This window comes from Macaca nemestrina, chromosome 5, assembly GCF_043159975.1.
Source record: "Macaca nemestrina isolate mMacNem1 chromosome 5, mMacNem.hap1, whole genome shotgun sequence".
In the NCBI taxonomy this organism is placed as follows: domain Eukaryota; kingdom Metazoa; phylum Chordata; class Mammalia; order Primates; family Cercopithecidae; genus Macaca; species Macaca nemestrina.
The window spans coordinates 71,231,628-72,301,212 of NC_092129.1; the positions used below are offsets into that span (position 1 = coordinate 71,231,628).

Consider the following 1,069,585-nt stretch of genomic DNA (forward strand, 5'->3'; position numbering starts at 1 on the left):
GCTCCTGGTGGGCTCCTGGATAACGTCAGGATGGGGAATCAGCCATGGGATTAAAGGGATGGGACTTTCAGCTCTACCCTTTGACCTCTGGAGAGGCTCTTGAGAGGCTCTGGAGAGGGGCTGATGGTTGAATAGATCATCAGTGGTCACTGATGTAATTAGTCATGTCTATGTAATGAAGCCTCCATAAAAAACCCAAGAGGACAGTGTTGAGAGAGCTTCTAGATTGGTGAACACTTGCAGGTGTCTGGAAGACGCACACCTGGATAGGACACGGAGGCTCTTCGCACCTTCCCCTATACCTGGCTCTCTTCATCTTTTCATTTGTCTATCTTTATCTTTTTCATTATCCTTGATAATAAACAGATAAATATAAGTGTTTCCCTAAATTCTATGAGCCACCCTAGCAAATGAATCAAGCCCAAGGAGGGGTTTGTGCAAACTCCAATTTATAACTGGCTGGTCAGAGATATAGGTGACAACTTACTACTTTGCAATTGGTGTCTGAGATGGGGGGCAGTCTTGTGGGACTGAGCCCTTAACTTGTGGGATCTAAGAGAAAACCTTTAACCTTTTCCCCCTAAATTGTTAAATAAATATTTTTAGGGTGTCATTTTAATTCTTTTTTTTTTTTTTTTTTTTTTTGACATGGAGTTTTGTTCTGTCACCCAGACTGGAGTGCAGTGGCACCATCTTGGCTCACTGCAACCTCTGCCTCCTGGGTTCAAGCGATTCTCCTGCCTCAGCCTCCTGAGTAGCTGAGATTACAGGCGAGTGTCACCACACCTGGCTAATTTTTATATTTTTAGTAGAGACAGTGTTTCACCATGTTGGAAAGGCTGGTCTTGAACTCCTGACCTCAAGTGATCCACCCACCTCAGCCTCCCAAAGTGCTCGGATTACAGGTGTGAGCCACTGTGCCCAGACAATTTAATTATTTTTTGAATTATTGTCTTAGTGATTGCTCAGTATGCATCTTAATCTATCACAGTATATTTCAAATTAATAGTAATTTAAATCTGATGACATAAAAATCTTTGCTCCAACATAGCTCCATTCTCTTATTACCATATATATTATATCTATATATGCTATAAACTCAACTATATTTATTGCCTTAAACTACTTTCTATCTTTAAAAAAAATTGCCAAGAAATCAGAAAAAATTTATTTTTTAGAAATACGAATCTGCATATTTGCCATTTCCAGTGTGCCTCATTTCTTCCTGTGGATTTGAGTTACTGTCTGGTGTCATTTTCTTTTAGCCTGAAGGGATTCATTTAGCATTTTTGTAAGGCAGGTCTACTAGTAATGAATTATCTTGATCTTTGTTTATCTGGTAATACATTAATTCTACCTTCATTTTTGAAGAGCAGTTTGTAGTTTTCCTGAATGTGGAATTCCTGGTTGATGGCCATTGATGTTTTTGTTTCTTTCAGCACTTTTGTTTTGTTTTTTTGAGACAGGATGTCATTCTGTCACCCAGGCTGGAGTGCAGTGGCGCAGTCTCAGTTCACTGCAGCCTCCATGTTCCGGGCTCAAGTGATCCTTCCACCTCAGCCTCCCGAGTAGCTGGAACTACAGGCATGTCCCACCAAACCCAGCTAATTTTGTTTGTTTCTTTAATTTATTGCAGAGATGAGGTCTCATTATGTTGCCCAAGCTGATCTTGAACTCCTGGGCTCAAGCAACGCTCCCGCCTTGGCCTCCCAAGGTGCTGAGATTACAAGCGTGAGCCACCATGACCTGCCCAGCCTTTGTATATGTCATCCCATTGCCTTCAAGCCTCCATTGCTTCCAATACAGAATCAGAGCCACCCGTGTTTTGATGCTTACCTGTATCTGACAAGTTACATTTTCTTTATTGCTTTTAAGATTTTATCTTTGAACAGTATGACTGTAATGTGTTTAGGTGTAGATCTTTTTGTATATATTCTACTTGGGAGTCACTGAACCTCTTGAATGTGTAAAGTGATGTTTTTCATCAAACTTGGGAAGTTTTCAGCCATTGTTTGTTCAAATACTTTTTCTTCCCCTCTATCTCTCCCCTCCCTTGCTGAGACTGTCTTTACATATATGTTGGTAGGTCTGATGTCATCCCACAAATTTCTGAGCATTTATTTATTTTCTTTTGCGTTTTTTCCTCTCTATTCTTCAAATTACATAATTTCTATTCATTCATCTTCAAGGGGACTGGTTTTTTTCTTCTGCCTTCTTGAATCTGAGGTTGAGCTCTTCTAGTGAATTTTCATTTCCATTATTGTACATTTCCACTACAGAATAAAAATTGAGTTTTTAAAACTTATTTCTGTCTCTTGAGAATTCCCACTTGTTGATGCATTGTTGTCATACTTGAATTCTTTAAACATGGTTTCCATTAGATATTTAAGCATATTTATAATAGCTACATGAAGTCTTTGCTAAATCCAGCATCTGGGAAACACATAGTTTCTTTTGACCTCTGCTATTCCTGAGTAGAAGTCACATTTCCCTGTTTCTTTACATATGATCTAATTTTTATTGAAAACTGAACATTTTAGATACTCTATGGTAGCAACTCTGGATTCTTATTCTTCCCTGCTTGTTGCTGCTGCTGGATTTTGTTGTTTTTATTCATTTTTTAAATAACTCACCTGAGTTAAATATATGAGACTTGCCTCTACTTGTGTTTGGCCTCTGATGTTTCTGCTAGGTTCTTAAATTATTATTCCTGTTTTTATTTTTAACCCTGACTTTCTCAGAGTTGCCCCTATGTCCACAGCTGAGCGTGCATCCAATGACTAGGCTCAAACACCCTAATCCAGCAAGGCCTCTATCCTCCACCAATGGATCTGTACGTGGCTGGAGAATGTATTCAATTTTCAGGCTGTTTTCAAGTCTGACTCAATTTTTTGCTGGGCCCCTTTGCATCTCCTCTGCACATGCATGCAGCCCTCACAGTCAGACAGGACTCGGGGGCTAGCTAGCCTGGGCACGCTCTGATCTCCCCTAGGCATGTTTGCAGCCTAAGCCAGGAATATGCTTGCCACAACCACAACCTCAAGCTAGTGAAGACATTGGCCCTGCACACTCATCCACCAAATCAAGTGAGCTCTGCTGTGATTGCAGCAACAAAGCTGTCAGTCCTTCTACCTGCCTTGTTCTGGTGCTGACCAAACAGGGGAAAGGTAAGGGTGGGAGCACCCCCAGGCAACAATACCACAAATCTGCACTGTACTTACGCAAATTTCAGCAATTTTTCAATATAAACATTTCTCAGATTGTTATACATCTTTGGTCAACTTGCAGAGTGTTGAAATACTTGTTTTTGTCAATTTTGTTCAACCTTATAGTTTCTTTTTGGAGTGAGGATTTACCAATACTCTCAGTCATAGCTAGGGGTCTCACCTCTCCACATACCCTGTCCATCCTTTATTTCTCTTGTCAGAACACCAAGGAGCAGACTTGTCTACATATGCCATGTGTTATTTCTGGGGATCAGCAAGGTTTTGAGAGAATACTGAGCAATCTATGGAGCTTTTGAATGTGCCCATTGGAGTGTGTCAATGTAGGAATGTCTGACTGGGGCTTGATTACATACTAGGTAAAGAGCACATTCTCCAATGTTAGATATTCTTAAGCCATTGGGGACATTTAAATGCAGACTTACCATGTTTAGATTTGCTTCTCCAAAAATACAGAATGTATGTCCTATTTGCCCATTCTCACACTGCTACAAAGAAATACCTGAGACCGGGTAATTTATAAAGAAAAGAGGTAAAATTGGCTCACAGTTCTGCAGGCCGTACAGGAAGCATGGCAACATCTGCTCGGCTTCTGGGGAGGCCTCAGGAAACTTTCAATCATGGCAGAAGATGAAGGGGAAGCAGGCACTTCCTACTTTGCCGGAAGGAGAAGGCAGAGAGAGGTGGGGAGGTGCTACACACTTTTCAACAACCAGATCTCACAATAACTCACTTACCATCACAAGGACAGCACCAGAAGGTATGGTGCTAACCCATTCAGGAGAACTCCATCCCCATGATCCAATCACCTCCCACCAGGCCCAACCTCTAACACTAGGGATTCTAGGGATTACGATTTGACAGGAGATTTGATGAGGACACAGATCCAAACCACATCATATGCCTTAAAGAAGTAAATTTTCATAGTTTTCATTATTTGGACTATGTGCATTAAGAAGCTAGTTTTAAGTTCACATTCATGGTGGCTTACAATTGCAGTATTTGGGGCTGGGTGCAGTGGCTCATGCCTGTAATCCCAGCACTTTGGGAGGCCGAGGCAGGTGGATCACCTGAGGTCGGGAGTTCGAGACCAGTCTGGGCAACATGGAGAAACCCCGTCTCTACTAAAAAAAAAATATATGTACATACAAAATTAGCTGGGCATCGTGGCACATGCCTGTAATCCCAGCTTCTCGGGAGGCTGAGTCAGGAGAATCACTTGAACCCACGAGGCAGAGGTTGCCGTGAGCCGAGATCGCACCATTGCACTCCAGCCTGGGCAACAAGAGCAAAACTCTGTCCAAAAAAAAAAAAAAAAAAATTGCAATATTTGTCAATACCACCAAAAGAGCAGAGCTGAGACCAGAGAAAAGGTCTTCATTCAAGACAGAGATACACTTTCTAACAGAACTGCCTATAGATAACCTGGGGCGCCAGCTGAAGGGAAGGGTGGGGAGAATTTCCTGCAACAAGAAACACCTCTGAATGGATCCATAACCATGAAGCTACAATGTTGTTGAAAAGCTTCCCTCAGCACATGGAATGATCTTTGATTTTTCTTTCTACTCTGAGACAGCATACACACCCACATTCATACACACAAAAGCTACGTACCAGTTTTACACCACTTTTTCAGGTAATCCTCACAGCTACCATATAAGGATAAATTATTATATTTTACAGATGAAGAAACTGAGGCCTAAGACAGTTAAGCAACTTTCAAAGGTCAGAAATCTTGTGAATGGCAGACATGAAATTAGTCTTCCTGACTTTAAACATCAGTAAGAGTGGTACTTCTTAGACCAGGGTTGAGCTTCCTAGGAATTACTGAGAGTTGCTGAGTACATACGAAATTTTACTCAAGGACTAGAGTGAATGTTAGTTTTGCATGTAATGCCTATCAATGGTAGACTGGATAAAGAAAATGTGGTATATATATATATCATGGGATACTATGCCACCATAAAAAAGAATGAGACCACGTTCTCCGCAGGAACATGGATGGAGCTGGAGGCCATTATCGTTAGCAAACTAACGCAGGAACAGAAAACCAAATATTGCATGTTCTCACTTGTAAGTGGGAGCTAAATGATGAGAACATAGGGACACATAGAGGGGAACAACACGCACTGGGGCCTATTGGGGGGTGCAGGGTGGAAGGAGGGAGACAAACAGGAAACATAACGAATGGGTTAATAGCTGTGTGACAAAATAATCTGTACGCCAAACCCCCATGACACACGTTTACCTACATAACAAACCTGCACATGTACTCTTGAAGCCAAAATAAATTTTTTTTTGAAAAAAAAATCGCATTTAAACAAGCTTTCACATTTTCTGAGGAGAAATAAAAACTCATATGAACTTTTAACGCAAAAGGAGTATTTCATCAAAGAAATATGACACGTTCGACAGGATGCTGAAAGCTATGCCACTCAAGTCCTGGAGAAATGTGTCCCGTCTATCTATTTGGTGGGCAGCCGTCGGGTAGGGAAGCTTGAGGAGCACTTCCACCATCTTCCTGGCACCTAGTGGTGCCAGTGCTCTTGGTTTCTGAGGTCATACCAGGCTCCCTTCCTGCCTCTGCTTCCTGCTGAGGAGTGATTTTCCTCTGTACCTTGGCACCAGGAGGAGCTCTATTTCTAGCCGATGACCTGAGACCTTGAAGCCTACAGCGGTGGCATCCTCACTAGCAGCAGGGCCTGTTTCAGCTTCTGACAGTCTCTGGGGCAGGCTCACCTGCCCCCCACCATTGCCACAAGACCATCTCATGGTCCAGGAAGGGACCACAGCCCACCGTAAAGGCACTTGGCATCTATGTAGAGCTGACAAACTAGGAACGGTCATCCTCACTAAATGAACGTGAAAAAAGATAAAACTGGAGCAAGGAAGCCTTTGGGCAAATATTTAAAACAGTGATTTCGAAAGTGAGTGGGCTGACCTCAGTGGCCAGGCCAGGCTGGGTGCCCGGGACGTACTCCAAAGTGGCAGACGCTAGGCCCTTTGCCAAGAGCCAGTCGCCCCAAGCGTTGCAGGACAGACAGCCCTCGGAGCGACTTCCCAGACTGAGTGCGCTGCTAGGCCTTTCTGCAGACCTGCAACCTGCCATCAGCTGCCTTTTCATTGAGAAATCAGCCATTGTGGGAAAGGCCAGTGAAAGGTTTGTGAGCCGGTTAAGATTTTTATAAGCCGATTAACTTCTCAAGTTCACCCCAGACTCAGTGGAGTTTAAGTTGTAAAGATTCCTGAGTATTTCCACATTTCCAACCAGAAAGAACATGTTTCAATACTCAGGGCCCCAGACCACAGGCTGGAAGGGAGGGGAGAAGGGCGGAGAGAGGGTGCAGGCAGCAGCAGGAACCGTGTTGCTGTCTCTGGTAGCTGCTTTACATGTGGTCTCAGTGCCTCGAGGACGCCAGACGCAGACCAGTTTTGGGGCTCAACCCCAGCAAGGGAAGCATTTCCTTCCAATTGGAAGGAAGGGCTGACGGTGCCAAAATTGGAGCTGCCAGATGGTTCCCTAAGAATGGATTACAAACTAGAGTAAACACTCCATCAATTCATCTTTGAATTTATTACTAAATATTTTTAAACACCCTTTAACAATCCCTACAATCTAATCCATTCCGAATGCTAAAGAAACGTGTATAAAGAAAAACATTAAGTGGGTTTATAAAAAGGCTGGAGGTTTGGATGGAAAAGCTTATTTTAATTACTTGGCAACGTTGGTACCCACTGGTTTTAGCCCAGCATCACAAGAACCTGGGTCCAGGCAGCAGAAAGACCTGAACCCAAAAAGGACCGAACTCAAAGTGGCTCCAGGCTTCTGTCTATGGAAAAAGCAGCTAAACTGTGATCTAGGTTTAAAAAACAATGGAAAGGCAGCGTCAGAGAGCTTGAAACAATATGGAGATTTTTTTTCATCTATTTTCTGTGATTGCTTAGAAGCAGAAAGAAAAAATAGATGCCCTTTCAAATTTCCTGTGTCTCATTTCCAGTCAAGAGTCCCCGACTAGTGAGTTCCTCCTTTCCCCAGCAACTCTGTGACACTGGAGATTCAAGACCTCAGCAGCTACCATGGCTCTTTAGGCTTCTGGAGTACTACAAGGGCCACCAAAGGAAGAAAGGGCTTAACAATGCCCCCAGGATCCCATCAGGCCAATCAAAAGGATTGAAAACCCTGAATAAACAAGGTTTATCACCAGCCAAACCATGTCACCATCCTGGTACCACACTTCCCATTCCCACGGAGCTCTGGGAACCACATGTGCACTCTCCTTGCCGGAGGGACATACCCAGCCCCAGAAAGCAACATTGCAGAGGGGCCGGCTACTGGCAATCCTGATGTCAGCACCAGCAGCTGAGGGCACAGCCAGGCCTGCTGACTTGGCAGGCGCCCCAACCAGGAAACGAACAAGGGAACCTGGAAGCGGCCAAGGGATTTGCAGAACCTTCTAAGCCCACTGCAAAAGACCATGCCATTCCCATTCTGAAGACAAAAACGTGAAGGCCCTGTTCCCAAGATCCCCAACAGAATCCAAGAAAAAACAAAAAGGAAAAATCAAAACGAAAGAGAGAATTCCGCATGGATGGATGTCACGAACGTGTTTTCAGGGAAGAACCCCAAATGGCAGTCAGATGGAGGTGGGGTGAGTGCTGAGCTCACCCAGAGGGGATGCCCATTCTGAGAACTGTTTCAGGAGAAAGAAGCGCAAACGGCTGGGGCCGCTGCCTGTGCAGCCCTGCGTCAGTGCCGTGCGTCTTGGGCGGCTCTACCACAGGTCAGCAACCTTTTTCTGTACAGGGCCGAAGAGTAAGCATTTTAGGCGTTTCTGTTTGTTTGTCTCTCATTGCTTTACAATTCTTTGAAAATATAAAACCCATTCTTAGCTCAGGGGCCTATAAAACACGCAGGGACTATAGTGTACCTTTGTCAGGCACCGCTGAGCCACAGGTACCCTCCTGATGAAAGGAGTAAGAGTCCCTGACAGGTAGGCGATCCTCTGCGCGGCGAAGGGGGGCGGTGGGGCACCTGGAAAGGAAAAAGGGAGGGCCTGGGAAATGCACTCACCTGGGAGGGAGCATTTCCATTCCCACTGGCTGAGTTCTCAGTTACTGCGGGGCTGTCGAGAGTCCGAGACAGAGGTTGCCCTACAACATTGTGCTGAGAAGTAACGAACTGAGCTGTACACTGACACATGTGTGAAGAGGGAAGATCTCATGTTTTGTGTGTGTGTGTGTTTAACCATAATCAAAAACAAGTGTGTAAACAATTCCCAGTAACGAGTTCCAAAACCAAACTAGAGGAAAGAGGAAAATAGCGTTAACTGTCCCTCAGTCCTTGCCTTGCACTGTGTCAACACATCCCATACATTAATGTGTTAACATCATAACAACCCACACAGGAGGCACCATTATTAGCCCACTTTACAGAGGAAGAAACTGAGGAATAGAAAGTTTAAGTTGCTCAGGTTACACAGCTAGGAAGTGGCTGAGCTGGGGACTGAGCCAAGGTATTTTTGGCTCCAGAGTCTGTTATGGAAGGAGCCTCTCTAAAATTTGGACACAAGGGATTTTATAAATGTCCAGATCATTAGCTACCCTATCAGTTTTCCCACCGTGATCAGAAAACACCATAGGGAAGGTGGGGGAGGGAGGAACTGAGCCCCGTGCCCAAGCCAGGCTTGGGTGGGCAGAATCCTGTGCGAAGCTGTTGAACAGGAACAGATTTCAAGGCAGAAGGAAAGCAGGTTGACTCTCTGGCACCCACATCAGGAAAGAAAGGTACAAGTAGAGAAGCCGCCTCTGACTTTTGAGTCACTGTCCCTCCCCGCCCCATCATTTCTGAGGACCAGTCTGCATCTCAAGAACAGATGTCACCTGTGGGCAGGGTGACTTCCGGAGGCAGGTGGTAGTTTAGGAAGTTGGGGGATTTTTGTGAACAAATAGGTCTCATTTGGACATCTCTCCTAGGAAAGCTCATCTCCCAGGATTCATAAATCCCCCAGTCAGGGAGCCTCCTTACCTCAAATCGGGCCTTCGCTCTTATGCCACGAAACCAACCATGCATTTAAGAGGAACACCTAGAGCAAAGTCATCCATCAGAATTTGGTCACTTTTAATAAATGACTGGTTAACATTTATTTTGGGCATACCAAGAAAACTTTTTTCATTAAAAAGCAAGTCAGATGTTGTTTCCTCATATAAGAACTGAAGTACTTTTCTTTTGTCTTTTAAAATTATCATTCTTCTTATAGCAACTTGGATCTAAAAAACAAGTCATGCTCCTTGATGTAATTTAAATAAAAATGTTTAAAGTGCTTTCCCCCCGTCTGACTGCAGTCAAAATGTCAAGCCTTATATTTCACGTCTCTCCAAACTTTTACCTTGCCTTATGCCATTACTATATACACATGAGTTTTTCCCTACAAAATGGAATCGTATTATTCTATATCTTGTTTTTTTAAAAATGTAAGTATAGTGGGTATTTTCCCTAATCAATACACAGAGATTGATTTCATTTTGTAAAAATAGTTGCATCATACTGAATACTAGGTATGCACTATAATTAATGCAACAATCCTCCTGCTGATGAACATCTAGGTTGCTAGAAAATTATAACAACAGGGGGCCTCTCTGTCTTATCCCTGATTGGTTTTGGGACAATTATCTATTCATCTGGAGAATGACAAACTAGTTCCTTACTTCATACTAATGACCAAAATAATTCCAGATAGATTATAGACCTACTAGAAGAAAATGCAAGCAAACTTGTGCATAATCTTAAAATAAAAAAGGCCTTAACGTAGACTAACTAGAATCTACCAAGGATAAAGAACCTGCCAGGTTTGGTGACATAAAAATGAAAACTTTCTGTGTGACTGAAGGAACTATATGAAGTCAGGACACATCATATCCAGATTTAATTTTTCTAATATGCAAAGAGGTCACTGAAAACAATATTAAAATGTAAAAGAAAAATAGAGGATAAAAGAGACTTCACAGAACAGACCATACAAATGGAACAATTATTATACAAACTAGCCGTGGACATGCAAATTTGAAAAACAATGAGCTACTGTTGCTCTCAATTGGGCAATATTTTTAGAAAACTGATAGCATCTAGGCCAGCCCTTCTCAACGCTCTGCACCCGGGAATCGCCTGGGGAGCTTCAAGTAACTATTGATCCCCAGCTACCAATTTACTTGGTTTGGGGTATGGCCTGGGGTTCTACATTTTTAAAAGCTCCCTGAGAGAGTCTAATGTACAGAATTCGAACACTAGTAGTTTGGGAATAAGTCCCGTAATTTGGAAACCACCAGTGTACATTAAAGAAGGGTATGAGGCAAAGGACGTTTTCATCTCTGGTGTGGGTGGGAGTGTAAATCATCACAACTTTTTTAGAAAGCAAACTGGCAGAATTTAATACAATTTACTAAAAGTTAGAATGTACATACCTTTTGGTTCAGTAATTCCACTTTGAACAATACATCTTGCAGAAATAAAAGCAGCACTATCAAAAGATACACATGCATATACATGCAAGAGTGTCTACTACAGCCGTGATTCCTAACAAAGCCCTGGAAGAAAACAGTGGTTGAGAAAGAGATACTGAGACCTCCATTGCAGTGAGGATGATGGCATAGGTACCGATATGTCTGTGGGACATCGTTAAGTGAAAAATGCAAGTTACAGAATAGTAAGAATAGATCCAATTTTTAAAAATGTGTATGTTGTTTGAATAAGAAAATCAAAAGGCGTAGAAAGGTAACATAAAAGTGGGAAATATGTAGAGAGAGTAGATAGGAAACTTAAGTTTTCTCTGAAACACAAGAGAATCTTTCGTAATTGAAATAATTTTTTTAACAATTAGCCTTTAAAATAGACACATACACAGCGAGAAAGAAATGAGGCTTTTCCTAAGATGTATTAAAACTTATAATGAAGTAACAAATGTACTATACTACTATATTATTAGTTATAGTACATACTTATATATTTGTATTATTTATATCTATCTTATTTTGTTTTTATATTATACAAATATATACATCATTATAATAAATTATACTACATACTGCTATAATTAAAACAGCAATGGCCAGGTAGATCTAACCATTGACTAGAGTTCAGAATAAAAATCCAGATTCATCTGGAAACCAATTGTTCGGTGAAGACGATATATTATGAGCCAGTGGAGGAGGATGGGGAACCTTGCTGTTACTGCTTGCCATCATGGCCAACTGGAGAGATTTAAAAGGCCCAAAGATGGAGAAATCCAGTGCAGGTGGTAGCCTGGAGGCCCAGCCCTAGGGCTGAATGTGGTGCATTCTTAACAGGTTTGCAGGTAATATAGATTCTTTGAGCCACAGGTGAGCCAAACCCACTCTGAAAGCCATAGCTACTTACATCCCTACTTACAACCTGTAAATCCCACAAGGAGGTGTGAGGCAAGGGGTGGTCATGGCCTGCGCTGGATTCCTGCCAATAAATGGGGTTTGGGGTTGGCTACTTGGAATTGCTGCCGAAGTTGGCAGCTGCTTGGCAGCTTTGCTTTCTGAGCCCAACAACCTCTTCAAGAATGTGTTCTGCAGGATTTAGGCCTGAGCTGGGAACGCACATCTGTGAGGCCCTGACTTGAATATTCAGCAGGGAGATGTGGATTTCTTCTCGATGGCCTGTGGCATCAAATGCAGTCATCTGTGACACGGCTTACCCAGGACTTTCTTCTCCTGACATAATTGTGGTTTTCAAATTCAGTTATGTTCCCACTCTCATATTAGGTAACAGGTTAAACAAATTCATGAGCCTGATTTATTTTTCTGTGACCTTCGTATTTTAGAAAGATTATATCCAAGTCCCAAACGGCTTCCTCAGCTCCCCAGATTAAACGTTCTTATTGTTCAGCTTGTGTTACAGCACATCACGCTGCTTCTCATTAATCATTCCTAACTGTCCAGCCCCCTTAGCTTCCTTCAGCTGCAGAAGGCTGCTTAGCAGAGGCTACGGGAAGTTCTCCTGATTCACCTTGTTCATGCACTTATTTATCTGAGTGAAGGTCCTCTCCCAAATTTGGGCCTGTCTGTGGTAGCCTCCAGTGGATTCTTGGTGCATATTTTAAAACTTCAAGGGAGAGGTTAGTGAGAAGCTGGGAATTGAAGAATAAAAGTCCTTCGTTTTCAGTTTCATTATCTTTGGGTTACTTTAGGTATGGCAATCAGCCACAGTCACCCCAGGGTACTACTAAATCTAAAACTGAGATGACCACACTCAGCAAAACACCTCTCATTTCCCGAATTAACTTCTCAGTGTTCTATCTAAGTGAAAAATTGCCTCCATGCTTATAAACCACTCCACCTGCCTCCATTTCCACAGATGGACATTCACACTCTTCAAAAACACATTTCACTGTAATATAAACTGGGTGACCAAGAAGCTAAAAGCAGAGGATATTTGCTCATAGAAAACAGAGATCTAACAGCTTTAATCTCCTTTCCTCCCCTAAATTAGATATTGCTTCTATTAAATTCCCTTCTAGTTTCCTCATTTGCCTTCATCCCATTTCAGGACATAGCTTGTGCTGGGAAATATGGATTCTTCTCTATGTCAAAGGCCCAGTGGTGACTGCTTTAATGAGTCATTAAACAAGAACCATCCCAAATGCCCATCAATAGACTGGATAAAGAAAATGTGGCATGTATACACCATGGAATACTATGCAGCCATAAAAAAGAATGAGTTCTTGTCTTTTGCAGGGACATGGATGAAGCTGGAAACCAAATGAGTGAAAACTACACATTTTCACTCATAAGTAGGAGTAGAACAATGAGAACACATAGACACAGGGAAGGGAGCACCACACACTGGGACCTGTCAGAGGGGTGGGGGGTAAGGGATAGGGAGAGCATTACGGCAAATACCTAATGCATGAGGGGCTTAAAACCTACATGATGGGTTGACAGGTGCAGTAAACCACCATGGCACATGTATACCTATGTAACAAACCTGCACGTTCTGCATGTGTATCCCAGAACTTAAAGTAAAATAGAAAATAAAAATAAAACAAACAAACAAAATACAAGAACTTCTGAGATCCTCCCCGAGAGGACTCCCTGAGGGAGTTTGGAGCAGTTCCTGCCACATAGTGGGCATTCAATGAACTACTTGAGAGATTAGTGGCTGTTGCTCTCCCCAGGCACTTCTGGACCTACTTGGTACACACTCAGGATATTTCCGTTTCTCCACAATCAATCCCCTATGAATGTTTGGCGATGGTGCTGGTGAATGGGTTGCACCCAACAAGGAACCTGTCCATCGGGCTGCCAGACCAGCCCCTGGAGGCCCAGCTCTTCTGGCCACGATCAGCTTTCATAAATCATCTCTCTCCACTATTCTTTGCTTTATGATCTTTTATGTGGCTTGTCAGTTAAGTTTTGTAGCTATAATGTCTTAATATTTGGCCCCAGGGTGTAGGCTATCAGTCTACCCCAACCTGCATTTTTACAGTAAATCTCAGGACTCGGCATGCTGAACTTCCCATCTGGGCCTTCAGAAGTCTTCTCTTCTCACTTCTTACAAAAACAAGGGAAGCTCCTGTGGGTCCATTCTCCAGGAGGGACATTCCTGCTCCTCAGCCGTCATTTCCCAAAAACCCTTTCATTTCTCCTGGGATTTCCTATTAAGTTACTACTTTTAGATTCTAATGCCTTATTTTTCCATGTTAGCTTTATTGGATTCTTTGTCCACTTTTCTAGCATTTCCCATTTGCTTGTGCAAATCTCCTTACCACCATGTTATTAAACCTTCCCTTCCCATCCTTCCTGGTCAGTGGAGGGTCTCTTTATGCCCTTCTTCACCCAGCACTCATTTGGGACACCATTCCCTCTCTCTAGGCCACAGCAGGGCTCCTGACAGTCCTCACTGCAGAAATGGGAGCTACTTCAACCATCATCCATCCGTGTCCTTTTATCTCCTTACTATTCTTTAGACCATCCCACATCCCTTCCATGAAGCTTTCTCTCTCTGTTGCCGGAGCAAACGCTGGGTGCGGGTGAGGATGCTCATGGCCCCATACCCCCCATCTCCCCATCACTGGTGTCTGGCGTGGCCCTTGCTAAACTGGCCAATTGATCATCTGGGGAAGAGTCACGACCTCATGGGTTCAATGTTTGCACTCACCAGGGCTCCCTACTTCTTTCCTGTTCGAAGGCTCTGTTGTTTAAATCTTCAAAAAATGTAATGGAAATGGACGTTCCACACCCCTTTGGGGGTTTCACAGGGTTTTGTGAAAGGCAAAAATGGAATGTATGCTAAGATCTTTCTTAATTGAAACCAAATGTTTTTTTTCAGCAACATTCACCGTTTGAGTCTTCAGTGACGGGAGATGCCTAGGAAGTCAGTTGACGGTGATGTGGAGAAGAAATGCCTCTGAAGTCTCTTTGCGCTTGCCTTTTCCATGACGCTGACACTCTCATTGTGTGGGATTTCCATAGCCCTTGAAGGGCAAAACCGCTCCGGAGGGAGGACTTCCCCTTCCAGGTATTGGGAGGAGTGACAGGGGAGTGCAGGAAGAGCGAGGCCTGAAGAGGGTCCCATCTCAGATGAGGGTGCAGGGCACCCTTCAATGCTAATGGCCACCGCTGCTCACAGCCTCTCCGGAAGCAGGAAGATGGGACACTTTAACCACAAGGTGGTCTTCTCTATAAAATAGCAATGGGGTGGGGGGGATCCATCGTGTTTCCTGTGGAACAAGATGGGTCCATGCCATGGGCCGTAAGATACAGACAACCTGATGACAAGAAGCGGAGTAGTAGAGAGAAGTCTTAAATACAGTGTGAAAGTGATCAGGAAATTTTTCAAGAAAGACGTGGCTTGTGAGCTGAGTCTCGTGAGGCAGGCAAGGAGGAATGAAGTTAGGGAAGTACGGGGCAGTGCTTTCCAGCAGTTAGGAGGCATAAAATCACCTCAGGCATCTCTTTAAAATGCCAGCTCCCAGGCCCTATCCCAGAGATTGAACTAGAAGGTCTGAAGCAAGCCCAGGACTGGGAAAGTTTAGCAAGCCCCAGGAACCCTAGTTGAGAGGGACTCAGACTACCTGCATTATGGAAACCACAGAAGGCAGTTTCAGGCAAGGTGAAGGGCCTCAGTTTGGTTTAAATACTCAATTTAGAGCAAGATTTATAAACTTAAATACCTCTGGGGGCTAGGGTGATACAGACCTTGAGAGAAGTTGAAGGTTTACAAGTATAAATAGGAGATTGTCTCCCAATTCTGAAAGGAACAGCAGCCAACAAGCTCCAGCAATTACTGCCATGCAGGAATACGTGCTCCAGACTAGGGCACCAGAGCTGTCTACAAGAAGAGAAGCCAGAGACCTGAGTTTTACATCCCCCAGAAATTATTAAATGATACATTAAAATGCCATGAGCATCACATAATTCCATGAGGGCCACTACAGTAGGCAAGTTCAGAGGAGCAAAACAAAATCTCATTGCATATGGACTTAAATGATAGAAGCAAATTGTATTTTATCTGGTAGACAATGAACAATAGAAGGCTTTGCAGCAAAGAAGGAATCTGAACAGAAGTGTGCTTTAAGAAGATTTCTGTGGCTGTTGTCTGCTCACAATGGAATGGAGAAGGGACTTCAGACAGCAGCTCCTAGGAAGCCCCTCCCAGTGTGGAAAAGGAATGGAGAAGAGAGAATGAGAGGTTTCCAGAAGCAAGAATTCAGGAGATTTGATTGCCTATGGAAGGAGGAAAAAAACGAATCACCTAGGGTCTTCTATGTCTAAATCCACACTGCCTCTTGTCATCCTTTTCCTTTAATATATACTTATGTTCCAGCTTCATTCATTGCACAAAAAAAATGATCATTTAGGTTGCATTCTGATCAGTGCCTGCTTAATAATGAAACTTAGAGTTACTTGTTTAGGGAAAAAAAGCACAGACAAAATATTTTATAATATCTATAATAAATGCAAAGAAATCAATACAAACAAAACTTGGCTTTAGCAAACTGTACATACATAAATATCTTTTTTTTTAACTATAACATTCAACTTTTTTCACATAAAGCCTTCCATGATCTTATTTATTACATCTAGTTTTTCTTTATACCTCTAAAAAAAGTGCCTTTTAGATTTACAGCTTGTGCTTCTAAAGCAAAGGTTAAAACATCATGCCCCAAAGGAAAACAAGGTAAAAAGGAAGCTGCCATATAAGCTCTTAAAAATTGTATGTTACAAGGTTCTAAAATCTCTTCAGCACTGGTTGGTTGGTAGATTGTACGACACTGACATGGTGCTTGGGAGGGTCGTCTATCTGATGGTTGGAGCAGCACCATGGGAAAGCTGCCCAGATGGTCTACTGAAGTCCTTGGCTATGCATAGAAAGGGCCAAGGGCCCAGAATTCATGAGTCCAGGGAACTTTGGGGGTCCTTACTCAATCTCTTTAGTGCTAAGGTTCAGAGTCTCAAACCAGGTTTCTTCCAAACCTTCTTGTCGTCTGTTTGTTCTCCTGTCACTGTTTATCCTCCACCTCCAAAGCCATGATTTGCACACACGTGATCTGGAGGAGGGCTAAAGCTGCCACACTGAGGGCTTTTGCCAAGACCAAGGTCCTCTTGTTGATAGCTTGGGATTGCTTATGACCCGATCCTCTGCATGCTACCAGCACTTCTGCAGATGGCATCTGCTTAGTTCAGAGTGGAGGAGGGCCATTCGTGTATCTGAGCATGGGGTGGAATGACCGGGCAAAGTTGTTGGAGAGGGCACAGCTGTAGTCTTCCTCTGACATTGGTACAAGGCAGGCAAGCCCGATGAGGAGCAGCAGGAGAAGCTGAAGGGGAAGAGCTGCTCGGAGGACTCTGAACAGGAAGGCGCGGCTGGACCGATCTGGCCCAGGCTCAGAAAGGGAGGAATCGGAGCCACCTTTTGTGGACCTGAGAGAAGAATGGACATAAACAACTCAGATAACTCCAGTGTTGGATCGACGCTGCTCTTTGCCTCTGCACCTTCCTGGAAGCTAAAGGGCCATGCCAAGCACACCCCAGCCTGGCGATCAGCTGCCAGCCTTCCACCGTGTGCCCAGGTCACCCCCACCACCAAATGAAGTTGTTGGAAACTGCACTGATGAGAAATAAACATTTAGTCAATCAACTAAACGTAACTAATTGGGTTCAAATTCTATTCCTTTTATCCCTTACTTTGGTGAAGCGTTTTCTAGCAACAAAAATAACTGCTCTATACACATTCTACCAGCATAAATTAAGTAGATCCAGAATAATTAAAATGTAGATATTTGATGCAGTACATTTTTGTTTTAAGAATATCAGGAACATTGTTCAGCAAAATTAGTTGCTGTCAGAATCATACCAAGTATCCCATCTAGCCATCCTGGATTTGCCAAAATCCATGCAGCGAAAATAAAAACAGTCTTAGTCATTTTGCACAGACCCACAAAAGCTTCATTAATCACAGAGTATACCCTGGTTTCATCTTGCACTGAATCAGCATCAGGCCCTGACATTAGCAGGTTCCAAAGCTGTACGAACAAGGAATAGCAGTGGGGTTTGTCTACAGAACACTAGTGTTGTATGATGTAGATGCTAGGCTGATCCTATCACTGATGTCGTTACTTTGGAAAACAGACACCATTTTCTGAGGAGGATGGACTGTCATCCTGTAGCCCCTTCTACACTAGAAGTGACAAGTTCTTCCGGAGGATGGACTGTCATCCTGTAGCCCCTTCTCCGCTCAAAGTGACAAGTTTTCTGGAGGATGGACTGTCATCCTGTAGCCCCTTCTACACTCAAAGTGACAAGTTTTTCTATTTCACTTTTATCTTCCTTTTAAACAGTGCATTAGAGATTGAGTACAGGTTTCAGAGCTCTTAAGAAGGACTGCCTGGAAAATACAGGATCTGGAAGTAGATTCTGAGTTGGGTGCTGTTTTCTTTCTGTGAACAGCCATTAACTTTTTTTAGTTACTAGTAGAAAAGATGAAGAAAGAAATGCTGGTTACAACAGGCATCTGGTGTACACACAGACCCACACAACATTGAATGAGCAAAAATAAGAGATATAGCTAAAAGAAACATTCCCTTACAACTAGTATAAATTCTCTAAGGGTTTTAATATCACCAAGGATAAGGACACTGAATGTGAGGCTACTGGAATAATATGAGCATGTGAAAGCTGTATTGGTAACTGTAGGTTTGGCCTGGAAGAAAGCACTATGTTTGTAGCTCACCTATTAGCTGTTAATTTCTGAAGACAGATTATCCTAATATCAGTGGGGCATGAGGAGTGACACCTGAGAAAATGAATGTTAAAATAAAAAACAGAAAGAATCCCCTAGAAGGGAACAGAGGGAGTATTCAAAACTCTTTTATTAAACCATCAAAGAAAAATGGGAGAGGGCCCGGCACAGTGGCTCCCCGCCTGCAATCCCAGCACTTTGGGAGGCTGAGGTTGGCGGATCACTTGAGGCCAGGAGTTCAAGCCAGCCTGGCCAACATGGTAAAAATACAAAAATTAGTCAGGCATGGTGGCATATGCCTGTAGTCGCATTTACTTGGGAGGCTGAGGCAGTAGAATCGCTTGAACCCTGAAGCCGGGGGCTGCAGTGAGCCGTGATCGGAGCACCACTGCACTCCAGCCTGGTCAACAGAGCGAGACTCTCTCTCAAAAAAAAAAAAAAAAAAAAAAAAAAAAAAAAAGAGAGACAAACAGATTTGTTTGGCAAAACCCCCAAGAAGCAGCCCTGCACCACACAGTGTTTCTAGTATACTTCTTGTGGTGTAAGGAAAAATCAAATCACTGGCTTAAATTGGAAGCATGTTCTTTTCTGAAGTCCACACAACTAACGGCAGTGCAATGTAACCTTGAACAACTCACTTCATCTTTAGGTGCCAACCTCTTCACTAACCTCTTCAAATTAGAATAGATGGTCTTCCACCTTTTAAGTTCCCTGTTTGATGTTTTGTCTTCTACTGATTTGTCAGTATAAATAATCTCCCAAGAAGTCACAAGAGCTCAATCACCATCTAGTGGTCAAACTGATTAACCGCCCTTGTGCTAAGACCAATGAGTTATTCCTAATAAGCTGAAAATGAAAAAAAAAAAAGTATATTTTGTGAACATAAAAGAAATATGTCATATACCTTATTAGTGGAAAAGGAAAATAGAAACTTCTTGAGTTACCTGAGCATAAAATATTCACGTTGAGACAGGGCCTTAGAGAGCATCCAATTCATCTGCTAATTTTGTAGGTGAGTAGCTAAGGACAGTTCATGTTTACTCTTCTAATTGCTAGGCAGCACTCTGAGCATTTCTATTGGGTTCTGTCATTTAATCCCCACAGCAGTCCTCTGCGGTATGTACTTATTAACCTCATTTTATAGATGATGTGAAAGAAAGCTCAGGGAAGTGAAATAACTAGCTCAAGCTCACACCGCCGATGGCAGAAGATTTCAACTCTGTGATTTTAACTACCAGAACCTGGAGACTCTAGACAGGGCGAACGACCTGCTCCAGATCCCACAATTAAAGGAAGAGGCCTAGCAGGAACTCGGGGTTCCGAAATCCCTGCCCACCGCACTCTCTGCTTGAAATGGTTTGCCAGTTGGTGATATGAATAATGGTAATTCAGGTCGTATTCATGTCACAGGTATCTCACATGTAGAAGCAAAGAAGAGAATTCCGAACTTGCATCCTAAAATACTTGGAAACAAGTGGTTTCCTCGTGTCTAAAATAAATGCCTCTGGTCGTAAGGCCTCACAGTATCCGGCAGATCATCAAATCTGTGTGGATGTGGGGACATTTTGTTTTGAGGCAGTTATATAACCATGGGCAAGTAAATTAGTCCCTCTGGCCTTCAGTTTTCTCATTTGCAATGATGAGGGGTGCATTGATATCCTAAAATTGTTTTGGCTCTCATGGTTTATGATTCAATGGTTTGCCTTGAAGTGTCTTAAGAAGGACAGGATAGCCACCCACAAACTCTGGATCAAATTTTCTTCAAAATGTCCTTTCCCTGACTTTAAAATATGCCCTGGCAACCAACACTCAACACCTGTAGCTAGATGAGTTATAACAGAATGACAGAAGAGAGCTCCACAATTCCTAGTTATTAAATATCTGACTAATTTTCATTAGGAGGCATTTAAGGACTCTCTTGATGGGAATATTTACATATCTAATTGATAATACAATCTGACAGAGCTGAATAGCTCCTCTTTGTCAATCTTAAATTCTTTGTGCAATTAGGTCAAAGATCAAGATCAAAACAAGGGCTGCCTATTGACCAGTTCACTCCTGAGAAAAATAGCAAACCGTTGAATCATAAACCATGAGAGCCAAAACAGTTTTAGGGTATTAGTGCACCCCTCATCATTGCAAATGAGAAAACTGAAGGCCAGAGGGACTAATTTACTTGCCCATTTTTGATAAAAATGTCACCATTTACAGAATATGGGCTCCTGTGTTGGAGTCTGTTGAAGGACATGGCACATTTAACAGCACCAGAGCATTTTTTAATTAAACTTAAATTTGTGCATGACTTCTAATGTTGAAGAACGCCAAGCTAGGAAGAAGTCATGGGCTGAGATGGAGACAGAGAGAACACACAATACTCAGTGACTATCCATGCAGTTGGCTGCCCTTGAAAATATCCAAACTATCCACTGGGAAAATGCCTGTCCCCTTGGGGTAATTACCAGAGTTTCAACATGCCCAAAGCTGCCTCTTCTTCAGGGGGAACTTGTTCCAGTGATGTTAGTATCAAGAAGTTAATGGTCCCAGGGAAAGGGTTATTTTTAATATTTATCTACTGTCCTAAAAGTCACTTAAGTTTTTAGAGTCTTGGGAAATTCGATAAGGGAAAGAACAAAGGTGACTTGTTGACTACTCACTGGTCATTCTCCTCTGGCCTCACTACATACATGGATGCCAGTTTAGATCGTGTTTATATAGGAAAACTTAAATGTGTGAGCCTCCTTAAGGAATATCATCAATACAGATATATCAGATAGTTCTGTCCAGAAAAAAAGTGCTTATTCTCTACAAGTAAATTTTTATTTATTTTTCTCACTTCCCTCACTCCTTCAAATTTCCAGGTAAATAGTTGCCCAGGAGTTGTTTCATCTCTGTCCCAAAATACCTAGACAGTTGCAGGATAAGGAGAATGGCAGGGAAGGAGTAGTGACTAAAACCATACTCTTCAAAAGAAAGGGTATAGGACACACATTTGTGAGAAGTCTGAATGCCATGCACATGGGGTATGACTCACTTTGAAAATTGTTCATAATCAAGGAAATGAAAATGAGTTAATTTTGTGCATACATCATTTAAAGCCAAATGAGAAAAAACTTCTAATTTATCTTGTTACTTGTCAGCTAACACTGGCAGTATGTAACAGGAATTTATTGTGCAGAAATATCTAGATTGTCCATGATCTTGATCCTGCCCCTACGTGTCTTGTCTTTGAAACCCAGTGTTTCCTGGATATGTGGTTCAGGAGACAAGTTTCCAGAATCAAGTTAGAACCCAGGTCTTCTTTTTTTCCAAACCAAACATTCTGGCTAATCCTAAACTACCTGAGGCAGCCTGTGGTGGCCTCAGCTCTAAAACCATTGTTTAAAGGCTCCTACCCATCAGCGGCCCTTCAGCTGAGTGGTATGGTTAACAGGGTAGGGTCTGGAGTCAGGGGACACCTGGGTTCAAATCCTACATCTTTACACCTCTAATCCCCAGTGTCCTTGTCTACAAATTGGGAATATAGCCATGTCATGGGATTCTCATGAGGGTTAAAAGAGGTAACATACATAAAATGCTTAGCATGTATACAATTAAGCACTAAATAATTAAAACACATTAAGTACTAAATAAATGTCAGCAACTTATCACTATTATCTGTATAATTATACCAATGGTGTGCTGACTCATACCCTTAGGGGTTGGCTGGATTCAGCCTTTTCTCTCAGGAAAACATACCTGATTTATTAATAGTGCTTTCAAGGATGTGATAAATTTCTCAAACTGCCTGTCCTGTTCCCTGGAAACACCAGGAAGGCCTACCTCAAATAGCAACAGAGAAAACTACTGGAGCCTTACCCTACAGCTGTCCTTGGGGCACAGGTAACCAACCTGCCTTAGAGGGGAGAGGCTCTGTGCTGAGGCTCTTTGAATGCTTTGAATAAATAGATCCCCAGATAATTCTGACAGAAAAGACTTGAAAACAAATTCTACAAGAAACTGAATAGTGTTTATAGTGAGGCTCTAGTGTACATGCAAAAAACCCCCACTGCCCTTTCTTAAATATATCTGATTAACGAATACATTTCTCAATGAGGCCTTTTTTCCCTCTTTCAGTGTTTCGGCCAGTCATTTGCCACTTCTCATTCCATCTTAGTTCTCTGTAAAGAAGGTGCCAGAGACCTAAGGTGCCCACGGCAATTTTGCATTTTACAATTCTAAGCTTTAGAATGAAGTCATCAATTTGCTCCATCCAGACTACAGAACAATTATTCCTTTGCCTTGCTGGAAATTGGAGTGAAATCTTTCTAGTTGTCAATTTCAACTCAGCTGCAGTAGCATTTTGAAGAATTAATGGTGATAAGGTTAGAAAATTTTAAATCAAATGTAGGGAAAAAGTACCAGCTAGCGCATCATAAGCACTTGCTTTGAAAGCATGCTTCTAAAGGTGTTTAGCCTCAAATAAAAATCACGAATATGGTTATTATGAATGCACGCACAGATTTTTATGTTTCTAATTTTAAGAAGCTCTAGGGAGCTCCCTATAATGATTTAGGGAATCTCTAGATTCTGATATACTGCAAGTCTTTTAATGGTAGGAATCACATTGAATGAATTTTGTAGGCCCAGGGCCTAAATTTAGTAGGTGTTCAGTAACTATTGGCATCAATTCATATGTAGGTTTAAAATACTGTATGAAGGCATAGAATCACCACCATCAAATCAAATTGAAATATGTAACAGGCTAGTATAATGTTAACATCTGACTTTAAACAACAATAAAGAAACCCAATGAGTAACTCCTCCCTTCAAACTAGTAGTTTCTTCCAACTCAGTCTCTTTCTCCTCTCAGGAAGAATGCACATCTAAAAATTTCCCATTGCAGACCGCTGGAAACAACATTCTAAACTATTTATGCTTCTGCAATAACCTTTCCAATTTGCTGGACCAGTGCAAGATTCAACACAAGATATCTCAAGTCTCAATGTAAAGGAACACCACGACAGCCCTGACTGTGGGTGAAGTTCATTCTTCTCCAGCAGACTCTGCATTTCATTGGCGGGGTTGGGTGTGCCCCAAACAGAGCTGCCGAGGGTAACGAAGCCCAAGAATGTTCAACCACAACCTGTCTGCGAAGGTGTTTGATGACGTTTGCCATTCAGGTGAAGATTATTTATGTTCCAGTTCCACCTGAGTAGCAAAGTGAACACTATGCTGAATGCTCAGAAAGATGTTAATCAACCGTGCTGGACAGAGCAGAGCTGAAAGGCGCCTTGCGAGTGCCATAGTGAGAATGTGGCTGTCCCAGCTGCAAAGCCCTGTTAGGAGGCATGAGGAAGCACTTGCTGCCCTAAGAAATGATGCCGTTGACATTTTCAAAAGGTCTATGCGGCTGTCTGAAACAATGGGGAGAGCAGATAGACGCAATATTTGGGAACCACAGAGTGACTGCTGTTTGCATCGTTAACGTAAGCGCTTTCCCCTTTCTCATCACCATCATTTGTATCAACCAAAGAACTGATCTCCGGTATCCTCAAAGGAATGCTCGGGGATATTCTTCACCTCTGTTCACGGCACATCAGCAATTTGTGGGGGAAAAGATGGACTGTGTAACACAATGATCTGTCTGAATTGTCTCTACTTATAGGGGACTGAGCAAACCTTAGAGCATCTGTGGATGCTCGTCATTATCTTCAAAAGTCCCCGTGAGTTTTTCTCCATATTTTATGATTGCTATTTTGTTTAGGATAGAAAAAAAAACTCATAAAATTGTCTTCAAGCCAAACCAAAGGAAATGAAAAGAAAAAAAAGAAAAAGAAAAAAAAAAAAAACAGTAAAGGGAGGTTTAAAACCAGAGAACATATGAAAATATGTTCTGCCTGACTTCAGCCGAGTGGGAAGGACCAAACGAAAGAGCCAGTCCCTTTTGCACAGCTGGAAAACTAAAATTATTACTCAAGGGTTGTTTACAGTTCTACATTTCCTCATCCCCACCCTCCTTCCAGGAATTCAGATTCCTGCTCAGTGGTGATAAGTTTCCAGAGGGGCAAGCTACTTTAACCGTGAATTGCTAGGGACTGGAATGAAAACAGGCTCCGAGGACTGTTTTCATTTTTTAGAAAGCTGTCTGGGGAAAGTTGAACTGATCAGTGGAGGAGCAGAGGAGCACAGACACCACACCGACAACAAAGAAGGCAAAGCACTGCTAACTGCGGGAGTGAGGGGCTGCTGGAGGCCAGGCGGGAAGCGCGGAGTGGCAGCTGTGAGTCGGCTCTTGGGAGGTGACTGGGTAGGGGCACTGGCTGCTGCGGGTTCCAGAGTGAGCTTGCCAAGTGCCCGGAAAGTGAGTGGCTGGGTGTGCTGGCTGAAGGGAAGTTTTAGGATAAGCAGAAGAGAGAAGGTACTTATAAATTTTCAATGAACACCAAATTAGGACTTGCCATTTTGAGACTCCAAAACCCACAATCTGGATAAAACATGAAAATAAAATAAAAAGTTGGGGATGTTAGTATATTTTATTCAGATATGCGGGTTTTGTGAATGGTAAAAGAATTCACTGATCGATTACCTGTCTTATTGTAAACTCTAGAAATAAAGAGGATGATAAAAGTCTGCCATGAATCAAATGGCAGTGGTGCCGCCAGTTGTAATTAAATCCTTATTGACAATTTGATGAAAAGTACCAGATGGGCTATGTTGAGACAAACAGAATTTTCACGGAGTCCAAATATTTTATGCTCCAAAATTTACTTGAACATTTCATTTAGAAACATCTCTTCCAATTTATGAGGAAAGGGTGTGGACTGAAATGAGTAATTTCCCAACTACCCTGAGGCAGACCAGATACAGGCCTACCTAAGTCATGGACAATTTTCATCATCCTCTTGGGGTTCTAGAACAGTGTGGAAACCAGGAGAAGGAGGTACCTGCTATGTGGACTGCTGACAGAGGGTCCAGGCTGTGAGAGACTACATTTGCCTCGTGGCTGTTTGCAATGAACAGGGGGTAAAGAAAGAAGAATGTTCAGTCCAGGCAAATAAAGACAAGCTACTAATGAAAATTAAACTAAAAGTGCAGCAAAGGAAAAACAAATCAAATGAAATGATCAGTACCCATGAATTAAGGAAACTGGCTTTTCTTTTGTTGAAGAAGTGAAATAAATTTACATCTATGTGATTAGCCACTGATAAACATAAATTGGGATTCTGGAGTCCATACTAGGGTGGGCATATTTCTCTTGACTTTTCGTGGTAGAAACACATGTGTATATTTACATACAATAAAGGTAAAATGCACTATGCCATACCATGTATTTCAAAGACACTTTACATATTTTTTTTTCATCTTTTAGAATACTAAAACAGTGTTAAAATTCTTGGCCCATAAGAAATAACAATGGCAATATGAGATTGGTCTTTGTAGTGATGAAGCCCACCTTAAATATTCAAGTTAAAGAAAGATTAAAATTTGACTTGAAAAGCCAGTATTCCTTCACATTCTTAAACTAGGATCTATAGGAAACTAGTGAATGTAGTAAAAAAAAAAAAAAAAAAAATCTTAAAAAAGATAATACATTTATCAGCATAGAACACAAATGTTTATAACAAAAAAAGTCAAATGAAATCAAAACTTCTAAAAACTAAGGAAAAATGGAATGAATATAATCATAAAGCTGGACAAAAAATATATAACAAAACAAAAAACAATCTTCTAATTACACAGAGAAATCAAGGCATAGAGGGTAGCAGGGGCCGAATTTGTCCTTTCATCCTCTTTGTGTTCAGTGAGGCAGCCCCTGCCAAGGCCTGTGGGTGAGTTGTTGCCATCTTAGGGGCGGGACAATTGCCGCAAACCTTCAGGACCACCACCCAGAAGCGGCTTAGCTTGAGAGTCAACAGAACCTCCACTTGCCTTAACGAGTCAATAGCTCACAGGCGTTCACGGTTCTGTGCACCTCCAGCCCAGGCGCCACTGCAAGTGGTGGCCTACCTTTTAAGATAGTTGTGGCAGCCGTGGCTTGAAGAAAGGAGCCACCAGAGGGACAAATGGGCACCATTCTCGAAATTTTCTTATTTGAGGAAGAAAAATAAATGCTCTCCCTGCATACCAGCCACACGTTGAGTCCTGATTTTTTGGAAAACCAGAATCGCTCTTTTCCATTCCTGAGCGCATGCTGGGAGGGGATGTGGCAGGGCAGAGGAAGCGCGCTACCCTGTGTGACAGCCCTCCTCTGGAGGGGACGCCTGCCTGTGAACCCTGTGGTGGGTGCAAATGCCGTCACTTCCCAGTGTTCCCTCCCACGGGCCAACTGAAAATGACCAGTGGAAAGTTACCGTTTTCTGTCTGTTTGGGGTGCTCCTTCCTGATGTGGGACTCACAGACCCTGAGGTGTCCAGTTCATCAGCAGAAGACCAGGAAGACAAATCCTACGTGGGAGAAAGATTCTTTTAACAACTCCACCTCCCAGACCCACGGGGGCCCCATGTTGCACCACGCTATCTCCCACTCCATCTCCATCCACCCCCATGTCTCCACCATAAAAACCAAACCATTCCTTGGGAAAAATGGAACCAGACAGGAACAAGAAGAATAGGGCCAAATTCTTCTAGTGGGTTGGGATTCCTAGTTGTCTGTTTGGCTGTTCTGGAAAATATAGCTATGATTTTGTTATTGCTAAGTTTCACTTATAGCTTTATTATTTCTTGGAGACATGGATGTGAATGAATTGATATTGGTTTGGGAGGGGAAGAAACCTGCTGTAGAGCCTGCTGGTCACTCAGCCCGAACAGAAATCAATATATTCCAGTTAGAAACAAAAGACAGTCATCCAGGAGTCTGCCTTTTCGCATTAGAGAGACTTTATTATTTTGGGCACTGCTGCTATTCAGAGTAGATTGTTCTTTTGCAACTTACAGCAGGGCAAAGTGTGTGTTCATGGCAGGGTTTCCCAACAGAATGGTTGAAATCTTACCAGGCATCATCACACCAGCAAATGCATTTCTCAAAACCAGTAATACCACAATGGAGGCGATTGTAGAAAAAATATAAAAAATTAAATAAGCAGAGGACCACTTTTTAATGGTTTTTTTTTCCTGTATACCTAATGGAGAATTCATGCCTGAGAGGGGTTAAATACAAAACTCAGATACAACAGTTGGTTTGCTCTACCATGGCTGTGTAACTAACGTGTGTAAATTCTTAAACAGGGTGAAATAAAATGCCACAGCAGTTGTGGTAACAGCATTAGTAATGATGACAAGAGAGCTTTTGGATTTAATAGAATCAAAAGCAGTGTCCTGTTGTACAAGTTTATGTGGCTGCTTTTTTATTTTGAGATAGGCCTTGTAAGAGCAGTGGCTGAAAGAAGACACTCCATTCTGACAAGTACTATATTTAAAGTCTTTCTAAAATGCATGAAGATGATGCTTCTTGGGTCTCCAGTAAGAAATGCGACACGATGATGTCTGTTTAGAGCTTACCTGCTGACTACTTGACACGTCTAATAACTTCTCCAGTTCCTTGATATGACGACTGACCTCCTTCAAGAGAAGTTTAAGCCGATTTCCAATAACATGGACTTTTTCTTTGGCTTCTAAACAGTCTGTTCCTTCAGCATTCACCAGTAGTTGGCAAGACATGTCTTGCAAAGAGGCTACTCTGAGTTGGGATTCCAACAGCTCATGCTTTATTTGCTATGCATACAAAAATAAAAAATTTTTCTAAGCATTTTTGATAAATGGCAAAAGCTCCAAAAGTGCAGAATGAGATCAACTTAACTTGGTGGGAAATTATACCTGAGTATCAAACGTGGAGCTCACACACTAAAGGATGCAGCAGCTCATGGCCTGAGCTCTACTCCTGCCTCTGCCAAAAATATTCTATAAGACCCCTGACCCTCTCTGATCTCAGTGTGATGTGACGCCCGGTCCACAGTATTATTGGAAGGTTCGAATTGCTTAATGTATATATGACAGTACTTAAAATGTAGATTAGCATGCAAGTGAGACATAAGATAGTCTTTTAAACAGAAAAGTACAACATCAAATACACCAAAACAGAAGTATGTCTAGGTATCCTCCGATATCTAGTCAAGATTTTTTTTAAAAAGGGGTGATTCATCATTCACAGCCTAATGCCAGAGGTCAAAGTGAAGTGACAATGCAGTTCCACAGCTATTTCCTCTAGGTTTCTAAGACTATTATGGTACTGAATTAAAAGGTACCAATGCTATAGTTTAGGTGAGTGTTAAATGTTAAGACATAACATTTTTAAAATACAGAGAGCTACAAAGTGCATAGTATTTTCTTCTAATGGAACTCAAATATGCTTCCTTATCTTCTATAAAGTCACTTAAATACACTGTACTTTATATTGTCCAAAGATCCTTGTATAAGGGGCTACCAGGTAATTTCCTTTTGAATTTAGTGCTAGAAAAAGTTTCTCCTTCCTTGAGAACTGTTATGTTTTGTTTTTGTCAGATAATGAAAGTAAGTTTACTCCTTGTTTCCCATTTTGTCTTAGCTTTCAGAAAACTTGATGCTAAGATTCATGTTTAATCTGCTATATTTAATTCCTCTTTAAAAGAGTTGGCTGGGTGCAGTGGCTCATGCCTGTAATCCCAGCACTTTGGGAGGCTGAGGTGGGTGGATCACCTGAGGCCAGGAGTTCGAGACCAGCCTGGTTAACATGGTGAAACCCTGTCTCTACTAAAAATACAAACATTAGCGAGGCGTGGTGGTGCACACCTGTAGTCCCACCTACTCAGGAGGATGAGGCAGGAGAATTGGCAGGAGAATTGCTCCAATCCCAGAGGTGGAGATTGCAGTGAGCTGAGATCGCACCACTGCACTCTACCCTGGGCAACAGAGCGAGACTGTCTCAAAAAACAACAACAAAAACAAACAAACAAAGACTTAATTGTCTCGTTCTATTCCAATATTTTAATGAACTTTTATTATAAGCCACCAAATATACTTTTGGGCCACAGATGTAACATAAAGATTAAATTAAGCTGCCTTAATAAACAACACAAGCTAATTAAGATTGATTGAGAACACTAAGATTTTTACAATTGAGCAGATATCATCTGGCAGATTCTAAAGCTTCTAAATCAGATTCTAAATCAGATTCTAAAGCTGGCAGATATCATCTTCTATGCACATGCTTGCTTTACCAAGATTGGAAACCACAGGGAGTTAAAAAAGTGTAAAATAGAGAGTATAACGCAAAAAGAAAAAAAAATAATAACACTTACCACTTATATCCATTTTCTGCAAATGAAATACAACCCTGCTAAAAATAACTGGAGGCTGCCAGAGTTCACACATCTTACCATAAGCTGTTTGTGATGGTCCTGAAGTATCTCTGCATCAAGGTTAGAATCAATAGGGACAATTTCATTTTTCCTTCTGTCAATGTTCTCCAGCATAAGAAGCAAACCATGGCTCATTTCATGGAAACCCTACAGAAAACAGTTTAAAGTAACTGTAGATAAAATATTTTTATTTCTCTCACAACTTAAATGTCTTTCAACTGCCACCATTAGCAAACACACATTGGTTTTAAGAACGTACATGCAACTCCTTTCTGAGGAAGGCACTGGTGCTTTTGCAATGACCTGATCATGAGTTCACGTTCTTACCAAAAGCATCTAATTTATTACTTGGAGGAAAATTTAGACAAAAAGAAAATTGGCATCAAAATACCTTATTTCTGAAAAAAGGGTAGTGCCATTATACAGTTTAGAAGGAAGCAACTCTGCTGCCCTCTCTTCTCTGTGTATTCAAATCTTTCCATCTTTTAAGGCCTACCTAGGCTGAATCTCATATCCCCTTCATTCATTTATTCATCCATTTATTTATTCAACATACAGTTACTAAAGATCTCCTACAGATAAGGCACTGTACTAGGAGAGGGTGCAGAGGTGAAACAGCAGTTTAGGTACCTGCTTTCAAGGAACTATTACTCTTGGGGCACATATAAACTTGGAGAGCAGGCTTCAAATCCTTCCACGGCTTTCCATTGTGCTCAGAATATGATCCAATCTCCTGGCTTGGACCTACAAAGCCATCTGGTTCCTGACCACCTCCTCAGTCTTTTTTATCACTCCCTGGCTCGGCTCACCAACTACACTCTGGTCACAATGACCTCTTTTCTGTTCCTAAAGACACTAAGTCATTTCCTGCTTCTGGGACTTTCCATTTATTCTATCACCTTCATAGCAACATCCTTCCAATGTTAGCTCAAAGAGCCAAATAAATTCCCTGACTACCCTCTCAAAGTGGCTTTTCTCAGTTACTTTTATCGTCCATGTCTGTAAGTATCTTGTTTAACTATTTACTTGCATTTTATTGATCTTGTCATCCCCATCAAAAGCAGAGGCCATGCTTTATTCAATGTTTTAGCACCACATCTGCCATACAGTGGATGCCCAGCAAATAATTACAGTATGAATGGATAAATAATATTTGTAATGCTCACTTTGATGTTCAAGAAAGGCTTGCCCAGTAAATATCTGTTGAATAAATAAAGGAAATAAATGAATGAGTCATAGAAGGAGCGTTTGGACTGAGATAAACATGAGGAATAGTCTCTTCTTATCTGGACAGATGATAGGATCTAGAGATTTTGAACATGGTCTTGAACATGTAGAAATGCTCCAGTAAAATGACAACTTTGGGCACAAGGTTATCTCACTGAAATACTGACTTTGGGGAGCAACTGCATCCCTCTAGAAACAATGACACATCAAGTCACACACTCAGCTAAACCGCTAATGTCTGGCTCTGAGTCATCTCCTGCCCAAAGCTCTACAGACCTGGCACTGCATCAGGGCATCTTGCAGTAGGCCCCGCCACTCCTCCAGCAGAGAACACACTCGGTCCCAGCGCCCATTCATCTGTGACAAGCGATCCTGCAGGTCCCGACTCTCCTTGCTGTCAGCCTGGGTGAACTCAGGGCTGCAGAGATTGATGGAGAGGATGATGGCTTTGCGGTGGTCCACGGCTTTCTGGAGCTCCTGAAAAGAACAAAAAAGACAATCAAACAAGGACAATAATGACAAAGATATTTTCCCTTGAAAATGTTTCACCTGAATGAAAAGATCCATTAATTTAAACTGGCCTTAACAGGATGGCTAGGTAAAAGACAGAAGGTGCACACCACTGATAACTGTATGGCAGTTGGAAGACATGAATTAGATGAGTACTTAATAACATGGATGAATCTTTAAAAAACAGGGTGTAGAGTGAAAAAGTCAGAAACAGAATGTTACATGGAACACAACAGCCTCAATACATTCACACACACAAATCTACATTTTTAAAGAATATATCTGAACAAAGAATGTCTGCTAAATATTTTAGAATAGCTACCATTTTGAAAATCAAATGGGAACTTAGAGTTCAGCCAGGGTAGGGGTTGTAGTGGGGAGGAATAAAGAGAAGAGGAGTCTTGTAGGAAGCAACAATAATGCTGGGCAATGGCCTCATTAAGGAGCATGATTGAGTCCACACTCTGTACAGAGGTTCAACCACAACGAAACTCAAATGTGTGGGCCTAAAAATGAGGCAAAGAAAACAGATGTCAGGGCCCTGGACTCCAGATGTACTGAATCTGCAGGTTCAGTGGCCCACAGGCTGAGAATACTGCCTGTGTCACAAGCCACACTGATGTGAAGGTAGAATGAATTGCGTATTTCATAAGCTAACCAGTTAGGTTTGATTTCACAAAAACCAGGTGACTGATTTTTGGCTTTGTGCATTTCTAAAACATCCAATGCTCAATTCCAAGAACTTGAGCACAGGAGTCTGTATTAGTAATTGAGTATCTGGGTACTGTTTTAAAACCCCCAAACCAGTTAGGGTGAGAGATCCTGGAAGTCACATTGACCTATGCTGCATTTTGAAATCATTTCTCGCTAGTCCTGCTATGTTCCCAATCTGTCTTGATTTGTCACTTTTCAATAGGTTCTTAACACACTGTAGAATAGATTCAATCACACAGACAACATGCATTTAAGAGACACTGTGAAAATACTCGATTATTCCACAGATTTATTCAGAGAAAATACAGACGGGAAGGATCCGGAGAAAGTACAAAGGAGGGTGTCTTTTTTCTTGTCATGCAGGATGACTTTCAAGGTCTTATTTCCCTATGCTAATCTCTCTAAGGTCTCAGACCCTGGCCAGCATTTGCTTCATCAATGTTTTAAGGAATCTGGTTATAATGCAACACTGCCTTACTAGAGTAATTTAGGGACTCTAGATAAAAATGCATTTCATAATGCAGATATTGTAAATCTCCCACGTGGTACTTTGTCCTGAAATTCATGGGGTAGTGCAGAGGCCTTTCTATAAGGATGCACCTTTTGGATCACCTGGAGGGGAGATTCATTTGTTTGAAGTTTGAAGTTCTTGTTTGAAGTTTTCTATGTTTGAAAATTTAAAACAGGCCAAGCGCGGTGGCTCACGCTTGTAATCCCAGCAATTTGGGAGGATGAGGCCGGTGGATCACTTGAGATCAGGCGTTCGAGACAAGCCTGGCCAACATGGCGAAACCCTGTCTCTACTAAAAATACAATAAATAGCCAGGCATGGTGGTGCATGCCTGTAGTCCCAGCTACTCAGGAGGCCGAGGCAGGAGAATCACTTGAACCCAGGAGACGGAGGTTACAGTGAGCCAAGTGCATGCTAGCCTGGGTGATAGAGTTGACTCTGTCTCAAAAATAAACAAACATATAAATAAATAAATAAAACAAAATCATACAATCACTAAAAGAAAGCCAAAAAACTTCAACCCCAAATTAAAAGCATATACTAAAACCACAGAAACACAAAAGAAGCACACACTTCATTCCTTATCCCGACCTCCGAGAGCCTGGGTAGCTACATTTTGAGGAGCAGCACATCTTAAGGCTGCCCAAACAGGAAAAAAAAAAAAGCACTGATGGGTTTTAAAAAGAAACTGAGCTCTCAGTTCATGAGATGCTCACAACAGTCTCCATATATTAAAGCATTTTAGTATCTGGGTTAAGGAGGATTTTAAAATCTAGAGCTGGAGTTAAGTAAGGGAAGTTAACTTGTGTACTATATCCTGTGGGCCAAACCAAAATCAAATGCAAATGCCAGGTGTTTCACCACAATTACTCTATAGTTTTATTTATTACAGCAAAAATTGCTTCTACCACTACTGTAATCAATTTCAGAAGTTTCCCTTACTTAAGGTAGAATAATTTCATTACGTCCCCCATAAATTCACGCAGATACAATTTGGGAGAGGATTTCTCTAAAGCTCTAGATATAGACCTGTAGGACCTTGGTCATTCTGTATTTCCCTTACAAAGAGTTCTCATAGCTCCCAGAAGTACCTGGATGCTTCATGAAATTTTAATTGGGCATTTCTTAAAATACCAATTCATTAAATCGTGCATGATTATTTACATGGTGGATACTTCTACAACATGGTCCCCTTTTCTGCCCTTGAAAACCATCTTTTGGCCGGGCACGGTGGCTCACGCCTGTAATCCCAACATTTTGAGAGGCCGAGGTGGGTGGATTACCTGGGGTTAGGAGTTCGAGAGCAGCCTGGCCAACGTGGCAAAACCTCGTCTCTACTAAAAATACAAAAATTAGCCGGGCTTGGTGGCGTGCACCTGTAATCCCAGCTACTAGTGGGACTGAGGCAGGAGGATCGCTTGAATCTGGGAGGCAGAGGTTGCACTGAGCTGAGATCATGCCACTGCACTCCAGCCTGGGCAAGAGAGCGAGACTCGGTCAAAAGAAAGAAAGAAGGAAGGAAGGAAGGAAGGGAGGGAGGGAGGGAGGGAGGGAGGGAAGGAGAGAGGGAGGGAGGGAAGGAGAGAGGGAGGGAGGGAAGGACGGAAGGAGGGAAAGAAGGGAGGGAAGGAGGGAAGGACGGAAGGAAGGAAGGAAGGCAGGCAGGCAGGCAAGCAAGAAGGAGAGAAAGAAAGAAAACCATCTTTGTGGAATTTGGGATGGCTAGAGGTGAAGAGAGCATTCTCACTCATTTTTGTTAGATCCTTTTTTTGCTGCTGTATAAGAGCAGCTCAAACTAGAGGTGCCATCTGCACAGTCGTTCATGCGGTAGCTCTCTGTTTGTCTGCTGTGGGAAAGGCAAGGGGCAGCTACCTTGAGCTTTTTGATCTGGAGCTCGATTGTCTGGATGTCAGTGCTGAGTTCCAGACGCTGGAGCTGTTCCAGCTCCTCCTCCGTGTCCCCCAGCCAGGCCCAGATGCTGTTCAAGTCCGAGTTAAACTGCTGCCACTTCTGAAGGTTCTGCTTCATCCTCAGCTCCTTGCTCAACGCCTGGGCCTGGAGAAGCTCCCATCGGTCAATCACACCTGGCAAGACATGCATAGAACAGCGAGGTTATTTTCCTCCACACGTGAGGATTATGAAATGCTTTAAACACAGGTTGGCAGCTAACTTTAAATAGCAACAGAAATAAAAGTAATTCCACTGGGCATTTTCGTTGTTGTCATCTGGAAATAACAGTTACATGGCTACAATGGCTGTGTTTTTTCTATTTGTATTTCTAATAATAATGAAGCAAAAAAGTTAGCTACATGGGCGTTAACACTGTAAAGAGCTTTACGAAGTAATAAGCAGTCATGTGCACGAAGTATCATTCAATTCTTGGATCCTGTCTACAACAGGGCTCTGAGCACACACATATAAAATGCCTGATTAGATATGTGAGAAACGGTACATTAAAATAATTGGAACATGAGAGGTGGGGTGACGGTGCACGCCTGTAATCCCAGCTACTTGAGGGGAGGCGGGAGGATTACTTGAGCCCACGAGTTGGAGTCTAGCTTGGGCAACATAGCGAGACTTCATCTCAATATTAAAAATAATAATAATAAATGAAACATGGGTAAACACTACCACGATGGCATGCATCACCCCCCTCACTGTCAAAGGAGACTGTTACAACTCGTTCTATCCCGAGAAGGAAGTTCTCGGGATAGAACGGTGTAGAAGAAGGCCAAGCAGCCTAAGGGGAACTTGGCTTTTAACAAAGTGCTTCAGGATCTTCTATTTCATTCACTCTTGAACTAGACGCTACGCACTCACCAGCCGTTTGGGTTTCGGTACTATGCAGGTTAACAAAGCCAGTAAGGCTCTCCTCTTCCTCCTTCAGTTTGTGCTCCAGTCTCTTCACGGAGTCTATACTGCCACTGCATTCGCCCAGCAGTTTCATCTGTTCAGACATAAACAACCGGCCTCTGTCACCCAAATCTTCACGAGTGCAAAAACTTCAGGGGAAAATAACTTTGTACTTTCTCAGCAAGAGAAGTGTCTGTGTTTGGCTCCTCTGTGCCACTCTGCTAAAAATAAGCCAAGATGGCCGAGTGTGGTGTCTCAGGCCTGTGATTCCAGCACTTTGGGAGGCCGAGGAAAATGGATTGTTTGAATTCAGGAGTTTGAGACCAGGCTGGGCAACATGGCGAAACCCTGTCTCTACAAAATATACAAAAAACTTGGCTGAGCATGGTGGTGTGCATCTGTAGTCTCAGCTACCTGGGAGGCCGAAGTGGATCACCTGAGCCCGGGGGCCTGAGGCTACAGTGGGCCATGATTGCGCTACTGCCCTAAGCCTATGCCACAGTGTGAGACCCAGTCTCAAAAAAAAAAAAAAAAAAAAAAAGAAAGAAAAAAGAAAAAAGAAGCAGAGGTAGGCTGGGCATGGTGGCTCCTGCCTCTAATCCCAGCACTTTGGGGGCCGAGGTGGGAGGATCAGTTGACCCTAGGAGTTCGAGACCAGCTTGGGCAACATAGCGAGACCCTGTCTCTATAAAATATATAAAAATTAGCCAGGCATGGTGGTGGGCACCTGTAGTCCCAGCTATTCAGGGTGTTAAGGTGAGAAGGTTGCTTGTGCCCAGGAATTGAGCAGCATGCAGTGGGCTAAGATCATGACACCGCACTCAAGCCTGGGTGACAGAGTGTGAGACCCTGTCTCTTAAAAAAAAAATTAAGCAAAGTTCAAAAACACGCCTTTTAAACAGGTGATGCATTCACATATACAAAAAGCAATGCCTTAAAGATGTACTGTGCATACATGATTTTGCATGAGAAGTCCTTGAAATTTCTTTAAGATTCATGAATCAAAACAGATTAAACCAAACTGCAATTTAAAACTCAGAGCCCTCAGCTGGCAATGCAGCATGTAATTTTTGGCAAGTTGCTCCCTCTTTCTCTTTCTTAAATTGAAACATGGGAATGTTAATGTTACCACAAATCTCATGGGAACTTTCTTGCATTAAATAATTAAAATACTTAAAATTATACAGCAATGTTAAAGCCAGCTGTTTTAGCAAAAAATGTAAGCAATGTTTAATAGGTATCAAGGGACTAAATTCTAAAGTCAAAGAAAAGCTTCCAAATTCGTTTTTAATATCAGATACAGTATTCAAAGATTAAAAGAACAAATCATTTCAAGATACTCCTGCTGTGCTTACTATAAAGCCTTTAACAAATCACAATGCCATTAAGTTACTTTGATTACTTTTGATTGAGGTTAAGTGTAATCCCAGTGATGTCAGTATGATTATCATAAAACTATATCATAGGTATTTTTAAAAAGTGGCTTCACTATAATAGAAATTGGTATAATAGGCCAAACTGAACAGGAAACAAACTCATGATTGATGGCTCTTCTGTAATTGCGAGGATAATAAAATCAACATACATAGCTAGAACAGTTTTCTTCCCTAATTTCAAAAAGTAGAACATATGAGTTGCGACCGGACTTGGGGAAATTCATGTTTCTTTCCTTGTACTAAGCAGTCTTTCGGATATGAAAGAAGACGTGAGGCAGAGAAAAGACTGGCTTTAAAATTCTCTTCCTTAAGTATGTGCAGGACAACAGGTAGTTCTCCAGGGAAAATTAACTGGTCAGTAACTCAAGTAGGGCAAATAACGCTCTGCTAGACTTTATCATACACAGCCAATAGCTGCCTAGATAGAACTGGTAGTATATCCAATGCCTTGCTATCTTGTCTCCAAATCCCTCTTGTTAGAACTGTTTTCTTCAGAATGCGCACACTAAAAACAGAAGAGAAAAACATTCCCAAGGTCATTCGGTGAACCCAGGAAAAGAACTACAAAAAACAAAACAAAAAAACCCCCCAAAAACTGCATGAACTGCATGTTAGTAATCTATTAGCTAAAATCTGCTGCTCCAAGGTTAGCCTTGGTCCAAATTATTAGTTGAATTTGGAAAAATGCCTAATGACTTTTGGGAGCCAAAGTATTTTGTGGCTCTCAATGAAAATGATCTCCCTAAGTGTAAAGGAACAGGTTTGTCATTACAACAGTTTTGTGGGCCTAAAAACAGACAAGTTCTACTCAAATGGTAACTTAATAACAGGGTTTGGCTTTGCACATCTAGGTTCATGAGTTCAAGGGCAGCATGGTATTCAGAGACCACATAAGCCCTTATGCTGCAGACAAACTGTTCTTTGACATAGAACTGTGGTTTTGTACAGGTCAGAATGAGGATGGCCAGGATACTTACGTAGCCTTTGTAGCTGGTGTCTAGCTCTGGCCCCGTGGGAGTTTTGCTGCGAATGATATTTTCGGTTTGCTGTATCTGAAAGCGGCTATCATCCAGGGCTTTGCCCAGTTGTCGGATCTGTGACTCTAGGGCGCTGTGGTCCCCTGCGGTGGCAACCATAAGGATCTTTACCGGACAAACTATTTGACTTATTTAAAGCTTGATAGTCAAGGAGAAGCTTGATATACAAAGCAAATTTAGTACCATCGTGCCGGTGGGTTAGACATTAAAATGGCGAAACCAATGAAGGTGCTTGACTGAGAGCCCTAGCAGACTGGACGTCGCAAAACGGCTCTTCCGTCAGTTTTGAACAGCTTCGTGCACCTGTCCCTCTTCAAGCTGAAACCCTGATCATCTGAATGTTGTCTGGAAGGCCTTTCTAAAAATCTGCAATGGTGTCTACTGCGTCTCAGTAAGGAGAAAGCTGTTCTTTTCTCATGTTCTTTCTGCTGTCGCTTAGTGAGCAGGGGAAGGTCCTCCCTCTGATTTTTCTTTGTGCACCTCAGGGGGAAGATAGTGTCACGGAAGGCTCAGGTAGATCCATCATTTACTGAAGGCATAAATTCATTAATCAAGAAAAGAGTGCCTCAGAATAGATATATACAGAGATATCAAACTAGCAATGACTTGCTTTTATCTAAGATCTGAAACAAAACCAGGAGGAAAGCTAAGATTTTAGCATTTCCACCTAGGCAGGTTCTTACTCATAGCCTAGAATTCTGGCTCATTCTCCTCTCAAAGTTGTAACATTTCTTTGTAAAATTATTGTGTGTGTGTGTGTGTGTGTGTGTGTGCGTGTGTGTGTATCAAAATCTTTGAACTACACAAGAACATTTGACCATCAGAGTGAAGTTAGCATGGGGTGAAAGCAGAACAAATATTAGTAAGCCTTATTAAATGTATTCGTTTCTAAAAAAGGCCTTCTAGATACACCTAGGAGAGGTCTCTCCCTGGGAATCACCCTCTCAGTAATGTTACTTTGCTTTCTGTCCCTTCAGTTTTCTTCAAAAACTGAAGCGTAAACTAGTAACTCCATGATTCAATATCATATCACTGTGTTCAAACTCTATCCCCCCCCACACCCCCCATCACTGATCCTGAACTGCTGAACCACAGTTCGTTTTTCTTTCTTTAATTCTCCTTGTTTCAGGAACAGTTCTGTCCTTATCTATGGCTCAACATACCGTGGAATACATTTTTCATTTCAAATTATAAGAGTTCTTAAATTAAAATTACATATATTGTTTAGAGATGAAATCTGATCTCGCCCCCTGTCTCATACGGGATTCCTGAGATGGGGAGGATAAAGTGGTGGATGTGCCCAAGGTCACTCATGCAGGCTGGCGGACTTGGGACCACAGCCTGCGCCCTGACTCTCCAGCCCCAGGTAGGTCTGTGCACAGTGAAGCTGAAGTTACCACACCACGTAGAACACCAGGGCACAGAGGCTGATGACTGGGTTTTTCCGTCTCATATTTTCTGCTGTTAATGGGCTTGACAGGTCTATACTTAATGAGACCAATTACCATTTAACGAGTTGAGAAGTTATTTTGTTTCACTGGATTAGTGAAATCTTATTCTTGGTGTGGATTTAACCAGCTGTTTCTTCTAGTACAGCAGTAAGAGAGGAAGGCTGTGCCTTAACATGCTAGAGCCACAAAGCTGGGAGAGATACAGCAGATGTGCTAAGAGAGGAGGCTTATTATACAGGGGAGGGAGGGAGGCTGGCTCCGGCTTGTCGTGCCTACCAGAGGTATTTTTGATTGCATTTTCTGTGAGTTTTACATAGGCCTCAGGGCTTTCAGGGATCATTACATCTGCAAAAAAAGCACAGTCTAAGTTGACAGCTGAGTTCTGGAAACCTTGAATCCCTTGTGCAGGAAAATAACTTTCCTAGGGGAAAAAAAGGAAGTCATTTACTGTAGACACAAAGTTCCTGAGTGCACAGAGGAGCGTGCAGGCTCACCAAAGCTTTCCTGAAATGAATCATAAGAACTCACAGTGGGCCAGGCACGGTGGCTCACGCCTGTAATCCCAGCACTTTGGGAGGCTGAGGCGGGCGGATCACCTGAGGCCAAGAGTTTGAGACCAGCCTGGCCAACATGGTGAAACCCCGTCTCTACTAAAAATACAAAAGTTAGCCAGGCATGGTGGCAGGTGCCTGTAATCCCAGCTACATGGGAGGCTGAGGCAGGAGAATTGCTTGAACCCGGGAGGCGGAGGTTGCAGTGAGCCGAGATCATGCCACTGCACTCCAGCCTGGGCCACAGAGCTAGACTTCGTCTCAAAAAAAAAAAAAAAAAAAAAAAAAAAAAAAAAAACAGCTCACAGAGATCAAGAGTGTTTTTATGAGCCAGGCTCTGGTCTGAGCACAAATTTACCACACAGAAACCCTACAGGGTACCTGGGAGTGTTATTCCCATTTTACAGATGAGAAAACTGAGGCACAGAGGAATTAAGTTCCTTATCCAAGTTTAAATAGAAACTTGGCAGAACTGAGATTTCAGCCCAGTCAGATTCCAGAGAAGCACTGTCCCATATATTTGTACATGAACTATATATGTAATTTTAAAGGGTTCATAGCCACATTAGAAATGTAAAAAGAAACAAAGAAAATTAATTTTAACACTATATTAGAGATTATAACATGTAAACAACATAATTATTATTATTTTATTTTCTTTCTTTATACTAAGTCTTTGAAATTCATGTAAGCGTGTTTTCCATGCACAGCCCATCTCAATTTGCACAGTCCCATCTCAGAGCTCAACAGTCCCAATTGGCCAGTGGCTAGTTTTGGACAGCTCTGCTTCAGATGCCATATGCCTGACTAATAGGCCTTACTGTAAAGACAAAATAGAAATGAGAGAAATAATTTTCTTTTTAGAACAGTGTTATCCTTTGGGAATCTGATGTGAACCATCAGAACCAAACAGAAATCCCCAGATGTCCTTTTAGAGAATGTATGAGATGCATTTCCAAGTGCCACAAATCAGCCTCCAACTCTTTATTCTATTTTTATCCACCTTCCTTACAGAGTTCCTGTTTCTCTGTCCATCCCTTCACTGCATGTGTGGCTTGGGTGGTGGTCCTTCTTGTTTTCCTTCACACACTCTTCCTGTGTGAGCTCCTCCGTTCACTCCAGGGCCATTGCCATTTACTTGTGAATAACTACCCAATCAGCATTTCTGGCTTCTGCACTTCATACCTGTGCATCTATGACTGGACTTTTGCATTTGGATATTGCGCAGGGATCTCAAGATCAGGATTCGCACAAGCAAACTCATCCCCTCCCTGCTCTCACAGCCCCACCTCCCTTGCCCCACTGCACCCACAGTGTTCCTTCCCTCTTGTGGTCTTCAGGGCCTAGGACCACCTGCATCTTTCACCAAGATGCCCATCCCAGAAAATCGCCTCCATCCCAGTTCAATGGACTGAGAGTTAAGGAGAAGTCTTCTCTGTTCTGTGTGGTTTCTCAAATCTCTCCTATTCTCTCCACTCCCAATGCTGCTTCCCCTAGTTCAAGCCACCACCCTACTTCTGTCTGAGGTTGTAAATGGTTTCATCTGGGCTCTCTCCCCCGAATATGCTCTTCTCCCTGTGGTATCCAGAAAGATACAATATGAAAATCTGCACATCCCTGAGGAGGGGGATCCCAGCACCTCCCTCCACAGATCCTGCTGTGGCTCCACAACCTTCAGGATAGGAGCCAAAACTCTTTCCCATGGTGAAGAGGCTGCCTCACAGCCAGGCTCTTCACTTTGTCCATTCCATGCCTGTCATTCCAGACAAACTGCTGATGATCAAAAGCACCAGGCCAATCACAAAGCAGGGAGGCTTCTCCTCCTTTCTTCCTCTAAGCACTACTGAGCCCACCTGACCAACATCGATTCACCCTCTGCACTCAGCTCCACGGTTTCTTTCCCGAAGCCTCTCCCAGGACTCCAGCTTTGTTGCCCCTGCTTGTGTGTCCTGCCACCACACTGCCATCTTAGCCCCAAACACTTCACACAGTGGTGTCTCATTGTGTCCCACACTAAAGGGGAAGCTCTGGGAGAAGGAGAGGACTGTGTATCCCTAGGACCTGGCAAAGTGCTTGTCACCTGCTACCACAAATCTACGTGGAATAAATCAATGGCCACACCAAAATTTGCATTTTATAATCACATTCATATCTAAGTGTTCACTTAGGTACAATTTCCCTGCATGGGAGAGGGAAGCAAATGATTCTGGATAGCTGTCATGTTTCCAGGGCAATATTAATTCCCTCTGACTTTCCTTTAAGCTGACACACTGGCTGTCTCCTACCTGATAAGCCAACAGCTCCCCGGAGGTAGAAATCTTTGTCGTCCTGACTCTCTTCATCCTCAGAGGGCAGAGCTCTGGACACTGCAGACTCCAGGTCCCGACTGAGGTCATAGTCGTGATCCCACTCCAGGGGGATGGAGTCCACACTAGCCGGGGTGTCTCGTCCCGACCGCTCGCTCCGGAGGGGCTGAGCGAGCGACAGGGAGGGGTTGGAGGAAGGCTGTGGAGAAAGCAGGCTGTCTGCAGAGCGGTCATGCCAGTGCAGGTCTGACAGAGCCGCAGAGTCTTCCAGCTCCAGCTCTCTGTCTGAGAGGTCGTGCTCATCATCTGGGAGCTGGAAGGGAAGTCAAGGCAACCCCGTCACTGTAGTGGTCAGACTAGCTTCTTATCTGGGCCACCTGCCTACCATGTGGGGACAATTTTTAACTTCTTATGAGCAAATAAATGAGAATCTTCTGATCACAGAAATATAGGGGACAGTGCTGCTCTAGAGTTTGACTGTCTGGGTTGAAATCTCAGTTATGCTGTGTACTTCCTATTTAAGCTTGGATAAGGAACTTAATTCCTGTGGGCCTCAGTTTTCTCATCTATAAAGTGGGAATAACACTCCCAGGCACCCCAAAGGGTTTCTGTGTGGTACAAAATTAAACAGTCTTATAAATTATCCTATCTAAGCCTCAGTTTCATTGTTGGTAAAATGGGGATAACATTAAAACCTACTTCAAATAATTAATATAAGATTACATAAATTTTATAAAGACAGGCAATCTACTACCATGCCTAACACACAACACCTACACACTGGCACGGATCGGAAATAAGAGCAAATTACTAAGACCTTAGCTTGCCCTTATAGCCCAGATATAAAATAGATTTGATCGTAGAAGATTCCAAATATTCTAGTAACATCTCTATAGGTAAGATGTGATTATGGTAGCAATTAGGAAAATGGAAGAATGAAAATTCACCTAAACCTAACCTCATCAATTGAGAAGCTGTTCACATTGCTTCTTTTTATCATATTTCTTCTGGAGGCTTCCCTTATTTCTTCTAGAGGCTTTTCTAGAGTAGCACCATCCCATGTGTTTCTGTGATCAGAAGACTCTTATTTATCTTCCATAGAAGACAAGAGTCAAATATGTTCTTCTAAACTCTTTGTATACATTAACTCATCTAATGCTCAAAACAATCCTTTGTACAGTGTAGTTACTGCTACTAAACCAGTTTCACATTTGAGGAAGCTGAGGCAGGAAGGGTGAAGTGAGTAGCTTGCTGAAGGCGACAGCAACAATGCAGGACAAAGCCAGAACTTGAACTCAGGTGCTCCGGCTCCAGAGTCTGGGCTCTCACCCACTGTACAACTCAATCCCACATGATTTATTCTCTTTAGATTTAGTGACAACTAAGAAAATCAATGTTACATACAGGCAGGCGGATCAGTTTCTTATGGTATCTTTCCACACGCCCGAAGACCTCCTGGCAGTACCGTCGGAGCTCGTCTAGTTCCTCCTCGATGATCGCCGCATCCAAGGGCTCACTCTTTTCTATCAGCTGTTCTCCTTGGGCAATTATCTGCTCAATCTTATTGTGGTTCAGGGAAATTTCCTGCTGGAAGGCCTAGGGAGTACAAATCTCATGTGATTTTGCTGTTGTTGCTTACATTGATATAAAAGAATCATAATATATGTATTTCTCATTACATTAAAACAGACGTGTAGGGGCTATTTAATTGACCATATACAATCACGAGACAAGCCCTTCTAAAGTAAAACATACACAGTTTCAGCCAGAACAGGAGTCATAAATAGAAACATTCGAATTCCATGATCAGAAAAGCGCTTTTAGCTAATAAAATTTACCGTTACAGGTAGTGTGGGTAGAGAATAACAGGGAAAAATATTCAAACCCACTGTAAGTTGACAGCAGTGGTTATCCCTGATAAAAGCAATGGCAGTCAATACACTGCCACTGAAATAAATGTGGCATTTTAAAGAAATCCCGAACATTTTCATTTCAGACGTCCTCATCCTAATGTCAAACATGACTAAGAGAAGCCATCCAATGCCGCACCCTTTTCTCAGGTGATTCTTTCATTATTTCAGAATATAGGCATGTAAAGTTATAATGATTTGAAAAACAAGGAATTCCAGGAGGATTATTTAGACTATGTGTTGCAAAAGATTTAAATCACCGGGGTATGTTTCAGTGTTCACTTTTAATTCAATACAATAATAAATTGTGGAAGAGCTGAATTGTCCAATGGTGAAAACGACTCCCAAGAGAGAAGGGAGGGTAGTAACAAGTTCCATCATCCTGCCAGGGTCCCGAGGGACAAGATTCAATTACCACTTGGCAGAAACTTTCCGTGGAAGAATGTAAATGTTGATGTGCCTGTGAGACGACAGGAGAGAGGAATCAGGGGAGAGGGTGAGGCAGAATAGCAGGGTTTATTGTTTCTTCCATCCTAAGAATCGATGACTAAGGGAAAGTTCCTTGTTTTATTATAACAACCCAAAGGTTATGGGCATCATGACCATTCTTTAAAAAAATCCATCTATCTTGGGAAGAAAATTTCATAAGCTGCCTTGGAAAATATTCAATTTGTTAAATACTCCCCCTTTTAGGAAATCCTTACATCTAATGTATATATCCCTCCTATTCAAATTTCTAGCTAGCCACTGTGTTTGAATTATATAGTGAAAAATACAAAATGTATTTAAAATTAACTTGGTATCTAAGAATGTAGACTGTGAGGGATGAAATCCTGATATAGAAAGTTGTATTGCTTTGCAACATGGAAGTTAAAGGAACCGTGTGAAGGTGCTACAAACAAATTAGAAAAAATAAACGAAAACAACAACAACAAGGCCAGGAAGGGTAGCTCATGCCTGTGATCCCAGCACTTTGGGAGGCCAAGGCAGGCAGATCACTTGAGGTCAGGAGTTCGAGACCAGCCTGGCCAACATAGTGAAACTCCATCTTTACTAAAAAACTACAAAAATACAAAAGCTCGCCAGACGTGGTGGTGGGTGCCTGTAATCCCAGCTACTTGGCAGGCTGAGGCAGGAGAATTGCTTGAACCCGGGAGGCGGAGATTGCAGTGAGCTGAGATTGTGCCACTGCACTTTAGCCTGGGTGACAGAGAGAGAGTCTCTCTAAGAAAAACAAAACAACAACAACAACAACAGAACATCCCTAATACCCTGGCAATCATGCTGACTGAAAATCAATCAAGCTGTTGAAAAATATCAACAATATCAATATCAAAGAAGATAAGAGCACTACCCGGAGATAAGCTATGGTGGTTATCTCTGGGCAGTGCTGTTTATCTTATTTTTTTGTATCTTTTATATTTTCTGAATTTTTTTTTGCAGTCCAGAACTAATTTTTCAAAAGAAAAGTTATTTGCTATGTTCTTCACAAAAACAGCCACAAATCCTTTCCTTTTCAGGCTTTCCTCACATTGATAATTTGAAAAATAATCTATTACCTTGAGTTGCTTTATTTTAGCTTGAACATCACACTCAGAAAAATGTTCAATATTAGTGAGCTGCAGATCCATCTCCGTGAGCCAGACCAGAATGCTGTCCCGCGCAGTCTCAAACTCCTCACGCTGGCCAATAAAATGCTGGAAGGCAGAGGAAAGGAGTAACAATTATTTTTATGAAAAGTCCTTATAAACATATGGAGATGGCACAACGAATTCCAGTGTTCTGTAAAGTCACTTTCTCAGCAGGCAGTGAGAAGCCTGCAATCCTTTGCTATAGCACTCCCCCGTTTACTCCTCCTGCCATCCCATTCTTACAAAATCACTGAGATTGTGTCTCAAGACTGCATTCGAATGGCCCAGTCCCATCCTCTGGCCTCTAAATTACAGATGAGGCATAGCAAAAACCTTGAGTCTGCGCAAGATGGAGGTGACGCGCTTTTGCAGGTTGTCCCATCTCTGGTTGCCTTCGTGAACCATCTGTTTGAGGCTACAGGCTGAATCAGTGCGGTTCTCTCTGGCCAGGCGGCGGTACTGCTTGTTGATCAGTTCCAGCTGCGTCAGGCACTCGTGGACCTGTCGCTGGAAAGCCTAAGGCCACAAGGAAGCATATCAGTGTGGGAAATCAGTGAAGGACTCTCAGTAGTGGCTCCTGGTTTTCTTATTGTAGCCTCTGGGAGAATGGGAAGTTACACTATCACAGAGGGAAAGAATGATGTCTAATAATGGTATACTTCCCCTTGTTAAAGCAAAGTCATTTAGTTAGCGCAGCTTAAAGGAAAGGGAGTGAATAAATTGAAAAATATGAAAACGGGGAGTAGTAATAAATAAACACACATGCATACAACACACATATATAGACACACACATATACACACACATACATATACACATAGCTTTAAAAATAATTAATGTCTTGGAAACAAATATTCCCACAAAGCAAACCACTATAAAACATATACACGTGTGTGGAAATGTGAGTTTGAAACGTCCAAGATTTCTGCTGTCAATATGGAGAAAAGATATCTATAATGGAACTGTTTATTTGTAAAATATGTACTTTTCTAAAAATCTAGAAATTGCCTCAATTCTGCTGTCCATTAGGAAAAAACTTAAAGCTACCTTTTGCAAAAGGTCTTCCAAACATCAAGCTATTATATGCTTTTAAGAAAAGTAATTTAGTAAAATACAAGTAACTTTATATTTTAAAAAATTTGGAACATGCTCGGTTTCTTTTTCGTTGTCCCTGTGATTTAATTAGGTTTTATAAAACATGTTAGAGCTAGTGTACCGCCCTACACAAGTAGCATCTATCTATTTTTGAGGCTATCCCAGGGACAGTTTAGAGATTCTGAAGGTAAAATATTCTTTTCTGCCTTTTCCTTGCAATACAGAAGAGCCCTATAGCATAAAAGTGATTTGGCCAAAATAAAATGAAGCTTAAAAAAAAATCATTTGTATGATTTATGACTGATTTTTATCTTGGCATTAGACCAAAATGAAAATTATAATTAGTAAACTGAACTGTACTCATCAAATCCCCAAATTCTGTTTTCCTTGGCTCATCACACTGTTTACATGTGACCACATTTCTGCCTCTTAAATCGCTTTCCTTCTGAGAGTTGCTTTCAGAGCCTTCATCCTAGGAAATCCTAGCTTCCGGTCTAAAAACCTTAAGTTATTTCTCCAGCAAAGGGAGTGGTAAGGAAAGTTCAGCTTTGGCCATGACTGGAAGCCACAGTACGTGTTTGCCCACTGGCGTAAGGTTGGAGTACCCCCAGGGAGATACCCCAGCACACCCACATCCAGCCTAAACATTCATGCGATTGGACCAGCTAAAGACTGTCCACAAGCACAACTTTGTTTCTGCAATTCATTTCTGTCTCTTAAGAAAATTAATGACAAAATTCATGATAAATAATAAAATCAATCATTATAAAAGCTAAATATAAGGCTAACTTTTGCTTTAAAATCTGAGAGTCTAAAATAGCATCAAAAAGAATCTTATATAATCTGCTTTGCAGTGTAAGCTAATTATAAAAGGTCTTAACCTTTATGAAGCTGAGTGTGGTAAGATGCAGTTGAGCAGCTCTTCCACTAACATTCATTCACGTCGAGATGACCTGGAATCTACTGCAGAGTTTACTGTGCTTTTTACTAGTAGTTTTCTAAGGGAATATCTTTTATATAAGAATAAAAGCATTGTTTATTTTAATTTAGTGGTATAGTGCATATAAATTCATTCACCACTCAGACATCAGAGTAATTCATTCATTTCACAAAGTATTTGAACATTTTTCTAGATTCATATAGCTGTCCATGTACAACCCTGAGATTTTAAACTCCATAAGAATAAAAAGGGAACTTCCTATTTCCCATCATAGGCCTCAGTAAATGCCTGGTTACCTGATGTCACAAGGTAAAAATGAATGCAGCTACATTTCATTGCATTTTTAGTCTTATTTCTAAACATCTCGAGGAACTTGGGGCAGAATTAGCAACCGAGAACGGTCAGAATGCTTCTGAACTCTTTGCTGTCAACATGTCTGAGCACACGACTGCCTAGCAGTGGGAACTGAAAGGAAAAACACCTTCACATTTAAAAATGGTCAGGGTGGGGCTAGGTCAGGTCTTCCATGAAAAGGAAAGGCAGTGGAGAAGTCAGAGCTTCATTGTACAGCAGTGACAGAGTGGACTCGAGATCGTGCAAGCAGGCAAGGTACTGGAATCAATTCTTGGATGACTTCTTTATGAATATGATTACACTACAGCTATTTTCGTCTATTTTGTAACTTTCAAAGTAAAAGTTAGCCTTATAGTTAGCAGTGTAATTGAAAAGTTTTGGTGACTCAAGACCAGTACTACTCTTCACTGTGTAATTAGAAATGAATTATAATGAAAATGTTTTATTCCGTTCTAGAGCCAACTCTTTTATCAGATACACACACACACCACACACACACATACACACACACACTCCGATTAGGTAAAGAAAATACAAAAATGTATTTGGAAGGTAGATTTTTATAGTATAAAAACATCATATTTTAATCGTAGAAAGGATGGTTGATTGTGGAACAATTCTGAAATAAAAATCATGACAAGATCTTTTGGGAAAACCTCTTTTTCCTCCTTCTTTGCCTACTTATGAGGTCATAATAAAGATGGCTGCAAAGTCCTCACCCAGCAATTTGAACAGATAACATGTGGTGAACAACTAGTTTAGGTCTTGGAACTCCAACTACCAGCTGGCTACTTTAATAGCAAAATAAGGATTAAAAATTTGGAATTATAAATCACCTCAAATTTCTTTAGTTCTTCCTTGGCAACTGTATAGATTACCCCAGAAGAGCTGGGAAATGCAGCTGTCCTTTCTGAAGTCTTCAGCCAATCTTCAAAACGTGAATAGTCATCCAGAAATTTCTGCCACAATCGCCACGTCTCTTCGATTCTGGGGCAGAAAAGGAAAGAACAGAATCTGATTATTGGAGGCTGCTTTTGCTCCAGAACCCGGTCTGATGCCTGCCACTGGATTAAGGGTGCCCGCAGAGGCAACTGCTGTGCCAAACAATAACCACGGCTCGAGCCAAATTTGACCAGAGCGCAAGAGAGACAACTGTTTGAGCTAAAATGAAACAGCTGTTTTATTTTTTTAAAAACATGTCCTGCAGCTCTGGATTTTGAATTAGTCCAATTGAAAATTATAAACACATCACATGAGCTGCCTTGGACGTGTGCAACAAGTTTAGAAAAGCAACAGCAGGTTTACAGTGTGCACTCATGCCAGTGTTTTACGGAAATAAAAACGAGGTCTGAAAATCCATTGAAGTCCAACATTCAGCTCACACTGACAAAAGTCAATCTATGACAGCAGGACAAATATTAAGCTTTCAACAGTTTACCAGAGAGCACAGCCATGATGTCACTTTCCAACACAGCACGATTTTCTGCCACCTTAAATTTCAAAGGGCTTAAAGATAAATGTGTTTTGATTTAATTTTTAATAGAAGAACATCACTGTTTTCACAGCCACACATTCTGAAATGTTATGCTTCTTTGACGAGGGTGTACTTTTACGTTTCCGTGTTATTTTTAAACTGTTAAGTCAGACATAACTTGGCTTGTTATATTTATATATTACTTTTATACCTACTTATTTTCCCAACTAAATGTAGATAATAGCAAGTTTGGGAAGCCACAGCTATTTTTGGACATTGTAACCAACAGGAAAGAGTGAACAGTGCAATCACTCTGGGTGATTTTTATTTTCATTTTGGTCTTTCCTCTTCCCTGTTTCAGCATCCCAGCTCACTTGAGTCTCCTTTCCATGGACATAGCACAAATGTTTCTCCACCGCCGGTCCAGGTTTCTTGTAGCCTGCTGGATAGAGTCACACTCGGCATCAGTGGCACAGGCATCACAGTCGTGCAGCAGGACTTCACACAGGTTGAGGACAGATGCAACACCTGTACTGTGCTTCTCTATGTCTCTCTGAAGTTCCTGCCGGGGAACGCAACAGGCTTTATTCAACAATTACATGTATACAGATGAGAGAAACTGAAGCAACATCTGTTGATAAATGGTTAGGCTACACCTTGACAAATATTTAATTTCCCTGAATGTATGATATTTCTTGAACCTCATTTATGAAATCCAACAAGCTCAAAAGTACTAGAAAATGGATGTAGAAATATTTTAGCTATGTGAGTAATGCCAACATATAAACTGAACAAATGAAATAGTCTATACTAGGAGTAAAACTAACTTCTTTAATCAATAAAAAATGAATCTTGACCGGGTGCCGTGGCTCAAGCCTGTAATCCCAGCACTTTGGGAGGCCGAGACGGGCGGATCATGAGGTCAGGAGATCGAGACCATCCTGGCTAACCCGGTGAAACCCCGTCTCTACTAAAAAATACAAAAAACGAGCCAGGTGAGGTGGCAGGCGCCTGTAGTCCCAGCTACTCGGGAGGCTGAGGCAGGAGAATGGCGTGAACCTGGGAGGCGGAGCTTGATCCAGCCACGGCACTCCAGCCTGGGCGACAGAGCGAGACTCCGTCTCAAAAAGAAAAAAAAAAGGAATCTTGCCCCAGACTCTACTTCACGAATACATCACTTTCATCCCAATCAATCAATCAATGCAATACAGTCATCTCTTAGTATCTGTCAGGGGATTGGTTCCAGAACTTTCCTCCGATTCCAAAATCCATGGATGCTTAAGTCCCTGATATTGAATGTTGTAGTATTTGCATACCTCCTATGCACATCCTTCCATACAGATTAAATCATCTTGAGATTACTTATAATACCTAATACAATGTAAATGCCATAGAAATAGTTCTTATACTGTATTGTTTAGGGAATCATGACAAGAATAAAAAGTCTGTACATATTCAATGCAGATCCAATTTTTTTCCCAAATACTTTTGATCTACGGTTGGTGGAATCCACCAATGTAGAAACATAGATACCGAGGGCCTGTATATCTGCACGTGCTAGAGCTGGCACTCAAGAACTGGGTTTTAAGATCCAAAGATTTACATTCAATTTTTTATTTTTTATTTTTTTTGAGATGGAGTCTCACTCTGTCACATGGACTGGAGAGCAATGGCGCAATCTCAGTTCATGGCAACTTCTGCCTCCCGGGTTCAAGTGATTTTCCTGCCTCAGCCTCCCAGGTGGCTGGGATTACAGGTACCCGCCATCATGCCTGGCTAATTTTTGTAGTTTTGTAGAGACAGGGTTTTACCATGTTGGCCAGGCTGGTCTTGAACTCCTGACCTCAGGTGATCCGCCCACCTAGGCCTTCCAAAGTGCTGGGATTACAGTGTGAGTCGCTGCACCCAGCTGATTTGCATTCTTTTTTAAACAGTTAATTCCACCATCATTAAAAGGTAACATGGTTATCAATGGACGAACAAATAAAGAAAAAGTGACATATATATACACATATACATATATATATACACACACACACAATGGAATATTATTCGGTCATAAAAAAACGAAATTACGTTGTTTGCAGCAACACGGATAGAACTGGAGGTCATTATGTTACGTGAAATAAGCCAGGTACAAAAACAGAAATATGACACGTTCTCACTTGTATGTGGGAGCTAAAACAGTTGATCTCATGCAGGGAGAGAGTAGAACGCCAGATAGCAGAGGCTGGGAAGAGTGTTTTGGGGCCATGAAGCGAGGTTGGTCAACAGATACAAACATACAGTTAGGGGGAATAAGTTTTAATGTTTGATAGAGTAGAATAACTATAGTTAACAACAATGTACTGCATGTTTCAAAGTAGCTAGAAGAGAGAAATTGAAATGTTCCCAACACATAGAAATAATAAATACCAGAGGTGACGGATACCCCAAATGCCCTGACTTGATCATTACACAGTCTATGCATGTAACAAAATATCATATGGACCCCACAAATATGTAGAAATACTATTTAAGGGACTATATCATGCATGACATCAGCAGCTTCCTCAGAGAACAACTTTTTTTTTTTTTTTTGAGATGGAGTCTCACTGTGTCACCAGGCTGGAGTGCAGTGACATGATCTTGGCTCACTACAACCTCCTGCCGATTCTCCTCCTGATTCTCCTGCCTCAGCCTCCTGAGTAGCTGGGATTACAGGCACCCACCACCATGCCTGGCTAATTTTTGTATTTTTAGTAGAGATGGGGTTTCACCCTGTTGGCCAGGCTGGTCGGGAACTCCTGACCTTGTGATCCGCCTGCCTCGGTCTCCCAAAGTGCTGGGATTACAGGTGTGAGCCACTGCGCCTGGTGTAGAGCAATTTTTAATGTAGGATAGAAGTAAAATGTTTTCTGATAAAAGCAAAGCACTGGATTTCCCTGGAGTCCCACAGCGTGAAATCTTCATTTTAACTGTATAAAATGTAAATCCAAATTGTACGTTGTTTTCTCTATTGAACTTTTAACTCCATTTACTCCAAGTAAGTTCCATTATTAAAAGTGAGCTCTATCAGCATAATTTTTTTGTTTGCGATATTCATCAATGTCTTTAGTGTGTTTTCCTTTTCTTTCATCAGGAAGTTCTTGAATTTGCTTAGCTTTTCTCTTGCTCTAAAAATTCCTCAATTTACGGAGATACCTGGGATTTAAATTCTTGTGTTGCTCTTCCTCTTATTTTTTTCCCTTGACAACATGTACGAACACACTAGCTATTGTCAAATGTCTAACAGTGCCTTTAATTCATTTTGGAGATTTTATAGACTAGACACTAGACGATAAATTCTACTAAAATATTTATATTTTTATAAACAGTCCTTTCAAATCTCTAACATAACCTCCTTCACTTACGTGAAAGAGTATGTCACATGAATTGCTGTTCTAAAAATATAAAATAAAGTAACATAAAAATTAAACTTAGTATTTGCTTAAAGATAAACACAAAGACAAATAATTCTGTAAATGAGATTACCAAGTACATTTGAGGTCTTAAAGTACATTTTGTGCAAGGATATACAGTTGGAAGGATAATAAACCATGCATTTAAGAAAGTTAGCATTTTTATTTCATTTTCCCTAAATACTCAAAAGTTTTTGTTAAAATCAATATGTGAAATGGCAACCCTAAGATTTGAGGGGATTTATAACCATACATAAGTACCCTAAGACAAATAAGTTTCAGGCTCAGCTTTAACTTTGTTTTTTGAGACGGAGTCTCGCTCTGTCAGCAGACTGGAGTGCAGTGGCGCAATCTCAACTCACTGCAACCTCCCCCTCCCAGGTTCAAGCAGTTCTCCTGCCTCAGCCTCCTGAGTAGCTGGGACTACAGGCGCACACCACCATGCCCAGCTAATTTTTATGTTTTTAGTAGAGACAGAATGATTCTTAAAAATTTTCCACAAAGGAAACTGTAGTAACTATGACATGATCAAAATAAAATTTATCAAGCCCTGACTTTGTGTTTGGTAAGCACTGTGCTCAGTGCTTCTTTTTAGTAATTTGTATAATCACACTGTGTGGTGCGTACTCTGATGATTGGCATTCTATAAATCAGGGCTCTATAAATCAGATCATATGAGAATGTAGTGAGGCCAAGATCTGAACCCAGAAAGTTTACTTTTAACCACTGGTATACAAGATTTTTTTAAAGTTTTAATTTAAAATTTAATTAAAAAGCTATATGTGCATATTTAATGTAATAAAAAGTAAAAAACTACTAGCAGGTTCTGAATAAAGCAGTGCTTTCCACCCCGGAGTCCACCTGTTCAGCAGCAACCATTTCCATCTCTTGTGGCTCTTTCTTCTGGTATTACTTCTACACTTTTTCATTTTTCGAGACAGGGTCTTACTCTGTCACCCAGGCTGGAGTGCGGGGGTGTGATTATGGCTCACTGCAGCCTCGAATTTCTGGCTTCAAGTGATCCTTCTGCCTTGGCCTCCCACAGTATTAGAATTATAGGGGTGAGTCACCACATTCGACCTATTTCTGTATTTCTCAGTAATATATAACTTCTCTATTTCTAAGTAACATAGCTACTGCTTGATTTGTCCATTTTAGTAATTACTTTATGAATTCTTCTTTAGTAGGGAAGAAATAAACTTCTACATGGCTGACTGAACTCTAATGACTGTTACAGTACAACTTAGAGCTAGGGTAATAATCACTGTTCTCATGATGATGGTTATTTAATATTGTTCACATTTGAGGAACAAAATATGCTACGGTTATGTTTCTTTTCTTTTTTCTTTTCTTTTTTTTTTAGACAGAGTCTCAGTCTGTCACCAGTCTGGAGTGCAGTGGCATGATCTCAGCTCACTGCAACCTCCGACTCCCTGGTTCAAGTTATTCTCCTGCCTCAGCCTCCTGAGTAGCTGGGATTACAGGCACGCACCACCATGCCCAGCTAATTTTTGTATTTTTAGCAGAGACAGGGTTTCACCATGTTGGCCAGGATGGTCTCGATCTCCTGATAAGTCATTTTTCCTGGATTTTACAATCCTCTCTTTCTCTCAAATTTATAATGCTTGCTTCTATTATCTCTCTTATGGAACTAATAAAACTCCTTCCAGAGTGGTTAAGCCCATCAGATACTCTAGCCCCTCCTGGCTCCTCCTGGCAACATCCCTCCTAGAGCACCCAGAGCCCCTGCTCCCATCTGGACAGGTGCTGGCTTGGCTGCAGTACAGCTGTCACCAGGGACTTTCCTGCACCTTCAATCTGGGAATTCCCTTTTTCTTTCTCCTGAGTTGAATAGCATTTCCCCTCTTGCTTTAGTGCAGGTAGCATATGCAGCGTATGCAACACAGTAGCATGCAGCATGTGTAGCAAGTATGAAGTGTAGTTTCCTCTCACTTTTGTGTATGTAGCATACCTTTCATTAGCTTCCTGCAAATGGGTACATAGGAGGTAAAATTTTTAGATATTAAGTGGCAGGATATAAAATTCTAAATTATAAAGAATTTTTCTCAGCTTTCTGTGGGCAGAGCCATTGTCTTCTAGCTTCCAGTATTGTTTCGGAGAAGCCAGATTTTATTTCATCCTGGAAACCTTTAGGATCTCCTTATTCCTTGTGGTCTGCAATTTTACAGTGTGGCTTTGCTTTGTTTTACATTTTCCTGGGTACTTATATGGCCCTTATAATCTGCAAATGCATGTTTTTCATTTTAGATATATATATGAATAGATATACATACACACATATGTGTAATGTGTGTACACATATATGTGTAATCTCCCACAAAGTAGACAAAAAGATAACTATATGAAAAATAGCAAAGAAATATAGACATAAACATAATAAAATTAACAATAATGCAAGAGTTTCAAAATCCAATTCAGTTATTTTATAAAAGTCTTCCTAAAAAAGAATAAAGAAAATGGAGAGGAGAAAATTAACATAGTAGTAATGTAATAAAGGATATAAACACATACTTAATAATATATAAAATATATTTTATTACATTACTACATTATTTAATAATAAACATATATTATTTAATAATATTATATATATTACATTACTACTATGGTAATTTTCTCCTCTCCATTTTCTTTATTTTTTTTAGGGGGGGACTTTTACAAAATGATTGAATTGGACTTTGAAACTCTTGCATTATTGTTAATTTTATTATGTTTATGTCTATATTTCTCTCCTATTTTTCATATATTAATCTTTCTGTTTTACTTTGTGGAAGACAGTCTCCATTCTGAAAGCTCTTTTTTAAAGAAAAATGGCAGCCTTTCATTTTATGAATGCAAAACGTCTCATTTCTGTGAGTTTGTTTGTTTTGTTTTGTTTACATTTTCTTCCTCTCTCTACAACGTGTTTCCTCTGATTGCGCCTTTCTTTATTTCCCTCTGTTTATTTTGGTCTTTTCTTAATGGTAGAAGCTTTCTTAAGCAGTGAGGATTCTTGCCTACCCACACATGTTCAAGAATGAGCCAGCTGTAGAAGCTGCGTATGCACCTAAAGTATGTCAATCGGGAGGCTTCCCCGTGGAGAGTCAGGCAGGGGTCTGGCCTTTGCTGGGTTACCTTAAGTATCACTAATTGAAGGTACTTTTCTCTTGTCTGGTCAGTTCTCCAGAAAGGATGCTCCAATCTCCTGGCTAGGGTGGGAGCCTGGGTACTGACATAGTGGGAGCCAAGCTGGGGAAGCGGGATGGGAGCCCGACCATTTGGTACTGAGCCATTCACATCATCTCCCCATTTTTAACATAGTGACTCTAGCCTCCATGGTGTCCTCATCCCCAAACCCAGAGTCCTTCTGGTTTGCCTTCTCCAGAGAGTAATCATCTGGTCTTCTGCCTGAGTAAAGGAAGCAGAGTTCCCTGGCTGGCTGGGCTTAGGAGGAATCTGCCAGTCTCAGCACACCTTATTCAGATTTTCAAGTACTCTTCCATTTTACAGCTCAACAGGCAACTCTACTTTCAGCTTCACCCGATCTCCACTTTCCGAGCCTTCCTGGAACTCTGTGGCATGAATCCACTTTCTCCATCCTCCATTCTGTCAACACCATCACTGATCTATCCACTTTCTATCTTACAAAACTATGTTGGATGTCTGTCATCGCTACCATTTTCTCTCCTGTTCTCTCTGCCATTGTGGTTTTAACCTTTTTCCCTCTCTACTATCATTTTATTGGGGTTTTAGTAGTAGGTGGCGCTATGAATCCGTATGATCAATTTGCCATATTTAACTAGATATTTTGTTGATTTTCATACACTTGCGAAATTACAATACCGGCCATTTACATTTTAACTCATCACTGTACACATCATTACCATGTTCTCTGCAAGAATCTGGGAAGCTGGATGCCAACCAGGATCCCTACAATTCAATCATCAGAATCTCAAACATCACCACCCATCAGAAAACTTTAATTTCATAAAAATTGAAAAATATCTTGCTAACAAGTTTTTTAAAAGCAATGGAATATAGTGTACATTTCAAGATAGCTAGAAGAGAAGATTTTGAGTATTGTTACTACAAAGAAACGATAAATGTTTAAAGTGATGGATATGGTCATCAAATTACCTCAGTTTGTTTGATTGTTACACTATGCAAATATGCATTGAAGCATCATGTTGTACCCCACACAGATGTACAAGTATTACGTATTCATTAGAAAGAAAAAAATTTTAATGATAATTTTAATATTAAAAAAACTCTCAACACCCAAAACTGTATTTTAACACCTATTTCATGGGCTTAAATAGTCTGTAAAATGAAGTAAGTAGATAAACTCTAAGATTTTAAAAACAGGAGGTATTTACATTTTATAGCACTTTAAAATTAAGCAACTTTGCTGCAAACGGCCTAAATGTAATGGAGAGAACCAGAGTGTGGACAGAATATTCAAAGCAATCTAAAGGCACGGAGTAACGATATCTCTAGTGGGGAACTTACAGTGTTTGCTACTGGCAACTGGAGTCTGATACACTTAGTAAGAATAAACGAGGGGGCCCGGCACAGTGGCTCACGCCTGTAATCCCAGCACTTTGGGAGGCCGAGGGTGGGCAGATCACTCGAGGTCAGGAGTTTGAGACTAGCTTGGTCATCATGGCAAAACCCCATCTCTACTAAAAATACAAAAATTAGCCAGGCATGGTGGTGCATGCCTGTAATCCCAGCTACTTGGGAGGCTGAGGCATGAGAATCGCTTGAACCTGGGAGGCGGAGGTTGCAGTGAGCTGAGATCACACTACTACACTCCAGCCTGGGCAACAGAGTGAGACTCTGTCCCCACCCCTGCCCCCAAAAAAAAGAAAAGAAAAAGAAAAAAATAAATGAGGGAGGGAATGGGAGGTGAAAATTTCTTCTGTATACATTTTCCCGGATCATCCCTTTTTGCTTTGTTGGGTTGTACACTGCCAGTGAGATGTTCTATCTTTGCTACACACATGAAAGTGGAATTACAATGTGCGATCTACAGGTCATGTAATCCTTTTTGCAAAACAAAATTTTTTCAACTTGAAAAATTCTAAGTATGCCTTGTAATCTTTCCCCAAACACTATACACAGGACAAAAAATGAGCGGTGCTCCTTTCACTCTTTTCTAAGTGTATGGTAGTGGGCTAGGTCTAGTGACTCTCAAATAAGTAAGTCAATCTGTTAGTACTATTTTAGATACATAATTGTAGCTCAGCCTTACCTACCATCTTAGAAGGCTTCTTGGTGGATGGATGACACTAACTGTACAATGGCACAAGCATCTTTGTAAGGCTGAACTCTGCAGTCACATGAAACCTTTTGGCCTCAATTGCCTGCCTAGGCAAAGCCCCCTTCCTCACCAGTCCTGCCTAGCTCCCTCTTGACCTTCCATCCCCAGGCACCATCTCATGCCCACCCCATCATCCTGGCCAGGAGGACAGCTAGTCCATGGCTTACTAATTCCATTTCAATTTTAAGTCTTACCTGCTGCTCATTAAGCTTTCTCTGTATTTCTTCCGAGTTACAGGAATCGTAGACTATTGGCTTGGCCAGCTCTGACTCAATGTGAGCGAGCCAGGTCCTCAGGCTGCTCATGTTCTTATCGAGCTGCTGCACGGCCACCAGGGTCTCCTTCAGCTTCTTCACCCTGTGGGCAGAGAAGGGGGAACGTCCCGCTTCAGCGAGAGGCCCACTCATGTTTCCCTCGTGTGCAGAGGAGAACACTGGGCTTTAACAATCTTTCTAGGCAGAGAGTTAGAAACTCATGTGGAAGAAGCCAAAGACAGAAGAAAAAGGAGGATAGAAATTAGAGGTGAATACAGACAATGGAGCAAGGATGCAGAGGAGGCAGGGGTCCAGGGCACAGGCGCACAGATAAATTAGTTTTGAACACGGTTTTCCCAGTGTGAGCAGGGTGTGATCACAAGTTTGGAAGGAACACAGGTAGTATTTCTCAACTCCATTACTACCTACTTAGAGCAAAAATCAATTATTGAGTCCCTGTTAAGAGCCTGACATGGCTGAGTGTACACAGATTGCTCTAAAGAGAAAGGTCATGGTGATAATAAGCATACGATCAATGATCTATTAGTGCCCTTATTTAAAAATTGCTGCTATCTTTAGACTATAAATCTCGCTTCTTGGTTCAGGAAACATGGCCACCTAATTGGCATTGCTCATAACAGAGGTAAACAGCAGATGAGCAAAATACTTCAAGCTGTTAGGGTGTCATCTTGGCTCAACTGAAGAGGTATCTATCTTCTTGAAAATATGTCAAGAGCAACATGACTTGTAAAACTCTAGGTTTGTGATACATTTAAAGGCAGGGATCTGCAATAGAATGTTCTCAAAGACTGACAACTTACACTTACAGTCATGAGACATTCGCTCCCCCTCCCCCACCCCCGCATTACTTCCAGGCTTTTAAAGAAGTGATTCTCAAGCTGGGATTGTCACACAATCAGCGGAGGGTGCTTTCAAACCACAGGTGCCAACTACCAGCCACCATCTCCAGATGGTTCTGATATGTTTCTCTGATCAAGACACACTGTTCTGAAGAAAATGTCTCATAATCAAAGTATTTTGAACATTTTTATGTATTTTTAGTTGTTTAAAATTGATATCATCACTTCTGTTTCAGTTTCAATAAATCAATGTTTCTCTCTCAAGTGAAAATGTAGTCATTTGACAACATGATCGCTTTTCCTCTTTGTCATTTTTCCTCAAAGCACTGTCATATAAATGCTCTTAAAGGATTTTCACTATGGTCAGCTGTTAGTAATATCTATATTTCAATAATTGTAATTAATAACACTTCTATTTGAATAACATTTTCAGTTTGTAAAAACCCTCTTAGGAGCATTACCTTTTATTCTTTTAAAAAATGTGTATTTAAAAAATTATGTTCATATTTCACAATATATTCTATTGGTAGAAAATGAAAATATGTTGCATTGTTTATTATGACTTAAAATTCCACTTGAGATAAGATTTCCCCAATTAGCTTTGTAAATACAAATTGTACACTGTCCCCCAGACACTTCAAGGCATTGGCCTTGAACACTATTTCCAAGAACTTTTACATACAACTCACTCACATTTCTCTCATGGCTAAGACAAAATTCACCTGGGCATCAGTCAGTGAATGACAGTTTTATTATGGCTACTGGGTACAAAGCTTGTGAAGTACGTTTGACCAACCACAGCACGGACATGGAATTTTACACGGCTCTGGCCACAGTGCCCCAGACTGAAAGAAGACTTTACCATCAATAAACCCACTGGAACAGGCCTGAAGAATGGCACACAGAACAGAGAGGTCTGTCCTGCTTTTACTTCTGTAGGAACGTCTTTTCAGCAGCCTCTCCTAAATGACCAGCTTCTTGTCTTCAGATTTCGTAGGATCTGAACACTTACTAGGCTTGGGGATGGTAATGTCGTTAGGATTTTACTAGAGGTCGGAGTGCTTGTTTCCTCCCTTCCTTATTTTAGTTCCCTGGTATTATTCATGCATTAATTGGTCTCCTCCATGGTAAGTTCCTTGGAAAGCTGGAAATGTGAATTTCCATATTTGGCTATTTCCCTACCCTGGCCATGCTAAACTCAGTGCTTTGCACTAAATCGGGTACTGTTTAAATGGTTGCTAAACATTAATAATGAATATTCTAAGCGAATTGTGTTTATTTAATTAACATGTTTTCATTTAAAAATTTTTATCTGATATTAAGTGTGTATTAAATTTTACTTCTAGGTTCAACATTTGCCAATGCTCTATTTGTCAAGTACTAAAATTTATTCATTTTCTTGGTTCAAAACTCACTTACAAATATGATCAAAAGATCCAAAGCACAAAAGGATGCAAGTAAACACTGTTCCATAGGACCATCTACATTAGAAAAATAAATTACGGTATAACTTTTGTAATACTGAATGAGTTCCAAGTCAGAGCGGTTAGTATGCAATATGTCAAGGGCATCATGACATGGAAATGTGTGTTCATATAGTCCATTAGGGACAAGTTCCTCTTTCAAACAAATGTGTAAATTTGCTAAAGTCAATGGGGGTGAACATTTAAGCCGTTCTTTTTCATTTTTTAAAACAGTGTATTTTACTACAAATAGCAAAATGCAGTGTGCATCTGTGCTGAGGGAGCAGATGTGAGCCTGGAGGGCATGGATAGTAGGATTCATAAGCCTTGGCTTATTAAACTTGATATTTATTTGCAGGACAGGGATCACCCCTTTTTTTTAGGAGAAATGTCCCATGTTTCTTTCCATTATTTCTTTAAAGATAATTTTTGGGTAAAGTGTCACAGTATTTTTATTTATCTATCATCGTGAGGAGTCTGAGCAACATTCCTTTTGGTAAACATCCAGGATTATCATTCAAATTAGACACTTGCAGACGTCACATGTCTGGGTAAGTTTAGCAGCTTGATAAATCTGTAAGTCCCCGCAGCTTATGGTTCTTTCACAGTCCAGGCACTTCACCTTTCTTGAGAAGGATTCTACTATGAAATGCAAATATCCAGCTTCTTAACACGGAAACATGTATATACAAACACACATATATATACGTATATATATACGTATATACGTACCTACACACATATACTTATAAATCTATATATATTGTATCTATATTTCACAACTTTCCTTCACAGTAATTTAGTATATCCGTAACCCAAAACAAAACAAAAAGTTCAAATTCTAAATATAATAGAACAAAAATTACCATTGGGTAAATCCTATTTATTTGTAGAAATGTATCTGAGGGATGATACAGAAAAAGGAAAATATTTTTAAAAAGTTAAAAATAAAAATTCCTGTCACATTTTTATTCTAACTAAAAAAAAATGAACTAAACATTTGCATAATGTGCTAAATTACTATTTTAGACATTAATCTGTATACTTTGCACATATATTTTATAAGCTTTATATTAGCGACTAAAACTTACTGACAAGCACAAACAAAAGCAACTTTCTCAAACACACAACATTTTCTAGAGCCCTGAAATATTTTTATTTAATGAAAGGAAAGCTTTCAACTACAAAGCTGTGAACCAGCTAAGGCTAAATTTCAGTTTCATCAGAAGCCCATCCTTTAAATAGCAGATGATGGACTAACTGAGTCTTTTTCTGGATCGCTTTCCTGTGTCTCAGCTTCTCTACTCTAGCCATACTCCTTGTATGACGCATACGCTCCAGAGACAACTGGAATACCGAGTCATAATAAAGTCCATTAACCTTTTCATCCAGCTCTGCATGCCCAGTAGAGGTACTAGAAAACAAACCAACAAATAACTCTTGGGAGTCCACATGGCCAGCTATCTCCCAACACCAATCCTCTTCATGTAACATTGGCAAAAACAGCTCTGGATTAAAGCTTCCAGCATCTATCCTACAAACCCCACGTAACATGAAAGCTATGTACAATGGAAGAAACTCAAGAAGATGCCTGCCTTGTGACATCGCAGTTACAATCTGGGAGATCTGCGTCCACACAGCCGTCCTCTGCCATCCTCAGAGCACGCAGGTCCTCTGCCACCACCATGAAGCTTCCACTTGCAAAAGTTAGACTCTGCAGAGCAAAAGGCTATATCCTGCGTGGGGATGAAAGTTTCCCCTTGTCTGTGTATAGAAGTATGAAAATGTTCACTCTAGACAAATGTTGGTAGTCTCTGCCCGATAATATGACACTGGGCAGTGACAAGTGGTCATGTTTCTAAATAAAACCTACATTCATTAACATGTGCCAGGCTTGATCTCCTGGAATGTAGGCCACGAGTGTAAGAAGGGGAAAAAGCTCAGTGTAATCTGTAAGGAGGAGGAAGCTACAGGTCTAAAGAAAGGACAGCAAAAACAACGTTGGCTGCAGGCACTCTGCTGTTCTGTAAGGACAGTCAACTTTTCTTGCGGGCAGTTTGCTATGCGGGGAAGGCTATTTAAGGAAAACAAATCATCGCATTGCAAACAAACAAAATGTCCACAAGCACAGCAAATGGCAGTAGCAAAAGGAATAACTTCCTTCTTTTTTGGGTTCACTATGCCAGCTCGGTAGTGTATGCAAGAGTTTTAGGAGTTGTTTGGGAAGGTGGGAAAGTACATGCTCTTTATCTTTGGGTAGACTATTTGGGCAGGAAAAATAATGAAGAAATATTATTCTCCCTTACATATGCAAAACTTTTGTGCTTTAAAAATGATGTAAGATGAGAAAAATAACATCTTCCTTTTAAGAAAATTAAAAAAATAACAATTCATTTGCTTGGGGGGACTTCAGGTAACTCTTTTTCTTTTATGAATTTTGAGTTTCCAAACTTTCTGCACTAAGCATATGATAATTTAATAATTTATACTTTTAAAGAAAATAAGTCCCCAAATCATTAATTCCTATAATTTAATAAAATATGACTAATGCTGGATGCTTTAAATCCTTTTGCGGATTAAAAACTACACACAAATAAATAATAAATATTAAATAAATAATGAAAATTTGCTAAGTTCTTTCCAAAAAGGACTACATGATGATTTGTAACTAAAATAAAACAAAGCATTTGGTTCTGGTCATGTGAGTTGATTGTTTTTCTAACAGAACACTAGAGGAAACACATTTTCTTTATAAAAGAAATACACTGATGGCTCACGCCTGTAATCCCAGCACTTTGGGAGGCCGAAGTGGGCGGATCACGAGGTCTGGAGATAGAGACCATCCTGGTTAACACGGTGAAACCCCGTCTCTACTAAAAATACAAAAAAATTAGCCGGGCATGGTGGCGGGTGCCTGTAGTCCCAGCTACTGGGGAGGCTGAGGCAGGAGAATGGCGGGAACCCGGGAGGCGGAGCTTGCAGTGAGCTGAGATTGTGCCACTGCACTCCAGCCTGGGAGACACAGCGAGACTCCATCTCAAAAAAAAAAAAAAAACAAACAAGGAAATATATCTGCCAGCCTGGGCGACAAAGTGACACCTTATCTCAAAAAAAAAAAAAAAAAAAAAAATCAAAAGATTATCCAGGCACAGTGGCATGCATCTGTAGTCCCAGGTACTGAGGTGGGGGGAAGACTGCTTGAGCCCAGGAGGTTGAGGCTGCAGTGAGCCATTACTGCACCAGTGCACTATAGCCTAGGTGACACAGCAAACCCATCTCAAAAAAAAAAAAAAAAATTTAAAGAAAATCGTATTTTATATAAGAAATAAGTTCTAGAAAACATAGTACTTAAAGATATTACATTGTGAATTCTTTTATAAAACGATCATTCTTCTTATATTAATATATTATTTTTAGTAATCAGAAATGAAAATATTTGAGCTGTGATTAAAGAAATATATTGGTTATGAATCCATCATTATAGGCAACTTTGTTTTTTTCTTGATTATTACTAACATTTTAAAAAACCTGAAATCTTCAAAACTTTTTATTGTCATAATTTCTTTAGTTTAATTTCTTTTACCTTATTTAGTTTTCCTCATGGAGTTAAAAATTTTGAAGTTTTTTTCATGCTTATTATTGTTAGCATAATATATTTATACCAATGAACTAAATATGAGACAAGGCAAAGCTTTAAAGATATAATTATTGAAATAGCAAAAATCGCAATGTTCATTGATACAGAAAATCCTAGGTAAGTTGTGGTATATTTACACTATGGAATACTCCGCAGGATTTTAAAAGAATGAGACTGGCATAGATAGTGTTTTATAGTATACACGGTCCTTTCCCTTGCATTTTCTCATTGGAGATGTGACAGCTAGTTTCATTAACACTTTGAAAACGAGTAACTTGAGGCTCAGAGAAGTTATTTAGTGAGACCTGGGCCACACAGCAGGAACTAGGTGGACTAAACTCAGGCCTCTTGATTAGTTCTGTGCCATTTCTGTGCTCATCGCATCAATGCATTCCTGATCCTTCCCAGGCACCTTCCAACTCGAACACCCTTAGGTAAAACCAGCCATGAATTCCAAGAATTTAATTTCTTTTGACCTCCAATGTGGGTAGAACATCCTTTAAACTGAAAGTCCTCCTGAAGGCAGCTGCTAGGAACTTCACAAAGCCTTGCTTGTACTGCATATGTGTTTTACCTCCACAGCCTTCGAACTCCCTCTGGGATGACAGCTGACCTTTATTGAACATATTCTATGCTTAGCAGTTGATATGGTTTAACTGTGTCACCACCCAAATCTCATCTTGAATTGTAGCTCCCATAATTCCCATGCATTGTGGAAGGGACCCGATGGGAGATAATTGAATCATGGAGGTGGTCTCCCCCAGACTGTTCTTGTGGTAGTGAGTAAATCTCATGAAATGTGATGATTTTATAAGGGGTTTCCCATTTTGCCTGGCTTTCATTCTCTCTTGTCTGCCACCATGTAAGATGTGCCTTTCGCCTTCCACCATGATTGTGAGGCCTCCCCAGTCATGTGGAACTGTGAGTCCATTGAACCTCTTTTTCTTTATAAATTACCCAGTGTCGAGTATGTCTTTATCAGCAGCATGAAAATGGACTAATACAATGGTTTACAGGTCCCATTTCATGTAGTTCTTCTAATCATTCTTCTGAGCTAGCTACTATTATGATGCTCATTTTATACATGTGGTAACCAAGGTGCTGAGAAGATAAGCAAGTTGGTGAAGCAGAATCACACTATGACTCAGGCAGCTGAAGACCGAAGCCAATGCTTTGCTTTGTGTATGCTCTCATTTGTGTGCATACACTTTCCACCCTGTGGCTTAGATTTGAGAAACTCAGCAAATACTGGAGTGATTGCTATGTGCAAAGAACAAGGTCAGGAGCTGGGATTACTATGGTGATCAAAGTTAGATACACTTACATTTTAGTAGAGAAAACTGGCTTAAAATGACTGATCACACAAGATTTCAAATAGTTCAGGGAAATGCTATGAAAGAGAAGCCTACTGAGCCGATAAGAAGAATCTGATCTAACCTGGAGAGAAGGAAAAACACGAAGAACAATCAGGAGCTGGCCAGGCCAGGGGCAGGCAAGAGAATGCCCAGGAAGAGAGAATAGAAAGGAAGAGGCCCTGCAGTGAGGAACCCTTGTGTACTTGCATTATGACACTTATTTGGTTAGGGACCATTTTCTTTCCCATCTTTATATCCCTAGAGCAGGTCACCTGTTTTGGTAAATAAAATTTTGTTGGAGCACTGCCATGGTTTTCTATTTACAGATTTTCTATGGCTGCTTTCACTCTATAACAACACGCTAATAGCAACAGAGACTATTTGGCCCACAAAACTAAAAATATTTACTATCTGGTCCTCTATATAAAACATTTGCCAACCTCTGCCCTATAGCAAGAAGCATAGTACTTCATATACAGTAGGCATTCAATAATTTTAAAAAATTGTTTGTTTCTACTCCTACAAAATGTTGAGGCAATTATAATAAATATAGAGATTAAAAACAACAAGTCACAAAAGGCCACATAGTATATGATCTATGTATATGAACTATTCAGAACAGGTACACATGTAGAAACAGAAAGTAGATTAGTAGTTTCCTAGGGCTGGGAGAAGTGGGGAAGGAAGAGGAGGGAAAAATGAGTGACAGCTAATGGGTAAGTGTTTTTATTTGGGACTGATGAAAGTGTTTTAAAATTGATTAGAGTAATATATGCAAAGCTTTATAAATATGCTAAATTCACTGAATTACATGCTTTAGATAGGTAAGTTATATGGCATGTGGATTATATCCCCAAAAAAGCTGCTACTGAAAAAAAAAAAACAAAAAGATAAGAGCCAAATAACTAAAGTATGCTTTTGCTTTGGTGATGGGGATTTAGGTTTAGCAGAGAGAAAAAGAATTTTCACTATCACAAGGTCCAGTTACCCACTTCCCTGCCCCCAAATCATCACAACAGAGTAAACAAGTTGAATTTGACCTTCCTAGATGCTAAGATGAGAAATGTTACACAATTCATTGTCTGTGATAAGCAGCACTGAAGAATTAATACTAAAAGACAGATTTCCTTTTAGCCCTGAGCGCTAGAGAAATTGCTATGTGGATATTCCGCACAGGATTCATTGACAAAACGAGAGCCAGTATTCTTAAAGGCAGTTTTACAGAAATTAGAGTCATATGTCACCAATGACAGTTTCTTATGCTGACTGTTAATAAAAGCCAACGGCTCAGAGGTACTTTTAATTATCTCGGCCACTGCTGAACAACAGAACTTTCTGAGAGGATAAAAATGTTCTGCATTGTACGGGGTCCAATAAGGTAGCCACTAGCCTCATGTGGTTATTGACCACTTAAAATGTGGCCTGTGCAACTGACCATAATTAAAATTAAGGAATAATTTAATTTTATTCCATTTCAGTTAATTTAAATATTCTGTAATGTAAATAGCCATCTGTAGCTAGTGACTGCTGTATTACAGAGAAGATCTAGATAGTATGCAAAGGATACTAGAACATTATCCACGGAGCCCTAAAAGTAACTGAACAACTTTTGTTGTCCTAAAAAACTGACAATGCTTGACAACACAATTTAAAAACTCAGTACAAAGCACATCTGTTTTGTTCTCAGAGTAATCTAAGTCAAACTGATGGCGATGTCAAGTTGACTCTAAATTATGCGTTCTCTTTTTATGTATGTAATAGGTTTGTTATCAGTAAATCTTTTTTTCTTTTTTTTGCTTCTGCGATTGAATATTAAAGACCTAGCTCATGTTTCTTTTTTTTTATTAATTTATTTATTTTTTATTTTTATTTATTTATTTTTTATTTTCATTTATTTATTTATTTATTTATTTATTGAGATGGAGTCTTGCTCTGTCATCCAGGCTAGAGTGCAGTGGTGGGAACTCGGCTCACTGCAAGCTTTCCCTCCCTGGTTCAAGCAATTCTCTGCCTGCCTCAGCCTCCCGAGTAACTGGGATTACAGGGGCCTGCCACCACGCCCAGCTAATTTTGTACTTTTAGTAGAGACTGGATTTCACCATCTTGGCCAGGCGAGTCTCGAACTCCTGACCTCAAGTGATCCACCGGCCTCAGCTTCCCAAAGTGCTAGGATTACAAACATGAGCCACCGCGTCCATAGCTCATGTTTCTATTAGCTGAGATGTTCACCTAAAAATATTATCATCTTCAAAAGTAACCTCTCCATTCTCACAAGAGCACCAACACAGCACAGAAATATCGAAAGGCGTACACTGGGTTATATTTTGCTTTAGTGCATCAGCGCTGGAAGAGGGAAGAGTGGTGAATGGACTGAATCACAGAAACCTAATACTTCAGCTGGCAGTTCACAGTTGAGGATGGGTGGTGAAGACATGCATCCAGTCTGTGCACTAACGAAGCACCAATACACAAGGGAATAGAATGCAGACGTGACGGCCGGGTGTCTTTCAGGAGAAGCTGCAAAGGAGACTGTGACTCTAACGTGGTGCTAAACTCCAAGATGGCTCAATGATCAGTGCCTCATCTAGTCTAATTTGGAAGGAGGCAATTAGAAACAGGCAACATATATACAAAAATCTCCTGTGGAATTTTATCTGGAAATTCTGAGACTTTATGTAAGAGGAAACAAAAATTAGTATTATATAAGTGACTACAGTGAGAAGCATGGGTACCTTATAAACATGTAACTGATTGAAATTTATTAATATGTCTTTTGGCAAAGTGAACAATTAACATCTAGAAAATTCTCCACTGAACAGCCAGACAAAATATGTTATAAATAAATGTGAATTCAAGGAGAAAGCAGCAAACTCATTTGCTGTAATGTCGGCTCATAGCTGGGCATACACCAAGTTAGCTGCTTATGACTAGATTACATTAAATCTGATTTAAAATATCTTTGACATAGTGCATCCTTACTCTCCACATCATTGAGCCACTACAAGTAAGAAAAGAATATTAACTAGTTTAACTGGATTACGTGGAAATGTCAATCAATCTATGAGTCAAATTTGACCAAAAAACTCCCCAGGGGATATTTACCAAACAGGTAGTTTCCCTAACAAGGATATTTATAGCTTGAAGGACTTCAATTCCTTCTTCTGAAACAAGATTTTGTTATCATTTTAGTGAGTGAGAAGTGGGACTGAACACAGCATTGGGATTTTAAAATACACACTTGTCGAAACTCCAAGACCAATTTGAGCTAAACTGTTATTTCCACCTCTTTACAGTGCCTTTTCCAGAGCTCCTACTTATCTCATTGTTTTACTCCAGTCCCATCCTGAACTTCTGAAAGGAGAAGTTCTCCTTCAGTTCTGTCATTTTATCTTGACTCTCATAGTCACTGTCACATTGTAAGTACTTTACAAAGAACTGTGAAATTAGATTGTCGAGATCAAAAACAGAACTTATCTTCCATGTAACTCTCTTCTCTCTAACAGGGAAAAGGAAGTCACCAATTTGAGACGCAGGAGGGCATAGCACTCTAGGACACGGGCTTTGGAGTCTGAGCACAGGCTGTGTCACGCAACATGTGCGTGATGATGGACAAGCCTCAACCTCAGCCCCTGCATCTGTAAAATGGGCATAATGATAAGGGCACCTCAAAGGCCATTGTGAACACGTGAAAAGATGCATATGAAACCTGCAGTGTGGTCATTGGAACGAGCAAAGTGTTCAATAAATGTTAGCTGTATCAGTGCTATGGTTAAACATTTAAAAAGCTGAGGCCAGGCGCGGTGGCTCACACCTGTAATCCCACCACTTCACGAGGCCGAGGCGGGTGGCTCACCTGAGGTCAGGAGTTTGAGACTAGCCTGGCCAACATGGTGAAACCCCATCTCTACTAAAAATACAAAAATTAGCCAGGTGTGGTAGTGTACGCCTGGAATCCCAGCGATTGGGAAGCTGAGGCAGGAGAATTGCTTGAACCTGGGAGGCAGAGGTTGCAGAGCTGAGATTGTGCCACTGCATTCCAGCCTGGGCCACAGAGCAAGACTCCACCTCAAAACTAAATAAATAAATATAAATAAATAAAAAGTTGATATACATTTATTCCATTTTGTTTCACTGCCACAGAAATAAATGATAATCTCACTTTCTTGAGTTGGATACTTTTTGGTAACTCTCTTATAGAAAAGAAATATATGAAATGTGTTCAAAATCAGCATACAGAATTGTGACGCCCACAGGCGATTTTGGTGAGCACATGGTATGGAAAGGACATTGTTTCACGTTCACTTTTATGCAGCATGGCCAAGAAAAGAAACCCAGATTTTAAAAGTGTATTGTGGGATAGACTTCAAATGGCACCATTTGTAACCTTCCAGCTCTCCTAATTGCCATGAAGAACATTTACTCAAATATTCAAGTATTCATTTATGCATTGAAGTATTCATTGAATCCATATTTAGGCACGGTTCCCAGTGCTTGTAATATATAGTGAATACAATGGAGGAAGTTTCCTGACCTCAGGGTGCCTAAGTTCCAACATGAAGCCAAATTCACTCCTTTTTATATTGATAGCATAGAGCATTTTTATAACATAGTGCATCATTCATATTAGACTTTTATATTGCTAGTAAATACCCTCATATATTTTTCTTTATGACTTTCATCTCTCTTGCCCAACCCTACCCTTCTACAACAGAAAGTGAGCATAATATTCCTCTTAGGTATGAGGCAAAGGCTTATAGTTACCACTAAGCTCATTACTGTAACGCAGCAGCTGATTTTTACAACTGAGCGGAGTGGCAATAATCAGATTTATTTCCATACCTTGCTAACTAGTAATTTTTTTTTTTTTTTTTGGCTACTGCAGACAAAACCACTCTCCACAAATACTGGTCAGCAGTTTCTTCCTGATAGGAGTTTGAATACCCATGAAGCCCTAAAATAAAGAATTTTCTCTTGGGAATGAGTTTTGTTTAGATATGACTCTCTCTTTCTTGCAGCTACATACAAACAACACAAGATTTATAAAATAAGAGGAGAATTTTCAAGGTAACGAAAGTGCCAATTATGAGAGGAGCACGAACAGTTTTGAAAATGCTGAGATAACCCAGAAAGAGAGACTGATTTATTGGATTATCTTTGGCTGATGAAAGGCAGACTGAAAGGCTTTAAAATGCTGCCTACACGTGTCCTATTGACTCAGGTCCTCTTTACCTGGCTGCAATGAGGTCCAGGAGATGCTGCCACCGGTCGTTAACCTTTCCCAGTTTGTATTCAATCTCACATGCTTTGCTTTCGTGGCTGGCTTTAGCAAGTCGTTCTCCCATTTGTTGGAGCTGTATTTTGTTCTCTTGAGCAACAGCAATTTCCTCTTGATAATCCTGTGTAATAAAAGCAATCACAGAGGTCAGAAAGCATATTCTTAATGCATCCAGCCCGGCTCTACTAGAAACATGATAATTACTGTTTTCTACTGCTTGGAAATAGTTTGAGCATAGGAATACCATGTGGACATCAGCCCATGTGCACAAGTATTAGTAGTGCCTATTATTTTCGGTATGTATGCAGAGTTGGGATTGAATTTTTATATAGACATTCTCGAAATAAATAGGATGCTGCTTCCTATTTACCTGAAATACATATTAAAAACAATACAAGATAGATATAAAATATAAAGCTTAAAGGATTTTAGTATTGGGAAATTATACCTTATTTCTCTCAACACTAACCTGATGTTATACTTAGAATAAATTCTCATACAAATAGTTGCCGAGAGACTTATGAAATGCACACACACACATACACATGCAATTGATATATATGTATATATGTAAATGTGACTGTGTGTGTCTATTATGTTATTTGTGTGGAGTATTTTAAAAGAGTTCCTTCATTTAAAAGAGCTATCCTCTATACAATGTCAGTATTTTGCAGTAAATAAATCAATGATAAATTAACTTTCAGTAATAATAACTATTAATTATAGAGAATCGATGGGCTTCAAACCTTCTTGATTTACTCACTTTCTCTGCTAGCTTCTCTTAAGTTGTTTGAGTTAAAGAGGACAGACTCCATATGGTCTACTTGCAAGAGATAAGCACGAAATGGTGTGATTTAAGTGACATGAAAGGACAGTCCCCTCCCCCCCACCGCCACTGCTATCCCCAATGACCCTCTTACTCTCTTGCCACAGTGACAGGATCCAGTCTTTAGGATCAACTTTTTTATTTTTGGCTTAAGCTCCTGTTACGTAATAAAAAGTTTCTCAGCAAAATAATATATGAAGACGGGTATTATATGAGTGTGAACATTTTAACCTTCTCTTGCTCTAAAGTTAGTGTAGTAACAGAGCTATCCTCCCAAGTCATTTACCTAAGCCTAAGGGCCCCAAAGGAATGGTAGGGACCAACAAAATTTTATTCCATTCCAGGGCTGACTGCTGTCCTCATGCCTGCAGCCCTGCCCACCCTCCTTTTTATGTTATTTCAACACAATGGGATTCAAAGACCAATACATTGAATGCATTTATTAATATTATAATATTTCAGCAAACATTTGAGATGATTTTATTGAGAAGTGTTTCTTTCAAGGAATTACTTTAAGACTTAAAAAGTATTTATAGTAAAATAATCCTCTTGGATTGTCTTTAAAATCAAACTATTTTTGAGTGTTAATACCAACAGACACTAATATCTTGGCTTCAGTTTTTTTAATGAATTGTCTTTTTCTTTTTTTTTCTTTTTCCTTCACCTTATTAGCACTTTCCAGTTGACAACTGCCTTTTTCTATGTTGCCAAAATTACCAAACCTTGATGTTATTTTCCTTTACAAAAGAGACGCCACAAAGAGGAAAACTCATAAGCCCTTTAAAAAAAACCCATGAGTTATTAATGTACAAGGTAGTTAACATTTTAAATAATATTCCTAACATTGTGCCAAATAATGTAATACAATCTATATGAAAAGCTGAAATTTTTCTAAATTTTAAGTTATGGTTATAGATTGTTAAAGAGATGGTTTTTTTCCCCACACTCTCACACTTCCCATACTTTAGGATGTATATCTATACATCCTAAATTTAGTAAAAAAAGCAATGAGAATAGAGACAAATTTAATCAAAATTTATTCTATAGCAAATTTTACTCTATTACCTATAGTGCATTAATCATTCACTGATAGCATTCTCTGACACCCAGCAACTTAGCAAAGGGCAACTGTGAGCAGATGCTAAAATGAAATCTGTATCATCTCAGCCAAGAATTTTAATGTTTACAATACCAAGTAAACAAATGCTTATTCATTTGGATTGATCCAATGGATAAATCCTCTTGGACTGTGTGCATATGGATAGAAATAATTTTTCTTAACAATCATTTGTATTTCTTTTCAGAATAAAGGAAGCTACAATTTGTTGATGCAGTAAATACTGGCTGAGTGCTTATGAGAAGTTAGGTACTGCTTCAGGTGCAGTGGATATAGCAATGAACAAAATAGACAAAGCCCATGCTCCTGTAAAGCTGACAGATCAGTGGGGTCTCCACTTGGACAATGAATAAGTAAATACAAAAAATACATTGTACATTAGACGGTGATATGTACTAACGACAAGCACAAACTAAAATAACATTAAAATCACTGATTGTTCACAAACACTGTGGAAACAACACTGGAATCACCAAATTCTTTTTTTTGGTTTTTCTTCTGGAGACAGTCTCGCTCTGTCACCCAGGCTGGAGCCCAGTGGCACAATCTCGGCTCACTGCAACCTCCGTCTCCTGGGTTCAAGTGATTCTCTTGCCTCAGCTCCCTGAGTAGCCAGGACTACAGGCATGTGCCACCATGCCCGGCTAATATTTTGTAGTTTTAGTAGAGATGGGGTTCACTGTGTTGGTCAGGCTGGTCTTGAACTCCTGACCTCTGGTAATCCGCCTGTCCTGCCTCCCAAAGTGCTGGGATTACAGGCGTGAGCCACTGCACCCGGCCGAAATCATCAAAAATTTTAAAATGCTAGTAAATTTGATCAGCTTTATACAGACATCAGAAATGTTCTGGATCCAAATGAATATGTAAAATAATTTGATAATATATACATACCTTTAAAATAATATGAAGCCGAAATTATCAGGAAACTCTTAATTCCTATCTATGGTCTACAAACCATATTTTAGAGAGAAAATATCAATTCAATTTATCTTAAGAATCTTTTCTTTCAGTTTCTCTCTAGTGACTTTACCTTTTTAAAAACAAACAAACAAAAATACACAAGAAACTAAAAAAAAAAAGGAAAGAAAAATAATACATATAAAAGATTCCTACAGAACAGGTAGCTAAGAGCCCCAAATACTGAACTGAATAGTAGATGCTCTATTTCATCACAAATTGCAAGTATCCTATATATTTTATGTGTAAAGCAGGTCTTTTCGTGCAAGTTTATTTTATGTTGGATACTTTTTTTTTTTTTTGAGACAGAGTCTCACTCTGTCGCCAGGCTGGAGTGCAGTGGCGCGATCTCTGCTCACTGCAATCTCTGCCTCCCAGGTTCAAGTGATTCCCCTGCATCAGCCTCTAGAGTAGCTGGGACTACAGGCGAGCACCACCACGCCCGGCTAATGTTTTGTTTTTTAGTAGAGACGGGGTTTCACCATGTTGGCCAGGATGGTCTTGATCTCCTGACTTCATGATCCACCCACCTCAGCCTCCCAAAGTGCTGGGATTACAGGTGTGAGCCACCGCACCTGGCTGCAAGTTTATTTTATATTAAAAAGATAAAATGTTTAAAATATACTGCTCCTTTGACAGGAAGGTAATTGTGAGTAAAGTCACCCTCTGTACCTGTGAGAAGTATACATAAGCCTTATGAAGAATGAAAACCTAAGTAGCCATGCATTCCATACCTTCTTGAGCTTCTCTATCATTTCTTCAATGAGAATGTCTCCATTCTGAGAAACCTTGCTTTCCATTTGAGTCAACCACTCACAGAGTTCCTTGTTCTTTTCACTGAAGACTGCCCATTCGTTCAATCTTTCACCTATTTGCTGCCGCCTTAAGGAGAGCTGAAAAGTTTAAAACAGGAGAATAGGCAAAATGATTATCAGAGAGAAGCCCACACCCCAAGGAAAATAGCAAATAAACTAGGACTAAAATGAATGATAGTCGTACATCTTTTTAGCCCACTGTTTCCTGAAGTCCAGGACTTGCTATTATACAAGTGGGAGACATTGAATCCTCTAGTTATTTCCTGAAGGTTCACATACACATTAGCTTATTAAAGGTTCTGGATAATGCAATTTCACACAGTTGGTTGAGGATAGATAGGATACATGACCAGTGAATGTAAGAAAGAAAGAAGAAATGGAAAAGAGTTTGGAAAGAAGGAAAGAAGGGAAGTAAAAGGAAAGAGAGATGGTAAAGAAGGGAGGAAAACAAAGGAAAGAAAGAAAAAAAGAATAGAAAGATGAAAGAAAAGAGTAAAAATAGGGAAGGAAGAAGGAAAGGAAGAAAAGAAAGGATGGAAGAAGAGCCTCGGGTATCCGGAGAGTGAGGGAGACGGCAGCATCTAAGGAAAGCGGCCTGAAGTGGGGGCAGGTGTCCTGAGGCTCAGCTCCATACTGACACGTGAACTCCAGGCAAGTTCCTCTACTTCTCTGCAGTTTTCATTATTTATTTATTTATTTTTGTTTCTTTTCCTTCTTTTTTTTTTCTTTGCATGATAGCTTTATTAACATATATTTCACATATCATACAAAATCACCTGTTTAAAAACGTATAATTTAGTGCTTTTTAGTATATTCACAGCATTTGTGCAATCATCATCATAATCAATTTTAGGATATTTTCATCATTCCAGAAAAAAAAAAAAAAAGCCAAGTGTGGTGGCTCACGCCTGTAATCCTAACACTTCGGGAGGCCAAGGCGGGCGGATCACTAGAGGTCAGGAGTTCGAAACTTGCATGGCCAACATGGTGAAACCCTGTCTCTATTAAAAATACAAAAATTAGCCAGGCATGGTGGTGCACACCTGTAATCACAGCTACTTGGGTAGCTGAGGCAGAAGAGTTGCTTGAGCCCAGGAGGCAGAGGTTGCAGCAAGCCGAGATTGTGCCACTATGTTCCAGCCTGGGTGATAGAGCAAGACTCCGCCTCAAACAACCAACACCACCACAACAACGAAAACCTTCTAGCCATCAACAGTTATTCCACTGCTCCTCCTCACTTACCTCACAGTTCTAATCTCCCTTCTGTCCCTATGAATTTACCTGTTCTGGACATTTCATATACATGGAATCATACAATATGCAGTCTTCTATGACTGACTTCTTTCACTTAGCATATTTTAAAGATTTATCTGTACTGTAGCATGTATCAGCACTTCATTCCTTTTATTGCTGACTATATTCCATTGTGTGAATATACCACATTGTATTTATCAACTCATCTTATTTGGGTTGTTTCCATTTTTTGCCTATTCTGAATAATGCTGTTATAAACATTTTGTGCACAAGTGTTTGTATGAATACATGTTTTCATTTCTCTTAGGTATTTATCTAGGAGTAGAATCTCTCGGTCATATGGTAACACTATAGATTGTTTTCCAAAGTGGCTGCCCATTTCATATTCCCACCAGCAGTAGGATTCCAATTTCTCTACATCTTCACCAACACTTTTGACTACAGTCATCCTAATGGATGTGAAATGGTATCTGATGACGGTTTTGGTTTGCATTTCCCTGAAGGCTAACAATACTGAGACTCTTCGCGTTTCTTAGCCATTTGCAAATCTCCTTTGGAGAATTATCTACTCAAATCCTTTGTCTGCTTTTTTAATTAGACTGCCTTTTTATTACTGAGGTCTGAGAGTTTCTTATACATTACATATACAATGGACTTGTTTTCCTATCTCTAGGTCTACAATTATCCTTTCCAGAATTCTAAAATTTTCTGATTTCAAAATATAGTACTCTTGTGTTCACAGTGCTGGTTGAAATACTAAGGAATGTTTCTAGTTGAGCTAAACTACATGTTGGCAAAACATAATATGATTTGGTAAGAAGGTTTGAAGATGTTCTTCCACAGTTTTGTCATAATGCTAGCTATTCCGCTATTCATTCCACTGCACTAAACATGTCCCCATCGATTTTATTTTACCCCCAACATTTTATTACAAAACATTTCCGACACAGAAAAGCTGAAAGAATTGTTTGGTAAGCACTCATTATATACTACCTGGGCTCAAATTGTTAACATTTTGCTATGCTTTGTTTTAAGACATTTTCCCTCCTTAATACATTTACTTTTTATGTATTTCAAACAAATTTCCTTTTTAAAATGAAAATGAAAATATTTCTAAGGTATTACACACTTTCTAGTTATTAATTCTGCCTTGGATTGGCTCTGTTAGTGATTAGACAGATAACACAAACCTAAATATCTGTGATTCCACATCCTTGTAAACTAGTCCAGGAGCCCAGGATACGTATCCCAAGGCCAGCCTTAGGCATAGTGAGTTGCCTACAGAGTGAGCCCCAAAACCTACCATAAATTTTGAAAGGCCACCACGAGAAATTTATTCTTTTGATTCAATTCTGATCTTTTAAAATAAAAGTTTTTCTGGGTTGGGTGACACTGGTGAACCTACTAAGTATTTCCCCATTAGTATAATTTAGTTTCTCATTGAGGTTTTTGGAGGCAGAATAATACAGAACAGTCAAAGGGCAGTGAACTCACTTGGGATAGGTCCTACTAGAAATGGAAAAAGCTAAGGAAACACAGATTTAACAGTTTTGGAGACAAACTGTGTCACTTTACACCGTACCCCAAACAGCACCGAAGAAAACAATCCTTCCAGCACCCGTTACCCCTCTAGCTCTGAGGGCTGCGTGCACTCTGATCTTCTGCTGGATCTCTCAGATTGAGAACTCTTTGGTGAATACAGCCTTTTCCCTTTCATTCACACAGAGCAGCAAGAGTCAGGAGTCTGGCTGGTAGTTAAAGTCCTGGTTCAACTGATGGCCATACAAACTATACTTTTATTATTTGGACTGCCCAAAGTAATCATTGTCTAAGAATCGAGGCTGGGCGTGGTGGCACATGCCTGTAATCCCAGCACTCTGGGAGGCTGAGGTGGGCAGATCACTGGAACCAGGAGTTCAAGACTAGCCTGGCCAACATAGTGAAACCCCATCTCTACTAAAAACAAAAATTAGCCAGGCGTGGTGGCAGGCATCTGTAATCTCATCTACTCGGGAGGCTGAGGCAGGAGAATCGCTTGAGCCCGGAAGGCGGAGATCGCAGTGGGCCAAGATCACGCCACTGCACTACAGCTTGGGCGACAGAGTGAGAAGAAAAAAAAAAAAAAAAGAGAATCAAAACCCCTGCCCTTCAGACTGAAGATGAACAAGTAACTCCTCACACTTCCCCCAAATCTTGGCCATAAGCCAAGAATGAACTCTAGGTCTTTACTCACCAATATCTGCAGGGAGGATGGCCACATAATAGAAAAATATTACCTATTACTTTCATAGGTAGGTAATATTATCCCCATTTCAGAGACAAGGAATGTGAAAGCCGGACAAATTTGGGGTACTTGTTTAGAATCAGTACAAGATAAGACCAGCAAAGTTTGAGTCTTTGATATGGGGTGCAAATATGATTAAATATCCAGAGGCAGCTGAGATTCAAAAATAGTTCATGCATCACTGACTAACTGCACGACCAGGACAAGGTCCCTCATTTTCTCTGCGACTTACTTCTTTCATTTGGAAATTATTCTTATGTTTGCTCCAAAAATTCATTAGTCTGTAGTAAACAAGTGTCTCTATGTGCCCAGTAGTGTCCTATCAATATGGTAATATTATACAAACAAGAGGGTAATTTAAGAAATTGACTGGTAAGGACAGGCGCGCTGGCTCACGCCTGTTATCACAGCACTTTGGGAGACTGAAACGGGCGGATCACTTGAGCTCAGGAGTTTGAGACTAGCCTGGCCAACATGGTGAACCGCATCACCACTAAAAAATACAAAATTAGCCGGGCAGGGTGGCAGGTGCTTGTAATCCCAGCTACTCAGGAGGCTGAGGCAGGAGAACTGCTTGAACCCAGGAGGTGCAGGTTGCAGTCAGTCAAGATCGCACCATTGCACTCCAGCCTGGGCATCAAGAGTGAAACTCTGTCTCAAAAGAAAAAAAAAATTGACTGATACATACTAAAGACCTGACAACAGCTGGCCATTACTATGCTGTAGCTACTAGTACTATTATACACGACTACAGGGCATCACTTAAGTTTAAAATTTTTTTCTTCCCTTGACACTCATGTATTCAATATCTCCACTAAGCAGCTGGATTATACATAGATAGATAGATAGATAGATAGATAGATAGATAGATAGATAGACAGACAGATATAGATAGATATATAAAATATATATTATATCCCTAGCGTTTATCACACACCATGAAAATGTTGCTTTCATTTTCTTACCACGGAGCTGTACCTTAAAAAAGACACAGTGAGGTTACAAGCACTGGGTGCAAACCAAGGCCAAATGCTTTTCAAGAGATGTGCATTCATAAGGGCGATGGCATTGTCCTTCTGGTTTGTACATCTAATATTTAGTCTATATACTAAATATTAAACTAAATATATAGTAAACATTACTATATTATACTAAATATAAAGTAAACATTACCATCTCTTTCTTTGGATTCAGATGAAACCCTCAAATTATTTATCAGCTTAGCACATATTTATGTTTTTGCAAGGGCACAAATACATTGCATTGCCAACAGCTGAGAAGCACCAGCTAAAACTTTCAGAGTGTGCAGCAGCTCAACAGGAAATACATCCTTTTCTGGTTGAAATATTTTTACCATGATGTTTTGACAAAACAACGAGCAATTACGATGATGACACATACTTATATTTCAGCTAGAATTACACACAAATCTACAAACCAAAACAGGAATAAAAACAAGTAGAAGCTCTGGCTGTACACAGGCACAACAAAACATTTGGGGTATCTACTTGAAAACAGATACTTTAATATATTAACTCTGCCCTGCAATGTTTACTCACGGCCTCTCTCCCTCATTCTCATGGCCAGTCCCAGGTACTCCAGACTCCTCGTCAATTGCTTCGGTCAGAATAGGAACAGACTACTTGCTCCTTAGTAGGGATGTTCCGTTGAACTCAAGTTTTGACTTTTACAACGAGACATAGGCGCAAGCTCATTTCCTTTTGTGGTTTCATACTTGACAGAAATTCAGCAGAAACAACTAACTCAAGAACTAGAAACCAATCTATGTCCCCCTTAGAGTTACATACATCCTGGCACCCTGATCAAACCCATGACTACACTCTCATTGGTTTAAATATTATTTTTCAGAGTGAAGTATTAATAATATGAGATAAGTATGCTTTAGCTTCAAGCATTAAGACACTTCAACATGGAAAGTTTCTAAAAACACTACGTATTCCGTTTGCTGTTTCTTTTTCAATTCTTAGTCTACTCACAGGTGCAAGGTATTAATCTATTTACAGCATATCGCATGATCAACATCAGCTTTCGAAATATATTTTCAGATGGTTGTCTAGATATATCTAAGTCTGGAGAACAATTTTACGACACATGAATGACTAACTTAGCAATTAATAATAACAATAATTCCACGGCATTTTTACGAAATGTTTTTCCTAAATCAAAAAATATTGCATAACCACAATCTTCTTGACCTCCAAAATATTCGAAATCTTGTCATTATTTTACACTAAGAGAAACATAACTACGAAGAAATAGAAGAAATGCCCTAACGTCTTAATTATAAACAATACATCATGAACACTTAGCTACCATAGACACTGGAGATACAAAGAAATGGTCTTTGCATATCAAAGTCCTCATATTCTTGTAATGAGGTCATGAACATTAAAAAAAATAATACAATGCCACATTATGGCACAACCAAAAGAGAAATGAGAGTTCAGAGGACCAAGAACATACTGAGGGCCAAGAATTCATAAATGACATGGGAGGGGTTGCAGGATGTAAAAGAAAACAGGTTAGAAAATTAGAAGGGAAGCCCGGGTGTGGTGGCTCATGTCTGTCATCCCAGCACTTTGGGAGGCTGAGGTGGGTGGCTCACCTGAGGTCAGGAATTCGAGACCAGCCTGACCAACATGGAGAAACCCCGTCTCTACTAAAAATGCAAAATTAGCAGGATATGGTGGTGCATGCCTATAATCCCAGCTACTCGGGAGGCTGAGGCAGGAAAATGGCTTGAACCTGGGAGGCAGAGTTTGCGGTGAGCCAAGATCATGCCATTGCACTCCAGCCTGGGCAGTAAGAGTGAAGCTCCGTCTCAAAAAAATAAAATATAGAAGAAGAAGAAGAAGAAAATTAGAAGGGAAGAAAGGGTCGGCAGGAAGAGTGGCATAATCCAGGTCTTTGGGGAGGGAAGTTTGTGGCAGGTTTGAAGCAAATAGGATCCAATCTCTAAAATATCTCTCTGAAGGCTTCATAGGCATCATTGTGATGAAGCGTTGTGATGAACATTACCACCCTCTATGAGTAACTCCATGTAAATTTCTCATTGTGTTCACTGAGAAAATGAAGCTTTGTGAAAGTAGCTAAATTCATTTTGAACTCAAACCATTCACATGTTGGTGAAAGCCATCTCTTATATGTGTCCCCCTTTTTAAAAAGTATATATTCATAGGAAACTGCTCACACATCTACCATGTGTGTTCCAGAGCTTTCTGTTAGTCCATGGACTGAGAAAAACCTGGGTTTTCACCTAAATATACAGAGAGAAATTTTTCTGGAAATACATTTCTTGTTGATATCACATAAATCAAGAGGCTCTGAGCCTCTTAAACTCTGTCTAATGGTTCCTGAAGGATGAGGATAAGCATCCCTAAGTTAGAGAAAATGTGGAGGATGGGAGACAAAAGAGATCCCAGGGCAGTACAATTGGTGGGGACATAAGAGTAGGGACATAAGAGTCCCCTCTCAACAGCCCCTTCCTCAGTCTTCCCACAGCAGAGCCCCTTCCTCAGTCTTCCCACAGCAGCTTCTTCCAGCCAGGCCCTCTGCTCCAGCTGCCACCTTGTCAGCATGTTCATTTGCTTCCTCCCATCAATCTATCTCCTTCGCTCCCCTTCTCAAAACTCAATTCAAAATTTATCCATCTCAAGAAACATTTCCTTTATTCCTTGCCATCCACAGTAACCTTAGCTTGCTTACATCTTTATACAGTTTTTTTTCTCTGTGTATGTGTGTGTGTGTGTGTGTGTGTGAGATGGAGTTTCGCTCTTGTCGCCCAAGCTGGAGTGCAATGGCGCGATCTCAGCACACTGCAACCTCCAGCTCCCGGGTTCAAGCGATTCTCCTGCCTCAGCCGCCCAAGTAGCTGGGATTACAGGCGCCCACCACCCTGCCCGGCTAATTTTTGTATTTTTAGTAGAGATGGGGTTTCACCTTGTTGGCCAGGCTGGTCTTGAACTCCTAACCTCAGGTGATCCACCCGCCTTGGCCTCCCAAAGTGCTGGGAGGACAGACATGAGCCACCGCACCTGGGTCCTTTATACAGTTTTATATATTGTTTTGACCTGTTTATGCCTGGTTTTCTTCTTAACCGTACACATTCTCCTAGACTGATTTTAGTCTCAGATCAAGTTTAAACTTGATGGTAAGGACATTTATTACAGTTTGTTAATATCACAATAATTAAGATGACTGATCCATTTAACAGAGATATATCACAGCCTATTCTGTGCCAGGCAGGGGCACCTGGGGTATAGAAGTAACAACACAGACAAGGCCCCACTTCCTGAAGAGCATAACCTCAAGGCATTTGGGTCTGTTCCTCATTATGAGCCTTTGAATCTGCTATTCCTCTTTGCCTAGGATCTCTTCTCGCTGCCTTTCCACCAATCTTTCCCTTTCATTTCCAACTCAAAGTCAATCTGGGATCTTTTTTAAGATGTTGTGCACATAGAAGGTATTTAATAAATGAATAAAGTATGACTAAAAATAAATGAATATTAACCACCAGGAAACAACTACAGTAAATTAAGAGTGATAATAAATATTCCCTGTACAAAGCCAGCTTCACAGTATTAGCTAATATTGCAAATGCAACAACAATTTTTCATGTTTCAAGTATATCCACCCAGCAAAATCACAAATGTGAACCATAACATGGTGCTTTCTCTTAAGAATATTATGCCAGTCAGCGAAAGTGAAAGGAAAATAATCTAGTTTAGGTTGTTCTAAAATGTGGCAAAATATAAATATATTCATCTGAAACGTTCTTTTAGTAACCACAGTGTTCTTCCTTTGTCCATACTAAGAATGATGGGATGGGTCCACATGTGGGTTAAGCCATCTGACATTCAAATTCAACTCCCAGTTTTCCATCATCAAGATAATTCCATTTGTAGAACTTGTCTTACCTGGTGGCATAGTTCTTCCCACTGCCTTTGCAGAAGCTCTATGCGTTCATTAAGAATGGAGATATCATCAGCACTGATGTAGGCAGAGAGGGTGTCCTTCAGCAGCGTCAACTGGGTCAAGTCATCTGTCCAGCTCCCAACTGCATTTTCTAATTCCTAAATTTAAAAAAAAAAAAAAAAAAACTTGAATACCCATGGACATCTCCCGCCAATGATTTCTGAAGTGTTTTTGAATCCCCTCTTGATAGAATCTCCTTTGTACAGCTTTAAATATATAACTTGGGATCTGGAGGCATATCATGGCGATATTACAGATTTGGTTCCAGACCGCTAAAATAAAGTATATATCACAATAAGGTGAATCACAAATTTTTTGGTTTCCCAGTACATATAAAAGTTCTATTTACACTATACTAATGTGGATAAAATGTGCAATAGCATATGTCTAAAGAAAAACAAACTGCATACCTTAATTTAAAAATACTTTATTTCTAAAAAATGCTAATGATCATCTTAGGCCTCAGCAAGTCATAATCTTCTTGCTGGTAGAAGGTCTTGACTCAATATGAAAGGCCATTGACTGATCCAGTGGTGATTGATGAAGTCTGGGGTGGCTGTGGCAATTTCTTAAAATAAGACAAGGAAGTTTAAGCAGCATCAATGACTCTTTTTTACAAAAGGTTTCTTTGTAGCATGTGATGCTGTTTGAGAGTATTGTACTCACAGAACTTTTTTCAAAATTTGAGTCATCCTCTCAAACCCTACTGCTACTTTATCAACTAAGTTTATGTAATACTTGAAATCCTTTGTTGTCATTTCAACAATATCCACAGAATTTTTACCAGGAGTAGATTCCATTTCAAGAAGCCACTTTCTTGTTGACGGCCATACCACCCTAACTGTGCCCAATCTCATCTGATCTTGGAAGAAACCACTTTTTTTATTGATCCATAAGAAGCAACTCCTTATCCATTCAAGTTGCATCATGAGATTGCAGAAACTCAATCACATCTTCAGGTTCCATTTCCAATTCTAGTTCTCTTGCTGTTTCCACCCCATCTGGAGTTCCTCCCTCCCCAACTGAAGTCTTGAACCCCCTCAAAGTCATCCACGACAGCTGGAATCAACTTCTTCCAAAGTCCTGTCAATGCTGACATTTTGACCTCCTCCCATGAATCATGAATGTCGCTTTTGTAAAAAAAAAAAAAAATTGTTTTTAATTTTTGTGGGTATATAGTAGGTGTATATATTTATGGGGTACACAAGATATTTTAATAGACGATGTGTAAAAATCACAGCAAGGTAAATACGGTATTCATCACCTCAAGTATTTATCCTTTGTGTTACAAACAATCCAATTATACTCTTTTATTTATTTAAAAATGTATGATTAAACTATTACTGGATATATTCACCATGTTGTTCTATCAAATACTAGATCTTATCCTTTCTATTTTTTGTAACCATTAACCATCCTCGTCACCCCTGCAGCCCCCAGGCACCCTCCCAAGCTCTGGTAACCATCTTTCTACTCTCTATCTCCATGAGTTCAGCTGTTTTAATTTTTAACTCCCACACATTAAGTGGAAAACATGTTGAATGACAGTGGCAAAAGTGGACATCCTTGTTGTGTTCCAGATCTTAGAGTATTCAGTATTCAATCTTGGCAGGTTGTATGTGTCTAGGAAATCATCCACTTCTTCTTGGTTTTCCAATTTATTGGCATATAGTTGCTCATAATAGCCTCTAATGATCCTTTAAATTTCTGTGGTAGTGGTTGCAATGTCTCTTTTTTCATCTTATTCAGTATGATGCTAGCTGTGGGTCTGCCATATATGGCTTTTACTATGTTGAGTTATGCTTCTTCTATGCTCAGTTTTTTAAGGGATTTTATCAGGAAAGGTTAAATTTTATCAAGTGCTTTTCAGCATCAATAGAAATGATCATATAACTTTTGTCTTTCATTCTGTTGATCTGATGTACACATTGATTGGTTTCAAAATGTTCAACCATCATTGCATCCCTGGGATAAATTCCACTTGGTCACGATAAATGATCTCTTTAAAGCACAGTTAAATTCAGTTTGCCAGTATTTTAATGAACATTTTTACATCAATGTTCATCAGAGATATTGTTCTATAATTTTTTTCTTCTTCTTCTTCTTTTTTTTTTTGATGTGTCTTTGTCTGGTTTTGTTATCAGGGTAATAGCCTCATAGAATGAATCTGGAAGTATTCCCTTCTCCTCTATTTTTCAGAATAGATTTAGTAGGATTGGTATTAGTTCTTCTTTAAATGTTTGGTAAAATTCAGCAGTGAAGCCATCAGGTCCTGGGCTTCTTTGCTGGGAGACTTTTTATTATGGCTTCAATCTTGTTACTTGCTATTGGTCTGCTTTTGGATTTCTTTGTGGTTCAATCTTGGCAGGTTGTATGTGTCTAGGAAATCATCCATTTCTTCTTGGTTTTCCAATTTATTGGCATATAGTTGCTCATAATAGTGCTAATGAGCCTTTAAATTTCTGTGGTATTGGTTGCAATGTCTCCTTTTTCATTTAGATCTTCTCTTTTTTTCTTAGTCTAGCTAATGGTTTGTCAATTTTGTTTATCTTTTCAAAAAATAAACTTTTCATTTTGTTGATCTTTTGTATTGTTTTCTTCATTTCCATTTCATGTATTTCTGCTGTAAGCTCTGTTATTTCTTCTACTAACTTTGAGTTTGGTTTGCTCTTGCTTTTCTAATTCTTAAAGATGCACTGTTAGGTTGTTTATTTGAAGTTTTTCTTTTTTGATATAGGTGCTTGAATCTATAAACTTCCATCTCAGTACTGCTTTCACTCTATCCTGTAGGTTTTGGTATATTGTGTTTCCATTATCATTTGTTTCAAGAAATTTTTCTATTTCCTTTTTAATCTCTTTATTGACTCACTAGTCATTCAGAAACACATTGTTTAACTTCTATGTGTTTGTATAGTTTCCAAAATTCCTTTTGCTATTGATTTCTAGCTTTATTATGATCAGAGAAGATACTTGATATAGTTTCACTTTTGTTGGAATGTTTTAAGACTTGTTTTGTGACCTAACATACAGTCTATCCTTGAGAATGATCCACATGCTGGGGAGAAGAATGTGTATTTTGTAGCTGTTGGATGAATGTTCTGTAAATATCTATTAGGTACATTTGGTCTTTAGTGCAGATTAACTCTAGTGTTTTTTTTGTTGATTTTCTGTCTGGATAATCTGTCCAATATTAAAAGTGGGGTGTTGAAGACTGCAGCTATTATCGTATTTGGGTCTATGTCTCTCTTTAGCTCCAATAATATTTGCTTTAGATATCTGGATACATGAGTGTATATAGTGACAGAAACCCAAGGAAAAAAAGTAAATGTATATTATTATTATTATTTGAGACACAGTCTCACTCTGTCACCCAGGCTGGAGTGCAGTGGTATGATCTTGGCTCGTTGTAACGTCTACCTCCCTGATTCAAGTGATTCTCCCACTTCAGCCTCCCAAGTAGCTGGAACTACAGGAGTGCACCACCACGCCTGACTAATTTTTTTGTATTTTTAGTAGAGACGGGGTTTCACCATGTTGACCAGGCTGGTCTCGAACATATAAATGTATATTATATATTTATTTGGGTGGTCCAGTGTTGGGTGTATATATATTTACAAATGTTACAACCTCTGTTATATCCTCTGGTTGAATTAACCCCTTTTTCATGATATAATGACCTTCTTTGTGTCTTTTTATAGTTTTTGTCTTGAAATCTATTTTGTCTGATTTAAGTATAGCTATTCCTGCTCTTTTTGCTTTCCATTTGCATAGAATATCTTTTTCCATCCCTTTATTTTCAGTCTATGTGTGTCTTTATAGATGAAGTGCGTTTCCTTTAGGCAACAGGTCATCGGGTCTTATGTTTTTTAATCCATTTAGTCACTCAATGTCTTCTGAGTTTAGTTCATTTATATTAAATGTTGTTATTGATAAGTAAGGACTTACTACTGCCATTTTATTATTTGTTTTTTTCTGGTTGTTTATATGGTCTTCTCCCCCTTTTTTCCTTCCTGTCTTCCTTTCAATGAAAGTGATTTCACTGTTGGTATGTTTTAATTTGTTGCTTTTTATTTTTCTGTATCCACTGAATGTTTTCAGATTTGAGGTTACCATGATGCTTTCAAATAATATCTTTTTTTTTTTTTGAGACAGAGTCTTGCTCTGTCGCCCAGGCTGGGGTGCAGTGGCCGGATCTCAGCTCACTGCAAGCTCCGCCTCCCGGGTTTAGACCATTCTCCTGCCTCAGCCTCCCGAGTAGCCGGGACTACAGGCACCCGCCACCTCGCCCGGCTAGTTTTTTTTTTGTATTTTTTAGTAGAGACGGGGTTTCACCGTGTTAGCCAGGATGGTCTCGATCTCCTGACCTCGTGATCCGCCCGTCTCGGCCTCCCAAAGTGCTGGGATTACAGGCTTGAGCCACCGCGCCCGGCCTCAAATAATATCTTAATACACATTATTTTAAACTGATGACAACTTAATACTGATTGCACAAACGAGCAAACCAACAAACAAGCAAAAAGGAAATGAGTAAAAACTCTAAACTTTAACTTTGTCAGCTCACTGCAACCTTTGCCTCCCAGATTCAAGCAATTCTCATGCTTCAGCCTCCTGAGTAGCTGGGACTAGAGGCACACGCCACCCCACCTGGTTAATTTTTGTAATATTATTAGAGACAGGGTTTCGCCATGTTGACCAGGCTGGTCTCAAACTCCTGGCCTTAAGTGATCCCCCCACCTTGGCTTTCTAAAGTGCTGGGATTACAGGTGTGAGCCACTATGCCCAGCCATGTTGTTTCTTATTTATGTCTTATCAAACTTGTCTATACATTGAAAAGTTGTTGTAGTTATTATTATTGATCAGTTCATCTTTTTATCTTTCTACTTAAGATATAGTTTATACAGGCTGGGCGCGGTGGCTCACGCCTGTAATCCCAACACTCTGGGAGGCCGAGGGGGTGGATCGTGAGGTCAGGAGATGGAGACCATCGTGGCTAACACAGTGAAACCCCGTCTCTACTAAAAATACAAAAAATTAGCCAGGCGTGGTGGCAGGCACTTGTAGTCCCAGCTACTTGGGAGGCTGAGGCAGGAGAATGGCGTGAACCTGGGAGGCAGAGCTTGCAGTGAGCCAAGATCACGCCACTGTACTCCAGCCTGGGTGGCAGAGTGAGACTCTGTTTCAAAAAAAAAAAAAAGATATAGTTTATACAACACAATTGCAATGTGATAATATTCTGTGTTTTTCTGTGTGTTTACTATTTCCAGTGAGTTCTGCACCTTCACATGCTTTCCTATTGTTCATTAACATTCTTTTCTTTCAGATTGAAAAACTGCCTTTAGTATTTCTTGTAGGTCAGGTCTGCTGTTAATGAAATCCCTTAGCTTTTGTTTGTTTGAAAAAGTCTATTTTTCCTTCATGATTGAAAGATGTTTTCACTGGGTATACTATTCTAGGGTAAAAGGTTTTTTTCTTCAGCACTTTAAAAATGTCACTTCACTTTCTCCTGTTCGGTAAGGTTTCCACTGAAGAGGCTGCTGCCAGATGTACTGAAGCTCCATTTTATATTATTCATTTCTTTCCTCTTGCTGCTTGGAGGATCCTTCTTTATTTTTGACCTTTGAGAGTTTAATTATTAAACGCCTTGAGGTAATCTTCTTCGAGTTAAATCTGCTTGGTGTTCTATAACCTTCTTGTACGTGGATATTGGTATCTTTCCCTAGGTTTGGCAAGTTCTCTGTTATCCCTTTGAATGAACTTTTTATCCCCATCTCTCCTTCTACCTCCTTTTGAAGGCCAATAAGTCTTAGATTTGCCCTTTTGAGGCTATTTTCTAGATCCTGTAGGCATGTTTCATTGGTTTTTATTCTTTTCATTTGTGTCCTCTGACTGTGTAGCTTCCTTCAAGCTCATGAATTCTTTCCTCTGCTTGATCAATTCTGCTATTAAGAGACTCTGATGCATTCTTCAGCATGTCAATTACATTTTTCAACTTCAGAATGTCTGCTTGATTCCTTTTAATTATTTCAATTTCTTTGTTAAATTTATCTGATATGATTCTGAGTTCATCCTGTGTTATCTTACACAGCTCTGTCACCCAGGCCGGAGTGCAGTGGTGCAATCTCAGCTCACTGCAACCTCCACCTCCTGGGTTCAAGCGATTCTCATGCCTCAGTCTCCTGAGCAGCTTGGATTACACACATGTGCCACCATGCCTGGCTAATTTTTGTATTTTCAGTAGAGACGGGGTTTCTACATGTTGGCCGGGCTGGTCTCAAACTCCTGACCTCAGGTGATCCACCCGCCTCGGCCTCCCAAAGTTCTGGGATTACAGGTGTGAGCCACTGCACCCAGCCCAAAAGAGCTATTTCGAATTATCTCTCTGAAAGGTCGCATATATCTGTCTCTCCAGGATTGGTCCCTGGTATCTTAATTTATTGGTGTTTGTTGGGTTAGGTCATGTTTTCCTGGATGGTCTTGATGCTTGCAGATGTTTGCTGGTGTCTTGGTATTGAAGAATTAGGTATTTATTGTAGTTGTAGTCATGACTTGTTTGTATTTACCTTCTCGGGAAGGTTTTCCAGGTATTCCAAGGGACTTGCGTGTTGTGATCTAAGTGCTTAGTCACTGCAATCAAATCTGCATTAGGGGCCACTCCAAGCCCACTAACACTGTGGTTCTTGCAGACTGATAGAGGAACCACCTTGGTGGACTTGGGTAAGACCTGGAAGAATTATCTGGATTACCAGGCAGAGATTCTTGTTCTCTTTCCTTATTTTCTCCCAAACAGGCAGAGTCTCTTTCTCTGTGCTGAATTGCCTGGTACTCGGGGGAGGAGAGTTACAAGTATCCCTGTGGATCCTCCACCACTACTGGGACTGTAGTGGGTTAGGCCTGAAGCCAGCACAGTGCTGGATCTCTCCCAAGGCCCCCTGTAACCACTACTTGGCTACTGCCTATGTTTGCTCAAGGTCCTAGAACTCTACGATCAGCAGGTGACGAAGCCATACAGGTTTGTGTTCTTTTCAGGGCAGTGAGCTCCCCCTGGCCCCAGGTGGTCCAGCGATGCCAGGGCTTGGAGTTGGAAACCTTAGAAATTTACGTGGTACTCTGTTCTACTGTGGAAAAGCTGGTACTGAAACCATAAGAAAAAGTCCTTTCCACTCTTCCCTTCCCTGTCCCAGGCTGAGAAGTCCCTCCCCATGTCCACCGCCACAACAGAACCATGGGAATGCTGCCAGGCCATTGCTGATGTTTACATTAGGCCCAAGGGCTCTTCAACTCAGCTTGTGGTAAATGCTGCCAGGCCTGGAACTTACCCTTCAGGGGAGTGGGCTCCCTCTGGCCCAAGGTAGATCCAGAAATGACACCCGAGAGCCAAGGCCTGGAACTGAGTATCCCTGGGGCCTCTTTGGTGCTCTTCCCTATTGTTGCTATGCTGGTTCCTAAGTTACAAGACAAAGTCCCTTTTGTTCTTGCTTCCTTTTTCATAAGCAGGAGAGGACTCTCCTCATAGCCACCACAGCTGTGAATGTGCTAGGTCATACCTGAAGCCAGCTTGTCTCCGAATCTGACCCAAGGCCCACAGCGTGTACTACCTGGTTACACTGCTGATTATTCAGGGCCCATGGGCTCTTTAGTCAGCTGGTGATGTGTCCTGCCAGGACTAGCTCCTTTCCTTCAATGCAGCAGGTTCTCTTCTGGCCAAGGGTGTGTCTAGTAATGTCTGGAAACCAGGGCATGGAATGAAGCCTTCGTGACTCTGCCCAGTGCCCTTTCTTACTGTAATTGAGTTGGTATCCAAGATGCAAAACAAAGTCCTCTTTACTCTTTCCTCTTTTCTCAAGCAGAAGGAAGGGGTGTCTTTTGGAGCTGCAAGCTGTGTTGCCTGGGGTTGGGGGAGGATTGGCACAACAACTCTTTTAGCTGTGTTGCTGGTGTGTCACTGGGTCATGTGCCCCCAAGTCCACTGGCTCCAAGTCCAGTTCAGCATTGGGCCCCACCTAGGAGTGTAGTACTTGTGGCCTAAACAGCCTTTCAAATTTATGTAGGACCCCAGAGCATTTTAGTCCACGGTGGCAAGTGCTTGTCAAAACTCAGATTCTGTCGGCTGGGATGGGAGCTTCCCGTTTGGCTAGGTCTTGTCTAAATGCTCCCTCCGTGGGCATTAGCTGAGTTCTGCCTGGTGTTGGCAGCACTGAGCTCCAATGCAATGCAGAGCAATTGCTGGGCTCTCCCTCCTTGACATGCACAGATTCTCTCTCTGTGCCATGTGGCTGCCGCTGGGGCATAGAAAAGAAGAAGTGGTGTGGGCAACTCAAAGCTGTCTTTCCTACCCTCTTCATTGCCTCTTTCTGCAGTATGAAGTTAAAACCAGGTAATGTGATTGCTCACCTGATTTTTTATTCTTATGAAGGCGCTTTCTTACATAGGTAGTTGTTACATTTGGTGGTCCTGCAGGGAGAACAATCAGTACAGAATTCTATTTGGCCATTTTGCTCTGCTTCCTCAGGTCAAATCATGGATGTTCTTATTGCCATCTGAAATGATGAATCCTTTCTACGGGGTTCTCCATTTACTTTGCCCAGATCCATCACAGGAATCACCATCTATGGCAGCTATAGCCTCACAAAGTGTATTTCTTAAATAATAAGACTTGGAAGTTGAAGTTATTCCTTGATCCATGGGCTACAGGATAGATACCGTGCTAGCAGGCATGAAAACAACATTAGTCTTGTACATCTCCATCTCCATCAGGTATCTAGGGAGACTATGTGCATTATCAAGAAGCGGTAATACTTTGAAAGAAAGCCTTTCTTTTCTGAGCAGTGGGTCTCAAAAGTGGGCTTAAAATTTTGGTAAAAACTGTAGTGTAAACATATATGATGCCCTTGGGGTTTTGTTCTATTTATAGAGCACAAGCAGATTTAGCATAATTCTTAAAGGCCTTAGGATTTTCAGAATGGTAAATGAACACTGACTTTAACTTTAAGTCACCCAGCTCCATTTACCCCTAAGAAGAGAGTCAGCCTTTTCTCTGAAGCTTTCGGGCCAGGTATTGACTTCTTTTAAGCTATAAAATTTCTCAATGGCATCTTCTTCCAGCATAGGGCTGTTTGATCTACCTCCAGCCTGGGCAACAAGAGCAAAACTCTGTCAGGAAGGGGAGAGGAGGGGAGGGGAGGGGAGGGGAGAAGGAAGGAAGGATAAGACGTAAAGAAAGAGGGACAGAAGGAAAGAGGAAGAAACGAAGGGAGAGAGGGAGGGAGAGTAGCCACTTCCCTCAATGATCTTAGCTAGATCTTCTGCATAACTTACTGCAGCTTCTATATCAGCACTTGCTGCTTTACCTTGCACTTTTATGTTATAGAGATGGTTTCTTTCTTTAAAACTCATGAACCAACCTCTGCTCACTTCCAAGTTTTCTTCTGCAGTTACTTCTCCTCTCTCAGCCTTCACATAATTAAAGGGAGTTACGACCTTGCTCTGGGTTAGGCTTTGGCTTAAGGGAATGTTGTGGCTGGTTAGATCTTCTATTCAGACCACTCAAAGTTTCTCTGTATCAGCAATAAGGACGTTTTGCTTTCTTCTCATCCATGCATTTACTGGAGTATCACTTTTCATTTCCTTTCAGAACTTTTCCTTTGCATTCACAACCTGGCTGTTAGGCACAAGAGGCCTAGCTTTTGGGTTATTCCAGCTTTTGACATGTCTTCCTTACTAAGCTTAGTCATTTCTAGCTTTTGATTTAAAGTGAGAGACATGAGATTTTTTTCAACTGAACACTTAGAGGCCACTGTATTAATTGGCCTAATTTCAATATTGTTGTGTCTCAGCAAATAAGGAGGCCAGAGGAGAAGGAGAGAGATTGGGAACATTGTTGGTGGAGCAATCAGAACACATGCTACATTTATGAATTAAGTTTGCTGACTTCTATGGGCATAGTGTGTGGTGCCGCTAATTACAATATTACCATCAAAGATTACAGTGATTGTAGATCACTATAACAAATATAACAGTAAAGAAAAAGTTTGGAATATTATGAGAATTACGAAAATTATACAGACATAGGAAGAAAGCACATGCTGTTGGAAAAAATGGTGCTGGTAGACTTGTTCTATGCAGCATTGCCACAACCTTCAATTTGTAAAAAAAAAACAAAAACAAAAAAACCCCGAGAAACAAAAAGCAAAACATAGTATCTGTGAAACACACTAAAACAAAGTTCAATAAAATGAGGTTTGCCCGTATTTCATTTGCTTCCACATAATCTGAGAAATTGCTAGGTCCTTCTGATAAAGTACGATTGCTTGAAGAATCTTTCTGCCATCTACTTATCATTGTATTGATTAAAAAATTTTTTTTTCCTAAATTGAAGTTTAATCACTGCATTGATCTTCTTTACTTTCGACTGACTTCATAAACCTCTAACTTATCCTTTCTTTTTGTCCTGAATTGCTGATCACACTGATGAAATACTTTTAAAAACAGACACCCAAATTTAACTTTCATTTTCAAACACCATAGAGTTGCTACATTCTGTGATCTATACTTATAATGTAATAGCTGAGAAGATCTGTTGCTGTTACTACTCAATTTAAAACAATGCACTGAATACATTTTCTGTAGGATCAGACATTTCTTTAAGTCACTAAAAAAAGATTATGTACCATGTCTTTTAGGGGAATGATTTAAGAAAAAAAAAAAAACAACTCATATAGCAATATTTGAATGAGTTGACAATAGTTTTTACAATATTTTGACCAATTACCAGTTTTGCAATTTGTATAACCAGCTGTTGTTTTTAGATTCAAGCTAGTTTTGTGTATAAATAGAGTATTTCATGTGTCTTTCCCCTCCCTCTATGTGTCTTTACAGGGTAGAAAGGTTTCCAAAGGCAATGGCAATTAGTGGTGCTGTCTGAGGCTAACTTCCCAGGCAATTTAGGCAAACAAGATTTTAGCCCGAATTTTCCAGGTAATTGCCTTGTTTTGCTGCTAAGGGCAGTTTGGGGAAGAGTAGCAGGATTAGACTAAAATACATTTTTTAAATCCACACACTCAATAGCAGCATGTGTTTGTAACTGTCATGTATTTTGGGAGATAAAAAAATGATGCCCCACGGCAACAGTATTTGGCTGAAAGACCAAACCATCGAGGTTAATTAAATATGCAACATTTCTGCTAATACTCCTAAACATATTCAATTGTTATTCCACTGGAAAGCTTTTCCATTTTCCACACCAATTTCTACCCTCCCAACTCGAGCATCAGATTTGTATACGGATTCAAAAAAAAAAAAATGCATAATAACACCACCACCAAAAACCAACTGTTTCAGATGCACAGTATACCAACCCATTAAACAAGTCAGTGTGGCAAAAATATAGCCTGTAGATACAGGCAACCCAGATATTTATTGACTTTGAAAAGTTATTAAAATTCCAGAAGCCTCAGTCTTCCCATCTGAAAAGGGGCAATAATAAATATTTTCACAAGCTGGTGTTAATGCCCACTCCTGCTTCGCAGAAGTTTTCTTTAATTATTTTATTTTATTTTATTTTTTCAGAGACAGGGTCTCACTCTGTCAGTTATGCTGGATGCAGTGGTGTGATCACAGCTCACTGCAGCCTCAAACTCCTAAGTGATCCTCCTGCCTCAGCCTCCCCAGTAGCTAGGACTACAGGCAAGCACCACCACTCTGGTTAATTTTTAAATTTCTTTAGATGTGGGGTCTTGCTATATTGCCCAGGCTGATCTTGAACTTCTGGTCTCAAATGATCTGTTTGCCTTGGCCTCCCAAAGTGCTGGGATTACAGGCATGATCTACCACACCTGGCTTCTTTAAATATTTTTAATAAATTTATAATCACAGGTTTAAAATGCACTTTTTAATCGTTGTAACCATTGCATACTTCTGAATGTAACAGCTCATGATAGTACTTCTTTCACTTTCCATCCATGATGTAAAATATACTACCTTTTAATTTTCCTAAATTTGCCTTTTTCAAGTTTCAAATAATATCCTTAGATTTTATAACTGAAGAAAAAATTCTTATAGCTGCACTTTTCATGATTTCTAGACCTCTTTAACAATTATCATCTCTTAAATGCTTGGGATTTCTTTGCTAAAGTGAGGCAGAGAATTTCTAATTGAAACCCAAGTCATTTAAGTATATGCGAATTTTTAACAGAATTACCCTAGAGCAATAATTTGCAAATGACTGGGGAACATAAGGGCACTTTTAATTTGAAAGAAAAACCTTTTTAAAGGTACTTTTGATATGATCAGCCTATCGTTCAGCAAAGAACTGCTGTTTGGGCATTTCACTTGGCTACAAAGATGTGAAAGGCATGAATCTTACAGGCACTGAATTGTGTTGGTCTCTGAGAGCTCATAATCCAGGGAGTGGTCTGTATTATTAGCTATTGACTTGCTTTCAAGTACCATTTGAGGTGTTGATCATAATCTTTAAGTACTTAGAACCCTGAGCAATTTAAGGATTGTGTGCCTCTCTGCAGTCACTGAGATAAGCTATTTTTCCCCCTTTCCTTGCATAATGGTCTGGAGGGCAGGGTGTGTCCCTTGGAGGTCTGCTGTCAGCAGATTTTCCAGGCTGTTGATCCTTTTTTTCCCCCTTCTTGTAGAGTAGATTCTTCTGGTAGAATGACTCCCCAGCGTGGATGCTTTTAAAAGATGACTTTATTGCTCTTGACTCAGCTTTTAGATATCTTTTAATGTGTTTTAAATTTTCATTTGCTTCCTTGGAGTAATCCATAAACTAGTCTATAATTTCAAGAACTGCAATAAATCAGCAATACAAGGTTCACCTGAGTTGCTTGTCCTTATGTCATATACTAGGATCTTGTATCTGCATGTAGACAAACAACCTAGGAGTTTGACTGGAATAGAGCCCCAAAGACATTATTTCAGCAGAGGCACACAGATAGATGACAGTGAAAATCTCAGTTCAGTAATTTACCTTGCAACGCATTTGTTCTGCATGGAGCTCTTCGTGGTGATCCGGTAGACACTGGGAAAGCTTCTTTTTGAAAGTTCGTAGTTTCTCCAGGGAATCTGCTATTCCTTTCTCACATTTTTCCCAGTCCTATCATGTGAATAAAAACAAATAGCATAGATGTTTTTGATGTAGGAAGCTGGGGGAAAAAGAAAAGATACACTCTTCTTCATTCCCAGAGAAAGAATGAAAGTTACACAGATGGCTGGGTGTGGTGGCTCCCACCTGTAATTCCAGCACTTTGGGAGGCCAAGGCGGGTGGATCACTTGAGGTCAGGAGTTTGTAACCAGCCTGGCCAACATGGTGAAACCCCATCTCTACTAAAAACACAAAAATTAGCTGGGCATGGTGGCAGGCTCCTATAATCCCAGCTACTTGGAAGGCTGAGGTAGGAGAATTGCTTGAACCCGGGAGGTAGAGGTTGCAGTGAGCCAATATCACGCCACTGAACTCCAGCCTGGGTGACAGAGCGAGACTCCTTCTCAAAAAAAAAAAAAAAAAAAAAAAAAAGGAAGTTGCCTGATGAACAATATGAAGGTAGGCCCACACTCATTGCCAGGGGAGGCAACATGCTCTTGTCATCTGAAGAGCTGAGTTGAAAACTGACTCTGTTACTGATTATCTGGGTGGCTTTAAGCAGATAATGCTCCATGTTTTCCCTATGAAAATGGAAAAAATACAAACTCTCCATATTTAATGGAGCCCAAAGGAAGCAATGAGTGTCAAGGCATCAAGCACAATGATCAGAATATTATGGGTACCCAAAAATGTTATCTGAATCCGAATCTATCTCTGCAGAGGTAGGACTATAATCTCAGCACCTTGTCCCTTTCTTAACTCCATCCATAACTGCACCTAATATCTACCCTTTCCCAAATGTACTATAAGGGATTAAAAAAAAAAGAGGATATGGAATGTCTTACAGAAAGAGAAACACACACTACAAAAGCAAGGCATTTTTGACTGGCTTTATCTTGTTCATGCTGAAACATACATAGCAAAGGATTAAATGTGTAATACATAAAAACCCATATAAATTAAGACGTAGAAGAAGAGAGATAATGCACAATTTAAGAAATCTATATCTAATATACAAAGTAGCGGTAAGTGCTTTGGAGACGAATAGGCCAGGACAGATGGTAGAGATTGGCAGTATAGAATGAGGTAGATCTCTATGTACTGACAAAATAAAACATCTATTGTGTGGTTATGTTTTGAAAGGTTACACAGCAAACTGGTAACAATGGTTACCTCTCAAGAAGATAGGAGAATTTGGATGGTATGATAAGGGAAATTTCATTTTTTACTCTGCATACTTCAATTATTACCTAATTTTAAAAAATCAGACACATGTAATTTTTTTGTAATAAAAAAGTGAAATTTTTTAAAATGACAGGAACCAAAGTGGAGCTTGATTTTTTTTATAGCACCTTATCTACACATTAACTCATATCCGGTTTCTTAGTGCCAGTGAAAATTAAACTTAACTAAACAAGTCTCCTTCATGTTGTCCAACACTGCCCGTTTGTCAAATTCTCCAATCCAGGCCTTTCCGCTCCCTACTCATCTCCCCAGTGGCCACTCCCTACACCACGAATTACAGAATTCCAAAGCAAGACAACTAGAATCATGGCTGGAATCATTTTTAGTTGTCAATATGGTGTCAAATCATGTTCCATCTTCCTTCACAATATCTCTTTCATTATCAGCAGTCTTGTCTTATCTGGATTCTTTCTACTTCTCTCCTGACACCTTAGTCTGAGCATAACAACCGGGAGGTGTTATTACCACAACTATCTTCTGGAAGCAGTGTTGACTAAAGTGCCTCCTTACTCAAAATATCTTTATTCAAAAAACTGAACTGAGAATTTGGCACAAGTCTCATTTCTCTTTAAAATTCCTTCATGGAACTTCTTAGAGTATATAACCACATTCCCTCTTCCCAATTACCAGAAAAAAAAAGTCCTTAAAAAACAAACAAAAAAAATTGTCTACCAGGGACAGAGTTGTTGAAATTCTCCTTTGTTTTAAAATATCTTGGCCGGGCGCCGTGGCTCACGCCTGTAATCCCAGTACTTTGGGAGGCCGAGGTGGGTAGATCACGAGGTCAGGAGATCGAGACCATCCTGGCTAACATGCAGAAACCCCGTCTCTACTAAAAATACAAAAAATTAGCCGGACATGGTGGTGGGCGCCTGTAGTCCCAGCTACTCGGGAGGCTAAGGCAGGAGAATGGCGTGAACCCGTGAGGCAGAGCTTTCAGTGAGCTGAGATTGCACCACTTCACTCTAGCATGGGCGACAGAGTGAGACTCTGTCTCAAAAAAAAAAAAAAAAAAATATATATATATATATATATATATCTTTGTGTTCCCAGGCTACAATTAGCTCATCATGCTAACCATAGTGAGGGTAGACAAAAAGATTCTCTTTCTGCTTAAACAACATAAAACTATCAATAAAACTATCAAACACCCTGAATTCAATCAACATGCAGTTGACAAAGGTTTATTGATCTAAAAGAGATAAGATCATCACAGGTGCCACGACCCACACCTATAATCCTAGCACTCTGGGAGGCCAAGGAGGGCAGATTACTTGAGGCCAGGAGTTTGAGACCAGCCTGGTCAACATGGTGAAAACCCATCTCTACTAAAAATACAAAAATCATCCAGGCGTGGTGGCGTGCACCTGTAATCCCACCTCCTTGAGAGGCCTGATGCATAAGAATCACTTGAACCCAGGCGGTGGAGACAGCAGTTAGCCAAGATTGCACCACAGCACTCCAGCCTGGGTGACAGAGTGAGACTCTGTGTCAAAAACAAAAAACAAAAAACAAAAACAAATATTAAAAAAGCAAGCAAGCAAGAAAGAAAGATCAGCTTCTTACTTTTCAGAACAAAATTAAGAGATGATAGTGAAGAAGGTGAACATACAGAATGTGGAATTATAATGCCTATTTTTGGCATACCTACTAACAGTATTAAAAGTTAAATATTATAGCTGTGGTAAAAAAATACACTAAAATGAGGGTATATAAACAATAAAATGTAGATTCATAAATTCCTTCTTAGGCAAACAAGATGTAGTGTTAAGAGTCAAAATAAAATAAACTTTAACAAGAAGAGAAGAGGGATTCCTCTTTTCAAAGATGACTTAGACTCTAAATCTATAACTAAGTCCTTTTATGACATGAATTATAAGGAAATAATGTAATGTCATGAGCCTGCAAATATCTCTTAAAGTGGATGTTTTCTACACCAACAAACAGACAGACAAGAAAAGCAAATGTAGTGACTCAGACATCATGTCTTATTACGTCTTGGAAACATCTCCAAAAATCGCATCACAAATTTAAAAAAAAAATGATTAACATGTTCTCTACAGGATGAGTTACAATGTTTTAAATCCTTTCCTAAAAGCAAAAGGAAGAAAATGAACTTGGCATATTATATTACTGATGAAATTGTGCTGTGTGCAAATAATAGCTCTTTATAGATGTTCAGTGGCATTTTTGATGGATTGCTTCCTACACAGAAGGCAATATTTTATTAAATAAAATTCAATATAAATCCAGTGGGTGTGCACACTTTAAGTATTAAAAAAAACACAAAAACCAAAATCTTTGTCATTACCTTCGATACAAACATGTGTCAGGCCCAATTTAATAGATACCCTCATTCAAGTGTTGGTAATTATCAACATATACAGGACCATAACATTTAGGTGTCTTTACTTTTGAAGATCATAACATCAACTATGATATCACTATCATTCATTTAGTGCTCAGTATGAGCCAGGTAAGGTACCACATGATTCACTATCATTATTTCATTAAGTCCTCACAATGGCCACATGGAGATGGTGAAATTATATACCCACTCTACAGATGAGGAAACTGAGGCTTAGATAAGATAAGTTAACCAGGTCACTTGGTTTACCATGATTTTAATTTGAGATTATCTTATTTTAGAGGCCCTGTCGTTTTGAAACTGCTCATTTAATTATGCATTATACATGCAATTGGAGAGTGAGAGAGAAAAGTATATTGTGGGAGGTCCGGATAAATCTACATTTTCCAAAACTTACTGTGTGATCAGTATGTGATCTGCATCCAACTAAGGGCTTAATATACCTCCTGAACATTTTATCTCATGGCAACTTGCTTGGATCAGCTAAGATAAATCAAGAATATCTTTCTGGATTGGTTTTTCCCTTCCATAAAAGAAGAGATACCAATCTTGAAAACCACTTTAGAGTCTCAGATTAGGGAATGGAACCTACCCTTTGAATTTCTGTATGGATTTATAAAGTCATCACATGGCTAAGGTTTCACACTGGCCATTAATCAGAATTCATGGCTTAGACAGTCTTATTAGACTTTACTTTGTTGGGAGGTTGTTCTGAAAAATTAAATGCTGAAAATTGGGAAACTTTTCCAGTTTGTTCAAGATAAGACAAAGTCTTAAATAAAACACTGAGGATCAAAATGCTGCAGGATATTATTTCATGATTTCATTATTTGATTTGCAGAATAACAACGGGAGGAAGTAGTACAACGACTAAAAGAGTTTTTTGGTTCGATTTTTTCTAACCGAACTTACTTTCAACAAGAAGGCTAGTTTTTTCTTCTGTTCTTCCAGCCGCACGCTGGCTGATTTCCATTTCTCTTGGATTTCAGTGAGTTCGGCCTGCAAAGCGGCCTCAGCGCCACTATCCGCAGACAGAAGGAGTTGCTTGCCAGCCTCCACAGTCAGGATGTAGCTGCCTTGTTGCCGCAGGAACACCTTTTCTTTGAACTGAAAGGAACCATAGCTTTTTATTTTCTCATTCTTTCTTTCATCATTTCCTTCCTACAAGGCTTTTTAAATGGCCCTAACTGAGTGTAGCACGCCCTCTTTCATCCAGCAAACATTTATTGTGGTGGTGCTTTGCACACGCATGCACCAGTGAATAAATGAGTGAGAATACACTAGAGACAGGCTTAGTTTCTATCTCCAAGGTAAGTACAATTGATGCAATAAGAATCACTCTCTAAGACTGATGCGTGGGAATACAGAAGGACATCTGACCCAGCAGGGGGCGCATCAAGAGGCAGAGAGGCTTCCTCAAAGCAGTAAAGGCTGAATGAGTCTTGGAGACATGAACTTCACCAGATTAAGAAGGACCTGGTGCGGTGAGATGAGTGTGATCAGGAGTGGAGGAGAGGACACCTTCTCACAGAGAAATGAGGATGCGCACATTCAGTATATGAGAAAAATATGATAGATTCAGGAAACTAAGTATGGTTTTCAGTGGCTGGAGTGTGGACGGCACATGAGAGAGTGGTAGGAGATGAGGCCAGACCACATCTTGCAGAAATTTGGTTTTTATACTAAAAGTGACTGGGGTTCACAGAAGAATACTGATGTTTGGATTAAAGTTTTAATAAAAGCATTCAGGAATCAAGTAAAAGTAGAATGGAAGAAGGGTATGTGTTGGATATACTAAGATTAGGAAGTTACTGTCTATCTGGGCAAGAAATCACGAGTACCTAACCAAGGCAGTGGCAGCAGGGATATAGAGTTGGGGAGATTAGATAAGGGAGTGATAGACAAGGAGAAGTATAGCTCTCAAATTATTCTAGGATTCCTAGACTGATGACACTTCCTGGAAGTGTGATGGGAAAGGGAGAATAGTCGGTCCAGAGATCACAGGTTCTGCTGGGACCCACAGGGTACAAGGCATCTGTGATGCACATAGACATAAACCCAAAAGGTGGTTAGAAACACGAGTCAAAAGTACAGCAGGTAAATATGACCAGAAGATACCGATATGCCCCTTCTCTGCTGGTAGGGGGCAGTTGAAGTCATGTCTGCGAATGAGGGCTCCCAGAGAAATCTGGAGGAGAAAGGAACCAAAGAACAGTGACTTTAAAGGAAGAGTCACTGGGTACACTGACTGGGTACACTGGATACACTGGGAAGAACTCACTAGAATGATAGGAGGTATCTGTCTAAGAAGCCAGAAGCCCGAAGGTAAGGGGCAACCTGGAAATGAACAAATAACTCAAACAGGACAGGGCTTCCTGTCTTCTTTGGAGTACTTAAGTTACGTGTTTAAATTGCTCAAGAATAAAACGTATGTAAGCAACATGAAGTTTTTCTTTCCTTGCCATTACCTTTTCATCCCTGCTGGGATTTAGTGAGCTGTGGCAGGCCATAATGTGTGAAGTGTGAGAAACTTTTGTGAGAGGCCAGGGCTTACTATCATTTCACCATTAGATATGGGCTTTGTATTGCAATCATTTTGTATATTTCTGTTGACATTTGAGAACAATGTTTGTCCCAGTTGCAATGTCACTCTAGAGTCCTTTTGAAAAACCGAGGCGAAGGTAAAGTGCACGGTGGAAATGCCTAAGAGGTGTGAGAACACTGTGTTTTGCATCTTACCTGCACTTCATCAAAGAGGGTCCTTGCTTGTTGCAGTGGTATAGGAACACTTCCGAGACCACTCATGGGGAGGTAGGACACTTCAACCAACCATTTACGAAGCTTTTCTGCCATCTCCCTATAGCGTTGCCACTGGCGAATCTGGCTGTCAATGATCCCCCGCCTCTGCTGGGCCCTGCGAATCACTCCCTGCCACTGATTACTGAGGAGTGTCAATTTCAGGTTGAATTCATCCCTAGTGAAGAAATAATTACATGGTAAAAAACACTGTTATCTTGGATGCAGTTATGCAATCAGCCAATGTATGCATTGTCAACAACCCTAAGCCCTGAGAAGTGATCTAGGGTGGTGGTTTTCAAATATCATGCCATGATCTATTATTGGGTTATTGGGTCTATTGTAATTATTTTTTTAAATTAAACTACCGGTGTTTGCAAATGGTGAATGTTTTCATGTCTCAGCATAGGTTGAAGGCAAATATACAATAAAGTCATTGTCCTTCACGCTCTCTCCTTGAAAGCATGAAAGGGGAGGAGTGGACAGCTGCAGGTGCAATGGGAATAGCTGCAAATCCTACGCAGCTCCATAGCAACACGTGCAGCCCGTGATGGTGATGTCGTTTTGTGGGCCACACTGCAGGAAAACATGTGGACAAGGCTTATATAGAATCTCTGTCTTCAGTTCGAATCATAAGCCACTGGAATCAAACTATGTGATTTAAAAAGATTTTTTAAAAACTGTACTCCATAAACTCTCTCAGTATTCCCTCATAATAAACAGCCCCAACTTTTAGCAAATCATTCCACACATTCATCTGAATTATCTCTTCTACATTGTAGGCTGACTTCACTTTATTCTTAGAAAGATGAAAACCTGTTATCATAGTCTATATAAATGTCATTAATATATTTAGAAATAATAAATTTTCCTTAAGATTTCTCAAGTTCAGGCTAAAGAATACCAGATCTTCTAACGTGTTCTTACCTGTTTTCTAGCTTTAAAAAAATATAGGTAGTTCTTCATTAAGTTTTATTTAATATTTAACTTATGGCTCTAGAACTGGCTAGTAAGAGTTTGTCCTATATCAAACAGAATGAGTTTCTATGTAGATTACAGTGTTATTCACACATAAAGTGCAAGTAATATTGTACTTTAATACTAAATACTGAATACTTGCACTTCTCTACCATAATAGTTTTGCATTATTCTCTTCTCTTGAGGGTAGAAGCAACTTTGAATTGGACTTACTATTCTGAACTTGTATCTTCTGGAAACTTCCTATTATCCAGAACCACTATAAACTTTGATTTTTGTAACCAAATATGCTGTTAGTCCTAGAAACTTATTTAATGACTCAACTTAAACAAAAGATGAATAATATACAGTCAACATCAACAAAACAAGCATTAAAAATAAAATGTCCTAAATAAAGCCCCTGCAAAAAATTTCATATGCCCTCTCATTTTAAAAATAGATCCATAAAGGGCTGGGCCCGGTGGCTCATGCCTTTAATCCTAGCACCTTGGGAGGCCAAGGTGGGTGGATCACTTGAGGTCAGGAGTTTGAGACCAGCCTGGCCAACATGGTGAAATCCCGTCTCTATTAAAAATACAAAAATTAGCCAGGTGTGGTGGTACGTGTCTGTAATCCCAGCTATTCGGGAGGCTGAGGTAGGAGAATCACTTGAACCCAGAAGGTGGAGGTTGCAGTGAGCTGAGATAGTGCCACTTCACTCTAACCTGAGCGAAAGAGTAAGACACTGTCTCAAAAATAAATAAATAAATAAACAAATAAATAAATAAAATAAAATAAAATAAAAAAATTCATGTGATAGCTACTAAGATTTTGATGATGACTTCTGTTTTTGAAAGGAAATTCTGCTGTATATAATCAATGCAGTAGCATTCAATTGTGATGAATTAGGTTCATGATACTTCCCTAAAAGTTACAAGCATCTGTCATTGCAGAAAATGTACAGCTCCAGGACTTGAGAATACCATATAATCCTGCTTTCCCTATCAGGTAACCATCCAAGGCCTCCTAGGATTCCCCACCCTCTCTTGATACAACCAAGCTGTCCCAAACTACCTGCCAGCATGAGGAATTACTTAAAACATGACATTGTTCCCTGTGCTTAACTTGAAGCTCTAAAAAACATAACTCACAAATTAACTTTCAGAACACAATACACTTGCAATCTGGGGCCTTCTTATTGTCAGTAGGTTCTAATCTGATTTTTTTTCCTTCAGCTTTCAAAATTCTTTATCCTCAAGTCTAACCTCCCATTTTCATCTCTTTGGTGTATTTTCCCTAAATGTTAGTATTTAAAATTTAATAGACGCTGGCTTGCATGTGAGTATTTAATTTTTATTTTACTTAATGACTCAAACATTTATAATATTGTTAGAGAGTTGGCTAAGAAATGATAAAGCAAAAGATAAAAGTTAATTGTATTTGTATTTGTTTTATTTTCAAGGCCTTAAATTCTCAGGAAAGCTCATATTTAAGTTTGGCTTACTTAAAATAGAATAAATATGATATCACATTTTGTTGTTCCAAGCTTAACCATGAAGATCTTTTATGCAATTCCAAAGAAATATCCACTTAAAACTGAAATTGCTTCTACAACATTAAAGACGAAACTCTCAATAAATGTAATTTATTTTTTATTTTTTGAAAAAATATCAAGTTAACTATAGTCACAACTACTGGTTCCTAAATATGAGAAAGGTATACACATGTAATAGAATACATGAGGCTAATATTCAAATATCACCATGGAAAACAGATTAGATAAAGTAAATATTGTTTCCAGGAAATATAAATATAGTATGAAATTGTCATTTCACTTGCCATAAATCCGGGGAGAAGATAAATTTTTACCTCTCCAATTTTAATAAAGAGATAATTTGCTATTGTAAATGAAGAGGAAGAAAGATTTCAGGCGGCATGTAATCTGACTTAAGGTAGCAAACCATTTTCAAACACAGAAGAATTCTCATGGCATGAGAAAGCTGGCTGGTATGATCCAGTACTGACTGAAAACCAGACATGAGCTCCAGGCCTGATTCTGTTGCTACTTAGTTCTGTGACCTTGGTCAAATCTGTTCACATTTATGGATTTCAGGTTTTTCATCTATAAGTAAGAAAGATGGGCTAGTGATTTCTATGCTCCTTTTACAAAAAAAAAAAAATTCTGTAATTATGTGAGAATATTAGAAGCATCTGTTTACAAACCACTGACAGGTCATTGATATGGCTCATGCTGATCTATTCATTAATTCCATTTCCTACGGATGACTAGTGAAGGTTGGCTAGGTGATTTCCAATTACTCTATGCCTTCATATAATATAATAGCAGTTCTCTAAAAAGATTCAATACTCAGTCATTTCAGAGATTGAGACAAGCTTCTCCTCCAATTACTGAGGCTCCACCACAGTTCAATTGCCTCAGGAAGATTGGATATATGCCCTCTAATCTGCTCATTAAAAAGAAAATGATTAATTTACTGGAACCTTTCTTTATAATAATTTATCAAAGATCTTACCTGTCATCAACTTGACCTTGTTCTAGAAGACGTTGCCCATCAATAATGATTGAGTGCAAAATCTGCTGACGACTGAACATCTCGGCTTGAAACAACTATAATTTTAAAAAAAGAAGAACATACTTTAGAGTTCCTAATTTTAGTGACCGGTTCTCTGATAACTTTCCAAATATTCTAGTGTTAGCAAGACTATGAAAGCTATCACCAGCTGAATCAGAAAATGTGTGAAATCCTGCAGTTTAGGAATCATTTATTTTTAAATTATCAATTAAGATACACTCAAAGATAAAGTTTAGTGTTTGGTTTACTAAAACTAGGTGACAAAAGTAGAATTATATTTCTCTTCTTTCTTTCAAAAACACCTAATAAATTAACACACAATTTGTTTTCTGGTTTATTTTGTGTATAAAATACGGTCCATATTCAAAACATAGAGAACAGCTTAGGGCCTTTAAAGAAGTCAAAGAAAAAAAAAGAGCCTAGTCTTTTTCTGTCTTTTAAAACTCACTGTTTTTAAGTTTCAGTCAGGTTAATAAATTTATTTCACTATTTAAAAAAACTCAACAGCAGATCCTCTAATTATTTCTACTGTTTTTTAAACAGCTTTATCGAGCAACAATTACATACCATACAGTTCACTCATTTAAAATGTTCAATTTAGTGGTGTTTGTTATATTTACAGACTTTACAATCATGACCACAATCAATTTTAGAATTTTTATTGCCCCAAAAAGAAAGTCCATCCTCATTAGCAATCATTCGCCATTTCCTCCCAACCCTCCAGCCTTCAGCAACCACTAATCTATTTTATGTGTCTATGGATTACTTATTCAGGACATTTCATACAAATGGTATCTTGCAATATGTAGTCTTTTGTGACTGGTTTCTTTCCCTTGGCATAATGTTTCCAAGGTTCATACATGTTGCAACATATATCAGTACTTTATTCCTTTTCATTGTGAATAGTATTCTATTACATAGACATATCACATTTTATTTATCCATTTATCAGTTGATGGACATTTGGGTTGTTTTCACCTTTTGGCTATTATGACTAATGCTCCTATAAACAATGTACTTACATAAGTTTTTGTGTGGACACATATTTTCATTTATCTTGAGTATATACCTAGGATATACTGGGAATTGCTGGGTTATACGATTATGCTATTTAACTCTATGTAACTCTATATGGTAACTCTATGTTAACTGTTTTCCAAAGCAGCTTCACCATATTACATTCCCATCAGCAATGTATTAGGGTTCCAGTTTCTTTACACCCTCACCAACATTTGCTATTTTTTCATTACAGTCATCCTTGTGGGAGTGAGATGCAATCTCATTGCTGTTTTTTTCTATTATTTCATCATCTGTCAACTCAATAAAACTGGATTTAAAAATACCTTAGATATCTTTAAATTCTCTATTTAAAAAATTCTGAATTGTTTTTCTTTTCTCTTAGGTAAGACTTATCTCTCCATATGCATATAATTCATAAACACCCAGACCAACTTAGTTACACCAGTAAACAGCAACATAAGGACTAACAGTGGGCAAATTTATTACTTTACTTTTTATATAGTTCTTCTCCCTCTTTGTTTCTTCAGAAATAATTATAATACAATATAATCAAGAGGTACACCTGGAGAGACATTTGATAGATTGATTTCCTGGTATAAAATTCATATATGCTCTTTGAAGCTCACAACATTTTTAAAGACTTTTGCTCAAAGCATAGTCTCTTAAGCAATTGACCTTGGCAATATTAAAGTAGTCTCTAACCCAACTGAAAATTTTCTAACGATCTATACACTTTCCACCAACTTTGCCTGTCTTGAGTAAGTAACCTTTAACCACAACTCTGGCATGATACTTTACAAGGAACTGAAGGCTGACATGTCCTTATACCCAATCAGAGCAGCGAATAGGACTACATTTTTATAATTAAGTTATCAAAACCTCAAGCTTAAGAAAGAAGGCAAAATGATGCATGCATTTGGACACTCAGGGCAAAGGGCATGATTTTAATTCTCCCACACAGCATTTCATAGCATCTTCCAAGGGCCTACAAATTTCTTCTTACCCTCAAATCTACTGATACAACTTACCTCATGTGCTCTCTGCTGTTCCAAAAGATGCTGATAATTTCCTGAAATCTCTACTGCTAACTTTTGTTCTGTCTGAACTAGGAACTCCATCCATGTTTCACATTTTTCCAAGAAAGTCTGATGTTGTAGCAAAAATGACTGCAACTTGCTGAAAGAACAAAGGGCAAAGAACAATGGTTATTTTGCTGCTTATTCTTATATCTCTAGCATATAAAACTAGATTAAATAATCTCTGTGCTCAATTCTCATTGGACTACCACAAAGCTTTCATGTTAGGTGGTAAAATTTTTTTAAAAAATGAAGAAAGAGGCTGGTTATGGTGGCTCATGCCTGTAATCCCAGCACTTTGGGAGGCCAAGGAGCGCAGATCACCTGAGGTCAGGAGTTCAAGACCAGCCTGGTCAACATGGTGAAACCCCATCTCTACTAAAAATACAAAAATTAGCCGGGTGCAGTGGCGCATGCCTGTAATCCCAGCTACTTGGTATGCTGAGACAGGAGAATTGCTTAAACCCGGGAGGCGGATGTTGTAGTGAGCCGAGGTTGCGCCTTTGCACTCCAGCCTGGGTGACAAGAATGAAACTCCAACACAAAAAAAAAAAAAAAAAAAAAAAAAAGAAAGACAGTTGAAAAAATATAAAGTTTAAAATGTACCTTTTTAAAAATGATAAAAGTTATGTATATACTTTTAATATATTCTTACTTAAAAGAGTTTTCTGATTAAAGTGCTATTCAGTACATTAAACATGAGAAACGACTTTACAATTTGAATTTCCCACTTTTAGTTCAAATTTTGTCAGTGTTATGGGAAAGATCAGAATTTAGAAACATACACAAGTCATGGGCTTATAGTCTATTGACACATTGGTGCTATGGTGTGAACGTGTCCCTTCCATAATTCAGGTGATGAAACTTAATGGTGAATGTTCGTAATATTCTGAGGCAGAGCCTTTACACGGTGATTAGGCCATAAGGACTCCTCTGTGAATGGGATTAAGGGTCTTATAAAAGAGGATTCACACAGCGTTCAGCACCATTACCCTTCTGCCTTTCACTGTGTGAGGACACAGTAACCCTCCCCTCCTAAGGATGCAGCAAAAAGGTGCCCTCTTGAAAGCAGAGAGCAGCCCACACCAGACAACTGAATCTGCTAGCACATTGACAGCAGACTTCCCAGTCTCCAGAACTGTGAGACTGTTCAACATTTCTGTTCTGTATAAATTACACATTCTGTGGTATTTTGACATAGCAGCACAAACCAGACTAAGACGACTGGAGCAACCAAGACATCTCTTGTTTACTCTACCTGAATCTTTCTGTAGTCTGAGAGGAGATCAGAGACCAATGGCGGTTCAGATTCTGCATCCTTTTGATTTCCTTATCATTCAAGGGTAATCTATATCCAAGCTCATTTAGACGGTCTAAATCTGGAGCCATGCTGCTGAATTTTAACATCTGTCCCTAGAAGGAAGATTTAAAAGTAGGTTTAGCACCATGGTCAAAAAACGCAAAGCTTTTTCAAAGTGCACAGTGAATTTCTGATTTCAGGAAGTAGCTGGTCTTCGGTCTAGTGGTCTCTGCATTTCTAGGCCACTTACTTACAATCTCTAGCGGTACAAATAGCAAAAAGAAGAATCTCCTATTCAGTCTAAACTGCTGCTGCTATTGCTACTCAAACTCCTCGTTATCCTTTATTGACTACTTACATGTATTATATTATTTACTTGATATATTATTTACTTGTGTGGATTATACATGCAAGTATATTATTTACTTTATTTACATGTATTCTATTATTTACTTGATTTTTATTACATATATTATATTACATATACTATTTACTTGATTTATTTACTCATATGTAATTATATTACATGTATCATATTATTTTCTTGATTTATTTACTCATATGTAATTCTTGACAGAACTGCTTAAGGATGAAAATTATGCTGATAAGTAAAAGGCCTTACTTTTTACCATTTATGTTTCATTTGTTCATGCTAATTTCCTCCTTCATTATTCACAACTAATAAAAGTTGTGACAGTGTTAGCTAACTTTTATTGAGCATTTACTATGAATCAAGCATTGCTAAGAGCTTTATATGTAGTAACTCATTTTATCCTTAAAACGATCACTTGAGATAAGTCATGCTGCTTATTCCCTCTTTGCAAGGGAGGAAAGGGAGGCACAGAAACTAAGTAAATTGCTCCAGGCCACCCAGCTAGTAAATGGAAGAGGGTAAACGAACCTCCTTGGGTTCTTGCTAGAGAAAATAAAATTTCACTTGCGCTATGAAGTGACCACACATTGCCGTAAGAGCTCCAGTTTTAGATCTCTGACCCCCAACCCCACAGCTGGTGAGACTCAACCAAAAGAGCAATCTATTCTTTTAGCTCTTTTCCCTCCCTTCAAACACAGGACAACCTTGTTGGTTCTGGTTTTCCGATGGGTGTTCTTATCTCCATCTAGGAAATTGGTTACAGGAAGGAAAAAATGTCAGGCCACCTTTGGCTATGTGTGTGTCTTCTCTTGGCATGTTCTGCAAAAGACTCATGCTTTCTGAAGGAAGAATAAATCTCAAGTATTGAAACCAAAATATAACTATTAAATGGCATAATTTCCATGGGTAGACATTAGCAATGAACAAAATAGCCATGACACAGTCCTTCCCCTCATGGCACTTACAGGGAGTAAGATACTATTCTAGTAGTCGAAAGTGCAACAGTAGTCCCCTACTCACAGGAGTGTAATTAAATGAGGTGATACGGCATGGAAGAAAAACAACAGTGTGCCATGAAAACGTGTCACTGGGGGGCCTGGCCCTGGACAGACAGTGGAGACTTTCCTGAGAGAGTGACACTGAACAAAATGACCAGGATTTTACTCTTTTTAGTGAGGAGTAAGCTGATGAGGACAAGAAAACAAATCCAGAGAGAGGAAACATCACGTGCACAGATGTTGGGAGGCACAGTGGTGCTGGAGTGGCTGGAGGGGGAGATGGGCTATGGCACAGCAGAGTAAGATCCTCAGGAAAGGTGGAACCAGGATGCCACCTTGAGAAGCCACATGGTCTTTTCCCTAAGAGCAGTGGGAACCCTTCAGGGCTTTAACCAAGGGAATAATACGATAAAATTTTCATGTCTGTTGTATTGTTTTGCTTACTTGATTGAATGTTTAAAATCATTCACAATTGGCAGGACACAGTGGCTCATGCCTGTAATCTCAGCACTTTGGGAGGCCAAGGCTGGCAAATCACAAGGTCAGGAGTTTGAGACCAGACTGGCCAACACAGTGAACCCCCCATCTCTACTAAAAATACAAAAATTAGCTGGGCATGGTGGCACGTGCCTGTAGTCCCAGCTACTTGGGAGGCTGAGGCAGGAGAATTGCTTGAAACTGGGAGGCGGAGGTTGCAGTGAGCTGAGATCACGCCACTGCACTCTAGCCTGGGCAACAGAGCAAGACTCCATCTCAAAAAAAAAAAATCACAATTAAGTAAAGTCTTTTCTTTTTTCTTTTTAAAAATTATTAAATTAGGCCAGGTGTGGTGGCTCATGCCTGTAATCCCAACACTTTGGGAGGCTGAGGTGGGCAGATCACGAGGTCAGGAGATCAAGATCATCCTGGCTAACATGATGAAACCTCATCTCTACTAAAAATACAAAAAAATTAGCCGGCCGTGCTGGCGGGCACCTGTAGTCCCAGCTACTGGGGAGGCTGAGGCAGGAGAATGGTGTGGACCTGAGAGGCAGAGTTTGCAGTGAGAAGAGATCGTGCCACTGCACTCCGGCCTGGGCGACAGAGCAAGGTTCTGTGTCAAAAAAAAAAAAAAAAAAAGTATTAAATTATTTTTAATGGACAAATTATCATATATATTTATGGAGTATGATATGATGTTTTCACACAATGTAGAATGATTAAATCAAGCTAATTAAGTAAAATCCTTAAAAAGAAAAAAAAAGGTCATTCTGACAGCCAGGAGGAGGGGAGGTTGGGTGGGTGGATGTAGATCTGTGGGAGGCGGCCGTAGGGTCTCAGAGAGATAGGAGTAACTTGAGCTAGGAGTAGATGATGTTAGAAACAGAGAGGAGAGGTTCAAAAGTTAATAGAGAGGTGAGGGACTGGGCACAGGAACATGGAGAGGGCCCAGCAGTGGGAGGGAGGAGCGAGGTGGTTTCCAGGAGTGAGCTGGGAAATCAGCCTGTGCCCACTGCCAGCACACAGTCCACTGTTTGCCATAGCGAGTCTCACTGGGAGCTCACTTGAAAGAAAGAGTGGGTCTGCATCAGTTTTGAGTTTCCCCTAAGATTTTGAAAACAGGGCTGGGCGTGGTTGCTCATGCCTGTAATTCCAGCATTTTGGGAGGCCTGACCTCAGGTGACCAGTTCAAGACCAGCGAAACCTCATCTCTACCAAAAACACAAAAATTAGCCAGGCGTGGTGGCATGCCCCTGTAATCCCAGCTACTCGGGAGGCTGAGGCAGGAGAATCACTTGCACCCGGAAAGTGGAGGTTGCAGTGAGCTGAGATCACGCCACTGCACTCCAGCCTGGGCGACAGAGTGAGACGCCATCTCAAAAAAAAAAAAAAAAAAAAAAAAAATTTGAAGACAGATGGTAAAAGATCTGGGACTCAGATTAACACACTTACCTTAAGTTCTTCCATCCTTTCCTGGATTGTGGAGAGGTCAGATGAATGGCTAGGGTCCTGCCCTTGTAGTATTTCTTCAGCTTCCACTATCCAGGCCTCCAGAGCTTCTAAACTCTTGGCAAAGGTTTCGTAATCAAGAACTCCAGCCTTTTATTCCACAAAAGAAATTGGTATTTTAGTAAAAAAAAAAAAAAAAAAGGTATTTTAATAAAGACTAGTAAAAGGGCAAGTGGATATTAAAATTATTTTTCATATTCTTGTATCAAATTGCCATTCTCAAGACATCATTCCTATTAAAAAAACAAAGCTATAACAATTTAAATCTTTATGTAATTTTTCTAAAAACTAGAATTATTTCTATGCACCATAAGTGAGTAACAATCAAAATTATTCTTTAAATACTTGAACAACAGGTCTGAAAAATCTTCTGATTCTTGTAAAAGTCTAAGTTAAATAAACATGAATATTCATATTAAAGCCGCTTAGTGTTTATTAATTGAACAGACCATGTGGCAGGCATTGGTTTAGGAACTTGCATCTTAAACCGATTCTTAAATTATTTTGCAGAGAACAGCGCAAAACTTCCACCTTCATCGTCCCCACCAGAACTTCCAAGTTTGTTTACTCGTTTTTTTCTTTAGTCTTGAAGGAGGTATTGTTGCAATGATGAGGAATTCTTTTTCTGTATTTGTGCCCAGATATTAGAGAACACCCAATTTATAGAAGATACTAAACAGGAGCTCTGTACCTGTAACGAAGTCTGCTGTTTGCAGAGAGCCTGTTCTAGGGCACACAAGTGTTGACTCAAAGAGAGTTGATCCGATTGAATAGCTGATGCTGCTGAAGCATCCACTTGTTGCTTCAGTTGCTCTCCCAGCTCATGGAGAACAAAGAGGGAGTCTTTAACTGTACCCAGTCCTTTGAGGAGGTCCTATAAAAGGTGACAATATGCCCACTCTGAAGCATGTTTATACTCCTTATCATAAACAGCAATTGGCAAAGGGCTATACATGTAGAAACACACAATTCCTACTGATCAAATTATTATGCTAAATAACCTTCACCTGTGGAAAAATGATCAAGCACTGCAATTTTTAAAAATGCTATGTATATATATTAATATTTTAAACACACATTATATATATATAACCTATGGATATATATATGTAATTACTCTTCTGTTAGTAAAAGCTATGTAGGTTCATTATAGGACCTTGGGGAAATGCAGAAAAACATACATAAACAAGACAAAAAAAAAAAACATGATCCAAGAGTAGAGCCAATAACTGGAAATATTTTGGCAGCTTTTTTCCCGCCTCTACGTAATTCATATCAAATTGAAAACAAAATGTTATATTTTTCCTTTTTCTATTATTATTATACACACCAGGAATTTATCAGTGGTATCTTCTATATGTGTGGCCATGTTATTGCAAGTATAACAACCTCCTATCTCAGTAGGGTGCAGAACACAGTGATGATTTTGGTGAGCAGGGGGTAAGAGTAGCCTGTATTCCCATTCTTTTCCATGGCATCTCTTTGCCTTCACTTTCTGTGGGACCCTCTTACAGGTTAAAAAATATGAGCCAATGGAAATTCCCTGTTTCTGCTTTCTATCCTATCATTGAGAGATGATAAGTGACTGTTTCTTCTACCTGTTGCTGGTATCCCACCCAGTCATGCTATGCCTAGGCAGTGACTGCTGTGAGAGAAAGAAAAACAAAGGGCTCTTTAAGCTTGACATAGACAACAGACAAAGTGTATTTCAATTCAGGAGTATTGAAAATGACAGTTCTTGTATATATAAATTATGTGGATGAAAAAAGTACTGTATTATCTTTATTTTTAAATATCCATCTTTAGCTTTAAAGTGATTATTCAGGTTGAAGATATTAGACTAGGTTAAACTTTTATTTATGTAGTCTTTATAGCCTGCCTAATTCTAATAAACTGATTTGGAAAAGTTTATTAAAAGATCCTTGTAACAAGCTCTTAAAAATAAAGACAAATAAGGACAAATAGTAAGAGCCATGTAATGCTTGAAACAAGAGAAAGGCTGTTCCTTAAACCCTTAAGTAGGTTATTGGCAGCTATAATGAAAAAGATAATTATTAAAAAGCTATTAAAAGAAGTATAACAGTAAATCAGGAGAGAAAGACTTCTTTCTACCATTAATATCTTAAATGAAACTATTGTGTAGATGCTTACCTAGAAGATAATGAATGTAAATGGACAAGATCTGGAACAGAAGATTTTTTAAAGATAGAACGTTATTCCCCATATGGTCATGTCTTATATTGACCATCCCAGAAAACACAGAGAGCCTCAATTTTTCACATTGACTAAATTCCACTAGGAAAAATGGAAAACGACTCATTTTAAAAAATCAAACAATGGGAGGAGACCTCTTAGTCTGATGCATATGCACCTGTGTTCTGAAAATCAGGCAGGCTCTTTGATCCTAAGACAATTATTTTTGGATAACTGTCTCATATAGAGAAACATACCAAAGCTTACAGAGACCAAAAGCTAAACTTGGGCAGTCTAAGAAGGGCGTGTTGGGAAAACAAGATAGCTTCTGAACATACGTTGCAATCTTGAATCCATGTAGCAACCTCATCATCGGCGATGTCCTTGTTTGTGGCTGCCTTCAACAGCTCATTGGTTCGATCCTCCTGCTGCTGAACGGACGAAGCACACTGTTTCGAGTAGTCCTTGTATCTTTGCCAAAGCTGAAGTAGGGCCTTGCTGGAGTGTAGCTGCTCAGCAATCTCTTCCAGCAAGTTATTCCATCTGGAAATAATAATCAACACTCATGAGCAGATTACCACCTCTCACCAAATGTTGATATTTGCTATTTTATTTTTCATGATCCTGGTTCATGTGAATTCAGACATACTCATTTCTAGTTAACATAATAAAAATTAATGTTTCATATTCATAGTTTCAGGGTAGGTAATGAGGATGATGGCAATCTTTGGGTGTACAGTACTTCTAATTCTTTCTAAATCTCTTCACTACATTTATGTATCCTTAAATTCATGTTGTGAAAGAGAATTTTAAAGGATAGAATCTATGTAGCTCAAATTCAAAATGTCATTAAGTTTTAATTATATCATTATTTATAATAAGGCTGTGATAGAAATAGTGTGTAAAATTAACATACTCCATACCTCATGTTGACTTCTTTCAGTGTATTGGTAAGAGTTTCTGTCACAGGCGGGTGGCACTCTTTTAATAATTGGTTGGTGATAGAGCCAAATTTCTGTAAGCTCCTTTCCTGTTTTTCTAGATCATCTTGGAGATTCTGCCCAAAGAAAAAGACCCACAGATGACATAACAGGATCTAAATTCTAATAAGCAAGTTTAAAAGGAATTTGTGTATGTTTTCATAAATATGCATATATACATGTATAAAGCAGGCATGACTTAGCATCAATGCTTTATCAGCTTTCTTTAGATAATCATTTATTCCTTTCTTTAGGATTTTGTTATTTTGACTATGAGAAGAGGTTATTAGCAATGAAGCCTTCTTCTATTGGCATTTGGATTCTGCTGGAAAAGCTCATAGGGTGCCCTTGTCCATTGTCTGGTAGGAAGCTGCCAGAGATGGCAAATTCCTCTTCAAAGGGTTTAATTGTGCAATGTTTTGTCCTTGGTTCAGAGGCCCACCTCCTTGTAATTTCTTGTTTCTGGCCTGCGAGCAGCCCTCCCACTCTTGTTGTGTCCTGACTTGGCCAGACATGTCCAAACATGCCTCGTGCTGTAACACAGGGACCACTCCTACTCGCTCCCTCCCTTGTGAATCACACATTTACCCTAATTGGAAAAGTTTAAGTCTTAGCCAACCAGGGTCATTTTAGATTGTGTGGTTCAACCCTAGCCAACAGGGGAAGGACGCAGGGATAGGGACTGCATTAGGGATAAAAACTCCTTCTCTCCTTTGTTCAGTGTGCTCTTGCAGCGGCCAGAAGTGTAAGCGGCACAATTCTACAGAAGTAAATTTGCCTTGCTGAGAAATCTTTTGTTTAGGTGCTCGTTTTCCTTGCTATGCCAAGCTCTTGTTTCTAATAAAGCCATGGCAATGGTGTATGTAACGTGCTATCTGCCAAACTGTGGATCTCTTTGGCACTCAAAGCCAAAGTCATGTCTCTATTTTATTGCATACCTAGAGTGCTTCTACCACAAACTCCCAAAGATGAAGACTAACAAGGCACAGCTTTGGCAAGTTTTATCTCTAGGTGTTCTTCCTTGCCAAGAATTATTTTTAATGTAAAAAAATGATTTTCAATTGACAAATAATAATTGTATGTATTTGTAGGGTACTACATGATGTTTTGATATATGTTTATATTGTGGAATGAATAAATTAAGCTAATTAACATATCATTACCTCATATACGTTCCATTTTTGTCTAGCAAAGTTGAACTCATAGAATTAGAGTAGAATGGTAGTTACCAGGGCATGGGATAAGGGATTAGATGGGGAAAAGAAAGATGTTGATCAAAAGGAACATAGTTTCAGCTAGACAGGAGGGATAAGCTTTAGTGATCCACTATACAGAATGGAGACTATAATTAATAATAATGCATTGTATATGTCAAGATTGTTTAAAACAAAGAATATTTATCAGACAGATTTGGCATCTTCTACCAAGCCTATCTAAATAGTCTTCTACCAAGGACCAGTAAGGGAACTGAAAGAAAGTTGTTTCCCTGGAAATAGTGCTCAGGTGATGAAACTAGGCCTCATAATTCCTAAGCCTCATAAAATTTAGAAAGCTTGACCATCATGAAACTTAAACCCCAGATGGCCACGGATAGCCCCCCAATGTTCCCAGAACCCAAACAGAAAGACAATTCCGGGAAATAGCCTCATGGGGTCCCACCCTGATAACCTCATGGGGCCCCACCCTGATAGCCTCATGAGGTCCCACCCTGATAACCTCATGGGGTCCCACCCTGACTCAATGTCCCCAATGTTCCCGGAATCAGCAATTCCAGGAAAGAACCTCCTAAGGTCCCGCCCCAACCAATCAGAACAAGATACCTTGCTCAGGCCATAGACAGACCCAATTACCACGCGCCTAAAGCTCTGTTTGAATTTCACGCCCTAAGCTGTGTTTGAACTTGTGTTTGCCTATATAAACAACCTGTAACAAGCACTCGGGGTCCCAGGGCCAACTTAGAGCTTGGGACCCTAGCACGCTAGTCATAAATAACTCTCTGCTGTGAATCTCGTGTCGGTGATCCTTCGCGGCGACCCCTGCCCAGGAGGGAATCGACAGTTCGGTTCCAACAGTGACAGACTCAGTTCTTCAAAAAACTCCACAGGTTAAGTAGGCTACAAAAATTGAGTATTATTTAACACCAATATCTGATTACCCTCAAATGAAAACAGTCAAGGAAAAGACCCTTAATCCTTTCATGTCTTAAGACAGCTCTTGCAAGTATTAAACATATGTTAAATTAAAAAGCATTTCTAACCTCCTCAATGTTATAAGATGTGCTTTTAAATTTACTATCCTCAAAAGAAGTTTTAGTGACCTTTAGTAACAACAATTGAAGGGTTAAGAAATTATATAGACAAATTTGTCCTCCCTCCCTCCCACCCTACCCTAAAAAATATATTTCCTTAAGAAAGTCATATCTATCTCACATGTTTGCACACACTCCTGAGACAGGAGAGAGTGATCTGTTGCAGACAAACACCAGGGATATCATTATAGACGGACACAATGACAAAGGACCCACAGGAAACCAAGCAGTAAGTGCTAGAAAGGAAGATTCTGTGGACACGCTGGATAGGCCACTGATATTTTACTGAATGGAAGCAACTGGATGGTTTAAACATTTACCACCTTTGTCATTTTTCTCTGTTTTCTTTTGAACATTCCTTGGAATATGTTTGGAGACGCAGGATAAGAAGAGAAAAGGAAAACAAAAGGCAGCGACAATGAATCAAGGAGGTTGAGTTGGCCATAAAATCATTGTGAAGATTTTTTACAACAGATCTTTGAAATCATTTAGTTATATACCAGCTAATCCAGAATTTGGCACACACAGACAAGTTTGCTTAAGTAACAATAACACAGGTAAAATTAATTTTAAAGATCTTAAAAAATAATTAAGTATAAACAACATATGGAAATTTTTCAGGATGATGTCTCCATTTGCTAATTTTTCAGTTTTCTGAAATTAAAAAGAATGTTAAGGATGTATTAAATTAATTCCTTACCTGAAGATTGTCCACCTGAACTTGCACAGCTTCTAAGGAGCCAGTCAGCAGACGGAATCGGGAAAGAGAGTATCTGGCCTCCATGAGGTAACTGTTTATCTTGTCAAAGGCCACTTTGTGATTACTCCATTGGTCAAGCACTGATTTCAACAGTATCTTTAATTGTCCAACCTTTTGAAAAAGACAAACATTGCTTATTGCTTATATTTCATAATATCTGAAATGATGGAATATATATTCAATTGATGGGAAAATATTAACATCTAAGAACTTCATCAGGGTTTCAGGTATCATAAACAAACAAAACTAAAAAGAAAAATATTTAAAAGGTAAAATGTATCAACTTTGAAATTTATGCCTTTCACACTTTTAAACACTCAGTTCTAAGTGGAAATGCTTAAAAGGGTAACATATATATATATACACACACACACACATATATATGTGTATATATATATTTTTTAAGTCATAAGAGGTTGATACTTTTAATAAAACAGTTTAAGAATTGTATTAAATAAGTATTTCAAATGCATTAACTCATTTAATCCTCACAACATCTTATGAGATAGGTATAATCATTATCCCCATTTTATAGATGAGGACACTGAGACACTAAGAGGTAATGAAAATTACCCAAGATTACACTGTTAGAATGTAGGAGATTTCAATTTCAATCCAGGTAGTCAGGTCCCAGAAAGTGAAATATATCTATAGCTACATCAATACCTATATCTATCTCACATGTGTGCGCGCACACACACACACACACACTCAGATAAATATCTTAAGACAAAACATCTAAGATATTCCTTCCTTATACTTATTTATCTCTATCAGAAAAGTGTTTAGTTTTGTCTGTATCACTTAGATACAGATATCCATTTTGTATATCCTTTCCTAGGTTGGAGACAGATGTTTGAGAATGATCTGTCGCCATAGGAATGGATGAGATCATTAAGAGAGTAATGTTTAAAATAAAGGCTTATTCTAGAAAACACCAGAAACTAGACTTAAAAAAAAAAAAAAAAAGAGGATAACGAAGCAGACTTAAAAGTACAAAGAGATAATGTATAGATTCGATTATTTCCTCCGTTACTTTAGGAAAAACAAAACCCCGAGTTTGGACAGAGCTGGCAAACACTGTCCTGGAGCTGGCTTTCGGCAAGCAATATTACCATGTGATCTAAATTCGCCCAGGTTTGGCCGAGCTCTTGCAGTGTGCTCACGACAATGCCAGAGACGTCTTCTTTCTTGTTCTGAATCAAAGCAAGTCCATTCTGCTCAATTTTCTCTACTTCTTTTTCTTTTGCTTTAATCAAATCTTCCAGATCCTGGAAGATTTAAAAAATAGTCACTTTAAATTGTTCTATTATGGAACTCTGGGGTGCACTGAAATTGAGCCATTACAGTTTCATGTCCTAAAAACCTTTTACTAATCCAAAAAGCTTATCTCTTTCAGAAGAGGCACTCCACAGAAGTACTTCTTCCTACACTCAAATGCAAGAAAAGTCATCTTTTTACACATGGCAAATCAGCATAACTTTAAAAAAGTAAAATTTGATAATCTAGCAGATAAGGAAATGGTACTATGTAATTTTCTCAAGAGCCTGTGAGGAAAGAAATACATGTCAGGAACTGTAATGTTATTTATATTATTAAGTTCATATATGTTGGTATTCAAAAAGTTACGCTGCCTACCCCATAGGAAGAAATGTGATTGAATGTGGTATTCTGGGTCCTAGTATCTGAGATTTAGTCACATTTCTACTACTATAAAGCTGTGTCACTTTGGGTAGGTGAGAAATTTCTACTGGGTCTCAGTTTCTTCAGATGGGAAATCAGAAGACTGATTTCAGATGGGAAAAGATAATCTGTATGATCCTCTCTCTCTAAAATACCCTGAATTCTACATGATTCTGAAAGATTTCAGGCTTCTTTGATGAATCAAATCCTCATTTTCTTTGGGATATGCATTCATAATTGTCAGTATAAAATGTTCAAGAACGAAAAGCAAAATGAAGAAAAGATCTGGAGCTCATACTGAACCTGTATCATAACCCTAATTTCTATTTTAATGCCATCCGAAAATTTGAGAAGCTCAGTGAAGCAGACTGAGACTGCTATCAACATTTTATAAATAAATACATTGAAGATCAAGTCATCTGACCTGTCTTGGGTAAAAGAGCTGGTGAGGGCTGGAGTGGGGATTAGAACTCAGTCTTTGGAGCCTATGGACTCCCAGCCTGACATCAGAAGGGAGTCGGCTGAACCTCGAACTGTGGAGGGAATATAAATCCCATGTTGGTGTGGCATGAAAAGTCAGGCATTAAGGCATGGTTACAGTCCCATATTCAGAAGTATACCCTCAGAACTAAAAATAGATTTGTAGTTCTTGGAGATTAGAATGGAGAAAATCCCCAAATTCTGTAACTTTGGATAACACCTCAATTGTATAAAAAATATTTTTTATACCCCCTCATGATCCATACATGGGTAATAAGATTGAAATTGGGTAGTGCTGCTGCTAAGGTGTTAATGAGGAGTCCAGTCTCTGTTATATTAGTTTCAAATGTCATGTCTCTTTAAAAATAATTTTTGCTTCTTTTATTTCTGTTTCTATTGTGGTTCAACTTGTTAATCTCTCTCTACCTCATTTTAAAAATAGAAATAATAAGACATTTTCTGCTTACTCCAAAGGGATAAAATTAGATAAATATATACAAAATATATTTTAAGCTGTCAAAAAGTAGCTAAATGTAAGATATTATTATGTTAAGCCATTTGGCAATGTGCCATGCTTCAGTGCGAATTTATTTATTTTTCTCTATTGAGTTATCATGAAGCTATTTTTGTTTTGGTTAATTAGTTAGAAACTCATGCATTTGGCAGCTTAAAGTGATCATTTTTGTTTTTCATATTGTTCTCTTATTTCCACTCTATAATTTTGTCACTATTTTGACAGCTTTGATAATTACCAGAGAATAAATATAGTGATTACTGGGGTTACAGGTCCTTCGTGTAGTATAGAAAATATAATTAATTTACTATTTAGAACTTTTCTATTTCTGTAAAGAGATTAAAAGACCAGAAACAATCCTTCCAATATGTCTTTAATATGGTTCTAAAATTCAACCATTAGAAATTGAGTTTCCATGGAAACCATAGAAATTGAGTTTCTAATTCAATTCTATGATGTTAACTTTTTCTCAGTGAGGAATATTAAATGAATGTTCCATTGCTTAGAAACTATTTCTAAAATGCCCTGCACATGTATGTTGGTATAAGAGCAAAGCCCACAAGGGAAACAGGGCTGAAATATATATTACGTAAAAAATAAAGGTGTGTTTCCCTTGCTTTCATTAATAATTAAAAGATGACTCTGTTTTTGATCAAAAAGGGGAAAGGCCAAACCTACCATTTTTAAAAGCAATAAAACATTCTTAAGTTGGGTTAATTCATAAATATCAGTTTTATGTTGGTTTAAATTAATAAATCACCTATTAAAGACTGGGAAAATATTCAAGATTTTTAAAACAAAATAAAGCTGGAATCCAGTCACCAATTTAAGTATACTGGCTTGAATTTCACACTTTGGTCCAAAAAACAATTTCTCCAAAATGACAATTCTAACAAGACTTGTAGTATAGCCAAATAGAACCTTTCAGTTAGGCCACTGTGATTTATTTATATGTGATGTCCCAAAATAATTATATGGGCTACTTTCATTCTGTCTAAATGACTTTTCATTTCAAATCATGAATTAGTATCAGTACAAAGTTCTTTAAACCACACTTTAAGCTTTTCCTTCTGACACTGTCTGACCTGACTCTCTGAAATACTAAAACTTAGGTCCTACTCTTGGTAAAACATGGTCGAGCTGCTGCTATATTTTCCATATGGTAAGGTGTCTCCCTGTTAAATAGAAGACATGAACAGGAAAAGAAACAAAATGGAAAATGGCAGAAAAAGCAATGTTAAAGAGAAGAAAAAAATACTTAGAGAAAAAGAAAAGTATGGAAGAAAATAATTGGAAAAAAAAAAGAAAATGCAAATGATATTAATGTGGTATTTCAGTCTTTCAACAGTAAATTTTATCACAACCATGCAACCAGAAGGCACTCACTTTGCTAATTCTAATATGCAGAATTACCTTTTAAAATCAACAGATATATTTTAACTTAAGAACTCAACGAAAGTTATGACATTTTGTCCTCACAAGTAAAGAGCTGAAATTCTGGATTATTTATAGATTTTAGATTTTATGGCCTAAATCAGAAATACCACTGGCCTCTGGAAAATCGGAAATGCAATGAGACTAGTTGATGCATGTTCTTCATCTTCAATCTTTAAGCACCCATTTTCTGACACGAGGCTTTTTATAATTAAATAAAAAACTATTATTATTTCAAGGTATTTCTTTACATGATGTTTTTCTTTATCAATTTTATGCATTCTCAAAATTGTAATCCATTAGCTGGGGAGACAGCACTTCTCCTCCTTTTCAGAATTGAAAAGCTTTGATGAAGTGCTTAAATATACCTCTCTGTATATGTGTCCCAAATAGAAAACATGATGATTGGAAGAGAGATCATTACCAAAGTTCTTTCTTTTTGAAACCCAGAATAGAAAAACAAGACTTGCAGAGAGAAGCTTTTCTGTAGAATTACTTCACTGTTGAGTTTTCAATTGTTTTTAGGAAACACTATAAGAGAACAGTCATAATCTGTAACATTATATGAACTCATGAATTATTTTCAAAAATCTTATTACAGCATTAACTACAATAGCTCACTTTTCTTTTGGGTACACAAGAAGACCTGTGTGTCCCTGAGTCACTGGAAAACATTTGGAATGTTACTGCTTCACCTGAGCTTTCAATCCTCATTCCTCAGAGTAGAACAAGCATACTCTGTGTACTTCCCCATGTGACAAAAGAGAAAGTAACATGGATACTTTCTATTAACTAATAATAGGATTTAATAATAATAATAATTAATAGTAGGAAGTCCGCTGTGAAGTGCTTGCTCAGAGGAGGTGAACAGGAATCCAACCAAGCCTCTAGTGCTAACTTCCATTTATAGGACATACAGAGGTAAGGACATTCATAGGCCAATCCTGAACACGGCACCCACTGACAGTTTCTGCGACAGGTTGTAGTCTTAAAAAAATATTCAAAGGATTTAAGAGATCTAACAAGCAAATGTAGCGTATGGATATTGTCTGCATCCTTATTTTGAATAAGTTAATGTGAAAAAGACATTTTAAAGACACCTGAGGAAATATGACTATGAGTTGAACATAAAATAATATTAGGAATTATTAAACTTTTGATGGTGATAATAATATGGATGCATTAAGAAAAAGTCTATTTTTCTTTTCTTTTTTTTTTTTTGAGACAGAGTCTCGCTCTGTGCCCCAGGCTGGAGTGCGGTGGCACAATCTCGGCTCACTGCAAGCTCCGCCTCCTGGGTTCACGCCATTCTCCTGCCTCAGCCTCCCGAGTAGCTGGGACTACAGGCGCCCGCCACCACTCCCGGCTAATTTTTTGTATTTTTTAATAGAGACGGGGTTTCACCGTGGTCTCGATCTGCTGACCTTGTGATCCGCCCGCCTCGGCCTCCCAAAGTGCTGGGATTACAGGCGTGAGCCACCGCACCCGGCCAAAAAAGTCTATTTTTCAAAGATATATATTGTAGTATGTAAGAATAAAGTGACATGATGTCTGGTATTTACTATGAAATCTATTTTAGAAAAAGAAATAATTTATGCAATTTTTTTTTTTTTTTTGAAACAGGGTCTTGCTTTGTTACCCAGGCTGAAGTGCAATGGTGTAAACACGGCTTACTGCAGCCTTGATCTCCTGAATTCAACCAATCTTCACACCTCAGCCTGCTGAGTAGCTGGGACTAGAGGTGTAGCACCACCACATCTGGCTGATTTTTGTAGCTTTTTGTAGAGAGAGGGTTTCACCATGTCGCCCAGGTTGCAAATCTTGATAATTATTAAATGTGATGCTCGGTATATAGGGGTCACAGCATTTCTCTCTACTTATGAGTGTGTTTGAAAATTTTCATAATTTCAAATTTTTAAAAACAAGTGAAAAACTCTAATGTATTTTTTTATTTAAAAAAACCTATAAACTCACATAATCAGCAAAATTTGTTACTAAATGCAACTTTTAAAAAATATTTAACTTGCAACTCTCAAGGCCTACAAACACATTAGCATATGCCATGAAATTGTGAGATGGTTCATGTTAGCCATCTGGATTAGTTACCTGACAGTCTTTCAGCGCATTTTGAACAGAAGCCTGATCTCCAATTTGATGCTGTTGTTTTAGTCTCTTTTCCTGAGTTTCAAACCATGTTTTCAGACATTGTACATTATTTTCATATTCTGACCAAGATTCCAATAACCCTTCCAACAGCTGGATCTGAACAAACACAATAAAATGAAATTTGCAACTTTATTTTAATAAAATCAAATCATTGGCAGGCTAATTATTCTAGCCAGCATTTTCTCCACATTAAGAATTCTTAAAATACAGTTCATTGTGTACATGATTTAAAACAGGGGTGTCTAATCTTTTGGCTTCCCTGGGCGATACTGGAAGAAGAATTGTCTTGCGCCACACATAAAATAAACGAACACTAACAATAGCCAATGATCCAAAAAAAAAAAAAAAAATTGCAAAAGAAATCTCATAATGTTTTAAGAAAGTTTACGAATTTGTGTTGGGCTGCATTCAAAACCGTCGTGGGCCGCGTGCAGCCCGTGGGCTGGACAAGCTTGATTTAATAAATGAATTTCATAAAGTATGAATCAATGACTATTATTGGGAAACAATAAAGGACTAAAGTCAACTTGAACCAAAGGCAAAATAAATCAAGAGGCATCTTTAGAAAACTGAAACATCATGAAATATACAAAGAGCACAGAGTGTATAAGAGAAAATCTTCAACAGGTTAAAGAAAGTTTAGGGTGATTAACCTTCAGCAGTATTATTGGAAGCGTTCTTTGCCCAGTATAGCCACACTACTCGTGAACCCAGTCTTCCTTACAGAGTGTGCCTGTTCTTGGGGTTTTCATATAAATCTGGATGGTGGCAAGCCAATGGCTTACCTTCTCAGTTACTAGACCTTGCAGAATTTGCCAACTTTTATTCATTGCTCCAAGTTGCTCAGCAAAATCAGTCTTATCACTACGTTTACTTTCCACATCCTGACTGCTGATTTGTAGCACAGACTGGTTCACAAAATCCACCGTCAGCTGTTTACAGTTAATGTCTATCTTAAAACCCTAAAAAAAAAAGAGGAGAAAATAAGATTATACAATAAATGTCTCATTATTTTTCCATGAGTTGGAAAGCCTTAAGTAACCTCAATATTAATATTATCACTTCTATAACTCAGCTAAAATGGCTCAATTTGTCTGTATTCACACAACTCATTATTTTTGGAAGCCAAATATATATATTTGTATATGTTTATACGAACATAAACACAGATATACGTGTGTGTGTGTGTATATATATTTTTTTTTTAGGTAGAAGATTTAGAACTAGATAAATTATATAACCTCACTATAAAATATTTATAAATTTATTTTTATAATTTCTGCAATTCTTTAAGAATAACATAAAATGATTCAAAATCATTCCTAGTACCAGATATTACTTTTTATTTCTGTAACTGATAATGCATTTTTCTTGCTCTTGAATTCCTATCTGGTCAATGTGTAGGAAACATACATTCCAAGACTTGGTTACTATAATTTGAATTTTTTAGTTCTTTCAAATAAAATGGTCTCAACATATGAAAAGTTAAAAACAAAAAATTTTAATTACCTTATATTTCTGAAGGTATTCATGAATTGCCTTGTAACCTATGGAATTTTTAATATTATCTTCATCCTTCTGAATAACATTTTCCATTAGAGAAATCCAACTCATGACTTCAGAAATGGCATGGCGGGAAGGCAGTTTATCCATTTGGAGCTGTCCAAGTCAGGGAGAGAACAAGTCCCAAGTGTTAAAATGGAAACCCCAACTTCTACTAACTTAAAAACCCTCCAATAATTCTTAAAAATGTACCAAGAGAGATAACACTCCTTAATGACATTTGGAGATCTTACCCCTATTGAAAGCTTGAAGTCAAACATCAGGCAAATGCTGAACAATAATAGTCATTTTATGTTCACCTGACATCCAATACTATAAACATTGTATAAACATTAACTAATTAATCAAAACACCAGAAAGAAGAGAATATTATTCTTATTTTATAACTAGTTTTATGAGCTTAAAAAAACTTAACCATAAAACATTCAACAGACGTATTTTATTAATTATCTTATAAAATCTCTGCATATTGACTCAGGAATGTTAAAAGAAGAAAGAAAAATACCACACTACAAGCTATCATTTTCTAGATTTTTTGGCACTCTTATATTTATTCCTAAGAACATAGCCAATTTCCTCAGTCCTTAGCTGATATACAGTACTTACAATTCGAAATCTTACTTAACATATCACGCATTTATGCATATGTGTATTATGATGATTTGGAGGAACAAAAGCAATCATTTAAAATCTTTGTATATCAACTTCTGTGTGGTGCTGAAAGACATAGCAATGAACGTGGGTTGGTTCCTGCCCTCTGGGGGCGCACAGCTGCTGCTTAGGAGAGATTAGGCATGTACATGAAACACAGCTATCCTGCCTGAAACACAGTGATGAGTGTCAAAGACAGATAAAGATAAAATGTTCTGGGATTTCAGGGAAGGTAGGTGTATTTTCAGATAAGAGGAGTATTTACACCTACTGAAAGCCAGTTGCTCTCCTATACATACGATTTTTTTTACATGTATTGTGTTCTAAATCTTCATAACCACTCACTTTATGAGAAAAGTGTATGTCATTGTCCACATTTTATCCAGGAGAAAACAGAGTTTAAACAAAGTCAGACAAACATTCCAATACACATACCCACACCCACATACATACAAGAAAGAAACCCTCAGAGGAAATGCCTTCGGGGCAGGGCTTTGTAGCGTAGTTCACTTTTTATTTATTTATTTATTTATTTTGGAGATGAGTCTCGCTGTCACCCCGGCTGGAGTGCAGTGGCGCGATCTCGGCTCACTCCAACATCTGCCTCCCCAGTTCAAACAATTCTGCCTCAGCCTCCCAAGTAGCTGGGACTACAGGCGCATACTGCCACGCCAGGCTAATTTTTTGTATTTTAGTAGAGACGGGGTTTCACTGTGTTGCCTAGGCTGGTCTCGAACTCCTGAGCTCAGGCAATCCGCCCTCCTCAGCCTCCCAAAGCGCTAGGATTACAGGCATCAGCCACTGCACCCGGCCTGAGTTCACTCTTAATATTAACACAATGGGAAAGAGGAGGCCAGGTGTCTGGGACAAAGCTGATTCAAATTTGTGAGCAAAAGCAAAAAACGAATATATTTTTCCATGTCAAATAGCTTAAGTCAGTTATTTCCCACGAAAGCAATCCTTCTTTCTGTACCTGGTGGAGCTTCTCCTGGACGGCTGGGATATTGGTTAGCAGGTCAGTCCACTGGCTATCAATGTGCGACAGCTCAGAGCGCAGCGTGGCTGTGTCCACCTTTTTCAGTCGAAGGAGCTGATTTCCAGTACTCAGAACAGATGATTTCAGGGAAGATTTGGCATCCACTTCTTTAGAAAACTCCTGAAACAAGTAGCGATGTTCAAATTAGGGTTAAATAACCAGACAATTCATTAAAAGCAAAGCTATCAATTTAGTGCATGAAACAATTTCCTTTACATCCTGGAGGGGATTATACCGAACACTCAAAGAAAATGACACCAGTACACCCTTGCCCTCGAATGAAAGCAAACTACGAAGCCTCTACTTGAAAACTACTCTGAAGAGGCAATGTTGAGTCATGGAACCCTATTATTTTGCATAATTATGGAACACACATAGTTAACATTAATATATTCTCTATAGCTTAGTTTTTTAAGTATATTCACTGATGGTTGACTTCCTTCCTTCCTTTTTTTTTTTTCTTTTTAGATGGAGTTGCTCGCTCTGTTGCCCAGGCTGGAGTGCAGTGGCACAATCTCAGCTCGCTGCAACCTCCGCCTCCTGGGTTCAAGCGATTCTCCTGCCTCAGCCTCCTGAGTAGCTGGGATTACAGGCACACACCCACGCCCAGCGAATATTTGTATTTTTCATAGAGACGGGGTTTCACCATGTTGGTCAGGCTGGTCTCAAAGTCCTGACCTTGTGATCTGCCCGCCTTGGCCTCCCAAAGTGCTGGGATTACAGGCGTGAGCCACCACGCCTGGCCTGACTACTTTTCTACTGGTGCATGGGTCAGGCCTAACTTACAGGCCTGAATCAAATGCCTTAGATTCTTAGACTTACCAGGAAAGCATTTAGATGATCCCGGACCATTTCCAGCTCTTGTGGGACTGTCACAGATTGCTGAGTCCAAAATTCTAGCCTGTCTTTTGCAGACTGTAACCAGTGAATTAGATCTGCAGATTCACTTTGATATCTGTAAGTACATTACGGAGTCTATTAAGTAAACATTTCATCCCTATCTTCTGCTCACCTACATTACTCACCAATGCCAACAGTTTTAAAACAAGAGGTCTGAAGATTTAGAAGAAAAATGCATGAGGTTGGCACTCTGAAATTTTCTTAATATTGATACCTTTATCAAGCCCATCTCTCTGGGTTTCCGCTTGCCTGTCTTTCAGCTGGGTATAAAAGTATCTTTCCCCTACTCCTTCACATTGATGCTACTTAGAAAATATCAGATGATGGTTACAAAAGGTCCTTTGAAATAAAGGCAGCTTAGACACAGACTATGTCATTGTGTAAAAATCAATCCTCCACCCTGCTGAATGTTTCCCATTGCCCTTGAGAAGCTTCCACTTTTCTCTTTCTCTCCTTCCACTCTTTCTCTTTCTCCACTTCCATTTTCTGTTTCTCTCCCTCTCAGGCTTTACTGTGATTTCTCAGACACAGTCATTAGGCAAGGGAGGGTGAAACTCAAAGGCAAGGTGCATTATGCACCTGCCTCCCTGCTCACTTTTAATTACATGTTTATATGAGTATACAAGAATCCAAGTGGGAGGCCGGGCGTGGTGGCTCACGTCTGTAATCCCAGCACTTTGGGAGGCCGAGGTGGGTCGATCAGGAGGTCAGGAGATCAAGACCATCCTGGCTAACAAGGTGAAACCCCTTCTCTACTAAAAATACAAAAAATTGGGCCAGACGCAGTGGCTCAGGCCTGTAATCCCAGCACTTTGGGAGGCTGAGGCGGGCAGATCACAAGGTCAGGAGATCGAGACCATCCTGGCTAACACGGTGAAACCCCGTCTCTACTAAAAAAAAAAAAAAAAAAAAAATACAAAAAATTAGCCGGGCGTGGTGGCGGGCGCCTGCAGTCCCATCTACTCGGGAGGCTGAGGCAGGAGAATGGCCTGAACCCAGGAGGTGGAGCTTGCAGTGAGCCGAGATCGCGCCACTGCACTCCAGTCTGGGAAACATAGCGAGACTCTGTCTCAAAAAAAAAAAAAAAAAAAAAAAAAAAAAGAATCCAAGTGGGGACTTTCTACTTACCTTTTTTTTTTTTTTTTTTTGAAACGGAGTTTCACTCTTGCTGCCCAGGCTGGAGTGCAATGGTGCAATCTTGGCTCACTGCAACCTCCCCTTCCCAGGTTCAAGCGATTCTCCTGTCTCAGCCTCCCAAGTAACTGGGATTATAGGCATGCACCACCATGCCTGGCTAATTTTGTATTTTTAGTAGAGATGGGGTTTCTCCATGTTGGTCAGGCTGATCTCAAATTCCCGACCTCAGGGGATCTGCCCACCTCAGTCTCCCAACATGCTGGGATTACAGGTGTGAGCCACTGCGCCCGGCCTCTGCTTATCTTTATTTTCCAAACTATACAATAAGTTCCTAGAGGAGCCATGTCACTTTCAAGTGAATATCTACTTGCCTAATTTATTTATTTTTGAGACAGACTCTCGTTCTATTGCCCAGGCTGGAGTACAGTAGCATGATCATGACTCACTGAAGCCTCGACCTCCCAGGCTGAAGCAATCCTCCCACTTCAGCCTCTCCAATAGCAGGGACCATAGGCATGTGCTACCATACCTAGTCCTTTTTTATTTTTTGCAGAGATTGGGGTCTTACTATGTTGCTTAGGCTGGTCTTGAACAGCTGGCCTCAAGCAATCCTCCTGCATTAGCCTCCACAAGTAGTGAGATTATAGGTTTCAGCCATCATCCCCCACCCCCACTAGCCTTATTAATACAATGTAGCACTCATCTGAAAATATACAAAACAGTCATGTATTACCTGGTCCAGTGTTTCAATATTGTTTCCAGTCTGTGAAGTTCCTTAGACACTTTGTTGGTGTTACTTAGCCAGCGCTCTCCAAGTTGATTTAGTTGACTTTCTAGATCTGAGCAGCTGATGGATATCAGAAGTCGTTTGCCATCATCTAATACTTGATATAATTTGGGCTGGTATTCATTAAGGCTAGATTTTAAATGCTAAAATCATTGAAATTATGAGGTTACAAGTTTGGATATGCAATTTTTGTCTTTAAGAATTATAATTTCTCCAGTACCTACAATGTTCCCATTACCTGTTATTGGAACTTAAAGTATACTCACTCAAGTAACACTGAAAACTTCAAGATGTTTCATCTATATTTAAGTATAGATGGTCTCCTTTTGTTTATTATTATTATTATTTTGGTAGTGACTTTAGGTGGATTTAAAACTTTCAAATTATTGTTATTATTTCAAGAATTGTGTGGCATCAGCATAAATTAATGCTTGGTGGAGGCTGAATTTTCAAAAAGAGCTCTCATTAAAAAAAAAAGAAAAAAGAAAGACTTTTAATAATGTCCAACTATAAATAACAGAAACATTATCTCCTTTCAATACCAATACCTTGAAAGAAAAGTAAAAGTACTAATAAAGTAATTGATCACAAATTTGTTTACATTCTGTTAAAACTATTGGTAAGGTTCTAAAGGCAATGTGGCAGCTTGTAACACCAACCTGGTAGAGTGTTATGCGGTCAATAAGCCTGTCCTCGTTCTCCTCCACCAGACCCACGCTTGGGATGCTGTTTTCCACCACCTCCAGCTGTCTGCTAAGCTCCTGCTGGTCCTCATCTAGATGCGACCACGTCTAGAAACACAACATTTGTCTGTGAGCTAAAAAAAACGCTCATTAGGGAAATATATTCTTCCTTGTGTGCAAAATACGTGCTTGACAGATTTTCCTTAAAGTTACATCAGAGATGTTTGCATTGGGGTTTGCTTTGGGAAGCAAAAGATGGCTTTAAGGCAAGTAATCAAATGGTGACGCTTGAAAGCATTGTGAATGGGCTCTGGAATCTGCCACTAAGCCCCTTTATGGTCGTGAGTAAGATACTAAACTCTGTATCTCTTTTCCATATATTACAACGGGGATAATAATAGCTGTCTTCTCCATCATGAGGATTAAATGGAATAATGTGTGCAGTGTACCTTCTAACGGGTATGCACATTTTTTTTTTTTTTTTTTTTTTTTTTTGAGACAGAGTCTAACTCTGTCGCCCAGGCTGGAGTGCACTGGCACGATCTCGGCTCACTGCAAGATCTGCCTCCCAGGTTCACGCTGTTCTCCTGCCTCAGCCTCCCGAGTAGTTGGGACTACCGGTACCTGCCACCACACCCAGCTAGTTTTTTGTATTTTTTAGTAGAGACGGGGTTTCACCGTGTTAGCCAGGATGGTCTCGATCTCCTGACCTCGTGATCCGCCTGCCTTGGCCTCCCAAAGTGCTGAGGTTACAGGCATGAGCTACCACGCCCGGCCTTTTTTTTTTTTTTCTTTTCAGATAGGCTCTCACTCTGTTACCCAGACTGGAGTACAGTGGCACAATCATGGATCACTGCAGACTCGAACTCCTGGGCTCAAGGGATCCTCCTGCTTCATCCTCCCAACTAGCTGGGACCACAGGTGCATTCCACCACATCAGGCTAATTAAAAAAAAATTTTCTGTAGAGACAGGGGTCTCACTATGTTGTCCAGGCTGGTGTCAAACTCCTGGCATCAAGAGATCCTCCTGTTTCAGCCTCCCAAAGTGCTGGGATTACAGGCATGAGCCACCACATCTAGCCCAGGTATGCATGGCTTTATTCTTTACCACAGTAAGGATTTAAGTCAAAAAGATGGGGATGTTTGCCTTTCATGTAACGAGTAAGCAAAACAATTACATTTGCATGTGAAACAGATATCTCTAAATATGAATATATAGTCTATATATTCTATTAAAGAAAAATAGCAAGTCACTTATTCCTAAGTTCAGACTTTTCTTTCATTTAAAACTGGAAAACACTTTTAAAAAGATGAGTTGAAGTCTTTTCCAATAATTTACACCGTGGGTCAGCAGTTTCTCAGTGTGAGCATGCTCACTTTACTGTGCAGTTGGAGGGGCAACAGGGCACAGTAGTAGAAACCCATGCTTTTTAAATACACTTACCAAATATCTATTTCCTGGTACTTTCAATGCCTAGGAATCTAGGAGTAAATATAACAGATACAAACCCAGGCCTTCTAGTGAGGAGAGACAGGTAATCAATAATAAAGAGTAAACCAAAAACAAACAATAAGTTGTATGGTATAATAGAGTTCTTGTGCTGTGGAAGAACAAAACAGAACTGGGTAGGGATGGGAGGGAGTGCCCAGGTGTGTGCCTGGCGGGGCTATAATTTAAATGGTGTCATCAGGTAAGTTTCACGGAGAAACACACATTTCAGGTTGTGAGGTCAGACAGATGAAGGTGTGATCACTGACTCTGCCACCAATTAACACGTGTCTTGGCAAGCCATTGCTCCCAGACTCGTTGCTGAAACAGGGATTCAAAATACCACCTCAAAGGGTTATGATAAGGATGAGATGGATTCATGTAAGTGTAAGAAGTCTTGCCAGGGGCCAGACATGTCAATAAAGCATAACTATTATTACAGAAATTTTGAACGTTAAAGGTAGATGTCTCTCCAAAATACAGGGAATTCCACATTAGGGAATTCTACATCTGGGATTTGGGGGTTAGCTAGCTATGAAAATGTTGGCCCAGGGAAAAACTCATTTGGAAAAAAATGCAAATAGGACCTGCAGACAACCCAGGTAAGAGCAGCAATATTCAGTAATATTGTGGGAGTGGGTGGTGGAGTCAAAAAAGTGGAGATTATAATCTCTAAAACTTCCAAGGGAAACAGGAAGAATGAGAAAGCAGGAACAGTTCAGGGCAACTGATACAGTTACTGAAGAAAGAAAGGAGGGTACTGTCCCATCAATAACGTCCTACATTTCCACAGGGTTCTACAGCTTGCCAGTAGCCACCACTGAGCACCTATTCTGTTCCAAGAGCAACCGCATTTGGGACAGAAAAAAAATATTTCTACATTTTTCTTTTTCTTTTCTTTTTTTTTTTTTTTTGAGACAGAGTTTCACTCCTGTTGCCCAGGCTGGAGTGCAGTGGCATGATCTTGGCTCACCGCAACCTCCACCTCCCAGTTCAAGCGATTCTCCTGCCTCAGCCTCCGAAGTAGCTGGGATTACAGGTACCCGCCATAACGTCCGGCTAATTTTGTTTGTATTTTTAGTAGAGATGGGGTTTCAACACATTGGTTTGTTTCACCATGTTGGCCAGGCTGGTCTCGAACTTCTGACCTCAAGTGATCCACCCACCTCAGCCTCCCAGAGTGCTGTGATTACAGGTGTGAGCCACTGCACCTGGCCTATTTCTATATTTTTCATATGCTTAAGTAAGCTATCAGTCTGAATATCAAAACCCCAAATATCTTCATGCATAGTCTGAAGTCAGTGTGTATATATCTTACTTCCAACATGGCACAGCAGATAGCCAAATGTAAACAGAAAACACAGGGGGAACAAGCAACACAGAACCATAGGAAAAGTACAGTCCTAAGCCGGAGAGCACAGCTAGCTCTGAGGTTACATGAGGCAAACTGCATGGATCAATATGTCTTGCATCAAAGGTCCATTTTGCAGCAGGAAGTCTGCAGCACAGAAGACATGACATCAATGGTCTCACCTCTAGAATGTACTCCAGCTCCACACCCCTCTTGTGAGCCTGTTTCAGTACAGCAGAAGCCTGAGTCATCAGCTCTGTATGGAACTGGGTTTCCTTCTGGACTGCAAAGCTGATTATCTTTCTGAAGAGTGTTTCAGTCAAGATCATATGAGATTCCAGGCCCTGAAAGTATTCCTGCAATTTTTCAGGGAGAAAGAAGTCAGCAACTCATTCATGTATTACATTAGAATCAAAATTGGTTTAGGGTCGGGTGCAGTGGCTCATGCCTGTAATCCCAACAGTTGGGGAGGCTGAAGTTGGTGGATTACCTGAGGTCAAGAGCTCGAGACTAGCCTGGCCAACATGGTGGAATCCATCTCTACTAAAAATACAAAAATTAGCCAGGCATGGTGGCATGTGCCTGTAATCCCAGCTACTCAGGAGGCTGAGGCACAAGAATCGCTTGAACCTGGGAGGCCGAGGTTGCAGTGAGTCAAGATCGTGCCACTGCACTCCAGCCTGGGTGGAGAGGAGTTGACACCAACCTAGCCCTGGAGCTGAGTAGACAGCTCTGCATTTCTAGAGGAGAGTGAGGAGTGAGCGAGGAGTCCTTGAGCAGGACAAGGGAGGGCAGAGAGAGCAACTAGGACCAGGTGGACAAATGGACAAAAAGGAAACACAGGGAAAGGTAGAGTTAAGAACGAAGGTGGGCTCTTTTGAAGAGAGGCTCTGAGTTTTCCTTTGCCAAGCTCAGGTTGGAGCTCTGGTTGGAGGCTCTGTCTCAAAACAAACAAGCAAACAAACAAACAAAAAACATTGCTTTAAATGTGAAAGTTGACAGAACTCAGTTAATATATGAGCAATATCCTCTCACTCCCACTGGTCTCCCCCTTGGCCCAGGCACTTGTCACCGTCTACAGAGAAGGGAGCTCTAGACTCCTAATCGGCCTCTCCACCCTCTCCACTCAAGTGCATCCTATACCTGGCTGTGCTGCACACACAGTGTCCCCAGAACAAGGATCTTCACGTGTGCCAGCTGCAGAGAAAACTCCTCTACCCTCGTAATACCTCGTCCATGCGCAATCTGCCTTCCTTACTTTCCTGGCATGGCCTCTCACCGCCATGTACCTCCATGTGTTTTGGACACATTAGCTCCCGTTCCCCACCTTTGGCCTCTGCTTCTACTCTGTTCTTAAGATGTTCTCACTTGACACTTTTCGATGACTTTCCTTCCTCCATGGCTGGGCTTGGGCTCTACTTTCTGAACTTCTAGGATGTTTGGGTGCTCATTCCATGTTGTCAAGCACAGCTTTACACGCACTGATTGATATTAAAGATTTGCTTTCCTTGTATTATACCTACACATAACAGAACTGTAGGCCTTGCGCCATCCTACAAACGTTTTTGAAATGTTACTCTTTGTGTATAATAGACCCTGGAGGATGGAGATCGACCTTATCCCATTTCCTGTACCCAGTACCATGACAGAATGGAAGAACTGGGAACTGATAATGACAGTTAACATTAATTGTGCGCTTACTGTTTGCTAGGCACTCCATAAATACTTTATCTGACTAATCTCATCCTCCTAACAACTCTATAACTCTATGAGATAGGCAGTTTTGTTTCCAGTTTTACAGATGAGAACACTGAGCCTCACCCCCACCCCCAGTCTACGTAGCTTGCCCAAGGTCACATAGCTAGTCACGGCAGAGCTTGGTGTTCAAACCCAAGGGCAGTGTGGCTTTATCTGTGCTTCTCACCAGGACTGCAGAACTTTCCCTCAGAAAATAGGCTGGTCAGTAGAAGCTAGAATCATTATTTTTAACCAACAATTATCAAATCACAGAGTCCTAAAGTTGGAGGAGACTTTGAAGTTCATCTAGCCCAATGTGCAATGAAAGCTGAGATTCCTTTTATAAGTCCATCTGCCCTGAAAGCCTTGGCTGGACTTCTCATGGCCAGAAGGGCTGTCTGCTCAATGGCAGTTTACTCCTTTTATAGTTCTTTTTCTATTGAGGTTTATTTCCCTGTTATTTATACTCATTGATCCTAGTTTCCCCTCTGGAATAACTCAGAATGATCTTTTATTGCTATGGTCAACAATTTGAGAAACACCAGCTGTGAACTTTAAAGCAATGGTTTCAAAGCCAAATGATAAGGCTTTAATAAATCATGAAGCTTTGGACAAAAACGTCTGGGAAAAAATAGGAAGAACAATTTGAAAAAGACAAAAAAAAAAAAAAAATCCACCTTTACAAGCCACCAGAGAGCTACACAATGGTAGAAGATTTAAACTTCTATAACCCAATGGGATTTTTTTAGTTTCCCTACTGGAAATTCCCATAGTCTAGAAGGCTGGGTTTCTGGACTAGCAAAATTGCTCTTTCCGTAATCATTGCCAATAATGCAAGAGGGGCGTGTGTGTGTGTGTGTGTGTGTGTGTGTGTGTGTGTGTGTGTGAGAGAGAGATAGGCATTCTTTTACCATGGAGTAGTGTCCAACCTGAGCTTTGTTGTGGCATACAATGATGGAGTGATTTCAGGCCCCTCAAGTTTGATTACATAGTAAACGGCCTTGCTGTTCCCAGGGAGAAAGTCTGAGGTCTACAGCAACTAGAGGAGCATATGTGTAAAGGTCAGAGGATCTAAACGATGCATGTAAAAGACACCGACTCAACCCTGGAACTGAGTAGTCAGCTCTACATTTCTAGAGGAGAGCAAGGAGTGAGTGAGGAGTCCCTGACCAGGACAAGGGAGGGCAGAGAGAGCAACTAGGACCAGGTGGACAAATGGGCGAAAAGGAAACACAGAGAAAGGTGGAGTTAAGAACAAAGCTGGGCTCCTTTGAAGGGAGGCTCTGAGTTTTCCTTTGATTTTTCTCATCTAGGGAGAAAGCCTGGCTAATACTAGTGAGGAACTGATCAGTAAAATTACAGGTAAGTTGATCTTCTTTTTAAATTCCCAACATTATAGAAACATATCCCCTGTAATTTCTCTGTGCTACTGAAAGCCAGTTGGTTTGAATATACATTTTGGACCATTTTAAAGAATAACTATAGAAGTAAGAAGTCATAAAATACTGAGAATATTAGGTTTTACTAAATATTTATCAGGGTTTGAGAGTATGCTTTCCAATTACAATCTCTCTCTCTCTCTGTTTCTCTCTCTCTCTCTTACTCTTTTTTGTTATGTACCTTATGTTTGTCAAGTAGTTGCTGGATTTCCTCTTTGGAAGACACGATGATTTTCTGGTCTCCTGCCATCTTCTCCTGACCAGTTTCTAGCAAGTCAGCCAGATCTTGTAGGGCCCTCTCATACTGACTCTTGAGTGTAAGGTTCTGGTTCAGGCCACTCCTCCGAGAGCCAATGGTCATCATCAGCTCATCATACATGTCCTAAGAGGCAGAGACCACAAGACTCACTCTCAATTCATATTCTGGCAACTCTCTAAAGGCATATGAACTATGAACGCACTAAGCCCAAGACCCAACCAAGAAAACGCCTTCAGGGATGTGCCCTGTGGAAATGCTCCGCTTGTAGGCCATCTGCTTGTCTTTCCTATGAGCCTTACTTTGAAAACACGTTTCACAAAAAAATAACCTTTGGACCTTTATTCTCATGCCTGTGATATATTTGCTGTGACTTTACAGTGTCGTGATACCTGGTAGTTCAAGTTCTTTCATTAATCTTATTTGGTATTCTTATCTTTCTGTTTTAAATTTTATTTTATTTTTAACTGACAATAAAGCACAATGGAGAAACTGAAAAAAAACTGAATTGATAAAAATGTAAGTATGAAGTGACTGAGTAAAAAGATAAAATAAATATTCAATAAATAATGTGGAAATAACTCAACTCTTTGAAGAAAAATAATGTCTTATCTCATGGCACATATCGAAATGTAATTTAGATTGACTACAAAATAAAAATTTAGTAAGTTAAAATATGAAAGGAAATAAAGATGTGTCTACAAAAAGTAAGCTTAATATTTTAAGATTTTAAAGGATATGAAAAAGTATCTCCTAGAAATGATATATGAGGGAGATTTGACAACTGTTTTCTCAAGATATTAATTGTTTATGATGAAATGTGCGGTAAAACTGTTGAAAAAGTGTCCACGGGGCTGAGGGACATGTCATAGAAAATGTAATTCCCATTTAATTTCAGAGCAACTGAATATAGTATACTTAACATTTTCCTGCTAAATAACAATCATATTTGGGACTATCCATCAAACAAAGAGCTAGAGAAATAGGCAAGTTTAATGTGAGCAGAAAGAATCACAAACTTAAGAAGGCAATATTTTTGCCAAATGTGGTGGGGTAAATAACTATTTAAACTGGAAAGACATTTTAGGAGATGATGACACACCAAACACAAAATTTATTTGAGGCATATGGACCTGATTAACATATCACATTAAGGTTTAGCCTGCCAAAATGGCTCGATCTGGAAAAGTTCAATTTTAATGCCTATTTACGGCAATGACATTTGACTCTTACACCTGATGCTTAAGTGCTGTCGGAAAACTGTCTAAAAAAGTACAAAGTGGGGGTGGTGGGCTTATGACATTATGAAATGTTAGATAAAGGAGAGATACAGTTAAAATAAAATTTTTTTTTGTTTATAAGGCCTATTTTGTTTTCTCAAAGAAAGAACTCATAAGCCTGTACTGGACTGAGGTTACAAATTCTCAATAGTCCTGCATACAGAGAAAATCTAACATGTGTGTCTGTGTGACCATACATAATTGTACACAATTTCTTCTTGATCGAACATAACTGCATTGCCTAGCTGATGCTAAATTTTGCTGGTTTAATATCCAAAGATGTTCTTCTTACCCCAATATCAGATTCTTGCCTAAATGTCAGATCTAGGAAAGGAAATTAACCCAAAGCATTATTCTCTATTCCTGAAAGGATGATAGGAAGTCTGTTTAGATTTCAACTACCTTCCACTTTAATTTTTGTTGTTGTTGTAGTTCTAGAATGGAAACAATGCCTCCGTTCCTTTCAAACATATACGGAGGATAAACTATAGTTCTTATCTTAGAAAAAAACACTTTCTAAAAAGTATTACTTTGATTATTTGCTTTTTAAAATAGTATTTGAAGAGAGAGTGCAATACAAGGATAGATACCACTTTTTAAAATTTTTCTAGCTAGGATTAAAAATTATTCTATTTTCTACAGTAGGAAATAATATGCTACAACTAAACTATACTGCAATGCTTAACCATGAGAATAATAATAAAGTAACTGTCAGAAAAACATATAAATCTTAGAAGCATGAAAACAACTCACTTCCTTGTACTAAACATGTTAAGCTTCAGAAAATTTTCTAAGAGTTACTTGGCAGAAAGGTTAGGACCTAAGTGGCATGAATTTTATAAAGAAAGCCTAGAAAAATAAAGAAAGTGATTTTTTCTGCAGGGGTTCGATGTACCCCTGCAGCTGAATACTACTGGCTGAAGGCTGTACCTGGAGCTTGGAGAGTTCTTGCATGGACGGCTGCTCAATCTGTAACTTGTCACCACGTCTCTTTAATTCAATGATTCCTGCATCCAATTCTTTGAGTCCATCTTCAGCCTGTTGTATTGCCTAGGTAAGATCCATGACATTTTATTAAAACTCCCATGAACAATTTCCCCACGGAAGATGTGATTATTGTGCTTCTTTCTGTGTTCCTCCTCTCCACATAAAACATTCTCAATATATACAAAAGGAATTATTTCGATGAAACAAACAAACCAAAAGCCATGTTTACAGACTATATAGAAAAGAGAAGAAGGCCCGTTATTAGTACAGAGCAGTTATCTTACAGATAATGAGGCAGGAGAAAGTCAGGGTAGAGGGCTGGGAGAAGGATGTCTTGCTTAAATAAAAAAGGGAGTTTTTGAAAAGCAACACTTAAAGAAAAAGGAGCATGATTTAGGACATAGTTAATAAAAGGTATTTGCCTGAGGTTTTCTAAGGGACCATGTTCTGCTGCCCTTGAAACGTAGTTGTGAGCATCTTTGGAGAGAGATTCAGCGAGGCAACAAAAAGTATATTACAGCATGGTCAAGGAATCTGTGCTTCTTGTTGTGAAGTGGAAAATCAATCAACAAGTGTTCAAGTGGCAGTTACTGCTAAGCCTTGTCTTCCCAGGGTGAGGTCTGTAGAAGCAGAACAAGATCTCATCCTGTCCTTCAAGGAGCTGATGGTCCGGTTAGGAAGCCAGAGTAAACAGAGAAAAATAAAGCAAGGCTGACTATCAGTAAGTACTAAACTCGATAATGCAACGCATCCCCATTAGTGAAGATTAGAGAAGGGAGACACCAGCCCACAACCCCTGGAGCAGGCATTTGGAAAGAGGGCAACCGAGGTTGCCCCTGAAGGAGGACAAAAACAAGACTCCAGATGGCAGATGAAACACATGTGTCCAGTGTCCTCTTTCCTGAAAACCCCCTACAGCCAGAGTGAGTATTTTGTTTGCTTGTTTTTGGCATATTTTTTCCCCATAAATCTAAAAGGACAAGGGAACAGAAAAGCAAACAATGCTAACAATATGTTGGGAGCTAGAAGTCAGAAGAATACATGATAATTGGCTTAGGAAATCTGGGGAAGCTGAATTCTAAACCAGTGGAGGATCTCCACCACCCAATTCAGAGCAACAGAAATCTCCAGAACTCTGGCTGAAGTGAGCTGGGGTGCTAAGTAAGGAGGGTTAGTGAAGAGCTGCTTAAAGGACAGTTAACCCACAGATGCCCCTCCTTATTCCATACTGTCCCTTTTTCTTCCCGTGTAAAAGACTGAAAGTTTGTTTTCTGGAGAAGGTCAAACAGACTGAGGGACACTGGACACAGCTGTGAGCTTGAATGCTGGACTGAAAGCAAGGTATGAAATAACTGGATGCTCCCTGAATGCTGAATGTGGGGCCCCTGAGTCTTCTCTTCCTGGAGCAAGAAGGGCTGCAGCCAGCAGGGCTCTAATCTCCAGACAGGAGAGGGAAAAGTATCTGAAAACACCAATAAGACAGGCCTGACAATTTGACAGAAGGATTCTCTAACAAATAAATGGTCCACAGAGACCATCCTGCAGGAACTCTTGAAATTGTCATGTTCCATCCACACACAGAGTTCCCTTTCAGCTGTTTAGTCCTCCATCCTAAACCTGAATAGATAACAAAAGATTTCAATATGCCTTTCGATGACATGAAAGATGGGGACTAACAGAAGCAAACAAATAAAAGCAAGCTGCAGGAAAACAAATTATACAGGAAAAGTAGAACTTCAAACATTAAAACCATTAATACACCCAGAAAGATATAAACGATAATGTATTCATTAAAAAAAAATAAAAAATACTACAAAAAGGATAATTCAGAGAACCAAAACGAATTCTGGGAAAATTAAATACAAGAGAGCAGAAATGTCAAACTCAGTATAAGGGTCTGGAGTTGAAATTGAGGAAGTTTCTAAAAAAGCAGAGCAAAAACACAGAGAAAGGGCTCTTGGTAAGACAATTCAAGGATTGAACCAGAGTAGCTGACAAAAAGGAGTTCTCCAGAAAAGAAGGCAGGTAAAATGGAGGAAAGAAACATATTAAATAAATCACTAGAACATTTTCCAGAACAGAGAGATGAGAGCTGCCAAATCAGAAGAGCCCCTTGAGCTCCCCGCCCAGCGGATAAAAATAGATCCTCCCCAAGGCGTGTGATTGTGAAATTTCAGGACACTGGAAACCTTTGGGAATTAGAATGTCTTTAGATTCCTTAAGACAACACTGGGAGCTAGAAAACAATGGACAAAAAGCCTTGAAACTCCAAAAGAATTCATATTCAACAAATGACCCTGAAGGATGACATAAAAATAGCAAAGTGATCAATAAAGTGTGAACATGGTATAAGAACATTTTCAGACATACATCTGGAAAAATACACTTATCATACACCCTTTCTAAGAAAGGACATGCACTAACCAAACAAGGAAGCAATGCAGTAAAGAGAAAGACTTGGGATTCAGAAGAGAGAAGATCCAACATAGGAAGAAATGAAGGGATTCTCAGGATGGTGGTGAAGGGAGATCCAGGAAGACAACTGTGCACCAGGGTGATGAGGCAAGGGAACTGCTCTGGATTGGAACAGCACGACTCAAGAGACGACTACATTGAGTGAGGTGTGTCTTCCCCATGCCTTCTGCTATTATTGCCTTTTTAATCTAAGTTGGGTAGGCACGGAATCAGCACGTTCATTAGTTGCGTTCCATTTATTCAAAGAAAAAAAACTGATTGGTTATTTCTTCATCTGTGACATTCAGTTACATTGGTCAAAAATTAGTGAAAATGATTGCTTGTGATCATACATATCTTATAATTCATATTAGAAATCCAAAGCAAGTCAGCACTACATTTGCTCCAGTCTTTTCTGGAATCACACATTATAAGCCAAGGAAAAAAAAAGGTCCCTTCATGTGGAAGATATGACAGAAAATAAAGAGATTTTTAATGGGGGGAAATGAGAAATCTCTTTAAAAAGCAGATGAAATTATGGTCAAGAAAAATGCACAGCCGGATGCAGTGGCTCACACCCATAATCCCAACACTTTGGGAGGCTGAGGCAGGAGAACTGCATGAGCCCAGGAGTACAAGACCAGTCTGGGCAACAAAGTGAGACCCTGTCTCTATATTTTTTTATATACACACACACACACACACACACACACACACACGTATATACATATATATACACACACATATTTTTAAAAATAATTAAATAAAAAGAAAAATGCACACTCACAATTTTGAAAACTATTTTAGATTCCTTAAGACAACACTGGGAGCTAGAACACAATGGAGAAAAAGCCTTGAAACTATTTTGGGAGGTGTTAACACACACACACCCACACACACACATTATATGTCAGATGATTCTCTATAGTCTATCCATAGATTCCTGGGAAGTTCACTGAAATTAAATCAGAAAATTCTATTCAAACACATACTTTTCATAATTACTTAGCTTATGAAACAGGAGATATTCTAACATCCCTCCCATTTCTTCTATGCTCCCCATTTTCATGCCATCATGCCAGTTTTGGTTCTCATTCTTTCTCTTCAGTACAGCTACATGAAGCCTCGTGATGGGTCTCCTGTTTCCTGACCCTGTGCTGTCATGTGAACTATCCAGAAGCAAGATCTACAACTGCCATTCATTTTTACCTGCAAACATCCCCTACAACTTTCCATGGCCAGGGATCTCCCAGCTGAGTCTAAACACCCAAAAGTGCACAAGATGATCTACCAGGATGAAACACTACATCTTTCATTTATATTCAACCACATTCATTTTCTATTTTGGTTGCAGCATGTACACAAACAAAAATTGAAAATAAATGTGGCTGAATTTAATTATGATTTATAACATAAATTGCTTATAATTTATAAATAAAAATATATACATTTATGCTGCATATTTATTTCCTTTTTTTTTTTAGCTAATGAGGCATGCAACAAATAAAGTGTACAGGTAACTAGTTTATAGAATAAAGTCCAAAGTCTCACATTCAACAGGCCCTACAAACTGCCTTAAATTTACATATCCAATCTTGTTTGTCCTCAGCCACATTCATTTATCTTAAATTCAGGATTACCTGTGTTTCTCCCTAAGTGCTCAGAAATCTCTAACAATTTGTGCCTTTATTCTTGCTGTCCTCTTTACTGCGATAGCTTTCTTTCCTGTCATTGTGTGTCCAAACTCTCAAGTTCAGTTCAAATTTCCCTCTACAAAGTGTCCCTAATCCTACCCCTGCTGGAGGTCAGAAGGGTCTGAGTATCCACAGTGCTTTGTCAGTACCTGTCCCAGGACAGTTTGACTTTCTGCCCTGTGTCATTGAGGTTCATATCTAATCTCATCATTGGGTGGAAAACTCCTTCAGGTCAGCATCTGCCACGGATACCTTTTCCCAGCTCACATTTCCTAGTTCTGTGCAGATGTAAGTGACAGAGTCAATGTCACCTGGTACGTTATTCAAACCCAGTACTCAAAAACAAAAATACTACAAACAAAAGTGCTACTGTGAGCCATTAATCTTTCATAGAATATTTAAAATTTCACAGTAAGTCATATCTCCTCGATGCATTTTCTCTTCTAGGAAAAGGCAGCTATAAATACCTCTATTTGTTCTGCTACGGGTTGTTCAAATACATTTGCCAGTTTCTGCAGAATGATGTATTTGTTGTCAGCCAGTGATGTAAACAGCACTTTCAGATCATTCTAAGGAGGAAAGCAACAGGAAAACTCAAAATGTATAACAGGGAATTCGAAATACTTGTAAATATAACACAGATTCTAACAAATAATATCGAGGCATAGAAATTTAATTTCCAGGAGAAACAATACTGTGCTATGGGAAGGTAAAAGGAACTGGTAACAATTTGCTTATGTGCTAAAACTGACTCCTGAAGAATCTGTTACCCAAAGTATTTTCTACTTAATACAAATGAAGCTGAACCATACATGTAAAAAGCAATGCTTGTCACTCTAATCCCATTACATCTGAAATAAATGAGCACATTCAAATATTGCAAAGAAATATTATGTTAATGGCTCTTATCTAGGGAAATAACCTGTAGGCGTTATCCTGATTTGGGAAATAATATGATTCTTTTTTTTTTTTTGAGATGGAGTCTCACTCTGTCGCCCAGGCTGGAGTGCAGTGGCGCCATCTCAGCTCACTGCAAGCTCCAGCTCCCGGGTTCATGCCATTCTCCTGCCTCAGCCTCCAAGTAGCTTTAGCTGGGACTACAGGCACCCGCCACCACGCCTGGCTAATTTTTTGCATTTTTTTAGTAGAGATGGGGTTTCACCGTGTTAGCCAGGATGGTCTCGATCTCCTGACCTTGTGATCCACCCACCTTGGCCTCCCAAAGTGCTGGGATTATAGGCGTGAGCCACCACGCCCGGCCTATGATTCCTAAGAATCATGATTTCCACTTTGCTCTCTCCTCTCCTCCTATTACTCTATTAGTTTCTTCTTCTATTTTTGGAGAATTTGCACAAGCTTTTAAAAAGACATTCGGAAGTTTAGAAAATAAATATTATCCATGATGACCAAAAACATGTGAAGAGACAACACAAAAAGATCTTGTTAGGTATTTTGTTCAAAAATATTACTCATTTAAATGTCCAAATATATTCATATTGAGTTAGATTTGTACAAAAAGGAGACAACTATTAGAATGTTGGTGCTTAATTCCAGAGGAAATAATTAGAAGAATATTTAAATTATAAAAAATTAGGCCAGATGCAGTGGTTCATCTCTGCACCCACCAGAATTTTGGGTGCCTGAGGCAGATCACTTGAGGCCAGGAGTTCAAGAGCAGCCTGGGCAACAAAGTGCACCTGGTCTCTACAAAAAGTTTTTTTTAAAAAAATAAGTGGACACAGTGGCATGCCTGTAGTCCTGTTTACTTGGGAGGCTGAAGTGGAAGGATCCCTTGAGTTCAGGAGTTTGAGGTTGCAGTGAGCTACAATCATGCCACTACATGCTAGCCTGGGTGACCTTATCTCAAAAAAACAAAAAATTATTTTTTTTCTCTAAAATATCAACAAATAAGTTCTATTTCATAATAGTCAGCAAACATATATTCATCAGAGGTTAAAGCTCAACTCAGGACCTCTTCACCAGGGCCTGATCACACACATCACCTACATGCAATCATTCTGACTGTCTAATGAGGAGAAGGATAATCGTACCAAGAAAAATATCTGTAAGAACACGTGAAGGCTTTATAATGCAAATTCAGGTCTTAAAAGCCAAATAATGGGTGCATTATGCAGTAAAAAATATAAAATTGAAAATATAGTGCTGAACATGAGAACTAGAATAGTTGCCACTAACCAAACTCAAAGCAACCTGCAAGCCTAGTGGCTAACTAAATAGGAAATTATAATAACAGCCCTGGAAAAATACTAGAAATAATAGTTTTACATATGAGTTACTAGGTCTGTTTCATTCAACTGTGTTCAGGGTAAGGTCACGTGGGCCACTAAAACCATCACACATTTATCTGTTTTTAAGCCTAGTAAAAGATGTCCTGCATTCATTTGAACAGAAGCCTACATTATCTACATATGTATGTATAATGACATTAGTCCAGTTAATCTAAATGAGTAGCTAAGCATATATAACATAACATGGGTTAGAAATGAAGAGTGCATATATAGATTTTCCATATGCCATTTTTATGCTTTGTTATGTTTTGTTTTGAGACAGAGTCTCACTCTGTCACTCAGGCTGGAGTGCAGCGGTGCGATCTCGGCTCACTGGAACCTCTGCCTTCTGGGTTCAAGCAATTCTCCTGCCTCAGCCTCCCAAGTAGCTGGGACTACAGGCACCCACCACCACGTCTGGCTAATTTTTTGTATTTTTAGTAGATATGGGGTTTCACCATGTTGTCCAGGCTGGTCGCGAACTCCAGAGTTCAGGTGATCCACCCGCCTCGGCCTCCCAAGGTGCTGGGATTACAGGGGTGAGCCACCACGCCCGGCCCATTTGTATGTTTTTAATAGCATATTTTCTCTCTTAACTATGTTCTACTCAGGGTAATAGGAAACACAGAGTTCATATTTCTGGAAGTCAGACTAATTATTGGGAGAGACTAACCAAGAAGATAGTAAAGCAAAGAATATGATTGAGTTTAAAATTACTAAATAAAAATTTTAAGAGATACTAGAAATCACATGGATAATGACATTTTCTTAAAAATAAAAATGCAAAGAATTTAACTATTTTTGTATTATCACACTTGTGATACAACAGGATAATTAAGGTATCCATATATTACAAACATAAAATACATCACTTTTTTTTTCTTATAGTCACTGGAATTATTGGCAGGGCAAAAAAGAGCAGGATTCTAGCCATTGAGAAACAGATTTGTAGAAAGTTACAGGCTTAAAAACCAGTTGTGTCCAGGCACAGTGGTTCACACCTGTAATCCCAGCACATTGGGCGGTAGAGGCAGGCAGATGACCTGAGGTCAGGAGTTTGAGACCAGCCTGGTCAATATACAGTGAAAGCCCATCTCTACTAAAAAATACAAAAATTAGCTGTGGGGGAATGGCGCGCATGCCTGTAGTTCCAGCTACTTGGGAAGCTGAGGCAGAAGAATCGCTTGAACCTGGGAGGCGGAGGTTGCAGTGAGCCAAGATCTCCCCATTGCACTCCAGCCTGGGCAACAAGAGCAAAACTCTGTCTCAAAAATAAATAAATAAATAAATAACAAAATAAATAAAATCAGTTGTGCTGCCTCACTCATTCATTAAAGAATTCTTTACTTCATTTTCCAGTTTTTAAAATAATTTGAAATCCACAATTATATGTTTGAGGAATTCATTTGAGGTTACATCCATCAGTAAAATTTTTAAAAATACAAAAGAGTTCATAACTGACTTTATCGTGATTCTATATATGTAATGTACATCTACATAACATCTACGCATCCTCTCAAATAGCCTTTTTGGTAGAGAATAATGTTAGCAGTCTGGCAAAAGCTAATCCTCAAAGATTAAATGCAGAATGAAGGCATACCCTTCCAGTAACTGCTGAGGATTGACAGCATACCAGGTGTTTGATGCAAAGTTAAAAAAAAAAAAAAAAAGAAAATGGTTTGTGACTTGACCTTTAATTAAGTTAACATTGGAAACTTTCTCTCAACTAAATTGGAACACAAATATTTTGAAATGTCTTTTTGTTCGTGATCTGGCCACCAACAAATAGAAACTTGTTGGCAGAAGAAAAATAGAGAATGTGATTTAAAGAGAATTCCATGATTCTCTTAGATCCTTCAAACAAAACGAGTTCCAGAGCATTCATGACTAATTCGTATTTTACTGTGATTGGTGATAACTACTAATAAAATGTAAAAGTATGAAAGTACTAAAGATACTAAATGCAATTCACGAAAGATATGGGGAATGAGAGCAAAAGGGACTGCTGAGGCATTCAGGGATTCTGACTTGATCATCTTGGGGGTAGAAACTAACAGGGAAGACTGCTGGAGAGCAGTGCCACTGACTCAGGGACAACACTGAGTTGCTGGTGGTACCATCAACTGGCAAAGGATATTGGATAAAATTTAAGAGACTCTAATGAAGGCCCACATTCTCCATCTTCCCTGAGATCGCCCTAATATGATAAAATACAAAAAAAAAAAATTATTTGAGTAAAATCCTGGCTGTAGTTCTTAATGATTGAGTAACATTGAAGTAATTTAATCTTTCTCTTGGTTTTAGATCCTATATCTCTTATAATACTATCATTAATAACAATAACAACACTTGCTGAGTACTTACTATGTATCAGGCACTGTTCAGAGTATTTGAAACACAACTCAACTCATTTCATCCTCACCACAGTCTATGAGGCAATTAATATGAGTATGATTTGACAGTTGAGGATACCAAGGTTCAGGAAAGTCAAGCTGCTAAAGTTATACAGCAGTAAGTTACAACGCCAGAATTTGAACTTAAGACTATTAGCTTCGGAGACTACATGTTTAATTTTTACTGTTCTGACTTTGCAAAATTAATATTAGAACAATGTTTGAAGGATGTTGCAAAGATTAAAGCCAAGGAATATGAGAAAATATTTTGTGAATAAAAAAATGAAACTCATATGTTTGTGATAGTTTTACTCTGTGGTTTTAAGAATGTAGACTACAGGAAGGCAGTGGTAATTTGTGCCTCTGAATGAATGTCATAAAAATTCCGTGTTTCTTGGTTAATGCTACATTTATTTGACACTTTGTAGTATTTTGGTTTTTTTGCAAATCAAAACTCTACATTAAACTCTTGGCCCTAATGACATGTCTCTATTTTATAAAATCTTTCATGATGGTTAAAAATAATATACAATTAAAACTTATGTATTCCCAAAGGGTGCTTTTTATTAGAAATGAAAAATCAGCACTAAAAGTTTATCAGCAGCTTTTACATTTGTTCCAGTATATAGTCATAGGAAAAGTTTCCTAAGCATGCATAAGAATTCTAATATGGGGCTAAAAGGCAGTAAGTCTGAGGAGTTAGGATTGGAAAGCAATGTAATGCATTTTAACACAGGTAAAAGTAATTAGACCACATTCACTTTCAAAGACTCTTAGGTACTACAGTCTATGGCCCTTTCTATATTCCAACATTTTCTGCATACACTTTTTTTTTTTTTTTTTTTTTGAGACAGAGTCTCGCTCTGTTGCCCAGGCTGGAGTGCAGTGGCCGGATCTCAGCTAACTGCAAGCTCCGCCTCCCAGGTTTACGCCATTCTCCTGCCTCAGCCTCCCGAGTAGCTGGGACTACAGGTGCCTGCCACCTCGCTCGGCTAGATTTTTGTGTTTTTTAGTAGAGACGGGGTTTCACCATGTTAGCCAGGACGGTCTCGATCTCCTGACCTCGTATCCGCCTGTCTCGGTCTCCCAAAGTGCTGGGATTACAGGCTTGAGCCAACGCACCTGGCCTTTTTTTTTTTTTTTTTTTTTGAGATGGAGTCTTGCTCTGTTGCCTACACTGGAGTGCAGTGCCGTGATCTCGGCTCACTGCTACCTCTGCCTCCTGGGTTCAAGCGATGATCCTGCCTCAGCCTCCAAGTAGCTGGGATTACAGGCCTGCACCACCACACCCTGTTAATTTCTGTATTTTAGTAGAGATGAGTTGCAATGCACTATGTTGGCCAAGCTGGTCTCAAACTCCTGACCCCAAATGATTTGCCTGCCTTGGCCTCCCAAAGTGCTGGGATCATGGGCATGAGCCACCATAACCGGCCATTTTCTGCATATTCTTTCCCAGTGTGTTTAAGCTCCAGTATTAGCAACTAAAAATTATAATCATAAAGAGCCATAAATTTGACTTTTATTGATTGAATTTATAATTCTATTCCGTCCTTAGTTTGAAGTGGGTGGTTTTCTCAACCTTCCATTTCTAGGAGCAAAAAATCTTTAGTTTCTAATCCTTTAATTCAACCCCCTTCATTTTCTACAAAGCTCTCGTTCTTCATTATACATTTAAAAAAACAACAACCAGGTACGTAACACAGACTCATGACTGACTATTATTGAATACCTAAAGAATGGTCAACTATCCTTTGACAATGTCTTACTTACCTGGAAATTTAGTATTTGCTGAAGTCTTTCTTTCATCTGATGACATCGTTGATTCACTACTGAGTCTAGCAAGGATAACCTGCCCAAAAGACAACCCAAAGTATCTTCAATAACATCTCGATTATCACCATTCTCTGGAAAAGCTTGCGAAAACAAGTTTTTGTTCTTATCCATTTCTTCAGACATTTCCTTAATGTCTTTGGCAAGAATCTAGAGGTGATAAAAGGGCATTTTTCAGTGTTTAGACACATGAATTGATATGCAAATCAAGTTATTTTCTCATAGAAAGTCAACTAAATCTCTCTGGTTGCTTAGTAATAATTAGACCTAAGACAACTGGAACCTCTTTCAAATACTTCTATACATTTCAGGCAAGTTGCTCTCGGGGACTTTACCTCATTCACTAGTAATAATGAGCACTGTAAAGTGCTATTTAGGAATTTGGTACTTTTTTTAAGCATGTGTTTCATATTTGGAAGATATGTGATACATAATAGTGTTTCTACAGAGTTTCCCATTTTTCCCTCTTACATACACAAGACAAAGAATGAAAATGCAAACTAGAAATATTCTGCATTCAAGCAATGATGTTCTGCATTATTAGAATTGTTTTATGTTTGACTTTCTTTATGTATAAAATTAATTATCCCATCAAAACGTCAAGTGCTTTGTAACATTATACACACACAGGCAGAAACTACTAAACTTACCTCTTGGTTGAAGAGACAAGTTTCTGTTTCTTCTGGTAAAAGTGCTGTGGCAACAAATAAACGTTCTTCAACATCATCCAACCAAGTGGAGGTGGCTGAGACCCCATCATATAACTTCTGCTCCAAGTGTATACTCTGCCTCTTTGTCCCTCCACTCTGGGAAACACACAACAGGGTCAAATAATCAATTTCAGTTTTTGAAAATCCGGGAAAAATATCAGGATGGGGCCAGGCACGGTGCTCACACCTGTAACCTGAGCACTTTGGTAGCCCAAGGGAGACAGATCACTTGAGGTCAGGAGTTCAAGACTGGCCTGGCCAATATGGTGAAACTCCATATGTACTAAAAAAATACAAAAATTAGCCAGGCATGGTGGCATGTGCCTGTAATCCCAGCTTCTTAGGAGGCTAAAACATGAGAATCGCTTGAACCCAGGAGGTGGAGGTTATAGTGAGCCAAGATTGTGCCACTGCACTCCAGCCTGCGTGACCGTACAAGACTGTCTGAAAAAATAAAATAAAATAAAATATAAAAGAAGAAACAGGATGGGCCTCCAGGGTCCAGTGACTCTTTGTTTCAGCACTCATCCCCAGGGTTGGGTCTCAATTCATGCTCAGGGGTGGATGGAACAGCCTCACAGAGGCCACGCAAATCAATACAAGCAAAACACGGCTCTTATAAACCAAGCCAAACACACTGATAACACAGCCTTACCTGGGATGAAACCTCCTCGAAGGCCTGGTTCAGTCCATCCAGCAAAGACGTAACTGCAGATTTATCTTGGATCGGCACGTCCCCTTTGTACAGCGGCACACCAGACAAGAGTCGATTTGGCCTGCGATAAAGCTGTAGGCAAACAAAGGCAGCTTGTTGAAGAGCATATGCATTATGTCCCAGTTTTCTCATTTGGAAATGCACACTGAAATAGATGCTGGAAAAACTGTCCGTAACAAAATTTCTTCTAATAACTTCTACAACATACCATTTCCACTGAACACGGTGGCTAGATGCATCAATGGCAATGTTTCCATGGATGGATTTTTTTTTTTTTTTTTAAGCAGTGGAAAAAAAATGCCTGAGAGATAGGAAGAATAAGTTCTGGTGTTCTATTACACAGGAGGTCAAACATAGTTAACAATAACATATTGTATATCTCAATAGCTAGAAGAGAGGATTTTGAATCTCCCTACCACAAAGTGATAGATGTTTGAGATGATGAGTCTGCTAATTACCATGACTTGATCATTACACACTATATACATGTATCTAAACATCACACTGTACACCAGAAATATGTGCAAATATTATGTACAAATAAAATAAAGCAGGCCACCCACGATGGCTCATGCCTGTAATCACAGCACTCTGGGAGGCTGAGGTGGGCAGATCATTTGAGGCCAGGAGTTCAAGACCAGCCTGGCCAACATGGCGAAACCCTGTCTCTACTAAAAATACAAAAATTAGCCAGTTGTGGTGGCACACACCTACAATCCCAGCAATTCAGGTGACTGAGGCACGAGAATCGCTTGAACCCAGAGGCAGAAATTGCAGTGAGCTGAGATCACACCACTGCACTCCAGCCTGGGCAACAGAGCAAGACCCTGTTTCAAAACAAACAAAAGGTGACATTATAAAAAAGAAAATTAAATTAAAAGGTGGCTTGCAAATTTTATGAAACAAACAACATTAAGGCACAAATAAATTAGAAACAGAAAGGATGAGAACAGACATTGCTGAAAATGGAATCACTGGCATAGAGAAAAAACTTGCAATAATCAGATGAAAAGCAAATCCGAATTTTAAAAAACAGAGATCAGTACAACTAAAAAGAAGTCAATAGGTATAGAAAAAAGATGATCTAACACAAGGATAATTGATGTCCCTGAAGCAGAGATATAATAAATACAGCATAAAATACATCTCATACCAAAAAATTCCCTACAATTAATAAAAAAGCAAACCTTGATTCTTAAATATAAAAAAGTACATTGTGTCACAGGAAAAATATGATTGGAGAACACTCAATATCAGACATAGCCTAGATAAGCTGTTGAAACTTAAAAAAAAAAACTAAATAATTCTCCTGGCATCCATACAGAGAACAACAACAAAAAAATAAATAAGGGAAAAAATCGTAGACTGATGTTAGATTTTTCTAAAGCTTCATTCAATGCCAGAAGACAAAAACAAATATAGATACAAATTCTGAAGGGATAAAAGTATGACAGAAAAATGCCCATCAAATATAGAGACAACTGGCTGATACTCCCAAATATGATAGAACCTGAGTTTTCTTGAAAAAAATTACTTGACAATGGAATTAATCCCTGAGAGCTGGATCAAAATAAAAAATTTAGGAATTAAAAAGATATGCTAAAAGGATTGGTTATGAGCACTAAGGAATTTAAAGATTAAATTGATTTACAGTATATGGGAATTGTTAATTGCTCTTTTTCATTTTCATCTTTGCACTTGGATGCATTATGTGAATTATTATAATGAATATATGTAATTTTTCAAAATAATAGAGTAATTTTTCTTAAAATTGACTAAATAAGAAAGTTATTAGCAATCATAAAAAAATCTTACCACAGCTTTCCTCTCAACTTTTCTTCTTGGTTTTAGCAACACCTACAGTGAAATAATCCATCCTAAATACAAGACCTAGGCTGATCTCTTTGCTTTCATTATTAGCTCTATTTCCCCTAAACTCTTTTATGTGTACATATGGCTTCCCAATAAAGGCAATGATAGGGTGTAGCATTCAAACTTTTGATCATGTTTTCAATCACTCAGTCCCCTTTTTTTTTGAGATAGAGTCTTGCTCTGTCACCCAGGCTAGAGTGCAGTGGTACGATCTCAGCACACTGCAACTTCTGCCTCCTGGGTTCAAGTGATTTTCCTGTCTCAGCCTCCCAAATAGCTGGGATTACAGGTGTGCACCACCATGTGCAGCTAATTTTTGTATTTTTAGTAGAGACAGGGTTTCCCCATGTTGGCCAGGCCGGTCTTGAGCTCCTGACCTCATGAGATCTGCCCTCCTCAGCCTCCCAAAGTGTTGGGAATACATGTGTGAACCACTGTACCTGGCCATCAGTCTCTTTTGACTTTTCAAAATACCTCTTCACCTTTCAGGCTGACTACTCATGATCCTGTAAATATGCCAAGCCCATTCCCCATTGCAGCTGGGATATCCACCACCCAGCATCCCCTTAAAATCTGCTACTTTAATTTCCATACCTATCATAGCAACTTTTGACTATTTTTTCTTAACCTTTGTTTCCTTTAAATTCCTGCTCATGGATCCTGTCATAGTTGCCTAATTTTTCTTAGAAATGTATGTGCTATTTCCCTATTTGGGTTATAGGTTCCCAGAAGCAGGAGCTGTATTTCACCCTGAAGCCAAGAAGGTTGTTGTGCATGGAAGCACTAAATACATTGGAAGTAAACAGATAAAGAAAAATTGCTCTAAGAGATTAGTGCCCTTTGACCTAGAGAACTTTAGGCCAAAATGTACCTGTTTTTACATAGGAAAGTAGTAAGTATTTCTAGGGTACAAAATTGCCATTAAGGTAGTATGAAAGAGGAGGGACTTAGGTAACAGAGAGATTGGCCTCCTGATTCCAGATTCACTTCTTCTTAATCCCAAGACCCTCAGAAATTATCCAACCTCTCTAAGCCTCAGTTTCCAGGTCTACAACGTAGAGATAATATTGGCCTCACCACAACGTTGTTAGCTATGTTAACACCTAGAACTTAAAACGTGTTCATTATATGATCACTCCCTTTCTGCCTGGAAACTGACAGCTAAATTGCTTCTTCCCTTCCTTTTCCTTCACCTTTTCACACCACAGAGAGGAAAACAACCTGTGAGGCACTTTGTGCAAATGACCAATGATTGCTGAAACAAAGCACTCAAATGCAAAAATGTCATTAAAAAAGAGCATTCAATGCTTTTATTTCTAATCCAAAGGCAAGGGAGATACAACGTGAATCTAAACTTGAACAGTCCAGGTATTGTGGAATGTCAGTGGCAGCAGGGCAAGGTTTGTTCAGTAAGCCCAGCATGGAGGACGCTGGAGTGTTGGCTCCGACTGAGAGCAAAAGCAGCTCTTGAAGATCAAAGAGGGTAATGGATGAGACCTCCAGGAGGTCTGTAGATGCCCAGTGAATCACACAGGTGCTTTATGAATGGAGAATAGTAAGCAAGCACAGAATCTAGACAATATCATAGATTTCTCTAACTTAAGATAGTCAGAAAAGACTGCAGTCCCTGATTCAGAACTATACATACCTCTCCTATTCAAAGGATACTCGAACATGAAGGGAGAGCTAGCAGTCAAGTCCAGGAGATCCATATCAGGAAAAAGGAATTTGAGCTACGAGTCTGGGGAACATTTTAGCAGGGATTTGAGGAAGGATGAATTAAAACACAGGGAGGAGGTCCACACAAAAAGTATAGGGCACCATTTGCCAGGGTGGATATGATTCTGGGACAACTGCTTCCGGGAATACAGTGCTTTAAGTTTCCCAGGGCAGAGCTGGTGACTATTTCCGCAGACAGAGGTAAAGAAGCCTCCTGGCCAGAGAGGGAAAGTGAGGGGGCAGAGAGTTCACAAAGCATCTGCTTTTATAAAAACAGAAGAGAAAGCATGGCTCTGGAGAGACGTATGCACGGCTACCCACAGATGACAGGACACCTCATGACCTTCAGAAACCACCAATCCCCAACCTTTTTGGCACCAGGGATTGGTTTCTTGGGGGCGGGAGTGACGGTTTCAGGATGAAACTGTTCCACCTCAGATCATCAGGCATTAAATTAGCATTAGAAGCGTGAAACCTAGATCCCTCGCATGCGCAGTTCACAATAGGGTTCACATTCCTACGAGAATCTAGTGCTGCCACTGATCTAACCAGGAGGCAGAGCTCAGGCAGTAACGCTCACCTGCCCACCGCTCACCTCTTGCTGAGAGGTCCAGTTCCTCACAGGCCACGGACCCGTACCTGTCTGCAGCCTGGGAGTTGCGCAGCCCTGCTTTAGACCGTCTCCTTCCACTTAACTCTGGCAGATTGCGCCTGCTTTCTAATGCCTACTTTGTCAGCTTCAGCCTTTCTCTCCTCCAGTTCACTGCAGTTATTGACACCCTTTGCTTCCAGTTCAGCCTCTCCCAGCCCCTAAGCTAGTTCTGGCCAGAGCTGAGAGAACAGCAGCTTCCTCAGACCAACAGGAAAGGTTTTAGAATTTACTCCGATAATACTGCTGACTTGGAATGAGCCTAGATGGACGCTGCTGGCCCAGGACAAGGGACTAGTCTTGTATCTGAAGAATTCCTCTGGGCCACAGCTGTGGTAGGCATCCCAGGCTGGCTTGTGTTCCTGACTCCCTCATTTGCCCTCTAACTTTCTAATTCCTCTGACTTCCAGTTGTTCCCTGGCTTCTGCTTAGAGTGAAGTAATAGCCATTACCTGGAACCATCTGTTGCTGTCTTCAGTTCCCTTGGATTTGGCATGCCTGGTGGAACCAAGCCCGACATCACACAGTATCTCTCCCACGAACCAGCCTCGCAGATGGGTCCGTAACTATTCCAGCTGACCACTGGCTTCACTTCCCTACCCTAGACCCACTAACGTCCCAATATGTTTCTCATTAAGATCTCTTGAAATTATTAAATACTGGAAGTGGCAATGGAAAATAAGATGGCCTCACAATTGCATTCCAGATTTGTGGAAATCCTTCTGTCCTAGAGGTGCATATCCTTGATTTCCACCCTTACTTTTTCAAGTTTGCAAAACACACACAAAAAGAGGGCACTTAAAATGTAAGGGTTTAGGCTAATACGGAATCAGATATTAATCATCTTTGAGGAAAAATATTGTCTAGAAATCAAATTTTCACATATAAATATATAATTATGAAGGGAAATGTGAAATAGACTTGTTAAGAAAAATGTAGAGTGAAAAACTGGCTTCATGTCTTAGTTTGAAATTGATCATGAAAATTAAGATGATTGCACAGTTATAATCCCTCAGCATAAACTCTACATCTTTTATATTAGTTAATATATAATGTAAAATATTTGATACCACTTGCTCTTGTTCCTGTTCCAGAACATTCTGTAGTAGTTTCTGCTTGGTACTAAATTCTTGATGTAAGCTTTCCCATTTCATTCTCATCTGGTCTTCAGCGGATGATTTCTCCCCTTCCATCCCCAACTCCTGGGATAACACATCAGGTTTTTCGCTATTAGAAGAATAAATAATCTAAGTTTACAATGTGCACAAAAAAGTGATAAGATAGGTAACTTATTGTGTGTACCAGACCTGCTTCCTCAAATGAAATAAGATTACCTTGGTTATTAGCTTATGCTTTAAAAATAACGAAAATGTTTAGGCCAATCACAAAGCAACTATATTCCTACTCATTGATAAACTGAACCATGTGCAGAAGTGATACTTAAAAATGCACTGAATAAAAATAATTGTAACATTTGTAATAAAAAATTGTAGCACGATTACAGACTAGTATCCTTTGGCAAATAGCAGAAAAGTTAGTTCAAAACCTTAAAAATGTGTTTGTCTAGGGAGGGTTGCTATTATGAGTTCAGAGAAAATATAGGACACAGGAGGGCAGTGCAGGACACAGGAGGGTAGAAGAGGACACGGAGAGATAGTACAGGGCCTGGGAAGGTAGTAAAGGACATTGGAAGGATTGTACGGGACCTGGGAAGGTAGTACAGGGTACGGAGGAATAGTGCAGGGCCTGGAAAGATAGTATGGGACACGGAGAGATAGTACAGGGCCTGGGAAGGTAGTACAGGACACGGAGGGATACTACAGGGCCTGGGAAGGTAGTACAGGACATGGAGAGATAGTACAGGGCCTGGGAAGGTAGTACAGGACACGGAGGGATAGTACAGGACCTGGGAAGGTAGTACAGGACATGGAGGGATAGTACAGGATCTGGGAAGTTAGTACAGCACACGGAGGAATAGTACAGGGCCTGGGAAGGTAGTACAGGACACGGAGAGATAGTACAGGGCCTGGGAAGGTAGTACAGGACATGGAGGGATAGTACAGAGCCTGGGAAGGTAGTACAGGACATGGAGGGATAGTACTGGGCCTGGGAAGGTAGTACAGGACACGGAGAGATAGTACAGGGCCTGGGAAGGTAGTACAGGACATGGAGGGATAGTACTGGGCCTGGGAAGGTAGTACAGGACACGGAGAGATAGTACAGGGCCTGGGAAGGTAGTACAGGACACGGAGGGATAGTACAGGACCTCGGAAGGTAGTACAGGACATGGAGGGATAGTACAGGATCTGGGAAGGTAGTACAGCACACGGAGGAATAGTACAGGGCCTGGGAAGGTAGTACAGGACACAGAGAGATAATACAGGGCCTGGGAAGGTAGTACAGGACATGAAGAGATAGTACAGGGCCTGGGAAGGTAGTACACGACATGGAGAGATAGTACTGGGCCTGGGAAGGTAGTACGGGACACAGAGAGATAGTACAGGGCCTGGGAAGGTAGTACAGGACATGGAGAGATAGTACTGGGCCTGGGAAGGTAGTACAGGGCACAGAGGAATAGTGCAGGGCCTGGGAAGGTAGTACAGGACATTGGAAGGATTGTACAGGACCTGGGAAGGTAGTACAGGACACGGAGAGATAGTACAGGGCCTGGGAAGGTAGTACAGGACATGGAGAGATAGTACTGGGCCTGGGAAGGTAGTACAGGGCACGGAGGAATAGTGCAGGGCCTGGGCCAGATAGTACAGGGCCTGGGAAGGTAGTACAGGACATTGGAAGGATTGTACAGGACCTGGGAATGTAGTACAGGACATGGAGGGATAGTACAGGGCCTGGGAAGGTAGTACAGGGCACGGAGGAATAGTGCAGGGCCTGGGCCAGATAGTACAGGGCCTGGGAAGGTAGTACAGGACATGGGGGGACAGTACAGGGCCTGGGAAGGTAGTACAGGACATGGAGGGATAGTACTGGGCCTGGGAAGGTAGTACAGGACACGGGAAGGATCGTACAGGACCTGGGAAGGTAGTACAGGACACAGGAAGGATTGTATAGAGCCTGGGCAGGTAGTACAGGACACAGAGAGACAGTACAGGACCTGGGAAGGTAGTACAGGACACAGAGGGATATGGGAGGGAAACCCTCCAGTGTCATCCTTAAAGATAGGCAGCAATTGACATCTGAAACTGGTATGGCTTTTATTTATTTATTTATTTTTGAGACAGGGCTTCACTCTGTCACCCAACCTGGTATGGACTTGTGTGATCACACCTCACTGTAAACTCAAACTCCTGGGCTCATGCAATCCTCCCACCTCAGTCTCCCAAATTTGTGGATTTCAGGCATGAGCCACCATGGCTAGCCAAGTTTGACTTTTAGAGTGAGATGGACCTGGATTATGACCCTCACTCGAGCACATTATTTGTGACATTGGGTAAGTTGTTTCACTTCTCTGTGCCTCAATCTTCTCATCTTTAAAATGAAGATAGTATCTACCTTGCATAATTATGAGAATGAAAGAGAATACATGCATAAGGCCTATAACCCTATCTGGGAAATAGTGGTCGCTCAGTAAATGAGGGTTAATAATGATGAAAATGGGCCGGGCACGGTGGCTCATGCCTGTAATCCCAGCACTTTGGGAGGCCGAGGCAGGTGGATCACCTGAGGTCAGGAGTTTGAGACCAGCCTGGCCAACATGGAGAAACCTCATCTCTACTAAAAATACAAAAATTAGCTGGGCATGGTGATGCACACCTGTAGTCCCAGCTGCTCGGGAGGCTGAGGCAGGAGCATCACTTGAACCCAGGAAGCAGATGTGGTGGTGAGCTGAGATGGCACCACTGTACTCTTCTTGGTGACAGAGCAAGACTCCATCTCAAAAAAAAAAAAAAAAGAAAAAAGACGAAAACAGGAACAACCTAGGGTAGCCAAATTTCCATGGATCTTCATTTTTCAGGACCATTGAAGTCCTAACTAAAACCATGTCATCTAAAAGGAATAGTAGATATTAATTAATTTGATACAGGGCCTTTTGCTCAAGTGACAAAAAAGAATAACAAGTGTGTTGGCAGGATGATACTCTATGGTACCCCAAAGCCAATTATTCTTAGAATAAATGTAAGCACAACAGTGTCTTTAGATAAGTCTCTAGAAATAAGACTTAAAATTTCTGTAAACTGGCCAGGCACACTGGCTCACACCTGTAATCCCAGCACTTTGGGAGGCTGAGGCAAGAGGATCACTTGAGCCCAGGAGTTTGAGCCCAGCCTGGGCAGCATAGCCAGACCCTGTCTCTACAAAAAAAAAAAAAAAAAGTAAAAATTAGCCAGTCATGGTGGTACATGCCGGTAGTCCCAGCTACTCTGGAGGCTAAGGCAAGAAATTCATTTGAGCCCAGGAGTTCAAGGCTGCAGTAAGCTATAATCACACCACTGCACTCCAGCCTGGGTGACAGAGTCAGACCCTGTCTCAAGAAAAGTAAAACTCTTTAAATCTGTGATGCAGGGATTCCACTCCTAGGATATAATGCAGAGAATCTTTCCCATCTGAGAGACATGTAGGAAGTTAATTTAAACAATGCTAAAAGCAGCAATCTTAGGGCCGGGCACAGTAGCTCACACATGTAATCACAGCACTTTGGGACACCAAGGTGGGTAGATCACTTAGGTCAGGCGTTCAAGACCAGCCTGGCCAACATGGTGAAACTCCATCTCTACTAAAAATACAATTAGCCAAGCATAGTAGTGGGTGCCTGTAATCCCAGCTACTCGAGAGGCTAAGGCAAGAGAATCACTTGTACCCAGGAGGCGGAGGTTGCAGTGAGCCGAGATCGCATCACTGCACTCCAGCCTGGGCAACGGAGCAAGACTCTGTCTCAGGAAAAAAAAAAAAAAACCAATAGTAATAATAATAATAATGGCAATGGCAATATCCAGCAATAAGAAAATGGGTGAATAAATTATGTTCACAAAATAAAATACTATTACACAGTTAAAATGAAGAACTAGATCTATACATCAACATGAATATACCTGAAAAAATAATGGCAAGTGAAAAAAATGCCAAAACATAATTGATACCTTTAGTTGAGTGTCTATAATATTAGTATCTGAATTTTTCTACTTTTGAAAAATTATTTTTAAAAAGCTTTGAAGTTCCTATGAGGTTAAATTTCTTTATTGCTTTTTTTCTTTTGTGGTAATGGCCTATAGTACAGCACTTTGAATTCATTTGTATTTACATAAAAATCTGTAATAAAACCAGAAGAATATTTAATGTTTATATTCTTACATTTAATCATTGACACATGTACAACACCAGCAGCAAACATTTTAAAACACAGCCTTTTGTTCTCCATGAAAATTCTTCTTCTTTCTTTTTACATTTACTTCAACAAATTTCCAGTTGTTTTTCCTTAGTAATCTTGGAAGACACCCTCCATTAACCCTCTACGAGTTACATAGTACTTACTCCTTATATGGCAAATGTGTGACTATATGAAGTAGGTCATGTCCTTCCCACAGGGGTTTCCTTACACGAACCAAGCCACATTTATAGTCTTAGAAAAGCAGCCAGCAAGTTATGGGCTGAATATCAGGCTTTTTCCTAGCACGGTTTATATACATATACACACATGTTTACTTTGGAATGTAGATATCATTAATTCACGGTTAATTGTTTGCTTGATACCCAAAGGCTTGAAAAAGGCTGAACTGTTATCAACTGCATGTAAAGGTGAAGTTTCCTAAACATTTGTATAAAAGTTAAAGAATGTATAAGTAGTCATTAGAGTGAATCTTACCTAGAAAGCCAGCACTGCACTGCAAATTTATTTTTAAAGTATTTTTTTATATTTGAAAGAGCAGCTTAACAGTTGTTTGTATTTCATTTAGGTCCTTTCCAAAGCTAAAGGCCAAGGAAAGAAAAAAATATATATGGCAAGAAAGTTGCAGAAGATCCCTTCTGCTCCTTTTGTGATGATACATACGGAGAGGAGGCAATGCTGGATGGGTCCTTTGTCAAAATATTTGTTTGGCAAAAATATTCAGAAAACTACGCAAGATAAGTAAACATTTCAGAGGAGCTGGAAACAGGTAGGAACGCAACCTGAAGGCAAGTCTCGCCTCAATCAACATGAAAGAAACAGTCTCATTTTGGGTTTACTACAGACACATATTCATGGTCTTATCAGCATCTTTAAGCATGATACACAACAGAGAGTTTTTAAACTCCTTTATATTTTTAAGGCAATTTTTACAGTTTTAGGGTTAAAGTCAATCTCTGCCTATAGATGCCATAATACTCTTCATTCCTATTCTTTTACATTGATATTTATCAGCCATGTCAAAACTTTCACAGATTTTTGTTTTTTCATTTTCTTGAATGCCTTCCTATTTCCTACGTATTTTGTCACAATATATCTGCTGCCATTGCATTTTAGTTTGTTTATTCTCCTATCATTTGCCCTCAGAATTCATATATATATATGTGTGTGTGTGTGTGTGTATATGTAACAGACTGTATGTAGTCAACATTGATGTCATATGTCAGCACTGATTAAACTGCAAAAAAAATTTTTTAATTCCTATGTCGTCCGTCTCCAAATTTTTTTTTTTTATTATTGATGGTCTATTCTAGTTCTTATCTACACACATACTCTACTTCAACTTGATATCACATTTTTACTTAGCATCATACATACATTTTCTGATATGGTTACATTGTTTTGGGTTAAGATTCTATATGCATAAAATTTTCTTCAACTCTTTTATACTAGTGAGTATTTATGCCTTTTTAATTATTTAGTATCACAAATAATATTTCCAAAACCATCTTCATAATACATATTTCCTCCTTTATGTTATTTCCCCTAAAAATAAATATTCAGAAATGGGAAATGGAGTCAGAGTTATTTGCCAAAGGATACTGCCGAATTCCAACTTTTAGTAACGCATAAACACAGAGGTTGCATGAAAACTTTTTTTTATGTTTTAGATTTCAAAGAAAGTTTTCCTGTATATCTTCTCAGTTGACATTTATAATTTTCACAAAACTTCTGTGATGACATTAGTGGATTATTATTCTAAATTCTACAGAGGAGTATCACAGTTGAGTGACTTTTCCAAAGTGACCTTTGTGGAACTAGAATAAAACTCAGACCTGCTTCAAAATACAGCGGTGCTTCCACACTGCTGCAATTCCTCTATGACCTTTTAAATAAAAGTCTTCAACTTGAAAATTCTCCAACTTCCTTAATTTTTCTTTTAACATTGGACTTTTCTGTGTAGAAGACTTTCAAAGTCTTCACTCCAGATCAAGATTTCAAAATATTTAATGGGCCCATGCATTTATTTTTTAGAATATTGCTAAGGCAAGATAAGTTACAGAGAGAATGCTCTCCAGGTAGATGTAATCATTCAATTAGAAAATCATGTATCTCATTTTATAATGCATTTCTCATTAGATTAAAAAATGAACTCATGAGCATCTTTGGACAGACAGGCTGTGCACACTGGAAGGAGGGCAAACAAGTTAGCTTCCTACAGGCGCTGTGTTCAGGCGATGCAACAAAACATTCAAAACGCAGGTACATTTACTACCCTAAAGTAAAAACGAGATGACTAAATTTTGCTAAAGATGTTTAAAATAAAATTTTGACTGAGATGTTTACTTTTCTTCAAATGCTAGGAAAACACAATGAAGAGAAAATTGAAGCATTTTGAAACATACCCAGCGTCACCAGAGGTCTCTGCGGCCGAATGTTGAATTAGAATCTCCTCTCCACGACTGGCTACTGAGCGAAGGAGACTCTTCTGCTCAGCTAATTCCTGTTCTAACTCCTGCTCAAGGGAAAGGACAAATGCAAACACATGTGTTACTTCATGATTATTGCCTACAATCATAGTTCAAGGTATAAAATTCTCAGAGAACTTTGGTAGTGAGCTTTTAAGTTTGCACATTGCATAAAGCGTATGGTTTATGTAAATATTCAAATGTGTCTCCAAAGTACGCTGTAGTATTCTTTTGCTTTGATATAGGATACCTCTGAAAAATCTGGGGGGAAAAAAAAAAACCCATGGGAAAAGAAAATTTTGCCGGGCAATAGTGCCCTCAAGTGGTACAAAATGCTCTCTCATTTTTGAAAATCAATATTGTCATGCTAACAGGATAGATCCTTGGGAAAAGTGACTTAAGTTTTCCACTTACTTGATAAATTATGTTATCAATAGATTTGGCTTTAATTCTTCATTATTTATAATAAATGCTCTTGTTATTTGAGAAAATAAAATATTTGAATATGCTTTTTACATATAGTTAAGGTACCAATGAGAAATCATTCTTATTCATCAAAGTTCATTTGTTTCACTAGGCAACAATTAGCAATCCTATTTTGTGGTATCATCTACTTGAAAGTAAAAATACAAACTGCATTCATTAAAAAAATAACAAACACACACGCAACTTAGACCTTCACCAAACCTCAAAGGCTTTCCTGAGATTTATATTAAAATTAAATAGATTCAGAAGGCAAATCTGAAAACAGAGTGGTTATCTCTGGTAAAGCAGATGATAGCCGTGTTACACTATTTGTAAACCTAAACACAAGCTTTTCTTAAAGACTGGATTTTCAAATGACCAATCATCCCAGCGGTCATGAGTCAATACATTGAAACAGCCACATCCTGCTTCATTCAAAGAGAAGATAAAGAGCCACTCTGTCTTTAGTACAGAAGCAACTTGTCCTTCTGAAACCTGCCTCTCAGGTTCTTCCCTGGGCAGATCTGCAGGCTACAGAGAGGTAGGAAACACTTTACTTTTTGTTGCTGGAGACTGCTCTGCCGCTGGTGGGTCCATGTGGTGCGAGCTTGGGCCAGCCATTCCTGGACGCCGGGGCTCTGCGTGGCTGTTAGGTCAACATCGCTCTCCTCCTTCTCCTGTGCTGTTCCCTGCTTTTAACGAGGCAGAAATCAAGTCATGCTACACACCGGAAAACCTTAACCAAAAGGGAGAGAAGGCTACTTTGGTGCGTTCTATGTAATGATACCAAAATGGCTCCATTGAGATGTGAAACCACATTTAAAAAAAAAATAACAGTAACACAAAACCCATCTAAGTTATGGCATTTGCAGGAGCAAGAACAACAAACAGATGATCACACATAGAACTGTTTGAGGAGAAAACCCATGTATTTAGAGGTCAGTCTTTTAGCTGACCAATGTGGTCATCAGATATTCCAGAATTTTTTTCCACCAAAACGTAACTCGAGATTGTTTTTTAAGTCACACAAAGGTAAATTGTTTCTCAAATGATCATTACCCATAATAACTGTGCCTCTCCCGTGAAAGCATTGCCCTGCCCTATGCCACTTTCTCTAATCCAGCTCCAATGAAAGAGTTTTAGAATAATCTTCCTAAAAACTTTTCTAAAAGATTATTAATCAAAGACATTTTAATATCTTTGAGGTTCTAAAAGATTATTAATCAAAGACGTTTTAATATCTTTGAGAAGCAAAAAGTTCAGTTCCGTAAGGCATCATACTCTCTGGAATTCAGTAAGAACTTAAACTTGATTCTCAGTTCCTATGGGAGAAAATGTACTGCAGCACAGAGGCAAGGAGTCTAAACAAGAGTTTCCCAGGCCGGCTGGACATCCTCTGTTCTACCTTTCACAGCCCAGGGTCTTGACCTCTGTGTCACAGAGCCTCAGCTTCACCGCAGGTAACTCAAGTCCCAAGACACTGAATAGGAAGGAAGCCTCATCCCTGATACTGGTCTGTGTAACCTTCAGTGTCTACCCTACTAAGGTGATAGATTTAAATTATTCCTAGAATTCTCTATCTTTGAGAGTCTGCTATTATATGATAATATTTATAGACTGACCTACATAATCAATAGACTGTACTCAAAAATGAAAACTCTTGAAGAGTCTTTCTTTCAGAACCATCAACTAGCACATTAAAAAAAGTCATTTACTGTAGGCACATGTGGTTACCATTTTACAAATTCAAAAGCTGAATTGAGCCTTGAGAGGTCAGTGGTATGATAATTAAAGGTGAGATCTCTAAAAAAGTACCCTTCACCCCATCTATCACCATCACCAGAAACTGGCCCATTGCTAAGCTGGCTTACCAAAGTAATGACTCAGCACCTAGGCAAGAGTTGATCCTTCCTGCCTGATTATTCTAATGGAATTTGAAAGGCCCTAAAATGTTGCACATCAAACGGGATTAGTTCTGAATGAGAGCTTTTCTACTCACATAGATTCATCTGTCACTGGATAAATTATAATTTCAATATAACTCATTTACTACTTATTAAGCACTCACTAGACACTGTTCTAGGAGCTGGGAGTGCTCTGCAAAGAAGCCAGATGAGGGCCCTGGTGGAGAGTTAGACTATAAACAAATAAGATAACCGAGCTGGTGATAAGGCCTACAGAAAACGTTAAGACAGAAAATGGGATAGAAAGTTTTAGGGAGGTCTAAGGAAGCATCTTTAGAAGAGACAATTGCACTCTGCATGATGAGAGACCACCAACCTGGCAAAGACCTAGAGTGAGGGCATTCAGACCCAGGGAAGAGGTGGCACAAAGACCCCAAGGTGAAAGAAATTTGCCATTTCAGAGAGAACAGAGCAGTGAAGAGGACAGTGGGGCTGGCGTAGCATGGGGAAGAGGAAGGATATTTCACAGGTTGTTTCTCCAGAGGAGCCCCCTGCCATCTGTTTCTGGAGCTGCTGCTCCCCTGCCCACTGGGTCTTCTTTGCAATGTCTGAGCACAACATGGGACCCAGCCATTCTAGCTCATCCAACCTAAATGCCCACAGACCCTTCTCTCTCTCTCTTGTTTTCGGAGTTTTACACTCACAATTTTGGGGAAATAGATGGGATCTGTTTACCCTTCTGTTTCTTCTTTTTTTCATTAGAATCTCATGATTAAATTGTCTGAGATAACAGATCTTATCTTTATCTTTGCAACATGGTGTCGGTGCTTCAAGCTAAATGAACAGTAAAACCTGTAGGTAATAGTATACATAACCTTCTCCCAGATCCTGAGCCCACCCGAGCTCAGACTTCCTTTCCTTTCAGATGATCCAGCCAGAGATTACAATTTAGGTAGAACAACGGGGGTGCAATGGTCTAACAGATGCTAGTTGCATTTTGAAAGACCTTCAGAATTGGTGACTAGTGACACTAAATTCTCCACCTTCTGCAGAATTTCTCAAAGATAAGCAGTGATTTTCCTAAAGATGGGAAGTTTGGGTGGATGGGCATTCTCCCAGAACTGGAGCCCATGATTTTCTGCATGAAAACAGATTCTCTCTCATCTAAGAATCCACCATCTTCTAAGAATAAGCTCTAAAAGAACCTGGTTCTTCCAAGCAAAGTTGAAACAGCAGTTCAAAAGGAACCTGTAGAGAATGACCTCAAGAAATCAGTGGATGAGACTGAAAGCTGTCCCCATCAGAGCTGCTCCAGCTGCCAACGTAGTGGCCCTGGCCATGACCTGCTGACTTGCTTTTGTGGGATCCAGGCCACTTCCTCTCTGCTTTTCTCTTCAGCAAAAATTTGTTTTTCAGAGCCCGACCTGAAGACTCCCTTGGAAACTTCTCCCAGCCCTGAGCCCAACACACTCTTCTATGCCAGTTACTATGGTCTGATTGAGAGAGGTTGGCTCAAGTTCCTTACACCAAATTTGGTTTGGAACAGTGACAACTGAAATGTTAGGTCTTAACAACTTCCTCACTTTTATATGCACAGCTATATATTCAGATTCTATGTGGTTAGATTCAGTTTTTCAGTGAGTGAATTTTTCTCTGAATGATTTAGTCATTTTGAAACATAAGACTTGGACCACGGGAAGCAAACCATGATTAAGAATCCAGTTCAAATTTCATTCTCTTTCCCCTGGGGATAAGAAGGCGCAACCAGAAGGAAAGTAATTATGGTAATTACTTACTCTGAGGTGTGATAACTGTTTTCTGCCATACCTAGGGAAGGGGGAGGTTAGGCGACTTCTGTCATCAGTCCCCACTGGGTGGGGCTATATAAACTGTTTATTTTGGAAAAACTAGAACAGTAACCACTTTTGCCAGGAACATTCCTTGGAAGATGAATGAGGACTGGGCAATGCTAAACATTAAATAAAACATTTCTTTATAAAGCTTTTTATTATTTTATGGGGCAATCTCTCTGTTCCTTTAATGAATGATAATGTGTGAAAAAGACCTAGCTTCATGAAGATACCACGAAATTCAGGAGATCCTATTACATACCCTTAAGATCTGTGGTTCTTCATATAGAGAAGCAGTCTATTTGATAGGAAACAAAAAAAGCGTAGTCATTCACTGATACCCATGTAAGTCAAATTAGTGAAGAAGAACGGAGGTAAGAAGTATTACCATTTCCCAGCTTCAGTAGCACTAAGTAATGGTGTGCTTACAGACTTAGGAAGGTATTCCAACCCTCCTGAATCATCCAAGCCCCAATTAAAGGGTATTAACATTGCTGACGGCTGCATTTAATGGAAGATTTGTTTTCTGCAATTAACTTAATTAATTTCAGATTAACTCCAAATTATTTTTAGTTTTCTGCATAAAGGGACATGATCCTTTCCATAGCAATAATAATGTAAACAGGGCTCCTTTTCTTCCCACAGATGGAAAAGCAATCTTCCAGGAAGCTCTAATTATTTTAAAAGATCTATTAATATTTTATATGCTGGGAACTTCATTAGATGAAAGACGATGGAATTTAGAGATAGTTTAAAAATAAACAGTAACCAATTTTCATGTAGTAAAACACTACCACATTTTTCTGTATTTACACGTCACCCAATGTGGACAGAGTCAGGACTTGACTCAATTTAAACAACTCCCACGGACCTGGGCAGCATCTGCCGGGTGTCGACGCCACAGCGGTGTGCGCATGCTCAGTCCAGCCCGCTAAAGTCTCAAGCCCGGCCTTTCCGCATAGCAGAAGCTTCTCCGTTTCAAATAACGTGATTTGGAAACAGTTGGTTATTGTTATTAATTATTTTCACTGCTGCAATTTGAGCATTTATTGTATTACTTGCATTTAAATCCTCACTATTTTTTTCCTTTTTATTTTTTCCACATGTTCTAAAGAATTTTTTTAAAGTTAAATATTATTATCCATATTTTACAGATGAGAAAACTGATCCATAAGAAAGTTGTGGGAAATTTAAGGATCTTGCCCCAGGTCACCTCGTTAATAATGAATGAGAAAAAGATAAACAGATTTCAATCCTGGCTTGTGGATATGCTTTCTTTGGCACAGAAATTATTTAAAAATTTTAGATTTAAATGTCAACGTTTAAAAACTGGGAGGCTTAAGAAATAAATCTAAATTCCCTATCTCTTGAAAAAGTAGAAGATCCAGCAATGCCACTTGTAAATTCTTGTGTGATAATAGCTAGAGCTGAGTAACAGCTGCTCCTTAGACAGGAGCCTTGCCAAGGGCCAGGCTGGGCCTGCTTCCCTCGTTGGTTTGCCCTTCCCAGGCCATGAGGCCTTGGAATTTGTGGTTCCTGCCTTGTTTAATCTCTCCTGTGCTTGGGAGTATCAGGCCACCCGTTCCCTTACTACCTGCCTCTAGGGGTAGGTAGGTGGGGTAAGGGAGTAATAAGAGCTTTATAAATGATTGCTATTCCTATCCCCATCCCATTGCTAGGCAACTTTCAAGGCTTTCCCTTTATTTAAGCTTCTTTAGAAATTAAGTTCATTCACAGATCACCACTGAAAATAGAAGAAAGCATTACGTATTCTACCTATAACAGTTGTTTACAAAACTAGGTGAATTGCTGTCTACTTTTACAGCTAGAAAATCATTCTACTTTTGTTGTTTTAGTATCTGTAACCTTTTCTTTTGACTTTAATTACAAAGTCACATTGCATGTGCATTTTCAAGTGTGTAAATCCAAGTGAAATGTTGTATTTTTTATTTGCATCTATTTATCCAACACAGAGTTCAAATGTCTTTTCATATGTTCATTGTCCATTTGTATTTCTTTTCCTGTGAATTATCTCTTCATATCTTTTGTCCATATTCTACTATTTGATCTTTCCTTATTGTTTTACAAAAGATTTGTGAATTATATAGTTTCTTCCCTGTTTGTCTATGTCTTTTGTTTTATTTTGTTTTACTCATCCCTCCTTGTCTCCGTCTTTCAACTTGGTTACTTTTTTGGGGGCGGGGGAGGGGGATCATACAGAACTTTTGCATTTTTGTGTAGTAGTTTTATTTTTATTTATTTATTTATTTACTTATTTATTTTTGAGATGGAGTTTCACTCCTGTTGCCCGGACTGGAATGCAACAGCGTGATCTCTGCTCACTGCAACCTCCGCCTCCTAGGTTCAAGTGATTCTCTTACCTCAGCCTCCCGAGTAACTGGGATTACAGGTTCCCACCACCACACGTGGCTAATTTTGTATTTTCAGTAGAGAAGGAGTTTCACTATGTTGGCCAGGCTGGTCTCGAACTCCTGACCTCAGGTGATCCACCCGCCTCAGCCTCCCAAAGTGCTGGGATTACAGGTGGGAGCCATGGCCCATTTGTTTATTTGTTTAGTTGGTGTCTCACTCTGTCACGCAGGCTGCAGTGCAGTGGCACAATCATAGCTCGCTGCAACCTCAACCGCCTGGGCTTAAGGGATTCTCCCACCTCAGCTTCCTTAGTAGCTGGACCACAGGTGTGTGCCACCATGCCTGGCTAATTTTTTTATTATTTGTAAAGATGGGGCTTTGCTGTGATACCCAGGCTGGTCTTGAATTTCTGGGATCAAGCAATTCTCCCTTCTTAGCCTCCCAAACTGCTGAAATTACAGGCATAAGCCACCACGCCCTGCCCATGTACTACTTTAAAAGAAGCTATAAAATTCTGGATTTGGGGTATACTGACAAAAGTTCTCCCTATCCTAAGATTTTTTTAAAAAATCATACATTGAGTACCTTGCGGACTTAAGTTTTATATTTAAATCTTTGATCCATCTGTGATACATTTTTCTGTAAAATATGGGGTAGAAAATACAGTTTACCATGTTTCAGGTGATTATTTACAGAGTGAGTCATATTTTGTCCACTGATTTATAATGCCACCTAAAATATTTATCAAATTCCTTTATATACCAAATCTCTTTCTGGAATAGTTATCGTTTAATTTTCTGTTCACATATTTATTGTGTCAACACCAAACTATTTTAATTATTGTAATATTGTATTTTAATATATGATTAGATTGGCCGGGCATGGTAGCTCATGCCTATAATTTCAGCACTTTGGGAGGCTGAGGTGGGTGAATTACTTGTGCTTAGGAGTTCAAGACCAGCCTGGGCAACATTAGGAGACCTCTATTTCTAAAAAAAACACAAAAATTAGCTGGACATGGACATGGTGATGCACACCTGTAGTCCCAGCTATTCGGGAAGCTGAGGTAGAAACATTACTTGAGACTGGAAGGCAGAGGTTGCAATGAGCTGAGATTGCGTCCCTGCACTCCAGCCTGGGTGACAGAGCGAGACCCTGTCTCAAAAAAAACCAAAACCTACACACATATATAAGACTAATAACCCCTCAAAACTCTTTACAAAATTTTATATGGAATATTACATTATTCCTCTAACTTGCTTTTTGTCTATATAAAAACTATAAATTCTCGACTTTTTTTTTTTTTTTTTTTTTTAATGAGACAGAATTTCACTCTGTTGCCCAAGCTAGAGCACAGTGGCACAATCTCAGCTCACTGCAACCTCTGCCTCCCAGGTACAAGCAATTCTCACATCTCAGCCTCCCAAGCAGCTGGGATTACAGACATGCCCCACCACACCCAGCTAATTTTTGTATTTTTAGTAGAGATGGGGTTTCATCATGTTGGCCAGGCTGGTCTCAAACTCCCAACCTCAGGTGATCCACCGGCCTTGGCCTCCCAAAGTGCTGGGGATACAGGCGTGAGCCACTGTGCTCGGCCGATTTCATTTTTTAATTTTTATTTTTTGTTGGATTATTTTATGGTTTTCAATGACTTAACTTCATATTTTGTAATAAGCCAGTCATCTTCCTAAATTTCTCCACTGCTTCTAATTTTTAGTTAAGTTTGGTTTTCCACATCATATCATCATATGATCAGCAAAAAGCTGAAGAAAAATACATAAGTTAGTCCTAACAATCATCCTCACACTGAGAAAATAGTAGCAATCACAGTGACCTTCCATGAAGTTTCCATGACAATATTTATGTCCTACTTCCTACCAGTATTTGTATTCCAATATAGACGCTTTCCCTTGCTCCTCATTTTACTTGGAGAACAGATTGGCCTGGTCTCAACCATTATTGCAGGAGAAAGGTGTAAATGGTAAAGGAAGGCACAGTTTGGATTAGGCCACAAGAAGAAGCAGATGATACCATCAGATGCTTGTAGGTTTGAGGCAGCTAATGGGCTTCTCAACTATTTGGTCCCTGGCTTACTTAGCAAGAAGGGTAGGGAAGACCAAACTCTGCACTTTTTTTTTTTTTTTTTTTTTTGAGACGAAGTCTCCCTCTGTCTCCCGTACTGGAGTGCAGTGGCACAATCTCAGCTCACTGCAACCTCCACCTCCCGGGTTCAGGTTCAGGAGATTCTTCTGCCTCAGCTTCCCGAGTAGCTGGGACTACAGGTGCCCGCCATCATGCCCGGCTAAGTTTTTGTATTTTTAGTAGGGACGGGGTTTCACCGTGTTAGCCAGGATGGTCTCCATCTCCTGATCTCATGATCCACCCGCCTCGGCTTCCCAAAGTGCTGGGATTACAGGTGTGAGCCACCGTGCCCAGCCAGTGCACTTTTTATCCTATCCGTTCCCTCCCCAACAAGATTTTTCTTGCAATCACACTCCTTTTTCTTTTCTTTCGTTTTTTTTTTTTTTTTTTATGAGATAGAGTCTTGTTCTGTCATCCAGACTGGAGTGCAGTGGCATAATCTCGACTCACTGCAACCTTCACCTCCTGGGTTCAAGCAATGATCCTGTCTCAGCCTCCTGAGTAGCTGAGATTACAGCTGTCCACCACCAGGCCCAGCAAATTTTTTTTTTTTTTTTGGCTAACCATGTTAGCCAGTCTGGTCTCAAACTCCTGACCTCAAGTGATCCGCCCATCTTGGACTCCCAAAGTGCTGGGATTATAGGCGTGAGCCACAGCACCCTGCTCATATTCTTTTTTCATCAATTTTTCCTCTATTGAGTTATTTCCATTAACGTGTAAACTTACTATTTTTCTGATCTTAAAATGAAACACTCACATTGTGATGAATGTATAAGTAAAAAAAAGAGATACAATTTTCTTTGACCCCCTTCTCCTTAGAGCTTATCTCATTCCTCTGTATACCACTTTACAGCAACACTCCTGGAGCAGCCTTTACTTTCCCTCTCCAGTTCCTCTCCTCTCACTGTCACTTTCATGTCAGAGTGCTTTCTGCCTCCACCACTCCGCTGAACTGCTGTTGTTAGTAGTCCTAACAAAATCTATTTGCAAAGTCCAAGAGTGTAAACTTAAAACTGCACACTAAAATGGCACTGTAAAGCAGGTACATACACGAGTATGCGTCACCGCCAACCTGTTCCTTTTACCTGGCACACCTTAGAAGGAGCACGTGAACAGTGCTCCAACTTTCGGCTGTGGGCCAGCGGCTGGAACCCTCACCTGCATGTTGAGCTGCTTATCATGCAGGGCTCTCTGCAGCTCCAGCAGGCTCCCCTTGAGCCTTCTCAGCTTTCCAGCCAGCTGCTCGGCCTCATCCTTGGTGTGAGCTTTGCCCTCCAGCAGCAGGTTCTCATTGTGGACTGACAGCTCTGATAAAGCCACCACCTTCTGCTCTATTTCCACCAGCATGTTCTGCAGCAACAGAAATAAGGATGAACTCACACATCTCCCCAGCCTCTGCAAAGACTGTTTCCCACAGTGCAACACAGACCTCTGGAGTCTTTTACCAAACAGACAGGCTTTCGTGATTTTTTGTAGTTTTCCCATGGCCTTGATGAGTGAGTAGTCTATAGACTTTTTTTTTCTTTCTTTCTTTTTTTTTGAGGTAGGGTCTTGCTCTGTCACCCAGGCTGGAGCGCAGTCATAAATATGGCTTACTGCAGCCTCCACCTACTGGGCTCAAGGGATCCCCCTGCCTCAGCCTCCCATGTAGCAAGGACCACAGACATGTGCCACCACACCTGGCTACATTTTTTATTTTTTCAACAGAAACCAGGTTTCACTTTGTTGCCCAGGCTGGTCTCTAACAATGTGCTCCCACCTCAGCCTCCCAAAGTGTTGGGATTACAGGTGTCAGTCACAGTGTCTGGTGACTTTTATTTTTAATTGTTATGGTATTAGAGGGGTCTATAAAAAATTACCTGAGCCTCTCAATTTTTCTTTTCTTTCTTTTTTTTTTTTTTTTTTTTTTATTTGAGATAGGGTCTCACTCTGTCACCCAGGCTAGAATGCAGTGGTGGGACCATGGCTTACTGCAGCCTTGACTTCCCGGGTTCAGGTGATCCTCCCACCTCAGCCTCCCAAGTAGCTAGGACTACAGGTACGTGCTATCACACCTGGCTAATTTTTTGTATTTTTGTAGAGACAGGGTTTTGTCATGTTTCCCAGGCTGTTCCTGAACTCCTGAACTCAAGCAATCTGCCTGCCTCGACCTCCCAATGTGCTGAGATTACAGGCATGAGTCATGGTGCCCTGCCAATTTTTCTCTATTTTAAGATTAGCTATTATGAAATGACAAAAACACATTTTAAAAAAAAACATGAAAACCTTTTTTTTTTTTTTTTTTTGAGATAGTGTTTTGACTTTGTCACCCAGGTTGGAGTGCAGTAGCGCAATGCTGGCTCATTGCAACCTCCGTTTCCCAGGTTCAAGCAATTCTCCTGCCTCAGCCTCCAGAGTAGCTGGGACTACAGGCACGCGCTACCATGCCTGTCTAATTTTTGTATTTTTAGTAGAGATGGGGTATCACCATGTTGGTCAAGATGTTCTCCATCTCCTGACCTTGTGATCTGCCCACCTCAGCCTCCCAAAGTGCTGGGATTACAGGCATGCGCCACTGTGCCCAGCTGAAAAACATTTTTATATAGTCAACAGATAAGGAGAAAAGGCCATTGCCTTCGTGTTATCCATTACTATTATGTTATTTTTGTGTTAGATTATGATAATTATGGCTAATAAAAATAAGACATCACATAATCAACTCTTTCCTTATTAATTTAAAGAGAATCCTCTTTTTTGAAACATTACTGCTTTGGATTGATTTCTTTTTCAGGTGGCTGCTCTCACGTATTTTTTAAAATTTGGTATACTTTTAATCTTACATTTCCAAAGGTTTTCCCTACATTTTTACTTTCATGTTCTGGAATAAGTCTTTGGTGCTACAGGGTTTTCCTCTAAAATGGAGACTATATTAGAGAAGGAGAAAAATCGTCTTCCTTCTTCCTAGATAAGACTTAAAACAAAAAACAAAAAAGACTTAAAAAAAAAAAAAACCCAAACATGTTTTACTTTCTACAGAAATCATTGTTTTTATATTCTTTAATTCTGCATCCTTTGGTACCTGGCAGTCCACAAGCTGGGCCTCCATGTCCATGGGCTCCTTGGGTGTACCCAGCGCAGTATCCAGAGTGGCCTTGGTACTCAAGAGCCAGCTGTCCAGCTCATCGGCTTCACAGCGATACCTCTGCAGGGCCTGTTCCTGCCTTTGTTCCTCCAGCTGATCATTCAACTTCTCCTAATGAATTCAGTAAAATGTAACATAGATCACGCTAAGGTAAAATCTTGAGAATTTAACATAGTAAAGCAATGGTTCCAGGCCCTGGCTGCACATAAGAATCACGGGTAAAACTTTAAAAAATTATCTTTGCTTAGACCACATCCCAGAACAACAATCAGAATTTCTAGGGGTAACTCTCAAAATTGGTATTTAAAAAAAGATGCCCTAGTGATTCTAATGTGCATCTAGAGTTGAACAAGGTATTCTCAAATAATATACCTATATGACCAGGCAGCAATATAAATGGTGGAAATCAGCCAAGGATTAGAACAAAACAATGGCATAAAGCAGTTGGTAAATGGCAGCAGACACTGGACCTCTATGGCTGGGAATAGTAGCAAGTGATGGAGACTGTGGCAAACTGAAAAACATGTGGCCTGCCTAAAACAGCAGCCACATACAGTTCCAGGCAATTGATCCCTGTGGGAAGGAGTGGTCCACTATTAACTTTCATCTCAAGTGAAGGCAGAAATCTAAATTTCTAGGTTAGCTCTCTGAGTTTTTCAATGATTGCAAATAATTCATGTTAAAAAAACATCAGGCCAATCACTTCATTTTGAAACCCCCACAAGTTTTTCATAGAGTTACTGGGGACAATATAAATGAATTAAAAGTTAACTTTTAAAATAAATATTTTATAAATTATTTTATGAATAATTCATTATTTTAAAATTTTATTAAACAATTTAAAATGGAAATTAATAAGTAGGGCAGACACATTGGCTTTAAATTTCTCTAATACAAGAAGTATTAGGTTGGTGCAAAAGTAACTGTGGTTTTTGCCATTATTTTTGCACCAACCTAATATATCAATAGATTATTTGACTAATCACATAATAGGTAAAACTAGAGACAGACTACACACCCCACAACGGGGTCATGGTTAATTGCCTTATGTTATAATTAGCAGCTAAATAAAATAATATTTGGTTCATATAATAAGAAATGTATTGAGAACCCACTATGTGTCAGAGAAGCTGCCAAAAGATACAAGATGATAGATACTATAAAGGTCTTTAGGGAGCCTCCAGTCTAACCAAATTATAGAAGCAACAATAAAAGTAGCCTAGAAGCTTAGGGCCAAGAATTTACAAGAGAACAAATAAAAAAAGGAAGATAGCTGATTTTTAACACAGATATTACTGCTGCCCAAATTTGTCTCTATATTAAATAATATTTAAATTAAATAATGTGGGAACCAGAATTGCAAGAGTATTTTCATGAATTACTATATTTGAATTGGCTAACAGTGACTGAGTAGGATTTATTCTTTATAGTATTAGTAATATCATCCGTCAAATGCTGTCATGTAAACACAGCAAACCATTATGCAAACCTTCTACAATTATTCTTCACAAGGCTCATGTCTACCAAGAATTTGCTTTCCACATTCTCAATATTTCATGCCTGAAATGAGTCAGAAGGGGGTCAAAGGACATATTCGTGGCTACACATCGACTGTACTCTCTTCAGGAGACCTTTTTTTTGAGACAGAGTCTTGCTCTGTTGCCCAGGCTGGAGTGCAGTGACGTAATCTCAGCTCACCACAACCTCTGCCTCCCAGGCTCAAGCGATTCTTCTGCCTTAGCCTCCCAAGCAGCTGGGACTACAGGCACACTCCACCATGTCTGGCTCATTTTTGTATTTTTAGTAGAGACAGGGTTTCACTATGTTGGCCAGGCTGGTCTCGAACTCCTGACCTTGTGATCCACCCGCCTCAGCCTCCCAAAGTGCCGAGGTTACAGGCATGAGCCACTTCGCCCAGCCATGAAGACCATTCTTGAAACACAATCCCAGTTGGGGAGAGGGAAGCAATGAAAATGTAGATAGGTAAGTAACCCACATACTTGGTAACATAATGTTAAAAGTTAACTCAGAAGTGAGGAGGCCACTTTAGAGTTATTGGTTACCTCCAAAAGCTGCCGTTTCCCTGAGGCTTTCATCCTGATGGTGGACATTCGCTCGGCTAAGACAGTGAGCGTGGACTGCAAGGCCAGCTGCTCCGCGGGGTCGGCCTCACAAGACTTGGATACCAGCTCCTCTGCGAGAGAGGACTGGAGCTCATTGATTTCATCCTGGAGCATGAGAATCTCATCCATCAATGCCTGGAGGAAAGACTGTGGAATCACACTCATGTATTGATTTTCTTCACTGAGGGATCATTAGCACAAGCTGAGTCTCACATCCATTGGGATTCGCGAAAGATATTTCACCTGGGAATCATTATCAACCAGCAAATAGGGGGCTACTCACCTAAGTTTCTAAATGAAAGGCCAGGACTTTTCTGATTTTACATATGTATCACTAACCAAAGTGAGTTTGAGCAACTTAATTAATCTTTCTAGTTTTCAATAGGATCATCTGTAATACAAGGATCATCTGTAATACCAACTTATTATTTTATTTTTTAGAGACAGAGTCTCACTCTGTCACTCAGGCTGGAGTGCAGTGGTATGATCACAGCTCACTGTAATCTTGAACTCTTGGGCTCAAGCGACCCTCCCGCTTGAAGCTAGGACTACAGGTGTGTGCTATCACACCTGGCTAAATTTTTTATTTTTTATTTTTTTACTTTTTGTAAAGACAGGATCTTGCTATGATGCTCAGGCTGGTCTTAAACTCCTGGGCTCAGGGAATACTCCAACCTGGATTACAGGCACGAGCCACCACATTTCTCAATCATTTCTAAGAGTCTCCAATACGATGTTGAAAATAAAATGTATTACTTTCTTACTTAACATGATTTTCCCACATTCACCTATTGCTTTCCCCAAATCTGAAACAGCATTGAACTCTAGTCCAAAACTCACATCGTTTCTCACAGGATGGGAGAAACCTGTAACCTATTTCTATGTGGTCACACTGCTCATTGTTTTTCATTTATCAAACTCTAAAAAATAAGGGTCTCTCCCAAGTGATGTCTTCCATTCCCGAGACTTCAAATGCTTTCTAATCCTGAGCACTTCCAAAGGTACATCCCTAACCCAAACACCTGCCCTAAGTTTCAGGCTGTGTGTCCAACTTACCTAGTTCACGGGTGTCTGCATAGTGTTAAGTCTAAACCTGCTTCCCCTGCTGTCTTCCAACACCTCTCATTATGGCTCAAGCTGGAGACTTGGGAGTCACTCTTCACACCTTCCTCTCCTTCACTCACCAGATCCAATTCATCACCCAGTCCAATGGCTTTTATCTCAAAACTATATCGTGTATATCTGAATATTCCCCCTGCCCCCACCTGAAGCCAAAGTCAACTTCCTCTCTTGACTGAGTTGCTATATAATGTTCTATTGATGAGTCTATCTGCTTACGCTCTCGTTGCTCCAGTCCAGTCTGTATGAAGCAATTACAGCAACCTTTTGAAAATATCAATTAGGTCCTCTCACTCCCCTTCTTTAAAATATGTACTGGATTCTTGCTGTGAAATAAAACAAACTTGTGTGATCTCACTCTTCCTGCCTCGTGTGCCACATTCCCTTCTTGCTCACCATATTCCTGCCTTCTTCAGCCACTCCAAGGCCCCACTTCAGTCACTTCCTGGCCTCAGGGCCTTTGAACATGCTGTTCCCTCAACGTGGAAAACTCTTCCCGCTCTGTGTGTGATGGCTCTATTCATCCTTTGCTCTTAGGTTAACTGTCGTATCTTCAGAGAGGCCTTTCATGACCACCCAATCCTAAGAAAATCTCCATCATCCTCTCTCAATAGCGCCCTGTTTTCCTGTCTATCATAATTATACTTGATTTTATTTCTCTCTTTTGGGGGTATTTTACGACTTGCTCTTTAGATGGAATCCTCACAGGAGAAATTTTTATTTAGGATTTCAGTGAAGTTGGAAAAACAGGCTCTATCATTACAGAGGCAACTATGATTTCAAGTAAAGTAACATAGGTTTTATATTTGCCAGCATTTCATAGTTTCCAATGTGCCCTTATTTGCATAATTCCTATTTTTCCCACAGGACTGGAGGCTTTGCTGTAAGCACAGCGCCTCCTCAGAGTGGGCTCTCGCAATGTTAAACAGCAAAAACCCCTTATCTTTTCCTAATATCAAATATCATCATGATAATTTTTAAATAAACTATTAATATTATATACATCTAGAAAAGTGAACAGATTATAAGCACACCAACTATATATATATAAATCCATGCTGCTGCTACCCAGATCAAGAAATGGAACATTTCCAGGATTCTACAAGCTCTTTTGACCTCCTCCTTTTTGCTACTGCTGTCCTGAAAAATCACCACTGTGTTAACTCGTAAATATCAGAGGACTTTGGCCCTTATTTGAGCTTTATAGAAATGGAATCATACACGGTGCACTGCTCTGTGTCTGGCTTCTTTCGTGATTGTGAGAGTTGTTCATTTTGTTGCATGTAGAAAGAGTTAATCCATTTTTATCATTGTATCAGATTCCACTGTCACCTGGCTGTGAATTGTTTTCACTTTAAGTTTTTCTAGTGAGTTTACTAGTGCAATCTCATTGTAATTTTAATTTCCATTTCCCCGATGACTAATGAGATTGAGTGTCTTTTGTGACTGACTGCTAAACATCTTTTGCCCATTTTCTACTAGAGTTGTTCCTTTTCTTATTGATGAATGGAGTTGTTTGTATATTCTGGATAGGAGTGCCTGTGTTTCTTTTGGTTCTGCATATTGCAAATAATCTGCTCCCACGTTGAGGCATGGTTTTCCCTTAATGGGGAAATATTTCCTTAATAATATCTTTTGATGGAAAGAAGTTCTTAATTTTATCATGGTCTAATAGAATCAATATTTTCCTTTACTGTTAGGGCTTTTGGTGTCCTATACAGGAAATCTTTTGCCTAACCCAAGGTCATAAATAGAATACAATCTCATAGGTTATCTTCTAGAACAACGCTACTCAAAGCATGGCCCACGGAATAATAACAGTCTGCAAAATGTTTGTTACTGGCTTATGACGAGATAAACATATTGAGAGCAAGTGCTAAGAAACTTTTATAGTAATTTGACAATTATGACATCCAAGCAGCATTTGATTGAATTTTACTAAAGTATCAGTCTGTGATGGATTAGAATGTTTTTTAAAAAGATCATTCACCACAGATATTTTAAAATATTATTTTCAAACTTTTCTTTGGTAATAACTTCACACTTAGATCTACAAACCACATAAACTTATTTTTCATGTCCAGTGTAGAAAGAGGTGAAAATTCTTTTTTTTTTTCTTTTCGCCCACGGTTTTGCAGTGTAATCTTTGCCACAAACCAAGTGTCTGTATAAATGTGATTCTGCTCTGGCCTCGAATTCTGTTCCATCAACTCATTTGGCTGTTTGTGCAAATACCACGCAATCTTAATTATTGTAGCTTTATAAATCTCCGTATCTGGTAGGATATGTCATTCAACTTTATCAATCTTTTTCAAGACTGTCCTGGTTATTCTTTACTTCTGGCATTTTTAATACATATTTTCCCACACATTTGCAGTATACTTTATTATTATTATTACTATTTTTGAGACAGAGTCTCGCTCTGTTGCTCATGCTGGAGTCAGTGGCGAGATCTTGGCTCACTGCAACTTCTGCCTCCTGGGTTCAAGTGATTCTCCTTGCCTCAGCCTCCAGAGTAGCTGGGATTATAGGCATGCACCACCACACCCGGCTAATTTTTGTATTTTTAGTAGAGACGTGGTTTCACCATGTTGGCCAGGCTAGTCTTCAATTCCTAAGCTCAAGTGATCTGCCCATTTCAGCCTCCCAAAGTGCTGGGATTACAGGCATAAGCCACCGCACCCAGCCTGCAGTGTACTTTAGAATTAGCTTGTCAGCCTCCACCAAAAAACTTGCTGCAATTTTTAAAATGTGATTGCAATGAATTTACAGACTGATATTGTTTATTACATATTCAAAGTATTTTTTATACATTCAAAGTATTATACATTAAAAAAACTTCCATTCAGTATTTTCTATTATTTCATAATAATGTTTTGTGCCTGAATGCTGAAAGTATCAAATCTATATTTGGTCTGATTTTAAATGCTCCTCCATAATTAGATGGATCTTATTATGTCTTTGTTGTTGTTGTTGTTGTTGTTGTTTTTACACTGATCCTTCTGTACAAGCAAGAAGAGCCTCCTAACAATTTCACACTGTGTTCATTCTCATTCTCTCTTCTGTGCTTTTCCACACACATTTACATTTATAGTGCCTCCTACCCACTCCTGTTGCCATTCCAAATTTTCAAACTCTGTCTCCTCAAAGTCCTGGTTAGATCTCGTTTAACCTACTTTCCACCAAATGTAGCCCACAATCAGATTTCTGTTTTCTGTCTGATGTGTTGGTAACTCTCACCAGCACTACCTCATTAAATCTCAGTGGATTTGACTGACCAGGTGCACACTGAAGTTATCAGCTTCCATTTAAAACTCACAATGTTCTAAAATAGCTCTCTGAATGTTCTGCAGTCAGTAACGAAGGAATTAGGAACTGTTCGCTTAAATCTTTTTTTTATTTTTTTGGGGGACAGTCTCGCTCTGTCGCCCAGGCTGGAATGCAGTGGCAGGATCTCAGCTCACTGCAAGCTCCGCCCCCTGAGTTCAAGCAATTCTTCTGCCTTAGCCTCTCAAGTAGCTGGGCCTACAGGCACGCGCCACCATGCCCAGCTAATTTTTGTATTTTCAGTAGAGACGAGGTTTCACCATGTTGGCCAGGCTGGTCTTGAACTCCTGACCTCAAGTGATCCACCCGCCTTGGCCTCCCAAAGTGCTGGGATTACAGGTGTAAGCCACTGTGCCCAGCCTCACTTAAATCTTGTTAGAGGCAGTCCTCTCCGCTCATGCTTGAGTTTACTCTTAAAGGTGAGTGGACATTTTTGGAAGGTAGCTAGAGTTTTTAACTTAAAGATCTAGCAGCCATGCTCAGGAGGCATGAAATTTTCCTTTGGGGCCATAAAAATGTTTTGGAACCAGAGACAGGCAGTGGTTGTACAACATTGTCAATGTACTAATACCACTAAATTGGACAATTTAAAACGGTTAATTTTATGTTATGTGAATTTCACCTCAATTAAAAAAAAATTCAGCCATCAAATATGTCTTCAGTCCCATAACTCTGAGTATAAGAGCTGGTGGCCATCAGCTACCTGACAATATATGATTCAAGATAAGGAGAAAGAGATGAAATGCATGCTTCTGGGTTTCTGATTTGTAATTGCAAACTTGGCATGTGTATGACACTTACATAGCTTAGAGAAGTTCTATGAGCTTCTCTAACATAAAAACTCTTTAATAGCAAGGGTGAAAAGAAACACAGACCTTATGTTATGTGACTTTCAGAACTATCTACATGAACATAATATTTTTTTTGTTGTTTTTTTTGTAGGGGATGGAATCTTTCTCTGTCACCCAGGTGCCATCTCGGCTCACTGCAACCTCCACCTTCCAGGTTCAAGCAATTCTCCTATCTCAGCCTCCTGAGTAGCTGGGACTACAGGTGTGCGCCACCACTCCCAGCTAATTTTTGTAGTTTTAGTAGAGATGGGGTTTCAGCGTGTTGACCAGGCTGGAATGTTTCCTTCTCTTTATTTTTTTCTTTTTTTTGAGATGGAGTCTCGCACTGTCGCCCAGGCTGGAATACAGTGGTGTGATCTCCGCTCACTGCAAGTTCCGCCTCCCGTGTTCACGCCATTCTCCTGCCTCAGCCTCCCAAGTAGCTGGGACTACAGGCACCCACCACCATGCCTGGCTAATTTTTTCTATTTTCAGTAGAGACGGGGTTTCACCGTGTTAGTCAGGATGGTCTCGACCTCCTGACCTTGTGATCCGCCCGCCTCAGCCTCCCACAGTACTGGGATTACAGGCACGAGCCACCGCGCCTGGCTTTTCTTTTTTTTTTTTTTTTTTTTAAGCCTACAGCACCTGGTATTCCTGGGCAGTCTCCCATCCAAGTACTAACCAGGCCCAACCCTGCTTCACTTCCAAGATCAGATGAGAGACCACATTTCTTCCCACATTCTATTTTAGTTGTTACATATATGAAAAAACAAAACAAAATAACCACAGAGCTCTGTGTCCTATTTATCACTGAGCTTAGTGTGGCAACACATGTCCCCAAAGCACCAGATGCCCACGATAATAAGTTCGCAATGACAGAGGGCTTAACAGTCAGAACAACAGCCACAAGTCAGTTCATGAACTGCATTCAAGCCTTAAAATGAAATCTGTAAGACAGCCAGGCGTGGTGGCTCAGCATGTAATCCCAGCACTTTGGGAGGCCAAGGTGAGTGGATCACCTGAGGTAAGGAGTTCGAGACCAGCCTGGCCAACATGGTGCAACCTCATCTCTACTAAAAATACAAAAATTAGCCTGGCGTGGTGGCAAGCACCTGTAATCCCAGCTACTGGGCAGGCCGAGGCAGGAGAATCGCTTGCACCTGAGAGGCGGAGTTGCAGTGAGCCAAGATCGCGCCATTGCACTCCAGCCTGGGCAACAGAGTGAGATTCTGTCTCAGAAAAAAAAAAAATGAAATCTATAAGACAATTTAGAGAGGATAATCAGAAAGGCACAGCATTCCACACAAATTCAGTAGTTTAGACAAGTGTTTAAAGGGAAAATGCAGGAATTAGGTTACTTCCTTAAAAAAACGTGAATACTTCCAAAAGAGTGTTGGGAAAGAAGTAAAAACTAAAGTATTTCTATTAATTTTTAGGAAATATAAAAAACCATACTGGACTTCCTCACGCCCATTCAGTTGAAATTTAGAAATAGTAATTCTATAACAGTGCTTGAAATTTTTAAAGTACCATTCCAGAAGCTAAGAACAAATTTAGATACTGAGATACCACCAGCTTTTCATGTAGGCAGCTGTGTTCCAGAACTTGTAGAACTTAGGCACAGATAGCACAAGGTAGCAAAAATAGCTCATATGAAAAAATAGTAGATATGTAATGATACACGAAATTATACTAAATTCTACATTATTGCTATTTTCTTTCCCTCCCATTAGAACATTAATATGTTCTAATTATATTAATATAAAATATTAATAGAATTAGTTAATATAACATTAATATATTTTCTCTCTTAATAAAACATTAAGCCCCAGTGATTGGTCATCTTCATTAAATTAGCTGTACCTCCTTACTGCTGCGATGGCTAGCACGGCTACTGCCAACTTAGAAAGGGACAAAAAGTCACGTGGTTGACCTTAATGACAAGAAAAGTCACAGATTCACTTCTAATTTATAATTCTCAGAATTAATGTGCAATTTTGAGTTGTCTCCATTAACTCTCTTGAACAGAATCATCATTTTGCTCCACATTCGGTTTCTGTGTGTTTCCATCCTAATGCCTGAGCAACAGGGTGGTGGTGCTGATTGGAAGCTAACTTGCATTCTCCGTGAGGAACTCTGGAAGGGCAGAGCAGGCCACCAGGATCCTGTTTTCATGCAGCTCCTAAATATTGTGGGAGCCAGTGATGGGTCTTTGGCAATTGTGGGCAGCCGCCCGGGCTACAAGAATAGGGAGCTTGAACAAAGGTGGAGATGTCCTGAAGCTGGAGAGAGGCTCAAACTACTTAAACTTTCTGCAACATCGGCATCTGATAATCTGAGTGAGTGACCCTCAAATGCATTCTAATCCAGTCCCTGCGTAATTTACACTATATTCCTTTTGAATGCTTAAAGAACGGGGCCTCCTGCAGAACAGCCATCGAGGTTGCCCTGAGGAGCACGTACTCAACCTGAAGGAAGCCCTCTAGCTCCTTCCAGTACAGTGAAGCAGAGGTGCAGGGAACAGCTGGACAGACAGAACCGCAGGAGCAAGGAAGACCCAGGAGCCCCAGGGAGCACACTGGAGCAATAGGGACACCCCTTCAGATGAGAAAGAGGTGACCACTGGCAACAGAAAACTGGCGTACCAGCTAAAGAGAAATGGGAGACACTGAGGCCCCTTTAGAAAGGAGAGGGGTTTGGGAGACTAGCACTCTAGTGATAAAACGGGGGAAGCTCAGAAGTAAATGGCATTTTAATAGTCCCCCAAATTGATCTGGTCTTGGATAACAAGGGTTAATTCTCACTTTGTGCTTTCATAGCACCCTCTACAAATGTGGCTGAGGGTGGGTGACTATGGGATAGCAGAAAGACCCACAGGAGGTAGTTTTGTTTTGTTTTGTTTTTTACCAAAATAAGGCCTAAAAATGGACACTATTCACTTTGATCTCTATCTTCAGAAGCTACAAGAGTGTAAAAAACCTGAAACCACTATTTCTCAATATGCTGTCTCTAGATGAAATGTTCTCATTTTTGTGTTATACTGAAAGATATATATTGCAAAAGAATGCAACTTTATCTGACTATACATATGAACAAGCAGTGTATTCCAAGGTTATCCTGCTTCCAAAACTAGGAAGATGTAAAGTAGAAGAAAGACAAAGTACAATGTTTCACTCTTAAAGCTGTTAAGTTACCCTGTCTTTGATAAACATGCTTGAAAGCCATGCTTTCATAGCTCTTAATTAACATCTAAAAATATCTTTCTTCCCTCCTGCCTTCTGAAGGACTGTCAACGCTCCTGGGTTCTTGTCCCAGACAGGCAGCATTTTCCTACATCAGGGTGATGAATATGTAGGAGAATGTGTGCCTCAGTATCCTAAGACCCTACTTACACCAAATAAATATAATTTTAACAGCATACCTCATCAGACTGCCAAAGTATTAACCAGATTTTAATTTCTCAACATTTCTTAGCATGCATTTTAAATGGACACATTTTTAACATTATCTTTCTGCGTTAGATTAATGTAATGATCTCTAATTTTTTGCCTAGTCTAACCTTCTAAAAAATGATTTAAGTCAGGGACAATCACAAGATGAGACTCAGAACTTATGAAGCCTGAGACATATTTTCTGAAGTAATAATGGAGGGACACCCCCTGGCTAAGTTTCTTAAAACAACAATATCCAGAAAAGGTAGATTTGGAGTATATTTCATTCTTACAACAATGGCTCACAACAAAACCAAAATAACCTGGCAACTCTAAGGAAACACATTTTGTGTAATCAAAGTTAAAAAGCAACATCAATGCATGTAGCTTTCTTTAATTAGATTCAAAGTCTGAATCTCTCTCTCTCTCTCTCTCTCTTTCTCAGATCCCTGCCTGAATCAGCAGTAGAAACGACCATCATTAGGACTCTTGTTTACTCTGGAAGAACTGATAAGGTTAAAAAAAAAAGTCAACTGGCTATCTCAAACACATGCCTGACAGGCCAAACAGTCACAAGAGTGCACTTATTTAATCAAGCAGGAAACTGAAGTCATGGCTATTTGTACCTGATGTTCAGCCATCTGGCTTTCTGGACTCCTGCCGGGCTCTGGGCTCTCACTGAGTTTCAGCTCAATGGCCTCCATCTTCGTAGAGATGGACTGGAGGGAGTCCTGGTACTTCTGCTGGCGTTCCAAAGCTTCATAGAGTGTGCGCTGCTTCTCACTGATCTACACCAGAAAAGGGATGTTACCAAATACTTCCCAGGCCCTTATCTTTCAGATTACAACATTTCTTTCTTCAGTGCTTTACCTCTGTGGCCCAGCATAGGGTACTCAGCTGTGGACTGGATGTGTAAACTCTCTGCATGTGTTTCATAAGACAACCGCTAAGTTTACTGATGTCTGGTGGGCATAACCAAGTCCACCTTGAAGACTTACCACATTCTTTAAGGTTTCCCAAGAACGCTGCAAATCACCCAGTTTGGCAGTAGCGGATGGCTCCAATCCTGGTTCATACAACTCCTGGGACGCTGATGTGCTGGGGTGAATCTTTGCGGCATCTGTCTGCAACCTCTCAGCAGACAAGGCTTGGTAATATGCAATGTCCTGTGAGTGCAAAGCACAGTGCTGAATTAAACAAGAAGAAAAGTCTAGATTAATATGCTCTGGGTACTGTTGGTCATGTCAAGGAAAGATTTCAGATCTACACCTTTTATGGAGCACTACAAACTAGTAAATTAGTAAACGCTTGTGACTAGAAAAGTTTAAAGACTGTATCGAAGCACACTATAATTGTTTCAGAATTTTTGTTTATATACATCAAAAAACAACTTTACCAATATTTCAAGCTGCCAAAACTCATTCTTATTCTATGTTTGTTAAATGGAAATACAAAGGATTTAAGCAGTACACATGTATTTAAAGATTGATTACAATAGCAAAAAAAGGGAATCCTAATGATCTAGTTCCTAAAATGTTGCCAAATGTATTCATTAAAGTTTTAAATAATTTTAAAAACTACTTGACGTAAATAAAATTAAATCTACAGATGCAGCCAGATCTTCACTATTTGTGGGTTCATTATTTGCAGAATTAATTTAAATATTTTGATATTAAATAGGAAAAATATAATGGGGAAGTCACAACTACTCTAAGAAACAAATAATATAAAGGTTTTCTTCTATTCATTTCCTCAAAGCATACACACACACAAAATCAAAGTGAATGATGAAATATCATGCTTTCAAATTTTTTAAATCTATTGTGTTATAAGTAACATTACATATTTTATTTGTATTGATAAAATTTACTATATCAAGAGATATAGTAAAGATATATCAAGAGATATAGTAAAGATGGTTTTCAATTGTTTCTATGGTTATTTATCTGTATTTCAGTAGAAATTTAATTGGGGGAGTAATTGCTATTATAAAGTTCATTGTTTTTGCAGTTGGACTGTTGAAGGGAATTATGTCAGCTTAAAATACCTGAGTCTTATTGATAATCATGTATTAGTAAAAAGTATTGAAGAAGGCTCCAGCCATCTGAGAAACAAATGTAGCAGTGTCATGCAGTAGAATGAATTCAGACTGGGACAGCTGAGATTCTAGTGAAATTCTCCTCTAGTGTAGCTATATAATTGGAGCAAATAACTTACATCTTGCACACTGGTTCACTCACTGGTCCAACCTTGGGTGGGACTGAGGATTACATGAAATAATATTTGAGTGACTATGACAGCTTCTATCCATTCTGTTGTTGTTCCTGAGGTCTCCAGATGAGTCCCCAACATTTATTGATGACATTGGAACATGAAGACTGCTTCCTCTTCATTCCTAACCCTGTCACTGTCTTGAGTGGATTACTCCTCATGTCCTTAATAGGTTTAAATCCATTGATCCTCACTCACTTCCACCCCACTTCAGTCCTCCACACCCTTGTATGCTGTCATCACTCAATTGGACTTGCAGTTATGTCTAAAGTTACTTAAACCCCTTTCTTGCCAAGACTCTTGTTTCTCTTGCTCTTTTAACCTTTACTTCATCCACTTGGAAAACCGCAAACATGACTCAATCCAGCTTTTCTTTCCAGGGTGCATATATGCATGTGTCTTATTGACACACACACACACAAATACACACACAAACACACACACACACACACATGCAATCCAAGCTGTCACGGAGATACTACAACTTCTCAAATTTTCAAAAGTCTGTGTATATTCACACTCACCCTTATCTTATGCTTGCCAGTTTCATTGCTTAAACCTGACTCTCCCACAGACTCTGAGAATCCCACAAACTGCCTTTTCAAGGACCTTGTCTATTAACATCCTCTCCTGCTTTGTTGACTTTCACTTTTCCATCTACAAACGCCTACACACACTGTTTCTTTTCTTTGTTTTCTTGAAGGAGATCACATTTTCTAAAAAGTCCGCAGTTCACAATGTGATGGGCCGTCACACGTGAATGCACCTGCACGCACAGGCTGCATCCTCATTTCTTTGTTTTCTCCCTTTCATTTCATAATCCAACTTCTAAAAGGGTGATTTTCACATGGGACTTTCTCACCCTCAATCCACTTCTAAATTCCAGTTTGGGCTTTGATCCTGATGACTGCAGAGCTTGCTCTCACCAGCTTCTATGACAAAACATGATGAATTTTCATCCCTTCCCTTGCCAGACCTCTAGCATTCAATAGCACTGAAAAACCCTTTCTGGAAACACTTTCTAAAAAATCTCTCTGTTCTCCTCCCAGCTTTCTAGTCATTCAACTCTTGCTCTTTTGCAGTTTGTTTTTCACTCACTCACCAATACTGGTGAATTGATAAGCTCCAGACTCACATATCCATGCATATCCTATAGGCTCTTCAAAGTCAGCATTTCCAAAATGAACCAATTGAGGATGAAACCATGAAGTATTATCCATCTTGCAATAAATGGAATGTCTTCTCACCTAAGCTATAAACTTGGGATTTATTCCTGATTTCTCCTCCCCCTTAAATCCACTGCTTATGGGAGGATGAAGTGCTAACGACGCATATCCTGGCCACGGCCTTGGTTCAAGTTCTCATTACAGTAACAACTTCCTAACTCAGAGGTTGCAAACTGGCAGCCTGTGGGCTGCCTCTGACCTGCACACATTTAGTGTGGCTTCTACAACGTTTTAAATTGTTTAAAATCTCTCTTCATAAAGATAGAGAGATTTCATTAAAATTCACATTCACAGCTTGTTTTGCAAACCACAAGGTATGGTAACACTGGGCCCTGTGTCTTTGTTGAAGTAATGCTAACAGAGGAGACATTGCCTCATTTATGTGGGGCAGGAGCTGTCCAGGCCTCTGTAGTCCCTCCTGACCTGTTTCTCTCATTTTTATCACCAGGGTGGACCAAGCATGAGACTGTGCAACTTCTGTTTCTAACCGCTCCCCTGGCTCTGAATTTGCACACCTCTATTCTCCTGTCCACATTGATCCAGAAGTATCAGTTCTAAAACGCAGTTCTATACACAGCTTCTCGTTAAATTCCCTCAATGGTTAAATATTAGCTTCTGGAGGAAGCTGAAATTCCTTCCTGTGGCATCCAGGGCCTCCATGATGTGGTTCCCATATCCCTCTCAGTCTCACCTCCCCCTCTCCTCCTCTTCCACCAATGTTTCTCCAATTATAGTGAAACTATTTGCAGTTGCCTTGATGGGCCATTTTGCTTCCCGCCTCCACAGCTTCCCACAGGTGGTTTTCTTCTGCCTGAAAATCTTCATCTCACACGACCCAACTGCACTCCAACTGCCTAACTGTGCTCCCCCCTTAAAACCAAAGAGGGCCATCCTTGACCCCTGCCTGACCCCAGCTAGTTTAGGTGCTTTCTCTAGACCCTCCCACAACACTGTGCTCCCCTCTGCCACACCACCTGCCACCCTCTATTGTAAGCATTTGCCTGTCCTCACACACACTGCAAGCTCCCTAAGGGCTGTCTGGGTCAGTGCTTTTCGTCTTCACCCTGAGCATGTTGTGGAGTGTTTGGCAAATAAAAAGCTGGCCTATATGTTCATAATAAACCATGCTTGTAAATGCACTTTATATTATCAATTATATTATTTTATATACATGGAAAGTAATACTATTACTGTCCACAAGGAAAAGCAGGAATGGCTTTAAATGGTGTAAACATTTTACATTAGATACTCTATTATAAATACAGAAGGCCCCCAAAAGAGCCAGAATAAAATAAATGTATTACAAATAATTTTTTCTGGCAGTCTCTCTCTCTCGCTCTGTGTGTGTGTGTGTGTGTGTGTGTGTGTGTGTATACACATGTGTATGGCTGATGCCTACAAATAGGAATGACAACTCCTGGTTTCTTAAAAGGGTTTGAAAATACATCACCTTTGATAGATGAATACTTTCTATTTATTTGAGGCACATACATAAATTCAATTAAAATAAATCACTCAGTACTATAAATAACTACTAAAGTCAATATTTGATGTAGTGAGGAGTCACTGTTAAAAATACATTTCTTATTGCTTATGTGCCTAAGTTATAAGAGTTATTATGAGTAGATTCCTAAGGAAATAAATCTGGACAATTGTAGCTACTATTTGATCAGCATTTTCTAGTTTGAAAAGCACTTTCATGATTAATGTCACATTTCATTTTCACAACGTTGTGAATTGAGTAGTATCGCTTCTCACTTACAAATGAGGGTATGAAGGGACTTCCCAGGTGCACTCAGCTTAGAGGAGGAAGAGCTGCAACTCAGTGTGAGCTTTTCACTTGGAGGCCAGTGATTTTCCCATTACACTCTTGCTCGCTCTTTTCACATCTATTCCTCTCTCAACTCTTCTGCAGAGTCTAAGACTTGGCTTGCTTCTAAGGGGAATCAAGAAGCCTGCAGCAAAATCTGGGAATGCCTCAGTATTTCTACCTTCAAGTAAGCTAAATTGTTATTACGTTTTAGCTAATAGCTACTGTCAGAGACAGAATACACTGACTGTGAGTGGGACCAGGTAGTTATATAACGGAGATCTACTTGCAGGAACAGCAGGCACGAAACCTTTTTTTTTTTTTTTTTTTTTTTTTAACAACTGTGATTTTATAAAGCAGTTCTATTTGGCTGCTCCCTGAAACAGTTGTACACATTCTGTACACAGAACTCAGTGTTTTTAATCTGAAAACTGAAACTTACGGGGATCCTACATGTCCTCCTCAGTTTCAAGAGACAATGTTATAAATCCAGTGCATCGCTGGCCATGGTGTCATATTTTTTCATTGTCTTCTAACTTATATTACTATACAAAAATAACATGTGGCTGTAATGATGGGGTTGATTTGTTTGATGAACACCAAGCGTACTACATTTCCTTTTTAACAGCTCCCTCAGAGTAAACCTGTCTGTCTTAAACTAAGTGAAGGCACTTCCCCCTATTTTGCAGCATCACATGTAAGTATTTTAGATTAACAATGCAATTTTATTGATGTTTTCCTGTGTCTAGGGGAGACGGAAGAATTAAAACAAAGCCTAATCTTACTGAGGGTTAGGATCTGATGAAGCTTTGTGGTTAATGTCAAGAAATAATGATAGAAATGTTCGCATATTTCATCATTTTTAGGGCACTTTCATGTATACTTTGACACTTTACAAGAAATAGCATGGAGATTTACAATTTTGGAAAAGGTATATTCTTTCCACAAAGTCTCAAATAAGTATTTACTATTCAGTTTGAAAATTTTGAGAACCTAGACCATATTATATAGAACAACTTTTTTCTATATAATAATCAGCTGACTATAGCTCAATTTCTCTAATAACATCTGTAACCACAGGGAAGGACAAATCATCGAAGAATGAGTAATACATATTTTTAAATCAGAATTTGAAGAACACTTTCCCAAATCCCCCATGGCTCCCTGAACTTCTCCTTTTTTGTTGCTGTTTTTAGTTTCCTCTGATCACATTGTTATTATCTGTCCCACGTCTGCCTTTCTCTCTAGATTGTCAGGGCCTTGCAGGTAGGACCATGCTGACTCCTTCTCAGCTGCATCCTCAGGAACCAACGCAAGGTTTCATGCTGAGCAAGTGTCAGAATGTGTTTGATGAATGGATGAGTTGATAATTTCCCTAGAGCTATCCTGATTTTTACCGAGAACTGTGTAATTGTATTAACTAAAGGTTTCATCATTTTGACGTTCCTTTTCTTTTTAATGAGAGAGGACTCTCTTCATCACAGAAATCCTATGATAGTCTGAATGCTTCTGCTTTAAAATAAAAGTAATATAACTGAATTATATTGAATTATAATACAGGTTATAAAACATTTGCTCTGTTTAATGCTTCTCCCTTAATAATACATATCAACTTCTTTGAAAAAACATAATTTCATAGGATAGTTTACATTTGTTAGTTGTCTTCACTAAAAAGTAAAGTATTACTTAACATTCATTAAAAGTTTTTGGTTACTATAAAGGCATCGTTTTGATTTCTATCTAATATTTGACATAAAACCTTTTTGACATTTAATTTTAGTATTATCTACATTTAATACATGGTAAAAGGTTTCTTATAACAAAATGGTTATTTTATTTTCCCCATTTTATAGAAAATAAAATTTAAGATTATTGAAAGATAAGTTAAACACTGAAATCTACTAGGCGTTCTAGTATAAACATGGCAGACATTCCTTAAATTGGTACACAAGTTGTCAATAAAGAAATCTGACATAACGAACAGAAGTTTCCCATCTTCAAAATCTGAGCTGGTAAATGCCAACACTATATTCAATGCATGTTATAAAGCCGTCGAATCATGTTATTTTACAATGGTGACACAGATCTTTCATTTTCTGTTGGATGCAGAACCCCATTCCAGATGATTGCTAGAAACTAAGGCCATAATGTCTTAAAATAGGGCCTTCTGGGCTATCATTCCCATGACCTAATTTTTGCTCATGCCATTTTCTGTAGCCCAGGAGAGGAGAGATGACCTACTGAGACACATGACAATCATAGTTTGTGCAACTATAACACCTACTGGTGTGTCCCTGGAACCAAATGCAACAAAGTCTGAGATTCATACCCACGGTCTAATGGAATCAGAGAATGGAGTCCTGCATCTGCCCAGAGAATATTGCTAGAGGAATGCCAAGTGGGAGGTACCTGGTTAACAGAAGCATCTGTATTAGCCACAGGTGAAGGGGAGCGACAGGCAGGTGGAGAGGAAATCTCACTGTTGGTTCCCTCCTCCCCAGACTCCTCAGTGACCGGTGACAGCAAAGTGTGACAGCGACCTGCAGTCATCTGCCACGTAAAATGTAGCCCAAAGGACATGAAAATCAATTAGCTATGTTAACATAAGTCCTGTTCAGGCACAGGCCAAAACAGAGTTAATTATAAAACAAAGGTTAGAATTACCAGGACCCAAATTCACATATTAATCCTGTGTTAGTATTTAAAAGTTGTGTTTTCAAGAGAATATGATGCTAGTAATCATTTGTAAAACAATCAGGGATGGGGGTGCATATGACATTGAAGTTTGGTTGTTGGTTAAATACTCCATTATTTTCCTTTCTTTGGAGAGTTTGTGGCTTTATAAATAACTGGAAAAATCATGAATCATACAAATGAGGAAAGGTCTACGAAATAAAGCTTGGTCTTTCGCGAACATCTCAAGTTTCTAATATCGTAGGGAGATAAATGCACCCAAAGTAGTATATTCCCAAATGGGCCCAGGTTTGGTTACTCATTACCTGAGGCACAGCACATATTAGGGAAAATACACAGCACTGGAAAACATTATAGTCACCAAAATACTCAATGCAGTTTAGATATCAAGTGTATAGGAAAATAGTGGTGCAGAATAGAAAATAACAGTTGATTTATTTTAATCCAAAGCCAAGCTTTAGATCGTCTGTTTTCATATTTTTTCTAACAATAGCTGTTCTTCCAAATTGTATTAAACATTTATACAGTAGAGTACCTGCACATAGGTAGTTAGCTAGTTAGCCTGCAAAACACAACTAAATATATGTGCCATGAATTTCCCATCCCCCAGACAACTAAAACATTGTGCAAATAAATTACTGTTTAAAGCTCAGAGCCTCTCAGTATTATTGCGAAATTATAAACAAATACAGGGCAGACCGCTGACAAGTTAAGTAATTCAGCTGTCTCGAGCACATAGTTTCATTTTAACTGTCATTGTTTACAGTGTCAAAGATTGGCCCGGCCCAAAGGTAGTCAAAGAGAGTTGAGGAAACTGTTCCTCCCTCTTAGTCTGCAAGATCGAAGGCTGGTCCCTGAAATCAGCCACGGAGAGGGAACATGGAGCCACTCGCCAGGCTCCAGTCAAAGAGCAGAGCCGCGGGGACCTACTGGATCCTTACCATGACCACAGAGGGGTGGGCCGAAGGCGCGGGGAGGAGCTCCCCGTCCAGGTCCTCTGTCCCTTCCGCCAGCCCCTCGACCTCGGTCACCGTCAGCAGCATGGTGGCGTGCTTGGCTTTCATCGTCAGCATCTTGCACTTGGAATTCAAAGAAGCGATCTGCTCCTGGTAGCCCTTAATTTTCTGCGCCAGCTCCTGAGGAAACATTTCCCCCACCAGGGTGTCAGAGCAGCATCAAAAGGAAACAGAAGTAGTAGCGTTCATCTTCCTGCAGGGCGGGCCAATGAGCGCGCAGAGCCGCGCGGGCCCGGGAGGCAGGATGTGGAGGCGGCGAGTCCTCCTGCATCTCGCTACCGAGCCAGACCGCAGGCTGCGCGGCGCAGCGCAGGCACAGCCAAAGTGCCCGAGCCCGCGTCCCCGCGTCCGCACAAAAGGAGAAATGAGGGGATGAGGCCGAATGAATGGTTTCTAATCGCGAGAGGCCCCATATGGAACCATGAACTTCCGCAACATTAGGAACTGACAACTTTCTTAAAAAGCGGAAAGCATCTGAAATTTACCAGATGGTTCATGCCATGGAAATTAGGTCATGTGATGGCTAAAACCACACCAAAAAAATGCAAGGCTCAGCTCTTACCCTACTGAGTACATTCAACAGAGTTGACAATCATTTATTTTACGTAGGGTCACATAGTCAATAGCCTATCTGTTCCTATGTCCCTAGGAATTTTTTTTAGATAAGCTAGATATTGCATATGGAAATCCTAATTTTTAATGCAGATTGACCCCCAAATAAAATTTAGCATATTCATCAAATTTTCTCTTGCGCATTTCATCATGATGCTGAGGCTTTAACTAGAACTTTAGGCTTGAAGTGCAATTCGGATTTAATGGCTTTTAATTTCATTTGCTTTTGAAAAAATGTTTTTTTTGTTTTTGAGCAGACAAGAATGAAAAAAATTTATTATGAGAGATAGAAGTTTTAAATATTTTATTAAGAGCTTATTGGAAATATATTCTGGATAGCACATAGCCCTTAAAAAGGTAACTATAGATTCATTTTAGGAGTATGGTAATTCTAAAATATTAAAGTTTTACTTTCTTGCTTAAATATTTTAAGTATCAAATATTAAAATTATACTTTATTGCATCTTTAAAAAATGAAAATACGTATTTCAAAATATGATTCCTAAAAGTACAAAACTATTATTCTTTTTAATTTTTTTTTTTTTTTTGGCTTCTTTGTTTGAGAGACTGTCATTTATTGTACGCACAGAACACATTTTGTGGGCCAGGTGCAGTGGCTCATGCCACTTTGTGAGGCTGAGGCGAGGGGATCACTTGAGGTCAGGAGTTCAAGACCAGCCTGGCCAACATGGTGAAACCCTGTCTCTACTAAAAATACAAAAATTAGCCGGAAATCGCTTGAATCCAGGAGATGGAGGTTGCAGTGAGCCAAGATTGTGTCACTGTACTCCAGCCTGGGCAACAGAGTGAGACTCTGTCTCAAAGAAAAAGACAACATTTTGTGACAAAAATATTAAATCATGTCTTTAAAATAATTGTGTACATACATACACATACATTCATATATATACACACATATATACACATGCACACACACATATGTACACATGGTTATCCCTCAGTAACTGAGGGGCATTGGTTCTAGGAACCCTATTAGATACCAAAATTCACAGATGTTCAAGTTTCTGACGTAAAATGGTATAGTATTTGCATATGCACATCTTCCCAAATACTTTAAATCATCTCTAGATTACTAATAACACCTAACACAATGTAGATGCTATGTATTATAAATAGTTGTTATACTGTGCCATTTAGGGAATAATGACAAGAAAAGAAGACCAACATGTACAGATGCAACCATCCTTTTTTCTCCTCAAACATTTTCCATCCATGCTGGGTTGAATTCATGGATGCAGAACCTATGGATATGGAGGGCTGACTGTATGCAAAACACATGCGTGCACATGTGCGCGCACACACACACACACGCATTTTGTTATTATTGTTGTTTTGTTTGTTTCTTCCCACCCAACCGAAGCTGAGAGGAGGGAAAAACAGTCCAGCAGAAATCAGCCAGCAAGCAGTCTTCTTGACTCATAATAGTATAGGAATTTTTTTTTTTTTTTTTTGACAGAGTCTCGCTCTTTTGCCCAGCCTGGAGTGCAGTGGTGCTATCTCGGCTCACTGCAAGCTCTGCCTCCAGGGTTCACACCATTCTCCTGCCTCAGCCTCCCGAGTAGCTGGGACCACAGGCGCCCACCACCACACCCAGCTAATTTTTTTCTTTGTATTTTTTAGTAGGGACGGGGTTTCACTGTGTCAGCCAGGTTGGTCTTGATCTCCTGACCTCGTGATCTGCCCACCTCAGCCTCCCAAAGTGCTGGGATTACAGGCATGAGCCACCACGCCCAGCCAGGAATTTTTTAAACAAGGACTTAAAAAGTAGAAATCATTGCTTCTTTACCTCTGGGGATGTAGTTAATTAAACCTAATAGGATTTTTAAAAGCAGTGATTGAATAGCTACTTACCATATCTCGTCTAGTGGCTAGCACGTGGGTACTCAATAAATGCCATTTACTGTAACTAGTTAATAATAGAAGACAGATCTAGCAGATTATTGGACTCCTTGAATTTCAAGTCACCAAGCTTTCATACAATGGTTTGCCATTGTACAAAAATTTGAGGAATCTTTTTTATTATTTTATTGTATTTTATTTTTGAGATGGAGTCTTGCTCTGTCACCCAGGCTGGAGTGCAGTGGCGTAATCTCGGCTTACTGCAACCTCCAGTTCCTGGGTTCAAGTCATTCTCTTGCCTCAGCCTCCCGAGTAGCTGGAATTACAGGCCCGCGCCACCATGCCTAGCTAATTTTTCTATTTTTATTAGAGATGGGGTTTTACCATGTGTTGGCCAAGCTGGTCTCGAACTCCTGACCTCAAGTGATTTGTCTGCCTGGGCCTCCCAAAGTGCTGGGATTACCGGCATGAGCCACCGTGCCTGGCAACTTGAGGAATCTTTATGAAATAGACAGAGTTAGTTTTAGGCCTTCCACCCCTTGTAATCACATGGCTGGGCACAGCTCCCTACTGCAGTATCCTGCAAAGATGTGCCCACACTGACAGCAAGTGACCATTTCTTAAGCTGCAATTCTCAACCTTATTGTATACAAAACTCATTTGGATTGTTTCTTTAAAAAATGCACCTCTGGTCACCACTTCCAAAGATTTTGATTGACTAGGTGTATGAGAGTCTGCATTTCATGATTAGCCCATGTGACTCCAATGCACATGACTTCCACTGAGAAAGAGTACTCTACGACTTACTTCTGTAAGTATAAACCTCTTGTAATCTCATTACCTTCGAGGGTTGGTTATTCAAGCTGTGGTCAAATCCACTAAAACAAAATGGAACACTCGGTTTCATGTTACCCATTCTCTTTATAAAATTTCTGAAGATGTTTATAAAGGTAGGAATTTCAGGTAGAGTGGCCACTAAAAGACAAGCAGCCCTCTGTGGCCAGTCTCTGGTTTTCAGGAGCAGGCTTTCCGCATCAGGTGGAAAGAAAAGAGGTTTGAGTATCCTCTCCTATGATTTAAAAGTGGCAGGATGATTTTTTAAAAATTAAATGCAACCTTTGCAAAATTATTATCATTATTATTATTATTTTGAGACAGAGTCTTGCTCTGTTGCCCAGGCTGCAGGGCAGTGGCACAGTCTCAGCTCACTGCAACCTCCACCTCCCCGGTTCAAGCGATTCTCCTGCCTCAGCCTCCTGAGTAGGTGGGACTACAGACACCTGTCACCATGTCAGGCTAATTTTTGTATTTTTAGTAGAGACAGGGTTTCACCATATTGGCCAGGCTGGTCTCGAACTCCTGACCTTGTGATCCACCCATCTTGGCCTCCAAAAAGTACTGGGATTACAGGTGTGAGCCACCATACCCGGCCGAAAAATTATTTTTAAAAGTATGAATTCTTTAGCCATAAATAAATGATCAGTTATTTTTAAAGTTATTTGTAAGAAAACTAGATTCACCATAAGATTGAAATTCAATTAAAACAAGATAGAAAATACAGGAAGAAACCCTCTTCCCAATTTGTATGTTATCATCGGTTAAGCTTTCTCCACTCGGCACTTTCCTTCCTGTGTTTGTTTTACACATACAATGAAGCTCACACAGGACTGCATCATTTTTTACATGAAAATGTGTTCTAAGCCACAGTTGGTTTAAAACTAACAAACGTAACATGGATGTTCAGAACTGTGGAAGAAAATGCGACAAAATAAACAGCTCACTGGACCAAGAGCTGGGAAGACCTAGTCCACTGCTGGCTGAGCTGAGTGTGACCTTGGGAGACTCATTTATTTTCCAGGGACTTCGTTATTCTCTTTTGTTTCATTAAGTAGCCCAGATAGTTTCTATTACAGTGGAAGAAAAATCACAGAATTTGGAGACAAAGATACTGAGATCGAGTCTAATTTCAATCAGTTACTAGATTTGGGAGCTCAGGAAGTCACTTTTTTCTAAGTTCGGTTTTTTTGTCAGTAAAATAAAGATGATTTTTAAAAAATCCTTATGTTGGCTGGGCGTGGTGGCTCACGCCTGTAATCCCAACACTTTGGGAGACCAAGGAGGGTGGATCACTTGAGGTCAGGAGTTCGATACCAACCTGGCCAACATGGTCAAACCCTGTTTCTACTAAAAATACAAAAATTATCAGGGCATCGTGGTGTGCACCTGTAATCCCAACTACACGGGAGGCTGAGGCAGGAGAATCACTTGAACCCAGGAGGTGAAGGTTGCAGTGAGCCAAGATTGTGCCACTGCACTCCAGCTTGGGCAACAGAGAACAAGACTCCATCTAAAAAAAAATTAATATAAATAAAAATAAAAATAAATTAAAAATAAACATCAAATTTTATATATATATATAAATTCTTACCTCATAGGGTTGATATAAAAAAGTGATGTAAAATTTTATAAGTTACTTTAAAAAACATAAAGCTGGCCGGGCATGGTGGCTCACATCTTTTATCCCAGCACGTGAGGAGGCTGAGGCAGGCATATCACTTGAGGCCAGGAGTTTGAGATCAGCCTGGGTAACATGGCGAAACCCTGTCTCTACTCCACAAAAAAAATGCAAAAACTAGCCTGAGGTAGTGGTATGTGCTCGTAGTCCCAAATACTTGGAGGCTGAGGTGGGAGGACTGCCCGAGCCCAGGAGGTAGAGGCTGCAATGAGCCATGATCCCACTGTGAGCCATGGTCTTGCCACTGCGCTCTAGCTTGGGTGATACAGCAAGACTCTGTCTCAAAAAAAAAAAAAAAAAAAGCACAAGTTTCTTGGGGAGGAAAAACCATACAACAAAAATGTTTAGTAGTAATAACAATTATTACTCCAGAAACGATTTTAAAAATATCTGTACCATGATAGAAGAGTTGTTACAACAAAATTTTGGATCTTCCTAGATGGGATTAAAAATAGTTTCAAAATAAATACATAATATATAGTCTAATGTACAGACCAACATAAACAGTGGTTTCAAAAATCTACATTACATTTTCATTTAGCCATTGCATAAGAAAAATCACTAACATAGATGATGTCTATAGTTGTAGGAGTAAATGTAGATGGCATATTTAAATGATTTTGTAAATCATATATAAATGAAAATTATTAATGTTTATATATGTCAAGAAATTAAAGAATTAATTGCATTTGGAGAAGGGGGTGAGATTTTTCATCTTTACAAAGCAATGCTTTGAATCTTTTGAGAATCTCAACGTAAGTGGTTTGGAAAAATTGTTCCTTGTTCTCGTGACAAAGTTAAAATAGAGCATACGGAAGGATATACTCCATATACTCTATCCTCAGTACAGAAAAAATAAGACACCCTCCTCCCAGTTATTTACCAAAATTCACAGTGCTATGAACCAGCCCCCAAGGGAAAGAGTGAACTTGACCTATATGGAATTGACAGTTCAGGAAAGGAAATTCCCTGCTAAGCTCAATCACTCAAGGACCATGATCTCTGGGACAGGGACAGCACAAGGAGTGACAAGTCCTAAGGTCATAATGATGCCAAAGGAACAAACAAAGAACATTTGAAAAAGAGGTACATGTTAGCTGGCCCAATCTGAAAACTAGCAAAGTAAGCAACCTGGACCATCCTCTGATTTTGGGAAGAGGAACTGAAATGAGTAATATTTCAAAGAAGAAAATGTTTAAAATATTAAGTTTTTGTTTGTTTGTTTGTTTGTTTGAGACCGAGTCTCGCTCTGTCGCCAGGTTGGAGTGCAGTGGCGCGATCTCGGCTTCTGGGTTCAAGTGATTCTCCTGCCTCAACCTCCCAAGTAGCTGGGATTACAGGCGCGTGCCACCACACCCAGCTAATTTTTGTATTTTTAGTAAAGACGGGGTTTCACCATGGTGTCCAGGATGGTCTCCATCTCCTGACCTCATGATCTGCCCATCTTGACCTCCCAAAGTGCTGGGATTACAGGCGTGAGCCACCAAGAGAGCGACCAATGCAGCAAAGCTTTGAGCACTGCTGTTTTTTGCAGGCATTAAAAACAGGGTATGGGACTGTGTTTTAGTGTATTAACTGTGAGAATTCTGGGTGAAGGAGACGACAATCCGTGAGTCCCGTATAATGTGAACAACGTGTAGAGAGGTGGAATCAAGGGGAAGGCACGTGTTACTGAATCAGCAAAAACGGCACTCACAGTGCTTAGATAGTCAAAGAGACCTCCCAAGAGCTGAACACATTAAGTGCAGGACAGGGGAAACTGTTCCCTTCCATTCACTAGAAACCAAACGTAAACGCTAATCCATCCAGTTTCCTGCCCTCGGTATTTTGCCTACATTTCTCTCTCACCTCATGCCGAGAAATCTGAGCCTGCAGCTCCTGTATGTTACTGGTGGCAACAGGTTTATCCTCAATCTCTCTGTGGGCTCCTTCTATCAGTTGCTGGAGATGTTTCATTTCTTGCTCATATTGTTCATACTGCACCACAGCCTCCTTTGAAAAAACAACATAGAAAGATAGATAGTTTTTTTTTTTTCTCGATCAATAACTAGGTAAGTGATTCTGTAGTTTAACTCCTTTTTTTACCTGTATGGGTAGGGAATAAAGAAATGATGGGTAAGATTCCTAATGGTTTGAATTCTTCACTTTACTTAGATATTTCAGAGCTTTCTCTCTAAAATATTGTAGCAAAATTATTGACGGAATCAAAATAGTTAAGTGGTTAGGATTCTTTTTCTCTCTTTTCCCTATCGATATCATCCTGAAGATGGAATATGATAGTCAGAAAGGGTGAAGCAGTGTGGGAAACATTATTTCATTTTTCCATCTAACAAATACTGAACATATAAGTAAGACACTTAACTAAGTGCTACGGTAGGGAATAAAAATACAAATTATGGGCTGGGCGCAGTGGCTCAAGCCTGTAATCTCAGCACTTTCGGAGGCCAAGGTGGGTGGATCATGTGAGCCCAGGAGTTCAATACAGCCTGGGCAACATGATGACACCCCCATCTCTACCAAACAAAAGTATATATACATATGAATTATGCATGACTTTTACCCTCAGGAATTTTCTGTCCAACAAATTACAAGATAACAGGGGAAAAGGATAGTTGACCAAATGAGCCACTAGTTATTTTAATGAGATGCTATTGATACAATTTTTGGATAAAGCGAGAATTATTAGTTGAAGGGAAACATAAGGTAAATAGTGTCATTTCTTCCTGGTAAATGATTTTTCTCTTACTAGGTGAAGAGACTAAGAATTATACTTGAGTGCATTTTTTTTAGGCAGTCAAAAGAAAATGGATTTAATGCCTCGATAAGCTGAAATATGAAAAAACTCTGTAACATAAGATAACAGTAAACCTGTATTATCAGTTTGTAGATGATTCTCAGGTGAATAATGAGAGATAAAAATATTTCATTGCATAGAAATAAATCTTTACAAGTTCTTTATTTAAAAATATCACTAAAAGATAATTTTCACCAAGGATATTTTTTATATAGCATTCCCCAGGCTTTTGTGGGTGATCCAAATGACAGCATTTTAATCTCCTTATTTTATAAAACCACAACAGCCTGTCAGATTCAACACCCTGGATGTGTTTTGATGGCTGAGCCCACACAATGCTAAGAAAAGAAGCCCATGATTCATCAGCAATTGCCCTGCTGGCGTGGGCACCGTTCACCTGCCTGCATGATGTTGCACTGCTGGATGGCGGTGTGCTGCAGCCGGCTGGCCTCTTCCTGCAGCCGCAGAGCAGCATGACACAGAGGTAAGCTGGCGACCACATCCTCGGGGATCCGGAGGGCACTCTGGCAGAGCTGCACTGCTTGCACCTTCGGCTTCAGTGACTCCATCTCAGACAACAGATGCTGAAAATGCGATTTCATAGTTCAAAAATTTAATATTTAAATCATTTATTTCATAAGCAAGAGGCACTTACTAAATTATAGTTATGTTGCAAGTTATAAACATTTTGCAAAAACATTTTTAAAATAGTGTTGAATTTAGGGGCTGGGCACAGTGGTTGACATCTGTAACCCCAGCACTTTGAGAAGCAGAGGCGGGTGGATCACATGAGCTCAGGAATTCGAGACCAGCCTGGCCAACCTAGGGCAACCCTGTCTCTATTTAAAAATAAATTTTTAAAAAAAAACAGTGTTGAGTTTAGGAGGCATTTTTCCTTGCTATCCTCTTTTAAAAGTATAGGTCCCTGTCCCTGTTTACTCCAAGTTAGTTCGGCTTACCTGCCGATGAGAGAGCTGCTCCTTGAGACTGAGACGTCCAACTTCTGGAGAGGTCAGGGTTGCCTGGGCTTGCTCCAAGGCAGTTTGTAACTTTTTCAACTCTGCTTCAAATTTTTTCATATCCTAGAGAGTAAATATCAATATATTGTACTTGAAGCCCAAAGTCATAGGTGAAGAAAACATCATAGCCAAAGAAACCACATCACAGGTGAGCACTGTTTCCACAGTGGCATTTCTTTTAATGACAGACTTTTTCTTCTGCTTTTTTTTTTTTTTTTTTTTTTTTTTTTTTTTTTACCTTAGCTGCATCTTGGAGGTTCTGCAAACGAATTTTGATCATCTGTTGCAACTCCTCAGTCTCCCGTCCCAGTTCTGCCACTTGCTGGGACATTTTTTCTGTACAGTACACACTAGTGAGGTACTGTAATTTCTCAGTCATTACTTCCAGGTCACTGTGGATTTCTTTGGATTCTTCCAGCAGGGTCTAGGGTGAATTGTCAACATTCATGACATTGACACATAGGTAGAGGGGTATAGATATTCAATATGACATGGCATAAAGTGCCCTGTGTAAGTTCTGTGTGTCCATTATTGTGTTTTACTTTCAACCCCCCTGTGACCAGTTTCTAGTTGGTAGCCATCTACTATTGTAACTATTTCACAGAAAAAGAAATCACAGTTCAGGAACTGTAAACCATGTGCAGAGGTCACATGTCATACTATGCGTGGGACCATGGGGCTCCTGCTCTGTCAAACCCAAGCTGCACCCTCATGAGGGCCAGAACACAGGAATTCTAGCAGTGAAAAGCTCAAACATACTCGGTGTCTTATTCGTGTCTCTGGGTCTACCTTTTCTCATATTTAAACTAAAGAATTACTTTTCAGCTCTCATATTCTATAGCTAAGACTGAAGTTCATATTTACCTAAGAAATGAAAATAAGAACAAGAGTATTACAAGCAAAAACCTTGGCTCACTTGCTTTAAGTGAGACAAAGGGGTAGAAGATACGTGCAATAAATATCAAGAGAAGAAAAAACAGCCCTGATCATTCAGAATGGTATCATCTACTGGGTCTAGCAGAAATACAATGGATAAGTAACCATACAATGTACATTTCATGAAAAGTAGAATGAAACAGAAGCCAGTGTGAAGAGATGACTGCGACTTGGGGAAGATTGGGAGAAGGTCTCCGGGAAGAGTCACATCTGAGCCTAGTCAGAAGGATGTTTGCAATCTGACAGATGAGGGGGAAGAGGAAAGACATTTCACACAGAGAGAACAGCATCTGCCTAGGTACAGAGGTGGGTGAGCCTAGCATGTGCAGTTAGTGGGGTGTGTAATGTGTAAAGAGGAGAAATGAAGAATAGGATATTATTCTTAGGCAATAGACTGTATTTTTTTAATGAAGTACTTTCTTTTCTCACAATAAATGTTTATAAATATATATATTTAACAGATCAATATATATCTAAGCTATATAATAAGATATACTTAACAGATAAATATTTATCTGTATAGGATATATAATAAGATATATATTTATACATGATATATTTATCTTTTTTTTTTTTTGGAGATGGAGTTTTGCACTTGTTGCCCAGGCTGGAGTGCAATGGCACGATCTTGGCTCACTGCAACCTCCACCTCCTGGGTTCAAGTGATTCTCGTGCCTCAGCTTCCTGAGTAGCTGGGATTACAGGCATGTGCCACCACGCCCAGCTAATTTTGTATTTTTAGTACAGGTGGGGTTTCTCCATGTTGGTCAGGCTTGTCTCGAACTCCTGACCTTGTGATCTGCCAGCCTCGGCCTCCCAAAGTGCTGGGATTACAGGTGTGAGCCACCATGCCCAGCCCCTATACAAGATGTATTTATTTTTACAGATAAATATATATAGTAAGGAGATATATATATATAATCTGTTAAATATATATTTAATGTAAATGTATAATTTAAGAATATTTATTAATAAATGATTTAAATATATATTTAATATATAAATATATTAAACAGAAAATATATGATTTGGAAAATATTGAAAATATAAAGAAGAAAACAAAATATCTCATCATCTTATAACCCAGAAATAACTTTAAGAGTTAACTGCTGATACATTTGGGCATATTTTTAGGTATTAATAATTGAGGTCCTAACATAACTATAGTTTTCCATCTTTCTTTTTCACCTGATATTAGTGTTACTGGGAAAAGGTCCCAATCCAGACCCCAAAAGAGGGTTCTTGAATCTTGTGCAAGAAAGAATTTGCAGCAAATCCAGAGTGAAATGAAAGCAAGTTTATTAAGAAAGTAAAGGGATGAAAGAATGGCTATTCCACTGACAAAGTAGGGTGTTCCCAAAAGCAGAAAGAGGAATGCATCCACCTTAAGCATGATGTCTGCTTACACATAAGACAACAAAGCGAAAAATTGGCGGAGATGTGCTCTACAAGTGCCTGCGACAAAAGATTGTTAATCTTTGTGTAACTGCTGTCTTCCACAAGAATCTATGTTAAAAAAATTTTTTTAAGTATAGATCCAAGAACGCTTTTATTCGTAAGATACCAGGACATCAGGACATTTCCTGAGTCTGTTATTTCCCAGATCTATTAAGTCCTGGGTCTCTTTGGTAAATATTATCAACCTGTCTCTTTAATCATAATTATTCTGTGCCTAAGAATGCCTGACCTGGGAATGCTACCCATTTTCATTGACCTCATCCTCATTTACTCAGCCCCTATTCAGGCCCCTATAAAGTCACTCTGGTTCTCACATCTCTGACATTAGGAAAAACACAATAGATTTTCTTTTCTTTCTTTTTTTTTGAAATGGAGTCTTGCTCTGTCGCCCAGACTGGAGTGCAATGTCGCGATCTAGGCTCACTGCAACCTCTGCCTCAGCCTCCCGAGCAGCTGGAATTACAGGCGGTCCCCAGCACGCCCAGCTGATTTTTGTATTTTTAGTAGAGAATGGGGTTTCACTATGTTGGCCAGGCTGGTCTCAAACTGTTGACCTCAAGTGATCCACCCCCCTCGGCCTCCCAAAAAACACAATGGCTTTTCTCACGGTGCATTCTTTTTAAATAAACACAGGCTGCTTTACTTCCCAAAGGGTGCACGCAAGAACTCACCAAAATAGAGTCTACAGTCTGCGTTCTCTCTTCAGCTTCTGAACCAGATCATCTCAGGACCTGGTGTCTTTTTCACTGTGCCCCATGATGCAGTCAACCCACCCTACTGCTCAAGTCATAGAAACCTGGAAATCATCCTTGACTCCTTCCTCTCTTTCACCCAATTCAAGTCTCCAAATTGGAGAATTCTAGCTGCTTAGTATCTCTTGACTTTGTCTTCTCCTCCTAATCTCCAAAGAGAGGCCTTGTCATCTACTGAAATACTGAAACCATCTTTTATATTGTCTTACCTTCCTCAATGTGTTTTCCAAAGGCTGCTAAATTTGCTTTCTGCAAATACAAGTCTGAACTTGTCCTTTGCAGGCAGAATATTGTTTCAGAGGCTTCAGAGTGACTTTAGGATAAGCTTCAAATTCCCAACAGACTTTTAGGATCTTTTTCTTATCTCTCTATTCTTCTCTCTTATCCCTTGTACCAGCACCAGAAAACACTCCTCACGTTCACTGCTAGGATTTCAGCATGCATTTTTATCTAAACACATTCCACAAGTAGGCTGTCATGTTTTTCAGGACTCAGCCCAGCATCACCTTTTCCTGAGAAGCCTTTCTGCGCTTTCCTCTTAGACTCCTGGTGGGTGGTTGGGTTGAGGACCTTCCTGTGGGCTCCTTCAGCACCTGGGCCCTCTGTCTCTGCACTAATCACACTATATTGTACTGTCTCCTTCTATCTGTCCCCTCCCCTAAATAATCAACTCCCTGTGGTGGGGACAGGAAATATTCTTTGTACACTAAATGCCTACCCAAAGTTCTAGTTTGGGAAAGGACTCTATGTTTGTTGAATAAATAAACAAATGCCTGTATTTCCAGAATTTGGGGACGCCAAGGCGTTGGGGCTCACTTCAGGCCAGGAGTTTGAGACCAGTCTGGCCAGCAAGGTGAAACCCCATCTCTACTAAAAATGCAACAATTAGCCAGGCGTGGTGGTGCGTGCCTGTGGTTCCAGCTACTCAGTAGGCTGAGGGACAAGATTCGCTTGAACCCGGGAGGTGGAGGTTGCAGTGATCACGCCACTGAGCTACAGCCTGGGCAATAGAACGAAACGCTGTCTCAAAAAAAAAAAAAAAAAAAAAGTCATGATTACCTTAAATACTTCATTATATTTTATTATATGCAAATATTTACTCAGAAAAAGGTTATTTCAGATTTAAGTTTTCTTTAAAATTTCAATACAGTTATTAATACTGTGGAAAGTATTTTCTATACTTGGATTATAGCCATAAAAAGGAGTTCAAAAGGAGCCAACAGGTCAGAGTAGCAACATTTTCTTTTCTTTTTTTTTTTTTTTTTTTGAGATGGCCTCTCACTCTGTTACCCAGGCTGGAGTGCAGTGGCGTGATCTCGGCTCACTGCAACCTCCACCTCCTGGGTTCACACCATTCTCCTGCCTCAGGTTCCTGAGTAGCTGGGACTACAGGCGCCCGCCACCACGCCCAGCTAATTTTTGTATTTTTAGTAGAGATGGGGTTTCACCATATTGACCAGGCTGGTCTTGAACTCCTGACCTTGTGATCCGCCCACCTCAGCCTCCCAAAGTGCTGGGATTACAGGTGTGAGCCACCATGCCTGACCCAGAGTAGTAACATTTTTGACAATCATCATATATTTTGCCAATTATTTTTCAGAGAGATTTTACCAGGATACCAGCAATGTTTGAGAGCTCACTTCCATAAATATGAACTTGAAAGAAACAGTTATGAACTTGACAGTTAACTTTGTCTTTCTTCCTCTCTTTTTTTGCTGAAATTTGCATTTCTAGACTTCTAAGGATGTTGGCTTTTTTTCATTGTTTTCAAATCAGTGGTAACTTAAGTCCTGTCTGTTCATATCTAAGCATATCTTAAAGCAAAAGATTGGAGTTAAAGACACTGTGGGAAGAATACTCAAGATTGATCAGAGAAGAAAGACTGTGAATATAGGGAAAAATTAGGAGCTGTTAAAGCATTCCAAAAAGGGAAAAATAAGCTTTTATCTAGAACCCTGTAAGCAAGAATGGATACGGGGATTCATTTAAAGGCCACAAGGATACATAAATAATATAAGAGAGAAAAATCTAGAATACTCAAGGATACCCATGTAACTCCAATAGAAGTCACCCTATATTTTATTATAAGATAACTAGCCTATTAGCTATCTGGGTCTAATTTAAGCTTAAGTTACAAAAGGATGAAATAATTTCCTGGATGACGTGACTGAGAGAAAAGGAACATTTTTCTCATGTAACTTCAGAGGAAATGAAGTAACATAGCCAGCATGTGGATGTGGACTCGTGGCTTGCTCTGGGCTGCCCGACCTCCTGTGGAAGGCCAGATGACAGGCCTGGGTGAGGGCTGAGGGAGGAGGCAGATGTATGTGCCAGGGAGATGTTTGCACGTATGTACCTTAAACCATTTGATCTCATGATAAGTCTGAAATACGAATATTATTTACATCTTCATACAAATGATGAGAAGACAGAATTCAGACAGGCAAAGCATTCTGCTCCAAATCACACAACCCTGCAGGGCGGAGTTTGATTCTCCCGCCAGTCTGAGTGTGGATCTAGAATCTTTCCACACTTCATTGTATCTCTTCACGAAAAAGAATTTCCCACCAGATCCCTGCAAATAATTATTTCAAAGAAGCTACAGAAAATGAGTTCTACAAGGCTGATTGGTTTGCGTCTTGGTGTAAGGTAGGTTTAGGGAAGATCAAGGATATTTATTTTTTCAATTTCATGAAATTTCATGAGAAGCTCCTTTCTGTCCAACTACTGAACAACTCAGGGGTACCTTAGCATTCTTTTTATCTGATAGCTCCAGTAATTTTACATCACGGCCCTCTAAGTGTTGTATCAGTCTGCCCGGTTAAATCAAATTGCCCTTGGTTAGTTTTTAAAAATTTTTTTTCCTAAGATTACCTGATGCAAAATATATTGTTCTCGAAGCTGGCTTGCAGAATTCCATGCAATAGTTCCATGAGCCAAGACTTTAGCTTTCTCAATCCACTTCAAAATTAATTCAAGCATTTCATTGTATTCTTCTAAATGTGATGCTGCCTGAAAAACCAATAACATTAAGATAACAAATGTAAACTCAGTTTCTTGAGCTATAAATCAGTCTTCTGTCTTTTTGGACACAACAATCTTAGGGGTTGATAGTTATAATATCTATGATATTCAATGGTATCAAAAAATCGTTTCCCTGTTGAAAATCTGTCAAAGGCTTCTCAGTGACCTTGGGATAAAGCTCAAATTCTTAATATGATTGAATTATTCCTCTTTTTCTTCTTTCTTTTTTTTTACCAGGGTCTTACTCTCACCCAGACTGGAGTGCAGTAGCAGGATCATGGCTAATTGCAACCTCAATCTTACGGGCTCAGCCTCCCACGTAGCTGGACCACAAGCACATGTCCACATGCCCAGTTAATGTTTTGCATCTTTTGTAGGTTTCACCATGTTGCCCAGGCTGGTCTCAAACTCCTAGGCTCAAGTGATCCTTCCGCCTCAGCCTCCCAAAGTACTGGGATTGTAGGTATGAGCCACCATGCCAGGACTTCCTCTATCCCTTCCTTCACCCTCCCCTGTGTAAGGAGGTGGCAAGTGGGGATTACAGCAGTCAAAGTTTCAATACTATAATCAATGGGTTGCCAACTCCTAGTTTTAACTTGTCACTGATTATATTAATCGGTTTCAAAAGTCTAGTCTATATGCAACAATTATTACAGATGTGCAACCTGAACCTATTAAGTCAATGTAAGCTAATATATATGTAGTTTACTTAAAGGTACTTGAATTAACCCCAAACTGATTTCATAAAACATGTTAACGGGTGAATATTCATTTCACAAAATACTTCTCCATTTTAAAAAATATTCACTCCAAAGTCCGTTTATAGGACCACCTTTGTCAGTGACTTTATCATACGACTGGATATAAAATAAGTGCTGGTTTACACCTAAGTCTTAGGAACACAAGTGTAGCATGAAATAAGCTATACCTAAACTACTCTCTCATTGTCCATTTTATCTTTTTATTTATGTTTATTTATTTTCAAAAGAGAAAAGCAGAATATGGAAGTTTCTGCCTTAGAGGATTTGGAATTCTGGTCCGGAACACATACCTGATTGAGTTTGGAGAGCCGATTCTCAGCTTGTCTAATGGTCTGCTGGTGAAGTTCAGTCAGTTTTCCTATCTTCTTGGCCAGTGGCTTACCCAGTTGGCCATTCTGTTCCGAGAATTTCTGTACTGCTGCATCTAATTCCATTAACTTTGAATTACAACCATCTAATTCCTCTCCCAGCACCTTGATGGTCATCAAAATGAAAGAACATTAGAGAATAGAAAATAAATTTCTTCAGATTTTCCAAGATCAGACTGATTTTTGTCAAAGCCAAATATTATAATGAATAACTTTACTATAATTCTACTATGATCAGGTCATTTTTGTTTCTTCGGTTGGAAAGGCAGAGCAGGATATGTTGTAATCCTGGTGTTTGTTTCCTATGAGGCTGAGTGAGAAGGCTAACATTTTCCTTCTGCCCCACCCAAAAAGGATTACAGTCCCTGAACTCATCAACAGAGGAAGAACACAGATTTAGCTACCAAGGACACAATTCACTTTGGAATTTATATACTTGCATTCCTAAATCATCACTTAGTCCTTTGACAGTCTTCTTTCTTACACACTCGTGCATGTATATTTATTAATACTGTTCAATTAGAATGATAAGTTATGGAAGAGGATCTGTGTAGATTCAGTTATAACATTTCTTTACCGCCTGCTGTTACTATTTGGCTTTAATAAAGGTTCCTAAAAGGTTTTTATCCTGTATCCCCAAGTAAAACTGACTCCAAAAACTATTTAATTCATTCAGTAGCACCCTTTAAAATTCTACTTCTTACCTTTTGGTCAGTTTTAGCTTGAACTAAATTATCTGTCTTAGCTTTCAGCTTAGTTAGAATAGTTGTGAGGTCTTTAGCTATCTTCTGAATTTGCCGGCTGAGTTCCTGGCTCATGGCCTTGCTCTGCTCAACTTCTTTTATTTTGTCTTGGATCTAAAAAATCAGTGAGAACAGCAAAACAAGCCATGGTTAAAATTGTATAATAGATACTAAAAATCTCAAATGATGTTGACAAGACACATTTTAACTGCTTTGGCATTGATACCTTTGGTCACACCAGAGATGTGCAGTTAGTTACAAGCTCTCCCGGCTTTCCCTGACTTCACTATCTTTATGTATTTATTTGCACTCCTTGTGTTCCAGCAAAGATACAAGCAATGTGTGTAGAGGAATTCACTTATTGAATATTTACAGAATACTCATTATAGATGGTTGTGTAGACAGCTGAGTTTGAATCCTATCTTCTCCATTAACTAACGTAATGACCCTGAGCACACAAACTCCTCTAAGCCTTTTTCTTCATAGGATGGAAAATCCTCCTAAACAGTTGGAGGAACACTGATTTGTTTCCAAGCACCTTTTAATCAATGACTGTTAATGATCTGTTAACTCTTTTTGTAACTTTCCAACTACAACTCTATAGTATGCCAACAAAGTATTAAGCACATCTAATGCAAAGGAAGGTGAAAAAAGACAGTTAGCATTTACAAATTTCCAATGACTTCGGTTTGATTTGATAACAAACATTCACACTGTTGCTTAGAATAAAATGCTGAAGAAAAGATGTTAAAGAGAGGAAACATTTCTTTATATAGTTAAAGATCTTTAAAAAAACCTCTTTAGTAGGGAGAAAACACACCATTAAAAGAGTGTTAATGATGTGTTTGGCCTTCATTATATTGAGTGTCAAAGTAAATGAAATACATATGAATAAGTCTATGATAGGAAAATTAATCCAGAGAAAAGCTTACATTTGAACCAAAAAAAAAAAAAAGAAAAAAAGAAAAAAAAAACCATGGCTATGCACAGAGGTGCACATCTGTAATCCCAGCACTTTGGGAGGCTGAGGCAGGCAGATCACTTGAGGCCAGGAGTTTGAGACCAGGCTGGCCAACATGGCAAAACTTGTCTCTTTTTACTAAAAATGCAAAAAATTAGCTGGGTGTGGTAGTGCATGCCTGGAATCCCAGCTACTTGGGAGGCTGAGGCATGAGAATTGCTTGAACCCAGGAGGTGGAGATTGCAGTAAGCTGAGATTGTTTCACTGCACTCCAGCCTGGAGGACAGAGCAAGACTCTGTCTCAAAAATATAAAAAGACCATGAACTTGCCAAGTCATCCTTCCCAATAGATCTTCCAATGTCTAAGAAGAAAACCAAATATATCAATTAAATACTTAAAACAGTAAATAGCACATATTAGTAGTTTAGGTCAAAGTCATGATAAAGTAGGATCGGATTTTGATGAGATTTTTAAAACACTTTGCATCATACATTGAAGATTTCCAAAGTAGAGCACAACTGTATGAATCTGACAGTTCGTACAAATGGGATATTACTTCCTATTTCATGTAGCACTTTAGAATTGTAGTATGTCTTCTCTTTGTCTCATATAGAATGCTTTTAATTAAACTTTAATAGCTTTAGCATTAAGCCACTAAGAAAGTCCTAAAAATCTATTATATTTCCATACAGATGTTATTTGAGCCTATTTTCACTACATGAAATTGTACTCTTCATGAGACCAGAGACAGAAATCTCGCTCTGGTCTCAACACCAAAAAGGACTATGCATTTCTTCTTAAAGAAACAAAAATATTTGACACAAGAGGATTGACCCTATAAACAAAATAGAAAGACACTCTTGATCATAGGTTTACCTGGTCACGGATCTTTAGGTCCAATGCTACTTCAGCCAACTGAAGGGAGAGTTCAGAAGGTAATATGGTATAAAGACCCAAGTACTTATCCTTCTGTTCTTCTGCCATTTTTTCAATGTTCTGTCGGTGATTTGTGGCTTCTGTTAGGAGAATCTGAAGAAAAGATCAAAATAAGAAATTTCTGGGGACCTTCTAAGGAGACTGTTATAGACAAGGTTATACATTGCTCATCAACATATAATTAAGTGTGGAATTAGAGAAATATCTTAAAATAATACAACACTCTTCTTTTGTCTCTGAATATAAAGCATGTTCACTTTAGAAAACAAAGGAAAATCCCATGAAGTAATACTAAATATCTTCTATAGAACACATTTCTGAAATTTTTAAATTCAATATTCAATAAATATAAACAAGTATGTTCAATTAAAATCAGGGCAATTGTTTTTGAAACGAGGGGTAAAGAGAATGAGGAGATTTTTTTGTACCTGAAGTTCTTCAAGTTGAGCATCTATTTCTATTGTTGGATTCCCTAAATATTCTTTCGTTTCCTGAACCCAACATTTCACAGAATTGATCTGAGTCTCCACCATTTCTCGGTCCTTCAGCTCTTGCTTCACCAACTTTCCATTAGTCTTCACTTTCTCCTGCATGCTTCAGAAACATTACAGGGATAAAACAGAAGTGATGTGAAGTGAAAGGAACCCCCAAATACTTGACAACATTTTATCCAATACATATACAGAAATGGGAAATCTAATATCTTTTTTGCAAGTAAAGACACTTCCTCAACACTGTCAAATAACACTTCAGTTCATGTATAAATGTCATATAAAGTGAATAGTTTGTCCTTGAAAAATTGAGAGTTGACTGTCTCACATGCCACTGAATTGCAATTAATTTCCTATGTAACGTAGCCTGGAGATTATTTCATTATTTACTTCCTCTTTGGAAATCTACTAAAATGGCACATTTAAAAGTAATGTATAACTGGAATATATATGGCTATCTATTAGAAAGTAGTTTTTAAAGAAAAAAATCAAGCTTTGGAAATTTCATAATTAATCATGTTAATAATGTCCAAATTTCAAGTCTTTATTTGAATGAATGTAAATTTAATAAGTGTTAGGTTACCCCCACATCACCTATAAGGGAAAGAGGTGAATGCAAGGACATGAATGAGGTAATATTTATAAATATAGAAATTAAATTATCTATAAATGTTTTTTCGCTGGCCCAATAAGTGAATCAGGGCTGGTTGTATATCAACATTAACTTGCTCTTTCTACTAAATTCACTGCCAGTCAATGACTACTATTTACCTGGACTGTGGTGTCATCTTTGCTCCTATATCCCTGTCACCCCAGATAGCCAATGAGTTCTCAAGCTTTATCAAATCTAAGTTCTGAATAGCTCTCAATTGTTTCCCTCTCAGGCTTCATTTCTCTTGAATCACCCTTCCTCTCCCTGCATCACCCAAGGAGCTCCTTGAAAGTGACATGTTTCGGCCGGGCGCGGTGGCTCAAGCCTGTAATCCCAGCACTTTGGGAGGCCGAGGCGGGCGGATCACAAGGTCAGGAGATCGAGACCATCCTGGCTAACACGGTGAAACCCCGTCTCTACTAAAAATACAAAAAGAAATTAGCCGGGCGTGGTGGCGGGCGCCTGTAGTCCCAGCTACTCCGGAGGCTGAGGCAGGAGAATGGCGTGAACCCGGGAGGCGGAGCTTGCAGTGAGCCGAGATCGCGCCACTGCACTCCAGTCTGGGCGACAGAGCGAGACTCCGTCTCAAAAAAAAAAAAAAAAAAAAAAAAAAAAAAAAAAAGGAAGTGACATGTTTCTTCCTTTCTTACATGTCCTTCCCCTGTTTGCAAAACTCAGTGCCTAGCTCCAGGCTGCTCAGGCTTCTGCTTAAATTCTCCTTCTGAAGGGATGCCTTCTTTGACTCCTCCCCTCGGCTGCTTGTCTCTGCTTCGGATTCCCTCAGCTCCCTTTTCACACTTGACTGAAAGGCTGCCTTCGTTGCCTATCTCTGCTGCTTGACTGTAAACAGCGTGAAGACAGACAGTGAGTCTGCATGGTTCTCATCGTATCTCTAAGTACTATGAGATATGTATTTGTCAGACAAATGATTGAAGAGTCAAAGAAACCGAAAAGCAAGGGTGATGGGAACGGATCCCCACATTTTTAAGGTGGTGTGAAGGAGCACCTTCATACTCAAGTGCCCTGCTTATCCCTTTGGGTCAAGGCCAAGTTTAGTAACAGAATGAAAGTAGGTGCTTAATTACTTCAGGCACCGATCTTGCATCGCGGTGATTTCCTGCATGAGCGGTGGCTCTCCCCCGGGGGTCGGGGCGGCTCCATCCTGGAGCATGCTGAGGGCTTGCTGCCGGAGCATGCCCAAGGCCGACTGCTGCTGCTCCAGCTCCAGAACGAACGTGTCGTGGTATTCAAGAAGAGTTAAGAGTTCCGCTTTCGACGCCTTCTCTGCTGAACTGCCAGGTAACTTATCTTGCAGCTGATCAATCATTTCAGTGGCCTTTTTAACCTGATGACAAATGTACATACTATGAAGTTCAATAATAAATAAACTGAAAAAAATAAGGTCATTCCCATAAAAGCCACACACTAGTGTATGAAGCCAATTAAAGATGATGGTATAAATTCCATATTTTAGGAAACTGGAACCTGAGCCACCTTCTTAACGTGAAAGGAGATATCACCTCTGTACCTCTGGGTTTAAAGCTTTAATCTCAAAATAATATTAGGACAATCAGAGACTATACTTAATACAGAAAAAGCTTTTTTTTTTTTTTTAAACTAAGAAAACAAAATACTCTTTCCAATATTTAAGGTAACATAAATGAATACCTTTAAATCATAAAGGAAGACATGGCTTAAAACATTAAACCTTTAAAAGATGGAAAAAGTGGCCAGGCAGGCATGTGGTGGCTCATGCCTGTAATCTCAGCACTTTTGGAGGCTGAGACAGGCGGATCACCTGAAGTCAGGAGTTTGAGACCAGCCTGACCAACATGGCAAAACCCCATCTCTACTACAAATACAAAAATTAATTGGGTGTGGTGGTGGGTGCCTGTAATTCCAGCTACTCAGGAGGCCGAGGCAGGAGAATTGCTTGACCCCAGGCAGCGGAGGTTGCAGTGACCTGAGATCACACCACTGCACTCCAGCCTGGACGACAGAGCAAGACTCCAAAAAGGAAAACGTTGAATATACATTTTCCGTAATGAGTTAAATTTCTGCTCATTTTCAGGTTTCATGGTAAAGAAAAAGTATCTCGTTCTTTTACAAGGCCAGTTAAGAAAACAAATGGGGCAAAATGGACTTGTTCTCCTTTCAAAATCTATTTGCTTGGTTTTTCTCACTGAAATAATTTGACCGTGACTTGGGACTAAACTGCACATTGCATTTTGTACTTTGTTTCATAACTTAGTTTTTATGTCATTGAAACAGAGATTTGAAAAAGCCTTTATTACTTTCAGAAGGCTGACTTCAAACAGCAGCAAAATACCGTGTTTCAAAATACATTATAATTAGTGAGGAAAGAAAGGTGAGCCCGTGGACAGCGGAAACTACCTTGTTGTTAAAGCCCGTCCACTCATCCACTGCATCTTCCAGGATCTTCTCCTGGTCTTGGGCCACAGCTCGAAGGCGTGTCCAGCGCTGCCAGACAGTGGTCATTGACCTGCTCAGGGTGGCTTTGCTAGCATCATTTCCGGTTTTCTCCAGTTGTGAAGCTTTTTCCTCAAGGGCCACGATTTTCTCATGGAAAGAGTTAACCACTGACACTAAAGCCTAGAGTTGGGGATGGAGGACGGAAGAGAGGAGACAAGGGAGAGATTAATTTTTTTTAAGTTCTATGGATGTTGGTAAAGCCCAAAATTACCTGCAAAAGGGAATGTTTCTACATATACATTTATTCTCCTCTAGGTACTCTTTCATGTTTATTTTTTAACCAGAGTTAGTCTTAAAGCTTTTTAAAGAGGTGAGGTGAATATTATTTATGTATTAAAAACAAAAGTGTATTTTGCTACTTGAGATGACTTTTTTTTCATTTTTAAAAAGCAGCACAAATGTAAGTGAACCAAATGTAATATTTTAGTATGTTACATTTTTTCCTTATATTGCTCTGATAAAGGGAGACTCAGTTATTAATTTTTGAGTTTTATTTAATCTGTTATCAACAAAAAGTATTTACTGACATTTATTAAGTGCCACATCTTATCGGAAGCAAACTGCTCTGAACATCTTTTTAAAATCTTTGCTATGCATTTCCAACGGGAATCCTAAAAGGTAACAGCATTTAATAAACTTAAAACTTCTATAAAATATGGTTAAATGCATCCTTATCATATTGAAAAATTCCAGGTAGAAGTGAAGATTTATTGATCATGTTGCAAAGACCCATTACAATTATAGAAAAAGGATTTAAAAAAAAAAAAAAAACAACAGCCCAAAACTCTGACCTTGTGCTCTGACAATTTTTCTTCTGCTTCATGACTAGAAGAAGTCTTCAACAAAGAAAACTCAGACAATTTCTTTTCTGTATCATTCATCAATTCAATAACCTCTTCCCTTGCTTTCTGGTAATCGTGCCATTGAGCTGTGCATCTTGAAAGAGTCCAACAGAAATTGATAAGTAACATGAAATTACGTATTTCTACACGAAGCTCTGGTGTCAGTATGTCTAATGATACTTAAGAGAGAAGAATGCATGTATGTGCTAACGTATGTCATTTGTGTATTACTACTTTCAGCATGGAAATTCATTTCACTAAATATAAAACACGAAACATCCTGAAATACCTCTGCAAGAGATCCACTTGGGCACAAGAGTCCTGGCTCATCCTCTGGCTCCTGAGTTCCAGAGAAGCCATTTTCTGTTTTAGGTCTTCTTTGCCTGTTGGCTTGATGAGTGGGTCCAGGGTGGCTACCAGGCCGCGGAGCTCCTCCAGGTTACTGTGGAACTGATCCTCTGTACTGAAAAATTCCATGTGGTTTTTGAGATTTTCCTCTGCGCTCTCCACATCTAGGCCATTGCCTGCCAGCTGCAACATTTCTTGGGCATCCTCAAGCCAGTCATTGGCCGCTTGAAATACCTGATAATACCTTTGACACTGGCTAAACATTTCAGTCAAGGTAGCCTGAAAAACAGCAGTTGCAAACATAATCAACTCTCCTTTGCAATGTATTTGCAGGAAAGAGTTTCATTCATTCATTTGTTTTCCAGTCCTCAGTCTCATGGGTGTATGTGTGTAAGTGCATTGATAAGCTAGGGGAATATTTTTGTGGTGCCATCCATCATCAGCCTTGATTTTTCCTTCTGCTATTCTTGTTATAATTGTATTATTGCCATTACATCAAATAATAAGGACAGAGATGGGATTGAAATTTATGTCAGTATCTTGACTAGTTCTGAAAGTTCCCTCTCTAAGAAATAATATAATGCTTAGAAATATGTGGCAGACTGAATGTTTACCAAAGTGCAGTAATGTCTTCGTTGGTTAGAAGTATAACAACACGGCCAAGCATGGTGGCTCATGACTGTAATCTCAGTACTTTGGGAGGCTGAGGGAGGCAGATCACTTGAGGCCAGGAGTTCGAGATCAGCCTGGCTAACATGGTGAAACCCTGTCTCTACTAAAAATAGGAAAATTAGCTGAGTGTGGTGGCGCATGCCTGTAATCTCAGCTATTTGGGAGGGTGAGGCACAAGAATTGCTTGAACCTGAGAGGCAGAGGTTGCAGTGAGCCGAGATAGTTTCACTGCACTCCAGACTCTGTCTCTCAAAAAACAAATTAACAAACAAACAAACATGGAAAGGAAAAGAAAAGAAAAGAAAAGAAAAAAGGAAAAAAAAAGAAGTATAGCAACATCAAACTTCCAAACTGGCATTTACCAGACCACGCCACAGAGTAATTTCTGGAAGCGAAATAGTAACCTGTGAGTCTTGTATAGAGACTAAAATAGAAAAGTTGAGAAGTTGAAGTCCAGAAGGCTGGTCCATTCAACTCCAGAAGGAAAAGAAACACTCTAACCAGCCATCAATGACTGGACAAGATAAGCTGTGACTGTGCAAGCGAAGATGCATAGAAAAGGTAGAGAAAGTACCCGTAAGATGAGCACCAGTTAAGGAAAGAACAGGGACAGCAAAGCATAGAATCAGCAGAGGAAATAAGAAATGCCCCAGGAACCATGACCTTTAGTTATTTGGACGAAGATCATCAATAAGACAAGATGGCACAAATAGAGACATCTTAATAGATTTAAGATTTTGGTTCAAAACTCACCAAAAGAAGCAAGCTTACCTGACAAATGTCCTTCAAGAATGAACATTTCTGGTAACTTCTGTTCTACTCTACATTCTAGATTCTATATCTCTGTTTATACTAATAGGTCTAGAAAAATAGTTAAAAATTTTTTTTAAACAATAGCCTTGAATCAACATGAAAAGGTTAAAGTGTACTAAATAGTTTTTAGTTTAAAAAGTCAGAATTTTCCATGAAGAAGTTTATTATGATTTTATCCAATATTAACGTTTTTACTATTGAAAGTGTTAACCTTAATCTTTGCGGAAAATAAAGTTAAATGAGAGCTAAGATTCATCTGAAGTTACTTCGTGTCAGACCCGATGCTAAGAAGATAAACCTAATAAAAGAATCATTAATATCTCTCTTCTACAAAGAGGGACAGAGCCTTATAGGATGTCATTTGCCTGAGATCAAATAGCTGCTATTAGAACTCAGATATGCCCTCCTCCCAGGCTTTAGCTGCTGTATTATCCTGATGAAAGTATCTTTTACCTAAAGGGTTAACATCTCTAGAATCAGGTTGACATCTCCTAGAATCAGAGGGACTGAAGACAGACATGGAGAAAAGGAGCCAAGAAATTAAAGGAAATAATCCTCTAGCCACAATTTTTCTCTTCTTGTTTTATTTTATTTTATTTTATTTTATTTTATTTTATTTTCAGACAGAGTTTTGCTCTTGTTGCCTAGGCTGGAGTACAATGGTGTGATCTCAGCTCACTGCAACCTCTGCCTCCTGGCGATTCTCCTGCCTCAGCCTCCCAAGTAGGATTACAGTCATGCACCACCACATCCAGCTAATTTTTTTTTTTTTTTTTTTTTTGTATTTACTAGAGACAGGGTTTCACCATGTTGGTCAGACTGGTCTTGAACTCCTGACCTCAGGTGATCCACCTGCCTCAGCCTCCCAAAGGGCTGGGATTACAAGTGTGCACTACCATGCCTGGCCCTCTTCTTATTTTTGAATGCACAGAACTTGCAAGCCCCAGAGCAAGCCGCAATTAGGCCAATCTGGGAAGTTTTGTACATGCTCCCATTTCTTTTTGTTATCCCTAAGTCAAGTAATCACGAGTATTCTAGTCTTTCTTCTGCTATGTTATAGGGAAGCAAAAGAAGGACAGCACTCATCCCCACAGAAGGGGTGAAGAGACGGGGCAACTAATGGGATACCCTACAAAAAAATGGCTTATTAGCAAGATCAGGGCTGCATTGTCTATCTGCCTCTCTCCATTTCGACTCTTCATCTAGCACTGACTTTAGAAATACCAGCCTTCACATTGTCTACAAAGGGCATCAGTAATTATTCACTGTTAGTCAGTTGTACTATCAATGTACTAATATACAATATGAATTATGTTACTAATACCATTTATCATCTCTTTAAAGGCGAGAGATCACTGAGGCATCACTATTATAAGCAAAGTGAAGTCAAGATGGAAACCGCACAAAAATGAATAGCATGCACATAAACAATTAAAATCACCTGGCCCAGCACGGTGGCTCCCACCTATAGTCCCAGCACTTTGGGAGGCCAAGGCAGGCAGATCACTTGACGTCAGGAGTTCAAGACCAGCCTGGCCAACATTATGAAACCCCATCTCTACTACAAATACAAAAATTAGCTGGGCATGGTGGCAGGCGCCTGTAATCCCAGCTACTCGGGAGGCTGAAGCACAAGAATCACTTGAACCCAGGAGGCGGAGGTTGCAGTGAGCTGAGATTACACCACTGCACTCCAGCCTGGGCGACAGAGCAAGACTTCATCTCAATTAAAAAACAAAATTAAAATAACCATTTAAGTCACTGCTGAAGATGCTTCTGTATAGTATTTAGAAAGAAATATTTAAAGAAGCAATTATAACCAAGCAAATGAATTTCTTGTACCTGTTTACAAATAAGCAGAATGGAATAAAGAGAAGTGAAGTCCTATCATACTCACCTGTCTGGTACGTAAGGCTTCCTGAATGTCTCCATCCAGCTCTGAGAGCTCAGCGAGGCTGTGTTCTAAATCCGCAGAGATCAGCTCCTTGGCCTTTGTGAACTTCTCCTTTTCCTTGTGACTCAGTGCATTCATGATTCTCAAGCTGGACTGGACCTCTTCCTGATGAATTTGGATCTTTCTGATTTCCTCTTGGATGTCCTGCAGGTTGAGGTCTAGGTACACCGGCCCACTGAGTTCTGCCTTCACTCTCCTCAGCCAGTCCAGGGAGCGACTCATCTCAGTCTGGAAGTCTATACTCTGCACCATTCGGCTCTCACATTCTGTCACCGTCTCACCAATGGCAGAAGTCAACAGTTTTAACTCCTCTTGCCAGGACTGGATCTGATGCCTGGCTTTCTCATAAGCCAAGGGGTCAAGGTGTGGGGCAAGATCTTCGAGATGTATGGTTACTCGTTTCAGTAGAATCGCCGAGTCCTGAAGGCTTCCTCCCAGGGAGTGATACATTTTGAGCTTCTCCTCTGCAGGCAGCGTTTCCTCATTCACTTTGGACTGCTCTTCTTTTACAGACTTCAGTTGTCTCTCTAGCTGTTGGCACATCTTCTCGTGTTCTTGGTAAGCACTGGTGGTGTCTTCTAATAAGCTAACCCTCTGCTCTGTTTGTCGCTTCAGCCTGTGATATAAGGTGACAAGGTGCAGCATCTTGTCTGGCTGCCAAGGCTGACCTGTGCTGCGAAAACCTTCTTTTTTCTGGTTCAGTTCATCCACCGCCTCCCCAAGGCCCACCACCTCGTCCAGAATGGCTCTGCAACCATCTTGCAGAGCCACAGCCTCCTCCACAGCCAGGTCAGTGGGAACTTTGCTCATCCGCGAGAATCGGGCTTCAAGTTCACTCAGAGACTGGGTTGTCAACTCAATCAAGGAAGCATATTCCTTCCGAGCAAGAATTGCTTCCTGGACTTTATAGAACTTGTCTTTAGCCAAGGCAACAATTACATTAAATTGTTGGGGCAAAGTGTTTAGCTTTTCACTGAGGTAGGAATGATCAACATCATTCAGCGATGGTAATATGGTCTGCCCAGTTCTCTGCAGCATAAGTAGAAGATTTTCATATTCTGGAGATTGTTCAAGAATGTGTTGGTATTTGGCCAGCTGTGTATGAAGCTCAGTACTCTCATTCATTAGGTTGATTTCAGGAAATGTAACAATATCTGCTTGTTTTAGCCAGTGGCAAGCTTTATCAAAATCTTCCTTAAAATGCTTCCTAGAAACCAAATTCTTCTCTAGTTCTTGTAACCGGTGACTGCACTTTTGTAAAACACTGTCATAGACACTCTGCAATTCCTGAAGCTTCCCCAGCACTTCACTCTTTTCCTGCTCTGTGACTCCTTTCATCAGTTCACGACCCTGGGCCCAAAGTCCAGTGACCTCATTTTGGTAAGTCTTGAGGCTGGCTTGTGCACTCTTACATGTTTTGACTTGTTTGCTCACATCATCTGGTAACAGACAGATGTGTTCACGGAACATTATCTTTCGCTCGTGTTGCTGAATTTGGCTGGTGGCCTGGAACACTGCCATGAGAAATTGGCTTTTCTCAGACAAGGCTTTGTTTAAGTACTTTCTTCGCTGGCCCACTAAGTCACTGAGACAATTCACGTGGCTTTGTGCATCAGAGAGAGCCTTCTGAATGACCTGTCGCTCATTGAGACCAAGATCCGCCATGACCCTGTCTGCGTCCTTTATGAGTGATTTCAGGAGCATCTGCTTGGCCTCCAGTTCACTGCAGATGGCCAGGTGATCCATGAGAAGGTTCTGAGCCATATCTGGAGGAGGGCTCTGCTTAAGGGCCTCGGCGATGTTGGGTTGTTGCTCTTCTGCCCAATCCATTAGCTCCTGAAATCTGGACTGCACCACATTTAACTCCTCCAAGTTGGTGACTGACACTTGGATTTTCCTTTTAATGAGGTCCTCAAGCTGAAACCAACGTTGCTCTAAATGACTCGTCTGTTCTTTGACTAGCTCCTTGTCATCTAAATTCAGATGCTCTATCATTTTCTGCTTTTGATCTTTCAGATCTTCAATAGCATACTTTCTCTCCTGCAATGCCAATGCTAACTTTTTCAAAGCTTCCAGGTGGACAGCTGTACTCTCCGCATCAGATCTGAAAATACATGGAAAGGTATAAGAGCAAATTAGCTGTAGTCAATATCAATGTTTGTTCACACTATGCTAAATTACACTTCACCATTTTCTTTTTGGAGACCGAGTTTTGCTCTTGTTTCCCAGACTGGAGTGCAATGCTGTGATCTCAGCTCACTGCAACCTCCGCCTCCCAGGTTCAAGCTATTCTCCTGCCTCAGCCTCCCAAGTACCTGAGATTACAGGCATGCGCCACCACGGTTGGCTAATTTTATATTTTTAGTAGAGACAGAGTTTCACCGTGTTGGTCAGGCTGGTCTCTAACTCCTGACCTCCACTTGCCTTGGCCTCCCAAAGTGCTGGGATTACAGGCATGAGCCACTACTTCTGGCTGACACTTCACCATTTTCTTTAAGTGGATCTTCTGAGCTTAGAATAAACGAGAGTAGTTCAATTCATGGTTTATTTACAGAGTGCTATAATTATGGAATACAAGTCTCATCAGAAGTCAATATTAGAAGTTGAATCAAATCAAGTTGCCTACTTCTTTCTGGCTGATAATGCCTTCCAATCAAATCAGAATACGCTTTTATCTTCCTCTGGCTCTTATCAACTGAGCAGAATCTATATGGTAACAAGATCCTTGGATGGTTCGTGTAATGTTAAACAGTGAGAAGCACTGATCTAGTGTACTCTAGAAAATGATACTGAAAGAAATTAATAAGTGATGCATGATTTGTGTGCTTTCTTTTGTGAAAAGGGTTCAACAAACAATAGAGTGCTAGGTAGTATGATCTGTAAGGTATAACCAACAGCTCTAATGGCTACTTGTGTACTTGGATATTTTTTGCTTATCATTAGAAATCTTTAAGAATAAGTGTGAAATGTAAAGAATTGTCATCCCTTTGCTATGAAGCACACATAAAAAATGGAATCTTACAGTCTTTTATACTAAATGATCAGTTCTGAGGTATGAAAAGCAGAGTTGGGAGGCAGTATGAGAAGTTCTGTCTGGGACACAGTAAGTCTCAGGTGTGTGTGGGGCCTGCTGTAAGTCAGAAATATGAGTTGTTAATATTGACTGGACTAATCCCAAAGACCAGTAAATTGTGAAGTATCAAAGTAAAGCAAACAGACCAGAAAATGGTATACCAACAAAAACCCCCAAAACCCCACCATGAGTTCATGATATCTAGAACAATGTTTGCAGTTTTCATCGCTGTAAACTAGTAAATCGGTGCAGAAGAAGTGTAGATTTTAGCAATTATAGTGATCAAATGTATAGAATGGTTTACATAATGATCCAGTATGTGTGTGTGTATTCTTATTTTTCAAAGAAGAAAGCTAAGAGGAGTTCAATCACTACAAAAGACACACATTAACTGAATTTGGATTGTTCACTAATTTCTAGACTCTTATAAGAAAAAAACCGGACTGAATGACACAGAATGCATTCATTACCTTATAGACTTGATAAGAAACCTAGGGAGCATATAGGTTCAAGAAGGATTCATTTCATGAATTCATAGATGATATCCCATAACTTGTAATTAAACAAAATTAGAAATATTTTTAGAATATTCTTTAAGGTCACAGAGAAAATGGTACCATTTTCAAACATTTCTCTTTTACCCACTGGTTAAATTAATATAGAGCTAGGAAAACCATGACTCTATATCCAGGTGAAAACATTAGGTTCATAACGATGTTTTACTTACCAATATTAATAATAATAAACAATAGATGATATACCTAAGACATTTTATTTTATTTTTTTGAGACAGGGTCTTGCTCTGTCACCCAGGCTGGAGTACGGTGGTGCAATCTTGGCTCACTGCAGCCTCCTCCTCCCAAGTTCAAGTGATTCTCCTGCCTCAGCCTCCCAAATAGCTGGGATTACAGGCATGCACCACAACACCCAGCTAATTTTTGTATTTTTAGTAGAGATGAGGTTTCACCACGTTGTCCAGGGTGGTCTCGAACTCCTGACTGCAACTAATCCACCCGCCTTGGCCTCCTAAAGTGCTGGGATTACAGGCATAAGCCACTGCACCTGGGCACATTTTACATTTTTATAGATATTAGGAAATGTCTGGCTTAGCATTTTGGTGACCCATCGGATAATTTATGTTACCTGGCCAAGTTATCCCATTCTGTAGTAAATTTTTCTAGGAACACTTCAACGACATTCATACAGTCATGGTAATCTCTTGTTCTCTGAAGATCCTCTTCCCTTTGCAGGCACAGGTTATTAGACTGATGGCACAAATCGAGCCACTGATCATTTAAATGATTTATTTCCTTGTGTTCAGGCGACTCCTCCTTCTTTGTTAACTTATTCACCTTTTCTATTATGGTGTTCACAGATGCCTCTTTGCTCTGTAGTTTCTTAACAAAATCCTAAAGGATAACAGCAACAAAAAATATGTAAGGTGTTAAGAAATCCCCAAATAAATATAAAGAGTGACATAGACATAAGACCTTTGAACACTCTAAGTTCGTTAATATGAAAAAACTGAAGAATGTACAAGTCATGGGAAACAAAGAGAAAATCTAAAAATCACCATACCTCTTTATGAACGTTAACTCCCATGTATGCGAGATTCAGGGTAGCTGTGGTATATTCTTTTATGGTACTATTTCCAAAGGCACAAAGAAAAACTAATACATGTGAAACATTACGGTCATTATTGAAAAAAGTCATTATCTTACCTTGAAGTGTGACCTTCGTTTTCTAAGAATTTTTAAAGCGTTCACGTTTTTCAAAATTTATTCTTAAACTAAGAGTGCTTTTATTCTCAAGATATCGGGACATTAGGACATTTCCTAGGTCTGCTAAATCCTGGGTCTGTCAAGTTCTGAATCTGTTCAGTAAACATTATGAACCTGTTCCCTTAACTAAATATCCTGTGACTAACAATGCCTAACTTTCTGGGAATGCAGCCCAGCAGGTCTCAGCCTCATTTTACTCAGCCCCCCTTCAGGATGGAGTCGCTCTGGTTTGAACGCCTCTGACAGAAACCTTCCAAATGTAAGAGACAAGGCAAAGTAGCTTGGGTCACCAGGTGGGCAGTGGCGCTATGTACAAAGTTGGGGAAGGCTGGAGTACATTTGCCAACTGGAAAGGCAATGGTTTAGATTCATCTACTCCCTACATACACAGCAAAAAAGAAATCTCTAACATACCATCTCTGCCAGCCCAACACGTGGCCAGAGGATCATTTCTTTGGATAGTGATTCCTCCGAGGGTTTGGTTCATGGACTTCCATACTCTCCCACTGCTCACTCCCATTTCCATTTACTTCCACTACCCAAAAAAATCTCTTAAATCCCCTGACTGACATATGAAATTTTGTCCTTAAAGCTAGGTTCAATCACAATTAAAATGTTAATAAAGCAACAGTATCATCTTGAATGTTTTAAGTATGTGTATATCTAAAACAAATACAGCAAAATATTAGCATTGTTTATTATCTTTGAATGGTAGTAGCATAAGTGATTTAAATTTGCTTAAGACATTTCTGTATTTACTAAGCCTTTTATAATAAAACTTTTCTTATAAAATACATTTTAAAAAATTAAATTTCTAGGATGGTTCACAAATTTTTTTTAAAAGTTCATGCTATTGAGAAAAAAAATAAATCTTATTATCCCTATCCCTATTCTCTTTTTTTTTTCTGTACTTGCAAACAGCACTTCAGTGAACAATATATTATTATTGACTCCTAATCATGGAGAAAAAAAAAATCTTAAAGTTTGTTAAAAATCTGACCCAACTTCCAATCAAGTTAATACACTTTTAATTTTCTTTTTTCTTTCTTTCTCTCTCTCTCTCTCTCTTTTTTTTTTTTTTTTTTTTTTTTTTTTTTTTTTTTGAGACAGAGTCTCTCTCTGTGGCCCAGGCTGGCTCACTGCAACCTCCACCTCCCAAGTTCAAATGATTCTCGTGCCTCAGCCTCCCAAGTAGCTGGGATTATAGGCATGTGCCACGCAAGGCTAATTTTTGTATTTTTAGTAGAGATGGGGTTTCACCATGTTGGCCAGCCTGGTCTCAAACTCCTGGCCTCAAGTGATCTGCCCACCTCAGCTTCCAAAAGTGCTAGGATTACAGGCATGAGCCACCACACCTGCCAAATTTTCTATGTATTGTAAATTATTTAAATTATATATAAATATGTAATACAAACTGCATTTATATTATACTTTAAATGAATTACATATAGCTCAAATATATAAATAATGAATTGATAAGCTTACAGTCCTACAGCTTTAGCATAATATGGTGATGAAAATCTAAAAAGTAATAATGTTCCTTGTTTGCTTAGTCACAGAATCTTCTGACTAAGCAGTCTACTCTGTAGACTAAATCACACCTGCTTTTTACAGGAACAATGCAGAGAATGAATGTCTTCTGGTGCAAGTGGCCATCTGAAGCTTCAGTAATACATTTGAATGTTTACTTTATAATCTATTTTCCCTGGCACCCAGTGAAATTTGTTCAGATTTGCTATTCCTTAAAGCAGTGGTCCCCAAACTTTTTGGCACCTGGCATGGGTTTTGTGGAAGACAATTTTTCCATGAACGGGGCTGGAGGGGGATGGTTTCTGGATGAAGCTGTTCCACCTCGAATCATCAGACGTTAGTTAGATTATCATAAGGAGCATGGAACCTAGATCCCTTGCATGCGCAATTCACAGTAGGGTTTGCACTATGAGACTCTGATGCGGCCTCTGATCTGACAGGAGGTGGAGCTCAGGCAGTAATGCTTGCTCACCTCCCACTGTGCGGCCAGGTTCCTAACAGGACATGGACTGGTACTGGTCCATAATCTGGGGGTTGGGGACCCCTGCCTTAAAGAGTTGTATTAATGTCTAAGGATTGACAAACACTCAGGCATATTGAAGTGAATACACTGAACACATTTCAAGTTTTCTATTCTGTTGGCCTCTTTTATCTCCCCTGGGGGCAAATGAATACCCACCTTAACCTGTGAAACCATGTTCTGTGCAATACTTAGCTCCAGCTCAGAGTGCCTCCTCTTCATGTTCTGCAGTTGCTGATCAGCATCTTGCAGGTAAATCCAGAGCTCTGCCTTCAGGTGCTTGATCTCTTCCCATCCCTGAGTTAAGTTCTGGGCCTGGACGAGCCTTTGTTCAATCTTGAGAAGACACAGGGATAAAAGTTAGCAACCACACATGGAAACATTTATGGTTAATGAATCAGAGATGGACCTCTCCAGCTGGCTTGTGCTCATTTGACACACACATACACACACACACAGGCAAATACATAAATTTAAAAAGTACTTCTTTATTTGCTTTGGGAAAAGCAGATTTCTTTTTTTATTGAGGGTTTCTAAAGACTTTAAATGTCTATGAGTTATGCTATTCAGCTTTAATCAGTGTTGTGAAATTCTTGTAAGTTGTTTTTTTTTTTTGTTTTTTTTTTGTTTTTTTTTTTTTTGAGATGGAGTTTCGCTCTTGTTGCCCAGGCAGGAGTGCAATGGCACATTCTCAGCTCACCGCTACTTCTGCCTCCCGGGTTCAAGTGATTCTCCTGCTTCAGCCTCCCGAGTAGCAGGGATTACAGGCATGCGCTATCACACCCAGCTAATTTTGTATTTTTAGTAGAGACAGGGTTTCTCTACGTTGGTCAGGCTGGTCTTGAACTCCTGACCTCAGGTAATATGCCCGCCTTGGACTCCCGACGTGCTGGGATTACAGGCATGAGTCACCATGCCTGGCGAAACTCTAATAAGTTTTATCAATTTATTAGGTCTAAGGCTGCTCTAATGGTTTTTCTCATTGGACATTTCAGTAGATTCATCTAACTGACTCATGAATTTGGTGTTAAGGTTAACCAGAAAATACTTCCGTTGTTCTCTATTGTACATTTGTTCATCCTTCTTACAACATGCTGAATTATTAATGTTTTGGATATGTCTTTAGATCTGCTTCACTGATTTTTGAAGCTGTGTAATTTGTTTCAATAAATCATTTCTGTAAAAAAAAAAAAATGGGTTTTATTGGCTGGGCATGGTGGTTCATGTCTGTAATCCTAGCACTTTGGGAGGCCAAGGCAGGTGGATTGCCTGAGCTCAGGAATTCGAGATTCACCTGGGCAACATAGTGAAACCCTTTCTCTACTGAAATACCAAAAGTAGCCAGGTATGGTGGTGAGTGCCTGTAGTCCCAGTTACTGGGGAGGCTGAGGCTTGAGAATTGCTTGAACCAGGAGGCGGAGGTTGCAGTGAGCCGAAATTGCACCACTGCACTCCAACCTGGGAAACAGAGTGAGACTCTTTCTCCAAAATAAAATAAAATAAAATAAAATAAAATAAAATAAAATAAAATAAAATAAAATAGTTACATCATCTTTTGTAAGGATTTAAAAACAGATGTGTTTTAATAATATTAGAGAGAAAAACCTTATTATTTTGACTTTTTTTTCCTGTGAATCATTTTACTATTCTGTGAATATTTAATAAATTAAATACCAAAACTAAGTCTTATTTTTCTTTTAAACTCAAATGTGGACCAGGCGTGGTGGCTCACGCCTGTAATCCCAGCACTTTGGTAGGCCAAGGAGGGAGGATTGCTTGAGCCCAGGAGTTTCAGACCAGCCTGGGCAACATAGCGAAGCTGTGTCTCTACAAAAAGTATAAAAATTAGCTGGGTGTGGTGGTTCATCCCTATAATCTCAGCTACTTGGGAGGTGGAGGTGGGAGGATCACCTGAGCTCAGGAGGTTGAGGCTCCAGTCAGTGATGATAGCGCCACTGCATTCCAGACTGGTTGGCAGAGTGTCTCAAAACAAACAAACAAACCCATATGTGTTTCATGGAAGAGTTTAAGGCTGCAGTGGCAACAGCGGGGAATACACGGCTCCAGTGCTGCCATCTATCTGTGGGGACCAGTACTGCTACTCATCACAGCCCAGACAGTTTCAAAACCCTTCTGAACACCACACTTTACCAATGAACTAGAAGGATTGTGACAGATGGCATGCTCTTTGGCATCCTTGATAAAATAAAGAAAGGGTCAAGAGCCCCTTTCATATTAAGTATTGCCTAAACAAAAAGATGGAAAAGGAGAAAACAACAAAAAAAGGTGTGGCAAAATAGGAAAAGAGAGAGAATGGTCATTAAGGAGGAGCAAAAAAGACAGGTTCTAATGGGCCGTGAATGAATGGGACTAAGTGATTCAGTCTCAATCTGTTGTCAGCAATGTCAGGATGTGCTTAATTTTCTATGACTTAGCTGAAATTCAAATATCTATTTATTATAATGACTGTAGAACCATTATATACAGCAAGAACAACTCAAGAGCTATTTTCTTTCAATATCACATGAAATATTCAAGCAAGAGAATCTAATAAAACAAATTCAATGTGATTTTTCATTTTCTTACCATTTGCTCTGTTAGTTGAATGTCTTTTGCTGTGGTTTTCACTGAAGCATTTGACAGGTCACACATGGAGCAAAGGAGATCTAGGTAGGTCCTTGCCTGCTCTTGCAAAGCTCTGAAGTGTTTGACCTGGAAAAGGCAAGCGTCAGAGTGAAAGAGATGCATCAGCTATTTAGATAGCAAATACTTGTATCATTTGTAAAATTCTGTTAACACTTCAAAAATAGTCTTGCTATGCTCAGTGTTTTCACCACTGTGTTCAAGTGACATATATTAGTGACTCCCAGGAAAAAATTCAAATCACCGATGAGGATTTATTTGTCCACTATTTGCTTCTCTTTGTATGTAAAATATTCTGTATGGTCTGGGAAAGGGGAAAACGCAAGAAACTTCTATAATCTTTCCAGATTACTTGCTCACATGCCAGCTTATTTTCCATTTCAGAGAAAGAATTTGTAGCCTGCTCTGGTCTCCTTCTTAACATGTTTTTGCATATCTTAGAGACAGAAGGCAAAGGTCCGCGAGTTGGTGGGTTTCATTGGAGTGAGCTTTGCAGGAGATTCACCTTGTGATATTCTCTTTCCACAAGCCCAAGAGAGGCTTCTCTAGGTGGATCTTTAATCCATTTACAGAAACAAAGAAATGTGTTTCTTTGCGGATGCTCAGATTCTACTCAGGCTCCATTTTAGATACTGGGCATAGAGCAGCCCATAAAGCAAAACCCTTGCTCCCATGGAGTTTACATTCTTAGGAAGGAGATAAATAATATATAAATAAACAAACATGCACTGGAATGTTTAGTACTGTTAAATATCATGTGGAAAAATCAAGGCGTTAAGCAGATAGGGTATGAGGAAGAAGCACTGCCACTTCAAGGACAGTGTATCTCAAAGGTCCCTCTGAGGAAAAGACCTGAATGCATGACATGGCATAAGGTAAGAACATTCCAGGCAGGTGGACATGGTGGGCAGAGAGAGAGCAAATGTAAAGCCCTGAGGCTGGAGCAGAGTGAACCAGGTGGGAGCAGAGGTTGGAGGGTGGGGCGGGGGCAAGTCATGGAGCCCCTTAGAAGAAGAGCTGACCATACATCGCTGTTTGTTGGGTTTTGTCTTTAGTCTAGAGTTTCTCAACTCAGAACTATTGACAGTTGACTCCAAATAATTCTTTGTTGTGTGGGCTGACTTATACCTTGCAGGCTGTGAGCAGCATCCTTCGCGTCTACCCACTTAATGCCAGCAGCGACCCCACCATCCCAGTTGTGACAACCAACAACATGTTCAGACAGTGACAAATGTCCCCTGTGGGAGCAAAGTCACCATCTCCTCCACTCCAGTTGTGAACCACTGCTCTGGTCCCACTGGATTATGTAAAGCAGACTCTGTCTTATCAAGAAGGTTCCATTTGGGAAAACAAATTAACCAGCCTATTCATAAGCCATGGTAAGAAAGTTGGAATTTAAGTGTGATGGGAAAATACTCGGGGCATCATGATCTGAGACAGGCTTTCAAAGACTCCCTCCTAACATTGCGCGGAGAACTGGCCGCCACAGGGGCGGTAGGCAGCAACGGTGCCCAAGTGTTAGGCTACTGCAGGGATCAGATGAACCGTGAAAATGGCCTGACTGGGGGCGGTGGCTGAGGTAGTGAGAAGTGGTTCTTGATTACTACATAAATGGGGATAAATAAGGAAGGCAGTATTGACCGCAAGTTGTAGGGATAAAGTCAACCTCCAGGATTTTCCCAAATCATAGCGTCAATCATGTCACCTGATTTTGTGACTCTGATCTCAGTATCTTTCCTCTGCACTGTGTGGATTACCTAGACATGTTATGCTACTGTGGATATGATAAATACAGATTAATTTCCCAATAAGCACCTTTTCAATTGAATGTACAAGCTAACTATGGTATTGTGAGTCATCAGCCACTGTCCACAAGTACCATATCATGCACCTATGACCCAGAGAAAGTTATTTGTCTCAAGCAACTTTTGGATATGAGAAGAGAACAAGTTGTCAGAATGTCTATTTTATGAACATATTTAATAGAAAGGAATGATGCTATATTTTGAAATTTATATAGTTGGTCTGATTCCGAAAGCATTGGAAGTAGCACATAGAGTGTCAGTGACCACATAGCTGCAAAAATATTTGCTAAAATCAACTTTACAGAAAAATCTTATAGTACTTTTTCCCATTCCCTAAAGTTTTATGCCTTATAAAAACACATAGCACTCTGAATGGAATCAAATCCATGTGTCATTTTCTTGTGGTAGTAGGGAGTGTATTATCTTCACATATGTATTGAGGGTTTACTAGACAGGTGGTGCTGGGGACGCACACTGCATCTTGGTACCATGCCCATTGTAAGTGGATTCTCCAGTCACACATCCAAGCTTGCCAGCCACTAAGGGCCTGGTCAGTTTTACATGAACACAGTAAGTTCTCATTTAATGTTGTCGGCAGATTCTTGGAAACTGTGACTTCTTTAAGCAAGAAGTTGTATAATGAAACAACTTTTGTTACCATCAACGCTGTAATAAACCTGCATATGGAAGGAAATGACATTATTTGAGGACCCGCTGTACATGGTTTTGCTTAAAGTTTCAGTTTCTGAGACCTATCGATGGCATTAAGTGAGGACTTACTGCACTTGCCAAGGGAAAAACTAAAACAAAACAAAAAACAAAAGAAACAACAACAAAAATAAAATAAAACAGGAAACAAAATAAAAAAATCTTTCCTCCTCAGAGTGACGGTGGTCCAAGTGTCTCCACCACCTCGAACTCCCTTCTCTGGCTACTTTCAAAGACCATTTAGAGAGATGTGAAACAGGCAGAAACAGGGGACCATACAGTCACATAATCTGGAAGAAGGATCAGTATCCTCCTGTGACCACGGCTCATTCTGGTATGTGTAGTAAATCTCTTCCTGCTCTAGCAAAAGATCACTGGCATTAATACTTTCTTCTCCCTTCATCTCTTTTATTTTTTTTTTTTTTTGGTAACAAAAGAGAAAAATTAAGTGTTGATCTTAATTTATTCAAAGTGCATTGGAAACAGCCACAAGACAAGGTGGCTTGTGATTCAAGAAAACTCTCAGTCTAATAAAAAAAGCAGAATATAGGCAGTCTTTAATTCATTTTTTTTGGTTTCACTTTTCCTGATCCTATTCTTATAAAGTATTATATGAACATTTTTCTGAACCATTTAATGACAATGCAAATCATTTTAGCCTTTAGAAAGTATATTTTAGGGAATGAATTAACTGGACACATTCTTTATGTAGACTCAATGATCAAACACATTATGTTATTCTCAATTTGTGGTAAAAAATTAAATTATTAAATATTGTTAATTCATATCTGGCAGCAATAACCTTTATAACTAAATTCCTCTAAAATATTTTCCCACAGGGTTAACACTGCATACCAAAGCTGCTTAGTACAAAAGTTTTAAAAAAATTCCCACATATTCTGGTTAAGTCTCAGCAACAACATTTTAAGCATGTGGATGTCAAATTAATACGGAATAGAATTCCTTTCACATGATAAAAACTAACATTGCATTCATCATCCATTCAATAATTATTTATGAAGTACCTTGTTTATGCCCCAAAACTATGCAAGAAGCTAGTACTACTTTTCTGTTTATAAGTAATGTTTACTTGTAGTGTGATATTTGCATTTCATTATAACTTTTAGAAGCAAGTATACTTATAAATGTCACTTTTAATAGCAGGAAACTATCTCGGAGGCTCTGAGAAATTAAGTGACTTACCCACGGTCCCCCAACAGAATAAATATCAGAATTGATCTTTGGTTACAGTGCCCATTTCCTTCCTTCCTTCCTTCCTTCCTTCCTTCCTTCCTTCCTTCCTTCCTTCCTTCCTTCCTTCCTTCCTCCCTCCCTCCCTTCCTTCCTTCCTTTCTCTTTCTTTCTTTTTTCTTTCTTTCTTTCTTTCTTTTTCTTTCTTTCTTTCTTTCTTTCTTCTTTCTTTCCTTCTCTTTCTTTTCTTTCTTTCTCTCTCTTTCTCTCTCTCTTTCTCTCCTTCTCTCCTTCCTTCCTTCTTTCTCTCTTTTCTTCCTTCTCTCTCTCTCTTTCTTTCTTTCTTTCTTTCTTTCTTTCTTTCTTTCTTTCTTTCTTCTTTCTTTCCTTCTCTTTCTTTTCTTTCTTTCTCTCTCTTTCTCTCTCTCTTTCTCTCCTTCTCTCCTTCCTTCCTTCTTTCTCTCTTTTCTTCCTTCTCTCTCTCTCTTCTTTCTTTCTTTCTTTCTTTCTTTCTTTCTTTCTTTCTTCTTTCTTTCTTTTTTCTTTCTTTCTTTCTTTTTTTTTTTTTTTTGACAGATTCTCACTCTGTTGCCCAGGCTGGAGTGCAGAGGCATGATCTTGGCTCACTGCAACCTCCACCTCCACCTCCCAGGTTCAAGCAATTCTCATACTTCAGCTTCCTGAATAGCTAGGATTACAGATGCCTGCCACCACACCCAGCTAATTTTTGTATTTTTAGTAGAGATGAGGTTTCACCATGTTGGCCAGGATGGTCTTGCACTCTTGAACCTGTGTGGTCTGCCCACTTTGGCCTCTCAAAGTGTTGGGAATACAGGAGTGAGTCACTGTGCCCGGCCCCATTCTCTTTCTTTTCTTTTTTTTTCTTTTTAATAGTTAATTTTTATTATTATTTTATTTTTTATTTTTATTTTTTAATTTTTTTAGATAGTGCCTCACTCTGTCACCAGGCTGGAGTGCAATGGCATGATCTTGGCTCACTGCAACCTCTGCCTCCCAGGTTCAAGCGATTTTCCTGCCTTAGCCTCCGCATCCTCAGGAGGGTAGGTACTCTCCTACCCCAATCCCAGGGTAGCTGTGATTACAGGCACATACCACCATGCCCAGTTAATTTTTATATTTTTAGTAGAGATGGGGTTTCACCATGTTGGCCAGGCTGGTCTCAAACTCCTGGCCTCAAGTGATTCACCTGTCTCGGCCTCCCAAAGTGCTGGGATTGCAGGCATGAGCCACTGCACCCGGCCCCATTCTCTTTCTAGTCTACCAAGTTGGCCGCTCACTATCATGTCCATCTTCCGGCTGGCACATGAACTCCACTAACGCAAACCACAGACCTTCTTCCTACTTTTAGATTCCCAGGAGTCAATACAGTTTGGCACATCGTAGGTACTTCACACATTTTCATTGAACTGTCTAAATGATTCACAAAAATAACACAAACTTTCAGGAGTTTACTACCTGCTTAACGGCTTCTGCCCTACTAAGAGGTGGTTGAGGGCTTGGTTCTAAATCCGGCTGGACTGTAGAAAGCCAGGCCTGGCACTGCTGCAGGGTGTCTTGTCGGCTGACGTGCTTCTGAAGTTCATGTTCCAAACTCTGGTACACCTGAGACAATACAACCATGCTGAGATTATGAGAACTGCTTTCTACCTCTATAAAGATAATTGAAATTCAATGAAACATGACCAGTAGATCTAAATGGATATTCCCCCCAAGACTCCGCAATTTCATACACATATCTAAGGTAGTTGTATGCCTCCCCAAGTGTTGCAAAATGCAATGGCTATCCCCCAGTTGATAACTTCTCGGTCCACACATCACAATGTAATATCTGGATTAGGGGAAGAGAACATGCGCAGGGTAAATATAACTGTAGAGGCATGTTAGAATACATAAAATCATTGAAGTTTAATTGTCATAAACACAAGTCAGAGGTTTTTGCAGCTTCTCTTCCTATGGTATAAATATTGCACTTTTTGTTTAAGCTAGTAACTAAAAGTAAAAATAAAACATGACCTCAAAAAAAGATAACCATTGTTTCTCTAACTGTGATGCTTCTGCAATAGAGGTAGGGTAAAATTTGAACTAAATTATAAAATGGGGAGCAGAGAGGTGGATGCCCTCACTTCATCTTAGAAGTTATGTTCTAGGGCAAAAATAATCCAGAATAATTCATATATTTTCTGATATGTCTATGTAATAAATCCTTAACAAGCCAACCAATTTTCATTTTATCCATAAAGACATATTAAGAAAAATTATGTATCTACTTGAGATCAAGAGGAAATATATCTATGATGTTTCCATTTAAGAAAAAGGAAAAAAGAAGGAAATTAGTTTAACCTGGCATTTCTTTCATTATTGAGACAATAGAAGCAATCATTGAATTCTGCTTTTCTCTGTCATCTTTTAAATTCATCACTTTCATCTGACATTAGGTTTATCCCTTATTTATTCTTATTCCAAGCAGAATTTTTAAAAGAATGGTGTTTTGTTCTCTTTATCACTTTTGCAAACTTTAATTATGAAGTTCTGATTATGTTCTTAGAATTTCATCTGCTTTCTAAATTTTAAAAATTATGTTGGTCTTTCCAACATCCACCAGTTAAAAAAAAATTAAACTGTATCCCTAATGCAAAGAAAATGTTTACTGTGAAGGAAGTCAGTGTGCAAGAAATCTCTGTTGAATGAGTGAATGAATGAACTCACTGGAGAGTTCTATGTGTAGCCTCATTTTCTCTCTTAACTCTCCCTTTTCTCCTCTTGTCATCGTTTTCAATTATTTATTAGATTATTTTATTCCTCTTTTGTTAACCTTTAAAGGTGATTTTTTTTTAAGTCTGGGAAGTTACTAATGTCACTCAGAATTTTTTTTATTATTATGGTGAACATGGACCATTCTAACTACGTCACTGTTATATCACCAGTTCTTACTGGCTAGTCCAGTAAACAAAAATACACAGAATACTAAGTTTAAAGGCTTATAAAAACTCTTTGCAGTGTCATTTAAAAATTCTAGAATAATGTAAAGCAATTTACTTATTTTAGTAAATTTTTGTTAAAACAGCAATTCTTACCCCTCTTAGACTTATTTTTAAAACATTAAGAATTCTGTTTTAGTGGAAGTATACCCACTTAAGTGTAAGTCATATTTGTCACTTACTCCTTTCTCAAATTCTATATGAATGTAAGCAAGTATTGATTTAGATTAAAACCCAGGCTGCATACAGTTAAAAAGAAAATAATTATGGTGAAAATTATGAAATAAATGTATGTTTTTGTTACAAAATAAATGACAAATTAGAAAGCATTGATGATGTGCAAAGAAAAACAAACATCGGGTGCGCCCAAGATGGCCGAATAGGAACAGCTCCCGCCTCCAGCTCCCAGTGTGAGTGACACAGAAGACGGGTGATTTCTGCATTTTCAACTGAGCTTTGAAGAGAGCAGTGGATCTCCCAGCACGGAGGTGGAGATATGAGAATGGACAGACTGCCTGCTCAAGTGAGTCCCTGACCCCTGAGTAGCCTAACTGGGAGACATCCCACACTAGGTGCAGACTGGCACCTCACACCGCACACGGCTGGGTACACCCCTGAGACAAAGCTTCCAGAGCAAGAATCAGACAGCAACACTCGCTGTTCAGCAATATTCTATCTTCTGCAGCCTCCACTGCTGATACCCAGGCAAACAAGGTCTGGAGTGGACCTCAAGCAAACTCCAACAGACCTGCAGCTGAGGGTCCTGACTGTTAGAAGGAAAACTAACAAACAGAAAGGACACCCACACCAAAACCCCATCAGTGCGTCACCATCATCAAAGACCAAAGGCAGATAAAACCACAAAGATGGGGAAAAAGCAGTGCAGAAAAGCTGGAAATTCAAAAAATCACAGCGCATCTCCCTCTCCAAAGGAATGCAACTCATCGCCAGCAATGGAACAAGGTTGGATGGAGAATGACTTTGACAAGTTGAGAGAAGAAGGCTTCAGTCAATCAAATTTCTCAGAGCTAAAGGAGGAACTACGTAACCAGCGCAAAGAAACTAAAAACCTTGAAAAAAGATTTGACGAATGGTTAACTAGAATAATCAATGTAGAGAGGTCCTTAAAAGAACTGATAGAGAAAACCATAACACTAGAACTACATGACAAATGCACAAGCTTCAGTAACCAACTTGATCAACTGGAAGAAAGAGTATCAGTGATTGAAGATCGAATGAATGAAATGAAGCGAGAAGAGAAGTGTAGAGAAAAAAGAGTAAAAAAAAATGAACAAAGCCTCCAAGAAATATGGGATTATGTGAAAAGACCAAATCTACGTCTGATTGGTGTGCCTGAAAGTGACAGGGAAAATGGAACCAAGTTGGAAAACATTCTGCAGGATATCATCCAGGAGAACTTCCCCAACCTAGCAAGGCAGGCCAACATTCAAATTCAGGAAATACAGAGAACACCACAAAGATACTCCTCGAGAAGAGCAACTCCAAGACACATAATTGTCAGATTCACAAAAGTTGAAATGAAGGAAAAAATGTTAAGGGCAGCCAGAGAGAAAGGTCGGGTTACCCACAAAGGGAAGCAGATCTCTTGGCAGAAACGCTCCAAGCCAGAAGAGAGTGGGGGCCAATATTCAACATTCTTAAAGAAAAGAATTTTCAACCCAGAATTTCATATCCAGCCAAACTAAGCTTCATAAGTGAAGGAGAAATAAAATCCTTTACAGACAAGTAAATGCTTAGAGATTTTGTCACCACCAGCCCTGCCCTACAAGAGCTCCTGAAGGAAGCACTAAACATGGAAAGGAACAACAGGTACCAGCCATTGCAAAAACATGCCAAAATGTAAAGTGCATTGATGCTAGGAAGAAACTGCATCAACTAACGAGCAAAATAGCCAGCTAATATCATAATGACAGGATCAAGTTCACGCATAGCAATATTAACCTTAAATGTAAATGGACTAAATGATCCAATTAAAAGACACAGACTGGCAAATTGGATAAAGACTCAAGACCCATCAGTTTGCTGTATTCAGGAGACCCATCTCACATGCAGAGACACACATAGGCTCAAAATAAAGGGATGAAGGGAGATTTACCAAGCAAATGGAAAACAAAAAAAAAGCAGGGATTGCAATCCTAGTCTCTGATAAAACAGACTTTAAACCATCAAAGATCAAAAGAGACAAAGAAGGCCATTACATAATGGTAAAGGGATCAATTCATCAGGAAGAGCTAACTATCCTAAATATATATGCACCCAATACAGGAGCACCCAGATTCATAAAGCATGTCCTTAGAGACTTACAAAGAGACTTAGACTCCATACAATAATAATGGGAGACTTTAACACCCCACTGTCAACATTAGACAGATCAATGAGACAGAAAGTTAACAAGGATATCCAGGAATTTGAACTCAACTCTGCACCAAGCGGACCTAATAGACATCTACAGAACTCTACACCCCAAATCGACAGAATATACATTCTTCTCAGCACCACATCACACTTATTCCACAATTGACCACATAGTTGGAAGTAAAGCACTCATCAGCAAATGTAAAAGAACAGAAATTATAACACACTGTCTTTCAGACCACAGTGCAATCAAACTAGAACTCAGGATGAAGAAACTCAATCAAAACTGCTCAACTACATGGAAACTGAACAGCCTGCTCCTGAATGACTACTGGGTACATAACAAAATGAAGGCAGAAATAAAGATGTTCTTTGAAACCAATGGGAACAAAGATACAACATACCAGAATCTCTGGGACACATTTAAAGCAGTGTGTAGAGGGAAATTTATAGCACTAAATGCCCACAAGAGAAAGCAGGAAAGATCTAAAATTGACACCCTAACATCACAATTAAAAGAGCTAGAGAAGCAAGAGCAAACACATTCAAAAGCTAGCAGAAAGCAAGAAATAACTAAGATCAGAGCAGAACTGAAGGAGATAGAGACATGAAAAACCCTTCAAAACATCAATGAATCCAGGAGCTGGTTTTTTGAAAAGATCAACAAAATTGATAGACCACTAGCAAGACTAATAAAGAAGAAAAGAGAGAAGAATCAAATAGATGCAATAAAAAATCATAAAGGAGATATCATCACCAACCCCACAGAAATACAAACTACCATCAAATAATACTATAAACACCTCTACACAAATAAACTAGAAAACCTAGAAGAAATGGATAATTTCCTGGACACTTACACTCTCCCAAGACTAAACCAGGAAGAAGTTGAATCCCTGAATAGACCAATAGCAGGCTCTGAAATTGAGGCAATAATTAATAACCTACCAACCAAAAAAAGTCCAGGACCAGATGGATTCACAGCCGAATTCTACCAGAGGTACAAGGAGGAGTTGGTATCATTCCTTCTGAAACTATTCCAATCAATAGAAAAAGAGGGAATCCTCCCTAACTCATTTTATGAGGCCAACATCATCCTGATACTAAAGCCTGACAGAGACACAACAAAAAAAGAGAATTTTAGACCAATATCCCTGATGAACATCGATGCAAAAATCCTCAATAAAATACTGGCATACCTTATCCAGCAGCACATCAAAAAGCTTATTCACCATGATCAAGTGGGCTTCATCCCTGGGATGCAAGGCTGGTTCAACATACGCAAATCAATAAACGTAATCCAGCATATAAACATAACCAAAGACAAAAACCACATGATTATCTCAATAGATGTGGAAAAGGCCTTTGACAAAATTCAACAGCCCTTCATGCTAAAAACTCTCAATAAATTCAGTATTGATGGAACATATCTCAAAATAATAAGAGCTATTTATGACAAATCCACAGCCAATATCATACTGAATGGGCAAAAACTGGAAGCATTCCCTCTGAAAACTGATGCAAGACAGGGATGCCCTCTCTCACCACTCCTATTCAACATAGTGTTGGAAGTTCTGGCTAGGCCAATCAGGCAAGAGAAAGAAATAAAGGGTATTCAGTTAGGAAAAGAAGAAGTCAAATTGTCCCTCTTTGCAGATGACATGATTGTATATTTAGAAAACCCCATTGTCTCAGCCTAAAATCTCCTTAAGCTGATAAGCAACGTCAGCAAAGTCTCAGGATACAAAATCAATGTGCAAAAATCACAAGCATTCTTATACACCAGTAACAGCCAAATCATGAATGAACTCCCATTCACAATAGCTTCAAAGGGAATAAAATACCTAGGAATCCAACTTACAAGGAATGTAAAGGACCTCTTCAAGGAGAACTACAAACCACTGCTCAGTGAAATAAAAGAGGACACAAACAAATGGAAGAACATACCATGCTCATGGATCGGAAGAATCAATATCGTGAAAATGGCCATACTGCCCAAGGTTATTTATAGATTCAATGCCATCCCCATTAAGCTACCAATGACTTTCTTCACACAATTAGAAAAAACTGCTTTAAAGTTCATATGGAACCAAAAAAGAGCCCGCATTGCCAAGACAATCCTAAGCCAAAAGAACAAAGCAGGAGGCATCACGCTACCTGACTTCAAACTATACTACAAGGCTACAGTAACCAAAACAGCATGGTACTGGTAGCAAAACAGAGATATAGACCAATGGAACAGAACAGAGCCCTCAGAAATAATACCATACATCTACAGCCATCTGATCTTTGACAAACCTGACAAAAACAAAAAATGGGGAAAGGATTCCCTATTTAATAAATGGTGCTGGGAAAATTGACTAGCCATAAGTAGAAAGCTGAAACTGGATCCTTTCCTTACTCCTTATACGAAAATTAATTCAAGATGGATTAGAGACTTAAATGCTAGACCTAAAACCATAAAAACCCTAGAAGAAAACCTAGGTAATACCATTCAGGACATAGGCATGGGCAAAGACTTCATGTCTAAAACACCAGAAGCAATGGCAACAAAAGCCAAAATTGACAAATGGGATCTAATTAAACTAAAGAGCTTCTGCACAGTAAAAGAAACTACCATCAGAGTGAACAGGCAACCTACAGAATGGGAGAAAATTTTTGCAATCTACTCATCTGACAAAGGGCTAATATCCAGAACCTACAAAGAACTCAAACAAACTTACAAGAAAAAAACAGCCCCATCAAAAAGTGGGCAAAGGATATGAACAGATACTTCTCAAAAGAAGACATTCATACAGCCAACAGACACATGAAAAAATGCTCATCATCACTGGCCATCAGAGAAATGCAAATCAAAACCACAATGAGATACCATCTCACACCAGTTAGAATGGCCATCATTAAAAAATCCGGAAACAACTGGTGCTTGGGAGGATGTGGAGAAATAGGAACACTTTTACACTGTTGGTGGGACTGTAAAGTAGTTCAACCATTGTGCAAAACAGTATGGCGATTCCTCAAGGATCTAGAACTAGAAACACCATATGACCCAGCCATCCCATTACTGGATATATACCGAAAGGATTATAAGTCATGCTGCTATAAAGACACATGCACACATATGTTTATTGTGGCACTATTCACAATAGCAAAGACTTGGAATCAACCCAAATGTCCATCAGTGACAGACTGGATTAAGAAAACGTGGCACATATACACCATGGAATACTATGCAGCCATAAAAAAGGATGAGTTTGTGTCCTTTGCAGGGACATGGATGCAGCTGGAAACCATCATTCTCAGCAAACTATCACAAGAACAGAAAACCAAATACCGCATGTTCTCACTCATAGGTGGGAACTGAACAATGAGATCACCTGGACACAGGAAGGGGAACATCACACACTGGGTCCGATTGTGGGGAGGGGGTAGGGAGGAGGGATAGCATTAGTAGATATACCTAATGTAAATGATGAGTTAATGGGTGCAGCACACCAACATGGCACAAGTATACATATGTAACAAACCTGCACATTGTGCACATGTACCCTAGAACTTAAAGTATAATAAAAAGAAAAAAAGAAAAACAAAACACATCATCTATTCAAACACATCAACTATTTTTTTCTTTTAAAATTTCCTCAAATTCCTTTTACCAACAAAAAAAAAAACACATTTTTTTTTTTTTTTTTTTTTTTTTTTTTAGATGGAGTCTCCCTCTGTCTCCCAGGCTGGAGTGTAGTGGTGCAATCTCAGCTCACTGCAATCTCCACCTCCTGGGTTTTCCTGGGTTCAAGAGATTCTCCTGCCTCAGCTTCCCAAGTATCTAGGATTACAGGTGCTTGCCAACATACCCGGGTAATTTTTGTATTTTTAGTGGAGATGGAGTTTCACCATGTTGGCCAGGCTGGTCTCGAACTCCTGACCTCAAGTGATCCACCTGCTTTGGCCTCCCAAGGTGCTAGGATTACAGGCTTGAGCCACCATGCCCGGCCCAAATCAACTTTTGACAAACTTTTTCATAATCAATTCATGGAATAAACAAATTGGATAAAACAATATCTGAAATTCACTGCTTAGTCACATCAATCAAATACAAAATGTGTTAGTTTTGTGTTCACACAGCCACTGTGAAATTTATCCTCATATTTCCTGTCTGGCAACACATCAAAACTAACTAATCCAAAGAGTTGAGCATTGATTCTATTTATAAAAAGTCTCTAGACTACACAGCCTGTCTCCATAATTCCTCGTCATCATGGAACGTTCTGGGGACACTCACCCTCTGAGCTGTGCTGCAGATCGCTGAGTAGCTGTCCTTTGTACCCTGCAGATGAGCATGGACGTTTTGTTTAAGTTTCGCTTGCAGGTGGTCTGCACATTGGCCAATCAAAGTATCACCTTTCATTTGAAGATTGTTCAAACGGTCTTCAAAACCAGCAATTTCTTCCATCATTGCCTGCAAAAATGAAACCAATACAGAGTTCTCAGAATTCTACTTTTACTTTTAAATAACTTATCCATCAAACAAAGTTTAAGATAGATAATTTCACTGTTTAATACTGTTTTTGAAAGAATCTTGCAATTTATCTTAGTTATACATTAAATGAAAACAAAAGCACATGTTTTCAGGGATACTCCAAAGGGAAGAGTCAATGAGCTTGAGAGATTAGTTACAGAAGGACTGACGAAGTAAGTAACCTTTAAGACTAGACTGTGTTCATGGCTGATCTCAGAGAGATATCTGCTCCATGGTATTACTACCAGACAAAAGGATGTTCCTATATTTTTCAGGTCGATAAGTTATAATTCTGGCGTAATTTTTGTCTAAAACAGTCTGATTACTATTTCATCCAATTTATATAATATCTCATTTCTATAAGCTTGGTGCAAATGTAGTTGTGGTTTTTGTCATTACTTTTCTTTCTTTCTTTCTTTTTTTTGAGACAGAGTGTCACTCTGCTGCCCAGGCTGGAGTGCAGTGGCACAATTTTGGCTTACTGCCACCTCTGCCTCCCGGGTTCAAGCGATTCTTCTTTTTTTTTTTTTGAGAGGGAGTCTTGCTCTTTCGCCCGGGCTGGAGTGCAGTGGCCGAATCTCAGCTCACTGCAAGCTCCGCCTCCCGGGTTTACGCCATTCTCCTGCCTCAGCCTCCCGAGTAGCTGGGACTACAGGCGCCCGCCACCTCGCCCGGCTAGTTTTTTTGTATTTTTTAGTAGAGACGGGGTTTCACTGTGTTAGCCAGGATGGTCTCGATCTCCTGACCTCGTGATCCGCCCATCTCGGCCTCCCAAAGTGCTGGGATTACAGGCTTGAGCCACCGCGCCTGGCCCAAGCGATTCTTCTGCCTCAGCCTCCCAAGTAGGTGGGATTATAGGTGTCCACCACCACACCTGGCTTTTTTTTTTTTTTTTTTTTTTGTATTTTTAATAGAGATCGGGTTTTACTATGTTGGCCAGGCTGGTCTTGAACTCCTGACCTCAAGTGATCTGCTGGCCTTGGACTCCCAAAGTGCTTGGATTACAGGTGTGAGCCACCGCGCCCAGCCTGTTATTACTTTTAATGACAAAACAATTACTTCTGCACAAATGTAATAATCTAATTCTAGTTTCTGTAATAATCTCATATCTATTTTTTAATTCATGTGATATCTAACTTACATCTACTACTGTTTATAATAATGAAAACAGCATTTAAACTTATCATTTATTAAGCACCTGCTATAGTCCAGGAATTACATATAAGCCCGACGAATGTGTACTATCATTATTTTATAGATGAGGAAACTGAAGCACAGTGAGGTTGTACAACACAGTCAAGGTATGGCACAGACCCCAGGCTTTGCACATAGCTCAGCCTGATTTCACCTCACACCACCATACCCACTGGCATTCTTTAGTGAGCATTCTTATAGATGACTCAGGGAAGAAAAACTTATTTTTTTTAATCACGTTCTGGCCAGGTGTGGTGGCTCATACCTGTAATCCCAGTACTTTGGGAGGCCTAGGCTGGTGGATCACCTGAGGTCAGGAGTTAGAGACCAGCCTGGCCCACATGGTGTAACCCTGTCTCTACTAAAAATACAAAAATTAGTCGGGCATGGTGGAGGGCACTTGTAATCTCAGCTACTCGGGAGACTGAGGCAGGAGAATCACTTGAACCTAGGAAGCAGAGGTTGCAGTGAGCTGAGATTGCACCACCACACTCCAGCCTGAGCAACAGGAGCAAAACTCCACCTCAAAAAAATAAATAAATAAAATCAAGTTCTAGTGTTTTTTCTTTTTCTTTTCTTTTTTTTTTTTAACTGTTATATGATGCTAAGGACAAGTGACACAATCCAATATACGGTTGCCTGGGTAACCCATCATTATATCTATAGGAAACCTGGGTGGCCCCTTCAGCAGTCCAGGGTCTACTACTTTTTCAAACAGTGCTGGGCTAGCAGTTATTATATATGCTCAGTTGAAAGGAACCACTTTGTCTCTGAGTTGGAACAGAACCATTCCACCACGAGGTCATTCATGGGGTAGACTACCTTCTGGATTGTCATCTCCTCAGTGCCTACCAGAAGGTATAGTGTAGCTGCTTTTTAATTCATATTTGTTAAATAAAATCCTTTCTTATAGATGGAAATGTTGGCGCCCAGAGAGGCTAACTGGCTTTCCTAAGACACACTATCAGACACCGACCACATCATGAAAAAACTTGCTTTCCATTACGATCACAAATAAGTTGCTCCATAAAATTGTGACCACAACATCTATCATCTGGTAAACATAATTACTAAAAATACGTATTATTAAGTTCTTATCTTGACAGATTTAAATAGTGCTTTTAGCCTATCACCTGTATCAAAGATAAGAACTCCTCACATTAGTTTTGTACTTTGTGATTTACAAAATGTCTTCACAAATATTATCTCCTGTGTTTAGCACAACAATTATGAGATGGGCTGGTATTGTTATCATCCTAAAGGAGAAAAAGACAGACTCAGATAGGCGAAGTTGTCTCTCCAGGAAGGGGAAGAGTCCAGACTAGAATCCAGATTTTCTGATGCCTTTGGCTGCATTTTCCAAAATAGATCCCATAAAGACTAAATTCTGAGATAAAAATTATCAGCTGGGGAAAATGCAACAATGTGTTCAGAAGTTCAATGAGAGGATTCAACTCTTCTTGATTCACTTGAACACCAAGTTCAACTGTTGTCAATTGTCAGAAGTGCTTGAGACTTAGACCTTGATATCGTTTGGCTGTCTCCCTACCCAAATCTCATCTTGAGTTCCCACATGTTGTGGAAGGGACCCGGTAGGAGATAACTGAATCATGGGGACAGCTCTTTCCCATGCTGTTCTCATGATAGCAAATAAGTCTCATGAGATCTGATGGTTTTAAAGATGGGAGTTTCCCCGCAAACACTCTCTTGTCTGCCACCATGTGAGATGTGCCTTTACCTTCCACCATGATTGTGAGGCCTCCCCAGACACATGGAACTGTAAGTCCAATAAACCTCTTTCTTTCGTAAATTGCCCAGTCTCAGGTATGTCTTTGTCAGCCATGTGAAAACGGACTAATATAGACCTGATTCTCTCAGTACAATCATTGTAAACCAGAGATGCACCTGTGTGTGCATCCCCACACATGCACACACATGCACAGACACACGCATACACACACTGGTGAAGCTGTCCCAAAGGCAGCCCTTTAAAGGTCAGGGGTACCTTGTGGTGGGCCAGTTGCTGGGTGATTGTCTCCAGGCTGCTCGTCTCCAGGAGGTCAGGGGCCACCAGTCTGCCGGACATCTGCAGCAGCCACTTTTCAACCTCTTGGAGCTCACTGTTGTAGTCTTCATGGTCTTTGACTTTCGCCTCCAGACTGAAGACATGCTCCTGCAAAACCAGGTGCCCATCAGAGGTGACTTTCAAGTGAAAAATCTACTCAAAACTGTTTTGTATTACAAAAAACCCAAGAGAAAACTACCAGGAATGGAAAAAATATATAGTCATTATGCCAATTAAATATCTATCTGAATTAAAAAAAAAATACTAACCCATACCAGATCTTAAAATTATGTGACACAGAGAAAGGAGTCAGGACCCACATTTTGGAAAATAAACCCTTTTATGGAGTCTTTCATCTCTCCTTACCTTTCCTATGCTGCACAGGTCCTGGTAATCACTTTGAAGTTGATCTATTTTGTCCTTTAAAGTGACATCCTGCACTAGTTCCAGAAGAGCTTCACCCTTCTCTCTCACTGACTTTACTGATGGTTCATGGGACAGCACCGTTTGTTGAAGTGACTTGAATTACAAAGAAAAAAAAAATGAGCTTGCTCATCTCTGTGAACAAGATGAATACATACATGCGCCCGTGGCACGCCAAGAGATGATCCACCTCAAAGAAAGATTGGTACATATTTATGAATCAATAAGTGCAAAACATTAAAGAGAGAGTGATTTATTATGGCTAACACAGTTTCTAAATACAAAAGAAAAGTCACACATCAAATGGACCGTCCTATGTGGAGAAAAAAGGATGGGAAATAGTTCTATTTGGCTAAATTTAATATAGCTCATATTTCTGGCTTCTACCTTATTCCTTTCATCAGAGAAAAAAATTCTCAACATGAAAAGGCCACTGTCTTTTGATTTTGAGGTCATGAAGTTAGTTCCAATTTGAGCTACTCAGGGAGTTAGCAAGAACAATTCTAGTTGTGACCTTGCTGAAATAGGCTAAAAGCACTACTTAAATCTATCAAGAAATCAGTGGCCGGAAGGAAGAGGCTGTGATTCTTATGTGGCCTCTTCAAAGACAAGTTGTCAGGCTTGGCAGAGAAGCCAAGGATAGAAATAGACATCGGCTGGAAGAGGCCATCACAAAAGCTTCCAACAGGGAAAGCTTTGGGGTAAGCCAGCACACTGTAATTCTTTTTTTTTTTTTTTTTTTTTTTTGAGACGGAGTCTCGCTTTGTTGCCCAGGCTGGAGTGCAGTGGCCAGATCTCAGCTCACTGCAAGCTCCACCTCCCGGGTTTACGCCATTCTCCTGCCTCAGCCTCCCGAGTAGCTGGGACTACAGGCGCCCACCACCTCGCCCGGCTAGTTTTTTGTATTTTTAGTAGAGACAGGGTTTCACCATATTAGCCAGGATGGTCTCGATCTCCTGACCTCGTGATCCGCCCGTCTCGGCCTCCCAAAGTGCTGGGATTACAGGCTTGAGCCACCGCGCCCGGCCCACACTGTAATTCTTAAAAGGTATCACTCAATCATCCAGATCAAATTTATAACACAAATTATTCCACATGTAAGCTTGCATAATTGCTTCAAATATTGGAGCGGGTGAAGTACCTTTGTCTATGTCATGTATATCCACATCACTATTTATTCTTTCAAAAATCAGTTTCTAAGGTACTCAGCTAGAGTTTGTTAATTAGAACTTATTTTCTTATAAACACGATATGTCATTTTCAATTTACCATAGGTCAGCTTCTAGCCTTGGGTACTAGAAGATGAAGGGAAGCCTCAATATGGAAAAGATATGGGATCCTCGTGCCAGCAATATTTTACCTGGAGGATCCAAATACCTGGCTCACACATCAGAAAAGATCTTCATTGATTGACAGATACATACAATCAATAAATGTATTGACACAATCTTTGAGTATCAGATCTCTGAATGGAAAAATAACTCTGAAGTAGTGGATTTAACCCAGTAGATCTCCACAGGTCATGGCATCGCTGGACAGCTGCAGAACGGACACGTGCGGGATGCATTCCAGCAGCTGCTACGGGTAACACACAGCAAGAATTACCTCCCTCCCATTTAGTCTCTGCGTGAACTCCGCATGCATCTGTCAGTGAGTAAACACATTACCTTGTATTTAGATAACTGAGCTTTTTTCTCATATAATTCCATTTTGGGTTCTTCAGGAACACGTAGGATTTCCTGGTATTCTGCTATCCACTGTGTCAGGGCTTTGCATTTATCTGAGAATTCCTTTGCTAAATGAAGACCTTTTTCCAGTGTCATGTGTTCTTTCCGGACAGTGCTGGTCAGTTCCTTCAACTGCTCCACGTGATCATGAATCTCCTTTCTTAACCTGTCTGCCTCGCCTTCCTCCAAGTATTTAACAGCCCTCTCTCCTTTCTCCCGGGCTGATTTCAGCAAACTGTGACCTTTCTCCATGTCTTTGAGCAAAACCTGAAAAAGAGAGTGAGTAGGAAGCAAATGTAACCTTATTTCTTTTCTTTTTTTTTTTTTTTTGAGATGGAGTTTCACTTTGTCACTGAGGCTGGAGTGCAGTGGCACGATCTTGGCTCATTGCAACCTCCGCCTCCTGGGTTCCAGAGATTCTCCTGCCTCAGCCTCTGAAGTAGCTGGGACTACAGGTCTGTGCCACCATGCCTGGCTAATTTTTGTATTTGTTAGTAGAGACAGGGTTTCACCATGTTGGTCAGGCTGGTCTTGAACTCCTGACCTCAAGCAATCCACCCACCTCAGCCTCCCAAAGTGCTGGAATTACAGGTGTGAGCCACTGAGCCTGGCCATTTCTTTTCCTTTTAAAGAAAGGTTTCTCAAGGTCTGTTCTTCAGTCTACCTATTTCCCTTTAAACTAAGTTGTTGATGTTCATAACCAGATTTGACCTGCCAGGAATCAGGAACCCTGGCTTCTTTACTTCGATATAGGTTCTAAAAGTCTTGATTGATATATCATTTCCAATTCAGAGAATCAAAAAAGAACTTGATGTTTCTCTCATCCCTAGCAATCTTTTTCAAAAGACCTGAGTTTAAACTCTGGACAGGCACTGGGCCATTAATTTGAGAGGTCGTTTTCTCTTAATATTGAAGTGTCACACTGGAATTCAGTTAAGACTTTCATGGGTGTCCATGTGTAAGTCATTCTGATAACAACACATCATAAATAAGTGAAAGCCGGCTTCTGGCCTTAAAGAGCCAACTTAGTATTTCAAGTAAAACGATGAGCTCAGGATCACCAGTCATAATGGTTGGGATGATCACTTGTGCTTCCAGTATCTATACAGGAGAATGGGCAGCTCGGTGAACGGAAAGGTTGGACACAAATCTGAAGTATGTGTGCCTACCTCCAACGTCTTCAATTTCTTCCCCATCATTGTTGTATCTACTTTGTCAATCTTGGTAGCCACATTCTTGAAGTTTTTATGCGTAGAGCCATACCAATCCGAATAGGAACTGAGGGATGACTCTGATTCCTCCAAACTCTGAATCTCTTCTTCCAGGAATTTTATTTGTTCCTATGAAAGAACAGAGAAAACTGAACGGTGAAGTAAAGGCCTGTGCCAGGGCCTTTGTTGATGAATATGTATCTTCACTGGATGTTCGTGAAAGGAAGGCTATTTTGGCCGGTGAAGTTTGCTGGCCTATGCTGAGCACCTGGTGACCCACTCACCAGCACTTGGAGAAGCAGGGCTTGGTATCTGGAAGTCAGCTGGGTGGCCTGGCAACCCATTCTGCTGTTCACGTGGCTTTCGTCCAGTATCTCCTGAGCTCTAGCTCCCACTTCCTCAACTTCATCTCTGTACGCGGTCACTTCTTCGTGCCACTTCTGAAATGACAAAGTATCGAAGGGAAACATTCAATCTTAGCCATTTGAATAAGACCGATATATATCTTCTTAATGGGAAATGGTTTCAGTGTATGTTTAGAAGACGTTTATTTTGAGACATAATTGTGAAAATGCCAAATGTTATCTTCATAAATATATTAAAACAATGTGATACAAACTGTACACTTGAGTTGGATAGTTTTCTGTATCTATTACACTTCCATTCAAAAATTAAAAATGAAAACAGGCCAGGTGCAGTGGCTCATGCCTGTAGTCCCAGCTACTTGGGAGGCTGAGGCAGGAGAATTGCTTGAACCCAGAAGATGGAGGTTACAGTGAGCTGAGATCACTTCACTGCACTCCAGCCTGGGTGACAGAATGAGACTCTGTCTCCAAAAAATAATAATAAATAAATAAATAAATAAATAAATAAATAAATAAACCTGAAAACAAAGTGGCATAATTTTTTAGACCTCCTATTGTACTTAGATCAATTTTAAAATGGGTGGATAATGAAAATAAATTCCTAAGGCCCAAGCACTATTTTAGATGTGTGCACTAAAATTGCATAAAAATTAGAATAAAACTAATTCTCCAGTATCATTTCAATGAACTATATTGGAGTTATTTCATATCAGAACCATAAACTTAAATTAGTGTAACACAAACATTCATGTATCTTCACAAAACAAGGTAATAGGGTATGGAAGGAAAATATAAAATAATCACATTAAACTACATTGTATCAAAGGCTAATTTATGAAATAATTGCTGTAAGAGGAATGCTCCATTGTAATTTATTTTAACTTTCTAGGTAATCGAAAAGCTTTTGCAAAGCCTAAGCTTTGGACAAAAGATACTATATATTTTTATGGAACAAACTATGCAAGGTAACTGTAGCTTTGAGAAAGATCAGGAATCTACATGAGTTATACCTTCATCTGATGTAACTGTATCTCCTTGGTTGCTCGGTTTGACTGACGTATGGTCCTGGGACTAATTTTCTCCTCTGCTGTTTGGAGCCATTCATCTACTTGCTGAAACTTCTGCTCCATTAGCCTCAGTTTGTTCACTACGTTATTGAACTGAGTCCGGGTCTCGGACAGCTTGTGCTGGTAAACCTGCCAGTCTTGCCGGAGAGACTCTAAAGCCCGGTCCTCTGCCTGTGGGATACCTGATGGGATCACATCCTCTCTGGTGTGCAGCACTGAGTTCAACAGGGCCTGCCCCTCTGCACAGTGTACCTGTAGCTCCTGCAGAGAAAAAGGTATGGCTGTTACTCTGAATCATATTTCACACTTGCATGGGTTAGCATGTCTCGCCCAAGCCAACTGTGATTGCTTGAACTTCTCATTAGAAAAAAATGATTTTATTATGCTCTATACAAAAATACGTCCCTAACAATATTTTCTTCCAAGTCAGAAAGATTCCTAAAATTTTTCCAATTAAAATAATCAACACACACACACATACACACACCCCAATATTTTTCTCAATCAACAGTTTTTGAAATTTGACTTTTTAGCTTATAGGCAAAAACACTTGTGAGTAAAGAGTTATTGTTTAAAAGAATGACCTAGGCTTATTATGGCTCATAATCTGCTTAAAGTGCCTTAAGCTTCTTGCTTTGACATTGAATAGCTCAGTGTTACATTTGTGACTGAGAAAGAAACAATGAACCCTCTTTTTGCTAAGGAGGAATCTTTTGCCAAAGCTGTACTCTAGGCACTGTGGTGGCCAAGAAAAGTTGAACCTGGAGAGTGCAGGGCACACAAACCTGGGAAATTAGTTCATCACACCTGCCCACCAGGTGCTCCCAGGTGCAAACACATTTCCTCCACCAAAGCCTAAGCCCCAAAGATTTACCCTACAAATTTAGTATAAATCAAGTTTTGAAGAGCATATGCTATTTTTTATAGGATAAAAAGAAACTTATATCCTTAAAGATGTTGGTAAAACAACATGGCACACTTATATTTCTGGTGATAAACATAAATCTATATGGTCACTTGATCTGATCACCTAAAGTAAAATAAATCATGTCAAATCCCATCAACAATGCTAAAAGTATCAATATATGTAGTTAAAACATAGTATTTATTTCCTCAATACCATACCTTAAAAACCACTTAAGATTGCTAAAATATTTTTCTTACAAAAATAACAATCTCATATGGTTTCAACTAATAGAACATATTTCTTCAAATACGATGTCACTTCAAGCATGGTGTAATGTAAACACATATGCACATGGAAAGAGAAGAACTATAGATATACATGGTAAAATATTAATCAAATTGGCAACAAATACATAAACTTTATTCTAAAATTCTTAGACTTTTTTTCATGATAATTTTTTACAATCATTTTCCTAATTCAAAGTTGGCAAACTTTTTCTATGAAGGGCCTGATAGTAAATAACTTGGACCTTGTGGGCCATAGGTCTCTGTTGCAATGACTTAACTCTGCCATTGTAGTATGAAAAAAACCACAGATGATACATAAATAAATGGGTGTGGCTGCATTCCAATAATATTTTATTTAAAAATACAGACACTGTGGCCCTGGACAGTAGTTGACTGATTTATTAATCTTCTCAGCATTTTTTCCATACTTCATAAATAACCACTTTATCTATTATCCAAGTTAATATTCTATTAGATAAATTCTCATATATCCCAAATTTCAACTCTGTATTCTGAAGGAAAAATATAGCTCAATATTTAAATAAATATATATTTATATATAATATTACTAAAAATATAAAATATATATAACATAAATATGTGTATATAATATATTAAACATATTAAAATATATTAATATATTTAAAATATTATATAAAAATATATAAATTATATATGTTCTATGACCCAAACTAGGCCTTCAGGTTATACAGAATAATTTCTGAATATGGTCCACACGACTGGCCAATCCCCACACCATGTACATGCTACAGAACATCAGGATTCTGAAGAAATTCTGCTTTGTGGTTGCGGCATCACAATTCTCCACCACTGCTTCCTGTCACTAGCATCTTCCTTCCTTTTTAACCTTTGTGGTGGCTCACAATAGAAAATGTAAGAATTAATGCACGGTGAAATCAGGGGGAAGTTAGGTTTGCACCACTTAAATACTGGCTTAAGCGAAATATTTTCTCTTGACCAGAGCAACAGCAACATCTGCTGGCGATGGGTAACTATTGGCTTAGTTCCTACACAAAAGCACAGGGCGCTCAGCATTTGCTTGCCAATGATGTTGGTAGTGTAGAACTAAGAAGGGTTATTTAAAGAAAATAGTCGATTTGAGTCAAATAAATTACAACAGCTAAACCTGTGGACTAGGACATCCTACTCTTTGGAGGCAGGATGGATGAGACCCGTAAGTAAGCTGAGGAAATTGTGACCCTTCTAACTTTTATTATTTACTTACTTCATGAGTAGACCGTATATTTAAACAAGATTTTCTTCCATTTAATCCTTACAACTCTATGGATGAAATTGGGTCAAAGAAGTTCTCACTTGCCTGAAGTCACCTAGTGTTGGGTTCCCCAAGGATTAGAGTCCCAACTTCCTAATCCCAACCCCATTCTCTTGACATTATACAATTTCCCAGACCTAACAGAAAAAGCCAGAAATTTTATATGTGACTGATAATCATGATGGTCCCTGGTTTTTCCACCTTGTCCAAGCTGTAGGTAAAACTTACCCAATCCTGAACCAATTCTTTTTTTTTTTTCTTTTTTTTTTTTTTTTTTTTTTTTGAGACGGAGTCTCGCTGTGTCGCCCAGGCTGGAGTGCAGTGGCCGGATCTCAGCTCACTGCAAGATCTGCCTCCCGGGTTTTTACGCCATTCTCCTGCCTCAGCCTCCCGAATCCTGAACCAATTCTAATCCGGGCTGATAGCACATTTGTAAGTTCCAACACATTGCTGGTGGGACATAAAGTGATCTCATTGGCCTTTCTCCATCTTCTGCTGTTTGTTTTGTACATGGTGGCCCCTTCTTGGTGAACTTCCTTGATTCCTACCTACTCCTTAAGGTAAGATTATGGGCCCTTCTTTGAGGCTACCATAAGATTCCTTACATTAGTCTGTTAATGTCCTCACCACATTCTTTATAATCATCTTGCTATGGGTTTGTGTTCCTCATCAGATTTCAAGTTCCTTGAAGGCAGAAATCGTATCTTAATCACCTTTACCTGAAGTAGCTAGCAAAGTATGTGTACTGTTTTAAGTGCCCAGTAAATACTGAATGAGTAAATAAGTATATAGGTTATGACCACTTTTTCCACCATGTCTGACTTCTCACCATGAATTATGGCCTGCTGGCCTGGGCCCAAACACTTTTTTTTTTTTTTTTTTTTGGCTTCTTTAATTCCTTCTTCTAGAATCCTGAGCCCAAACCTGTACCATCAGCAATGTGGCAAGTTTTGCTTAAAACCACATGGCTCAATACATTGCCACTAGTTTGACTTCATGTCACCTTCTAATGCTTTCTGCTGCTGTCCCCCACATCTGGTTTGATCCCTTAGGGAGAAACAGGCAGGTAGGCCAGACAACCCCATCAATTGGATCTCCAGCCATTCTTGTCAGGGCCACCCTAGCAGCTCTATGAGTTCCCCAAGTGCTAGTCCTGCCCTATCTAAATTGCTACAAAATGATGTCAACTAGCACATACTACTGAGGTCTCAGAATGTTCTTGATCAGACCTTATGGGGATTGCACTTAATGTGTATCAGCTAGCCACTGGGCTCAAGGTTTCTATTAACTTCCTATTGCTTAAAATAATAATTCCATATTCAGAATGAAGATTCCTTTGTTTTAGGATAAAGGAGGCTTTACCTGAAGATCACGCAATGTTGTCTCATGAGTGTGAGCATCACCTTCAAGAACTGAATACTGGTCGAGCTTTTCTTGTTCTTGCCCCAACCAAACTTCAAATGCCTTTAGGTCTCTCTGATACTCTTGGTGCAGGCGGACAAGTTTTTCAGACTTGGTTACGGCTTCCTATAATTAGCATTTACAATAATGAAGATAGGAACACATTACTTTATAAAGCATCAAAGTGTAATTCGCTTTTGTAATTTTAGAAAAGTACAGTTATTGAGACATTGGAATATGAGTTATTTCCTAGAATCATTAATCTTCAAGATTTATGTAAAAATATAAAAATCTAATATTTCAGGAATAAATGTGTTATTAACTATTTTGTTGAATTAACTACATGATCTCTGAACACCTTATAAAATGTAACAGACAGATTAAAAAATGAATTCACTTTACTAATTTCATAAAAATTCACTTTTGCTAATGAAGAAAATTGAAATTTTTATATTGTGCCTTAAATGAGGATTTGGACTTACTGTGGATTTAATTTTCCACAGTAGAATGTGCTCTGAAAAAGCATATTTATTTTCTTTGTGAGGACTAAATGAAGAATGATAAATACTATCAGTGATTATTTTCCATCTTAGAAAACTCTCACGATCAGACATACTAAGGCATTTATGAGTCTTAATTATGAAGCTGTCCAGAATTTTTTAAAAATTGGTACATTTCTAGGAATTTTTAGTTGAAAATTATCTTACTTTCACAGCTTTCATAATACTAACAATATTTGAAGGTTTTGCCAGTACCACCTTTAAAATATTAAAAATTCATTTTGCTTTTGTTCTGTTTTCCCAAGCCCATCATTCTTGAAAATAAATGAGTCTTTAAAGGAGCACAGCTCCAAATACTCCCCTTGTGGTGAATCTACAAGAAAAGTGCTTTGCCGTACCTTGGCCCTCTCTTGGATGGCTCTGTATCGTTCCTGTAGATCCTGGAGTTCTAGCTGGGTGACATAGTGTTCTGTCATGCCAGCCCCTTTGACTTCAATGGTCTCCAGCAAGCTGCTGTAACTCAGCACTTCTTCATTTAATAACTAGAGAGCATTTAAGAAAAATAAAGTGGTTACCCATGCACCATCACATCAGTGACATGCTAAAATCAAGATATTTTAACTGTACAGTTGACAAGTGACCTCCGGTTACCCATTCGTCCATCCCTCCATCTATTTATCTATTTGACACAGATATGTGTGTGAATGCATGGAGTGTGTGTGTGTGTGTGTGTATGTGTGTATTTTATGTCTGGTCCAGAACTTTCTCTAAGATATGAATTCCCAATTAATGACTTTATGTTTCTACTTTAACATTTCAAACTGATTATGACCAGAAATGGACCCCTGATGCTCACCCCATCCCTATTCTACCCCAGCCTCCCATGAAACCCCCTTCTCTTTCCATCTCTTCAAACAGCAAATGCCATGACCTCCCACCCAGCCGGTCAACCCAGAATATGAGAATTGTTTCAGCATCTTCTCTAGCTCTCTGTCCTCTTAAACCATTCGGAAATCCAATTAGCTCTACCTCCTTTTATACCGTGACATCTGTCCCCACATCTCCTGCAAACTCCCCAGCGCAGGCTGCCCTCCTCTTTCACTTGGACTTTGCAGTAGTCTCCCAGGCAGATTCCTGGCCACCAGTTCTTTCCCTGTCCCTTATTTCATGCTCCACACAGCAGTCTAAGTGATATAATGTCTTGCAATTAAAAGTTGAATCATGTCACTTCTCAGCTTAAAACCTGGATTATCTTCCCAATGCTGCCAGGATCAAGAGGAAAATCCTCAGAGCAGCTGACATGGCGATGGAGGATCAGGCCCTGTCTCTTCATCAAACTCCCCTCGCAGCCCCTCCCTGCCTGCTCTCTGCCCCAACAACACCTGCCTTTCTCCTTGCAGCTCCCCATTGCAACAGGATCTTTCCCTCCACCGGGCCTGAGGACCAGCTGTTTATTCTATCTAGAATGCTGGTTCCTCAACTCCTCCCTAGGCTCATTTCTCTGCCTTAAATTCTTTAGTGCATTGACTAAATGTCTGCTGTTTCAGAGAGGCCTTTCCTGTCCCTCTCCCCTGGCCTCAAACAACTGTATGAACCTTTTCAAAATTACTTTCTCTCACACCACACCACTTTTTTTCTTCATAGTACTCAGCAGTTATAATTATTTATTTGTACATTTATTAATGAGTGAATGCATCCCCACTAATGTACGCTTGACTGTTTTTACTGCTAGAATCAGGCACAATGCATGCATGTAGCAATTTCTCAATGAATGTTGATTGAATAGATGAAGAATCCAATTAATTAAGCAATTAATTACTGCAGGTATTTATGAAGCAGATAATTATAATTATATTAATTTACGGATGCACAAATGAGCCCCAGAAACATTAAGTACCTTGGCATAGGTCACATAAGATCATTTAGTCATTTAAATAACTGTTACTCAGCATGTGCTCTGTGTCAGACAGAGAGCCAAGTGTTGAAGATATGAAGAAAATTAAGCATCTCTATCCACTGAAGGAGAGGGACATGCAAATATGTATCCTATGAAATTGATAAAGAGCTTTGAACCAAGGGCTATGAGAGAACAGAACAATGAATCAAGCCTGAGCGGTGGTGGTGTAGCATAGCTAAAATGACTTCAAAATTCATTCAGAAAGATCAGTAGGAGGTTGCCAGGGGCAGAGACAGAGCAAGGACCTTCTGTAAAAAGGGAAGAGATTATGCAAAGGCACAGAACTGTGAAGACTGTGGCATGTTCGGGAGACAGTGTGAGATTCAGCAAGGCTGGAGAGCACAAGGGAGGAGGCTGGGAGCATGAAGGAAAGGAGCATGGCAGAGGAGCTCATTTCCATTCTTACAAACCAGGCAAGGGAGATTGAGCTTATACTGTAGACAATGGGAAGCCAACACAGGACCTCAGGCTGGAAGTGAGACATTCATCTTTATAGGAGATAACAATAGATACAGGCAAGAAACAAGGTGAAAAATCAGGAGTCTGTTCCAGTTCAGGTGAAGAGGATGGATCAGTAGAACCTAGTGCCCGATGCAATGAGAAAGAAGGCACTGGGAATAATGAGGTTTCCAATGTAATATATTCAGGGTGAGGTGACACAAATGAGCAGAAATAGAGAATGTGAGAGGTTAAAGGATTTCTGTGTAGAAGATCATAAGTGCTGTTTAGGACAATGGTAAAGGGGTGAAGGAACAGGCTGTCCAATGATCATGCCCTGGAGTAAGGCTGCAGCTGTAAACCAAAGGACTGTAAAACTTCATGTTTGAATACTACTGTCAATAAGTTTTAAGAACATGCCATTATTTATTTATTTTAAAAATCTTTCCATGTAGTACTGTACTAATATAAGCATTATGACAAATGCACAAAAAATAACACAAAAGGATGTGATTAAAAAAAGAAAGACTTCCTAACGATAAGCAGGCTGAATACATTAATAGATATTTCAAGGTGCTACATTTTCAATGGTTTGTATTATAAAACATGGGTCTACATGTTTTATAATACAACATGTTTTTTCTGGAAGGGAAAATTTTTACTCACAATAAAATAACCACAAATGAAATTCCAGTTTAAGAAGGCTTTAGAAATTATACTATAAGCCCCAAACATAATTTGGTTATGTGCACAGTCCCAGCATACACGTAATCCCATTTTTGTCTGACTGTGGCATTCTAAAGAAGCCTGTAAGAAAACAAATGGAATCTGGAATCCAGCTCTCACCTTGGCTTTTCCGAGCATACTTATTTTATCCCGCAGCTCTGCATGCTGCCTTTCTGATTCATTTAGGTTGGCTTCCATACTGTCCATCCAACCGGAGAACTGTCGAACATCATCCTGGTAACTTGTCCATTTTGAGAGAGCTCCTTCGAGTTGACTGCGAGGGATTTGAAAGGACAATAAATCCACATTGACAATCCTTAGGACTCTAAAATCTGTCATTGTGTTTGCTCCATCCACTCCAGTCAGCAAGGGGTCAAGAGAAGCTGACTTGGGAGTGAGCAGGCTACCCAGGGCTTAACGACACTGAGTCCAGGTGTGAAGGGCAGCCTCAGGAAGCAAGGGACATTTAACCCCAGGCCAATATGCAGAAACATGGAACTGGCTATCAACTCAAGAGTCAGCAGCTAGGGGGACAGCAGACACTGAGAGAGGTTCAAAGGCAAAACTGGGAGAGATCCCCCTGAGTGGGTCTTTTCTGGAGCCAAAGCCCTGGGCAGGGAGAGAAGCAATACTTAACTCTATCAAACTGAGCAGGACATTCAGAGCAGGAGAGAAGAACAAGTACAGTAACCACCTTGCGTGAGATTAAAAATCAGAAAATCACAATGAAATAAAAGGACAATATTTCCTGACTTGGTCTAAATATTAAAACTTAATTGTTTCTCTTATAGATAAGTTAAGCACTTCTCTTGTCTAAACACACACGTGCTTTTTTTTTTTTTTTTTTTTTTTTGAGACAGAGTCTCGCTCTGTCACTCAGGCTGGAGTGCAATGGCATTATCTCGGCTCACTGCAAGCTCCGCCTACTGGCTTCATGCCATTCTCCTGCCTCAGCCTCCCGAGTAGCTGGGACTACAGGTGCCCATCACCACGCCTGGCTCATTTTTTTGTACTTTTAGTAGAGATGGGGTTTCACTGTGTTAGCCAGGATGGTCTCGACTTCCTGACCTTGTGATTCACCCACCTCAGCCTCTCAAAGTGCTGGGATTACAGGCGTGAGCCACCGCGCCCGGCCTACACATGCTATATTTTAAATTCCATTAATCATTTCTGCCTAGTTGTACTACCAGGTTTTGGGTCCTTTTGCAGCAGAAACTATAAGTGCTCCATCCATCCACACCCCCAGATCACACCACTGCAGCACAGGGCCAACTGGACTTCTAATCGCTCCTAGATCTCTTAGCTTGAAGACATTCTCTAGGCTCTGATGTACTCTCAGTTTGAGGGCAATGTAGGCAAGAAGGGCAGGGGAGCCTCACCCTTAGGGGCAGCCCTCAACTGCTCTTCTAATTCATAGGAGTTTTTTTCCAAATACCCCAGATCCCCTGCCCTTGGATGGTATAACCGAGGCTCACACTGTATATCAGCTCCCAGCATTGCCTGACTAGATTAAGTTGCAGTTGCTCACAATGGTGGGCAAATTGCTTGATAACATACCTGATATGGTTAGGCTCTGTGTCTCCACCCAAATATCATCTTGAATTATAGTGCCCATAATCCCCACATGTCACAGGAGGGACCCAGTGGGAAGTAACTGAATCATGGGGGCGGTTCCCCCCATGCTGTTCCTGTGATAGTGAGTGAGTTCTCATCAGATCGGATGATTTTATAAGGGGCTTTTCCCCCTTTGCTCAGCACTCGTCTCTCTTACTGCCACGTGAAGAAGGACGTGTTTGCTTCCCCTTCCGCCATGACTGTAAGTTTCCTGAGGCCTCCCCAGCCATGCGGAACTGTGAGTCAATTAAACCTCTTTCCTTTATAAATTACCCAATCTCAGGAATGTCTTCATAGCAGCGAGAGAACAGGCTAATAAAACACCCTTTATTTACTGCCCTCCCCCTGCCTGCTATTTCTTTCCTACTCCTCTATTTGTATTTCTTGGGTTTACCTCCCATGTCCACTACTTGGTTTTAATCCCTATATTTTTACATTATGAATCTTTTTTTTGTATTTTTATGTTAGCAACAACAACAAAGAGAAACATGCATTTTTAGTTATATTAACATGTAAGCACAGTATTCAGGTCAATCTAAATGTGAGATTACATCTGCCAGTTTCTTTTGTTCTAATAAGAGAAAAGAAATAAAAAGAAAGAGGAATCGAAGGAAAAGGGAGGAAGGAAGGAAGGAAGGAAAGAAGGATGGAAGAAAGGAAAGAAGGTAAGGAGGGAGGGAGGGAGGAAGGAGAGAGGGAAGGGAAGGGAAGGGAGGGGAGGGGAGGGAGGGGAGGGGAAGGGAAGGGAGGGGAGGGGAGGGGAGGGGAGGGAAGGGAAGGGAAGGGAGCCACAGAAATGGTCTGTTCAGTAGTATTATATTGATTTTTTAGTAGTAGCTTCCCCAGTGCTTGGCCGTAGTTTCCCTCACCTTTTACAACGAATCCCTGCAGACAAAAGGGATGCCCACATATCCTTCACACTCTGCAGCTGCTGTTGAATCGTGGGAATGCCTTCTGGAGAGGTATTCTGAAGGACAGATTCTCCCCTGGTTACTATCATTTTCATCTGAATCTCTTTTTCCTGTTTGACTGATAATAGAGCCTGTGAAAACAAATACAGAAGTCCTTTGTCATTTGTATGTTTAACATTTCTGGCTTTAAATATTGCAGAGCTCCTAAAGATCACAGAATAATATGCAATTGTATCCAGCCCTGGAGCTCCCAGTCGGCTGAGATGGAGGGTGGGGAAGTGGCTTGCTGGTGAGTACCAGTCACCAGTTACCCGTGGGTTTTTGCTAAGTGGCCTTGGTGTTGAAGGTCTCCAGTCTTCTCTGAATAATCCCTTCCTTCCAATGAAGTTTTACTTTACTGGTTTTAACAAGGGAAAAATATAGTACAGTAGAATTCATGATTTCTCAAAGGTTATAGGATGAAGAGTTTATAAATGTTATGGTCTCTACAACAAAAAAGCCTATAGAAATTGATTATACATTTCATGTTCTTCATAAGCACTATTCTTTTTTTTTTTTTTTTTTTTTTTTTTTGAGATGGAGTCCCGCTCTGTCGCCCAGGCTGGAGCGCAGTGGCCAGATCTCAGCTCACTGCAAGCTCCGCCTCCCGGGTTCATGCCATTCTCCTGCCTCAGCCTCCCGAGTAGCTGGGACTACAGGCGCCCGCCACCTTGCCCGGCTAGTTTTTTGTATTTGTTAGTAGAGACGGGGTTTCACCGTGTTAGCCAGAATGGTCTCGATCTCCTGACCTCGTGATCCGCCCGTCTCGGCCTGCCAAAGTGCTGGGATTACAGGCTTGAGCCACCGCAAGCACTATTCTTTTTCTATGTGAGAAGGAAGTTTTTTCTTTTGTTTTTTTAGAGACAGAGTCTATCTTTCTCTCCCAGGCCTCAGTGCAGTGGTGTAATCATAGTTCACCACAGCCTCGAACCCCTGGGATCAAGTGATCCTTCCACCTCAGCCTCCCTGGTAGCTGGGACTATAGGCACATGCCACCATGCCCAGCTAATTTAAATGTTTTTTTTGTGTGTGAAGATGAGGTCTCAGTATGATGCCCAGCCTGCTGTTGAACTCCTGAGCTCAAGCAGTTCTCCCACTTCAGCCTCCCAAAGTGCTGGGATTATAAGTGTGAGCCACTGCGCCCAGCCAGAAGGAAGTTTAAATTCCAAGTTATAAAACTGATAATGTCACCTAAAAGACAAAGCTTCATCTCTCTTTAAAACGTGGTTCTTGACAACTTCCAAAACCTCAGCTTCAGCCACCCATTGCCACCAGTTTCTGCTGTGGCAATGAGCAACTGGTAGCAATTTCTCACACACTAAGCTGTTCTTTCCTCTGGCTTTTCCTCACACTTTTCCACTCTCTGCCACCATTCCCAAGTCTCCACCGGGTTATCTTTGCCAAAATAATTCCCCTATCATTCTTAAAAACTCGGTTTTGGCTGGCTCACATCTGTAATCCCAGCACTCTGGAAGGCCGAGGTGGGCAGATCATCTGAGGTCAGGAGTTCGAGACCAGACTGACCAACATGGAGAAACTCTGTCTCTACTAAAAATGCAAAATTAGCCGGGCGTGGTGGTGCATGCCTGTAATCCCAGCTACTCAGGAGGCTGAGGCAGGAGAATCGCTTGAACCCAGGAGGCAGAGGTTTTGGTCAGCTGAGATCACACCATTGCACTCCAGCCTGGGCAACAAGAGCAAAACTCCATCTAAAACAAAACAAAACAAAACGAAAACCAAAAACAAAACCAAAATTTGGTTTATGGCAGGGTGCAGTGGCTCACACCTGTAATCCCAGTACTTTGGGAGGCCAAGGCAGGAGGATTGCTTAAGTTCAGGAGTTCAAGACCAGCCTAGGCAAGAAGGCAAGACTCTGTCTTAATTTTACTTAAAAAAAAATCCCCACATAACTCGGTTTACCTATCACACTTCCTTTTTTTTTTTTTTTTTTTTGACACAGAGTCTCATTCTGTCGCCCAGGCTGGAGTGCAGCGGCACAATCTAGGATCTCCGCTCACTGCACACTCCACCTCCTAGGTTCAAACCATTCTCCTGCCTCAGCCTCCCGAGTATGTGGGACTACAGGCACCTGCCACAATGCCCGGCTAATTTTTTGTATTTTTAGTAGAGACAGAGTTTCACTGTTGTTAGCCAGGATGGTCTCGATCTCGTGACCTCGTGATTTGCTCTCCTCAGCCTCCCAAAGTGCTGGGAATACAGGCGTGAGCCACTGTGCCCAGCAACCTATCACACTTCCTAAGAAACCTGTCCCAACTTTCAACCCCATCCCTCCTGCATGGTTCCACTCCTGTGTGTGTCTATAACACCATAAGCACATCTGCATCTGTGGTTATTGTCTTCTGTATTTCGACCTCCTCCAACCTCAGACAGTAAAATCCTTGAGGAAAAAGACTACGTTATTCACCTTTGATTCCCTGGAGTCAAGATGGAGTGCCAGTCTCCTAGAAGGCACCCAGTATACAAATGAATGCAGATTCATTGTTTTCATCGCAAATGCAAAATTGAACTTATATCTTGGGACGGGAGGAGAATTGGCTAAATCCAGGAAGACAAAAGTTGAAAAAGATGGAAAATGTTTTGCCCTATAAAATGTTTCCTCAAAATATTTTCCCATAATAAATATGTCTGTGATCTAATTTAAAACTAGCCTCTTAACAAGTGATCACACAAGTAATCACATTTGGGCTTTATCATTTTTTGGAAAACATCTGGGGTCAGATGATTCAGGAATTCTCTGGCATGTCCACCCAAGGCAGACAGGGTTACACTCACAAAGCATCTGAGATTGCTCAAAGAGAGAATGCGACATCATCACTCCAGGTGGATGGAGACGGGAAATTTTGAGAAAAACAAACAAATTCTGTAGGTTGGAGATATTTCTATCTAAAGATGCACACCTCAAGCTTGAGCGTCCTGCTGTCTAGCACACTTTTGTCGGACGTCGGGTGGCAATACGAATCCAGCATGTGAATCGCATCTGTCATCCAGTCTTGTAATTCTTTAATCCCGAGAGAGAACTGATTGTGTTCTGCAACGATTCTATCCAGCCTTGACACTTTCTCCTGGAAATGACAGAAACATTTTTCGAGCTGTCCATCCCGCAGAGACAAATTGTAAAGCTAACAGTTTGTTTGAAACAATGGCAATCAGTCATGGCTTCATACGCTGCCAGATACGAGGCAAGTCTGGCCTAATTCTATGAGATATGTCAAAGATCTTTCTAAATCATAAAACTGTTAGAAAAACTGGCTCAAAAGCAAGAAAAAGTTACAATCATATGCCTCTCCAATTCTTTATGACCATCATGATTATTTTAAATCAGTAAAATTTCTCCCTAATGCCTTGTCTGGGAGACTGGTCAAAGTAGTTTCTACCTTTCACATATTCCACTGGGCTCATCTGACACTACAACCCACATGACCTACATTGTAGCCAGGGTTCTAAAAAAAATAATCTGAGATTTTTTTTTGTAATATCTCTAAATTTTAAAACTTGGGACTGTCCGTGTGGTTTTGCATATTAATTATAGGTCAATCTAACACAGTGAAGACTTTACAAGAATAATCTACAGCTCTCAAAACATTCATATATCGATTACTTTTGGTATCTAAGTAAATACAAAGGAATTGAAAGATGTTCTTCATTCATTCTAAGATGATTCATTCCTTATCTTAACTTAGATATGTGCCAGATTTTATAAAGACAACAAAAGTAACATTCATAGAATAAACATGGGTGTAAACATAGACTATTTACTTCCAGATCTAAGCTAGTGTGACTGCCTCAGTGATGTGTATTGAAGACCCAAATCAACAGACCCTGTAAGTCCACACTTACAGAACAGATGAGGCCAAATTAAAGATCAAATTATACCGGGGTCCCTATATTCTAACACCTGAAATTTCAAAATCTAGGAAACAAAGGTTGTAAGCCACATAAAGCTCAAGATAGGCCTGCACCACACAGTTCAAAATGGGTCTATGTTATAGTGGCTGAATGTTCTAAATGAGGTTGTAGTAGGATTCCATTTGTTTTCTTCTAAGCTATTTGAAAAGAGATTTAATCAGTTGTCTGAACCATTGCCAATTTTGAGCTCTGCTCTAGAATCTGAACTGAAACTCTCAATCAACACATCCTTGACTACTATATAATTAATGCACAGATTCAGATGAATTTTTTAAATATACCACTATATATACTTTAATAAAATTTAAACTGTTTAGAATTCATGTTTTTCTAAAGCAATTTAATCTGGGCTTCTTTAGAACAAAGGCTCTGAGCTTTGCTGTATGTTTATGATTTGAATCTTCCAAATCGGAGCTCTGGGGAACATATCATTTCAGTATTAAAAGGAATATCTTAAGCAATAAGGAAGACTGGAAGTCCTTTCAATTTTTGAAACCTGTTTCGGCCTTTTCAGAGAGCCACATCAAGCTGATGCAACAACAATGATGAACTTAGATTGCAAGGCGAGGGAAACAACACACACGCCCCTTACTGCTGACCTGGAGACCCACACTGTCGGCAGGTCAGGACGCAATGCACACCCCGCAGAACCTGCTGCAACTCCAGTTTTGCGACATCAGTATCACACTCACACACAGCACGTGCCAGGCGTTACCTTTGTTAAATTGCTTAGCGCTAGATACTGAGAAGATAGCTGCGACACTCTGTGCCTAAAGCTCTTGCTGGCAGCTTGTCCTTCCCACAGCTGCTGAGCTTTCTCTTTTAGCCTGTTGAGCTGAGGCTCGTAGCAGTGTATTTCCTCAAGGACAGACTGAAAAGCACAAGCAAGTTACTATTCAGAGGCTGTGGAAAAGCACATCGCGTAGGAAGCTTTGGCCCGGAGAACATGGAAATCAACACTGGCAGGCCGTCCATGTACTCTGGAGGCTTTATTATCTCCAATCTACACACCGTGGAGCACAAATCATGGAAGGAGACAAATCATACTTCCAAGGAAAGTCAGAAAACATGAAATCCGCCAGCAATGGGGAAAGAACACACTACATCTCACGGCGGCACAGTCTAACTCAAGGGTGCTGAGCATGCATCTGTAGAGTCGACAGAGGACGGGACAAAGACACGGTCAGATGGGGATCTGGGGAGGCGGGTTCATCACCTGGAGCTTCTGCTGCTCTCTCCTCTTTGCCGGCAGATCATAGAGGCGATTGCTGCTTTCATGGACCATCTTCTCAGTTTTACTCAGCCAGTCCTGGATAGGCTCAGCGCTTACTTCAAAGTCTTTCATTTGGATCTTTAGATTCTGCAAGGTTTTAGATAGTGTCCAGGACAAGAAAATATTTTAAAGGCAAGTCCAAGGTCCTTCACTTGGCATTCAAAGTCCACCCAGGCTGGGCACAGTGGCTCACGCCTGTAATCCCAGCACTTTGGGTGGCCGAGGTGGGCAGATAGCTTGAGCTCAGGAGTTCAAGACCAGCCTGGGCAACATGATGTGACCCCGTCTCTACTAAAATACAGAAAATTAGCCAGCTGTGCTGGCAGGTGCCTGTAATCTCAGTTACTCAGGAGGCCCAGGCAGGAGAATTGCTTGAACCCAGGATGTGGAGCTTGTAGTGAGCTGAGATTGTGCCACTCTACTCCAGCCTGGGTGACAGAGGGCGACTCTGTCTCAAAAAAATCCACAAAAAAACAAAGTCTGCCCCAAAGTCTGAAACATTCCATCTTTTACCTTGGCACAAATATATTTTTTGAACATCCTTTAAGAACTTTTTAGGGTTCTCCTTTGGAAAATGTAATTTTTACCCCCTAACATTCCAGCCCACTTCTGAGATCACACCCATTTCTCAACTTCTAGAGCATTTGTTGTCTATACCATGCCTATATACTTCATCATAGACTAGGTTGGATTGTGAATTTTCATCTGATGCAGACATGCCTTGTCTCCAAAACTAGACTGCAAGCTCCATGAGGGGAGGGCCCGGGTCTGACACTTCCTGAGACACACCATAGTACCTTACAGGAACGTAAAGAAACATTAGTCAACATTTGGTTGATTTTCATTAATGGGGGTACAAGAAGTAGCATATTCGTGTAGTTTACATGCTTATGTTGTTAATAAATAATTTATTCTGATTTATAAAGTGATAAGAAATACTAAATAATGTTATGTGCTTATCACATAAGAATATCATAAATACTTTCACAGTTACTATATAGTACCCTAGGTGTAAAATGTGTTTGATAAAGTTTTATATGGTACTGCTTAACTTTAGCAAAGGTGTCTGCATCTACTGTGTCTTACTTATAAAAGTGGTAGGTGGATGTGAATGTGAATTTGTTATTTATGTTACACTGTGAGTCAACTAAAGGCTATAAAAACAACCAGTACTTTAGGGAGTTTTGTCCAAGAGGGAATACATAAAGGTTAGCTGAAAAATCTAAGTGGCAAGGGCTAATGACGCTTATGAGAGAATAGCTGAAGGTTCCACCTGTATCTGGTCTGGGATGTCTACAGTATGGGGAAAATCACATGCCTTACTCACCTCTGAGGGAGATGGGTTAGCTGTAAGAATCCTTTGAAAAGTTAGTATCTCACAAATGTAAAATACCAAAATAACTTCTGGAGTATTCTACTAAAATTTAGGTTGCATGAAGGCAGGGACTTGGTTCTGTTTTATTCTCTGCTATAGCCCCAGAGCCTAGACTAGTCCTTCACAAACAGAAGATGCTCAACAGATATTTGTGGAATAATTAAATTCATAAATTCAAGGTGTTTCCATCTTCCTGCTACTGGAGTCTCATGGGGCCACTTGATACGGTTTGGCTGTGTCCCCACTCAAATCTCATCTTGAATTGCAGTTCCCATAATCCCCATGTGTCTTGGGAGGGAACCGATGGGAGGTAATTGAATCATGGGGTGGTGACCCCCATGCTGCTGTTCTCATGATAGTGAGTTCTCACGAGATCTGACGGTTTTATAATGGGCTTTTCCTGCTTTTGCTCATACTTCTACTTCCTGCCACCATTTGCTTCCCCTTCTGCCATGATTGTAAGTTTCCTGAGGCCTCCCCAACCCTGCAGAATTGTGAGTCGATTAAACCTCTCTCCTTTATAAATTACCCAGTCCTGGGTATGTCCTCAGAGCATTGTGAGAAAGAACTAATATGCCACAAAACAGGGCAAATGGGGGACCATGATCAGAAATTTAGGTTTTAAAAGAAAGGAGATGAGAGGGGAGGCGAAGGGGATGGGAGGAGAGAGGAGGAGTGAGGAAGGGGGAGAGGGAGGAATAAGGAGACAGGAAGGGGAGATGAGGTGAAGGGGAGGAGAGGGGAGGGGAAGGCAGGGAAGGGAAAGGAAAGGACAGGACAGGACAGGACAGGAAAGGCAAGGCAAGGCAAGGAAAGGAAAGGAAGAGAAAGGAAAGGAAAGGAAAGGAAGAGAAAGGAAGGGAAAAAGGAAAGGAAAGAATCAAAACAGATAGACAGATACCTACTCTGAGGGGAACAGCAGATTAAGAAAACAGGCAATTCATGACCCACTCACCCACTCTTGGGCATCTCTTGAACTAGATAACCTTGTAATCAATGCTAAATATGCTACACTCAACAGCTGATGCCCCCCAGGTCAGACCACATAGCATTAATAATTCCTGAAGGATTAAGGAAACATTTCTAGGCACAATGGTTATCACTCTGTTAAATGGAGGGTGCTGGCCATGAAAAAACAGTCACCATTACAAAAGAGAGATCAATGGTCTTGGATCAGGAAAGAATTGAGGAAATACACATTTTCTCCTACTGAATATTATTTCTCTATCATTATCTTTTTCCAACCTTCATCAATAATGATCATAAGCAAATGAAGGATCTATTCTGCCAAAAAGTGTTTTAAAAGGAAAAGATACCCTCTATGTCTCTAAATTTTCCTCTGAAAGAAGAGTCGATACATAAAATAGATAATCTCAGAAGAAAAAAAATAATTATATTGCGGCAGTAACTATTTAATGGTTATAATAGATTCATCTTCTATTGTGTCTGGAAAAAATAAAATTATATAAACATTGTTTCTGCATACTTAATGCCTAAAAACCTACTACCTGGTATTTGCATTAGTTATAATATACACACTCATCTGTAACATTTTGTGGCTTATATAGATATTCCTGTTTATTCTCCTAGACCACCTTCCAGAATTGAGGCAGTTCACATGAAAGGCTAAGTGTTCTGCTGAAATGTAAAACTGACTGTCCCTGCTGGGAGATTGCAAGGGCAGGTCAGTGACAAGAGACCCTAACATGCAAGAAGCTACTTAATTCTTCAGGGAGGCTCCCACTTCTAGCATTGGGCTATATCTTACTGTTAGCCCTTTGTCCTCTTACATTCAGAGACGGAGTGACCAAAATCATTGACAAGGGGACTTTGATATACAGAAACTGTGGTTTCACTAACAACAGCAATAACAAATAACACATAATATTTCCATGTGGATGGCTATATATACCTCCAAAGCAGATTCTTTTTGGTGGAGATTTGAATGAAAATTTTTCCAATCTTCTTTTGCACCTGAAACTTTGGCCTGGATCCCTTTCGCTTTCTCTTTGGTCAGCAGGGTACTCAGAAGTTCCCCTTTGGACAGCATCACGTTTAGCTTGTGCTGACCATTTTCACTTTCTGACAAAAACTCCTACAAAAGAAAATATAGAATTAGGCATAATAAAAATGTTCTGTGTTGTTTCTATTATTTCTTTTCTTTCTTTCTTTTTCTTTTCTTCTTTTTTTTTTTTTTTTTGAGATAGAGTTTCGCTCTGTCACCCAGGCTGGAGTGCAGTGGTGTGATCTCGGCTCACTGCAGCCTCTGCCTTCTGGGTTCAAGCAATTCTCCTGCCTCAGCCTCCTGAGTAGCTGGGACTACAGGTGCATGCTACCGCACCCAGATAATTTTTTTGTATTTTTAGTAGAGATGGGGTTTCACCATGTTGGCCAGGATGGTCTTGATCTCCTGACCTCCTGATCCACCTGCCTCAGTGTCCCGAAGTGCTGGGATTACAGGCATGAGCCACCATGCCCGCCCTCTATTATTTCTTAATAAAGTCAAAGAAAAGGAAATAAACTCTTTTTATTGTATATGTTAAATGACCCAGGTCATCCTTTAATAGTCAAATTGCAAACTACTTTATCTACTAAATTCTGACTTGTCTCAAAAAAGTGGTGAGCTATCTCATAAAATATTAAAAATTTGATAAAAATAAACAGGAGAAGAAATGAAGACCAAGGGAAAATAAGAGTTGTAAAATAGAATAAACTCTGGCTAAGACTCGTTTACAAAACAAATGCTTTGTAGTTCCATATAGTTGGTGGAGCTGGATTATGATTTTGGCTCTGAGGATCCTAGCTGCCAAAGTAAAAGAGTAAACACAACCAGGGACAAGACTCACAGAGCCCACAGGATAAAAACACACCATCTACTCAGCAGAAGCACAATTCTCTCTAGGAAAAGACAGGAGATGAATTTCCGTGGGGAATCTTATTAAAATAAATGCTATTAAATGGAGCAGATTACATTATTAGTAGTGGCTTACAAAAAAACAACAAGAGAGAGTTTCATAGGGTTGTCCTTATGAGGACAAAGTGTAGTTTAATAAAGTGTAGCTACGATACGTACTTTTCCCTTCATGTGGCTAGATCTCAAAGAATAGTCTTCTTCTAGAAAAAATGGGTAGATTCTGTATTCTACAGTTAATTCTCAATAATATTTTCAAGTGCTAAAGAAGAAATTGAAAGCACAAGCTCAAAGTTATTTATTCTGACAAGAAACAGAAGCACAGATATTCTGTTGTAGATTTTGATTAAAGAAACTCTGCCAGGACGTGTGTCTTAACGGATGGCCACCCCTGTCCATGGAGGCATGCTGTGGTGGGAGGGTCAGAGAAAACGCCAAAGGCTGTCCTCTAAAATAGTACTAGCCATGTGCGGTGGCTCACGCTTGTAATCCCAGAGCTTTGGGAGGCCGAGGCGGGCAGATCAGCTGAGCCCAGGAGTTCGAGACCAGCCTGAGCAACACGCTGAAACCCTGTCTCTACCAAAAATACAAAAGTTAGCTGGGCGTGTTGACGCATGTCTGTAATCCCAGCTCCTCAGGAGGCTGAGGCAGGAGGATTGCTTGAACACGGGAGGCAGAGGTTGCAGTGAACCAAGATAGGGCCACTGGACTCTGGCCTGGGTGACAGAGTGAAAACTTTTCTCAAAAAAGAAAAGAAAAGAAAAGAAAAATAATATTGTGTTTCTCCAACACAGAAAAATAGGTGATTGAGGTTCTGCAGTTCTACCCCCAAGCCTGAAACAAAACAGGAAGAATTTTACTATTTATTTTATTTATTTATTTATTTATCTATTTTTTAAGATAGTCTCGCTCTATAGCTCAGTCTGGAGTGTGGTGGCGCGATCTTGGCTCATTGGAATCTCCGTCTCCTGGGTTTAGGCAATTCTCCTGTCTCAGCCTCCCATGTAGATAGGATTATGGGCGCCCACCACCATACTTGGCTATTTTTCATATTTTATTAGTAGAGACAGGGTTTCTCCATGTTGGCCAGGCTGGTCTCAAACTCCTGATCTCAAGTGATCCGCCCACCCCAGCTTCCCAAAGTCCTGGGATTACAGGTGTGAGCCGCTGCACCTGACTGGGAAGAATTTTAAATGGAGCAAATTTTCAAAGGCAGAGTTGTCCTGTTATATTAAGTTATTAACTAAGAATTTTAAAAGGTGAACTAGATATGAACAATACTGTTTCAGAGCCTGCTCCTACTAGAGACACTTCAAGAACAAGTGCTTACACAGTGTTCTACATACCTGCGCCATCTGAAAGAAACTCAAACTTCATAACCAATCACTCAGAACTGCTGCTACGTGAAATGAGCGGACATACAAGTACAAAAGGCAATTTCAACAACTGTGCCTCAAAAATGCTATTGAATGAATTAAGGTGGTATGTGAATTGGCACCATGAAGTTACAGTTAGGTAAAGAAAAGACTAGCAAAATAAACCCGAATGAACAAACATAAAATAGACCCACAGCTCTGGCTATCTTAACACACCAGCTTTGTGACCTCACTGACGCTTTTACCCTATTGTACACTGGCAATAATAAATTTACATACCTGAAATGGTTGTTGTGAAAAGTAAATGAGAAAATCCACTTAGAGTGCTCAGGAACAATGCTTATCATATAGAAAAAATGTTTTATTATTTCCTAGATCACTATTAATATGTAAAAATAGTGTGCATTTATATAAATGAATTGGTTCCTCTTCATATACAGAATCAATTGTTTTAAGTGGGGATTTATTTGAAATTTGAATTTCGGCCGGGCGCGGTGGCTCAAGCCTGTAATCCCAGCACTTTGGGAGGCCGAGACGGGCGGATCACGAGATCAGGAGATCGAGACCATCCTGGCTAACACAGTGAAACCCCGTCTCTACTAAAAAAAAAAAAAAAATACAAAAAAAAAACTTAGCCGGGCGAGGTGGCAGGCGCCTGTAGTCCCAGCTACTCGGGAGGCTGAGGCAGGAGAATGGCGTGAACCCGGGAGGTGGAGCTTGCAGTGAGCTGAGATCCGGCCACTGCACTCCAGCCTGGGTGACAGAGCGAGACTCCGTCTCAAAAAAAAAAAAAAAAAGAAATTTGAATTTCTTAGGCAAAACTTTTATATGCGATGCTCTTCTGAAAAGATCTAGAGAAGCTGTCCCCAACCTTTTTGGCACCAGGGAGTGGCTTCATGGAAGACAATTTTTCCACAGACGGGGTGGGTCGGGGGGATGGTTTCGGGATGAAACTGTTCTACCTCAGATCATCAGGCATTGGTTAGATTCTTACAAGGAGCATATAGCCTAGTTCCTTTGTGTGCACAGTTCACAATGGGGTTCACGCTCCTATGAGAACCTAATGCTGCCACTGATCTGACAGGAGGCGGAGCTCAGGCAGTAATGTTCATTGGCCTGCTGCTCACCTCCTGCTGTGCGGTCTGGTTCCTAACAGGCCAGGGACCCGTACCAGTCTGCAGCCCACGAGTTGGGGACCCTTGATTTGGAAGTAACTTTAATTCACATCAACCCCACTTCTAGAATTAATTGATAACACCCTTACCTGTATTTTCTGAAGACTAGTTGAAACTTCACTAATATTTTGAGGTATATCAAAGCACTTGGCGGTAGTGATTTTTGCATTAACCAACCACTGCTGAAAATCCCTGAAGGCTTTTCGAAATCTTTGCTGTAAAATCTGTTCTTTATTCTGGCAGCCCTTGGATGCTTGCAAACAAAGACTGAAAGGGTGATGCAAAAATTCAACGGCAGGAAAAAGTGATAAAGTTGATGAAAATCATGTTTGATAGAATCAGCAGTTCTTAGAATGTGCACTTACCTCATTTAGTAATATATTTAATGCTGAATTAATATTATTTTGAAATTACACCTTAAAATAAACCTCTAGCTTCTAATTTGTATAAAAATATCTTGAACTCCAATAAGGTTCATGCTTACCAATTATACTCTTTAATCAAGCCAGAAACTTTTCCACTGTAGGTACTCAGGTCTCTGGAAAATCGACAAAGTTCATTCAGCTGAGACTTGAGATCCTCTGTTCTAGGCTCCGCTTTTTGCAAAGCATCCAGTATCTCCTGTTCAGAAATAATGAGACAGAGAAGCAAGCACTTACATTGGGTGATCTCCATATCTTCATACTATACATGCATCAATCATATTATAGGTGACAGAGGAACCAACATAGCAGATTCAATGAAGAAACGAGGCCTCTTTTCAGGATTTCTCTGACAAATAATAGCACCCGGCTCATTTGTCCCTTTTTTCTTGCCATAGATAGACACTCTAGTATCAAATATTGCAAAGTAGTTAAGTGATTAAGTGGTCAAATGACTTAAAAATAAGACAAGAAAAAGAAAAGAGAAAATAGCCTACATTGTTTACAAATAGTCTGACTAGGCCATCAGGAGATATGTATATTTTTTAAAGGTGAAAAGAAATCATTTTAAAGAAAAGCAACACTTATTTTGGATTAAATATGTATATTGAGGGCCAGGTGTAGTGGCTCATGCCTGTAATTCCAGCACTTTGGGAGGCCAAGGTGGTTGGATCACCTGAGGTCAGGAGTTCAAGACCAGCCTGACCAACATGGTAAATCCCATCTCTACTGAAAGTACAAAAATTAGCCAGACGTGGTGGTGGGCGCCTGTAATCCCAGCTACTTGGGAGGCTGAGGCAGGAGAACCACTAGAACCCGGGAGATGGAGGTTGCAGTGAGCCGAGATTGTGCCATTGCACTCCAGCCTGGGGGACAGAATGAAACTCCATCTCAAAGAAAAAAAAAATATATATATATGTGTGTGTGTGTGTGTGTGTATATATATATATATATATATATATACACACACAAAATTGAATCCTGTTTCAATAGATTTTATGTAGTATATACAGCTTTTACATTAAAAATTTCTCATAATCCATGAGTCTGGTTTAAATAGTAATTCATTTATTTCATAGTTTCATTCATAAAGTCATCAAGTATTTGCTAAATGTCTACTATGTGCCAAGCATTTTGCTGGATTCTGGGACCCTTCGTCTCCCCACGAATAAAGGTAATATTCTTGTTCTTGAAGAACTCACTATTTAATAGATGAGGGAGACAGGTGAATAGCTGCAGTACTGTGTACACCCAATCCAAAATAAAGTCTTAGGACTTGAAAAGTACACCTCTGAAATCGAGGCCATGGTCAGCTGAGTTACACAAGGTGCTCTTCAATCAGAGTGTTCCTCTCATAGGGTTGTCACAAGGAGCAAATGAAATCATGAATGTCAAATCCTTAGCACAGTTCCTAGCACACTAAGTGTCTAATTCATAAAATCAGCAGGAGAATGACTCCCAAATATGTAAACACTGTGTGGATAACGGTAGCACTGAAGTGAAAACCAAAATAAATTGAGGGGGAGGGGCAAAAAGATGAGTAACTACTCAAACAGCTGTTGCTGTGACCATTATTGTATGAGATATTTGTCAAGAGATGGCCCAGATTTGTAGAGAAATCACATCCCTCAACAAACCAGCCCTGTGCTTCATTCCTCGTCCTGGTAAATGGCACCACTGTCCCCCGCTGATGTCAATCAGAAGATCAAGCATCATCCTGGCCTCTCCCTTTGTTTTCCTTCTTGCTCCATGCAAGAGATACCCAGGCTAGCTTATTCTGTGTCTCAGCTTCTTTCATCACTCCCCTCTTTGCCTCTGCACATTGACTTTCACAGACCCACTTACATATTCATTATTTCTTTCTGGGGTGGCACTACATCCTCCTAATCTGATTCCTCCTCTCTAGGTTCCTCTCCTGTGTTTTCTGACTCCTCAATGATCCTGCATCTTGATGTTGTTCCTTTACCTCACCTGTCAGGTCACATTTTAATTATACCTCAAGACTCAGCTCAAAGAACAACTCCTTTAAGTACCCCCTACCCTCCTTCCCACCTCTTCGGGCTTCTCAGCTGAGGATACACAGGAAACTTGAGGACATCCATCACAAGGAGTATCCCCATCACATACTTGTGTATCTCCCCACCTAGACTGTGATTATGAGAGCAGGAATGACGTTCTCTTGGTTTGTCAATTCTCTTCTTTTTTTTTTTTTTTTGAGATGGAGTGTTGCTCTGCTGCCCAGGCTGGAGTGCAGTGCCACGATCTCGGCTCACTGCAAGCTCCGCCTCCTGGGTTCACGCCATTCTCTTGCCTCAGCCTCCCGAGTAGCTGGGACTACAGGCGCCCGCCACCACATTTGGCCAATTTTTTTTTTTTTTTTTTTTTGCATTTTTGGTAGAGATGGGGTTTCACTGTGTTAGCCAGGATGGTCTCGATCTCCTGACCTCGTGATCTGCCCACCTCGGCCTCCCAAAGTGCTAGGATTACAGGCATGAGCCACCGCACCCAGCTGGTTTGTCGATTCTTTATTTAACTCGGTGTGTAGGCTGGAGGAGTCTAAGATATCTTTATTTACAAAAATTCATAAACAACTAAACAATTTCTCTCTGAAATTCTAAACACTAAACTAGGGCCAACTATTTTACACCGTATTGAACCTTTTACTTAAGACAGAACATTGTAAGAACTAAAGAAACTTAGCATTCAACAAAAACATAAAAATACTAGAGATTCAAGTCAGTTACTTAAAAATGGGATGACATTAAAAGTGAAAAGTTTTTGACCAAAACATTACATTTAAAACATTTCTATAACTTCATCCTAAATTAAAGTATGTCAGTAGAGTCTTTCATTATATAAATATCAGCTATATATATTTCTGATTCTGTTAAGTCTTAGAATGCATTTTTTCACCTTATACGGCTTAAGAAAATTATTTCCAACACTAATGTCCCAATGGATATTAAGATAAACGAGTTTTGCAAACACAGTAAATAGAATTATTTTTGCAATGTTATATTCTATAGTTTATATGTCATCTGTTTTTGTGTTTTAAAGAATTTCTTGAGTATTGTCATCTAATTGCATAAAATAAACACTTGTAATTCTTACTGTGATCAACAAAGACAAGTCCTCCCTAAAAGCAAAACGATGCTCTAAGAACCCTAGCATATCTACTGTTTTGTAAACATTTTCTTACATATTCATTGTGATAGAAATATCTCCACTTTTAGATAAAATGCCATTATTAGAAATAAAAGAAAATATGAATACTGAGAAGCAATGTAGTATTTTCATCGAAAGCACTGACCCTGAGGTCAAATCTGGAAGCAGACATACACAGGGGCTGTCATTTTTTAATTGTTTAATACAACTGAAAACCCATATTTGCTACTGCATTCTCCTGTGTATTTTTATAGGCCTCAACTATTACTTTCACTAATAATATCAACGTAAAAAATAACAATAACAGAATAGTAATGTAATCTAGGCACAACCAAATCTTCCCTTTTTAAAAAAATTTCACTCATATTACTGGGATGGAAAGAAAGGGAAAGAAAAAGGAATCAAAATAGTGTAACTGATTTTTTCATATTATACCATGTAGAGCAATGATCAACTTTGTCCCTGGGTGACAGAACTGATTTCTATGGTTTATTCTGGCACATAAATCCAAAAGACGGGAAATGCAACAGAATAACAAAAGCAAACCCCCAAACCTAGAAACACTGTAAATAAAGTAGAATAAAGAGGTAGAAGGCTTTATTTTACGGCATGCTGCATTTGTTTCAAATACTTGATTTAAAACCAGACACTGCTGGAAATACTACATGACTTTCTTACTGGCAGGAGCTATTTTGAAATGATTGTAATATAAATAGGAGCAGAGAAGTTTACTAAACTTCCTTTTAAGGACATCCATGAATCAGGGCATTATAAAACTGGAAGTATTGAAAAGGCTTTCAAAGATACCGTTTAACAGTGAAAGAAAGGATGAGGAGGTTAAGCTTTTGCTCATTCTTCAGTCTCCCTCGTAGGCTTCCCTTTCTCACACTCTAAAGAAGCTGCCATTAGCTCTAAAAAAAAAAAAAAAAAGTCCCGGGAAGGTGACCAGGGAGTGTGACGTAGAGTTCTGTTAACGGGCTAATTCAAGAACAGATGTCAAAATCACACAGAGGAGAGCTAATCGGAGCAAAAACTATTCATTATGTTTTAGGAGATTACCAAATGAGTCCTTTAAGGCTATAAATTCAATCATTTAGTTGTATGAAATAGTTAACTGGCAAGAAAACAGCTATGACTCTCTGTCTATTTATGCCCCTGCCCACAGGCCATTTTTCAGACTGAATGGCTGAATACAGTATTACTAACTGTTACACCATAGGAATGAAAGTAAAATGTCTTCACTAACAACGAATGTTTCCTACCGCACATAATAACCCAAATCTTTATTTTTACAAAAGTTTGATATGTGAGAAAAGGAAACAAATCAGACTTTGCTTATTTAACAAGATAAATGCTTCTTCCAAGTGTGCATGTTGCATGTTTTTCGTTAGCAAGATTTTTTTTTTTTAGGAATGATGAAAGTCAAAACATTTTTTTAAGCATAACCACCAATAGAAAACAGGAAGCCAACTTACTTGTCCTTTGTGCCAGCATTCCACTATCTCCTCATCCGTGTTCTTGCCTTCCAGGAGGGTTAACTGCTGAGCCCAGGTTTTCAGAAGGGCACTGAACTCTTGCAGGGCCTGCTCCAGTTGAGCCGCTTGGCCTGAGAATTCCTGCTCCGAAAGGGCCATCTGGCTGACCAGGTTCTCCAAACAGCTCTGCGTTTGGAATACACTGTCTTCCCACTGCTTCCAGTCGGCACGCAGGGCCTGCATCTCCGTGTGCATGAGCTCACACCCACTGGCAGTTGTGTTCTGTTTCACTTCAGGAGCCAGCGACTCCACTCTGCTGAGGCGGCTTGCCCCAATCTCTCTGGAATCTATCAGCTCCTGTAATGGAATATCACCATGGTAACCAAAGAGCCTGTGAGTCACTTGGACTGCAAGTTTTCAACTGTGTACACAGGGGGACCCTGTCCTGCTGGGAAGTTTTAAGAAGTGTGCCACAAGCACCCAGAATCAATTCATCTGCCCGCTCTTAAATTATAATAGCGGGAGTTGTCATCATGAACACCTAAGGCTTATGGCAAAAAAAAAAAAAAAATCCCGAGAATCCTCAATATCCTGAAACAGACTAAAGAGACACCCTGAAATCAGGCATTATTTGCATACGTGAAAATGTTTAGATAGTGACTCAAGTGTTTGCCTGTGGTGGATTGCTCTTGTAAATGATCCAACCCATATTTCTCTCAAAGTGGATGCTGAATTAATAAAGATTGTGGCAGAACTGTGTTCTGCTCATGGTCTCTATCGTCAATTCATCTTCTTCCACAGGGTAGTGGCTTAAATCACACTTCCATTCTACTAGGAATCAAGCAGACCCGTTGCAGCAAAAGAAGGAGCCTGACTCAATTCCAAATACTTCAATACTAAGTAAATATTTTTGTAGGATATAAAATGAATAATTCATTCATAGATTGACTTACTCAAAAGTTTAAAGTAACCTCTAGAATGAGTTCGTTTCTTAGTATTTTTTTAACCTTAAAAAAGTCATTAGAAATTTAACGGTTTAGCTACAGCCAAGTTAACAATTTAGCTTGGTCTTAAAGCACACAAATACTCTAAAGGACAAGATAAAATTAAATCGCATTGTAAATTGATATAATCATGGCATTTCTCTCTGAGAATAGATTCTCTTACTACCACTTTTCTTGGTGAAATAATCATCTGATGTTTATATATTGACATATCTATTGCTAAAGGCAGGATTTTCTTAATATTGTTACAAAATTATGACTTTACTACCTGATTAAATAGAAATAAAAGATAATTAGGCACAAAAATGTTCAAGAAGAAAATCAGTGACCAATTAGCAAGTAAAAAAACATTGGAATGTTAAGTAGGAAGCATGCTTAATAAATTATGTCAAGCATAAAGTATGTCTTAACTAGTCTATATAATATAGTTTGAGTCTCATTAAATTAACCTGAAATAAACATATCTGTTCACAATTATATACAATAGAGCCATATTTTAATATAGATCATTTGAAAGTATTCAGTATTCAGTTGTGCAGTAGTCTAAATTACAATGACATGAAAATCCTTACACACAGCATGATATGCATATTCAACCTTTTCTTAGCAGGTTTATTAGAGTGTATAGTAGTTATTTATTAGTTTATTAGAACCATCCCTGTTTATTAGAGTGTATAGTAGTTACCTGATGAAGAAAAAAATATATAACTTTTTAACCAGTTCTATGTCTAACTAATAGACTTTAATACTTGTAACTATTTTGCCTTTGTGACCAATTTCCAATTTGAAGTTTCCCAAAATGTTCTCTTATGCGTTATCCCAATTTTCCTTAGCATGAAAACCGAACACTTCAATATTTGCGATGAGAAATCTAGTCATTCAGAATTTGAATCAGGACATCATCATTGTCAAGAGTTTTGAAATGGCTTTTGCATACATTTTCTTATCTTATATTTACATTTTTAAATGTATTAATTGCACATACACAAATATGTGCATTCACGCCCTCATACCCACACACCGTTTCCTTTAGAGTTGCCTTTTCTCAGTGATTATTCCTGTGGATGTGATAGGTATGGTGCTGAAGGACAGAGGAGGTGCTTTATGTATTTCCTCCAAGGTTTTTAAAATCACCCACACACTAACCTACATTCAGGCTGGACCTGAACTTCTGAGAGGCAGTTTCTGATAGTCTTCACTTTCTCCATCCCAATTTCTTTCCGTCAATTCCTTTTCCTATATTCCCTGTCTTTATGGAAGCACTTTATAAAGGCTTTTCCAAATAAGAGTATTTGTCAACCCAGGAAGCAGCCTTTGTAAAAGAATTATCTTACTTTCTCTTATTAACTTTTCGAAACCTTAGTCCATTTCTGTTATCTCCTCTTCCTCAGCTGCCACTTACTCCTAAATCCATGTAACCTGGTTTCTCACCTTCCCTTGCTGTGCAAATGTTTCTCAGACTGGTTGCGCAATAGCCTCACTGTCAAACCTAGTTGAGATTCTTCAGTCTTCCTCCTAATGGCAGCCTCCTGCTGTGCCTGTGATGGTGTCCACCTTCTCTACTCAGAGCCTCAGTGGCATCTCACCCTCCTACTCTTCCTCTTCTGATTTCTCCCCTCCTTTTTCTCTCTACCTTTCAAATCATTTTCTCCTAAGGCTCCTTAAGTATTGGTAGTACCTAGCTTTTGGTCCTGTGCCCAATGTTCTATTTGCTGTATACATAGGTCTTGGTTTTATCCATTTTAGTGACTTTAACAACAAATTAGATGCGATTCACTTTCACCTCTGTGCCTTCAATCCATCTTCCTAACCTGAAATTCAGGCTTGAATATGCAACTGCCCCCAAGACATTACTACTACCTCGAAGTTCAAATTGGATCTGATCATCAATAAGCAACTCCTCACGTCTTCGCCTCTATCACTGGCCTCCTCTGCATGCAATTATTTTCCTCAGGTGGTAATAGTCCTGCGGATTCTAGGTAAAGACTTGACCATCACGCTTGACTCTTCCCACCTTGTCATGCTACAGCCAATTAATCACTCATTTACCAAATCCACTGGATTTTCTTCCTGGGTGTGTTCTATGTGCCAGGCATGATGCTACAGGTTTTATGTGCGTGATCTAATTTGGTTGCCAAAACAACTTTATCAGACAGGTACTATTTTTATGCATGTATTTTTTAACCAATTGAGAGGCAGAGGCTTGAGGATATCAGGTAACTTGCTGAAAGACACAGCTAGAAGGCCAATAGAAGAAGGATGCCGCATTGGGTTTCTCTGATTCCAGAGCCTGAACTCTAATAGTACAGTAAGCTCTCATTACATTTTTTGTATTACTTTATAAAGACGAGTTTGTGGATCACTGTTCCTCACTAGACTGCAAGTTCCTTAGGGAATGCACGGTCCTGGCTGAATAAATGGATAGATGGTTACATGGATAGATGGAAGGATGGATGAATAAATTAGAATATCACTAAGAAATGCATCAAAGAAGAATTTTAAAGAAACAAACAGAAAAAAAGGACTTAAAAAGTGGTTTTATGTTATTAGTTCAGTTAAAACATACATAGTTATAAGATTTAAATAAGATAATACTTTTAAAGCACTTAGAAGTAGATCTTCAGGCACCGGGCACTGTGGTTCATGCCTGTAATTCCAGCACTTTGGGAGGCCAAGGCAAGCGGATCACCTGAGGTCAGGAGTTTGAGACCAGCCTGTCCAACATGGTGAAAACCCGTCTCTACTAAAAAAAATACAAAAGTTAGCAGTACATGGTGGTGGGCACCTGTAATTGTAGCTATTCAGGAGGCTGAAGCAGGGAGAATCGCTTGAACCCAGGAGGCGGAGGTTGCAGTGAGCCGAGATTGCGCCACTGCACTCCAGCCTAGGCCACAGAGCAAGACTCCATTTCAAAAAAAAAAAAAAAAATGTAGATCTGCAAAGTGTAGTTACAACTGTAACCATCAGCTATAAATTTTATGACTTTTGGCCAGGCGCGGTGGCTCACGCCTGTAAACCCAGCACTTTGGGAGGCGGAGGCGGGTGGATCACGAGGTCAGGAGATCGAGACCATCCTGGCGAACACGGTGAAACCCCATCTCTATTGAAAATACAAAAGAATTAGCCGGGCATGGTGGCGGGCGCCTGTAGTCCCAGCTTCTAGGGAGTCTGAGGCAGGAGAATGGCGTGACCCCGGGAGGCGTAGCTTACAGTGAGCGGAGATCACGCCACTGCACGCCAGCCTGGGCGACAGAGCGAGGCTCCGTCTCAAAAAAAAAAAAAAATTATTACTTTCATATTCTGATCTTGAAATCAAAACACAATCTGAGTTTTAAATTCCTGACCACGATTACACTATTTATTCCCAACATTTCCTTCTCTAAAAGTAAACCACTGAGGATTTCATTCCTGCTTCATTTTAATGTAAAAATCCATTTTCCATGGGGGAAAATGATTACAATTTAATATTTAAGCAACTAGAAATTTACTAAAATGTACCAGAGTCTGCAACTCCCCAAGAAAGGTAAATTTCTGTTTTAGAAATTGTCCTTATGTGGAGTAAACGAGATGATAATTTTAAGGTCCTTTGAAGTACTCCCGTCTATTATGTTGTTGGATGTCTTCTAGGAAAGCAGAATAAAACATCCAGAATGACATTCTGAGGTTATTGTTAGAATACATTTAACTAAGTTACTATATAAACTTTTCTTCCATGGTGCTAAACAATAGTATCTGGTTTTGTCAGCCCACCAAATTAGCCATTTCCTAGCCAGTACTATTACAGCAATAAGCACATTTGCATACAGAAATGTAAGGACAATGTTACATTGTGTTCACAAGTGTAAAGTCTTTTGAATTCTTCTCATGACTCTTGTTTATGTTTAGAATCAGTGAGGCATCAAATAGAAAACAGGAAGGAAACATTTTAAATAACAGAATCTTATCCACAAAATCTTTATCAAAAGGGTGTTGTACTCAAGAAGTAATGAAGCAATGTAGATATAGCATCTGTTCATTTTCTGACCTTAATTTTTGACAACTTTTTCTGCGTGGCTGATGAATCTCCAGACATATCTGACCACCGGTGAAGTTCTTCCTTTGCTGAATGGAGCCAGTCTGTGAACTCGTGGACCGCATCTAAATACATTAGATGATCTTTCACAATCTCTTCCACTTTCCTCATTTTTTCCTAGTAAACAAAGAAAAGACTACCTTAACAGTGGTCCTTTTGAGAACATGAAATCAGATAAGGCAACAGGCCTGATAGAGTTCTCTTAATAAATCTCAGAAAATTTCATTCTTGTTCTTGAATTTTCTCTGAGTTTAATATCTTAAAAAGAAACTATCAAATTTAACTAAATGTCCAGGCTTTGGAAAAGCAACTATTTTCCTGTAAGTTTACTATTTTCTACCTTAGTATGGAAATATATGCTTACTGTATGTTGGCTAACATCCCTCACTAACAATCCTCTTAATAATTATTGTCATAACCATTCTTATTAAAGCAATTTTTTGTTAGCTTGGTGTCCAGCATTCTGTTCAGCATTTTAAATGCATTTGCTCATTTAATCTCCATAACAGTCCTGGGAGGAAGATACTATTATTATCATCATTTTATAAGAAAAGATGCTCAAGCTTAGAGAGGTTAGCTAACATGTAATAGTGGCCAAACTCACACATTCGAAAGTGTCAAAGCCAGAATTCAAACTTACATCTTTTTGACTAGAGTCATAGCTCTTAATCATTACCAAGATGAAAGTGAAGATAAACAAGCACATCTGTTAATAATTGTAGTGTCAAGAAGACAAGAGTTAGTTCCCAACAAAGCAAACCAAAGAAAAGAAAAAGCAGCAAACAACAATTCTCTCCCCTAATTTCTATAATATTTACAAATATGCCAAAGAATAACCATGAAGGAAATGAAAGATTCATATAGAGAATTGGAAATACATTTTTGATATCATATAAAGGATTTTATACTTTGGAAAATAGAAACCGTTTTTACTAAGAGGAGAGATGAACACAATATTTTGTACATGATTGAATCTTGAAGGTAAATAGACTTGCATTTAATATAACAAATATAAGTGTAGCAAAACAAAAACAACTTTAACAGTAACATTTGATGTGCAAGATAGATTAACTAAAATAGCAGAGAAAGAAAAAAATAAGGAATAAAGAATAATCCCAAGATTGTAGAAAGAGAAAAATGAATAGGCATTCATAGTAATAAATGATCTTCATGTCATACCCATTTACTGAATGTATAAATAGTTTTAGAGCAGTCAATTCTCCAACAATTTAATTCACAGTTTCTTCTTTATCTGACCTTGGCAACAGTCATTATATTATTAATATAAATCAATATATTATATTAATGTATTATAAAGCATCCACTTTCAATATAAAGCACTAACCTTGGCAACAGTCATTATATCATTAAACTGTGTTTTCAGCTCCTCTTGAGCTGTGTCCTTGAAAGACTCATCCTCTGTCTTCTCGTAGAGCTCCCTGGACTTCGCAATTAGACGGTGAAGGGCTCTTGTGTGATCCTCTGCCTCAGACAGGATGGACTGGAGGCGGTCAAGCAGGGCAAACTTCTCTTTCAGACCTGGCTGCGGTTGTAAGGGATGTTCTACTTTTTGATCCACTGATTCCATCCACTGCTCCAGCTGGTTTTTCCTCTCTAGATAGTCATTCCATTGGCTAATCACAGACTCTAAAGTGCTAGAATTAATGTCACATATTAACAAAAATGAATTATTTTGACATCTCTACTGAAAACCAAGTCATGACATCCATGCCAATTGTTTTACTGAATGCTTCTGGAAGTGATGAACATATTGCTTTTGAGTGCAGGGAAAAACACTACTTCTCTGATCCATAAGATCCTTACCTCAGGTCCTTTGAACAAAGTCAATCTATATTAAAACATGAAATAAGCAGCTGTGGTCATACATGCATCTGGAATTTGTCTTCCAAATGCTAACTGTACTAAATGAACAAGACACATTTATATGTTATGTTGTTAAAAATCAGCATGGGAACATCAATGAAATTTTATTTCATATAGATCGGTTCTTAATTTTCTTGGAATTATTAATAGTTTATCTTATTAAAATCAGATGGTGATTACTTGTTGACTGGAATTCAAAATTCAAGGTATCCTTCCTGTGTAAATGATATATCGTTAGGTTGATTTTCATTTAGGGACACACACACACACACACACACACACACACACACACACAAAATATACAGTGCTTTTGTGGTGAATGTGTGAATGAATGCTCAAGTATTTATAAGAAATATAGTCACAAATATAATAGCTTTCTAGATAGTCAAACAAAGGCTCTCCAGACTGGCATTTAGGAAAAATCCCTCCATTGTTAAACATTACAAACTATTCTAAACTCATCTGCAGTGATTTCCCCAGCCCTCCTTGCATACAAGCCTATGAACCTGAAATTAACATTCTGTGGTAAATGAATTTCCAGGATTTGCTCAAACTGTTGCTTTTGCATCTTTGCATCCATTGATCCACTGGAACCTCATCATTCAGGCTTTAAAGTCCTACCTGTTCCTCAAATAATTTTCTAAAAGGCACCCCCTCCCAGTTCTTTTTTTTTTTTTTTTTTTTTTTTTGACAGGGTCTTACTCTGTCACCAAGGCTGGAGTGCTGAGGTGCAATCATATAGCTCATTGCAACCTCTGTCTCCCCAGATCAGGTGATCCTCCCACCTCAGCCTCCCGAGTGGCTGGGACTACAAGTGCGTGCCACCACGCCTGGCTAATTTTTGTATTCTTTTTTTCTTTTTTTGAATTTTGACTGTGACTTCGTATAATTTTTGCATATTTTGTAGAGACATATTTTCGCCCTGTTGCCCAACCTAGTTTCAAACTCCTAGGCTTAAGCAATCTGCCTACCTCAGCCTCCCAAAGTGCTGGGATTACAGGTGTGAGCCACTAAGACTCTACATTCTTCTACAGCCCCGCAGTGCATTTTGAAAATGGTTAGTAACATAGTCTGAGTCAGAGTATTCCAAAATACATCCTATGCTAGTGTCTGAGCTTTTAGAGGGCAAAAACCTTTCTGTTTTATTTTATTATTTTAACAGAATAATTTGAACATTGCTATTGCTCAATATGTCACTGTCAAATTTAATTTCTTGCTGAAATAGTGGAGTCAAGGACCAGAGTCTGCTTCCTGCATGTAACATCTTATTCTAACATCTGGAAACTATCTACCCATATTCTTATGAACTTTTAGGACACTGGCCTAAGCCAAGCCTCTGGAAGCTTAGTTCACGCTCCAGCAGTCTATGATATAGAGTAAGACAACCATAGCATCTGATTTTTTTTTTCTTTGCTGACCATTGTGAGTTATTACTAAGATGCAAAGTCCTGCTGACCTTGAGAGTCACTGCCTATGCTCCATATTAAAGGAAAAAGTGAAAACAACAACAACGACAAAACAAAACCCCCAAGTTGCTAGTTGTAACCAGGAATTTTTGTTTATATTGCCGTGGATAACTGTAGTGTTATTTTTGTTTTGCTTTGTAATAAACTTGAATCTTCTTTAAAGATTTTTTAAATGTTATGGTAGGTTCAAGGGTACCTGTGCAGAGTTGCTATACAGGTAAACTCGTGTCATGGGGGTTTGCTGCACAGATTATTTCATTGCCCATGTACTAAGCCTGGTACATGACAGTTATTTTTTGCTGCTCCTCTCCATCTTCCAACCTTCCACCCTCAAGGAGTCACCAGTGTCTGTTATTCCCTTCTCTGTATGATCTTTAATCTTCTATTCATCTATTTTGTTATGATCACATTGGGCACCCAGTTTGTCAATGATCTAACAGGATATATAACCATCAGAATATGGATCTTTTTTACTGTAATTCTGATGGTCATTTGTCCAACAAATGAGCCAGATTATTTATGGATATTTTGAGAAGAGAGAGGTAGGTAGAAACCTCTCACTTATAATTACAACAACAGCAAAAACACCACCTGGTATAACAATCAAGGGCTTCCCTACTTCCTCGTCAGTGTCTGGTACAGGTGATTTTCGACAGAGGCTCTACAGTTGGGCTGTATTCCAGATGGATTGACTGTTGGTTGTGTGAGAATGTTCCACACTTTGTAGGATATGAGCTCTCTGTGCCTCGGTCCCTAAATGCCGGGGATATTCCCTCATCACTGTGACAATCAAAACCATGCTACCCATTTCCTATAATGTAAATGGGGGTGGTATGACTTTTAGTTGAAGAATAGATTTACAATTAAGCTCAACAGCTGCCAATAGCTTAATTTTCCATATGTTCCTTAAGCTAAAATGTATCAAGTTATGAAAGAACCATATATTCTTGCTTTGATGGCTTGAAAGGAGATGTTTTGCTGAGCCCATGTCATGTAAGATTCCATGAGAGATAATAGGGGAGATTTAAATATTTTATAAATGCAGCAGGAACACAGAAACAAAGCAAGCTAACAAGCAAAAACCAGTCATCGGCCTATGGAAAACACAACTTAGACAAAGACAGTCATGCCTACAGCAAGCTACAGTAACATGGTTGGGAATTCCACCCCAGGAGACCTCAGCACTGCTCCATCATTTTACTAAGTCACTGCATTGGACTTAGACAAATAAACACTAAAAGTAGGTTCTGTACCTTTGAGCATGGATGGAGGAGCTCATGATGTCAGCCCACACTTCTTTAAGGGTCTCTAGCTGAGTCTGAATCACCCTCTGACCTTCTTTGTTGCTACTTCTCAAGGCCTGTTCCCCTTTGCCGATGGCCATATTCAACTTAACTTCCCCTTCCCCTTTCATCAGGAGAATATCCTGGGAAGGAAGAAAGAATACACATCAGGAGGCATGTAAAAAACTTCTTCTATTTTAAAAAAGGTAGTTTTCCATAAGAATTGAGGTAGGAATACTTATCTCAAAATGAAAACAACAAACTCTGGGCCTTATTGCAATATAATATTTACTTAAAATTGGTATCCAGGAGTCTAGGAGTCAAAGATTAATTCCAATATAAATTCTTAGAAAACTTTGGGCCACTAACCTAGAAAGTATAATTTTATTGACTTCAGTTTCAAAGAGTCACAGTAAATTCTTTTGAAAACGAAGACACACCTGTCTAAAACTCAGCAGTCCCCTACATTAATTGCCTGGCTAATTTATCTCTTTCAGGGTCACCTTCATTGGCTATAGTCTGGGTTGGTGATCTCCTCTGTGCTTTCAATATACCCTTGATGGCTTCAATCATGGCCCCTACACACGCACTGTATTGAAAGTAACAATTTACGAATTGGTGTCTTCCCCTAGACTGTGAACTCCTAGAAAACGGGGCCTAACTTTTATCTCTATATTCCCAGCAACTTGCAGAGTGCTTGGAGCAGAGTAGATATTCAGTAACGCTTGTTGAATATTTACAAAATCAAATTTAAAATTATTTAAAGCTATTAAAACAACAATGTTTCCTTACAAAGGGGAATAAATGATGCCTCCATATCCTTTTTGCCCAGTTTCTCCATTTTGCCCACACAATCCTCATTTAGAGGCTTACAGAACAAGTAGGACACAACACAAGCACTTGTGAATCTAATCAAATTAACAGTCAGCAGTTGTCAGTGTCTGGCTGGTGTCACATGTACCTGTATTTGCGACAGCCGTTTCTCCAGGGTGTCTTTGCTCCCCAGAGTGCTCTCTGCACAGGCCAGTCTGTCCTGAATGGCCTTCACCCAGGACCACATGCTCTGCAGTGCTTCCTCCAGGGCTTCATGCTCCTGAAGGGCAACCTGGCAGCTCCGCAGTTTCTCTTTGGTCATTCTAAGTAGGTTCTGGTGGCTTGTGAGGAGCTGGGAACACAGGCGGCCCTCCTGCCCAGCACCGTGGCCTTCTTCACTCAGAAGCTGCCCTCTCTGGGAAAGCTTATCAAGAGACTCTCTGAAAAAAAGACAAAAAAGAAAAAAGAAAAGAAAATTAATTCCAACATTCTGGAGTGCAGGGGAGCGACAAACGATTGTTGATATTGGAGCAGTAACCAGACACAGGCTCATAGCTGACATGCCTTTTAAATAAAGACACTGGGAACTGACCTGGCTATTTCATTCTCTTATGTTCTCTCTTAATGTTGTCAGTACCCACTTGGGGATACCATTCAGTCTGTGCTGTGCCTGCATCCAAATAGCAGTGGTGGAGCCTACCGTATTACTTACTGTATTTCCAGAAATTCAGTTCAGAAAATGGGCTCAGCTGCCTCTCCAGGTTTCTCTGTAGCATCTCTCCATTCCTATTTAATGGTCAGATGATGAAAAAGCTCCCTGAAATTCTCAAAACCGCTCCTGTCTTGTATCTACATGGAGATTCCCCCTTTATGAAAACCCTTCTGCTCAACACTGTCGCATTCCTAGTTGCCTGTTCAAAGCTCGGTGCAGGCATCACATCCCCAGGAGCATCCCAACTCAGGGTGGGTGGAGAATGTGGGACCTCCTTGTGCCCTCTGCTCCTTGTCTTGCTCTATCGCCATGGATACTGACTATCTCAATCCAAAAGGCTTTCACTTTCTAAACGCCAGGGCCATTATATTCATCTTATGTTCCCAAGACCTAACACAATATTGTGCAGAGACTAAGTGGAAAAAAAAATGTTCTTTCAAAAAGTCGTTGTAGGAATGCTTAAAAGTTTTCTTGTTATATCTTGGGTATTGAGCTCATCTTAATTTGGAGCCGTGCTAATTAGATCAAGGGAAAAACAGAATCACTTTGTGGCACAGTTGGTTTTATTCCCATTTTACAGAGTTCTGAAATTCTTATCTGCACATTTCCCAGGAAAAAGCCCAGGATACCAGAGAGTAGCATGAGATGTCGTAACATAAACTGTTGTGACTACTAGAAAAAGAACACAAAGCAAATCTCTTGTGAAAATGGAATGTTTCAAAGTTTTTTGGACTGGCTACTATACAAGTATGTCCTATGGGCCACCCTGAGTTCTGCAAAGAGTTATACAACAAGACATTTACTCTTTTTTTTTTTTTTGAGACGGAGTCTCGCTCTGTCGCCCAGGCTGGAGTGCAGTGGCTGGATCTCAGCTCACTGCAAGCTCCGCTTCCCGGGTTTACGCCATTCTCCTGCCTCAGCCTCCCGAGTAGCTGGGACTACAGGCGCCCGCCACCTCGCCCGGCTAGTTTTTTTTTTTGTATTTTTAGTAGAGACGGGGTTTCACCATGTTAGCCAGGATGGTCTCGATCTCCTGACCTTGTGATCCGCCCATCTCGGCCTCCCAAAGTGCTGGGATTACAGGCTTGAGCCCCCGCGCCCGGCCAAGACATTTACTCTTTAACAAATTTGCACATCCTGCACATGTACCCTGGAACTTATAAAATAAAATAAAATAAAATAAAATAACACCTACTCTAAAAGGCATTTATTATACCTGTTATCTGTTTGGTGAGACAAGAAGGTAGCTTAAGCAAAGATGTGAGTTAAATAATAATTCAGGAAAAGAGAGTTCCTTTCTTATTATGAGATAAATTGCTAATGCATCATAAAAATTCAATGAGTCTTAAACTGAAGTACTTTTATACAGGGTATCTCCTTAAAATATTTCAAGTAGTGAAATATTATGGTGAAAAGAAATCTAGAAGACTGGGAGGAGCAAGCAGCAAGCCAGTGAAAGAAGTCAGGTGGCCCAGTGGAGAACCCGAGTGACCAGAAAAGTGCGTTAGGATTGTCTGCAGAAGTGGCCAGGCTGGAGGGAAAGAACCCAGAAACAAGCACACCTAAGATCTCTTAGCATCTGGTCCTGGAATATCAGAGAGTGAAACTGCAAGAAGGATTGCATGCTTATCAATGCCAAAAAAGTTGCAATTATTAGAAAAACAAAGAGGAACATAAAAGACCTTGAATTTGGTGATGAAGTATATTTGGGCCACTTTCTCTAATGCAGTTTTGGTGTAATGATGGCAGGAGAAGCAGATACAGAGGAAGGTAATGAGCAGTCTGTGGAGAAGAAATAAAAGCTGAGAAGATGGAAAGCCATTTAAAACATCTGGAAGAAAGGAAGTAGGGCTGGGTGTGTTCTATTGTATCTAGACACGAGTCAACATTTAAAAAGCAAAATTTAAGTGCAATGTAGTTTTCAGAAAGTTATATGGCTGCAATGATGCTATTATTCTGTTAATTCAGTGAACATTTTGTATTTTTCTGTCACCATACTAGATAATGAATAGAAATGATATAGATCTTAAGACCCTGATTTTGAGAAACTCATAGCTGGAAATTGGGGTGCATAGAGTAAATGAAGAGCTTACACTATAGTAAGGGCTCTTTGAGATGTTCCAATGTCTTTCAGGGACAATTTATAGTAGTCATCAAACTAGCACACCAACAAGTTGTCATCAGCATGGGTTCTTTTGTGCATTTGTTTGTATGTTTGTTTTTCAAGACAAGGACTACCGGGCATGTTTGACTAAAAAGGGGACTCAGTGGAAACAGAGAATGACTATGACTTGAATTCTGGAATTTCTTTTTATTATTATTATTATTATTATGCTTTAAGTTCTGGGATACATGTGCAGAATGTGCAGGTTTGTTACATAGGTATACAAGTGCCATGATGGTTTGCTGCAGCCTTCAACCTGTCATCTACATTAGGGTATTTCTCCTAATGCTATCCTTCTCCTAGCCCCCCACCCCCTGACAGGTCCCGGTGTGTGATGTTCCCCTCCCTGTGTCCATGTGTTCTCATTGTTTAACTCCTACTTATGAGTGAGAACACACAGTGTTTGGTTTTCTGTTCCTCTGTTAGTTTGCTGAGAATGACGGTTTCCAGCTTCATCCATGTCCCTGCAAAGGACATGAACTCATCCTTTTTTAAGGCTGCATAGTATTGTATGGTGTATATGTGCCACACTTTCTTTATCCAGTCTATCAATGATGGGCATTTGGGGTGGTTCCAAGTCTTTGCTATTGTGAACAGTGCTGCAATAAACATACACTTGCATGTGTCTTTATAGTAGAATGATTTATAATATTCTTGTTTCTGACTTATTTGATAAAGTAGAGTGGGTGCTATCCTCTTCTGCTTCTCACATAAATGCACTGGCTCTTTAAGAGGACAGTTAAGGAGCCCAAGGAGCTGAAGCCAAGCTGCACTTCCCTGTGGAAAGTGCCCTATCTTCCAAAGGACAGCAAGCAACTGAAAATGCCAGAGGTGGAGCACAAATGTGGGAGCAAAGCCCTCAGTGTGGTAGGGTCAAAAGTACAGATCGGGGAACTTTGCCTGGGAAAGGAGCCAGAAATATTTTCTCAGTGGGAAGCAATGAAGAGATAAATACTGTAGTTGGGAACAGGGACCACAAAGAAAGTCAGACTTGACCAAACCTTTCAGTTTATTAAGATTAAAGGATGGGTGGGTGGGAAATGAAACTGGAAGCTGAAATGTGTGAATAACATATGAAAATTGACATATACAGTACTTGTTTTTTTCTTTTCTTTTCTTTTCTTTGTTTCGTTTTGTTTTGTTTTGTTTTGAGATAGAGTCTCACTCTGTCACTACTGCTGGAGTGCAGTGGCACGACCTTGGCTCACTGCAATCTTTGCCTCCCGGATTCAAGCAATTCTCCTGCCTCAGCCTCCTGAGTAGCTGGAATTACAGGTGCCCGCAACCACGCCTGGCTAATTTTTGTATTTTTAGTAGAGACAGCGTTTCACCATGTGGCCAGCCTGGTCTCGAACTTCTGACCTCAGGTGATCTTTCCACCTTGGCCTCCCAAAGTGCTGGGATTACAGGCATGAGCCACTGCGCCCTGCCAGCACTCATTTTTTTACCTTTACAGTCAGTGTGAATTTGTGGTTTTCTTTCCTTCATATCAGCTTCACATTATGTTAACTGATCCTCAAAATAACCCCAGAGAGGAAAGCACAGTATTATTAACGCAATGTTTAAAGGCTAAAATTAAGAGTGACAGGAGATAAGTGACCTGCCCAATTCATTGAACAAACAGGAGTTGGATCTGGAATGCAGATGAGCTTCTTACTTCCATCCTGCACTCTAACCAGAATATTGCACTGCTGCAAAGAGTGCAGCATGGCCTTTGTATTCCAGACATTCAAGGACAGGCACAAACCACCATCAACAAACCAACTAACCAACCAATCAAAACCAAACCAAACAACCAACCAACTAGTCTAAAACATGGTAAGAGTTAAAGGACCTGCTCCATTTCTGGACCATACCTCGCAGCCAGCAGTTCTCCCAAAAACATTTCAACTTTATGAACTTCATTTTTCTTCTCAGGAATGTGCTGTTTACTCTCTCCCAAGTTTTCTGTATTGAACCTTTCTTCCATTTCATGGATCCATAAGTTCAGTTTTCTGTGCTGATCTTCAAAGCTAAGGAAAAGAAAATGCCTTAGAGAAATTCTTACATGTTTGTTATGATAAATTAGTTTTAATAGCTGGGGTCACAATGTCTTTTAAATGGCAATTAAGATTTCACGAATGTTCAAGTTACTAAAACAGAACAAAACTTAACAACTAACCCACCCAAATTATCACTTATTTTAATAACAAAGTGACAGTCATGACAATTTCTTTCGAGATCCAAGCAGGAAAAGAATCATCTCACCTAGCAGAATTGATTTCACAGCTGGTAATTGCCAACAAGATTACATTCCCATGTCAATGTGCACTTAATTTCGTGACTTACTACAAAGACCCTTGAGTTGGGGCCAGTGAATAAGTAGGGCAATGGAAGCCCTGGGAAGACAAGGGAAAGTGGCCTTTGTGTCTTTGTTTCTTAAGGGATTTTCAAATATAGCTCAAGAGCTCTAAGTTTTGGAAACAATGTAAGCTCTCCAAGAAAGCTGGACAAGAGTCAGGCAAATTATTCTGCATCAGAGAGGCAATTACATTCTACTGACATCTTTTCTCACCCTAGTCATAAGTGGCTTTTTCTCCCTTTCTAATTGTGTATTCACCATAATGACATATATTCCTTATTGGTCTCTAGATTCACAGAATTCAATCGTTGTTTTCTGCTATGACTCTGTCCCAAATGAAGTGCATACAACGAAAAGCCTTGTATAATTTAAAAATTGAGGTGTCAGAGCTTTATACATTGGTGAACCAAATAAACAAAAATTATATGCATTTATATAATTTTCAATTACTAGTAAATATAGTTTGTTTTCTCTATATTAAAAAAAGCCAAGTCACAACTTCAGAGTCTGAAAAATTGATTATTGCCCTAGTATCAACCTGTGTTTATGATCAAAGCTTATTATAATTTAAACTCACAGTGTCAAACGTTATTTGTTTATTCACAGGACTCTTTTCTCTAAGCCTTTAAAAACACACTTGGTGTATGATGAAATCTATGTTTGTTAACGTAACCTACCTTCCAAGTTCTGAAGCACAGTCTTGAAGAGCCTGCTTATCTTTAAGGCACTGTTTCAGAAATGCTTGAAACTCTTCATTGGCCTTTGTAATTTGTTCCTGAATGCTACTGACAATTTGTTTAGACAAATGTGCGTACAAAGTTTGTCCTTCTTGAGTCACCGCATCAAGTTTGCTCTGCCCATCACTGACTGAGTCCAAAAGGTTCTGTTTCGGGAAATAAAGGTAATAGGTGCATGGGACTATGCATTACAATTGTGAGCTGAAATAGTAGAGCAGGAGAAGAAAAACAGAGTCCAAAGGGAAAAAGCTTAACAAGGCTGGAGTAAAAATGATGCATACAATTGGATACAACCAAGGCTCCTCATTGAGAATGGTGTCAGCCAGCCACTGGAACCACTGAGGACATAGTGTAAACAAGGCTGAGCTGGAACCGAGGACGTTCTCACCAAGGTCTTGTTCTCAGTCTCTCCCCATTCTCACTGTACCAACATGGTCTAGTTTCCAATGTCTCCCAGGGTTCATGTGAGATCCTCTACCTGGTTAGCTGCCTCCAGCCCCTTCCCTGATCCACCCTGCATACAAAATCCTCAGGTCTTTTCTTTTCTTGGTCTGCATCTCTTTCTTGGAAAATCTATGCTTGGGCAGGGCTTTAACAAAGTAAAAGAATTCCAGAGTCCAGGGCTGGCCCTGCCTCTCCCCAGAGCTCTAGAGTGGCATCTCAAATGTTACTCAGACATTTCTTTGTGGAGTTTGTTACATCTCAAGCTTAAAAGGAGACAATTCTACATTTGAATTCTCCACACCTCCTGCAAAACCAGCTTCCTTTACTATAACAATCTTTCTATCGTAACTTCTAATCTAATGAATTATCAACATTATTTTAATCCCCTATTAGTCACAAAATCCTCATGGTTCTCATTAGTTTTTAAAATGATTTCTTTTGGCCGAATACGGTGGCTCATGCCTGTAACCAGCACTTTGGGACCCCGAGGCGGGTGGATCACCTGAGGTCAGGAGTTTGAGACCAGCCTGGCTTACATGGTGAAACATCGTCTCTACTAAAAATACAAAAATTAGCTGGGCATGCTGGCATACACCTGTAATCCTGGTTACTTGGGAGACTGAGGCAGGAGAATCACTTGAACTCAGAAGGAGGAGGTTGCAGTGAATGGAAATCGTGTCATTGCACTCCAGCCTGGGTGACAGAGTGAGAATCCACCTCGAAAAAAAAAAAAGATTTCTTTTCATAATACTTAACATAGTACTTTACTCAGATTAGCCGCTTGACAAGCTTGGCCAAAACCTAACTTGAGCCTATTCTTCTGCAAATCATTTCTTAACTCTACTTCACCACAGCCTTCTCCTTCCTGAGCTCATACATTTTCAGTCAGTAAAACCTATAAAACCTGTAATATCTATTATTTTAGTTTGAATATATCCTATCTCTAAATATAGGCAATAAGGTACTAAAAAACACAAACCATTTCTTCTTCTTTTTAAAACTCCTCCACAATAGTCATATAACATAGATATAATTATTATACTCTTATTGTTATAAAAATTAAAACTAGCTTTAGTTTAGAATGAACTCCAAAGAATTGTCAATAGGCTAAAAAGAGAGAGAAAGGGATCTGGAAATTCTGTAGCCCCAACTTATTTCTCAACATACTTATCATGTTATCTATTTCCTTCTGACTCAATCAGCCTAATTCTGTTAGGGACGAGGAGAAGATTGGCTCAGATAAGATTTGAGAAATAAGATAACTTAGGTTTGCCTACAGGCACTTGAGTACATTTTGGGGAAGAAGAAAAAGGATGTCAACTTTTATACCTGAAGGTCATGGAGCTTTGCTTCTAGAACTTTGCTGTCACCAGTGCGATCTGATGATTCTTTTGCCGATGCCTTTGCTCCCAAAAACCATTCTTGGAATTCCTGCATAGACTCTTTTGAAAAAAAAAAAAAAATCAGGAGTCAATCTAAAATATTGAATGGGCTCCCAGCATTACCACAATGGATTATTTCTGACCTTTAACTCATTTCCTCTTGCCTTACAAAATATTCCAGAAAGAAAATAATAAAGTAATACAGTATGATCTACAGCCGTGAATGTTCATGGTAGAATTGAGAAGTTATCTCAGAGGAAAGACTAAAAAGAAATGTATATTCCTAGAATGTCTAATATCCTGTTGTGTTTTTTCTCTTGGTCAAGAAAAATAATTAATTGCCTGAATATGTAAAAGTGCAAGGAGAGAAATGCTCCAGGGACATTAAAGCCATTTTGATGGCAAAGGGAGGAACCACCTCCTCTTTTGGGGAGTCATGATGGATCCATGTCAGGCACCGCTGTGTGGAAAGCAGAGGCAGGGCCACAGGACGGGCAATTTCCTGGCCCCTATTGCTGCCCCTGTTTCATGGCTTCTTCCAACATCCAAGTTTATTGTGTCACTTCATCATGGCATAAAAAATTTCAATAGTTGTTTGGACAGTGGCTGCTGGCCACTTGAGCAGTGGAAGTAATTTTCCACACACATGAGCTATATAGAGAAAATGCAGATGAAATTCAGAACCATCAAGTTAGTGGACTCTTGCTTTCTTGGGAAAAAGAGGAAAAAGAAAGAAAAAATTCTGCATAGTGTGAGAGCCTCCAGCACAGCACTTCTATTGCCTGAATCGCAAAGCACAAATGAATTTGAAATGATACCCTTCTGGAAAGTTTCCTCAAACTTTTGCTGGCAGTTTCTAGGCAGCATTTGGTTTGGATTCTTTCTTGGAAACAAACTTCTCACGCTAAGGCCCCTCAGAACTCACCACTGAAGTGTTTTTCCAGAGATTCCTGCAGGCTGGCCTGGGTTTTGGAGCACAACTGGCTCACGACTTCGTGTTTCTTTATCAGACCAGTCATTGCACAGCCTAGGTTCTCTAACTCAGCTGAGTGGTACTTGCGGCACAAGCTATTGAGATTTTCTTGGGTGGAGCTGATATTGCTTTGTTGACTTTGAAGTTCTTTTTGTATATCCTACAGAATAAAAGTAAATTATGAAGGATATTCATAACTTGAGAGAAATACTCCATTTACTTCACTATGGTACTTTTTTACAATCTGAAATTGACATTGTTGAATCCGCTCTGTGGTGTATACATTTTGGTGCAAGTTTTTGAGTACTTGTACTAGATCTGTATTGATTCTTTCAGAATTTTGCCAAGTTCTCCTTGGGAACAAACAGCTGTTGGGAATTAGTTAGGAGATGAGGTGTAATCTAGCATTTCAAGCAAACTGAATAGGTCCTTATAGATTCCAGTCCATGATCTTGGGTTTAATCAATTGATTAGAGACCATCACAGTTCACATTCTTCAGTGAGACACTTAAACTTTGTTTCAGAGTCACAGGCTTACCAAAAGCACCAGTAGTTAATTTAAAGAAAAAAAACAAAAACAAAAACAAAAAAACCTCAGTTTCTAGTACAGTAAGGAAATATGCTAAAAGAGAACAAATGCATTTGTTGAAAAGTCAACTCAATGCATGACAGATAGCTGATTAGGAATGTTATCTATTAATATGGATAGAAAACATGAAAATGGGCCAGGAGGTGGCTCACACCCATAATCCCAAAACTTTGGGAGGCTGAGGCCTGTGGATCACTTGAGGTCAGGAGTTCAAGACCAGCCTGGCCAACATGATGAAACCCCATCTCTACTAAAAATACAAAACTTAGCTGGGCATGGTGGTGGGTGCCTGTAATCCCAGCTACTGGGGAGGCTGTGGTAGAAGAATCACTTAAACCTGGGAGGGGAGGTTGCAGTGAGCCCAGATTGTGCCACTGCACTCCAGCCTGGGTGACAGAGGAAGACGCCATCTCAAAAAATAAAAATAAAAAAATAGAAAACATGGAAATGTAATGTTTTCTCAACTTCTTCTTTTTCAAAAAATATACATTCTCTGGATGAAAGCAGGCATAGTGGCCAATAAATATAATTAAGTGATGAAAAACTATCGAATACTCAAGTCTGAAAATTTGTGGAAGTCAAATAGTTCTTCCACAGGCTCCACCCTTTTATAAAAAAGAAAAAAAAACTTTAAACAAGTGTAGACTATGGGCTGGTGCTACAGCAACACATGCTTTCTATTTTCAAGGTATTCATTTTTGATTTCTGAACACCTGCATTCAGTTCTTCATTGCTTACTTTGCTGTGGTCAATGTCATAAATAAGTTGGTCTGGTGTTCATATGGGTAACTCAGAGCAGAAGTTATATTTTTTATTACAGTTACCACAAAACAGGAGAACTACTATCACCATTCGAATGGAAGCACTTAATGATAGTTTATTACCTACCTTGACTTTTTTCAATCCTTCACAAGTGTCAGTTTGGGCACAGTTCATCAATGATTCTTCCACTTTTGCGAGCCATGTCGTTATGTCATTAATAAACTTCTCCACTTGTGTACTTTGAGCAGTGAAATCCTTCAGGGTTCCTTTTGCTACTTCAGTTATTTCTTTGGCATGCTCCAGTTTCTGTCTTAAGTCTGCTTCTATAAACTAAATAACCAAGCAAGATTTCATCAAGATCTCCACTCATTCAGTAGAAATTCTGTTCATGTAATTGTTCAAAGCCACACAAGTCTCATCATGGAAGCCAGCTCCAATGCTAATATGCCTTTACAAGAAGGAAAATCAGTGGACACAGTTGCCAAACATATGAAGTGACAGGCAAATAGAAAGAGGAAGGATTGTATTAACACTGGATGGGAGAGTGGCAGCTCTAACTGAGGTTCCAGGGAAGACGTGAGAGGGCATTGTGAAAGCAGAGCTAGACCTACTGAAAATTCCCAGGTGGTGACCAAAAATCTGCTCTTGATTCTCCCTGGAAACACCCGTTGTCTGCTCAGATGTAACACTGTCTGGGGCAAACATCACTGTAGGATTTTATCATAAAACAATTTTATTTTTGTCTCCACTGTTGCTTTAAAATATTGAGTGGGGCTAGTTCTTCTCTTTTCTCTGGATGATATAGCTCAGGAGGGTCGACTTCTATGGCCCCCTAGTTAGTCAAAGGACATATAGTCACTATACATTGAAAAACAGTCTCAATTCCACAATTCAAACATCCTGGCCTATTTGTTAATGAAAACTTTGAACTTAACTTAAATTGAAGGCTTTTATTCTTACCCCCACTTCAGATCTGCTGGGAGCAGGAGGCCCATAGTGTGGAAGGGAGTAAATGTCTTTCTTTCTCTTCCTTCGTTTTATTTCTATTCTGCCACCCTGTGTAAGGCACCTTTCTCCTGTCGGCTTGGACTGGCAGGAGGCAGGTGAGGGGTTCTGACTCACTGGATGGGCATCTGTGCCCTCTAGGCCAGACAAGGTTTAGCATTCATTCCTCCTCCCATAGGCCTTGGTCTGTGGGTTTTTCTGACTTTTTTCATGCTTGCACTTCCCACTAAAGTTCCCTAAACACGACAGTGCAATGTTCTTTGGCTACTTTCTCATTCCTCAGCCTGTAGGCCTTTTTTTAACTTCTCATTGCTAAGGTCTGTTTATCCCCCAGATAGCCTTCTTAGACCACCTATAATATCTTCGCATAGTGGTCTCTTCCTTTCTTTTCCTTTCCTGGTTCATATTTGGGCCAGAGGTCACACTCTAGCATTCACCTCCAACTAACCTTCAGATGCAGGTCTCCCCAAGCCGTCATCTATCCTTTGGCAAATATAGCAGCAGTTAGCCAGCCTGTCTGTCACTTTTAGGATTCTTGGGGGGATAGAAATCAGACTCCCATGCCTGCCAAATACGGGGGACAAATATCCCATTCTCCAGGTGGCACTGCTGGAATCCTTTTGCCTTGAGGTAAGGTAAGCCACCCCTCACACTTCCTTGAGTATACGTAGGGGTGCGTGTATGTGCACATGCACGTGTGTGTGTGTGTGAGAGAGAGAGAGACAGAGAGAGAGAGAGAGAGAAAAGGAGAGAGAGATAAAGGAAGAAAGAGAAGACTAGAGTACACCAATAACTCTCTCTGAAGATCCTGCCTCAACTCTGCAAAAGTCCAACTGTTAACCATTGATATCCCCAACACAGGTGGCATGCATAAGGACTCCTTATCTTTTTTTACATATGAATAGCACCTCCTTTGTGTCTTCTTACTTCCCGTGAAACTTCTAGCATTCCTGTGCATGTATATCATCCCCAATGGTACTGATGAACAAGGAGTCTCAGGTCAGAGCAAAAGCATAACTGATCAACTAGATTGATTGCTTGACCCAAAGCAGCAAATCAAAGACAAAGGCACAAGAAGAAGAAAGGAAATGTAGAGAAAATCGACAAAAGCAGTAACACATCCAGAAGCTAAAGGGATACAGCAGAATCCTGAGCCTGGAGCCAGTGGGGCTGGCAGGCCAAAGAGACCCACCATGCTGGATGCTTCCAGGGCTTGGGCCCTGAAATAGCCCAGGTGTCCTGACCAGTGCCGATCTACCCCGGCCTGCTTCATGGTTCCTGTGGATTTGTGCCATCTGAAGGGCCATGAAGGGAGGTTTACAGTGGTGATCCCTCTAAACTCAGTTATTGAGTAACAGCATTAGGGAAATATCAATAAGAATATCAACATTCATAAGAGGGGTTTCTAGGCTGGGCACGGTGGCTCACACCTGTAATCCCAGCACTTTGGGAGGCCAAGGCAGGCAGATTGCATGAGTTCAGGAGTACAAGACCAGCCTCGGCAACATGGTGAAATCTCCTGTCTATAAAAAATTTAAAACATTAGCCTTCCATGATGGCGCATTTCTGTCGTCTCAGCTACTAGGGAGGCTGAGGTGGGAGGATTGCTTGAACTTGGGAGGCAGAGGTTGCAGTGAGCTGAGACTGCACCACTGCACTCCAGCCTGGGTGACAGAGTGAGACCCTGTCTCAAAAAACAAACAAACAAACAACCAACATCAAAAACACCAAAAACAGAGGGGGTTCTGTCCCTGTCTAGACATGAAATGGTCCATGAGGCAACTTGGCTGATAATGCTTCTGAAATTCAGTAGGAAAAAAAAGAACTACCCTTATTATAATATTCAAGTTGGAAATATGCTATTAATACTGGCCCAAGGAATGTGAAAATATATTAATATTTTGACCCCCATGTCTGATATGATCCACGTTTCCTTGGAATTAGGATGATGATGATTCCAAGGATAACATTGGATAACATTGAGGACATATAAAGGAGATACATATATATATATCATATATATAAGATATATATCTACACACACAGATAGAGAGAGACAGAAAGTCTAGTATATGGTAGTTATTACAAAACGGATGAAAATCTAGCAGTTATTACAAAATGCTTACCTGAAGGTCTGGCGGTGTTTCTAGATTTTTAGTTAATTCTTTCAGATCATTAACTTTGGAATGCAGTTCTTCCAATCTCAATGCTTTGTTTTTAACTTCAGACTGCCAAAAGGGAAGAAGCATAACTAATGAAAAACACTGACATGCTATATTTGGCATTTAATAATTTCAAGAAGAGCTAACTTTGTCAAAATACCCCAACTTTAAGCCAGTGTAAAAAATAAAATCTGTTTCATTTTTCTGAGGGCTGTTGTGACGTAGAAACGTGGAAAATGTTACAATTAGCTTCCGCTGGGAATGTGAAGGAGTGTGCAGAACTTTTGTTTCTCTCCACTCCTTTTTATTAGGAAAAAAAAGCTGGAAAAAAATTAAACACTGATCCAAAGTCTTGAGTCAGCGGGGATTTTCAACAGGCTAACTGTCGTTTATTCATTAACTTTAATATTACTGGTTACTATGGCAGCATGAAACTCTTGAAGAAGCATTTCAAAGCGAGTGTTGAAGTGCCTAACAAGGAGTGCCTAGTTACTGTAGGCTATGTGTAATATGAACGAACGTTTCAAATAAAAATTTAAAGGATATTAAAGGAGAAACAGATTCATTAAGAAATCGATATATACTATTTTGCCTTTTTTTGTACCAATAGTAACATAAAGAAGAGGAAAGAACGATCAAAGAATTATGATACAAATGAGAGGCTTGTAAACTTCATTAGTTATTTGAGGCCACGAAGGAGCATTTAGTAAACTATTCCTCTCAAAAATGGCATTTTGGTGCTTTGTGGACACTAGCAAACCTACTGATGCCTTCAATTCAGAAAGGAATTTCCTTACTGGAAGACATGATGAGCTGTCAGTCCCTCTGGCTTTCTCCAGAAGCTGGCCAGGCAACTGAGGAATCTCCCTCCTTATCTACACTCACTACACTGCAGCGGGAACAGCTCTGTGGGCACTGGGCTGAATCCAATTCACTGATTTTATTAGCTAGTGTGTCACATGGACAGTGGGTAACATAAATAACCCATCTTTGTGACTAACTGAACCTGCTCATATCTAATGTGGCTCAGAAGCATATTGAATCATTGGATTTCTGAGGTCAATAGCAGTTGCTTACTTTAACAACTCCCTCTCAACCTCCCACAAAAAGCCCTCATTTGTAGCATTTACCACCATGGTAAGCTACGACATGACGTCACAGCACACGGAGTGGAAGACATACACAGTAGTACATTGTTCTAAAATATTTCAACCATGATACCATAGATGTCAATAACTCAAAGACCTAGGTAACAGTAGTGATGTGTAGAAGAATAATGGAAAGTGTTATATTTTTTTTTTGTCATTACCTTTGTATTCAATGGAACTTATTTAATTGTAAATTTATTTACAGTCTAATTTTTAATAATGGTTGTTTTTAACACTGGCTCACAAAATTCCTGAACATTTAACAATTGACTTTTGCAAGCTGGTATAAGCTGGATCCAGTGCAGGCCACTCTGGAGCTGTGATGTTAGTTTAGCATCAGAGACAACAGCCGAGGACACTGCGGTATCCATCACCCCTGCCTGTGCTTTTAGTCTGAATAATTTCTTCTCCTGATCGCCCTCAGAGATTGGAACTAGGTAACAAAACATTGAGAATGTTCTTTGGATCAAAGACAAATAAGTTAGGTAATACAATTCATTCATGTATATTTCTCTGGACCAAAGTCACTATCTCCTCACTCTATTTCTCTTTACCCTACTCCACTTTTATCATAGCCCAATTACTACTTGATATTTTATATATAATATATACTGTAATATAAATAATGTAAATTCTATGAGGGTAAGACTTTCTGTTTTTCTATTATATTTTCAATGTCTAAAACAGTGCCTGACATATCTTAGGTGCTCATTAAGAGTTTGAAGAATGATTAACAAATCATTGCAAGAAATAGGAATAAAGTTTAAAGTGAATTGGTGACTAGAACTTTAAAAGCCAGGGACTCTTGTGGAAGCCTGTGACCCTCCAATCTCTGATTTTCTTCCATTTTTGAAAAGGAAGTGGAAGAACCCACTACCTGGCATAATAAGAGGACATGCTAAGGACTCAGTGAGCAGTTTGGGATTTTTTTGAATACGGAAAAATAGGTACTAAATATTACTAGATTACAAACACTTCCAATTTGGTTTTTAAGTAGAAAGATGCCATATTTTCCGATGAATGGGAACAATTATAGATTTTATAGACTTTTGCTTTTCTACTAATGCTTTAAAAAGCCCTAAATAAGCATAGATAAAAATACAAAGAAAAATCCTTTTATTCATAACCTATTCAAATTAAACAGCAAAAGATAGGTAAGAGTTCTCTAATGCTCTTCCATGCCTCTAAAAAGAAGAAGAAGGTCTGGAGCAGTGGCTCACACCTGTAATCCCAGCAGTTTGGGAGGCTGAGGTGGGTAGATCACCTGAGGTCAGGAGTTCAAGACCAGCCTGGCCAACATGGTGAAATCCTATCTCTACTAAAAATACAAAAATTAGCCAAGTGTGGTGGCGCATGCCTGTAATTCCAGCTACTCGGGAGGCTGAGGCAGGAGAATTGCTTGAACCCAGGAGGCGGACATTGCAGAGCCGAGATCTGGAGCACTACTGCACTCCAGTCTGGGCGACAGAACCAAACTTTGCCTCAAATAATAAAAATAATAAAAAATAAATAAATAAATAAATAAAAGTTAAAAGAAGAATATACTTTTAAGACTTTTTTTTCTTTTTTTTCATATTCTGGTCGACAATATGCCACCAGTTCCCATATGTCAACACAGTCAGTTTACCTCAAATTCTTTAAGCAGTTCTTCAGCTCTGAGGCGGTTGTCCAGGTTGCTGATGTTTTTTGCCATCTGTGGAACAGAGTTGTTTGACCATCCCTCAATCTCATCTCTACTTGAGAGTACATCATCCCAAATGGACAGGCTTACTCTCAGCCTATCCATGTTTTCTTCAAGTTTCTCTGCTACCTAGGAGAGAAACAGAAGCCATGGCATTCATAGTCAGAGGCGTAACATGATCATCCCCCCAAGCAAAGTACCAATGCTTCTTTTATCAGAAAAGTATATTCTGACTGACAAACAGTTTCACAAAAATTATTGTAATCTAATAAGTGCACCTGACTCATGTAAATGCTAACCAATACATAAATTGCTTCTGTCATTGGGAGAGGTGTATGAATTCCTGAGACATTGCATTTTCATTTGTAAATTGGGATACTAACAACAACAGGTCCACTAGAATCTACTGTAACTCATTATAAGGTTGAATTCTACAGGACAAAGGTCCATCAAGAACAGTGTTGTATTGATTTTTGAAAGTAATAACAATAAGCATTTTTATTTGTAATGTTTAGGTATAATTAGCATTAATTAGATTCAAACATATTTATAACATAATGCATATGAAAGCAACCAATTTTGCACATTAAAATAAAATAATATTGCTTATCACTCTTCCTATAATGATAGGCACTAACATCCCAAAGGCTATAAATAAAAAAAAAAAAAAAACAGCATGCTAAAAAAAGAAAAGAAAAGAATGTTCTTTTGTTTTTGTTTTTGAGATGGAGTCTCACTCTGTTTCCCAGGCTGGAGTACTGTGGCGCGATCTCAGCTCACTGCAACCTCTGCCTCCTGGGTTCCAGCGATTCTCCCACCTCAGCCTCCAGAGTAACTAGGATTACAGGCGCTTGCCACCACACCCGGCTAATTTTTTGTATTTTTAGTAGAGATGGGGTTTCACTATGTTAGCCTGACTGGTCTCGAACTCCTGACCTGAAGTGATCCGCCCGCATCGGCCTCCCAAAGTGCTAGGATTAAAGGCATGAGCCACCGCACCCAGCCAAAGAATGTTCTTTTAAAAGTGGAAGCATATATATAGGGTTTTCTGCTGCCCCCAAATTATTTTATTATATTACACAAATATCAAAGTCTAACTGGTAAATTTAGCTTAAGTAGGGGAACCACAGTACTTCTGAAACTAGATTTTGATAGGAGGTCAACAGAGCACTGAATTTTTCAGCTGAAAGGTAATGTAAAATATTTATGGATTGATATATAGTGTTCCAGGAAAATCAAGTGACTTGTTCTGTGGTCACATAGCTGGTAAGTGACACAGCAAGAACTAAAACCCAAAGATGTAAATTACAAGTGCAATGTTTTCCAATGCAAAATTATAGCCTTATTACTTTAAATTATTACATATTATGGTTTAATATCCTATAGAATATTTATAAATTCTTCTTTTTTATCTATAATTTCATAGTTTGGGACAGAAAAACATTCAGAGTTATAATTTGTTATGACCGAGGCTATTAAGTGAAATTCCCAAGAGTCTGATGATAAGTTTTTACAAAACAGATACATTTTTTACTATTTCTAAACTTTATGTGAGCACTGTTTTACTTCAGACTATCATTTCACATTTAGTACTAAATGTTAAAAGTGAAATTCAGTCGGGCGCAATGGCTCATGCCTATAATCCCAGCACTTTGGGAGGCCAAGGCAGGCAGATCACCTGAGGTCAGGAGTTGGAGACCAGCCTGGTCAACATGGAGAAACCCTGTCTCTACTAAAAATACAAAATTAGCTGGGCGTGGTGGTGTGCACCTGTAATCCCAGTTACTCGGGGGGTTGACGCAGGAGAATTGCTTGAACCCGGGGAGGCAGAGGTTGCGGTAAGCTGAGATCACACCATTGCACTCCAGCCTGGGCAACAAGAGTGAAACTCCATCTTAAAAAAAAAAAAAAAAAAAAAGTGAAATTCACATCCTTGAATAACCCTTTGCCCAAAAATTTGATTGGGAAATGTGATTATTGAAATGATTTGCAGACTCCCAGGTGATTATCTTACATCCAGCCATTTGTCCACGGTGCTCTCCATGTCTGTTTTCACCAAGCTGAAATCACTACTGTGAATTTTTTTCAGTTCAGATAACAAGTGTTTTCCTTTGCTGGTAAAGTTATCCAAGTCTTTCTGTTTGTAATTCATTTTGTTCTTGGCAGTTTCATGCTGTGGATAAATGATTTCTTAATTAATAAAATAGTCAGTGATAAGTCATGAGTTTAAAACCATTTGCCTCTAGGAAATTTAATTCATAATTGACCTTATGCAGAAATTTTTGATATTAATTAACTATACGAATATATATAATACCATTTGCTTGAGTTGCTAGAATCCTAGAATGTCAGTATTCCTAGGGGAAAAAAAGTTGAGCTTGTTAGCATGAATTATCCACATCTAAGTATACAGACAAGAATTGGGCAGATAATTGCTTTATGACTAAAAACCAGATCTACTAAAGCAGAACACCAACATAAACACATTTTGAATTTTACCTTGGAAAAAGCCCATTTAAGATCTTCTTGATCTTTAATGGTAGTTCTGGTTACAATCACACTGCTGGCATTTTCTAAGACTTTAGATACAGCTGACTTCAGGTTCTGATATTCTCTCATTAAGTCAATAAGTCCACAGCATTGACCCTGACTGTAATGATTAAAGAAAATATATTATTTGGTGTCATGTATCAGGAAAGGGGAGAGTTCCCTACAATTGGACTTGATGTTTCACTACATAAAGGTATTAATACTCATAGATGGATTCTGGAATCAAGAGAAAAGCATATTTCTACATACTGATCTCAAACTAGTGCTGCTGGTTAATCCTACTTACTCCAATGTCCAAAATATTCTCTGTGAATGAGGGATGCACACAACCATTGAAATAAAATCTATGAACTCAAATACAAAGAAGTAATATATGTTCTTGCCAACTCAAACTTACGTAGATGAGTCACCCAAATGTTTTGGTTTTTTTAAATTGTCTTTTCCCATGTGGTTTTAATTATTTCATAATGGCATATGTTGCAGGAAATAAAACAACAATAAAACAAAACATAGCCCCAAACTAACAAATAAAAAGATTACTCAGTAATTAACGTATATATCAGATTTTCTCTTCCATCTCAATGTAATAAATTCTCATTGGATATGACCACCCTGAAAACTGTCAAAATGAGAAGATAGCTGCTATTTATAAAAACAAGGTGGTCTACAACCCTATCACCTCAAATGCACCTAATCTCATTTGATCTTGTGAAGGTAAGCAGGGTCCAGCCTGGTTAGTACTTGGATGGGAGACCCTCTGGGAATATTGGAAGCTGTAGGCTTTTTTTTTTTTTAAACAAACACACACACACACACACACACACACACACACACACACACACACACACAAAACGGCTGGGTGCCACGGATCATGCCTATAATCCTAGCACTTTGCGAGGCCAAGGCAGGCTGATCACTCGAGGCCAGTCATTCGAGACCAGCCTGGCCAACAAGGCAAAACATCGTCTCTACTCAAAATGCAAAAATCAGCCTGGCTTGGTGGCGCACGCCTGTAATCTCAGCTACTTAGGAGGCTGAGGCATGAGAAAGGCTTGAACTCGGGTAGTAGAGGTTGCAGTGAGCCAAGATCACACCACTGTGCTCCAGCCTGGGCAATAGAGGGAGACTGTTTCATAAAAGAAACAATAACAAAAGAATAAAATGCTGTTGAGCAAGCAAGTTTACATCTAGAGATTTTTCCAAAGAAATAAAATTATGTGCACTAAGATTTAGGTAAAGTGATATTCTTCACACCATTATTTGTAATAGGAGAAAATATAGAAATAACCAAAATGTTAAAAACAGGTCAATAATTAAATAAATCCTGATACATTCTTATGATAGGACACTGTGCAACCTCTAAGAAATCACAATGTAGGATAATGTTTAATAATACAGAATAAAGTTTGCACAACATGATTCAATTTAAAATGCCTGCATTAATAGTCTACATTATATAATGTGCTCTGAATTTTGTTTAAAAGACCTTTGTACATGATGTAAAGTATATGTTGAGGGTCATTTTTTTAAATGCATATGAATGTCCAATTGTTCTAGTACCATTTATTGAAAAGATAATTCTTTCTCCACCAAATTTTCTTTATATCTTTGTCAAAACAATTGACTGTATATGTCTGGGTCTATTTCTGACTGTGTTCCACTAGTTTATATGTTTATCCTTCAGCCTGTACCACACTGAAACCAGCTAGTATAAGTCCTCCAAATCTTTTTCATTTGTTATTTATTTATTTACTTACTTAATTATTTTAGGTACCAGAGCTGCCAGCAAAGTCTTCCAATTCTTTTTGAAAACTGTACTGGCTATTCTAGTAGGTCTTGTGGTTTTATGTATACATTTTTAAATCATCTTGTCAATTTCTACAAACCTTCTGTGGGCATTTTGATTGGGATTGTATTGATATAAAAAAGACCTCAATAACAAAAAAATCACCCAAATCGGCCAACCTGAATATTTAAAACGATAAACAGATTGCAAATAACATATCAAAATACGCTCAACATCAGTCATCAGGGATATACAAATTAAAAACAAAATGTGCCAATTCTTGGCACAATGCTTATGAGTTAGTCCTGCTCCACAGTGAGGAGTTAAAGACACACACACACACACACACACACACACACACACACACACACACACAGATGGCTCTACACATCTAGTAGAATGTCAAACAAGCAAATAAACAAAAACATCACAATACCAAGTGTTGGAAATTACGTGGAGCAACTGGAAATCTTACACATGACTGGTGTGAGTGCAAAATGGTGCAACTACTTTGAAAAATAATTTGGCAGGTTCTTATAAAGTTAAACATATATGTTGCTATACAATCCAGTCTCACTTTTAGATTATTTACCCAAATGAAATAAAAACTTACATACATGCAAAAATTTGAATGTGAATGTTTATAAACACTATTTATAATCATCCAAACTGGAAAGAACCCAATTGTCCATCACCTAGTAATTGAATAAACTGTAGTAAACCCATTCAGTGGAATATTCAGCTATAAAAAAATGAATGAACTTTTGACACACACAATGACATATGTTGTGCTAAATAAAAGAAGCCAGGTCACATTCTATGTGATTTTGTTTATAAATGATTCTAAGAAAAGACAAAACTATAGATGTGGAAAACTGATCCCTGGTTGCCAGGGGGGCTAAGGGCAAAGGGAAGAGATAAGGCCATTTTTTAGGTGGTAGAACTTTCATTGTGAAATTTAACAGTTACACAACTGTACAAGTTTGTCAAAACTGACAGCATTGCATATGGAAAAAAAGTAAATTTAAATGTGTTTAAATTATACCTTAATCACAAACAACTACAACAAAACAAAAAAAATACGAAATTAAAAGTTAAGGCTGTCATGGTAGCACTTCGTAACTGTTGACAACTCCTGCTTTAAGCATTGAATTCCATATGTAATTGTTTTTTTGTTTTTTTGTTTTTTTTTGAGAAAGAGTCTCACTCTGTCTTCCAGCCTGGAATGCTGTGATGTGATCTCGGCTCACTGCAACCTACACCTCCAGGTTTCAAGTGATTCTCCTGCCTCGGCCTCCCGAGTAGCTGGCATTACAGGCACCCTCCACCATGCCCGGCTAATTTTTGTATTTTTAGTAGAGACGAGATTTCACTATGTTGGCCAGGAGGGTCTTAAACTCCTGACCTCAGGTGATTCGCCTGCCTTGGCCTCCCAAAGTGTTGGGATTACAGGCGTGAGCCACCGTGCCTGGCCTATAATTGTTATCTCAAAGCAACATTCTCAATAAAGTTCTGTAGAAATAAGTAAATTTTCAATGTTATGAAAGTGACACAGAATACCTAAAATGGTAAAATACATTTAACTACTGATCACATCAATGCAAAACAGGCAATGTCCCAATGTCACAAAATAAGTGGGAAGCTAAAAACAAGAACTAGGTGGGTTTTGACTTACTTTTCATGAATTAGTCTTTTGGTATCATCCCAGGTGACTGCTAAGCGGTTTATCTCCCTGTCAACTTCAGGTGCAAAAGCTACATCTTTCTGGGCAATTTGCTTGGCTTTGTCTTTCAACCAACATAGTTCATGCTCGTGAGAATTCAATTCATCTTCTAGCTGATTAAACACTCTTAACCTGTGAATTAAAATGTTATTTTCCTATGAATTTACTAAAAGTAGTAAACAAATTTCTTCTCCATAAGTATATGATGAGACCATAAAGCAGAAACCATAAAGTTTCTACTTATTTAGACAGTAGAAACTTTTAACACAGAAATTAAATTGATGTTTATCAATGGATGAAGGTACTTTTAAAGTTAATTTTGCAAAATAACTCAGACTGTACCTCAGAAAACATTGAAAGTCATTCTTAATACTCACCATCAACCTTCTGTTAAGTTTGTATTTTCTTTGTACTTTGCTTTGATGGTATAAGATTTTCAAAACTAAGGCTGATCTCATAGGCTAACTAGGTAAATACTTACTGTAAAATCATTGGTAAGAAATGTTTCTGGGTCATGAGGTTCAATCCATGTAAATAATAATGTTTAAGGATTATAGTTGTTTCATTCAATATCATATTAGCTTTATTGAGCTCTGCTATATATATATACACACACACATATATTATATATATATAATATATAATATATATATATAATTTAAATTACCTACCCTGTTGAAAAGATTACCATAAGGAAATGATCATTTTTGTCTCTAATCTATTAATATCAGAGCATTTATAAAAAAGTGGCCATATCACCAGCCACAGTGGCTCACGTTCATAATCTCAGCATTTTGGGATGCCAAGGTGGGAGAATTGCTTGAGACCAGGAATTCAAGACCAACCTGGGCAACACAGCAAGACCTTATTTCTACAAAAAAAAAAATAGTTTTTAAATTTAGCTGGGTGTGGTGGTACATGTGTATAGTCTCAGCTATGTGGGAGGCTGAGGCTGGAGGATCACTTGAGTCCAAAAGTTTGAGGCCACAGTGAACTGTGACTGCACCACTGCACTCTAGCCTGGGTGACAGAGCACGACCCTGTTTCAAAGAAAAAAAAAGGTGGCCATATAGAGGCAGCTGTTGACTCTTCATTCTTACAGTTTGATATAGGTCTGCAGAGTTCACAAAATGAGTCCGCATGTTTTATCCCATTTAATTCCCAAAAGATGGTGGCTGGAGCACGTGTTCTCATTATCCCCACCTTACAAGAAGAGAAGAGGTTTTCCCAAGGTGGCACAGTGAAGCATTAGTATGACTGGAATTTAAATAAGTCCATTAATTCAATATAACATTTTCTGTACCCGATGTGTGACTTTGGTGAGTGCAGTGTTGTGGGTACTGATGTGGCTCTTTAGCCCAACCTGGGCTTTCTACTCTGGCAATTTTAGGATCTCCTGTCTGCTTGGCCTAAGAAGGCCATGCCACCCTGCAGCACTAATGATACTGCTGGCTTCCAGGGTGAGTGACACTAGGCACCTTATTCTGGAGGCTATTTTTTCTTCCCAAGTATCATTCCCTTTTGTAAATTTGCTAAACTAATGAGATAATCTATTGCCTATAAAGGGTATAATCTCAGGAGCCCAGTCCTAATATTGACTCCACTATCATCTGACTAAATCCTCAACTTAATGTTTGATTCTGGTTAAAAGCAAACAACCAGCAATGGTCTTGTCAGGAACAACATAATCTTTATCAATCATGAATACCTTGGCATGAATACATTTCAGTTGTTTCTTTGCCCACTGAAAAAAAAAATGGAAGAGAAAGTGGCCCTGAAAACAGGAGTCAGAAGGTTCTATTAAGAAGAAAAAAAGATTGAAAAGAAGGCTACAGTTTTAAGAAAACAGTTACTTCTCAAATTTACTAAGGGAACTTATCTTTGACCTGTTTGCTTCTCAAATGGACTCACCTGACAAAAGCTCAGCTTTGGTTACTTAAACCCACTCCTCTGCCTCTCCATACCACTAAGCAAACAGTTAAATGTAGTTGTAGAGAATGACTCTGCCAAGCTGATTGGTTTCACTTTAAATGAACACAGAGCTCAAATGACAGCTCATCACCCTCCTAAGCTACCCTCTACAAGAGAACTGTTTCACACCATTTTCTCTCCTCCAACATCTGCCCTCTCCTCTGAACTGACAAGCTTGCATCAGTCTCTACCAAGAGGCTCTCAGCCACCAGGGAGGAATTCCCTCATACTTTTTACCACCAAAACTACTAGGATCACTCCCTTTCTCTTCTGCCTTCATTCTTGTTACAGAAGATGAGTCCTTTCTCCCCTCAGTAAAAAATTATTTTAAAATAGATAATAAGATCTATACATTCTTTGCTCATAAAAAGACTTTAGGGAAATCCTTAAGAAATCCAAAGAAATTTTAGTACTTCTCAAGTGTCAAATTAGTCATTAATCTTATCTTCAAACTGGTAAAAAAAAAAAAAAAAAAAAAAAAAAAAAAAAGAAGTTGCTAAATATGGTACTGTAAACCAAAAAGTATCTGAGACAGGGTTAAGGACATGCCTGGAAGAAATAAATATGAAATCACAGAAACAGTCTGTGGTTTATACCTTTCTCCAAAGATGATTTTGAGGGCTTCAACACTTAAAGGGGAAAAATGGGCTGGAGGGGAAAGAGAGAGGAGAAGGTTAATCCGTGTGTTGCAAGAGAAAAGAAGCAGACAGGGAATAGTCAATTATGAATTCATCTCGTGCTCAGTAAATCAGCACTTTACCTAAGATAAGGTGAACATAGAGCAGCTACCTATGGAGATATTGAACCTTTTCTCTGTATCTATCTGTTTAGGAACAAAACGAAAGGCCGCTTCTTGCATGACTCAGCTCTCAGCTTAATTTCTTTCTTTTGGCAGAGTGAATTGGGGTCCTGAGTTTTTATTTTCCTTTCACGGTACTAATAAAGTTTTGCATAAAAGTTAATTCCAGAACAAATACAAAAGAAAAGAGACAAGTGGCAGTGACAGTTTCCTTTACCTCTGCTGAAGAGCTTGGCGGGTAGGTTCTTTCAGTCGCTCTTTGTCAGTCCTTTCTTCAATGTCCTCAATGCTTTTCAGAAGCTCCTCTTTCTGGTCTTGGAATGCTTTTTTCAACACTGCCAGGGCATCTGCCTCACTCTGCTTGGTTCCCAGAAGGTTCTGGATCCTTTCTACCTCTCCACAGAGCTGATCAGCCGTGGCTCTGCAGGAAGTCCTTTGCTCAGAGCTCCCACTTTTCAGATGGTATTGGGCTTTGGAAAGAATGCCATCGAGACTGACAGCAGCAGATTCCAATGCTTTAGCATCTTGAAGAGCATCATTGAGGTCCTTTTCTATCAAATCAGACTCGTTCTTATTCATACTGTTGGTTGCTTCCACCGTTTGCCTCAGTTGGTGGAGAATGCCGGACAGAGAGGCATGGCTCTGGAGGAATTCTGCCAAATGGGACAGGGCAAGCTGCCGCCTCTCCACAACCTGGCTGGCCTCCTCAAACAGCTGGAAGCAGTCCTCAGCCTTGCCCTGCAGGAGGTGGAGGTCCTCAGCACGGCCCAGAGAACCCAACTTTGCTAAGTGACCCTGCAGACTCTGCAATTCAACCTTTTTGCTCTCTACTTCTGCTGCGTGGTCCTGGAAGGGAAGAGAGAGTTATTGATTCCTCAGATACACTACAGTCCATGACAGAGGTATTCTACAGGGTTCGTGATGTGAAGACCTGTTTTAAGTGCCATGGATAGTATAGTACTTAAAGATCATCTACAGTGAATCTTAGAAAATTCACAAAATTTTCTGTTTTGCTGATCCACATATTTCACATAAAACACAACTCTGTTTTGGCACTATGTAATTAATTCTGTGAAAAAAATTTCTTTGTGGATAGAAATTGTTAGTTAAAAGAAATGAAAACATTGGAAGATTCTTAAAGATGCCTATATATATTTTACATTTTAATTTTAACATTTTAAAGATGCATATAGGTATATATTTATACACACATATTTGTATTTAGATATCTCATATTTTTAATATTTCAACTTTAAAAATTTTTAATTTTAAAAGATGCATGTATGTAAAAAATTTTAAATTTAAAAATTTAAAAATCTAAATGTTTAATTTTTTTAACTAAAAATTTCTGTTGACAAAAATCCATGAAGACATCTTTTTCCATTAAATTAGTTTCAAATCAGAGTTTTATTTTATGCAAGACTTCTGTATAGGAAGTTTGACTAGCTCACAATAAATCATGTTTAAAATCTAGCAGAAAATTGGCAATATTCTCAGGGGTTTCCATTAAATAGAAATTATCACCTATCTTAATCTTGACAACAATGACTTTAAGATCCCCCTGACTGACTACTAAACTTCAGATAGCTTACTTTTGACTACAGATCCCGACCTTTTTTTTTCTTAGAGTATTTACTTTAGAAAATTTGTAATTGTGAATTCATTCTCTGCCCCTTTGAGATGTAACTCTTCTTGAAGCTCTGGCCAGTTTTTCCACCTCTGGAATATTTTTCTGAAGGATGTGGGAGCCATCCCTTTGAAATGTAAACATCAGTGAAAATATCTGCTCTCTCTCAGTTTCTTTGGAGGGTAGAGCCTAAATTCACTGAGCACCTTCCTCCAAGATGTAAAAACTACCTCCTGTCCTGAAGGTAGAAGAAAGTTGCTTTTCCCTGACACAAAACCAAATAGTGAACCCAGCAAGGAGTGAACACTCAATAAATATGAAATACTCTGTTGTTAAATGTTGCTATATGCTTACTATGTAGCTTATCTCCATTGTTTCAATGCTTTACAATCAATATCTGAATTTTCAAATGTTTTCTGGTGCTAGGATAGATATAATGTGTTGGGGACTCAGAAAATTACACCCTAAAATATGTCACTTTGGACTTTAAACTGAGAAAACCTGAGGAGCAGCAAATTCAAATAAGAGCTTTTCCTGATGCTCCTTTATCTGACTAAGGCAAGTTCCTCCAGAAGAAATATAATCATCAACCAGGGAAGAATAACTCACAGGAAAGTCCCTTAAGGTCTGGCATCTCACTCAGAGAGACTTTCAGCACAGGATGCCATCTGTAATTCTGAAGTATGCTACCTGAGAAACTTTTTCTGCATAATAAGACAGCCTTTGTTCATAGTGCATTTCCTCCCCTCACCCTCCCATAGCTTGCCCCTACTACCCTCCTGAAGCCCCAGCTCCTATTTCTTTCTGTATAACATAAAAACTTTAGTCATCTAGTTATTCTTAGAGCCTCATATTTTGTGGGACTCCCATACAATATGCACATAATAAATGTGTTTGCCATTTCTCCTGTTAATTGGTCTATTGTCAGTTCGTTTCATAGATTCAAATTAATTGAACCTTCAGAGGGCAGAAGAAAGATCTTTTCACCCCTCCATATGCATAATTTATAAAGAAGGGAAATAAACTTTACATCACTTTAAAGCTGAATAGTAATTCAGAAAAACTATATCCTTAAAGTATTTGAATTCAGTGTTAGTTTTCAGTATTGAAATGAAACAAACTGGGAAGCTTAAAAATGGACATTCTTGTCACTTTATCCTAGAAATCATTTGCTCCACTATGAAGAGAGAGTTTCTTAAGATGGTTGCCAATTTTTTCTGAAGTGGCTTTATCTGCTTAATTTGTCTGCATAATTCATTGCCTTAACTCATATGCTCAATTATTAAAACATTTTCATATAAATAAAAAGTTAAATTCCCACCATTTAAACTTTTTTTAAATGTTGCATCTCTTTTTAATTTGAGAACTCTCTTTTAGGAAAAAATTCTTCTTCAATCTTAAAAACAAAAAAACAAAAAAACAAAAAAACACTTTACCTTGTGCCGAGTAAGAGCTACTTGATGGTCCATTATGCTAATCTCAGAAGTAGTTTGTAATTCACTGAGAAACATCTTAATCCAGACAGAAAAGGAAAGCAGCAGCTCATCAAATTGCTGGTGTTCAGCAACCACAGACTGAAGAAAATTAATCCTACATAGACAAAGTATTAAAGTTAAAATGTCCCATAAGTAAACAGAAAGGATTAATGATATATTTTGGGAATTAAGCTAACCCAAGGGCAAAAGCAATGTTGTCATACATGAACACTCTATACCTCTTGATATTTTTTACTTCCAAAACTCTGCTTTACTCACAATCTTCCCTGTCTCAGTGAACATTGCCACCATCCACCCTGATGGCCCTATGAGGCACTCTTCATCTTTTCCTTTCTTTACAAGCACATCTAATCTATGGATACCCTCTCAGTATAACATGTGTTCCAAAATTGAATGAAATTCCTATAATTCTGATGCCTTAGTATATGTTATCAGTAATAATTATCATTATGTTAAATTGCTGTGTGCCACGGAAGTAACCAAATTTTTTAATCAATTGTGTCTTTAACCATGGCTGGCCTAAGACTTTTGTCATCCATAGACGATTATTGTTTTACTTTTATTCTTCTCAAAAAGTGGTTTATAGTCAGCTGCAGTTCAAAATTTGCTTTTTCTTTAAGGAAATTCATGGAAAGGACTCTTACAAGTATTCCAAAATACAGATTTCTGATAACTTTAAAGACTATGCTATTGGACTAAGAAAAAACTTCCATGGCTGGGTGCAGTGGCTCATGCCTGTAATCCCAACAATTTGGGAGGCCAAGGCAGGTGGATCACTTGAAGTCAGGAGTTTGAGACCAGCCTGGCCAACACAGCAAAACTCCATTTCTACTAAAAATACAAAAATTAGCCAGGTGTGCTGGTGCACACCCATAATCCCAGCTACTTACGAGGCAGAGGCATGAGAATCGCTTGAACCCAGGAGGCAGAGGGTGCAGTGAGCTGAGATCGCACCACTGTACTCCAGTCTGGGTAAGAGAGTGAGACTCTTTCTCAAAAGAAAAAACTTCCAGGACTCTCATTAAAAAGCGGATACATTCAAGAGATTTGCTAACTCAACATTAAGTAGAACAAGAGTTAATTACATGGGACTGAACTAATAGAGGCCTGAAATACTTTTTTTAGTGGCGTTTTGTTTGAAACATTGCTGACTCTTTTTATGTTTTCTTTTCCAAAGTCAAGATAACTTTTTTTTCTTTGAATTGTCTATAGCTTACTTCAAATCAGGCAAACTACACTTCCGTGAGCAAAATTCGTAGCATATTTTTTCACTCTATTTGATTTCTCCAGAAATCAGAAACTATTTGTGAGTATTCTTAATGTATGGTAATATAGTTATTTGTGTAAGTTCAATAAGAATATGTTTTGTAATAGGACACAATTGGAAACATTGGTTATTTTACCCAGGCTTTGACTGGAACGGCATATTTTCAGAGCTGATCAGACTGCTTTGAGGAATTGAGATTACTTTATAGAACCAATGAAAAGCCCTTTGGGAAGACTGGCTTTATACTTCTCTATGTGATGCCTTTATAAAGTTCCTGACCTGTGGTAGGTAAAGAACTTTACTTTCTGACAGGCCCAGGAATCTCAAGTTATATTGGGACCTTGAGAAGAAAGGAATTCACCCAATTCATGCGGATTATCTGCAGGCACAGATAAACCTTTGGTTTGGTTAACCTTGAGAGACTTTTGAAAGTCTAATCTGAGATTTCTCATGAAAAATGTACCAGCAAAGTCAATTTTTAAAAAGCCTGTATGGCCAATCACTAATCTTGCTGCACTTTATATGGATAATTAGGCCAAGTATAATAAGACTAAAATTTATCTTGCAAATAAGTTGGTCCTACTATGATTTGCCTTTGGTAGAAATTGGGGGCTGGAGAGAGAAAAAATATGTTTTTAAAAAACTATAGTATGCATGTTATTAGATTCTAGTTTTGTTTATTGTTTTTGAGTTTTTATTATTTTCCCACAATTTGGACTGAATCCTGAATCTTTCCTGGCTACAAGTTTCCAACTAAGGTTTTCCAAATCTTCCTTCTGTTTTCCTTATTTTATTTATTTATTTATTTATTTCATGGAGATGGAGTTTCGCTCTTATTGCCCAGGCTGGACTGCAATGGTGTGATCTTGGCTCACTGCAATCTCTGCCTTCCAGATTCAAGTGATTCTCCTGCCTCAGCCTCCTGTGTAGCTGGGATTACAGGCACCTGCCACCACACCTGGCTAATTTTTGTATTATTAGTAGAGACAGGGTTTCACCACATTGGCCAGGCTGGTATCAAACTCCTGACCTCAGATAATCCACCCGCCTCGGACTCCCAAAATGCTGGGATTACATGTGTGAGCCACCATGCTCAAAAACTGCTTTTCTTAAATCCCCACAAACTGAAGCTAGGCAGCTAAACTTTGTGAGAAATAACAGAAACTTGTAAGTAAACAACCTATGTGCCTGCTGGTATACTGACTTCTCAGAAAGTTCACTTGACCGTTCATCTGAATTGAACTACAATCCAGAAAAATCTGTTCAGATTACTACTGCAATCTGAAGATATTTCACAAACTCTAGAAAAACAAGTCTGTAGACTACTCTAGATATTAAACTTTGTTTTTCTTCTGTTTCCTTAGAAATGCATCTTATTAAAGATCTGTTTGCCTGCATCATAGATAGAGGCCCAGTCCATTTGCAATGCCACCTTCTGGAATGGGACATAGCTATTTAACTGAACTGATCTATTCTCAGGACTAAGAGACTGACTAAAGAAGACATGGAACAACATATTTCAGTTTGCTTTTTTTTTCTGTTTATCTTAATTTGCTTTTCCACTCCTTTGTCTATCTCTATCAAATAACCTTTTTTTCTTTTTTTTTTAAATTGAGACCAAGTATCACTCTGTTACCCAGGCTTCAGCGCAGTGGTGTAATCACAGCTCCCTATAACTTCAAACTCCTGGGCTCAAGCAATCCTCCTGCCTCAGCTTTCTGAGCAGCTGAGACTACAGGTACATGCCACTATGCCTGGATACTTTTTAAAAAATTCCTTGTAGAGATGGAGTCTTGCTATGTTGCCCAGGCTGGTCTTGAACTCCCAGCCTCGAGCAATTCCCTCACCTTGCCCTCCCAAAACTCTGGGATTATGGGCATAAGCCATCGCACCCAACCTCTATCAAACAAACTTTAACACAAATCTCTTCAAAACTTTCCATTTAGCTTTTAAAATGTGAAAACGTTTTTTAAGTTTCAAAATGGGATCTGAAGGAAATAAAAATACTTGACTCCAAAATGTATTTCTTCAACAAATTCCGAAATGGCCCTGCAAAACTGTCTTTTACGGGGGGCAGGGGAGGGGGTAAACTTGCTTCTGTAGATCTGTAGAGAATCTGCACTAATGAGCTAGCCCTGCCTTTGTCCAGATCTAGGAAATATGAACTGAGAGTCAAACACCATGAAGACCTGAAAGAGACCTTTACCGTCTATTCTCTTTGAGGGCTGTACCTGTGAGGTTTCATTTACATTGCAAGTCCAGTTTTGCTAGCCAAGCCTCTTCCTTTCTCCCTCCAATAACCTGTATTACCATGAAAACCTGTTTTGGGCCATTTTCTGAGCTCACAATCTTTCTGTAACCTCAATATGGTATATATTTTGTATGTCAATGGAGGTTGGGTGTCCATTCTGAAGACACCTGTGTATATACATTAAATAAATTTAAATTCCTTTTCTATTAACCTGCCTCATGTCAGTGATTTTCTAACCTCCAGAGGGCCAAGGGCCTTGGCCCTGCAATCCCCCCACTCCTCCCTCCCTGCCAACACACACTATACATTGATTCTGTGCTCTTCCCTCCAGTTCCACTGCCGTCATCCTGGTCTAAACCTCTTCACATCTTGCCTGACCTTCAAAAGCCTCCTAACTGGCTTCCTCCCTCCCACCTTTGCCTCCTTACAATATACTCTCTAGATAATAAGTAGACATGATTTCATGTAAACAGGGCATGCCCTGTCCTGCTTAAACACTAGGTGGTTTCCCATTGCACTTAAGAAGGCAAAACCCCAAACTCCTTACTGTGGTCTACAAGAAACCTCATATCTTCTACTTATCTGGTCTCATCTGACAGTTCTGCCTCACATTCCCACTGACCTCTCTGTCTCCCGATAAAACCAACTCATTACTGCCTTAGAGCTTTTGCCATTTTTGCTCCCTTTGCCTGTGTAGGTCTGCTTCCTGCACAGCCCACAGATCTTAATCAGATGTCATCTCCCCAGAGAGGCATTGTTTGACCCCAATTCTAAAGATACACCATCCTGCAGTCCCTGCCATGCTACCCTGTTTTGTTGTCTTCATAATCCTGAACAGTACCTTAAATCGTCTTGTTTGTTTACTTGTTTAGTTATGTATTTATTTTCCACCTAGCTCCTTCCTCCCCTCTCTCCACACATGGACTGTAACTGCCTTGCTTACTGCTGTATCCTCAGCACCTAAAAAGGTGCCTGGGATATCATCAGGGACCAATCAATGTGTGTGTAACAAATGAATTAGTTAATAAATAGTAGGCAATTGGAGATCAGAAACTAAATGTATTAAAAATAATACCTTAATCAAAACTAGTATTTATTAAAATGGTTTGTATCCAAAGTTCAACTTTTAAATCAGTTTTCACATTTTAATATTTACAAAATCTTCTACACATTATCCTTATATGCATGCATTATATTTTCAATGCTTTCACACATTGGTATCACTTTAAAAGTCCTTTACTTTCCCTCTAAGGGATAGGCAGAGGGCAGATATTGCTTTGTTTTACAGATAATTGCTCACCTTTCAAGAGGTGGCATCAAATCTTTCTGTAAATTTCTGAGCCCATTCAAATGTCCCTTTTTTTGATCCTGTAATATTTCGTGTTCACCCCTCATTATTCCCACACTAATCGGTAAATTATTTGGGGTTAGGTTTTATTTATTTTTATGGCTTTTGGTGTCTGATATGGTACCTTGTACGCAGCAGGCACCTGATATATATTTGTTGATTGACTGAATACAGGAATAAATAAATAATAGAATAAATATAAGCTCCATGAAAGCAAAGGATGAAACTCTTTATTGTTGCGATTCTCAGCACATAGAAGAGTATGCTACTCATTGTGGAAACTCAGGAAATATTTGCTGAATGAATGAATTTTTTAAAAGGGCGGAAAGGTTAAATGCCTAAGATCACACAGGTGATCAACATCAACTTAAAGAGAAAATTTGTTTTCTAGTATATTGGAAAGGGATAGATGCCAGTTGTTAATCACCTAGTTAATTAAGATTTAATCCAGTTTTTTCTTCCATTTATCAATAATTTCCCTTGCTGTCTCCAAAATATCTATACTAAAATGAAATGGACTAGCATATGTGTATAAAATGCCTCTGGTTGAGAAATGTCATGTGAGATAAAATTTTAGGTACCATTTTTTTTCCTATACAAAACAGCTTAAGCAATAAATAATACAGCATTAGCAATCCTACTCTCTTTAATCTATTTCAAATGATTTAATCACTTGCCCTTATTTTAGACTAAATTGTGAATTGGGATTCATCAGAAATGCTCAGTTTTGTGGATCTTGATTTTCAAAATAAAAGTTTTCTTCCCTTCTGTAGTTATCAGGTGAGTAGCCAAGTTAAATAAAAGTAAACAAAACTATGCTTTCTTAATTTACATGCTCATCATTTAAAAAAATTAACAATATTAGAATATTTATCTTTTAGAACCAACCTTTTGTCAATTATCTGTGGTAAATCTCTCCATCTCTCATCCAACTGCTCCAAATGTAGTTTCACCATTTTCACATCATCTTTGGAGGCTATTGAGAACAATGATTCCTTTAATTGCAAAAGTTTGCTATAGAATGAGGCCTGGGATACAACTTCATTTTGCAGTGCCTGAAAAATACAAGACATTACAGATGTCATCCCAACAGGACTGAAAAGTAAGGACCATGTGACACAGGGGGCTGTTGTCCAAAGGATTTGCATTCTTGCGAAATGTAAGTCATCGGGGCCAGGCTGAAGAGAGTTTTTATTACTTGATTTAGAAATGGATCCACTTAACCTTTAATGGAATTTGGTTCATCCACTTAACCTTTAATGGAATTTGGTTCCATTCCATTAAAGGTGAAGTGGATCCATTTCTAAATCAAGTAATACAATGCGACTAGAACCTGAATAAGTTTTCTGGAGTCTGAGTTATAAGTTAGGCAAATCTAGAAGCTGTAGAATTTCTTTCACGACTAAGAGACTGAGTAGGCAAAGAGAATCAAAGAAAAATTATTGCTGGAGAGACTCAGTGCATGGCTAACAATAAGAGAGATGCAATTCTAGCCTGGGACATGTTCTCCCTCTCTATTTAGAGACCAGATTAGGCCAAACTGGAGAACTTAGGGGCTCTTCATTTTGCTTTTAAGCAACAGAACTCCTTCATTTTAAAACATAATCAGGTAATGAATCTCTTAGGTGCTGTGAGGTGCATAAAAGTTGTGGCTCCTACCTAACAAGAGATAAAATATAAACACTCCAATAGATAGGTAATAATAATAAAAAAAGATGTTAAGCGAAATGATAGGTATGGCACAGCAGATAGTAAGTAGATGCTTGTCAAAATGCTCTCCTTCCCTTCCTAGTGAGGCCACATATGTGATACAAGCAAGATTGCTAAAGGGATTAGAGGAAGGAGTGCACAGCCTGTGGATGACAGATAAGATCATAAAGCAGAACTGCAACTTACGCTGGGTACAAAGCAAAGAAACAGCGCAGGATGCAGAGCCAGGAGGTGGGAATGCACAAGTCAGGTCCAGCCCACGAGGTGAGGCCACCTTACTTGATGCAATGTCAGGATGCAGGAGTAACAGAGTCTGTAGTCCTCTCAGTCATATGGCACTCAGTTTCCACGTGGAGATGTGCAACAACAGTTTGACATGCCCACTTAGATTTATGTCAATTTCCTCATTTATAAGGAAAAGACCTGTGATGTCCCCTCTGGGAACACCCCGTGTGTATTTGAAAGAAGACAGGAACCAGATTGCAGATCAGGATTGCCCTTTATGCTCAGGGCAAGAAACAGTCATTACAGGTTTCTGAGAAGGGACTTTGTGGAAGATGAGTGCAGAAATCAGTGTTTAATAAACCAGAAAGGCAGAAGAACCAGAAGAATGGAGTACCCCCCAAGTCAAGGAAGGAGAACATTTAAAGGTGGGGCAACAGATTCCGATGCTACAGACACTGGTGACAGAGTTTTCAGAGACGCAATTACAAAAGGCAAAAGAATGTAGCTTCCTCCTAAACGTCTTATAATAGTTGATGGGAGGAATTTGGAGTATAAATCTGTAATAAAATAAATCTCTTTTGAGACGCAATTTAGACTGTTGAATTTTCCAGCATAGATAGCATCATTTGAGGCAAGTTATTAATCTCTAGAAATCAGTAACATTGCCTTTAGCTTCAATTATACTCAAAGATTTTCTTTCTTTGAGTTTAAATAATTGACTTCCTCAAGTATGAAATAAACTTTGTCATTGTACTTATTACCTACATTTGTGCTCATTCATTTTTTTGTCTTCCATGAGAATAATCATTACCGCAACTTCTTTCTACATTCTATTACTTATTTCTTTAAAAGAACACCATTTATTGCCCAAAATTCATATAATTACAAGAGTAAAGAGATTATATCTATTTCCAGCCTCAGAAATTATGAACTGATAGCCAACCTCTTTCATCTATATTCCCACCCAACCTTTCCTCAACTCCTTTGCCAAAGCATGTTATTCAGATGCCAGACATTACATTACAGGATTTTCTAACACATCACGGAAATTGATCATCACAAAGTTCTCATTGTCAGTTTCTCTCCCTTTCAGGTCATGGTTGCTTTCTTCTTTTTGGAACACCCTAATGTCAAATGATGCTTCGGGAATCACAAAACGAAAGCAAGAAGGGAGATACACGATTATTTATTTCATTATTTTATTTTTTTAAATAATGTAACTGTAACAAAAAGCATTTTATTTTTCCTTCCTCACACTTCCTTGAACTTGCCTGTATTAACTGAAGTTCACCTTCCACTTTGACTCTGTCTGCAGAAATGTCCATTTCTGGGGAACTGGCTATAGCTTCACCCCGCTCTAACCAGGTCAAAAAGGATGATAGTTCTTTCTCTAGCCTAAAGGAAGTAGAGAACAGAAACAAATTCATTGAAAATTGTCATACTAGGAGATTAAACCTTTCTGAAGTTGGAGGGTCCAACACAAACCATAGCAAATACAGTCTCAGTTATCTCAGTCTTAGATGTGTCAGCACAAAAATCACTCCGTTCGTTTTCATGTGCGTCCCTGCATTCACGTTTATATTGGATAATATGTAAAGATCCATATACATCCTCTCCACTCTCAGGAATCTTTGCCTTATAACAAAGATCAAGAGTTTCCTACAGCAGACCCACAAGTTCATGTGTTTTGCATGTAGGATAATTATTCCCCATCACATATAGAACTGCTAATCTAGAATTTCCTATTTAATAGTGGCAGCAACTCAAGGAAAAATGCTGCTCACCTCTGCCAGTGGGCCAGCAGATTCTCCAGTGCAGTCTGTCTCTCCTTCGCCCTCCGTAGGGTGTCCTCATATTGGTGCTGTAGAGCCGCAGCCTCCTGAACACAGGAGTCTCTGTTCACAACCTTCCTGGCACTGGCTGAGAAGGTGGTGATCAGGCTGCTCAGTGACTCCAGGGCCTGGCAGAGATCCTAAGAAGAGTGTGAGAAGAATACAATGAAAGCAAAAGAGCCAATGAGGCCTGCATCTTTCTTTGACACCCATCATTGCAAAATGTTTTCTCTCAGTCATAATAGACAAGAATGGTACTAAGAATGGGTACAAATATACAGTTGATAGAAGAAATAAGACTTAGTGTTCAATACATTAGCAGGGGACTATAGCTAGAAAATAGTCTGAATGTTTCTTGCATAAATAAAACACAAATATTTTAGGTGATGAAGGTCCCAATTCCACTGATTTTACTTTTACAAATTATATGAATGTATTAAATTATCACATGTGCACCCCCCAAAACACATAAAAGTTAAATATATTTTTAAAAGGTCTGTGCCCATGATTTGCAGCAAGACAGAGTGAAAATGAGAAGAAAGTGACTTCATAAATACAGAAATAAAAAATGAAAATGGAGACACTTCTCCAAACAAGAATGCGCTGCTATTTATCTGAAAACTTTCAACTTTCCCTTAACAATTTAGATAACTTGTGAAGATTATTAGTGACTTTATGCTAAATATGTATTTAAACAATTTAGATAACTTGTAAAGATTATTAGTGACTTTATGCTAGATATGTATTTAAAAACTATTCTTAACTCATGAAACCCACATGTAACATGCTATAAACACTACAAAAAATACATATAAAAAGAGTTATGGCTGAAGAAGCTGCTATCTCAATAGTAATAATAATAATAATAGCTACACAGTGCCTCAGAATGTGGCAGGCCCTGCATTACCTGCTTCCCATGCATTGACTCATTCCATCTTCCTGAGAACCCTAAGAGGTATGTTTTTTCATTACCTTCATTTTACAGATTAGAAAATCAAGACACAGAAAAACAACTTGCTTTAGGAAATCTAAATATTGGAAAAATAGAATATTAGTCTCTTTGGTCCTCCATTATTAACTTAGTTGTCTATAAAAATAATTTCATCACACTGAATTCTCCTACTTTTCCTCATTTTTTGTATAAAGAAATTACAAATAAGTAACACAGATGTGTATTCTCATTATAAATATTTAAACAATAGAAATCTCACTCCCCCTTCCAGAAGTGCCTTTGTCAATGGTTTGTTTTCTATTACGTACACCTTTACAAATGTTTGCACACATGAACGTGCAATAGGAATCATATTCGTATTTTTGTTTATTAATTAACATATGGTAGTATTTCTTTGTGCATAATTCTCCCCTTTTGTTCCTCCCCCTAAATTCTGCCAGAGCCATCTGCTTGTTGCCTTGCAGAAGATTCACAATGATGACAAAAGCCATTTGTTGGAAACTGGTCAGTGAGGATATATTCCTTAAACATCTGAGTACAGTGGGTTAAAATCTGAAGACAGCTATACATACATATTTTTTCCTTGCACACATACATTTTTATAATGCTGGCAAGAGGTAACAGGGTTTATTAAAGCTAAGCTCTAAAAATGTTACTCATTCTAATTAAAAGAGAGAAATACATTTGAAATGAATACTCCTTTAATATGCATCTTTAATGAAAATTTATTCACATCCTTACCTGTCTTGTATTATATAAGGTGAATACATTAAATCTATATACTTACTCCACTCATATAAACATTTTTCCAATTTCAATTCTCTTAAAAAGTTTACTGTATTTTCTTTTCAAGTGGGAATTGTCAAAATTTAAGTTGGTAAATAGTAGAAATGTTGAAGCATACTCTTACCATATGTTCTTGAAGAACTTTGTATGTTTCTGTAGCTGAAGAACATATTTTAATTGGAACAGCAAGTTTATCTTCAAATTCAGACACAGATTGCTGGATCTAAAACATGGGTGCAATATAAAAATAACAGTGGGAAAAACACATAGCCAGGCAAAAAAATGTTACTGAGAAAATGGCGTATCTACCTTTTATGGATAACTTTTAATGTAATTATAAAATGCATGCATTCTTTAAACATCTAAAATCAATGTGTCTCATTATTTGAAAGGAAAATAACTGTCTTAATGACTAACTGAACACAATGTGTAACATTCTCACATGCCACTAAAAAAGGTGCCATATAAATAATTATAAATTTACTCATCATTGACACCTTGTTAGATGATTGACAAAGTATGTCTTTTTCTTATTCCACTATTTGTAAAGTATTTATTGCATTTACCACAAATACAATGTGAAATATGTAAAGTTAAGTATAGGTGAACCAATTCTTACCTTTCTAAGGTTCTCTTCAAACTTTTGCTGCTGAGATAAATGTCCCAAGATTGTTCCTTCCAGACACTGTGCATGCTCTCGAAGCTCTTCCCAGTATCTTCTTATTTGTGTCAACTTGGCTTTAATTCGAGCAGATTCTCCAGTGGTAACAAATTGAGCAAAAGACTGCGCTTCTTCTTCTAATCCTACAATGCTGCTAAGCTTACTTTCTATTTCCTGAATTGTGACCTAATAGTTAAAACAAGAAAAATGACAATGTAGGCTGAGCAAGCTTGCCTTCCTGAAATGATACAATTATCTGCAAAGAGGGAATATTTCCTTAACTGATATTTGAAGACTTGGATGGTTAGAGCGCAGCTATGAGTAAACACCATGTGCTTGGGGAGATGAGACATGCCGAAAATGTCTGCAAAATACAGTGATGGGGGTTGGGGGTGTGCTTGCTGGATAGAGAATAAGGAGAAATAGCTACTCTTGCTTGCAGTGAAGTAAGCAAGGAGATGTCTCTGGGACACTTACAGTATCTCTGAAGGTACAGAGAATTATCTGTTTATGTTATAAATTAGGCGTTTTAATTAACTGAGCTGGGAAAGCACTGTGTTTCAGTAACCCATTAGAATGCTAAATATTGACATTCATTTATTTTTCTAAAATGTAGTTGAGTATTTTATATGTTACTAAAAGGTTTAATAACTGCACACCTACCTAAAAGCAATTTTCCTTTTTCAAACTTGTCATCTATTCTTGATGCCAGTGGTTTCCAAAGCTAGAATGCATTAGGACCATCTGGTCCCTATTCTCCAGGATTCAGACTTACTAAGTCTAAGGTGGGGCTCAAGAATTTTCATTTCTAACAAATCCCCATGTGATGCTGAGGCTGCTGATTGAGGGACTTCATTGCTATGTACTTGACAGGGAAAAGCCCACATACTGTCATTTCAATTTATTTCAACTGGGGGAAGAAAGGACATTTTACATCTTAGCCAACACCTGAAAAATACTGATAACTATTAAGGAAATGTGTGCATGTGCACATGTGTTTTATGTGTGTCTGTGGAGTGTCTCTCACAAACATAGAAGCTTGTTTGTATATAAGAAGATGAAAATTATTTCTCTGAGAAAAAGTGCCAAATTATTCAATCAAAATACATAAAAAATTCAGCCAAGTCTCAGTTTCAGATAATTTAAATAGAAAATACTATTATCCTAGAGAAAAATAAAGTTTTGACTTCTGTCTAGATGAGACACCATAGTCGGAAATAATCTCTCTAGCTGAGACAATCAGAAATAATTTACATACGATTAAATGTTGGATACGCATCACGTATTTTTATTTTTCATATGAATGAATGAAGTGGTGTATCTCATCAATATTTGTTATTTGAGCATTAATACAGGCTTGCTTTCTTTTGCTGTTTTTTAAGATTATATTTTTTAGAAAAATTAATCATAAATTTAAAAAATATAGGTTGTCTATAAAGCACTAATAATTGTTCTAGTTGCTTATAACACATCGGTGAAACAAACTTAGTTAAGAACAGAGCTCTTAGTTATTAGAGTAATACTTGCCATCAACAAATTCATATATACAAATCACTCAATCATATTGTTGGATTGTGGTAAAAATAAATCCATTCAAGAGAAGAAGATGGAAGATGAACCCAGCATATGTTCTTATCATTTATCAATTATAAGTTAGGAATAAGACATCAGTCATTTGAAATGGCATGTAATAATGAACAAAAACGGGCTTAGTGTATTTGTCTTCCAACAAGGCAAATGCTTCATTACTTTTAATCCTAAGATCGTTTTAAAGGGAAAACACTATCACAAGTGTTACTATATTTTAAACATTTCCTGTAACGTAGTCTTCTGTTTGGAAATAAAACATGAACCTAATAGACCAATTTCCACAGGACAGTGTATTCCACTGTAACTTTGCTTATTTCTAGCAAATATCTTTTCCCTGGTGTTCATATTCACTTATATATTTTAGATAGTTTAAAAAGTGCCTTATTGGATGTATTGAAATGTATTTCTAGTCTGATAAAATAAAAATAGACGAGTGAATACATATTTTAAGAAAATACGTAATCTTTTTTTCTGGAGAACAACAAAGACATGACATTAGATAGTTGGTACATTCCAGAAGTTCTGGAACAATGGTGGAAATAATAGTAAATGAGTTATAGAAAGAGTAAATATGGCCGGGCGCGGTGGCTCAAGCCTGTAATCCCAGCACTTTGGGAGGCCGAGGCGGGCGGATCACAAGGTCAGGAGATCGAGACCACAGTGAAACCCCGTCTCTACTAAAAATACAAAAAATTAGCCGGGCGCGGTGGCGGGCGCCTGTAGTCCCAGCTACTCAGGAGGCTGAGGCAGGAGAATGGCAGGAACCCGGGAGGCAGAGCTTGCAGTGAGCCGAGATCGCGCCACTGCACTCCAGCCTGGGCAACAGCGTGAGACTCCGTCTCAAAAAAAAAAAAAAAAAAAAAGAGTAAATATGTTGAAAAATGTGTGTTAATTTTCAAAAGGGGACATTTTTGAGACAAAACTATTTAAATGTTATTTTTTCTTAGAATTTAGTGAAAATGATTAAATAACAACTTTTAAAAACGATTTGAACAATTAAAAAAATTAATGAATATTTTTCCATGGCCTCACATCTATTTTTCCTGGTATACCAAAGAAGACATAGCAGACTGTGTATATGACACTCCACGTATGCTTGATTGCTAAAGATGTGTGAGAAGCAAGGATGATCTGCACAGTGGGTAATCTTATCTGAGCAACATTGCACCCTCCCACCCTCCACATGGTAATGACTTGTTCTGAGTCACAGTGTGAAATGTTCCCTCACCTTGGTATTTATTTCACTATATTTAATTGAATGAAATAGCGGAGGGTTTTCCCATTCCAAAAAAAAAAAGCTGAGGTAGAAAAAGTGGCTGAATTTTGAAAATGTGTGGTATAAAATTGTACCAAAGAAAGAGAAATAAACACTCCAAGCTCATTTCTTTAAGCCTGTTTTTCTTCTTGAATTGTCTGAATGAAGTGGTCAATGATAATCTATCCATCTGGTCATTTTAGAGCTGGGAGAGCTAAGGAATCAGAGGACCTCTGTCCATGCCCCAAGGTCATACATGAAAACACAACCATGGAGTAGAATTGCTTCACTTAAGAAAGATGCTTTTCAAACTCCTCCTTGTGATTGGTGCGGGTAAGTACCACTAATACTTGAGCTAGACATTGGAAATGGGATTTTAGAGTTGTACAGGATGAATACATTTCATGTTGTATAACAAATCGGCAGAGCATTCTATTGAGCTTAATTCAAAATCAAGGAAAAGAATTAATGTAACCATAAAAATATTTTAATGATATTTCACAAATATTAACTTTGAATGCACAAGTCAGACAATGTTAATACATAATTCCAACTATAAAGTGTTGCCCAGTATCAATTCAGACCTCTTAGTTTGGTAATCTGTGTGAATTGAATTTTGATAGTTCACATTGCAATGAAAGTCTTTTCCTGGGACCGAACAGCATTTGATGAAATGTAAGAAAGTAGTTCTTAAAAGCTAGACATGGATTATAAATATAACGTGTGAGCAGGTCACCTTAATTTGGCTGATTTGCATGTCCATGGCAGATGACGAAGTTTCCAAGGCATTGAGCTCTTTTTCTTTCTCAGTTATCCAGACGGACAGAGTCTCAAAATTACTGCCAAAATGATCCCACTTGGTTTTCACCATTTCCATGGTTTTAATACTAAAATTAACCAAATTAAGTAAATAAAACTCAGTATTTTAATAGAGAACAACAACACATTTTCCTTGAAATCACTAGGTGAAAAGATAATGAAGACATTTGTGACCATTTCAAAGTTGAAACTATTCGAGCTAAAAGAAATTTGCACATTTGTTCTGAGTAGTTGATCAGGTTTTCCTATCTTCTCTGAGAATGAACATTTAATGAGGCAGTATCTATACTTTGAGTGAAACTGCACTTTGAACAAAATATTGCTGGGTTCAAAGGGGTTTGAATCCAGGTATAATCTAATTAAACTCTGCATGTGACCAGTAGTTGCCAGGACTTATTTTTATAAACTACACCAGAGGAGATTTCAGTGTACACCGCTTTTCAATAGTCCTATTTCCAAAGACATGTTCTTCTTACACTTAAAGGAGAGACACTACAGTGATGCTTTCTATGGAAAGACCTTTATAAACAGCATCTTATCAACTGAGACAGAGTTCATGATCTCAATCCCATGCTGCTGGGCAAGAACTGTTTCTATTATCAGAGCTAATCCTGGGATGTATAATCTTTGTGATGTCAGCCATTTTCATAAATGTCTTATGGTCTTGATTCCAAAAGACGTTTATAAATTCTTGTATATGAGCACCCTAACTACTTTTACACAACTTAGGTTTTATTTGTATCAAATCTAGTGAACAAAATTTCAACTATAGATTTCTAATTTGTATTAGCTATGCATGTATAACTAGGTGACTGGCTTTCAGTTTAGAAAAAGACTAAGAAACTAACAGCATATAATTGAACTGGTAAGTCCTTGGGTTAAAAACAAAAAGTGAAAGAATATCCCTGTTTACCAAAAGGCACTTGAAGACATCAAGAAAAATTCAATGGCATTATTGATTGTCAAGTTAAATAATATTGCAGTCTCAAATTTATACCCTGGATGTGCCTAATGCTGTCAGCAGTACAGGTAATGCAAGCTGTGCTATATTGCAACTTTTTAAATTAAATAAAGGTTAAAATGGCTATTCTTAATAGAAGTAGCTTCCCTTCAAATCAACTCTAAGTTTTACTATTTCCATAACCTGACAGAGAATATTTAATGTAATATAAAGTCCTCAAAATATCAAGTCATAATTTGTTTTAAATAAAATATGTATCAAATTTTAAAGTTTAGGCAAATGTAAAATGTTAATTTTAAGCTGTTAATAGTATTAAAAACACATTTTACATTTTAAAATCCACCTTAGAAATGATGGCCTGTCTCTTAATAATAATATGCTATTGTGTATCATTGATTTGCCACAAATGTAATTTAAAATGTATTTAAATTACATTTAAAATAGAAATGTTTAGCCATATTGTTTTGAATGATACTGGCTGTATCCTCATATATTTTTCCCCTCCAAACTTTTTTGTATATATTGTGTATATAACAGGATATCAATAGGCCAAGCAGTTATTTCTTTTCAGATAAACAAACAGTAAAAGTTTAAAAATAAAATTGATTTTTAAAGTTAATTTCTGGGAAGATCATATAAGTCAGGATAACTTGAATACCGAGGCACTGTAAACAAGCTCCAGGAGCTTCTTCAGGTTGGAGACATATGGTCTATGTGATGCGTATTTAGACCTGGAATCTACACTAACAAAATATCTCCTTTTCACTCTAACTGGTGACAGCAGAATAATATAGTAAAAAAATTATTTTAAATATTAGTTCTTTTTCAAGATTCCCTCTACAATGTACAAAGGCCACAGAATAGAATAGATATGGCTTTCTCAAGAACATGATCAGTTTAAGATGCAAAACCCACATCCTTTATGTTTTTGGGGCTCTGTTAGAGATATTGGTTTCTGCATTAGTGATACTTTCTTTTGAACTGTGAGTTGTTTCCTCAAAACATGCTGAAATACACAGACACTTTGAGATTTGAAAAGAGTGTTTTGAATACAAGGTACAGGAAAGATTGTATGAAACTTTATCTCAGAGAAGAAAGTTTAGGACTTGTCAATCACATACTCTTCTTCAAGCGTGTCTTCTAATTTTTTGACTTGTTCTTTGATTGACTTGGCCTGCTGTTGAAGCAGCTGCTTATTTTGGGGCCCAAGTGGTATCTCTGAAGCTTCCTTTACAAGGTTCTCAGCCTGGACTGCAATATTTTCTGTCCGTTTAGAGAACTCCTAGAAAAGATATTATGATCATTAGGTAAGCACTTTATATTATTTATCTCTGCCCTCAAATAAAGTGCACATGTTGTATACAGAACAGATGGGTGGATGAAGAGATAGATTCATACATGTATGGATCTTTTATTGTTCTCAACAATACAGCTGACTTATTTCCATATGGCAAAAAGACACTTTGCTAACACTTTTTTATTTTATTTTATTTCTTTTTTTTGAAATAGAGTCTTGCTCTTTTGCCCACGCTGGAATGCAGTGGTGCAATCATGGCTCACTGCAGCTTTCAATTCCTGGGCTCATATGATTTTCCTACCTCAGCCTCCCCAGTAGCTGGGACCACAGGCAGGCACTACTGTACCTGACTAATTTTCTGATTTTTGTAGAGATGAAGTCTCACTATGTTGCCCAGGCTGATCTTGAACTCCTGGGCTCAAGTGATCCTCCAGTCTTGACCTCCCAAAATGCTGGGATCACAGGTGGGCGCCACCATGCCTGGCTAACTTTTTAATTTTATATACACAACCAGCTGTTTACCTTCATAGTTATCCAATAATACTCACAAAAATGGTTTCTCCTTTGTTTTCTGGTTTTGTCTCATTGTTTAGAATTCTTAGATCCATTATAATAATTAATTTATTCACAAATATGTTTACTTATTACAGGCCGGTTCACAAAATCAATAGTGATTGATCATAGAGATAACAGATTTCTAGGCGAATGAACAGAAATATTTATTTATTAAATATAATATCTTAGTCAAAACAGACTATCAATGGTCTTTGGCCAGGCATGATGGCTCATGCCTTTAACTCCAGTATTTTGGGAGGCTGAGGCAGGAGGATCACTTGAGGCCACGAGTTTGAGACTAGCCTTGGCAAAATGGCAAGGCCTCCATCTCTAGGGGAAAAAAAAAGTGACCAGACATGATGGTGCACGCCTGTAGTCCTGGCTACTCATGAGGCTGAGGTGAGAGGAGATAGAGGCTGCAGTGAGCAGGCACAATGGCACCACTACATTCCAGCCCAAGCAACAGAGCAAGACTTTGTCTCAAAAAAAAAAAAAAAAAAAAAAAAAAAGAGAGAGAGAGGCAGAGAGAAAGAGAGAGAGAAAGTAGCCAAGCCATTTTGTTAACTAGTTCTCTGAAAAGAGCTATAATCTAATCTTAGTGCTGTTAAATCTTATTACATACATGTGTATCACATGATGGAAAGAAAATTTAAGTTTTGAATCAGTCAAGCCTGGGCTAGAATCCAGGATCACTAGTTGTTTGACTTTGGTGAATTATTTTCAGGCTCTTTCATGTAAAATGCAGATGATAATGCTTTTCTTAGAAGGTTACTATTAGCATTCTACTTGCAATCTCACTTTTAAAGTGCCTAGCACTCTGGGAGATACTGATCATTGGTTTTGGCAGATACTGATTATTGTTTTTTATGTCTCTCATACAAACTTGAGGACAAAATGATTTATTAAGCCCATATACTTATTTTCAATAATACTGAACTATTTTAATTGGAAAGTTGATTTAGTATGTATGTGGCCGGTAAATATTAGATGTTACTTGAATTTTGTCAAGTAAATATATTGAATACTGAATTAGAAAAGGTAAACACAGTAATAACCTAAGTGAAGAAAATGTACTTGGTATCTCACTTCTTCTCATGTAAGAGAATCTCACAGGAGGTTTCAATTTTGATCAACTCCCTTCTCCTAAATATAATGTAGAAATACAAGTATTTTTCCGAAGTCAGCTTTTCAGTAAGAGTATCTCCTAGAATTATTACATAATACCATATAATATAGAGTTACTAAATAATACTATTATATCTTCATGTTTAAAAGACAATGTTCTCATAGAAATATCATGAGCTCAGCCAACAAACATCAGTGTTGGCCGAGATTGTGCCACTGCACTCCAGCCTAGGTGAAAGAGTGAGACTCTGTCTCAAAAAAGAAAAAGAAAAAATCAATGTTACTTCACAGAACTACGTTGCAATTTAAAAGAATAAAAATGAATGAGTACAGCTTCCTTATGGCAAAGAGATTTATAGTACAATAAAATATGGTAGTTGCTAATGTCACAACATTGAATTCTTTGGTTAAAAGCATTCACTGTTACTATACGTGACAGTCATTGTAGATTCAATTGTGAAGATTACAAATCATCACATGATCTCTTAGAATCCCATGAATATAATCAGAAGTGAAAAATAAAGTGTTTTTTTTTTCTGCTAGTGTTTCTCAGAACCCAGGAAAAACATGGAAAAAGTAATGTTTGAAAATGCTTATATACATTCAATTTTAGAGCTTTTTGTGTGAGCTATGTATGGAAAAAGCATAATGCAGAGAAATCAAAAGAGCAGAATGATGTTGACAAAAAAGAAAATTAAACAAAACCAGAATAACATTGTAAGGCCTTATCTCTAACTTCTTAGAAAACATATGAGTGGCAGCAGGGTGCATCAGGTACAAATTGATTCACATTAGATTGATCTGGGATGAAACTTAGGCTCTGACCTTCACTAGCTGAGTGACCTTTGGCCACATCTCTCTGAATTTTCCTTTCTTCATCAGTAAAGCCATACCTTATTTTCAAGATTAAACATGATATTGCTATGAGCCCTCTATCATACACACCAGCACACAGTGGACACTCAAGTCCCTTAGCATAACCATTCCTTAGCACAACTACTCAAGGGCTATCAACTTGAATAAAGGCTTGCAATAACAAAGCAAAGTGAGCAAAGAACTAGAGGAGAACAATGATTCTAGATTGGCAGTGAGCATAGGCAATTAGTAAAATGGCTCTGTTTTTTGAATGAAAAAATAACGTAGTAACTAAAGGTGTGGGCTCTGGATGAAGACCTTTTGGATTGAAATCCCAACCTCACACCATTTAGTGATCCACAGATCTTGAGTGAGTTCATCACCAACTGCATGCCTTATGTGTCCTTCTTCATATAACATGATTGATAATGATACCTATTTCTTAGGATTGTTTTGAGGATTAAAGGTGATGATAAACATCAAATGATTAAATTGGCATATTGTATGTGTTTGATAAATGTTACTTTATATTATTACATCAATCCCAAAGTATGGAAGGTCATGGACAAAGGAGAATTTGAATAACAAGACTCAAAAGATGACATTTGTTTCAATCTACAGGTACTTGAACTGATCCAAAGTGATTAGTGCAAATGGAATCATAGGGGGTCAGAAACTCTGTATGGAACGTGGGCAGAAACATTTAGGAAATTAACCCAATAAATATATTTGTATTTATAAAAGGCACCTGATATGTTTTCAATATATGAAATAATTTATTTATTTTAAAAATAGAGATGGGGTATTGCTGTATTGACCAGGCTGGTCTCAACTCCCGGCCTCAAGCAATCCTCCCATCTCAGCCTCCCAAAGTGCCAGGATTACAGCCATCGTACCCGGCCAAACAATTTAAATTAAAAATTAAAATAATGTTCTACTTAAATGGCTGATGAATATTGTATAGACTTGAAAGAGTCTGAGGTCTTAGAAAACTTCAAACTCCTCAGTAAGTTTTTAGGAGAAACAAAAAATTAGCAGTATGGGAGACAGTGAAGACTTTTGCAGGTAAGAAAACAGAAACACAAAGGTTTTCTTGCTATAAAGCCTAGGGAAGGGTGAGCGCAAGGCTCTTCTTTCTAAGACACTGGTTAACTCATTTCTCTACTAATTCAGTCTTTCTATAAACTCCAAAGAGGCACCATAGCAACTTCAAGGGGCTGTGCCTGTACAACTCTAAATGCCTGGTACAAAGTGATTGGTCTGCTTAGAGCGTTCAAGGTGTTTGAGCTTGCCGGGCTGGGTTCACCAAGTACACCTACTAAATACTACTGTTTGATGCCCCATTGGAGTCTTAAAATCGCTATCTCCAAAATGAAGTTGGTCATCTTTTCCCATGAACAGCTGCTCCTTCACATTTCCCATCTCACTTCCATTATCTCCGTCAGACTCAAAACCTGAGGTATCAACATTTTCGTCACTCACTGTCTGGTTAGTTTCCCTATCTTCCTGTGAACTCCACATCTTTTGTATCTGTTTCTGTGTATCACCTGCCACCCCACCACCCTTATTTATGCCCATATTAACTCCCATATGCCTATATGCAAAAACTTTCTAAATGGATCCCATGACCCCAGTCTTTCACACTTTCAGTCACTTTTCTACACATGCCTAAAAATTTATCCAAAACCCAGCTCTGATCGTGTGGCTTTTTAAGCCTTCAACAAGTCTGGCTCCATGCTGCCTAGAGAGTAATGTTTTAGGTCTTCAAGACTCTGAAATATGGGCCAAATTTCCTTTACAAATTCATTTCCCATTGTTCTATTTTACAACACAGAATTCCTATTCACAACACTTGTATGCCGTATGCCATTCCAACTTCCAAAGAATGTCTGTATTTTGCTCCAAATTCTACTAAGTTTTACCTGCTCTTTAAGGTTCAGTTAAAAAATATTGCCTCCAGATTTTTTTTTTTTTTTTTGAGATGGACTTTCACTCTGTTGCCAGGCTGGAGTGCAGTGGCACCATCTCGGCTCACTGCAACCTCCGCCTCCCGGGTTCAAGTGATTCTCCTGCTTCAGCCTCCCGAGTAGCTGGGACTACAGGTGTGTGTCACCATGCCTAGCTAATTTTTGTATTTTTAGTAGAGATGGGGTTTCACCACGTTGGCCAGGGTGGTCTCAATCTGTTGACCTCATGATCCGCCCTCCTCAGCCTCTCAAAGTGCTGGGATTACAGGAGAGAGCCACCATGCCTGGCCTGCCTCCAGATTTTAAAAACTCTATACACATCTATTAGGGAACTAACCATTTTCCAATTTGATAAAATGTTTTTCTTCTTGATGTTTAATCCTACTTATGTTTTCATTCTCCAATATGTTGAAAGAATGGGTCATCAATAAATAGTAAGTATTGATTAAATTAACAGTAACGATTATAGTAATAACGGAGGAGAAATAATTTTGTTTTGTGTTGCTTTGTTTTTTCTGAATATTGAGTACCAAGGAGCCATAATATACCTTTGTTTGTTCCAATTCTGAAGATAAACTTTCCAAACTGCTAAAACTTAAGAAGCGTTCATGACTGGAACCTGTTTGAAAAAGGTATCTTACTACTGTTTCTTTGTTTGTTTCAAATCGCTCCCATTTTCTTAATGTGACCTAAATTTGAAAAAATAAACAACAATAGGGTTACAAATGTCACGAAATACTATCACATGTTCATTCGTTTGCAAAATTGTCAACTTTCAGTGAATTCTCATTTCAATTTTCACACAGTCACAATGAATAGAGATGATTCTAGCATCTTCTGTAAGAATTTCTTTTCTCTCTGTCAATGTTTTCATCTACAAAAAGAGAAGACACATGGACTCAGATGATTTGAGTTTTTTATAATTTGTAAAGTCTTAGAAATGTAAAGATATTACTTAAAATGTAGATAAGTAACCACAAAAAAAAAAAAAAGGCCTCTCAATCTGTCTCAAACAAGAAAGGAAGCACAGGAGAAGGTAGGGAGAGGGACGAGGAAATGAAGAGGGAGAATTGAGCACTTGGCAAAAACTCAAAAACATTTTTAAAGGCAATGTGTCAGCATCCCAATAAAGCATAAAGGTGGCATAAACGTGTGGCTGCATGGCTTCCTGGAAAAGTGAAATAGTATGATCAAATTTCTGGATTCAGACAAGTGTGGATGAAATCCTAGCTTTATTATTGATCAGTGCTGTGTGATACAGCAGCAAGTCCTCAAACTCTTTCTTCTTAAGCATCCACACTTGCAAAATGTGCTAATTCCAATATCCATCTCTAAGGCTGATGTGATGATTAAAAGATGATTCATGTACAGAATTTAACACAGGGCTGAAACATCAGAGGCAGTAACAAAGGTTCGCCTCGCTGTTATGAGGCACAACAGGAAGTGAACACTGCCCAGTCTCTGTTTAAATGGCCCCTGACTTCCGGCTCCTACCTGGATGCGGCGCTCCTGCCTCTCCCGGCTTCGCTCCAGGCCGTCCAGGGTGCTCTCCAGCTTCCGCAGCTCCTCGCGGCCTCGGTCAGGCAACCCTCCTTCTTCCTGCTGCGCCTGCGCGATCTGCTGCTGCACATCTCTCTTCTTTGCTGAGATCCGCTTTGTCTTTTGCTAGAAGCATTTATTCAACAGATGGATATAAATTGTGCTCTCTAAACAGCTAAGTAGGGACATCAACACCCACGCTTAACAGAAGTACAGAAAAGTGGGCCCGAAATTTATTTTACAGCTAAGATTAACAGTTGAAATGGTAGTCGGATGCTATATTAGTCAAAGATGAATATTGTTTATAAATATTGTATGTTTTTAATGGTAAACAGCATAAATAATTTGGCTTTAGTGTTTTGTGTGCAGATTTGGAGAACATTTAGCATTTTGTGCAATACTGCAGGAAGAGTCTGGCAAAACAATTCATTTGACATGATTCTTCTTAAATAATTATTTTCTGCTTAAAAACATGAAGTCCCAACTCCAATTTAAAAAAAAAAAATTATTTTATTAAAAAGCAAATATTAAGAGATTTATGGCCAGGGGCAGTGTAGTGGCTCACATCTGTAATCCTAGCACTTTGGGAGGTCAAAGCTGGAGGATTGTTTGGGGCCAAAAGGTTGGAACAGTCTGGGCAACATAGCGAGACCCTGTTTCTACAAAAAAATTAAAACATTAGCCAAGTGTGGTGGTGCATGCCTGTGATACCAGTAACTTGGGAGGCTCAGGTGGGAGTGTCACTTGAACCCAGGAGTTCAAGGCTGCAGTGAACTATGATTGTGCCACAACACTCCAGTCTGTGTGGCAGAGTGAGATGCTGTCTCCAAAAATAAATGAATAAATATGTATTTCCTCAGTATATTCGGAAGGGTTAATTTGCTGAGATTTTGTGGGGGGGGAAATTGTCTTAAAGTAAACTTTTTATTGAAGTATAATCTTCAAATAGAATAGTACACAAATCTCAGATATGCAGCTTATAAATTTTCACAAAGTAAATGCACCCATATGAAAAGTACCTGGCCCAAGAAATATGAGAAGAGTTTTAAAATATTAACATAAATATCTATAATCTTAAATTTATTGAACCTAAAGTAAATGGAAACCCAAAAAACCATTTCACAATGATTGAGAACAATGTAACACCAAATATTAACTTTTTATACCTAGCCTTTTTATAATTATTAAGTAAATCTAGAAATCCTGAAGGCTGGGGTTTTACACATACTTTTAATGCAACTTCCATTTTTATATATTACAGAATACATGCGTATATAATAATACACACAAACATATTATATAATTAGCTACCATTTTGCTACTGTGTATCAGGTTAGCTAGAATTTTTTCATTAAAATATTTTATTTGAATCAAATTTCCATTTATATTGCATTTAACAAGGTATATATTCCTTTTATGCAAACATTTTTTGATGTACACTACCAGACTATCAGAAATTAAGTTGATCAAAATAATTTCTTATTAATATATGTACCAGAATTTCTTTATTTCTAGCTCTAATCCTTTATAAGGGTGTACACTCCAGGAAGGTCTAGTACTTCAAGTAAGTCATCATTTCTCAAACTAAAGTATGTTCAACGTTGTAAGTTGAAGAGAAAGATTTTAACATAATGGCAAAAGAACAGTGATCTCAAATATGAAGCAACTGGTCCATCTATGCCTTTCCTCTCTGTTTTGAAAAGGAGAGTCTAGTAAGTTTTGTCTAGTTTTTCATAGCTAAATCAATTTTCTCTCCACAGTATTCCTTGAACTTTTTGATGTCATCAAGTCACTCAGTCTGGAAAATTTATGTTGCAGAATATCCTGAAATGTTTAATATTTAACAGAGAAGAAAAACCTAGAAGTGCCAAATTCTTTTAACCATTCAACTGGTTCCTTCCCATGCCCTCCTTACCCACTCCCTCAAGCCAGTGGTTATATTCTTTATCTCTCTGGTTCTTTCAGTAGCAAATCAACTTTACATAATCTCGTTGGAAGAAAGAGGCATTTTTACCTGGTGATGAAGAAGTAACTGCTGTGCTTCAAACAGATTTTCAGTATCCAAGATCTTCTCAGCTTGTTCCTGGACTTCTTTAGAGCCAGAAATTAATTCTTCAAGAGAATTTTTGACTATTTCTTTGTACTGTACACAGTCCCCAAAATTGCTTACCATCTTTTCAACCTGCATTTTCGTGAAAAAAAAAAAAAAAACACATAAATCATATGCTACTTGTTGAAGTTTGTATAATTTTTTTGGTAAGGTATGATTGACAAATAAACATTGTATATGTTAAAGGTATACTACATGACTGAAATGATTCTCCAAATCAGGCTAATTAGCCTAACATCTCACATATTTCTCTCTCTCTTTTTTTTTTTTTGTGAGAACACTTAAGGTCCACTCTCTTAGCAAGTTTCAAGTATACAATAGGTAATATTAACTACAGCCACCATCAGTATATTAGACCCCAGAAATTTTTCATCTTAGAACTTGATGTTTGTACCCTTTGATCAAAACCCCCCTGTTGAAGATCATGTAATCTTACATATTTTAGGAGTGTGCATAAAGTCTACCTCAATGACTTGAAATATAAACACAGATCTTTAATTTTTATTCTTTCTCATATTACTTAGGTTTATTCCATTATTATTAAATTTCATAATCATTTATGGGGATTGCAGGCTTTATTTGATATGGTGCTCTGTGGCGTATTAAAAACGCATTCAACCTGGTAATCAAGGAAGGATAACAAAACAGCATATATTATATATATATATTGACTTCTAGGTCTGTTTAATTATAATTGCATGACTAAAACCTAATTATAAAAGTGCCTTACAAGAAAGTGAGTCCATATTATTTAAAGCAAATAGGAAAAGATTTGTAGAGTTGAAAAAGAGAATAAAAGAGTATTTGTTATAAATGTACTTTCAATATTCCTACATAAAAATAAATATAATTTACAATTTTGTAGTCATCTAATGGATTGTCTTCCTTATCATTTTCCTAAATTTTGAACTTTCTTTTCTGTCTAATTTCTGCTTCCTCTATTTCCATTTTACCAACATCCTTTGTTTTCGAAGCCTATCCATTATCTTCACTAAGATCATCATTTTTACGTGTTATCACTTATTTACCACAGAAACCTTCCAGGTTCTTCTTTTCTTATCCTATCTTTTTTCTTTGACTCTCTTCTGATCTAAGTTTTTCCAAGGAGAGCAATCTGTTCTCCAAACAAGCAGCAATAAGAACGTATGAAAACCACAAACTCCCAATTTCAGTATAAATCGAGCAAATCTGTTGAAATAATGACTCTTCACTGTATCTTGTGCATCCACCCACAGTCTTTTTTTTTTTCTTACACTGGACAGTTGCAAACACATTGTGTTCAACATTAATTTAAATACTAAATGAATTCTTATCAAAGAAAGGGGCTGAATGTGCCAAATCCATCTCTTCATACAAATCCATCTGTAAACAAAATGTGTTTTTCTCCATTCTTCTCTTTCTGCTTTCACTAGGTAAGTGACCAAGTAGTGGAAAGGGGTATTAATATAAATTATAAAGAAGTTTAAGGTAGATGAGTGTGTAAAAAATTAATGTCTGTGTGAACATTCATTAGAGATAGATTCTTGCTACAAGTCCTGGGGCAAAATCATGAGAGTACTTGGAAGATAAAGCAAATGGCCTTGGTAAATGTTAGGGAAACTACTAACTTCTAACTTTAAAGGCAGCCAACTTTTATTTTTTTTTTTGGTGGGACAAAATATACTACAAGCTTGTCTGTGAATAACTAAAACTATTTCTTTGATCCTGGCTCAAAGATCACCCTTATATACACTAACTTTTTAGAATGTTGTTTTTACTTTTCCTGTCACCAAAGGAGGGAAGGAAAGAGCAAAAGAGGCAACTGCCAAATTTTCACTAAAGTTATGGTTGTGGCAACTGACTAAATTTGACCGTTGCTTTGAAAGAAGGATAATCAAAGGATTGAAATAGATTATGTTCCAAAATTTGATTACTCATAGAACTATTTTCAATTTGTCAAAAACTCACGGGGAAACTCTAATTTATATATAAAAATTCTCACATAAAACTAAACTCATAAGCAGTTCAGAGTATTTTTGCCTTATGTAAATTCAGCACTAGAGTCTCAAGCATATTGAAATGGATTAAAAACATGAAGGTTAACGGATGAACTGTTAGATGAGAAATCTCCATGGAGAATTTCAGATTTTCAGAAACAGACCTTTATGGTCATTTTGTTGTCATCCATTAGGCCATTTTTCCATGCAAGTTTATACTTAAATGATTTCAAGAAATACTGGTAAATATCTATTCTACTTTACATTCTTATATTATCTTCCAAAGCACAAACTTAGATTTATACAAAAATCTGGTCAGTAAAAATATTTTTGCTGATGGTGGAAGTGGCCCTACTGGAAATGAAGTAGATGGATTTGTATATTTTAATCTATAAAGGAATATAGAAAAACATTAAAATGCATATCAAAACACTAGAAAGAGAATTTTACTGACCTGTTGATTAAATGCTGAATATTTTATTATTACTAGGGACCAGTTATTGAGCATTTACTGTGTTTCAGGAACTACACTATGTGCTTTACATACATTACTGCATTAATTCATGATGCTGCTTTTTAGAGTGAGTATTTTTAACCCTGTTTTATAAATAAGGAAATCAAGACCTAGATGTTAAGTAAATTGAAGGTTACCTAGGAGGTAGGGTATCACATTTAAACTCTAACCCTGGATTTCTTTGAGCCTAAGCCTTATTCTTAGTCTCCATGACATATCTTAAGCTGACCATAAAATAACAATGCTTTTCATAGGAGTAAAAAGTGTGGATTTGATAAGTTTTATATTTCAGATATAGGTCATGAAAGTGAACTAACATTTCCAATAATGGCACAGACCAGACATCAAACATCCTCTTCATCTTTCCCAACAAGCTTCATATAAAAAAGCGTAACAACTATTCTGTTTCAACTATGGTTTCTTTATAAAATTACTTGCTAAACTACCAGAAGAAAAGAACCTTCCAGATGCCTCACCCAGAACTGTCTGTTTAGAGTGTGAGTAAACGCTATACCTCTGACAGCAGCGTCACCAGAGCCTTGAAAGAGCTGGATAATTTTGCCAATTCATCTCCCTGCTTTTGGGCTTGGTTCTCAGAAGAAACTTCTGTCAAAACTTTCAGCCTGGATTTCAGCCAGCTGAGGGTCTCGCCCCTTTTGGTAACACCATTTCTGATCTCCTGAAATGAGAGAACACTTTTGATGAACACAGCGCAATTGTGAAATCATAACTTTCCAGCAATAGAGGACTCAGCCTAAGAAGGTTTGTAGGTGGAGCAGAATAGAGTCAGACATCATTCAGCAATACAGTGCCTGCTTATTTTACTTTGTGTACATATTTTTAACAAATGTCCACAAGTGCTTGAAAGAATACTGTTGTCTATACAAAAAAATCAGCTTCATAATTAGATTGGTTAGACACTTATAGATATGTCCTTGATGATAAAAATGATGATTCTAAAAATACTGTAGAAAAACATGAGATGCCACAATTGGCAACTATAACATACATACACTTTGTTATCTCACTTCCTGTGAGCTGGAAAGAAGATGGTATTTTGTGAAAAAATAATGAAAGTTCTTTTTTTCAATCAGCTGATTTCTTTTATTGCACAGTCTACTTGTTGAATATTGTTATGGATGCTCTAAAGATTTATTTTAACTTCATTAACTTATATTTTCTCCTTAATTTTTATTAGCTTTTAGAAGCCAATATCCCATATAGCAAGAAATATAAATGGGAGCACAGTTCTAATTCAGGAAGGGAGGCTTTATTGACAAGAAAATGCTAGAAGGACTCCAGGGTTTCAGACCTCGCAGGGCTGCTGACTGAGGGAGAGGTGACTGGAGCAGCCTGTCCTCCCTACAGCAGCTCTGGGGTGGCTTGGGAGCAGGGGTCTCCAACCAGGACCACTCCAGGGCTTTGCCAGGGCAAATGCACACTGGACAGGAAACTGCTGGTTCCAGACCCCAGTGATGTCTTCACTCTAGGATGTGATTTTTTTGTGTGTACCATGAAAGTAACCAGTAGCAAATGTCGATATCCTTCCACATGCATACCATGACATTGAGCACCACTAGCATTGTATAATTTAATTGAAAAAGAAATGGGCTAGGGGCAATGGCTCACACCTGTAATCCCAGCACTTTGGGAGGCCTAGTGGGGCCGATCGCTTGAGCCCAGGAGTTTGAGACTAGCCTGAGCAACATGGCAAAACCTTACCTCTACAAAAACTACAAACATTAGTCAGGCATGGTGGCATGTGACTATAGTCCCAGCTACTCAAGAGGCTGAGGTGGGAGGATTGCTTAAGCTCAGGAGGTTGAGGCTGAAGTGAGCTATGAGGGTGCCACTGCACTCCAAACCTGGGTGACAGAGACTCTGTCTCAAAAAAAAAAAAAAAGAAAAAACTCAAAGGACAGGAACAGAAAGGAAATGTATTGTCCTCAACAGCAACTATGTGGCAACTATGTGACTTGCAAGCATTAAAAATGTTGAAAGATGAAGACTTTTCACAATATTATGTGTCTAAGAGTGAGAGAGTGCCATTTACAGAATGCAAACTGTGTTTGAACCTGGGGCTTTGTGGCCCTGGTGGGGTTCCTCAGGCTGCACCCACACTCATAGAGGCTGAAATGAACCAATCCAGCTTAATGTCACATAGAAAGGATGCCCAGAGACCTTGCCCAGTTCCCTGATTTTTCTGTGACCTGCCTTTTGCATGGCTGAAAATGTATTGTATAAAAGCATACAGTGTTCTTGTTTTTCATGATGATTCTTAAATCTCCACTGGGTTATACGCCCATGCATGCAATTTTCCACTCAGGACTCCCCATTAGCTGAAGATGCATTTGTGGCACCACAGAGCATGACTAACTCTCAAAGCTGCCAAAGATTCAATAGGAAAAAACTCTACAATGCTCCACAGTAATATGAGGAGATTTATTTTAAAGACAATTTTTAAGAATTTTTTTTTTTCCCCAGAAAGAACAAAGGAGACAACCGTTAAATTCTCGAACATTATTTTTCCACTATGGGAAATTTTCCTCTAGCAAATAATGACCTTGAACTTACTTCAACGGCACGTTTAACCTCTCTGTGGTTGGCAGTATCGATGGCCTCACCCTTGATCCCCTTTAATTGTGTCTCATTTGTAGATATCCAAGATGAGAACTCAGAGAATCTGAAATAACATTAGTACTTTCTTATTAAAGGGAGAACATACCAGAATGATTAGAATATGTTTTCTATTTTGAATTTATTCATGGAAATTTAACAATTAAGTGATTACCAAATTGATTAACACCTTTTCTGGAAACTGTTCTTTTAACATGAAGCTCATGTTGAAGGGCAGGGGTGACCACCTCTGTGCTCAGTTACTAGGGGCGGGGTAGTGGGGGAGTTCAGCTGAGGAAAAAGATGTGTTCTAGGGAATGAGTTCCTGGAAAGAAGGAAGGGACCACTTGAGGTCTGGCCTCGTGTGTCCCCACCAGGGTGAAACACAAACCTATAGAGTAAGAAGCCACCCTTTAGGGATATGAGGTTATATGGTTTGGCTGTGTTGCCACCCAAATCTCACCTTGAACTGTAGTTCCCATAATCCCCACATGTCATGAGAGGGACCTGGGGGGAGGTAATTGAATCATGGGGACAGTTACCCCCCTGCTGCTGTTCTCGATAGTGAGTGAGTGCTCACAAGATCTGATGGTTTCACAGGGGGCTTTTCTCCCTTTTGCTCTGCACTTCCCCTTCCTGCCATCATGTGAAGAAGGACATGTTTGCTTCCCCTTCTGGCATGATTGTAAGTTTCATGAGACCTCCCCAGCCATGCTGATCTGTGAGTCAATTAAACCTCTTTTCTTTATAAATTACCCAGTCTCAGGCATGTCTTCATTAGTAGTGTGAGAAAGGACTAATACATAAGGATATTGGGGAGAAAAGGATTGACCAACTTTGCCTCAAAGAGATAACATCTGGGTCACTTGGAAACAAAGTGCCTCACCCTGATTCTGACTAAAATCCATTCTTTATTAAATGAAGGATTTTTGTACAAGAATATGAACAATAAATATGAAATATGTTATTTCTTGTTTTATCATGATCTCTGAACTAACAGAATGAAGTTTGACTACACCGCTCTCTGGAGACCATTCCGAGGCTACCTGTTAGTGTAGTCCTTCCACTTGTCTGGGTCTTCCATGAGCTTCCTGTAGGTGCTGTCAATGGCAGCTCGGAGCTCTTTGAGAGTCGCGTGACAGGTTCCAGGTGTGTCCCTTACTGGATCCCGGACTGGGAGTTTCACACAGAGTTCCTCGATGAGCTGTAACCTTTTCTCACAGAGATGATGAGGACCTTTGTCACTGAAGAAAACCTAAAATGTTTTTATAATTCCTGTGAGAAGCCACACAGTACTTTTATTTTTTTCACAGAAAAACCAAAGGAAGATTCCCACGCAGACTACCAAGGTAGGGTAATTAAGCTATTTTTTTCAGATCCAAATCAAAATATTAGTAACATCCTTTATGGAACAATGTGACTTGACATTGCTATCCACATTGTGGTGTGGGAGACGTACCCTGTGCTCTTTAATTATCTTTTCACTGCCTTCCTGGGGCATCAGCTTGGTCTCTCGATCCAGCTCAGTTCTGCATTCTTCTACAGAGGCTAAGAACCTATTCTTCTCCACGTCAATCTTCAGATGAAGCAAATGATAAGGGGCTTCTCCTTGAAGATCCTACATTCCATAGGAAGATTCAGAAAATTAGGATGATGTTCCTGATTATGTATATTCCCAATTGAAGTGGAAAAAAAAAAAAATCCGTAACATATTCCTTTTAGGGCCAGTGTGAATGAGTCACTACTTTCCACACCTGGTCTCTCTACTTTGTATTTTTCCAAGTACCAGGACCACAGCAAATCCTTTCAGCCTGCTGGGGGTTAGGTGTTTTCTTGGTGATTACTTGATTTAATTCGCACAGTAGCTCTGCAAGGTACCTTTTTTTTGGGGGGGGGGGCGGGGTGGTGAGATGGAGTCTCGCTCTGTCGACCAGGCTGGAGTACAGTGGTGAGATCTTGGCTCACTGCAACCTCTGCATCCTGGGTTCAAGCAATTCTCCTGTCTCAGCCTCCTGAGTAGCTGGGACTACAGACAGCACCACCACGCCCAGCCACTTTTTGTATATTTAGTTGAGACGGGGTTTCACCATTTTGGTCAGGCTGGTCTTGAACTCCTGACCGAGGTGATCCACCCACCTCAGCCTCCCAAAGTGCTGGGATTACAGGCATGAGCCACCAAGTCTGGCCAGTCCTGCAGAGTATTAATGTTCTTATTTTACAGATTACATCATTAGGTCTCAGGGGTAAGTACAAAAGCTAGGATTTTACCATAGATTTAAATCATACCCTCTCCCCTGTATGTGTCCCTTTTGATTTTGTCAATGACCTTGTGAGGTAGGAGGGGCAGATATTATACCTACTTCCAAAAGGAAAAACATGAGGAAAGCTTATTAGTGAAAAAAAGTTTTAAAAAGAAAAGAAAAAAAGAAAACTATAGCTCAGGCTGCTGACCACCCGGCATATCCTCTTTTCCTTAGATCATACCCTGAGAAACAAGCAAGCAAGCAAGCACTCAAACAATCCATAACATTTCATGTTCTTTTTAATTATAAACATAAGCTTCATCATTAACTTTAGTCCCATCATTAATTTTAACTAACTTCTATCCTATGGCATTTTAAAGGATTACCTTTGAAAGAGAATACTAAGATGACTGATGAGAAAAATGAGGTAGGCCTATGGAAAGTCCCACCTAGATTAAATCCTAGAGGGGTGTGTGTGTGTTTGTGTGTGTGTGTGTGTGTGTGTGTGCGCATAATAAAATGCAATCTTCAGTTATAGTCTTTATTCTGTAACACATTTACAATATGATATGCTTCAAATATACCTAACAAAGTTTGGATTTCTTTAATAATCCTTTTTTTTTTTAATGAAAAACTTGAATTTTCAAATTTAGCAATTTAGCAAGTAAAAAGGATATTTTTTGTTTTTCTTGTGCACAGGGATAATTATTTAGCTTATACTACTGAGATTTTTAAAATACACAAAGTGAGGCAACCTGATGCAGAGAGTTTCAGCTGCCTATCTTCTGAACTCCAAAACTCCTCCATATAACGCATGTGAAATATCACCTCAAGGTAGAACACACTCACCTACAGCTAGAGCTGTCTTCCTGTCTACCTCAAGGCAGACAGCCTTGCATGGGTCTCCACTGTGCTGCAGCTACTTCCAGAATCTGACATGCAGTCTGAAGTTGGCCTCCACAGGACAGACCCAGCTCATCTCCCATGGTTCTTCCACAGCCCATGACACACAAGTCAGATGGACGCCCATGGGCCCCCATGTCCTCCTGCACACTCTCCTGCTTTCTCTCTTCTGGGCTGCTGTGTCACCCCCTGCCTACTCCCATTTCTGCTTCTTCTTTAAAGTTCTGGCTCAAAACTAGTTACTTGATTCACTGTTTTCCAACTTCCAAGTGGATCCACCTCCCTCTTTCAAAGCTTTCATAAATATATGCACTTTTGGATTTGTCATATATTATACTTGTATTATTTGCAACTAATTATCTCCTTTACTGAACTTTTAAGCTCTTGGGAGAAAGAGGAGTATGCTTTGTTCATCATTGAATTCTTGACTACAAAATGTTTTCATTTATATTTTTTGATCACAGCTATCTCAACTAGATGGTATAAACCTTTGGGAGGAGAAACTATAAATACATGTTTTATGATTTCAGTAGGTATACCTAACAAGATTTATTCAGCAGAGAGAAGCTTACGAAATGTTGCTTGAATAAGTTAAACGTTCTTGTCACCCAGGATTTAAAAAAAAAAAAAACCAGGAAACCAAAAAGAATGCTGGAGTAATAGGATAAAATTGATGCTGATAACAAATAGGAATAACACAATTCTATCATATATTATCAGGTTTTATTTAAGTCCAGTTTTTTGATTTTTTAAATGAGGGAAATAGTTACAGTGACTTTCCAGGAATTTCTAAATTTCTCTTACATTTGGACCTCAACACACTCAAGCTTCTCCCTTCATTGAGGATGCACGGCGTCTCCGTCCTGTCCTGACTCACCTTCCATTGTTTGTGGAGCTTTCGAACAGCTTCCTGAAGCCCCTGCTGCTCCTGCTCTGGAAGGATGTCGGTGAGTTCATCACAAGCTTTCAGGAACGCATTGAGCACCCTCTGATCCAGCTGACTGAAAAACTCCTGACATGGAGGGGGAAAGTGGGTAAGAGTGTTGGACAGACGAAAAGGCAGCATCAGGCATGATCAGCCTCTAAACAGCCTCTAAGCCAGCTGCTGCCCTCTTTGAGACTTCCAGGCACCCACTATTGCTTTTTAAGAATGAACTACGTGCACCTATAGTTATGAATCAGAAGCCATCATATCCAAAATTCTACTAGTTTTTTTTTATTTTTTAGAAAAATTCTTTGTGGTTTTCAAATTTGGTAGAATATTCCAAAAGGAATATCTCATCTTCCAAGGGGAGATGCCAAAACGTTGATTCTGCAGCGATAGAGCGTTGGTTCCCCTTTGGTGAAGTCAGAAGAACTGGACAGAAGCCAGGACTAAGCCTCATAATTCCACATTCCCCAACTGCAGTGCTTCAGGGCCTGATGCTTCATCATAAGCCACTGTCACATTCACACAAGTGCACAGAGAAGCACACATGTGCACACATAGGCACACATGCTACGCACCAAATTGTGTTCCTCTTCAGACTCATATGTTGAAGCCCTACCCCCCAAATGTGATGATATTTGGAGATGGGGACTTTGGAAGGTAATTAGGTTCAGATGAGGTCATGGGGGTGGGGTCCTCATGATGGGATTAGTGCCCTTATGACAAGGAGCACCAGAAAGCTTGCTAGCTCACTCTCTCTGCCATGTGAGGGTGCAGGGAAAAGGCAGCCATCTGCAAGCCAGGAAGATAGCCCTCCCCAGAACCCTACCATACTGGCACCTGATCGCAGACTTCCCTTCTCCAGAACTGTGAGAACGTAAGTTTCTGTTGTTTTAGCCACCCATCTATGATATTTCACTATGACTGCCAAGAAGATAAAGACAATATTACGTATGACTAAGTCTTACACAGTCTTAGGAGAAGACATGCAGAATTATTTTGTAAAAATAGTGATTCAAAACAAAAAGTACCATACTGTAGAGGTGAATAAACTGAATGAGATGTTTTGTGTTTTGTGGTCACAGACATTAACCCTAAATCTAGTCTGCTGAATCACAAATACATTGCATATATCATTTGAGAGTGTGGTTTATACAAATAGCCACTGAAATGTCAGAAAAGATAACTCAAATACACGTTCTCAGAGTGCTGGTTATTTCCATATACCATTCACAAACACGAAGACTAATGTTCTCAATATTGATACTGAGATGATAAACATGAAGATGGCTTTACAATACTGGGACAAGTTGTGTATCAGCCACCAGACTTCAAGTGACACAGTATCTATACTATGATATGGTGGATGTATAAAAATGAGCACAAAGGACTTAGCCAGTCACCTCGAGTTAAGAGAATCTTTAAAAGAATTGATTTAAAAGAATCTTTAGTTATAGAAGAATTTGTCAGCTAAATAATGAATTAGTAATTTGGAGAACTTGAATTATTCTATGACTACTATTCTGGGGGCTTAGGAATGGCCAATGACAAGTCAGCTCACTAACTGCTCTTGAATTTCTTTTTGCTCACCATATCTTTGGGTCTCATACCTAAAAAGTCTGTGCTTTCCTGACTCATCTGCCTGCTCGCCTTCTGTATCAGATCAGTGTGCCTTTTTTAAGGTTTTCATCCAAGGTTGTTTGTCCATGTATTCAGGTCAAGTGCCCCCCAAAGGGTGGACTCACAGTGTGTCTCCGCAGGAGCTCCTCCGGATCCCCCTTTTCCTCCAAGCCCTCCTGAGCAATCCGCAGCACCTTCTCCAACTCTGCTCGAGACTCCTCAAACTTCTTCATCAAGCGACTGTTGGTTTCCACATGCTTCTTCCAATCTCCAGTTTTCTTTACCATACTCTTGATGTGAAAAACAATCACAATGTGATGCTGCTTTCTCATTACTGAAAGGATCATTTTGTTAGAGGGTATTATTGATTTAAAAAGCACTTGGAAAAAAGACAGTTCATCATCATGGGAATAATGAACTCTTTTCAATATTAATTAATATTAGGTAAGAAAGTAGGACAATGATTGGCTTCCAAACACCAGCACATGAGGCGTTTTAGCAAGACTGAAAGCGCAAGTGATGGTTTCTTGTTTTCACTCTGCATTTTCCCTGGCTCACAACTCTAAAGCAGAGAGAGCAAATTACCTGAAAAGCAACATGAACATCTGCAATCTGTCTTTGTAGCCTCGTCTGATCAAAATGCTTTAACACGTTGCTCAAGGTCACAAACTTTTGAACACTTTGACTGCCTTTCTCAATAAGTGTCAAGGTTTTCTTACAGTTTTCTTGACAAGCTAACAGTTCCTATAAGGAAAGGAAACCCCACAACAATGTTATTTACAAGACAGAGTGAGAGAGAAAGAAACAGAGTGACCATTACAGATAATAAGAACAATATTATATAGCTTTTAGGCTTCTAATCAGCAATAAGTAAAACCAAAAGTACGGTGGAACATTTCAAAAGATCTCAATTTTAAATAATCACTGAAGTCAGCGCTTTCTTATATAGAGCATTTAAATGTTACAGAAAGTTTTTTTGAGATTTTTAAATCCCTCATGTACATTTTATTGTAGTTAAGAAAATGACAGAGCATCAAAATTATTTGTCTAAGTCTGCATTCCTCTAGAAAGGTGATAGGCCTATAGTTTATTGAGAGAACAATCATGAAATCAGTGAATACATACCAGGTTTTAATGTGACTAAACAAATTAAGCATCAATGCACATGCACTTTGCTGAAAGAGATGCACGATATATGTATTTTGTATATCCTAAATTTATAGTATTAAAGGTGTACAACCTATCAGTCTTATTAATGAAATGGTAGGGTTCAGATCCTAATAAAAAAAGGCAGCAGACCCATGCACTTGGGGAAGACTTCCAACTGTCCCACGTTTGCAGGACAAGATGCAATGGTGACTGACAGACACTTCCACCTCTGAGTTGTGGCCTGCAATTGTGATTTTTGGCAGTAGACAGCATGGAAGTCATCGAGCCCAGTACAAGGCAGAGAGTCATTTTTTGACTTGAATTATACCATTTGCATTTCAGTATCCTCAACTGCATTAAAAAAGTATGTTTCAAACTGCTCATTTGGATGCCATTTTTGGATATCCAGATGCAAATATCAAGAGCACGGATTTTTTGTTTGTTTTGGGAAAAACAGAATAAAGACATACTTTTTCCTTTTGAAAACTTAGGAGATAAAAGGGTAATATAAGTTCAAAATGTACTATTAGATTTTATTATTAATAACGCTATGAATATTATTTGAATTATGGAAAGATTTTTTACTGACAACTTGCACAAATTTAGAAATGCAGGAGATGTCACCATGTCTAAAAATGAAAGATAATCTCTATCCAATACAATGAGAATGCAGTTTGGTGGTATAATCATTATCATTGTGGCTTCACTACAGACAATAATAATAATAATAGTGCTATCAGTCATATAGTGCCACTTATTATATGATAGTGACATTATGGTATATCTAATGTAATACCTGCAATAAGCTTTAAACTCAGGTATTGTAGCCTTCATCTTAAAGTGAGGAAATTAAAGTTAATCAAAGCTTCCTAATTTTCAATATTAGATCTAAGATCTGAATATCTGTCAGACTCATTTCAGACACTCTTGGCTCTTTCTACTAATGATGCCACCTTCCTCCCATGAATCTATTTCAATTAATGCAGTGGCAAACCTTTTGTACATTAGTTTCTCTCTCCTCTGATGGATAGGTTCATTTATAATAAACCAAATAACTCAATTAACTACAACACTCAGTAGGAGACTGCTATACATACAATATGTTTACTAAAAATAAGACGAAGAAAAATGATTATCACATCAAACACATTTCCAGAGTTTCAAGGTTGTTTATACTGTCGTATTCCAAGAGGCAAAGAAAAGATCTCATAAGACAGAGGTTATAGATACTGGGTGAAAATGGAAAGCAATTGTTTTTATTATATATATGTAAATATACATCTAAATTATCTATCTATCTGTTTTCAAAGTATCAAGAAATGAAAGCACATATACCTTTTTAAGTGAAATTAAACATTTTGTCAATCAGCGAGGCAGCACTTAATGCCTAAAGCTATATGTGGAAAGTAACAGTAAAGGATTCTCCAAAAGAAAGTCAACATCAGAATGAAAATATTATATCTGTAGATATGACACAAATATTTATATATTTTATATAAATATCATCTCTGTATGTGTTCTATATAATTTATATGTATTTATCTTCTAGTTATCTAATGTAGAGACAGGATATTTATTTAATTTTCTTATAGTGTCCTTCTACTAGCGAAGCTAGGGATCATCTTTCATGAACAAATCCCATAAAAAGTTTAATATAAATAAATTCTCATTTGTATTTTTAAAAGGCTAGACTATATGTAGTCTATTGCTAGTAGACAGGCACTATAAGAAAATTAAATAGACACAAAGCAGAGAAATAATAGAAAGTCCTTTGACTGTGGGTACCCTTAATGTTTGACGTTAGAGAGCGGATTTGGCTCCATCTCTGGAACACATCCCTTATTTCCCAGAGACATTGTGAACTTTGCACTTTCCGTACTTGGGGCTCAGGATGCATGGCTTACGTATGCACACAGCAGAGGTTTACAAATGCCTGCTGAGTATTGCCAGCCCACAATGTTGCTCCATTGATAGAAAGGGGAGCTGGATGCTCAAAACAAACCATGTTTCCTAATTTTGCTCAACTCAGTGAACTTACTGATTCAGATGAAGAGCCTGGTTTGCTCCTGAGTCCAGCTAGACCGTTCCCTGGAAACAGCTCACATAGTCCCTCCACTGACAGTGAATGGATTTTCATCTTTGGACAAGACATGTATTTTTGTTTTGAGTTAGTAATACTACTCTAGAAAAATGTTTCTTGTCCCAACTGAATTTCTATTCCTGTAAGCAACACCCTGGTCTTGTTACACATGTTTTAGAATAATTGTCTCCTGAAAGGGATTGTTCTCACCTGATGTTTTTGTTTAAAAAGAGCACTCGATTGTGCTTCACGCTCAAGAACTGTGATAATTTCATTGATTTTCCCAAGTGAGTCATAAAAGGACGTCATCTGCTTTTCTAATTCCTCCAACGGAATCAACAGCTGCTGAGACTCATAAAGGAGTGGGGAGTAACATTCTTTGACCTTTAAAAACATAAAGACAAAAATTCCATGAAAGACCATTAAGTGCCGCTAGCTCAGGGAACGTTCATAGCTCTGAGGAACATTTTCTTTAGTGACATGATCATTTGGTGCTTACAAATATTCAAAGACATTTCTTTAATGATATTTCCTCTATATTGTCAAATTTTGCTGTGAAAAATAATAGTGCTGTACCACTGAGACAAATAAATGGCTACCGAGTTTTCTCATGAAAATTCATCTAAATCGTCCATCTGGATAGCACTTTCTCATCTAAATGATTGTTTTTAGTGAGCCAGATGGCATCGAATTATACTTCATAAACCATGCAACTCATTTTCACTTTGGCCTTGAAATCTGACCTAAGAGAGTCACGAATTATTATTACATTATCTAGACCAACCTGTGTCTTCCAGCTTTGTTTTCAAGAGGTCGCCTACTTGAACACTTGACTGCTGATAAACTTAGAAACCTTTTGGCTCACTCTTCCAAGACAGGCCTGTGCTTTCCTGCCTCCCACCAGCTCCATGCTTTGCTGCTCCCTGCTTATCAACAGCCTACTCATCTGAAGCACTAAAGTCATACCAATTTACTCACGAAGCTTCCCATGCTAGGGGAGGGCTCTGTAGTCTGAATTGAGGCAGCCGTTACCTGTCACTTGCACTTGTCTTGTAAAATATGTTTTAGTCTATAGACCTGCATTGTCTTAATGATGAGGCCATTAGCTTCTGGAAATCAAGAGCTCCAGGAGGTGTCTACTCAGTCATCCTCTAAGAACTTCCCACCTCTTCTCTTACTTTCAGATAACCAGGGAAAGGAAATTAATCAGTATTTGTTAGTAAGCCATTCTTTGTTTTTCATATAGTATAAAGACAATAATGTTCTAACCAGATGAGGCATATTCCAAAAATAATCCTTGAAGGAAGGGGAGAGGGCAACGTTTTGCTCTACTGTTAAACACAGAATTACGTATGAAGAAATGTTTTTATGTTCTAGGATGTATTACCTGAAGTACACACTCATCAAAAGAAAGTGGCCATCCTGCTACTGCAACAAGACCCTGATATAACTACCTTGAACAAAACCAAGAGAGTCTACTAATATGTATACAAATCAGTGTGTTTTATTGATCTCTCCTGGGTACAAGAGAAAACCTATCAAGATGCTGCATTTGAAACAGTAAAAAGGCAAATGATAATTTGCTTTCTCAGGGATTGCCCTGAACACCCAAGCATGGCTCAGCCTAAGACATGTAAGCTCAGCTAAGGCCCTAAAAGCTGCTGGGGAGTTATCAAATTGGAAATGTTGACTTCAAATTGTACTCATTGTTTAGCAGCTTTTACTAGTAGCCAATATTATCATTATTGTCCACGACCTTTAAATTATAAATAATTCTAACTTGAATGTTAAAATAAAATGAATAGAATATAAACATTCTCATGCATACCAGATTGACAGATAAAATTTTCTCTTTTTTATGGTCATGATTTTTCCTATTTTAGCTTTTTGAATGCATTCTTTTTCATTAATTTCCTACTACTGATGTCACAAAGGTCATTCTCTTCCTTTTTACCTTTCTTTCCTATTTAACAGGGTCTTCTACTTTGTTTCTACTTTGTTTTTCCATTCTTCATTTTAAAATGTTTCCATTCATTTATTATAATCACTTCTCTCTTTTACCAGAAATTAATTACCCAATCTAGGTGGACTTTGCAAACAATACCATCTTCCTAAAATTCAAATTTGGATAGATAACAAATCCCAATGGAACTTCCAAAGTTCCTAAGGAAAATCACTGAATAGAACAGAAAATGCTTATGACTAGTTATTACATCCATCTAGTTCCCTGTACAGAAAAGATATAAATGTATATTTTCTTTTTTTTTCTTTTTTTTTTTTTGAGACAGAGTCTCTCTCTGTCACCTAGGCTGGAGTGAAATGGCGTGATCTGGGCTAACTGCAACCTTTGCCTCCCAGGTTCAAGTGATTCTCCTGCCTCAGCCTCCTGAGTAGCTGGGATTATAGGTGCATGCCACCACGCTCGGCTAATTTTTGTATTTTCAGTAGAGACATGGTTTCATCATGTTGGTCAGGCTGGTCTCAAACTTCTGACCTCATGATCCGCTCGCCTCAGCCTCCCAAAATGCTGGGATTACAGGTGTGAGCCACCGCACTTGGCCGAAATGTATATATTCTAAGCCTAAGTGAGTTCCATGAGATGAGGAGGGCAGAATTTCCATGGCTTTGTTGCTATGCTTACAGAAAATTGCATAAATGAGTTTGGAGTGGAGATATATCAAACAAATCTTAATAAATTCTCATTTAAATTTATGATCCCCTCTTCCTCCTCCTTATCTCCTTTTTCTCTTTATCTCTCTTTCCCTCTCTTGGTTTTATCACATGTAACTGTTCCCCCAAAGTATCTAACTTTCTATTAAAATACAGCTATAATACTTCTAAATTAACAGAGGTAATACTTGGTATCAGCATCATAGTTTTATTTTTTTTTAATTCATGACAAAGTTACTAAATCAAGAGTCCCAATTAGAAACAAAAGCATTGTTAACAAGTAAACACTTTGCCCATGGGGAGAAGGAGGTAGCAAGCAAGCTGAAGGCACTGTTGGTGCACACAGCCTATTGTACATTAAATTATTTTCGCACCTTGGTTAGCTGCTCTTTGAGCTTTGACATTGTTGCAAACATTTCTTTTCCTTCTTCTTGGGGGCTTTCTTTGGTAATGAGGTGTGCTGTCTTTGTAATTATCTTGTATTGGGCATCCATCACAGGCACCCTCTGCTCAATATCCTGCATGAATCATTGAAACAGCCAGATTCACACATGACACATTTCCTCTTAGTTTCAGGATTCCACAGAAGGCAGAACAAAGATCAATATGCACTGTATAAAATCCAATACTCACACTAAACTTTCGACGATTCCAGTTTTTGCTTCCCTTCATTACTAATAAATATTGGTAATATTATATAGTCAATAAAACTTTCCTTTAAAAGTGACCAAAACATCAGGATGAGCTGAAATAATCTTTGTACTTTCCAAAACAAACCCCATGTTAATGTAGTATGGAAATATAAAATATAATGTAAATGTATATTTAAAATGTGGGGCAATTCTGATTTTAAAAATTAGACTGGTTTTCTTTAAAAAAAAAAAAGTAACTCATTGCCATTATAAAAACGTATACATTAGAAATCTTAGGATAATGACAATTTAAATTACTTACAGTCTTCTCCCACAGGAAAAAATCAAAGCCAACATCTTATCTATACATCATTAAGTTTTTTTTCCTGTGTTTATACCCATTTTTAAATTTTTACAAAGACAAAAGAATGATACTGTTGTTCGCTTTTCTCATGTAACAATATGTTGCAAAATCTTACCAAGTCATTAAAAATTCTTCCACTACTTCATTTTTGAGAGCTGCAGGCTATTCAAAATATGCAAATACCACAGTTCATGCAAAAAATCCTTTATTATGGAAAGTATTTAGGTGGAGGTGCTATCTATAGATGTCTCCTGTTTTTTCCTAGTACTTTATAATTTAGTTGTAGAAAAAAAATCTCCAAACTGAAAAACAATTTGAAGTTACTTTACATGATCAAGACATGTCTTTTTTACGTTCAATACATTTTTTCTGACAGATACAAATTGGGACACACAGACATGTCAAAATGATGCTCAGGAGACACAGAAACAGCTTTTGCAATGATCTGAATAAACTTGTTGATCTTTCTTCTCACCATAGAGTAGGTTTTTCATTTTGATTCAGAAACCCCTCACCTCCAAGTCTTGAATTAATAACTTGACATTCATAAAAGAGACTTCTAAGGGTTCACAAAGTTTCTTATGGGCTTCCGTTGCAAAAGCAGACAGGGTAACAACACAGTCTGTGTATTCCTTCTTCATTCTGTCCATCTCATCAGCTTGAGCATACTGTTAAGGAAAGGGAGGCGGGAACATCGTGAAAGCCATTCAGCTGCGACCACTGGAACCACAACTTTCACTTTCACATATTTTCTGGAATTGTTATCTGGTAAGAAAGACTCTAATCCTTGATTCTCATTTTAGATAAATTTGAAGTAAGTCCAATTAGTTTTAAAGAAAAAAAGAAACTAGCAAAAAAATGAAGAAATATGATTTGAAACAAGAATCATTCCATATGGCCGGGCGCGGTGGCTCAAGCCTGTAATCCCAGCACTTTGGGAGGCCGAGACGGGCGGATCACGAGGTCAGGAGATCGAGACCATCCTGGCTAACACGGTGAAACCCCGTCTCTACTAAAAAATACAAAAAACTAGGCGGGCGAGGTGGCGGGCGCCTATAGTCCCAGCTACTCGGGAGTCTGAGGCAGGAGAATGGCGTGAACCCGGGAGGTGGAGCTTGCAGTGAGCTGAGATCCGGCCACTGCACTCCAGCCTGGGCGACAGAGCGAGACTCCGCCTCAAAAAAAAAAAAAAAAAAAAAAAAAAAAAGAATCATTCCATATAAGTAGGTGCCACATGTCAACATAATCCTTAATCAAACTAATGCATTTCTGTAATGTTCCTCCATTATACATGGAAAAGAATGAATAATCAACCATAAAACACACTGGTTTTAAACATATCTATGCTTTGCCTTAACAAACCCGTGCTCTAAAAATAGAATTCTCTCTAAACAGACTACTTATCACATTTGTAACACATACACGTTTGAGGTGTATATAGATTTGAAAGACATACTTGCTTGACTTCCATAAACAACTCCCTCCACCGCCCATTTAGCAACAGTAATTGCTGCTTCAGGTCACGGGAAACCATCTCATCACAGGTTTCAATTAGAAAATTGCCAGCATCATTCATGGCAGTATGCTGCTGAATCCAATGAGGTAAATTTCGAAAAAAATCCTAAACAATAAAGAATGCACAATATCGTAAACCATAAACCAAATATCAATGACTGATATGAAAGTGACTAAAGTAGGAAAAATATTTTTGTTTTAATGTTCATGTGAATTTTAAGAAAAATCATAAATCTCTTTAAAAATACATATTTTTGATTAAAAAAAAAGTTTCAAAATGTGAGCTAGAGATACTGTCTTTTTTAAAAGAACATTTGTGCCATATCATTTGCTGAAGACAAAACAAAACATGATGACCACTTTCTGTTATTTCTATTTTACAGATTAAAAAGCTGAATTTCTGTAAGTGTAAGACACCTGTGCATAACCTTCAGGATAGTAAATACCAGTGCTAGAGTCATATAAAAGCATAATACATTCGGGAAATATATAGCTTCCTTTTTTATTTGTATAAATGTATGGGATATGAGTGCAATTTTGTTACACGCATAGATCGTGTGGTGGTAAAGTTCGGGCTTTTATTCTTTTTTAAAGAAAGAATAGCTTTCTTTAATAATTTCTTTTTGACCTGTTACTTTTGATTTTTAAATTTCAATGCAGTACATTAAGATAATTAGCAATCATGGAGATAAACCATCAAAGAAAAAAATTTTGAATTAGATATCTGAGTCAAGAGCACTTAGTACAATAACACACTTTCTTGTTTATTTAAGGGTTCCCTCTTGGCAATGAAACAGTTTCCAACTCATTTTAAATGAAGCGTATGTGTGCACGTGCACACACGCAACACATATCACAGTGAAAAACAAGGATACCAAAGATAATTCAAAATCCATTTCATAAGCCATGTGTGGGAGGACTTCCTACATATATAAATAGATGAGAACACTTCTGTTTCTGGTGGTTATATTTCTTTGGATCAAATTAACACAGATGACATCTACTAGGGCACTGCTAGTCTAATCAGAAAAGCCAAAATCGATATGGGTACATGGTTATTGCCTCCCTCAGCTACACAAGAATAGTTGATCTACATGAAATATAGAACGGTAAAACATTTAAAAGTGATACATCTACTTGCCCAAACAATAATAGATGAACCAATCTTGGATGGCATGTGGCAATTCTAATGCATGCATTTTTAGTATCACTTACATATAAATTGATTTCCCATGTAAAAATGCCAGGCTTCCATTAGGAAGTATATAAGCAGAAATCAGTCCATTTCATGTGATATTTACATATAAGTGACAATAACATAAAACAGTACCTCTCACAGGCACACACACATACACACTTATAACTGGCCAAAAAAGAAATCACTCCTACCCAGAATAAGACCCTTGCTTAAGGGTTGATAAAATCCAAAACAGAATATCTAACGAGATACAAATGTCATGGTCCAGCTGTTCAACTGGTGTATGCTCCCATATAGATTCAGTGGTATGTGCTTCAGCACTATGTGAAAACAATCCAAAGTTGTTTTCATCCTCTCTTAAATCAGGAAATCCACGAAGGCTGGGGCCCTGGTCACTCCCCTTTATAGGCAGAGTTCAGTGTAATAATATACTGCCCTTCCCTTTGTTGCCTGTTGGATTTACTCAACCCTCCATCGGCTTCTATTAAGCAGTGTATTTATTGGTCTATTGCTAACCTGAAAGTGCAACTTTTCAGGCAAAGTCAAGATTCTTGAGTGACACTTGTAAATATATGAGACCCCCTAGTGAGCTATGCTGTAAAAGTCTCTCATTTTGACATACAGCAAATGTCTTTTCTTTTCGCATGAAACAATTTTACCTTTTTGGCAATTTCTGATTGATTGAGCATTTTTTCAGCATCCTCTAGCCAGGCTTGCAGACTAGCCACTGTATTGCCATAGCGATCCCAGTTAGAGATCACTTCTTCCAGCATGCTCCTCACACTCCTAACTTCTACTGAGAGATTCCTCCACTGAGCAGTGGTTTCATTCATGAATTTCATCACATTCTCAGCTTCTTCCACTGAAACAGATAAAACCAATTATAACCCTTATCTTATATTTTAAATCCTCCACACCTGTTTTTCTATGGTCTTATACATTGGTGTGCAATAGTATCCATCACAAATGCCAGAGGTCATTTCCAACAAATCTGACAGACGTAATTACAAATTGAAAACAAATATATTTTACAAATTGTATCTTTACACTCATTTACTTGATTGTTAATATTCAACTTATTCTATGTTTTTGCCTTTAATCCTTAGATGCAATTTAGAAAATGAAAGCTTATTTTGTTCTCTCTTAGAGAACACGCGCACACACACACACACACACACAGAGAGAGAGAGAGAGAGAGAGAGAGAGAGAGAGAGAGAGAGAGGGAGAGAGTATGGTTATGCAGGTTAAGCATTGTACAAAGCCAAAGGAACTGAATTCAGTATGTGTTCTCCTGGCCAATGGCGAGGTCACACAAAAATTCCACGGACAGAAAGAATGACCTGATCAGATAGAAACCTGCAGGCTCTAAATTCTATTGCAGTCTACATTGCAACAAATTACGTAGTATGTTTTACCTGAACCATCTGCTTTGACATACATCTCAGCTGTCTGTTTCAAGATCTGGTATGTCACTTCATATTGTTCAAAGAACTTGCTATTTTCTATGAAAGACTAGAAAAGGAGGAATGGTTAGAAGATAACAAACATTAGGCTCATCTGGAATGCCAAAGTCAATTTTCTTCAGTATAACTAGAAGCATAGTTTACCCAAATTTGTTAATCTCACTCTTTCTGAAAATATAAAATTAATTCCACTGCTACAAATTACCTAAGATCATTCTGAACACATAAATTGATTCCACGTTTTTTATTCTAACCCAGTTCAGGACTGAGAAAACATTCTATTTCTTCACCAACCAAGGGTTTGCTTTTTGAAGAAACAGAAATGTCTCCAGAGAACTTGGGTCTAACATTTAGAAAGCACTAAATTTAGAAGAACATTTTAAAGTGTCCCACTGTGTTTCAGCTGTGGAATTCTCTTGCTCTTTGAACATTAATCCTGGTGAATGACTGCTCTGAGGAGCTCCAGATTATAAATAAATCACACAGTGCACAAATACTTTCTGTAAAATAAAAAGTAGAAAAATTGGAAATAATTACATATTCTATCCATGCTATCAATGGTCTCACATTTCAATGACCTATTATAGAAAAATTACAGTAAGATATGTTTACATATCATCTGTAATTTATATATATATATATATATATATATATATATATAAAAAATAGAATCACTACTGGCAAGTGAACACTATAAAATTGAGAATATACAAAAAACTCCTTAGGTAAATTTTTATTATTGTTCACTTTTAGAAATATAAAATAATGCCTGTTTCAAAGATTATTCTTAATTCTCAAAAGTAGAAAATTAATGCAATTATAGTTAACAGCATATCACCAAAGGCTCTTTAATTTCTTGCAATAGTGTAATGAGTTCCTATGATTTGAATCTATTAAAATACTTGATAAATGTCACTGTCATAAATACAAAATTAGCCTTCAAAAACCAGCTGAATTCTTGTATAGCATGCTGATGAATGCTTCATATAGAGATGCCAGACACTTGTGTGCAGAGGAAACATTATTCATATAGCAATTTCATACAAATCTCTGGATTTTTATTGATAAATGTTTATCATGTTTTGAGATAACATTTTAAAAATTGTATCTATAACATATTTCATATCATTTTATGTTTATAAAGCATTTACTTATGAATTAACTATTCTTCAGGGATAAAGTGAATAGAGAAAGCTGTGAGCTGGAATGAGAAGTTCCAGGATGAATACTACATTCAATAACTTTAATTGGCTTTATTTTATTTGTTTGAGAATGAAGTCAGACAACAATATTCTGATTAATTCACTATTTAGCCTTATATCTTCTTATTACAATCCAGTTGGGAAAAGAATAATTTACTAGAATTTAAATTTTGAATAATTTAAACAAGCAAGTCATTATTTGATCAAAAATGGAAAATTATACCTAATGTTCGAGATACTGTGTAAGAAATTGAAGAAATAATTATATTTGGCAAAGTTTAAAAAAAAGTCTGCATTTAGTATTGGTGCAAATTTCAAGAAGCTAAGAGCAAAACAATTGTTCTAAGTGTCAGAGAAATGGGAAATAGTGCCTGTGGTGCACAGGAAGACTTAAATATGCTTTTGCCAGAGAAGTTTACAAAATAATTAAAAATGAGCAAGTTTGAGAAAAGCGTATTTCCAATTTAATTTTTAGTCCACAAGGCAGGAAAGAGCGGAGAATGTTTTCAGAAAGAATGTTTTATAAATGCCGTAGACACTCATTAATATATTTTTGAACTTGACTATTAGGAAGACTGGATGATTAATTTTTAAAGAAAGATACTTTTTTTTAATTTTAAATTTGTATTGGTCCATTTAATTTGGTCCTTCTTTTTCTGAATGTGGAGTAAATGCATTCAGCAATATGGATTATTTTGTCTATCGAACCACTGTAGCAGAATTGCTAAATCTCCATTTTACTGTAAGCTATTTAGACACACCTGTCAGAAAAATGCAAAAGTAAATACAAAGGCATATTTAAAATAATAATAACAAGATCCATTTATTTCTTTCAAAATAAAGTTGAAACTTGGATCCCAAGTTCAACAAATAAGCCATTTTAGTCAGGGGACTTTTGAAGTTGACGATGCTTCAAGAAAGTAAGTGGCATGCTTATTTTTGGTATTTAACTTTAGTGTTAGTGACTGCATTTCTGCTTTCACAAGATGAGTGTAAATATAATAAATATGAAGCTCATCAATTTCCCTTGAATGAAACTATGCCAGATAATTCAAGATATTTAATATTAACATTGAGGAGAGGTTTATCAAGACTATTTACATTAAAATATAATTATGAATAATAAAATGAATATTCATATTTTGCTGCATTCACACAGTCCACAATTCAAGAGCTCTTTTACTTTTCTTTCATGTGAAAGATTGAAATATTAGCCTCTTTTTTCCATAGTGAAATGGAAGCACATATTTTGGTCATTGTCAACAATTCTGACAGCAAGGACTAAACCAATTACCTTTTGATTTGCATAACAGCATGCACTCACTTACCGATGGCACGTGGCCTAGATTAATGATGGCAAGTATTTGTGAAGTATTTTCCAAGAATTCTTTAAGCACTCAGGATGTACATTCTCTTTCTCTAACACTTAAAAAAAAGTATTCTTTCTTTTTTGCAGGATGGATAAGTCTGAAGTAAGAATTATGACTAAGGAAAATATAATTATGGAAACGTTACGGCCTAAATATTACTTTGGTTATTAGATGATGTAGCAGCATGTGGCTTACTATAATACTTTTTTTTTTTTTTTTTTTTGAAATAGGGTCTCAGTAGCTCAGGCTGAAGTGCAGTAGCAAGATCATAGCTCACTGCAGCCATGAACTCCAGGGCTCAAGCTATCCTCCTGCCTCAGCCTCCTGAGCGGTTGAAACTGCCGGTGCACACCATGATACCAGGCTAAATTTTTAAAATTTGGTGTAGAGACAGAGTCTCACTATGTTTCCCGGGCTGGTCTCAAACTCCTGGCCCTCAAGTGACTCTTCAACCTAAGCCTCCCAAAGTGCTAGGACTACAGGTGTGTGTGAGCTATAACACTCTAAAAGGATAAGACAGGTTTTATGAGGTATTAACATAGAATAAAAACAGTATATGTCAGTCTTTGTTCCCTAGAAAAATTCCTACCATTTTATTATTATTATTATTATTATTATTATTATTATTATTATCATCATCATTCTTAAACATTTGGGAAAGACTAAGTTTTTTAGAAATTAAGTTATTCCCAGACACATGGGTACTCAGTAGCTAAACCATGATCAAACACATTTCTAGTGGCTGGTATCTGCACTTCGTCATTTCCCCATCACTACAATCATGCTGCCTCATACATAAATAACAGCAACTATCAGGCTTTGACGGTACACTTACAGGTACGTAAGTGTAAAATATTGTCAGGTATGGACCAATATTAAATCAAACTGATATTCATGTGAATTGCATTCTTTAGATCACTAAGGCGTAAGATATCATATCAATGATTTGGTCTTTTAAGTTAAAAATATTTTTTTTACTATTTTTTTAGATTGTGATAGCACTTAAGCTCAAGGGTTTTTGATTTGGAAAGATATGGATTCAATTTCTGATTCCACAATTTACCACCTGGAGCATGTGCCGCCAGGAGCAAGTGACTCGAGCCTATGAAGCCTCAGTGCTTCTGCACTGGCTCCTTGGTATCTAAAACAGTGTGGAACTCCCAGCCTGTACGGCTGTCACTGAGATGAAGGATGATACATGTAAAACACTTGGCACGTGGGAAATGCTCCATACTCCACGGTTATCAAAACTATTAAACAAAATTACCTTAAAACCCTTCATGGAAAAGAAACAGAGTCATAAGTAGGTATTTTTCAGTAGCAGATGAGACTACTAGGAAATGTTCATTAAAACATGCTACATATGTAGGATAATCAGCAATTTTATGAATAGTTGTGAAAGTTACAAAGCAGTTTGGAATTAGCAGTTGAGTGAACTTGTCTTTAACTTTATGAAGTAGGCAGGGAGTACTAACGTTTTTATCATTAATAATAATTCCTTATTCACATACCATTTGAGAAAATCAAAGAGAATTATTAACATCATTGTGTTGGAACATTAACCTGGTGGAACAGTCTTATTAGCTGTTTAAATCTGATGGGCTGTTCTGAAATATCCAGAACAAAGACTGTATCTGGTATAAATAACTACTAGGCAGAGAGGGTATCATTTGGCAGGACTAAATCTGAAAATATACATGCATTTGTATTTCATATTTGAAGAACTAATGTAATTGCTTGAAGTTAAAAATCAAGTTTTTTCATAACTTTCCAGAATAACTAAAAATGAATTAAGGAACATAACAGACTTTGCATTTTGGAACAAATGTTTCCTAGACAATTTTAGTAAATCTAGGGAAAGATTTTACTGTAAAGCAGTTAAATCATTTTTTTTTTCTCAACTATATGTTGTTCACTCATCATAGAAAATGAAATTAAATTGTAGCAAAATAGATTACGGTTCTAAGATGCGTCAGTGAAAATATGGTTTCAATAAGTATTTCAAGCAGAACATGTTAGAGAGTCACTGTGACTAATCAAGTTATAAATGGGTTTATATTTTAAAAGTTCATTGATTTATCATAGAATTTGTGTTTAAACATAAATGAAATAGTACAAGACGAAGATACTCTATTAACATTAATTTTATGAGCAAACCTGCATTGAAAATTAATTTGTAGGAGGGGCATGTGTAATTAACTAAGAAATAACCTGTCTTTAGTAAGTATAATACACCAATTACATGTAAGTGAAAACTGCTAGTTACAGAGCAAACGAATTCTTTCATCAATGCAGGTCTATGATTCTAGTAAACATAGAATTATCTATATTGATAGCCCAAAATATGAGACAATCTTTAAAAATTAAGTTGGTACAGAGATTCATAGATAAAATGTTACTCTTCCTGGGTGCACACAAGGGGCAATGAAGCTCAGGGAATGACGATAAAAAAAGACACAGTGGACACAATCTAAAAAAACAGATAGTTCCCATTTGGACACTTGAGAATGGTTCTAAACTAGTCATAGTTGAATTTTAAAAGAAAGGTAGTCAATCTTTAAGTATTTTAATGTAGTTGAAATGGTGACCTCCAATAAAAAATGTGGGTATGCAATACAAAAACTTTTTTAAAAAATCAATAAAGCCAGTCAGGATGGTCTCATATGATTAATGCAGCAAAGCATTAAACTTAACTGAACTAGGGGATTTTAAATAATAAAATTCCAAAGAAATAGGTTTAGATTTCAGATAATTCCGAAAAGCTCTTAAACTTATATCTAACCCATTTAACACACAGCTATCATTATGTTTAAACTCAAGATTAAAGTAACAGCATCAAAGAAACTGAACTGTGTTGCTAAATCCATGGCTCATCGGAATTCTCTGTCAAAGCACCGGGGACTCACCACGTAGTTTTGTAGAAGCTGCTCCACTGACTCTCTCCTCCCGTACTTAATGATCCAAGACTTCAGCTTTGACTCTGCAAGAACCAGCAGTGAAAGCAGACGGTACTTTAATTCTAAAAATTCCATTTTCATTAGGTGTAGCTCCGATGTGGAGGAAACAAAATGAAACCTAGAAATAAAACAGAGAGAATTTAGAGAATGTAACTAATAGTAACAGAACCGATGCTTACTTAACCTGTTACATGTCAGCCTTAAATAGAATGCAGCCACAAGCTCTTCTAACTCTGGCTGATCATTTTCTGGAGCTCTGATTCCTTTTCTAGCTCTGGATTTAAAAGCAAAACATGAATGATTGAAATATTCGATTTAGTTCTTTCCCCTGCCAACACATCTCTCGTCTGTTTCTTTTATAAGCTGTTTTTGCAATATTACATAATGTTCCTTACAGTACTGAACAAAAATACAGCCTCTGAAGAAACCATTTCTGTGATTTCCATGCTGTGGATAAATTCAGGTTCACTCTTTTCAGTTAATAATACATTAGAATGGTGGCATTCTTAGCAAGTCTTATGGGAGCCCACTTTCTATTTACCAAAGGCGCCTCTGTTAAAAAAAAAAAATCATGAAAAAAGGAAAAAGACATGTAAAAAACATCCACCTAGCGTTTTAAAAAGAGATTTCATTTAAATGCAGATATTCTCTTACCTCTCGGCCATGTCCTCTAATTGATCAGGTGGCACTGGAATCCCGTTAACAGACCTGGTCCGGTAGATTTCATGGAATGCTCTTTTGTGGGCATCTGTGTTTTGAAGCAGATCCTAAGATACAGTTTAAAAAAAAATAAAAAATGAAAAACATGTTTCACAGAGGGCTAAGAAGCATAATTTCCAGCCTGCACCGATGAGTCAATGTATTCAACAATTTGATCCTGTTGCCACATTCAGAGGCAGCTTGGTGCCTGTCAAAGGCTCTTACCTTCAACAGGAGCTGGGTGCTTGTACTTAAAACTATGCTGGAACTGCATCTAATAATTATGCATCTTTTAAACACACATGACACTTGCACAGCAATGCATTCAGACTTTTTAAAGGCACATGATCCCATGGAAAATGTAATTACTGCTATGAAATGATTTTAGTGTTTTTCGCCTCTCTTGATTTTGGATATGTTGGTTTTTAAAAGCTTAAAACTAAGCATGACAAATTGAAACCTTTAATGGCAAAAGAGATTAGGCTTTCTACTGTTATTTTATTTTGAATGCATGCACACTATTATAAAGTGATATTTGCTTGCCATCTAAAGTAAGTCAATCATATTACAATATATTTTGAAATACCCTTTTGATTAGAAAATTTCAAACAAGTGCAGGGAATACCCCATAGGTAACACAGTGGGAAGATTAAATGTGATGTTAATAAATATTCATTATAGACTGCATAGAACTCCACAGGTTTGATTTATTTATTTAGGTTAATTTGAATCTGCTTTGATTTGTTTGCTGTGTTTTTCATCACTTACAAACTAATTTCTAAAAAGGTGTATATGTATTTTACACTCCCTCACTCATTTCTCACATAGAAGAAGCAAAAAGGAGTTAGGTGAAGGGAGATTCATGCCTTAATTTCTAGAGCTTAGTTTGTGTCCTGATGGCAGAATAAATACAGTACTTAACAATGCATCACTCATTGAAAAAGTAAGACATTAGGCCACCAAAATAATACATTAAAATGAATATTTTTATCTCATACCAAAATTTAGTGGATTAATTGGAGAAATTAGCAGCAAAATCAGCCTAAAATCAAAAGAGACACACTTGACTATGGGGCAAGTGAAGAGTTTTTTATTATAAATCAAAATGTTAAGGTTTGTATATGATTGTACACATATGACATTTTAACACGGTAGAAAAACCTTAGGGCTAAACGATTTCAATCCTGATATATTTTGCTATGATCACATTTTGACCTGCTTCGATTCTGTAGGTAAGTGCAGAGATACTCACAAGTCACGCATTTTAAGGATCACTGTGGTGAGTCTTCTGAAAAGACCCTATCCTCCATACGTTTGCTTCCCATGGCCTCAAGGGAGGGTACTATGTGAAGCCAAGAACTCACCACGGGAGGGCAGGGAACAAGCGGGTGTTCTTAGAGCAACTATTGATGATGAGTGTTCTAGCCATGCTCTAATTCCTTTATCACATGCAGACACATTGCTGTAGCTTGTGGTTGCACTGAAACTTTCCCAAGTGACTGCAGGGCACACTTGGAGTTATCACCCCAGCTAGCTCTGATCTGTGACAGTTTTAAAATATCTACTATGTTGAAAAAGTCTTTACAAGCTACCCAAACAAAAGCATGTTCACACATATGATAAAAGAACTTCTTAGGCTGGGCATGGCGGCTCATGCCTGTAATAAGCACTTTGGGAGACCGAGGCTGGTGGATCATGAGATCAGGAGTTCAAAATCAGCCTGGGCCAACATGGTGAAACCCTGTCTCTACAAAAGATACAAAAATTAGCCAGGCATGGTGGCGTGCACCTGTAGTCCCAGCTACTTGGGAGGCTGAGGCAGGAGAATTCCTTGAACCTGGGAGGTGGAGGTTGCAGTGAGCCGAGATCACGCCATTGGACTCCAGCCTGGGCAACAGGGCAAGGCTCCATTTCAAAAAATAAAAATAAAAAAGAACTTCGTCAGTTGGCATGATGTCACTGATTCCTCTGAAAGGCCTTCTCACAATAAAGCAGCTAGATGCTGGGCAAAATATATGGTTTTAATTCACCTTGCTGGGTACATAGGAAGTAAGTGAAATATTTTAGTTCCTTATTCTCAGTAAAACATGACCCAAAAATTAGATCACAGATCTGTAGGCAAAAAACAAATAGAAAAATCTAGATTGTCCTGGACAAATATCTACACCATTGCTGAGAGAGACTGAGTCTTAGAATGTGAACAGGGTGAGGACACTGAAACGAGTTCCCCTCCATTTAGTCAGAACCCTCAATGAGGGCTAACATGACCAGGTTATTAGCAAATGCAAATATAATAGGAGGAAAGCAGAGATTACCAACCACAGGAAACAAGCCACCATGAGTGAGAACCAGCAGAAACAACAAACTTATCATGCTAGAAAAATGTCAATAATTTAATACTTGACAACAATGTGTAAAAAGGAGAGTGGTTTGGCTAAAGTATTCATAATTCCTTATATTGATTAAGAGGAGGTTTAGATATTGATTAACTTTCAATTTTATTAAGTATTTATGGTCAAATTTCGAGGGCAATCATACTGTACAACCAGAGTTTATAACTTTCATGCTAGTAGAAATAAAACCATGGAATAAGAAAAATGAGTAAGGAGACAAAAACAAAACCTCCTTAATCAACTTATAAATAGCAATAAAGTAGAAAAGAAGAAAAAGTAGAACAATTAGAAAGCAAAGACTCAGATGCCAGAAACAAATTCAAGTATATCAATAATAATAAATAAATGTGAATAAAGTAGAAATTTACTAGTTAAAAGACAAAGATTATCAGATTGGACAAACAAACAAAATAGAACTATCTTCTTTTTACAAAAGATACACCTAATCATTAAGAACATGGATAGGTTAAAATTAATAAAATGGAACACATGTCAGGCAAATACTATGAGAAATCTGATATAAATGTATTAATATCAGACAAAATGGATTTCAGAACAGAAGCATTGTAAGTACAGACACTCCTTGACTCACCATGGGGTTGTGTCCCAATAAAACTCATTGTAAGTTGAAAATATTGTTAAGTCAAAAATGTATTTAATACACCTAAACCAACCAAACATTATAGCTCAGCTTCACCAACATTAAATGTGCTCAGAACACTCACATTAGCCTACAATTTGGCAAAATTATCTAGCATAAAGCCGAATTTTATAATAAAATGTTTAATACCTCACTTAAGAATATCATATCACATGTCACTGCTGAATGTATATTGCTTTTGCACCATTGTAAAGTCAAAATTGTAAGTTGAATCACTATAAGTTGGAAACCATCTATAATTAATTGCATAAAGATTAAACTTTTAACTTACTAGAAGGCATATTATTCCTGAACTTGAACATGCCCATTAAACTTCAAAATAAATACAGCAAACACTAATGGAACTGTAAGGAGAACCTGAACCATCAACATCACTGTGGGGTTTATCAACATGCCTCTCTAAATGAGATAGAGCAAAGGAGGCAGTGTTATAGCAGGTTGTTGGGTAAAGAAGGGAAAAGGCTGCAGGAATGGTCTTTATAATGGCCATACTGCCCAAGGTAATTTATAGATTCAATGCCATCCCCATCAAGCTACCAACGAGTTTCTTCACAGAATTGGAAAAAACTGCTTTAAAGTTCATATGGAACCAAAAAAGAGCCCGCATCTCCAAGACAATCCTAAGTCAAAAGAACAAAGCTGGAGGCATCACGCTACCTGACTTCAAACTATACTACAAGGCTACAGTAACCAAAACAGCATGGTACTGGTACCAAAACAGAGATATAGACCAATGGAACAGAACAGAGTCCTCAGAAATAATACCACACATCTACAGCCATCTGATCTTTGACAAACCTGAGAGAAACAAGAAATGGGGAAAGGATTCCCTATTTAATAAATGGTGCTGGGAAAATTGGCTAGCCGTAAGTAGAAAGCTGAAACTGGATCCTTTCCTTACTCCTTATACGAAAATTAATTCAAGATGGATTAGAGACTTAAATGCTAGACCTAATACCATAAAAATCCTAGAGGAAAACCTAGGTAGTACCATTCAGGACATAGGCATGGGCAAAGACTTCATGTCTAAAACACCAAAAGCAACGGCAGCAAAAGCCAAAATTGACAAATGGGATCTCATTAAACTAAAGAGCTTCTGCACAGCAAAAGAAACTACCATCAGAGTGAACAGGCAACCTACAGAATGGGAGAAAATTTTTGCAATCTACTCATCTGACAAAGGGCTAATATCCAGAACCTACAAAGAACTCAAACAAATTTACAAGAAAAAAACAAACAACCCCATCAAAAAGTGGGCAAAGGATATGAACAGACATTTCTCAAAAGAAGACATTCATACAGCCAACAGACACATGAAAAAATGCTCATCAACACTGGCCATCAGAGAAATGCAAATCAAAACCACAATGAGATACCATCTCACACCAGTTAGAATGGCGATCATTAAAAAGTCAGGAAACAACAGGTGCTGGAGAGGATGTGGAGAAACAGGAACACTTTTACACTGTTGGTGGGATTGTAAACTAGTTCAACCATTATGGAAAACAGTATGGCGATTCCTCAAGGATCTAGAACTAGATGTACCATATGACCCAGCCATCCCATTACTGGGTATATACCCAAAGGATTAAAAATTATGCTGCTATAAAGACACATGCACACGTATGTTTATTGCGGCACTATTCACAATAGCAAAGACTTGGAATCAACCCAAATGTCCATCAGTGACAGATTGGATTAAGAAAATGTGGCACATATACACCATGGAATACTATGCAGCCATAAAAAAGGATGAGTTTGTGTCCTTTGTAGGGACATGGATGCAGCTGGAAACCATCATTCTTAGCAAACTATCACAAGAACAGAAAACCAAACACCGCATGTTCTCACTCATAGGTGGGAACTGAACAATGAGATCACTTGGACTCAGGAAGGGGAACATCACACACCGGGGCCTATCATGGGGAGGGGGGAGGGGGGAGGGGGGAGGGATTGCATTGGGAGTTATACCTGATGTAAATGACGAGTTGATGGGTGCAGCACACCAACAAGGCACAAGTATACATATGTAACAAACCTGCACGTTATGCACATGTACCCTACAACTTAAAGTATAATAATAATAAATAAATTAAAAAAATAAATAAATAAATAAATAAATAATAAAATAAAATGTAAAAAAAAAAAAAAAAAAAAAAAAAAAAGAACTTGTGGTGTTTTGATAACGGAAGCCAGCTGGGAATTTTGAGCAGGTTGGTGGAATTATCTCAGCTGCATTTTAAGGATCACTGTGGCGACTCTTCTGAAAATACCCTATCCTCCATACATTTGCTTCCCATGGCTTCTAAGAAAACACTGTAGCTGGATTTCCTCCAACTTCACTGGTTGCTCCTTCTCAGACTTTTACTGGCTTTTCTACTCTTCAATCTCTTAATACTGGATTCCCTCCAAGATCAGACCTTGGTCCCTTTCTCTTCTCTGTATATACTTCTTTATTTAATTTCTCCAGTCTCAGAGCTTTAAACATCCCTCTAGATGCGAATGACTCTGATTTTTTATCTCCAGGCTGTACTTCTTTCCTGAGCTCTCTTACCTATTGCCTACTCCACATGTCCTCTTGGATGAGAAAAAGACTCAACATGCCCCAAACTGAATTCCTTAGCTTTCCTCCCAAAGTCACTTCATTGTCTCCTATTCTTAATCGATAGAAACTCTGTTTTTTCACTTGCATAGCCCCCAAATCATAGTGTCATTTATGACTCTTGTTCTTTCACAGTATGCATCTAATGCTGAAAATTGTTCTGCCCTCAAAATGTATTCAGAATCTGTCCATTTCTCACTATCTCTACAGCAACTTCCTTCGTTCAAGGCACTCAAACTGGATGATTGAAACGGTACCCTGGCTTCTGGTCTCCATTCCTAACCCAGTATATTCTCACACAGCAGCCATATCATGAAAATACTGTCATTCCTTTGGGGGAAAGAAAATGGGGCTGGGTGCTATGGCTCATGCGTGTAATTCCAGCACTTTAGGAGGGTGGGCAGATCGCTTGAGCCCAGGAGTTTGAGACCAGCCTGGGCAACACGGTGAAACCCTATCTCTCCAAAAAAATACAAAAATTAGTCAGCTGTGGTGGCCCATGCCTGAAGTCCTACCTACTCAGGAGGCTAAGGTGGAAGGATCACTGGATCCTGGGAGGCAGAGGCTGCAGTGAGCCATGACCACACCACTACACTCCCACCTGGGCAACAGAGCCAGACCCTATCTCAGAAAAAAAAAAAAAACAAAAAAAAACAAAAAAAAAAAAAACAAGAAAGAAAGAGAGAGAGAGAGAGAGAGAGAGAAGAAAGCAAGCAGAAAAGAAAATGGATGAAAAAAGAAGGTTAGAACATTGTAGAGCAAATGCCAAAGTGTGATTAAGGAAAGTGAGGCGGTTCAAAGAAACAATATTGGGGAAAATATACAGGCACAGAAAATACCACAAAATATATAAAACAGTATTTTGAACTATTTTATGCCAATAATTCTGAAGACTTAGTCAAATGCACACATTTTTAGAAAGTATGCATTATCAATATTGACCCAATCGCAATTTTGAGAGCCTGAATATGGGGAGACAACAGTGAAAAAAAGCAACAATTCCCACTTTCATAGAGTTGACATTATAGTGCAGAAAATCAAGCAAAAGATAAGGTAAATGATTAAAACAGGTAACAGTCGAGGTGATGATAAATGCTAACGAGAAACATCAAATGGGAAAGGAGAAGGGGAGTTTGGGAGAAGTTGTAATTTCAAAAGAGGTGTCCAGAAAAGGGTTGATGAAGAGGGGATCTTTTAGTAAAGGCCTTAAAGAGATGAAGAATGTAACAGGAATATCAGTAAGAGGATGTTTCAGACTGAAGGATGAGAACATTCCAGAAGGATGGCAAAGGTAAAGACCTCAAGGTAGGGAATGTGCTTGCCTATTTGATGTCATCTTTCCAATGAGGCTTCACTGACAACCCTATTTAAAATTGCGACGACACCTAATTTCCCCTGTCCTTTTACTTTCTAACCTAAATTTACTTATTTTTTATGTTTATTAATTTTATCTGCCTCCTCTCCCTAGAAGGTAAGTTATCTAAGGGAAGGGATTTTTGTCTGTTTTGCTTACAGATGTATCACAAATGCCTAAAACACTGCTTTGCACACTGAGAAAGCTCAACAGATATTTGTTGAAAGAATAGGGAAGACCAGAAAGATAAAGCCAGGGGAGTAGGAAGGAAATTACAAGTGGCACAATCATAACTCACCCACTGCAGCCTTTAACTCCTGGGCTCAAGCGATCCTCCTGCCTCAGCCTCCCGAGTAGCTGGGACTACAGGCATACACCACTATGCCTGACTAATTTTTTATTTTTTTATTTTTTGTAAAGACAGGGTCTCTCGCTTGGTTGACCAGGTTGGTCTCAAACTTCTGGCTTCATGTGCTTCTCCTGCCTTGGCTTCTCAACATGCTGGAATTACAAGTATGAGCTGCCATGCCCTAAAGAAAGTCTTTCAAGGGTAAAGGGATACCTAAGGGAAATGTTTGTGACAGGTGAGGTAAGAAGACTGAGAAATGGCCGTTGGGTGAGGAATGAGGCAAAGTCTGGTAAACGTGGCATGGTAGATGGCAAGAGAAAAGCTTGATTGGAATGGTTTTTAGAAAGAATGAGAGAAGGGAATTTAGAAAGAAGAAAGAGAACAGAGCCAACTCTCTCAAAGAGCTTTGCTGTAAAAGGAAGGAAGAAAATTGGACAGTAGCTGGAAGGGGAAGTGGGGCTAAGAAAAAGACTTTTTAAGATGAGTTAATGGCAGTATATTTGTATGTGGATGAGAAAACTCCAACAAAGAAAGAAAGAGAAAAAAATATAGAAGGGAGGAAGGACAGGAATTACCTTTTGGAGAGAGGGTGGGATCTAATGTACACATAGAGAGGTTGGCCTCGGCCCAGAGCACAGATGGTTCACCCATAGTAACAGAAGTGAAGAGCGCGTATTCGGGCACAGATGTAAGTAGGTGGGTTGATGTGGCCGTGGGAGCTGGTGGAAATTCTTTTCTGATTGCTTCTATTTTCTCAAAGAAAAAGGAAGTAATGTCATCAGCTAAGAGTGAGGATGGGGAGGAGGTGTGGAAGGTTTGAAGAGACAAGATATGAAATAGTTGTCCCAGAAATGAAGAGGGAATGGAGTCGGGAAATGCCTTCTGATTGCCAGGCACCATTAAGGGCCCACTTGGGTTAGTCATCGAGCCTGGGGGTGTGTTTTTCTCCAGCCACAGTCAGCTACATCTGACTGGAGTGTGTGGGCATCAACTAGGCAGAGAGCTGGCTTTCACCGGCATCATGTTTTTACCAGGACAGTAAAACAAAGTGAAATGTGGACAAGGCAAGCGAGGATGTGGACAAGTGGGGCTTTTATATTGCATTGAAGCAGAGCACAAAGGGAGGTGGTAAAGAGAACAGGATGCAGTGAAAAGATGGTAGGGTAACAGATTATAGGGCACAGAGGAGATGAAGCCTTGTCTGACTGGAGAGGAAGGTACTTGACAAAGAGCTTGTGGAGGGGTCTCATTTGCTGGTGATGAGCACTCTAGGCTATGACTGTGGAGTGAGTGGGGTGTCGGACAGGATCCTGGGGGAAGAGGAGGTCAAGAACCTGAGAGGTCACGATATTGGGAGGATCGTCTCTGGGTTATTGAAGTTATTAAGAATTATGGCATGCATTGTCATCCAGGAAATAAAATCTTCAAGAAGGGATGGAAAGTGACCTAGGTAGGGTTGGTAACTGCAGTAAGGATGTGTAGCAGGTGGCACAGCCTGATGGCTACTTTCACGATTCCTTATGACTGAAAGTCTTACTTTGCCAAATCAATACCAAGAATAATAAATTAGTCAGTATAATCACTTTACAAGTATGATAAGCAATAGCTTTGTGGTCACGTTTTAAGCCTAGTGCTGAAGACAACCTGGATCATCAGTTATGTGACCTTGGGCAAGTCACTTAACCTCTCTCTGCCTACAGTTTCCTCATCAGCAAAAGAGGACAATAATACCTATCTCACATCCGTCATGTTAAGTGTTTGGTAAAAATCAAACACTTAACATGGTTAAGGACTGAAACATGGTTAAGTCCTCCATAATAGGAGGTTATTGTTATTTTTATAGATATTGTTATTGTTATTGTTATTTTTATTGTTATTGTTATTTTTATAGATAACTGAACATTAGGGTAACCGGAAAATAGAAGAGATAATACAGGTACACTATGTTTTGCAGAATAAATATGTTCTAATATATACATACATATATATGTTAATTTTTCAGAAATAGTAAAACAAAACCATTGGCAGAACCATTCACAAAGTGAACTCTTGGAAACACACATTTAAAAATTGATCTGAATCCAACTTGCAAGCATTGCCTATGCATTAAGTGTTGAAAATTGTGTTGTTTTTTAAAAAGTTGTGAAGAATGAAAAAAGAATGAAAAAAAAAACAAGCATTGCAACTTTAATAGCCTGTTCAAGTTTTCTTGACAAAAATCAGAATTACTTTTTAGACCAAGATGGGAAGACAATATTCCCAAACATTTTGGTCATGCATCAGTGAGTCCTAAATTGTGATTTTCCCAATTTATTGCATCTTCAAGTCAGCCCAATACACCAGCATAGAGCTGTTACATCAAATCGAGGGACTGAGTTAGTGACATTGAGGAAACTTATAATTTTTAGTTGTTTTAATAAGTCAAACTTGGCCAAGCGTGGTGGCTCACACTTGTAATCCCAGCACTTTGGGAGGCTGAGGCAGGTGGATCACTTGAGGTCAGGAGCTCGAGGCCAGCCTGGTCAACATGGTGAAACCCCATCTCTACTAAAAATACAAATATTAGCCAGGCGTGTTATCAGGTGCCTGAAATCCCAGCTACATGGGAGACGGAGGCAGGAGAATCACTTGAACCTGGGAAGCAGAGGTTGCAGTGAGCTGAGATCACACCATTGCACTCCAGCCTGGGAGCAAAAAAGCGAGTCTCCATTTCAACAATAATAATAATAATAATTCAAACTTTTCACCCTCAAAGCTTAGCTTATTATAGTCTTCTAATATATATTTTTCAATAAATGAGAATTGATCTTAAAATTGACAATTTAATTGTTTTATGAGCTACTTTAAGTACCCATGCCCAGGCCTAGCAAAAGTTCCTACCTCAATAAAAAGATCATTCTAATATTCACCTTGAACCTGGCCTGAGCCCCTACCTACCTCTGCTTTTTACTTTTATCTCTTTATTACATTCCTTGGTTTTCTCTTAAGTCTAGCCCTTTCTGGGTTTTTGTTTGTTTGTTTGCCTCAGATAACCATTTTCTCCAACTCCTGCCCCTCTATCTCTCCCTGATCCACTCACTTCATTTCTGGTTTGTATGCCTTCTTCACTAGCCTTTGGCAGAGAGATTGTTCTAGCTGTATTCTTGGGGGCTGGCACAGGGTCTGTCTCTCACTCTGTCTCTCAAGGGAGCTAGAAGGGCTCATGAAGGGCCTGAAATCATATAGCCATGGAAACATGTAGACAGCATGTGCATTGGCCAACTTAGGACTCACTCCCCCATAGGAGATGTTACTGTCTATAATGTGCCTTCAATTAACATTTTTACAAATCGTTATAATTAACTAGTAAATAGCAGTTACATTGTCAGACATTTTCTCTATGGTGGGACATTGAAGTCAAAGTTAAGGGTATTATATAAAGAACAACTGTGTAGATGTTTCTCAGACCTCTAGATTGGAGGCACCACAAATGCCTGGACCTTGTCTGTGCCCCTCACCTGTTGCCCTCGAGCTGAAGACCTGCACATAGTAGGAATATTTGCTACCATGCCTATTTGCTGAATTCATGTATTTAACTCCCAATTACTATACATTGTACCTTTCATTTAAAATTCTAAAGTGACTTCTTCTGTATCAAATATTTACGTCAATTAAAATAGTTTCATATGTAGGTAACAGGTACACTAGAATCCTAATCACCACCATTATGCAACATACTCATGTAACAAACATGCACACGTACCCCCTGAATCTAAAATTTAAAAATTAATAAATAAATGCCAGTTAAGGTAAAAAAAAAAGTTTAAATTAAAAAGTTTTACATGAAAAAAATTATTGTATGTTATATAGGCTTAATTGCTAATTTGTTAAAGATGTTATTGTTTGTGTAATATTGTTTTCACACTTTCCTCCATTTTTAATATACTGGGGTGGTCTCAGAATTGACATGGCCCAGGTGTTTCTATGCTTTTGAGAAACCTTAACCTGATTCAATCCCAGGAAAATTCTTGTGACTTGATCTCATATGATGCCTGAACTCTGGGTCCCTTATGGCATAGCTGCCCCCACATTAGGGCACTAAGGCACAGACAAGCTGGCCCAGCTTTTATATGTGAGTATCTGCACAGATGAAGAAGACCCCAAAGTCATGGCATGTGAGAAGTCAGATGACAGAGAGTTTAGATCAGCAACTTTAAAAGTGTCCAAAGGCACTGAGTACTGGAAAAGGCCAAGAAGAAATGGAGGCAGGACCCTGAGTGACGGCCTCTGCAGACCATCAAATCTTGCTGTGGCCATCGGGTTCAATAAGTTTGTCTGAGGTTGAGTCTGTTGAGTTGAAACTGCCAAGATTGGCAATGGCATCGTATCTCTGTGTCTCTGTATCTCTAGCTCCAAAAGTAAAGCCTCAGAGAGGCATAAAATAAAATCTGTCATAGATTTGCTTTATGATCTTGTCTAGATATAGAACAGTATATTTCCTTGGGGTAATTTTTTTTAAAATATCAATAATTTGGCAGAAAATACATAGGGGCTATATATTGCCCATGTGTAGTCAAGAGCAGAAATCTCTGTTTTTCACATATGCAGTAATACTCCACCACACTACAGAAAATGAAGTATACGAATTCAAATGCATAAAATGCAAGATTGCGTTAATGTGATGTTAATGAAAAACAGCATGTTTAGTTAGGCCTGTAGTATCACAAAACACAAAGAGAAAGTATATTGGAAACTATACCATATACAACTGATCATATATTAAGTTTAAAATGACCCAAATGACTAAGAGACCATCAAACCCTAACCCCACCACTTCCTACAGCCTCCACTCCTTCTACCCCCACCCCACAGCACCAGGACATAAGAACTTTTGCCTGCCTTCCTTTGAGAATGGAGGCAGAAATGAGGTCTGGAGCCAAGGCCAGCCACATTATTATGTAGATGCATACCATCTCTGCGCTTATCTTTTGAAAAATAACATACAACAACAGAAATAACCAAGATAGCTGCAGATGAAAAAAACACCACACAGGTATGGAAAATATCTCAGGAAATCAACCTACTGGAACTGTCATTAACCAGTGTAAGAAAGAAACATTCAAATTAGAGAACTCTAAGAAGGTGTGACATCTCTGGTCATGTAGAATGAATACTTGTGGCGTTCCCAACAGGTCAGGTTGTAACTAGGCTACCTCTCCAGACCACACTAGGGCTGTTATGCTGCAAGGTTTTCCGACCAGAATTTTTACCTTATGTTGCTCAAGTTTCCGTTGTATCGTGTTTGCTGTTTCCTCGTGGACCTGCTGAATGGTTATTTCCTCTCTCAGGGCCACCTCCGCTCTGTACAGCCAGGCACCTATGGTGCCCAGAGGTGCAGGAAGAGATTTATCAAGCTGTATATGCCAGTCAAAGAGCTAAAATTTAAAAAGCAGAAAAGTAAAATATCTTTAATACAGATGACAATTTATAAAATTACCCCCAAATAATAGTAAACCATACATAAAGCTTTAAGTTAATGATTTCAGGCTAAGTTAATAAATATCAAATAAGCAAATGTCTGTGTTCTGAGTTTGATACTTTAGGGATGGGGAGAAAATTACAGTTACAAGCAAATTTTGAGGAAACTCAAAATACATCTTAAACATGGAAGATTATTAGAAGTGTAAGAAATTTTCCTCTTACAGGAGTAGCATAAAGCACCCACTGACTTTCAGTGTGGCTTTTGCTGAAAGGGAAGGGATCAGGTTTGCTGACATGCTTGGAGGACGCAGCAGTTATACACTTGGCTGATGTGTATCTTGGTCTTCGGAATGAGAATCCCATTAAAACCTCCCACATGATCAGAACAAGTCCAGAAAAATGAGGATTATCTAAGCAGCTCTGGACAAAGATGGATTTAAAAGATTCTTTCTATAATCCTATGATTGTCTACCCTTCTCTCCATCTCTTTCATTTTACCCAATTGTCAGACACATTTCCTAGCTTCCTGGAATGCCAGGTGGGATGAGTGCAGGTGCTTAGGAACTAGTCTATTCTTTAATGGAGTCACTAGAAAAAAATGAGACTATCAAAAAAAAATTTGGCTGGGTGCAGTGGCTCACTCTCGTAATCCCAGAAATTTGGGATGCCAAGATGGGTGAGATGCTTGAACCCAGGAAGTTAAGACCAGCCTGGGCAATATAGTGAGATCTCATCTCTATTAAAAAAAAAAAAAAAATTTAGCCAAGCATGGTGGTAGGTAATGCCTGTGGTCCCAGATACTCGGGTGGTTGAGGTAGGAGGATTGCCTGAGCCGAGGAGGTTGAAGCTGCAGTGAGTTGTGATTGTGCCACTGCACTTTAGCCTGGGTGACAGAGCAAGGCACTATCTCAAAAATAAAATTAAAAAAAATAAAGAACATATGGTAAATTCAAGACAAATATTCTTATTAGTGATTCCGGGGGCTTGAAATCTTGGTATTTAAGCATGAAGAATATGAATATGAAAGATACTGAGCAGTTTTCCTTCAGATGAGTGATCAATCAGATAAAAAGAGATGTTGAATGAAAGAATATAAAACTGTATGTCAACACAGGAAGGTCATTAACTTTGATGAAACATGATTTTGGAATACGGGGAGTTGCCGTGGTTCCATTCTGGAGAATCTGCTACAAGACCAGAGAGTCACCTCTTCTAAACCACCCAGAAGGAAGTTGTGTAAAGTGTGAAGTGATTCAGATGGTCTCAAGATTTTAATCTATCATCGAGTCAATGGCTGATATCACATACACGGAAGCCAAAGCAAGAAAATAGCTGTTAAACCAAAGACTTGCATTAACTTACAGGAAAACCAGACAAGGAGGCAAAGATTCTCCCCTAGTTAAGTCTTTCTAGCCTCAGACAGAGGCAGTAGAACCTGTTGTCATATCACTGTGTAGAAACAGATGATGAAAAATATTCTTTTCTGAATTTATTAAACCCCAATAAAACTAATTGAGGAAGAACTCACCCTGGAAGTCACTCTATCCCAAGATTGTTTTACCAATGCTTGGTCAAGTGACAATTTACCATCTCTATGTAATGGTTGTACTAAATGTTCAATCTGTTTCCTCTTCATTTCATATTGAACTCTGAAGTGCTTAAATGACTAAAAGAGGAAAAACAGCAACAGTATGGCAATGAGTCAAAAACAGCAAAAGCAAAGGAAAGCACATTTCCTAAATAACAACCTTTTCTATTTGGATAACACTCGATATATGTTACTGATAATAACAATGATAGTTATGTTACTAATAGCAGCTGTTATTCATCAAGCCCTGACATAGCTTGACCCTGTGCTAAGTGCTTTCTGCATATTATCCTCTCTGGTTCTCCCCATCACCCTACAACATAGACATGCATTATTATCCTGAAGCCCAGAAATGACTTACCAAGGACAAGTAGTAGAGGTAGGACTAAAGCCTAGGATTTCTCATTTCCAGTAAAGTAATTTATGTACCAGCATACGTTTGTCAGGAGATCATAGTAAACAGGAGTATAAATCTTAGCTAATAATCAAGATAGTTGCTTTATTTCAAGTACCAAACAATTTACAAATAGAAATTGCATATATGGAAATAATGCAGAATGAAAGCTGTCTAGATTTGTGCTTAAGTAAGCCTGCATAAAGAGGTTTACTGTAGGGGACCATGCTTATATGATAATCCTTTGCTTTAATTTCATGGTATTAAAATATTAAGCATGTCACCGTACAGTTGACATCAATTTATTATATGTAGACTTAACTATAAGCTTAATGCTAACATTAAAACAATTTTTAAAGTTTTATATTTTACATTAATTAAATTAACACATCCTAAAGTGTGACTCCAAATCTAAACATAAAATTAAAATATCATTAAAATGTGCAGTTATGTTACAGAACAGGAGAATGGCCCCACAAAAGTTAGCAGATAACACAACTAAAAGAATTTCAAAATTATAAACAAACATGTAAATTCACATGAAGAACACTGGGGGGAGATAGTGAACTACAATTTTACCTACAAGTTTTTCTTCCATTTTCTCTAACTGAATGGAATTTTAAAAATACTGAAACATAGGCTGGGCACGGTGGCTCACGCCTGTAACCCCAGCACTTTCAGAGATCAAGGTGAGCGGATCACGAGGTCAAGAGATTGAGACCATCCTGGCCAACATGGTGAAACCCCGTCTCTATTAAAAACACAAAAATTAGCTGAGGGTAGTGGCGCACGCCTGTAGTTCCAGCTACTCAGGAGGCTGAAGCAGGAGAATTGCTTGAACCTGGGAGGCAGAGGTTGCAGTGAGCTGAGCTCACGATCATGCCACTGCACTCCAGTTTGGTGACAGAGTGAGACTCTAAGAAAATATATAAAATAAAAAAATAATAAAATAAATAAAAAATAAAAATAAACCAAAACACAAAATCAACTTTTAAATTTTATTCCACAGGATTCTGAGTGAAAAAACTGGAAAATACAGCATTTACTCTATCGATTGAAAGAGATTTAAAATGCTGATTACATAATGTAAAGATGAAATGAAATTTTCCCTAAATTCAGATTTCAGGTAGTCTCTAAATCTATTTTTAAGAGACTAGTGATCACCTTTGGACTGAAAGGAGTGTTTCTGTTTTTTGCTTTTCTAAGCCTTTATTTCCCTCACCAACTAGCATCTATGTAACAGGTAGCTTTATAACTTGAGATTTATTTTTTGATAATTGATGCCAAACCTAAACCTCATCAGTCGACTAAATAAGTATATTCACTCTGTTCTTGCAATTCTTTTCTCCATTTACTGGCTTAATCATTTTTTAATGGATCTCAGCCCAGAAAATTTTATTTTGGGGAAAAAAGCTCACATTGAATTTCAAAGCAAAAGAGTACATGCATATTAACCACATATTTATTGCTTTGCTAAGTTGGACAAATATAATATTGATGCTATCATCCATCTAAATTCAGGCATATCTTAAAGATACGATTACGCAAAATCACTAATGCCATAGATAAATCTTTTGTCTACCATGTTGAAGTTCTCACATTATTTGACCTTTTTCTGTAGCAGAAATGACTGAAATATGATGGTGAGTAGAATATATTGCAGAATATAATTCAGAATATACTACACTTAATTTTGCCACTAAAATGGAGTGATGTTTTACATTGGAAAAAGTGATAATGCTGCATCAAATAAATCAAAATTTTTATTAATTTTTATTTTTTCTTCAACTTTTGTTTTAAGTTCTAGGGTACATGTCCAGGAAGATTTGTTACATAGGTAATCATGTGCCATAGTGGTTTGCTGCACGGATCAACCCATCACCTAGGTACTAAGCCCAGCATCCATTAGCTATTCCTCCTGATGCTCTCCTTCTCCTACACAGGCCCCAATGTGCGTTGTTTCTCCATGTGTCCATGTGTTCTCATTGTTCAGCTCCCATTTATAAGTGAGAACACGCAGGGTTTGGTTTTCTGTTCCTGCATTAGTTTGCTGAGGATAATGACTTCCAGTTCCATCCATGTCCCTGCAAAGGGCATGATCTTGTTCCTTTATATGGCAGCCTAGTCTTCCATGGTGTATATGTACCACATTTTATTTCTCCAGTCTACATTGATGGGCATTTGGGTTGATTCTGTGTCTTTGCTATTGAAATCACACTTTTTAAATGGGAACAAACTGTGTTTTGTGTCTTGGAAATGAAAATCAGAAGCAGAAGTCCAATTAATGACACTGTAGTCAGACTGGGGAAAAACTGAGCTCAACTTGAATGCAATGGTGTTGGACTAGGCAGGTCGCAGCCGAAACTGATCCCTTTAATGGACCTCCAATACTCATGTTGCAATCCTTTATTAAATTCAGCTTATTTTATAGTAGTTTTCAATTTGACTCAACTCTCTGTTCTTGGTAGATTTTTGTGTTAGATGACATCTACAAGATCATGAGTTCTATAAACACAAAGACTCCACATTTGTTTTCCAAGTCATCTATAAGACCGAGTTATGGGAAAGTGATGAAGCCTCAGTGCTCCATATATAGTATGGATACAATGCAACTTAAGATTATCTACACACGTCAGAAATACAATTATTAAATTATATGCAAACTTAGGGTAACGAATATTATGTCTTTAAAGACTTTTTCCCATTAATGTAATTCGAAGCATTAAACAGAGATCAAATGACATATATAAATCTTAGTCAAAAGTAGCTTTTGAAAAATTCAAAAAGCTTTTCCATACATTACCTGATATTTATCCTGTAAATTTGATTCCACCATCTGTGCTCTTGTCAAATCTCTCTCAAATTGTTCTATCCAAACTTTCATTTCCTTCAAAATTAGCCTGTCTTCTCTCTGGAAACAGGGAGACATAATAATTTTATTAGTATCTGTGCATTTATTTAATTGCTGATTAATACCTGATTGATTCTAGAAGATACTTAATATTTAGTAAGTCCCAACTGTCTCTGAAAAATTTTCTTTCTCCTCACCCCCACACCTTTAGGACAGTAAGAAGCAAAAGTTAACTCTAGAAAAATATCTTAGTTATCTTATTGAATAATGAAATTAACCAACTCCATTTTTTTTTTGGCCAAGTAACACTAATTTAATAAAGAAAATGTGCCCAGGAGGGAATTTCCTAAGTACACAAAAAATAAGAGTCATAGCTGGAGTAGAAACACAGTCCTGTGAGTTGCTTCCTAACCCAAGGCCATTGGTAACCCAGAGGACAGTTCTAGAAGGGGTTCATTTTGACTGAATTTGAGGAGTTACACCCAAAATACCATTGGGTGACTTGTCTATATTACTATTTAAACTGATATTAGGTATTACAATCTCCATGTGGACAGAAAACACCTTTATCTGGTTCAATACGGTATTCCCAGACCCTGGGAACATGATACCTTTTAGAGATGTACCAAGTTATTTGGTGAATAAATGTATCCAGGTCACTACTCATCTCAAAAATGAAAAATAAAATTGGGATTTTCATACTTATTTTCACAAATAATGACAAGCACCATTATATAATAGCATTGATTTAGTGAAAATATCCTGACACTCCATCAAGATGTAGTGTCTCATAAGAACGTCAAGTATTCATAACCATACTGAACATGGTTTTTCGGCATTTACAAAACAGCTTTCAACTCCACCATCTCACTCGCTGCTGACAGTGCTGTGACACAGGTAAAATGACTGTCCCCCTTGGCAGGTGATGTTTCAGAGTGGAAAGAATGCCACTTATGGAGACAGGCCAAACTGGTTTCAAATTCTGGCTCTACCACGCATTAGCTCTGTGAGCTTGGTGTGTCCTTTTTTTTTTTTTTTTTCTTAATCTCTCTACTGTTGTACTACAGGATGTACTACATGGTGTGTTGAATCATCACGCACCTTTTCAATGATTTTGATGAGAATTAGAGGTAATCTGTGTAGCATGTCTAGTACCGAGGTTGTCACATTCTCATGATCCATGCCTTCTCTCACTTTCTTGTCTTGCAAAAGCAGTCATCTTCTGCCTAAACACTTACCACATTTTCCCCTGAATAATGCCTTTTTCAGAACTTGGCTCAGGCACAACCTACTCTAGGAAGCTTTTTCTAACCCAGAAGTCTGAGTGAGGGCATCTGTCTCCTATGCCAGTGGTTCTCACACTTAGTACACACTAGAATCATCTGAGGGGCTTAGAAAAACACAAATTGCTGGGCAGCACCCACAGAGTTTCTGGCTGAGTAGATGTAGAGTAGAGCCAAAAATCCGTATGTCTAAGTTCCCAGGTGAATCTGATGCTGCTGGTGAAGGAACCATATATTGAGAACACTTTTCTATGATCCTGTGACAACCTCAGCACTAATATTCACCCAAATGCATTTGGGTGATAAAGTCAGCCCTCTGTGTCCTTAGATTCAATCAATAGCAGATTGAAAATATTCAGAAAATAATAAAAATAACAATACAGCAATAAAGATAATACAAACAAAATACAACACAGTATAACAACTATTTATTTATTTATTTATTTATTTATTGAGACGGAGTCTCGCTCTGTCGCCCAGGCTAGAGTGCAGTGGCCAGATCTCAGCTCACTGCAAGCTCCGCCTCCCGGGTTTATGCCATTCTCCTGCCTCAGCCTCTCGAGTAGCTGGGACTACAGGCGCCCACCACCTCGCCCGGCTAGTTTTTTGTATTTTTTTAGTAGAGACAGGGTTTCATCGTGTTAGCCAGGATGGTCTCTATCTCCTGACCTCGTGATCCACCCGTCTCGGCCTCCCAGAGTGCTGGGATTACAGGCTTGAGCCACTGCGCCCGGCCAACAACTATTTAAATAGCATTTACATTGTGTTAGGTATTATACATAATCTAGAGATTAAAGTATATGGGAGGATATGTGTAAGTTAAATGCAAAGACTATGCTATTTTATATCAGGAATCTGAGCATCATGAATTTTGCTATCTTGGGGGGTCCTGGAACCAATCACTTGTGAATATCTAGGGACAGCTGTACAAAATCCTTGTCAGGCCTCTGAGCCCAAGCCTGCACGTATACATCCAGATGGCCGAGGCAACTGAAGAACCACAAAAGAAGTGAAAATGGCTGATTCCCGCCTTAACTGATGACATTGGATGATTGTGATTTGTTCCTGCCCCACCCTAACTGACCAATTGACCTTGTGAAATTCCTACTTCTGGACAATGAATCTCAGAAGCTCCCCACTGAGCACCTTGTAACCCCCACCCCTGTCCACAAGAGAAAAACCCCCTTTGACTGCAATTTTCCACTACCCACCCAAATCCTATAAAACTGTCCCACCCTTATCTCCCTTTGCTGACTCCTTTTTCAGACTCAGTCTGCCTGCACCCAGGTGATTAAAAAGCTTTATTGCTCACACAAAGTCTGTTTGGTGGTCTCTTCACACGGATGCACGTGACATTTGGTGCTGAAGACCCAGGACAGGGGGACTCCTTCAGGAGACCGGTCCCCTGTCCTCACCCTCACTCTGTAAGGAGATCCACCTATGACCTCGGGTTCTCAGGCCAGCCCAAGGAACATCTCACCAATTTCAAATCAGGTAAGTGGTCTTTTCACTACCTTCTCCAGTCTCTCTCGCTACCTTTCAATCTCCCTTTCCTTCCAATTCCAGCTGTTTTTCCTCTGTAGTAGAGACAAAGGAGACACATTTTATCTGTGGACACAAAACTCCGGTGTGGGTCACGGACTCAGGAAGACAGGCTTCCCTTGGTGTTTAATCACTGCGGGGACGCCTGCCTGATTATTCACCCACATTCCACTGGTGTCTGATCACCACAGGGATGCCTGCCTTGGTCATTCACCCACATTCCCTTGGTGGCAAGTCAATTGCAGGGATGCCTGCTTTGGCTGCTCACCCACATTACAGCCCAGGGCTGCTCACCACCCACTTCTCTGTGTCTCTACCTTTCACTTTACACTTACCTCCTTCACTATGGGCAAGCTTCCACCCTCCATTCCCCCTTCTTCTCCCTTAGCCTGTGTTCTCAAGAACTTAAAACCTCTTCATCTCACACCTGACCTAAAACCTAAATGCCTTCTTTTCTTCTGCAACACCGCTTGGCCTCAATACAAACTCAACAATGGTTCTAAATGGCCAGAAAACAGCACTTTTGATTTCTCCATCTTACAAGACCTGGATGATTTTTGTCGAAAAATGGGCAAATGGTCTGAGGTGCCTGATGTCCAGGCATTCTTTTACTCATCAGTCCCTCCCTAGTCTCTGCTCCCAGTGCAACTCATCCCAAATCTTTCTTCTTTCTCTCCTGTCTGTTCCTTCAGCCTCCACCCCAAGCTCTGAGTCCTTTGAATCCTCCTTTTCTACGGACCCATCTGACCTCTCCCCTCCTCCTCAGGCTGCTCCTCACCAGGCTGAGTCAGGTCCCAATTCTTCCTCAGCCTCCGCTCCCCCACCCTATAATCCTTCTATCACCTCCCCTCCTCACACCCAGTCTGGCTTACAGTTTCGTTCCACGACTAGCCCTCCCCCACCTGCCCAACAATTTCCTCTTACAGAGGTGGCTGGGGCTCAAGGCATAGTCAAGGTTAACCCTCCTTTTTTTTAATCTGACCTCCCCCAAATCAGTTAGTGTTTAGGCTCTTTTTCACCAAATATAAAACCCCAGCCCAGTTCATGGCCTGTTTTGCAGCAACCCTTAGACAGTTTACTGCCCTAGACCCAGAGGGGCCAGAAGGTCGTCCTATTCTCAATATGCATTTTATTACCCAACCCACTCCCAACATTAGAAAAAGCTCCAAAAATTAGATTCCGGCCCTCAAACCCCACAACAGGACTTAACCTCGCCATCAAGGTGTACAATAATAGAGAGAGCCAAGCAGCAGTCTGTTTCTGAGTTGCAATTACTTGCCTCCACTGTAAGAGAAACCCCAGCCACATTTCCAGTACACAAGAACTTCAAAACACCTAAACCACAGTGGCCAGGCGTTCCTCCAGGACCTTCTCCCCCAGGATCTTGCTTCAAGTGCCAGAAATATGGCCACTGGACCAAGGAATGCCCACAGTCCAGGATTCCTCCTAAGCTGTGTTCCATCTGTGCAGGAACCCACTGGAAATTGGACTGTCCAACTTGCCTGGCAGCCACTCCCAGAGCCCCTGGAACTCTGGCCCAAGACTCTCTGACTGACTCCTTCTCAGATCTTCTCAGCTTAGCAGCTGAAGACTGACACAGCCCGATCACCTCGGAAGCCTCCTGGACCATCACAGACGCTTTAGGTAACTCTTACAGTGGAAGGTAAGTCCGTACTCTTCTTAATCAATACGGAGGCTAACCACTCCACATTACCTTCTTTCCAAGGGCCAGTTTACCTTGCCCCCATAACTGTTGTGGGTATTGATGGCCAGGCTGCTAGACCTCTTAAAACTCCCCCAGTCTGGTGTCAACTTGGAAAACATTCTTTAATGCATTCTTTTTTAGTTATCCCCACCTGCCCAGTTCCCTTATTAGGTCGAGACATTTTAACTAAATTATCTGCTTCTCTGACTATTCCTGGGCTACAGCCACATCTCATTGCCACTCTTTCCCCTGTTCAAAACCTCCTTCACGACTTCCTCTTGTATCCCCCTACCTTGACACACAAGTATGGGACACCTCTACTCCCTCCCTAGCAACCGATCACACGCCCATTACTATCCCATTAAAGCCTAATCACCCTTACCCTGCTCAACACCAGTATGCCATCCCACAACAGGCTTTGAGAGGACTAAAGCCTGCCCAGGATCTTCACCTTATCGACGAAATTGTTTTGCCTATCCACCACATGGTGCCAAACCCATATACTCTCCTATCCTCAATACCTCCCTCCACAACCCATTATTCTGTTCTGGATTTCAAAGATGCTTTCTTTACTATTCCTTTACACCCTTCATCCCAGCCTCTCTTCGCTTTCATTTGGACTGAACGTGACACCCATCAGTCTCAGCAACTTACCTGGGCTGTACTGCTGAAGGCTTCAGGGACAGCCTCCATTACTTCAGTCAAGCCCTTTTTCATACTTTACTTTCTGTCCATCTGCTTCTCACTTTATTCAATATTTTGACGACCTTCTACTTTATAGCCCCTCCTACAAATCTTCCTAACAGGAACCCTCCTATTCCTCCAACATCTATTCTCAAAAGGATATTGCAACTCCCCCGCCAAAGCCCAAATTTCTTCCTCATCCATTACCTATCTCAGCATAATTCTTCATAGAAACATACATGCTCTCCCTGCTGATTGTGTCTGGCTAATCTCCCAAACCCCAGCCCCTTCTACAAAGCAACAACTCCTTTCCTTCCTAGGCATAGTGAGGTACTTTCGTCTTTGGATATCTGGTTTTGCCATCCTGACTAAACCATTATATAAACTCACAAAAGGAAACCCAGCTGACCCCATAGATCCTAAATCCTTTCCCCACTCCTCTTTCTCTTCCTTAAAAACAGCCCTAAAAGCTGCTCCCACGCTAGTTCTCCCTAACTCATCCCAACCCTTTTCATTACACGCAGCCAAAGTACAGGGCTGTGTGGCTGGAATTCTTACACAAGAGCCGGGACTGTGCCCTGTAACCTTTCTGTCCAAACAACTTGACCTCACAGTTCTGAGCTGGCCCTCATATCTGTATGCAGTGGCAGCTGCCACTTAAATACTTTTAGAGGCCCTCAAAATCACAAGCTATGCTCCACTTACAATCTACAGTTCCCATAACTTTCAAAATCTATTTTCCTCCTCACACCTGATGCGTATACATTCTGCCCCCCAGTTCCTTCAACTGTACTCACTATTTGTTGAATCTCCTACAGTTACCATTGTTTCTGGCCTGGACTTCAATCTGGCCTCCCACATTATTCCTGATACCACACCTGACCCCCATGACTGTATCTCTCTGATCCACTTGGTATTCACTCCATTTCCCCATATTTCCTTCTTTCCTGTTCCTCACCCTTATCACACTTGATTTATTGATGGCAGTTCCACCAGGCCTAATCACCACTCACCAGCAAAGGCAGGCTATTCTATAGTATCTTCCACACCTACCATTTAGGCTACTGCTCTGCCCCCCTCCACTACCTCTCAGCAAGCTGAACTCATTGCCTTAACTCAGGCCCTCACTCTTGCAAAGGGACTACACATCAATATTTATACTGACTCTAAATATGCCTTCCATATCCTGCACCACCATGCTGTTATATGGGCAGAAAGAGGTTTCCTCACTACACAAGGATCTTCCATCATTAATGCCTCTTTAATAAAAACTCTTCTCAAGGCTGCTTTACTTCCAAAAGAAGCTGGAGTCCTTCACTGCAAAGGCCATCAAAAGGCCTCAGACCCCATTGTTCAAGGCAACAATTATGCTGATAAGACAGCTAAAGAAGCAGCCGGTATTCCTACTTATGTCCTCACGGCCAGTTTTTCTCCTTCTCATCAGTTACTCCTACTTACTCTCTCACTGAAGTTTCCACCTATCAATCCCTCCCCACTCAAGGCAAATGGTTCCTGGACCAAGAAAAATTCCTCCTTCCAGCCTTACAGGCTCATTCCATTCTATCATCCTTTCATAACCTCTTCCATGTAGGTTACAAGCCACTAGCCCACCTCTTAGAACCTCTCATTTCCTTTCCATCGTGGAAATCTATCCTCAAGGAAATTACTTCTCAGTGTTCCATTTGCTATTCTACCACTCCTGAGGAATTTCTCAGGCCCCCTCCCTTCCCTACACATCAAACTCAGGGGTTTGCCCCTGCCCAGGACTGGCAAATTGACTTTACCCACATGCCCCAAGTCAGGAAACTAAAATACCTCTTGGTCGGGGTAGACACTTTCACTGGATGGGTAGAGGCCTTTCCCTCAGGGTCTAAGAAGGCCACCGTGGTCATCTCCTCCTTTCTGTAGACATAATTTCTCGATTTAGCCTCCCCCTCTATCTAGTTGTTCCATCAATGCCCATTACAACCTCTAATGGCTGCTGCCCTAGCTGGATCCCTAGTGTTAGACATCAGTTCTAAATTTCTTTTCAAAGAATCACTATGTCAGTAGGTTCAATTCTTTGCCTTCTACTTTTAAACTTAACTTCCTCATAAAGCAACCTTTTTCGATTACCTGCTCCACCCTGACTCATTTCAATGACCTGCTCCACCCTCACTCATTCTGATTACCTGCTCCACCCTGACTCATTCTGATTATTTGCTCTGTCCTGACTCATTCTGATTACCTGCTCTGTAACCATTTTTCCCACCAAACTACTCACCCCGTCACTCTCTTTAAATTAGTCAGTCGAAATTAGTTTAGCCTGTAAAGTCTAACCCCAGCCAATAGGGGAACGACACAGCAGCAGGGGCCACAGTGCATCAGGGATAAGAACCCCTTCCCCTCCTTTGTCCGAGTGTGCGCTCACCATTGCTCCATCTGTAAGGGCACACCCTTCTATAGAAGTACCTTGCCTTGCTGAGAATTAAAAAGAAAATTTTATATTTGAGTGCTATTTCTTTTGCAGCACAGAAACTTTATCTATAAGTCTGGTTACAAGACACCTCTTTTAGTACTCCTCATCTTTTCACTTTGCATTTCCAGTTTTGCCTTGTACAAGGTCTCTTCTTCCTCTGTGGCTCGTCTACCTACATGTGTCTACCTGCTAATTGGACAGGCACATGCACACTAGCTTTCCTTACTGCCAAAATTCAATTTGCAAATAGGACCGAACAGCTTCCTCTTCCCCTCATGATGCCAACATTTCACCACTATTTTGTTTTATTTTTCTTACTAATATAAGAAGACAGGAATAGGCCTCGACTTACTGCTGAAAAAGGAGAATTCTGTATATTTTTAGATGAAAAGTGTTGTTTTTACCTAAATCAATCTGGCCTGGTATATGACAACATAAAAAAACTCAAGGATAGAGTCCAAAAACTCACCAACCAAGCAAATAATTATGCTGAACCCCCTTGGACCCTCTCTAACTGGATGTCCTGGGTCCTCCCAATTCTTAGTCCTTTAATACCTCTTTTTCTCCTTCTCTTATTCAGACCTTGTGTCTTCTGTTTAGTTTCTCAACTCATACAAAACCACATCCAGGCCATCACCAATCATTCTATATGACAAATCCTCCTTCTAACAACCCCACAATATCACCCCTTCCCCCAAAATATTTCTTCAATTTAATCTCTCCCACTCTAAGTTCCCACGCCACCCCTAATCCCACTCAAAGCAGCCCGGAGAAACAACCACCAAAAATTTTCATCACCCCAATAATTCACCACTATTTTGTTTTGTTTTTCTTATGTATATAAGAAGACAGGAATGTCAGGCCTCTGAGCCCAAGCCTGCACCTATACATCCAGATGGCCTGAGGCAACTGAAGAACCACAAAAGAAGTAAAAATGGCTGGTTCCTGCCTTAACTGATGACATTCCACCACTGTGGTTTGTTCCTGCCCCGCCCTAACTGATCAATTGACCTTGTGAAATTCTTTATCCTGGACAATGAATCTCGGAAGCTCCCCACTGAGCACCTTGTAACCCCCACTCCTGTCCATAAGAGAAAAACCCCCTTTGACCACAATTTTCCACTACCCACCCAAATCCTATAAAACTGCTCCACCCCTATCTCCCTTTGCTGACTCCTTTTTTGTACTCAGTCTGCCTGCACCCAGGTGATTAAAAAGCTTTATTGCTCACATAAAGCCTGTTTGGTGGACTCTTCACATGGACGCGTTTGACATTCCTTAGGTATCTTTTTAATCTCCCTCATCTAACACAGTGTCTGGCACTCAGAATCACTCAATATATGATCGCAGAATAAGAGATGAGTTAGAAACATAGTTAAAAGCAGAAAGAAATGGAACTGGAGCCCAAGACTATAAAGCTTCAGTTCTTCCCAGGATGTCTTTTCTGAATGAACAGGTGAATATAATGAAGGTACACGTTTTATTATCAGTTGATTCTCATGCCCAGAAAAGCATTGATACCACATTCTTATGAGCTCAGAGAGAAAACTTGTTCTTGGTGTGTCTCCAAGGTACCAGAGGTCAGTGTGGCCACCAGAAGTGACCCATCTAACAGTGAGCACAGGGCTTCATTGTGAGCCTCTGAGGACAGGCTGCTCATCAACTTCTGCATTTATAAAGCACTTGACTGCCCTGAAGAGGAGCTATTTGTTACACAAAGTCATCTGAAAGAAAAGGGTTATGTTCTTAAAATAACTTTATTAGAGCCTATTTAGTAAATGACTTTCTAATGGTTAGAAAGTGTCTAGCAGATTGCAGTAAGGTGAGAAGGATGTCGCTATTTATATACTCAAGATTCTTCTTTCTAAGAGAAAAATGGAGTACAAAACAATATTTATAGCCCATTAGTCTAGGGTTTTTCTTCAACTGATAACTTTCACACACATTCAGAAGACATGGCAACCTATTGCTTATATCTAAATTCCAAGCAGCTATACTGTCAGCATTCTATCTACTTTTTCTTTCACTTTATTGTTTTTCTTTCTCTCTCATTCACTCATACACACACACACAAACACATAAACCACATTTACATTTGTGTACCACATTCACATATACATAAACTCAACTTTATGGAGCATGACATTTAAAAAATTTAGTATTTGATATGAAATTAGTTACTTCTGATTTATGTTGATATAAATACAATATATCAATACAATATATAACCTGCAGCCTAGACGGAACATAAAGAAAAATGGAAAAGCTAAAACATGGGACATGCATTCAATAACTTGGATATGGACAGCAATTCATAACCATTCATTCTGCTAATATCTTTTGAGCACCTACTACATGTCATGAACTTTACTAAATCACGAGACCCAATACTGAGCAGAAGAGAGTGAGGAAACTCAGACCAACAAGGTAACCAAATACTTACCTTGTTCGTTGATTCTCTGCTAACATTTTAAGATACAAAACTAAACCTTTATTTTGTTTTTATTTTCTGTGTCACATTAAAGACACCAAATATAGTTACTGTAAGTCCTTCTTTGTATTAGTGTTATTATTATAAAGAAGAAATTAATTGATAGATACCATTTTATAATGAAAGATTAATGGGCAAGTGCATGGGAGTAGCTTAGACTATCACTAACATTTGATAACACATAAGTATGTTATTTGCTCTGTTAGAAAGGAAACGCAAATGATGCGATTAAAGTATTAAAAGAAATGTATACATAAAGACAAAAACATGCAAGGGAATGACTAAAACGATACAGAATGCAGGATGTTTGAAAGAGGTATTCAATGCAAGATTACTTAAATCTTACCTTAAAATTTTGTATAGAATTTGCAAAAGATGGGAAACCTGGAAGTATTTCCTAACAATACGAAAAGATAATATATAGAAATATAATATAAATCAGGGTCAAAAATTATTTAGAAAACAAGAAGAAAAATAAATGGAGAGGCATCTGCCTTTAGAGAAATAGGTGATCATTTCAAGGGTATAATTACTTTAAGACATTTTCATAGCTTTTGAAAATACAAAAATATTCAACTCCAATAAGACAACATCGTTTTCTAGAAAATGACATTTTTATTTTAACTTGAAATAATCATATGTAGCTATATATTTTGTAAACATGTCTCAAAACAACAGTAAATATTTTAGAAGGTGAACTATGTAAAGAAGAGGTATATGAACTCATATTACTTTCCCTGTAAATATACACAGCACACATGTTTCTTTGTCCTCATAAGAATTAAGCCTGTGTTGTGCTTCTTAGGGCAGTCAGGAATGTGTGTGGCAATGGAAGAGCGGATGGGTGAAAAAATTAATGAAAGTTTAGAAGGTGAATGAGATAAGTCAATAGGCCTATATTGTTTATTTACGACTGAGTGCTAATTATTCAAAAAATATCTTAAGGGGGAAGTTTATCAGTTTTATTGGATGAGATTAACAAAAACATGGTGATGTCGATTTTCAGTAAGAAAATCATATTTAAAATGGTAGCCATAAAATATTTAATTCAAATAAAATCACAAAGGGGATATATAAATCAAATACACACAAAAATGAAAGCCTGATAGATATGTTCATGCCAAGAAATTTTTTTTTATTTAATGAATTAAGAGAGTAAGAACTGAGTGACAAATACTGAGTACTTTGAGGTGGGGGCTCAAAACTAATATGCATAGTTTACAAAATATTAAAGGTTCACTAGACAGAATTAGGTGACCATTAACTGTGTTAAACAAATATAAACCCTACATCATAACAAAAAATACATTATTCGAAATATTCAATTTTAGATGCTTATGCACTACGTGACAAATGCCACTAAAAAAGGGCAAAGCTTCCAATAACTTTTCCTCAAAAATAATTTTTGAGATAAGCCTGAATAAATCATATGCATCCTCTTTTTAGGAAAGGGATAGAGGGAATTTTTTTAATGACCAGAATTTATTTTTTAGATGATTAAAGTAACCTCTGAAAATAATAAAACCTCTTTAGTAAAGTATATTAAAAAGCTTATATGAATAGATTGTGTGTTTCAAATCTCTGAGAATTTTTGCATTAAACTCCTGCTCTTGAGCATTAAGTAAAGCATCTCCTTTTGTGTTTTTAGATGTTTCCAGCCACAAAGTTTACTAATCTGGAGAGATGATTAATGTCAGAGACTCTAAAACGGTAAAACCACAGACACCAAATTAGATATAAATCCATCTGGGTAATATAAGGACTTCACATATAAAAACCAGATGGAAGTTTGCATGGATTTTCTCTGTGCTATATGAGGTAAGTCTAATGTGTTTTCTTACAGAGTTTCTTATTCACACAACAATATTGTCAAAATCCAGCAAGCCCCAGATGACTCCAAAATATTTGCATCAATCCATGCCAGCATTTGTACATGGAGTCTTTGCTTTAGCCGTTTGTGGTGCTTTTTAGAAACAATTACTTTACTAGTAATAACTATAGATAAGTCACTCTGGTGGCCAATGTTTGTGCTCCAATCCTGACAAGGAACAAAAGAGGTTTCCTGAACTTACTGTTTTTAAGAAGCTAACATAGTTCTATCAAATGCCAGATTAATTTCATCTAAGAGACCTAGGAAACAGGAGTTACCTCTGTTTTGCTTATTCTTTTATGAAGTCACTGATTTCTAACTATTGGCATAATGTCTACTTGGAAGCTTTTGGTTATGCTCCTTGGCCTTATTCTTCTTTATGTATGCTTATAAGTCTATTTAGAAAACATATTTTACATTTTTTGGTTTTCTTATTACTCTTCATTTTCATTTCAAACTGCTCTGAAAACTCCAGTTGAGACCTGAACAATGAAGACAGACAGGTTTTCACTCATCTTGAAAATTCCATTTATTTTTTTCCTGATGTCATTTACCTTATAATTATTTGTTTTAGGAGGAAAGGAGAAAGGAAGAAGAGGAGCACCTTCTAGTTAAATTAAAGTTCAGCAGTGAATCCACCTGTCTATATAATTAAAAATAGAATACAACACTACTTCAAAAATATTAAAAGAATGGTCATATCCATTGCTAATAAACAGGAAAGCAGGCAGTCTGGTGTCTTGGCTGGAGTGTAAAATAGGACTAACTTTCTACAAGGCAATTCAAAAAACATTTTTAAAAGCATTAAAATTTTGTATGCCCTTTAGTCTGGGAATTCCACTTCTAAAGAAGAATCTTAGCCAGGCGTGGTGACTCGTGCCTGTGATCCCAGCACTTTGGGAGGCAGAGGCAGGAAGATCACTTGAGGTCAGGAGTTTGAGACTAGCCTGGCCAACACGTGAAACCCAGTCTCTACTAGAAATAGAAAAAGTTAGCTAGGCGTGGTGGTGTGCATCTGAAATCCCAGCTACTCAGCAGGCTGAGACAGGAGAATTGTTTGAACCTGGCAGGCAGAGGTTGCAGAGAGCCAAGATTGCACTACTGCACTCCAGCCTGGGCGAAAGAGCAAGACTCCATCTCAAAAAAAAAAAAAAAAAGAAAAGAGAGCGAGAGAATCTTAGAACAATGTTTTATTACAAGATTGTTCATAAAAGCACTGCTTATAACAACAAAAATTACAAATTAAAGCTATTAAGATTGGGTAATAAATTACTGTACATACATATGATGACCTGCAGAATTCTTTATAATGTCCATGGAAGAAGAAAATTATAAAATTGTGTGGATACTATAATTCTATTTTTATTAAAATATTATATGTATCTTCCATATACATATGCAAATGTTGGAAATTAACATCAACATATTAATTTTTTCTAGTATAGGTTCTCTCTAGAAGGTCAAATACAATTTTTTCCTTTTCCTTTTTTTCCTGATTTAAAAAATTTATGACAATTAACATGTAATTTGAGCAGCATGAAAAATGTTAATGTTATTTAAATTATTTAAAGCCTGAAAAATCTAACCACAGTGAATAATTAGAACTTTTACAAATTGTGCCTTACTTCCCATATGTTCGCTGTCAATAGATATATTAAAATCCAAAAGTCAAAATTAGATTTTATCAGATCAACCAGAGCGAGGGGATTCAAGATCTAGATGTTCAAATGTATGACAGAAATACGATTACTTCAATTCTCAGATCACTAAAATGGAGTTCCCAACACTGCTATCTTTTCTCAATTTGAGTGTATCAGCATCACATAGTCTTACATTTATTATCAGCAATGCTTTCTCTAACATATTCAACATGCAAACCAGAAAAACCTTTTCCTTTAATCATCGCCCCATTTGGTGGTATCTTTTTTAAATCAGTTGCTCTCATATTAAAATGCATTCAAATTTAATTTTTTGAGAACAGCATACTCAAAAATCTGAGTCACCGTCATTGCATATACTAGCAATACTTGAAGAAAGTAAATACCTACATCATCCTCTTGCCCATCAGTGCCTGCATTGTGGATGTCAGGATAATGTTTCAGAAACTGGGCTACATAGGTCATAATAGACTTCTCATCTGGTTTATCCACATCAACATCTGAAAAAAACAAAAAATGAAATGTGAATAAATTAATTAGCATTCATTGGATTTTAATAATACAAGCTTTAATATCTAGCTATCATACCAAAAACACTAAACGCAGAAGGAAAACAGAAGCGCTATTTAGAATTTTGGAGGGGGAGGAGGGTAAATCAAATTTAGTCTGGACATTACATGATGGAAATTATATTACTCAGAAAGATGATACATTTTAACAAACGGCATTTAAGAAAGTAGCATATATGTCATTTAAATAAGACATACAGTATCTCATGAGACAGTATTTCACAAATACGAGATACTGTATGGTTACTCAAACATTGTCTAGTTAACTGAACATAAATAATATGTAAATTTTAGAACTGGCATAAATGGGTAGTACAAAAATGCTTACAAGTGTGACACTGAATGACAGTTCATATACTATATATGGCCAAATATAGACAAGTCTCTTCTCTGCCCCCACAAATTTTACTTTAGAAGAAAGGGAGATGCCTTATATTCCATTTCCTGGGCAGCCTCTTTGTGGAGCATTCTCTCCAAATTACAGTGCTTTGAGCAATCAAGCACTCTTCGAGGGAAACTGCCTGAGAAGGCCGCAATCACCATGATTTTGAAGCTTATAGATATTTATCCAATACAAACGGTAAAAATCAGGCAAATAGATTTATACAGAGTTAGTAATTATACATGGAAGTAAGAATGCATAAGTAAAAAATGCTGTAAACAAGTCTTTTAAATATCAATTTTAAAGGCAGAAAATGATTATGTCTTCAGAGCAATTTATAGAGCAAAAAGCAAACCAAATTGCTACAATAAAGTATAAAACTAATCTAATATTTTGTACAAGTTCTTTTTGGTCAGAGGCATAATTTCTAAGACTTCCAATGTAGGGTTTAAAGAGTGCTACAATTCACACCATTTAAAAGGAAGCAAAGATAACGAATTCTGAAATTGGTTAAATGACTCAAAGGTGATGAGTCAAACCGTTGACTAAAACTTTTTTTTCAGGAAATATGAAAGTCGAAAGAAAAGCAATATTTAATACATGATTTAACATAGTATATGCTGTTAACTATATATGTAAATCATAAAATCATTATTATAATAGACTTGGAGTACTTAATCTGTATCCCTAAAAGCTTATACATCCAAGTTGGTTAAATAACTTTTTGAAGGGGAAGTTCTCATTAAGAAATTAGAAGAAAGTCTTATATCTAGGATAGCCTTGTATTTATGCAACCTCAGTTTTTGACCATCAAAGAAAATATTAAGATCTTGTGGTCTGGTGGATATGAAAGAATCAGGTATATTCTTTTTTCATCCCACTCTAGGAATAATGTCAGCTCTGTTACATCCTCTGAAATTGATGGCTGGAATACGTGTTTTTCCCTTGATTTATTTTTGTGCAGAGAGAAGGCAGAAAGCCCTTTGATATCCTAGTGAAAGTGGGGGTGGGGGCAGAGTGGGACTCAAAACAGAATCCTAAAATGTCAAGGAATCTCTATGGGGCCCTTCATCTTCAAAGAAACCTAACTGGGTCTCTGTAACTTACTCTTAGAAACACAAGTCTATCCTCTTTGTTTCAGAGCTAGGGAAGTTCAGTCTGAAATTCCATCGTTAAAAATAATTTTCAGTGGATCCCATGAAGATAGAGAGTAGAACGGTGGTTACCAGAGGCCAGGGAGGGTAGAGAGGAGAGGGGAAAAATAATTTGCTTTCACTGTGTATTTACATTTCTGCATTCACTGATATAAATATCCATAATTGACAACCCACATAAATTATGTGACATTTGGAACTTCACTTTGATACTTTTGTTTCAACATAGCTAACAACTTACCAGTTTATAAAAGTTTATCAAAGGCATCTAAATTGTCTTTTGAAGGCTTGAAAGAGTTCATTCCATTTCCAAAAAGTCTTAACACTCACAGCCTTACCAAAAAAATGTACCAAACAATTAAAATGACAACTATTAGTCAAACATTTATGTAGTTTGCTGATTGACACCAAAACACTGCATGGTTAAAAACATTTCTAAGTATGAATAATCTACATCTTCCAGACCTCTGAGATTATATATTATCCTGTCACCCTCCCCTCATACACCCTCCCCTCATTCTAAAACTTTCATTCCACCCTTAAGTATATTAAGTCCCGTTCACCTGACTGATATACCAATGCCAAAGTGTTGTTTGGAGCAATGAAATCATATTTTACCCCAACCAAGGTGGTAGATATTTATCCAGAAGAAAATTGATGCAGGAAAATACCATTACTTCCCACTTTTCTCCAGCTTTCTGGCTTGGAAGAATCTTGGAAGTCATGTGTATTTCTGAGTTTAAGAAAGTTAAGACATTTAAACCCTCAGCCGGGCACGGTGGCTCACGCCTGTAATCCCAGCACTTTGGGAGGCCGAGGCGGGCAGATCACGAGGTCAGAAGATCAAGACCATCCTGGCTAACAGGGTGAAACCCCATCTCTACTAAAAAGTACAAAAAAATTAGCCGGGCGTGGTGGCGGGCACCTGTAGTCCCAGCTACTCGGGAGGCTGAGGCAGAAGAATGGCGTGAACCCGGGAGGCGGAGCTTGCAGTGAGCCGAGATCGCGCCACTGCACTCCAGCCTGGGCGACAGAGCGAGACTCCGTCTCAAAAAAAAAAAAAAAAAAAAAAAAAAAGAAATGAAAAAAGAAAAAGACATTTAAACCCTCTGTGTTAACATATACAGCAGTCAATGATTATTCAGCCTACCTTCAGGATCTAGCAGTCTTGGGATCCCCAGTTCCGTTTCGGCGATAGTGAAAGCATCCTCCAGATTTTCTCGGTTGGATCTGCCTTTCACTTTCTCCAAGTCCACCAGTTCGGGTCGAATGGCATGAATAACTGAATGAAAGGCAACCCCGCTTCTCCAACTCTTCCCAAAATCTTTTACTTCTATTCCAGTCTGCCTTTGTGTTATAAAAACATAAAATGATGTCACATTCTGAATAGATACAAGGACTTTCTTCAAGGCCTCATGCAAAATCCAGTGCTTTTCACCAACAATATGCAGAGAACTGTATCAGTTCATTGTGTTTGAGAAAAATTAAGGAAAACAAAATTTTTAGGGGGTAACAAGATAAGATGTCAAAATTCCAGTCCTATATTTAGAGATTTCTATGTTGGATTTTTCGGTAATTAAGATAGTTAATTTAAAGCATATTTTTACATTCATTTTATAAAGAAAAATCAATTTAGAGAAAAATGCTGAAAAATTTTAAGAAAACAAATTATAAAGATGCCAAAAGTGATAGTAATTAACCACTGTATATTTTTTGTAGAGAGATCTAACACGTTTCTAATGGGAAGCAGCACTGTGTTGTACACAGGTTATTACAGACTAAGATAATGTGGCTGAATGCTTTCCAATGCAACAGAACAGACAAATGCAAATATTGCAATTATATCTCTCAAGTGTTCACAAGGGACCCTGTATTCCACCTAAATGCAAACAATAATTCCAATTACTCCACCAATAAAACTGTTCGTAAACTCCTTTTTTGTAATTGTCTTGAGGGCAAAGCCCTGGTGGTAAATCTTTTTTCTTTGGTGGTGGATTTGATTAACTCAAAGCCAGTTATTAAGAAACTGATTTCAAGTTAGTAGTCATATTTTGCCTTTGGAAAGCAGAAATGAGGCAAGTTCATAATGAATGATTTTTTTTTCTACATGTAATTTATCAATTATAAAAGCAGTTCCGAAAACAGAGTTGTAAAGATGATTTTGAGCATTAGCTGTACCCCTTGATTAAGTGGAGGGCCTGCAAATATGATCACTTAATTAGGGAACATTCAATGGATAAAGTCATCTGGTCATCTGGTAGTTTCTTTTTAAAAAGTTAGTCTCATTAACCTTATAGTTGTTGCTAAATAAAGCAAAAATATCACTCAAGTAATTTTTACTAAAATTTCAAAATTTTCATGAAAAATACAACCTGAATGGTATGCTGATTAATATAACAAGTTTATAAATGTCCATTATTATTACTATTATTATTATTATTATTGAGACAGAGTCTCACTCATTCTGTTGCCCAGGCTGGAGTGCAGTGGCACAATCTTGGCTCACTGCAATCTCCACCTCCCAGGCTCAAGGGATTCTTGTGCCTCAGCCTCCCAAATAGCTGGGATTTCAGGCATGTGCCACAACACCTGGCTAATTTTTGTATTTTTAGTAGAGACAGGGTTTCATCATGTTGGCCAGGCTGGTCTCAAATTCCTGGCCTCAAGTGATCCACCCGCCTCGGCCTCAAAAGTGCTGGAATTACAGGTGTGAGCCACCGCGCCCAGCCTATCCTTAAATTTTATTGCAGACAACTTCTCATTCACTTTAAAACATGTTTTACCAATGTACACTGTTTGCATAAAATGTATTATGCATCATTGAGCCTGATCATTGGCTTCATCTACAAATATCCTAAAAACAATTTTATGAGATTCCAGTAATTGTAAAGTAATCTTGAATCTTCTCTTAGTTATTTTCAAGCTTATTTCTCTGGTAGTATTGATATAATTTTTTTCAGCAGACAGCTGACATCCATGCAGGTTGAACAGTATGTCCTTTTTATCTATTCATTTGTAATCCATCTCTGACTTAATTTTATTTTTCTTTGCCCACATTTCCTCATTTAAAAATGTTTTTTTACCCTGTTAAGCCACTTCAAATTAGTTTTTAACAAAATTCAGTGGAGTGTAAATACATAATTAGTTAATAAATATTCACCATGTAATTAGCTATTTCTAATTTTCTTGAACTTGTTTATTGTTTTAGACATTTTCAAAGAGAAAGACATAATATGCTTTTCTAAATATTTACTATACTGAAATAATTAAAAACGTTTCAGCATGTTTTATTTCTTCTATATTTGTTGAAAAAATATATGTAGGTATACACACACACATACATACACACGCTGTTTCCTATTACATCAGTTAAAGTCAGTTAAAGTAGTAGGTAATATTCCTTAAAAGTTTTAGTTTAAACCTCTTATTTGAGTATTTTAGATACAAACCCAAAGAAAACTTAGACACACCATTTAAAGAAGTGATGAAGGGTGACCAATTTATAAGCATTTCTGACCTCTAATATGTATTTACTTCAAGTTACTTTGAATAACTATGGCTACACATATATTTATTTTGTTACCTTACTAATTTTTGTCCAAAAATATAATTGTTCTGCTTATATATGTGATAATAGGTATGTAAATGTAAGATATGCTATAACTTAATGCTTTTATTTCTGATAATATGTGCTGATAGTGGATGAAATTAGTTTTAAAAATTAGAGGACTTAACTATCATATGTTACTGAAACCATTTTTTAATTTATTTCTCAAATATTTTTAAACTTTATATGAAAACAGTGGATACATCCTGATAACTAGTTTAGTGTTTACTGGATGTTTTATCATTTCCCACCATCTTCAATCTTATGAGTGTGATGAACTTCCAAACTAGAGTCCCACGAAATATTATGATTTTAGGAATAACATCACTCATACCTCAAAATGGATACAGATTCTAAAGTCTTTCACACATGTTAGATAATAAGTTGCTTGAAAAGCACATACCGGGATAGTATAAAAGGCAGTTTTTAGAAAAAATTATCAACGGTTTGGTAGCATCATGGAATCATGTGTTCATTACAGAATTTTTATGGCAGAGAAAAGTCATCACCCCAAACCTCTATAACTTATGCAGCTACAAAAGAAATGGATCTTATCTATTGCTCACGGGTGGAGAATCCTCAGGCCCAGGATTCTGGACATTGGCCTAGATAAGGAAAGTAAAACTTCCACTGATGTTACCAATATATAAGTTGTAGCAATGACTTTGAGCTGTCACCAGACTCTTGCACATCTTTGAAACCCAACATAGCATGCATGAAACTAAATTAAATGCTGGATAATTCCAACAGCATTAAATTTGAGTTTACTTCAAGCTACTGTTTTATTAAAAGAAAATCAATTTGTTTTTGGTTAATTTAATGCCGCACAGAATACCACCTTGACATTATTGCAAAGTTTAATTGCAATAGCATCGTGACACATCGCACGCAGTCACCAGTCTTCTCCCTACCCAGTTAAGTTGTAAGAGACATTAGTAATGCCACCGTGGATGCAATTAAACAGTGTTCCAACAATGTGGGAAGGGTTTTTTTAATTTCATTTCTACTTCAGATTCTAAAGTGCCATAAAGCTTTGTTTTCAGAAATATATTTGACTACAACTTGAATCATGAAAACATATCCCGAATTAGAAAACCAGCAACACACTTTAAAAGTTAAACAAAACAACATAAATTAGTAACACTAATTACATCCTTTGTGTTTCTCTTTTTATTTTTTTATTTTTGCTCTTCAAACACCTTAAAAATAGAACTCCCTATGTTTAGCACCTCAATATTTTATAATCAGTACTTGTTTACAACTATTTTCCAGAAGTAGAGAATCAAATTCAGATTAGATTTAAGCATGCAAAACAAGATAAAAAATGAGTAATTTTACATGACGTTTAGGAAAATCAAACAAAAGCATACTCTACATGAAAGTACTTACCTCGACCACATCAGACGGCAAAATACTTATATGGTCAACTGAAAACTCCATTGAAATTGCTATGAGAAAATACTTTTTGAGAGCACTCCTTTTCTTTTTTTCTTTTTTTTTTTTTCTTTTTTTTTTTTGAGATGGAGTCTAGCTCTGTCGCCCAGGCTGGAGTGCAAAGGCGCAATCTTGATCTCAGCTCACCGCAACCTCCACCTCCCAGGTTCAAGCGATTCTGGTGCCTCAGCCTCCTGAGTACCTGGGTTTACTGGCACACTCCACCATGCCCAGCTAATTTCTGTATTTTTATTAGAGATGGGGGTTTCACCATATTGGCCAGGCTGGTCTCGATCTCCTGAACTCAAGTGATCTGCCTGCCTCAGCCTCCCAAAGTGCTGGGATTATAGGCATGAGTCACTGTACCTGTCTGAGAGCAGTCATTTTCTATCCACTATTATCATATAAATGCATACACATGTAAATGTATTATGCCTAGAGGAGAACCGAAAACTAGATGCAAATTCTCAGCTCACAAAGCTAGAGTTGACAAAAAAATCTACACTCTGGATAAAAAATGAGACCAAAGGAAAAAAATTTAAAAACTAAAATTGCTAGAAAGTTTCAGAACATAAAAAAAAATAATAATGTTTTTGGAATGTGTAACTTAGTTCACATTTTTCTTAAATAGAACATACTGGTCTCATGAAGAGATAACCAAGTTTAAACTTAGAATTTATTTATGTAAAGATTATTTAATAGGAGCAGAAACTCTAAACAATGACCTAAATAGAATTAGCCCTCACGCTACTCAAAATTTAGGATAAATCAGTTTAATTAATTGGGCCCAATAACATAAATAAAGAAAAAATTAATTTTATCAGAGCATTTTCCTAGAGTCTTAGTGGTGATTTGTGTTTATATCTCAATTCAAGGAAAGAGTGAAACAAGCACTAAAGCAAAGTCATTCATTCAAATGTCTCTTCACAGTTTGCAATCATTAGAAGGTGCAATTAGTAATACATTCATAACTCAAATTATTTATGGATTGCGAATTTAGACAAACTCTTATACTTACTTGCCAGCCGTGTACTGAACCCACTTTAATAAAGCCTTCTTAGCATTTCCTTGGATCTTGGTGGTCACCTTCCGTTTACTTGGTGGGCTGGGAGTCTCAGAGCTAACTATGCTGTCCACGGAGGATGCGCTGCTGGACAAAGACTGGAGCTGGGGCAAGTTGCTGGTCAACTCTTCGATCTGTTTGAGAGTTAACAGCCAGCAAAAATAGAAGCATTATCTTTGTTATTATTTCCTCAGATGTTTTACTTTTCCACCTACAAATGAGTTATGTTAACACCCTTGACATTCGTGACAAAATGCAAGCTCTTAAAAGGCATGATTAATATTTTACTCCTCTTTGCACTTCCCATTCCACCCCAGCTGTATCTTACACACATATTTATAGAATACATGAATGAATTAATCAACTAAAACCTACTGGTTAGAACAATTATTCTGGATAAAATGGCAAGTTCATTTCTCTCCTTCATGTCTAAAAGGAGTTTAGAACTGCTCCCTTCCAAAGAAAACAGAAAAGTTTCCTGAGCTCCTTCTGCAACATATTTCATCTCCATTGTGAGGTGCTAACTTTTCAGATTGGGCACCTCTGCGGGAGTACTTTGGGATTTGAGGTTCCATGTGCAACAGCTTTGCAAGGGAGAAGAGGAAATTCTGCTACCAAAGAAACAATGTATGTGTGAAAGGTACATTTCTGCTAAGTTAAGGATCAACCCCAAAGATATGGCAAATGAGAGCATTATTAAAATGGCCACCACCATCTCCCTCCAAACATTGCATCAACTAAAAAAGGAACTGTAGCACAATACCTGGAAATATAGAATAATGGTCCACATCAATCCAAGAACTATTGAGGGTCGGCCGTCAGCTATATCGGTGGAGTTAATGTTGACTAATTTAATCTGTTTAAAAAAGAGAAATTGTACTAGTAATGTACTAGAATATTACAACTCATTTAATTATGTAGCAATTAGGCCTTTAGTAGACATCAATACGCTCTGATCATGCCTATGTAATGGTACACGGGAGTAAGTAGAGTGAGGTATCGAAACAAGCACATGGTTTCAGTGAAAATTTCAGGGGGATTTGTTAGGTGTACAAAGTAAAAACTACAAAATGGATTTCAGAAACTTCTTTTGTTTAAGGTTGAAAAAATATAACATGCAGGGAATTACCAACAAAAATGCCAAACAGAAAAAAAAAATGTTATTCTTTATATTTAGAGGTTGACTGGAGCTTAAGAGAAACCGCAATGAGAAGTTTAAGAAGATGCACTTACTTTGAAGTTCGTTACCAAATAGCATGAAACTTATGCTCCCTTTTACCTATAAAAATCAGGAGTTAAGAATTCTAAAATTTGTACTAACCGGTGATCCTCTGTGCATGGACTGACATGAAAAACAAAGGGAGAAGATAATAGATATACATAAATCATCTTTCAAAATCAGCGTTATTTGTTCAAAGGGAATAAAGAGGTAGGTAGTCAGTTTAGAGCCTGACTGTGGTAATACGTTTTAAAGAAAAACAAAGGAAAGGCAAGAAATAGCAAAATAGAGACTATTAGCATTCAGTTCCCTACTTTTGGACAATGACATATAAAGCATTCAGGAGAGACGTCAATTCATGTACAATTGTCCCCAATTATTCATGCTAATGTTTTCCCAGCTACTAAAAAGTTATTTGCTAAGTCCCCCAGAAATGGATTTATATGGTTAAATCTATCTCATTCAATTTCTATAACCTACCTTCAAAAACATCCTTTTAGTAATTCTTAAACACAAATCAGAAACAATAATAATAAAGTACTCCTCAGACCTCTAGCTCAATAATTCTCAGCCAAGATTTCATGAAGTGTGTTATTAATAAAAAGCTCAGATGTTTGTACATTTTTTATTTAAAAAACTTTTGTCAGATGCAAAATCATTTCATAAATACTTTACTCCTGAAAGTTTAAATTTACTTGTTTTACATCACAGGGGTGGAGTAAAAGCTGGCACAAAAATTGTAAATGATTCGAGGTATGCCTATGGGATTTTTGTCTCACTGGTGAAGTTCATTCATCAGGTTCAATGACAGATAATAAAAATTGAGAACCGGCATAGATTATAAACTTGTATATCTACTTCTTTTGAATCAAGCAGTGTAAGACATTTAATATATGTTTGTGGAAAATAAAGAATACCAGGTTTTTTTTAACTTTTTGTGAAAGAATATACTATGATCTCTAGGATCGTTGTGAGAGCTTCATTTTACAACTTCTCCAGAATTTTCCCACATCCATTTTAGCATATATACACCAAACATTTATAATATATGTTAATATCCATAAGATTAATGCATTTCATAGGGGAAAATTTCTTCCTTTTCCTTGTGTATCATTTTTTTAAAAATGCTATTGAATATAATTTGAAATATCCTACCTCAACCCAGTTCCAACTGTACTTGGAATTGTACATTGTTAACATATTCAATTTATTACAGAACCTAAGGGTCTTTTGCCTAACTTGTGAAAAAAAATGTTTTTCATGATCATCTACCCTAAAATGTGTTTCACAATGAGTTTAGGGAGCACAGGTTGGTTTGTCTGTTTATTTAACCTCCCATCTCTTGCAAAATCCTATTGAATTTACAATACATTCTTAATAGCCTAGGAGGGTAGGATGGGCAATAGAGACACATCCAAAGAGACTGAAGAATTTCCAGAAGCCAGAAAGAAGATGGGACCATATTGACAGATAAAACCAGAGCAGAAGGATGTTGAGCCAGAGGTTCTCAAAGTGTGATTCCCAGAGCCACAGCAAGCACATGCCCTGGAAACTTGTTAGGGATGTATAGTCTGAGACTTCATCTTGGACCCATTAAACCAGAAACTAAGGAAGTGAGGCTCTGGAAAGTGTGTTAAAACCTTCAGGTGATTCTGATGCACATTAGTGCTTCAGAATGCTAGGCTAGACCATTGTACCTGGCCCATGTAATCTGGAGAAGTCTGAGTTATAAGAAAGAGGCTTGAATTGAATGAATTATTATTTGTGTCCCTCCAAAATCCATATTTTGAAATGTAACTCCCAATGTGACTGTATTTGGAGAATGGGTCTTTAAAGAGATAACTGAAATTAAATGAGTTCATAAGCATGGGGCCCTAATCCAATAAGATTTTTTTTTTTTTAATTTTTTGAGATGAGTCTCACTCTTACCTAGGAGGGAGTGCAGTGGCAGGAACTTGGCTCACTGCAACCTCCACCTCCCAGGTTCAAGCGATTCTCCTGTCTCAGATGGGATTACAGGCATGCGCCACCACGCCCGGCTAATTTTTGTGTCTTTAGTAGAGATGGGGTTTTGGCCAGGCTGGTCTCAGACTCCTGACATCAAGCAATCTAGCCACCTTGGCCTCCCAAAGTGCTGGTATTAGAGGAGTTAGCCACCATGCCAGGCCCAATGAGATTAGTGTTCTTAAAAAAGATGAAGAGAAACTATCATCAGAGTGAACATGCAACCTACAGAATGGAAGAAAATTTTTGCAGTCTATCCATATGACAGAGGGCTAATACCCAGAATCTACAAGGAACTTAAACAAATTTACAAGAAAAAAACAAACAACCCCATCAAAAAGTGGGCAAAGGATATGAACAGACACTTCTCAAAAGAAGACATTTATGTGGCCAACAAACAAATGAAAAAAAGCTCATCATCACTGGTCTTTAGAGAAATGTAAATCAAAACCACAATGAATGGCAATCATTAAAAAGTCAGGAAACAACAGATGCTGGAGAGGATGTAGAGAATTAGGAACACTTTTACACTGTTAGTGGGAGTGTAAATTAGTTCAACCATTGCGGTAGACAGTGTGGCAATCCCTCAAGGATCTAGAACCAGAAATACCATTTGATCCAGCAATCCTATTACTGGTCATATACCCAAAGGATTATAAATCATTCTACTATAAGGGCATGTGCACACATATGTTTATTGCAGCACTATTCACAATAGCAAAGACTTAGAAACAACCCAAATGCCCATTAATGACATACTGGATAAAGAAAATGTGGCACATATACACCATGGAATACCACGCAACCATAAAAAAGGATGAGTTCATGTTCTTTGCATGGATGAAGCTGGAAACCATCATTCTCAGCAAACTAACACAAGAACAGAAAACCAAACACTGCATGTTCTCACTCATAAGTGGGAGTTGAACAATGAGAATACATGGACACAGGGAGGGAAACATCATACACCAGTGCCTGTCAGGGGGTGGGAGACTAGGGGAGCTAGCATTTGGAGATACCTAATGTAGATGATGGGTTGATGGGTGCAGCAAACCACCATGGCATGTGTATACCTATGTAACAAACCTGCATGTTCTGTACATGTATCCCAGAACTTAAAGAATAATTAAAAAAATTTTTTTAAAAAAACAATGAATACAAAAAAAAGATGAAGAGATGCCAAAGATTGATTTTTCTCTCCACACTCACACAGAGAAAATGTCACATAAGGATGCAAAGAGAAAGGAATTGTCACAAGCCAGTAAGAGACACTTCCCCAGAAAACAGTCCTGGGGCACCTTGATCCTAGACTTCTTAGCCCCAAAACTCTGAAAAAAATTAATTTATGTAGTTTAAGCCACCCAGTCTGTGATATTCTGTTATGGCAGCCAAAGTGGGCTGACACACAGCTCACAGATGTTTAAAAAAATATTTGAGACCAGGCACGGTGACTCATGCCTGTAATCCCAGCATTTTGGGAAGCGAAAGTAGGCTGATAGCTTGAGGTCAGGAGTTCAAGACCAGCCTGGCCAACACGGCAAAACCCCATCGCTACTAAAAATACAAAAATTAGCTAGGCTTGGTGGCGCATGCCTGTAGTCCCAGCTACTCAGGAGGTTGAGGTAGGAGAATTGCTTGAACCTGGCTGATGGAGGTTGCAGCGAGCCAAGTTCATGCCTCTGCACTTCAGCCTGGGCAACAAAGCAAGACTCTGTCCCCAAACAACAACAACAACAACAACAACAACAAAAAACACAAGGAAGAAAAAAATTTGAATTATTTGGAAATAAATTTCAAAAACTCTCAGGAAAAATCCATATTACTAGCTTTTCTTGACAAATTTGAAAACTTAATGAATAAATCCATTACCGCTTTCCACTAGTTGCTTTCTACAATGAGGTATCAGGTTCCTCATTCTCAACAATAATGCAAGTAGTCAACTGCCTGTCTTATTTAATACGTAACTTAAAGGAATTTTAATCATTAATTACATTTTAACAAAAGTCCAGATGACTGGCTTTTCTTGGTAAATTAGAAAACCTGGGATCGCAGTTCTTGCAGTTCACTGAGGTTACTTTAGTTGGAACTATTTGCTCCCCTCTTCCAGACAGGACGCAGGACCACTCAGTTCTCCTGTTACCACACTTAGCCTGGTACTCACCTCATTCCTCTACATCATCTTTCTGGACCTCACAGGAACCTGAATTTATGGCCCCTATCTGCACTCTGATGGGCAGTAGTTGGCTCCCTGTATTACTGTTCTGAATGATCTACCTGACACCTTGCTGGAGAAGGAAACTTGTGGAAAGTGGTGATGGATCTATTCACCAGAGTCACATTTACACATTTCTCATCAGATTCTTACATATGTTTTTTCAATAGCCCTGCAAATAAGAGAAAAGCTAAGGACATTGTTAGGGTTTCCCCAGTAAAATGAGGAATACCTTCATTATTCCCTAAGTCAAGCTAAATAAGAATAAAAGGACTAAATAAATGTCCTGTTATAAAAAGAAAAAAATTCCAAATGGAAGACAAAGTCAGTACAAAGATCAAAAGACAAATTTCTAAAAATATAATTGAGACATAAGTCTTAACTTGTAAAGATGTATGCTAGGATAATAAGTGAGAGTGCACTACAGAACCTTCCAAAAAAACTCATTACTTCCCACAGCCAAACATTTTGTGAGGCTATGGGATATAGAAGTGCAAGAGAGTGTGGCCAAAAAGAATGTTTCAGGGAGATATGGAGAGGGAGTGATTTTTAAAAGATTAAGAGACTTGTGGGGAAAAAATAGAAATTCTTTCATTTTGTTCTGATTCTCAAGACATTACCTTTGGTGCTTAGCAAATATATTTAAACTTTATTTTTTATTACTTTGGGTTGTTCTGTGAAAATGGACATTGTGAAAACAAGTCTTCTTTACAAACAATGCCTTTCATAGGTTAAGTTGTTAAAGTTTTCTCCAAGGCTTCCAAGTTAATAAGAGAAATTTTGTTTTTGTATTCCTGCCGATCAATATAACTCAGAATGAAATCGGACACTATTGTCATACAGCTGAAATGGGAGAATGAATGATCTGAAAAACTCTAACTTTGTTTTTCATTTTTATTTTTTTAAGAGAAAGAGTCTTACTCTGTCGCTCAGGCTGAAATGCAATCACAGCTCACTGTAGCCTTGACCTCCCAGGCTCAAGAGATCCTCCCACCTCAGCCTCTCAAGTAGCTGGGAACATAGGCACATGCCACCACATCTGGCTAATTTGTTTGTTTGTTTGTTTGTTTGTTTAGAGACAAGGTCTCACCATGTTGCCCAGGCTGGTCTCAAACTCCAGGGCTCAAGCCATTCACCTGCCCTTCCCTCCCAAAGTGCTGGGATTACAGGTGTGAGCCATTGCACCCGGTCCTGAAAAACTCTAAATATCCTGTTTAACAAGGCTTCATTCAGCTTTCGATGAAAATTAATGAAAGGTGAGCAGAAAGAAGAGAAAACCTTCAATAAGAATGAGATTAGTGTGATATGGAAACACTGCCTGATATTGCATAAGAAGCCAAAATTGTTTTTCACACTATCCTAATGCCTGGAATCTCTCTTGGGCATGAAGTTTGCACAACTGACTGAAATGTATACTGATTCATTGCATTACCAACTTATCAAGAATATAAATTATTTAAGGGCTAGAATCTAAGTTTTCTGTAAATTTGTATTTTCTAGAGTTCCTGTCTTATAGAAAGTCATCAATTAGACATTTGTAAAGTAATTGAATTAACTCAGTGCATATAAACTGAGAAGGAAATAACTGAATGGGTCTATTTTCCAGAAGTAATCTGGATCTCCATTTATAAAACTAGTTTTGGTATTACCAAGCAGAGACTTCCTAAATTCCCACAAATTAGAAAAGGCTAAATGTAAGAGGATTGGTGCAACCCTGTTGGAGGGAAATATGGTAATATCTACCAAAATTACATGTGCATTTACCTTTTGACTTAGCAAGCACGCATCTAGAAGATACACCTCCAGTTATATGGAAGCACTTATGCACATAGTTATTAACTGCATCATTGTTTGTGTTTGAAATATGCTAGAAACAACCCAATTCCCATTCATAAGAGAGTGGTTGAATAAACAATGGCATATCTAGGCAACGGGACACTGTGTAACTGTAAAAATAGCAGAGAAATCACTATGAACTGATGTGGGGTGGTTTCCAGGATATACTGATAAGTGAAAAAAGCAAAATGCATCTATGGTATGCTATCCTTCATGTAAGAAAGAAGGGAATATATGAAAACACATCTTATTTGTGGGGAAAAAAACGCAAAATATATGTTAGAAACTAGAGAGACTGGTTACCTAAAGGTGGGAGATGCAGCTAGAGGCAGGGAATGAGAATGGAGTAGTAGGGATGAGGAAGGGGTTTGACTTCTTTAAATATAGCGTTTATTATTTTAGAACCATAATAATGTCCCACTCTTCAAAACAAATAAAATTGACCAGGACGGCGGTGGGGCACAAAATAGAACACAAACAACAACAAATAAACCTATCTCTGTAACAAATGATGACATACTCCCACTGAAAGGGATGGGGAATAATAGAACTAATGTAAGAACATTTCAAAAATAGTTTTTTGACTGGATACTGTAATGCTAAAGACAAAAAAAAAAAAAAAAAAAAAAAAAAAAAAAACTATATACAAATCCTGTTCTCTAGTTTGTAAATCTGTTTCTCACAGGGGCATGGGTTAGTGACATACTCATCACTAAAAGGAACAAAGCCTCTTTAAAGAAGTGGTTGATTCCAGGACTGGGGCAGGGAAAATATAAGAAAAACCTGGAATATTTGTAGTTCTAGCAAATAAAAAAATGCTTGAAAAATTATAAGCCCATATCAAAAAGGTACAGGTGCCAGCCTGAAGGAGCTCTTAGTGGTCAAAGCTAGAAAAATTTGAGTGACAAAATAATAACAATGATTATAATGATGGATTTTAACTACCTAACAAAATAAATATACATGTGTCCCTACTGGAATAAATAACTGAATAAATAAGTAAATTGTGGGGGAGGACATCTTTTTCGTACAGAACAATTCCAATCAATAAATACAGAAGGAATGAGGAAAATAGAAAATCACCATTAGGCAAACAGCACAGAAATAATTACTGAAGGCAATGGATACTAAAATCAGTGAGCAAAATTTGAGGAAAAGCAGAAACTTGGCATAGTCTCAATTACCTCCCCTAAGTTATTTCCCAACTATAAAGGGAAAAACAGTGACTCTACCGTAGGAAATCATGGCAGACACCACATTGCCAAGTATTCAAAGTTAATGTAACCAGTCATAAGACATATCAGCACCCTATATTTACTGACATGGTGCACTGGGAAGAACATGACATAACTTTCTTGGGATTTTTTCCAGAAATGTATACACTCAACCTAATCATGAGAAAATATCATGCAAACTGAAATTGAGAGACATTATGCAAAATAACTGACCAGCAGTTATCAAAAGTGTCAAGGTCATGAAAGACAAGGAAAGAAAGAAGACCTGTCATAGAATAGAAGACATAACTAAACACAAGATGTAATTCTAGAGTGGATCCTGGAACAGACACAGACAATAGGGGGAACACTGATGAACTTGGACTAATGTTTATGTTTTAGTTAATAGTATCATCCCAATTTTAATGTCCTTACTTTGATAATTATACTATGGTTATGTAAGCTCTTAACACTAGATGCTGAAATGAACTGTAGAAATAAAATTTCTTTTTTTGCAACTTCTCCATAAATCTAAGAGTATTTTACAATACAGTGACATTATTTGTCTATGCTGTATAGACTACACGCAGTGTTTTGATCTACAGTCAATACTGAAAACGTAAGTATGCCCATACCTTCTTCCTTGGTGTTTTGTTTTTGTTTCTCTCTTACCTTTCTTCCTTCGAGGAACTTGAGTGCCGTGCCAATGTTAGCCACAGCATGGATTCGCTTCATCCGGCGTCCTTGTTCACAAGGCTGTAAAGAGAGGGGGGGAAAAAGGAATAAGACAAAATCTGCATATTAAAATGTTAGTTATAAGATCTATTTAAATGGATTAAAAATATACTTGAAGAATATTCGAAAGCAACCAAGATTGTTCACTTTCTATAAAGATTAGCAAATACATAAAGGGGTGTTCCCCATGGCACTCTGAAGATATACTAATTCACTCAATAAGAGCATTCATTCTCAGATTATCTGTTAATGCATTTGCCTTTTAGTTTTCTCTATGTCTAAGAGCAGAAATGCACAGAACTCCTACATTATCTACTATCACAAAACTCCTATGTTATCTACTGAGACTATCACTCCTATAAGTTAGCAAAGCATGTATATGAAAAATATTCTTAGTCACTCACCATTTTTTCAGTCATCCAAACATGCAAAGAGACTAACATTAATAGTGACATTTCTTGATTTGAATGACCAAAATACATGGGGGCACAAAAACCAAAGTTAAGAAATAGGATTCTGAGAATGAAATAGTGTGTTCTGGTACATGGATACTCAAAATTATGTTTAAGTTACCAAAATTTATTGTGTACCTTCTCTGCACCACACTGTTAATTTGAAAACTAAAAATTTCAATGAAGTAGATATTGTAAGCCTCGTTTACATTTACAGGAAGTATGCTGTAAGGCTGCATAGCTGGTAAATTGCTCTCTTCCCCAAATGAGAAAACCCTAGAGCTCTAAATGATCTCTTATTAAAATTGAAAACCAAGTATCTTTTCATTTCCAAGTAATAGTGTGCCAGGTAGTAATTTTTATGATATGATTTTAAAACAAATATATAAATACAAGATATATTTCTAAAGCAAATACATAAATAGAAGATATTTTTAAATTTTTACTTATTCTTTACTGAGACCTCTGTTAGACATGACACAGTCTCATCATTGTTCTGTGCACAACCCACTTCTTTAGTTTATTAGTTATTTTAAAAAATGTAAACACACCCAGAATGTGCAACCTAAAACAACTAAGGACCCACAACGAAGTATGAAAGCCATATCCCGAAATATGACCACCATTAATCCCATCCTCCTACGTGACCACACTGAGGGCACCCGTCACACTAACTCCAGTCCAGTGTTTGCCTTTTTATAGAGATTATTTCTTTCACATGCTTTCTTAAAAAGAATGCTTACTTTTTAATTTTATATGAAGAGCATAACTGTATTAATCTTTTCAGACCTACTTTTCCACATAACATTATATTGCTAAGATTCATCATATCATTGCCTTTCACTGTATTTCATCCATTTCAAAAGCTATATAATGTGCTATTTCTACACCCTCCTTCTGATATGAATGTGCTATTTCCAGGTTATTGATATTTTGGTATGTTGATAGATTATTCTTGTACTTCTCACCTTTTGTACAAGCACAGTTTCTCTTGGACACGTACCTAAGAGTAGAATTGCTGAGTCAAAGGGAATATGACTTGAATTTATATCCAAACTATCCTAAAATGGTTGCACTACTTTTTACTCTTATCAGCACTGCAAAAATAATCCCGTTAATCTGTATCCTCCCCACCGTTTGATTTTGGCAGATACCTTAAACATATTTTTTTCAATTGAATGTATGTAAAATGTATATGTACTCTTTTCCATTGCAGTTTGCATTTACATTTCCCTGATCAACAGCAATAGGGACTTCTCTTCCTCTGTTCATTGGTAATGTGTATTTCTTCTGTAAAATGCCTTTTCACATCCGTTGTCCAGGTTTTCCTTTGGGCTGTTTGCACCCATACTGTTTTGAAGATGTATTTTATATATTCTTGATTTAATCCTTTTACAACATGAATTGTGAATATCTTCAACAAGTTTGTAACTCCTGCCACTTTTTAAAAAGGTTTTTAATTTTTAAGATATTCTTAATTTTAATATATTAAATATAGCAATCTTTAGTCAATATTTTTTGTGTCTTATTGAATAATTGTTTTCCTATCCCTGTGTCTAAAAGATATTCACCCATGTTTTCTACTAAGAGTTGAAAGTGTTACTGTCAGTAGGTCCTTAATTCATGTAGATTTAATTTTTGTATAGGCCATGAAATAAGAATTCAATTTTACATTTTTCTGCTAGAATGAACTTCATTTCCTGTTCCATTTTTTTATTTCAATAACTTTTAGGGTACAATTGGTTTTTGGTTACATGAAGGAATAATATAGTGGTGAAGTCTCAGATTTTAGTGCACCTGTCACCCAATATTTAGTTTTTGATCCTTCACCTGTCTCTTACCCTCATCCTTCTGAGTCTCCAAAGTCCATCATACCATTCTATATGCCTTCATTGTACACATAGCTTAGCTCCCACTTATAAGTGAGAACATACAGTATTTAGTTTTCATTCCTGAATTACTTTGCTTAGAATAATGGCCTCCAGCTCCATCCAAATTGCTGCAAAAGACATTATTTCATTCTTTTTTACGACTGAGTAGTATTCCATGGTTGTATGTATATTACATTTTCTTTATCCACTCATTGGTCAGTGGCCACTTAGGTAGGGTCCATATCTTTGCAATTGTGAATTGTGCTGCTATAAATATCCGTGTGCAGATGTCTTTGAAATAATGACTTATTTTCCTTTGGGTAGACACCCAGTAGTGGGACTGTTGTATCAAATGGTAGATCTACTTTTAGTTCTTTAAGAAACCATATCTTTTTTTTTTTTTTTTTTTTTTTTTTTTTGAGACAGAACCTCGCTCTGACGCCCAGGCTGGAGTGCAGTGGCCTGATCTCGGCTCACTGCAAGCTCCACCTCCCGGGTTCACGCCATTCTCCTGCCTCAGCCTCCCCAGTAGCTGGGACTACAGGCGCCCGCCACCACGCCCGGCTAATTTTTTGTATTTTTAGTAGAGATGGGGTTTCACCATGTTAGCCAAGATGGTCTCGATTTCCTGACCTCGTGATCCGCCCGCCTCGGCCTCCCAAAGTGCTGGGATTACAGGCGTGAGCCACCGCGCCCGGCAAGAAACCATACCATTTTTCCGTAGAGGTTGTTTTAATTTACATTCTCACCAGCAGCTTATAAGCGTTCCCTTTACACCACTTCCATGCCAGTATCTATTGTTTTTTGACTTTTTAATAATGGCGATTTGGAGGGGTAAGGTGATATCTCATTGTGGTTTTAATTTGCATTTCCTTGATGATTAGTAATGTTGTGCATTTTTTCATGTGTATTACTCATTTGTATATTGTTTTGAGAAATATCTATTCATGTGATTTGCCCAATTTTTGATGGTATTGTCTTTTTCTTGCTGATTTGTTTGAGTTCCTTGTAGATTCTGAACACTAGTCCTTTGTCAGATGCATAGTTCGCAAATATTTTCTCCCATTCTGTGGGTTGTCTGTTTACTCTGATGATAATTTCTTTTGCTGTGCAGAAACTTTTTAGTTTAATTAGGTCCATTTATCTATTTTCATTTTTGTACATTTGCTCTTAGGGTCTTAGCAAAAAATTATTTTCCTAGGCCAATGTCCAGAGACCTTTTTCTAGTTTTTTTTCTAGAATTTGTATGGGGTTTCAGGTCTTAGATTTAAGTATTTGAGCCATCCTGAGTTGATTTTTGTATAAGGTGAGTGATAGAGGTCCAGCTTCATTCTTCTACATGTGACTATCCAGTTTTCCCAGCACCATTTATTAAACAGGATGTCTTTTCTCCAGTTGATGTTTTTGTATTCTTTGTCAAAGATCATTTGATCCTAAGTATTTGACTTTATTTCTTAGTTCTCTATTCTGTTCCATTGGTCTATGTATCAACTTTTATAACAGCATATCATGCTATGTTGGTAACTATAGCCTTGTAGTATAATTTGAAGTCAGATAATGTGATGCCTCAGATTGTTCTTCGTGCTTAGGATTGTTTTAGCTCTTTGGGGTCTTTTTTGGTTCCATGTGAATATTAGAATTGTTTTTTTTTCTAGTTCTGTGAAAAATGATGTTGGTATTTTGACAGTAATTGCATTGAATCTGTAGATTTCTTGGGGCAGTATTGTCATTTTCACAATATTGATTCTTCCAATCCGTGAGTGTTTCCATTTGTTTGTGTCATCTGTGATTTGTTTCAGCAGTGTTTTGTAGTTCTCTTTGTAGAGATCTTTCATCTCCTTGATTAAATATAGTCCTAGAATTTTTTTTGCAGTTATTGTAAAAGGAATCGAATTACCGATTTTATTCTCGGCTTGGTTGCTGTTGGTGTATAGCAGTGCTACTCACTTGTGTACACTGATTTTGTAACCTGAGACTTTATTGACTTTGTTTTTCAAATCTAAGAATTTTAGAGGAGTCTTTAGGGTTTTCTGGGTATCCAGTCATTTCATCAGCAAACAATGATAGTTTGACTTACTCTTTTCCAATTTGGATACCCCTTATTTCATTTTCTTGCCTGATTGTTGTGGCTAGGACTTCCAGTAATATATTTAAAAGAAGTGGTAAAAGTGAGCGTTCTTGTCTTGTTCCAGTTCTCAAGGGGAATGTTTTCAACCTTTCCCCATTCACTATGATGTTAGCTGTGGATCTGTCATATATGGCTTTTATTATTTTGAGGTATGTCCCTTCTATGACTAGTTTGTTGGACTTTTTATCATTAAGAGATGCTAGATTTTATCAAATGCTTTTTCTGCATTTATTGAGATGCCTATACAGCTTTTGTTTTTAATTCTGTTTGTGTGATGTATCACATTTATTGACTTGCATATGCTAAACCATCCCTGCATCCCTGCAATGAAACCCACTTGATTATGGTGTATTATCTTTTGATAAGCTGTTAGATTCAGTTTGCTGGTATTTTGTTGGGGGTCTTTGCATTTATGTTCATCAGGGATATTGACCTGTAGTTTTTTTGTTGTTGTTGTTATGTCATTTCCTAGTTTTTGTATCAGGTTGCCACTGGCTTCTCAGAATGAGTTAGGGTGGATTCCCTCTTTCTTAATCTTTTGGAATAGTTTCAGGAGGATTAAAACCAATTCTTCTTTGAAAGTCTGGTAGAATTCAGCTGTGAACCCATCTGGCCCTGGGCTTTTTTTGTTGGCAATTTTTCTATTACTGATTCAATTTTCACTGGTTGTTTTTAGTCTGTTCAGGGTTTCTATTTCTTCCTGATTTAACCTAGGAGAGTTGTGTGTTTCCAGAAATTTATCCCTTTCCTATAGATTTTCTAGTTTGTGCGCATAGAGGTGTACATAGCAGTCTTGAGTAATGTTTTGTATTTCTGTGGTGTTGGTTGTAGTGTCTCCACTATCATTTCTAATTGAGCTCATTTGAATCTTCTCTCTTCTTGGTCAATCTAGCAAATGGTCTATCAGTTTTGTTTATCTTTTTAAAGACCCAAGTTTTTTGTTTCATTTATCTTTTGTATTTTCTGTTAGTTTTTTCAATTTCATTCAGTTCAGCACCAATCTTTGTTATTTCTTTTCTCCTACTAGGTTTGGATTTGATTTGCTTTGGTTTCTCTAGTTCCTTAAGGTATGATGTTAGATTGTCAATTTGTGATTTGTCATACTTTTTGATGTAGGAATTTAGCACTATAAACTTTCCTCTTAGCACTGCTTTTGCTGTATCCTAGAGGTTTTGATAACTTGTATCACTATTACCATTCATTTCAAATAATTTTTAAATCTCCATCTTGAATTCATTGTTAATCTAAAAATCATTCAGGAGCATACTGTTTAATTGTCATGTGTTTGTTTAGTTTGGGGGTTCCTTTTGAAGTTGATTTCTAGTTTTATTTCACTGTGGTCTGAGAAGATACTTGAGGTAATGTTGACTTTTAAAAATTTTATTGAGACTTGTTTTGTGACTTATCATATGGTCTATCCTGGAGAATATTCTATGTGTTAATGAGAAGAATATATATTCTGCAGTTCTTTGGTCGAGTATTCTATAAATATGTGTTAGGTCCATTTGTTCTGAGTGTAGTTTAAATCCACTGTTTCTTTTTTTACTTTCTACCTCAATAATCTGTCTAGTGCTGTCAGTGAAGTGTTGAAGTACCCCACAATTATTTTGTTGCTGTCCATCTACTTTCTTAGGTCTAATAGAAACGTTTTATGAATCTGGAACCTCCAGAGTTATACACATATATATTGAGAATTGTAATATCTTCTTGTTGAATTTGTCCTTTTATCATTACTTAATGACCTCTTCTGTGTTTTTTTACATTGTTTCTTTAAAATCTGTTTTATCTGATGTAAGAATAGCTACTCTTGTTCACTTTTGGTTTCCATTTGCATGGAATATTTTTTCCACTCATGTATCTGGAGTTTATAAAATTCCTTAGGTGAGTCTCTTGAAGAAAGCAAACATTTTGGTTTGTCATTTTGTTATCCATTCTGCCAATCTGTATCTTTTAAGTGGAGCATTTAGGCCATTTATGTTCAAAGTTAATATTGAGATGAGAGGTTGTGTTCCAGTCATCATGTTGATTGTAACCTACTTTATTAGTTATGTTATTGTTTTATAGACCTTGTGAGTTTTATGCTTTCAAGAGGATCATATCTACCTTCTGTTTCAAGGTTTAGAATTCCTTTTAGCATTTCTTGTATGACTGGTCTGGTAGTAACAAATTCTCTCAGAATTTCTTTGTCTGAAAAGACTATTTCTCCTTCATTTATGAAATTTAGTTTTGCCGGATACAAAATTCTGGGTTGACAATTATTCTTTTTCAGGAGGCTAAAGATAGGACCCCAATCCCTTCTGGCTTGTAAGGTTTCTTTTGAGCTGTTCCAATTATTGAACAGTTCCCCACTCTGCACACCCATATCTGATATCCACCTTTGACATATACTAAAGTTCCTTCATGCTTTGGCTTGTTTCTGGACTCTATGGTATTTGTCAGTATGCTCATCTCTGTAAAAAGACCACACTGTCTAAAGTGATATAGCTTCATTGTAAGATCTGATATCTAGTAGGACAAATACTTTCTTCCTGTTTTTCTTCTTCAGATGTATCCTGCTAAGTGAGAAAGACACAAACATTTATTGTATTGTTCCACCACATATGTGCATCTATTTTCACACAACTTAACCTATAATTATTATTATTATTATCCCTATTAGGCTATGATCTCTTTGAGAGCACTGACTATATCTCATTCATCTGTGTTTTTCTTAGAGGGCACAAGATAGTGCCTTATCCATAATAGGGACTCTAGGAATGTTAGTTGAATGATTATTAGACAATGACAAATACCATTGGAGAATTGAGTTCTACTCTAAATATATGATCAATGACTAACAGAGTCACCTGGTGGACATGCAGGGAAATCTGACACTCAAGATTTTCTGAGCATCCATCATTCATTTCTAAATGGATTATTACCCTTCTCTTGAAAGGAAAAGTGTTCAGGAGTCTTTTGCAAAAATACTATTCGGAAGGTTAACAACATAGATAAAAAAGAAGTTTCTCTGCAGCCCTTAATCTCTATTCATATTGCTTCTATTGTTTCTAATGTTTCAATAGTAATTCCTCATGTTCTTAAAAACAACTCTTAAGTGCAGTGTTAAATTTAGTTTTCCTATGTTTATGTAAAATTGCAGCTAAGTAATTACTTATCCATTCAAAGAACAAATGTTTCACAAATAATATTCAAGGGATGTAGAAAAATCCAAGGATAAGAATTGTAATTTTTTATAACTCCCTAATACCTTAAATAAAATCATAGACAAGGGAGTCACAATAGGCTACTAAAGGGTATTGGGATATTGAAATTCCACTCTTACCCTAAGATGCTGGCACAATATAAAGGATGTGAAGCCATTTGGTCACATTTCTCAGATGATCATAATCAGATCCAGAATCCTGACCTATGTGAACTGTGACATTAAGTATAGGGTTCTCAGTAAGGTTCTATTGCACAATCACATTCCTGAACAATATTAACACTCCTAAGGGAAACACTCTTGCCCATATTGTCCCTTTGAAAAGCTCTAAAAGAATGCCTAGGATGCTCAGACCTTTAAATGATGCTCTTCATCTTAGTGTGGTCCTGAACAATAATATATACATGTAAAAAAATTAAATAACATTTGCCACAGCATATTTATAATTTCAGAATGATTTTATTTTATGTAATTCAGACTCTTGAAGAATTCAATATAAATAAATAATAAAGGTTAAATCAGAAACTGCTGTTCTATGCACCAGTTTCCCTACCTGTTAAATGAGAATGCTAAGATTTTTTTCTGAAATTCCTGCTAGCTTTAAGATCCCATAATTCTAACTATATCTGAATGAGTAGGGTACTTAAAACAGTAGTAGGATTGTCATGTCAAAAATATATGCTTTTTTTCTAGAATAATTTAGCCTGGCAGTTAAATGCCCATCAAGATTTCTGTATACTGTATTCTACTGTCAAGTATAACGGCAGATTGTAATGACACTTAGAATGACACATAAACTTCTTGAATATCCACATGAATATTCATATAAAGATTCCTTTACCCATCAAGAAAATAGCTTAATTCAGGAGGATATATCTAAATGGCCAGTTACATCAGGTAATCAAGAGAGTATGTATTTCAGTCTAACAACTCCCACATCCTAATGCTTATCTAGTATCTTTAGCTCATGCATATGCCTATACACATTCCAAATTGCCTGTTCATCTATGTCTAGCTTGATTTCTTCCAAAGCAGAGCTTGAGACAAGCTCTTGGGTGCATGTAGCTTACTAGGGAGGTGATCCCAGGTAGCAAGAATAAGGATGTGTGGAGAGAGAGATGGGGAAGGAGCAAAAGCTAACAAAGGATGTGCTACTGAGGGTTACTGTTATTGGCAACTGGAACTCAATCCCACTGGTGACCCTACAGGAACTCTATAAGACATGTGTAAAACATGCCTCAGAATCACCTGTCTCAGAATTACCCTAAGAATTTTAGGGTGGAGCATTTATTCATAGACTCCCATATCCATTGGTTGAGGGTCCCTTGGTACCACTAACTCCCCAAAACTTCAAAGCTGCTCTGTGCAACTTGTGCCTTTAATAAAAGCCCTGAGGCAGAAAGCCAGACAGATAACTACCAGTGCTTGAAGAAAGAAGCTGTCAGAGTATATGGGAATGTCTACCACTGATGTAGCTGAGATGAGACATGGGGTGCCAGAAGCATCTGCTACCTGGGAATCCAATTACATAAATGACTGATACAAAATTATTACCAGTTTGTTTTTCAACACACAATTCTTACAAAAGCTATTTGAGGGATCCCTGTACAAAATGAATGGAAATTAATTTTAAAGAGGTAAAAATCCTCTTTTAAAAACTTAGTTATCCAAGTAATAATGACTGTGCCGTTATTGCCAAGATACAAGTGATAAAGAAAAAAAGGGACTTTCAATTTTGGACTCTGTGTCTAGTGTGTTATCTAACGTCTTAAAGATTTTTTCCTGAATTCCTTTTTCCAAATTATGGTAAACATTATTGATAAATAATTTATGTTTATGAACTACTTACTGCTCTACTACTCTGAAATGAAAAAGAGATAAGCAAGAAAAAATATTTTATTATTTGACAATGTAGAAAATACACTTTCTAGCACACTGTTAATGTTGTTTTTCACTCTGCTGGTTCCACAGCACATAAAAACAACTCTGAACAGGTTGTTCTTGCTACAAATGATGGATGATGGATGATGTCAACAAGAATATGAAAAATGCCGCACTGGTTTCCAGCTTAATTTTCAACAAACAACTATATAAATACACAGATATGGACCAACATTTCTTTCTAAATGGAAGACAAACACTTAAAGTGAGGGATTTGGTAATTTGCAACTAGCGTCTTGTATACCATATAGATACAATGGTTAATCATGTTAAGTTACTGATGAAGTTCTTTACTCTTAATTGTCCGGTTGTTATTATAAACATAACGTTTTAAATGCACTAGGGATTTGCAAGAACAAGAAGGGAAATATATTCCTTGCACCTAGAAGTAGAAGTGCAAGCAGACCAGTGTTTCCAGTATACTACCCACCACAACAAATAACTTTCTTTCAGATGGGCAGCACATCTTAGCACTCTCAACTCCACAGTCCCCAAATTCCAAATGGAAACAATTTGACAAGTATGATAACATAAAAAAATTCTTACCAGCTTCTGCCCAGACAGGACCTCCAGAAGGGCAAGCAGTTTAACACCATCTTTCATGTCTTCAAAAAGATCATCCACCACCATTGGAGGTTTCCGCTGTAAAAGCAAAGAGGAATAAGTGCAGAAAATATCTCTTCCCTCTCTGTTTCTCTCTCTCTGTCTCTCTCTCTGTCTCACCTTTGTTGCTTATGGTGGTGCAATTTGTAGGAGAGGCTTCTATATACTTTAATTCTTTATTTTGGATTGAGTTGCCAATTGCCTTTTGATGACTGTGAGAATAAAACAATCCAGTGGAGATAAAACTCAATATTCAAAAACCTCAGAAGATTTAATGCTTGAGCCTTAATGTATGTACCAGCTTCTTTCTAGAAAGTGATTTTTGAAGGGCAGGATGTTGTGGGATAAGGCAAGGAAAAAAGGGTACTATCAACCTAAAAGATAGGAGAGAGATTATAGTGGGACATAAAAGCAGAGCAACAGCTGCATGGACCAACCTCAGCCTCACTCTGTGCAAGCCACACTACTGGGGCTTAACAAGGTGCAGCCCTTCTATAGGACATTCTCACCATAGCAACCTCATTAGCTCAGTGATCTGCTGGAGGAGCACTGTTGGCATAGCTAAGGTTGCAGGTTCAATCTTCCCGTGGGTTAGTTATTTGTTACGTTGTGTTTTACAGCCTGATGAATCTAGCAAAACTTCTTTCAGTGTGTCATTGAACCCAAAATATCATAAGCACAAGAGTACAGACAGATCAGTGCAAATCCATCACTGCTGCTGGAAAAATAAGCCAAAGCCCACATCTAATTCCTGGAGCATCTTTTTTTTTATGAAGGTTATTAAAATACTTAATATACTGGAATTCATCAAACATTGAATTAGGGTCTATCTTGGCTCAGAGAAAGTAAAGAAGCCATTGTGGCAATGTTGATGGTCTATAGAGGGGAGGTGTTCACTGATTTAGCACAGAATCAGAATTTGTTTTCCATTTAGCGTCTGATTTCAAACTTTATAGTTTTCTGATTCTTACTGAATCTTATTAAAGGCCTAATGCTCAATTCCTGACTTTCAATTGTCTTTCTTTCTTTAAAAAGGATGTGTTCTATCTAAGAGGTTTAACACCAAATGTTTGGTTGAAATGTGACTTTTTTTCTCTACCAACTGATGTAGAGCATTATATTTCTCTTACGACTGCATGAATTATAATGCCTGAGCAGTACAATTCTAATTTAAAATGTATTTTTCTCTCGTTATAAAATGAACAGTTGAACACATTTTGTTCTCATGCTGTGAAATGCTTGTTCAAAAATAACAGAGTTTTCATTTTGGATCATTCTCTTTCAAATTCCATCATTCACGCTGCTTCTTACTTATATAGCAAAAATGTAATAGTGACTTTCTATTCTAAGCACATAAATAAAATTAATCAGAATAAAAGAAGCCATTACAAAGAAAACTATTTGGTGCAAGAAGAATAAAAATTACTGTCTTAGCCATATACAGTCATTAAAAATGCAGTCTATCATTCAAAGTATCCACTTGTACCCAAATTCTTTAAATCAGGCAAAACAATGAGGAACAAGTTCATAAATGTTTGATATATTCAGTGAGCAAATGCAAATACAATTTTTCGTGCATTGTTACAAATAAGCAAAAAGTAAGGAAAGCAGGGAATTCTCATGAAATAATAAAGATTTCAAGAAATTTTACACCCAAAAATGATAAAATGCATGCCTTCATCTGTTTTGATTTAAAAAATACACAGGTGTCTGCCACTTTGAGGAACATGTCCTCTCACCTCACTTCTGCCTCTCTTCTTTCCCTCCTCTATTGCTACTCATGCTGCACATGCTTTCCTTTTTCCTCCAGCTGTTCCCTCCACAGGGCTCCAGAATTGGCCTTCCGATCAGCAGCAACAGCTGAACAGCTCAGCAGCCTACTGGCCCCTCTGCATGGGACATTGCCGATACCATTCTCTCCCTGATCTGTTCCTACCCAAAACTCTGTGACCAGACTGCCTAGTTCACAGGCCTTTCTCTTTCTTTCTCCTCTCTTCTTCCTAACTGTGGTCATTGACCACTCAATCCTGAGTCCTTTGTTCTTTACAATTTTTTTTCTGCTTATATATGACTCTTAAATCCAGGTAAGCGACCTCTCCTAAACTTTGTCAAACATGTGGCAGGCACTTCATATCTATTGCTGGCTTGCTGGCTGATTGATTGAATGAATGAATGAATGTAAATATTGTGTGAAACCAATAAACAGCTTTATTACACCAGAATAAAAAAAAATTAGTAATTATTGGACAAGTTTTGCCATCCCAGTTTGTATAAGGTATTGTTTATATACACCAAACAATCAATTAAGGGGAACTTTACTATGATGACTACCTCACATTTAATTTTTGGAACAATATTTTAATAGAAAATCTTTCAGCTAAAATATTTCTCCTGTCACATGTACAAATATCTATACCACCAATATGGTGACTTTGGTAAGACTTGGGTCACAGTGTTGAAGGTCAAAAAGGAGACTTAGAGATGCAGATAATTTATTGGATCTTGACTTAATGGAAAATACAGATAGACATCTATCAAGCACTTTTCAAGACCACAATGATCTTTATTTATTAATGGGAAATTGTGGTAAGCTCTCTTTTTTTTGTACAATATTTGAGGAAATTATATTCTCTGTTGGCCTTCCCAATCCTATTTAGCACGTTCTTCCATGGAAGCAAGACATGTTCATGCTGAATCCGAGGTGGTTCAAACAATGGGCCTTCTGACTTGGTGATGGGAGAGGGAGATGGGAGTGAACAAGAAGAGAAAGTAGTACTTTCTTCTGTGCCACCCCTTCTAGAAGCTTTCCTCAAACTAGATTTAAACTCGAAGTTCTGGCTCTAGAAGGGTTGCCTGGTCTCAAAATGTCTATCAACTCAGGGAAAACGCACAGGCCTCTGTTGCTGGAGAGTTGGCCTTCCCTGGCTACAGCCTTGGTTAACTCACGAGTGGAGCAGACCTCACAGCGTGCTTTCCTCCGTTTCTCCTCCTCCCCCTTTATTTTTGCCACAGGAGCCCCCTTGATAATATGTAATGCGATTCATTCCCTTCTCTTAGGACTTAATGGAGAGCAAATATTTCTTCCTGAACCTTATGAAATGTAGGGAGGCACAGTCATCTTTGATGTAACTTTTACTGATCATTTCCTATATTTTGGGAAAATAATTCATTCTCTAACATTGTGTATGTGTGTGTCTCTTTACCAGTCTATAGGTATCAGGATGTATTTAACATTAGGATGTATAAACACTGATCCGCCATCTGTTTCATATTTTTATTCATGAGAGGATAGCTATGTTTGCTGTGCTGCATGTCAATTTTATGTCCTGAGAAACAATTACATTCTGAAGGTGAAAAAGATTAAGAGAATAATTTGATGAAAAAATTGTACTCAAAATAACTATTTGGTATGTGATACAGTTTAGCTCTGTGTCCCCACCACCCAAATCTCATCTCGAATTATAATTCCCATGATCCCCACATGCCAAAGGAGGAACGTGGTGGGAGGTGAATTGGATTATGAGGGTGGCTTCCCCTATGGGTTCTCGAGACAGTGAGTGAATTCTCACAAGATCTGATGGTTTTTAAAGGGGCATGTTTTTCCTGTGCTCTCACTTCACTTCCCTCCTGCCGCCTTGTGAAGAAGATGTCTGTTTCCTCTTTGCTTTCTGCCACAATTGTAAGTTTCCTGAGCCATGTGGAACTGTGAGTCAATTAAACCTCTTTCCTTATATATTACCCAGTCTTGGGTATATCTTTATAGCAGTGTGAAAATGGACTAATACAGTACGAAACAAAAATTTCAGAAGTTCTCACGTTTAAATATTATATATGAAATAAAAATGTTGGTGCATAAAGGAATTATGACAAAACAGTCCTAGTATAGACTACATATAACATATGAATTCCAATATTCAGTAGATATTTCTATGGCTTAGATATTATTCAAATTTAGTAGGTGTTTAAGTAAGGATAAAAGGGGGAAGATAATAAAATAGGAAGAGAAGAAAAAAATGAATAAAATATTGTTAAACATCTAAATGTGCTGAGCACTATTATGTGGACTCCTACCTGCTATCTTATTTAATATTCACAGCCACTACCTACGGGAACACCACCCTCTCTTGAAAAGCAAAGAATCTGAATCTCAGAGACATTAAGTGACTGGGATTAGAGCCCAGGATTTTATACTTTGAGTCACCTTGTTAGACAGGAAGCTTAGTATAAAAACGATGGTATTAACGTTAATTTTTCCTGAATAATACACAAACTCATAAATGTAATCTGTATTTATTATCAATAGAAAAAGTATTGACTGATCAGCTGAAGTGCCTGCTACTCTACTAGAAACACTAACTTTATTAACTTCTAAATGTGGATTTAAGAAAGACTAAAAAAGTAATTAAGAGAAGCATCATATGTACCAACATATGTAACATATACTGGCATGGACACAAGCCAGCTCAAGTCACATCTGTGTCTCAATGTCCCCCAGTGGTCACAATTGTGCGACACTCTATCTTGTTATGTGAGTGACCTGAGCTGGGCCCATGATACTCTTGGGTCCAGAAGATGTCTGGGGTCACATTGTCCCATGGCAGTGACCTAGGAACTAGTGTCATCAGGTCATGCTGCTGAGGTCCCAAGAGCCATTCTGACTCTGTCTTTCTCACAACTGGGTTAGTCAGTGTGTTGGGGGTTCCCAAGAACACTTTCAGGATTGATGATTCACTAGAAGGACTCAGAACTCAGAAGTGCTACTGAACTCATGGTTACAGATTATGACAGCAAAAAGATACAGATTATAATCAGCAAAGCAGAAAGATTCATGCAGTGAAGTCCAGAAGAAACGATGCACAGGCTTTCAGAGGTGAGTGATCTTTCCCTTCCCAGGGGAGTCACATGAGGATGTACTTATTTTTCCCAGCAATGACATGTGACAACCCATGTGAAGTGTTCCCAACCAGGGAAGTTCCCCCAAGTCTTAGTGTCCAGGGTTTTTATTGGGGGGGGGGTCTATGACATAGGCAAGCAATATCCATGTGACTGACCTCAGCTACTCAGCTCCAGCTCTCTCCCACACCCTCAACCCCAGCAAAAAAAGCTATTAACCCAAATCACACTGTTAACATAAAAAGATCTGATCAAGGTGGTACAGCACGGCCAAGGCCCCAGGACACACAAAAACTGATGTTCACTCTAAATATAGTGTGGCTCAAGGTCTCAGGCATAGAAAACCACGCTATTGGGGCAGAATATTCCGAGGGCTCAGAGGTTGTCTCCCAGAAGCCAGCCAAGTCCATTCTTAAAGACAGGCCCTTCTGAGGAGCACAGAGTCTGAGCACCGCAGGCCTGCTGAGTTAAGTCCGTCTTACCCAGTTGGCTTTTCCTTCTTTTACTTTGAGACACCTAGTAGCCTTTCAATAGCTCTTTCTTCTTGGTTAAATCATCTAAAATTAATTTTATTTACTTGCAACAAAATGAGGCAAAACTGACATGTGTCTAATTTCTTAGTGTGTAAACACTATTCTGAGTGTAACAATTTAAATGTTAGTGTCTCCCCACTTCCACTTACGTAAGTGACCAAAAGTAAATTTGTTCTGTAAACCAGAAGTGCATATTTTCAGAAGAACCTAACCTAATTGTATTTTTTTTTTAAGGCTGGAGAGGCATATTTATTCTTGATAAATTTATATAATAAATTCTTAGAATATTTGATTCCAAACTGTATGTATGAATTGGCTTGACATAATAATTTAAATATAAACATAAGGGCAATTTAAACATTGGCAGTAATTTATATCAGTCAATTCAAGGTCAGTGACTGGAGAACTGTATTACGATAAACCCGAGGTCAAAAAAACTTTAGGAAGCAGCCCTGTAAAAACATATACATTTGTAGATCAGGGGCTAAAAATTTATGAATGAATACCATGAAGCAAAGGATGTACAACATCCATCACACATCTGTTTTTTTAAACAGCATGGTTCCAAAATGATACATCTCTTTACAAAGTAAACGTTACAGTATTAATAACTATAGAGACACTATCGGGATGAGCTCCAGATGCGCTGCTGACTTCCATCAAGCACCTGTGGTCCATCGCTTAAGGCATCCATCTTAATCCTGGGGCTTTAAGAACATCTTCTTTGCTTTAATCGGTTTTATGTCTCCATTTTCATCTTCTTCGTAATTGGCATGGTCTCTCTTTCTGGCAAACTTTTTCCCAATTGTCCCCACCAAGGTCTCATATCTTCTAGCCATCTCTTCATCTGACACATCAAGCTCCACTGTTTCATCTTCGACTTCTTCTGCTTTGTGCTTAGCATTCATCTGAAGCATCAATTTCTCAACGTCAGGATTAAATCCTCTGAATGACATTCTTCCATAGAGAGGATCTTCACATAGCAAGAAACTCTGCTCTTCTATTATGAAACTCTCTTTTTCTTTAAGCTCTGGCAAATCCAAGTACCAGTGATCTTCACTAATGATTTTCTTTTCTTCTTCTTCTAGTTGTTTCTTGGTTTCTGAGTCCAGTCCCCTTTGCATAAACTTCACGCGCAGCAGATTCTTGGACAGCTTTGTCTTTCGCTCGGCCACCATGGTGGCTTCCGCCCAGTGCCGCACTCCGGCCACAAACCTCACTCTGTATTTTTTTTTTTTTTTTTTTTTTACTAAAATAGTCCCCCTTTATGTGCAGTTTCAATTACCTAGGGTCAACTGTAGTCTGAAAATATTAAACAAAATTCCAGAAAGAAACAATTCATAAGTTTTAAATTGCACACTGTTCTGCATAGTGTGATGAAATCTTTTGTTGTTGTTGTTGTTGTTGTTGTTGTTGTTGTTGTTGTTGTTGTTTGAGACAGAGTCTCGCTCTGTTGCCCAGGCTGGAGTGCAGTGGTGCAATCTTGGCTCACTGCAACCTCCACCTCCCAGGTTCACACCATTCTCCTGCCTCAGCCTCCCAAGTAGCTGGAACTACAGGTGCCCACCACCACGCTGGCTAATTTTTTTGTATTTTTAGTAGAGACGGTGTTTCACTGTATTAGTCAGGATGGTCTCGATCTCCTGACCTCATGATCCACCCGCCTTGGCCTCCCAAAGTGCTGGCATTATGGGTGTGAGCCACCGTGCCCGGCCGTGTGATGAAATCTTACACTGTCCCTGTCTGGGACATGAATCATCCCTTTGCCTGGGGTTTTCATGCTGTCTACTCAACCTGACCCACCTGCTTGTCACTTCATAGTTGTCTAGGTTATCACATTTACTGCTGCGGTATCACAGTGCCTGTGTTCAAGTCATCCGTATTTTACTTAACAATGACCACAAAGTGCAAGTGTAGTGATGCTGGCAATTTGGATATGCTGACAAGATGCTGTAAAGTGCTTCCTTTAAGTGAAAAGATGAAAGTTCTCAATAAGAAAATGAAAAAAAAAAATCTGAGATTGCTAAGATCCATGGTAAGAATAAATCTTTTATTTGTGAAACTGTAAAAAAGGAAAATTGGCTGTCACACCTTAACAAAAGTTATGGCCAGAGTAAATGATAAGTGCTTAGTTAAAATGGAAAAGGCATTACATTTGTGGGTAGAGGACATGATCAGAAATGTGTTCTAGTGGACAGTGATCAAGTTCTGTACCATCTGTGGCTTCAGGCATCTACTGGGGATTGAGACATCCCTCTTTTGAATGTAGTTTAACTTTTTAATTTTTAAATGTGCTAAAATACACATAATATAAAATTTACCATGTTAGCCATTTTAAGCATACAGTTCAGTAGTGTTAAATATTTCCACATTGTTGTAAAACTGATCTCCACCATTTTAACTTTGCAAAATTGAAAATCTATACCCGTTAAACAACAACTAGCCATTCCCTCTGCCCTTCAGCCCCTGGCAACTACCATTCTATTTTCTTTTCAATGATTTTGACTACTCCAGATACCTCTTATAAGTAGAATTACACAGTATCTGTCATTTCATGACTGGCTTATTTCACTTAGTATTATGTCTTCAAGGTTCATCTGTGTTGTAGCAGGTGTCAGAATTCCATCCTTTTAAATGGCTGAATTATATTTCATCATATGTATATACCACATATTTTTTATCCATTTATCCATCAATGGACACCTGGGTTGTTTCCATTTTCTGGCTATTGTGATTAATGCTACTATGAGCATGAGTATTAATGTCTCCTCAAGACCCTGCTTTCAATTCTTTTGGATATACATCCCGAAGTGGAATTGCTGAACTACATGTTAATTCTATTTTTATTTTATTTTTTTAAGAATTGACATACCGTTTTCCATAGTGACTGCTTTGTGGAAGAATAAAAACCTACTTTGAAATATTACTAGCCTGTCATCACTTTATGAGGTACAAATTTCTACAAACCTTCTGCAATCTTAGAATCCCTATTGACCAATATCATGCAGCTATAAAGTAGATTTTCAGTATTAATAATTTAGTATTTAACAAAGAAAATGATAAAATCACCTGTCTCATGCCAGGACCATCTAGGTCCTCATTTGCCATCATCCATAATCACTTTTAGTCTTCTAGTAAATGCTTTTTCCTCTTGGGAAAAGAGCTCTCAAAACATTTTATCATCAAAAAAAGCTACATTATACTTTAAAATACTAAACACATATCCTATGGCTTAATATTTATGATTGCTGGGCACCTTGTGATACCAATAAAACTGAACCAGAAAATGCTTAGAACAGCGCATGCCACAGTTAAGTATTCACTTCAGTCGAGGCACACACAATATTGAGCACAGTCAGCGTTGCTCAACAGGATGAAGAGTCATGACCTGATATAGTGACAAAATTTTCTTCTGCAGAGCATATAGGGAGGTCCAAATGCAAGAGCTGACTCTCCATGTGCATTCTGTGCACCCTTGAAACCTCTGTGCACAAAACAACCCATAACTTCTAGAACCAGATAAACCACTACTTCTGGTTTATATAAGTTTCAGGTAGGAATTATTTCACAGGCTAAGAGATTGTATATGGAGAAAGATTCCCATCCCAGGGCCAGTCTGGAGTTTTTGCATGCTCTGATGATCATCTTCTGGGTAGAAACAGCAAGTTAAACAACAGCAATATAGAAGAGTGGGAAGGAAAAGAGGCTAACCAGCAGATTTGGAGCAAGTGACCTTCCCAAAGGTTGGCAAAGAACCTTTCACAGTAAAATGTATCAGAATGCCAACATGTCCTTGGGCCAGATCAAGTAAATCATGATTAAAACCACTGACAGTAGTCAAACAAAATTAATGTCCAATAGTTTTTGTCATTTTATTCAGAAAATCTAATTGAATGTTTCCAATATCTTCAAAACAAGATGTAGTAATTTAAAAATTGTACGTGTAATCTGCTTCTCTTTCACTCCCTTTATAACAGCACTATTGTGATCATTTTCCACTTCTGCTTAGCAAAGGTGGGAAGGTCATTCCCATTCTTTTTTATTTCCTGTGACAGATAGCATAATCCTTTCCACTTCCTCGATTATTTAATTCAATTCTGAAAAAATATACCAAAGGCAATAACTGCCCTCCAGCTCAGCTCTAAATCTGCTTGGAAAACTCAGCTCTTAACAATTTTCAGATGAAATAAAGTTTGTTTTACTATATAGTATAAAAGAAGCATATTCTCCAAGTTATTTATTTGGTACAAGTTGGGGTTACCCTTGACTCCTCTCTTTTGCTCACACTCAATATCTGATCCATCAACAAATCTTGTTGGCTTCATTTTCAAAATTCTTCCAGTATCCAACCACCTCTCATCACCTCCACTGCTACTATCTTACTCAAAGTCACCAGTACCTTGGCTGGATGGCTTCGATAACCTCTAACTTATCTGCCTCCTTCTGCTCTTGCTTCTTTTCAGTCTATGTTCAGCAGAAGAGGTTCTTGATCTTTACTGTCTCTCTCCCCCATTATAATAGATATAAACTTCATAATGAAATGGTTATTATTTTTTTTTCTGTTTTGGTCACTGCTACATTTTCAGCACCTATAATATTCCCTAGCTTATTAAACAGCATTTTAAAATATTTATTGAATAAATGTATGATAAATAAAATATATTTCTGATTAGGCATGGTGGCTTACACCTGTAATCCCAGCATTTTGGGAGGCTGAGATGGGTCAATTATTTGAGGTCAGGAGTTCAGGACCAGCCTGGCCAACATGGTAAAACCTCGTCTTTACTAAAAATACAAAAACTAGCTGGGCATGGTTGTGGGCACCTGTAATCCCAACTACTCAGGAGGCTGAGGCAGGAGAATCACTTGAACTCGGGAGGAAGAAGTTGCAGTGATCCCAGGCCATGCCACTGCACTCCAGCCTGGGCAACAGAGCAAGACTCCATGTCAAAAAAATAAATAAATGAATAAAATAATATATTTCTAAAGAAGGAACTTGGACAAATATTAATATTAGCAAAATGTTTATTAATCTGCATAAACTTTGTGAGATCTAGATCTTTGTTATCCATAAACTAATATATTCTATAAATGAATTAACAAATGCTATTCATTTTGAAATGGGGATTTTCCTTTGCAATGTTTCAATTACATATTTGGAAATAACTAATTCATTAGAATGTTTAGGATTAACAAATTAAAGTGGGTTTATTTTTTTCCCTAGCTTTATTAAGATATAGTTGACAAATAAAAATTGCATTTATTTGTTATACAAGATGATCTTTTGGTATGTGCATACAATGTGAAATGGTTAAATCAAGCTAATTAACATATCCATCATCTCACCTACTTATCGTAGCTTGAGAAAAACAACTAAAAAATTATTTGAGGGGTGAATTACTGCATTTACCTTTTCCTCTTTGCCTCTTTATCTTCCTGTCTGAGCTCATTAATAGTCTCACCAAAGTGTGTACAAGGAAACAGATGGGAGTAAAATTCTATTCAGAACATGTTTCCACATTATCTTTCAGCACTGCTGGTGGAAAGACAACTAAAGAAGATGAAAGCCACCACTAAAGTGATATTTTATGACTATAAAGATGTCATTTAAATTCACGATTAGCATGGATTTTTGTTTTTTAGAAAAAACACGGAAAATCCAAAATGTTCCTTTTGAAAGACAGCACGCATCTAACTTGGTATTAAAACAAAATGTGCTCTTAATGGAATCTGTTATAGGTTGAATTGTGCCTACTCACCAGAGATATGTTGAAATCTTAACCCCCCAAAATGCTGCAGAATGTGGCCTTATTTGGAAATAGAGTCTTTAGAGAGGTAATCAAGTTAAAAATGAGGTCATTAGCATGGGTCCTAATCCAGTATGACTAGTGTCCTCATACAGTGGGGAAATTTGGACACAGACATGCAGAGATTGAAACGATGCAGCTACCCAGAGACTTAGAAGGAGCCTGGCCTTCGAGCCTCCGGAACTCTGAGATAACAAATTTCTCCTTTTAAGCCACCCAGTATGTGGTACTTTGTTATGGCAATCCCAGCAATTAATGGGGAACCTAAATAATGTTTTATAAATTTTTTTTTTCCTGCAGTTTTTCTAAAAAGTGAGAAGATGCTCGTATCATGCCTGAGTTCATCCCAAAGATAGTATTTAAAATGTTCAGTGCCTTTTGTTGATGGCTCCATAAACTTACGGCTGGCAGAAGGATAAAGGACTGCTCATTGCATATTGGAAAGAAGCTCCATTTGTAGAAACACTAAAACATGGCTATTTGAGATCTATTTTTCCTCAAAGGGCTTAGTGACAAGCAATCTATTTATCTCACAGTCAAATACCATAAAGATTGAATCAAGGGTGTTTAAATAAAAATATAACATTCCATTCTATTTGATAAAATGAGAGAATATATGAAACTGCAAGCATCTGATAATAGAAAAAGTCAATATAAATATCAAGATTGCTTATATATGTCTAATTTAAAAATCTGACTTTTTACAAAGGGTTTTTTAAGATTGTACCATTTGGGTGGCTGAAGTACTAAATAACTACAACAGTCTATGAATCTTATATAAAACGTAGGAATTTTTTAAAGATAAATTTTAAAATGTGAAAGAAGCATTTTTAACTGTCAAATTTTAAATATATTCATCATAACATAACTTCTTTGCCTATGCAAGGACTATGCTGTTAGGCCTAAGACATCTGTGGTCATCAGGTGAGAATTCCTTCAAATTCAAGTCCATGCCACCTCTGTCTTCGTCTCTCTGCCTATCCCAAAGTTAGGCACAGCCACACCCACTTTCCTATTCCCAATGCTAGTCTCAGAGAAGGGGAGATATCTCTGCTCTGGAACAAACCTACACCCTCCACCTCTGCTCTTGATTTCTTCTCTCATTCTACCTCCTCGGGAGCCTTGTTCCTTCAGAATTCCATGCCTTGCCTTCTTTTTCAGCCTCTCCTTCTCTACAAGCTTTTGCTCATTCCCTTCTGTACAGATGTAGGCTCAAGATCACCCTTTTTTAAAACTTTTACCAAATCCAATGTTCTGCACCAGCTAATACTCTATCTCATGAACATGTAATATATATTAAGTGTACTAACATCCTTACCTCTCATTTACTCATCTGCTCACTAGAATCTAGTTTCTACTATAACATGGCCACTCCCAGTGGTAGCCAATGACTTCCAAACTGCCAAATCGAATAGTTCACCTTTACCGACTAATTTCTCCTTCTAAACTGAATTTCCTAGCTTTTCCCCCAAGCCTCTTGTATTCCCTATATCTGTGAATAATCTTAATCATTTGCTCAAGTCAGAAATCTACAAGTCATTCTTGATTCCTTCCCCTCCAAGATTCCAATTAATTACTCAGTTCTATCAAGTCCACTCCTAAACACCTTTTCATTCTATACACTTTTCTCCATTTCTCCACCACTACTTTAGTCCAAGCTGCCCTCACCTCTCATCTGACTTACTGCAAGTTCACTCCGTCTTCAGTCTTTCTTGTTCCTGCTCTAATTCAGGAGAGAGAGAGATATATATTCAGGGTCAGAATGATCACTTTATTCTCCTGCCTAACATTCTTTCATGTCTTCCACTGCCCATAACACAATGTCCAAACTATTGTAATGACTGGCCTTTGACCAGTTCTCAGTTTTCTCTGTTGCCACCCTGTTCTTGGTGATATGTTTTGGCTGTGTCCCCACCCAAATCTCATCTTGAATTGTAGTTCCCATAATCCTCACATGTCATGGGAGGGTCCCGATGAGAGGTAACTGAATCATGAGGGAGATTACCCTCATGCTGTTCTTGCGATAGTGAGTGAGTTCTCATGAGATCTGATGGTTTTATAAGGGGCTTTTCCCCTTTTGCTTGGCACGTCTCCTTCCTGCTACCACGTGAAGAAGGACACATTTGCTTCCGCTTCTGCCATGATTGTAAGTTTCCTGAGGCCTCCCCGGACATTTGGAATTGTCAGTCAATTCAACCTTTTTCCTTTATAAATCACCCAGTCTCACGTATGTCCTTATAGCAGCATGAGGACAGACTGTTACACCTGGAATCTACACTTTCAGATATTCTGAACTGCTTTCCTTCCTTTTCCTGTACCATGCTTTCTACCTCTCCACTTTTGAAAGCATTCATTCCTTTACCTACCCAACTCCAGGACCTTTCTCAGGCCCAGCTTAAATGTTTTCTCCTCTGAAAGTCTCTTGATGCCCTTCTTCAGATTACCTGTGTGGCTGGCTGTGCTTGTCACGTGTTCACTTGTCACCCTGCATGTCCCCTGTCATAAACTCACCACACACACTTCTTTGTGATTGTTTTTCTCCTCTGCTAGATAATCAGTACCATGATGGCACAGTCTGTATCTGCCTTTGTTCATCACTGTATCCACAGTCCCTAGCACATAACAGGTGTTTAGTAAGTATTTACTGAATGAATAACTAAATAAATAAATGAAGCATGGGAGGATAACACAATGATCGGTCCCTGTTAAGGACTGAATGTTTGTGTCCCCCCAAAATTTACATGTTGAAACTTTAACTCTCAGTGCAATGATCTTTGTAGGTGGGGTCTTTGGGAGGTAATTAGGTTTAGATGAGGTCATGAGGTTGGGCTCCCCACAATAGGATTTATCAGTGTCCTTATAGGAAGAAGAAGAAGACACAGAAAGAAGGCCACCATCCATCTGCAACCCAGGAAGACAGCCCTCACCAAGAACTGAATCTGCTGGCACCTTGATCCTGGACTTTCAGCCTCCAGAAGTGTGAGAAACAAATGTTTGCTGTTTAAGCCATCCAGTCTATGGTATTTCATTAAAGCAGCCCGGGCTGACCGACAGTGTCCATGCTTAGGAGTCATAGGATTGAAATCTGTCTTTGTCCTTTACTTGCTATGTGACTATGAGCTTATTAATTAATTCTAAGCTTCTGGTTCATAATCTATAAAATAATAAAACTAATGCATTTTCTTGTGTGAGGATTAAATACATAAGAGATAAAGTTGCTAAGGCACTGTAATTGGCACATGGTAAGAATTTAGGAACATGTTTTATCAATAAGTGCTGATAAGCTAAATGTGAGTCAGAAACTTAACTTTGAAAAACGATCACTAAAAATCAATATTGGGCTAATTTAATAAAATACCCCACCTTCTTTCATTAGCAGAGCTAACAGAATAGAAAGATACTGGTTTCTTCTTGAAAAGTGAGAAAATTACAGGTTTCATATCTAACAATGGAGCCCCATTCCTGAAAGAAATTATCAGGTGTATGAAATAACGACAACCCACCAATTCTTAATGTTATATCAACAATTTGTGATTTGCAATGTTTTACATAATTGGAGAAGCATTAAGACTTCAATTTGATAATAAACATCAAAAAAGAACGATAATTATACCCACAAGCTTTAATGATCTAACATTTGTGTAGTAAAAATAGAATAAAAACACAAACACAGAAAATCCTTAGGATTTTTCTTGCTTATAACAAGATTTTTGTTTTAAGAAAAGCATATTTTTACTTATAATAATAAATGTAAAAAAGAAAAAATAATAAAAGCATATTTTAAAAAAACAGATTGCAATCTTATTTGCACACTATTTCTTCATACTGCTGTCATAATATTTACGAAGAGTTGTTACACTAGAAAAAATGTCATCAGTAAAATACTTTATTTTATTTAATTATAAGTCAAAAGTGTATTAATTTGCAACTGAGCAAAGCAATCAAGCACAAAAATAAAGTTTCCTATTAAAAAGCGCCCCTAAATTTATCTTCATAAGCATCTTCTGAACAGCTCCCAATGCTCCCAAGATTGAAGAATTTTAGGAGAGAAGGATCAACTTCCTTTCTTCTCAACTAAACACCCCAGTTCTTAAACCTGCCACTACCTATTATTAAAGCTATATTTGGAAATGGTAAATTTAACTTATAAATGGTTTGGTTGTCAGTTTATCTGAAAACATTCCAAAGCATACAGCTTTGTATACCAGGATTACCATGCAAGGAAACATCAAATATGAAAGGGGAAACAAGCTCATCATTGCTATAATTCCAGGGTTGGGTTCCAACCCCTAACTGTTAAAAACTTTGAAGGATGTTTTAATAGTGCAAGGAAATGGGGATTCTTAGAACATCTTAGAATATATTAAAATCGGCCGGGCGCGGTGGCTCAAGCCTGTAATCCCAGCATTTTGGGAGGCCGAGACAGGCAGATCAGGAGGTTAGGAGAGAGACCATCCTGGCTAACACGGTGAAACCCCGTCTCTACTAAAAAATACAAAAACTAGCCAGGCGAGGTGGCGGGCGCCTGTAGTCCCAGCTACTCGGGAGGCTGAGGCAGGAGAATGGCGTAAACCCGGGAGGCGAAGCTTGCAGTGAGCTGAGATCCGGCCACTGCACTCCAGCCTGGGCAACAGAGCCAGACTCCGTCTCAAAAAAAAAAAAAAAAAAGAAAGAAAGAATATATTAAAATCATAATTGTGCATAGCTGTTGACTACCCACTTCTAGAAGTTTATCCTAAGAAGAAAATATCATACCAAGTGTTCAAACAATGTATGCTCAGGAATTTCACTGTAGTATTTTATATAATATGAAACAACTGAAAACCACCTAAATAACCCTCAACAGGCAACTAGCTAACTCATCACAGATAAACATGACCAAGTTTATTTAGCCATTACAATAATTACATATTTCTATCTATTGTCATGGATTGACCTGTTGGGTGAAATAGATGCTCCAAAACAATATCCTATAAAACCACTTTATATGAAACTGTGTGTAGAATACAGTTGACCAATATCTTAATGATGACTGTATCTGGATTATGTGATTTAAGATTACTTTTACTTTCTTTACACTTTCTAAAAGTTTCGTTATTAACATTATTTTCAATTAGGTAACCTCTTTACACTATGAAAAAATAATAACTCTTTTCATTTTGGAAAAATTAAAAAAACAACTTTTCCCCAATTGATGACAATTCTGTAGTACAAATAGCGGCCAGGTGTGACCAACTGAGACTTTAAAAAATAAGCCCCAAAGTCATCAGTCCTATGTATCCACTGCCTTTTTACAGAGCAGATTGTGGGGCAACTACTGGGCCAAATTCCCTTCTCATCAAGTGGCTTTGGGAAAGAAAGCATAGGAGAGATGACCCTGGTTTATCCTGTATCTAGACAGGTCACTCTAGGCTGTTTTCATGGCTGGATTGCGAACTTCTCGAGGCCTGGGAAAGTGTTTTACTAATTTTTTCCTGTCTTCAAAGGCTAGCACAGACACAAAGTAAGCAGTGAATCTGTAGAATGGGACTAAAATAAACTGTCATGCTTTGTTTGCTTCTGCACTATCAAAATGGCTTTGGGGAAGCCCCTGATCAAAACCTGCCTATAGGGTTTTGCTTTACATACTACAGGCACCACTCTCAGCAAAAGTGAGAATAAAGAATTGGAAGATAAAATTGCTTTATCATCTAATTCATTTAACCAATTATTGTCTTGAAGGGAGAGTCCACATAACTTCAACTACATAATCCTATAGACTACTCCTTTAAAAATTATCAGCAAATCCTCTAACTGAATTCAGACACAACTGTCCCATCATCTGAATTTATTTTTACAAATATGATGTCTCTTGGTTTGCTTATTTTTTCATCAGCAGTACAAGAGATCAATTTTATTATACTGTATCAAGATTAAGCTTTATTTTATATTAGTATTTATGTTCAAAGACATTACAATATATAGACATATAGTCACCTAGTATCATTGAATGACAGTGGGGATAATACTAGAATGATTTTAGCCTTTTCATATCCTATTACCATGGTTACTTTTTTAAATCAAAGCCCCAGAGATGAGAGATACTATCATAATCTCTTTAGAAAAAACCTTTTGCTTAGCACAGATCACTTATAACTTCTTTGTGTTCCTAATAGGAACAAACACACACAAACGAAAATCCAGCACAAATTCTCCTTTTGATATGACACACACATTAGTATTAGAAAAAATAATTGAATGAAATAGTTTCTCAAGATTCACAGAACTGACATGAAGTAACTGCTCTTCACTCTAGCTATAAGTTCATTTCTTCCCAGAAGCAATGCTAGCAAATTCCACTCTTAGGTAACAGCTAGACCAACCAGTAAGATTGCCAGTATCATTATTTGCAACAGTGACAACGGGGACACAAGCATTTTGTTATACTGGACATTTAATGATTTACTGGCTCAACCTAAGTAAACTCGTAATGCTGGGTAGTTTCCTTTACCTTGGCCAGATGAGAGTTGATCCATTTTGTGAAAGTTCGTTTTTGTACTATCTCTTGCTCATCTAGAAGGAAAAAGAAATCTGGTTAAATAATGTAATATTTCATGAAGTTGTATAATGAGAAAAAGTCCTAGTTATACAAATCTGGAAGGAATTGTGAAATAGTTTTCTCATTCATTTTACCAATTATTGTCTTGAAGGGGAAAGTCAACAAAAGTCGACCTGTATAATCATATAGACTATTCCTTTTAAAATTATCTGCAAATGCTTTAAAATTTGCCATATGTTAGCACTATGTTTACCTTCGTCCACTTATTTAAAATTCATATACTTCAACAAACCTGTTAAAAATAAAAATTCACCAAGACCACTAAGTGCTGAGTTTCATGCTAACTGCAAAGGAATACAGAGGGCTGAATAGGGCAAGGTCTCTGCTATAAAATATCTAGAGGTGGAAATGGACAAGCAAGGGCTATGAATAGCAGAGGGTTACAGAGTAATGCAATAAGATAGAGCCGTATACATGAAGCACTAAAGGAACTTCACCCAGATGGGAGTGTGGTGACTACACCCTGGAGTGACCTCCAAAAATTCCCACCACATGGAGTCCCCATTTTTATGCTGGCAGAATGTGGGCAGAACCTGTGACTTGTGTCTAGCCAATAGGATATGACAATGGTGATGAGATGCCACACTTGTGATCATGTTACTTTATGATACTCCAGCTTAGCTGACTGGAATGAGAGATTCTCCTGCTGGCCTAGAAGAAGCAACCAGCCAGGTTGTGAAGTTCCTTTGGAAAGGCTCAATGGCAAGGAACTTGAGGTTCTCTTCAGGAGTGAAGTGCAATCTCACTGAACAGCAAGCAAGGCACCAGGCCCTTGTCAAACAGTCACAGGGAATGAATTCTGCTAACATGGTGACAGAGCCCAAAAGTGGGTTCTTCCATAGTTGAGCCTCCAGATAAGAATGAAATCCAGCTGATGCCTTAGTTATAGCCTTGCAAGACCCTGAACAGATAATGCAGCTAAGCTTTGCATGGACTCCTGACATGCAAACATTTGCAGATAATAAATGATTGTTGCTTTAAACTTCAAGGTTTGTGGTACTTTGTTAGGTAACAAGAGGAAACTAATATAGAAAGGGAAAGAGGTAGGGTTTGTGAAGGCTTTAATTAGAGGTTTGAAGAGATAAAAATGATGTTGGTAGTTTGACAGGAACAGCATTGAATATGTAGATTGCTTTGGGCAATACGGCTATTTTCACAATATTGATTCTTCTCATCCATAAGCATGGGTTGCTTTTCCATTTGTTTGTATCATCTATGATTTCTTTCAGCAGTGTTTTATGGTTCTTCTGGCAGAGATCTTTCATCTCTTTAGTGTATTCCAAGGTATTTTATTGTGTGTGACTATTGTACATGGGGTTGCATCCTTGATTTTGCTCTCAAGTTATAAGTTGTTGGTGTATAGAAATGCCACCAAATGTTGTACATTGATTTTGTATCCTGGGAGGGGGATGTGGGTTGAAAAACTATCTATTGGGTAATATGCTCACTAACCAGGTGACAAGATCATTCATACACAAAACTCAGCGACACACAATTTAGTCATGTAACAAACCTGCACATGTAATCACTGCACATAAAATAAAGCTAAAAAAAAAAGAGATAAAAGCCACAGAGAAGTGGTTTAATACCTTCAAAAGAAGAAGTGAATTTTATCCACCCTACCAGCATGTCAGCTGTTAACAAACTAGTAAACACTATGTTGTGGGGGGCATAAACAAGAAATAATTTCAATCCCTCGCCTTTGAGGGATGATACTCAAATCTCTGTCTTTGTCTCTGACCTTGTCTGTGCTTCAGCCCAGACCATTTGCTTGTCTACTAGAATGTAAAGCCCAGGAGGACAGCAACTTGATTCCCAATGCCTACAAGTACAACCAATAAGAATGAATGAGTGAAGAAAATAAATACAAAACCTTTTAATTTGGAGAAATTTTGAATCTATCTATAAAACTGACAGAATCCATTACCTCTAATATATTTTAACATGCTCTTTAATTTTCAAGTGTATATAAAAAACAAATCAGTATAAAAATAAGTAGCATTTCCTGTATACCAGGCACTGACATTTAGATAAATCAATCACTTTATATTTTAATTATCATTTATCATATATTACATATAACATGATATATATACTAATCCATTAATTCTTGTCACAGATCTATGAGCGGGAACTATTATAATGCACATTTTACATACAAAGCTGTCAAGACACTGAACTACTAAGGTCATCCAGTGGCAGAGCCATGCTGTAGACTTCAGAAATCTAGTAGTACACTCTGCCATTATACTGTCACTCAAGGGTAGCATAAAAATTACCACATTCATCTATCAAATTTTAATCTCATGAAAATTATAAATTTATAGTTCAAATTTTTTATCCTGAGAAACTTTAGGTTGTATAAATAAAGTTAGGTAGCAGCAAAATGATCTTAACTAATCAAGGTAGGTTTGATGGAATTTGGAACTTTATAATGCATAAAATCCAATTCAAAATCTAAAATAAACACAGATTATATGTAAATTGTTTATACTCAACTTGAGATTATATTCTTTTATAAACATCACAAAATACCACTGCTTAAAAATGTCAATATAAATTGGTATAATATGTTAATGTATACTGTCATAAAATTAAATATATAATCTGATGATATATTACTTCTTAATATAAATTGTTATATTTTCACTATTATAACCTTTAATGAAATAACAATACTATTGTAACAATTTCCTCTGATGGTAAATCTCTGAGTTTATAGTTAGACTTCAGCTAACTGGCCTTTTTTCAGAATCCTCAAATTATCTTTTTTTGTAGCACAGCATATATTTAAATGTCAAATTCTTTACGTGTTTCCTTTTTTACTATGGTTGCAAAAACAGATTTTACAAGGTCCTACAATTCACTTTTTGTATTATCAGACTTCGCTGAATTCTAAGTAAATATTTTTCTGATTTTACTTACTATTTTCCTAAAAGAAAAAAATTTTTTAATTATTCAGCAAACCCTCATTTTTTATGTAAAACTTGAAAAACTTACTCCCAAGATTTGGTAGTTAAACCTGATACCAAGAACATAAAATGTTTAATTTGTGGAAGTAACAGAAACACGCAACGAATGTCTATCAACTTGTGTTAAAAGTTTAACGAGCAATAACATTTCCTTTTAGTGCTGTTGACAAGGAACAAAATGAACCTTCATGACGAGGTCTATGAAGTTCTTAAGTACCGTCATGCACTGCATAATGATTTTTCGGCCAATGACAAACCTCATACATGACAGTAATGCCATAAGATTATAAACACAACTGAAAAATTCCAGTTGTCTAGTGACCTCCTCCCACTATTGCCTTTTCTATACTTAGGTAACCCATTGCCTTTTCTATATTTAGACATGTTCAGATACACAAAATACTTACCATGTGCTACAATTGCTTACAATATTCAGTACAGTCACATGCCATACAAGTTTGTAGCCTAGGAGTAACAGGCTATATCATGTAGCCTAGATGTGTAATAGTCTATACTCTCTAGGTTTGTGCAAGTACACTCTACAGTGTTCCCACAACAATGAATGCACCTAGAAGACAAATTTCTCAGAATATAACTCCATCATTAAGCTACACATGACTTTATATGTCATTATATTTAAGAAAACAGTTTAAATATATTTAACAAGTAACAACTTTATTAACAATGTTTCTGTCTACAACTTTTCTACTTGAGAAGAGTTATGAGAATTTAGACCAATAGCAAAGGCATCATAAAATGGATGACATGACAGCAGCATCAGGGTAGAGGAGAGGTGGGGCTGGGGAAGCCACACTATAGTGTGGGTGCTATACAGCTGTAATAGGCTCTGATTTAAGACCAGTTTTTGGTGTGGGTGATTATTACTGAGTAGAATTGGTTCAAATTCTCCTTCTCTCCTATAACCTAAATCGTAATAGGTTCCTAAAGGCCAGATTGTGTAACATTAAAAGCAACAACCACAAACGAGTTCCAAAAACTCTCTGGGTCCTTCATCCTTGAGGCTCGCGTTGCTTTCCCTATTTCAAAAGCAGCTAGTCCTACAGACCTCAGGAGCTGGAGTCTGCTGAGGCTATATAAACACCTAGCTCTGGGTAATATCATAAGGTAATATCCCTCTGTAGAAATGAGTAAAAAAATAAAGGGTTCTGGCTGAGATATTCAATTTCTGTATTTCTTTGCCCATTTTTAGATATTTTCTCAGTGTTTTGCCATTTCAGGGCAAGATCATGACACACAACAAATGCACAAATGAGGCCCAATTTAGCAACTGTGATTCCATATGACTATTAAGAAATGATCACAGCTGATGACAGTTCATGATTTTCTTCCTGATGAGTCATACTAATAGTCACCTGTGGGTACTACGCAATTGTGGTTTACTCCAGGTGACTTAAACATGTACCTGGAAGCCCAGCGATCATAATAAAAGGTGGCTTGGGTTATTGTGCAGCCGTTGCAATCAATCACAAATAATATACTGTCTAGAAACATATTAAATATACTTTTAATTTTACCATACACAACAAATTTACCAAATTTGTGATGTGAAACTGTGTCACAGGGTCTTATGACCACTAACTTTTAAATAGATTTACTAAATTACAAAAGTATTAAAATAAATGACAATATCCACTTAACGGATGGTATGTTTAAAATTCAGATAGTAAATGAAATTAGTATATTTTAATATATTGAATACATTCTTCCATAATAATTTATTTCTGAGAGATATAGCATTTCACGTATCAGTATGTACATAATAATGCATAAGGTATTTGCATCAGAATCATAAACTATCATAAAGAGCAAAATAGTAAATTTCTAGAAGTATCCATCTGTAATTAATATCACATTTAATATATATATACTAGGAAGAGTCCGGGTGCTGTGGCTCATGCCTGTAATCCCAGCACTTTGGGAGGCCCAGGCAGGAAGATCACTTGAGATGAAGAGTTTGAGACTAGCCTGGCCAACATGGTGAAACTCTGTCTCTATGAATAACACAAAAATTAGCCAGACATGGTGGTGGGCACCTGTAATCCCAGCTACATGAGAGGCTAAGGTAGGAGAATCACTTGAACCTGGGAGGCAGAGGTTGCAGTGAGCCGAGATCATGCCACTGCACTCCAGCCTGGGAGACAGAGTGAAACTGTGTCTCAAAAGTTAATTAATTAACTAATACTAAGAAGAAAGAAATGCTGTTTATGTAAATATATATAGGTAAGCATGAAATTGCAATCTCTGGCAAAAATAAATAAATAAATAAATGGTACCATGCATTGATACATTTACAAGAAATTGCAGTAGGTTATGACAAACTTTTTGGGGTTTTCTTTTTGCAGATTATTATGCCTGATAGGTTGCTTTAATGATAATGATAGCTTAAATAAATGTCTTAAGGATTTAAATTATCTAAAAATATAAATGTAAATGTTAATTTAAAACAAATCACACATTTAAAATCATATCATTCCTGGTAGTATCTAATAAAGATTTTTCATCATTTTTGATGCAGGCAAATACATCTCAATAAAATATTGGAATGAAATTGAAAAAACAGACAAATGCAGATTGAATTTCTTCCCACAACCAAATGATGTGACTACAAAGGGGGAACACAACAGCAAAGGCATGGAGTGACAAGGTAATGATTATTAATTACCAGCCACAGTCAAATGACTTGATTTGGGATCACAATTATACGGATTGCATATCTACAGTTGCTAAAATCAACGCTAACTTTATTATATATGGGTAGGGACTAAAGTATATTGAATAGTCCAACACAATAAAATGAACAATTTACAGGTGCATATAACTACTCAGTGTTAAAATTTTAAAATTGAGTATATGAATGAAAAACATTTACAGGACCAGGCGGATTTCCAAATACGACCAGAAATCCTTCCCATTTTGATTAGCACATCCTTTGCAATGTGATCTTATTGCCCCTTCTCTTAGGATGTGGTCTCACTTCCCCAGACCTTGAGTCTGGGCTGGCATTGAGATCTGCATTGATCAATAATATGAAAGCAGTGATTTTAAGTGACATCTGAGGTTAGGCCTTAAGAGGACTTGAGATTCCACTTTGGCTATACTGGAATTCAACTCTGCTCTGAGACCTCTACACAAGGAAGCTGCTCTAAGATCCTCGTGAATAAGAAGTCACTTGGAGGATAGATTCTAAACCTTAAGAATAAGTAATATAAGTACAAATTGGTGTGATGAAGGTATATTCCTATTTTGGGAGATTGGGAGGCTTTACTTATTTTTTTAAAACTCTATTGAGGTAAAGGGTTAAGCTGTAACATACTTCTTTGATGTCCTCACCCTTTTTGGCTCTGTTTTATTATAGCCCCTGATTTGTTGGTTATGCTAATATTTGTAGAAAGAGGTCTTGTATTTGCTGCATCATAATGACATTTGTACTACTTTGGCTGGTTTAAGTACAAATGAATGAAACAACCATTCCTCCTTTAGTTGACTTTACCCTGATTTCACCTAGTGTTTCAATGAGTAAAAATACAGCTTAAAAAAAAAAAAAAAAAAAGAAGTCACTTGGAGGAGAACTAAGGTACCTCAGATGGCAGCCAGCAACAGCTGCCTGACTCATGAGTGAGCCGCTCTGGACCTGCCAGTCCAACTGATTCCCCGGAGCTGCATGCAGCCATGTGAATGGGCCCAGGCACAGCTGGCAGAAGGAACATTCAGCTCACTCACATAAACATGAGAAATCCTAAACTGTTGTTGCTCCATGCCACTAAGATTTGGTGGTGGTTTGTTGCACAGGAAAGGCTAACCAAAACAGAAACTGCTACTGGGAGTGTGCTGTTGCTCTAACAAAAATTTAAGTAAGACATACGGCGTTGGCCTTGGGACCAAATAGGGGAAGGAGAGTGGAAGGACACAAAGAGCCTATTAGTGGAAGCTGATTGAGCAGTGAGGGAACCGCCACTGGAAATTGGAGAAAGAGCCGTACGTATTTTGTATATTATATATTCTGTCACCTGCAGTAACTTGAACTCATGATTCTGGCTAGGGAGATTTCCTTGCAGAATGGTGACAGTGTCCATTGGCTTCTTTTAGCTACACTTTATAAGGTGCTGGAAGAGACAGAAGTGAGCTGTTTCATTTGCAGGTACAAGGCAGAGGAAACACAGAGGCCTAGGATATGATGAATTGAAAAATAAGATGTTTTGTTATTCCTAGTCTTTCCAAAAAAAAAAAATTGCAAAGTAAGAAAAAGCTTCTGGGTAAGAGCAAATCAAAGAGCAAATCTATTGTTAAAAACTCAGGAAGAGTTTGACTTGTTTAGCATATAAATGATATCACAGAGTACCTTTCATTCTGTATCTCACTTACTTAATTTAGCATAATGTCCCTCAGGTTCATCCACATCATTGCAAATGGTAGGATTTCCTTATTTTTTATGGAGGAATAATATTCAATTGTACGTGTGTGTCACATTCTCTTTATTTATCTGTCATAGATGTGTTAATTAACTTGATTTTGGTAATCATTTCACAATTTATATGTACATCAAACCATCACACTATACAACTTAAATATATATAAGTTGTATTCGTCGATTATACCTCAATAAGGCTCGGGAAAAAGAGAGCATTTGGAAAGATTTAAGGTGGCACCCAGTTTGACCTTCCCAACTAGACAAACCAGCTTCTAAGCATCTTAAGGAGCACTGCCCACAGCAGCCTCATCTGTGTCCAATATTTGTTTCAAAGTTGAGATTTTCAAGTTGAGATATGTGGAGTTTAAATAAGTCAAACACTTTCTGAGTTTCCAACAATAGTCATACCTTTGAGTTACTGTTACCCTGAAGCTTTTTCTTACTTTGCAAATCTTTTTTTGCAAAGTTGAGTGCACAGAACGCACTACAGACAAGTTTTTAGGAAGCCACAGCTTTCACTGAAGGGACAGTACCATTCCGAATGAACAGGAGACTGGAACCACAACTTTGTGTGGCTAGGAAGAAGGCTAAGGAAACTATCAGTCACAATCCTGAGCTATTTCTTACCAAGATAACAAGGAACATGCCTTGCCCCTGGATGAAAGGAACTGGCCACATGCGGCTCACTGGATTTCAGAATGGCTGGACCACAATTGCTCCCTCTGTTCAATTCTCTCGCCCCTTGGACAGAAGCATCTATTGCAGTGACCGCACTCCTGCCTCATCACTCCATGTTGAAGAATTGGGGAGTGGGTAACTTCTCTTTTTAGTTTACGGGTCTATGGATTGAGAGAAATTTCACCTGAGGAACCTCATCTCTATCTGGACAAGATGCAAACAATGCAACACAGGACTTAGAGCTTGATGCCAAACCGAAGGCTACAGGAGATTTTGATACCTTGAGAGTGGATGAATGTATTTTCCATGCAGGAAGAAAACAAACAGTAGCAACCAGAGGACAGATTTTAAATTATGGCCACAAAATCCTCTGGTCCAACTATGTATCCTTTGTATGATGACTTTGTCCTTCCTCCCATCCAGGGGTAGAATCAATTTCCCTTCCCCTTGAATCTGAACTCGTACGGTACTTGTTTAATTAATAATGCAGCAGAAATGACTTTATGTCATCTGATCTAGGCCTTAAGAGGTCGTAAAGTTTCTGTTTTAGCTGTCCTGGATCTGCATCCTAAAACCCCTGTGCAAAGAAAGCAGTTTATATTAGAAAATGTTTCCATCTGTGCAAGAATTCAGATGTCCCATTTGTTAGCTAGAACTAACCACCAGGCACGAACTAATCACCTTGGATCTTCAAGCTCAGTTAGCCCTGCAGGTGAACTCAGCCACAGGTGAACCCAAGGGAAGTCAACAAACTGAGGCCTGAGACTTCAAGGCTGATGCTTCTGATACCTCCTCTCTCCCACATCCATACATACTTGATACAAATTCCTTGTGGAAAGAAAGCATTTTTCTCAATATCGCATTCCTAAAGATCAGCCCCCTGCCTGGTATATTGTCTTATAGATGTGTCCTTATGAAACCATCCATATTTAACTGTGAACTAACCAGCAAATCCACATACTGTGAGGAAGGATGAATTGTGATTGGCTTAAGTCACAGAATTTTGGAGCAGTTTGTTACACAGCAAAGGCTAACTGAAATAAAGGCATTTACATGTGTGTGTGGGTGGTGGGGGTGGAGGGGTCCTTCTCCTCCTGCCTCACTCTGTTTTCCATAATGCAAAGATTCTAGGCTTAATTGTTTGGGCCTGTCTCCTAGGCTTTTCCTCTTCTAATCAGACAAGTAATGGATTAAAAATTGCAAAGAACAAAGGCAACCAAAGTTACTCTACATGAGTTCTGACATGGATTGATGGGAAGGGACAGAGGAGAAGAGGAGAGAAAATTAACATCTATCTACAGCTGTGGGCTTGAGGGAAAAGATGAGAGAATTTTTAGGGAGTCTTGCCTGTGTAGAGTCCTCTAATGACTGCTTCAAATTTTTTTTTCAAGTGAATGTCAGTAAAGACTTACATTGCTCTTAAGACTTTCAGAATTGGAGTTGCATTTCTTTTGTATTTAAAACCAGTGGCTAGATTGAAAGAGTCTAATTTTGTTAAAGTTACATTTGCAAAATGTACCATTTCACTTTAAATCTAAGGCAGATAGAATGAAAGGAATATAATTATCTCAGCTCCTAAGTTAGAGTTTCTCAACCTCAGCAATATTGACATTTGGGGAAGATGATTCTTTGTCATGGGAGGCAGTCTTATGCATTATAGGATGTCTAGCAACATTGGCCTTTACACATGAGATGCTGGTAGTACCCTACACACTAGTCTGACCATCAAAGATACCTCTAGACATTGCCAAATTTCTGCTGGGGGTAAAAATCATCCCAGTTGACAACCTCTACCTAAACTTTTCATTTATGTATGACAATGGGCATAAACCAGTGTAAACTTTTGAAAACATATATAACATTACTATGACTATCAATGTTTAAACAGAGTTATTATTGTCCAATACATGACTCCACAGTTATTACCATATTGGGCTATTAACACAATTTATGTTTGTTTAAGCAGAAATCCTTTAACGTGAGATGTATCTATTTGAGAAGCGACAAAATATAGTAAATCTGAGACTTCTGCTGAAAGGCTATATAGAAATTACACAATTTTTCGATTATGAATTAAAATATCTTATGATGTCTAAAATTATGTCATTCACATCTGGAAAGTTTGGCCTTATGTGGTGGGCAGGTATGAGTGGGAGAGGGTGTATAGATCCTGATAGCGTGTTCGATTTATCTTACAATTCTAAACCTCTAAAAAATATTTTAGAACTTTATAAAGCAAAATCTATTTTTTAAAAAACAAATATTTTAAAAATCTTAAAATTTACCAAATTTTAATATATCTGTCACAGTGGTGCAGTTATACAAGAACACACATATTAGAAAATGTACTAGGCACTGGGTTGGCTTCTAGGGCAACAACAATGTGGAAATGCTGTCATCTCACAAAGAATTTGTCTCATATGTGTCAGGGTGTGGAAGAGAGGAGGGGACAGATGCATCAGCCTTGAAGCCTTGGATGGGCCTCAAGTTTGTAACTTTGTAGCAAATAATTTGGTAGCAAAAAATTGACCTGTAGTAAATAATTTGGTAGCAAAAAAAATGACCTGAATTGAGAAAATGCTATTTATAGTCTTTCATTATCCCACTTAATGTGAAAATTCATACTTTTCTCTGCAGAAGTACCAACGTCTTTGATTGCAAGGTGCTGCCACAGACCCTGATTGAGAGTGAACCATAATAAATAGTATGTGTATCAAATTACGTTTCTAAAATCCAAAAGATTCTGAGTTTGAAAACAAAGACTTACAGAAAAAGGGTTGTGTGAATCACACAGAAGTGCAGGGATGGAGATGTGCACTCAGAGGGTAATAATCACAATAGAGAGAATGAAGCAATCAATACAACGGGAGGAAAAACAGCACAGCTTATTGTGGCACTTCAAACCTTTTAGTTCTAAATCAAGACCACATTTGAATAGTTTCAAGCAGAACTTTTGTGGATTTTTTTCCTGATACCTTTTTCTTCCTCTATTTTTGTGTATAATGTTGCAGAAGACAGTGATCGGATAGTAAAGTAATGAAAATACCTTTTACCTCTTATCTGTACAGCACTTGAACTTATTCATGTTTTGTATACATTTCTCATTTGGGTTCTCACAAATAACATGCCACATACACAGAGAAGATCACTAACGTGGATGTGAACAAGGAAGCTAAAGAGTAGTGGGGGTGAGGAAATATGCCAAAAATCTAGAAACTAGAGTGAAGGCTGAAGAGTTACAGAATAATGACCAGTGTTTAAATAATCAGACTCTTACCCTAATCTAATTTTGACCAGATCGATTTGCTGATTATTTAATTCACTTATTTAATAAATTCCACTGTGCCCCTCACGTGTCCCAGCCATTCTGCTGACCAGCTGTGGATGCAATCTGAGAGGATGGGTTTGGTTCCTGAGAGTCCAGCGGGGAAAACAGTAATCAAAAAGAATTACACCACAGTCCAGGTTTTGTATATGCAAAGAAAAGTTAAGAACAGTGACAAGAAATATATTAGTAGATTTAAAAACTATCACTGCTACATGATTAAAGATTATTCTGGTAGAAAACATGAAAGCCTACCCTCCCACTGTTTGCTACGATGGAAGCCAAGGAGAAAATGCTGCCTTTACATCTAAGAGCTTTCCTACTGAATTACCTATAAAGGTATATATTAATGAAAACACGAAGACAACTGATCTCTTAGAAGACAACTGATCTCAGAGGGCACAGAAGCCTTGAGAAGGACTTCAAGCTGAGGCTGGACAAACTTGCCACATGTAGCCAGCTCCCTCCTGTAAAATGTTGCGTCTCCCGCTTTTGCAAGAAAGCCACCAAAACTATGAAATATTTTCCTGTCATGAGCTCTTAGCAATACCAGGGCAAAAGAAAGAAAGGGAGTCTTGAAAAATGCCCTGAAATACTACCTTCATACAACCACTTTATTTTAACCTGAAACTGTATTTCAATACCAAGAGTTTCAACCATTCAAAATACATTGTTTTGTGTGGAATAGGGGAGAAGCAGGGAGAAAAGCTGGTCACAGTGTTCATATATTTAAGTCCAACATTTAGTCTACACTTTTAAAAAACCCACCGTTCTCTCAAATAAACATGACTGTTCTCAGAGAGTGCTTTCAAAGTTTGGTCGTTGCTTTTCATCAAATTACTATCTTAAGTAGGTTCAAGATTTTACAATCTTACATTTTCACATTTTGGGATTTTGCATTTCAAATTACTGCTAATATTATTTCTTAGTCTCACCCTGTGATCTAAATATTCCCTCTGTCTCTCTCTCTCTCATAATATATAAATATTTATATTTACATATTTACATATTTATATTACAGATTTATATATTATTTCATCAGTATCCAAGGACAGATACAATAATTTGACACAATTTCACTTATATTTTATACTGCCTGTCCCCTTGAGAAGATGTAAAGAGAGGTACAATTTTAACAACAAAAATCATAAATCTTAGATGGGGATGAAATGAAAAACAGCAAGCACCTGAAAGAGTGAACCTGAGAAATAAGGTCAAATCATAGAGTTTGAAGAGCCAATGTTAGATATTCCAATTTCAAACAATCTCAACCCCCAGCAAGTAATTCAATGAGCCACTTGGTCAGTGGTTAATCCGGAACAGAGCACCAGGTGGTGCTGTTGCTTTCGGCTGCTTCAGATCTAGCATGGTATTAGCCACGTTCCTCATAATAGAAGATCCACTGGACTCCAAAACCTGTGGCCACAGCGGCAGCTGCAGGGGCTTCCACAAGAGACAGCAGCTGGTGGGTGTCAGAAATAAATTTCCTAAGTGTCAATCCAACCTCATATGCTAAAATGTATTTGTATAGTAATGAATAATTTTAAAGGTCACTTTTAATAATAATAGGAATCTATGTTCTATTTAGAATATATGTGGCAGGCATATGTTGCACATATTCACTACACATATTATCTAATTAAAACTTTGCAATAAGTTGGCCGGGCGCGGTGGCTCAAGCCTGTAATCCCAGCACTTTGGGAGGCCGAGACGGGCGGATCACGAGGTCTGGAGATCGAGACCATCCTGGCTAACACGGTGAAACCCCGTGTCTACTAAAAATAATACAAAAAACTAGCCGGGCGAGGTGGCGGCGCCTGTAGTCCCAGCTACTCGGGAGGCTGAGGCAGGAGAATGGCGTAAACCCAGGAAGCGGAGCTTGCAGTGAGCTGAGATCCGGCCACTGCACTCCAGCCTGGGCAACAGAGCGAGACTCCGTCTCAAAAAAAAAAAAAAAAAAAACAACTTTGCAATAACCATGTGAGGAAATATCCTCTACCCTCACCAATTTTACATGTAAAGAGATTGGAGCAAACGAGGTTCATCAACTTGCTTGAGGTGACACAGACACTAAACGTGGAGCATGGATATCTGTCTGCCTCAAAAGCCCATACCTTCAATTACTTCATTCTACTCTCAGGTCCAAATTGCCGACTGGGGTTTCCAGAATAACTTTACATATCACATCCTATCTGGAGATAGGCAATGTAGACGCAATTCCCAACTCACAGATGGGGAAGCCATGTCAGAAATGGGTATCTCAGCAAGCAAGTGCCAAAGTCAGGTGAAACCCTCCTTACTCCCTTTCCCCCTGTGCCATATGAAAAATGACATGGCCAGAATCCAGCTGGTTGATAGAGCACCTCTAAGCTAGGCCATGATGCTCAGTTATCTTCCTGAGCTACAAACTATAAAGAGTTCTATCCAGGGACAACTTGACCGCCTATCCCCAGTTCTTCAACCTTGTCTATCCTCATTCTCAGCCCATCTTACTACTGCTTAAGCCTCCTCAATAGAGCAGGAAATGTTTATGGGAATTGGTTCACCTATGAATCCACAGAATAATTTCCCTTTCACATGTCTGTATTTGCATCTGCCTTTGGTATTATTATTATATCATGTGTCATAGGTCAGGATAACAGGGAAACAAATTCTAGAAGCAATTTTATCAGCAGGAGGTTTTTTAGCATGTGGTCTCAAGAACTGAAAACTTTAAGTGTGGAGAAGACGAACAGGACACTGGGAGATGCTGGACTCATGCAATTATGTAGCTGAAGCTAGGAGAGTCTTTCAGAGATGTCCTAAATGAAGGCAAGGGGCTAGGACTTTGCATCCAGGTATTGGCCAGTTGCTGGATATGGGGTGGCCCTGGGAGGAGGTATAACTTGAGAAAGGCAGATCCCCGGGGCTGAGGACCAGTCCTGGGGAGAGGCTCAGCTGTGAGTCTTTAGCAGGCAACACTTGGAGAGCTGGGAATGAGGGCCTCAGAGCTGAGGGGCATGGTCTGCACTGTGCCCCAGGCATCTGCTGCACTAGCTACAATGTTAACTACTAAATTCTGAAAATTTAAACAGTCCCAGTAACAATGAAAATAGCAGCACAGTCCCAACAATAATGAGATTTGTAGTTCTCATTAGTTGTATGCTATGTTCGATAGACTGCATTCAAAGCGGGGTTAAGATTTGCTCCTATTTCTATTTGGGACTACAGCCAAACACCTGACCACCAAGAGATGCTGCCTCCTCCATTTATTTCAAAATGAACAAAGTGTTCAAGGCCCACTTTTGTACTTTTCTGAGGACTGGATCAAAAGTCTGAGGACTTCTGGATCAAAAGATCGACAGTGCAAGGACAGGGAAGGGACCATAGCTTTCTTGAGGCAGCCAATTCATGGAGTTCTCCAAACCATCTTAGACACCTTAGTTTTTCGATCAATTTCTTACTAATTCATATGCTTCCTCAGTTTAACCAACCAAACTTGGTTGTATATTTCTACCCTCTGAGCCTGCCTGTCTAAGGTACCATTTTACTTCTCTAACCAGACAACTTTGGCAGCCATTATCTAGTTCTGCCCTCTGACCTCCATATCATCATCCACCCTTTGCATAATTATTTTTCCTGAATATGATGCTGTTTTTCCAGCTCTTAAACATCATTACCCAAGAGCCTATACAAATAAAAAACATGGATTGCCAAGTAGTGGCATGTAGGCAGAATCTGGGCCCCAAATGTATTTTCCTTCATCAGCAACCTTCCAAGAAAACATTTTAATTTAAAAGTTTGTAGGTACAACTTAAGTTCTAATTTTTCCACAGGCCCATCACTTTCTTTTGTCTTTAACCAGTTACTTCTCAAATCACCAGAAGGTAACGGGGTTTAAGACATCTTAAAAGAGGAAGACTTATATTTCAAATACTCACAAATGGGAAGTGAGATGTTGAAAAAGCAACATGATGAGAAATCTTAGGAAGGGCAAAGAAGTAAAATAGAGACTCTTGATTTTAAATAAACTCATATTTTTTGTTATGATTATTATATCTTTGTTATAGATATGTTATGTCTTTGGGGAAATTGGAAAAGATATTCTGTTTACATTCTCAATCCCTTCCCCCAGTATAAGCATACATCACATAACTTTTCAGCCAATGATGAACCACATGAAATTATAATACTGTATTTTTACTGTACTTTTTATGTTTAGATATGTTTAGACACACACATATTTAACATTGTAGTACAATTGCCTACAGTGTTCAGTACAGTAACATGCTATTCAGGTTGATAGCCTAGGAGCAAACAGCTATTAACACATAGCCAAGGTGTGTAGTAGGCTATGTCATCTAGGCTTGTGTAAGTACCCTCTGTGATGTACACACAATGACAAAACTGCCTAATAATCCATTTCTCAGAATGTATCTTCACTGTGAAGCAATACCTGATTGTATTTTAAATTAGTATACGTTTAAGCAAGTACATTATTTCGCTGAAACCCAGAACAATCGGAACCCAAGGAAAGTTACTTGCAATGATGTAAAGATATGAATAAATTCATGTAATTTGATAAATAACAATATAACATGTTGGTTTTATATATAAACAAACATCATAACTAAATTTCAATGAGTTATAAGAATGCATGGTATATATTATATAAGATTTTAGAAAATATGAGAATCTATATCCAGAGCAAGCTTGTTATCAGTAAATTCCACGTAGCTAAACCGGAATAAAACTTACTGTTGTATCTACATTTGTTTCCTAGTAGGGAAAATGGTTCAGTTACCTATGTCCTCAAGGTTATCACTGAAGAAAAACTGCTGTGATACCAGAGGAAAACTTGAGAGCATCTGGTTATCATCCTATATGTAAACATGGTGAAAAAGAGGTGAAATTCTGAGGCATCCTCACATTTTAAAAGAGATCTGAAAACAAAGTGATATCAGCAAGATGGCAGAATAGCAGTTTCCAGGGCTCATTTCCTCAGAGACATCAATCTGAACAACCCATTCATATGCAACAAAAATATCTTCACAAGAGCTAAGGAATATAGTGCCTGAGTAGAGCACAGAAATAAACACATACACTGAAGAGGGTATGAAGGACAATTTCATATTACCCACCCATATCACCCCCTTCCCAAGCCTGTACAGCATACCATGGAGAGACAACTTTCATATGAGGGAGAATAGTGAAGTGAGCACCTGACTTCAAAGTAGACTCCAGCACTTTCCCCAGTGAACTCTAGTGTCAAGTTGGCCCCTTCAGACCGAGGATTTGGGCCTGCCCATGCAGATCTATGTTTCAGGACTGCCCTTGTAGACCCAGGTGCCAGACCAACTCCAGTACAGGAATGCCCCCATGTACTCAGGCCACAAGTCCACCCCAGTGCCTGACTGTTGTCTGTGGACTTAGGTTTTAGGCCATCCTCCACAGACCCAGTCACCAGGCCCACCCCAATGGACCATAGTTCCAAGGTTGACTCCCATGGTCCAAAATATCAAGTCAGCCCATCTGTCCCCTGACCAAGACATCAGGCCAGCCCTCCCAAGGATTTCAGTAGCATGCCTATCCATGGACCTTTCCAGCTGACCTTTTCAGAATCCTTGGTCAGGCTGACTGGTGAAGGGCTTTCCCTTTAAGGCCAGTTGAAGACTGGCAAATGTGCCTATGTTTTCAAATGCATAGGCACCAGCTCAAGGCCACAACAAACCAAATGTCAGAGAAATATGACACTACCAAAGGAGCAAACAAAGTACCAGTAACTGACTTAAAGGAATGAAGATCCATGAATTGCTCGAGAAATAATTTAAAATAATCTTCTAATAAAGAAGCTAAGTGAGCTAAAGAAGAACACAGAAAGGCAACTAACCCAAATCTAGAAACAACATCTGAAAAAAATTAGAAGTTCAACAGAGAGACAGAAGCCATACAAAAGAACCAAACAAAAATTCTGGAGCTGAAGAACATAATAACTGAACTGAAAAAATTGCATAGACAGCTTCAAAAGTAGGCTCAATCAAATAGAAGAATTAGCAAGCTTGAAGACAGGCTTGACATTATTCAGTCAGAAGATCAAGAAGGGGAAAAAAGGATGAAAAGGGAAGAAGAAAGCCTACGGAGCATATGAAACACCATAAAGCTAATCACTATACATATTATGGGAGTTTCAGAGGAAACAGAGAGAGAGAAAGAAGAAGAAAGCTTGTTTAAAAAAAAAAATGTCAGAAAACTTCCCAGATCTAGAGAGGGAAATAAACATTAATATATCTGACTACCAAGAACCCTAAAAAGATTAAACATAAAGAGATCTTCACCAATATATATTATAATCAAATTTTCAAAAGTCAAAGACAAAGAATTTTGAAAGCAACTAGAGATAAGTGATTTGTTACATACAAGAGAAACTCCATAAGATTACAAGCAGTTTTCTCCGTAGAGACCTTGCAGGCCAGGAGAAAGTGGGATAATATAGTCAAAGTGCTGGTGGGGGAAAAATACTATCAACCAATAATACTATATCCAGAAAAGCTGTCTTTAAGAAATGAAGACGTGATAAAGATCTTCCTAGATAAACAAAAACTGTGGATGTTAGTCCCTACTAGAACTACCTTACAAAAAATGTTAGAGTTCTTTGAGTTAAAAGAAAGCTAACTAACAAAATGAAATTATATGAAAGTAAAATCTCACTGTAAAGGTGACAGTATAGTAAAATTCACAATATCATAATACTGTAATGGTGCCATAAAAGTCACTTTAATATAAAAGTTAAAAGACAAAAGTATTAAAGACAACTATAGCTACAATAATTTGTTAATGGATATACAACATAAAGAGATGTAAATTGTGACATTAATAATGTAAAACATAGGGAGAGGAGAAGTTATAGTGTAGAATTTTTGTTTGCAGTCAAAGTTAAATTGTTACCAGCTTAAAGCAGACTATTATAACTATAAGAGGTTTCATGTAAGCCTCATGTTACCAAAAAGAAAAAATCTGTAAGTAGATGCACAAAGATAAAGGAATTAAAACATACCACCACACAAAAAAAATCATCGAATCACAAGAGGACGGCAAGAGAGGAAGAATGGAATAAAATAACTGCAAAATAGAAAACAATTAACAGTATGTCAGTACTGGGTCCTTACCTACCAATAATGATCTTAAAAGTAAATGTACTAAATTCTTTAATCAAAAGACAAAGAGTGGCCAAATGGATTAAAAAGTGTAAGATCTAACTATATGCTGCCTACAAGAGATTCACTTAGGTTTAAGGAAGCACACAGTCTGAAAGTAAAGGTATGGATTAAGAAATTCCATGTAAATGGTAAGCAAAGAAGAACAAGGATGGCTATCCTTACATCGCACAATGTAGATTTTAAGTCAAACACTGTCAAAAGAGACAAGAAGATCATTATATAATGACAAAAGGATCAATTCACCAAGAGTATATAACAATGTAAGTATATTTACCCAACATCAGAGCATCTAAATATATCAAATGAATGCTAACAGAACCAAAAGAAATAAACAGCAATATGAGAATAGTAGCAGATTTTAGTACTTCACATTTGACAATGGATAGATCATCCTGACAGAAACTCAATAAGGAAACAACAGATTTGAAGAACACTATAAACCTAAACAATCTAACAGATGTATATAGAACATTCCATCCAGCAACAGCAGAATACACATTCTTTTCAAGTGCACACAGACCATTCTCCAGGATAGATAATATATTTATATATTAGACCACAAATCAAGTCTTAACATATTTAATTTTTACTTATGTATTTATTTTTAGAGAGAGGGTCACATCTGTTGCCTAGTCTAGAGTGCAGTGGCACTCACTGTAGCCTAGAATTCCTGGGCTCAAGCAATCCTCCCACCTCAGCCTCCTGAGCAGCTGCTGGGATTACAGCTGAGTGCCATCATGCCCAGCTACTGTTTTAAAAAAATTTTTGTAGAGACAGGGTCTCGCTATGTTGCCCAGGCTGGTCTAGAACTCCTTACCTCAAGCAATCCTCCCACCTCGGCCTCCTAAAATGCTGTGATTACAGGCATAAGGTATTGCTGTCTGGCCTCCTATCATATTTAAGAAAGTTGAAATCATATCTTCTCTTTTCTGACCACAAAAAAAAAAAAAAAAAAAAAAACAAGAGATCAGTAACACGAAGAAAATTGGAAAATTCTCAAGTATGTGGAAATTAAACAATTCATTGAACAACCGGTGGGCCAAAAAATAAAAGGGAAATAAAAAATATCTTGAGATGAATGAAAATGGAAATACTCCCTACAAAAACTTAAGAGATGCAACCAAATAAGTTCTAAGAGGATGGTTTATAGTAATAAATGCCTATTTTTTTAAAAAAGAAAGATTTTAAGCAACCTAATTTTATACCTCAAGGAGCTAGCAAAAGGAGAAAGACTAACCCCAAACTTAGGAGAAGGAAGGAAATAACTAAGATCAGAGCAGAAATAAATGGAATCAAGACTAGAAAACAACAGAAAAAAATCAATGAAACTAAGAGTTGGTTTTTTAAAAGATAAACACAATTACAAACTTTTAGCTAGACTAAAGAAAAGAAAGGAGGTTCAAATAAATAAAATAAGAGATATTATAACTGATACTACAGTAATATAAGGGATCATAAGAGAATATATGAACAGTTATACATCAACAAATTGGATAATCTAGAAGAAATGGATAAATTCCAGACACATACAACCTACCAAAACTGAATCAAGAAGAAATAGAAGGCTGGGCGTGGTGGCTCACACCCCAAATCCCAGCACTTTGGGATGCCGAGGTGGGCAGATCACTTGTGATCAGGAATTCGAGACCAGCCTGACCAATATGGTGAAACCCCATCTCTATCAAAAATACTAAATAAATAAATAAATAAATAAATAAGCTGGGTGTGTGGTGGCATGCACCTACAGTCCCAGCTACTTGGGAGGCTGAGGTGGGAGAATGACTTAAACCTGGGAGGCAGAGGTTGCAGTGAGCTGAGATGGCACCATTGCACTCCCACCTGGGTGACAGAGTGAGACTCCATCTCAAAAAGAAAAATAAAAGAAGAAGAAATAGAAAATCTGAGCAGAACAATAATGAGGAAGGAGATTGAAGTGTAAGAAAAAATCTTTCAACAAAGAAAATCCCAGGACCTGATGGTTTTATGGGTGAATTCCACCAAACATTTAAAGAAAAACTAATACCAATCTTTCTCACACTGTTTAAAAAATTAATGAGAATGAACCACTTCCACACTCATTTTATAAGGCCAGTGTTGCTCTGATACTAAAGCCAGATCAGAATACAAGAAAAGAAAATTACAAGCCAATATCCCTGATAAACATAGACATGAAAATTCTCAATGACACACTAGCAAACCAAATTCAACACGACCATGGTCAATGAGATTTATACCCAAGATTCAAGAACGGCTCACTATATGTAAATTAATCAATGTGATACACCATAATAACAGAATGAAAAATAAAAGTCATATGATCATCTCAATAGATACATGAAAAGCATCTGACAAAACTTAGCATACTTTTATGATTAAAAACTCTCAAAAAATTAGGTACAGGAGAAATGTATCTGAACACAATAAAGACCACATAAGAAAAGCTTACAACTAATAGTATAGTGAATAGTAAAACGTTGAAAATGTTTCATCCAGGATCAAGGAAAAGACAAGGCTGCCCAATCTCACATAGTGCTATGTTCTATTCAACATAGTACTGAAATTCCTACCCAAATCAATTAAGCAAGCAAAAGCAATAAAGGCACCAAAATCAGAAAGGAATAAGTAAACTTTTGTTTGCAGATGACATTATCTCATATAGAGTAAACCCTTGACTCCGCCAAATAAACTGTTATACCTGATAAATTAAGTTATAGGGTACAAAATTAACATACAAAATTCAGTTGCATGTCTATACATAAGAATGAACTATCCAAAAAGACATTTTTTATTTTTTTCAAAAAATAATTTTTAAAAATATTCTATTCACAATCACATAAAAAAGAATAAAATACTTAAGAGTTTATTTAACCAAGGAGATAAAAGCTCTGTATAATGAAACAATAAAGCATTGATGCAAAAAACTGACAAGGCAAATACATGAAAAGATATTTCCTTTTATGGATCAGAAGAATCAATATTGTCAAAATGTTCATATTACCTTGAATGATCTACAGATTCAATGTAATTCCTATCAAAATTCCAATGGCATTTTTAATAGAAATAGAAAAAAAAAGTCCCAAAAATTGTATGGAACCATCAAAGACCATGAAGCAATTTTAAGGAAAAAGAATAAAGCTAGAGGCATACTTCCTGATTTTAAATTATATTATATAGCTATCGTGATCAAAACTGCATGGTACTGGTGTAAAAAAACAATACATGGAACAGAAAGCACAGAAATAAACCCATATATAATATTCAGTCAATTAATCTTTGAAAAAGGCATCAAGAATACACAATGGAGAAAGACTGTCCCTTCAGGAAATGGTGTTAGGAAAACTGGCTATTCACATGCAAGAAAGTGAAACTGGATCCTTATTTTACAACATACACAAAAATCAACTCAAAATGGATTAAAGATTTAAATGTAAGTCCTGAAATCATAAATGTACTAGAAGAAAACACGGGCAAAACAGCTTCTTGATACTGGACTACACAATGATTTTCCAGATATAACCTTACAAGCACAGCCAACAAAGCAAAAATAGGCAAACAGAAGTGCACCAAACTAAAAAGCTTCTGCACAGCAAAGGGAACATCAACAGAGTGAAGAGACCACCTAGGGAGTCAAGAAAATATTTGCAAACCACACAATTGATAAGGGATTAATATGCAAAACATGTTAGAAACTCAAAAACTTAATAGCAGGAAAACAAAAAAGTGGGCAAAGGACCTGACTGACTAGACGTTTCTCAAAAGAATACATACAAATGGCCAATTACAAGAAAAAATGCTCAACATCACAAAACATCAGGGAAAGCAAGTTAAAACCACCATGAGACATCACCTCATGCATTAGGATGCATATTATCAAAACAACAAAAGGTAACAGGTGTTGGTGAGGATGTGGAGAAAAGGAAACCCTTGGACATTGTTGGTGGGAATGTCAATTATTAAAGACATTATGGAAAATGGTATGAAGGTTTCTCAAAAGAATTAAAAATATGACCCAGCATTCCCACTACTGAGTATGTATCCAAAGGAAATGAAATCAGTATATCACAGAGACATCTGCACCACCATATGCCCTGCACACTATTCACAACAGCTAAGATGTGGAATCAGTCTGTCTATTGACAGACAAATGGATAAGAGGGATAGCATTAGGAGAAATACCTAATGAAGATGATGAGTTGATGGGTGCAGCAAACCACTATGGCACATGTATACCCACGTAACAAACCTGCACATTCTGCACATGTATCCCAGAACTTAAGGTATATATATATATTTTTTTTTTAAAAAAAACCCTAAATATCAATCATCTAAATTTTCACTATTCAGGCTTTCACTATAAATACTGGTTTTAGGTTTTCCAAAATGATGAGTGTAAATCAGTATTATTCATTTCACTTCCACTAGTTTTAGGTTCAGATACAATAGGAAGAAAAGATTTTAAACTTTTAGAGTTCTTTTAATGTCTACTCCACACATTCATTTTTTGGTACCAAGTATTTCAACTCAAATTATAATAAAGGAAAAAGAGTACACACACACACACAAACACACACACAAAGAGAGAGAAACAGAAAGAGAGAGGGAGAAACACACATGCAGACAACAATAACAAAATAGTACCTTTTATCATACCCGGAGTCTTGCAGTTTGTTTTTATCATATCTCACCTATTTTACTGACTTTGGCAAATTATCCTAATTCAGTCGTATCTAAACCAAACACAGCTTTCAGCTTTCACCCAGGGAACTTCCAACTCCCTAGTGGCATTCTCCTGATATTATCACTATAGCAACATCTCTATAAAAGCATACTATTCTTCCCTCATTCTTCATCCTTACCCCCTGCTTACCAGCCAAATGCACCGCTCCCCAGTGCCAGCGTGTCTACAAAGACAGTGTTCATATCGATTTACAAAAAGTGCTTCAGATGCACTTTTGGTGAAAAAAAAGAGGGACATTTTTCATCTGGTATTTAGAAAATTAGGCATTTTATCTTGTTAAAATCCTAGTGTTGATTGTGGTAATCATTTCACAATAAGAAATATATCAAATAATCACATTGCACACCTTGAAAAGATATATTGTGTGTGCGTATATATATATATATACAATTTTTATTTAATCTCAATTAAGCTGGAAAACAATTAAAAATTGCTATAACTTTTAAGGGACTTTTGTTGGAAAAAAAATTATCCAACTTATAAAAACTTCCAGAATTGTTACTTTAGAAATTTAATTTTGGAATTTGGGAGAAGAAACTAAATGGACATTTTTTAGATCACTGTTACCTGGGCATTTAATTTCTAGTATTTATATTTACACAAGATAAAATCTTGTTTATTTCTGATTTGTTCTTTGAGCTTTCTGGAATTTTTCCCATATATCTAATATTGCAAAACACTCATTACAAATTATAATTGCCATACTAGAAATACACATAGCAAGTTGCCAAGAGAATCACACCATTTTTTTTCTGAAACTTGCAAACAATATTGGAGAGGTTTGACATTACTTAAGCACGTAAAATATCAGTTAAAGAAAGAGCGATACAAAGGACAAACAAATATAGGTGTAAGAATGTACAAAGAGTATTTTTTAAATTCCATTTTATGCTGCCTAAGACAATTGAAGACTAGATTTTTAAGCAAGAAATGTTTACAGATGTGTGAGACTCTCCAGGTCTAGAATCAAATAATTCCTTGGCCTGGGATTTCAAGGCAAAACACGAAACAGTTGTATCCTACTCATGCCTGTTAAAACAACATCACAAACAAAATCATTGGTAAAAATGTTTCTGATTCATGTAGGGTAAGGAATGCTTGTTTTTTGTTTGTTTTGGTTTTGGTTTGAGACAGGGTCTCACTCTGTCACCCAGGCAGGAATACAGTGGAACAATCTGGGCTCGCTATAGCCTCAACCTTCCAGGCTTGAGTGATCCTCCCACCTCAGCCTCCCAAGTAGCTGGGACTACAGGGGCACGCCACCGCACCCGGCTAATTATGTATTTTTTGTAGAGACGGGTTTTGCCATGTTGTCCAGCTGATCTCGAACTCCTGAACTCAAGTGATCTGCCCACCTTGGCCCCCCAAAGTGCTGGGATTACAGGCGTGAGCCACCGTGCCTGAAGAGGAATGTTTATTATAACATCAAATTTGTTAACCCCCAAAAGTTTGCTTATAAAAAATGTTAACTATTCTCATGATTTATAGGGGAAAAAATCAAACTGACTCACAGATTTGGGGATCTAGGAGTGCAGCAGATCCAACTCAGGATCCCAGCATCATCATTTACTGCGAGAATTTCAAAAGGTGACTTCGCCACTTTATAGCTTCATTTAGCCGTATGTAAAATAGAGACATAAATAATAATGAATGCCTCCTAGAATCACTGTAAATTCTTATTTGGTATTCACTTAAGACCCAGAAAAGGGTCAAAGGTTGCTAAACTTTGCTTTAAAACCTTCCCTTTTTCAGACAAGTTCCCTGCTGAAATTAAAAAAAAAAAAAGGAGGCTCTAAGGAAGGACATATTTCTTAAAAACTGAAAAAATAAGAGGAGATGGTTTTCAATTGCTTTACAAATAGGATTTCTTGTCCTTTCCAATTTTTCACTTAAGCCTTATTTCCATTTGGAAATCCAGTTACTCAGTGCCAACTAAGGGCGAGGAACTGTGGGGATAAAAAGTTAGAATAAACATGGTTTGTAGCCTTAAATGAGGACCAGGCTTCTTAAATGACTCAAGAGACATTTACTGCACACAAATTATGTGCAAAGCGCTGACTACATACATGGGTGATGGGAGCAGAGGACACAGGGGCAAGGAGAAAAAGAAGATACAAAACCTAAAACTAATGTCCTTGTAAACTTAGTTTCTTTACATCCTTGAAAATTATTTTTTTCTTCCACAGCACTACAGCTGTGTATAGGGGAAAACAGGGGAAGAAGCACCAAGCAAACGTAGCAGCTTCTAGCTCCTTACCCCTCCAGTGTTGAACCTGGGGTGTGTGTGAAAACCAAGGTTTCTTGAAAACGAAGGTTAAGCATCCCAGTCCACTGAGATAAGACTGAAGGAACAAGGGATGACGTGGGGGTAATACAGGGTTTGCTGGCGGGTTTGAGAAAAACATGTTCTGTCTTCTCAAGCTGAAGCAAGCAACTAGCATGACCTTTCTTTGTATTTTCGTTTTGCACTGTCAAGGCCAATGTTGTTTCTTTTCAGGAAGAAACAATACCAGCTTTGAGAAAAAATATCCACATAAAAAAACATAGCAGCAATTAAGAAGTGTGAGAGGAAGGGAGGTGCAGAGGGGACACAGGAAGACCCAAGGGCAGCAAAATATAGATTCAGAGGCGATTTGAGTCCATCCACTACCTTTCAAAATTAAATTAAAAGCATGGTTGAAAGAGCATTTTGGCACTAAATCTTAAATTCACAGTGCTGTAGGATAAGGCTTAGTGGAATTACCAACAGAGTGTGGATGCCAAATGGACATCAGGCAGGAAGAGAAACCACAGATGCATTTTCAGCAAGGTGTCTTTACGGGATTACTCCACCTAGAGCTTGGCCGGACTCAAATATTAATTTCACAAACAACTGCAGTTGTAAGAGTGACTTCCATTATTTAAGCGTCTAATCTCAGGTAGAATAACAATCCACAAACCCTTTGTTTTGTGGCACTGCCAAGCATCTTTTGTTTTTCTACATTATTCTATATTATTTTAAACATTAACATGTTATTGAATATGTTTAAGGTGTATTACATGATGTTTTTAAATACATAGTGAAATAATTACTATGGTCAAGAACACTAACATATCCATCTCTTCACATACTCTGTGTGTGTGTGTGTGTGTGTGTGTGTGTGGCGCAACCATGTACACTTTGACCCACATCTCCCTAACCTGTCCCCTCCCCCTGCCCCTGTTAACTGCTGTTCTACTCTGTTTCTATGCATTTGACTTTTTTTACATTTATTGTGTAAGCGTCATGCAGTATTTTTCACTTAGTACAAGTCTTCTAGGTTCATCTATGTTGTCAAAAGTCACAGGACCTCCTTCTTTTTAAAAGCGGAATAATATTCCATTATATATATGCCACAATTTCTTCATCCATTCATTTGTAGATGGATGAATGCTAAGCATAACCATTTTAATCATTCTACTAATAACTCAATGAAAAATATTTTCTTTTCCCATTATAATATAAAACTGTACATTATTTTGTTTTCCTAACCTACACAGTGCTGACATTTCTCTTTAATAGTAAAGATCTTAATTCGCCTTTGGTGAAGTATATATAACAGATAATTTGGATGCTTCTATTGATTTTTTGGCTCCATTATTAGCACTGAGTCCTTCTACCATCTGCTGAAGCAAAGGCAACAGAGAAGGATAAAAGAATAAAAGAACAGAGTATTTTTTCATCTGCCATGATGCCCCGAGCCTGAAACTCTCCTGCTATTGCAATGCTAACTAGTTATTATAGCAGTAACTTTGCACTTAGAGATTTTTGTGCAAAATCCAAGAAAAAAAAAGTGATCTTTACTGTCAAAAAATAGCTTCCTGGGTGCTTTCTGGAGAAAAGGAGGGCGGTCTGACTTCCTCATGTAGAAAATCTCAGATATGAAAAAGAAAAACAACAAGAGAAGGGAACACATCACTTGTCCTATCAAATATTAAAAATAAGATTTAAAACGTACATTAATTAAAGCAATGTGGTAAGAGAGAAAGAACACGCCATAGGATGCAATGAAATACACAGTCCAGAAAGAGACTTGTGTCTATCTAGACAAAACGAGAAAGATCATTCAATGCATAGTTTATGGAAAACCAGAAGGCAAATAAAAGTAGACAAAAAATCATTGAGAACCTCACTTTACACCAAAATAAATTCCAAATGGCTTAGGGAATTAAAATAAACTATAATAACTACCTGAAGATGCAGTAAATATGCTTAATAATGAAGAAAGACATTTTAGGCCTAAAAATAACTAAAGAGGAATAGGTTTAATTACATAAGAATTAAAAAATGCATACTCTGGCCGGGCGCGGTGGCTCAAGCCTGTAATCCCAGCACTTTGGGAGGCCGAGACGGGCGGATCACGAGGTCAGGAGATCGAGACCATCCTGGCTAACACGGTGAAACCCCGTCTCTACTAAAAAATACAAAAAACTAGCCGGGCGAGGTGGCGGGCGCCTGTAGTCCCAGCTACTTGGGAGGCTGAGGCAGGAGAATGGCGTAAACCCGGGAGGCGGAGCTTGCAGTGAGCTGAGATCCGGCCACTGCACTCCAGCCCGGGCGACAGAGCGAGACTCCGTCTCAAAAAAAAAAAAAAAAAAAAAAATGCATACTCAATGTATTATAAACATAAAGGCAAAGAGTATAGTGAGAAAATACATGCTAAAAATATGAGTTAAATTTTTATTTAATTTGTTTATTTATTTATTTTGAGATACAGTCTCTCGCTCCTTTGCTCAGGCTGGCTGGAGTGCAGTGGCACGATCTCAGCTCACTGCAACCTGTACCTCTGGGTCCAAGTAATTCTTGTGCCTCAGCCTCCCGAGTAGCTGGGACTACAAATGTGTACCACCACACCCGGCTAATTTTTGTATTTTTAATAGAGATGGAGTTTCACCATCTTGGCTAGAGTGGTCTTGAACTCCTGACCTCAGTTGATCTACCTGCCTTGGCCTCCCAAAGTGCTGGGATTGCAGGCATGAGCCACTATGCCTGGCCTATTTATTTATATTTAGAGACAGGGTCTCTCTGTGTACCCAGGATAGAGTGCAGTGGCTATTCACGGGCACAGTCAGCACACTGCAGCCTCCAACTCCTGGTCTCAGGGATCCCCCTGTCTCAGACTCCTGAGTAGCTAGAACTACAGGCTCTTGCCACTGCACCTGGCTTAGAATTTTAAATAAAATCAATGAGAAAACTTTCAGTCCCATTACATTTGTAAGCAAAGATGTGGACCAGCAATTCACAAAATGGTCTTTAAAACATGTGAAATAAAGTTTTACATTATTCAATTTAAAAAACAATGAGATAAGCATAATATCCAGGGGTAACTTTTAAACAAAAAAAAAGAGATTTTGAGCTGTAATAAGTTGCCATTTTTGAAAGCCAGTATTTTTAACTCATATAATGAAGATTAAGTAACATTAATGAATTAGTTCTTTATTGCTCCTGGTCTCAGTATTATCACACATCAGTGGTCCTTAAAGCGCTCAGAGCAGCAGCAGCAGCACCACCTGGGAACTTGTTAGAAATGTAAATTCCTGGCTCCAATCCTGACCTACAGAAGCAGATCAGCAATAGGCTTTAACAAGACTCCCAGGTGATTCTTATGCACAATCAACTCTGGGGCTCACTGTATGGATCATAAGCTGTAGAAAATGTTGTGGTGCAGTGGTTCACAGCATGCATCCAATTTCCTGGGTTTAGTTTCATCATCACCTTGTGGGCAAATTATCTAGATTCTCCTTCTTTCAGTTTCCTCATCTGTGAAATGGAGATAATGATGACACTTGCCTCATAAGGTTGTTGGTAGGATAACAGGAGTTTATGTTTGAAAAGCACATATATCCGTGCTTATATAGCTTAGTCTATTGTTACATTTAAATTTTTTAAGTAAGTTGAATAAAGACGGGAAAAGACCATATTTTAAAATTTTAAAAATAAAGATAATCAATAATCACACTGTGGGAAATGACAACTAGATTTGCATATCTGCAGTAGAACAGAAAAAGTAGGTCATAAGCAGCTTTAGGAATGATGAGAAGAAATGGAGGAAGAAAAAAGAATATACACAAGCTGCATCCAAAATACTCTCAAATACTCTGCCAGTGGAGAGCCACACATATAATTAATTCAGAGATCTTCTTGGAGATGGCCCTAAAAGTGTGAATTCTTGCACTCTGCCTAAAACAATTTGGGAATATAAACCACCTCTCCTTGATGGTAAAGATATGTTAGTTTGATTTTCGATGCTAATAAAATAGCTGTAGAAACAAGTCTTGAGGCCATACTTTCATAAACTAAATACACCTTTATTAAATTACAGGTGATCTGAATATGGTCTTAGCCCGTCATGAAGATGTGTTCTTAGTTACTTCAGTCTACTGAATACACTGACCTACCATTTAGTTTACAATTTAGTTTCTGAAATAATTTAAAAATGAAAAGTGTAAGTCTAGCAATTATTTCGTGTTGTCTAGACCCTGTGTGACAACTCTGCTGAATTCTTCAATTATTTCCATGTTAATAATAGCTAAATAGATCATTATGAAGTCACAGCAAAATAAAATACACAATCTTACATTTTCCGTGTACTTTTGCTCCTATGTTCTTGTTCAGCACCAAGCAATATAGAAGTTAAAATAGTAATATTTCCTCTGTATTATGTAGGTATTTGTCCCAAACACATCAAAATATTTCCATGCTTTCAGAAAAATCTTTTGAGTCTCTGCCTATAAATCATTACTATATCATATATAAAACTCATACTCTTCCTTCTCTGTGTATGATATTTAGCTTCTCTCCTGTGAACAGGATAGCCAGGGAGTTAACATACCTTTTGGGTTAGGCAGATGGGGGAGCCAGTGAGATCTCTGAAAAACAAAAAGGTTGCTAGTTAAAGGCCAAAGTGGTCAACTTGACCCTTTCTGGGAGGTGCAGCCTTGCTGGCACTACAGGCCGGACTTGCTGAGGCCTCTAGTGTCTCAGCACTGGGCTTTTTCCAGTCCTTCATCCCAACCAACTTTGGGATGGATGGTGTGCTTCACCTATGCCCACCAGGAAGCCGGTCTTGCAGATTACTAACAGCTGTTCCGTTAATCAGAGGCAATTGAAACAATGGTATCCCCTTCCTTCTACAAATTCATAAAGGGAGCTACCTAGGAAGGTTCAGTCCCTACTATCATAAGAAGTCTTTCTTTTGTAGTGTACCTCACCAAAGAGAAAGAAAAACAAGCAAACCAAAAAACTCCTATTCACAGCAATAAGTAAGGTAAGCATCTATCTAGGAGCTCTCCCCTAAAGGCACCCAGATGTGGAGGAATTCACATGAGACCGCCCTGCCCAGTCTCAGAAAGGGACACACAAAGGGAGATTCATCCCACTGGTCTGAAAGCAAGGAGGGGACTCTGCTCAGAAATCAAGTTGCTTATTTAATTTGATATTTACTCTGGTCTTTTTTGACCTACACAGTAATACAGAGATATTTTTCAATTGACATCTTTCCATCTCAATTACTTAGTTTCAACAAATTTAACCAGTAAACATTACCTTACAATGTGTTCCATTCTGAGGTTTCTTTTAACCCAAAGGAATGAAAATGACCCCTACTGGGTTTGTCTTCTGAGACTGCTTAAGACCAGGAAACAAAGAACTGATTACTAGGCTTGCTTTTTAAATAATAGCCTTGGCAATGACCTCTAGCTGAGAACTGACACTTGTGTTGAATCTGGGTCTTCAGAAAAGGAAAATCAAGGGAAGAAAGAAAAATTCAATGTGCAGAAACAAACAAACAAAAATGCTAGCAATTTCTGAAGGAATGGAGAATATGTGTATGTGAATATGTGTATGTGAATCCTGGAGCACCATGAAATTTAGAGCTACACACCTACAATCCTTCAGAGGCATTTCATGACAGCTGCATGATGAAGGGGGAGGATTTATATTTAATTTCTATATGTGCATACTTTTTACCCTAAAAAAAGGAAGGAAGAAAGCATGCAAATTACCTTCCTGTCACTAATAAAATGGTGTGATTTAACCCAAAATCCATGACTGTAAAGTACCCACAAAGAGAGAAAGAGAATGGGTCTCAGGAAACAAAATTGTTTTATTATGGCTGTATTTGTATTGGGTCAATTACCGTGACAGAAGAGGCATTCTCCCTGGCAGAGAAAAAGATCCACATTTTAGTGTATTTTCTTAAATAATTTAAAAAGGAAAGAGTAACATGTAACTAAATTTAGTTTGTAATCATTTTCTATTTACTTGCTATATGCAACTAACTTGTTATTTTCAATGCATTTTTAAACTTTTTCAATGCTAGTTTGTGCATCATCACAATTTTTAAACATTTCCTTCCCAGGAAATTATCATATTTGCAATTACAATGACAAAACTCTAGTCACTTCCTGAATTAAGGAAGGGGTAGGTGTTGAGGCAGCGTTATCATCGCAATCTTGGACTGGCCTTTTGCCTGAAGCATTTGAAAAGGTAAGTAGAAATCAATATATTTTTGTATAATGGCTACATCTTTAATGACACTTTTGAGGTGTCTGAGTGATATTTCTATTATCATTGCATAACATAATACTTAGCATTTTCCTGTAATGAAGTGTAACAATGGAGGTAATCTTACTACCATCTTACCAAAATTCAAACTTCTACAAACCAAAGTATGTTCTATTTTTGTCCATTTTGCCAATTCAGTTCTTCTCACTATTGGTCTTAAAGGCGGGGTCCATTAATTATGTGTATCCAAAATGCAGAGCAATCTAATTAGCTGTTAGAACAACTCATTTCAGTCCTAAATGTCTTGCTTTTTGTAAAAGTGCTCATTTCCTGTGCCTTATGGGAGAAATTGTTTGGATTGGAAGAGCTTCAATGCCAATAAACAGAATAAGGGAACTCCCAGAATAATAGATTTCTAGAATAAGAGCACTTTTTATGGATTAGGAAACAGGTCCAGAGTCTATGACCCACCCAATGTCACAAAACCAGAATGTCAGTAATAATACGCATCATTGCCGGATACTCAAAAGCTCCTTCCTCTGCAGTTGGAAAGATTCATTACAGAAAAAGTCTTTCCTGAAGGGCAACTCAACTTTTGCTAGGGATGAAGAGTAACTTAAGAAGGAGAGAGAGCAGAGGTAAGGGGAATGAATTGGTGTAATGCCAAAAGCTATGGAATAAAAGTTATTTCCTGGTATTTGTTCATGGGTGTTGTGTGTGAATGATGTATATTGGTTTGTTTTCCAGGTCATTTGGTTTATGAGGGAAGGCAGGAAAAGCCCACAGAGCATACAAAAGCAAATCAGCCACAAATTCTGAAAGAAGGAGTTGCGTTTGGTCTAATAAACATTTTAGGAATGTAAACACCTTCTGGGAAGGGCATGTCTATTTGACATTCACACCTCATTGTCAACTGCTCGAATTAGATAACACCTACTTGAATATCCTCCAGCAATGAAAAATTAAGGGTGAAGAAAGAGAAAGGATTACTTTTCTAAGGGTGAGGTACTTAGAGGTGGAGACTCCCCTCTGGGCAGTACCTACTTGAGGTCTCTATAGAGGAGGCTGACGTTTTCAACTGAGAGGAACTGAAGAGAAGTGATTAAAAAGCAGGTTGAAATTCCATTGCTCACAACTCTTCTTCCCTCAGATGACCCCAACTTACCATTCTCTAATTTTGAAAACAGTAAAAAATGTTCAAGAAGATTTAGAACCTCTCTTCAAGAAATGTCAAGAATGTAGTATTGGGACTGTCATAAATTAAAACTTTTCTGCGGATTTCCCTATAAAAGTCTGTTACCTTGACACTCTAACTCATGTGTTCAAGAATTAGGTTAATTATTTTTTAAAACTTTGAAGAAAATGAAGAAAATGATAAAACTAACTAACAATAGCATCTACCTATCCTAAAAGGGTATGTATCATATACACTAAACTTCTATGACTAAGAAACAAAACAGGTTCATTTTTAGATATAGCATAATAGCATCAAAGCTCTGCTTCACCTGTTGGAACCACAGAACATATTTTAACTTTACAGGTTGTGGGAGTGGGGGGAAGCAAAAACATTAGAGATGTTTGACCAAGCTCTGAGTCATCTCTTTATGAGTTATAGATTCTCAAAAACAAATTACATGAAGTCCCAGACTGTAACTATGGTTTGAGCCTCATAATGGGGTAAGAATGGAGAAAATGGGCCAAATCTATAGTCATGGAATATATAATGGGATATATATAGATATATATGACAGATATAACAAGGCAGGCCTTAGAATTTGGTGGCAAAAGGAGTAGGTTTAGAGAGGAAATATATATATAATATTATATATGATATATAAAATGTTATATATTATATATAACATATTTTATAAATATATGTTATATATTATATATAACATTATACAAATATGTTATATATTATATATAACATTATATATAATATATATATAACATGTTATATAATATATACTATATATAATATGTAATATGTTATATATAATATATAAAATATATTATATAATATGTTTTTTATATATAGGTTGTTTTCATAGATGAGATCTGGAGAGTTGCCTCAGAAATGTGTCTGCACCTCCGCAAAGGCATCTCCAAGCTCAGCCCTGTGTAGTTACCTCCTCTTTGCTCTTGTACTTGCCTTTCCTTTCTGAACCTGACAGTTAATTGCTGTAATTGAACAACAAGGACTGGGAGCCCTTCCTCCTCTTGCTCTTACTTCTTTTATGATGCTTTTCAGTCTTTGTTGGTTGATTAAGTTTAAGCAGTCTGGTAATCAATCCAAATCTTATCTCATTAATTGTACTAAATGAAGCTTTGAGGGAAGGAAAGGATATGAGTATAATAGGTGCTAAGTAAATACCATAGTTGTTTCTCAACCATGGAAAACCCCCCTTGAAGGATATACACTTTATATGTTTGTGTGAAAGCATTAAGGTATTTGAAGTATCTAAGGTAATCAAAGTAATTTGCCCCCATGTGTAATCTAACTTCTGTTTTTTCCAGGCACACTAACACTTTCAGATTCTTGGGACAGGCACCATTCAGTCAAATCCTTATACAACAGGACTCTTGAAACTTCAGTTCACTCTTAGCTGTTTTCTGTTTGTTTGTTTGTTTTTGTTTTGTCTGATTGTTTTTAATTTTGTTTTGCTTTTTATTTCTGTGGCTTTAGATTCTTTAAGCCACCATGGAAGTACTTACTTTAAGAGAATAACCTTTGGAATTATGCTTTCTTAAGAAAAATAATGTGAATGAATATATCAAAACATGAAATGTAAGAACTCTTCTATCTTAGCTATAATCCCATCCCTGAATGACACATGACGGTGGCGTGCACAGCTGATGAGGTTTTCTCTAACTCCCATGGTATAGGATGGTGGTCTTCAACCTGGGAATAAATGTCCTAAAGGACTATTTCAAGGAGCAACACCTGATAAAGTTTTTCGTAATATCATACTGCATTGAGCAGACCAATTCTGAAAGAAGCTTTTATTTAGTGGTCTGGCCTGAACTACATGCCTCTAGATTTGTATCTGTCAAAATGTGTTTCATGGACCAATGACATCAGAATGCAATGCTCATTAGAGATGGAGCTTCCTGGGTTCTGCATCAGATGCTCTGAGATTCTCTGAGACAAGGCTTAGAGGTCTGCATTGGAACACACTCCTCATGTCATTCTTATCCGAACTGGAGTTCAAAAACCATAGCTTTAGAATCTTAAAATATTTGTTCAATAATTTAATTATGCAAACTGCTTAAAACATTAAAAAGAGAAGTTATATTGCATTTCACTACAGTTCAGTAATCCAATAGGATGTTGTTCCATTTTAAGATTGTGGTGTCAACATAAACATGATCTTTAGAGTCAGAACAGCCTAGGTTTGCCACAGCTCACTAGCTGTGCAACCTTGAACAAGTTTCTCAGCCTATCAGAACATCAGTTTCATCATCTCTGTAATGAGGAAATTATTAACAGCTACCTCACAGGGTTGCTTGAAAGCTAAATGAACAATGTATATGCAAAACACATAGCACAGTGCCTGGAATGTAATAGGCGTTTAATGCATGCTACATGTTATTATTATTATTACTTTCTATCTTAGCAACTTGATGTGACTGTAATCTCTTTTAAAATATTCAGTGTAAACAAACTTTCCCTTATAATTCTTGCAGCATTATTAGTAATGTTCTGGGAAACGGCTATTGCATAATCTGCCAAATAAGAACAAAGTGGACCTTGGCTAATCAGCAAACATGCCTGTGCATGTCTTTCTGGTAGCAATTCAGTCAGCTATTAAATTGTTCCTGCTGTGGTTTTAAAATATATAATATATATATATATATATATATATATATATATATATATATATATCAACTCATCTTTCTTTGCTAATGTTAAATCTAATCCGCATTAGCTGCTTGCTTTGTGCAGTTATTGGTATGCATTCACATTCTGTATCTATAGGATAGAAACAAAATCAATAAAACTTGCTTTGCGTGAGCCAGTGTTCAAGGTCCAACTACAGATTGGGAATAACAAATTAGTAGGCATTTACAGCAGAAATACTAGCACATAGCAGAGTCTTGGTTTTTGAGTCCTGCTACGCAGTTTGCAGCACTCCCATGTATTTAGACAGTGCTAGGTTTTTCTTCCAGTCACTCAGTTTCCAAGAGTACATCGTACTCAAGTTTCTTTATGACAAATCGTATGCAATTTGGTGTGTTTTCCTCTCTAAACCTCCTTTTGCCACCAAATTAACTTCTAAGGCCTACCTTATTATATCTCTCAGAGGTAAATAACTAAAGAATTAACTACTATGGGATGCAGGCTACCCCAAAAAGATACAGGTATTTTCCAAGTGACATAGGGACACACAGAGCAAAGGCTTTCAAAACCTTGTCATGTTTTGAATCACAGCAGGTATAAGGACAGATAGCCAGATTCTTCACCTTCCTATTAAAATTAGCTACAGGAAGTGGGAAAATTATTTTACACTCCTCTAAACCTGGCTGTCAAGAATTAGTGGAAAAATCCAACTTTGAATTTGTGCTTCCCTGAATGCAATCACATTTAGTCCGATTAGATTAAAGAAGAGTAGATCTCCCTCAAAGCAAACAGGAAATGGAGACACAATTTGACTTCATGATTAAGCACTAACAAAAGATACATGGCAAACAGATTGGGGTCTAAAGCAAACAGCATTTTTAGTAATTTAAAAATAACTTGAGGGACACATACACATATAAAATGCCAGCTTTTATTGTCAATCAAAATTGTTCATATGTTAAGAAGGCATTTTTTGTTATTTCTTTAAATTAATTCGAGCTTCAGATAGGAAGGCTATAATCACTGGAGCTAATAAAGTGTTTTTGTTCTTGACAAAGAATAAAACTTGCTATTGCAAGTGGCTCAACAATAGAAAGAATTTTATTAGAAACATAATTAATGCAGGGCTTTAAAGAAGTCACACTGCTAACCTAGGGCCCATGGTTTTAGGCAGAAATATGAACACAATTGCCACTTTGCAAGAACTCACCAACACCCATGAAAACAACTGAGTCTAAAAAATGACATCATTACTTCATTTTAAATCATAAAAATATTCTCGGCCAGGCGCTGTGTATCACGCCTGTAATCCCAGCACTTTGGGAGGCCAAGGCAGGCGGATCACGAGGTCAGGAAATCCAGATCATCCTGGCTAACACAGTGAAACCCCGTCTCTACTAAAAACAAAAAAACTAGCCGGGCATGGTGGCGGGCGCCTGTAGTCCCAGCTACTGGGGAGGCTGAGGCAGGAGAAGGACGTGAACCCGGGAGGCGGAGCTTGCAGTGAGCCGAGATCGCGCCACTGCACTCCAGCCTGGGCGACACAGCGAGACTCCGTCTCAACAACAAAAAAAATTCTCTAACTATGAAAATGCTTCTAAACTCTGGTGATTTTCCAGACGGGAGTTGAAGTGAAGGCCTACATTCACTTAGACTGTATCACAACTCCCCATTATTACCAGCTTGAGTTTTCTGGTTTGTTTGTTTTAATTTAGATTTGTGAACAATATGTCAACAAAATAATTTACTTGTTATACTATACCTTGCCTACTTGCAAAATGCTTATAGTATCCGACAGGCCTTACTTAGAAAGTAACAACCAGAAACAAATGTTTCTTGGAATAACAAACTCCACATCTACTCTACATCCTGTATTTTTCCCTGTATATTCTGTGATATGATGCAGTGTTTTTGTGATTGTCAGAGTATATGCATAAAGTGTCATTCTTTCTACTAAATATATAAATCTAGATAGCAAAAATAGGGTTTTTTTGCTACAATAGGCAGTGAAACAATTGTAAACTTTTTTTTTTGTTAAATTCATGAAATCTGAAACTATATTTTTTTCACTTTTTAAAAAGTTTTTAAATTATGAAATATTTACAGATTCACAGGAAGTTACATGGAAATACAAAGGAAGATCCCATGTACACCTTCATCCAGTCTCCCCCAATGTTAACAGCTTTCATTACCACAATATCATATCAAAATTTCATATTCTTGGCCTGGTGTGGTAGCTCATGCCTGTAATCTCAGCACTTTGGGAAGCTGAGGTGGGCGGATCACTTGAGGTCAGGTATTCAAGACCAGCCTGGCCAACATGGTGACACCCCGTTTCCACAAAAAAATACAAAAATTAGCCGGGCGTGGTGGCATGTGCCTGTAAATCCCAGCTACTTGGAAGCTGAAGCAGGAGAATCACTTGAACATGGGAGGCGGAGGTTGCAGTGAGCAGCGACTGTGCCACTGCACTACGGCCTGGGCAGCAGAGTGAGACTCCATCTCAAAAAACAAAATAAAAAAACAAAAACAAAAACCCTTCATCTTCTTTAATTTCCAGTATCTAACTTTGATTTCAAGATTTCCTTTTGAAATTTTTTAAGGCTTCTTAACCCTATAAAGTCTATAATTCTGTTTTCCTGTTAACTTTCATAATTAAGAATTTGACCTCTGATTACTATGCATACATCTCTTTTATGAATTTATCTAATAACATTTTATATTACTGTCACTTCTCCGTTTATTTCATTAACTTTTTTTTTTAACAGTAAGAGCCATCTTTTGGGGCCGGGCGCGGTGGCTCAAGCCTGTAATCCCAGCACTTTGGGAGGCCGAGATGGGCGGATCACGAGGTCAGGAGATCGAGACCATCCTGGTTAACACGGTGAAACCCCGTCTCTACTAAAAAATACAAAAAACTAGCCGGCCGAGGTGGCGGACGCCTGTAGTCCCAGCTACTCGGGAGGCGGAGGCAGGAGAATGGCGTGAACCCGGGAGGCGGAGCTTGCAGTGAGCTGAGATCCGGCCACTGCACTCCAGCCTGGGTGACAGCGCGAGACTCCGTCTCAAAAAAAAAAAAAAAAAGAGCCATCTTTTGTTTCCAGGTTATTTATTTCAAAATCCATCAAGTCTTTGGAAACAGATATTAATTTAATATTCTAATTTATTTCAGAAGAGATTTGACTTCATATGCCTATAACCAAGAAATGCAAATCTATAGTAAAGATAACGATATTTTACTTACTACTTCTCGCAAAACAGTCTCCATTGGTTTAAATTTAGTAACTGAGAGTATTTCTTTTCTTAAGTCATATTGCAGAAGATTGCATTTTCCAAAGATGACAACAGTAATATTTCTGGTCTTACATGCTCTTCCAGAACCTTGTTACTACCCCATTAAGAGGTAGAAACTTTTTTCCTTCCCCTTGAAGTTGGGAGAGCTATTGGGGCTACCGTGACAAGTAGGATATGTAAGAAGTGAGACTGTGTGACTTCTGAGACTAGGTCTTAAAGGCAAAAAGTTCTGTCTGGCTCTTTCTCTTGAGTCACCTGCCTTTGGATCTCAGCTACTATGTTGTGAGAATACCCAGGCCACAGGCAGAGGCCACGTGGCAGATGTTCCAGCTAAAGTCTCAGCCACAGGCCAGAATCAACTGCCAGATATAAGAAGAGAGCTTTCATAAGATTCCAGCCACCAGCATTTTCTTTTCCTTTCTTACTGCGTCACTTTTGTTTTTTCTTTCCAACTTTTATTTTAGGTTCAGGGGGTACATGCACAGGTTTGTTATATGGGTAAACTGCATGTATTGGGGGTTTAGTATACAGATTATTTTGTCACCCAGGTAATAAGCATAGTACTCAATAGGTAGTTTTTCAATCCTTACCCTCCTCCCATCCTCTACCCTCAAGTAGACCCCGGTGTCTGTTATTCCCTTCTTTGTGTCCATATGTACTCAATGTTTAGCTCCCACTTACAGGTAAGAACATGTGGTATTTGTTTCTCTGTTCCCTTGTTAATTCGCTTAGGGTAATGGCCTCCAGCTCCATCCATGTTGCTGTAAAGGACATGATTTCATTCCTGTTATGGCTGTGTATTATTCCATGGTGTGTATATACCACATTTTCTTTGCCCAGTCCATCACTGATGGTCTGATTCCATGCCTTTGCCATTGTGAATAGTGCTGCAATGAACATCTGCATGAATGTGTCTTTATGACAGAACAATTTATATTCCTTTGGGTATATACCCACTAATGGGATTGCTGTGTCAAATGGTAATTCTGTTTTAAGTTCTTGGAGAAATCTCCAAACTGCTTTCCACAGTGGCTGAACTAATTTACATTCCCACCAGAAATGTATAGGTGTTCCCTTTCTCTCCACAACCTCACCAGCATCTCTCATTTCTTGACTTTCTAGTAATAGCCATTCTAACTGGTGTGAGATGGCAGCTCATTATGGTTTTGATTTGCATTTTTCTGATGATGAGTGATGTCGAGCATTTTTTCATATACTTGTCCGCATGTGTGTCTTCTTATAGAAATGTCTGTTCATGTCCTGTGCCCATTTTTCAATGGGGCTGTTTATTTATTTTGCTAGTTGATTTGTTTAAGTTCCTTATGGATTCTGGATATTAGATCTTTGTCAGATACATAGTTTGCAAATATTTTCTCCCATTCTGTAGGTTGTCTGTTTACTCAGTTGATAGTTTCTTTTGCTATGCAGAAGCTCTTTAGTTTAATTAGGCCTTGCTTGTCAGTTTTTTTTTGTTGCAATTTTGTTGCAATTGCTTTTGGAATCTTCATCATGAAATTTTGGCAGGGCCTATGTCTACAGTGGTATTTCTTAGGTTTTCTTCTAGAGTTTTATAGTTTCAGATTTTACCTTTAAGTCTTTGGTCCATCTTGAGTTGATTTTTATATATGGTGAAAGGAAGGGGTCCAGTTTCAGTCTTCTGCATATTAGCCAGCAGTATTTAAGCCTTCTAGCTGAGGACCCAGGCATTGTGGAGCAGAGATAAGCCATTCCTACTGAGTCCTATCCAAAATTCCTGATGCTCAAAATGTGTGAGAATAATATAAGTGATTGTTTTTTGCTACTGAGTTTTGCAATTTGTTACAGAGCCACAAATGACCACAACACATGTACACTTAGATGTAAACATTTGCAGGAAGAGTATTTGGCACTCATTGGGCTACATCTGTTAATACCTGTAATGTTGCTCTTCTCTTGGCTTCTTATACAATGTGTTCCATTCTTCACTGATCAGTTAGTCTCTACTTTGTAAACTTTAGCAAAACCTACCTAAGCAGAGCTAGTTAAAATGAACAATACGTCTTCCAAGGAGGCCGCAGGAACCACTGATGTGTGCAAAGACCTGCTTCCTTGAGAGTGCCCTCCACATAGCACTGACAGCTCTCTGAATTCCTGGCCAAGTGCAGCAGGCTAAACCATGTATGTGCCTGAATCGACTAGGACTTATATGTGCACAGGTATGAGGGGATGCCCTGGTGGACCAGGGACTGGAATATTGAGAGGGCTTTTCCATCAGCCACAACCTGCGGCCTGTACCTCAAATCAAATGACCTCCCAGTTTCCTGGAGAGAGACCGGAAGTCTCACCAGTAAGTACACAGGAGTCTCTGAGGGTGCAAAGAATAATGTCATTCTACAAATATTTACTGAGTAGCCACTGCATCCTAAAAGGATGATGTAGAGAATTCAGAGTAGGAAAATAACCATGTAAACACACAGTTACTGGGCTGTGAGTACTATAGCAGACATAAGCACACCAACTTCCCACTCCTTATGGCCTCCTCCCTGCACCAATATCTCATCCATCACCTTTGCTTTCATTCCTTGTCCTGTCCTCAGACCTCCCTTTCCAGTTTTAGTGCAAACACCTCATCACTTTCCCTTGATGTTTCTTAAAGGGTACCTAGTGGTCCACCAGCCTAAGAATACTTTGGGGTTTTTGTTAATATTGCAGACACCTGGGTCACTCCAGACTCAATGAGTCAAAATTACCAGTGCTGGGATCCAGGGTTTGAATTTTTGTAAATGCCCCCTGCTGATTCTGATGCATCTATTCTTGTCTTCCCCACTCCAGTCTCTGCTATCCGATTCACTCTTCTTGAGTACCCTAGATTAATTTTTCAGAGCTTGACTCTGATAATATCACTCCCTTGCCACCTTAAAATGGGTTACCAGTGCCTAGCAGCCCTTTTGCTCTATATCCTAGTACTCAAAACTTTTTACAATTTGGCCTCAACCTACTTCCTAGTCATGTCACCAATAACCCACATAGAGCTAGTTGTATGACATATAGCTTGCTTCTGCCAAATCATATCCCCTTCCACCCCCCACTTCCCAAACACAGCCTGGACTTCCCTCCAGCTGCCTGCCCGGAGGGAAGTTTTGCAAGTTAGCCTGCCCCTCTGAATACCTTCAGCTCTTCTGTGGCAGCTGGTAAAAATTCTCCTTAGCACCTAGTTCAAAGAAAGTTAAGATCTTCCACAATATCATCATATCCGAAAGTTCTCTTTCCCTTCTCTCAAAATCTGTAGCACCTTGTCTTAAATATTCTCACAGTGTCTCTCACATCCCTCCTTATAGTGACAATATCAGTATTTACCTAATAGCTAGTCCCACTCACCCCCAAAAGTATTCAAATATGTGTATGTATACATGTGTGTGCATAAGTCTGTACACGCACTAAGTTAAATTTTAAAAGCCAAATTTTTATATGTATATACACACACACACATTACACACATACACATACACACACACACATATATATATCTAACTTTATTTTATTTTAGATTCATGGAGTACATTTGCATGTTTGTCACAAGAGAATATCGAGTACTGGTGGAGACTGGGCTTCTAGCGTTCCCATTACCCAAACAGTGAAAACTATCTGATAGGTTATTTTTCAATCATCAGCCACCTTCCATCCTTCCCTTTTTTGGAGTTTTCAGTCTCCATTACTTCCATCTTTTTTTAAAATACTTCATCTTCGTTAAAGAGTATACTGGCCACTTATATATATTGTGGCCTTTTCAAAATTTGCTAAAATTTATAATTCTACAATATAAATTTATTTCATAATTTCTAAATACTTTGTAGAAAGTTGCAATCATATTTCAAATTTTTCATCAGATTATTATATTTAGTAATTGTTTTGCTATGAATACAAACAAAATCATGATGTGCTATTAGAATTAAGTTGGTACTTTGTTAGAGTGGAGAGATTCCAAACTATTATAAATCTTATACATTTTATAATTATTTTGTTGATAAAGACCAATACATAAGCTGCTACTTAGTAATATAAAAGTTACTTTGCACCAAAGGGAATACATTAAACACACATTTTGAGTTACCGTTACTCAGATCCTAAATCAGTGACCCTCATTAAGGAACCACCGTGTGTTGGGACTTCTAGTGTGCCCTGGCTTCATGCGTCACATCCTAAAATGAAGGTCACTCAGGGTGGAGGAGTGTTTAGGACCATCGCAACTTTCCCTTTCTCACATCCCCAACCCATCCCTGTCTCCCTGGGAGGACAGGCTTTGCAGTGACATCTCTGTTGTTACTAGTTGGGCATCATTACCTCACTGTCCTGAGACCCATTCCCTTATTTATGAGAATAAAAACAGTGTCACCAGCTTTCTATTTCTTTTCTCATTTAACAAATGTTTATTAATCACAAAACACCAAAAATAAATATTTAGTAACAGTGTTGTTTCTAAGCATGTTGTCCATTCATTCACTCCTTCAACAAATGCTTGTTAGGCAGATAAAAATGCATATTCTATTTATGGAGTCCGTGTTCATAGATACAGAAAATGTTAGAGCTGAGAGGGAATATAAGGATCATCATGTTCGACACTCTTATTTTGCATAGGGAGAAATCCAGGTCCACAGAGCATAACCGACTGTCTTACCTGGAAGTTTGCTACATCAGGGCAGAAAGTCAGGTTTTATGACAGGTCACTATTTTTTACAGTAGGTCATCTGACTCTTCCCAATACATGGTAGGTGTTCCAATCCTGTTCTAAAGATGTGCTGTATGTTTAGATTAAGCGTATAGGAGTTATTAAATTTGAGTTGGAAATATGAAAATGACTGCACAATTTTGTATCTTTAAAAAAATGCATATTTTTAGTGCTGTCCCCTGAAAAGACTAAAGCAATGATGACCCAGTAGCAATGAGCATCCTTAGCAGTCAATTAAATAGCCTGTAATAGCATTTCCAACAAAGAGGAACAACAAAGACATCCTTAAGGAATAAATAACCCTTAGTTTGTGGCATTATTTTGAGTGTCACCAGCTTTCTAAGGTTACTTTGAGGATTGGGCAGAATAATAGGAAATCTATAAATGTTGCCTGTTTCATTACAACAATTTCAATGCGTGGGACCTTTATCAGAAAACTTAGAGAAACAGAAGACGCCTTACTTCCAGAGACTGGTAAACAGGCTGTGTCTGCTTTTACAGGTTCCAGAAATTCTCCTACCTCAAATCCCCCTGTCAGCTTCCAATCCCCTGAAAGCTGGCAGTGACTCAGATGAACCTGTCAGTCTTGGATCAATGGTTCCCTGCTGTTGTAAAAGGGACATTGGAAGAGAGCACTATGCCTCACTGGTAATATGATCCTCTACTTGATTGAATTTATCAGCTCTTTTCCTGAGAACAGATGTGGGTGGATTAGACCATGTGTGGGCCTTGGGCAGACAGTAAAGAAGCAAAGATGGACTGGAGGTGGGGAGTCCTAACAAACATGTTTATCCTACTCAACATTGCCTAAAAACTAGTCATAGCCATACAAGGAAAGAGAAAAACATCTTTCCGTGTGCATCTTTGTGATGGATTTAGAGGTAATGTATACGAAAGCATTATTGCCTGAGGGTTGTGAACAGAAACTCTGGAACCAGACTGCCTGCTTTCAAATCCTGGCTCTGGCACTCACTAGCTCTGTGATCTTTGGCAAATTACTACACTTGTGCCTCAATATCCTCATCTGCTAAATTGAGGAGCACAATAATTAAAGTTTTCCTTAGGGTTCTGGTGAGATTTAAAGAAGATGACACATGTAATATACACTTGCAGTAGTGCCTGGCCACAAAGTTTCAACAAATATGGAGAGGGAAACGGAGAGAGATATATAGAGAGAGAGAGAGACAGAGAAAGAGGTCACAAAATCGGATCATACTATACTTTGACTTTTTCTACTTAATTTATTGTGATTTACAATTTATAATCTAAGTAGAGATAACCCAAAATACATATTTAATGTATTCCCCTTGGTGCAAAATAACATCTGCTTCTCTGTATCCCTACTTATTTTATTTATTTATTTTGTTTTTTGAGGCAGCGTCTTGCTCCGTCACCCAGGCTGGAGTGCAATGGCGCTGTCAAGCCTCACTGAGAGTACAGTTGCTGGGACCACAGGTGTGTACCACCATGCCCAACTATTTTTTTTTTAATTATTTTTAGTAGAGACCAGGTCTTGCTAAGTTTCCCAGGCTGCTGTACATTTCCTGGGCTCAAGCGATCCTCCCTCTTCACCCTCTCAACGTGCTGGGGTTACAGGGATGAACCACTGCACCAGCCTTATGTTTTTCATGTAATATTAAATATAGCAAATTAATACAATATTTATATGTACCCCTACGCTCTTACATATGCAGAAAATATTTCTGGAATAAAAATGTACACATGCTTCTGCATCTTCACATTACATTACATTTAAATCTTCATCATATTATAATAGCTGCATAATGTTGCATGGTATGAATGCATTTTACTATTTTTAGAGAGTTCCTTACAGGGAAACTTAAGATGTTTCTAGCTGATATGGCTTGGCTATGTCTCCATTCAAATCTTATCTTGAATTGTAGTTCCCATAATCCCCATGTGTCATGAGAGGGACCCAGTGGAAGGTAATTTAATCATCGGGGAGGCTACCCTCATGCTGTTCTGCTGAGAGTGAGTTCTCACGAGATCTGAGGGTTTTATAAGGGGCTTCCCCCTATTGCTCAGCACTTCTTTCCTTGCTGCCGCCATGTGAAGAAGGACATGTTTGCTTCCCCTTCCACCACGACTGTAAGTTTCCTGAGGCCTCCCCAACCATGCTGAACTGTGAGTCAATTAAACCTCTTTCCTTTATAAATTACCTAGTCTCAGGTATGTCTTTTTGAGCAGCATGAGAACAGACTAATACACTAGCATTATCAAAAATGTTGCAATTAACAACTTTGTGGTCTAGTTTTGCATGCAAATGCAAAGAGATCCATGGGATAAAATCATAGAAGCAAAATTACTGACTCAATATTCATGCACATCTCTAATTAAAGGAATATTGCCTAAGTGCAGATGTTTCCTTTTGTCCTCTCCCATTTTCTAATGACTAGTTTTCTTTTGTGTAATGATTTATAAAGACCTTTGTCTATTACAAAATTATATAACTTCTGTCATATTTGTGACACATTTTTCTCCAACTTTCTCATTTGCTTTTTATTTATACATTTCATTGTGCAGATATTTTTAAGCACTGAAATGTACAAATCCGTTTATTTTTGGTTCTGTGTTTCTGACAAGCTAAGAAAGGATTTCCCCATTACTAGATTATGAAAGAAAAAGAAAAACACCGCCATGATTTTTAAAATAGTTCTATGGTTTCATCTTTTAAAATTTAGGTTAAGCCATACGAAATCAATAAAAATCAAGTGATTTTAGCCTACAAAATGTCAGTTGCAGACAAATGTGTTTAAACCTTTGGTCTACTTGAAATTGCATGTGCTTGTGTGTATGTGTGTGCGTTTGGGGTGTATGTGTGTGCTATGTGAAATATAAAGGCATGAGATAATAAGTCAACTTCTTTCCTCTGCTTCCCTATCCAAGTGTCTCCAAATGATTTCATGAATATTCTCATCTCTTACATATTTGGGTCTATTTTGAACTACATATTCCACCCTGAGGATATATATGTATAAATTACTATGGTTGGCAAGTATATTCCAATATCTAATAGAACTAGGTTTCCCTCATAACTCTTGTTTTGTAGACTTTTTTTCTATATACCATATAATGTTTATTTTTCTGAATTAATATAATTATTTCTAACAATTCAGATTTTTAGAAAGTCTTGCTCAAGAGTGCAATTTTAGCTTTATTTGTTATCTGACATATTTATAGTGAGTTTTCTTGTCCAGGAACAAGTTTTGTCTTCAATAGTCCAAGTTCTCTTCTATATATTCCTCAAAAGACTGTGTCAGATTTTTCTTCATAGAATTCCTCCACCTTTGACATCTTCCACCTTCCTAAATTCTCTTACTGTTTTTTCACAGCTTTTTAGTTAATTCTTTTATGTCTTCCAGTCATATATTGATGTTATATGTAACTAATGGTAAGTTTGCCATACCACTTCCAATTATTTTTGTTATTTATTTGTACCCAATTATATTGGCTGGTATGTGACTACTGACTTTGGTGGGAATGTTCTTAAAACTTAGCACTGATGCAGCCTATACACAAACATACACACACACACACACATACACTCACACCACACTATGAAGATTTTATAAAACTCAGAATTAAGTGCAAATTTCATAAAACTTATTTTGCACTTGGATGGGTATAGAGTTTTTTCTTTGGGTTATTACTAAGGTAAATTATATTAATATAATTCATAATATTGAATCATCCCTACATTCCCAGAAGACTCCCCCGTTTAGTAGCACATTACTGTTTTAACAAACTGCTAAGTCTATTTATTCTAAGTCACAGATAATAATTGCAGCTCTATGTTTTCTTCTTCAGCCCTGATTCTCTGATGTTCTTCAGAAAGGAAATGGATCTATATTACAACGTTCTCCACATCTACAATGGCTTCCCATGGGCCAAGTCATAGAATCTTCGTAAAAGGTTATTTCAGGACCATTTCACTCATCTTTAGAGAAGCCCACTCCCTAACTGAGCTTCAGAGTGGTGTGTATCAGTCTTTAATGCTGTTCACTTGATCTGATCCAATTATCACTATTATTTGGCAGATAGTCTTAAGGGTAGGAGTATGATTATTTTCAAGTTTACCAACGTTGAATTTTTTCCAAAACTTTTGCATTCATTTTGGTACTTTTGATAAGTCTCAGGGAAAAATAAAAATATCCTTCCTTACAATCTTTTACCAGAACTCCTACTCCAAGGGCTAGCTGCTGCTCCTTTGAATGGACATACTTAAATTATCTAAACAATATCCTGTTTTTAGATATTTAGGTTATTCCAATTTTTTTTTTTTTTTTTTTTTTCTTGACGGAGTTTTGCCCTGTCGCCCAGGCTGGAGTACAGTAGTGTGATCTCCACTCACTGCAACCTCTGCCTCCTGGGTTCAAATGATTCTCCTGCCCTAGCCGCCCGAGTAGCTGGAATTATAGGCATGCACCTCCACGCCTGGCTAATTTTTGCATTTTCAGTAGAGACGGGGTTTCACCATGTTGGTCAGGCTGGTCTCAAACTTCTGACCTCGTGATCTACCTGCTTCGGCCTCCCAAAGTTCTGGGATTACAGGCGTGAGCCACAGCACTCAGCCAAGTTATTCCAAATTTTCACTGTGATAAATATCACTGAAAAGAAGGAACATTTTAAAAAATCAAGATTGGAGAAAATCAAATTCACCCAAAATAGTGACAGGTAGGAAAGTAAAGGATGCCTGTAGAATAATGAAAAAACTAATGAAAAGGAGCTGCTTTCATGGGGTGAGTTCTCAGGCAGAAGGGAATAAAGGGAACTAAATCTCTTTAGCAAGTTCCTCTTATTTAATCTCTGCTCTTTCCCCTTCCCACATCCTCTCTTGTAGAGGGTCTGCTGTGGCAATATTGCTGTATGAGATTAGGACACCTCTCTCTGATATGTAAGGTGCAAGCTAGGGCGTGGTGGCAGGCGACCTTATTTGTTTCCATTCTCTTGAGTTCTCACTTATTGGAAAAACCAGGATAGCCATTAGTAATCACAGAAGTGGTTCTAATATCATGGTCCAGAAGAATTTCCTTTCCTGCCACGCAGAACTCAACTGCTATAAATTATGACTGGGAATAGTACATCAATTTAAGTAAGAGGGACGGTCACCTTGAATCAAAGAACCAAGCTTTTACACTGTGTTGTAAATGTTTTTCTGTTAAAGAATAATAGCAGGATTTAGTTGGACACTTATCTTAGACATAGATGCTGTAAAATTTCAAAACTGCTTCACCTTTATCTCTTGTCTGTCTGAAGAACATACAGATTTACACAGTCTAGCTGACATTCAAGTTCTTTAACTTCTTTAACCCCCAGCTGGTTCATCAGATACAGATGTCTCAAATCAGACTTAGTACTAAGGTGGGCAGCAGTGAATAAAACATAAATGTCAACAACAAACCCACAAGAAACTTTAAAATAACTGTCCTGTTGAGGGTCTGTACTGGGCATTAAGGATAAAGAAGTATCTTATATGATCTGTGCCTTGAAGAAGCTTAAGCTATACTGGGCTAAATAGAGATGACAATTTTCAAGATTGAAATGATCAGTGATACAATGTCACACAGAAAGGGAAGAAAGTTCTTTGGTCTGGATTTTTGTGTGTGTGCTTTTACTCCCCAAGTAAACAGACAGCCAATGAGAGGCCTGATCAGTAGCTAACTAGTTTCTAGGACAAGCAAGGTCAAGATTAGACTTGGAGAAGAAAAAAATCCTCTCAGCAAGTCAAGCTGCCCCTACATTATGAACAGAAAGGGTTGGGAAAGAGGGAGGTGTGGGATGTCAGACTTCCGGAGGAGCTCTTTTGAAACTCACATATCCAGGCTTCGTGGCTTTGCAGTTCTGATGAACATTAGAGGGGAGGAGAGAAGAGGACAGTGCACAAATCCAGGTGCATTTTGAAGTCTTCTAGGTAATTAACTGTCTTTCCTCTTCACCCTGCATCCAAAAAAGGCTGATAGGGACACCTTCCCTGCAAAGGTCCATCCACGTGGGCTCCTGGGAGGGCACCTAGCACTAAGGGCACCTTTTGGAAAATAAGCCAGGCTTAACCCTCTACAGCCACGTAGCAAGCAAGAAATCAGTCAGGAAAGCCAGGAGTTTTAAGTGCTTGTATTATTTTTCTTTCTTTCTTTCTTTTTTTTTTAGACAAAGACTTGTCCTGTTGTATAGGTTGGAGTGCAGAGGCATGATCTCAGCTCACTGCAACCTCTGCCTTCCTGGTTCAAGCAACACCACCATTCCCGGATCATTTTTGTATTTTTAGTAAAGACTGGGTTTCATCACATTGGCCAGGCTGATCTTGAACTCCTGACCTCAGGTGATCTGCTCAACTTGGTCTCCCAAAGTGCTGGGATTACAGGCATAAGCCACCATGCCTGGCCAAATGCTGTATTATTCTAATCCTTCCTTTTAGTAGAGATCATGGGTATTTGTTAGTCATTTCATGGGATTATGGAAGAAATATGTAATCATGAAATATATTATTACTAGTTTTGATTATCTGGGAAAGGCTACTAGTAATCTCAGAAAACCATTTTCTACCATGAAATTTAATGTAAATATTGTTTATTTTAAAGTCTTATTTTTTTTTTTTTTTTGTTGAGACGGAGTCTCGCTCTGTCGCCCAGGCTGGAGTGCAGTGGCCGGATCTCAGCTCACTGCAAGCTCCGCCTCCTGGGTTTACACCATTCTCCTGCCTCAGCCTCCCAAGTAGCTGGGACTACAGGCGCCCACCACCTCGCCCGGCTAGTTTTTTGTATTTTTTTTAGTAGAGACGGGGTTTCACCGTGTTAGCCAGGATGGTCTCGATCTCCTGACCTTGTGATCCGCCCGTCTCGGCCTCCCAAAGTGCTGGGATTACAGGCTTGAGCCACCGCGCCCGGCCTAAAGTCTTATTTTTTATGGTGGCTTTAAGTAAAAACCAGTTAATGTGAAAATTCTTCATCTTCTTATCAGAAAATCAGTCATAAAAATGAGTTTTGATAATAAATGGATCTAAACAGGTAGAAGTGCAGGTCAGAAGTTACAATGTTAAAGGTACAAAAATAGAACCATATGGGAACTTTCTTCTAAAAACTCTGCAGTCAACATTTCACCCATCAATTCATATCACTATTAATATTTGGAAGCTTTGGGGCAAGCAAGAATCACATGTGCATGTGACCAGCCCTAAGGGACACCCCTTAGAAGGGCAGCAAAGGCCCGGCATGACCATCTAGCATGGCTCCCTTAATTCACATGAATTGCAGTTACCCACTTCAAACATTAATGCAAAATGAAACTACCACTTTAGCAAACCTTAGCTGGATCCATTTTTTCAATACACATTCTTTCATGTTCCACCAGTTTGCTGTTTGAACCTACTGTCTCAATATATAAAAACATACTTCACTCAGTGGAGGAATCAGAACCAATTTGCCCCTAAACATTTTCTTTTTAAAGACGAGGTCTCATTCTATCACCCATCCTAGGGCACAGTAGTGCCACCATAGCTCTCTGTAACCTTGAACCCCAGGCTCAAGCAACCCTCTTGCCTCAGTCTCAGGAGTAGCTGGGACTACAGGTGCATGCCACCACACCTGGCTAAATCAATTTTTTTTTTTTTTTTGGTAGAAAAAAAAATTTTTTGTTGCCAGGCTGGTCCTCCCAGCCTCAAGCAATCCTCCCACCTTGGCCTCCCACAGTGCTGGGATTACAGGTGTGAGCCACTGTGCCCAGCTAAAAAAATTACGTCTTGTACCATAAGTTTGTAAACTGTGTTCATGTGAATGAAATAATCACCTAAGGCATAACAAAATATAATCTCAGATTATAACAACACATTTAAATTAAGATGCGTATGAGAGAAAATCCATCTGGTTTTTCTGGAACTTTCCACATAAGTCATAGCATACTACTTAATTTTATATGTTAAATTTTTTTTACAGTGCCAAAAAGACAAAAACAATTATTATTATATTATTCTTATAATAATTACAAATGTAATTTGTATTTACCAAAAAAAGACAAGCTTCCCATAGTTTCTAAAAATATTGCTTTTTTTTCTAAAAAAAGTCTTATATGGTTTCTTGTTGCCAAGTGCAAAATAATAGTCTTACCTTTGTCGGTGTGGTTCTGGCTTTCCTAACTTGCCTGTCACTGATCACTAATAAACATCCTTTGTCCCATCTAACATAAATTATAGGACGTTTCCTAATTTACCTTAAGGTTTCCCACCTCCACTCCATTGCTTATGCTAGTTGTGTGCCTGCCAATGGACAATCTAATTCACTTATCCTTTGAAACTCATCTCACATACTAGCTAATTCATTAAAAATGTCAGGTTCTGAATTTGTTCTTTTTGCTTAACATTACTTTGGCTATTTGGGCTCTTTTTTGGTTCCATAGGAATTTTAGAATAGTTTTTTCTAATTCCGTGAAAAATGTCATTGGTAGTCTGATAAGAATAGCATTGAATCTGTCAATTGCTTTGGGCAGTATGGCCATTTTTATGATGTTGATTCTTTCAATCTATGAGCATGGAATGTTTTTACATTTATTTATGTTGTCTCTGATTTCTTTCAGGAGTGCTTTGTAATTCTCCTTTTAGAGATCTTTTAATTTTTTGGGTAGGTGCATTCCTAGGTATTTCATTTTCTTTGTGATTATTGAGAGTGGGATTGTGTTCATTTCACTCTCAGACTGCATGTTGTTGGTGTACAGAAATGCTACTGAAGAACAAAGCCAGAGTTATTACACTACCCCCCTTCAAGCTATATTATAAAGCCACAGTAACCAAAACAGCATGATATTGATACAAAAACAGACACAGATCAATAGAACAGAATATAAAATTTAGAAATAAACTTAGAAATGTAGAAATAAAGCCACACACCTACAATCGTCTTCAAGGAGTCCAACAAAAACAAGCAATGGGGAAAGGACTCCCTGTTCAATAAATGGTGCTGGGATAACTATCTAGCCTTAGGCTGAAGATTGAAACTGGGCCCCTACTTTTCACCATAAAAAAACCATAATGATATACCATCTCACATTAGTCAGAATGGCTATTATTAAAAACTCAAAAACAACAGATGCTGACAGGGCTGCAGACAAAAGGGAATGCTTACACACTGTTGGTAGGAACATAAATTAGTCCAGCCACTTTGGAAAGCAGTTTGGAAATTTCGCAAAGAACTTATAACAAATTTACCATTTGACCCAACAGTCTTATTACTGGGTATATACTTCCCCCACCCCCCACAAAAAAATAAATAAATACATCATCCTACCAAAAAGACACAGACACCTATATGTGCATCACTGTGCTATTCACAATAACAGAGACATGGACTCCACTTCGGTGTCCATCAATGGTAGACTGGATAAAGAAAATGTAGCACAGATATGCCATGGAATTCTATGCAACCATAAAAAATAATAAAACCATGTCCCTTGCAGCAACATGGATGGAGCTAGAGGCCATAATCCTAAGAAAATTAACACAGGAACAGAACTGTGCAAAACCAAATACTGCATGTTTTCACTTGTAAGTGGGAACTAAGCATTGAAAACACATGGACATAAATATGGGAACAATAGACACTGTGGACTACCAGAGGGGTGGAGGGAGGAGGTGAGTTAAAAAAACTGCCCCTTGGATAGTATGCTCACTGCCAGGATGATAGGATCTGTACTGCAAACCTCGGTGTCACACAATATTCCCATGTAACAAATCTGCACATGTACCCCCTGTATCTAAAATAAAAGTAGAAAAAATACGAAGGTCCTTCACTTGATAATATCCTCTCCACCTTCACTCACAGATGAGAGGGTAGAGAATTCATTAGTGCCACTCTTCAGGATTATCCATCATGTCACCCCTTATATAATCATCTGTGTATTTATTAAGTGAACTGACGTGTCCACATGGCCCCAGTGTGAGTGAGTGTGGGTGTGGGTGTGGGTGTGAGTGTGCCCTGCAATGCGACAGCAGCCTGGCTGCGGCAGTTCCCACCTGAGCTGCTGGGATGGGCTCTGGCCACCCGCAACCCTGAACTGGAATATGTAGGTATTTATCTTTCTTAAATGTATGTACAACTCGTTTATTTCAATGTTTAATATGAGAAGTGTTCTGGTCTTTATTTAGAAGTCTGGTGAAATTTTTGCAACCAGAAATATGCCACAGAAACTTGACTCCTGTTTATATCAATTAACCTGTGGTCAAATGGGTTTCCTTAAAAGTCATCTCACTTGAAGTCATAGTTTGCAGTTTCCAAGAACCTACTGATAGCATTAAATGAGGATTTATTGTACCATAAAGAAAATTATACTCTAATGAAATGTGTTATGAAATGACACAGCTTGAAGACATAGAGGGCGGAAAACATTCAAGGCACTCTAGGGTTATAATCCCAGTGCACTGAGAAATGCCAGGTTGAGTCTAAGACTTTGAGGTCAGACAGACTATGATTTTTAATGTTGATGGTGCCATTTGTAAATGTGGCCTTGAGCAATTTATTATATTTAGAGTTTTGGGCCTTTATTTTCTCATTTATTAAACAGAGACAGAAATGCCTACTTACAGGGTTGTGAAAATCGTATGAAATCGTTAAGTAGAGCACTTAGATGTGTTCACAGCACGTGGGGCTCCACAAACAAGAGCTCTTTAATCGCTAAGGTCTGGAAAAAACCATAGTGAGCAGAACCCACCCACCTTCTCATTAACTTCTTTTTACCAATGTTTTAGATGAGGACAAAATTCTCCCCCCGCCCCCCGGCCCCCGCCCCATTCTGCTCAATTTCATTTAGTTTGATTCCGGAGAGGCTTCAGTAGCTGGAGGGAGGAGCCACTGTCAGGTGCACAAAGTCAAGGGAAGAGGTAAAGTCCCATAAACTCTACTGGTCTTGCCATTCTGTGTGGGACAGGGATCACTGTAAGGAATAGTCATAAGACTGATTTTTGAGTTTGAAACCAAATCATACAAAGAGTGGACGGGGGACATAAGAGTGTTGACCTGTAAGAGAGGAACACTGGGGAGACCATCGTCACCTCATGTGCAGGAATAGCCAGACAAGGTCCCCTGAGGCCCAATGGGATAAAACTAGGACACATGAATGAAGTTACAAAGAGACACATTTCTGTTCGGTATACATAAAGAACTGGGTTTTGGATGTTTGCTCTATCCAAAGATGGACAGGGAAGTGGTTCTAAGAGGTCAGATTATACTACCTTTAGGAGTTATTCTAAACTTAATATCCAATAAATCTATGAAATCTTCAGGAAACTTTGTTTTGATGCTACACAAGACCCAGCTTTTAAGAAACAGGGTCAATTATTTTAAATTACAGAATTGTGTCACATATTTATTGTAAACTTATCTACAAACAATTCATTAAAATAAATACTTCCCTTGATGTCACATCTCCCTCCAGCTACCATCAATTTCCCTACTCTCTTGTACTAAAAAACTCTTCCAAGGAATTTCTACTGAGTCAGTCTCCACCTCCTCAACTCCCAGTTTCTCCTGAGCCTAGGCCAATCAGACTTTCATCTTCACTATTTTAATGAAAACATTCTTATCAATGCCACACCTTCACTGTACCACATTCCAAGCTTAATTTTCAGTTCTCATATGACATGACCTTTCAGCACATTACCATTGCTAGTTTACACCCTCATTCTTAAAACTCCAATCCCCTGGATGCCCAGCCATCGTCTTCTGTTTTTGGTTTGCGATTTACCATACTGCTGCTCCTTTTCAGGTTCCTTTGCGGTCTCCTGTCTTTTGTTCTGAATTAAAAATACTGGAGAGGACCAAGTGAACAACAATCACTTCTACATTCTTCCTTCAGTAAATCTCATCCGGATAAATGTCATCTTTATGCTCCCGAATCACAAACACATATCCTCAGCCTTGAACTCTCTCCTGAGCTCCAGCCTGTTCAATAAAACTGATTTCTCAACATCTCTACTGGATGTGAACTTTTTAAAGCACAACTGCTTGATTTCATGCATCGTCATCTAAGCTCCAGATACATTGGTTAAATTTACTGCAAGAACCTTTATGTTTGTTATTTACTCAGCCTAGAATACCTTCCTCTCTTTGAAGGCTCTGTCCTTCTCATGCAGGTCTCAGATGCAACATCAACTCTTTAGCATGCTTTTGCTGACACCCCTTATCTCAAGTAGGACTGTAGAAGTTTATTAAATAGTAGGCAAATGAATAAATGAGCAATCTGTTTTTTTAATCGTAATACTTAAAAATGTTGCCACTAGCTATTCCAAACTGCCTTGCCAGAAACTATATATTCTTTCTCAAATTTGGAAACACTGAAACAGAAATCTGTTAACAGAGCTGTTGTGGGAAAATGCAATTGGCTCTACATCTGCCCCTAGTGGGAACTCTGGAAACTTTACAGCAGCAGCCAACCTAGAGTTTAGGCTCTGACAAAGCAGTAAACTCCAAGGTCACAGCTGTCTCACCTGTACAGTGTGGCTGTTGGGTCTATGTTCTCCAAGGTCTAGCCCCACTCTGAAATTCTATGCTATTATGTTTCAAATATTCTCTATCCTGAATAGCTAAATGGGGACCTTGTCCTTGCATCTGCTTGTACATAGAATGAGAGGAGAGATGGAGCTAGCTGCCCTGATCAGGCCATCACAGTGGAGAACTGAGGGCTCCAACCGAGGGGTTGATTCTACAGATTTCTTTCCTATTCCTTGCACTTCTCTTCCAAAAGAGTGTGCCTGGCAAAAAGGGCAATGTAAAAAAAACCAAACAAACAAACAAATGAAAAAACCCTGTGATCTGTGTCCCTGGGTGAAACTTAGATAGAATAATTGTCAGTATTTACTTTAAGGCCAGTTTTGCATTATGAGGTATTTTTTGACTATTTTCTTATTTTACAAAGTTATGATTATAGTCTTTTGTGTTTTTTTGTTTTTGTTTTTGTTTTTTTTTTTTTGAGATGGCATCTCACTCTGTTGCCCAAGTGATTTCAGCTCACTGCAACCTTCACCTCCCAGGGTGTTCAAGAGGTGCTCATGCCTCAGCATCCTAAGTAGCTGGGATTACAGGGTGTGCCACAATGCCCAGCTAATTTTTTGTAGTTTTAGTAGAGACAGGGTTTCACCATGTTGGCCATGCTGGTCTTGAACTCTTGACCTCAAGTGATCCGCCCACCTTGGCCTCCCAAAGTGCTGGGATTACAGGAGTGAGCCAGCATGCCCAGCCAAGTTATGCTTATAGTTTTAACTTTTTTATTATTATTCTTATTTCTTGAAGCTTTCCACTATGCATGGTGACTAGGAGTGTTCACTGCTTAGTTACTTTCAAGGTAAATATTGTACATAAGCAGAATGAAAGGAAAAGGTATGGGAAGCATGATATATAAAGGATTTATATCTTGTTAACTATGGTATTCACAAAACAACATGTTTAAAAATTAGTTGAAAAGAGATCTTTCTTCCTATCATCTTCCCTTCCTGTTGAATTTGACAATCAAGTACATTTGGCATTACAGACTTTCCAACTTACCAGAGCAGTTGGTTTATTTCACAAAGGACTGGTTCTCTCTAAAGGCACAGACAAAGGCACAAGCAAAAACTGCTCATCTTCTGTGCCAAGAACATGAGGGCCTCCATATGTCTGGGGAAAATGTGGGCACCAAATTGGTAGACAAAATAAAATTCAATAAGATCGCTCTTACCCTCTTCTCCAATCATAGGTATTTCTCTAACAGCATAAAAGATTTTTGTTAAATTGATATGAAGTGGTATATTTCATTTACATTCACTTGCTCTGGGAGGCTCTAGATATTTTAGTAAACCAACAGACATTTGATTTTTGAGCAACATGTTTTCCCATTGAGCATATGGAGGTTAATTTATTTTTAAACATTAAATAGACATGCATCTTACAGTAACTAAAACTACCTAAAGCACTTTCCTGTTTGTCTCAAACTTTCTTTTTTCTTAGAGACAGTGTCTCACTCTGGTTTCCCAGGCTGGAGGGCAGTGACATGATCAGGGCTCACTGCAGCCTCAACCTTGTGGGCTCAAGTGATCCTTCTACCGCCTCAGCCTCCTGAGTAGCTGGGACTACAGATGTGCACCACCACGTCTAATTAATTTTTTTATTTTTATTTTTTGTAGAAATGGCATCTCGCTATGTTCCTCAGGCTGGTCTTGAACTCTTGGCCTCAAGTGATCCTCCTGCTTTGGCCTCCTACAGTTTAGCAAGTGCAAGATAAATGTCTGTTGAATTGGATTTAATTCAGCAGCCAGATATCTGCTGTGTTCAGAATGAGTAAGCACAAACTCCAGAGACCACGTTGACTATTATACATTTACAGACTGCGTGTCCACTGAAGAAATAGCTACATGTAATGAATTCCTTCTTTTGTTGTAGCTGTTATGAATATATTTATAAGGAAAAATCCCCAAAATACATGCTTAAATATGTAGTATATATTATAGTTAAATGAAGTTTTTCTCCTCTAGAAAAATCTCCCTTTTTCTTTCGTTATAGCATTTTTGGTAGTGAGTATTATTTACTTTTTATATGATGATGATTTTTATAAATACATACATATTTTCATTTTTCTAAGACTACGAATTGATCCACGAGCTCCATCTAATTTAGTAGTAGTATCACTGCATTGATGAAGTGGTAATAAAAGCACCACCCCTTTATTACATTTAAACAAAGTAAGAAAAAGGAAATATTTCCTGGGCCTTAGGGAGAAAAAAGCTTAGGCTCAGATATTCAGATGCAGAAACTGATACGGTTTGGCTGTGTCCCCACCCAAATCTCATCTTGAATTATAGCTCCCATGATTCCCATGTGTTGTAGGAGGGACAGGGTGGGAGGTAATTGAATCATGGGGGCGGGCCTTTCCTACTCTATTCTCATGATAGTGAATAAGTCTCACGAGATCTGACGGTTTTATAAAGGGGATTTTCCCTGGGCAAGCTCTTTTATCTTGCCTGCTGCCTTGTGAGATGTGTCTTCCACCTTCTGCCATTATTGTGAGGCCTCCCCACCCACGTGGAACTGTGAGTCTATTAAACCTGTTTCTTTTGTAAATTGCCCCGTCTCAGGTATGTCTTTGTCAGAAGTGTGAAAACTGGCTAATACAAAAACTGAATATACACATCAAATTTTTTTTTTTTTTTTTGAGACAGAGTCTCGCTCTGTCGCCCAGGTTGGAGTGCAGTGGCCTGATCTCGGCTCACTGCAAGCTCCGCCTCCCGGGTTCATGCCATTCTCCTGCCTCAGCCTCCCATGTAGCTGGGACCACAGGTGCCAGCCACCACGCCCAGCTAATTTTTTTTTTTTGTATTTTTAGTAGAGATGGGGTTTCACCGTGTTAGCCAGGATGGTTTCGATCTCCTGACCTCATGATCCACCCGTCTCAGCCTCCCAAAGTGCTGGGATTACAGGCGTGAGCCACCTAAAATATTAGGCGTGAGCCCGGCCTAAAATATTAAAATAATTACTCTTTAAGTAATTTAATTAAGTCATATTTGCCAGTTTTTCATAAACTCAGTGGTCTCTTAGCAATACTTCCCATAATGAATTAGCTTCAAGAGTTTCAAAATAGCATCATGGGAATGTAGTATCCTCTTCATTTGCAAAGTTAAAAGAAAGTCTACCATTTGTAGAGTGCAAGAAGAAGGGCAACGTGGCAATTAGTCATCACAGTGGATGAATCTGAAGAATTCAAAATTCTTGAATCTGGGTAAGTCTGGTCTCCGTATGCGGGTACAGAAGCAGGTAACATATAAATATATATTCAATATGTGATCTATCTGACACATAATACAATAGCCAACAAGAGTATTTTATGGTATAATTAACAGTGTTATTTTTCATCTAGCTGTGCTTCCATGTTAATCCAGATGTTTTGCTGCTGTTCATCCTTGTCCCGGAGAGAAACCTAATAATAAGAAATTTAAGTGATGTTATTATCTTTCTTAATAGATCAGAGGCCTATTCTGAGTCTTACACCATAATCAAACAGAGAACAAACATCTGGATTTAATTTTCACCCTTCTTGTGAGATAACAAACAGCACACTCCAAGAAAACGTACTGCTTCTTTAATAATTTCGATACTACAAATTCACAGGAGAGAAAAATTATCATTCTGAGTGTATTAAAAAAGTAAATCCAGCCTCTTGAGTCCTCAAATTATCACCAATTTTAAAATGGACAAGTCACTGGCTAATAATGACTACACAAGCCTGCCAAGGAAAACATCACTGTAGGCTGCTCTAGTAAGTGCTTGGAATACAGAGGAAGAATGCTTTTTGTGCAGTACTATTTGGATCTACTTATCTGATGGCATTAGGTTATCACACACCCACAGGGCTTTCCAGAACTCCTCCCACTTCCTGCCCTTGACATGCTGAGCAATCCTACATTGGTGACACTATCAGATCAAAGAACTAAAAATGTCTTTGACTCCCAAAGGAATAATGACAAAAGAACAACAAATGCTTGGAATTAGTGGTCTGGACACTCTGTCTACCAGAGCCAGATACATCAGGGTTTTTTGCCTAATTTTTAGATAAAGATGAATAAATTGTGAAAAGTTGAAAGAGGCTTGGTCAGTTCCTTTGGTAAGAATCCCAAACTACTAATTATAAAACTTATCATTATGTAACTAAAATTCTACTGCCTTTCTATAGTAAGAATTAAAATCCATTGGCCAGATTCATTTGAGTCAAGTGTATTGAAGGATATTATTTTATTTACATTGTTATGTCTTCTATTGTTTACTTATCCTACAAAAGCAATGGCATTATGAAATCATATACATATCCTATAGCATATAAAGTCAGACACAAACACTCTAACAAGGTGCTACAAATCAATGGATGAAGATGAAATATATGAAATGATATCTGGTAGGTGAAACGTAGAAGATGAGGTAACTGGAGACACAAGAACTACCTGGAAAATAAAAGGTGCAGCTTGGGTTGAACCAAAAAATAATGTGAGACCTGAAGAGATTCTGTACATTCTACAAAATGTCTCCCCTTTAGTGCCAACAACAGCCAGCAAAGTCCAGTAATACTCATCAGGACTGACCACTCCATTAAATGCAGTAGCAGTTGACAAGCCCTATGACTTCACATATAGTGAGTAACAAAGGCAAACAGTTTAACAAGAGGATAGCTCTGATGTGGCACAAACCTTAGAAGAAGTGATGAAACAAAACAACAGATGGCGAGAGGCTAAGGAACAGTTGCCATGACCCAAGTGAGAAGGAACTGAGAGTCCAAACAGATCTCACCTATGCATGGCTTTCTTTTAGACACCAGAACATAAAATGTATAATCCAAGCAATACTTTTTATTCAAATGGCTGGTAAAGGGTGATAATTTTGTTCAAAAAACCTCACAATTTAAAAATTTTTCCTATTTTTTTTAAAAAGCAAGCAGAAACCTTTCTTTTTGGCATCTTCTCCTTTGTCTTACATAGAAACTGAAGTGCAGAATCTTAAGACTGCTTATGGCTGAGTAGAAGCTACGGTAACTTTTTTCCTTAGGGTAGAAGTATCTGTTTGCTGGCAAATAATGCAAAACAAGAAACCAAAGGATCTGCTGAAAATCTACTTCTGTATTTCTCTTTTAACTAATGACAGTCATTTAGCTCCAGTCTTCATGTTCACGTTCCCCTTTCTTCTTGGCTTTGCTTCAGGTCTAAATTTTCCTTGATGTTCAGGGAAACGAAGAGATGGGAAGGAACTGGGGTCACTGGAGGAAAGTTTTCCTCTAGATGGCTCTTTATTTTATAAAGAAAAAAACGAGATAGAGTCAGAAAAGTTTTCAGCAATTTAGAATATGAATGTATGCACTGTGAAATTAAAAATTCTTACTTAAATGAAGCTATGGTAAAAATAATATTTTAATAAAGAACTAAATGTCCAGTGAAGGTCTGAACACACAGTTTCATCTTTTCTAAATGGGAAACATGCTGTGATTTTTCCCATGTATTTACAATGTCTTAAAGTTGCAAGCTTAAAATCAGACAATTTGGGAAGATAACCTTCCAAATCTAAGAAAACAGCCAAAGAAACTTCTCACTCTGAGAAGTGAGGAAGCTTTGCTTATTCGAATGGATATGGGATATATGCTGAATGGTTTACACCGAGCTAGGGAGCAGCCATTCAAATCAAAAGCAGAAACATTGGCAGAGGTCAACAGTGAGTCAAGTCAGATGCCTAAAAATAGGAAGCAAAGCATTTGATAATTATTGGGAGACAGGATTTAAGGATGATGTGATCATTGTCAAGGCCATGATCAATAGTAGACCTGGCTAGGCACAGGGTTAATTTAATTGAAGAAATTGAGATTCACCTAAGTGGGTACTCATCCTTATCCATGGGTTAATAAATATATTTTAGGCAAACCAAAGAATAAGGAGCAATAGGTTGAGGTTGACATTTAACTGTCAACACCATTGAGATATCTGGTAGGGCAAAAAAGGCAAATACAAGACAGCCCACTGTAGCCTACACAAGATGAGGAAACTTCGCAGCAGGATTAGAATGTAGATGCCTAACTTTCCCAATATGTAAAGAATCCAGGCAGACTGCTATCCTGCTGAAGAGGTATGGGTAAAAATGAAGTTCAGGCCACAGGCAGGAGGAGCCCTTAAACACTCACAGAAAACACGACAAACCATCATCGAAATGCTTGTGGAGTCACTAGACTTAGCAATAGTTCTGAGAATCTAACCGGAGTTGCAGTTTGAATGGAAATTAAATGTCGTTGAGATGACTGGTTCCTATGATGAGATCCCAGCAGTAGATAAAATGAGAATATCTAAACAGGAGGGAGGGGAATGTCCACTCATTACTGATTCCTTACTGACCCCCTTATACTCAGAAGTAGACTGTGTGTAAAAAGTAACACCTGCCTTTGAAATTCATCCCCAGGGTTCACCTGGCCATTCTGAACTTGCCTACCCACATGCTCCTTGTCCTGGATGGTCTTGCCCCTGGGTCTCCACTCATTTTGATCCAGTGCCTGTGCTCCTTTGATGCTAAAGTCAGGAGCTTGGAGGTAAGTTGCCTAATACACCTTCTGTACTCTCCTCTCTGCCTCCGTCCCAACTTCGTCAACCCTCAGCTTGAGAAAGACTTGGATATTGATATGGGTTAAGTTGTGCCACCTCCACCCGCTGACACCACCAAATTCATCTGTTGAAGTTCTAACCTCCAGGACTTCAGAATGTGACCTTATTTGGAGACAAAAGTCTTTCAAGTTAAAGTAAGATCATTAGGGTGGGCCCTAATCTGCAATAACTGGTGTCCTTAGAAAGAGGGGAAATTTGGACATGGAAATACCCATAGGAAGACAATGTGAAGAAGACACAGGGAGAAGACAGCCATCTACAAACCAAGGAGAGAGGCTTGGAACACATCCTTCCCTCCCAGCCCTCAGAAGGAGCCACCCTACTGAAATCTTGATTTTGGACTTCTAGCTTCCAGAACCAAGAGACAATGCATTGCTATGGTTCAAGTCACCCAGTTATGATACTTTAAAATGACCATCCCCCCAAGGTAATACAGGCACATCTGCACAAAGTGAAGAATGAAGGTGATGTTAATTAGTACTTTCCACAGGCCCATGTTACTCAATTCCTCATTTAAACAAAATGCCTCTGGTTATATGTGTTTTTGTTATTTTCAATCCTTTCTGGAACACGTAAGTTATGAATACAGATTTCTTGTGATCTGAAACTAGACCCACAGTTGTTTCCTCTTTTTATTCATACCTGTTGAGTTTTAAGTAGCTACTATTCATAGAAAGAAGAAAAAAAGAAAGAAAAAGGGAGAGAGAGAGGAAAGGAGGGAGAGACATAACAAAAACTGATGAAGGTGTGTGTGTACCTTTCTGAGGCAGCAAAAAAGAGAAGTTCTCCTGTAAGAGCTGGCTTAAATGGAGAGGTGCCCCCTTTTGTTGCATTTCAAGGAAAGACAAACAGGTCATACCCATAAAATGAAGAAAAGAACAGGAGAAGCAAATATGAGCCAAGTAAGGGTGGAGAAGCAGCACCAGGGGTCAACCAGGGCAGAGGATCTTTGTATTTCAGACTCAGATCACTAGCCTGCAGGTAAAACAATCATTGCCAGGAACATGAGACAGGACTTTAGCTTCTTGGCGCCCAATTCTTTGAGAATTTCTCCCAACTTCTCACTCTCACTCACAGCACAAGTTGATGAGGCTGAGAACTGAGGCAGTTGCCTGGGTGACTCAAGGAATAGGAAAATTAACTCCAGTATCTATGCCTATATATTACATCAGAGTTGAGGGAGACATTTTTGGTCTTCCTCCCTGATTTCCATGCTATATTCCACAACATAATGACTAAATTTGGCTTTAACATATCACAGGTGGTTGTCATTTGCAAAAATGAGTTTACGCCATTTTAAATGAAAATGCTACGGACTGTTCTGTCCTTAGCCACAGGATAGTAAGTCTGATCAAAGGAAATGAAGCAGCATCTCCTGACATAAGTTCCGTTTCAGAACTTCCCATGCAAGTTGGGGGATGTGGATATGACAGGAGTTATTGTTTCTGGGTTAGGTAGTTTGGCTGTATTTGAAGAAAACAGTTGGAGACTTTATCTGAAAATATTCCATAGTAATGGAAAATTTATGCAAATTCATCTGTCTATTCTATATCTAGAATATATATGTATATGTGTTCTAAAATATATAGATATGTATATCTATACATACATATATGTGGATGGTTTGAGCCCAGGAATTCAAGGGTTATACAAACTCATCTATTTATTTTATATACATATAGAAACACATACATATTTTTTATATATATACATATATACATATATAGATGTACTATCTATATATAATATAAATGTATCTATATATGTGTATATATATCTATATCTGTATATATAACTATGTATATCTATACCTAGAACATATATATGTATATATGCATATATGTTCTAGATATAAAATAGAGAGATGAGTTTACATAAATTTTCCATTACTAAGTAATATTTTCAGATAAAGTCTCTAACCTTTTATATATAGATATAGATATAGATATGTGCATGTGTGTGTGTGTGTGTGTGTGTGTGTGTGTGTAGTGGTATTGGGAAGGGATTATCACTTTATACTGTTCTATGTTGGTTGAATTTTAAGAAACTTGCACCACTATACAATCTGAGGAAATTAAGCTTGATTTATTTATTTATTTTTGAGACAGGGTCTCACTCTGTCACCCCAGCTGGAGTGCAGTAGTGTAATCACAGCTCACCGCAGCCTCAACCTCTGGGCTCAGATGATCCTCCCACCTCAGCCTTCCAAATAGCTGGGATTACAGGGTGTACACCACCTCACCTGGCTAATTTTTCTATTTTTCGTAGAGATAAGGTTTTGCCATGTTGCCAAGGACGGTCTTGAATTTCTAGACTTAAATGATCCACCTACCCCAGCCACCCAAAGTGCTAGAATTACAGGCATCAGCCACTGTGCCCATCCCAGCTTTTTTAATTTTGGAAAAAAATTTTAGAAACCTATCCAATAATTTTTGGGGGCTGGGCACAGTGGCTCACACCTATAGTCCTAGTACTTTGGGAAGTCAAAGTAGGCAGATCATTTGAGCACAGAAGTTTGAGACCAGTCTGGGAAACATAGTGAGGCCCCCTTCCCACTATCTCTACAAAAAAATACAAAAAAAAAATAGCTGGGTGGTGGTGTGTGCCTATAGTCCCAGCTACTCAGGAGGCTGAGGTAGGAGGATAACTTGAGCCCAGGAGGTCAAGTCTGCACTGAAACAGAATAAGACCCTATCTGAAAGAAAGAGAGGGAGAAGAGAGAGAGAGAGAGAGAGAGAGAAAGAAAAGAAAGAAAAGAAAGAAAAGAAAGAAAAGATTTTTTTGGTTAATGTTAATAGAATTCTAAAAATTAACAACTATATTTTATAAAGAATATCTTTGCTTAAAATACAGAAATCTTACTAGTTTTCCATTTGAATTAATTTCTCATCTAAAGAAGCAACGATGAAATCTCGTATTTTCTAGGCATCACATTTTCTATGTTAAACTATTAAATAGCTAACTAGGAATGAAGAAATAAAAAATGGAATCATGTTTCCTCTCTTAAATCAGAAACAAAAGTTACTTGGTACTTCAAAGTACTGATTGTCCTTGAGATGTAAAGGGAATGTCTAATGTTCCCCATCAATAATCTGACCCACATCAGAAGCTATTTTGGATAACAGGAAATAGTTATCTTTATCAAACATATAAAAGTTCATGTTAATATGTGGCTGATTGTAAAGCGACCCTGCCAAGAAGAAATGCATTAGAGCGTTTCAGTCTGGTGGCCTGTACTTAAGGCTGAGTCAACACTTCCATGATACAGCTTCATCTTTGAGGCTCCAATAACTGAGCCAATTAAAACCAATTCCAGGTTAAAACTCCACACATAGCTTTCTGAGCAGAAAGGCTCTCTTTACAGAAACAATTTTACTTTTCTAAATGCACATCTTTAAAGATATTTTTATAGTTGTGATTAAGGCTTGGGATTTTTGCTAATTTAAAAAGGTACTTTTTTCTTTTTCTTGGATGTGTATGTGTTCATTAGAGTATTGCTTGGTTTTAAATAAAATAGGCAGAGTATGCTATTCAAGTGGTTCCTACCTTCCCAAAGCAAAGTTAAAATATTAAGTTCAGGAAAGTAATAATTAACAACTATTCTTCCTAAATGTCTTGGACACGAAACCGGAGCCAGTTTCCCCTAGGATAATGAAGAGTGCGTTAACATTACAAATCTGTGGTTTAAATACCCTCCATGTTCGCAGTCTGTGGCTTGGCAGTGCTTGGAGAGAAAGAGCCACAGTTTGTTGTCTGTGACCCAGTGGCCATCTGTAGTGTGGCAAGAAGGGGATCTCATTGGCATTTCTGTCATAATGTGGCCTAGTTCCTAAAACCTGGCATGAGGATTAAAGTGATGAAGGGCCAGGGTCCAAGCTGAAGACGAAGTGTAGAAGAACACAGGGAGACTCTAGGGACTACCCAGCATTAGCCCAGGAAGGACCTAAACCAGCAATTCCCTGCAAAATATTGCAAAAGCAAAATTGCGATTACAATCTGGTCACAACTTTACAGTTCCTGAAGGGCCAACACATAGCTGTCAGTTGCAGAGTTAGAATCTTACCTTTAACAGTATCTGGATCACAGGAGATGCTCCATTTATATGTGTCTTAGGAATAAAGCATCTACTAAATTGCCACTCTGACTGCATTTTACCAATAAAAGAGCACACAAATGCAAAGAAATGAATGAATCATATGGCAAAGTTTTCAAAAGAGAGTGTCCTTATTTTTTTAACCTATAGCCTGATAGTTAAAATTTACTAGTTCATGTGACTACAGTGTGTAAGGAAGTCCTATAGAAAACTGTTTGCAACAGCCCTTCTGAAGCAACAGAAAAAAAATGATGTCGAGATTTTTTTTCATATATTTGTTGGCCAACATCACAGATCAATAGAGAAATGCAAATCAAAACCGCAATGAGATACTATCTCATGCCAGTCAGAATGGTGATTATTAAAAAGTCAAGAAACAATAGATGCTGGCAAAGCTGTGGAGAAATAGGAACACTTTTACACTGTTGGTGGGAGTGTAAATTAGTTCAACCATTGTGGAAGACAGTGTGCTGATTCCTCAAGGATGTAGAACCAGAAATACCATTTGACCCAACAATCCCATTACTGGGTATATACCCAAAGGAATCTAAATCATTCTATTATCAAGATACATGCACACGTTTATTGCAGCATTATTTACAATAGCAAAGACATAGAACCAATCCAAATGCCCACCAATGATAGACTGGATAAAGAAAATGTGGTACATATACACCATGGAATGCCATACAGCCATAAAAAGGAATGAGATCATGTCCTTTGCAGGGATATGAATGAAGCTGGAAGCCATCATCCTCAGCAAACTAACACAGGAACAGAAAACCAAACACTGCCTGTTGTCACTCATAAGTGAGCTGAACAATGAGAACACATGGACACAGGGAGAGGAACAACATACACCGGGGCCTGTTGAGGGGTGAGGGGCAAGGGGAAGGAACCTAGATGATGGGTTAATAGGTGCAGCAGACCACCATGGCACATGTTAACCTATGTAACAAACCTGCACATTCTGCACGTGCATCCTGGAACTTAAAATAAATAAAAAATAAAAATAAATAATAAAAAACACTAAAATGACGAACTAAAGCATGTGCACTCTCTTGCTCTCTCTCTCTCTCTCTCTCTTTCTCTCTCTCTTTTCAAAGGCACACCATGGACAAGGTGAATTCATTAATATCCATTCAGTAAATATTTAGTGACTATTTACCTCATTTTGCAAAGTTGAAAAAGATACTGGCTATGGCCTCAATAGCTCTAACTATTTATAATAAGTGCTCTAATTACAGGTAAATGCAGTGTTCATAATTTTATATAAATTAAGCACACACTAAATATTAGTCATGCTTTTTAACTCAGAAGAGAGCTAAAAAGGCCATGTTTCTTAATGAAGTATATAATTTTATCACAAGGGAAAATGCTTGCAATTTCATAACTCTGGAGAGGGTCAGACACTCTAGAATCCAGTCCTATTTTGCCTTAACTAAATGCATGACTTTGTACCAGTCCATCTTTAGGAACCTCAATTTCTTGTCTCTAAAAATCAGTCAGGGCAGGGTGCAGTGGCTCATGCTTATAATCCCAGCAATTTGCAAGGCCAAGGCAAGCAGATCACAAGGTCAGGAGGTGATCATCCTGGCCAACACGGTGAAACCTCATCTCTACTAAAAATATAAAAATTAGCTGGGTGTGGTGGCACACACCTGTAGTCCCAGTTTCTCAGGAAGCTGAGGCAGAAGAATCACATGAATCTGGGAGGCAGAGGTTGCAGTGAGCCAAGATCATGCCACTGCACTCCAGTGTGGTGACAGAGTGAGACTCTGTCACAAAAAAAAAAAAAAGAACGAAAAATCAGAGTTAAACAAGCTGATTTTGAAAGATTTTTCCAGACCCATTCCAAGATGGCCAAATAGGAAACGCTCCAATCTGCAGCTCCCAGCATGATTGACACAGAAGACGGATGATTTCTGCATTTCTAGCTGAGGTACCTGGTTCATCTCAATGGAACTGGTTGGACAGTGGGTGCAGCCTATGGGGGGCAAGCTGATGAAGCAGGGCGGGCGTCACCTCACCCAGGAAGCACAAGGGGTCAGGGGATTTCCCTTTCCTAGCCAAGGGAAGCCGTGACAGACTGTACCTGGAAAAACAGGACACTTATGCCCAAATACTGTGCTTTTCCCAAGGTCTTAGCAACCAGCAGACAAGGAGATTCTCTCCTGTGCCTGGCTTAGCAAGTCCCACACCCATGGAGCCTTGCTCACTGCTAGCACAGCAGCATGAGATTGAACTGGTAGGTGGCAACTGGCTGGGGGAGGGGTGTCCTCCATTGCTGAGGCTTAAGTAGGTAAACAAAATGGCAGGGAAGCTCAAAATGGGCAGAGCCCATGCAGGTCAGCAAGACTTACTGCCTCTATACACTCCACCTCTGTGGGCAGGGCATAGCTGAACAAAAGGCAACAGACAGCTTCTGCAGACTTAAATGTCCCTGTCTGACAGCTCTGAAGAGAGCAGTGGTTCTTCCAGCATGGCATTTGAGCTCTGAGAAAGGACAGACTGTCTCCTCAAGTGAGTCCCTGAACCCCGTGTAGCCTAACTGGGAGACACCCCCCCCACTGGGGCCGACAGACACCTCATATAGGTAGGTGCCCCACTGGCATGAAGCTTCCAGAGGAAGGATCAGGCAGCAATATTTACTGTTCTGCAACATTTGCTGTTCTGCAGCCTCCACTGGTGATGCCCAAGCAAACCGGGTCTGGAGTGGACCTCCAGCAAACTCCGACAGATTTGCAGCTGAGGGACCTGACTGTTAGAAGGAAAACTAACAAACAGAAAGGAATAGCATCAACATCAACAAAAAGGACATCTACACCAAAACCCCATCTGTAGGTCACCAATATCAAAAACCAAAGGTAGATAAAACCACAAAGATGGGGAGAAACCAGAGCAGAAAAGCTGAAAATTCTAAAAACCAGAACACCTCTTCTCCTCCAAAGGATCACAGCTCCTCACCAGCAATGGAACAACACTGGAAGGAGAATGACTTTGACAAGTTGACAGAAGTAGGCTTCAGAAGGTCGGTAATAACGAACTTCTCCGAGCTAAAGGAGCATGTTCAAACCCATCACGAGGAAGCTAAAAATCTTGAAAAAAGGTTAGACGAATGGCTAACTAGAATAAACACTATATAGAAGACCTTAAATGAACTGATGGAGCTGAAAACCATGGCATGAAAACTTCATGATGCATGCACAAGCTTCAATAGCCAATTCAATCAAGTGGAAGAAAGGGTATCAGCGATTGAAGATCAAATTAATGAAATTAAGTGAGAAGACAAGGTTAGAGAGAAAGGAGTAAAAGGAAATGAGCAAAGCCTACAAAAATAGGGGACTATGTGATAAGACCAAATCTACGTTTGATTGGTATACCTGAAAGTGATGGGGAGAATGGAACCAAGTTGGAAAACACTCTTCAGGATATTATCCAGGAGAACTTCCCCAACCTAGCAAGGCAGGCCAACATTCCAATACAGGAAATAGAGAAAACACCAAAAAGATACTCCTAGAGAAGAGCAGCCCCAAGACACATAATTGTCAGATTTGCCAAGGTTGAAATGAAGGAAAAATGTTAAGTGCAGCCAGAGAGAAAGGTCGAGTTACCCATAAAGAGAAGCCCATCAGACTAACAGCCCATCAGACTAACGGGATCTCTCAGCAGAAACCCAATGAGCCAGAAGAGAGTGGGGGCCAATATTCAACAATGTTAAAGAAAAGAATTTTCAACCCAGAATTTCATATCCAGCCAAACTAAGTTTCATAAATGAAAGAGAAATAAAATCCTTTACAGAGAAGCAAATGCTGAGAGATTTTTGTCACCACTAGTACTGCCTTACAAGAACTCATGAAGGAAGCACTAAACATGGAAAGAAACAATCGCTACCAGCCACTGTAAAAACATGCCAAATTGTAAAGACCATTGACACTATGAAGAAACTGCATCAATTAATGGGCAAAATAACCACCTAACATCATAATGACAGGATCAAATTCACACATAACAATATTAACCTTAAATGTAAATGGTCTAAATGCCTCAATTAAAAGACACACACTGGCAAATCGGATAAAGAGTCAAGACCCATCAGTGTGCTGCATTCGGAAGACCCATCTCATGTGCAGAGATACACATAGGCTCAAAATAAAGGGACGAAGGAAGATCTACCAAGCAAATGGAAAGCAAAAAAAAAAAAAAAAAAAGCAGGAGTTGCAATTCTACTCCCTGATAAAACAGACTTTAAACCATCAAAGATCATAAGAGACAAAGAAGGCTATTACATAATAATAAAGGGATCAATTCAAAAAGAAGATCTAACTATCCTAAATATATATGCACCCAATAGAGGAGCACACAGATTCATAAAGCAAGTCCTTGGAGACCTACAAAGAGACTTAGACTCTCACACAATAATAATGGGAGACTTTAACACCCCACTGTCAACATTAGACAGATCAATGAGACAGAAGGTTAACAAGGAAATTCAGGACTTGAACTCAGCTCTGCACCAAGCAGACCTAACAGACATCTACAGAACTCTCCACCCCAAATCAACAGAGCATACATTCTTCTCAGCACTACATGGCACTATTCTAAAATTGACCACATAATTGGAAGTAAACCACTCCTCGGCAAATGTAAAAGAACAGAAATCACAACAAACTGTCTCTCAGACCACAGTGCAATTAAATTAGAACTCAGGATTGAGAAACTCACTCAAAATCACACAACTACATGGAAACTGAATAACCTGCTCCTGAATGACTGCTGGGTAAATAACAAAATGAAGGCAATAACAAAGATGTTCTTTGAAACCAATGAGAACAAAGACGCAACATACCAGAATCTCTGGGACACATTTAAAGCAGTGTGTAGAAGGAAATTTTTAGCACTAAATGCCCACAAGAGAAAGCAGGAAAGATCTAAAATGGACACCCTAATACCACAGTTAAAAAAACCAGAAAAGCAAGAGCAAACAAATTCAAAAGCAAGCAGAAGGCAAGAAATAACTAAGATCAGAGCAGAACTGAAAGAGATAGGAAAACAAAAAGCCCTTCAAAAAAATCAATGAATCCAGAAGCTGTTTTTTTGAAAAGATCAACAAAATTGATAGACCACTAGCAAGACTAATAAAGAAGAAAAGAGAGAAGAAAGACGCAATAAAAAAATGATAAAGGGGATATCACCACCGATCCCACAGAAATACAAAGTACCATCAGAGAATACTATAAACACCTCTATGCAAATAAACTAGAAAATCTAGAAGAAATGGATAAATTCCTGGACACATACACCCTCCCAAGACTAAACCAGGAAGAAGCTGAATCTCTGAATAGACCAATAAAAGGTTCTGAAATGGAGGCAATAAATAATGGCCTACCAACCAAAAAAAAGTCCAGGACCAGATGGATTCACAGCCAAATTCTACCAGAGGTACAAAGAGGAGCTGGTACTATTCCTTTTGAAACTATTCCAATCAATAGAAAAAGAGGGATTCCTCCCTAACTCATTTTATGAGGCTGGAATTATCCTGATACCAAAGGCTGGCAGAGACACAACAAAAAAAAGAGAATTTTAGACCCATATCCCTGATGAACATCAATGCAAAAATCCTCAATAAAATACTGGCAAACCGAATCCAGCAGCATATCAAAAAGCTTATCCACCACGATCAAGTTGGCTTCATCCCTGGGATGCAAGGCTGGTTCAACATATGCAAATAAATAAACGTAATCCATCACATAAACAGAACCAAGGACAAAAACCACATTATTATCTCAATAGGTGCAGAAAAGGCCTTTGAAAAAGTTCAACAGCCCTTCATGCTAAAAACTCTCAATAAACTAGGTATTGAGGGAACATATCTCAAAATAGTAAGAGCTATTTATGACAAACCCACAGCCAATATCATATTGAATGGGCAAAATCTGGAAGCATTCCCTTTGAAAACTGGCACAAGACAAGGATGCCCTCTCTCACCACTCCTAGTCAACACAGTGTTGGAAGTTCTGGCCAGGGCAATCATGCAAGAGAAAGAAATAAGGGGTATTCAATTAGGAAAAGAGGAAGTCAAATTGTCCCTGTTTGCAGATGACATGATTGTATATTTAGAAAACCCCATTGTCTCAGCCCAAAATCTCCTTAAGCTGATAAGCAACTTCACCAAAGTCTCAGGATACAAAATCAATGTGCAAAAGTCACAAGCATTCCTGTACACCAACAACAAACAGAGAGCCAAATCATAAGTGAACTCCCATTCACAACTGCTAAAAAGGGGATAAAATACTGAGGAATCCAACTTACAAGGGATGTGAAGGACCTCTTTGAGGAGAACTAAACTACTCCTCAACGAAATAAAAGAGGACACAAACAAATGGAAGAACATTCCATGCTCAGGGATAGGAATAATCAATATCGTGAAAACGGCCATATTGCCCAAGGTAATTTATAGATTCAATGCCATCCTCATCAAGCTACCAATGACTTTCTTCACAAAACTGAAAAAGACTACTTTAAAGTTTATATGGAACCAAAATAGAGCCCACATTGCCAAGAAAATCCTAAGCAAAAAGAACAAAGCTGGAGGCATCATGCTACCTGACTTCAAACTATACTACAAGACTACAGTAACCAAAACAGCATGGTACTGGTACCAAAACAGATATATAGACCAATGGGACAGAACAGAGGCCTGAGAAATAACACCACACATCTACAATCATCTGATCTTTGACAAACCAGACAAAAATAAGAAATGGGGAAAGGATTCCCCATTTAATAAATGGTGCTGGGAAAACTGGCTAGCTATATGTAGAAAGCTGAAACTGGATCCCTTCCTTACACCTTATACAAAAATTAATTCAAGATGGATTAAAGACTTAAATGTTAGACCTAAAACCATAGAAACCCTAGAAGAAAACCTAGGCAATACCATTCAGGACATAGGCTTGGGCAAGAACTTCATGACTAAAACACCAAAAGCAATGGCAACAAAAGCCAAAATAGAGAAATGGGATCTAATTAAACTAAAGGGCTTCTGCACAGCAAAAGAAACTACCATCAGAGTGAACAGGCAACCTACAGAATGGGAGAAAATTTTGCAATCTACCTATCTGACAAAGGGCTAATATCCAGAATCTACAAAGAACTCAAATTTACAAGAAAAAAACAAACAACCCCATCAAAAAGTGGGCAAAGGATATGAACAGACACTTTTCAAAAGAAGACATTTATGCAGCCAACAGACACATGAAAAAATGCTCATCATCCCTGATCATTAGAGAAACGCAAATCAAAACCACAATGAGATACCATCTCACGCCAGTTATAATGGTGATCACTAAAAAGTCAGGAAACAACAGATGCTGGAGAGGATGTGGAGAAATAGGAATGCTTTTACACTGTTGGTGGGAGTGTAAATTAGTTCAACCATTGTGGAAGACAATGTGGCAATTCCTCAAAGATCTAGAACTAGCAATACCATTTGACCCAGCAGTCTCATTACTGGGTATATACCCAAAGGATTATAAATCATGCTACTATAAGGACACATGCACATGTATGTTTATGGCAGTGCTATTCACAATAGCAAAGACTTGGAACAAACCCAAAAGTCCATCAATGATAGACTGGATAAAGAAAATGTGGCTCATATATACCATGGAATAATACTATGCTGCCATAAAAAAGAGGAGGTCATGTCCCTTGCAGGGGCATGGAAGAAGCTGGAAAACATCATTCTTAGCAAACTATCACAAAGACAGAAAACTAAACACCACATATTCTCACTCACAGGTGGGAACTGAACAATGAGAACACTTGGAGATGGGGGGTGGTGGGGGGTCCATCACATACCAGGGCCTGTCTAGGGCGCTGGGAAAGGATAGCATTAGGATAAATACCTAATGTAAATGAGGAGTTGATGGGTGCAGCAGACCAACATGGCACATGTATACCTATGTATCAAACCTGCACGCTGTGCACATGTATCCTAAAACTTAAAGTATAATAAAAAAGAAAGTTTTTTCCATCAAAAATTAAGAAATTTTATAACTCTTTCAAGATCACAACATTTCAACCATTAAGTGTCACCTAGGAAACTATTTTAAAATGCAGATCTATTCCTGCTAGTGACGTTTACTTTTAAAAAAACGCAGATCATTGTATAGATAATGTTAAATTGCCAAAGTGGGATGTTTAATATTACTAGCCATCTTCCATATATTTATAAATGTTTAATGGAGTTTTATACAACTATTGTTATCATCATATTAAATGCATAAAGATGATTTCAAGACTCAGTGTTGTCGTGAAACTATTTTTTTTAAAGCACAAAGTAACAGAAGAAAATATACAAAACTTTCAAATATATCAGAAATAACATTCCTTATTTGATTATTATTATGGTGACAAGAGTTATTATTTTGAGAAGGAGCCATTTTATCACACAGTTGAGCCATATTTCATAAGAAACAAAAACATAAAATCAAATAAAAGTTGTTAGAGTATTATTTGTACACATGCATTTCCAGTCTGATTAAAACATCCTTTATATTAATTAGTTATTAACTTCATTAATTATGCATAGGTGTTTACCTAGAATCATTATATACTCAAAGACGTGTCATACCATTAGAACACAAAATGGTCTCAGAATATCTGACTCTTACTCAAGAGTTTGGCAATTCTTTCTCAACAAAGTGTTTTCACACCTTTTGACTTTGACAGACACAAGAGCAAAGCACTGTTTAGGAACTGTTTACATCTTCACTGAATAAGACAAAGTCCAGAGACAGAAATTTTCACCAGTGTTTTTGTACGCCATGCATCACATTTCCTACTAATTGTTGGAACAGAGAAATTAAAGACATATAATTAGCATGAATATATCCAGAAATAAGCAAAGTGATTACTAGTTTCTCATCATGATTATTCAGTCTGACCTAAATGATTTTGGTGGGAAACTTGATATTGAAATAATTAATATTCAAAATGATCTTTCCTTGTAAAGAAATGTATAGGCAAGCTTCACTTCATTAAATAACCATGAAATCATCTTTATAATAAGTATTTTGAACCCAGAAAGATAAAGTTGTAAGTGATGGGTGGGCTCCCAGCATAAGTAAGCCGTAGAGAGGTTGCCTGACAGCGCTCAGGAGCTAGTGCTGGGCCGGGCACGGTCACTTATGCCTGTAATCCCAATACTTTGGGAGGTCCAGGTGGGAGGATTGCTTGATGCCAGAAGTTCAAGACTACCCTGTACAACATAGTGAGCCCTCGTCTCTATAAAAATTTTTTTTAAAATTAGCCAGGCATGGTGGCACATGCCTGTCATCCCAGCTACTTGGGAGGCTGAGGTGGGAGGATTGCTTGAGCCCAGGAGGTTGAGGCTGTGTTGAGCTGTGATCTCACCACCGCACTCCAGCCTGAATGACAGAGTGAGACCCTGTCTCAAAACAGCAACAACAACAACAAAAGGAGCTAGTGTTGATTCTGGTCAAGGGAGCATTGAGATGAGGATGAGAGAGTCTCCCTTTTACAAGACTGATTCCAGATACAATTTGAAACAGCTAATGGCTCCCTTTGATGTTTTGCTTCCATTCTTCTTCATACTTTTCTACCTCTTAATTTCTCTTCTGCAATGACCCTAAAGTCTTCAGGGTCCCAAGTCCTCCAAATTCTGACCTCCTCCCAGGACTAGCTTCATGGTGTGTGAGCTGAGTGCTTGCACAGGGTCCTGCACTCTGGTGGGTCGTGCACACAGTTTTATGCCCTGCTGTGTATTAATTGCTCTTAATAACTGTTTATTTTGTGCTGAGTACTGAAAATAAGGTAGCCAATCTTGCCTCCTATCCATAATGATCCTGTGGTCATTAACAGCTATGCAAAAGAACAACCTTGAAAGAATATGCTTGAATATATGAATACTGAGTTACCCCTCAATTCTGTCGGAGACTGAAATCCCTCAAATATATACTTAGGAACTTGGTTTGCCACTTAACAACTCTAGAACTCTGTTATTTCATCTGCAAAATAAGAACAGCAAATTATGAACTCTAAGTTCCTTCCCATCTAAACAACCACACCAGCCTATAAGGACTTGCACTTTTTAAAGGGAAGAGGTTTTTGCAGAGTAAAGGATGACATGAAAATAATTTAGACCATCCAGTAGTCTGCTACCCTGGTTAATTTCCTTAATTATATGTGTCTCTGTTTTTGTGGAAGTTTTATTTATTCAACTATTCATTAAATAAATACCCATAGTATCTACCACTCAGTTTTTAAATTTCCCCAATTACTATGTCACTCTCGTAGACCACAGCTCCATGAGGAAACAAAGTCTTTAAGTTACTCTTACATTTGTTTTCAAAAGACTTGAGCACAGTAGATGCCCAACAAATATTTGTTAAATGCATGAATGTATGATTGAATAAACTAAGTACCTGCTAAATGTCAGCTGAAAAAACATGAGTACCTACTTGTGCTTAGTACTGGATATCCAAAGTTGAATAAGACAAGATGCCTACTTTCAAGGTTCTAATATACTAATGGGGCACAGAGATGCTTACATAAACCCTTACAGACTAATGCAGTCAACACCTTAACAGAAACATGTTCAAAGTAGAGTACAAACGAGGAATCCTCTCACTCTGGCTGCTGGTATTAGGAAAGGCTTCACAGAGGAGGCAGGATTTGAGCTGAGTCTTGAAGCTTGAGAAAGGCAAAAGGTAAAAAGAACATGTAAGGCAGGGAAATGAGATTGAGATTGGCTTGAAGGGATCTAGAAATTGTTCGGGGGATTGCAACCCCATGGTTTATGGAGGCTGAATAGAAATGAAGAACGGAAGGTTAATCGAAGTCAGGCAATGAACACCCTTCCAGCCATGATGAGTTTATCTGGAAGGTTATAGTGAGTCCCTGCAAGCTTCTAAATAGGGAAAAAGACAATGGATGTAACTGGAGTTGCGTTTTTAAAGATCTGTCTTATTACAACACTGGGATGTGGTCCAGTTGAATTCCTAGGTTTCTGGATGTACTGTAAAAATTCCACTTTTTTCTGTTGAATAGTAAAGCAAGGAATGCTCATATCAGCCAAAATTGGATAAAATGAAAATAATCCGTGAGAAGCCCCAGAAAAGCGAAGAAGCTGAAAAGGCAGGCCGTGAATATGGAATCAGTGTAATTCTTGGCAAGGTGAACACAGTGGCTCTTAACTTACAACAACAACAACATATAACAGATACAACATCAACGAATAACAACAATGACAACGACAAAGAACATCAAGATGGGTCCTGAGAATCTCAACATTCTTCCCAAGTCAGTAAACAAGTCAACAGCAGAATAAAGAATAGGCAGATGAAAGGGACTCAAAGTGCCAGTGACACATGTGAGGAGAAAGGAAGCAAATGAATGGAAGGCAATTGCATAATTCTAGGTAAATAACTTTTTTAATGTGGGTGGAGATCACTGTTTACTAAATATGAAAGATTAATATCAGCAGAGGAAGGAATTGTTTTTAATCTAAGAGTCATTGTGAACAATGAAAAACAAAAAGGAACATAAGTTACCACAGAAACCACTTGTTAAATACTTAACAAACTTCACGACATCAAAATAAGTCAAAATTGCACATGGATAATTTGATACTGAATCTGTCTGGGGCAGTCACCAACTTCTTTGAGATGTTTCCATGTATTTATTTGAGAAGAAACAAATAGAAAATTATCATTGTCTATCCTCAGCAGTATAGAAAGGCTGCATATATTCTTATACAGTAAATTCTCAACTATTCAAAATAAATTACTACTTATGATTAACTGAATACCTATGATTAACACTGAATACTTATGATTAACAATTGCCGAATTAAACTACAGACTGTCACACAAAGATCAGAAACTAGGTATTTAGGTGTAAGAAGCACACACACACACACACACAAAAGTGTCAATATCCTCATTAGCCCCAATCTGAAAGAATATAAAAGAGAATAATAACAACCTGGGATGTGAATTGTTTTTCTAAGTTTCTTAAGATATATGAGGGATCTGCCACGAGAAACTGAAAGTCTGGTTCCCCGCTTTATAAGTACATATTACCTTAAATTATACATTCATGGAACTCTAAATTTCATGGGCACTGGTGTGGTCTTCTCTCCTATTACTGAGGCCAACCCAAGGCCTCAGGTCTGATTCAACATAGACAGGGTCACATATTAGCCAGCAAGCACAGTGGCTAATAGAGTTTTTCCAAACGCAGATGCAATTTCCCCCATTCAATTGTCTTACTTTTGGGGAGGGTTCCATCCAGGTTTTGATGGAGAGGAAATCCCAGAGTTACAATGTTTCAGACAATCCAGTCACCTGTAGCATCATACTTTCTCTTTTCTTTTCAAGAATTTGAGCCCTGGGCCGGGCGCGGTGGCTCACGCCTGTAATCTCAGCACTTTGCGAGGCTGAGGCGGGCGGATCACGGGGTCAGGAGATCGAGACCATCCTGGCTAACACGGTGAAACTCCGCCTCTACTAAAAATACAAAAAAATTAGCCGGGCGCAGTGGCGGGCGCCTGTAGTCCCAGCTACTCAGGAGGCTGAGGCAGGAGAATGGCGTGAACCCGGGAGGCGGAGCTTGCAGTGAGCTGAGATCGCGCCACTGCACAAGCGCGAGATTCCGTCTCAAAAAAAAAAAAAAAAAGAATCAGAGCCCTGGCAGAGGTAATAAAACAATGACCAAAGCAAGGAAAATAGACATTTCTGACTCCATAAAGATCTTCCCCAAAACACAAGCAGGAATAATACTAGTTTTGTTACATAGCAAAAATCTAGAGAAATAATGACAAGGGGTGCAAGTGGAGACGTCTAAGGGGAGGGGTGCCCAAGGAAAGAAGGCATTGAGAGGCGGGGCAGCCACACACAAGCGTTCAAGATGGTACCGAGAGGAGAATTTCACAAGGGTCATCGTCAGCCCATAGCACGGTCCCCAACTCCACAAGAGCGGGAGGCCGATTGAGGGAGGGCCTGAAAGAAGAGACGTCTTACCCTTAGGACTTATTTCTAAATGGGCTCTACATAAGGTGTAGAATCATATTTAACGAGTTCTTACAGAATTACTCTTAACCAGTGAATTTCTGAGCATCCTGAACCTCCTTATGGGCAATGCACAAAACCATTCTTTATTTTTCCAGAAATGATTTTAAATGATAGGCAGGCACACGTACACCTGCTCAGACCTGATATTTATATATAAAATCCACATAATCTTTTTATACATTATGAACATGTAGAAACATGTACATGTAAAGAAAATTAACAACGTTAACACAGTTGATCGCTCCCTCCTTGAACTCATTATTTCTTTGGCTTTGAGACCTTCCTTTTATCTTTTTTCTTCCTACCACACAGGCTGCAGCTTCTTAGTCTCATATATGGGACTCTACTCATTCCCCACTTCCCTCAGTGTTGAGTGCCCCATTTCACAAACCTCTTTTCTTCTTATCTGTCCTGGCTCCCTGGGTGGTGCCAACCAATCTCACAGCTTTAAACGCTACCTCTGTGCTGACAACGTCCAAATATTTTCTCCTGCTGTGTCTCCTCCACTGATCTCTACAGTTACATACATATACTCAACTCCTTTCCTGGAAGTCTACCAGGCATCTAAAATGTAACATGTCCAAAATAAGCTCTCAGTTTTCCTCCTCAATGCTGTTCCCCATAATGGTTTTTCTTTATTTCAAAACTAAAAATGAGAGGACCAACTTTAATTTTTTCTCTTATACACCAAACCTAATCCATCAACACATTGTTTTAATCTTACCTTCAAAATATATCCAGAATGTTACCATCCCTCTCCCCATTCACCGTTCAAGCCATCATCTGTCTCTTGACTTGTCAAAAATAACCTCTATTCTGGACTCCCAACTTCCCCCATTGAAAATCAATATAATATTAACTATTTATATTATATGCACTTAACAAATACTTATGAAGTGTCCATATTATGAAATGCACTATGCTAGACAATGTGTAGGTCACTGATGTGAGTCTGACCCAATTCCTGTCCTCAAGGTTTTTATATTCTGGGTGAATAGTTTAGATACATATGTGCAACCCAATACAAGCAACATGAGATAATTGTCATATTGTGCTATAAAGAGCTAGAGGGGTTTAGAGGAAGGAGAGGAAATTTCTGATTGTATTGGCAATAAAGCCCTTGCAGAGGAGGTTGCATTGAAGTTAGGCCTTGAAGATAAGTCAGGTTTTAGGAACAGTGACTTGAGCTCATTCCAGAAGGTGCCCCAGAAGGAGATGAAAGAGTCAGGACATCTTCTGAGCATGGAAAGTAGTGACACTTGGCTGACATAGGTGGATATCTAGGGGAGCTAGAGGAAAAAGAGCTGTTACAGTTAAAATGGACTTAGAATATGGAATCTAAGCCAAAGAAGTTGGGAATTCAACAGGGAGGTCAAAGAAGTAATTTTGGTACATGTGTTTAATGTTACATCATAAGAGTAACAAAATTAAGGTAATATGTTTACAAAAACTCATGTGGAGGCAATATGATATAGAGGGATACTTTATGTTTTGTTTGTAAGCCTTAGACACTCTTACTTTTAGAGGCCTGCCACACACTATATCAAAGGTGCAATAAAGTGTACTTACATGCCATATAAAATATATTGACACATATATAATTTTTGAATTGATTTACATTTGACTGCTTGCCATAATTTAGCATTTATAAACCTTTGCTCTTTTTTTTTTTTTTTAACAGTTTTCTTTTTCTATTTGAGAGACAATATTTTATAGGTCACTGAAGACCCTGAAGGCCTGAAGCACTTTCTCCATAAAGCACAATGGACAAAATAGGTCTGCAAACAGAGAGGCTTAGAGGACCAAGCACTACACAAATGTAAAGACTTCATAAATTTATTAATAAAAGTAATGTGAACAAGTAATATACCATTTAAAAGGAAAATGTGCTTAAAACATTGTGTTTACAAAAACAACAAACACATCACTCATTCAGGCAAGATGTGTATCTTTAAACTGATTTTATAGTAAAAAACCACTCTTGATTAAAACCAAAATTCAGATATACATTCTTCAAAAAGAGGGCAGGTAAAGCAGGACCCAATTTAATTGGTTTAATTGGTTCATTGCCTTAACCAATTTTATCTTCGGTTCATTAAGTTAGGCATAATGGTTTATTCATTTATTTATCAAAAATGTATTTAACTATGATGCTCCAAAACATAAAGAAATGATCACTGTATTGTATCATACTTAAATTTGAGATAATTTTACACAACATTTATGTGGGAAAAGAGAGATTAAACCCAAAGGGATTTCAGCCTAAATATAATAAATGAGTTTTTGACACTGTTTTGTGTTTTAATAAGAGTCATTAAGTTAGAGTAATAAAGTATGAAGTTTTTTTGACTTTTAAGTTTAGGGGTACATGTGCAGGTATGTTACACGGGTAAATTTGTGTCATGGAGGTTTGTTGTACAGATTATTTTATCATCCAGATATGAAACATAGTACTTATTAGTTATTTTTCCTGATCCTCTCCCTCCTCCTAGCCTCCATCTTCCAATGGGCCACAGTGTCTGTTGTTACCCTCTATGTGTCCATGTGTTCTCATCATGTAGCTCCCACTTATAAGTGAGGACATATAGTATTTGGTTTTCTGTTCCTGTATCAGTTTGCTAAGGATAATGACCTCTAGCTCCATCCATGTCCCTACAAAAAACATGATCTTGTTCTTTTTATGGCCACATAGTATTCCAAGGCATATATGTACCACATTTTTTTATGCATTCTACCATTGATGGGCATTTAGATTAATGCAATGTATTTACTATTCTGAGTAGTGCTGCAATGAACATCCGAGTGCATGTTTCTTTATAAAAGAATGATTTACATTCCTTTGGGTATATACCCAGTAATGGGATTGCTGGGTTGAATGATATTTTTGTCTTTAAGTCTTTGGAGAATCACCACACTGTCCTCCACAAAGGTTGAACTAATTTACACTCCCATCAACAGCATATAAGCATTCCTTTTTCTCCACAAGCTTGCCAATATCAGTTATTTTTCTTTTTTTTTTCTTTTTTTTTTTTTTTTTACTTTCTAATGAGAGCCATTCTGACTGTTGTGAGATAGTTTTGGCTTTGATTGGCATGTCTCTAATCATCAGTGATGTTCAGCTTTTTTTCATATGAAAGCCAAGGCAATCCTAAGCAAAAAGAACAAAGCTGGAGGCATCATGCTACCCAACTTCAAACTATACTACAGGGCTATGGTAACCAAAACAGCATAGTACTGGTAGAAAAACAGATACATAGATCAATGCAACAGAACAGAGAACCCAGAAATAAGACCACATAGCAACAACCATCTGATCTTTGACAAACCTAACAAAAACAAGCAGTGAGGAAAGTCTTCAGTATTCAATAAATGGTGCTGGAATAACTGGCTAGCCATATGCAGAAGACTGAAACTGGACTTCTTCCTTACAGCATATACAAAAATTAACTTAAGATGTATTAAAGACTGAAATGTAAAACACAAAACTATAAAAACCCCCAGAAGACAAGCTGGGCAATACCACTCAGGACACAGGAATAAAGATTTCATGATGAAGACACCAAAAGCAACTGCAACAAAAGCAAAAATTGACAAATGGGATATAATTAAACTAAAGAGCTTTTATACAGCAAAAGAAACTCATCACAGTGAACAGACAACCTACAGAATGGGAGAAAATTTTTGCAAACTATGCAACTGACAAAGGTCTAATATCCAGCATCTATAAGGAACTTAAATTTACAAGAAAAAATCACAACGCCATTAAAAAGTGGGCAAAGAACATGAACAGACACTTTTCAAAAGAAGAAGATATACAAGCAGCCAACAATCATAAGTATAAAAATTAATCAAGGCATTATAAAAATGTTTCAATCCTCACAAAATGCCAAGCTTTTTATTTCCCAAGCTATGATCATAGCCAATTATGCTAAATTAAAAGAAAGTTATATTTTCATCAATTATTCATTATTATTTCATTCTACTTTTCAGTATACTTTCTGTTAGTCTGAAGTTTTCTTTTGTGTAATGAACCTATAGGAAATATTATACTTAAAACAAAAAAGGTTTAAGGTTTTATTACTCATAAAAATTTTTCAAGAGGAGATTGTGATTACCTTATACTGAACAATTAGCAAATTTCATAGCTGTATCTCCAAGGGTAAATTCTTATCCTTTTTTGTTTGTTTGTTTCTCTTTGAATCTATTCACAAGGTTTAAAAATCAAAATTTGTCCTTGCAGTAAATAATCCTACTCTCCTATTAATTTTTTTGTATATACAACACCTAAGCATACACATTTTAATGTTTTCTGGCATTTATCACTTGTTCTATAAGATTGCATTGATGTCACCCCATCCTACAATAACCAACACTGATATGTTCATTTTAAAAACATAAAGTTTAATATAGTATGTTCACATTTAAAATGTAGTTAATAAAAGTCAGCCAACAAGTTCTTTTTAAGTAACTATGAAAGATTACAAAAAGCCTTAAAATGTTGTCACTATCTAAAAGAAGTTTATAATCTGAAGAGTTCAGCCATTTATTTTCTTAGTTGTGACTATAAACTAAGTAACTCCATAAGCCACCTGTTAAATGGATCCCCTTTAGTTAGTCTTGAAAAGCAGAAAATGTATGTACTAATTATGTGCATTTAAAGTTTTAATACTCCTTTATTATACTATTGTCCTGTATTTGCTTTTAAGGTTATATTTAAATTGATTAAAGTTCCAGAAACATTCATTATTCTTAAAAGCAAATGAAACTCCGCATTGCAGTCTGACTGCTCATCCATAATTCAGTATCCCAGCCTAAAACATTATGCTCAAACAAGCACAAATATTGGCAAAGGTGAAATATTGAACGGTTACTCTTGCAGCTAAATTATGTAGCAATCTCTGTGTGTGCTTTAATTTCCTAGTCCCAGAAATAAAAACTAAAAGCAGGAAAAATAGTCAGCAATTATGGGTGTAAGCTAAATAAGCAAGGGAGTAATGCCAAGTTGCCATTATTCAAAGCTCCATGCTCTTTATTAGTTATGCACAGGTCTGAAATAACAATGAAACCCAAAAATGGGAGGAAAAAAACCCCAAACACATTAGTTACTCATTATATATATCTAGACAAAGAAAAAGGATTCTAGGAGAATGTTCTTATGAATTTAAACTTTGAAAATTAGCAACTCTGGTTCTGTTTACACTAATGGAAATTTACTTTTCTTCAAATTTGTCTTCATTATCTGGGCAATAACACCAGCCCTCCATTTATTAGGATCTTGGGCTCTTGTTTGGAGGTTCCAGCGGGTAAGCAGCGTTACTAAATACCCTTGACAGGGGACAGATCTCCTCTTTCTGTGGAGATTGGCCCCTCTTTGGACTTAAAGCAGTAGTAAATATGCACAGTGACAACTGAGAGCAAGAGACCTGCACCCCACCAACTGAATCAGCAGAATTAATCCAGCTGATCAACTTGTTAAGACACACTCACCAGATCACTTTCACTTCCTGCCATTTCACTGAGTTTCCTTTGATGCAGGCTAGATGTGTTATATTTTGTAGCAGTACAGACTTTACATTTTGTAGCCAACATAACCTATAGACATGAAGTAATTGATACCAAAGGCTGGTGATAAGGATCTCGTGCTCAGGAGTTTTGTCTTCTGAATTTTAAGGCTTACTCTTCTAACTTTGTCAGGTACCCTTATGCCACCTTATAACTCTCTCTTTTATAGAAAGGAAAGCTAATTAATGCAATAAGTATAGTTACTTCGTTATGTAATAAAATGACTAGTTTTATACAGCACAGAGTATACAAAACGACTAACATTCCTCCAAAAATCTGGATAGTTAGAAAAATTTGCAGGAAAAATTGCAACAAATTATCAAGCTGTGCCTTCTCATCTAGTTTTCTTCCGTGACTATTTGAATGACTCACCATATCACAGAATTTATCATTTTTAAAGCTCCTTTAGTAAATTATCTCATCGAGCTTCACAACAATTCTGAGAGGGGCTAAGCAGATGGGAGCAATCCACATTTTGCAAATGGGGCACCTAGACAAGTAGATGTTAAATAAGGCATCCACTGTCACAGGCCTAGTGTGTGACAGGGTGGCAGGCTCCAGCTCTTTCATCCACGCCACAGATTTCTCAAGCAAAACTAAATCTACTATAAAAACATAATAAAACACAACATTAAATTATCCATACTCTTCACTTTCCTCTCACCCCAACCCAATTATCTTAATAAAAGGACTTCCACTCAAACTAATATCAGAATGAAGAGTAGAGTGTTTGTAGGAACACAGTCTGGTTCTGATTGAGTTTATTCAAATCTGCTGTTTGCAACTTTCACTTATGGTCAACATGTATGTCATGCAGAGAATGTTCACATCTAATACACTCAAAGGAAAATCTGCTTTATTACCTTATTATCTTCCCCACACTTTTGTAAGGGATTCACAGGCTTCCATTCCATCATTTCATAGATGATGTCATTGAGGCACAAAATGGTTCAGTAATTTACCCTCAGACAAACAGCCAAGACAAACATAGACAGTAGAATGGAACTCAAATTCAGCACTGCATCTACCCATGTGACAATGTACAACTGAAATCTGAGATCCTTGGGTGCTGGGCAGACCCAAGCAGAGAAATTTTCAGCCCATGGAAAAGATCTAGACCCAATTCAGCAAGGATCTTTTATCTAACAAGGCTCTGGTATGACATGAGGGATTGGTCAGCAAGAAATAGGAAACACATACCACTTACACTGAAGCATCACAAACCGGTCCAGGCAGACAAACATTAGTAGGGAGGTCACTTGAAGACAGAAGCTGTCAATCAAGTTGGTGGTCTCTGGACAGACATGGAGAAACTCCTAGTTCCACCAATATCCTGATTTTCTATAGCTGTGAGCACGTTCTGGGTCATGGATATCCAGATTTAAGAGCCTGGTATGTATCTGAAGGTCAAGAATGCTTAACTGGAAATACTGCTCTGCACAGCAAATACATTGTAAGCAAAGAAAGTGGGTCTGTGACAAATTAATATCACTGATACTGTGCGAAACCACAATGATCATTTGTTGGAGATACTAGAAAACCTAAAAGTCAAGCTACAACATTATTTTTAAGTTCTCTTAGCAAAGACTAGCACAAAACTCTTCTAAATCGGGGTATTTTTATACCTTAAAACCATTCACTTGAAGGCTGGGCTTATGACATTGAATATATCATTAGAATTCTGACAATGAAGCAATGAATATATCATTGGGATTATGACAAAGAAAAAATATTTTTAGATAACTACAGGTGATAATTATATGTGTTTCAAGGAATATTGAAACACAAATGTAAAGAAAATTGACAATTAGAATCTGTTCACCTATGAGTTTCTATAGCATTTCCCTGTTAGTTCTCTTCTAGAAAGCAGAGAAGAGCAGCTGGGCACAGTGGCTTATGCCTGTAGTCCCGCACTGTGGGAGGCCGAGGCAGGCAGATCACCTGAGGTCAGGAGTTTGAGGCCAGCCTGGCCAACATGGTGAAACCCTGTCTCTACTGAAAAAACAAAAATTAGCTGGGCATGGTGGCGCATGCCTGTAATCCCAGCTACTCAAGAGGCTGAGGCAGGAGTATCACTTGAACAGGGAGGCGGAGGTTGGAGTAAGCCGAGATAGCGCCACTGCACTGCAGCTTGGAAGAGAGAGCAAAATTCCATCTTAAAAAGAAAATCCAAAGCAGAGAAGAGCACCACTGAGGGATACAGGACTAGTCTGTACCCTGCCACGAACCATTCATCTCATCACATCGCTTCATCTCTCTGGGCCTCTTTTGCCTCATTTTTCTTAAAAAGTTTCTAAATATCGGCCCGGCACCTATAATCCCAGTACTTTGGGAGGCCGAGGCGGGCGGATCACGAGGTCAGGAGATCGACACCATCCTGGCTAACACGATGAAACCCCGTCTCTACTAAAAATACAAAAAATTAGCCAGGTGTGGTGGGGGGCGCCTGTAGTCCCAGCTGCTCGGGAGGCTGAGGCAGGAGAATGGAGTGAACCCGGGAGGCGGAGCTTGCAGTGAGCCGAGATCGCGCCACTGCACTCCAGCCTGGGTGACAGAGCGAGACACTGTCTCAAAAAAAAAAAAAAAAAAAATATATATATATATATATATATATATATAAATATAAAAATATCCAAGGGTCTTCTAGTTGGGAAATGCCACTGGTTCACTTATTTGACAATAGCATATAGTTATATGTCCACAACTTGTCTGTAATCTATCAAGACAATTGGGGAATGTATTGTCACTGGTGTTATTGAATGACAGCAGCAGTACATTTGGCAATAACTCTTAATTCCCAACTGGACAATGAATAACCACACAAGACATGCTAATGCAGACATAAAATTACAAAAAAAAAAAAAAAGGCTGTATTTTTATCTTTTTGTTCTATGTAATGAAGATGGCATCTGAAGACAGCATGCTCCTATTTGAAAACACTGGAATAAAAGACATCCATCCCATTCTGGGCTATAGTTCCATGAAACTGAGTAAAACCCCAAACAAAATTTAACTGATTGTGGGTTAAGATGGTATTTGAATTATTTTAAACCCTGAAATGTCTTCCCCTTACCTTGCAGCCTCTGCATCACATTGGCGATATCCCGAGGACACCGGGAGGCCCCTCTGGAGGTTGCCATGGTCTCTCCAGAAGCACGAAGCCAACAGCAAGAGACTCTTCACTGGAGGCAGCACAGGGCTACACCACTCTGGAAAACATGCTTGGACTTTTCTAGATCTAATCCTTCATTAATGAATTCCAGGCATTTGCAGCAGTCAACAAGGAGGCAGTTCTCCCAAAGACTGAACTGCTTTTTCTTCTTTCGTTTTAACACTGTCCTTTTAAATCAACTGAAGAACCTGAAAAACATAAAAGAAAAGGTACAACATAAAAAAACAATCTACAAAGGTCACCACAGTGCTAAAAGGAGAAATATTTCTATTTAATTTGAATGCCTGGTCTATTTTCAAGTGAAACAACTTAGTGAAAAGCACTTATAAACTATAAAGTACTGTGCAAATGTTAGGAATTCCCATGATATTTGATAAAATAAATACATAAATGAGATATATAAAATAAAATTGGGTTGCTAAAAGAAGAAACGTTCACTTTCATTCTATGTTTTCTTTTTAAACTCTAAAGTTTTTCCATTGATCTATGAAGTGGCTTGCCTTATACTGAAAACACTCCATTGTAGTTTTCAACATGCACGGATTCTCTTATCTGCTAATTTAGCCTGCTTTGCACATGTTTTGCTCTGTTGTGTTGTACACTTTCCAGGAATAGGACCAAATCCTAGTTTCCCATACCAATTTGATGAATTAAAACAGCATAAATGTAAAAACCATTTCATTCTAAAAATTTGAGTTTCAAGTACTCCAATTTTAGAAGCCAAATGGGTCTGATTTAGTTTTTCTCCTCCCTAGGTATAAAGACTCAAAAGTTGTAAGGCTAGGGGTGGGGTGAGCTAAGCAGAGTGGACATTTTCCTTCTAAATTATCTGTGTTGGTTAAGATTTTGTTTTTGTTTTTGTTTTCATTTTGGGACAGTCTCACTCTATCATCCAGACTGGGGCACAGTGATGTGATCTCAGCTCACTGCAACCTCCACTTCCCGGGATCAAGCGATTCTCCTGCCTCAGCCTCCTGAGTAGCTGGGACTACAGGTGCCCGCCACCACACCCGGCTAATTTTTTGTATTTTCAGTTGAGACGGGGTTTCACCGTGTTAGCCAGCATGGTCTCGATCTCCTGACCTCATGATCTGCCTGCCTCAGCCTCCCAAAGTACTAGGATTACAGGCGTGAGCCACCATACCCGGCCACAGTCCCCATTGCATTTCTAGGTTATGATGATGAAAGTTAAAAAAAGGAATAGGGGAAGAGGGGAAGAAGGGGAGAATGGCAAAAGCAAAATTCCTAAAGAAAGCTCATACATGTGAGATGGTCCACCTTCCTGAAGGAAAAAAGAAAATGAGAGGAGTCTGTGAGTGCTATAAAAATCATATTATAGGCCGGGCGCGGTGGCTCAAGCCTGTAATCCCAGCACTTTGGGAGGCCGAGATGGGCGGATCACGAGGTCAGGAGATCGAGACCATCCTGGCTAACACGGTGAAACCCCGTCTCCACTAAAAAAAATACCAAAAAAACTAGCCGGGCGAGGTGGTGGGCGCCTGTAGTCCCGGCTACTCGGGAGGCTGAGGCAGGAGAATGGCGTAAAAACCCGGGAGGCGGAGCTTGCAGTGAGCTGAGATCCGGCCACTGCACTCCAGCCTGGGCGACATAGCAAGACTCCGTCTCAAAAAAAAAAAAAAAAAAATCATATTATAATTTGGATTATAGTCCATAAAAGAGCACTGCTCATGAAGGATTTCTTAAGTAATAGAGTGAAATTATGAATTACAATTTATTTTAAAATGGCATTGCTAATACTATTATATATTGGTATCTGGTCAGATGTATGAATGCAAAGCTAGTAATATGCTCTTTAGCCTATTATCTTAAAAAAAAAAAAAGGGATGTAAACCTTTGCACACTGCTGCTGCTCTAAGTGCAATGCATCAGAAGGATGTACTGGAGCAAGAAAGCAATTACTAAGCAAGACACAGGACAGTGATGCAGTGAACAGCAGTCATTGGTAGGAAAGATAGAGGCAAACTTCTCTTGGCTACTTGAAAGGAGTATTTACTAGAAGTAGGACCCAACTTGGTGTCTTATAGGCTAGAGAGGTACTTCTCAGTGGGTGACTCTCCAAGGGAGTCTTCGTAGAGAAAGAATTACCTGTGGCTGGGCTGTCACATACATACCTATAGCCCTGCTGGAATTGTGTGCCCATTAGCAGCCTGTATCTCCTGGGGAAAAATATTCCACCTGCCCACATACAAAAGCTATCTTAATTTGGGAGAATAATACATAGTGAACAGTGCCTGAAGGACCTTAAAAATGACTCCCCTAAGCTGTTAGGAAGTTAGGTTTTCAAATGCAAAAATAAAACTTTCTGAAATCAATCAATCAACCACTCTATTATCTATATCATGTATCTGCATGTATATTAAAGACATTCATTTCATTTCAGATACACCACTCCAAGCTGGGCTCAGCACTGGAGCTCACAGATGATTAACACACAGTCCCCATCTTCAGTCAAGAATTATGGAATTAAAAGGGATTTCAGTAAATCATTGCAACAGAAATCACTCTGCCTCTATCCTCTTCTAATTCACATTCACATAGCTTGGTAGATTAATTCTGAAATATTGTGCACGCCCTCTCTCTCTCTCATTACATTAAACTCAGAATTTCCCTGCATGTGCCCACTATTCATCCAGTTTTACTTTCACAGCATAACTAACACATTCAGAGTGCCAGAGCTCAATGCTGGGCTTACTAAGGTGGATGTGACACAGAGACTATTTTTGAGGAGCTTAGGACACAGTGGGAGATAAAACATAGAAAAGATAATATAAAAATACCAGGGCTAAGTGCAAATACCAAGATGCGAGGATACAGAGGATGGCGGCTCTGCCAGTGTGGGTGTTCTGGAAAGGTGTCCTTCTTGGCAAGGAGCAGACACCCGAGCTGAGTCTCAGTAAATGGGTTAGTCACTCAGGTGAAACATATGAAAGACACATCCTGGGCAGGGTGAAGAGCTTGAGCAAAGGCCTGGGCATGAGTAACAGCATGAGTGGGACATGGAACTACCACCAGTCAGACACTGAGAAACTCTACAAGGTGACATTCTGGAAAAAGAGGGTGGAGAGTGAGGTGGTGTCCGGATGGCAGAGGGCCCTGAGTGCTATGCTCAGAAGTTTGGTTCTGGCTCCCTAGCAGGCAACTGGAAGCCACTGAGAGATTTTAAGCTGGAAGTGAGAAGGTATAACTGGGATTATTCTAGCTATGGTTTTTTAAAAGGTGTATTCGAGAAGGACAAAACTGGAAGATCCAGAAAGATCAGTTGGGAAGGTATCTCAGGAATCCAGGTGGAAGATGACAGAAGACGGAAATCAGACAGAGGGGAGCAGAGTGAGTGCAGAATCAAATATAACACAGTTTTAGGGAGCAGAATTTGTAAGACTTGGTGACTGGTCACCCGGGTGGGGGTGGGTATAGGTGGGATTTCCAGGGTGTATATCTGAGGAGTCGCAGATGACTCTCAGGATTGGGGATGCCATTAACTGAGCGCAGCAGAAGAGGGGCTGTATAAGTTTTACAGCCAAACACTCTCCCCTTCATGCTTCATATCTTGGAACAACTCAGGAGCAATTTCTTCATTGCCCCTTCACATCACCCCTCTGAAGAACACTTTCAGCTGAACAAATCTAAATACCTAACCCAGGATCCGCATACCACTTGAAGCTTTTCCTAAACACACCAACCAACATTCACCATTATTTTCCACTGAGGCCTCTAACACTAGTAATCCACACTATCATAGGTACAATTTGGCTTCTACCTTTCACTACTGCTAGTCTTACCTCACTCTAAACAAACTGTGAACATTTCACTGGTATAGAGGCTATAACATTGCAAAATCTCATTCATTGACACCAAGTGTATCCCTGACCACATCCTAGGCCTCTGATATATATTTTTTGTTTCATTGAATCAAGTTCATAATACTTTACATCTATGAGAAAATCCCTACAAAACCTCTTCCTCTTCAATGCAAAACAAAGTGGATGCAATATCCTTCCTTTTTCAGACATTAAACATTTTGCTTTCATCATTCACATGTACACATATTTCCTATATTGTGAAATCATGATTTTCTTGCTTTTTACTAACACTTTGTCTTATTACATGATTTGATAAGAAATTTAAAATGATGTTAATAAAAAGAAGCTAGTAAAAGGAGACTGGGAATTAGGAAATATCAGTTCTAGGCTAAACTTTATCCCAGCTAGTTGGGTGATTTTGAGCTGGTTCTGTGTATGAAGGTCCTCAACAACTACCTATTGGAGGAGAGTTTGGCACCAGGAAATGCGCAGACTTTGGACTAAGAAAGACCTGGAGTTGAATCTTAATTCTCTCTCTTGCTGTGCATGCAGGTTTAAGAAAAGTGAGCTTCTCTGAGTCCTTCTTTCTTCATCTGTAAAATGAGGTATACTTACGCCAAATTAGGTTTAATTTTATCCTGCTTAAATTTATTTTTTAAAAAATAAGTATGTCATGTTTCCAGCAGATTGATTGGCATGTAGCAGAGTTTCTGCAAATACTAGTTTCCATTTTCCTTCCCCTGGTCCCAGTTTCTCCACCTGCAATATGAGAGATGACCCTAAAATGCAGAGGTACTCCCAAGTGTGCTCTTCAGTTCCAAAACCAATGGCAGCACAAGGCACAGCTAAAACAACGGCTGGTGCAAGGTCATGAGATCCTCCAGCTGACTGTTTATGTAGCAGTGTTCTGGCCATGGACACGACAGAACCAGAACACCAGAGGCAGATCCAGAACATCAATGAACTCACTATTCCCAAGATCAATAAAACAGTTTTAATAGGTGCAGGATACTGCGGGGGCATGAAGGAGAGGGAATGAAGAGTGAAGCTAGGCATTGGGATGGAATGGGAGAATTTGGTGGACACTGATGGGCTGTATACCAATAAATAGTCCCTGCACCATCTCCAAATTTTTCCAGGGGAAGGAACTAAGATTATGATGCAGCTAAATACATCCACCTCATAATTAGCAGAAAGGTAAGACTCCTGTATTTATTATTTCACGATAAATATGTATTGAGTAGCTATTTGTAAGGGACCACGGTACTGAGTAAACAGCAGTCAACAGGAGAAACAAGCCCCTCTTACAACTTATGTGCCGGTAGAGGAAGATGATATAAACAACGTTACAACAAAGGAGGGCAAGTATTGTAATGGAAAAGTCCAGGCTACTATGGAAGCAAACAAACAACAAAAAAAACACCCACCCAATCAATAACCATCTGCTGCATTTTTTAAAATTCAGGACACAGAGGGAATTTGGACTATCTGCTATTTGGGATGCTCCCAGCTGAAAGACATACTCTTCTCAACATTACTCTGTGAAAAAGCACAGTTGTGAAATACCACAACTCAATTTTTTCTGTCTCTTGGCAGAATGGACATTGGCTCTTGAATCAGTTTCTTGTTTGTGTTACTAAAAAGGAATACACTAAGAAAAGCACTGAAGAAATACTACTAAGCCACAAGAATATATATAAGCAATGCGACTGAATTTCTAGGTCTTAGGAAACTACTGCAGAAAATTTCAAGCCCTGCGACAACCAGAGACAACGTGGCTCATTTCTAACCAAAAAGAAAATGAACTGAGAAGATAAATACATAAACAGATTCACAACAGAAGGAAGCACAGACATTACTTAATTAAATGTCTAAACATGTATAAGAATAGCACTAATATTGAAGCCCACTATTGAACAAAATTTTTAAAGTCATGAATAAATTTCAGTTTCCCTTCTATTCAAGTCTTTTGCTGAAGAGAGTTCACGTGCTGTTTAATTTTAAATGTAATTTTTTTTTCTATTCACCCATTAATAATGGTACTAATTAATGAACACTAAGATGGCTGAAAGGTAGAGAAGAATAGGGACATCTCTGAGTTAATACAAGTATACTACTAATATATGTGTGCAGGTTACCAGGGAACAATGCTGTTTCTTATTCACTAGTATGAATTACACAGAGTAACAATAAGAAATGATCTTTTCCCTAGAAGAACATGAACAAGTAAGCAAAAGACAAAGTGTATAGCAGATCAGCATGAAAGATATTCAGTGTCATAATTAAATTTTGTTTACTGTAAGCCTAAAGTATAAATTACACCCAAAGACATCTGCAACCTTCTTTCCATCCCTTGCTAGAGGATACATTGCATGCCTTGCCAAACATTAGTTCTCCTTAGATCAGACCACAAGGAAGTACACATTTAAGAGCAGACACACAGAGGACCCTGCAGAGGTGTTTGGGCCCTGCATGCCTGTCACATTCAGACCACAGGGTGTGGCTGCAGTAGCTAGAGCTGGAGTTGTGAAAATGCCACCAACCTTGCCCAGTTATGGGCTTCCTACATCCTGTGACAGTCACGCCTCCTTTCATTTCCAAGATGCTGTGTGTGCAGCATAGTTATCAGAAAGTAGGCCCAGTGCAGCACCAAACAATTCTTGAACATTTTTAAATGGCAAACTAGCTTTCTCCAATCCCCACTCCCTGGCAGGAAGGAATCAAGTAAAAAAAGAGTTCTTAAATGAGGTCAATGAGGACAGAAGAAAACCAGTTTGTGAAAATCATTAGTTCACAAAGATGAAAATGAGTCTATAAAATAAGAGCTAGGCAAATATTTTCAAAGCCTAGCAAATATTATTATCTGGGTCAGTCTGAAGCTGTTTCTTAATCTTCAGCATGAAACATACTAAGTTAGTATAGATCTCTCACATTTTGTTCTAAATCTGCCACAAAGTGATGAACAGACAAGAAAAAATAGATATGTATTTTGTCACACTGTTCTGGTGATGTCAGGTACTTTTTATCCATATTACAAATCTTTTTTCACCATGGGGAATAAAAAGCCTCTCAAAGAACAATCGTCATGACTTGTGATTAAATCTGCATTTTATGAAGATGTAGGTCATATTAATGACCTTTGCCTCATTGAAAATTATTATACTTTCTCTTGCATAGGTCTGGCTTCTGTATATGAATGTGTCTTTGGGAAAGTCATTCTCAGATCAAGACGAAAAATGGATGGGCATTAAAGAAGAGAAAAATAATTAATTTTTAACTTTCTTAACATTCACAGGAACATTTCAGATACAAGTTTTCCACCCCAAAAAGAAAAGCTCAGAAGTGAACATTCTGGGATGCTAAGGCTTCATTGCTGATATTTTCCTCTGGGCTGGACCTGACTCTATTTACAGAAGGGGGCAGAACTTCCAGCATCCAAAGCCTGGGATCCCAGTCAGCACACCCAGCCTCCCTTCCCAAGGGGCTTTCCTTCCTGTGCGGCTGATGGCTGCTTCGTTTTGCACGGATGCCTGCCCGTTGCGATGCACCTGGCCGCCTGTGCACCACCATTTCCCAGAACTCCTCCGCCAGCAATGCAAGATCTCTATGTGAAACGTATCTTTCAAAGAGGAGATGAAAGTTATCTTGCCCTCCAATGCAGGCTCTGCCGGGAAACAACTGCACCATGACAGCGCCGCTGGAGTCTGACGCGCCCGGGCCTCCGCGCAGCCTTCAAGCCATTTCCCTCCCCCCAGCCCTTCCAAAAATAGTCAGGGGGTGGAGGAAGGGAGGCTCCTAGAATCTGTTCAACGCCCTACCTCTCCCATCTGATAGTAGCAACAGTACCGACCATCACAATAAGAGGGTGGCTGCCTTTTGCTTCTGCACCATTGGAGCCCAGGGGACGTGCCACAAGCGGAAATGACAACTCAGAGAGGGGGATATTAATAGGGACATCTACGTACGAGATGCAAAGAGGCTCCCCAACCTCCTAGTCTCCTTATCTATGAGTATCGCACACGTACACACATCACTGCTACCACCCCCTCCCATCAAGCACGTAGAGCCCCAGCGTGCAGGCACAAACTTGCTGACAATTTGTCTACAATGTGTTCGTCTTGCACCTCTCTCTCCTCTCCCTGTCTCTGTCTCTCCCTGTCTCCCAGTCTCTGTCTTTCCTTTTACCTTGTCTCTCGGCCTCGTTCAGTTTCCCAGCAGCGAGGCGATGCAAGCGAACGCCTCCTCCCGGCTCGCTGCGCCCAGGCTCGGCGGGACCCCGGGGATGCGCTGCTGTCCGCCCGCCCTGTCGCCGGGATCGGGCCCGGTGTGCAGGATTGCGGGAGCCCAGCCGCCCTGGTGACAGAGGACAACAATCTCAGCCCGCTGCGGCCGGCGGCCGCGGCCCGGCGCCCGCTCTCACCCTGGCTGGCTCGCCCACACTCACTCCCGCGCCGGGCTGCTGAGCCCGGCTCCCCGCCCTCCGCGACCGGTTCCTCCTCCCGGCCGCACGCTGTGGGGTGAGGCCTCCCCCCCGCCTTCCCCACCTCGCAGCTACCGCTCCTGTCGGGAAGGAAGGTCGGCCAGGCCGGTTGGGCCTCTGGGCAGGGTCCCTGCACCGCCCTGGTCCGCCACACCCCCTCCCCGGCTCAGTGCCCCGAGCCCAGCGCCCGTCTCCGGGATGCGCCGGTGCGTGGAAAGCTGGGGGCGGGGACCCGGAGGCTCGCAGGCTTCCCTACCTCCTGGAGATACACAGCCTTGGGCGTTTCTCCGCAGCTGCAAAGCTGTGCTGTGACCCACCCTCTCAGCGAGCCTTTATACCGGGACCACCTCCCGGGGGTCGAGGTGGGAAGGAAATGTCCCTGAGAGCCGGGACGCGCTGCCTCCGCTGCCTGGAGGAGCTGCGCTGTCCTGCCAGCTAACTTTTGCCCGGGGTTTCCATTGCCCGGGTGACCTTTCTGAGCGGAACCTATCCTGAAAGCCTGGGAGGTTCCCTAATGGTCCCAGGAAGGGCGTGATGCAGAGCAAAGAGCAAAATCCGCCGACTCCTTTTTCATCAACTTCCAAAAGATCCTAAACCGTTTTGGCTGCCAAGTCAGTAGGAAATAACTTAATTTGAGGAAGACTGGTCAGGCTTTATAGATTTTTTTAAATGTTATTTATAAAGTTTAAACTTCTTGAGAAAGCGCTTGACATCTTTAATTCTTGACTGTTTATTAAGATTATTCTAAAAATCACTTTTAGGTTCTTCAGATGCACTGTATGCACCCTGTACATTGCAGAGCCATTTGCATCTTTGGCCACCAGTCCTTCTCGTGGTGTAAGAGATCTTGGTGTTGCCTGGTAGCATGCAGGAGAATTTATTTTGTTGTGATTTTATGGTATCCAAGCAAAATCAAACACAGTCTCTTTTCAACAACAGTAAAGTCCAAGCCCAATAGGGCGATTGCAGCTACAACAATCGAAGCTATGTTGCAATAATCTTAAAAGTAATAATTCCCCCCTTGAATCTCCAATCTGAAAAAAACAGTCTTTTATCCTCTAAATTTGCTGAATGGAAGGAGCAGTTTATAAAGTAGATGAAGTTTCTCTTTGCTGTCTACCTTTCCCTTACCTGCTGCCAACATTCCCACTGCCTAGCTTTCCATTTTCTTCAAATTCTCCTTCTGGATCGCGTCAAAATAATAACATCTGACACAAACCTGATAGAACAAATCTGATACATCAATCTGATGTGTTCCTCTTATTTGTGTTGACTTAATATTATTATTATTTTTTTTTTTTTTAGAGGGAAAGAGAGACCAAATAATGGATCTCTAATTGCAGAACTTGCTGCATCCAGAAGTTGGGCCTGGAGGAGGGGTGTTTGGGATCAGTCTCAATGCATGCCCTGCCTCTGCCTGAGGGCAACAATCCTGAGGCGTGCCCAGAGCCCCTTGTGGAGACGACCACCAGAGCATAATTATTCCAGGTCAGCACTCTGTGTGCAGTGGCCACAAAATGGGGTCCAGAATTCCAGGCTTCCCACTCAGAAGAAACAGATCAGAATGGCTCAGCTCGTCCTCTCAATCCCCACCTTCATAGGACCAATCCACCCTGCTGCCTTTTGAAGAGAGGCAGAAAGTTACTGTACCAACTTTGCTATTCTTTTTTTTTTTTTTTTTTTTTTGCGATGGAGTTTCGCTCTTGTTCCCCAGGCTGGGGTGCAATGGTGCAATCTTGGCTCACTGCAACCTCTGCCTCCCGGGTTCAAGCGATTATCCTGCCTCAGCCTCCCGAGTAGCTGAGATTACAGGGATGCGTCACCACACTTGGCTAATTTTGTATTTTTAGTAGAGATGGGGTTCCTTCATGTTGGTCAGGCTGGTCTCGAACTTCCAACCTCAGGTAACCCATCCGGCTCGGCCTCCCAAAGTGCTGGGATTACAGGTGTGAGCCACTGCGCCAGGCCACCAACTTGCTATTCTACATGTTAAGCAACTACTTTCTTTGGGTTTACTTACTTGAGAAGTGAGCCACTTAAAACACAAGCCTGAAACATTGCTTCCACCCACTAAAACTCCTCTACAAGGCCTAATCTCTGTTTTCACAGGCTGAGACAGACAGAAGCATAGAGCTGTCGTGCTGGCATTGGTTCCCTATGCAGCTGAACGCCCGTTCTCAGCTAAACTTTATCCTCTGTAAAAGGACTAAGCACATTTTAGACTTTTGCAAAGGGCTTGTTAGTTTCCCACACCCCAGGGAAGGCTGTTGTAGCTCCATTTATTCAACAACTATTGCTTGAACGCTTACCACATAACAAATATTGTCCTAAGCGCTGGGGCTACCGTGGTAAGCAAACTCTGACCTGGTTCTTGCCTTCACGGAGCTTACAGTATGATGGGGGAAAGCCAGACATTAATCAGAGAACCACACAAATACTTGTAAAACCCCATTCTCCAAACAAAGGCAAATGTTGCTGTGAGAGCTTTCAAGGATGGAAATTGGTCAGGCACAATGGCTCACACCTGTAATCACAGCACTTTGGGAGGCCAAGGAAGACAGATCACTTGAGAATAGCAGTTTGAGACCAGCCTGGCCAACATGGTGAAACCCCATCTCTACTAAAAATACAAAAACTACCAGGCATGGTGGCTCATACATGTAATCCTAGCACTTTGGGAGGCCAAGGCAGGCGGATCACAAGGTCAAGAGACCATCCTGGCCAGCATGGTGAAACCCTGTCTCTACTAAAAATACAAAAAATTAGTTGGGCATGGTGGCGCATGCCTGTAGTCCCAGCTACTCAGGAGGCTGAGGCAGGAGAAACACTTGGAGCTGGGAGGTGGAGGTTGCAGTAAGCCAAGATTGCTCCACTGCACTCTAGCCTGGCGACAGAGTGAGACTCTGTCAAAAAAAAAAAAAATTGGCCAGCATGGTTGCAGGCACCTATAATCCCAGCTACTCGGGAGGCTGAGGCAGGAGAATTGCTTGAACCTGGGAAGTGAAGGTTGCAGTGAGCCGAGATTGTGCCACTGCACTTCACCCTGGACGACAGAGCAAGACTCGGTCAAAAAAAGTAAAATAAAAATAAAAAATAAAAGGAGGGGAATTAATTTATTTCTGGAATTAGAAAGGCTTTGCTAAGGGAGTGACATCTAAACAGTGAGGTGCAGGAACTAGGTGAACGTGGGCAGGTGGGGAATTGGGAGAGCGCTCCAGACAGAGGGAACAGCATATGCAGAGGCTCTATGGAAGAAAAGCACATGGTGCATTGCAAGAACTGAGGAAGCTTAATGAGGCTGCAGAAGAAAAAGCAAGGGAGGGGCCAGGAGGTTTAGGGAATGGTGGGCCCAGTGCAGCTGGAAACAGAGCCAAGGGCAGACTATGCCAGTCTTAAAAACTGCCCCAAAGGGATGGTCCTTTACATGAAGTCATTAAACTGTTCTCGGTGCAACATGATTAGATTTATGTTTTAAAATTTTCTCTTTGGCTAAAATGTGAAAAACAGATTAGAAGTGGAGCCAGAATCAATAACCATGGACTAGTTAGGAAGGTGGTGCAGTAATCCTTTAGAAAAGACCATGGTATTTATTATTAGAGTGATGGTGGTGGGAAAATGTAGACAGATTTGAGAGATACTTAATAGATAAAACTTACAGGGCATAAGGCCATGTTGTGCTACAGACTGAATATGTATGTACCCCCCATCCCCAAATTCATGTGTTGAAACCTATCCCCAGTGCAATGGTATTAGGAAGTGTGGCCTTTGGGAGGCGATTAGGTCATAGGGGTAGAACCCTCATGCATAGAATTAGTGTCCTAATAAAAGGAACCTGGAGAGGTCCTTGCCCCTTCCACCATGTGAGAATACATCAAGAAGACAGCCATCTATCAACCAGGAAGTGGGCTCTCACCAGACACTGAATTTGAAGGTGACTAATCCTGGACTTAAAGCCTCCAGAACTGTGAGTAATAAGTGTCTGTTGTTGATAAGCCACCTGTACTATAGTATTACGTTATAGCAGCCCGAACAGACTAAGACGTGTCAAAAGGGATTTAGAAGAGTGTAACGGTTAAAGTCTTGGGTTTTAAAGCAAGAAAGGCCTGGATTTGAGTCCCAGCTTTACCATTGACTGCCTATGTGATTTTTAGGTAGGAATTTAACCTCTCATGAATTCAGGTTTATAAACCTGCAATTCAGGATTCTAATAGTATCTCATTCGTAGAGCTGTTGTGGGGACTAAGTGAGCTAATGCCTGAAAAGCACTTAGTGCTTCAGTGCCTGGTATGTGGTCAATAAATGAAAGATATAATTAGCATCATTATTATGGTTCTAGTTATTATTACTATTAGTCTAGATGTTTCTGAAGTTGGCAAATAAAGGAAAACAATCACTCTCCATTTCACTTCACAATTGCCTAATAAAGCTAGGACACCAGATCCTGAGAGCAACAAAATATACTACGAGGGCCATCATAGGCTGAGAGACAATTGCCAGGACAGCAACCTGACTTCCTCCTCCACCAGGCCCAGGGCCTGTCCTCCTCATCCGTCTTTTCATTCTATTTCACTTTACAAAAATCTTCTTCTTATATATTACAGAAGATGGGTCCCCAAGGTCCCCTCTCTGCATTAGCAAGAGGTACCAAAGATAGCAACAATTGCAGATTGCCTTCAGCCCAGCTTTATCCCAATGCCTGCATCATGGTGTTCTATACATTTGTGAAATACAAGACATTGTGCCCATATGAAATCAGAGAATAATCATTTCTTTCTTTCCTTTTTTTTTTTTTTTTTGAAATGGAGTTTCACTCTTGTTGCCCAAACTGGAGTGCAACGGTGCAATCTCAGCTCACTGCAACCTCTGCCTCCCGGGTTCAAGCGATTCTCCTGCCTCAGCCTCCTGAGTAGCTGGGATTACAGGCATGTGCCACCACACCTCGCTAATTTTTTGTATCTTTTAGTAGAAACAGGGTTTCACCATGTTAGCCAGGCTGGTCTCGAACTCTTGACCTCAGGTGATCTGCCCTCCTTGGCCTCCCAAAGTGCTGGGATTACAGACTGAGCCACTGTGCCTGACCTGAATAATCATTTCTATTTCTGTCATTCCTACTTTATGTAACTGTGTTGATACTATTAAAAAATGGCCATAATTAAAATATGTTGTGGATTTGTCAAAAGCAGTGGCCCCAGGGTCTACCAGAAGTGCATCTTTATTCAAATGAACACGTGTGCAACTCAGCAAATGGCTCTCTTCTTCCACCTCCCTCCCTTAGTCTTAAATCTCTTCAAAACCAACTCATACACACAGTGCAGTGAAACTTCAATCAAAGTAGCTCTCTTACTTTTTAAAGGTTAAGGGGCATTTTATCAGTCAGGGTCTTGATGTAGTCAGTAGGGGTCTGGCTTGGTTTTCAGAAATCTAGGAGTCACTTGTTAGGTAATGGCCTCAAGTGGAATCAATAGTCTTTTGACAAGGGAGAAAGGACAAACGAAGACGGAGGGACTTATTTTCCTGACAAGTAAGCCTCAGGAGGATTTGCATTCAAAGTCCTCAGATTCACCCAAATCTTCCAAATGCCCCTGTTCCAGTTCTCATAGCCCACTCTTTACCATAAGAACTTTAACTGTCACGTAAGAGACTTGGCAAGTCTTTGAATTTATCTTAGGCTGTAATTTTGCAATATGCAGAAGCAGACTTTAGGTCTGATTTTTGGCTATATCAACAATGTGGCTACAAGGGTCCTAGAAGTCCTCTAGTTCTTGACCAGGCCTTGATCCAAAAGTGTAAAGTTTCCCAGCTTGCTATTTTCTTTCTATGGTCTCTGGTGCAGTCGTAAGTAGATGACATACCCCATGGTCCTCCTCATTCTCTTTCCTACTTTCAGACTCTAGAGCAGTGGTCAACTTAGTCTCCTCAATTCTTGATTTCAATAGGTCCTTCTCTTCTGACAACCGTAGGAGTTAATTTAAGGAGCTGTTTGCCACCACATGCCATGTCTCCTCATAATTCTATTTTGCACTAGAATTAGGCAATTAGGTCATCACTGTAAGCAAATGCAACCAGGTCAAACAACAAGATTCTCATCTTTGAAGCTCTGGAACCAATCTTGGCATGAAATATTGTGTCAGTCCAGATTCATTAAAGAAAAATCAAAGCAACTTAAGGAGTGTTGGAAAGGCTAGAGAAGTGATCATCATCAGGCTGCCTTCAGCTTTCAGGTAGCACCATTGCAAGGGCAATCCAGAGTTCGGCAAGTTGCTGCTGCCACCCAGAGGTCAAGATACTGCAGCAAACCGCCAACAGCATCACAGCCACCCCTGCTCAGAGGCTAGATCTGGTGAGGGAGCTGGGTGTTCAGCCAGCCTCTGTAAAACTGCTGCCATTGCCGCTAGAGGGAGAATTTCTCCGTGTCCACTTTGCCTTCCAAATCTCATGTGAGAGCACTGGCAGAATGCAAATTTCACCCAAACTCTTCAGGAAAGGGAGCCTGAGAAATGTAGTGCCTGGACTTCTAGCTCCAGAGATACAGGAGAGAGCACAGAAAGAGGTGTGAATGAAGGTTGTTTGCCAAACAGTATCCAGTACAAACACAGACTTGGGTGGAACTGGTGAATGCAAACGTTTACTAAATTAACATTTACAGAAATTCTAGGCCAGCCGCAGTGGCTCATGTCTGTCATCCCAGCACTTTGGTAGGCTGAGGTGGGTGGATCATTTGAGTTTAGGAGTTCGAGACCAGGTGGGCCAATATGGTAAAACCCTGTCTCTACTGAAACCACACCAAAAAAAAAAAACAAAACCAAAATTAGCTGGGTATGGTAGCACACAGCCGTAATCTCAGCTACTCAGGAGGCTGAGGCAGGGGAATTGCTTAAATTCCTGAAATGGAGGTTGCAGTGAGTCGAGATTGTGCTCTGTACTCTAGCCTGGGTGACATAGCAAGACTCTGTCGAAAGGAAGGAAGGAAGGAAGGAAGGAAGGAAGGAAGGAAGGAAGGAAGGAAGGAAGGAAGGAAGGAAGGAAGGAAGGAAGGGGAAAAATGTATAGAAATTCTACTGTAATAAGTTCAATCTTTTAAATCTCTTATAACTCTAATATTAATATTGTTTTAGAATTTTAAAAGTTAAGATTTTAGTACTTTTTAAAAGATGAAACATTTTAGCATTGCTGAATAAATTTTAAAATATTAATTCCCCAGTGAAATGTTCTTGTCCCTTCCTCCCCATGCTTCCTTCAGGAGTTGGTCTTCTTAGACCATTTGTCTCTCCTCTACTTAGCCACCCACTCCCATGATCATAGTCTTGACCTTGTCATGATTAACAGTAACAATTATTTGTGATGATAATCTCAACTGGAAACACTCTACTCTCTGATCACTGACTCTTTTGTTCCCAGTACTCTCTCTGTTGCATTCCAATTCCAATAACCCCTCAACTTAATAGGGCCTCACATCCATTGTCAGGGTCACTGATGGCCTGATGACCCTTAGGATGCCTTTGTTTGAATTCTTCAAGTTTTTTTGTTTTTGTTTTTTGTTTTTGTTTTGTGTGTGTGTGTGTGAGGCAGAGTCTCACTCTGTTACCCAGGCTGGACTGCAGTGGTACAATCTCAGCTTACTGCAGCCTCAACCACCTGTGCTCAAGCAATCCTCCCACCTCAGCCTCTGAGTAGCTGGGACTTCAGGTGCTTGCCACCATGCCTGGCTGATTTTGTTTTTGTTTTTTGCAGAGGCGAGGTTTCATCGCCGCCCAGGCTGGTCTTGAACTCCTGGGCTCAAGCAGTCTTCCCACCTTGGCCTCCCACGGTGTTAGGATTACGGCCATGAGGCACCGTGCCCAGCAGATATTTGAACTCCATCTTTTGGAAACTATTGTAAAAGATCACTTTTTTGGTAAACAAGATGTTTGAGTGCCATCTTTCAGAAAATTATAAAGCATACATGAATCATAAATTCCAGTTATGGATGGTACCCACCTGATAGAGGTCCCCTTAGGTGTATGTACTGCATAACCCACATTAACCATATGTGGCCGCTCAGTGACAGTTGATTTTGCCATTTTTTTCATTGTCTATCTCCCACTTTATGTTCATCCCTTTTAAAATGGTTTAAATTCCACATGTAACCATCCTACTCACCTCTTGAATTTATCCTCAAGCTCTGTCCCTCTTGCCTTGTCATACTCACTTGGCTAACACACATCCCTTGTTAAATTCAGCTCTGCCTACTCCGTGCCTGCACCCACACTGCTGAAGATGGCTGGGGGAACACTACATTATGCTAGCTGGTCTTTGCCTTTATGATCACTAAATCAAATGCCCCTAAATGCTCTGTTTCTCTGATCAATATACTCTCCCACTTTCCTAAACAAATCTCACACTTTTTCCTGTCTTTCCAGACTTCCCCTAAATCTTCCCCCATATCTAAAGTTTCAGCTATTAACCTTGTTTCCTATTTATTATTTTAAGCAATCAAAGAGAATTTCCAGAAGCTGCCACTAGCATATGCATACATGTTGTCAGTGCCTGCATATGTTCCAATTTGTCTTCTGTTGCTAGGAATGAACTCTTTAAGCTCCTAGCTAAGGCCACCTCCTCCACTTATATATTCACTCTATCCCTTCCTGTCAACAATGTTGTTCTCTATTCCCAGCATCATGACTTTCTTTTCTCCGTGCTAGCTGATTCCCATCAGCATATAAACATGCTATTCCTCCCATATTAACAACAACAAACTTTCTTGTTCACTACCTAAACTCCATGTATTACTTCATTTCTATCCTTAGTTTTAAGAAAAATTTCTTGAAAAAGTTGTCTACACTCACTATTGGCAATTTCTCTCCTTCCATTTGCTTCCGAACTCACCACAGGCCAGCTTTCACCCCCGGCATGCCACCTTAGCTAGGTTACCAGTGACTTCTTTGCTAAACCTAGTGTTCCTATTCTCTGTCCCTATCCTGACCTATTAGAAGCATTTAGTTATTTCCTCTTTCCTTCTCAAGACAGTTTTCTCATGTGGCTTCTGAACCTACCTCTTTCCTCACTTTCTCTCTTCTGGCTGCTTCTTGGTCTCCTTTGCGGCATCCCTCTTATCTCCTCAACTTCTAGACTTTGGGGGACCAAGAGCTACATCTTTGGTGCTTTTCTATTTCCCAGCTACACTAATTCCTGGGGGATTTTATTCAATTCCATGATGTTAAATATCATGTATATGTAACGAACTCCCAAATTTCAGTATCTCGCCCAGATATTTTTTCTGAACTCCAGACTTGTATATCCAATTGCCTTCCCAGGAAGTTGAAGAGGCATCCCAAATAAAGCTGGTTCAAAACTAAATCTGTGACCTTTTCATCCAAACTTGCCCCATTGTCTGGCTTCCTCACATCATTTAATGGTAACTTCTATCCTTTTCAGTTGCTCAAGCCTAAAGTCTTGACGTCATACTTGACAATTCTTTTTTCTCATGGCTCACCTTCAGTCCATTGGCAAACATGTTGATTCTATTTTTAAAACATATTCAGAGAATGTCCTTGTTCTTAGAAAAGACTCTAAAATATTTAGCAATTGTAGGGCATGGTGTCCCTAACATACTTTCCAGTAGTTCAGAAAACATAATATAATGAAACATAGAGAAGGATGGATGAAGAAAGTAAATGGAGCAGAATGTCAACGAACTGATGAATCTGGTTGAAAGGCATCCAGGGAGTTCTGTGTAATACTCTAGAAACTTTTCTGTAGGTTACAAAGTCTAATAATGAATCTAAAATCTGTTACTTATCAGCTCCACCGTTACTACCCTAGACACCATCTCTAACCTTCAGGCTACTCTTTTCTTTTCTTTTTCTTTTGTTTTTTTAGACAGAGTCTCACTCTGTTGCCCAGGCTGGAGTGCAGTGGCATGATTTCGGCTCACTGCAACCCCCACTTCCTGGGTTCAAGCAATTCTCTGCCTCAGCGTCCTGAGTAGCTGGGATTACAGGCGCCCACCACCACACCCGGCTAATTTTTTGTATTTTTAATAGAGACACGGTTTCACCATCTTGGCCAGGTTGGTCTTGAACTCCTGACCTCATGATCCACCCACCTCAGCCTTGCAAAGTGCCAGGTAAATTACAGGTGTGAGCGTCCGTGCCTGGCTGCCTTCAGGCTACTCTTAATGTAACAGTCACATAAATGTTATTATAGCATAAACCAGATGATGTTACTCCTTTGCTCAAAACCCTCTAATAGCATTTCATATTACTTACAGTGAAGTCCTCTTATGATCTAGAAAGCCCTACATGATTTGCCCCATCTCCTCATTAACTACCTAGCCCCAACTGCAACCCTCCCCTTCACTCACTGACCTGCAGCTGCCTCCTTGATGTTCCTGAAGGTTACTAAGCAAGCTCCCACTGCAGGACCTTTTTCTATGATATTCTCTCTGTAGGCAAATTCAATCCTGAAAGTTACTCATATTCACACGTCTGGCCTTCTAACTTTTTTCATGTCTTCAATCGAAGCATTACCCTCTCAGTGAACAATTTCCTCAATGTCCTGTATAAAATTTTTAAATACTCTCCACTCTTCTTTGAACATTCTACCTTTATTCCATACTTTCTTTTTTCCTGCAGCAGTCAGCACTAACTTTGTGTATATATATATATATATATATATATATATATATATATATACACACACACACACACACACACACACATTCTACTTTTCTAATTTATTTTGTGTCTGTCCCTAAAATTTAAGCTCCATGAGGGTAGCTATTTTAGTCTATTTGTTAACTCTTATGTTCTTAGCATTTAAAACAATTTATGTTTGTTGAATAAATAAATAAATGAATGAACATACCAATCTCACTATGCCTTCTGGAATTCTACATACCATCAATTATAAAGTTACGTTATTACCAAACCCATTAGAAACTGATTGCTCAAATCTCTGAGACATCCTCATCTTCAACGGGTCATCAATTAGTATAATCCCATGTTTCATAGTATAAAGTAATAGAAAAATATATTTTTTTCTCTTCAGCTCTTAATATTATCCTTTCTTTTTGGTTCATATTTTTAAACTACTCTAAAACACTTATGTCACTGTGCTTTTGGCTCTGTTTGGATATACAGTTTTATGTCTGAAATGGTTTCTCGTAAGTAGACAGCTCTGAAATCTCCTGATAATCCACTTCTGAGATGTTGTAGAGCTTTTCATATTCCCCTTGAGTTTGTGTAAGTATTTGGGAATTTTGGCAACTTTTCTTTGCTTTTCATCCTGTGTTAATATCATCTACCTTTTGTCTGTCCTTATTTTTATTTTTTTCCCAAAGATTCTTAACTTTTTCTGGATCTTAAGCTTTTTTGTAGGCCACTATCAGTCTATCTGACTTGTGCATAATGACTTTGCCAAATACTATTTAGAACTGAGCTTTTGTTTACAAGATAACTGTGCCAGTAATGACATCAGGTTGTAGCTGGGTTTGCAGTGGGAGAGGATCATGTGGATTAAATCATTTCTTAACTGGATTCCTACCAAGAGTGTTCCAGAGTGACTGAGTGAACTCACTAGTACACACAGTTTTATCCACCACTTGGAAATACTTCAAGGAGCCTCTGAAAAGAAAAGACCATCTTTACTTGTGAGTTTCTCCTTCCTGGTTTATTTTATTACCCATATCTATTTCCAGCTGGAAAATTTGTGAGATATCACCATAATCATATTTCTGGATGAACATGTATCAGTTCAGATGCATTGTGATGCCAGGAAAAGAAAAGCCAGTGGACACAGGCAAAAATAAAAATAAAGATGATTTATTAGCTTGGAAAAATCCAAAAGGATAAGTTTCAGGATTCATCCAAGTTTACATCAATGATCTGTTTTCTTTCTATCCTTCTCTTCTGCTGTCCACATGTTGAGTTCATTCTGAGGTTGATCCTTATGTTTGTGGGATGTGTACCTGCAATAATTAGACTGGCACATACTTTTGATTCACCCACTGAGAGAGAAAGTATTTATGTCTAAAAGTTCCAGGCAAATGTGTTGAATATTGCTCTGATTAGGCTAGCTTAGGTTCTGTGCCTAGTGGCCTCCTCCCAATCACTGTGGCCAAGAAAAATAAAATGTTCTGATTACCTTTCACCCAGTCAGACCCATCAATGGCATAAGATCTTCCTGAAGCAAATGGCCTACATAGCAAAATGTACATACCTGTATTTGGCCCCAAAAGGAACGAGAAGTCAGAAGTCACACATGAGGGTAATATGAAGTGAAGCGCATTTTATTTTGGTTTGTTTTATTCAAAGGGCCAATTACAAAGTGTGAATGGGGCATAGTGGAACCATAAGTCATAGCCAGCGAACTTGGAGTGAGCAACAGCAGAGCCGCTACTGATCCCAGGCCCAGAGGAAATCAGGGAGGGAGAGCTTACTGGAACGCAGAGGTAGAGTCCTATAGAGAATAACATGTTGATAGGAGCAATGACCCTGGGAGAACACAGGTAACCTCAGAGGAGCTTAGGGAGGGAACTAGCAAAATTAGCACTCTGATATTCTTGCTTTCTCCTGCTTCTATTGGGATTCCCCATTGTTTAAAACAAACCAGAAGCCTGAGGATGCAGGAGCAGTGTGATGTTGTTCACATTGGTCATTCTTCCAGGACAGAGCAGGGTGGAAAAGGACAGGAACAAATGGGAAGTATTCTGGGCAGTGTCTGAATTAAATCATGGGTACTGTAAAGAAGACAGGAGAGGACAATAAATGCTAGAGAGACAGCCAGTCAATGCTGCCTACAGACCAGAAGTGTTTGACTCACTAATCTTACCAAGACGCCTTCAGATACTTAGGACAACACCTAGTATTCCAAAAAATAATACAAAACAAAAAGCCTTTTAAATATAATGCCACTCTATCTATCTATCTATCTATCTATCTATCTATCTATCTATCTATCTATCTATCTATTCTCCTACCTCAATGACGAGAAGCATAGACCAACTATGTATCTTAATTAACCCTATTGATTGTCATCAGCTATATCACCAGTTACAGAAAGGATATTGACTAATGATGGCTCATATTGCTTAACTTCTAGGACAGCTTCATGGCTGAAAATGTTCTGTATGTGAAAGATGATCATATGGATGATAGAGAAGTCATATTCTCTCTTTCTTGAAGATCAAATAATAGAAAAATGAGTTCACAAAGCAGGAAATATTTTGATTAAATAGAGGTAGATATTTTTGGTAATCAGATATGTTAAACTCTAAAAGGTTTTTTTTCCCCCCCGATTATCTTTGAGCACCATTTTGCAATTTCTCTGCCTATGTTCTAAAATCCTTCTGGCAACCAGTGGGGCCTAAAATGGATATAATTAATTTCAGCTCCCCAAGCACAGAATTACTGTGTGTCCCGGGGGGCTCCCACTGTGACAACTGCTATGGTTGTAGGGGCAGTGGACTTCATTCCATCTCCATCCAGAGCTAGCCTTGGGCAATTCAGATGACCAAGTCATCACACTGCAGAGCAGGTTCCTCAACTGCCTCCTTCATTCACTTCATATGTCATGATAAGGATAAAAGCATAAAATGATAGGCTAGACCAGCAAAGGTAGGTCTCAAAATCCAGGCAGATATGCCAAGTTAGGGCATACAAGATTCGTTCAGTCACTCAATATTTATTAAGTACCTACTACATATGTGCCAGGCAATGTTTTTCGTGCTTTCTAGAGCAGTGCACTGGAAAAAAAAGAAAGAAAGAAAATCTTGTATTCATAAAGTTTATCTTCTAGTGGAGAATGTAGACAGCAAACAATGTCCATACAAATATATACCATATTGGATAATAATGGCTGCTAGGGAGAAAATATATAGCAGAGAAGAGATAAAAGATGTGTCAAGTCAGTGGCTGAAATTTTAGTTTTTCTGAATTTCTGAAAATAGTCCTGAGAAAAGTAAATGAGGATATCATAAGGAGGATAGCTGGGGAAAACATTCTGGGGAGAGCAAAGAGCAAGGGCAAAGGCCCTGAGGTTGAAAACTTCCTGTTCTATTTAAGGAAGGAGAAGGAAGCTAGAGTAGCCAGAATGGAGTGGGTGAGGGGGAGATAAAGTCATAGAAATGATGGTGGTGGTGAAGATGAACTGTATAAGTCTGGTAGGTCATTATAGGGAATTTGTTATTATTCCAGGAGAGGTAGGAATCCCCTGGATAGCCCTGAACACAAGAATGGCGTGAAGTGACTTGTGTTTACAGGAGATAACTGACTACTGTGTTGAGAATAGATGGACAGATTGAAGTCAGAAGGAGAGAGACCAATTAGGAGTCCATTGCTACAACACAGTGAAAGGGGATGGTGGCTTGGAAGAGGGTGGTGGTGATGAAGGTGGTGAGAAGTGATCACATTCTTGATACATTTGGAAACGTGTAAGATTTATTCACAGACTGGATGTGAATAAAGATGGAAAAATCATCAGGATGTTAAGATCAGTGGAATGTTTCCAAAGATTTCTCATGAGAAAATTGGAGTTCTAACAGGTCTGAAATTAAAAGGGCATCCTTCTCATAGGATAAGTTCCGAGTGAAATTCTGGACCAATCAGAATGGGTGGAATAACAAAGATTCTAAGCCCAGGATAACATCCAGAGTGAATCAAGGTGATGTAAGAATGGCTGAGAATGACTGGCACATCTCCAGGCAGGAAGGCATCAGGCATGTCTAAGAACATGCATCATGGTAATTTCGACTGTGGCAAATTTGGAGTATTAGGCAGTAGTTTGGTCATTATGGAAAAAGACAGCCACTCATTGGCTCAGAGAAGGGTCTAGTTAAAGAGAATCAAGGCTAGAGCTGGGCTGGCAGCATAACCAATATGCTGCTTAGCTGCTGAGCTACAGTCCTGCAGTCCTCTTTATATTGTTTTAGCTAATCCAGGTCTGATATTAGAGGCCAGGACTGGGCTGAAACCTAATGGGAAGTGTAGCAGGTTAAATGACAGGAAGCCAGGCAAGCTAAGAGCCAGAAGCAATGCACCTGGAAGTCTTATCTCTCTTGAAGACTCAAATACTAACAGAACAGGAAGGTCAGTAATAATGACAGAGATATTTTTATCTTTCTGGGGCTCCTACAGCCTGTATTGCTTCAGCTGCTGCCCCAAGGACTTTCTGACAATGCATCAGTCTGCATTTACTAGAGGTGGCTCCCGGGACTTCTTTAGACTGGGTTCCTGCTACTCCTGACTGTTATTGGGTTAAAGAAAAGAAGTAAATTTCCAGATAGAGATATATAAATTGAAAAAAGCATGGAAGTAAGAAATTATTTGACGTGTAGAAATGATGAAGAGTCACATTTTGTTGAAATGGGGGACTGGCAAAAGCTGAATCCAGGAAGAATGGCTTTTAAGACCAAGGTGATTCATCTCTATGTGGAGTCATTAACAATTCGTGAGGAAGGAAGTAACAGCATGGGTGCTGCATTTAAAAAAGCTTTATGCAACCTCAGGGAAAGGACAGATTTGCCTGCTAGGGCTACCAGAGCAAAATACCTGACACTGAGTGGCTGAAACAACAGAAATTTATTGTCTCACAGTTCTGGAGGCTGGAAGTCTGAAACCGAGGAACTACCAGTGTTGGTTTCTATTAAGGCCTCTCTCCTTGGCTTGCAGGTGGCTGGTAGCCTTCTCACTGTGTCCTCACATGGCCTTTTCTCTGTGCCTGAGCATCCCCGGTGTCTCTATGTCTCCTCATAAGGACACCAGTCATTTTGGATTAATGTCCCCATTCTTCTAACGTCATTTAACCTTCATTACTTTTGTGAAGGCCCTATCTCCAAATATAGTCACATTGAAGGTTAGGACTTCAATATATGAATTTGGCGGGGACACAATCCATCCAAAACAGAAAGCCAAGCCAAGAATAGTGTTATCAGTTTACTGCGGGGAGGAAATTGGGATCTGAACTAAGCTGATCATAGTGGAAAGGAAAAGAAGGTGGCTCTGAAAGACATTTCATAGGTAAAAGCTATAATAACTGAGCAGTTGACTCAATATAGAAGCCAAGAGAGAGAAATCAATGACAAATCATAAGTATTCAACCTGGGTAGCAAGGAGAAAGATTCTGACCTTAAACAAACATGGGTTCTTTTTCTATGTGTATTTGCATCTTTCACTTTGTCCTTCATTTAGTTTCTCTAGATACCACACTTCCACCCTCATTTCTTTCTCTACTTCTATCTCCTCCAATTTGCTACTGCAGCAGAAATTCTGACATTCTCCACTTGGTTAATCTTCCTTAAGACAATTCCAGGAAACAAATCCTCCATAGAAACAAATCCAACATATCACTTCTACTGTGCCCTGTTCTGTCCCTCTTCCTAAATTGTCAGGCAGTGCAGTTGTTTCTTTTTGATTGCTTTATCTGTTTGCTAGTTCCTCTGTTGCTCTTGGTTAATCTTCCTCCCTCCTATTTCTGTTGTCATTTTTTATTCAGTCTCAGCTATTGCCAAAACCATCATGTCCAAGTTATTACTTGATGATTTACATGTAAAGAGACGATTTTAAAGGTAGTTTATTATGAAGGAGGGAAGCGCAGTACAAATAAAAAGAACCATTTTATAAATGATCTCATGTACTTTTGGAACTCAATCTCCCGAAGTAGTACTGACTAAAATGTGGAAGGTGACACAAACTCAGAAATGAGGGACCCCACATAGGAGGTTATGAAAGAGACAGGTTAGACAAATTTATGGACCATCGTTAGAAAACAGGTTATGATGTAGACCAAAGGCAGAGAATAGACTCCCTCAGAAATAACACCACACGTCTACAACCATCTGATCGTCGACAAACCTGGCAAACATAAGCAATGGAGAAAGGATTCCCTGTTTAATAAATGGTGCTGGGAAAACTGGCTACCCATATGCAGAAAACTGAAACTGGACCCTTTCCTTACACCTTATACAAAAATTAACTCATGGTGGATTGAAGACTTAAATGTAAAACCCAAAACCATAAAAACCCTAGAAGAAAACCTAGGCAATACCATTCAGGACATAGGCATGGGCAAAAACTTCATGACTAAAACACCAAAAGCAATGGCAACAAAAGCCAAAATTGACAAACAGGATCTAATCAAACTAAAGAGCTTCTGCACAGCAAAAGAAACTAGCATCAGAGTGAACAGGCAACCTACAGAATGGGCGAAAATTTTTGCAATCTACCCATCTGACAAAGGGCTAATATCCAGCATCTACAAAGAACTCAAATAAATTTACAAGAAAAAAACAACCCCATCAAAAAGTGGGCAAAGGTTATGAACAGACAGTTCTCAAAAGAAGACATTTATGAGGCCAAAAAGCATATGAAAAAAAGCTCATCATCCCTGATCATTAGAGAAATGCAAATCAAAACCACAGTGAGATACCATCTCATGCCAGTTAGAATGGCGATCATTAAAAAGTCAGGGAACAACAGATGCTAGTGAGGCTGTGGAAAAATAGGAATACTTTTACACTGTCGATGGGAGTGTAAATTAGTTTAACCATTGTGGAAGACAATGTGGCAATTCCTCAAGGATCTAGAACCAGAAGTACCATTTGACCCAGCAATCCCATTACTGGGTATATACGCAAAGGATTCTAAATCATTCTACTATAAAGACACATGCACACGTATGTTTATTGCAGCACTATTTGCAATAGAAAAGACTTGGAATCAACCCAAATGCCCATCAATGATAGACTGGATAAAGAAAATGTGGAACATATACACCATGGAATATTATGCAGCCATAAAAAAGGATGAGTTCATGTCCTTTACAGGGACATGGATGAAGCTGGAAACCATCATTCTTAGCAAACTAACACAGGAACAGAAAAGCAAACACCACATGTTGTCATTCATAAGTGGGAGTTGAACAATAAGAATATATGGACACAGGGAAGGGAACATCACACACCAGAGTCTGTCGGGGGTGTGGGGGCAAAGGGAGGGAGAGCATTAGGACACATACCTAATGCATGCAGGCTTAAAACCTACATGGGCTGGGCATGGTGGCTCACACCTGTAATCCCAACACTTTGGGAGGCCAAGGCAGGTGGATCATGAGGTTAGGAGTTCGAGACCAGTCTGACCAACATGGCAAAACACCATCTTTACTGAAAATACAAAAATTAGCCCGGCGTGGTGGTGCACGCCTGTAATCCCAGTTACTCAGGAGGCTGAGGCAGGAGAATTGCTTGAACCCAGGAGGCAGAGGTTGCAGTGAGCCGAGATAGTGCCACTGCACTCCAGCCTGGGTGACAGAGCAAGACTCAGTCTCAAAAAAAAAAAAGAAGAAGAAAAGAAAACCTCAATGATGGGTTGATAGGTGTAGCAAACCACCATGGCACATGTATAACTTTATAACAAACCTGCATGTTCTGCACATGTATCCCAGAACTTAAAGTAAAATTAAAAAAATAAAATAGATTATAATGGAAATTGTATTATTTGAAGATATTTTCTTCCACATTTTCTGACTTATGTGTTAGCAATGCTTTCCAAATGTTTTATCTAAATTATCCAAGGAAAACAAGATAAAATTAAGAAACAGGCAAGAGACCTGAACAGACATTTTTCAAAAGAAGACATACAAATATATTTAGCCAACAGATATATGAAAAAATGCTCCACACCACTAATCACTACAGAGATGCAAATTACAACCACAATGAAATATTATCTCACACCTGTTGAATAGCTGTATCAAAAGGACAAAAGATAACAAGTGTTGTCAAAGATGTGGAGAAGAGGGAACCCATGTACACTGTTGGTGGAGATGTAAATTAGGACAACCATTACGGAAAAAGTATGGAGGCTTTTCAAAAAACTAAAAGTAGAATTACCGTATTATCCAATAATCCCACTTCTGGGTATTTACCCAAAAGACTTGAAATCTGTATGTTTAAGAGATGTCTGCACTCCCATGTTTATTGTAACACTATTCACCGTAGTCAAGTTATGGAATCAATCTAAGCATCTATCAATGGATAAACCAATCAACAAAATGTGGTGTATATACACAATAGAATACTAGTTATCCTTCAAAAAGGAAGAAATCCTGTCATGTGTGACAACATGGATGGAAGCAGAGAACATTACACTGATTGAAATAAGCCAAACACAGAAGACAAATACTGCATGTTCTCACTTATTTGTGAGATCTAAAACAATTGAACTCATAGAAGTACAGAGTAGAAGGGTGGTTACCAGAAGCTCGGAGATAATAGTTAAAGGGTAAAAATCTTCAGTTAGATAGGAGGAATAGTCTGATTTTTTGGAGGAATGTTGCACAGCATGGTGAATATAGACATTTTGACATCACTAAGAGAAATTTCAAATGTTCTCATCGCAAAAAATGTTAAATATTTGTGGAGATGGATGTGTTAATTAGCTTCATTTAATCATCTCATATTACATGAAAAATTATAAACTTACTTTTTACCCCATAAACGTATATAACTAGAATTTGTCAATATGAAATATAAGAGTATATTTTATTGAAGCACATGTAAGTACAGTGGAGTACATGGCCATGAACTGACTATCACATTTTCTTTGCTATAAATTGTATCCCATGATCAGAGGTGATATATGGTATACTATCAGGTCTTAGTCTGTTTGGGCTGTTATAACAAACTGTTATAAACCAGGAGTCTTACAAACAGCAAACACTTATTTCCCATAGTTCCGGAGGGGAGGAGATCTAAACACCCATAGATTCAGTGTCTAGTGAGGGCCCCTTTTCTGGCTCATAGATGGCACCTCCTAGCCTTGTCCTCACATGATGGTAGGGGCAAGGCAGCTCTTGGGGCTCCTTTTATAAGTCACTAATCCCACCCATTAGGGTACTGCTCTCATAATTTAATCCCCTCTCAAAGACCTCACCTCCTAATATGATCACATGGGTGATTAGGTTTCAATATATGAATTTCAAGGGGACAAGAACATTCAGACCATAGCAGATGGTATAGACAATCTTAACAGTGATGAGTGGAGGAGATACTAATGAAGTTTATGAGTGAGGAGGCAAATGACTACATAAATTTTGCTTCCATTCCTATATGTATGGACAAAGCACTGTCCTCTGTATGATGGAAGAATCCAGTAGGTGGCTGGCTGTATTGAGTCACAGTTAGTTGCTGCTGTTTGCAGACTCGGTACCTAGCAGTTGTAGTAGACAGGTCAGCCTTAGTGATGGGAAGTCCATGTTTTTGAGTTCATGCCTAGGCTCCATCTGTGTCACATGGTCACTTTGCACATAGGCCCCATCAGCAGCACAGGAAGTGGAAAAGAGACTGACTCACATCCATTGAGAAATAATCTTGTCCACCTTATTACTGAGAATTTTCTCCACCTCGGTGTGCCCTTGGTAAGCATTAAGTGGAAAACAAATACTTTCATACTCTCTTCCTTTTACAAGGCCTCCAACTATATATATGTATATATAACTATATATATGTATATATGTGTATATATAACTATATGTCATAGTATATATGTATATATGTGTATATACATATGTGTATATGTATATATAGTTATATAGCTATATGTGCATATGTACATATATGTTATATATACATATATGTATATGTAAGTATATACATATATAGTTAGTTATATATATACACAAACATATATACACACACATATATAGTTCCCCTCCAAACCACTATATAGTTCTCCTCCAAATTTTCTTATAATCAATTTTCTAATTTTCTTCTCTTCAGGTGACAAAACTGCTAGTTTGTCCAAGAGTCATGGTGGATCAATAGCTCAGTCCTCTCTTCTTCTACACAAAGTGAACTATCATCTGCAACACTTGAAAGCCTGCCAGCCGGGAGGACTTGCCATCACTACTATTTTTCCAGAGGCATTTCTATGTGAGCTTTAGTACATCAGTTGTTTACTTTTAACTGGGCTGGCATAGCAGGAATTCATCTTTGTATAAGACCCAAGATTTTCTTGTAACTTTTTGTAGGAAATTCTGCAGGAGGTCCTCAGTTTGGGACGAGAGTGAGGCAGCAAAGTAGTAAACTGAAAGTCTGAGCTTCATGCAATGCATTTGCCTTCCAGACACACTGGGGCCAGCCCTCATGGATACCACTTCCACTTTACAATGTAATTTTGCTGTGTATACTCAAGTTTATGGTTTCACATGAAACACAGGTTGCATGGTAACTCATTGCATTAGTTTCCTAGGGCTGCCAGAACAAAGCACCATAAACTAGGTCGCTTAAAAAAACAGAATTTTTTTCTCCTACAATCTGGAACCTAGAGATTCCAAATCAAGATATTGGCAGGGCCATGCTCTCCCTGAAGGCTCTAGAGGAGAATTTTGTCCATGGCTTTCTCTTGGCTTCCAGTGTCACTGCCAATCCTTGGTGTTCCTTAACTTGTGGACCCATCACTCCAATCTCTGCCACTGTTGTCACATGGCATTCTGCATTTTCCTTGTGTGTCTGGCTTTGTGTCTTCTTCTTTTCTTGTAAGCACACCCATCACATTGGGTTAAGGGCCCACCATATTCCAGTATCATCTTAACTAAGTACATCTGCAATGATCCTACTTTCAAATAAGATTGTGTTCTGAGGTTGCAGGAGGGATATGAATTTTAAAGGGACACCATTCAACCCAGTATACCTATGGTGCCATGGTCAGGTGTTCAAACTCCACCAAAACCATAAAATCCTTCTTTTCTAATCAAGAATGGTGGTTTGGCTGAGCACGGTGGCTCACGTCTGTAAATCCTAGCTCTCTGGGAGGCTGAGGCAGGTGCATCACTTAAGGCCAGGAGTTCAAGACCAGCCTGGCCAAGATGGTGAAACCCCCTCTCTACTAAACATACAAAAAATTAGCCAGGTGAGGCCGGGCGCGGTGGCTCACGCCTGTAATCCCAGCACTTTGGGAGGCCGAGGCGGGCAGATCACAAGGTCAGGAGATCGAGACCACGGTGAAACCACATCTCTACTAAAAATACAAAAAATTAGCTGGGCGCGGTGGCGGGCGCCTGTAGTCCCAGCTACTCGGGAGGCTGAGGCAGGAGAATGGCGTGAACCCGGGAGGCGGAGCTTGCAGTGAGCCGAGATCGCGCCACTGCACTCCAGCCTGGGCGACAGAGCGAGACTCCGTCTCAAAAAACAAAAAAAAACCAAACAAACAAACAAAAAAATTAGCCAGGTGTGGTGGCACTCACCTGTAATCTCAGGTATTCTGGAGGCTGAGGCACCAGAATCATTTGATCCCGAGAGGTGAAGGTTGAAGCGAAACGAGATTGCAACACTGCACTCCAGTTGGATGACAGAGCGAGAAGGGAGCCAAGATTGCACCACTGCACTCCAGCTGGGTGACAGAGTAAGACTCTGCCAAAAAAAACCACAAAAGGATGGTGGTTTATAGAAGAGAGCATGAAGATCTTACTCCCCAAATCCTAAGGGTCTGTACTATTATTCTTTTAATGGGGCTATTCAGAGGCTTCATACAACATCTCTGTCGGCCTCAGAGACTTCTGTTACCTGCTGCATCATGAGGCCCAAGGATTGGGATGGCTGCCAGAGCCCGGACCTGCTGCAGAGCCTTTTCTTTCTCTAGGTCCTATTCAAAACTAGTAGCTTTATCAATTACAGTAAGTGGACTAGAGCAACTTGATTAAAGGTGGTATTGTTACCTCCAAAATCCTAGGAAGCTCAGCACATATCACACTTCTGGTTCCACAGTGAGCTGTGCAAGGCACAAGCCTGTTACTCTAGAAGGGATATTACCATGTTTCGTATCACTAGACCCCTAGCAATGTACCAAGAGAGTTAGGCTGCTGAACTTGCAGAACATTTATTTCTTATCTTATGTTTTCCCTCATGGATGTAATAACTTAAATCACTCTTACAATATTAATCTGGCCTCCTCTATTGGTTTCCTCTAAGAACAATTTTGTTTGTTTATTAACGTATGTGTGTCTTTCCCCTTTAAATGGCCAATTCTTCTCGTACAACTGCCAATCCTTGAGTATCTGTTTACATTTAAGAAGGAGGACAGGAGAAGGGTGGGGGTTTTCTTTCTATAATATATAAATGTCTTTATTCTTTCTCTCTTTTTTCTTATTAAGAATTTCTAATGAAGTCCTGTGTGGGGAAGGGGTGGGCTGTGTGTCATCTAATAGGCATCACTTTTGTTGAGTGATTATCTAGTTGCGGATTAGCAGATGGAAGAGAACTTTCCTCCTGGGCATCAACATTGTCAATAGAAGCCTTAGTCTTCTCCAGAAAGCTCATTAAAATTCTTTGGGAGGAGTCGTAGGATTTGCTTCTCCCCATCCCACCTTCCTTAAATCTTAGGCAAGCGGACACAGTTAATCATCTTAGTTAGGGCACCTATGTTGGCACAATCAGGTGGGGAAAAGGTATAGGAGTACCACCTGGAGTATTTGTTGTGTGTACAGGTCTTCAATTAACTTCTTTTCAGTATTACTTCTCATTCCCACTCTGCTTACCTTCCTGACTTTGAGGTACAGTTCCTAGTTTGCTCTATAGAAACCGTGTTAGGTATTCCTGATTGTGGCTTTCTTAGCTGGTTTCATCCTTACATGCGCGCACACACACACACAATTCCTAAAGTCTTCTGGAAATCTGTTGGAGTCTCTCCCCTTCTCAAGGTATTCACTCCTAATATCTGTCTCATTTTGTGGTTATTCCTTTTTTGTGCTTCTATTCTTTGATTTCATGGTGATGTCAGAAAGGATGGGGGCTCATGAATATGCTCTCTTAAAGCAGGTATTTCTTTTCCTCTTTATTAACAAGATTCTATTTGTGGCTTTCTACATTTTTATAATAAAACATTTTTAAACAAATATAGAAGTAGAGAGAACTCCCATATGCCCATTATTTAATTTTAACAATGTTCAAGATTTTGCTATATTTCTTTCACCCATACTTAAGAGTTTTTTCCTTTGATAAATCATTTTTAGGCAAATTGTAGACATCAGGTTATTTCATCCTTACACAGATCAGCGTGTATCTCTAAAAATGACATTTTCTTACACAACTGCAGTACTACTATCAGTAACAAAATTAGCAATAGCATTTTGATGCATCTAATATTCAATCTATAATTAAATGTTCATGATTGTTCAAAAATGCTTTTTACAGTGATTTTAACATGGGATCAAACATGGTTGAATTATGCATTTGGTTGTTAAATCTCTTTAGTATAGAGCAGTTGTCCTTTTCCCTCTTAGTTTTCCTGCCATTGATTTCTTACTGAAACTGGGTCAATTGTCTTGCATAATGTCTGAAGGCATCAGTCAGGGCTCTCCAGAGAAACTGAACCAATAATCAATCAGCAGGATCTTACTTTTACCCACTCTGTGAATGTCAACCTTTTAACTGGAAGGTTTAGAGCTTTACTGTCCAATACAGTAGCTATTAGCTACTTGAAATGTGCTTAGTCCAAATTGCTATATACTTGTAAAATACATACTGGATTTCAAAGATGTTCCAAAAGAAAGAATGCAATATTTTTCATTAATGATTTTTAGATTGATTGCATGTTTAAACAATATCTGGATAGATGGGCTTCTTTTTATTTGTTTAATGTGGCTGCTAAAAATTTTTTAATGGTAAAATGACTTACTATTTTCCTATTAGCAGTACTATCTTATAACATTAACTCGTAATGCAATTACTTATATAGTTTAACTGAAGTCTACTATTTTGTTATTTGTTTTCTATTTGTTCCCTTCTGTTTTTAAATTCTTAGTATTTTTCATAGTCCTCAGGTAGGCTTTTCTTTGGTGGATTGGGGAGTGGATTTTCCAAGAGTTTTTAGTTGTAACTAGCAGAAAGGATGCACTGCAGTGGACTTCCATGCCCATAAAAGAACTGAAACTAGTCTAATTACATTTGAAAGTAAGAATACTGCTAGTTCTACTTTTACTTATTTTAATTTACTGAGATTTTTATTGTGGTTTAATGTAAGGTCAATGGCCTTTAATATTCCATAGGAGTTTAAAAAGTAAGGTAATTCTCTATTTTTAAGGTCTAGTTTTTGATGTATATAGGAACTAGATTTATAATATTGACTTTTTTTAACATATGGCTGGTGGCAGAAACTGCACTTCAAACTTATTCCTCTTATTTTTGAGCACTCAACAAGAAGCCTCATTTGCAATAAAATGAGGGCTATGTGATTGAGTTTGAACCAATGGAATATGGGCAAAAAATGATGAACCCCACTTCCTGGCCTGGACCCTAGAACCTCCTATACAACTATCCATGATCTCTTTCCCCTTTGCCAGTTGAATGAAGATGACAAGCTTCCAGATGATGGTGGGACAACATGATGATAGAGCATGTATCCCTGAGTGACTGCATAGAGCAGTCTTCCTCTCCCCACTAATGTGCATTGGACAGCAATTAGAGTGATCAATAAGCTGAGCTTTGGAGGTAGTCAGTAAAATAGTTGGAGTTTCTTACCCTAGCTAACATAGAACTCTACTATCCTATTGATATGGTTGGTTATGTGTCCCTACTGAAATCTCATGTGAAATTTTAATCCCCATGTGTCAAGGGAGTGACCTGGTAAGAGGTGATTGGATTATAGGGGAAGTTTTTCTCATGCTGTTCTTACGAATTGTCAGTTTCCCCTGCACTCTCTCTCTCTCTCCTGCCACCAGGTAAGACATGCCTTGCTTCCCCTTCGCATTCTGGCATGATTGTAAGTTTCCTGAGGGCTCGCTAGTCATGCAGAACTGTGAGTCAATTAAACCTCTTTTCTTCATAAACTACCTAGTCTCAGGGAGTATCTTTATAGCACTTTGAAAATGGATTAATTCGCCTATATAGTGGGTTGAATGGTGACCCTCCCTTCTCCATCCACTACAAAAACATGTCCACCTGGAATCTGTGAATGTAACCTGATTTGGGAGAGAAAAAAAAGGTTTTATTCAGATGTAATTAAATTTAGGATCTTGAAATGAGAGCATCCTGGATTATTGGGGTGGGCTCTAAATCCAACCACAAGTGTCCCTCTTAGAAGGGGAGAAAACATGGAACCACAGAGAAAAAGGTGATTGAGGAAGGAGGCAGAGGTTGAAGTAATACAACTACAAGGAATGCCAAGGCTCTTTATTTACTTCAAACCTACTATTCCATACTCAGATTTGTGATCTGCAGCCTCTTAGGTCACATAGGATCATTGTATCCCTGATAGTACTATATTTTTTTTTGTTGCTTATACATGAGGCAATTATATGTGAGGAAAGTATAGTAATTACTTTTTGAATTCAGCATATTGAAAGCACAAAGGGGAAAAATAAGATCTTTAAAATATTTTTGAGGCTGGATTATAGTGATCTAGTTGACTTTCTAGTGGTGTTTTTAAGAAGGCATTTTATTGCTTTTTAAAAGGTTCTTTAACATTATTTGAAATAGTTAATATAAATATTAACTCTTTAACCCACTTTTCTCTAAACCCTAAATAGTTTATTTAGTTAGTTGACTAAAATTTAGATTCATTTGTGGCTTACACTGAATGAGGTTGAGATGCCTGAATGCCCCTGACGTAAGGGGTCCTATCACTAAGGCATTGAGAAATACCTGGTGAGGTGAGTAGCAGCATCCTTGAAAAGCTCTGTGTTGGCTGTCCTTTGACGCCTTGGATATGATGGTGAGAGGTGGGCTCATTGATTTTGCTCAGGATAATGGTGTGGATAGTGGTGTGGCAGAGGTTATGGCGGCTCCTAATCACCAAAGACAAGGTGAATATACTTACCTTAGTGGATAACACGTTGAAAATATCAGCATATTTTGTCCTTAAGGAATCTTTGGTGGGGGCATTTGATCACAATATCCCTAGGGTTGAAATAGATTGATAGCCTACTTAAATGTTCTTGATCCAAATAACAGAAAAATATTTCTAAGTTTGAATTCCAAATAGAAGAATTACTTTACTTACAGCCTCTTATGAAGGGAAGATCAAATTCTTTTGAGGAAGGACATGCAGAAGTAACACAACATTATACTGTAGATCTTCTTTCCAAGACATGTTCTAGAGTCGTTGTGTACAGAGGAAAAGGGAAATACTTGGACTTTATACAGATTGTTGGACACTAGCTCCAAGTTGATGTAAATGCCTAAGGATTCAAAATGCTGTTTTGCTTCACCAATCAACATGAGGTCTATAGTGGACAGATGTTGAATGGAATTTTTTCCAAAATTTGAAGTACATTCGTTCATTAGTCCATCTGTGTCTAGTTCTCCGTTTCTGGAAGGCATAACTGGAAAAGACATATGCAGTAACTTGTAGAATCCCGCTTTGACTCTCTGACCTATGGAAGAAGGACCTCTATGGTAGGAAAGATCAAGCAGAAGCCACTGAAACTTTCTCTTCTTCAAAATAGTAAGCCCAGGAACTGCTTTGGATCGTGTCTTCAGATTTGAGAAATCCAAGCATGCTGAAACTTACCACATTCCCATTTATTTTTTCAGAGATCTTGGTACTATGCCCATGCGGACCCTCCACCAAGCCTGGAGATACCAGCACCAGCCAAGCAGGGCTCCTTACTCAGGGTTTCAGTTTTAGCTCTATGGAGATGTTCTTTGAAACCTGTAAGTTTTATAACTCCAATATCTTTCCTTTGTTTCGTCAGCTTTAGGAGTGGTAGCTGCTTCCTGAAGTTGCACTCTCCTTGATTCCTTTGTGTTGGTGTTCCTTTTGGCCTTTCAGTTCTTTAATACTGTAACAAAGGGCCTGACTCGATATATTTTGATGTTTGTCACCTTCCTTTCTTTCCTTTCTGCTCACCTATGGACGAGCTGATGAGAAACCCTGGGTGTTCCCTCCTTTGGTTCTAGAGGGAAAATCAAACTATACAAACTCCGCCCACACCAGAATTGGCACCTTGGCCCCACCCCACCCTCTAAATATCACAAAAATACCTATTTGTCTTCTTTCTCCGTTTTCTAAAGACTTTTTAGACCTTTCTGGGAAGTTTGCCCTGCTGTTCCTAGACCACCTCATGATGCGATGATAAACTTTTCTACACTCTCTTGGTGTGTGTGAGGCATCATCAGTCTTGACAGCTCAACAGAATTTTGGTTGGGGGTCCCTCCTGTTTCTGAGAAATAACCACAACAAATACCTAGTTAAGAATTCTTTATATTAAATTATCTCTGTTAAAATAACTGTGGGTTCCTCCCTCTTGACTGGATGCAAACTGATGTAGTAGGTAAATTAAAGACTTCCATTCTTAATGTGTTTCTAATTTCTTTTTATTTCCTTTAGTTTACATTTTGCTTAATGAGTTTTGATGTGATATTAGTTGATAAACATCCCATAGCTATTATAAGTTCATTGTGCATTTCTCACTCTATAGTTGTAAGATACTCTTCTGTCTTGTTTAATGCTTTTATTTTTTTTACCTTAATTTACCCTGTCTGATACCAAGAGTGTGAATTTGTTATTTTTGCTGTTAATATTTTCTTGGTACTTTTTTACTTATTTAAAAATACTTCAAACTTTCAGAGTTATTCTATTTTAAATGTATCTCTTGTATACAACAGACTCAAATTTTGTTTTGAGAGTCAATCTGAAATTTCTTTGTATTAATAGATAAGTTTAGACTATTTTCATTTATTCATATAAAATATGTAGTTCCTCTTTATTCTATCATGATAATTTGTTAATCTTGCTTGTTTGTGTGTGTATCTTTATTATTTCCTTCCTTCTGCTAAATTTTGGCTTAGTTCTTCTTTTTCTAATTCCTTGAGGTGTAAGGTTAGGTTGTTTAGTTGAAATTTTTCTTCTTTTTTATTATAGGTGTTTATGGCTATATATTTCTCTCTTAGTGTTACTTTTGCTGCATCCCTTAAATTTTGATGTGTTGTGTTTCCATTTTCATTTCTCTCAAGGTATTTTTAAAACTCCCTTTTGATTTTGTCTTTGACTCAATTTCCACATATTTGTGTTGTTTATTTTGTACATGTTTGTGAATATGCTGATTTTCTTACTGTTACTGATTTCCAGTTTTATTCCATTGTGGTTGGAAAAGTTATGTAGAATGATGTCAATCTTCTTAAATTTTTTCAGACTTGTTTTGTAATTTAACATTATATATCCTGGAGAATGTTCCATGTGCACCTTTTCATCCTTTTCATGTATTGTTTTCTTGATTTTGTTGAGTTGTCTATCTGTATTCTCTTGTAACTCACTAAGCCTCTTTAAAACAATATTTCGAGGGCTAGGCATGGTGGCTCACTCCTGCAATCCCAACACTTTGGGAGGCCAAGTTGGGTGGATCGCTTGAGCTCAGGAGTTCAAGACCAGCCTGGGCAACATGGTGAAACCCCACCTCTACCAAAACATACCAAAATTAGCTGGGCATGGTGGTGCATGCCTGTAGTTCCAGCTACTCAGGAGGCTGAGGTGGGAGGATCACTTGAGCCTGAGAGGCAGAGGTTGCAGTGAGCTGAAATCGTGCCACTGCACTCCAGCCTGAGTGACAGAGTGAGAGCCCACCTCAGGGAAAAAAAAAAAAAAGCTATTTTGAATTCTTCATTTTGCAATTCATAGATCTCCATTTCTTTGGTGTTGGTTACTGGAAATTTTCTGTTTTGGGGATATTTCCTGATTTTTCTTGTTATTTAAACCTTGAATTAACATCTGTGTATTTGATGGAAGACTCACCTTATTCCAGACTTTATGAACTGACTTCTATGGGGAAAGATCTTTACCTGCTGGTGAGTAACAGGGTGCTAGGTGGGTGGGGTACACAAATTTTGGGAACATTTGCGGGCACCGGTTTCAGGGATCCATAGGGACACTGGTTCTGGGGGCACACAGTAGTGATGGATCTGATTTGGGGTGCATTTGCATTGGATTCAAAGGATATGGGCAACATCAGATCCAGGGTGGATGGCATCAGATTTGGGCAATGGTTGTGCATGTGATGGTGCCACAGCAGGAGGGCAGGGCACAATGGCATGGACTCCATGTAGTTCAATTAGATGAGATCTGCATTGGCAAAGACTGTGAGCATTTTCTGTGGTGAAGGCTGTGGGTATCTGTGGCAGTGGTAAGGACCATGGTATCTTTCTGTCCTCCTTTTTCACCAGGGGATGAAGTGGCAACCAAGAAGATTTCTTTTGGTGCTGAGCTATGCAGGCCTGAGATATGAGGTGACACAAGTAAAATGCTTCCTACTCTTTTCTGTGAGGCTATCCTCAGTTGTTGTGCTCCACAGGCTTGGTACAGCTTCTTTATTAGACTCTGGAGCTCTCCAGAGTCTAATAACTCCAGAGTTATTTTTGGCCTTTGGATAGTGGTTAAGTTATTGTTTTTGTAGAAGACAAGGGCTGAGATTGCCTACTCACCTATCTTGCTGATGTTACGTCTACCTAACTCTATTTAGTATTTCCATAGTCTCTGTTTGTTTAGACAGTATCTATTGACTCTTAGATATGAGCAATGCAGATTTAGTATATTTCTTCTTTTTTTTCCTCCTATTATCTAGCCTACTTACAGCAATATCGTATTATTTTTCTTACTGCTTATCCTTATATATTTAATATGTTTAAACTTAAGTTACTTGGTATATTAACTCTTATTTAATGTTTTACAGAGGCTGCTCATCAAATTTGGTAACATTTATGGATTCATATTATAACTGATAACATTTCAAAGGATTCCTGGAAATATCAACGGAGAAGAAAACTATGGAAGAGTCAGGAATTTTTCTCATTAGAGATGATATACCTTCAAGATACAGAATATTACTCTTAATGAACCAAGGGTAGATATAGCATCAATAAAAATCAAGACATCTGGATTACAAATTGATTTGCCTGTAAAAATATATACCTTTGATCTACTTAGTTGAAACTTTTTTCAAACCTGTAAAAAAATTTGTTGTTATTACTATTACTCCCATTAATAATGCATGTCTGGTTTTCTGGATTCACCACAAAAATAGAACTTCCCTTTACAAAGAAGGGGAAAACCATTCTCTCTGTTTTTAGCATGTCAGAACAATGATAAGTCACTGATTTCATTTCTTATCCAGTTCTACCATTTTATAGTGAGTAAAATTTCTCCTAAATTGTGGATGTTGTTTGAGTTTCATTCCCACAATTTTGACTGGTTTTGGTGCTCTAATGTATTTTAGTGTTAAGTTTGGAAAAGATGTAACAAATACTGCTTAAGTATTTGGCCATTTTCTACATAGTACACCAGAACTTTAGTGCATTTATTTTTGACACTGCCTATTCAACCTCTCTATTGGGAACTATAATGTATTTTTTACTTCCATAAAAAGAAGATCAAACTTTTACGGTTTTTATTATGTCTCCCTTTTTTTTTAGAATTTTAACTGTAGTCAATCACAACATCAACCGAAATTAAACACACATCCTTATTATTCAACCACTTTTAGAAGTCTAGGGTAATAATCCTTTTCTGCTTGAATAGATAACAGGTTTCTTCCACATTTTAATGAATATAACTGACTCACTCATAATTTTAGATTATTATTGCTATATTCTTATTAAGGATAACTCAGTTGACTTCAATAGTTGAATATTTAGCTAGTTCCATAAAAAAAAAAAACTGGCCAAATCACTGAAATATTTTTATTTTGAGTTTAAAACAGAAAATAAGACCTACTTAGCATAACTAATTAAAGTTAAAATTTTGAATTGCCTTTCAAGAAAAATAAAAGCACTTGAATATTTTTATGATACAATAAATACATATTGAGGCTAAAGTTTCAAATGTAAAAACAACTAATTTTTATAGGACCATTGTATTAATACTTTATATTCATAAATTTTGCCACTGTTGAATCTTCTACATTATTCAAAATAAGAAAAGGATAAAGAGAGCAATGTATTTTAGTGTTAAGTTTGGAAAAGATGCAACAAAGAGATGTTTTGCTATGGGCCTTCAGATTTGAGATTTTTATAACATTGCACTTTTTAGCTACCTACTTATCAATACAATCCTGTAAATCTAATAATACTTATACTGCCTGGTGATCATAATATACATAGAATCCCTGATAAAAACAACTAAAATAAAAAGTGTTATTTGCAATTGTAATAGAGGTGTCATAGGAGTCTTTAGCTTTAGCTTTTGGCCTTAGCAATTGTAACAGCAGAGATAGGAAGCTATGTATTGCCATCTTCTGGTGAGTTTCATTAACTCCTTGCAGTACTTAATGAGATGGCAGATGAGGTTTTACAATAGGCTCTTTACATGACTGATTTTTCCAAACAAATGCCTTTATCAATAAGAATATATGTGTTTGTTAAGCTAACAATATTAACAGTGACTGAAATAAAATTACCTGTTTTTAGACACAGATGGTTGCTAAGTTTCAAAAGGCTGGGATTGTGATAGTTTTGGTCATCATTGCATTCTCAGCACCTAATACTTTTATGCCAAATATGGGGATTCAATACACATGTGTTGGGTTCTATTAATTGGTCTCATTTTTATCTTTATTTGATCTTGACTTTACTTCCCCAGATCAAATGGAAATTTATTTCTGAGTCTGAGGACTCTGTGCTGTCTCAAAATTTTCTGCCCAAATTTTTCACTCTGCTTCTTGTTTCACCCAAATTCTGGATGTTAAAAAGCCCCGATCTTCTATAAAAGGGATGATTTGCTTTCCTTTCCAAATATCTTATCTCTTCTAGTGTCCAGGTTAAATTCAAGCAGCTGGTTTTCCCCACGGAATATACAGGCAATGCCTGAGATCCCTCCCTAGCTCTGCACTTTTATCACATTGACTCCTTAATTCTCCATTATGGAAGCTTTGGCCACAAGTGGCATGTGACTCTTCTGTTCTCCATTACTGTGTTATCCTTCATATATGCCCCTCCTGGCAATTGAGCCACATGACTTTACAGGAGTGCCTTTTTGTGATGAAACATCTCAGAGAGCGTGCATTTTGGTCGTCAAAGCCAAACTTCTTACCATGAGCAATACATACTAAATCTGGAGGGATTAAATGTCTAATTCATCCTACTCATTTTATGTATTAAAAACAGTGGCACATCAGTTTAGAAGAACATGCTTAAGGTTAGAAAGCACACCAGGAGTAGATATTCTGCAGCAGTTTTGCCTTCTTTTTTTCTCTTTAATCTTTTAGATGTATATGCCTCTCTAGCACAGGAAAAATAATTTTACAGAAAAGATGTTTCCTCACAGTCTTGTAGTGAGAAATCATTTTCTCTTCCCTATTTGATTGTGTCGTTATGTTTTCACATATCTTTCTGGTATAATTCCAGGAGGAACTGTATCTGGGATTATTTCTTCCTTTCTGTTCTTGCATATTTGTGTCCTTCTTTATTATCTCTGTCTTTTCCGCTTCAAACCATTTAAAATTCTCGTTATCCTCTTCCTGACTCACTGATTCCTTTGTGGTTATATATTTTCCTATCCTTGCTTGGTCATTTCCTCACTATTCTGTGATTACTATGATCACAAATATTTTTGGTGTGATACTATGAAAATGAACTGACCTTAGAAGATATTTTTTTCTAGAAAATAAAGATTCATCTTTTATGCAAAAGTATGATTTGTGTGACCACCTACAGCTTACTGTCTTCTCCTTTGCTAATTAATAAAAACAATAACAACCATAAGTAAATACCAACTATGTGTCAGGCACCGTAGGAAGCACCTTTACGTACCTTCTTTCTAATATTTATAAACTTCTTATAAGGCAAGCATTTTCCTACCTCATTTTGCAAATAAAGGAACAAAGACTTAGAAACCAAAAGGAGGATGTGCAAGGTCAGTCAGCAGAGTTAAGATTAGAATCTAGAATTATGTGAGTCTGAATTTTGTGTTCTTCTCATGAGGTTACGTAGCCTTTCAGTACTATAGAAGAATATTTCTACTATGCCATCGCTATTTTACAAAATATGGATAACCCCAAATACATAATACATAATTTCATGGGTAACTTAAAAAAATCTGGTGATTATAAAATGGCACAGTCCAATAGAGCTTTCTGTGCTGAAGGAAATCTGTATCTATGATGTCCATATGGCAGCTGCTAGCTACAAGTGAAGGAAAGCTTGCTAGCTACAAGCATATGAAGCATGACTAGCATTACTGAAAAACTGAATTTTAATTTAATTTAGTCTTAATTAACTTAAATTTATGGTGGACAAATGTGTCCCCCATATTGGATAATATGGATATAGAATACACAAGCTTTCTTGTGATTCTTTTATAATTATTCCAGTATTATAGCATCACCTGCCCACTTGTAGGTCTTCTGTTCCGTTCAACCACTTTGAAACTACTGTGAGAAGGACAAAAAAAAAACCCGAATTCTTGACTGTAACCATAGTAATGAGTGTTAATGGCAATCACTTTGAAATGTCAATTTCTAAGAGCAATATTATGGCATCACAATGTATCTTTGTTGGTGCCTAGCTTCTTTTCACTTAATGTGAAAAAGGTAACACTTTTGTCTTTAATTGAGACAATTAGCATCAATGTGTAATGTAAAGGGTTTCCTTTAACACCACTACTTCACAGCTTATTTTCTTCGTTGCATAGCATCATTTCTTTCTCTCTGTATGTTTTGTAGTTATAAGGTGAAAAAAGGCTGAGGTTATACCTTCTACACCCTGGGTTATTATCTCCATGTCAAAAATTACATGTTACATGTACAGATGCTCTTGGACTTACTCCAATAAACCTATCATAAGTTGAAAATATTGTAAGTCAAGAATGCATTTAATACACCTCACCTACAGAACATCATAGCTTAGCCTAACGTACATTAAACATACTCAGAACACTTATATTAGCCTACGGTTGGACAAAATCATCTAATACAAGGCCTATTTTAGAATAAAATGTTGAATGTCTTCTGTAATTTACTGAATATCATACTGAAAGTGAAAGCGAGCCGAGATTGCACCACTGCACTCCAGCCTGGGAGACAGAGCGAGACTCCGTCTCAAAAAAAGAAAAAAAAAAAAAGAAAGTGAAAGCAGAATGCGATTTTTATTATTTCAAGACAAAGTCATTGTCAGTTTTTTTCAAAAAGCAAAACAAATGGCAGCCCGCACCATTGTAAAGTAAAAAAATTATAAGTCAAACCATCATAAGCTGGGAACCATCTATAATTTACACACCAAAACTTTTTTTTGTTTTAAAGACCTAATGAATTGGGGTAAAACTATTATTCATAATTGTTTTTAAAAAAGATGTTCTTCACAAAATACATTTTTAACAAGCTAAAACATACAATAAAATCTGTTTGAAATAAAATTTAAAGTCACGTAAAAATATAGATCCACACAATACATCTCTACTTTTTTTAAAGTGTCACTTATTGTTTGATCCTTTTCTATTATAAAATTAGTCATTATTTTACAAAAACAATCTTCTAAAGGCTCCTTTAAATCATGAACTCCCAAGTTTTATTAAAAGATTACTATTATTTTGAAGGAAGCATATCTATTGCCTGTATGATACACCTAAAATCAGTTTGATGAGGGTTAATTCGGGTTATAATAATAAAGAAACTGGAGTTGTTTCAAGCAAAAGTTTGCACTTCAGAGTGTTTAACACAGTCTCAGTTATGAGATGAAAAGTATTTGGGCATTGAGAACTTTGGATTTATGGGGGTTCATTATCCACTAATGTAAACTGTGTGTGATTAAAAAAAAAACAAAAAAACATAATCACTCCCAGTGGAATACAATTCCACTGATTATACACACACGTTCAAGGACATTTCTCTACTGTGTCCTTCCCTGTAATTCCTCTCATAAGGGTGTGAACCAAGTAAGAGGAAATGAGTCTTTAATATACTTAAAAACAACTACTTCAGCACTGGCTTGCATTTTGCTTTCAAAATTTCAATGACCAGTAAGAGATAGAGAAGAGACTGATGGAAGCAAAAGTCAGAGGAAAAAAAATTGATTATTATATTTACTATAATACCTTTCCAAAGCTCAGACAGTATTTTTATTGATGACAAAAAAGTACATTCCGCAGACAACACTATTGGGAACATTTTGTATCTGGATGATTTATCTGAGCCAGTTAGCCATAAGCTTCTACATGTCATGAATTCCCTTGAAACAAATTGGTATAATAAAGATATATTTTTTCTTCCTATGGGAAAACACAACTATCTTCTTTATTATTTACCTACATTTTTTTCAAGGTAAAATTATTTTAAATTATTCAAAAGCATTAATTATACTACCATTCCAATGTGAAAATTAATAATTTATGCTCAAAATGTAATATTTACTGAAAAAATTTTCTGCCATTGTTTTACTGTTTCCCTTTTCTCTGTTTCTACTAGTCATTTAATTTTCAGTTCTATTGCATAAATATAATTTCTACAAAAATACTGATTGAGACATTTAATAAACCTATTTTGTCTCTGTTAAAGTCTACTACCATTGTTTCATTTTAAATAACTATCTTCTCATGTTAATAGCCTTACACTTAAAAAATACACAAGAACTCACTATATTTAGATAATAATTACCACGAAATTAGATTAAAATAATAGCTAGAATTGCTTAGAGATTTTCTAATACAAATGCTTTCATAACACATTAATAATAGGGCTTTATGTATATCAGACACTAATTATAGCTACTATGTATTGACCTAATGATCTAAATGCTTTACAAGGGTCATTTCATTAGGTCACTTCTCAGTTCTGTGTGATGAGTGTTATTGTCACCCCTATTAACAAATGAAGAAATTTAAATTCAGAGAAGCAAACATGGAGGAAAGAGTGGAAGGAATGAAAGAAGGAAATCAGTAGGCAAAGAACCAAGGATGTAAAATACCAGTGACGTAGTTAAGACACGTGCCAGCTCCTAAAACAGGAAAGACCAGAATATAAACAGAAAAATCATAAATAGTGGTAGGCTACTGGAAAACTTACTAAAAACAGAATGAAAATTTTAGCTAAAATCTAATTTTTGTTTATTATACTTTAAGTTCTGGGATACATGTGCAGAATGTGCAGGTTTGTTACAGAGGTATACACATGCCATGGTGGTTTGCTGCACCATCAACCCGTCATCTATATTAGGTATTTCTCCTAATGCTATCCCTACCCTAGCCCCCCACTCCCCGAAAGGCCCCGGTGTGTGATGTTCCCCTCTCTGTGTCCATGTATTCTCATTGTTCAACTCCCATTTATGAGTGAGAACATGTGGTATTTGGTTTTCCATTCCTGTGTTAGTTTGCTGAGAATGGTGGGTTCATTTCCAGCTTCATCCATGTCCCTGCAAAGGACACAAACTCATCCTTTTTTATGGCTGCATAGTATTCCATGATGTATACGTGCCATATTTTCTTTATCCAGTCTATCACTGATGGGCATTTGGGTTGGTTCCAAGTCTTTGCTATTGTGCACAGTGCTGCAATAAACATACATGCTCATGTGTCTTTATAGTAGAATGATCTATAATCCTTTGGGTATATACCCAGTAACGGGATTCCTGGGTCAAATGGTATTTCTGGTTCTAGATCTTTGAGGAATCACCACACTGTCTTCCACAACATATTCGAACTTCTGGCCAGGGTAATCATGCGAGAGAAAGAAATAATGGGTATTCAAATGGGAAGAGAGGAAGTCAAATTGTCTCTTCTTGTAGATGACATGATTGTATATTTAGAAAACCCCATCGTCTCAGCCCCAAATCTCCTTAAGCTGATAAGCAACTTCAGCAAAGTCTCAGGATACAAAATTAATGTGCAAAAATCACAAGCATTCCTATACACCAATAGTAGACAAACTGAGAGCGAAATCATGAGTGAACTCCCATTCACAATTGCTACAAAAAGAATAAAATACCTAGGAAACCAACTTACAAGGGATGTGAAGGACCTCTTCAAGAACTACAAACCACTGCTCAAGGAAATAAGAGAAGATACAAACAAATGGAAAACATTCCATGCTCATGGATAGGAAGAATCAATATCGTGAAAATGGCCATACTGCCAAAAGTAATCTATAGATTCAATCCTATCCCCATGAAGATACCATTGACTTTCTTCACAGAATTAGAAAAAACTACCTTAAATTTCATATGGAACTGAAAAAGCACCAGTATAGCCATGGCAATCCTAAGCAAAAAGAATAAAGCTGGAGGCATCATGCTAACTGACTTCAAACTATACAACAAGGCTACAGTAGCAAAACAGCATGGTACTGGTACCAAAACAGATATATAGACTAATGGAACAGAACAGAGTCCTCAGAAATAACACCACACATCTACAACCATCTGATCTTTGACAAACTTGAGAAAAACAAGCAATGGGGAAAGGATTCCCTATTTAATAAATGGTGTTGCGGAAACTGGCTAGCCATATGCAGAAAACTGAAATGACCCCTTCCTTACACCTTATACAAAAATTAACTTGAGATGGATTAAAGACTTAAAAGTAAGACCTAAAACCATAAAAACTCTAGAAGAAAACCTAGGCAATACCATTCAGGACATAGGCATGGGCAAAGACTTCATGACTAAAACACCAAAAGCAATGGCAACAAAAGCCAAAATTGACAAATGGTATCTAATTAAACTGAAGTGCTTCTGCACAGCAAAGGAAACTATCATCAGAATGAACAGGCAACCTAAAGAATGGGAGAAAATTTTTGCTATTTATCCATCTGACCAAGGGCTAATATCCAGAATCTCCAAAAAATAAAAATAAAAATAATAACCCCATCGAAAAATGGGCAAAGGATATAAACAGACACTTCTTTTTTTTTTTTTTTTTTTGAGATGGAGTCTTGCTCTGTCACCCAGACTGGAGTGCAGTGGCTGGATCTCTGCTCACTGCAAGCTCCGCTTCCCGGGTTTACACCATTCTCCTGCCTCAGCCTCACGAGGAGCTGGGACTACAGGTGCCGGCCACCACGCCCAGCTAGTTTTTTGTATTCTTTAGTAGAGACGGGTTTTCACCGTGTTAGCCAGGATGATCTCGATCTCCTGACCTCGTGATCCGCCCGTCTTGGCCTCCCAAAGTGCTGGGATTACAGGCTTGAGCCACCGCGCCCGGCCTAAACAGACACTTCTAAAAAGAAGATATTTATGTGGCTGAAAAAAAGCTCATCATCACTGGTCATTAGAGAAATGCAAATCAAAACCACAATCAGATACCATCTCACACCAGTTAGACTGGTGATTATTAAAAAGTCAGGAAACAACCGATTCTGGAGAGGATGTGGGGAAATAGGACACTTTTACACTGTTGGTGGGAGTCTAAATTGTTATATTTAAGAAGAAATACAAATTAGAACTGACTTTAAAGATAAAAATGAAGCTCTCATGGTTTCCCATAGAAGTGTTCTATTGTAAGCCCTTTGGCACTGGGTAACTAATTATTATGTAAAATGAGATTTTAAGGCAAACAAAATTTAGTGATACTGGTTTTAGATTAAATTGTTGGATCCCATTTTACTGGTTAGGAAAAAGGCTCACAGGAGTTCAATGACCACCAGCGACTCCTCTATACCTGAATGTCGACAAGAAAGTCTAGCCCAGGGTCTGGTGTCTCACAGAAGAAGATTATGGAAGGGAAAAAACAAAGAGATGCTTACCTCCTTCACTCCTTAGAGCCATTTCCAACATTCCAATTATTTGAGAGGAGGAAAGAGTTCCCAATTCCAACTCTACCATCTGCCTTGATGTCATGGCAGACAGGCACAGAAAGAATCTGGGCAGGTGATCTGACTGTGAGTCCTCATGAAAAACAAAACCATGGAGCACCCTCTGGCCAAGTGAAAACCTAAACGAGGGCAGAAGGGGCATAGCAGAAGTGGCTGCGTTGAGAAGAGAGGACCACAGGCTGTGGTAGCCACTGCGCTTAGCATCTTAGCCATCTCTAGTCACTCCCCACTCCCACCTGCAGTCTTCAGCCATACTCTCCATTTTGCTCTTTCCCCCTTAGATTTAACACTGTCGTTGTTCTTGTTGTATTTTAACTAACCAAACCTTGCATAGCCTGCTATGTGTTGTGAATCTGGGTTTATATCTACTCTCTTATTTAATTCTTGCCATACTCATACACACCAAATATTACTAGAATCCTCATTTTACAGAGAAGACCTTTGCTTGGCTATGAGTGGATGAGGAGATGGCTGTTACTCTATGAAACCCCATAAATGCTAGGGTTCATGGGCTTTACTCTGGAGCATGGACCCACTAGACTAGGTATCTTACTTTTCCCTAAAAACTTCACAGAACCTTTTTGGAAAGGACATCACTTGTTACCTGGGGTGGGGAAGGGGTGTGTGAGGAGGGGCAGGAGGGAGAGGAGTGGAGACTGGCAGTAGAGGAGTGGGCTTTGGGGAGATGGTATGGGAGAATGCCTGGATACCTGGCTGTCAGATGCCCTTCTCAGGCTGGGGACTTGTGGGGGAAATGGGCAGTAGTCTTCACAATGAACATATTTATAGTTAATCTCTTTATTTACATTCCCATATCTCACACATACTTTTACTCAAGCCAGGCATATTCATGTCCCAAGATTCTTTGAGGTTTGGGAAGGTAGATGGATTTGACTCCTAATGAGCTTCTCTCTGTCTTCTTTTGTTCACCATGCCATCATTCATGTCAGTCTTCAGAAAGCATTGAAATTCCTTACTAAATCCAATTGTGTATTTCTTGTAGTGCATTTCTATACTCCCATTCTTTTTTTTAAATTAAGCTTTTTATTTTGAGATAATTACAAATGTGCATGCAGTTCTAAGAAATAATATGGAGGGATCCCTTGAATCATTTACCGTTTCTCCCAATAGAACCATCTTGCAAAACTATAGTTTTGTAATGTACAACATTACAACCAGGATATTGACATGGATACAATCTACTGATCTTAGATTTTTCCAGTTTTACATACATCTGTGTGCATGTGTGTGTGCATGCATTTGCTTATTTTTCTGCAATTTTATCACATGTGTAAGTTCGTATATCCAAGATACAAAGCAGTTCCATCACCACAAAGATTTTCTCCTATTGCTCTTGTATAAGCACACTTACTTCCATCCCACCACCACCCTCCATTCCTAATACCTGACAACCACTAATCAGTTTTCTCTCTCTAAAATTTTGTCGTTTTAAGAATGTCTTATAAACAGAATCACACATTATATAACCTTTTGGAATTGGCTTTTTTAAATCAGTATAATTCCCCCAAAATCCATCCAAGTTGTTGCATGGAGCTACAATTTGTCCCTTTTTATTGCTGAGTAATGTTCCATGGTATGGACATATCACAATTTGTTCGACCATTTACCCATTGATTGAAGGACATGCAAATTGTTTCCAGTTTGAGGCTATTATGAGTAAAGCTGCTATCAACACTCTTGTACTGGTCCTTTGTCAGATATATGGTTTGCAAATATTTCCACCAAACCTGTAGCTTTCCTTTTTTATCCTCTTAGGTTTTTTCCAGACAGCAAAATTTTAAATTTTGATGAGGTCTAATTTATACGTTTTTCCTTTTATGGATTATACTTTTGGTGTCTAATCTAAGAATTCCTCACTTAGTCCTAGATTCCAAATGTTTACTCCTATATTTAAAAAAAATCCACATTTTTTTGGTTATATATTTTACATTCTTATAGTTTTACATTAAAGCCTGTGATTTATTTTTAGTCATTTTTGCACAAGTCGTGAGACTTGAGCTTAAATTTTGCTGTTGTTTGTCTGCGGATGTCCAGTTGCTCCAGCACTACTTGTTGGATGATGACCCTGCACTGAATTGGTTTTGCACATTCATAAAAAATCACTTGTGCATATTTGTGTGCTTCTGCTTCTGGGTCTGTATCCTGTTCTGTTGATCTGTGTGTCTACTGCTCACCAATACCACATTGTCTTAATTACTGAAGCTATGTAGTTAACCTTTATATTGAGTAGAGTGACTCCTTCAACTTTATTGTTTTTCAGATTGTTTCAGCTAGTCTATAGCCTCTGCCTTTCCACGTAAATTTTAGAGTAAACTTGTCTATGTTTACTACAAATTTTGCTGAGATTTTGATAATAATTTTATGAAATCTATAGATTAACTTGGGAAAAGTTGATACTTACTATATTGAGTTTCACTTTCTTTTTAAAATATATTTTCTCCTTAGCATCCATACCAGTACACCCATCTGGGTTTCTCTCTTTTGCTGCTACCTTTATCTTATCTTTCTGCTTCATCTTCCTCTACCTAGATTTTAAGTATCAGTTTCTCGAAGTTCAATCCTAGAATCACTTTTTCCTCTCTATGTGCTCTCAGACTGAACACATCAACACCCATCTCTTCAATGACCATCAAAGCAAAAATAATGACACACACAAAGACTCACTCAAGTTTATATCCACAAGTTGCTTCTCTTCAGAACCCTGGACGTTATATGAAATTGCCTAACTGAAATCTCTGCTTGAATATCCCAGAGACACCTCAAAGTCAGCTTGCCCCAATTTAAACCATTGAGCTTCCCAAGAATCTACCCTCATCCAGGTCTCCTTAACCATCATTTACATATGCCAGCAATTCTGTTCTATCAATCCCATCCAATTCTCAACAACATCTGTTCATTTATATCTCCTAAATATTTATTGACTATGAGAGTTTTCTACAGCTCTATTGCCACTAGGTTAGAACACATTACCATAAATACTTTTCCCGAATGAGTGCAATAGTAGTCATCTATATTTATTTACTTGTTTTCCTCAGCTACACCTCTCTCAATCTAGTTTCCATTCTGCAGACGAAAACAAACAAACAAACAAACCTTTCTGAAATGAAATTATTCCATCTCCCCTCCCCTCATACACATTCTCCTCATTCCTGTGTTCCTCCAAATCAATGAACATATCTCTTAGGATAAAAATAAAATCAATACTTTTAAATGAATTTCTGAGCTCTCTGGAAAGTAAGAGACATGTCCAAAGGCAAAAACAAAAACAACTAATGACAACAGACATAACAAACAATATGGAACTGAAACTGGAGAAGGAAGCAAGCTCTAAAGTTAGAGTTGCTTAGGAACAACCATTGAAAGAAGGAATTCACAGTTTTGAAAATTTTGATTTAACAGGATATAAGAAAGATAGGCCTTGGGCTGGGTGTTGTGCCTCATGTCTGTAATCCCAGCATTTTGGGTGGTCAAGGTGGGCAGATCACTGGAGGTCAGGGGTTTGAGACCCACCTGGCCAACATGGTGAAACCCTGTCTCTACTAAAAAGACAAAAATTAGTCAGGCATGGTGGCACCTGCCTGTAGTCCCAGCTACTCTGGAGGCTGAGGCACAAGAATTGCTTGAATCTGGGAGGCGAAGGTGGCAGTGAGCTGAGATCACACTACTGCACTGCAGACTGGGTGAGAGAGCGAGACTCGAAGAAAGAAAGAAGGACGAAAGAAAGAGAAAGGGAGAGATGATAGAAAAAGAAAGAAAGAAAGAAAGAAAGAAAGAAAGAAAGAAAGAAAGAAAGAAAGAAAGAAAGAAAGAAAGAAAGAAAGAGAGAGAGAGAGAGAAAGGAAGGAAGGAAGGAAAAGAAAGAAAGGAGAGAGGGAAGAAGGAAAGAAGGGGAAGGAAGGGAAAGAGGGAAGAAGGGAAAGGAAAGAAGGAAGGGAGGGAGAGAGGAAGAAGGAAGGAAGGAAAAGAAGAAAAGAAAGAAGGAAAGAAAGAGAAAGAAAGAAAGAAAGAAAGAAAGAGAGAGAGAAAGAAAGAAAGGGAAAGAGAGAGAGAGAAGGGAAGGGAAGGGAGGGGAAGGGAGAGGAGGGGAGAGGAGGGGAGGGGAGGGGAGGGGAGGGGAGGGGAGGGGAGGGGAAGGGAGGGGAGGGGAAGGGAGGAGCCTGAAACCCTTGCATTAAGCTGCAATTCTTAACAAAATCCCACCTAAGTGAAAGAGTAGTTAAAAAACAAATCTGCCTGTAGGCAAAGAGAGATAATGAGAAAAATGTCTGCTCTGCTCAGCTATAGCTCCAAGGCTTCCAGAGAGGTGTTTTCCCTGAGAATTTGTAATCATTGATCTGCCCTCATGTTGTATGGGCTTAAAATTTACAACACCTGTGGAAAATTTACCTTACACCATGATAACAATTAAAGTGGCCCCAGGTTGGAAGGGCACTCACTGTCCGCAGAGAGAAAAATGCAAATCTATTCTAGAGGAAAGCAGCCTCAGTCCTGCTGTAGCAGGACGAGCCGTGGACAAAACTCCTCAGACACCGAATGAAAGAAGGAAGAGGTTTATTCCACCGGGGGCATTGGCAAGACTTCAGTCTCAAGAGCGGAGCCCTCCCAGTGAGCAATTCCTGTCCCTTTTAAGGGCTCACAACTCTAAGGGGGTGCATGTGAGAGGGTCGTGATTGATTGAGCAAGCAGGGGGTACATGACTGGGGGCTGCATGCACCGGTAATTAGATCGGAACAAAACAAGATAGAGATTTTCACGCTGCTTTTCTATACAATGTCTGTAATCTATAAGATAACGGAACCAATTAGGTCAGGGGTCGATCTTTAGTTACCAGGCCCAGGGTGCGGTGCCGGGCTGTCTGCCTGTGGATTTCATTTCTGCCTTTTAGTTTTTACCTCTTCTTTCTTTGGAGGCAGAAATTGGGCATAAGATGATATGAGGGGTGGTCTCCTCCCTTACTGACACTCAGGAGTCTCATAATCTTCAGCCAAACATGAACTTACAAAGAAGGACCAAATACATGAGGAAGTAAATAAGTATGAATGAAACTCGATTAAAAGGACAAAAAACTACATTTACCTCCTAAGAACTTGGAATCAGAATCAAAATTGACTCCAATGATTATGCATAAAATGTTTAAAGAAACAAGACAATAAAAATGAGCAGGGAACAAATGACTCTAAACATGACCCAAGGTGTGTCTATGAAAGAGACCTTTAAAATGTGTTCCTCATTAATAAGTAAAAAACGGAGGCACTCACCACAGAAAGCTGTAATGAATAACTGCATTGAAAGGACACAAAGATAGATGTGTACCCGCCCCCCACCCGCTACACCCTTGTTCTGCTCTCTAATCTTTGCACATACCAGAGATTTCGTAAGTTCTGTGAGTACCTGGTTTTCTGCACGTACCAGAGATTTTGTTTTGCACATACCAGAGATTTTGTAAGTTCTGAGGCAAGGTCACAAGACGTGTTTAAGTAAGATAAACTCTTGTTGCCATAAACCTGCTCTCCCGCCTCAAAGTTTGAACCAAAATATCAGAAATGGCGGGAACCAATCATAGTTAGCCAAATCGCCTTGTTCAAACACTAGCCAATCATATATCTGATTTGTATAATAACTCTATGCCCACTTTTCTTAGACTATATAACACTGCTCGGAGCTCAGTGGGGGAGCTCTCCTGCCCGTCTCGTTTCACGAGTGAGGGAGAGTTCCAGGTTCGAACCTGTAATAAAGATCCTTGCTGCTTAGCTTTGACTCTGGACTCTGGTGGTCTTCTTCGGGGAATAAACGGTCTGGGCATAACACCATACAACAGACCAGATGGTCACACAGCAAAATGGATGGGACTGAAAAACACAGTGCTATGTGGAAAAAGGTAAGAGACAAAATGAAGCTTAAAGTACAATGATGCCTATTAAAAATGTATGCACCCACTCAAACCCTCTATATGCTTCAGAGGATCCATCCAAGTAAATGATACATAGGTCACACATTAGAATAATGGTTGGAGTAAGGGAAATAGAAGTGCTGAGTGAGGATGAAAGGAGTAAATAAATAATAATAAATGATGGGTGAAAATAAACACAAAAGCATGTTAGAACGCATGAACCGGCGGGGCGCGGTGGCTCATGCCTGTAATCCCAGCACTTTGGGAGGCCGAGGCAGGCGGATCACGAGGTCAGGAGATACAGACCATCCTGGCTAACACGGTGAAACCCCGTCTCTACTAAAAATACAAAAAATTAGCCGGGCATGGTGGCGGGCGCCTGTAGTCCCAGCTACTCCGGAGGCTGAGGCAGGAGAATGGCGTGAACCCGGAGCAGGGAGCTTGCAGTGAGCCGAGATCGCGCCACTGCACTCCAGCCTGGGCCACAGAGCGAGACTCCGTCTCAAAAAGAAAAAAAAAAGAAAAAAAGAAAGAAAAGAAATCATGAACTGATGATGAAGCATCTTATGAAGGGATGAGTATGGTCAACCCAATCCTCTAAGCTTAAGGACCTCTGCATGAAAAAAGCAGCAAAATTAAAGGACATCCCCAGATCAACACAACCCACTCCTTTACTGGCTCTCACTCTATGAAACATGTGCAATTACCTAGAGAAACAGGTCACAGAAACAATCTGTCAGGCCTCTGAGCCCAAGGTAAGCCATCATATCCCCTGTGACCTGCATGTATACATGCAGATGGCCTGAAGTAACCGAAGAATCACAAAAGAAGTGAAATTTCAATGGCCTATTCCTGCCTTAACTGATGACATTCCACCACAAAAGAAGTGAAAATGGCCGGTCCCTGCCTTAACTGATGACATTACCTTGTGAAATTCCTTCTCCTGGCTCATCCTGGCTCAAAAGCTCCCCGTCTGAGCACCTTGAGACCCCCACCCCTGCCCGCCAGAAAGCAACCCGGCTTTGACTGTAATTTTCTGTTACCTACCCAAACTTTATAAAATGGCCCCACCCCTATCTCCCTTCGCTGACTCTCTTTTCAAACTCAGCCCGCCTGTACCCAGTGAAATAAACAGCTTTGTTGCTCAGGCAAAGCCTGTTTGGTGGTCTCTTCACATGGACGCAAGTGAAACAATCCCGTGCTGATGAATTCCATTTAGAGAAGTATGGGGTAAGTATAGTAGATTGTGAAATAAAATGATTTTGAATGAACATTTTAATTCTCAGATGAAGATACTTTCTAAGTTTGCTCTAATATTTCATTCAAAAGCCTTCAAACCATCAATGAGGATATACTCCATCCTCCCAAGAATCAACAAACTTTATCATGCATCTTTAAATATACATTGTATTTTTATAAATGTATAATAGAAAATCACTATTATTTTCATTTCAATACTTAATTTTATTAAGTTAATTAATATTCAACAATCAAAATAGTTAATAAGTCATACATCATATCAATTATTGAATAAATAAGCTAAATATGATAGTTATTAAGTAACTATTTTATGCCAGAGAGACAGTGTAAGATTTTTAACATATGAAGGAGACACACAGCATGTATCATGATCGAAGGAGAAAAACTCAACATATGGAAGGCATTTAGAAAATAATCAGTTAGGCCGGGCGCGGTGGCTCAAGCCTGTAATCTCAGCACTTTGGGAGGCCGAGGCGGGCGGATCACGAGGTCAGGAGATCGAGACCATCCTGGGTAACACGGTGAAACCCCGTCTCTACTAAGAAATACAAAAAATAGCCGGGCGAGGTGGCAGCACCTGTAGTCCCAGCTACTCGGGAGGCTGAGGCCGGAGAATGGCGTGAACCCGGGAGGCGGAGCTTGCAGTGAGCTGAGATCCGGCCACTGCACTCCAGCCTGGGCGACAGAGCGAGACTCGGTCTCAAAAAAAAAAGAAAATAATCAGTTAGACAATTTCACAATTAAAATTTCAACAGGAATTCAGAAAAAGATAAGAAAAGGTTTTTTGAAAAATGGAGCTGAAGCTAACTCAGGAAAAAGGCAATATATGGCCAGGCATCGTGGCTCATCCCTGTCATCCCAGCACTATGAGAAGTTGAGGCAGGTGGATCACTTGAGTCCAGGTGTTTGAGACCAGCCTGGGTAACAAAATAAGACCCCGTCTCTACCAAAATATAAACAAACCAAAAGCTAGATGTGATGGCCTGCACCTGTAGTCCCAGTTACTTGGGAAGCTGAGGTGGGAGGATTGCTTGGGCGGAGGAGGTCAAGGTAGCAGTGAGCTGTGATCGTGCCACTGTACTCCAGCCTGTGTGACAGAGAAAGGCCTTCTCCCTTTTTTTTTTTTTTTTTTTTTTGAGACGGAGTCTCACTGTGTCCCCCAGCCTGGAGTGCAGTGGCGCAATTCTTGGCTCACTGCAAGCTCCGCCTCCCGGGTTCAAATACAGGCACCCACCACCATGCCCGGCTAATTTTTTGTATTTTCAGTAGAGACGGGGTTTCACTGTGTTAGCCAGGATGATCTCGATCTCCTGACCTTGTGATCCACCCGCCTCGGCCTCCCAAAGTGCTAGGATTACAGGCTTGAGCCACCATGCTCAGCCTTTTTTTTTTTTTTTTTTTAAAGCAATATGTGAAAAAGTAAGGAAAAATAGGAAAATATGTACAAAAATATGCTATACATTTACAGTAATGTAAAAAACACAAAATGAGATTTGCAAATCTAATAACATAATTTTTAAAAATTTGTGATCAGAGCCAGGTCGAAGGAAATAAAAGCCAATGGTGTAGTGAAGAAACCGAAATCTTCACCTCTTCTGCTTTTTTCTACTTAAGGATAAAGATCTTTACACTGAAAGGGGAAACTAAAGATGGAAAACAAAGAACTGAAGTCCTTGGTGTTTCAAGAGACTATATATTAATATTTAGCTGCTTCAAATGAGTAGTATCTTCTGGGTCTGAGCAATTGGGATTCTAGCCTAATGAGAATTTGAATATCAATCTATCAAATGTAGGTTTCAAAAATCAGAGTGACAAGGAAATTTTTTATCTAAAAAATGAAATTGATTTCTAAAATTTAATATAAATATTTTCCATCAATCCTAATGGGTTTTAGAATGAGTTTTTAAATAAATGACTTAGGGGATATTCAAGAATGAACACTATTTTTCAAATTTATTTTGGGAACCTGTATTTCTTTTTTTTTTTTTTTTTTGAGACAGAGTCTCGCTCTGCCGCCCAGGCTGGAGTGCAGTGGCGTGATCTTGGCTCACTGCAAGCTCCGCCTCCCGGGTTCATGCCATTCTCCTGCCTCAGCCTCCCGAGTAGCTGGGACTACAGGCGCCCAACACCTCGCCCGGCTAGTTTTTTTGTATTTTTTAGTAGAGACGGGGTTTCACTGTGTCAGCCAGGATGGTCTCGATCTCCTGACCTCGTGATCCGCCCGTCTCGGCCTCCCAAAGTGCTGGGATTACAGGCTTGAGCCACCGCGCCCGGCCGGGAACCTGTATTTCAATACAGCAAATCATGTCATGCTAAAGTAATTTTCTTATTAAAATACGTCTAGGCTGTAGGACTCCTACTATAAACTGTGATCATATGAGCAAAGTCAAATATTCTTATGGGTGAGGGTAAGGGAGGAGACCACCCCTCATACTGTCTTATGCCTAATTTCTGCCTCCAAAGAAAGAAGTAAAAACTAAAAGGCAGAAATGAAATCCACAGGCAGACAGCTCGGAGCCACACCCTGGGCCTGGTAGTTAAAGATGGACTCCTGACCTAATTGGTTCCGTTATCTTATAGATTACAGACATTGTATAGAAATGCACTGTGAAAATCCCTATCTTGTTTTGTTCCGATCTAATTACCGGTGCAAACAGCGCCCAGTCACGTACCCCCTGCTTGCTCAATCGCGACCCTCTCACACGCACCCCCTTAGAGTTGTGAGCCCTTAAAAGGGACAGGAATTACTCACTCGGGGGCTTGGCTCCTGAGACTGAAGTCTTGCGGATGCCCCCCGCCGAATAAACCCCTTCCTTCTGTTACTCTGTGTCTGAGGAGTTTTGTCTGCCGCTCCTCCGGCTACAAGGGAAAATCAGTGAAGCATCACTGCTTCTCAGCCCTACTGAATCCTTCAGGCCCTACCAGGTGGCTTCCTGCTGTGGCTTGAATGTTTGCCGGCGCCAAAACTCATGTTGAAATTTAATTGTCATTGTAACGGTATTAAGAAATGGAAGCTTTAAGCATTAATGAGGTCGTGAGGGTTCTGCCCTCATAAATGGGATTAATAATGTTATAAGGGGCAAGTTCACTCCCCTCTTTCACTCTTGCCCTTCTACCTCCCGCCATGTTGAGATGGGATTATTCCCTTGACTTTGACCCCCTTCGTGGGAAGGAACTACAGTGGCTCATTTCACTCAGCTGGCCGCTGACACCTTCTCTCTAGAGGGAGCTTGAAAGCAAGCAAGTACGGAACCGGGGGGAACGCTGGAACCTGCGGCTCGCTCCACTCTGGCAGAAGCACTCTCTAAGCAGGCCTGGCAGAAGCATCCAAGCCCCTGCTCTCTAGACCCCCGGGTTCCTGTCTAGCATCCAGGAAGAATCAGGTTACATAAATGGATTGAAGGGCGGTGTATGTGGAGGATTTTATTGGGTGATGGAAGTGGCTCTCGGCGGGACGGGAGTTGGAAAGGGGATGGTACCCGAAGAAGGTCCCTGAAGCTGCACCATCTAAGTCAGCCACTTGTATCCCCACCGCTCAGCCGGTTGTGCTGCTTTGCCAGCTGCAGTCTTTTATGGGCACAGGCTAGGGCGTGGCAGGCCAAAAGGGCAACATTTGGGCAGAAAACTGGGGTCAGCTGTTTTCACTTAGTTCCAGGCTTAAGTGTGGGGGGGTTTAGCTGGGAGCACAGCAGTTCTGTATCAATGTGATGATACAAGAAGAAAGCTTTTGCCACATGGTGATGCTTTGATCTTGGATTCAGCCTCTAGAACTCTGAGCCAATAAAATTCTGTTATTATAAATTACCCAGGCTCAGGTGTTCTGTAGCACAAAACATACTACAACGGTCTCAATGCCTGTCCCCAGGCCAGATCATCTCCTCTCCCCGAATTTGGTTATACCTTGAGGACATGCAGAGGAAATATTGAACAATGTATTTGAGGCAGTGATTGATCATCTCCTCTCTCCGAATTTGGTTATACCTTGACGATATGCAGAGGAAATATTGAACAGTCTATTTGATGCAGTTATTGGGCAAACCAAAGCAATGAATGAACTCTTGAACTCAACCATGAAAGAGCTCCTAAACTCATGCAGCCATATTGAGTAACCTTTGATGCAAACTTTAATATTTTCGTCAAAATGTTGATATGTAGTTGGATATTGATTAACCTTTGCATTTCATTTAAGTTATAGATAAATTTTGTTTCACTTTTTCTATAAATATTTGATTAAAAAAACTGTAACTCACATGTGTGGCAGATCAGTGTATGGTGGTGTTGGAACCGAACTGTCGATTCCTTCCTGGGCAGGGGTCGCCGCGAAGGATCACCGACACGAGATTCACAGCAGAGAGTTATTTATTACTAGCGCGCTAGGGTCCCAAGCTCTAAGTTGGCCCTGGGACCCTGACTGCTTGTTACAGGCTGTTTATATAGGCAAACACAAGTTCAAACACAGCTTAGGGCGCGAAATTCAAACAAAGCTTTAGGCGCGTGGTAATTGGGTCTGTCTATGGCCTGAGCAAGGTGTCTTGTTCTAATTGGTTAGAGCAGGACCTTATGAGGTTTTTTCCTGGAGTTGTTGATTCCGGGAACTTCGAGGCAGGGTGGGACCCCCGGAATTGGCAGGGTGGGACCCCATGAGGTTGTTTCCCGGAATTGGCAGGGTGGGACCCTATCAGGGTGGGACCCTATTGAGGCAGGGTGGGACCCTATCCAGAGCCACCTGGTGTTAATTTTTTTAAGTTCTTTTTTTTATGAGGCCTAGTTTCTAAGTTTTATGCGGCCTAGTTTCAGTGGATATGGACCTAAGTATTTTTATATTTGATAACTCATTTAAACCCTTAAAGCAATCTTATAATCAGTAAAGATACTTGCTTAAAGGTGAGGGAACAGACGTACAGGGAGACAAATTAACTTGTTCAAGGTCATACAAAAAGAAGCGGCAGGGTTGTGATTCAAATCCACACAGGGACCACACTCTTAACTACTATACTGGAGTAAATCTGTAATATAGTATCCATAGGTTGGAAAAACATGTTACTTTAAAAAAAAAAAAAAAAGACATAGTAGATAAAAATTTTAATTTCCAAAATCTGTTTATCTTCTATTTTTTTTATAAAGACATTTTAATTGATTTTTTAGATATTACCCTCCCGAATTTTCAAATTTAAACAGTTTTGAATGTTTCTTCATTTCTTTCAGGTGATAATCAATGAAGCAACACTTTTATTTTTAAGTCAAATAAGAGTATCTAGAGTTTCATTTCCAAGCACTTTATAATAAATTCTTGGCCGGGCGCATTGGCTCACGCCAATAATCCCAGCACTTTGGGAGGCTGAGGCAGGCAGATCACGAGGTCCAGAGATAGAGACCATCCTGGCTAACATGGTGAAACCCCACCTCTATTAAAAGTACAAAAAATTAGCCGGGCGCGGTGGCGGCACCTGTAGTCCCAGCTACTCGGGAGGCTGAGGCAGGAGAATGGCGTGAACCCGGGAGGCAGAGCTTGCAGTGAGCTGAGATCCGGCCACTGCACTCCAGCCTGGGTGACAGAGCGAGACTCCGTCTCAAAAATAAGTAAATAAATGAATAAATTAATTCTTTTTTACTTACCTAGCATGTGACCCATACACTTTAAATTTGAGGTAACTGTAAATAGCAAATCAATGACAGCAAACAACTCAGTGCACATGTATGTTTGAATAGCCTTTGAATATGCCCCAATTTGATAATTTTTTGTTCAGTATGGCTTTGACTCTTGTTTTGAATATACAATCCATCAGAGTTTTACATATATGGTGATATCATCATGTTTGTCATATAAACCAAGATAAGTTACTGTTATAAATTCTGTGTTATCCAGTCCGTTGTTAAGCACCAGTAAATATCATGGTAGGGCAGATATAATTTTGCTTGCTGTGGCACAGAACTAAAATAATACTAGTTCCCTTCCCTCCCTTTCTTTCTCTTTCTTTCTTTCTCCTTCCTTTCTCCCTCCCTCCCTCCTTTCTTCCTTCCTCTCTCTCTCTCTCTCTCTCTCTCTCTCTCTCTCTCTCTCTTTCTTTCAACGGACTCTCACTCTGCCAGGCTGGAGTGCACTGGCACGATCTCGACTCACTGCAACCTACGTCTCCCGGGTTCAATTGATTCTCCTGCCTCAGCCTCTCGAGTAGCTCGGACTACAGGTGCACACCACTACGCACAACTAATTTTTGTATTTTTAGTAGAAACGGAGTTTCAGCATGTTTAGCGAGAATGGTCTCCATCTCTTGACCTCGTGATCCACCCGCCTCAGCCTCCCAAAGTGCTGAGATTAGAGGCGTGAGCCACTGCGCCCAGCCAAGAAGACAATAGTATTTCTTACTCATGTAATGACATTGGTAGGAGATCCAGACTGGATGGCAACTCCAATTATCAGGAACCCAAGCCCCCTTCTTTTGGTTCTACCATTCTCAACTTGTCGCTATCATTTCACGGTCCTAGATGGCTGCCCAGCAACTTCCACATCGTATGCATTCCAGCAAGGAGAAATGAAAAATGCAGGGTGAGGGGTTATTTATCCTAACGTTAAGTCAGGACCAGGAAGTGGCACTCGGCGCTTCCGTTTATGTCTGATTGGCCAGCACTTAATTGCCTGCCGCGCCTGGTTCTATGGGAGACTGGAACATTAGGCTTTAGCTGGGAGGCTATGTAAGAGTTAAAAATCCATTTTCTGAGATAAGAAGAGAATGCTTTTCGGAGGTACAATGAGAAATTGAAACTCATGAACTAATAATGCATTACATTTTCTTTTTAAAGATAATAACTCAAGGTACACATTAAAATTTATTTGTAAAATGTGTTAAGTATAGAACAAAGTAGAAATCCTCCTTAACATTCCACTCCATATCCATTTTCCTCCACAGACTTAACCACTGTTAATTAACATTTTGATGCTTTCTTCTTTGTATTTTCATGTAATAACATATCATATTTACTATACACCTATTCAACTGCCTTTATAAACCAAATAAAAATGTTACTATTTTTGTTACGTAGTCTGGTTTTTCATTTAACTGTATGTCTTAGAGATGGTCCTATTCTGTTTTGTATGGTTTTGTCTAAATCTATTGATGCCTAGAATTTGACAGTGTAGTCATGCCATACATGATTTAACTGGTCCCCATTAATGGATATTTAGGCTGTTTCTAATTTTTTTGCAATTTAAAAATTTATTTCACAAAGATACTGAATTTTATGACCACGACCTGTGTTGTAGTAAGCTGTGGGTATAGTTCTATGGAATAGATCTATCGAGAGCAGTTTATGCATCAAAGTATATATTCATTTAAACCTTCTTGCATATTTACTTTTTCGTGAGAACTTTAGAAACAGCAAATCCAATAAAATACATTTTCTTAACAAAATCTTTGTAAATTAATCTTTGGTATTTTTGAAGGCTGATGTGATACCTCAGTTCTTATCTTTTTAGTCTAAAAGAATTCAAACAAGAGACGCACAGCAAAAGAAGTGTAGCATAATTTATTGCAAAAGAAAAAGAAGATTTTGAAAGTTGGGTGCGGAATAGGTAGTGCACCCTGAGAGAGAGAGAATTCATGGCAGGCTGCTTGTAAGGATGAGACAGCAAAGACTGGCACTCGGGAGACTCCATTTATAGGAATCTGACATGATTATTCATAGGGAGGTGAAAAAAGGTGCGACTAGAAAGCATGCTCTTGGTGGTCCTCGGGGTGCACATGTGCAGTAGCTGTACATGTTTGTTCATATGTAGCAGGTCTCATTAGCATCTTAAATCTCCACCCAAGGGTGTCTTTTTTACTATTAAAATGAGCAAAAGGTCAGTTTGAGGACAGGTGAAATCAGAATGTGCATGCTTTCTACAGGGGAAAGTTCCTACTGAAGATAACTTTTCTTGAATAAACTCAATTACGACGTGAATGCTGAGGCTTATTGTGTTGACTGTACGGTCACCACAGTGACCTGAGAATATGGTCACTTCCTTGATGGACCTATCCTGCCTCAGTATTACTTTGAATATAAGGGAAGACACATATCTTTATGTGATCTTCCCATTCCAAGAGCATAGTGTCTTTTTTTATAAATTTAAGTTTTCTTTCATGAACAATTTCAATTTTGTCATTTTCTTGATATAGGTATCATACAATAAAAATTAAGTGTATCCTTAAGCATTTGATAGTTTTTCTCATCAAGATGACTATATTTTATTACACTTTCAGAAGCTGATTTTTCTGCTCCAAGTCTCATAAGACTAAAATCAAGAGGTCAGCAGAGCTGTACCCACTACTCAAGGTTCTGGAGAAGAATCTGTTTCCAAGATCATTCAGGTTGTTGTCTAAGTTCAGGTCCTTGTGATTGCAAGACTGAGATACCCATTTCCTTGCTGGCTGTCAGCTGAGGGCTGCCCTTGGCTCCTAGAAGCATTTTTCTGGTCTTCGCACATTTTGGAACCAGCCAGGGCATGCTGGGAATCATCTCTCTGCCTTCCATGTGGTGCTGTCTCATGCTCACTGTATCTCTCTCTTCTCTTCCACCACATCTCTCTGACTCCAAGCAGAGGAAGTTCTTTGCTTCTAAGAATTTATGTGATTAACTGGAGCCCCTCCTGCCCCAGATAATCCAGGATAATCTCCCTTAATTACATCTGAAAAGTCCATTTTCCATGTAATGTGACGTTCACAGGTTCCAGAAATTAGGGAATAAACATCTTTGGGAAGTCATTCTGCCTAGTACATGTGGATACTGACTGTTTTCCAATTTTAAGTTCATGTTTCTTAGAATTTATCTTTGGGAATTCTTTGATATCTTGATTTAAAGTGTGCTTCTTCTTCTTCTTTTTTTTTTTTTAAACAGAGTCTTATTCTGTCGCCCAGGCTGAGTGCAGTGGCGCCATTTCGGCTCATTGCAACCTCCACCTCCGGGTTCAAGCGATTCTCCTGCCTCAGCCTCCTGAGTAGCTGGGATTACAGGCACGCACCACCACCCTGGCTAATTTTTGTATTTTTAGTAGAGACAGGGTTTCACCATGTTGGTCAGACTGGTCTCGAATTCCTGACCTGGTGATCCTTCCGCCTCAGCGTCCCCAAAGTGCTTGGATTACAGACATGAGCCACTGCGCCCGGCCTAAAGTGTGTTTCTTTAGAAAGTTTATTTCTCAAGGTATGTTGGTCACTGCTAATGCCACTGACTACTCTAAACTATAGTTGCACCTTGAAGTCTCACACCCATCCTCAGGGTAAACATCAACTCAAACAATTTTTTTCAACTTTATTAAGATATAATTGACAAATAAAAATTTTATGTATTTAAGGTGTACAACGTGTTTTGATATATTCATGCACTGTAAAATGATCACTGCACTCAAACTAATTAACAGATCCATCATTTCATGCTACCATGTTTTTCTTTCATGAGAACACTTAAGATCTACCCTGTTAACAAATATCAAGTGTACAGTACAGTATTGTTTACTATAGCCAAGGCTGTGCATTAAACCTCCAGAACTTACTCATCTTGTATAACCAAAACTTTGTGCTCTTTGACCAGTATCTTCCATTTGCCCTTCCTTCAGCCTCTGGCAACCCCCATTCTGTCTGCTTCTATGAATCTGACTATTTTATTTTATTTTATTTACTTATTTTTTGTTTGTTTTTTTTGAGACGGAGTCTCGCTCTGTCACCCAAACTGGAGTGCAGTGGTGCAATCTCAGCTCATTGCAACCTCCACCTACTGGGTTCAAGCAATTCTCCTGCCTCAGCCTCACTAGTAGCTGAGATTACAGGTGTGCACCACCATGCCAGGCTAATTTTTGTGTATTTAGTAGAGACAAGCTTTTGCCATGTTGGCCAGGCGGGTCTTGAACTCCTGACCTCAGATGATCCTCTAGCCTCAGCCTCCCAAAGTGCTGGGATTACAGGCGTGAGCCATTGTGCCCGGCCAAGTTGACTATTTTAGATTCCACCTATAAATGAGATTATACAGTATTTGTCTTTCTTTAGCTTATTTCACTTAGCATAACATCTTCCAGGTTCATCTATGTCATCACAAATGCTAATATTTCCTTCTTTTTAAAGGTTGAATAATTTTCTTTTGTATAAATGTGCCACATTTTCATTATTCATTCATGTGTCAATGGACACTTAGGTTGTTTTCATATCTTGGCTATTTTGCATAATTCTGCAATGAACATGGCAGTGCAGGAATCTTTTTGAGACACCAATTACATTTCCTGTGGCTGCATACTCAGTAGTGGAGTTGCTGGGTAATATGGTAGTTCTATTTTTTATTTTTTAAGGAATTTTTGTACAGCTTTCCATAATGGCTTTACAATGTACATTTTCACCAACAGCGTACAAGGATCCCAGTTTCTCCAAATCCTCACTGATACTTGTTTTCTTCTGTCTTTTCGATAATAGCCATTCCAACAGGTGTGAGGTGATAACTCCTTGTGGTTTTGATTTGCACTTCCCTAATGATTAATCATGTTGAGCACCTTTTCATACACTTGCTGACTGTTTGTATGCCTTCTTTTGAGAGATGTCTATTCAGATTATTTGCCCATTTTTTAATCATGTTATTGCATTTTTATTATTGCTGTTGTTTCAGTTTCTTACATGTTTACAAACCACTTCTCAGATACATGGTTTGTAAATATTTTCTCCCAATCTGTAGGTTGTCTTTTCAGTCTGTTGATGGTTTTCTTTGCTGTGCAGAAGCTTTTCAGTTTGATGCAATTCCATTTGTATAGTTTTGCTTTCGTTGCCTGCACTCTTGATGTCATAGCAAAAAAGTTTGTTGCCCAGACCAATGTCAAGAAGCATTTCCCCGGTGTTTTCTTGTTAGTCTTTTGATGATTTTAGGTTTTATATTTACGTCTTTAATCCATTTTGAGTTGACTTTTGTATATGGTGTGAGATAAAGGTCCAATTTCTTTCCTCTGCATGTAGATATCTAGTTTTGCCAATACCATTTGTTGAAGAGACTATACTTTTTCATTATGTCTTCTTGGCATTCTTTTCATAGACCACTTAATTGTAGGTGCATAGATTTATTGCTGGGCTCTCTATTATCTTCTTTTGGTCTGTTTTTCTGTTTTTCTGTTAATTCCATACTGATTTGATTACTATTTCTTTGTAGTATATTTTGAAATCAGGTACTGGAATGCCTTCAGCTTTGTCCTTCTTGCTTAAGATTGTTTTGGCTATACAGGGTCTTCTGTGATTCCATCTAAATCTTAGGTTTTTTTTTCTATTTCTGTAATAAATACCATTAAGATATTGATAGGGATTGCATTGAGTCTTTAGATCACTTTGGGCAAGTAAGCATTGTAACAATGTTAATTATTCCAGTTGATGACATTGGAATGTCTTTTCATTTACCTGAGTCTTCTTTAATTTTCTTCATCAGAATGTTATAATTTCCAGTGTAAAAATGTTTCACTTCTTTAGTTAAGTTTATTCCTATTTTATTCTTTTTAATGCTATTGTAAATGGAATTGTTTTCTTAATTTCCTTTCCAGATTTTTCATTGTGTATAGAATACCATTGATATTTGTATGTTGATTTTGTAGCCTGCAAATGTACTGATTTCAAACATTCAAAGAATAACAATTGTCTTAAATTCTCGCAAAAAAACAGAAGAGAGGGAATGCTTCTAAACTCATTTTATGAGGCCATCACCCTAATACCAAGGCCAGACAAACCTACCACGAAAAAAGAAAAATATAGGCCAATATCCCTGATGAAAATACATGCAAAAATCCTAAGTAAATGCTAGCAAACCAAATTCAAGAGCACATTAAAGGGATTATACGCCATGACCAAGTGGGATTTATCTCTGGGATGAAAGGAAATTCAACGTATGAAAGTTAATCAATGTGACCCATTACATTAGCAAAATGAAGCTTAAAAACCATACACAATTTTCTCAATAGATGAAGAAAAAGTATTTGAGAAAATTCAGCATCAATTCATGATAAACCCCTCAGAGAAACAGATATAGCAATAATTTACTTCAACACAATAAAAGCCATATATGAAAAGCCCACAGCTAACATAATAATCAATGGGAAAAAAACTTAAAACTTTTCCTTTAAGATCAGGAAAAAGGCAAGAATGCCCACTTTTGCCACATCTGTTCAACATAGTACTGGACGTCTAGTCAGAGACTAGAGAAGGAAATGAGGACCAACATTTATACCGTGTAAACATAAAAGAAAAAAGGCATAACTCTGTTAAAATGACATGTTCATATTTTTATTCATCCTCCTAGTTACTTTCTAAAAACTTGAATTAAAAAATAGATTTAAAAATTTAATTTTTTGTGGGGAGTTCTTATAGGTTCTGAGAGTACTCCCAGTTTAGTGAAACTGAGTCAATTTAATATTGGGAAGATAAAACTTATTATATTTTTAAAAGGTAAAGCTAAAAAAGGAAATTCAATGTCAAATGTGTACCTTCTCTTAAATGTAATGATGTTCTTTTGCATCATTTGATATCAAGTTATAAGTTACAATTTAAAAATATTAAAATGCAGGTGAATAGAGATTTTTAACTTGTTTTTTAGTGTTAAGTGACACTTTTATTAACTTGGAGTGTCCAAAATACTTTCATCTTGAGATCCCTTCAAATTATTTCATTTCCCCATTTAATAAATATTTATGAAGAGCCTATTGCGAGCCAGGCACTATTTTAGCCACTGGATTTCAGTTGGTGAACAAAATCAATAAAGCTCCTACCCTCATGAAACTTATTTCTGGTGGAAGAGACAAAACACAACCAGAAAAGCAAAGCATTTTTACATACCCTGAATGTTTATGTTCCCCCAAAATTAGTATGTTGAAATCCTCCACACCAAGGTGATGGTAGGAGGAGGTAGGACCTTTGGGAGTGATTAGTTATCCAGCCCTCATGAATAGGATTAGTGTCCTTATAAAAGAGGCTGAAAGTGACCCTTCACTCCTTGTACAGTGTGGGGTTACAGCGAGAAGATGACTGTCAACGAGACAGTGAGCCCTCAACAGACACCGACCTGCCAACCCCTTGATCTTAAACTTCCCAGCCTCTAGAATTGTGAGAAATAAACTTCTGTTGTTTTAAAGCCACCCAGTTTAGGATATTTTGTTACAGCAGCTGGAACAGACTAAGACACATATATAGCATCATGTCAGAGAGTGATAAACAACCTAGGGTCAGGAGACAGAGCATGGTTCAAGTGGGAACGCTTTAGACAGGTGGTTAGAGAGTGCCTGTTGAAGAGGTGACTTCTGACCAGAGACCTGAATGAGGAGAGTGAGGAAGTCCTGTGAATATCTGAGGCAAGAACAAACTTCTCAATGTATTTTATGACCACTGAAGAACCCAGACCTAAAGAGCCAGGTTGTGAAATAATGAGCAGTAGAAAAGCAAACCTAACAGTTTTGTGAAGATAAAAATCAATTTCCTGTTATGGCATGACAAGTCATGGGACTCAAAAATCACATAGACACCAACATTCACTTAGATGGATCTGTGCCAGAGAAAGGTACGAATCCTTACCAAGCAAACTACGTACATGGACAAGAGCCAGTGCTACCCACAGGCAAGTTATTCCTAGGTCATAAACTGATTTAAGAAACACATTTTCTTTAGAGTTTTGACTGGGTTCTGGCCATCTGCAAAAATGAAAACCTACTGGGAGAAAATCTACATAGTTAAACATAGAACAATGAAAGGAAGTGTCAGCCTGTATCCCAGCCCTGAAATGGAATGAGCTCTGTTTCTGCACAGAAGGCAGTTGAGACAATGTCAGTTACCCCATTCCACTCATTTTGGTTTATTTTAAGGAAAATGCAATCTATGCAGTGTTTGGGAAATTATATACACCTTTGAAATTAGGATTTATTGCAATCAGGTAGTCTTTAATAATGCAAAATGTGTATTTAAAAATACATTTAGTAATTAAGAATCATACTCGATGCTTTTAGAACAGTAAAGTGGTTAGTAGTTCAATATACTTTCATCCAGATTACATTTCTTTCAGAAATAACATGTTCTTTTAATTTTCTATTTTTATGAACTTTGTCAACAATATTGAAAGGTAAAGACAACTGTTGAAATGTAAGCCCTTTTTGTCTGTTAAGTAATAGTAGGAGTTTTTATTTACTGGATTATTTGAAAATAAACTTTAGCAAGAATATTACAGAGGTGAATATATTTGCTCAGTGAATTCTCTAAATTTTCTATGACGTTTTATAATTATCTTAGATGATTTATATTTTAATTTCTAATACATTTATACTTAAATTCACAAAAAAATGAGACTGATCAGAAACAACCCCATTTTGGAAGAAGCAGGACTGCAAAAATTATTATAACTGTCTTTTTTTTGTTGTTTTCTTAGAACTACGTGGGAATATATTACAGACTTCACAAAGAGGAATACTACTTTGCACTAAGTCATATTCTAACGACTATTAAGTTAGAATATGATTAGTGCAAGATATATACAAGAGTTCAGGCTAGAGATACTCAAAGATTGATGAAGCCAGATCGTGGAATGCAGTTTAGCGCAGTTATTAGGTGCAATTTGACACTGTTATTCACAATTTCCAGTGGCTCACAGTCCTCAGAGGATCCAGTCTAAACAAGCAAAGCTTGCGGAAAGACTCTTGAAATTTAAACTAACCTGTGTCTCTCAAAATGTTTCATGTAACTCTTTCCTATATCAGCTCTCAAACTTCTCTATGAAAAACAAATTCCTGAGACCATTGTACCCTTTGCCATAGCAGTTCACATTCTACACCCCTTGCTATAGCACTTAACAAACTTTGTAATGAAAAATTTTGCATTTATGGTTTCCCTCCTTGATTTTAAATATATTTCTTCAATGTAGAAACTGTTTTTTCATACTAAATACTAAGTAAAGAGTAACACAAATTGTATATAAATTACACTTAGATATTTAGGAAATGAATTAAAGAAATAACTTTCAAAATTTGTATACCAAATAGAGAAACAGACATGTCAAGAATTTGGTGGCCTGGCGCAGTGGCGCATGCCTGTAATCCCAGCACTTTGGGAGCCCAAGGCAGGTGGATCACTTGAGGTCATGCCTAATTCGTGACCAGCCTGGCCAACATGGTGAAACTCCATCTCTAGTAAAAATTAAAAAAAATTAGCGGGTTGTGGTGGTGGACGCCTGTAATCCCAGCTGCTCCGGAGGCTGAGGCAGGAGAATCACTCGAACCCGGGAGGCGGAGGTTACAGTGAGCCGAGATCATGCCACTGTACTCCATCTAGCCTGGGCGACAGTGGCGAGACTAAGTCTCAAAAACAACAACAACAACAACAACAACAACAACAACAAAGAATTCAGTAAGTATCTGAGTTTTGAGTAGTTCTTCCCCCAAATTTACTATATAAATCTAGCTTTCACGCATTGGAACGTGGTCTATTTCTCAATTCTGTATACATTTAATTCAAGGTGCTGTAGCTGAGAGTTTGGAGTCTTCCTTTCTATGTCAGTATGGGATGAGAAAACACACACACACACACACACACACACACACACACACACACACACACACCCCTGTTATCCTAAAAGCAGTTTTGGAGGTGGCTGAGAGGAGAGAACTTAGGAACTTAGCTGAGGAAATGATGAAAAGGACATTGTTTTGTGTCTCAGGAACCATGTGGAATTCCAAGATAAGAAAAACAGTTGCTAATTTGAGTATAAAAGCAGGAAACATGATACACTTATTTCCTTTTATGCCAACACAAGTATATGAGGGGTTGTGTAAAAATTATTTTTCTCTTGCTGTACTACAAAGACATAGAATCGAACTGCTTTTTTTCGACATACTGATTTTTCTTTCTCTTTTTCTTCTCTTTCTTCTATTTCTTGTGGATATTATGGCTAATAACACAACAAGTTTAGGGAGTCCATGGCCAGGAAACTTTTGGGGTAAGGTATTTCTTTTACTGTTTAAAATTTAAAATTAGGATGTGAGAAATGCACCGCGTGATTTATTAAAACATTGAACATCTCTGAGACATTTTGTTTACTATAAAGTGATTATTTAAAGTTTTCATATGTTTATTAACAGAAATTTATTTCATACGTTTATTAGCAGAAATATATTTATATATAGAAATATATAAAAATATATTTATATATAGAAATGTATTTCTCTATAGAAATATATAGAAATGTATTTCTCTATAGAAATATATAGAAATGTATTTATATGTCTTTATAGTGTTCTATGAAGATATTCAAGAAGAATCTAGGTGTTAAGTACAGATTTTGGCTGGTGTTACAAAATAAAATTAGGAAATAATGAGGATAAAAATAAAAAACATAAGGTGGAGGTAATTCCTGCTTAGAATATGGCATATAGATTGTGTGGGAAAAATTAACTTTCATTTGTTTGAAGGTTGTAGATTATATATTTTATTTTATGAAATCAAGATTTTCCGTAGAGACTATTTTCACCTATGTTGTGAATGTTATATGCTTTAATTTCCAAAGTGAATCCTAATTACATCTGTACTTAAATGAGTGAATTTAAAGTGCGATAACACAGGTAAAATAAATGAATGACTTTAGAGTATAACAAATAAAATATGGAAAAATATGAAATTTGAGAAAACTTTAGTAGAAAAGATTAAGTGGAAATAACATCACGTGTAACATTCAGTGGAAGCCTATTACGGGGGTGGGGGAAAAGAACAATACAGAAGTATTTTTTGGAGTATTTTTGTCTGAGTCCAGCCACAGCTAACAGTCCAGTGTTCCCTGATGTTGACAGTGGGACTGTACTGAGGTCAAAACTCAGTTGCTCCAGGCTTAGAGGTACAAAGAAGAAGGGCTCACATGGGAAGTTGACTGTACTCTTGGGTTCAGGGATATTTTTATATTAAAGGAGGCAATTTAAATTAAATTCAGAAAAACACCTTAATGAAGAAAATAGTATATATGAACAGATCTGTTTATATGCCCAGAACAAGTTTTTAATCCTCTCAGTGAACGACGCAGACTTTCTGCTGTGATTCAAGGCGGGGTTTTGGGAACTTTCACATAGACAGTGGGCAGTAGTGGCGACTTTTCCCAGCAATCTGTATGTCTACCATGACAGAAATCTGCATGAAAAGAATTCACTCCAGTCCTTTAACCTATGTACTTTCTTAGATGAAAAATGTGGGGACAAATATTTATTGGTTTTAAAAGATACTAAAAATTCAGCATAAGAAAAAAAAAGAACTAACTCATTCTTTTTTTCTCACCTACATTTATGTTTGCTGGAAGCCTGAAAACGAAAGATATTGGTGAGCTCCTAATAAATTTATGTAACAAAATTAAGAAGAAAATAGATTATTCTAGTACGTTGTAAAGAAAGGCTTTGGTAATAGGTTATTTTAGATAGCTAGCACTAGACAGAAGTCTTTGAATTGTGGATGTCTGATTATATGCTTGTTAAAATATTATTTGCTGTCCTCACTTCTAGAGAAGATAAGTGCTAAATACACACTGAAAAAGACCTACAGTCTGTCTAAATCAAATTCATCATTATAAAAATGTTATCTGTATAAATTATTCAAAAGTAAAGTAGCTTTTTTTGGCAAAAATTAATATGTAGAAGTCAATCTATTTTTTTCAAGCCATTCAAAATTAAATTTCAGGTTTATTTAAAACAACAAATCATTATTCACTGACTAAAACATGGTTAATAATCATTAAAATAAACTGGATATTAATAAGAGAATGTTTAGTTGGAGTCCACCTATTGATTCTAAAAATTTAGATATTTTTAATATAGAAATCTGTGTTTAAGAGGGAATTAAAACCTATTATTTCAAAGACAAATACTAGTTTTTCCTTTCTCTTGTTATGTGACTGTAATGAAAATAATGAAAACCAGAAAGGGGAGTGTTACATTGATAAACATTAGCAAAGCGAATGGAAATATGGAGAGCAGATATAATGTTTGATGATTTTAGGAAAATATATAAGAGATTGTACTATTGTTTCTGGGGTAAAAATATAAAGTATAAAATGTGAACAAAAGTATAAACACATAAACTATGTACATTTCCTGAAATAGAAACGTCAATCTTTTAAATTTCCATTGCTTTTTTGTATCCAAACTGATGTCTATTTTGACCACTGACTCCTCAAAAATATTATTTTGAGAATCTTGTACAATGCAGTGAAATGCATTGCTGTTGCTTCCCAAATCAGTCATCTGCTTGGGACATTGAATTTGGAAAATAAAGAAAAATAGCTTAGAAAAGGAAAACTTGTACATTGACCATATAAATCGCTCAGACGTAGCACTTTAAGCTACATAAAAAGTTGTTTTCTCGATAGGACTTTTCTGGTTTACTTTAATGAGCGCTAAATGATGGGATAGTAATATCGGGTTATTACCAAAAACAATAGCTTGCATTTTCATAGCTATCACCCACTAAAACTTCCTAAAGCTGTGCAAGCATTTAAGTGCAAGGGTTGGCAACAAAGTTGGCCTGAAAGTGACCACACAGATGCAGACTATCACCTTCCACTCTCTATTTTTGCTTTCTTTAATGCACTTCCTTTCTCTATAAACATTCCCATAAAAGCTGCAGGAAACATGGCCCGTTAAAATTTGCCGTGTCCTCCTCTAAGGCAATAGGAGACAAATACTGAACTCAGTTATTCTCTTAGTACTTGAGAGTCCTGTAGAAGATGTAGTTTTGGTTGTTTCACTGTCTTACTTTGCATTTTTTTCCTTATGGCTAGCATTATGAAACGTTGGGGGAAGATACGGTTGCAGGAGTTTGCATTTATTCACTTAATTCAGTTCTCACCAAAAGTACAACGTTTGCCTCAAAAGGATTACGCTGTTGGAGGTGATTATGCATCTATACATATGCACATACAAACCTATATAGTTGTGGAATAACACAAGATGACACATGATAAAATAGCAATGGTTGATAATATGAGTTAGCACAATATGTGGCAGAAATCAGCCCTAACTCTCTCTCAAAAAAAAAAAAAAAAAAATGAGGTGCTATCTCTACCTAGAAAGATAAATTTCAGACAGGGAGATAATTCTAAGAAGGACATTCTAGTCATTCATTTCTTTCGCTCGTCATCTCATTCTCATTCAGTTCATTAGTTCACTCAGAAGCATTCGCTGACCGTATTAGGCAATGTGTTAGGAGTCAGTGACGTAAATAAGGCATTTCAAGAGGTTTGGGGAGCTCAGGAAAAATGTCATCAGTAAATATGGAGAAGTAAAAACACCCAGGCAAGTTTGTGGAGGAAAGAACAGCTTGACTAGAGAGTCTGTGTGTGGTTGTTTCAGGGACATAGTTGGTAAGGCAGGTTGGAGGCAGATTTCTGCAAGATTTTGAATGTCAGCGTAAAAGTTTGATTTAATTTAACCTGATCACTTGCAATCCAGTGATTTATAATCTCTCCATATTCCTCCCTCTGGGAATTTTCTTTAAGGTTTGAGAGGGGGTGTGGATGGGTGGAGGGGTTATATTCTGTGTATTGGAGAGAGGGGACCTTTGGTGCTTGATCAAGTTCTGGCCTCTGCTGACATCTACTGACATGTATTTCTCATCAGCTTTTGAGACATTACCCTTTCTCTGATTTTCACTGCTGAAATCTCCTACTATAAAATCTGGCTCACATGATCTGTGTAATGTTAGCTAACAGCACGGCTTTTCCTTTCTGTATATCCCTCTGGTCTACTGGCCCTTATTCAGGTACTTCTCCATCTGTCTCAATGGCACAGAACAATTTTCAATTTTGTCCCATAACCCTAGAACTGCAGGAGCCTTCCTTAGGAGGTTGGGCTACATCAGGTGCCCTTGGCCTGGATGCAGTAACACCATGTCCCCCACTCCCTACCTCACTTCCTTATCTGCCCTTTAGACACCCAGGGTTTCTCAGAGCGGCTTGCCGTCTTCCCCAGGAAGCTGAAAATGAGTACCAGTTTCTCTGGGATTCCCTAATCAATCTGTAGCTCATCACAGGGAGGGATGGAGAGTGATGCTTCGCTTCTCCAAAACCCTTACAGGTCATATTCTATACAGCTCTTCTCTTTGCTTCTCCAAAGCTCCTCCTCTTTAGATGCATGGAAATGGACTCATAGGCCATGGTTTATTCTTTCCTATACTGTTTATGATCAAAAGTTATGTTCTTAAGTCCTTTAGGCTCTTAGCATTTAGAAACTGAACCAAACAAAACAACTCAAAGTGCTCTTTTCTATTTCAAAATATCCAACTATTGCAGTAAAAATGTTGACTTTCAAGCTATTATTTATTCTATATGTTTTAAAAATTATTTAGTAATTTAAATGTGAAGCATTGACTTTTCTTTCTTCTGTGCATCCTTGCTAACAGACTTAATACTCTCTAAAGTAATTGATGAGATGCAGGGTTGTGAACTGATTTGTTAGGGATCGAGTGCTGTCAAGAGCGGGGATCCCTGGCTACTAGTGGAAAATACTGTTCTTTGGCCTGTAGAAAAATACGGCTCTTAGGGGCACCCCAGCAGATGGGCATAGGATGTTCCCAAAGAAGTTGAGAGGGGAACAGGTTTATGGGCTGGGCATATGTCCCAAGAATTTCCACTATATCTCCCCAAAATTTGGAAACAAATACTATTTCACAAATTCATTTTTTCAATTTGTATTTTAAAAAGAAACGTCTATGTTGCATATTAATAGTCTATTCATTAGTTCCCTTATCTCAGTTCCTAGAAAGTTTGAAAAACATTTACAAATGCTTGTCTTTAAACTATATCAGAATTACTTAGAATTATGAAAACTCATCTCTCACTGGACTCCATGCTCAGAGATTATGATTCAATAGATGTGAGATGGAGCCCATGAGACTGGACTTTTTAATACATCCCTGACCTCAAACTTCTGCATCTAAATTCATGAGAGAAAGTGGCCTGTAATTGTCCTTTCTCTGACAGCTTTGTCAGGTATCAGTGTTATGCAAGCCTTGTAAAACAGATTGGGACATGTTCCCTACTTTTCTATTACTTGGAAAAGTTTGTATAAGATGGCATTGTTTATTGTTTAAGTGCTTGGGAAAATTCACTATTGTAACTATATGTAGTATTTTCAGTTGGAGGGTTTCAAATGGCACATTCCATTTATTTAACAATGGTGAACTACTCAGATTTTCTTTTTTTTAAATTTAAATTTTAATTTATTTATTATACTTTAAGTTATAGGGTACATGTGCACAATGTGCACGTTTGTTACATATGTATACATGAGCCATGTTGGTGTGCTGCACCCATTAACTCGTTATTTACATTAGGCATATCTCCTAATGCTGTCCCTCTCCCCTCCCCCCTCCCCCCAACAGGACCCAGTGTGTGATGTTCCCCTTCCTGTGTCCAAGTGATCTCATTGGGATTACCGGGATTACTTAGATTTTCTATCAATTCTGTTAGTTAAAGGAGTTTGTATTTTCCAGGAATTTGACCATTTGAATTAAATTTCAAAATATATTGCTTAAATGTTGTTTATGCCATTCTCATTAGTTTTTCAACCTTTTATTATGAAAATGTTCAAATATACGTAAACATTAGAAGAATTCTACAGTGAACCCCCATATACCTTACCATCTGAATTCTATCTGTAACATTTTTATAAAAGTCATTTTCTCTTTCATCTTATTAGTCAATATATTTCAAAGTAAACTGAAGACATCAATACAGTTCCCCCAATTACTTTAGTATGCATATCATTAACAGGAATTCAATTATATTTTACAACTCTTTTCCTTTTAAAGTCAAATTTACATACAATGAAACATATAAGGTGAATAAAAATGAAGTGTACAAATCATAACAGAACATTTGTTGAATTTTGACACACACGCTTGAGTAACCCAAAGCCCAATCAAGATACGTAATCACTAGCCCAAAAAGTTTCCAAATGCCCCCTCCCAATCTAAAGGCTTTACGACTTTAAAATTTTAGCTTTCATATTTAGGATCCATAATTGTCCACTTCAAATTAAATATTTGCATATAGTGTAGAAATTGAGGGATTGTTTTCATATTGATATCCAGCTTTTTCTGCACAATTTCTTGAAAATATTTTTTCTGTATTTTATTTTATTATTTTATTTTATCTTATTTTATTTTTGAGACAGGGTCTCACTCTGTCTGCAGGTTCAACTTCCTGGGCTCAAGTGATCCTCCCATCTCAGCCTCCCACATAGCTGGGACTACAGGTGTATGCCACCTCAACAGGCTAATTTTTGTCTTTTTGTATTTGTAGAGACAAGGCTTTGCCATGTTGCCCAGACTGGTCTCAAACTCCTGGGCTCAAGTGATCTGCCCACCTTGGCCTCCCAAAGTGCTGGAGTTACAGGCCTGAGCCACTGTGTCCAGCCAAGACTTTCTCTATTCAAGTCCTTTGGCACCTTTGTTGAAAATCAAATGGTCATATAAGTGTAAACCTATTGCTGAGATCTCCATTCTGTTTCATTTTCATTTGTTGACTTTTATAGTAAGTCTTGAAGTTACATAAATCTTCCAACTTTGTTCTCTTTTTATTTTTTTAAACAATTTTTATCACATAATAATTGTACATACTTATGGGGTACAGAGTGAAACATCAAAACAAGTATAGGATAATCAGTACTTCCTTCACTGCAAACATTTATTATTTCCTTGTGCTAGAACATTCAAAATATCTTCTAGCTATTTAAAACTATACAATACAAGGGCCGGGCGCGGTGGCTCAAGCCTGTAATCCCAGCACTTTGGGAGGCCGAGACGGGCGGATCACGAAGTCAGGAGATCGAGACCATCCTGGCTAACACGGTGAAACCCCGTCTCTACTAAAAATACAAAAAACTAGCCGGGTGAGGTGGCGGGCGCCTGTAGTCCCAGCTACTCGGGAGGCTGAGGCAGGAGAATGGCGTAAACCCGGGAGGCGGAGCTTGCAGTGAGCTGAGATCCGGCCACTGCACTCCAGCCTGGGAGACAGAGCAAGACTCCGTCTCAAAAAATAAATAAATAAATAAATAAAACTATACAATACATTATTAACTGTTTTTCTCTTTCAAGATTACTTTGGCTTTTCTGGACCTTTTGTATTTTCTCACTCCCAGGCTTTATTGAGGTATAATTGGCAAATAAAAACAATATATTTAAGGTATACAACATATTTTGATATACATATATGTTGTAAAATGATTACCACAATCAAGCTAATTAACACAACTATCACCTCAGGTAGTTAGCTTTATTGTGGTGGTAAGAACATCTAAGATTTACTTTTTTGGCCAATTTCAAGTATAAGAAATAATTTCGTAATAACAGACACTATGTTTTATGTTAGGGCTCCAAACTCCTGCACAACTGAAACTGCATTTTTTTGCTCAGCATCTCCCTTTTTTCCTCACCCCCAAATCACTGGCAATCATAGTTCTCTTCTCTGCTTTTATAACTTCATCTTTTCTGCATTCCACAAATAAGTGCAATCATGCAGTACAGATGCTCGTCCACTTATGATGGGGTTATATCCAGACAAACTCATTGTCAGTTGAGAATATCAGGTTAAAACTGTATTTACTAGAGTTAAACTACTGAACATCATAGCTTAGCATAGCCTAACTTAAATGTGCTCAAAATACTTACATTAGCCTACAGTTGAGCAAAATCATCTAACACCAAACCTATTTTATTAAAAAGTATTGAATAACTCATGTAGTTCGTTGAACACTACTGAAAATGAAAAACAAAATGGTCATATGGGTACTGGAAGTACAGTTTCTACTGAATGCATATGGCTTTTGCACCATCGTAGTCAAAAAATCCCAAATCCAACCATGGTAAGCTGGAGGCTGGCTGTATTTGTCCTTCTGTGCCTGGTTTATTTCACTTAGCATAATGTCCTCCAGGTTCATCTAGGTTGCTGAAAATGACAGGTTTTTTTTAAATGCTGAATAATAACATTCCCTTGTTATATACACATGGTCCCTGACTTATGATAGTTCAACTTACAATTTTTTTTTTTTTTTTTTTTGAGACGGAGTCTTGCGCTGTTGCCCAGGCTGGAGTGCAGTGGTCGGATCTCAGCTCACTGCAAGCTCGGCCTCCTGGGTTTACACCATTCTCCTGCCTCAGCCTCCCGAGTAGCTGGGACTACAGACGCCCACCACCTCGCCCGGCTAGTTTTTTGTATTTTTTTTGTAGAGATGGGGTTTCACCGTGTTAGCCAGGATGGTCTGGATCTCCTGACCTCGTGATCCGCCCGTCTCGGCCTCCCAAAGTGCTGGGATTACAGGCTTGAGCCACCGCGCCTGACCCAACTTACAATTTTTTGACTTTATGATGATATGAAAGTGACACGCATTCAGTAGAAATTGTAATTTGAATTTTGAATTTTGATCTTTAATGTTTATTAATTTTATTTTTTATTATTATTATAAAAATTTCCCCTGCTTTGGGGCATTCCAGCCTTGGACTCATTGACTCCAGCTAATTAAGATAAAAAAATTGGTATAGAAATTATTGAAAGAACACTCAAAATTCCAGCAATGACCATTGCTAAGAATGCAAGTGTTGAAAGATCTTTGATAGTTGCGAAAATTATGCAAAGTTCCTCAGAAGTTAGTTACGATGCTATAGTCAGAGATTTTGTGAATATGGTGGAAAAAGCAAGTATTGACCCAACAAAGATTGTGAGAGCTGCTTTATCGGATGCTGCTGGTGTGCTCTCTCTGTTAACTACAGTAGAAGTTGTAGTCACAGAAATTCCTAAAGAAGAGAAGGACCCTGGAATGGGTGCAATGGATGGAATGGGAGGTGGTATGAGAGGTAGCATGTTCTAACTCCTAGGATAGTGCTTTACCTTTATTAATGAACTATGACAGGAAGCCCAAGGCAGTGTTCCTCACCAGTAACTTCAGAGAAGTCAGTCGGAGAAAATGAAGGAACGGCTGACTGATGTTTAAGAAATCACTGTAACCATCAGTTACTGGTTTAGTTGACAAAATATATAATGGTTTACTGCCATCATTGTTCATGATTACAGAAAATTTATTTTGTATTTTCGAATAAAAAGACATTTGTATATTCCTGATGCTGGGTATAAGACCCATGTACCAATGTACTGCTTTCAACTTAAATCACTGAGGTATTTTTACTACTATTCTGTTAAAATAAGGATTTTGGTGCTTGCCACCACCAGATGAGAAGTTAAGCAGCCTTTCTGTGGAGAGTGAGAACAATCGTGTACAAAGTAGAGAAATATCCAATTACGTGACAACTTTTATGTAATAAAAATTTGTTTAAAGTTAAAAATTTTACCTTTTATTATTATAAAGCTGGATTTTGTTTGATGATTTTGCCTAATTTTAGGCTATTTCAAGTATTCTGTGCATATTTAAGGTAGGTTAAGCCAAGCTATGAAATTTGGTAAGTTAGGGGTATTAAATGCATTTTCAACTTACGGTATTTTCAATGTACGATGGATTTATCTAAATACAACCTCATCCTAAGTCTAAGAACATCTGAAATATAACATTCCATTATAGAAACCATATATGTGTGTGTGTGTGTGTGCGTGCGCATATGCATATCTATGTCACTATATTTTCTTTATCCATTCATCTGATGATGGACACTTAGATCGATTATGTATTTTGGTTATTGTGACAATGCTGCAATGAACATGGAAGTGTAGATATCTCTTAGAGATTCTGATCTCATTTCCTTTTAATGTACACCTGGAGGGATTACTGAATTCTATGGTAGTTCTATTTTTAATTTTTGAGGAACCTTCATACTATTTTCCACAATGACTGCATCAATTTACATTTTCATCAACAGTGTACAGTTTGCTTTTCTCCATATCCTCACCAACACTCATTATTTTTTGTCTTTTTGATAATAGGCATTTTGGCACATGTGAGGTGATATTCCATTGTGGCTTTGATTTGCATTTCCCTGATGAGTAGTTATGTTGAGCATTTTTTTATCTAACTGTTGGTCATTTGTGGGGCTTCTTTTGAGAGATGTCTATTCAGGTCCTTGCTCATTTTTTAAACAGATTATTTGTTTTCTTGCTTTTGTGTTGTGTGAGCTTCTTATATACTTTAGATATTAGCTTCTTATCAGATATATGGTTTGCAAATATTTTCTCTCATTCTGTAGGTGTCTCTTCTCTCTGTTGTTTCCTTTACTGTGCAGAATCTTTGTAGTTTGACACAATTCTACTTGTCTGTTTTTGCTTTTTTCCTGTGCTGTCATATGCAAAAATATAATTGCCCAGATCAATATAAAGCTTTTTCCCTATGTTGTCCCCTAGTAGTTTTTTGGGTTTCTGGTCTTAGGTTTGTATCTTTAACCCATTTTGAGTTGATTTTTCTATATGTATGAGATAAGGGTTCAATTTTATTCTTCTGCATGTGGATATACAGTTTTCCCATTACCTTTTATTGAAGAGGCAATAATTTCCCCTTTGAGCATTTTTGATATTGTTGTCAAATATCAATTGTCACAAATGCATGGATTTATTACTGGGCTTCCTCCCTATTATGTTTCATTAATCTAAATGTCTATGTAAATGCCAGTGCCATGCTGTTTTGACTATTATAGCTTTGTAGTATATTTTAAAATCAAGTGGTGTGATGCTTCCAGCTTTGTTTTTATTGTTCCTTTGTATTGTCATCATATATAACTTAGTGTCATTTGTAAAATAATACAAAAAGCCTGTTTATCGGAATTTTAGTTGATTTATTTATATAAATTTATTTATATATAAGGGCAGTTGGCATCTTAATAATATTGAGGCTTGTAATTCACAAATATAGTATATCGCTCCACTTTTTAGACCTTTAATTTCTTTCAGTAGTATTTCAATATTTGTGGTGCAGATATATTACATACATTTTGTGAAAAAAGATTCCTAGGTATGTTATGCTAATGATGCTATTGTAATGGTGTAATTACACTTTCCAGTAGTTTGCTGCTAGTATATAAACATATTTTTATATATAAATCTTAAATTCTGCAATCTTGCTTAATATAATTTGTAGTTGTATTTTAGAATACATAAGATTTTCAATATAAAAAACAATCTAATAGCTGGGTGCATTGGTGTGTGCCTGTAGTCTCAGTTACTTGGAGACTAAGTTGGGAGGGTCATTTGAGCAAAAAACTTTGGTACCAGCCTGGGTGACATAGTAAGTCCCTGCCTCTAAAATCTCTTAAAAACTAAATCAATCAATCAAGCTAATAGATTTATTTATATCCTGTCCCAATTCTTTATAATTATTACATATTAAATCTATATAAACTATATATTCCATATGAAAATATTTTAATTTTTGCTCTAACTAGAAAAATGAATTTTAAAGAAATTGAGGGAAAGAATCTTCTATATTTACTCTGATACTATTTATGATGGTCTCAATTTCTTCTTAAAGATCCCAGTTTTCAGTTTCCCCAGACTAAGGATTTTCTTCAGCACATGTTTTAGTGTAGGTGTGCTGGTGATTAGTTTGAATTCTGTTTCACCTGAAAGAGTATTTATTTCACTATTATACTTAAGGGATACTTTTGCTGGATATAAAATTCTGAGTTGACAGCTTTTATTAAAATCACTTTAAAATATCATTGTGTTTTATTAAAAGCAAGTAGTTATTCAAATAATTGTCTTTTATGAATGTAGTGTTATTATTATTATTTGTAATTTGGCTGTGTTCAAGTTTGTTTTGTTAACCTTTGATCTTCAGCTGTTTGACTATGATGTGCATAGTTCTTTATATATATTCTGCTTGATGTTACTGAGACTCTTGATTTGTAGATTAATTTGTTTCACTAATTTTGAAAAATTTCAGCCTCATTTATTCAAAATTTTTTTAGCTCCACTCACCCTTTCCTCTATTTTGGGGATTATAATTGCACATCTGTTAAATATTTTTATACGGTTCTACAAGTCCTAGAGGCTTGCTTTTTCCCCCCAGTATTTTTCTCCATTTTTCAAATTGGATAAGTTCTATTAATACACTTTTAAGTTGGCTGATTCTTTTCTCTCTCACTTTAATTTCACTGTTAAGCTCATCATATAAATTTTTTTCAGTTCTCAATTTTTTTTAGTTTTAGAATATCCATTTTGTTATTTCTTATAGTTTCCATCTCTTTGCTGAAATTTCCTATCATTTTATTCATTGTGAGTGTTTTACTTGAAATCATTGAACATGGACATATGAGTTGCTTAAAAATTTTTGTCTGCTAATTATATCTGGGTCATCTTAAAGTTTGTTTTTGTTGACTTTTTTTTCTCTTAAGAATGGGTCACATTTTCCTGTTTCTTCATGTGCCAAGTAATTTCATATTGTATCTTGAACATTTTGAATGGATTCTGCTGTATTACTCTGAAGAGTGTTGTGATGTATGTTTTTCCCCCTAGTTTATTTTCACAGGCAAATAACTCTGTGGAACTACAACTACAGAAACCTGTAAAGCCTGTCCCTTGGGCAGCAGCTTAAATATTACTTTATTTTATTTTATTTTTCTCTAGTGCTGTTTGGAATATGTCCCGTATATGTGTGATTCAGGAATCAACCAAAGATATGTGAAATGTTTATAAGTAAAATCTGGGGATTCTCCTCTCTGGCTTTCTCTTCTCCAGGATTTCCTTCTCACATTCTTAGCAGCTCTTATTTCCATAATCTCTGTCCTTTGTTTCTTAAGATCAGAAACAGTGCAGGTTTTCAATGATCACTACCTGTCCCAGATTGGAAGTTGCCCTCAGGTTAAAAGGTTTGAAAAGTGGAGCTTGACTAATACTTGGTGTTCTTTTCTTCCAGGTGTCAATTCCTCTCTAGTAGCTGCAAGCATTTGGTCATTCTTAAGGCCCTTAGGTAGAATTTTTTTTGTGTGTGTTGTTTTCAATGTTTATAGTCATTATTACTTGAAAGGGTCAGTTCATAAAAGCTGATTTGGAATCCTAGCTTGATGTTTTTATTGCCTGTATAATCTGTTCTAATGTTTCTTACTCTTGATATTGGTGATTTTCTCTTCTTCTCTCAGTCTCTTTCTCTTGCTCCTGCCCGCTCTTTTCCCGTTTCTCTTTCTCTCCTCTTTCCATCCTTGTCATTCCAACTAGTATTTTATTAATTTTTGTTAGATTTTTTCGTATCTGTCTTTGATAATCTCCATTTTTTCTTTTTTCTTTTTTTTTGCCTGTTTCATTAAGTTCTGCTTTCTCTTATTTACTGTATGCTACTTTACTTATGTGTCAGCTAGTGATCCTTTGTTAGCTTCTTAATGTGGAAACCAAAATAACTGATTTTTTTAGGCTTTCTTATTTTAAAATATATACCTATAAAGCTATAAATTTTCTTATGAATGTGGCTTTAGGCACATCTCACATGTTTTGATATTTCACAATTTTATCAGAATTCAGTTAAAATATTTTATAATTTTCATTAGATATTTTATTATCTATAAGATCCTCAATCTCTGCTGAAAATTTTTTCTTGTTAATTTTTTAAACATATTAATCAACAGTTATTTTAATATTTTGTCTGATAATTCAAATATCTTCATAACTTACAGATATTTTTCAATTTTGTATTTGTTCTCTTAGTTTTTGTTTACTTTGTCTTGCCTCTTAGGATGACTTGTAATTTATTACTAGGTATATATAAATTTATTTAAATATATAACTTTCTATTTTATTTATATGTAAAACTTGCCTTCTGACAGTTAGTTAGGGAAAGATCACCTCAGTCCAACTTGGGATTGATCTATATTTTTATCTTTGTGAGGTCTGGTCTTTTACCTGTTTACCATTAATCTTAGGGAGTAGATCCTAGGGCACCTGATTCCAGAGTCTGGGATGTTTCCTAGGGTCCAATTTCCTGGGCAGCCCCTGAACACCAACTTATGTTTTCTAAGCTTACTGATAGTGCACAGCATTCTACTCAGATATTTTTGTTTCTCTTTACAGATTATTGTGGAGAGAGATTTTCTTTTCTCCTGGAATTTGCTCCTTCGATTTAATGGTTTGGATAAGTCTCTGATGGCTTCAAACAAATTTAAGAAAATATTTTATTCTCTATTGTATGCTTGCTCTCAGTGGCTTGATACATGTTAGTCTATCATATACAGAAAGCGGTGTGCTACCTTGATCCTTTTGAATTTACCCTCTCCTCTAGCAATACTGTTAACTAATTATATTCAGAATATGGCTTGTGCTTTATGCTTTTGATCAAAACTACTTTCAAGTCTCCAAGGCTTTTGTTTATTTGACCACTACCATTCACAAAAAGGCATCTACAATTTATTTTTTCCATGAAGCTTTTTTTTTTTTTTTTTTTTTTTTTTTTTTTTTTTTTTTTTTTTTGAGACGGAGTCTCGCTCTGTCACCCAGGCTGGAGTGCAGTGGCCGGATCTCAGCTCACTGCAAGCTCCGCCTCCCGGGTTCACGCCATTCTCCTGCCTCAGCCTCCCGAGTAGCTGGGACTACAGGCGCCCGCCACCTCGCCCGGCTAGTTTTTTGTATTTTTTAGTAGAGACGGGGTTTCACCGTGTTAACCAGGATGGTCTCGATCTCCTGACCTCGTGATCCGCCCGTCTCGGCCTCCCAAAGTGCTGGGATTACAGGCTTGAGCCACCGCGCCCGGCCCCATGAAGCTTTTTAAAGCATTCCAGATATATGTTATCCTCCTATCTTTCAAATATAATGACATTTCCAGCTCATAATGCTTATGCATCTCATTCACATTTTCTTAAAGAGTATAAATTAATGAATTTATTTTCCATTAACCAGAAAGGAAAAAAGAAAAACAAGAGTTCCATTTAGGCTTCAGAGGTGGGACAGGGTGTCATTTTAGGTAGAGCAGCCAGGGTAGGCCTCAATGAGAAAGTTACATATGAGCAACAGACCTGAAATTAACCATACAGATAGCTGAGGAAATAATTTTAGGAGTAGATTACAACCAGTGATGGGCCCTAAGCAGGAGCCAGCCCATCTGATTTACTTAGGGAATAGTGAGGAGGGAAGTGCAGACAGAGCGAGTGACCCAGAGGAAGAGTAGAGGAGATGGGCTCAGATAATTGGGAGCCTGTCAAGTAGGGACTTTTAGGACATTCTTAGGCATTTGTTTTTCCTCTGGGAAAAGTGGAGGATTTAGAACAGAAGAGTGATATGATTTGACTTACATTTTAAAATGTTCTCTGACTACTGTATTGAGCATATTTTTGGGGTGTGAGGATATGGCAAGGACAGAAGCAGGAAGACCATAGTCCATGTCACAGATGTGGGAATGTGGCCACTTGGATCAGTGAAGTCACAGACTGGGTAGTGAGAAGTTGAATTCTGGATTTTTTTTTTGTTTGTTTGTGAAAACAGACCCAATAAGATGTTCTGGCAGATGAGATACAATGGAAAATACTCCTTGGCTGTTTACATTATTATAATCAATCAAATTTCTAGGCTCTAAATATTACTGTCTCTAAAAATCCTTCTTGTCAAAAGTCATTCTATTTCCTGAACCATTCTCCTGTACACTCTACAATACGAAGGACTTCATGGCCTGCTTTGGTGAACGTTGAACTTACCATTCTTACAACTGCAAAGGGTGTCTGAATGTTTTAAACAATGTTTCATTCTGCTGTCACTGATCAAATCACTTTCAGAGTTGGAATGATTCAACTCAAGCCACTAGATGGTGACCTCTACTAAATTTTAATACCAGTGGAAGGCATTTGAAGTATTGATTATATTTACTAAAAATCATACTCAATATTACAATATTAAAACTGAAAGACACGAACGTGGCTGTTATTATTAGGCCAAGAAGGGTCAAATGACTTGAGTAAATTACACAACTATTAGCAGTGTTCATTGAGGGCTTGTTATGTGCCATCTACTTGCTAGTTTTGTAGGTACATATTACAAATTAGGATGACATATATTTAATTTATATGGCATACCTTACCAATGTTAGAGTTTTTTCCTTCTGCTTTCAAAAGGAAAGTTACATTTTTAAAAGTAACCATTTGGTCTTATAAGTTGCATTATATTGCAATTATAAGAAGAAAGATTATGGCTCATTTTTCTTCTCCTAAGATTGTTGAGAAGTAAGAAGGCAAATCATTTTTTAAAAAGCAATATCTGTGCCAATGTCTTTTTTTTTTTCAGTTATATTTTCTTCTACACCAGGTTTTAAAAAGGCTCCCAAAATACATTGCTAAAAGTCTGCCAGAATGGAATTACATATATGAAAATTTAAAGCTGTATCACCAGTAGATGCTGCTTTCATCACACAGTTTCTAAATTCTAGTGTGCACAGGTCAGAAAAATCATTAACTATAATTAAATGAAAAAAAAAGTGTATGAAAGACCACTGCTGTTGTTTGACTCAGCATCGCTTTCTCATTGCCTTTCTTCATTTCTACATTTGCCTTTGCTGTTTGGACTTAAGGGAGCTTAAGAAGTTAGATAAGCATTTTACCACATATCTCAGGAAGTCTTAGAAATTCTTCTGTCAGCAGTATTATTTGTATGTGTTTTAATATTCTGCAAGGTATAAGAATTAGTGCAATGATTTCTGATACGGTTTGGCTCTGTCCCCACCCAAATCTCATTTTGAATTCCCACATGTTGTGGCAGGGACCCAGTGGGAGGTAATTGAATCATTGGGGCAGGAATTTCTTGTGCTGTTCTCGTGATAGTAAGTAAGTCTCACGAGATCTGATGGTTATTATAAGGAGGAGTTTTCCTGCACAAGCTCTCTCTGTCTGCTGCCATCCCCGCAAGGTGTGGCTTGCTCCTGCTTGCCTTCCACCGTGATTGTGAGGCCTCCCCAGCCATGTGGAAATGTAAGTCCAATTGAACCACTTTCTTTTGTAAATTGCCCAGTCTCAGGTATGTCTTTATCAGCAGCATGAAAACAGACTAATACAATTTCTAATGTGTGTATTTTACTGACTTTGTGGATTAAAAAGTTATTTTCATGATACGTGAACTCTACTGAGCAAAAATTAAATCCATATCAAAAGAAATTTTTTTGTAATTTTTATAATTTCTGTTGCACCTCCATCTTATCCTACTTTATATTCATTCAAAATTTAAATAGCCTATTATTGTGTGTATATGTTATTCTTATGATTCTCATGTACATTTTAAATTCATTTTTTAATCCTTTTTGGATATCTATATAACCCAGTATTTGATGATATTTTAAGTCATTTCCCCAAATTTTGGGCATAGACAATAGGTTTACAGTATCAAATCAAAGTATTACCAAGCCACAGAGAATGATCATTTTAAATAGGTTTGTTGTCAAATTCCTTTTATGGAAATATTGTTACAGTTTTAGTGCCACAAAAATAATCTTTTTACTCCCCAAACTGAAACTTGTCATTTAAGAAGATTGTGATGGTTCAATATATTCTATAATAACTTGTCCATTAGAGTTTGGATATTATCTTAGTTTTCTTACATCAGAACAATAATATATTTTGGAAATAAAACAGTCATCTGAAATTTAAATGTATTTCTTACTCCATCTATTTTTGTTCTTTTTGCTAATTGCTGTATTTTTGCTAATTGCTGTTTTGCTCAATCGCTGTATTTTATTTAATTTATTTATTTTTTACTTTTTGTAGAGACAGATCCCATTATGTCGCCCAGGCTGGTCTGGGCTCAAGCGATCCTCTCACCTCGGCCTCCCAAAGTGCTGGGATTACAGGCATAAGCCACTGCGCCTGGCCTGAATCACAATAATAGACAAGAAATTATTTTTCATTGATTTCATTGATTTAAATAGTTTCTATTTTTTTCTTGAATCTAAAGTTTGCTATTATTCCACTATAAATAACGTTTATATTTGGAATATCTGATTTATTAGAAGATGAGAATCTCAAAGGGCACACACAGAGACCATGTGTAAGGACTCTTGTAAACTTTAAATGCTTTCATTGACTAACTGAATATATTTTCTCCTTTCAGATTCTGCTTTTAACTTCATTTTGCTGAAATCAAGGAAATATCTCTTTCTAAATTTTATCTATTATGCCTGCTTATATACTGAGATAGTCAGACTCTAGTAGTGGTTACGTACATTTACACACAATAGCAAGGACATATACTTTGTACATTTGAGTATTTGTCTTCTCATTTATATCACACACGAGTGTAACTAATAGTTCCCTAACCAGTGATACTTGTCAATCAGTTATTACAGTAAATCAAGTGTTAGTTCTACCACATAAACCTTAGCTTCCGTTTCAATATCTATAAAATGAAGAATTTATGTCCAACACATTTTTTATTTTGTTTTAGCTGAAACTCCGTTTTTGTGCGTCCACAGCTAAACTTGTTGATATTTAAAAGTCTCCACTAAAGGCTATTGATTCATGGAAATATATCTGTAGAACCCACAATATTATTTAACCACCATTCTCTCAAGTATTTCTGTTCATAACAGGTTACAAGATACTCTGGTATTGAATCGACAAATTTTTATGAACTTTGTATTGCTTATTTTCATTTTAGATTAATATTTTCTTACCTTACGCTTAGAAAATAAATAAACAATTTAGCTATTAATTAAGACGCTTTGGTCTCACATCCTCACTTGACCTTCACCAGATGTGGGACTATGGGCTTGCTACTTACCTCTCAGTAGCCACAACTATTAAATGGGAATAACACTAGCATTTCCTTTATTGGGATGTTTGAGGATTAAGTGATATAATACACTAAAAAATGTGCCTGGGACCTTTGCCTAAAGCCGTTGTTTTAGAGAATGTCGATATAACTATTTGTACAGATAACTGTGAAAGTAGGACACAATAAATATAGCTTTTCCACAGGAGATAAATATGACAATATACGGTATAAGGACACTGAACTATATCCTAAAATTAGACAGCAGTGATTATTCCTTTGTAGTTATTAACGTTAGTTTGTTTTGTTATTTCTGCATTCTAGGTAGTCTATATATTATCACAGATTACAACAATATGCTAAAAAGAACTTTGGCAATCATAAAATCTAACTCCTTCATATATATGTGTATATATATATGTGTGTATATATATATACACACACACACGTATATAATGAAATCAGTGGGTCTAAACAAATTCCCTAAAAATCACAAAACATATTACGAACAGAGCTGAGTTTGGAACCCTGTATCAGAGAACTTTTGCCATGTAACTATCCACCCCCAAACATAGTTGCTTAAAATAGTAATAATTTGCTTAGCTCACAATCCTGTGGATTGGTAATTTGAGATGAAGTCAGCTTGGTGGATTTTCTGTTGGTCTTTGCTCATGTGTCACAATCATTTGGTGAGTTGACTAGCATTTGAATTATATAGGATGATGCCATTCATATGTCCAGGTTAGCAGGCTCTTGGCTAGGGCTGTAGGGGTTTCTGGGCCATGTGTCTCTCATCATCTGGCAGGCTAGTCTGACCTTATTTATATGCTGACAATGGCAGGGGTCCCAAGAGCAGGAAGGGTGGAAGCTGAGCCTCTTGCAGCTTAGGCTTGAACTTGTATAGCTTCAATTCCATTGCATCCTACTCATCAAAGCCAGTCATGAAGCCCACAAGATTCAAGGGGTAGAGAAATAGACTATCTCTTGATGCGAAGAACAGCAAAACTTCTGTGGCTATTTTCTCCCCCTCTTCCCCAGTCTCACAACACCCATCAGCTAATTTTCAGGCTATGGCTCTCTCAATACAGAATACCTAGATAAGCAATTAGATATGATAGCTTACCTTTCCACTTAGCAGCAATTCATTTTTGTCTAGGAAATGTCAGAGTCTTTATTGAAGATGTGATACTTGAAGTAGAGCTTGAAGAATGGGTTTTCCAGACAGAAGATTAAAAAATTGAATTCAGATATAAGGAAAAATATGTGGAAAATCACAGAGTTTTAGAGAGAATGACAGGCTTTGGTACAGTGAGAAACCAACATGACTTGTGGATTACATCACGGTGGGGAAATATGGGGGACCAAGAGGCTGGAGGAGTCTTCTAATATCCAGAGTTTTTCTATACAAAGTGGTGTGGCAAGAGGAGACTGAGTTACCCATTTTCATTTGAGAATATGTATTTAGTTTACAAGAGACAATAAGGTAGCATTTCCATTAGGAAAAGGCATTTTTCTCCCCAGAAAGGGAAATCTGAACAAATTACAAGTTCTATGAATTAGAGAATACTGGTGTGTAGCAGAGACTCTATGGAGGTTCGGGCTACAGGAATTTCATCATCCCAAGGGCATAATAGAAGCATGAGCTGGAACCTGGGAAACAAGAAAGAGCCCAGTAGTCTGCACAGGTCAAGTCATCAAAGAGTCAGAGATACAGGTGACTGTCTGGGAGTTCAGGAAATATGACATAAATCAGTCAGCTGGCCAGATGGTTCTATTCCAGCACTTCCTATCTCAGACAGAGCAAAGGAAGTGAGGCATCATGAAGACTGCAGGTGGCAGAAATCAATGTGATTGATGAAAGCAGACAGAGGAAAAGGCAACGTTAAAGTGTTGACAAAATTCTTTATCAATCCAGCACATTAGTTACTACCATAACTCAAAAGGAAATCAACTTTGGGCTACATTTGCAACTCTATAAAAAATGTATGAGCTAAATGCCATAAATTAATGACATCAAGTAAGACTACTTTTATCTTTTATTTCTTAAAGATGATAAAACAGCTTAAGTGACCTGGAATGCCACAGCTGAAAGTGTTATTTTGTATCTTTCTGCTTGAATGAATGGAAGCATTATCAGCTTTCATTTGTTCATATCCACCTAACACCGTCTTCTATTTTCCTGATTCAAAGTATGTTTAAATTAATCAGTATTCTATGAATTACAGCATATATGCTGACCCTTGTTTTTGGTTGAAAACCTATTTAAAAATGGATTTAGTAATTTACTTTCTTTGTTTCAGAGGACCTTATCATGTCCTTCACCGTATCCATGGCAATCGGGCTGGTACTTGGAGGATTTATTTGGGCTGTGTTCATTTGTCTGTCTCGAAGAAGAAGAGCCAGTGCTCCCATCTCACAGTGGAGTTCAAGCAGGAGATCTAGGTCTTCTTACTCCCATGGCCTCAACAGAACTGGATTTTACCGCCACAGTGGTTGTGAACGTCGCAGCAACCTCAGCCTGGCCAGTCTCACTTTCCAGCGACAAGCTTCCCTGGAACAAGCAAATTCCTTTCCAAGAAAATCAAGTTTCAGAGCTTCTACTTTCCATCCCTTTCTGCAATGTCCACCACTTCCTGTGGAAACTGAGAGTCAGCTGGTGACTCTCCCTTCTTCCAGTATCTCTCCCACCATCAGCACTTCCCACAGTCTGAGCCGTCCTGATTACTGGTCCAGTAACAGTCTTCGAGTGGGCCTTTCAACACCGCCCCCACCTGCCTATGAGTCCATCATCAAGGCGTTTCCAGATTCCTGAGTAGGGTGCTTTTGGTTTTTGTTTCTTTCTTGTCTTGTCTTTTATTGAAAGGAAATCGTAAAGAGGCTAAACAGAATTTTGAGGGCATGGCCCAAATAACTAACGAGTTCCAAGTTGAAGCATGGTTGTGCGAGTTGGACATTACAATGTAAAACGTATTTTCTTGGAGCACATGTTTTCCCTTTTGTTTCAAAAAATGTAATATTTTCTCCCAAGGGTTTTATATTTATGTATTTTGTATTCAATGTGAGGCTTATTAAAAACAGTGATTCTAATGTAAGAATCCACTGAGATGCATTATATATATTTTAATTAAAATTAAAACTTTAGATATTTGTGGATTACAATCCTCATTTACTTCCAATGTGACTAGAAAGAGAAAAAAAAATCAGTGTCACTTTAAAGAGAAATCTTCTAAGGAATTCGGATATTACTTTCTTTAGAATGAGAAGTGAATTATATTGACATTTTACAATCTTGGATTTCTTTTTTTTTTTTTTTCTTTTGTGACGGGGTCTTGGTCTGTTGCTCAGGCTGGATTTGCTGTGGCATGATCAGGACTCACCGCAGCCTCTATCTCCCCGGCTCAAGTAATCCTCCCATCTTAGTGCCCAAGTAGCTGGGACTACAGGGGTGCACTACCATGCCCAGCTAAATTTGCTTGAATTTTAGTAAAGATGAAGTCTCACTATGTTGCCCAGGCTGGTCTCAAACTCCTAAACTCAAATGATTCTCCTGCCTCGGCCTCCCACATTGCTGGAATTATAGGCATGAGCCACCATGTCTGGCCAATCTTGGATTTTTAATGGAATATGTGGGCACGAAATGACAGAACATAGGACATTCTAAAGTTCCTTGATTTTACTCATTATGAAAAGTGTGGGACTCAAGCATAGGAAACTGAACTCTTTTGGTGTCGTTGGATGTTTCATTTTTGACACTAATTTTTTCTGGACAAATTTTTATGTGTTTTTCCCAAGAATAGTTATCTAATTTCTTGAGGCAAAACCCTTGGATTTACTAACATGATGATTTACCTTTTCTTCACCGTTGTCATTACGTTGTTAGAAAAGCAACAGGAAAAAACCCAATTCATTTGGCCTAAAAACAAGCCTCAAGTTTAAAACCAAGCTCACATTTTTCTTAAGGGAAAAATTTTATTTCTTAAACTTACATCTAGCAACTTGGAAAGCACTTTCTCTGGGGATCTTCTTTTGTAACTTTACAGACAAATAAGTATGAGTCACTGCGGAGAGAGTTTGTTATTGAAATAGATGTTACCCATGAAGAATTCTCCTTCCTGGATTGACTCTTAATCATCAGGCATCATCCCTTGTTTGCTTCTCTACGAATCTCAATTCCAACTTCTCTGCAGAGTCTTTGTACAGTGATTAAGCCATGCCAGATGGTCTTTGGTGCACACAGTTATTTAAGAACCCACTTCCACAGGTGGCTGCCCTTGTAAGGAAGGATGCATCCCTAAATGTGGGCACCAGAGAGCTCCAGTGGGCAGATGTCTGTGGCTGCCCTTCTCATTTAAGGACATGAGTTAACTGGAGTATTACTCAAAAAGCCTGTGGTTCATTTCCAGTATTGTGAATATTTAGTTTATGTGGCCGTTTCTTTGTTTCTTTGAACACTGGGATTTTCGGTGAAAAAGTGCTCTCTTTTTCATTTCCTATTGCAGTGGTCACAGCTAATAGTGTCTGAACATGGTTCAAGAATAAGAGATTCCATGTAGCATTTTCTTTATTATTTTCATTTCGCTTACATTACCCATCATTCCTCAAGGACAATTATTCTCAATAATGCTTATAGAAAATGTTCTCTAATTAAACATGCCAGAAAGAAAGAGTGAGGGAAAGAGGGAACAGGAAGAAAACGGAAGAAAGAAAAGAAAAAGGGAAAAAGACTAACAAGATAACCAATTTGTTATAAGTTGGTTTTCAACAAAGAAATTTAGCAGCCAAGTAAGATTTCAAGAGAATATTAACTTGGTATCAAGGCTACTTTTTTTTTTTTTTTAAACTTACATGTCATCCTTAATGTCTAACATGAAAAATCAACAGAATATGATTTTTATCAAGAATTTATGTTGGGAGTAAAAACTGCTTTATATCTTCCAAATTAGGAAGAGAAGACCAGAAATCCTCTGGGGCATTTAACCATCTGGCAGAATTGTTGCTGCACCCTTATCCCAGTTATAAGACAGTCAAAATGACTATTTCCTAAATATTGTGAGTGTATGAAATGTGAAATTAAAGCAAAAACTGGAGACTTTTAATGTTGTATTTCTTTAATTTGAAATGTTTTGTGGATTATGAAATAAAAATAAATTGATGTCAAGTTTTATTCAAAATTCATTTATGAAATAAAGCCAACACTGTTCTAAAAAGCAAGGAGTCAAGAAATTATAAAATTCAGATTAAATCAGGAAAACACATTAGATGAAAAATTATACTGCAGAATTTGAGCTTATTAAAAGTTATTGAATAAGAAAAGTCTCCTTTTTACTTTAGTATTTAAACCTCATCTAGACTATTTGTAAATGAATGGACTGAGACACAAATCCTTTTTCATACACAAATGTATAATGGAGAAAGGTTAATGTCACAAATAAATTTTACAAGATTTTTAAAATTAATGCAGATGGAAGAATTAGTAAATTATTTATTTAAAACATGAACTTAGATTCTTATCTCATTAGCTAAATATATAATTACAGAATTATTTAATTAATGTTTTTAGAGAATAAGCATTTTAAATAATGGCTATCTTAAAAATAGAGGAAATTTGAAATAAATATTTAGCAAATCTATGAAATAGAAAAGGGGCACTTTTTAAGAGCCAAAGGGATGAAATAAATTACAAAGAAAAATATTAGCAGTTTTGATTATTTAAAAAATTTTAAAATTCTGTTCATTAAAAGATAAATGTATCCAAGTCTAAAAACAAGCAAGAACAGAAAAAAGAAGAAAGAAGTTAAGTTCATATAAATATGGCAAAAATGGCCAATAGCTTGAAGTTATGATTAGCACACATAAATAGATGTGGAAAATACTCAGCTGTAAATAGATAAATTAGTAATGAACCAAAATAAGCAATTCACCAAAGAGAAAAATTAATTGATTAACAAGTTTATACTGCATGTTACTACTAAGAAAGTGCCCATGTACATTTAAACAACACTCTAGTTGTTTCGTCTATCACATTAGCTTATTATTATTATTATTATTATTATTATTTGAATAGAGACGGTGTTTTGCCAAGTTGGCCAGGCTGGACTTAAACTCCTGGCTTCAAGAGATCCGCCCACCTCAGCTTCCCAAAGTGCTGAGATTACAGGTGTGAGCCACCGAGCCCGGCCCGTATTAACTAATTATTTATGAAATAATGAATCTCCTCACTGCTGGCAAATGTACTAAGAAGGGCATGCTCCCACATATTTCTGGTGGCAAGGTAAACTGGCATTGCCCTTTTGGAAGACAGTTGGATGAAATGTATCAGGAGTCTTGCACTGAACAGACCATGAAGTTTCCTGGCACGTGCCAGGTACACGGTTTTCTCTGAGAAAAGTGGCGATGAACTTGTATGGAGACCAAGCCTGCTATGCTGGCCCTGTGGGACTGGATCAGAGCATTCCGTATCAGATGTGAGTAACCGACCGAACTAGATCTGCCCTGCTTTGCGTGAGAGGGTGGGGATGAAGGGAGAGAATGGGAGAACTGCCACTGAGAAACCTCGAAGGGAAAGGAGAGACTAAAATAATAAAGACCTGGAGTAAAATGGCTGCAGTATCTTTTGAATAAACTTCCATTATTTAAGATTACTCATATCTTTTTATGACGTTACAACTTGAAATAAATTCATCCCAATACCAATTCAAAGAATGAGTGATGGCCAGGCGCAGTGGCTCACACCTGTAATCCCAGCACTTCAGGAGGCTGAGGCAGGCAGATCACCTGAGGTCGGGAGTTTGAGAGCCGCCTGACCAACAGCGAGAAACCCTGTCTCTACTAAAAATACAAAATTAGCCAGGCGTGGTGGCGCATGCCTGTAATCCCAGCTACTCAGGAGGCTGAGGTAGGAGAATCGGTTGAACCTGGAAGGCAGAGTTTACAGGTTACAGTGAGCTGAGATTGTGCGATTAAATTCCAGCCTGGGCAAGAAGAGCAAAACTCCGTCTAAAAAAATAATAATAATAAAAAATTTAAAAAAAAATGGCTGATGAGAAATAGACCGTATAGTCTAGACACTGGGATAGTTCTACCCTCACCCAGGCAAGCGGGACCCATGTCTCATGGGGCCCCACACTTCAGAATACCTTCTTTGAAGTTTTCTAAATCACAGTTCAGTGTGTAGAACTGGCCAGGGCTGGCAATGCCATCTGGACAGGGCACATGAACCTAGACCAAGACCTGCGTGGATGCTAGTCCTTTTTTGTTTTTTTCTGTCCCTTTCAGGTGATCTTTGACCCTGTATCTAGCATGTCAGGTCAACCAGATGTCTCAGGAGCTCTGCAGGACTTTTATCTATGGGGTCTCCAGGGTTGAACCCCAGTTTCAGGAGGACAGCCTGGCAATCAGGTCACTGCTGCTGATGGGAGCGTATTTCTTTCACAGAATCACATGATAGTGGACAGCCGGAATGGTACTGACATGCTGATCTGGGGTGACTTTAACTCAGAATGAAGAATCTGTAGATAATAACTGTCTAAGTACTTCTTCTCAACTCACTTAAAATATTTATGGAGGCTGGGCACGGTGGCTCACTCCTGTAATCCCAGCACTTTGGGAGGGCAAGGCGGGTGGATCACGAGGTCAAGAGTTTGAGACCAGCCTGGCCAAGATGGTGAAACCCCGACTCTACTAAAATTAAAATTAGCCAGGTGTGGTGGTGGGAGCCTGTAATTCCAGCTACTCAGGAGGCTGAGGCAGGAGAATCGCTTGAACCTGGGAGACAGAGGTTGCAGTGAGCCAAGATCACACCACTGCACTCCAGCCTGGGTGACAGAGTGAGACTCCATCTCAAAAAAAAAAAAAAAAAAAAAAAAAATTATGGAAAGATCACTATACCTCATTTGTGCCCGTGAATTTTGTAAAACATTTTTAACCAATTTTTAAAATACAAGATAAGGCCCTGTCCAGGGCCTCACACACTGTAGCTCTGTCCCTGTGCTGAGATGACATGGGGAGACCCAAAGCGTGAGCCTAATCTGATTTGAAAAGCAAGTCGTCCATGCTTTGTTGTGGTAAAATGCTGATCATCTCTCATCCTTGTTTTTTTTTTTTTTTTTTGAGACGGAGTGTCGCTCTGCCGCCCAGGCTGGGGTGCAGTGGCCGGATCTCAGCTCACTGCAGGCTCCGCCTCCCGGGTTCACGCAATTCTCCTGCCTCAGCCTCCCCAGTAGCTGGGACTACAGGCGCCCGCCACCTCGCCCGGCTAGTTTTTTTAATATTTTTTAGTAGAGACGGGGTTTCACCGTGTCAGCCAGGATGGTCTCGATCTCCTGACCTCGTGATCCGCCCGCCTCGGCCTCCCAAAGTGCTGGGATTACAGGCTTGAGCCACCGCGCCCGGCCTCTCATCCTTGTTGTATAGACTTTGTGTCTGTAACCACAGAAGAGCTTAGAATATTGTAGCTATAGCTTGAGAGTGGTTCCGAGAGCTGAAGCCATGCTGGAAGAATAGATTTAATGAGATTTTCATTGTGGTGTAAGTAAAATAGAGAACGGTCATGAAAGTGCTCTAGCATATGTGGTGGCTTTGTAAGGTATGTTGGGGAAAGGCGAGATGTTAGTTCCAAAATGCCTGACCAGGAGCTACAGCTGCAGGGCCAGTAGGTGTCACTGCTGCCAGTGACAAATCCCTGCTGTCAATAGCCGTCACTCCGACACTACTGAAAATCTGCAGCAGAAATGGACACCTTTATGATCTGTGGGCTCCTCAGAGTGCCAGGGACTCAGAGACTTCAAGACTGAGAAGAGTCTTTATTGAAAAACCAGGTTTCAGGCCGGGCATGGTGGCTCATGCCTGTAATCCCAGCACTTTGGTAGACCAAGGTGGGTAGATCACTTGAGGTCAGGAGTTCAAGACCAGCCTGGCCAACATGGTGAAACACCACCTCTACTGAAAATACAAAAATTATCCAGGTGTGGTGGTGTGGGCCTGTAATCCCAGCTACTCGGGAGGCTGAGGCAGGAGAATCCCTTGAATCTAGAAGGCAGAGGTTGCAGTGAGCCGAGATCATGCCATTGCACTTCAGCCTGGACAACAGAGTGAGACTCTGTCTGGAAAAAAAAAAAAAAAAAGGAAAAAGCAGGCTTCATAGTTAAGCCTCTGCTTAGCTAAAATAGAGAACAAGAGGGCTGAAAGTTAAATTAGATTATTGACTACAGTTGGGCAGGAGGAATGGCAATGGGTGCCATTAAGTAACAGAAATCAGTCAAATGGTCAATGTGAATCTGAGAGTAGAGGACTGTAGGGTATGATGGGAGTAGCCTAAGGTACTTGTTCAAAGCTGAGGAGCAAATTGAGGGAAAAAAATTGACAAAATGCATGACAAGGAGTTAATGCTTTTACATAAAGAGCTCACAGGATCAATTAGAAAAATCATTATAAGAAAGAAATTAAGAAATTCACTGGTGAAAATGAACATAAAGAATCCTAAGTAGAAAAAAAAAAAAAAAACCCTCAACAACACTGAAAGTGGAAACACTAAAAACTCCTATTAAGAATTCACAAAGAGGCAGGGCATGGTGGCTCATGCCTGTAATCCCAGTACTTTGGGAGGGTGAGGCAGGAGGATCATTTGAGCTCAGGAGTTTGAGACCAGCCTGGGCAACATAGCAAGACCTCATCTCTACTAAAAATTAAAAAAACTAGCCAGGCTTGTAATCCTAGCTACTCAGGAGACTGTATTCCCAACTACTTGGGAGGCTGAGGTGGGGGCATAGCTTGAGCCCAGGGGGTTGAGGCTTCAGTGAGCTGTGATCATGCCACTGTACTCTAGCCTGGGTGACAGAGTGAGACCCTGTCTCAAATAAATAGATAATTAATTAACTAAAAATAATTCACAAAGAATAGCACAAAATAGAGTCGAATTTTGATGATTGACAAGCATATCAAGAATCAAGAACAACATGTGCTTTCCAGCTTAGGGACACAGTATGATTTGTGGAGAATGAGTTAATTGGAGAAAACCGTTGTATCTCTGAATATCTGGTTTGGAGAGACACTCAAGTTTTGAAGCAGTTAGGAATATAACTTTTCAAATTAAGAAAAAGAACTCTAACAATATCTGAATACCGCTATAAAAATGCTTTGCAGAGCTATAAGGATTGACTCACACTGATGCTAGGTGCAAATATTCTTTGGAAATTTAACTATGCTAATATTGTTACTAGGATCGTTAGTTTTGGTTAGTGCTCCAGTGACAAATTTCCACAGTTTTTTTTTTTTTTTAAGTGGTTTGTCTTTAACCTTATTTTTCTATAAGCCCTGCTATTTTTAGCTCTTGGTTTTGTACAACCTGAGGAATACATATATAGTGTTACAGCAAAAACATAAATACCTAAGTCTGTATATGTACATATGAAAAATTTCAAAAGTTAAATGATTGCTCTTAAATATGAATGTCTTATCACCAAAGTAGCTTGCTGAATGTCTTATCACCAAATCATCTAAGTATAATGCAGAGAACCCAGCTGAAATCCAAGGTACAGCTGCCACACAATTCAGGAACGTTTCCTAGTAGGATGGAATTGGCCACAGTTAGAAAAACACAAATTAAGGAAGAAACTGCAGAGTCAAAACTCAGACTGCAGACTCCCCCTGCTTTCCCCACTTGGTGTGCTGAATATTCAAGCCTACATATTCAAACCTTGTGATCTGCTGAGCACCTACACCACAGGTGCTCAGCAGACCAAAAGGGTCTGAGGGAAACAAGGGATTCCACCACATTCTAATTGGGCAAATCGCAGACTTGGGTAGATCCAGTGGCCTTTGCAAAGTGTTTTGGGGTAGGGATCCAGACAGAGTCGGGCAAATATCTTCCAGATGGCTCAAACTATAAAAAGTAAAATTTAGGCCGGGCGCGGTGGCTCAAGCCTGTAATCCCAGCACTTTGGGAGGCCGAGACGGGCGGATCACGAGGTCAGGAGATCGAGACCATCCTGGCGAACACGGTGAAACCCCGTCTCTACTAAAAAAATACAAAAAAAAAAACTAGCCGGGCGAGGTGGCGGGCGCCTGTAGTCCCAGCTACTGGGGAGGCTGAGGCAGGAGAATGGCGTAAACCCGGGAGGCGGAGCTTGCAGTGAGCTGAGATCCGGCCACTGCGCTCCAGCCCCGGCGACAGAGCGAGACTCCGTCTCAAAAAAAAAAAAAAAAAAAAGTAAAATTTAAAGGCCCCTTTCTTCAAAATGGAAAGAAGTGAATTAAACTAGCCCTCAGAGAGAGGCAGGAAAAAGTAGATGTGCCAATCACGTTGAAATTCTTAGTGTAACCAGGCAGCTTAACTTCAAAATGCATTTTAAAACTTGCATTTTTCTTTTTTTTGGATTTCAAGATATAACCTTGCAGCAAACTGCAGAGACATTTTCCTTAGCCTTAAAATAGATTCCATGTTCCACCCTTTCTCACCATATATACTCCCTTCACATTTATCTAACTGTATTCTAGCATCTAATTATGTGCCATCTTAGAAGTTCCAGGGGCCAATCTTGAGACAGAAAGTCCAAATGTGGACTCAGGTGCAAAATTCCAGAGATTACTTCAAAGTGGCTACTTAACAATTTGGCCATTGTCGAAATGACACCAGCCCACGCTCCCTGGTGGACTGAAACCCAAGATATTCACTGGAACAAGACACATAGACATTATACTCTGCACAAGTCTTGCATGCCATCCATATCAAGTTTTCCCTTTTTAAATCCTTGCCTTGCCCCTCACAATTGAAGTGGTTGCTTTGGATGGGAATCTGGCCATGTCTCCATTGCTACTTTTGTTTAGTAAAATCACTTTCTACCAGACCTTACTCTTGTTAATTGGACTTTGCAAGTGGGAAGCATCCAGACTTGCATTTGGTTACGTTGGTCCCTGCAGTCCCTGAAGCCTAGCTATATCTCTCTTTCCTTCATAGGTAATGAAACCTTTATTGGAATCTACTAGATACCACAATCGCATTTTATCAAATTTTCATTTTTATATAAACAACATTAGATTAGGTTACAATAACTTGCCAGAAAGATTTCTAACTAATACAGGGATTCAATACATACTGCTTTATTTCTGAAGCTGATAAATTGAGAAATATGTGTCTAAGCATATTATCTGAAACTATGTTAGCAACTGCTGGCGAAATTAAATATAGAAGATCTCTTTTGGGAAAATAGGCATGTAGACAAATAAAGCATAGGTTATTCAACAAATGGTAGAAACAGAAAATAATAATGAAAACAAAAATTTAAACCATAAGATATCAGAATTAAAATAGATTATAATCTTTATAAAAATAAATACAATGAGACACACATATACACAAGATAGAAGACTTCTTTTCAATCCAAAATTCTAACTGCAAGTCAATAAATCTTGCCTAAAGTGAAGTGGCTCAGAAAATGTGAAAGTAAAAGGATAGGCAAAAGTATGCTAGTGTGTACCTAGCATGAAAAAAAGTTGGTCAAGATGAAATATGTGAAATAGGACAAAGAATATTACTTTAAGTTAATGAAGAGCACACTCCCAATGAGGAATGAGGTGTAAAGCATCATGAGTAAGCACCAGAAAATGCCTCTTTTTTTTTTTTTTTTTTTTTTTTTTTTGAGACTGGGTATCTCCATGTTGTCCAGGCTGGAGTGCAGTGGCACGATATCAGCTCACTGCTACCTCTGCCTCTCAGGCTCAAGACACCCTCCCACCTCAGCCTCCCAAATGGCTGGGACTATAGGCATATGCCACCACACCTGGCTAATTTTTATATTTTTTGAGGAGATGAGGTTTCACCATGTGGCCTAGTTTGCAGAAATGACTTTAAAAAACAAACTACAGAGTGAAGGATGCAAAAGAATATACGAGTAAGTTTGGAAGCCTTGTCTTATTTGTGGATAAGAAGTGTAGCATTTTAAGATAGTTTATACCCAAATTAATTTGTAATTCAATGTGATGAAAGCCAGAATCCTGACATACAGACTTTCTTTTTTATATTTGCTTTTGTCTTTTAACTTAGATGAAGATAAAATGTCATGTGGAAATAAGAAACAATGTCATCAAAATTCTGACAAAGAAAAGTAACAGAATATCCTTGGCCTAGCCGATATCAAACTGGTCTTAAAGCTAAAATAAAAATTAAAAGTCATGCAAATCAACAGAAGAAAATAAATAATACTAAAATAGAACTAGGCATATATGGGAAATTAGTTATGATGGGAGTGGTATTTTCAACAAATGAAAACAATTGATTAATTAATGTTTGGGAGAAAATTAGCTGTAGAGAAAAGTCTCTTTGATTCAAAATAAATTCAAAATGAATAAAGAATGTAAACAAAAAATGAAATAGTGGCATGCAATAAAAATAAATATTTAAATATTTACATGGGAAAAACTTTTCTAAGCTAGTCTTTGAACAATGTGATTTCAAAATTTTTTTAATTTTGAAATTAGTTTTTTAAAAACTAAAGTTTTCAAATATAGATTCAAAATAATTCAGATTTATTATAAGTGTGTAGTATTTATTTACTATAGCAAGTGGCCTTATAAGAAAGGCAGAGGAAGATTTGGCACAGACACAAACAAGGGAAGGTGATGTGAAAATAGAACAGAAAGAGATTTCTGGAAATTCTGATCTTGAATTTTGGAGTGAAGCAGCCACAAGCCAAGGAATGTCAGCCCCTGTCAGAACATGTAAGATGCAAGGAATAGATGCTCTTAATGCAAAACCGTAAGGTGAGCTAAAGTTAAGACATTAGTGCTTTCTCAGAGCCTTCCTGGACATACGCATGGCCCTTCACATGTGTGTGGATTTCTAGATCCCCAGGAATATGTCAGAGCTTTTTCCTACAGATACTTCATTTTTTATTTTTGTGTGTGTGGTTTTGTTTTTATTTTTTTGTTTTGTTTTGTTTTGTTTTTTGTTTTTGTTTGTTTGTGGTTTTTTGTTTTTTTTTTTCGAGACAGGGTCTCACTCTGTCACCCAGGCTGGAGTACAGTGGCATGATATTGGCTCACTGCAACCTTCACCTCCTGGGCTCAGGTGATCCTGCCACCTCAGCCTCCAGAGAGGCTGGGATGACAGACACCTGCCACCATTCCTGGCTAATTTTTGTATTTTTTTGTAGACATGGGGTTTTACCATGTTGCCAGGTTGGTCTCAAACTCCTGAGCTCAAGCAATCTGCCTGCCTTGGCCTCCCAAAGTGCTGGGATTACAGGCATAAGCCACCATGCCTGGTCTTCCATGGTTTTCTTAAACACTTTTTGCTCAGCCTCTTTTTACTCCAACTGGTGTCTCTTTATAATGCAGCTACAAAATCAGACAGTTGCTGCTGATTGTTTTTAACAAGCGCCTTGGAGGAAAAAGGGAGTTTTCCACCTAGTGAGCTCTGAATGAAGTTATATAAAGACAAGCCCTGTGAATGAGGTTTTCAATAAGTTGCCAGTCAGGTCAAATAGTGACTACTGCTGAGGCATGGAGCTTTTTGAGAAGCTCTAACCCATTTTGACTTCTCTGATGACTATTAAATGGCTGTTGGTTTCTATAAGCCTGCTGATTTTCATGGCTACCTTGGAGCTGGCAAGAAGGACTTGTGCAAGGACTTAGGCAAGTTAAAATGTCACTTAGATCTCTGTTCTTAACAAAATTCAGTTGCTTTTCTTGAATAAATGCTCCTGGGGTTGTCACAAGTCTTTGGTTAATTTCCAGAGTACTTAACAAGTTGCTTTTTCTTTTGCCATTTATTTCCACTGTTTTTATGGCAGAGAAAATGTTCAGAAGACCTTATCCCATCACTCCAGAAGTGCTTCTGCTTGTTAACATTTTGACATATAAAGTCTACTTGCATAAAGAGCCAGGTCCTAAAAATTAAAAAGAGAGTCTATCAATCCTTCACCAGAATACTGTGGTGATTTCTCCTGTCTCTGCTTTTCTTATGCTATGAAATGAAATGTAGGATTCAAGACTTCCTTTAGAGGTAGATGATTGCTTTTAAGAGCATACTCTTCCTCAATCATAAATACCTTGTGAGACCAGATTGTGGAATTCCTACTGATGGTTAAAAAGTTCCCACATCATATTTCAGTTTTAAAACTGTAACTATATTATTCTAAGGATTTCAATCCTCCAACTCTTCAGAATAAATCTCCGAATTCATTAAACTTATTTCTGGTTAAGTGCAAAACTTATGGTTCAAATTCCTCCCTAAAAGATTCTGAAGTGAGGAGATGCTCATGTGTGTTAAACACTAAAGACAACTGTGTTGCTTGGCAAAACTGCAATGTTGGTGTTTAGACACTTCCATTCACCTGCCTGGAAGGGAACATAGTCATGAGGAGTGTTCTTTCTTGGTGGAAACAAGAGGTGGGAACTGTGTGCAGTGACACATTTGTCCTTTTTCTTTCCCTATGTGCATGCACGCTTTTCCACAGATTATACCTCATGGAAATTCTCATTGGAAAAGACACTTCAGTAACATTTCCCACATGCTTTGACATTTTTTTTTTCCGAAAAATGTTTCATTCTATTAGGTTAATTCCACCCCAAGGTATTTGCATAAGTGGCGTGGGTCTGGCCTTTGACGTTATCTTCCTGAATGATCTCTGATTGCTCACTCAGGCATATTGTAGACTCTCGGTCTCATTGAATCTTGTGCTATCTTTACCAAATCAAATCTGTAAAGTTCACTGGCAATTTAATGTATTGTTTTTGAGTCATCTTGACATTTTGACTTCTTAAGTGTAAACTGAAAAATGCATTTACTGGAAATTTGTTTTTTAAAATAAAACAACATATGCCAGATCCCTGATCTACAGATGATTTATAAAATCAGGCAATGCTTATGAGGTAATGCTGCTGAAAGAAGGTTTCTAAAAGGGAAATTTATCTCCAATGTTTCTAAAGCACATAAAAGAATAAGACTCTTTAATAGGAGAAGAAAATGTACAAAGAAGGGTGTAAATTATAAGGATACCATCGAATTTTTTTGTAAAGCAGGTAGAGAGGAGGCTCAAATGCTAAAAAGGCAAAAATGTTTAGCATTGTTGAAAGAACTGGAGGAGAAGATTGTCTTTATTTCAAAGCTGTAAATATTATAAATAGATAAACTTTTTGGTAAGTGAGCCTTTATTAAGAAATAAATGTGTATTGGTTTGAATTAATAGAACCTTTGGATATTTCATAATAAGTAAGATCTTATTTGGTAGTAATATTGAAAGTTGAAGTTTTCCTAGTAGATACTTTTTATTAATAACTTAAGTAGTCTAGAGTTAATTCTTGCTACTGAATTGAATCACCAAATGATGAATTCTGTCACTACATTTATATTAACCATTTAGTTATATCCATGGATATTGATGTTTAGAGGTAAACAAAATGTCTAAATAGAGGTGAAGAGGAACTCCAAATATGCTTACCTCATGCATTCTAAAGTTTAGAAGTTTTGGCAATTGAGATTTTGCAATCACCAATGGATCACACAAATTGATGAAATAATTTTTATTACTCTTTTCTGTTTTAATATAAAATTTCTAAAGTATTATAACAATTTGAAATAGAAAATTTAAAATATTTAACTATTTACTTAATTTCAGAATTAAGTATTTAATTAATTGCTTACTTTGATGAGATCAGGCACATTCAGGGTGGTATAGCCATGGATGAATTGCTTACTTTGAATGAAATTGAATGTAAAGGAATGTAACAGTTTTTAAAAAAGCCCTTTATTCTTTCATTCCATCTTTTATTTCTTTCCCCTTTGCCTTGTTATACAACTTTTATAAAAGGGTCTCTAAACAAGATAACATAAATATAAAGTAGGTGATAGAGTTGGGGCCAAGGGGAAGTAAGGTGGAGCCAGTAATAAGGTTAGTGCTAAAAAAAAAGAGTCTTGCATCATAAAAACCAGCAAAGGGCCATGGATTTAGCTCTTAGCTTTTTAGCTGTGCACTTAATGAAAGGAATAGGAACAGATACATATTCACAGTGCTCATAAGATAAAGACAAATTTTTCATTCCAGAGAAGCACAGTGAGTTCTGATTTTAGGTCCTAACAATATTTGAATTTTATCATAAAAAGGATCCTATGTGATGCAATGAACAAATTGCTAAGTAATACCCTTAAGATAAATACAGTAAGGAATTTTATGGGGGTGTGTCTTAATTTAGGGAGTTGCCATCATGACAGAAAAAAAATCAGTGAAAATAATCCTATTGAGGCAAACCCCACCATATCAATGAGGCAGGATTCATTTCCATGGTCCTGTAAGGGTATCTGGAGAGAACTTCCTGACCAGGTTCAAGACCCCAAAGGGAATTGATAAATTTTGAAAGAGAGCTCTAGGAATCCTGTAAATTGTGTACATCGGTGGGTGTATATGGCCATGGATGCATTTTTCTGAAAACAGGGTTTGCAGTTTTTAACAAAGAAACTTTGCCTTAGAAAAGGTTGAGGGAAAAGAATAGGCTGCACGTCCATTATTAATATCTTTAAAAAAAAAAAAAAAGAAATTCATGAACATGCATGATCTTTAGTTTTGAGAGTGTACTCCATGCCTACTTCTCGGAATAAAAAAATTCTGTATGACACGTTAAAGAATAAAAACATAAGCTCTAAGAATCAGTCAACAAGGGTGGTTTTTACTTCCTCTTAAGAAAGTTGAGATGCTGATTTAGTGCTAATTGGTAGAGAACCTGGCTTCATATATGCTTGGAAGTAAGCACGGTATATATTCCTAGGAAAGATATAGATCTTAACAGAAAATGATGTTGTGAACGTTCCAAATGAAATTATGAAACTTTGCATTTTTATCATGCAGTGTGTTAATAAGTTTAACACAAGTATTTTTAAAGCAGGTATAACCAAAAGCTTATCTTGAATAATACAAAAGAAAGAGTTGAGTAAGTCACTCGTAGACTGTCTGGCTTTGAGCAATGTAATTTCCTGGAACAATATGCTAAGATAAATTGCTTTCAAAATGTACTTCTCTTTAACTGAATGAGGTACCTTGTGAATGGGGTTGTTAGCTATAAATAAATTAAAAGATTTTTTTTTTTCTGGCAATACAGAGTTGGGGCAGAAGTTTCTTAAGGTCTTGACTAGATCATGAGGATAAAATTACTATGCCTCTTATGTATGTATGTGTTTATATATGAGTTAAGATTTAGTATTATATATTGTATATTAAGAAAAATATTGGAGATATCTATATCTATTTCTAAAGTCTCCCAGAGAGATTGAATAACTTGCATAAGGTCTTATACTGTATCTATGTGGTGGAACTGGGATTCAAGCAAGGGCAGTGCAGCTCCAGAGCTCCTGTCTTAGCCATTACACTATGCTCCTTCTATGTACGATAATATGATCATACTACTTGCTTATGAAGAAATGTTCACTCTCCACGCTGTAAAAGGGATCTAGGAGAGGAACAAGGCATCGTCTATTTCATTCAAAATGCTATTAAGTCATAAAAGAGCAAGTTATTGTGAAAGAAAGAATAAACCCCTCTTATTTACTACTAGAAATTAGTAACTGCTCTTTCAAGACCTGGTATAATCCATATCTTGTTTAAGGTTTCACAAGGAAGAGGCATACAGAGCAGCTAATATAATAGCTGTATCTCTTCTTTTAGCCAGTGGCTGTTGAAGTGTAGGAAGTATTGTTTCACTTGTACAAAATTAAGAGGGTTTATTTAAGTGATTTATTTTCCTCTCTGTTTCTCCAGCCAGCTTTATGACTGTTTGAACCAGTTGACATAGCAATTCTGTTTCTAAGAATTTATCCCAATGAAATAATTTGAAGAAAGCCGAAAGCCATATTCATGAAGACATCTAGAGTATCTTTATTTGTAACAGAAAATAAGAAAACATTAGTGGGGAAAACCATAGGTCTTATATCAAGGGACATAAAGACAGCTATATAAACACAAATATAAATAATTATAAAAATTTTGTTAAATCATGGAAATTGCTTAAATGTCAAGGAAAAACAGCATTAACAACTATCATAGACATATATTTAACAACATATATAGACATATGTTGAACATATATTGTAGACATGTTTAACATCTATTACAATTTCAGCAATTAAAATGTATACTTGTGAAAGGAAATATGGAGAAAATGGAAATAGCTATATTTTAGTAAACTTACAATTATTTTGTTGTTCTTTCCTTAATATTGTGATTTTTATCTTCCAGTGGACATTGCCAATTCCTTGACAAGTTCCTAGGTTTTCACTAGAGGTTTTCAGGATTTCACCAACCGTTAATGGAATTCCTACCTTTCAAATACTGGCTCCTCCACTCATTAACTGGATGACTGTGTGCCAGTTAATTAACTTCTTTATACCATATTTTTTTGCCTGCTGAATATGGAGTGAATAACGCTTACCTCATAGACTTGTTGAGATCAAGTGAGATAATGTAAATTAATCCTTAAGTTTACAGTGTTTCCCAGCACATAGTGTGTGCTTAAAAGAAACAAAGCAAATAACCCAAATGGATTAGTACATTTAGCTACCATTTGTTGAGTATTCAGAAGTTTGGACTAATGTGTGAGACATTACCGTTTTAATGGTGAAAGAAAAAAATGTAATTAACATGTTAGAACAAAATTTAGTTTTGTTTTTAAAGCCATGTTGATAAAAAATATATAATGCATCACAGAATTTTAAATATAAGGCACAATTACAGTTTTTCTAGTCTTTTAGAAACAAAGGTATTTCAATTAAATACAGCTCAAAATAAAAATACAAATTTGCAAAATACAGAAAAGAATGAAAAAGAGAAAATATTATCAATGGCTTCATCCAAAATACAGCTCCTGTTAACATTTTGGAGGTTTATTTTTAGGCCTTTTTTTTTAATACATGAAGGATACTTTTTAAAAAAATAAAATTATATTGGGAGTTTTATATTTCTCTTTACACTTAACACTAGAAGTGGTTTCTTCATTGCCAAATAGTTTCCCTTAAAAAAATGGCTACATTATTTTATATCGATCGGATATTATAATTTATTAAAATATTCTACAATAAGTAGTTTTTAGAATATTTTAATAAATTATAATCTGCAATGAATAGTATACCTTTTCACTATTAAAAATAAAACTATTCTAAATTTTTTTTTAATTTTTTTGTTTTAGGATTATTTTTATTACTTCCTTAGCATAGTTTTCTAGAGCTAGAATCATTGGTTTAAATTGTGAATATTTTGGGCCGGGCGCGTGGCTCACGCCTGTAATCCCAGCACTTTGGGAGGCCGAGGCGGGCGGATCACAAGGTCAGGAGATCGAGACCACGGTGAAACCCCGTCTCTACTAAAAATACAAAAAATTAGCCGGGTGCGGTGGCGGGCGCCTGTAGTCCTAGCTACTCAGGAGACTGAGGCAGGAGAATGGCGTGAACCCGGGAGGCGGAGCTTGCAGTGAGCCGAGATCGCGCCACTGCACTCCAGCCTGGGCGACAGAGCGAGACTCCGTCTCAAAAAAAAAAAAAAATAAAAATAAAAAAAAAAAAATAAAATAAATAAATTGTGAATATTTTTAATGATTTTGATATAGATTGATGTACCACATTGCCAGTAAAGAATGAATAAAGGAAATTTAAAAATTTTGCCACATGAGAGTTTCCATAATTTTAACTTAAGCCTCTTTCATTTTTGATGAAAGGCAACAATTTATGATGGAACATTTAACTATGTTAATTGATCATTTTAAGTTTGTATTGCATGAATTTTCTATTCATATTGTTTGTCCTTTTTTTAGGCATTTAATATTTATTACCAATTTGTAATGAATGCTTTAGGTTTGGAAAATATTAACTTTCTGTTATATTTTCTTCAAGGGTTCCCTCTGTGTCTTTTTCCATTTTAAATTTAATATTTTTAAACAGAAGTTGTACATGTACATGTATTCGAGTAAACCCATAATTTCCTTTGCATTTTTTTTTATTTTACTTGAAATTTTAAATATTTTTAATGTCATAAATTTGATAAATATTCAAGTCTATGTTTTTAAAAATACTAAGTTGTTAGGCAGTTTCATTTATTTGTATGTAACTCTTTAGTCTGGTGAAAATTGAATCCAACTGGCTGTTCATCTATCTGAGGAAGGTGTTTATATTCACTTCCAAGTTTCTTTCTCTTTAGAATTCTTGACTCAGAGTAAGAAGAAAAAATTAAAAATATAAAAATACAGACTCCTTCTTAAACATTTTAAATATATATATATCTGTATATGTGTGCGTGTGTGTGTGTGTGTGTATATATATATATAGAGAGAGAGAGAGATGCAGTTTCATTCTTGTTGTCCAGACTGGAGTGCAATGGCACAATCTTGGGTCACCGCAACCTCTGCCTCCCAGGTTCAAGCGATTCCCCTGCCTTAGCCTCCTGAGTAGCTGGGATTACAAGCATGTACCACCACGACCGGCTAATTTTGTATTTTTAGTAGAGATGGGGTTTCTCCATGTTGGTCAGGCTGGTCTTGAACTCCCTACCTCAGGGGATCTGCCCACCTCGGCCTCCCAAACCGCTGGGATTACAGGCGTGAGCCACTGCACCTGGCCTGAAATATTATAATCATTATTCCTATCAAAAAAGCATGATAATTTCCATTTCACTTTCTGAAAGTGCTTAGAAATTTGCTTCTTACTGTTTAATCATATAGAATTTTTGGCAAACTGACAAAAGAGCCTTAAATAACCAAAAGTAGACATTGTACAAAAATAGAAACCTAAACTTGAAAAAGAAGAATAAAATAGTTCTAACTTTTATGAAGTGATGGAAATTAAAGTATACATCTGACGTAAATGCATAATTAGTTGACATCATTTCAGTAAGTTACTCTCTTCCAAAAGAGGCTCCAGTTTGTTTTAAACAAGTACACCTCTCCCAGATGAAATCCTTTTTAGATGGAGCCCTCTTGCTAGGAAGTGAGAACAAAAGGGCAACTATTTTTTACTTTTGAAAAACTAATTTTTTATACAAAAATTTACAGCATATTTAGTTACATTTGATTTATAGATCTATTTTTCTTTAGCCATAAGCACATTCTTAATAAGAATAATTTAAGAAACATGAAGTTAATTTTGAAAGGTCTTTATAGGTCAAGTTTATAAAGACAGTTAACGAAGCTGAGAGAGGAGTTTTGGGAAAACCCCAGTCACTTTTTTTTCCTGTGATAAATGTATAGGAGCTATAGAAATGAAAAAGGGCGGCATAAGTGTACCAAGGTTCTAAGAACAGTGAATTGCTGAATAATTTTTCCCTAGTGTGATGCATTGACTTGAAATTATTTCATAGAACAAAGAAAAAAAATCCCAACTTTGGCAATGTTTCCAGTCTAGGTAAAGTGACTATGAAGTTTTGACATCGAATATGTCCATTTGTGCTAAGGAAAACTCTTCAACAGTCTAAATAGAACCCCTTTGCTTTTGAGTGAAGTGGAGATTTTAGATCCTGGAACTACTCTAAAGGCTTTAAAGTTAAAAACATTAATTGGAATTCTTTTTCCTTTTTCACTTAAGAACATTTCCAGATTGTTTTCTTTTTGCTTCAGCAAAAAGGAGGAGATTCAACATTAAGATTAAGTAATACTGGCTGCAAAAATAAACAAAAACAAAAACCTTCCCACTTTTCCACCTTTGAATATTTATTCTGATCAGCACTCATTTGGGGGCAACTTATAATGTACCAGGTATTGGGGATATAATGATACAAAAGACGGTTTCAGTAAGAGGCATCATTAAATCAATTGATTACGTAAGTGTGCTGTAAATTATATTATCACAAAAAATACAGATAAAAGGCAATAAAAACAAGGCTAGAAAGGCATTCTAGAGGGGTAATGAAACATAGAATTTAAAAACTGTATGATTTTTTTAATAGAAAATACTCCCTTTTCTTTTGTGAAGTTACACTATTTTTCTAACAAGACCTAGACCAACATTTATGCATTTAAAAATACATCCCAATATATGAATCAAGCATTATTCAGATGACTTAAAGGACTAAGAAAACAACCATCATTGAATGAAACTTAGCTCTAGAGAAAAAATAGACATGGCTGAGGAATCTTTAAAAACAAAGTTGGTAGGATTTGAGTAATAGCCATCCTGTACTAAGACTAAGTGTTATTTGAGGATGGGAAAGAAGTATTGAACACCGGACCAAAAGAACTGAAAAGTAAAACAATAAAAGTTTTTTTAAAAGACTTGAGGTCCAAATCAAATAGAGCTGAAATAAGCACAATTTCAATCTCTTTCATTCTCTTATCTTAGTTACTGAGCACCTATTACCTGACAGCAACAAGCTTTTGCATGCTAAAAGTGTCTGGCAGTGGAGGATATGGCATACACTGTAATGATCCAACATGCTCAGTGTTAAGCTGGGGGAAATACGGAGTTAAACGAGAGCCCAAAAACACAGCACCTCACCCAAATTTGATGGGAGAATGGGTTACAGTCTTCCTGGAAAAAAATGTTCTACTGTAAGCTGAGACCCGAAGGATAAAAAGAGATTGGAGTGGGTGTTTCTGAGGGAGGAAATGGTATGTGTGAAAAGCCAGAAACATGGGAGAATACGGTACTTTTGAGAACCTGAAAGTTGTTCTAAGTGGCTGAGAATAGATTGCGGGTGGATGGGGAGGGGACAACGAGGGGCCATTGATGAGAATAGCGCGATCCAGGCTTGCAAGCCCGTTTCCTTCAAGAGCAATGGGGAACCATAGAAAGATTTTACACAAGTGAATGATATGATTAGAGAAATTTTGGGGGAAGATCACTTTAGCTGCATTATGGAAAAGAGCTTGGAAGAAAAAAGGTTGGAGCTAGTGGAACCCTATTTGAGTCTGTAGAAGTTGCACAGGAGAGGGAGAATGGAGGGCGGGCCTTCTTTAGTGGATTCTCAGTTTTGTCATCCAAAGAACTTGAAGTCCCACATTGATTTCCCCCATCACACGTAACGTATGATTGTATACGTGTAAGTATAATTGTCAGAGGCAGAGGTCGTTGATACCTGTTATACACATAAGTATGATGGTCAGAGGAAGAGGTCATGGATATCTGTTTCTAGAAACTCTGATGACTGCAAAAAGAGTTTCTCATTTCCTTACTAAGAAAAATGCCAAGAATAGTCCTTGTGAATGCAGAGAAGAAAGAAGCACCCTGTGCCTTCTCTGTTTAGTACTTAGACTCAGCCCTATTTTGACAGAAAAAGTGGCTTTCTCTCTTTCCCTCCATGGTATTTCGATTGTTTCTGTTTGTTTGTTTTTTGACAGAATCTTGCTCTGTCACCCAGGCTGGAGTGGAGTGACGTGATCTCAGCTCACTGCAACCTCTGCTTGTTAGATTCAAGCGATTCTTGCTTGATTCTCTTGCCTCAGCCTCCCATGTAGCTGGGAACACAGGCATGCACCACCACGCCTGGCTGATATTTGTATTTTTAGTAGAGACAGGGTTGTGCCATGTTGGTCAGGCTGGTTTTGAACTCCTGGCCTCAAGTAATCCACCCGCCTCAGCCCCTCAAAGTGCTAAGATTATAGGTATGAGCCACTGCGCCCGGCTCTTGCGTGGGATTTCTTTGAGACACCCTAGAGGCACTGCAGCCACAGAAAGGAGTGTGGACCTAGGAAGCGACTCCCCGTTAGGGTGCATCTCAGCAACATTTCTTTTGGTTGTCATTTGGGGATAAGAACTATTTCCAAGCAAATGTAAATCACTCGATTGAACTACCTGTTAACATCATCACTACACATTGCTCAAGCATCCCGGTAAATCCAGAGGGTCACAGCAGCAAGGCAACCACGCCGCCCTCCCCACTCTCCATGCTCTATTCTGTGGGTTTTGAATTTGCTGTCCTCGCAACCCACTTGAAGAGAAAGGTGAAAGGTCCAGATCTCAGCTCCGTTACTTGTTGGAAGTCACTTGCCTCTTTTCAGTTATGAAGTTGCTAAAATGTCTCAAAACAAAGTGACAGGACTAAATTACCTTAAATTCTTTCTAGCTGAAAATGATGGTTTTATGAGTCAGAAATGAAAACATTAGTGTTCCAGACTTGGAAGTACAGGGAAGTGACTACAGATACAGGATATTAGAATGATGATTAAGAAGAATGGTGATTTTAAAAGCTTATCAAATAGCTGCAGCTCCTGCTTCCTTGACAGAGGGAGTTTCTTTCCTGAGGGTCAGGCGCCAGCAGCCCTGGAGACACAAGGCCCAGTTTGCCTCAAGTCTCCTTCCCAAGGCTACTCTACACCTCCTCACAAAGACCCCATGATGGTTTGGTGTCTGGCTTCTGGCAGCACATTGACCTTTTCTCTGGAATTGTGTCAGCAAAGGATCCAGCTTCTTTTCCTGGAGGGACTGGAGGAGCGTCAAGGGTCTGAATGCACTTCTAATGTATTTGTGTTTCAGCTAGTCTTCAAAAATCAATTGTTCACCAATTGGACAGACCTGCCTGGGGCTAGGAGGCCCTTCCTCCAAGCTCCCACATTGATTATTTTAAGAATTCTTCCAACTCAAATGAAAACTACCAAAAATTTTAAAACGTGCAGGCCTTCTGAAGCTATCCAATCCTAAAATTAAATATTGGGTGTGGGAGTGGGAATACAACAGGAAGGGTCCAGGAAGGACTCCGAAGGCTCTTTTCAAAGAAGAATTGAGGACAGTTTAATAAGGAGGTAGAATTGAGGAGAGTTTAATAAAGAGGTAGAAGTAGTGAGGTAGCAAGTAATCCATGAATGAGCCTCAGCAGGAAGCCGTTGGCCCCTCTAGGGCTGCAGGAGAGAGGCCACCCTACAGAAACTGGATCTTGTCGGAGGAATGTAGCCTCTTCCAAGCCATGGCCTAGGGGAATAAATACCCAGAGCTCTCTTTCTCTCCTCTTTGGTCCTTTCATTTCCAACCAGCGCATCTCTTTTTGCTGAGCCCAGCCAGCAGCCAGAGGACCAGGGTGTGGAAGATGTAGTCCATAAAGGTCACCTTCAAGGAAGCAATAACAGTGGAGAAGAGCAGAGAGGGTGCCCAGCAGAGGCAGGAGCTGGGGGGAGAGCCTGTGGCGTCAGATCTCGCCCAAGAGTAAGCCGAAACTCAGGGCTCTTGGGAGGTCCTCTAGGGCTGAGGCAAACTGAAAGAAACAGGCTTAGCATTAGGTCCACAGAATGGGTTGGAGAAGCCTAAGGTGAGGAACCAGATGGCAAAACTGGAGACCAGCTAGAACAACTGAAGAACAAAGAGAGGGAGTGAGACTTGTGGCCTCCAGGGTCAGGGCAGGCCTCCATCTTGCCCCCGTGCTCCATTCTAGGACAGAGCTCAAAGTTACCAAGCTTTCGTCCCAGGGCCTCTTTCAAACTGGTTTTAACACTAAGTAGGGTATAGGGTCCCTAGCAGGCTCTTCCCAGGCAAACCATGACCATACACTATTCAAGGCCATTTGTAAAGTAACAGTGAGTATATATTTTCACAGGCCACAGAATATAATGAACATAAAAATTTGTTTTTAAAAATGTTTACCTCTGCCAGGTGCAGTGGCTCACACCTGTAATCTTGGCGACATGGGAGGCTGAGACAGGAGGATCACTTGAGCTCAGGATTTGGAGGCTACTGTGAGTTACAGTTGTGCCATTGCACTCCCAGCCTGGGTTACAGAGAGAGACTCCAAGTCTAGGGGGAAAAAAAGTTTAACTTAATCATTTCTAGGTAAAGGCAATACTTTTCAGATTTAAAATTCTGTCATTTCAGATTTTCTGTCATTTCAAATTTTGTCTTTCCACATTTGGAAAGGGGATTTGTCTCCTCTTTTCCCTCAGAGCAGCATCTAAGGTTCTGAGGGAGGACAGAGCAATATGAAACCTGGGAGGCTTCCTCTGGTCACTTCGGAGATGATCTAGGGCTGGCTGTCATTGATTGAAATATTCAGTGACATCTGGTCCCTGGGTGTGGACACCCACAATGGCTCTTGGTAGATTGTTTAAAACCTGTCCCTTGCTAGGCCCTTTCCACTCTTTGTTCCCTGGATGGCATTTCAGGTTTTCCCAAGCAGGGTGTGCAACTGTCATCCAGGTTTGTCTCCTGTACCATTATCCAGAGTGTTTCTCCATGATTTGCTTTGTCTTATGTCAACCAGATGTGAAATGAAGCCAAGTTAACCTCTATTGTTCAGTCCCTACACTTGATAACACAGGGTTCTGTCATCCACACCCCTTCCACTCTACCATAAACTCATACCAGCTTCCCCATCTCAGAGGTGCTTCCCTGGCCTATGGAGAAAAGATGTAGTGGTAGAGGGGCCATAAGAACTCACTCAGAAAATATTCTTGCCAAATCTTCATTCTAACATCTAGAGTGCACCTTTCTTAAGGTTAAAAGCCAGAAATTAGACATAGTTGTTTTTCATTTGATCCATACAGTAAACAGAGGGTGTGATTAAGTTAAAGGTTGGTTACATGAAATGTGTACAATCATCTCCGAACACTCCGACAGATGCCTGAAACCGGTGATAGCACCTAACCCTATATAAACCATATATTTTCCATCTGTCAACAAACTGGCTAAGTGACTACCTGGGAGGTAGCATAGACAACATAGATATGCTGGACAAAGGGATGATTCACATCCCGGACTGGAATGGGCAGGATGGCAGAAGATTTCATCATGCTATTTGGAATGGCACACAATTTAAAACGAATACATGGTTTATTTCTGGAATTTTCCATTAATATTTTCAGACTGCTGTTGACCATGGGTAACTGAAATCACGGAAAGAGAAACTATAGATAAGGGAGAACTACTCTTCGTGGTGGGGGAACACATATGTAAGAGATGACATTGTGAAGTAGATAAAATTGGTTTTAAAATCTTTAATACTCTATTTTTCAACTTCCACATCCTAGTATTTTGTGTTCTTGTGATTTCTCTACAGCCTTCTTTTTGAAATCTATTTTCAGGAAATCATCTGATAAATACAACCCTAATAAAGTTCAAATGACTTGCAGCACTTACACATTATTCTTTCTACATCTAATTCGATTTGAAGCAAGAAAATTCTGAGACAAAGGAATAATTTTCTCTAAACTTCTCAGCATCAGTAAGTGGGACAGATAACAAGGTTCTGGAGTTAAGGGAGAAGTTGTCCTCAATCATATTTAGATCATTACTTGTTTTTCTTTATATTTGCTGATATAATTTTAGATTCCAGAATGAATTCTAATAGGTAACTTTAAAGGGAAAATTGACCTTTTTTGTAACATTATTTTCATCAAATCACTAATATGACAAGAATACAAAATCCTGAAAATAAATTCAAATTTTCTAAGTTAAAAGAATTGAAAGTGTTTATATATACTCTAATATATATGCTTTAAATATATAAACTTTTAATATGCTATACAAATATACGTATGTATATACATCTTATGCAAATGTATACTTTTAGTAAAAGTATACATGTATATTAAATGTATGTATACATTCTGTATGTTATACATACATACATGTATAATATATTGTATAGGATATATTTATTTATGTATATATACATATATACAGCACATAATACATTATACATTAGGTATATAAAATATATATACACTAATGTGTATTTCCTAATACAAGTTATTGAAAGATACTGGATTTAAGAATATTAAAGCAAACATGTCATCTTAAATATCTACCAAAGAGGAGGATCTAGAGGATTGAAAAACGTTTTTTGTGAAAGACCAAATAGTACTTATTTTAACCTTTGAGAGCTGTGCAGTTTGTTGCAACTATCCAACCTTGCCGTTGTAGCACAAAAGCAACTATAGAGAATACATATATGATGAAATGTTTTATGTTCCAATAAAACTTTATTTGTGGACACTGATGTTTAAATTATATATAAGTTTTGGCCAGGTAAGGTGGCTCACACCTGTAATCCCAGCACTTTGGGAGTCTGAGGCGGGCAGATCACTTGAGCTCAGGAGTTCCAGACCAAAACTTGGCCAACATGGTGCGCACCAGTGATCCCAGCTACTCTGGGGGCTGAGGCACAAGAATCGCTTGAATACAGGAGGCAGAGGTTGCAGTGCACCAAGATTGCACTGCTGTACTCTAGCCTGGATGGCAGAGTACATGAGACTCCATCTCAAAATAAAATAAAATAATAAAATATAATTGTCATGTGTCACAAAAAGTTCATTTAATTTTTTTAACCATTTAAAAATATAAACACCCTTCTTAGCTTGAAAGACATAAACAAACAAAAACAAATTAATGAAGAAACAAACAAACAAAACCCAGAGGGGTCAGTCTATTTAGCTCACAGCCTGTAGTTTCCAGACCTCTGATCTAGACTCACCCACTCAGGATTACCATGGTAGACACTGGCTAGGTCTCAGGACTGGAGGTGAAACAGGGGAAATTAGGCAGATAAAACCATCATACAAAGAGGCAGAAGAGCATAAGCTTAGGCATTTAATCCATAAGAAGAATATGGACCCTCTATTAGCATATTGCACTAAAGAAAAAAAGGCAAATTTGGATTTCTGCTAATATCCTGAGCTTAAAAATCCCTTCCATCTAATTCCCTTGCATCCACTACGTTTGAATTTAGAATGCCAGTTTTATTTCCCTGCTCTTGGTTCTGTTGGTGAAAAAGAGGAGAGGAGATGCCAATATTTTTATGAGCTGTCAATGTCCATATCTGACCTGCTAGCATCAAAATGGTGATAGTAACAATTACAGAATATTACCAATTCTAAACTGAAGGAGTGCTGACTCAAAATCAGACAGTCTATCTTCCAGTCTCGTATTTATTATTAACCACCTGAGTGGCAAAAATTACTGAAACTTTCTGGAGATCAGTTTACTTATCTGTAAAAGAAGGATCTTGAAGATTTTTCTACCCATACAAATGAATTATAGTTCCCCTTATTACAAACACCACTTTACTAAGAAGGCGTAAGGCAAAAATAAACGTTGCCAGAAATGTAGGCAAATTATGGAAGAATATGTCAAAGTACGGAAAAGACAGATTTAAAGAGTAAATTCACATTTGTATTTTTGTATTTATTTACTAAGTTTTATGGTAACCGAGAATTCAGGATAAATTCAACTGCAGTACTTTTTTTTATGTTTATTTTTTCTGTAAGCATCCATAAGTTAAGCCGGTTAAAGGACCTCTGGTTTACAATTCATTTCCTTGAAAGAAAAGAAAAAAATAAACACAATTTTATAAAATCTGTGAATTAAAACTTTGAACCTGCAGATGGTGCTATGGTTCCATTTTCAAATTGTTTTGCTTTCTAGTTTAAATTTGTAAGAGAAAATGCAGTTCTTTGATTAAGTTTATTTTTATTCAGAGGTAATAAAATTGAATTATTTCTTTTTATTTTAGTTTATTATTATTATAATAGAAGCAACTGTCTTTTCTATTGAAAAAAGCCACTATAGTTACTCTTTGTAAATGCTAAGTGCTTGCCTAGGCCAAATAATAATCAGCTTTACATCTTTTATGTTTAAAATTTTTCTTCTTATCATTCAGCAGTAATTTGTCTGTGACCCTCAATTAAGTTGCTTTGCCGTTGCTGCTCTTAAATAAAATTGATTCACTAAGAATTGGGTGATGAAGAGCTAAGGATAAAAAAATTCCATATGAGAGCCATTTCAACCTCTAGTTTGTAATAATCAGGTAAAAAAAGATTTCCTGGAATTAAGCCACAGGAACTCTGGCTTAAGTCAGAGCTGTCAACTGGGAAACAAATTTCCAGACATTTTGAAATTTAATTCATTTAATTTTTCTGGTAACTGGATTAGAAAATATGATTAAGCATAGCAGGATAGTCTTTTACTGGATCAGTCTGACTTTGAATGAAGCAAATAGATACTAAAATCTTAAAGTAGAAGAAAGAGGACTGTAAAGTCATTCTTTCTTATGAAACTTACAAACAAAATGTAAAAATAATACACATGGCAGAAATTCTTTAACAAAAAAGGAAAAACGACATTTTACTCTGTTGTTTAGGAAATTTTTCATGTGGCTGCATTTTTTACCTTAAACTCTGATTGAATGCGTACTAAGCTACCTTTAGTTACAAATCCACAAATAGAAGTGAAGTATTTATCAAAGTACTACATAAATGTTTTTCAACTAATTATTTGAAGCCACCTGTCAAGTGATTGAATCAGAGATGTTCCAAACTGGTTTGAGTATGTGTGTGTGCATTGGGGGTGAGGGTAGAAAACTAATTCTACATTATGCAAAGACTTATAAAAGTGATGAGGAAAACCTTTAAAAAGAAAAGATAATTAAATTCCTTGAGGTATATAGTCTGACAACAATTTATTTTTTGGATCATTTGACACAGTGTATGTAAAAGTGCATTGGGAATTGTGCCTTTTTATACAAATACAAAATAGCACTACTTCTACTGCTTTCTACACAAATATGAAATAGCACTACTTCTACTGCTTTGTACAACAGCGTGTATATCTTACTATCTTAGAGACTTTCTGAAACATTTATCTTGGGATTAGTTTCAACAAAAAGGAAATGTAATAATAGAAAGGTGAAAGTTATCTCTAGAGCTTTTAAAGTTAGGATAGATTTCAAGAAAGATTAAATCTGGATCTATAAGAATAGCATACAAATTAAAAATATTAACAGAATTGATATTAGGTAATAAAGTATAATTACACATTTATAAGCATAATGAACATAAGTGTTTGTTGCTTTCTGCATTTGTTTCTACACATGAAGTCTTTATTTTCTGAAGGAATCCCAGTGGCCATGGCTATAACACTACAATCATTTTCTTATTTCACTACAATTAAGTAAAGGTTAAAACATTTCACATTGAGCTTGCTACTTTGTTTGTTTAAACAAAAGTAAATTTCCTCTTATCTTACATCTTGAAGTTACTCACTATAAACTTATATAAATTAGACATAATGACAATTAAGTAAGAACTTCAAGCACTATTCATCCCATGGCCGTCATACTGTGACGTCTTTCAGAGCGCTTTGTGATTGCTCAGTCCCAAGTATAAGCCCTATAAAATGATGGGCTTTGAAATGCTGGTCAGGGTAGAGTGAGAAGCACCAGCAGGCAGTAACAGCCAACCCTTAGCCATTGCTAAGGGCAGAGAACTGGTGGAGCCTTCCTCTTACTCCCAGGACTTCAGCACCTAAGACAGCTCCAAAACAAACCAGAACAGGCAGCTCCGGGGGAGCACGAGTGGGCAAGGTAAGTGAAAACTTTACCTTTCCTCTTCTTTTTCCCTCCTGCCTCTGAAACTTTTCTTACAACATACTGAATTTTTCTCTCTATTGAAAAGAATTTGATAGTGCTCTGCTTTTGCAATAGCAAAAAGACAAGTTTCTCAAGTCACCTGGTAAGGATAGAAATACTTCAATTTCTCTCATATAGATAGATTTTCTGAATTTTTTTGTTTGTAAGATGCTTTACTCTGCTTGCTCTTTTACTGAATACTGATTTTCAGAAATAATTCATTCAAATCAAGTTTACTTGTATGTAGATTTTTGACTGAAAATTTCAGTGGGCACATTTGCTTTTGAAATTTTCAACTTATTTTTACAGTGCTTTTTTTTTCCTATTTCATATGTTGGTTAAGTGAATCTAAGATGCATTTAATTTTTGCCTTAAGTTTAAATTTTGTAATTTTTATAGGCATCAAGAGAAACAGACCTTGAACTCCTAAATTTTTAATCTAGAAACTAGAAATGAAATGTGTAAGTTGATTAAATGCAAGAAATGCAAGTTTTGCTTTTAACATATATTTTCCTTTGATGGAAAAATTCATTTCAGTGACAATATATGATTCAGTGATATTTTGAGTATTAATATTCACTACTGAGTTAAGATGTTCAAATTCAGGTGTAAGGATATAAGTTTCCAGTAATATCTACAATTGAAAGAGGAAAAAGTAATGTAGATCCAAAATCTTTTAAAAAATTACATGTATATATACATATTATATTTATACATTTGTACAAACACGAGCAGAAGAATTATTAAATAGATGATATCCCAGTCTTATATTAATCAGATACTGAAATCTTAAAGCGAAGAAAATCAATGTCTTGAAGCTGTTTCCTTCGTCAAAAAATACACTAAGCCTGGGTGGTACAGCCCTGTTATGAAAAGATTGTCCCCAGGGTTATTTCCAGCACTATAGAAGTATGGCATTCAATAGATATTGGGGCCAACCATGTGCCCAGACAGCAGGTGAAAAGGATTCTACTTTTTATTCAAGTACCTGTCACTGAGAGAAATATTGATTTTTGAATGTATCATCTTGCAATTTATCTCTTTCTACAAGAGGAAAATTACTCTTTACAAAATCTTCAAGAGCCATTGAAAATTACTGCTAGGCACTCAGAATTACCTTGCTGGTGACATCTGTGGTTGGAAGAACTAAGGTGATTCTCTCTTTAGAGGCACAGAAATGGACACCAGAAATAAGGCCCAGCTCCTTGTGCTTCTGACCCTTCTCAGTGTGCTGTTCTCACAGACGTCGGCGTGGCCTCTTTACAGGGCACCTTCTGCTCTCGGGTAAGCTCCCTTTCAATTCAGACATCTGAGCATTCCTTCTTCATCTAAATGGGAATTTCCTATATGTTTTGTTGGACAACTGAATAGTATAAATTATGTATTATTAATTTACATTTTTGCTTGATGTGTTGAGTGAGAGGTCAACGTCAGGTCATTCTGAATCCTGGAATTCACTTTCAGGGCATGAGAGACACTGTCAGTGATTAGTTTTATGGGCTGAGTGGAGGATCACATTCCCAAACATGGTGAAAGGAGGCTCTGACTTTCTTTTTACTCAACACCAATTTTAGATGAATAATAAGCTTTTATCCATTGTTAAGTCAGTTCAATTTCTGGTGGAGAAAAAGCAGTTTAGTTGCCAACCACATTTTAGTTTATTTTTCAAGATTAATCAGTAAATAATCATAAGATTAGCAGTTGATTAGTGAAACATGTATAAAATCATGTTGCACAGAAATCTATCTAGGCAGAGTCAATTTGCCAATATTAAATATGAGGTAATTGATCTATTGAGATACACTCCCCCAATGGGTAAATTTTGATATACTTTGAACCATAAATCCTTAGTTTTATTGTTCTATATGTTATATTATGTATTTCAAATCTAGAAAGTATAATACAACTCATATTTAAAACTTTATTAATGTATGCTAAAGAAGTAAACAGTAAATGAAAATTACATTAGCTTGAATTTTTCTTTTCGGTTTACGGGCACTGCTATATCTCCAAAGGAAAAATAATAATTCAGTTGGTATTTTTTTTTTTTTTTTTTTTTGCTTATTTGCTCATTCTTGATTTTTTGATTAAGGTAGACTTATGCTCAATAGAGAGAATAACCTCTTAGCTATTAGTGTTCTCTGTGAAATTTGTTTAAATACAGCTCCTGTGTTGCTTCGATAACTAAATAAAATGGTTTCATCTGAAGTTCTATCACAGCAGATGAACAATCATAAGAATGCTGACATTTCTGTTGATTGCTAAGCTTCAGACCCACAGAGGACTACTTGCTAGTGACTCCCAACTCCCAAATCACTGAAAGATACGCAGTGTCCAGGAGCTGACACGCTCCTTGGAGGTTTGCCCTAACAGTGAAAATCTGTACACACAAAAGTATAAGAGTTGTCAGTAATTGAAATATGCAGGCATCTACAAATATAGTTGTATTCCATGTATGCATATGACTATTCTTAGTCCTTCAGTGTAACATTGTACATCCCTTATTAAAGTTGTGTTAATACATAAGATTAGAAACCGGAAGGTCCCATAAAATTTATTGAATTCAAATTCATCTTCATAGATGAGCTATTCATCTATGGAGACATTCTTTGAATTTTGCCAATACAGAGAAATATATCATGCCAAGGTAAATGTTTGAAGCAAAGCTTGAGGGTCTAGAGAGAGAGAGAAGCAATTAATATTCCATTCTTCAGAGATGTTTGGAACAGGTGATACTGAACATCACCAAATACATAAATTGTTACCAGTTTTCATTCAGTATTAGTTTTTTCCAAGTTTCTATTTTGCATAAAATCTTTCTACATGTGAAATTTGACTTTGCAAAGTGAAGATATTCTTGGCATAGTAAAGTACACCAAAGAAGTATAGTTTGCTTAATGCTTCGATAAGATTGAATTAAGTAGCTCTTACGTTTTGTATATTCAGCTTATAAAAGTCATATGACATCTACTTTGTAGGACAATAGGAATTTCCTATTTATGCTCTCATTAACTATGTGAGCCATTAAGTCAAATTATGTTATTCTCATATTGTGACTGGGTAATACTTCCCAAGAGTTTAAGTATCTTATTTTAAATGGTTGCGGAACCGCTCGCACTGTCTTCTGAAAAAGGAATGTATTATACTTCTCGTGTAACTTTCCCTATCAGGTTGGGTGACAGACTACCCTTTGAGGGAGCAAATGAACCTGATCAAGTTTCATTAAAAGAAGACATGGACATCTTGCAAAATGCATTAGCTGAAAATGACACACCCTATTATGATGTATCCAGGTGAGTTTATTTTTTATAAAACTATCCAGTGAGTTTTATTTTAGCAAATGTATTTAAGAATTACAAACGTGCTAATTTTATCTCACCACGAAGCTATTCCAATAGCAAAACACTAGAGGTTTCCATATGTCATGGCTTCATTCATCCTGATTTATTGCAGCTCTTACAGCTGTACATGATTTTCATACTGAAAGGTTGTAACAAGCCAGGATGAACACATCATTCACTTCCATTCTGTTGCACATAATTACAACATTACAGATTGTACCAATTCTGATAAAACTCCAGCATTTAGCATTCCAATGATGAAGAGTTGCTGAGGAGTTTTGTCTCTATATAAAGAAAAGGTATCTGATAGTTAGAGCTGTTCATTGATAGAACTGCTTGTCTGAGCATCATTTCAAGTACAGACCAAGTAGCTCTACAGGACTTGGTATAGACAAAGTATAAAAGGTTCTTCATTTGAAAGAGAAAAGGTAGAATGATAGGCTTTAATGCCTTCTCTATCTTAAGAGGTATTGTTTCCAAGTATTTTGGAAAAAGAAAAAAAAAAGCTATACTGGGGTTTATGAACTTCCCAAAATCAGAATATTTTCCCATTGTGTATGTCTTTATTCAGTGGGGCAGACACAAGCACCATGTACAAATAGCAGCCTATTTAAATAGATCATATTTTTACACCAATATTTCTTAGAAAAAAGTAGTTATAAAGATTCAACCATGAAGGAATATTGAAATGTGCTTCTAGAAATGCCTGTTTCTTTAATTTTTCAGTGTCTTGGGCTAGAAATACAGGGTATATCTTGATATAAGTGACTAGATCTCTTTTGTTAGGGAGTTAAGAAATCTCCTTTTGAACTTTAGTTTTAATGAGAAGCTTTCATAATAAACCCATAATTTTTTGTTATTTAATGAGCCACAATAATATTCTAGAAAGCCATTTACAAAATAATAGCTATTTTTTTCTTCCTTGTTTTAGAAATGCCAGGCATGCTGATGGAGTTTTCACCAGTGACTTCAGTAAACTCTTGGGTCAACTTTCTGCCAAAAAGTACCTTGAGTCTCTTATGGGAAAACGTGTTAGGTAAAGAAACTTATTATTTTTATAAAATGTGTTCTTATTCAACCTGAATATTGTATTTTCACTCTTAACAAGCTATTTACCTTGTTTGAAATTGAAAACTCATTGATAATGTTTAATTTAGTTAAATGAAATAACTTGTATTGTTCAATAATATCTATCAAGCCCATGGATTAAGACTATTTCATAATATCGTACTCATTGACTCCAGACACACGTTTTTCTCAAGTAGCAATCGTTTACCAATCTGCAATCAAATTGAACAAGACTCAGTAAAACAATCAAGAAGACATAGAATAGACTGAGGTAAATGTTAAGGTCAACCATAGAATATTCCTTTTACTTCCTGCTCAAACTAAATGGAGAATGCCAAATGGTTAACAGTCAAATATTTAGATGACGTTGCTCAGGGTAGCATAGCTTCTAAAGAAGTAACTATGTTTTTTTAAAAAGGTTTTCTCCCAGTGGCAGAGCACAACTTCAGCTATCCCCAAATTTTTATTTTTGGATGAATTTTTTGCTCAGCTGTACAGAATGTGTCATAAAACAGTCCCAGGTCGTGCCAAAATATGACAGATGATTCCTTGCTTCGCCTTCATCCTTAGGTTCAGTTGTATTTTTCTTTCAGTCTTTTTATGATAGAAAATTAGTTGGCCGTGGGAATTCCTTTTTATGTGGCTCCAAAAAACTTGGAACATGTGTGTATTTATCATTTCTTGTGAAAACTCTTTGATTTCCTTTTCCTCATGTTCCTTAGCAGTAACATCTCAGAAGACCCTGTACCAGTCAAACGTCACTCAGATGCAGTCTTCACAGACAACTATACCCGCCTTAGAAAACAAATGGCTGTAAAGAAATATTTGAACTCAATTCTGAATGGAAAGAGGAGGTAAAGAAAAAGAACTTGCTAAAATGAGAAATCATGACTGACTTTCAAAATAGAAGCTGCACATGAAGACCTCTGTATCTCACTATCTATACTACATGAAGCAGTGATTCTCAACCTTGGCTGACATTAGACTACCCTGCAGAACTTTAAAAATACCGATGTCTGGGCCGTTCCCCAAACCAATTGCCAGGAAATCAGTGTCCTCCGTGGTGTGGCCCTAGGCATTCATTTCTTTTAAGAGTTCCCCAGTTGACGTTACTGTGCTGCCAGTGTTAAAAATGATGACTATAGAGACATCTAGTCTGAATCTAGGAGCAAGTTTCATCAAAAGTGATGATTTTTAAAACATGTAAAGCATAGTCAATTGCAATTTGGTAACATGTGAAACTCACTTCATGTGCATATTCAATACTCTTATTTAATCAAATTAAACCATTAGGTATTTTGTATATTTAGATTCTGTAAAATCGGTATCTCTCTGTGGTGTGTAAACATTGGACACAATACATAAACAGTGTAGTGTTCTGTCTTTTTATTCCAATTGTTTTTGTTTAAATGATGAGTATTAAGGATAATTCTGTTTGGGTGTGATCAGACAAGATGACTTTCTTTGCCCGTTACAGATGATAATTCTGTAAGAATAATTTTAGAAACTCTTAAGATGGATAAATAATTCATAGGTACTAACAAACTTCAAAGGTAATTGTTTAGCCCCCAATACACTTTCAGAGCACAGAGAACAGCACAGCCATTATGTCAAAATAGTTTCTTTAGAACCTTTCTCATCTGAGAGCCTTAATATGCACAATGTTTTTCTGCTCTGCAGCAGTGAGGGAGAATCCCCTGACTTTCCAGAAGTGCTAGAAAAATGATGAAAAAGCCCTTTGGAGCAAAGCTGATGACAACTTCCCAGTGGTGGGTATATTTGTGCATTCCTTCTGTATTCTTACGGCAGTCTCTGATTATATAAGTAGCTAAGAGTCGCTTAGTAAGAAACGTCTTAGGGTTAAAGAGTTTCTCATCATGAGACCTCATCCAAGACAGACACTCCTACAACAGTGGACCCCAACCCAGTAAACAGCTTAGAATGATTCATGCAATTTTTTGATCTCATAAAAGAGCACACTCACGATAAGCAAACGTTTTGAGATCTGAATAGTGTTCCTGGTTCACCTGGGGTTATTTCTACATTTGTATCAAGATAAAAAAAAAACAGAGGAGACTGACTCAGACTGACAAGAAAAAAATGGGCTTTCCTTTTGAGGATCAACCCATGCTGCTTTTATTAATTGAAGGTTTAGTCCCACGATTGACTTTTAGCACCTCACTTAAGTAAGTACAGGGAAATACCACCAAATTAGAGCATGGCCCATTATCATGAAAATATCAGGGCATTCTGGGTCTAACTATATTCCTTGAAACATGGCAAACTTCTCACAGCAAAAGTAAAATTCAGCTTGTTTTACCTGTAAGTTTGTTTTACCTACATGACTCCAATAGCATTCTCTGTAAAAAAAAAAAATTTTTTTTTTTTTTTTTAGCAGAAAAAACATGGATAGACTTTTTTCTTTGTGAAGTAATAAGCTTGCTATCAAAATTGATTTTATATAAATGTGGGTTCAAGACATATTTCTTTCCTGAGTTATGTCACATTATTATCTACATTAGCTCATAAAAAATCTATAATACTGGGCAAGTGCTTAAAGAAATTTCATGCTGTCACCATATGAAAGATTAGCGGATTTCAAAGGGCTATGGAGTAAAATATGTTTGGCTTTGTGGGCCATCTAGTTTCTGTTATAATGACTTAACTCTGCTATCGTAGCACAAAAGCAGCCACAGTTAGACGTAAAATGAATAAGAGTGACTGTGTTCCAATAAAACTTTATTCATAAAGCCTGAAGGCGAGCCAGATTCCAATCCCTGACTAGGTTAAGGAGATTGAAATCACCCATGCTCGAACTAAAGGCAATTCACGGCCTTACCTCAGTTCCTGATGGAGTTATCTAAGGTTTTCAAGTGTCATCAAGAGTGGACATGGTGTCTGGGAAGACTAACTGACTGCTTTTGTCCACTAATTACTCTTCGACCTCTAAGAGAAAGGCAGAGGCAGGAATGTGACTCACATAAACTCCTTATCTTTTATAGACATTTCAGAGAAACAAGTCCCTTTGCTCAAAGAAGAACGTTAATTACATACAGCTTTTTGAAAGAGTGTTTATGAGAAGCCTTCTCCATCAAATTAAGAAAGAGAGTAGGCACTAAAATATAAAGGAGAATTGATTAATCACACTGTGCTTTGTAAATGATAAGATCACTTATGAGATTCCATCTTCCATCCTTTTCTTTTTTAAATGGGTGACTTTGGACAAATTCTTTGAAGAGGAAATCATGTGGGTCGTCCATTTGTGAAAATTACAAGTGAATCATTAATAATGGTTAGTTAGACGTCTTTTCACATTCCAGTTCCTCTCTGATAATCAGTCCTCTAGAAGCTGCTCTCTTGATACGTCCCAGGACATGATCCCCTGCTACGGGCTGCTAACAAGGGACAAAGAGAAATAAGTGTTTATCAGATAAGTAAATCAGTGAATGAAACTAAGATGCTAGAAATAAAATATATTTTATGCCTAAAGCAACAATTTTTTCTTTTTCAGAATTCTTGAAGGAAAACGATACGCAACATAATTAAATTTTGAGTTCTACATCAGTAATTCAAGAAAAAAACTTCAATATCCAAACCAAATAAAATGTATTGTGTTGTGAATGTTGTGATGTATTCTAGCTAATGTAATAACTGTGATGTTTACATTGTAAATATTATTTGAGAGTTCTACATTTTGTCTTTAACTCATAAAAAGCCTGCAATTTCATATGCTGTATATCCTTTCTAACAAAAAAAAATATATTTAATGATAAGTAAATGCTAGGTTAATTCCAATTATATAAGACTTTTTTGGAAGAGTAGTAATAGAGCAAAATTGATGTGTTTATTTATAGAGTGTACTTAACTATTCAGGAGAGTAGAACAGATAATCAGTGTGGCTAAATTTGAATGTTAAGCAGATGGAATGCTGTGTTAAATAAACCTCAAAATGTCTAAGATAGTAACAATGAAGATAAAAAGACATTCTTCCAAAAAGATTTTCAGAAAAATTATGTGTCCCCATATTTTATAGGCAACCTTTATTTTTAATGGTATTTTTAAAAATCTCAAATTTGGATTGCTAATCACCAAAGGCTCTCTCCTGATAGTCTTTCAGTTAAGGAGAATGACCCCTGCTTCTGACATTGAACCTTCCCTTTCTGCTTGTGTTAAGTATGTGTAAAATGTGAAGTGAATGAAACAGTTGTTCAATAATAAATATTTTTGCCATAATTACTCAGAATATTGCTTTGGTCATATGAGCTTCCTTCTGTGAAAGTACATCTAAAGACATAACTATTTTTCCAAAATAATTTTAAGAACTCAAATAGAGAAAATAAAGACTTTTGATTATCACTGCAGATAATTTTTTTGTTTGATTATTTTATATGGTTCAGCAGTAACTCATTTTAGCTCTAAAGTTCTTGGCACTAGATAGCTTTTGTGGTATTTGATTGTGTGCAAGTTCTAAAATAATGGTGGCTTAAATAAAAGAGAAATTTCTTTCACACATAAGTCAAGAAGAAGGTGTCAGGGTTATTATGATGGTTCTGCTCAGCAAAACTCTCAATAACATACACCCCTTTCAGCTCATCCCTCATCTCCAACGGTGTGGCACTTTTCCTCATGATCCAAAATTACAGCTAGTGTTCCAGCCATCATGTATGCATTCCAGGCAACAGGCTATAGGAAGAGGCACAGAAAAAAGGGAGCAAATAGTATATGCCAGTTCTCTTTGAACTGATATCTTATACTAACATCCCCTTTACTGGAACATAGTCTTATGGCCAGTCATTTGCAAGAGAGTCTGGGAAATGTAGTATGTTTTCTTTGTTTTGTTTTGTTTTTCTGGGTAATCATGTACCCAACTTAAAACTAAGACTCTATTAATATAAAACAAGGAAAGAATAAATTTATACAGTGATTAAAAAAAACTCCAGGCTTGGATCTTAAATTCTCATCCAAAAAGCTTAAACAAATAATAAAGAGAGTGAGAGTCAGAGCCTTACCATTAATGAAGAAGCATTATTCCCAGAAGGCAAAGTTTTGCTTGGTTTTGTTTGCTGCAATTAGGACAAATGGCTACATTGGGAGGAACTAGTCTAGAACTACCAGTAATTGCAAAGCAGTTTTCACAAATTGAAGTAAATTGAGCTCCTTGTATCTCTTGTTCTTATCTGATTCTTCAAATTATTACATATTTATTAAGTGACATTTTTATGAGAAGCACTGCAGTGAAAACAGACAATTTCTGAGTATTAAGTGTACGTAAGAAGCTTGTAAAGATGAAATGGAACCATAATTTGAGTGAAACTAAAGAGTTTTAATTTTATTTTATTAATATAAATCTTTTCAATGTATTTCCTATTGCTTCAAGAAATTCATTGAAGAAATATTCACTGAATGATTATGATGTGCTATGTAGCTATTTGAGAGATTGTTCTGGGCTGAGGGAACAGCAAGTGCAAATGAGGGAACAGTCCTGGCATATCTGGACAGCAAGGAAGCCCATGTGGCTGGAGCAGGGTGAGCTGGACAGGGACTGAGTAGGAGAGGAGGTCAAAGAGGTTACTAAGGACTGGACCTTGTAGGGCCTCACAGGCCACTGTAATTGTTTGTGAAGTGAGATGAGATACTGCAGAGTTTTGGACAGAGGTGTGATATTTTCTGAACTGCATTTTAACAGGATCTTTCTGGATACTCTAATGGGAATAGAGTAAAGGAGTGCTAAGGGTGGAAGCAGGAGGACAAACTAGGGGGCAAGTGCTATAAATCAAGTGGCAGATGATGGTGCCACCAAGGCAGAAGCACTGGAGGTATTGAGAAGGGGTATCTGAATATATCTTGAAAAGAGAGTCAGGTTTTCTGCAAATAGACTGAAGACAACAAGGAGGAGAGGCCAAGCATGGTGGGTCATGCCTGCAATCCCAGCACTTTAGAAGGCCAAGGCAGGAGGATTGCTTGAGGCCAGGAGTTCAAGAAGGAGGAAAGTCAAGAATGATATCAAAGGTAAATCACCTGAGGCAACTTGAAGGATGGGGTTGCTAATAAGTGAGACAGAGAAGACTGGGAGGAGCAAGGTTTCAGGGAAAGGTGAGCTTAGTTTGGATGCACTAAGGCGGATGTTGGGTAGGGAGTTGGAGATGTCATGAAGAGGAGATGCTGAGCTGCAGATGGGCAAGTGGGAGACCTCGCATATAGATGGGATTCAGAAACACAAGACTGGATGAGATCAGCAAGAGATGAAGTGTTACTAAAAAACAAAACACAGCAAAAATAGAAACCTCAACACATAATCCTTGAGTGTTTTTATTTCTGAGTGCCGTCATAAGAAGGCACCACAGACCAGGTGTCTCAAACAAAGAAATCTATTGTCTCACAGTTCTGGAGACAAAAAGTGCTAGAGCAAGGTGTCAACAGGGTAGGCTCCTTCTGAGAGCTGTGAGGAAGAATCTGATCCATGCCTCTCCCCTGGTTTCAGGTCGCTTGCAAGCAACCTTTGGCTGGTAGAAGTATCACTTCTATCTCTATCATGACCTTCAGCTAGCATTCTCCCTGGTGTGTGCATGTCTCCAAATATTCACTTTACATAAGGACATCCGTCATTTTGGATTAGGGCCAATGCTAATAATCTCATTTTAAGTTGATTTCCTCTGTAGAAACCCTATCTGAAAATAAGGTTACTTACATTCTGAAGGACTAGGATTAAGGACTTTCACATATGAATTTTTGGGGACACAGTTCAGCCCATAATTCTGGGGCGTGCCAACATTAAGAGTTTGGAGTTTTGAGGAACAAATGGGATAAAAACGGACTGGAAGAAGAAGCTATTGAAATAGGAGAAAAATTGGAGAGCATGTCATCTGGAAAACAAGTGAAGAAGATCTTTCAAGGAAGAGGGTATAATTAACAGAATCAAATGCTGCTACAGTGTAGATTAAGATTCATTTATTTAATTCTTCTGCAAATATTTATAAGGAACTTACTATCTACCCAGCACCATTTTAAGTTCTGATAATAAAGCAGTGAATAATACACCAAAATTCCTGCCCTCATGGAGCTTGCATTCTTTGATTTGAAACAGATAATAAAATAGTCAGGTAAAACATAGTTAAGTAAAATATATATTGCTTTAGAAAATGATAAATGCAAAGGAGATAAATTATGGACTCACAGTTCCATATGGCCAGGGAGGCCTCACAATCATGGCAGAAGGCAAGAAGGAGCAAGTCATGTCTTACAATGGTGGCAGCAGGCAAAAACAGAGCTTGCACAGGGAAACTCCCCCTTGTAAAACCATCAGATCTCATGAGATTTATGCACTATTACAAGAACAGCATGGGAAAGACCCACCCCGTGATTCAATTACCTCCCACCAGGCCCCTCCCACAACACGTGGGCATTGTGGGAGCTACAATTCAAGATAAGATTTGGGTGGAGACATAGCCAAACCATCAAGTACTTTGGCTTTCTGTGGGAGAAATATCAAAAGCATGTTTGCATGCTAAGGGGAAAGATGCAAGAAAGGGAAAATTGGTGATGCAGAAGGTAAAGTGGGGTTTTACTTGAGTGATGTCCTTGAGAAGAGAGGGAAGTGGGTGATTCAAAAATAGAGGGATTGACCTTTGCTTGGCACAAGCTCTCTTCAACCACAGTAACAGGCAGAGTGGTTGGCTCCAAGGTGGATGAATGGAAGGATGAAGTGGTGGAAGTTTATGGAATGCCTCTTCTGATTACACCTATTTTCTCAGGGAAAGAGTTGAAAGTAAGGATAAGTGAGGAGATGTGAGGAAAGTAAAAGAAAAATACAAAAGAGTTTGGTGGATGAGTGGGAGAGTAAATAACTAGGAAAATATGTTTCTTATACTTAGAGTCCAGTGATGACTGAGGTAACTTAGAAGAATGGGTCAAATTAAGTAGTACAATATTTTTTATTATTTTGAAAATTTAATGAAAACTAGGGACCTTTTTCCAGAAATACATATGTGTATACATGCACACGCACACGCACACACACACACACACACAATATAGTACTTTCAGAGCATTCACCAAATCTTACATGCCCATGCATGAAATTTCACAGTGCTCAGCAGCTGCTATTTAAGATCCCTACTCCAGAATCATGTAGTGATTGAAGTCATGTGGAGACCACCCTACAGCTTGGAAAAATGGTATGTAGACCACTAAATTTATCAAGGGTGAGATAATACAGATCTGGATTTAGACTGGTGGAAGTGAGAAAGAATGGAACTTGAGTCTAGTGCCCATTGCTTTAGGGAAGGCTGCATCAGCAAACCACTGAAATAAAATGCTTGTTGGGACACTGAGTTTAATTCCAGGAAGAGAGGAAGTGTCAAAACCTAGATTATCTAGGGTAATCCTGAATTGACTAAGATAATTATAAAATTGACTGAAATTATTATTCTAGTATTTTTTAATATAAGGGCGGTTTGGGATACAAATTAATTTCAGTTACAAAATTTCAGCCTTATTGCTACATACATGAGTTTGAAGTGAGACTAAGATTATATTAGAAATAATTCTCTACAGATCTGAAAATAATATTCTATCTTCTCCTTTCCTTTCAGTGGATACACACAAAATCTACCAAAAAAAAAAAAAAAGGAGAGACGTAATATTCCTGGAGTTTCTCAGGTTTAATGTGGTATATTAAGCTCATGAACATGTCTCCCTTTCCTTGCCAAAGAAATATTATCCCATGCAATCAAAATAAGAGAAAGGAGCCATAAATGGTCAAGAGATTGCAATACATTTCTGGGGAAAGACGGGCAGTGGATTGAAGAGCGGATCCAGGAAATTGATAGGGCAACTTCAATGTTGAACTAATGTGGACAGTTTGTAGCAGATAAACTGTCCTATGGGAAAGCTCAGATTTGACAAATACAAGTGGATATTTCTTCCTGATATTTCTGGGAGAATGTATAACCTTTTACAAGTTCTGAATCCAAAGAGAAATCAGTTGCAAAATCAGGAATGCAAGAATTAAAGCTTAACAATCAACGTAAAAGCGCTGCTCACTTGGAGTCATCTTCTTGTGCTGATTGCCTAAGGTTGCCATAACAAAGAATCATTGAATGGGGAGCTTAAACAACAGAAATTTGTTTTCTCACAAGGAGGCTAGAAGCCTGAGATCAAGGTGTCAGCAGGATTGGTTTCTTCTGAGGCCTCTCTTTCGGGCCTGTGTCTTCACTTGGTCCCCCCTCCATGTAATCCAGGAAATCTGTTCCCAAATTTCCTCTTCTTATAAGGACATTAGTCATACTGAATTAGTGTGCTCACCCTAAAGACCTTATTTTAATTTAATTACTTCTTTAAAGACCTTATCTCCAAATACATCCACATTCTGTGGTCACATTCTGTAGGGTTAGGACTTTAACATATAAAATTTAGGGGGACCCAATTCAGCCCATGGCACTATTGATGTCAAGTCAAAAGCAAGAGCAGGAAACGCTGATTGGTGGAGTTGCCTTTTTGTGACATTTTGTGTTATCAAATGTCTTTATCAGGAAGAAATTATTTTCACATGTTATTGAAAGATATTTCATCACAATATATGGGTATATAATAACAAGCCATGTATTTATTATTATGCTGTTTTTGTTACAGAAAATCTCTGAAACATTCAGTGTGATCCCATCACAGAAAAATTTTCATGGTTGCAGTTTGATTTTTTTTTATTATTTTAAAATATATAAATAATGTGTTATGAAAAATGCAAAACTGCTTACAAGTTTGGAAATTCCTGAGAATTCCTGCCAATTCTGATTGATCTTTCCTGAATACCAAAAATTAATATTTGTCAGGAATTTGGAAACACTATAACTGAGGGCAAGCTTGTGGAAGGGCCTGAATACAGGGGCATAAATTGAAGACTTACATACAAGATTATTGATCCCCTGTTTCTGCTACAGAATGCTGAAATTCCTGGATGCCCAGAAGAAAAATAATTACAGAGTCATTCTCTAAAGAAATGGGGTCAGAGCCGGGGGAGTAGTTGCCTTGGGAGAACTAGGATGACAATTGTGAGAGTGGAATCCAGAGTTAAGCCTTTCTCCATGTGGGGTCTCCTTGGTTACATCTGGCTTCCTACACCTGCTCAGCCTAAAGAGAAACCTGCCTTCAAATAACTTCATCCACATGGAGAAATCCCACATGTCGTAGTCAGACTTTCTAGCTCCTCCTCCCCTTCCCTCCCCTCCCCTAACCTCTCCTGCCTTCCCCTCTCCTCTCCTTCCCCTTCCCCTTCCCCTTCCCTTCCTTTCCCTTTCCGTTTTGTCCAAGAGATTTTAAGTTAATGGTGGAAGGGGCTATCATAAACGGTGTCTACAAGTGAACAACCAAGGATCTCCTGGTATTTGAAGAAAACTTGAAGAAAGTCCAAAGTTTTTAAAAAGTTGAATATGTAGTGAAAATAGATGCTAGATAATAAAAGATAAAGTCTAACCGAAAATGAATAATATTGCACATATAAAGCAAGAATCTAATGCAGGCTGGGTGCGGTGGCTCATACCTGTAATCCCAGCACTTTGGGAGGCCGAGACCAGCGGATCACAAGGTAAGGAGATCGAGACCATCCTGGCTAACACGATGAAATCCCATCTCTATTGAAAATACAAAAAATTAGCCGGGCGAGGTGGCGGGCACCTGTAGTCCCAGCTACTCTGGAGGCTGAGGCAGGAGAATGGTGTGAACCCGGGAGGCGGAGCTTGCAGTGAGCCGAGATCACACCACTACACTCCAACCTGGGAGACAGAGCGAGACTCCATCTCAAAAATAAATAAATAAATAAATAAATAAATAAATAAATAAATAAATAAAATAAAGAACCTAATGTAGTGTGTTAATCAAGATTCTCTAGAAGGAGAGGACTAACACGATAGATATATATATGAAAGGGAGTTTATTAAGGAGTATTGACTCACGTGATTAGCAGGTGAAATCACACGGCCATCTGCAAGCTGAGGAGCAAGGAAGCCAGTCCAAGTCCCAAAACCTCATAAGTAGGGAAGCCGACAGTACAACATTTAGTCTGTGACCAAAGGCCCAAGAGGCCCCTCACAAGCCACTGGTGTAAGTCCCAAAAATCCAAATGCTGAAGAACTTGAAGTCTGATGTTCAAGGGCGGGAAGCATCTAGCACCGGAGAAAGATGAAGGCCAGAAGACTCAGACAGTCTAGTCCTTCCACATTGCTCTGTCTGCTTTTATGCTAGCCATGCTGAGGCAGCTGATTAGATGGTGCCCATCCAGATTGAGGGTGGGTCTGCCTCTGCCAGTCCACTGACTCAAATGTTAATCTCCTTTGGCAACACCCTCACAGACATATGCAGGAACAATGCTTTACATCCTTCAATCCAGTCGAGTTGACGTTCAGTATTAACCATGACATTCAGGAACAGAGAAGAAAAGCTCATGACTTCAAAACTGCCTAAATTAAAATAAAATTTAGTTTAAAAGTATGTCAAAATGAGGCCGGGCGCGGTGGCTCAAGCCTGTAATCCCAGCACTGTGGGAGGCCGAGATGGGCGGATCACGAGGTCAGGAGATCGAGACCATCCTGGCTAACACGGTGAAACCCCATCTCTACTAAAAAATACAAAAAAAAAACTAGCCGGGCGCGGTGGCGGGCGCCTGTAGTCCCAGCTACTCCGGCGGCTGAGGCAGGAGAATGGCGTAAACCCGGGAGGCGGAGCTTGCAGTGAGCTGAGATCCGGCCACTGCACTCCAGCCTGGGCGGCAGAGCAAGACTCCGTCTCAAAAAAAAAAAAAAAAAAAAAAAAGTATGTCAAAATGAAACAAATTCTTAAAGTATTAGAGATAAATTAGAGATTAAGGATGAGTCGTAGAAAATCAATAGAGGTCTTGGGTTTGATAAATAGAAGTTTCAGAAAAAGATAATGGAGAAGAGAGGGAAGAAAACAATCAAAGAAATATCAGAAATGTAATGTTACCTTCCCTAGATTGTACTTCATGTGAGATCTGGATACATGCTTATTTTATTCATGAATGAATGTATATTGCATACTATATTAACTGTTTCAGGTGTTGAATTTGTAAGTTGGAAACTACATTCTTTAGTGAAGGACACCAAATTTTCTTTAATAATCACTTAAGAAAACTCAAAATGTTTCTAGACATCTTAACTGTGATTATATTTTCAATACCTGGGAAGGTAAATTGTAAATACTTAGTTTTCTAACACTTCTGAAAGGATTAAGGTGAATCTATCCATTCTAGTAATCAAAGTTACACCTTTTCTTCTATACATTTTTATATAGAAGATAAAATATATATGACTATGAATACTATTGTATTCTATATTAATATTCATACTAAACATACACACATACACACACGTACACATGCACACTCTGGTTTGGGGCTTCAGAAGCAGAAACTATCCTACAGGATATCTCAAAGACAGAGAGTAAGAGTTCCATAGTCCTATCTATGAGTTCCTAAGACCCTTAGACCTGCACATTTGAGTAGATCTAGATTTTAGAAAAATATACTCTAATTACTGATTTCCCTATTCTTGTTTGGTGTTCCACATTCAAATGGTCTCCTGTCTGGTTAACTGACAACAGCTGCAGTTTTTGGAAAGGAGAAAGAGGGAAAGGATACATGAAAAGCATCTGCCTTTTCACAACCCTCTGTTAACAGCTTTTTCTCCCTGACTATTAGAGAGAAAACATTTCCTTGGTCCTTCTCTTTTGCCTTATGTAATTGCAAATCTCTGGCAAGATGCATCTCCTTTCAGACTTTAACTTGTCTCATTTTTCCCCCACACAATTGTGCTCTTTCTTTTCTTGTTCCTTGGAAACTCGCCCTCGTTTCATAATTTTGCTTCTTCCCCCTTTGCTGTTCTGTTCTCTATAGAGTTATGGGTTCATTCTCTCGGGTATCTCATTCTGTCTCATGTCCTACCTACATATTAACCTCATCTGTTCCAGAGACAGAAAATGCATCTAGATCTCTCCAGATTTCCTTTTGTCTTTTAAATTTTCTTTGCATGGGATCTTAGACACACGCATCACACTTGTTAAGGTACTTTTCTCAATTTACATTTCATTTATCTTTCTGCTTTAAAAACATAGAATCTTTGAGCTAGAAGTTGCCATTATCTGTAAGTTTGTAGTTGACTTCTAAGGAAATTACTATGCCATTATTCTTAATTTTTCTTCAAAGACATTTCCCCTTACCTTGATTCTTATAAAGAAATGTTAGCTATACCCTTATAAATTTGGGTAGATATTAATGAAATAAGGATTTGGAGCAACAGGCATATACCAAAAAAGAGAGCTTATCACAGAAGGGTAAATCTGAAATTGTGTGTAGGTAGTGAAGATAAAACTAATGGAAGAGAACTGAGAAAATTCCCATTTTAAGATATTAGGTCTCATGAGGACTCACAGGCATGAGAATCATATAATGGACTTTGGGGACTCAGAGGAAAGGGTGGGAGGGCATGAGAGATAAAAGGCTACACACTGGGTACAGTGTACACAGCTCAGGTGAGGGGTGCACCACAATCTCAGAAATCACCACTGAGGAACTTATCCATGTAACCAAAACCCTCCAAAATTAAATTAAATTTCCCCAAAACTATTTAAATTTAAAAAATAAAGAAATATAAAAACAAACAAAAAGAAAAAAGAAAAAGAAGTGAATCTTGGTTTAAAAAAAAGATCTTAGCTCTTGTTGAGCAGCTGCTTATAGGAGAGGCTGGGCTGAGAACATTCCTGAAAAGTAAAGGACAGTTGTAAATAAACAAACGATGATAGTAGAAGTTGGGTTATATGTAGAGGTTATAATTATAATATTTTAAAATATTATGATGAAACTATATACTGACTTTTACAAATAAAGTAAAAATATTTTACTTCCCAAATTGAATACTATTTACTAAATTGTGGGACATAACTACCAACTTGTTTCTAATTGGAAAATGTTTGGAAACTAAATGATAATGGGAATAATTTGTAATGAAGTGATATTGTATGGATTATACTAATTTAGTGATGTTGCAGGTGGAAAGGTAATTCAAGCTACCAAGGTTCACACTTCCTTTTGGGAAGTAATAAGTAAGTATTGATGATACAAGATGTACTGGAACAAACGACAAAGTATAAATATCACTTTTCTTTGTCCCATGACTCTCAGTGGGGCACAAACAGCAGGGGCTAAACAGGAGAGGCTGTTTCTCAATGGACACTGTCCACGTAGGTAGCCAAAAACTTCCGTCCACCGTTAGCTTGAATGAACTAGAATATTAATATCATTAGTCATCATGTATTTGTAATAAGAAAAATTGCTAATTAGTGACTCTTCTTTTTTTTTTTTTTTTTTTTTTGAGACGGAGTCTTGCTCTGTCGCCCAGGCTGGAGTGCAGTGGCCAGATCTCAGCTCACTGCAAGCTCCACCTCCCGGGTTTACGCCATTCTCTTGCCTCAGCCTCCCAAGTAGCTGGGACTACAGGCTCCCGCCACCTCGCCTAGTTTTTTGTATTTTTTAGTAGAGATGGGGTTTCACTGTGTTAGCCAGGATGGTCTCGATCTCCTGACCTCGTGATCCACCTGTCTTGGCCTCCCAAAGTGCTGGGATTACAGGCTTGAGCCACCGTGCCCGGCCGTGACTCTTCTTAACAGTCCGTATTATCAGAAAGAAAACATGACTCTAAAAGGATGGGTGATGAATAAAGAATATATGCAAATATTCTCTGGTTTTCCTAGAACTGGGAGAGGTCACCCATGTGACTGAATGACTTTGGAGCATGAAGATGAAGGTTTAGATTCCTCCCTTTTTCATAACTTCTAATGTCACTATGCAGTCTCATGGGAACCCAGGAACTCATTCTCAGGTTTGCAAATGAAGCCTCTGTATGTGACTATAAAAATGTAGCATTAGAATAGAGCTGAGAGCCCAAGTCTGTTACAGAATCTGATGAGGTTCACACCAGAGCAATCGAAGTGCCCACACATACGTTGACATGCAAGTCATAGGCTGATGCAATTTTCATGCCTACATTATTGTTGCCTGATATGGTTGGTGAGTTACTATAAGACAGAATAGAGGCTCACCTTCCCCCCAGAATCAAGGAGTCACAGGGACATCAGCCTCACTGCCTAGAAAGTACAAAAATGATTCAGCTTCAGGACATTGAATTGAGTGTTTAAAAACTGCATGGTACATCTACAGTCCCAGACCGGCTGAGAAGCAAGATTCACTTTTCCAGGAATCAAACACTCAGGGTATTAAAGCAGTAGCTGGTTTGCATCAGGACTCTGTCCCGAGGGCCCTCTGTAGCCCAGGAGCTGCCCAAGTCAGGGTTTGCCTTTGGTCTCTCTTGGTTCAGTGACCTTTCTTTCCTTCGGTCCATTCACCAGTACAGGGCCAGCATCTCTCCTTTAAAGGGGGTTGAATGGCCTCAAGAGCCTGCCTCAGCCTTAGTCAACAGTTCATTTCTGCTCAAGCGCCAAACTGCAAAGATCAGTTGCTTACCAATCTGACCGACAGATCAACTCAGAGACAGAAATAGCTCTTCCTGGTTCCAGGAAGGGTCAATATTCACTAAAGCATAGTGCACATGGACCCTCGGTGCTTATTTTTTCCTAAAACATAGCTACAGGAGTTCACACAATGGGTCTCCGTTCCGTGCTTACGGTTGCCATATTTGTTTACCTATTTTTCACTTATAATGCCAAAAATGCTTGCAAGGAAATCACAGATTAAGATTTGAGGAAAAATAACCAGTAAGTCCATGAGTTAAATTCAGAATTCAGCTCAGATAAAAAGGAATCTGATCACAAATTGTAACCATGATTCAGAGCACAGAAAATTGTTTTGGAATTTGGATTACTCAATGTGAATTCATCCTGCTCCATCTCATTTTAATAAACTCATTTCAATTCTTAAATTATTACCAGGACAAAACTTAAAATAAAGAAACGTTGTGGAAAATATGTGGAAAATAAGATGTTAAAACTATTTTTAAAATACACTTTACTGAAGGCAAAACCCAGTGTTCCCTTCATCAGCATAGTGTACTAAAGCCTCATCAAATTCCAAACTTCCTATTCCAATAAAATAATGTAAGAGTTACTTAACTTCGTTATCTGGTCCAGATACCCACCAGAATTTAGAACTGCACTTCTGTGGATACTGCTACTGTTGAAACTCTTTCTTTGTTTATCTTTTCAGACGATTATGATAGCCTTCCTTCAGAAAGTAGTTCATTAAGAGAGGAGATTATAAAATTTAAAGGAGTTGGGAAAATTGTGGCAATAATTTGATCCCCACAGCTACTGTAAGCCCCTTGCCTGTCTTGATTACTCTCTGAGGCTACTCAAGAATGTAGAATTACATACAATATTTCCCATATTTCTTGACTAGAGGGGAATGTAGTTTACAAGCTACAATTGAATTGCTGGTTCTCTGTAGCCTAGGAGAGGTGGAAGTGGTGAAGGGCTGGCTTTGAAGTGGGGTGTTGTGGAGATCACAGCTCACCTAGCCAGCTCTCTCACTGTTCCCTGAGCTAGGTAAGTCAGTCCTACTGCCTCCTAAGTGCCCTCAGCAACTTGAATGGAATCGCTACCTTCCCATATACAAGAGGACTGACCAGCTCTCTCAGATTCTCATGCCCTGAGGAAAGTTTATGAACCTCCAGAGTCCTCCCTCAGCTGGAAGGCCCTTTTAACCTCAGCCTATGCAGAGAGAGATTCATTCTTTCCAGCTTACCTCTTGCTAGCCCACTAGTGTCTGAGGGAAACCACTAGTCAGACCTCCAACAATGAGGGTCAAACCCAAAGGATTTCAAGAGTCAGGTCATTAAAACACATGCAAGAGAATCTGCACACTGTTCTATCATAAGACTGGTAGAAGCTTTGATCTGTTGGAGACGGAGTCTCCTATATAAAGCCATATCATTTTTTAAAAGTATATTTTGTCCAAACAATCCAAGTATTTGGGCCAAATTTACGTCTAGGTGTTAGTTTATGATTCCTGAATTCCATTAAAAACTGTCATTACTAAGAATAAGCATACAGCAAATTAGGGTTATACTTTCAAGAGTAATGAGCAGCTTGAAAGAGGAAGATCTGGTTGAAAAATCAGAGTAAATGAAAGAAGCAGGAGAGACTATGATGGGGGAACTGAGACATATAAATATAGAAATGTATAACATAGGATTTTATCTTAATAAAATTTAAGGCAGCTCCCAATGGAAAGGCCACAGTATGAATTTAAGATATAAGTGTTAGGAGTTAGAAAACATTAATATTGTCCTTTGATGAAGAGATACTTCCATTTTGACAACTTTGATTTATTAGTTTTCTATTCTATGGTTAGTTTTTGTTGTGTTTTTTCCCCAAGAAATCTTCACCTGTCCCAAGGTTGTGGAGTATGTTTGCATCTAGAAGTTTTATGGTTCTACATTTATAGTTAAATGTATGATCTCAAATTAGTGTTTATAAATGGAGTTAAGTAGTAGTAGTTGAGGCTTTTTCCCATTGAACATCCTGTTGCCTTAATATTTGTTAAAAATATTTTCCTTGGCTGGGCATGGTAGCTAACACCTGTAATCCCAGCACTTTGGGAGGCAGAGGCGAGAGGACCACTTGAGGTCAGGAGTTCGAGACCAGCCGGGCCAACATGGTGAAACCCCATCTACACTAAAAATACAAAAATTGGCTGGGCATGGTGGCACACACCTGTAATCCCAGCTACTCAGGAGACTGAGGCAGGATAATTGCTTGAACCTGGGAAGCGGAGGTTGCATTGAGCCGAGGTCGTACCATTGCACTCTGTACCCCACACTCTGGCCTGGGCAACAGAGTGAGACTCTGTCTCAAAAAAAAAATTATGTTGTTCATTTAACTGACTTGGCTTCTTGATTTAAAAAATATCAATGGATAGTATATGTGTGGGTCTCTTTATGGCTGTGTGTTCTCTTCTCTTGGCTTAGCTATTTATACTAATCCCAGTGCCACAATGCTTTGGCTACTGTAGCTTTATCATAAGTCTTAAAATAATGTAGCAGAGGTCTTCTACCATTGCCTTCTTTTTCAATCCTGTTTTGGTCAGTCTAGGACTTTGGCATTCCATATTCATTTTGGAATGAGTTTGTCAGTTTCTTCAAAAAACAAAGCACCATTCACTTTATCCTATCATCAATATAGTCTTATAATTGCAGGCGTAGGTGCTGGAGCTGGGACTTTGCTTTTAGGAGAGCACGTCAGGAGTTTTCATGGAGAAAGGAAATGTCTAAATGGAAGGGTGAGACAAAACGGGAGGCATCGCAAGATGTGATATGAGAGGAGACGTGAACAGAGTCCTGACTATGGGCCTTACCACTCATCAAGCCCTCACTGGAGTTTCAGTGACTTTATAAAAGAGCCACTGGTATCCAGACACCCAAGGAACAAAACACAAACAGAAGAACAAAGAAATATGATGATAATAGTACTTCTTCACTTCTCCAGGATAAGATAACGTAAAATGTCAGTTGAAACACAACTTGCAGGGGAAATACACATTGTAAAAATCAGACACTAAAAGGGTGAGTGCGAAGATGCCTGTGGTCACTCCTTGACTGCTGTGGAGAAATATACAGCTTCAAAGGAAAGAGCCGCTTGGCCAGTGATACTTGACTTATGTATCATTCTATTGCCAGAGGTGAGCACCTAGCTGATGAATAACCTCTTTTGCTTTCGAAGAAATCATTATGTATCCTGAAGCTATCTTTAACTTGTAGATTTTACAGCATTTGGCACTGAACTCAATATAGTCTCAGAGGTGGAGGCAATTGGGAAACAACTTTTGCACAGCTGTAGTATATAGTCCCACACACCTCCACCCAGGACGGTAGTTACTATTTTAATTGACAGAGTCCATAGGTTTCTAGGGCTCTTTGAAGGTGGTAAGAGGATCTTCTGATAATTTAAACTAGATCACCTTGAAAGAAGTGTAGGTAACTGGTTTTGAAAATGTGTCAGGTGCAGTGTTGTATATTAGACCTATTGAGAAACTATTACAAAAATAAAAATATAAGGCCAGGTGCAGTGGCTCACGCCTGTAATCACAGCACTTTGGGAGGCCAAGGTGGGCTGATCACGAGGTCAGGAGATCAAGATCACCCTGGCTAACATGGTGAAATCCCATCTCTACTAAAATACCAAAAAAATTAGCAGGGAGTTGTGGCAGGCACTTGTAGTCCCAGCCACTCAAGAGGCTGAGGCAGGAGAATGGAGTGAACCCAGGAGGCGGAGCTTGCAGTGAGCTGAGATCGCACCACTGCACTCCAGCCTGGGCAACAGAGTGAGACTCAGTCTCAAAAATAAATAAATAAATAAAAATAAAAAAAATATATATAAGAAAAGATGAAAACTCGAGTGAAGGCAGTGACAGTGGAAATAAATAAAAGACAGATATTTAGAGATATTAAAGTGGTGGCCAGGCGCAGTGGCTCATGCCTGTAATCTCAGCACTTTAGGAGGCCGAAGCAGGCAGGTCACCTGAGGTCAGGAGTTCAAGACCAGCCTGGCCAACAAGATGAAATGCCGCCTCTACTAAAAATACAAAAATTAGCTTGACAGTACCACTCCATGAACTTTCACAAAGTGAATATGCTCAAATAACAGCATCTAGATCAAGAAAGAAGCCATTATCAGTACCCTACTTGCCCCATTTCAAGTAATACACACTGCCAGGCCTCTGAGCCCAAGCCAAGCCATCACATCCCCTGTGACTTGCACGTATATGCCCAGATGGCCTGAAGTAACTGAAAAATCACAAAAGAAATGCAAATGCCCTGCCCCGCTTTAACCGATGACATTCCACCACAAAAGAAGTGAAAATGGCCGGTGCTTGCCTTAAGTGATGACATTACCTTGTGAAAGTCCTTTTCTTGGCTCATCTTGGCTCAAAAACTCCCCCACTGAGCACCTTGTGACCCCCACTCCTGCCCGCCAGAGAACAACCCCCCTTTGACTGGAATTTTCCTTTACCTACCCAAATCCTATAAAACGGCCCCACCCTTATCTCCCTTCGCTGACTCTCTTTTCGGACTCAGCCCGCCTGCACCCAGGTGATTAAAAAGCTTTATTGCTCACACAAAGCCTGTTTGGTGGTCTCTTCACACGGAGGCGCATGACACACAACCCCCAAGGGTAACCACTGCACTAATTTCTAACAGTGTAGATCAGTTTGCCTGAATTTGAACTGGACATAACTGGAAATCTACAGTAAATGCTCTTTTGTGTCTGGCTTCTTTGACTCAGCATTGTTTTTTTCCATCCATGTTAATTCCCATTGCAATCAAGAATTCTACTCTGTGGCAGACACACCCTAAAGGCCCACAATGAGCCATGGCCCCTTCCTTCAAGTGAGGAAAGACCTGTGACTTGTCTCTAACCAATAGAATATGTCAAAGAAGATGAAGTGCCATTTCCATCCTGCTGGCCTTGAAGAAGCCACCAGGTCTGCTATAAATTCCCCACGGAGAAGGCCATGTGGCAGGGAACTGCAGGCTGCCGGTAAGAAGCCAGAGTCCTCAGTCACACAGCCACAGGAAGGGAATTTTGCCAACAGCCTGAATGCACTTAGACGCAGATTCTTCCCCAATACAGCCCTCAGATGAGAGCACAGCCTGGCCCGCACCTTGATTAAAATCTTGTGAGACCCTGAGCAGAGGGCCCGGTTAAGTTGTGCTAAGACTCCAGACCCATGGAAACTATGGTTAATGTGTGCTGTTTTACTATTCACAATAGCAAAGACGTGGAATCAACCCAAATGCCCATCAGTGAGAGACTGGATAAAGAAAATGTAGTACATTTACACTATGGAATACTATGCAGCCATAAAAAGAAATGAGATCATGTCCTTTGTAGGCATGAGAGGAGCCGGGCACATTCCTCAGCCCCGGGCTCAAAACAAACAAGCCCAATACAAACACATCCCATCCTCCCATCCCACCACATATCGCCATATATCTCTCAAACTTCCTGAGCCCAGTACAAACACATCCCATCCTCCCATCCCACCACATATCGCCATATGTCTCTCAAACTTCCTGAGCCCAGTACAGACACCACCTGGAAAAGTCTCCGATAAGGAGGCAGCCGTTCAAAGTTTTACTGAAAGCGCGGGAACCAAAAGAATTCCTTTGTTCCCCTGTAACTTTCGGGCTATAAAAAGCAAACACTCGCATTGTTCGGGGCCCTCTTGTATGCTGTGTAATGGAGGGACCAAGTTTGAACTTGTCATAAAGATCCTTGCCGCTTGGCTTTGACTCTGGACTCTGGTGGTCTTCTTTGGGGAATAGAGGGTCTGGGCATAACAGGGACACGGATGGAGCTTGAAGCCATTGCCCTTAGCAAACTAACACAGGAACAGAAAACTAAATACCACATGTTCTCACTTGTAAGTGGGAGCTGAACCATGAGAACACATGGACACAGAGAGGGGAACAACACACACTGGGGTCTATCGGGGGTGTGGTGGGAGGAGGGAAACCATTAGGAAAAATAGCTAATGCATGTAGGGCTTAATACCTAGGTGATGGGTTGATAGGTGCGGCAAACCACCATGGCACACGTTTACCTATGTAACAAGCCTGCACATCCTGCACATGTCCCCAGAACTTAAAATTAAAATAAAAAATAAGAAATAAATAACTGTGTGCTATTTTAAGTGACTTTGTTTGAGGTAATTTGTTATACATCAACAGAAATCAAGTATATACTGTATAAATACACTGTAATTAATTTACCTTTCTATTATTAATAAATGTCATGCGAGTCTGTGTGAAAAGACCACCAAACAGGCTTTGTGTGAGCAATAAAGCTTTTTAATCACCTGGGTGCAGGCGGGCTGAGTCCGAAAGGAGAGTCAGTGAAGGGAGATAAGGGTGGGGCTGTTTTATAGGATTTGGGTAGGTAAAGGAAAATTCCAGTCAAAGGGGGGTTGTTCTCTGGCGGGCAGGAGTGGGGGTCACAGGGTGCTCAGTGGGGGAGCTTTTTGAGCCAGGATGAGCCAGGAAAAGGAATTTCACAAGGTAATATCATCGCTTAAGGCAAGCACCGGCCATTTTCACTTCTTTTGTGGTGGAATGTCATCAGTTAAGGCGGGGCAGGGCATTTGCACTTCTTTTGTGATTCTTCAGTTACTTCAGGCTATCTGGGCGTATACGTGCAAGTCACAGGGGATGTGATGGCTTGGCTTGGGCCCAGAGGCCTGACAATAAGTATTTTAGTAGCTTTCCATTTTTGTCTATTAAATGGTGATGCTATAAATATTCTTGTGTATATATTTATTTTGTGGGGAGGTTTGTATCGGTCAGGGTTCACTCAGAAAACAGAAACAACCAAGTAATTTGAACAGGGAGGTTTCATGCAAAAAAAAAATTATTGTCTCTTTGCAGGGGATTAGCTACTAAAAAGGGGACAAAAGAGAGTTCTACAAAGTACCTAATGCTAAGGGAGACAACAACTTGGAAGAGGACCCCTCTCTAAGGATGGGATTCAGATCTCAATGGAGAGGATGAAATTAAAATCCGGTGGAGGCTGAAGTTAGCGGAGTTGCCCCAGGCTTAAGCTGATCCATTATAGCAGGTGGAGGCCAAGGACTGGGACTGGGAAGCTGGAAAGCTCCCTCTGGGGTGCTGGTGGGCAGAAAATCCCCTGCTGCAGTGCCTATGACATTTATGAGGAATTTGGAGGGAGATGAAATTCTCTGGGAAGTGGGTTTGGGTCCCTGTAGGACTCACTGGGAAATCACCCACAGGAGATGCTGGGAAGTATCCATAGGGACGTCATTGAAACCAGTTGGCAGTGAGTTCCACTGGGTGTACCACAGCCTAGCCTTGCACTGTAGGAACAACAGGAACAAAAAGCAGGCACCTTACAGGAAGAATCTTCTTCCTGCAGCATCCCTTCCAGACCCTCTAACGGCAAAGGAAGACTATTTAGTAGCTCCAGCTCCAGTATCCTCAGCAGGGCAATGAACAGTGGTTTTGTGGCAGAGAGGCAATAAACTGACAACTGGTACAGGTGGACACCCATAAGAGACTCGTCATCTTTTTATCCTCCTTTAAATTAGTGTGAAAGTAAGAAATAAAATGATTAAAAATTTTTACGGCTGGGCATGGTGGCTCACGCCTGTAATCCCAGCACTTTGGAAGGCGAAGGTGGGAGGATCACGATGCCAAGAGATCAAGACCATCCTGGCCAACATGGTGAAACCCTGTCTTTATTAAAAATACAAAATTTAGCTGGGCATAGTGGCACATGCCTGTAGTCCCAGTGAAAGGACACAAAGATAGATGTGTACCCGCCCCCCACCCGCTACACCCTTGTTCTGCTCTCTAATCTTTGCACATACCAGAGATTTCGTAAGTTCTGTGAGTACCTGGTTTTCTGCACGTACCAGAGATTTTGTTTTGCACATACCAGAGATTTTGTAAGTTCTGAGGCAAGGTCACAAGACGTGTTTAAGTAAGATAAACTCTTGCTGCCCTAAACCTGCTCTCCCGCCTCAAAGTTTGAACCAAAATATCAGAAATGGCAGGAACCAATCATAGTTAGCCAAATCGCCTTGTTCAAACACTAGCCAATCATATATCTGATTTGTATAATAACTCTATGCCCACTTTTCTTAGACTATATAACATTGTTCGGAGCTGAGTGGGGGAGCTCTCCTGCCCGTCTCGTTTCACGAGCGAGGGAGAGTTCCAGGTTCGAACCTGTAATAAAGATCCTTGCTGCTTAGCTTTGACTCTGGACTCTGGTGGTCTTCTTCGGGGAATAAACGGTCTGGGCATAACACCAGCTACTCAGGAGGCTGAGGCAGGAGAATCGCTTGAACCTGGGAGGCAAAGGTTGCAGCGAGCCGAGATCGTGCCACTGCACTCCAGGCTGGCAACAGAGCAAGACTCTGTCCAAAAAAAAAAAAAAAAAAATTCATAATGTCTTTTCTTTAGAACAAACTATATTGGACAAACTAAAGGCAATAGCAGAAATCAATAAAGTAGAAAATAAGGAAATTATAGAAAAGATCTACAAACCTCTTTTGGCTATCTGAAATATATTAATGAAGTTGAAAAAAGAACTTTGGCAAAATTAATCCAGAAAAGTAGAAAGAAGGTGCAAAGGTATATACCAAAATATTAAGCATGAGAATGAAGAACTAATTGCACATTGAGAAGAGATTATAATAATAAACTAAGGAGATCATCTTTTATGCTAAAAAATTTAAAATTATAGGCACAATGAAAAATATATTCAAGTAGGAATAGAAAGAATAAATTATTTTACAATTATTAAGGAAACTTTACAAGTTGTTTAACATTGCTGTGGACTGAATGTGTCCTCTTACATGTCATATGTTGAAGCCCTAATCCCCATTGTGACAGTATTTGGAAATGGGGCTTCTGGGAAGTAGTCAGGGTTAGATCAAGTCATGAAGGTGGGGTCCTCAGGATGGGCTGGGCCCCCGTAAGAAATGACACCAGAAACCTTGCACTGTCTCTCTTCCTGCCACGTGAAGACACATTGAAAAGACTGCCTTCTACAAGACAAGGAGGAGCCCCAACCAGAAGCCAACCATGCTGGTTTCAGGACCTGGGACTTCTAGACTCCAGAATAGCAAGAAAATAAATTTCTATTGTTTAAGTCACTCTGTCTATGCTGTTCTGTTCTGGCAGCCTGAGCTGACTAAGACAGATATAATTTCACAAAGGAGGCCCCAGATGCAGTGTCTTGTTTGTTTATTTATTTATTTATCTATTTTTTTGAGGTGCAGTTTCTCCCTTGTTGCCCAGGCTGGAGTGCAATGGCGCCATCTTGGCTCACTACAACCTCCGCCTCCCGGCTTCAAGCGATTCTCCTGCCTCAGCCTCCCGAGTAGCCAGGATTACAGGTAGCCAGGATTACACCACGCCCAGCTAATTTTTTGGCATTTTTAGTAGAGACGGGATTTCACCATGTTGGCCAGGCTGGTCTCATCTCAAACTCCTGACCTCAGGTGATACGCCCACCTCGGCCTCCCAAAGTGCTGAGATTACAGGCATCAGCCACTGTGCCCAGCCCCTTGTATATTTATAGCTAAGCAAACACTTAAGGGACAGATTAGTTCAATCTCGGGTCCATTTCCAGGGAATTGAAGAAGGATTCCTATCTAACTCATTCTATGAAGTCAGCATAACGTTTGATGCTAAAACTAGATTAAAAAACACATGAGAAAGGAGTGCTACAGGCCAATCTTACTCATAAACATAGACGCAAAATCCCAAACAAAATTTTTTTTTTTTTTTTTTTTGAGACGGAGTCTCGCTGTGTCTCCCAGGCTGGAGTGCAGTGGCGTGATCTCGGCTCACTGCAAGCTCCGCCTCCCGGGTTCACGCCATTCTCCCGCCTCAGCCTCCCAAGTAGCTGAGACTACAGGCGCCCGCCACCACGCCCAGCTAGTTTTTTGTATTTTTAGTACAGACCGGGTTTCACCATGTTAGCCAGGATAGTCTCGATCTCCTGACCTCGTGATCCACTCGCCTCGGCCTCCCAAAGTGCTGGGATTACAGGCTTGAGCCACCGCGCCCGGCCAAACAAAATATTTTTAAAATTATTTTTAATTTTGTTTTTTACAAATTGTAATTGTATAGAATTATGGGATACACAGTGATGTCACGACATATGTATGTTGTGCAATGATTGTATCAAATGAATGAATATACCCATCATCTTAAATACTTATTTATTCCTCCTGTTTAACTGTGACTTTCTATCCTTTGACTGACATTGCCCCATTCTACCACCCTTATCCTCTGCTAACCACGCTTCTACTCTCTGCTTCTATGAATTCAGTTGTTACAGATTCCACATATAAGTGAGAACATGTGGTTTTTGTCTTTCTCAGACTCACTTTTTACCTAGCATAATGTTCTCCAGGTCCATCCATGCTGTTGCAGATGAAAGAATTTTCTTCCTTTTTGTGGCTGAATAGTAGTCTATTGCATATATAATATGATTTGGCCATGTTCCCACCCAAATCTCATCTTGAACTGTAGCTCCCACAATTCCCATGTTTCATGGGAGGGACCCAGTGGGAGGTAATTGAAGCAGGGGGTGGGTCTTCCCCCATACTGTTCTCTTGGTAGTGAATAAGTCTCATGAGATTTGATACTTTTATAAGGGGTTTCCCTTTCTGCTTAGCTTTCACTCTCTCTTTGCCTGCTGCCATGTAAGGCATAACTTTGCTTCTCCTTTGCCTTCCACCATGACTATGGAACTCCCCAGCCGTATGGAACTGTGAGTCAATTAAAACTCTTCCCTTTATAAATCACCCAGTCTCAGGCATGTCTTTATCAGCAGCGTGAAAATGGACTAATACAGTATATATACCACATTTTCTTTATCCATTCATCTGCTGATGGACACTTCAGTTGATTCCATAACTTGGCTATTGTGAATAGTGCTGCAATGAATGTGGGCATGCAGATATCTCTTCAATGTAGTTTCTGGATTATATGGTAATCCTATTGTTAGTTTTTTGAAGAACTTCCATGCTGTTTTCTATAATGGCTATGTTTACATTCTCACCAACAGCATGTGTAATCTTCGTCTTTTTAATAAGACATTTAATCACCATTTCGATGGGTATGAGATGATATTTCACTGTGGTTTTAATTTGCATTTCCCTAATGATTAGTGATGTTGAACATTTTTTCTTGCTTGGTAGAAATGTGTGGTTGAGTTTTTCCTCTTCATCTGGGCAGAGCTTTAGGGTAGGATTTGAGGCTGCACTGAGTCATTGTTTGAAAGCCTGGATATACAAGTCTAGTGCCTGAGCTTTGCTAAAAGGGGCCTTGAGGCTGGGGATGGAGGCTAGCCATCTAGGAACTCAAGCCAGGCCAGGCTCTGTGGCTCACATCTATAATCCCTGCACTTTAAGAGGCCCAGGTGGCAGAGTTGTTTGAAGCCAGCAGTTTGACACCAGCCTGGGCAACACGGTGAGACCCCATCTCTACAAAAAATAAATAACCAAACATGATGGCATGTCCCTGTGATCTCAGCTACCTGGGACGCTGAGGCAGGAGGATCTCTTGAGGCTGGGAGTTCCAGGCTACAATGAGCTATCATTGTGCCACTGCACTCCAGCTTGGGTGACAGAGGGAGACACTGTCTCTAATAAATAAACAAACAAAGACTCAAGCCTAATTAATATGCTCTGGGAGCAACCAGTCTGGCTCTACTGGTGGGCTGTGCTGCTGGTACCTCGGATCGGCACCTCTGCTGGCAGTAATATGGAGCTACCACCAAGATCTGGGTGCAGGTCACTATGGGCAGTGCCTCCTTGCTTTGTTTCTATCTGTCCCAAGGCGGTCTAGTCATGCCTTTCTTCCCTGTGTTCCCCATGAGACAAAGTGGGCTTCGGCTTCGCAGGATGCTAGGGGACCTGGATGTGAGTTTTTTGTTCTCTTTTCCTGCTGTTGATCCAGGGGATCCTCTGTGTGTGGTGCTACGTCGACTTGGAGGATGTGGAGAGGCAACACCTGTCTAACGCTGTTCTTCTTCGCTTTCATGGTCCATTCAGGTGTCTCAAGCTTATTCCCAAGTTTTGAGATTTTCACCAAGGTGTTCTTATCAGTGGATAGTTGTAGTTGAGCTTTCTATGCCAGGGAGAGCAGCCTGGGACCTCCTATTCTACCAGCTTCCTCTGAATACCCCAAACGAGGTACTTGCAAACCAAATTCACCTGTGTTTATAAGATAACACGAATTGATTAAGTTGAGTTTCCCAGGAATTCAAAAGTATTTTAATGTTAGCAAACCTAAAAGTGGTATTCATATGAGCAGATTAAAGCACGTAAAACTCTATGACAATAGGTGTACATAAACATTTGATGTATTTCAGTACCCCTTCATGGTAAAAAAAAAAAATTAACAAAGTAGAAATATATAACTTGGTAAAGGTTTATACCAAAACATTACAGCAAATATAATTCTGAATGGGAAACCATTAGAAGCATCTCTTTAAAAATTAAGAGTATGTCAGAGGTACAGTTGTTTTTTCTATTCAATTTTGTACTATGGGTCCTAGTCAGAGAAGGTAGTAAAAGTAAACTCTTGTATGTAATCACCAGCAGATATGTACAAGAATATTCCTAGCAATACTGTTTGTAATATCTTCAAACTGGAAACAGCAAATAATGAGAAATATGAGATTTAGATATTCTTTACTGCCCTAGGACCCTTGTATAGTTTAATCTGTATGTAGCTTTTCTGGTTATGTATAGACCGTGGTATCTTTTTCTTGTCTGAGAGGGAGAGATTTTTTCTTTTATGCATATACCACAACGCTTATAACTTAAATCAATACATTAAGTATTTAAAAATAATTAGCAAATCAATAGCAGTGATAATTACTTATAGAAGAGTTAATATTTTCATACTTTATGTAAAATTATATATATATTTACAGTGTATGTGAAATTATCATGTAACATTTGAAGCCAATCTCATTTTTGAAGAATTATATTTATTTTCTGTTCCAGTAATCAGTTTCACATTATTCTCATTTATCCTTCTGTGAATTTTTGAGTGTAATATAGATATTTTAAATGAAATTAAATATAAGCATATGTGAATATCTTTGGACCTTTATAGATGTATGGATTATAAGATTACTCACATAGAAAAACATAATGATGCCCAAAGGGAACATAAATATTGCAGATCATAAGTAATTACACGCTCAAAGGCTCATGGAATTGTTAATCCTATTCATGATAGGCATTCACTCACTAAAATTTCCAATTCATCGTTTACACTAGTGAACTATTACACTGCCAACCTGACAACTTAACATTGTCAAAAACTTAGCTGATTTTAGTTGACTTGTATGTAGGAAGGCTTAATGCAATTTATGTGCAATTCAGATATGGTACAAAGCCTAAGAAGATATGAAAAATAGCCTACTCTTGGAATGGTTCACTTTATTTTCCGTGAACAGCTTACATCAAACTGAGACCACAAGTTAAATTGGGAAATAATTTGTTGTTAGTTTCTACACCCAGAGCCAACAGCCTGCCTAGAATCACCCTATCCATCAGTTATATTTCTTGGTCGACAAGCAGACTGTAGTAGAGCTCATTTTGAATTTAATTTCGAACTCCATGGTCTTAACCATTTTCCCATTCCTTTCTGTGGCCTCTTAGTTCATCCCTGAGAGTTAGAGACTTATGTTTTCATGAGTGGTGATGAATGCTTAACAAAAAAATCTGGGGATATTTAGTAGAACCCTTGAGGCCCAGCACTGACTGGGTTGACAGAAGCCTTTTTGTTTTGTTTTGTTTTGTTTTGTTTTCTGTTTTTTGAGACGGAGTCTTGCTCTGTCGCCCAGGCTGGAGTGCAGTGGCACGATCTCAGCCCACCGCAAGCTCCGCCTCCCGGGTTCACGCCATTCTCCTGCCTCAGCCTCCCGAGTAGCTGGGACTACAGGCGCCCGCCACTGCGCCCGGCTAATTTTTTGTATTTTTAGTAGAGACGGGGTTTCACCATGTTAGCCAGGATGGTCTCGATCTCCTGACCTCGTGATCCACTCGCCTTGGCCTCACAAAGTGCTGGGATTACAGGCATGAGCCACCGCGCCCGGCCACCTTTTGTTTTTTAATTGCTCTGGGACTGGGGTTTTGAATTGTTGGCCACAGCAAAAACTTTGGTTCTACTTCTAAAAGCTGATTCCAGAAAACAGGAGAGAGAAGAAAGAAGAAATGAGAAATGTTACACCAAAATGTAAACTCTGTGAGAGCAGAGCATTTTTCTTTTCTTTTCTTTTTTTTTTTTTTTTTTTTTTTTGAGACAGAGTCTTGCTCTGTCACCCAGACTGGAATGGCGTGGTGCAATCTCGGCTCACTACAACCTCCACCTCCCAGGTTCAAGCATTTCTCCTGCTTTAGCCTCCCGAGTAGCTGGAATTACAGATGCCCACCACCACACCGGGCTAATTTTTGTATTTTTAGCAGAGGCGGGATTTCACCACGTTGGCCAGGTTGATCTCGAACTTCTGATCTTGTGATCCACCCACCTCGGCCCACGGTATTTCAAGCCTGTAATCCCAACATTTTGAGAGCAGAATTTTAAAAAATCTCCTTTGTTCACTAATACATCCTGAGGGCCTAAAATAGTGTTAACACAAAGTTGTTCTGTAAATATTGGCAGAAGGAATGACAGAAGAAAGAAAAGGAAGAAAGAGGAGAGATATACCTGGGTGGGCAGGCGTTCCTGTGGCAGGCCACCATCTGCTTGGCTCTCCTGTGACTCCCTCTGGTTGCTCACCTCCAGTGCTGCTATTCTCTGTACAAACTTCCTGACTTTTAAAGCTGCAACTTTCTAAGGCCACTTGTCTCGCCCTTGGAGGATGTGGCTTCCTGCTTTTAAAGGCACTTTTTAAGCACCCAGTTACCTACTGAGGGTGAGACAATCATTGGGTTTGCCCCACTTAACAAGCTATTTTGAATATATGGAATATATTCAGTCTTAAAAAAAGGAGATTTAAAATTGTGGCACATGCTATGACATAGTTAGCTGGTTATAGGTTAAGTGAAATATACCATAGTCACACTAATTGAAACAGAAAGTAAAATGATGTTTGCTAGGGGCTTGGAGGAGAAAAAAGTGGAGAGTTATTGTTTAATGAGTAATAGAGGTTCAGTTTTGTGAGATGACTAGTTCTAGAGACTGGTTGCACAACAATGTGAAGGTATTTAGTATATTACTGAACGGTACAACAAAAAACATATCAAACTTCTAATTGGGTCTGTCGGAAAAAGTCACATTAAAAACAGCAAGCTGAAGTCAAGCCAGAAATGCTCATAGGTTTTCAGAAAACTTGTCACAAGCAAAACTTTGCTATAAAAGAGGAAATCAGATAATCTCATCTCAAAGATTTTAATTACAAAGGACTATATTATTGAGCTCTCTCTTCTTTCCTTTTTTGAACTAGGAAATGTTCTAAGAAATAAAACCCTTAAAACACAGCAATGATCCTGGCTGAGTTGTGGCAATTTCACCAGGATTTCTGTGAAGGACTTGAATTAACTTATTATTTCCCATTGCATGTCAAAGTTCAGGTTTACTTTACATGCTTTTATGAGGTTAGTCTAGCTACTATTCTAGAAAACTTTAGAGGAGAACAGCAAACAAAATGGCTAGATATCGATTGTACATAACTTTACAAGATGAAAGGATTTTGGTATATTTTGGGTAATTTCCAAAAGCTTTGGAGAAATTACCAAATAATTTTGTAGGAGACATTGAAGTCGACTCCTCACTCACACAAGTTGTTTGAGGCCGACAACTGTGCAACTGTGTTCTTTGAGTATGCAGAATTGAAAGCAATTAGATCCCTCTGATTTCTATAAGACACCTTCGAAATTTAAGTATGAGTCATAACTTGCCTTGTAGTTAACCTAATGACCCGACTTTACTTAATGGACCTCTGCTCTAACAGAAGCACACTACCATGGTGTATTTTGTCTATTTCTATTGGCCAAGTTAGCATTATTTTGTTAGCTGTCCTCCCTTTTATCTATCCACCCATCCATTCATTTGCTAGTCTATTTATTTATTTATTCGCCAAAAATTCAGCAAAACTTTATAGAACATCTATCTGCTGTATACTTAAGAGGGACTAAGCTTTGAAATCAAATATGAGTAAAACATCCATGAAGACATTCTACCCTCAAGGATGGATGTCACATTGTATTTAGGAACTTGAAAGACTGGTCTCTAGTTCTATTCTTTTTCTCTTCATTTCCGATCTACTTTGAGCTGCCTTCCTTTTCTTTTCATGCTGCTGGTCTCAGTTCTCTTACTTTGTTTAATGTAGGTCATTTTGGTCTTGCACAACTGAGTATCTTTTCATTGAAATTATCTTCATTGGTGTTCCACACCAACTTATTTAAGTATACTAACAATTAACTAAACTTCAGTGGTTCTGTACACCTTTTCCTCCTAAAATGTGCCTAATTTTGGAACAAGATCCTGATTTCTCTTTGGGAGGATTATCTTTGTTCCATAGAATACAGTCTATTTAGTGTCCAATTAAGTACAGTCTGCCAATCAAGGCACTTAGCTCTTCTGTAGCCAAAGAATGAGCACACGACTGAAGCTAGACTAAAGAGTTGATCTTTCTGGAATGTAAGCCATGCACAGAGTGAAAACAGAACAAAAATTCACACAGGAAGCAGATCTAAGGGGATATCTATTGGCATCCAGAGCTATGCTGATTCCTGCCTTATTCTGCTTTCTCCTTGAATCTGTGAGCTACCCTCCATCACTCTAATGATTTTCTTTCCTGTTGGATCACATGTGTTGCTGTCTGAAGTTTTCATCCAGAAAACCCTAATTGATTGATATTTCCCTGATTGTGAAATCTCTGGATCTCTAGGGATTATTTGCAGATTTGTGTCTCCAACATTTTCATGGAGACCATAAGAAATATTTCATGAGGACTCACCATTCAGTCCTCTCAATTATAAGTGGTGCCTCTGGGCACGATGTTCCCACCAAAGTGTAGCCACCACCTGCTGAAGCTGACCGCTGCTGATCAGCCAAGCCCTCTGTGTCAAAGCTGGCTCTGACTTCCTGACCTTCACATTCTGAAGCCAGGCCATGTTCTTTGCCAACATGTCATGAATCTCTTTACCAATCGTACTAGTCCATTTTCATGCTGCTGATAAAGACATACCTGACACTGGGTAATTTATAAAGGAAAGAGGTTTAATGGACTCACAGTTCCACATGACTGGGAAGGCCTCACAGTCTTGGCGGAAAATGAAAGAAGAGCAAAGGGACGTCTTATGTGGCCGCTGGCAAAGAGAGAATTTGCGAAGGGAAACTCCCCTTTATGAAACCATCAGATCTTGTGAGACTTAGTCACTATCATGAGAACAGCACAGGAAAGACTTGCCCACATGATTCAATTACTTCCCACCAGGTCCCTCGCATGACATGTGGGAATTGTGGGAGCTACAATTCAAGATGAGATTTGAGTGAGGACACAGCCAAACCATATCACCAGTAGTGCTGTTCTACTACATGAGTTAAAGACTTGTGCTCCCTTGATTCCCAGTGTCTTAGAGATAGTTAAATAGAATCACACTTTCTATTTTTACTTAAATTTCTTGTCTAGAGAACTGAGAAAGAAATTCATGGGAGCTGGGCCTTGAAAAAGACAAGAATTAAGCAAAATTTTGTTTCCGTGATTGAACCCTGGTAGTGGAGATTAAAACTGCTCTTTGTGAGCTAAGCATATTTCCTTTGATTCTACTGAGAGGTTTTGAAATGACTGCAGAAGCTAGCACCTGCTCGCCTAAATAATGCATTTGTGTCTCATTGAAGATTTGTCTCAATGTCTAAAATATTTAGCTCTTTAAAAGGTCAGGTGGGAACCATGTATGAATAGTATGACTATATTTAGAATTTTTCCATCTGTAATATTGAGTAATGCCCATTCCTTCTATTATTTTTTTTTAATTTTTAATTTTTTTATTTCAATAGGTTTTGGGAGGAACAGGTGGTGTTTGGTTACATGAATAAATTCTTTAGAGGTGATTTCTGAAATTTTGGTACACCCACCACCCAAGCAGTGTTCGCTGTACTCAATGTGTAGTCTTTTATCCCTTGCCACCCCCACCCCACCATTTCCTCCATGTCCTCAAAGTCCAATGTCTCAATATTATGCCTTTGTGTCTCATAGCTTAGCTCTCACATGTGAGTGAGAACATGTGATGTTTGGTTTTTCTATTCCCAAGTTACTTCACTTAGAATAATAATCTCCAATTCCATCCAGATTGCTGCAAATGCCATTATTTCATTCCTTTTTATGGCTGAGTAGTATTCCATTATATATATATATATATATATATATATATATATATATATATATATATAATATATATATATATATATATATATATAAATGCGCATGTGTGTGTGTGTATATGTAACATTTCTTTATCCACTCATTAATTGGATAAAGAAATTGACTTTCTTCCATAAATATAAATGTTTATTTATTTGTTATTATTTTTTAGACAGAGTTTCACTCTTGTTGCCCGGGCTGGAGTGCAACGGCACAATCTTGGCTCACTGCAACCTCTGCCATCTGGGTTCAAGCAATTCTCCTGCCTCAGCCTCCCAAAGTAGCTGGCATTACAGGTATCCACCACCACGACCAGGTCATTTTTTTTGTATTTTTAGTTGAGGTGGGTTTTCACCATGTTGGCCAGGCTGGTCTTGAACTCCTGACCTCAGGTGATCCACCTGCCTCGGCCTCCCAAAGTGCTGGAATTACAGGTGTGAGCCACTGCGCCTAGCCTATAAATGTTTATTTATGGCAGAAGATGATTGACTTTATTCAATACATATAAATTCAATAATATAAATGTTACATATGTATAATATTTTCTTTGTCCACTCATTGTTTGATGGGCATTTGGGCTGATACCATATTTTTGCAATTGCAAATTGTGCTGCTGTAAACAAGTGTGTGCAAGATTCATTTTCATGTAATGACTTTTTTCCTCTGGGTAGATAGCCAGTATTGGGATTGCTGGATCAAAGGGTAGATCTACTTTCAGTTCTTTAAGGAATCTTCACACTGTTTTCCATAGTGATACTATGTTTACATTCCCACCATCAGTGTTAAAGTGTTTCTGTTTCACTGTGTCCATGCCAATATCTATTTTTTTGTTGTTTTTCTTTTGATTATGGCCATTCTTGCAGGAGTGAGGTAGTATTGCATTGTGGTTTTGATTTGCATATCCCTGATAATGAGTGATGTTGAGCATTTTTCCACATGCTTGGTCTATTCACGTCCTTAGCCCACTTTTTGATGGGATTGTTTTTTTTTTCTTGCTGATTTGTTTGAGTTATTTGTAGATTCTGAATATCAGTCCTTTGTTGAATGTACAGATTGTGAAGATTTTTTTTCTCACTCTGTGGGTTGTCTTTCAACTCTGTGATTATTATTATTATTATTTGCTGTGCAGAAGCTTTTTAGTTTAATTAAGTCTCATCTATTTATCTTTGTTTTTATTGCATTTGCTTTTGGGTTCTTGATCATAAAGTCTTTGCTTAAGCCAATATCTAGAAGGGTTTTTCCAATGTTATCTGTTAGAATCTTTATGGTTTCAGGTCTTAGATTTAAGTCTTTGATCCATCTTGAGTTGATTTTTTAATAACGTGAGAGGTGAGGATCTGGTTTCATTCTTCTACATGTGGCTTGCCAATTATCTCAGCACCATTTGTTGAATAGGGTGTCCTTTCCCCACTTTGTTTTTGTTTGCTATGTCAATGATCAGCTGGCTGTAAGTATTTGGGTTTATTTCTAGGTTCTTTATTCTGTTCCATTGGTCTATGTGCCTATTTTTATACCACTACCATGCTGTTTTGGTGATTATGACCTTGTAGTATAGTTTGAAGTCAGGTAATGTGATGCCTCCAGATTTGTTCTTTTTGTTTAGTCTTGCTTTGGCTATGCAGGCTCTTTTTTGCTTCCATATGAATTTTAGGATTTTTTTTTTTCTAGTTCTGTGAAGAATGGTGGTGGTATTTTGATGGGAATTGCATTTAATTTGTAGATTGCTTTTGGCAGTATGGTTATTTTCATAATATTGATTTTGCCATCCGTGAGCATGGGATGTCCTTCTATTGTACAGGTGTGGCAATTTCTGAGTCCTCTGGAACGTCACCTCTCTCTACTCAAATGGCCTCATGTATCTGTGTTATCATCCACTTCTACTTACTTTCTTTAAAAATATAGCTACCACTTCTGATTACTTTGCTATCTTTTATTCACCAGAAGAAAAAAAAATCAACTCTATGGCTGCTGTGTTAAGCAAATACAAGCTACAATGTCTTTAGATTTTCTTTAATGTAACATCTTATATTTTTTATGTCTCACAGTTTGCCTAATGGAGAGTATTTGATAGTTTACTGTGTCATTTGTTCAAATGTTTTGGCTGCTGCATGTAATGTTTGATCCTTACTAATACAGAATTCTCATTATTCATAAATACTTTCCCATTGATTTTTTTAACTTTTTGTTAGTTTTAATCAATTTCTGCTGTTCTCTAATCAATAAAGTATTTCTTGTAAGCTTAGAAGAAGTATGGTATTAATAGTTATATATCATAGACACTTTGTCTATTCTACTAATCACTGAGTGTTTATGTCTCAACCAAAAGTTCAACATTGTGACTTAAACGGTATAAAAACCAAATGTACTACCCAATTCTTATCTTTCGATGCCAAGAAATAGAGCTGGACAGATAAAAAGATAATCTATAAAATTGTTGATATGCATAGCAAAATGCAGCAGATTAAACACAGTGGGCATGGGCTGTTAGTGTAGAGGAGCTATGAGCTGGGGAATCAATGAAGGTTAGAGTAGCTCAAGGTTGGCATTGGGGAATCTGTAGAGATGCTATTGGGGCCCACCCAGATCACCTTTACCAGTCCACCTATATAGCCTCCAGGTACTGTGAGTGACTCTGCTTCCCTCACAGTGGCATGCTTCACCTAAGAATCGCCCTCAGCTGAATAGTTGCTGCCTCTTCTTCTTCTTTTCCTTTTTTTTTTTTGAGATGGAGTCTCACTCTGTCTCCCAGGCTGGAGTGCATTGGTGTGATCTCAGCTCACTGCAACCTCCGCCTCCTGGGTTCAAGCAATTCTCCTGCCTCAGCCTCCTGAGTAGCTGGGATTACAGACATAAACCACCATGCCTGGTTAATTTTTGTTGGCCAGGCTGGTCTCAAATTCCTGACCTCAGGTGATCCGCCCGCTTCAGTCTCCCAAAGTGTTAGGATTACAAGAGTGAGCCACTGCGCTCAGCAGGTGCTGCCTCTTCTAACAGGACCTTACTTCTTACTTCAAGAGGACAGCTAGAGGTTAATAACTGACTGATCCAGGAGGAGAAAAGACCAGCTTCTTTGTCTCAAGATGGTACAACTTCTAGGGTATATACTTGCCACTTCTGAGCCCCTCAGGGGCTGGGATAGACGAGACTCATTTCCAGCCAAGACTGCTTTCTTGCTTGCTTGCCTTCCTGCCTGTCCTGCATTCCTTATGCCCTTTCTTCTGCAAAGCCTCCTCCAAATGGCAGGCCCAGGCAGACTAATCCACAATTTATAGCAAAGTGTGAGTGTCCAAGAGCCTCCTTAGCTGCATTGACAGATATTCATCTCCTGCAGCCAAGGGGCAAACAGGGCTGAAGGTCAGGCACAAACTTCATTAGAAAAGTGACAAGTTTTCTAAGAATTAATTCTGAACCTAGGCAATTCCTCCAAGTCAAAGTCAAGGCCTTGATAGGGAAGAAGGGCTATTTGAAACTTAGGATGATTTTGCTCTGGAGACCCTGGGCCCCCTGGACTTCCCTGAGTCCTCCTGGCTTTCAGAAGTGGCTCCAACGCCCTTGATGTAAGGGAGATGACCCCTGTCTTGAATGCTATGCAGAGACCTCAAATGAGGCATTTCACAAGGCAATCAGTGATTGTCCTCCTCAGGTTCTACTCTTAATTCTCCTCACGGTCACCATAACTAACACTAAGGTTAAATATCAGCATGACCAACACTATTGGGAAGTGCTGGGCCTGTGAGAGCCGCTATCAAGGTATGTTGTCATGTACTTACTGTCTCATGAATTTTTCTGTGAGAAATATACAAAATGTACTTGTGATTGAAAAAAGTCTAGGTGGACTTCATGGGGATGGGACATTTCCCAGTATGGTTTCCTTAGAATAATGGTCCCGTGAAATAGCCCATCAAAGAAGGCTCAGAAAAATTTGTAGGGAATAAACCTTGGTTTATCCCAGTGTTTCTTAAACCTAGTTTAATCATGGGAAAACTCTTACTTTTCACCTTTTTTTTTTTTGTTTTCAACCTCTTAATGTTCTGAAGAACCAATATTTAAAGGATTCCACATCAGAAAATTCTGATAAAGAAAAAAACACATGTCTTCTAAGTAATGAGAATAAAATTTTAGGGCAATTTCTGCCTTTCACTATCATAGAATATGGGTTTCACTTTTCTGGCTCCAAATTTCTTTCTGTATTTTTATCTATTTATCTTTTTCTGTCTGCCTGCCTGTCTATCTGTCTATCATCATCTGTCTTGATATCTATCTAACTTTTTATTTTGAAATAATGTTAGATCTACAGAAGAGTTGGAAGGATAGAAGAGTGTTGCTGTACAGCCTACATTCACCTTCTACCAGTGTTCATACTGCACATAACTGTGGTACATTTATCAAAACTAAGAAGCTAGCATTGATGTAATACTACTAAGTACAGACTTTAAGATTTCATCAGTTTTCCCACTATTGACCTTTTTTTTTAAATTTATTTATTTATTTTTATTATTATACTTTAAATTCTAGGGTACATGTGCATAATGTACAGGTTTGTTATATATGTATACTTGTGCCATGTTGGTGTGCTGCATCCATCAACTCGTCAGCACCCATCAACTTGTCATTTACATCAGGTATAACTCCCAATGCAATCCCTCCCCGCTTCCCCCTCCCCATAATAGGCCCCGGTGTATGATGTTCCCCTTCCAGAGTCCAAGTGATCTCCTTGTTCAGTTCCCACCTATGAGTGAGAACATGCAGTGTTTGGTTTTCTGTTCTTGTGATAGTTTGCTGAGAATGATGTTTTCCAGCTGCCTCCATGTCCCTACAAAGGACACAAACTCATCCTTTTTTATGGCTGCATAGTATTCCCTGGTGTGTATGTGACATATTTTCTTAATCCAGTCTGTCACTGATGGACATTTGGGTTGATTCCAAGTCTTTGCTATTGTGAATAGTGCCACAATGAACATACGTGTTCATGTGTCTTTATAGCAGCATGATTTATAATCCTTTGGGTATATACCCAGTAATGGGATGGCTGGGTCATATGGTACTTCTAGTTCTAGATCCTTGAGGAATTGCCATACTGTTTTCCATAATGGTTAAACTAGTTTACAATCCCACCAACAGTGCAAAAGTGTTCCTATTTCTCCACATCCTCTCCAGCACCTGTTGTTTCCTGACTTTGTAATGATTGCCATTCTAACTGGTGTGAGATGGTATCTCATTGTGGTTTTGATTTGCATTTGTCTGATGGCCTTTTTCTATTCCAGGATCCAATCCAGGATAACACATTCCATTTAAGAATTCGTTCTATTTTTGTGAGGGAGTTCAACAATGACTTACTCTAAGTATTCTTCCAATATCCCCAACTGCAAATAACTGAAACTTAAATTTGAGATTCCAGGAGTCTCCAAAAATGGGAATGAGCAGGCTGCAGTAGGAATGAACAATGAAATATTCAGTACCTTCTCTACCAGATGCTGACTGGCCTCACTGGAGACACAGCTCCCAAGTCCGTTATCTGCCCTCACATGAAGTTCTCAAGAGACAGGCAATGTGATTGGCTCTTAGTCAACCACAGGAGTAACTGCCTTCCCTATGAGTCCTGACCCAATTAGCTGAGGCCAAGGTGGATGGAGTCATTCCTTATATAGAGAAATTCTCTTCCATGGCTGTGAATGAAGCAAATGAACCCATGAGGGAAGTGATATATGGCAGAGAAATTAATGTCTCTGCCATAGGTTGTATACAAGTTCCATTCTGTTGTAATGCTCTGTGGATTCTACTGTTTTTCCACACTCCTAAAAAATTTCCCATGAGAAGTTAACTAATTTGCACAACAATACTGCCTATTTTATAGCCTCTGAGTCAGCCATGTGAAATCACTGGATATCTCAGTGGTGAACTGAACTCTTCTTGATAAAAACAAAACAAAACTATACATCATTACTCTCCTAATTATATAACCTAGCTACATTTTCATTAGTACCAGAAAAATAATAGCTATTGGCTAGCTCTTTCTGTGTTCCAAATTATTTTTCTTTCATAATTCTGGAACCATCCACTGAGATTCTCTGGCAATTCGAACAGAGAAACACAACAGTGGGTACTTCTTAAGTACTTGTCAGTGATGATAAAACTGCCACATTAAAATACCATTTGTTATGTACGTAGGTAAGAAAATTTCTTGTAGATTTGTCAGTATGAATGCTCTAGTTTGAACTGTCATGCAGCAATGTGTTGAAGCCAGGCTTAAAGAACAGTCACATACTGGAGAAATAATTTGAGTATAAAGAATTGTTTCTGTCGATGAGGCAGAGTCACAATTAAAAACAGGATTGGTATACATTGGCCATCTACATTGAGTAATGAATAAGTTCTGTGTTTATACAGTTTGTGAAGGACTTTTAATGGGACATTTAACTTTGCAGCCACATAATTATCGTTCCCTATGTATTGTTAAGTTCAAATGAAAAGGAGAGCAGCCATGCAAATCATAAGGTAATGTTTGAAACTGGCTCTTACTAACAATCCATTCACTCATGAACTAAAAGATACAGGAAAATTGTATCTTCAGTGTCTTATTTTGGAAAACTCTAGTGTATTCTAAAGAGTTTATCTTTACATAAGAGTGGAGGGAAGGAAAAAGGAAAGGAGGGTTTGTTGGTGAAATTTTTATAACCTTAATATGGGGCACGAGAATTATTTTGAGGGATATAACACTATTTGTAGCGATAAATGTCTTGAATAGCTTTGGTAAAAGAAGAGAACGCCAAGGCATAGGTAATATTAGGAGTTGAGGCAACCTTAGAATTGGCCAGACTTGTAGGATATGGCCAAATTGTTTTGTAAAAGAATGATTTGGGTTTTTGTTTCATTTTGTTTTTGTTCTTTTGGGTTTTGTTTTCTTTTTTGATACTTAGAGAAAAGAAGAGGGGGAAAGAGCAATACAAAAGAGAGAAAGAAGGCATGAACCTGGGTACCACTCGAGAGCAACAGGCAGAAAGCAAATCTGAAAGCTGGGACAATTAAAGAACTTTTAATAACTGGAGTGACTAACGTTGAAGTTGAAGCTGTGTTGTAATGTTGACCACTCCTCTATCCTCCTCTACCAAATTATTATCACATCTATAATATTTCTAAAGGCCCCGGGAATCATTTGGAGGGAGGAGCCATAGATAGCATCATTATATAAGTTTCACGTGTGACTCTATGTGTTGCCCAAACACAGAGAGAGCTTCTGGGATGGTGAGATGATTCATAACTTAAGTGAATTTGACCAGTGCAGGAGTCTGAAGATGCATGTGCATTTTACTTGTTGTCAACTAGCACCCTAGTGAGATTTAAAGAAATTTAGGGAAACTTTGGAATATTAAAGAAATACATTGGACTGGGGGAAAATTCAAGGCATCCTTACATATACCCTAAAAATCAGGGAGTCATCAACTGATATCTCATTCAGTGAATACTCTGGATGGATAAATGAGAGAAAATAGTGCCTACCCTGAAAAAGAACCATAAATGCAAATGATTTAGTCATTGTGCTGGACATGACTAGTTCATTCTCAGTCACTTAACTATAGTAAGCACATAATAAAGAAAGGTGATATTATTCTACCATTGAATCCTTTTTAATAGATTCCACAGGATTTATATCTCCCACACTATTCTCAACACTAATATTCTTCTGCTGTAAAATGAAGAGCATTTTCTTTCCAATGATACTGACTTTTCAAAGGGTACATTAAATTTTAAATAAATGAAAATCAGCCAAAATATAATTACATATTCTTCTTTGATTCTTAAAAATTTCTTCCGTTTATGAAATATCTTTCCACTTGTTACTTGAGCTCCTGCATTTGACTAAAATGTATATGCCATGTTTTACTGTCTTCTTATTCGGAACAACTTCTTGCTTATTGTGTAATGAATTACTTTCTCATCTGCATGGAATATTGTTTCTTAAGAGAAGACAGGAATTAATATTTGTGAATACCTGATAAACATTAGGCATTTTATTGGGTTTGCCAAATTGATTATTTTCATTTGAATAAAATTCTCCTGTGAACATAGCACTAACGTATAAACTGTATAAACTGATTGCATGGGTACATTTGTGGCAGCATACCTTATTTGAGGATGTTTTTTAAAGCTAGCAAATAGGTCAAAATAGAATTAATTTTAAATTACTCTAAAAAAGTCCTTAAACTACTTTTTACTTGCATTATATGTTGTTAATTGCTTTTATATATTTATATATATATTTAAACCTATACTTAAATATGGACTTATCAATGTATAATATATACCATAACATATAGCACATACGTTAATATAGTCTATAATATTTTAATCACTAAAAAGAGAGAAGTATAATTGAATTTGTGTAAGCTACTCATTAACATTGTAAACGTTTAGAGATATTTTATTTTAAAACATTGAAGATTAATTTTTCTTGTGAAAGTATCCTAGAATAAACAAATCAGAAAGAAAGATTCAAGTAGCGAGTCTCATAATCAATTATAAAAAATACAGAAAATGTGCCTCAGGTTAAGTGTAAGGAACTTGAGAGACAATTACATTTGAAAGTATGAAATGAATAATGAAAAATCATTCCGTATCTTCCTACTTCAAAATTTTATCTTCTCAAAATTCAGCTTTTCTGACCTGCAATAATGAGATTTCTGTTATTTAAGGCTCATTCCAAGAATCCTGCTTCTAATGTGTTAGGTTAACCATTTCAAATTCTCCACTGCTGTCCCAAATGTCAGTGAACTCATTTGGCAGTAAGTGACTTCTTTCACAGATGAATGCCATTTCCTGGCTCCAGCTTAGTTACAAATGCAGGGCCATTGCATGATTCTTTGCTAGCTCTTCCTCTCTTGTTTATAGTGAAAAATAAGTGTAAGACAATCAATAACCTCAAAATAGAGGAATTTCTGTTGTCTTAGGAAACAAGATTTTGACTCATATCATCTCTTGGTCTTTGACCTTAAAGATGCAAAAAGTTCTTCTTGCCCTATTATAACTATTCTCTACTAATACAATTTGGCACATGACATTTTCTGCTTGGAGAAATATTTTTAAGGATTCATGTTAGATTTAAAGATCTATTGTAAAGCCAGTTGATAAGAGTAGTAAGCCATCCCTTCATATCCAGAGTTGCTAACAGGTTCACTGAACACCGTGAGGGTCAATCGCACTTTCAAAATACTTGCATGTGAGTGACAGACTCAAAACATAGGATGGTAGCTGGAGGTGAATGTGGAGTTTAAGGATTGTTTTTAAGTCTTTGTCTTAGTTTTCCATTTTTATTTTAAAGATGGCTATTGAACAGGAGAAGGAAAAGCAAGTACTTGGTGCAGGCTTTCAGCCTGTTTCATCAGCAACTAGCCTTGAAAGCAGCAAAATATTTCAGATTTCCATTCTGAATTAGACAATTTCAGAGAAACACACTAATTCTTGAGAACTTTCTGAGATTACGCATTGCATTTTGATAGCACGGTGACCTTGTTACTCCTTGATATGCCTTTCAGTTTTATTGTGAGAAACAGACTGCCCTGTGGATAATCCTGAATTCTTAATCCATTGGCCATCCCCTGGCCCAGAGAATCTCACCTCTGAGATTTTCTCAGTTTCAAACCTGGGTCCTGTTTGAGGTTAGTGTCTGTTTGATCAAAAGGGAATTCATATATGATTTCTAAACCAAAGCTTTAGCCTGCTCTAACAAGGACTTGTTTCAAGTAGCAAGAATTTTTTAAAGTTATTTTCCCAAATGAAGAATGTGTTCCTTTGTCTGAGAAATGTGATGCATGAGTCAAAGAGACTAACTTTTTAGATGCCAAATGGGTCTGTATTCAAAGTAATTCCCAAGATAAAAGGCATGATTTCATTTCAGGATTAAATGATTCAGAAATGATGACAAATCTTGTGTGTTATTCCTTCAATTTTCTGGAGGAGTCAAAAAGAATAAGCACCTCGATTTATCATTCACTGTGGGCTTATAGGGTCTTAGGGAGCTTTCCTTCCTATGTGGCCTTCTTCAAGTCCGACACAAAACTAACCTGTTGTCCTACCTATGCCACCACCTAAGACCACAGGCTTCGATCTGTATATCTAAGTCAAAAACTGGAACAGGACACAAGCAAACTATAGTGTGTGTCACTTGTTTGCTGGTGGACTTGGCAAATGACATTAAGAAATGTGATTTTTAAAAAAACCTAAAAATAATACATGGTATTTTTTTCCTCTTTCTCAAGAATCCAAGGATAGGAAATGTGAAATAAATTAGGGAAAATGTGACTGTTTTCTCAGGAAAAAATGTGACTATATTAGTCCATTTTCACACTGCTATGAAGAACTACCTAAGACTGGGTGATTTATAAAGAAAAGAGGTTTAATTGACTCACAGTTCCACATGGCTGGGGAGGCCTCAGGAAACTTACAATTGTGGTGGAAGGGGAAGAGGAAGCAAGGCACATCTTACATGGTGGCATGAGAGAGAGAGAGTGAGAGGGTAAAAGTGCCAGATATTTATCAAACAACCAGCAAGGGGGAGGTCCATCCTCACGACTTAATCAGCTCACACCAGTCCACTTTCCCAACATGTGGCAACATGTGGGGATTACAGTTCACGATAAGATTTGAGTGGGGACACACAGCCAAATCGTATCTGTGACAATCTTTATGAAGGAGCTTACCTTTGTCTCCTTGGCCAGGAACATGGTCCCCACTGCATAGGAGAGGCATACCTTATCTGTCCTGCCCTTTGCTCCCTGGTAGAAAAGAAATAGATTCTCTAATCTCAGCCAAGAGGTGCACTTTCCCCAGAAGGTGCTGCCCATGAAGTTTAAATTTAATGAGAGAGATGTGGCAAGTTCACACCACATACCCTGTGCCAAAAGATGCCATTGTCCTTTGCACATGAAGGATGCTCTTCTTGAATTGCTATTTGTTGAATCCACATCTGTATAATTCTCAGAGAAAACCTATTTATTGACCCTCCCTCCTTCTACTATATTTGCAGACTTTGTTCCTTCCCATTTGGAGAATTTACTCCAGTCAAGGAGCAAATCTTATCCAATGATCTTAGAAAATTAACAACATATTGCATATTACATTATATATCAAAGCATATGCATTCCCATGCAAAATATGTCTCTTTTCACTTAAAGGCCCTAAATCATGCCAGACCTGGGCTTCAAGAAAAGTTCAATATTCCGTATTCTACCTTTCTCTTTGATTTCTCTGACGTTATTTCTGCGATAAGATTCTCTTTCTAAGGGCTGCAGTGTTTACCCTCTTAGTTGTGTGAGCCCTAAAATCTCATCTTCCTTTCTGAAAACTTGTAGCTAATTAAATCTGTTTATGGTTTAGTAATGTGTTCTATTTGGACACTGTGGTTTTACACATGTTAAATTCCTAAGCATGTAGACTTTTTTTTTGGTGTGTTCTCTGAGGTAGATAATAGCATCTAGAACTTCTGTAATTCCTCTGACTTGCTTGCTTCTCATTTGAGTGCTGGAATAATCCTTAGCACACAAGAGATTCTCAATATAAAGCACTTAACTATTGATGTGTGATGTGGGAAACAATTTAAAATGCGATGATAAAAATAAAGAAATAAAGGGGTGGATAATTGGGGGGTAGGTCAGGCTTATGAACTGATGTAGAGCTCCATTCCCCAAATATCCCCTTAATTAGAGTGTTTTCATTGGAGTCATTTTGGAAATTGTTACAATTCTCACTGTAATGATGTCACAATTCTGTGTCATTACTGCTCCGTGTAAAAGCAAAAATGCTTTCATTTAATCCTTTAGTAAAAATGTCAAAGAGGGATGTGATCACTGAAAACTGGAAGTATTAAGTAAAATAATAAAATAATTCAAGCAACACAAACTCTTGCTTAAGCAAACTTACCTACCTTCCTTTCTCCCTTCATGGCAAAATTTCTGTGAATAATCATCTTTACTTTCTCTCCTCTTACGTGCATTTATCCTTCAGCTCATTTAAATACTGATCTTGCCCTTTTGTACCACCTAAAATGTTCTTTGGTTGCCAGAGGCTGGGAAGGGAAATGGGAGTGAGGTTGAGGGGAGATCAGGATGGTTAATCAATACAAAAAATAATTAGAAGGAGTGAATAAGACCTACTTTTTGACAGACCAACAGGGTGACTACACTCAATAACAATTTAATTGTACATTTAAAAATAACTAAAAAAGTATAATTGGATTGGTTGTAACACAAAAGATAAGTGCTTGAGGGGATGGATACCCTATTCTTCATGATGTGATCATTATGCACTGCATGTCTGCACCAAAACATCTCATGTACCCCATAAATATATACACCTACTATGTACCCACAAAAATTGAAAACAAAAGCTAAAAAAAATTGCTCTAATTTACTAGTGACAGTCCAAAAGTGAAATCCAATCCAAATCCAAGTGAAAATCCATCTTCATCCTACTTGACCACTCTTTAGTGAATCTCTTACTTTGTCAAGCTTGCCCCTTGCTCAGCATCTAGAACTTCATTCACTTGTATCTCTTCATACTTCTCAGATGATTGGTTTTTTTCCTTTTTGGGAAACCCTTCTTCTTCAGTTTAAGTGAACTAAAGTAGAAACGATATCTTCTCAATCACAACATAACCTACTAGTTACAATACATTGTCAAATAAAATAGATGTTTTTATTTAAATGAATGGATTTTAAAAAATGAATTAATATCAGAAATGAAAGGAAAGAATTTCTGAGGTATAGAAATTGAGATTGATGGAAATTCAGTGATGAGTCCATGGTCACAGAGCCAATTACCAACGGAAATGGAGCAGGAGCTGAGGTCTCTGTGCAAATTCTACATTCTCTTTTTAAACCACCACAAAATAAATGCAACTATTTTTTCCCGAGTAAGCCTCCTTAGAGTTAAAGTTATGTGTATTTTATCTGAAATCCCATAGGAGACTAGAAATTGAAAAAATCCAAAGCTGCCATGTCATCTAAATCATTTATTCATACAAATACGTGTAATAAAAATATACATCTAAGATGCCTAGTTCATAATGCCACTATGTCCTAAGTCTTTTTAATTATTCCTCCAAATATATTTTTTCCTTATTTCCTTGGCTTTTTTTCTGAAATGAAACTACACTTTACTAATCTTACTGCTTTTATTTTAGAAATAAGCCCAAATCACTTAGCTAGTTTGCCAAACAGTGGAAGGGCTACAATGAATCAGAGAGTAATGTTTGTCTCTTAAGCCATTGAGTCACTTCAGAGGATCATCTTAAGAAATATTAGAATCATAGAATCTTCTCATTGAAAGGGACTAACAAGGTCATCTACCTCAAAATGTATCTGAAGTGGTAATTCGTCGATGACCATTTACTTTGTAACAGATCACAGTTCTGAAGCTCTGCTGCAGTTCTTCTCATTTCTCTCAGTGCAAGCTGGTGCTTCTCCAGACTGGACAACGAGCGAGACTCTGTCTCAAAAAAAAAAAAAAAAAGGTTCAATATTTCATAGGAGTGATTAGTTGCTTTTTCAGGGCAAAACAGTCTGAGTTCAAATCCTTTCTTTGCCACTCAATAGCTATGCAATCTTGGGCAAATTAACTAATACCTCTAAATCTTAGTATTCCTCATTTCTAAAACAGAGATGCTTAATCACAGAACTAAAATAGGAGAAGTTATGATCATGCTGTATAGTAGCAAAGCTTCAATAAATAGTAATTATCATTGTATAGTAAACAATTATTTGAGAATTCTCTCTTCCCATCATGTTCCCTTGCTGACAATTTCTTGATGCTGGTTTTGATTCTCTAACTTCTTTCAAGTTCATTTCTTTTCTTAGAGATTTTTCCCTCTCTCCATGGAGCTTGAGCACAAAGGCATTTTTGTAAGCTTTTATGTTCTCCACTCTAAGGTTTCCCAACTTCCATGTATACTTTACATTAAATGGTCATCATCTCAGACACAAAGACAAATTAAGCATTTGCTGGGGGGGGTGCATAGGAAGGTATCCGTACCAATACTTCATATGTCCTAGGCCTCGACTCAGACAAATTCCCTCATGTTCCCCCTTGAAAATTTCACATGGAAATGTCCATGGCTGCCAGATTTTTAGGTCTCTGATTCTGTAGAGGACCTAAAGTTCTGATTTTAAATCTATTAGATGACTTCTCTTTCCTTGGTTCTTCCTGCCGAAAGTCACTGTCAAGCCTGGCCCCCCTTGGAAAACATAGGAGCATATATAAGAATGTATATGTACATATACATACACATATATACATATACATACATATATATACATATATATGTGTATACACACACACACACACACACACGCGCACACATAACCCCAGTCAACCTTTACGAGAGTGTGGCTCTTCTAAGATATTTGCCCAGGACTTGGGATTTCAATTAAATGATCTCATGGTCATACTTACCAGTCAATGCTTAGGTGTCATGCATCTACTTTGCTATCTCAGTGCTCCAAAGCTTTGTGAATTTCTTGATCATTATCCAGCATATCTTCCAACAAAAAGTTTATTTATATCAAAAGTTGTGTGATTCCAGTCTTACTTCTGATATGAATTCCAGTTACGAATGAATGAGAAAGAAAGCTCACAGACGGCCCAAAGCAAATTTGCGAAGTCTTCTGTCTCTCTTTCCATCTCCTGTGTGTGCCTGTCCTCGCTTTGTTGTTCTTGTTCCAGTTTACCTTAATTCCATAAGCATTTTTCCACCTCCTCCCTCCAGACAGAGACTTGTCCTTCCATAGTTCCACTTGTTTTTATTTCCTGTATCTTTCTTGAGTAAAATTTGGACATAAAAGGGGTTTGAAAAAGTCCATGCCCTTTGGCTCAGTAATACCACTTCTGGGAATTTACTCTAAAGAAACAAATCATGACAAGTAAAAAGATATTATGACAAAGAAATTTATAATATTTACAATGCTAAACTGAAACAATCTAAATATTGTAATATATATCAGCCAGATGGAATGATATGTGGCTTTTACAAGATTAAAGGCTTTGCAGTGACAAAAAAACTGTGTGAAATAATATTATGGAAAATATATAAAGTAAAATTATATTGCATATTATTAGAACAATTTGGTTTTGTAGAAAAAATATTAATGCTAGTGTAAGCACCTTAATAAGGTTGTACCCAAATAGTTTGCCCTTTTTTTCATGTTCATTTCTCTGTTGATTATCTATTGATGCCTAATCCTTTCATCTATTATGAGTCAGGAAGTTTTCTAAGGCCTTTCCATGCATTTAATTTTTACATCTCATTTAATCTTCATAACAATTCTCTAATGAAAGTGACAAAATATGTCCATTTTACAGATGAATTCAAAGAAGATTAGGCACAAAGAAGTAACTTGTCCAAGGAGCTGACTTAGAATTTATTCCAGGTAGTCTATCACCAGAATTCATTATTTTAATCATACTACTATGCTAACTCTGATGTTTACATTGGCTTATAAATTTATTGTTTTTGTCAAATTAGTTAGAAAAAAATAACACTAATTTATTTAAGCTATAATTTGACAACATTTTTAAAAGTGTTGATACGTCATGGTAATATCAACATACACACACAAGCAATGCACTGATTTCAACTATGTAAAACCCCACCTGACTCTATTTATGCTAATTACTGGTTGAAAGAAAAAATCTAGGAAGGAGACCAGCAGGCTCACACTGATAGAATTATATTAATATTTTCATTTAAATCCATTTAGTATTATTATAACATCATATTACATGAAATGGAAAAACAAAAAATAAAATAAACAAAACAAAAACTTGCCTATTGTGGGATCTATTTCCATGAAGATTTACAGTGAAAAGATTTGAAGAAGCCAATTCTTTTTGAGGAACAGAAAATCAAGATCCAGTTTCAATAATGAGAGCAATATTTAGTGAATTATAGACTACAAAATTCAATATCATATAAGTTTGATTCTAATGAGGTAAGACAAAGAATATTTTCTCTACAATTTACTTATAAATAAAGCGATTATTGCCCACTCATCTGAGGATTTTTTTTTACTTTTCCTTTTAATAACTTTTTTTGGGGGATTCAGTGGGTACAAGTGCAGGGTTGTTACATGGGTATATTATGTGATGCTGAGGTTTGGGATACAGATGGTCCCACCAACCAGGTGGTGAGCATAGTACCCATTAGGTAGTTTTTCAGCCCATGTACCCCTGTCTAGTAGTCCCCGGTGCCTACTGTTCTCATCCTTATCTTTATGTGTATTCAACGTTTAGCTCCCACTAATAAATGAGAACATGTGGTATGTGGTTTTCTGTTCTTGTGTTAATTTGCTTAGGATAATGGCCTCCAGCTACATCCGTGTTGCTGTAAAGGACATGATTTTCTTCTTTTTATGGCTGCATAGTATTCTGTGGTGTACAACTTCTTCATCCAATTCACTATTGTTGGGCATCTAGGTTGATTCCATATCTTTGTTATTGTGAACAGTGTTGTAATGAATATATGATTGCTTGTGTCTTATTGATAGAATGAATTATTTTCCTTTGGGTATATATACCCACTAGTGGCATTGCTGGGTTGAATGGTAGTTCTGTTTTAAGTTCTTTGAGAAATCTCCAAACTGCTTTATACAGTGGCTGAACTAGTTTGCATTTCCATCAAAAGCATTTCTTTTCTATGCAGCCTTGTCAGCATCTGTTACTTTTTTGACTTTTTAGTAATAGCCATTCTGACTGGTGTGAGATAGTATCTCTTTGTTATTCTGATTTACATTTCTCTGATAATTAGCTATGTTGAGCATTTTTTCATATGTTTATTGGTTGCTTGTATGTCTTGAGAAGTATCTGTTCATGTCCTTTGCCCATTTTTAAATTGGATTATTTATTTTTTGCTTGTTGGTTTGTTTAAGTTTCTTGTAGATTCTGGATATTAGATCTTTTTCAAATGTATAGTTTGCAAATATTTTCTCCCATTCTGTAGGCTGTCTGTTCATTCTGTTGGTTTTTTTTTTTTTTTTTTTTTGCTATGCAGAACTCTTTAGTCTAATTAGGTCCCACTTGTCAATTTTTGTTTTTGTTGCACTTGCTTTTGGGGACTTAGTCATACATTTTTTGCCAAAGCCCATGACAAGAAGGATATTTCCTAGGTTGTCTCCCAGAATTTTTTTTTTTTTTTTTTTTTTGAGACGGACTCTCGCTGTGTCTCCCAGGCTGGAGTGCAGTGGCGTGATCTCGGCTCACTGCAAGCTCTGCCTCCCGTGTTCACGCCATTCTCCAGCCTCAGCCTCCCAAGTAGCTGAGACTACAGGCGCCCACCACCACACCCGGCTAGTTTTTTGTATTTTTAGTAGAGACGGGGTTTCACCATGTTAGCCAGGATAGTCTCGATCTCCTGACCTCGTGATCCACCCGCCTCGGCCTCCCAAAGTGCTGGGATTACAGGCTTGAGCCACCGCGCCCGGCCGTCTCCCAGAATTTTTATAGGTTGAGGTTTTACATTTAAATCCTTAATCCATCTTAAGATTTGTATATGGTAAGGGGTAGGGGTCAGGTTCATTCTGCATATGGCTACCCAGTTATCCCAGCACTATTTATTGAAAGCGAGTCCTTTCTCTATTGCTTATTTTTGTCGATTTTGTTGAAGATCAGATGATTTCACATGTGTGGGTTTATTTCTTAGTCTTATTCTGTTCCATTGGTCTATGTGTCTGTTTTTGAACCAGTGTCATGCTGTTTTGATTATTGTAGCTTTATAGTCTAAAGTTGGGTAATGTGATGCCTCCTCTAGCTTTGTTCTTCTTTCTTAGGATTGCTTTGTCTATTCAGGCTTTTTGGGGTTTCATATTAATTTTTAGAATAGATTTTGTTTAATTCTGTAAACATTGGGGTTGGTAATTTAATCTGTAGATTGCTTTGGGCAATATAGCCATTTTACGATATTGATTCTTTAAATCCATGAGTATGGAATTTTTTCCATTTGTTTGTGTCATCTCTGATTTATTTCAGCAGTGTTGTGTAGTTATCCTTATGGAGACCTTTAACCTCCTTGGTTAGATGTATTTCTATGTATGTGTGTGGAGTTGGGGGGGATGGGAGGTTTGGGGGGTGTGTGTATGGCTATTGTAAATGGTATTATGTTCTTGATTTGTCTTTTAGCTAGAACATTATTAGTGTACAGAAATGCTACTGATTTTTGTATGTTGATTTTATATCCTGAAACTTTACTGAAGTCATTTGTCAGTTCCAAGGTCCCTTAGGCAGAGTCTTTAGGGTCTTCTAGGTAATAGAATTATATTGTCAGCAAAGAGAGATGGTGTAACTTCATCTTTTCCTATTTGGATGTCTTTTATTTCATTATCTTGCCTGATTGCTCTGGTTAGGATTTCTCAATAACATTTGAAATTATTTTTTAAGCTTTAGTAGAGTTTTATTTAAAAAAGAATTTTACTTTACTATTTTCTAACTTCTTTAGGTTAAATTGAACATATTTACAAATGAAAGTACTCTAAAGTTTTTGTGTATAAAATACTATATCTTCATTTGCTAGTAGAATCTCAAGATTCTCTTCTGATTGAGTGCATTTACCATTGTCTAAATACTTTTTCATGCTTATGTTGCATAATTTCCTGGATGAGAATTGATATGGTTTGTCTGTGTCCCCACCAAAATCTCATCTTGAATTCCTGCACGTTGTGGGAGACACCCAGTGGGAGGCGACTGAATAATGGGGGCAGGTCTTTCCCATGCTGTTCTCATGATAGTGAATAAGTCTCATGAGATCTGTTGTTTTTAAAAAAGGGGAGTTTCCCTGCACAAGGTTCTCTCTGTTTGCCTGCTGCCCTCCATACGAGATGTGACTTGCTCCTCCTTGCCTTCCACCATGATTGTGAGGCTTTCCCAGCCATGTGGAACTTAAGTCCAATTGAACCTCTTTTTTTTTTTTTTTTGTAAATTACCCAGTCTCAGGTATGTCTTTATCAGCAGTGTGAAAATGGACTAATACAAAAATTATGTGAATTATTTAATGTAGATGAACTTCTAGTGAGCAGCTTCTTTTGACTGTGTACGTCCTGGTTAAGTCACAGGGGACAATAACAATTCTGGTTCCTTTCCAACATTTGAACTTTTGAACCTACGTGCAAGGTGTGGGAATTGGAGAAACAGTTACAAGTCACACTAAGATCTCTGAAATCCAGGCACTTCACTACAGCAGAAATGTTTGCTGTGAGTCTGAACAGTAAGGACATAAAACTAAAAGTTCTACCTGATGAAGTACAGAATGCTTTGTTGTTTATTTCTTTGAGTAATTCAGCTCTTTCTAAACGGAAGAGTGAAGGAATACTTAGTAAAACTATATCAGAGGAGAAGACCACATTTTGTGTTTCTAAAAAAAAAAAAAAAGCAATTAGTGTCATCCTTGAATTGGTTTATCAATCATGTGTGTTAAAAAAAAAATAAGAGCCTCAATCAGAGGCTAACTTTGCCCTTGCACACAGCACTACTAAAAATCAGATTTTAATTTGTTAGAGGAAAACATTATTATTCGATTTGTCATGCAAATTCAAAATTTCATTATAACCAAGAGGAAACAGTTTCTGATTGATCTTAGAGCTGCTGTCAGTGAATTCGATCTATGAAATTGACAATAAAGATCTTTTCTTTCATTTTTAACTGTTTTATGAATAAAAAGCTTAAGTCACAACCATGAATACTGAATCAACACATAATACATTTCCCTAGGTTTTTTGCAAGCATTTAAAAAGCTTCAAGGCTTTGATTATTTCATTTGAAACCTGGAAGTACCCATAGAATAATCAAATTTTTAAAATTTGGCATTTCTTTCACTGTCATCTGGCTTTTATAGTTTCTGTTAAGAAATCACCCATCAACCTAGTTGTTATTCCTTTGAAAGTAATCTATTCCTTCTCTTTATCAGATCATTGTTTGTTTTTCTACTTCATATTTCTTTTTCTATTTTAAAAATATAGTAAACTTCTTTATTTGATGGTTTTTATTAGATAAACCAATATTTGAAGGCTGTTTTTTTTTTTTTTCAATTTTTTTTATTCCAGTAGATTCCTACTCATACTGCCTTGTGATCTTGGTTGGTGTTGTTTTGTTTTGTTTTGTTTTTCTCCACTAAGAGATTTTATTTCCTGAGGATTTACACATGAAAACTATTATAGGCTTGTGATTAAGTGAGGTTCATTCTCAGAAGATTTGCATTTGCTTTGAGCCAACTCACTGAGACACTCTATTAGTCTGTTCCCGCACTCCTGTAAAGAAATACCTGGGTAATTTATAAAGAAGGGAGGTTTAATGGGTTCATGGTTCCGCAAGCTGTACAGGAAACATGATGCTGCCAACTGCTTGGCTTCTGGGAAGGCTTCAGGAAACTTACAGTAACAGTGGAAGGCAAAGGGGAAGCAGGCTCCTCTTTTTACATGGCTGGAGCAGGAGCAACCAAGAAAGTAGGAGGTGCTGCACACTTCTGAACAACCAGATCTCATGAGAACTCACTCACTATCACCAGAATAGCACCAAAGGGGATGGTGCTAAATAATTTATGAGAAACCACCCTCATGATCCAATCACCTCCCACCAGACCCAACCTCCAACACTGGGAATTACAATTCGACATGAAATTTAGGAGGGACACAGATGCAAATCATATCAGGCACTGGAACCACTTTATATATTTGTATCTGCCATGTAGTGTGCGTTCAGGCTGCAAGCCTCCACAAGGGTTCACTTCCTTTCCTATCACATGAAGGTTTCAAAAAGTACTTACCATCTTTCAGATCTCTTCTGTACAGTGGGTCTACTTCTTGCTCACCCTTGATGAACAAAAGATTCAGTCTTTATTTAGCTATTTGTTTTGAATTACTGTGTTTGATTGTTTATTTTTAATATTTTTGCTGATTATTCTTAGAGTTCCACAAATTCTGGTTGTCTTTGGGCTTTGTCTCCTGATCTCTGTGTCTCATAACCCGTGGAATCCAAAGTTTGTGCTACCCCGGGTTAATAAATGTCCGCAAGGCAAAAACTTACTTCATTGTTCCATTTAGCTTTCTGACTTTCATTTTTTATTTAGTTTTGGGTCTTTGTGGATTTCTCACTTTCTTATCAGCTCATTAATGTATTCGAAAATTTTAAAAATATTTTATCCAATCATTTTAGTTTTTTTCTTTATTTATTTCAGGGAAAGAGTTAGTGAAACGTGTACTGTACAAAGCTGCTAGAAATAGACACATGATTTAAGATTCTTGGTCTCCTTAACTATAAACATTTTTAAAGATAGTAAATTCAGATAGTTTCTTCTATGACTATGTCATGTTTTTACTTGTCTGTTTTACCTTCTAAAAATTTAAATTCCAATATTCCTTTATCTTACTGCAAACTTTCTGTGCTTTCAGTTCTCTTCCACTAATCCTCCATTTCAATAATATTCCACTTGGATATTCTACACTCATTTAAATCTCAATAGTGTACTCTATACTGATATTTTTTAATTATCCAGACAAAAGATGAAGAGTATATGCATTAGTATGAATAAATCAAAATGCTGAATATTTGGGGTTTTAGGTCAAGTTATACTCTGATGTCCTTGTATTTTCTAGGTGAAATCATCCAGTGTGATCATGCCTATGTACCACAGAGATAGCAACTACAGCCATCTATTCCTCATTGTCTGGACTCTTAAAAATGCATTTAAATGAGCTCAGATAAAAAAACATTGCCGTTAATTGGTAAGGGCTGCATGCTAGCTAGACTTCTCAGCAAAGAGATGCATGATGAACAGCCTTTTCATGATACCACTACCAGTAGTTCACTCAAATCATGTCTAGATTTATTATCTCTTTGTTGCTATTTAATTGTATATTACTTGTGAATTAACGTTTCATGAAAACAAGTTCCATACCATCCCATAAAGGTCTTTCAAACTGAAACTTGACTTTTATATTAGACTTGCTTTAAAAACAAATATCCATACTTAACTTTTGTTTACAAGGTGAATTGCACAATAATTTTGCAAATGTATTCTCAAATAAAATTAATGTTCTCCTGAACACACAATAAAGCTAATATTTTTGTACAAATTCTTACACAATCCAGCATTTTTCAAGAGAATAGTAATGTATTACCAAGTGGTACTACTTGAAAAGTACTGATGCCAGAATAAAAGGATTGGTTTAATAAAGTTCCTAAAATGAGCCAAATAGATACACATCAAATATGTTAATATCAATATAATTCAAATAAGTAGGTGCAGTATTTAATAAATATGTGGGAACAATTGCTTTTAGATCTCTATCTCATATCATACAGAAAAACAACTTCCAGAAGAAATAAAACATGAATGTAAAATTTTTTTAAAAATGAGATATTATTCATTCAACCTTTAAATCACAAACCAAACTTTATTACCACACCAAAGGAAACACAAACCAAACTTTATTACCAGTTTTACTAACAGTTTGTATTAGATGCATGGGGCTTCCTCCTGAAAAGTTGAAGCTTCACAATATCTGTCCTGTTCGCCATCCCCTTCTAAAAGATTTGCACCTCCATCTGTCTTCTGCATAAAATTCCTTGTAGGAATTAGCCGGTCCTGCCACCATAACCCCAGACTTGATTTTTCATGAAAAACTATATAATCCAGTTTCCAACTAAAGCTAGAAAATGGTCTTAAGGTGAAGTAACATGAGAACTTTGCTAAATAGGAAGGACAATGATGAACTAGTTGTACTAGTATGAGTTTTCTCTAGAGGACTAATAGGATAGATGTCTATATGAAAAGGATTTTATTGAAGAGTATTGACTCCATGATCACAAGGTGAAGTCCCACAATAGGCCATCTGCAAGTTGAGGAGCAAGGAAGTCAATCCGAGTCCCAAAACCTCAAAAGTAGGGAAGCTGACAGTGCAGCCTTCATTCTGTGGTCCAAAAGCTGAAGAACCTGGAGTCCAATGTTGGAGGTCAGGAAGCATCCAGCACAGGAGAAAGATGGAGGCAAGAAGACTTAGCCAGTACAGTCCTTCCACGTTCCTCTGCCTGCTTTTATCCTGGTCACACTGGCAGCTGATTAGATGGTGCCCACCCAGATTGAGGGTGGGTCTTCCTCTCCCAGTTCACTGATCCAAATATTAATCTCCTTTAGCAACATTCTCACAGACACGCCCAGGAACAATACTTTGATCCTTCATTCCAATCAAGTTGACACTCAATATGAACCATCACACTAGACCAAGTATATATTGGGAGTTTTTAGTTCAAGACACAGAGAGAAGGACAAACTCTGATACCATAGGACAGTAGAAGTCATGACTAAGGGAAAAAAGTCTTGTATAGACAGATACTAGAGATAGAAAGATAAGGAGAGAGGAAATCTTTGTAATGTGTAAATCAAGAAGAAAATAATAATAGAAATAAAAAGAGTCTCCAAAGAGTCAAGAAGAATATTTCAGGAAATCCCATTGAAAAATGCATAGCAAAAAATTTAAACAGCAACCAGTTACATTTCACACCTGTCAAATGCTACCGAGGACACTGGGAACTGACAACATTTGGGCACTTTTGTCAAGAGTGAGCCGATATAGCCACTTTGAAAACCAATCTGTGCTCTCAGGAAAATCAAATATTGAACTATGAATTATGTCTTTCCAGCAAAGAGGCCCAAGAGCGATGTGCTGCACAGAGCACAACTGAGAAGCCCCACCCTACATAACCTGGAAAGGGAAGTGTAGGAACGCCTGGCAGAGGCTGGGTCCCTTTTCCAGGACTTCTCTCTGATGTGAAGTACTTTAAAACATTCACTTGAAAATCATATTCAGTGGAAAGCTTTGATAAATTCATGACAATCTACACACCCAAACTGGGAGCTTCACCTTCCTGAATGACTAGATGGAAAGTGAACTTCATTTTCTGTGACCATATAGTTCTTCAGTTATTCGTTTGAAGGCTTTAACAAAATAACAAGGGAGCCACGCACATCAATTTTCTTTTTTATATTGTAAATCCTCAGGCCAGGTGGGTGGGCAGTTCTCAGAACTGTTTGCAGGTAGCTCTTTTGATTTTGCAACTTGATTGCGTGATTCAACTGTTTGTTCTGTTAAACTCACACAGAGGGGGCTACAGGAGTAAGGATAGCATTTGCTTAAAATCCTATCTAATCTTTATTAATTATGTGATGTTGGCAAGTTATTTTGAGTCCAATTTCCTCTACTGTAAAATTATGATAATTCCTTCTTCATGGTATTGTTTTAAGGATCAAACAATACATGGTGTGGAAAGCATCATGCCTATTGCATGGTAAAAATGTTTAACAGATATTAATTTGTCACTGTCATATGGAATCTAAGATGACTTTCAAAATAGAACTGAATGGTGTAAAAATTATTCCTTTTTCTTTGTATTAATAGAAAGAAAACCTATTTTATCTTTGCTAAAAAAAATTAAAATGTATTACATTAAAAAGGAACTCTTGAAAGTACAATTCAGACTTCAGGAAGGAGTATTTCTTATAATATCAAAAAGTTGTTTTTTATCTATTCCCCACTCTGAGTAAAGTAATAAGACTCTATTATGAGAGCAAATAAAAATCAGGGTATGCAGGAAAAAGAATAAACTGAGTGAAAGTTTTGAGACCATCTTGTTAATAAACTCCATTGGAATACTGGTGGTAATATGCAAACAGAAAATGAAATATGAGCTACAATTGCAAATAATAATAGCCATTCACGTATTTTGCAGAGTTTTCAATAATATTCTATTATCATAGAATAGCATTAAGATCAAGACCTCGAAAAATACCAGGGAAGAAAGCACTAGATAAACCATAGATTGGTTTAAAAAAACCACAATTCAGAAAACAAAGGATTAATATTTAAAGTATAAGTTTTAAGAAATAAAAAGCTCAGATTAGAAAAAAGCAACCAAACGTTGGAGAAATGCCAATTAAATTAGCAAGATATGCTTTCTACCAATCAGACTATTTAAAAAAACTTTTTAAAATTGTGTTGCTGACAGAGATCAGGTAAAGGTTATTACAGTGCATTGCCATTACAGGATATGTAGCAGCTTTGGGTGCAGAAATATATAACCTATTAAATTAAAAATCATTTGTCTTTTGATCTGAAAACCCCACTTCTAGAAATATATCCCATAGGAGTCAAAGTACCAGGATACAACATTTCTCACAGGGATAAAACACTTCAACAAGGGAATGACTGAACAGATTATGGTACAAGCATGCAGTGAAACATCATTCATACATTATACCATGTATCCATTAATAAGAATAAATCATTTCACTTGGATAGCTTTCCACAAAGAGTTGTTGAATATGAAAGATGGAGATGGGTATGTAAAATCTCATTTTGTTTTAGAAAAGAAAACACAGAGAAAGTATAGACTGATATATACTAGGCTGTCACATGAGTTACCAGTGGAGGGGAGTGTGAAGAGGGTGGCTCCGGAAAGAAGAGGGAGAAGCCAAGCCTATAGTCCCAGCTACTTGGGAGGCTGAGGCAGGAGAATGGCGTAAACCCGGGAGGCGGAGCTTGTAGTGAGCTGAGATCCTGCCACTGCACTCCAGCCTGGGCGACAGAGCGAGACTCCGTCTCAAAAAAAAAAAAAAAAAAGGAGACAAGAAACAGACGCTTACATTAATTTCTACAAATGTTTGTAAGCACTTTTATCTAAAGTTAGATGCATGTGTCTGTAGTAAAAATTTAAAAATTAATCAGAAACAGCTCTCTAACCCCAAAGTATCTCCAGTCCCCGATTTGGAAGTCTTACGTGGTTTAGCTGGTAAACAGCAACTCCTCCCTCCATTTTCAATTCCAATTTAAAACATGGAGAAATCCTTGGTGAGAAGTAGTGATAGGAGGTAAGTAAGTGTGCTCCTCAGTTCTAAATTCAAGAGATATATTTGCCAACTTCTTTCTCTATCAGAATCATTTTATTAATTTACACTTCAAACATACCGCGAAGAGTCTGACTGACCCTGACAAATCTAGTGGGTTGGAAAGGAGTGCATTCGGTCGTTAATGGACTGAAGGAAGAACATTTGTAAGCAAGGGTCCATGTTTCCTTTTTCTCTTAAAATTAGTACTAGTTTTCCATGAAACATGAACAAAACAGAAACAAACAATTGAGATTCACGAAAAAAATCTGGGGATAAAAAAAACGAAAGAAAGAAGAAAAATCCTGGAGCTAATACTCCCCTAGAAATGTCCAATATATGGGCCGGGCGCGGTGGCTCAAGCCTGTAATCCCAGCACTTTGGGAGGCCGAGACGGGTGGATCATGAGGTCAGGAAATGGAGACCATCCTGGCTAACCCGAAACCCCGTCTCTACTAAAAAATACAAAAAACTAGCCGGGTGAGGTGGCGGGCGCCTGTAGTCGCAGCTACTCGGGAGGCTGACTCAGGAGAATGGCGTGAACCCGAGAGACGGAGCTTGCAGTGAGCTGAGATCCGGCCGCTGCTCTCCAGCCTGGGTGACAGAGAAAGACCCCGTCTCAAAAAAAAAAAAGAGAGAGAAAAAAAGAAATGTCCAATATATGAAAGGCAGTATTTTAAGGCAAAAATTTTATCTATTTTCAGGGAGATAAAACTAAGCATGAGAATTAATTTTGAAAATAAACAAGTAAGATTTCTATGGAAAGCAGATATAAAAATCAATTCTTTCAAAGTGAAGGTAAATGATGGAAGGTGGGGCTGATAATAAATAAGGAAAAAAATAACAATGAAGAGAATGAGACAAAAATGACAGGTGTGGAATAAAAAAAGAAAGAAAACATTCAAATAATAGAAATTACTGACGAACAAACGAAGTAGGAAAAAGTTTTATAGTAAAAGTCATGAGGCAAACTAAAAAACCGGTATCATTGGATATTCAAAGTGCTTTTGATATCCGAGCAAAATTAATCATAAGAAGTCAGCACTTCATAGTTTGGTGCAATTCTTTAAAGGTTACAAAAAAAGTCTTCAAGCTTTTATATAAAGAAAACTTACTTTCAGGGAATTAAAATCGGGACTCCTTTCAACCTCATCACAAATAGAGTATCAACCAATGGCCTGATATCTGAAAGGAAAAAGGTCTTAACCAAGGCACTCAGGAAATGTGTCATTTGTGTGTGAAAACAATAGGAAGACATTCTTCAAACTACGGACTCTCACTTTCCCACCTAGAAATTCTTTCTCCAAAATACCCAGCAGGATATAAAACAGAACTTCAAAACGTTGAATTATACGTAAGCTCTCCAATTGGATTATGGACCGGAAAAAACAAAAAAAACAAAAACATTTGATGGCCATTAAAACCGTGTTCCCATTACAGAGCAGTCATTAAAGTGTATGGTTATTGTTTATAATAGTCAGTGAGGGGTCTAACAAGGGAAGAGGTGCTGTAAGTCTAAATAACTGGAGTAAATTTTTGAAAAAAAAAAGTAGAATAAACATTTTGAATAATAAAACAAAAGTTTATTTAAAGGTTAAAAAATGGGATTTCAGATTCTAAAATTTAGATAATGAGCTAGGAGAAGCCACATGGCTTTGAGGTTATACCCTGCTTTCCTTAGAAGATAATTTAGAGTAACAACAAAAATAAATAAATAAAAGCTACATTAGAAAAGCTAAAGGAGTTTGAGAGAATCATTATGAAAGCAAAACAATAAAAACAGCTTAATTAATGTTTCAAAAGTAGGGAGATTAAAAGAAGCACAAAATAAATTTAATTATTGACACTAATATATTTCTTTTTAAAACTATGGAAATAAGGAAAAATGTTTGCAATACTATATTAATACAATATTAAGCAAAAAGAACAAGTTAGTAAAGTGTACATACATGTCTGTGGACAAACCATTACAAAAATAGAAATAGGCATACTATAATGTAACATTATGGGTAATTGCTTTGTTTACTCATAAAGCTTTAAAAACTTTTAAAAATAAATAAAAACAACTCTCTTAATTTCATTGTTAAATTACATTAAGGCAAGATTAAACATTTTAAAAACATGCCAAATTCAATTTTAAGACACAGCATATACTGCTACTTTTAACAGATGATAATTTAACTGCAGAGAAAGACTTTCGTTTCTTTCTTATTATAAAAAAGTAAAGAATTACAATCACTGTCTTATCATTACTTTAGAAGACAAGCTATTCAGTGAACCTATACAATCTATGTATTAAGTAAAGATATTTTTGCTCTTGGGTAAATAGTTTCCTCAAAGCTGGCAGGGCCTCTAACTAAATATACACCATGTGCAGGTTATTGAAGTAAAAACAGAAGGTCTGTGTGTGACATTTGCAGATACTAAAAATGATGCTTAAATACAAACATGATTTTCCCATTGGAGAATGAGGGCTTGCCACTAAGATAAGAACACTGCTTTCAGAATTTCCTTCTGAACTTTCTAGGCAAGCCTGTCTAGTATGCATTCTCCAAAATCAGATATATTACTGAACTGTCAGATAGTCCAAGATTGTAAATGTTTGGTTCATACAATGTTAGGGATCATGGAGAAATTTAACACTTAGGAAAAAGAAAAGTATCTGTGGATATTGAAGGAGACTTTATAATCATATTACTCTTTCATTTTATTCATGATCCTAATTTCAAAAATTAATCTTGCTTCCCCCTCTACCTTTCCTGTACATCCTCCATATCAACCAGATTGCCCTTGTTTTAATTTTTCACTGTTTTAAAGAGCACTTTTAGGTTTACAGCGAACTGAGAGGAAGGTACAGAGATTTCCCATATTCCTTCTGCCCTGACACGTGTACAGCCTCCCCAGTTATAAGTATCCCCTACAGAGTGGTACATTGTTAAAACTGATGAATCTACATTGACATACCACAGTCATCGAAGCTTCATAGTTTACATCACGGTTACTCTTGGTTTTATAGGATCTATGGGTTTGTACAAATATATAATGACATGTCCCCACCATTATAGTGCACACACAGTATATACACTGCCCTAAAAATCCCGTGTTCTGTCCCCTCATCTCTCTCTCCCCTCCAATCCCTGACTACCATTGGTCTTTTTACTGTCTTCATAGTTTTGCCTTTTCCAGAATGTCATATAGGCTTTTGATGTTGACTTATTTCACTTAGTAATATACATTTATATTTCCTCGATGTCTTTTCATAGCTCTTTTTTTTTTTTTTTTTTTTTTTTGTCACTGAACATGTCTTTGCCTGGATGTACCACAGTTTATTCATCCATTCACCTACTGAGGAACATCTTGGTTACTTCCAGATGTGGGCAATTATAAATAAGGCTGCTATAAGGATCCATATGAAGATTTTTGTGTGGGCATAAGTTGTCAACATTTTGGGGTAAATATCAAAGAATGTGTTGGCTAGATCCTGCGGTAAGAGTATGTTTCATTTTGTGAGAGAACATCAAACTGTCTTTTAAAGTTGCTGTGCCACTTTGCCTTCCTACCAGCAATGAGTGGGAGTTCTTGCTGCTTCACATCTTCCCCAGCATTAGGTGCTGTCAGTGTAGTGGATTTCGGCCACACAAACAGGTATCTCATTATTGTTTTAGTTTTCATTTTCCTAATGATGTAATATGGAGCATCTCTTCACATGCTTGTTTGTCATTTGTACAACTTGTTTCATGAAGTGTCTGTTAACTTCTTTGGCTCATTTTTTAATCAGGTTGCCTGCCTGCCTGCCTTCCTTCCTTCCTTCCTTCCTTCCTTCCTTCCTTCCTTCCTTCCTTCCTTCCTTCCTCCTCTTTCTTTCTTTCTTTCTTTCTTTCTTTCTTTCTTTCTTTCTTTCTTTCTTTCTTTCTTTCTTTCTTTTTCCTTCCTTCCTTCCTTCCTCTTCTCCCTTCCTTCCTTTCTTTCTTTCTTTCTTTCTTTCTTTCTTTCTTTCTTTCTTCCTTCCTTCCTTCCTTCCTTCCTTCCTTCCTTCAATCCTTCCTTTCTTTCCTTCCTTCCGCTTCTTTCTTTCTTTCTTTTTTCTTTCTTTCCTTCTTTCCTTCCTTCCTTTCTTCCTCACTCCCTCCCTCTGTCCCTCCCTCCTTTCTTCCTTCCTGCCTTCTTTCCTTCCTTCCTTCTTTTCTTCCTTCCTCCTCCTTTTCTTTCTCCTTCCTTCCTTCCTTCCTTCCTTCCTTCCTTCCTTCCTTCCTTCCTTCCTTCCTTCCTTCCTGATAGGATCTCGCTTGTTACCCAGGATGAAGTGCCGTGGCAGTCACTGTGGACTTAAACTCCTGGGCTTAGATGATTCTCCCACCTCAGCCTCCAGAATAGCTGGGGCTACAGGTGCACCACCACTGCCAACTAATTTTTTGTAGAGATGGGGTTTCATCATGTTGCCCCAGCTGGTCTCGAACTCCTGGGCTCAAGTCATCCACCCATCTCAGCCTCCCAAAGTGTTGGGAATGCAGACATGAGCTACCACACCCAGACTTGTATTCTTACTGTTGAGTTTTTTTTTTTGTTTTTTTTTTTTTGTTTTTTTTTTTTTTTTTTTGAGACGGAGTCTTGCTCTGTAGCCCGGGCTGGAGTGCAGTGGCCGGATCTCAGCTCACTGCAAGCTCCGCCTCCCGGGTTTACGCCATTCTCCTGCCTCAGCCTCCCGAGTAGCTGGGACTACAGGCGCCCGCCACCTCGCCCGGCTAGTTTTTTGTATTTTTAGTAGAGACGGGGTTTCACGGTGTTAGCCAGGATGGTCTCGATCTCCTGACCTCGTGATCCGCCCGTCTCGGCCTCCCAAAGTGCTGGGATTACAGGCTTGAGCCACCGCGCCCGGCCCTTACTGTTGAGTTTTAAGAGTTCTTTGTAAACTTGGATAACAGACCTTTACAAGATGTGTCTTTTGTAAATATTCTATCCCAGTCTGTGGGTTTTCTGCTCATTCTCTTGATATTGTCTCTCACTGTGTGGAAGTTTTTAATTTTAATGAAGTCCAGCTTATCATTTTTTTTTTCATCAATCATGACTTTGGAGTTGTATCTAATAAATTACCACCATATCCAAAGTCATCTAGATTTTCTCCTATAGTATCTTCTAAAAGTTTCTAGTTTTGCATTTTACAGTTAGGTATATGATTCATTTTGAGTTGGTTTTCAGGAAGGATGTAAGGTCTATGTCTAAATTCATGACTGTTCTTTAGCCTATTGATGTGATGGATTACATTAATTGGTTTTTCTTGTTGAGCTAGCCTTGCATATCTGTGATAAATGTCAGTTGGTCATGGTGTATAATTCTTTTTATACATTGTTGCATTTGAATTGCTAACATTTTGTTGAGATTTTTTGCATCAATGTTCATGACAGATGTTGGTCTGCAGTTTTCCTTTTTTGCCATGTTTTTGTCTAGTTTCAGTATTAGGGTAAGCTGGCCTCATAGAATGAGTTTGGAAGTATGCCCTCTGCTTTTATCTCTAAAAGAGATCTTAGATGATTCCTCTAATTCCTTCCTTAAATGTTTAGTAGAATTCATCCCAGTGAACCCATGAGGACCCAGGACTTTATGTTTTGTAAGGTTATTATTTATTCAATTTCTATAATAGATATAGATCTATTCAGATTGTCTATTTCTCCTTTTACAAATACTGGCAGATGGTATCTTTCATAAAATGGATTCACTACAATCAACCAATAATTAAATCTGTGGGCAAACAGTTGTTCATAAAATTCCTTTATGACCCTTTAATATCCAGGACATTTTTATTTTGTACCCTCAGTCAAAACTATAGAACATACATATGATCTTTTACTTGTTGAAAAATATTTGTTGCCTTTCTTTTCAAAAAATTACCTAAAATAAGTAAAAGTTCTTATTCTTCACTTAAACAAATGGAACGCTTTATTATTGTGTGTGCATTTAGTAGGCTATTATTTCCACTTCAATTTCTCATTTTTAATGTCAGTGGTATTAATCAAAAGCATTGTGCCATGTGGCTGTATATTCTCTTGGATAAGCAAAAGGATGCTGGACTTGTACAATATGTGCCTGTGATCACATATATTCTTAAATAAATGTGAAGGGCATGGCTTTGTAAGGAGGCTTTGAATTTCTTGACTTTAAGTTTCACTTCTAATCATTAAATCAATTGGGATTTTCTTTATGGTCATTTTAGAGACTATTATAAGCTGTTACTATTTACCGGCTTTTCAGACTTAAAGAACTTGGAGTTTTTCCTTTTATCTTTGAAAGGAGGCAAGCATCTCTATTGTCAAAATCAGCCTCCACACAGCATGATGGGTATGGCCATGTTTTTCTCCCTAGGAGTATTGCATTGTCACTTGGGCTGTTCAAGATTTGGGATGTGATATTTGTCATTTGAACTTCCAGGAACCCGTAAATATAATTAAATGATTCTGATGAAGCCAGTCCCAAATATCCGGGCCACGACATTTACTTCATCATTTAATTAGGTAGAGAAACAAGCATTAATAGAATAAATTGGAAATTTTAATCAAGCAAACATGCAGATATGGAGAAAATCTTCACATTCCCTTGCATAGCTCATCCTCATTGTTGCCACTGTCTTCTTTCTCTGTTATTATTCTACTGCTAACCTGAAAATGTCTTCTTACATTCTTTCCATTATTCAAATGCATCCATAATGCAAAATAATAATTTATTCATTCATTTTCTGAACTCAGTAACCTACAAGGGAATGCTTGATTGTTGGCTATATCTGTTTTCTCTAGTAATTTCATACATGCCTCTGTTTCTAAACATTGTTATGCTTCTGAAGAATAAGGATCATAAAATGGTGGTCCACAACCCTTAAAGATGTAAGAAATTTGAGCAATATTTAAACACGATGCAAGGATCTCTTTATTTTCAATATGGAGAAACTGAGCCCCAGAAGATTTAAATTCATTCAGTCATATATTCGGTAAATGTTTGAGCATTCACATTGTGGCTGGTACTGTGTTGAATGTCGTGTATACAATGCAGACCAAAAAATAACAGAGTTTCTGTTCTCATGGACTTCAGTCTGACAGAGGGATTCAGCCACTAATCAAATAGACACTTAAAAGGTAAAATTTAAAATTGTGATCAGCATTTTGGGAAAGCATCTATAGTGACACAAGAGAATATACTAGGGGAAATGGACCATTCCTTAGGTTCTACGATCAGCTAGAACAGAGTATAAATTAGAACCAGATTTTCTTCTTCACAGAATAATCCCTTAGATCGTTGACCACATAGTTTACATTAGATAAATTCTTCCCAATCAGTTGATTCACTATTGTTCAGGTGATCTACAGTTGAAGATAAGCGTGGTATACAAATTTGAGTACTGAGGCCATTTATCTCTTTAGCCATGGTTTCATATAGCTGATTTTCTGCTCTCTTAGGAACCAGTTCTGAGAAAAATATATAGGAGTTGTTATTTACATTGAATTTTGCCAGCATGACGTAGGCCAACCAATCAGACCTATAGCTTCCGTGTTCTCTGACTAGGTTCCAATCAAAACATGTTTAACCATCACCTAGTACTTGAAATTTGAATTCAGCATAACAGCTACATGACTACCTGGTGTATACTTGTACTTCTCTGGCATTGAGAAGAACTCTCTTAGGGCAGCACATTCCATACTCAGATAGATCTTTTAGAGTTGTAAAAATGTTTGTTTGATATAATGCGTTAAAGTGTAGCTACTTTCCAACAGTTAGAACAATTAGCACTGTATTCTCGTCCAGCCACTGAGATATGTGACAAGTGAAAAGTGGTGTAAGATATATATGCACACATATATTCCTGGTGGAGACAGGCTATGACAAGTTTCTGACTTTAATGTTGCAAATGATGGGGTACTTGACAATGCTGAATCACAGAAAACAAATCCAAAGCCTTCTCTGTATATTAAAACATCCATTTAAAAATATTTAGAAAGAGCCACCAAGCACTTGTGAGCATATGTGCATATACCCGCAGTTCCCTTTGCTCTGGAAAATATTCAAGTGGAAAGCTACTGCTCTGTTTCATAAGTAACAGCAATTTGTGACAAGCATGGAATATGCTGGGCATCATCAACTGCATTGTTATCAGCTGCAGTACAATTTAATTGGCGAGCCTGAGTTTGATTATCTGCCAGTGCATGCTACCTTAACTGCTCTGTTCCAGTTTGAGGACTAAATTTTATCTGATCATGTTAACATATTTGAGAGCGTACCTCAACATTCTCAAGCGTTTTGTTCGTCATATTATGCTCCCGCATCAGCAAAATTATATTAAAAGCCTTGACGTCAGCTCAAAATATTCTCAAGTGAATCAAAAGCTTGTTATTTCTGGATATAAGAATACCTTGACTTCATGTTAGATATGATTCCCTCATTTACAGTGCTGCTTAAATCAGGTGAATGTAAAAGGATATATTGGTCACTATAATTTCAAGATTTTTATTTCGGTGTGTTTGTGTGCCTGTTTCCGAATGAGCGTAGTTCCGGCTTCAGATAAGGAAAGGAAGTTTAGGATGACAGGAAGAGGACACAGTAGCCAGACAGCCAGATGACAAATAATAAGATTGTCCAGGCAAGGTATCAGAATCAAGGCAGTCCAGGAAAGGGCTAACAGGGCATCTCCTAGAGCAAATGCAGACAAAGACAGATGTCACATCAGCAAGTACCGGTCAGAGTCGTTTGTGTCTGAACTTCAGATGCCAGAAACAGCAAACTAGAGGGCTTTGGCCTCTTCAGTTTGGCTCTTAATAAAGACATTTTCCATTTGTAGAGGCTGTCAAACACTCATTCTTTTCATTGATGTTCTGTGCACTTAAAATTAATGGTAACAGTTAGAAGCAAATGATGGGACCTACACTTAAAATATCGACTCAAAGAAAACATTTAGGAGGAGCTGGCTGAAGAATATATGAGAAGGTTTAACATATGGTATTTAATTTTTTCTAACATTACACAAATGCAATATTTTCTTTAAAATGTCTTTCACGTAAATGTTGGCAGAATTTATATTGTTAATTGACTTCTGTCTTTTTGGATAACTTAAGTGCTTGTATGTTACCCCCAGCCAATTGTAAATGCTTGGAAAGGAAGCCTTACCGTATATGCCTTTGTTACACAGTGTCTATGTTACCCGGCACTGTGTGAATTACAGGGCACCTGCCCAACCAAGACGTAATAAATTTAATATTTAGTGTGTATACTATAAACTAAAATCATAATAACCTACTAAGTGCAGTATGAAAGCCTTAGGGGATGAAAAAACGCAAAATTCACATTGTGTTAAATTTTGTCTCATGTAAGTGCACCTGGCTTACAGAGAAGATAACTCAATGGGGCCAAAACTGAACATTTTGATTTTTCTCCAATCACTGCCCTTAACAAGACTTTGTCTAGTATTTTTTTCCCATCACATAATGGCATCTTTGAAGCTGTGATCTCAAATTTTATCTAACACTATCTTCTTTTCCTATCAAGGAGGAACCTACATGAGAAAGAGCCAATGACTGAAGTTCCTCTTCTCCTCTCACATCAGGGTCTTGGAGAAGACGGCGGGGAAGGTAAAAGTATGTGGACTTCTCTTATTGACACACCTTCTTCTCTTTCTTTTCTGGGTCTAGCTTTTCTTGGGGTATGGCAGAGAGGAGAAAAGGTAAACTGAAGAATCTTCAGGTTTAGCAGACCTGGCCATGTATTGGTGGTAGGGAGGCACCATGTGGGCTTCATCTAGAGACCCCAGTCTTACTCCGGCACAAACTCTTCTTTTCTGCTGCTAGTGGTGTCATTGCCTTAGATGTTTCCCTGCCACTAATGTGGATGGCTTCCTTTGGGTGATCTTTAGAACAGTCTTAGTGAGACACAGACACGTCTCCCTATAACCCACCTATGCCTTAGGCTCGCTCATGGGCCTCTATCTCACTTTGTCTACTTATCTCCTGGGTGGGGACCTTGTCTCCTGCCCTCTCCCCTAAACTCAGGTTTCTTCACATAAAAACACAGAAATAGCAACTCTTTTATACTGTTGGTGGGAGTGTAAATTAGTTCAACCATTGTGGAAGACAGTGTGGCGATTCCTCAGGATCTAGAACCAAAAATAACATTAGACCCAGCAACACCATTACTGGGTATATACCCAAAGGATTATAAATCATTCTACTGTAAAGACACATGCACACGTATGTTTATTGCAGCACTGTTCACAATAGCAAAGACTTGGAGTCAACCCAAATGCCCATGAATGATAGACTAAATTAAGAAAATGTGGCACAAATATACCATGGAATACTATGCAGCCATAAAAAAGAATGAGTTTATGACCTTTGCAGGGACATGGATGACACTAGAAACCATCATTCTCAGCAAACTAACACAGGTACAGAAAACCAAACACCGCATGTCCTCACTCATAAGTGGGAGTTGAACAATGAGAACACATGGACACAAGGGTGGGGGTGGCATCACACACCGGGGCCTGTCAGGGAGTGGAGGGCAAGGGAAGGGATAGCATCGGGAGAAACACCTAATGTAGATGATGGGTTGATGGGTGCAGCAAACCACCATGGCATATGTATACCTATGTAACAAACCTGCACGTTCTGCACATGTATCCGAGAACTTAAAGTATAATAATAATAATAATAATAAAACAGAACCTTGAAGGTCTCTTCTATGGCTTTGAGAGTTTTGATAACTGGAATGAAAGGATGGGGTTACCTCCATTTTCTTCCTGGCACAACAGAGCAACTGTCCCTCTTGCCATGCTCTTACGAATGCTTCAGGCAAGCATGATTCTCAGAAATCTTCAGGTGAAAAGCTAACACCAGCCTCTCCTTCATCTATACCTGCAAGCTCCAGAGAGCAGATGGTAAGCTCTTTCTCCTCCCTTCCCTTGGGCAAGCATTTCATTCTCTTCTGAGGGTGACACTCTTGTGCCTGCAGGTACTACTGCCAGCATGACTGTCCCTGGGACTCTCGCACATGCAAGCCCCATAAATAATCATGAAAAGTCCTAAAAAACACCCATCATGCTGATTTTTTTTTTTACTTCATAGACACCATTCTTAGAAATAAATAGATACCTTGCCTATCATCACATACTTTCACTATTAATTTATGTTTAAAAATAATTAAGTTATGATAAAAAGGCGAAAATAATCTACTTGGGATTCAGAAAAAAAAATCATTATAACAAAGAATTGTTAGTCTTAAATGTCAGAGTGAATTCCTACATGAAACTCTATAATCTTCTCACTAAAAGTCATTAACATTCATTATACGTGGAAATAAGGAGAATAGTTAAAACAGCTGTGTACATTAATAGATAATTTTAACAAGTAAAGAACATTCTGGGTAAAGAACATTCTGCACTGTGGCATTGTAGTTAAAAATATGGAACCCTGAGTGAGAAGAATCTGGGTTCAGGTTATGAACTGTGGCTTTGAGCGCATTATGCAACCTCCTGAGCTTCGGTTTCCTTATCAATAAAATGGGCCTAGTGATTCCTAGCTCACAGAATTATTGTAGGAATTGAAATAGACAAGGCATGTAGACATGCAAAAAACCCTTAATAAGTAGTGAACATCACCTTGTACTCCATAAATATATATAAATTGTTCATTAAAAATTAAAATAAGTAGTAATTATCTTTATTATTTTGACAAAATATAATCCTATATTATCCTATGTATTTGATTTGTGGAAAGACACAATTATCCTCTATACTTGATTTGTGGAAAGGCAGACTAAAACCGAGAGAGAAAAATTCTTCTAATAATTCTTTTAAACAAATTAATTTCATTTTGGAAAAGAATGCCAGTTATCCTTCTGCTTCAAACATAAGTATTCAGTTATCTTAAGACTTTATCCAAGGATATATCAGAATAAATGTACAGAACATCAATATTTCACTGAGATGGTGTGTTTCACTAAGTCATTTGCATTGTATAATGTAAGATATCATCTTTTAGGTGGGAAATGAGAAATACCTTCCATAGATGATGAGTTTGAAAACATTTTGACCCGAAAGGGATTAATATGGAAGACGAGTTTTAGAAATGCTGAGGCTCATAGTTTGAAGCCCATGTTCTACCCTAACTAGTGTGTGCATGTATGTGATCACATTGCATCACATAACATAATGCAGATGTCAAACTGTGCCATTTCCAACGTCCCTTCGGTTCTAGCTTTCCACAATCAAGTGAGTGGAATCCTGCTGAATGCAGTTGTTCTATTTTTAAGTTTTGTTTTTGTCTGTACTTTTCCTAAAGCAAAGATCACTTTGTCTAAACTTCAAGGATTATAAGATGCTTTTTTCCCAGTCAGAAAATCCCTACCCAAAACTTTAGAATTTTGTGTCCCTGTCGGTATTACCTAATTAGTATTTCCTATCTATTCCAATCTAAAAAAAATACATTATAACAAAAAGAATATTCTAAACTTTGTATCACTTATTTTTATTTCATAATAAGGCAAAGCTGTTACCATATTTGAAACCCTACCTGTCCCTGAAAATCCTGGTCTTTAATGAAGAGTAAAAATAAATAATAACTTCTTTTGGGGTTATGTTGTGATACTCCTTTTTACTAATTGGTATACCGATTAAAGGCATTAATACAATAATTGAGCTGTGTTTTGAATTCAGAATGATCCAACTTATTCAATGTGAGAAAGAATTTAGAAAAAAAGAAGGTAAATTCACTTTCACACTAAGGAACTCATATTAATATTAGCCCTATTAATAATGATAAACATAATGGTTAATACTTGTAGCGTTGGGCATTTTGTACACACTGAATTCGCTCTATCCCTAGAGCAGTCCTGAGAGGTAGGTATCAATCATGTTTCCTCATTATTGTAGTGACAAAACTGATAAACAGGAATTTTAGCCGCTTACTCAGGTTTGCCTAGATTGTGAGTAACACAGACAGTATATTGGAAACAACAACCTTAGTGGAAAATATTTTACCTGTGATTCTGAGCTGCAAATATTTTTAAAATTGTATAATGTACTCTAAAAATTGATGATGATAATTTACTACAGTAATTGTATTGTAAAATATAATGCTCTTAAATGATGTAAAGCTAAAAATGTAAAACAACATATAATATGCATTTTAAAATGTTAAAAGGAGAGTAAATATATTTACAATAAATAACATTTAGAATCTATATGATTAGTATGTTTAATGAGTACTAAATCTCTTTACAGAGTTAGAGGAAATTCTGGTTTTGAGATTCTGTAATTTGTACAAACTCATTTGATTAAGGAGATAAAATGGTGTTTAGAAATAATCGAAATTGTTCTCTATTTCTACTAAGGAACCATCCTCTTCCTCTAGGCTATAAACTGGATCTTTTCCCTAACCCCCTGGTTTTTTTGAAAAAGCAGGAAAGTAATGATCTGGGCCACTTTTAAAGCACATTAGTATAATATTTGGATTAAATGTGTATTAAACATTCTGACATTAAGCATCATCATTCTCACAGTCCCTAGGCCTGGGAACACAGTCTGACATGGGGGCAGAGTGAGGGCAGCAGGTAGCTGCATGATGTTCCCAAGAGAAAAGAGGTGCAGGAAGCTGAGACAGACACAAGAGAGCTGGGAAAGTGTAGCAAGGGGGAGGGAGAGAGAAGAGGTCTGGGTTGAAATCATGGAATGAGCCGGGTAGAAGAAAATCAACCTGCTAAGGACGTCCAGGAGGAGGAGTCAGAAGTAGAGGAAATGAGAGGAAAATGCAGACACCACTGGAGGGCAGTTTGGTTGACCTGCCAAATGATTCCGAAGACTCGGAAGTGGAAAAATCTTCTTTTCCCATCTGCAGCCTCTCCAGAGACAGATGATGATGATCAAGGAGCTGAGACAGAAGTACATGCTCCTCTCTCCTCAAAGAGAAAGATCAAAGAAATTCACCATGCTGAGTGCTCAGACATTAATTTTCAAGGAAAGGATTGCAGCTCAGGATGGGGTTTAGGGTGTGGCCTAGGAGGGACTCTCCTGGGGCACAACTGTTTAAAGGGTGCTAGAAATTCCAGTAATCAAGATAAATAATATTTTAGTGCAATATTTTTAAAAACTAAAATTAATACAAAAAATCTGGGATGCACAAAATACCAGAAATTTTAATAAATTCAGGCTGTTTTACCATGTGGCATTATTGTACAATAGCAATTGTCTCAGCCCATGGCCAGGGCATCTGAATGTTGACGATGGTGTGAAAATGGATTGGGCAACACAAATTCATATGTAGTCATATTTTAAAAAAATATAGAGCTGTTATTGACTTCTCCACTTGGCTCACACTATGAGAAGATACTGTGATAAATATATATGGGGTTCTTATTTTTCCTTATACTTTAGGCTCTAATATGGGACTGCTTCTGAAAGCATGTATTTGATGAGGCAAAGTTAAAAAGGGGAGGCAAAGTTAAAAAGGGAAGCCAAGCAGGCTAAATACTTGAAGATGTTAATTTAAAAAATAAGAAACTGGGTACAGGGACCATTCCCTAAATTGCATTAGAGAATTGTCTTGATGGAGTGAACATACGGGTAAGGGGGAATTTAGAACTAGATGAAACCAATTTGACTTGATCTCTCCATTTTACAAGATAATTTTGTTTGCAGTAAATACTAACAAAGTAGCTGATTTCAGAGAAACCACGAAGTGGTCTTCAAAGAGGCCATGCAGCAGAAGTTATTGAGTAAAAGTCGTTCCCTAGAAAATAACACATTAATTAACATATCCAAGCATAGACACATGACTGTTTGACACAGGTGGGCTCGAAAAGAGGCCACAAATGAATTAAATGACAAATTCTACACAGCTCATGCAGTGATGCTTTTGCTTAGGCAGTAATACAGATTAGAATTTTAAAATGAAGTAAACGAACGTTTAGGGAGGACCAGCCTCGCTAAGATCATCAATAATAAATTCATGCTTCATTCAGACTCAGTATCACTGAGGTTAGACAGTTCTCTGTTATAAAAGAAAATGTATCCATTAACTTGTTATCTTCAAGAACTGGGAGTTTGCATTTTCAATGGTTTTGAGTCAAAAGTTTTCATAGATTCCTTCTAAACATTTACTGCTTATTTACAATTATGTGTATCATTTACTTAACCTAAGTTGAAGCATATTCTGCTTACATGTTATTAGATGTCTTGTTATAAACAAATGGATAGTATTTTAAGATGAAAAATTTTGTATATTAATGTTCACTGCCTAAAACTAAAAGGTGAAAGTTAAAATTATTTCACTAAAACATTTATTTGTATGTTTGTGTAATTTCATTTGGTTTAAAACGGCCTTCATAAACAGAGAAGGGATCTTGCACTGACATTTTAAATGTTGGGATCTTTGCTTGTGACCTTGGTTTCTGAATGAGAAAAGGAAAGCCAAGTGGTATGTAAATAAAATTTAGATAAAATAATCAAGAATTTAAAACTAAACTATTTGAGTCATTATTCTCAATTTTTTTGTGTTAAACCCAAACATAAATGGACATTCACTGTACAAAACAAAAACGTAATATTTTGTGGAATTTAAAATATATATGCAATTAAAATTCATGACTATGATAAAAAACCAAGATTGTAGGTGTAGCCTTCAGAGTAAGCACTAATAGAATGTGTGACTAACAAATTAATAAGAAATTAGTGGACAAATAGAAGTTTTGATAAATTAAAGAAATACGAATGCAGAGAAAGAGAACCATAAATTCAGGGGGTCAAATGGACATAAACACAACTTTTTATATATATATATGTATACACACACACACACACATATATATGTAATATATCAGATATTACAATAAGTATAAGTTAAACTAAATAAACCAAATAAGAAATAAAATACATTGAATAGAAAAGAAAGCCCAGCAATATGCAGCATAGAAAAAACACATTTTAAATACAAGAACGTATAAAATTAAAAGTAAGAGAACAGAAAATGTTTACTATGAAAAACATTAACAAAAAAAGATCATCTAGCTATGCTAAGATCAGAAAAGTATGTTTTAAGGAAACAGGCATTATAAAAGTTAAAGAAGGGCATTTCAGAATGATAATGGGGTCATGAAACGACGCAGTGACATACTCCTGGGTCTGCATGTACTCATAGACCAGGTTTCAAAATATATGGCAGAAATGGAAGGGAATAAAAGTGAAATAGAGTTCTAAAAGCTGATCGAATAATGGGACCAAAAATTTTAGTAAGGTTTGAAAAGATTTGAATATCATCATTAATTTGACCTAGTTAGCATATATGGAATAGTGCACTGAACAACAAGCAAATGAATGATGTTTTAAGTGCAATGGATACCAATATTAACCATATGCTGTCCACAAATTATGTCTTATCAAAGAATTTACTAATTCAGACTATATTCTCTGATTACAGCAGAATTAAGACAAAATAATGAGAAGAAAGCTACAAAAATCCCCGCCTACTTAGAAATTAAGCAATAAATGTCTATTTAATACATAGACCAAAAAAGAAATCAAAACAGACATCAGAAAATATATTTAACTAAATGATAATAAAGATATGGCATATAAAAATCTCATGAGATACAGCAAAAGAGGTGCTTAAATAAAATTCCGTGATCTTATGTTGATCCAAGGGTACCAACTTTCTGTTATAAAAATAAGATCTGGGGATCTATGTACAGCATGGTGACAATAGTCAATAATATTGTATTGTATACGTGGAATTAGCTAAGAGAGTTTATCTTCAGAGTTCTCATCAAAAAAACAAAAATTAAGAAGGGGAACTATGTGAGTTGAGGGATGAATATGTTAATTAACTTGACTGTGGTAATCACTTTACAATACATACCTATATTGAATCTTCATGTTGTACACTTTAAATATATACTTTATTTATTTGTTTATTTTTTGTGACAGAATCTTGCTCTTTCACCCAGGCCTGGTCAGGAGTTCGAGACCAACCTGGACAACATAGCTAAATATATACTTTAAATATGTGAATTTTATTTTTCAGTTATTCCTTAACAAGCTGAAATTTTTTATAATTTTAAATGTACATATTAAAAGCAAAAAGAGAAAGATTCATCCGTATTTGCTGCTTCACATTGCACAATTACGTTATGGAGATGCCTTCTTTCCTTAAACCTCATGTACCCACCTCTGCTAGCTTCCAACTTTTGTCTATGGCTTCCTCACCTCTCTCAGCTTCCATAGAAGTTCTTGCTCCGGATTAGGCTTCAGCTTAAGGGAATGTTGTGGTGGGTTTGACCTTCTAACCAGACCACTAAAACTTTTTCCATATCAGCAATAAGACTGTTTTGCTTTCTTATCATTAATATGTTCACTGGAGTAGTACTTTGAATTTCCTTCAAGAACGTTTCCTTTGCCTTCACATTCAGAAGTTGGCCAACTGTTTTTTTTTTGCAAGGGGTTTAGCTTTTGGCTTATGTTGGCTTTCAACATGCCTTCTTCACTATCCATTTCTAGCTTTTGATTTAAAGTGAAAGACGTGTGACTCTTCCTTTCACTTAGAGGGCATTGCACTCATTTGCCTAAATTCAGTACTGTTGTGTCTCAGGGAATAGGGAAGCCCAAGGAGAGGGAGAGAGATAGGGGAATGGCTGGTTGGTGGAGCAGTCAGAACACACATAACATTTATTAAGTTCACCATCTTATATGGGCACAAGTTCATGGTGCTCCAAAACAATTACCATAGCAACATCAAGGATCACTGACCACAGATCACCACATCAGACGTAATGATAATTTTAAAAGTTTGAAATATTGCAGAAATTGCAAAAATGGGACACAAAGACACAAAGTGAGCATATACTGTTGGAAAAATGGCACCAATAGATTTGCTTGAAGTAGGATTGTCGCAAACCTTTAATTTGTGAAAAATGCTGTATCTCTGAAGCACAATGAAGTGAAGCATGATAAAATAAATTTTTTATACCAAAAGAGGAACTGGCAAACTATGGCTCAAGAGCAAATCTTGCTCACAGTCAGTTTCTTGAAGCTAGGTATGGTTTTTATATTTTTAAATCTTTATGAATAAGAAAAGAAGGAGAAATAGAAGATTTGCTGTACAACATAGTGCCTGTAAATAACACTGGTATTGTACACCTGAAAATTTAAGACTGTAGACTTACGTTAAGTCTCCAAACAATGATGTAATCTTTCATTGAATTTAAAATATATATTATTAAAATTCATAACTACAATAAACGAATCAAGAATGCAGGTATAGCCTTCAGAGTAAGCACTAATAGAATGTGTCACATACACACATATGTATACACAGAGACACACACATAAAGGGGCATAGGGAAACTTCTGGAGGGGATTCACGTATTTATTATCTTGATTTTGGTGATGGTATCACAGTTGCGTGCCTACATCCAAAGGCTTCAAGTTGTACACATTAAGCATGTGCATTTTTTATGCAGTTATATCCCAATAAAGCTGATAAAGGTATGTCAGGGAGTTAATTAATAAAAATATTGAGTTATTTGCATTTTTAATGTTTGTGGTGTTTATCAGCCTTTATAATTAGTAACCGAGGAAGGTTTTTTTACTCATTCTAAACAAATATTTACTTTTATTCCCAATTCTGGGTTTCCTATTTTGCATTTTTAAAAAAGTTTCTCCCAATTGTAAAAGTTTCTGGGTCACAAAATCTGGACCTGCTCCTAATTTTTTGCCACATATCTGAGTCTGGATATTTTCTTCATGGCTTTTAGGGGGCTTTGGGGTTCTACTGCCATGCCCATGATTCCTAGTATTTGGAAGGTAACTGGAGGTTGCAGACCAGAAGGAACAGAAAGCCACCTGACCTGAGCTCTAGCTGCAGAAGACAAAAGTGGTGTGTAGGCCTGCTGCGGTGACAGAGGACTAGTTACTTTACCTGTCCCTTCGCTCTACACAACTGAAACTATGCATGGTTCCTTCTACCTCAATCCAGTCCCTGTTACCTCAGTATTGTATCAGCAAATAGTAATTTGGAAAAAAAAAAAATAATAACCATAATAAAAAGGGCCCAGATATGCCATGATTTTGTTTTATTTTATTATAATTTTTTTGGAGACAGGATCTCACTCTGTTGCCCAGGCTGGGGTACAGTGGTTCATTCACAGGTCACTGCCACCTGGACCTCCAGGGCTCAAGCAAACCTTCCACCTCAGCCTCCCAAGTAGCTGGAACTACAGGCCACGATGCCTGGCTAATTTTTAAAATTATTTTTGTGGAGACAGGGTCTCACATGTTGCTCAAGCTGATCTCAAACTCCTGGGCTCAAGCGATCCTCCTGCCTTGGCCTCCCAGGCACGAATCACTGCACTTGGCCTCCGCGATGTTAAAATGAGATATGTGTGATTTACAGCATGCTGAACAATCTCTAACATGGTAATTAGAATAACCTTCAAATACGTAAATTCTATCCATGCCTTAGAGCACATTTTAAAATTCCTTGTCTTCTATTATATTAACTGTTCCCAAATATTCAAAATTATTAATTCAATTGATCGATTCTGAGAAGATGGTGAGGTGATGGCTTAGTTTTTCAATCTCTCTAAATCTCCACACAAAAATAGAGGGAACAGTAAAGAACCAAAAATCTGGGCATCTGTTAGGATTTAGCAAATATTTTTTGCTATTTATCTATGATATGCTCTATTTCATGTGAATATAATTTGTTTTACTAACTACTATAATTCCTTATAACCAAGACTAATATAATAGATTTTCTGTATTCCCCAGTAGATCTAAGTGAGTTTCCACTTCAAATTGAATCATCACTAAGTAAACCTATTTATATTCCTGAGGAAATTTATATTTGAAAACAACTGGGAAAGCAGGCCCTGAAGTAGGTGGTAATGATAAAAGTTAATTGTGATGGAGTGGACTTTTCAAATGAGTCAAATGTATCCAGTAGCGCCTAGTCTATAAAGAATACAAAAGTAAATTCAGCCCTAATTTGGCGAATTAATCACTTTTTCATTTCATTGACTCTTGAACCAAGGGATTATGTTCACTCTTGAATGTAAAATCTCGCTCATTAAAAGACAGCCTTTGACCAAACCAGTTCCATTTATACAAATGCAATGAATTTAAAGGAGCTGAGTGCTCCTTTGCACAGTGCTTTGCAGCAGTGGTATGCTCATCAAATCCAATGTGGTTGTTTAGTTATTCTAGAAACATTATCTGCAATGATCTAGAACTACTTCTAGGAAAGGTAGTATATTTATCTCCAAAATGTTTTCTTTCTCAAAATTATTTTATCTATAAATGATAAAACAGCAAGATTTATCACTTTTTACTTCTGTAAGTTACAAATACTGAAATGTCCCACATAAACCTTGTTCAGTTATGAACACATTTATGAATCGTAAGTTATGGTGTCTTCAAATCATTTGCATTTTTGGAGCAATAATTTTTAAATGTTATGTCCTCAAACAATTCATGACAGATGATGTTCAAATATGGATGCGCTCCTTCCCACCTTCCCATGCCTACAATTATATTTTGATGAAACCCAATATTTATAGAGACATAAAGCACTGCAGTAATTCGTGCATACTGCTTTTATTAATGACAGGTGGGTCCCAGATGGGACCATCAACTGCTGGTACAAGGCACAGTATCCTGACCATAATCCAACCCTATATCCCCAACTCAGGAAAATTTACCAAAACACCAATAACATTAGTATGACAATAACCATGTTCTACTCTGCAAAAAAATGTTATGAGTTAAAGTTTTACTTTAAATATTTGTGGAAATAAGTCACTTGTAGTACTTTGGATTAGTATGTCATGAGATTAAGAATTACAGTTTGAGGTTATAATCAGATCTCTCTATTCAATTTCCTGCCATAAACTTTTCATTAAAAAGCAAGTCAGGATTCAATCTATGTTTGCTATATAAAAGTATTAAGTGTATGAGAAAAGTAAGTGTATATATATATTAATATTGCAATTATATGTCTTTGGAGCTCAGAGAGATTAAGTTATCAAGCCTGTGCCCAGCCAGGATTAGAAATAATTCTTTTTAATTCCAATTACTTTAAATTTTACTAAAACCTCTTGACTAAATCTAAAAGTAAAAAAAAAGTACTGAATTTTGCAAGAAATGAAATTTTATAAATGTTTCTAGAAAACACAATTTCACATGTACTAAAAAGTTGCAAAAATTATACAGAGAACTTTGGGAGGCCAAGGCAGGCGGTTCACCTGAGCCCAGGAGTTCGAGATCAGCCTGACCAACACGGTGAAACCCCATCTCTACTAAAAATACAACAATTAGACAGGCAGGATGGCTCGGGCTTGCAATGCCAGCTATTTGGGGGGCTGAAGCAGGAGAATTGCTTGAGCATGGGAGGTGGAGGTTGTAGTGAGCCGAGATCATGCCACTGCACTCCAGCCTGGGTGACACAGCGAGACTCCATCTCAAATAAATAAATAAATAAATAAATAATACAAACAATCTCTGTCAACCATTTGCTAAAGGCCCCAAATGGTAACATTTCACATTTTCTTTACTCGCTGTCTCCATAGATAGAGATATAAATTATATATATAATATCTATATTGTATTTATATACATATATGTGTATATATAAATTTATTATATTAACACATACATATGTTATATATAACAAATTTATATATACATATACATATGTGTATATGTGTGTGTATATACATATATATATATTCTGAGTCATTTAGGAGTAAATCATAGATATATATCCTTTTATTCCTAAATTATTTAGTTTGTATTCCCCAGAAAACAAATTCACTTATATAACCACCTAACAGTGATTAAAATTAAGAAATTAACTTTGATATAATGTTATAATCTCATGTACAGAGACTTTATTCAAATTTCACCAACTTCCCATTAATATTCTCTAAAGAGAGGGCAAAAAATAGTTTATTGTGCAAAATATAATATAAGGTTCCTTTTTTATTTAGTTGTTGTGTACCTTTGGTCTCGTTTGACCTGGAATTGTCTTTTATGACTTTCACATTTTGAAGAGCACAGATCACTTATTACAAAGAATATTGTTCATTTTGTTTTTATCTGATGTTTCCTCAGAGTTAGATTTCAGTTATGTGTTTTGTGCAGAGCAGCACAAAAGTGATGTTGCGTACTTAGTGCCTGATATAAGAATGTACATTATAGTACACAATTGTTCCATCTTGATCCCTTGGTTAAGATGCTGTCTGCCAGGTTTCTCCATTTATACTCACCATTTTCACTCTGTCACTAATAAGTATTTTATGAAAGAGATACTTTGAGGTTATGTAAACATTATCTTTCTCATCAATTTGCATCCATTAGTTTTTAGCTTTCATGGATGTTTCGTGCCTGGAACAACTATTATGGTGGTTGCCAAATGTTGATCTTGTATCTCTATTTTTCTTTTAAAATGTGTTAGCTGTCATTCTACTATAAATAATGCCTTCATTTATCCATTTATCATTTTTTATTTCAGTGGGTTATAATTATTTACTGCCATTATTTTTATCCTCAGAGTTATCCTATGTTTGGCCAGTGGGATGCCTTTCAAATAGACTCCTATGTCCTTTTCGCATGTTCCCATCATTCTTTGAGCACATTCTTACTTTCTGACACAGAAAGCTTCTCCAGGTTCATCTTGTATTTTTTCATTCCATGCCTGAGAATTAGCCAGTTCTCCAGGGAGCCCTGGATCTTTTTAGAGAGGAAAGGTATTTATAAACAAAGAGCTAAGGGCTATGTGAAGCCTGTAGCAATCTACTTCATAAAAATATTTATCTTTGTAAAAACATTTATTTATACATACACACGAATATCTAGCTGTCTATACATTTATCATCTATCATTTATCTTTATAACTATGAGCTCATCCCCATCCCTCCAATTCTAATAAAATACCGTATGTCATTCTAGCATCATTCAGACTTGGAATTTGATTTTACCTTATTTTAATGAGTTAGCCTGCCACTGTTTCATGCATGCTGATAGAAGATACAAGACTTCTGAGTCAGAGACAAAGGACATTTTATGCGCAGCACAGCAAGCAACATGATTTGCGTGGGATCCTCTTGCTCTCAAGTCCCGTGGGGATGATGCATGAGCCGCAGGTGGAAACTGGATGCACAGTGGATTTGCGGCAGGGCTGAAGAACTTACTGTTTGGTAGCAAAATAAGTAAACCTGTTTTTTGTCTTCTAGGGAGTCATGACTTCATCTCTCAAAACTGCTAGCACATCCAACGCTGAAAAATGGCCTAGATGAAAAGTAATGAGGGTGTTGCATTCCTGGCACCCCCAGCAATGATGCACAGGGATGCCCAGAGCCCTTCATGGATTGCTGCTCCAAACGCTGACCCTTCCCATTTTGTGATACTCTTTTCTGATAATAACAAACCTGACTTCTACTATGCTTAATTCATTTATGTATCTGCTCAGTCCTACAATATGTACTAAGAAGTTTCAGAATTTCTAAACTATACCTCTGAAACACTAATCTACAAACTACTAACTTTTTTGCCTTTTTTTTTTTTTAGCCAGAAAGTTTATAGTCAAAATATCAGATTCAACAAGTAATTGGGTTAGCTCTTTATTTCTCAGTTGAGTGTATTATGTTATTCATTTCTTTCTGTTTGTATTCTATGTTGCCCTTCCCTTTTTATTTATTTTATTTGTTTTTGAAGATTAAAAAAATAACATATTCTTTCCCTGAAAATGGAAAAAAAAAAAAGATAGCATTTTCTAACAGACACAGGGGCCTATCTGAGGGTGAATGGCGAGATAAGGGAGAGGATCAGGAAAAATACTTATCAAGTATGATGTTGATTACCTGGGTGAGGAAATAATTCATACACCAAAACCCTGTGAGACATAATTTGCCTCTATGACCAACCTGCACATGTACTCCTGAACCTAAAATGAAAGTTAAAATTAATTAATTAAATAGCATGTTCTAAAAATCAAATCCATACTGAACGTATACTAGGAAAAGTGTCACTCCATTTTTATCCTATCCCTATCCCTTCTCCCCATAATATCTATCTCATTTCAAACCACCCTGGTGAAAGACAAGTTTCTCATTTTTATTTCTTCTTCTCCAGTTCACCAGCTTTTCATTGTCAATATTCTGAATCACATAATTTTTGGATAAAAAAATTACTTTCTAGACAACCGATCATATTTTTACGAAAGATTATACTCTATTCATAACCAAGTGAAAATGAAAGAAATCAACCTCAAACAATTTTGTCCCACTTGAAAATAAGGAAATCAAATCAAATTATAACTGCTTTCTAATGCCTGCTGTGTTGGAAAGCTCTTGATAAGGATATACAAATCGTCCTAGTTTATTAGGAATAAATTTGGGAATTAAGCATCTATTCTACCTTTCTTGTACAAAATGCATTTGTGAGTAATCAAATAGTTGATGAAAGAACCTTCTTTCTGAAATAATTCTAAACAAATTCAGAAAGAATTTAAAATACATGTAATATTTTTCCTAATCAAATCATAGATCTAGGTAGCATTCATCAGTTTTAAAATCCTTAGGTGAAGGTCAGTAGGAAACCTTATGATGGATGGATCAGGTTGATCACACATGAATTCACAGATCAATCTTAATATCAAGTAAAAGAGATTGAAACAAGATACCATGTACCATCTGATGCAGAGCAACAGAAAGCACACACAACCACCTATGAAATGTTCTTGTCAAGAGGAATTTAGTTAAGCATCTAGATCTGACTTCCAGTTCACAGGACATTCATAGAGTAAATGAGCATCTTTAAAACAATACCAGGATGCTGCTATTCAGATTGTGGGAAATTCCAACAAACCAATGGCAGGAAAAAATGAAGGAGAAAAACTGTAATATATCAAGAGGCTTAAGAGGCATATTACACAATGACAATGTGTAGACTTTGTATCATTATTTGAATAAGCCAACGGAAACAATACATTTACAATAGAACCAGCAAAACTAGAACAGTATTTAGATACAATTTGATGCTCTGGAATCGTTGTCTTTAGGTGTGATCATGATATTCTCATCATATTTTTTTTTAAAGTCCCTGCCCTTTAAAGATACACTGTTAGGTATTTATAGATAAAATGATATCATATCTAGGAATTCGATTAAACTATTCCAATGGTGGTGATTAGGCAGAAATATGAATGAAACTACATTTTTATGTTTGAAATTTTTTGCGATAAAAAATGTTTTTAAAAACCATTTTTTAGGCTTTTTTCCTTAGGGACATTAAAAATTTTAAATAGCAATTTGGACATTTGTAAAACTAAGTTTTAAAGACTACAGCTATGAAATAAAATAGTTGCTTTGTTAAACTTTATCAAGCTAAAAATGCTCTAATATTTATGAAGACTCATTTTACTTGAGTCACCTCCTTATTTTTATGACTTGATGTATCATTGGTTCTTGAGTCCTGTAGCCTGAGTATAGCAAGAGAGTAGGGGAAACATGGAGAGCCAGGGCTAACTGATATGGGCTGATTTTGAAAATACTATTACTTGTTTGAAGTTGAGATTACCTCAGACCAATTTTCTCAAGCAGCTAGTGTCTATGTTTTCTAGAGTTACATTTATTTCATAATACAAGTATTTTTAACCTGGGCGTGGTGGCTCACACCTCTAATCCCAGCACTTTGGGATGCCGAGGCAGGCAGATTGCTTGAGCTCAGGAGTTTGAGACCAGCCTGAGCAACACAGTGAAACCACATCTCCAGAAAAAAATACAAAAATTAGCTGGTTATGGTGGCCTGTGTACGTGTAGTTCAGCTACTTGGGAGGCTGTGGTGGGAGGATCACTTGAGCCTGAGAGACAGAGGTTGCAGTGGGCTGAGATTGTGCCATTGCACTCCAGCCTGAGTGACAGAGAGAGACCCTGGCTTAAGAAAACCAAAACAAAAACCCAAGTATTCTAAAAATCAAGATGTAAAATGTTGATCCAGATTAAATTTTAAATAACATTTTATTAAAAGCTCAAATAATAGTAATCTGGCAAATTGTGTGTGTGTGTGTGTGTGTGTGTGTTTGTGTGTGTGTGAAAATATATATATAGAAAGAGACATAGCTTTCTCTATTATGTTGTTTTATTTTATTTTCACTTGACGATGATTGTATGTATTTATGGGGTACAGTGTGATGTTTTGAGACATGTATACAGTTTATAATGATTAAATCAGGGTGGTTAGCATATTTGTCTACTGTATTAGTCTGTTTTCACACTGCTATAAAGATACTACCTGAGACTGGGTAATTTATAAAGGAAAGAGATTTAGCTGTCTCACAGTTTCACATGGCTGGGGAGGCCTCAGGAAACTTACAATCCTGGCAGAAGGTGAAGGGGAAGCAAGCACCTTCTTCACAGGCAGCAGGAGAGAGAACAAGTGAGCTAACAAGAAAGCACCACACATTTTTAAATTTTTTTTGAGACAGAGTTTCGCTCTTGTTGCCCAGGCTGGAGCGCAATGGTGCGATCTCAACTCACTGCAACCTCTGCCTCCTGGGTTCAAGTGATTTTCCTGCCTCAGCCTCCCAAGTAGCTGAGATTACAGGCACCGGCCACCACACCCAGCTAATTTTTTGTATATTTAGTAGAGACAGGGTTTTACCATGTTGGCCAGGCTGGTCTCCAACTCCTGATCTCAGGTAATCTGGCCGCCTTGGCCTCCCAAAATGCTGGGATTACAGGCGTGAACCACCACGTCCAGCCAGTGCCACACTTTCAAAACCATTAGATCTCATGAGAACTCCCTCACTATCGTGAGAACAACGTGGGGGAATCCACCCTGATGATCCAATCACCTCCCTCCCTCGACAGGTGGGGATTACAGGTTCCTTCCTTGACAGGTGGGCATTACAATTTGAGATGAGATTTGGGTGGGGACACAGGGCCAAACCATATCATCTACATTTTACACTTACTCAGTACCATCTGCTCATACCCCTTCCATATGGGACCTCTCCTAATGTTACTAAAATACAGAGGACTCTAGAATTGTAAATCTTCACAGCAGCAATTCACACCCCTTGGCTTGACAAGGCTATTCTTTTTAGCCCTTCCCAGGGGGTATTCCTTAAACATAAAGATTCATTCCTGTAAGGAATGCCTCTTCCCACAGGTCTCTGCTTTGTACTCTAATACTGCGGGACTTCAGTCTAATTAAGGAAGAACGTCAACTCCTAATTGAGTGGAAGATATTTCTAGAAGTCTCACGGAAAATGAATTCTTAGTAAATAGATACTATTGCCAAACATGCATCTCCAGAGATCCCTGAAGTAGAGATTTTGATAGAGGCCTTAAAAATTCGTTCTTTGGGGAGGTAAGTGGTACTTTTGATACCCAATAGATTCTTTTTATAGTTTGGTTTCAACTATGAAAAGTTATTTCAGGGTCACAGCAGACTTAATTGAAGATAATAAGGGATGTTTATAATTAGATGAAAGGCCCCTGACTTCATTGGGTGCAACCTTTGTTAAACAGCAGTTTCCTGTGTACAAATAGCTTGGAAATTGGAAATTATTCAGGAAATTGCTCAAAAATGACAGAATGGCTTAACATTTTAATGTCAAGTAGTTTAAACGGTTGTACTGGAGACATACAAAACTCTGAGGTCAATTCTGAATTGCACAATTGAGTTATATACCTCAGCATCTAGAATCTATTCTACTAGGGGAGGTTGAAAGTTTAATCATAAAGATTAGGAAGAAAGATTAAAGAATAAGTTGAAATAAAAGAACTTGGTTATAAAAATGAACAGATCTATAAAAGAGACACTGTAATAGATAAAAGTTCTTCACATCCTATATTTCAGAGGCAAAAATGGCCTATAACTGTTGAGTGAAGACAGAATTATCAAAAATTCTGGAAAGATTTGAGTCAACATTACTGAATTAGGCATGATAAATCTCAAGCGAGCTCATGGACACAGAATTGTTCCAACTTTAAATGACAGACACAAACATGACTTTGATCACTCAATTATAAAGCAAGTATTTTTTTCTAATTTTAGGCAGGTAACATCTGTTTGTTTTAACATAAGTATACTTATTTCAAGGGAAATAAGTCATATATGAATTCTGACATACATTTACAAACATAAAGAATATAAAAGACAAGCAGAGAAAACCAGAATCCTAGTTCAAGAAGTAAGATGCTCCTGTGCTCTAAACTATAAAATTAATGTTTCAGAAAGCTCATTCATACCCTTTATATTTTTCATAAAAAATTAAGCTGCTTTTTAGCTCCTATATAAAATAGTGGATGTTCAGTTTTAGAATTACACCTGGTGTTAGCAGACAAATAGTAAGAAATGTAAATCTGGTTTTTGGCTCAGGGTTTATTCCCAATGTCTTTTACATCTTCATCTTGTGTCTTTTATATCTTCAGCTTATGGGAGGAGAGTATAAAATTCTCAGAAAAAATTACAAAGGCTGGTTAATTACTCCAAAATATATTGGACTATAGTAGCTTTAATGGCATGGATAATCTTGTAAATATTCCTAACATCATTCTTTGTATGACCTAATTAAAGAACTGCTGACATTTTGAGACAAATAATACTGAGACTAACTTCCAATTTTGCTTGTTCTCATATTTTCAGAATTCCAATGGATATGTTTTGTGTCTGAGGGTATGAAATGCTTTCATTATCAGTAACCCAACTATCTTTTAGCTGGGGTGGGTTCTGCCAAATGAAAATCATTGATGAATTTGATTATGCAAATTTTAGGTGTAGAAATTAGAGACATGTAAATAGCTACCAAAGGAGAATTGACAGGTCTGAGCAGAAGAAGTGCAGATATCAAAAGGCAAAGGAGGAGGAAGACTTGGTGAGACAGTAAAAGTCCACACACTCAAATGAGAATCTTTTTCTAAACCTTCAACAGGGATTATTAATCTCACAAAAGTATATATTGATTTTTTTACAAGAAAAACAAAAGGTAGAGACAAAGTTGTCTGAGTCTGATCTGACATGAACAAAACAAACCAAGGTATGAGGGATCTTCAAAAAGTTCATGGAAAAATGAAATTAAACAAGAAGTAAGAAATATCAACTTTATTTTTCAATCTAAGCTCCATCATGTTCAAGACACTTTTGTAAGCAATGACACCGACATTTCATCCATCCATAAAGAACTGAGGATCCTGAGAATTTAACCATGTCAATTCAGTCTTTTTTATACTATTAACTGAAGAAAAATGGATGCCCTTTAAAGATTTTTCAAATCAGGGGGAAAAAAAGAGTCACAGCCAACTCACGACTATAAGGTGGATGCCTATTTAACATCAAAACTCTCAAAATTGCCCTTGTTTGATGAGAGCATGGAGCAGGAGCATTGTTGTTGTAGAGGACTCTCTCATGAAGTTTCCCAGGCATTTTTCTGCTAAAGCTTTGGCTTTCTCAAAACACTCTCATAATGAACATACATTATTGTTCTTTGGCCCTCCAGAATATTCACAAGCAAAATGCCTTGAGTATCCCAAAACACCATGACCTTTGCTCTTGACCAGTCCACTTTTGCTTTGATTGGGCCCTTTCCACCTCTCAGTAGCCATTGCTTTGATTGTGCTTTGTATTTAGGATCATACTGGTAAGGCCATGTTTCATCTCCTGTTAAAATTCAAAGAAATGCTTCAGGATCCTGATCTGCTTGTTTCAAAATTCCAGTGAAAGCTCTGCTTTTGTCTGCAGCTGATCTGGGCACAATGGTTTTGATACTCACTGACTGAAAAATGTGCTCACTTTTAATTTTTCAGCCAGAATTGCATAAGCTGAACCAATTAAGATGTCTAGAGTGTTGGCTATTGTCTCTATTGTTAAAAATTGGTCCTCTTCAATTAGGGCACAAATTTTTTTTCCTTGCAAATTGTCGTGGGTGGTCTGCTGCTGCAGGCTGCATCTTCAACATCGTCTATTCCCTTCTTAAAACAAGCTATCTATTTGTAAACTGCTGGTTTCTTTGGGGCTTTGTCCCCATAAACTTTTCAAAAAGCATCAATGATTTCACTATTCTTCCACCCAAGCTTTACTGTCAGTAGATATTTGTTCTTCATTTTAGCAGAACTCATGTTGCTCTGATACAGACTTTTGTAAACTAATGTCTTATTCTTCTTAGTATCTCAAACTATATCCTGTTCAGATATGTTATAACAAGTTAGTATGAGTTTATATTGATGCAAAAAAAGTTTTGAAATCCATGCATAGTTTTTTTCTTAATAAACATTTTCCATGAATCTTTGAAGACTCACATATATGAGTTAAGGAACCTGGCACAAAAGAGTGGGAGAACACCAAGATATAAGCAGATATGATAGAAAGGTGTTGAACTTCCAAGGGAGATCTGGAGATATCTAAGTCTCAGAGATTAAAGAGGGCTCCAGCTGCCTTCTGAGTTACAAAACATTTGGAGACATGTATGCAACTTTATGTTTTAAAAAAATTAAAATCACTTCTAGTTTATTTGTAGGACGTATAAAAAAAGCAAAGCTGAAAATTTATAACTAATTTTTTCACCTTGTTCTGATAACTTATAGAATCACTATGAGGAGGGACAGTTCTCACTATTTTTCTTCCTTAGAACTAAAGACTTAAAGGAATATTTTACCTGTAATGATAATATATGCCTAACAAGTGTGATCTTTTCTCCAAAAATAAAATTGGTGTAGATCACATAGAACCTGAAAATATAAAGAAAGTAAATAGATAACTATGGAAATGTCAACTCATTTTATTTTAGTTTAGTTTAGTTTGGTTTTGATTTTGCTTCAAAGAATTGCATAAAGGAACATGTTCACCATGTAATGCCAAAGTCAGTTTAAGAGGGCAGAGTAAACTAAATGTTTAGCAAACAAAAGAACTTCTGAGAGTAGAAAAATAAAAAGAAGACTATTATAAGAATGCCTTTCTGCTATACATAGGAAATATTTTTCTCGTCCAGTTTTTTAAAAGCAGAGAGAATACATCCAGAGAGCAGATCAGCTCTAAGAGTACCTTAGCCCTTCCTGCAGAAATCTTCACTCTCTCAGCTCTTATGGCTCTGAAGACCAACCGTTCCATTCTTGCCTCAGGAACCTAAGGGTTTTGGGATTTAGCAGATTTTTTTATGTCAGTCTCGAAAGGGGGGAATCTGATTTTCAAAGTTATCATGTATTATTTTAAATATCCAATTATAACAAACAATGTATGAGGCATGTGCTGGATGAGGAGTCAGAGTCGCAGCAATGTGAAGTGATCAGCTTACAGGTAATAAGAAGAATTTACCGACAATAGTGTAGGTTTGAAATCCTTTTATTAGATAGGATTGAAGTCTATTATTAGATAGAAAGAATGCTGCAGAAGAGTGCACTGGGAAGCCTCAGCAAGAGAGGACTGACTGAGCATGCCATGGTGGATTTTCCTTTATGGGTATTTACGGACCTTAAAGCAGGAGCTTAAGGATAATCTGAACCATATTGGCCATGTAGGTCATGATAAATTATTACATTTATAGACATTTTGGTGCCTTAATATTAACAAGGGTTGCAGAATGAGTTTCAATATGAATGCATTCCAGAGATGTATAGACATTCTAGTTATTTATACATTTTAGGAAAGAAGCCCAGTAACAGATCCTGGAAGTCTAATTACCTCTAAATTTCTCAGATAAGGAGTTTTGCCTCTGGATGGTCTGCTTGATGGCCACTAAGTGATCTTGGCTCTCCTCAGTATGTAAAGAAACTAGAAACTATGGTTCATACACAGGAAAAAAAAAGTGGCCATTAGAAACTGTCTCTAAGGAAGTCCAGACAATGATTTCCTAGATGAAGTCTTTGAATCAGCGATTGCAGACATGTTCAAAAAAGTAAAGTAAACCATGTCGTAATAACTAAAGGAAAGCATGAGAGTGATATCTCACCAAATAGAGAACACCAGTACAGAGTCAGAAACTATAAAAAAGAACCAAATAAAAATTTTGGAGTTAAAAAGTAAAATAACTAAAATGAAAATTTCACCAGGTAGTCTCAACAGCCTATTTGAAATGGCAGAATAAACCATTGGTAAATTCAAATATAGGTCAGTTCAAATTATCTAATCTTAGAAACAGAAAGAAAAACTCAAGAAAGGGAAATGAATATAGCCTCAGAGACCTGTGGGACATCATCAAATGTATCAATATACAAATAATGGAGGTCCCAGAGAGAGAGGAAAGAGAGAAAGAACAAATAACGTATTTGAAGAAATAATGGCCAAAAGCTGCCCAAGATTTATGAAAAGATTCATTTATATGTGTAAAAAGCTTCATAAATTCCACATAGGATAAACTCGCAGAGATCTATACATCATAATCTAAATGAGACTGTGAAAGCTGTGAGAGAGAAGCAATCCATCAGGTACAAGGGATCCATAAGATCAGTAGCTGATTTCCCAGCAGAAAACATGGAGGCCAGAAGGCAGTGAGATTACATAATCAAATCGCAAAGCGCAGGAAGGGAGAAAGGTAGGCTGCCATTAGCTTATATTTCTCTGAGTTCCACAACTGCCATCATCTTGGTGAGGATTCTTTGCCTCGTCCTTGAGTCTTCAGTTCAGAAATCACTTTGAACTTTTTCCCCCCCATCCATTTGCCTTAACTCTGATAGGGTAAAACTGGAAAAAATAGGGCAATGACTTCAAACAATTGGAATTAATTAGAGGCTCAAGTAATATGCACGCATGCCAGAATAGTAGAACTAACTAAAAACAGAGAAAGTAAAAAGATGAGTGATGATGTTGCTGAAATATGAAAAAAGACAAGGTTCTGAGTCAGATGAAATTTTACATTTTGATTCTTCATTTCTGTTTTCTACCAAGAAGAAGCCCTGTTACTCTCTCTTGAAGTTTAAGAGATTAATAAAGATTCTAATGGATCCTGAAGTTCAGGATCAGCAGAAAGTTTAGAAGGGGATTTTCCAGGTGGGAAGAAAGTATGCAGAACAGAAAGAGATGGAACAGTCAAAAGACAAGTGTTGGTGAAAATGTGGAGAAACTGGAACCCTTGCACACTGTTGGTGGGAATGCAAAATAGTCCAGTTGCTATGAAAAACACAGTATGGATATTCCTCAAAACATCAAAAACAGAATGATTATATAATCCAGCAATCCCCTTTCTGCATACTTATCTAAAAGATTGAAATTTAAGTCTTGAAGAGATGTTAGTACTCATGTTTATTGCGGTTCTATTCACAATAGCCAAGATGTGGAAACCAAGATGTGGAAACAACCTATTATGCCCATCAACACATGACTGGATAAAAAAAATGTGGGACAATATACACAATGGAATACTAGTCAACCTTAAAAAAAAAGGAAATTCTTCAATATGCACAACACGGATGAATCCTGAGAATATGATGCTAAGTTAAATAAGCCAGTCACAGAAAGACAAATGCTGCTTGATTCCATTTATATGAAGTATCTAAAATAGTGAAATTCATAGTATCAGAGTGCAATGGTGGTTACTGGGAGCTGGGGGTGGGGGAGAGGAAATGGTGAGTTAAAATTTCAGTCAAGCCAAATAAATAAACTCTAGAGATCTACTGAAAAACATTGTACCTATAGTCAACAATTACGTATTATACACTTAAAATTTTAAGAAGGTGTAGTTTCCTACCACATTAAAAAAAAAAAAAAGATGAGACAATGAAGACAAACTTTGCCTGCTTTAGAATTAAGCTAAAATCAATTCTACTCCAAAGACTCTTTAATCTATCTCACTAGTATGCATATCTCTGTACTAAATCCTTTTAGGGGAATTAAAGCAAATAGTGGCTCTTTCAGATGGCTGTTATCAAATATTTTTTATTATAAAGATAGAAATTTGAGTACCTAATTTGGGAGCTTAAAATTTTCATAAAACATTTCAATAATTTTTTACTAAATACATAGTTATGATTCTGTCCTCACCAAAAATGAGAATGCCCCTCAGGGCACTCAATGCAAGTGTAAAAGATATCTATAAGTAAATAACTACCATAAGATTACATTATAATTTTTTTTGAGATGGATTCCCACTCTGTTGCCCAGGCTGGAATGCAATGGTGCAACCTTGGCTTACTACAGCCTTGACCTCCCAGCTCAAGAGAGCCTCCTGCCTCAGCCTCCAAGTTGCTGGGACTATAGACGCATGCCACCATACCTGGGCTGATTTTTGTATTTTTTGATAGAAAAGGGGTCTCACTATGTTGCCCAGGCTGGTCTTAAACTCCTGACTTCAAGCAGTCCTCCTGCCTCAGCCTCTCTAAATGCTGGGATTACACAAATGAACCACTGCACCCTACTAGAGTATAATTTTAATAAAGGATTAAACCTCATATAAACTTTATCATTTAGAGGATATTTACCTAAAATCAATGCTTACATGTACTAAGAAAATGTAGCCTGAATACCATGATGGGGCAAAGAGAGTGAGTAAGTAAGTGATTTTTCTTGAATTAGGACAATTCAAGTTTTTAAAAAACGTTACTCAGCATCTGAGGCATTCAGAAAGATGCATAAATGACAATAAAATATATACCCATGATTCCCTCAACTTAAAAAATAAAGCCTTTTATTAACACTCCTGCTATGAAGCCTGCTATGCACCTATTCCTACTATGAATCATTCTGTCACCAAAGGCAACCACTATCCTGAATTCATTGTTTTTCATTCCTATGTCTTTAATATTTAAGTTGTTTTCATGTTTTTAAATGGATATAAATATTTTATATCATACATATTTTTGGCAACTATTATTCTACCCTATGTTGGAGATATTCATGCATATAAAAGCATGTAGCTCTAGTTCACATGTTCCCTGCTACATAGTTCAGTTGTATGTATGTGTTCATTTATTCAGTCACCAATTATTCATTGAGTATCTGTGATGCATTGTTTAGGTGCTAGGGACATATCACCCAGCTTTTCTAAATTTTACATTCTTGTTATAGTCTATATGCCGGTGTCCCCACAAAATCCTAATTCCCAAGGTGATGGTGTTCGACAGTAAGACTTTTGAGAGTTTCCTACTTAGGGTATTTCGTGTATCAGCAGGTTGGTGAGGAGGAGTCATTGTATAGGTGTAGAGGGTCTTAGTACTCTGAAATCAAAAGAATTAGTGGATAGTTTATTTATTTGTTCACTTCTTTATTCACAGCTGTAATCCCAAGCCATCTCTAAGTATGTTCATTCTGGAGTCCAGGTATTCTAAGAACCAAATGGAAGAAAAGGAGCCAAGGTGACTAAGAAGAATCAGCAAGAAAGGAATGAAGAAAAGCAGGAGTGCCCAGAACCTCAAAAGCTGAGAGAGAGTGAGCTTCAAAGAACAGAAGGGCATCTGGGTAGATATCCTAAATACTTGAAATCAGTACGTGGGGAAGAAGCATCTGCACTGCCATATTCATTGCAGCATTATTCACAATAACCCAGATGTCGAATCAACCTAAGTGTCTATCCATAGACGAATGAATGAAGGAAATATGGTCTATATACATAATGAAATACTATTCAGCCATAAGAAAGAGTGAAATCCTGTCAGTTGCATCATGGAACTGAAGGACACAATGGAATGCTATTTAGCCTGAAAACAGAATTCATACTCCAAGCCCCAGCTCTATACAATATACCTTTGTAACAAGCCTGTATATGTACCCCTAATTCTAAAATAAAACCTGAAAAAAAAGAAGAAAATCCTGCCGTTTTTGACAACATGACTGAATGGCTGAACCTGGAGGACATTTTGATAAGTGAAATTAGTGAAGCACAGAAAGAAAAAAGCCATGTTTTCACTTATATGTGGAATTTGAAACAAACTCATAGTAGCAGCCAGTAGAATGGTGGTTGCAGAGGCTGGAAGTGGGAGGCATGGGGAGGTGATCCAAGACTAGAAAGCTGTGGTTAGACGGGAGGAGTAAATGATAGGTATTTAAGGGGATGGATATGTTAATTAGCTTGATTCAATCATCCCATGCTATATGCATGTATCATAACGTCACTGTGTGACATATAATTATACGTGGTTAAAATGTGTCAAAAAATAAAATATAATAAGTCTGAAGCAAATCAAAAAAATTAAAAAGATGATGTGGTCTATTTTATAGCTGTGCCATACTATCTTTAGCTAGTTCTCTACTGCCCCAATTTTACTATTTTAAATCAGTCTGTGTATGAACAACAAAAGACAAAAGTGGAGAGTGGGGTCAATGATGCTCAGAATCAAATAAAATCATGACAGCGTTCACTGAAATGAGCAACATGGAAGTCATTCTTGACCTTAGAAAAAGCTTATACAGACATTTTTGGGTAGAAGGCAAATTGCAATGGATTAAGGTGACTATGGGGTATATTACAGAGGGCACTTTTACTGTGGGCTACTGTTCCCAGTGATTTAACTAACAGAAGAGGTTTACAATGGTAGGCAGATGTCACGCCAAGTGTCAGGTTTTAGCCCAAGCTGAGGTCTGAGGGGAGTGGGTGGGTGAGTGGTGGATAGCTGGAAAAACACTTGAGAAATCATAGGCAACTATGACATAGCTTTATTCTCTTTCTGGGTGCAAGCCATATGTACAGCATCAGCAGGGCAGTTATACCTTTTACAGATAACAGTGGTTCCGAGCCAAGCATGAGCTCACGTGAGTGTTCACCTAATGCACCTCACGTGGCATGGTTACATAGTGTGCAGGGTTGTGCGCCTGCGCTCCAAACCCTCTGAGTCATGCTGCACGGGAAGGCCACCTCGGCCTACTCTTGACTAAAGCACAGCCATTTCCCTTACAGCAGAGTACTTCCTGCTACCCAAAAACAGACCCACGCCAGGTTTGGGAACCTTCTCATGTTTGCATACAGGAAAAAAAAAAGCCATTTGTTTCTTGGTTTTATATATTTAAAAGGTTTTGAATACAAAACTTGCTTTTACTTGAATTTCGAATTTGTTCGTTGTAAATATTTTAGGCAGTGAAAAGTTATTTTCTATACCTTTTTGTTATAAAGGATTTTGTAATTTAAGAATAAATTTTTCAACATGTAGCTTGATTAAAATATGATAATTTTTCCCTTTGTCTCATTCTCAAATATTAGTTGATTTTAAAATGTTCCTAAAGAAAAAGCAGACTGTTGTTTTAAGTGTATGCTATGTCATTGAGAATCAAGAAACAGGAGCATAACATGATGTGAGAATACATAGCATTTTATAAGACGAATTCCAAAGCAGCATAAAATAAAATTATCAGTGAGTAATGAAATAGAGAGAAATATGGATCTGTAGTTGGTGTTCAGAGACTCAGAAATCTAATCATCACAACTGAAGTGAAAGAAATACATCTTAATGAGCCCTTCAACGTCCCCTCAAGATTTCAGTATATAAATATTTAAAAGCAGGTGACTTAAGCAACTCTACAACAGTTTTGTTCCAGCCCAAAGTATTGAAAGAATTTAACTTGTTCTTTTTCTGCCTAAAGTATTGAAAGATTGTAGCATAAGTCTATGATACAATCTAATTTCCTGTAAAACTTTTGTAATAGTTCATTAGCCTGTTGAGGAACTAAAATTTCCTCTAGAATATGAACATGTAGGGCCTGTAATCTCAGCACTTTGGGAGGCCAAGGCAGGCAGATCACTTGAGGTCAGGAGTTCAAGACAAGCCTGGCCTAGTTACTTGGGAGGCTGAGGCAGGAGAATTGCTTGAGCCCGGGAATCAGAAGTTGCAGTGAGCTGAGATTGTGCCACTGCACCCCAACCTGGGTGACAGAGCAAAACTCTGTCTCAAAAAACAAACAAAAAAAATATATATATATACACACACACACATACACTTAAAGAATATAAATGGTCTACTTAATATTTCTAGCATGTGCAAATTTTAGAAGGTCACATAGTGAACATATTATCACGAAACTTTATAGCTTTATTTTCTATGTAGAACACCTCTCTTGAAGATTGTGTGATTTTTAAAAAATATTTTTATAGTCAGAACATGTTATTTTACTCATAATATGTGACTAAGTTATTAGTCAAATATGTTTTGAAAATCATACTAATTTCTTTTACTTGCAGCTGTTAGATCTCTTGGTGGAAACACATGGTTATGTTTTAACAGGCAGCTCCCACTGACATACTAACAATGAAGTTTAGTGAGCAGTGTGATGTGGGAAGGAGGTGCTGCTTTGATTCTGATTAGGAAAGGAGTCAGGTGAGGGGATGAGAAACATTAGCTGATAAAACAAAGAACTTGAACAGGATCAGGAACTTCGCCAAGGAATTAGCCTTTGCAAAGAGAGATGTCTACTTCTCTGAGAAGAAGAAAGGGAAGATGGGTTCACATCCACTCCTTTGGAGAAGGAGGGGAGCCAGTTGAGGCAATTTGCAGTAAATAATCTCAAACTTCATAAAATGTCTATAGGTCACGGGCAAAGACCAGAGGGATAGTGGTGGAGTAGAGGGGTGTGAACAAAAGGAAGATTTAGAAAAGCTACTGTAGGTGGTGGAACAGACATGCTACTGTAAAAAAAAAAAAAATCTAGCAATAGTAAAGGTACAGCTGAGCTTGCAAAGAATGACTTGAATCACTTACTCTGCTGTTGTGATTTGAACCATCAGCACTTATAAATGCATCTAAAGCATAAACAGAGACTCTAATGCTAGGTTAGGGACTAATTTGATGCTTACAATAGAATGGACAAAGACATGAGCTTTCAGCGGTCTTCAACACATGTGAACACCCACTGTAGGGACTTGGTGCACGTGTGTTGCATCGGTGAAGAACGAATGAATAAATGTATGGACATTTCCTTCCCTCTCGGTGTTCATTATCCAGGTGTCTACTACAGTCTATCATTTGACTTTTTGTTGAGAATAGCTATGTAGAAAGATGTGCCAACATTTTGCAAAATCTGTGACCATCTGAGGAGAAATAGTCACTATTTCTTAATGAGAGAATTCTGGAAACAGGTATGGTGGTTACAAATTTTGAAAATTACTAAAAGATTTATTGCGTTTAGAACTTCTCTCTTTCTGGGCTCAATTTTCTTGTCTAAGTATGAGAGGTAAGAATATTGATCATTGGACTATTGCCCAGCACTAAACCATTTTACATACTTGATTTCATTTAATTTTTATAATAGTCCTAAAACATAGGCACTATATTCAAGTCCATTGTTTAGATGAGAAAACTGAGGAATAAAGTAGCTCCATTTCACATCAAGAAAATGAAGGAGCTGGGTTTTGAACCTAGAATGCAAAGAGAGATGGGCCTGTAGGCCTAGGAACTGTGCTAAATATATTTATAGTTATATACTTTAATTAATTTGGAATTTTGAATTTTAAGACTATTAGAGAACAAAACTATAGATGGTCATCAGGAAGAACTTATAAGAAAGTTTTCAATATCTGCCAAATTCAGAAAAGAGTAACTTTTCAAGAGAAAAAAAGAAAAAAAAAAAAGCTTTAAAAAATTTTTTTTCTTTTTCGAGATAGAGTCTCACTCTGTTGCCCAGGCTGGAGTACAGTGGCATGATCTCAGCTCACTGCAACCTCTCCCTCCTGTGCTTAAGTGATTCTCCTGCCTCAGCCTCCCGTGTAACTGGGACTACCAGTGCACATCACCATGCCCAGCTAATTTTTGTAATTTTTAGTAGATACGGGATTTCACCATGTTGGCCAGGCTGGTCTCCAACTCCTGACCTCAAATGATCCACCCGCCTCGGCCTCCCAAAGTGCTGGGATTACAGGCATGAGCCACTGCCCACTGTGCCCTGCCCTAAATAAATGAAATGTGAGGCAACTTAAGTCATAATTTTTTACAAGGAATCTTCCCTTGTACTTCAGATTTGGAAAGCACAAATCCCAGGCATATGAGAGGGTGTGGCAAGGTATACTCAAATAAATAGTATAAACTACACAAAAGGTTTTACACATAATTTTCCCTTAGGCCAGTAATTTGAGTATTATGATAATACACCAAAATTATCTTTTTAATTGGAATATAAAGCTAGTACACTTTTTAAACTAAAACCTGGGACTTAATGTTCACTTTTCCATGATCTTAGACTATGTAACTACCCTTCTTGGTACTCACTTTCTTCTACCTTTAAACGTGTACTAGGAAAGTTTTTGAAAATCATTGTTCAAGGGCAGTAAGAAGATGTGGCACATTTATCTAGGAATTAAAGATAACATAACGCTACCTTTAGGAAGAAAACTTTGAGACACTCAAATAATTCTAAAACATATGGAGATTGTATTTTCTTGATCTCTGCTCCTGAGTGGTTAGAATGATCCATAAATTGGAAGGACTTCAGTTTGCATTGTAGGGACGGGAGTGCCCAATCCAGATCTTTGTAATAATTAATTTGCATCACTGCTCGGTACGGAGAATACAAGTGCAGAAAGAGAAGCTGAGACGTAATTGCTGACAAATATGCTGTGTGTATTGAAAACCAGAAAATTTGCAGCTGCCGCACAGACGCCCTCATTGTGCAGATTTACAATGAACCACAAAAGAGACATGAGGTAAATGTAGGGTGTGTGCTGCAAGCCCTTTTGATGAAATATCTGGGGGACAATTTAATATGAAATATCAGTTGGTAAAAGAGACCAGCTGCCCATTAAGAAGGATGACTCAAGCTAAAAATTCTAGCTCCTATTTTATAATGAAAGATTGCCGATATATAAACCTTCATTTGGGAAATAAGATAGTGCTGGATTTGAATGTGTAATGGATACACATGCAATCTTCCAAAAATCTGAAGGAACAGCTTTTTTTTTTTTTTTTGAATATAGTCAAAAGTCAAAACTTCTTTGGAAATCCAGCATGCAGGAACTTAGAAACTATCTTAGATGACTTTCCTTTATTCCTAAATCTTTCTGTGTGCATGCATGGGATCTCAGTGTATTCTCAGCTATAGAAGTCTGAATTATTTTTATGTAGACAACCAACCAATCCTTCTGTTCCAGCCTCCCATGAATCTCACTATTCAAGATAATAGATGTATCTAGCTTCTGAGCTTTCTGAGGTTTTGCAGTGCAAATCAGCTTACTTCTAAGACTCACTTCCAGCTTAGCTTTGAGCTTCCTTCAGCCTGAGAAGTTGATTATTACACGTTCCTCTTCTTTCCAGTTTCCAGAATTTTGTTGCTGTCATCTTCTCCTGTGTTCTCTTTGTTCTTGTGGATTAAAGCCCTTATAAATATATGTCCCTTCAATCTACCAACGTTAGCTAGACATTCTGCTAACTCTTACCAGAAAACATTTGAACAAAGAAATCTGTTTTAAATGCATAAATTCTGAGCAGCTTGACAACAAAGGGAGGAATTTGAGGACGAAGGATCTTCCTAGAGTTCAAATTTTACTGTATCTATGTGGAAATAAAAGCATGTTTTTAAGTGAACTTTAGATTCCTGTTGAATGCAAGGTTTATAAATGACTTCTACTTTCATGTTAAGATTTTTCAACTCCTGGCCAGGCACAGTGGCTCACACCTGTAATCTCAGCACTTTGGGAGGCCAAGGCGGGCAGATCGCTTGAGATCAGGAGTTCAAGACCAGCCCGGTCAACATGGTAAAACCCCATCTCTACTAAACATACAAAAATTAGCCAGGCGTGGTGGCACACGCCTGTAATCCCAGCACTTTGGGAGACCAAGGCGGGCAGATCACTTGAGGTCTGGAGTTCAATATCAGCCTGGCCAACATGATGAAACCCCATCTCTACTAAATACATAAAAATTAAGCAGGCATGGTGGCACATGCCTGTAATCCCAGCTACTGGGGAAGCTAGGCAGGAAGATTGCTTGAACCTGGGAGGCAGAGGTTGCAGTGAGCCAAGGTCGCACCACTGCAGTCCAGCCTGGGTGACAGAGTGAGACTCCATATCAAAAAAAAAAAAAAAAAAAAATTCAACTCCTTTGAAAATTTATTTATCTCTGAATCCTACCTCTGTGAAACATTCCTATTGACTTCTTTCTAGTTTATACACTTGTTGCTGGATACTAGAGTGGTGATCGTTTTAAGCGACAGTCTCTTACAAGGAAACACATCTTTCGCCAACTCCTTTCTAGATCTTTGTTTAGTAGCCTTTGTTTTGTCAGTCTTAAGTCAAACTATTAATCCTTATTGGCCGTCACCTTGCTCAATCCTTAGCGCCCATCACCTTGCCAGGATGCTAACTTTCCAATGGGACTTGGCCCGATTCTAAAGGGAATACTACCAAGCTTCACCTGTGCTAGCAGAATTAGAACTCACAGTCCTTGTAAATGTCAGTGACAGAAGTGAAGAGTCCCTATAGCTATGGCCATTTTAAACTCAGTGTGTTCAAAATGGCCCTGGTAGCTGAGAAGTGGAGCTTCTTTGATTCAGTTTCCTAAAATAGCTCACTTCTCTCTCATCTCTGTGTTGCTCTTGCTGCCCAGGCTGCCTGCAATGCTCTGTCACTCAGGCATCATTTCCCATTCCAGTTTTCTGTTTGTGCAGAAGCCTAAGTTCTCTTCCCTCCCTCCTTCCCTTCTCCCTCCCTCCCTTTCTTCCTCCTTTTCTCTCCATTTTTCTATCATATTAAGATCACATTGTACACACATTTTGTACCTTCCCTTTTCTGTCAAAGCATTTTCCAGTATCATTGGCTCTTCTGTGAGAATATTGCAATATTGCTTTAGTGGCTGATACTTCACCATTTAAACTTTCCTCAATTCATAAATTTCACTCACTCCTTTCCCTCCTGCTGTAAATCCATGTACGCCTGCTCCACGATGCTTCTTCCTGACTCTGTCTGCGAGTGATGCTGCTTCCCTCTTTCTTTTCAAGTATAAACACGCACTCTTGATTCCACAGCCTCTATTGTTTGTCCTCAATGCTCCTTTTCTTTCTGCTCTTGGATCTTTCAATTTCTGAAATCTGACTCTTCGCCTAACCATCTCAGGTCTTCCCATCCACAAGTAACCAACCCAAAACCCTTTGTTGACTTTGCTATGCTCTCCAAGCATTGTTCTAAGTGTTTTTCTTAACACATACACTGATTTATCTCATTGTCTTATCACCCCAACCGCTCTTTAACTTCTTTAGTTAAATTTCTCTTGTCTCCTTTCAACTTAAACTGCACTCAAGGCTACCAGAAACCTCCTAGTAGGCCCAGGAGCCTAAACTTACCTAGTGGTCTTTAATCTGTCTTTCTTTTCCTCAACATTCTTCAAAATACCATGACATTTGCCCTGTCAGTTCATCTTCCAGGCTCTCTGACCCCTCCCTCACTGTCCTTATTTAAGTCTTCTCTACCAGCTCCCATTTTAACTTCTATTTCATTCTGTTTATGCTTAGTTCGTTAATGTTGTGCTTGTTTGTTTCTGGCAACCAAGTAAAGTATCATACAAATTTTGGAACTTGAATTCGAATCTTCCCAGCTGGGTTTACTAATACCTTCTATCTGTCCCCAGTAATGGTTAGTATGAGAAGCGAGTATCTGTATGAGTTGATTGTGCATATCTAAAATCAAATATTTTAAAATTTCATTAAACTGAATTATACACTGTTCTAATGTCTGCGTGTGAGTGAGTGTGTGTGTGCATGTGTGTTTGTGTGTGTGTGGACACAGAGATAAAATGAGTGCCTTAAGGCTAGTGAATATAACTAAAAAAATGCAAATTGCTGAGAAGCGAAAGGATTACTCAACACAAAAATTTAAATCCATGGGAAAAGAAAGGATTTAATAAGAATTACCATAAGAAAAAGCTTGTAGTAAATAGATTCCAAGCTAAATTTGTTTTTGCTAATATGCAAATAAAATAATTAGTGGGCCTCTTCTTAATTTATAGATGTGTGAAAATTAACCTCAAGAAAAAGTAAGAGAGAAATTTGATTTAAGATATAATAAGTGGTTTGGAGTCAAGCAAAATTGATAAGATAAACCAGATCTCTTTTAAGCTTGCTCCTACAGGCAAAATAAGCTTTATTTCAAAACCTCGTTGAATCTGTATTAGTGAGTAAGTAGAGTATATAGCCACTAGATCATAGGAAAAGTCGGTCTCACTATCCCGAGGCAGAGTTGGTTGTTCTCACATTACACAGTTGCCTTTGAAGCAAAGGTTAACATCACTGTTATACCAAAGTCTCCCTGCATCCTATAAAGGGACCCTTTGGCCCCGTCTGTCGTAAGAACAATGTGGTCTTCTCTTTCTCTCTCCTTAGTTAGGTTATGCATGTTTTATTATATCTCCTTAGTTTATCAAGTCCAGAGATATCGATCTTTAAAAAATAGATCACTCTCCATAATAAGACTCTCCCTGTGAAGGTCTCTGGAAATAAAAACATCATGATGTTTGTGTCCTACAGTACCAGCCCATCCTACGATACTTGTAAATGTAACATCTGCCTGCACATGAAATCTTGTGGTTATAAACTAAAGTCTGTAGCTGAGAGGCTTTTGTCCAGATGTCCCTGACTTGTAAGTGAAAGTATGAGTACTTATGCTGAAGACTGTCTTAGAAAAGAGGATCATAAAAAGGCTCTCACAAGTTTAGGATCTGGCCCTCAAGGAAGGTCCATCCTCCTTGCTCTCAGAGCATCTGGTCTCTGTTTCCTTTGGCCTTTTAACAAACTTGTTTGAAAAACAGATTTACAAACATCTGATAGTTCTTTGCCATTCTGATTTCTTAAAAAGTGGCCAGGTGCAGTGGCACACGTCTATAATCCCAGCACTTTGGGATGCTGATGTGAGCAGATCAACTGAGGTCAGGAGTTTGAGAAAAGTCTGGCCAACATGGTAAAACCTGACTCTACTGAAAATATGAAAATTAGCCTGGCATCTTGGTGCGTGCCTACAATCTCCGCTACTTGGGAGGCTGAGACAGGAGAATGGCTTGAACCTGGGAGGCGGAGGTTGCAGTGAGTCGAGATCGCACCACTGCATTCTAGCCTGGGCGATGGAGTGAGACTCTGTTCAAAAAAAAAAAAAAAAAAGTGCCTGAAAAGATCCACCTATATCTTTAGATGTTCAAGACTATAATCTACCTCAGGAATAATATATAGTACAACCTACACAGAAATTAACTTTACTGAAAGAACATTTTAAAAAACCAAACATGCTTCAGGAGTTGACATATCGTTACATTTATCTTAAATATTTATTTACTTCAAAGCAAGTCTAAAGGCCGACACCAGAATCTGCTCAGTTCTGGTCTTTTACATGTTTACTATCTAACACCTGAGGTACATAAAGGCTCAACCCTCCTCCTACTCCTGTTTCCAAAACCAAGATGGACCCTAAAGCGGGGGAGGGTGAGGGAGAGCAGTGAGGATGGGGGTGGGCAGGCTTCAGGAGCTGCATGTCAGGATGGGTAACATCCCAGCACAGTAACTGCTAGTTCCCACCTGACCTTGGGTTCCATAGACAATCCCACAGTTTGGTATGCCTATACTTAAGCGTGTGCCTGGGGCTCCTGTCTCATTTACCAAAGGGGACCTCTCCCATTCATTAATTCATGTATTGACTCATTCAGTCAACACTGACACTGACAGTGCTTGATATGTGTCAGACACTAGGCTGTTTGTTATAATAGAAAGATGAACAGGCATCTACTAGCACCAATGGAAGGGGAAAAAAAATGACCCAAACATCTTGGATGACCTTACCTTTTTTGACAATCTCCTGCCATCAGACCTACTGTGCCACAGCTAGGTGATTCCTTTCCCAAATCTTTCACTCTTTCTCTTACAAAACAGGCCCTTCCTGTATCCTAAATAGTATTTTGTTTTCTTTCTTTGAGAAAGAGTCTTGCTCTATCACCCAAGCTGGAGTGCAGTGGCATTACTTTCTCTTACAAAACAGACCCTTTGTGCATCTTAGTCTTTTGTTTATTGTTCTTCAAGACAGAGTCTTGCTCTGTCACCCAGGCTGGAGTGGAGTGCCACGATCTCGGGTCACTGCAATCTCCACCTCCCAGGTTCAAGCGATTCTCCTGCCTCAGCCTCCCAAGTAGCTGGGATGACAGGAGCACACCACCACGCCTGGCTAAATTTTTGTATTTTTAGTAGAGAGAGGATTTTGCTGTGTTGGCCAAGCTGGTCTTGAACTTCTGGCCTCAAGCAATCCACCCACCTCGGTCTCCTAAAGTGCTAGGATTACAGGCATGAGCCACCATACCTGGCCAATAATGTGATTATTTTATATAATGTTTTTTATAATGCTTTTTCACCTAATATAAGAAGAATATTTTCTCTCATCACTAGATAGCCTTTTAAGTCTAGTTTTAATAAAATCATAAAGTCCCTGCTGTGACAGGTATCCCATTATTAGCTAGTTCCATTTTCTAATTAATTTTTCTTATTTTTTTAAGTACAAATTACTCTGTGGTGGACATCTTATAAATATATGTCCGCATAAATGTAGCACTGTCAAACTATTGGTTGCCTGTCCAATATCCACTCTCCCCTTCTTCCTTAATGAAAGAACCCGGAGCAGCACCCTGAACATTGACAATATCCCAGCCCCAACCCCATGCTCTGTAGCAGCTTGGAAGGGTCATTTGGCCCAGTGCTGGCTAATGAAATATAAGCAGAAGTGTACTAGCTATTAGGTTGGTGCAAAAGCAATTGTGGTTTTCGGTCTTTACTTTTAAAAACCGCAATTACTTTTGCACCAACCCAATATAACTTCCGGATTAAAATAATCTAAATCGGGGTGTCCCATGCCTTTTGTTCTGCAACATCCTTCTTTCTGTCTAGAACGTGGACCTGATTCCCAGAGGTGCATTGGCCAGTGTGCAAGCTTGAGGAGGGAAGCCAAACCATGAGGACAGTGAGGCCTGATCCTTGATGATGTCTGTCCTTGAACTAGCCATCCACAGAGTGCTCCCATCCATCCCCTTATATGAGCAATGTAAACCTGTTTTAATGTAATTCTTCTCAAATCCTCCACATGGCTATGTGTCACTATTTTCTTTGAGTGGTGGCTAAACAGAAAATAATTTTTATAAAGTTTATTATTTTAAAATATATTCAGTTAAAACTCAATTATAAGACAAAGTATCCAAATAAAATATTTGAACCTAAAGATTTGAATACACATTTCACTAAGGAGAAGAAAAAGGACGAAGAGGAGAAGGAAAAGAAATGTAAATGGCTAATAAACACAGAAGAAAATGTTGAACATTATTAATTGTTAGGAAAATGCAAAATAAAATCACAATAACATGCCTAGAAATTGCCAATAAATTTTCATTTATTAGAATGATTATAATTAAAAGAGACAGACAATATCATGCATTGGCAAAGATCGGAGAACTGGAATTCTATTGCACAGCCATTAGGAATTAAAATGGCATAGCCGCTTTGGAAAACAGTTTGGCAGTTTCTCACAAAATTAAACATAAATTACCATCTGACCCGGCAATTCTACTTCTAGGAATCTATCTAAGAGAAATAAAACCCGGCCGGGCGCGGTGGCTCAAGCCTGTAATCCTAGCACTTTGGGAGGCCGAGACGGGCGGATCACGAGGTCAGGAGATCGAGACCATCCTGGCTAACACGGTGAAACCCCGTCTCTACTAAAAATACAAGAAAATTAGCCGGGCGAGGTGGCAGGCGCCTGTAGTCCCAGCTACTCGGGAGGCTGAGGCAGGAGAATGGCGTGAACCCGGGGGGGCGGAGCTTGCAGTGAGCCGAGATCGCGCCACTGCACTCCAGCCTGGGGCACAGAGCAAGACTCCGTCTCAAAAAAAAAAAAAAAAAAAGAGAAATAAAACCATACACTCACAGAAAAACATGAACACTAACTTTCATAGCAACATTATTTATAATAGCCAAAATATGAAATTATCCAAATGGTTCCTGAATAAATGACCAGTGCATGAATCATAGTCACACAGTGAAGTCTATATAGCAATAAAAATAAAAGATGCACCTCTACTGTGACAACATGGATGAAACTCAAAAACAGTGTGCTAAGTTGAAGAAGCATCCAGATGCAACAGTCCACACAGTGTGTAATTCCCCTTATATGAAATAGCTGGAAAAGCAAATTTACAGAGTCAGCAAACAGATTCACAGTTGCTGAGGACTGGTGGTAGAGGCCAGGAATAACTGCAGAAGAGCACTAGTGGACATTTGAGGTGATGGAAATGTTTAAAAATGGGTGTAGTGATGGTTGTACAACTATAAGTTTAGGAAAATCATTGAACTATACACTTACAAAGGGTGAATTTTGTTTTATGTAGACTAGACCTCAATAAATCTGTTTTTAAAAGTATATCCAAATGTTTTCACTACAAGTTTACTATTGTGGTTAAAATTTTTGTTGTTGCCAAAACATTAGAGCCTAATGGTAGAGACAAATTATGCTTGAGACAGTCTGAAAGTTTTCCTTAAGCATGAGATACTCTTTGTGCAGAAGAAAAATCTCATGCTGCAAATGTGAATGACTAGGAATGGAATGAAGAAAAGAACTCCTGAGATATATATGAACCAAAATGTGAAAAAAAAGAGACTGCAGTTTAGGTCACTTCCCTTTGGAAAGCTGAAATGATATTTTGAAACCTTCCCAAATGAACAGATGGCCTAAACCCTTGGTCCAAAAATGGAAACGTTTATTTAATTCTTACTATGCATCAGGCACTGTGTTAAATAAACAGTTTTCAACATTTGTTCCTTACTAACTCACAACTCTAGAGACATTAAATATCTCCACTTTACAAATGAGAAACCGGAGACTCAAGGAGGCTTAGCCTGCTCCCCAATAGCAGGAGATGGCAAAGCAGAGCCTCTGATCAAACCCCAGCATAATTCCAATGCTGAAGCTTACACTGTTAACCTCTACAATGGACTACTTTCAAATCACCTCATCTCAGAGCTCTAGTGCCTAGAAAAACAAAAGGCACTTAGTAGGTAATCAGTAAACATTTGTCAAATGCATTTCAGTTGTCTTACATAGGGAAGTAATAAACTGTGCTCTTAATAATCTGGTAGAAATAAGTTGATTATTTTTTTTTGTTTTCTTCTATTCTCAATTAAAAACACAAATGGAAGCATTTTATAATATGGATCCTCCTCAGGTCATTCTTGTTTGCTTGCTGTTGCTTTTACCCAAAGCACTGTTCCAGATTTTAGATCTTGACTAACTCCCCCTCCTTTAGGAGGTTAGCCTTTTTGATTTAGGAATACATCATTGGGTCATCTTTCCCAAACTTCAGCTCCATACTTCTAGAATTCTATTATACATTTTCCCCTGTGTGTCGTGACAAATCAAATCTTTTCCACCAGTCTCCTCTTCCTCGTTTTCTTGTATCTATTAATGGCAACAAAAATCTACCCTGTCAAAAATCTATCCTGTCACTCAGACATGGAAATTTGATAGCCATGTCTAGTAAATGTTCAATTCCTATCATTTCTACCACCACAAGTTCTCCACATCATCTGAATCAAATTCCTGTATGTAACTCTCTCATCATGTGACATCTTATTTCACTGGACCTCTGCTACCAAGGAATCGATTCCTGGATGTCAACTTTAATTTTCATTTCACAGACAATTACCTTAAAGGAAAGTTCTTAATGTCTTGTCAACTCCAACTCTGTTACTTCTCCTGAACGTGGCTGGTTATAACTCAAATTGAAACCAGATGTAAATGGAGCCAAAACAAGTGCAACCGCAAGTCAAAATGTCAAGTGTCAATGTCAAGGAACTCACATAGCATGTGCTGTATGTCTGACTTCTTTATTGTCGTTGTTTGATTTTTTTTTTTTTCTTAGTCTGGGGGAAGAAGAGGGAGCTTTGGTGAAAGCTGTTTGATTGTAAGCTACTTCTCAATGACAGTGACAGAAAAATATGATAAAGCAGGAATAAATGTTCAAAAATGAGCTGGAAATACCCGTTTAGGGTGGGCTGTAGCTGATATTGACTAGCATGTTAGAGAATTGAACTTATTTCAGTATAAATTATGTAATAAAAATATAAGTCAGTGGTTATATAAAATGTTTCGTGGTAATTCTTATTTTCACATACAAAAGTGTATTTTTCTTTGAAATGCCATCATTTTCCTCGGAGAAATTGGAATCAAACAAATACACTATTTAGGAAAATTAAATCTCAGAATATATTTTTAAGACATAACAATAACACAAAACTTCTGATTTCCAAAATATTTATCTATCACAAAACATAGTTTACTAACTTATTTCTCTATGTGCAGCTCTTCTTCTTTATCACAGAGTTCACAAATAAACTGTGGGTAGCCTAGAATATTCAGAGCTTCAGTTGCCAAAGCTGCTGAATACCTCAGAATTTCATTTTATTGGAATTTTATGTAAAATTCATATGGAGTTACATAAAATTCTGCCTTTTCAATGTATCATTTGTTTATTCATCGAAGACTGTTTTTCACTTTATAGGTTTATATATAAATTCATTTTCAGAGTGCCTTTATCTTGGTTTCTACTACATAGTCTCATCTCAGTGGAGCTCTGCATTGCATTATCAATGATGGGCTATCATTTTTCAGGCGTATGCATTGTCAGTAATTTTACTATTGGGCTTTCTTTGTCTCTCTAGTAACTTCCATATAATACCAATTAAGTGTTCTGCTGTAACTACTATTATAGTCAATTTAGCCTTTACTAGAACTTTGGTTTATTGTTAAGAATGTATTTCACCTGATAAGAATTTGTTAATATACTAACAAACTTAAAGTGATTTATTGAGCACCTACTTGTGCCAGATATTTGGCTAGACCCAGGGGAATTCAAAACCAAGTCAGAATAAAGCCAGAGGCATCATATAACCTGACTTCAAAAGATATTACAAAGCTATCATAACTAAAACAGCGTGGTATTAATATAAAAATAGACACTTACACCAATGAACAGAATAGAAAACCCAGAATTAAAGGCACACATTTACAGCCAAGTGATTCTCAACAAAGCCAGCAAGAACTTTTGCTGGGGAAAAACACCCTCTTCGATAAATTGTGCTGGGAAAATTGGATAGCCACATGAAGTAGAATGAAACTGGACCCATGTCTCTTATCATGCACAAAAATCAACTCAAAATACATTACAGACTTAAATGTAAGACCCAAAACTATACAAAATGCTAAAAAAAAAAAAAACAAAAAAAAAAAACAAAAAAAAAACACCTAGGGAAAACTCTCCTGGACTTTGGTCTAGGCAAAGAATTTGTGACTAAGATATCAAAAGCACAGGCAATAAAAACAAAAATAGCCAATGGGACTTAATTAAACTAAAAAACTTCTGCACAACAAAAGAAATAATCAAGAGTGAAGAGACAACCTGTTGAATAGGAGAAGGTATTTGAAAACTATTCATCCAACAGGAACTAACATCCAGGATATACAAAGAACTCAAACAACTCAATAACAACAACTAAATAATCCCACTAAAAAGTGAACAAAGACATGAATAGACATTGCTCAAAAGAAGACATACAAATGGTCCACAGGTGTATGAAAAGATAGTCAACATTACTAATCATAAGAGAAATGCAAATCAAAACCACAATGCAATAATCATTTTATCAAGTCAAAATGGCTATTTATAAAAAGACAAAATAATAGCTGCTGGTGAGGATGTGGAGAAAAGGAAACCCCTATACACTGTTGGTAGGAATGTAAACCAGTACATCCCCTATGGAAAGCAGTATGGAGATTTCTCAAAATCTAAAAATAGAATTACCATGTGATCCAGCAATCCCACTACTTGGTACCTACCCAAGCAAAAAGAAATAAATATATGAAAGGGATACCTGCACTTGCATATTTACTGCAGTATTATTCACAATAGCAGAGATATGAAAACAACCTAAGCATCCATCAATGGATGAATGGATAAAGAAAATGTGGTATACATACACAACAGAACACAACAGAATATTATATGGGCATAAAAAAGAGTGAAATCATGCCATTTGCAGCAACATGGATGGAACTGGAGGCTATTATCTTAAATGAAATAATCCATGCACAGAAAGACAAATATCACATGTTCTCACTTATATGTGGGAGCTAATAAATTTGATTACATGGAGGTAGAGAGTGAAAACATAACAGAGACTGGTAAAAATGGGGAGGAGGATGAAGAGAAGTGGTTTAAAAGTGCAAACCTACAGTTAAATAGAAGGATTAAATACAGTGTTTGATTGCAGAGTAGGGTAACTATAGTTAACAAAAATGTATTGTACTTTGACTTGATCACTATGTCTTATATACATGTAACAACATTTCACAAGTACCCCATAAATTTGTACAAATAAAAAAGACACAAAAATTCACCCCAGAGAGGATACAACACACTAGGATGAAAGGTCTTTCCTTAAATAACAGTGTGAGCTAACCAGAGATTATCAGCTTGATCATCGTTTTTCCCTCTGATATAGACCAACAAATGATTAGTTGTTTATTGTTACATGGAAACATGTTATAATCAAACAGATACCATTGTCTGAATTTGCTGGTTTGGCTAGTCTAGTTACATACAATTAAAAAATGAACTACAACTAGAAGTCAGAATTCTAGAATTTCAAAATGCCTTTTACATACATTATTTTATTTATGCATCACAAATCCTAAACATTGAAGAAAACAGACCTTTCCTACCTACCTTACTAGTAAGACACCAGGCGCCCACAGAAGCCAAGATTATTGTTTGAAGAAGTGTGTCAATATAAGCCTCCAGGACAGCTTATTCCCAGTTGGTTTTTTATTTCAAGACATTATATGGGAGTTGGCAGTTATACATTAAAGACATTTAATAAATATAAGTTCAATAAATAATATTAAGAATTTTTATTAATAATAATTATTACAAAAATTATTATTCTTAATAATAAATTTCTGATACTTGGTGCTACAATTTAATTTAAATCCAATATGCTTACATGAGGTCTGCCTATTTGAAAGGTTTTTCATCCATAATAATAATAATTTTTAAAAACCTCAAATCAAGTGCAATGAAGGGTTTCTTTTCATGGGGAAAAATCTTTAAACTGCAGTTTAAATTCCACAATAAAGAAATGTGTCATTTCAAAAATCAATATTAGATTCATCTCACAGTAACAAAAGTACATTAATATTATGGAAAGTGCTCTTCAGAACTATCAGATAGCAGAATCCCGGCATGTCGTTGTTTCTTCTTTCTCCTTCGTCATCTTTAATGAGAAGACCTTTTATATCATAATGTTATGTTTTAGAACATTGAAAATATATCAGAGAATAGATAAAAATATCATCTGGCTCTGCAGTGAATCTTTTAGAATTTTTATTTTTAATGTGCTAAGATTCTGCATCTGTTAATTCCCAGTGGATTACTCAGAATTGTTTCTCCTGCCAAATATCAACTACCACGTCTTTATTTTTATTTCTAAGTCCTGACAGTTCCTTTCCTATTAAATTGAAGAATCTGAAAACCTTACCTTACAGGAATTGTGTCAAAGTTAATGAAATAATCAACTATTAAGTTCATTAATAGTTCATGACTTTCATAAGAAAGGTATGACAGTAAATGCAAAGTTTTACTCATCACACGAAAGTGTCATCATTTATGCTTTGTCAAACATTAAAAATATGGCATAAAAACTTTCCTTGAAATCAGTTGATTGCTCCTAAAAGAATGACTGTTGCTTTCATTCCTTGTACTGAGGTATATCCATTTACTATGACCTTTAATAACAGAGACTTTTTATTGGGTCACATAGTATACTAGTATGTGTCATAATAGGTCCATTCTTGGCGCAGTGACTAGATGGAGCATATTTTAGCTTGGCTACTGGACAGGCTTCATCAGCGACTCATGATGCTCATCTCTACAGCCCAGAGGACATTTAAAGAACTAAATAAAGATATAGAAGGTGGCCCCTTCTCTCATCAGTAAGCCTTACCATCTAAGGGACACTCTGGACATTGGAAGATTCCAAGTCGTCTCTGATAGTATAGAAATATTTGTACAGAAGTTTTGAAAGATGGATGATTTGTTTCTGTCTTTCTCTCAAAACACACCAGGGCCAGTACTTCATCACTATGTCTAGGCCTTGTATTGCCTAAAATAAGCATCCACTTACAAAATGGCGGTTTCTTCCTTTACTGGGAAAGGAAAATTCTCTGAAACAACTTACCAAAGCCTTCATCTTCAATAGGGCCATCTATTAGTGACATAGTTGGGAGAAGCCAATTAATGCAAGGATGGTGCATAACTGCAAATAAGTTCAATACAATATTATACAATACCTTGAATTACTCATTTCAAATGGCCACTTGAGGGCGCCAAAGCAGAAGCAATAAGAGTCCTTAGTCCTCTTAGCCCTTCAGAGAACTGCTTGCTTGCTCTACATTTCTGTTTATAGATGGTCTTGCCTCAAACACCACTGCAAGGTAAAGAGTATCTTTAAAACTGGCAGATATGATAAGATGAATATTTTGTCATTCCTGCCTTTGGTTACTTCCAAATTGTGCAACAAAGCTAAGAGTTTGTGCTATCGCGTGGAAACACATTCCTTTATTCTCAGCATGAACTTCACATGAAACCAAGACTTCCATCCAAACACATTGGACATAATTTAATTCATTTTCTTTCAAAATTCTTACTTCACCTTCAATTGTTTTATGACTATTTCTTTCCCACTAGCATTCTTCTGCTACTCTGACTCCATTGTACAATCAAGGATTTAAATTCCATTTGTAAAACTAGTCTCAAAGCCATTTAAGTAATGACATAGCAGTCTGCTTGCTAGAATGCTATGGTGGATACTTTAGTCTTCCCTTCTTTTCTAAGGCCATGGTGCTTTGAAGCTTTAAGCTCTAATGTCTTTATGCTCTTTATGTCTTTATGATCTTTAAGCTCTTATGTCTCCATATTTTGATTATTTACTTACATATCTTTTCCCACTAGACTATGAGTTCTTTGAGTGCAAGAAATGGGCCTTAAATGTACCTTTCTGTCTTCTGTGTAAGCTCTCAATAATAGTTGCCTAAGTGGGAAAAGAAGAACATGATTCCTGATCTCAAGTAGAATTTAGTCTAATAGGAAACGTGAGTCAGGCACCTTGAAAAGTTGAATAATATTAAAGAAGTTAATACAATGTCAAAATATGAGCTGTCTACAGTGGTGTTGTCCAACAGAAACATGAGAGGCACATTGGCAACTGAAAGTTTTCTAGTAGCTACATTAAAAAGGTAAAAGATAACAAGTAAAAATAATTTTAGTAGTATACTTATTTAATCAAATATATCCAAAATATTATCATTTCAACATTTGACTGATATAAAACATTTATTATGATAGATTTTACATTTTTTGTCTTTGAAATTCAGTATGTATATCTGGATAGACAGAAAGATAGATAAGTAGATAGATAGATAGATAGATAGATAGATAGATAGATAGATAGATAGATAGATGATGGATAGATAGGGTTTTTTTTTGTTTTTTGTTTCTTTGTTTTGAGATGGAGTCTTCCTCTGTCACCCAGGCTGGAGTGCAGAGGCATGATCTCAACTCACTGTAACTTCCGTCTTCCAGGTTCAAACAATTCTTCTACCTCAGCCTCCCAAGTAACTGGGAATACAGATGCCTGCCACCATGCCCAGCTAATTTTTGTATTTTCAGTAGAGATAGGGTTTCACCATGTTGGCCAGGCTGGTCTCAGACTCCTGAGCTCAAGTGATCTGCCCTCCGTGGCCTCCCAAAGTGCTAGGATTACAGGCATGAGCCACTGCACCCAGCCTGAAATACAGTGTATATTTTACACTTAAAGGACAACTCAATTCAGACACAATATTTTCATCAGAAACACTTGATCTGTACTGAGATTACTAACAATTTACAATTTACAATTGAAAAGTAGATTCACATACTCAAGTTGTTCCAAATACATTTAAAACATTTCCAATAGTTTGAGTACCAAAAAATTATTTTTGTTTAATATTCATATGCACATTGACAAAACTGGTTCATTTTTAAAAAAGAACTGTTTAGATTTTGAAGCAAAATCATATACCTTTAAAACAATAGCTCCCCAAGTTAAGTAAACTCACTAACTCTTAAGTCAAACTGTTATTGTTAATATTGAATTCAAAGACTATTGTGTAAATTAAAAATCAACTCCTAATCAACATCAACAAAGCATTCTTCATGTTTTTCATGTAGTTTGTGCAGCCAATTTATATAAAACTGTCAATTACAATTAAAATCTTCTGAATACTGATTTATAAATATTTGTAAAATTTTTATTATTGTTTAGAAGTATAAAAAGGTTTAATTTCAACAGAAGTTCTCGTGCATGTCTACCTAATCACAAATATGCTTTTTCTTTCTATTGGAGCGTCAAATTTTTGTTATTCACATGTAGTGTGGTATCAGTGACAGAATATAAACCACATTGTCATTTCTTTTGTCTTTAATTATTAATATATGATAAACATTTATTAATTTCAAGAAAATCTTGAATTGGAATTAACAACACAGTAAATTTTGTAAAAAGTCTTCCATGATTTAATGCATGAGCTTTGGTCAAAGAACTTAAGATCATTAGAGTCCTAGTCTTGTGTTTCTTTCAGCAGTCCTCCAAACCTGCAGTGATTCCTAGCATACACCCATATATACCGAACAAGCATACCCATTGAATATTTTGAAGAGTCTGTCTGAAAAAACTGCATATAGACTGTACGTATCATAGCACAGAATGAAAGAACAAAGAAAAACTCTCGTTTTAAAACTCCAATATACTAGAGCAGTGTCATCACAATAGAAATTAACTTTTCCATAATTAGCTTAAATTCTTCTTTGGAGAAATGAAAGACTCAAAAATATCTATGCTGTGCAGTTGTGAAACTATACTTCTTCATATCTTTGGAAGTAAATCCTTTGATACAAAAGGCACCCACGTGGCTAATTGAACAGTGTCTCTTCTACTGCAAGACTCAACTAAAGTGAAAAGAAAATGCTTTCAATTTTTCCAGTTTGGATTCATTAGATCATTGATACTGTTATAAGGGTCTTGTATTATGAAACAACTGTTTGGTGAATTAATTGTACGTATTTCACTTTTCATAAAATACCTTTTTAAGGCTTTTCTTCAATATTTGAAAACAGAAGTTCCATAGCTGACATAGTGACTCCTTTTACATTCCTCCATCTAAAAGTGGCTTTCTTTTTTATACAAATATATAAGCCATTTAATAGCTGGCCCTAGTTACAAGTTCAGATTTACTTAAACATTATAATGTTTTCATTGTGGTGATTGAACTGTTCGTTCTTATTTTTGGCAACTAATTTTGTTGATTCCTTTTTAATTTGTAACTGCTGAGAGGAACATTATTATTAAATTCACTGTGTATTTCCTGAAAATGCATCTAAATATTATCCACCTTATTAACATAAAATCTTTTTTCACAACAGTTTTAAAAGCTTTTTAGGTTTTGCTCTGCCACAGCAAATTGCAATTGCCATTCATCGTTGGCACATATCTTCTTCCAATTTCTGTCTCTCACTCTTTCTCTCTCTTCCAGTCTTCTGGGCATAGTGCTAGCTTCTGCAACTCTTGATTTTTAAATCAGCAGCATGCCTTCATTTTGAATCTAAAAATATATGTCCATGCTTGTATTTTTAACAGAAAAATAATTTAATTATATTACAATTAAGATATAATAGAAATCCCCAATATAGTACCATAATTATACCTACCTTACAATTAGTTACTGTGACTTTGGCTGTCTGTCTTAACAACTCGAATACATTACATTGTTTTATCAGTGCCTAGAAAACATATTTGGACTTGAGTCAGTCCAGTGATATTGACTGGATGGATGATGCATTTATCTAGAAATGAAGTCCATACCCCCATCCACTCCATTCATGTAGTTTGTGCAGCCAATTTATATAAAACTGTCAATTACAATTACAATCTTCTGAATACTGATTTTATAAATATTTGTAAAATATTTATTATTGTTTAGAAGTATAAAAAGGTTTAATTTCAACAGAAGTTCTCATGCATGTCTACCTAATCACAAATATGCTTTTTCTTTCTATTGGAGCCTCAAATTTATATTATTCACATACATTGCAATACAATACTGTTTTATGTGGTACAACAAAAAAATAAAATATTGTCCTACCAAAAGAAAGAGTTGCTGTTTAATAAAAAATGTTATTTGCATTGCTTCAGATTCTAAATTCGAATATAAATTAATTAAAACTAAATAAAATAACAAAATCCATGTATCCGTCACAGGAACCATATTTTAAGTGCTCAGTAGCCTCAGGTGGGAAGCAGCTTCCCAACTGCACAGTGCAGGTGTAGGCTGCACTGTGTCCACCATACCCAGCACATAAACAATTATGGATTGAATTTGAACAGTGCAGGTGTAGGCTGTGCATTCCCCAAGATTATGGGTTGAACGTAACATTTTTGTTGTCCACCATACCCAGCACATAAACAATTATGGATTGAATTTGAACAGTGCAGGTGTAGGCTGTGCATTCCCCAAGATTATGGGTTGAACGTAACATTTTTGTTGTCCACCATACCCAGCACATAAACAATTATGGATTGAATTTGCTATCCCATTGCCATACATGATTAAAGTTGGAACAAATATGTGTTTGCAAATGCTTCAAGTTCATAAAGAAGACTTTGCAGGAGAATTGAGACTTTAACTGGTATTAAACATTTAAAGGCAGAAAGCAACAGAGAAAGGACACTTCAAGCAGCTATGTAACAAACCAAAACAGAGCACAGATATGAGAAGAATGAGGAAAGTAAAATCTGGAAAGTTCAATTGAGGTCAGGAGCAGAAAGCCGGAAGTGGACATTAGCCAGTTGGTAGTGCAGAACTTCTAAGACTCGAAAACAGGAAAGTTATTATGAAAGACATATTTTAGGAATTTTCATATTAGAGTGATATTCTTCTAATTTTTTTTAAAGGAAGATTCATCTGGTGACTCAGCAGATAGTGAAGAAAAAGTTGGAAGAATGTTACCCTAAATCAGGGTCAGGTGATAAGGGTCTGCATTATGACAGCTGGAACTGAAGTGAATGAAATGAATGTGAGCACCACAAAGGAAGTCTCATCGGGGCTTGGCTGAATATAAAGAGAGGGAGGAATTAAAATGTGTTCTGTTTTTCATGTGGTAAGAAGGGATTGGTTTACAATGATCCCAATTGTCCTTGTATCCTCGCTAAGGAAATATTATAATTATTTATCTTTATTTCCCTTCCTACCAAATTAAGAAATCAAATTTGAAGAAAAACCATGGCTAATCACGAATGTGAAGGAGTCTCTCTCTGTCGCTCAAGCTTGAGTGCAAAGGCCCATTCTTGGCTCACTGCAACCTCCGCCTTCTGGGTAGAAGTGATTCTCCTGCCTCAGCCTCCTGAGCAGCTGAAATTACAGGCATGCACTACCACGCCTGGCTAATTTTGTATTTTTAGTAGAGATGGGATTTCGTTATGTTGGCCAGGCTGGTCTTGAACTCCTGACCTCAGGTGATCCACCCACCTCGGCCTCCCAAAGTGCTGGGATTTCAGACATGAACCACCGTGGCTGGTCTGTGGAGGAGATTTCTGTACAATAGTGCACAGGGAGCTGGAGCGTTGAAGTTTTATGAGCCCATGAGTTATATGAGGAATAAGGAAGGGGTCAAGAAAAATGACTCAGGAAGTAGTCTTCAAAAATGCACACAGTTCAGGAAGTAAATGAGGAAGAATGCACACACTTCAGGAACTAAAAGAGGAAGGGAAATAAGAAAAGTAAGAGACCCAGAAAAATGTTGTGCTGTGGCAGTCCAACCAGGAAAAAAAAAAAAGTGTTGTAAAAAAGAAAAAAATGAGCCAGGCGCGATGGCTCATGCCTGTAATCCCAGCACTTTGTGAGGCCTAGGCGGGTGAATTATCTGAGGTCAGGAGTTCAAGACCAGCCTGGCCAACATGGTGAAACCCTGTCTCTACTAAAAATACAAAAATTAGCCGAGTATGGTGGCAGGCAACTGCAATCCCAGCTACTCTGGGTGGCTAAGGCAGGATAATCCCTTGAACCTGGGAGTCAGAGATTGGCGTGAGCTGAGATCATGCCATTGCACTCCAGCCTGGGAGAAAAGAAGGAACGGAGGGGATGGGAGGGGAAGGCTGAGCACAGTGGCTCATGCCTATAATCCCAGTACTTTGGGAAGCCAAGGTGGAAGGATTGTTTGAGGCTGAGAGTTTATGACCAGCCTGGGCAACATAGTGAGACCTCGCCACTACAAAAACTATCAAAAATTAGCCGGCTGTGGTGGCTCCTGCCAAGTGTGGTCCCAGCTACTTGGGAGGCTGAGGTGGGAGGATCACTTGAGCCCGGGAGATCGAGGCTGAAGTCAGCCATGATCACGCCACTGCACTCAAGCCTGGGTGAGACAGCGAGAGACCCTGTCTCAAAAAGGCAAAAACTGTCAATAGTTTAAAAAAGCATTGGTATACCAGTAAGGGGCTTACAACTTTGTTTCTTTAGACTACAGTTTTTCAGTTTGTGGTCTTTTAGCAATATTTGCTGTTATTTTTCTGTCCCGGCTAATTTTTTTTGAAAAGTAATTCTAAGTACTTATCAATTTGTAAATGTACATTGTTCTCTCTCTTAGTGAATAAAAGGTAAATCTCTCCAACTCCAATCTTAAACTTTTAAGTTATATCAAAAATTTATACATGTTATGTACTTCATGAAAAAATTATGAATTTTTACCATCTACTGGGATTAAAATACCTTAGAATCAGAAAGTACTTATTTTATTCTCCACACATCCTTAAATATCCCATGCAATTAGAAAGTAGTTAGTAAGTATTTGAACTAAACAAAAATGATTCATACATGAGTACCAATACATAAATATATGCATCCTGAAAGACGTTACCATTGACTTCTGAAGAAGAATGTGTAATTCTATCAACTGTTCAGGTCTACATCATTTTTTTATTCTTAGCTGTATCACATGAGACTAAGCCAATAAATACAGCAGTTTTTAAAATCAATTCACCTGGTATTTAAGGTTTTAATTGTACTTTCTTCTCTTCTATAGCTATTGCTACAAGTATTTAAAGAGTCAAATGAAAAGAATACATTCAATTAAACAGTAAATTCATTTTAAAATACGGAAAAAAATACAATACTATTGAAATGTCATGTAAATTATTTTATATCTGATGAAATAAAATATTATAGAGTATTATAAATTGAGACACACAAAGCCAGATACATATTTTAAAAAATTATGTATGGACTAATAGATAGGAAACCATGCTGAAATAACCACACACTGTATGTTTAAGTATGTTGGAACTAGGTAGGGTTTTTCATCTTTTCCTGTTTTACCAAAATGTCTATATTGAGGGTAACCTTCTGTAAACAAATTTGAATGTATACATTTGAAAACAAAGCTCTAAATAATTTTTCTAGGTTCACCTTGCTCCTGAATCTTCTGCAATCTGTTCAAAGCAACTGGCCTGCACATGCTGATGCTCTCACAGATTAAAGAGTTTAAGAAGAAATCCACAAATGCAAGTGTATACATCTAATAAATTAATTGAGTTTTTATGGCATTTATTTGTATTTTGATAACTAGTTGGCAATGAAAAATGCACCGGAAAGAATGCATTAAATTAATTAAATGAAGAAATGACATACATAAAAATTGTCAAAGGAATGACAGAGGAAAATAAACCAGGTTCATTAAACCAACATCTAAAACATACAGTGAAAAACCCCTTGTTCTAATGGCAATGAACGTTGTATTTCTATCTTAATACTTTGCATTAAGACTGTCCAATGCATCGTATAGTTTTAAAGGACCCAATCATATTCTTTTAAGTACTTCCTTAATAGAGGTAAATTAGGTAATAGTAGAACACAGCTATGTTTGCTACAAAAATTCAATAAAACAATTTAATAATCTTCATAAAGTATTTATCTACTTGAGTGAATTAACTAAGTAGTCGATGGAAATTGCTTTAGTTCTCCACAGCTGTTTACCCATATGGTGTATCCTCTGTGCAGATTTCTCAAATGCTCCTCTAAGGTGTGGACAGCATTCCAGACACATTGGACAACGACTGCTAAACCAGCTGAAATCTACAGATGAAGACTCCATACAAGTAACATGCAAGGAAAAATAAACTACATGACATGCCTTGATGCCATGTCTCTTTTTGTCATGTTATGTATTTTTCTTATGAAATAAGGCTTGGAAGATTCTGAGGGCCAAAATTGAAACTAAAAAGTACATGGCAAAAAAATAATATATAAATAACTCTTAAAATATGAGGACAAATATAAAAACATAAAAACCAGATAAAGAAATTAGGCAAAGGGCACAAATAACTCCCCAACCTCCTCACTCTCCAACTCTCTCTCTCTTTCTCTTCTCTCTCTCGCACTGTGTCTCTTTCTTTCACAAAGACAAGTAAATAAATGATACTCAAACTTAGGAAAAGGTGTTCAAACTCACTTAAACACATGAAAAGATGTTCAACACAAGAGAAACAAAAATAAACAGACATCATGTATGGCATCTATCACATTCTCAAATATCATTACACACTGTCAACAAGACTGTGGGAAACAGGTTCTATGGTACATTACTGGTTCTGTCTTACGTAATTGCATACACACATGCAAAATGGTGAAATCTACATGGAACAGAATTTAGCAATAACTCACAAAACAACATATGCATTGACCTTTTGCTGCAGCAATCTCATTTTTCTAGAAATTAATGCTAAACATATATCTCCAACAATACAAAAACATATGAATTACGGTTTCACTGTGGCACTGTGTTTAGCTGCAAAATACTGGAAAAAACCTCATTGCTCATAAATAGGAGAAGAGTTGAATAAACTACATTACATCCACACAACAAAATACTCTACAACTGGAAAGAATAGTTAAGTCCGTAATTTTTGATATGGTGTGATTTTTAACATACTTCTTAAATGATGAAAGCAAAAAAGTATGCAACTTTTATTTTAAAAAGAGGAGAGATATATGTGTATTTGCTTCTTTGTACAGAAAAAACCTAGGAAGGTAGGAAGGAAGGGTAAATCCAAAATTAATGTCATGGATTACCACAAAAGGGTAGGGGAAATGAGAAAAGAAATCAAGAGGAGAATAAGATTTCTCTGAGCACATCTTTTTATATAAACTTTACTTTTGAACATGTTACTACTTTCATAGTCCAAAAATAAAACAACATTCACAAGAATTGGAGGAAAAAATCTAAAATAGGACACCAGTCAGAAAAAAAAATGAGCCTATATATCTATATCAAATTAATAAAATAATCATATAGAAAAATATTTAATGAAGTAACTTGATTATACCCTAAGAGGGATATATTCTAAACACAAAAAGGGCATATATTCTAAAGACAAAAAGGACTGCCAAGAAATTGTGAACTTTACTTGATCAGTTTGCTGTTGATGTGGTATCAGCGGAGAAATTCTGAAAATATTTTTTGTATTGTAGAAAAGAGTCAATGAGTATGTACGTTGATATTGTTGAACAAGATATGGAAATGGAGAGGAAGAATTCTGTATATTGAAATTCTAGATATCAGTCTGAACTACTCACTCTCAGTAGATGGATAGGTAGATTTATATTATAGATTTATAAATAGATTTATATATAGTCTAGAAGCAGTGACACCTGCAGTAGCTATAAGCACATCAGTCAGAAGGAGAAAAGTACAATGAGAGAATAGAATATTTCGTTTCGCCACAAAGTAAGAAAGTGCCCCAAAACAAGATCCAAGGGTTACCATTAGCAAAATGTGGGTGAACTTGAGTAAAAATAATAATCAAAACAATATATTATAAGGCATAAAATTTTAAAATAAATAGAGTTCTGAGCTGGGCGCAGTGGCCCACACCTATAATTCCAGCAGTTTGGGAGGCCGAGGCACGTGGATCACTTGAGGTCAGAAGTTCAAGACCAACCTGACCAACATGACGAAACCCTGTTTCGACTAAAAATACAAAATTAGCTGGATGTGGTGATGCACGCCTATAATCCCAGCTACTCAGGAGGCTGATAGGAGAATCGCTTGAACCCGGGAGGCGGAGGTTGCGGTGAGCAGAGATTGTTGCAGTGAGCGGAGATCGCAGCATTGCACTCCAGCCTGGGCAACAAGAGCAAAACTTCGTCTCAAATAAATAAATAAATAAAGCTCTGAATGATATTCAAAAAAGAAAGGGAAATGAAGAAAAGCACACTCCTCTTGACAAAAGAATGACAGCTAATACATCCAGAAGAAATTCTGGAATTAGAAAGTTACTGTTTTGGAATTCCCAGTGGAATCATTGATTCAGGCAACAATCATCAATGTATGCTAAAACCATTGGGTAAAATTTTCTTGTAAAATAGGATATTCATATCGTTTAAAAGTGTTACCCCAAAAACGTTGAACTAATTACACAGTGTAGAAAGTTGTTTTTCCAGAAGAATACCAATACCAAGTGATCAAATGTAACAGTAATAGGACAAGCTGATATTATTTGCTTCTTAATGTAACGCATTGGTAAGAACACCATTTCATCTATGAGTAATCTTTTATCTTATTTTATTTTATTTTGAGATGGAGTCTTGCTCTGTTGCCCAGGCTGGAGTGCAGTGGCGCCATCTCAGCTCACTACAAGCTCCGCCTCCCGGGTTCACGCCATTCTCCTGCCTCAGCCTCCCGAGTAGCTGGGACTACAGGCGCCCGCCACCACGCCCGGCTAATTTTTTGTATTTTTAGTAGAGATGGGGTTTCACCGTGTTAGCCAAGATGGTCTCGAGCTCCTGACCTCGTGGATCTGCCCGCCTGGGCTTCCCAAAGTGCTGGGATCACAGGCGTGAGCCACTACACCTGGCCTCATTTATGAGTATCCTTGCCAAAAAATGATTCAAAAAGAATCTGATAATGAGTAAACAATCAGAGAAATCCTAATCATAGACATATGTAATTGTGAGACAATACACAAAACCACTGCACAAAATCAGTGTCACAAAGGGCATATGTGGAAGAGCCATTCTAGAATAAAGGAGTCTAAAGAGACATTGGAACAAAACCGAGTATTTGATTGACTTCTAGATCCACAATTTAAAAAAATAAACTAAAAAGGACATTTTGTGGGAAATTGGAATAGGAGCTTTAACAAAATTATTGAATTGAAACACTTGTGATTGCAAAAGAATCAATATACAGTCTTAATTATAAGGGAGAGAAAATAAAAGTAATTTAATATAAAATAACATATAAGTCAATATTTTATCATGAACATACAAATATATTTGAATTTGAATACATGATAAGACAGATGTTTGTACCTGAATGTAGACTCATCATGGGTGAGACGGCTATATGTAGAGTTTACTATTAGTGTGCTGTGTTAAAACAAACGCCATGAATAACACTAATGCTACTGCCTTTAGTTTTCGCAACAGTGAATAATGATTGGGAAAATTCCAAACAAAACACAACACAAACTTCTTTCTTTTTACATTGTAGTTGCATTGCTGATAAAAATCAGTAAAACATAAAATCTTGCAAAATATACTCTGCATTTGTGTATTTAAAATAACTCAGTTCTAGGCTCTGAAAATTATAAAGTTTTCTAAGTACATAAGTGTCTGGTGGTGTATTTTTAAAAACTGTACAAAATCAAGACTATTCTTTGCTGGGCAAGACAGTCCTCATTGCAGGATGTTGGGCATACCTGGCCCCTACACACTATATACCAAAAGTACCCGAAGGTAGGTTGGAGCCAACTCTGAGGTGGAGATTAACATGCAGGACTTTATTAAAAAGTGCTCTTGGTTTCAACACCAGGGGAAGGGAAGGAAAGAAAGTAAGCTTGGGCAGAGAGGGATTTTAGTCTCCATGAAGTCCTCAGATGATCCCATGGGACACTCTGAAGTGAGGAGCCTTCCAGTATGGACAGAGTATTGGGCCACGATACCCCCACATCAGTTATTGGTTGTGGGCTGCTCTGGGAATAGGGTGGGCTCTTGGACAAGGAGAGACTCTTGTGAACAGAGACAATGCTGAAGAGAGCTGACAGCTGAGAGCTATCAGATGGCAGCACAGCCAGCAGCTGGAGTGACAGTCCTCCACGCCTGAAGGGGGAGCTAGGTACACATAACAAAGTCCACTATACATTCCTAAGAAGTGTGACAATAAAAGTAAAAGCCAATATTTTAATCTAAAGTGTAACTCTCTGTATTTTCCACCCAAAGTATAGGGCACTCTTAAGATTTTTAAAAATTTTTTGTAAAGATGATTTTTTAGTTTCCTTCCCCATCACCCCTTATACACACACAAACACACATCCACAATACACACACACACACACACACACACCCCTCTTAGATTTGGAATTGGAACTAAATTAAATTCATAAATTAATTGACTTAAGAAAATTGTCTTCTCATTCAGGAAAATGGCAGAGGTTTTCACTTAATTATAACTAAATAAAATACATATTAATAGTTTTAAAAACTGTGGTAACTGCTAATAAAGGAAAAGTTCCTTAATTTGATAAAAAGTTAACTGCGAAAGAATTCTGAATTCTACAAGAATTCAGTTTTTGCAAATTTACCTACTGGCAGAAATTTGTCACTCAAAATCATTTCCGCACTTTTGCAGACACTGACAGGCACCTATAGAGCAGTGCAAAGTTTGACTCACCAATCCTCACGTTTCCAGCTAAGGGTTAACAGGTCTTGCTTCGCCTTTTTGTTTCAGCGCTCACACCTTAAACAAGTGTCCTTTCCTTGGTCTATTTAGTTCCACATTATTGTATTTTTACTGGCGATTATACTGTTTAAAACAGCCCCCAAGCATAGTGCTGAAGTGCTATCTACTGTTCCTTAGTCAGAAGGCTGTGACATGCCTTATGCAGAAAAATATGTGCTACGTAAACTTTATTCAGGCATCATTACAGTGTTGAATGCCATGAGTTCAGTGTTAATGAATCAACAATATATATTAAGGTTATGTGGATATATTGATTTAAAAAGTTGTGATCAGAGGTGCACAGCAACTTAACCCTGTATTTCTCCTTGGAGCAATGATGCAGCATTCACTAATCCAATGTTTGTCACTACCTTATAGAATATAACTTATAGCACCTTATAGAATAGAACTACCATGAATAATGACAATGAAATGTATAAGAGTTAAAAGAAAAGAATGAAACAGTCCTTATTTGTGAATGATATAAGTATTAACATAGAAAATCCAAAAGAATCTATAAGGATTATAATTAATAAGTACAGTTAATAAGTAAATGAATAAGTAATGTTTCTATTTACAAATTTATTACATAAAAATCAATTATGGGGAGAGGGATAAAAGACTACAAACTGGGTTCAGCGTATACTACTCAGGTGATAGGTGCACCAAAATCTCACAAATCACCACTAAAGAACTTACTCATGTAACCAAATCCCACGTGTTCCTCAAAAACCTATAGAAATAAAAAAAAATTAAAAATAATTTTAAAAGTCAAGTTTTAAATTGATTAATCATTTTTAATTAAAAAAATGAATTTCTATGTAACACAAAATAGAAATGTAAAATTTAAAACACATCACTTACAATAGCATCAAACAATTACAAATAGTTGGCATAAATCTAACAAAAGTCATGTAAGATCACTACAAAAAAACTATAAAACATTGACAGGGAAATTTAAAACATCAAAATTAAAGAATGTACTATGTATGTGAATTGGAAAACTCAATAATGTTACCATATTTATTCTCTGCAAATTTATCTATAGATTCAGTAAACTGTCAATCAAAATCCTAGCAAGAATTTTTTATGGAATATGTCAAAATGATCTTAAATATGTATGAAAATGCAAAAGTCCAGGAAACAACCAAAATTGTCTTATGGAAAAAGAATAAAGTTAGAAGAGTTATGTTATGATAAATCAATAGTTGACTGGCAATATTAACTGGCAATACTAAAATAGTATAAGATTGGTGCAAAGCTACAAAAATAGACTATGAAACAAAACAGAGAGTCTGAAAATAGACCTGCACATATATGAACATTTGATTTTTGTGAAAAGTAACACTGCAAAGCAATAGGGAAATGGTATTTTTTCAATAGATAGTGCTATTTAAATGTACATTAAAATAGAAAAAAATAGAAACTTGACTCCTAACATTGTACTTTTTATAAAAATCAATTCCACATTTGCTATAGAGCTAAATGTAAAAGGGTATATAATAAAGCTTCTGGAAGACACTGTAGAGGACTATCTCTATGACCTTGTAGTTAGCAAACACTTCATAATGAAAACACAATAATGCAAAAGTCATAAAATAAAATACAGAAATTAAGCTTCATTAAAATTTAATAATTCTGTTTACCAAATGATAATATTAAGGAAGTGAAAAATTGATCCATAGGTTGGGGGTGTGTGTGTGTGTGTGTGTGTGTGTGTGTGTATATCTTCAATTCATATATTATCAAAAGGTTGATCTGTAGCTGTAATATATAAGAACTCTTGTAAATCAATAAGAAAGAAAATTTAATAGTAAAAGAGAACAGTCAGATGGTCAAAAAACAAAAACAAAATAAAGCAAATGATGAAAATGTGCTCACTTCTCATTTGTCAGCAGAAAAATGCAAATAGAATCACAGTAAATGCCATTACACCTTCACTAGAGTAGCTAAAATTAAAACAACTGATGATAATTGCAGAATAGATGACATTCTCAAAGACTGCTGTGGGACTGCAAGTTGGTACAATCACCTTTAAGAAATGTTTATCAGCATCTACCAAATCTGAATATATGCAAGAATATTTACCCTATGACCCAGCAAATCCACAGCCCACTCCTAGATAACCAGTAGAAATGTATACACGTATTTAAAAATGTATATAAAAGAACAAAGGCCCATAAGCAGTAGAATGGTTAAATTGTGGTATGCATGGTAATTGAAAACTACACAGCATGAAAAGGAAGAAAAAAAAGCCCTGGTATTTGAAAAAAAAAAAAGCATAATAATCTTACAAACATATTATTCAAAATAACAAGATACACAAACAACACAAACTGCATGATTCCGTTTATTGAAGCCAAACACAAGCAGAAGTAATCTATGATGTTAGAGGCCAATGTTAGAGTGGTCACCTCTGGGGAGAAGGAAGGGCATGTAATTGGCCTAAGGCAGAGGGGCTTCTGAAATGCTGCCCATATTCATTCCTGATCTAAGTGTTGGTTACTTGAGTTTATTTACTTTGTAATATGCCATCAATCTATTATAATTTGTACATGTTTCTGATTGTGTTTTGTTTCCATTTTAAAAATTCAAACTAATAATTATTGTTCCTTACAAACCATCCTCATCAATGGCCAGGACCACACACTTTCTCTTTTTCTGCATACATCCAATTCCAAACATGACGCATATAGTCCCACACAAATATTCTATGCTCAATTGAAAATAAATAATACACCATCCTCTTTTCAAGGAAACACCAACAGTCATGTCCAGTTTCTGGGTACTGTGCTGAGTTTCAGAGCTCTAAGGGCTGCAAATTCTTCTTGGTAAGTTCCAATTGTGGTTCCTCGTGGCCCAACAAGTAGTCAGTGGTCCCAATTAATGAGAAATCTTATCATCCCAACACACTCAAAGTACCACCGTCAAAGATAGCAATATCCTCATAATAATAAGAGCTTTCTTTGAAAAAATAGAGAAAAGGAAGAGCCACAGAGTTGTGAGTGGTCTGTGCTACTAATCCCTGTCGGGAGGAAGGGTAACGATTCCTTGCTCTACAGTAGAATGAGGCCCCCAGAGGCAATCTGGGTGGTTACAGTTGTTCTTGTTCTGAAGACTTTCTTGACACACCTGAAGGGAGCCTGGGGGTAGGGGAGGAGGAAGTCAGGGGCAGGGGATGGGAGATGATTCCCTTCCTGGGGCTGCATGGCTTTAGTACCTTTCTTCCTTTTGGCATACTTGGAAGAGCTGATAATTGCCTTTGATTATAAGCACTCAAGGCTCTCTTTTTAGACTTTGGCATTTCCTAACAATAAGTCCCTTAAAAATTCAATTTGATGATGAATTTTAATGCATTCCACAAATATTTACTGAGCGTGTATGATTGTCTAGGCTTTATTCTAGATACTTGGGATATATCAAGGAACAAAATAAATGTAAATCCTAGACCCCAGGAGATTGCGTTGTGGAGGGAGCAGGCTGAGATTCAACAAACAACACAATAATAAGTAAATTATATGTTGTAGAAGGTAATTAGTGCTGGTAATAAAGAAGAAGTAAAGCATGACCTACCATGGAAAGGAAGGTTGAAAGTAGAGGACAGCAAGATGGTGGAAGGGGAAATGGTAAAGGTTTAGTATTAATACAGTCAGAAGAGGCCACTTTGCAAAGGTGAAATTTAAGCAAAGACTTGAGGTAGAGAGGGAGCCAAGCAGTTATCTGAGGCAAGATAATCCAAAGGAGTGGAAAACATAACAAAAATACCCTAAGGGGAAGCATGATTGACCTGTCTAAGGGTTATAGAGGGTCATGGTGGCTGGAAGAAATGAGGGCTGGTTGAACCAGAAGTATGAGGAAGTAGCAAATGCAAAAGAACTGCAATCGTAGCAAACAGTCTCTTAGGCCACAGCTCAAACAAGTTAGAACTCAAGATTAAGAAACGCACTCAAATCCACACAACCACATGGAAATTGAACAGCATACTTCTGAATGACTCCTGGGTAAACAATGAAATTAAGGCAGAAATCAAGAAGTTGTCTGAAACCAGTGAGAACAAAGAGACAATATACCAGCATCTCTGGGATACAGCTAAAGCAGTGTTAAAAGGGAAATGGATAGCACTAAATGTCCACATCAAAAAGCTAGAAAAATCTCAAAGTGATACCCTAACATCACAACTGAAAGAACTAGAGAGCCACGAGCAAACATACCCCAAAGATAGCAGAGGCCAAGAAATAATCAAAGGCAGAGAGGAACTGAAGGAGATAGGGACATGAAAACCTCTTCAAAAAATCAGCAAATCCAGGAGCTGGTTTTTTGAAAAAATAGCATAAAATAAACCACTAGCTAGACTAATAAAGAAGAAAAGAGAGAAAAATCAAGTAGATACAACAAAAAATGATAAAGGGAATATCACCACTGACTCCACAGAAATACAAACAACCATCAGAGAACAGTATAAACATCTCTATGTAAATAAACTAAAAAATCAAGAAGAAATGGATAAATTCCTGGACACATACACCCTTCCAAGACTGAACCAGGAAGAAGTTGAATCTCTGAATAGGCCAATAACAAGGTCTGAAATTGAGGTAGTAATGAGTAACCTACCAACCATAAAAAAGCCCAGAATCAGATGGGATTTACAGCTGAATTCTACCAGAGGTACAAAGAGGAGCTGATACCATTTCTTTTGAAACTTTTCCAAACAATTGAAAAGGAGGGACTCATCCCTAACTCACTTTATGAGGCCAGCATCATCTTGATATCAAAACCTGGCAGAGAGAGAGCAAAAAAAGAAAAGTTCAGGCCAATATACCTGATGAACATTGGTGCAAAAGTCGTCAATAATATACTGGCAAACTGAATCCAGAAACAGCATATCAAAACTTTATCCACCACAATCAAGTCGGCTTCATCCCCAGGATGCAAGGCTGGTTCAACATATGCAAATCAATAAATGTAATTCATCACATAAAGAGAACTAAAGACAAAAACCACATGATTATTGCAATAGATACAGAAAACACTTTCAATAAAATTAAACATCCCTTCATGTTAAAAACTGTCAATAAACTAGGTATTGATGGAACATGCCTCAAAATAATAAGAGCCATTTATGGCAAACCCACAGCTAATATACTGCATGGGCAAAAGCTGGAAGCATTCTCCTTGAAAACTGGCATAAGACAAGGATGAACTCTCTCACCACTCCTATTTAACATAATAATAGGAGTACTGGCCAGGGCAATCAGACAGGAGGAAGAAATAAAGCATATTCAAATAGGAAGAGAGGAAGTCAAACTGTCACTGTTTGTAAATGACACAATCCTATATCTAGAAAATCTCATCATCTCAGCCCAAAAGCTTCTTAAGGTGATAAGCAACTTCAACAGTCTCAGGATACAAAATTAATGTGCAAAAATCACAAGCATTCCTATACACCAACAATAGACAAGCAAAGAGCCAAATCATAAATTAACTCCCATTCACAATTGCCACAAAGAGAATAAAATACCTAGGAATACAGCTAACAAGGGAAGTGAAGGACCTCTTCACAGAGAGCTACAAACCTCTGCTCAAGGAAATCAGAGAGGACACAAATGAATGGAAAAATATTCCATGCCCATGGATAGGAAGAATCAATATTGTGAATATGGCCATACTGCCCAAGGCAATTTATAGATTCAATGCTATTCCCATTAAATTACCATTGACATTCTCTACAGAATTAGAAAAAAAAAAATACCTTAAATTTTACATGGAACCAAAAAAGAGCCCATATAGCCAAGATAATCCTAAGCAAAAAGAACAAAGCTGGAGGCATCACACTACCTGACTTCAAATTACATGACAAGTCTACAGTAACCAAAACAGCATGTTATTGGTACAAAAAGAGATACATGGACCAATGGAACAGAATAGAGATCTCAGAAATAAGATGACACAGCTATACCATCTGATCTTCAACAAACCTGACAAAAACAAGCAATGACAAAAGGATTCCCTATTCAGTGCTGGAAGAACTGGACAGCCATATGCAGAAAATTGAAACTGGATCCCTTCCTTACACCTTATACAAAAATTAACTCAAGATGGATTAAAGACTTAAATGTAAAACCTAAAATTATAAAAACTCTAGAAGACAATCTAGGCAATACCATTCAGGACATAGGCACAGGTAAAGATTTCATGAAGAAAAGGTCAAAAGCAATTGCAACCAAAGCAAAAATTGACAAATGGGATATAATTAAACTAAAGATCTTCTGCCCACCAAAAGAAACTATCATCAGAGTGAACAGATAGCCTACAGAATGGGAGAAAATTTTTGCAATCTACCCATCTGACAAAGGTCTAATATCCAGAATCTACAAGGAACTTAAACACATTTACAAGAAAACAAAAGTTACAAAGTGAGCAAAGGACATGAACAGACACTTCTCAAAAGAAGACATTTATGTGGACAACAAACGTGAAGAAAAGCTCAACATCTTTGATTATCAGAGAAATGCAAATCAAAACCACAATGAGATACCATCTCACGCCAGTCAGAATGGCAATTATTAAAAAGTCAAGAAACAACAGATGCTGGTGAGGCTGTGGAGAAATAGGAACTCTTTTATATGGTGATTTCTGCATTTCCAACTGAGGTACCTGGTTCATCTCATTGGGACTGGTTGGATGTGGGTGCAGCCCATGGAGGGTAGGCTGAAGCAGGGCAGGGCATTGCCTCACCTGGGAAGCACAAGGGGTCAGGGGATTTCCCTTTCCTAGCCAAGTGAAGCCATGACAGACTGTACCTGGAAAATCAGGACACTCCCACCCAAATACTGTGCTTTTCCAATGGTCATAGCAAACCGCACACCAGGAGATTATATCCTGCACCCAGCTCAGTGGGTCCCACACCCTCGGAGCCTTGCTCACTGCTAGCACAGCAGTCTGAGATCAACCTGCGAGGCAGCAGCCTGGCAGGGGGAGGAGCGTCCACCATGGCTGAGGCTTGAGTAGGCAAACAAAGTGACTGGGGAAACTCGAACTGGGTGGAGCCCACCACAGCTCTGCAAGGCCTACTGCCTCTGTGGACCCCACCTCTAGGGCAGGGCACAGTTGAACAAAAGACAGCAGAAAGTTTTGCAGACTTAAATGTCCCTGTCTGACAGCTCTGAAGAGAGCAGTGGTTCTCCCAGCATGGTGTTTGAACCCTGAGAACAGATAGACTGCATCCTCAAGTGGGTCCATGACCCCCGTGTAGCCTAACTGGGAGACACCTCCCAGTAGGGGCCAACTGACACCTCATACAGGCGGATGCCTCTCTGGGAGAAAGCTTCCTGAGGAACGATCAGGCAGCAATATTTGCTGTTCTGCAGCCTCCACTGGTGATACCCAGGAAAACAGGGTCTGGAGTGGATCTCCAGCAAACTCCGAAAGACCTGCAGCTGAGGGACCTGATTCTTAGAAGGAAAACTAACAAACAGAAAGGAATAGCATCAACATCAACAAAAAGGACGTCCACACCAAAACCCCATCTGTAGGTCACCAACATCAAAGACCAAAGGTAGATAAAACCACAAAGATCGGGAGAAACCAGAGCAGAAAAGCTGAAAATCCTAAAAACTAGAGCACCTCTTCTCCTCCAAAGGATCACAGCTCCTCGCCAGCAAAGGAACAAAGCTGGACAGAGAATGACTTTGACAAGCTGACAGAAGTAGGCTTCAGAAGGCCAGTAATAACAAACTTCTCTGAGCTAAAGAAGGATGTTTGAACTCATCGCAAGGAAGCTAAAAACCTCGAAAAAAGATTAGACAAATGGCTAACTAGAATAAACGGTGTAGAGAAGACCTTAAATGACCTGATGGAGCTGAAAACCGTGGCATGAGAACTATGTGACGCATACAAAAGCTTCAGTAGCCGATTCGATCAAGTGGAAGAAAGAGTATCAGTGATTGAAGATCAAATTAATGAAATAAAATGAGAGAAGTTTAGAGAAAAAAGAGTAAAAAGAAATGAACACAGCCTCCAAGAAATATGGGACAATGTGAAAAGACCAAATATACGTTTGATTGGTGTACTGGAAAGTGATGGGGAGAATGGAACCAAGATGGAAAATACTCATCAGGATATTATCCAGGAGAACTTCCACAACTTAGCAAGGCAGGCCAACATTCAAATTCAAGAAATACAGAGAACACCACAAAGATACTCCTTCAGAAGAACAATCCCAAAACACATAAGTGTCAGATTCACCAAGGTTGAAATGAAGGAAAAAAATGTTAAGGGCAGCCAGAGAGAAAGGTCGGGTTACCCACAAAGGGAAGCCCATCAGACTAACAGCGGATCTCTCGGCAGAAACTCTACAAGCCAGAAGAGAGTGGGGGCCAATATTCAACATTCTTAAAGGAAAGAATTTTCAACCCAGAATTTCATATCCAGCCAAACTAAGCTTCATAAGTGAAGGAGAAATAAAAATCCTTTACAGAGAAGCAAATGCTGAGAGATTTTGTCACCACCAGGCCTGCCTTAAAAGAGTTCTTGAAGGAAGCACTAAACATGGAAAGGAACAACCAGCACCAGCCACTGCAAACACATGCCAAATTGTAAAGACCATCGATGCTAGGAAGAAACTGCATTAACTAATGGGCAAAATAACCAGCTAACATCATACTGACAGGATCAAATTCACACATAACAATATTAACTGTAAGTGTAAATGGGCTAAAGGTCCCAATTAAAAGACACAGACTGGCAAATGGGATAAAGAGTCAAGACCCATCAGTGTGCTGTATCCAGGAGACCCATCTCACGTGCAGAGGCACACATAGGCTCAAAATAAAGGGGTGGAGGAAGATCTACCAAGCAAATGGAAAGCAAAAAAAAAAAAAAAAAAAAAAAAAAAAAAAAAAAAAAAAGCAAGGAATGAAATCCTAGTCTCTGATAAAACAGAATTTAAACCAATAAAGAGTCTCTGATAAAACAGACTTTAAACCAAAAGAGTCAAGGCCATTACATAATGGTAAAGGGATCAATTCAACAAGAAGACTAACTATCCTAAATATATATGCACCCAATACAGGAGCACCCAGATTCATAAAGCAAATCCTTAGAGACCTACAAAGAGACTTAGACTCACACACAATAATAATGGGAGACTTTAACACCCCACTGTCAATATTAGACAGATCAACAAGACAGAAGGTTAATGAGGATATCCAGGACTTGAACTCAGGTCTGCACCAAGTGGACCTAATAGACATCTACGGAACTCTCCACCCCAAATCAACAGAATATACATTCTTCTCAGCACCACATCACACTCATTCCAAAATTGACCACACAGTTGGACGTAAAGCACTCCTCAGCAAATGTAAAAGAACAGAAATCACAACAAACTGTCTCTCACACCACAGTGCAATAAAATTAGAACTCAGGAATAAGAAACTCACTCAAAACCACACAACTACATGGGAACTGAACAACCTGCTCCTGAATGACTAGTAAGTAAATAACAAAATGAAGGCAGAAATAAAGATGTTCTTTGAAACCAATGAGAACAAAGACACAACGTACCAGAATCTCAGGCACATTTAAAGCAGCACATGTAGAGGGAAATTTATAGCACTAAATGCCCACAAGAGAAAGCAGGAAGATCTAAAATTGACACCCTAACATGACAACTAAAAGAACGAGAGAAACGAGAGCAAACAAATTCAAAAGTAGGCAAGAAGAAGGCAAGAAATAACTAAGATCAGAGCAGAACTGAAGGAGATAGAGACATAAAAAACCCTTCAAAAAATCAATGAATTCAGGAGCTGGTTTTTTGAAAAGATCAACAGAATTGATAGACCACTAGCAAGACTAATAAAGAAGAAAAGAGAGAAGAATCAAATAGACGCAATAAAAAACGATAAAGGGGATATCACCACCAATCCCCCAGAAATACAAACTACCATCAGAGAATACTATAAACACCTCTATGCAAATAAACTAGAAAATCTAGAAGTAATGGATAAATCCCTGGACACAAACACCCTCCCAAGACTAAATCAGGAGGAAGTTGAATCTCTGAATAGACCAATAACAGACTCTAAAATTGAGGCAATAATTAACAGCCTTCCATCCAAAAAAATTCCAGGACCAAATCGATTCACAGTCATATGCACACATATGTTTATTGTGGCACTATTCACAATAGCAAAGACTTGGAACCAACCCAAATGCCCATCAATGATAGAATGGATTAAGAAAATGTGGCATGTATACACCATGGAATACTATGCAGCCATAAAAAAAGATGAGTTCATGTCCTTCGCAGGGACATGGATGAAGCTGGAAACCATCATTCTCAGCAAACTATCACAAGGACAGAAAACCAAACACCACATGTTCTCACTCATAGGTGGGAATTGAATGATGAGAACACTTGGACACGGCAGGGTGGAACATCACACATGGGGGCCTGTCTTGGGGTGGGGGGCAGGGGGAGGGATAGCATTAGGAGAAATACCTAATGTAAATGATGAGTTAATGGGTGCAGCAAACCAACATGGCACATGTATACCTATGTAACAAACCTGCACATTGTGCACATGTATCCCAGAACTTAAAGTATAATTAAAAAAAAAAAAAGAAAGAAAGAAAAAGCTCATACCACCCAGGAGGCTGAGGTTGTAGTGAGCCTAACCACTGCACTCCAGCCCAGAGACAGAGCGAGACTCAAAAAAAAAAAAAAAAGTTCATGCCTTCTCTCCTAGCAATTCTGCCACGACTGCTCTTACTCACAGTACTATGTGTAATGGAGAAAAATGGCAATAGCATGTTGGGGTCTGCGTGTTTCCTAAACAAAGGAATGAACACACAAGACAAGACAAACATGGCGGCCGCCTCGAATGGCGCACTCTGCTTTATTTTATACAGTCGTTTGTGGAATGTTGCCAAGTCACAAGACACATTGTTGTTTTTCTGACCTTTCCCTGACTTTCTGGATTTTCAAGATGTTTACACATAAACAAGCCCCCAGTGTCTGCTGTTAGCAGCTGGCTCCTTTGTCCTCCCTGTAAACAGGGAAGGAACGCCCTGCTTCATTTGCGAGAGCAGGACTTATCGGGAACGCCCTGCTTCGTTTGCGAAAGCAGGATTTATCAGGAACACCCTGTTTGCAAGCACGTAGTCCTCTACAATAGCATACTTGTCTGATGGGTGATGGCTGAAATAAACTGTTATATAATAATAATGATGATAATAATAATAATAATGTAAAGATTTTAACCCATTATCTGTCACATAGGAAAGACTCAAAGGTTTACTCTAAGAATTACTGTTATTAGTTTATTAATAAGAATTGCTCTTGGGCAGATGAGAATAATTGCAAAAAGACCCTAAATATTCTAAGTATAGACTATCTTTATAATTCATAATTCCTAAAAAGTCATGTCATTAAATGCCACAAGTAATTTTAATGCCATTCGTTTAAAGTTTTAAAGGTAAAAATGAGAAAGCCAAAGAAATACTGAGGTATTCAGAAGACAAACTGTTGCGTAACAGATCACACTAATATAAAGTGTGACTTAAAATATACCTACCTATGTTTTAATTATAAGAAATTTAATAAATCAGTCAATAACTATTTTAAATGCTATTGACAAAGACTCTTCCTTGACCTAACTCTAAGTCAGTCTTTTCTGAAGTCTTCTAAACTGAGGTCTGACTTTTGGGCTTTTGGGTTCATCTGGTTTAGTCCACTTCTAGAAAGAATCCTGCTGTATCAGGTTAGCAAAAATCTACCACCCTTAATATCAATTTCCCACTTCTCCCACCCTCAATATCTTATCACTCTGGCCTGCCTTCAGCAATCATCCTGGCAAGTAGACTTAGCAAGAATTATCCTCATCCTTGATGTTTCCTCTTAGTAATTTTCTATCCACTTGACCACCTCACCCCTTAACCCTACTCCTTGGCTAAAAATCTCCACTTGTCCTTATTGTATTTGGAGTTGAGACAGATTTCTCACTCCTACCACAAAACCCCTTTGTAGTAGAGAAGTCTTCTCTACTATCTTTTTCAAGTGTCATGAATACTATTTTTCTTTAACATAGATGTGCCAGAAAATGTGCTTCATTTTACAAAAGGTCTGTATTAAGGAACTAACTTCTGTTAAATGATGAGGATGCTATTTGCACTTTCTGCTAACAATGAAATATTGTGCAATTAGCATAGAGGACTATTTGAGTGGATTGAGGGATGAGCTGCATAATGAGAAGCTAATTACAGGGAGAGATCCTCTATGCAGATATTTGTAGCATATTTTCTTTTTGACAACATGCAGAATATCTATGTGGCATTTACATAAATCAGTTGATTTCTGGGATGAAATTGTACAGGGAAAGATTGTTATCCTAACCAAAAGGAAGTATTCTCTGTGCCTATTATTTCATAATTAAATTTCATGTTCTCTTGTAATCAACCAAAATATAAACATTGATTTTGCCACCTGTGTTTTTAAGTACAGCTGAGAAAGACTTATCTGAAATCATTTTTCACCTGAAAGTATGTGTAATCTGTGGACTGTTAAGGAACTATTTTCTAACTCTTGAAGTTTGTGATAAATAATTTTTTGCCCCTGAGACAGTAAATTAGAATCACTAAATGAGGAAAACACTTAGTTTACATTATCTTCCCTGTATTTAATGAATCAATCTCTGTTTCTGTGTGTTTAAAAATTTCTCAAAAAATATGACAACAGCAACACTTTCCCGCCTCTCTTGGCTCCACCCTATCCAACCCCCTCAAGAAGCTCAATAGTCACTAGAACCTTCTGAAGTTGACCCAGGAAAGCTAGGCTATAATAAACAAATTATGAATATCAATGAGGCACATACTGTGAAATTTATGTTACTTTTAATAAGTCTAGGTCCTAATTAAATAAATTTAGAAACCGATTGTGGTGTATAGGTTTATAACTGATTATTGTATATTACAAAGCAAAATTTAGGTCCCATAGTCTAACACCAGTTTGACAATGGGCAGAAGATATCACATCTAGATTGCTCCCAGAATGTCTCATTTGAATGTTCATGATACATACATTTGAAATTTATTATAAATAATTGTAGTATAAATTTATTTTTATACAATATCTTGCAATTTGCAAATTACCTTTGCATATGTTATTACCTTCCTCACTACACTGTGAGCATCTTAGGAACAGAGATTTCTGTTCATCTATATTATAGCCTTAAGCTTCTCGGGTTCCATGGGTACCCTCTTGCAAGTTCCTGAGGTGCTACTTGGTAACCCAAAACATTCCTCCTCAAAGTCCAGATCCCAATTTTACAAGCTCTTCTATTGACTTCTAAATTTAATAATCCCAGTCTTTTTTCTTTTTGCCAAGCCCTAGGGGCAAACCTACTTCCTGCAGTTACCACCTTTGCCCTATGGTTTGAATGTGTCCTCTCCAAAATTCAGGTATTGAAACTTAATGCCCAATGTGATGACAGTAAGAGGTGGAACATTGAAGAGGTGATTAGATCTTGAGGGCTCCTCCCTCATGAGTGGTATTAAGACCCTTATAAAAGGACTTCATGCATTGTTCCGGTTCATTTGCCCTTCTACCTTCCTCCATGTGAGGACACTATGTTCCTCTTCTCCTGAGGATGCTGAGCAAGGCTCCATCTTGGAAGCAGAGAGCAGCCCTCACCAGAAACCCCAACCTGACAATGCCTTGATCTTAGATTTCCTAGCCATCAGAAGTGTGAGGAATACATTTCTGTTTTTCATAAATTATCCAGTCTCATGTATTTTGTTATAACAGCACTAAAACACTCTTTGAATCACTACTTTTACGTATTTAAATGTTCAGTTCCCTAAAAAGTGATTGGTAATTCTTCATATTAAAGTCTGTTAAACTAACTTGTATGATTTTTTTTAATAGACTTTTCCACTGGAAACTTGCTATTGAGTTACATCAACTCGCATATCCCACTTCTTCAACTGGTGAACACTTTAGGGCTTCTAGTAATTATTATACATTTGCTGATACTGGCTAATTTTTTTGAAAACAGATGCCTGCAGCTTTAGTTTTACCACCTCATTTTGTGAGTAACACTGTAAAGCTTTTTTGTTCTTATGGCCAAGAGGAGAAAGAGAAATACGTGAAGAAACTAACACAAACTTATTTCCTTTAGTCCCTTTCCTTGATGAAAAGGAAAAGAAATACATAAAACCAAGAGTCCAAACCTGGTTATCAGCTGCATTGTAGAAGAAATGGTCAGGTGAATTGGTCTTTTGCTTCTTAGGGAGTTTTATGGAGCGCTTCGGAAAAAACTCAGTTCTCTGTGCATTGAAATGGAAAAATAGTGTCCAACATCGAGGTCTCTCGTGAAAGAGTGTTTCAAACATTCTGAAAAAATGTTTCTGAGGGGTCAATTTCTGAAGCTAGCTGATTTAGTTTGTTTTGACCTAAAAACAGGCAAATACTATGGGGAGTAAGGTATTGCACACACTGTTTTCAAAAACACAGTTTTGTTGTGGCCTAACTCATGTTGGCCAAATAATTCCTATCTATAAACAGTCTGCCAAGTCCCATCTATAAACAATCTACCAAAGTTGTGACTAGACAGAAAGACTAAGCATTATCATTTTTATGGTCCTTCTTGGAATATTCCCTCTTTTCACCATTACAACCAATTATTCTTCTTTTTAGAAAAATTTTCTGTAACTAACGTTTTCAAGGAAAGTCTTAAAATGCTTTCAAATCACTACTTTCTAAGAAAAGAATAAACCTCTGAAAATCACAGGACTTTCTTATACCTCCAGGTCCAAATGCAGCATCCAGCACTATATCTCTTTTATTCAATAAGCATTTTTGGTCACCTGCTATGTACCAGGCCTGTGTCACTGCGCCAAGTGCTGAAAACAGAGAAAACCCAGACCTAGACCTGCCTCAAGAAGCTCAAAGCCTGTTAAGTTGGATAAAAGGCTATAAAAGACAATGAGATATGAAGACTACCTAAAGAGATGAACAAATAGTTATGAAAGTCCAGGAGAGGGCAAGATACATCTCAAGTGGGGAAGATCAGAATTGGAAGAGGTGACATTTGGATTAACTTAATGCTAGTGTATTTCATCACACAGACACATGGGTGGTGTGTTAACTGTAACAGGATGGATGAGACTTACCTAAGTTAAGACTTAAAATAAGATCTACCCACGAGATAGAAACTGAACTTAGGGAAATGAATCTAGTTCTAGGTTCCCTTTCTTACAGTGTGGTCCAGGAGTAATTGTATCAGAAAGACTTGGCTACTTGTTAAAAATGTAGATTCCTATGACCAGTTCCCAGGATTTCTGATTTATTGACTGGAGTAAGTGAATGCAAAAATCTATTTAACTCATGCTGCAGGTGATCACTATCCTGTCTAAATTTGCAAGGATTTGTCAGGCAACTGGTGGTAGTGCAGAAAGCTCAAGTAAGGGACATCCAATATAACAAAAGTAGATGTTCTGACAGGTGGAGACAGAGCATGGACAGTGTCAGCGAACCCAGGAGGAGGCAAGATTGCATATCCAAAGAGATCTACAGCAAGGCATCCTGTCCCCTCCATATGGCCCTGGGTATTGGGAGTTCAAGTTTAAGACTTTGTTCCAGGTGAAAATAACTGGAAAGAAAGGCAACTGGAGATAACAAAGTAAATCACACAGTTTTGTGGTGAGAGTGTGTGTGTGTGTGTGTGTGTGTGTGTGTGTGTGTGTGTGTTTGAGACAGAGTCTCACTCTGTCACCCAGGCTGGAGTGCAGTGGCACACTCTCAGCTCACTGCAAACTCCATTTCCTCCGTTCAAGCGACTCTCCCGATTCTCCTACCTCAACCTCCCGAATAGCTAGGATTACAGGTGTGCACTGCCATGCCGGGCTAATTTTTGTATTTTTAGTAGAGACAAGATTTTGCCATGTTGGCCAGGCTGGTCTCAAATTCCTGGCCTCAAGCGATCTGCCTACCTTGGCCTCTCAGAGTGCTGGGATTACAGGCATGTGCCACTATGCCCAGCAATAGCACAGTTTTAAAGTTTTCTGGGCAGTGTGTCAGAAAAAGGACATGGGCACTAAACTAACTTACCCATGATTTAGTTCCTAGGAATGGGGGACAAGATAAAAATGCCAGAATCTAGTTACTAGAAGCAAGACCAGAAGCACATCTTCTTCTGGTTTTAATTCTGGTTCTTTATTATTAGTTTGGTGCAAAAGTAATTGTGGGCTTTGCTATAGAAAGTAAAGGTAAAAACCGCAATTACTTTTGCACCAACCTAAATAGATTCACCTAAGAAGGTTTATAAAAATATGTACTCCTAAGCTTCCCACTGGACTTAGAAAATCAGAATTGTGAGGCGAGAAATGTGAATTTTTATAAGGTCTAGGTAATTCTGGAAATTATTCAGGTTTAAAAAGCAATAAACAAGGACTCCTTTTCTCCATCCACAATCACCACAGCCCCCACCAATCACAGGTCACAAACGGAGCCTGCAGTAGGAATCCTGTGACAGATACTGGAAGAAAACAAGCCTGTGGACCAAGCAGTTAACATAAAAATTTCACGGCAAGAAGAAATGTCAGCTTGCAAGTTCTGTGAGTCTTGCAGCAAACAAGACATTTCCAGTACAGAACATCAGTAAGGTTTGTTGTTGCTGTGGTTTCGTTTTATTACAGTATTTAAAATAGTTCTTCATCATATCACTACTTAAAATAGTAAAAATCCCATTGGTCCTGTCTTAGTGTGTTCCAGTTGCTTCAACAAGATATCATAAACTGAGTGGTTTATAAAGAACAGAAAGGTATTTTTAACAGTTCTGGAAGCTAAGAAGTCCAAGATCAAAGTGCCAGTAGATTTGGTGTCTCCAGACACCCAACCCACATTGGGAAAACCTAATCAGCTAACAAAGGCCCATCTCCTAATACCATCACCCTGGAGGTTAGGATTTGAGCATCAGAACTTTGAGGGGACACATACAGACCAAAGCAGTCCCATTGTCTTACTCCAGCTCAACAAAAGAATCTCATTTAAAGACATCACTGACCCTTCTCCCTGTCTGAATGTTTTTTTCACCTAGTGACTATTGGCAAAGAGCAGTGTTGAATATGATGTTAATTTCAACCAAACAACATTGGTAGCATGTAGAGTATTTGCTCATTCCATAGTCTCATGTCACATCACGCTGTTTTTAAATCAAATTCTGCTTTTAATCTTTAGTTTTAATTTACCTTTCTCTGAAACATAAATGCCATTAATCAAATAGAAGGAAAGTAGGCGCTAGCGGGACAGTAATCTAGCTAAGCTGCAAGCAAGTGAAGCTTTTTTGTAAGGAAAGAGCTGTAGAATCACAAGACAATCTGTATCACAAACCAGCAAATATATGCTAAATAGTGTCTAATTTCACAGAGTGCCACCCAATTGAAATTGTGCCAGGCCACCTGATTCCTTCTTCCACTGGTAAAGACCATCTCATGTGAACCAGCTGCCATGGATGTGGTTCAGAAAGCTGTCCCTGAAAAGAATTCTGGGCCATCTGTGCTTACAGTTCTATTAATAGAATGTTCTCCAAATCATAGACCTTCATCTGCAACCTCACATCAAGACTTTCTCCAACATGAGACCCGAAGAACATCACTCATCAGCATTCTTTGGGATCTATTGGGAAGGCACCGTGATTTGAAGGAAAGGGTCAAAGGTGGGGTGGGAGCCAGATGAGACTGAACTCCGAGGCCAGGGGCATTCCTTTTCCCCTTTATCTTGCCAGGGTCAGGCCCGGTGATGACACAATTGTGTGTTGAGTTGTACTGAAGCATTTTGTAAGTGCCAAGCCAGTGGAAGCAGCTTTACAAGGTTATTGCATAATGGAAAAAGACGTCCCCATTATTAAAAGAAGATGAGAAAAGGGAGGTTCATCAGTTCAGTAACTTGCGCACGTTGATACATCCTAGGGCCAAGATTCAGACATGGGTTCTCTGACTCCCCACCTGAATTTGATGGCCTCCACCGTCTCATACATTTTTGTTTTCCATTATTTTTGGTCGTACTTGGGAACTTCGACTTTGATTGTGATTTATTTTTCTTGAACCAACCCTGATGGAGTTTTTTATGACTCTAGAGAAAGGTGAAATGACTAATACAAGGAAGCTGAAGTAGCAATAACATTTCTTAAAATTAATTGTTAAGAAATATAGAGGCTTAAACCACATAGAAATAATAGCAGATGACATGAGACACCAGATGGAGTCCAACTAGGCACACAATGCATGTTTGATAAACTTAAGAGAAATTGTAAAACACACTAAAAGAAAAAAATGGAAAGAATGTTCATTACGTCTAGATCTTTTTTTAAAAAAAAGCTTTTGCTAAGGCCATCATTTTCTCTTTAAGACCACAGAAAGTTAGTGGCTACTAGAAACACTGCAAAGATAACTAAAGATGTTGATGTGAAACATGGAAGCGGCATCCTCACGCTTAATGTGCTGCTAAGGAAATAAATATAAGTAAACCAAGGCTGACTACATATCCCTTATGTTATTTTCCCACCACGGTTCTAATCTTAAGAACATCAAATATATGAGACATGATGAGTGACAATGACAAAGATACTTTGCAATACAGTCTAAACCCAAGCATATGGCATGTGACATACATAGCTATGTATAGATCCATTTATTGACATGCGTGTATATATATCTATATATCTGTATCTCATATGACATATAATAACATACTGCCAAGAACAAGGGTAGAGGCTTTTAAAATATGTAAAAAAAAAAAAAAAAACTAATACAAAAGTTAGAATACAAGTCAAGAGAACAAATAATCTAAGAAAAATGGGAATATAGTTTCTTCAGTCATTTATTAATATGCCAGACAGTGCTAAGTGTTAGAGGTTAAGAATGTGTAACATTTTGTTGACTTCTATATATGCTTACAGTTTAGTAAAGAAGATAAAAATGTGTTAAGCAATGCCTCACACTAGTGGAAGAATTAGAAAAGACTTCCAGGGTGGGTGCAGTGGTTCACGCCTGTAATCCCAGAACTTTGGGAGGCCGAGGCAGGCAGATTACTTGAGGCAAAGAGTTCAAGACCAGCCTGGCTAACATGGTGAAACCCCGTCTCTACTAAAAATACAAAAATTAACCAGGTGTAATGGCCCATGCCTGTAGTCCCAGCTAGAGTTCAAGAATCACTTGAATCTGGGAGGCAGAGATTGCAGTGATCCGAGATTGCACCACTGCACTCTAGCCTGAGCGACAGAGGGAGACTCTGTCTCAAACAAACAAACAAACAAACAACAACAACAAAAACAGAAATACTTCCAAGAGATTGTAAATGAACATGTAAAGTAGAACATTAGACCAATGAGAATTCTAGAAGGATATTTCAAAAAGTTTAAAAAGCCCAAAAACAAAAAGGAGAAAATAAATGATTTAAATGTCTCTTTTTAAATGTAAGGCAAAGGCGATAAAGCTGTTCCTGCAACCAAATTTCTGTTTAGTAGCTCTGTGTTGTTACCACAACATGCCAATGAGAACTCTGTTTCCAGTGAGGAAAACCTTTCCTCTGACCCTCTAGAATAGCAAACTCAGTGCCAATGGGGTAATTACAGAGTTATTTTATGGTTTCCTGTGTTTTGTCTGTTTGTCAATATTAATGCTAAGGACTGCCGAGACCAGCTCAGTCAGGGAGACCCTAACCCAGCGGCGCTAGAGGAATTAATGACACACACACAGAAATATAGAGGTGTGAAGTGGGAAATCAGGGGTCTCACAGCCTTCAGAGCTGAGAGACCTGAACAGAGATTTACCCACGTATTTATTAACAGCAAGCCAGTCATTAGCATTGTTTCTATAGATATTTGATTAATTAAAAGTGTCCCTTATGGGAAACGGGATTAACTGAAGTATCCCAATGGGAAATGAACAGACAGTTGAAATAAAGGATTAGGTTGGGCTAGTTAAGTGCAGCAGGAGCATGTCCTTAGGGCACAAATCGCCCATGCTTGTTTGTGGCTTAAGAATGCCTTTAAGCGAGTTTTCCCCGCCCGCGCCGGCCAGGTGTTCCTTGCTCTCATTCCGATAAACTCACAACCTTCCAGGGTGGGCATTATGGCCATCATGAACATGTCACAGTGCTGCAGACATTTTGCTTATGGCCAGTTTCGGGGCCAGTTTATGGCTAGATTTTGGGGGGCCTCTTCCCAACAAAGGACATTAATTGAGATACATGCTTCTAATTCCTCTTACTTGTATAGAAGTACTGTAGATTAGAGAAAGGATTTCCAAAACTGGGGAAAAAAGAGAGTCCCTAAAAAGGCAGCACCATAAAGAATTGTAAAAGAGGAGAGTCATGTCCTCAAATGTTAAAAGAAGACTTAAGGATAAGCCAAGGAAATTCTCACCTTTAAAGAAAAATGAGACATTATGTCAATGATTATGAGGAGATGGGGGAAAGAGAGAAATGCCTCAGAATTATCTGGAGGGTTTTATAAAACCACACCATACATTACACACGTGCATAAACACACACACACACACACATCCCTGTAGGATCTAATGTGCTTACAACAGTGGCATGATCTCATGATTCAGAACCAGGGCCATGATGAACCACTATCATTGGGGGAATATGTCTTATCCCTCAGATGTGCTGGAGATGATAGAGTTGTTTAAAAAATCAGAGTGCAAGTAGCAGAAGAACTAAGGCAAAAGGAGATGCCTTGTGAAATACATTAACAATAACAGTTAAAGCAAGAGAATCAACTACCACCAACGGAAGAGTAGGGTACCCTGGTACTTGCCTCACTGAAAATCATCTAGAGCCAATTTAAAAGGAAAGCACAAACAACCCTCCAAAACAAATCCAGTATGATTATTTTGTGAAGGGTAAAAACAGCCCCCAAATTATAGAAATGATACATTTTTTAATTCAACAAAAGACACAATCAGGAAAAAAAGATAGAACAGAGTTATAAGGTAAACTTTTAATATCATGTACTTATGAGACACTAAAATATGCAATCTGTTTTCTTTATTGCTGTAGAAAGTAGTATGTATATTACTTTATAGTAGAGTTCTACAACTAGAAATTTTATAATTGAACTAGGTATTATTTATTACAAATAAATGTTACTATTTTTTATTTGAGTTTGGTTATTTTTAGTTAGAAACTGCCTATAGTTTAACCCTGATAATAGGGTTAAATTGTTACTTACAAATATAATAAACTAAAGGAGCTTTTTCATTCTAGCATGCCTATATTGTGGGCTTATGTTTTTACCCTCTGCAATATTCCAACCTCGTCTTTAAAGGAAAATGAGACATTATATCAATGATTATGGGGAGGTGGTGGAAAGAGAGAAATGCCTTAGAATCATCTGGGTGATTTTACAAAACCACACCACACAGGGACACACACGTGAGCAAGTGTGCACACACGCATGCATATGCACACACACAGACGTAGAGGTCCTATTTCATCAAAGTAAAAATAAGTTGAATGTTAATACTCTATATCAGAAAAAAATACCAAAAGTTTAATGAAGAGCTTACTCCCCTTTTGTTTTAATTTACTGAAATCATCTATATATCTTTTTTTGTAATTGTCAACATTATTTTGTATTTTATCTTTCCAACTACGGTTTTCTTGTTGCTCCTTGAAGAAATTATTTTGGGGAATATGAAGCTTCATGTTTACAGATTTGCAGATCCTTTGGTAACACAAGAGGATGACAGAACTGCCTCAAGTTATCTTCTGAGCTGGCAGACTTCTCAAATTTGCACAGACACAACCTTTAGTGACCTTTGGAGTTCTGAAACTACATGAATCATCATTAAAGGAAAATTGAGCCAAAGCCACTGGGAAGTTCATTTCTCAGAGAATTAAGTTCATTTTGTTTCATACATAAGCAGTGAAGGTATATATAGATCCATGTCATTTTTCAAGTCGAGTAAAACTTTCCTGTGATTCAAAAGTTATAGTAAATACATGATGTTTTTTGAAACTCTATGTAGCTAATAAAGACAAAGAGAACAGCTAATTCGAAATTGCCTGCACAAGAAAATTAAAGTTTCCAAAATCTATTATAATTTTGTCACTCTAAGTGAAGACTCATGTGACATATTGGACTCCCTTACAGAAGACTACTTCAGGATTATCTTTCTGTAATTACTACTTTCACTTCATTAATAACCATAATGCCTTTTCCTATATGCATCTGTCCATCAGCAAGTGAAGACAGGAATTGCCTGACCTTGCAAGAAAAATAAACTGCTCAATGCAAATCATAATGAAGTTGGTAAAACAGTTTGGCTTTAGGGAGATGAAGATGATATATTTTGGGGAAAAAAAGTCTCTTATTACTAAGGTATATTTTATCCCCATATAAAGTAGCAAAATAATATTATTTGTTCATAAACAAAAAGGAGTGATCTAAAGGTTTTCCCAAGTTATAGGTTGGTGCAAAAAGTAATTGCAGTTTTACCATCAACTGCAATTACTTTTTGCACCAACCTAATATTAACACATCAACAGATATAGGATATCAGATCTGAATTTAAAGGGTCAGTTTATAAATCGTATATAGTTCTCTCCGGATACAAAATGGATTCCAGCACTCTGCACGCCTGAGCCTCTGCTCCTGTGACTATCCTACCGCCTCTATCCCCACTGCTGCCACCTTGAGAGAGATCGTGCACCTGCAAACCGGTCAGTTTGGCAACTAGTTCTACGGGGTGATCAGTGATGATCATGCCATCAATCCTACTGGCACTTAGCGTGGGGATAGCAACCTGCAGCTGGAGTGCATCAGTGTTTACTACAATGAGACCACCAGTGGCAAGTATGTGCCCCACGCTGAGCTCACGGATCTGGAGCCCAGCACCGTGGACTCTCGTGTGCTCAGGCTCCTTCAGGCAGATCTTACGGCTGGACAACTTCATCTTCCATCACAGTGGTGCCGGAAACAACTGGGCCAATGGGCACTACACAGAAGGTGCGGAGCTGGTGGATTCGGTGCTGGACATTGTGAGGAGGGAGGCTGAGAGCTGTGACTGCCTGCAGGGTTTCCAGCTGACCCACTCCCTGGGAGCAGGGACTGGGCCTGAGAGGGGTACCCTTCTCATCAGCAAGATCCCAGAGAAGTATCCAGACAGGATCTTGAACATGTTCAGTGTGGCGCCCTTGTGCAAGGTGTCAGATATGGGGGTGGAGCCCTAAAACATCACCTTCTTAGTCCACCAACTGGTAGAAAACACAGCTATGACCTATTGCATTGATAATGAAACTCTCCATAACATCTGCTTCTGAACCCTAAAGCTAACCACACTCACCTATGGTGACCCGAACTACCTGATGTCTGCCACCATAAGTGGGGTCACTACCTGCCTAAGCTTCCCCACTCAGCTCAATGCTGACCTGCAGAAACCAGCTAAGTACATGGTCCCATTCCCTACCTGCACTTCTTTATGCCTGGCTTCACCCTGCTGACCATCCACGGCAGCCAGCAGTACCAGGCCCTGACAGTGCCTGAGCTTACCCAGCAGATGTTTGATGCCAAGAACATGATGGCTCCCTGAGACCCCTGCCTAAAGGTGGCCACGGTGTTCACGGACTACATGTCCATGAAGAAGTTGGATGAGCAAATGCTTAATGCCCAAAACAAGAACGGCAGCTACTTTGTTGAGTGAATCCCCAACCATGTAAAAACATTTGTCTGTGACATCCCACTTTTGGGGCTATAAAGGTCTGCCACCTTCATCAGCAACAGCAAGGCCATCCAGGAGCTGTTCAAGCACATCTCTGAGTAGTTCACGGCCATGTTTCAGTGCAAAGCCTTTCTGCACTGGCACATGGGCAAGAGCATGGACTAGATGAAGTTCACCAAGGCCGAGAGCAACATGAACAACTTGGTGTCCCAATATCAGTAATACCAGGACGTCTCAGCCATGGAGGAGAGAAAGGTTGAGAAAGAGGCCAAGAGGAAGGTGGCCTAGAGCCTTCAGACATGGACACTGGGTAAAGTGGGGAAGCAGTGGGAGCTCTATTTACTCACAATCTTTTCTCTGATAACCAGGCCTCTCTGTGTGTGCACTTGGAGTTCTTCCTGACTTTATATCACACACTGTACAGACACCACCATTAAAAGCATTTTCATAGTGAAAAGAAAGTGCATCTCCCAAGAACCATCTCAAATTCATTTCTGTTGGCCCAGCACAGTGACTCACACCTGTGATCCCAGCACTTTGGGAGTCCAAGGCAGGCGGATTACCTGAGGTCATGAGTTCAAGACCAGCTTAGTCAACATGGTGAAACCCCTTCTCTACTAAAAATACAAAAAAATTAGCCAGGCATGGTGGTGCATGCCTGTAGTCCCAGCTACTTGGGAGGCTGAAGCAGGAGAATCTCTTGAACCCAAGAGGTGCAGGTTGCAGTGAGCAGAGATCATGTCACTATACTCTAGCCTGGGCAACAAGAGCAAACCTCTATCTCAAAAACAAACAAACAAACAAACAAAAAACAGTTAATCATTCATCCCTGTGAAGCTTTGCAATTTCAAAACATCCTCGGCATTTTCAGGGGGCTTTCTCTCCTGAGCCTCTGGGATGCATCTCAATCAATTTGATTGCATTTAGTTTGTAGAATGGGTAAATTTGGAAAATATGTCAATATCCTAAAACACTGAAAATCCTAAATCCTTGAGGGTGAAAGTTCTTACCACTTCAAACGTAATAGTGTAGGACCTGGATATAGTAGGTGATCAATATTTTAAAAAAATCAAAATAGAGATCTTTAACCTGCCTAGTTAGCTGTATTCCTATGTAAATTATTTTGAATGTGTGGCTATTGTTAATAAGATTGCATTCTTGATTTGGCACTCATCCTGAATGTTGTTGGTACATGGAAATGCTACTGTTTTCTGTACTTTGGCTTTTTGTATCCCGAAACTTTGCTGAAGTTATTTATTAGATGTAAGAGTTTATGTGCAGAGACTCATTAGGGGTTTTCTAGGTATAAAATCATGCTGTCTGCAGAGATAGTTTGACTTCCTCTCTTTCTATTTGGATGCTTTTTATTTCTTTCTTTTGTCAAATTGCTCTGACTAGGCCTTCCAATACTACATTGAATAAGAGTGGTGAGAATAGGCATCCTTGTCTTATTCCAGTTTCAAAAGGAATGCTTCCAGCTTTTGCCTGTTCAGTATAATGTTGGCTGTGGGTTTGTTACAGATGGCTCTTATTATTTTGAAGTATGTTCCTTAAATGCCTAGTTTGTTGAAGGTTTTAATACATGAAGGGATGTTAAATTTTATCAAAAGCCTTTTCTTCATCAATTGAGATGATCATGTGGTTTTTGTTTTTAGTTCTGTTTATGTTATAAATCACATTTATTGATTTGCATATGTTGAACCAATCTTGCAACCCAGGGATAATGCCTACTTGATTGTGGTTAATTAGGTTTTTTGATATGCTGCTGGAGTCAGTTTGCTAGTATTTTCTGGAGGATTTTTGCATCTATGTTCATCAACGATATTGGACTGAAGTTTTCTTTTTTGGTTGTGTCTTGGCCAGATTTTGGTATCAGAATGATGTTCATCTCATGGAATGAATTAAGGAGGAGAAATCAGAGATGACACAAACCAACAGAAAAACATTCCATGCTCATGGACAGGAAGAATCAATATTAAAATGGCCATACTGCCCAAAGCAATTTGCATATTCAATGTTAGTTCTATCAAACTACCAATAACATTCTTCAGAGAATCAGAAAAAAAAAAACTTCTAAAATTCATATGGAAATAAAAAAGAGCCCAAATAGCCAAAGCAATCCTAAACAAAAAGAACAAAGCTGGAGGCATCACATTACCTGACTTCAAACTATACTACAAAGCTACGCTAACCCAAACAGCATTGTACTGGTACAAAAACAGACACACAGACCAGTGAAACAGAATAGAGAGCCCAGAAATAAAGCCATACACCTACAACCATCTGATCTTCAACAAAATCAACAAAAACAAGCAATGAGGAAAGGACTCTCTATTCAATAAATGGTGCTGGAATAACTTGGTTAGCCGTAGACAGAGGGTTAAAACTGGACCCCTTCCTTACACCATGCCCAAAAAATCAATTCAAGATGGATTAAGACTTAAATGTAAAACCTAAAACTATAAAAAATCCTTGAAGGAAACCTAGGCAATACCATTGTGGACATAGGCTCTAGCAAACATTTCATGAGGAAGACACCAAAAGGAATCACAACAAAACAAAAATTGACAAGTGGAACCTAATTAAACTAACAAGATTCTGCACAGCAATAGATACCATCAGTAGGGTAGACAGACAACTTACAGAATGAGAAAAAATATTTGCAAACTATGCATCTGACAAAGGTCTAATATGCAGAATCTACAAGGAACTTGAACAAATTAATAAGCAAAAAACAAACAATAGCATTTAAAAGTGGGCAAAGGACATGAATAGTCATTTTTCAAAAGAAGACATACACGTATCCAACAAGCCTATGAAAAAAATGCTCAACATCACTAATCATTAGAGAAAAGCAAATCAAAACCACAATGAGATATCATCTCACACCAGTCAGAATGATTATAACTAAAAGGTCAAAAAAAGAAGAGATGTCAGTGAGGTTGCAGAGAAAAGGGAATGTTTATACACTACTTGTGGGAAGGTAAATTAATTCACCTACTGTGGAAAGCAGTTTGGTGATTTCTCAAACAACATGATATAGAACTACTTTCTGATCCATCAATCCCATTATTAGGTGTATACAGAAAGGAATATAAATTATTCTACCATAAAGACAGACGCACGCATATGTTCATCACAGTAGTATTCACAATAGCAAAGACATAGGACCAACCTAATTGCCCAGCAATGGTAGACTGGATAAAGCAAATGTGATACATATACACCATGGAATACTATACAGCTATAAAAAGGAATGAGATTATGTCCTTTGCAGCAACATCAATGGAGTCGAAGGCTGTTATCCTAAGTGAACTAATGCAGGAACAGAAAACTAAGTACTGCATGTTCTCATTTATAAGTGAGAGCTAAACATTGAGAACACATGGATATTAAAGAAGGGAACAAGAGACACTGGGGCCTACTTGAGGGTGGAGGGTTGCAGGAGGGTGAGTTTTGAAAAATCTACCTGTTGGGTACCATGCTGAATACCTGGATGATGAAATAATCTGTATATGAAACCCACGTGACATGCAATTTACCTATAAAACAAACCTGCACATGTACCCCTGAAACTAAAATAAAAGTTTTAAAAATATAATAAAAGTTGCAAATAAATAATAATTTAAATATTTTTAAAATAAATAAAAGTATACTAAATGTACAACTTAGCATTAGATACAATTGCTTTATCTTTAAGTAACATCCACTAATGATGAAGTTGAAGTTTAAAAATTTTTAATTTAGAAAATTATTCCAATCAATTATTTACTGAATAAAATAGGATTTTATAAGAATTCTTTAATATTAATTTTTCTATCAGTGTTCAAATAAAGTAAAAGTCATACTCCTCATGGAAATGCCATTAAGAAGCTTCTTAGAAGTTTGGATTCCTGAGTTACATCTTCCATAGACTTCCCAGAATCCACATGACAAAAATGTACACTCCATTGGTACCATTTGAATTAATAGAACATTGTGCTGGAATTGAGTTGAAAAGCACATTCTTAACTTCCCTATTTCAATTATGTTAAAATAAAAAAAAAGAAATGAAAAGAAAACAAAAGAAAAGAGAAGAAAAGAAAAGAAAGTCTTCCTAGAACATCATGGACTGTGGAATAAAATTCAAAGAACTCTTTCATTCACTACAATGTAAATTATATTATGGTTCCTTTCCCAAAGCTGACCCTTGCTTATGACGTGTTCTGTATTCATAATGTTTGTATTCTTGAGACTGTCACCTGATAACTTTTGCATGAGTTGTTTGCACCAAGTACCAAGACAAAAGCATTTTCATTGTCTTTTTGTTAAAAAACGGATACACAGGAAATAAATCAAGCAAATCATTACATTATCATCATCAGTCCAAATTATTCATATGTGTATGGAATAAAGTCTTTTATTATTCCAAATATTTTATAAATGTTTAATTTTGAATAGTAAAAAATAGAATATTTCCAACTTATTAATTCATTCTCATTCTTTCCTTCTGACTAGGCTTAAGAAAACAGAAAAGCAATTTTCTTACCCTACTTCAAAGAGTCCCATGAGACTCATTTCCCCAAAAAATCTCCCAAATTATAATTAAACCTATAGGTAACAGAAATAAAGATGAAGTTTGTGAGACAAATAATAGCCAAGCCTATGATATAACAAAAAGTTATCTATTCTCAGAAAACTCTTAGTAAATGAATTTTTCTGTTTGTGAGATATCAGTCTAGACTATAATTCTATTTAGAAAGAGGCTTGGGATTTCACCTCAATGAATGTACTAGTTAGATATCAGGTAATACAATAGAAATTATTAAACCAGGGCCACTGGAGACAACAAATATACCTTTGTAAGGATTTCCTACTTGGTAACGAAGGTAAGAATGTCAGAGTCGTTCAAGGAAAGTTACAATCCACAATCTCTGTTCTCTTTCTAGCAAATATATATTACAATATATATATATTTCTTAATATATATTATAAGAGATATATTTACTACATGTATTTGTATATATAGTAAGAAATAATGGTAAATAAAAGGAAGACAAAGCTAATGAAGGAAAGATTCTTTCACCTTATTGGATTTGCACAGTCTTCGTGCAGGGCTGAAACTGCTAGATATGTGTTGCTTATTAAGAAACTAATGTCTGAAATTGATGCACTTGTTTAATTTTAGAGTTTTCCATGTACTACTTTAACACATCTCAGAAAAGGGACTATAAATCCTAATTCAACAGTATTATTATAGTAAACATCATATTTAGAAGTCATTCTGTGGGAGTTATGCAAAGCCATGTCTCCATTAACACTCCCTTTGTTTCCTCCATTGCCATATGGAAGGACAGAATAGATACCAACACAATCTTAGGTTAAAAAGAATATCTCTCTAGGAAACAACGCTAAAGAGGGTTGGTGGGGGAATGAAATTACCAAAGGGGCATCTGATTAAATGAAAGAAGCCAGGACAGACAGAAGCACAGAGGGTAATAGCTATTTTGATCCAGTGAGTATTGACCACAAAGAAAAAAAAAAAAAAAAAGGATCTACAGTGTCACAATTACTCCTCTCTGACAAAGTCTTAACGTTTCTAGGTCGCCACGTACCGAGTTTTATCAAAGTGACTTTCAGATGTCACATAACTATATAATTTATCTTTTGACTGAAGTTAATCACATAAACTAGGAGATCTTTGAAGACCAGATTGACCCTGTTCTGGATGTATTCATTCTTTACAGCTTGTTCAATGAGGAAACTATTTCAGTCTTAGGCAGTCTTAAAAATAACAGAAAGAACATTTTCACAAGAACCTATACATTAGGTAGGGGAGAAATAACCATTTTCAAACAGCTTTTCTTTCCTCCACTTGATTACACTCATTATGTTTTGACGTTAGACTTTCAAGCTGGTCAACATTTATGGAGACAAGAAAAAAAGGGGTTACAGTGACTGGCCACAAACACCACACTCTGATTGGAAAGGAAGAATAATGTTCAAGAATATGGTGAAATTAGCACACCTAGAGTACTAGGAATATCCAACTTCAGCCTGGAGGTTCACAAGAAAGATTTTCCTGGGCGACAAGATGTCAAGGGAAGCACCTCACCTGACTACAGCAAACAATGACATTGGAAAAGTTATTTCCTGCATAATCAGGAGAAATAAATGAATCAATCACTTTTAAAACAGGTTTTTCCTTTTCTACTATCATCTATGTATCATTAATGATTCGCTCAAATTACTGAGTTTAAGTTGAGTAACATTTAGATGAACTTATATGAACTATAGTATATTCAGTTACAATTATTCACTTATTCTCCTTAGCTTGTGTTAATCTTCCCAAATCTCACTTATGATCAGATATGTTTAATTATTTATGAATAAACTGTGTAGTTTTTAATTTTAAAATATTTTGTCAGTTATACATGCACATATTCAGTCAAACAGTTCTACAAAGTCATACATATTTAACGAGTCAAATAGTTGTACATGGCTTACTAAGAAAAACATGGCTTCCTTCCATACCTCTTGCCTCCATTCCATCCTCCAGGCAACTATTTTAACTCTTTTAGTTCTTTATCTCTATATAACCTACTTAGACTGCCACACTCTGAATTTTCAGTTTTAGTCATAATCTATGGACTTGGCAGTACGGAAACAGAGACTTACTTCTTTTTCTCTACCCCTACCAAACCCATAAGCACCCTCATTTCTCCATTTCCCCAGTATTGTTACATCATGTGGTTTTATATTCAATACTAAGCCACACAGTATACAATGATGATTTGTATAATTGTTTTCTCCTGGCAGTCTTGCATTACTTGTTTCCTTTGTTTATTATGTTACTAATTCGTCTCCCACATGCTCCTTATTTGTATAACTCTTTTCTCATTAAGTTGAAACCTGTTACATAGATTCTATTAATTTTATCCATCGGAGGCAACTTCCCAAAGTCTCCTGACCTGGTCCAACATGGACTGCCTGGCTGCTGGGTGCTGCATGGGTCATCAACCTGAGAGCTTCCTGACCACAATCATAGGTCTCCCACATGTCTCCCTGCATGTCTCTTGTGTATTTTATGTCTGTTTTGTCCCCTTCAGATGTCCTCCCATTTTAGTGGAATGCATTTTCCAGTAGATTCCTGGTAAAGAACCATGGACTTTGTTTCATCATCTTGCTTCCAATGTTGCTAATGAGAAATTCAATTACATTTTGTTTCTTGATCCTTTTAAGCTACGTTTTTCAATTTTGGAAGTGGTTAGAATCTTCTTATTCCAAATATTCTGAAATCTCTCAATAATATACAATGTGGATTTTGTTTTCATTTATTTTTCACAGCACCTCTTGTGAACATCTTCAGTATGGAAACATAGGTCATTCAGCAGGAAATTATTTTTTGACAATTTTCTCCCTTTTGTTTTCCTCATTTTTTCTTTTTAGTTTTCTAGTATATGGATGTTGGTCCTACCATACAAATCCTCTAGGTTTCTTATCCTCTTGCTCCTAGTTTTTATATCTGCCTTTTAATCTATTTTGTAGGATATTTTACGCTTTGAATGTTTTACTCATTTTTTAATTTCTTTTTTTTTTTTTTTTTTTTTTTTTGAGACGGAGTCTCGCTCTGTTTCCCAGGCTGGAGTGCAGTGGCGCGATCTCGGCTCACTGCAAGCTCCGCCTCCCGGGTTCACGCCATTCTCCTGCCTCAGCCTCCCGAGTAGCTGGGACTACAGGCGCCCACAACCGCGCCCGGCTAATTTTTTGTATTTTTTTAGTAGAGACGGGGTTTCACCGTGGTCTCGATCTCCTGACCTTGTGATCCGCCCGCCTCGGCCTCCCAAAGTGCTGGGATTACAGGCGTGAGCCACCGCGCCCGGCCTCATTTTTTAATTTCTGCATTACATATTTAATTCCCATGAGCTCTTTCTTATTCCCTGACTGCTTTTTGTACAGTACTGTGTTCTTGTTTCAGGGATACTATTACATTTCTTTTTGTTTCTTCACTCTCTTTCTCTGTATTTTTTTAAATTGTTTTTGTTTTTGTTGGGTTTTGATTAGTGGTTTTATTATATTGTTTGTTTCACATAGAAGGTTTCTTAAGATGACTGTTGAGTCTGAACTGTCAAGTCATAGATACAAGCAGAACAAAAAGAGCTGATGGAGTTTTGCATGAGAATGGAGCTTTCCACCTGTAGGCTTCCCATAGGAGCTCTATACTGTAGGGAAGGCAGATCTTGAGAGGAATCATCAGTCTTTGCAAGACAACTACTTCACAGGAAACCATCACAGTGTCTACAAGCTAAGGGACACTAACTTCCAGGACAGAACAGTGTTATTTTATAGGCCCAGGAGTCTTGGCAGAATTTATGATTCAATTTTCCCAGCTTCCTAAAAATCCATTCAAATGTTACCTGATTTTCCATGATCCCACTCCTTCTCAACCATTATCCTAACTTTAACCTAAGAGACTCTGTGAGAATAAAGATTGAATTTGTTTTATTGTTCAGCCAAGTGAAGGATTAGACTTTGGATTTGGTTTCCAGAAACTTGATCCTGTAATTATAGAAAATAAGGTTTCTTTTAGGGCAGTTACAGAAGCTCTGACCTTTTACTTATGCCTTGATCCTGAACTTAAATTTTCTTTCTCCAAGTTGGTTCCTCTTAGAAACCACCTACAAAACATTATATTTCTTATGTCCACTAAAAAGTTATATGGAAGTACCTACATAGTCAACCAAAATCTTGTCTTCTATAGACATTTGATTACAGATGACTCTGAATTATAATTGAAGTAAGTCTTTTTCCACCACATACCATGAAATACCATGTTTGCTTTGATATTGGCAATGAGGTCATTTTAACCAATCAGATCAAGAACCAATTCCAGATTCCCATTGTTAAGTTTCTGCTCCCCTGGAACCTCTAGTAATATCAATGGGGAATTAATAAAAAAACAGAACTACTATGAGCATTTTGAAATAAGGGATTTATTATAGCAATAAAATCTTATACAATTTTTTATTAAAACCTAGGAAGTAAAGGTCTTAAGGGAGCATTGGAGAATTAGGGAGAGGCCACTAGCCAGCCCTCCTAAAATATTGGTAGGCATAGGTAAGTCAGAGTCTACAAGGAAATATGTCAAAATAAGCACATCCCGTTGCCACAGCGAGACTGCACAGATAGAGCTGGTGAGAAAGTCCATGGAAAGTGACTGATTCTGTGTTGGGTGGTGTACTGGGTTACCCTTTCTACCCAGAGCTAGCAGAAGAAAAACTGGACTTGGAGAGGGAAAGAACCAGGACAAGATGGAATTTGTGGGTACCTCTGCATCTGTCTTTCACCACAACTACAATGTTGACCCTCAGAAAGCAATGGTTGTTGCGTCACTTCTGCCTGAAAAATCCTGTAAAACATTTTCATTTGGCCAACTCTAGCCTGAAACTGTACAGAGAGGAGGATTCTGGGTGTTGTAGTTCCAGCTTATCCAAACTGACACCATACAGAATCTATTACAAGTAATGTGTTAAATAACTGACTTGGCAGAAACTGATTATTAAATGAAGAACTATGTTTTCCATACAAAATCCCTAAATGTATGATACTACTAATCCCATCTCTTGTTTATATGGTCCCTCTACACTTTGATCTTTCTCTTTTTACATCTGTATTCTGAAACTTCTCAATTTGTTAATGCTGGAATGAGAAAAAATAAAATCTTATACTTTTAAAACTTCACCAATAAGTCATCTGAAGATCAGATAATGTGAAACCCAAAATTGGTAGTTAAAATAAAATTAATGTATTTTTTAGTTTTTCTTTACACTTTGCAGAATTAAGCAAAAATCGATATTGGGGAACTCTTATTTTAGTTTTTAATTCACTTCAAGTTGAAGAAATATCATTTCACCTTTTTTGTTGTGTTTATTTGGTAATGAGTTTTCTGTACTTTACTACTTTGATAACTCTTCCAAGGTCTTTATTTTTTTATTATTTATTTATTTATTTATTAGACTGAGTCTCACTCTGTCACCCAGGCTGGAGTGCCGTGGCATGACCTTGGCTCACTGCAACCTCCTCCTCCCAGGTTCAAGCGATTCTTGTACCTCAGCCTCCCAAGTAGCTGGGATTACAGGTAGCCGCCACCACGCCCAGCTAATTTTTTGTGTATATTTAGTAGAGACAGGGTTTCACCATGTTGGCCAGGCTGGTCTTGAACTCCTGACTTCAGGTGATCCGCCCGCCTCAGCCTCTGAAAGTGCTGGGATTACAGGCGTGAGCCACCACACTCAGCCTCTTCCAAGGTCTTAGTGTTTTGTTCATCTTTTTTCTTTAACCTTTTATAATAATTTGTGCACAGTAGTTAATAAAAAAAGAATTGCAGTGAAATAGTAAAATAAAAATCCTGATATATAGTAATGTCAAATGAAAACATTCAACTAATATTGATTTATGTAATGAACATGCATGTAAAAAGCACATAGAAGGTTATTATTATAGTAATTAATAATCTGAATGCATATAATTGAATGTAAGTTTGGAGAAGACAGAAACAGAAGAGAGGCAAATTATCCTAGAAAATACCTACTCTGAACTAGGGCCATTCATATCTTCCCACAAAAAGCTATTTTATTTCCTATCTGAAAAAGATAAATGTCTTTAGCGACACGCAATAAAACCAAGGTCATTTCTAAAATGTGGGACTAGCTTAAAAGTAAATTTTGTGAAGTGATCCTGGAAGAAGAATTTAAACAGGTTAGAGGAAAGGTGAACTCAATTAATTCGATCTTCTTTCAAGTGGAATGCTTCAGGAGATCATAGAGAAAGCAGATGGATGGATGACTGTAAAGAAATAACAGGAAAGATTACAAGGGCTTTTGCTTCATGCTTATTTATGATATTTATTTTAAAGATAAAAAAGATTTATTTTAAAGATATGTATTGTAAACATTCATATTTATATGAACTTACATGTGGATCTTATGGGTTTATAGAACTGATAAAGACAATGTTAGAGTTAATATTACAAATCCATTTAAACTGTGATTTTCTCAAATTTTAATAAAATCCTATATAATAGCTTACTTCAAATTGCCAAACAGAATTTAAATTTCTTCCTACTAATGTTGCAATAGCATTATTCTGAAAACCTTTTTACTTGATTTAAATTGTTTCTTTTCCATTGGCTTCATTATTTTCTATGTTTTACCCATGATAATACTAAAAGGGACAAATTGGCCTACTAGTTTTCTCACTACTCCCCCGTTCAACAATTTCTCTACAAAAAAGGTTTCTGAAGACAATATAATTATTTAGCTAATTGTGTTCTGTTATAAAGTCATCAAGATATTTTTATAAGTTGGAATCAAATGCTAATATTTTCTGTTCTGGACAAACAAATGTTGCACATGTAGGGTGGGAAATGGGATCTCCGTTTATAATCCCTAAATGGCTTAATATTAAACTTTCTGAGTATTATTATTAGTTAATTTGTTCCAATTAGTTTTTTCTTAAGGAAAATAAAATATAGAACTATCAGACATAAGAAACATAATAGAATTCCTTCAGCATCGGTTGCTGTACTCCCTAAGTTACCATTTGAAATATCAGTTAAAAGCCATGATAGATGACATTTTTTGATAACTGACTCTTTAATCCATTTTTGACAAAATTAAAATGAAATTAGTTTTTAAGTTGTAAGTGACCATTAAACTATTAATTCGGCTCGACAGAGATTTAGCTTGGTTTATTATTATGTAGTGTTTTTGTTACAGTTATTAACCTTGGGAACAAGGACTTTCATTGAACTTGTTTGCTGTTATATACTAAGAGCCTATAGTTATGCCTGTTCCAGATTCATCACTCAATGAGTAGTTGTGGAAGGATGAAAGAAAGGAAGAAAGGAATTTCCCTTTTACTCAGATTTTTCTCAGAATATAATGAACTCTCATCAACATGAAAGACTTACACATTTGTAGAGTGCTATTATGTTTATTAATGTATTTTCACATGTACTGTTAAAATACAATTTCATAGTAACTTTGATTATAGAATAGGCAGTTTTATTTCCATTTATTTTTAATAAATGTTATTCTAGATTTATTTTTAATAAACTGTTACTGTTGATTCAGAGTTATATGGGCAAATTTGTTATATAGGTAAATTGCATGCCACAGAGGTTTAGTGTACACATCATTTTGCCACCCGGGTAATAAGCATAGTACCAATAGTTAGTCTTTTGACGCTTGCCTTCCTTCATCCCTCTACCCTCAAGTAGGCCCTGGTGTCTGTTGTTCCCTTCTTTGTGTCCATATGTACTCAAGGTTTAGCTCCCACGTGTAAGTGAGAACATGTGATATTTGATTTACCATTCCTGTGTTGGTTCACTGAGGATAATGGCCTCCAGCTCCATCCATGTTGCTGCAAAGTATATGATCTCATTCTTTTTTATTGCTGCTTAGTATTCCATAGTGTATATGTGCCACATCTTCTTTATCCAGTCTACTGATGGGCATTTAGGTTGATTCCATGTCTTTGCTATTGTGAAGAGTGCTGCAAAGAACATACAAGTGCATCTCTCTTTATGGTAGAATGATTTACATTCCTTTGGATGCATACCCAATAATGGGATTGCTGGGTTCATGGTGATTCTGCTTTGAGTTATTTGAGAAGTCTCCAAACTATTTTCCACAGTAGTGAAACTTATTTACATTTTCACCAGCAGAGTAGAAGCACTCTCTTTTCTCTGCAACATCACCAGCATCTGTTTTTTTGACTTAATAATAGCCATACGGATTGATGTGAGATAGTATCTCATTGTGTTTTTGCTTTGCGTTTCCCTAATGATTAGTGATGTTGAGCGTTTTTCCATGTGTTTGTTATCCATGTGTATGTCTTTTTTTGAAGTGTCTGTTCATGTCCTTTGCCCAATTTTTAATGGGGTTGTTTGGTTTTCACTCATTAATTTGTTAAAGTTCCTTATATATGCTGGATATTAGACCTTTGTTAGATACATAGTCTACAAATATTTTCTCCCATGCTGTAAATTATCAGTTTACTCTGTTGATAGTTTCTTTTGCTATGCAGAAGCTCCTTAGTTTATTAGGTCCTGTTTGTCAATTTTCATTTTGTTACAATTGTTTTTAGCATCGGTGATGGTTAATATTGGGTGTCAACTTGATTGGACTGAAGGATGCAAAGTATTATTCCTGGGTGTGTCTGTGAGGGTATTGCCAAAGGAGATTAACATTTGAGTCAGTGGACTGGAAGAGGCAGACCCACCCTGGGTGGGCACAATCTAATTAGCTGCCAGCTGCAGCCAGAATAAAAGCAGGCAGAAGAACATGAATAGACCGGACTGGCTTCGTCTTCTGGTGCCCATCTTTCTCCCATGCTGGATGCTTCCTGCCCTCAAACATCGGACTCCAAGTTCTTCAGCTTTAGGACTCTTGGACCTTCAACCACAGACTGCAGGCTGCACGGTCAGCTTCCCTGCTTTTGAGCTTTTGGGACTCAGACTGGCTTTCTTGCTCCTCAATTTGCAGACAGCCTATTGTGGGACCTCACCTTGGGATCGTGTGAGTCAATACTTCTTGATAAACTCCACGTTATATATACATCTGTCCTATTAGTTCTGTCTGCTTAGAGAACCCTAAGTAATATAGCATCTTTATCATAAAATTGTTCCCAGGGGCTATGTCCAGAATGATATTTTTAAAGTTTTCTTCAAGGGTTTTTATAGTTTTAGGTTTTACACTTAAGTCTTTAATCCATCTTAAGTTGATTTTAGAACATATTATAAGCAAGGGGTCCAGTTTCGGTGTTCCCAGTTATTCCAGCACCATTTATTGAATAGAGAGTCCTTCCCCTACTGCTTATTTTTTTGTCAATTTTGTTGCAGATCAGATGGTTGTAAGTGTGTGTCTTTTTTTCTGGACTCTGTATTCTGTTCCACTGGTCTATGTGCCTGTTTTTGTACCAGTACCAAGCTGTTTTGGTTACTGCAGCCTGATAGTACAATTTGAAGTTGAATAATGTGATACATTCAGCTTTTCTCTTTTTCTTAGGATTGTATTGGTTATTTGGGCTCTTTTTTGGTTCCATGAGAATTTTAGAATAATTTTTTTCTAATTCTCTGAAAATATTATTGGTAGTTTGATAAGAATAGCATTGAATCTGTAAATTGCTTTTGGCAGTCTAACCATTTTAACAATTTTGATTCTTTCTATTCATGAGCATGAAATGCTTTTCCATTCCTTTTATAGTCTCTGATTTTTATTTTCAGCTGTTGTAGAGATCTTTCACTGCCCTCGTTAGCTGTATTCCAAGGTATTTTATTATTTTTTGTGGCTATTGTGAACAGGATTGTGTTCTTGATTTGGCACTCAGCTTGAATGTTGTTGATGTATAGAAATGCTACTGATTTTTGTGCATTGATTTTGTATGAACTTTGCTGAAGTTGTTTATCAGATTTAGGTGTCTTTGGGCAGAGACTGGGGTTTTCTAGGTACAAAATCATATTGTCTGCAAACAGAGATAGTTTCACTTCCTCTCTTTCTATTTGGATACCTTTCATCTCTTTCTCTTGCCTGATTGCTCTGGCTACGACTTCCAGTACTATGCTAAAGAGGAGTGGTGAGAGGGGGCATCCTTGTCTTGTTTCAGTTTCAAGGGAAATGTTTCCAGCTTTTGCCATTTAATGTTGGTTGTGGGATTGTCATAGATAGCTTTTATTACTTTGAGGTATGTTCCTTTGATCTCTAGTTTGTTGAGGGTTTTTAACATGAAGAGATGTTGAATTTATCTAAAGCCTTTTCCTTATCTATTGAGATGAACATGTGTTTTTTGTTTATAGTTCTGTTTATACGATGAATCACATTTATTGATTTGTGAATGTAGAGAAGAGCCAAACTTACATCTCAGGAATAAAACCTACTTGATCATGATGGAGTAACTTTTTGACATGCTGCTAGATACAGTTTGCTAGTATTTTGTTGAGGGCTTTTGTATCTATATTTATCAGAGAGATCAGCCTGAAGTTTTCTTTTTTTGTTGTATCTCTGCCAGATTTTGGTTTTGGAATAAAGCTGGCATCAACTTTGAATTAGAGAAGTCCCTTCTTCTCAGTTTTTCTGAATAATGTCAGTAGGATTGGTACCAGCTCTTCCTCATACATCCAGTAGAATTCAGCTGTGAATCTGTCTGGCCCAGGGTTTTTCCTTGTTGATAGACTTTTTATTACTAATTCAATTTTAGAGCTCATTATTGATCTGTTTAGGATTTCAGTTTCTTTCTGGTTCAATCTTGGGCAGTTGTATGTTTCCAAGAATGTACCCATCTCTTCTAGGTTTTCTAGCTTGCACGCATAGAGGTGTTTACAATACTCTGAGGGCTTCTGGTATTTCTGTAGGGTAGACAGTAATGTGCCCTTTGTCATTTCTGATTGTGTGTATTTGGAGTTTTTCTTTTGTTATCAGTTCAGCTAGCAGTCTATCTATCTTAGTAATTCTTTCAAAGAACCAAACCTGGACTCGTTGATTTTTGTGTATGATTTTTCACCTCTCAGTTTCCTTCAGTTCAGCTCTGATTTTGGTTATTTCTCATCTTCTGCTACCTTTGCAGTTGGTTTGCTCTTGTTTTTTTAGTTCCTCTAGATGTGATATTAGGTTGTTGATCTGAAATCTTTCTAACTTTTTGATGTGAGTGTTTAGTGCTGTAAACTTTCCTCTTAACAATGCTTTAGGCTGGGAACAGTGATTTATGCCTGTAATCCCAGCACTTTGGGAGGTTGAGGTGGGCAGATTGCTTGAGTCTGTAAGTTTGAGACCTGCCTCGGTAACAGCAAGACCCTGTCTCAAATAAATAAATAAATAAATAAATAAATAAATAAATAAATAAGACTTTGCTTTTCCCAGAGATCCTAGTATGCTGTATATTTTGTTTTCATTAGTTTCAATGAATTTCTTGAGTAATGCCTTAATTTCATTGTCTGTCCAAAAGTCATCCAAGTGAATATTGTTTAGTTTCCATGTAATTGTTTGGTTTGGAGAGATCTTCTTGGTACTGATTTTTATTTTGTTCTGTGATTTTATTCTGTGGTTTGAGAGTATGGTTGGTATGATTTCAGTTTTTTTTAATTTTTTGAGAATTGTTTTATGGCCAATTGTGTGGTTGATTTTAGAGTATCTGCTGTGTGCAGATGAGAAGAATATTCTCATACTATATTCTGTTCTTGAGTGTTCTTTAGACGTCAGGTTCATTTGGGCAAGCATTGAGTTCAGGTCCTGAATATCTTTGTTAGTTTTCTGCTTTGATGATCTATCTAATACTATCAGTGGGGTGTTGAAGTCTCCCACTAGTATTGTGTGGTTATCTAAGGCTGTTTGTAGATCTCTAGGAAAGAGTTTTATGAATCTGGGTGATCCAGTGTTGGATGCATATATATTTAGGACAGTTACGTCTTGTTGAATTGTACTCTTTTTCATTATGTAATGCCTTTTTTTTTTTTTTTTTGGTTTAAGTCTGTTTTGTCTGAAATTAGAATAGCAACTCCTGTTCTTTTGTATTTTCAATTTGCTTAGTATATTTTTATCTATCCCTTTTCTTTGATCCTATGGGTGTCATTGCATGTGTCATGGGTCTCTTAAAAACAGCATACAGTCGGGTCTTGCTTCTTTATTCAACATGCCTCTGTGTCTTTTTAGTGGGGTATTTTGCGCATTTATGTTCAAGGATAATATTGATATGGGCAGATTTGATCCTGTCATCATGTTGTTAACTGGTTTTTATGCAAGCTTGATCTTGTAGTTGTTTTATACTGTCAATGGTCTGTATGCTTAAGTGTGTTTTTGTGGTGGCTGGTAATGATCTTTCCTTTCCATGTTTAGCACTTCTTTAAGGACCTCTTGTAAGGTAGCTCTGGCGGTAATGTATTCCCTTAGCATTTGCTTGTCCGAAAAGGATCTTATTTTTTTATTATTATTATTATTATTATTTTTGCTTATGAAGCTTAGTTTGGCTGGATATAAAATTCTTGGTTGGAATTTGTTTGCTTTAAGGATCCTAAATGTTGATGCACAATCTTTTCTGGCTGGTAGTGTTTCTGCTGAAAGGTTTGCTGTTAGCCCAATGGGGTTCTCTTTGTAGGTGATCTGCCCCTTTTCTCTAGCTGCCTTTAATATTTTTTCATTCACATTGACCTTGGAGAACCTAATGACTATGTGGGGATGGTCATCTTGTGTAGTATCTCACAGGAGTTCTCTGCCTTTTCTGAGTTTAAATGTTGACCTCTCTAGGGATTTTGGGGAAATTTTTGTGGACACCATCCTCAAACTTGTTTTCCAAGTTGCTTGCTCTTTCCCTCTCTTTCAGGGACACCAATGAGTCATAGGTTTAGTCTCTTTATATAATCCCATATTTCTCAGGTTTTGTTCATTTTTTATTTGAGAGAGTCTAGCTGTGTTGCCCAGGCTGGAGTGCAGTGGCACAATCTCAGATCACTGCTGCAACCTTCGTCTCCTGGGTTTGAGTGATTCTCTTGCCTCAGTCTCCTGAGTAGCTAGGATTACAAGCACCCACCACCACACCTTGCTAATTTTTGTATTTTTAGTAGAGACAGGGTTTCACTATGTTGGCCAGGCCAGCATTGAACTCCTGGCCTCAAGTGATCCACCCTTTTCAGCCTCCCAAAGTGCTGGAATTACAGGTATGAGTCACCATGCCTGGCAGGTTTTGTTCTTCTTTTTCTTGTATGGTTTTACTGAATTCCTTAGATTCTTTGCATTAGGTTTTGATTTTCTACTGAGTCTCGACAATCTTCATTCTTACCCAGAGTCTTATTTCAGACTGGTTAAGAACAGCTGCTGGTGAACTAGTATGGTCATTTGGAGGTAAGAAGACACTCTGGCTTTTTGAGTTGCCAGAGTTCTTGCACAGGTTCTTTTTCATTTGTGTGAGCTGATGTTATTTTAATCTTTGAAGCTGCTTTCCTTGGATAAGATAATTTGCTTTTACATTCCTTGATGCCATTGACACTTTGACTGCTGTTTAAGGTAGGTTCGATCACCTAGCTTTGTTTCTGTAAGATTTCAGGTGGCCAACACTCAACTTAGCACTTCTGGACTCATGCTCTAACCATAAAGGGCTGGAACCAGGCACACAACTTTGTTGTCTGACCCCTTGAGGTTAGGAACCTACTGCATTGGAAAAGCCAAAGTGTTCCAGGTCCATTGGTAACAAGACTCCAGTGAAGCAGTGCCAAACAAAGCACTTCATTGGTGCCATGAGAGCAGGGTCGACACTTGCACACACAGGCCAGCAGCAACAGCAGCATGGCAGGATGTATGCACATTGGTGAGGTCAGGGCATAGGTGAAGGTGGGGCAGTGGTATCCATGTGTGCATGTGCTCACAGCAGCAACATGGTGGGGTTAGCGCACATGCATGCCTTTGGGGCAGTGCAGTGTGGTCCATCCTTACATGCTCCAGCAAAGTAGTGGGGGAGCTACGAGCAAGTTCATGCCAGCAAAGAGATGGGAAGAGGCTGCAGGGCCGGGAGGTTGTGGGTAGGGGTAAGCATACATAACTTTAAAGAACCTCAAAGGCATCAAGATTTACGTAGTTCTTTCTAAAAGAATGCATAAAAATTCACTTCATTTTTGCATCTCAGTTAAAATATGTAATTAAAACTCAGTGGTCTAATACTACCATGTAGCTATGTGGAAAATGACGAAATTCAGACACGTGACTCCAAATGCTATCTTATTTATGTATAAGATAAAGTGCCAGCTTTAAATAAGACTGTCTTCAAGATCATGGTGGAAATCATAAAGAATAAGTACAAACCTGTTGACTATTTTACTCTCTTCAGCGGTTGCTCTTCACAACTGAATGTTTCATGTTTTTAACAGAGAGCAGGCACTGGAATGGAGATAAATTTATGTATACATGTTTTTCTCAGCACAAAATTAGGGGAAATTACCTAGAAAATCATGGAATTAGCAATTTTCTAGTGTTAATATAATTATGATTATAATTATTATACATCCTATTTTTTAAAACTTAGAAACAAAAAGTATTCCAGGGAAAATTGACCATAATCACATCAAGCACTCACCATCACACTTTCTGCATTTCCTGCTATTCTTCTATGCATTATATCATCTTGTAAATGTCTTTACTGTGTTTGCACAAGTAACCTGGTTCTAGGGGGATAAAAAGTACATATCCAGACATTGACATTCTTTGTTACTGTGAGTAAAGTAGCATGACTTTGGGCAATGAAAGGTGGGAGAAATTCAATTGCTTCTGAGGCAGCTGCTGTTGCATATGTACCTTATCAGTGTGGTCATTTATATACATAATTTCTGATTTTGCTTCATCTTGTTTTTACAGGAAGGAAGAGGCTAATAATCCACATGTTAAGGTAATTTTTAATGGTAAACATTATGTCTTATTTTTCTCATTTTATTCTGTCTTCTTTCTAGTGGCTCTGCTATGGTGTAAAGACGCATAGATGGCAAGTAAATTGTTGCTATTAATACTTAGATTATGAATGTGTGTACATGACTCACATTATTATAAGTTAGAATGGATGAACTGTACTTTCATCAGCTTAAATTCTAATGTGTTTTCTGAGCAGTAGCGACAGGAAGGAAGGGCAAATGGGCACCGTGGATTTGAACACAGCCCTAGGCACAGCTGTGGAATGTGCCATGTGTAAATGTTCCATGGCGAGTACCACCTCAGAGAGGAGGCTGAAATACCTGTTGTACTACATCTTCTCCTTTTTGTCTTTCTAAGGGTAAATACCAATTAAAAATAAGAGGCTTAACTTTACTTTTTTAAAAATAATGGAAGGGACTCCTTGCTATCCCACCTTTTATTTTAGCTTTTGTTTTAGAAAGCTTTGTGAAAATTGTAATTTCTGTTTCTGACCCTTTGAGATTTATGAAATTCTTTCTAAAAGGATTCTTTAAAATATGCCTTTTTTTTTTTTTTTTACCACAAAGGAGTATTTTTCTCAGGGAACATTTCTACATTGCTGGTGGGAATTTAACTAGCACAACCACTGTGGAAAACAATGTGGAGACTCCTCAAAGAACTGAAAGTAGAACTACCATTTGATCCAGCAATCCCACTATTGGGTATCTACCCAGAGGAAAAGAAGTCATTATACGAGAAAGATGCTTGCACACACATGTTTGTAGTGCACAATTCGCATTTGCAAAAATATGGAACCAACCCAAATGCCCATCAATCAACAAGTGAATATAGAAACTGTGATAGATAGATAGAGATATAGATATGTATATATATGATGGAATACTACTCAGCCATAAAAATGAATGAATTAATGGCATTCACAGCAACCTGGATGGGATTGGAGACTATTATGATTGTTCTTTGTTTTGTTTTGTTTTTGAGACAGAGTCTTGCTCTGTTGCCCAGGCTAGAATGCAGTGGTGTGATCTTCACTCACAGCAACCTCCACCTCCCGGGTTCAAACGATTCTCCTGCCTCAGCCTCCCAAGTAGCTGGGATTACAGGTGTCCGCCACCATGCCTGGCTAATTTCTGTATTCTTAGTAGAGATAGGGTTTCACCATGTTGGCCAGGCTCGTCTCAAACTCCCGACATCAGGAGATCTGCTCACCTCAGCCTCCCAAAGTGCAGGGATTACAGGCATGAGCCACCGTGTCTGGCCTGGAGACTATTATTCTGAGTGAAGTAACTCAGGAATGGAAAACTCAACATCGTATGCTCTCAGTTATAAGTGAGAGCTAAGCTATGAGGATTCAAAGGCATAAGAATGACACAATGGACTTTGTGGTCTTGGGGGAAAGGATGGGAAAGGGGTGAGGGATAACAGACTACAAATAGGGTTCAATATATACTGCTTGAGTGATGGGTGGACCAAAATCCCACAAATCACCACTAAAGAACTTACTCACGTAACCAAATACCACCTGTTCCCCAAAAACCTATAGAAATAATTTTTTTTTTTAAAGGAATATTTTTCTCAAGGTCTGGATCTTTTTGTAATGTAATCTTCAAGGAAGATAGAGTACTTATCTCCCTGTTTCTGTGGGAGGCTAGAAGCCTTGATTCAGGTTGCAAAACACCGTCTGTCATAAAAATATGACAATTGTTTTTTTTTACATAAAAGTAATTATCAAACATGGATAGTTACCCCAATTACTAAGTGAAATTATCAGGGACATGAACTGGAGCAGTCAACTCCTCTTACTTGATGGCTAGTTATCATTTATCTTGAGAGAATGTATGTAACAGATTGGACTTGCAAATATCTGTTCAGCAATATGAAAGGGTAAAATTTCTGTTTTTGCAATCTCTTTAGCAGATTGCTTGTGATGTGTGTGATGTGACTCACATTCTGATTTAATACTCATTCAATAATAAAACTTTTTTCTTCTTTTTTTTTTTTAGAAGATCTTTTGGGTTGGGAGGTGTTATGGACTGAATTTTGCCTTCCTAAAATTAATATGTAGAAGTTCTCCCAGCACTTTGGGAGGCAGGTAGATCGTGAGGTCAGGAGATCGAGACCATCCTGGCTAACACAGTGAAACTCCATCTCTACTAAAAATACAAAAAAATTAGCCAGGTGTGGTGCCAGGCACCTGTAGTCCCAGCTACTTGGGAGGCTGAGGCAGGAGAATGGCGTGAACCCACGAGGCGGAGCTTGCAGTGAGCCGAGATCGCACCACTGCACTCCAGCCTGGGGGACAGAGCAAGACTCTGTCTCAAAAAAAAAAAAAAAAAAAAAGAAGAAGAAGTTCTAACCCTCGACACCTCAAAAAGTAACTGTATTTGGAGACAGATAGGGTCTTTAAAGTGGTAATTTAGTTAAAATGAGGTCTTAAGGGTGGGACCCTAATCCACTATAACTGAGGACCTTATAAGAAAAGGAGATTAAAGCACAGATACACACAGAGGGAGGACGACATGAAGACACATGGAGAACATGGACATCTACAAGGCAACATAAGAGGCCTCAGAAGAAACAAGCTTGCTAACACCTTGACCTCAAATTTCTAGCCTCCAGAATTGTGGGAATATTGATTTATGTTATTTAACCCACCCAGTCTATGATCCTTTGTTATGGCAGCCCTAGCAAACTAATACAGCCCATTTTGTTTTTAATTTAATTTCCCCAAAACCTCGTATTCTTAGTTTCCTCCTTCATTAATTCTTGCTCTCCACAAATATTTACTGAACATGTATTATATACATCATGTTATTGACTAGGTCTAGAGAGGCAAAGTTGAATAAAACATGACCTTTTCCCAATAGAATTGAAGACTACAGTAAAAGACAAGCAAATAAATGAAAAAATATTAAGTGTAACAGATAAGGCTGAGAGCTTCATTTATGCTTTTCCACAATACACTCAGTGCCTAACTCAGGGAACAATCCATAATAGGTACTAAATAAATACTTGTTAAATGAATAAGGGCATGCAAAGAGAAGGAGCATACAAACTAGACTTGTGGATTAGGAAGGATATCTGTATTAGTTCGTTCTCATGTAGCTAATAAAGACATAACAAGACCAGGCAATTTATAAAGGAAAGAGGTTTAATTGACTCACAGTTCAGCAGGGCTGCGGAGATCTCAGGAAACTTACAATTGTGATGGAAGGAAAAGTAAACATGTCCTTCTTCACATTGCAGGAGGGAGAAGAATAATGAGTGCTCAGTGAAGGGAGTAGCCCCTTATAAAACCATCAGATCTCGTGAGAACGAATTCACTATCATGAGAACAGGATGGGGGAAACTGCACCCATGATTCAATTATCTGCACTGGTCCCTCCCATGACACATGGGGATTATGGGAACATCTCAATTCAAGATGAGATTTGGGTAGGGACACAGCCAAACCGTATTAACTTCTAAGAGAAAAAAATATTTAAGTTGCATTTTAAGGAAGAAATAGGAATAAACTATTTGTAGGTAAGAAAAAAATTCCAGGATAAAGAAACAGCATGTTTTCCTACAATATGGTATAAATGAGCAGAATACAATTAAGGAAATTTCTACTACAATTGGAGCAAAGAATGCTAATGTAGAAGTGAAAAATATGAGATTTCAGAATAAGGCTGATCCTTTACCTTCTGGGTCTGATACTATTGCTTGTCATTTGTCCCCAAAACTAAGACAAACTACTAAAGAATTTATATACAGCAAGTGACATTATGGGGCCAATTTAGAAATAGAAAATCAGTGATTGCAGATGAATGAGATAAGAAGAAGTGAAGGCATGTAATATGACAAAGGCAGACAGAAAGAAAACAAGTACAAGAACAGGTAAGAAAGCATCAGAAAAGGAAAGATTGTTTGAGTAGCAATCCTACAGGATATTAATTGTATAAGTTAAGTTAGTAAATCAGGAAACAGTAAGCTATATGCAATTGTTACTACTCTTAATTTCACACTCTCCATTGTAGGTATTTCATCAGATAAGTAATGAAAAGATTTTTTAAAAGGATTTATGAACTCCTAAAAGTAAAACAAATCTATTTGTCCTATTTTTTGCCTGAAAATAGGGTCCTTTTCCGTTTGTTTTTGTGAGATTTTATTGTTGGTGGTGGTGGTTTTGTTGATGTTTTTGTTTCATTTTCATGAGATTGTAAACAGTCTCCATTAGATGCCATACTCTGACAATCTATAAAACAAATGAAATAATCAACACGTTTGGCTTTATGAAAAAGAAAATACTATTCCACATTAACTGTAAAGACAGCAAAAAAGGAATCACAGTAGGAAAAACTGAGTATAGTTGCTTTAGAACAGAAATTATTAACTGTTATAATACATAAATACGTAAAAATGAAAGGCAGCTCCCACCTCAGTCAACCAAATCTCTAATGGTAGAGCAAGCATTATAGATCCCACTAGCACAAGTGAGTATTGAGTTGAAGACTGAAAATTTGCAACACCCACTAAAACCATTCACATGTAAATGTCCCTTTCTCTTGTACACAGTCGATTTTAGACTGCTCGGCATCTAACTTTTTAGCATGCAGTTTGTGCAGCATAATGAGGTGAGTGGAGAAGGAGAAAGAATTAGTATAAACTGCTGCACTTTCCTGGGACTTGTGTTGCTTTTCCTTTTTTCTGAAACAGTGGCTTCCTGGCCTTTTCTCTTACTCAGTGTACCTTCTCAATGAAAAGCTAATAGCAAATAACAAAGTAACCTAAGAAGGAGAAAAGGAGATATGAACATTAGAAACTCACTATTTGCAGCTCAAACATTGTGTTAGGTATTTTCTTGGGCTCTCTAATTTAGTTTAAATTACAATAGCACATTTAGGCAAACTCTACCTCAATCTCTCTTCATTTTTTTTCCAAGACACATTTACTTCAACCAGACACATTACATTCACTTTGAAAAATTAATGCAAATGTCTCAGAGGCATCCTGGATTGTTTTATTTATTAACAATTCACATGTTTTATTGTTTATTTTATTTATATATTTTTTAAGATGGGGTCTTGCTATGTTGCCCAGGCTGGACATGAACTGTTGGGCCTGAGCAAGCATCCTGCCTTGGCCTCCCAAGTAGCTGGGACTACAGGCATGCACCAACCACTCCCTGAGCTGGTTTATTTTAATCCCATTTTTGTATTTGGCATTTCTTCCTCTAAAAAGTTTAAGTAAACTTTTTAAAACTCTATGTTCATTTCCTTACATATTCATAAGCCTTAAATTATTCTGGTTATGATTTTACCCATCTGAGGATAAAGTCTGTCCTCTCTCTAAGACATACTAAAAGGCTGAGAATGTTTCATTATGCCTCTCTCATGGTCTTCTCCCTCATAGCCGCTCCCCCTCAACCCCTCTATCCTATCACCTTACCCAAATTGTTCTTCTTCACTCCTTTTGATAAACTCCAAATTGTACAAAGAATAGCTTCAAATCTAAGAAAAACTCTTTTTACTTCAAAAGAACCAACCTTGACCAACTGCTCCCAAAACTAGCAGAACTTCAGCTGACCCTTCCACCTACACCCTGTAAAGCGTTTTGTCATCCTTCCCCAGATCAGAATGCTCCATTGGGATTCTTGAATAAATTATGGTGCTAGCAGGAAACTCGTTTCAAAAACGTTTTTTCTGCTTCGTTGCACAAGAGAATAAGTGCTACCTGGTAGGTTTTTAATGTTGTATCACTGAATGCCTGATGACAGAAATTAGAACGAGTAAGTTAACACTGAAGTTTGCAAATGCCATCAGTCAAGGGCCTAGCAGGAAACAGCTGGCACACATAAAAGCATTTTGGGAGGCCGAAGCAGGTGGATCACGAGGTCAGGAGATCGAGATCATCCCGGCTAAAATGGTGAAACTCCGTCTCTACTAAAAAATACAAAAAATTAGCCGGGCGTGGTGGCAGGTGTCTGTAGTCCCAGCTACTCAGGAGGCTGAGGCAGGAGAATGGCGTGAACCCGGGAGGCGGAGCTTGCAGTGAGCCAAGATCTTGCCACTCCTCTCCAGCCTGGGCGACAGAGTGAGACTCCGTCTCAGAAAAAAAAAAAAAAAAGAAAGAAAGAAAAAAAAAGAAAGAAAACAGAGTAGTAACTGAAGAAAATCTTCATGGGATGAGTATTTACAGAGCTGTAGGCAGAGTTGTGCTGAACCAGTAACAACAGGAAGCCACTACTGACCCAAGGCCCAGAGCCATGGAAAAGGGACAGATCAAGTCTTGACCCAGCCACTTCCAGAACCATGAGGGAAAAAAAGAAGATGGGAAATTTGTAAATACCACGGCCCTACTCTACTCCCACTCTCTGATCTCCTGTGAGTTTTTAGGGTGGGCTGAAGACAACCAGAAACCAGAAAGCATGGGAGCCCACATGCTTTAGAGATGAGCCTGTGAGAGCAGAGCAGGGCAGAGAAGAGCAAAGGGTTGACCTGTGATATGGTTTCACTGTGTCCCCACCCAAATCTCCTCTTGAATTTCCATGTGTTGCAGGACAGACTTGAAGGGAGGTAATTGAGTCACTGAGGCAGGACTTTCCTGTGCTGTTCTCATGATAGTGAATAAGTCTCACCAGACCGGATGGTTTTATAAGGGGGAGTTTCCCTGTATAAGCTCTCTTCTCTTGTCTGCCATAATGTAAGACGTGCCTTTCACCTTCTGCCATGATTGTGAGGCCTTCCGAGCCACATGAGTGACTGTAAGTCCATTAAAACTCTTTCTTTTGTAAATTGCCCAGTCTTGGATATGTCCTTATCAACAGCATGAAAACAGACCAATACAATCTGACATGGAAAATGCAACACAACTATTGTCTCAGGTTGCATTCCTGAAACACAGAATCTGGAAGAGAAAAGAGATTTGAGTGTAGGAAGTTAGCAGGAAGACGCTCTTGAGAACAACACCCAAGGGAGGGAAGCATGATGGAGTGAGGTAAAAGTTGAGCATGATGCAGTCACAGCAACAACTTCAGCTGGTCCTTCAAGGGCTCTGAAGCTGGGGCAGGACTTCAGAAATGTTCTGAATGGGGAAAAGTGACCTGGGCATTTGTTCCCAGCTTAGTCAATCACTGGAAGCTATCCACTGGAGGGGAGAGAGAATAACCTCCACCAAGGCAGCTCCCTTCAGCCAAGGTCTATTCCCAGGTAGAAATTTGGCTGTGAGCTCTCTGCCAGACCTGGGGAAAGGAAATCTGGTCGGAAGACCAACCCACGTGGCGCATGACAGTGTCTACTCTAATATGTCCTTGAATCAAAATAATCCAGAAAATCAGTCACATGGGGCACTGGGGAATTTAATTTTCTATCTTAATAGAAATATATTTATTTCCTAATTTTAATAGAAATTTATTAATGGAAATATTAATAGAAATATATTTATTTCCGAATTTTTATTTTATGAAATGTTGTGAGAAAAACCTATCTTCGTATCAGTTAAACCACTTCAAGATGGACGTGATTTTTGTGAAGCTGAGCTTTTGAGGACTAGCCAATAACTTTAAAATGAAACTCTAATCAGAAAACAGGCACCCAACCTCATGAGGACTCTCTGATCAGGAGGGCAAAATCATGCCTTCTCATCACACACCCCCATTGTTATCTTCATTTCCTGTATTTTTAATCCTTTCAGACACTACAACTTCTATAACATGAGCCAAATAGAGTGTAATAGGCAGTCATGTCTTGCTTCCTGAAATGTGCATGCAAAAAACTTATATAGGTGAAAGCAGAGGTAAGCACATAGGGAAAGATAAGGACCAGTGCATTACCCAAAAGAACACAAGGACTGTAGCTGACTCTCTGGAGCAGCTGATTCTCTAGCAGCAGCAACTCTTCCTGGATCCAATCCAACGACTCAATTCTAACAGCATGTAAGATCTCATGTTAGTCACATTACATGCAAATCCACTAAAAAGTAGAATTACTTCTTTGGTTTGTAAAATCAACCCACATCCTCTTCCAGATCTGAGTTAGAAGTTGGGTCATCACCTAAGGCAGTTATAAGAAAAACCAAGGACATTCCTCAAATATTATCTAAAAGCAGTGAAATGCCTGGGACAGATCTTACTATTTGTAGACAGAAAGGCATCACCTCATTAAGTTTCCTAAAACACAAAGCATAAAAATATCTCTAAATACAGTTTTCAGTAGGAACCAGGGAAAGGTCTTAGAAACAACTTCCTTGGCAAGTTCAAGAATGATGCCATGAGGCAGAAGCAGAAAATCATAAGAAGAAGAGAGAATGTGACATCAAGTCACAAATGGAGAGTGAGTTGACCAAAGTAAGCAGAGCATTTTAGAAAATGAAAATGAAAAGTGCAAGAGAAGAATTAAAGCTGTATTGTTTATAACTGACCCTGAAAAATGAAATCAGTGATCAGAAAAACAAACGCATATGCCCTTCCACAAGAAAAAGGAAAAGCGGCAAAACTGATGTCAAAGACAATGAGAGGCTGGGCATGGTTTCTCACACCTGTAATCCCAGCACTTTGGGAGGTCAAGGCAGGTGGATCACCAGAGGTCAGGAGTTTGAGGCCAACCTGGCCAACATGGTGAAACCCCGTCTCTACTAAAAATACAAAAAAAAAAAAAAACCGTAAGCCAGGCATCGTGGTGGGCACCTGTAATCCCAGCTACCTGGGAGGCTGAAGCAGAAGAATCACTTGAACACGGGAGGTGGAGGTTGCAGTGAGCCGAGATCATGCCTCTGCCCTCCAGCTTGGGTGACAGAGAGAGACTCCGTGTCAAAAAGAAAAAAAAAAAGGCAATGACAAATAACTGAGAATATAAATATTGAACTGAGGAAAATGCAAAAATTCTAGAAGTAGTAACAATCACAGAAATAATAAAACCACACTTAACTGAGTTAAAAACAATACAACTTGAGTCTGCAAGTGAAACCTATGGCATATAAAAAGCTCTTCTCAGAGGTAGCCTTATATTTTAAGTATTTTGTTTATAAGCAAAAGAAGCAGTAAGTTAGTTGGAGAAAATACAAGAAAATATCGAGCATCCAGACGACTCAGTGAACTGGAGAATCTATTTACATACACATAATAGTTTAGTGTGCAGGCTGTAAGACAGACTTCCTGAATTGGAAATGAATTGTCATTTTTTAGCACGGTACCATTTAGAAAGTTTATTGCTGGAGACTTCTGGTTTTCATTCTGACATGTAAAGAGCTTGGAAGGTGTCACTCTCATCCAACAAGAAAACTTGAAACAACAACAACAAAAGCTGAAAACACAGAGAAACAACTCTTCTTAGATCCATCAGAAAACTGAGGTCACAGGACAAGCTACTGCCCTGAGAACCAAAGAGAGAGGTGCATAGAGGGAATCACAGTTTTCCCAGAGCAGACGCCTGCCGCTAGAGCCAGACTGGTAGAAACACGTAGCTGTACTTGATGAACTGCTAGAGTCTCTGTGTGGACTAGCCTAGGTTAAAAACTCTGGGGAGCCCAGTCTTAAGAGGACACCCCACTATATCATAAGATTTAAAAACATATAATGGCTTCTAACACAATAAAAATCATGAAATTAAATAAAAGAAAGGAGATCTAATATGTCTGCCCACCTTTTAGCTTATGTCTTTCAATAAGCATCAAGTTACAATAGATTTATAGCTTTTAGAGCAGGCAGGTGTTATGTACAATAATAAATTCTAAGTATGTAAATGGATTTTCCAAAATAAGCTTTACAGGGAAAACATAGTTCTACTATTTTTAATGGAAATACCAACTATCATAGAAGCAACAATTCAAGAATTATTTTAAAAGTCATTCAAAGGCAATAAATGTTCAGAATTTCGGAATAAGAGACTTCTAACATAGACTAAGAACTCAAGAGCTAACTGATAACTGAAAATTAAAAATTCAGACAGTGGAATACCTCCTCTTCTAACCACAATGTAGTAATAAAGGTTAGATTTATCCTTTAACATTAAACACATGGAATGCTGGACTAAATATATAGTACAACTGTTTTCAAACATTAATCAACAGCCAACACAGGACTTGGATCCCCGAGAGATGAGATGCAATGGAGGTTGTCTACCGACCAGGATTTTTGCTTAGAGGCAGATTACTGACTACAGAAGAGGGAGGGGGAGCCTTCACAAATTACAGTGATCTTGCTCAGTTGAAGAGACAGAAATCAGAGTTCAGGTAGTCTAATGCAGCAGAATATGAAGAGCAGAATTCTGAAAAAGAGGGAACTATGCAAAAAAAGAGCTACAGAAATAAAAATTTGATATGCTTTTGCTGAACACTGAGCTGTACATTCACCAGTGGCTCACATCCCAGCACTTTGGGAGGCCGAGGCTGATGGATCGCCTGTAGTCAGGAGTTCGAAACCAGCCTGGCCAACATGGTGAAACCCTGTCTCTACTAAAAATACAAAAATTAGCCAGGCGTGGTGGCAGGCACCTGTAATCCCAGCTACTCAGGAGGCTAAGGCAGAAGAATCACTTGAACCTAGGAGGTGGAGATTGTAGTGAGCTGAGATCACGCCATTGCACTCCAGCCTGGGCAACAAGAGTGAGATTTTGTCTCAAAAAAAAAAAAAAATTATTGAGGCGATTATTTATTTAGCTCATTACTCCTCGGTTTTACCTGTTAAATTACTATAATTTGAATATTTTGAATTTGAATGCTTTTATGAATCAAAAATGTGATTGGCATTTACTAACATGAAAAATGATTGATACAGTTTTGTTCTGTGTCCCCACCCAAATCTCATCTCCCATAATCCCCATTGCAATCCCCATAATCCCTGCCAGTAGAGGGAGGGCTCAGGTGGGAGGTAATTGGATCATGGGAGTGGTTTCTACCATGCTGTTCTCATGATAGTGAGTTCTCATGAGATATGATGGTTTTTTAAGGGGTTCTTCCCCCTTTTGCTCTTAGCTCTGTCTTTCCTGATTCTATGTGATAAGGTTCAAGCTTGCTTCCCCTTTGCCTTCCACCATGATTGTAAGTTTCCTGAGGCCTCCCCAGCCATGTAGCACTGTGAGTCAATTAAACCTCTTTCCTTTATAAATTACCCAGTCTCGGGTATTTCTTTGTAACAGTGTGAAAACAGACCAATACAATGATATCATGATTATTACCAGATTCACAATTTTCAAAATACTATGAAAAGATAAATTGTTCATTCTAGTATTAAAAAGTAAAGATAGAACACAGAAATTTAATTTTTAAAGTATAGTAGCCATTCAGTATTAGAAACTGAAGATGACTAAAAGTAAGCTAATAGAAATATACAAATTAAAACCATTACAAAGAAAAGTCACAGTCTAGACTGACTTATGTATAAAAATTAACATGATAAATGTTCATTGTCATAATGACACCATTAAGCCCTTACTAAATGTTATCTCCAAAATTTTTATGGAAAAATTTTTCTTAAACTTTTGTAAAATTTGTTCAAGCCATTTTGACTAATTAATTATTAAATAATGTGACACAACTGAATATTGTTTCAATATAAAATATAAAAACATACATCCAAATTTCTCCTAAAACAGCAAAGGACATATTAATTGCTACTACCGCTTGACCACACTAGACAGGGTTAAGTTACAAATCACAATTTCTTATTCAAATGGCTCTATCTTTGCAGGAGAAAGTAAAGACATGGAGGGGTGTTAAAATCAGAACATAGTCAACCATCTTTGTTTTTATTTCCATGGTCACAAATAGATCCAGTGAGTCTCTGACACTTCAAATACTTAATTTGGTTACTTAAACTTAAGTGATTCCTAAGACACACCAGGAAGTATTTCAACCAACTTGGGCATCCTGACATCTCGATTACTTATTAAAGAGCCCTTTAGAATGTATCTTCCTCTATGTCATTTCAAATTCATGACTGTAGATTAATAGTTAGTCTTCCTGCTTCTTAAATCATGAGAACAAATCTTAGAGCTTTATTTAAAACTAAGAAGTAGCATAAAACAAAGATCAATAAGATCTGAACTAAGGCTGTAAGTTTCTAAACAAAAGCAACAAATATTCAATATTTAAAATATTTTCCCCTATATAAGTGGCTGTAGCTCAATGTAGACCCTGCATAATTTAAATAATAATTTATTCCATTTTAATTAATATTTAAGATCATTTAATGCATTATATTTTCCAAAATTTTCTGTCAGTGTATTCAAGGCTCCTTTTCCATAACCAGTATGGTGTCATGGGAAGTGAGTATGCTCTGAAATTAGACTTCATAGGTTTGGACTCCTTCTCTTTATAAGCTTGGTGATGTTAAGTAAGTCATTTAACCTTTTTCAGCTTAGGCCTGTATAGAAATGACAATAACAATGGAACCTATTTCATTAACATTATTTGCCCAGATTAAAAAATTGTAATGTTGGCCAGGTGTGGTGGCTTACGCCTATAATCCCAGCACTTTGGGAGGCTGAGGGGGGCAGATCATCTGAGGTCAGGAGTTCGAGACCAGCCTGGTCAACATGGTGAAACCCTGTCTCTACTAAAAATACAAAACATAGCTGGGCATGGTGGTGCATGCCTGTAATCCCAGCTACTTGGGAGGCTGAGGCAGGAGAATCACTTGAGTTCAGGGGGCAGAGGTTGCAGTGAGCTGAGATCATGCCATTGCACTCCAGCCTGGGCAACAAGAACAAAACTCTGTCTCCAAAAAAAAAAAAAAAATGTAATGTCTGTTAAGTTCCTAGGACACATGACTATACATTTACCTATTATTCTACCTCTGGTTCTTAGAAGAGGCCAAGTCAACAAAATGACTTGGCCCCAATTGTCAAAGGAGCCGAGAAACCAAGAAGAAGGGCGCAGATAAATCCCTTTTGTCAGGATTGGTGGATTTATTAAGGGATTTATTGAGGGAACTTACTGTCAACAGAAGCGTGGTCTTGGATGCCCACAAGACAGGTAGATCTCTGCACTGTTATTCCCTAATCCACGGCTTACTTGCCATAGGAAATGGATATATGTGCTCTAACAAGATAATTAAAGGCACTCTCCATGACAGACAAGAATGCTATATGCATCACAGCCTATGATGCATGTAGTAACATCAAGATTGCTTTGGCCTAAAGATAGGAGTACATGTTCTCACATTAGGGACAGTAAATAAAACAGAAGCCTGGAGACACTCCCGGAACTGGGGTTAATCAGAACTCAACGGGTGGATTGGTATCCAAGATGGAGTCACTTTTGTCTCCACAACTGCACATATTGGTTTTCTGAATTATCGTTAAATTTGAAACTGTGCAATTATGCACAAAAGTCACACTTGTTTTTACTTTAGTACAATCCATTTTGAAACTTTAAGAATATTGTAGGAAAACACAAAAATACTGGATAAAATTTAACGATCAGGCTTTATAAAAATAGTTTGAAATTTCTTTAACTTTTGGAAATTCAATTAAATAATAATGATTACACCTAGAAATGAGCATGTGCACCTACCAGTGCCTTACATGAGATTTTTTTTTTTTTCTTTTTTAACAGGGTTTCACTCTGTTGCTCAGGCTGGAGTACAGCGGCATGATCACAGTTCACTGCAGCCTCTACTTTCCGAGCTCAAGCAATCCTCCCACCTCAGCCTTCTGAGTAGCTGGCACACAGACATGCACCACCACCACACCTGGCTAATTATTTTTCTATATTTTATAGAGATAGGGGTCTCACTATGTTGCCTAGGGGGACTTGAACTCCTGAGCTCAAGTGATACTCCCCCTTGGCCTCCCAAAATGCTTTGATTATAGGCGTGGGCAACGTGTCTGGCCTGAGATTGTTCTTCTAATTCAAACTTTTAAAGTAAACTTAAGGAATTATAAAATACCCATTTGGTATCATCACTGCCTGATGGGAAAAATGGTTGAGGCATTTGACTACTTATGAATTGAAGAATAAATGGCCCTATCAGGATTGAGGAACCACGTGGTAGTTTTACTCAGTCTTATCTTTGTTAGAAGATACGTGAAAAGGAAAATAGGAATTTGCCTGCAAAAAACCTGGGATTATTTAAACTGAGTAGCGATTTTGGTGTCAAAAGTAAGTGTCAAGACTACACAATGGGGAGAGGATAGTCTTTACAACAATGGTGCTGGGAAAGCTGGATATGTACATGTAAAAGAATGAAACTAGATCCTTATCTTGCACCGTATGCAAAAATCAACTCAAAATGAATTAAAGACTTAAATGTGAGGCCGGGCGCGGTGGCTCACGCCTGTAATCCCAGCACTTTGGGAGGCCGAGACGGGCGGATCACGAGGTCAGGAGATCGAGACCATCCTGGCTAACACGGTGAAACCCCGTCTCTACTAAAAAATACAAAAAACTAGCCGGGTGAGGTGGCGGGCGCCTATAGTCCCAGCTACTTGGGAGGCTGAGGCAGGAGAATGGCGTGAACCTGGGGGGCGGAGCTTGCAGTGAGCTGAGATCTGGCCACTGCACTCCAGCCTGGGTGACAGAGCGAGACTCCGTCTCAAAAAAAAAAAAAAAAAAAAAAAAAAAAGACTTAAATGTGAGACAAGAACTATAAAACTCCTAGAAGAAAACATAAGGGAAAACTTCCTAACATTGGTTTTGGTGATGATTTCTTAGATATGCCAACAAAAGCACAGGGAACAATAGCAAAAATAGACAAATGGTCTACATCATACTAAAAGGTATCTGTAGAGCAAAGGAGACCATCAACAGAGTGAAAACACAAGCTACCAAATGAGAAAACATATTTTCGAACATATAAGGAATTCATATTCAAAATATGTAAGAACTTCTACAACTCAATAGTAAAATAACCCAATTAAAACTGAACAAAGAATTTTAATAGATATTTCTTCAAATAAGACATACAAATGGCCAGAAAATATATTAAAAGGTGCTCAACATCATTAATCATCTGAGAAATGGAAATCAAAACCACAGTAAGATATCACTTTATACCTATTAGGATGGCCATTATTAATAAAAGAAAGGCAGAAAGAAAAGAAAATAACAAGTGTTGGCAAGGATGTAGAGAAATTGGAACCCTTGTGCATTGTTGGTGGGAACATAAAATGGTATAGCCACTGTGGCAAACAGTATGGAGGTTCCTGAAAAAATTAAAAATAGAACTACCAGGCTGGGCACAATGGCTCATGCCTGTAATACTAGCACTCTGGGAGGCCGAGGCAGGTGGATCACTTGAGGTCAGGAGTTCGAGATCAACCTGGCCTACATGGTGAAACCTTGTCTCTACTAAAGTTACAAAAATTAGTCGGGTGTGGTGGCACATATCTGTTGTTCCAGCGACTCGGAAGGCTGAGGCCGAAGAATTGCTTGAACCCAGGAGGCAGAGGTTGCATTGAGCCAAGATCACACCGCAGCACTCCAGCCTGGGTGATAGAGCGAGACACAGTATTAAAAAAAAAAAAAAAAAAAAAAAAGAGCTACCATATGCATCAGGAATCCCACTTCTGGGTATTTATTCAGAATAATTGAAATTAGGATCCAGAAGAGACATTTGCATTCTCATGTTCAGTGCAGCATTCTTCACGATAACCAAGAGGTGCAAATAATCTAAATGTCTCAATGTGATGAATGAATAAATAAATGTGATATATATACACAATAAAATATTTTTCTGCCTTTAAGAAAAAGAAAATCCTGTCATATGTTACATATAGATGAACCTGGAGGTCTTTAAAAATACGTGAAATAAGCTATTCACAGACAGACAAATACTGCATGATTTAATTTACATGAGCTATCCAAAGCAGTCAAATTCACAGAAGCAGAAAGTAGAGGGGTGGTTGCCAGAGGCTGTGGAGGAAGACATGGAGAGTTGCTGTTCAACAGGTATAGTTTCAGTCACGCGAGATGAAAAAGTTCTAGAGATTTGCTGCGTAACAATGTACCTATAGTTAAAAATGCTATACTGTACATTCAAAAATTTAAGAAGTTTCATGTTACGTTTTTTTATTCATGTTACTAAAAAAAAAATAGACCCAACAAGCAGATTTGTAGCCATTTAGAGCCTGCTTACTTTGCATACTCTGTGAAACTCCACACAACCTCTGCTGGATGTTAATAAGTTAGATCCAAAACTGCTATGCCCTTTGGAACTCCCTGGTCCGGAAACTTCCCACTGTGCTGCTGAGAAACATCACCAGACACACATGAACATAAAATGTCTGCCTGATCTTCCTCTCTCCTGGGAGTCCTCTTGCCCTCCTCCCTTTCTGGATGGTGGCTTCCATGTAGCCTTTGGACAGACTCCTGCTGTGAGCAACTTCTTCTCTCAAGTGACCCTGTCCAAGTACTACCCAATCAAGCTTACAGCATGTTGCTGCCTCTTGTGGGCATATATTTTTCCTTGATTAACCCCAAACACCTGACATTCATTATCAGTCTAAAGCTGTCCAAGGCTTACTTGCAAGGAGCCCAATTTCTACTTTTAATGGTCTGCCTTTTAGGCTGGTGGGGAATTTGAGGAGCCAACAGCCGAAGAAGGAATGGGTGATGCTGTCTGTAAATTGACTGCTGGGTGTTACCAAGAAGACAGTAAAAATAATACATGCCACACCTGGAGGCGAAACTCCAGTGGACAGCGGTAGTCTGTTATGTAATACGGACCATGCTTTGCATTTGTGTAGAAGTTCTAGGTTAAACTCTCATATCAAATCAGATAATGAGAAAACTCTTGGTCTGACAACACCTCTTTATTTCCTGCAGGAACATCTTCATGAAAGTACAATATACAACTGTATGACCAGCCATTTGTCAAGTACCGATCTAAGAAAGAGACTTTATTTTGAAATGTTCTATATAATTGTACTTCTACATGAAGTGGCACTAGTTTTGCTGATTGCCCTCACCTAAAGACAAACATGATACATTTAGTGTTACAAAACTAAGATGATTTTCCTCGGAAAATTTCATGATCCAGCTTATTAGAGGAGAGCTCACTTAGAGTAGGGTGCTTGTTTTTTATTCTTAGTCCAGGTTTTCTTTTTGTATCTGCTTCCACCCAATGCAGGACTCTTATTTCTTTATCAGAATTGCAATGATTTTGTGGTCTAATTGCATTTGTTTTTTTTCTTATTGGATCAGAGCACTTTGCTCATATCAGCACTGTAGTACTGACTGCATGTATTATAGTTAATTGCCAGCCTCCAGTAGACAGTGAGCTTTTGGGTGCAGAGAACACATCTTACTCATTTTGGTATCCCCATCACATAGAGCGGTGTGCTTCAGTTGGGATAGAAAAACACCAATTCATTTTCACTGATTTCCGTCATTGAATTTTTATAAGCTACCTCAAATTCTTTGGGTAATAGGCAAAGTAAAACATAAGTAGCAGTTTTAAGTCAGATATCAGAGAGTGTGTCAGTCTTTGCTGACATAAGAATAGATTACATATTTACTACCTTCTAGTAAAACATAATTTCCTATGCTATTTTTATAAACAAGAATTTGGTAAAGAATACTAAATGATAACAGTGCAGATTCATTCTCTCAACAAAATATGGTGAGCATCTCTTCTATATAAATCACTACTGTAAGCACTGGGAGGAAATCGGGAATTTGACAGAAGCTTAAAGAATAGTGAGAAAGATACGATTTATCATATCAAGATTCTATCAATTGTCTTCAAGTTTCCTGCACTTCTTAGGAATATGATAACTTAAAGGTAGTGAATGTAGTATGTCCTTAATCTGTCCTTTACCGAGTCTCATTAAACATCAAGAGGGGGCTTTGAAATAAGTGTCATTTAGGCAAACATAAGTGAAGATGGTGTAGCAGCACAAATCTATTTCCTGTAATATTCCTTTAAAAGGAATTTATCTTGACAGTAAGAGGCCCATGGAACTAAAGCCAAAGTTATCATGAAGTGATTGTGTAGAAAGGCTTTATTCAGTCACCAGGTTTGACAGAGTCCAGAATGCTGCAGGAAGGTAAGAGGAAATACCGAATTCCAGGATTCTAGTTCACAGGTTCTTGATAACCTCAGAAGAGTCACTTTTTCTTGGCACTGTATGTAAAACTTTAGATAGAGTGTAAGAGATGTAATAAGTACTAATATTTTCTAACTTCTTTCTTCTTTCTCTATCTTACTAAATATTAAATGATCGTTTCATATCTAATCTTCCCAAAATGAAAAGAATAGATTCTATAACATTAAGCTAGTAAAGAAATTTACACTGAAAATAAAATAAATGTAGTGATATAAATTTAATGGCTAGTATCAGTCAAAAGGGTGGATTTAATGACAAAATAATGTTCTTTCTTATTTTAAAGAAATGGAGAACAGAAGGAATGGGGAATGCTGTCTTTGAGTTGTATTTAGAAGTGACAAAATTAACAGTCTCACAAAATAGCCCTGTTTGGTGGACTTTTCAGACACCAACTTTCTGGAATAAACTAAAACTCACGATGTTTTTAGGGTATTAAATATGGCTGGAAATCTAAGAGTTTCTGTGTTCAAGTTTAGATTATGCCCTTTTCTATGAAAGAAAAGATCTTAAAAATGTTGACTATGATTGTCAAATCCTAAGTGTGATGCAAACTGGAAAAATATACCTATTCTAGTTCCCTACCTCATTTACAACCAGCCAGTAGCTTCCTACTGAACTTGGAATGAAATCCCAACTCCTAATTGTAGTCTACAAAGCTTGCAGAAACTCAGCCTCAGCCATCTCATCTCCTACCCTTCCTCCTCCTTGCTGATTCTCTAGGTTCTCTGACCTTCTTGTCTTCCCTGAGTATCCTGAGTCCAAGCCCAGCTTCGGACCTTTGCCCTTGCTACTTATCCTGCCTGTGATGCTCTTCCCCTAGATTGCAAAAGGCTATTTCCTTCCATCACTCAAGTTTCAGCACCCGTGTGGCCCTCTCAAAAGAGACTTCCCTAACTCCCTTATTTGAAAATATAAACCCTAACTTGGCCACTTTCTTTCCTTTTGCCTTGTGTTGTTTTCCTCACAGTGATTCTTGATATCTGAAATTCTTACCTTATGAGTTTATTTATTATTGTCCTATCACCTACCATAAGGTAAGAACAAAGAGACCAGAGATCTTGCCTATCTTGTACATTGTTGCTGCTCCATAAGTACTTGTTGAAGAGATGAATGAATGAATGCATGCATGCATGAACCTAATTCCATCTTTAAAATATCTCCAAAGGAAGATCACATTTCAACAGTTGCACTAACTTGTGAGGAAGTGTTTTTCCTGATATCTATTCAAAAATATTTATCTTTTGGCTAGTGCTGACTTTTTCTTGTTCTTCTCATGATAGATTTCATATACTTGAATTTTTTTCTCTAGACCAAATATTTCAGTTCCTTTAGTCTTCTCGTCTTCTCTCTTGGATTTTATGCGTTAATATTTTAACAGTGTAGATGACTGGTTCTTCCAAATTGATTCACATTTTCTTCTTCTTTTCTTTCTTTTTTTTTTTTTTTTTTGAGATGGAGTCTCGCTTTGTCACCAAGCTGGAGTACAGCGGCAGGATCTCGGCTCACTGCAACGTCTGCCTCCCGTGTTCAAGCAATTCCCCTGCCTTAACCTCCCTAGTAGCTGGGACTACAGCTGCGTGCCACCACGCCCAGCTAATTTTTGTATTTTTAGTACAGATGTGGTTTCACCATGTTGGCCAGGATGATCTGAATCTCCTGACCTCGTGATCCACCCTCCTCGGCCTCCCAAAGTGCTGGGATTACAGTCATGAGCCACGGCACCCAGCCGTTTTTTTTTTTTTTTTCTTTCTTTCTTTCTTTCTTTCTTTCTTTCTTTCTTTCTTTCTTTCTTTCTTTCTTTCTTTCTTTCTTTCTTTCCTTTCTTTCTTTCTTTTCTTTCCTTCCTTCCTCCCTCCCTCCCTCCCTCCCTCCCTCCCTCCCTCCTTTCTCTTTCTTTCTTTCTTTCTTTCTTTCTTTCTTTCTTTCTTTCTTTCTTTCTTTCTTTCTTTCTTTCTTTCTTTCTTTCTTTCTTTCTTTCTTTCTTTCTTTCTTTCTTTCTTTCTATCTGTCTTGCTTTGTTGCCAGGCTGGAGTGTAGTGGCAGGATCTCGGCTCACTGCAACATCTGCCTCCAGAGTTCAAGCGATTCCCTGCTTCAACCTCCTGAATAGCTGGTACTACAGGTGTGCGCCACCATGCCCAGTTAATTTTCGTATTTTTAGTAGAGATGAGGTTTCACCATGTTGGCCAGGATGGTCTGCATCTCCTGACCTCCTGATCCACCCGCTTCCACCTCCCAAAGTGCTGGGATTACAAGCGTGAGCCACCGTGCCCAGCCGAAATCTATTCACATTTTCTACCTTGCTCTAAATTTTAGAAACATGGAAAAGTAGCCATTATATGAATAATGTTCTGACCAGTGTTGAATGCATATGAATCATCATTTAATTCACAGAGGAGTAGATTGAGGACTAATTCGTTTCCTTTATCTTTTCCGAATGAAAATTAAAATTTCATTACTGTGGTATTCATGCATGTAGAAATATTTTAAAGTTATATTATTTATAGTCATAGTTTCCTATTTTCATCATTTTTGAAAAGTAATAAAAATGTTTTACTGTTTCCAGACTTTTAAAATGGATCTAACCTTTAAAAATGTGAGTAACCATAAACAAACATTTTCTTCAAATCCTAATTGACAATTAGTCTCTTTTTGTCCTTCCTTTTTTGTCATGAGTTTCAATAATATTACATTCAATTTGCTGAGTGGTCTCTGACATCTGGGCTGTACAAATCCAATCAATGCTATTTGACGTTATGGAGTTGCTCATGTCTTGCCAGACTCCATGTCACCTTTGAAGCAGTCTCTTAAAGTATCCAAAAGAGATCAGGTCTCATTTCATGAATACAGTTACAATGTTATGTGCTTTGCAAGTAAAAAGAATATCATCATGTAGGAATAAGGCCTCTGATATTAGCTATATTCTTTCTGATATTAAACAGATGTACAGAAAAGATTAAAGAATTTTCTGGCCGGGCGCGGTGGCTCAAGCCTGTAATCCCAGCACTTTGGGAGGCCGAGACGGGCGGATCACGAGGTCAGGAGATTGAGACCATCCTGGCTAACACGGCGAAACCCCATCTCTACTAAAAACACAAAAAATTAGCCGGGCGAGGTGGCGGCGCCTGTGGTCCCAGCTACTCAGGAGGCTGAGGCAGGAGAATGGCGGGAACCCGGGAGGCGGAGCTTGCAGTGAGCTGAGATCTGGCCACTGCACTCCAGCCTGGGTGACAGAGCGAGACTCCGTCTCAAAAAAAAAAAAAAGAATTTTCTGAGGATGATAGCTCAGTCATCCCACTATTTTGCTAAAAGTGAAAACTCTGTCCTTCTCTGTCCTTCTCTCTCTTTCTCTTTTTTTTTTTTTTTTTTTTTCTGAGATGGAATCTAGCTGTGTCCTCCAGGCTGGAGTGCAGTGGCACAATCTTGGCTCACTGCAGCCTCTGCCTCCCAGGTTCAAGCAATTCTTCTGCTTCAGCCTCCCGAGTAGCTGGGACTACAGGCACGCGCCACCATGCCCAGCTAATTTTTTATATTTGGCCCGACTGGTCTCGAACTCCTGACCTTGTGATCTGCCCACCTTGGCCTCCCAAAGTGCTGGGATTACAGGTGTGAGCCACTGCGCCCAGCCCAAATCTGTCCTTCTTTTATCTTTACCAAAATTTTTATTGTGTAATACCTCTTTACCAACCCAAATCTGAAGTTTTATGGATATAAAATGTATCAGGCAGCTAGTCCCTTAGCTAAGAGGAAAAATATTTCCAGTGTGCAAAAAATGAGAGTCACTAAGATATTTTAATATCTGAATATTGTTTAATTACATTTTGCTGGTTTCTTTGTCTTTTTCTTCTTTCATTCTTATGAAGGCTATGTATACACAGGATTTATGAGTAGATTCCAATGAAATGAGAGTGACCTCCAAGTCCCTCCTTCCCTTGGCTCCATGTATGTGGACGATCATCACCTGATTCGCCTTCCTGCACTCTGACATCAATGTCAGTCTGTCTCACACATTCTCTGTGGGTACCTAAACCATTTGCTTGGTGGTGTCCAGATTCTCGTAATTTCGCCTTGTACTACCCAACTTATTTTTCTAATAAACTGCCAATATATATTCTCCACTAATGTGCTATGCCCTCCTGCCTAGAGAATCTTCCTTTTCCTCATCCATCGTAATGGCCATCCTTCAAAGTCCAAATCAAATTACATCTCTTCCCATGAAATCTTCCCAAATTTTCATCTTTCTCTCTCCTGATAACCCAACACTCTCTATCCCAATCAAATCTCCACTTCCTTCCCTCTTCTGGGAATCTCTGAATTCCAAGCATCTCTCAAATCTATTAGCATTATACATAGAGTTGATGGATATGGTAAATAAATGCATCTGTTGACTGAGTGATTTGTTACAGATAAGTTTTTACGTCCTAAGTATTGAAAAGAAGTGACAAAAATTGTGTGGACATAAAGGAAGCAGTTTTATGGACAAGGATATGACAAAATAGAGAAGTCCAAAGTAGCAACTTTTGGAGCATAAAAATTTTTAAGTATTTACAAGGCTAATACACTCTATTACCTATTCAGAATTCAGAAACATTTATTGATTGGTATAAATCAGTTCCACAGTCACTTATAAACCTGCAAACAAATGGTGCCTAATTTGCACAGCTGGTTGTCATATATGACATGCCAGAGATCTGTTCTCACTAAACTAACAAGGACTTTGTTTTTTCCACTTTGTATGCCCTGAACACAGCACAGTGCTTGGCACATAGTAGTTGTCCAGTAAGTATTTGTTGACTGAAATAATCAACTAAAACATTTTTAAAACTTTGAATTGTGAGCATTGATACTGAATCAGGCTAGCTATTTAAGTTGAATTTAATTTTGTTACTAAAATTTAGTTAACATTTTCAAACCTTAGCAACTGTGAAATTATAGAAATAAGTGTTTTAAGTTCCACCAAATAAAATGTTTTAAATGTTTACATTTTTTAAAGTTCTTGAAGCTAAGCCAAAACAAAGAATTACAACCAGAAGAGAAAAGTTAAAACTATTTTGTAACATCCAGTCAATAACTTGAGTCTACAGTACTTTTACTCCAAGTAAACATGCCAACCCATAAGCCTAAAAGGTAGATCCAAAATTAACAGTTGTGTTCAAAGACAAAAGCCCAATGAAATTTTAAGTGAGGTAATCCAAGGACTGAGCAAAGACAATTACATTTACTCAATGTTAGTTTGCACTATAATTGCTGTTGTAGCCATCATCATCAACAACGCCATCATCATCATCAGCGCCATCATCATTCATAGTACCTATCTATGTGGTGTGGGATAGACTACTGACAGAGAGCCAAGGAACTAGGGAGGATGAGGAGGCTAGGTCAGGTTCAGGGTCCAGTCACTCAAGCATTAATAAAAGCCAGGAAGCCCATTAACAGGACTCATGGTACCAAAGACAGAGAAAGAGGCCCAGCAAGACATAACTGAGCCAGAGAGTTACTGACACTGAGATCCTTATACACACCAAGGTTCTTACACACACTAAGATTACTCTCATAACAAACATTTGGCAAGATTGCCCTGGTGGGACGAAGAAAATTCAGATACAGAGTTAGGGGCTAAATGAGCTCAGTGACTAAATGTTTATGGACTGTGAGGGATGAAAAGTTGGACAGGCCATTGCAATTAACAGAGCTTACCCAGCAGAGTTCAGACTTCAAAAAGTTAACAACATCTTTTTTTTTTTTTTTTTTTGGTGATGGAGTCTCTCTCTGTCACCCAGGCTGGAGTGCAGTGGCACAATCTCGGCTCATTGCAAGCTCTGCCTCCCAGGTTCATGCCATTCTCCTGCCTCAGCCTCCCCAGTAGCTGGGACAACAGGTGCCCACCACCACACCCGGTTTTTTTTTTTTTTTTTTTTTTTGTATTTTTAGTAGAGACGGGGTTTCACTGTGTTAGCCAGGATGGTCTCGATCTCCTGACCTCATGATCCGTCCACCTTGGCCTCCCAAAGTGCTGGGATTATAGGTGTGAGCCACTGTGCCCAGCCAAAGTTATCAACATCTTGATTCAGAAAGTATAGACTACTGATTCCATGGGCAAAGACACATATATTTTGTTCACTGTTTCCAGTGTCTACCACAATGCTAGGTACAAAGATAAATATTTGTTAAAGGAATAAATAAATTAGCAACTGCTGCCAGGCACGGTGGCTCACACCTGTAATCCTAGTACTCCGGGAGGCTGAGGTAGGTGGATCATGAGGTCAGGAGTTCGAAACCAGCCTGGCCAACATGATCAAACCCTGTCTCTACTAAAAATACGAAAAACAGCCGGCATGATGGTGCACACCTGTAATCCCAGCTACTCGGGAGGCTGAGGCAGGAGAATCGCTGGAAACAGAGGTTGCAATGAGCTGAGATTGCACCACTGCACTCCAGCCTGGGCAACAAGAGCAAGACTCCATCTAAAAATAATAATAAAATAAAAAATAAATAAATAAATTAGCAATTGTTAATAATTGCTGATTAATTCAACTATAATTTTCTTTGTTCTCACCGTACAATGGGTGCCAGAAAAGTTTTAGGTTTAACATACAGTTCCTGATTGCTCACAACTTGTTTTTCTGAAGTCTATGCTAACTTTCCAAGCCAAAAGAAAAAAAAGCTGAATCCAATTTTTCATAACCCTAGAGATAGAAGCCATCAGCATCTTCTTCTCTGGAAAGAGAAAATTGTTTTTATATATTCTTCTACCTTCTTTTAACTCTCATTTTCACAAGAATATATATATATTCCACATATATATATATATATATATTCCACATATATATATATATTCCACATATATATATATATATATATATATATATTCCACTCTACATAAAGCAGTCAGTGCGATCTACCAAAAGAGCAAATCACACCATGTCCTTTCCCTGTGTACAACCTTCTGCGAAAGGTTGCCATTGGCACTTGAGGGATTTCATACCATAGCTTACCATAGCTGCCAGGAACTGGAGAACAGGCATCCAGCCTGACTTCCCTCCATTCCGACTTCCTCTCACCAGCCATGCCCCCTCCTGCCTCTGGACCTTGAAACATATTCTGCCTGCCTGAAATGCTTTTCCTCACTCTCTCTCAACAGCTCTATAGAGGTGTAATTGATACACAAAGAACCACATATATTTAACATGTACTACTTGATGAGTTTAGACATATCTGAATACCTATTCATCATCACAATCACCACAATCAAGACAATATGATTTAAAGAGAAACCAGAGTACTACCATCAAGACAATAGACATATCCAACACCTCCCAAAGTTTCCGCATGTTCCCTTTTTTGTTTGTTTGTGTGTTAGTGGCAAGAACACCGGTATTCTCTAATGCTTATCAATAAAAGAACATCTCTGATGGCCTAAATCTTTTAAACTCATTTTAATAAGAAATTTTTTGAACAGCAATATATGGTAGCATCTAATAATCAGAAATGCATACTTTAAAGATAAACATATACTCAAAATTTGGAAAGAACAAAAGAACATATTTTGGCAGATTAGTAGATGTTCCTGTCTGTTTTTCATAATGCCTCTGGATAACATTTGGTCAATCTATCCCTTTATTATTTTCTAATTCTGTTTTTTATTGCTATATAATCTTAATGAGCATATTAGAATAATAAATGAAATGACTTGATGTATTTTGGCATTACATTTTAATCATAAGAGAAAAATAAGGCTATTAAGAGTGTTCTAGACCTTTAAATATCATTTTTTTCCCTTTCAGTTCTGGTAACTAAGGACTAAATTACTCAAAGCTATATCTCAAAATAATATACACAGATCTCACCCATGCTCGCGCCCTTCAATCTGCCTGAATAAACCTGTCACTTTTAATAATGTGCTCAGTATTTTAACATTAACAATTATTTCCAGGGAGTAATGTTTTGCTGTATAAAAGCTATAAAACCAATAGTGTCACACAGCAAGAGATGATACTATACTATACACACAGTTCAAATAAATTTAAAGAACAATTGGTAAAACACTTAGGATAAACTTGATATAAAATGAAAACTACAGAAAAAAAATGAGAAATAGGTGTTTTTCCCCTAAACTGACACACAGTGCTCATGTATAAATAAGCAAAAAGAGTTATCAATATGAAAGTCAATCATATGATGGCAACTGAAATTTAAAATATCATTTTATCCCTCTGATATGTCATTTTTCTTATAATCATGTTTAAAAGCTATCATAAAAAATGAAGTTTTGAAATATGTTGAAGAATGTGATTTTTTAAAAAGCAATAAAAATAATAATTCTGTGCACACCCTGTATTTGATGAAAGGTAGATTATCCTAAAATATAACTGCCATCTGGGAATAGATACATTATCATTTTCTTCCTATGACTCCCTTATACATCATCTGTAGCTTCCATTTTTTTTCCTTCATCTGAGATGGTTGTCATAGCTCCAGGAGTGGAGAGCTGAAAAGCCAATAGTGCCCATAAAGGTCAGTCTTAGTCATAAAGGAGTATAGATCTGTGGGTTATGATTCCAGAGGCCTTAAGGAAGGTTCCTGTTCCCAAAATATCTTCTCAACGATCCCAAAGTTTATTCCACAAGATGTATTATTTTATCTCAGTTAGGGATAAGACTGAAATTATGAGTCCTCCAAAGGCATGGCATTTTTACTTAAATTTATAGCAATGTTTAGTATCAAAGCTATTCTAAAAAGAAAGAGTACGTGGAAAGGCAGAGAGAGGGAGCAAAGTGCAAAGATCTTGGGTACCCATGGTGGGAGGAGTTGACAGGAGGTTGTGGCACGTTCAAGCCCAAGGGCACACAATCTTGCCAGTCAGATAAACCTAGGCTTAAGTTACCTCACCTTTGAGAGTCCCAGGGTAAACATTAGTAACTTGAGAGGCAAAAAAAGGCACCTGGCTGAAAGAGTTTGGGAGTTTTTTGTCGGGAGTGGAGGAGGGAGTTAGATGAGCAAAATGAGTTTATACCATGGAAAGTGCTTAGCTTAACGCCTAACACAGAGAAGGCACTTAAACATGTTAGTTGCCATAATTATCCTTGTTTCTCAAAGTAAAACAGAAAAATTCTCATGGCAGACAAATCAGGTGTACCTGGCTGCATGCCTGGAAAACTCATAAAGGAAACTTTATTAGACTAGAAGCTATTTAAAATTGCATCCTGCCATGAGATGCTCTGGTCCTACGATGGTTTGTTTAGCTAGTTATGCACTTAATGATACCGCTAGTTCAGAAAGCCATTCTTCAACTATGCTGGAGAGAAAGAGAATGTCGTTTTGCTTTGACTCCTCATGTAAACCTGCACAAGATTTTATTTGCAGGGGAAATTTAAGTCAATAAAAATTATATGTTTGACAGTTGGTAGAGAATATTCCAAATTTGGATACAGTGATGCTTCTATCAGTAGTTCCACAGGAATGAAGTTTTTTTAATTAAACAAGTCATAAATTGTGGTTAGGATATGGGGGAATGAACCCTCAAACAACGTATAAACATAGAATATGCAATAAACATCTACTCTTAGAAATGAGCAAGACTCCGTCTAAAAAAAAAAAAAAAAAAAAGAAATGCCCATGTGTAACTAATGATACTCTACAAAAAATAAAAGTAAAATTAGAGAGGCATGGTGGCGTGTGCCTGTAGTCCCAGCTACTTGGGAGGTTGAGGTGGAAGGATTGCTTGAGCCTAGGAGGTTGAGGCTGCGGTGATCCATGATCGTGCCACTGCACTCCAGGCTGGGCAACAGAGTAAGATCCTGTCTAAAAAGAAAAAGAAAAGTCAAAAAGTTTAAAAAAGCAAAGTTTATAAAGTAAAAAGCTTACAGTAAGTTAAGGTTAATTTACTATTAAAAAATAAAAAATCTTTTGAAATAAATGTAGTGTAGCCTTGGTATACAGAGTTTATAAAGTCTACAATAGTTTAAAGTAATGTCCTAGGCCTGCACCCTTACTCACCACTAACTCACTGACTTACCCAGAGCAACTTCCAGTCCAGCAAGCCCTGTGAATGGTAAGTATCTTAAACAGGTATGCCATTTTTTATCTTTTATATGATATTTTTACTGTACCTTTTATATGTTTAGACACACAAATAATTACAATTGTGTTACAATTGCCTACAGTATTCAGTGAAGTAACATGATGTACAAGTTTGAAGCCTACAAGCAAGAGGCTCTACCATACAGCTGGGTGTGCAGTAGGCTGTAGGTTTGTGTAAGTATACTCTATGATGTTTGCGCAATGATGAAATTGCCTAAAGACACATTACTCAGAAACTATTCCTGTTGTTATAGTAGCAACAATGCAAGAGGAAATAGATATATTCCTAACTTTTAATATACCTCTGTGAAAATTGATACATAAAACAGTCAAAAAATAGTAAGAATTTAGAAAGCTTAAATAATACAGTTAACAAACACAAATAGCAGTCTATATTCAACAAGTAGAGAATACACATTTGTTGAAAGTAAACATGGAACACTTTTAAAACTGGACTACACACTAGTCCCCAAAACAAATCTCAGAAAATCAATATCATGTATACCGCCTTTTCACTGTATTTTCTATGGTAAAATAAAGTTCAAAATCCAAATCCAAAAGATAGACCTGAATTTCTATTTATTTAGAAATTTAAAAGTATTTTTTTATAAGTAATGTTTGAGTCTAAAAACTTAGTAATGGGACTAATAAAACATTTACAATGAAATGCCAGTGGAAAAAAATACATATTATAACTTTTGGCCTACAATTGATGTAATATTGGGAAAGAAATTCATAGCCCTAATTGCATATGCTTAAAAAGAAAGATTGAAAGTTGGTCATTTAGTTATTTAAGTCAAGAAAAAGAACTAGAACAGTGGGAGGAGCACAAAGACATGAAAAGAAAGAAATTGCAAGAACAAGAACAGAAACTCATAATGTAGAAATCAATAAAATAAGGAGATGCACAAAAAAGCTGAAAGCTGGTATTTTTTAAAGACTAATAAAAATATTTTTAAGAGGCTTGATAGAGACAAAAGGAATTCTCAAATAAATTATATTAGGACTGAAAAAGGTAAAAATAACTGTAGAGAAAAATTAAAAGAATTAAAACAGCAAGCTATGACTCTATGACAATACATTATAAAATAAACAAAAATAAAAATTCATCAACCTAGTTCAGACAAAATAAACTAAAGATACATATATGTTTTGTGGTTGCTTTTGCTTTTATTACTTTTCCTTTTCTTTTCTTCTTTTTTTGGGATACATATATCTTTATATGTATATGTGTGTGTGTATATATACACATATGTGTGTGTTTATATATATCTATGCATAATTGAAATGAAATTTGAGCTCACATCTATTCACTTCAGAAGCTAACCCGTTGTACAGCATTACTCCCAGGGTCATCACTGAACTGAAACCTCCTTAAGGATGGGACTATTTTGTCCTAAGATTTTCTTCCTCCAGAGTGTCTAGCACATAATCTGATTTACTTTTTAAAAACACCCCTCTTCTACTGGGTGATTTGATGGGAGTGGAGCAGCATTTTCAGTTAACGAGTTCTTGACATGGTCTTGCTGTTGGTAAAAATGTTCACATTATTCCATCGATTTGAGCATCATGCCTTGCTTATTAGCCTTCAGAGATCAAATTTCCATGGAATTTATTTAACAGACAACAAAATCAAAGCATTTGTTTCCTGATGTCTGTTGTTCTCTTTTCTTACAGACATTAAATCATAAGACTGCGACCTTGCCTACGAACTCCATCATACACAAAAACTATTTTCGAATGAAACAAAACAAGAGTGTACTAAAATTTTTTAGTATACCAAAAAAAAAAAAAGGGTATAAAAAATATTTTTCCCATTGGTAATGATCTAAACTACTGTTATGGAGGGAATTCTCCAATTTGACTACATTTCCAAAGATCACTACAACACTGCCAATGCATAGAAGTGCAGTTTCTGTGAACTCATCATTGAAAAACAAGACAGAGAGAAAAAAGCAGTTAGAACATCTGTCTTCAAAAACAAGTATAAAACTATTTTCAGCAGAATAGAACACCTGCTTTATTGAAGTAAGTACAAAATAGCAAGGTAAAGCACAGTATTTTCCAGGTGAATTCACTGCAGCCACCGATGATGCCAGTTTGTTTCCTTCCCCTTTCCTTTGGTGGAAGGGAAAGAATCCTCAGATGTTCAATGAGCCCACCAATGCTGCCAGTTTATTCAATAACATTTGAGGTAAGGACAAAACGTTAGGCATATAAAATCTATGGTTTTGTGCCAATTCATAGCAATTTAATGGGAAAACCAACACTATCATTTTGGTTTTGAACTAAACCAAAAGTTATTTCAAGACGATCTAACCAAAATATTCTATATATTACAGATGAGTCAGTTTCAAGTCACAGAGGCACAAGTGACCACTAAAATGCAGTAACCAGGTCATATTTTAAAAAGAAAAAGTTCAGTTTTACAGATGAAAAATCATGTGTAGATGAAAGAAAATTTGTAAATCATTGGAGGAAATCACTTTATTACCATTATTATTGCTAGTTTATTAACAATTTTTAGTTGTACTGGACTATACAGATATGAAGGAACACTAAAAAAAACTCTACCAAGATATCCCAATATTAATAGTCCGTTATAATTTTTAAAAGTAGGCCGAGCTGTGGCTTGTGCCTGTAATCCTAGCACTTTGGGAGGGTGAGGCAGGAGAATCACTTGAGCCCAGGAGTTCAAGACCAGCCTCGGCGACACAGGGAGACTCTGTCTCTATAAACATAAAATAAAATTTGAAAAAAATATTTAAGTATTTACAAAGACAAGTATCTATTTTTATTATAAAAAATTATATTTTGGTGACTATAAACTTGTGAAAAGACATGAAAAGGCATAACAAATTTCATTAAAATGATTTATATTTAATGATATTACATATAAACCACTAAAATGATAGCTATAGATGTCTACGCATACAAAATACGCATATATGCATGCATGTATAATATATGTATACATGTATTATATATAGTATAGTATATTAAGCAGAAATGTTTTTCAATATTTCCATGTAACTGAACCTTGTATATATCACTGCAGATTTCTTTGTCTTTTCGTAGACAGAAATGTTTTATAACTTGACATGAGACATCTGTCACAGAGAATGACAGTCTCATACATTTTAGCCTGGCTCCCCACCTCCGCCTTGGATTTAAGAAACACATTTTGATGATTCACACACAGTGTAAGGATAATATGACAATAAAATGACTTCAGGCTATGTAAGCCCATAAATAAAGGGAAATCAAACCTTTCATACAAGTAAATCCACACAAGAAATCATTTTGTAAAATTGGAGAAACCTCTACTAAATGGGCATGATGGGTGTAAGTCTCTAAAAAGAATAAACACATTCATTTGTAGTTTCATTTTTTAACACATTCTCGCAGAGTTTCACCCCCTCTCCCAAAAAATATTTCGGGGTTTTATGGTCCCCAGCATAAATTTCCTTCCAGTTTCTTGCTTTTGAAACATTCTCAATGTGATGTGATTAATTAGTTGGTGGGAATCAATCATTTGTTTTCCACAGTTAACCATATTGGCTAAAGCAGAATTTCCCCAACTTTAATACGCATATAAATTACCTGGGGACCTTATTAAAATGGTAATTCTGATGCAACAGTCAGGGGGTGAGACTCCATTTCTAGTAAGTTTCCAGGTGACACTGAAGCTGCTGGCCAGCAGCCTGCTCTTCCTATACCGAAGGACTAGAAAACTTCAGCTATAGTTATTTGTTTTCTTTCCGTCTCATACACAGGCATTCAACAGATACATGCTGAGCATGAACTGTGAATCAGCCATCAAGCTCTCGAAAAATGTGAATTTAAATGTAAGCAGCCTTACGAAGTGTTTTTTTCCTTTATATTTTGCTTATTCCATTCGGTTATGGAAAATAGATTTCAAAATGTCTAAAGGAAAATATGATTTACGAATATTTGTTAGACTTAATTGAAAGTAACTAATCTGTTATTTTTTTTTTTCAAAGTACCATTGAAATCTTGGTGAAACAATCTTCATTAAACCTTACTAAAAAGAATGCCTTACAGTCTCCCTCCTAATAGTAGAAAAACTCAGCCAGGCAGTTCATTTATGAAAGTCAACCGAAAGTTCATTTTCTTCAACCCTCTCAATTTTTCTTCCACCCTGTCGAAAGAAAGTTGGTTTGGAAGTAGATAGATTTAGGTGAAGGTACAACATATTTCACTTACTTGTATGATCCTGGGCAACTTTTATCAGCTTCCTAAGTCTCCATTTTTCTTACCTGTATACATGGATTAATAAAGTTATCTTCCATTCATTTAGAACATATTTATTGAGCACCTACGATGTGTTAGGCACTGTTCTAGCACTTGGGATAAGTCAGTGAACAAATGAACATAGAATTCTTCCTCATATATCTCTTGGATAGAAATAATGCATGTACGTAGCCCTTGCCACACGCCTAACACTCAAAATGGTAGTAATTCGCTCTATTTAGTAGCTTTCAACTCTCTGATGCTTTTCAAGTAACCCCCAGGTAAGTAAAAATGTCATTTTCTTAAAATTTGAGATCATTTCTCACTTAGTGCTTTATTATATGCCAGACATATTCCAAATACTTTGGATATGTGTCTAAATTCATTTAATCCTCGCAGCCGCCCAAAAGGAAGACTGGTACATTCATTTTACAAGAACACTTGCTCAGAAAGGAAATTAAGGAATTCTCCAAGATCACAGAGCTAGCAAATAGCAGAGCTGGGATTCAAACTCAGTCTGGCCTCAGAGACCCCACTCTTAACCACAACACCTTGGAGTAATGAAATTAGAACCACCGTAAACAAGTCCAGGAAGCTGCACTTCAGGTACGGAATAGCGCTAAACTGTGTATTAGCTAGGCTTATTGTGCCCTCTGGTGGAAATTCAAGGAAGTAAATGAAAAGGAATATTAAGTGCAACAGAAACAGACAACGGCGAGTTTACTGATATCCTGAGCTTTTGAAAAGTTTTCAGGCTCATGAAAATGGCAGGAAAATCTTCCAGGAACAAGATAAGAATACCCAGCAAGAGTCTAAGGAATCCACAGGCCGTAGATGCCTCCCGTGCTGACTCCACACAGCAGAGCCTTCAGAGTGACAATCGTGCAAAGGAAACGGAAGATAAAATCTCAAGGGATAATGTAAGAGTTAGCAATCTTAGTAGAAATAATTTTAAGTAAAAATATATTTATCAACATGCCAAAAAGCATTATCACAAGTCTACTGTACATCACCTTCTCAGGAATGAATTGCTAATGGGAAATGTGACATTCCTTTCATTGTACTTCTAGAATTTTCAAGACTCATGAGTTTCTAAGATGACGCCCTCCTAAGGCCTTAGGAAACACGTCTGCATTCTTTACCCACCCCTTAGTTCCAAGCAAAAGCCTATGTGGAATAATACATTATTTCTTTGTTCATCAGACTTTGCATTCAAGCAATTAAAGTCAATAGGTAGTAAATACGCATTGACTGCTCCAACTCAACGACTGCACAATATGTGTGTGTGTGTGTGTGTGTGTGTATATATATATATATATATTTTTTTTTTTTTTTGAGACGAGTCTCGCTCTGTCGCCAGACTAGAATGGAGTGGCACGATCTCGGTTCACTGCAACCTCCAACTCCCTGCTCCTTGGTTCAAGCAATTCTCCTGCCTCAGCCTCCCGAATGGCTGGGATTACAGGCACGCACCACCACACCCGGCTAATTTTTGTATTTTTTTGGTATTTTTAGTAGAGATGGGGTTTCACCATGTTGTCCAGGAGAGTCTCCATCTCCTAACCTCGTGATCCACCGCCTCGGCCTCCCCAAAGTGCTGGGATTACAGGCGTGAGCCACCATGCCCGGCCTGCACGGCATTTATATGAAGTCACTAATACTGTTCCTGTACACGGGGATCTGAGGAAGGGCGGGAAGTGTTACTCTCTTAGACACCTCTTCCCTCCTCCCTTCAGTCTCAGCAGTGACAAGCTCCTTGTTCCCTGGAGGCCAGGAGATTCTCAGAATGACTCTGTCACTATCCCCTGTATTCCCTGTAGTAGTAAGAAACTATCACGCTCAACTACCCTCTTTGGCTAGGGATTCTCCTTTCTTTATTGAGATATCTCAGGAAGATGGTGTTGACACTGGAGATTGTTTGTGCATCTGTCTTCTGAGAATGTGTTACTTTATGTAAATGTTAGTTTATCTAGAAAGAAAGAATATGATCTCATATACCTGGTCCTAGAAAATTAATTTTTCAGTAGAGAAATCCATTGGCATTATACTATATCTGCTTGCTTACCCTCCTCCAATTCACCATCCACTTTTTAGAGTGCTTCTAATTTATGCTCTGGAGTGAGAAAATTCATCTTTTGAAATACTGAAATATTTTACTTAAAAAATAAGTTTATGTAGTCCCAGTGAGGCTGTGGTAGGAGAATCGTTTGAGCCCAGGAGTTTGAGGCTGCAGTGAACTATGGTCATGCCACTACACTCCAGGCTAGGCAACAGAACAAGATCTTGTCAAAAGAAGAAGAAGAAGAAGAAGAAGAAGAAGAAGAAGAAGAAGAAGAAGAAGAAGAAGAAGAAGAAGAAGAAGAAGAAGAAGAAGAAGAAGAAGAAGAAGAAAACAAGAAAGCAAGAAAGCAAGAAAGCAAGAAAGAAAGAAAGAAATTGCACTAGTCCTTAAAAATAAATAACTACTTAGGTGTGTTTAGAATTTGGGTCACTAATGCATGTCTTTCTCTGGGGTGTCACAATCTCTAATGTCACCCCTGAGTTTTCCCTTCTGCTATCCTATTGTTAGGTCTTTAAAAAAGCTTTCTATGGGATTTTCCTAACTCTCAGAGTGAAATAGATACTGGTTTTCATAGTATGAGGAGAAAATAAATTATGACATTTACTTTTTTTCATAGTAGCAAAGGAATTTCTGAAGACATCAGCCTCCCACTCTGAATTCACACAATAATTTGCTAGTGTAACCCTCAATAGCCCTTACCACTTCTCCAGAAACCGCATAAGCTTCTCGACCATTTCATCCCTGAAACAATCCCAGGGCATAATACAATAGGTTGCACATTCTAAAGAGGAGAAAAAACAAAAAAAGAGGGCAATGATTTTCATCATTCAAGATTCCCTTCAGTAATTTATTTGTTCTGATCCTCTTGCTAAAAGTAATTTTCTTTCCATTCTATTCTATATTTCACTTATTTTGCATTTATTTCATTTTATCTTCTATTATAATTAGTATATATGTTTGATTTTCCCCCCTGCCACCTAGACTTTCTCAACTGGACTTCTTACCTGGCCATAAAACCCAGAAACTTACTTACGTGATAATTTTCCTAATTTCCTCAAGGAAGGTGCATAACTTGTACCATTCTAGGTGCCTAGGAAAAATGTTAACTCATTACATATAATAGATGCACTAGGTTACGACAGCTCAGTTCTCTCCTGGACGCCTGGTTGAGAAACACTGCATTACACATCACCCAGCAGAGTTCATTATACATAGAAGGCACTCAATAAATGTTTCTGTAAACAAACAGATACATGAATGCCTCTAAACTTTTAAGTGTCAGCTTTGAATTCATTTTAAGGTCCATTCAGTCCATGCTTTTAACAGAATTATTTTCTAGTAGTAAGTTTACTTTCTCTGCTTATCTACTGAGGACAAAAAAGCTTTTCAGTTCTCAGAAGTAAATAAAATAAGAGAGAGAAAATTTAGCATCCGATTATTACAGTCTTATCAAAATTCTAGAATTATTTATTAAGGGACTTCATTATTTTGACTGTCATACACGTACAGATACTTGTAAGCATTAACACTTTGGCCTTAATTAAAGATCTACAATAGCTACACTTATTTACTTTGTGTCAGAAATTGCATTAGTATTTTATCTGTGTTTCCAAATTTAATCATTTTGTTAATAATATCAGCTAGGCAATATTGCCTTCTCTTTGTAAGTATGAAAACTGAAGCTCATAGATGTTAAAAACTTGCCCAAGGTTAAACAGTATGTGGAAAGGTTAGAATTTCAAACCAGACATATCTAATGGTAAAATATCATCTTTACATTTTGGGACACTATTATCCCACAGGTACTTTGTGTAAATAAAAATTCGGGTATATCTAATATATGACCATGTAGCCTCTTCTACTCATGGATAGAGCTATCTTTTGCATATTGTCAACATAAAAAGGATTATATTGGCCAGGCGCGGTGGCTCACGCCTGTAATCCCAGCACGTTGGAAGGCGAGGCGGGCAGATCACGAGGTCAAGATATTGAGACCATCGTGGCCAACATGGTGAAACCCCTGTTTCTACTAAAAACACAAAAATTAGCTGGGCATGGTGGCATGCGCCTGTAGTCTCAGTTACTCAGGAGGCTGAGACAGGAGAATAGCTTGAACTCAGGAGGTGGAGGCTGCAGTGAGCCGAGATCGCACCACTGCACTCCAGCTTGGGTGACAGAGCAAGACTCTGTCTCAAAAAAAAAAAAAAAAAAAAAAAAAAAAAATATATATATATACACACACACACACACACACACACACACACACACACACTAAATATAGTGGATATTTAACTATCAGTGCTTAAAAGAAAGGAGTGAAGAGTTTCTTCCATTTTCACTTTCGTTCTAATGACCAGCCACTTCTTTTTATTACTTTGTCTATTCTCTAATCCTCACATGAATATAAAGTCCAAGCCTTTGGAAACCAAATGACAAAGTGCAGCTGAGCTCTTGGACTATTATCTTCATTCCTATCTGTCTCCGATATGTAAATGGATTTGGCACCAAAATATAAGCCTTAGAAACCAAAACAAATGAGGCATTAGCAAAGTAAATTTTGCAAACCTAGACTTACAGATTCTTGAGAGACTTCAAAGCTCAGGAGGAAGGGAAAAGTTTACTTTTGAGTAAAGTTAGTAGAGAAGGCATTTGAAAAGGTCACAGCAGGTTCGAATGCAGAGGCAAAGCCATATTTAATGGCACTCCATTCACACTCAGAGATGATGTCTACCTGCATCGATCTAGTCATCCTTTCATTCATTGATTCATTCCAGACATATTTACTGACCACTTTCTAGGTGACCTGTGTTGATAACAGTGGTTTCCTGTCAATTTAAGGGCAGAAGCCAAATGAGGAGTCAGTCACTGCAAAACCACGAGGGTTAGGAGTTTGGAAGGATAGTATTACAGTCAGTTTAAATGAAATCTATTCCTCCTTCATTTAGGAAATGCCCTCCAATCTCCCTATCTGGAACTTGACTTGTCTTTTAAAATTATGAGAGATCTGGGTATTAGGTTACTGTTAGGTTACCCTACTATGACATATTTAGGTTTTGGTGCCAGAAAAGACTCCTCTGGTAATTATTTATTGTGTGATCTTAGACCAACACTGTCCAATAGAAACATAAAGTGAGTCATATATAATTCAAAATTTTCCTGTAGTCCCAGCACTTTGGGAGGCCAAATTGGGCGGATCACCTGAGGTCAGGAGTTTGAGACCAGCCGGGTCAACATGGTGAAAACCCAGGAGAATTGCTTGAACCTAGGAGGTGGAGGCTGCAGTGAGCCGAGATCATGCCATTGCACTCGAGCCTGGGCGGCAGAGTGAAACTCCGTCTCAAAAAAAAAAATTCTAATTGCCACACACAAAAAAGTACAAATAAACAGGTATAATTAATCCTCATAGTATTTTTTTTTACTCCACTATATCCAACATATCGTTGAAATAACATGTAGTCCATGTAAAATTACTGAGATTTTGCTTTTCTTCATTCCATGTGTGCAGTATGTAGTGTTTATTTTATTATTTATTATTTATTATATTTTATTATTTATTATTTATTACAGCATATCTTAGTTTGGCTTTGAAAGAGTCACAGTTCAAGTGTGTGGTAGCCACACGTTGCTACTGCATTGCATAGTGCAGATCTAGACTTTAAATATAAGCAGTGGATAAAAATGTTGAAGAGAAACAAGATTTGTGTCTTTCGTACTCAAGACCAAAAAGCAAATTGTTTATATCTTCCTATCCTAGCTTAACACTTCATACAGACTTCAGTTTATATTCTGACAGTATACATTGAACAGAATAGCGGTAATATTGTTTCATCCCTTTTTACAGTCAATTTCACATGAATAGACAAATTCAAAAGTATGATGTTATAACAGCGCCATCTTGTGGTGCTGCATTTACATTGCTGAAACAGAATTGGGGAAAAAGGGAATAATGCCAAATAATCAAGGTAGAATTAGGAGTTTAAGAAATTAGTAGAGGTACTATCATTTTTCTTTTTCTTATATGCAGTCTTTTTTTTTTTTTTTTTTTTTTTTTGAGACGGAGTCTCGCTCTGCCGCCCAGGCTGGAGTGCAGTGGCCGGATCTCAGCTCACTGCAAGCTCCGCCTCCCGGGTTTACGCCATTCTCCTGCCTCAGCCTCCCGAGTAGCTGGGACTACAGGCGCCCGCCACCTCGCCCGGCTAGTTTTTTTTTTTTTTTTTTGTATTTTTTAGTAGAGACGGGGTTTCACCATGTTAGCCAGGATGGTCTCGATCTCCCGACCTCGTGATCCGCCCGTCTCGGCCTCCCAAAGTGCTGGGATTACAGGCTTGAGCCACCGCGCCCGGCCTTTTTTTTTTTTTTTTGAGGCAGAGTTTCGCTCTTGTTGCCCAGGCTGGAGTGCAGTGGCGCGATCTTGGCTCACCACAACCTCCACCTCCCAGGTTCAAGTGAGTCTCCTGCCTCAGCCTCCCAAGTAGCTGGGATTACAAGCATGCGCCACCATGCACGACTAATTTTCTATTTTTAGTGGAGATGGGGTTTCTCCATGTTGGTCAGGCTGGTCTCCAACTCCTGACCTCAGGTGATCCACCTGCCTCAGCCTCCCAAAGTGCTGGGATTACAGGTATGAGCCACCGCACCAGACCTTATATGCAGTCTTTATGGCAGGTCTTCAAGTTGTATATACTGGGTATGATACACTTTCTGGACATAGGACGCAAAAATGCTAATTTCTGAATTCCAGATAACACTCAAACATGAGCCTTGGAGAATGGCAAGCAGGCTTCAGTGCTAATATGTTAATATGGTATTTGTTTCACTGAATTGTGTGAGACGAAAGCTGAGAACACCCACAAAACACCAGTGCATATGAACACATTGAGATTTTAACACTAAAATATAATCCCCGCCATTTATAAATACCAACGGAGCTACTACAGGGCTGCCAACCCTAAACTTTCTTCATTAGAATAAAGGCTTCAATGAAGCTGCATCTGCCATTAAATAATCACTCAACCAATCTGAAATTCTAGTCGGTCCCATACTATGTTAGGATGGCCAAATACTACCATGTGAGAATATAGCCTGGTAAGTGGTTTGACCAGAAGTCACTCCAGAGCTGGCCTTCAAGCTCAGCCCATATTTGGCCAGAGTAAGCTTAAGGATCTTTCTGAATTTTGTCATGTATTCTTGCCACAACGTAAGCCATCTAATGAATCTTTCGAAATAGACTTTATTTAATTCAATCTAGAAAACATATAGGTCTTCTTTAGATGCTGGAATACAAAGAAAGAAGTTTCAGTTAGCTTAAAGCTAGTACAGGGACTTTCTGTGAAGAACGAATAATTTTTAAAAGTAGCATATATGTCACAGGAACCATGAAAATACATCTATACGTTATCCATTCTCCCTTATGTAACAGGCTCAAAATAGTCCATTTTTGTGATTAAACCAGTCTTAAACCTATTGTGGCCTGGGGAGAGTGAGCTCTTTTTTGAAGAACACTCTATACAGCCACAACGTGGCTGTCATTCTGTACCTAAGCCAGTATCAATTACATGTCAAACAATGACATGTCTCAGAGTCCTGGGGAAGACCTAGTCTTTTCAATATTAGTTACTATAGCAAATCAATAGATGTGAGACAGTTGCTCATCTTTCTCTTGCCTAATCCTCCTAGAAGGGTGGGCCCACTCCTATCATTTATTACTGCATAACAAGTTATTCCAAAACTTAGAAGCTTAAAACAAGAAATGTTGGTTGGGCACAGTGGCTCACACCTATAATCCCAGCACTTTGGGAGGCTGAGGTGAGTGAATTACTTGAGGTTAGGAGTTTGAGACCATCTTGGCCAACACAGTGAAAACCCATCTTTACTAAAATTACAAAAATTACCTGCCATGGTGGTGCATGCCTGTAATCCCAGCTACTTGGAAGGTTGAGGTTGCAGTGAGCCTAGATTGCCCCACTGCACTCCAGCCTGGGCAACAGAGCGAGATTCCGTCTCAAAACTCAGGAATTTGGGAGCAGTTCGGCTTTGTAGTTCAGGTTGCACTCAGGATGTCAGCAGGGACTAAAGTTGCCAAAAGGCTTGCCTGGCACTAGAGAATCTGCTTTTAAGAAGACTCACAGACCTAGTAACTGGCAGGAAGCCTCAGTTTTTCTCTATTCAGGACCTTCCAAAGACCTCAGTTTCTCATAGTGTGGGCCTCTCCATAGGCTGCTCATAATTGACAGCTACCTTCCTGCAGAGTGAGTGATCCAAAAGAGAAAAAGAGAGGCAGAAATCACAAGGTCTGTTATAATCTAGTCTCAGAAGTGGCATGCCATCCCACGGACCAAACATGATACAGTGTGGGAGGGGATTACACAAAGATGTGAATACCAAGAGGTCGGTATCTTTGGAGACCATTTCAGAAGCTGACTGCCACAGTCTCCTCTGGTCCTCAGTGACTCACATCCTTTTTACAGGAAAAATACACTTACCCTTTTCCCAGACTCTCAAAAGTTTGGAAAAAAACGTATCCCATTAGAGCTTCAGCCCAAAAGACAGAATCATATTTAAATTAGGTCCTGGCATAGATGAGGCTCTTCAGGTATGTTCCTCACATACAATTCCTCAAGTATGGTTCCTCTCAATTTAAAAATCTATGGACTAAAGGGATAATTTATCTGTCCTTCAAATACCCAACATACAATGGTGGCACAGCCAGAGGAGTGCCCTATGATCAGGAACAAGTCAAAGATGTCCACTGTTATCACTTAGATTCAACATTGTATTTGAAGTTCCAGCTAAGGCAATTAGACAAGAAAAATAAATAAAACTCATCCAAACTGCAAAGGAAGAATTGGAATCCTTATACATTGCTGGTGGGAATGTAAAATAATGTGCTGCTGTGAAAAACAGTTCAGCAGTTCCTCAAAAACTTAGACAAAGAGTTACCAGATGCCCCAGAAATTCCACTCCTAGATAAACCCAAGAGAAGTGAAAACATATGTTTACATAAAAAACTTGTATATGAATTTTCTTACAAGCAGTGTTCATAATAGCCAAACAGTGGAAACAAGCCAAACATCTATCAACCGCTGAATGTATAAACAAACCGTGGCATATCTTTACAGTGGACTATTGTTTAATTAGAAAAACAAATGATGTACTTATAGACGCTACAACATGGATGACCTTGAAGATATTATGTTAAGAGAAAGAAGTCAGGCCGGGTGTGGTGGCTCACACCTGTAATCCCAGCACTTTGAGAGGTCAAAGCAGATGGATCACCTGAGGTCAGGAGTTCTAGACCAGCCTGAACAAGATAATGAAACCCCGTCTCTACTAAAGACACAAAAAATTAGCTGGGTATGGTGGTGCACGCCTGTAATCCCAGCTACTATAGAGGCTGAGGCAGGAGAATCACTTGAGCCTGACAGGCGGAGGTTGTAGTGAGCCAAGATTGCCCCACGGTCCCCAGCCTGCGTGACAGAGCAAGACTCTGTCTCAAAAAAAAGAAGCACAAAAGGCCACCTATTGCATAATTCCATTCATATGAAATGTCTTGAATAGGCAAATCCATGGAGACAGAAAGTAGATTAGTGAATGCCAGGATGTGGAGGTAGCAAGAAATAGAATTACAATTTTTTTTGTGGATGAAGAAAATGTGGAATTAAGTAGTGGTGATGGTTGCAAAATCTGTGAATATACTTTTAAAACCCCGGCATTTTGCAATTAAAAATAGTAGATTTTGTGGTAAATGCATTATATCTCAAAAAAATACACACTACTTAACACATAATAAAGCTCTACAGTATACAAAAATTAACTCATTTATTAGTTCTAATTGTTTTTGAAGGAGTCTTTAGGATTTTCTATATATAAGATCATGTTGTCTGCAAACAGAAATAATTTAACCTCTTCCTTTCTGATTTGGAAGCCTTTTATTTCTTTTTCTTGCCTAATTTCTCTAGTTAGTACTTCCAGTACTACATTAAATAGAAGAGGTGAGAGTGGGTATTCTTGATTGTTTGTGACCGTAGAGGAAAAACTTTCAACTTTTCACCATTGACTGTGATGTTACCTGTGAGCTTGCCATATATGGCCTTTATTGTGTTGAGTTAAACTCCTATACATAATTTGTTGAGAATTTTTATCAGAAAGGATGTTGGATTTTGTGAAATATTTTTTCAACATCTATTGAAATGATCATGTAGTTTTGTCTTTACTCTTTAATGTGGTGTAACACATTTAGAAATTTGCCTTTGTTGAACCATTCTTGCATCCCAGGGATCAATCCCACTTGATTCACAGTGTTATGGTTTGAATGTGTGTGCCCCCGCAAAAGCACATGTTGGAAACTCAATTTCCAATGCAATAGTGTTGGAAGGTAGGGACTAATGGGAGGTGCTTAATTCATGAGGGCTTCACCCTCTTAAATGGATTAATGCTGATTATTAAAAGTCTTGAGGCTGCAAATTGAATCTCTTGTTCTTTCTCCTGCTCTCTTTGTCCTTCGGAGGCTGCAGCAAAAAGGCCCTTGGCAGATGCTGTTGCCTTGATCTTGGATTTCCCAGCCTCCAGAAGCATTAGCTAATAAATTTCTGCTTATTATAAACTACCCAGTATCAGGTATTCTGTTATAGCAGCACAAAGTAGACAAAGATGTAAAATTGGTACCTAGAAGTGGGGTTGTTGCTATAACAAATATTTGAAAATGCAGAAGCAGCTTTGGAACATGGTAATGGGTGGAGGCTAGAAGAATTTGAAGGAGCAGGCTATAAAAATCATAGATTGCAGTGAACCAGTGCATTAAGTGTGATTCTAGTGATGGCTTAGCAGAGGAGAGCTATAGGAGAAGTCTGAAACTTCTTAGAGATTGTTTAAGTGGTCGTAATCAGAATGTTGGTAGGAATATGGAGAGTAAAGTTCATTTTGATGAAGTCTCAGACAAGAAAAAGGAGTATTTTCTTGGAAATTGGAGTAAATGCCATTTTTGTTAACAAACTGTAAGAAAAAAAAAACTTGACTGCATTGTGTCATGCACTAAAGTTTTATAAATGGTAGAATTTAAGAGCAATGAACTAGGATATCTGGTAGGAGAAACCTCTAAGCAAAATATTGAAAATGTGTGGCTTCTTTTAAATTCAGTAAAATAAGAGAAGACAGGAAATTATTTAAATATAAAATTTATCATTTAAAAAAAACAGCCCTGGCCCAGTGGCTTACACCTGTAATCCCAGCACTTTGGAGGGCCCAGGTGGGCGGATCATGAGGTCAAGAGATCAAGACCATCCTGGCCAACATGGTGAAACTCCATCTCTACTAAAAAAAAAAAATACAAAAATTAGCTGGGCACGGTGGCACGCACCTATAGTCCCAGCTACTCGGGACTGAGGCAGGAGAATTGCTTGAACCAGGGAGGTGGAGGTTGCAGTCAGCTGAGATTGCACCACCGCACTCCAGCCTGGAGACAGAGCGAGACTCAAAACAAAACAAAGCTTAGGAATTTGTCTCAAACAAAACAAAACTTAGGAATTTGAAGAATTCTCAGCCTGGCCATGTCATAGAGAATGAAAGAATATTTTCAGGAAAGGGAACCAAGAGTGTGGCCAAGTAACTGATTGATAAGGAGATCAGTATGGATAGAACAAAGCCAGAGCTATTAATTAGGACAATGGGAGAATAACCTCAAAGGTACTTTGGAGATTACTAGCATAGTCCCTCCCATCATAGGCCCAAAGTATCATGATCTGAGGGAAGGAAATCCTGCAAAAGATAGCCTAGGGTGCCCTCAAGGTCTTGGGGTTTACTTCCCAGGGCTGCCTCAAGCCTCTGCTTCCCACATTCTGATGCAGAACTCCTTGACCACCCCAGGTATGCTTTAAAGGGGTTCAGGTGTGGCTTTGGCTCCAGCTTCAGAAGGTGTAAGTGACAGTATCCACATGATGTTATGTCTGTAGGTATGCAGAATGCAAAAGCTGTGGGGGAATTGTTTCCTCCACCTAGATTTCAATGAATGTCAGGGACAACCTGGGAACACAGGCAGTAGACTGTTGCAGGTCTGGAGCTACCATGAGAGCCCCTACTAGGGCAATGGCTAGTAGAGCTATAAAGGTAGGTCCACCCCCAAGACACAGAACTACAATGTGCAACACCAGCCTGGGAGAGCTGCAGTCACCGGACTTTAACCCATATACCCAGCAAAGCCATAGGAGTGAGACTAGCCGAGGCCTTAGGGGCTCAACTCCCACCCCAGAGTGCCCAGAAGGTGGGACATAAAGTCAAGGGGGATTATTCTTGGAGCTTTAAGTTCAATGTTGTTGGCCTGGCTCAGTGACACTCATTCCTATAATCTCAGCACTTTGGGAGGCAGAGGTGGGTGGATTACTTGAGCCCAGGAGTTTGAGACTAGCCTGGGCAACATAGCACAAACTCCTATCGCTATATAAAACAAACAAACAAACAAACAAAAATTGTCGGGCATAGTAGTGTGCACCTGCAGTTCCAGCTACTCCAGAGGCCGAGGTGGAAGGATCACTTGGGTTTGGGAGGTTGAGGCTACAGTGAACTGTGATCTAGCTACTGCACTCAGCCTGGGCAATAGAGTGAGAGCCTGTTTAAAAAAATTGAATTGAAAATGTTGTTTACTCCATTGGCCTTTGGACTTACTTGGGACCAGTTATCTCTTTCTCCTTGTTGGAATGGGAATGTTGATGGTGATTGTGAGTCCTAGGTTTTTGTCTTCTAGGTTAAAAGAATTTAAGCAAGACACACGCAGCAATAAACAGCATGAAGCAATATATTGCAAAAGAATAAGTATATTCTGAAAGGTAGGTGCAAAAGCAAAAGTACACTCAGAGCTGAGTCAGTGTAAGCTGCTTGAGAGTGAGACAGCATTGACTATTACAAGGGAAACTCTCTTTATGAAAGTCTTACATGATTATTCTTAAGGGGGTGGGAAAAGGCATTGCTATGGGTTGGTGCAAAAGTAATTGCAGTTTTTGCTGTATTTTTAATGGCAGAACCACAATTACTTTTACATCAACCTAAGAGTAAGTATATTACAGGTGGTTCTCTGGGTGCACATGCTCAGTAGCTGTATATGTTTGCTTTGTTTTTGTTTTTGTTTTTGAGATGAAGTCTCACTCTGTCGCCCAGTCTGGAGTGCAGTGGGGCAATCTTAGCTCACTGCAACCTTCACCTCCCAGGTTCAAGCAATTCTCCTGCCTCAGCTTCCCATGTAGCCAGGATTACAAGTATGCGCCACCACACTTGGCTAATTTTTGCAGTTTTGGTAGAGACGGGGTTTCACCATGTTGGCCAGGCTGGTCTTGAACTCCTGACCTCAAGTGATCTGCCCACCTTGGCCTCCCAAAGTTCTGGGATTATAAGCTTGAGCCACTGTGCCCAGCCATGTACGTATTTGTTTATACATTGCGTGTCCCATTCACATCTTAACTCTCCTTCCAGTGGTGTGTTTTTTACCATTATAATGAGCAATGAGTCTGTCTGAAGACAAGTAAAATTAAAATGTGCATACTGTCTACAGGATAAATTTCCTGGCCAGGAGCAGTGGTTCACGCCTGTAATCTCAGCACTTTGGGAGGCTGAGGTGGGTGGATCACTCGGTCAGGAGTTCAAGACCAACCTGGCCAACATGGTGAAGCCCCGTCTCTACTCAAGATACAAAAATTAGCTGGGCGTGGTAGCACGTGCCTGTAGTTCCAGCTACTTGGGAGGCTGAGGCAGAATAGCTTGAATCCGGTAGGTGGAGGTTGCAGTGAGCCAAGATCATGCCATTGCACTCCAGCCTAAGCGACAGAGCAAGACTCCATCTCAGAAAAAAAAAAAAAAAAAAAAAAAGAAAAGAAAAGAAAGAAAGAAGAGAAAAAAGAAAAATTCCTACTGAGGATAGTTCTGCTCTTGACTATGAAGCCAGTAGCGAGTGCTGTTTGTTTGTTTGTTTTCCAGAGTGCTAGGGTTTTATTACAAATGGAGTTGATTGCTAGAGAGGCCCTTTTCCAATCTTTCTTCTGTACCCTCTTCCCTCCCAAAGACATCCCTCCAGGGGAGGTCAGTAGGCCATTAGGAAGGAGGAAATATGGAGAGTGAAAAGGGGCACTGCTTTTGCCAACGTGCTCTGAAACAACCACTGAGTCTTTTTGGCTCCAGTTGAGAATCTTCTAGTGGAAGTGGAAGAGGTTTAATTCTCATCTTCAAAGTCCGTCATTTCTACATCCTGGGGGGCTTTTGTCTTCTTTTGCATTTTGAGCTGTGGTTCGATAGTCCTGGCTGACTTTGAGGGGCTTCCACCTCCATGGCTGCCTTCTCTTTCTGGGCAAGCCAGGTCTGCTGGAGTTTTCCAGGCTTCTTCCCCTACAGAGTAAGGTTGGCACGTGCACTGGATGCCCGCTTCTTGAGGTGGTGCCGCATGATCAGCGCTTGGTCTGTCACAGCCCCGAACTCCCAGTGCCTCAGACGCTGCTTGCGGTTCAACACCCGCCTGCGCTGAACAGCTTTTTCTTCAGCTGGGTTCGACGCCAGTTGATTTTTCCCCCGAGATTCCCCACGGTCGCTCTGCGACTCCAATAGGCGGTGCGTACTTCCGCCTGGGGTTTGTTGTGTTGGGGTGGTTTTCACGTCCCGAGGACACGGTTGTGGGGCTTGTTGTGTTGATGGTGCAGTCACTGAGTCCCAAAGACATGGTTACTTCCTTGACTACCTATCTGGCCTCGGGAATGTCTATGCCATGCCTGTCCCACCACTGTATTTTGGAAGCACATAACTTGCTTGATTCCACAGGCTCATGCCTGAAGGAAATTGCCTCCTTGCCATCCTGCCTTGACTTTCGCCTATATCTGATTTAGATGAGACTCTGGGCTTTGGACTTTCGAGTTGATGCTGAAATGATTTAAGACTTTGGGGGGCTATTAGATGAAATGTATGTATTTTGTGAGAAAGACATGAATTTTGGGGCCCAAGGGCCAAAAAAAAATGCTATGGTTTGAATGTGTCCTCAGAAAAGCATGTGTGGGCTGGGCACCGTTGCTTACACCTGTAATCTCAACATTTTGGGAGGCCAAGGTGGGAGGATTGCTTTAGCCCAGGGGTTCAAGACCAGCCTGAGTAACATGGTGAGCCTCTGTCTCTACCAAAAAAAAGGTAATCATAACAAAAAATTAGCTGGGCATGGTGGTGTACACTTGTAGTCCCAGCTACTGGGGAGGCTGAGGTAAGACGATCAGTTGAGTCTGGGAGATTGAGGTTGCAGTGAACCATGATCGTACCACTGTACTGCAGCCTGGATAACAGAGTAAGATCCTCTCTCAAAAATAAATAAATTAATTAAAAGCATTTGTTAGAAACTTAATTTCCAATCTAAGTGTTGAAAGGTAGAACCTAACAGAAGATGTTTAGTCTATAAGTAAGGGCTCCACACTTACTTGGATTAAGGTTGATTATAAAGGGGCTTGAAGCTGCAAGTTCAATCTCTTGCCTTTTTTTTTTTTTGGAGATGGAGTCTAGCTCTGTCACGCAGGCTGGAGTGCAGTGGTGCTCTCTCGGCTCACTGAACTTCCATCTCCCAGGCTCAAGCGTTTCTCCTGTCTCAGCCTCTGCAGTAGCTGGGATTACAGGCACATACCATCACACCCAGCTAATTTTTGTATTTTAGTAGAGATGGGGTTTCACCAGGTTGCCCAGGCTGGTCTCGAACTCCTGACCTCAGGTGGCCTGCCCGCCTCGGCCTCCCAAAGTGCTGGGATTACAGATGTGAGCCACCACGCCCAGCCTTCTTGCCCTTTCTTTGCCCTTTTGTCACAAAAAGATGCAGCAAAAAAGACCCCTGTCAGATGTCAGCCCCTTGATCTTGGACTTCTCAGCCTTCTGAACTGTGAGCCAATAAATTTCTGTTCATTATAAATTACCCCGTTTCAGATATTCTGTTACAGCAGCACAAAATCAAGTGAGAAACTTGGTGAATAACCCTATTAATGTCTTATTGAATTCAGTTTGCTAGTATTTTGTTGAGGATTTTTACATGTGTGTTCACCAGAGATTTTGGCCTGTAATTATTTTTTTGTAATGTCCTTGACTGGCTCTGATTTCAGGATAAGTTGCAGGATACAAAATTAACATATTAAAATTAGTATCATTGCTATACACTAGCAACAAACTATTCACAAAATAAATCAAGAAAACAATCCTATTTGTCATAGCATTAATGAAAAACTTAGAAATACATTTAACCAAGAATACAATTAACTAAATACATTCAGTATATGAGAGATCCATACACTGAATACTATAAAACATTGATGAAATAAACTTAAGAGAAAAACAAATGAAAATATATACAGTGTTCATGGATTGGAGGAATTAACATTGTTAAATTGTCCATATTACCCAGTGATCTACAGATTCAATGCAATCCCTGTCAAAATTGAAATGACATTTTTCACAGAAATAGAAAAGAACAACCCTGAAGTTTGTATAGAAAAACAAAAGACCTCAAATAGTCAAAGCAATTTTTAGCAAAACAAAGCTGGAGGCATCACACTACCTGACTTGAAAATGTACCAAAAAGCTATAATAATCAAAACAACCCATACTGTCATAAAAGCAGACATATAGACCAAAGAAATAGAAAACAGAGCCCACACATCTACAGTCAACTGATTTTCAGCAAAGCTGTCAAGGACATACAATGAGGAAAGGACATTCTCTTCAGTAAGTTGGGAAAATTAGATATAAACACACAGAGGAATGAACTTAGACCCTTATCTTGTCCCATGTACACAAGTCAAATCATAATGGGTTAATGTCTTAAATATAAGATCTGAAACTATAAAACCACTAGGGGAAAACACAGGGAAAGAGCTTCTTAACATTGGATTTGGCAAAAACTTTTGGATACAACCCCAAAAACACATGCAACAAAAGCAAAATTAGACTAATTGGATTGCACCAAACTAAAGAGCTTCTGCACACCAAAGGCAACAATCACCAGAGTGAAGAGACTATCTATGGGATGGGGAGAAAACATTTGCAAACCATGCATCTGAAAAGGGGCCAGTATCCAAAATATCTAAGAAACTCAAACAACTCAATAGCAAGAAAACAACTAGTTTAAAAAATGGGTAGGAATCTGTATAGATATTTCTCAAAAGAAGACATGTGAATCGCCAACAGGTATATGAAAAGGTGCTCAACATCACTAATAATGAATCAGGGAAATGCAAATGAAAGCCACAATATAACACAATTATATCACATGTGTTATAATGTCTTTATCAAAAAAATAAAAGATAACAAGTGTTAACAAAAATGTGGGGGAAAGGGAACCCTAGTACATTGTTGGTGGGAATGTGAATTAGTATAGTTATTTTGGAAAACAGTATGGAGGTTCCTCCCAAAATTAAAATTAAAACTACTGTATGATTCAACAATTCTCTTTCTCAGTATATAACCAAAGGAAAGGAAGAAATATTCCCTCATCCATGTTCATTTCAGTATTATTCACAATGGTAAAGATATGGAGTCAACCTAAGTGTTTATCAACCTAAGTGCTTGTCTACTGATAAATGGATAAAGAAAATGTGATATATATACATAGCATTATACTATTCAGCCTTATGAAAAGAAAGATGTCTTGCTTTCCACATAGCAGTCTTGCAACAACATGGATGAATGTGGAAGACATCATCCTAAGTGAAATAAACCAGGCACAGAAAGACTAAAGACAAACTGAATGATCTCACTTTTATGTGAAATCAAGAGTAGAATGGAGGTAACCAGGGACTGGGGCAGGTGGTAGTGAGGTGGGAAATAGAGAGATATTGGTTAAAGTAAAAAGTTTAGTTAGACAGGAGGAATAAGTTCTGGAGATTCACAGTGAAGCATGGAGGCAATTGTGAATAATAATGTATTGTATATTTGAAGACTGCTAAGAACATAGATTTTAGATGTTCTCGCTACACATAAAAACTGATAAGTATGTGAGTTGAGGGATATGTTAAATCATTCTACAGTGCGTATGTGTGTGTATATATACATCATGAACCCCATAAATGTACAGAATCATTTGTTAATTAAAAATAAACTTTAAAATGACAAAAATAAAGATGTTTTCACATGTACAAAGGCTGAAAAAATCAAAGATCAGCAGATCCGTATTATAAGAAAAATTAAAGGAGTCCTTCAAGCATAAGGAAAGTTTTATCAGATAGAAATATATTTATTTCTACCCAAAGGAATGAAGATACCAGAAATGGCAACTGTGTGGGCAAATACAAGTATAAGAAAACATTCTCATTACATAATTCTCTTAGATGATAAACAAAGAAACAAAAAAACCATAGAGTGGGAGTGAATATGTATATATTTGTGTGTATATATATATACACACATATATTGCACTAGCATGTATGATAATAGCACAAAGCTTAGAGGGAAGAAATAGTATGGCCGTTTTATACTATATATAAATGGATATAATAATATTTGAAGCTAGACTCAAACAAGTTAAAGACACATACTATAAATCCAAAAGTAATAGCTAGAATCACAAAATAGAATTATACCTAATGAGCTAATAAACTAGATATAAAATATAAACTATATATAAACTAGATATAAAATATAAATGATATAAAAAATAAACTAGATATAAAATGTAAACTAGATATAAAAAAGGAACCATAAAAATAACCAAAAGATGGCAAAAAAAAAAAAAAGAGGGAAAAAATGGAACAAAGAACAATTGGACCAAATAGAAAACAAATATCAAGAAGGTAGGTTTAAATCCAACCATATCAATAATCCCATCAAATGAAAATTGTCTAATTATCTCAATTAAAAGACAAACATTTTTGAAGTAGATTTAAAAAATAAATGAATACTTGACTATATGCTGTCTGTGAGAAACACACTACCATGGAAAACTACAAAAAAGTTAAAAGCAAATGGATGAAAAAATATACTATGCCAATATTAATTTCAAAAAAACCAAAGCTGGAGTGCTTATTTTAATACAAAACAATGTAGATTCCATAGAAAAAGCCATATCCAGGGATAAAAGGGTCATTTAAAAATAATAAAGTGTTCATTTTACTAAGAGAACATAATAATCTTAAATATTTATGCAACTAATGACAGAGCTTCAAAATACAAACAGCTTCTGACTTACAAATTTTCAACTTTACAATGTGCAGAAGGGATACACATTCAGTACGCTTTTTGACTTATGAAGTTGTGCACAGATAAACACACTGTGAGTTCAAACAGTGGGTGTGTCCAGACATAACCACATTGTTGAGGAGCATCTGTACTTAAAAGCAAAGACTGATAGAATTACAAGAAGAAATAGACAAATTCACAATTATAGCTAGGGATCTGAATACTTCTCAATAATAGCAGAAATACATAGACATCAGTAAGGATATAGAAGATATGGAGAGCACTATCAACCAAGTTGACCCAATTGATATTTATAGGTCATTATACCAAAGAACAGCAAAGCACACCATATTCCCTTCCTAGACCATATTATAGGCCATAAAAAAATACTCAATAAATTTGTAAGAATTGAGTCCCACCACTGTTTTCTCTGACCACCGTGAAATTAGAAATTAATAAAAAGATATATGAAAAATTCCAGAATATTGCAAAAGTAAATAACAGACTTATACATAACCTACATGTCAAAGAAGAAATCAAAAGGAAAATTATAAAACACTTATAAATGAATAAAAAGGAAAGGACAAAATATCAGATTTAGCGGTATGCTGCTAGAATAGAATTTGGAGGAAACTTTTAGGACTAAATATTTATATTAGGAAAGAATAAGGGTCTGAAATCAATAAACTCAACATTTACCTTAAGAATCTAGAAAAATAATGTAGAAAAGGAACAAATTAAAGTCCTTCAGGTACAAGGAAACAGAAGAAATAAAACAAAAATTCAATTATAAGGAAAAATAGGGAAAAATCTGAGACCAAAAATGAGTTATTTGAGATCCATCTAAATGATAAACCTGTAGTTAGACTGATCAGTATAAGGGGAGAAAAGAGAGAATTTATCAATATTGGAATGCAAGAGATGACATTAGTACACATTCTTTTTTTTTTTTTCTATCTTTATTTATTTATTTATTTATTTATTATTATTATACTTTAAGTTCTAGGGTACATGTGCATAACATGCAGGTTTGTTACATATGTATACTTGTGCCATGTTGCTGTGCTGCACCCATCAACTCGTCAGCACCCATCAACTCGTCATTTACATCAGGTATAACTCCCAATGCAATCCCTCCCCCATCCCGGCTCCCCATGATAGGCCCCGGTGTGTGATGTTCCCCTTCCCGAGTCCAAGTGATCTCATTGTTCAGTTCCCACCTATGAGTGAGAACATGCGGTGTTTGGTTTTCTGTTCTTGTGATAGTTTGCTAAGAATGATGGTTTCCAGCTGCATCCATGTCCCTACAAAGGACACAAACTCATCCTTTTTTATGGCTGCATAGTATTCCATGGTGTATATGTGCCACATTTTCTTAATCCAGTCTGTCACTGATGGACATTTGGGTTGATTCCAAGTCTTTGCTATTGTGAATAGTGCTGCAATAAACATACGTGTACATGTGTCTTTATAGCAGCATGATTTATAATCCTTTGGGTATATACCCAGTAATGGGATGGCTGGGTCATATGGTACATCTAGTTGGCCATCAGAGAAATGCAAATCAAAACCACAATGAGATACCATCTCACACCAGTTAGAATGGCGATCATTAAAAAGTTAGGAAACAACAGGTGCTGGAGAGGATGTGGAGAAATAGGAACACTTTTACACTGTTGGTGGGATTGTAAACTAGTTCAACCATTATGGAAAACAGTATGGCGATTCCTCAAGGACATTAGTACACATTCTATAAATATTAAAGATACTAGAATATTGTGATGACTTTATTCCAATAAATACAATAAATTAAATTAAAAATGCATTGAAAGATACAAACTACTAAAGCTCACTCAAGAAGAAATAGATAACCTGAATAGACCTTTATCTATTAAAAAGTTGTATTTCAAACACCTTTTCACAAAGAAAATGACAGACTCAGACGGCTCCCTTGTAGAATTCCAGCAATAGTAAGGGAAGAGATCATACCAATTCTACACAAACATCCAGAAAATTGAAAAGAAAATAATATGTCCCAAAGGCATTATATGAAAACTACAGACCAATAGTCCTCATAAATATAAATACAAATTAACAAATATATATGTATACATATTTAAATATATAATATTTTAAAAGGGTAGTTAATACATTGTGATGAAGTGGCATTAACCCCAGGAATGCAAGATTGCTTTAACATTAGAAAATCAATCAATGTAATTCATGTTAACAAATCCAGAGAGAATAACCACATGGTTGTATGAATTGATGGAGAAAAAAAATTGACAAAATCCAACAGCCATTTCTGATAAAAATTCCCAACAAGCTAGGAATAAAATGGAACATCATCTTGATAAGAGGATATTTGAAAAACCTACAGCTAACATCATTCTGAATGTTTTCCCCTAACATCTGGAACAAGGCAAGCGTATCTTCATCAACATTTTTTTTTTTTCCTATTTTACTGGAGGTTTTAGCTAGTACAAATTGGCAAGGAAAATAAATACAAACCATATAGATTGAAATGGAAGAAATAAAACTGTATTTATTTGTAGAAGACAAAAATCACCTACAGAGAACAAGACTTTCAATTATAACTGAGTTTTGCAAGGTTGCAGAATACAAGATCAATATGAGAATAAATTGTATTTCAATACATTAGCAATAAATCATTGAAAATTGAAATTAAAATGCCATTTACAATAGCACAAAAAACAGGGGTAAAGCTGATGTAAAGTGCACAAGACATACAATGAAAAGATAAAACTTTGCTAAGAGAGATTTTGAAATATGGAAATCAGTGGAAGAACTATGTTAATGGATTGAAAAACTCAAGGTTGCTAAGATACCAGTTCTCTATAAATTGATCTATAGATTCATTATAATCCCTATCAAAATCCATCATGTTTTTATAGAAATTGGTAAGCTGGTTATAAAATCTATGTAGAAATGCCAAAAAAGTAGGATAGGCAAAACAACTTGGGGAAAAAGAGGGAATTTTTATTTTTTTATTTTTTATTTTTTGGCAGAAAAGAAATAAAGAACTCTCATTACCTGAATTCAAGACTTACAAAGCTACAGTTATCCAGGCAGTGTGGTTTTGGAGTTCAGGAGGCAAAGATATTAATTAAACAGAATTAAGTCCTGAAATAGTCCCTCATATTTATATAAAACTGATTTTTGACCAAGGTGCAAAGGTAGTTCGGTAAAGAAAGAATGGTCTTGTCAACAAATGGTGTTGAACAAATAGATATCCACTTAGATCCACATATTCCACTGTATTTCTTAGATACAGCACCAAAAGTGTGATCCATAAAGGAAAAATCGATAATTTGAACTTTATATAAAAAAACTTCCAAAGATACTGCTAAGAAAATGAAAGACGGCCAGGCGCGGTGGCTCATGCCTATAATCCCAGCACTTCGGGAGGCCGAGGCGGGCAGATCACAAGCTCAGGAGATCGAGACTGTCCTGGCTAACATGGCGAAACCCCATCTCTACTTAAAAAAAAAAAAATTAGGCGGGCATGGTAGTGGGCGCCTGTAGTCCCAGCTACTCTAGAGGCAGAGGCGGGAGAATGGCGTGGACCCGGGAGGCGGAGCTTGCAGTGAGCCAAGATCCCGCCACTGCACTCCAGCCTGGGCGACAGAGCGAGACTCTGTCTCAATAAATAAATAAATAAATAAATAAATAAATAATAAAAAGGCAAATGAAAGACAAGGCATACGCTGATAAAGCACCTGTATCCAGAATATATACTCTCAAATCTCGACAATGAAATAACACAATTAAAAAAGGGAAATAACTTTTTTTCAAGTTCTCTCATGAGGTTGCAAAAGCAAATAATTTTAACACATCACCAAAATGTACAGAGGCAAATAACATGAAAGATGCTAAACATCATTAATAGTTAGAGAAACGGAAATTAAAACAGGATACTACTACGCACTTATTAGAATGACTAAAATTAAAAAGACTGACAATACCGAGTTTTGACAAGAACATGAAATAAATGGAATTCCCACACACTATTTGAGAACATACAATGGCACAGCTACTTTAGAAAACACTTTGTTATTTTCTTAAAAAGCTGAAAATACATGCAGCATACCATTTAACCTTTCTACTCTTATTTACCTGAGACATGAAAATTTAACCACTTACAAAGACTTGTTATGAATGTTTACAGCATCTTACTTTATTATTATTATTATTATTATTATTATTTTTAAAATATATTCTTTAACTTCTGGAGTGCACGAGCAGAACGTGCAGGTTTGTTACATAGCTATACACGGGCCATGGTGGTTCGCTGCCCGCATCAACCTGTCATCTACATTAAGTATTTCTCCTAATGCTATCCCTCCCCCAGTCCCCCAGCCCCAACAGGCTCTGGTGTGTGATGCCACTCCATTCCCCTCATGTCCATGTGTTCTCATTGTTCAACTCCCATTTATGAGTGAGAACATGTGGTGTTTTGTTTTCCATTCTTGTGTTAGTTTACTGAGAATGATGGTTTCCAGCTTCATCCATGTCCCTGAGAAGAAAACGAACTCACCCTTTTTTATGGCTGCATAGTATTCCATGGTGTATATGTGCCACATTTTCTTTATCCAGTCTATCATTCATGGGCATTTGGGTTGGTTCCAAGTCTTTGCTATTGTGAATAGTGCCACAGTAAACACACGTGTGCATGTGTCTTTATAGTAGAATGATTTATAATCCTCTGGGTATATACCCAGTAATGGGATTGTTGAGTCAAATGGTATTTCTGGTTCTAGTTCCTTGAGGAATCGCCACACTGTCTTCCACAATGGTCAAACTAATTTACACTCCCACCAATAGTGTAAAAGCTTTCCTATTTCTCCACATCCTCTCCAGCATCTGTTGTTTCCTGACTTTTTAATGATTGCAGTTCTAACTGGTATGAGATGGTATCTCCTTGTAGTTTTGATTTGCATTTCTTTAATGACCAGTGATGATGAGCTTTTTTTCATACGTTTGTTGGCTGCATAAAAGTCTTCTTTTGAGAAGTGTCTGTTCATATCCTTCACCCACTTTTTCATGGGATTGTTTTTTTCTTGTAAAGTTGTTTAAGTTCTTTGTAGATTCTGGATATTAGCCCTTTGTCCGATGGATAGATTGCAAAAATTTTCCCCTATTCTGTAGGTTGCATCTTCACTCTGATGATAGTTTCTTTTTCCGTGCAGAAGCTCTTTAGTTTAATTAGATCCCATTTATCAATTTTGGCTTTTGTTGCCATTGCTTTTGGTGTTTTGTTCATGAAGTAATTGCCCATGCCTATGTCCTGAATGGTATTGCCTAGGTTTTCTTTTAGAGTTTTTATGGTTTTAGGTCTTACGTTTAAGTCGTTAATCCATCTTGAGTTAATTTTTGTATAAGGTGTAAGGAAGGGATCCAGTTTCAGCTTTCTACATATGGCTACCCAGTTTTCCCAACATCATTTATTAAATAGGTAATTCTTTCCTCGTTGCTTGTTTTTGTCAGGTTTGTCAAAGGTCAGATGGTTGTAGATGTGTGGTGTTATTTCTGAGGCCTCTGTTCTGCTCCATTGGTCTATATATCTGTTTTGGTACCAGTACCATACTGTTTTGGTTACTGCAGTCTTGTAGTATAGTTTGAAGTCAGTTAGCATGATGCTTTCAGCTTTGTTCTTTTTGCTTAGGATTGTTTTGGCTATGTGGGGTCTTTTTGGTTCCATATGAAATTTAAAGTAGTTCTTTCCAATTCTGTAAGAAAGTCAATGGTAGACTGATGGGGATAGCATTGAATCTATAAATTACTTTGGGTAGCATGGCCATTTTCACGATATTGATTCTTCCTATCCATGAGCATGTAATGTTTTTCCATTTGTTTGTGTCCTCTCTTATTTCCTTGAGCAGTGGTTTGTAGTTCTCCTTGAAAAGGTCCTTCAATCCCTTGTAAGTTGTATTCCTAGGTATTTTATTCTCTTTGTAATAATTGTGAATGGGAGTTCACTCATGATTTGGCTCTCTGTTTCTCTGTTATTGGTATATAGGAATGCTTGTGATTTTTGCACATTGATTTTGTATCCTGAGACTTTGCTGAAGTTGCTTATCAGCTTAAGGAGATTTTGGGCTGAGATGATGGGGTTTTCTAAATATACCGTCATGTCATCTGCAAACAGAGACAATTTGACTTCCTCTTTTCCTAATTGAATATCCTTTATTTATTTTCTTGCCTTATTGCCCTGGCCAGAACTTCCAACATTACGTTGAACAGCAGTGGTGAGAGAGGGCATCCTTGTCTTGTGCCTGTTTTCAAAGGGAATGCTTCCAATTTTTGCCCATTCAGTATGATATTGGCTGTGGGACTGTCATAAATAGCTCTTATTATTTTGAGATATGTTCCATCAATACCTAATTTATTGAGAGTTTTTAGCATGAAGGGCTGTTGAATTTAGTCGAAGGCCTTTTCTGTATCTATTGAGATAATCATGTGGTTTTGTCATTGGCTCTGTTTGTGATGGATTACATTTATTGATTTGCGTATGTTGAACCAGCCTTGCATCCCAGGGATGAAGCTGACTTGATCATTATAGGTAAGCTTTTTGATGTGCTGCTGGATTCAGTTTGCCAGTAATTTATTGAGGATTTTCACATCGATGTTCATCAGGGATATTGGCCTGAAATTCTCTTTTTTTGTTATCTCCCTGCCAGGTTTTGGTATCAGGATGATGCTGGCCTCATAAAATGAGTTAGGGCGAATTCCCTCTTTTTCTATTGTTTGGAATGGTTTAAGAAGGAATGGTACCAGTTCCTCTTTGTACCTCTGGTAGAATTTCGGCTGTGAATCCATCCCTTCCTGGACTTTTTTTGGTTGGTAGGCTATCAATTACTGCCTCAATTTCAGAACTTGTTGTTGGTCTATTCAGGGATTTGACTTCTTCCTGCTTTAGTCTTGGGAGGGAGTATATGTCCAGGAATTTATCCATTTCTTATAGATTTTCTAGTTTATTTGCGTGGAGGCGTTTATAGTATTCTGTGATGGTAGTTTGCATTTCTGTGGGATTGGTGGTTACATCGTCTTTATCATTTTTTATTGCATCTATTTGATTCTTCTCTTTTCTTCATTAGTCTGGCTAGCGGTCTATTTTGTTGATCTTCTCAAAACATCAGCTCCTGGATTCACTGATTTTTTTGAAGGTTTTTCATCTATCTCCTTCAGTTTTGCTTAGTTCTTATTTTCTGCTAGCTTTTGAATTTGTTTGCTCTTGCTCCTCTAGTCCTTTTAGTTGTGATGTTAGGTGTCAATTATAGATCTTTCCTGCCTTCTTGTGTGCATTTAGTGCTATAAATTTCTCTCTACACACTGCTTTAAATGTGTCCCAGAGAATCTGGTACGTTGTCTTTGTTCTCATTGGTTTCAAGGAACATCTTTATTTCTGCCTCAATTTTGTTATTCACCCAGTAGTCATTCTGGTGCAAGTTGTTCAGTTTGCATGTAGTTGTGTGGTTCTGAGTGAGTTCCTTAATCTTGAGTTCTAATTTGATTGCACTGACAGCACCTTACTTGTAATAGCAGAAAATGGAGTAAAGAGCGAAACATCCATCAACTGGTGAATGAACTCGTATATCCAACAGCATACTGCCTCGTAAGGAAAGCCCATTAACTACTGATGCATGCACACAGATGAATGTCAAAATAGCCTTCAGTGAAAGCAAACTTTGACTCCATTTATAGAAAATCCTTGAAAAGTCTACAGTGACAAAGATCAGTGATTGCCTGGGAGTTGACAGGAGGGACCCTCTACCTTAGGTTTTTGTTGAGATCAAAGGCAAAGCCCTTAAACTTCTTTGGGGCCTAATTGATAGCATTCAAGGCCCACCCTTCAATCTTTGAAGGGTCTAGTCTGAATTCAACCTCTTAGGATTTCCCCATATTCATAATTGAAACTGAAACATAACTTTGGAATTAAGGAATAAAGACATCCTTGTTCTGGGCTCTTGTTACTAGCACGTGTTTGACTGCAGCCAAGACGGTGTCTTATTCTATACAATTTAAATCCTTCTAGCTTTTTTGGGGGTATGGGGTGCTATTTAATCCAAGTTCAGCTGGTTTAGTGATAAATTACATCAGTATTTACCAGTGTCTTTTATGCTCTTCCTGTATTGAATCATCTCGAGATATTTATCTCAAGACCCAACCCACAACTACTGAATTAAGCTATTAAGTGGGGAAAAACCGGGATCAGGGTACTGTCTAAAAATCTCAGAAGCTCCCCAGAAAAACCATCACAAAAATCCATTCAATGCCTTCACACAAACGCGTCTACTGCAGCTTCCTAATTCAGTTGTTTCCAGGATTACAATGTTTATAAAAGGTATACATTAAGCTTGTAACAATTTTATTTAGCAAAATTTATTTTTGTATGTACATACAAAAGACATTTTCTTTGACATATAAAAAATACAGAAATATTTACATGTCTACAAAAATATTAAAACAGATTTCAGAAATAAGGAAAACAAGCACATTTTTACAAGGATACTTTCTTGGGAAATATACACACAAAAAAAGCTTTAGAAAGGTGACAAAACATTTAATAGACTCCAGAAGTTGATATTCCCATTGGTATCAATTGAGTAAGATGAGTATAAAATGTCTGAAATGCTAACAGATGGAAAACCAGACTTACATTTAAGACTGTCTGGGTAAAATTGCATGGGTTTCCTTTACCATAAAATTGAATCAATTTTTTTTTTTTAACCCTCAGTATCACATAACTATCTACTTTTCCTTTTTTCTTAAAATATTTAAATTGTTTGATTTGTATTGAGAATTTTAAACTTTTTCTCATTAAATTGTAAAAATAGTTTAAGAAGTTGTCTATCCTCTTTATCCTCTGGGGGGAAAAAACCTCAGGATACTACACTGATTTCAACATAAAATTGAAAATCACAATACATATTTTTTTAAGTTAAAACCTAACATTTTCTAACTAACATTCATGATGAGTAACAATTGATTTAATAAGAGATCACAATCTTCGTAAATTCTTTTTGCTTTTCTTTGTACCAGGCAGGGGACCTATTTTACAACTGGCTTTGAGGAGCTTGCCATCTGAACAGTCTTTAGTAGTATGGTAATTACAGAGACACCTCGTACAATAATCAAATCCACAGCCTTCTCGTTTGCAGGTTGCCCGTTGTAAATAGCAATCATATTTTGCAGGTGAATTACAGCGAATACAGGCTTTGAGGCTTTCATTCTTTTTCAAAGTCTTGGCAACCTAAAAAGAAAAAAAAAACAACTATAAACAAATTTCAGCAAGGATTACATGTACTTTAGTTAGTAAAATCAAGAAGGACACCCTTGCACCTTCCCCAATACATGTATGAAATATCACTGTCACACATATGATAACTACTGCCCTAAGTTTTATCTATGTAGTACCTGCTAGCAGATGCTCAATAAATACTTTCTGAATAAACTTGTATGTTGCATTACTCATTATGGCATAAAATTTAAGACTAGTTTTGTTATGTAGGATTTACATTTACTGATCAACATGAATCAGAAAATATTCTATAATTTTGGTAAGTTATCTAAATTAAGCTTGCAAAGTTATCTACATGTGAGTAGAACTTTTAGCACACATCACTCACTGATCTGAGGGTATAATAGAAGGCCTTCAAGTTCAGAAAGCTTGCCTTTTTCCACTTAACTCTCTTCCTCAGTTCTTGAAGGTGGAAACTGCAAAATGTAGTATTGACTACTTTTATAAGAAATCTAGGTTTTTCATTATTTCCTCAGTTTCTAAATTAGAACCCAAAATCACTGAACTTTCATAAACAATGCCAAACAGTACCTAATATTCAGACATACATTTCTGTGTACTTTCCTAATTTCATGTTTGTTTTCCACATTATTGTGAGTGAAATGAACAGGACACTAATGAAATCCCTAATAGTTCTAATCATACTACAATTAAATTTTAATGATCACCAATATCAGGTTTCATAATGTCAGAGAATAAACTAGTTATTATCTAGAGCCAAGTTACATTTTGACCTTGAAAGTTCTTTTACATTTCTTACTCTAAATCCCTTATGTTTTAAGATTTATGATTAGACAAAAAATTACCTCAGAGAATTCATTGTGTCGACTATAAGCAGAACCCTTCTGATCACCTTGATTGGATACCTTGGTTTGAGCATCTTTTTTGAGAGAAGTCTGGGCTGCTGATTTCTGAACAGAAGCCAGTGGGGTTCTGAACATAACAAATTCTCTGGTTGACGCATGTGGTGAAAATTTATTGTTGTTTTCCTAATAAAAAAAAAAAGTTTCAATAGAACTTAGAAATTATTTCCTGTATCCTCAACAATGAGACATTTTTATGTTTGTACATAAAATAAATGATGGCCGGGCGTGGTGGCTCAAGCCTGTAATCCCAGCACTTTGGGAGACCGAGATGGGCGGATCACGAGGTCAGGAGATCGAGATCATCCTGGCTAACACGGTGAAACCCCGTCTCTACTAAACACATAAAAAAAATTAGCCAGGTATGGTGGTAGGCGCCTGTAGTCCCAGCTACTTGGGAGGCTGAGGCAGGAGAATGGCGTAAACCCGGGAGGCGGAGCTTCCAGTGAGCTGAGATCTGGCCATTGCACTCCAGCCTGGGCGACAGAGCGAGACTCTGTCTCAAAAAAACAAACAAACAAAAAGAAATGACAAGATTATGTAAGAGACTTATCCCTACATGCAATTTACCTGCACATACTTAAACAAAGCAATACCTAAATACTCACACATACCAAGCCTAACTTATAGACAGAAACTGTGAACCAAAACTGTGAGAAATCACTTTAAAGGCAGAGATATGGTACTTAATACCTAAAAAGTGAAACAGCTTTTCCAAATTTTCCACGTTGTAAAATACACATACACACAACTGGCAACTAAGATTGACTAAATGGTCAACTCTATCTGAGAATTAAGTAATTTTCCCTTTGTTACTTTAGACATTCTATTTCTAGGAAGAATCCAAGAAATAAATGATTGAGTTGAGATTTATTTTTGAATGTGGTTTCTAAGTTCTAGTATAAGGTTGAAATAGTTTATGAATGTAAAGAAGTGTTTCCAGATTACCTGTTTTTTTTTTCTTCTCTATTTCTAGAAGAGCACTAGCAGTGCATTTTTAACTAAAAACATCATCTGCAAACACTTACGGTAACTCTTTGTATTGCTTTACTGTACAACTGGAATGCCCCCTTATCATCTTCCAGGATCTTCTTCCAAGTTGTGCTCACTTTAGACACACTGGAAAAGTAAATTACCATAAATGAAATAATTAAAGCATCACAAAGAGCTAAGATGAATACAGTAGAAAAACATTAGCAGTGCAAAAAGGTATTTACATTATTAGTAGTGCTTCTCAAACCTGACCACATTACAATTGCCTGGCAGTTTTAACTGGTCTAAAATGGAGCTCAGGGCTCTGTATTTTTAAAAAGCTCCCTCCTCATCAAGTAATTCTAAGTGCATTGAGGCTTAAGAACCACTGCTTTGTACAGTATTTTTTCACAATATCTGCAAACATCAAATAGTAGCCACCATTGTGTGTGTGTGTGTGTGTGTGTATATATATATATATACATATATATATGATACCATGTTAGCTATCTGGTGAAAGTAATAGACAAATTTCAAAGTACTCTAGGCAGACTGCTATTAGAAACCAACTTTAGAAACTCACTATGTTAACAGAAAAAGTAGAATCTGTGATACTGATCTGATTGTCCCTCAAGCTGTTTAGGCTCATGCCTGTAATCCCAGCACCTTGGGAGGTCAAAGTGGGCGGATCACAAGGTCAAGAGATCGAGAGACCATCCTGTCCAACACAGTGAAACCCCGTGTCTACTAAAAATACAAAAATTAGCTGGGCATGGTGGCACGTGCCTGTAGTGCCAGCTACTCAGAAGGCTGAGGCAGGAGAATTGCTTGAACCCGGGAGGCAGAGGTTGCAGTGAGCCGAGATCGCGCCACTGCACTCCAGCCTGGTGATAGGGCGAGACTCCGTCTCAAAAAACAAAAACAAAAAAAACCAAGAAGCTGTTTATATCTGTTTTGCTTTAGCTCTTGTTTCATAAAGACCAGTGTAAACTCATACTTGCAAAGAGTACCTCCAGATAATTTTTCAAAAAGCCAAAAAAAACAAAAAACAAAAACCCAACCCCAGTTGAGTCCTATCTAATTCTAGTCTGCATAATCACCTTAATTCTCAAAGTTATCTGACTAAATGATTTTCCTTGGTAGATTGAGAAAGAAATGGTGGTTAGCACAAGGTTTCTAAGAAATCATTATAAACAGAGCCTGGGAGGCGGAGGTTGCAGTAAGCCAAGATTGCACCATTGCACTCCAGCCTGGGTGATGGGAGTGAAACCCTGTCTCAAAATAAATAAATACATACATACATATATACATACATAATAATAAATCACAACTCCCCATTTGTGGATCTTCATATTTTCATGACTATCAAACCTAGGAGAGCCCTACCACCAAAAAATGGCTCAGAAAGAACAAAAATTACTTCATACTTTCTGGTGTGACAAGTCATAATGCCTATTAGACATGTAGACTGGAACTAGGCTGTTTTATAGTTAAGCCCCAAAGATGTAACTTACATATTAGAAATGTCAAAACTAAAAGGAACAAAGATCCTAATCCAATAGAAACAGTTTTGTAATAGCATGAATATAAAATTTGAAATGACTAGGTTAAATGCATAATTCTAAAGTTTTCTTTCATCTTAGTGGCACATAGGTAGCAAAACACCAGCAAAAGTCATTACCGCAATTAAACAACATTGTAAGGTTACCTACAACAGGTTGAGCATCTCTAATCCAAAAATCTGAAAACTTCTGAATGCTGACATGATGCTCAAAGGAAATGCACATTGGAGCACTTCTTGATTTCGGATTAGGGATGTTCGACTGTTTAACCTGTAGGGTATAATACAAATATTCCAAAATTCGAAAAACATCTGAAATCCTTCTGGTCCCAAGCATTTCAGATGAGGGACACTCAACCTGTACAACAGCCTTTGCATGAGCTGGTGGTACTGAGCCACTAATAGCAATGTTCAGTGGATTATGCTAACATGTATATTCAAAACAGTACTTACTTGATTAAGTCCATGTCACTGAGTTGTGCTAAAATAGTTGCTAAGAGATGTCTGAGTCCCCTTCGAAAGAGTTCGCTGAGAATATCTACACATTCTAGGCCCATTTTTCTGCCAATTATATTCTGCAGTCTAAAATTTCCTCTGGCTATAATTTCCTTCAGCATCTCCCGATCTACTTTAGGATTTCGCTTTGCATTCTTTTTTAATGTTGAACAAACCACTTTTTCAAAATGAAGAACTGGCAGCAAGTTTTTGTTGGGATATTGGTCTGGGCTTTGTATTTGTAGCAGGCAGGACTGTGGACTGTCACTGAAATTTTCCTCCAGGAGGCTACCTTCTTCATGTTCACTGAGGCCACTTTGTTGAGAAAATGAGGAATAGCCACTGTCTTCATAAAGTCTACTGGTCTCTAGTGCTTCTATTTCATTTGTACTATTAAGTGTTTGTTGCACATGTTGATTTTCCTTGTTATGCAAGGGTTTGCTTTCAGTTTCAAGTTCTACAATCCTAGGGCTCACAATCGGTGACCCAATACATGACAGCCTTTCATAGTCTTTAATGCAGTCTTTACAGGAACCTTTCAAATATGCAGGGGTGTAGGAAACTAGTCTTCCAATGTCATCAGGTTTTACCAGTTTAAGTCCGGAATGAACATGGTTACAATTAAAATCACACTTCATTTTGACAGAAAGGGTAGAACTTTCTTCTTCTTTACAACCTATAAAAAGAACATAACATTTACATCTTAATGGCAAAATTTCCACACATCCCTACTTCTTCAATTGGGATATACAAAGATTACTTTGCAATCTCTCAGCGTTAGGTATTGTCTACGTGTACTTGCTTATACAGCTGTGATGTTATTCAAGTTTAATTATTGATATGACAACAATATGTGAAAATATTACTTAAATCTTGTAAGTATATACAAATTATATTATTCTTGAGAAGGCATTTCAGAACAGACTGCTTTTGGATAGCTGTAACATCTGACTGTTATCTATAACTGATTGAGTAAAAAACAGTGGAAAAAGGGGCTATATAATAAACATCTGTGTTTATGGAATAAATGAGGAAATGTGATGTATCAAAAGAGTAGGCTCTATGGTCAAAGTTATCCTTAAAGTAACCACAAATACTTTTAGATTCAGTGTTTATTCCTTGGACTTAAATGACATATGGTTCTCTGACTTAAGCACAACCCAAGCCACTGACAGCAAAAATGGTTAAGATTAGTACAGGAGGACAATGTATAAGGGTGGGAATAATCTTGATAAAAATAATAAAAATTTTGTATATTATTTCACCATTAGCAATGATTGCAAGCCTTAAAATAACTAATCAAGAAATCTATAGGTAGCATGGAGAAAAGAACTAATAACACATTTAAACAACTATAAATTAAAGTCTACCTGAATTCCCACAGCTCTTATCTCCAAGTTTTATTCTGATGGGTGCTCTTGGTGACCTTCTAATATATTTCAAGTGTTTGTCTACCTTACTGGATAGTAAACTCAAGTACAGGGACATCTCCCTGTATCTTCTCTAATAATGTGCTGGAAACTGCTGTCTTTTAATCACTGAACAAAGACATTCCACCGTAAGAATGAATAGTTCTGCTATCAATCAAAAATAAGAGTTGGTAAATAAGAAAAGAATGACACTCTAATCAATTAACCAGATTTAAAAATATGAGTGGTAGGGCAGCAGGTGTAAATTACTGTTCAATTGCTTTAAATAACTTAAGATAAACTTGCTATTAATGATAAATAGAAAAAAGGTAAAGATTTGTTCAGGGTTTTATTACCACCCTGCTCCAACACTCAGGACCTAAGAAATCAGTTAAGACACAATGGAGCAGGCAGCGTCTTAAGATAGCTTTAAAGAAAGGTTTCACCATCCCTGTGCTATAGACATTTTGCAGTGAATGCCTCTTTGTTCTCAGGGGTTGTCCTGTGCATCGTAGGATGTTAAGCAGCCTTTACCCATTAGACACCAGGGGCAGCCCCCACTCCCAATATGCAATATCTCCAGTTACCAGTTATTGCCAAATATTGGGGAGGGGAAAAGGCCAGCTGCAAAATTTCCTCTATTCTTCAGTTGAGAACCACAACTCTAAAAAGTGATTAGGATTGTCAGGCAACAGTGGTCTGGTAAGGGCATTCACAATTTGAGCAATGGCACAATGCTGGGAAGGAATATGGTAGATGGGTTCAGAAACTGTTTAGCATTGTTGAAGGCAGAGAATAAGAGTAGGGAAACAATGCGGACATGAGCTAAGAAAGCCTGAATATTAAATGCCAGGTTAAAATGTGCCCCATCTACCATCCCCACACAGCCATCTACCATCCCCACATCTCTAAATATATAGCTAACAATTTATCCTGTAAGTAAATGTATATGGCATCAGTATGCTTAGTCTGCACTAAATATTGGCAATGTGTTCACATTAAATTTAACCATTTTTTTACATAGAGCAAAACTTTTCAACTCAAAGTACAAATGGATACTTTCATAGAACGTAACTTGTAGAGAGAAACTGCTTGTAAATTCCCAATGTTAATACAGTGAAAGACACATAATATGTGCTCCAGGATCCACTAAACAGAAAATTAAGAGTTGAGCTGCATAAAAAATAAAGAATATACAAATTCTAGCTCCCTAATTAACCCTAAATCTAGAACAAATGATTCTGAGTGGTTTACTTTCATTCAGAGGAAAAGTAAAAAATACCAAGAGACTGCTTCTATTTTTGCCTCAAATCAACTAAAGAATTAGGTTTGATTTATACATGACCACAATTTACATGAGAGGATAAAAAAGCAGAAGCCACTTATGAAGGCACGCTCTTTGTTTAGCTGCCTAAACCAAAAAGGCCTGAAAATACTTCAGGAATTCAAAGTCATTCTCTTTCTGCTGTCTTTAGAACAGTTACTGGGAGGTTGTCCTATAGAACCTCTTTCATTCAACACTGTTCTTTGAATATGGACAGTTCTTTAAAATTAGAGCTAATAATGATGCAAATACTTTATACTTGTTTAGAAGTTTGCAATTTCCAATGCTTACAAACCTTTTGAAGTAGGATGGGGAATTGTTATTTTTACAATTGAGCATACTGAAGTGTGTAGCTTAGTTTGCCCAATACAGGTAGTTAATTAAATGAGCCAGATCTCTCTTCCTCATTATAATGAGGTGCTCTGGAAAAACAGAGCTTACGAATAACATTTATACTGTTTATAAAAATGACAGAAAAGCCAGAATTTATGGTGCAAGCGCACTTAAGGTACTAAAGAAAAAAATGTGTACATTTTTTTTCTCATGTGAGCTGGCCCTTTTTCAGTCCTTAGTAACAATGACCTTTCCATCCCAGGGGCTTTGTACATTATGTCTTTCCCTACTTACAATATCTTTTCCGCTTCCTTTACCTATTTACCTTCTAATCCATTACTCATGGAGAGCTGCTGCTTCTTCTTCTTTTTTTTTTTTTGAGGGAACTTTTCAGACCTCATCAAACCCTACTTTAAAGCACTACCAAATTGAAATTTTTAAAAGTACTTTTAAGTTTCTTAAAGGCCAGACATGACTGTTACTGCTCATGACAAAATCCAAGCAAACACCAGTGCCTGACACAATGAAGACATATGATATAAAAATGTGTTTCCCATTTTTTTTTTGTTAGCTAATACCAACATTAGAATCTGTATTCTTCCTCATGAAATTAGCACTTAAGGAGTTAAAATGACTACCACATTCCTCTTGCAACAACATATATTTTCACATGAATAATTAGATTTAGTATTTAGGTCAGGTGCAGTGGCTCATGCCTATAATCCCAACACTTTGGGAGGCTGGGATTGGGAGATTGCATGAGTTCAGACCAGTCTAGGCAACATAAAGAGACCCCATCTCTATAAAAATTTTAAAAAGAAACTAGCTGGGCATGGTGGCATGCACCTGTGGTCCCAACTATTAGGGAGGTTGAAGCGGGAGAATTGTTTGAGCCTGGGAGGTTGAGGCTGCAGGGAGTTGTGATCGTACCACTGCATTCCAGCCTGGAAGACAGAGGGAAACCCTGTCTTAAAAAAAAAAGAAAAAAGAAAAAAAGGTTTGGTATTTTAAAAGAATTTTAATAAACTTATTCTGAATTTACAGAAAAGCTGCAAGAATAGTGCAGAACTCCTGTACCCCCATTGCTCAACTTATATTACTAACATGAATGCATGTCACAACAAATTAACCAATATTGCTGCATTAACTAAAATCCCTATTTTATGTGGACTGCTGTTGTTCCTACCTTAAGTCTTTTTACTCTTCCAGGGTCTTATCTAGGATACATTATATTTAGTCATCATATCTCCTCAGGCTCCTCTTGACTATGACAATTTCCTTGTTGATAATTACCTTGACAATTCTGAGAAATACTGGTTATTTTGTAGCCTGTTCCACAATTAGGATTTGTCAAGTTTTTCTCAGCCTTAGTCTGGGGCTGTGGGTTTTTAGACCACAGAGGTAAGGTCCTATGATTTGAACTGATGTTAACCTTGATGACTTGGCTGAGGTAGTATTTCTGAGCTTCTTCCAAATGTAAAGTTACTCCTTTTTGTTCTTTTTCCTCTTGAAACTTTTTGGAAGGAAGTCACTATGCACACCTCACACTTAAAGAAGTAAATTTATAAATCATTTGGAATTCTTCTGTACAGCAGATTTGTCCATTAATTTCCTATTTATTCATACTACCAATCATTTATATCAGTATAAACTCATAGACTTTGGGTTATAATCCAATACTACTTATTGTATTGCTCAAATTGTTCCAGCTTTTGCTATTGTGAGCTCTTTCAGTTGACATTGGTGTCCATTTCACATACTTAAATCATTTTGTGTTTTGAACATCCCTTACTTTCTGGGACTACAAGATGCTCTAAGCGTATCTTCTAATTTCCCTGTTCCAGCCCTAGAATCAGTCATTTCTCCAAGGAACTCTGATTTCCTTTTTTTTTTTGGAGAAAGGTATTAAATGAAAGTGAAATCCGGATATTGGTTGTTGATTTAATTTTAAAACATGAAATTAATGTTTTTCATTTCCATAACAATACTGCAGAAGAAACAGATTAGCATAGCATGATGTTTTATAAAAAAGGAAGCTGAAGCAACTGTTTGCAAAAGGTTAAATCCATTCCTTTTAACTAGCTAAGTCTTTTCCAATGACCAGGCCAAATTTGGGAAATATGTGAAATATTCATATAATTGACTTATTATCCAGAAAGACAGAAAATATTATATGGCTTCATAACCTCTTGAATTAAACAGATGAGGGCTAAGAGTTCAGTTGAACCATTTCACTTATTTATCCAACATCCACTCAGTGCCAGGGTAGGGGGAGAGAAAGATATTAATTAGGGATGATCTTTTAGCAAAGCTGACATTCTGAAATCTGAACACCTTATGGAAATCTAGTGGAAGAGTTCCAGATGGTGGGAAACATAGGAAACAAGGAAAAATGTGAGTGCTCAATAAAGAGAAATATCTGTAGGGCTGAGTTGGGGGAGGTTATTGAAAATTATAGTTGAAGAGGTAGAATGATCTGCAGATTTGTGGGGTAGGCTGGGTCCTATGTGGAGGACTGAGGTTTGGTTTACATTTTTGGAAGATCACTGGCAGTTGTGGAGAATGAATTTCAGGAAGGTAAAAGTAGAAGCAGAGAGAATATAGTTCGAAGTGTTTATCACAGAAGTACAGAGTGTGGGAAACTCAGACTAGAAGGATTGTAGTGGAAATGAAAATAACTGCATAGATTCAAGGTCTGTTATTTAGGAGGGTAAAGTCAATTTGCTGCTAATCTACTAGATGTGGATATGAAGAAAAGGAGAGTAAAAAAACACCCTGGGGTTTAAGGCTTGAGTATCTAAGGTGATATAGTGCTATTTACTAAGTTATGGAAAAACTGATGAAATTAACGCTTAAAAACCTTAGTTTCCTCATCCATAAAATGGGAGTAAGACAATAAAACAGGACTAAATGCAAGGCAAAGTCCCTGTCACAAGGGTCTAGTCAATACAATCTATTTTTAATCACATAAGCCAAATCCCTTCATATTCCTTACATTGCCAATCATTAACATTTAAAAGTAGTAAAGCACATTTCACAAAGAAGTATATATTTCAGAATAACACATACTTTTCCATTAGAATGTATAGAGTTAAGAATCAGATCCAAGTTTGAATGAAAATCCTGGCTTAACCTTTTGACTAGCTTTGTGAACTTGGAATGTCCTATTCCTACTTTTCCCCCAAGCGCAGATAGTAATAAGACTCATACATGGCATTGTTTAAATTTCTCATTTACCGACTCCCAGCCCAGTCATACAGAGAAAAGAAAATTTTACAATGTTTGACTTTACATTTAATTTTCCAATATAGACCTGATCCTCCATATTAAATATCATAAATAAGGCTGCAGTCCTTAAAAATCTTTGTAACTCTTCTGTTAACTAAAATAATTAAGTTCCAGTCTCTAATACCTACAGATAACCACCATGTGGTCAACGTTAGGCATGGCCATTCCTTAAGAGTTTAAGAGGCCCAATGCTTGTGACCATAATCTTTAAGAGAAAATTTTAGAAAAGCCTACTTTCAAAACTATCTGGAGGTAACATATATGTATTTTTAATTTCATCTCCTCAAACCTGTAAACTGGGGAAAAAATTCCAATAGGCAGTAAATTATTTCTGAGGAGCAAGGTAGTAAAGACAAATGGAGTTATCAAAAAAGAAAAAAAAAACCCTCATAAAGCCATCAAGCTTCAAAATTTCAATGGTAGATTGATGATCCAGGATCTTCTAGAAATATACTTTCTATTAAAATAAAAATTAAGCTTTTTTTTTTTTCTCCAGAGACGTTTAGAGTTCTTTTCTAATAAAAGAGTCATTACAAAATAGTACAATGCCGAATTGCTATTTTTTTTCATTTTGGGTTATTTCTCAGGTAAAAATAAGGGCATATGGATTTTATTTAGAGGTAGCAACAAAGAGGGTAAAAATAAGCATTTGAGTGCCTTCCATTCTCTACAAGCTTTGAAATAAAGGACTATCTAGTTCTTCATGAGTTATGGGGAAAAAGTCACCAATTCTTCGATTCTCACAAAATCATCTTAATACTATGGACAAATTCAAGGTTTGTGGTAAAAACTGCTTTTTAAAAACTCTTCCCTTTCCACTCCAGGCCCTGAGACTGGGTTAATGGGCAAAGGGAGAAAAAAATGGGAAAACGTAACGTTTTTGTTTGGATGTCCCAGTTGAGTCTGGTCCAATGAGGTGGGGGGTCTCTCCGTTTGGCGGGAGTGGGGAGGGAGACCCTAGAACTCCTGAGAGATCGGTGAGGCTGCCCCACAGGGCGCAGGACACGCGGAGGAGGCGGGAGATAACCGCGAGCGCGATCTCCCGCGCCCGCCAGTAAGGCTGGGACCGCGAAAAATCGGGGAAACTGCCTTTGGCTGTGAGGGTGCGGGGCAGATGTAGAAACGGGGCGCAGAGGGACGAAGGTGAGGCACCTGGCCAGGCCCTGGGGGCTGCCTGCTCGCAGCCCTGTCACCGCCGGGGGCTCCGGGGTGGGGGAGGGGAGGGGCATTTGGCGCCTATTCAAGCAGGGTGGGGTTGGTGGGTCTTCCGAGAAGGAAAAAGGGCGCCCTGGGATGCCACGACCCGCACCTCCTGGGGTTGGAGTCCAGGGTCAGCGTGAGTGACGGGACCCTGCGGCCCGCCATCCGGCCCCTGCACATCTGGCTCATCTTGCTTCCCCAAGATCCCCAGCCGCCCTCCTCCCGGACCCAGGAACCGCTGCCGCCGCCCGAGGCCGGGCGTGTGGCGTGGCCGCGCGTCCTGGCTCCGGGCGATGTCGGGTCAGGGCCTCAGGCTGCAGCCCTCCCCATGCACCCCTCTGGCGTGCGCGCCCCCCTCGCGCCCGCTCCCCTCACTCACTATCCGAGGGTCGAGGACGCCCGGCGGCTGTCACGGCGCTGGGGCTGGCGCTGCAGGAGCAGCGGGGTGGCCGTGGGGCGCAGCTGCAGGGGCGCCGGCTCATGCCAGCCGACGTGGAGTCCGCCTCAGGTAGAGGAACCGCTCCGGGGGAAGCTGAGCAACCTGCCTGCTTCACAGACCTGTATCTCTTAAAAGGCGCCAGCTGGTACTTTTAAAATCTTTGAATTTGGTGCCTAAATCCCCGCGGTCCAATGAGGCGCGTCGCTCGCATGCACGCACCAATAAGAGGGCGGTGGGTGGGGGCGCCCTCTTCCACGCCCAATTGGACGCTGCCGAGGCGGGGCCGAGCCGCGAAGCCCAGCCCCCTTCCAGCTTACCGGCTACCCACGTCCGGAAAGATGCTACGGCCGGGGGCGGGACCTCCGAGCGCGGGGAGGCCGCGGCCCGGCCACACGTGTGGAGGGCCTAACACGCATGCGTGCGCCCGCCAAGATTCCCTCCGCCGTCTTCCGGACCGGCCTCCTGCAAGTCCTAATCTCAGCCCAAATTCAGCGCCGGCTTCCATCTGGAGATCTTCGATGGGTACAAATGGTAGCCGACTTTCTTCGATCATCTCTCGAACAGCAGTTCGGTGAGCGGCAACTCGGCTCGTCCGGGAATCCAGACTTTCCGGAAGACGGACCCTCCCCCCAGCCCAGCTTAGCCCGCCTCTCTAGGATTTACGCGCGCGCTCCGCTCTCCCTCCTAACTCGCCCCTCCCCTTGACCCACGCCTTTGCGCAGCCGCCTTGGCGGGTTGTGGCTGCAGAGTTGGCGGGTCGGCGCTTGCGCACCGGGGTTCCCCGCGATTTTTTTTTTTCCCGGGGCTGGATGAGGGGCGGGCCGCTTAGAGGGGCTGTGCGGCTCTCCCTGCGCCTGGCTGACATCAGCTGTGGGAGACCTGCGGCTGCGTCTCCCAGGGCCTTCCGGCGGGGCCGAGGGTGGGACCGAGGCACTTCTTCCTTGCGAGCGCATTTATTTGTATTTTCAGCCACCCTTCAGACACTTGGTTTACGCTTTCCTGGGTTTTTGTTCCTCTCCTTCAAGGACCAAGCGTAGGAGACAGTAGTCCTGCTCCCAAAAAAAGAATAAATAGAAGTCCCCCCTGGACGCCCCTGGCCAAGGGAGTTTTTAGTGATGGCTGGCGTGGACATCAGTATGAAAGTGTACCGGAGTATTAGTGATGCTCAACTTTTCACAATTTGAATATGCACTTAAGTAGGACAGTGCATTCCCTGAACTCAGCTTTATGGCTACAGCCCAGTGATGCCACGGGATGTGAACTCCAAAAAGGCGAATCCTCGTTTGCTGTTTCCCTCTGGTGCCTTTCTGCAGCCTCGGAGTGAGTTATTTGTAGTCAGTGTTCAGTACCGTTAGTGACGAGTCCTGTGTGGCGCGGTCAGGATTAGGATGAGTCATACAAGTGCTGGGTGGATCCTGTCTACCTAAAATTTTGATAATTAGTTCATTATGGGCTTTTTGCCTTTTCCATTTTAAAAAAAAGGTTACATTAAAATAGTGTCACTCTTGATGACTGAAATTTTTTTCATCCCCGTAAATGCACCTGAGGCCTGTGCTTCCTTGCCTCACTCTAGCCTGGCCCTGGGGCTAGGTCCTGGAGCTTCAGAGTTGAAAAGACAAAGTCCTGTCCTTCAGGGAGTTTACAGAGATCAATGGGAAAGAAGTTGACAGTGAACAATTTCAGAACACGAAAAAGGATATGAAATAATGTATTGGGGTAGAGAATGCAGATTAGTATAGGTTAAGGTTTTTGGATGGTCAGGACGCTTTCTGAGGCTTTGAACCCGGATGTGAGTGTTGAATTGGCCATGCAGAGCTGCATAATAAACAGGGAATAATAAGCAGAGGGAATGCCTGACTACAACTTAGCAAGAAAGGGAGGAGATGAGGTTAGAGAGGTAGGCAGAAGCCAGATCCTGTGGGACCTTGTGGGTTTTCCATGTGGAGTTTAGACTTTCTTCTGATTGCAGTGGTTAGTTGTTGGAAGAATTTTGGCAAGGTAGGTATTTGTTGATAGAATATTAAAACTGTAACAGCTTTTTTTATGTAAAAAATAATGTAAATGTTAGCTTTTCATTCTCACAATAGGTTAGCATTATTTTCAGTGTATAATGGTTGTGCTTCTCAGTGTGAGTGAATTCTCACTGTGGCTACCAGAACCACACAGCTAGTAAGCAGAAATTCTAGTGCCAGTCTGCAGGATTCAAAACGTCCATGTGCTTTCCGCCTATGCTGTGCTAGCCTATAGCACTGTCTGCTGGAGCCCTGGTTGGTTTTAGTACATTTCACATTACTTCACAATTTGACCTTAGAGATAACTGCATTCACCTTTTATTTTCAGATGCTGGCAGAAATACAAAATTTGAAGCAGGCAAGGGTTCTCATTACATTATTTTTTATTTTTATGTTTTTGAGACTGAGTCTCACTCTGTAGCCCAGACTGGAGTGCAGTGGTGCGATCTTGGCCCATTGCAACCCCTGCCTCCTGGTTCAAGCGATTCTCCTGCCTCAGCCTCCCAAGTAGCTGGGATTATAGACATGCACTACCACGACTGGTGAATTTTTATATTTTTTAGTAGACAGGGTTTCTTTCACCTTGTTGGCCAGGCTGATCTTGAACTCCTGACCTCAACTGATCCGTCCTCCTTGGCCTCCCAAAGTGCTGGGTGGCATGAGCCACTGCGCCTGGCTCATTAAATTAGTTGAGCATCTGGAATACAACCTTTGGATCTTATCCTCAGCTTAGATTTGTTCTTCAGCAGTTTTTTTATTCTCCAGAAAAAGGCTGATAGATTATTGGAGAAATCAAAATTTCTGTCATAATGTAATATAAAGAACCAAGCATGTTTTGTTGCATGCTAGAATAATTTGTCAGTTTTTTTCAGCTTATTGGGTTACTGAATCATTGACATTAAGTGATGTTTGAGCTTTAATTATATTATTCGTAACTGTCAATATGTTCGGTTCACTGGCACCTGCTAATTCTCATCTAAGTGAGAAACTTAGGGCCACTCTGGCGGGGTATGGTGGCTCAATCCTGTAACCCCAGCACTTTGGGAGTCACAGGCAGGAGGATTGCTTGACCCCAGGAGTCAACATGGTGAAACCCCATCTCTACCAAAAACAAAAAAAGCAAAAATTAGCTGGGCATGGTGGTGCACACCTGTAGTCGCAGTTACTTGGGAGGCCGAGGTGGGAGGATGGCTTGAGCCCAGAGGCAGAGGTTGCAGTGAGCTGAGATCGCATCACTGCACTCCAGCCTGGTGACCAAAAAATAAAGGGCAGGGGGACATTCTGAATTTTACTAGATGCCAGTAGATGTATACACCTCATTTTTCAAATTAGCATCAATCAGTTGTTGGGTGTTTAGGTGGAACATGAAGTGCAGAGAGAACTGCCCTCATTCTTTCATAAAATTCTTATCGCAGACCTACCACATGCAAAACAGTGGGATATATGGAAATAAATGGGACATGATATCTGCCGTTGTGCTTATCTGTGAGCTTGCCACATTAATAGCCATAATAGGTGTTTAGTAAATAATTTCTGAATACCAATCATGAGGCATGTCTGTGGGGGTAAGGTGTATAAAATAAAGCTATGTGGAACACTGGATGAGTCAAATACATTTAAATTTGTGGAAATTTTGGCCAGGCGTGGTGGCTCACGCCTGTAATCCTAGCACCTGGGAGGCCTAGGCGGGCATATCTCAGGAGTTCGAGACCAGCCTGGCCAACATTGTGAAACCCCATCTCTACTAAAAATACAAAAAATTAGCCAGGGGTGGCGGTGGGTGCCTTGGGAGGCTGAGGCAGGAGAATCACTTGAACCCAGGAGGCGGAGGTTGCAGTGAGCTGATACCACGCCATTACACTCCAGCCTGGCCAACAAGAGTGAAACTCCATCTCAAAAAGGAAATTGTGGAAATTTTCTTAGAGTTACTTCTGTGTACCAGGATAAGGGAATAATCTGTAGGACAGGGCTTCTTAACCTCAGCACTTTTGGGCCAGATAATTGTAGGGTGTTTAGCAGCATCTCTTTTATTCTGTCTTCCAGTTGTGATAACTGTCTCTAAACACTGCCAGATGTCTCCTGGGGGCCAGAGGCCCTCTGGATGAGAACCATGGCTGTAGGGGATGTCTTCTGAAGAAACGGGCACAAAGGAGGCCTTCTACAACATAAAGAACAAAATAAGGGAAAGGGTAAATGCAGTTGCATTTATTAAGATAAATTAATTTGATGTGGCATGGGGGGTGGTGTGTAAAGTGAGCTAATACAAAATGATGCTGGATACAGATCATGGATGTATACACAGTGGAGAGCTGGTTTTATTTGGGAGGCAATGGGAGCTTTTACATTGTTGAGCAAAGGAGTGACGAGATCAGTCTTGCTTTTTAGAAAGATTAGTTTGGCAGTTACTTATTTGTAACCAGAATTAGACAGCAAATAGGATGCGGGGGAGAAGTCAGGTGACTATTAGTCTGGGAAGTTAATTCTGGACAAGAGCAGTGGTAATGGAACTAAAAAGGATCACAGGTTTTAGCAATAAATCCAACGCGAGGAAGGGGAACTTAAGATGCCATTTTAAATTTGAGAGTGGTAGTACCATTAAAAACTAATGAATTTTGATTAACTAGGGCTTCAGGCCCTTTGAAATTAAGTTGAATTTTGGTTCTTTCTGAGCAATACACCAGATTTCTAGACAAACACTTAAGGTATGTTTTTAGACATCTATTTAGTGCCTATTACAACATGGTGTTAGCTTCCGAAGAGACAAGAATGACAAAAATAGTCTTACCATTAATGGCATTGTGAGAGGTCTAGCAGTAACTTGTTTATCCTATGCCTTCATCCACCCTTTCTCATTTCCTTAGTAAGCACACAATACTGAGACCAGAATAAAGCAGTACATTTACTACCTTGTGAAGAATGTTCAGGTGTTCAGGTGTGTTATCTTCATTTTGTGCTGCTTTAACAGAATACAGGAGACTGGGTAATTTGTAAAGAACAGAAATGTATTTCTCACAGTTCTGGAGGATGGGAAGTTAAGATCAAGGAGCTGGCACTTGTTGACTAGGGCTTTCCTGCTGTGTTCTCACATACAGAAGGCAAGCTAGCAGGATGCTCCCTGAAGCCTCTTTTATTAAGGGCCTTCATCCCAGTCCTGAGAGAATCCCTCATGGCCTAGTGATCTCTTAAAGGGCCCACCTCTTGATGCTGTCACACTGGCAACACCTGAATTTGAGGGGACATATTCAAGCCACAGCAAACTGAACATTTCTCCCATGCCAGATAGCACCATGTTCTTTGTCAGTAGGTGTTGGTAGAGGGGCACTGCAGAATAAAGGGGCTTCTCTTGCTTCTAAGATGATACTGTGACAGTTAATTTTATGTGTCAACTTGGCTAGGCCACAGGGTGCCTAGCTACTGGGTCATACTTTATTTTTTTAAGAGATTTAACTTCTGCTCTGAGTTTCCAATTGTAAGCTCAAACATTATGCTAGGTGTTTCTGTGAGGGTGTTTTTACATGAGATTGACATTTAAATCAGTGAACTTTGAGTAATGCAGACTGCCCTCCTCAATGTTAGTGGGCTTGATCCAGTCAGGTGAAGGTCTGAAGAGAAAAAACGACTGTCCTCTTCCAAGAACAAGAGAATCCTCCAACAGATACCTTTGGACTGGACCTGCACCATCAGCTTTCCTGGGTCTCCAGCCGCCTGCCTCACACTCCAGCTTTTGGACTTGTTAGACTTAATAATCATCACACAAGCCAATCCTTTTAAGGGAGTTTGTCTGGAGAATCTTGACAAACACAAACATCTACTGAGAGTTCCTGTCCAAGTTTTGCTCACACCCTAGCAAGAGGCTTCTGGCTTACCAGTAGAGGGTGTGAAGTTCTTTGCTTCTAAGACCCGATCCACCAGCTGTACACCAGCTCTGGCCCAAGGCAAGACAGGGAATTTCCCCATCACTGAGTAGGCTATAGCCACTCTCTCTCCATTAGGCCTGACTTCACCATGGGTAAGGGGAGCCCCTTTCAAGGGTATTCTTTGGTACTCTCAGTCCTAGAACATTGTAGCTCTCTTTCATCTCTCTTAAAAGCTAATATCATTATCAGTTAACAGTTTTTTATATTAAAATTATCCCTGTTCAAGTTAATGGTATGGTTTCTGTCTCCTGACTAGATTATCAGGATACAGTATTTACTGTCACATTTCTACTACTTGTTTAAAGTTTTTCGTAATATTTAAACTGAATTTTTGATCATTCATTAAATACTTACATAGAACAGGACAAAGGATGATTTTCCTTTGTCTACTTATTATAAGGAAGTGTCCAAGATTTACCACTACGTCATGATTACAGGTGGTCACCAACTTATGATGGTTTTAGGATTTTTTGACTTTATGATGGGTTTACAGGGATGCAGCCCCATTTCAAGCTGAGGAGCTCCTTAGGACTTTCGAATCATGCCTCTTTCATATCACGGTAAAGTTGGAAAATTGTTACGTCAAGCTGTCATTAAGTAGGAGCCTGCTGTGTCGCTAATGTTATATGCTTTTTTAACTTATGATGGGTTTACTGGGAATTAACCACAATGTAAATCGAGGACCATCTGTATATTGTATGATTTTTGCTAATGCATTGAGAGAGATCTGTGTAAATTATCTATGACTTCAAAATACACATATTATCTCCAACTGTGTTAACTCATGTTTTTGAAGAGAATAAGGGTATTTTCACCCTATGTGGATGTGCTGTAGAATTTTTCTAAGCTACGAAAGTCTACAAATAACAAATCAACTTAAACTTTTTGGGAAATAATTTCTACTAAAGATTCATAATCGGCGTATTCCTTCAATGACTGTACAAGTTCATCCAGTAGATAATCTCCCTGCATTAAAGTTTCAAGATCATGCAGTGTCTTGCTTATTCTGTGATCTGTGACCCGGTTCTGTGGAAAATTATATGTTCTTATTTTCTCTGATCTTCCTTTACTTCCAATCTGTATATAGAAAAAAAGATGAGATGCAGTTAGATTCAGGGCAATTTAAACCTACAAAATCTGAAGACTTAAGTTCTTGATTTATAACATGAATCAAAATGCGAGAATCAGGTTTTAAACACTTAGAATCCCCAAATGACATGGGAACATGATATAGAAAAAAGAACATGTGCTCTAAAATCAGATTAATATCTGAATCCTGCCTCAGCCACTTCAATGTTCTATGACCTCGGGCAACTAGTTTCCCCATCTGCAAAATACAGTGTCTACTACACAGTGATGATGGCTATAGAGCCTGGCACATAGTTGCTATTCCTATAGTCGCTGAATACGTATTATCTCTGTGAATTAATGCAGTCATCTTCCGTGATAACAAGGTGGTGAGTTTCCCATATTGAGGAGTTCTTAAAAGGCTCTGTAGTTATAAAATTAAATACCGGCAGGGTGCGGTGGCTCATGCCTGTAATCTCAGCACTTTGGGAGGCTGAAATGGGTAGATCACCTGAGGTCAGGAGTTCAAGACCAGCCTGCCCAACATGGCGAAACCCCGTCTCTAGTAAAAATACAAAAAATTAGCCGAGTGTGGTGGCGGGCACCTATAATCCCAGCTACTCAGGAGGCTGAGGCAGGAGAATCGCTTGAACCCAGGAAGCAGAGGTTGCAGTGAGCCAAGATCGCGCCACTGCACTCCAGCCTGGGTGACAAGAGCGAAACTCTATCTCAATAACAAACAACGACAACAAAAATTAAACACCAAACAGGAAGAAAGCCAAGTTGAGTTAGATTTCAAACTTCCTTGCATATTACAATTTCAAAGGATTAAAAATGAATGAGGACTCAGTATATATCTTTATTTTTAGTAACTGATTAAAAGTCTGAGAAAAATACCTTTGAATATAGAAAACAGGGCAGAGGTGTAAGATTACTATCAAACAAGGATAGCCCTCAGACTACCTGAATTGTTTTCAACACAGGTTAAAACAAATATGATATGTAAAAACCGAGTTATTTTTAAAAAAGCTGAGTTATATAAAAATATTTCGATCCTTTAAAAGCATTTTTAAAATTCATTTTTTACCTGAATTTTTCTAGCATTCTGTGTTTTATTTGCTTCTTTTTCTAGATGCATGCTGTACAGTTTTGCACGTAACTTTTTCATAGCCAGCTCTCTATTTTTCAGTTGAGATCTCTCTTGTTGACATTCAGAAACAACACCTGAATAGTATTACGAGAATTAAAAAGTTTTAATAGAAAAATCTTCTTTACTTATTATCAAGGAATACTCCTTTTCCTCCTCATCCTTTTTCTTCTTCCTTTATGAAGGGGAAAAAACAGGACTCTAATAAAAAAGGGAGAGACTATAGACTTCACTTTTGCAGAGTTTATCAGAAAACTGAAAATTTAAGTTTGAGCAATAGCACAAATAGCACAAAGTATTTCTTTTTTTTTTTGTTTGAGATGGAGTCTCACTCTGTCACCCAGGCTGGAGTGCAGTGGTGACATCTCGGCTCACTGCAAGCTCCGCCGCCCGGGTTCAAGCGATTCTCCTGCCTCAGTCTCCCCAGTAGCTGGGACTACAGGCGCCTGCCACCACGCCTGGCTAATTTATTTTTTGTATTTTTAGTAGAGACAGGGGGGTTTCACCATGTTAGCCAGGATGGTCTCGATCTCCTGACCTCGTGATCCGCCTGCCTCAGCCTCCCAAAGTGCTGGGATTACAGGCGTGAGCCACTGCGCCCGGCCTAGCACAAAGTATTTCTATACTGAAGGCATACATACTAAACAATAAGCATAAATCATTTAATACAGATTGTTTCCCCTCAGCTAGCCACCATGTTTTAAAAGTAACAACTACTTATAGAAACGAAGATAAATGAGAAATCCTATTACTAGAGAAAATCACTTAATTTTTTTAGGCTATCCATTTTTTTCCCCCAATTTCTGTTTTGTATTCTGTATTACCTAAGACATCATCCAGTTTAACATAAGGATACTCCCATAATTAAAAGAACAAAATCATAACAATCCAGTACTGGCCTCAACCACTATTAGTTAATAGGGATTATGCCCCTTTGAAATCAGTCATAGTAAGAGATTCTTGTTTCCCTTCTAGATAACTGAGATTTGCTATCTATATGCTTTATCACATGTGAATCACTGTGGTAATACTTGTGAAAGACGTTTAGTTCAACCTACAGTGTACTGGAGACTTAAAGATTTGGATGTAGTCCCTTTGCCTAACTATCTAGAATCAGATCCCCTGGAGGTATGTGAATGAAGTTAATGGAAAGATGCCCCTGCAGTTATATACAAAACTATACAATGCTTTCATATCATTTTTTCAAAGGAAGCCATGTTCCCCTCCCCTGCAAAAATGCTCAGAACCAATGATTTAGAGCATTTTCTGATAAAGAACCCATGATAATAACTTCATTGTGAGAATTTTCTTTTTAAGTATAAACCTCAGAACTCCACCTGGAAGGACCATCCACACCTTCTATAAATCATTAATACAGACATTCCCTGAGTTTGGATCCCTCCCTCTTCCTGGCCTTGCAATTATCGCCCAGAGTATCAGGTAAGGATTCTAAGTAAATCAAGTATTTAATAACAATCCTTAGTAGTATACATTTCTCTGGTAACCGAGGATCTATTTCAGTGGAAAATTAGTCAAATTATTCCAAAATTGATTTCTTTGGTGTCATATCTTGAAGGAATAAGTACACACCTGTTGGAAGATGAACTATCCGGACAGCACTGTCTGTGGTATTTACATGCTGCCCCCCAGCTCCACTGGCTCGCTTAGTGTCAATTCTCAAATCTTTCGGATTAATCACGAGATTAATCTATACAGAAGAAAAACTGGTATTTTAAAAGGTTATATGTACCGACTTTATAAAGGCAAGAGCGACCCATTTATAAATACACAACATGTACAGAATTCATATATTTGGGAGGTTTAATTTTAAGACTAGAAAGTAGCTAGAAGGATACCAATTTAAAACTGTTTTGCTTTTTGGAAGAGTAAGGAATCGAAATAGTACAGGATTGTACAGTTTTGAAAAACAAATCCTTTCTAGTTCTCAAAAACCTGGCTTCTCTTTACCCATTTCTTACCAAAGAAACAGTAGAACTTGATACAATTCTGCCTACTTTTAGAACTGAATGCGTGAGCTAAGGTAAGGTTTTTTCAAATTTTTCTGAATTTAAAGAGCCTAGCAGCAGGAAAAAAAACCACACACACACACACACACACACACAAACACACAGACACACACAATGGTAGCTTCAGAACTGTGGGAAGGGTCTGTTTCGTTTTATTTCAAACATATTTGGAGGCAAAGATGAACCAAATGGAAATGGGAGTGACCAAGAAATCATGGGTCTCAATTCCTCAACACACTGGGATCTGAGGTCAAGGTAATGCTTTGTCCTGGGAGCCACCATCAAAAGCACTGTTTCATGAACAACTAAGAACCATTCTGTGACATGTCTGCAATGCTGGCGGTAAGAATCCTACCATTCCCTGGGCCTTCCACCTCTATGTTTCCCTGTGTGACTCCCTCTTATGGTTGCTAGAAGAATTAAGATGATACATGGACCTCAGTGTCTCATCTTTTCCTGAAAATTTCCACCCCAAGATGCTTAAACATAAGTGACTAGGTTGCTAGGTGTGGCTCCTGCCATTTATTCTACTTCACTCTCTCCCTTAACTGTTTAGTTTCTCATCCACGCTTCACACAAAAATTAGATCTAAAGAAACTATGAAGACCTAAAGAAAGCAACTCCATGAAACCTATTACAGAGTCAATAGCACTTTTTCCCAAAATTAGCATAGGAACCACTGAGAGTTCCTTCTCAAAGCATTCACACTTCATTCTGAAACACAAGTCAGATATCTCCTATCACTTTTTAGCAGAAGGGAAATGAGGCAAAACAGAACTCCTACACTAAGTTATCTTAAAAATATAGACTGAGAATTTGCTTTGTGAGAAACAGTATACTCATTATGAACAGTGTAACAATATACTTTAATTTTAATGTAACAGGGTTATGAAGCAGCAATTCTGTTAATTACCTTTGTTAAATAGGATTGTTACTGTTAATACCCCATAAACCAGTCACACAAGGCAGAAGTCATTATAAAGGCAACCAAATAGGTTATTATTTTCACCCACAGAGATGATCTCACAGTAACTACTTATTAGGAAAATACTAATAGACAATGCAACATTGTATCATTTACAAATCCTTGATTTTTAACATTATAACATGTTTTAGACTGAGATAATATACAACTCAAAATACACAAGCTTCGAAGACCAAATAGATACTCAATTCAGTAAACTCTAAATGTTACTCTGGGGGCAAGGCACTGTGCTAGGCCCAGGATTCCAAGGAGAAGGGCTTATGCCTTACCTCAGTAGGCTGGGGTAATATCGCTACAGTCATGGTGCTAGTATGGATGCGGCCTTGCTTTTCTGTCTTTGGCACTCTTTGTACTCTGTGCACACCTCCTTCAAATTTCATGTGCCTATAGGCTTCTGAACCCCCAATGCTGGCAGACGCATGTCTAAGGCCACCTTGAAAATACAGGGAAATAGAATTATTTTTGTTATTCCTGCCATTTATAAATAATTGATCATCACATCTACTATCTTGAGCTATATTTTTAAACTCATAAAAGGAGATAAACATGGAGACTAAAAATCTTGAGGTATATTTTTAAAGTTATAAAAGGAGATAAACATGGAGACTGTAAAACATTAAAATATTTAGTGTTTTAATATTTATCTTTACTGCTTACAAGTACTAAACAAAACATGTATGAGGCTAATCAATTGACATCAGTAACATATCTAAGACTACTTTTAAAGACTGTTAGCAATTCAATGGTTAGTATTATTGAAAGACTCTCCATGAGATTTTATAGGTCATTTCAAAATTATTGTATTTGCCTTCAAATTTATTAGGTAAAGGATGAGCATAAAACTACATAAGCATCCTTACAGATAAGTTCTAAAGCCTAGTCATGGTCTTTCCAACTCTTTTCCTAAACACTTTACCCGAAACAAAATGAATAGTTTACTGACCTATTTCACTTGGAAAATATTCCAGGGTTTCAAAATGCCATCTTTTAAATGCGGCATATTGTTGATACATATCAAATATCTCTGAAGTAAACAACATTGCCTCCTGACCTCCAACTCCTGCAGTTACTTCCAGGATCAAATCATTTTCATCTGTTTCTTCTGAGGGAACCAAAAGTAAGATAATCTGTAAATATAAAAATATCACCCCTCCTATAATTAAGATTTAAAATTTACCAAAAAATAAAAAGCTAAATGATTAGATTCAGGAATTTTAAATATTTAACTTAAGTTTCTCCAAGCAAATAATTTAATATTGCTGAGTACTGTTCAACCATCTTGCCAATTAGAACTGTATAATGTGTAACTTCCATAAAGTATTGTTACAACTATATTATAAAAATGCTGTAAGATTCAGCTAAAACTTCAGGCTTGTTTTATTGTCTGTTGGAGTTCTTGTATGCTTTGTATCAGTTCTCTCTTCTGTTAATAAGAACTAAGTACTTGCTGTGATTAGGAAATTACACTGTTGTAGAAAGCAAAAGAAGATTCTAGCTCCATCCTGTTGAAATTTAAGGCCTAGTATGGCAGAAAACCCAAAGCACTCAAAACTGCATTTGTATTATTTTAAGATTTCTTATTATGGAAGATAAACTTGTAATTTTGAAACTAAAAAGGCCCTTAGAGATTATCTGGTCCAATTCTTTAATTTTACTTGTAAAGGAAACAGAGGTTAACAGAGATTAAATGACTTGTTTAAGGGCAAAGTGTTAGTTACTGACCAAGCAGGCACAAGAACACAAACCTTTGTGCCTAGATCAGTCTTCTCTCCATTACAATAGTATGTTTCTAATCAAGGGGATCTAGAACAAAGACTTCTTAGATTAAGTTAATTAATAAGAAAAGCTACCAACATTTTATTGGTTCTTTAATATATGGCAGGCATTCTAAGCACTGTACATACTTTAATTCTTAAAACAATCTGGGGTAAGTATTATTAACAGTTCTACCTTAAGATGTGAAACTAACTTTACAGGGGTTGAATAATCTAGTGGCTCAACATTACCCAACTCGAAAGTAAGTGGAAGAGCTAGAATTGAACCTGAATATACCTGAGTACACTGCTATCACACTAGACACTGGTCAGAAGCCATGCTAGTTACTACTTTTCCATCTCTCTAGCCGATGCCAATACAACATTATCATTCAAATTTTGAACAAATGGATTTTACTTGTTTGTTGATTACTACACACTGTACAGAAACCTTTAATACACATATCCTTCTTATTCACACAAAATTTAATTTAGAAAATTGGTAAAACGCGAGCTACACTACACTTTTCACCTTAGAGTGCAATTCTCGCCTTCTAACATAGGTTATAGGAACATTAATTTTTAGTAATTTTCACATTTGGCTAAAGGGGAGGCAGATTCTCAAAAATAAGTACCCCCTTTCCTGGGTCCTTCCTTACCTAACACATTCTTTCACTTATCCCCAGAGGTAACTGCTGTCAACCTTTAGTCTCTGCTTTACAGAATTAGCAAAGAGTGGCTCTAATTTCATATAATTATTCTTCATTAACTCTATATGTTCTGTAATTCTCCTGGATGTATAACCAAAGCAGTGTAATCCAATTCTTAAAATCCTCAGGGCTTACTCTAGGTCTGACATTCTAAATAGTGTAAGAGATGCAAAATAAATATTCCTGGCCCTGAGGCTCACGGTCTACTGTCACTGTACCAGGGGACTTCAAGAAGTTGTATTTCAAAGTTATTTTGTAACAAAATAAACTCGTGCTACTTGTTATAACAAGTTACAGGTTCTAGTTTAAGGCACTAAAAAGGGCGTATCAGTTCTGCTAAAACTGAAGCAAGAAGAAACATTAAATTGCTGGTGAAGCTTGGGTGGAAGAATGGTGAAATCATTGATGCTTTATGAAAAGTTTATGAGGACAATGCCCTGAAAAAATCAGCAGTTTACAAATGGAGAACTCGTTTTACGTAGAGACAAGATGATGTTGAAGAAGAAGTCCACAGTGGCAGACCATCTACATCAGTTTGTGAGGAAAAAAATTAATCTTATTTGTGCCCTAATTGAAGAGGACTGATGGTTAACAGCAGAAACAATAGCCACACCAAAGACATCTCAACTGGTTCAGCTTATAAAATTCGGACAAAAAAATTAAAGGTGAGCAAACTTTCCTCTGGATGGGTGCCAGAACCTTTGCATGCAGATCAGCTGGAGGCAAGAGCAGAGCTTTCAATAGAAATTTTAAACAAATTGGATCAAGATCCTGAAGCATTTCTTTGAATTGTAACTGCAAGTGAAACATGGCTTTACCAGTATGATCCTGGAGACAAAGCACAATCAAAACAATGGCCACCAAGATGTGGAAGGGGTCCAGTCAAAGCAAAAGCAGACTGGCTAGGGGCAAAGGTCATGGCAATAGTCGTTTTGGGGATGCTCAAGGCATCTTGCTTATTGACATTCTGGATGGCCAACAGTATCTGCTTACTAGGAGGGTTTTGAGAAAGTCAGCCAGAGTTTTAGCAAAATACCAGGGACAGCTTCACCAGAGTCCTCTCCTACACCAGTGCTCCTGCTCATTCCTCTCATCCAACAGAGGCAATTTTGAGAGTTTCAATGGGAAATCCATAGGCATTCATGTTACAGTCCTTATTTGGCTTCTCCTTTTTTTGTTTCCTAATCTTAAAAAATGTGTAAAGGGTACCCATTGTTCTTTAGTTAATAATATAAAAAAGACTACATTGACATGGTTAAATTCCCAGGACCCTCAGTTCTTTAGGGATGCATTAAATGCTGGTATATCACCTTTTTGCTTACAAAAGTGTCTTGAACTTGATGGTGGCACTTATGTCAATACATTAAAGTTTATATATATCTTTTAATTCCAGTTTTCCAAAAACTTTTGAAGTCCTTTCATATAACCTCTTCTGACCCATGTCTACCTCCAACCTTCTTTAAAAAAAAAAACAGAGGGAAGATACGTCACTATTTTGCTGCCTTTCCAGAAAATACTATCACTGTGACAGTTACCTTTCTGTGACAGCTGTACAGTATTTTTAGTATGATGAAAACAGGACCACGTGAAGTTTGTTCTTTAAAAGCCAGTTTATTGATAGTCATAATCATTTCAAAATGTATGCATATATCAAAACATCACATCATATACCTTAAATATATGCAATTTTGGGGTCAATTTATATCTCAATAAATCTAGAAAATAAATTTTAAAAACCCAATTTATTCTAAACAGTAACAAGCTAGTCACTTCTTTGTTTTTATAAACCTTTAATAAACGTTAATGCCTAAGAATAGCACAAATGCTTTATTCTTTGCAGAAATACCATACCTGATGCTTCAGCTGAGTTATTTCTTTTTGACACAGAGTTATTTCATTCTCTGCAAGTTTCCTTAAATCTTCATTCTCATCTAGGAAAAAAAGGGCAGAAGTTAAGGTTTTCCTTAATTAGTGTTGAACTGCCAGCAGACTTCTAGGAAATAGTTTTATGGTTATTATAGCTGAAGAGAAAAATAAAATGTCTATCTTGTCCTTTCAATAAATGCCATTCAATAAATGTCCTTTCAATCAATTTCACCATTTTATACATTAGTTTTCATAAGCATGTAAGTATAAAGTTTTTTTTTCTGACAAAAGAAAGTACAAGTAAAAATTTCTATAAAAATATAAAAAAGCTAAACTCTTCCATAATTTCATCTCCATGAAATATGCACTTTAATAAATATGCTTTTAGACTTCCAACTTAGACTATACAATAAACCAATGAGTGCATTTAGCTAATAAGATGGACAGAAGGGATACAGAAGTTTACACCAGTAAAACTAAAATTCAATTAAAAAGTAGAAAGTTATTTATTCTCTTATAAGCAAATGTTTCATTACTATTTTAGTAACCACCCAAAAACATTTATTAGACTCTGCCTAATGTACACAGAATGTTTATATGAAGTACTCCTCTCTCTCTGGCTTTACCCTTATTGTTGTTTCATCTTTAAATTTTCATTTTTATCTTATAAAACATACTTTCTCATTCCTCTACCCTATAGATGATATGCAGCCTATATAAAGGAGGAGGAAAGGGAAAATTTCTGGCTATTAACAAATTATTCTCTCTATGGAAAGTTCAAACCCTTACAAAGTATCAGTTTGTATGCTTCTCTATTAAGAACCAACCGTGCTGGGAACTGGGATAATACATATGTAAGACCTGCCCTCAAGAGAGCATTATAGATAATTTTAGTTTCTTTATATTTTTCTAAAAGAGAAAAACAAAAAATAACCTAAACCACTATGGGATATGGTTTGGCTGTGTCCCCACCCAAATCTCATTTTGATTTGTAGCTCCCACAATTCCCACCTGTTGTGGGAGGTAACTGAATCATGGGGGCAGGTATTTCCCGTGCTGTTCTCGTGATAGTGAATAAGTCTTACAAGATCTGATGGTTTTATAAAGAAGAGTCCCCTGCACAAGTTCTCTTGTCTGCTGCCATGTAAGAAGTGCCTTCTGCCTTCCACCATGATTGTGAGACCTCCCCAGCCACGTGGAACTGTGAGTCTATTAAACTTTTTTTTCTTAAAAATTACCCCGTCTTGGGTATGTCTTTATCAGCAGTGTGAAAACAGACTAATACACTATGTGATCAAATATTAAAACAGTTGCACCTTGAAGGAATCTGTTGATTTTGGAATGGGCAGAAAAAGGAAAGAAAGATTAACTCAAGGAGAGAATAACAACAGCAAAACTGAAATAAGTAAGTACAGGAAGCACTGCTGAAAATTATTTTGGCACTCATATGGTATGGAAGAAATCTGGTAGAATAGAAAATGTGTTGAGTTAGGAAAAGCAAAAATGAATTCTAGCCCTAGTTTAATCGCTAAGGTACTGTTAGGGCAATAGGCTCAACTTCTCTCAGTTATGACAAGAATGAAATGAAAGTTCTGAGCTGGATGATCTCTAAGGTGCCTTTCAGTTCTGCAAAGATAAGGAGATTGGAACTAGAGTCTAGAAGTAATTTAAAAACTGTATTTTATTTAACCCAATATGCTCCAAATATTATTTCAACATGTAATTAACATAAAAATATTACTTTCTATACCAAGTGTTTGAAATCTATATGTATTTTACACTTACACACCTCAATTCAGACTAGCCACAAATAGATGCTCAACAGCTGTGTGGCAACTGGCTACTATATTGGATAGTGCAGCTCTAAAGGGTTTAGAATGAGGAGTTACTCAGAGCCAATGGTAATACACTACTTCTTTAATTTCTCTTGAATATTATAAATCAACATATGTTTACTGGACACCTACCACGTGCCCGCCTTCCCCTTTCCCTACAAAGATGTTTATGGTTTCCTATTCTAAATGGATCCCATTCTTTTCAACCCTTTGAGTAGCTGCTTATTGTCACCCCTCTTTTCCCACCTAGATTTCTGGAGATAAAATGCCATTTTTATTACTTTTCTCCTGTTAACTCTAATTTACTTCTCAAGCTGTTACACTGGATTCTATAATCATATCAAGACTATTTTTATTCAAATTACCAATAACAAAATTGCCAAATCGAAAGAGTTACTTCAGTGTGAGCTGAAAAGGTTGAGTTTTACCTTTCTATGTCAGGTACTGAGGAATTTTTTTTTTTTTTTTGAGGCAGGGTCTTGCGCTGTCACTCAGGCTGGAGTGCAGTGGCACCATCTTGGCTCACTGCAACCTCCACCTCCCGGGTTCAAGCAATTCTCCCACCTCAGCCTCTCAAGTAGCTGGGACCACAAGCACGCACCAGCATGCCCAGCTAATTCTGCATTGTTTGTAGAGACAGGGTTTTGCCATGTTGCCCAGGCTGGTCTCGAACTCCTGGGCTCAAGTGATCCACCCTCCTGGGCCTCTCAAAGTGCTGGGATTAGAGGCTTGAGCCACCACGCCTGGCCAAGGATCTCTTACTTCTTGAAATTTTCTTTAATTGGCTTCTACAGCTTCATTTATTTATCTACTTCAAGGTCACAAAGCTCTGGCTGTTTTTTTCTCAACCTTTTATAGCTTTCTTCTCTGCCTGCTCCTCAAATACTATGTATTTCTGGCCTTTTTAGACTTGTTTCTATCTTAATGAATTTTCCCTGAGTGTTCTCATCTACTTCTAAGGTTTAGTTTACCATGTATTGTATATCTCAAGAGCTCTCTTATGATTATTTGGGCTCAATTTTTCTCCTTTGTCAGTAATTTTTTCTCCTAGACTAGTACAGATATCTTTATTGGAATTCCTTTTCACAGGTATTTTTAACTTAATATGGCATTCACTGCAAAACTCATTTTTTTAAAAAATTTGGTCCAACTTTTATACTTTCGTCTTAATTAACAGTACCACTCATGTGCTGAAGCCAGAAACCTAAGACTTTTCTTAGAATTAACTCTCTCTCCTTCATCCTTCTTAGGACATAAGCCACTAAATCCTAATTGGTTCCTCAGAATGTTTTGTGAGTCAGACCTATTCCTATCACCATTTCTTCTTTGGATTGTTTCAACTGCCTCCTCCCTGGCCTGTCAGTCACCAAGGTTTCTGGAGAATACTCCAATTCATCCTCAACACATGCCACCATTAACTTTTCTTTACAAAGACGTGACTTCTCTGCTTAAAAACATATGCAGCTTTCCATGGTCTATAAAAAATAAATCCAAATTTTTTGTTTTGCAAGGTTCTTAACTGTCTTTCTGGCTTCATGTTTCTATGACATTATCATCTCCTACCTATTCTATACTTAGGTCATATTGAGTTTCCCAATTTAGTACCTTTACCTAGGCTGGTCACCTCTCTGCCTTTAATCTCTTGCACCATCTGACAGACAACCTCCTGCTTACCCTTCGAGATACACTTAAATGCCAGCCTTTGTTTTTGATAACGCTCTGGGGTTTATTGCAGATGTTAAACACTAATCTTTATAACTATAAAAGTCACTTAATATTTTTACTTCTTACACATCTCCCTTACTAGACTGTAAGCACCTAAAAGCTATTTCCGTAATTTTTTTTAGTAATTAGTGGTGTCTGACTAAATAAACCCTGGAGTACAGTAAGGGATCAATACAAGTTAAACTATTATTATATCCTATATGGGTGGGCCTTTACACCTCCCCAGTGTTTAACAAGTGCTTGCTCTCCTAGGTCTTTATTCATACATTTATATCTATGCTTTCTTATCAGCTATATTACAGGTAATTAATTATGTCCCTCACTAGACTGCGAATCTCTGTGGAAGCTTTCTACCCAAAGTGGTGCCTGGACCAGCAGCTTGGCAGGCCTGGGAGCTTATAGTAATGCAGACACTTAAGCCCCTTTCCAGAATCACTTGGGAAACTTGTTAAATGCACATCTAGGCCGGGCACGGTAGCTCACACCTGTAATCCCAGCACTTTGGGAGGCCGAGGAGGGCGGATCACGAAGTCAGGAGATCGAGACCAGACTGGCTAACACGGTGAAACCCCGTCTCTACTAAAAATACAAAAAATTGGGGCGCCTGTAGTCCCAGCTACTCCGGAGGCTGAGGCAGGAGAATGGTGTGAACCTGGGAGGCGGAGCTTGCAGTGAGCCGAGATCGCGCCACTGCACTCCAGTCTGGGCGACAGAGCGAAACTCTGTCTAAAAATAAAAAAAGAAAAAAGCACGTCTAGGTCTGAGATTCTGAGCCCTAAGTCTGCTATTAACAAGCACTGCCCGTGATACTACTGCAGATGGGTCTCCACACCACACTTTGAGAAACACCGCTGTGGAACCCATCACAGGGACAGTGCCTTATTTATCCTTGCTGAGCTAATGATCTCTTGCCCGAATACACAACTAATAAGCATGTAAAAGGGGGCAGAGCACCGTGGCAAAGGAGCACAACTGAGCCCACAGGAGAGGATGGGATCAGAGAGCACGCAATGATGTCCTTACCTCTGATCCAAAATAAAAACGGCTGCAAGTGAGTAAGAGTTTCAAACCCGGGTAGTGTGGGTAGTGGAAAAGGCAAACGAAGAGTCAAGAATGTGCTTTGACGCCGCTCCCCCGGGCCCGGCTCTTACCGTGCAGCAAGGGCTCGGTCTCCCGCAGCTCCTGCTCCTTCTGGTTCAGCAGTTTGATCACTGCCGCCAACTCCGGCCTCCTGACCTTCAAATGGGCTTCAGACCCCGCCTGGCGCTCGAGGAAGGTCCGCAAGGGCCCGCCCCGGGCGAACAGCTCCTCCAGCGGCGGGCTACCGGAGCTCAGGGGCCGGCGGGCTGGGCCAACTGCCCTGCGGGGCCAGAGGCACCGCGCAGCGCCCCACAGAAGCCGGGGCCGCATCATCAGGCCCAGACCGCGGAGCCTGACCGGAACCGGAAGTTCCGGGTAGACCAGCCCTCGCGACAACACCCGGAACTTGGAGATAGGGGTGAGAGCTCACCAAGCCCCGCCCGGCGCACGCGCTGTTTTTTAAAGGATTTTCCGGAAGCCTTGGCAGGAGCTTCCTGCCAAGCGTGAGAACGTTGCGAACTTCCCGGAGGCCAAAAGTTGAGGGGGCTGAGCGGAGCGTGATTGGGGCGGGGCGGGCCTGGGAGACCTTGGGGTCCTCTTCTGAAAGCCTCTTCGCAAGGACCCACTTGATGGGTGTCGGGTTGGCCCGGAAAGGGAGAGCAGCAAATTGCCCCTCTGTTTTCTGATAGTGAGGATTTCTTTCCCATGCCCTGAGTCGGGACCTCCAGAGCCGCAGTGGAGGGCAATCGAGGGTCTAGACGCTGCAGGGCGGAGGTCACAGCCACGCAAGTCGTCAAGTCTCCAGTGCACGGCTGGCCCTGAGTCTCCAAGAGCGAGTTTTATTATGGACACGCGTGTGTGTATTCCTCTTCCTTTTTGCTGCTTATGTTTCTCTTGTCCACGGTGGGTCAGGTTCGTGTTAATAAGGACGTGACAAGTGTATTATGAGATAACCACTGAATAAATTTGCACAATAGACATGCGTGCCCTTCATTGCCGTGTCATTTACTTGCTTTCAAAGGACTTTGTTATTCACCTGCCCATTCATTTTCACTTAGTCCCACCTGTCGTCAGCTTTTTAAAGAGGTGATTACGTGTTATAGTAACTACAGCCCAATAAAGTCTTCAGCTATCTGCCTCCAGGAGTCCAACTCTCGTCCCTTTCCAAAAAACTGGTAGCGGATAGGTGCCAGCAATACCGACATTTATTGGCATGATGCTTTGCACTTTTCAAAAGACCTGTTCACAGTTCAACGGAGAAATAGATATGAGGGAATAAACACAAGCAGGACCGTCCTGGGAATGCGAGGGCTAAACGCTCAATCTGGGAATTGCCACTACCTAACTGGTTGGGGCAGCGTCTACTAAGTGGTGTTTCACTGTTGAGAGAGGTGATATATTAGAAGAACGTAACTTCTAATTTATTCATAAAAAATAAAATGGTAAAAAATGGGAACCCTTATCAAGGTTAAAATATCCTTAGATCATCTAATCGAAACTCTTGAGGTTGAGTATAAAATTCTTAGACAATACGTTTGCATTGCCTCTCTCTTTTCATCGTTTAGCACGATATGCAATCCAAATGCAGAGTGAGTGGAAGAATGAAATGACTCTTCAAACAACAGGAAGCAAAAATAATTTTTTGCTACTTAAAAGCTCCAACTAATTACCTCAGTTCATTTCCCTTTGTGTATTCAGGCTACACAACTTTATACAATCGTTCTACTGTTGAAACCCATTTTATTTTAATCCCGATCTGAGGATAGCACAGGACTGATCAGGATGTTTTTATCTCTATTAGAACAATTGTTTCCCAAGTCTGAACTTAACTTTGAATTTATTGTAACCATGGAAATGGTGAGAATCACTTGAACTCAATATGATATATCTCTCAGTTGAATTCTCAGAACATAAGTCATTTCAACAATATATTTTTTTATAAAAGGTGCAAAATTTTAATTAAAACATTATAGAACAATGTAAAGAATCTAGCCAGAATTTATTTTCCCCCAAGTGCATAAGCAATTTAAGTAACACATAGAAGTGTACCTTTTATTCCTATAGTGTCATACCAATGAGGAAACAATAACTTTCTAAGGATACATTGTTGAATTCTTTATTAATTCAAAACATTTTAAGAAAGTCAGTGTAATGCATATGCATTTTACAATAACATCCATAGGTTTCCACAATATAGTAAAATGAAAACATCTGTATTTTGTTTACTTTGAAAACTCAAAGATATCTATAGTTTGAGACTTCTGAATATTTTTACATTATTGTCATGCTCAAATTCTGTTACATGGTGAAAATTCTAGCATTTTCCAGAAGTATATTATTTTACATAGGTAAAATGATAAAATTGATTCTAGGAAGGGGGAATAAAAAACCCAGAAAAACTTAAATTGATGGAAACATAATCTGGATTCTCTATTCAATTTATGAACACCCACCGTTATTCTGGCATTGCAAAATAACCAAGTGTGGTGCCTCTTAAGTTGTATTCATGCATTCAAAACTTCTTTATTGTCCACTAATAAATATTGGTGGAGTACAATATATGGATATAGATTAAGTGTGATGAACATGGTAGTAAAAAATTATACACATTCGATATGTAATTTTATAAAACCAAACACATTGAAATTCTTAATATTTAGCAAACATTTAAAAATCATATACAAGAAATGTATTTATGACAAATCGGTTAAAGCCAGCAGGAAATATATCAGGTTTTTTACATTATTTCAATATTCAGTATTCATTGATTAGTGGAGGGCAATATAGAAATGCAATAAGCAAAATGGTAGTTTAAATTGAAATTACCTCTTACGACAATTAGTAAGACTAAGATCTTTAATATCCAAAGTATGTGGATGATTATTGTAATTAATTGCACAGATAGTTCAAGGGAAAAATTCACTTTCACCTCTATTAGGTGAATATTCAGGCTAAGACTTTTGGAGTTTTATTTTTTCCACTTCACTGTATTTTCTTTAAAGCATTTATTAGCAATCAGTTAGTGGAACCTAATATTAGTGTTTAGAATTTGTTTAGCTCAGTGTAAATGTCCAGAAAATTTACCTTCAATATAATCTCTTTTAAAATATATTACTTTACAGTGGAGAAACATAATAGATGCTACCTCAGCTAAGTGATCAAGGTTAACATCAACAGCTAAGAGTCGCCTAAAGTTGAGAAAGTGTCACAGCTAAGAGGAGTCCCAATGATGGCATGTACCTTTGATATCACGTGATAAGCATGGCACTTTACTGTTGTGTTCTTCCAAAAACCAAAAACCTGTGTCTAGTCATGAGAAAAACATCAGACAAATCCCCACAGAGGGACATTCTCCAAAACACCAGTTTATTTCTCAAAACTGTCATCAGAAACAAGGAAAGTTTCAGAAATTGTCACAGCTAAGAGAAGCTTAAGGAAACATGACAACTAAATGTAATGTGGTATCCTGAATTGGATCCTGGGACAGAAAAAGGACATTAGGTTACAAACTAAGGAAATCTGAATAAAGTATGAACTTAATGATCAATATTGGTTCATTAATGCCCATAGATGTATAAGGGACCTCTCTATTTGCAGTTTTTCTATAAATCTAAAACTACTCTAAAATAAAAGGTTTAATGGGCACATTACTATTTTAAATTTTATACATTTTATTTTTTCCTTAGAGTCAGGGTCTCACTTTGTTGCACAGACGGGTCTGGAACTCCTGGGCTCAAGTGATCCTCACGCCTTAGTCTCCCAAAGTGCTGGGATTATATGCGTGAGCCACCGTGTCTGGCCCATTACCACCTTTTAGTAAGTTTTTATTTTCATTGTAAAATTGTTAAAGAAAATCATACCACCTTAATATTAAAAAGTGTTTTCTAATTGTCAATCTCTTATAACTTAGTCTTAGCCCTATAATTCATTTATATATTTAGCAAGTAACTTGATATTATTTCTGTCCTTGGAAATGTTGTTTTATTTCCTTTGGAAATAAAATTTTCAAATGATTTTCTTATTTAAACTTTAATTTTAACCTATAATTGTATAGCTGTCTATCTATCTATCTATCTATCAATCAATCATCTATCTATGTCATTGAAAGAAACATTTCTATAGATTTGAGGTGATGGTGAACTGAAAGTAGTGATTTGGGATCACATTACTGAGAAAAGCAATAACATTGATATAGTGTTCCATCTTAAAATATGATTGTATGTTTTAAAGACTAGCTAAATCAGATGTTTAATGCATGTTTTGAAAAAAAATAGGGGAAAGTGCATTAAAATGACATTTAATACAAGTATACAATAACAATTATTGACGTGAAGTACTTTGATAAAATAATAATGTATGCCACACTTTATTCTTTCCATGTTTGTTTTATTTAATGCTCATAGCAGTCCTGCTAATTACATATTTTATTTGTCATTTGTAGATGAGGAAATGACTCAGAGAAGATAAATGATTTGACCAAAGTCACATGAGACAGAAATATAACTTGAAATCAAATTTGTAATTTTAAGTGCGTGATGTTTTTGTAGTATCCTACCTAAGTGAATCTGTGGACATACATTTCCATTAGTAAGCACTGTATGTGGCATTCTTTTAATATAGCAATAAAACCTAAATCTTTAGAAAGGACATGTATCCAAGCTTAGGACAGAAACACAATCTGTTTATTATTCTAAAATCTTTATTTCTAACTGTTTAAAAGCTGTAATGCAGTGAGAGCAGTTAGGTGTAAGTCAACAGTTTTAAAATTCGGAAACTTCTGAAACGAGATGTAACATGAGAAATAATGAGGGAAGAATGAATTTCATGTTGCACATATGACATATTTAAGAATATTATATTTGGTTATTGTCATCAATGCTTAATATAGTGTTCCGTTTCCCTACTCATCTTACAGCTTTTATCATAATAAAATCAGTTCCCAGACTAGGACCTTCTATCACTTAGGGCAACATTTTGCCTTTTGTACTGTTTTCACTAAAGTCAAAGTCTTGACCAGTCCCTTGAATTCATTGGAAAAAATGTCACTTGGGGCTGGAGAGGACTACACCTATAAGAGTAATAATTTTAAAAATACTTGTAAAGAAATAAAATCTGGGTATTTAGAAATAGTATTGGTCACTGTGCATTGTCTTGTGTTGCAAGGATATTTTAAGCATTGCAGAGAAAATCTGAAGCAAGTTTTGGGTTATCAGTTTTATTGATAAATATTTGCAGTTGTAGCAAGTGAAGAATTAAAAATTTTGGCAGATTGGATGTTGTTTTCACAGGAGAACAAAACCATTGGTCAGGAATTTGAAGATGGAAAACACAAAACTACATGTTTGAAAAATATAGTTAGAAAATTATGGTCGTAAACTGTCAATGTAAATAGGTGAAAATATTTTTTGGAAATATCTTTACCATCTTTCAAAATAATTTGGCAATGTGTCAAGATCAAAATATTCAAAATACATGTTTGATAGACTTCTATCTATAGACATTTTCTGTCTCTTTAAGACTTAAAAATATTATTGTTGTTATTATTATTATTACTATTTTGAGATGGAGTCTCGCTTTGTCACCAAGGCTGGAGTGCAGTGGCATGATATCAGCTCACTGCGACCTCTGCCTCCTGGGTTCAAGCGATTCTCCTGCCTCAGCCTCTCGAGTAGCTGGGATTAAGGGCGCCCACCACCATGCCCGGCTAATTTTTGTATTTTTACTAGAGTCGGGGTTTCACCATGTTGGCCAGGCTGGTCTCGAACTCCCGAGCTCAAGTGATCCGCCCTCCTTGGCTTCCCGATGTGCTGGGATTACAGGCTTGAGCCACTGTACCTGGCCAAGAAATTTTAGGTGGTTTTCCAATATGTTTTATTTTTTTACTTTTTGATTGTATTTTAAATTCCTTCTCTTTTCATTTCAACACCAAAGCATGTAATAATTGGTATTTTTTTGAGATATAATTTGTCACAATTACAGTATGATTTTTAAAAGTACAAATAAGTTTAAGGTATAGAAAAATGGATAAACTCAAAAGTAAAAATCAGCTGATTTTAAATCAGCTTAATGGGATGAAAATGTATTTTTGCTCCTAATAAATAAACATTATTCACTTATCCCTATAGTCCTTTGGCAAAACTGAACTATCAGGTAAATAAACAACACATATTTCATTCTGTAAGTCAGAACCTAGGCAGCATTAAAGGATACTAATAAACACACCATGCACTATGACCACATATCAGAACTGGTCATTCTATGTACATATTTTAAGATTTCAAAAAAAAAAAATCACATTATGGTCTTGAGTTCTGCATTTAATAACTTCAGTATCAAAGTTGTGTTTTGCTCTTGTGGTTCATGTGCACACTCTAACACTGTCAGAGCATCTATACTACCTTTGGATAACATCATAACAGCCCGAGTAAAGAAGTGCCATCCATCCATCACTGGTGTGATTAATGTACAAGATCAATCTCTGAAGAAATCTGGCTCTCCAATTTATTTATATATACATAATCTATATCCTCTACTTTCTTTCTTTTATAGATACATCTAAAGTTAGGCACTATAGAAAGTGCATTAATCTCTTTCTGTGTGCATCAGCAAATTCTAACAGTATACAAAGATACCTTGACAATCGAAAACACAAAGTGTCCATTTTAAAGTGCTAATTTTTCCCCAGGGAGGAATTTACTCACTAGGAAAACTCAAATTCTAATAAAACAAATATTGTGCTCTTGGAATGGTAGCATAGACACCAGTTGAAGGCTTTTTTGTTTATTTATAATAGCTCTGTAACTTAAACGAAGGAATTATATCATACTTAGAAAATTAGTAGAGTTGCAAATATACAGACATACTCTTAAATGAGAAACCCTCCCTCACCCAAAAACATGAGTTTAGCACAGAAATGCTCACATAGCATATGGTTATCAACATCTGATGTGTAAATCTGCTCTAGAATCTTTCTTAGCACAACTTCCTAATCAGGTTTCAAAAGGATATATACCAACTTTAAAATCTGTGTTCTACAAATGCCCAGGTTAGAGATTAGGACTCTTTATAAGGGCCCTTATCTTTTACATTTGGTAAAATATTAAAGATATTGTCAAACAGACAATTCATCTAATAGTCCAAAGTATCTTATAAAGATAACTTATGACTAGCAGGTCACCATCATATATAGTAACAACAAGAATATAAAGGCTACATTTAAAAAGATGGATGCATGCAGTGTATCACAGTATATTACATATTTTCTAGTCATGTGCACCAATTTGTTGTGCCTCAAACACAGAAACAAATACGATACTACACCATACATGTGTATATATCATAGTAGCATAATAAACTCAATTCTAAGCAAGAAAAAAAATTAAATAATTTAGGAACAATAGAACTTCACAATAGAAGTGATGATTCTTTTAGGTTTTTCTTTACTCTTTAGGAAAAAATATGACTTTTGTAAACATCTTCATAGCTATCTTTTTTCAACATATTACTGAAAACTATTATTCAAAGAGTATTTAAATGACATGAATAAAATATGTCAACACACTAACACTTTCAGAAAACACAGGCATTTGTTAAAAGAAATGATTATTATAAATATTTTCTATCTTGCATTTTAACTACATTTCCATAAATAACGTATTTAAAAGTGCTGAATATGGTAGGATAGTCAGCAACGCCAGTGTAAACAGAATATTTTGTTTTCTACTCCGCAATTTTTTAAAAATCCCATTTTGTCAAACACTGCAACAGTTAAAATATTTGCATAGGGAATAGATAATAGCCCTTTTATTCATGTCTCCTGAATTTTATATGAATTAGAAAATCATACTTGCTTAAAAAAACAATTTTTGAAATGTTTTAAGTTTATGGAAAAAGAAACTTATGATGCCAGCCTTTCAAGTAAACTAAATTTAAAAAGAAACCCCCACACTCGTTTTTTAAAAAATATGCTTAATAAATTAAAAAATGAGAGGTAGTTAAAAAAATGACAAAGAAAACCTGTAACTGTAATATCATCCTTAATATAAGGCCAGTGTTCTCAATGGATATAAATCTTTTTAAAACTTTCATTTTAGGTTACTCAGTATTATATTCATTCACTTTAATATTAAAAAAATAGTCTTCAGGGGATATTAATATTCAAATGTAACACTTTGATATAAATATGACACTGATTATTTTAATTATCACTTTTCTGCATGACAGAATATTGTTTCCTTGAAGGTCAGAAGTACATGACAATGTCAGGCAAGTGTTTTTGTCGTAAAGATTTAGTGTACTTATAAAAAATAATATGGCAGCTGGAAAATTTGAGCACTGTACTGCCTTTTAATTATGGATGAAAACGAATAGTTTGGTTTAAACATCTTTAAAATGTCATCCTTAAGATATTCTGTGAAAACAGTTAAGGTCTGAAGTAGAGAATTATTTTCTTCATAACCCTTATAAAACTTTTCCTGGTAAAAACAGCTTTTCACTGGATTTCACTTTCAAGGAAAATATGCCACAGGACAGATGCTATTCATCAAAATGTTTTACAGTGCTACATGTAGGCATTCCTTTATTAAGTCCTTTTGTTTATATTCCAAAACTAAGTTATCGAGCTTATTATTTTTTTTTTCTTGCTGAAGTACATAACTTTACACAACCATTTTAAAACTGGAGAGCCAGTCTTTAATAAATTAATTACAGTATTGGACATCTGATATATACATAAATTCATTTTCTTCTATTACAATTAAAAGCAGTATCACTCTTTGATTTGTCATTGAGATAGGATATCTTCAAATTGTTTTGTGCTTTTTTTTCTTCTTCTTTTTTTTTGTTTTTTGTTTTTTGCTTTTAGCATAGTAAACTCTCCTGTAATGAAAATGCCACAGTTTTGGCAGTGAACAACCAGAGGAATCCCCATTAGGATTTTCCAACAAACAGAGATAAATAGCTCTTTTTCATGTACAGAAATATTGGCTTCAAAATTAGTGTACTAAACACAGTATATAGAATGTTGAATACCATTGTTACATTGTAAAAATTGCTTTTTTCTGTCTTAGATTATGTTAAAAAATGCAAACCATGGCCGATTTTTTTGGCAATTATTTCTTAAGACCATATTGCACAAAAGTCCTTAAATACAGATGTAAGTTATGCTATTGGATTAAATATTACAACAACTACGTGGCAAATGAAGCAGTTTTACTTTGCACATGCAGTCTCTGGAGATACACGAGGAGACTGTTCATAGGACTACAAATACACTTTGCTTGCAAGTAGAATGAGTGTTGAATAAAACAAACAATTTGGCAATTCATTGTTTTGTGTGGTATTTTCTCCAAACTTAACCATGGAAAACCTTGATAAAAATGGAGACAAAGACCATAATGGTTGTGTTTTCACAGTAGCCTGAGGAATGCTAAACTGTAGTTCTCCAGGAACTCAGTTTCTGATGTTATTTAACTACTTTTATTTCCCATCTCAGCCCTCCAAAATGATTGTTTTTAAATGAACATTAAGATTCAGAAGAAGAGCCAGCAGTACTTTCAACAAATGACTTATAAATTTGAGAGTTCAAAAACCTTGGAAAGGAATCTCTGTGCATTAAAGTATATATCTGAAGTTGGGCGTCTTCATACATGTGAGGATTAGGATCCAACAGATTTCTATTGATCACCTCTCTAACTCGAGAATCAAGACTGACCTAAAAAGAAACAAGAGCAAATACATCAAATAACACTTTTTTCAAAAGACCTCAATTAAGTAACTGTAAGTTTGTGACATTTTAGAGAAACTTCAAAGAGCAAATCCAACTACCAGAAGTCTTGAGTTCATCTTTTCACACTACAAAACCTTATGTACTTTTCCCCTTCAAAATTTGCACTAAACAACAAAAAAAGGAAATTAAGTCTTTTAAACCAGAAATTTAGTTTACAGATGTCTTTGCTTACTTGGTTTTACGGTTTCTATGCATTCATTCAGGAGTTTTTGACAATTTCTAATCATGGTTGAGGTACCCGAAATTTCCTAGCTAGAATATGAATTCACCTCCTCCTATTCTGTGATTGGTGGAGGCTGGCAATATTGATAAGAAGATAAAAATCTACTGGCAGAAAAGAGTTCCCTGGCAAAAATTAACATGCATATAAAATGCCAAATCCCCACAGTTTTGTATCCCAACAAGTCCTACTGTGTCAAAAGTAGGAAACCAAGAGTGTGGCAGGGCATGCAATGAGCAGGGATGCTTCATATCTCACATCTGCCTGGCAAGGACTAGCAAACATTCTTATACATCCAAAGACCTCTTACTAACGATGAAGCAGATCAATTGCTTGGAGTGAAATCTTTGAGAGGAGATATAAGAATAGGAATGCAGAATAAACATTAAGATAATCAATGCAGTGTTATTTGAAAAGTGTACAGAAATTAAATTCTGCAATGATTTAGGATTTTCCCTCTTCCTCACTAAATGTGAATCCTCTTGGAACTGGTAAAATATGTTGGAAAGGGAAATGGGGAAAAATACTTGGCAATAAAGGCATGGTTGGAGGAACAGAACTAAAGCTCTGCACTGAAATACCATGTTAGAACAACCCCACGAGTGGTAAATAACCAGAGTCCAGATTGTTTTCCTCGATCCTCACTATTTAGCAAGGAATAGGACCTGTGAACCACAGTTATTTCATGATATATTCACATACAAACCTTCCATATTTATATTTAAACACGTTGTCATAAGCATTCTGCACATGCCTTTTAGTTCTGGCTTCTTTTCCCACCACTGTTTGGACTAAGTCTGGGAACTAATACAGTCTCTTACTGAAGCCTCTCCTATTCCATCTAGTGTCCCCAGGTTCCTGAGCTCAGTAGACCACATGGAATTGGGTTGATTTGCTACACCCCAGGGATGGCTACTAGATTTGTTGGGAGATGGCAATCCGGACTACATTTCTGTGGTTTAGCCAGACCAACTCATATGGGGACATCTCATTTTACTGCGCTTCCCTTTATTGTTTTTCGCAGATACTGTGTTTGCTACAGATTGAAGGCTTGTGGCGATCCTGTGTCAAGCAAGTCGACTGGCACCATTTTTCCAATACCATGTGCTCACTTTGTGTCTCTGTGTCACATTTTGGTAGTTCCCATAATATTTCACAATTTTCATCATTATTATATATTTTAAGGTGACCTTTGATGTTACTCTTGCAATTGTTTTAGGAGGCCATGAACCATGCCCATATAAGACTTAGTTAATTCTTAATTGATGACTATGGTGTGAATACTGACTGTTCCACTGACCTGCCATTCCCACATCTTTTTCCCTCTCCTCAGGCCTCCCTATTTCCCACGGAGAAAACAATATTGAAATTAGGCCAATTAATAACCTGCCAGTGGCCTCTAAGTGTTTAAGTGAAAGGAAGATTCACACATCTGTCACATTAAATAAAAAGCTAGAAATGGTTAAACTTAGTGAGGAAGGCATGTCGAAAGCAGAGACTGTCCAAAAGCTAGGCCTCTTTTGAAAGTTAACCAAGTTGTGAATGCAAAGGAAATGTTCTCAAAGGAAATTAAAAGTGCTACTCCAGTGAACGTGTGAGTAAGAAAGCAAAACAGCCTGTTGCTGAAATTTAAAAAGTCTGAGTGGCCTGGACAGAAGATCAAACAAGTCACAACGTTTCCTTAAACCAAAACCTAATCCAGAGCCAAGGTCCTAACTCTCTTCAATTCTGTGAAGACTGAGAGAGGTGAGGAAGCTGTGTAAGAAAAGTTTGACGCTCACAGAGGTTGGTTCATGAGGTTTAGGGAAAGAAGTCATCTGCATAACATAAAACTTCAAGGTGAAGCAGCAAATGGCTGACGTAGAAGCTGCAGTAATTTATTCAGAAGATCTAGCTAAGATAATTGATAGAGGTGGCTACACTAAACAGTAGGTTTTCAATATAGACAAAACAGCCTTATATTGGAAGAAGATGCCATCTAGGACTTTCAGAGCTAGAGAGAAGTCAATGCCTGATTTCAAAGATTCAAGGACAGGCTGACTCTGTTGTTAAGGGCTAATACTAAGTGGTAACTTTAAACTGAAATGAATGCTTATTCACCATCCTGTAAATCCTAGGGCCCTTAAGAATTATGCTAAATCTACTCTGCCTGTGAACTATAAATGGAACAACAAAGCCTAGATGACAGCACATCTGTTTAAAGCATGTCTTGCTGGATGTTTTAAGCCCACTGTCAAGCCCTACTGCTCAAAGAAAAAAGATTCCTTTGAAAATTTTACTGCTCATTGACAATGCTTCTCGTCATCCAAGAGCTTTGATGAAGATGCACAAGGAAATTAGTATTGTTTTCATGCCTAACACAACATCCATTCTGCAGTCCGTGGATCAAGAAGTAATTTCAACTTCCAAGTATTATTTAAGAAATACATTTCAGAGGCCAGGTGCGGTGGCTCAGGCCTGTAATCTCAGCACTTTGGGAGGCTGAGGCGGGTGGATCACGAGGCCAGGAGATTGAGACCATCCTGGCTAACATGGTGAAACCCCGTATCTACTAAAAATACCAAAAATTAGCTGGGCATGGTGGCGGGTGCCTGTAGTCCCAGCTACTTGGGGGGCTGAGGTAGGAGAATGGCGTGCACCCGATGGGACGCGGAGCTTGCAGTGAGCCAAGACCATGTCACTGCACTCCAGCCTGGGTGACAGAGCCAGACTCTGTCTCAAAAAAAAAAAAAAAAAGAAATACATTTCATAAGGCTATCACTGCCATAGTGATTGATACCTCTGATGGAACCAAGCAAAGCAAATGAAAAACCTTCTGGAAAGAATTCACCATTCTAGTCATTAAGAACATTTTTTTTTTTTTTTGAGATGGAGTCTCGCTCTGTTGCCCAGGCTGGAGTGCAGTGGCGGCGATCTCAGCTCACTGCTAGCTCTGCCTCCCGGGTTCCCGCCATTCTCCTACCTCAGCCTCCTGAGTAGCTGGGACTACAGGCGCCCGCCACCTCACCCGGTTAATTTTTCATATTTTTTAGTAGAGACGGGGTTTCACAGTGTTAGCCAGGATGGTCTCAAACTCCTGACCTCGTGATCCGCCCGCCTCAGCCTCCCAAAGTGCTGGGATTACAGGCGTGAGCCACCGCGCTCGGCCGTCATTAAGAACATTTGTGATTCATCAAAGGAGGTCAAAATATCAACATTACCAGGAATTTAGAAAAAGCTGATTCCAACCCTCCTGGATGATTTTGAGGAGTTCAAGACTTCAGGGGAGGAACTAACTGCAGATGTGGTGGAAATGGTGATAGAGCTAGAATTAGAAGTGGAGCCTGAGGATAGGACTGATTGCTCCAATTTCATGATAAAACTCTAAAGAATGAGGACTTGCTTCTTATAGATGAGCAAAGAAAGCAGTTTCTTGAGATGGAATCTATTTCTGGCGAAGATGCTGTGAACATTGTTGAAATGACAACAAAGGATTTAGATTACATAAACTTAGTTGATAAAGCAGCAGCAGCGTTTGAGAGGATTGACTCCTATTTTGAAAGAGGCTCTTCTGTGGGTAAAATGCTACCAAAAAGCACTACATGCTATAGAGATACCTTCTATGAAAGGAAGTCAATCGATGTGGCAAACTTCATTGTTGTCTTATTTGAATAAATTGCCACAGCTACCCCAAACTTCGGCAATACCAGCCTCATGAGGCAGCAGCCATCAATGTCGAAGCAAGACCCTTCCTCCACCAGCAAAAAGATTATGACTCTCTCAAAGCTCAGATGATTGTTAGCAGTTTTTATCAATAAGGAATTTTAAAATAAAGGTATGCACATTTTTAAGACATAATGCTGTTTTTATGCTATTGCTAGGTATTGTTTATACTATGACTACAGTATAGTATAAGCGTATCTTTTTTTTTTTTTGAGGCGGAGTCTTGCTCTGTCGCCAGGCTGGAGTGCAGTGGCGCGATCTCGGCTCACTGCAAGCTCTGCCTCCCGGGTTCAGGCCATTCTCCTGCCTCAGTCTCCCGAGTAGCTGGGACTACAGGCACCACTAAGCCCGGCTAATTTTTTGTATTTTTAATAGAGAGGGGGGTTTCTCCTTGTTAGCCAGGACGGTCTCGATCTCCTGACCTTGTGATCTGCCCCCCTCGGCCTCCCAAAGTGCTGGGATTACAGGCGTGAGCCACCGTGCCTGGCCAAGCATATCTTTTATATGCATTGGGAAGCCAAAATATTTGTGCGACTTGTTTTGTGATATTTGCTTTATTGCGGTTGTCTGTAACTGAACCTGCAGTCCTGCTGAAGCAAGCCTAAAAAACATTACTTGGCTGAACTACACATTTGTCTTTGTTGGGAATTCTTTAAAAATAAAAATGTTCTGGAAATGAATTGTTCAATTTTTATTTTCTGTTATTACCACATGAGGTCACTATCAAGTACAAAGTAATTTTTAAAAGTACAGAATATTTTTCTCCACCGTTTTTATTTTATCTAAAAATGTATTTTTGCATTTATATGCCAGAGGGAAATGCTGACACTGGAGTTTAAACTGAGATAAACTGATTTATCTTATTCTGAAACATCATGTTATGGTAAGGTAAAATCTTACCAAACACCTCTGTTTTTAGAAATGGTGCTTTCTTTCAAACTTGAGAACTTTTTGTTTCAACAGAGCAGGAAACTTTACATTAGTGATTTAAAAAAAGGGGGTCATTTACTTCTTAAATAATAGTATCATTAAATGTAGTGTAAAACTTTCTTCTCAGTAGATGGACTTATATTATCTTAAGACAAATAAAATAACAAACTATTAAATGTCTTATGTCCTCATTGTTTAATTTTTAATTTTGCAAGCTAAAGGCAGTAGTGAAATATTGTAACGTCATACAGTTCAATATTTAGTAATCTATAATGAAAATGCATTTGTTATTACTATTTAAAGAATAAAATATTTACCTTAATAGCAGGTTGTTTGCCTGAAAAGGCTGTCGATCAGTCAAAAGAAGTGTAGCGAGGTCAAATAATAAGGATAAGCCCCATGGGGATAACAATCTATTGTTTCATCTTGTAGCATCTTTGTGCTTCAGAATGTGGATCATCTATAATACAAGGTATTGGTGGTGGATCCCAGTTGGGCCTGGGCCACAGTCACCCTAGGATTCAGGTGTGTCTGGATGGCTTCTAAAGCCATCTTATCTGGGCTCCATTGCATGAGGGACTGAGGAATTTCCTGCATAGAACTCATCCTAAGGGAAGAGAAAGTTGAGTAGCACAAGATAAGAGCTATCCTCAGGCAATGCACGTCTCCTCTTAACTCAGGCCACATAGACTCTTACCGAGGTGGTGTGGGGGGAAGAGTGCATTCCAGCAATAACAGAATTTATAGCACAATAGCACCACCATTGTGAGACAGGACACAAGACAGCATGATAGGTTTGACCGCATTTAACTGGCAGTTCTAGCAGTACTGAAAAGTCCGGCAATGTTGAGACATAGCAACTGAAGTTTTAAAGACACAAGTGACTTTGCAATAGGTCTCCATGAACTTGGAAGCATTCATTCCCACAGGGAGTAGGAGACAGGGAGGCAGAAAAGCAAGGGACTTGCAAGCAATAGTCATGAGAGTGAACTGTTCAACAAGAGTATGGAGGTAAAGCGAGGAGAATGAAGACAGAGAAATCTTGTTAGTGTGGCTTGGGAAAATCTGGGCTAAACTGAGTCATATACTCTAGTTAATCTTACTAGATTTCCTATTCATTGAAGGAGGATATGAAGGTAGGTTAGCATTGCTGAAAGGGAGTACACCAACTTTTGACCCTGCCTTTTAATTCTAGTCATCAAGATGCAAGGGAAAATTTGATCCTATGGACATTTTTGGCATAAATATACAAGAATGATGAATTTTCACTGAAAGTCTTTTTTTCCATAGAGAACCCTTCTTAACGTTATTTAATTCCCTGAACAATGTTTTTCATGTATCACAACCAAGTGTTTTCTCCATTTATCTCTCTTATTTTTACTGTTACTGAAGTTTATTTAGAATTCCTTTCCAAGTAAAATTCTGATTAATTTTTTCCCTTTATAAGTCCATATCAAATTTTACCAATGATAACATCTACCACTGGAAATTTTCTTTTCTGTTTTTAATTTGAACTAAATTTGGTATTCCTACGTTAAATTTTATAAATTGAAAGAATATGTGATCCTCCTATAAATTTTAATAAATTTTTGCTTTGTGTACATTTAGTCACGTTTTATTTTGTTTGAATTTATCTCTTCGAACAAAGATGATTGGCAGGGTAAACTGTAATGTAATATTCTTGGTGGTGTCTGGATAATAGGAGAGGATATCCTGCTCGTCTAGGGGGAGGGTTCAGGCCTGTGGTTAAGGTTGCTATTTCTCATCATGTGTGAAGTTCTACGGTTGGGTTTATAGAAATCTACGGTAACAACAGGAAGAAAATAATAGGCAATGGAAGAACTAATCAGCATGGTGTAGTTGGAAAAGCACCACATTTGGAATCAGAAGATCTTGGGCTAGCATTCTATCTCTACCAGATATATTTCTAATGTGCTCAAACATTCATTTTACCTCTTTGAGAATCAGTTTCTTTTGCTTTAAAGTGGTACCATCTGTCCTCGTGGCTGAAAGATTGCTGTGAGACTCAGACTGTAATAATACATGTAAGACCACTGTGCCAATAATGAAGCTAATGTAAAGTAATAATAATTGATCATAATTATGACATCATCTTGATCAAACCCAATGTGTTTGGCTTTTGCATCAACTTGAATTTTACCTCTCAGAGTGACCTTTCCTGACCACTTCTATTCCATCTAATTCAATCTCCAGCCCATCACAATTTTTAGTTACTTGTTTCAACAAGATTTGTCTGTCTTTCTGAAATGTAAGCTCCATTAAGGGATTGGCCAGTGTCTCTTGTTTATCATCATATCCCCAATATCTAGCCCAGTGCTTGGCTCATAGTAAGCAGTCAATAAATATTTTTTCAATGATAATATGCGTGCATGAAAAATACATTTAGGAAAATACAGTCAAGTGAGTTCTGTTTAGGAAAACTGAATTAAATCATTGAATGTGCTAAATTCACAAAATTTCACTTAAAGACATATCTACATGGACACACAGAATCTGCCTGTCTATCACATAAGCATTATTTTTTAGATGATTCTGGTGTTTAAATAGGTCTATTATTCTTTTCTCTCAGATGGTAACTGGGAATTTAGAAAAATCAGAAAAAGCAAACTCCTACTACTATTACAATTACCATTCCCCAGAGCTTGAACGTAACAGATTTCGTGGGTTTTTAGGCTTTCTCCATCCATGCCTTCATTCATAACACTACGACGTGGAGGTTCCAGTGCACTAAAGTGAGCTACTAAGTGGCTCACAGACGGTAAGTGACAGGTCCAGTTTGTAGTCCCGGTAATGACAACGCCATCACTAGGCAGATTTCTACATAACTGGACCATAGTTTTCTTCAATTCAGATAAATGTCTTACATTTGTTGAAGGATTTATAATTATTTCTTTTTTCAGTAGCTTAATGCTATTTACAGTTGATAAGAGCCTTTAAATATATTTTTTATTCAAGTTATTTATTTTGCTAGGTTTGTCTTTTGATATACTTTGGATGTTGGTTTCCACCCTAATCACAGGTTGAAATGTAATCTCCAGTGTTGGAGATGGGGTCTGGTGGGAGATGACTGGTTCCTGGGGGCAGATTTCTCATGAATGGTTTAGCACCATCTTCTTGGTGCTGTCCCTGTGATAGTGAGTGAATTTTTGCGAGATCTGCCTATTTAAAAGTGAGTGGCCCCTCCCCACCCCTTGCTCCTGCTTTGCCCATGTGATGTGCTTGCTCCCCCTTCATCTTACACCATGATTATAAGCTTCCTGAGGCTTCTTTAGAAGCTGAGCTGATGCCAGCACCATGCTTCCTGTGAAGCCTACAGAACTGTGAGCCAGTTAAACCTCTTTTCTTTATAAATTACCCAGTTTCATGTATTTCTTCATAGCAATGCAAGATTGGCCTAACACATCTTTTCAATAATAAATATAAGCTGCCACCAAAATCTGCTACGTGGAGCAAGTCTACTATTAGACTTAAAGGCCTCTTTATTATCTTCATGTGTTTTGCTCTTGAAGACATCACTTTCAAAAAATTTACTTTTTAAAACAAATGCTTAAATTTCTAGGTTTTCTTTTTGTTTTTGTTTTTTTTTAGTTTGGCCTTTTCCTTCATAAAATGTACACTATACCAAGAACAGAAGTTATATCACCTCCTAATTGCAAATATCTTTTTTTTTTTTTTTAAATACATGTATGTATTTTGAGACAGAGTCTCGCACTTTTGCCCAGGCTGTAGTGCAGTGGCACGACCTTGGCTCACTGCAACCTCCGCCTCCCAGGTTCAAGTGATTCTCTTGCCTCAGCCTCCCAAGTAGCTGAGATTACAGGCACCTGCCACCATGCCCGGCTAATGTTTTGTATTTTTAGTAGAGATGGGGTTTCACTATGTTGGCCAGGCTGGTCTCGAATGCCTGACCTCATGATCCACCCGTCTTGGCCTCCCAAAGTGCTGGGATTACAGGCGTGAGCCACTGTGCCCGATGATATTTCTTATTTTATAACATAATGCTCAACTTACTACAAATGCATAAAACATGTTCTTAAGGTAATGTAAATTTTAGCACATTGACTTCAATAGTTTCATTAAGGGAAAAAGTTATCTCTATATAAGTAATTTTTAAAATGTAGTTGTTTTTCTGTATTTAACAAAGAGGAACACAACACTCAATCAAATTAAGGTAAAATGAAAGTCTAGTGAAGAAAAATGGCTTTCTGTTTAATAGTAAAATCATCACAATTTTTAGTCATTACCATTTTATAATGATTCAAATCTTCATGTTCTTTAAAAATATTCTGAATAAGTAGAAACATGCATAGAATTTCAGAGGTAGAAAGCCCAGATTGTCTAGCCCCAAAATGAGAAATAGGAACTCAGATTGGTATTAACTGCCTTGAGTACTGTGTTTAAATAGATTCTGAGGTTCAGTGTGGGGACAGCAGTAAGGAGGACCATGACGGACAAGCTATGCCATTAGGTGGAGAGGAAGAAGTAGTAGCACAAATACTCTGAATAAATAGAAACATGTATAGAATTTCAGAGGTAGAAAGCCCAGAGCGGCCTAACAGACCTTTTCAATAGCTTCATAGCCTTACAGTTGCCATTACGCATTTGGTTTATTAGTTTCTGTGCTTTTTTTAATTGTCATTTTTGCAAACAAATGAACTGAATGTTGAGACTCAGAAAGGTAAAGTGATTCATCCCAGGCCACAGAACTGGGATGTAGCAAAGGCAGGATTAAAATCCTGTGCACCTGAATATTAGTCCAATGCGCTAATTCCTGTATAATCAGGGCTCTCTCAATCTGACATGTGCTCTCTCCAATGTCAGAAAACAAAATCTGAAGAGTGATAACTTGACGTCATAAGTTAGTAATGTATTACAGCTGATTAGAAATGGATGACTTTTTGCACAGGAAGTTCAGTGAGGTATATAATAGATTGAAAGGGCTCCAGAATAACTAGAAAGTGCATGCCATGCGCTGAGTATATCAATGAGTCGAGTCAATGAACATGATACCTTGGTTTAAAACATAGCTTTTTAACAGTTATCTTTTATAACTGAAAAGATCTACTTTTGCTTATTTGTTTTTGCCATTAAACAAGGATCAAATTTAATTACTCTGTTGACAGGATAGAAATCAGCTGGCTAAACAATGGCACTTCAATGGTCTATTAATTTCTATATCAAGAGTTAATTACAAGTCAGAAAAATTAGAACAATTTGAATTTCACCTCTGTCTCTGTCTCTTTCTCTCTGTGATAGTTTGAGGATATTAAAGAACGGGTAATGGCCAAAATACGGGTATTAGGAAACATAAAGGAGAGAATAAATATGGTTAAGACAGTAAACATTAGTGTATGTAATTCTGGAAAGGTCACGTTCTTGATCAGGAAATGAGATTTTAGTGACTTTCTGGTGAAACTTGTGTTCAAAAGAAAGAAATTAGGTGAAAATGGCCAGGCGCAGTGGTTCACACCTGTAATCCCAGCACTTTGGGAGGCTGAGGCAGGTAGGTCAGGAGTTTGAGAGCAGCCTGGCCAACATGGTGAAACCCTGTCACCACTAAAAATAAAGGAATTAGCTGGGTGTGTTGGTGGGTGCCTGTAATCCCAGCTACTTGGGAGGCTGAGGCAGGAGATTCGCTTGAACCCAGGAGGTGGAGGCTGTAGTGAGCTGAGATTGCATCACTGCACTACAGCCTGGGTGACACAGTGAGACTCTGCCTCAAAAAAAAAAAAAAAAAAAAAAAAAAAAGATGAAAACAAACCTCTGTTACTTTAGCAAAAACAATGGAAATGCACTAGTTTATGTTTCAATAATCACTACTGTAACTCTAAATATGACTCAAAGAGAAAAAATTAAGTATTTTACAAAGCTCCATCAATCAGTGACATCAGAAAATCAGGGGCTGTGTGGATAATAAGAAAATGTTTTACATAAAAAACTAAACATTAAATAACAGAAACTGTAAAAATAAGGGAATTATATGTACATAGTATGGAGAATATTTTTTATCCTAACACTGAAAAAGAATGGAACATTCATCATTTTAAGATGATACAGATATAGCACAAAGGAGTGGATGAAGTAATCCAGACAACTATCACTTTAAGATGTCACATCTTACATACTTTGGGGGCAGAAATGGGCTAGATAATCTTCCCCAGGACTCTCATTTTGTATAATTAAAGGCAAAAGCAGCACATATTTGGGCACATTTGGATCGTCTGGTTTATTTGCTATATGCAATATCTTTAAAATAACAAAAGTTAGCAAAAAATTATTATTCTGATAAAATACAAATAGAGTTGTTTAGATGCTAAAATTCGAGGCAGGCCAGAAGCCTGAAAAATATAGTTTTAGGATGCAGAATTATACCAGTGTTAGAAATACCGTGTGACATCAGTAACAAATGCGTTGAGGCTACACATTTATTACTGATGTTACATTGTATTACATTTATTAAATTCTCCCCACCTTGTTTTTATGAATACATTTTTCAGGTTCATGTAGGAAATTAAAAAATAACTCAATCCTTTGTACATCTAATTCTAGAGGGTTTCTCATTTCGTACAGGCAATAGTCCTGGAGCACTGTGGAATACCAATGGCATTTTAACCTAACTAATTAAAAAAAAAACTAAATAATTTAGGTACTCTATATCTTATTAGAAGTGAAATAGTTTATGTAGCACTCCAAACTTAGAGATTAATAAAATAGACACTAATTCCTTTTACAGATCTCAAAGCAAGAAGTGCAAGGCAGCCTGGAACCACGCCAAGTATTGGAGGAGGAACAGATGACTGCAGCCCATAAATGTTCAGGTGCACAAGAGAGGGGCATGCTATTTAAATGCAAAGGTGAAAATCACAGTTGTTTAGGAGAAACAAAACAGACAAGAGGAGGCTGGTATGGAAAAGAGAAGACATTCTAGGAACCTCTGTGTTCTCACTTTCAATCCCTCTGGAGCTCCATCACTCAGGGCTCCAAGGACCTGGACACACTATCAACCATTCCTTCACCAAATGCTTTTAACTCTGTTAGCTGGAACATTTCTCAAGAACAAATTAAGTTTTAAAAAGTCCATGGAAAAGTGCTCTTTGGTTGCTAGAAGTATTGCTTATTGATTAGGTACATTCTGGCAACGGGAAAGATGCTTGCACTTTCAATAACAGATAATCTAGAATGAGTAAAATAATTTCCATTTCCCACCTAAGAATATTAGTGGTCATCAAGGCTCATTTTTCATTTCTGTAAAGATTCAATCATAAACATCATCAAACATGTCAGATTTTTTTTTTTGAGTCCCTATACCAGAGGTTTTCCAACCAGTATGTATGTGGAAAACATGTTAAAAGTACAGATTTCTGAGCCCTATTTCCAAAAATGCAGATTCAGAAGTTCTGGTTAGGCCTTAAGAATTTGTTTTTTAAACAAATGCCCCAGGGGATTCTTATTCACATGATCTAGGGGTCATGCTTTGGGAAATACCACCCTAAAATACATTCTCTCTTTCCATTTTCGTTTGTCACAGCAAATTGTGTTTAAGCAGGCTCCTTAGTGTTAGTTCTGAAAAGCAAGTGAACTACCACACAAGTCAGCTCGAGATAAACAGTTAAAGCATAGTAGGGAAACCTAGCCTTCACCCATGTGCTCAGGGAAATTATCTCACTAGAAGCTGGATTATCTACCCAGTGAAGTCTTCTACCGTCTCCACACCCCATGCCCTACACAATGTGGACAGCCATCCCTTGAAGGTTATCCTTGGTCTTAGGAAGCCCAACTCAATGTTTTCCAGATTTTTACCTCTTTTGGTGAGAGTATAGAAATGTAATCTTCATATATCATCCTAGCCTTTTCTTCGATTACTTTTTTGTTCTGCTCCTTCTTTAAGTCTTCACAGGCAAGCCAGAAAAGTAGGTTCTCCTCGCTGTATTCTGTTCGGAGGAACTCTCTGAAAAGGTTTCTTCCTGCTGGGGCCTTCATCATCTTGTCAAAATTTTGAGACCAGGACAAGACTTCCTCTGCAGTGGGGTTTTGGCTGCAGAAACAGAACAGGGCCATGATCAAACGGAGCTTTGTGACCGGTGAATGCTAGACCAGGTAAGGAGAGGAGCAGATAGAAATTCTATCAATTTGCTGCCATCTAGTGGTCAGTACTTTGCCACTCAGTCCAGCCTGATCTGGCAAATACGTATCTGCCAGGACTAGGTCAGTTATTTCTGGGTTTTGACAAAAATTCACACAGGCATAAGAGGCATGTAGGGGGCCAAGCATTCAAACAGCAAGGGGGCTATGCATAACATGCATGCAGTCACGCATTCCTAATGAAGCTTGGAAATGTTCAGACTTTATCAATACATTGAAAGTTGATAGAAACAACTTAGTCTGTAAGCGACTAAGGACAAAATGAATTTTTTCTTTGCTTCTATTCAGGATTTCAATTTTCCAGCCATAAGATACAGGTTTTTTTTTCTCATCTCTGGTGGCCATTTTTTTCATTTGTCACTTGATTTAAAATAAGAAAACACTGTGTGCACTTGTCACATATTTTCCTAAACTTTAATAATTTTTCTGCTGGGCATGGCGGTTCATGCCCATAATCCTAGTGCTTTGGGAGGCTGAGGTGGGAGGATCTCTTGAGGCCAGGAGTTTGAGGTCAGCCTGGGAAACATAGCAAGATCCTGTCTCTGCAAAAAAGAAAAATTTTAAATTAGCTGGGTGTGGTGGCATGTGCCCGTAGTACCAGTTACTTGGGAGTTGAGGCAGGAGAATCACTTGAGTCAGGAGCTTGAGGTTACAGTGACCATGATCATCCCATTGCACTCCTGGTTAGGCAACAAAGTGAGATCCTGTCTCTAGAAAAAAGATTTTTTTCTACGAAAAGTTTTTCTATGTACAAATTGTTAGTCATGAATGGAGCCATCACAGTTGGAAGCAGAGTGTTTCTATAATGACATTGACACTGGAGAATTTAAAATGATGTACAGATTTTTTAGTGACTAGGTGACTGCAGAAACCACCAGTAATTAATCCACTTGCTTACACATTAAAGAAGTAGAAGAGAGAAGCTTGGAGAGTCTTATGGTTAAAATGATTCTGATCTTTCTTTCCTATTCAATGATCTATTTAATAATTCTCCAACCTAAAAGACATTTGGCCAAAGAAGTATATTCATATATATATATATATTTATCTTAATATATATTCATATATATATCTTATATATATTCATATATATATTTATCTTTCTATATATTCATATATATACCTTTATATATATTTATATATACATATATTTAACTTTTTAACCAGGTATTTCAAATAGATTGTTACTATTCCATAATGTCTGCACTTCCTCATTCACTTAAAACAATTTTTAATTTTAAAGAGCTTAAAAATTACCATGAAGCATCATTATTAAAACCTTCTCATAAAAAGCAGAAAAAGAAAGCACTTATAATTATATGACTGGACTATTTATATTTTGATTTTAGTTCATAGGTGCCTCATTTGGGAGGAAACACATGGGGAGAGTCTGCTCTGGTGGAAAAGGAACCAGGAGCCGGCTGGGTGCCCCTCCTCACTCACTTGGACATTCCATATCATTTGTGTCTGTGTTTAGACACTTCTTTTATAAAGAGAAAAACTTAAATTCTCAGAAATGAGAAGTAATGAATTAGGACAATTTTGGGTGCTAATTCATATGACACTATTTATTTTTTTTTAAAGAGAAAAGTAAATTCAGACCATGTTTTAGCCAATAACTTAACATAGCTAATAGAAAAATTGCTGAAAAGCAACTGCAATGACAAAATAAGGTCTTCCAGACTGAATTTGCATTCACTTCCCAAAATCATTTTGAAGAGTACCATGAAGCAAGGGGTAATACTTCGGCACACAGTGGATGTAAATGGCATGTAAATACGAGAAACAATAGCTATGTGGTTCTCACACTCACCATTCCTCTAGGACCTGGATACTCTCCATTTTTGTGGTGTGTGTAGGTCTTCCCGCATTTTCCCCTCTTTCTTCATTCCTAACAGTGAGGCTGTAATGTAGCAGAACATTTTAATTTTGTCAAGGGAAACTCAATCAGTTGAAGAAAAGAATAAATTTTTCCGGAGAAACATTTCACAGGAGATCCTATATTCAACTATGTGAGAATATTTAAGGTATAAAAGAGCAATACCATTTTTAAATGATGGGCAAATCCATGTCAAAGGGAAGAGAACAATTTTTAAATAAAATTATAAAGTACATCAGACTCTTAAAAGTGGATATTGTTAAACATTCTGACTTCATCCTTACATAATCTGAATTACTTAATATTTCTGAGATATATGATTAAATGCTTTTATACACACACACACACACACACACACATAATTACCTTACTCTTTAAACAAAATGTCATTTTGATTTTTGGTTAATTCTATTCATAGTCTGTTTTCCATTAATCTTCCCCGATTGAGAGCTAAGATACAATGTGTAAGAATCTAATACAGATTTTCCTAAATTTACATCATCCTTCCTTACAGACCAAGTTATTGTTACTGATAATATCATTCCTTCAATTGCTAAAATCAAGCTACTGGATTTATATTTGACTTTGTTTTTGCCCTTTCACCCCAGTAAACCAATCTCCAATGTCTTGAAAGGGACAGACCAGTAACTAAGCATTTGGAACAGGTGAGCATTGGGTGGGAGGAGCCTGTGTCTGTGTGGCATAGGTTTGGGAATATTATAGCATCATAGAGGACAGAGGATAATGCCGAAGGTTTTAGTTGCCCAGAACAAGAATAAAAATAAGAATTGTCCAATGACAATTGCTCCCTAAAGCGTAGCAGTGCTTTAGGGCGGAACATCCAAAATTCTAGGTGTAGACTAGAAATAACAGGTGAGGTCATGGGAGATACTAAGAAGCAGGGTAGGGAGTCAGTGGCTCGGGAAAATTTAAGCTCCTACATTAGCCAACTGATCCATCTGTCTGGAAGCCGAGGAGCTTAAGAGCCTGGCAGAGAGCACAAGAAGTTCAGACAACATCTCTCATTTGTTCCTTCTTTCACTTACTCAAAATAAGAGGCAATGGAAATGATGATTTTCTAGTGCCCGTTATGTGCTGGGCACCATTCTTTTACCATTAATACTATTATCCCCATTTTACAGAAGAGCAAAGTGAGGTGCAGACCCATCTGGGAGGTTGGCCCAAAACTGAACACTAACTAGGTGGTATAGTTGGAATTGGGAGGGTACTCCGTTCAACAACCCTGTATTTCTGAGTGCCTACAATGAACCATGGCTGCTGAGAGACCCTGAGGTCATAGACCACTTACTATGTGAATGCAAAGAAGGGTCACTAAACATCATTGGTGTGGAAAGAAAGTGTTTAGGAAGAGGTGCCCAACAAGCAGTTATTCTCAATCTGGAAAGTCCGATAGGAGAAATCAAGACAATGTCTCCTTAATTCATTCTTTCATTCTCAAGTGCAAGCATGAGGATGGAGCGAATGGAGCAAAGAGAATAATTTCTGACAACAGAAAGTGAGGCTAGATAGGAAAACTGACCTGAGAGAGCAGACTTACTGGAAAAAAGAGAACCCAGTAGGAATTGAAAAGGATTCTGTAGTCAGGAAAAGGACACAGGAAACATAGGATTTCATAGCGAAATACAGTGAGTTTGCCTCTCCCCATTTCTAGGGACAGGGGCAGGTTTATTGGTATAGAACCATGGAGGGAAAGGTAATGTAGCCCAAAGGATTCTGGGGAGCAGAAACTAGAGTGGATGGTCCCTGGGAACCGCTGCACAGACCCTTAGACCCCTGCGGGAGGCAGCAGTTCCAGGGTTAGAGACAGCAGAGCCTTCAGGGTAGTGTAGTTTTGGGGAGGAATTCAGAGAGAGTGCCTAATTTTGGAGGTATCTGCATGTGAGTGCTGTGACTATGTTTGTGGCTTTAGATAGCCTAGGAAACCTCAATCCTCCAAGTCGCTATACAAATAGGCCAGAGAAGTATTTTAGAGGAGATTCACTAATGAGTAAGAAAGAGTTCTTCTCTGGAATTCAATGTATTTCCAGTAATGATGGGAAAAGTGGATGAGGGGTACACTGCTGTGCGTGATGTGGATACACTGCTGACAATATTCTATAAAACTTCCTGTATATCTAAAATGTACAATTTTTTGGTAAATTCTATTCAACTCTTTTTAAAATAGGAAATTGACACTCATTCTGCCAAGCTTTATTGAGCTTGTGTGTGTGTGCAGAGATATATTAAGGCACTATAACACAACTAGCAAAAGAGCTCTCATTCTCTGCTTAAACAACAAACTCCTTGAGTTTATTTTTATTACATTTCCACACAGTGTCCCACAGAAGGCAGTACACAAGATTCAGGTATCCTTCACTTCATTAAACATCTTTGAGAAATTTGTTCTCCGTTGTGCCTTTGCTGTAGAGTGACAAATCTGGAGTCCACAGGCATGAATCACGAGTTTCTGAACATGAATTCTGGCTCTTCTATCTGTTTCTGTGATATTTACAAACATCCCAAATGCTACCATATTAGAGCCATCATTACAAAATATTAGGTTGAGTTTACATCTTTCATTTCTACAGATGGTAAAATATGGGCACATATTTGGACTAAAACTACTTATAACAGACATTCAGTACATGTTTAACTGTTCACTGTTTGTGAAGCTCTTGATCTAATATTGGCCACAGTCTTGCCCTGTAGAAAGAAATTGAACTTCAGCAACAGACAAGTTGTTCTTTTTATTAACTGTCCTTTACTACTGGTCTTAAAAAATGGGTTGCAAGGTTTCAGTTATCAAGAACTGCTGAAAATATCATTTTAAGTTAAAGAGAAATGGAGAAAATAGACAAGGGATTGATACTAACAGTTTGACTGTATTGCTACTGACTAATGTCTGTCCTACTTGGTTCTGCTCCAAGTAGTGTGTGTGTTTTTTTAAGGTAATAATTCACTGGAAATATTTGCTCTAGATCAACGTATATATGTTATATGTGTTTGAGGACAGCCCTAAAAGGAACATGCCAGATCAACAGTTTTGAGGGTTCCACAGAGACACTTTTTTTCTTTCTTTAAGATGGAGTCTTGCTCTGTTGCCCAGGCTGGAGTGCAATGGCACGATCTCGGCTCACTGCAAGCTCCACCTCCCGGGTTCAAGCGTTCTCCAGCCTCAGCTTCCTGAGTAGCTAGGATTACAGGCGCCCACCACCACGTCCAGCTAATTTTTGTATTTTTAGTAGAGACGGGGTTTCACCCTGTTAGTCAGGCTGGTCTTGAACTCCTGCCCTTATGATCCGCCCACTTCAGCCTCCCAAAGTGCTGGGATTACAGGTCTTTTTTTTTCTTTTTTAGCCCATCTCTCTCCAAGAAGAGACACTCCCCCCCCACCGACTTTTATATATGTAACATTTAAAACTAACATTTCTACGTTTTAAGCAATAAAAGCCACAAAGAGAACTAAACGCATACACAGTGGGGGTCCTGATCAAACCTTAAATACTTTATGGAAGAAAAGTGCCAATATCCTTGGCCAAATATATTAAAAGAAGCATTTACAATCCCATTAGAGATTTTTTAAATAGTGACTTTGAAAAGGGAGGAAAAACACTTGGGACATTTCAGAACTTAAGAAAATGTGCCCCCTCTCTATGGGGGTGGATTGTTCGTCTGTTTACAGGGGAGTATGGATAGTGGGGTGAGACAAAACATTACCTGCTGCCAATTATAGAGTTTATCTACTGATCTGTCATCATGGATATGCGCAGGGTCTGTTTTGGAAGACAGTCTTCTATTGTAAGGAAAACAATTGGTTCTTAAGAAAAACTGCTAAAATGGTTGCAAAGAAGATGAAAACTTACCCAGTCGCCATGGTAACTCTGGGATAGAGGCTGGTCAGGAAACCACATATATTTACAGAAAAATTAAACTGAAGAATCAATAAGATGTCTAAATTTCATACAGAGTGACATCAAGGCTCCAAGAGAGAACTACTGTCTCTGGTAAAAGCAGTCTATTCAATATTGAAATAGTCTCACATTGTGATATCAATCTTTTCTTTTTATTTAACAGCTTCTACCTCAAAGTTCCCGGTGCAAAAATGAAATCAACATCCTTCACGCTCTGAAAATGAGTTGGTAGATTATTCTTTAAATATTTCATTTTAGCATTCAAGATATCACAGTAAATACTACAGGAGTTAGCAATACTTTACTAATGTGTAAGAAATACTGGCTCATGCAACGTTCCCTGGGTTGGACATACAAGATGAAAAAGACAGAGGCTCTGCTACTGAGGAGCTCAGACGGCATTGTGATAAGAACTCAGATAGAATTGTGCATATGGGGTTTCTTAGACATCCTTGATGGTACCTGTGCTTTTCCATAAGAGAATTGAGAAAGGCTTCACAGAAGAGGTAATGATTAAATTGGGTTGAAAATGGGCAGTTGTTTGCCAGATGGAGACCTGGACAAAGGCAATCTCATTCAGAGCGGGGATAAAAGCATGCAGGGGCACGATACAAATGTAGACCAGAATGGACATATCAGATGTTGCAGGGCTGGACCAGGAGATTAAAACAGGCAGCAAAGTACGTGTTATCCAAGAAAACGATGAGGTGGACTCCAAATGTAGAATACACCTCCTTTAGGATGGTGTAAGCTTTCCATGCTTTGCTTTCACCATTCATAATGGGAGTAATGGCAACGACCTACTTCATAAGGATGTAAAACAAAAAATAAAAGCTTGTGACAAAAAGGCACATATTATTACAGATGCGTAGTTGAATGGAAGGGCAAGTTGGCTGCACATTAAAATTCCGATTCCAAATTTACCAAAGAGCTTTTTATTTCCACCTGAGTAAATAGAGACTTTTCCTTTGCCATTATTACAAAACCTCATACATTACCTTGTCACTTCCTCCTCACAACGGTCCTTGAAGGTAAACAGGGGAGTTGTTATTAGTCATTCTTGTTTCATTTACAAAGAAACAGTTATCGGGGTTGACTTACACAGGACCCACAACTCAAATTTATTAGAACTAGGATTGGGACTCACATCTTCTGACTTCCTGTCTCAGACTCATTTTTACTCTGCAATGCCATTTCTCTTTACATAGAAGAGTTAATTGTGGTATTGCAATTGTTTATACAAATGATTTTTCTTTAAGGTTTGGAAAAATAAACCTCCTAGTACAATCCAGTGCATTGAGTATAAATGCCCTCTCTAAGGCGTCATCCCACAGCTATCACTCCATAGGAGCTGTTGCCCAGACGCCCGAGTTTGCAGTAGAATTTGATGAAGAGTAACTTCTCAATTCCCTGGAGTTTGAGATGAACAAAAAGGAGTTGTTATAGAAGGTTTTGACAGCAAAGAGTGAAAGAGGAAGGACAAAAGTAACACCGCTAATGACTGCAGACAGGGTGTTGCTATGGCTGAGGGGGGCCGTCCCAGGAAGTATGACTTTCTTTCATTAGCAAAGATAACTTGGGGAGAGGGCAACAAGGAAAGGAGAATAGAACTGATGTTTCGCTTACAAAAGACTACCCACTCCCCCAAAAAACTAAAACCTCAAGCCAAAAAGACACCAGAGGATGGGCTGGTAACCACATAACATACAACATTTCAGACACATAGAAACTCCATGTTAAACCTATGATTTGAACTTCACCTCTTTCATTTCTACATTTTTATAATAGAGTACGGTTTTGAGTGAGGTGTGTGGGGATGGGGACAGTGGTTAGAAATTTGTGTCTGGAAATGTTATAAAACACTTGCCTAAAAATACCCCATGTTGCCCCTCTAAAGGCTCACCCCGCATTTTGTAATCATGTGCCGTGTGTCATGAAACAAGTATTTCATTTGGCTTAAGCTTTTGTTTCATGAACTTAAACTCAAGTAAAATAATCAGCTATCAAGTATCTGTCCACTAGATGGCTGTGTTACCTTTATAAATACAATATTTAAACCAAGTCAGAAGAAAGCAAAAACTGAAAAAAATTTCTGTGGGTAAATATCCTTATTTGGAAAAAGAATCTATTCATTCACTTAAGGAGTTTTGATAATTATATCCTTCTAAGGAATCTAAAAGGAGTCATTCAGTTTTTCAGTGAGTGTAATAATCGAAATTGAAGAGGATAAACTTAATCTTGGGACGTTTGCATAACTGCAATAATTTTTCATTTTTGATATTTACAAAATATTCTGAATAGACCCCAGCCAAAAGTCATTTGATTTAGGAATACTTTAGTCTTAAAAACAGGTAGGCATAATGTTATCATCATTGTCATTATCCTTTCCAATAAGAAGTCATTTTGCATTCCACAGTCTCATGCTGGGATAATACGGAACTTAGGTCGTACATTATTAGAACAAATAAATTAGAAAAGGGTTTTAACTACCAACAGGTAGGAAGCATTTTTTATTTAAAATGTTTTCGAAGAGCCATCCTGAGAATGGATTCTCCACACTATTTCTATTTCAATTCCGGTTCGGGTGGTATGTAAACGTTCATTTCTTCTTTCGACCCATGGAAACTAAAGACAAATTTCTTCATTCTCTGATTCTCTCTCTCTCTCTCTCTCTCTCTCTCTCTCTCTGTTGCCAATTTCTTTCTATATATGCATCTGTTCGAAAAGATGGGTATCAAAAATTCCTTCTTTTTGTCTATATTAAATTTTCATTTGAAACCCCAAGCTCTGGGTTTTCGGCTCATGGACACATTGATTTCATCTGGAATGCCAACTTCATTTAACAAGCAATTACATGGTGAAAATCGAAATCTACGCTGTACATTTATGTTCAGTTAGATGACCAAAGCTTCTTATTTAGCACAGAGTTTATTTTTCCTTAAAATTAAGAGAATTACAGGTCTGAATACAAAGATACATAATACATGCCAGGCCAGGCGTGGTAGCTCACGCCTATAATCCCAGCACTTTGGGAGGCCGAGGTGGGCAGATCACCTGAGCTCAGGAGTTCGAGACCACCCTGGGCAACATGGCAAAACCCTGTCTCTACTAAAATACAAAAAATTAGCTGGGCACAGTGGCGCGTACGTGTAGCCCCAGCTACTTGAGAGACTGAGGCACGAGAATTGCTTGAGCCCCAGAGATGGAGGTTGCAGTGAGCCGAGATGGCACCACTGCACTCCAGCTTGGGCTATAGAGTGAGAGTTCATCTAAATAAAATAAAATAAAATAAAAATAAAAATAAAAAATACACGCCAATCATCAGAATCTTCTACACCTCGGTTCTAACATTGATTAAAATCCTATTTTAAGCTATTCCTTCAACCCACTGTAATTTTACCTATAATTTATAACTAAGTGAATGCCTTAGCGGGAAAGCAAATATCTTAGATGTGAAAAGGCCAAATGGACTTCTATTTAGTTAGGAGCAATAACAGTGTTACTCTTATTAAAATAGCATGCAATCGTCTGTGTCAAGTGCATTAGTTCAGTTGGAGCTCAAGCTTCTGACTTTAGAAGGCTGGGTCCCTATCATAAAAAGGAGAGTGAAAAAGTTAAAACCCTGTTAGTGAATATTCAGAAATATATCTGATAGCTGGCAGGATTGCTCATTCATCTAGCCATCCATGTTTCCCTCGCATTTTCCAGTTAGTGTGTGTGTGTGTGTGAATGCGTATGGGATGAATGTGTGGGGCTTCCTTGGGAACAGACACCATGGAAGACAACAATCTTGATCTGTAGAGAAACAAAACCCTGCTACATAAAAGTTACAACATTCTGGGAGCCCTGTGGCTGTGCAGTGCATGCTCCAGGGCTGTCCTGACTTATACCTGTGCTGGTTAATGTCAGAGTTGGGGAGAAAGGGCGAAGTGATACAGACTGAAGAAACAGCATCTGCTACCTTAACTGGCAACATGCAAACAGAGCATTGCCAAGCCTGCAATAGCCACATCTTACACAGACTGGTAAATTCCTCTGGGCCTGAAACTTGTAAAGGGACAGAAATAATACCTATCAATAAAGGATTATGCAGGAATTTATGTACATTAGTAATCTCACTTTACTGAGGAAGAAACAGACTCAGAGGTAGTAAGTAACTTGCCAAAGGTTTCATAGTTACATGTGATAAAACGGGAATGTACCCAGGTCTGTAAAATTCCAGTGCCATTGGTCTTTCCTTATCCCATATAGCCTCTTGAAAGTCAGCTTTCTGAGGAAGACATGCCATTAGAATTTGTGTGTAATTGTCAAATATGGCAAGACTACTTCTAGAACGAAACACTTAAAGTTACTGTTCCACTATTACTATGGAATTGGCAGTTAAATGGCTCTGTATTTTTAAGTAATCTATATTGCTTTGGCTGGGAGCAGTGGCTCACACCTGTAATCCCGGCAATTTGGGAGGCTGAGGCAGGCAGATCCTGAGGTCAGGAGTTTGAGACTAGCCTGGCCAACATGGTGAAACCCTGTCTCCACTAAAAATACAAAAAAAAAAAAAAAAAAAAAAAAAAAAAATTAGCCAGGTGTGGTGGTGTGTGCCTGTAGTCCCAGCTACTCGGGAAGCTGAGGCAGGAGAATCGCTTGAACCTGGCAGGCAGAGGTTGCAGTGGGCCAAGACTGCACCACTGCACTCCAGCCTGGGTGACAAAGCAAGACTCTCTCTCTCAAAAAAAAAAAAAAAAAGTATATCACTTTATACACAAAGTGTCAGTGACAGAAATTTGTGTTTCACTTAGGAACAGACGTTCCCATGCAAAAAAGATGTATATTAATACATAATATATTAATATCTGAAACAAAGATATGGATTTTAGAGCATTTATATATGCTATAATTTATAGCACCCAGTCCAGCAGAATTATAAAATCAATTTCATTTTCACAAAAAGTGAATTTGATTGTCTTATCTGACAAAAACAGAACAAGTAATTCTTGAATCATGTGCTAAAATAGCAGGCAGATTGTAATAGGTCTACCACACCTAGACCATGAAAGACAATAGGTTAGGCCCATAAGAAATAATGAATTTTAATGGGAGAAGCAAAAGTAGGGCTAATACTTAATTTAATCAGGTGTAACACAACTATGAAATTTTATAAATAAGGGTAGCAAAGAAGTCAACCTCATTTTTGCATTATTGATTGGAATTTTCTGGAGGAAGTTCTTAAATATTGTCCGGGTAGCTAATAAAGCTGACTTGGATTTGGAATGGCTGAATTTCATGTTGCCTTGGAAAATGAATAATTTGCTTTGAATGAGTCAGGAAGGAAACTCCAACTTCTCTCAAAGCAAACCTTCACCCTGAAGGAGGAGCATATGGGGTCTCAGAGCCTTTAAAGAGGGGCTCACTCATTTTCTCTGTCAGGAGCTTTTCTTTCTCCAAGTTCTTCCTTGTTGCACATCTTACAGGGAAGCTTGGTGCTCTCAAAGTTCACCAAGAAGCCCCCCTGGTTGGTCAAATCACAAAATGTTTTATGATTCTTATTGTATTGGACTTCCCTGGTGTATGTGCAACCTCAGACTTCCCTTTGTGAAACTCTCAATTCTTTTGGCTTCTGTAACAGTCCCTTGCTGTGTTTTATTTTATTTCTCTGAGACAGGGTCTCACTCAGGCTGGAGTGCAGTCATGTGATCATGGCTCACTGCAGCCTCAACTCTTGGGCTCGAGTCATCCTCTTACATCACTCTCCTGAGTAGCTGGGACTACAGGGGTGTACTACCACACTCGGCTAATTTTAAAATTTTTTTGTAGAGATGGGGACTCACTATGTTGCCTAGGCTGGTCTCGAACTCCTGGGTTCAAGCTTTCCTCCTGCTATGTCCTCCCAAAGTGCTAGGATTATAGTTGTGGGCCACTGTGCCCGGCCCCCTTGCCGCATTTTGCATGTCATTTTTTACATCACCTCTTCTCCACGTTCTGTGTTTGCAACTCTCTCACTCCTCCATTGTTCTTTAAATGTGGTGCGTCCTGAGGTTTCTGTCTGTAGCTCCCTGCTTTTCACCCTGGAATACTCACCAGGGCCAATCATTCTAATCTCTTGCAACTGATGAGTCCCAGATTGTCATATTTCATCCATGCTTGCCTTGCAAGCTTCAAATTCATTTATGCAACTAACTCTTGGATACCTCAATCAGAGCAAGTTGAACTCGTCTTTGTATCCTTGGCCTAAATAACTTCCTATTGCAGTGTCCTCTCATTTGATGAGATCACTAGCAACCCAGCTACTCATGCAAGCAATATGGAGTCATCCTTCTTTTTCTCGTCTATCACTAATTCTTGGCAGTATATCCTAATTTTTTCTTGAAAATGCACTTCTCTCCATCCCTTTTATTGTCTCCTTATGTTGGGCCTCACCATGTCTCACCAAGGCTATTATAAAAGTCTCAACATCCCCCTTACTTTTTGTATTTTCCTTCCAAACATTTTCCATTCCCTCAGGAGAATACTTAAAATATAAAATGGACTTTGTCCCCTCCTTACTTAAAACTCTTCAATTGCTTCCCATCTCTAAAAAGGTGTAAACTCCTTAATAAGGTGTAAAAGATATTTGATTATTTGTCACTGCCTATCTCCCTAGTCTTCTATTTTGTTCTTCTTGATTTTATATCCCACAAATACTAAACAGATTTAGTGCTCCCTCCCCAAATTCATGCCCCTCTGTACTACTAATTAGTACTACTACCTTTAAAACACACACACACACACACACACACACACACACACACACACACACACACACACACACAGAGGTGTATGAAGAAAAATGGTGCATAAAAAAATCTGGTGACTTGGGAGAATGTGCCTGTAATTTTTGAAAAGAATTTCTGTGACACAAGTTTTTATATTTCATAAAGTAGGCTCAAATGGCAAATCCAAATCCATCACCCATTCAACAAATGTTAAATGCCTACTAATATTGGCCAAATAATGTAAGCCAAAATTTATTTATATACATATACATATATATATAATTTATTTATTTATTTTTTATTTTTCATTTTTTTGGAGACAGAGTCTCTCTCTGTAACCCAGGCTGGAGTGCAGTGGCGCGATCTTGGCTCATTGCAGCCTCAGCCTCCCAGGTTCAAGCGATCTCCTGCCTCAGCCTCCTGAGTAGCTGGGATTACAGGGACACGCCACCATACCAGCTAATGTTTGTATTTTTAGTAGAGACAGGATTTCACCATGTTCGTCAGGCTAGTCTCGAACTCCTGACCTCATGAGCCACCCACCTCGGCCTCCCAAAGGGCTGGGATTACAGGCATAGGTCATCGTGCCTGGCCTATTTTTTGCTATTTTAATGCATGCAACTTCAGTTATCTGTTTACTAAAATGCCTGGCAGCAATGACCAATATTGAGCTTTGTGAATTCAAATACAAGCTCTACGTACTATAATTTTTACTGAAGGTATTAACCTAAAAAACAAAAACATGGGACAGACAGGAGTATCACTCGTATAAAAAATGGTTCAGTGGGTTGGTGAGTCAAACTCTGACCTTTCATGTGTTCACCCTTTTCTAGGGCAGAGGGTATGAACAGCACCAGCCCACTACTAAGGTCATCCCTGAAGCTCTGGTACCTCCTGGCCCATCCAGACATAGACAGTCCTCACCACATTGCCACGTAGGGTGAGTCAGCTTTGGTTGAAATTTGGATTTTTTGTCCGGGTCTGAACCTTGAAGCTGACTGGGGTATCTGGGGTCAGCAGATCTCACCGTGCACAGCCCTGTCACCAAATGCACCTGCCACCTCTTTATCTACAGTTTCTCCCTCCTGTCCTCTTGGGACTCTGGATTTCTTCACCAGAGTGAGGCTCCTTCTACCATTAACTCTCATTCAGTCTATAGTCCTATTGTCCACTGTGGTTTTGTGTATATGGCCTGAGAAACTTGGGTTCATTTTGATAGATATCTTTTGATTGTGTAAAGTTGATATAACTGATAAAAACATTGAGGACATGTACCCATGCCATGGCCAGATGGAGTTTCCAAACTGGAGACTTCTGTATTGCTTCTTTGTAAGTGGTATGCAGGACGGTCTGTTTACAAGTACTCTGGAAATCCTGTGCAGTGTGAGTTACTCTGCAGGATTAACATATTCTGCCATGTGAGATGAATCAGCTCTCCGAGGGTGACAGGCACAGAGGAAACCATGTATTCCCTGGTGCCTCAGATGAAATGATTCACCTTGCATGTGTGAGGACTTTTATTTCCAGGGAGTGGTTTCTTTACCATGGTGGAGGCATGGATTTTTGTTTTTCCTTTCAAAAAATATCCTTTGACTTTTAAAGCATGCATCTTAGTATTTCCTTTGGCAGAGAGCTAAAGTGTGACAGCATCAGAGGATAAAATAGGACATTATTTTTGCACTGTTTTGAATTATAGAGGCCATGGTACTTGTTAGAAATGGAGGGAGGGGCAATCCAAAGCATATTTATGAAGCACTTAACATTTACTTAGTGAGATCCATCCCATGGTCTGGAAACTCTGGGAACCAATGTATCCAAAAGAGAGACAATTTTAGCTTTCCAAAGGCTAGTTAATTTACTAAATTCAGTCTGTGACCAATCTCTCCTGAGAAGAGTCCAGTGCAGTGGGCCAAATCTCACGGGCAATACCCAGGAGTGCATGAGATTGTGAATTCAACTGGGAAAGTCGTATTTGGAAATGGCTCATATCAAACCTGGAAACGAAAAGTTTGGAAGTGTCCCGTTAAAATGAACCAAACAACGGACTAGACATTCAGAGGCCTGCATCTCAGTTCCACTTCAATCCCTAATGGGTCTACTGACATCAGCAAGCCTTACCTGTAAATATAGATTCCTTACCTGTAAAAATAGATACAACATTTTCCAAACATTGTTTGTTGTTGCTGTTGTTGTTGTTGTTTTTTCAAATGAAAGCTTATACCTAAGTCTAATTTATAAAGTAGCTAAAGACAGAACCATTCTCTTGGTAACTGCAAGCTGGAGCCAGGGCTATGGCCAGTGATATTTCATTATTCTCCTCTCCACAGCCATCAACTCACCACCATGATGTGCCAAGCAGAGGGCAACGTAAACATTTTGGAGAGATGGTAGCTGAGGTCTCTGGAGTTCTAATTTTTACACAGGGAACCCTGTTTTGCTTGATGGGACACCCACAGAAGCATCCAGTATTAAAAGAGGAATTAGTACCTGAAGATTTTATGTGAAAAAGTAGCATGGGTTATTTTAATGCAACCACTGAATGATGTTGCAAGAGAGTTCGTAGGACAATTTGAAAATGAGCTTTAAGCTCATAATAAACTTTGAAAGCTCTATGGCCATTTTTGATGCCCCTCCTTTTTGTAAGCACACAGCAGTTTCTAGTCTGCCCTGCATTTTTATATGTGTTATCTCACGTGTGAGCATCTGAACAACCTCACTGCTTCACACTGTCCTGACTGAAGGCAGTTTGAGAGGAGCCTTCAGTATCTTTCAAAGATTTCTTTCTTATAAAGAAAAGGGAAGAAGGTTACTATCTGAAGAAACAAGACATTCCACTTGCCAGTGTCAACCTTGAACCCGTAGACAAATGGTCTTGACAAAATGGTCTCTTCACCCTAGCTTAGTCCCATGAATAGAAGGTCTTACATGTTTACAGATTGTCCATTTTACGCCCTGGATTTGGGTATCCATTGCTTACGTATTTAAGGATGTTAATGGTTCTAAACCTCATCCTCCTGTTTTCTCTTCTTTAATTGCAAGGGCTATGAGGAGAAAAGGGAGATAAGGAGAGAGACTGATGTGGGGGGAGAAAGTGCCTCTATGACAGAGATAGAGAATGGATCAGTCACTATGAAGGCTGTCTAAACAGTTTAGAATTTTCAAAGAAACTGGGGAACAATTCAGCAGTTATGTACTTACTCTCTGTATCCTCCCCTCCAAAAATGTGGTGGTAATGTTATAAAGACAGGAATCAATTTAAAAATGAGAGAAGAGCTGACAATGAAATATGAATGAGAAGTGCAAATTTGAGGAAAATGTTACATTGTTAAAAAACCCATAACATGAAGCTTAGGGTGAGGTATTTGTATTTATTACTAGATATAGAAATTTTTCCTACCACTCTGTTTCCTTAAAAGGAAGTAAATTCAGCCACATGACAACTGCTCCCATTGACGAATGACAGTTACTTCATATTTTGATTTCTAACTTTTTTTTTAGTCCCTAAATTACATTTTTAGTGTTTCTTTTTGTTCTGCTCCTTTGACCTAGCCTGGAAAATCTGAAGAACATTTATTTCTTTTTCTTTTTACTCCAAAAAGCCTTTATAATTTTCTTTTATAAACCTGAAGTACAAAAATAATGGTACTTTAAAAACATATGGGTAAAGGACATTTTCATTTGTAGTAAGACAATATAGTCATAATTAAAATCCATAGTTCAAGGAACTTTAACTTTTATCCTTTTAAAAAACATTAAGTGGCCAGGCACAGTGGCTCATGCCTGTAAATCTCAGCACTTTGAGAGGTTGAGGCATAAGGATTGCTTGAGCCCAGGAGTTCAAGACCAGCCCAAGCAACATAGCAAGACACTGACTCCACTTTAAAAAAAAAAAAAAGAATTAGCCAAGTGTGGTGCATGCACCTGTAGTCCCAGCTACTGGGGAGGCAGAGGAGGGAGGATCATTTGAGCCCAGGAGTTGGAGCTTGCAGTGAGCTGTGATTGTGCCACTGCAATCAAGCCTACATGACAGAGCAGATTTTGTCTCAAATATAAATAAATACATAATCAAGTGGTTTATAATTATTAGAAATTATCTATCATTTATCATATACAGAAGGACTTATAAATTTACAGACTGTACATTTTACGGCCTAGACTTAGGCATCCAATGTTCATTGACAACAAATGCAGTTTCTGACAAGGGTATTGCTAGTCTAGAGCTAACAGAGCATGGAGCCAATGTACCCAATGTTTGGGGATCCACTCTAGAGGTGTAGAGAGTTGATGCAGCTTCCAAAAGTTGTTTTTTTCTTCACCCATTGTCTGTGTACTGCAATAATCTCATGCTCATGTGTTAATGTTAAATGTTCTGTTATTTAATATGTCCTTTAAAACTTGATAAAAGCAAATCTCACTAAATATATGGCAGCTAATACATATAGCACAAAGAAACTTCAGTATTCTATCTGTTCTGGTGTTTTAATCTCAAAGCAATTCAGAAATAAGTTTTGGCAGCTAAGGAAAATTATATACTGATTACACTAACCTGGTATAGTGCAAATGAGCAATAGAAGTCTATTCCTCAACCTTGTGTAACAATATATTGGTGATGTTTTATACAGAATTTAAAATAAAATAGCTTTCCTTTCCAAGGTAATTTTTGTGTTATAGCTACAAACTGATCTTTTTTTAAAGCATTATTTCAAGCCAGTTCCTCTTTAAAGTGATCTTTATTTTTCAATATGAAGTGCTCCATAGCCCAGAGAGCTAACGCTTATTAAATGCTTACTATGTATCAGACACTGTTCTCGGCTTGCTATGTATTTTATCTCATTTAATTTTACAATGACCTTATGAGGCAGGGATTTTTATTACTGGCATTTAACTAACTTGCTGAAGGTCATGCAGATAGAGATGGGTGAGGATAAGATTTGAAGTCCGGCAGTCTGACTTCAGAACCACTATAGTAAGTCACTACATGGTACTTCACAGATTAAGACCAGAGCTAGATAATCTCTTCAGGCATGACACAGAAAAAGATTACACAACTATGACTGAAATATTTACTTCATCTCAAACTCTGCTTCCTCTATCTTAAATTATTAAGGCTTAAGAATGAAATAAAACTAATTATGTATATGATGTGATTTGGCTGCGTCCCCACCCAAATCCCATTTGAATTGTAGCTCTCACAATCCCATCTGTCATGGGAAGGATGCGGTGGGAGGTAATTGAATCATGGGGATGGTTTTTTCCCATGCTGTCCTCATGACAGTGAATAAATCTCATGAGTTCTGATGGTTTCATAAAGGGCAGTTCCCCTGCACACGCACTCTTGCCTGCCACCATGTAAGATGTGCCTTTGATCCTCCTTTACCTTCTGCCATGATTGTGAGGCCTCCCCAGCCCTGTGGATCTGTGAGTCCATTAAACCTCTTTTTCTTTATAAATTACCCAGTCTCGGGTACTTCTTTATAGCAGTATAAAAATGGACTAATACAGTATGACTTTCTGTAACAAAGAATCATCATCTGGGAAGCAATATTGATATTTATAAAAACTACTTAAGCTTTCCAGATTACTGCAATATCTGATGTTTTTCTGGAACTGGAGTTTTCTAGAGTGGATGGAGCTTGTTCATCACCAAGGTACCACTCTAGTACAGCCCTCTTTACCTTCTATTTTGGCCCCAGTGATACAACGTTTTGCCATTTAAAAAAACAAAAAAAGAAACAAACAAAAAAAACCACCTCAACATACGTTGGGAAACTGTAGAGATAATACACAGAGAGATGACTCCAACATAGGGGCCTTTCTTTAGGTTCTGAATTAGTCTGGGGAGACCCAGAAGACCACTGTTGGGCTAGAAGATCCACTTGTAAACTGGATTTTAAAAGACCCTAAAATATATGGTTCAAAAAGTCTAGCATCCCCTTGAAGAATCTCACCTGCATAAATGTTAGGCACTTTATGAATCTGGAACTCGAGCAGGTTCTCTGAGTTCCCTGGGTCATGGGCATTTAGCATTAGACGGCACCTTGGGAATTAGCTTGTCTAATTCTTCATCATTTTGCCAATGAGGAAATCAAAGAACATAGAGATTATGAGTTTGCATGATGTCCCAGAGCCTGCCAGTGATAACACTGCAATGGGAAGTAGGTTCTCTGGCTCTAATTTCAGGATTTTTCAATGAACTGAGTTGGACTTCATTCCAAGCACAGCCACTGACCTTTTAGATAGGTGGTTGTGAGTCAGTGACTCTTTTCTCTCTGTCCTTATTGGCAGGAATTCTGGGCAGAGGTTGTTACCCTGACTTACAGTTATCTGGTCATGCAGCTGAATGCTCAACACCCTATCAAGTAGAGGCAGAGAACTAAAAACACACACACACACACACATTCAATACTACATGCAGTGTTACTAGATGTTATTTTAATGTTCTTGACTGTAACATTGGAGAACATTGCTTATTGATAAATACCTATGTAACTAAAATCTTATTTTCACCCAAATCTTTAAGAAGCATAGATGGAGAAAAACATGATATAAAACACACCTTTTTTTTTTTTTTTTTTTACCTTATTATCAATTTAAATGTAGATTTGGGGGAAATATTATATGTTTTCTTTGTGGAAGTGTTTGCATTAAACCAATGATAGACTTCAATAAGTCCTACTTGCAAAGAAAGAACAAAAAAAGACATGTTGAGAAGTTTCTACAGTTCTGAGACTTGGCATGCCTGTTCACGCTAGTGCCTGCCAAGCCTGGGTGTGGCATCCTACAGGTAACATGACATACCAGGAGCAGCTGCAACAACAGCACCAACAAAAGCAACAGGTGTTGTTGGGCCTCTGGTTTCCAGGCGCTTGAGACACAGCAGGTGTTCCTTCATTTTGGGACTGCTGCCTTTTTCGCATTTCAGCTACTTCAGGACCCAACTGGCTGAAAGAGATTAAAAAAAAAAATGGGGTATGAAAAAAGCAGTAAGGATAAGTTACCTATGCTGAAGGAAGGCTCATTTCACTAAGGGAGGAGGGAGATAATTTAAGAAAAGGTAAAACGAGGAAGCTTGAGAAGTCAAACTAAAAGTTCTCAGGAAAACTTTTTAGAAGAATGTACTAAAAACTTTGGGGAGGAACATCTACCATGATCTGCTGCATAAAATTATAGCAACAAAGTTGCCATGTAATCAAGATTGTTGGTAAAGTAAATATGATAAGGTTTGAAAATTTATTTTTAACTTCCTTCTTTACTCAAGAATGATTAAGTCTGCCTTTTTTATGGACACCATTCAATGATTATAGAGGGTGTATGTAACTCGTTTTTCCACTAATGTTTACAGTAAGATAAACTGAGCTTTATAAATGATTGTTGCATGGTTTCTAACTATATAAGAGTATGAGGAAGATCAAGTTTATTCTTGGCCCTCTCTCACTTCCTTTGAAACACTCAATATCCTTTTTGGCACTTTTGACTCATCCTCCAGAGGCCTAACCTTAATAACATTACCAAAGGGCCTTATTTTCTGTTAGGTGTCAGTGTTGCAAAGGCATTAGCTTCTCTTCCTCCATCGCCCAAATTTATTGTTATTTAATAGAGACTCAGGGGAAAATAAAAGTCATCAAATTCAGGGGAATTACTCTGGTGGAATTTATATATCATGGCAGATAAAATAAATAGTGGGATACAGAGTGTCCTATCTGTGATCTTACAAATAAGGCCAAATGAGTTGCTACCTATTTATAGGACCAATCCTGATCTAAGACTGTGTTGAGGATTAAAATAAAAAGTTTCATCTTAGGGTAGTATCAGATTTAGCATGAACTCTTAGAAAAAGTAATGCAATCTACTGAATGATGTTTTTCATAAATATGTCATGTATGTAAATCATACACATACATTGTCAAATGTGTGGCTGAGAGCAGTACTTATTAAAACTATAAAGTGCTTCAGGTTATTTTGGCATTATGAGCTCATTATTTTAAAATGATATTTTCGGTTCTGAATACAATGATAAACACTTTAAAAAATACTGTGTTCTTGAAAACCAGATAACCACATTTTTTGACCGGAAACAGAGCAGAAAACCACAGAGGTAGGTAAATGGGGTCTAAAGCCACAGTCATTCTGCAATTCAGATACTGAAACAGAAGCGGGCAAAGGTCCCACACTCCAGTGAGGTGTCAGATGCTCCCCTAGGAGGAGTGGGAGTCTGATTCCAGGTTGCCTGCATAAAATCAGGGGCTGTGATTGTGCCATTCACAAAAAAGTACTGAAAAAATTATTTCTGCTATTCAGTAATGCCTAGCTGCAGAAAGGATAGGATGCAGAAAAAGCCATCCAGATTAGACTTCAGCCAATCAGCTTATTTGTTCAGTGACTGCGTCAGGGAATTTTCCAAAATCACTGCCAGATGGCAGGGAATCCTGAGATACTGATAAAAGAGCTGCTTCAAGACTAAGGGTCTTAAGGGGATTAGTGGAAACAAATGAAAAGCATTACATTATGAAGAGGAAGTGACAGTAAGAAATACATCTCTCACTCAATGTGTTACCTGAAAGCAAAAATCCATATTAACACCAGAAAACAGACAACCAACAATTAGGAGATTAATATATTCCTGATCAAGTGGTAATAACAGAATCACCTAAAATTAGTTCAACAAATATATATTTAAGATAAACAATGTGATAAAGAAAAGAATACAATTTAAATGGGAGAACAATAAATTAGAAAACATATCTGACTTCCCCTTTTCCAATTTGGATGCCTTTTGGATGCTTGCACCTCCAGGTTTATTGCAGCACTATTCACGATAGCCAAGGTGTCCAAAACCAAGGTGTCCAAAAATAGATTAATGAATAAAGAAAATGCGGTATATATACATCATGGAATACTAATTTAGCCATTAAAAAGAATGAAACCCTGTCATTCATAGCAACAGGGATGGAACTGGGAGACATTATATTAAGTGAAATAAGCAAGGAACAGAAAGTTAAATACCACATATTCTCACTCATATGTAAAAGTTTAAAAAACACTGATTTCATAGAAGTAAAAAGAAGGGCATAGCATACCAGAGGCTGCGAAGGGTAGGAGTAAAGGAGGGATATGGACACATTGACACATTTTTTAAGGGACATAAAATGGCAGCTAGATAGGAGAAATAAGTTCTAGTGTTCTACATCACTGTAGGATGATTAAAGTTAACAATAATATATAGTTTCAAATAGCTGGAAGGAGGATATCGAAAATTCCCGACAGAGTAATGATAAATGTTTGAGATGATGAATATGCTAATGACCCTGACCTTATCACTCTACATTTTATGTACTGGAACATCATTATGTACCCCATGAATATGTACAATTATTATTTGTCAATTAAAAACAAATAATAACATAAAATAAATTATAAAACAAAATTGGCAAATATGAAATAAGAAAAGACATAATGGGAATGTAAAAACAAACACAAATAGCTATTAAAAGATTTACACATAATCAGCTCTTTCCCAAACAATCCCAAAGATGGTGCCAAGGAATATACTCAGAATTCAGCAAAGAGTGATAAAAAGCTAAAACATGAAAAGAGAATTGAGATAAATAGACCAGTAACATTGAAAGGTCCCAATATACACCCAACAAGATTTTCTTCATAAGGGGAGAAATAATGGATTGTCAGGAAAGTCATAATATTTTAAGGAAAATTGGCCAAGAACTCCCTACAATTGGAAGAAAACAAAACAGAACAAAGCCTCACATAAAGGAGTATGCCACATGCTGAGTAGGATGAATAAAAATAAAAATAAAAATAAATCTACACTTCTACACAAAATAGTAAAAACACATCTAGACGATAAAGACAAAAGCTGAATTACCCACACACAAGTAATACTTTGATTGACAGTGGACTTTCCATGAGCAATATTAGATGCTGAAGACAGTGGGCAATGGAGTAATGTGTTCCAAGTGCTGAGAAATAATAATCATCCTACAATTTTATATGCAGCTAAATAAAAATTCAAGAGTGAAGATTATTTCTGATAAACTCACTGAGTAGATTACTCAAATATTTGCTGGAACCTACTTCAGTCAGAAGAAAACAAAATTAGAGGGAAGGAGTAGAATATAAGAGAAAAGAACTCAAATTGGTAAAATAGGATGCTGAACTTAATGACCTGGCTAAAATAAAAGTACATTTCTCTGTATAGATACACTCAATAATTAAATTTAAGATTACATCAATTACAAAAATGAGTGGACTGCCCTAACCCTCTAATGAAACAGATTTTGTAGACATCTCAATGTCCCCATATTATTAAGTCCCAGAGTTATTTTGCCATCTCCTTCTGGGCCAACAGCATTTTACACTACAGTGGACTGAAGTTGCCCCTCCAAAATCTATTTGTTGAACTCCAAACCCCCATTGTGATGGTATTAAAAGCTGGGGCCTTTGGCAGGTAATTAGCTCATGATAGTTGAGCGCTCATGAATGGGATTAGGGCCCTTATAAGAAGAGGCCAGAGAACTGGATTGCTTTTCCCCACCATGTGAGGATACAGAAAGACAATCTTCTACAACTAGGAAGCAGGCCCTCACCAGACACCAAATAGGCCACCACCTTGATCTTGGACTTCCCAGCCACCAAAACTGTGAGAAACAAGTTTACGTTGTTTTTAAGCTACCCAACTATGACACTTTGTCTATAGTAGTCCAAACTGACTATTTTAACTCCACCCTCTTTGAAATACTTTCTCTCGCCTCCTGGGCACCACACTCACCTGTCTTTCTCATCACTTCTTTGCAGTCTACTTTCTTGTTTCCTTTTCATCTTCCTCGCTTCCAAATTTTGAATGGCCACAGTGTTCTTTCTTCTCTATCACTTCTTTGATGAACTCATTGAGACTTTTTTGGGTCTACCAGCTTTCTGTACAAAATTCTCAAATTTACATGCCCAGTGAAGACAATTTTCCTGAATTCAGGATGCATATATCCAGCTACTTAATATCTTCACTTGGCTTTCTCAAACTTAACATGCTCTAATCTGCCCTCATTATCTTTTCCCAAAAAAGTGTTCTTCCCACAGTTTTCCCAATTTTAGTGAATGAAAAGCCTCATCCTTCTCATTATTCACACCAAAAAACCCTGGACTCATCCTTGACTCCTCTATTTCATTTGGATGTCACATCAGCAGATCAGCAAATTTAAGACTTCTAAACTGGTATCCCCCACCCATTTTCTGTTTCTACCACTTCCTGTCTCCTTCTATTACAATTCCATTTTATTCTGTTCTCAAGACAGCAGCCAGTATGAGCCTTTCAAACCTAAGTCAGATAATTTCAGCAAAGACTCTTCCATTCAAATCTAATCCAAATCTTCCAGTGGCTTACCATCTGTATTCAGAGTGAAGTTCTTACCGTCTGCTTTTTTGTTACTCCCCTGAATGTATCTCCTTTTCTCTGCTTCAATCACAATGGCCTCCTTGCTGCTCCTCAGCCATGCTTGGTACAATTAGGCGTCAAGACCTTTGCACTTGTTCCACACTTAGGGTTTCACTCCTTCAAGTATTTACTGAAATGTTACATTCTCCTTGAAACCTTCCTGACCGTCTTATTTAAAAATGAACTCCCTCACCCCATCCCCAGTATGGCCTGTTACCTTTTCCTGTTTAACTTATCGCCATGTAATGTATCACCACTAGTCATACTACAAGTTTTACCTGTTTGTTTGTCTAACCAAGAAGCCAACAAATTTGATGAAGGTAGACACTTTTGTCTGTTTCGTTCATTGTTGTGAAATGCTTGGCACATACTAGGTACACAAATATTTGTAGAATGGTTAATTTTACAGCATTCCTATTAATGATAAGAAGAAAACAATAAAGTCTATATACCCAACATTCAAAATTATTAATTTTGCAGCCACTGCATCAAAATTAGAAGAAAATAAATATTGGAAAAGGAAACACAAAGTTTACTATTTACAAATGATATGGTTATTTACATAAAAATTCCAAGAGATTCAGTGATATTAGAGGGAGCTCAAGAGGGATGTCAGTTTAAGTTTTAAAATATCATATACTTCTAATATGCTAGCAATAACGAATTTGAATATATAAGAGAAATAAAGGCATAATTCAAATCAATAGCAAAACCAAAACAGTAACTGGTAATATTTATAACAAAAGTTGTATAAGAACTTTATAGAAATACTACAAAACTTTATCAAAAAACATAAAATAAGACCTGAATACAGAGTTAGGTTATTTTCTCAAGTGGGAAGACCAAAATCTTAACTGTCGTAAATTATTTTATAAATTCAATGTGATTGCAGTAAAAATTCTAATTGAATCATTCATGGAACTTAAGAAATGAATTCTAAAACTTACATGGAAGACTGAAGGGCAAAGTATAATCAAGACATGTCTGAAAATAAAAATAAGTGGGAGCATTTGTTCTATTAATAATATAGAATCATAATAATTAGGCAATGGCATGGGAACAGATATGTAGATCAAAATAATAAAACTCTCAGACAGCTGAGGTTTCTCAGGCATTTATGCAATCCTGGCTTAAATTAGAGTATGCATCTTTATGATTTAGGAATGACAGACTACTCAAAAATGGTGTTGAGATATTTGCACTTATATATAAAAAATTACACCTCCAAGTGATAATACTTGCAAAAATAAACTCAAAAAATGAATTAAAAAAAGTTACAAATTCTAAGACTGTCATAAAAATGTAGACTATAGCTTCAGAGCAGAAAAGGATTTCTTACTACAAGATCAAGCTCAAAAAGAAAAGCTCTTTTTATATAGTTTAGTTTATTAAAAACTTTTGAGCAAATAAGGAAACCATAAATAAAAGAAAAATAGAGAATCATACTGGAAAATACAAAGGAATATTATCCATAATAAGAAGTAACAGATTGCAATTTAACAACATAAAAACCTAATAGAAAAATTGGCAAACAAATTTGGAGGCAGTTCATAAAAGAGGAAAATATAAATACTGCAAATTAAATGAATAGATGCTCAGAACTATTAAACAGAGAAATGTGGATAAAAAAGTATTCCACATCCAAATTTTCCACAGTTGAGTATTTCCAAAATACTCAATTTTGGAAGACTATTTGGGTAAATTAAAAACTCCTCACATTAATGGTAGGAATATACATTGAGAAATCACTTTGAAGAACAATATTGACTACACGTAGTTCACAATACACATAACCTATGACAAATTCCATTTTTATATTTATACACTGGAGAAACTCAAACCTGTATATGAAGACACTAATTACAGTATATTTAATACCTTAAATTGGAAACAATCTGTTATGGACTGAATGCTTATGTCCCCTCAAATTCATATGCTGAAATGTAATCCCAAATGTAATGATATTTGGAGATAGGGCCTTTCAGAGGTAACAAGAGCAGAGCCCTTATGAATGGGATTAGTACTCTTACAGGAAGAGGCCAGAGAGCTGGTTCTTCTTCTCTCCATGTGAGGACATGGAAAGTAGATAGTCATCTGCAACCAGGAAGCAGGCCCTCATCAGACACCAAATAGGCCATCACCTTGATCTTGAACTTTCCAGCCTCCAGAACTGTGAGAAATAAATGTCTCTTATTGATAAGCCACCTATATATGGTATTTTATTATAGCAGCCCAAACTAAGATAGAAATTGGTACTAAGAAGTGGGGTGCTGCTATACCAAATACCTAAAAATGTGAAAGCAGCTTTGGAACTAACCAAGAGTTGTGAAGTACATCTAGAAGAAACCAAGATTGTCATGAAGGGACTTTTAAAGGTGATTTGGTTAGGGCTCAGAAAGGAAAGAGAAGAGCTGCAGAGAAAGCTTCCATCTTCTTAAAGAATACATATGTAATCATGGACAGAGTGTTAGTAGAAATATGGATAGTGAAGGCCATTTTGATGAATTCTCAGACTGCAGTAAAAGCATGTTATTATCCTCATTAACACTGTAAATTTCACTGTCCTTTTCTCCATCTTGTGCAATGGAGAACAGGCAATTCTCGTTATTAAGCAGCAAACAATTTGGCTGAATTGTGTTCATATTATTAGTGTTTTGTGGAAGTTGGGACTCGTGAGCAATGAAGTCGGATATTTAGATGAGGATATTTCTAAGCAAAGTATTGAAGGCGTGGCTTTGTTCCTCCTGACTGTTTAGTAAAACGGAGAAGAGAGAAATGATGTGAAGAGGGACTTATCAAACAACAAGAAACTAGAACTTATGAGCTTGGAAAATTCTCAGCCAATCCATATTGCACAAAATGAGAACGCATGTTCAAAAGAGAACACTAAGAGTATTACCAAGCCACCATTTGATAAGGAGATTAGTATGGTGTGAAGCATGGACTGAATTAGCTACCTCAGCAGGAAAACTGCCAGTTTGAACTGAATGGGAAGGATATGGGAAGGAATGAAGATATGTTGTCAGACTTTTTGGATTTTACCGGGAAGACCATAAAACTTTTCAGCTGCAAACATGATCTATTCTTCAAGACAAGGGAAGAATGACCACAAAAAAGTGATTCAGAGATCATCAGGGCTTCATCCCATGTTGCAAAGGGTGGAGGAAGAATTGCCTCATTTTCAACAAGTTAGATTACCTCCAGTCAAAGGTGTAGGGGTAGGACTGGGAGGAGCTTTGGAGGTTTGGTGCCTGCCCAGCAGAACCCTGGGATTGAGACCCAAATTTGGCAGCAATATCTCAAGTCTACTGGGTCTGGAAAATGGGACCTCTGCCCCAGTGGGCCTGGAGTGCACAGCATCAAGCACAGGAGGATTATTCTCCAGCCCTGAGATATAGATTTGACTTGCTAGGTTTTGGACTTACTTAAAAGCTGTCACTCTTTTCTTCTTTCCTATTCCTTTGCTTCTGAAATGGGAATATCTATTCTACATCGGTCCCACTACTATAGTTTGGAGGTACACAACTTATTAGGCTGGTGCAAAAGTAATTGTGTTTTTTGCCATTAAAAGTGGCAAAAATCACAATTACTTTTGCACCAACCTAATATTTGGTTTTACATGTTCATAGCTGGAGAGGAGTTCTGTCTCTGAATGAATGACACCTTGAGAATCACTCATATCTGATTTATATGATAGTTAGATAAGACTTTGGACTTGAGACTTGAGAACCAATGCTAGAACAAGTTAAGACTTTTGAGGCTACTGGGATGGAAATAATGCATTCTGCATGTGAAGACATGAACTGTGGAGAGCCAGGAGCAGAATGTTAAATACTGAATGTGTGTGTCCTCCTCAAACGAGTATGTTGAAATCTAATCTCCACTGTGATATCAGGAGGCGGGGCCTATGGACGGGGTCATGAGACAGTGATGGTGGAGGCCTCATGAATGAGATTAGTGCCCTTAAAAAAGGGACCCCCAGATAACTCTCCTGCTGTCTTTCCACCCTGTGAGGATAAAATGAGATGTCAGTAGTCTGCAACCTAAAAGTGGGCTCACACCAGAACCCAACCATACTGGCACCTTGATCTCAGACTTTCAACATTCAGAGAAATACCATAAGAAATAAATTTCTGTTGTTAAGTTATCCAGTTTATGGCATTTTGTTATCGCAGCCTGAGCTAAGACACAACCAATATTCTCACTTTTCCAGGAATGAATTTTAAAATGGTGATATAGTTATATGTTAATATACAAAACAGCTCTTAAAATGAGTAACTTAGATCTATATGAATCTACCTGAGGCAATCATAAAACAATGTTGAATAACAAATGCTGCAAAATATTAAATACAGTATCAATATAATTTTCATAAGCATACAAAACAACAATACATATCTTTTCTGGACAATATATGTAACATATGCAGTTACAGAGCATGGACTGGATCCATTACTGGGTGTTTGGGAGGATGACGATCAGGGTGTGATTGGAAAAGAAAGAATTTCAACTTTAATCATTTCTTTAAAAAAGATCTGAAGAAAAAGCAAAATATTTATAGTTATATGTTGGTACTGAGGCAGAGCACAGTGGCTCACATCTGTAATTCCAGACCTTTGGGAGGATCACTTGAGGCCAAGAGTTTGAGACCAGCCTGGTAACACAGTGAGACTCTATCTTTACAGAAAATAAAAAATGTAGCCAGGCATGGTGGCATACATATGTAGTCCCAGGTACTTGCTCCTTGGGAAGCTGAGGTAGGAGGATTGCTTGAACCCAGGTGTTTGAAGCTGCCATGACCTAGGATCGCACCATGTACTCTAGCCTGGGTGACAAAGCAAGAGCCTGTCTCAAAAAAAAAAAAAAAAAGAAAAAAGAAATAGGGTTTTGGGTATGGGAGTATTTATTTTATTATCTTTTATACTTATCTATATTTTCTTTTCTTTTTCACACACATACACACACATTTTATATATATATATATAGCTTTATACCAGGCAGGAATTTCTTGTCTATCTCCTGAAAATTTGCAGAAAGACTCAAAAACTTTCTTGAGAATTGACTACCTTAATTTTCTCACTGTTAAATACTCAATTTTGAAACAATCAGAAGTAAATGCCATCTTGGATATCCATTTATTCATGAAATCTCTGAGATTGTTGTGGTTTGAAATCACTGTAGAGGGGTTCAAATATTATTTGTCAGATTTGCAAGAGCAAGGCCGGGCATAGTGGCTCATACCTGAAATCCCCGCACTTTGGGAGGTTGAGGTGAGCAGATCACTTGAGGTCAGGAGTTCAAGACCAGCCTGACCACACATGGTGAAACCCTGTCTCTACTAAAAATACATAAAGTTGGCAGGCATGGTGGCAGGAGTCTGTAATCCCAGCTACTTGGGAGGCTGAGACAGGAAAATCGCTTGAACCCAGAAGGTGGAGGTCACAGTGAGCTGAGATTGCGGCACTGCACTTCCAGCCTGGGCAACAGTGCAAAACTTCGTCTCAAAAAAAAAAAAAAAAAAAAAGAACTAAGTAAGTACATAAATAAAACGATTTGCAAGACTTTCACTCTCTTCTATGTCTTTCGGCTGGCTTAAAAAGAAACATCACAGGCAAACGCTTTATTTGTGCTCTTCTGAAGTAATTGTGTATGCTGTCCCATAATCATCTTCCTTCGGGAAACAAATTCCTACTCATTGATTTCCTTTGGGTAGTTTCCATACCATTTGGAACAAATCACTCCTGTTTTTCTGACTGATTTCTCTAAGTCCCTGAATACCAGCAGTTCAGCATCTTATCTGTATTTCCAGTCTAAACTTCTGGACCGCCCAGCAAGCAATGAGGTATATTTTGCTACCTAGCTGGCGCGTCTGAATAATTAGACACAGAGCAGGCGGAAGACGCACTATCTCAGAGAGCTGCTTAGTGACAGTGCCTAGGAAGCTCCTTCCCAAACCCCTGCCCGTGGTAAGTAAGCATGGAAAATGGCTGCATGCCCTCAGGTGATCACATCCAGGAACCCCTATTTGCTTCTACTTCCTGTGCATCACTGCAAACTGGTGCTCAGGGGATTGGTGTGGGTTTATCAGTAAATACAGAAGGGAAAAAATCTGTCTGTTATTTTTTTTTCCTTCAGGTCACCGATTTTAATTTTTTAAGCCAACCACATTTTCTTAATGTTATAAGTTAAAAAAATGAAAAGTTATGTAAAATGAAGCATAACTATGGACTGACACTCTCAAATATTTTTTAATATGTCGAGGTCAATTCTTTTTTCCTCCTCCCTACCTCCCTATGGAGGAAGAGTGTAAAAAACCCATTTGATTTCACATGGTGGAGGAGAACAAGGCAGGAGAAGCTGGTTTCTCCTTTGCAAAGAAGGATGCACCTGTGCACAAAACTGGGACTTCAGATTTTTTTGAGCTGAGCAAGGATGGAAAGTGTTTTACAGCTGGCATCCTATCAGACACCTGTAAAAACACTTCATCTAGTCCTTATGGTGAGGTGCTGGGAAAGCTGGTATGGAATAAATACTAATGGACTCAGCATAATGGTTTTCCTTTCAAAGCTTAGGCAAATTTATTAGTAAGGAACTCATATAAATCAGGTGTTCTAATCACAGAAGGTTTTTCATTGTTGTGCATTAGTTATATCTTCCAAGAAATGCTTTAACTTCTCGCTGTCCACAGTTTTACTCTGTTACTTCTTTTCCTTCCCCAGGGTCAGGTGCAATGATCAAAACCATCTCACAGGTTGAACAATGAGCCAAATAAAACAAAATACAATGTAAAAAGGATAAATTTAAGGATACAAACTTAGGTCTAAAAACACTGTTACGGCTAGGATGGGAGAAACATGGTTTAACAGGAGCATATGAAAAATTCGGGACAGTAAATTCAGCATTAACCAACAGTGTGATGTTAAAATAGTCAATGGGAATTTAGAATGCATTAACAGAAATGTTTTCTAAAACAAGATGTAATAGATATTCTCTGGGCTGGTTAAACAGATATGTTCAATTCTGCTCACTACAATTTAAGAAATAAATTGAAATATGTTCAGAAGACTAAAAGGAGGAGAGTTAACAAGAACTCATGAGCATCTTACAAGAACACTACTTTTAGAACAAAGGTGTTTCCTCTAAAGAAGAGAAAGATAATCAAAATCATAATTTTCTAATCACTGAGGTGATGCCATGTAGAAGAGGATAAGAGGATATGCATTCACTTGTAAGATCCCAAATGTTAGAACATGGATTGACAAATAGAAGCAATAGAAAGACTCTTGATTCCATATATAGAAAGTCTCACTGATACTCAGATAAGATCTTAATTCACCTGTAAGATGAGCCTCAAGCCAAGCATTCTTGAGTATTTAAGTTACCGGTGAACAAGTCCTTGAAAGAGGTTGATTTAAAGGGGCCTCAAGTTTACACAGATGATTAGACAGAAAATCTCTCTTGGTTCTGAGGTTACTATTCCTGAAATGGGCTGCCTAACCTAACTGCTCTCTTCAAAATACAGCTGGGACTGAGATGATGAATCTCTATTTCTATCAATCTGGACATTCTTATAGATTATATTGTCAATCCTTGAGCATTGACTAATATTATTCTTCACCATTTTGTTTAGATATTGTTTTCCAATAGGATTGAAAAACTCTTATGAGCAAGGGCTGTGTGTGTGTGTGTGTGTGTGTGTGTGTGTGTGCGTGTTTTCCTGGAATCTCAGTGTTCTCTATTGTAGATGCAAAATAAATATTAATTATTGAGGATGATGAATATGACAGATTTCTCTGATTACTAAAAACATCTATTTTCCCAAGGCAGAGATTTGGAAGTTTCACATATAATTCTTACAGCCCTAAAGCACAGTGTCAAGTCTGAATGGTGCTCCTCATCCTTTCCCAAAGTATCCCTCACAGAGGAAGGGAAAAATTGAAGTCTGAATGACCTGCTGCAATGTAAACACTTATATTTTATTTTATTTTAAAATCCACATAACATCTGGGATTTTGATATATATTATACATAAATATAAAAATAAAAGTTTCATATTCTCAACTTTGGAAGAAAAAAAAATGCTCCTCCATCTTTCTTAATAGTCAAGATGCCGTTGAAGTAAGATCAATTTTGGAAAATTAGGCTGAATTGGAAAATAAATGAGTCTACACATCAGAATTAGTTCTCATCTAACTCTTGAAGTCACCAAATTTTTAGGAGTTAAACTTACAGCTATAAACAGGGCAGTCTCCTGTATCACCACTCCCAAGCTGTATTACAATATGATGAGTAAACAAGCTCTAGAGTCAGGCTGCCTCTGTACAAATCTTGCCTCTGTTATCAACTGGATGACCTTTGGTTAGTTACTGAAGCCAGCGATCCCCAACTTTTTTGGACCAGTTTCATGGAAGACAATGTTTCCATGGATGGGGGTGGGGGATGGTTTTGGGATGATTCAAGCACCTTACATTTATTGTGCACTTTATTTCTATTATTATTACATTATAATATATAATGAAATAATTATGCAACTCACCATAATGTAGAGTCCGTGGGAGCTTTGAGCTTGTTTTCCTGCAACTAGACATTCCCATCTGGGGGTGTTGGGACACAATGACAGATCATCAGGCATGAGATCCTCATAAAGAATATGCAACCTAGATCCCTCGCATGTGCAGTTCACAATAGGATTTGTGCTCCTATGGGAATCTAAAGCCACTGCTGATTTGTGGGGAGGCAGAGCTCAGGTAGTAATGCTTGCTGGCCTGCTGCTCACTTCCTGCTATGAATCCCAGGTCCTAACAGGCCACAGACCAATACCTGTCCATGGCCCAGGGGTTGGGGACCCCTGACTTTACCTATTCTTATCCTTGTTTCCTCATTGGCAGATAATAATTGATAATAATAGAACACAAAAGTACGTCCATTCTGCTACAAGAGCTGAATGAATCTGACACGTAAACACTTGGAACAAATCTTTACAATTATAGTAAGTGCTCAGTATGTGGTAGCTCTTTCAAGGTAACACAGAGGAGAGTTGTTCATAATGTTGCCAAAAGTTAGTGTGGTTCAATGTTTTAGTGCTACAGATGTTGAAGGTTTTCGTCATTATCTTCCTGCTGAGAGATCATTTCACTTATATGGTGGGATGTAAAGTTTTTGTATTCATTGGCTGGGATCTTCCTATCTCAGGGTTCTACACAAAGGCTTAGTCAGTGAGGAAGAAGGACTAATGGTTTGGTTTATTATTTCACCATTGACACTGTGCTTTTTATCACATGTAAATGAACTGAGCCTCAAGTGACTCATAGTACCCACAATCAACTCGTTATCCAACAATCAAACTTCATTATAATCGCGCTGTCTTGTCATGGTTGTTGAAAGCATCCAGTTTTACCACGCTGTTGTTGATTCAGTGTCGGTCCCACGAACTTATCTGCTAAATAAGCCAAATGTGTGAAGCCCACTTTAGCACTGGGGTGGACAAGGAAGCCATTCACCAAGTACAGACAGTTATTCTTAGTTGTGACAAATTTTCCCTGTGAGGAAAAGCAACTCACTTCTCAATTTAAAATTTCTGATAGGTACCCTGCTTCAGCTAAGCCAGCATATATCTATGCAACTGAGCAAGCTTTCAATGCCACCTCTTAATTCATGACCCATTTATCTGAAAAGAGTTGCCCTGGAGTAATACTACTACTCCTGGAACGGTATACTTGTTAGTGCATTTTTTTTTAAATTGCCATTTTTATGATTATATTAAAACGATCAGAAATTCAAGAAATAAATCCTTTGTGCATTCAGACTGAATAACTGCTAAGAATACGGTTCTGGTCCATACTTTGGGTGGTCAGAATCTGGCTCCATCAGTGCGTATATCCATGTAATTTCTTTTCCGACTTGATATATAATCTTCACTGAGATGTCACTTGATGGCGAGTCAGCAGTTCTCTCTTCATGTTCATAATATTTACATATACGTAGTTATATATAAATATGTAAAAAGGGTATAAAATAGTTGCTCCGGTGCTTTCCCCTATTAACGTACTGAATCAGATTAGCACCAGCTGCCTCCTTGTTTTGGCTCATGTGTATCTATTGGTCACATTTAAAAGCATCACTCAACAGAGCTCTTTGACATGGGCACTTGTGTAGCTGCTAGTTTTTGTCCCCAGAAGGTTAAGCCATTTCTATGCCACAGGCCATCACATTTTTCACTCTTATTATTCTGCACTTCTATCAACTTTCCATTTGCTTCTTTTGGCTATGCCCTTTAGGGGGTATTGGCTCTGGAATAAGAGAGATCTGGAATTGAATCACAAAGTTCTGCCTTGTACTGGCTGTGTGGCATTGAATTAGTTACTTAACCTCTGCCTCTGTTTGCAAAATAGGAAAATGATACTTGCTTCATTCAGTAATTGTAAGGAATGAAAGAAACCCTATTTATTACTAGTTTTTACTACCAACTGAAACAAGGAGCCAAGTGAAAAGCACTCGATAATTTGTAATCCCAATTATAACAATTGTTTCTAATGTTGCTATTACTCCTGGCCCAATTTCTGTTTTCATATTTACAACAAACAGCTGGTGACATTTCTTCAGAATTTCATAATGGGTTTTTAAATATCAATTCAAGGGTGATAGATTTATTTGCTAATTACCAAATAACAATGTTAACACAAGTCAAAATTTGGGTCTTTGCTATTCAAAATGTAGTTAGTTCCTGGACCAGCAGGCGGCATTCTGGCATTCCACCAGGAGGTTGTTAGGAATGAGGATCTCAAGCCCCACCTGAGGCTTCCTGTGTCTGAATCTGCATGTTAACAGTATCAACCAATACAGAGTTACAGGTCAGGTGAGTAATACAGGCACTGAGACCTGGGAAGCACTGGCTCAGGCCACACTGAGTTGTGACCCTGAAGGTCTGACCTACTAGGCATTGTGATTGGTGTGTAGGGGAAGTCTGATTCCCAGAGTCAGAAGGACACGGGGTGTCCTAGTGAAGCCCCAAGTGAGAGAAAAGATTAAGGGGTTGTTGAACTTCTATCCTGTGTTTCACCCTCTCCTTCTGCTCTTTGGGCAGAAATAGGCCCTCTCAGTGTTCACACATAGTACTGTGCACCTGCCACTTTGAGTTGTATTTACGTACAAGCTGGCTTCTCTCAATGGACTTGGACATCCTAAACAGTCTCATCCTTTTTGGTATCACCAGCACCTGGCAGAGGCACATCCCCCAGAAAATCTTTGCAGACCCTCCTGGCCTTTGGGAAGGTGCCCAGCACTGCTCTATCTTCTTTGGCCTGTAATTCCCTACTGACTTAGAGTTTTGCCATTTGTAGGTTTTTCCTACAAGGCTCTGAGCTCTTTGAGGGCAGAGGCTGGGTCATTCATCTTAGTACTCTTGGTACACAAGAAAAAATAATTATGAGTTTCAATTAAGCTCCAACCAAGCACTGATATTTTGTGAGCTGGAGCCATTGTTCTATTTTGCTCAGAGAGGAAAAAAAATAATTTAATCAGGAGAAATGTCTCTAATAAGGTTTATCGCACATTTTTTTCCCCTTAAAATGTTGGTGCCTACTAATGTTTGTGTATTTTGGAATTTCAAATGCACAATAAATCTATCACCCTTGCAGTGATATTTAAAAACCCATTATGAAATTCTGAACCCAGTATTTCATCTAGAACAACCATTTAAAAATTATTTTGATGCTAGTATTTTGAGAATGCTGTGTGATAAGAAGCATCATGAATAACCTTGAAAACCAGTGAGTTCAGTAAATGTATGTTAAATGAGTGTAAAAAGCAGAATGAGAAGGCATCTTTCTAGTGTAGGTTAGCACTTAGGTTCTCTAACAGAGGCCAGATGTGTACAGTTAAAATGAAGTGGAAAGTCATTCAATTGCTTAGAAATTTTAGAAAGACTGGAAGATAAATATGGACAAAGTAATGCTTTTAAAAATCCAATTTTTACCTGACTTATTCAGGCTTTGTTTTATTTTAGAACAGCAGCATTAGCTTGGGGTGAATGTCTTAATGGGGCCAAAAATGCATTACAGTTAGAGCAGCTTTTGTCAGAAATACTGCATGGTGACAACAAGAACCCTTAGAATGGCCCTATTACTTTTACTCTGCCATTCTAAAATAAAAACTCTGTGTTTAATATAGAGTCATAATGTGTTTACTTAGGAAAATTCTGACAGCACTTTCATATATGTGACATGTTCATTTTGAGATTCATAAAACTCTTTTTCAGAGAGCAGACATGCTCAGTATTTCCATACACATAAAGAAGATAAGGTTAAAATAAGGAAAGAAGAAAAACCACTTAAAGTGTGAAAAAATACACAAAAAAACCCCACAACATTTGAAAAAGGGTATTCCAGAGACTGTTTCCCCTAATAGTTATTATTCATATAATGATTTAAGATACTTATACAAACAGGGATAACAGCTGTGGAAATTCAATACAAGACAATGTTTAAATACCTTAAATGGGAATGAAGAGATTAATACATGGAACTATCCCCAGAAGGAGTTAAAACACACGAAATGTATCCCATTTATGTTTATGTTTAATGTAACATACCTATATATTTTTTTTGAACAACTAAAACAATGTAGGTTACCTGTGATTCTCTTTTGTACTTCGTAATACCTGTATGTTGAAGAACAGCTCTACTTGGCCATCTCTCCAGATATTAAGCATATGACAGTGAACATTATCCATATTTTCCAAAACTATATTCGTATATTCTGTCTTAAACTAGTTGATATCTATATGAAAGATACAATCAAATAATCAGTCAGCCTTTTCAAAAAATCCGTGTTCTACTCAAGGTAAAAATTTGTTGGAGAGTGAATAAAGATGGCATTGAGAAGGCGGAGCAAGATGGCAGATCCCTGTGCCTCCCACCCACCCCACCCTTCACAAGGACACCAATTAACAACTATCTACACAAGAAGAGCACGTCATAAGAACTAAAAATCAGGTGCACACTCACAATACCTGGTTTTAATATCATGTCACTGAAAGAGGCACTGAAGAGGTAAAGAGAAACAGTCTTGAACCACCATGTAACCTGCCACCTCTCCTCCCTACCCCACAGCAGTGGCCAGGTGGGAAGAGCATCTCTAGGCACTAAGGGAGGGACAGCACAGCAATTGTAAGGCTTTGAGCTCAGTGCTGTACTGTTAGAGCAGAAGGGAAAACTGGACCAAATTCAGCTGATGCCCTCCCACAGAGGGAGTGTTTATATTAGCCCCAGCTGGAGGGGAATCACTACTCTCAGAAGTTGGAACTTGAGTTCCCTCAAACCTCGCCACTGTGGACTAAAGTACCTGAGGGCCTTAATGAAGTTGAAAGGCAGTCTAGGCTACAAGGACTATAACTTTTACAGGAGTCCTATGCTGAACTGGGTGCAGAGATAGTAGACTTGGGGGCACGACCTATCAAGATACCAGTCACGGTGGCTACAGCTACCGGAATGCTGTCATCTCCACTCTTCTAACCACAGGCTGCACAGCTTGTGGTTCCAAAATAAATCCCTTCCTTCCACTTGAGGAGAGGAGAGGGAAAAGCGGAGAAGACTTTGTCTTGCATCTTGGATACCAGCTCAGCCAAACAGGATACAGCACTAATCGGAATCATGAGATGCTCTTTTAAGGCTCTAGCTTCTGGATGACATTGCTAGACACACCCTGGGCCAGAAGGGAACATGCTGCCTTGAAGGGAAGCACCCAGTCCCGGCAGGATTCATCACCTGCTAACTAAAGAGCCCAGGACCATTAAGGCAGTACCTTGTGGTGCTGCAAGAACCGCAGGTCTGCAAGAACTACAGCATTACTGGGCTTGGGGTGCCCCCTAAAGCAGACACAGCTAACATCACAACACCCAAGTCCTATCTGCAAAGTTATCCTGAGAAGGATGGGTACAAACAAGCGCAGACAGTGACGACTACAATAAATACTTAATTGTTTAATGCCCAGACACAGACAAACATCTACAACTATCAAGACATTGTTGATAGTTGTAGGAAAAAAGGACCTCACCAAATGAACTAAATAAGCCACCAAGGACCAATCCTGAAGAAACAGAGATATATGACCTTTCGGACAGAGAATTCAAAATAGCTGTTTTGAGGAAACCCAAATAAATTCAAGAGAACACAGAGAAGGAATTCAGAATTCTATCAGATAAATTTAACAAAGAGAATGAAATAATTAAAAAGAATCAAGCAGATGTTCTGGAGCTGAAAAATGCAACTGGCATAATGAAGAAAGCATCTGAGTCTCAAAAGCAGAACTGATCAAGCAGAAGAAAGAATTAGTGAACTTGAAGACAGGCTGTTTGAAAATACGCAGTCGGAGGAAACAAAAGAAAAAAGAATAAAAAACAATGAAGCATGCCTACAGGATCTAGCAAATAGATTCAACAGGGCAAATCTAAGAGTTATTGGCCTTAGAGAGAAGACAGAGAAAGAGAAGGGTAGAAAGTTTACTCAAAGGGATAACAGAGAACTTCCCAAACCTAGAGAAAGATATTAATATCCAATTATAAGAAGGTTATAGAAGGTTACAGAACACCAAGTAGATTTAACCCAAAGAAGATTATCACAAGGCATTTAATAAATAAATTCCCAAAGGTCAAGGATGAAGAAAGCATCCTAAAAGCAGCAAGAGAAAAGAAACAACATACAATGGACTTCCAATATATCTGGCAGCAGACTTTTCAGTGGAAATATTACAGGCCAGGAGAAAGTGGCATAACATATTTAAAGTGCTGAAAGAAAAAAAAAACTTTTATACTAGAATAACAAATCTGACAAAAATATCCTTCAAACATGAAGGAGAAATAAAGACTTTCCCAAACAAACAAAAGCTGAAGGGTTTCATCAACACTAGACCTATCTTACAAGAAATGCTAACGGAGTACTTCAATCAGAAAGAAAAGCAAGTTAATAAGTAATAAGTAATCACCTGAAGGTACAAAACTTACTGAAAGTACACAGAAAAACACAGAGTACTATAATATTGTAACTGTGGTATGTAAATTACCTTATTCTAAGCAGAAAGACTAAACTATGAATCAGTCAAAAATAACTACAACAACTTTTCAAGACATAGACAATACAATAAGATATAAATAGAAACAAAAAGTTTAAAAGTGGGGGGATGGGCAAGGCACGGTGGCTCATGCCTGTAATCCCAGCACTTTGGGAGGCTGAGGTGGGCAGATCATGAGGCCAGGAGATCAAGACCATCCTAGTTAACATGGTGAAACTCCATCTCTACTAAAAATAACAAAAAATTAGCCAGGCGTGGTGGCGGATGCCTGTAGTCCCAGTTACTCAGGAAGCTGAGGCAGGAGAATGGCGTGAACCTGGGAGGTGGAGCTTGCGGTGAACTGAGATCACACCACTGCACTCCAGTCTGGGCAATGGAGCGAGATTCCGTCTCAAAAAAAAAAAAAGTAGGCGGATGAAGTTAAGGCCTAGAGTTTTTATTAGTTTTCATGTTGCTTCTTTATTTCTTTATGCAAAAAGTGTTGTTATCAGCTTATAATTAAGGATAATAGTATAGTATTTGCAAGTCTCATGGTAACCTCAAACCACAATACATACAATGCATGCATAAAAAATACAAAACAAGAAACTAAATCATGTCACCAGAGAATATCACCTTCACTAAAAGAAGACAAGAAGGAAAGAAAGAAAGAGAAGATCACAAAACAACCAGAAAACAAGAAAATGGCAGGAGTAAATCCTTACTTATCAATAATAACATCGAATGTAAAGGGACTAAACTCTCCAATCAAAACGTACAGAGTGCCTGAATGGATAAAAACATAAGACCCCTTGATCTGTTACCTATAAGAAACACACTTCTATAAAGACACCCATAGACTGAAAATAAAGGGATGGAATAAAGTATTCCATGCCAACAGAAATCAAAAAAGAGCAGGAGTAGCTATACTTACATCAGTCAAAATGAATCTCAATACAAAAACTATAAGATGAGACAAAGAAGGTCACTATATAATGATAAAGAGGGTAATTCAACAAGAGGATATAACAATTTTAAATATATGTGCATCCAACATAAAAACACCCAGATATATACAGCAAATATGATTAGAGCTAAAGAAAGAGGCCCCAGTACAGTAATGCCTAGAGACTTCAACACTGCACTTTCAGCACTGGATAAGTCTTCCAGACAGAAAGTCAATAAACATCAGATTTAATCTGCACTATAGACCAAACAGATCTAACAGATATTTACAGAACATTTCATACACACTCTTTTCTTCAGCACATGGATCATTCTCAAGGACAGATCATATGTTAGGTCATAAAACAAGTCTCAAAACATTAAAAAACTGAAATAATATCAAGCATCTTTTCTGATCACAATGAGATAAAACTAGAAATCAATAACAAGACGAATTTTGGAAAATATGAAAATATACGGAAATCAAACAACATGCTCCTGCATTCAGGAGACCAGTGGGTCAATGAAGAAATTAAGAAGGAAACTGACAAATTTCTCAAAACAAATGGTAATGATAACACAACACACCAAAACCTATAGGATATAGTAAAAGCAGTACTAAGAGGGAAGTTTATAGATATAAGTGCCTACATCAACAAAGAAGTAAAACTTCAAATGAATAACCTAATGATGCATCTTAAAGAATTAGAAAAGCAAGACAATACCAAACCTCAAATTAGTAGAAGAAAAGAAATAATAAAGATCAGAGCAGAAATAAATGAATTTGAAATGAGGAAAACAATAAAAAAGATCACTGAAACAAAAAGTTGGTTTCTTGAAAAGTTAAAACAAAATTGGAAAACCTTTAGCTACACTAAGAAAAAAAGAGAGAAGATCCAAATAAACAAAGTCAAAAATGAAAAAGGAGACATTACAGCTGATACTGCAAACATTCAAAGGATCATTAGAGGCTACTATGAGTAACTATGTACCAATAAATTGGAAAATCTAGAAGAAATGGACAAATTCTTAGACATATACAACCTACCACGGTTGAACCAGAAAGAAATCCAAAGTCTGAACAGATGTGGAGAAAAGGGAACCATTGTACACTGTTGGTGGGAATGTAAGATTATAAGAATGTAAGTTGGTGGTAACAATAACAAGTAACAAGAGCAAAGTCATAATAAAAAATCTCCCTGTAAAAAAAAAGCCTGGGACCTGATGGCTTCACTGCTGAATTCTATCAAACATTTAAAGAAGAACCAATACCAATCCTACTCAAACTATTCTGAAAAATAGAGGAGGGAATACTTCTATTCCATGAGGCCAGTATTATCCTAATACCAAAACCAGACAAAGACACATCAAAAAAAGAAAACTACAGGTCAGTATCTCTGATGACTATTGACGCAAAAGTCCTCAACAAAATATTAGCAACCCAAATTCAACAATACATTAAAAAGATCATTCATTATGACCCAGTAGGATTTATCCCTAGAATGCAAAAATGAATTCAACATATGCAAATCAATCAATGTGATGCATCACATCAACAAAATGAAGGACAAAAAACATATGAACATGTCGGCCAGGCGCGGTGGCTCATGCCTGTAAACCCAGAATTTTGGGAGGCTGAGGTGGGCGGATCACGAAGTCAGGAGATCGAAACCATCCTAACATGGTGAAACCCCATCTCTATCAAAAATTAGCCAGGCGTGGTGGCGGGCACCTGTAGTCCCAGCTACTCGGGAGTCTGAGGCAGGTGAATGGCATGAACCCAGGGGCAGAGCTTACAGTGAGCCAAGATTGTGCCACTGCACTCCAGCCTGGGTGACAGCGTGAGACTCCGTCTAAAAAAAAAAAAAAAAAGTCAATTGATGCTGAAAAAGCATCTGATATTATAAAATTCAACATTCTTTCATGATTAAAACCCTCAAAAAACTGGGTATAGAAGAAACATACTTCAACATAATGAAAGCCATATATGACAGAAACACAGCTAGTATACTGAATGGGAAAATATGGAAAGCCTTTCCTCTAAAATCTGGAACATGACAAGGATACACATTTTAACCACTGTAATTCAACACAGTACTGGAATTCCTGAGTAGAGCAATCAGATAAGAGAAAGAAATAAAGGGCATTCGAATTGGAAAGGAAGAAGTCAAATTTTCCTTGTTTGCAGATGATATGATCTTATATTTGGAAAAACCTAAAGATTCCACTGAAAAAAAATATTAGAACTGATAAATTCAGTAAAGTTGCAGTATATAAAATCAACATAGAAAAATCAGTAGCATTTCTATATGCCAACAGCAAACAATCTGAAAAAGAAACCAAAAAAGTAATCCCATTACAACCACCACAAATAAAATTAAATACCTAGGAATTAAGTTAACCAAAGCAGTGAAAGATTTTTATAATGAAAATTGTAAAACACTGATGAAATAAATTGAAGGGGACACCAAAAAATGGAAAGATATTCCTTGTTCATGGATTGGTAGAATCAATACTGTTAAAATGTCCATACTACCCCAAACAATCTAAAGATTCTATGCAATCCCTATCAAAGTACCAAAGACATTTTTCAGGGAAATAGAAAAAGCTATCCTAAAATTTACATGGAACCACAAAAGACCCAGAACAACCACAGCTACCCTGAGCAAAAAGAAAAACTGGAGGAATCACATTACCTGATTTCAAATTATTCTACAGAGCTATAGTAACCAAAACAGCATGGTACTGGCTAAAAACAGACACACAGACCAACAGAACAGAACAGAGAATCCAGAAATAAATCAACACACCTACAATGAACTCATTTTTGACAAAGGTACCAAGAACATACACAGGTGAAAAGACAGTCTCTTCAATAAATGGTGCTGGAAAAACTGGATATCCAAATGCAGAAGAATGAAACTAGATCCCTATCTTTCACCATATACAAAAATCAAATCAAAATGAATTAAAAGTGGCTCATGCCTACAATCCTAGCACTTTGGGAGGTCAAGGTGGCTGGATCACTTGAGGTCAGGAGTTTGATACCAGCCTGACCAACATGGTGAATCCCCCATCTCTACTCAAAATACAAAAAATTAGCTGGGCATGGTGGTACACGCCTGTAGTCCCAGCTACTTGGGAGGCTGAGGTAAGAGAATCACTCGAACCCAGGAGGCGGAGGTTGGAGTGAACCGAGATCACGCCACAGCACTCCAGCCTGAATGATAGAGTGTGACTCCATCTCAAACAAACAAACAAACAAACAAAATGAATTAAAGACTTAAATCTAAGACATCAGACTATGAAACTTTTACAAGAAAACCCTAGGGAACCTCTCTAGTACACTGGTCTGGACAAAAATTTCCTGAGCAAAACCCACCCCACAAGCATAGGCAACCAACGTAAAAATAGACAAGAGGGATCACATCAAGTTAAAAAGCTTCTGCACAACAAAGGAAACAATCAACATAGTGAAAATGACAACCCACATAATGGGAGATAATATTTGTAAGCTGCCTATCTGACAAGGGATTGATAGCCAGAATATATAAAAAGATCAAACAAATTTATAGGACAAAATATAACAATCTGATCAAAAAATAGGCAAAACATCTGAATAGATATTTCTCAAAAGAAGACAGAGAGATGGCAAACAGGCATATGAAAATTTGCTCAACATCAAAGATCATCATAGAAATGCAAATCACAGCTACAATGAGATATCATCTCAGCCCAGTTAGAATGGCTTACATCCAAAAGAGGTCATAACAAATGCTGATAAAGATGTGGAGAAAAGGGAACCATTGCACACTGTTGGTGAGAATGTAAATTACTACAGCCACTATGGAGAAGAGTTTGGAGGTTCCTCGAAAAACTAAAAGTAGAGCTACCATACCATCCAGCAATCCCAATGCTGAGTATATATTCAAAAGAAAGGAAATCAGCATATTGAAGAGATATCTGCACTCCCTTGTTTGTTGTGGCACTGTTCACAATAGCCAAGATGTGCAAGCAACCTGTGTCCAGCTACAGAATGAATAAAGGAAATATGGCACATATGGAGTAATATTCAGCCATAAAAAGAACGAGATCCTGTAATTTGCAACATGAATGGAATTGGAGATCATTATGTTAAGTAAAATAAGCCAGGTACAGAAAGAAAAACACTGCACGTTCTCATTTATTTGTGGGATCTGAAAATCAAAACAATTGAACTCACGGGCACAGAGAGTAGAGGAATGGTTATCAGAGGCTAGGAAGGGTATCGGGGTGTGGGGTGGGAGGTAGGTGGGAATGGATAATGTGTGCAAAAAAATAGAAGGAATGAGTAAGACCTACCATTTGATAGCACAACAAGGTGACTATAGTTAATAATAAATTAATTGTACATTTTAAAATAACGAAAAGAGTATAATTGGACTGTTTGTAGCACAAAGGATAAATGCTTGAGGGGATACTCCATTCTCCATGATATAATTATTACGGATTGCATGCCTGTATCATAACATTTCATGTACCCCATACATATATACACCTCTTGTGTGTGTGTGTATATATATATAATATATATAATATAATATATATATATATATATATATATACTGTGTAGCCACAAAAATTAAAAATTAAAAAAATTGTTGGAGAGGATGTATGGTCTTCTTTCACTTCAGTACATTATTTATTATGTCTGTTGAATCAAAATCATGTCTTCCCATCATTCTACCTTTAGTATAATGTATTCTCAGCAAACTGGTCCTGTTGTAAAGCTCATGCCGGTTCTATCTTTGTCCTTTTTGTTTTTTTAATAAACACATCAACTTCCAGGAAGTACAGAAGTGATGGAATCAATTCAATCAGCACTCCTCACATAGCAAAACATTTTTGCTCATTCCAGGAAGAGTGGGCAGCAGCTAGTAGAAAGGCTTCGTAAGATGATGAAGGAATAAAGGCGCTACTCAGCAGCCCTGACACAGCTATTCCCAACCTCCCACTAAAGTACTCTCTGATATACAGAAGAAATAATGAGTAAAATGACAAGTTGTTTACTTTTTTTGGGGGGGTGTGGGAAAGTATGATGATTCTCTATTCTAACATATCCATGGAAGAGCACTGGTAATGAAAGCAGCCCAGTTGGTTCAGCTTTTAGCAAAGAATAACTCTTGGGAGAGACGTGGATAATGGCAGCAAAATATAGAACATAATCAGATAAATGAGACATAATAAATATCTACTTTATTAAGTTCTAGGATTTTAAATAGTTATATCTATGTATAGAAGTTGGCCCTCCATACCTGTGGGTTCCACATCTGTGATTAAATTAACAGTGGATTTGATCTGATCCCTCAAAACCTGAGCATACAGAACCTGCAGATATGGAGGACGAACTGTAAGGGACTTGAGCGTCATGAGTTTTGGTATTCTTGGGGGTTCTAGAATCAATCTTCCATGGATACCGGCTGTCTATATACAGCCATCCCTCAGTACCCCATGGAAGATTGTGTGTGTGTGTGTGTGTGTGTGTGTGTGTACGTACATACATACATAGATATAAACACACATACACATAAACTATGAGGTACTAAGTGTAACAATGGGCACAGAGTAGGTACTTGGCTCTCATTAGCTATTCATACTGTCATCATAATTCCTACTTCATCCATGACACTTTCCCACCTCACTAATCCTCCTGGTTAGAAGAGTGACTCTATCAATGGTGTAGGACCAAGGTAGTTTTTATGTTGTTTTATTTTTAAGTTTCCAATCAGCCATAGAGCAATACTTTTGTCAAATACAATTAAAATGAACGATAAAGTGAAAAAACTTGCAAAACACAAGCCCCAATTCGTTTTCACTATTAGATTTAATAGACATAAAACTGCTGTGTCAAATTGCTATAAAAGTTTCTAAATGCTCGTTCTCAATTTCTGTCTTTGTTATTGGTTTAGACAAATAACCAATAACAACCGTTTTGAAAATGAGCACAGGCCCACAGATCACACATTGAGTAGCCATGTTCTAACACTTCCCTTCGGTACCAAATATCAGAACTAGCATTATTAGGGATAATCTATTTTATAGTAGTAGCTGACAGTTCAAACTGTACCTCTACTTCTCACTCTTTGGGCAAGTTGTCTAACTATTCTGAGCACTAAGTCATGCAATTATAAAATCGAGACATTAATTAATTTACTAGGTTGTTGTTTGGATTGTTAGTATTAAATAAGATCTTTGTAATGAGCACAGCGCTGGGCACATGGTGAGCTCTCAATTTATGTTAATTCTCCTTATTTTTATGCTTTTGTACTTTCTCTACAAGTCTTTTGAGGATAAGAATCCTATCACATTATTACTTGTATTCCCAGCATCTAAGGGAGTGCCCAACTGTCCAGGCTGCTCAGTTAACGATGATAATTTGTCATGAAGAAGCAGAAATATTAAGAAGTATGAAAAATATAAGCAATTCACCACACTGTTGGAAAACATATAATTGCATTGCTCTATTCCAAATAATTCGTAAGCAATTGAAGCATTAAAAAATAACACACGTAGGTTATCATGTCTCAGCAAAAGTCAGTCTCATGAAGTAAGGGTCTTCAGCAATGTGTTACCCATAGAAATGGGATGCACGTAGTTCTCCTTTTATTGAGGAGTTTTTACATAGATTGTCATACAACCCTCATAACAAACCTATAGGGTAGACATTGCCATTTTATAAACAAGGAAACTGAAATCAGAGAGATCACTTAGTCACTGGACGTCCAGTTAATATCCCTACACATTTAAATTTAAGACTGGTATCTCCAGAGTCTCTAATCCTTCTTTCTCTGTCAATAATTCCTTGGCAACATGAACTAGCACAAACTTCCAGGGCTAAGCCCTTATAGGACTCAAGAAGTTATCACAGCTAGAAGAAGTAGAGGCCTCATGCCCTGAAAGGTTGGTTGCCTGAGTCCATCCATGATGCATGAATTGTCAATCTCCCTCAATGGACTAGGCTTCTGTACTTTTCTATAATAACTTGGAATCACTTGAGTTAAATTATTTTATTCAGCAAGGGAGCCTATAAAAATCAGCACTTAAATACCTGTTCATGGTTTATCATACAAATAAACTTACAGTACTTGATTTCCATTTCATATGAGTTGTGAAATATTTGATCCAGAGTTAAAAATCTATGTCTCATGGTTTATAACTAAAGCTTTACAAATTCAGAAAATCAACAAACATGCATGTATTAAGTTCCTACTACACACATATCAGGCCAAAGGCAGCGTCTTGCTTTCCATCTCGATGACATACCAATTCCATTGACTTAGTTTGTAATGAAAGTTTGTAGGATGTAGGTGTCCCCTTCACTGCAAACAGCTACCGAGGGGCTTCTAATATATTTCAGAAAACAGTGTAAATGTTACTTCACCAGAATTACCATAAGGAAATGCACCTCTCATCTTCTGTGTAATCATCCTGCTCTGCTCCATTGCCTCTTTCAATCCCTCCTCCACCCTAGCCCAGGAGATGCAGTAACTATCTTTTCCTCCAAATGGGCTTGCTCCACTTTACAGAGTCTTATTAGCATCTACGACTTTTTGACTCCACTTGAGGTGCCACAGACATGCCTTTGCAAACCTGAGGATACGCTCTCAAAGAAGGTTTAGCAGTCAGGGTCCCAGAAAGTAACCAAGGGCACAGTCAATCAGGGTGTTTAGAAATGGGTTGTTTAAAAAAGGTGTTGGCAAATGTTGGGAAACCCCAGGGACAGTGCAGCACCCTGGGATTAGTTGATAAGTAGTAGGTGATACTACCCTTCTGAGCCACGCAGGCACAAGGAGAGAGAAAGCAGTTAACAGAATCTAGCGACAGAGAGGGATGTGTGGAGACAACCCTTCCCACCAAAGATGTGAATATAGGTAGGTGAAGAGAAGCCATCAGCTTAGGTGACTGTGCAGGAAACAAATATTCTCAGCCACTCCCTTTCACTGACAGGAGGTGAAACTGTCCTCCCTTTCACCTCCTGTCAGTGCTTGCTCAGGGTCCAACCAATTGATGTAACCCTTATAGATGAGTCTCCTGGGACAGAGGAGGAAAGGGAGAGAAGGTAATATTCTGCAGGGGCAAATGGTGGATATCCAGCCAGGAGGGAGGTCCTGTTGGCCCATTTTCTCTCAGGTCCTGTGTACTGATTGCTTGATGACAAAATATAATGAGAGAGATTTCAAGCTTACTGTATGTTGCTAAGTGTAATATCCAGACCTAAAATAAGAAGGAAATGAAACTCAGATCTACCTCAAGTTGTGCAACAATTCCATTGCAATTTAGCACTATTAGGTATTTCATGTCACTCGATATACAAAAACAAGATTGTTTTTTCAGCGTTTAAATGAGGAAATGAACTTGATGAGGAAATGAACCCCGACATCCTCCAGAAAAGAGCTACCCCCACTTATGAGACAAACTTACACAATTTTTTACATTTCCAAAACTGATAGTGTTTTCTGTGGCTTGTTTCTATAACACTGAATTTACTTCCGGCTGTTCGTTTCTACCCAACCCGCACAGCCAGCGGTGCTCTGTTGATCGCAAGTTAGTGCTTCAGGGTTTTAACAGGTGGGCAAAATCAATTCAATATGGGTAATCTTTCTCTTAATGCATCCTCTTCATTTAGTTTGGGTCTGCATCCTTAACTTTAACCAGTCACATAGAAAGTTACTAAGAACACTCTACATTTCCAACAGCTTCCTCACTACAATACTCCCTGTTTAAAGCAGAATGGATGTTGGAAATAGTTGTAACTCTTTAATTACCATGTTGATACAACTGTGGAGTAGATGAAATAAAAAATGTTTCTTTAATTCTGTAATTGAGGGGGGAAAAGGCTGCCTTCATAGTTGCCAGGTATATAGATGTTATAAACAGGATATGGTTTATTAGAAATTCCTTCTTAGATTTTGTAAATTGGATGTTGTCAGCAATCTTCACTCTCATCATTAATTGGGTTAATAATATTTTAAAAAGGATTTTTTTTTGGTATATACAACAGTCCATGGTTGGTATCAAAGAGAGATTATTTACTGATTGACTGGTAGTCTGCTTTCTACATGGATATCTCAGTCTGGGAAGAAACCTAAAATCCACTCTTTAAGCTTTTCTTTGGAAGTACACTTTCACGAAAGACTTGGCGAGGCAGGGACCATCAACTGCTCCCAGTTTAGTGCAGTTCAGCATGAAACCATGCGCTGCCCTCCCCTGGATGCTGATTAGTATTAAGAGCAAGATTGGGCTGATTATTTCACTTGGATGATTTTATGAAATGATGAGTAGAAACAATATAGATAAATTAGTTCATACATTTTATTCTGTGTTATATTTAAAAAGTATTTGCAAAGATAAACTAGGTAATCTAGCTTTAAGGAAACTGAAACTTTTGTCTAAACTTTTAACTGTCCAACATTAATCCTAGCACTTGATAAAGGTAGAACGCCAACTATATCTCAGCAATTTTGCTTCTGATAAAAATGGGACCCTAACTTGTAAGTTGCATCTGCACTGGGGAGAATTGTAAATAAATTATAAATGCCTTCACTTTTGTAACTGGGCATATGTCTCATGGAGACCCTGAAAACTATGTCTATTCAACTGTTGCAAGAGATACAGGCTTCTGTGGGAGCCTGGGTGTCTCCCCACTAGCCTCCTCCCCCATCCCTGCCTCTACTCTGTCTAATGTGGATCTCATGTTCTTGCACCTGAGATGTGTCACCTAGAGAAAAGAGCTCTTGAACTGCCTTGTGGGCTGTCACTGGCATGGACTGCTGCACGGAACAACTGAGAGAAACAAATGATGGTGCCCTCAGGGTTCTCATCCTTTATCCTTCTAAGTAGACTGAGAGTCTTCTGAGTCTGAATGGTTAGTACAGCCTAAGAAAACTCCCTGGAGGGCACTGCACATCTGTAAAATGGAGAACTGTGCATCTGCTAAAAAAAATGAGAAAGATCTCTATAAACTGATATCGAGTAATTTTCAGCATATGTGTTAAGTGAAAAATGAAAAAGAAAACAATGTATTCATTTGTGTATGTGTATAAAAAAGTTTTTGTGTGTGTATATGCGTACATACACATTCATACACACCTGCATACATATTTGCTTACTTTTACAAAACAATGACACATAGGGGAGAAATCAGATAGTAATAATGGTTATTTACAGTAGGCGGGTGGGAATAGAGTAATGGAAATAGGGACAATTAGAAAGATTTCTCAGAGTGTAACTTTTTACAGAACTTTCACTTTTGAGTTATGTATCATGTTCAAAAAGTTGTAAATTCTAAAACTGAATACACACACAAAGAAACCTTAATATATGCTAAATTATTAATATATACACGGAAGGATCCATTTAGGCAAATTTTAAACATTACACCCTGTACATCCTTGGTTGGATATAAACAAGGAAATCTTAAATTTCACCTGGTAGGGTTCTGTTGGTAGTGACACTGTTATTGTCATTATGAAACTATTATATACAATATAATAACAAAAATATGTAAAAATATAAATAAATGGAATATTCTTAAGAACCAATATTATCAACGTAATATAGAAGAAAAACTGTAATACTGCAACTGAATTAGAATTATTCACAAGACCCTGTGATTTTTAAAATGTATTTCCTTGTTCTTTCCACTGGAAAGTCTCAGAAGCAACGATACGCCAGTGGCAATGAACGAACATACATAGTATCTGGATCCTGGGTTCTAAATATCATTCCTCACAAAAAGGAACCAGAGCTGGATGGAGAAATAGTGATTCAAGGTCTGACGCAGAAAAATCTTAAGACAAGCCAAGGGCATCTTGTGTCAGACAGTAGAGAAATGCTTAAAGACCAATGGGTTCCCATAAACAGAAATAGAAGTCAGTTTGAAGAGGCTCCTGGCCAGGTCAGAGTAATTTAAGCATCTAAAAAATAATATATGCGATAGATTTTACTACACTGAATAGATACAAATTCATGTCCACAGTAACACTAAATAGGGGAATATAAGGCTGCTTCTTACAGAAGAGTGCCGGCTAATGATAGAATTAAAAATCATCATTTTTCCCCAATAAACTAATTGATTTACTCAATGATTACCAGTGGATTCTGAAACTGTAGTATGAAAGGCTAAGAAAAAAACCTTTGTATGGGGCCCAAATATCACAGATTCCACACTAATTACAAAGGAAAAAATGTACTTTGATCATGAAGCAATGTTTTAGTGACCACTTTTAGAAAACATCACTAATGAGGGACCACCTGACATTGTGTGCCTCATAACTGATGCAAAGGAGATACTCACTCATCTGCTAGCCTTCCCACAAAGTATGTAACTTGAATATCACCGAGTTTCCACACCTAATTTTCAAGTTACAGAAATAAAAAAGACAAAGGAGGAAGTTAAATGATATTAAGAAGAAACAATAAGACATATTAAACATGAGAATTTCTAAAATACAGTTCTCCTGGGCTCCTTGCAAAATCAATGCTGTGTGGGAGAAAAATACAGGGAGATTGTTCTAGATGAGTTTGGATTAGATCCAGTTTGGGGAAAAAAAATAGCTGTAAATAATACTTGGGACAATTGGGGAAACTGGATACTAGATGATACTATAGAATTATTGCTAATTTGACTAGCTGTATAATGGTACTGTAATTAAGTAGGAGATGGCCTTTATTCTTTGACAATATATACTGAAATAGTTCAGGAGTAGTTTTATGACATCTGTGGCCTTTTAAATGGCATATCTTTCTGTAGGCTTTAAAATTTCATAATTAGAAAGTTGGGGCAAGAAATAAAAGGAAGAAAATTATCATTGACAACAAAACTAAATTGCAGTATATCTTTCTGTATGTTTTCAAATTTCATAATTAGAAAGTTGGGGCAAAAAATAAAAGGAAGAAAATTATCACTGACAACAAAACTAAATTGTAGCTACTTACAATTATGATGAAGTTACACTTACTAATTTTTTTCTCTCATGGATTAATGTTTTTGTCTTCCAAGAAATACCATATATCTGTGAGTTTATATTTGGAGTCTCCAATGTGAGCAAATGACTTACCGTATCTTTTTTTCTGGAGACAGAGACTCGCTCCATCATTCAGGCTGGAGTGCAGTGGCATGATCTCAGCTCAAAGCAACCTCTGCCTCCCGGGTTCAAGCAATTCTCCTGCCTCAGCCTCCCATGCAGCTGGGGTTCCAGGAGCCAGCCACCACGTCTGGCTAATTTTTGTATTTCTAGTGGAGAAGGGGATTCACAATGTTGGCCAGGCTGGTCTCGAACTCCTGACTTCAGGTGATTTGCCCGCCTCGGCCTCCCAAAGTGCTGGGATTACAGGCATGAGCCACTGCGCCCAGCTGACTTACTCTTATCTTTATAGGAAATTTATCATCAGCTTCTGTAAGCCTCTCTACTTTGTGCTTCTATTTGAAAATCGTTTTGGATATTCTGGATGCTTTGCATTTCTGTATACATTTATAGAATCACTTTGTCAATTTCTGCAAAAAGCCTTTTGGGATCTTCATTGAGGTTGAATTAGATTAACTAGGGGAAATTAAAGATCCTAAAAATATTAACTCTACTGGTCCATGAACATGGTATCTCTTCATATATTTATATCTTTTTAAATTTCTCAGTGCTGTTTTATTGTCTTTTCAGAGTTTAGGTCTTGCACATTTTTTCCTTTTAAAAATACTTTATTTCTTATAAAATACAATAGGGTTTATAATGACACATAAGAAACAATATAAACTTACAAACTGCTTTTAAAAGTTGGTGTCATAATTTTATATATTAAAATAATACTTTATTAAAGTGATATCTTGAGTAATCATAAAATTTTCTGGCTCACTTCTCTATAAATTAATGAAGTTAACAAAATTTGTACTTTTAGCAACTTTATTTTCAATCATATAAACGAAAACAATGTCAGGTGCTTTTGGTAAATGGCATTATACATTGTAAAAAGATTTATCTATATATATTTCAGATTTTAAACAATATTATAAATGGTAACATTTACTTCCAATTTCTAGTCATTCATTGCCAGCATACAGAAATACAGTAGGTTTTGGCATCTTAATTTTGTATCCTGATAGCTACATTTACATCTCAACTCCAGTAGTTAAGAAAAAAAAAATCCTCAGGATATTCTACAAAAACCATGTCTTCTATAAATAAAGGCAGCTTTTCTTTTTCCTTTTCTATCTGTATTTCTTTTTCTCACCTTATTACACTGGTTAGAGTATCTAAAACAATGTTGAAAAGAAGTGATAAATTGTCTTTTTGTTGTTGTTTGGTTGGTTGGTTTCTTTTCTTTTCTTTTTTTGTTTGTTTGTTTTTTTTTTTGAGATAGAGTCTTGCTCTGTCACCCAGGCTGGAGTGCAGTGGTCCAATTTGGCTAACTGCAATCTCCGCCTGCCGGGTTCAAGCAATTCTCCTGCCTCAGCCTCCTGAGTAGCTGGGACTACAAGCATATGACCCCACGCCTGGCGAATCTCTGTATTTTTAGTAGAGACGAGGTTTCACCATGTTGTCCAGGCTGGTCTTGAACTCCTGACCACAGGTGATCAGCCTGCCTCTGCCTCCCAAAATGCTGGGATCACAGGCGTGAGCCAAAGCACCCAGCCAACATTCTTGGTTTGTTCTTTATCATAATAAAAAGGAAGCAGATTTCACCAGTGTTGTGGTGTTTGCTACTGATTTGTCATAAATGCTAACAGATTGTGGGAATTCTATTTGTCTTTGCTAATTTCTTTTTAATCACAAATGAATGTTGAATTTTGTAATTTCTTAAATATGTACTGATGTGATCATATGGGCTTTCTTTTTATTCCACTAATACAAGAAATTCTATTAACTGACTTTGAAATCAAACTCATAATCCTGGAATAAACCTTACGTTGTCATAATCGATTAACTTTTCTATATATTGCTGGATATGAATAGCTAATGTATTTCAAAGGATTTTTGTATCTATCAATATGAAGCATATTGATCTGTAGTTTTCTTTTTTAAATTTAATGCTCATACAAGGGCAGTGATGGTCTCATTAAATGAGTTGAAAAGTGTTCCTCCTTTCATTTTCTGAAATACTTTGTGAAGATTCATATTGTTTAATTATTTAAATATTTGAGATAATTAACCAGCTATTTGGACCTTATTTGGGGAGAAGTTTTAAAGTTTTGGATTCCAAACTTAATAGTTACAGAGACATTTAGATTTTTCTGTTTTTTATTTTCATTTAGTTTTTTAGATGGAGTCTTGTTCTGTCGCCAGGCTGGAGTGCAGTGGCGTGGTCTCAGCTCACTGCAACCTCCACCTTCTGGGTGCAAGCGATTCTCCTGCCTCAGCCTCCCAAGTAGCTGGGACTACAGGCACACACCACCATACCCAGCTAATTTTTGTATTTTTAGTAGAGACAGGGTTTCACCATGTTGGCCAGGATGGTCTCCATCTCTTGACCTCGTGATCAGCCCGCCTCGGCCTCCTAAAGTGCTGGGATTACAGGCATATGCCACCGTGCCCAGCCTCTGTTTCTCATTTTGATGTCTTTCAAAAAATTTATTTATGTAAACTGTTCATCATTGGCATAAAGCTGCTGATAGCATTTCTTTATTCTGTCAATAATTATAAGATTTATTGTGCTACCATCCTCTTTTTTTCATTCTTGATATTGGTAATTTCTGTCCCTTCCCCTTCGGTCTCATTAGAGATTTATCAATTTTATTATTATTAGAGTTAACCATCTTTTGTTTTATCAATTCTATTATTTGCTGAATTTTTATGATTTCTAATCTTAAATCATTATGATTATCAATATTGTATTATTATCCATTCTGTTTGCCTGATTTTCATGATTTCTGCATTAAATCATTATTTCATTCTCTCTAATTTGAATTAAAATTTCTTATTATTTTAGCTTATTTTTTCTGAAATTGTAGGTAATTGAGTTCTTTCTTCCTTAATAACATAAGAAGCATCGAATGCTGTAAAATGTCCCCTAAGCACTGCTTTAGCTGCATTATAAAAATTATAATGTTATTTTCATTCAGTTCAAAACATTTTCTCATTTCTCCTGTTTTTTTTTTTTTTTTTTTTTTTTATCCATGATTTGGAAAGGTGTAATTTGACTACTATTTGTTGTATTTTTCAGATATCTTTCTCTTGTTAATTTCTAATTTAATTCCATTTTGGAATAAATATACTGTGTATATTTAAATTTTTACCTTAAATTTAGGTTCTTTAAATTTAAGAATAATTGGTTAATGGCTCAGCATCTATTGTGATATATATCTATATGTACTTTAAAAGAATGTATACTCTGCTGCATTTGGGTGCAGTGTTTTACAAATTTCAATTAGATTGGCTGACAGTGCTATTCACTCTTCTTTATCCTTTCTCTAGCCTTTCTACTTGTTCTACCAATTATTCAGAAAGGAATGTTAAAATCTCCAATTATTATTGTCAATTTTTCTGTTTTTCCTGTCAGTTCTGCTAGTTTCCTTTTTGGATACCTTGAAGTCCTCTTATTGTTTAAATGCACATTTATCATTGTTATGTCTTCTTGATTAAAGTCCTTTTTTTGGCTATATTCTTTATTCTGAACTCCAGATCTCTGATATTCATGTGTTCTTCCAGATTTCTTACGGTTACTGATTTGGCAGTATATCTTTGTTTAGCCTTTTAATCTTTACCTACTTGTACCTTATATTTTAAGTCAGTATTTTTGTAGATAATATATATGGTTGGGTCTTGATAATGTCTAGCTTCTAAGTGAAATGTTTAGACTGTTTGTATTTAAAGTGATTATTGATATGGTTGGTTTTAGTCTACCATCTTGCCATTCATTTTCTATTTGTCTCATCTCCTTCTTTTTTTCCCCTCTGTTTTCTTCCTAGAGCATACTTTCATTTCACATGCCCCCAGTTTCCTGTGCTACTATTGTTTTACATGGTATTTTTACATGTTATTAATCCTACAATACATGTTACTCTTTTTGTTTTAACCAATAAACAAATATTTAAGGAAAAAAAGAAAAAGAAAAAAAGTATTTCATGTTTATCCACATTTTCATTTAGGACAGACTTCACTTCTTTGTGCAGATCTGTTTCTACATGGTATTATTTACTTTGTGGCTGAATAACTTTAATATTTCTTGTATTACAGTTCTGTTTAACACATATTTTCTCAGTTATTGATGACTGGATAAAGTTTTTATTTAGGCTTCAATTTTGAACGATAGACTGGGGAGAATATAAAGATTCCTGGTTGTTTCTTTCAGCACTTTAAAATGTCATTCCATCATCTTCTGGCTTGCACAGTGTTTGGGAGAAGTTTGTAGTCATATTTACTTTTGTTTCTCTATACACTGTGCATGTGTGTGGTTTCTGGCTGTTTTTAAGACTGCTCTTTATTACTGGCTTTTACTTAATAGTGTATATTGGCATGGTTTATCTTGCTTGGAGTTCATTGAACTCTTTGGAACTGTGACTTTACAGAATTCATCAAATTTGGAAAACTGCTGGCAATTCGTTCTTCAAATAAACTTTGTGCACTGCTCCCTTCCAAATTCTGGAATTTCAATTACATATACGTTACACAGCTTGACACTGAGGCTGGGTCAATTTTCATTTCAGTATTTTTTTTTTCCTCTCTGTCTCTTAAGCTGGAAAAATTCTATCACTAAATCTTCAAGTTATCACTAAATCTTCAAATTTTTTTTCCACAATCTAATCTTTTGTTAAGCCCATCCAATGGTTTTATTTGACCGCAGGTATTGAACTTTTACCTATGAGTTTTACTTTGTAATTTTTTTTTGTATCTGCCATTTTCCTTCACATCATGTTCATGTTTTCATTTAAATTCCCAAACATTGTTATAACTGCTATAGCATTTATCTACAAGTTCCATAATCTACTCTCTCTTAAAATTCTGTTTCTCTTGGCTGATATTTCTTCTGGCTAAGAATCATATTTTACTGTGTTTTTGCATGTCTAGTAATCATTCACTGGATACTACGTTAATTTGACATTGTTAGATACATAAATTTTGTTTTCATCTTTTAATGGAAGTTAGACTTAGTCCTGGCAGGCCATTAATCATACCAATCAAGGCCCATATTTTAAGCTTTACTGCACGAGTCTAGAGTAGCCATCACTCCAGGGCCAGTGCAGTCCTACTAGTAGGCCTGACCCCACCAGAGTCCACATTAAATGCTCCAGGTGATTACTTTGGACTCTGTGTCCATTCTGGCTGGAGTCTGAATGGCTTTCTGCCTACTGTAAGCCCTGGGAACCTTCTGGTTTACAGCGCTTCTCTTGTTTTTAGCTTGGCTTTGTAGAATTTCACTTTTACATTTATGGTCTAGTTCTCTGGAAAGACTCAAGAAAACCGTAGGCAGATTTCTGATATTCTTTATCTGAAAAGTTCCCTCCTCTGAAACTCTTCCCTACAAATTCTTGTCACCATCTTCTCCAAGATAAGATTGTATCTCTAATTAAATGTTTATCTGAATTCCAATGGTGAGAAAACATTTGTGTCTTGTTTACAAAGAACACATCATGAGACTATGAAAATTAGTTTTCTTCATTAACTTTCAGGAAACAGAGTAAAGAAAATAGTTATAGTTGTCATAATAGATTTTTAAAAATTCTCTTTTGGCAAAAAGCTGAAACAAACCAAGGTCTATGCCGTTGCCAGATTTACGGAGACAAATATTTTCTAATTTCTTTTTAATTTTTAACTAATGGATCATTTCCTACAGGCAAGCTTGCAGAAGAAAAAGCTGGCAGAGTGGTAAGTCTGTTTTTATGGAAATAAGGTAATTAGTACTAATCTTTGATGGACACAATTCATTAACTTTTGGATAATATTGATGGGGGAGGATAGAAAGAGAAACAAACAAGAAACTGAATCAGTAAATACCACTTTCTGGCTTGGATCTTGGAATTGAAATGCAAGTAAAGTATTGCTACGACATCAATTACATTTAAACACAGGAGCCTTATTCTAACAAAGAAAAATCTGAAATGGCAAACTGATCTTGCTTGAATTTGTTGATGCCACAAATTATACAATGGTATTCTCATTTTGCATAAACAATGTTAGTTTTTGCCGCATGAAAAACTGTGATACAGCTCTATCGATAAAGGGTTTATTTTTGAAGATATACACACACCTATAAAATATGCATAAATATTAAAAATCATTGTAAATCTCATTATGATGAAATAGGAATATTTGCAGTATTGATGCATAACATTCAGGTGTGACAGGTGACCTCAGGCTATCAGCATGCAGTGATGAATAACTCATTGAAATTTTGATGAATGACTAGTTCCTTTATTTAGCAGAAGGAGGAGATGGCCACATTGGGGAGAACTGGTCTTCCGGCATACAAGGCAGTAGAAGGATTTGGTTACTCAAGGATGAGAGTAGCAGAGCTACTACCATCCAGCCTGGAGCTTTATCAATGCAGAACAGAAGCAGATGTGGTGTTTTCTCTACAGTTGCTCCACTTGGATCTCACTCCTGGACGATCAATTATAGAGCCTGTCTTCCCGGCCCTCTTAGAGATCTGGGTGCTACATAAAATCCCTTAATCAATTTGTTTTCTGTTTTATTCTAGAGTGGATTCTAAAACCAACTGACACAGAAATAAAGAGTCAATGGATTTCATTACATGGGGGTCACGAGAGCCAGAGAAGGTCTGGGCTGTTAACAGAGTCATAGGGTGGTGGACTGATTGAAGGTGGGCGAGGGACAGAGGAGAAGGGAGCAAAGGGAGCCACTTGGCTTAAACGACTCATTCTAAAAAGTTGTGAAAGGGAAAGGAACGATAGAGAACAGCTGTAAAAGGCTGCAGGGTCAAGGGAGGAAATTTTATTTTTAAAAATGGAAGTGATTTAAGGTTCCTCAGAAGACTGGAGTACAATCTCAAGGAGAGGTGGACAGACAGCCTTAGTTAGGAGGAGCTGTGCCTCCGTTAATGTAACAGGACGTTTTGTAAGCACTGTCTAGGGAATGGTGTCTTTGTCTCTGGAGTGGACAGAAGTATACACACATTTGCTCTGGAAAAGCCTTAAGTGATGCAAGAACAAGACACTGAGAGATGCCAAAGGAAATTCCAAATAGTGAAAATAGGGCAGTTCCATCTATTAAAGTACTTAGAAAAAGACTTAAAAATCATAGGGATATTATTTTTGAGTACATTTGTATGCTATTTATTTATATTTGTAAATAAGATAACATGTTACAAAAATTTGGATAAAGAAACAAATTGAATGTACAAGTCATAGTTTCAGAATGCTTTAAAACTGTGTTTTAATTTACCCTCAGTCTTCTCTTGTATATGTACTTTTCCATGGTTGTCGTAAGGTATATATGCAAATGGCATAGGACATACTGTTTGTTTTACTTATTATAATCATGTTTCTATCTTGTACAGTATCCATAGTCAACACTTTGATACTATGATATTTAATTTCCATGATTGACTTAGCCTTTTCTCATTGCTAGCCATGGCTATAACTAACATAAATGTAATCATTGCATAAATGTGAATTACAGCTCTGCAAGGGACTTCAGAGATTATCAGATACCACATCCTCCTCATGCAGAGAAGACCAAGAAACAAAGTACTTAAGTGAATTCCATCAGGATAACACTGGAAATGAGCAGCAGGGTCAAAACCACACCGTTGTGCCATAACACGGACAGAGGGCAGGAAACAGAAGTGATGTCACCTGCAATGCTCCAGCTCAGTACTGTTCAAAGTTCTGGTCTGTAAAATGTTTATTACCGCTTCACACTGAGATAAGGGGCTTGCAGAAGAATAAGGGAAGCAGTGCATTAATTTATATTCTGTTGCTGATCAGAGGCTGTCAGTCACCTATCAGGATTGGTCCAAGGATAATACTTTTGAGTAGCACAACTCCGAAAGAAAAATCACAAAATGTCTGACTCTCTCCGTAACGATGAATGGCATTAATAAATATTATTGAAGTTTCATAGCTACATTTCCTTCATTACTCTTCCATTTTGTTCTTTAACAAATCCATTAAGTGTCCAAGAGATTACCCTTTAAAAAATAAAGCCCACGCACCCAGGGTGCAAATATGAAAATGATGGGCTTACCATGCAGATATAAATGGCTTTATTTAGAGAGACTGACACAGGAAACACAACGGTAGAGGGAACAGGCTTCTAACCTGGTCATTTTATTGTCTGACAATTCAGGAAAGTTCTTGGGAGTTCATGGGATCATATTTATCTGTGTATGTCTGAGAGACAGACTTTTGAAAGATAATTACATCCCTCCTAACTCATGGGTTTCAGCTCTCCTGACTACTGCTAAAATAATTGTTTTATAATTCTTTTATAAATTTAACCATCACATGAGTCATGATCATCTGATTCTTGTATTTTTCTGAACAGAAAAAACGAAAAATACTAAAAAAACACAGAATGACATGATGTCATGATTCATCATACTCAATATGAATTGATTTTCGGAACTCATGATACATTTTGATGTAGTGGTTTTAGAAGTATGTTTTATAACTCACGGGCTATCTGAAAGTTCATTCTAAGTATGAGAAAAATTACTATAGTATCACCAGGGTAAAACAAAATACTAGTGATCATTGATTTCATTTTTCACTTTACAAATTGGCCTGTACATACGTTATACTGAAAAGAAACAGTGAAAGATCTCTAGAGGAAGAGGTGATGCCAAAAACACCGTGGTAGATAATAGATTTATAGCCACCTTGCAGGAAACGCTAAGTCCTACAATGTTGCTTCCGGAATAGGTATCTTCTTTTGGTTCCATGTGCTTACACACTATTATTACTACTGTTAATAGCAGCAGGCAAAATTCTAAGCACACAGAATATATTAAATCACTTAACTGTCACAAACACATCAAGAGGTAGGCATTATTATTTAACTAACTCCATCATATAGAGGAGTAAATTAAGATACAGGGAGGTTAATAACATAACTTACCCTAGACTAAACATACACATGTCCCACACGAACCCGGGAGTTCACCATGCAACCTTCTCATTATGACTTAGCTTTCACATTATTATTCATGCAGGAAAAAAATGCTAGCAGTAATATTTATTGACATCAATTAGTAAGTTGGTAGTATAGTTTACACATTTTTTTGGTCTTGTGATCTGATAGTAAAAATCAGTTCATTACATTATCTTTGGATATTTGAATTAAGTAAGTTTTCTCCCATCCTTAAGAAAAATAGAAAAGGCCAGGAACAATGGCTCACATCTGTAATCCCAGCACTCTGGGAGGCTGAAGCGGGCAGATCACCTGAGGTCAGGAGTTTGAGACCAGCCTGGCCAACATGGCGAAACCCCATCTTTATTTAAAAAATTAGCTGGGTGTGGTGGTGCACGCCTGTAATCCCAGCTACTCAGGAGGATGAGGCAGGAGAATCACTTGAACTCAGGAAGCAGAGGTTGCAGTCAGTCAAGATTGTACCACTGCACTCCAGCCTGGGCGACAAGAGCAAGACTCTGTCTCAAAACAAACAAACAAACAAACAAACAAACAGCTGAAAATGTGTACTGGAGGAGATTTAGAAAACACAGATATACATAATGATGAAAAATATTTCACAACCCAGGAATAATGCTAACATTTGTCTGTCTCTCTATCAAATCTATCGAATCTATATCCTTTAATCTTTTATAAATACAAACACACATACTAGCCAGCTGCAAACACATGCTGCCATTCCAAAGGAAAGAAAAGATAACTCAGACGCAGATTTGAGAGCCATGGAAAATCATTTCTAGGCTTTGCCATCTAATCAAGAACTTTCAACATTTGCCCAGTTGGATGTCAGGATTTCTAAGGATCAGTGGCTTTTTTGAGCTTTCCATTTCCCCTTTATGAAATGTTTATAAGCAGTTATCCTTTGTGTGTCTCACCACTGTATGCTGGGTGTGTGGGAGGCAGATAATGTCTCATCTCTTCAGTCTGCAGTGAAGAGAGAGGATACTTAATGAGCTCTAATTAAGAAACTACCCAAGAAGCCTCCTCCATCCCTGGATCTAATTTAAAGAATGAAATTCATGGCTTCCAGCTGGTTATGTAAAGGGAGAAGACTTCTGAGGACCTTGAGCTGGCCCATCATGATCCCTGCCTTCTGGTATTCCACATCAATGTATAATCCTCTTCCCTTTGAATGTGGGTTACATTTACTGACTCACCTCTAAGGAAGAAAATATGACAGAAGTGATGGGATATTGCTTCTGAGGTTAGGTTATTAAAAGAACATGGCTTCTGTTTTGGGCTCCCTCTCTCTTCCATTCCTCACTCTGTCATTTCATGCCAGGGCACAGGTAGCAAGGAACTGATACAGTCCTTGTTGGAGTACCAACAATCAGGGTGGACTAGGGGTCTCCTGCTAACATCCATGTAAGTGAGTTTGGAAGTGAATTTTTCCCTAGTTGAGCCTTGAGATGACTGTTGCCCACAGCGAACACCTTAATTTAAACTTTGTGAGATGCTCTAAGCCAGAAGCACTCAGGTAAACTGTGCCTCAATTCCAGACCCACAGGAACTGTGAGATAACATTTATTGGTTTTGCTGCTAAATTTTGGGGCAATTTGTTATATAACAGTAAATAACTAATACAGATGTTGAGTTTGATATAAGATTGAACCCTTATTTTGTTACTCTGATTAAAGATTTCATATGCATTGAACCTGACCAATTACTCATAAGTTTACAAATAAATGCATACATTTAAATAAAGCACAGTTTTCTTAAATTGCTTTTTTATTTCCAGTATGTCTAATTGTTTCCTTTTCATATGTTTATTTTATAAGCAAGATATGTGGATCTTATAAACTCTGAGGAAATCATTATTCTTATGTTAAAGATTTTTATTTTGTTTTCTCAGGTGTCAGTTCTTCAGCTTGCTGGCATCTCTTTCATGGTACTGGTGGTCTTCCTTCCACTCATCCTGGCATGTGAGATTCCTTGTTTGCCCACGTGCAGATGCTTCTGGTGACTGTGGGGTGCAGAGTGTGACATACTGGAAGTAACTGTGCAGGCAGCTTATTTTGGGGGTATACCCAAAGTAGTTTACTCATTCTATTTCAGATTAGACCTCCCTGAGATAGTACCATGTATTTTTAGCTAGATTGAGTACTTTGGCCTAGGGTAAACACTGCGGCTGCCTGCAGATTATTATAAGGGAAAAAGGAATGAGTAATATTTCAACTATTCGAAATTACTCACCTAATGATTTTCCCAGGAACACACCCTACTTTGTGTATTTGTGACTATGTGTTTGCAGAATCTCAAGAACTGCTCCCACCTATAAGAGGATTTTTTTTCAAACACTGTTTGGACTGTGATTTTTTTCTTGTAGTGTATCTTTTAAGGATGCTTCAAAGTCTCTGATCACAAATGGTACACTTTTTTTGTTCTTTCTGCATTATTGGTATGCATGCATTATGAAACACGTTTTACAAATGTGCATAGGTACATGTGTGTGTGTGTGTATGTGTGTATATATATATCTTAAGAGGTTTGAGTAGGGGGAAGTAAACATATGTGGTTTTTACCAATAGAATCCAATTAATAAAAAACATTTATATTTTTGAAATTAGAACTCTTAAGAGTTCATCTAGAAATAAAGTCCATTTTTGATAAAAATGAAAATACTGGATCTAACCCAACCGTAATACTGATGATTAAGCAGTCGAAATGAACAATTAGGAAGGGGTCCAGTCATTTAGTGAATGCTGCTTCTGCCATCAACACATTAAGGAGACATGGTACTTCAGTCTGTGTGTAAGAAAATGATATTTAGAAAATCTAAGTAGATGTGTCCAAAAAGTGCTATTCTGAAGTTGATAAAGATGACTTGGTAATTTTTTTTTTTCCTAAGGGCAATTAACCACATTCACGATCTGTTTGGACTTAGTTTTTCTCCACTATCGTTGGATATTTTACAAGCTGTTAAATAAAGAGATCTGGTAATAATTTAACTGATTGTAGAGAAAAGAGAAAGATGCATTAAGTTTTTAAAAAAACACCTATACCTATATATGTAATGTAAGTATATATAATTTAAAAAATATTTTTGTAACTTTTATAGCATGCTGGTTAATATGTCTAGATTAAGTCTACCAAATGTGTTATGAATATTTTTTTCATATAAAAGATAAACTGTCAATAAATCTTTTCCAGGCATCAGTGTCTAGTCCACATAATTATTAGCAGACAATTCCCTTGGCAGCAGCATCTTACTCTTGATTAACTGCTTCTCTTAGATTAACTGAAGGATTGAACCATGTATGAATAATCATTTTTTGTTCCCAGTTTAAATTTTCCTTTTCATAACTGCTATGTGCTGTATGATGTTAAGGAAACCGATCAGTTTAGCTAAAAGAAAAATTATTATCAATTTATGAAAAAGGAAAAGTTGGGAAACTGGTAACTTCTTGGTTACTGAAGGTGTTTGCTTCTAAAACAGGGAGATGTAAAAATACAATACCCGACTCCCTTATCTGTGGTTTGACTTTCTGTGGTTTTAGTTACTCAAGGTCAACTGTGGTCCAAAAATATTAAATCAAAAATTCCAGGCGCGGCACGGTAGCTCACATCTGTAATTCAAGAACTTCAGGATGTCGAGGCAGGAGGATCTGCTGGGCCCAGGAGTCTGACATCAGCCTGGGCAAGAGTGAAACCTCATCTCTACTGATTAAAAAAGCCAGCCGTGGCAGCACACCCCTGTAGTTGCAGCTCTCAGGAGACTGAGGCAGGAGGATCACTTGAACCCAGGAGTTGGAGGCTGCAGGGCTGCAGTGAGCTATGATTGAGCCACTGCACTCCAGCCTGGGCAACGAAATGAGGCCCTGTCTCAAAAAAAAAAAAAAAAAAGGAAAGAAAATTGCAGAAATAAACAATGCGTAAGGTTGAAACTGTGCACTGTTCTGAGTAGCATGATTAAATCTCATGCTGTCTACAGCCCAGGACATGAATTATCCCTTTGTCCAGCGTGTCCATGCTGTATGTCCTACCTTCCATCAGTCACGGCTGTTTCGGTAATCAGATTGAAAAAATACAGCACATATAGGGTTCAGTACAAAAACACAGTATATACAGGGTTGTAGGCGTTTCAGGTGTCCACAGGGCTCTTGGAACTAATCCCCTGAGGATAAAGGGACTACTGTACACATTTTCCTCTGGTGGCTTATACCTACAATAAGAACACTTAACAAAGTAAGACCATTCAACAAAACAATTTAAAAATAATAAATCAATGATTTAGGCAAGGATGAAAATATAAATACCAAGTAATGTAAACATTTATATATATTTTAAAGAAAATTTTGGTATTTGCATTTCCTTAATTATATAGCCAGAAAGTTACAAGGGAAAAAGAATTTGGTTTAGAAATAGCATGAACCTGGGACAGATTCCCACTCATTAATCTTACTTCAGAATGATATTCACATGTTGCTGCTGCCTAGGAAAACAATCTAAAGGCACAATTGATTCTAAAATACATTCCCCTGGTTTCTTGAGATGTTGCATTCCACTCTTGAACATGAAGATAATGGCTAGTTTGGGGAACTGTCTTACAAGATTTTGCTAAGTGTAAATACATGAATATTTTTAAGAAAACGTCTTCATTATTGGCTGTTGAGCTAAAAATCTCCATAACTACATATTATGCATACAAGATATGACACTTAACATCCATACTTTAAAGATTCCTTTTTCTTTTTTTTTGAGACGGAATCTCGCTCTGTCACCCAGGCTGGAGTACAGTGGCACAATCCTGGCTCACTCTATCTCCTGGGTTCAAGGGATTCTCCTGCCTCAGCCTCCTGAGCAGCTGAGATTACAGGTGTGCGCCACTACACACGGCTAATTTTTGTATTTTTTGTAGAGACAGGGTTCCTCCATGTTACCCAGGCTGGTCTCGGACTCCTGACCTCAAGTGATCTGTCTGCCTTGGCCTCCCAAAGTGCTAGGATAACAGGCATGAGCCACTGTGCCCAGCCGGCATACTTTAAAGATTCTAATGAAAGTACTTGACCTTAAAATATTATTTCTGTTTAATCATATTCTGTAAATCTGGGGAAATGAAAAACAAGAATCTCAATTTTTAATCAATATTTGACCAGACACATCTTTAGATCAAGCCACGAGCTTTTTAGATAAAATAGAAAAAAATTCCCACTTTTGGGAAAACTAGTAGAAATGTGATGTCCAGATTCAGCTGGATGTATCTCAAGATCGACATTTACCACTGTATTTACTACCACCTGAAAATCTTAAGCCAACCATTAAAAAAATTGCAAAAGATCACGGACTTACTTTTTGAATTTTTGTCTTTTAAAAATATAGACATAATTCATCTTCTTTAAACCCACCTACACAAGTCCTGTGTTCAAATTTTATGGAAAACTGTTCACTTTGGGCACTTCTTTGCCTGTATAAAATGCTGTCATGTTGATATATCTAAACACTAAGGTACAAATTTATACGATTTTGAAGGAAGCAGTTGAAGACTCAGGTAACATTGCTTTAGGACAAGTCAAAAGAGAGTTTGCTCTTTGGCTTTTGACACTGAAGTTTCTTACTAACATGTTTTATGAAGCTCTCTCTAGGAAACTATAGTTTTATGGTATCAGTTTTCTAAAGCAACTCCCTTTTAGTTAATGTGGTTGTTTTGTCACAGCATGCCTTTGTCTCCACCCGCCTCCAGTCCCATCTTTACTCATTCTGCCTTTTGGATAAAACATGTACAATTATATATGGCTTGGTGGAGAATGGGCTTGGGATGCCACACAACTAAAGTGGCACACTTAAAAAATACCTCTCGGCTACAGAGTCAAATAAGACTTGGAAATGCTAGAGGTCAGAACATTGCTCACAAATTATCCTGGTTCAATTTAGCCTGTGAATGTTTTGGAATTATACAAACAGTGTCTGATGACTCATATAACTTGTACCTTAAGTGCATTTTGCTGTTGTGCATCCTTTCAGTCCAGCTACCCCCTGAGGAACAAAGTGTTACAGAAGCAGTTACGGTTTCAATTTCCCTCTATGATTCGCTTTCATCTGAAAACCAGTGAAAGGTGGGGGGAAATGGACTGACTAACTCCTGGCATTATCAGGGCTTCACAATACTAAATTTCCACTCTCCCTCTATCAGGGAAGAGAGTCCTAACAAAGACTACAAATATTTAAAGAAACCAGACAACATAAAGATGCTACTTAGGAAATATTATTATCAATAATTAATTAGTCTTCCAACCAAGTACTATGTACTTGAAACATTCTTTTTTTTTAAAGATATCACATATCTAGTGTCTCATTTGATTCTAATTTTGAATAGTTAATACAATAGAGATTTGCATTAATAGCTATCTAATGGCTATAAAAGCAATGGCTATTTTTATGGTATGTTCATGCTATCTACAGGCAGATGAACTACATTTTAGATTATCAATCTGATCTGATTTTCTCTGTATCTCTGAAACTCATGGTTCTCCAAGGATGACTTCTCACTGGTACCCAGTGTGATGACCCTTTTTGTAAGTCAATGCAATATTTGTGACTCTAGTCTTGGTTTGGTTCATCTTTCTTTTTTCCACTAGGAAAATGTTCACTTTATCTTCCACAAGCTTCTTCAGTACCAGGCAAGGGACCCAACTCCTGATGATGATCATTTCTTGCCGTACTTTAAGGATGAGGACTAAATAAGGGGAAAAGTGGTGAGAATACTGGAACACATTTGGGGCAGGTTCCTAAGGGGGAGGATAAATCGTACACACACTTTACAGAATCCACATAGTCAAAGAGAACAGAAAGGCACCCAGAATGGCACCACCTACTCAACACAATCTTGACTTAGTAGATAAGGGGATTAATTTCCATTTGAAGCTTTCTGGAGACTCAAAGTGCTCTAGTGAAAAGATCATTGATCTTGCAGTCAGGGGACTTGGACTTCAGCCCTACCTATACTAAACCCCTGGGTAATCTTTGACAGGTCACTTAAATTTACTCAGCCTTAGTTTTCCCAACTGTGATATAGGGATGAATTCTCTAGTACCCCACAGGATTGTTCTCAGGCCCAAATGTCACAATGTATATGAAAGTGCATTATATAAATATGATTATGTAATATCTGCTATCATCAATGGAGGAGGCTTTCTGTATGTACTATTCCAAAATATATTACACACATCCATGACTTAAGGTAGGTATACTTAACTTTTTTTTTTTTTTAGACTGAGTCTTATTCTGTCACCCAGGGTGGAGTGCAGTGGTATGATCTTGGCTCACTGCAACCTCTGCCTCCTGGGTTCAAGCGATTCTCATGCCTCACTCTCCTGGGTAGCTGGGACCACAGGCACATGCCACCATGCCCGGCTAATTTTGGGTTTTTTTGTTTTGTTTTGTTTTGTTTTTTAGTAGATACGGGGTTTTGCTATGTTGGCCAGGATGGGTTTGAACTCCTGGGCTCAAGCAATCCACTCACCGCGGCCTCCCGAAGTGCAAGGATTACAGGCGTGAGCCATCATGCTCAGTGGCTTACTGAACTTTTTTTTTCTTTTTTTTTTTTTGAGACGGAGTCTCGCTCTGCCGCCCAGGCTGGAGTGCAGTGGTGCGATCTCTGCTCACTGCAAGCTCCGCCTCCCGAGTTCACGCCGTTCTCCTGCTTCAGCCTCCCGAGTAGCTGGGACTACAGGCGCCCGCCACCACGCCCGGCTAATTTTGAACTTTTTAAATGACATGCATTTAAAGTTGATAATTAGATAATACAATAATATTGATAATTAAGTCAAATTATAGATAACTTCTCATCCTTGTACCTTTGCTTTTCTCTACCTAATTTCCATGTTTTCATTTTGATACTTTTTGAAAATCAAATAAGAAAACTCAGAACACTCTACAGTTTTAAGAAGGTTGACTCAGGATTACTAGGAAAAAGATCGGCTTCAACATAATGATTTTAATTTTTTGTCAGGCTTTTCCTTTGGTGTTTTGAGATATTCTCGATATGTCAGTAATCTGAAAATTACACAATCAGTCAATGGGAGAAAGAATGGCAGGTGGTCTCAGAATAACTTTTTGACCCTCTTTCTTTCTTCTCCCTTCCTCATTTACACATGGGCACATACCTTGATGGAGGGCTTTTATACCTTCTTTCAAAGAGTATAACCAGTTTTATCAATGAAAGCTCTACAAATAATTTCTGAATCAGAATGTTTAATTTTTAAACATTTTAAATCACTTTTTATAATTACTACATTCACAACGTAATTGTGAATTGAATTTTGTGGTTAACATAATCTTCATACATAAAAGAAGGTAAATATTTGTCTCCAAAAATAAAAATATTAATAATGATGCAGAATCTCAGATATATCCATTAAGAGTTTAATATGGTTTGCTTAGTATGTGTTTATGGGAATTTTTGAAAGAGTCATGTTTTTAAGAAAATAATTTGGGAAAAATAGAAATTTAAGTGGCTCATTTTTTGTGGTTAGATTAGTATTTATGAAATTTGGTTTTGTTTATCTCTCAGCAAATCATTAAGAGATCCAGAGTAACAGAAAGAGAAAACCATTATGTTTCATAATGAAATATTCTTGGATATTGAAGATAGTCTATTAAAACATTTAAGTGGTATATCTTTGTCACCATGTAATAGATATGTTTTAAAAACCGAAGTGGCAAAAAAGAACATAACATGAATAAAACAGGAGAAACATTTTGAAATAGTATTGTTATGGTCACAATTTAAAATATTTCTACACTGTGTTCTGGAAAAATGCACAATTGAAAAAATAAATTTTGAAGTTAAATACTAGGTGTATTAACTCTACAAAGATGTACCCACTTAATAACTGAATCTGTGATATAGCAGGCTTTGGGATAATAGATACCTTATTTTATAGATATAAAATTGAATTTTGAAAACTACTTCACGTGATTCTCTAAAGTATTTAAAGAGGAAAGATATCAAACTGGTTACCAGAATGCTGGATCTGCAATTTTATTGGCCAATTATGAAAAGTGATCTAATTATACATATTATTCATATTTGTTGAGGCATAAAAGCATGTATAAATCTCCGTAAAGGAAGGCACTTAATTCTTTAGAGTCTATAGTAATATTTATAGCTTGATTTGCAAAACATTACAAATGATACTTAGGATCCAAATTGTTTTCATCTCTTAAAATTCAAAGCAGCTTCAGCTTTCTGAAACACACAGTTTGTCTGTAGTGTTATAATACACATCCAAGTAACATGGTAGGCACCTTCTGTGTTCTAGATATGTATTAGGTCTAAGAAATGTAAGGAAAAATGATAAGCAGGAGTCTTCAAGGAGCCAATAGTCTTGTGGGAATACAGATTGGGGTAGAAATCTCATAATCTGGGTAGAAATAATCTACAAGATAAATAGCTTTGACAGAGCTTTGAACAAGATGCTACTGGAACTCAGAGGAAGGCTAGAGTGGCTTCTCCAAGTCATGATGTTTCAGCTGGCTGCTAAGAATGAGGGAAGGAGGGTCAGCAGGCCTGACAGATGGAAGATACATCATCTGCAAGGGCATAATGTTAGCCAAGACTAGTAAGTGCTGAGGAAAAGTGGAGTTCAATGTGGCTGAGGTCTGGCTCTGTCGCTAACTTGCTGTGCAATATAGAAATGTTATTTAGCCTCTCTGGGTTGTTTCCTCATTTAAAACAATAAAACCTATCCTCACTGAGGGTTTTGTGATGCATGTAAAATGCTTGGCAAAGTGTTTACTCCAGACTTAAATGCTCAGTAAGCATGAGTGGCTGCAGACTGGAGATTCCGAGTGTCAGTTTGTGTTCATTTCCTTACCACATTAAGCTGGCCATTTAATCTCTTTGGGCTTCCTTTTCACTTTTCTGTAACAGGCGAGTGATCAAACTAGATGTTGATCTCAAGTCCCTTCCAACTCGAAGACTGTCATAGCTATATGATCATTGCCACATAAGTAAAAATTCACATTAAAATGTAAAATATGTAAAATTTAGGAAATTTTTTCTATGAGGAATACTGTACATTATAGCATTTTAACATATCAAGTTTGATGAATAATAGGGTCATAGAACTGGCTTTTAAGTCTTCAGGTTGGATGATCCATTCAAAACTGAACACCTCTAACTTTCATTTCTATTTCAGGTAAATTTACTTTTTTTTGAAAGATTTCAGAAAGATGATAGAGAGCATCTGAAAAACATGGCCCAAGGTGGACTCTGTCCCTTCTTCATACCAGGGCCTATTCTTCTAGATAAAATAACACTGATGATAGGGGAAGCATCAAGAACCTGTTTGTTTTCTGGCTGTTTCAACTCAATATCTTGTTGGTTTGCGACTTCAGAACAAAATGTAATAGCTTAACAGGAACTTTGATTTATTTGTTCCTTAAATCATGGAAAAAATAAACTAGCCAGCAATTATTTGTGGCTTTTAATAAAATACGTTTTGTAATTGCATGAAACAATTATCAAATATTTCTTATGAGCAAAAGCTAGGAAAAATGACCTATGGATGTAAATTTTGATCCCAAATATTTTCTCTCCTTTAATTCAATGGTTATTGAACAACCATTATGTGCATGGTAGGGCTTAGTAATTTTTTCTTTTTTTTTTTTTTTGGAGACAGAATCTCATTCTGCTGCCCAGGGTGGAGTGCAGTGGCACGATCTCAGCTCACTGCAACCTCTGCCTCCTAGGCTCAAGCAGTTCTCCTGCCGCAGCCTCCCACAATAGTAATTTATAAATGATTTTTTAAAAAGAAAACTTCAGCACCCAGGAATGAGAGGACATTAAGGGACTAAAGAACAGTAATTTCATGAATTTTAGGTCCTTGTGGAGCCAAAGGATCCTTGGAAGCCTGGGCGCACGATGTGCATTGGGGTCAAAGACGTGGGCAACACTGAGATTCTGGAGGTGTTGTAGAAGGAATTCATGCCTCAGTCTAAGGAGGTATGACATGGGAGTGAATGTCTAGCATACTGTGGAGGACAAGATCACTAGGAAAGAGAAGGTCAAGAAACTCGAGGAGAGATCTCTGAAGTGATTAGAAAGAGGAGGAAGGTTGTGAGAGTGACAGTATGCCTGGAGTGAAGACTGGTGAAAATTAGGGTGAGTGACACAGTAGTACGTAAATGATGGCAATAATGAGTGGTACAGGGTGACACAATCTGATGATGTGGGGTTCAAATTTGAAGATTTTAAGGGAGCCCTTGCAAATGATAGTTTTTCACCCCTTTCTACCACTGTCCAATAGGTGGAATAAGTAATTCTTCTCACTCATCATTGCCTCTTTTCTGCCTCTTGGATAGTGGTAGAAACGGGTGAAAAACTATCACTTCCAACAGCTGCCAGGGACGTAATGACTTAATGGAAGAGTCAGGTTTCTTAGATCGAGAAAGTAAAAGGAGTATCCAGAAAAGAGGGTGGATATACAGTGATTTCCGCTGCTGCTGAAGACCTATCAGGAATTAGGGAGGACTGGATTACAGGAACAAAAGAGGGAAATATAGAGTCTTTCAGGTATTGGAGTATGGATGAGGGGGTGACCTTAGTCAAGAGGAGTTCCTGTAGTGACTTATATAAGGGGAGAGAAAGTAAACATTTCCATGATGACCAACTAATATCTTTAATGATGACATATCAGGAACCACTGCTTTTAGAATTCTCACTTAAATTTGTTTTTGAAAAATTTATTTCAGATTTTAATACTTTCCACTCCTAAAACTGAATATGCATTCAACATATTTATTGGTTCTAAAATGTTATAAAATATCTGCTTTTGTTTGGCACTTTGCTTTTCTCCTTCTTATATCATTATTGTATTTTTCATGCAGTGATTTCTGTGGTCTCATCTCTCCATGAGGTGAAGTCCTGCGCTTCTTTGCTTCTCTCCATGAATTATAAACCTAAGGGACAGGCAATTGAGAGGAAGCACAAAGAGTTCAAAGTAAACAGGGTTTAATCAATGTATCAGATACTGGGTGGCAACTCTGTTTGAAAAGTCAAAGTCAAGTGAAAATGTGGGGTTGTCTGCCACATAAGGGGAGCTCAAAAATCAGATTTTTAATAAAGTTGCTTCCAATAAGAACACTATCATTCTATTATCTTAACAGAATAAACCTGAATCTGAAATTGACATTATAAACCAGAAAATTAGCCAGAACTACACCTGGTGCATTGATGGAGTAAAAGAGAAGGAACCAACAAAAATACTGGAGCAGAAGATTGTTGGGGTCAATGTTAAGTGATCATTTATATTGATTTGCTTGGAGATGTTCATGGTGCATCTCTTGGTCCCCCCCAAAAAATGTTTCCAATGCCCCTTTTCACTTTCTAAAATGAAATTGACTTGGATGATGAATTATCTGATCACTCTAGATACAGTGGATTGAAAAATGAAAATGAACACACCAGTAAGATACACATACACAAATACACATGGCATTTAGCTGAAATAAAAGTGTAATCGACTCACTCTGCATACACTTTTAAAATGAAAGCATGACTTCCTTGCCTTACCTTCTCTTTTTCTCCTAGCAAGAGAGTTTAGAGAAAAGTGACTTTGTCTCTTTATTTTTAACATTTACTACTTATTGATTTATATTTAGATAACTTGAGGACTTTTAATTAATCTTTATATGAAGATTTAGTGGAGAATATTTGGGCTAAATTTTAAATATCTCTGTACAGACAATGAAGTTCAAATAAGTATTACCCTGACTTAACTTGAATTATTTTTTTACCCTGCTATAATTAGAGAAGCGTAAGTGAGACAAACCCTTTTCTAAAATATATTCAGAAAAAAAATTGCTGTATCTGTCCTAGAAGAAGTGTGCATTCTGCCCATATCAAGTTTCTCCCTTGCTGGAATCTAAGTGATTTTGTATTTCACAAGTGGCTTTGTGAAGAACAATATAAAAGCATTTGGGTAGAAAAAAAGATGTCAGGATTTGTAATTAGAAGTCCTGTATTTGTTTCTGGTTGCACCACTCATTAGTTCAATAACTAAGCGTAAGCAGATTACCTAAATTCTCTATACTTCAGTTTCCTTATCTGTACAATTATTATTCCACAAGTAGAAAAAGTACTTTTCAGAGTGGGTGAAGATCAAATAAGAAAATATGTATGAAAGGGCTTATCACAGCACCTGGCACCCAGTCCCTCAAATGTCACGTAGTGACTCTACTTCCAGTTTCTGTTTCAATCTAGAGCCTGTTATATGAGAACTACTTTTAATAATGATATTTGCAAGGTGCTACTAGTTCCCAAATCAAGGGCTATATTTAGTACATTATCCTTGATAGGGCAGAAAGGGAAATTAATACATTTTCAATTTGACAATAATTTTTCCTAAGAAATTAAAGAAGCCTTAGTTAATTAAAGAAGCCTTAATTAACCTGGCAGACCATTTACCTAGAGGCTACACACCCTGAGCATTCCGATTAACCAAAATTTTATGAGGCTAATATCAGGCAATTTATGTGATTAAAGACAAAATTACTTTTATTTATGTGCATATACTGCCACATTTTTCTTGTTTACATCATATATTTTTTGTAAGAGGCAATAATAAACTCCTATTCGTCACACAGTTTATCTGTTCTTTCTTCTAGAAACTTGTTACTTCTCCTAGATACTTGTTTATATCCTGACATAATTCTCCATATCAACCTTTGACTAGAATCAAATGTTAGAACTGGAATTAGAATTCATACAGCAAAACGCTAGTTATCCCAATTTGATCATTATACATTGTATACACATATTATCAAACTATCACTTTATATCCTATACATATGTAAAATTATTACCCATCACCTAAAAAGAAAAAGAAAAAGAAAAAAAAGGAATGGAAACAATAGTTTAAATGCCAATATTGCTAGAAGTCTTCCTTTTACCTAACTTACTCCTTACAGGAACGTTCCTAGAGGAACATCTACCAGGTAAATGTTCTCTGCATTTTAGAAGTTGTTAAATCAAGTTTAGCCTACAGCAGCCCCTTAAATATTTTAAATTTGGCTTAAAGGTTTCCCTGGACATCATGAACTATAACCTAAATGAAGGTGTAAACAGACTGTAACCCACTCTTGTGCCAGTCACTGAGTTTTGGCCAAAGGTGGTCAACTGTTCAAACCATGTTCAAAAAAGGCAAATGCCAAGCTGTACCCAATCCGGCTGTTTCTGCCACTCACTTCTGTTTTCTGAGCATCACTTTCCTTTTTCTGTCCATAAATAATCTTCTAATATGTGGCTGTACTGGAGTCTCTCTGAGCCTATTCAGGCTCGGAGGCTACCAGATTCACGAATCATTTTTTGCTCAAACTCGGTTAAACTTAATTTGGCTACGGTATCTCTTTTAACAAAATGAAATTTGAGTTTTGAAAAATTTAAGTAATTTGTCCATGTTCCAAGCAATGCAATAAAAATTTGAACCTAGTGTGTCAGATTTCAAAGACCATGAACACTCTACTCTGTACAGTTGAACCTTGAACAACATGGATTTGAACTGCGGAGTCTACTTACACGCAGTTTTCTTTTTCCAACCAAACGTGACCTGCAAGTACAGTATTCACAGGATGCAAAACTGCATAGTATAAGGAGCACTGACTTTTCCCATAGGTGGGTTTTGCAGGGCCAACTGGGGACTTGAGTGTACATGGATTTGGTTATCCTCGGGAGGTCATGGAACCAATCCCCCATGGAAACCAAGGGAAGACTGCATCTATTAGTGATCATATTGTATGCTATCGATTTAAAAGTGATGGCAGATGTCATGTCTATATACAGAAGAATTCCTTCATAAAATGGAACTGGAGACTGGCAGGGTTGGCCTTAGCAGTTAACAGTATATGCTACTGTTGGTGACTACATATGTGGTGATATGTTTGGCTCTGCGTTCCCACCCAAATCTCATCTGGAACGGTAATCCTCACGTGTTGAGGGAAGGGTCTGGTGGGAGGTGACTGAATCATGGAAGCAGACTTCCTCCTTGCTGTTCTTGGGACAGTGAGTGAGTTCTCGTGAGATCTGGTTGTTTGAAAGTATGTGGTACTTGCCCCTTCACTCTCTCTTTCTCCTGCCACCAAGAGGAAACATACCTTGTTTCCCCTTCACCTTCTGCCATGATTATAAGTGTCCTGAGACCCCCCAAGTCGTGCTTCCTGTTAAGTCTGCAGAACTGTGAGTCAATTAAACATTTCTTCACAAATTACCTAACCTCAGGTAGCTATTTACAGTAGTGTGAAAATGGACTAATACAGGTGGTTATGAATTGGTACCTACCAACAAGGTATCAAATCCATTGTTTGGCATTTCTGCCATCAATGCAACGATCTGCCTTTGTACTCAAAGGTGTTTTGCTTCTGCACAGTCTTCTATTAAGGGAAATGATAAGCCTCATCACTTAACTCAGTACTAACAGTTGGACCCCAGATGATGCTCCAAGAGAGTCTGATGGGACACCGGCAGGGAGGATAGGAAATAGAACATGACAGAGACACACTTTGTCTCTAGTTTTTCTTTAGGGGTAAAACAGGCAAAATTAACACATCTTACCTGTCAAGTAAAATTACAAGAATAACGTGTATGTATGTATGTGAACCTGTGTGAAAATTCAGACAGAGTAGTTCCAGAGTTGTCACATTCTTATTGATGCGATTTGGACTATGCAGGAGCAAGCCAATCAATTATACTGGAACTCTATATATGATACATATCTTTACTAGTAATACAAAAAGCGTCTGATATGGTTTGGCTCTGTGTCCCCACTCAAATCTCATCTGGAACTATAATCCCCTCGTGTTGAGGGAGGGACCTGGTGAGCGGTGATTGGATCATGGGGGCGGTTTCCCCCATGCCGTTCTCATGAGAGTGAGTAACACTGTCAACGTCACACAGATGGTCCCTTAGAGTTCCTCCAGCCCCTCTCTACATGTGGAGGAATCTAATCACAGTTGTCACCTGAGGTCTGGCCCTATGTGGGCAGATCCTCGAATGTTTTCCTTTTCTGAATATTACTTTCTTTCAAATGCTAATAAGGGTTAGGCCCAAAGCATTTTGTTGTCCCCTTCAAATAAAGTACAATGCAAACATTAGGCATTCCATGTTCATTCTGTATGTGTCTCGTTTTACACATTCTATCCTAAAATATTTATTTTTAGTCACTGCCCTGATACTCAGTGGCTGGCAGTTAGTAGACTCTCAGCCATAACTGCTGAATGAATAAAATGAATTCTACAAGCTTTTGCTATTGAAAAGTATTATAGAGGTATACTACATCTATCTTAGAATTTTTGTAGTTCACTGAACAAAGAATAAGGCTAATGGGTGTAGAATTTCTTACAAAAATCCAGACAGCACTCTTCAGTTATTCTTTTCCAATTTCATTAGCTGAAAACCAGGGACACAACAAGAAATCAGAAGATATACAGGAGGATCTAACATTTGAGTAATGACCTGCTGCTGGACTGTAACACAGCAGTAGTCGTTTCAGTTTAATAGAACAGTAGTTAAGGAATAATGGGCTGAGATGTTTCATATTTTTATGATGACATCTCTAGAAGTAACTTTTTATTCCCTTTGTGTTGAAGTAACTCTTTATTCCCTTTGTGTTCATAATTTATTTAATGCATGCCAAAATTATTATCACTGATACGATAGTTATATTTCCGTGACCTTCAGCAGAAGGTGGGGCGGAGGATGCTGTTGTGAGCTGTTGGCTTCTGCCACTGGCTCCTCCAGGACAGCAGAGCCACACTTCCTCTCAAGTGCTGCTACCACCCTTTTCTCCTAGCAACCATATTATGTTAAAGTGCAGTTGCTGAGGTTGCCAGGATATTCTTCTATTCTTGTCCTCCATGATCAAACCAAAGACAAGAGAAAGTGTAAACCAAACCGAGGCAAAGACACAGGTAGGGAGACCTACAAAAAAGCAAATGCCAGCCTCTTATTGAGAAGAAATCAATTGAGCAAATTATTTTGTTGTTAATGCTTAAAAAATCTACCATTTATTTTCTTTTGGGTAAAATCAGAAAACAAATTTTAAAGACAATCCACAAAAGAATGGCTATTAAACATTTTAAGACAAAACCACGTTATTATTAGTCAGTAGAAGCTACTTTTTCCCAATAGAGGAAGAGAGGTAAACATCTTAAATTGTCAGAGTGACCTGGAAGATTCTAAATCATAATTACCATCCAGCTACACATATAAAAGCTTTCAAGAGGCTACCACATCTTATTGAACCAAAGATATCATTGATTGTAAAATGTGTACTGATTTCTGGAATGTGAAAATGTGAAAAATATGCATCTTAGAATTATTGAAATATGGCACATTACTCATTTGATATTTCAATCAGTTGTGAGATAAAATATCCTATGTATTTACAGAAAAAGAGCAGAACCGAGGTTTTCAGAGTCACACAGCTAATAAGGGGTAGAGACATAATTCAAATCCCTATCTGTTTGACTATTATGTTCAAGCTCATCTTAATTCAATGTTATTTCTTCAATTCCTTGCACAGATAGTAGATAAAAGGAGTTACTGAATAACATGCTTACAGAACTTGATAGTTGTTGACATGTTTGTTATACTCCTAGTAATTCACTAGGTATCACTAGGCCTGTTTTACAAATGAGAATAACCGGGCCTAAAAAAATTGAATGACTCACTCAAGGTCATATAATTAGAAAGTAACAGAGCCAGGAGTGAAACCCAAGATAAATGACTCTGAATCCAGAACATGTTTGACTAAGGTCAGACATTAACCAGCTCTCAGATCTGAAATTAGAACATGGACATAAAGATAATTCAAAGAGAAATGTATCTGTTGGATACATAGGAAAAGCTGTTGCACATGTCAGATGGATTCATTGATTTATTCAATAAACATTTACTGAATGGCTACTGTGAGTTACGCTCTATTTTAGTACCTAGGATACAGTAGTGAATAAAATACCTAAAATCACATGGAACATTTAAGAGTTATAGAGAGAAACAGGTTGGAGGGAGGAGGATGGGGGAATTTATAATTTAAATAGTGGCTAAGGAAGATGCTTGAAGTGAGCCGAGATCGTGCCACTGCACTCCAGCCTAGGCGACAAAGCGAGACTCTTGTCTCAAAAAAAAAAAAAAAAAAGAAAAAGAAAAGGAAGGCACCCCTGAAAAGGTGACATTTGAGAAAGAAAAAGGAGATAAGGAAGTGAGCTACATGGATATCTGGGGGAGGAACATTTCAGGCAGGAGGAAGGAAAATGGCCCGGTTGGGAATGTCCTGGCTCGTTGCATGAACAGCTGAGAGGCTGGATGGCCAGGGCAGAATCAGAAAGGAAGAGCCTGGAGGTGATCAGTACCAAAGGCAGGGGGGTGGACAGACAGATCACACTGGGCCTTGACGGCCAATGTAAACTCTTTGGGATTTACACAGAACAAAATGATGACCTGAGGGACATAGCCTCATGGAATTTCGAACCTGGTCAGGTTCAATAACTCTGTCCTAGGCATCCCAAATATGTCTACTTCATTGTCCACTTTAATCTCAGGCTACCCGGTATGTAGTTGTTGTTCTGTCTACCTTGTCGCTGTGCTATTAAACGTGGCTTATTCTAGAGAGGGCTGACAGGTAAGCCTCCAGAAAACATGGACAGCTAACAAATATTTACTAGAGACCTATTATCTGTGCTGGGCATTTAGAAAAGTGCTCACTGCATCCTGCTGCCACCCCGGGCTCGGCCTCCTACCAAAAACAACAACAAAAAAGATGTAGTTGCCGCTCATAATGAGCTTATAACTTAGCTGTGAAATCATGAAGGTCTATACCAAGTGTTCGCTGCTGGAGGGGCAAGCTCAGAATTATGATCATGCCAGGAGTAGCCAGAGACAATTTAATTAAAGAAAAAATTTGAGGTGAGGTCTGACAGCAGTATGTAAGGTGAAGTCTTCCAAGTGGATGAAGGCAGGTAAAACATCTCATCTAGAGGTGACAGCATGGACAAAAACAAGGAGGCCTAAATAGCATGGCTTACTTTTTAAAGATCCATTCATCCATCAGTGTGACTGGGGCATAAGGTGTCTGAGAGGTGGTGGCAACCAAGGACAGACAGGCAGAAGGAATCAGGGGACGAGCCATGCAAAAGTCTCTAGGTTTCATTCTGTAGGTAATGGGGGAGGTACTGAATGTTTTCAGACTGTAGTGTGGCATCAGGAGTCTCGTGTGAACACTTCGGCACCCGCATGGAAGAGAAGTGGAGTGAAATGGCAATGGAGGCAGGGAGGCTGCCACCACAGTCCAGGCAAGAGGATGACGGGAACTGGGAGAGCAGAAACGGAGAAACAGAACAGAGGTAAGGAGTTCCAAAGAGGTAGACTGAGCCCTGGTTATGCATAGTGTACATATGGGTGTGACTGAGAAGCGGGTCAAGGTTGACTCCTGGGGACTGTGTAGACCCTTTGGTAAGAGTATGAGAAGGAAAGGGGTGACTCATAGAGAAGACAGGAATGCACGTGTCACGTTCTGATGCAGGCAGTTTCAATGGAGGGGGATGTCACTATGAGGTGGCCAGGCAAGGATTCATAAAGGCCTTAGGACTTTACCTTAGACCTTAAAGGATGGTCAGGACTTAGAAAAGTAAAGAGAAGTATGCACAGCACTTCAGGCTGAAAACAGCTGAGCAAAGGCACACAGAAGAGGCAAAAGAGAAACCATTTTCTGGGGGTAAGTATATGGAATTTTGCAAGTAGGAGAGGATAGAAGAAAAGGGATGAAGAGGCTGGCCCTTGAATGGTATGGGGTTTACATTCAGGACTTTTGTTTTTTCGGGAAGGGAGAATTCACTAAATTCACTGTTTTGTAAGGCAACTGGGTTCACTGTTCATCAACAATCCTAGAGAGTAATGGTAGCCATCATAAACGTGCTGATGACGTTAATTCACAGTGATTATATAGACAACAGAGTTTCGCTCTTGTTGCCCATGCTGGAGTGCAATGGTGCGATCTCAGCTCAGTACAACCTCCACCTCCTGGATTTAACGATTCTCCTGCCTCAGCCTCCCGAGTAGCTGGGATTACAGGCACACACCACCACGCCCAGCTAATTTTTTGTATTTTTAGTAGAAACGCAGTTTCACCATGTTAGCCAGGCTGGTCTCAAACTCCTGACCTCAGGTGATCCACCCGCCTCGGTCTCCCAAAGTGCTGCGATTATAGGCATGAGCCACCACACCCAGTCGTATGTATATTATAATTTTCTGTCATACTAGGATTCACAGAGTTTTATAGCCAGAGCTAGAACTCATTTCTCTTGATGTCATCTCTGGATGAAAAAATTTTTTAGCTAGTTTGGTATTCATAATCACTGGCACCATGTTCTCTCCAAACAACTAATGTTGTAGTTATGTCTGAAATGTCAAAAACAAGTTTAATACAAATTTAACAATACTTTATTTAAATATTTTATTTCACCTTGGAGCCATTAGCTGTTTTTATAAGTTAAACCAAATAAATTCTGTAATGAATGTTTTATGCTGTTTGTAAAAAAAATTCAAGTACAAAATCAACTTCTTAAGGCCTATATTATATTATCTACTATATTGGGGACTATGATAATGAAATTTTAACTGCACCCAAACACACAACTTTAAAAAATTAGTATTTAAAACTCTCAGCTGTAAAAATATCACTTGCTCTGTTTCACCTTAAATTATTGCAAGTAGCAGTAGAATACTTGCTATGTCTTCTCCACATCCACCATTTAAAAACAAATAAAACACCAACTGGTGCATTAGCTATCATTACATATTTTCCTGGAATACATTCAGATTCTTTTCTTTCATTTCCCCTTAGCAGCAATCAAATCCCTAACAGCTCTTGATAATTTCTCATTTCTTGCTTCAGTGCCATTCTTGAAAACAAAGCCATCCATTACTGTGTATATGTCATTAAAAAAAAAATCACAGGTAAAACGGGAGCTCAGATTGCTCCAAATGAGTGCTTTCAGGAAATACTACTTCTCCTATGATATGACTAGAAACCCTGAGTTCATGTCAGTTTTGGGGCAATCTGTAAAATATCTATCCTCTCCCATCCCCCAAAAAGTTCCACATCCTTCTTTGTTATTTGAGGCTGCTTCTGATTCTCATTCATTTCATTCCCATTCTGGCTGAGCACATTATATAGCCTCCATTCATAATTTTCCCAAAAGTTGAGACAAAATAAAATTGCTGCATTCCATCTTATCACCTAATATGCATTTGAGGAACATATTCCTTTCAGTTTTCTATCTCCATTAAATGTGATCTAAATTTTCTGATATACCTCAAACTTCTTGTGCTTCAGTTAATTATGCTCTAAATTCTCAGAAACGTACCTCAGAGCACTAGGAAACAAATTTGGCAGGCAAATGGCAGAAATGGCACAGGGATGAAGATGAAACAGGCAATTCATTCCTGGGAAATTCCTGGAGGGAAGTCAGGTTTCCAGCCTGAGAAAAAATGAGCTCACTTCTCCCGCTTGTGCCCAGACTTCAGATGCTATGAGCCATATATTTCCTTGAATGAGAGAAGGCAAGAGAGTGGAATCGCCTTCTTCTGACCTCTCATTCCAATATTTTCTCTACTGCAATTATATATTTGTAGTACAATATATTGGTTTGAAATGGATTGATGTCAGTTTTATTAAAAAAACTAAGATGTAGAAAATTCCCCTATATTCCAATCTGATACAGCCACTATGCCTTTGGTACCCCTTCACTTAGCCTTATATATTTCTACCTAATTAATGTATGAATGATAGTGTGCGTGTGTGTGTGTGTTTGTGTATAGACAGGCAGATAAATCTTTATAGCCTTGCTCTACAAAGGAGTCCAAATGGAGCTATATGAGCCCATAAAAAAACCTCAAAGATCAAGTATAGCCATCTCATGACGGCAGGCATTTTTGTCTGTCTTGTTCTCTAGTTAATCTGCATCTCCCAGAACAGTGCTAGCACATAGTAGATGCTCAATAAGTATTTTTTTAAAAAATCAATTACTCCTCTTTCCCAGACTATGTCTATAAAAGCCAAATGCAACCATTAACAACAAACAAGCAAATAAACAAGCAATAAAACAGGACAGGAGGTAAATTTAGTTTCTTACTCTATGGTTTGAAAAATTTGCAGCTACACGCCATTTTTTTTTCATTTTTATTATTTCAACTTCAATTTCCTGTTTATCCCCTTATTTTGAATGACAGGTCACTGTTCTGCCTTCAAATAAGGGATGAGTGTATATGAAAATCTACCTTATTTCATATTTGCATTCCAAAGAGTACTTTCCCAATTAGTTTATGACGTGATTATTTTTCCTTTAAATGTTCATTTCCATTTTTTAAGAGTATCTTCTTACTTGGTCAATTGCACACGGGCAACATTCACTAGATGGGACATCCCCTTGTGGAACAATCTAACAAATTACAGCCGGGAAAGTGTTTGCTTACTTCTGCGTTTGTTTTAGCAGCCACACATTTGGCTAATGGACTAAGTAATACAGATAATATCATGATAAAACCTCCTCTTTCAGCATGCAAGGAAAATTAGATTGTTTTTTAATCTGTCTTTTGCAAAGCTGTAAATACTTTTTGTCATTTCAGATGCTTTAAGTAAAGCCACTAGAGAAAAACCAATTTGTAGTATTTGTCTCACAACATATTTCTTCTAGTTAGGAGTTAAAATATTAGAGATAAGGAAATGAGGGAAAAAAGGACCCGTGGACTCAGACAGTTTCACGGTGCCATTTAAACTTATCATGCTATATGAGTCTAAAACCTTTTGCTTCACAACCTTGGGGAAATTCCACTATCTCTAAACTGCAAACTTGCCCCCTGGAGCCCTGAGGCAAAGCCCAATATGGTACCTGAATAATCAAAATTTCTTCCAAACATGAGGTCTAACCTAAAAAACATACAAATAAATAAGTGAATCCATAAAACTGATATATTGTTTCCTAATACTTGTTTTTACTTTGATATGGAAACATTTTAAATTTCTCAAGAATGAATAAAATTGATGTTCCAGCAAATTCCATGGTACTTTTCCTGACCCTTCTCCATTGATAATTTTGCTTTTCACGGCCAAGAAGCTCCATAAACCCAAAATCAGTGTCAAGAGAGTTTTGTTTTGTTCTACTATCCATCTCGGGCTGCTGTTAAGTCTCCTCTAGTTACTCCTCTCCTCTCCATAGTTCTTTTAAACAACCAGTCCACATTCAAAGAGATGTTTGGCTCACTTCCTAGTCTTATCTCCAGTCTTTCCTTTCCTGGTTCTAGTTTCCTCTTCAATTCTGATGAGCTTCTCTCTACCAGCACCTCTGCTTTTACATTTATAGGTCAGCAACTTGCTTTATATTTTAGGCAATTTTGATGCACTCTTTACTGTCCCCCCGCTCCCCACCCCCCCCACACGTCAATATAATAAGGGTTTTGTTGTTAGTTACCAGGAAGAGTCATAAAAGGATGCATTGGCTAATGACTCTTAGAAAGAACACTGTGACATTATTAATGCAATAATAGCACAGATAGTCTCCAAAATTTAAATGGGCACTATATTAATCTGTTTTCACACTGCTATAAAGAAATACCTGGTGGCTGGCAAGATGGCCGAATAGGAGCAGCTCCAGTCTGCAGGTCCCAGTGAGATCAATGCAGAAGGCAGGTGATTTCTGCACTTCCAACTGAGGTATCTGGCTCATCTCATTGGGACTGCTTAGACAGTGGGTGCAGCCCACAGAGGGCAAGCCAAAGCAGGATGGGGCGTCGTCTCACAAGGGAAGTGCAAGGGGTCGGGGAACTCCCTCCCCTAGCCAAAGGAAACCATGAGGAAATGTGCTGTGAGGAACGGTGCACTAGGGCCCAGATACTACGCTTTTCCCACAGTCTTTGCAACCCGCAGACCAGGAGATTCCCTCGGGTGCCTATACCACCAGGGCCCTGGGTTTCAAGCACAAAACTGGGCAGCCATTTGGGCAGACACCACGCTAGCTGCAGGATTTTTTTTTTCATACCCCAGTGGTGCCTGAAATGCCAGTGAGACAGGACTGTTCACTCCCCCTGAAAAGGAGGCTGAAGCCAGGGAGCCAAGTGGTCTAGCTCAGTGGATCCCACCCCCACGGAGCCTAGCAAGCTAAGATCCACTGGCTTGAAATTCTTGCTGCCAGCGCAGCAGTTTGAACTTGACCTGGGATGCTTAAGCTTGGTGGGGGGAGGGGCGTCCACCATTACTGAGGCTTGAGCAGGCAGTTTTCCTTTCACAGTCTAAACAAAGCCTCCAGGAAGTTCAAACTGGGCGGACCCCACCACAGCTCTGCAAGGCCCCTGGAGCAAGACTGCCTCTCTAGATTCCTCCACTCTGGGCAGGGCATCTCTGAAAGAAAGGCAGCAGCCCCAGTCAGGGGCTCATAGATAAAGCTCCCATGTCCCTGGGACAGAGCACCTGGGGGAAAGGGTAGCTGTGGGTACAGCTTCAGCAGATTTAAATGTTCCTGCCTGCTGGCTCTGAAGAGAGCAGTGGATCTCCCAGCACAGCACTCGAGCTCTGCTAAGGGACAGACTGCCTCCTCAAGTGGGTCCCTGACCCCCATGCCTCCTGACTGGGAGACAACTCCCAGCAGATGTCGACAGACACCTCATACAGGAGAGCTCCCACTGGCATCTGGTAAGTACCCCTCTGGGACAAAACTTCCAGAGGAAGGAACAGGCAGCAATCTTCACTATTCTGCAGGCTCCGCTGGTGATATCCAAGTAAACGGGGTCTGGAATGGACCTCCAGTAAACACCAGCAGACCTGCAGCAGGTGGGCCTGACTGTTTGAAGGAAAACTAGCAAACAGAAAGGAATAGCATCAACATCAACAAAAAGGACGTCCACACAAACCCCATCCAAAGGTCACCAACATCAAAGACTAAAGGTAGATAAATCCACAAAGATGAGGAAAAAACAGCACAAAAAGGCTGAAAAGTCCAAAAACCAGAAAGGATCTCAAACTCTTCTCCTCCAAAGGATCACAACTCCTCACCAGCAAGGGAACAAAACTGGATGGAGAATGAGTTTGACGAATTGACAGAAGTAGGCTTCAGAAGGTGGGTAATAACAAACTCCTCTGAGCTAAAGAAGCATGTTCTCACCCAATGCAAGGAAGCTAAGAACTCTGAAAACAGGTTAGAGGTATTGCTAACTAGAACAAACAGTTTAGAGAAGAACATAAGTGACCTGATGGAGTTGAAAAACAACATGAGAACATTGTGAAGCATACCCAAGTATCAATAGCCATATCCATCAAGTGGAAGAAAGGATATCAGAGATTGAAGAGCAACTTGATGAAATAAAACCTGAAGACAAGATTAAAGAAAAACGAATGAAAAGGAATGAACAAAGCCTCCAAGAAATATGGGACTATGGGAAAAGACAAAATCTACGTTTGATTGGTGTACCTGAAAGTGATGGGGAGAATGGAACCAAGTTGGAAAACACTCTTCAGGATATTATCCAGAAGGACTTCCCCAATGTATCAAGACAAGCCAACATTCCAATTCAGGAAATACAGAGAACACCACAAAGATACTCCTTGAGAAGAGCAACTCCAAGACACCTAATCGTCAGATTCACCAAGGTTGAAATGAAGGAGAAAATGTTAAGGGCAGTCAGAGAAAAAGGTCGGGTTACCCACAAAGGGAAGCCCATCAGACTAATAGCGGATGTCTCTACAGAAACCCTAAAAGCCAGAAGAGAGTGGGTGCCAATATTCAATATTCTTAAAGAAAAGAATTTCAACCCAGAATTTCATATCCAGCCAAACTAAGCTTCATAAGCAAAGGAGAAATGAAATCCTTTACAGACAAGCAAATGCTGAGAGATTCTGTCACCACCAGGCCTGCCTTACAAGAGCTCCTGAAGGAAGCACTAAATATGGAAAGGAAAAACCAGTACCAGCCACTGAAAAACATACCAAATTGTAAAGTCCATCAACACTATGAAGAAACTGCATCAACTAACGGGCAAAATAACCAGCTAGCATCATAATGACAGAATGAAATTCAAATATATCAGTATTAACCTTAAATGTAAATGGGCGAAATGCTCCAACTGGAAGACACAGACTGGCAAATTGGGTAAAGAGTCAAGACCCATCAATGTGCTGTATCCAGGAGACCCATCTCACGTGCAAAGACACACATAAGCTGAAAATAAAGGGATAGAAGAAGAATATTTACCAAGCAAAGGGAAAGCAAAAAACAAAAACAAAAAAAAAAACCCCAAAAAAAACCAAAAAGCAGGAGTGGCAATCCTAGTCCCTGATAAAACAGACTTTAAACCAACAAAAATCAAAAAAGACAAAGAAGGGCATTACATAATGGTAAAGGGATCAATGCAACAAGAAGAGCTAACTATCCTAAATATATATGCACCCAATACAGGAGCACCCAGATTCATAAAGCAAGTTCTTAGAGGTCTACATAGGGATATAGACTCCCACACAATAATGGCAGGAGACTTTAACACCCCACTGTCAATATTAGACAGATCAATGAGACAGAAAATTAACAAGGATATTCAGGACTTGAACTCAGCTCTGGACCAAGCAGACCTAACAGACATCTACAGAATTCTCCACCCCAAATCAACAGAATACATATTCTTCTCAGTACCACATTGCACTTATTCTAAAATTGACCACGTAATTGGAAGTAAAACACTCCTCAGCAAATACAAAAGAATGGAAACCATAACAAACAGTCTCTAGACCACAGTGCAATCATATTAGAACTTAAGATTAAGAAACTCACTCCAAACCGCTCAGCTACATGGAAACTGAACAACCTGCACCTGAATGACTACTAGGTAAATAATAAAATTAAGGCAGAAATAAATAAGTTCTTTGAAACCAATGAGAACAAAGACATAAAGTACCAGAATCTCTGGGACACAGCTAAAGCAGTGTTTAGTGGGAAATTCATAGCACTAAAATGCCAACAGGAGAAAGCAGGAAAGATCTAAAATAAAAATCCTAACATCATAATTAAAAGAACTAGAGAAGCAAGAGCAAACAAATTCAAAAGCTAGCAAAAGATAAGAAAGAACTAAGATCAGAGCAAAACTGAAGGAGAGACACAAAAACCCCTTCAAAAAAAAAATCAGTGAACCCGGGAACTGGTTTTTTGAAAAGATTAGTAAAATAGACCGCTAGTCAGACTAATCAAGAAGAAGAGAGAGAAGAATCAAATAGACACAATACAAAATGATTAAGGGGATATCACCACTGATCCCACAGAAATACAAACTACATCAGAGAACACTATAAACACCTCTACACAAATATACTAGAAAATCTAGAAGAAATGGATCAATTCCTGGACACATACACCCTCCCAAGTCTAAACCAGAAAGAAGTCGTATCCCAGAATAGACCAATAACAAGTTCTGAAATTGAGGCAGTAATTAATAGCCTACTAAAAAAAGCCCAGGACCAGATGGATTCACAGCTGAATTCTACCAGAGATACAAAAATGAGCTGGTACTCCAAACCATAGAAAAAGAGGGAATCTTCCCTAACTCATTCTATGAGGTCAACATCATCCTGATACCAAAACCTAGCTGAGACACAATAAAAAAAGAAAATTTCAGGCCAATATCCCTGACGAACATCGATGCAAAAATCCTCAATAAAATACTGTATCCAGCAGCCCATCAAAAAGCTTATCCACCATGATCAAGTCAGCTTCATCCCTGGAATGCAAGGCTAGTTCAACATATGGAAATCAATAAACACAATCCATCACATAAATAGAACCAGTGACAAAAACCACATGATTATCTCAATTGATGCAGAAAAGGCCTTCAATAAAATTTAACACCCTTCATGCTAAAAACTCTCAATTAACTAGGTATTGATGGAATGTATCTCAAAATAATAAGAACTATTTATGACAAACCCACAGCCAATATCATACTGAATGGGTAAAGGCTGGAAGCATTCCCTTTGAAAACCAACACAAGACAAGGATGCCCTCTCTCACCACTCCTATTCAACACAGCATTGGAAGTTCTGACCAGGGCAATCAGGCAAGAGAAAAAAATAAAGGTATTCATATAGGAAGAGAGGAAGTCAAATTGTCTCTGTTTGCAGATGACGTGATTGTATATTTAGAAAACCCCATCATCTCAGCCCAATATCTCCTTAAGCTGATAAGCAACTTCAGCAAAGTCTCAGGATACAAAATCAATGTGCAAAAATCACAAGCATTCCTATACACCAATACAGACAGACAGAAAGCCAAATCATGAGTGTACTCCCATTCGCAATTGCTACAATACCTAGGAATACAACTTACAAGGGATCTGAAGGACCTGTTCAAGGAGAACTACAAACCACTGATCAAGGAAATAAGAGAGGACACAAACAAATGGAAAGACATTCCATGCTCATTGATAGGAAGAATCAATATCGTGAAAGCAGTCATACTGCCCAAAGTAATTTACAGATTCAATGCTATTCCCATCAAGCTACCACTGACTTTCTTCACAGAATTAGAAAAACTACTTTAAATTTCATATGGAACCAAAAAAGAGCCCGTATAGCCAAGACAACCCTAAGCAAAAAGAACAAAGCTGGCGGCATCACACTACCTGACTTCAAACTATACAAGGCTACTGTAACAAAAACAGCATTGTACTGCTACCAAAGCAGATATATAGACCAATGGAATAGAATAGAGGCCTCAGAAATAACGCCACATCTACAAACATCTGATCTTTGACAAACCTGAGAAAAACAAACAATGGGGAAAGGATTTCCTTTTTAATAAATGGTGTTGGGAAAACTGGCTAGCCATATGCAGAAAACTGAAACTGGATCCCTTCCTTACACCTTATACAAAAATTAACTAAAGATGGATGAAAGACATAAACATAAAACCTAAATCTGTAAAAACCCTAGAAGAAAACCTAGGCAGTACCATTCAGGATACAGGCATGGGCAAAAACTTCAGGAGTAAAACATCAACAGCAATGGCAATAAAAGCCAAAATTGACAAATGGAATCTAATTAAACTAAAGAGCTTCTGCACAGCAAAAGAAACTATCATCAGAGTGAACAAGCAACCTACAGAAAGGGGGAAAATGTTTACAATCTATCTATCTGACAAAGGGCTAATATCCAGAATCTACAAGGAACTTAAACAAATTTACAAGAAAAAAAAAATTCCGTCAAAAAGTGGGTGAAATATATGAACAGACACTTCTCAAAAGAAGACATTTATGCAGCCAACAAACATATGAAAAAAAAGCTCATTGTCACTGGTCATTAGAGAAATGCAAATCAGAACCAAAATGAGATACCATCTCACGCCAGTTAGAATGGCAATCATTAAAAAGTCAGGAAACAACGGACGCTGGAGAGGATGTGGAGAAATAGGAACACTGTTGGTGGGAGTGTAAATTAGTTCAACCATTGCGGAAGACAGTGTGGCGATTCCTCAAGGAACTAGAACCAGAAATACCATTTGACCCAGCAGTCCCATTACTGGGTATATACTGAAAGGATTATAAATCATTCTACTATAAAGACACATGCACATGTATGTTTATTGCAGCACTGTTCACAATAGCAAAGACTTGGAACCAACCCAAATGCCCATGAATGACAGACTGGATAAAATAAATGTGGCACATATACACCAAGGAATACGAAGCAGCCATAAAAAAGGATGAGTTCATGTCCTTTGCAGGGACATGGATGAAGCTGCAAACCATCATTCTCAGCAAACTAACACAGGAACAGAAAACCAAACACTGCATGTTCTCACTCATATGTGGGAGTTGAACAAGGAGAACACATGGACACAGGAAGTGGAACATCACACACCAAGGCCTGTCAGGGGGTGGGGGACTAGCGGAGGGATAGCATTAGGAGAAATACCTAATGTAGATAACCGGTTGATGGTGCAGCAAATCACTATGTCAAGTGTATACCTGTGTAACAAACCTGCATGTTCTGCACATGTATCCCAGAACTTAAAGTATAATAATTTTAAAAAAAAAGAATAAAAAAAAGAAATACCCGAGACTAGGTAATTTATAAAGGAAAGAAATGTAATTGACTCACAGTTCTGCATGGCTGGGGAGGCCTCAAGAAACTTACAATCATGGCGGAAGGTGAAGGCGAAGCAAGCTTGGACTTTCTCACATGGCGGCAGGAGACAGAAGAATGTGAGCAAAAGGCGTAGAACCTCTCATGAAACCATTAGATCTGTGAGAATCATTCACTATCATGGAAACAGCATAGGGAAAACTGCCCCCATGATCCAATCGCTTCCCACCAGGTCTCTACCTAGACACGTGGGGATTATGGGAATTACAAATCAAGATGAAATTTGGATGGGGACACAAAGCCTAACCATATCAGGCACTATCAATCTCATCCAATATGAGAGGAAAGGGAGTTTGCCATGATATAGGACTCTTTGTACTCTTCCCACTTAGGCTCCACCCCTTATAATCATGATCAATTCATATTAGTACCATTAACATTAGTACTCCTGCACTTTGTGAGTGGACAGAAATGTATACAGAGAATATGTGCTCTTCCTTCAAGCCCCAATGTTCTTGATATTCCCAGGACAAAATTATGTCCTTATCATAATTATCATCCTCTTCTCAGCTAACATTTTAGGAAGAATTTACTCCATGCCCAATACTACCATCCTATTTATTATCACATCAGTACCGAGCTGAGTTCTTTCCTATTCATAAAATATTCATTCCTTCAACATATCAATCACTGGCACTGCTTGGTGTACTAGCTTACATTCCAGTTTCTGGAATAAGGGAGACTAATAACAAATAAAATAATTTAACAGAGCACTAAATACTATTAAATAAAACGGATTATTGTTAGAGATAAGTGACAGATATGAGGAGGGATGAAGAAGGGACCACATTAAGAAGACAGTTCTTAGAGTCTCTTTGAAGTAGTGACATTTGAATGGAAACTTGAATGATGAGAAAGACTGGGGAACAGCTTGTTAGGCAGAGGGAGTGGCAAGTGCCAAGGAAAGGAGGTTGCAGGACGCTTGGTGCTCTCTCTCCTCACATTCATGGTACTATCCTTGCATTTCTTCTCTGAGATGTCCTCTTCTCTAATGCTCTCTTATGCTGATTTTTCACACCCAGGAGTATTCAGACGCCCACCTGGTCTATGCCCACAAGAAATATTACTGCCTTATTGGCTTTTACCAGCCTCATCTTAATATTGCACACTTGACCTTCAAGGCCTTAAAGAAGAAATAGCAATTTAAAGCAAACCTGCATCTTCAGCAGAACCACTGTTGATCACATTGTCTAACATGTCACAGCCTCTTATCTAAGAATGCATGGGATATACTCTTCATGGAATTTAGTGCCAGGAAACAAAAATTCTCCTAAAGATCTGTTTTCCTTCCTTAACCAATGAATTATACATAATCTTTCCTGTTACCCTTTTATTTTGGCTGCCAGGAACCACATAGCTAAAAGGTAGTGCTCCTATTACAATAACGATCTTATCCAGGTTTTGTGGTACATTCACTATTTCCCCCATTTATTTCTCTTGGTGGTTTCTTATCTTTATTTTGTTTTATTTTTACTGCCTTGTGTGAAAGTGCTTTTATTTAAGCTGCCTCAAACTTTTTGGAAATAGATGATATATAAATCATTAATCACAAGTAGTTTCTAGACAAACACAAGTAACTTCCTCATTGCAAAATCTGATGTGTCATCCTGGTCTTGATGTTACTCACCCTTTCTCCACATGACATAACTCAGCTGATCTCCTTTCTTAAACTTTTTCTAATCTTTGGTGTAGGATTAATATATATATGAATAAAACTGGCTAAAAAATTTCCACATTCTTGGTTTTATGGCATATTACAGTGTCTTCATTCTCTTTATAACACATTTTTATTCTGACCATCTTATGTATGAATGTGTATATACATGAATATATGCATGTATACATATATGCATATGTGTATATTTTGTTTCCTTCTTTTTCCACATGTCCATTCATGCAAATATGCTCCAGAATTCTAAGCTCACCTGCTCTCTTCTCTTTTTCCTTTGGCACTTTTCTACTATTGTTACCTGGACGTAAAAGACTTTCAAGTTTTATTTCTAGCTCTATTCATTCTCTTGGGTTTGCAGTCCAAATTCTCTGGTACCATCTGGACCTCAGAGTTAGAATGAGGCCTTGTAGTTCATTCAGCCTCCCAGTCATTAAATTTCCTCCATGACATCTCTGTCAAGTATTTGTCTGCCCTACATTTTTTCAGTGACATTAAACTTGCTACCTTTCAAGGCAGTTTACCTAACCAGCTGGCTATGACTCTTAAAAGTTATTTCTGGCCAGGTGTGGTGGCTCATGCCTGTAATCCCAGCACTTTGGGAGGCTCAGACAGGTGGATTGCCTGAGGTCAGGAGTTTGAGACCAGCCTGATCAACATGGTGGAACCCTGTCTCTGCTAAAAATACAAAAAAAAAAAAAAATTGGCCAGGTGTGATGGTGGGCACATGTAATCCCAGTTACTTTGGAGGCTGGGGCAGGAGAATTGCTTGAACCTGGGAGGTGGAGGTTGCAGTGAGCCAAGGTCATGCCATTGCACTCCAGCCTGGGTGACAAGAGCAAGATTCCATCTCAACAACAAAAAAACCAAAAAAGTTATTTCCAATAGGATGGCAACATCTCTATGATGCGTGTCCACTGATTCTAATGCTATTCCTAAGGTAACAATAAGAGCAAAGACACACTGAATACGAAATGTGTTCTAGCGGCACTGCACACATTATCTCTCTACAACTCTGCAAGGTGGTTTTATTATTTTCATTATATCATTGGGACAATTTAGAATGTATAATCTTTTCCCACGGCTTTTCCCCAAATGGTGAAACACACATATCTTCCAGGGAAACCACTGTCTTCCAGGTTAAGAAAGTACAAATTCCTCCAACCATGTCTCACACAAATTATTTTGTCTTGTAAGTTAATTTCACCACCTGTATTCTTGACTTCTAACGATGGTGTCAAAAATAAGTTCAAAATAACATTGCAATTGTGACTTGGATATGCAGAATAGAACATAACAATTGCCAACTTCATTCTAGATGCTATATGGCTCTACTGACATAGCCTAAGATCATACTTGTTGCTTCCTACTTAATCTACCAATATCCCTGAGGCTTTTTAATCAATGGCGTACTAAACATCTGTGAGAACTCTCATGGCTATGTCAAACTATTTCCCAGACCGAACTCAATTTATTTCCTCACTAACCTCTTCATCAGTTTGACTCTTCCATGTCTTATGACATCTTTATTTCCCAGACTCATAGACTAAAATGCTCCCTGACAGCTTTATAGCTCCTCTTGCATCTTCTAGATCTTTTTGTTCACCAAGTCTTGAAGGCTCTGACTCAAACATTTTCTCACATCATCATCTTCCCATGGACTCTGCCCTTTGCTGTTTCTCAGTTTAGGCCTCTTCTCCTCTCACCTGGACAGCTGAAATTGTGGTGTTCCTACTTCCCTTGACCACCCCACTGCATGGACTGATGAAGTGCCTGTCCCATAGCACAGCTCCTACCTGGTAATCCTCTGCTCAGACAGCTTCAGCAGCACTCTGCCTAGCAAGGAAAATTCCACCTTTTTACTCTGATATTAACAGCTGCCAGGATATATCTTATTTTTTAGCCTTATCATCTAGTGATTTCCTGTGAGTGCGGTATGCTTTTGAAATACTGTGCACAAAATGGTTTTAATTTTCCTGATTCTGCATCTATCTTTATTTACATTGTCTTTGAGCCTGGAAACCTTTCTTTGTCTGTCAAAATTCTATCTTTCAATAATCTGAGAAAATGTCACAACCTCTATGACACTTTTGCCAGATCCTGGTCTAGCCATTTAAAATTAATCTCATGCTGCTGACTTCTCACAGCATTTTAGTTCTTTCCTAGAATATAATAACAACAGAAATTTACATATAGGTCTTATATCTTTATTCTTTAGGATCCCTCAGACTTGGCCATTTTTTTTTTTTTTAATTTTGCTATTCTTTGGTACAGAGTAAGGATTGAATTACACAGCACATTAATTAAGAAAAAGGAGGCAGGAAACAGAAGAGGTAAAACTGATGAGTAGCAGAAACTGAAGAAAACTTGCAAATCTAATGCAAACACTTGGAAATTCAGACCCACACAGGCTGTATTTACCAATGCACCGAAAGACTTTTCTCTCTTTCCTTTGTTGCTACCTCTCTCTAATATAACTTTTTAGACTGTATCCTCTGATCTCTACTTTCAGGCACATAACCTCTTTCTTTTTCCCTAAAATCTAACCAGACTAGAACTCTCTTGGGGCTAATAGTCAGAGGCCAGCACACCAAGTGCCAAAGTTGATTTTGGTTGCAATCAGCCACCTCACTGAGTAACCACATTCAGTGATCCTACTAAGTCATAAATCTCCATCCTCTTAAAAACAATCTCAGTGGCAATGAGCAGACAAGCTTTTCCAAGCTCACTTGTCACTCCCCCAAAGTCTTAATAAATATTTTAGATATTAAGTCATTGCAATGCCCTGTTGCTCAATAAAAAAAAAAAGAAAAAGTTTATCATACACATTTATTCATTGCTGGTATTTTGAAACAAGACATAAAGTTCTTTGCACCACAAAGATAAAATTAATTTTATATAAGATGTACTTAAATAGTTGCATTTAGAAAGAAAACTTGGGGATAGATTATCAATGTGATTGAATTTCAGTATCACCTACGAGAATTTTAAACTATTTAACATAACCTATGTTCGGTCAAGAAAAGTGCTTCACATTTTTTCCTTCCTGGAATTAACATTTATTTGATGGAATTCTACCTTATGAAACCCCACTTGCATTACTCAGATGTTCAGTCAATGAAATTACTGAATTATTGGGAAAAATTACCTTCTTAAGATTAGGTCACATGAATTCACGAAACTGGAAGTGGTTACATAATATAGCAGAGTTACATAATCACGTATTGAATGATATTATACTTTAAGATATAATGAGTTTTTAACTAATAGTCTTGTTTTCTGAGCCCAGCCTTCCTGCTTTTTACTTGACTCTCCTTCTCATCTCACTGGTGCCTCCCTCTCTATTCTCAAGCATGTATCCTTTCTTCCTGAATATTTAGTTAGGATTATGCAGGCATCATGTCAGTTGTTTCCCATAAATAAAAGGGGAAACACACATATATGCATATACTGACACACAAAATCATCTTTTCAAGATATTACATTTTGGAGACAATTCCAGTGTGGGAAGGACTTCTCTATGGCTTGGTTTTGAGTATTTAAAATGATAAATAAATGTAACTTTCAATGAAATCCATCATTTATATAAACATAGGTGGTCATTAGACATTGAATTTACTAAAAGTAACTTAGTCTAAAATATTTCTTCATCAGTGAAAATTGAAGTTACTGGACTTGAGTAGATGAAGAAAACATGGACTCCAATAGCTTGAGTCAAATTTGCCAATATTATTTTCTCATAAATTAGCACAGAAATCACTCAGGGCAGTTTATTCCTGACTACCAGAAGAAAATAAGACAGTAGGGTTTTGTTTGTTTGTTTGTTTCCTGGCAGACAGAACGTTTGAGCTCTTGATACGTTTTAAATTTCAGGCAACAAAATTATGTAAACATCCTAAAATTACATAAAATAAGAGTAAACATCTATTTTTCTATGAACTATTAGATGTACAAAAAGCAAAGATACTCCTTTCTCCTCAATTTATCTATTTAGAAATACTAATAACAATAATAATAAGAAGAAAGAGTGGGGAAAATCAAATGTCAAGCCTCACCCAAACAGTATGTAGGGAAAATGTTAGTACTCCAGTTCACAATGAAGCGTTTTACCGCAATTTACATTGGAGTATTTAATACTCCAATTCACAATACGGCATCAGTTAATCATAATAGTTTGTAAATTATATAGGTCATTGTATTGCTTTATAGCATGTCTATGCCTTAGTGCTCCAATAAAAGATACTAGTTTTCCTTTGCTTTTATCTAGTGAATTTTGATCATACTAAACTCACAGGTCACAGGTAAAATACTGTATGGTAGTGCTGAGTATAAATAAATTGAGAAAGAAATAGGTTCAAATCTTACATTAGCATACATTTTTACTTATTAACAGCCTGGTCAAAGATTTAATGACAAGCATGTTAAATGTAGTGGCTGACAGGAGTGCAGAACTCACCTTCAAGTTAATTGATTCACAATGTCAATGTCTTTCATTTCCATAGTTAGACATATTAACTATATATTCATGACATATTTCTCAAAAGGGTTTGAAGTCTTCACTCTGATCTTATAAATCATATAAAATCTTCCTAGATCAAGGCAAATCTAACTGCTAGATTTAGAAATTGCCCTAGTGATTTTAACAAGCTGGTATGGAAAATGGTTTTCTTTCTCAAAATTAAATGTATTTTTTTTTTCATCCAAACCGAGGACTCTGGGTTTTTGGTCAAGGTACTATATATATATATATATATATATATATATATATATATATATATATTTTTTTTTTTTTTTTTTTTTTTTTTTTTTTTTTGAGACGGAGTCTCGCTCTGTCGCCCAGGCTGGAGTGCAGTGGCCGGATCTCAGCTCATTGCAAGCTCCGCCTCCCGGGTTTACGCCATTCTCCTGCCTCAGCCTCCCGAGTAGCTGGGACTGCAGGCGCCCGTCACCTCGCCCAGCTAGTTTTTTGTATTTTTTTAGTAGAGACGGGGTTTCACGGGGTTAGCCAGGATGGTCTCGATCTCCTGACCTCGTGATCCGCCCGTCTCGGCCTCCCAAAGTGCTGGGATTACAGGCTTGAGCCACCGCGCCCGGCCTGGTCAAGGTACTATATTATAAACAGATTGCAATCAAAGATGGAACTGCAACAGTATCAGGAAAAAATTATAAAATATTGCTAGTGCATGGGAAATGTGAACCCTGAAGAAGGGCAGGGATCTCACTCTCCTTCCCCCTTTGTTCATCCCCTACACCAGCGTTTTAGAATAACTTACATTACAATGATTACACAGGGTAGCCTGTAAGTGAGGGAGGAAAAGGCATAGTACAGATGTATGTATACATTTTCTTTATTTCTATGAGAAGGAATTGGGTGTTGAGGTAGGTTCACAAAGAGGGTTAAGCCTCCAGTCTGTTGTTTTGATATTACGGTCGAGGTTGTTAAATCATCCATAAACAGAGCCACTTCCTGCTTTTCTTCTTATCTCTGAGTCTCTGCTTAGCAGCTTGCTTGAATATTAGTGGTAGAGGCTCCTAAATTTTGAGATCAATTAGTCTATTGCTAAACCCTAAGGAAATCGTTGCCTATTACTCCCATGTTGTATTTAGCTATGACTTCACAGCTTAGAATGACCAGTAGTCACTGGATAAAAGAAAAATAAGTTGAAGAAGCTTATATATGAATTCCTTGTGGAAATGGACCATGTTTAATTAATCTTTGTATCCAAAAACATCACAGAGTCTAGCACATAGTAGGTGCTCAAATATGTTTATAAATCGGTTGGTGAAACAAACTAGTCAGGAAAGGATAACACAGGAAATACATAGAGAACAACCTAAACATTAACAAGGACCAATTAGTCAAGACAAATACTGGCACGAAATTAAAACCCCTTCAAGCACTTATTGTTTACACGATGTTTCTTGTATCTATTTTGATTTATTAACTCTAGTAAAATACCTGATATTTTCATACTGAGTACCAATATATGAAGGATTTTATAGACATAATTTCTTTTAATCCTTTAACTTTTTAAAATTGTCTTCAGTTTTATAGATAATGATACTAAGGCTCAAAGAAGTGAAGACTAAATCCCTGGTTATTTGAATCTAAAACCTGGGCTCTTTCCACCAAATTACATTCTCTGCTTTTAAAGTCTCCTTCTTTTAAGAGCAATTTTCCATAAGCTTTTTTGCCTCATATGAATTCAATCATATGGATTGCTATGTTTCAAATAGCAAACTTTCAAATATTGTTGAGTTTGATTAAATAAATCCTGAAAAAATAGGAGAGTTTAGGGTAACAGGACGTGGACATGGGGTCATCTACCAAGAGCCAAAATTAACTCATAAAATCTGTAGATTACATGACTTATCATAAATACACCAAAAAAACAGGCTCCTACCTTTCATAGAGACTGGAAAATAGAGAAAGTAACAACTTGCACAAGAGTTTTCACTGGATTTAACTCACTATACTATTGGGAAGAGTCAAGATAATTTTTAAAATGAAATAAACACTCACATGCTCATTCCATTTATGTCATAATTTCCCCCAGGTTGTGTCTGTTTCACTGTAATGCGATAGCTCTTGAATTATAACCTGTGTATTTCAACAGCCAATCAACAGTACTGTACTGTGAAAAGCCTGTGACCCGAGATAAGGAAGTAAATATTTGCTTTGTGAACCACAATCATTGACTACAATAGACTTATATTTACTGACACAGGGATTTTAAAAAATCTCACATACAAAGCTTAAGAAATTCAGCGATTTTAGATATTTATTACTTATGCTAGAATACAAAGTATAAAGTACTTCTATAATTTCATGAAAAACTCTGCACATCTAATAAATAGTAAAAATTCAAATCCATTTCTATTTGAAATAGATGTTATTTTCCACCATAGGTTACTGCTTCTCCTAAAGGGAACTCTCATCACTATAAATTCTGAATTACTCAGGTTTTCCTGTATTTGATAAACTGGTACCACTGATGATTATAAACTTATACACTTTCAGCTGGGCGCAGTGGCTCACACCTGTAATCCTAGCACTTTGGGAGGCTGAGGTGGGTGGATTGATTGCTTGAGCCCAGGAGTTCAAGACCAGCGAAACCCCAACTCTACAAATAATACAAAAATTAGCCAGGCGTTGTGGTACACACCTGTAGTCCCAGCTCCTGCAGTGGGAAGATCACCTGAGCCCAGGGAGGTTGAGGCTACAGTGAGCCATGATTGAGTCACTGCACTCCAGCCTGGGTGACAGAGTGAGACCCTGTCTCAAAAAAACAAAACAAAACATTTATACTTTCTAGATAGTTTAATACCTAAGGACTTTGTAGATTTTCCAAGCTAGATAATTAAACTTTTGAAAACAAAGTTATCAAAAGTTACAGAACTTTAAAAGTCAAAAACAGGAGCTTACAAGACCACTGAATCATGTGCAACATCGCAGATACAGAGCTCATTAAGGTAACACATTAAATTCTTACTTTTAACATGTTTAAATTTCACCTAGAGCTTACAAGTTGAGGTAAGACATGATTCTAACCTGACATGGTTTTATAATTAAGCTTAATTGAGTCATTCTGATGAGAAATCACAAAGAACGTCCCTAGGCTTTCCATGTACTCCCATCTTTCCTTTCAACCCCTTTATCTCAGAAAAACACGGAAGTTCTTCCATAACATTGGCAACTGGCAGAAACAATCCATGACTATCTGGGAACTCTTCAGACACAAGCTTCTCATAGTAAGGTGTTTGTGAGCAAATTGTTTACCGGTTCTGGACTTCTAAAAAGAACTGTAAAGTCTGGAAAACTCGGGGGTATAGTAGTATGTGATAAACCCCGATACCCTGGCTGATCCAGCCTTTCTGGTTTAGCCACAGTCATCTTTGTATCTTTACCACATGGAGCCTTTGTCACTGAGCATTTCCTTTCCTTGTTTGCTGTTGCCTTTTAAAAAATTAATATTAGCACTCAAACAAATAAGAGAAATGTACCAGACTAGCAGTGGAAACACAGGCTAAAGACTTGAACGAGCCATCCTCAAAGACAAAAACTGCTTATCAGTATGTCAAAAAGTAATCAGTCTTATTGGTAGCCAAAGAAATAAAAGTTTGAAAAATATTATTTTCACCTATCAAGTTAGCAAAGATTTTTTAAAGAATGGCATTATGTTGGCAAGAACTAGCTGTTCTAAGCATCGTGCCCAAAGGAGAAAGTGCAATAGAGATATGCGTACAAAATTTAGGCATGAGGATCAAAACCCAAAGATAAAAGAATGGCTAAATAAAGACATCCATAAGGTGAACTATTTTGCAGTCACTAAATCACATTAAAAATATCAATTTTAATTTCTTGAGAAACAGCAACAAAGGAATGTTAATTTTTTTTAGAAGTATGAGGTTCTAAAACAGCCATCCCCACCTTTTTGGCACCAGGGCCCGGTTTCGTGGAAGACAATTTGTCCACGGATGGCAGTGGGGGTGGAGGGATAGTTTTGGAAGGAAACTGTTCCACATCAGCTCATCAGGCATTAGATTCTCATGAGGAGTGCACAACCTCAATTCCTTGCATGCGCAGTTCACAATAGGGGTCACGCTCCTATGAGAATCTAATGCCAGCTGCTGATCAGACATGAAGAGGAGCTCAGGAGATAATGCTCACTTACCAGCCACTCACCTCCTGCTGTGCTGCTGGGTTCCTAACAGGTCATGGGCTGGTACCCATCCATAGCCCAGGGGTTGGGGACCCCTGTTCTACAACATGATTCAAATTCTTAAAACAATGGTACATTTATATAAAGGAAATAAACTTGTGGTAAACTATGCTGTGTTTTCAATAGCAGTTCTTTAGATATTGAGATAATTATAAGCACTCAGTACATGCCAAGCACTATGTTCAGTACTTTATATACACTGCATTGTATTTATGCTTGCATCCTGCCTTCATCCCTCTTGTATGTCTGAGGAAACTGAGGCTCAGGACAGATTAGTAACTTGCCTACAGCAATAAAGTTGTTAAAGGGAGGAGCCACAATACAAGCTAAGGCCAGCTTGACCCAAAATTTGTGCTCTTCACATCCATATCTGCCAATAGGTAATTTTGTATTGTAGGGGATCTAAAATAAGCAAATATTGCTTTTATAATTGGGAAACAAATCAGTAACATAAATGTTGTATTAAACACATATATATTCTCAAAATGACAATTCTGAAAATTGCTTCCTCCAAAGATGTAGAACCATAAACATGAGTTTCAGGAGCCCAACTAGTGTACTTGGTAAACAGTATTAAGTGCTGATTTTAAAAAAGCAATTCTTACCTTGGAAGACTTTTGTGAGCCATGTCGACCCTGCAAAATGTATTAATTTAGGAAAAATTATTTTACACCTGCTTTTGCCAGATACCGTGCCAGGTGCTGGCACTATAGCAGAAATAATAGTCTAAATGAATTTCTTTGGAAGTTAGGAAAGTGTCTTTTTTTCAGAGATAACTGTGGGTAGGGAGAGAAGGAAGGTGGGAGTATCCATCAATCTCACATTGACAGTCTTGGCTACCTATTGGCTACCTATAGCAAAGGATTATTTTAAGGTTTTCCATAAAAATATATTTGTCTGAGGACCCCTGACACTCCCTTGGAAATGTCATATAATTTTAAGCCTCCCCAATGCATTCACACTTATACTCTAACTATAGCAATCAGGTGAAATAAAATGCTTTTAACATCACATAGCATTATTCTCATCCTCTGGATATATAGTGGTCCTTCAATTTGCCCTCCTTGGTAGTGCAGTATTTTCAGTGTTAAGTAAGCAGAGTTGGAGAGTATCAGAAACAGGATTCTCAGCAGAAATGTGGTTGAATGGACTCCCAGCCCTCTTAGCGTCATACGTCATCATCCATGCCTACCTTCCTTTTCCAGGAAAGCCCATGATTTTAGCAAATGGACTTCTGACACAAAGGCCATTATCTCTACAGCTTTAGATTAACAGGTAAATTCTTTCTTAGACTTTACTCTGTAAGTCAACCAGAATTTTGATCAATTCAGATTCAAAATTTTCACTTTTACTTGGCTGTAACAAGAACAACAAATGGGTAAGAATATATATTTCTCCTTTTCTTCAAAGACCGTGGCCCTCGTGGTAGGAAATGTTAAGGAAGGTTTATTATTTTTATTATTATTTCTTATTATGCAAAAGTATAAAATATTTATAGCAATGATAATGAACTTAGACCTTAAACATGATGAATTCAAATAAATGAGTACCTCAGAGGAAGAGCCCTACAACCAAAGAGATACCTATTTGAGAAGGAAATGCTGTTTGCCTTAGAATGAACAGGATAGTAAATTAACTGTCCTTGTTAATTCCCTTCCATGGGGACTAAACGCCAAGGAGTCGTTGAGGAACTATAGCAAAAAGGGTCGAAATCAATCTGCATAACAGACACCTTATGTTGTTTGTTCTGTAAATTAGACGGTTTTCTTAATCTTTCAGACTAGTTTCAGGAGGAAGGATGAGTGCCCGTGGCTCTGAGATCAGATGTCATTGCCATGGAGATTTATCTTATTTAATGAATAATACCACCCATCTTTTTGTAATAACAAACGCTTATTTTCTCGTTGCCTAAAACTAAATAAACTACTCTCCTATGGTCGCTCTAAGTGTAGGTTTCAAAAGATTATAAAAACTAGTGAATAAATCCAGTCTCCCCTGAGTGTGCTAATTACTGTTTTAGTTCATGTTAACAGAAGAAATGGCTTAACAATAGTAACAACTGGAGGGGGTCAAACTTCTCATTCATTTGTATTAAACCACCCTTTCATTAGATAGGAGTGCTATAATGTATATTTCTTGGATAATACTCTTACTACAAAAGACTTTGGAAACAAGTACAATGTACTTTAAATGTTTCACGGTTTGCAAATTATTTCGTACACGCAGCGTCTAGCAGCTATGAATTGAGGAGGAAAGCATTATTTTCCACTACACGAATAAAAATCAATTCTCACATCTTCAATTAAATGATTTTCAGAAGGGTTCATCACCCGGAAAACCAGTATGTATGAACGCCGGAAATGCAGATGGCACCCAGCCTCAGAACTGCTTATTCTAGATGGGAACCAAACTAAGATTTCTCTTTATTATTTGTGAAAGCGATCCCACGCTGGAGAGAATCTCGCCGTAAAACAATTTAAGAAAAGAAAGAACTCTGAAGCGTGTGAAGTTCTCCAGACAAATCTTACAGTGACTCTTTTAAGGAAAGAAGCATTTATGGAAAGGTCAGCGGAGGTCAGGAGAGTTATGCCAGGAGCCAGGGTCAATTGTCCCTGGGCGACAGGGGTTCTCCCAGGTAAGCCGGCGTCCCGGGCTCCGGGCGAGGCGCAGGGCTCAGGGCGCAGGGCGGGTCCCGTACGCCGGGCGGGCGCGCGGGCATCTTTGTGGCCAGGCAACCCCGGCTCGCTCTCCCGGAGCCCAGGGACTCCCGAGGCTGGCGCGGGCTGCCCCGGACGCGGTGCCAGCAGCCTCCGGCTCGCGAGGAGCAGCTCCCACCCGCAGCTTCCGAGGCCAGCTCTGTCCCTCCGCCATCCTCTAGTCCTCCGGCATTTTCCAGGGAGACAGAGAGGCAGGGAGAAGAGGAGAAAGCGGCCGTGTCTGCACCCAGCCTCTGCCGCAGCACTCGAAGAGGGACAGCAGGGAGGCCGGCGGGGAGGCAGAGATTAAACTGATTCCATCGATCACGGTAAGACCATCATCACCTACAGCAAAGGAGGCTCCGATGCGCCCATCCGGGCAGCGGCTCGCGGTTGGTGGGCGTTCCTCGTCCTCGCCCCCTCGGTGGCTGTGGAATCCACCCCGCGCTGCACACGCCAGGACTCCCTTTCCTTTGACTAAGGGGAGGGGAAGGAACAAAAGAGACCCCCCACCCCCTACACACACACACACACACACACACACACACACACACACACACCCCTCCGGTATTTTACTGCTGCTCAAAGGATTCATTTTCGCAACCTCTTCTGCGAACACCTTCCCCACCTGAGCAGTGCATATTCCCAAAGGTAAAGAGACATAAAGGAGGAAACACAGCACCCGAGGTGATCGGTCGATCGGACACTGTTGATTGCACATTCTCCTCGCTCCCAGCCAACCGCACAAAACCCGCAGCACCTCGCGCCCCCGCGGGGTCTCCCGCGCCCCCGGCCCGGCCCTCCTGGCCGCCCCCAGCAGGCTCCCGGCTCTCCGCGGGAACTCTGGGACCTGGCCGAGCGTTTCCCGGCGGGCAGGACACTCGCTCGGTTCCCCGCAGCAGCTGAGGGCAGCGAGCGGACCGCGTCTAGGCAGCGACGCGGGATTCAACTTCCCGGACCCGCGGCGCAGCCCCCGCTCCCGCCCGGGGCGCAGCGGCCACAGCCTAGATCCCAGCGCCGCGCAACCGTCCCCGCCGGGGCATGGGCGGTCGCGCTCTCCGCCCCCTCCTTCCTTCACCTCCCCCCTACCTTGAAAAAAATCCATCCATTGGTGCAAAGCAGACATTTTGATGTCATTTACTTAGCACCGCTCGGTTTGGAGGCAGCGTCTTACCCGGTCGCCTGGAGATGTGGGCAGCGCGCCGATGGGTCCAGGGGAGCGGGGCTGGGTGGCTCGGTCCTCTAGCAGAGCCGGTTTGCTGCCATCCGCCCAACTTCAGCACCCAGCGGGCGAGGAGAGAGGGAGAGCGGCGAGGATGCAGGGGAGGGGGAGGGGGAGGAGGGAGAGGTGGGCGGGGAGGGAGCGGGAGCCGCTCGGCAGCGCGCATGCGCCTCTCGGCCGGCGCAGCCCCTCGCCAGCCGCGGCCGGAGGGGCGGCTTCCCAACCCCGGCGCGCGGCCGCGAGAGTCCCGTCCCCGCCCCCTCCCCGGGCGGCCCCCGGCCCCGTCCGACCTCGCGCGCTCGCCTGGGCGAGGCGCCCACGGTGCGGAGGGGCTGGGCCGGGGCTCTCGGCTTCGGCGACGCCCGTCCGGAGCTTCGCGGGAGCCCCGGAGTCCCGAGAGCTTCCCTGAATGACAGCGGCTCTCCGCCGGGTCCCTGCAACTCCACTCTTCCGCAGCCCGCGCGCTGCTGTCCTGGGCTGCGCGAGAGCCTTGCACCCAGGAGCCGGCCTGCCAGGCACAGCAGCCTGCCTGCTGCGGGTCCCGGAGGAGGTATTGCCTGCGTGGGTATTGCCTGTCAAGAAAGTGTGAAGTTAAGCAAGTTTTGCTGCCTGAAGGACTTTATAAAGCGTCCTGTACTTTACTGACTTTCTCACCCAGAAAGAGGACCTTTTCTCCTAAGAATCAGTGCAGGTGCTCTCTGGCCTGGCCCATGCCAACTGCCTCAGGCCCCCAGAACACTCGCTGGAGCAGAGTTTTGAGTGAGAAAAGCCTATGACAAGGCGAGAGTGGTGAATTATTAACGGAGGTGCTTATGCTTGGGGCCTAGAGCATCCCTAGGGAACAGCTTGGTAGTTACCAGGTCTGATGATTGTTCTGTGCCCAAGTGGAGCCCAGCTTGGTAGGGAAGGAGCTTGAGATACTTTATGCAGTCCGAGCGCTAGATTGTACCTCCGATGATTAGAGTCAAGTATTTGTGCGGAGGTAGTGGAGAAGCAGTGTCTTGCTCTTCAGATACCACATCTGTGCGAAGAGGAGGGAGTTCCTGCAGGAGTGAATGGGCTTTTTTTTCTTACACCTAATTAAAGCAGATTACTTGTAAATCTGCGTGAGTTCCCCTTGCTCGTGTGTTCATGTAAGCAAGCGTTGTGTTATTTCAGCCTACTGAACTCTCCTGTGCCTCCACCCTAATACGCTCAGAGATGCTTGAGTTAAATGTGTCTCAGGGCCTCCTCCAGGGCCTCCCTTGGCTTTGAGTACTAGTGCTCTTGAAAGTGCCTTCAGTTCTGTTGGATTTCACAAAAGTGCTTGTCTTTGTCTTCCAGGCTGCTATTACAAAATACCGTAGACTGGATGGCTTATAAGCAACAGAAACTGATTTCTCACACTTCTGGAGACTGGGAAGTCCAAGATCAAGATGTAGGCAGATTCCTTATTTGATGAGGGCCCAATTCCGAGCTCATGGACTGCTGACTCCTTGCTGTGTCTTCACGTGGTGGAAGTGAGCAAGGGAGCTTTCTGGGGGCTCTTCTATAAGGACACTAGTCCCGTTCATGAGGGCTCCCCCCTCATGACCTAACCACCTTCCAAAGGTTCCACCTCTTTATATCATCACCTTGGGGGTTAGAATGCGAACATATGAATTTTGGAGATTCAAACACATCTAGTCCACTGCAGTATTGATCCATGGTAGATAAAGATAAAAGTTCTCAAACCAAAAATGGTTTGAGCAACATTGAATCCTGTATAACTTTCAGATTTATATCTTTAGTCCTGGCCTCACAACAGAACTCTTTTATGTCCTCCACTACCTTTACATCTCCACTTGAGGAATAATTGTCATAGCTGTTATTTATTGAAGAATCACTACATGTCAGGTACAGATCTAAATTCTCCTCATATTTCGTATTCGTTGTTCACAACAACCCTACAAGGTAGATACTATTATTATCATGGTTAACAGGCATCTCAGAAGCAGAACTCCGGATATCTACCCCCTCCAAACCTGTTCCTCCTCAAATTGTTCTACTCCGTTGTTCATTCCAAAAATTTAGAAGTCATCCTTGTTTTGTTGCTTTTATTCATCCCCACACTCAATTAATTAGTCATGTTTTCTTCACTTCCAAAATATATCTCCAAGTCATCAACTTTGATCATTCTCTATTGCTACAACCTTAGTCCAAGCTATCGTCATCTCTCACCTGGGCAACCACAAAAGTCTCCCATTCTGTCTGCTCATTGCTATCCTCCACAACCCCAAACAACACCCTCCTAAGAGCTGAACGATCTTTTAAAAACAATCAGGTTGTGTCATGCCCTTTCTTAACATGCTCAAATGAGTTTTTTTTTTTTCGTTGCACTTCAAATACAATTTGTAATTCTTACCACAGCCTAGATTCTATATACTATTGTCCCTAACTAATTACCTTATACCATGCTTCTGTAGATCATAGCTACTGTGGTTTAGCCATGTAGACCTGCTTATTTAGGTTTCTTGAAGAAATATAACTTGTAGTATTTGCTGTTCTTTCTGCTGGGAATCCTCTGCACCAGATCTTTGCATAGTAGACTCCTTAATATCACATAGATGTCTGCGGAAATAACACTTTTCAGAAGGCTTCATCTGACCACCCCATCTAATCTGCCCCAGTGAGTTCTTTTCTGTTGGATCCCCTTATTTCATTGTCTTTAAAACACTTCACTATCTGAATCAGCTTGGATTCATTTGTTTGCTTATTCATTCTCCTCAGCCCCTGCTAAAATAAAGGATCTCAAGAGCTTTGCTTTCACTTTTCAGTGTTTTATCTTTAGTGCCCAGAACAAGATTTGACACATAGTATATACTCAGTAAATAGTTAGCGAATGAAGGACAGATTGAATAAATAACAAACTTAGAAAAAGTGTTCTTTGTTTTTTGCTGATGCCTCTTCTTGGATCCTAATTGCTGCCTTTGAGGATCTGTTGCTTTTCAGAAGTAAACAGATAGGCCACATTGTTTCCTCTGCCCAACCTATCCCAGATGGTGCATGATGTTTCCTCTGCCTAGATCATCACACATTGCTCCATGCAGGAGTGCCCATTTAAACTAGATGTCAGGGTAAGGTTCCTACAACCCACTTTTAAAACAAGCATGCTCAATAAAAAAATGGACCTTTACTTCCATAAATTCTTATAATGACTGTTTGGGCAATTTTTGTATGACAACTTGGCTATTCTGCCATTCATTTAATTGCTTAAGCCAAATGTAACCCCTTGGTGACTTTCTTTCACGGTTGCAGTTTTTTGTGTAATCCCTTATGCATGAGCCAGAATCTGTAATAATAGTATTGTAGGACTGAAAATGTTTTCTACCGTCTGAGAGTTGAGTAGATGGGTGGAAACAACCACAGCTTGTTGTTCAGTAGCTGCGACTTTAATGAAAGTCACCTTGTGGAGTCTGATCGCTTGCAGTCCCTGTGTATATCTTGGTGGTATGGTTTGAGTTTGTCCACTCCAAAACTCATATTGAAATTTGATCCCCAACTTGGTGGTGCTGGGAGGTGGGGCCTAGCAGGAGGTGTTTGGGTCATGAGGGTGGATCCCTCTTGAATGCCTTAGTGCAGTTCTCCAGGTAGTGGGTCAGTTCTCACTCGGAGGAGACTGGAAAAGTTCTCATGGGAAAAACAAATTCCCTAGAGGGGAGAGTCTTACAAAACCAGGATGCTCCTCGGGCCTTGTCTCTTTGCATGTGTCCACTTCCCGTTTGACCTTCTTTGCCCTGTTGTGATGCAGCATAAAAGCCCTCAGTGGAAGGCAGGGCCATGCCCTTGAATTTCGCAGTCTGTGGAACTGTGAGCTAAATAAACCCGATCACTGTCTCAAGTATTCCATTATAGCAACACGAAACAGACCTGGACACTTGGTCTAGGGAGTTGTCTGCAACCCCACTGACATCAAGTAATGACCAGATCAATAATTCAATTCAGTAAACTTCATTAATATCTACTATATGCCTGGCATGATGTCTTCAAATTTTTTGCAAAAGTAAATGTTTATACAATTATCCTATAGGACTCAGAAATAGATTTCAGTTCATTTTGGCAATGGGGATGCCTTCTCTTTATGCAGAATTTCAGGGCTCACTAAGCCAGTCGTCATTAAACAGCTATGTGGTCATTATGAAAAGGATCATTTGATCATGAGCATTTCCCTACCATAATGAATTTTTTTTTTTTTCAAGTAGAGAAAAGCTGGACACAGCAGCAGTTTAAACAGGTATAATGGCTTTATAGTAAGGCACAAAGGAGATTTGCAGACAAGATATTTGCAGACAGAAAATATTGCAAAAGCACAGACTATCAACATCAAAATATTTAGTGTACATTTATCCATAATTAGGAATATTTGTCATCATTAGGAGAGCTGGAAATTACCTCAGTGAGTTTGGTACCCTACAAAAGTATTTACAGGAAGGAATTATGTCGCATTTTAAAATTTTATTCTCTTTTCCCACATGCTTATTTAAAAGAAGCTGTTTTCCTTTGAAAAGCAGAGGGAAAGGAAATTAATTGTTTGGCTGAATCTAGAAAACCCTGACTGCTCCAGCCAGGCAGACTTCTCCGGAGTGGAATGTGAAAGGATAATTAGAACATGACTGCTTCAGCAGACTTTTTCTATACTTTTAGTAAATAGGGCTAAACATATTTCTCCAACTGATTCTAATCAAACCATTGAGACAGGTTCATCCCAGGAAACTTATTTAGATGGAAAATACTTGCGTTTCTTCATCAGTATTCAAGGGAGAGAAGAGAAAAGAGAAAAACGGAAAGATAGCCTGCTCCCCAAAAACTGTAAAATGAAATATAGAATTTCATATTTTCTATGTACTATACTTAATCATGATTTTCTATTTTTTCTTTTAATTTTTTTTATTAATTTATTTATTATTATTATACTTTAAGTTGTAGGGTACATGTGCATAACGTGCAGGTTTGTTACATATGTATACTTGTGCCATGTTGGTGTGCCACACCCATCAACTCGTCAGCACCCATCAACTCGTCATTTACATCAGGTATAACTCCCAGTGCAATCCCTCCCCCCTCCCCCCTCCCCATGATAGGCCCCGGTGTGTGATGTTCCCCTTCCTGAGTCCAAGTGATCTCATTGTTCAGTTCCCACCTATGAGTGAGATCATGCGGTGTTTGGTTTTCTGTTCTTGTGATAGTTTGCTAAGAATGATGGTTTCCAGCTGCGTCCATGTCCCTACAAAGGACAGAAACTCATCCTTTTTTATGGCTGCATAGTATTCCATGGTGTATATGTGCCACATTTTCTTAATCCAGTCTGTCACTGATGGACATTTGGGTTGATTCCAAGTCTTTGCTATTGTGAATAGTGCTGCAATAAACATACGTGTGCATGTGTTCTCAAAAGAAGACATTCATACAGCCAACAGACACATGAAAAAATGCTCATCATCACTGGCCATCAGAGAAATGCAAATCAAGACCACAATGAGATACCATCTCACACCAGTTAGAATGGCGATCATTGAAAAGTCAGGAAACAACAGGTGCTGGAGAGGATGTGGAGAAATAGGAACACTTTTACACAGTTGGTGGGATTGTAAACTAGTTCAACCATTATGGAAAACAGTATGGCGATTCCTCAAGGATCTAGAACTAGATGTACCATATGACCCAGCCATCCCATTACTGGGTATATACCCAAAGGATTATAAATTATGCTGCTATAAAGACACTTTTTTTTTTTTTTTTTTTTTTTTTTTTTGAGACATAGCTTCACTCTTGTTGCCCAGGCTGGAATGCAGTGGCGCGATCTTGGCTCACTGCAACCTCCACCTCCTGAGTTCAAGTGATTCTCCTGCCCCAGCCTCCCGAGTAGCTGGGATTACAGGCATGCACCACCTCACCTGGCTAATTTTGTATTTGTAGTAGCGACAGGGTTTCTCCATGTTGGCCAGGCTGGTCTCAAACTCCTGACCTCAGGTGGTCCGCCCACCTCCGCCTCCCAAAGTGCTAGGATTACAGGCGTGAGCCACCACACCCAGCCTGTACTTAATTTTGAATAAATCGTTAGCTATTAATGTTCCTTTAATTGTTTAACTTACCAGCTTTGAACTTAAAAGGCTCACTATTACTCTTTCAGAATAGCGCTAGTAAATTTATATCTCAAAGTAATTCAGTGAGTCCCTAGAAGTAGATATAAACATCTTTATGGGATTTTTAAAATCATTTATGCCCTATTTTGTATATCATATGGTCCCACAATATTCCCACAATGCCTTGACAATGTAGAGTTGGCTTGGGGTCACCCTAAATACTTTATAAAAGTATTCTTTAGATGGACCCTGTATATTCACATTCAACAAACCTATCATATCTATCATATTGTTGGATAACAGTCTTCCTTGAAAAAAAAGTAAAATTCTCTTATCTAGAGAACAAGGCAATGTTCAGTTATTATAGTCAGATTCTTAGTGGGTGAAGCAAAATTCTAAAACTTAATGGTTAATATTATATCATCTTGAGATTTGTGCAAGTTCCTAGGTGATAGTTTCTGGGTTGTGGAACAGACCTCTGACTTGTCAGACCTACTTCCAGGGCCTGACGGAAATAAGAAAAGAGAGAGACAATGGTTTATTTTTCTGTAGTGTCCAGTGTCTTTACTATGTTTGGGTTCATGGCAGAGCAAATTCAGAGATGTGTAAAGTAAACAGTGATCTTTGTGTATATGTGTGTGGAGAGAGGTAGTTTGCTAAAGATGTTTAATATCTAGAAGGGACCAGGTGACTAATTTTTGAGTTTCATATTGAAATATACTAAAGTTACAAACCAGAAGTTCTATACTCACATGGCAAAAGGTTTGTTAAAGATTCCTTGGTTTTATGATTTTCTGTGAACTGGTTTTGCGGTGTGGAACATGTTAAAGAAGTATATGAGAATCCCTCACAATGTCTTGTCCGAGTCTTCACACTTGAAAATTAGTAGAATTTACCCAATACAATAATATTGTATATTCAAGTTTCATTCATTCATTCCTTCATTCTCCACTTAAAAGGCTCAGAAAGCATCTGCACTACCATTGTGGGGAATAGAAATACGATGGAAAATATTGTCCCTTTCCTTCAGGATATATAATCCAAGAGAAATAGGCTTTACATACATAACATAACCAAAATAATTCAGTGAGAACACTTGAGATAATGTGGTATTATCTTTTCTTTCCAGGAGTTACACCAGAGAATGATGAAAAAGAAATTGTGTGTTTTATAATCAGAACTCTGAACTGCACAGCATAGAAATTATAAATGATCAAAGTGGCCTAGTGAAGTCACACACTGAAAACTTTCTTTGCCTTGCATGGAAATAATTTTAATGGCTTTGCAGATTTGCAATAGGAATTTAAGGAAGGAGAAATTTAGTATATAAGATTTTAAAATAGGAATGTATTTGTTATAATTTTGGTTGACAGCCATTTAGAAAATGTTTATTAAGCACTGTATCAGGGTTCTCTAAAGGGACAGAACTAATGGAATATATATTTATATACAGAGGGGAGTTTATTAAGTATTAACTTAATACTTAATAAATGATCACAAGGTCCCACAATAGGCCGTCTGCAGGCTGAGAAGCAAGGAGAGCCAGTCCGAGTTCCAAAACTGAAGAACTTGGAGTCCAATGTCTGAGGGCAGGAAGCATCCAGTACGGGAGAAATATTTAGGCTGGGAGGCTAGGCCAGTCTCTCTTTTCCCTGTTTTTTTTTTTTTTTTTTTTTTTTTTTTTTTTTTTTTTTTTTTGCCTGCTTATATTTTAGCTGTGCTGGCAGCTGATTAGATTGTGCCCACCCAGATTAAGGGTGGGTTAGCTTCCCCCCGGACTCAAATGTTAATCTCCTTTGGCAATACTCTCACAGACACGCCCAGGTTTAATACTTTGTATCCTTCAATCCAATCAAGTTGATAATCAGTATTAACCATCACAAGCACCCTTAATATGCAAGGCGTTGTGCAGGGCTCTGTGATGTTTGTAAAATGAGTCAGAACGTAAGAAACAAAGTGATAAATGACATCTAGTCTAGAAAGATCATGCTCAGCTTAGTGACTGTGGATGACTGTGGCCCTTCTAATGATCTGCAAAGAATGGGATCACTTGTGTATGCTGAGATTTGTGGAAGGCATTTGGGTTAGGAGTTACAATATGGCATCATGATTGTATTTTGACTCAATTAATGGCTTTAAGTTATATGAAGTTATAAAAGTTTAAATGCAGATTGAGGCTACGTTGTGTTGGAATGGGATTAAAATCTTAGGTATGGCAAAGTTGTTTCATCTCCATACCAATTCTAATAAATTGCCAGTAGTACTGCACTGAATAGGATTATGAGGCTGTATCTGGGATTAGACAAGAAAGAGTATGTTGATTATTAGCAATGTCTAATATGCTGTTAGTACATTTGCCTAGTATTTCAGTTATCTGTTTTAGTCGAGGGGGTCAAATAATTTGGAAAAAGGGGATTCACAAGTATCAGGGTCATAGTTCTTGAAGAACCCCCAAACTGTTGTTTTCCCTCCAAAATTAGTACTTTGAAAACAATGAATTCACTTGGTGAATAAGCTTGGGTAATAAAAGTTGCCTTCTAAATTCATTCTTAGGATTTGATAAATACATTGGTATATTAACAGCTCTGAAAAGCCCCTTGCTAAAAAAAAAGGCACAATGCCTTCTAAATACTGCAAATTCTCTCTCTGTTTCTGTCTCTGTCACACACACACAAACACACACACACACACACACACCCCACATACACACAACACATACTAGAACCAGAACTCAACCCCTTGCTTTCTACAGACCTTGATTCAAAATATCACCTTGTCAGCAATGTCTTCTTTGTAACCCCACATGTAATTCTTAACCCCTTCTAGCTCACATGCACACATACATAGATATATACACATACGCATGTGTATGTGGTATCAAGGATTTCACTTTTATTGACACTGTAACCTAAAATTAAAATTAACTTCAGTCATAGTCAGAACCTGCTCTACACAGAAGTGTCCTTCACCTCTATTTTTCTTAATTCATTCAGCCAATATACACTGAGCGTTTATTATGTGCCTATTTGGCAGGCACTGTCCCAGATACTGAGAATGCAGCAAGGAACTAAAACAAACAAAAATCTCTGCCCATACAGGGCTTATATTCTAATGAGGTAGACAGACAAAGATCAATGTAAATAAGAACAAAATATAATATGACAATTATAAATGCTAAGGGAAAAAAGCAAATCAGGAAAAGGGGATAGGAAGTATATGTGCATGTGAGTTGGAAGGGGTTATGAGAAAGTGAAATTTTGAGTCAAGGTCTGAAGAAAGCAAGGAGTTGAGTTCTGGACCTCTGGAGAGAGAGCGTTCCAGCAGAGGAAACAACTGGGGCAAAGGCCCTCAGGTCAGGGTATGCCAGTCATAGACAAAGAATAGCAAGGAACAAATGAAGGGACTGGCAAGAGATGAAGTTAGAGAAAAGGAAGGTAATTATGTACCACCTTCGGCTTAGGAGGTTGCCTTGTACTTTGGGTGACTTGGAGATGTATTGAAGGATTTTCAATGAAGGATTGCCGTACAAAAAAATGCTAAATATAAGTAAGAAAGAGACAACAACCAAATAGAAAATGAGGCAGAATAAGAATAGAATGATGCTGGCTCCTACAATGGGGATAGGCTGTATGGGGAAAGACAGAATGCGGAAGGCGCCCGGCTATTGGAGTTGACTGTTCGAGGGATGATGATGGCAAGGACCGGAGTACTAGCAGTGAAAGTGTTCAAGAGTAGTCAGATACTGGAGATATTTTCAAGGACTGGAGATATTTTCAAGGTTGAGTTTGTAGGATTTGCTGTTTGGATATGTGGCATAAAATAATTTGAGGCATCAAGGAAGACTTCACTGGTATTGGTCTAATCACAGAAACTTTCCTTTAATAATGATGTGCTTGAATTCCTGCTCCTAGAGCCCTCCAGTACCCACAACTGAGACCAATACATTCCTGTGAATAGGCTTAACTCACTGTCCTTGCTGGGCCACCAGGTATAAAGAGCAATAGGGATTCCAGACAGAGGAAATTCAGAGGGTCCTGAAGCACAGCCTGGTGGCTCAGCATCTGTCAGCTTCTCATGCTGGTGCAGCTTGGGCCTTGTACCCCGGCTTCAGACCTTGCTCTTTTGTGTCAATCCTCATGCCTCTGAATGCCCGCTTTTGTTGTCTGGGATAGGAGTGACATTCTATCACCCAAGTCTTTCAATGGGATGAGGTCCTGATATAGTGCTGTATTACTGGCTACCTGCTTCCAAAATCCTTGATGCCAACCACCTGCCTGCCTGGTTTTCCATCTATTTCCTGTTGCTAAATCTGTTGACACAGAGCCTGCCTGACTGCCGGGACATCTGCCTGCTGCCTATGGTTGGAGTTCTATGATGCTGGCACCTTGCCATCCTGGACCTTTGCCAGTTGCCCACTGTCACCATCCTCTAAAGCTCTGTGGCTCTTTCCATGTGTTCAGTCTTACCAGTTCTTGAGTTAATTCATTCATTTAAGGATTGACTCATTCATGTTTGTATTTGTGCATTCAGACTAACATTTACTGAAGGCTAACTGTGGTTCGTCTGTCTCTTAGGTTCATCTGCAGAAGAAAGGTGAATAATTTTAAAAGGGATAGAGCCTTCTGTATGCTTTATTGTCTAGGTCATAGAGAATTTCTTAGAGTTGAGAAGGATATAGGCTAATGGTGAAAACATATTTGAAAGGGAACTGTGATAATTTCCCTCTATCTATAATCATCTTTTTTTAAAAAATTGAGACTTTTTTTTTTTCCCTTGCAAATAGTGTGGTATAGTGTTTTACTGCCTGGGATTGGAGTTAATTTGATTGAGGCTGGAGTTTTGGCTCTCCCACTTCCTAGCTGAGTGTCATTGGCAAGTTAATTTACCTCTGATTCCTTCATTTTACAATGGGAATAACAACTAGATGTCTTACTGTTTTGGGGAAAATTAAATAATGTGTTCATGTAAAGTGTTTTATCATAGCTTCTGACACATACTAAGAGCACAATAAATTTTAACATGTCTTCATTTTCTTCTTCTCTTCCTCCTCCTCCTTTATCTAGCAGTCTAAATGGGGGCAAAAGGAACAGAGAAAGGGAATTCTTGGTAGGAGGAAAATGTTCTCTGAGCACAGTGGCCTGGATAGGAATCCAGGCTTCTCATAGTGACCTGCTCTGATCTCAGTCATAACATGGTTTAGTAATTGCCTGTTTATTTGACCCTCTCCCTCATGAGACTTTTGTCTCTGTGGGCAGGGACTTTGCTTGCTAACATTGGCAGTTCCGGCCTCTTGCACAGTGGCATGTATGAAGAAGTGCCCAATAAATATTTGTTAAATAATAATAGCAATAAAAAATAATAGAAGAATTCCTGATGGTGATGTCAGTTGCATAAATTTTTTTAAAAAAAGAATTAATCAGATGACGGAAGAGTCAGACTGTTTCAAGCATTAAGGATAGTGTGAGCAGAAAAGCAAGATATGAGACCTTTCCATGTGTTTAAAGAATCTGAAGTAGTGCTGGAGTCTAGGATATATGTCTATCTATGTGGTGCATGAAATTATGAATTTTGAAAGGTTGGCAGTAATCAAATCAAAAAGGACCTTGGTGCTGGGCGCAGTGGCTCACGCCTGTACTCCTACCACTTTGGTTCGAGACCAGCCTGGCCAACATGGCGAAACTCCGTCTCTACTAAAAATATAAAAATTAGCTGGGCGTGGTGGCGGGTGCCTGTAATCCCAGATACTTGGGAGGCTGAGGCAGGAGAATCGTTTGAACCCGGGAGGCGGAGGTTGCAGTGAGCCGAGATGACGCCACTTCACTCCGGCCTGGGCAAAAGAGTGAGACTGCGTCTCAAAACAAAACAAAACAAAACAAAAAAACAAAAACAAAAAAGGCCTTGGATGTATGCTAGCTAAAGAGTTTGGACCTTTTTCTGATATGCAGAGCACATAAGAATAGGAACTAGGTCGGGCGCGGCAGCTCACACCTGTAATCCCAGCACTTTGGGAGGCCAAGGCCATCGGATCACCTGAGG

The 1,069,585-nt window shown here is 38.3% G+C and overlaps 6 protein-coding genes, 2 long non-coding RNA genes and 3 pseudogenes across 35 annotated transcripts; 5 read left to right on the forward strand and 6 right to left on the reverse strand.

Annotated features, from left to right (window-relative positions):
• Positions 1–12,265: 12,265 nt before the first annotated feature.
• Positions 12,266–548,596, reverse strand: LOC105489042 (spectrin repeat containing nuclear envelope protein 1). 21 transcript variants are annotated; one of them, XM_011753636.2, is made up of 148 exons: positions 548,410–548,596; positions 547,859–548,026; positions 539,754–540,040; positions 450,963–451,024; positions 433,183–433,278; positions 422,980–423,063; positions 415,144–415,164; positions 414,586–414,678; positions 413,778–413,956; positions 408,869–409,065; positions 406,004–406,113; positions 402,432–402,482; positions 391,875–391,982; positions 388,618–388,755; positions 386,879–387,043; positions 374,226–374,338; positions 373,521–373,689; positions 367,995–368,091; positions 367,239–367,441; positions 365,323–365,487; positions 364,382–364,534; positions 363,245–363,388; positions 360,411–360,584; positions 357,557–357,715; positions 357,097–357,261; positions 355,301–355,435; positions 352,737–352,895; positions 352,324–352,532; positions 351,236–351,344; positions 349,176–349,340; positions 346,076–346,243; positions 344,017–344,187; positions 343,071–343,211; positions 337,845–338,005; positions 335,680–335,830; positions 332,057–332,284; positions 331,562–331,660; positions 329,652–329,839; positions 329,139–329,262; positions 326,821–326,987; positions 321,007–321,160; positions 318,161–318,789; positions 315,126–315,305; positions 311,614–311,764; positions 311,129–311,287; positions 309,061–309,243; positions 306,250–306,351; positions 303,245–303,448; positions 301,720–301,927; positions 300,742–300,854; positions 298,909–299,114; positions 297,747–297,902; positions 293,163–293,454; positions 292,172–292,344; positions 288,914–289,223; positions 287,521–287,685; positions 282,493–282,849; positions 277,915–278,051; positions 277,520–277,697; positions 273,881–274,063; positions 270,537–270,680; positions 270,036–270,191; positions 268,312–268,476; positions 265,313–265,485; positions 262,950–263,103; positions 260,107–260,250; positions 259,170–259,334; positions 255,263–255,580; positions 254,172–254,327; positions 253,846–254,016; positions 252,617–252,943; positions 250,893–251,045; positions 250,467–250,634; positions 247,031–247,207; positions 238,850–238,996; positions 233,613–233,738; positions 231,186–231,362; positions 228,339–228,604; positions 224,066–226,226; positions 220,625–220,962; positions 220,285–220,429; positions 219,395–219,613; positions 218,086–218,345; positions 216,286–216,451; positions 215,798–215,950; positions 213,921–214,073; positions 213,139–213,321; positions 211,938–212,075; positions 206,156–206,341; positions 205,858–205,980; positions 205,300–205,482; positions 203,953–204,096; positions 197,043–197,237; positions 195,817–195,957; positions 189,099–189,266; positions 188,727–188,888; positions 179,331–179,537; positions 177,205–177,378; positions 175,305–175,496; positions 166,432–166,566; positions 165,347–165,456; positions 158,671–158,827; positions 153,301–153,432; positions 152,586–152,741; positions 151,876–152,085; positions 145,892–145,993; positions 141,220–141,339; positions 138,935–139,135; positions 135,760–135,933; positions 132,714–132,845; positions 132,001–132,197; positions 130,053–130,185; positions 129,168–129,350; positions 127,490–127,639; positions 126,766–126,942; positions 125,921–126,076; positions 120,819–120,974; positions 119,644–119,814; positions 116,579–116,712; positions 115,994–116,198; positions 114,154–114,336; positions 113,406–113,552; positions 110,061–110,215; positions 108,755–108,902; positions 106,647–106,741; positions 103,099–103,333; positions 101,272–101,466; positions 96,632–96,757; positions 83,595–83,750; positions 75,039–75,197; positions 71,359–71,525; positions 58,755–58,917; positions 50,172–50,359; positions 49,160–49,310; positions 46,268–46,450; positions 45,863–46,000; positions 43,798–43,989; positions 42,373–42,706; positions 39,813–39,881; positions 38,026–38,168; positions 35,580–35,706; positions 34,632–34,843; positions 31,301–31,501; positions 29,816–29,944; positions 27,963–28,175; positions 26,817–26,909; positions 25,410–25,468; positions 12,266–17,168 (listed from the first exon to the last, which is right to left on the reverse strand). In XM_011753636.2, exons 3-148 carry the CDS (start codon positions 539,818–539,820, stop codon positions 16,928–16,930), a joined length of 26,499 nt encoding a protein of 8,832 aa, XP_011751938.2. In that variant the 5' UTR covers positions 539,821–540,040; positions 547,859–548,026; positions 548,410–548,596; the 3' UTR covers positions 12,266–16,927. The 21 variants fall into 21 exon arrangements, with proteins under 21 accessions (XP_011751938.2, XP_011751942.2, XP_011751941.2 ...); XM_011753640.2 differs by lacking the exon at positions 548,410–548,596 and having other exon boundaries at positions 166,432–166,563; positions 179,331–179,525; positions 547,859–548,094; XM_011753639.2 differs by lacking the exon at positions 548,410–548,596 and having other exon boundaries at positions 179,331–179,525; positions 547,859–548,094.
• LOC139363062 (M-phase phosphoprotein 6 pseudogene) lies at positions 436,937–439,885 on the reverse strand (annotated as a pseudogene).
• On the forward strand, positions 496,156–506,982 carry LOC139363063 (uncharacterized). 2 transcript variants are annotated; one of them, XR_011622947.1, is made up of 3 exons: positions 496,156–496,227; positions 498,601–498,768; positions 506,539–506,982. It is a non-coding gene; the product is annotated as an uncharacterized lncRNA (long non-coding RNA). The 2 variants fall into 2 exon arrangements; XR_011622946.1 differs by lacking the exon at positions 496,156–496,227 and adding an exon at positions 496,843–496,917.
• A 62,182-nt stretch (positions 548,597–610,778) lies between the features above and the next one.
• LOC105489044 (MYC target 1) lies at positions 610,779–635,036 on the forward strand. Its single transcript, XM_011753655.3, has 2 exons — positions 610,779–610,980; positions 631,980–635,036. The coding sequence occupies exons 1-2, from the start codon at positions 610,785–610,787 to the stop codon at positions 632,489–632,491; spliced, it is 708 nt and encodes a 235-aa protein (XP_011751957.1). The 5' UTR covers positions 610,779–610,784; the 3' UTR covers positions 632,492–635,036.
• Positions 635,037–661,738: 26,702 nt separating this feature from the next.
• Positions 661,739–670,619, forward strand: VI (vasoactive intestinal peptide). Of its 2 annotated transcripts, none has more exons than XM_011753657.2 (7): positions 661,739–661,922; positions 663,135–663,251; positions 665,138–665,260; positions 666,240–666,344; positions 667,102–667,230; positions 668,057–668,145; positions 669,888–670,619. In XM_011753657.2, the coding sequence occupies exons 2-6, from the start codon at positions 663,145–663,147 to the stop codon at positions 668,100–668,102; spliced, it is 510 nt and encodes a 169-aa protein (XP_011751959.1). In that variant the 5' UTR covers positions 661,739–661,922; positions 663,135–663,144; the 3' UTR covers positions 668,103–668,145; positions 669,888–670,619. The 2 variants fall into 2 exon arrangements, with proteins under 2 accessions (XP_011751959.1, XP_070952730.1); XM_071096629.1 differs by having other exon boundaries at positions 663,137–663,251; positions 667,099–667,230.
• Positions 670,620–810,513: 139,894 nt separating this feature from the next.
• Positions 810,514–816,716, forward strand: LOC105489169 (tubulin beta-4B chain-like; annotated as a pseudogene).
• A 65,844-nt stretch (positions 816,717–882,560) lies between these two features.
• Positions 882,561–883,846, reverse strand: LOC105489170 (uncharacterized protein C11orf98-like; annotated as a pseudogene).
• Positions 883,847–896,129: 12,283 nt separating this feature from the next.
• LOC105489046 (F-box protein 5) lies at positions 896,130–909,613 on the reverse strand. Of its 2 annotated transcripts, none has more exons than XM_011753660.3 (5): positions 909,267–909,613; positions 900,915–901,632; positions 898,957–899,047; positions 897,872–898,054; positions 896,130–897,017 (listed from the first exon to the last, which is right to left on the reverse strand). In XM_011753660.3, exons 2-5 carry the CDS (start codon positions 901,592–901,594, stop codon positions 896,766–896,768), a joined length of 1,206 nt encoding a protein of 401 aa, XP_011751962.2. In that variant the 5' UTR covers positions 901,595–901,632; positions 909,267–909,613; the 3' UTR covers positions 896,130–896,765. The 2 variants fall into 2 exon arrangements, with proteins under 2 accessions (XP_011751962.2, XP_011751960.2); XM_011753658.3 differs by lacking the exon at positions 909,267–909,613 and adding an exon at positions 908,890–909,214.
• A 4,329-nt stretch (positions 909,614–913,942) lies between these two features.
• Positions 913,943–929,430, reverse strand: LOC105489047 (mitochondrial translation release factor 1 like). Of its 3 annotated transcripts, none has more exons than XM_011753663.3 (7): positions 929,147–929,430; positions 924,421–924,500; positions 921,049–921,207; positions 920,375–920,538; positions 918,684–918,801; positions 917,034–917,170; positions 913,943–915,955 (listed from the first exon to the last, which is right to left on the reverse strand). In XM_011753663.3, exons 3-7 carry the CDS (start codon positions 921,143–921,145, stop codon positions 915,755–915,757), a joined length of 717 nt encoding a protein of 238 aa, XP_011751965.2. In that variant the 5' UTR covers positions 921,146–921,207; positions 924,421–924,500; positions 929,147–929,430; the 3' UTR covers positions 913,943–915,754. The 3 variants fall into 3 exon arrangements, with proteins under 3 accessions (XP_011751965.2, XP_011751963.2, XP_011751964.2); XM_011753661.3 differs by having other exon boundaries at positions 921,049–921,232; XM_011753662.3 differs by lacking the exon at positions 917,034–917,170 and having other exon boundaries at positions 921,049–921,232.
• A 1,735-nt stretch (positions 929,431–931,165) lies between these two features.
• LOC105489049 (regulator of G protein signaling 17) lies at positions 931,166–1,057,539 on the reverse strand. Of its 3 annotated transcripts, none has more exons than XM_011753667.3 (5): positions 1,057,401–1,057,539; positions 971,215–971,358; positions 953,691–953,780; positions 951,536–951,770; positions 931,166–938,787 (listed from the first exon to the last, which is right to left on the reverse strand). In XM_011753667.3, exons 2-5 carry the CDS (start codon positions 971,331–971,333, stop codon positions 938,599–938,601), a joined length of 633 nt encoding a protein of 210 aa, XP_011751969.1. In that variant the 5' UTR covers positions 971,334–971,358; positions 1,057,401–1,057,539; the 3' UTR covers positions 931,166–938,598. The 3 variants fall into 3 exon arrangements, with proteins under 3 accessions (XP_011751969.1, XP_011751967.1, XP_070952731.1); XM_011753665.2 differs by lacking the exon at positions 1,057,401–1,057,539 and adding an exon at positions 1,056,576–1,056,738; XM_071096630.1 differs by lacking the exon at positions 1,057,401–1,057,539 and adding an exon at positions 1,051,974–1,052,204.
• On the forward strand, positions 974,940–1,011,891 carry LOC139363334 (uncharacterized). The gene is made up of 3 exons (XR_011623474.1): positions 974,940–975,070; positions 1,010,516–1,010,638; positions 1,011,457–1,011,891. It is a non-coding gene; the product is annotated as an uncharacterized lncRNA (long non-coding RNA).
• Positions 1,057,540–1,069,585: the final 12,046 nt, after the last annotated feature.

What these genes read in the sequence shown, in the direction of transcription:
- LOC105489042 (XM_011753636.2), bottom strand. Translation starts at nt 539,820, where the DNA reads ATGGCAACCTCCAGAGGGGCCTCCCGGTGTCCTCGGGATATCGCCAAT. An exon ending in TCTGGAAAAACACTTCAGTG is followed by an intron (nt 300,855 to 301,719) that starts GTGAGTTCTGAG and finishes TTTTTTCAAAAG; the next exon opens with AGTCTATGCAGGAATTCCAA. An exon ending in TCGAGGAGGTTTCATCCCAG is followed by an intron (nt 152,742 to 153,300) that starts GTAAGGCTGTGT and finishes TGTGTTTCCCAG; the next exon opens with AGTGGAGGGACAAAGAGGCA.
- LOC105489044 (XM_011753655.3), top strand. Translation starts at nt 610,785, where the DNA reads ATGCCAACACAAGTATATGAGGGGTTGTGTAAAAATTATTTTTCTCTT. An exon ending in ATGGCCAGGAAACTTTTGGG is followed by an intron (nt 610,981 to 631,979) that starts GTAAGGTATTTC and finishes TCTTTGTTTCAG; the next exon opens with AGGACCTTATCATGTCCTTC.
- VI (XM_071096629.1), top strand. Translation starts at nt 663,145, where the DNA reads ATGGACACCAGAAATAAGGCCCAGCTCCTTGTGCTTCTGACCCTTCTC. An exon ending in AGGGCACCTTCTGCTCTCGG is followed by an intron (nt 663,252 to 665,137) that starts GTAAGCTCCCTT and finishes TTTCCCTATCAG; the next exon opens with GTTGGGTGACAGACTACCCT. An exon ending in CTTATGGGAAAACGTGTTAG is followed by an intron (nt 666,345 to 667,098) that starts GTAAAGAAACTT and finishes CATGTTCCTTAG; the next exon opens with CAGTAACATCTCAGAAGACC.
- LOC105489046 (XM_011753658.3), bottom strand. Translation starts at nt 908,992, where the DNA reads ATGAGCCGGCGCCCCTGCAGCTGCGCCCCACGGCCACCCCGCTGCTCC. An exon ending in AGTGACATGGACTTAATCAA is followed by an intron (nt 899,048 to 900,914) that starts GTAAGTACTGTT and finishes TTACTTTTCCAG; the next exon opens with TGTGTCTAAAGTGAGCACAA. An exon ending in GACACAATGAATTCTCTGAG is followed by an intron (nt 897,018 to 897,871) that starts GTAATTTTTTGT and finishes TTTTCTTTTTAG; the next exon opens with GTTGCCAAGACTTTGAAAAA.
- LOC105489047 (XM_011753661.3), bottom strand. Translation starts at nt 929,408, where the DNA reads ATGATGCGGCCCCGGCTTCTGTGGGGCGCTGCGCGGTGCCTCTGGCCC. An exon ending in GACCGAGCCCTTGCTGCACG is followed by an intron (nt 924,501 to 929,146) that starts GTAAGAGCCGGG and finishes TTTTTTTCCTAG; the next exon opens with ATGAGAATGAAGATTTAAGG. An exon ending in TATTACCCCAGCCTACTGAG is followed by an intron (nt 918,802 to 920,374) that starts GTAAGGCATAAG and finishes TCTTCTGTATAG; the next exon opens with ATTAATCTCGTGATTAATCC.
- LOC105489049 (XM_011753665.2), bottom strand. Translation starts at nt 1,056,601, where the DNA reads ATGGGCGCATCGGAGCCTCCTTTGCT. An exon ending in GCATCGGAGCCTCCTTTGCT is followed by an intron (nt 971,359 to 1,056,575) that starts GTAGGTGATGAT and finishes AATCTCTTTCAG; the next exon opens with CCAGTTGGGTCCTGAAGTAG. An exon ending in CTATACTCTCACCAAAAGAG is followed by an intron (nt 938,788 to 951,535) that starts GTAAAAATCTGG and finishes GTTTCTTTTTAG; the next exon opens with GTCAGTCTTGATTCTCGAGT.